The sequence below is a fragment of the Oryctolagus cuniculus genome, chromosome 5 (assembly GCF_051225735.1).
Source record: "Oryctolagus cuniculus isolate XC-2025 breed Fujian yellow rabbit chromosome 5, ASM5122573v1, whole genome shotgun sequence".
Classification (NCBI taxonomy): domain Eukaryota; kingdom Metazoa; phylum Chordata; class Mammalia; order Lagomorpha; family Leporidae; genus Oryctolagus; species Oryctolagus cuniculus.
The window spans coordinates 24,403,073-25,556,505 of NC_142871.1; the positions used below are offsets into that span (position 1 = coordinate 24,403,073).

Sequence of the window (1,153,433 nt, forward strand, 5' to 3'; positions counted from 1 at the left end):
GAAAGGGAGAGACAGAGATCTTCCATTCGTTGGTTCAATCCCCAAATGACCACAACAGCTAAGGCTGGTCCAGGCAGAAGCCAGGAGGCCAGAACTCCACCTGGATCTACTGTATGGGTGACAGGAGCCCACACATTTGGGCCATCTTCCCCTGCTTTCCCAGGTGCATTAGCTGGGAGCTGATTGGCAAGTGGAGCAGCCAGGACTCACAACAGGACTGCAATATGGGATACCAGCAGTGGCTTACTCTGCTGTGCCACAACGCTGGCCTCTGTGTGTCCAGTTTTACGGTTAGTTCTCCTGTTCTAAAAACTTAATAACTGCCAGCGCCGCGGCTCACTAGGCTAATCCTCCGCCTGCGGCGCCGGCACAGCGGGTTCTAGTCCCGGTCGGGGCACCGGATTCTGTCCCTGTTGCCCCTCTTCCAGGCCAGCTCTCTGCTGTGGCCAGGGAGTGCAGTGGAGGATGGCCCAAGTGCTTGGGCCCTGCACCCCGTGGGAGACCAGGAGAAGCACCTGGCTCCTGCCATCGGATCAGCGTGGTGGGCCGGCCGTGGTGGCCATTGGAGGGTGAACCAACGGCAAAGGAAGACCTTTCTCTCTGTCTCTCTCTCTCTCACTGTCCATTCTGCCTGTCAAAAAAAAAAAAAACTTTTAAAAACTTAATAACTACTGAAATTTCCCTCAGTTTGTGAGACATAAATGACTGCATGTATTTTAGGGAGTTTCTCCTCTTTCCCCCAGGGTGCGGAAAAAAAGTGCCAACATTTAGTTCCGGGCCTCGTGCGTGAATTTACACAACTTCATATACTTCTGAGTAATTCATCACGTAATTGTAACTGGAGATGTGACAAGTATGTGAAATGTCTTATACAAGGAGAGTTCCTGTCATAATATCACTGTTTTTCTTAGCTTATAACTCCTTAGGAGACAGATTGTAAACCTATTCATTGGAATTGCAGAAGTATGAATAATCGATAGAAAAAGCAAACACACAGCACTGGGACAGCACATGAATGTGTAAGCAGAACACGGTGACTGGCTGAAGTAAGAGCCGGTTATTGATTTGCAGCAAGGTATTTCACGTGCAGGGTAATCCTTAATACGCTCTTGTGCTCAGCTCGAGAGGTTTTGCAGTGAAAATTCAGAAATAGGAACTTCCAAAGCACTTTGTTCCTCTCTCATGGTCCTTGTCCAAACAAGTTATAGTAACACATTTACATACTTGCATTGATATTTACATGTTGGGAGCCAGCATCCCATATCAGAGTGCCCATTCAAGTCTTGGCTTCTTTGCTTGAGATCCAGCTCCCTACTAATGTGCCCGGAAAAACAGCTGCAGGTGATGGCCTAAGTATTTGGGCCCTAGGCAGCATTGCAGCCACTGGAGGGGAGTACCAGTCACTCTGCCTTTCAAATAAATAAACAGATCTTTAAGAAACATGTGGTAGAACGGCACTTGCAATGGAGCGGAACTGGGTTCCATGAGAGCGTGAGCAAGCCAAGGGACATTTCTGAGTTTTTTTTAACTACAAAACTGGCATACTGCTTATGCACACGTGTGTGAATTAAGCACAATTCTTTTAAAAAAAAAAAGATTTATTTATTTGAAAGAGTTACACAGAGAGAGAAGGAGAGGCAAAGAGAGAGGCTTTCATCCGTTGGTTCACCCCTCAATTGGCCGCAACAGCCAGAGTTGTGGCGATTGGAAGCCAGGAATCAGGGGCTTCCTCTGGGTCTCTCATGCGAGCGCAGAGACCCAAGGACTTGGGCCATCTTCTACTGCTTTCCCAGGCCATAGCAGAGTGCGGAATTGGAAGTGGAGCAGCCGGGACTCGAACCGGTGTCCATATGGGATGCCGGCACTGCAGGCAGCTGCTTCACCCGCTAAGCCACAGCGCCGACCCCACAATTCTTATTTCAAACAGCTGAACGTTAATTGACAGTCAATGTTAGCTCCACTTCTCCCAGGTCCACCTGAGATGATCCAACTCACAGCACCCGTTGGGCGGGCCCTCTCGGGCTCACCCCTCTTAATTCTCTCTCACGAAGGGCACTGCAGAGGCCAACGAGGCTCGCGCTTCGGGCCCTCGCCCGGTCTCTGACGCCTTCAAAACCGAGTCTGAATTCCGCTTTAGGAACCCCCTCCGGCCCAGTTTAAAGCTCAGGCTCCACAGCTGCGGGTTCGCGGCCTGGCAGTGGTTACCGGGCTTCTACTGCAAGGAGCAACCTGGCCGAAAACCACGCGCTCCTCGGTGGCGGAACAAGATGTGGGCCAAGGCACCCGAACCGAAGGGTCGCGCCCTCAGCCGCGCCAGGTGAGGACACTGGTTGGTGAGAGACCGAGGTCGCCAACTCGGGGGCGGGAACCCAGCGCAAGGGTCCTCGGGGCGGCGACCGCCTGCAGGCTGGGGTCGGGGGTAGGGGTGGGGGACGCCCCGCCGAGGCTCCCGCCCCTTCCTCTCCTTCGCCTTTTCCGCGCGCTGTCGAGTTGAGCCAAGCAGCACGGCGCGTGGCCGCCTAGACGCGCCCGCGGGGCTCGGGCCCGAGAACTTTCCAAGTGGGGTAAACGTGGTGGCGGGGTAGCAGGCTAGGTCGCAGGTGCGTTCGGGCCGTGTGAAGCCACTTGGGCCCCGCAAAGCTCCCGTCCCGGGGCAGCCGACTGCGCGGGTGGTGCCCTGCGCGCGGGCAGGCGACCGCCTTTGTGCGGCTCGGGCGCGCTTCCCTATTCTCTCGGGTCAGCCGCTCCGCAAGCTGCGCGGGGCCGCGCCGGGCGCGGGGTCTGCGCGGTTCTGAGGGTCCTAATTTTCCCGCCACCCGGACGTGAGGTCTCTTGTGCCGGCGGAGGCTGTGCCCTGAGAGCCTGAGTGGGAAGAAAGGGGTCGAAGGCGGTAGGGGAAGTCCCCGCAGACTTGGCGGGAAAGGGACTGCGGCAGGTGCACGGCCCATTGTTTCTGTGTTGGTGCGGGTGGGGACCCGCTTCGCCGAGGGAGTTGTCTGGGGCGGGGCTGCCTCACCTGAGGTGCATCGCGGAAGCACCTGGAGTTTGCGGAAGCACACCTGTTGGACCCAGAAAATGATAACATTTTAAAAATATATGTCTCGCGGGGGCCAGCGCTGTGGCGCAGCGGGTTAAAGCCCTGGCTTGAGCGCCGGCATCCCATATGGAAGATGGGGTGCGAGGAGGCTTGGTTTTCAGGAATCAGATCTGTGATGACGCTGGTATAAGCCGTGTCTCAGAAAATCGGTATCGTCCAGGTGAGAAGTGAGCTAGCTCCAGACTGAAGAGGGTGGTTTGGAAAATAGACCACGTAATGAGTATATTGCCTCTTCTCAAGAACCAAAAGCTTTCGATTATTTTGCTTTAGGCAAATCGAGAGCCAGTCATCACCAACGTGCCCTGCCCTGTAGTAACCCCAGCCTGTCTGAAAACTGCGTGTTTTCCTGCTAAATGTGAATTTTTGTTCCATCATTTGACAGACACACATTGAGGAACTTCATGTACCTGGCATTCTCAGAATTCAAAGATTAAAAAAAAAAAGGCTGTTTTGTTTTGCCCCAGCCCTCTAGCTGGTGAGGGAGACTGCTGTGAAAGCAGACCACAATATTCATATGGGTTAGGATGATAACGAAGGTATAGGATGAATAAAGTGCTCTGTGTTCCAGAAGGGGAAGCAGACCCTTGAGGTGGGGGTGGGGGCAGGGTGCCCATGCGAGATAACACTGGCACTGGATTCTGCCCTATGTAAAAGCTGCACATACAACTTAAGATTTTGTGTTCTTTTTTTTTTTATCTGATAAAATTCTAGTGTAATCATTACTGATAATCTAAAATGGAAATGACTTTAAGTTTCACGATGACTCTTTAAACTTTACTAGGCATTCTTTTATCTGACTGTATCTAAAGCTAACCCAAGAAAGAGATTGCTTTAAAAAATGAAAGTTTAAAAGTATCCTGCATTCTTATGATATATTTAGTTTCACTTAAAAATAATATTCAATTGCATTGTTTCAACTGCATGAACTTCTAAGAGTGCTTTTATTTATTTTTGTCTTCATTTTGTTCATTCCAAAAGCTTAAAATGACGACAGAGCAGAAGGGCACAGAAGGAAAGCAATAAGAGTAAAAAGAGAACTAGAAGAAAGGATGGGAAGAGAAAGGGGTTTGATTGTGGATAAGAATGAATCAAACCTAGCTGCCAGCTTGTGTGCATTTTTTTTTTTTTAAGATTTTATTTACTAGAAAGAGATAAAGATAGAGGTCTTCCATCCACTGGTTCACTCCCCAAATGGCAGCAACTGTTGGAGCTGAGCCAATCCGAAGCCAGGACCCAGGAGCTTCTTCTAGGTCTCCCATGTGGTTGCAGGGGCCCAAGGATTTTGGCCATCCTCTGCTGCTTTCCCAGGCGCATTAGCAGGGAGCTGGATCAGAAGTGGAGTAGCCAGGGCTTGAATGGGTGGTGGCTTAAGCCGCTATGCCACAGCTCTGGTCCTGTCCTGTACGTTTTTATTAAACATGAATGTAGAGTCTTGGTAGTTAAAATTATTTCTAAGCACAAAGAGGCAGTATGCAATGGTAGTTAAAACATAGGCCAGCCAGCCCCACGCTTGAATAACTTACTAGATGGTGAATGTCACGAGGCCCTTCTGCTCATCTGGAAAATGGGGGTAGTAAGATGACTTACAGAGGACTTGTGAGGATTAACAGTTCTGATGTTTCCGGGACACCTGGCTGCCATGAGGCCTCGGTCAGGGTGGCTGCTGATCTTGTTGTTCTCATCTTACCTTACTTGATCCTGGTGGAAGCTGCGCAGATGAGCAACATCCTCCTTTCGCACTTGTCAAAGGCAACTGGAGCTGAGAAAGACTGGCTGGCTGAACTGCAATGGGAGCTGGGGCCTTGGGGACTTAGTCCTGTTGCATTTTCTCTGCCCCATGATGTGGCCGATCCTGTTCCCTGTGTGACTGTGGCTGGAGCTGAAAGACACAAACACTGTAATCCCAGACATCTGTTAGAACTCTGCCACTCGCACCATAGCCCCGTGCCACTCGGCTTCTTGTTGATTTCTTTGAAAATTATATTTTTTCCTTCTGAGGCGTTTGGGTGGGTAGAAGGACAATTTCTTCTTGTTAGGGGAGATATTGAGAAATCATATATGGAATAGCTTTAAACGGAGGAATCCCTCTCTCCAACTTCTAATTCTGTGTTCTAATATTACTAGAAAAATAGCTTTATTGCTCAGCAGCTTAACGGCTTTCATCTGCAGCTGGTAATTCTGGTGTGAGAAATATTTCCTTGCCTATCCCCTTTCATAGGAGTCTAGTCGCCGGAAGGGTGGAGGAGGGGACCGTGGCTGAGTGCAAAGAACTCATGGATGTAGGTCAGATTTTAATTAGAATGATAATTGGGAATTTGGAATGGAAAAGGATGTCCAAGAAACTTATTTGAAAAATAAGGCCAGAGAAAGTATGACACAATACTGCTTCCGAGAGTGGTTCCCATTACTGGTTCACTTATTGTTTTGGAGGCCACATCCTTAATCTTTAATGGTTGCCTTTCTACTTTCAGATGCACATGGCACACACTTTCATGTCTTTCAAATCAGCATTTTCAACCTCAATCAAGTATGCAAAAGTGTATTGCATACCAAACAGGTGTCTGGAATGACGTCGGGAGATACAAAGTCAGCATTTAACCTAGAGAGCAAGCAAGGATCTAATCGGTGAAATTTGAAAAGCCTTTAAAAAGTTCATGGAAAATGCATGCTATGAAAGCCATGTATGGATATAAAAAAGCACCAAAGTGACCTTATCTTTTAGTCCATTTTCCCATAAACTTTTTGAAATAACTTAAGTGCTGAATGTTGTGGCAGCCTTCTGGAAGGAAGGGGTTACAGGGCTCTCATCGTTTGAACTTCCTGGAAGAGGGGTGAGAGTGACCTTTCAGCCCCTGGGTCACCTGGAGATGTGGGAACAGTGAGGTGGCACTAGAGATAGAGAAATGAAAGAGTAAAAGGACTAAGACCAGGGACCCAAAGACTGATTTCCCCAAATGGTCCCAGGTACCCTAAAAGTTTAAAGCACATTTCCTTGCTGGACAACCTCAAGGGTGGAAAAATATCAGTGGCAAGACAAAGCTCATTCAGCCAAAAATGAGGCTGCCTCAAATTCAGAGTGTTCTAAGGCTTCAAAAGTGGCTGTGGAGGGTGGTAGCTAGTTGCTGAATACAGCTACTAAATATGTTTTAAAGAGCTGGGGGAACCATAGGTAAGGTTAAAGTTAGGGCTGTGACAATGTTTGCCAAAGTCTAGGTGATTCTTTCCTGTTGCTAGAGAAGGTCACACAGCAGGAAACTACAGGGCCCCAGGGAAAAGGTACTGGAGAGGAGGTGGCTGGATTGGAGTTGGATGGGGGTTCTTGTTAACAGACACCTAGGTGCTCAACTCCTGTTCAGTGGATGGGAAAACTTGTGCATGACCTAGGGGTTGTGGCCACACTGAATAAGCAAGTAAGAAATGAACACATCTCACTTTCAGAGTATTTAAAACAGAAAGATAAAGTGCCCACTATGATCATGTTCTTTTAAGTTCCTTATTTTTTCCCCCCAGTTCTTCATCTAATTGAGGGAGAGAGGGAGGGAAGGAAAAGAGATCAGTCTTCCAGCTATGACGTTGCTCCCCAAATGCCTACAACAGCCAGGGCTAGCCCAGGCAGAAGCCAGGAGCCCAGAACTCTATCCGAGTCTCCCACGTGGGTGTCAGGGCCCCAGGTATTTGAGTCATCACCTGCTGCCTCCAAAGATGCATTAGTAGGAAGCCGAATCAGAAGCAGAGTAGCCAGGACTCAGTCTGGCACTCCATTGGCTTAACCTACCACGCCATGATACTGCCCCAACCCATGTACTTTTTGATAGCAAGTCTAGGTATTTTTTTCACTGTAATGAAGCCAAATAAAAGTTGGAGAACTTGTTGGGGAGGAATTGGAACAAAAAAGAGTTGACTGATCTTCAGTGATTATGGCAAGAAGTGTGGGAGTACAATCTGCCTTTCACCTGCAAGGGACTAGGGGTGTCCCACTTGGAAGGGGGTGGCCTATCCCTTGCACAGGGGAGATGCATGGACTGCTTACTCGCTGCTTCTTAGATCTTCCTTCCCTGGACTCCCAGATTACTACCGCCCTTCATTTGTACAAGGGACTTCAAAAAATTCATGCGAAAATGGAGTAAGAGGCAGGTATTGTGGTGCAGTAGGTTAGGCCACCATTTGCGATGCCTGCACCCCATATTAATGTGGCTGGTTTGACTCTCAGCTACTCTACCTTTTTTTAAGACTTACGTATTTCTTTATTTGAAAGGCAGAGTTAGAGAGATGGTCCATCCACTGGCTTACTCCCCAAATGTCCACAACCATTAGGGCTGCACCAGGCCAAAGCCAGGAACCTAGAGCTCCACCCAGGCCTCCCATGTGGACGATAGAAGCCCAAATACTCAGACCACCTTCCCTTGCTTTCCTTGGTGCATTAACAAGGAGCTGGATCACAAGTGGAGCAGCTGAAACTGGAACCAGAACTCATCTGGTGTATCAGCATAGTGGGCAGCAGCTTACTATGCCACAAGGCCAGCCCCAGGCTACTCCGCTTCTGATGGAGCTTCCTGTTAATGTATCTGGGAGGCAGCAGATGATGGACCAAGTACTTAGGCATGGAAGACCCAGATGGAGCTAATAGCATCAGCCTGGCCCAACTCTGGCTGTTGCAAGCACTTCAGGGATGAGCTAGCAAATAGAAGATGTAGCCCACTCCCATCCCCATCTTTCTCCCACCCCTTCCCGTCACCCTTTCAAAGAGAGAGAGGAAAAACATAGTTCAAAGATGTTCGTTTTGGTGCAAAAATTTTTGAATCTATGCATAGATTTTATTTTCCATGTACTCTTGGAAGACCCCCATAGTTGTGTCAAATGTCCAATTTTCATGGCTTTGATTTAATGTTATGATCAGCTCTCCCAAGTTGCAAATAATTTTTCTCAAATTCTAGTAACTGCAAATTTACTTTTATAATCACTTTTTTAAAGATTTATTTATTTGAAAGGCAGAGTTGGAGGGAGGGGTAAGAGGGTGAGAGGAGGGAGGGAGTCTTCCATCTGCTGGTTCACTCCCTAGATGGCCACAATGGCTGGAGCTGAGCTGATCTGATCTGAAACCAGGAGCTTCTTCTGGGTCTCCCACATGGATGCAGGGGCCCAAGAACTTGGGCCATCTTCTACTGCCTTCCCAGGCCATAGCAGAGAGTTGGATCGGGAATAGAGCAGCCAGGACTCAAACTGGCGCCTATATGGGATGCCAACATTGCAGGTGGCAGCTTTACTATTTTGGCAATTATGCCAGTGTTCAGTGTGCAAGTGTGCATTTAGAGTCAACCTTAAGGAAGATAAAATTGTATTCATTGGCTCAGTCTAAACCTGAATGAAGACGTGGCAGAAGGTACAAGTGCAATAGTAATAGATTCCTTTGGGTATTACTTTGTATGAATCCGAAGACTTTGTGCTGATGGAAGAGAGAAGCCTGTAGAGTTAGGGAAAAATAGAAGGGGGTGGACATTGTGATGAAGCTGGCCAAACAACTGCTTGGGGCACCCCTATCCCATATTGGAATGTTGATTTGAGATCCAGCCACTCTACTCTGAATCCAGCCTCCTCCTAATGTGCCTGAGAAGGCAGCAGGTGGTGACTCAAGTACTTGGGTCCCTGCCACACTCATGGGAGACCTGGATGGAGTCCCAGGCTCCCGGTTTAGGTCTGGCCTAGACTTGACCACTGTGGCCATTTTGGGGGGTGACCCAGCAGATGGAAGATCAATCTTTATTCTCTCTCTCTCTCTCTCTCTGTATGTGTATGTATGTGTGTGTGTCTGTCTGTCACTCTGCCCTTCAAATAAGGGGATGGCATGGCATCTACTTCCAACAACCCTGTTTCCTGGGGCCCCATTACTTACACTAGGTTTTTGAGGAGAAGGGCTAGAGACACAGGTTAATGAAGCTAATTTTTGTGGCATTTTAAATTGAAGGAATGTAGTGTCTTTTTTAAAATTTTTTAATTTATTTGAAAGGCAGAGTTACAGAGAGAGGTAGAGACAGAGATCTTCTATCTGCTGGTTCACTCTCCAGATGGCTGCAATAGCTGGAGCTGCGCCAAGCCGAAGCCAGGAGCTTCTTCAGGATCTCCCACGTGGGTGCAGGGGTCCAAGCACTTGCCCATCTTTCACTGCTTTCCCAGGCCATAGCAGAGAGCTGGATTGGAAGAGGAGCAGCCGGGACTAGAATCGGTGCTCATATGGGGTACTTTAGCACACTGTGCCACAATGCCGGCCCTGGAATGTAGTGTCTTCTAACAAGCTGAGGATTTGGCGTACATTGTGAGATGGAGCCTTAGGCAGGGATGAGTACAATTTTCAGGAGCTCCATGTGTGGCAGCTGGATCACAGTTGGTGCCAGGACCTGCATCTCCTGCTGCTGATGGGCCAGACCTTGACCAGGTATACAGGTGAGATGCCTCAGTGATCAGGAGAGAAATTATTTTTAATGTACCTGTTATCTAATTTAGAACAAGATATTCATAAGCAGATAATGTTTGAGAGAAATAAGAACATGAAGATCTTAGTAAGCAGGAGACTAAATAGAACACTACAGATTATCAATCTGCAATGTGTAAAATACGATTCACCCAGTCTTGTCTTTTTTAAAGATTTATTTATTTATTTGAAAGTCGGAGTTACACAGAGAGAGGAGAGGCAGAGAGAGAGAGGTCTTCCATCTGATGGCTCACTCCCCAGATGGCTGCAACGGCCGGAACTGCGCCAATCCGAAGCCAGGAGCCAGGAGCTTCTTCCGGGTCTCCCACACATCACCCAGTCTTTATACAGGCCTTGACATTGTTTAATAAAAGCGAATGTGTCTTTGGAAGGAAGTTTGGCAGTTTTTTATAAAACTACCTATACTATTACCACGCTATCCAGCAACTGTACCACCAGGTATGCACCCAAAGGAGTTTAAAACTCTCAAAAACCTACACAAGGATGTTTATATCAGCTATATTCACAATTCCCAAAACTTAGATGCAATTATGATGCAGTTCAGTAGGTGAGAGGGTAACATCCAGGCCAAGGAAGTCACTCATTGCTAAAAAGAAACGAGCTTTCACTCTGTAAAAAGACACATGGGAACTTCCAATGCCTATTACTGAGTGAAAGAAGCTGATCTGAAAAGGTTACATATGTGGGGCTTTCAAAAAGTTCATGAAAAATGGGTACCAAGAAAAAACTAGGTATGGTCTTAAACTTAAAAAATCCATTTTCCATGAACTTTTTGAAATACCCTTATACTGTATGATTAGAACCAGATGACATTCTGAAAAAGACAAAATTATGGAGATAGTAAAGAGATCAATGGGTTCCAGGATTGGAAGGGAAGGATAGATGAGTGGGTGAAACAGAATTCTTAAGGCCATGAAAGTACTCTATATGATACTAAAATAGTGGGTAGTTGATATTATACATTTGTCCACACACATAGAGTGAACCCTAGTGTAAACTCTAGATTCTGGGTGATGGTGATGTGTCAAGGTAGGTTCCTCAATTGTAACAAATATGCCACTCTTCTGGGGATGTTGATAATGGAAGAAGTTATACATGTGTGGGACCAGGGAATAGGAGAGAAATCTCTTAGCCTTCTGCTTGGTTTTGCTATGGAACCTCTCTAAATATTTTTAAAGTAAATGTATAAAAATACATGAAATAGTCATTATCACAATAATAGAGCTCTTCAGTGGTGCTAAAAGGTAGGTATGGATTGGGGAATGGATGAGGAAAGGAAAAGTGAGTAATCTTTTATCATGCTGGTTTTTCAATGCATCCGCTGTACTCTGTCTTACATGTTGAGGTTTTGATACATTATGAAAAACAGATGCATTGACTTTCATAAAAGCAAGAACACCTCCCTGTCATATGAGCCTTCATAAATTAAATTTCAGCCCAAATTATAGGATTGCCATATTTGGCATATTAATCCATCTCTGAATAAAGTGCTCAAATCAAGACAGTGGTTATTTAATTGTTGGTAGACATCATGATTTTCTCCCCCAGGCCTTATTATCATTCATAATATAAATGTTCCTTTTGCTTTCCTAAAACTGCCTGTGGTTATGATTTATATCTCTGACAACTGTGGCTCCAGATCTGGAGATGAACATGTATTCATTTCCCCAGAGTGAAGGGCAGCATTAGCAGCAGAGGGAGATGGGCTGGCGGGAGGGTCCATGATGGAAGGGACTTTGTTCTCCTTGCCACAAGCTCAGTTCCAACCTGCAGGCTCTCCTGCACCTGGGTTTGTTGGAATCAAGCATTCGGAGCACTAAGAAGTGAGATTTCGGGATAAACGCAATTTACAACAGATAAAAACATATTGACACCATAAAATCTCACTTATGTAATAAACTTCCTAAAATGAATAGATTTTTGTGTAGCAAGCACTGTAAGAAATGGTGGATTGTGGTTCTGGCACTGCTTTTGTTCTTGGTTTTGTGACCTTAGTTTGCTTCCTTATACATAAAATAAAGGTGTTAAACCAAGGGCTCAGTGAGTTTACGTCTCTGTTGAACATCCTGTTTTTGGGTAAATGTGTTTTCATGAATATCTATGGATATGAATAGTTGTGAGTGTACCTTCATGTCCAGCAGACCTTTCTCATCAATATGGAGTGCCACTACATATAAAGGATGTTTTTCAATAAAAACTTCTAGCTTTTAAGCCTCAACAACTTGGATAGAATCTTTTATTAAAACAACTCATGTTGAAACAGAGATAGGTTGATATGTTTTCCCTGTGTTCTAATTTCTACCAAAAAAAGGAAAACCCACTAAGCTATGTTAGATGCAAATTTCAATGCCATCTTATTTTGTATCATTTGGCTATTATTTAAGTACAGTATTTGTTTTACAAATTTAGAATTTGCTAGAAATAACTTTTCAGGGGCCAGTGTTGCACAGTTGGTTAAGCTGCCATCATCCCATATGGACCACTGTTCAAGTCCTGGTTGCTCCATTTCCAATGCAACTCCTGCTAGTGACCTGGGGGAGCAGCAGCAGATCGCCCAAGTACTTGAACTCCTGCCACACACATGAGAGACCTGGATGGAGTTCCAGGCGCCTGGCTTCGGCCTGGCCCATCTCCAGCTGTTGTGGCCATTTAGGGAGTGAACCAGAAGATGGATAATATCTCCCTCTCCCTCCTGTCCTCCCTCTCTCTCAAGATAAATCTTTTAAAAAATTGTAAAGCACAGTTTTCCTCACATAAGAATACACACATGCACTTTCTTTTTTTATATTTTGGAAGGACATACATCAGACTTGATCTTGGCTATCTCTGGGCAAGGGACTATTAGAGGAGCTGGTAAACTTCCCTGTTATGTGTGTGTGTGTGTGTGTGTGTGTGTGTTTATATATATATATATATATATAAATAAAAATATATAGACTGTGTTATAATGAACACATAACTTCATGCATGTGATTTCTTACATGATGAAAATTCACAATAAGATTTATAGATACAATCACCATTTGATATAACTTAAGACCTGGTGTTAAATAGTATTATTTTGGGGGTTACTGTTTAGCCTGGAGGTTAAGATACCAGGTTAGCACTCCATATTGGAGTATCTGAGTTCAATTTCTGACTGTAGCTCCAATTCCAGCTTCTTGCTAATGCAGACCTTGGGAGGTGGCAGTGATGGCTTAGTAATTGGGCTCCTGCCATTCATGTGGGGGACCTGCATGGTAGAGTTTCTGGGTCTTACTTTAGCCTTTACCCCACCCTGGCAGTTGTGGGCATTTGTTGAGTGAATTAGTAGATGAGACATTCTCTCTCTCTGCCTCTCTAATAAATAAACAAATTAAGCAGTTTTATTTTGTTAGATGGCAAAGAGAAATGAACTTCTGATGGAATTTTGAAACTGAAGGTAATCTTTTTGGTAGGTACTTGGGCAAGATTCATGTGATAATTAAAGTTGGAATAAGAACTGACAAGTAAGTTTCATCATATTAGGTTATGGCTGCCAGAAGGATGTACTGAGAAGGATCTGATAGTTTTATCTATGTTCACCAAGCAGGAATTCTAGGATCGGTGACTGGGCTGATGCAGATATTAGAGGATGGTGATTATTTGCTATGTATTTACCATCCTGAAGCCTAGGCTTTTAGGTGATGTTTGTTGATGAAAATAAGTCAATCTCTGTCTCTTAAAGATTTATTTATTTTGAAAGGTAGAGTTAGAGACAGATCTTCTACCCACTGGCTCATACCCCAAATGGCCACAACGGCGGGGCTGTGCCAGGCTGAAGCTAGGAGCTGCTTCTGCTTCTCACATTGGTGCAGGGGCTCAGAGACTTGGGCCATGCTCCAGTGTTTTCCCAGGCATTAGTAGGGAGTTGGGTCTAAAGTAGAGCAGCTGGGACTCGAACTGGCACCCATATGGGATACCAGCTCTACAGGAAGCAGCTTTACTTGCTATGCCACAACAGCCCCAATATTTCTCTTGGTATCCAAATCTCTTGGACCTATTGTCTGTACTGTTATATTTAGATAGATTTTGTGTAATTGAGATTTCATGATAAGTCCTGATAAGATGAGTACTAAGATCTTTTATGCCTTTCAGACACTAGCAACCTACAATACCTGAACAAACCTCTCAAGAATTTATAACCAGTTAAATAAATGATTCATTTTTTCTGGCAGTTTGTGGCTATAGGTAACGAAGATGATCTCATATTGTGCATCAGTTAAATAATTTCATCCTTGTTTATCAAAATATTGGTGCTAAGCTGAAAAATTGAAAACCATGATTTTACTTGATTTTTGTGACTTCTTTGCATCCTCTCAGTTTGTGATACCAAGAAAGAGTTAAATAGCTTAAATACAAATAAGGACAAACTAAATTTTTGTATATTTTGGTCTAAGAGGGCACCAATGTTGCATACATCCTGGATGTGGACATGAGGCTACACATACTCTTTTCATAGAGCAGCTTTTTGAAAAGGAAAAATACAGAAACTAGGTCCCTCCCTCACCCTGTTTTGGTCTTGAAGTGGTAGAAAGAGAAAAGCACCTCATCACAGTGTACTGAAAACCTGCCCACATATGGGGTCTCCAATTACTCTAGACTGAATTTTGAAACAAAATCATGCATTTGTATGACATCCTGTTTGCAGCCATATGGACAAGATATTTATTCATCCATTCATTTATTTAATAATATCCATTGGGTACCTGCTCTATGCCAAGTGCTGCTTAGGTTCTGGAAATAAAGTGGTAGGCAAGAAATATAGCCCTTGCCCCAAGTTAATCATTATAGATGAGGAAATTAGATCTCTACATGGTGTCTTGCCCAAAGTAGTAGAATTGGGACTTGAAGTAAGCATCCAGATTCCAAATTTAGTGTTCTGTTCCCTATATAACACTCCCTCATATAATTTCAGAGACCCTTGGTTGAAGATCAGAAAAGTGTTCTGTGTTTCTTTGCTCCTTCCTGGTTGGTGGCAGACTGTTTCCTGTACCATGTGGAGTGGCACGGCAATATATAGAGGAGAGCTATTATCCGTGGGGATAGTTTTACCTTTTCCTGGTTCCAGGGCTAAACCATGCTTTCTGAGTAGCAATCTAGAATCATGCCAGTAAAAATATGTAATTAATTTGAGCAGTTTTTTTTTAAATATTTATTAACTCAAAGGAGCATTCCCTTTCTCTGTGTCTCTATCTGCTGTTTCCCGCATGGATGCAGGGGCCCAAGCACCTGGGTCATCCTCCACTGCTTTCCCAGCCATAACCAGAGAGAGCTGGATCAGAAGAGGAGCAGCTGGGACATGAACTGGCAACCTTATGGGATGCTGGTGTTGCAGGCAGAAACTTAGCCTACTATGCCACAGTGCCGGCCCCTATCCACTGTTTCACTTCAAGTATCCTCAGTCCCTGGACTGACTGAAGTTGGGAGTGGGGAACTCAGTCCAGGTCTTTTTATTTTTTATTTTCTAAAGATTTTATTTGAAAGTCAGAGTTATAGAGAGAAGGAGAGACAGAGATCTTCCACCCACTGGTTCACTCCCCAGATGACTGCAACAGCCAGGGCTGGGTGGGCCTAGCTGAAGTCAGAAGCCAGGAGCTTCCTCTTTGTATCCCACATGGGTGCAGGGGCCCAAGAACTTGGGTCATCTGCTGCTGCTTTTTTCAGGCACATTAGCTGGGGTTGCAGGCAGTGGCTTCACCGGCTACAGCACAGTGCTGGCCCCGGAATGCAAGCCTTTTAACTGGAGTTTTAAGCATGAGCCCAAAGACTTGCCCCTTAAGTATTTTTCAAACTCTTGAGTTTTAACTAGTAGAATGAAATCAACATCTGGGGGGAAAAATCGCTATGCATCACAGTTAACTCAGGTAAGTATCATTATGTAAAGCTTTTATCTTATGAATGATTTTCAAGAAGTTCATGGAAAATACATGATGAAAAATCATGAATATTAAAGATTTTGCACCAAAATAAACTTGATTTTTTTTCCCCACAAACTTTTTGAAAACCCTTCATGTATTTAACAAAATTGCAACATGAAATTTTTTTAGTTTTTTTTTTTTTTTTTTTTTGACAGGCAGAGTGGACGGTGAGAGAGAGACAGAGAGAAAGGTCTTCCTTTTGCCGTTGGTTCACCCTCCAGTGGCCGCCGTGGATAGCACGCTGCGGCCGGCGCACCGCGCTGATCCGAAGCCAGGAGCCAGGTACTTATCCTGGTCCCCCATGGGGTGCAGGGCCCAAGTACTTGGGCCATCTTCCACTGTACTCCCTGGCCACAACAGAGAACTGGCCTGGAAGAGGGACAACCGGGACAGAATCCGGCACCCCGACCGGGACTAGAACCCCGTGTGCCGGCGCTGCAAGGCAGAGGATTAGCCTAGTGAGCTGTGGCGCCAGCCCATGAAATGTTTTTCTTAACCATCAGTTGCAGTCAAACAGTTGAAACATAATGGTCTAAAAGGCATCAGGTGGCTGGCACCATGGCTCACTTGGCTAATCCCGGTTGCTCCTCTTCCAGTCCAGCTCTCTGCTGTGGCCCAGGAGGGCAGTGGAGGATGGCCCAAGTGCTTGGGTCCCTGCACCCACATGGGAGACCAGGAGGAAGTACCCAGCTCCTGGCTTTGCATTGGTGCAGCGCCTGCTGTAGCGGCCATTAGGGGAGTGAACCAACAGAAGGAGGACCTTTCTCTCTGTCTCTCTGTCTATAACTCTCTATCTCTCTAACTCTGCCTGGCCAAAAGAAAAAAAAAAGCATCAGGTAAGGTAGTGTTGGGGGGGGTGGGCATTGTGGCACAGAGGGTTAAGCTACTGCTTGGGATGACAGTTCAAATCCGGGCTCTCTGATTCTGATCCATCTCCGTGCTAATGTGCCTCAGAAGGCAGCAGGTGATGGCCCAAGTACGTGGGTCTCTGCCACTCACCTGGAAGACCCAGGCTCTTGACTTTTACCTGACCCAGCACTGGCTGTTGTGGGCATTTAGAGAATGAATCAGCAGATGGAGTGTCTCTTTCCTTCTCTGTCCCTCCATTATCCCCTCCTTCCCTCTCTGTGATTCTGCCTTTCAAATAAATACAGCTTAGTAGTTGGGAAAAAATGAGGGATGCTCCTTAGCTTTTATTTGCATGTGTGTGCCCTCGTGCGTGTTGTTCCTCAAAGGTCTTCTGAGCAATAAGGTAGAATTTGGGTGATGAAAGCACAGTAGAAGTTATCTGGCATCTGAATTTAAGCCTGCACAGATCTGTTTTCATTAAACACGTCCATGTCATAGTTAATGTCTTCCCTGCGTCATGTAATTGTGCTTATTGTGGTTTCCTGGATTGAGTGGTTTCATTAATTTTTGAAACTTATTTTGTAACTCCATTGGTACATAGAAAATTTGGGGTAATATCTAATTGAGGCAATTTCCTAGACATTGTCTGATTGTAATCTATAGCTTTTTAGATTTTCCCTTTAATATATTAAATATTGATTTATCTTAAAGCTGATTTAAATTTTTTACACAGTAAGCAACCTTTTAAATAAGTTAGTATGTAAACTTGTTGAATATTATATACTTTAAGATTTTATTTCTAGATTTAGCATGTTTTTCAGTGGACTTTGCCTGAAGATATTATTTATAATAAAAAAGGAACAGCTAGAGTGCCCTGTATTAATTGACTTTTTTTCACTATAATGAACACTTGAGAGATGCTACTTAGGAAGAGATGCTACTTGGAGGTTCATAGTCCAAGATCAGGTGGGCACTATCAGTTCAGCCACTGATGAGGCTAGGAGGTGGCAATGTTAAGGGGTAGCTGAGCCCAGAGACAGGATCATGCTTGTCTTCTGTTTATACAGGGGCTCCATCCTAATAACCAAATCCTATCTAATCACTCCTCACAGCCCTTACTTCCAATGTCAGTTAGATTATGTGTCTGCCTTAGCCCATTAATCATTAATGTAAGACTTTGGGGACCAAGACTCTTATACATGGGATATTGGGGAAGACTCGAACCAATAAGCACACCATCACATTTCCCTAGGTTGGAGCTTTAAATAGACTTAACGGAAGATTAATTTGGAATTGTGATAATTTGGACCAGGATTAGATTGATACCTTGAAAAGAGAAGAACTTGTTACTGAAACAGTGAGCTGTGTTGGGATAAGTGTTTTGCCAAGCAGTTAAGAGGCTCCTGTCCCATATCCACGTAATTAGTTTCTATATCTGCCTGTGGATGCTGACGTCAGCATCCTGCTAATGCAGACCTGGAAGCAGTGGAGTTAGCCCAAGTGATTGGGTTCTTCCACCCATGTTGGAAACTTGAGTTGAATTCTTGGCCCCTGGCTTCAACTTCTGGTATTTTCTGGGTATTTAGAGAGTGTACCGGCTCGATGGGACATCTTGATTGATCTATCTCCTCCATCTCTGTTTCTGCCTCTTATTTATTTGTTTGTTTAAATTTATTTGAAAATTAGAGATAATGGAGACCTTCCATCTGCTGGTTAACTCTCCAGGTGGCAGCAACTGCCAGTGCTGGGCCAGGAGGAAGTCAGGAGCCAGGAGCTTCCTCTAGGTCTCCCACATGGGTGCAGCGGCCTACACACCTGGGCTGTCTTCCACTCCTTTTCCCAGGCCATGAGCAGGGAGCTGAATCAGAAGCAGAGCAAACAGGACATGAACCAGCACCCCTATGGGATGCCAGCATCACAGGCAGCACTTGACCCACTACATCACAACACTAGCCCCTCTCTCAGCCTTTTAAATGAAAATTAAAAAAAAATTTATGGCAGCTGGCACTGTGGTGTAGTAGGTTAAGCCTCTGCTTGTGGTGCTGGCATCCCATATGGGCACCAGTTTGAGTCATGGCTGCTCCACTTCCAATCTAGCTCCCTGCTAATGGCTTGTGAAGGCAATGGAAGATGGTTCAAGTGCTTGGACCTCTGTGTCCATGTGGGGGACCCGGAAGAAACTTCTGGCCTCTGGCTTTAGGTTGGCCCAGCTTCAGCGGTTGCCACCATTTGGGAGTGAACCAGCAGATGGAAGACCTCTCTCTGTGTCTCTCCCTCTGTAACACTGTCTCTCAAATTTTACAAAAATGAATTATGTTCATGTCCTTGAATGAACAATCACAGGCAACGTGAGTGTCCTCTTCCTGTCACGGGCCCTAATTCCATTCATCTCTCACTGGATATGTATTTTGAGTTTGTACCCTCACTTGCTCAGGAAAACCAAACCTCCTACCTCATTCAAAGGAATAGATGCTCTCAACTGTGAACTCTTCCTTCCCCTATCCCTGCTCTATATCATTTATCCGCATTAACATCTTTCCTTACCTCCTCTACTCCAGCCTGTCTTCCACCCCCCAAGTCCTTGCTGCCCTGGTTGTGTCCTCTTCGTTATCGGCAGCTGGGCCTGGTTTCAGAGCTGCCACTGACAAGTTTAGAATATGGTTTCATACTTTTGTAATGGGGCTTGCTGTTTAACCTCCATTTTTCCGTTTGGAAAATGGGACTAGTAGTAGAGCGTACCTTACAGTGAGGTGAGGATATTGCAAGTCAGTGTTGCATCAGGTGGAATCTTGCCTTTGCTAAAGGTGCATTTTCAAGACATGCAGGGGTGCTTTGTAACACGAAATGAGGATATTGTGCAAAGGAAAGGATGCACATGCTGTTGGTACTCTGTATTCATGAGTTCTGCAACTGCAGATTCAACCAACAGACAATGCAAGATATTTGGGGAAAAATTGCATGCATTAAACATGTACAGGACTTTTTTCTTGTGTTTGCCTAAAGGATGGAGAATGGCAACTATTTACACAGCATTTACATGTATTATGTATTGTCAGTAATTATTATAAGAAATCTCAAGATGATTTGAAGTATACAGGAGGATGTGCATTGTATATATGAGGGTACTTCAAAAAAGTTCATGGAAAATGGAATTAAATTACATACAGGCATTTGGCCTATGGGTTAAGATGCTGGTTGGGATACTTGTGTCCCATATTGGAGTACCTGGGTTCAAGTCCCAGCTCTGCTCCAAGTTCTACCTTCCAGTGTGCATCCTGCAAGGTAGTAGGTGATGATATAAGCAGTTGTTTGCCTACCACCCATGTAGGAGACCTGTATTATGTTGCTGGCTCCTGGCCTATTTGCAGCCTTTGTGGGTATTCGGGGAGTGGACCAGTCAATGGGAACCCTCTTTGTCTTTCTGTCTCCCTCTCTTTCTGCATATCAAAATTCAAGATGCTTTGAAATCACTGTATTTTTTTTCATAATTGCATTTTTCATAAATTTCTGAAGATCTCTTGTATATTTCAAAATTTCCTAATTATATTTCAAAATAATCTTATATATTTCTGTTTGCCACATGCTTCTTGAAGTACTTTGTATGCAAATTCTATACCATTTTGCCATATATGTAACCTGGGCATCCATAGATACTGGTGTTCATCAGGGGTCTGGGAACCAATCCCCATTTATTTATTTTTTAGATTTTAATTTGAAAAAGTTACAGGCAGAAAGAGGGACAGAGACAGAAAGGTCTTCTGTCTGCTGGTTCACTCCCTAAATACCCATAATGGCTGGAGCTGGGCTGATTCAAAGCCAGGAGCCAGGAGCTTCTTCTGGGTCTCCCACAGGGAAGCACTTAGGCCATCTTCTGCTTTTCCAGGCTGTAAGCAGAGAACTGGATTGGAAGAGAAGTAACTGAGACACAAACTGGTGCCCATATGATGCCAGAGCCGCAGGCAGAGGCTTCGCCTACTGCATCACAGGAAGCTAGATCATAAGTGCAGAAGTTGGGACTCAACTTCTGATATTAGATGCTAATGTCTGCAGTGGCAGCTTAACCTGCTGGGCCTCAATGCCAGCCCCCACAGCTTTGCTCAACATCCTGTCCTCCTAGAACACAAACCAGGGCTGGGTTGAACGTCTGTGAATATTACCTTGGAAATAAAGTGAGTGGATGGACAGAAAAGTGGATGAATATGTAATCAATCAACTACACTTACAGATTAACCTATATAGTGCATATAAGGGTGTTTGCTATAAAATTCAGCTTTTCTGTATGTCTGGAAGTCTTTCATACCAAAATAATGGGGGGTGAGAGCCTTGGACAAATCCCTACAGTGTACTAGCTGCAAGACCAGAACAAAATGCCCGATACTCAAGTCACCACCTTTCTGTGACCATCTACTGCAGATAATTGATATTCTCAAGCAGTTGGTAAGATACACAACAACATGAAGAGTGTTTCTGGTGATACCAGAGGCCTTTGAGTCCCAAGTGGCCTGAGCAGGGAAGGGAAGGAATGCAGATCAGGAGAACCAACGTCAGCAGGTGGGGAGCCACTGCACTTCTGTGTTTAATCATGCCCACGAGGCCATCAGGTTGTGGGTGGCTTAGCCTGAAACCTTTCATTCATGGTCCCTGCCCCGAGGAAGTGCTTCGAGAACACCCTAGAAGCACCCAGAAGGCAACCAGAGCTTATTTTTTCCTATAATCTTCTTCCAGAATGCCTTTTGCTTATACTCATTAGCTTCCCAGTGACATTATTCAACGACTTTTAAGCCCAGAAATGACAACCATATTGCCTGCCTATAATGGAATACTACCTAGGGTATTTATTTCATGTTTGCCAGTTTTATCTTACCTTATGCAAGAGTTCCATTGCTTTCACAGGCCATTAGCAGGGAGCTAGATTGGAAGTGGAGCAGCCATGACTCAAACTGGTGCCCATATGGGATGCCAGCACCACAAGCAGAGGCTTAACCTACTACACCACAGTGCCAGCTGCCATAAATTTTTTTTAATTTCAATTAAAAGGCTGAGAGAGGGGCTAGTGTTGTGATGTAGTGGGTCAAGTGCTGCCTGTGATGCTGGCATCCCATAGGGGTGCTGGTTCATGTCCTGTTTGCTCTGCTTCTGATTCAGCTCCCTGCTCATGGCCTGGGAAAAGGAGTGGAAGACAGCCCAGGTGTGTAGGCCCCTGCCACCCATGTGGGAGACCTAGAGGAAGCTCCTGGCTCCTGACTTCCTCCTGGCCCAGCACTGGCAGTTGCTGCCACCTGGAGAGTTAACCAGCTTCTGGTTCCCACTCCTGATGGGCATTGTCCCAGGCCACAAAGGTTGTGGAGTCCCCTCTCTGCAGGGACCACTTGGACAGGCCATCCTCAGTTCCTAAGGGAGCACTGCACATGTGCTCCAAGTCTCCTCACTAAGTCTGCCTGTTTTATCATCAGTTTCCACAGGTGCCTGGGTGCTGCAGCTCCTGTCACTGTCTTCACTGTCCAGCATCACTAGCATGGAAGAAGAGAACATTCAAAATCTGAAATGTGGCTTCCATTGAGCACACATTGCTCTCACACCATTGTAAAGTCAAAAACCCTAAGTTAACCCATTGTAAGTCAGGGACTGTATAAACCTGGGTCATTCTTTTTAGCAGTGCAAGAAGATATACTTAATAGTATAAAGCACTCCAGGAAAATCCGTCTGAAGTTTTATATGTAGTGTAGTGAAACCATTCCTTTTGTGCTTCTCTACCTTGTTTGGAGCATATTTATAATAGTGGGTTTTTTGGTTTTTTTTTCTGACAGGCAGAGTGGTCAGTGAGAGAGAGAAAGGTCTTTTTTCTGTTGGTTCACCCCCAGAATGGCCGCTGCGGCTGCCGCGCTGCACTGATCCGAAGCCAGGAGCCAGGTGCTTCTCCTGGTCTCCCATGGGGTGCAGGGCCCAAGTACTTGGGCCATCCTCCACTGCACTCCCGGGCCACAGCAAAGAGCTGGCCTGGAAGAGGGGCAACCAGGACAGAATCTGGTGCTCCCAGGACTAGAACCTGGTGTGCCGGCACTGCAGGTGGAGGATTAGCCTATTGAGCCACGGCGCCAGCCAGGATAGTTTTAAGCTTGTACATCTCTTGGGCTCATGGTTACAATTTCTGCCTTCCATATAACTTCGGGGCACATTTCCCTAAACTTTCTGCTGGTGAATTCCTTCTGAATCTTTACTGGTAGCACCTTTCATGCCTTTCCATATGGTTTTTCCATGTCCTTCCAGCCTTCATCCATTGCCTGATTCCAAGGCTGCTCCACAATTGTAGGTATTTGCTACAACAACACACCACTTCCAAGTACTGAAGTCTGTTAGTTTTCTATTGCTGCTGGGACAAATTAGCGCAAACTTGGTAACTTAAAACATTTTTGCATCACTTCACGGGTCTATAGGCCACAAGCAGATGACTCTTCCCTGTTCAGCATCATCTCACACCATCTTTGTGTATTCTAAACTCTAGTCATAAAAGCAGCTGGAGATTCCTGGTAGACATCTTACCATTCGCACATCTGTGCACTTTCTGTGACATTCCTTACCCAGCAGGCTCTTCCCACTTTGTTTATTGGCTGGTGTCCTTATCTTTCAAAACTCTTCTATGTAAGATCTCTTCTAGAATCTTGAGCTCTGCTGCTAAATTGAACAAAGTGGCCCAACTCTGTGTGCTCATAAAGAGCAATGCAATCCTTCATCTTCCCACACTGTGTTGTGTTAGATCTACCTATGGCATGCTAGCGCCATAGCTATGCTCAGTACCCTCAGGGCTTGGTAAATGCCTGGTACAGAGTAGCAAGCTAGGATTGCTTGGAATGGAACTAGATAGAATTTTTTTTTTTTTTTGAACCACATGGAGGTTAAAACTGCTTAATAGCTAAAAATTAGAAGATAAAAATTGGTTTAACAAAATTGTGGTAAGTTACAGGGAGAAAGTTGATTTATGTTTTATGAAAGGCATGGTATGCAATATGTGAAAGGAAACAAACCGTATGGGTGAGTCACTACAGAGGAAACAGCTGACAAGATGTGAAAAAAGGCTACAACTCACTTGTAATCTATATATATACAAGTCAAAGTGATACCGTTTTTAATCACATTATCAATAGAAGATCTTACATTGCCTGTAAAAGATGTTTACATACCCCTAACAAATAGAATTTGTAAGCCCTTTGGGAAAGCAATTCCACAGTCAAGAGTGTTATCATGTGGGGCCAGTGCTGTGGCATAGTGGTTAAAGCCACACTGCTGTGCCAACATCCCATGTGGGTGCTGGTTCAAATCCCAGCTGCTCCATTTCTGATCCAGCTCTCTGCTATGGCCTGTAGAAGATGGAAAGCTATAGATGGGGGAAGAAAAAGCTATAGATGGAAAGCTATAGTCCTTGGGCCCCTGCAGCTGCATGGGAGACCCAGAAGAAGCTCCTGGCTTAGGCTTGGTCTAGCTCTGGCCGTTGTGGTCATTGAGGGAGTAAACCAGCAGATAAAAGACCTCTCTCTCTGCCTCTGCCTCTCTGTAACTCTATATTATCAAATAAATAAATCTTAAAGAAAAAGTGCTATGCTTAGACTCTCTGACTAGATGATCCCACTCTAGGGTCTCTATCTTAAAGACACAACTTAAAGTTTTTTAAGTTAGAAGTCTGGCTTTTGAGTAGGAATAGGTTAAAGTGTTTTTAAACTCAACAGGTGCTAAATGGTGGACAGTGGGAGTTTGATTGCTTCCAGGAACGCTACACATTGAGTTCTCTTGTGTTTTCTTTTCAAAGGATTTTGCATGTATTTATCCTAATCCTTGTGTGGGTACTGTTCCCTTCCTCACAGTTCAATTTTACACAAATGGTAGCATGCTGTTTCTAAATTGGACTTTATTTTGCTTTTTTACTTTGCTTATTACACATCTGTACATGAAGAGCTCCCTTTTTTAAAACAGCTGCATCCTAAAGTGCTGTGTGGATATATGAAAATGTATGTCTTCTATTATTGAACTTTGCTATTAGAAAAGACTTGATTGTCTAACTGTTCATGTCATGCTGCACATGTTAGTTTATCTATAGGATATGTTCTTAAAAGTGGGATAGTAGGAACAAAGAGTACACGTTTGTATTTTTGATTGATAACTGCCCAGTTGCTTCCGTAGGGCTGTAACAGTTTATACTCCCACCAGCACCACATAAGAGATGAGAGTGCCTTTCTCCTAACCCTTGACAGCACTGTGTGTTAAAAGTTTTGAATCTTTGCCAATCTGATAAGTGAAAAATCTCAGCACAGTTTTAATTTGCATTTCCCCTAGGATGAGGAGCATCTTTTGATAGATTTAAGAGCTGCCTCTGTGTACGTCACTAAGTGAGATGTGTCTGTTCATATCCCTTGTTCATTTATTGAGTTGTTGGTCTTTTCCATACTGATCTGCAGCAGTTTTCCTTACATTAAGGAAATTAGTCCTTTAACATGAGTTATGGTCCTCCCACCCCCGCCCACCAGCTTGTTTTCTCTTGACTGTATTGGTATACTTTTGTCATGCAGAGAATTTGATTTTGTTGTATGCTTGCACTTGTAAATCTTTTCTTTCATGGCTTTTGACATTTATCACAAACTTAAAAACACCTTCACTGAAGAGTTGTTGTGGCACAGGGGATTAAGCTGCTGCTTGGGACACCCACATCGCATATCAGTGTGCCCAGGAGCCCCACCTCTGCTTTGATCCAGCTTCCTGCTAATGTGCCTGGGAAGCAGCAGGTGATGGCTGAAGTACTTGAGTTTCTCCCAATTAAATGGGAGACCTGGATGGTGTCCCTGGTCTTGGCTTCTGCCTGGTCTAGCCCTAGATGTTGTGGGCATTTAGGGAGTGAAGCAGCAAGTGGAAGATCCCGTTCTCTGTATCTTTCCCTTTGTCTTTGTCACTCTACCTTTCAAATTTTTAAAAATACTTTAATAACTTTTAAAAAAAAAACTTCATTACTTCAGGAAATAATTTGAAGTATATTTAAAGACGTATTATAAAGATCATATTCTTTTTGCAAACTTAAATTGATACTATAGAAGTTCAATTCAAGAATGGTGCTCTAATTGTGATATGGCTATATAATGTAGAATTATGCAACATGTATAAATAATATTTGCAGGAAGTTCCTCATATGTAGTGAAAATATGTTTACAAATCAATGTTATAGGAAGATGTTTGTTCAGGTTGAGACCAGAATCAATACTGTATCTTTTCGAGATTATCGCAATTATGTGAAAAATAGAAAAACAGAAGGCAATGTTTATCACTGCAATTGGATGGTGATATTATTTGTGTTCCTGTTCTTTGTAAACCTCTAAAGTAAGCATGTGTTTTTCTATAAGGAAAAAAATACAACAGCATGGAAGTCATTGTAATCCCAGCAGGCATCTAATACACATCTGCGTGGGCTCTACTTACTTTGGAAACTTGGCATTCTCCACACCCTCAGCAACCCAGAAGTGGGGCAAAGAAAACTGTTGGTTGTTTGTCTAGAATAGAGCTAGCTTATCCAGATTTTCTTCTTTTACAGTCAGATATCAGGATCTCTGGGAATGTTCTCTTTTATGTTTTTCACTGTGGAGTAGGTGCAGCTCAAATTACAGTGGTCCTACCTGAGTCGCACATAACAGTGAATTTTTATTTCTCTTTTAATTTCCTCCTCCTCAGTGGCCTTTTTTTTTTTTTTTTTTTTTTTACATTTATGCTGGTTTGGCTCTCATTGCCCACCTGCCCCACCTTCATTTTACTTGGGGGTGAGGGAACTTTTCTCACCAGCCATATTGAGTTACAATTTACAAACAATGAAAAGCAACCCATCTCAATGTACTGCTTTTTTCACAAATGCTTAAAGCATCTATGTGATTAAGATAGGAGATTTCCAGCAGGAGATGTCAGACTGGACTTTTTAAAAATACGAGTTAAAAGAATGTGCTTTATACCAGTGTGCTCTGGAATACTCGTAACAGTTAATTTTAGATAGAGTATTCAAAAGAGATACATGTTTGAAAAGTTAATAGCTTATGCAGTAACTGTATGTCGGTAAATTATTAACCTCACAAAGGAGCCCTGCTTTGGTTACAGCATAAAATTGTAATTAGTAGAACTGATAAAGAACATAGGAGCCATTGGTTGTACACTTTGAGGTGCTCGGACTATAAAGGGACAATCCTATGCATTCCGGGAGGGTGGGTTGCTTTCTTTGTTTCCTCCTCTGTGGTTCCCCCTCTTCCCCCACCCCCATCTTCAGGTTTTTTTTTTTTTTTTTTGTAAGTGTTGCCAGGTATCTTTATTATATCAAAATGAATGATGCTCTAAGACTGTTGGAGCCCCAGTAAACTTTCTTTAGGACCTTGCTACATGTGAGTCTGTGCATGTGTTGGCAAGACAGGTACAATCAGGATTACTAGAATGAACATACAGTAGTTCATTTAACAAATATGCCAAAGATTTCCCTGACAGAGCAACACATTTCTCAGTACCTACTAATGGCTTGTGACCCACTGTTTTGAAAACAGTGGTTTATGGAGTTTTGAATTCATGATACTATGTGGAGTCCTGGGACCCGGAAGGCTGTCTGTAAATGTTTGTCAGACATATGAACAAATGATGGAGTTCAGCGAATGAGGAGGAGCTGGGGTCAGCTGGAGGAATTCTTGAGAGGTGGGGTTTATGTGTTTCTCATTGTGACTCCGTATTCCTGTCGCTTGCATCTGTGAGGGTACTCCTGGGCTGAATCCAGATCTCTTCAAGTGGAGCTCAGGCAAGTCGGCATTTGCTTTTTAAGTGCCTTTTAATTTTAGAATGGTTTAAGAGTTGTGGAAAGTTACAAAGATATTGTAGAGAGTTTCCAAACAGCTAGTACTCACTTTCCCTTTGTTAATGTTGTGCATTTCCAGGGTGCACTTCTCAATCAATAATGCTACTTTGTTAGTCCCTAAACTTCCTGCTTTATTTGGAGTTCACCTGTTTTCACCTGATGTCCTTTTTCTGCTCCAGGATTCCAGCTAGGACACCCCCCTCCCTTTAGTTGTGGTGTCTTCTCAGGGGCCTCTTGGGTGTAAAGAGCCTCTCAAACTCATTCCTGTTAGATGACCTTGACAGTTTTCGAGACTATTGGTCAGGTATTTGTAGAAAGTCCCTCAATTTGAATTTGATATTTTTCTCATGGTTCAACTGGGGCTTTCAGAAGAAAAACATAAAAGTAAAAGGTACATGCTATGAAGACCTGAGTGAGGTAGCATTTATGATTTCTCTACTGCAAAGTTAGCCTTTTTTGAGTCATTGTTCTACACCGCACACTTTGGAAGGACCTCACCCCATACAGCCCATACTTAGGGAGTGGGAGTTGTATTCTTCTGACAGCAGAGTATCTGCATAAATTATTTGGAAGTCTCTTGCACAGGATTTCTGTCTTTATTACTTGTGTGTTCAATTATCTATATCAGTATCAACTTTTACTGATGTTAATGGATGTTTGTACTTCTGGTTATAATTCAATATTTTTTAAAATTTTTATTTTTCTTTTCTTTTCTTTTCTTTTCTTTTTTGACGGGCAAAGTGGACAGTGAGAGACAGAGAGAAAAGTTTTCCTTTTCCGTTGGTTCACCCCCCAATGGCCGCTGCGGCCAGCATACTGCGCTGATCCAAAGCCGAGAGCCAGGTGCTTCCCCCTGGTCACCCATGCGGGTTCAGGGCCCAAGCACCTGGGCCATCCTCCATTGCACTCCCGGGCCACAGCAGAGAGCTGGATTGGAAGAGGAGCAACCAGGACAGAATCTGGCACCCCGACTAGGACTAGAACCCAGTGTGCCAGCGCCACAGGCTGAGGATTAGCCTAGTGAGCGGCGGTGCCTGCTATAATTCAGTATTATTATTATTATTATTATTATTATTTTGACAGGCAGAGTTAGACAGTGAGAGAAAGACAGAAAGGTCTTCCTTCTGTTGGTTCACCCCCCAAATGGCCACTACAGTCAGTGCATTGCGCCTATCCGAAACCAGGAGCCAGGTGCTTCCTCCTGGTCTCCCATGCGGGTGCAGGGCCCAAGCACATGGGCCATCCTCCACTGCCTTCCCGGGCCACAGCAGAGAGCTGGACTGGAAGAGGAGCAACCGGGACAGAATCCAGTGCCCCAACCGGGACTAGAACCCGGAGTGCCAGTGCCGCAGGCTGAGGATTAGCCTAGTGAGCCTCGGCGCCAGCCCAGTATTATTATTTAATTGCTCAAATGGTCCCAGTGTCAATCACTGGGAACTCTCTCTGGTTGACTCCTGGGTCTTTTAGACAAGCACCTTTTTGGTTTGTTTCTGAGCATCATCTGTCTGATTCCAGGCCCGTCTCATGTATTTATTCCCTGGCTCAGCCCTACAGGCAGCAATTTCTCCAAGTCCTGGAGAATGGTACTAGAAGCAAGACCTTAGGGCTCGTTCATACTACAGTGTCATTGTACACAGACCTTTTCAGCATTCAGAGCAAAGAAATACGTGTGTGTATACTACCATGTGCATACATACATCTATTTATATGTCCATCTGCATCTTTATAAACTTAAATTTATATAACCATGTCTGACTCTAATCCACTACTACATGTGACTTATTCTAACCTTCTTCTCTTGCTATCTACAACTTCCCTTTGCAATAGTGAAAGAAATCTGGCTCCCACCATCTGTTTACTTATTTTTCAATCCCTGAGTGCATGGGCAGTGTTTTCAGAGCTGTTAATTTGTACTCCATTGGGAAACAATTTTAACAAGTAGAATGCAGTGCTTGTTTTATATATAGCTCCTTTTTGTCTTTAATTATGTCCAAAGTTACATTATCTGGGTTACCGAGGACTCTTTTTCTCAGACCTCCCCCCCCTCCCCTCATCAGTGATTTAATGCAGTAAACCGGTAATACAGATTCTGAGACTCTGGTTCAGAGTCCTGGATCCCCTGAGTAATATGGTTAGACTCTTTTGTTGCAGGTTGCATTCCTTCTGGGATCCACTGACCTCCTGGGTGACTTTTTTTCAAAATTTGCATACATTAAAGTTTACTTTTTTTTTTTTCTTTTGACAAGCAGAGTGGATAGTGTGTGAGAGAGAGACAGAGAGAAAGGTCTTCCTTTTTGCTGTTGGTTCACCCTCCAATGGCCGCTACTGCCAGCGCGCCTCACTGATCCGAAGCCAGGAGCCAGGTGCTTCTCCTGGTCTCCCATGTGGGTGCAGGGCCCAAGGACTTGGGCCATCCTCCACTGCACTCCCGGGCCACAGCAGAGAGCTGGACTGGAAGAGGGGCAATCGGGACAGAATCTGGCACCCCTACCGGAACTAGAACTTGGTGTGCCGGCGCCGCAAGGCAGAGGATTAGCCTAGTGAGCCACGGCGCAGGCAAGGTTTACTTTTTATGCTATAAAATTCCACAGGTTTCATCAGATACATATTACATATCTACCACTACATGGCCATAGGGATAGCTTTATTGTCCTAAAATGTTCCCTCTGTTCACCTAATCTTTTTCCCTCTCCTAACTCCTGGTTAGTTTGATCTGTTTTTCATATCTATAGGGTGCCCTTTCTGAAAATGTTATATAGATGCAATCACAATATGCAGTTTTTGCAAACAAGCTTGTTTTGTTTATTATATAGTAAGGTCTTTTATGTTGCATGATTTAGTGGCTTATTGCTTTTGATTGCTGACTTGCACTCCATGTTGTGGATATATGCATTTACCTATTGAACATCACAGTTGCTCCCGGGTTTTGGTCATCATGAATAAAACTGCTGTAAATACTTATACACAGGTTTTTTTGTGAATTTAAGTTTTCAGGCTATCCAGATTAGTATGGGAAAGTATGATTGCTCAATAATACGATAAAGCTACATTTAGCTTTGTGATAAACCACCAAACTATCTTCCAAAGTGGCTGTACCATTTTCTGTTCCCACAACAAATGATGAGTTGTTGTTCTGCATCCTTGCCAGCATTTGGTATTGTCAGACTTTTGGATTCTAGCCATTCTAATACATGTGTAGGGGTATCTTATAGCTGTTTGACTTGCATTCTCTAAAGACAGTGATGAACATCTCTTCATATGCTTATATGCCATCTGCACCTCTCCTTGGATGAGTGGTGCATGCTTGTATTTTGCCCACTTTCAGATTGGGTTGTTATTTTTCCCTCTTAAGTATCCTTTGAATGTCTGAATGTGAGCCCTTTATCAGATTTATGATCTGCAACTATTTTCTCTCACTCTGTGGTTTGTCATTGGCATGAGAGCTTTTAAAACATTTTTGGCTGATTCTGACACTCTAGTTCAAAGTCCTAGGTCTGCCTGAGACAGAGGAGTGAGTCCCCTCTTCTGCAGCCACCTTCTCTCCTCTTCTTACTAGTCAGTCTCTCTGCATCTTGATTGCTTCATTTGTAAACCAGGAATATTAGGTTACCTTCCCAAGAGCAGATGTCTTTCAACGTTCAGCTCTATGATTCTGTGACCACCTGACCTTCTAAAACCCTGCTGGAAGGCGGCCAAAGTACAGTTAGATCTGCTTACCTTTCTAATTGCTTTCATAAAGGAAGAAAACTGTATGATCCCAACACTGAGAGGTTTGAATTTCATTGTAGAACTTATCGCTCCCTAAAAACTCAACTGTTCAGATGAAATGACAGAGTGAAATAAACCTATCAGCACTTTAAAATCACAACAGCACAATAATCAACTGACCCTGCCTCATGGACACTGCACATAGAAATTTGACCATGTTTACTGTGTATTGTAAATGCTACATGCTTGTAGGCAGGCAAGGAAACAAGTCGTCAGGTTAAAATTTTATTTGCTTCCTCTATGTAGTTATCCCATCATTAAAAAGCAGACCCCATTTTCTACAAAGGTGGTTTTTGTCTGCAAAGTGTCCCCTGAAGCCTGAACAGGAGACTTCCTGCAGGAGATTAGAAAGGCTTGCAGGGGCTGTTGCTGTGGCACAGTGAGTAAAGCCATTGCCTTCGATGTCTGCACCGCATACAGGCACTGGGTCTAGCCCTAGCTGCTCCACTTCTAATCCAGCTTCCTGCTAATACCCTTGGGAAAGTGGTGGACAATGGCCCGAGTGCCTGGGTTCTCCCCATGTAGGAGAACCTCATGAAGCTCCAGGCTTCAGCTTGCCCAGCCCTGGCTATTGAGACCATTTGGAGAGTGAAGATCTCTCTCGCGTGCGCATTCACTCTCTAACTCTGCCTTTCAAATAAATATATTTTTAAAAATTTTATTTGAAAGTTAGAATCACTAAGAGAGATGGAGAGACAGAGATTTCTCTCTGCTGGTTCACTCTCCAAATAGCCACAACAGCCAGGGCTGGGGCAAGCCAAAGCCAAAGTCAGAAGCCAGGAGCTTCTTCCGGGTCTCCTACATGGGTGCAGGGGCTTAAGCACTTGGGACATCTGCTTTCCCAAGAGCATTAGTAAGGAGTCCATATGGGAGGCTGATGTTGCAGCTTTACCCACTATGCTACACTGGCCACAGATAAATAAGTCTTAAAGAAAAAAAAAAAAACTCCCAGAGTAAGGGTACAGTACCTTGAAGATTCCTGTGGGTAGAATACTTTTAGAAAAGATACTTATAAAACCTTAGAATAATAAAACAAAAATGCAGGAATAATAGCTAACATTTTCTGACAAGATGGGACTTGCAGAGGCTCTTGTTCACTCGGTGGTGTTTTTAAATAAATCCAGAGCATGCAGACTTTTTTTGGTTTCACTTAGTGTAATGTGTGATGGAGGCTCAAGCCTCTTGGTCAGAATGACCTGTTACCCACTTAGTGCCTGCTTCTAAACTGACCATTATGCACATGTTCTCTGCATGCTGTGGGAGGCTCACAGCACAGGCACAGGAATCGGAGCTTTCATGCAGTTTGCCTTGACATTTTATTACTTCCTAGCTGAGACATTCTCTGCAAGTTCCTTAACTCCCAAAACTTTGGTTCTTCCTGTGCAGCAGGTATCTTTATTTTTTTTTTCTCTTTTGTTTGAAAGGCAGAGAGAGAGAGAGAGAGAGAGGTCTTCCACGAACTGGTTCACTCCCCAAATGCCTGCAACAGCCAGAGTTAGGCCAGGATGAAGCCAGGAGCCCAGAGTTGCATTTGGGTCTCATGTGGGTGGCAGGAGCTGAAGTACTTGAGCCATCATCTACTGCCTTCCAGGTGTGTGCCAGCAGGAAGTTAGGAATTGAAAACAAAGTCGGGAATGAAACCCAGGACTCCAGAGTGGGATGCAGGTGTCCCAAGTGGTGTCTTAACCCCTGTGCCAAGCACCTGTCTAGCTCTTTGTGTCTTAGCTCAAGCTACTAAAACAGTGACTTAACTGAAACTTACTTTTCGCAGTGCAGGAAGCTGGGGAGGGCAGACTCATTTATAACGAGGGTCTGCCTGGGGGTTTACAGGCAGCTGTCTTCTCGTTCCCTCAGCGGTGGAGGTCAGGAGATGCGGAATAAGCAAGCTACCTGGGGTCTCCTCAGACATGGGTACTGGTCAAATCAGGAGGAATCTAGCTTCAGGACCTAATCGCCTCCAGGAGTTATTTTAGGATTAAGAAATTGTAACCAGTTTAGTGTTTTTGAGTTTTTAAGAGTCTCGTAAGAGTCTCGTTTGATTTGGACTCTCAGCTTTTTTTTTTTTTTTGATAAAATTTTTATTTTTTTTCTTTTTCTTTTTTTTTTTAACTTTTATTTAATGAATATAAATTTCCAAAGTACGGCTTATGGATTACAATGGCTTCCCCCCCATATCGTCTCTCCCACCCGCATCCCTCCCCTTTCCCACTCCCTCTCCCCTTCCATTCACATGAGGATTCATTTTCGATTCTCTTTATATACAGAAGATCAGTTTAGCATACATTAAGTAAAGATTTCAACAGTTTGCTCTTTTAATCTTTGTAGCAATGATGTTTTCACAACTTACAGTCTAGTGGTCTAGTGATTTCTTTCCCCCGATATCCCTTGATTTTAGTTTAAACTGAGTCTAGTTATTTCATCATTTTGAGAGTTAGGTTATATGTTTTAGCAGGAATACTTACATAAGTGATATTGTATCTTAGTATATTGCATTGGGAAACAACTGTCATTCTGTTACACTTTTGGTCATCCTAACTTTCTTAAAAATATTGCTCAGAGAATTTAAATAAGTGTTAGATTGAGCATTACTTTTATTTTAAATTGATAAATTAAAATTTTATATTTATGTTGGAAAATGTGTTTTGATATATGTATATATCACAGAATGGCTAAATCAAGCTAGCTAACATATGCCTTGCCTCACATACTTGTCAGGTTTTTGTAATGAGAATACTTGAAATCTATTCTCCAAGAAATTTTCAACCATACAATATATTGTTCTTGACTGTAGCCACTATGATGAACAACAGATCTTTGGAACTTATCCTTTTATCTAGCTGAAATTCTATGTCTTTTGACCAACATCTTCCCCAGCCCCTCACCTTGAAGCTCCTGTTCATCACCATTTTGCACTCTGCTTCTGGGAGTTTGATTTTTTTTTTTTTACACTCCACACATAAATGAAATCATGCAGTATTTATCTTTTGCTGCCTGGCTTATTTCACTTAATATATCTTCCATATTCACCCATGTTTTTGCATATGACAGGGTTTCCTTTTAAAAGATGAATAGTATTCCCTTGTGTGTATATGACATATTTTCTTTATCATTCATCCATTGATGGACACATAGATTTATTCCATACCTTGGCTATTGTGATAATGCTGCAGTGAACATGGGAGTGCAACTATCTTTTTTATACATTAAAATCCCTTCAATATAGCCAGAAATGGGGAGGGGGGTGGCTCTAACTATGATCACTTGGTTAAGGTGGTGTCTGCTGGGTTTCTTCCTTATAAAGTTACTAGTTTCTTTCTTTCTTTTTTTTTTTTTAATTCCTAGTGACTAAGTGGGACACACACACCATCTTCCATCTGCTGGTTCACTCCACAAATGGCCACAACAATCTGGGCTGGGCCAGGCTGAAACTAAGAACTAGGAATTCTATCTGGGTCTTCTGCATGAGTGGTAGGGATGCAGTCTTTTGAGACGTCATCTGCTGCCTTCCCAAGCACATTAGCAGGGAGCTGGGTCAGAAATGGAGCAGCCAGGACTTGAAAATGCCGCTCTGATGTGGGGTGCTGGTATCACAAGTGGCAGCTTAACCTGTGCCACAATGCTGATCCCTACAGCTACTATCTTTACCTTTGTAGTTAATAAGAATCTTGTTAAGGGATAGATGCTTTGTCACTGTAGATTCTGTAAACATCCTATTCTTCAAAAAACTATTCTATTTTTCCTTGCAGTTTTAGCATCCATTGGTGATTCTTGCATGCATCAATTATTACCGTGATGCTTCCAAAATGACAGTTTTGTAGATGATTCTTTCTGGGCTTGTTAGCTGGCTGGAGTAGAGCTTTGGAATTTGGCTTGGTGTTAAGCAAAGTTCTGAAGACACCTGAGAAAATGATTACAGGCGTGAGCTATACAATCCAGCCTGGCTGGAAAAAAACTGGAACAAGTAGGGAGTCATGAGAAGGAGACTGGCACAGGGGAATGCCACTGTAATCAGAGTAAATATCCCGGGAATGAGCAGGTGAACAATCTGGAAGGGCAGGAAGTTATGGTCATCAGAGGCAAGGATACTGGAGAATAAGATTTCCTGAGTAAAACGGCTCTTGGTTGTTGAGTGGAGCAATGGCTTTCTATTAGGCAAAGTGAGATCATTCAAAGACCAATGTGTAGAATAAATCATTCACATGGATGCTGAATTAGCTCATGGTGCTGAGGCAGAAGTAATTGAGCCAAGGTTCAAAGTCTTCCGTTAAGCAGGACCCATAGTGAATCCATGGATGATAATGAAAAGGGGATGGGTTGAAGAGCTGGAAATCACAAATTAGTGAAGGAATAATCATGTAGAAGAGAAGATAGTGCATAAAAGTAGTGCCATCTTTTCCACCTCTCCCAGGGCTGAGTGGGTTTTGGGCAATTGCACTGCCACCACTCGAGTAACTTCTGAGCACAGCCAGGTTTTTGAGTTAAGGTGAAGAGCTGGAGGGAGTATGGACAAGAAGAAGGAAAAGCATGACTCTGGTACTGTGGACAGGATTAGAAAGGTATAGGAAGAGGCAGTGGCTTAATCCATTTGTGCCACTGTAACAAAATATCATAGAATGAGTAACTTATACAGAAATTTATTTTCTCATAGTTTAGAAATTTACCTTTGCATAGTACTGGAGGTGGAGAAGTCCATGATCAAGGTGCTGGCAGACTCAGTGACTGCTAAGGGCTGCTCCGTGCTTCCAAAATGGCACCTCTTGCTACATCCTCACATGGTTCTAGGGATGGAAATAAAGTTATAAGGACCTTGATAAGGGCTCTACCCTTGTGACTTAATCACCTCCCAAAGGCCCTCCTAATACAATCACATTGACTGTTAAGCTTCAACATGAATTTTGGTGGGGACATGAGCATTCAAGCCACAGCATGTAGAATGGCAGTTGGTCATAGCAATGAAGAGCAAGAGGACTGGGGAAGCTCAGGATGTCTTGGGAAGAGAGGACCTTGGAGAATCATGGAGGGCTATAGGTCAAAGAATGGAAGGGGAAAAAAAGGTGCTTTGAGCTGGTGTAAGGTCTATGCTTAGACCTTGAGTGCATAGGTGGACCCTATGTTCCATAAAGGACTGGACAGCCAGTAATTTTTGGCCTTGTGGGCAATTCAGATCCCCATCACACCTGACACAGGAAAAGAAGCTGTAGATAATCAGAAAATGAACCACAGCGGCTGTGTTCCAGTCAAATTTCATTGACAGTCACTGAAATTTGAATTTCATTTTCCAAAAATTTCATTTTCCAAAGTCACCAGATCTTGTTTTGATTTTTTCCCCCTCAACTATCCAGAAATGCAGAACTCCTTCTCAGCATGCAGGGCATTCAGAAAGAGCCAGTGGGTCTGGTGTGGCCCCTGGTTGCAGTTTGCTAAGCGTGGGACTTGGAATGTTAAAGCAAAGGCTTAAGAGTCACTGGGGACATTTTGGGAGGAGGGAAGTGAAATATCTCTTGATAATCCTGAGTAACTGGGAAAAATCAGTGGATTAAGAGTTCAGATTCTCTGCTGGCGCCGCGGCTCGCTAGGCTAATCCTCCGCCTGCGGCGCCAGCACACCAGGCTCTAGTCCCGGTTGGGGCGCCAGATTCTGTCCCAGTCGCTCCTCTTCCTGTCCAGCTCTCTGCTGTGGCCTGGGAGTGCAGTGAGGATGGCCCAAGTGCTTGGGCCCTGTACCTGCATGGGAGACCAGGGGGAAGCACCTAGCTCCTGGCTTCGGATCAGCAGTGGCCACTGGGGGGTGAACCAACGGATGGAAGACCTTTCTCTCTGTCTGTCTCTCTCTGTCCACTCTGCCTGTCAAAAAAAAAAAAAAAAAAAGTTCAGATTCTCAGATAGGCTAATCTGAGAAGACAGGGAAAAGTTTAAGTGAGATGAACAATAGTTTGGTGAAGCAGTTACGCAATTGGTGCAAAGCAGTTCATTTTCATTTTTAAACTTCTTTAAAAATGTAAAATGTGTGATATATTTAAAACCAGAAACATAGGATTTCCAAGTTCAGTTTTGAAATATCTGGTGGATCTCTTGATAGAATTCTCAATTCAGTACTAAATCTCTGGTTTCTTCTACATGGGGAAAGTGTGGTTGCTACCAGAAAGACCTTGGTCCCCTAATTGCTCTGCAAAATAAAGGCTTTTTGAATTGGTGCCGCCTTGGCAGCTTCCTCCTCTCCTCCTTGCTCCCTGGCACTGCTGAGTGTTGAGTCCCTCTTAAGTCAGCTACCCATCTTCCCTTTGTTTTTCACAACCCACTACGGATCCTCCATTTGTTTCCCACAATTTGTCATTTAAAATCCACTGAACTTGCTCAACTGCTCGTCGCGTCACTCTCCTGATGTCCTTGTTTGAGCAGAGATTTGGAAAGGAGATGAGAAAAATAGATATAGCTAGCCTGCCAAATCGTTTTTATTTAAAAATAAATAGCTGGTACTCTTAAATTATGAAGTGGCTCTACCACCTTTCCCTTTTTCTTGTTTCTTCTCACCTACTGCTGCTGAATTTTGTGATGAAATTTTAATTATGGTGGATAGAAAAACAGAATACCTATCAATATTTGGTGTCTATAAATGACTTTTCTGTCTTCCCTCCTAAGACCAGCCTGGGGTCAGTCATTGTCAACTCGCTTTTTTTTTCATGCCACATGAAATGAAAATTAATGTCATTGACTCTATTTCAAATTACTTTACTAGTTCTGGTTGCTTATTAATAGAAGCTGAAGGTTTTTTTTTTCATTTTTGACATAGTATCAAATTTGAAGCTAGACACCGAATTCTCCTGTAAAGTTTAAAATTCACACAAACACCTTGTACAACTGGAGTCACAGGAGGGCCTTTGACTGTGAAAGCAGAAGGCATGCAGCTGTCCCTGTCAATTCGTTATTCTTTTTGGTGGGAGTCACAATCTCTCTCTCTCTCTCTCTCTCTCTCTCTCTGATTTATTTATTTGAAAGGCAGAGTTAGAGAAGGAGAAGCAGAGAGAATCTTCCATTCGCTGGTTCACTCCCCAATTGACAACCATTTCCTAACATGCATGTAACAGAGAAACACTTTTCCACATGGAGGTTTGTATTTCAACAGAGCAACTGCCTGTACAAAACTTTGTGAGCCCACCGTGCTTGCCAAATGTTATTCAACTGAAGAGAAACATGGATGTTAGTCTGCTTTGCTTAGGGAAAAAAACATTTGAAAGTTCTTATGGGATACCTTTTGGAGGAAGTGATACCTGGAAGGAGAAGTCACAGTAGCTAGCAGCAGGACTGGGGAGGGGGCAGGAATCCTGTGAGACAAGATTACCTCTCACAAAAAGGAGAAGGGACTTGGAGGTTGAGAGAGGCCAGCCGAAGGCCAGCAAGAGGTGGTGTGGCCAGAAGCCATGAGCCTCAAAAGAACTATGTATAGGTTTTAAACTGTTATATTATTCGAGAAAATTAAATCTAGGTACTGAATATTTGCTGAGCTGAATGCACTTGAAGATGTTTTCAAGTTGGTATGATTTAAGATCTGATGGGCAGAAGGTAAACTGTCACGTGGTGGCTCCTGATGGCTGCTGGCTATTGTGGAAGAACCCTAGACTGGGAGTCGGAAGAAAGATTCGGGCTTGAGTTTCTTCTCGGCCACTGAAAAAATGAACCAACACTATACCAGGGAGGGCTAATGACAAAGGTCGCAATGAAAAAGCTGAAGGCAAATTCTGATTCAAACTGCTGTGAAGGAAGACAAAAATAATCTCATATTTCTCTATCCGCATCCTATTCAAATGAGATCAGAGAAATGTTACGACCTTCACTGAGACCTAATGTATATGTAACGTACACGTCTTCCTTGTATCCTTAAGTAAAGTGTGGCAAATGTATCGACCACACAGTCTCACCAGTGAAGATACGGAACATTCCCATCAACCGCAAAATTCCAAAATTCTTCCCTCCCATCTGGCCCAGAAAACCACTGCTCTGCTGCTTATCACCACAGATTAGTCATTCTAAAAGTTTATATGGATGGGATTGTAAGCTTTATCTTTTACATGTGAGTTCTTTCAGTCAGCACAACATCTGACTTCTCTATGAGGCTGAGCCTATCAGCAATTTGCCCATTTTATTACTGACGTTTGTGTTCTTTCCAGTTTGGGCCAACTTTTAAGATTTGTTTGTCTTTAAACAAACACATGATCATTTCTCTTCAGTAAACACTGAGGGGTGGTATTTTTCTGGGTCACAGAATTAAATTTACTCATCTATTTAAATTTCCAAGAAACTTTCAAATTGTTTTACAAAGTGGCCATTTCATGTTCCCTCCAGCAGTGTGTGTGAGAGTCTGAGTTTTTCCACACAGCTGCCAATCCTTGGTATTGTCAGGCTTTTTAATGTTAGCCATTCCAGTGGGTTATTTTTTGTAGTTTTAGTTTGTGGTAGTCAGCCTTGTGTTTATTGGCCAACCACATGTCTTCTTGGTTAAGTTCTTTTCAAGTGTTTAGCACATGTTAATTGCATTGTTTATTGCACGATTGAGTTGTATGGGTTTTATTGAAACAAATACATCTAAAATACTATTGTTTTAACATGTAATCCATATAAAATTTGAGATATCTTACATTGTTTTTTTTATCCTAAAGCCTTTGAAATCCAGAGTACATCTTATAGCTTACTTCAGTTTGGGCTAGCCCTGTTTCAAGTACTTAATAGCCACCCATGGGTGATGGCTGCTGTTTGGAGCACTAGTTCAAGAAGTTCTTTTTATTTAGGGCTGTGACCTAACTTGATTTAATTTTTGCGTATAATGTGAAATACAGGAGAACTTCATTACTTCTGGATTCAATATACGATGCTAGTTTTTCTTATGCAGTGCCAAACAGTCTTGTGTATCCTAGCTTTGGAGTAGGCCTTAAGATCAGGTAGAACAGATCTTCCAACATTTTTTATTTGAGATTCCTTTTTGTCTTCTCATTTCATTTCTATATGAAGTTTAGAATCTGCTTGTTGATTTCTACAACAAAGCTAGTAAAGAATTTTCCCTGTCATAGAGGGTTGAGAAATGCTCCTCCCCAAAAATATGTCTGTGTCCTGAACCCCAGAACCTGTGAATGTCACCTTCTATCTAGAGAAAGAAGGAGGTGGGAAGGAGGGGAATCTTCATAGCCTTAATCAAGGATATTGACATGAGAAGATGAACTTGAGTTATTCAGATAAGACCTACATACGACAGTCATCCTTATAAGGTGGACGCATAGGAGAGAAGCCACGACACATTGACAGGAGAGAAGGTGGTATGAATATAGGAATGATGTGGCCACAAGCCAGGGAAGCCAGGAATGCCAACAGCCACCAAAAGAGCTGAGGAAGAATTCTCCTTCATGACCACTAGAGGGCACATGCGGTCTTTGCTGATCCTTTGCTTGTAGCTTTCTGGCCTCTATCGGGCTGTGAGAAAAGAAATTTCTTGTTTTAAACCACCAGTTTATAACTTGTTCTGGCAGATATAGGAACACATCTCCTTTATCAGGCTAAGGAAGCTCATTCTGTTCCCAGTTTTCTTTTCTTCCAGAATTAGTGCTAGATTTTGTCAGATACCTTTCTTGTATCAGTTTAAAAAAAGTTTCCCCCATTTATTTTGTTAATGTATTTGTATTCTGTGTGGGCTGTGTACTCACATGGCATGAGTTTTAGTGGGATCATAGACCTCACCCCTAGTAACATCTATGTTTGAAAGTGCTGGGTCCTAATACATCCTATCAGGTGGTAAATATGTGAACGTGAGCTGTCTTGCACTTTAAGAACTCATCACAGTGTCCGTAGAACAAAACCGCATCTCAGAATACTTAGAGATGGGCTGCAGAATGTATCCAGAGCGTTTCTCTATAGCAGGGGTAGCACTGGGAACCCTGGAGTCCAGGTAGGCCTCGAGAGTGACTTCATTTGGCCTCTGCCCTGCTTCCAAATCGGGAGATTTTGTACTAAAACATTACACATCTTCCAGACAAGGTAAAGGTGATTAGACCAAACCTTAAATTCTCACTGCTGTCCTCCAACGTGGAAAGGAGGTGACCACCTCCCTGAGAAGTATCAAGGAGTCTCTGCACCACTGCTGAATCTTGCCAGAGCAGGAAAGTTGGGGTACTGTGCTGAACTGAAGCAGGCACCGGGGGGCCGTGGCTAGTGACGGCGGCGGGCTGGGGGATAGCTTGCAGGACCCCCAGGTGGTTGAGTGCCCCCAGCAAGCTCTATAACAATCTCGCTGAGTTTTTCGCAGCCCCTTCCTCCCTCCCTTGTCCTCAGCCTACAGAAAAAGCAGATAGAAACAACACTGGGACCAAAGACCAAAGCCTATTCAGGCCTGTAATGTGTTCAGAAAATCCTCACCCCCTCCTGCCAAAAAAAAAAAAAAAAAAAATGCAAGGGAGGCAATCTGTAAGTTGCAAGATCATACTATATTTGGGGAGGGGGGACCAAGGCAGAGTAACAGCACTGAGAGCTCAGATAAGGAGGTTAAAGGGTACTTTGATAAAGAATTCTTCAGAAATCCTCACAGGAAAATCAAGTCACTCCCATGGGAAAAATTACATGGAATTCAGATGTCCCCGCAGCAATCTCTGACGTCAACAAGGAGTAAAGCAACTGCCTTCTTGTTCTGTTGGGGTTTTGAAGGAAGGTGTGAATTCAAAATATTTGCCCAGCTCAGTTTTTATTTACAGATAGAGGGGGCAAAAGTAAGTTTTTTTTCAAACACTAAGGCACTCTATAAGCCCTCCTTAAGAAAACAACTAGGAAAAAAAAAGGCAGTCTGTTGAGAACCAAATGAAGGAATTTAGGAATAGATAAGTTATGGGGAATACCTAATTCCCTTAAATGTAGACTTAAAACCGTTGGAGGATAAGGTTGCAGAGCAACTGTGAATTTTCTAAGTGCTTGTAAGACAAAAGTAAAGTAACAAACAGGAATGGGGAGACCGGGGGCCGAAGGTGGGCGCAAGTGTGAGCCGCTCGCCTCGTCTTAAACAGCTACAAGACTGCAGCTGAAACGCGTGGTCAACAATTTATGCCTGCCCTAGTCTTTCCACTTAAATGTTTCCAGGCCTCTTTCAGGATCATTGTCTAGGAAGAAGGCAACCGTTCACTTGAGTTTCTTCCACTTAAATAACGCGCAAAGTCTGGAGGTGACTTAAGGCACACAGCACGCGACCCCACGATTACAGAATTACTTTTGCCCGGTCTGTCCGCGCCTCGCTTTCTCGGGCTGCACGGCGGGAACGACTGAAGCTCTCTCGGGGCTGTAGTAGGGAGGACTCTGTGTGTTCACCTGTGTCGTGCTCAGAACCGCGCACGGCTCCAGACCCGTGGTCAGATTCAGCTGCCATGACTTCTACTCGGCGCGCGCACAGCAGCAGAGTTTGGCCTAACGCAGTGTGCTCCTAGCATCTGTCCTGCTTCTCGCTTATGATTGCACTGGGGCTGCTCATATGGGGGGGGGGGGTGACTTGAGTGCGCAGTTTCCGATACGGGGCTCCGGGCTGGTTCGGGTCTACCTGCGCCAGCCCTGCACCTGGGCCACCTTGGCTTGGCCCACACCGATGACTCAATCGGCCAGGCGTCTGGGAGCCTATCCTCCTCCTCCTCCTCCTCCTCCTCCACACGCAAGCTGCCGACCCCCAGCTCCCTGGCGGGGCCTCCTTCTGCCACGTGACGCCCCCGCCAGGGGCCCCAGCGCCCTCCTCGCGGACGCGCCGTTCCGGCTCCCGGGCTCCGCCTGTGCGCGGCCTCCTCGGCACAGCCATCCTCTTGGCTGCCGCGGGCGGCAAAGCCCACGGCATCTGCCATTTGTCATTCAGCCTGTCGGGAACGCCCCAAGCCTTGATTTAGACACGTCTGGGGCGTACTCTGGCCTCACTCTCCCGGCGCACGGGCAGACGGACGCACGGGGCAGCCGTGCTCACAGCCGAGCGGAGCGCGGGCCCTGGCGCGCGGGGCTCTTTGCCGGGTCGCCGTCATGGCCGCGCGGGCGGCACGCCTGGGCTGCCTTGCCTGAGATCCAGGGGGGTACTCTGGGCCACGCAGGGTAGGTACCGGGGCTGCGGCCGCGCGCTCTGCGTGGCGCCGCGGCCTGGGGACGGCGGGTGGCCGTGGCGCGGCCGCGCTGGGCAGGGTGTGCCGGAGCGGAGTGCCGCGGACGGGGCCGCGCTGGCTGCGCGGCAGCGAGTGCGAAACTCCGGGACTTGTCACGGTGCACGCCCGCAGCTGGGACCGATGTGCCGCGCTGGCCACCGCTGCCGTGCAGTCCGCAAACCGCGCTTCAGACCTGGGGTTGCAGCCTTGGTCGGAGGCCAAGGAGAGAAAGAGAGGAAAGCGGTAAAAAAGTCTCCTCGAAGTAATAACGTGGCTGCTTGGCCGTGGCTTGCGTTGCCAGCCGCGCTGGGGAAGGCGGTTATTTCGATGCTTTCATGTTGGGGGTTCCATCCAATGACTTAGCTTACTCTGAACCGCGGGCTCCTAAAAATTTCTCCGACTCGCATCGCTGAGTCCCGAACTTTGCCGATTGTGCCTCCGTATACAACTTGAAGGATGGTGATTTTTTTTTTTTCTACTTTGGGCTTGGATGTGCTACTGTAACTTTGAAGGGAAAACAATTTTTTTTCAACAGATGTGTGACTTTTATGTTTTAGGAAACCAATAAAAAATAAAAGTAGAAGCAATTTCCTTAGGTCCGCCTGCTTCCAGGACTCCCACAACCTGGGCCCCGGGGTCCCCCCTTCCGTAGCCCCAACCCTCTCTTCCCCACAGCCCTCCGCGCCTGAACCCGTCGGGTGCGCCCGGAATCACTGGTGGGCTTGCTTGGAACATGGTAAGTGGGCGATTACTGTTTCTTGACGGAGCGAGAAGGTAAAACGTCCTGACGGCTCATGGTTTTCCCTCTGAAATTTGAATTGCGTTTAGTGTACGTGCGCTTAGATGGGTACGTTGGTTTTAAAAGTTCAGGATCTTAGAAAAGTTGAGGTCGTTGGATGTCCGCGGTCCATTCCCGCGCCTGGGTATTCATCCTCTGTAGCGATGTTTTCCAAAAACCCAAAGCCCGTTTTGGTGGAAAACATGCAGAATTTGTAAAACGCGAACTAGCAGAGAAAATATCAGAATGTGTCTCGGGTCTAGGGTGTTTGCTTGATGGACGCGCGCACCTCCCTGTTTCATATGTAGACACAGATGTGTGTCTTACTGGAAAGCGTCATTCCTTGGTGTGAGTCGTGGTCAGCCAGGTTTGAAAGCCCCTGCCCTAGGTACATTTTCTCACGTGCACGGGGAAGTTTACCGTAGGACCAAAAGGTAGCCTTCATGTCCATCTGGAGGAGAAAGGTGAATTATACGCTAGCCGTGCAGTAAAGGGAGCAGCGTACCTTGGCAAATAAAGTCGTTTGTGTTTCAACACAGATGTGTCTCCATGGTGAGCCAAGGAAAGAGAGAGCAAGTTGCTGAAGAACCCTGAGGATAGCATGTGTGTAAGATTCAGAACGAGGCAGAGCAGCGCCATTGTGGGGGCACGGACCCAGGCGTTCAAAGTAGCACAGAAAAACGTGCAAAGAAAGGATTCCCACCAAGTCAGGCTGATGGCACCTGCTTTGGGGCCGGTGAGGCGGGTCTGGGCGCGCCGAGCGCCTCTGACCTGGGCGACTGTTACAGGAGTGTTCGCTTCGTGAATTCTTTGTTAGTTGATATGGGAGAGGTTTGTGCGCGCGGAGGTGCCCCTAGAATACATTGAAATACAGGCATCACAGAATAAGGGAGCCTAAAGCCAGGGCTCTAAGTCTGTTATTAATATTTTCCAGCTTTTTAAATAAAAGCTGCGAACAGGGAGCAGTAGCTGAAGAACTTAACATCAGTAATGGTTTCTATTAGAAATTTTGAGGTGAACTCATCAGTAGTCATTATTCTCTCTAGATGTTTGAAACTTAAATAATTTACAGTGTTTAATGGAGCATTTGGAAGAAAAAGATCTTTTGGTATGTCTGTTTTCTAAAAAATTAACTATTTTGTGCAGAATTTCATGTTGTGATTTAAGCTAAATTTATGTTGCGAAAAACTTACATTTTCACATACTTTTTAGTATGTAACAGAACTTTGTAAACCTTCACTTAGGGTTTAAAAATTCTAATATGTTGTCATATTTACTTGGTGAGACCGTTTCAGTCCCTCAGTCGCTCTAGACCACATTTCTAGGACTCAATTGCCATGTGTGACTTTCATATTTTCTGTTATATTATTACTATGTTATAGAGCAGAGGGTTTCCAGTCTTGACGAAGTTTCCTTCAGGAAACATTATTCTTGATCCAAGTACTTCCAAGTTGGTTAAGTAAACTTAGAGATACTAAACTGTGTATACTAATTTTTTTCTTCATGCTTTTTATATCAAAATATTCTTTCCTGTTAATGAAGTGCATTTTAAAATGACTTCTGAAGGTTATAAAGTTTGTTTCATCTTCATTTAGCTCTTACCTGACCTGAGAAATATGTGTACATATGTGTTTGTGTGCATTTTATGTTGCGAGGTGAAGATTAATGTGTTTTTCTTTTTTCCGTGTGGAAAGGTAGTTGTCCCAACCCCAGTGATTTGCCCTGCTTGTTCTGTCATATGCGATACCCAGGTATTGACTACAGGGCTCTGGATCCATTTGTTACCTGAAAATGCTAAAGAATTTTATTAACTCTTGCTTTATATGCAAGATATAGTTTCATTCTAAGAATTAAAATTTTTTTCATTGTAATATTTTTCTTTCCCTGGAAGATTTCTCTCATTGCTTAGTTCCCACAGGGAGGGTTTTGTAAGTTACTCGATTGCTGCTGGCTTTTAATTCCCAGTTGTAGTCAGCAGACGTCCTGTGCTTAGGATTTCTTTGAAGCTGGAAGATGGCTTTCTGATCTCAGTTGCTCCCTATATCATCGAGAATGTGTACTCATAGACTTTGTGGGCAAAGTAGGTACTGTGTATATGTATTTTATACATATGTACAAATAAAATGTGTATTTATATGCATACATGCATATACATGTACATATATAACATAAGCCAACATATACGTGTGTATGTGTGTGTATAGGTTCCAAATATGTCCATTATCTTTTGATTCCATTTTCTGGGAACTTTTTGGAGCCCCCTCATAAAGCTATCTCCTGTCTCTAAGGTTTTGTACTTCATCATGCTGGAAAGTTATATACTTTATCTCTTTCCTATAAAAACTATATTTGGTTTCTGTTAAACGTTGATGATAAATGAAGAAGTCTTTAAATCTAGCTTTTATTTATTGGATTATATATATATACACACACACACCATGTTTATGTATTTTATCCATGTTGAATTCTAGATATTTTCTAGAATTCTATTTTTATGTCCATGTTGAATTCCATATCTACATTTTGATCTTTGTCTAATTTGTATTTTTCTCCAAATTGAGCTTTGCAACAAAACACAGAAAGACTGTGGCTTAATCCAGTTCACATATGTCTGCATGCACTTGTGTGATCACTACCCAGAAAAAGATAAAAAACATTTTCATTCCTGCAAAAGTTCCCTCCTCCTCTTTCCTATCAATAGTCACTCCACAGTTATTGTCCTGACTTCTATCACCATGAAGTACCTTGAGGTATTCTTGAACTTCACATAAATGAAACCATACAGTCTATTTTGTTCATATTGTGTTTATGAGGCTCATCCATAAAAGACTTACATATACATTTATAACATTTTTTTCTTTTTTCTTTATAACAAGGATTGGAAAATTATGACCCATGGTTTAAAGATAAAATAGATAAAATTTTCTTGGAACATAGCAATGCCCTCCATTAGAGTTGAGTAGTTATCACAGAGACAGTATAGCCCACAGAGCCTAAATGCTGGACTGTGCGCCCACTTAGAGAAAATGTTCATTGACTGTGAATTTACAGTATTGCATTATGTGACTATAACAGCCATTAATCTCTTCTTCTGTTAGTGAACATTTGAGTTATTTTAATGTTTCACCGTTATAAGTTAAAACTACAAATGTTCTCGAAAGTCCTGTTGAGGGATGTATACTTGTTATCTCTTGAGTATATGCCACGGAGCTGAATTGAAGGTGTTGGGTAAGTTGGTTGCATTACCATGACTATTAGTAATGCCAAACATGTTTATTGGCCATTCAGATTTCATTTGTGAAGTTTCTATTCAGATTTTTTGCTCATTTTAAAACTTAGGCTAACCTTTGTTAATTTTTAATCTGATAGGGAACCTTTGTCAGTCCCTCCAACTTTATTCTTTTAGCAATTGTTTTGGTTATTCATTCTTATGTAAATTTTTAAAAAAGATTTACTTATTAATTGGAAGAGAAAGAGGTAAGACTGAAATCTTCGTCTGCTGGTTCATTCCCCAAATGCTCACAGGCTGAAGCCAGGAGCAAGGAACACCATCTGAGTCTTCCACATGAGTGGCAGGAACCCAGATACTTGGGCTGTCATCTGCTGCTTCCCATGCACACTAGCAGGAAGTGAAATAGCTGGTCCCATGCGTTCCAGTATGGGATATGTATGTCGCAAACAGCTACCTAACCTGCTTTGCCACAATGTCTGTCCCTAAGTTTTAATTTTCATTTAAACTTTTTTGAGTTGGCAGAGAGATCCCATTTGCTGGTTCATTCTCCAGATACCCACAATAGACAGGGTTGGACCTGAGAACTCAATCCAAATCTCCTCCATAGGGTGGCAAACAGCTGATTACTTGAGCCATCACCACTGCCTCTCAGCATCTGCATTAACAGGTAGCTGAATTTGGGAGCCGGAGGCAGGTGTTAAACCCAGGCACTCTAACATGGGGCAAGCATCTTTCTTAACTAGCATCTTTCTTAACCACTAGGCCAAATTCCTGCTGTTCCACATCAGTTTTAGAATGAACTTGTCAACAACTATTCTTTGTGTCTACCAGTCTTGTGGCTGGCATTATTGGCACAGCAGCTAAAGCTGCTGCCAGCAATGCCAGAATCCCATATCCTGCTTCCAATCCAGCACACTGCTCATGAACCTGGGTGGGCAGAAGAGGATGACCCAAGTACTTGGGCCCCTGCCACACACCTGGAAGACCTGGATGGAATTCCAGGATCCTGGCTTTGGGCTGGCCCTGACAAAGTTGTTTGAGGAGTGAATCTTTCTATCTGCCTCTCTGTCACTTTTTTAAATAAGTAAATAAAATTTAAATTAAAAAAAAAACTAGTCTTTTTTTATCAAAATTGCATTGACTCTGTAGTTATGAGAAAATGAATATCTTAACAGTAACCTTCCAGTTTATGAACATGGTATATCTCTTCATTGAATATTTCTTCAATTATTTTCAGTATTTTTTTCCTTCAGTATAGAATACTTACATTCTTGTATTAAATTTACTTCTAGGCAGTAGATTTTTTTAAGATTTATTTTATTTATTTGAAAGAGTTACAGGGAGAAGTAGAGACAGAGAGAGAGGTCTTCTATCCACTGGTTCACTCCCCAAATGGCTGCAACAGCCAGAGCTGAACCGATCCAAAGCCAAGAGCTACTTCCAGGTCTCCCATGTGGGTGCAGGGGCCCAAGGAGTTGGGCCATTCTCCACTGCTTTCCCAGGCGTATTAGAAGGGAGCTGGATCAGAAGTGGTGTTAGCGAGTTAAGCCACCACTTGTAACATTGGCATCCTATACTAGAGCACTAAGTTCAAGTCTCAGCTACTCTGCTTCTAATCCAACTCTCTGCATCTGAAAAAGCAGCAGAAAATGGCCCAAGTTCCTGCCACCCACATAAGAGATGGCATAAAGATGGCTTTGGTCTAGCCAGCCCTGGTAGTTGTGGCCATTTGGGGAATGAACCAATGAATGGAAGATATATTGTCTCTCCCCTCGTCCTTCCCACCCCTCGTCCTTCCCACCCCTCGTCCTTCCCACCCCTCGTCCTTCCCACCCCTCGTCCTTCCCACCCCTCGTCCTTCCCACCCCTCGTCCTTCCCCCCTCTTTTCCCCCTTTCTTCACCCCCTCTTCCTTCCCCCCTCTTTTCCCCCTTTCTTCACCCCCTCTTCCTTCCCCCCTCTTTTCCCCCTTTCTTCACCCCCTCTTCCTTCCCCCCTCTTTTCCCCCTTTCTTCACCCCCTCTTCCTTCCCCCCCTTTTCCCCCTTTCTCCACCCCCTCTTCCTTCCCCCCTCTTTTCCCCCTTTCTTCACCCCCTCTTCCTTCCCCCCTCTTTTCCCCCTTTCTTCACCCCCTCTTCCTTCCCCCTCTTCCTTCCCCCCCTCTTTCTTCCCCTTCTTTACCCCCCTTCACCCCTCTTCCTTCACCCCTCTTCCTTCACCCCTCTTCCTTCACCCCTCTTCCTTCACCCCTCTTCCTTCACCCCCTCTTCCTTCACCCCCTCTTCCTTCACCCCCTCTTCCTTCACCCCCTCTTCCTTCACCCCCTCTTCCTTCACCCCCTCTTCCTTCACCCCCTCTTCCTTCACCCCCTCTTTTCCCCCCCTTCTTTCCCCCTTCCTTCCACCCCCTTCCTTCCACCCCCTTCCTTCCACCCCCTTCCTTCCCACCCCCTTCCTTCCCACCCCCTTCCTTCCCACCCCCTTCCTTCCCACCCCCTTCCTTCCCACCCCCTTCCTTCCCACCCCCTTCCTTCCCACCCCCTTTCTTCCCACCCCCTTTCTTCCCCCCCTTTCTTCCCCCCCTTTCTTCCCCCCCTTTCTTTCCCCCCCTTTCTTTCCCCCCTCCCCCTCCCCCTTCCCCTTCCCCCCCCTCACCCTGTCACTATATCTTTCAAATAAATAAAATTAATTTTTAAATTGTTTTGACTTCACAAATTAATATGAGAAGGGTGGATATTTTTAGAATATCTAATCTGTCCATTCTTCTCACAAGTCTATATCCTTCAGTGATGTTTTATAAATAAATGATTTGTACTTATTTTGTTATGTTTATTCCTAGATCCTGTGATTTTTGTTGTGAATTGTTTCGCTTTATTTCTATTTATGTAGGCACACAGTTGCATTGAATGACAATTTTTTTCTTTTCTGATCTGAATGTCTCATGTTCTTTTGCTTGTGTTTATTTCATTGTCTAGGCCCACCCCTCCCCATCCCCATTCCAGTGAAGAATAGTGATGGTGGTCATGGATAGTCCTATCTAGTTCCTCACTTAAACAGGGAGATTTCTGCAGCACTGTAGATTAGTACGATGCTGCTGCTGAGTATTTAAAATCCTCTTCCAATTCTCATTTTCTAAGGATTTTAAAATCCTGAATGGTGGCCGGCGCCGCAGCTCACGGCTAATCCTCCGCCTGCAGCGCTGGCAACCCAGGTTCTGGTCCCATTTGGGGCGCCAGATTCTGTCCCAGCTGCTCCTCTTCCAGTCCAGCTCTCTGCTGTGGCCTGGGAGTTCAGTGGAGGATGGTCCAGGTGCTTGGGCTCTGCTCCTGCATGGGAGATCAGGGGGAAGCACCTGGCTCCTGGCTTCGGATCGGCGCAGCGTGCTGGCCGCAGCACACCGGCAGTTGCGGCCGCTTGGGGGGTGAACCAACGGAAAAGGGAGGACCTTTCTCTCTGTCTCTTTCTCTCTCTCTCTCTCACTAACTCTGCCTGTCCAAAAAAAAAAAAAAAAATACATTTTTTGAATCTGGTGGAGCTTGGAACCAGATTGCTTGGGTTTGGGTTCTAGTTCTGTCTCTTTGCTGCCTTGTAACTGTGATCCTGGGCAATCACTTAACTTTACTACATCTCAACCTTTTCATCTATTAGAGTATCTGGGGCAGAGGTTGTGATGCAGTGGGTTAAGCTGCCACTTGAGACACATCCCATATTAGAGTGCCTGGTTTGAGTCCCAGCTACTCCATGCTTTGGTCCAGCTGATGTGCCTGAAGACAGTGGATGATGGCCCATGTATTTGGATTCCTGCCGTGCATGAAGGGGACCCAGATGGAATTCCTGGCTCCTGGCTTCAGCCAACCCCAACCCTAGAGAGTGAACTAGTAGTAAGTGGAAGATTCTCTCTCTCTCTCTCTCTCTGTCTGTCTGTCTCTCTGTCTCTTTGTCTGTTATTCTGCTTTTCAAATAAGTAAATCTTTAAAAAATATTTAAGGTATGTACTGTGTGAGGTTATTGAAAGAAATGAGTTAGAAAGGGCTGAATTGTACTTTGTCTCCTAGGATTTTTTGTTTCTTAGCATGTGATGAAGTTATTTTCATGTAAATTATGTTAATTATGTTAATTATCAAGTCATTTTGTTAAGTAAACCTTACAAACATTTCTATGATTTGGTTTTAATGCTTTAATTATTTTCATGTAATAAGCATGAATACAAAGTGATTGTTCTTTTGCTATAGCGAAGAACGTAATGAATGATAGATTTCTGAAACAGTATTACACAAGAGCTTAGTGAGGTGACAACATTCCGAACTTTCTGGAGCGATTTCTATCTGAGATTTTTGATAAACTACAGATATAGTTCTTACATGAGCAAATGTAAAACTTGGCATATATGAGGATATCTCAGTAAGTTTGTGGAAAAATAGAATTGAAAGATAAGCTTATTTTGGTGCAAACGTTTTTTTGAAGTCTAGTTTTTTCTATACTGTGCATTTTCCATTCACTTTTCTAAAGACTCCTTATATGGTGGAAAATGGCCACTTCACAGGAAGAGAGATTTCAGCTTTTCTACTTGTTTCACATTGCATTATTACCACACTGTATTATTTGACTTGTGTATTGAAGTTTCAGTCTTGGGAATCTTTAGAAATATCTACTCACCAGCATTGTCCAAAACAGTTCTGTATGCCAGGAAGTATGTTTTGCTGGTCTGAAGTGTATCTTTGCTTTTGATGGACAGGCCAACTTGTATCCATCAATTGTTAAAATTGAACTTTCTCTTTCCTGTTTCTTGGACGTCCATCAACACCTTGGTTATAGGCCCTTGTCAATCCATGCTGTTTCTCCCTGTGTGGGATTTTCTTTCCTTTCTATTATGGGTAATGACCACAGAGCTCAGTTCCCCAAAAAAGACTCCTTCAATGGCATTCCAGTCCTTGAGAAAAGAGGGCCTTGACTTTGCAGCCTGCCGGTGGTCCTCCTTTGATACCAACCTGCTTGACCAATGGCCTTATAGTCTGTTACTATTCAGAACTAGTCCAGTGGTGCAGGTGGTCCTAACCACCCATCAGCCCCTAAAGGTTCACTCTACTGCTTCTGCAGGTATGTTCTTATTCGTGCCATTTCCTCTGCCTTAAATGCATTTTCTCCAAATAATTTTTCAATAAAAATGACCCAGGCCTTTTTCAGAGAATACCCACTGTACAATCCTGCCAGCTAGATAGGAACCCTGTAATTTGTAATCTGTAGCCTTTGTTAAAGTCTTCCCTTTCATCACGAATCTCCCCATCTAAATGTCATTTCCAGATGGTCAGGGTCTTAGGGATAGAGTTCTGGTACCTAGCACACCACTTTGTGTACAAAGAGCTATTGCTAAAGAGTCCCCACTATTAAGTAGCTGCTATAATTGTGCTACAGTTCTGCCAAGTAAGTATTATATGTTTTAAATTGTGAAGAAATTTGGTATCAAAGAGATTAAGAAACTTACCCAACAACGTATAGTTAGTAAGTGCCCAAACTGGTTTGTCTGATTTAAAAGCTCTTACTCTTTTCTTCTGTGTCATATTGCCTTGGTGATAAATAAGTAGTTAAATAAATGAAATTATTAAACATAAACGTTTATGGTGAAGCACCATGGAAATTGCTTTACTCTCCTTGCCAGTGTGCTCCTTGGTATCTTTGCCTTGTTGACCCCACTGGTTACTATGAACTAACTGGTGCCCTACTTTATTTGGATTTTCCTTCTGAATTTTTTTGATTCATTTATTGGTTTATTTGAAAGGCAGATTTGCTGGGGAGGGGGGAGAGGAGAGAGAGAAAGAAAATTCTTCCCTCTGCTGATTTACTCCCCAAATGGCTGCAATGGCCCAGGCCGCCCCTAGGAGCCTGGAACTCCATCTAGGTCTCCCAAAATCTGAAATATAAAACACTTTTGGTCTCAAGCATCTTAGTTAATGGATATTCAGCCTGTACAAATTTTCTTAATTAGCAGCTTTCCACCTTGTATTTCCATTTCTTATATTCTGTATCTTTGCATTCATATCCCTTAGATAATCTCTGAGGTGTTTAAAATGCCCTTTTGAAATCCATGCTGTTAAAGTTTCATCTATGCCCAGTGATCACAGCTTGAGAGAAGGTACTTAAGCTTAGTTGTCGGGTTTGAATGGCTGTGCTTTGATCTAATGGGGTGCAATCCCAGGCTTCCTAGGTCTTTGTTTATTTGTTTTAAAGAAATACATTAATGATGATCACTATGCTTTTTTAAAACAATGCTTCATGGAGGTGTGATTGATATACAAAAGCTATAGATATTTAATGCACACAACTAGATGCATTTGAAGGTAAGGATGCACCATGAGACCATCAGAGTTCCCGGTACTCGATCACTGTGTCCAGGTAAGCATAGATATAATAGTGCTTGGTAGCATTCCCTTATCTCTCCGTTTAATTGAAGCTATGTAATTGAGGTCTCATTTGTTTAACACCAAGAGCCATATCCAATGAGAAAGAAGACTTCCTCCAACAGGTAATTTCCTTCAGAAAAATCATCAACAAGTCCTAAGTTATACACAGTAAGTGAAATAATTGTTAAATATTAAATCAGAATAATCTGTGGGTGAAAATGAGTCAATAATCTGAGTTTATTTAGCTATGTACTTGAACTCTGCATTAGAATTTTTAAGAGAATTTCAGACACATTAAAATGTTTGTATTAGGGGCTGGCGCCGAGGCTCACTGGGCTGGTACTCTGCCTGCGGCGCCGGCACCCTGGGTTCTGGTCCCAGTTGGGGTGCCGGATTCTGTCCCGGTTGCTCCTCTTCCGGTCCGGCTCTCTGCTGTGGCCTGGCAGGGGGAGGGGGCGGGGGGGTGGCCCGGGTGCTTGGACCCTGCACCCGCGTGGGGGGCCGGAGGGGGGGGCGCCTGGCTCCTGGCTTTGGATTGGTGCGGCGGCCATGGTGGCCGTTTGGGGGGTTAACCGGTGGAGGGGGGACCTTTCTCTCTGTCTCACTCTCTTTTACTGTCTAAAGAAAAAAAAATGTTTGTATTTGCCTATTTGGGTTTGTTTTGTCATGGGAATTGTGTTTGAAGAAAAATGGGAGGGAATCTTGAGATTTTTGTTTTTAATTTTACATCATCAAGTGTGTATACTCATTTTTAAAAATTTTGACCACAGCGTCCCTTGTAGGGTTAACAAACTGGTAATTGCTGTATCTTGGTTTTGTGTGGCATACTTACTTTTTTTTTTTTTTAACTTTTATTTAATGAATATAAATTTCCAAAGTACGGCTTATGGATTACAATGGCTTCCCCCCCATAACGTCCCTCCCACCCGCAACCCTCCCCTTTTCCATTCCCTCTCCCCTTCCATTCACATGAGGATTCATTTTCAATTCTCTTTATATACAGAAGATCAGTTTAGCATACATTAAGTAAAGATTTCAACAGTTTGCTCCCACACAGAAACATAAAGTGAAAAATAATAGATGATTTTTTAAATGATGATGAAATCGGATCAGACCTATTGTCACGTTTAATCCCAGCGAGAGTCAAGTTGGGAATTGCTAATTTCTTCTTTTTTTTTTTTTAACAGAAGATCAGTTTAGTATACATTAAGTAAAGATTTCAACAGTTTGCACCTCCATAGAAACACAAAGTGAAATATACTGTTTGAGTACTCGTTATAGCATTAAGCCTCAATGTACAGCACCTTAAGGACAGAGATCCTACATGAGGAGTAAGTGCACAGTGACTCCTGTTGTTGACTTTACAAATTGACACTCCTGTTTATGGCATCAGTAATCTCCGGCATACTTACTTTTTTAAATTTTTTATTTATCTGACAGAGTTATGGATAGAGAGAGAGAGAGAAAGGTCTTTCTTCCATTGGTTCACTCCCCAAATGGCCGCTACAGCCGGTGTTGCGCCTATCCAAAGCTAAGAGCCAGGTGCTTCTTCCTGGTCTCCCGTGTGGGTGCAGGTGCCCAAGGACTTGGGCCATCCTCCACTGCCCTCCCGGGCCACAGCAGAGAGCTGGACTGGAAGAGGAGCAACCGGGATTAGAACCCGGCGTCCATATGGGATGCCGGCGCCGCAGGCAGATTAACCAAGTGAGCCACGGCGCTGGCCCCCAGCATACTTACTTTTAAAAGTTATTTGTTGGATTCCTAATCAGGGAATTAGAAGCAAACTCATTCATTGCATCATTGCCAAGGGAAACTGTATGGTGGGTGTCTGCCACAACACAGTACCACACTTTGACTCTAATAAATCTTGCTGTTAAATCTTAAACAAAAACCACAGAACCACAGACTGGATGGCTCAAACAACAGAAACATATTTTCTCACAGCTCTAGTGGCCAGAAGTCCAAGATCACGGTGTCAGTATGATCAGTTTGTGCTGAAGACTGTTTCTGGCAAGTGGCCACCTTGTCATTGTGTCCTCACATGCTCTTTTTCTGTATGAGTGTGAAAAAGTACAGTTTCTGTGTTTCTTAATAAAATAAGAAACCTGCCCTATTGGACCTCATTTAGCCTTAATCGCCACTCTTGTGGTCCATTCTCCCAATATAATCACACTGGGGGTTGGGGCTTTAACATGAATGTTGGGAGCTAGTCCACATAATTTAGAGTGCAACAGTGGGCTTCCTAGAATGCATGCAGCAGTAAGATGTTGGGACTGAATATAAGCTGCTTTGGGTTCATGCTACTATCTCTGATTCTCTGCCATATATTTTATAAAAAAAAAAGCCATATTTGTAATATCAGTGGGTTAGCTCCTGCTTGAGATTTTAAGAGCTTGTATGAAGTAGAGCTTTTGTTCAATCTGTCTGCACTTCTGTGATGTGTGAAGTAAGTGTCATGTGCTTCAAAGATAATACCTTGTCACACTGAGAAGATGCAATCTAGAAAATTGCTTATAAACAGCTAGGAAAAGATGTTCATAGTCTCAGAGGACATTATGTGGATCGGATGGCTGTGCCATTCACTGTGAGGTTTTAACTGTACAGAGAAATTTTTTGACATGTCTCTGAGATTCTTAAAATAACAGATACATACTTAGTCTTTGTAATATTGTAGAGCACAAATTTTATTAGTGTACTCTAGGGAATCACTGGTCCTTAGCAATTTTGAAATCTTTCACCAGATTTCAGAATCCTCTCAGGGAATGAAATGTTCCTTGATTGGGCGCTGACTCTACCTTCTTGCTCATTGTTTTCAAAGACGCTGGGTTCTGTCATCCGAACCTCTTTTAGCCACATAAGAAGTGGAGATTACAGAATTTCTTTGGAAACTGAAAAACTCTTTCTGCCCACTTCCTACAATTTAGAAGTCTGGGGGCCAAAGGATCATTTTCACTGATTTACCTCTAACTTCAACTAATAAGGTCATCATAACTGATGACTCATCTTGAGCTTCAACACACAAGCTTGTTCTCATTGGCATGGTTGTATCCAAAATGTGGATGGTTCTTATGTGTTTCCAGTCAGTTTTGTGTGCCAGTAAGCAACACTTCTCATTTTTTTCTTTTGCTAAGAGACCTAGTCTCAAATCTACTGCATTGATTTGTTGTCTGGCTCCTGTGGCTGTTTTTGCACTTGCCAGTTTTCTTGGGACTATCTGGCTTTCAGTAGAAAATGTTACCCTTAATCTGATCTTTTCCCTTCCTCAATATATCCACATGAAATGATTTAATTGGTGTATTAGGTGCCCATGCTCTGAGACAATTCAAGTTCTCCTGAGCTAATGATCTTCCAAGCCTTATCTTTACCTGTTAGAGCAGAGGTTGAGACGTTAGTTCCTCTAACATTGCAAGACCTGCAGTGTCCAGAAACTCTGCATTCCCCTTCACTTCTTTTTTAAACTTTTATTTAATAAATATAAATTTCCAAAGTACAACTTTTGAATTATAGCGGCTTTCCCCCCATAACCTCCCTCCCACCTGCAACCATCCCATCTCCCATGCCCTCTCCCATCCCATTCTTCATCAAGATTCATTTTCAATTATCTTTATATACAGAAGATCAACTTAGTGTATACTAAGTAAAGGTTTCAACAGACTGCACCCACACAGACACACAAAGTATAGAGTACTGTTCCGGATTGTGTTTTTCTGAGCTCGTTGCTTTCTTAGAATACCTTGCCAGAAAAAGTCAATAATAACCAGTGCACCTATTGAGTGTTTTTGTTTTCTTATCTCTTCTCCACATGCTACAAGTTCCTTAGGTAGGAAACCCACCTCCCAGAGAAATCTACCATATCTCTGACTCCTAAGATGAGTTTTCACCCTGCTTTCTGGACACTAAACCAATATCATATATCTTGGGATTTTGCTGAAGCAACTTCCTGCTTCTAGTACCAATTTCTGTATACTAGGGATGAGCTTACATCATGCTGTGCTAACAAGCCATCCTCCTACCAAGAGGCATCACTCAGACAATTTATTTTGCTCACACTCAATGTCATTGTACATTTGTGAGAGACTCTGCTCCATAAAGAGACTCACACCTTCAATGCACCACCTTGTACTTACACACTTCTGGAATACCTAGTTTTCTTGGTTGCAATGGTAGGAAAGAGAATGTTAAATGGTCTTGCACCAGTAATTGACTCTTTATTAATAGCCGATAAATAGTCTCATGCCCCTACCTAACAGGGTGGAGTTCCAGAAGAAATACAAATAAAAGGACTTTGGTCATACATTTAAGTATTTAATGTAGGGAGGAGGACATAAGGGAAGAAGATGAAGTCTTGGTCTCCTGTTCTGAGAAAGAGTGCTTTGGGGCAGGCCTGGGCTCTTGCCTCTCTCCAATGGGAGGCTTGTTTTTCCTGTCTCAACCTAGCAATCTCTCTTAACCCTCAGAATCCTGATTTCTCAAAGGAGGGTAATGATTGCTATAACCTTGGTAAGGATCCTTTGATAGAGGGGGGAGATAAGGGCCTGGGATTGGGTTGGAAAGTGACTTGACTGTAAGGAAATGGGTACTAAGGTTCTTTTTCTTGTCCCAAGTTCCTCTGAGAAAGGAGGGGCATTTAGGGTGAGAAATAGAAGATAATGGAAGTTTTGTTTTCTAAAAGTTGGGAAACATCAAAGCCCGCTCATTTTCTTGCACATATCACTGGTGGGTAGGAAGGGAGCAAGGAGGAGGATGCAGGGTAAATTCCGGAGGGAGATTGGCAGCTGCTGCTGGCTTTGGGAGGTTTGTAGCTCAGAGTTGGAAGATGAGATGCCCTATCCAATAGCTTTTCTTTTCTCAGGGAAGCATGAAGTGAAGGTATCGTCATAGAGGTGTATGTGTGAGTGTTGGAAGCAGGCAAGGCACATGGAAGAGAGTGGTGAAATTATGCAATGATCAAAGCAAGAGGAAATGTTGCATTATGGAGACTTCTAGAAGCAGGACAGGTTTGGTCTGAGTGGACAGAATGAGTGAGTGCACATCATACATATGGGGACAGAGCTTAGTGGACAGGGTCTCCTTCACCCCATCCGTCATTTTCCCACCTTAAAGGAAAAGAAACTTTTGAGGAACTGGAAGAGATTATAAAGTTGATTTAAAATAAATTAACTAAAGTAGTTTCTAGAAATTGCACACAGTATTTGAAGTTTATGATACATTTAAGTGTTCATGAGGTTGTGAACGCTTAAGTTCAGAGCTTCACATGGAAGCAGAACTTAGGAGCTCCCTTCCCATGGTTCCTATGTATAACTCAGTTATATGAACACCAAACAATGCTAATAATGAATTCTCCTCTGCTGGCTGCCTCTTGAACTTAGGTCATCCAGGAGATGTCTGTAAAATTAGCACTGTAAAGGAAGCCTACCTAGAGCATTTGGGGCAACATATCAATGGCTTATTGAGTAGGCACCTGTTCAATGCTGTTGAATGATTGGCAACACTGCTGCAGCTATTCATAAGTGTGTTTGGTGGTTTCACAGGAGAAAATATCTACTAATCCTCAGTAATAAAGCTATATTATTAAGCTAATAACCCTACAGAAAGTTGTCACAATAGACATCTACTAAGTTATAATATCTAAACATTATCTTTGGATTTTGATGTCTCTTTGGGTTTTGATATCTCATTCTTTCCTTAGCCTAATTTTGATGCTTTTATCTGTGACCACAATTTTCAGTTCTTCCATCATCTTGACCCAATTGAATGTGTTTTTCAGGAGTAATTATAGCTGTGTGTAAATTGCTGCCTGACAGTCACTAATCCATGTTGAAGATGAGCTGTTCAGGGCTGGCAAAAAATTTGGTGTGATATAAAGTTTTTCCTGTGTGTGCCATCTTTGGTTTCCTGGCTATTTCTCATCATTTAGTGTCTCATTCAAGCATTGCTTCCATTTTACAAATCATTGTTTTGGGCATTTTCCTTATTCAAGTCCTGTGTTTAAAGTGATTTGTTTGGCATAGCGATGATGGTAACACAGAGTAACTTGATCTCCCCAAAGGTTTCTTTGAAGGACAGGGTAGTCCAGGTGTTCAAGAGCCTGGTCCCAGGAGCAAGGATCTGTCAGTTACAGATTTTGTGACCTTAGGCAGCTTGTTAAACTTCTTGGTGCCTATGGTTCCTCCCGGGTCAAGGAGGAATAATAATCATGCATATAACCCAGGGTTATGAGGCTGAAGAGAGCTACTATATAAAAAAAAACTTAGATTGTCCCATGCCAAGTGTTGAGTTTTCTTGTTGGAGAAATACTGAAAATATGGCATCCATGAGTTCAGACATTTCTAGGTATCTTATCTTTCACCTTTGCTTTTGGAAGCGAGTGGTCCATGCTGCGAGAGGAGCATAGAGATGAAACTTCAGATAATTTATCCTTAAACTGAAACTTTTAACGTAAAAAAGAAAACTGTTTATTTTTTTATTTTTTGCCTATAACTGGGAAGTAGTCTCCTATGCACAATGAGTAAAATACTAATTTTTTTTATAAATAGATGTTGTTTTAGTGTTAAAATAGATGTGCAAGGCATTTGGGACAGAAGAGGTTGTGCTAAATGAGGCTGGGTGTGTTTATAAAAGGCCACGTGAGGGATTCTTGTGGCAATGGAACTGGTCAATATCTTGACAGTGGTTGGATATATGATCCTACTCATGAGCTAAAATTGTATAGAACTAAATACACATAGGTGCAATTAAACTAGGGAAATCTCAACAGACTTGTGGTTTATGTGACTATGAATACACTGGTTGTGATATTGTGGTATAATTTTGTAGAATGTGACTGTTGGGAAAAACTGTCTAAATGCCCTGTTAAAACTGCTCATGAATCTGTAATGACTTAAATCATAATTTAAAACTGTTGTAGCAATTCTGTAAAACTAACGAATAACTCTTTTTGTTTTCAGATTGTCCCTGCCTCATCCGTGCACATTGTCATTGGCTTTTGTAAGTGACATTTCAATTTTTCTTCTCTTCCTCTCCCAGCATTTGTCTTTTATCAAATGAGAGTCCTGGGGGCAAGAAGTAGAGCAAAGCTTTATTATTTGCATCTTATTTTTAAAGTCTGTTTCATTTATTCTGCCACTACTAGGTAATTTGTCACTTTGAGGAAGTTTGAATTCTGCTTCTTAGGCTGGTGCGCTTGTCTCCGTGGTGACTCCTAGCACTGTGATCAGTGAGGAGAAGGGCCATCTGCAGTGCTGAGGCTGCGTATGTCCATCCTGTTGGCCATGCTTCTCTTCTTTTTTTTATTTGTTTATTTGGAAGGGGAGGGGAGATTTATTTCATTGACTGGTTCACTCCCCAAATGCCAGCAACAGTTGTGACTGAGCCAGACCAAAGCCAGAAGCCAAGAACTTCATCTGGGTCTCCCAGGTGGTTGGCAGGACCCAAGTACTTGAGCCATCATCTGCTGCTTCCCAGAGTAGCTGGGATTGAACAGAGCACACTGATATGGTATGTGGGTATCCCAAGTGGTGGCTTAACACTATGCCACAACTCCTACATTTGCCGCAACCTAAAACATTCCTTTCTAGCATCTTTTTTTATTTTTGTATACCTGTGTACATACATCATTTTGTTAGGTAAAAATTAAGACACTAACTTAATTTTAGAGACATTTAAGAATTATTGTTTGAAAATGGCTTTCCTTTTCATGTTAGCAATGAACATGAAATTCTTCATAATATAATGTAATGTCACACAGATTTGAATTCTGACAATATCTACATCAATATCATCTATTTATTGAAGCAGCCTTCTAACTGTTGTGCATACTTTTCTAGTGTCTCCCATAGCATTCATTCCCCAAACAGCAGCTATATAAATTATTGAGAACTGTAAGTCTGATAGGGTTACTTTACTACTCTGATGTCTTCAGTGCCTCCTGGTCTTAATTACAGAACTTTGTGAGCTCCTGCATGATAGGAACCTTGTTACCTCTGGCCTGATGTTTTAACACTCCCCTTCACTCATAGTTCTAGCCATACCAGTTTTATTGTTTGTACATCATGTTTTTTTATTCACTATTCCCACAAATAGTCAAATGACTGGTTTTCTTATCCCCTTCCAGTCTTTGCTAAATTTTCATCCTCTCACCCAAGGCATTCCCTATTTTAAATGGCCACTGTTTCCCCTGTGGCACCCTCCTAGTACTTAGTGTCCATTGACTGATTTATTTTTCCAGTCACTACCTGGTAACTATTTTACTTGTCTGTCTCTTTCACTCCAAGGTAAGTTCCACAAGAGTAAGATTTGTGTGTGTGTTGTTCACATTGGTTGAATCTCCAACATCTAGAACAGTGCTAGGAAAACAGTCAATAAATACTAGTTGAATGAAAAAACTTTAAAAAAGTATTTATTACAATTTGGGGGTTCCATACCCAATATATAATCCCATAAAGATTTAAGACAGTGAGGTGGGGGTAAAGGATTGTTTATGGTTGCCACTTTGCCTAATACCCATTTCTGTTATTGCCTTTTGATCATAGAGATGGGTAAATGACTCATGCTAGGCTAACTTTGTTGTAAATATTTGCACTAATGAAAATATAAGGGGTTAGAATTTCATGCCAAGGATACTTCTACCTGAAATGGCCAAAAATAAAGGAGAGGAAGAGAGTAATATTATGTGAAACAGAAGTGATCAGACTGGGCAACAAGTAGCACAGGACAGGGAGCCCTGAGAGAATGAAAACAAGTTATTTGCTCCAGGCTGCAAGGCAAGAAATGGGAACCTCAACACTTTTCAGTGGTCATTTGAGTTGAGATGAAATAGTTAGGAGATCAGGGAGTGTGAGGCAGCTAGAATTTGAATGGCAGAGTATCAAAGAAGAGAGTTACACAGGCAGTGAGCTTCAGAGATCTTTAGACAGTCCTCCCTTGGAGTCTTCAGTTGAGTGTTGATTACTGCATGCATGTAAAAACTACCCCAGGCTGAAAAGAGAGACACTGGAAAGCACAAGTAGCTTACACCAACTGAGAAGACTGTGTCTCCCTACCATTAAGAATTGTCATTTAAATGGCAGTAGGTGGTATACTCAGGAGAGTAGTGCCTCAGTAGTGAAGCAAAATTGATCCTAAAGTATAGGCTGCTCCTGCCCTTCCTAAAAACATATCTTAAAAGTAAGTCATTAAAGAGGACTCATAAAACTTTTCTGTAAAGGGCCAGATGGAAAGTATTTTAGACTGTGTGGGCCGTGTGATCTCTGTTGTAACTACTCAGCTCTGCCATTGTAGTGTAAAAGCAAACATAGAAAATATGTAAATGAATGAAGGTGACTGTATTCCAATAAAATTTTATTTATAGAATTAAACAGGGGAGCTGGTGTTGTGGTGTTCACTCCCCAAATGGCCAAAATGGTTGGAGCTGAGCTTATCCAAAGCCAGGAGCTTCTTCTGCATTTCCCATGTGGGTGCAGAGCCCAAGCACTTGGGCCATCCTCAACTGCTTTTCCAGGCACATTAGTGGGGAGCTGGATCTGAAGTGGAGCAGCCAGGACTCAAACTGGCATCCATATGGGATGTCAGCACAGCAGGCAGAGGCTTAACGTACTATACCAAGTGCCAGCCCCTATACTGGTGAAATCTACCAAATATCCCATGGGCCAAAATCATAGCATTGAGAAGAAAGAAACTGGTGGGCATTGTGACACAGAAGATTAAGCCACTTCTTGGGATGCCCACCTCCCATATCAAAATGCCTGGTTCAAGTTTCAACTACTCCAGGCTTCTGATCCAGCATCCTGCTAATGTCCCTGGGAGACAGTTTGTGATGACCCAAGTACTTGGGTTCCTGCCAATCATATTGGATACCCAAATGAAGTTCCTGGCTCATGCCTTTAGGCTGGCATAACCCTGGTGGTTGCTGGCATTTGGGGAGTGAATAGGTTTATGTAAGATACTGTTGTCTTTATCTCTGTCTCTGCCACTCTGGCTTTCAAATAACTTTTGAAAAAATGATCTATCAAGCCTTGAAAAAAACAGGGAGAAAACTTGATGCTTTTTAGTAAGTGAAGAAGCAATCTGAAAAGGCTACGTATTCTATGAGTTCACCTAGGTGACATTTTAGAAAAGGTAGAGCTATGAAGACAGTAAAAAGTCAGTGGTTTCCAGAGGTTAGTGGAGATGGAGGGGTGAATAGTTGGAAAACAGGATTTTTAGGGCAGCAACACTTCTCTTGATGGCCTTTAATGATGTATACCTTTCATTATAAATGTGTCCAAGCCCACAGAATGGATAACAGGTTCTGTGAGTGAACTCTAATGTAGACTGAACTCTGGGTGAGAATGATATATCAGTGTTAGCTGAAATCAGTTACAACAAGTGTAGCGTGTTGCTGGGAGATGTTGATAATGGAGGAAGCTGTGTACCTATAGGAGCAGGTGATATGTGAGAAATCCAAACCTTCAGCCCAATTTTGCTGCCAATCTGAAAGTGCTCTAAAGAGTAGTTTGTTTCTAATTTCCCTTTAGACATTTACAAAGTGTTTTGAGCTGGATTAAAATGAAAACATTTTCAAATGATCAAGATATAGCTGTAGCAGTATTTAAAGGAAATTTATAGCACTATATGCCTACAATAGAAAAGAATGGTTTCCTCAGAATCAGCCCTTAAGGCATCCTGATCTGGCTGAAAAGCCCATGAGAGCATTTCAGGCATGGAAAACCAAGACACTGTGGCAAAAAATATTCTACATGAATGACCTTTATGAATGAGACCCCAGTGGAAAGAAGTGGCCATCAAAGAAAGATGTACTTTTCTCTGAAGGGAGGAGAGAACTTCAACTTTGCTTTTGGCCTTGTCTAAATACTGACAGAGTTTGTGGATTCAAAAGGCTTCCATAGCCTTGGCAGCTCATGTCAAGAGCCTCAGCTGGCCACTGACATCATACGTAAGAGTAATAATTGTTAAATTAACAACAGGAGTCACTATGCACTAATTTCTCATGCAGGACCTCTGTCCTCAATGAGTTGTATTATGAGAGTTAACTGTAAAACTTGTTCTGTGTGTGCATGTGTGTGTGTGAACACACAAATTGTTGAAATCTTAGTATAGAGTTGGTCTTCCATGTATAAAGTTAATTGAAAATGAATCTTAATAGAGAATGGGAGAGGGAGGAGGTGGAGGGGTGGGAGTGTGGATGGGAGGGTGAGTATGGTGGGAAGAATCACTATATTCCTAAAGTTGTACTTATGAAATTTGTATTCCTTAAATAAAAGCATTCTTTGGGGAAAAAGAATGGTCTCAAATTAATGGCTTAGTATAAGGGATTGCCATAAATGTTGTCAAATATTAATGTCTTTCATTTCCAAAAATATTTCATGTTCTTGGAGAAAATAGAATCCAGGGTGGTCCCAAAAATCGATTCCCTTCATAGGAAAGAAACAGTCCTTCGTACTTCTCTAGCTATGGGCTGAGTCTTTAGAAAGACATATTCCTTTAGATAGTCTTAATGGTTCTTTCCAATTACTAATTTCTGAGGTAAGTGTTAGTAAAGAAAAAAATTTTATTAACAGGCTGCAGATTACCGTACACAATTAAACTGATATGTTAGATAGTAGGTGTTGCAAGACAAGAATGAACAGTAATTTTAAAAATTGAACTATAGAATTGGAAGGTACCTTAAGTGTTTTTGTCAAACAACAGTGGCCTCAGTTCTCCCATGGGGAGGAGGAATCCCTTTCAGTTTGTAAATGAACTCACGAAGTGATCGGGAAGTCAGAATTCACAGAAAAACCTCAAGCTCACAGACAATCAGGTACATTCTGCAGTGATTAAAAGCTTGGATAAATTGCCTCATTTCCAAAGCCTTTTCTGGCTCTCTCAGAAGAGTGGCCTCTGTCTCTCTCTTCCCACAGAATTCTGTACACTGTCTGCTATAGCATCTGCATCCATTACCATCCATTAATAGTGTTATGAAAAATGAGACCAAGAGTACAAAATAAAGTTTGCTGTTTATCACTGGAAGTCTTTGTGTTACAAAATTTTACCTGTTTTTTCTTAGTAATATGAGGGTCAGATGAAATAAGATAAATACTAGTTCTCTGAGAACATTTAAGTACTCTATATACAATAAAAGGCCCTGTATATATTTTTCTTTTCACACGTAAGTCTCTGAATTCCTTCCCATTACTAAACCATTTCTACTTGAAACTGTTAAATGGCAACGACTAAAGCTGAATTGTACAGAAAACCCACACTGCTGCTGTACAGCAAACAAGGGTTTGCCTCAATTAGCTTTTGTAAAGGACACTTCAGTTAGTGTTTCTACTTTGTGAAGTAGTTCCTTTCACAACAATTTGATGTTGCTTCATTAATTGGCCCCCATAAAGTTCTAGGTTTCAGTGTTCAATTTTGATGCTAGGGAGATCATATAACCTAGAGCCTGGGAGTTAAATTTTCTGTCTTCTTACTGTAAGACACAGTTTGTGTTCCTTTAACAAGTTTTACATGGCTTGGATTTTCATCTTTGACAATACTTACTATAAGTGGGCATGTATTATATGCTAACGTGGTCCATGTGCTCTATATTGGTTTTTAAATTTTATCCTCTACAGACCCTATGTAAGGATTATTAGTCTGGAGAAGGAAAAACTGAGGTTCTGAAAGTATTACTGAATGTATAAAATTACTAAAAATGACACTAAAATTTAGCTGTGGATCTGACTCTAGAGCCCATACTTTGAGACACTACCTCATTGACGGGAAGTGTTACAATATACTATTGAACTTAAAAATGCATTGTGAGTGCTTATTTAATAGAGTTATCATAAAAGGGATTCAATGGATGATTGTATGCACAGTGCACAATAGGTAGGTATAATGGAAATAGCATGAGATGTGGAGACAGAAAAGTTGAACTTAAAGTGTGGATCTTACTAGTTAATTCTCTAACTTGGGCAAGTCTGTTTCTCTTGAGCTTCTTTTCCCCTCATCCAGAAATGCTCTCAGGTGGTGGTGAGGAAGATAAAACTGAAAATGTTTGAGTACTTTGTAAAGGTTCTTGAAAGATATATAATGAATTGATGATTATATTTGACCATTTGCCATAGACTTTAAGCAGCAGATTTTGAGTGCTTTTAGAAAACGATTTGATGTGTAGCAACTCAGTTTTATTGAATTACAGAGTGGTCTATTACCTAAGGAAGTTGTATTTGCAAGACCAGCCTTCTTCAGTGAGATACATCTCGTATTTTGTTTTTTGAAGAATGGCAATCTCCCAGTACCTTGTAAATGAACTCTTGACGCACACTGCTGTCTCTCTTTTGGAAGAGAAGGAAAGGTTAATTTTGTCCTTTAAACCCAAAGTGAGTCAATGCCAGAGTAGATTTTTAACTTCAAGGTTCCTGATTCAATGACTACACTGCCTTTGTCACAAACTATGCAGCTTAGAGTTCTGTATTTTCTAAGTTCGTTTCTGTCCCAACTGAAAAATAAGCAAAAGCCTTTGTCGCACAAAGGAAATTAAGCACACTGTACAAAATGGCGTCCTTGGCTGTCAAAGGTAAATAGTAAATGGTGATCCCAGGTCCCTTCCAAGCCTTTGAGATGGGTACTGGGAAGGTGGTGTACTGTGTCAAATAATGAGCTCTCCATACCTTTCATTCCAATAGTGTTTATTTTCTTTTTGGTTTAGGAATTTTGAAACCTAACCCGTCTATTCCCATGTTTACTCAGGATGAGTGACAGAAACAGAGTGGATCACCGTGAGAGGAACCTGTTTCGTTACAGGTTTTCCTAAAGGTTGTGTTCAAGAAGCACTCAGAATTCAATGGCAAATTTGGAAATATTTTAATTATATTTGTTCAACTCGGGTAGCGAGTCAGGATAAATCATTTTCTTTCATGTTCCCTCTTGCCTGCACCCCCACCCCTGCCCCAGGCTAACCCTCCTGCTGCCCACAGACGTGTGTACAGCTCATTCACACACTCAGGAGCTTGGGCTGCCTAGTATGGTGATTCCCCCGGATGGAATCAAAAAGCTAGTTGTGATCTCAGTTCACATTTATGTTTTGCAATCAGAATTTACACAAACTAACTCTTTAATAAAGTTGTGTGCGTAGGGAGCTCTAGAAATTTCAGCCCTTGGTTCCTCGTGCAGTGGCAGCTCACTGGGTGTGAACAGATGGGCTATAACAGCGGTGAACTCAGGAGGACTGCACCTCTAGCCGTACTCCTATGACCATCCGCACTGTTACATTGAGAATAAAGTTTCCGAAGAGTTTGTGTACGGTGACATGAAAGAAATAGCAGGATGTTAAGTGAGACCATCACTTGTGGGGCTGCAGGATGGAGGAAGAAAGGGAGAGTGAGAGGGAGTCGTTTATTTATGGAATGCCAGGGGGCCCCTGAGGCTCAGCAGGCCCTAGAAGCAGAGGACTTCCCTCCGTGCTTGTTTTCTCCCTCTGACCTTGGATGAACTAGCTAGCAGTATATTATGCTGGGTGATTGTGCTGGCTTGTCATGGTTAGCATTCTGGACTGTCACTGGAATGTAGGAAACGGATGAATTTGAATTGAACCATGAGGTGGTCTGCTGGGCCCTCTCCTTGTCTCAAGGAGACCTGTCGCTGTTTGTCTGGGCTGGGCCTAATGAAAGCAATGGAGGGAGAGAGAGGTGGGCCTTTGATCTCTTTGTTGCAGCTGCTCCCTGGGAACTCGCTGAAATCAATGCCCTGTTTTCCTGAAGGAATGAATGGCTCTGCCTAACTAGCTTTGTGAAGCCGTGGGGAATTCACTGCCACTGTTTATTGACAGCTGAAAAGGAGCACATGGGGCGGAATGGACCTTCTTGTGAAAACCAGGCACAGGGAAAATTAGACCCCAATTTAACACAGAGGAATTTGGAAAATCACCCCAAAGGAGACGGGAGTTTCTCATGCTTACATTAGAATGACTCAAGTTTGGGGTTGGTGTGTAATGAACAATGGAGGTTTTGTCACAACTATGTTATAAGTAGGAATATGGTATGCATGATAAATGATGTTAAGTAGAAGTTGATTTAACACCCCCCCTTCTTTTTTTTTAAACACCAAAGAAAGACACATATTAACTATATGATCAAGTGATTATTTTTATTTTTGCCTTAAGGAAATAAAAAAAATCTAAGAACAAGTATTATTAACTAATTTTCTAAAACCTGTCATTCATTTATGTTTCAAAACATGTTTGAACTTGATCATACATTTCACTGATGCTGGTGACTTGTGGCTTTTTTAAAGTTTGTATTCTTGGTGTATTGTAACTGGGAGTCTGTGTCTAATGTAAACGAAACCGGCTAATATACCCAGGTAGTGTCTGACATTACAATAGTTTATAAATCCTAAAATTACCACCTTGCTTCTTAGAACACAGAAAAGCAAGCCTTGAGTTTATCACAAGAAAATATCAGCATCCTGTCTTAACTTCTCCCCTCACTTGCTTGATTTCCCAGGAAGAATTTACGGCCCCTTCCTCTAGCCCCCAGCCCTCTGTGCATACCTCCGTCATAGCACTTAACACATTGCCCTGGAGCCCTTTGTTAGGTGTGTTCTCGGAGCTGGAAGTAAAGCAGCTGTGTTGTAGTATTCATTTTTATATCTCCGAGGCTGGCAGAGCTCTTGGCTCAGCAAATGCTGAATGAATGGGGATTGATGGCTCCCTGAACATTCCTTTGCGTGTAATTACTTATCCAGACTTCAGCAGCAAATACTGAATTTTAGGAAAACCCGACTAATCTGTTGTTACCTGATTGGTGCTGTTGCTTTTGAAACTTTCCTTTATGGAGAATTCTTCAGCACTTTTTTGCTTTGGTCAGTTTCTCGGGTTAGCCCATCAGTCTCGACGAGGGGCAGGAGGAGGCATAAGAGGTGGCGGCCTGGCCTTGTTCTTTCCAGAGCTGGGCTCTTTATTATTCTTCCCTAATAGTAAACTTCATTGTGTTTAGATATTTTCATGAACTAGATGAAAAGGTTTCTGATTTAGGATTTTGTAGACTTCACTTTGCAAGATTCATCCACTTAGATGGCTAAAGCTTCCAGCTGATGTGGTTTAATTCTCTGTTGAATAATGCAAAACAAAACATCTTCTGACAGTATCTTTAACCAGATTTACTACTAGTGACATCCCAGGTCCCTCATCAAAAGAAGTAAACAAATACCTTTACTTCTCTGAAAAGTGGAAGGGAGGTTTTGATTCTCAAAGTCTGGCTGCCATGGTGTCCAAGGGCCCTGGGACAAACCTGATTTCTGAGCTATTCTTAAGTTGCAATTTATTTCTTTTTAAAGCCAGAGCTTTAGGTGCGAAATAGTTGTCAATATTACGTGGGAGAGTGATACCTTAGAATCCTGACGGGAAGTTTTAGAAAACATAATGGGGATAGTAAATGCACAAGTACAGGAACTAGCTGATATTTTATTCTGTGGTATTTTTTTCTATTTCCTCCACCAAGATTATTTTTTAGGAAATTGTGGATTTCTGTTTTGACTAACAGTAGGGGTGAAATTGAAAATAGGGGTCTGCATAGCCGTGTGTCCTGGCAGGACTCTTGTAGAGGAAGGGGTAGTTGTTTGTACCATTGGCCCAGGGCGGTGGACTCCCCAGCTTGTGATTCTGCTGAGGTTTTATGATTTCTGAAGCAGGAAAATTGCTCTGGCTTCCATCATTGGTACACTACCACCCCCACAAGTATCAACTTGTAGATAAGAAAGCATTGAGCACAGCACTTGGGTTTTACAACGTGTCCTCTCCATCCTCCTGGTTTCTGGAAGTTATTTCATGTGACATCACAGCCAAGTGCAGAAAGGCCACAGGACAGGGGGGCGAGGGGGCGATGGAGCCACAGGGTCCCTGTGATTCTGCAGCTTTGAGCCGAGAGGCACGTCTTTGTCTTCACAGGTGGAAAGAGTTGCATACAGGTCAAGGAAGTGACTGCAACTAAAAACGGCGTTCTTGCTGTGAAGACGGAATCAGATACCTTCAAATACGGGGCCCTCCATGGAAGAGCCATTTTCTTCAGACTGTTCTAATATCTGAGAACAGTTTCCAAGTCAGGCCCTCAAAATAAGTGTGGGAGTAGACTTCTGAGGGGGCTTCAAAAAGTTCATGAAAATGGAATAAAGTTTATTTTGGTACAAAAAAAATTGAATCCATGAGGAAGTCGTCAAAAAGTTTATGGGAAATAGTGTGTTATAACAAAACTGCACGAATTTCAAAACTTTTTCACCAAAATAGACTTGATTTTTTAAATTCTATTTCCCGAAAACTTTTTGAAGTATCCATGCATTAAGTCTCTGTGTTTGCATGTTTGTTAATCTAGCGAGGATACCAGAACCTTTTCTGTTGGACGATTTCATGTCATCCAGATGGACTGAATAAACCAGCTCCATGAAGGCTTATCTGGTCATTCAAAATAACACAGCTTCCTTACCCTCTAGCTGAATTGCAAAAAATGGGCTGTTCTGAAATAAGAAACCACTTAAAATTAAATAATATGTAAGTTATAGATAAGGCCAGATGTTACTGTTATAAAATATCTTTAATAGATGTCATTTGTAATTAATCACTAGCGAATTAGTAAAGCTGTTAAAATACTTAGTATGTTTTCAGTACTTTCAATGTTTACTGGTCAAATTACTTATTACCTCCTTTAGTGAGACATTTTCCAGCAAGGAAAGACCTCAGCTCCTCAACTCCAAAAATCTCCAGCTCGGCTCATACCTCAGTTATTATACCTGTAGCTTTAGTAGGATTTATCTTAGAAAGGGTCTTCTGCTGTTAACAACAAAAACAACAAGCTTTCTCAGTCAGTGGATGAATGGGGACCACCCAGAGGAGGTGGCTATGTAAGCTCATTGCTCAAATATTCACCCAGTTGGATTGGGCTGTTGGTTAGTAAGGAATTTATAGCTGAGAAGGTGCAGGTTGATGGGTTTCAGTTATTATTGATCTGTTTCCTGTCTTCATTCCTTTTATGGAAAGGCATATTCAGCTCCATTTCCATTATTGTCTTCCTTTTACTTGCTGTCTAGGCCTCTCCTTGCCTTATCTCAGGGTGAATAATGGGCTGCTTACTGTCAACAGGTCCTCTGTTGCCTTTGATAAAAAATATGGTTGAGCAATGTCGCTCCCCCTCTTCGTGGAGGAACGACACAGGACCCTGCGCTGTTCTTTCGTCTGCTCGGCCTTCCCCGGGTTTGCTGCTGGTTCTTCCCGGGTTGGCTACTATCCCTTCCACCTCCGTGGAAGGGCAGTTCCCCCTGGCCGCATTCCCCACTTCCGCAGGGGAGCGGCACACCGCCGGCCGGCTTTCTCGGGGGCTGCACGGGTTCCCTTAGATGTTCCCCATAGATGTTCCTGGTGCATGCATGCCGTCTCTCTCCTCCTTTATAGTCCTCCTCCGCCAATCCTAACTCGGCTGCCCACACGCCGAGTACGCTGCTCTCCAATCAGGAGCAAGTCCTACAATTTATTAGTTGAACTGGAGGCAGCTGTGCGGAAGCTGTTTACTTCTCTCCCAGCGCCATATTGTGGGAGAGCAGATGCATAGAATAAGTCTTAATTCGAGTAACTTAGTCTAGTCCGGATTGCTCCCCACAAGCAAAGGCAGTATGTTCTTGTTTCTGTTTTTGCCATTTTGCCTTTCAGTGTCCTTTCTTGGTTCCCGCCTTCCCTCTGTCTTCACACCTAGCCTTGCTCGGGATCTGCATACTTTTCCCATGTAGCATTCTTCTTAACACATTCTTCTGACTACCTTCTAACTTCTGCTTGAGCTGTGAAGTATTTACACTTGGGTAAATACAATAGCAAAAACATGAGTATTCCCCAGACACAGTGTTCAGCACTTCCATCACATGAACTCAGACCATCCTAAGGGCCTTGGGCTGAGATGCAGTCAGCAACTCCAGCAGAGGTGTAGACTAAAGGTTTCTAGGTTGTTCCAGATAACACCAGGATTTGAATCTGAGACTTGTAGCACCAGAACCCTGTACTTCAGGCATATAGCTGTATTGCCTCTCTCAAAACCAAAACCCTTTTAAGGACTTTGGTTGATGTTGGAATATGGCATTGATAGATGTAGACAGAGCCAGATTTTTGACCGTGGCACCCCAGACTCACATTTCCCTACACATAAATGAATACTCAGTGGTTTTTCTGAGTACCTTCTTTTTTGGCTCATCCTGTGATTTTATTTCCCTTCTAGGCTTGCCCTCCGTCTGGTGTGGCCTCTGTTTCACGTCACATCTGGAACTCGTCTGTCCCTCGCTTAGGTATGTGTGTCTTCCCTGAGCCCAGCTGGTGTTCTCATGGTTGGTTGTGACTCTGCATCCCTATTCTCTCCTCTATTAGAGTCCACACCAAAGCCGTCTTCCTGTTCCACAGTGCAGGAGGTCATAAAGTTCCAGACAACACTTGCTGTCTGGGAATTTGAATCTAAGGAACTTTGGGAGGTAGGCAGGAGGGAAGTAGGATTGGGAGATAAAGGTTGAGAATTTAAGAAAGCCTATTTTTTTTTCACTTAAAACACATCAGTAATGCATTCTAATGACTGTCATCGCTGTTTATTCATATTAAATTAGAAATAATGGATATTGTACACTTGATTTTTATTTATCATAACTTGCTTACTAGAAACTTTGTGATCACCTTCCATTTTAAAAAGTTGCATCTTAGAGCTAACAAAGAAATACTGGGAAGAAATCTGGGTTCTTATCTATTTAGAGTCATACAGCTAGTATGTTAGTATGTGACATGTGTTACAATTCAGAGCCTCTAAGTCCTCCTCAAATCATGATGTGAGGGTAATTCACAACTTTCACTGCCTATGTTCTTTCCAAATTTCTTAAAAGTTGTGAAATAGGTATGTCACTAAATCCAGTGTTTATTTGAGGGAATTTGTGGTTGGCAGGCTCCCTATTATATATCAGGAATTTTTATTTCTTAATTTCTACTGTCTATCTGGAGACTGATTCCTTTTAACCACCTATTTCAAGATTATGATCCCTAATTCCAGTTTGAGTTTCCTGTCTCACATTTGTTGCTGTTTCCCCATACTCTCTGTTCATTCTCTGTTCAATCCTATGTCACCCAACAGCAGCCCTCCCCTTGTTGTGCAGCTTCAGTGCTAACTCTTGCTCAACCATAACTTTGGCGCCTGTCCACATACAGTTTACAGAACGTCCTTGACTGTCATGCTGTGTTGTTTCAACCCAGTTGTCTTTGTAAGTTTTCTCATATTCCATCATGCGTTTTCCCCTTATTGCTTTTAGATAAACCACTTCCCAGATTATTCTTTGATCCTGAGGTTGACTCCCAGGAAGGCTGTGCACAGCTGCCCCAGCTGAAGAGTTTTAGGTGTGCACGTTTAAATTCCTTTCTCCAGATGATTCTGATTGACACTTGGTCCACTTCCTTCACTGACGCATTCGGAAGGGAAAGTTTGGCAAACTCCAACAATGCCTGAATCGCCTCAGTCTATCATTTGGGCCACTTTATGGCACCCATAAGACCAAGTCATGCCAAATGCTTTTGTAATTGTTTTCTCTGGTTAAACATGATATTGCCAATAAAGGCACAACAAATAGGACCACACTACTTAAGAATTCAGGAATGTTTCAAATGCATGACATACAAAATGGTACAAGCATTATGTTGGGAAACAGAGCTGTCTTGATCGTGCATGTTAAAGAAAGGCGATTGCAATGAAATCACTCATTTCTCCTCTGACTCTCTTCCACATTCGGCTTTAATGTTTCCTAACTGGGAGCTTACCCCTGTGATAAGATTGTTCTTGATACTTCCTATTCCTGGGCCCGGTTTGCTTTGGACTCTGCACCTGTCATTGTACTTCTATCTGTACGTATATCATATATCCTCGTATAACAATTCTGTAAGATAGGCATCTGCATTTATGGTGAAGAAGACTTGGCCTTCCAGAAGTTGTGCAACGTGCCTAAGGTAATAACTTTCCAAGTAGCAGAGCTAGCACTCACACCTAGAAGCATCAGTCTCCATAATGCCCCACAACGTCCCTACACTGTGTCTAGGAGAATCCTCCCATTCAGTTAGTTCTTTAACTGTAAGAACTCAACCTAGTGTGGAGTATACTTCTGACCTAGTAGAATGCAGTAGAGTGAAACTCATTATCATTCCATTCTCAGAAAAGGAAAGTTATGATCTAATGGAATATCATTAAAATGTCTCTACTTCCCATCTCTATGAGCCAACAAAAAGAAAAAATGAAGGTAGTTAGGGGATTATAATATAGGAGAGTGTTATAATATTAAAATTAATAAAACATTTCTCACTGTTTAAAATGCTAGAAATTATGCATGTTTATAGCAAAGCATATTTTATTTGGGGGATAACTTAATTGATCTGTTATGTGGCATTTGCAAAGGTAATTTTTGCCTTTTTGTTTCAGCAGTAGGAATTAAAAGTGATTCATAACACACACACACACAGTCACCATGTACACTGGAACCATATTACGGTCATATTTATTTTATGTTTCCCTAAAATGGTCCTTACTTGCCTCATACATTCTACTCAAAGGGCAGAGGAGTGTTGTGAATTCTGATTCAGAGAGCATTTAGAACTTTCTGAAGAGTGTAGAGAAACTTAAGTTTAGGTACAGCATTTATTATTTTTGCATAGAGTCTGCTTTTTTTGCTCTGGGAATTCCTGTTTACTCATGTTAATGTACAAAATTGATAAATCATGGAAATAATCCACCTGTTGTCTGAGGTCTCGTCCTATATAACACAAGCCTGGACAACCTACTTTCCCGATTAAAACCTTTCCATGGTTCTGATGAGACAGGTCTCTTGATTGCAGTTGACAAGAAACAAATGAGACCATTGAGGAGTTCCAAACAAGCAAGTGCCGGGAACGTGTTTGCCTATTGGAAGACTCCTCAGATAGCAGCATTGTCATTAGAGTGAAGGAAAACTGGTTCCAAACCAGGCTGGGGGACGAGAGTGGATCCCAGTCTCCAACATCTGGAAATACATTAGCCTGCCTGACACCAAGCTCCTAACTGGGATGGTGGTGCATTTAAAGGAAGCCAGAAGACCATTCAGTTTGGGCCAATAAAGTGGACCTGTTCTCCATTCTCCCACATCCCTCCCCACCTCTGCCAAGTGTTGGGGCTTCAGGACTTGGAAAGTAGCTGCCTGTAGACAGTTGCCCATATTAAGTGTAGCTTGGGAAGATCTTGTGAGTGTTCCTTCATAATCTCTTTATCTTCCCTTCTGGGTCTCATCTGTCTGACATGACAAGGGAAAGATGTGCCAACAGAGGCTAGACCCTCACAAGATCAGGGTGACCCCACTCTGGGGGTGCTCTGGTTTTCCAGATCTCTGCCTGCTTGCCCAGCACCCCCTAACTTCTATGTCCCCAGTCTATGGGATCTCAGGTATGGTTCAACAAAACGTGTCTGCCTATCTTCCCTATAACCAAAGCAGAGACTGGGTGGGGGAGGTTGGGGCTATAGCTTCTAGGGTCCATCTTTGTAAGCCTGCTTTGGAACTCCTCTGCCAGGCATCTTCCCTCTGGACATGCCCCATGCCCTTCAGATTTCATGGTGTGCCTGTTTGGCAGAAAATTGGGGCCCCCAGTTGCTGATTATTGGAGATCTGAAGTTCTGCTGATCAAAGGTCTCTGCACCCAAAGTTCTAATCTCTGTGCAATGGCCACAGCCATCATGCATTTCATGATCCTCTTCAGTTTCCACCCCGGCCTCTGGAAGCCTCTTCTTAAAGTCCCAGATGTCCAGCTGCAGACACGAAGGGGAGTTTGCTTGGAGGATGCGACTGACCTCAGAGTCTGAACTCTTGTAGACAGCCATTAGTGCCCCGGGGGCCCACCGTGACTACCACGTCTTTGAGGCAACAAATCTGTCATGAGGATTTATGTCCTTTCTACTAGGGTGGGAATCTCCCCCTCCTCGAAACCACCTCTGTTCGCAGCACACCGCGGTTTCCATCCTACAGAAACCCACAGCCCCCACAGCCCTGCTGCCTGTCCTGGCTTGTTGGCCCGCGAGGCACGTCCTTGCTGGGAACTCGGGGTTCCTGGCCCTCCCGACTCCGGCAGCTCTGGCCTCTCTTTCCTTTTCTGAGTAACTTCCCTTTTTCCCTTTGTTTGTTTGTTTGTTTTCAGCAATTCAGAGTTGAAGATAAAGGCCTTAAAGATAACCTTGTTTGCCTCTCCCTTTCTAGGTATTTGCATAGGAATCAGAGGTGTTAATCTTGTGAGTACATAGTTTCCTTCCTTCCTTCTCTAACTGCCCCAGGGTTCTAAAGCTCGGGACTGCCCCCAGGTCACCAGCGCTGCCGCCTCCAGCAGAGGCCCAGCTCCTCTCTGCCAATGGGTGGGAGCCTTTTGTGAAAAACAGATCGGTGCCATTCCTCCCAGCTGTGGCTGCTCTTAGAGCACAGGCAGGCATGAATGCAGGTCTGAGTCTTAGCTTCTCCTAGAGGCACCCCCACATCAGAATCTCGCTGCACAGGGATCAATCAGTGTGCGTGCAAGAATCATTCCCTTTGTCAGTTCTTCAGAACCGTCCTGGCCCCCGTTCTGTCCCCCTAAGGCAGATTCCTCTCAGACATTTTTAGGAGCCTCCCCTTTCCCCATGACACCCAGGTCCTTGAACCTGGAGATTGCCGTGCCACCTGGAAGGTGTGGATCCGGCTTCTGACCTTCTATGGATCGCAGTAACAGTCTCCTGAAGCCTTGCAGCTGTCTGCCTCAAGGCCGGGAATGGAGGCTAAAAACCTCCCGCCTGTGGTCTGGCCTCCCAGGCAGGACTGCACCTCTTGCAGCTGTCTTCTTGGGCTGTGCCCACTGCCCTTGGGAACAGAGCAGTGCAAGCATCCCCACTGGCTTGGGGCTGATAGTTCTGCTTCTCAGGCCCAGGGTGGGAGCCAGCAGGTGGAGAGGAGAGGGTCTTTATTCCACCCTCTTATCCAGCCTCTCCTTTTCCCCTCCCCCTACTCCCAAAAGTCCAGCAGAACCTCCTCATTGGGCTTAGATGTTAACAAAGATGGACTTCTTCAGGCTGCTTCTGCCTGCAGTGGAGCTAAAATACAAGGGACAGCTTGTATGGCAAAACCTGCCACCTGCTTTACATGAGCAAGGAAGAGCCACTGTTGGGAGGACAAGGTGAAATTCTGTAGTTGTCATGCCATGCTGATTTGGAGGCTGTCATCAGGGCAAAACATCACCCAAACAGTGTGCAGCTGTGGGAATTAGGAGAAAACAGGTTTGGGAGACCATAAGCTCACAGGATCAACCCGGAGAGTAGGAGCCTCTGACTTTGGGGAGGCTGCATGTGGAGGGACTGACTTTGAAATCACACACGCTGGATTCACATCGCACTTCAGCTGGTGGTAGGACCGCAGGCCAATTGGTGCACCCCCCAAGCCTTGGTTTCCTTATAAGTAAAATACAGTTGGTCCTGCCTGCGCAGATGGTGGTGGAGGGTGTTACCAAGTGCTTAAAACAATAGCCATCACTGGCTGAGCATCCCAGAGCCGAAGGCTATTCCCACCCAGTGACACAGCCCTGCTGGAGGAGGAGCCAGGCTGGAGGGTTGCAGTGTGAAGCCTCTGCTCCAGACCTTAGGGGCACCCACAAGGGGAGGTGTGGGAGGGGAGGGAGATGCATTTGTCGGGAATTTGAAAGAAAGTTAAGCATTGAAGAGAAAGATTTGGGAGGTCTCTGACCTCCAGGAGTAGTTGAAACCTTGGGTTGTAAATGAGTTCTCCAGGGATTATTTATAATGGGAGAGGGGAGAAGGCCAGGTGCTAGGCCCACAAATCTATTCAAACTCCCAGTGACCTTTAGCAGCGTGCCCCTCTGTGACATCTTTTAAATGACATTGTTACTTGGAAGTGAATCTGAATGTCCCAGTTAGGCTCTCCACTTCAAAGATATCATCTCATTGCTCACCATGGTCCACCTCCCTGAAATAAGGGTTAGTCATGGGGAATCTGTGGAATCGGGTGGGCTCCTTTCCATCCGGAATGAATGTCTTTAGAAAATCACACACATTTGAGAGGCTTTAGGAAACAAATTTTGCACATCTTCTATCCAGAGGATTCCAACAGGGAAAACAAGGGCAGAGTTTCAAGTGGGTGTTAGCCAGTTCTTTGCCATTCTGATCATTAGAAATAATAAGAATGATGATGGTGATGATGAAGTCAGCTTGGAGAATTTGCCTGAGTAAAAACAGTAGTAGCTGGACGCGAATGAGCGGAAGCTGGAAGGAAATCCCTTTGAGTTTGAGTTTCAGTGTGTGCTCAGCAGGCGGCTAACCCAGTTCATTAACTGAGAAAAAGACTCGTTCCTAAACGCTGTTCTCCAAAGTAAGTGCTTAGAAAAACCCATTATGACAGCAAAATGGATTCTAGAAAGCACACGCTCTAGATTCATGAAACTTTCTTTTTTTGGTCAGTGAATGGCTTCCAAAAAAGTATCTTTTCCTGTTCGTTTAAAAACACTTCATCTGTTTACCACGTGCCAGTCTCCTGTCTTAGAAGAATGCATTTTTTTTTTTTTTTTGCTACTCTGGAATGCAGACACATTTATCTTTAAGATTATTTATTTCTCCCATGTGCTTCCCTAAAAAACAGAATGACACTTGAAAGCCTTTTTCTCTGCCTTCGGAACCTAAATTCTGGCCTGAGAGGCAGACTGCACGTAACGTCCTATCACCCCACGACACGTTCTCTTCCTGTCTCCTCTGCTTTGTGAAATGGCCATCCAGTGCACGTGCTTTTTCCCCCGTGCCTGGGCCTGCGTCAGGCCCTCGGCTGCATTGTGAGCTGCTGCCCCCTGAGAGCTGTGCTTAGATGGCAGGTGGGGACGCTTGGACTGGATTTCCTCCCGCCAGAGTTCTCTTTCAGCAGTGCTGCTGCCACATTGAACGGCTTCAGAATAAGCTCCTCTGCGAGCCCTCGGGGCCAAGGAGTATTGTTGAATTCTGAAGGGAGTCGCTTTCTCTTTGTGGTCATTTGAATACTTTGACAATGAAGCTGAGCTGCTCCCCTGCCTGCTGTGTGTACCTCCCGTTCTGCGTACCCTTTCCTGTGGAGCAGAGGACAGGGTCTCTGCCTCTCTGGACACGTTACGTTAGTCTTGTCCCTTCGTGAGATGGGCAGGTGCGAAGGGAAAATTGTCTAGATGCACTTTAATGTTTTGGAAAGCTCTCAAAAAAAAACCCTTAATATGAGCTTCTGGGGACCATCCCATTAAACATCCACAAAAAATGGTGAGCACTTTGAGATGAGATGGACCATAAAGATGATTTGTGAAATGTTTATACATGCAAAAGAAGGAATATGCTGAAAACAAATTATCTGAATGATTCAGACAAGTAACCAGCTCACCTCCAGTTTTGTTTTTCAATTGTAATATGGAGTATTTTAAAACTTTGGGTAAAAATGGCCTTAATTTTTCCATTCTTAACTCAAAAACAAGTGGGCCTAGCCATTTTGATCAAATTAAGAGAAGAAAACAGGCAACCAAGTGAACAAATCACTTAGGTGAGGTGTAATTGGCTTTGTTTCTTAATAGATTTACCCCTATACTGGTTAAGAACGTCCTGAAAAGCTCTCCCCCTATGAGGGTCAATTGGTTGGAATAGTCTTAGGTGGAAGATGTCAAGTTTTATAATTAATTGGTGAACAGAGATGGTGGCTTCCAAATGCTCGTTGGTTCAGTCATACAAAGCTTGCTGCAAATTCAGCCCTAGTGGACTTGGTAAAAACATCAGTTCTCAGGGCCCCAGCCATGCAGTTTGGCCTAAGTTTGCCCTGTGGCCCAAGAATCTCTATTTTTAAAAGGTTTCCCTGCTAACCCTAATGCACAGCTGGATTTAGTAACTATTGAATTGAATATTCAATTTGGAGACAATACAGTTATAGCAAGCTTTTATCGAAAATGAGGGCCAACTGGATAGTGCTGACTTTCTCCCAATTCATAATTTGTTTCAGGTTCTGTTACTGCATCACTTTGCATACCTGTTTTCTGGTATTTTAATACTGTTGGTTTAAAAAAATCATTTCCTCTGAGTAATGTTTTGAATATTTTATGTAAGCAATTTCATGTTTGTTTTTTTTTTTTTTACTTGCAGAAAGCAGGGAAAAACTTGAGAGTTCTAATCCAGTTCCAAGTAGGACACAAGAGATGATATTAAGTAAAATCATCTATTAAAATGCATGATGAAACAGTAGAAAAATCTCTGCCCCTCACCAGTGGTGTGTGTGTGTGTGTGTCTACGTACATGTGTTCTAAAAGCAGAGCCCAGGTTCTAGCACGATGGGGGACTGCTTTCTGAGTTGCATTCACTGAAGATGTGCAAGGTCTCTTACAGGTTTGAATCTGCCGACAGACTCGTGGGAGGACTCCGGACCTGCCTCGCAGTGGATGTGTCCTGTCACCCAGTAGGTGTGCAAGTTGTTAAATTATTTCTACTTGAGCATGTGTATTAATCATTGCTTGGAAACATAGCAAAGTCAAGAACATGCTAGAGGTTCGGGGTACTTCTAAAAGGTTCTAGTGAAGAAGAAATGCATTTCCACCTTAAACAAGAAAATGTTTTAGAACAGGATATAGTTTGTTTGTTTGTTTGTTTTTGCCTTTTCTTTTGCTAAGTTGTTGGCGCACTCTCCGGGTTTCGGGGAATCTGATTCAATAAGCACCTTTTCATGTCATCTGCTGCCCCTTCCCCAACCCTGCAATACCTGTGGAGTTTCCTGCTGACCTCCATGTACCTCGGTTGGAAAGCTCCAACGCTGTGCCTGACTACACGCCTAGCTTGTATCCCTAAGACATGTGTCAAGGGTCTTCGTGCTTTTTGAAAGGTGGTGACTGGGGAGCCTGAGACTGCTCACATCTCAGCTGCACGGGGCACTCTTCCTCCCCATTCTGAGGCTTTATCTGGAGAGAGTGGAGTCAAAGCTATTGCTGAAGTTCACAGCTTGTGCAGACAGTGTGGCTAGGAGGGTGGAAAGGAGAAGTAGCAAGAGCACTTGGCTTAGGTCAGAGTACCTGTGTGCAGCTCCTGGCTGTCAGGAACGGTATTAGAGGAAGCAGACACCCTTGGGCACTCGCTATATGCTAGGTACTTTGTAGTACACCACACGGTAGTTGCAGTATCTCACTAGGCCTTGTGTGCAATGAACAGCCTTAGTCTCTTCATGTATCAAATGAGATAAAGATGCCTTTCTTCCTATCTCACAGGACTGTGAGATGGAGATTATTAGAAAATAGCATGAATGGGCCGTATGAGCCAACTGAAACTCTGGATTGCCTTTCTAAGTAATATTTTTATTTATACTGGGGTATAATAGTGTTGCTAAAGATTATTTTGATTTGCTGGTCAAGAAGTTGAAATGTGTTTCCACGGAGCCAGCATAACTGCTAGGAACTGGGAAGAGCACCAGCAGTTCTGATTAGGTTTGGGAGGTGGGGGAGGGAGAGTCTTGCCTCCTATCTTATGTTTACAGTATACTCCACAAGGGAATTCTGGGTGTAAGACCCTGGAATGTGGCTGCCAGTACTCCGTGGTAAGTCCACAGGCTAAAAGCAAGTGGGGGTGGGGGCGGGGGCATCTGTCTCAGGAGCTGAAGGGACAAGCCCAAGCAGGACAGACAGTACAATGGCCCAGCGAGCTGGGTAGGAAGCGCAACTTGAGGCATTGCTATAGGCTACTGGGAAGGGGCAGCAAGCATGCAGCGGTGGGAAATTGGGGCTCATTGTGAGCAAGGTGCCTGGCCCCCAGGGCGGGAGGAGTACTGAGCAGCACATTGAAGCCGCCTGTGGATGGGCTGGGGGATGGACCACACATGTGGATTCCAAGGACAGCTACTTAGAGAGTTCACATTCCTGCCTGCATTGAACTGGGTATGATTGTAATGGTTTGTTAAACAAACAAAAGGCCGAAAGCTGTGAATGGGGGAGAGAAAAGCCTTAAGGTAGAAAGGAGAAGAGGCCCTGCTTGCTAGTGTTCCCCTCTCATTCAGTTTTCTCCCCCATTTCCTCAATAGTTCCTCTCACTCTTTCAGAGAAGCCAGAGTAGCAGCCTGGAAAAGTCGCCTTGTCTGTCAGGGCCATGCAGCTTTAAAGTGGAAGCCCATAAAATGCTATCAGTTCCAAAAGCGAAAATTAAAAGCAGGGATAATTGTAAGGGATCCAGGGATAATATTTTTCTATGTCAAATTAAGTATTCTGGAGGAACAATTTGCTTTGCAGCATTTGGTCTGTTGGATGTGACATGAAAAAAAAATCGTCGTTTAAAGCTTGCTGCAGTCATTCTGTCTAATAAAATAAGGCCCACGGCAGGGGTGGGGAACCTCCCGCCCACGAGATCATTTGGTCTGGTCCTGCCAGGGCAACCGCAGGCAGGACACGAAATTCAATAAATCTCTAGCAGGCTAATTTTTAAGTTGATAATTTGGTATGGCCTGTGAATGATGTTATCAATATCCGAATGGCTCTGGGCAGCAAAAAGGCTTCTGGAGGAAGAAGAGAGCACTTAGGAGCAGGCGCGACAGTTTCACGTCTCTCACGTAGCCATCCGGGTGCATGGTTCACTAAAGTTCCAGATCCTGCCCTGTGGGAAAAATTTAAACCGTGTACAATGTCCTTGTCAAACCACGCATTGCATCTGTGTCCAGGGTGTTCATATTAGGCCCTGAGTCATGCCTGTGAAAGGAACCACTTAGCGTTTCAGAGCAGTACCTTTTAATTAGCTGTTTCCTCCCCACAAGCCAGTTATCCATGGGCAAGGGTAAATGCCATTCTGTAGCCTTCCTCTGTGACACGGCCTGTCGACCAGACAGCCTCACTTTACCCTGGCTCCCATTTCCTGTGGGATAAACCCACTTTCTGCCACCCAGTGCATTCGATGGTGGTTAGGTACCGACTGTGGCCTCCTCCCCAACCCTGCCCCGTAGACTGTTTCCTGCACCCCAGCCACACCACCCCGTGTATTCCACAGCACCCTGCACTGCTCAGGCCTCTGGGCTTCCCTATGTTCTTTCTTCTGCCCCCTCCCTTTTGTCCAACTGGGGAACTCCTAGTCTCAGCCTGAGTAGAAAAGCACACATTTTACTATCATTCGTCCCACTGCCCAGTCCGCACCCTGCACAGACACTGCTGTGCATCTCGGCCTCTGTGCAGTTAGATCGTCATCCTGCGATGGAGCAGCGCACCCTCGTGCTGGGTATCCTTCCTAGAACTCACTGCCCTCAAGGTTCCCACAAGTGATTGTAGCCCGCCAATCTGGCTTCCCACCGTCTGTGTGACTAGCGTGGTCTTCTTTCTTTTCACAATTATGAGCTTATACCTTCGCTACTTCCTGGGAAGAAATCAGGCTTTTCTTTCCCCTAGAATGGTGACCTTCCTGGGACAATAGGTCCTGCTGCTAATTAGAGTCCTGGGTCCTCTGTGCCCTACATTGAGAGTCTTAAGCAAAGAGGTCACTGCTGTCAGCTATGGGAGCAGCCCCTAAAGGAGAGTCATTGAGGATTTAGAGGCAGGGAGGAGGGGGATCTGTTTTCAGCTGTCACAAAGGAACAGTCCCCATCCCTGATTTTAACGATTAGAAAATCCTCTCCTAATAGCAAAGGCTTTTGTTTGGATCTCAGGGCTCGCTCCCCACTCCCCATCGCTGCCAGGCTATGTCGAGTCTTCATTAATAGTTACCTTAAAGCTTGAGAGCCAGCCCTGGACTTAATGCTTGCCTCTCTGGGTGCACATGGCTGTTCTGTACATTTGTAGCCATTTGCCTGTTCGTCCTAAATGATGCTGTCCAACAGTGGCGTGCATGGTGGAGAGAGGAGAGGAAAGCAGAAGGGTGGAGAGTCTGCAAGCATATTTGCTTCCCATTTTTCTCCTGGAAGGGTTTCACGCTCAATAACCCATTGAGTAGAAGGCGTTGGCACCATGTGGGGCACCCAAGCCGTCCCAGCTCCTTGCTCCCATGCTGTGTGATGAGGAAGGGCAGTTGGGTCACTGTAGACCTGCAGAGATAAGGCACATCTGCGGGGATGGATCTGGCTCCCTGGTCAGGGGCGTCCTTTCCTCCTGGTAGTTTGGCTCTTGTGAGACTTCTGTGACTCTTTACAGTTCATGTTCATGGGTTTGGCCCTTTCCTGTGGCTTCTCAGGGCTTCACCCCCATTCTGGCTGGGATCAATTTATTGGTATGTCTACTCTTCTCTCCCCACTTCCCTCACTCTGCCTCCATGGAGACACGGAGTCCATGGCCACACGACTAAATAGGTTAGGTGATGACTTGGATCTGCTAAACAAATTATAACAACAAAAGACTCTGGGGCTAGCCTTGTGGCACAGTGGGTTAAGCCCCTGCTTGCAATATAGCTTTCCATATTGAAACACTGATTGGAGTTCCAACTGCTCTTCTCCCAGTACAGCTCCTTGTGAATGGACCTGGAAACGCGGAAGATGAGGGCCTAAGTATTTGGGTCTCTGCCACCCATGGGGGAGGCCCAAATGGAGGTCTGGGCTCCTGGCTTTAGCTTGACCCAGTCCTGGCCATTGCAGGCATTAGGAGAGTGAAGCCAGCAGATGGAAAATATCTCTTTCTCTGCTATTCTGCCTTTCAGATAAATAAATACTTTTTTTTTCTTTTGAAGACTCATCTGTAAAAAACTCCACCTTCTAAAAGATTAGGCAACCAAAGGGTTTTATTGTTTGTTTAATGAGATTTTCTTTTAAGCTCTTGGAGTCTGGTTTGTACTATCACCATTCAGAAATTATACAGAAACTTTAAGTTTTTTGAACCCAGATACAATTCTCATTTTGCCTATTTCATCACCATAAACCTGTCACTGCACTGTCTCATACCAAAGGAACTGAGGGAACATAGAGGCAGAAGCAACCCCCTTCTTTGAGCTCTGAGAGCTGTGTGCCTCCACAAGCCTGCCTCTGACTTCCCCTAGCTGCAGCCTGCTGTAAAGAGAGCAGATGCCCCCTTCCCTCCAGGACTAACGCTCTTTACCTAACCATTCTGGAGAGGAAAAACACAGCTCACCAAGGCTGCTCATGTGAGCTTACTGACAGGATGTGAGGCCACACATGAAGAGCCCAAAGAAGCCAAGTTCAGAATAGCATCCTCTTCCATGAAGCCCAAGGGTGTCACTGCTCTTTGGTCTTTTGGAGAGCACCCCAGAGACTGACTGCTGTAGTTCTTGCTGCCCTGAATGTCTGTTGGGCACCATTAAACTCAACATATCTAAAAACAAACACATAGCTCTATTTTTTTTTTTGGCTGTATTTTTCTTCTGGGATTCATCTTTATTTCCCATCTCTGCCACTACCATCACCTCTTCCCTCTAATCCGAGTCCTAATCCAGCTGGTCTGCTTCCAGGGTGTCATTTATACCGGTCCTCTCCTCCTGCAGGCCAGCTTACTACTTCTGAGGACAGAGAGGCCTGCATGGCCCTGCTACCCCAGGTCCTGCCATTCTCCCAGTTGATCTTATATCCCTGCCAGCACCACAAGTATCATGTGATGACAAGCCCATTGCTTACCAAAGGTTGGGTCATCCTTTCCCTGGTAGTTTGGTATCTCTTGGTTTTCTATGGCTCTTGGAGGGTCATAGTCATGATATGCCTCTTCCGTTGCTTCTGCCTATTTGTGTTTGCATTTTCTGCTCCCTTACTCCACCACATAAACCTATAGTTAGTGGCTGCCCTTGATTTAGTAAGTAAATCAATCTGATTAAAAAAAAAGTCCACCTTCTGCCTAGTAGAATGGACTCTTGTGCATCTCCAGCCTATTTGTCCATTGTACCCTATATTTGCATATCCCAAATCCTGTTGAACTCCTCATTTAAAAAATGCCCCATGTTGATTCATTTTCCCAATCTTAAATTACCACCTTCCCATTGAATACCTGGTGAACTTAGACTCAAGTTCAACTTGAACTTCTTCGTGAAACCTTTTTGATCTCCCTTGATCACTTCCTTGATCCCTCTGCAGACAACAGCATTCATTCCTCATCCATCTTGAATTTTAATAATTCTTTTTGGCTTTATTTACCTTTTATTCATGTATAAGTCACCATAAAACAATTTAGTTTAATCTGTTAATTCCTAAGGAAGAGTATCTTTAAATACATATGTCCTCTCCATGACTTAACAATCTTGTATGTTACTTTATTTTTTTTTTAACTTTTGCTGGACATTGCTTAGATATGATTGTTTGGCGGCTAATATATATGGTATTTTGAATTACATTTATGTTTGCTGGTAGCTAGGAGTGCAGTTAATTTGGTGTTTATAACTGAATGCCTTGCCAAATTTTCCATTCTGCGTGTGGTTTCTTTTGAGCTTCCTATGTGGATAATTGCAAATAATGAAAGACTTACTCCTTTCCAGTTGTACTTATTTTTATTTCTGTTTATTTTCTTATTTTATGGCCATGACTTCTAGTATAAGAATGAAATGTTTAATGGAGGCAGTGGTAAGAAGTAACTTTGACAAACAATGAAGACAGTATACTCTGTTTTGTCAACTTAAAAATCATCATCTGTTTCTTGGTCTAACTACACATATTTTGACCACTTTACCTATGAATGATTTTACTGTGTTTTGCTGGTTGAGTTACAAAACGTGACCTCATGATGTTAGATCGCTGTGAGCATTAGGTCTAGCTAACCAGTAAAAATAAGACATCCTCAAGCATCATCTAACGTGAAGGTGTCTAAGACTTATCAGGGAGTTTATTGAAACCACAGATTTTCAGATGCACTTCTAGCAAGACTGATTCAAATACCTGTCCCAGCCCCAGGGGTCTTGTCCTGGTCTCAGCCTTTTTTTGTTGTTTTTTTCGTAAAACAAACAAAAAATCCTGTTCTTTGAGGGTTGCTCTTCCCTCTCTGTGGGATATTAATGATAGTTGTTTTTAAAGTTTTCTTCTCTCTAAAGATTCTTGGTTTTCCCTCCTCAGTGCTTTTTTTCTACTGTTGTGTGTGTGAGTTTTTCATTATAGCAACTTCCTGGTAGCCCTTATGTGCCTACTAATTTTGGGGTACAACCATGACAAAAAGCTGACAGGAGCTTTGTAGACCAAGAGCCTCAGGTCTTGTGTGCAGGAGAGTCCTTGAGGAACCTCATTTCTCCTTCTCTGTAGCTTGTTTTCTCCTGGGCTGCCCAGCTTAGCTACCCCTAGGAAGATGATTCCACATTCTTGCCCTGAAGGGTCCAGGCCTGGTTGCCTTGTTTGGCTAAGAGGAGGAGAAACTCACCAGGTTTTAGAATATTCCCCCACACTCCTACCCTCTACAGGGAGAAAACAGCGAGCTTGTCTCAGTGCATGGAAGGGCAGTGGCCCTACTGCGGAGGGGCCAGGAGGGGTGGGGAGGGGAGAGACTGAGGTCCCAGTGCCAGGGACCAGGAGGCAACAGGAGGCCTGAGGGCTTCACCAGTAGGATTACAGCTGCTTGCCCTGTTTTTTCCCATTAATCTCACTTCTAGAGATATCTAGTGTCCTGAATTTCTGTGACTTGCTGAGTTTTGCCAGATGAATCAGGTTGTTTCATAGCTTTTCATTATGGGCTTAGGAAGCAGCTTTCTCAGGACAGCTTGTTTACTTACTTTCTGCTGCCAAAATTCATTGCTGCTTTCTGTTATGTTAGGCTGTGGTTTTTAAAAATCCCATTAATACTGTTTTTAGAGGAGTTTCTGGGAAGACTGGCACTACATGCCTTTATTCAGACCGTCTTTAAATATTACAGTATCTGTGAACCGAAAGTACCTTGTCCTTTTTCAGATTTTATGTGAGCGTATAGGTTTGATGTTCTAGAGCTGTCGGCCAACCAACTGCACAGATCTCTTAATCTTCTCTCCATTATAAAAGTAATTTCACTGTGGCTTTTTTGCTTATCTTAGGCCTCACTTCTAAGAAAATAAGAGCTTAGTCACCAGGTTAATAAAATCGCGTCTCAGTGTGACTGTTCAGCATGCTGGGTGAGGGTGGCTTTCCCCAGAGCACAGCAAAGGGGTGGGGTGGTCAGCGCTTCCCTCCAATGAGCATAAACTAGAGAAAAACAAACTGTTTCTAAGACATGAAGGTGAGGTGTTTACTGGACTTTTTAGTAATCACCCAGCCATGTGGAAGAATTCATTCCTGACTTTGGAGGGGGATGGGAGAGGAAGTGTTTCCCTGATGGACTGGGGGTCTCAGGCCATCCAGGAAAAGGAGTCACATTCACATTGAGGAAATGGCTAATGCCTTCATCACCTTGACACAGCAAGGGGACTGGCCTGTGGGTCCAGCTTGCCTGTTCATCCCAGGCAAGCTCCTTCCAAATAATGAGGCATTCTGGAAGTTAGTGGATTCTAAAGATCATAGTGAGGGAGAGATTTCCATAGAGGATTTTCAAGGATGGTGGCAAATGAACTCCTGTGATTTGGAGGGCAGCTTGCCCTGTGTAGGAAGGCAGGCCTGTGTTACATTACAGGACCTCATAGATAGTCGTCTCTAGTTACATTACAGGACCTCATAGTTGATCATCTCTATATTTGAAATGAAATTTGTGTAAGTTGTTTACTACCTGAATTTCAGAATCTTTTTGAACCTTTTTAGTGTAGTCTGATAAAATGCATCTACAAAACATATGGCCTATGGGTTAGGAAACATCAGTAACTTTATGAAGAGTCAGACTGGATTTCGAGCACCAAGAAGAATTTTATTTCTCTTCTCTGCCCATGTCTTTAACCTGCTTGAATCTAAGCCCCTTTAGAAAATGTGAAGAAAGCTGCAGTCTCACACTGCCACCCCATCCCCACCGAAGCTCCAGTGGACATGCTCTCTAATGTTGCACCAAATTCCAGAGAACTTACAGGGGCTCAGAAGTCTACCGGGGCCCCTCTTATGCAGCCCTGCTCTAAGCCCAGGCTGCTACCGCAGCCACAAACCACTGTGGGGTCCTTTCCAGAGCCCTACATCTGTCCTCTTCAGCCAGGTCTGCCCGTCCACGAGCACCGTTTTTACTGCTTGGACCAATGATGTGGCCCAGCTCTTCTGAAATGTCACTTACTCAGGTACAACACTCAGCAGATGTTATAATGCATAGCAACAGTAACAACAACAACAACAACAACAATAATAATAAAAGGCAGCACCAGGAGGTTCTACACATCATCTTTCTCCTACTGGTGTTTCTGAATACTTTCTTCAAATTTGATGTTAAGAGACTTACCACCCAAGTCCTTCAGAAAATGAATAGTGAGAAAAGCAACCTCTCTCCAAGCTTCCTAAAGCCAGATAAAGAACTACCCCATGTCTTTTCCCACTAGTGACTGTTGCTTAGTTTGCAAGTATAAAGAGAAGCAGAATCTTGTTAGGCCAACTTGAAGAGGGCCCCTTAGACATTTATTTAAAATATATATATATAATCCCAGGTCTTTGAAGATGAGGGAAATGGACGTTGGAGTAGAATCCTTCTTATCCACAAGGAGTTGTGATGAGTGGAGTAAAAAAATAAGAAGTTACAGTAGCCCTGGTGGAAGACCAAACATGGACATTGAATTTCCTCTCAGAGGTGGGCTTTGCATTGTGTCACTGGAGACAATGCAAATAGAAGCCAGAAGTCAGTTTATTTTGAGAATGCTGTGAAACAGTTGTCCCCCGTGAGATGATTGTGTTAGGCATCCCTGGGGAAGTCCTGGAGCTACACTTGTGCTCTGACCTCCCCTCCACTGTTGTATGCCCTCAGCCCCAAGGGAGCACAGTCCTCCCTGGCTGTTGCCTTATATATGTGTTCATATTCCAGTTGGATCCTCTCTCAACCCCAGAAGAATCAGTATGAGCAAAATGAAGCAGATGGCACAAACCTTCTTTGGCATACTGGCAGATCTGTATCACTCACTCTATATTTTTAGAATCAAGGAGACTGAAAATTATGTCCTGAGATGTTTTGGGGGAAAGACTTAGACTTACTATCTTCACAGAGTGACAGGTGTTGAAATAGTACCGTACTTGAGACTGAATAGTAATCTATGTCAGGTCACAGAACAGTGATTGCTGGTAGTTTGCCAGATAATCAGAAGCGATCATAAGTGAGTTTAAAGGATATGGACAGAAAGTGTGTCAGGTTCCAACCAAAGACTGGAATAATCGGCATACAGCCGGTACTGATCCAGGAGCAGGGTGATGAGAGAATACTGTATATACTCACACAGTTTGTTTGAATAGCTAAACTTTGATCTTCAGCCATAAAGAATTTATAGTCTGTTGGGGAAAACAGTTTTATTTTTATGGAAGTTTGTGATTATATCATGAAAACAGTATAAATATTTGTATTCCAAGTCCCATGTTTATGAAATACACAACTATGGTGATTGAGTTGTATTTGTGAATTTGAGTTTGTAGTCAAATACTTCCTGAAGAAATTCAAGGATGTTCATTATCATGATTAATTCGACCCACCATTTATGTTAGGGTGCCTGTGTTCAATACACGTGCTGGAAAACTCGAGAAAAAGTCTTGGGAAAAGATGCTCATGAAATAAGTTATGTAAGTATAAAAATGTCCAAGAGACTTCTTTTTCCTCTTGGACTTTGAGGAAACGTTTGGGGAAACTGAAGTTGTTGGAAATGTGCCTCACCTTTAAATAAGATACGGCATGTCTAAAACTGATTTCACCCACCATCTTTGGTGATTCAAGGGAAATGTCCAGGACTGTTGAACTTGAGAGTCTTGGGAAAGAGTGGCTGGAAAGTGAGCCTAGAAAATTCTACCAGTGCTAAGGGGCAGTTTTAAAAATATGAAGAAATGTTATTTTTCCTTTGTACTTCTGGTCTGTCAGTAAGTGATCAGAGGTTTACATCTGCTGAAACCCACAGTACATGCCTTTTTCTGCCTCTTATGTCTTTTCTGCCTGTGCCTTGTCCACACTACTGGTTCCTTCCAGTATGAATAACTGATGGTGTGTTATACACAGGGGAGAATGTGTGTCTTCCATAGCTAGATGTTTAGAAACCATTAACTGCCTATTGACACCTGGTTCTACTTTCAATGTCAGTGTTTCAGAAACACTGTTTAGTATCTTTTTTTTTTTTTTTGACAGAGTTAGAGAGAGAGGTCTTCCTTCCGTTGGTTCACCCCCCCAAATGGCCACTATGGTCAGCGCATTGCACCGATCCGAAGCCAGGAGCCAGGTGCTTCCCCCTGGTCTCCCACGCAGGTGCAGGGCCCAAGCACTTAGGCCATCCTCCACTGCCTTCCCGCGCCACAGCAGAGAGCTGGACTGGAAGAGGAGCAACCAGGACAGAATCCGGTGCTCCAACCGGGACTAGAACCCAGGGTTCCGGCGCCGCAGGCTGAGGATTAGTCTAGTGAGCTGCGGCACCAGCCTCGGTGTCTTTTTAGATCACAACCAGTTTTCAGGTCCAGCTCATTTCAATAGATCAGGTGAATACCATAAAAGAGGAAACAGAAACCTTAGAATACAGCTAACATGGGGAAGCTAGAATTTGAACTGGGGAATCTTTCCACTGTGTTCATTAAAACAAGTGACATCAATTCCTCCCATGCTTGGGAAAACACCTGAGAGTGAACTGATAGCCGCGTTGACCTCAGAGAAAGCATGATTTTTAATGGAAACTCAGAATCTGCCTGTGCTATCTAGAACAGCAGCCCTTGCTGTGTGGCTAAGTAAAAACGAGTTTCTCAGAACATTTTTGAGTGAGCAGTAGCTGATTATATATACACCGTTCCCATCATCACAGAACATTCTGTTGGATATCTTGGTCATCTCCTAAGGCATAAGTCAGAATAATTTTACTGAAATAAAATTTTAAAAAGTGTAGATACAGGGAATTGACAAGTAGGTGAAAGCAAGAAAACCCTCCCACCCCTCAGCTCCTTCTCCAGACTGAAGAGTGCTATTTTGATTTCTCCAATAAAGGGAAGAAAGATGCATTGTAAACTTCACAAGCTGTGTATGTTTTTGTCTTGTTTAATAGACCTGGGAAGAACACAGAGCAACTTCAAGTGAATGGGTGTATTTTATAGCTGGGCCAGAATTATGGCCAGACTTTGGCTGGGTGAGAAGTAGGACAGATCATGAGATCTGGCAGCACAAACTTGGCAGGCGCAATAGAATTCCTAGAAGGAACTGTTTCAGCTGTGGCCAAGGTTGTTGGGGCTGCCTCAAGGTAGAGCTCAGGCATAAACTGGAATACTGGAGGGAATCCGGGTAGAAGGGTTTGGGTAGAGCCAGGATGGGAGCCCAGAGGAACAAGGTCATGCACACAGTTAGAAATCAGGAACATCAGAAGGTTAGGAGCCAAGATACTGGCTGAGGACGCGCATATGTCTCCTGCTTTGGACCAGTGCCAAACCTTTGGGTCAAAGAGCCCAAGTCAGCGCTAAAGGTTCCAAGTAGGTGGGGCAAGACCAACAGGGATATTTTGCTGGTGCTTCAGGCTGTGACTAGATATGAAACACACCTGAGACAGAGGATGAGGAATTTAACAATTAGAAAAGAAATGGATGTTTGTCTTTGTACTTGTGGTATATTTAAAGATGTGAGTTATTACAATAAAATTTTACCAAGCTAGACTCGATTTTTTTATCTGAAAATGACTGAAAAAGTGAAAATTAACCCCTACTAAAGCCAGGCTTGCAATAAGTGAAAGATGGCAGGGAATAGAGCTTTAAGGAATGCTGTGATTGGTCAACTAACTAGATGCCCAGAACTAACCAGCAGCCTTCAGAAAAGGCTACTCACTTGTGTTTAAGTATATGGTACAGGTTGAGTACCCATTATATGAAATGTTTGGGAATGGAAACGTTTCAGATTTTGGAATATTTGCATATACTTAATGTGTTTCTTATACACGTGGCCTGAAGGTAATCTTATACAGTATTTTGAATGCACCTGTATTTGAATGCACAGCAACTCATCACATGACGTCAGGTGTGGAATTGTCTACTTGTATCTTCGATGCGGCACTCAAACCATTTCTGATTTTGGAGCATATAAGATTTCTCATTTCCAGTTAGGGATGCTTAACTTGTTCTCTAAGTAATGGCACTTGAAAAACTAGCATCACTCACCTGAGAGAAGCACAGGATTGTAGTTATCAAGAGTCCCACTGCTTTGTTCATGATACTGCCTTGGATACCCAACACTCCTCAAATGATGGTCTTTTGGCAGACCAAGGAGAGCCTGCTTTTTGGTGACTTTGGCTGGGTTGGAAGGATGATGATCGTTTGGGTCTGAGACAGGTTGAGTTTGAGAAGGCAGCAGCCCACCTGCTGGAAGTGGCCAACGAACCGTAGTTGGACTAGCCTTTCAAGGTGGGGCTGGGGCACGAGCAGATGGCTCCCAACCAAAGGGGAGCAGACGAGTACAGCCGTTTACTGGAGGATGGTGCCTGCAGTGTGAGTGAAGCCTGAGATTTTACCTGAACCATCAGCTTTATTTCCGTAGAAATCAGTGCCACTGGAATAGCTTCACTGGCATTTTGTTTGTATGGATCCTTGTGCATAGTGATCTTACAAACAAATTCACTTAGGTGTATACAAATGATTTCTTCTCATCCTCTGGAAGTTTAAACAGGTGTCAGCAACAACTTATGCTAATGGCAAGTGGAGAGGAAAAGCCCGTGGTTTGAATAAGCTGGAGCGATTTTTGTTTATGTCCCTGTGAAACACTAAAACACACTGAGAGGGGAGGGTGTTTCATCTTGGAATCAGTCATCTGAGCCTCACACTGACCTGCAGTCATGGTTTGAAGTAGATGATAGGGACTCCGTGGGAAGAGCTGTGCTTATCACAAAGGAGAGCGTGTTTCACGGGCCGTCAGAGCGCAGTGCGTGCTCCGTACTGTGCCGCTCTGGAGCAGCGCAGGTGGGAGGATTTATATGCGGGAGGCTCTCTCAAAGCACACGGGAGGGTAGCAAATTGTGCTGCAGAAGAACCCTTTACCAGACATGTTGGTCCTGAAGTGGCACGGGAGGGAAAGCGTTGTTTGCAAATGGCTAATGCTAGAACCTCTTCCTCCTTCTCTCCGCAGACAGTCTGGTGACCAGGGACGTGCCCCAGCCCTAACGCTAGTGATGCGGATGACCTTTCTGCTGCTGACCTGCGCCTCCGACTTTCTGCACCCAGCTTGAGACTGCATGTAAATTGGGATGTGGGAAAACAGGAGGCAAAGCTAGTGGTAAAGAGAGGTAGAACCCAGCCCACGATGTTGCCCACGCCCTCCTCTGGGGTCCAGCTGCAGGGACTCTAATGATGTGCCCAGCCACCCTCCTTCCAGTTGTGCTTAAATGGCACAGCTTTTATAGTGAGCACGTCAGAAAAGGAAAGTAAGAGAAGCAAAGCCCATAGCCACATTCCCCTGCCAGTTACGTGGCAAGATGTTCCTCACCTTGGAGAAGTTCACTGTCCACAATTATTCTCACTCCAGGGAGCGGCCGTTCAAGTGCTTGCAGACTGACTGTGGCAAAGCCTTTGTTTCCAGATATAAATTGATGAGGTGAGAGGCTTTAGAAAAGGGATGCACTTTTCCAAGTACCTTTAAATGGCTTTTCTAGCGCTCAGAACATTCACTGCAAGGGGGCGGGGTGCAGGATGGGGATGCATTTTAGCCTTTTAGGGACTGTTCAAAGCCGTATCTCCAGTGATTACTGTGGTTTTCTGTGATAGTTTTGCTGTGAAAAGTCAGTTCGTTCTTTCCAGAAATACTGCATTTGCACCTACAATACACCAGGCTTAAGACTGTTGGGCAGGGGGCCGGCGCCGCGGCTCACTAGGCTAATCCTCCGCCTAGCGGCGCCGGCACACCGGGTTCTAGTCCCGGTCGGGGCACCGGATTCTGTCCCGGTTGCCCCTCTTCCAGGCCAGCTCTCTGCTGTGGCCAGGGAGTGCAGTGGAGGAAGGCCCAAGTACTTGGGTCCTCCACCCCATGGGAGACCAGGAAAAGCACCTGGCTCCTGGCTCCTGGCATCGGATCAGCGTGGTGCGCCGGCCGCAGCGCGCTGGACGCGGCGGCCATTGGAGGGTGAACCAACGGCAAAGGAAGACCTTTCTTTCTCTGTCTCTCTCTCTCACTGTCCACTCTGCCTGTCAAAAAAAAAAAAAAAAAAAGACTGTTGGGCAGGTAGTCGTGCAGATACAATTAAAAGGCACCCTCGATGCTTTGACAGAGCTGTGCAGGTGGAGAAAGTTGCTCTTCACTCCCTGCTGAGACCGGGGAAAGCTCCTCAGAAGGGCACAGTCTTACGCTGTGACAAAGAATGAGCAGAAGCTGAGCAGAGAGGAGGTTCTGGGAAAACCATAAGCCTTGTCTTTACACAAATATCGAGGGTAGCTCTGGAGGAAGGGGCAGGGTGATGTCAAGAAGGTAGGTGAGAAGGAATGAACTTTGAAGCTTTCGTTTTGAAGCTCTTCACGTTTAAATCCAGGGTGACAAGTTAAAAGTAGCGAGCAAGACGTCCCATCTCAGTGGTATTAATATAGATCACACTATTAACTCTTGGAATGTCCCTGGAGAAAGACACTTGAAAGACTTGGGGGGAAAAAAGATAAATTACATTCCTGGCCCTTAAGACTGACTTTACAGATACTAAGTTGACTTTCAAATAAGCTCATAAATGCTCAGATATCCTAAAGTTCACATGTCTTCTGTCCATAGGACACTCTCCAGCTGTCATAAACAGAAGTATTGAATGCCTACCATGTGAATCAGTTCTGTTGCAAAGGCTCACTGTTTTGCATCAAGCAGTTTATGTATACACAGCAAGCACACTTTTCTAAACACTGAAAACAGTTTTGGGGTCAGTGGAGCCATGTTGCGGGTACTGTAACTATATGGACAAAGATGGAAACACATAGAAGAGAAAAATATTTGGAAAAGATAGTGGAGCCAGCAGAGTATTGAGTGAGTAGAATTAGCCGTGTTTGCTGTGGTAAACTGCACTGAAGAAGACAGGTAATATTTAGGAGGTAGATGTTCAAAGGAGGTTACTTGTTTGGGTAGGGAGTAAACAAGGGAAGCCATGTATGGTTTGCCAGAAATGCCCTGCCTGCTGTAGCCTTCAGGATTTCTCATCACTGTAACCTGAGCAGAGATCTCTGAAAAGAGGATGAGACTGTAGATGACAGCATGTTTTTAATTTTGCTGTTTAAAAAAAAAAAACAAGCAATAAAACACCAGCACTCTGTCCCATTTCCCAACAGTTGTAACATGAGCTCCAAAGTCAGGCTGAAAAAGTGACATGCTTACCCAGAAAAGAGAACATGGGTCCCAGTAAGGCAAACGATGAAACCAGTCAGATGGAGACAGTGAAGGGCAGGGCAGACTGATGTCCGTGCTTGGATACCTTAGTGAACTCTGTGCCATTGACATGACCCAGTTGACTCCCAAAGATGGTGGCATTTGGTGCTGACTATAAAGTCTCCTAAAATGAGTGGTTTCATGAACTTGGAGGGAAGGACGAGAAGTTGAAGGGAGAAAATGAGTTGTTGACATATTTTCATTGATAAAACGCTGATGTTCTAGATGGGAACTGTTGAATGAATAAGTAGAAGAAAAAACTAACGGGGAGAATTGGATGCCATGCAAAGGAAAGATGCAGATTCAAAGGGAGGGAACAGATAAAGTTTGAAAGGTTTTAATGCTCAAGGTCTGTGTCAACTTGTGCCCACTCATAGATAGTACAGGAGTAGAAAACCGAAGAGTAGGAAGTACCAGGTCCGGAGTTGTTAATCTGGTATTGTTAAGCCTATTGCTTATAAATGAAGTCAAATTGGATTAAAATCCTCCACAAGAAAGGGAGGGAGAGAAGCAAGAATAGTGAGACTCAGGACAGAGCTTTGAGGTCCTAAACACTAGTAACGGACCAAATAGGAAAGGTCTGAATACCAGGTTTGCAAGCTAGCTCCCTTCTCCACCCCTCCCTTGTATTCTGCACTATAAATGGGGATATCCTGTAGAACAACGTGACCATTTTCTCACCAACGTGCTCTGACAGCTCTTTCTGCAGCCTATGAAGTGACTTAAATGCACTGAGAATGCAGAGTTGCCGGCGTATTTCAGACCTGTCAGATACTTCTCGCAGTGGTTCTTGTCCCTCAGCATTGTTCTTGTGTTACAGCACCCACCATAATCTACACGTGTCAAGTTGTGGTGTTCTGGGGGAAGAGAAAGAACTACCCTTTCTGTTTATCCCTGGCACATACCAGGCGACTCTTTGTAAAGAGGGACAGGAAGGAGATAAGAGATTTTACTTTCTTTTTAAGAAAACAACCTGATTTTGGGTCAGCTTTATATTTCTTGAACTGGTTTCCAGTCTGTTAGTGGGGACCAGCTTTTAGAGACCCTTTACCCAGTTCCACCTTGGAGAAGGAGCAGGAGTGGACAAGATAGGGTACAAGGCTGGGTGAAAGGTGTAGGTCTACATCTGACTCACAGTGCCTAAAGGAGATCCTTTTGTATGAAATGAGTTGTTAGAAATTCCTTTGTGTTCAAAGCCACAAGCTCAAAGTGTGCAATTGCAGTTAAATTGTCAGGGTGAGCTGTAGCTTCTGAAGACAATACACCTAAAGAAACACACATAGTACTTGGGGTTTCCGTTATTGAAAATGAACCTTTTTAAAGTTAAAGGATGATAAACTCACCACTTTAAAAAAAAAAAATGGGTCCAACTAAACCCATCTGTGGACTGAATTTCTGTCTTAAAAGAGCACACAGGAATTGCATCTGGAACAGTAATGTAAAATGGGGACTTGCAGGACTCTGTGAGGAGGGCGAATTAGGTCACACTTTTGGAAGTTCAGGAATTCCTAGAGTGTTTAGTACCCATTTAATACCCTCATGAAAAATATTTTTAAATGTATTTGGAAATCTGAGAAAAATGTTCTTCTGAAGAACCTTTATGATAGATTGTGAAAACTGCATTATGCCTTGAGTAACACTTAGTTTTTTAATACTTTTTTTTTTGTATTTGGAAAAATAGAAGAGTAGTTTACAATGAAAGTTACATCAGAATCCACAGAAAATGTTGAACTGTTCTTCAGCTCTTAAAAATAACTCTCTACTCCACAATTTTCCTTCTGTTCCTAGGCACATGGCTACCCATTCGCCACAGAAATCTCACCAGTGCGCTCACTGTGAGAAGACGTTCAACCGGAAGGACCACCTGAAAAACCACCTGCAGACCCACGACCCCAACAAAATGGCCTTTGGGTGTGAGGAGTGTGGGAAGAAGTACCACACCATGCTGGGCTACAAGAGGCACCTGGCCCTGCATGCGGCCAGCAGTGGCGACCTCACCTGTGGGGTCTGTGCTCTGGAGCTAGAGAGCACTGAGGTGCTGCTCGACCACCTCAAATCCCACGCTGAAGAAAAGCCCCACACGGTGACCAAGGAGAAGAAGCACCAATGTGACCACTGTGAGAGATGCTTCTACACCCGGAAGGATGTGCGTCGCCACCTGGTGGTCCACACAGGATGCAAGGACTTCCTGTGTCAGTTCTGTGCCCAGAGATTTGGGCGCAAAGACCACCTCACTCGCCATACCAAGAAGACCCACTCGCAGGAGCTGATGAGAGAGAGTCTGCAGGCCGCAGACTACCTGGGCACCTTCCATACCATCTCGCCTTCCTTTCAGCTGAAGGCTGCTGCCCTGTCTCCTTTCCCCATAGGAGCTCCTGCCCAGGATGGGCTTGCAGGTAGCATGCCGGCTGAGGTCCATGGCCTTATCCTCGGCCCCCCAGATCAAACCGCCCAACCAATGCCACAGCTGCCAGAGTCCCTTGTGCCCATGCACCCATCGGTAGCCCCGGGCTCTCCTCCTCCAATTCTTCAGAATCACAAGTACAATGCCGGTTCTACCTCATACCCGCCACTTGCAAACATGCCCCTCAAAGCAGACACTAAAGGGTTTTGCAATATCAACATGTATGAGGACTTGCCTCTGCAAGAGCCTCAGTCACCTCATAAGCTCAGTCCAGGTTTTGATATGATGAAGGCAGGTGCAGGAAAAATAAACCTGCCCAAGGAGCTGCCTCCAGATGCTGTGAACATAACAATTCCTGCCTCCCTGGACATTTCCTCTCTGTTGAGCTTCTGGCAGCTGCCACCTCCTGCTCCCCAAAATGCCTTTGGGAATAACACTATCACCCTTGGGCCTGGGGAATCTATGCCCCATAGATTAAACTGTCTGGGGCAGCAGCAGCAGGAACCCCCGATAGCCATGGGCACCGTGAGCTTGGGCCAGCTGCCCTTGCCTCCTATCCCCCATGTTTTCACAGCTGGCACCAGCACTGCTATCCTGCCTCATTTCCATCATGCATTCAGATAACTTGTTTTTTGAAAGCATATTTTTCTTATTCTGGAGGATGTCTTAGCGAGCATTTTAAACATGAGTTATAATACAAGTTAAGATTTGGGAAAAATGGGACTAGGAATATGGCTTATTCCTTGACGACTGGCTTGAGAAAAGAATTTCTCAAACTGCATGTATCGTGCCAATCTGCCCTGCGTGTTCATACTCTGTACTGCGTTGAATGGACACGTGTACTTTAATAGAACTGCAAGTATTGTTATAGCCAACATCCACCATGACAGCTGCTATATATCCATGTTTGTCATATTGAATTTAATCATAAGCCATGATCATAATCATGTTCACGAGATAACTTTTTGTGGCACTGCCTAGTAGGGGAACTATGGAAAGAGTTGGATTTCTCCAAGTCAGGAGACTTGTTCTAAAGAAGAAAATTCCCTTTATATGGTATATTACACCTAGGCCGTGTATTTCTTTTCAGGGATTTTTTTCTACCTTCAGGGTTGGACGTAGTTTAGTTACTATTACCGTAGCCAACCTTTAGTTTTGCAGAAATAATTCCTTATGGAGCAGTAGAGTCATGCATTTTAAAAACATTTAAATGTAGTTTGAATATTTTCCACATGATACGGCAATGTGAGTTATCACTTCATTTATCTTAAAGACTAAACTGGTTGTCAACTATATCTGACAGAAAAAAAAAATCACTGTGTAACCAGGTTAAGTGGTCATATAATCCAGGCATCAAAGACATTATGCTGACTTTAATACTGATTATATTTTTAGCAAGAATTTAAGAAACTATTACTGGAATTTAAATATATATATTAAACAAGAATTTGCTTTGCTATGCTAGCTTAAATTACTCAAGCTGCTTAAGTTCATAAGCATTGTTTGTAATCACCAGTATGTATGCGCATTTGTAATTCATCAGTTTAAGTCATTATTAGCTTTTATTCAAACAATTATTTTTCAATGTAACCATACCTGTATTCTATCTCTTGAATTTGATATTAATGAGTTTTTAACATGTAAAACCTAACCTTTTTTAAGTTCCTTTGTCTTTCATGTTTAGACTTTTCATAAACATATATCTTACATTCAATAAACTTTACAAATCTTGCAATATGGTTTGACTGATTTTTGGTGTACCTACACTTGCTTTACTGAGACTACTACTCCCACATTATACTTGCAACGTTTCCGGCTCCCTTACGCCCCCTCCTGGTCATTACGTCCCCCACAGAAACTGCCATTCTGATCTCTCAAAATTTTGCTTTCTGGGGGTAGAAGTTACGATTTAAAGTAGGACCTTATATGTTTCAGTTAATTCACACCACTAAGAGCTTATTTCTAAAAACACCATGTACTATTCTGAATCCTTCTATGAGGGTATTTAGTTTATTTCCTATGTCTGGATCAGAATACTGGCTACCAGAGTTCAGTCTACTCAGGGCTGCCATGAGCCAGTTCTATGACAGTGGTACTTACCATTCATTTAAAACAAATTAGAAACTTAATTAGTCCTTACTGGGATTTCTTCAGAAAGACTTATGCCCCTTCGGGCCACAGGCCTGTTTGTTTTTTGTCTTACCTTTAAGTAGGGTGGGGGTGGGCAGGGAAAGGGAAGCCTTGACTTCATTTGCTCATCCAAGAAGCCAATTGGCTAAATGGTGAGAAGCTCTGATGAGGATCACAGAGGGCACCTGGCTGTTAGTGTCACACAGACTGAGGTCCTGGAACTACTGTGGACCCAGAGAAATGAGAAGGTGACGGAGGGTACTCTGTGGACAGGAACACACTGCTCTGGGATGTCTAAGTTCCCATTTCCCCTCTTGCATCTGGGAAGGAAGGCAGAGTAGTAGCTCTCCGCAGCCAGAACCTCCCAAGATTTGCTTCCAAGAATCCTCCACATACACATTTTACTGGCTCCATACTGTCTTTGGTATCTCCAGAACACATACCTGATTTTCCTAAGATAAAATGTAGCATTTGGCATTTAATCTAAAACATAGATCATAAGAGTTTCAGATGTATTTGGTGTATCACAACAGTTCATTGGAAATTCTATTTAAATTTAAGACAGGAAAAATGGCTTGATTTTCCTAAAATTCCCTGAGTTTAAAGAAAGTAAAGTTCTTAAAAGTATAAATAACCACAAAATAAATTCAGTGGCCCCTAAAACCGCAAAGAGAAGGCACTGTGTCACCTCCCAACAAGATCCAAAGGCACTGAAATGAACAGGTGACTTCAGATTTTGTCAGGCTCAATGAATGGTATTAAGCTACTTAGAGCATTCTTCCCAGAGGGTGGGAAATTTCTGAAGCCTTTTCCCCAAAAATACAGCCTGAGTGACTGGTAGATATGAGACAATTCTATGTGAAATAGATGAACATTTAAAATAGAAGTTACTGTTAAAGTTTGGTATTAGAAGCAACTAGCAGAGCTGGGAATTCATTGCTTTTACATGGAATGAAGCCAGTCAAAAAACAATTTTCTAGTAAGTAAATTGTGGTAGCACTTCAATGATAATTTCACTGAAAAATCCTAATAACTAAACATTACCTTTAAAAGCCTATTATAAAGCAGTCACCATTGTGGCATAGTGGGTTAACCTGTTGTCTGCAACACCACCAGCATCCCATTATCAGAGCCCCAGCTGCTCCACTTTTGATCCAGCTCCCTGCTAACCCACCTTGAAAAAATGGTGGAATACAGCCCAAGTACATGGGTCCATGCAACCCATGTGGGAGATCCAGATGGAGTTCCTGGCTCCTGGCTTCAGCCTGGTCCATCCCAGGCCATCGCAGTAGATTAAAATCTCTTTGTGTGTGTCTACTTCTGTTTCTTTCACTCTGCTTTTCATACAAATAAAACCTTTCTTTTCAAAAGCCTATTAAATGGGCCGGCTTCGCGGCTCAATAGGCTAATCCTCCGCCTACAGCACCGGTACCCTGGGTTCTAGTCCCGGTCGGGGTGCCGGATTCTGTCCCAGTTGCTCCTCTTCCAGTCCAGCTCTCTGCTGTGGCCAGGGAGTGCAGTGGAGGATGGCCCAAGTGCTTGGGCCCTGCACCCGCATGGGAGACCAGGAGAAGCACCTGGCTCCTGGCTTCGGATCACTGCGGTGCGCCGGCCACAGCACGCCGGCCACATTGGCCGTTGGGGGGTGAACCAACGGCAAAGGAAGACCTTTCTCTCTGTCTCTCTCTCTCACTGTCCACTCTGCCTGTCAAAAAAAAAAAAAAAAGCCTATTAAATGTCCAATTACAAAATCTTCAGCTGAATCTTTAAGCCAAGCATTACCATACCGGTTGATGTGCTTAATGATTTTGTAGAGAGAGTAAAGGATAAGAGTTGAAGCTAGTTTTACTTGTTCTGGATGATGCCTCAAGAAGAATCAGGGCCTGTGTAAGACATCTCCCGGTCCCTCCCCTTTGGTGGCTTGCTGGGGACATAACCATGCAGGCTGGTGAGTTTCAGGAAGCCCGTCTGAAAGCAGAAAGAAAAGGTGTGGGCTGTGGCACTTCATGATTTCCACATCACATCAGCTTCTTTGGATTTTTAATTATTTTACAAATAGTTCACAATCTCACGAAATCCTCCTTTTAGGGGTGGGGGAATGTATTCAGGAGAGGGATGAGGCAGCCTTCAGGGCCAAAAGTAAGGGATCTTTTTACTTTCCTATTGCTTTTAAACTAATTATAGAGTGAGGTTCAAGAGGACACATTCCATAAACCTACTGTGGTTTGCCCAAATTTCTCTTTAGTTTGACTGTTACAGATTCACTCTTAAAGGTTCACATTAGAAGATCTGCAATACTTGAGTGGGAGCTTGAGTGGGAGGTGGTTTTTTTTTTTTTTTCTTACCTGGCCTATAGGAGTTAATCTTTTTTAGAAGATTTACTGAATCCTTGTTTGAGTTTTACTCCAGAAGCAGGATCCATAGCCAATCCTTTGCAAACATAAACAGATTTGTTATCACATTAAAGCAGAACATTTGCCAAGGAGGGAAGAAAGAAATGATTGTGAAATTCCCACATTGGATTCAGAAGTTTCAATTTTTTTTTTGTTTGTTTTTTAGTAGCTATTATAGACAAATACCCACTCTCTTGCCTGGGCCAAACAATGAGAGAAACAAGGACTGTCTCAAGTGCTTCTCCCCTCTGCCCCAGCCCTTTCTTTACCCTTGGACTTCAGCATACCACCTCAGGTGACCCCATAATTATACAACAGAATTCTCAACATTCTCAGTAAGTTGGTGTCTTTACAATTCTTTCCCAGCTCTCATACAAGAAAGGGTGTGATGAGCCCTAGGGAAGCATGAGAGGCCTTCCCTCCAAGAGTTATTTGCATCACAGTGGACCCAGGACACAGCTGTCATCTTTCCCGCAGCACTGTAGTAGGGAGATATCAGGGATTAGGAGTAGGGGTGGACCATACTATGGTCTGGTGACCACGTGGTATGGGAGGACGGGGCTCTTGGAGAAATCATTCTTTGTAAAAGAACCAGATGCCCACAGTCTTACAGGCATCCTTTCTAATCAGCATCTGGTGAAGAGGAAGAAAAAAGAAAGCTGAGTCAGACCATCCAAGGATATGGCAAGAGCTTTTAGTGTTCTTTTTACCCAAAGATACATGGGTTTTACTTCTGCCAAAGATGCAGCAACTACACTTTGATCCTCCTTGCATCTGTTACACAAATAAATTAGGTAAAAGGGAGGGGTGATGCTCGGCTACTGCAGGTAAAATGCATAATGTGAGGGGTGGGCCTTGCAGTGCATGCTCCTCCGCTACTGGCTTTAGCCCAGCCCAGCCCAGCCCAGCCCAGCTGTTGGGGCCATTTGGGAAGTGAACCAAATGGAAGAAGGGAGATCTCTCTCCTCTCCTCTCCTTTGTTCTCCCTCTCCTTTGTCTCTCCTCTCCCTTCCCCTCCTCTTCTCTTCTCTCCTTCCCCCTCTTTCTTTCTCCCTCTCTCCCCTCCCCTCCCTTCCCCTTTCTCTCTCTCTCTCTCTCTCTCTCTCTCTCTCTCTCTCTCTCCCCTCAACCCCATAACCCCAAAACCAACCTTACTTTCTCTCTGCCTTTCAAATAAATTTTTGAAACTTCAAAAATTTTCTGAGGAGCCAGCACTGTGGCATAGAAGATTGAGCCTCTGCCTGCAATGCTGGCATCCCACACAGGTGCCAGTTCAAGTCCTGGCTGCTCCACTTCGGATCCAGCTCCCTGCTAATGCCTAGGAAGGCAACAGAGGATGGCCCAAGTACTTGGGCCCCTGCACCCAGACCCAGAAGAAGCTCCTGGCTCCTGGATTCAACCTGGCCCAGCCCTGGACTTTATGGACATTTGAAGAGTAAAACAGTGTGTAGAAGATTTCTCTCTCTTTTCTTCTCTCTCTACCTTTCAAATAAATAAATAAACCTTTAAAAATATTTCTTAATAAATAGTTATCTAAAAAAAAAAAAAAGCTAAATTTGATAAAACCCACTGGCTCCTGAAATGGGAACAGAATCCATACTCACGATGCTGGATAATGTAATTTAGTACATACATGAAGCAGCACAGGTTTGGATCCCAGAACCACATTGTCCTAGTGATTTTAATCTCGGCAGAAAGGTGCAGGAAAAGCTGCTCCTTGGCAGTACCTTCCCAGGAAATCAGTTGCTTGTATACAAAAGGCACATATTTCCTTGAGAAAATAGCCACCAGGAACTATGGGCTGCCGAGGCCATAAGCTCATTTCCCTCTGAACATTATATCTTTGTGGGTATGTGAGAAGAGCCACACCTTTTTCTGAAGCAATTTCCTAACACATATCCATACCCTTCGTGTTTATATTTCTGGGCCCAGTGTTTCCAAACCAGACAAAACTTTGGGGACATGCTCTGCTACTTCCTATCAGGTTGCTTGTCCAAGTTGCTTAATGTCTCTTGGGCTTTCCTCATCTCATAAATAAGGATATGAATACACTTTGAACTTCTGGTGCTATGGTAAGGATTAAATAAATTCGTACCTGAAAGGCTGGAAAGAGTACATGATGTAAGAGAAGGCAAGAGCCCATGAACAAGGGACTTATTTAGGATATCAAAATAACCTAGGCAATTTCAAGAAAATAGCTGAGTGACATCCCTAGTTCATGACATCATGTTTTCAAGCAAACTCTTCTGCCATCAGGAAAAACTCAAAAATTGCTAGGTTTGAAAAACTCAGAATGTGTAACTGTATACGGATTGTGATTCTAGGATAAGAGGAAAACAAGGAAGAAAGTAGAAAAATCTGGAAAAACATATTAATGGTAACACTGGTCATTTTAGGGTGATAGAATTATGAATGATTTTTATTTTCATTACACTTTTCCCTCTTATTTCCCAATATCTTCTACAGTAAGCATGAATTTCTTGCCTAATTTTTAAGATGCTATTTCTCAAAAAGAAATTTGGGGCAGGCTAACTTAATGTGGCCAGAAACAAAAAGTTGCTAAGCTACCGTAATGGCCTGACCTGTACAGATAAGCGCCAGAGGGTTTAGCACCAGCTTCAGTCTGAGTGAGGGCCGAGCATTTCACGTAACAACTCCACCCTTACTCTACTGCCTGTCTTCCATCTCCACTTTAATCCTCTCTGCACCTCAACTTTTTCCTATGCTTTGGCTGAACAAATCGTTTGTTTCCAGACTATGTCCTCTGTCCTCTCATTTTCACATCTTTTCATTCCTTCTTCAACTTTTCTCCACTGGGCAAAGTGAGATCATTCTGAAAGCTCGCTTCTAGGAAGCATCCCCTCGCTCACACGGACACTGCCTCTGCAAAGCCTCTCGGTCAAAGCTGAGCTTTTCTTGCATTCCCCTTAGGACTTTTCTACTCTGCTGCTAAATATGAGATGTAACCGACTGTTTCTCCCCTGAGACTTTGCAGGAGCAACCAAGCTTACTAACTACATGGTCAATGAACAAAGCCCCTTGTGCATCAATGATAGGTGTTTGTCAACATCTTAGAATATCCCATACTCTCTTGTATAGGAGACTTTCCTCTGCATGCCCTAACTACTCATAAGATTTTTGAGGTCAGTGAGGCTTGGGTATGACATACACATGTATCTCTCCTGATGTGAACTTAAAACACACTTTAAACATGGGAGGTGCTAAATGTTTATTTTACTCAGGAAGGTTCAAGAAAGCAAGCCAGAGTTGTAGGAAGTTAACCACCACTTAGATAACAAACAATGGAATTTATGTGACACCACCAATGGCCATAAATTTTTAAAAAAGGGAAGTGACACCAGGTGATATAAACCACTGATTGTCGACCTAGAAATAAAGCTCAGTAACAACACTTTTTAAGAGACCCTTTGTTAGTCTGTTTCATGCTACTACAACAGAATGCCTGAGGCCAGGTAACCAATAAAGAACTGGGACTCAGTCCTCACAGTTCTGAAGGCTGAGAAGCTCCAGGTGAGGCGGCCACATCTGGAGACAGTCTTCTTGCCATGTCACCTGATGGGGAAGGTGGCAGGTAAGAGAGCACAAGCGCAAGCAGGAGAGGAAGGGGGCTCAGCCCTTCTGACTGAATCACTTCTTCAAGCTCCAACCTCTCAACGCTGTTGCCCTGGAGGTGATGTTTCCAACACATGAACTTCAAGAAAGGTTTAAACCACAGCATTCTACCACATGTCTCCAAAATGCACATCATTCTCACATACATTTTCACAGACATGTTTATTCCATCCTTGATAGCCCCAAAATCTTAATGTACTTATTTAAAAGTCCAAAGTTCAGAATCTCATCTAAATCAGATACGGGTGAGACTCCAGGCACCAGTCCTCCTGAGGCAAATTCCCCTCCAGCTTGATTCCATGAAATTAAATATTATCTATTTTCAAATTACTATGGTAGGGTAGGCATAGAGGAGACATTTCTGTTTCAAGAGAGAAGCTGGAAGAAAGGAGTAACTGGTTCCCAGTAAGTCCAAAACTCAAGAAGGAAAACAATATTAGACCTTAAGATGTCAAAATAATTGCCTTTGACTCCATGACCCACATCCTGGGCACACTGTAGCAGGAGCTGAACTCCCAGGACCTCAGGCAGCACTGCCTCTAAGGCTTTGCTGGGCTCAGTTCACTGAGAAGCTCACACAGCTTGAAGTCTCATGCCTGCAGCTCTCCCAGGCTGGACTAGCACAGTGGCCCTACAGCCATGGGAATGGCAGCTGTCCCACTCCCACAGCTCTCTGTGGCAGTCTCTGTGTGGGATTCTTTGAATGGCCCTGCCATTGTGACAAGTCTTTGCATGGGCCACTAGACTGTGGAAGCTGCCATAATCTCATAGCTCTTACATTCTGCATGCTTGGAAAGTCACACCGCATGGATAGGGGTAAGGTTTATGACCTGAATCTTCTAGAGCAGAAGGTTGAGTTGCACCCACTTGGGCCATGGATGGCACAGCTGAAAGAACTTTGCTGAAATGTGGAAAGCAGAGTCTAGAGGCATGGGCAGTAAATGCTGAGGTCCTATGAGCACCTGTCTGCAAACTTTTCCCTTAAGATCCTAGCTTGCCTAGAAAATCTCTGAAATGCCTTTGGGGTCATTCTCCCATTGTCTTGATGAACAGAATCTGGCTTCCTCTGTCCATATTAATATCTTTTAAAAATGGTTGCTGTGGGGAGCAACTCGGACTAGACTAAGTTACTCGAATTAAGACTTATTCTATGCATCTGCTCTCCCACAATATGGCGCTGGGAGAGGAGTAAACAGCTTCTACGCAGCTGCCTCTCACCAACTTGAGTGATGACCTGCAGGAGCTGATCCTGCTCCTGATTGGAAGAGAGCAGCATACTCGGCGTGTGGATAGCAGAGTTGGGATTGGTGGAAGAGGACTATAAAGGAGGAGAGAGACAACATGCACCAGGAACATCTATCTGAAGGAATACCTGAGCAGCCCCCGAGAGAGCCGGCCGGCGGTGTGCCGCTCCCCCGCAGAAGTGGGGAAAGTGGCAGGGGGAACCGCCCTTCCATGGAGGTGGAAGGATGGTAGCCAACCCGGGAAGAACCAGCAGCAAACCCGGGGAGGGCCGAGCAGACAAAAGAACAGCGCAGGGTCCTGTGTCGTTCCTCCACGAAGAGGGGGAGCGACAGGTTGCCTGGCCACACTCTTCATATACTCTCACAAACATGCTTTTTTATTTTTTCTTTATTTGAAAGGCAGAGTTACAAAGAGGGAGAGGCAGAGGCAGAGAGAAATCTTCCATCCAATGATTGATTCCCCAAATGGCTGCAACAGCCAGAGCTGGGCCAGGGCCAGGGCCAGGGCCAGGCCAAATCCAGGAGCCCGGAGCTTCATCTGGGTCTCCCACATGGGTGCAGGCACCCAAACACTGGGGCTATCTTCTGTTACTTCCCCAGGTGCATTAGCAGGGAACTGGATCAGAAGTAGAGCAGCCAGAACTGGAACTGGCACCCATATGGGATGCTGGCACTGCAGGCAGTGGCTTTAGCTGTCACAGAGCTGGTGCTAGCCCCACTTCTCAGTAACAGCTTTCTTAGTCTATTTTGTGTTTCTATTACAAAATACAAAATATACTGGGTAAATTATAAGGAACAGAGATGTATTTCTACAATTCTGGAGGCCTGAAAATTCAAGGCTGAGGGACTCACATCTGGAAAGGACCTTCTTGCTATGTCATCCTACCATGGAAGTTGGAAGGGCAAGAAAGGAAGGGGACTGGGGTGGGCATTTGGTGCAGTGGTTGAGATACCACATGGAACGTTGGTATCCCATATCAGAGTGTTTGATTTGAGTCCTGACTCCACTTCCAATTACAGCTACCTGCAAATGTGCACCCCAGAAAGTAGCAGGTAATGATTCAAATAGTTGGGTCCTTGCCACCCACATGGTTCCCACAATAACCAACATACTTCTTGCTAAAGACATTAGTGTATTTACAAGGACAGAGCCCTCATGACCTAATGACCTCTTAAGTCCCACTTTTCAACACTGTCACATTGGGGATTAGTTTCCAACACACGAATTTAGGAGACACATTCAAACCATGGCAGAAGCTCCTGTTACAAATGGACTAATACAGACCAGCACAAAGGAATAGACACACTTGTGATTCTGATTCCACACAGGCCTTTTTCTATTAGTGGAAGGAATTCTGGGTTTATTCTTCAAGCCTTGAACATTTCAAATGATTTTGCTTCCTCCACAGAATGGCTCCGAATGCCCTAGCAATTTTATTTTTAAATGTAAAGTAAGGTTGTAGGAAAGAACAAGAAATTAAATTTGAAAACAATCTTGAGTCTGAAATAAAGCAAAAAGCTATCTTATAAAGCTCATTAACATGAAACTTCAATCCTTACGCCAATAATTTAAGTAAGAAAATATATAATCAAGATTTCCCTCTTTGGGGCCAGAGCTGGTAAAGCTGCTGCCTGCGGCGCTGGCAACCCATATAGGTACCAGCTAGAGTCTCAGATTCTCCACTTCTGATCTTGCTCCCTGCTAATGTGCCTGGGAAGGCAGCAGAGGATGACCCAAGTGCTTGGAATCCTGCACCCATATGAGAAACCTGGAAGAAGAAGCTCTTGGCTACTGGATTTGGCCCATCTCAGCTCTGGCCATTGTGGCTGTTTGTTTGGGGAATCAATCAACAGATGGAAGTTTATCTCTCTCTTCCTGTCTGTCTGTCTGTCTCTGCATCTCTCTCTTTGTGTCACTCTGCCTTTCAAATCAATCTTAAAAAAAAATTCCACTTTCTCCCATGTATTTCATTCAATAAGCATTTTGAAGAACCTAATATACACCATGAAAATTCTAAAATGTAGAGATATGGCAGCATCAATAATTAAAAAAAAAAAAAAACAAGATACAGAAGGGGCTGGCCCTGTGACATAGGTTAAGCCTCTGTCTGAAGCACTGGCATCCTGTATGGGCGCTGGTTCAGGCCCAGCTGTTCTTCTTCTGATCCAGCTCTCTGCCATGGTCTGGGAAAGCAGTAGAAGATGGCCCATGTGAATGGGCTCCTGCAGCCATGTGGGAGACCAGGAAGAAGTTCCTGCCTCCTGGCTTCAGATCAGCTCTGGTCATTGCATCCATTTGGGGAATGAAACAGTGGATGGAAGACTTTCATCGCTGTCTCTCCCTCTCTCTGTTTGTAACTCTGCCTCTCATATAAACAAATAAAATCTTTACCAAAAAAAAGGTGATAAATATTGGGGTACCAGCATTGTGGCATAGATTAAGCTGCTGCTTGCAATTACAGCATCCCTTATGGGCACTGATTCAAGTCCTGGTTGTGCCACTTCTGATCCAGCTCCCTACTAATGTGCCTGAGAAAGTAGCAGAGGACAGCCCAAGTCCATGGGCCCCTACATCCACATGAGAGACCCCAGATGAAGCTCCTGGCTCCTGGCTTTGGTCTGGCTCAATTCTGGCAGTTGCAGCCACTTGGGGAGTAAACCAGCAGATGGAAGACCTCTCTCTGTTTCTCCCTCTCTCTGTCTGTAACTCTACCTCTCAAATAAATAAATAAAATCTTAAAAAAAAGACAGAGTAGAAAAGTCCTTACATTCTTGAAACTTATATTCCCTTACCCTTTTTGCAGGGGAGACAAAATGAGTTAAATATATAGTGAATATTTGAAGGCAGTAATACTATAGGGTAAAAAAAGAGAGAATTAGAAAGGACTTTTTTAAAATATACACTTATTTAAGATTTATTGATTTATTTGAAAACCAGTGTGACAGAGAGAGGCAGAGAGAGGCAATGGGGGGGGGTGGAGAGAGAGAGAGAGACTGTCCATTCACTGCTTTACTTTCTGAATGTCTGCAAGAGTTGGGAATAGGCCAGGCTAAAGTTGGGAGCCAGGAAATCCATCTGGGTTTCTCATGGGTTTGCCAAGAACTCAAGTACCTGGGCCATCATCTACTGTCTCCCAGATGCATTATCAGGAGAGCTGGAAAGGATATAGGATGTGGGTGTCCCAAGCAGTAGCTGAACTCCTATGCCACAACGTCTGCCTCCCTTCCCTGACTTTTTTTTGGACAGGCAGAGTTAGACAGTGAGAGAGAGAAAGGTCTTCCTTCTGTTGGTTCACCCCTCAAATGGCCACTACGGCTGGTGCGCTGCGCTGATCCGAAGTCAGGAGCCAGGTGCTTCCTCCTGGTTTCCCATGCAGGTGCAGGGCCCAAGCACTTGGGCCATCCTCCACTGCCTTCCCGGGCCACAGCAGAGAGCTGGACTGGAAGAGGAGCAACTGGAACAGAATCTGGCGCCCCAACCGGGACTAGAATGCTGGGGTGCCGGCGCCACAGGCAGAGGATTAGCCAAGTGAACCACGGCGCCAGCCCCTGACTTTTAACATTACATCTGATTGCTCTCTTTTCCCTTCCCTAATCTCTTTCCTAGTTTACTACATAAAATATCATGGTTCTAAGACACCTAAATTTGAATTGCACATTGTCAAATATATTTAATCCTGATAAATAAATATTCCTTCTTGGCAAATAAGCTTTGACTTCAAACTTAAAAGAATGCTCTTCACCTCTTTAAGCATTATCATATATTCTCTGAAAATAAGAAAAAATAAGACAAAGTAACTATCTTTTCTGAAAGACACTAACCATTATCTTTACAAAAAAAATTCTTGGTGGAAGTTTTACCATATGAATTCACACACAGTTTGAATGATTTTTTCTTAGTGAAAGCTAATCTCTGACTCATTAAGTTTTCACAGATCAGGAAAAAACCAACGACTTGTCAGAATTCTGGCAACAGGGTAGAGTCAGAAACCCCAGGACTCTGTCTCCCCACCTAGTCAACAACTGCAAGGGCAGAATCCAGCTGATGCAATGATTGTGAAACTCTGGGATCTATCGAAGGTTTGCAACTTCCAGAGGAAGACTTGGGCTGTAAAGCGCAGTTAATTTCATCAATTTCAACTCTTAGCACAGTAGCGGCTTCACAGCCCCCACCCCTCAGCCATGTGGCAGGCAGCTGCGCACATACTCCAGGATCAATTTGCACATGGGTTATAGATGCAAGGGTGGGCAACTATGACTCTGTCCTCCAAATATTGGGGACCCACACTCTGATCTTAGGCTCTGGTTGCTGTTGTTCCTGATCAAAGAGGTGCAGACTACGAAGCAGTTTGCCTTCACTGTGGCACCTGCATTCCACCAGACCCCCACCCCCAGGCCTTTGTGCTTTTGTTGCTAGCTTCTTTTCCTCTGGCTAAACTGACTTCCAGGGCATTTAAAGGGCTAGTACCCTCTTCCTCATTCATTTGTCTTTTTCACTTCTTAGGAACTGGATATTTAAGACTAAAATATTAAAAAAAAAAAACAGTTGCATATATAAGAGAAAATTAGAAAGTGACTGTGCATGCTCAGGGAAGGACACAGATCCAGACGAGACCAGGAATACCTTAAGTTTATACTGCAGGCTGATTTCTGGCATAATCTGTAACAATTAAAAAATAATATAAATAACAAGAACCAGCAAATCCTGGAGAAGGGGAGAATCTGATTTCCAGAGTTACCATACCATTAGATTCAATTGTTGAATTTGCATCAAAAACAAAACAAAACAAAACACCACAAGGCATACTAAAAAACAACAACAACAACAACAAAAAAACAGGAAAGTATAGATCATTTAAAGGGGGAAAAAATCAACAGGAACTGTCTCTGAAAAGACTTGATAACAGCTCTGAGAGAGGGAGAAAGAGGCCATACACTGGATTACTCCCCAGATGGTCACAATGGCTGGGGCTGGGCCAGGCCAATGCCAGGAGCCAGGAGTTTCTTCCAGGTCTCCCATGTGAATAGCAGGGACCCAAGCTCTTGGGCCATCTTCCCTGCTTTTCCCAGGGCAGTGGGAGGAAGCTAGGTCAGAAGTAGAATGGCCAGGACACAAACTGGTTCCCATATGGGATGCTGTTACTGCAAGCAGTGGCTTAAAGCGTTACATCACAATGCCAGGCCCCCAGACAGTGACTTTTTTTTCTTAAAGATTTATTTATTTATTTGAAAGACAGAGTTACATAGAGGAAGAGGCAGAGAGAGAGAGAGAGAGAGAGAGAGAAAGAGAAAAAGAGAGAGAGAGAGAAAGGGGGGGTGCATCTACTTGTTTACTCCTCAAGTAGCCACAATGGACAGAACTGGGCTCATCCAAAGCCAGGAGCCTGGAGCTTCTTCTGGGTCTCCCAGGTGGGTGCAGGGGACCAAGTACTTGAGCCTTATTATACTGCTTTCCCAGGCTATAGCAGAGAGCTAGATTGGAAGTGGAGCAGCCAGGACTCGAACATGCACCTATATGGGATAGTAGCACTGCAGTATGGGGCTTTACCTCAGTGTGCTACAGCACAAGTCCTACCACTTTTAAACAAATATCTCAAAGATGCTCAAAGAACTAAAGGAAGATGTGAATAAAGACAAGAAAATGATGAATGAAGAAAATGGAAATATCTATAAAACAATGTAATCCCTAAAAAGAAACTCTGAATCTGAAAAATACAGTAACTGAAATGAAAAATTCACCAGAAGGATGAAGGACACATTTTGAGCAGGCAGAGAAAGATCCAAAGAACTTGAGATAGGACATTGGAAATTACAGAGTCTGAAAGATCGAAAGAAAATCAATGAAATAAAAGTAAACAGAGCCTAAGGAACCCAAGGGGCACCATCAAGCAGACCAATATATACATGGTGGGAATGCCAGAAAATGGAGACGGAAAAAAGGGCAGAGAGATTATTTAGAGAAATAATGAGAGTTTACAGGATAGCAGAATAGGGAGGGAGTTTACTGCTCCAGTGTAGGGGAAGATAGTTTAAAAAAAAAGTGGAGAGAGTTTAATCTCAGGGAAGAGTTAGGGAGAAAATTCCAGAGGAAACTCCATGTCCCTCCAGTTAGAGAGACGCTGTGGACCTGCATGGAGGGTGTGGACACAGACAGCTCAGGACCCAAGCAGCCTGGACCCTCAGCATCGGCTTTGGGGAGTGAGGTGAGACCAGACTGCAGCAGCCCAAGCCCCTGGCAATAAAGCTGCAGGAAGAGCTTGGCATGAGTCCAATTTGGAATTCTGTGGGGCACAGTGTACCTGCCAACCTAGAGGGAAAAAAAGGGGCAAGTCTCTCTCTCCTGTCAATCTGGCACCAGCCTCCTATAACTAGCCAAGAGAGGACTGGCACAATTTTGGACATACATAACAGCTGTACCAGCTTGTGTCCATGCGCCCAGCAACCAGTGGAGAGGAGATGCCTGAGTCTGGCTGGGAGAATTGACAGGGGGCTGGGTGCTCATGACTGTGGGAACCTTGTGTGCCAGAACTATAAAAGCTCTGTGGCTGCGTGGGAGAGTGCAAGGAGCAGCTGGGACTCTGGGCAGTCACTGTGGGTGGATCCACACATTTGAAGCTCCCTGATTCTCTGGTGAGGGTCATTGCTGCGAGATCCATTGTGTGTTTCTTGTGGCAGCATGGACAAATGTTGTATCCACTGGGGCTGGCAAACAGGTATTGGTCTTTTTTGTGGAGAGGAGGTGAGCATGAGAATATGCCAACAGAACACTACATACCTCCCCTCTAATAAAAATCAAATAGGGGAGATATACCATGCCCAACTTTGGTGTCATCTAGAACACTGCTCTCACTCTGGAGCACTGAACAGAGCTCCCTGACCACACCCAGCACATGTTTCTGGGTACTGACTGAAAGAGTGGATAGTTCACTAAGCCACAGAGGCGTAGTCCAAAGATAAAAGCTATCACAGAGAAAAACGATTAAAAAAAGTATCTCCACAAATGCCTAATAATAAACACAGCAATTCAAGAAAAAAAGAATAAGGAAGAAAGCATGAAGCCCCAAAAGAACACAACACTTCAATACTAGGATGTGAAGATGAAGAAATCGAAGGAATACCAGAAACAGAATTCATAAATATTTTTTCTCCCCCACCCCCAGAAACCTTTTGTTTAAGTAATACAAACTTCACGCATTTCTTAAGTACAACTTTAGGAACATAGATTGTAGGATAACATAGAAGTACTCAGAAGCAAATCCATGAACTAAAGAAATCCATACATGACATGAATGAAAAATTTTCCCATGAAATTGAGATTTTAAAGAGAAACCAAAACAAAATATTGGAAATGAAGAACTCAATAGATCAAATAAAAAATGAGGTTGAAAGCCTTAACAATAGACTCAATGAGGCAGAAGAAAGAACATCTGAGTTAGAAGACAAATATCTGGAAATTTTATAGTCAGACCAAAAAAAGAAGAAATTAGAAAACTAAAAAACAGTGTTGGGGATATACTATCAAACGACCCAACATAAGGGTCTTAGAAGTTCCTGAAGGCATGCAAAGAGAGAATGGATTAGAAGGCCTTTTTTAGTAAATAATTACATAAAACTTCCCCAATTTGGAGAAAAAAAGGGAAATCCAAGTATAGGAAGCACATAAAACTCCTAAGAGATATGAAAAGATCTTCACCACAACACATTGTACTCAAAATCTCCACAGTAAAACACACAGAAAAGATTCTAAAATGTGCACAAGAGTAATGCCAGATTACTTTTAGAGGATCTCCAATTAGACTCACAGTTGAGTTCTCAACAGAAACCCTACAGGCTAGGAGAGAATGGTGAGATATATTCCAAGTCTTAAAAGAAAAAAAAAAACCCTGAAACCCAGAATGCTGTACCATGCAAAGCTCTCACTTACAAATGAAAGTGAAATGAAGACCTTCCATAACAAATAGAAATTGAAGGGGCCAGCACTGTGGCGCAGTGGGTTAACGCCCTGGCCTGAGGTGCCGGCATCCCATATGGGCGCTGGTTTGAGACCCAGCTGCTCCACTTCCGATCCAGCTCTCTGCTATGGCCTGGGAAATCAGTGGAGGACGGCCCAAGTCCTTGGGCCCCTGCTCCCACGTGTGAGACCCGGGGGAAGCTCTTGGTTCCTGGCTTCGGATCGGCGCAGCTCTGGCTGTTGTGGCCATCTGGGGAGTGAACCATCGTATGGAAGACCTCTCATTCTCTCTCTCTCTCTCTCTCTCTCTTTCCCTCTGCCTCTCCTCTCTCTGTGTAACTCTGACTTTCAAATAAATAGATAAATCTTAGAAAAAAAAGAAGAAATTGAAGGAATTTGCCACCAATCATCCAGCCTTACAAAAGATGCTTAGGGGTATGCTGCATACAGAAACACAGAAACATGGTCATCACTACGAAAGAAGGTGAAGGCAAAAAAGCTCCCAGTGAAAGTACAAAGGAAATCCAAAGTAAAATATAGGAATATTTACGGGAAAATGGCAGGGCAAAGTTGTTACTTATCAAGTCACTTTGAATGTAAATGGCCTCAACTCTCCAGTTAAAAGATACAGACTGGCTGAATGGATTACAAAACAAGACCCATCTATTTGCTTCCTACAAGAAACACATCTCACCAACAAAGATACATGCAGACTAAACGTGAAAGGATGGAAAAAGATATTCCATGCCAACAAACCAAAATGGAGCTGGTATAGCCATTCTAATATCATACAAAATAGATTTTAATACAAAAACTGTTAAGAGAGACAAAGAAGGACACTATGTAATGATTAAGGGATTAATTCAACAGGAAGATGTGACTATTATAAGTGTATATACACCTAAATATAGGGCACCTGGCTACTTAAAAGGAATGTTAAGGGATTTAAAGAGAGACATAGACTCTAATACAATAGTAATGGGGACATAAACACCCCACTTTCAGCAATGGACAGATCAACCAGACATAAAATCATAAAGGAAACTACAGAGTTAATTGACACTAAGACCAAATGGACCTAACAGATTTCTTTTATTTATTTATTTATTTTTTATTTATTTATTTTTTGACAGGCAGAGTGGACAGTGAGAGAGAGAGAGACAGAGAGAAAGGTCTTCCTTTGCCGTTGGTTCACCCTCCAATGGCCACCACGGCTGGCGCGCTGTAGCCGGCGCACCACACTGATCCGATGGCAGGAGCCAGATACTTATCCTGGTCTCCCATGGGGTTCAGGGCCCAAGTACTTGGGCCATCCTCCACTGCACTCTCTGGCCACAGCAAAGAGCTGGCCTGGAAGAGAGGCAACCGGGACAGAATCCGGCGCCTCAACTGGGACTAGAACCCAGTGTGCTGGTGCCGCAAGGTGGAGGATTAGCCTAGTGAGCCACGGCACTGGCAACCTAACAGATTTCTACAGAACTTTTCATCTTAAAGATGCAGAATACACATTCTTCTCACAAGTGCAAGGAACCTTCTCTAGGCTAGACCACATGCTAGACCATAAAGCAAGTGTCAGCAAATTTAAAAATTTTTAAAAATTATACCATGCATCTTCTTGGACTACAACAGAATGAAGCTGGAAATCAACAACTCAAGAATCTCTAGAACATATTCAAACACATGGAGACTGAACAACATGCTTCTGAAAGAAAAGTGGGGCACGGAAGAAATCAAAACAGAAATAAAAATTTTTATGGATAGGAATGAAGATGACAATACAACATATCAAAACTTATGGGATGCAGCAAAAGCAGTGTTATGAGGAAAGTTTATAGCAGCTGGTGCCTACATCAAGACTTTGGAAAGGCAATAAATAAATGAGCTATCAGTACATCTCAAGGACCAAGCAAAACAGCAAACCAAATCCAAAACTATGGGAGAAAAGCAACAATTAAAATTAGAGAATAAACAAATTTGAAACAAAAAATACAAAAGATCCATGGAACAAAAAGATGGTTTTTTGAAAAAAAAAAAAAAAAAACAAACCTGACATACAATTGGCCCAACTAACCCCCTCCCCCAAAAAAAACCAAAGGAGAAGGTCCAAATCAATAAAATCAGAGATGAAAAAAGAAAAATAACAACAGATACCACAGAAATAAATAAAATCATCAGGAATTACTATAAAGAGCTGTATACCAACAAATCAGGAAACCTAGAAGAAATGGATAGATTCCTGGATACATACAACCTACCTAAATTGAGCAATGAAGACACAGAACACCTAAACAGACCAATAACCAAGACAGAAATTGAATCAATAATAAAGACCCTCACAGCAAAGAAAAGCCCAGGACTGGATGGCTTTACTATTAAATTCTACCAGACATTTAAATCAGAACTAACTTCAATTCTTTTAAAGCTATTCAAAAATAATTCAAAGCAAGGGAATCTTCCCCAACTCCTTCTATGATGCTAGCATCATCCTAAACATGAAAAAGATACAACAGAGAGAACTACAGATCAGTTTGCTTGATGAACATAGATGCAAAAATCCTCAACAAAATAGTAGCCAATCGAATCCAACAACACATTAGAAAGATCATTCAGCCAGACCAAGTGGGATTTATCCCAGGTATGCAGAGATGGTTCGACATTCACAAATCAATCAATGGGATACATCACATTAACAAACTGAAGAACAAAAATCATATGACTATCTCAATAGATGCAGAGAAAACATTTGAGGAAAACTTTTAGCAAATTGGGTATACAAAGAACATTACTCAACACAATCAAGTCAACTTACGAGAAACTCACGATCAGCATCCTTTTCAAAGGGGGAAAATTTGGAAGCATTCCCACTGAAATCTGGAACCAGACAAGGATGCCTAGTTTCACCATTGCTATTCAATATAGTCCTGGAATTTTTAGCCAGAGCCATTATACAAGAAAAAGAAATCAAAGGGATAAAAATTGGGAAGGAAGAAGTCAAATTATTTCTATTTGCAGATGACATGATTCTATATATAGGGGATACAAAAGACTCCACTAAGAGACTGGTGGAACTCATAGAAGAGTTTGGTAAAGTGGCAGGATATAAAAACAACACACAAAAATCAATACCCTTTGTATACACAGACAATGCCATGGCTGAGAAAGAACTTCTAATGTCAATCCCAGTCACAATCCCATTCACAATTTAATTCACAAAAAATCAAAGACCTTGGAATAAATTTAACCAAGGATGTTAAAATTCTCTACAATGAGAATTACAAAACATTAAAGAAAGAAATAGAAGACGACACAAAAAAAATGGGAAAAAACTTTCATGTTCATGGATTGGAAGAATCAATATCATGAAAATGTCCATATTACTGAAAATAGTTTACAGATTCAATGTGATACCAATCACATACCAAGGACATTCTTCACAGATCTAGAAAAAATGATGCTGAAATTAATATGGAAACACAGGAGACCCTGAATAGCTAAAACAATCCTTTTTTAAAAAAGATTTATTTATTTTTTTGAAATCAGAGTTATACAGAGAAAGAAGAAGAGGGAGGGAGGGAGGGAGGGAGCGAGCGAGCGGCCTTCCATCCACTGGTTCACTCCCCAATTGGCCACAATGGCTGGAGCTGTGCCGATCCGAAACCAGGAGCCAGGAGCTTCCTCCAGGCCTCCCACATGGGTGCAGGGGCCCAAGGACCTGGGCCATCTTCCACTTCTTTCCCATGCCATAGCAGAGAGCTGGATCGGAAGTGAAGCAGCCAGGACAAGAATCGGCACCATTTCGAATGCCAGCACTGCAGGCGGTGGCTTTACCAACTACACCACAGCGCTGCCCCCTAAAACAATCTTATACAACAGAAACAAAGCTTGAGGCATCACAATACTGATTTCAAGACATACAACAGGACAGTTATAATCAGAACAGCTTGGTACTGGCACAAAAAGATGGACAAAAAAATGGAACAGAACAGAAATATCAGAAGTCAACCCATGCACCTACAACCAACTGATATTTGACGAAGGAGCTAAAATGAATACCTGGAGTAAGGACAGTCTATTCAACAAATGATGCTGGGAAAACTGGATCTCAACATGCAGAAGTATGAAGCAAGACCCCTACCTTACAGCTTACACAAAAATCCGCTCAAAACAGATTAAAGATTATCCACAACCTGATTCCATCAAATTATTAGAAAACATGGAGGGAAAACTTACAAGACATTGGCATAGGCAAAAATTTTTGCAAAAGACCACAGAAGCACAGGCAAACAAATCCAAAACTGACAACTGGGATTACATCAAATGAGTATCTTCTGCACTGCAAAAGAAACACTCAGGTTATTAAGAGGCAACCGACAAAATGGGAGAAATTATTGGCAAACTATGCAACTGATAAAGGATTAATAACCAGAATCTACAAAGAGATCAAGATACTCCACCACAACAAAACAAACAACCCACTTAAGAGATGGCCCAAGGACTTAAATAAACATTTTTCAAAAGAAGAAATCCAAATGGCTAACAGACACATGAAAAAATCTTCAGGATCACTAGCCATCAGGGAAATGCAAATCAAAACCACAATGAGGTTTCACCTCACCCTGGTTAAAATGGCTTTCATACAGAAATCAACAAACAGATGCTGGCGAGATTGTGAGGAAAAAGGCACACTAATCCACTGTTGGTGGGAATGCAAACTGGTAAAGCCACTATGGAAGACATTTTGGAGATACCTCAGAAATCTGAATATAGTCCTACCACAGACCAAGCAATTCTACTCCTTGGAATTTACACAAGGGAAATGACATCAGCAAATAAAACAGTTATCTGCACCTCCATATTTATTGCAGCTCAATTCACAATAAACATAGACATAGAATCAGCCTAAATGCCCATCAACAGAAGACTGGATAAAGAAATTATGGGATATATACTCTATGGAATACTACACAGAGGTAAAAAAAAAAATCTGGTCATTTGCAACAAAATGGACGAATCTGGAAAACATTATACTTAGTGAAATAAGCCAGTCCCAAAGGGACAAATATCATATGTTCTCCCTGATCTATGACAACTAACAGAACACCTAAAAGGAAACCTGTAGAAGTGAAACTGACGCTATGAGAAGCAATGATTTGATCAGCCCTTGTCCTCACTGTTGAGGAACAGCTTACTACTTTATTCTTTTCAGGATTTTTTTTTTCTACTTAATACCATTGGTTGAACTCTTTAGTTAACATAGAACTATTCATATGTGTATAAATCCAATTGAAAATAGATCCCAGTAAAAAATAAGAGTGAGAATAAGAGAAGGAGGAGCTGTATAGTTTGGCATACATTCTCACAGACTTACCCCTAAGGGTAAAGCTAAAAACTTGCCATGGGACTCCAAATCCCACTAAGCTGGATGATACTAATGCCATCTTATGTGTTAAAGTGATCAGGATTAAGTGTCAAAGGGATCACATAAATAAGACAAGTGGCCGGTAATAAAAACAGATAGAATTAAAAAGGAGAGAATGATCCAACATGGGAAGCAGGCCACACAGCAGACTCATAGAATGACAAACACCCTAAACAGCATTCCAGCCTCAGAATCAGCCCTTAAGGCATTTGGATCTAGCTGAAAAGCCCATGAGAGCATTTTAGGCATGTAAAGCATATGTACTGTGACAAAAAATGATCTACATGAAAGATCTCTGTGAGTGAGATCCCGGTGGAAAGAAGGGGCTATCAAAGAAGGAGATACTTTACTCTGAAGGGAGGAGAGACCTTCCATTTTGCTTATGGCCCTTTCTAAATACTGATGGAGTCTGTGGACTCAGAAGGCGTCCGTAGCCTTGGCAGCTCATGACAAGAGCGTTGGGTGATTGCTGACAGCATAAATAAGAGTGTCAATTGTTAAATCAACAACAGGAGTCACTGGGCACTTATTCCCCAAGTGGGACCTCTGTCCTTAATGTGTTGTACTATGAGAATTAACTGTAAAACTTGTTTTCAAACAGTACTTTATTCTTTGTGTGTCTGTGTAGTTGCAAATTGTGGAAATCCTTACTTAGTATAGAGTTGGTCTTCTGTATACAAAGCTAATTAAAAACTAATCTTAATGAAGAATGGGATGGGAGAAGGAGTAGAAGGTGGGATAGGAGTGGGGGTGGGATGGTGGGTATAAGGGGAAGAACCACTATATTCCTGGAGCTGTACCTATGAAATTTGTATTTGTTAAATAAAAGATTTCTTAAAAAAACACAACAATGTTTTATTTCACCCCCATTAGTATGGCTTTCATACAGAAATCAACAAATAAGAAATGCTGGAGGGGATGTGGAGAAAAATGTGCCCTAATCCACTGTTGGTGGAAATGTAAAATGGGACAGCCACAGTGGAAGACAGAGATATCTCAGAAATCTGAATACAGACCTATCATATGACCCAGTCATCTTACTCCTGGGGATTTACCCATGGGAAATGAAATCAGCATATGAAAGAGTTACCAGCATGCCCATGTTTATTTTAGGTCAATTCACAGTAGCTAAGATATGGAATCAACCTAAATGTCCATCAGCTGAAGACAAGACTGGACAAAGAAATTATGGGATATGCACACCATGGAATACTATACAGTAGTGAAAATGAGATCCTTTCATTTGCAACTAAATGGGTGAAAATGGAAAACATCATACTTAGTGAAATAAGCCAGTTCCAAAGGACAAATTCCATATGTTCTCTTTGATCTGCTCTAACTAATAGAGCACCTAAAAGGTCATCTATAGAAGTGAAATTGATACTTTGAGATATGATGATTTTTAGCAGCCCTTGTCTCAATTGTTGAGGAACAGGTTTTGTTTTGTTTTTACACTATTTGTTGAACTCTTTACTTATAGAGTTCATCATATGTGTATAAACTTAATTGAAAATTGATCTTAGTAAAAGATAAGAATGGGAATGGGGGGGAAGGAAGGGAGTGTGAGTGGGAGGGCAGATACCATAGGAAGAATCACTGTTCCTAAGTTGTACTTATGAAATACATAAAGTTTATATTCCCCGAATAGAAGGTTTCTAGAAAAAAAAAAGGACAAAATGTGAAAAAAAGAATGGATGAAAAGTTCTCAAATGTAATGAATCATAACTCTATACATCCAAGAAGTACAAACTCCAACAAAGATGAACTCAGAGGACAACAATGAGAAAAATTATAATCAAACTTTCAAAAGAGACTCTCAAAACAGCAGCAGGGAAGCAAGTCATAACAAACAATCTATCCTCAATATCATCATCAACAATTTCATCAGAAAGTTTGAAGGCCTAAAGATAGTAGATCTATATATTTAAAGTGCTTTAAGGAAAAAACAACACACACACCTAAAAACCAAAATTTCCACTGGCAAATTGTCCTTCAAAAATGAGGGAGAGTGGCTGGCCTTGGATTGTTAAGACACTAGTTAAGATGCCCATGTTCCATACTGGAATACTAGGGTTCAATACCTATATGTGGTTCCTAACTCTAATTTCTTGATAGGCAGACCCTGAGAGGTGGCAGTGATAGCTTAAGTAATTGTATTCTTGTTTCCTATAAGGAGTATCTGGATTAAATTCCTGGCTCCCAGCTTCAGCCTCTGCTCAGCCCCAGTCACTGCAGGAATTTGGAGAGTGAACAAGCTCTCCCTCCTCCCCTCCCCCACCCCAGGAAAGGAAAGAGAAATTAAAACATTTATAGATATACAAATGAGAGATTTCATTATCATGAAACTCACCCTGCAAGAAATGCTCAAGGGAGTCCTGCAGACTGAAATGAAAAAACACTAGATAGTAATTCAAAGCTGAATGAAGAAATACAGATCTTTTGGATTGTAACTTTGTTTTCTCCATAATTTAAGAGATTAATGAATTTGAAAGACTTATTAATTCATATTTTAAGACACATGATGCATAAAAACATAATTTTGGATATCAACAACCAAAAGGCAAGGAGACAGAGCTGTTATAAGGAGCTGATTTTTTGTCTATTTTTGAAAATATGCTAGTATATTTTCAAATTATAATTTGAGAATTATAAGTTTAGGATGTTAAATGTAATCCTTGTGGTAACCACAAAGAAAATAACTACTGAATATACATGTAAGGAAATAAGAAAGAAATTTAAATGTTTCCCTACAAAATACCAACTAAACATTCAAGACAGTAATGTAGGAAATGAAGGAACAAAAGTGATAAGATACATAAAAAACAAACAGCAAATGACAGGTACTCCTCCCTATAAGTAATAATGATAAATGTAAATGGATTAAAGTCTTCAATAAAAAAACAGAGAATGATAGAATGGATAAAACGTGGTCCAACTATATGCTGTCTGCAAGATACTTACTTTAGATCCAAAGACAGAAATGGACTGAAAATAAGAAAATGGAGAGTGATATAAGATGTAACCAAAAGAAAAGAAATGGCCACACAAATAATAGACAAAATAGATTTTTAGTCAAAAAAAGTTACAATAAATGAAGAAGGGTATAATACAAAAAGTTTGTGGAAAATACATGTTATGAACAACTATGCATGTATTTAAAATTTTTACACTAAAATAAACTTATCTTTTTTTATTTTTATTTTTTGACAGGCAGAGTGGACAGTGAGAGAGAGAGACAGAGAGAAAGGTCTTCCTTTTCCGTTGGTTCACCCCTCAATGGCCGCTGTAGCTGGTGTACTACACTGATCCGATGGCAGGAGCCAGGTGCTTCTCCTGGTCTCCCATGCGGGTACAGGGCCCAAGGACTTGGGCCATCCTCTACTGCACTCCCGGGCCACAGCAGAGAGCTGGCCTGAAAGAGGAGCAACCGGGACAGAATCCAGTGCCCTGACCGGGACTAGAACCTGGTGTGCCAGAGCCACAGGCGGAGGATTAGCCTATTGAGCTGCGGCGCCAGCCTAAACTTACCTTTAATTCTATTTTCCATGAACTTTTGAGTACTATCATTTATTAATAAAATATTCAATACAGTAAGAAGATACATGTATTTTGAACCTAATAATGGACCATCAAACTATATGAAGCAAAAACTGACAGAATCGAATAGTTCAAAAACAGTCAGAGACTTTGATACCTTATTCTCAATAATGAATAAATAAATAGATATAAATAAGGACATAGAAGACTTAACACAATAAACTAACTACATCTAACAGATATACAGAACACTATCCAACAATAGCACAAACATTCTTCTCAAGTGTACATAATAATTTCCAAGGCAGAGCACATGTTAGGTTACAAAGCTAATCCTCAGTACATTGTTTAAAATACATGTCATGCAAAGTGTCTCCTCTGACCACAACAGAATAAAGTCAGAAATCAAGAACAGAAGTAGGGGCTGGCACTGTAGTGTAGTGGGTAAGGCTGCGGCCTGCAGTGTCGGCATCCCATATGGGCACCGGTTTGGGTCCCAGCTGCTCCACTTCCAATCCAGCTCTCTGCTATGGCCTGGGAAAGCAGTGAAGGATGGCCCAGGTCCTTGGGTCCCCACATCCACATGGGAGACTTGGAGGAAGCTCCTGGCTCCTGGCTTTGGATTGGCACAGCTCTGGCTGTTGTGGCCAGTTGGGGAGTGAACCATTGGATGGAAGACCTCTCCTTCTCTCTCTGCCTTTCCTTCTCTCTTTGTGTAACTCTAACTTCCAAATAAATAAATAAATATTTTTTTAAAAAAAAGAAGAGAAGTAAAACTGGGACATTCACAAATTTATGGAAATTAAACAATTCCCTTTTAAACAATCAATAGATCAAAAAGTATCACAAAAGAAATTGGAAAATTCTTAGAGATGAAACTGAAAACACAACATACCAAACTTTATGGGATGCAATGCTAAGAGGAAGTTTATAGCTGTACATTAAAGGGAAAAATATTATATTAAAGGAAAATTAAAGGAAAAAATGTGAAATCAACAATGTAAGTACAGCTTAAGAAATAAGAAAAAACCCAAAGTCAGTAGAATAAAGTAAATACTAAAAATTACAATAGATGGGTAGTAAAGATTATAACAAAAATGAAATCAATAATATTAAAATAAGAGATAAAAATCAGTCGAGCCCAAATTTGCTTTTTTGAAAAGGTAAACAAATTCACAAATCATTAGGTAGAAGGACTAAGAAAAAAAGAAAATGATTCATGTTTCTAACCTTATAAATGAAAGTGATACTACTACCAAATCTATAGAAATAAAACAGATTTTTACAAGAGAACTACTGAAAATTATGTGGCCATAAATTGGATAATCTAGAGAAAATGAATATGAGTTCCTAAAAAACAAATGCAATGTTTACCAAGACTAAATGATGAAGAAATAGAAAATCTGAATAGATAGACTTACAACTAGTAAGGAGATTGAATCAGTAACAACAACAAAATTCCTGACAAAGAAAAGCCCTGGACTTGACAGCTAAACTGTAAATTCTCCAAGATATTTAAAGAAGAATTAAATCAATCCTGCTCAGACATTTCCCTACAATTTGAATAGGAGGGAACATTTTCTAATTCATTCTATAAGACTAGCAATAAGTTGACAGCAAAGGCAGACAAAGACATTGCAAAAACCCTATAGACCAATATCTCTTATGAACATTGATGCAAAAATTCTCAACAAAATACTAGCAAATCACATTTATCAGGATATCAAATATATATATAATGATGTAGTTGGATTTATTCCTGAAATAAACCAATTGTTAATGGTATAGCATATTAAAAATTATTGATATAATATGCTTCATTAATAGAACACAAAAACCACACCATGATCTATCTCAACTGTTGGCAGAAGCATCTGACAAAATTCACCATCGTTCAAGATAAAAGTAAAAAAAAAAAAAAACAGATTTCAATAAACTAAAATAGAAGCACACTACGCCAACATAATAAAAACCATGTAAAAACCCGACAGAGATCATGTTGAAAGACTGAGAACTTTCCTGTTAAGATCAGAAACATGGCAATCACACCTATGTTTACCACTTCCATTCAATATAGACAGTGCTGAAAATTCTAGCCAGAACAATTAGGCAAGGAAAAAATAGTAAAGGACATCCAAATTAGATAGGAAAAAGTAAAACTATGTCTACTGATGCTATCATCCTCACATGTAGAAACCCTAAAGATTTCATACACACAGTTAGAAATAGGGGCTGGCATTGCATGACACAGGACCTGTGATGCCAGCCTCTCATAGTGCAGTGTCAGCTGCTCCCCTTCCAATCTAGTTTCCTACTAATGTGCCTGGGAAAGCAGCAGAAGATGGCTCAAGAACCTGGACCCCTGCCTCCCACATGGGAGACCTGGAGGAAGTTCCAGGTTGCTTGGCTTTTCCAAGTCCAGCACTAGCCATTGCAGCCCTTTGGGGAGTAAATAGAAAATGGAATATTTCCTGCTGCCTCTGTTTTTCCCTCTCTCTGTTACTCTGACTTTGAAATAAAAATAAATCTTTAGAAAAAAAATCAGAAATAACAAATTCAACAAAGTATTAGGATATGAAGTCAACACACAAAAATCAGTTATATCTCAACTTTATTCTTTTTTAAAAGTAGCTATTTTTTTACTTTTATTTTATTTGAAAGGAAGGGAGAGACAGAGAAGTCTTCTATCTACAGGTTTACTCCCTAAATGCCTATAACAGTTAGGGCTGGGCTATATTGAAACCGGAAGCCAGGAACTCAGTCTGGGTCTCCACATTTCTGGCAGATCCCCAAATACTTGAGGACATCATCAGCTGCCTCCCAGGATGCACAAGAGCAGGAAGCTGTATTGAACAGAGGAACTGGAACTCAAAACCAGGTACTCTGAAATGGTATGCAGGTATCCCAAGCAGTGACCTAACTCCTGTGCTAAACACCTAGCCTGTGTGTATTTCTATACACTAAGATGAAAAGAGTCTCCAAATGGGAAATTATGAAAGCAATTAGATTTACAGTAGCATCAGAAAGGATAAACTACTATGGAATTAACTAACATGGTGCAAGACGTGTGCAATAAAACAACAGAATATGTTCAAAGAAATTAAAGACATAAATAACATGTCCCACTTTTATGGACTAGAAGTCTTATTTTTAAGACATCCATACAAGGGGCTGGTGCTGTGGTGCAGCTATGGCACCAGCATCCCATATAGGTGCTAGTTCACGTCCTGGCTGCTCCGCTTCCTATCCAGCTCCATGCTAATGTGCCTGGGAAAGCAGCAGAAGACGGCTCAAGTACTTGGACCTCTGCACCCATGCGGGAGACCCAGATGGAGTTCCTGGCTCCTGGCTTTGAATGGGTCCAGCTCCGGCTGTTGGGGTCATTTGAGGAATGAGCCAGCATATGGAAGATCTCTCTCTCCACCTCTCTACCTCTCTCTCTGTGACTCTGCCTTTCAAATAAAATAAATAAATATTAAAAAAATTATGTCCATATTGTCTTTAAGTGATCTTTAGATCAATGCACTCTATCAAAACTTTGTGTTTTTTTTTTTTTCAAAAATAGAAAAACTCATCCTAAAATTCACATGGAATTTCAAAAGACTCAGAATATCCATACAGCTTGGTTGTATCTTGGAGTATCTGATGTCAAAACTTACTACAAACCGTAGTAATCAAACAGTAATACTGACATAAAGACAAACACATAGACGAATGAAATAGAGATCTCAGAAATAATTCTTTAAATATATGGTCGAATAGGGATTAGTATTATGCTGTAGTGGATAAAGCTGCCACCTGCAATGCCAGCATCCCATTTAAGGGTGCAGATTTGAATCTTGGATGTTTTGTTTCTGATCCTGCTTTCTGCTAACATGCCTGGGAAAGCAGCAGAAGATGGCCGAAGTGTTTGGGCTCCTACACCCACATTGGGAGACCTGGATGAAGCCCCTGGCTTCTGGTTTCAGCCTGGCCCAGCCCCAGCTGTGTGGCCATTTGGGGACTGAACCAGCAAATGGAAGATTTCTTTATCCTTCCCTCTCTAATTTTGCCTTTCAAATAAATAAGATAAACCTTAAAGATAAACAAATAAATAGTCAATTAATTTTTTATAAGAATGTAAAAAATGTTTAATTGGGAAAGGACTGTCTTTTCAACAAATTGTGCTAGGAAAACTAGATATCCACATGGAAAAGAATGAAGTTCGATCCTTACCTAATATTATATATAAAAGTTAACTTGGGCCCGGTGCTGTGGTGTAGTAGGCTAAACCTTTGTCTACAAGGCTAGCATCCCATATGGGCACTGGTTCGTGTCCCAGCTGCTCTTCTTTGGATTCAGCTCTCTGCTTATGGTCTGGGAAACCAGTGGTGGATGTCCAAGTGCTTGGGCCCCTGTACTCACGTGGGAGACCTAGAAGCAGCTCCTGGCTCCTGTTTCAGATTGGTCCACCTCTGGCCGTTGTAGCCATCTAGGGGGTGAACCAGGCAATGGAAGACCTCTCTGTCTCTCCCTCTCTCTGTCTGTAGCTATGCTGCTCAAATAAGTAAATGAAATCTTAAAAAAAAAAAAAAAGACTCAAAATGGATCAGAGATCCTACACAGAAGATCTAAATCTATACAACTCTTAGGAGAAAACACATGAATAAGTATCCATGACCTTGAAATAGACAGTGATATCGGATATGACATCAAAAGCATAGGCAAAGAAAAAATAGACAAACTGGACTTAATAAGAATTTTTTTAAATTATAAATCAGAATACAATATCAAGAAGTAAAAAGGCCATTCATATAATGGCAGTTAGTATTTGCAAATCATATATCTGAGAGGGGATTAATACTCAAAAAACACAGACTGCTTAAAACTCACCAACCCCCCCCCCCAAAAAAAAAAAAAAAACAACTAACAATACACCTTTTTGGTACCATTATTTTATGGACTGTGAGATCAGTTTTTACTTTAGCTCTGATAATACATTCAAAATGATTATTGATCAGAGGTGTCACCATTGTCATGAAATAATTCATATTGTCTTCATAGTACATGTTGGTCATACAGAAGACTGCCACAGTTTTCAGTGGGGCATGATGAAGGGAGATCATACGGTAGATACCTACTCGAGCTCTGCTGGCAATGAGCTGTGTGGCTTAGAAAAATAACTTATCCTGGGGCTGGCACCATGGCATAGCAGGTAAAGCCATCACCTGCAATGCCGGCATCCCATATGGGCACTGGTTCAAGTCCTGGCTTCTCTACTTCCAATCCAGCTCTCTGCTATGGCTTGGGAAAGCAGTAGAGGATATCCTCTCTGAGCCTCAGGGCCTCATTTGCCCTTTCTATGAAATGCTTAGTAAAATATTTAGAATATTATTGGAAGGATTAAATTTAGCATGCCTGGCACACAGCGTGTATTTTAATGGTGATTATGCTTTGCTGCTACTTTGAGGAAATTACTTATTTCTAGAAAGAAACTCTCCCATCATTTTCAGAACAACACCTAATATGAACTGGTCTTCTATACTCCATTTCTTTTCAATTTTACTAGACCGTAGAACAATGGTTCTAGATTTATATGGCTGTAATGGGATTTGACTTTGTACATTGTAAAGTTGTGTAATCCTGATAAATTAAGAAATATTCCCTCTTGGCAAATAAGCTTTAACCTCAAACAAACCCACATATCTTTGGATCCAAAAGCAACACTGGATGTCATTATGGCTTTTGCCAACTACTGATGAATCACAAAGCCAAGAGTGGCCCCCTTTGACCCCATCATTCAGGAGCTGAAATGTATGCTCTGACTCACCTGACCTGGTTGAGACTCCTCCATTCATGGCCTCCAGAGCCCTGTTCTGTAGCAAAGCTCCCACGGCACTAGTAACAGTTGGTTCCTTTTTGGGACCCATCTGAGCCCTACCCTACAGAGAGAGACAGAGAGTACAGGCCTGTAACTTCAGGTGTGACCCATAGGTAAGTTTCCACTTCACCAGTAGTGGACTGGTGGCATCTTCAGAGACCCCTTGTACGCAGGGGAAAGGGGTAGATACACATGCTGAGTCCTTCCTCTCTGCTGATACTCAAAGCCTTATCTGGTTTTGGAGGTTTCATTCTATAATTGAGACTGTGGGGTTGTTTTATCCTATAAAATCAGTTGTTTGGAGACGTAAGAAATTACTTAATGCCAATAAGGATAAGGATTATTTTTTTCATTATACTTGAAGATGATTTTGGCAGGCAGCAAATGTTTCAAGTACGGAATTTCAATACCCCCAAGGCTGTCCCCACCCCTGCAGAGCAGCAACAAAAGGGTTATAGTAAAACAAAGTAAGGACCCAAAGGTTCCTGACAAACTCCTTTTCTCCTTGCTACTGACCCTACCTCCCATTCCACAGAAGCTACAGTACAAAGAAACCTGTTACTACAAGTGAGAACTTGCCTGGGCAAGGATGGCTGTGAGATAGTAGCAAGCAGCTCATCTTCATCCAAAGAAAGTAAGTTATTCTCAGAGGGTCCACAATGGTCTCTTTTGGTTAGGGCATGACACATTTTTAAAGGTGATTATGCTGAAAATAGAAACCCCTTTCGGCTGGGTTGTTAACAGCCTTTCCAAACCAAACACAAAACAAAACCAAAAAACAAGACTCCCTTATTGCATTTCTGAAAACACCTCACTATTAGGCAAGGCCCCAAAGTGGTGAAGCTGGCACAAGTGAAGCAAAAACTGATGTTCAGATATTCTACAATGAGTGAAAGAATTCAGAAAGCAGGCAATTTTTTTCTTCTGTGTTCCCAATCTCCACTTAGCCCTGGAACAGGGCCAAGTCACTGGTTACACTCAGGACAGCCAGCTGGCCTTTTTCCGTTTGCTGCTTCCCTGTGTTCTCTTTGGCCCCACTGATGCGGACTAACTTTGAGGGCTGCTTGGAAGAACCATTTGCAGAAATGTAACTTTCCTTCCACTGTTTTACACAGTAGACGGAGACTTAGAGACTTTTCCAAAATTAGGTTGAATTCAAGACCGCAGCAGTCATATCCTTCCAAAATTGAAGTGCCATTCCTTCCAAGAAGAGCGAGCTACTGGAGAAGAGTAGGAGGACAGGGTGATGTGAAAAAGAGAAAGGTCAGAGGAAACCTATGAGCAAGGCACTGAGCTGAGCACTGTGCTCATCTTATCCACAATCCTCCCAACAACTCAGTAAGGTGCACATGATCAACACTGTTCTATAGCTACCTTGTCCAGCTTCACTTACAAATAATTATACGGTTGAAATGCAAAGCTTGACTACTGAGTGCACTATCCTTGCCCTTTCCACTTTATACTCCTTCCCATGCTATCTTAGGTATAAAAAAAAAGAATCCACTGCCCCCCAGCAGAGATATCTCCCCTCTCTTGTGCCCCTTTAGCCAGATTAATAGTACGAGTATTTCTACTCCAAAATCTAAAATGCTTCAAAATCTGAAACTTTTGGAGTGTTGACATCACATCATAACTGGAAAATTCCACAGCTGACCTCATGTGATGGGTTGTAGTTATAATGCAGGTGCACTAAGGATAGTCTGTAAAATTATCGTCAGGTTACATGCATAAGGTCTATTTGAAACAAATTTCATGCTTCTCAGGGCATCTCATTACGTAGTCACATAGGCAACATTCCAAAATCTGAAAGAACCCTGCTCCCAAGCAGTTCAGATAAGAGATACTCAACTTATGCTTCCATCTACCTAAGTGCCAATCCCCACCTTTACCCTGTAGCCAACCGTTTTCTCAGTCTCATCAGTTCTCTTTTAAATTCTTCCTTCCCCACAAACCACATTAGCCCTCCTGCTCCAAGCCCTCATTCCTTCCCTGTTGCTCTACTCCTGTCTGGTTCCCCACTAATCCATTTTGAGCAATAATTACAAGAGTGACCTTTCTAATAAGCCAATTCGATGCTACTCCGATCTGCAGTGTTTAACACGCCTATACAGCCCGCAGAATGGCATGAGGCTGTAACAGACAATTGCACAGAAAAACCAAGAAAGCCAATGTGCAGAGAGAGGAGCAGGCAGAAGCCTTGCAGGAGGAAGACAGGACGCCCAGGTTGGAAGGAGGTCTGCCTGAGTCTCCCTGGACTTTCCAGTCCCTGCTTCCAGGCTGTTGGCCTGGTGGTCCTCAGATTTTACAGTATTTATCAACTCAATTCCCTTTCACTCCTCTTTGAACTGGCTTGAATTAAAGCCCTTCTAGATCTGCTGCTCGTCTTACTTGTGCCATCCCAACACTCTCCCATAAGCATTAGCCCCATAGGTGGGTGCCTCAGGCTGCAAGCTGGGTGTTCTGTGTGTAATGTCCTTCCTGACTCCAGCTGTAAGCCACCAAGCTCATTTTGATATTTAAGGGGAAAAATGCCTGAAACCTTTGAAGACTCCCTGGAATCACACGGGCTGCTTCTTCTAGGACCCTCCTATACACATCAACTGTACCACCTTTGTACCGCATTGTTTCCCAGACCTGCCAATTTTATCTTTTCTTGGCGTCTGAGCCATGTTTATGAGCATAGCAGTTCATATGCTACACTGTAAACCACGTCCCTGGGACTTCTGGAGCTGGCTGCTGCCTCCAGCTCTATCTGCATTTATAAATCTGCTGTCTTCCAGCTCAGGTCGTTGCTTCACCTATTTGTAACATCTGCTTCCATTCATCCACACCCTTTGGCCTTGCTGATTGTGTGGTTTTTGAATAAAAGGCTATGACTCCTCCTGTCCTGAGCAAAACACACAGCCTGTAGGGTACCTTCCTTGTGACAGCTTTTCCAAATCAGGCCCATTTCACTTCAGACTTGCAGTTCAGTTCCGGGTGATGAAGGCTACATCCACCATTGGATAAAGAGTTTCACCATAATGCTACAGGAACATTAATTTCATATTCATGTCTTCATCCCAGGATGCTTCAAACAATTTAGAAATATTTTCTCTGTAATACCCAATGTTGCTATCAGCATAAAAGCATTCCCACAAGAGAAGCCAACTCCCGTGGATCAGCTTTCTTGATGCTTACACTTCTTAGGTAAGCAATTGAGGTTCCCTAGCAAATTCTACCTGCTTCCTCCAGGCATGCAAGGACGTAAGAGCCAACTCCTGGGGAGAGAGATTTACCTGAGCTCTGGATGCCAGCTTGGCTGCTGTCTGGGCAGGATTGAAGACTCGGCGAGAAGACTGATCCTTGCAGAAATTAATATGTCGTTGGGCTGCAGTCTCATTAAATCTCCTCATGCAATAGGGGCATTGAATATAATCTGTATGTAAAGATGATAACAAATGGCTATTAGCATTTCAACAACCACTATGGAATGGACTGTGTGAAGTGAAATTCGTGGAATATGAACTGTGCTCTAACATGAATGACTTGATCCTAAACTGGTTTGAGATCCTATTCCAGAGCAGAAACTTGGAAGAGATCAAATAAAGGGGAAAATTTTACCACCTGCACACTCATTTCAATTAAGAATGTGCCCTTAAACTGTCGAAATCTTTACTTAGTATATACTAAATTGATCTTCTGTATATAAAGATAATTGAAAATGAATCTTGATGTGAATGGGATGGGAGAGGGAGTGGAAGATGGGATGGTTGCGGGTGGGAGGGAGGTTATGGGGGGAAAAAGCCGTTATAATCCTAAAGTTGTATTTTGGAAATTTATATTTATTAAACAAAAGTTTAAAAAAAGAATGTGCCCTTAAAATGTTTACATATTTTTTAGAAAATAGATTAATTATACTTAGGAACTTTCAAATCAAATGAGTTGTTAAGTAAATTAAATGTACAGAAAGCAGTCCTGGAATCACAGAATATTAGCACAAACAGCATGGAAGGACAGAGAAGATTCAAAAGTCAAGACTGCGGGGCCGCGCTGTGGCGCAGCGGGTTAACATCCTGGCCTGAAGCGCCAGCATCCCATATGGGTGCCGGTTCGAGACCCAGCTGATCCATTTCCGATCCAGCTTTCTGTTGTGCCCTGGGAGAGCAGTGGAGGATGGCCCAAGTCCTTGGGTCCCTGTACCCACTTGGGAGACCTGAAGGAAGCTCCTGGCTCCTGGCTTCAGATCAGCGCAGCTCTGGCAGTTGCAGCCAATTGGAAAGTGAACCTTAAGATGGAAAACCTCTCTCTCTGTGTAACTCTGACTTTCAAATGAATTAAAAAAAAAAAAAAAAAGTCCAGGCTGTGGGGTTGGTGCTGTAGTGCAGCAGGTTAGGTTGTGGCCTGCAGCACCCGTATCCCATGTGGGCACCAGTTCAAGTCCTGGCTGCTCCACTTCCAATCCAGCTCCCTGTTAATGCTCCTGGGAAAGCAGCAGAAGATGGCCCAAGTGCTTGGACCCCTGCACCCACTTCAACCAGGCACTTGATGTGGACGTGAGCAACATTAAAAGATCAACTTTTCCAGGCACTTGACCGGGATGAAATTCCTGGCTTCTGGCTTCAGCCTGGCCTAGCCCCAGCTATAGCAGACATTTGAGGAGTTAACCAGCCGATGCTTTCATGTCTGTCTCTCCTTCTCTCCAGCTCTGCCTTTCAAATAAATATTTTTTTAAAAAAACATAGAGAGAAGGAGAGGCAGAGAGAGGGAGAGAGGGAGAGAGGGGGAGAGAAAGAGTGAGTTCATTCTTCCATCTACTGGTTCACTCCACAGATGGCTGCAATGGCTGGAGCTGCACCAATCCAAAGCCAGGAGCCAGGAGCTTCATCTGGGTCTCCCATGTGGGTGCAGGGGCCCTGGCTTGGGCCATCTTCCACTGCTTTCCCAGGCCTCAGCAGAGAAATGGATAGAAGTGGAGCAGCCAAAACTTGAACCAGCGCCCATATGGGATGTCAGCACTGCAAGCGGCAGCTTTACCCACTATGCCACAGTGCTGGTCCCACAAATACATCTTAAAAAAAAAAAAAAGCCCAGGCTAAGGAACTGGGGGAGACGGATGGTCATGCACAAGTTAGAGGGGTACAGAGGGAAATGAGATTTACTTCCAAAAGATAGGTGTGGAACCAAATGTTGTCATGTCCCTGGCAGAAAGGCACACCTCTTCTCCAGTGGCTATATTTTTTTCCACTCAATTACTAAGTAAGGAGGCAAATACAATGGAAGGATTCTCAAAAAATTCATGGGAACTAGACTTGTCTATGTGCTCCCTTTGACTCCCAGTCCCTTCACCATGACCAACTGTGAACTGAAACTGATCACCTGGAACAGTGAGATGGCATTGGTACATGCCACCTCGATGGGATTGAATTGGAATCCCCTGGTATGCTTCCAACTCCACCACTTGGGGCAAGTCAGCCTGAGCATGTCCCAAATTATACATCTCTTCCCTCTCCCATTCCCACCACCATGTTCAACAGGGATCACATTTCAGTTAATTTTCAACACTTAAGAATAACTGTGCATCAATTACAGATCTAAACCAGTCATATTAAGTAGAACAGATAAAAAAAACTACTAAGAGGGATAATGTATTTAGTTGTTCATTAACAGTCAGGGCTATGCTGATCAAGCCACCATTTCCCATAGTGTCCACCTCACTCCAACAGGTTTCCCTCTTGGTGTTCAGTCAGTCGTCACCGATCAGGGAGAACATATGGTATTTGTCCCTTTGGGACTGGCTTATTTCACTCAGCATGATGTGTTCCAGATTCCTCCATTTTGTTGCAAATGACTGGATTTCGTTGTTTCTTACTGCGGTATAGTATTCTAAAGAGTACATATCCCATAATTTCTTTATCCAGTCTATCGTTGATGGGCATTTAGGTTGGTTCCAGGTCTTAGCTATTGTGAATTGAGCTGCAATAAACATTAGGGTGCAGACCTCTTTTTTGTTTGCCAATTTAAATTCCTTTGGGTAAATTCCAAGGAGTGGGATGGCTGGGTCGAACAGTAGGGTTATCTTCAGGTTTCTGAGGAATCTCCAGACTGACTTCCATAGTGCTAACGCTAACTGATGGAGTAAATAAAGGGGAGAGTGATCCAACATGGGAAGTGAGATACTCAGCAGACTCATAGAATGGCAGATGTCCTAAATAGCACTCTGGCCTCAGAATCAGCCCTAAAGGCATTCGGAGCTGGCTGAAAAGCTCATGAGAGTATTTCAGGCATGGAAAGCCAAGACACTCTGGCAAAAGATCTCTGCGAGTGAGATCCCAGTGGAAAGAACAGGTCATCAAAGAAGGAGGTACCTTTCTCTGAAGGGAGGAGAGAACCTCCACTTTAACTATGACCTTGTCTAAACAAGATAAGAGTCGGAGAACTCAGAGGGCTTCCATAGCCTTGGAAACTCATGACTGGAGCATAGGGAGACTACTGATGCCATAGACAGGAGTGTCAATTGGTAAAGTCAACAACAGGAGTCACTGTGCACTTACTCCTCATGTAGGATCTCTATCCTTAATGTGCTGTACATTGAGATTTAATGCTATAACGAGTACTCAAGCAATATATTTCACTTTGTGTTTCTATGGGGGTGCAAACTGTTGAAATCCTTACTTAATGCATACTAAACTGATCCTCTGTAAAAAAAAAAAAAAAAAAAAAAAGAAATTATCAATTCCCAACTTGACTCTCACTGGGATTAAACATGACAATAGGTCTGCTCTGATTTCATCATCATTTAAAAAAATCATCTATTATTTTTCACTTTATGTTTCTGTGTGGGAGCAAACTGTTGAAATCCATACTTAATGTATACTAAGCTGATCTTCTGTATATTAAGATAATCGAAAATGAATCTTGATGTGAATGGAAGGGGAGAGGGAGTGGGAAAGGGGAGGGTTGTGGGTGGGAGGGACGGTATGGGGGGGAAGCCATTGTAATCCATAAGTCGTACTTTGGAAATTTATATGCATTAAATAAAAGTTTAAAAAAAAATTCATGGGAAATATGTATTAGAAAATTATGTATGTGGACTTCTAAGATTTTTTGCACCAATATAGAAATGATCTTATAATTTCATTTTCCATGATTTTTTTTAAAAAGATTTTATTTACTTTATTTGAGAGGTAGAGTTATAGACAGTGAGTGGGAGAGACAGAAAGAAAGGTCATCCATCCGCTGGTTCACTCCCCAAATGGCTGCATGGCCGGAGCTGCACCGATCTGAAGCCAGGAGCCAGACGCTTCTTCCTGGTCTCCCATGTGGGTGCAGGAGCCCAAGCACTTGGGTCATCCTCCACTGCCTTCTCAGGCCACAGCAGAGAGCTGGACTGGAAGAGGAGCAACCGGGACTAGAACCAGTGCCCACATGGGATGTCGGCACCGCGGGCGGAGGATTAACCCACTGCGCCACAGTGCCGGCCCCTCTGTGAACTTTTTGAAGTCCCTGCCACTCCCCCATATATTCAGGAAGGTGATAGTGAAAGGATAAAAGCTCTGAGGTTAAAAAATAGAAAACAGGAATAAGAAAATAAAAAATAGTTAAAAAATAAAAAACAGGAATAGTAAAGTAATCCAGAAACAGCTTCAGCTTCCAGTGACACCACATCCCAGCCTGTCAGCCCCAGGTCCTCTGTTGGTCATAAACCACATTTTTGTCTAAAATGTTCTTTCATTTGCAGTTACCAAACATAATTGGTTAGTGAGAAAAATGGGCTGTTAGAAAGATGCAAGGCCTTGTTAGGACTTGGAGCTGCTATAGTAAAGCTAGATGGCAGCCGCCAGTCTAAAACAGCAGACACTGCAGTTCCTTTGTTTTGTTTTGGGTCACCTTGAAGGAATAACCAAGTGGATGTGAGTGACATTAAGAGTAACTTTTCTTCCAAAAAGGGTCTTAGACTGCATCACAACTGAAAACTCAGTATGAAAGTTGGAATTATTGTAAAGTTAAAATTCTTACATATGTGAATAGATATTTAATACAAAGATGTTTTCAAAACTAATAGTTTTTGGTAAGCCATCGTCTTACAGTTTGGAGAGTTTTCTATTTGAACAAATCAGATCTTGAAATGATTATCCATAAAATATAAGAACTGTTAGCACTGGTGTAAGCATGTGGGGCAGTGATTAAATTGCTGTTGGGATGCCTGCGTCCCACGTCCCAGTGCCTGGCTGCAGTCCTGGCTACTCTGCTTCTGATCCAACTTCCTGCAGTTGCAGGTGATGGCTCAAGTAACTGCATCCTTGCCACCCAGGAGGGAGACCCAGATTGAGTTCCAGGCTCCTGGCTTCAGAGTGCTCCAGCTCTTAGCTATTGTAGCCATTTAGGGAGTCAGCAAGTAGAATTGAAGATCACTATGATTGTTGCCCTCTTTGCTCTTTCCTCCCTCTCTCTCTCTTCCCCCACTTTCAAATAAAATGAAAATATAAATTTTTTTTTCAAATGCTACTGCTTAGAAATTCTCTAGTTGCCTTACCCTACATTTCCCATTCTGAAAAGCAGCATATAATCATCACATTGAACTTTACTGAACACCTACTATGTGCCAGGCACTGTTGTATACCTTGGAATGCAGTATCTCCACAATCAAGATGTAAGCATTTTAATACAGAAATTAAAATTTCACATGGTGATAAATGTCAAAAGGAAGAAAGGAAGGAAGGAAAGGAGGGAGGGAGTTAGGGAGGGGAAAAAAACAGGCCAGCACTGGGAGAGGACAAACAGTACAGATGCTGGAGCCTGCCTGACCAATTTTGAGCCCAAGTTCTCGACTTGCTAAGTGTGTGAGCCTGGGCAAGTTACTCAGCTTCCTTGGGCCTCCTCCTCCTCAGTACCTACACATCACCTATGTATTATTAGGCTGTGAAAGTTAACTATGCGAATCCACACAAGCGTTTGGCAGAGTGGGTGGGAAGGAACATACTGAGGATCAGGAAACAAGTCCAACAAGGTTGTATTTCCGACCACCAAAGAGGAATGAAGCTGCTTAGAAAAAAAGTAAACTAGAAAGTGCCATTTTCATTCAGACCTCCTTTATAATAGTAGAGAAAAATAAAATAGAACTTGGCTATTAGCTTAGAGGTTACATCTTCAGTTTTACAGCTGGACGTTGTTATATCAGAAATGCTACCACAAGCCCTATACAGGTCAAGCAGAAAATGATCATGGATCTGCTGAGTTGTGGCCTTCATCCCACGTGTTCACTTATCCATTTCTACCCTCTCATGGCTTTGGCACTTTGTGCCACCATGTAAACAATGAAGCTGTTATATTTCCCTGCCAACAAAAATCTTAGAGACGATTAGGCAAATGGACAGTTACACTCATGGGACGAGCTGTGAGGTGAGGGAGTACTAGGGACTCAGGAGCCCACCAGAGGGACATGAAGGCCAGAAATGGGGACAGAGCGCAGGCAGGAGAGGATCTTGTGGCTGAGCAATCAGTTGCTGGTTGCAATTTGTTGAACTTTCAAATTGGTAAATTATTTTTCTGCAATATTGTCCAAACACAGCATGACTGAGCAACATGACCTATTCTCATCTCAACCTTTCTTCCAGTATCAATGATGCCTTCATAAAAACCACTACATCCATTTTCATTTCAATTGATAATGATTTCAAAAGTCTTATGAGGAATATGGTGGCCAGAGTTCATAAAAAATTAAAGCACATACACACAAAAAACTCAAGCATAATTTTAAAATGCAAACATTGAGTTGCACATCCATGTCTAGGTAGCTGAATGAAATGGTGACCAAATATCCCAGGCCTCACAGAATAATTTCAGTTATAAATATTCTGGATCACCATCCCCACAAACTGTCACAACAGCCTAGAAATCTGAATCACTGGCAGACTCACTTAAGTAAAAACTAGAATGAATATATGCATGTCACAAAAACTGAGTCATAAAAACAAGGAATCATGCAGAAAAAAAGAGAAAATTACTTGCAAACTCATGCATATTATACCACATTGTATTTAACTCTATTTGCAAGTATTTGTGTATAAATTTTCTGGTACTTAAACCCAGGAAAACTAGACTAATATAAAATCCCAGCACAGTTAAAATAATCAAATCATGATAAAAATGTGCTATTGTTTATAATCATTTTGCTTATTGCATAAAATTATAATCAAGGCACAGGAAAGAATTTAATTCTAAAACTATATTTTGCCCTAAAATATAAAAAAATGAAGAAAAATAATTGTATATTTGATGAGGCCTTGCAAAGAGAATTTTTTTTAAGAGAAACAACAGTCCGCACATTTTAGATTCAACTTGGTAATGAGAGAAATTCACACAGCAGGACATCTGACATAGTTTCACTTAGTCAATTAAAGAACCATAAGTTAGCCATCAGCTCTGTAGTTTCTGATCCTAAAACGAAGCTATTCATCATAAAAGCTGTTTTTTGTTATATGAAGCTTGTTGCCAAAGTATGTGAATTTTGCTAAAACCACAGTCACGGATCTTTTTGCCTAACATCTTAAGGCAGCACAATATTTTAAGCTATGTTTTCATTACCACCCAGCAAAACTGTAACAATCATGAAGGTTATTTTCTGGTGTAGAAGTTCAGATGATTTATTTTCAGAATATTTTTATGGTGTGATTATACTATGGTAGTTAGGTTTTATACTTTTCTAAATAAACTTTTTGAGGAATAATTTACACACATGGACCTGCGCTGTGGCATATGGGCTATGCCTCCTGTGGTGCCAGCATCCCATATGGGCACTGGTTCGTGTCCCAGCTGCTCCTCTTCCAATCTAGTTCTCTGCTTTTGGCCTGGGAAAGCAATGGAAGATGGTCCACATGCTTGGGCCCCTGCACCCTCAGGGGAGACCCAGAAGAAGCTCCTAGCTCCTGGCTTTGGATCCGCTCAGCTCCAACCATTGCAGCAATTTGGGAAGTAAAGCAATGGATGTTTCTCTGTGACTCTCTCTCTCAAATAAATGAATAAAATCTTTAAAAAATAATTTACACATAACAAAATGCATCTATTTTAGCTTTTGACAAGTATATACATTTGTGTAACCACCCAAATTAAACATTTTTTTGTCACAAGTCCCAGCATGCCCCCATTCAGTCAATATTTCCCCAAACCCAGTTTCAGGCAATCAATGATCTAGTTTTCTGTTACTACAAATAAGTATTACCTATTCTGTAATGTCATATAATAGGACTTCAATGTTGCTGCATGTTGAACATTCCATTTTGTAAATGCTCCATAATTTGCTTATCCATTCACTTACTGATGAGTGTTTTCAGTTGATGATACATGAATAAAGCTATAAATATTTACATAGGTCTTTTTATGGACATTTTCAATCACATAAACACCTAAGAGCAGAATTGCTATGTATGTTAATTGTATGTTGAACTTAATAGAAAATACCAGGGCAAAGAGGTTATACTATTTTACACTTCCATCAGCAGCATGACACTTCCAGTTCCTTCATGTTCTAACCAACACCTGCATTGTCAGCCTTTAATTTCAGCCATTCAAGTCAGTGCATAATGATATATCCCTGTATCTCATCTTCACTAGCATAAAAATAATGATAAAAATAATGTTAAGTATCTTTTTATGTGTTTAATGACTATTGTTTTGAGATGAGTCTGTTCAAATACAACTTTTGTTCTTTTCTTGTTGGATCATGTCTTTATTGAATTGGACGTGTTCTTTGTATGTTCTGAGTCCTTTATCAGAAATACATATAATGAATCTTTTCTCTGAGCTTGCTTTTCCATTTTCTTAGTGGCATCTCTCAAAACTGTAATTTTCAGCTTTGGTGAAGCCAAGTTATTGATTTCCTTTTTTAAAAAAAATAATGAATTTTGTGTCCTGCCTGAGGGTGTTTTTTGTTTGTTTTTATTTAAGATTTTTTATAGTTGCAGCACTTGTGTTAGGTCAGGGGCCCATCTTGAATTAATTTTTTATATGGTATAAGGATTAAAATTCATTTTTTCTCATATGGGATCCAGCTGTTCCAGCATCACTTTCTTTTTTAAAAAAGGAAGTGTCTTGGTTTTTCTTTCTTTAAAAAAAATTTTGGCCAGCGCCGCGGCTCACTTGGCTAATCCTCCACCTGTGGCACTGGCACCCCGGGGTTCTAATCCCAGTTGGGGCACCGGATTCTGTCCTGGTTGCTCCTCTTCCAATACAGCTCTCTGCTGTGGCAGTGGAAGATGGCCCAAGTGCTTGGGCCCTGAACCCACATGGGAGACCAGGAGGAAGCACCTGGCGCCTGGCTTCGGACTGGTGCAGCACGCCGGCCATAGCGACCATTTGGGGGGTCAACCAATGGAAGGAAGACCTTTCTCTCTGTTTCTAACTCTGCCTGTCCAAAAAAAAAAAAAAAAAAAAGACAGCAGGTCTTGAACTAGAAATTGCCATCATCTCTGGTGTTGATCTATGATGTCTTCTATGCTTCTATAAGGATAACTTCTTTGAATGGACATGTATGTATAAGAAATGAAATGCAGTGATGCCCGTGTTAGGAATGAACTGAAATGGATCTTACAAAACAAAGTAGTAGTAAAAAAAAATAGGAAAAAAAGATTTTATTTATTTATTTGAGAGGTAGAGTTACAGAGGAAGAGACAGAAAGGTCTTCTATCCACTGGTTCACTCTAAATGGTCAACAGCTGGAGCTGAGCAGATCTGAAGCCAGGAGCTTCTTCTGGGTCTCCTATGCAGGTGCAGGGGCTCAAGCACTTGGGCCATCAGCAGAGAGCTGCATCAGAAGAAGAGCAGCTGTGACCAGAACTGGTGCCCATATGGGATGCTGGTGCTGCAAGTGGAGGTTTAGCTCACTATGCTACAGTGCCAGGCCCCTAGTATCACCTACTGATAGGACTTTTCTTTCCCCCATGGAGTTATTATGACATCTTTTTAAAAAATCAATTGCCTATAGATGGCAGGGGGTTTCTATACCTAGATTCTATTTTCTGCTCAACAGATATACCAAGAGCAAATTTTAATGATCCTATAACATTATAGTAAGCTCTATATCAGTGTTCCTCCAACATTTTAGCTATTCCACATCTTGGCTATCTTGGCTATTCCAGATCTTTTCAATTACCATACAACTTTAGAATCAGTCAATTCCTACTTGGCAGAAAAATAACAACAACAACAACAACAAAAAAAAAAGCAAATAAATTTGCAGTTATTTCTGTTGGAATTACATTGAGTTCATAGATCAATTTGGTTAAAATTGATATTATAATGCAAAACTGAGTCTTTCAAACCATAAAAATAATAAATCTCTCTCTCCCCCTTACCTCCCCCCTGTCATCCTACCCTTCAAATAAATTAATTAATGGTAAATTTCACCATTTCCTTTGGTCTTCAATTTCTTGAAGGAATGTTGTATACTTTTCATTGTATAGGTATTATACATATTTTATTAAATATAACCCTAAATACTTAATTTTTAATGTTACTATGAATCGTATTTTAAGTGTCATTTTTCAATTGTTTATGCCTAGCATACAGAAATACAATTTACTCATGTATACCTTATATCTCAAAATCCTATGAAACTCATTTTAATTCCAATAGCATTTTTTGCAGTTCCCTAGGGTTTTCTAAATTTACTCCTTGTCTGTGAAGAAAACTGTTCTGGGGTAGCACCCTGCAGTGCCGCCATTCCATATGGGCGCCAGTTCAAGTCCTGGCTGCTCCACTTCCAATCCAGCGCTCTGCTCTGGCCTGGGAAAGCAGTGGAAGATGGCCCAAGTCCTTGGGCTCCTGCACCCATGTGGGAGATCTGAAAGAAGCTCCTGGCTCCTGGCTTCGAATTGGCCCAGCTCTGGCTTGCAGCCAATTGGGGAGTGAACCAGTGGATGGAAGACCTCTCTATCTCTCTGCCTCTCCTTCTCTCTCTGTGTAACTCTTTCAAATAAACAAATAAATCTTAAAAAAAAAAAAAAAACTGTTCTTCTCCAGTTTTCTGCCATGTTTGTGTGTGTGTTTATGTGTATTACCTTATTACACTGGCTACTATCTCTAGCACAGTATTGAGAAGTAGTATTCAGAACTGATATCCTTGCTTTTTTCCTGATATCTGTGGGAAAGTGTTAAGTTTTTCATCATTGTGATGTTAGTTGTAGACTTTCTAAAGATGTCTTTTGTAGAGAAATTTTCTTCTATTTCTACCTTACTGAAAGATACTTTGCTTTGTTTTAAATATGTATAGGTATTAGATTTGAGGGGGCCTGCGCTGTGGTGTAACAGGTTAAAGCCGCAGCCTGCCTCGCCAGCATCACCATGTGGGCACTGGTTTGAGTCCCAGCTGCTCCACTTCAGATCCAGCTCCCTGCTGTTGTGCCTGGGAAACTAGAGGAGGATGGCCCAAGTCCTTTGGCTCCTGCACACATGTGGGAGACCTGGAAGAATCTCCTGGCTCTGGCCTGGCCCAGCCCAGTTGCTGTGGTCATTTAGGGAGTGAATCAGTGAATATAAGAGCTCTCTCACTCTGTTTCACCTTCTCTATAATTCTCTTTCAAATAAATAAAATAAATCTTTTATAAAAAATTTTGTCAAAGGTTTTTTTCACTATCTAATGAGATAATATACTTTAAAAATATTTTGCTGTATGGATCGCTTCCCATGTTGGAACATTCTCTCCTTTTGAATTCTATTATTATCAGACATTTGATCCTATTTATATGATCACTTTAACACTTAATCTTATCTATATGTTCACTTAAACACTTAATATGATCACTTTAACATTTAAGATAGCATTTTTACCATCCAGCTTAATAGGATTTGGGATCCCATGGCAAGTTTTTAAACTGTACCCTTAGAAGTAAGTCTATAGGAATGTATGCAGAAACTATACTGCTTTACAGTTACAAACTTCCTCCTCCCTCTCTTATTCCCATTCTTATTTTTTAGTGAGACCCATCCTCAATTTTATACACATATGATTAACTCTATGTTAAGTAAAGAGCTCAACAAATACTATGAAAAAAAAGGAAAAAAACAAAAAAACAAAACAAAACCCCAAAACTGTTTCTCAAGTCGAGACAAGGGCCACTCAAGTCATGCCTTCTTGAAGTGTCAATTTCACTTCTATAGATTTTGTTTTAGGTGCTCTATTAGTTCTCAGAGATCAGAGGGAACATATGGTATTTGTCCCTTTAGGATTGGCATATTTCACTAGGTATGAGGTTTCCCAGATTCACCCATCTTGTTGCAAACGACTGGATTTCATTTGTTTTTTAACCACCATGTAGTGCTATGAGAGCATTTCAGGCATGGAAAGCCAAGACACAGTGGCAAAAAATGGACTACATGAACAATCTCTGTGAGTGAGACTCCAGTGGAAGAAGTGTCCATCACAGAAGGGTGTACTTTCCTCTGAAGGGAGGAGAGAACTTCCACTTTGCTTACGGCCTTGTCTAAATACTGACAGAGTTTTTGGATTCAAAAGGCTTCCATAGCCTAGGCAGCTCGTGTCAAGAGCCTCGGTTGGTCACTGACATCATACATAAGAGTGTTAATTGCTAAATTAACAACAGGAGTCACTGTGCACTAACTTCCCATGCAGGACCTCTGTCCTTAATGAGTTGTATTATGAGAGTTAACTGTAAAACTTGTTCTCAGGTTTTGTGTGTGTGTGTGTGTGCGTGCAAACTGTTGAAATCTTTACTTAGTAAAGAGCTGGTCTTCTGTGTACAAAGTTAATTAAAAATGAAACTTAATGGAGAATGGAACTGGGAAGGGGAGAGGGAGGAGGAGGAAAAGTGGGAGTGTGGGTGGGCAGGTATGGTGGGAAGAATCACTATATTCCTAAAGTTGTACTTATGAAATTTGTATTCATTATGGGGCTGGCACTGTGGCACAGTGGATTAAAGCCCTGGCCTGAAGCGCCAGCATCCCATATGGGCGCCGGTTCTAGTCCCAGCTGCTCCTCTTCCGATTCAGCTCTCTGTTATGGCCTGGGATAGCAGTAGAGGATGGCCCAAGTCCTTGGGGCACTGCACCCACGTGGGAGACCTGGAAGAAGCTCCTGGCTCCTGGCTTTGGATCGGCGCAGCTCTGGCCATTGTGGCCATCTGGGGAGTGAACCATCAGATAGAAGACCTCTCTTTCTCTGTCTCTACTTCTCTCTAACTCTGTCTTAAAAAAAAAAAAAAGAAAAAGAAATTTGTATTTATTAAGTAAAAGGTTTCTTTGGGAAAAATAGTTAATATCATGAATTAAATATTTTTCCTTCTAAATATTTTAGGCTTTTTTTTTTTTTTACTAACTTTTAAAGAGAAAAGTTAAGGTAATTCATGTAAAGCCTTTTTTCTTTACTTTCCCCTCTAAGATACTGCTTAAACTGAATAGCACAAATTTTTAAAAAATATTTATTTGAAAGGCAGAGTGACATAGAGATGTATCTTCCATCCACTGGTTCACTCCCCAAATGGCTGCAATGTTTGGGGCTGGGCCACGTCGAAGCCAGGAGCCTGGAACTCCATTCAGGTCTCCCACATAGGTGGCAGAGGCCCAAGCACTTGGGCCATGATCCACTGGTTTCCCAGGTGCATTAGCAGGGATCTGGACAGGAAGTAGAACAGCTGGGACTTCAACTGGCACCCATATGGCGACTGTTTTACCGGTGTTTTACCTGTGAGGCGGCCGGCATAACAGGTAAAGCCATCAGCTGCAGTGCCAGCATCCCATGTTGGCACCAGTTCAAGACTCAGATGCTCCACTTCTGATCCAGCTCTCTGCTATGGCCTGGGAAAGCAATAGAAGATGGCCCATGTGTTTAGGCCCCTGCACTCATGTGGGAGACTCAGAAGAAGCTCCTGGCTCCTACTTTAGATTGGTGAAGCTCTGGCCATTGTGGCTGTTTGGGGGAGTGAACCAGTGGACGGAAGATGGATATCTCCCTCTCCTATCTCTCTCTCTGCCTCTGCCTCTCTGTAACTCTGCCTTATAAATAAATAAATCTTAAGAAATTAATGGAAAAATATGAAAAATCCCCAAATATGTGGAAATTAAAAGTCATTTCTAAAAAACAAAAACCTTGCATCTAAGAAGAAAGCACCGGGATTTGAATCGGCACCCACATGGGATGCGGGCATTGTAGGTAGCAGCTTAACCCATTATGCCACAATGCCAGCCCATTTTTCATCAATTTCTAGTTTAATTATGTGTGGTCAGAGAACACATTTGTATTCTCTATTATTTCAATCCATTTAAGTTTATTGAGACTACTTTGTGATCCTGCATATGACCTATCTTGGGTGAATACTCTACCATTGCTGCGGTCATAATATTGTTATTAATGTTGATTAGGTCAAACTGGTTGATACTGCTGCTCATCTTTTCTATATATTTACTGATTTTACTGCTGTGTATACTTTCAGTTTCTAAGAGGAGTGATAAAATCTCCAAATGCAATTTGAATTTTTCTACTTTTCTTTCCAGTTTTGTCAGTTTTTATTTCATGTTCTTTGAAGATCTGTTACTAGGTACATAAACATTAGAACTGATAAATCTCTTTGGTGAATATATCTTTTGAATCAGTATCTCTTTGAACACTTGCCCTTAAGTTTGCTTTACCTGATATCAACAATGGCCACTCTAGCTTTATGTTTGCTGTTTGCATGCGTCTCTTTCCTCATGCTTCTTTCTTTTTTTTTTTTTTTTTGACAGGCAGAGTGGACAGTGAGAGAGACAGACAGACAGAAAGGTCTTCCTTTGCCGTTGGTTCACCCTCCAATGGCCGCCGCGGACGGCGTGCTGCGGCCGGCGCACTGTGCTGATCCGATGGCAGGAGCCAGGTACTTATCCTGGTCTCCCATGGGGTGCAGGGCCCAAGGACTTGGGCCATCCTCCACTGCACTCCCTGGCCACAGCAGAGAGCTGGCCTGGAAGAGGGGCAACCGGGACAGAATCCGGCACCCCGACCGGGACTAGAACCCAGTGTGCCAGCGCCGCAGGTGGAGGATTAGCCTAGTGAGCCGCAGCGCCAGCCTCCTCGTGCTTTTAATACTCCACTTTCAGATCAACCAGACAGAAAATCAACAAGGAAATAGCAGATTAAACTGATACTACAGACCAAATGGACCTAACAGATATCTACAAAACTTTTCATCCTACAGTTGCAGAATACACATTCTTTTCAGCAGTGCATGCAACTTTCTCTAGGACTGACCACATTCTAGACTATAAAGCAAGTCTCAGCAAATTCAAAAAAATTGAAATTATACCCTGCATCTTCTCAGACCTCATGGAAGGAAACTGGAAATCAGCAACTCAGGAATCTTTAGAGCATATGCAAACATATGGAGACTGAACAACATGCTCCTGAATGAACAGTGGGTCATACAAGAAGTCAAAAGAAAAATAAAAAATTTCTGGAAACAAATGAAGATAACAACATATCAAAAATTATGGGATGCAGCAAAAACAGTGTTGAGAGGAAAGTTTATAGTAATTGGTACCTACATCAAGAAATTGGAAAGGCACCAAATAAATGAGTTATCAATGCATCTACAAAAACTACAGCAAACAAAACCCAAAACTAGTAGGAGAAAAGAATAATTAAAATTAGAGAAGAAATCAATAAAATTGAATCAAAAAATTACAAAAGATCAGCAAAACGAAGAGCTGGTTTTTTTTTTTTTTTTTTGAAACAAATAAAATTGACAGGACATGGGCCCAACTAACCAAAAAAAGAGAGAAGACTCAAATCAATAAATTTAGAGATGAAAAAGGAAATGTAATAATAGGCACTACAGAAATAAAGAGTCATCAGAAATTACTTCAAAAAGTTATATGCCAAAAACTGGGAAATCTAGCAGTGATAGACAGATTCCCGGATACATACAACCTACCTAAATTGAGCCAAAGACACAGAACACCTAAACAAAACCATAACCAATATGAAATTGAATCAGTAACACAGGCCCTCCCAACAAAGAAAAGCCAAGGACTGGATGGCTTTACTACTGAATTCTACCAGACATTTAAAGCAGAACTAACTTCAATTCTTTTAAAGCTATTCAAAAACAATTCAAAGCAAGGGAATCTTTCCAAACTCCTTCTATGATGCCAGCATCACCTTAATTCCTAAACCTGAAAAAGATGCAGCAGAAAAGAGAATTACAGACCAATTTCCCTGATGAATGTAGATGCAAAAATCCTCAACAAAATACTAGCCAATCAAATCCAACAGCACATCAGAAAGATCATTCAGCCAAAGCAAGTGGGATTTATCCTAGGTATGCAGGGATGGTTCAATATTCGCAAATCAATCAATGGAATACATCACATTAACAAATTGAGGAACAAAAATCATATGATTATCACAATAGATGCCGAGAAAACATTTGATAAAATACAATACCCTTTCATGATGAAAACTTTTAGCAAATTGGGTATAGAAGGAACATTACTCAACACATTCAAGGCAACATATGATAAACCCACAGCCAGCATCATATTGAATGAGGAAAAGTTGGAAGTATTCCCAGTGAGATCCAGTACCACACAGGGATGTCCAGTATCACCACTGCTATTCAATATAGTCCTGGAATTTTTAGCCAGAGCCATTAGGCAAGAAAAAGAAATTAAAGGGATACAAATTGGGAAGGAAGAAGCCAAACTATCCCTCTTTGCAGACAATATGATTCTTTATTTAGGGGATCCAAAGAACTCCACTAAGAGGTTGTTGGAACTCATAGAAGAGTTTGGGAAAGTAGCAGGACATAAAATCAATTAAAAAAAAAATCAACAGCCTTTGTATACACAGACAACGCCATGGCTGAGAAAGAGCTTCAAAGATCAATCCCATTTGCAATAGCTACAAAAAATTCAAATACCTTGGATTAAATTTGACCAAGGATGTCAAGGATCTCTATGATGAGAATTACAAAACTCCAGAGAAAGAAATAGAAGTAGATATAAAAAAATTGGAAAATTCTTCCATGTTCATGGATTGGAAGAATCAATATCATTCAAATGTCCATTCTCCCAAAAGCAATTTACAGATTCAATATGATACCAATCAAAACACCAAAGACATTCTTCTCAGATCTGGTAAATATGATGCTGAAATTCATATGGAGACACAGGAGACCCTGAATAGCTAAAGCAATCTTATACAACAAAAACAGAGCCAGAGGTATCACAATACCAGATTTCAAGCCATACTCTAGGGCAGTTATAATCAAAACAGCATGGTACCTGTACAGAAACAGATGGATAGACCAATGAAACAGAATAGAAACACCAGAAATCAATCCAAACATCTACAACAAACTTATATTTGATCAAGCAGCTAAAACCAATTCCTGGAGCAAGGACAGTCTATTCAACAAATGGTGCTGGGAAAACTGGATTTTCACATGCAGAAGTATGAAGCAAGACCCCTACCTTACAGCTTACACAAAAATCCACTCAACATGGATTAAAGATCTAAATCTATGACCCGACACCATCAAATTATTAGAGAACATTGGAGAAACCCTGCAAGATATAGGCACCGGCAAAGACTTCTTGGAAAAGACCCCAGAGGCACAGGCAGCCAAAGCCAAAATTAACAACTGGGATTACATCAAAGTGAGAAGTTTCTGTACTGCAAAAGAAACAGTCAGGAAAGTGAAGAGGCAACTGACAAAATGGGAGAAATTATTTGCAAACTATGCAACTGATAAAGGATTAATAACCAGAATCTACAAAGAGATCAAAATACTCCACCACAACAAAACAAACAACCCATTTAAGAGATGGGCCAAGGACTTAAACAGACATTTTTCAAAAGAGGAAATCCAAATGGCTAACAGACACATGAAAAAATCTTCAGGATCACTAGCCATCAGGGAAATGCAAATCAAAACCACAATGAGGTTTCACCTCACCCTGGTTAAATGGCTTTCATACAGAAATCAACAAACAGATGCTGGTGAGGATGTGGGGAAAAAGTTATCCCAATCTGCTGTTGGTGGGAATGCAAACTGGTAAAGCCACTATGGAAGACATTTTGGAGATACCTCAGAAATCTGAATATAGTCCTACCACAGACCAGGCAATTCTACTCCTTGGAATTTACACAAGGGAAATGACATCAGCAAATAAAACAGTTATCTGCACCTCCATATTTATTGCAGCTCAATTCACAATAGACATAGACATAGAATCAACCTAAATGCCCATCAACAGAAGACTGGATAAAGAAATTATGGGATATGTACTCTATGGAATACTACACAGAGGTAAAAAAAAAATGAAATCAGGTCATTTGCAACAAAAATGGAGGAATCTGGAAAACACCATGCTGAGTTGAATAAGCCAGTCCCAAAGGGACAAATATCATATGTTCTCCCTGATCTATGACAACTAACTGAGCACCTAAAAGGAAACCTGTAGAAGTGAAACTGACACTATGAGAAGCAATGATTTGATCAGCCTTTGTCCTGACTGTTGAGGAACAGCTTACTATTTTATTATTTTTTTAGTATTTTCTTTTTCTACTTAATACCATTGGTTGAACTCTTAACACAGAATTATTCTTAGGTGTTTAAATCCTATTGAAAATTGATCCCTGTGAAAAATAAGAGTTGGAATAAGAGAGGGAGGAGGGATACAGTTTGGCACATGTTTCCTAGGACTTACCCCTAAGGGTAAAGCTAAAAACTTGCCATGGGACTCCAAATCCCATTAAGTTGACAGGTACCAATGCCATCTTACTAGTTAAAGTGATCAGTTAAAGTTCATAACTGATCATAAAGATAGGAATAAGTGTCAAAGGGATCACATAAATAAGTCCAAATGTCTGCTAATAGTAATAGATAGAATCAAAAAGGAGAGAATGATCCAACATGGGAAGCAGGCCACCCAGCAGACTCATAGAATGACAAATGCCCTAAAAAGCACTCTGGACTCAGAATCAGCCCTTAAGGCACTCAGATCTGGCTAAAAAGCCCATGAGAGCATTTTAGGCATGGAATGCCAAGACACTGTGGCAAAAAATGACCTACATGAAAGATCCCTGTGGGTGAGATCTCAGTGGAAAGAAGGGGCCATTAAAGGAAGCACCTTTCTCTGAAGGGAGGAGAGAACTTCCACTTTGCTTGTGGCCTTGTCTAAATAAGGTCGGAGTTTGTGAACTCAAGAGGCTTCCATAGCCTTGGCACCTCATAACAAGAGCCTCAGGTATCACTGATGTCATAAATAAGAGTGCCAATTATTAAATCAGCAATAGGAGTCACTGTGCACTTGCTCCCCATGTAGGACCTCTGTCCTTAATGTGTTGTACTGTGAGATTTAACGGTAAAATTAGTCTTCAAACAGTACTTTATACTTTGTGTATCTGTGTGGGTGCAAGCTGGTGAAATCTTTACTTAGTATAGAGTTGATCTTCTGTAAATAAAGATAAGTAAAAATGAATCTTAATGAAGAATGGGATGAGAGAGGGAGTAGGAGGTGGGATGGTGTGGGGGTGGGAGGGCAAATATGCAGGGAAGAACCTATATAAATCCAAAAGTTGTACTTATGAAACATATTCATTAAATAAAAGCTTTCTATAAAAACAACAAAAAAGTCTACCTTCTAATAATACTATACCTATTTATGTATAATTTCAGAACCTTACAAAATATGTTCATTTTCCTAACTTAACATTGTATAATTTTTTCATAAATTTCACTTCCACATGTTATAATCCTTATAATAATAATCCTTATAATAATGCTAAAGTTTATGCTTTAAATGACAAATTATAACCCACAGACAATATTATACTTAATGGAAAACAAGACAAAAATGGCCATTTTTGCCACTTGGATAGTGCTGAAAGTTATAATATAGCTCCGCATAGTGCTGGAAGTTCTAACCATGATTTAGCCATGAAAAAGAAATAAAAGGCATACAAATGAAAAGGATTAAGTAAAATTATCTGTTTGCAGATGCCATATGTAGAAAACCCAAAAGATTCCACAAAAACTAATAGAACTATTAAACAAATTCAACAAAGTTTTAGGATACAAAGGCAACATATGCAAATCAGTTGCATATGAGCACAATTACACAATTACACAATGAGCACAATATAAGAAAGAGAACAATCTATTTTAATAAAAAGATATCAAGCAATTAACGAAGGATACAAAGATTCATATCTGGAAAGCTATAAAGCATTGCTGAAAGAAATTAAAGAAAACATAAATAAATGGAAAGACATTCCATATTCATGGAGTAGAAGACTTAATATTATGAAGATGACAATACTACCCAAGGTGACCTATCGTTTAATGCAATATCTCTCAAAATCCAAAATGGCATTTTTATAAAAATACAAAAAGTTCCTAAAATTCTTAGCGAATGTCAAAGGACTCCAAATAGTCAAAACAATCTTGGCTAAATCTTGGAAGGCTCACAATTTCTGATTTCAAGACTTACTATAATGCCTGGTAATCGAAACATTGTGGTACTGGCATACAGAAACACATACAGACCAATAGAATAAAACTGAGTGCCCAGAAATAAATCTTTGAACCATGGTCAATAAATCTTTGAAAATATTGTCCATTGATTTTGACAAGAATGCCAAGAGTATTCATTCACTGGGGAAAGGACAATTTCTCCTCAGCAAATAGCACTGCGGAAACAGGGTATCTGCATTCAAAAGAGTGAAGCTGAAACTACCCTGTGTCATGCACAAAAATTTATTCAAAATTGATCAAAGACCTAAACATAGGAGTTAAAACTATTAAAAAAGAAAACATACAGAACAAACCTCATGGCACTGAATCTGGCAACAACTTTTTCATGACACCAAAAACACAGATAACAATATATCTATAAAAACAAATATTTTGAATTTCATCAAAATTAAAAACTTTTGTGCATTAAGGGCCACTATCAAGAGAGTGCAAAAACAGTCTACAGAATGAGAGAAAACATGTGCAAATCATATATTTGATAAGGGATTAAAATTAATCTAATTGTGCCTCTAGCTCTAACTTCCAGTTTACAGAAAGATGGGATAGAGTAATAAGTTAAATATTAATATGACTAAACAAGCAGGCAAATATAGACAGGAGACATTTTAAAAGGTAAATAGCTTGGTAGAGTATTGTATAAGATTAAAAAGACTGAATAGACAACAAAAGGCCATTTGAAAACCATGACTGGATCTGGGATTGTTGAGGGCTGAGGAGTTATGGAAGAGCTTTAAAGGCATTCTTAAGATAATTGGGAAAATGTGAGTCTATATATTAAGTATGATATCATTGTTGATATGCAGAATAATGTACTTATGCCTCAGAGATGCATGCTGATACAGTCAATAGTAAAGTGCTAATGGTATGTGAAAGTTATTTTTAAATGGGTCTACCCATTAAGTGTGTGTGTGTGTGTGTGTGTGTGTGTGTGTCTGGGAGAGAGAGAGAAAGGCAGAAATGTCAAATTTTAGTGAAATATAGGTAGGTAACTACTAGTCCTCTTTTTTAATAGATTTGAAATTTTTGAAAATAAACTGTTTGGATTAACTAGCTATAGGGCTCTCAATTATATAATGTCAAGTGATTAAAATAGTAAACTTAGAGTCAGTGCTGTGGTGCAGTAGGTTAAGCCTCTGCCTGAGGCACTGGTATCCCATATGCGCACCAGTTCGAGTCCCACCTGCTCCACTTTGGATCCAGCTCTCTGCTGATGGCTTGGGAAAACACTGAAAGATTGCCCAAGTGGTTGGGCCTCTGCACCCATGTAGGAGACCTGGAGAAAGCCCCAGCTCCTGGCTTCAGATCAGCCCAGCTGTGGCCATTTGGCCATTGCAGCCATTTGGGGAATGAACCAGTGGACAGAAGACTTTGTCTCTCCCTCTCTCTGTAACTCCACCTCACAAATAAATAAATAAATCTTAAAAAAAAAAAAAGGTAAACTTTATGTTATGGGAATTTTACCTAAAAACAAAAAAGAGCTGTAGATATATGAAACTATGGAACTATTGTGAAACTTCTTGGTTTGTTCTGCATCACTCAGAGCATGTCAGCAGTCGTGGGAATGGTATCCCAGGAGTTAAGCAACAACACAGCATGGATACACTGGTGCCTTCATGTTAGAACAGAGTAGAAAGGAAACACAGAATCTTGATGCAGAATATTTTTTTAAAGACAATAAATTAGTTCTATATAACTGACAAAATAGTCAATTTTAAAGTACATAGATGGATTATAATTTGGTCAAGTAAAATATAGTCTCAAAAGCAAACCAAAATGGCTACATACCTGGATTGATAGATGGAGGGGGTGGAGGTGGGAGGGGCCGGCCTTCTTTAATAGCTATTGTACACTGCTTTGCTGATCTAATTGCATTAATGAAGTCTTCATGTTGTTGTCTCCAGTTAGATTTCCTCACAGGTTGAGACTAAAAAAATAAAAACAACAATTACTATCCTGGACTATGGCCCTCTCAATTTTTTTTTAAAAGTTGGAATTTGAATTTATAGGAAACAGGACTGTGAAATATGGGGCAGAAGGAGAATTTGTATAACTAATTAAAGACATTTGGAAAATGCATTAATAAAATTTACAAGTAACAAAATGAAACAATAACGTCTTATTTATTTATTTTTTTTTTTATTTTTTTTTTTTTGCCACGCAGAGTTATAGACAGAGAGAGAGACAGAGAGTTATAGACAGTGAGAGAGAGACAGAGAAAAAGGTCTGCCTTCCATTGGTTCACTCCCCTAATGGCCGCTACGGCTGGTGCTGCCCTGATCCGAAGCCAGGAGCCGGGTACTTCCTCCCGGTCTCCCATGTGGGTACAGGAACCCAAGAACTTGGGCCATCCTCCACTGCTCTCCCGGGCCACAGCAGAGAGCGGGCCTGGAAGAGGAGCAACCGGGAATGGAACCTGGGGTGCCGGCGCCACAGGTGGAGGATTAGCCAAGTGAGCCATGGCGCCGGCCATAATAAAGTTTTAAGGGAAGACAAGTGTAACATTAAAATCTTCCCAAGTTAATTGCTAGATTTAAGCCATCCTAATGAAAATAGAAACAAGATTCTTTTGGCCATATCTAGAAAGTGTCTGAAATATATTTGCAATTGAAGTGAGCAAGATAATATATTTACATGATACTACCCAGCACTATGAAGCAAACATGGAACCAGAGAGAACAGAAATGAGCTTCAGTGAACATATTAAAGAACAATAAGGAAGATATCAGTAGTACCTTGGATTGAGGAGCCTTCTTCACAGTAGGGATGTCAGTGCCCTGTAATCTTTGTTTCAAGGAATTGAAAGGCTTACGTTTTTTGTTGAAGAGTTTTCTACATATTGGTTCATGCCTTTCCTAGAAAAGGAAGGATAGGGATCGGAATTTTGAAAATGCACACTTTTTTTTAATGTCTAGGTGTACTTAACCCCATGACAGTAACTGGGTTGCACCTTCAGAGCCTTGACTATTCTCAGATCACAGCAGAGTAAATATGCTTGGCTGTCCTCATCATGCTGCATATAACTTGATACTGTGTTTGGGCACAGACAGTGAAAGGCCTTTACACAGAAAATTACTTCAAAATATGCTCTTCACTTCAACCTGTAGTTCTTTAGGCACTCAACATTTTCACCACTGAAACCGGAGAACCAACACATAGACCTTTGCCTGTGTGTCACCTTTATCAAGTCTTTCACTGCAACACTCTAAGATAATACCAGCATCTATGCCCTCTTCCTTGGTGGATGTGCAACAAGGTATTACTTATTATTTGTTGCTTTGAATAAACCCAACAAATATAGGCCTTTAGAACCAGCTATCCTACAGTAAAAAGAGAGAGAAAGTATGTGTGTATCTCATGATCAAATGCTCTCTGTAGACTAGAGATAGGTTTAGAAAGTGACACTCAAAAGCACTCCAAACACACTTGACACTGAGTGTTCTCTCTCTTCCAGTGGTACCTCCCGGGTCTCAACCCTATTCTCTGGGGTGCAGCTCTGAGCCAGGAAAGGTAGGGCAGCACACTAGTGGGCTACAGGCCCACAACAGGCCCTGTGAATACTCCCTCTAGTTTAGGAAGTTCTAGTCACAGTTAACTGAAATAGATATTTCATTTTGTTAAATTCTCCAGAACGATAAAATGTACAACCTATTTTCTTGCTCTCAAATGCACTCAGAATAACTCCAAATCCTTTACATTACATCAAAAGTTTCCTAGACCTAAAACGTACCAATTATTAATTACATCATCCTCCTACTATCATGTGTGTGTGAAAATCATCTTTTCTGGGAATCCCTGTAGAGTATTGGAGCCTACCACCTGTTTGATACCCTAATTTTGAAATAAATAGAACTTTTATTCAGCTTCACAGCCATCAATCAGGGACTTGACATGCTGTTAGCTTGAATCTGGATGAAAATTACATCTTGGAACATGCCTAACAGCCATGTATTATTTTGTTCAGATGGTATAAAATCCCTGAAATTGGAGGGTTCTGTATACGTGGCAAAGCAGAAAACAGGAAGGTTAAAGGACCTGTCAGAATTAGTGACAAATTTGCAACTAAAAGCCAAGTTTCCAGATGCCTGAAATTCAATGCTCATTCCTCTTGGCTAGCTAATTTCCCTGGTGCTTTGGCCTTGAAATTTGAATTTTTGATGCTTAAAGAAAAGGCGGAAGAGCCAAAACTTCTCAAGGGATAATAGACTGTGCCAAGATCCTTCCATATGGCATCCTTTTAGGAGGACCATGTTTAATAGGGTCACTTTTGAGTGAGGAGGCATCCATCTGCCTCCATGTCCTCTGGGCCTGCCAGCCATAGGTTAGCTACTCCTGTTCCCTTGCTTCTCCTCCACATCTGTCTTTAATCTTTGCACCACCGCCTCCTCACTGACTTGACAGTTCATTTAACTCCAATGAAACACATCTACAAAATGTCTTTACGTTTACCAGAACATCTGCTGCAAAGCGTCTTCCACAGACTTCACAGGGAAATAACTCCTGATTGCCATCTGCGTTAAGATTCAAGAGCACATTATGTTAGTTTCATGGAATTGCCTGGCCCAGAAGAAATGACTGACTGGAGGTGACCTCAATAGCTTGATATCTTCACCCTTTTCCCTCTCTACCAACTGCTTCCAGCTTCTAGTAAGATCCTGTGTAAAGTCACCTGTGTTTTCCTTTCCTAATATAAACTTCTCACTTCACAAAACAAGTAAATTCTCTATCCTTTAGGCAACCACAGTATACTTATTTGATTTAGTGCTTAATATATTTTTAAACAAAGTGCATTACAGCCTTGCTTTAGACATCAGTACAAAGTTAATATATTAGTATAAGCTCATAAATAATCCAATGATAACATCTTGAGGATTCCTACCAGAATAGAAGTTCTATAAAGGTATCGCCAATACCTCCAAGTACCTGACCCCATGGTAAAGTGCTCCAAAAATATTGCTTGAAAGACTGGTGTTGTGGTGTGTAGCCTCTTCTGATCCTGGTGTCCTGTATCAGTGTACCAGTTCAACTCCTGGCTACTCCATTTTCCATTCAGCTTCCTGTTAATGTGTTTGGGAAGGCAGTGTATTTGGAAGGCACAAGTATTTGTGCTCCTGCTGCCAATGTGGAAGACCAGGATGGAGTTCCTGGCCCCTAGCTTTGACCTGGCCTACACATAGCTGTTGCAGCCATTTGGGGAATGAACCAATGGATAGAAGATCTAAAATATCTATTTTTCACTCTCTTCCAAATAAATAATTAAATCTTTTCAAGTTTATTTTTCAAAGATTTATTTATTCATTTGAAAGTCAGAGTTACAGAGAGAGAGACAGAGAGAGCGCAGTCTTCCACCTGTTGGTCCACTCTCCAAATGGCTGCAATGGCCGGAGCTGGGCTGCTCCAAAGCTAGGAACCTGGAGCTTCTTCCAGATCTCTCATGTGGGTTCAGGGGTCCAAGGATTTGGGCCATCTTCCACTGGTTTCCCAGGCTATAGCAGAGAGCTGGATCAGAAGTAAAGCAGTCAGGACTCAGACCTGTGTCCATATGAGATGCCGGCACCACAGGTGGTGGCTTTACCTGCTAAGCCACAGCACCAGGCCCAATAATTAAAACTTAAAAAAAAAATCCACTGGTTGAATGTATAAGCCAAGCAAGAATTGATCCAATACCATAGGAGCAATAATTCGTTCTGTCTAAAACTTCTTATAATCAATGATATGGAAATATTGTGAGGAACCATACATGGGCCCAGCATAGAAAAGGAAAGAAAATAAGCAATTCTTTTAAGTGAATTTGTAAAAATGTCATGAGAAAAATAAAACATTACAGAATTCTGAAAAAAAAAGTTTCACTTCATATTACTTCCATTCAGTTTATCTGGAGATGAGTATGTAAATAATAAAGAGATTTGAGCATAGGATTTTGTATTAGAGGGATGACTGGACTTTTACAGGCAGGGGGCACAATCAGGGACAGTGAGTTGGAGGAATCTGAATAGTGCTGTAGATGATTCATGTGACAAAGGTTAAAAGATGTGACCAGACAGAAGGGGTGTGTGTAACAAGAGGTGAGTTTAGTTTAAAAGCTGGAGATGAAGACCTGAAATGGAAAAAGACACAAGAAATGGGAGATTGTGTCAAACAATCTATAGCATGACTAGATTTGTGGGGGATTGGTGTCAGAGAGAGAAGAGTGCTTGAGGACTATGTCAGATTTAGAGACAGTAGTATTGAGTTCAATGTAGGACTGTGGATAGAAACAGGGAACTTGCAAGATAGACCACCTTAGGAAGAAAAATGACCTCAGTGTTGGAAATACTGAGTTAAAATCAAGTTGTCCAGCCAGCAGGATGGAAAGGAGGGAGGTCAGGGTTGGAGACACAGATGTAGGCTTTGAGTAATGAAGCAAAGGCATGATATTGCCAGGGAAGAAGTCATGGAAAGAGAAGTACAGAGAGGATCCTTAGGGAAATTTATACTTAAGGGCCAAGAAAATGATGATGATAAGCCAGAAGGAAAAACAGAAAACAGGGTCATGGAAGCCAAGGGAAGGCAGTTTGAAAAAGGAAGGTCTGGTTAACAGGAAGCAGATGGTAGCTCACTACAGACATTGTTGATTTAAATGATTTCTTCTCACATCTGCTAATTGGAATTGTATTTTCAACACAGGTCATCCATCACAGCACACAGAAATACCTGGCTATCTCCCTGTTCTTTTGGCCTTCTATCTAAAACTCGATGTTAAATTTTATTTTGGCAAGGGTCCCCCAACCCTCTGTATACTTACTTGTTAATATAAACACTCATCTTGCTTATAAAATTGAGGCTACTTTTTCTAAAACATTGGTGAAAGATAAAATTATTTTTATGAATATAATAGTAATATTTGCATGGCACTTTGTTTTCCAAAACACAGTTTTTATGTTATCTTACATGTTTTTCACAATAACTTTGTGAGACAGAGTTGATCAGAAAATGGAGGCTCAAGGTTAGGTGGGTGACTTTCCTAATGTCATAGAAAGTTGTAACACTAAGACTTGAACCCAAGTCTCTACCTGTACAAGCATTAAGACTATTAATTAGGGGCCAGTGCTGTGGCTCAATGGGTAAAGCTGCCGCCTGCAGTGCTGGCATCCCATATGGGCACCGGTTTGAGTCCCAGCTGCTGTACTTCTGATCCAGCTCTTTGCTATGGCCTGGGAAAGCAGCAGCAGATGGCCCAAGTCCTTGGGCCCCTGCACCCATGTGGGAGACCCAGAGGAAGCTCCTGGCTTTGGATCAGCGCAGCTCCGGCTGTTGTAGCCAACTTGGGAGTGAACTAGCGGATGGAAGACCTCTCTCTGTCTCTCTTCAACTCCTTCTCTGTGTAACTCTTTCAAATAAACAAATCAATCTTTTAAAAAAAGATTATTAATATAATCAATGTCATAACTAGATATATTATGTTAACACCAACTGGAAAAACAACTGGAAATCCCGACAGGGTCAGTGACCTTTGTTGTAAAAACAGTGAGTTTTAGTGAATTCTAGGAGTTAAAAATGACAGAGAGTCAGTGTTGTGGTGCAGAGAGTTAAGTTACCTATTGCAACCTCAACATCTCATATTGGAGTGCTGGTTCAAGTCCATTGCTAATGTGCTTGGGAAAGCAGCACAAATGTTTGGGCCCCTACCACCCACACAAGAGAGTGAGATAGAATTCTAGGCTCCTGGCTTCAGCCTGACCCAGCCCTAGCTGTTGCAACCATTTGGGAAGTGAACCAATGGATGAAAGATCTCTGTCCCTCCCTCTCGGTCACCTTGCCTTTCAAATACATAAAATAAATCTTTTTTAAAACAGTAAGTTTATTTTTAAAAGATTTATTTATGTATTTGAAAAGCAGAGTTATAGAGAGAGGCAGAGAGACAGAAATCTTCCATTTGCTGGTTCACTCCCAAAATGCCCTCAATGGCTAGAGCTGGGCAGATGTGAAGCCAGGAGCCTGGAGCTTCCTTGGGGTTTCCCACATGGGTGCAGGGGCCCAAGGACTTGGCCATCTTCCACTGTTTTCCCAGGCCAGAGCAGAGAGCGGGATCAGAAGTGGAGCTGCCAGGTCTCAAACCAGCGCCCATATGGGCTGCCGGCACTGCAGGCAGCGGCTTTCCTGCTACGCTACAGCACTGGCCCCAATAAAATGAATCTTTAAAAAAAAAGATGAAAAAAATAAATGACAGATACAACATAGCTCAACATTGAGTTACAGCTGTACCACCACATTCTGAATCATGCTCAACTTGCAGTTTCACTATAAGGGCACGCCTACCCATCAAGCTGAATCAAACATGGAGGTCAATGAGGTTTCTATGTGATCACAAGACCCTTAAAACAACTCTTTGAAATAACAATGCCATTTCATAGGTGAATAAAGAAACGTGGGGGGCCGGCACCGTGGCTCACTTGGTTAATCCTCTGCCTGTAGCGCCAGCATCCTATATGGGTGCCGATTCTAGTCCTGGTTGCTCTTCTTCCAGTCCAGCTCTCTGCTGTGGCCTGGGAAGGCAGTGGAGGATGGCCCAAGTGCTTGGGCCCCTGCACCCGCATGGGAGACAAGGAAGAAGCACCTGACTCCTCGCTTCTGATCAATGCAGCGCCGGCCATAGCGGCTATTTGGGGGGTGAACCAACAGAAGGAAGACCTTTCTTTCTGTCTCTAACTCTGTCAAAAACAAACAAACAAACAAACAAACAAAAAAAAACCCTGTGGTATATTCACATCCTATAGTAGTAAGCAACAAAAAGGAAAATCTGTGATATATGCTGAGAGAAAAAAAGCTAATTTCAAAAGGTCTCATCCTCTATTATTCTATTTCTGTAACATTCTCAAAAGAATAAAATTACAGATATGGAAAAGAGGTTAGAGATTTCCACAGGTAACGATTGTTGGTTGGAAAAGGTAGTTTTGATTATACAGGGGTAGAACAAGGGAGATCTTCGTATGATGGAAGAATTATGAATCTTTGTAGTAGTGGTTAATGCATGTTGTGTAATTGAATAGAAATGTGAACACACATGGTACCAATATCAATTTCCTGGTTTTGATACTGTACAATTGTTTAAGATGAAATTTGGGTGTTGCCCAATTCATAATTTGTTCCGTGCTAAAATAGGCTATTTAATTAGAAAGGAAAAAATGGTGTAAGTTGCAGAACATTGGGTGAAAGACACATGGGACCTCTCTGTGCTATTCGGTACTTTTTGTGAAACCATAATTATATCAAAATTTAAAGTTTAAAATTTTTAGCTGGGGGGTCAGCAAGCTATGGCCAATGAGTCAAATCTGGGATTGCTTTTGTAAATAAAGTTTTGTGGGAACATAGCCATGCTCATTTTTACAGAATATTGCTGCTTTTCCATTAAAGCGGCAGAGGTAAGTAGTTGTCATGGGGACTACATGACTTGCAAAGCCAATAATTATGCTGCTTGGCCCGTAACAGAAAGAGGTTGCCAATAAGTAAATGAGAATATAGTAATTAAAAATGATTTGTGGAAGAGTAACATAGAAAAATGTTAATGATAGAAGCTGGCATTGTGGCACGGGGGTTAAGGTACTGTTTATGATGGCAGCATGCCACATAAGAGTACATGTTCAAGTCTCAGCTGCCCTGCTTCCAATGCAGCTTCCTGCTAATGTCCCTGGGAAGGCAGTGGATAATGGCCCAAGAAGTTAGGCCTCTACCATCCATCCATGTGGGAGACCTGGATGGAGTTCCTTGTTCTGGCTTCAGTACGGTACCACCATAGATGTTGTGGCTATTTGGAGAGTGAACCAGTAGATGAAAAGTATCTCTGACACTTTACCTTTGAAATAAATCCCCATATGTGATGCTGGCACTTCAGTCTAGGGCTTTAACCTGCTGCGCCACAGCACCAGCCCCCCACCCCCCATTTTCAAAATTCTTACAAAGATTATGGTTATTTTAAAAAACAGAATTGATGATTTTTTTTTTTTTTTTTGGACAGGCAGAGTGGACAGTGAGAGAGAGAGACAGAGAGAAAGGTCTTCCTTTGCCATTGATTCACCCTCCAATGGCCACCATGGCTGGCGCGCTGCGGCCAGACCACTGCGCTGATCCGAAGCCAGGAGCCAGGTGCTTTTCCTGGTCTCCCATGGGGTACAGGGCCTAAGGACTTGGGCCATCCTCCACTGCACTCCCTGGCCACAGCAGAGAGCGGGCCTGGAAGAGGGGCAACCGGGACAGAATCTGGCACCCCAACTGGAACTAGAGCCCGGTGTGCTGGCGCCGCAAGGCGGAGGATTAGCCTAGTGAGCCGTGGCGCCGTCTAGAATTGATGACTTTCAAAAATAAAAATGAAGCCCTTTAATAGAAAATATTTTAAAACACTTGGGTACCAACTTAGTATTTCAATTTTTTCCTTCTCTACTTAAAGTCACACTTAGAAACTATTATAGTACTATTATTTTTAAATGGTTTATACTGTTTGAAAATTTTAAAAATGAGGCAAAGCAAGTGACTAGAGAATGCAAGTTTTGCTTAGCACATTAAAAATGAAAAATAAGCATTATACAGATTGCAGTTCAAAAGCTTTAAGAAATATGGAGAGAATTAGGGTTAGAATGAAACTCAAACAAAAGTTCTACTTTTGGGGTCTGCACTATTGCACAGTAGGCTAAGCCTCTGCCTGTGGTGCTGGCATCCCACGTGGGGGCCGGTTTGTGTCCTGGCTGCTCCACTTTCGATCCAGCTCTCTGCGATGGCCTGGGAAAGCAATGGAAGACAGCCCAAGTGCCTGGGGCCCTGCACCCATATGGGAGATCCAGAAGACGTTCCTGGTTCCTGGCTTCAGATTGGCCCAGCTCTAGCTGTTGCAGCCATTTGGGGGAGTGAACCGGTGGATGGAAGATCTTTCTGTCTCTCCCTCTCTCTGTTTGTAACCCTGCCTCTCAACTAAATAACAAAAAATCTTGAAAAGAAAGTTCTACTCTTGATCATTCTCTTTCTAAGCTAGAAGAATGTTTTATAGAAACACCCATTACCCACATTTTCTTACAATCATGGTAGAGGATAAAGGAAGACATTTTCCCACTCAGACTTCCATGAGTCAAGGACTCTGAAGTTCCTTGTAGTTCAGCACATGCAGATATTTATTAATAGTAACATTTTTTTTTTTAAGGCAGAGTTAGAGACAGAGAGAAAGGTCTACCTTCTATTGGTTCACCCCCTAAATCTGAAGCCAGGAGCCAGGTGCTTCCTCCTGGTCTCCCATGCAGGTGCAGGGCCCAACCACTTGGGCCATCCTCCACTGCCTTCCCAAGCCACAGCAGAGAGCTGGACTGGAAGAGGAACAACCGGGACAGAATGCGGCGCCCCAGCTGGGACTAGAACCCGGGGTGCTGGCACCGCAGGCGGAGGATTAACCTAGTGAGCTGCAGCGCTGGCCTAGTAATAGTAACATCTTAAATGGCCCTAGGACAAGGAGGTGGCATAATGGTCTCAAATTATCTCAAGAACATGCGTCATAAAATAAGGCAAGGAATTAATACTAGTGAGTTAGGATGATGGATAGAATAGTTGATCTAATTTTGCTTTCCTTTAAAGCTCCAACAGTACAATAATAAAGGAACACAGAAATATAGAGAACCATAATGGCAGGGAGGAAAGAATATGGTAAGATGGGTGATTCGGCTCAACAGTCAAGATGCCACTTGGGACACATCGGGGTGCCTGGTTCAAGTCCTGGCTCCACTTCCGATTCAGCTGCCTGCTAATGCACCTCTTACGAGGCAGCAGGTGATGATGGCTCAAGTACCCAGGTCACTGCCACCCTTATGGGAGACTCAGAGTTACAGGCTCCTGGTTTCATCCTGGCCCCACCCTGGCTGTTGTGAGCACTTGTGGAGTAAACCAGAAGATGGAAGCTCTGTCTCTTTCAAGTAAAGTGAAAATAAAATAAAAATGTATTTAAAGATAGAATCTGGAAAGCTAACAGACAAGCTGACTTGGAGTACATAAAGCCACATCAAAATCCACTCAAACTGGGAAGCATCTAGACTTACAATACAGAACCTTAGAAGTCACAGGAACCCCTGGAGCAACATGCACTTTAGTAACTGGGTTAGGGTGAATGAGTGTGTCAAAATTTAGAGGACCGGGGTGATGTTGTGAAGTGACTGGTAAGGCCTCTGGCTGCAATGCTGGCATCCCACATGGGCCCCAGTTCATGTACTAGTTGCTCCTACCTCCAATCTAACATCCTGCTAATGGCCTGGGAAATCAGTGGAAGATGGTTCAAGTGCTTAGGCTCCTGCCACCCATGTGGGAAACCCAGAAGCAGCTCCTGGCTTCTACCTGGCTCTGCCCTGGCCATTACAGCCACTAGGGGTATGAACCAGTAGATGATAGACTTTTCTGTGTCTCTCTGTCTCTCTGTAACTCTTTTAAATAAATTAGTCTTAAGCAACAATAACAAAATATAGAGGACCAAGAGGAAAGTCATTTGAAAGATTCCTGTACCACACCCAGCAGCCCCTGGCCTACCCATCCTCAAACACACACTCCCTAGAAGACTGCCCTTCCCCCTCTCTAGAAGTCTACTCCCTAGAAATGATAAAGAAGGGGTCTGTGCAGTAGTCAATATAAGATGCAAGTGAAGGCATGGTTACCACAGAGAAGACAGGTAAGTAGACATGGATACATACTCATGTAAACAGTCACTTTTCATTATTTGTGGCAGTTTTGTTCTATGAAGTCATTGCAATCATTGAATTAGCAAACGCCAAACCATTGCTCCTAGGAGAAACAACAGGTTTGGGTTCCTCTGAATTTCTGGTCACACAGCATTGTCAAAGGATCGATACAAAACCTTGTTTTACATGCTTCTTTTTAAAGACATAAGATTTTATATATTGTTGAGTCAATAACATTGAACTCATGCCTCAATGCTTACCCAACATAGTTTCTGCTTAAGGCACATCACTGCCCTGTGCTTAGGAACACTAGATGGCACTTCAACATTATGCTTGGCAGCAATTTTAAACAATGAAGGAACCAAGAAAAACACAAAAGAGTGTGGTGCTAACTAGTCTGTGAAAAGAACAAACAAGGCAGAGCATCACCTGTTCAACCTCAGCTGGGAAAATGCATATTGGGCAAGTCAACTTTTGACTACTTTGTGCATGTCCACAAATGACTGTGAAAATACCACAAGTATTAGGTTTGGGATTACAAGTATATTTTAGTGAGTAGGCAGATTCGCAAATAGGACATCCATACATAGTGACTGTATAAATAGATGCATGGGTGTTTTATATACATACCTATATAATTTAGTGGTTAATCTTATGAACATGATGCTTACAGCAGAGGACACTGCCATGCCTACCTTCCTCTATGTGGTTCCCAGAACTCTACCAGACTCATCAAGGCAGAATAAAAACTTCTAGTAAACTAACCATTCTACTAGACAATATCTAAAGATACTAACATCGAGAATTCCTGAAAAATCCACTCAGATCACCATCCTACAATAAAGCCCATTCATCAAATGTTACTCACCCATTCAGAATTTCCAGTGTTTCTTTTTCCTCCAATCTTAATCACAGGCAAACAGAATGGCATTTCCAGAGATCTGAGGAAAATCTCAGGATATTAAGTCCAAAGCAAACCAAAAAGAAATTGAAAGGAAAACGAAAGCCATAGAGAATTAAAAAAAAATGTTTATAGGAGAAATAAAAATCTCAACAGAAGGCTGAAAGATAGTATTAGGGAAATCTCCCCAAAAGTAGGGTAAAATGGCTTAAAATGGAAAAGAGATATCCACGATCTCAAAAAGATATCCACGATCTCAAAAGATTACGTACCATGTACTCCATCTCACTGAATTACAAAAATGTGAATAAAAGAGGAAAAGGGAATCCAACATTGGAGGGAGAGAAGAGAATTTCCAGGATAACTGGGAACTAGAACAAGAGAGCAACCAGTCTAGGTTGGAGGTCTGTGATTAAAAAGACAGATGTTCAAGGCTACCCTGACCAAGATACTCATTGCCTTCGTAATCTCAATATAGTGACAGGAAAATTCTCTACTTGGTGGATTTGACCATGTCCCCAAAGTGCCTGCTCCCCCTTTATAAAAGCCTATTATTTACATTAGCTGAGGACATTCAGTCCAACCCACAGAAAGCTCTGCACTACTCTTCAGGGATGAAGGCAGATCATGGTAAGCTTAAAAGTGTTTTTTTTTTTTTTCCTATGGCATATTTCCTATAGATCCAGGATGTCCTACCTGTGGTGACTTGTGTTTTCCAGAACTCATTATCTTGATAACATCTGCACTGCAAATTCTGGAAGCTGAAGTCAGATCCTCAGACTGTTAAATCTCCAGGCTGCCTTCACCTAATGGTAGTGAATACCTCCCTCATAGAGCTAGGTTTATGCTTGTTTTCTCTGTTCAAAACTAAATAAGACATTGTGTTTAGAAGTTATCACATGGGTAGTGACAGATGGAGAGAGAGAAAAGAAATGTTTAATAGAACAGCCTGGATTGTACCTTTGAGTTCCCCAAGGGGAAAGAGTGGAATGAAACAGACCTATGAGTAGTTTCTATCTCTCAGCTGGAATTGTGCGTATGTGTTAACTTTATTATACATTCTGCTGCAAGAATTTCTACTTTCTCTTGTCCTGTAACTACAACAAGCTTTATAGAGCTTACATCCACACACATAAAGAAGCAACATAAAAATACGGAAAACATTAAAGCTACACGGTGGCTAGAGATTGGTCCTTCACCTGAGGTGATCCGATGACATCACAATGGAGTTGTAAGTATAGGATATCACAGGCAATACATGCAAATAGCCTTTAAGATATTTAGACTTGTAAAATAACAGCAGTACTAAGATATCTGACAAAAAGTTTTAAACTAATCACAGACCGTGCTTAAACAAAACACACTTAAAATACAGCAAAGTCTTCAGGATCTTGCACCCGACCTGGGATGTCTTAGATCTTTTTTTTTTTTTTTCCTGCTGACCCCTGTGAGTCTAGGTCCTACTGCTCCCTGTCTTATTTGAAAAATTTTTTTCCTGACTATCCATTCACTCATATACTTACTGACTGTACGTCAAATGACAGGCACTGTTCTAGAATTTGGGGACAAAGCAAAAACCAAAATTTCTGCCTTAAGCTTATTCTAGTGAGGGGAGACTCAAAAAGTTTCTATACCACAAGGTGCTATGGATCATGTAAAACAAGGGAGGGATATATGCTATTATTAAATACATGCTCAGGGAAAAGCTTGTAAGGAACATGACAATTAAACACCAACTTTGAGGAAGATTTACTTGCAGTAAAAACACTTCAGGGCCCCAATAAGTGTCAAGATCCTCATCACAAATGGTATTTGTCATAGTGTTGAGTAATATTTTGCTGCACATGCCTGGTCTCCTCAGATGTAGTTGTTAAAAGCAAAAACCCTGTTTCTGTAAATTCCCAACAGCTCATAACATTATCACCTATTGGTTATAGATGACTGAAATATCAACTTATTTAAAATACTACTCTCCTCAATAAAATTGGGATCTTGAAATTTGGAGTAAAATCAGCCTGAATCACAATATACTCCATTAAGACTTGTGGCTTAGTGGCATTCTCCTAATTGCAAAATATAAGACATGCTGATTTAGACCTGCTTAGCCAGCTGTAATGAAATTAGTACCTCATGAGATTGACTTAGAATAGCAACAGGGCAAAGTAACATCCAGTGACTGTAAGACTTGCCAGTTTTGACAATCTTCAAATTTAGATAGCTATCAAAATAAACTGTCAATCCTTCTAAGATTTACCTTCCTAATACATAAACCACCATCTGACCTTTTGCTTCTAAAGGTTGTCACTTCAATACATTCTTCAGTACCTTACTTCTGAAAAAACAAGCTCTTTAGCCAACATTTTTTCTTAACCAATGTAGCCAGAATACCTAATGTTATTATTTTTTGTAATTTTTAAAAATTCTATAATTTACTTAAGATTTAAACTGATTAAAACTTGGTAGAGCAAAGTTAACACCTAACAGCTTTGGAAAAGCCATAATAATCAAAAAATTACAGATGAAGACACTAATAATTTAGATATAAATGCAGCTCACCTGCCAAAAACAGTTCTGCCCCAGCCATTCTGTTCCTAACTCAAACTGACACTGTCACCACAGATTTTTACAGTCCAGTCCAGGTAATAACACATTAGTCAGGTGCACAAGAACAAGGGTCACTAATCTGTCTGTTTCAAGAAGTCATAGTTTACCAAATAATCAACAATTGTGATGGTATCACTGCTTACACCTTGAAAAAGTTTACAGAAGTTAAAACAAAAGCAACTTATCAAAAACAGGGAAGGTTTTCAACTCTGTATTTTAACCAAGTATGAACTGTTCCAAGCATTAAATAATGTTGAAAACACAAACTGTCTAGTTGGAACTGAAGTAAATATTTCTGATTTTGACCTAGGGACTCACTGAAGCCAAGTTAAGTTTTCTTGATTATTTCTTCTACTATTCTGTTTCCTGATTTCAGTGTTCCTAAATCCCAAAAGCGAGTCATCAGGCAATGCTACAGGAAATCTGAATCCTAACAACCTTAATATTCAGCTTTACCATATTTTTGAAATCATTCTTTGTATACAGCAAGGGAAAACTTAGCTTCCTACCAGTGGAACTTTCTCAGGAAAATTCTTCTCACCACTGAGAATAAACTCAGCATTTCAAAATTGAGTTTAACCAGGCCACTTTTCTACATACAGCAAATTAAACCATGTAATTCCTGAAAAGGCGTGGAAAGGATTCAAAGAAATATTTGAGAACATCTGCAAAAAAACAACTATGACAACCATATAAATAAATGAATACACCAATTCCACTCAAGTTATGAAGATATTTTCCTTTAATTTCACCAAACATTTCATATTCATGAAGTCATTTAATTCAGAGCAAATCCAAGCTTATAAAATTAAATTTAAAAATATTACAGTATTTACAAGACAGGGGATAGTTGCTGCTATAAAATACAAACATTAAGATTTTTCTCTTTAATACCTGCCAGTAAAGATGGCAGAACAGTTTTGACTCTGAAGATATTGATTACTGAACATAATGAGGGGCCCACTGCAGAGAATGTGATTATCCCAAATCTTCTATTTCTATAACTTTAGACCCTCAACATTTTTCTTCAAGTTCAGCAGCTCCTTTTCCTGGCGCCTTTTCTCCAATTTGAATGCTAACTTGTTGGCTTTCTTCTCCACTCTCCGTTCCTGTACAAGAGTATACTTACGTTATTTCAAATCTTTAAACTGATACAGACTACTTTCATAAACAAAAGTTTCCTGTAACTTCCCTTCTACCAGGCAGGGTAACATTTAAAAAATATGCTTTACCTTGCGCTCTTCTTTTATAGCTTGCTTTCTCACTCTTTTATCTTCTTTGCTTTCATTTTTAGAACGTGGTTGGGTTGATACCTTTGGCAGATCACTGGCATTAATCATCTGCATTCGTTCAACTTGCTTTGTTGTGAGTCCTTTCACAGGAAGGACATTGAGAGGTATTCCTGTTTTAGAAGACAGTCGGATTTGTTTGGGCTAAAATAAAGATGAAATGGCACTACAGTTATTTACTATTCATACTTAAAAATAGCACAGCTATGACACACTATTGGTGCTTTTCTGATAAGCACTCTAGTCACAAGGATAAAGATACTGAGAAAATCTGTACACTCCATTTCCTGCATTGCACATTTCAAAGAGCTAAGGACAGTTGGACTTACCTTTGGTTGATACTTGATAAGCTGTGGGTGATTATATAAATTTGAATATGTGCCTAAAAAAAACAAAAGACTATGTATGAATAAGCTTTCACAATCAGCACACTGAAGTCTTTCTTATAAATGCTTATTAAATTATTTATCATAGGAGTATTATCCTCCAAAATCATTTTTCCATAATATCCTCAAGCCTAACTTCTTCTAAAATATATATACTTTTGGGACAGTTAGCACATGATAGTTCAAGTACATGGCTCTCAGCCACTCACGTGGGCGATCAGGATTGCCTTTTGGGCTCCTGGCTAGAGCCTGGCCTAACCCTGGTTGTTGTAGGCTTTTGGGGAGTAAACCACCAGATGGAAGATCTCTATCAGATTAAGATAAAAGTAAAAAATTTTAAAAACTAAATTTATATATCTATCTTCCAAGCTGACGTATTAATCCTTTAAAATTACTACCAGACCTTTGCCAATGAAATGGACACTAAGATACTTACTACAGATGGATTCACAATCCCACTTCTCCTTGGGTTCTTCAAGAACAACAGTAGTAAGTTCTTCCTCCTCAGACTCATCAAGCTTATTCATTGGCACATCTTGATCTTCAAAGGGCTCAATAGTATTCAATTTCACACAGCTTTTGGTTGAGTTTTTAAAAGTGAAGACATAGGAGGGGAAAAAACACCATTATACTATGTGTCACTACAGCTACACTTAGAGCTATGGAAACAACAATTTTTAAAATGCATATACTCCTGGGCTCCTGTCCTTGTTAAAACTTTATTCTACCCAGGCCTGCTCCTTTGTTACAGTAGATTCTAGACATTCACTCTACTGCCAGGTATGTAAGATTATAAGACATATTAAACATGTTGGTACTTGTCCTAAGAAAACAAGTTTTTTTAAAGCCCAGAGAAACATTAGCTCATCTGTTTTCCAAAAGTACTCACAGTACATAGTTTCTTTTCCCACTATGGGATCTACATAGTACAAAGATCATGGAAGATCAGACCTTTCTAGCAGATTTAAGCATCTTGATAGTTTCAGAGAAGAGTCATCTTTGAAATGAATGCTGAGCTGCCAAATAATTGACTGGTCAGTTCTGCTAACCCAGTTGGACAAACAAACTCTTATCTTTCTGTAAACCATGAACACCTACTTCTCAGAGCATCTGGCATTTCAGAAAGATGAAAACAAAGTATATACTTGTAAGTCAGAATAATTTTTCACAGTGGCTAAAAGCACCATAGTATTCTCCAACTGGAAGAAGATCCTTGGTTATTCTAGGACTCTTCAAGTCACAGATGAAGAAAGTAGTTTTTGGTGTGTTCCCCCTGTTATTTTCAGCTTCAGAACTCTTCATATCAAAACAAAGACAAAACAAGGAGCAGATCTTTAGCCTAGCAGTTAAGAAATCCAAGTCTCATATGGGAGTACCTGAGTTTGATTCCCTACTCTGATTACAGTTTCCTGCCAATGCAAACCCTGAGAGGCTGTGGTGATGGCTCAAGTAATTGGTTTTCTGCGACTCACAAAGAACACTTAGATTCAGTTCCTACTCTGAGTACCTGCTTTGGCCCTGGTCCAGCCCCAGCAATCAGGTGGGCATTTGGGGAATAAAGTAGCAAACAGCAGGTGGGAAGTCTTTGTGTCTGTCTACCTCTCAAGAAAAAACTGATGAATAATGTATAAGGCAAAATGTACTGTTTCTTACTATAGATACTGAAGAGCTAAATTTTCTCACAAATCATTTATCAAACTACAGACTTTACTTGGAGATGAAAAAAAGCAGGTAAACAAGGAAAGTCATCATACTTCTCTGCCTTCTCCTTATAGTAGTCATTCAAAACTTCCTGTAAGCGACTGCTGTCTACTTGAATGGAACCTTCCAACTCAGTGTTGTCCAGAGCCCCGATCTCATCATCATCGTATTGTTCATAAAACTTAAATATAAACAGAGAAAAGATTTCATAAAAAAGAGGAAATGTACTTAACACTACAGCATCCAAACATTATTTTCACAGTAATTTTATTCCTATATATTAAACACTATTTTAAGACCACACTACCATTACAATATACATAGGATTTAGCATTGTTAAACAGTAGGTTGTAGACTTTTTAAATTTAAGGTTTATTAAGCAGAGTGACACAGAGTGAGAATGAGAGAGATCTTGCATCTGCTGGTTCACTCCCTAAAGGGCTGCAATGGCCAGGGTTGGGCACGGCTGAAGCTGGGAGCCTGGAACTCCATTCGGTCTCCCATGCGGCATCAGGGACCCAAAAGTACTTGGGCCATCATTTGCTGCTTTCCCATGTACGTCAGCAGGACCTGAACTACTGCTCCCAAATGGGATGCTAGCAACACAAATGCCATTTTTGGCATATAAGACATTTCTGCTCAGTACTTTTTTAAAATTTTGTATTTAGACTGAAAATAGGCTCCCACTGAACATGAAGCAAGAAGCAGTCACTCTATTAAGTCTGGAGAAAAAGTTGCTAGGCACGTGGGAGACCTGGACTTGGCTTTTGGCTTCAGCCTGGCCCAGAACTAATGAGGGTATTTGGGGAGTGACCTGGTGGATGGGCGAACTCTTTCTCTGCTTTCCAAAAGAATAACATAAAAAAAATTAAAAAGTTATAACTTTTGGGGCCAGCACCGTGGCGCAGGTTAATCCTCCGCCTGCTCCATTTCCAATCCAGCTCTCTGCTATGGCCTGGGAAAGCAACAGAGGATGGCCCAGGTCCTTGGGCCCCTGTACCCACATGGCAGACCGGGAAGAAGCGACTGGCTCCTGGTTTCGGATTGGCATAGCTCCGGCCGTTGCAGCCATCTGGGGAGTGAATCAGGAAGGAAGGAAGGAAGGAAGACCTTTCTCTCTGTCTCATCCTCTCACTGTCTGTAACTCTACCTCTCAAATAAAATAAATAAAATCTTTAAAAAAAAAGTTATAACTTTTATCTTGGATTTACCCTGAATGAAACACATCCTTCATTCATGGAACAGTCTGAACTACTACATAAATGTCAAATACAACTTTAAGGCTTGGGATGTACTAATGAGCACTAACACAAAAAACTCTGCCCTTGAAGACAATCCTACATACAAAATAAGTAATAAATAAGCACATCACAGATGATGTCAGGAAAGTGTATAAAACAGGATATGTGGGAAACAGAACTTGCATAAACAAATGGGCTACTAAACAGAAATATCAGCACTGTATTCAGCATAGAATGAAATCCAGGACATCATAATTCAGGTTTTTTGCCTTTTACAACTTATTTTATTTGAAAGGCAGAGTTAGAGAGAGAAAATCCATTCAATGGTTCACTCCCCAAATGGCAGCAACAGCCAGGGCTAGGCTAAGCTGAACCCAGGATCCTGGAACTCCAACCATGTTTCCCACGTGGGTGGCAGGGACCCAGGCAAGTGGGCCACCTTTCACTGCTTCCTTCGGTACATTAGCAGGAAGCTGTATCAATACAGAGCAGCTGGGACTTGAATAGGTTCCCAAATGGAATGCTGGCGTCATGGGTGGCAGCTTAACTCACTGTACTCAACATTGGCCCCCAACAATTCAGGCTTCTGAAGTATCTTACACTCTTACTCCTTTCTGTTCTTAACCATTAGTTATGTTCAGAACTTCAGATATGAGAAACAGAAAGAAATAGAATTTTGTTTATGCTCAGGCAAATGCTTTAGGAAAACAGTGTAACCTAGTATTATGTATTATCATCAAAGAGATTCTAAATCATGATGTCACTCAAAGAGGAAACAGAAGAAATGGCTAACTCTTTGACCTACATTCTTTCCAGAATTAGAGTTTTTTTTATTAAAAGATATGAAGGACTTGATCAGCCCTCACCCAGACTGTTGATGAGCAACTTAATATGTTATCCCTCTTAGTGTTTTTTTTTTGTTTGTTCTACTTAATACTTTTGGTTGAATACTGTAATCAATACACAATTCTTCTTAAGTGCTGAAACTTAACTGAAAAGTGATCACTGTTAAATATAAGAGTGGGAATAAGAGAGGGAAGAGATGTGCAATTCAGGACACGCTCAAGCTGACTTACCTCAAACGGTAGAGTTAGAAACATACCAGGGGATTCCAATTCAATCCCATCTAAGTGGCATGTACCAATGCCATCTCACTAGTCCCAGTGATCAATTTCTGTTCACAACTGATCATAATGATAGGACTAAGAACCAAAGGGATCATATAAACAAGAATAGTGTCTGCAAATACTAGCTGATAGAATCAAAAAGGGAGAGAACGATCCAACATGGGAAGTGAGATACACAGCAGACCCATAGAATGTCAGATGTCCTAAACAGCACTCTGGCCTCAGAATCAGCCCTTAAGGCATGCGGATCCGGCTGAAATGCCCATGAGACTATTTCAGGCATGGAAAGCCAAGACACTCTGGGGGAAAAAAAAACCTAAATGAAAGATCTCCACAAGTGAGATCCCAGTGGAAAGAACAGGTCATCAAAGAAGGAGGTACCTTTCTCTGAAGGGAGCAGAGAACTTCCACTTTGACCATGGCCTTGTCTAAATATGATCAGAGTCGGTGAACTCAGGGGGCTTCCATAACCTTGGCAGTGCATGACAAGAGCCTAGGGTGATTACTGATGCCATAAACAAGAGTGTCAATTTGTTAAGTCAACAACAGGAGTCACTGTGCACTTACTCCTCATGTAGGATCTTTGTCCTTAGTGTGCTGTACATTGTGATTTAATGCTATAACTAGTACTCAAACAGTATTTTTCACTTTATGTTTCTGTGTGGGAGCAAACTGTTGAAATCTTTATGTATGCTAACCTGATCTTCTGTATATAAAGAGAATTGAAAATGAATCTTGATGTGAATGGAAGGGGAGAGGGAGTGGGAAAGGGGAGGGTTGCGGGTGGGAGGGACGGTATGCGGGGGAAGCCATTGTAATCCAAAAGCTGTACTTTGGAAATTTATATTCATTAAATAAAAGTTAAAAAAAAAATATGAAGGACCAGCATTGTGGTGTGGCAGGTAAAGCCTCCACCTGTGACACCAGCATCCTACATGGGAGCTGGTTCATGTCCTGGCTGCTCCACTTCCAATCCTGCTCATGGCCTGGGGAAGGCAGAGGAAGATGGCGCAAGTACTGGTCCCCTGACATTCATGTGGGAGATAGCAAGGATCCAGTGAATAAAAGATCTGTCTCTCCCTTTCTCTTGCTCTTTAAAACAAACAAAAAAAGTTCAGAGAGAGAGAGAGGCTGCCTCTAACATGTAAAGTTTTGGCTTTTGGTCTCAATCCTTCCCCCTTTTCATAAATAAAACTTTCTAAGAGATAGTGTTAACACGTCCTTCATTTTGAGAACTTACCTTCTCAAACCTCTCGTCATGCAGAGTCAGCAGTTCATTTCTCCTCATGACAGAGGAAGTCATAGAATACTCTGTGAAGCGACTTTTGGTTTCCTCATCCCAGAACAAGTGATTTTCTATAGATTCTTGAGGCTTCCCAGGGACAGACACATCATCTTCATCTGACAGCGGGCCTGCAGAGTCATAGTCATCACCATCACTGCCATCTGCCTTCTCATCATCCATGTCTTCCCACTCACTGCCATCCTCACTCTCACATTTCCTTTAAGTCAAAGAGTCATAAATTATGTGTCAGAACAACTTTAAAAATAACAGAACTTTATAGAACAGCCATTGTGAAGCAGCAAGTAAAGCCGCCATTAGAGATGTCTGCGTTCTACATGAAAGTGCCTAGAATCAAGCACTGCTTCTGTTTCTGATCCAGCTTCTTGCTAATGTGCACCCCAGGATGCAGCAGGGATGGCTCAAATTCTTGACTCCCTGCCAGCCACCTGGTAGACCTGCACTGGGTTCTAGGCTCCTGGCTTCAGTTTGGCCCAACCCTGACTATTGTAGGCACTGGGGGAGTGAACCAGCAGATGGAAGATCTGTCTCTGCCTTTCAGATAAAATACACAAAAATTATTTTTTGTTAACACTGGTAGAGTAGGAGGGTATTTCAGGATGCGCTCTTATTTGGGCAGGACTAATGATGGTGCTTGATCCATCTGTCTTGAGAGGAAAAGCAATGAAGTGACAATCCAGATCCTTGGACTCTAGCCCTACTCCAACTCATTAAGAGCTGGTAAAGACCTCATGCCTCATTTTCTGCTCAAAGAAATGAAAGTCTCAGATGAAATGCTCTGGAAGACCTCTTCCAACTGTAACTTTCTATGGTTGTATATCCCACTGAAGAAGCCAACAGTCAGATCATCCCTATTTCAAAACAACCCACAGATAGATACCGTGAATCCATTCCATCTTCCTCGCCTGCAGGCTTATTGGCCCTAAGAATAAAGTCATCTTCAAGCAGATTATCTGGATCATCAAAGTCAAAATCATCATCAAGAGCTGCAACAATGTCAGGATCAAAATCCAGCCGCGGCCCTAGAAAGAAAATAAATATTGGTCAATGATTCCCAAGAAAGCATAATTCATTCACTTAATTACATAATCTGAATACCAGTTATATGCCAGATTCTGTTTAGGTACTGAGGATACCAAAATGAATAAGAACTTCAACAAGTTCAGTCTAGAGAGGAAGTAACATACAGATGCGCAATTCCAGGATAAAAGATGAAAATAGTCCCTCTCCTCTTTCAATATCCACTGGTTAAAAACACCCTTCCACAGTCAGCACTGTGGTGTAGCAGGTAAAGCCGCTGCCTGCAGTGCCGGCAGCCCATATGGATGCTGGATCGAGTCCTGGCTGCTCCACTTCTGATTTAGTTCTCTGCTATGGCCTGGGAAAGCAGTAGAAGATGGCCCAGGTCCCTGGGCCCCTGCATCCTTGTGGGAGACCTGAAGGAAGCTCCTGGCTCCTGGCTTCGGATTGGCACAGCTCTGGCCATTGTGGCCAACGAGGGAGTGAACTAGCAGATGGAAGACTCTCTCTCTCTGCCCCTCCTTCTCTCTCTGTTTAACTCTGCCTTTCAAATAAATAAACAAATCTTAAACACACACACACACACACACCCTTCCAATACATATTTCTAATACAAAACTTTAATTAAACTTTAGAGCTTTCGCCTGCAGGAATAAACTGGGTTTCAAAATCAACTTACTGTTGGAAGTAACTAAGTTTATTAATTGTAGACCGTTACACTTTCAGTCTTTTTCACACCATGAAATTCTTATATATCAACTATATTTTCCTGTAGTAAAAACTATCAATTATATCTTCCTGTAGTAAAAACACTAGAAAAACTTCTCAGTTATAATCTGAAGCGATTTCCGACTCCCTCTGCTTACATTGTCATCGTTTAATTCTCCATCTCTGCCTTTTGCATCTTTGCCTTTTGTTCTGTCTGGAACACTCTCGATTCTCCATCCCTCCCAACTTTTCCTCCCAACTAAGAAATCTGTTAATTCCTCTGGGAAGCCTTGGTCATCTCTGAGGCTGGGTTTGGGCCTGCTCACCCCACCTGCTTTTATGTGACTGTACTATAAATTAACTTCTCAGTTTTTAGTGCTTCTTTCTTGAGCTCAGGAACTATCCTTTATTCTGCTTTAACCCACAACCCTGCCACACAGGTGCCAACTCAAAAGTCTGTAATAAAACACTGAGCAAATGCCATAGGGCGAATGTTCATCAGTAATTAAAGCAATAGTGGGAGGAGTTTGGAGCAAAAGTTAAGCTGCTTCTTGGGATGCCTGCGTCTGAGTAAGTTTGCCTGGCTCAGAACCTAGATGCTCCACTTCAGATTCAGCTTCCTGCTAATGAACACCCTGGAAGGCAGCACATGATGGCTCTAGCACCTGGGTTCCCGCTACCCATATGGAGTTTTGGGCACCTAGATTCAGTCTGGCCCATCCCTGGCTGTTGTGGCCATTTGGGGAATGAATCAGTGGATGGAAGATCTTTCCCTGCCTTTCAAATGAAATGAAAAATAAATAGATAAAAATTAAAGAAAAACTGAGGCAACCTGGGAGAAAATTAACAAACAGTGCTTCTGTGGACTTTTTTTGGTGTTCTACATATACAAAGTAGATACTGAAAAAAAAAGTCTTTGTAGTGTATTTGGAATGGATGGGAAGATGAAATTCTAAAAAATAGTGTCTTGGGAGAAACTGAAAAACAGATTTTTCAAAATTGCACTGTTGGTAATGAATGATGACTACCACTTATCTCTGTAAAAGATTAGGTGAACATTAAAATTCCTTTTTCAGGATGCCAGAAATAGTTTCCCACTTTCTTCTTCAAACAGGATTTCTCAAGAATTTGATGGCAGTCATAAAAGCAGACCACAGCCATCCCTGATGATCTCTAATACAAATTCCAAACAAATCTCAAAAGTTTCAACATTTTATCAGGCATAGGAAAATCCTACATCATCACTTTGTTTCTTTTTCTAAAACACAAACTTACTCACTTGAAGAGCTAAAGAAATTAAACATACCTGACACTGGAGCTGCTTTATTTAGCAATCCAACGTCTTCCTCAAACTCTGATGCAAACACCGATGAAGGCAACTTAATTCCAGTGCTCTTATAAAAGGAATTACACAATGGTTAGGTTTGTTTAGAAACACTTCTCAGCTTCTGTATTGGGCTAAAAAGTATACTCCCCAAATTCATGACCACCCAGAACCTCAGATGTGATCATTTTTGTTTGTTAAAGATGTATTTTATTTGAAAGTCACAGCCACAGAGAGGGAGGGGGGAACAGAGACAGAGAGACAGAGACAGAGACAGAGAGACAGAGAGGTCTTCCATCCACTGGTTCACAACCCAAATGCCTGTAGTGGCCAGAACTGCGGTCTAAAGCTAACAGCCAGGAACTTCATCCAGGTCTCCTACATAGGTGCAGGGACCCAAGGACTCAGGCAGTCCTCTGCTGCTTTCCCAGGTGCATTTGCAGGAAGCTGAATTAGAAGTGAAGCACCCAGGACTCAGACCTGCGCTCACATTGAATACTGGCATTGCAGGAGGTAGGTTAACTAGTTAGACTACAACACTGGCCCCACATTGTGATTTTTTTCAAATTGAGTACAAGGCTGGTGTTGTGGTATAGCAGATAAGCCACTGCCTGTGACACTAGCATACCATACGGGTACCAGTGTCTCAGCTGCTCCACTTCCAATCCAGCTCCCTGCTAATGCACCTGTGAAAAGCAGCAGATGTCCCAAGTACTTGGGCCCTGCCACCCACGTGGGAGGCCCAGAAGATGCTCATGGCCTCTGACTGAAGCCTGGCCCAGTCCTGGCCATTGTGGCCATTTAGGGAGTAAACCAGCAAATGGAGGATCTCTGTCCCTCCCTTTAACTCTGCATTTCAAATAAATAAATCTTAAAAAAACAAAACAGAGTCTTTGCAGGTATAATTAGTTAAGATGAGGTGATACTGGATTAATGTAGGGCCTAATCCTATGAATGGGGTGCCCTCATAAGGCCACATGAAGACACAAGGACACACAGGAGAGAGTGCCACATGAAGATGAGACAGACCAGTGAGGTACCTGCAAGCCAAGGAACTCTAAGGACTGACTACCAGCAACCTGTGGAAGGAAGGAGTGAGGCAGGCAGCAGTCTCCTTCCTAGCCCGACCCTCCACTGACTTGATTTCAGAATACTGGCTTCCACATCTGTGGGAGAATGTGTTTCTGCTGTTTTAAGTAACCCAGTTTGTGGTCACTGTTACCACAGCCAAGTAACTGTTATAGCTACATTTAAATATCTACATTCTATTGGCATCCCAAAAGTAACCTCCTTGTTTTGTGTCACAGTGCCTTTCCTGTTACCCTATTCCCTTCAATCCTCAAACCCTGTGAGGAAGCAGCACGTTTTAGTGAAAGAACAAAAGTTAAACAAGCTTAAAAGGCACACATGGCTTAGACTGGTCAAGCCCGGTTGTGGGATTCAAATCCAGGTTTCCTAACTCTACTGGCCTGAAGTTTCAAAACAAAATTAATCTTTGTCTTCTTAAACTACAGATAATGCCTCAATCTTTACTAACAGCACAGCTTTTCTCTCAATCAGCCGTCTTAATCCTCGGGTGGTCAAATCATTTCTCTGTCCCCATGAACTCTCCCATATACAGTGATTTCACTGACATGTCTTTGGTCCTTAGTATCCTTATGGTTAACCAAGACACAACTTACTGCAACATCTGCTCAGTTCATCTTTACTTAACCGAATCTTCAGAACATTGCTAGATTAAACTCCCTTAGTATTTTTATTATGTTACCAGCCTGAATTTATAATAGGTCTCATTTTCCACTCTATTTAACCACCTGATTTCACTGTAAAATCAAAGCCTACTCCATGTATCTCAATTTCTGTTACTCAACAAACAAGATGATCACACAGATCATACAAATGAAGTCCAGTTCTTGTCATGTCATAATTCACAATAATTTACTGAGCAGGCATGCACAAGACCCTGTGGCCCACAATATTCCCTATGCCTCTGCTGGCTGGCAGAATGCCCCTTCTCTTTCCAAGAGTATCCATCTCCTAGTGGCCAGCTGGGTCCTACCCCGATACATGAAGCCCTTCTGCTGTACTAGAATATTCCTCCATGGAAACGCCCTTCTTCCTCACATGATGCCATCTATTTGAACATGTGCTGTCCTATATTCTGACCGTTCCTGATGCTTCAGATTCTTCCCATTGAACAACTAATAATATGAGGGTAACCACCACATGTCATCTGTTTACCTCAACACCCACCCCATTCTCAAGCCTGCAGTAGTACAAAGCTGATCTGGACATTCCCAGTTCACCGAGAGAGTGCTCTGAGGAGCATAAAGAAAGGCTATATATAGCAGTGCACGTGTGTGTAGTCCCATTAGCAATCAGACTAAGCCACAATTTAATACAGTACAGCGGGTATAACTTCCAAAATGAGTTTCTCAGGAGAATAATCATGAGCAAAGACCGGGGTTTTTTGCTATACTTTTTTTTCTAAAAAGAAAAATAGTTTTACCAAGATGTAACTCACATACTATACAATACACTCTTACAAAATGTATAATTTAATGGATTTTTGTGCATTCTTTAAAGTTGTGTTAAAAATACATGCAGTCTTCCAGCTGACTCAAAAGTACTGAGGTAGATGTTTGGCCTCATGCTAAGACATCTGCATCCCATACTGCAATGCCTGAGATGACATCTGCCTCTGGTTCCTGATTCATTTCCTGCCCATGCAGACCCTGGGAAGCAGCAGGTGACAGCTCAAATCCTTGAATCCCTTCTATCCTTGGTAGACCTGTGTTGTGTTCCTGGCTTGTACCTTTGGTCCAGCCCAGTCCTGGCTGTTGTGGGTACTTGGGGAATGAACCAGTAAATTAAGACTATTTCTCTGTCTCTTGAATTAAAAAAAAAAGGGGGGGGGGGTGGCACTGTGGCGTAGTGGGTTACACAGCCCATACTGGAGATCTGGTTCAAGTCCTGGCTACTCTGCTTCTGATTTAGCTCCTGCTAATGTGCCTTATGGAAGAAGTAGAAGACGGAACAAGTGTTCAGGGCCTCCACACCCATGTGGGAGACTTAGATGGAACCTACTCCAGGTTCCTTATTTCAGCGTGGCTCAGCCCTGGCTATTGCAGTCATTTGGGAAGTGAACCAATGGATGGAAGATCTCTGTGTAACTTGCCTTTCAAATAAACAAATCTTAAAAATAATTAAGGAGGCCCATTTTGGTGCAGCAGGTTAAGCCACTGCTTTTGACACTGACATCGCATATCAGAGTGCTGGTCTGAGACCCAGCTACTCTGCTTCTGATCCAGCGTCCTGCTAATGCACCTGGAAAGCCAACAGTTGATGGCACAAGTACTTGGTTCTGGCTGTTGTGGCCAGTAGATGGAAGATCTCACAATCATTCTGCCATTCAAAGTCATAAATCTCAAAAACAAAAAATTCCAATTCTTTAAAAAGGCTGTTACTTTACACCTGCCATCAGAGAAAAGGTGGCCTACTCTCTGGATATACAGAGGCACAGACATATATACACACAACATCAAGGGAAGGCTCGGCATATCTTTGTGAGCTTCTACAACAGTTCTTGCCCCAGTTATCTTGATTTAAAAATGATGGTTTCTTCACTTACTCACACATTCTCACTTAAAATTGTGGAAAAAGCTTACTGGAATTACTAAAGTTTCTTCTTTTTCATCTCTCCTGTTATGTGTTCTCAAAGTACTTGTGGGAATAAGCTCTGAGAGCCCAGACGCTTCCTTCAGGTGCTGTAAGTAGTCATAGTCATCATCGAAGAACACGCCATACTTCCTCTGTTCTGCTCGCCTTTCTTCATCATTTACCTGTAAAACAGAATTAGAACCCCTCCAAGGATTAGGCTTAAAAATCTGACAAAGAATGTAACTTTCAGACAACAGATGTCACATGAACACCTTGTGCCATCTTGGCACTCAGGCTTCCAAATTAGACTGCTGCATAAAATTAAAATGGAAGGAAAACTCCTCCTTCCAGTAGGCACTTCTATGCAACAAAGTGAGTCAAGAAACGCAAGCAAGTATCTTACCATGTACAATCCTACTTAAAAAATTTCATGGAAAAATGAAGTTGAAAAGTTTCGGTGTGAAAAATTTTGGAAATCCATGTATGGTTTTTCACACTATGCATTTTTCACAAGCTTCTTGAAGACCCCTTGTATGGATAAATTAGAAAAAAAATTTTTGTAGCAGAAAGTTTTGAAACTATCCTTGCATTTGAAGGATTAGAAGACTTGAGGGACTTCAAAGATAAATGTAATTTCTTGCATTTATATGCAAAGAAATTTCTCAACAGATAACAAAACTGGCTTTGTTTAAAAGGGTAAGTTTGGCCAACTTCTCCCAATATTCCCTTTAGCTTTATCCATATTTAACAAGTATAGTTTCACTTCAAAGCTCCTTGGCATTTTCTAAAGCTAACCCATGAGCTCAGATGTCCTGAATTTCATGAGATGAGTGACCAGGAGGCAAAATGCAGTTTGTGGTTAGGACACAGCAGCATCTTAGGGGAAGCGTATAAGAACACACGGTTGTGCCCAAAAGAACATCATGGAAGACAGCAGTTGGCAGTTTAGTAATTCACCATTACTCGACAAGATTTGTTCATTTAAACATTTCAAAGATGCTTTATTCATATGAAGGCTGTAAAAAAATCAGCATATGTACTATGCAGGGGCCCAAGTACTCAGGCCACCTTCTGCTGCATTCCCAGGTGCATTCACAAAGAGCTGGATCAGAAGCCACGCAGCTGGGGCTTAAACTCATCACTACAATAAAGGGTACCAGCATCGCTGCGAGCTGTGGCTTAACCTGCTGCACCAGAACTCCCACCCATGGATACCAATTTATTAATAGCCTGCCTAACTTACAGGCTATAAAACAGGACTTACTTTTTGGGCAGGTAAAAGAACCCTCTGGGGTGCAGTCTCATCTGCAGCCAAAGGATCTCGCTGGCTCCGGTGAACCAAGTGGAAAGACACTGCTTTCTTCTTCTCTATAAACGGCTTTTTCTTCCTATGAGGCTTCAAAGGAACAGAATCAAAATGAGGCATTAAAACAGAACCAAAAGACAATGACTCCACCATAGTCCAGACATCTTCAGTAAGTCATATGAAGGGTCAGCAGATTTTGATTCTACACTCCTAGGACAGGCAACATCAGCTGTGTTCTACAGAATCCCAACTTTTTTCCTTCAACAAACACTGGTTGAGTAACTGCTCTGCTAGACCTTGTTATGGGGGCTGGGGACACAGCAGTGGGGAACTGTAACAGCGCAAGCACCTGCTTTTAGCGAGCAAATGAACAGGACCATGATATCAGGTGAGGAAAATAAAACATGGTGATGTGAAAATGACCGAAGAGTTCCTTGACACTAGGTATGCAGGAAAGATCTCTAACAGGTTGAACCAGAAGAACGAGGAACTCACCGGAAGAAAATTCATTTACCAAATAGTAAATGAAACCACAACACAAACAGCCAATGTATTTAACGAGAGTCCTCATCCCTTGTGCTCTCTTCAGCATTTTTTTTTTTTTAACTGAAAAACCAGGTTACCAAGTGCCTTGTTTTGGGCCAAAACTCACTCTCCCACAAGGTCCTCTTTCCCCGAACAGACGGACAGGTAGACACCTGCCCCTCCCTCTCTGCCCGACCCCAGGAAGTACTGGGCGAGGGGTCTGTGGCCCGGGTCACACGGTTTTAAGTTAGCCCAAGGTATATAGAGCCGTAGGCCCCCAGGACTGAGAGAGGTCATTCCTTTCCGGTCACTCCCAGCACGCTCGGCCGTGGGGGGCTATAACCTGCCAAGTGTCGCCGGGGCAGGGAGGAGACCCATTCCAGGACACCGCGCTGTTAAGCTGCCCCGACATTATCCAGTCTCAGGCCGCAGTGGCTGCCGGCATTCCCGGAAGCAGCCCGGCCTCTCCAAAACACAGCGTCCCGCCGCCGAGACGACCAAGGCTTGCTCACCATGGTGCAGCCGCGCGGCGAGAGCCCCCAGGTGAAAGGCGACTACACCTTCGAAGCTTACGGGGAGGCAAAAAGACACCAGCTCACGCCAGCGTCCGCAGCTTCTCCACACGTGCAGCCTCAGGACCCGGCGATGACGTCACACATCAAGCTGAGGAAATGGACCAATCGCTGAGGAGCTGATGGATCGCGGCCGGAAGTTACGTGCCCTCGCTCGGTCTCAGAGATCGCGAGAAGCTATTGAGAGGCGGGGCTAGTCCGGTTCCCACCCCGCGAGGGGCGGAGCGGTTCCTGCCAGAGTTTTACTACCTGGGGCGAGGCAGGGAGTAGATGGGCACTTCCTGCCTTTCCAGTGCAGGGTAGGTGTTTGTGGGCGAGCGTCGTTTTAGAGCGCCCCTCCTGAAACCAGGGCAAAGACTCTAGCTTCCCCATCATCTTGCAGCATTTACCTGTTCAGCCCGTAAAAGACAAGAAAAACCCGCGCAGGTGCTAGGACAGCAGGTGTCCAGCCTCCAGTCCCTGAGGTGGCCTCGCCTGGGCTGGAGCATAGTCGGTTGCCTTAGCAACGAAGGACCGGACCTGGCTGTAGTAGGCTACACCAGACTTAACCCAGGTCTTTCTTTTCCACTGTCAGTGAACTGCCTCCATCTGTCCCCTCGAGACCGTTGACTGTAGAGACATTTGAAATAAAAAAAACAGGCAGGTTCTCTGGTGTTTGCATATCTTGTCTTGCAAAATGGAAACGAATGCTATTTCTCTTCCAAGTTGTTTCTCAAATACAGTACCGTGGTTTTAGCAAACTGGCTATAGGCAGACGGGGGGAAAATTTCAGGCAGGTGCTGCCACATTCTCATAGCTTTTCTTGGGCAAAAGAGTTGGAAATACATTCAAAGATTTTTTTTCTTAAATTTGTGTTTCCCCTTCCCCATTTCTGTTATTTTCCCAATGTTTGAGTTACCTTGAATAATGTATTTATGTCATACCACTAAATATTTGTGAAACATTCTTTTCTTTAAATATTTATTTTACTTATTTGAAAGGTAGAATGACAGAAAAGGCCTATATTGTATTAAAAATTATAGAAAAGGAAGACATTTTATAGAGAAACATCATAGTACAAGCATAGAAACATATCTTGGGGACTACACACCAAAGTGACAATAGTGATTATCTGTGAGGAGGTAGGAAAGGATTTCAGGGCACTTTATATGTTTTTTAAAGATATTTCTTATTTTACATATTTTAGATATTTCTAGATATTGTTTACATGTGTATAAATAGGATCTGAAGTGTTACATTTTGTCTATATAAAAAGTAAGGTACTTTAAACACAAACAGAGAAGGAATAGGCTAGAAACATTCTAGTTTAATAAATATTAGTAAATGATCTTTTTAATGGTGAAATCATGACTGTTATGTTAAGATTTTATCTTAGGCATTATTGATGAGGGAATTAGTAAGATGTTACAACTAGATTCAGGATCATCTAAAAACATTTATAGAAAAAGAGCAGGCTGGCGCCGCGGCTCACTAGGCTAATCCTCTGCCTGTGGTGCCAGCACCCCCGGTTCTAGCCCTGGTTGGGGTGCCGGTTCTGTCCCGGTTGCTCCTCTTCCAGTCCAGCTCTCTGCTGTGGCCTGGGAAGGCAGTGGAGGATGGCCCAAGTGCTTGGGCGCCTGCACCTGCATGGGAGACCAGGAAGAACCACCTGGCTCCTGGCTTTGGATCGGCACAGTGCCAGCCGTAGCAGCCATTTGTGGGGTGAACCAATGGAAGGAAGACCTTTCTCTCTGTCTGTCTCTCTCTCACTGTCTAATTCTGCCTGTCAAAAAAAAAAAAAAAAAAAAAAAGCAAATGGAGACAGAACTGGCTTTTCCACAGTTCAACTTTGTCAGAAGAGATTTATATACAAGTCTAGAGACAAGGATTATTTTGCCTCATGGCCAGCTTTCTACAAATTACAGAACTATAAAACAGCTAAAAGACTAGGAATGGCACAGAGCTCCATAAAGTCAGAATCCAAAGGGTGTCCATCCACCTTAGTGGACTTCCCTCTGGATTAAAACACTTTCCCTAACAATACTATATGGTCACAGTAATATTCATTGTGCACTACCTGAAAGTAGTTTCTGGAATTTGTTTCATTCTTACTGTGTAACTTGGGGCAAATGGGCCTCAGTTTACTCACCCAAAAGTAAAGTGGGAATGGTAGTATTATTACTAGTTACCTCTTATGATTGCTGCTGAGGAAGTGTGTGAAATGCCTAGCTCTGTGCTTGGCTTTCAGTACTTGTTTGATGAACTTGAGCTATTATCCATCCCCTTCCCTCCTAACTGCAGTCACCTAATTGCATTGTGCTTCACGGTGACTAATTCCTGAAACCTGGCCCTTCTGCAGCTTGGATTTGTTTGGGGACAGGAGCGTGGCTTTGAATCATGTTCATATCACAGGAATCTGTTCATTTCCACATTGACTGAACTTGTCCACTTCCCCGGATCCTATCTTTTCGCTTTTCCTAAATTTCTGGTACCTTTCAGATTGTTTATAGAACACGGTTAGGTTCTAAACCTTTAATTGCTTCTAATCCCTAGTAATTGTATGTTCCTTAAAATTCGTAACTGTACCAGCCCCCTTCTATTGCTTGGCTTTCTGTTTATTGATTCCTGTTCTTAGTCAAAAGGACAAACATTTCATTGGTGAATAAAGTTGGAAATATTAATCCCAATTTTCTTTGCTGTGCTTTTGTGATCATAAAGTGAATTTTAACTTCGGTATGCTTCAATGGCACTCACTCTGGTTTAGGCTATGACAAGCTCATATATCATTAGACCCCTTTGCTTTGAATAATAGACACTATTGAAACATGAAAACATTTTAAAAAATTTGGGGTAGTGACATCATGCATGCATTTAACTTATAACTTTAACTCTGTGATTACCATCAATACTATTGAGATATTAGTGGTTCTGCCTACCACTGCTTCCATGAGCACACAGAATGTGGACCACAGAAGACATTAATACACTTTTCTCTGTAAAATCAGTTTATGCAGAGTGTGCACGCTCTGTCTTCCCTGTGCTGCTGCTGTTTCTCCTCCTCCTCCTCCTTCTTTTAAAATTTATTTATTTGGAAGCAGAATTGGAGCAAGAGCTTCCATCTGCTGGTTCACTCCCCAAATGGCCACAACAGCCAGGACTGGGCAGGCTGAAACCAGGAGTCAGGAGCTCTATGCAGGTCTCCTGGGTGGTAGCAGGACCTCAAGTACTTGGACCATCTCCTCCAGCTTTCTGAAGGACATTTACAAGGAGCTGGATCGAAAATGAAGTGGCCAGGACTTAAATTGGCACTCATATGGGATGCTGGTGCCACAGGCAATGGCTTAATCTGCTGTGCCACAACATTGGACCCTCCCCAAGCTTCTTACAGTATGAGCATTTCATTCTGTTGAGTGTAAACTTTCTCTAAAGGTATATGTAAACTATGCAGAAGCTAACATCCATCTGTGGTCAAATTAATAGAACCAGCCACTTATACAATGTTGAAATCAAAGTAGGTTGTGTTAGACTTAATAAGTCCAGTAGTATGTCTGTATAGACATTCATGACAATATAAGGAATTTTCAAATATAATTTTTGCTTCATGTCTTAACCTCCTACATAAAGTGCTTATTCAACTTAATTCAAAACTCAGGTAAGCAGTGAAACCCAGTTAAATTAAAGCAAAATCTGAAGCACTCAGATGATGTGACAATAATTTCATCTTACAGTCTTGGAGAGAGAAAGGCAATAAGAAAAGAGTTTATTAACTTTTATTATAGTAATTTCTTCATGGTCTTAAACTTTGAGGCATTGTCTGTTGGAGAGGTTGATCCATTTTCACAGCTTCCCTTACACGTGGTGATGATTCTCAACTTCCTTTTTGTAGCCTTCCTTGCCTTAGCATGTATCCAGCTGTCTACTGTACATCTATCCACATGGGGACATCTCAATAGCAGGCATCCAAACCTGAATGGCTCACCTCTGCACTTTCCTATCCTTCCTTCCCCTCTCCCTGCCCCTCACTCTAGTCTTCCATCAATCTTATCTCTGCTGTTGTCTCCTTTTTCAGCAAGTGGTATCATTGCCATCTGCCCAAGCCATGGTAGTGTAGTCTTAAATTTTCCATTTCCTGTGTCCTTTATTGATTGATTTAAGAGGCAGAGACAGACTGAGAGAGTGAGCTGCTTTCTGCTGGTTTACTCCCCAAATGCCTGAAAAGGCAGGGGCCAGGCTGGGACTAAGGCTGGAGATGGGAACTCAATCCAGGTCTCCCATGTGGGTGGCAGGAACCCAATTACTTGACCATCACTACTACCTCCTAGGGCCTGCAGGAGCCAGAGCCATGAATCAAATCCCAGTACTTCAATGTGGGATGTAAGCATTTTAACTGCTAGGCCAAACATCCACTCCCTATGGTTGTCATTTGATTTCATTAATATTTCTTCATTCCACTAATCAGTACCTTGGTTGAGGCAACCATCACTTCTAGTCAGATTATGGCAATAGTAATGGCTGGTAATAGGCCAAATCTGATGATGGTAGCCTTGAGTTTAAAATAGTTCAGTGGATTCCAATTGCTTTAAGGATAACTTTCAAATTCCTTGGTAAAGTTTACAAGGACTTTTGAGATTTAGCCTTTGTTTACCTCTTTAGTTTCATTACAGTTTTCATCTTCAGCTCAGTTTTAACACTTAATTGCACCGTCATGAGCACGACTATAGTGTTCTGTGCTCAGGGAAAAAACAAGATTAGTCTTTGGTATGGGATGAATGAATAATCTATTTGGATGCCATCTAAATGAGTGTGTCTAGTGTGAAAGAAAGAACATGAAAAAAAAATGCAAAATTTCAAGTAGGCCAGTAAGAGTGTTGAAGGAAATTAACTACACCTTGGGAGTACAGACCTCCTTCTGCTTATCAGAAAAAAGCATTATGTAGGATGGAGTGTGAATCTGGTTTAACAGAACCGATTCTTTTTGAAAGCTGAAGATTTGGAGACTCCTTAAAGTTCTAGATTGAAGGATGGTTGTGAGTGTGTCTCTGTGTTCAAGTGGATTCTTCCCATAGTCTACCATCCCTAGGACACATTAAGGAAACAGTGAATTGCCAATCCAGTAATTTCAGTTTGCTGAAGACTTTAACATCTGCTCCTCTTAGTATGTAAGTTTCTACAAGCCTAGGAATGTTTATTATTAAAGCAAAGCCAAAAGTAATATCCTTCTTTTAAAAATTCAGATATACTCTCATACCAGAAGTTATTCTGTGATAATGACATTCAGCTTCAGTTTTGGTTACATTTCTTTCAGTATTTGAACTTTTTAAAAAGTTATTTAAAACAATTCTAACATGGAATATGCCCACTTTTATGGGGTACAATATATTTCAATATATAAACACAGTATAAATCACTCAAACCAGGCAACTAGCTTTTCCATTTTCATATCTTTTGTTTGTGTTTGGACACTATCAGCCCTTGAAAAGTAGTACTTTCGTGCTGCATTTAATTATGTCTCATAGTTATTGTGAGAAATTATATGTACTTGACATGAAAGTGCTTGTGATTTTTTTTTTTATTTGACAGGTAGAGTTATAGACAATGAGAGAGAGAAACAGAAAGGTCTTCCTTCCTTTGGTTCACTCCCCAAATGGCCACTAAGGCCAGCGCTGTGAGGTGCTTCCTCCTGGTCTCCCATGCGGGTGCAGGGTCCAAGCACTTAGGCCATCCTCCACTGCCCTCTGGGCCACAGTAGAGAGCTAGACTGGAAGAGGAGCAACGGGGACTAGAACCCGGTGCCCGTATGAGATGCCGGCACAGCAGGCGGAGGATTAACCAAGTGAGCCATGGCACCAGCCCAGTGCTTGTGATTTTAAAAACTACACCATGAAATCTGATCTTGTAGTCATGCAACTAGTTTAGGCTATGTAACTAATTTTACACACATAAATTTAAAAATATCATAATAATGCAAAATGTTAATGTTCAAGAAAATTTGATTTATAATTATAAATTTATAATATGTATTATACTGAGCTGTTATTTGTGTGTTTTTAGCATCACATTTGAACACTTGAAGGTTTATTTTTAAAAAAGATTTATTTATTATTTGAAAGGCAGAGATAGAGACTGAAGGGGGGGAAGGGAGGGAGGGAGGGAGGAAGAGAGAGAGAGAAAGAGAGAGAGAGAGAGAGAAAGAGATATCCATCTTATATCTGCAGCTTCACTCCCCAAATGGGGCTTGGCCAGGCCAAATCCAGGAGCCAAGATGTTCTTCTGGGTCTCACACATGGATGGAGGGGCCCAAGTACTTGGGCCACCTTCTGCTGCTTTCCCAGGCAATTAGCAGGGAGTTGGACAGGGAGTGGAGCAACTGGAACCAGAACTGGAGCCGGAACTGGTGCCCATATGGGAAGCCAACACTGTAGGCAGAGATTTAATCTTCTAAACCACAGTGTTGGCCCCCATCAGAATTCTTACAGAGGAAACTAAATCTGTTAAATTTATATATGTGTATGCTGTTTATTGTTTTTTAATTTTAATATTTATTTATTTGAAGGCAGAGTTACAGAGAGGCAGAGGCAGAGAGAGAGAGAGAGAGAGAGAGAGAGAGAGAGAAAGAGAGAGAGAGGTCTTCCATCCACTGGTTCACACCCCAAATGGCTGCAACGGCAGGGGTTGGGCCAATCCAAAGCCAGGAGCCAGGAGCTTCCTCCAGGATACCCAGGCAGGTGCAGGGGCCCAATCACTTGGGCCATCTTCCACTGCTTTCCCAAGCCATAGTAGAGAGTTGGATTGAAGTGAAGCAGCCGAGACTCAAACTGGTGCCCATATGGGATGCTGGCACTGCAGGCGGTGGCTTTAACCACTACTCCACAGCACGAGCCCCTGTATGCTGTTTAAAGAAATACTATAATGCAATTGCTGGAGAAGACATTTGGATTTTTCCTAGAAGGCTGTGTGGAATGCTGACACATAAAGGAGAATGCCAGTTGGAGGGAATGGCTTAAACACAGTTGTGATGCATACTGCATAATGTATTTGGGGAAACTGTGAATTTCATTTGATTTGGTCCAAAGGAGGACTACAAGGAGAGAAATATGGAACTATGGTCCACAGTTAGACCTCAGAAACTCCTAGGAGCTATTTGATAGGCAGAGAGGAAGATTCTGGAAGATCCTGGGTAGGACTGATGTAAGTGTTGTCTTTTATGAAGACTAATGTGCAGAATTCAGAATGGATCCTTTGGGGAAGACTCTGAGAGGCAGTGATTAAAATTTCAGAAATCAACCTGGACTGAATCAAAGAGAGAACAAACTTAAACTGACTGCCGGAAAAGACAAGCAGCTTCAGTTTGCTGAGTACTTAGGTGAACAACGAGAGGCAAATTCTTGTGCATGCTGAGGGCCCCCTAATCTGATGTGTCTGACCTGGGCTCACCAAGATAAAAAATTCACCCGGGAACAAATCCTCAGGCCAACAAGCACTGAAAATGCTAGTTCTCTCCTCCCTAGGATATTTATCTAAGTACAAAAAGCTAGCATCTGTGGGGTTTTCCTTAAAAGCCTTAAGAATAGTGTCTGCTTAGCAAAACAAAACAAAACAAACACAAACCAAACCTTCACACAGACTTGAGGTTCTTAGCTTTTCTCTAGAGTTTTATGGGTCCTGCTATTAGTGACCACCCTTTAGTGGGCAGAGTTTCCAACCCCTAAACTGAATGAGGACTTGGATTAGCAGTGGGCAGCAGTGCTGGTAGCAACAACTCCCTACAGACGTCTGAGCTGAGGTCCAGCAGAGTTAAATCACACTGAGTGGGATACCATCACGGCATTGTGTACAGTGCAACACTGCCCATTTCTTACCTCCATTGGATTGCAGAAAGTGCTGTTTCAATGTGGAAACTGGTTTGTCTGAGAAAAAAATGGAAAGGTGACAACAACTACACCTGCTTTGGAGATGGCCTGTTCATTTTTAATTGCATCCTTGGGGCCGGTTTTTCAAACCTTCTTTTAATTTTTTGGTTCCCATCTTCCTCGGTTCTATGTCTTCTTTATAGGACAATGGCACACTCGTTGCTTTTCGACTTTCCTATCTCTGACCTTGTCCATGAGTTGGGGGAGGTTAAGTGAATTTACTATTTAAAATCACTCTTGAGAAATAAAAAAAAGTGTATTCCTTTTCAGTCAAACTATGCCCCCAACCTCTCTCCTTGCTTTTAATACATTAAATAGTAAGCAACATGAGAAAGCCTGTTCATTTTCTGTATCATAAACTCTAAAGGGACTCTCATGTTTACACATTAGGATATCAATAAACATTAATAAAGAATATCTTCAACTACTCATATAACAACATGTTTTAAAAACATACTGCATGTTGTTATCAAAAGCAGTAATTCTTTAAATAAAAAGTACAAAGGAAAAGGCCTTACCACACAAAAGCATTAAAAAGTTAGGTGGAGCTGAAATAACAGGCAATGAAGAAAGCTGTCTTACTCTTGCTTTTCAATTGAGGGTCCTGTGAACTTCTGACAGGGGAAGAGTGAGTACTGTGTGAATACAACAGAAATGGGAACAAACTGAAGCTGGGGATTTCCCAATAATTTTATTGAGGTAATTTTTCCCAATTTTATACATATCTGCAGTTCTATATACTTAGGAAAGCTAAACAATGTTCTAAGGCACTTGGAATTGTGCACAGCAAAGTATCCTATTATATTATACCACTAGATAGAGCATAATTTTGCCTTTTAAATAACACAAACACCAGTACGGAATAAAAAAGGTAATACATAGTCTTTCTTTCAGGTTATAATAGTGGAATACATATACATATGTGTGTATACTTGTAGATAATTATACCCACATACTATATATCATACAGTACAGATGAAGAACAAAAAAAAGAAACTGTCATGTTAGTCATTGTACAGTTCCAGTTATTTACACTCACAGATATTATACCTGTGTAGGACTAGATTGCGCACTGGAAATCAGGAATCTTTCAAGCAGTCTGATAATGATCACAGCATACCATTCTTATCATTTTATCCAAAGGTTGAAGTAACAAATGAATACATTTAGTCCATTAATTAAAAATCACTATTATATAAGAAAAAAATGACTAGTTGGAATTTCTAGCAGGTACTAAATCTGTGAAGTTGGTGTAGAATGGTTTGAACACACTGGCATGTTTCTAAGCCACAGAAAATTTAAAAAGGAGAAAGAAAACTTAGTGCCTGTGCTTTAAGGAATAAAAGTGGTTTGACCCTCAATTCGTTCAGATTATTTCCAAATGTTAGTCAGCACTGCAGTGGCAACAACAAAACAGCCAAAGAATAACAAAAGTATCCAGGAAGGGAAAAACCCCCAACTTGGCAAGTGGCGCAAATATTATTGGCATCTTATTATTATATCATAAAATTGACCTGAGGGTGGAGTGGCACTCTGCCTCATGTACTCCTTTCAATGTATTCTCTTTAAAAAAAAATACTGCTATTTAAAAAGAATTCTTCAGCACCATCTAAAAGTTTACAATATAATCACCTTTATTGACTCTGATTTGCTGTGCCTCAAAAAAAAAAAAAAAAACCTTAAGAATTTTTGGTATTTTAAAAATGATAGTAGCTACATTGGTTTCTTTCCATTAGCCACAGTTTATCTAAATAATTTCAAGACCTCCTTACTATTCAGTTTTGGTGACAGACAGGGACAAAGAGACCAAGCATGTTTCTGTCTGATTAGGGCAGTTTAATTTTTCGTCAAGGTAAAGCACACCTTGCTTTGTGGGTGACCATCAAGGAAGTATGAATGACATGCATGCAATCCACAGTTTATCTGTATTTCCTTTGTAGTGCAGGATTCAAAATCTTGTTAGAAAAGTTGAAGTGCATGACTGTATTTACACAAGGGGTACTGTAGCCTTTGCAAGTGAATTAAATGCTTCATTAATAGGACAAGCATGCAATTAATTCTCTGGGAATTCCTGGGACACAGATGTCACCAGGTGAAAGCCAAAGGTGACTCCCAAAGACCACGGGCTTTGCCTATGTGGAATGTTAGCAGTTGTGTTTGTGTTTAACCCGTGCGACAATCCTCATGACGTTGACAGGGATTAAGACCAATAGTGGAGGCCTGTAATGAAATGGTGAGGCCAAACAATAAAGACAAAAAAGCCTGCTTCGTGTAAAATCTGTCCTCAAGTACCCACGGAGACTGTGTTAAGTTATTATGACCACCAGAACTGCGAGGCTGCCTGGCACCCTCTGTCCTGAAGAACTGGCAAGCTAAAGCTTCACAGAAGGAGAAACAGCACCCAGGCCTACAGAAACACAAGGCAGAGAGACAGTGGAGTTCAGGTGCGGGGTACCACCCTCCAAGAAGGGCATTTGCACCTGGGGGAAGGTTTTTTACCACTGGTTTTCACAGCAACTGAGAAAGCTCCTGGCATTTAGCCAGCAGGGTCCTGGGACATTAAACATCTTGCAATACGTGGGACATTTCTGTACAACAAAGAATTGTGCAGCTCCAAATGCCAACAGCACCCCACTGAGAAACACTGATCAACAGGGCTTTGCTCATACATGCAGCTGTGCTCACAATTTGATAAACTAAGGGACTTTGTGTGTGTGTGCAGCAAATCCCAGCACGACTGAAAATGACTGTTTCTAAGAGTTGGCTTTGGATGGAAATAGCTGCCACCAGTTCTCCATTTCTTTGCCAGAAATCAACACATACAATGGGAATTCATAATTTGGGATGACCTGGTCTTCAAAAACGGATAGGTTTTTATGTCTCAGCTGCTTTCTAGAAGTGCAAATGGTGTCCTGTGTTTCTAGACAGACCTTAAGGTAATTGATTACAAAATGTAAATGCAAAGTGAAAATGAGAATGGTCTGGGGGTATTCTACCATCATCTCCACCACCTTTTGGTCACTATCTGCTTTTATAGCAAAGTCTTAAGCTTCTCGTTGAAGCTTGGGTTTAAAATATCTGGGGATGAGCTTTCTCTCAGAAACATGTTCCTATTAATTTGATGATTACTTTTGTCATTGCTTTTTCCCTCTAGGACATCTTTTAGTCCTAGAAGTTCATCTGCTTTGCCCAGTAAAACAATTTAAGCACAGTGAGTACAGAGCAAATTACTCAATAGTGTAAGATTAACCACTAAGCTAAGGAATAATTTGCTAGATAAACTGCACCCAAGTGGCTCCTTAGCACTTATAGCATACTGTAACAACCTGAAGAAATGAATGCTTACAGTTTGTGCTTTCACTAGTAATGATAGCCTCAATATGGTTGGGAATTAGGAAGGTTAAAACAGCCCTATCCACACTGAGGAAAACCACGTAGATTAATGTATCTTAAGATGGTTTAATTTCATCTCATCTCTGAGGAAGTGTTCTCCCTCTGTGAAGTTTGTGGCAAGCAGCACTTAAAAATAATAACAGACTAAGGAAGAAAATAGACTTATCACCATTGGAGTGTGGAATTCCATGATGCAGTAGAAAAGACCACCTGTTTCTGTTGTGAATCCAGTATGATTTTTCAAAGTTGTATGTGTCTGACTCTAAAAAATGGAAGTAAAAATGTCTACTATGTGTCAATGTGATACGTATCAGGACAGGTAGCAGCAACATAGTTTTTTTTCCCTCTTGTAAGTGTGAGCTATTACATTTTTTTAAGTGTGCCAATGCAGCACTGAATTTAACTGCAGAGTGTAAAACCCGAGTTTCGGATTTTAGACTCAGTTCTTATTTTCAAATGTGGCAATTTTGAATGGTGCGTTCAATTTTTTTATTTATGTAAATTTTAGAATTTTCTTCTAACAGAATATATTTAATAACATCAGAAAAAAATGATTATACTCATGCTAACAAAAGATACGAAGACGAAACCAGAAGGCCAGTTTTTCTGGTAAAACAGAGGGACAGATATGTCTGCTTTTTCCTTCCTTTAAAATAGCTGTTCAAATGCTAAAAATGACTCTCTGAATATTATAGTTTTCAGTTAAATAGTTTGAGGAATTAACATGAAGAGAAATTACCAGAAACAGAACAAAATGCAAGACGCTTTACCTACACAGAGTTATTAGGCAAGCTGTCTTAAATTAACGCTGACCTCCAGAGACTAATTTTTCAGACTGACTGGTAATGACCACGAAGATGCTGAGAAAACCTGTTGAGCAGCTTCTTGCTACCTTAATATCCATGTGGTTTCCTCCCTCCATTTAAGAAAGAGATGGAAATGGTCAATTAGTTTTTATGGTCTTTCTAGTTCTTTGCTGGGTGGGACCTTCCTGGAGATGGGTTTGTTTTCTTCCTTAATCACCTCCTGGGGACTCAGGAAAACCCACTCACTTGTTCTTTGTCACCTAATGTCACAATTTGAATAGTGAAAAACCTGGAATTGTGTTACAACAACAACAACAAAAGTAATCCAATTCCCACACACATTTGTTTTCTTTATAGAACATAAGCTGATCAGTGGGACTGCAGAAACGTGGGCAGTGGGCAGAGGCATAATTATATGGAAGGTGTCTACACCTTCACTTTCTTTTAGGGCCACCAAGCAGGAGACCCATGGATGGACTGCTGGTGGGGATAAGCAGTGTTTCTGCCTTTTAAAATTAACTATTAAAACAGCCCTATTCTGCAAAATACAGCTAAGCTCATAATCCTTTAATTCCTTCCATAGGTTTTTATTTAATGATTACTTTTAACAAAATAAGTGGTTACAATGAAGTAACTTATTCCAGTTACTTAACATTTAGATTAGCAGTAGTTAATTTTTTTTTTTTTTTACTTTTAAACTTCAGTTTGAAGACAAATTGTGGGTAGTTCATAAATCAGACATTGTCGTTATACACAAGGAAACAAAGGGACTTCAAAAAGTTCATGGAAAATAAAAGATGACCTCATTTGGGGCCAATTTTTAAAAAGTTCATGCAGAATTTTTCATACTAAGCATTTCCATGGCCTTTTTAGAGAATCCCTCATATGCGTGGATTTAAAAATCTTTTAATTCATTTTACATGAACCTTTTGAAGTATCAGCATTTCATTTTTGTACTGGGTATATCTCATTATAGAGAATAAAGAATTGCATCATATCCACCACTAATAGGAAAATATTTTATCAACCAAATAGAAACTTTCTACTACATATATCTTGAGTGATAATGTCTTATATTTACCATTATATAAAGACTTCGTGATTAGAAATTTTTAAAACATGTTCAAAGATGATAAGCATACAAAATGAAAAAAAATTTTTTATCTTGGCATTTTTCCCAATACACTAAAGTGATAATAAAATAGCATAAGGAAAAAGATGATTTTGGAAAAATAATTAGGCCAAATTTAATTTTTGTGGCTGGTTTGAAACACTATAAATATATAAAATCTCAGCCACAGAGAGACCCTTGGGCAGCTAGAAAAAGGTTTTCAAAGCAAAAATATGTCTTATCCTATTAGCGAAACAACAGTGAAGAATGCACAAGGCTGGGTGCGACAAGAGGTGTGATGCTGATTACTTTCTTAGTTATAAAATGGTCCTAACTTTTTATAATAGACCAACTTTTCATCATTCAATATAAGTAGTTCTACAAAATATTAATGAGTAGCAGAATCTACATTTATTCATCAGATTAAATGCCCACTTTTGGGTTGAAATTGGAAATGAATGTCTTACATTATTATGGACCAGAAACACTGCAAAAAATTCTAGTCCAAGCTTTCAGAATAAAATAAAATCTATTTAAAACTTATCTTCTTTTTATATCTTTCATGTGTTTTTAATAAAAGAGGCAAAAAAATAATGAAAAAACAATTAAATACCAGGTAGTATTTAAAAATGGCCATATGAGTTTGGGAGCAGAAGTCATACTGTGCCTGTTACTCCATGGAAAATAACAATACAACAATAGATGGTTTCTTAATGTAAACAATGCTGACTATAAGTTCACAGGGAACTATCCATGACTTCAATCTCACTGATACTTTTGCATTGAAAGTAAATACTATATTATGAATGCAAGCTGCAGATTTTTAAAATATGACAAGGTTTTTCTCACACATGACTTAGCAGAAATTTGCTGTGTTCTTTTAAGCCTTTGGATGAGTATTTTTAAAAACTATGTGCTTCATTTATTTGTTTTTAATAGCAGCAACCCAACTTTTGCTATGCAGCACTGAAAAATAACTGGCCCTTTGCATTCCCACTGAGAACTAACTGCAGGCAGAGCACATGTATCTCACTTAATTTAGAATCAGGTTTGAAACCAGGTGTCATGATTGTCGATGCTATCACCTTTAGGTCAAGTACAATTGCTCTGACTTTGGAGATAATCAAGACAGGGAAAGGCCAAAAGGTTAATTTCTGAAGCCTGTTACAGTTTTAAAGGGTCACATTACATCTGACTTTATTCCCAGTCCTGTTATCCTGTGGAAGGTTGATACACTAAGAAAGGAGTATAAAAAATGTCAAGTGTGTATAGCTATGCTACTTAAGGCATGCAACAAAATTTGGGCAAGCATGCTCATCAAGAGTCCATTGAAGCCTCTTGCGTTTAAGAAAAAGATGCATGAAAACATTCAGACGTATTTCTGGCAACTGGATTCACTGGCACAACATAAAATAATGGTACTATACTGTATAAACTTAATGGTGAAACAAGAGTATTTTTTCAGAATCAAGTCAAGGAATCCTCATTGGGTGACTAGATTCCCAAATCCCTTAATAAGTTTTCAGCTACCAAATGCCCTCTTCAAAAATATATTTATGCTTCCATTTTCTCTTTTCTTCATTAACATAATGAAATATTTCTCTTTCTTTCCAATTTTCAACTCCCACCCCTTTCCCGTGCCCAGCAACTCCAATCACCATTTTTCTTTACCCTGCACTATACAATTTGGCTTTCAGGTAATGGGGAGCCAGCGATTGTCTTCTGCTCATCTTCTTTGACTAAAACTCCTGATGAAGAATAACTGGTGTCCCTTACCACCAATACACATTCTGGGAGGCAAGAGTCACAGCATATTTCTTTTGGCTTGTTGGCCCCATCTGCGCTGTACAGGTGAGGAGCACTTTCGAACAAGGCTGAGTCACATGCTGCCTTCACCCCAAGTTAAACGGAAACACACACATTCAAATCCCAGTGCAACATCAGGTTTTCAGGAAGCAGAGCTTCCCCTAAAGATGATCAGTCCACATTCCCAAATAGTCTTGCACTTCACTATGGACGATGAAACCTGGAATAAGAAGCAACAAATACTGTCAGTCTGTGGTGCAGCAAAACTCTCTGAATTCAAGGAGCTAAGGCATGGCAAGGTTTACAACAAAAGTCTGTTCTAGGCACCCCTCCCCCCAACTAAATTACTGGTATCAACTGCTGTCATAGCAGAATACAGTTATATGAAGACACTTCAAAGAATTTATACAAAAGTGCAATTAAAAGCTAAGTTTATTTGGTGTAAAAAGAAAAAAGAGAAAGGTGTAAAAAAAAAAAAACTCTTCATGTATACATGAGCACTTCCAAAAGTTTATGTAGAATGCATACTATAAAAAAACCCATTTATGGATTTCAAGGATTTCTGCACCAAAATAAATTTATCTTTAATTCAATTTTATACAAATCTTTTGGCATTTCTTTGTAAATGTTATGTTGGAAAGCAGAGAGAACTCTTAATGTAGAAGAGGCTGGTTATACTCTTCAAGTTATTGAGCCACCAAGACCGAACACCACTATTCCTGAAGGTTCCATTCTAACTCATGGCTGAGATGCTTCACGAAGAAGAACACAAATAGCCCCTCTTTTATTAGCTTCAGCCTCTTGTCACTCCTCCTGATGTCTCCATCTACTTTTAACCTCTGGGTTTCCAAACACCTGTTGGGTATTTTCATCCAGCTAGCCCACATATCAAACATGTTTACAACTATTCAAAGATTTTCTTGTTAGCTTGCCATTGCAGTTTCTATTTCATTGAATCTTTCATTTGTAAGAACAGTTATAGTCAAGAAGCCCCAGATTTGCAATACATTGCATTGCTTCACCTTTATTTCCCATCAGGTATCTAACCCACACTTGGTTGCCTGTAACTGAATCATTAGTGCCCTTGCCATCCTTTGGTGGCACTACTTAAATGTTCTGCCTGCTAGCTAGTCCCCCAGCTCCCTTTCCCTCCATGCCAGTTTCTGAACATGCCCTGCCTTTTTATCATCCTTTTGAACATTCTGTACCCTTATACTGCAATTACCACCCTTCACTTTACTATCTATGGTTTCATCTTCAAAATCAAGGTCAAAAGCTGTCAACTATATTTACTTTTTTTAAAAAATTAAAATTTTAAAATATTCTAGAAATATTTATTTTATCAGAAAGGCAGACAGAGAAAAAGAGACTGAGATCTTCCATCCACTGGTTGACCCCCTAAATGCCCACCAACAGCTAGGGCTGGGCCAGACCAAAGGCAGGGACCTGGATTCAATTCGGGTCTCCTATGTGGGTGGCCAAGACCTAAGCACTGAGTCATCCCCCTGCAGCCTCTGGTATGCACACCAACAGGAAGCTGGAGCAGAAGCAGAGGAACCAGGCACTTTCAAATGGGATGCAGGTGTCACACGCAGCAATCCAACTGCTGTGCCAGATGTCTGTCCCTGTAAAGCTTTGTCTGATTCAGCTCTTTAGACTACCTTGGGACTCCACATTGCTGGAAGTCTACTTAGCATTTCCCTTTGTCTTTTAGAATCTGATGCTCATCTGCCTTGCTAAACCAGCACACTCCCTGGGCTCATGTCCTATACTCTGCCCATCAGATCTATGCTCCTCACCATCACCAGCACCACCACTATGAAATACTAATGGCACCATGCCAGTTCTTTGTTAAGAGCACTGCATGGCTCTCCGTTACCTACAAAATAAAACTTACATTTCCTGGAGTGGCAAGCAAGATCTTTCAGACTGTGGCTCAACCCATGTTTCTAGGTGTTTTCCCACCACTGCTTCCCATATACTTTTAGGTTCTGATCATCAGCCCTCCCTCCACATTCTTAACCCACAGCACAGTATGAGATCTAAAAATGCCCTCAACAGTGCTTTTGTACACAAGAGTTTTTGGGTGCCCTGCAGGTAAAATGGAATAGAAAAGGTCACCAGTTGGATTTCTATGTTGTCAGATTTGATCAGTTTTGAGCAGAGAAAAATCCTATTTCACATCCCTAGGCTACCCTGTGATTATGACTCTTGTCACAAAACACCTACCTTTTTTTTTTTTTTTTTTGCTACATAGGGGAATACATGAAATTGGGCTATAATCAAACTTTTGACAATGACTAGAAAAGCAAATCCAGAGAGATCCAAAGGCTTGAAACTAACAGTATCACTTCTTGTGGAGCAGGCCACACTAGCACTGTGCAGGCCCCAACAAAAGGAGCAGGAGCCTGGGGACGCTGATGACATAGGACAATACATGGTACCTTCAGGATCCTCATTCCACAAGCCACTGAAGGGTTCTTTTTCTTAGGTTCAGCTTTTCTAGGGGTTAAATAAAAACTTATCTAACTTAGTAATTATTTAGCTCTCTCCAAATTTGTTGGGCTTTGCACACCAAACATCCCACAATGTGCTAATCTTCAGATATTTGTTAGGTCCTGGATTCAAAGGACAAGTGTTGAGAAATCTTATGCAACATGCTTTCTCTTCCTACAGGTAATGTTTGTGGGATGAAGAAGGTAAATGAAGAATTTGGGTAAAAAAATGAGCAGTCAGGAGAATCGAAGAGACATTTGGTAGCAGACATTTGGGGTAGACACTTGATGCTTTGGTTAAGTAACCATGTGGGACACTCACATCTCATGTTAAAGTACCTGGGTTTGAGTGCTGGCTCCAGCCTCCTGGAGGCAGCAGGTGATGGCTCAAGTTGTTGGATCCCAACCACCAAAGTGGGAGTACCTGGATTGAATTCCAGGCTGCTGGCTTCTGCCTGGCCCAGCCCTGGCTGTTGCAGTCATTTGGGGAGTGAACCAGTAGATATAAGAATTCTGTGTGTATGTGTGTGTGTCTGTCTCTGTCTCTTGGCATTCAAATAAATGAAAAGTAATATACAAAAAAATTGTTAAGCATTTTTCTATAAAGTAACCTTCTTCAATTTCCAGAAACTAGCAAGGGCACCATAAGATTTTTTGTTTCATCTTTAGAGGCTTTCCATGCCTAAAATACTCTCATGGGCTTTTTAGCCAGATCCGAATGCCTTAAGGGCTGATTCTGAGGCCAGAGTGCTGTTTAGAACATCTGCCATTCTATGAGTCTGCTGCTGTATCCTGCTTCCCATGTTGGATCATTCTCTCCTTTTTAATTATATCTATTGTTATTAGCAGACACTTGGTCTTATTTATGTGATCCCTTTGACACTTATTCCTATCTTCCTATAAGCTTTCCAGACAATCCAGAAGCAACAGTTACTTCTTACACACAGCCCTCCAGTCCCCAATGTTCCCACCCCCAACTCATTATCCCACCCCTTTAATGTATTGCCAATGTAGGTTCAATGGAAATAACATGCTTTTCTTCCTCAAGTTTTATAAAAAATACCCATAATTCTGGGTCTGCTGATGATTTTTCCAACTTCTACCTATCCTTGATGCTAGTGATGAAGAACTTTTCCCAGGACTTGTCTTTTCTTTCTCACTAGCATTTGAAATGGTACAATGAACAATGAACTTTTTTTATTTTCTTTTCTTTGAGAGATAGAAGCTGAGACAGAGAGACAAAGAGAACTCCCATCTGCTGGTTCACTACCCAAGCCAAAGCTAAGTGCTAAGTACTCAATCCAGGTCTTTTACCATTACTTGAGCCATCAACTGCAGCCTCCCAGGGTCCATTAACAGAGAGCTAACATCAGGAGTGTACTTAGGACTTGAGGCCAGGTACTCTGATAGAGGATACAGACATCTTAAGCCAGCATCTTTACTGCTTGACCAAATGCCTGCCCCAATAAGTGAACCCTTTTAGTTCAGAGAGGAGCTCTCAGTCTTAAGAGTTTTGGTTTAACAGACTGCCCAGATTTAGTTTAAAAAATCTAAAATCCAAAAAACAAGTCTTCCACAGATTTCTTGCTCAATTCCATTAGAAAAGGGCATTTATAGCCTGTATAAATTAGGTATTTTATCTTCAGATTCACCTCTAAAATTTTATGGTTAGAGGTACTGAAAATGCAAATTAGAGTTTAGTTACCACTTAGTGGTTTGCATTCATTTTAAAACATGAGAAGTTCAGCTTTGGCTACTGAGAAGTTTGCCTGTGTGACAGAATGACAGCTTTGGCTTTAGGCTTTAACTTGGTGGAGCAATAAATAGATTCACTATGCCCTAAGGATCCTTAAGCTTTTTGTCCACCCTCTTTTCACGACTTTCCTGAGACTCAAATTTGAAGTTATCTATATTGTCTTCTTTTTAAAACTGTAATATACTTTTCTTAGTTTTCATACTGCTGAGAAGGGTTGAATGAAGAAAAAAGCTATTTTTAAGGTTGTGGATTCAGATAAGGATAACTATTTCCATAAAGAGGTCTTTTTTACAATTTAATCCTTAAAAGTTTACTCATCTTCCTATAAATTATAATTCCTCACAAATGTAAAATATTACTTTTCTGGGCTTCCCTTCTGGATATATGTAGATCTGTCAAATAATTCATTTCCCCTTTTTTAAAGAGATCTGCATTGTCATATCTTATACACTTGTGCTAAACAAGGAAAGAGGCTCTCTCAGGGGTGGGGCACATCTGGCCTGCAAAGTCCTATGAAGCCCACAAAAATCCTCTGGTCTCACCCTGCCAAGACAACCCCAGGCCAGACTCAAAATTTAATGAATCTATAGCAGGCTAATATTTAAGCTGATAGTTTTATATGATTTATAAATATCCAAATGGCCCTTGGCAGAAAAAAGTTTCCCCACCCTTATAAGCACCATAGCTCCTTGTTCTCCTGAGAGGCTAGACCGTAGACTGGCCAGGCTCTTAGTAAGCCCAGCACTGAGACAGGCTTTCCATCCTGGGAGTTATAGCAGCCCTTTGCAACTCCTTTTCATTTCTGTCCACGTAGCAAGTCAGTGGAGCATCCAGGAAAGACAGCATCAGACAGAAGCAGCCTTCATGTTCCTCTGGGCTAGACTCTCAGTTAATCTTTATTAAAGTTCTAACCATGGTTCCTGCCATGTCACATTTGGATAAGCCATCTAGAAGCCAAAAGTGTACTTTGCTTTATTGTAAATCCACACAAGGTAGAAATAACTCATGAAGGTACAGAATGACATCACTGCTTACAAATACCTAAGAGGGGACTTCAGAAAGTCCATGCAAAGTAGAATGAAAAGACGTTTCTTTTGGTGGAAAAAAGCTGAAATCCACACATAGTTTTTTTTTTTTTTTTTTTTTTTTTTGGACAGGCAGAGTTAGATAGTGAGAGAGAGCGAGAGAGAGAGACAGAGAGAAAGCTCTTCCTTCCGTTGGTTCATCCCCCAAATGGCTGTTACGGCCGGCGCTGCGCCGATCCGAAGCCAGGAGCCAGGTGCTTTTCCTGGTCTCCCATGCGGGTGCAGGGCCCAAGCACTTGGGCCATCCTCCATTGCCTTCCTGGGCCACAGCAGAGAGCTGGACTGGAAGAGGAGCAACCGGGACTAGAACCCAGTGTGCTGGCGCCTCAGGCAGAGGATTAGCCTAGTGAGCCGCGGCGCCGGCCCATGCATAGTCTTTTTTTTTTTTTTTTCATCTCTAGTTATATCTTTTATTGAATGACTATAAGTATGACAACAACAAGAAGAAAGGAAGCTACATATGTTGAATAAAGAAGGTCTTGCTTCAAACTACCTAAGATCTGCTTTTCTGTCTTTCTGTGAAATGTTTTGGAGAAAATATTTAGAATGAGCTTCAAGATCTGAATGGCCCCAAGGGTGAAGAAACTCATTGCCATTATTACCAAATAAAATGAGAAACACTATGCAGAATATTTGCATTATGATTGCCTCCAATCCTATAAAATACTTTTTGTATTCTATTTCCTAGAATATTCCACACTGCCAAGATTTCTCTAGATATTTTGCATGTCACATAGTTCATATTGTGTTTTTTTTTTTTTTACATTTGACATTATCCCAGTTAGCTTCAGAATGTGCTTTGATCAGGAATTTTATTCAAACAAATGAAACTCAATGAAATTATTTCCTAGAATTTGTTTCAATGACCATTTATTATTTACTAGGCAGTACACTATGTGCTTTTACCACATGCATAGTCTTAATATACATTTTCATGAATATTTTGGATCTCCCTTGTATGTACAGATATCAACATTTTTTTGCACCAAAATAATCTTATCTTTTAGTTCAATTTTCCACAAATTTTCTCAAGTATCCTCAAGTTGGTGCATGTGTGTGTGGATTAGATACCCCCACTCAACACAATCACATTAAGAAAATCTGAAAAGTAGAGAATAAGAAAATAGGGGGTGGTGTTGTAGCTTAGCAGGTTAAGCTGTTGTCTACAACACCAACTACCCAAGTGGCGTGAGAGCTCCACTTCCGATCCAGCTCCCTGCTAATGAGCCTGAGAGAACAGCAGAGGATGGACAAAGTAACTAGGCCCCTGCCACCCACATGGGAAACCCAGATCAGGCTCCTGGCTATTGACTCCTGGCTTCAGCTGGCCAAGCCCCAGCTTTTGCTGCCATTTGGGGAATGAACCAGCAGATGGAAGATCTCTCTTTCTGTCTCTCTCTTTCTCTCTGTAACTCTGCCTTTTAAATAAATTGAAAATCATAAGCATGATGTTTCTAAGTCTCAGGGCCAAAAATATTTCTCTATTGGAATTCAACTTTAATGATGTCATAGAAATTAATGGATGGGGCCAGTGCTGTGGCATAACAGGTAAAACTGCCACTTGCAATGCTGCTTTACTTCCAATCCAGCTCTCTGCTATGGCCTGCAAAAGCAGTAGAAGATGGCCCAAGTCCTTGGGCCCCTGCACCCACATGGGAGACCCGGAAGAAGCTTGTGGCTCCTGGCTTCGGATTGGCACAGCTCTGGCAGGCTGTTATGGCCATTTAAGGAGTGAACCAGCGGATGGAAGACCTCTCTCTCTCTCTTTCTGCCCCTCTTCTCTCTCTGTGTAACTCTTTTAAATAAATAAATTAATTTTTTATAAAAAAAAAGAACTCTAAAAGAAGAAATTAATGGAAAAACAACAGTGGATATTTGCCTTACCACCAAGATTTTAAGAATACTTAAGCAAGCAATATTTATTTTACTGTTGTGAATAATTTTTCCTTATCTTGAGAGATACTGTAAAGAGTATTAACCAATATCTTTTTGGAAAACTTTAAAAGTTTGCCCCCCTTTTTTTGGGGGGGAGGCAGAGTGGACAGTGAGGGAGAGAGACAGAGAGAGAGGTCTTCCTTTGCTGTTGGTTCACCTTCCAATGGCCGCCGCGGCTGGCGCACCGCGCTGATCCGAAGCCAGGAGCCAGGTGCTTCTCCTGGTCTCCCATGTGGGCACAGGGCCCAGGGACTTGGGCCGTCCTCCACTGCACTCCTGGACCACAGCAGAGAGCTGGCCTGGAAAAGGAGCAACCGGGACAGAATCCGGCGCCCCGACTGGGACTAGAACCCGGGGTGCCGGTGCTGTAGGAGGAGGATTAGCCTAGTGAGCCGTGGCGCCGGCCCAAAAGTTTGCCCTTAATATCGACTGTTACTGCCCCAAGATCATATATGTGCATCCATTAATATTTACTTATACAATGAAGATATTGACATACTATTTTGTGAAACACAACAAGTATTTTCTAAGTTCTAAATATTCTAGATGAGCAACTATAGAAAAATAGCAAACAGAATTTTGAAGGTCAAAAAATACTCCATCAGATATAAACATGTACTAACATGTATTCTTTAACATTTAAAAAAAACTATTTTCATTTATTTGAAAGGCAGAGACAGATGGAGGGAGACATTCCATTTTCTGATTCACTACTCAAATGCCCACAATAGTCAGGGCTGTGCCAGACGGAAGCCAGGAGGCAGGAACTTATTCTGGGTCTCCCACGTGTATGGCAAGGGCCCAAGTATTTGAGTCATCACCTACTTCCTCCCAGGGTGAGCAATAGCAGAAAGCTGGAATGCAGTGGAGTAGCCAGGACTCAAACCAGGATTCCTACGCAGGATGTGGGAATCCAAGTGCCTGGTCCCCAAATCCATTCTACTTAAACACTGTGACAAGGCAGGGACAGACACACAGCTCCTTAGAGCATAACCAAGAATTCCAAAATTGACTCACGTGTATAGTAAAAGAGAATTTCACAGCCAGAGGGAATTAAATGACATTGAGACAACCAAGGATTAAGTTAAGAAAAAGTAAAGTTACTTTATTCTTTTGAATCACATGGACAAATAAATGCCCAAAGGATGACAGATCTAAGTGTAAAGAAAAAAAAAAAGGCATTTATCAAAGTTGAAAATAACTGCTTTGGGGTAGGTATCTGGTATAGCAGTTAGGACACTTGGATACCATATTGGAGTAATTGGGCTTGATTCCCACCTCTAGCTCCCAGTTCCAGCTTCCTATTAAGGTAGACCCTAGTAATTGGGTCTTTGCCACCCAAGTGAGAAACTCAGATTGTGTTCCTGACTCCCAGCTCCTACTCTGTTTCAGCTGTCTATTGTGGGCAGCTGGGGAGGGAGCCAGCAGATGGTAGCTCTCTCTTCCTCTTTCTCTGCCTTTCAAATGCATAACATTTTAAAAAAATTAAAATGAAAAAATAATACTTCTATAATAATGGCCTCTCTCCATAAGATGCAAAACTACTAAATAAAAATTTTAAATCTAGATATATTTGAATATGCAAAAATTTAAACAAAAGACCACTATAAAATTAAAAGTTTAGCAACAGTTTGGAGAAAAATAATGTGACATGTAATAATGGATGATATCCACAATTTCTCTATAAATCCATATAAAAAGGACAAACAATCCAAAAGAAAACTGATCAAAGATTCTAGAATAGGCAAATCAAAGAAAAAAAATTTAAGTCAATTAGAAACAATGTAATGGAGTATTATTGTTGGTCCTTTAGAACGGCAGTATCTCAACATCTGTCCCTTCCACTCCCAGGCCCCAGGACTGATGAGGGTGAGTGAGTAGACCAGGCATGCCCATGAATGGCAGGTCTGTAAACTAATGCCCTTTTTGGGCAATTACAGTATGTAAACAATATATATCCACAGATCTGGCCAATCCATCGATGGTATTATCACAGAAATACTAACAATAATGCACACAGAAACATGCATAAAGAGAGTCAAGGCAGCACAGTTAATCATGAAAAACGGAAAAACTTCATAAAGATACATCTATAATATAATTGTTCAATATCTTAATGTTGAATTATCTATGAAATGCTATAGAGTCAAACAAATGAATGAAACATATTCTAATACAGATATTTTCTAGATGTTTTGTGAGAAGGTATACATAAATGCGTGTGTGTGTGTGTATGAAGGCACTTCAAGTTCATGGAAAATGAAACTCTAAGTTGTTTATTTTGGTGCAAAAAAATCCATACATAATGTTTTTACATAATGTTTTCATGAACTTTTTGAAGACTCCTTGTATATGTTTGTAAATGCAGAGAAAAATGTCTGGAAGGATCTACATCAAATCTTTACCACTGCTCACTTGTGAGAATGGAAATGAGATGGGGGAGGCATGAACGGGAGTTTCATTTTACTTATCGACTTTTGTATAATCTTTGAATGCTTTATTTGAATATGCTATTTTTGTACATAAAATACATGTATAGAAAAAATGCTCTCTACTTCTCCCTGTACCCCAATTTTATTATGCTTGTTCACAGAGTACAGAAGAGAGATTCTCTTTCAGTAGAAGTACTTGGTCCCCTTCCACCCATGGGGGAGGAGGATGAGGATGGAGTTGGGGCCATTTGGGGATGGTCCCAGTTGATGAAAGAGCTCTCTTAGTCTCTCCCCCTCTCTAACTCTGCATTTCAAGTAAATAAATAAATCTTAAAAAGAAATTCATTATTCTGAATCAGAGAATTAAAGAGAGAGAGGGAGAGTCAGAGAGAGAATGTATGTGTAATACAGAGAGAGCTCCCATCTGCTGGCTCACCCCCAGATGCCCACAATGGCCAGGGCTGAGCCAGGCTGAAGCTGGGAGCTGGGAACTCAATCCAAGTCTTCCCATGGGTGGCAGAAACCTAATTACTTGAGCTGTCACTGCAGTCTGCAATGGTCTGCAATAACAGAAAGCTGGAGTCAAGAGCCAGAGCTAGGAACTGAAACCAGGTACGCTGATAGAGAGAGAGAGGCACCTTAACTGCTAGGCTAAACTTCTGCCCCTATTAATTCAATTAAGAAACATCTGTGTTCAAATTGTTAGGCGCGCACCTGTTATACAAGAGAATTCAATACACTTGTGGGACAGAATAAACAAAACACCTGTGACCTGTGGGGTTCAATGACAGGATCACAAAGGTCCCTTCTGGTTTAAGTAATCTGCGAAACTGAAGGGTGCTGGGAGGAAAACTGATGGAGTCCCATGATCTTCTGTGGTATCAATAAAGACTGGATTCACATTCTAAGTTCCCTCTTCTGAAAATACAGTTTCTATCCTTAGCTCTGACTACTGTGAACCCAAAGTGACACACATGTGTCCACAATGACTCTTGCCAGAATCTGTTCTGGGCATACAACTTGAAGAGTGCATTCAAGAGTGAAATAAATGATGTTGATACTTGTCTTCTGGCCCAGAAAATGAATCTAAGAAAAGAACCAAATGCAGCCCTTTTGAATGACTCACATTTCCTTGAAAGAAATAAAAACAATTTAATTTTAGGAATTCTTATTCAGCATGATTAATCTTACAGATCCTAAAAGAGATATGAGTTCCTTATGAAATTCCAGAAATTAAGCATCTTTTCTAGTCATATCTTTAGTTTATTTAGATGTTTAATTATCTGAAAGGTGGAGCATCTGAAAGAAACTGGGGGGAGGGGTGTGGGATGGAGGAAGGGAGGGAGGGAGGGAGATCTTTCTTTTGCTGGTTCAATTCCCAAGTAGCCACAACAGCCAGGGCTGGGCTAGGCGGAAGCCAGGAGCAACAAACTCCATCCAGGTCTCCAACATGGGTGGCAGTAGTCCAAGCACTTTAGCCATTATACATTGCCTTCCGAGGTGCATTAGCAGGAAGCTGGATTGGAAGTGGGTTAAGCTGTCTCTTGTAACACCAGCTTCCCATATCACAATGCTGGCCACTAGTCATATTCTTTAAAACTGTCACATTTATTGTTAGCTTACCAATAAATGCATACAAGGGTGAATGTGAGAGAAGCAAAATGTTCATTAGATAGTTTTATGCTAAACCTTAATTGAAAAATCGTTCACTTGTGTTGGGCATTGCCTAAAATCTCCATTACAATATGGCGACTGGTGAATGTTTGAGGGGCGTGTCTGTGGCTGCTTCGGTTAAGGGTTAAGCTACGTAAGATCAGATCACTGGCAGGGATAGGTCCTCTTTAGTTCTGGACATGTGGACAGTGCGTGATCCCTATACTTTACTTAAGGTGCCCCTGTGCGTGGTCCACCCATGCCTGCGTGACCTTTTCGCTGATTGGCTCCCCTACTGCGCATGTCCTTCGTAAGCTTTATAAGCCTATATACTTCCTCAATAAAGCAGTTCCTGCTTCGACAAAACTCACGGGTGCTTGCTGTGGTGTGTTCTTCACCCGTCGACCTTACCCTTCCCGTTCGCCTTGTTGGGGAGTGTCTGTACTGGCCCCTGCTGGTCAGGGGCCAGCCTCAGGCTTGAGACCCCGACACACTTGCAATAAATGACATGACATAAAGATTTACCATCGTAATCATTTTCAATATGTCAAACTATATTTTGTCTACTCACCTTGTAAACTGTCGACTCTCTTCGTGAACTTCCATTTCTGTGCTTTTAAATTCATTTAGTTCTTTCCTTATTGCTGCCTGAAAAGGAAAATATAGATAAACAGGATTGTTATTTTGGTCATGTTTCCCCAATATATACAGCATGAATGAACAGACATTCTTTTAAGAAATGTTTCAGAGACAGAAAGGGATTCCTAATTTCCACCAGGCAATGGCATAATAAATATAATATACTACAAGTTGAGCACCCCTAATCCAAAAATCTGAAATGCTCCAAAATCCAAGCTTCTGAGTGCCGCCATCACACTACCAGTGGAAAATTCCACACCTGACCTAACGTGATGAGTCAGTCTAAATGCAAGTGAAGTACAAATATAGCATAAAATTACCCTCAGGATATAAGACTTCCTGAAACATAAATGAATGTCATGTGCTGACATGGGTACTATCCCCAATATATTTCATTATACATATGCAAAGATTACAAAGTTAGAAATCTGAAATACCTCTAGTCCCCACATTTCAGGTGAGGGATACTCAAAGGTGTAAAGCCAAATTAAAACCAGGATAGACATCCTCCAAGTGTCCTTGGCAGGAGGAGAGAAGGAGGCCTTTGTTGAACCCATCCTGGGGCCTGGTCTATGACTCACTCATAACATCCCCCACCCTCCCCGACCACAAGAAAGTGCAGGTTTTGAGATTTTCTGAGAAATAGTACCGTTGTCCTAGAAAAGCTCTGCATTTAGTGCCACCCACGACAACACGCCTTTGACTAACTGCCACAGAGCTACAGGGAAGTCAGTGACTGTTTATTCTTTAATATTGAAAGTTTAGACAAACAGAACTTAAAATTTCAAGCCAGCACTGAGAGCAACTCAAAGAAAATATTAACAGAACGCCATTACTATGTAAAGAACACACACTCTGTGCCGTGTAAATTTTGGTGTTCATAGGGCTGTGTCTGCCATTCAGACTCAAAAGCTGAGGAACACAGCAAAATGCTGTTAGTTATCTGTCAACAAATAGCGCCAGGATCACATGGGTTTTGGTTTTGATGTGTCGCATATTTTTATTTCCAATTTTTTCTAGATGTAAAAAAGGAAAAGTTACTAATTACACCCACCACACCTCTATGCAAAATGGACTCTTCAGGCAAAACACAGAATGACAATACAGAGCAACTTCGCTGAGAGAGATAAGAAAATGTACTCTGTGGATGGAAAATAATGAATTTTAGAAAAGGGAAAAGACAGAAGGAAGCCCTCAGGCCTCTCCCTGGCTCTCTCCTGCAGCTAAGCATCACTCTACAATCCAGAAGCCTTTCCCCGACATCCCTCTCAATGCTGTATTTAAATCCTGTGGCACAGATTCTTTTTGTTTTCCAAATATACACCTCAGCCCTTGCAGTTCCTATTATGGTCCCAGTTCCCAGGCCAGAATTCTTGCTACTGATGCCTGGAAGAGGAGATGTAACCAGAGAAATGTCTGCCGGTCTTAGCCTCTCGTGACCTGGCTGTACATCTTGTCCCATGCTTCAGACCAACAGTGAGGATGCTTTGCTTTGCTTACTGTAAAAACTGGTACCTAGGACCACAAGCTGCAATAGTAAAGATGTCCTATATCACCCACCAATAACCTCTATAATAAATTCTTCCCTAAAGGAGGAATTTTAAGAAATATCTTTAGTTATTTATTTTCACTTTATAAGAAAGGCTGAGATGGAAAGAGACAGAGACAGAGATCTTCCATTTGCTGGTTCACTTCTCAAATGCTGGGGCTAGGCCAGGACAGCCAGGATCCTGTAACTCAATCCACGTCTCCTAGGTGAGTGGCAGGGACCCAGGTACTTGATCTATCATTTCCTGCCTCCCAGGGTGTTCAGTAGCAGGAAGCTGGAATTCGAAGTGAAGTCAGGATTCAACTCAGTCTGATATGGGATACAAGTATCTCAAGCAACATCTTGACTGCTGTGCCAAATGCCCACCAAAAGGAGGTATTTTAATTGGAATAATGGCAGAGAATCCTGTCTCTATGTTCATTTTAAATTTCTTTTAGAAACATAAAGAGAAAGCAACAATAGTGCATTTGCAGGCAGAAGACATGGATTCCAGTCTTGGCTGTGCCCTCTGTGAGTCATGTTGCTCCCAAACCCCCATTTCCCATCCCCATTCCTCACAGTACCAGCAACTATGGGGGAGCATATTTGAAAATACTTTGTACACAGTAAAGTCATCAATAAGATGTTATTATTATGAGCCTTTGAAAAAACAGAATTTTACTTTGTGTTTGTAACTCACAATTCTTTCATCTGTATTGAGGGAGAATCTAGTGGAGTGCAGAAAGATAGTGTCGTTGACGGAGACTCAAACAAAAAAAAGACCAAGTCCTTATTTGCCATTATAAGTTGCAAGAATCTGGCAAAAAATCAATGAACACTTTCTGTGAGAATCCACTGAGACATGAAGTTACAAAACCATACAACTGCAAATATTTGCAAACTATGCAACAGATAAAGGGTTAATAACCAGAATCTACAAAGAGATCAAGAAACTCCACAAAAACAAAACCAACAACCCAATTAAGAGATGGGCCAAGGACCTCAATAGACATTTTTCAAAAGAGGAAATCCAAATGGCCAACAGGCACATGAAAAAATGTTCAAGGTCATTAGCAATCAGAGAAATGCAAATCAAAACCACAATGAGGTTCCACCTCACCCCGGTTAGAATGGCTCACATTCAGAAATCTACCAACAACAGATGCTGGCGAGGATGTGGGGAAAAAGGGACACTAACCCACTGTTGGTGGGAATGCAAACTGGTCAAGCCACTATGGAAGTCAGTCTGGAGATTCCTCAGAAACCTGAAGATAACCCTACCGTTCGACCCAGCCATCCCACTCCTTGGAATTTACCCAAAGGAATTTAAATTGGCAAACAAAAAAGCGGTCTGCAGCCTAATGTTTATTGCAGCACAATTCACAATAGCTAAGACCTGGAACCAACCTAAATGCCCATCAACGGTAGACTGGATAAAGAAATTATGGGATATGTACTCTTTAGAATACTATACCGCAGTAAGAAACAACGAAATCCAGTCATTTGCAACAAAATGGAGGAATCTGGAACACATCATGCTGAGTGAAATAAGCCAGTCCCAAAGGGACAAATACCATATGTTCTCCCTGATTGGTGACAACTGACTGAACACCAAAAAGGAAACCTGTTGAAGTGAAAGGGACACTATGGGAAACGGTGACTTGATCAGCATAGCCCTGACTGTTAATGAACAACTTAATACATTATCCCTCTTAGTAGTTTTTTTGTCTGTTCTACTTAATATGACTGGTTTAATTCTGTAATTAATACACAGTTATTCTTAAGTGTTGAAATTGAACTGAAATGTGATCCCTGTTAAACATAAGAGTAGGAATAAGAGAGGGAAGAGATATATAATTTGGGACATGCTCAAGCTGACTTGCCCCAAATGGTAGAGTTAGAAACATACCAGGGGACTCCAATTTAATCCCATCAAGGTGGCATGTACCAATGCCATCTCACTAGTCCAAGTGATCAATTTCAGTTCGCAATTGATCATAATGAAAGGACTAAGAGTCAAAGGGAGCACATAAGCAAGTCTAGTACCTGCTAACACTAACCGATAGAATAAATAAAGGGGAGAGTGATCCAACATGGGAAGTGAGATACTCAGCAGACTCATAGAATGGCAGATGCCCTAAATAGCACTCTGGCCTCAGAATCAGCCCTAAAGGCATTCAGATCTGGCTGAAAAGCCCATGAGAGTATTTCAGGCATGGAAAGCCAAGACACTCTGGCAAAAGATCTCTGTGAGTGAGATCTCAGTGGAAAGAACAGGTCTTCAAAGAAGGAGGTACCTTTCTCTGAAGGGAGGAGAGAACCTCCACTTTGACTATGACCTTGTCTAAACAAGATAAGAGTCGGAGAACTCAAGGGGCTTCCATAGCCTTGGAAACTCATGACTGGAGCATAGGGAGATTACTGATGCCATAGACAGGAGTGTCAATTGGTAAAGTCAACAACAGGAGTCACTGTGCACTTACTCCTCATGTAGGATCTCTGTCCTTAATGTGCTGTGCATTGAGATTTAATGCTATAACGAGTACTCAAATAATATATTTCACTTTGTGTTTCTATGGGGGTGCAAACTGTTGAAATCTTTACTTAATGTATACTAAACTGATCCTCTGTAAAAAAAAAAAAAAAAGAAAAGAAAAGAAAAGAAAAGAAACTATCAACTCCCAACTTGACTCTCACTGGGATTAAACATGACAATAGGTCTGATCTGATTTCATCATCATTAAAAAAAATCATCTATTATTTTTCACTTTATGTTTCTGTGTGGGAGCAAACTGTTGAAATCCTTACTTAATGTATACTAAGCTGATCTTCTGTATATTAAGATAATCGAAAATGAATCTTGATGTGAATGGAAGGGGAGAGGGAGTGGGAAAGGGGAGGGTTGTGGGTGGGAGGGACGGTATGGGGGGGAAGCCATAGTAATCCATTATTCGTACTTGGGAAACGTATATTCATTAAATAAAAGTTAAAAAAAAAAAAACACCATACAACTGCAAATTGTGTACTACACATCCTTTACATTAACTAAATTTTTACTTCTCTGATGACCATGCACATATGCACATATTTTTACCCACAGAGAGCCAGTTAAAGATTTGCAGGTCCAGCCCCAGTCTCCTTGGTACCTTGCCATTCCCTCAACAAGAGAGGCTGAAACTGGGTGAGTTGTGTGAAGTGCTCTGAACATCAGAGAGACGGTACCGTGCCAGCTGTGGGTACTCCTTACCTGGCACCTGGGAAACCAGCAGCTCTGCAAAAAGAAATGTAACTACTCTCGGGCAGCCATACTGTGGGAAACCTAGGTAGGAGGGAAGGTTCTAGAGGATGAGAGGTCGCATGGATAGGAAGAATGTAAGGCACAGACTCATTAGCAGTCAAGCAGACTTGGAAATGGATTCTCCAGGCCACCACCTCAGCCAATGCCATGTGGATTAGAAACACAGTGTAGAGCCAAGAGCTTCTGAAACTCCTAACTGGCAAAGTTGTGTGCAAAACAAATAGTTGCTTAAAGGCACTAGCTTTTGGAAGAGATGTGTTACAAAACAGTTGATAATCTGAATCCTACTGCAAGACTTCTGTGCTCCAGTTAATAAATGGGAAGCCTAGAGAAGTCATGCGACTGGCTGGCTATGAAATGAGCATTAAGTAACAAAGATGGATTACATCAAATTGAGAACCTTCTGCACTGCAAAAGAAACACTCCATTGGGCCGGCGCTGTGGTATAGCAGGTAAAGCCGCCGCCTGCAATGCCAGCATCCCATATGGGCACCAGTTTGAGTCCCAGCGTTTCCACTTCCGATCTGGCTCTCTGCTATGGCCTGGGAAAACAGTGGAAGATGGCCCACGTCCTTGGGTCCATGCATCCGCATGGGAGACCCGGAAGAAGCTCCTGGCTCCTGGCTTCAGACTGGTGCAGCTCCAGATGTTGTGGTCAACTGAGGAGTGAACCAGTGGATGGAAGACCTCTCTTTCTCTCTCTGCCTCTCCTTCTTTGTGTAACTCTTTCAAATAAATAAATAAATAAATCTTTAAAAGAGAACCTGCAAAGTGAAGAGGCAACCAACAGAATGGGAGAAATTATTTGTAAACTCTGCAACTGATAAAGGATTAATAACCAATATATATAAAGATATCAAGAAATTCCACACCAGCAAAACAAACAATGCAGTTAAGAAATGGTCAAAGAACTTAAACAGGCATTTTTCAAAAGAGGAATTCCAAATGGCCAACACACATGAAAAAATGCTCAGATCACTAGCCATCAGGGAAATGCAAATCAAAACCACAATGAAGTTTCACCTCACCCCAGTTAGAATGGCTCTCATATTGAAATCAACTAACAACAAATGCTGGTGAGGATGTGAGGAAAAAAATACTCTAATCCACTGTTGGTGAGAATGTAAACTGCTACAGCCACTGTGAAAGACAGTATGGAGATTCCTTAGAAATCTGAATATAGACCTACCATATGACCCAGCCATCTTACTCCAGGGAATTTACCCAAGGAAAATGAAATCAGCATATGAAAGACTTATCTGCACACCCATGTCTATTGCAGCTCAATTCACAGTAGCTAAGATATGGAATCAACCTAAATGTCCATCAACTGAAGACTGGATAAAGAAATTAACATATGTACATTATGGAATACTATATAGCAGTAAGAAAAAATCTGGTTGTTTGCAACAAAATGGATGAAACTGGAAAACATCATACTTAAAGAAATAAGTCAGTCCCAAAAAGACAAAGGCATATGTTCTCCCTGACCTGTGAGAGCTAACAGAGCACCTAAAAGGCAGTCTGTAGAAATGAAATTGACACTTCGAGAGCAATGACTTTGAACAGCCGCTGTCTCAACTGTTGAGGAACAGGGTTTTGTTTTTTTTTTTTTTTTTTTTTTTATACTATTTGTTAAATTCTTTACTTAGTATAGAGTTAATCATAAGTGTATAAAGTTAATTCAAAGCAGATCTTAGTGAAAAATAAGAACAGGAATAGGAGAGGGAGGAGAAAGAGGGGTGGGAGTGTGGTTGGGGGGGGTGGGAAAGGTGCGAAGAATCACCATGTTCCTAAAGTTGTAATTACGAAATGTATTAAGTTTGTATTCCTTAAATAAAAGGTTTCTGGGGGAAAAAAAAGGAACAAAGATAGGGTTCATACTGAGGTCTTCCTCCATCAAGTTCAACATCACATCCAATAAGATGAACCTCAGGGCCTATGTCATCTATATACTTGCCTCACATCTCCACATTGTGTGTGCTGGTTTTTATTTTAAAAATAACAAGTCAGTTATATGGATGATGTGGCCGCCAATGTGGTATGAAGTTATAGAGACCAGTTGTCTGAAAATATATGTCAGGGATATGCAGCTCTGGGTAAAGACATGTTCTAGAAAAGGTGGGCACAGGCGGTGAGATATGGGCCCAGATGGTGCTAGGATGGATCACCAACAGGAAGCTGTTTCCTAGGATCTGTTTAGACATTTAAAAGCAGAAGTGGCAGCATTTATTTTCAGTAGCTTCAGTTTTTCTAAAATGGTATATACAGTCCCAAAGTTAAAAAATATAAAACTCTCATTTTTAAAATAAATTACAGGGGCAGGCATTGTGGTGTAGCGGGTAAAGCCACCACCTACAGTGCTAGCATCCCATATGGGCACTAATTCAAGTCCTGGCAGCTCCACTTCCGATTCAGCTCTCCGCTATGGCCTGGGAAAGCAGTGGAAGATGGCCCAAGTCCCTGGGCTTCTGAACTCGCGTAGGAGATCCAGAAGAAGCTCCTGGTTCTTGGCTTCGGATTGGTCCAGCCCCGGGCATTGTGGCCATTTGGAGAATGAACCAGCAGATGGAAGACCTTTCTCTTTCTCTCTCTGCCTCTGTCTCTCTGTATCTCTGACGCTCAAATAAATAAATAAATCTTTTTTTTAAAATCACACATTTTTTAATCAACTAACTTACTGAAAAACATACATTGCTTTGAACCTGATAAAATCATTATGGAGTGTTTCATTTAAGGTTAAGAAAGCAATAGAAATTGGAAATGCCTACTATAATAATGAAGATTAGCATGTGCTATTCTCATTCTAAAAATGAAATATACACTAAGACTATTAATAGTTTTAGTATCTCTGGGCAATAAATACTATTTTATTATATTCATCTTTCAACACTTGAAGGAAACAAACAATTTTCTATTAGGTAAGAAACAGTATTTTTAGAAATTATTTTTTTAATTCTCTTTTTTAAAGATTTATTTATTTATTTGGAAGGCAGAGTTACACAGAGAGAGGAGAGGCAGAGGCAGAGACAGAGAGAGAGAGAGAGAGAGAGTTCTTCCATCCGCTGGTTCACTCCTCAGTTGGCTGCAAAGGCTCAAGCTGCGCCGATCTGAAGCCAGGAGCCAGGAGCTTCTTTCTGGTCTCCCATGAGGGTGCAGAGGCCCAAGGACTTGGGCCATCTTCTACTGCTTTCCCAGGCCATAGCAGAGAGCTGGATCGGAGGTGGAACAGCCGGGACTTGAACTGGTGCCTGTATGCTATGCCGGCACTGCAAGCGGCGGCTTTACCTGCTACACCACAGCACCAGCCACTTTTTATTAATTTTTTAAAAATTTTTATTTATTTATTTTTTGACAGGCAGAGTTACAGAGAGAGAGAGAGAGAGAGACAGAAAGGTCTTCCTTTTTCCGTTGGTTCACCCCCGAAGTGAGCCATGGCGCCGGCTTTTATTAATTTTTTTAAAAGGTTTATTTATTTATTTGAAAGTCGGAGTTACACAGAGAGAAGGAGGGGCAGACAGAGAGAGAGGTCTTCCATCCGCTGGTTTATTCCCCAACTGGCTGCAACGGCCGGTGCTGCGCCATTCCAAAGCCAGAAGCCAGAGGCTTCTTTTGGGTCTCCCACGCAGATGCATGCACCCAAGGACTTGGGCCATCTTCCACTACTTTCCCAGGCCATAGCAGAGGGCTGGATCGGAAGTGGAGCAGCTGGGACTTGCAAACTGGCACCCACATGCAATGCCGGCACTGTGGGCAGCCACTTTACCCACTACACCACAGCGCCAGCTCCTTTTTTAATTCTTAAAAAATGCCGTCCATAGGCCGGCGCCACGGCTCACTTGGCTAATCCTCCGCCTGTGGCGCCAGCACCCCGGGGTTCTGGTCCCGGTTGGACGCCGGATTCTGTCCCAGTTGCTCCTCTTCCAGTCCAGCTCTCTGCTGTGGCCCAGAAGGGCAGTGGAGGATGGCCCAAGTGCTTGGGCCCTGCACCCGCATGGGAGACCAGGAGGAAGCACCTGGCTCCTGGCTTCGGATCGACGCAGCGCCGGCTATAGTGGCCATTTTGGGGTTGAACCAACAGAAAGGAAGACCTTTCTCTCTATCTCTCTATCTCTCTCTCTCTCTCTCTGTCTAACTCTGCCTGTCAAAAAAAAAAAAAAAAAAAAAAAAAAAAAAAGCCATACATGGGGGCCAGAGTGTGATGGAGCAGATTAAGCCGCCGCCTGTGATGCCAGAATTCCATATGGGCACTGGTTCGAATTCTGGGCTGCTCCACTTTCAATCCAGTTCCCTGATAATGGCCTGAGAAAAGCAGCAGCAGATGGCCCTAGTACTTGGGCCTCTACTACCTACTGGAGAGACCTGGATGAAGCGCCTGGCTCCTGGCTTTGGGCTGGCTCAGCTCTGGCAGTTGAGGCCATCTGTGGAGTGAACCAGTGGATTAAAGATCTCTCTGTCTCTCTCCTTCTCTTTAACTCTGACTTCCAAATAAATAAATAAATCATTTTTTAGAATGCCATACATTTTTGTGCACTATAGTTGTTATCTTCTTTTCACAGTTTTGAATATTCTGATGTTTGCCAGTGAGCATGTGTCATTTGTATATATACAATATACCATACAAGGGTCCTTCAAAAAGGTCATGGAAAAATGGAATTAAAAGCTAAGTTTAGGGGCCGGGATTGTGACATAGAGGTTAAGCCTCCGCCTGCAATGCCAGCACCCCATATGGGCACCATTTTGAGACTCAGCTGCTCTACTTCCAATCCAGCTCTCTGCTAATGTACCTGGCTTCCCAGCAGAAGATGTTGCAAATGCTTGGGCTCCTGAACCCACGTGGGAGACTTGGAAGGAGTTCCGAGCTCCTAACTTTGGCCTGGCCTAGCCTCAGCAGTTGGGGCCATTTCAGGAGTGAATCAGAAGATTTTATCTCTCTTTTCTTCTTCCTCTCTCTGTAACTCAGCCTTTCAAATAAATGAAAATAAATCTTAAAAAAAGCTAAGTTTACTTTGGTACAAAAATAAATTTAAATCTTTGCATAGTTTTTCCATAATGTGCATATTCCATGAACTTTTTGAAGGATCAATCCCTACCCTCTTGATTCTCTGTTTCTTTCTTTAAAAAGTATACACAGTTAGGGTCTTGGCTGTGGCTTAGTGGGTTAAGCCTCTATCTTTGATGCCAGCATCCCATATGGACTCTGGTTTGAGTTCTGGCTCCTCTACTTCTGATCCAGCTCCCTGCTAATGCGCCTGGGGAAGCAATGGAAGATATCCTTGGATCCCTTCACCCAGTGGGAGACCCGGGTGAAGCCCCTGGCTCCTGGCTTTGGCTTGGCCCAGCCCCAGCTGTTGTAGCCATTTGAGGAGTAAACCAGAGGATGGAAGATCTCTCTCCACCCCCCATCCCTCTCTATAACTCTGTCTTTCAAATAAATAAAATAAATCTAAAAAAATAAAAAAAAGCATGCATGGGGCAGGCGTTTTGCCTACCAGTTAAGATGCCCACATCCCACACTGGAGTGCCTGGGTTCAAAGGCTTCTGACTCCTACTTCCTGCTAATTCATATCCCGAGAGGTAGCAGAAGATGGCTCAAGTGGCTGGGTTTCTACCATCCATATGCAAGACCAGGATTTATTTCTGGCTCCCAGCTTGGCCCTGGTCTGGCCCCAGACATTTTTTCTTATTTTTCTTTGAGGAAACATACATTAAACATGCAGTCCTAAAAATATTGTCTTGGGCTCATGGTTGTGGTACAGCAGGTGAAGCCATAGCTTAAGATAAACCCTATCTGCTGCTGGAGTACTGGTTTGAAGCCTTGCTCCTCCACTTCCCATTCAGCTTCCTGCTAATGCACCTCAGAAGGCAATGGATGATGGCTCAAGTATTTAGGTCCCTGCCAATTACGTGGGGGACCTGAATGGAGTTCCTGGCTCCTGTTTTGGGCCTGGTCCAGTCCTTGTTGTTGTGGCTATTTAGGGAATGAACCAGTGGATGGCAATCTCTGCAACTTTGCCTTTCAAATAAATCAACCTTTCTGTAAAAATGAAAATGTTGTCCTTTACATCTCAGAAAGTCTCAGGAGAAATGTGAGCGATGTTGTCAGAGGGAGAAAACGAGTCTTATCTGTGTGTAGGGAGAGACAATCTATATCCTGGGGCTCAAGGTTCAATCTGCAGGGGAGAAGTGAAAAGTTGAGCGCCTTCAAAGTACTTATAAATAGAAACTAAGCCAGTGGGAGAAAAACCTGGCCAAGCCCATTTCCCCTGAAACCTGGAAGGCCAGCACAAAAACCTGTTTTTGCTTCAACACAAAAAATAACTGAAAAAAAAAAATCCTCTCTATCGTCACTAGAGATAGACAAGCTTCATCTCCCAACAAAAAAAGAGTTAGGGAGGACTAGGGATTGGAAAATTTGTTTCCATATGAGATGTTCAATCATTTAGGCTTTTACTGCTTCCATACTGTGCACTGCTGTGATTTTTACTCACTTACTTGGCCCTACTTACCTTTCTGAAGTTCAGTATCTGCATAAATAGGTAGCTAGTTAAGTTGGATGTGGCAAATTGTATTTTCCAAAGTCAGTCAAATAACCCCTCTAGCCCACATGTTCTACAATAGAACCTTGCCACTCCTCTGTCAACAAGTGTAACTCACTCCCCTTCCCCTGAATCTGGGTTGACCTTATGATTTTGCCTGTAACTAAGAAAAATATATCCCAATATCTCCATTATACACTAGACACATAGTACATGCTTTACAGAACAAAATTTTCTGTTAAGAAGCTTCAACATAAGGCATCATTAAATCCCTAGTTCAACATTAGACAGGGTATAGCATGAATTGATTCAATATCAGATTTTGTTTAGAGACAAAAATTCAATCACATTATTGGGGGATATTACAAACATACTAAGGTGAATCATTTAACAATAAATGATTGGGATAAATCTTTGGCCATGGGACCACGGTACTCATAAAATTGCAATTTTTCTATATTGATGGAACCCTTTATACATTTAATTTCTTTCCGGTCATGAGCAAAGGTAGAGAACATGGGTTGGCAAGCCATAGTCCACAGACCAAGTCAGGCCCACCATCTGCTTTTGTAAGTAAAGAGCTATTGGGACACGTAGACATCTGTTCAATTACAGATAGTGTGCTGCAGCTTTCCTGCCACAATGTCAGAGCTAAGCAGTTGCAACAAAGGTTTTTATGACCCAAAAAACCTAAAATATTTACTCTGCTCATTTATTGAAAAAGTGTGCCATCTTTGATGTAAATCAATACTTTTCCCACTGTTAACAATAATAAGTTGCATAAGTTATATTTTATAAGACTAAGGAGAAATCCTTGTTGTGGGGAGGCTCTCTTCATTTAGATTTGAATGCAGGCAGGTTACATGGTAACCAGGAAGTACTTTCTCTGAGATTTAAGTAAAAGAACCACATTGATATTACTAACTGTGTCATCTACAGTGGCATACATAATCTGAGGTTGTTGGGATATTTGGTAAGATCCAGTCTCCTAGGATCACTAAATGGAGAGTAGGTGGTTAGTGGGACATTTAGAAAAGCAACCCAATCAGTGTTCCAGCCATCGAGATCCTTGCCTTGTCTGCAGGTGTTAACCTGGCCCAGGGCTTGTCTGCTCGTCGGTCATAGTCGGGAGAATCAGTGACTTCCACATACTCATTAAACCGTAGGATCCTTCGAGCTTGGAGCTCTGCTACTGTGGGTCTCAGGCTGAGCTGCAGAAAGACAGGAAAAAAAGGTGGAGTTCAGTGAACCAATGACTGCCTCATGGTGGCAAGTTTTCCATAGAGAACTCCTCCAAGTTATGGTTAAACAGGGTCACTTTCAGGTATCAAAAAAAAAAAAAAAAAAAAAAAAAGGCAGCAGCATCTTGGGAATTTGTAATGAGAACTAGAAAGCAATGTGCCCTAATTTTTGAGACTATAAAAATCATCCTTGTTAGCTAGGTCACAGTCTTGGACAGCCATCTGCATTACACTCTTCCCCCCAACCTTCCTGGCTCTGAGATGAAGACCTGCCTGTCATCCCTGACACAAGGAGCACGCAGCCTCGCAGGCACCACAGTAGGGAGCCCGGGTACAAGAGGGCTGCTCTTGTGGTCCAAGGATCAAGACAAAGGTTGTGAAATTCTTAGAAATGAGAGTAAATGTCTCTGTTCCTGTTACATGAAACCCATATATTCAAAATGCTCAATGTTGCAACACAGAAATGAGCCAGTGAAGGCTGTGCATACAGCAGTCTTCCTTGAGAAAAGAAGGACCCAGTACCCAAGCTTGACCAGAAAAGCCACAGTGCAGGAAAGAGGAGGGGACAGTTGCTGGAGAACCATACTTCAGTGGGGCCCAAACTGTTTAAAATCAGCTGCCACCTTTCCAACACCTCTGATCACTTGGGTTCCTCCATGTGATCTTTGCCAAATTATAATTCTACTGAATCGAGTCAGCCCTTTGGGTGTTTACTTTCCTCTCTGGGCCCTTTCTAAAGCCCAAACTGCTCTGATGGCTGAAAGAAACCTGACTTGCTGACTAACAGCATCATCTACCCTCAGTAATTGAGGTTTACCCCTTGTTATGGTCTTCTCAGTAGGGACAAAAAAAAAAAAAAAATCTTAGTATTTCTGGATAAATAAACCCAGGACTCTGTTTCACCTATAGGGTTCATTTTCAGTATCTTTTCTTTCTCATCAGTATCTGGCTATAGTTAGACTGTCTCCTCTTTGGGGATATTCCATATTTTCATAGGCTCAAGAACAGTACACTATGCATGGACTCTGCAGTTGAAAGTAGCCCCTTTCCTGGCCTCAGTTTTATCCCAACTAAATTCAGAGGCTGAACTAGGTCAATGCCCTGATTGAGACAAGACATTTAGGGACTCTTAAAAGGCCTAGGTCCATACCCTACGCCTCTCTGATCTGGGATATGGTAACTACAGCTCCTTCTGTCTTCATAGAGCCCTAGTAGGCAATAGACAGGGGAGGGAATAAAGCATGTGGTTCTATTCTTCTCCTAGCTGCTGTCCAACTGGATTGCAGGTGGAGGTAAGGACACAGAGGAACACTTGTCCCTGAGGACCAGCCAGAAGGCAGGGGACCAATGGCTACACAGGTCAGAAATTCTCCATTCAGTTTTGCCCCTTAGAATGGGGCCAACAGTGTTACAAGCTGACTGTCCCCTGTGGCAGGGAGCTCAGTATGGTGGGGGCAAGTGGAAGGAAGGGAGAAGGACAGGCACTGTCGCTTCAAGGAGGGGCCCAGCTGGACTGAAAAAAAACTCTGTGTATGGCAGGAGTGAGCCCTGAGCAATGAGAAGTGGCTACTGCTCACCAGGAGCTGAAGTACAAGGCCACTGAAGGCCAGCAGAGCCATCCCCAGACAGATTACAGAAGCTTTCAGCTTGATCATTATTTGACATTTAGGAGCTTTGGGAAAACAAGAAATGAATTAAGATCTTTTTCCCTGAAAAATAAAAATCTTTCCAAATACAGTCCCTATAACTTTTCCATGGAAATGGAGTATTTCCTGCACCCACCTTGAAATGCTTCTGCCGTGATCTCCTCAGCCAACCCACAAAAATGTGGGTCAGGCCACACACTTCACTGCAATGTCATATTTTAGTCACTCTGCCCTTTTCCAGGTATGAAAGGTATAGCTGAAGAATTATTATAAGAATTTAAATGAAATATAAGCTCTGATAGTACTTAATTTTCCAAAGACTGTTATTATTTTAACAGAGAAAAAATGATGGCCTTGGAATCAGATTTATATTTTATAAATAAGTAGAAACAGTTGTCTGAGTTTTGGAGGGAAACCATTTGTCAATTTCAGTAGCGTTGCAACTGGCAGGGTAGATGATCAAGTTCACTTAATAAATTATTCCTCCAGCTCTCAAACAGAATAGTGGCATATATTCACTGGTACCAAAATATTTATCTAATATTTTAAAAACTAAATGTAAAGTACAGTATTTTTTAAACAATTTTTAAAAATGGAAATATATTTGCTGAAATGCTAATGATGGATTTCTCTGCATGGAAGACTCCTGAGTATTTTTATTTTATTTTTGTTCCTCTTTTCAGTTTTAATTTTTTTTTTTTTTTTTTTGACAGAGTGGACAGTGAGAGAGAGAGACAGAGAGAAAGGTCTTCCCTCGCCGTTGGTTCACCCTCCGAATGGCCGCTGCGGCCGGCGCACCACGCTGATCTGAAGCCAGGAGCCAGGTGCTTCTCTTGGTCTCCCATGCGGGTGTAGGGCCCAAGGACTTGGGCCATCCTCCACTGCACTCCCTGGCCACAGCAGAGAGCTGGCCTGGAAGAGGGGCAACCGGGACAGAATCCGGCACTCCGACTGGGACTAGAACCCGGTGTGCCAGCGCCGCAAGGCGGAGTTTTAAGAATTTTAACACAGAATGTGTATTTTCAGAACCAGAAAATGCAATTTAAAACTATCTGATTACTAACTTGTCAAAATTAACATTGTATTACATTGATTTTAAACCAATGATTACAGGAATAATTACTAATAGCACTAATCACTCCTAAACGTGAGATTTGTATTTTTTAAAAAAGCAATATATATTTCAAAACACACAAGCTCATTAACAGTCATAATTTTATCACCTTTCTGCTGAGTCTGCGTTTAAGTTCCATTTTTGCTTCTTGTTCTTCCTCTTCATTCTTTTCTGTTTATTAAGGAGGGAAAGGCATGATGACTTAGTTACTAAAGATAACTTTATAATCAGAAGAGCATATCAGGCCACAATTATCAGACTCTCACAGAAACTGATCAAACACTTCACTAATATCTTTGAGAAGCTGCCAAAAGATTTTGTAGAAAGATAATTTATATATGAAATTTTTTCTTGTAGGAGTGGTTTACTAATTTTAAACCTTTTTGTTTCCTGACTTCTTGCTCCATTCTGAAAAAACACAAGAGTGCCTGTCAACTCAAGGACTCATGAAACACAATTTACCAGAACTCAGATAAAAGTTTACTTCTGGATCTGATTTTCATGTGAAAATCTGAGACATATTAGAAGAGCAAATTAGAACCATCCGATGCACGTCTGAGCTGCTGATTTCCATTCAAATCCAACCAAAATATTTGATTTGTCTTCCTTGGTTTCCATAGAAGCAGAATGTAAGCATCTCTTTGAACCGTGCTTTCAAACCAGAACGTTCCGAATGGGGTTATGGTGTACTGTGGGTGGAAACGATTTATTTTCTTGTGACTTTGACTTTCCAAAGTCTTCTCTTTCTCTACTGCTTCACCAAGTAGTACAATTTAATGCTGTCCAACAGATGAGATTAAAGAAAAATAACATGAAGAATGTTTTTAAGAAACAACCAGCCCTCCAGGTTTTATGAGCTGCTTATTTGAGAACTTTTTTCTGTTGCTTCCCGCAGCACATCATCTATTTGATATGTGAGGACAGATCTTATTTCTTGGATACTAACACTTATGAAAGATTATCTTTTAAAAAAAGCTATTACAAACTCTATTCAAGAAAATTCACAGTCTAACGGCTCAACCAAAAGGTTGAAAAAGAAAAATCTCTTCTATGAAAGATAATTATATTTATTTTTAAAATTCAAAGACTTCTTACCCCTAAGATTATTAAAATATTAATATTCCATACTTGCAACACTTGTATTTCCATGTTGAACAGGCTAAATTCACTATGAATTTTCCTTCTCTGGACCAGGAAGTTTCTACATCCTTCTGAAATACTAATCTTAATTCAAAAGAAAGAGAATGATCAGTCTATCTAGGGAGTGAACACAAAATCAAATAACTCATGAAACAAGAAACAACTAGTTTATATCCTTTCATTAAATGCCTATAAATTGTTCTATAATTCAAATTTTTTCCTATGAAAATAGTATAGGTTTTTCTAACTGCTTCACAAAATATATCTTTTCAGATCTTTAAAATACATACTTAGCCTCAATTAATTACTTATGAGTAGGATAAAACACATGGATTGTCAGTTATACAAAAGAGACAAATGACAAACTTGTGGGGCATGTGATTCACATCAAAGCTTTACAGGGTGAGGGCTTTGATGATATTATTAACGAATAGTCAATTCTTCCTATGCAGTAATTATGCGACATTTTTAAACGTTATTTTCAAAAAGATGAAAAAGATGGATATTTAGTGCATCCCAAAGGCAACAAATATTCCAATTTTCATTAAATATGTAAAATGTAATTTCCTTCAAGGGAATATTAGACAATTTTGCTTATTAAGCATATTGAATAATGAGGTAACAGCCAGTGATATTTTGAAAAAGGGCCAGCTGCAGTAAGGGGAGTTAAGTAAACAGGATTTCACTATCTGGGGACTCTTTTTTGGCATCAGGAACTGACTTCCTCATATTTCCCAGTTTCAAAAAACTTCTAAAGAAGCTAGAGGAAGACGGTGAGAGGTGGAGGGAAGCCAACATGACTTTTCCTCTGAGTCTTATTAAATAGTTATTGTAAAATCTCTTAGAAAGTCAAGGTTAAATTTAAGATTAATACTTGGAAATTCAAATTTTTTTGTTTGCATATTTCCTTCATTTTTTGATTCATTAGAGGACCAATTAGGAAGTAGTGACCTTTCTGGTCACTTTGGCCTGGAGGGATATTTGTGAAGGAAGTGACGCGGTTCATTGACAATCTTGTTCGCAGCAACTCCCATCACAGCAGAGAGGGGTGGAGGCTTCGGAACAGCCACAGGAAGCATTTCCCATAAACACACAAACAATACATGTGGTTCAACAGCCACAGGCACCACAGGAAACCTGCCTGGCTGGTGAGTGTTGCCCAGACTAGGTTGCGGATGAATGAAAAGGAGAAGAAAGAAAAGTATAGAAGTCCCAACAACTACAGTATTATATTCTTGAGTCATCAATTCAGATTAATGGGTTCAAAAAAGTCAAATATTTTTTGTGGTTTCTGTCTGTTTTTGCAGTTTTGTATGTTTCCATGTGGCTGTTCACAAGTGAAAATGCAAGTATAAATTTATGTTGAAATACATAAAAAATAAGCTGGATCAACAGACGGACAGATATGTGATAAAGCAAGGTATTAAGAGTAGAATATAGATGATAGCTGTATGTATTTTTTCTGTAAAATTCCTCCATCGTTCCTATAGATTCAAAAATTTTTCATACTAAAATGTTGGGGAAGCATACATACAGAACTCAATGGCCTAACCCACTTTTTTTCTCTAAAAGACAGACATACACTTTCAGCTAAATATTGCTAAGAGGGTCTTTTTCAAATCTTGCCCTGTGAAAGGTATTCCATATGCATCACTTTTCCTGGTTTGTGAAAGTTGAGCTTTCAAGCAAAAGTTTCTTTTTGAGGCTTTTTAAGGAACTAGCTATAAATGCATAACTAAATATAACTTAATATCCATATTTTTTTCAAAAATTTTAGTGTCACCGACATAGTTGGGAAAGAATTCAAGTAAGAAGTAAGTAGGAGAATGACACTAAGCAAGAACACTTTTCCTGTGGCGTCTGATGAAAGCTGCCAACATTTATGCCATCTCATTCATGTGTGTTCTACCATCAATGGGCTCTGATAGGAGAACTACTGAATGTCTTATGCTGTGAATAGTCTCCCAGTTGGTCCAGAAAAGACGACCTAGTTACTTCAAAACGACACCACGGCACACACACACTTTTCTTTGAAGAGATCATCCTATTGCTTTTTGCACAAAAGCTGGAGGTGAAACACAGAAACACAGGACCACAATCTACCTGGAAGAACCCAAAGGTCAAGAGGGACTGAGCAACGTTCGTAGCTAAACCACTCAGCTCCCTGGGACCGATCTGCAGAAAGCCTGGGAAAACTGCTAGAATGAACCTCACCGGCTCTCTTGGCTTCCCTTGGCCATACAATACTGTGTCAGGAGATCACAAGCCAGTTATCAGCTTCTCCAGACTGGAAATGTGTCTTTTGTTTCCAGAATAAACATTCTTAGATGTACTTAGAAGGAAGTGAAAAACGGGCTGGAGTAAAATCTAAAGTTGACTTTGGTGTTTCACTCTTTCCCAAACCTCCAGGAAAACAGGGGGTATAAAAGCCAACACAGCACTTAAGATCAATGTGTGATAAATTTATGGATCCATGAAACAGTTCCTCAAACAACCAAACTCCAGTGTGGTTTGGCACTATTTGTCTCCCAGGAGCAGGAAAGAATTACCCAGAACTTGCTTGGCCATTTTTTCTAGGTATTGTATCAGACCTCCAAAAGGACATAATCTCTTTAGGAGCTTATGGTCTATATTTGAGCTTACTTAAAAGTTTAATGCAACAAATATTCACTTAGAACTTGTTATTGAAAGCAGTGAGCCTTTTTTCATTTTGTTTGGCTGTCAAAATTAGACGTTGCTTTTACCCTTCCTAAGTTAAAACACAAACTGTGCCTTCTTTTCTAGTCATGATTTTTTTCTTCTCCAAAACAGGCTCTTCCACACACTGACTGTCACTTTAGTCCTGGGGTTCTGTTGCAAGTTATGCTCACAAACAACAAGGAAAGAAAGCATTGCAAGCAAAAAGACCTTAGGGACAGGGAAGATGCTACCCTCTGTGTTAAGCCTGCACTGTTGGGGTGCCTTAGTGATAGCAAGTAGAGTAAAAACCTGCAACTAAAATATCTCTTTCCTTCAGGAAGGAGAGCAGCTCAGATTGGCATCCAGCAGGCCAATTCAACTCTACTAGCCTGGTAGAAAAGATTTTCCCCATGCCAATGGCTCCTTACCATCGCAGTACTGCCCAGAGATCTGCCCATCCCTGATCTTTGGTGTTTCATATAGTAAAAAGCTCTTTTGAAACTAGATTAACAATATATAAAACACCAGCTAAGTTCATCTTAAAAACAGCCCTTTGTTAACTCACTGCAGTTGGTAGCCACACTGACACACAGGAGCATGATGGACTGCCTCTCTGTCAGACTTGGTCTTTTTTTTTTTTTTTTTTGACAGGCAGAGTGGACAGTGAGAGAGAGAGACAGAGAGAAAGGTCTTCCCTCACCGTTGGTTCATCCTCCAATGGCCGCCGCGGCAGGCACGCTGTGGCCGGCGCACCGCGCTGATCCGATGGCAGAAGCCAGGCACTTCTCCTGGTCTCCCATGGGGTGCAGGGCCCAAACACTTGGGCCATCCTCCACTGCACTCCCTGGCCACAGCAGAGAGCTGGCCTGGAAGAGGGGCAACCGGGACAGAATCCGGCGCTCCGACCGGGACCAGAACCCGGTGTGCCGGCGCTGCAAGGCAGAGGATTAGCCTAGTGAGCTGCGGCGCCAGCCTGGACTCGGTCTTTGATACAGATATGCCAATCAAAAACGCTAGAGTAGTGAGTACAGATTAAAGTCAGAGGATGGGGGGAAAAAATGGGAAAATGAGTATGGGAATTCTGCAAGTGCAGAGAAACTACAGCACCTTAAGAGGGAAGCAGAGTTACAACAACAAAGGAAAATGAAATATATTGAAAAATTCCTTTTACCATAATTTTGTTTTACATGGAGTCATTTGTTGAAACAAGCAACGAACTGTATTATTAATAATAATATAGGAATGTTTGATTTATTTCTTTGTGGATTCTCTGGCCTTTTCTTTGACATTTGTTTGCAAGTAGACTAGGACATTTTCTTCTATTTAACATTTGGATGAGAGAATGCATGTAGCATATTTCATCTTTTCTAACAATTGTTAAGACCACGACTGTAGTCTGATGGATATCAGGTTCAAAGATCTAAATAAAAAATAAAATTCAAGAATTTTTAGTATATAAATAACTATATGTAATTGTCTTATAAATGAGCTATTTCAGTTAGTTGTGAGTAAATGAATATATTATGGTTTCCCACTAATAAATGGATCATGTCTAGAAGCAGTTTATTAATGGTTATACAAAGAACCCTTGAGTAATATAGAATACTCACGTTTCAATATATTTCTTTGCTCTAATTCTTCAGTTGTGGGTCTCTGGCTGAGTCTCCTATGATGACAAAAAGGCAACACTACAAGTTACAAATAAGGACCCTTTAGTTGGAGATGCAAAATAAAAGAACAAAACAATGTTTCTTTTTTTAAATTATTTTGAGAAATAAAAGTCCATTTTTTAAGTTAAAAAATAAAAGTCTTCTTCCCATTACTCTGGAGATTACAGATGGCAGCTAAGTCTATTAACTGTCCCCCTTCTCCATTCTCTCTCTCCCCTTTAGAAATAGAACTGCCTGGGTTTTAGCAAAGTGTCTGGCTCCAGCCATCTGCCTCCCCAGTAGCTGTATCTGGTTATGTGACTGAGTTTTTACAATGGATGGGACAGACTGATATCTGTAACTTCCACTTTTTACCCTTAGAGTGACTGGGTGTGTATCCTCTTCTCTATCTTTCCTTCTAGCACAGGCTAGAACTTAACCTTGGTGGTGGAAGCCAGTTCTGATCATGCAGATGAGACTATCCAGAGGAAGGGAGAGAAATAAGAGGCAAGGCGATGGTGCTCGCCCGTGCTAGTTGGCCCTCTCTCTCTGATGTGAAAAAGAAAGAAACATACCTCATTGGAGCCCCTGTGCTTTTCGGTGTCTGTTACAACAGATTAGTTAATATGTAGATTATCAGAGTTTAAAGCAGGCTGCTGCCCAAGAGGCCATGCCAATTCAGGAGAGACTGTCCATACTGCACAGTACTGTACATGGACCTCTGCTATGGGGGCCTGAAATGAACATATTATACATAAATTTATTTTGAAATCGACAGGCCCTTCCTTCTGCCCTCAAGAAAATCCAGGTTCATTTGGGATTAGATGCTAATCTATTTGACATGAGATCTGGATATGCTAATAATCCTTAATCACTTTGCTCTGGTCATGTTTATGTGAGTAATTTGTTGTTAATCAAAGAGAAAAACTTTTCTGGATATAAGCTGAATTTGTGCAAAGTAAACTAATATATAGGAAACATGATCTTAAAATCAGATATTATGAATTTTAGATATGGCTATGTCAGAAATGCTATGAAGGACTGAAATTAATATTTTAAATATCTCCTTAAAATATTGTTTACATTTAATCATTATCAGAGCTACCCTGAAATTAACTTCTTAAGTATTTGAGCCACAAAAAACCTCAGTGAACATCTGTGTCTATGCTAGCCAGATTTTGTGCCATCCATGTAGCCATATATCTTGTCTATATATCTGTAATTACAATATATTGGACTCTTTGTAATATCCCAAATACATCATCTTTCTTTTACTAATGGAGTTTTCTCCCTCTGGAATGCCTTCTCTCCTTTTCATCCTACTGAAATCTTACAAATGAATTCACAAAGTACCTTGAAGCTGTCTTTTCCTGAAAGTGAAAATTAAAGACACCGTCCTGTTTTTTGCCCATACGCAATAGTGGCACAGACTACACATTGATTAAAGCACTTAACACACAGGTCAATATAAAGCCAATAATCACAGCTATCATTTATCCATACTTTTAAAAGTCCCAGATACTGTGCCAGGTGCTTTCCTTACACTATTTTGAATCCTAAAACCAATTTGCAGAGCAGCAGCCAGCTCCCATTTTACATACGGGGAAATGATAGATTGCTACTATTTTTGTAAATGTAATTTCCCTTTTCTATTGTTTTCTTATTATATGTCAGTGTTGTATAAATGATATTGGTTTTCACAGATTAATCCCACATCTGTGAACCTGCTGAAGTTATTATATAGCGATTTCTGTACATTTTTCCAAAGTGTCCTAGTACACAGCACCATCTATTTGGAGTATTGCTTTCCTATAATTTATATCTTGTTTCACTACAAATAACTGTGGTCAGACTTTTAGTACGGGAAGAATGGGAAGCCTCTGTGTGCCTCTCTGTTTAATAAAAATGACTTTAAGGTCTCTATAAACTAAAGTATCAGCATAATTTTCAAAAAAACCTTTATTACTGATTAGGATTTTTAACAAAGAATTGCCAAATTTTATTTAATGCCACCTTAACATTTACTGAGGTGGGTAAATGAAACCTCACTTTTTAACTGCTTACTATGATGAACTACAATGATATTCTTTGTTTTTTTTGCATTATTTTACATTATTCTCTTTTGTACATTCTTCTTCACTGCAACATATAAACAAGGACAATAAAACAACCAAAAAACCTAGCGCACAAAGTATAAAACAGGAGACCACATACAAGAAAGAAGGCTGGGCAGAGAGCCTAGGATCCAACATCCTAACCTTGGTTCTGCTACTAAGGAACAGCGTGTCCTTGAGAAATTCCCTTAATCTTTCTGGTAATCTTGGTAATCTTGGTAAGATTACTAGTTTGACTTGTAAGATCCTTCCAGCTCCATACTGTTAATCACGTTAGTTCCTAAACCAGGAAACGGTCAAAGTTCAGGGCTGCAGTGAGACCAGCATGAAAAAGAGAGACCATTGGGGAACTATGCTTGAAATTCTTCCAGACTCTTGGGGAGAGTTCCAGGGCAGAGGGACACTCTAAGCCTCTTCCTGGACTGCCCGTTAGGCTGAGTTTTCCCCTCACATAGATGTCACCACAGCTGCCGTCTGTGAAATCTGTATCTGGTCCCATCACATGATCTCATATGGGCCACTCTCCCTTTGCAGTCAAGGCTTGCAGAATCCTCAGGCCAACCCCCAGCTGCACTGAAGTCATACAAGTCTTCCATTTCTAAGCGAGGACAGCAGCTGCCTCTACCTCCAGATCCAGGCTGTTCCCTTCTCCCAGTTATGCACCCTCCTGATGTCATTAGAATTACTGATATTTCAATGTACTTAAACCGCTAATCAAAAATGAGGGCTTCAGCATGAATGAAAATTCACTTCTGTGGACTTCCGAAGTTATTAGTGGCAAAAGCAGAAATCCCACTCAATGGCTTTAGGCGGCAAGAGATGTGAGAAGCCCCATTTATTTGAAGATAAAAGGGGAATTCTGTATAGGGGATATGGCTACCTGACTTGATGGAGTTTAGCCACTGAAGCTAACCAATCACGTTTGCAGTCTCACAATACCACATAGAAATGCTCGTGAGATGGCAAATTCAGCCAGGACTTGGGCAAATTGTGGACCTTGAGCCAAGTCCAGCTTGTCACCCTTTTTGGTAACAGTTTTATTGGCTCACAGCCATCCTCCCTTGTTTATATATCATTATGGCTGCTTTCATGTTGCCCCAAGCACAGCCAAGTAGCTGCAACAGAGATTGGCAGGCAAGTCTTGAAATATTTACCTACTGGTCCTTCATAAAAAGATTTGTTGATCCCAGGTTTAGGTGCTGGTGACCTTAAAGCCACTGGCTATTTGGACCAAAGGGCAGATTCTTTCAGGGGTTCCCCATCCAAGACCAACTTCTAGAGATCGCATGGGCCAGGTGTGCCCATCCACAAGGAAATCACAATGACCCCAGATAAGTAGGAATCTTCGAGAGGAAGAAAAGCATGAAATGGTCAGTGCTGGACCAAAGTTTCAGCAATTACCTGACAAGCTTGGTTCCAATTTGCTGTCGGATTTCCTGCCTCTCTTCCTCAGATGTGCGTTGCAAGATGTTTTTGTCCTCTAACTCTTTCTTGGATGGTCTGTTGCCAAGTTTGATAGCAAGAGTATCCCTTCGTCGTATTTTACTTGCCAAAGCACCTGAGGATTACAAAAGGGCAGAAATGCAGAGAGCAGCTCTGAGCCAGTGGTACTCGGGTTACACATGGCACACAGATCAAATCCTTTATCCTCATGCAAAAGGGGGAACTTAATTAACCTAAGAGGAAAAAGCTTTTGAGTTGGATGGAGTTCATTTTGAAAAAGACTAAAGAACTCTTTTTTTTTAAAAAAAAATGTTCTGAAGAAGATTGGGACACCATGAAAAACTTGGAAGTATCACCTCATCATTTGGAAAGTGATTTTTGAAGTTTGCTTTGCTGAAATGGTAGATTACGGAAATTACTGATTGCACAATGCCTTGTCTTTTTCATGTTTTAAAAAGTCAGTTCCTTTACTTATGCTGTACAGTTAATCCTTGTCTCGTCCTTTCCTTCACTCTGGCAAAGACCCTACCACACCGCTGGCAGAGGCCCTACAATGTAGAGCAATAACTTAACTCTCAGCGACCCAGGAATCCCTAAAGTCTCAACAGATGCTAGCTAATACCAGATGGCTCATATTTTCCCCCACTCTGTCCAAATTACAAGGAACTGAACAAACTGCTGTTCAAGCATTATGACAGTCACGGCTTTTCATAATCTATAAATTCAATCCCATAGGTCATCCTGCTCAGAAGGTTTTAAAAATTCCAGCACTTTCTAATTCCCTGAGTTACACACATGTAGTGAGAGTGCTCCACTTTAGTATCATTCCTTCTAGAAGGCAAACTATCTCACTCTCTGGGAAGCAGGGGTAGCTTTTAATTCTAAAAGGTAGTTGTCATTCTTGACTCATTTCTCTCTCTCTTCAAACTGCAGTAGAAAGGGAGTCAAATTCTCTGACTCCTCCAAGGGGTAATCTAAGGAATCCTGCACTGATGCTCTTATTCAAGAACCAGGGCAAAAAGACCTTTTGACCATTCTGAGAAGGCTCTCTGTGCCTAGAAAGTGTTGGTTCGCTTCATCAATGCAAATACGTCCATTCAGCTCAGAGATGAAGGCCAGACCCACCCTGTGACATCACCTTCTGGAAAGACCCGTCACCAAATGCCAAACTTCAGGACATCCACATTTCCAATGTGCGAGAGGCTCTTGTTCCTCAGGAAGGGCCGCCGCTTCTGTCTACCACCCACTCTCCTCCCACCCTGTGCAAAGTCTTACTTTCTCCACTGCCGTCCTCATCCTCATCCTCTTCCTCATCGTCATCAGTGTACAAGATGGGTCCATCGGAGTCAGAGTCGTTGGCCTGGTACTCCCTCGGGCCCTCGTCTTCTGGGGCACTGAAGGATTCTGAAGAGTCTCCCATCAGCCCTGGGGAGAGCAGCTGAGGTGCTGCCTTCCCCAGCTCATCTTTGGTTGTGAAGCTGTGAAAAGCACAGAAACACAGGGGTGATGCAAGGCTCAGGTCAACCCAAGGGACACCAGCACCACGAGAAGCAGAAGCCAGACATGGGCCAGCTCAAGTCACTAAAATGGAAGAACAGCACAGTATTACTTCTTAAGATTATACATTCCTCGCCAATAATTTTTTTTTTTTTTTTGGCCAGGCAGAGTTAGACAGTGAGAGTGAGAGCGAGAGCGAGAGTTATAGACAGTGAGAGAGAGAGAGAGAAAGGTCTTCCTTCCATTGGTTCATCCCCTAAATGGTCACTATGGCCAGCGCACTGCGCCGATCCGAAGCCAGGAGCCAGGTGCTTCCTCCTGGTCTCCCATGTGGGTGCAGGGCCCAAGGACCTGGGCCATCCTCCACTGCCTTCCCGGGCCACAGCAGAGAGCTGGACTGGAAGAGGAGCAACCAGGACAGTTTGGTGCCCTGACCGGGACTAGAACCTGGGGTGCTGGTGCCACAGGCGGAGGAATAGCCAAGTGAGCAGCGGCGCCAGCCTCGCCAATAAAATTAAGACGACTAGATTGTGTCCAACATGTTTAGCGAATGAATATACTAAAACTGTAATTTGCAAATTTATTTTTACATAGAAATGGGGGTCCAGTGGAAAGAATAAGCTAGAAGCTAATGAATATTTGAGTGCATTTTTATTTGATCAGTTAAAACCTCAGTTCCTTCAGGAATCTTCCATGAGCTGTCAGTTTAGTTTCCTGACTTATCCCTCTGTTTTTATGGTGACCTGAAGATAGCCAACCAGAGTACTTAGCACAATGTACGTTGATCACACAAAACTTGTCTGCTTTCTAAACACCCACAAGTCCCTGGACAAATGGGACTCACTGTTTTGCATCCTCATAATGGCATAGAAAAGTACACCTTCTTTCATTAATACAGGAATTAATCCTATTTTCATCCTAGCCAGTATGTCAGCAGAGAAACTCATAGATCCTCTCTGCTTTCATTTCTCCATTTGTAAAGCTTCCTCTCACAGGGCTATTATAATAACATAAGATGGAAAGTGTGAAAGTTAAACACACTCTTTAAAAGGAAAGTGAAGTGCAAGGATGCATTAATTTTCTATTATTTAGCTTGGTAAGAGTGTCTGGCTTAAAGTGTTTCTATAAATATATAAAACTTGGCAATTTTCAAAGACTAGAATAAAATATACTTTACATCAGAAGCATATCATATAATAAACTCCATGTCATCTCCATTTGAAGATACAGAAGATCCCCCAAATTACGTTCTGATATAAATAGAAGAATCCAAATTTGGATGTCACACTCTGAAAGACTTCTTGGTACAAAACATGTGTCTGCTGTTCTCACTAATCAAAAACAAAACAAAGCAAGAAAACCAAAGAGCATTCTTTAAATAATGAATGCATGTCAATTTTATCAGAATATGAGGGATTTAAAATTCTGCTTCATGTTATACATGAGCCTAAGTACTCTCTAAATTCTCCATTTTTCACTTAGAAAACCCAACAGCCTAAACTCTTGTTCTCAAAGGGGACTACGTGAAATCTTGTTTTAAATATAACATAGAATTATCATTTTAACATTTTAAATGTACAATTCAATGGCACCTGCACACTGTTGTGTAATCATCACCACTATTCACATTCAGAACTTCATCTTCCCAAACTGAAACTCCGTTCCCCAACAAACAGTAACTCCCCATACCTCCTAATCCTCAGCCATTGGCAACCACCATTCTACTTTCTGTCTCTATGAATTTGACCATTTCAGGAACCTCATGTAAGTAAAATCATATGTTTGCCCTTTTGGGCTTTATTAACTTTACGTGTCCTAATGCCAGCATGGCCCATTCATGTTGTAGCACGCTGTAGGTCCTTTCATTTTGTGGCTGAATGATATCCCTCTGTATGTATATCCACATTTCGTTTATCCACTCATCATTCAGTGGACATTTGGGTTGTTTCTAGCGCTTGGGTATTGTAAATAATGCTGCCATGGACGCTGGTGTACGAATTCAAGACCCTGCCTTCAATGCTTTGGACTAAACAAATAGAAACAGAATTGCTAAATCGAATCATATTGTAATTCTATGTTTAGCTTTTTGAGGAATCACTGTATTATTTCCCACAATATGAAATCTCATCTTAAATACGGGATATATTTTTATGGGAAAATTTTTCCACAGTCCAGTTTTCACTTGGTTGCTGCCAGAAACCCTGTAAATAAACTTATTGGTGACCACAGCACATTGAAAAAATATGCCCAGTACTAATATATTCTGGGTAGAAGAACAAAAGGTACTTCAGAGAAGAGTCCTGATAGTTGTTTGTGTTATTGTTCACTAATTTGTTACCTCACCCTATTTTTTTTTTTCAGTTTTCAAAGAATTGAGCATATATTTGTAAGTGTGTTATAGTACAGACAGGGCATATGATGTATAGTTCACAGAACTGGGGAATACCATGGGTGAGTTGCCCAATTAAGGTAGCAACTCCAGTCTAGAAGTCCAGAACTCAGGCTGAAGGTTTTTGGCCTACTTATTAATTGTCAAATAATGGGACTGGCACTGTGGCATAGTAGGCTAAGCCGGCATCCCATATTGGTGCCAATTTGTATCGCAGCTGCCCAACTCTCTGCTAATGGCTTGGGAAAGTCAGTGGAAAATAGCCCAAGTACTTGGGCCCCTGCACCCACGTTGGGAGACCCAGAAGTTCCTGGCTCCTGGCTTCACATTGGCCTAGCTCCAGCTGTTGCAGCCATTTGGGGAGTAAACCAGCAGATGGGGGACCTTCCTCTCTGTCTATCCCTCCCTCTGTCTGTAACTCTACCTCTCAAAAAAAAAAAAAAAATCTTAAAAAAAAGGTCATATCATGGTATATATGTTTCAGACTTAGAATTTCCAGTTATATTAATACATTATACTTAATATTAAATATATTCCAAGTTTCTAGCAAGTAACTCATGACTTGGCTCTCTTTTTTTCCCCTCCTAGAATTCCGGCACATATTGAATAAAATGTGCATTTTATAAATGTTTGTGGAAATAGACTGAATAGAATCAAGTCACTGTTGAATATGGCCTCAAAAAAGGCCTATTAGTTTCTGCCTTACGTTATACCAGACATATGTGTTATTGATGAGGCTGCCAATGAAGAGAAACCTACCAAAGAGTTAGTTCACTGCCATATGGGAACAGAGGTGGGTATTTTTTTATGCACAGCCACTTGCCCTCTTTCAAGTTTTGATATTTGTATTGCAAACAGAAGTCTCTTCATAAAATGACAGAATCTTCACACATTACTTGACTAAATATAACTCAGGCAGCATTCTAAGTAAAGCAAGTAAGGAAGAGCCAAAAATTCTAAGTAAAATATTCACTTGAAGAAAGAATCTGGAAGGAAATTTGAGAGACTACTTACTCCAGGCTTATTAATTCAAGAGCCAACACAAAACACCCTGTAGGATGAATTATAATTTAAATGTTTAATTCCGAAGAATACAGCAGAGAAGGACATTTTTATGAGCTCTTCTAAGGAAGCATTATAATTAACCTGACTGGCGGGAAAATCTATTATAAATATCTCAATGTCTAACAAGGTCCGAAGCTTGCCTCCTCTGATTATAGCCCCAGGACACATGGAGAACAGGTATTTACCTCTTCCCTCTAACAGTTCTTCACATACTTGGGCTGAAGGCTGATATTAAGTTCCCAGCATGCAGTGTGATGCTTAGCTCCACAAAGTTTGGTTCCTAAATGTTCATGGAGATGAAGTGGACAGAGCCAGGTCATCTTTGGATAGGAGTTCTTTGCATGCTTAGGACCATCTAAGAAAGTGTTCTGTATGGTACACCTTGATCTTCAGTACACTCAACAATAAACCCATGCTCAATCTATTTCCCCAACTTCCTATGCTACCTCAGACATTTATTCTTTCTGGGTGCACTGGACAATATTATGGAAGAAACTACTCTCACCTATTCTGTCTTGTTCATTTTTGTATCTTTGCTGCTTGGTGTATTGCCCAGCACAGAGATGGCAAGCGAAAAGTAAATTCTGGAAAGATGAATGTTCAGTTCTCAAGACTGGAAGTGACTGCAGTGCTGGAAAACACTCGTGATAATTAAATGAAAACACTTGCTACACGCTGGAAGTATTAAGAATACTGCTATGGACTGAACTGTTCCCCAGAATTCCTGTGTTGGAATCCCCAATTTGACAATGCTGAGAGGTGGGGCCTAAGAGGAGGTATTAATCCATAAATGGTTTAATACCATTATAAAAGGGCTCACGGGAATGTATTTGTTTTCTTGCACTTTGCCTTTCTACCTTCTACCATGTGATAGTATAGCAAGACACCCCTCACTAGATGCCACTGTCTGTCTTGATCTTGGGCCTCCCAGATCTGTAAGCCAGTACATTTCTATTCATTATAAATTACCCAGTCTCAGGCATTCTGTAATAACAGCACAAAATTTATTCAGACAGACATCATAACTACTGGCTTTAATAATTTCTTTTCCCATGTCTTCTATTAAAATGTCAAATAAATTTATAATTTGACATTTATTTATCTTTCCTTTGCTTTATTCCAAATGATGGTCCTCCAAATGATAAAAACAAAAACAAACATCAAACTATTAGAAAAAAATCACAGAAGCAGAAGTAACTGCTTTAGAAAACATAAAAAATTATTCAGAGCACAAAAGTTGGTGTACAGAGCTGGGTTTGAATTCTGGCTTTAACAGCTCTAATTAAGGCAATCTTGGACAGACTATTTTACTTCTCTCAGTGCCAATTTTCTTATCTATTAAACAGGAATATTTCATGGAAGATTTATGTGAACTGAATAATAACACATGTACAGCACCTAGTTTTTGACATTAAATAAGTACTCAGTAAATGAAGGTTATTATTTTCAGCAATAAAGTTGATATTTTAGTTTATTGGTCAAAAACAACCTAATTAACGTAATAATTTTTTAGAGATTTATTTATTTATTTATCTGAGAGGTAGAGTTACAGACAGTGAGAGAGAAACAGAGAGAAAGGACTTCCTTCCGTTGGTTCACTCCCCAAATGGACGCAAAGGCCAGAGCTGTGCCAATCTGAAGCCAGAAACCAGTAGCTTCTTCCTGGTCTCCCATGTGGGTGCAGGGGCTCAAGCACTTGGGCCATCTTCTATTGCTTTCCCAGGCCACAGCAGAGAGCTGGATTGGAAGAGGAGCAGCCGGGACTATAACGGCGCCCATATGGGATGCACAGGTGCCACAGGCGGAGGATTAACCTACTGCGCCATGGTGCTGGCCCCAATTAATGTGCTAATTTTTTAAAAATACTCTTAGATGACAATTCTTTTATTTATTTATTTATTTGAAAGGCAGAGTTACAGAGGCAGAGAGGCAGGGAGAGAGAGGTCTTCCATTCTGCTGGTTCATTCCCTAGATGGCTGCAATGGCTGGAGTTGGGCCATCAGAAGCCAGGAGCCAAGAGCTTCTTCCAGGTCTCCCACGCAGGTGCAGGGGCACAAGGACTTGCACCATCTTCCACTGCTTCCCCAGGCCATAGCAGAGAGCTGGATCAGAAGTGAAGCAGCTGGAACTTGAACTAGTGCCCAAAACGGGATGCCAGCACTGTAGGCAGTAGCTTTACCCACTACACTTCAGTGCCGGGCCCCAAAAATTTGTTTGAAAGATACTCTATTAAATAATTTGAACTGAAAATACAGGTTTTATTCTTAGAAACAAGAGGGAAGAGTTTGGATTTAAGTGTTCCAAGCCAGGGCCAGCACTTTGACATAGTAGGCTAAGCCTTTGCCCGTGGCCCCAGCATCCCACATGAGTGCCAGCTCGTGCCTCTGCTGCTCCTCTTCTGATCTAGCTCTCTGCATATGGCCTGGGAAAGCAGTGGAAGATGACTCAAGGACTTGGGCCCTTGCACCTGCATGGGAGACCTGGAAGAAGCTCCTGGCTCCTGGCTTCAGATTGGCCCAACGCCAGCCATTGCAGCCATTTGGGGGAATGAACCAGCACATGGAAGACCTCTCTCTCTCTCCCTCCCTCTCTCTGTGACTCTGCCTCTCAAATGAAATGATAAATCTTAAAAAAAAAAAAAAAAAAAAAAAAAGAGTTCTAAGCCTTCCCCAGACAGAACTGACAGCTGGCACCTGCTATATTCCTTTCATACTTGTGGGATAGGAGGGCACATAAACATTATTTACCTGTAAGCAGACTATTTGCAGGACTTTGTGAATAGATGAAAGGAATGAAGGAAGCTGGAGCTCCTACGATGAACACCATGTTTCTGGATTGGACAACTGGACGAGATGGGGCCACTAACTCAGTTAAGGACAACTCAACTTCCTTGGCCCACTTTGTTTAATTACCTTAAAGTAATTAAGACTAACTGCACTATCTTTTATGTTCCATTAAACTCTTTATAAAAATCTAGCCACCAGGGTCAATCTCATCTTCAACATTAGTTCTACCATACTGAAGTAGGCTGGCTTTTTAATAATTTTTGAAACATATAAAGGAAACAAATTTTGTATATTTCATATATACAGTTTTAAGAGTATAATGATATTTCCCACCCTACCCTCCCTCCCTTGCTCTCACCCTCTCTCTTCCTTCCATTCTTATTTTTCTTTTAATTTTCATAATGAAATACTTTCAATTTACTTTATAATCACAAGCTTACTCCTCCACCAAATGAAGAATTCAACAAGTAGTTAGTAGAAAAATCATTGTTTCTCAAGAGTATAGACAAGGGCTATAAACAATAATCAAATCTCAAAATAGATTGACTTTTCTTATAATCAGTTTAGTTCACCTTTTCATTTTCATTCAATAATTCAATAAGCATCCATTGAGTATCTAAAGCCTACCAGACTCTGTTCTGGTTACTGGAGACATAGAGTTAAATAAGACATGTTGGCTACTTCTGTCCCACAGATAGGGGAAAGGGATTGTCTTTGTATAGTGGACATAATAAGCAATTCTGTCTAGAGCTATTAGAAGACTTCACAGAGGAGATAACATTTGAGTTGGATGGGGAATTGAGGGAATAAAAAAGAAGGCAATATTGTGGTGGGAAATCAAGAGTTAGAATTGTTGAAATGAAAACGGGTAGGAGTGGGTTCTCAATCTGGACAAAGGTAATACAGATTCAAAATAAGCTCTCTAAGGAGTCAAGGGGACTGTCTAAGGATGAGAAAAGGAAGTACAGTAGCAGGTACTAATTGTCCTTGAAAACGACAGATCAGAAGGGATATTTTCAGCTTTACCAATGTGAATTTCACCGACAGCCCCTGGCATTTCCAGGGCAAGGCTAAGAAAAACCAATGGATAGCTGCATTACACGTGTGCTTACTTAACATCCAGTAGACTACCTTATAAAAGAAACAATACTCTAGTGATCTAGAGTACTCAGATGGAATACAAGCTTTGTCCTAACTCACCATTTTGCATTTTCTCTGCTAGCATTTAAGCCAGTGCCTGAGGGGAGCATGGTTCTGCACGTCGTCTCTTCAGTCCAAAGGAACGGACTTGGGTCTAAGGCAGAGATGGGCAAGTCAGCTCCATTGCTGACCAGGACAACTGGAGTGTCTGAAGCAACAATGCATTGATCCTCAAGAGGAAGAGAAGGGGCTGGGGGGGAAGGTGGTGGAGCCATGGGGGGAGCAGGGACTAAGGACTTGGACTTGCTTGTGGTCTGCTCCTCTGCCCCAGGGACAGTCTGTTTGGGTTTGAGACTTTCCACTCTGGTCTCTGGAGGCTCTCCTGTGAGGTCAGATGTACCAGAAGTGATGGTTTCTGAGGAGAGTCGAGATGTCGTTGGCTGCTTGCCAGTTTTTTTCTTGCCCTTTATAGTCCCCGCTGTCCCCGTTTTGCTAGCAACAGCCTCCTTGGAACCTCTGGGACGAGATGAGGTGGATGAAGTAGATGGTGAAGTCGACGCTTTGGAGCCACTTGGTTTTTTAGAATGAGAGGAACCAGCTAAAACAGAGAGATTTTGCATTAAAAATCAGAGAATAGAATGCTTTTTAAATAAAGCAGTCAAGTTGTAATTGTCAATGATATTTAAAATGTTCCCTTTAAAATTTGTTGGACACATAAATGAAAGGAAATAAGCTAATAAGGATAATGATTTTATTTTTTATTTGCTCCTTGTGTAAAATCTATGGATAACAAGTGACATGGCAAAACTAAGAGACAAAGCCCTCTGTCTCACCCTCCTCTAGTCTTTATCTGGACAAGCCAATGGGAAAATCTTCAGCTCCTCATCCTCTGGGTCACCTGGCAAAGCCCCTGCATGCCCTGAAGAAGGGATGTTATGGTGTGTAGGGTTCAGACACTAGCCGCTAGCTGGAAAAAGTATACAACTGGGCTTAGCACATATCATAAGAATGTCTTTCTGGGAATAGAGTGGCAGCCCACATTCAGCAGAGGCCAGGGTATATGTACCAGCTATTTTCTGGGTCAACAGCAAATTCACTCATCCTACTGCTAAAGGAGTAAACTCTAAACCATAGCAGCAGAAAGGAAAGCCTGCCATGCTGGCCTGAACTTCCATCTGCAGCAGTGATGAGGCAGAGTGAAAACACACAGTCCCACAGAAAGGACAAGCCTCCTTCAACACCAAGAGGCAGGGAAATAAACCTTCATGCCCCAGCACAAGATATCTACATGGGTAGCACCTGAATAACCTGAAGGGAAAAGTGGATCATTCTCACAACCCGACTCCACCTTCACAAATCTTCTGTTCCTTAGCATTTATGTTCCAAGAGGGCACTCCTCTGAGGATGCCAGGGTGTATCTGCCACTTCTAGGAAGGACTGCCTTCACCCAGTCCATTTTCAGGAGAAAGAGGATTAACTACCCTCTTCCTTATGCCATTTTAGGTAATGCATGTGAACTTCCAAGAGAACACTCTTGTTTTATGACCTTTATAAACTACAAATTTCTTCTAATTACTTCTATTATAATGTTGTATGTTCCTTCTTTTTCACATAAACATTAGAAAAGTTTCTGTTAGTGTCATGGAGCTGATCCACACTGTGAACAGATGTTACTGTAACTTACCTTCTGGTTATAGCTTAATCGAATTGGGAGTCAGTGATGAAGAAGAAACAAAGGAACACACAATGAGATTCAGGACTTGTTAATTCTGATAGACCAAAGAGGCCAGTTTCACTTAGATACAAGATTCAAGCTAAAAAAGAGTCTCTACATTTTAGGCTCTTTATTATTTTAGACATACATAGCTAGAATTTGCTTCCCCCAAATTTGGACCTCTTGATGCATCTTTATAATTAATAACCTTCACCTGACTACAAGAGAGCATACTTCTTCAGTCTAAGTCCATTCTAAATTTATTAATAATAACATAGACACTAAGGATTTGATGCCTTAATACATCCAACTCTTTTTGTAGTTCAGTTAAACAGAATCCATTCTGCATATTAACTCTAATAATTTTTTTAAGAAAACTTTTTCCTAACAGAAAAGTTTAATGTTAATGTGGCTTAAGAAAAAAAAAAAGGTATTTTTTTCCAATGCCTGGAGTGCAAATTCAAGCTATGTAATATTTTTCTTTAAATATTTCCTAAAATGACAGGCCTTTGTTAATCAGCCATGTTGCCTAATTTACCATGAATAAATATCATGAATAAAAAAATAAATGTCACCTTTCTTTATTATGGACTTCTGTTGTTAACAATGTATAACATTGAGAAAGAAAGAAAAATAAGGAAGATTTCACCTAATCTTCCTTGCTAAGCAAGTGAATGTTGTACACCGATACCTGCTATCTGGAAGTCTATGCTAATTTAGTTATAGAGGAAGTTTGTAACTGATCACTGCCCTAAGAATTTAATAGATATGATGGAGACTCAAGAGCTGCACTTGAACCAACTTTTCCAGACAGTCAGCATTTTTGTAATAATGCAAAGTCACCATGCAGACAGCTCTACACAGTTACAAAGGGAGTATCCATAGGTCCCTGATGGAGTACTCTCAACCATATTTACATTTAAGGGTTTGCTGGTCAGACCTCTTATAACACAGTGCACAAAATGTACTCTTCCCTTATTCCTAGGAACATCATGAGACTATAAATAAATCTTCAAGTGAAATATCTAGAAGGAACTAAATATCTCTCATGAAAGCTATCCCCTGCCATGGCACTAATCATCAGCTTTCTTCTGATAGCCCAGGCTGAGTCCACAGTGAGCCACCGCCATGTGCGAATGAGGCAGTGGGAAAGTTTCTGAGGGCTGGATCATGATCCCCAAAGGCACTGTGACAGTTTGGGACTTTGCCTGAAGAAGTGGATCAGTGTTTCTCACTTCAAACAGCGTTCTTGGGCTTTGTAAAGCAGTCTGGGAAACACACAGAGGCACAATGAGACAGGACGCAGACACTTGAGGGCAGCCAGTCTCTGTGGAAATGGTCCTTCAGCACCATTGGCACACCATTCTGGGCCATGTCATTGGAAAGCTTATTAGAAGAGACCCAGACACTGAAGGTCAAAGGGGGAAAGAGAGGAACCCAGAGGGAGAACCACCTGCAAGATAACCATCAAGATAGCAGGCTATCCTCTCAATTGACCATTCTCTGAATTGAGCATTATGGGTAAATTATGAGGGGGAAAAAAACCACAAAAATCAAAAAATGAAACCAAGACAAATCCTACTGCTAATTTTAGATAAAATGGGATTTGCCACAGCACAAGAGAATTCTTATGCACACATCAATAGGGAAAAGCCTTTGAGCATGTGGTCTTTGATTTATGTCCTTTTAAAAGTCAGACTACATGATAGGCATGTTCATTCTACCTCACTAGAGAAACAGAAGCTACCCTTGTATTAAGCAAGGATGTTAATGAGGATGTTTTACCTTATAACAAAATGAATTCTACTGGGGTAGGGGAAGGCCAAGGTGGTCCTGAGCACGTAACTCCCAGCTCCACTGAAACTTTTTTGACTGCAATAGAAAGAGGTGTGGTGGAGCTGACCAAAGTGATGTGATGACTTTGTCATTTATCAGAAGGGTGATGACTATGGACATGGAAGATTTCACATTTAAGATCCAGAAAACATATCAAAGATAAATTATATATTTGCATATATCTGAAATATTCTGAAAGAAAACCCAAGCCAAAAGGTCACTCATAACTCAAAAAGGTAGGTCAGTCAATGTCTAAATAATAGATCATGTCATTCATCAGGTACATTACTCCCGTATCCTGCTGCTGGGTATTAACCAAGATGAAAGAAGTATATTAACTAAAAACCTAATCAGGTGAGGGCAGGCATTGTGGTGCAGAGTGTTAAGCCACCTCTGGAACACGCACATCCCATATCAGAGTGCCTGGTTCAAGTCCTGGCTTGTCTGTTTCCAACCCGCCTTCCTGTTAAGGCATCATGGGAGGCAGGAGGTAATGGTTCAAGCACTTGGGCTCTGTCACCCATCTGAGAGACCCAGATGGACTTTCACGCTTATGGCTTTGGCTTGCTTCAGTCCTGGTTGTTGTGGGCATTTAGAAAGTGAACAAGTAGAGAGAAGATCCCTCTCTTTTTCTTTTTGTGTTTCTGCCTCTCAAATAAAACAAACGTTTTTTTTTTTTTTTTTTTTTTTTTTTTAAATAGTGAACTAATCAATAGATTGTCTCTCCTTTGGTAGACAGCAACAAAGGCATCTCCCGGGTATTCTTTGTGTCAAAGTAGAATACACTGATATTAAACTTTAAGACACCAAAAGATCATCACATGTGGAAGAAACAATTAGCCCCATCTCAGAGCCCAGCACCCTGGACTCAACCCCACAGCACACTGGCGCCATACTCACCAGCCTCTCGGGTCGTGTTTCGGCTTGTTGGCTTGGGTGGAGGGACAGGGGCCTGCTTACCAGGAGCCTTGGCATTTTTTTTAATGAGAGGCACTTCGTCACCTTTGTGGCTGGCCCCAGCAGTGGCCCCTTTTGGAGGTACAGGTGTTTTTTTGGGTTTAGGTTTGGGTTTAGGCTTAGGAGGAGCTGGAGGAAGTAGAGCAGGAGCTGCCGGAGTTTCAGAGTGGTTTTCAGTGTTCTCTACAAGTGAGAAATTGAACAGAATAGACTGATACAGACACACACCATAGAAATACAAGGAGCATGACAAGGCGACAGCGATACACACATATGGCTGCTTGGCCCTTGGGAATCAGGTGGACTTCTGCATCTGGCAGAGCAAAATCTGGTGTAAAAACAAAGGCTGAAAGAGAAACTGTGCTGTCTGGGTCCATTAGTTGCCCCTCTGAGAAAACTGGGTTCCATGGGTTAATTTGTGAAAGTTTTGCTGAAGGTGAGTGTCAAGTTTGCGGGACAGAGGCCCTGATTACAGCCTCCAGTCTGGTTGCTAGGCTGTTAGATGATGAAGGGGGCATTTAGCGCTAAATTTCAATTTAAGAGATTTGCCAAAACCCAAGGCCTCTCCAAAGTGGGAGATAAGTGTATTCATTACATACACTACCATGGCGCGAGGATCCACAGCCACAGTTACCTCCGGGAACTTGAAAGGGATTCATGCTCAGATTCATTGTGGGCAAACATCAGTGATGTCCTAAGCTCACAGAGCCTCTGGAGGATCTTTTACATGGGGCACAATGTGCTGAGCAATGGCTGTTTTTCACTACTGGCATGTTCTCAGGCTCTGCCAGGACACCAGGGCAACTTCCTGGTCTAATGTAACAATTATAGGCCTCCAAAAATATGAAGTTTGGTGTATATCATAAATAATGATTTTGGGACAATAAAGGCTAAAATGAACACAAAAGGAATTTACACATAAGAATGGAAGTATCTCTGGAGGATCTGCATAACTGGGGGAGAAATGGCATCAGCCTCTCATTACTGAAAGCAGAGGTGCTGCAGGTTCATTCATTAATTCACATCCCTGTGTTTTCCACTAGCATCTGATTGGAATGAAAATAATTAAAATGTAGTTCTGGACCAAAGAGCTAAGCAGCATTTCTTTAAAAATGGAACACAATAAAAAACATAAGACAACGTTCAGACAAGACTAAGCCTGGATATATCTTCCCGTTACTGAAGGACCAAGCAAGGGTTGTTATACTGGAGTGCATTCCATTTTATTGTCTTACCTCTTACCTTAGAGAGTATGAAGTGAAAACTCTGCCCCCTGCTTTTTCTTTACCACATTCCACATGAAGTCACATCTGCAGCTACCATAATAGTGACTGGCATTACAGTAGGTGACCAATAAAACATTTCTGTTAAGGTTCACCTTTTATCTTGCTAGAACCGCAACCCTTCCCCAAGTCAGTGCATCCGAACTTATTCAGCCTTATTGTGGGAGACACTCATTCAAGCTTATCAGAGGCTATTTTGTATTTTTGCCTCTCTGTTTCTACATGTTTTCTCTTCAGCTAAGCTGCTTATCATTTGTAACACAGCAACGTTCACTCCCCTACATGGCCTGAACCAGCAGGCCTTTTCATTTTAAGAGTCAGCTGGGGTTGAGAACGATGCAAGTTGATGTCCAGCTAAACATTTAATTTTGTCATAAAATACACAAATGTACCTGACTTGGCAGCCTTGTGACACAAGCAAAGGCCAATTCTTTAAATACATCTTTGTAATTTTAGCTCTGAGCATTATACTATGTGTGGAGACCGGGTCCAACAACATTGTCTACGGTGACGGCAGGCAGGTCTCCAGCACTTGGTATCTTAATTCTCTCTTATACTATGCACCTTATGTGCCTTATCCTTTCCCTTGATGGCATGTCATCGACAGATCTTTTTTCTTTCTGCACAAGGTTTCCAAACCTAAAGTTAAATCCCAAAGAACCCAGCTTCCGGGTTGGGGAAGAACCCAGCTCTCCCTATGACTTCCGGGAATGATAATGCCTGCTGGGGAGGGCAAGCACATACTGTTCACACAGACTATCTGCCAGCCCCTGGGAAAGCATGGGCCACTCTCCTTGTCTTTGAGCTCTACCAGTTATCTGTGTCTGCCACTGTAGTGTCATGTATGACTTGTGTGCGTATGCATGAGCACACAGGTGAGTGTGCAAATGCTATTTTCTAATTAAATTATATTTTCTCTCTCTCCTGATATTTTATGATCTCATTAAATACAATGCTCTAAAAACCACACCCATTCAATGAGCATGACTGGTTGGCTGATAGTTACTGACATACAAATCCATAGAAAACACTCTTTCCTTGTATCGGGGAGGAAATAAATTAAGTCATGTTGCATTTTTTACTGTTCCTGTACAACCTGAGCTCCTGGTAGAAACTGATGGTGTACAGGAATGTTACCTTTTCACAAGGCTGTAGAGAAAGGGCTGCCTGTGCCTTCTGGCTTGATGAGGACACTGTGCTTTACAATACAGTCTGCAAGACAAGCTGTTTACTACACTTCCAGCCAGGGCTCCTTTCACCAGTCTTATAGCAACCCCAGAACTGCATGCATTCTTCACTGTGCCTATCATGCACTCCTATCTCTATTCTTTTCCTTCGCCTGACAACTTTCTATCAGGTCTGAGTGTGGAGATGTCTTCCTCTGAGAAACAGTTCTGGTGCCTTCTGCGAGCTCCCTGAGCTTGCTGCAGGCGGGCCTTCCATGCATCTTGTGTTGCAGTGGCCTGCTGGCATTGGATATCCTCACAGGCCATGATATCCTCGAGGGCAAAGGCTTATCCCATTCACCACTAATTTCCCAGTCCCTAATAGAGGTTTCCTATATGTTAGGTAACAACTATTTGTGGAACAAAAAAGTGTTTATCACTTACTAGTTCATTGAAGGCCCTTTAAAAATATCTCAATGGAAGTAAAATCAAATAGTTTTCAGATTTTTCATATTTAATATCAAGCTACGTTTAACAGACCGAAGGTACATTTTTCTGCCTTTTATATATTTAAGGGCACTTACTGAGGAAGAATTATGGGAGACTAAGAGCTCTGACAACCTTAAGGAAGAAGTCTCCAGTGTCAGGCAGAGGAGGTCGAAGAGCAGCACTGTAGCAAATGCAGTCTGGTGCCCCCAGGAGCTCCAGAAATACTCATGAGGCCAGGGTGGATTTATCCACACAGTGAGTGTGAAGACATCACCTGCCATCTGCTTTGCTTTCTTTTTATATTAATGTTTCAAATATTGAAGTATTGAGACACTGTTCTTTTAAGAGATAATATAAACATCTAGGACTTTAAAGGCATATATGATGTAGTTCTGGAACTACAATCAATTAATAGCTGCACTAATGCTCTTGAATAAACTGGCTTAATTCAGAAAGAAAAGGGAACACATATTACATCCCCAAATAATGAATGAAGATCATGGGTTGATGGGTTTGCACAGCAGTGAGCCCGCACAAGGAGTGAGCCCAGAAGAAGAGCAGGAACAAAAGTCAATGTTGGGTTGGTTTTCAGAATTAAGTGATGTTTTCCAAGAGAAGTAATTTGTTGTTTTTATTCAGAGGTGTGTTCTATTTAACATAATACTCAGTAATGCTCTTTATGCGTGACATTCCTTTTAGGCTCAGGAAGTGGCTTTCACGCCTAACAGTTCTCTTCCTTGTCAGCATGGCTCTGGTCTGTGCTCTGTCTACCCAACAAGAGAGACCTACACAGCCCTACTGATGGCACACAGCACTCCCTGGCATTTCCATCGCCTCAGGTCCCAATTAGCCATGCATGATGCTGTCTTAGCCTTTATTTGACCAGAAAGAACTGAATGTACTAATTCTAAACAAAGAATAAGACAACAAAGCACCTCTCAATTATTCATGGACCTATAAGGTCTGCTCCCTTTCTTTTAGAACATCAAGGCCTGTTTGTTTAGATAACATAAAACTGTCAGCAACTTTTTATTAGGTTAAAGAAAACATCCTTTGAATTCGGCCAGTCCAGGGACTGATGTACATGCAAATGAGGCAGTCACTAAAGATAACACTGTTGGGAGTCAGTGTTTGGCCTACTGGTTAAGATGTTAGTTAAGAGGCTCATTTCCCACATCAGAATGCCTGGGTTTGATGCCTGGCTCTGGCTCCTGACTAGCTTCCTGCTAATGTGGACGCTGGGAAGGCTGACTCCAGCTTCCTAATGCAGACCCTGGGAGGCAGTGGTGATGCCTTAAGTAATTGTGTTCCTGCCACCCATCTAGGGGATCTGGATTGCATTCCCAGCTCCCAGATTTAGCCTAGCCAATTTCTAGCCATTGTAAGCATATGGGGAGTGAACTGGTAGATGGAGTTTCTTTGTCTCTCAGGTAAACATAAATGATTAGAAAAAAAAAAAAGATGGCACTATTACATAATGAGAAATGTGATTTTGAATGTGAAAGGGTTGTGCCAGGGACGAATCACAGATGTATTTGAAATTCAACAGATTTGCTGAGACAGGAGAGTTGGACTTATGCTGCATGGGTTCATCTAGAAACTCCCAAGAACAGCTTTCCTGGTGAGAGCTTCAGTTCAGGACTGTGCAAGGACAGGCTTACAGGTTCCTACATGTAGCACAGTGGTATTGAGATGAAATCAATCCACAGCAAGAATTTTGGAATGTTCCAGGGGGTCCTTGATGGACATGTATTTTGCAGGTATCTCAGATCTCTAGGGTATTCATTCTAGAAAGGAAACTCTCTACAGCAGCCTGCAGGGAACAGTGTAATTGCCTCTGGCTCATTTTGAAACTTCCAAGTGCACAGAGAAATCAAGGAGCTAAGGCTGTGGCAATCAGCCAGGAGAGCAACAACCCAAAGCTGCATCTCTGGAGAAGATTCCTGGGTCTCGGTCTCAGAAATGTTTACAATCTACAAAACTGGGTGTGCGGATGCCACTGGCCAAGTCCTACTGCTATGTAGACAGTGCTGGGCTGAAAAAGTTAGGTGGGTTTTCATATTTTTCCCTGATGTCCTGACAATCAGCTGAGAAAGTTTTCAGATTTCTTGACTTGTTTAAGATCCCAAGAAAAGGCTAACAGTCTCAGATCTCTCTAATTGAAGAGGCCACTTCTTCTGATTATTACCTTTAACCAATCCTCTTTAATTATAAAAAAAAAAAAATCAAATGAACGAGGTGCTTATACAGTGGATGCCTGCACGGAGGAAGCCAGCTCATTGCCTTCACATCACTACCCCTTCTTGGTGTTTGTAGCTCTCCTCTCTGCAGATAGCACTTTTTGGAGCCTAAGACCTGGTTTTCAACACTGAGTTGCACTAATGTATATGTTATGGGGTTTCTCTTTATTTTACCTTTCTTATCTTCTGACTTTTCCTCCAGAGGTGTTGTTTTTTCAGATACAGAGCCATTACCTTCTTCAGACTTTCCTACATTTTCCTCTTGGGTAGATTCCTCTCCGATGGGTATCATGTGCCCGTTTGAATTTTCAAAGTTAACTGTTACATCTCCATCTAAAATGGGAAAGAAACACCTAGATGTCTAACTTGATGGCGTTTTGGAAAACCAGTTTCCCAGTTACTAGGATTTGTAGGATATGGGTTCACGTTTCAGGCCCTGGGAGCTAAATGCATCCTGGATTGTTTCATCAGGTACTGAGGATACTTCTAAAAGTTTGTGGGAAATGGAATTTAGAAAATTAAGCTTATTTTGGTGGAAAAAAATCTTTAAAATCCATGCATATCAGAGTATGTAAAAAGTTCAAGGGCAAATGTGTATTGTGGAAAACTAGACATGGATTTAAAAATTGTTTTATACCAAAGCAAAGGTAACTTTTAATTCAATGTTCCAAGAACTTTTGGAAGTACCCTTGTATTATTAAACAATTTACTTGAAACAAAAGAACTAGAAAACTTAGTAATGAGGGGAAGGTAGCTGTGGAGAGAACATCTATCTGCCATTCAAGACAGTAGGAGCAATTATCCTGACCACAAGCTAACCCAGGGCAGCAGAGTCCCTATGTTCTTGTGCCCACGTTTTGTTGAAATCAGTATTTATATGTTTCTTCTTCAGAAACTGAATACTGATGAGAATAATCTGGCATATGGAGTAAATATTTCAACGAGCATCAAAGCCACAAGATGAATGCAAATACACAAACAATGTGATATGTAACTACACGATTAGTGAAAGTATATGAAAATTTCTAAGCACCACTGTCTTCAGAGTACATACATGATATCTTAATTTTTCATAGTAAGATTATTAATATTCAATGAAAAGATGGTACCAGGGCTAGTTTTATTTTCATTTTGTTTATGGAAAGATTGAGATGTACTTAGGAAGTTGTTATATATAAGTAACCAAAAAGTTCTTCAGTTGACCTAATAATTTTGAATTTTAGGGGGAAAAGCATGAAAAAAATCATACAGGGATTTTTTTTTAAATCATAGTGAAAATAAAATTTCTAATACATTATCTAATTTATAAATAATCTTAAATCTTAAACTTTCACAATTTCTGGGGGTTTCTAAAGTAAAAGATTTTGCAGAAACTTCTATTTCAGTGATGCTTGAAAAGACAAACTCAGTTTATATCCAGAAAAATTTAAGAATTTTGCTATCATCAAAAGAAAAAGTAATAATTAAAGTTTTGATTTGGTAGACTTGAAGAAATACATAATCAGAGCTATTTCCATGCAATTTTCCATTAATAGCATTTTGGCAATCTTTACAAAACAGAGAACATTTCCCAAATTTTCACTGCTGAGGTTCAAATTAAAATTCATTGGCTTTCTTAACAAAAATGAATTACATTTTAAGAAGTGAAATACATATTATGGAATTATGCTATGCTTAAAAAGAAGAAGCAATTACTGTTAGGTTATATAACTCCCAAGAACCTATAATCTGATTCCAGATAAAACCAAAATAGACAATAATTGAAGGCAATGCCATTCAAGTAAATTTAAACTATTTTAATAAAATTAATCTGAGAATTTTTAAGAGTACATGCCAAAACCAAAAAGAACTTAAAAGATTTTTTATTCATATTATTGAATTCCAAGCATCCAGCTATAGAAGAAGGGGCAACACAATACACCCAGAAAAAAAATGAAAATCATGTAAGAATGGACAATTGCAAAGAAAACAAAAACAGTTCTTTACATAAAAATCTTCAGTTTTTAGGCAACTCATTACAAATTTATGCTTTCTTTTAACTAAGTTGGTTATAAAGGTATATTGAAATTATGTTGGTGACAATTTTATTTTAAGCATTATTATATCAAAATTCTTCAGTAGGTTAAATAATTGATACTTTAAATTTATAACAAAGTGAGAAAATTAAATCATGTGGCACAAGAGGAAATTGGATTACTTTATGATAATGGAAAATAGTCAACAATGTGGAAGGATACTTTGAGTTTAAAATAAAGCTAGTGCTTCTTAAAATAACTGTAGAAAGAGATATGTTTTTGATAAATATGGACTTCAATAAAGCAGAGAACTGAAGTTATGGCTGATGTGTGTGCTGTAAAGATTTCCTCGTATTAATGCATTGAGAAAATCATTTTAGAATTAAAATAAGCTAAGTCATTGATGTAGTGTACATATGTAGGCAAAACATAAGCACAGCAAAGGAAAGTGTGCAAAATGCTGAACCAGGGGGCAGGCAACAGCAAGAGGCCCAGGCCAAAAAATTTCACAGCAGGGTTTGTATGCAAAGGAAAGAGAAAAATGCAGCAATAGTTGTAATCTTAAAGTAGAATCAGCAATAAAGCACAGACAGATAGATGTAGTGAAATAATAAGTAGAAGAGTATTTGAAGGTAGTTGCCTCTTTCTGGTAAGCAGGTGTACTGGAGATTGAATTAAAGGAAACATAGATACGTGGAGAAAATCACGTTTGATCAAAAGGTGAGTGACTCATTTGAAGGTTAAAGATACACGGAGAAAAAGAATGGTGGACAGGCAAAGACACCTGCATGCCCTCATGTAAAGCAGGAGAAAGATGAGGAGGAAGAATCAGAGGGCAGGACTGAACTTGGACTAGACCATGGACTTCTCAGGAGAGATGACCCATTATCGAACTTTTTAGACTGAAGTTAGTCCTGAGCATAAAAAAAGATAATCTAAAAGGAATAATAATAGTAATAGTACTAGCTGGGATTGAGGGTATGAGGCAGGATGGGGTTCGGGTCAAACCCAGGGATTAAAAACTCTATCTGGGGCCGGCACTGTGGCATAGTAGGTAAAGCTGCCGCCTGCAGTGCTGACATCCCACATGGGCACCCTTCGAGACCTGGCTGTTCCACTTCCAATCCAGCTCTCTGCCATGGCCTGGGAAAGCAGCAGAATATGGCCCAAGTCCTTGGGCCCCTGCACCCGCATGGAGACCCGGAAGAAGCTCCTGGCTCTTGGCTTTGGATGGGCACAGCTCTGGCTGTTGCAGCCAGTTGGGGAGTGAACCAACAGATGGAAGACCTCTCTCTCTCTCTCTCTCTGCCTCTCCTTCTCTCTCTGTGTAACTCTGCCTTTCAAATAAATAAATCTTAAAAAAAAAAAAAAAAAGAAAAAACTCTATCTGACGTACTAGCTGATATCTGACCCATAGCTGACAAGCACTGTCAAGAGTTGAAGCAAGATCAAAGCCAAGAATGAATCTTCATTGGCAGAAGAGATGAGGCTGGCACCAAGAATGGCAGTTTCCAGTTTCTCAGTGAAATTTTCAAGATAATGGTTTTTGGGTAAATGACAGAAAACTATTTTCTCCATCTCTTGGCTAAAAATGGAAAAGGATTTAATTTACCACAGGTACCCTCCAGAACTTCAAACATTAGACAATTTCTATAGTTTTATACAGGCCCTGTACAAAAGGTGGAAAGTAAAATTCAGTAATTTATGACTTCCCTGATATTATTAGACCTATCACATTATGTTTAAGTTAATAACTGTTTTATTATTTTACATTTTAAAACTTTAAGTGTTTGCCCATAAAATTTAAATATAAAGATCAAATATAGTCATATTTCTGGGAAATAAGTATATATTGGCCTTGAAATTGGAACTTATGATGAAAATAGTTTTAATAGATTAGGCAGAATAATAACAAAGCAATATGAAACATTTCTTTAAATTGATCATTCCTACTTATATTTACAAAAAATAAAATCTTTATTTTTTAATTATAAAAAGATGGTTCTTCAATATCTATCTTTAAACTCATTAACATTTTCAATCATAATTTTTTAATTTTTAAAAATATTTTCTAATAAATGATACCAACCAATTGCTTAGGCCCACTCCATAAAGCTGTTGTCAGTTTTTAATGGATTTATAACTTCTCCCTGCCTCCATGGAGAGTGGGCGAGAGATGAATTTTCATTCTGCAAACCTATCGTTAAGTTTAAAAAGTCTAAAATGTGCATTTTTTATTTTTAAAAGCCCAAGACAGGAAACAGTTTCAATAGAAAATTAGGGCAGACATAAAACTCATTGATAAAGTAGATTGAGAAAAGTTTGACAAGTCAGAAACTGAAGTAAAATACCTAAAATTGTGAGGACTTAAGAAAAAATGGTATTATCTACCCCAAATTTCCCTATGGTCTTTGAAGCAGGACTGAAACAGTAAAACACTTCCAAGCTCCACTATGGAATTATTCAAATGTTGGAAAAAGAATGTTATTTTGATTTATAAACAGTGACTGCCAAAACATGTTAAGTTTTTTGCAAGGATAATATGAGCCTATGTCAAGCAAAGAGAATAAGTACTACTATTTCAATTCCAAATTATTAGCATTCTATTTGTTCCATAAAAGTACAGTAATGCTATTTTTCCCAGCAAATGTTGGGGTGGGGAGGCAAATAAGATAGATCAATAAGGATGCCAAAACACATCCTTTAGCAGTGGGAGGGATAAAAATCACTTGGTATTGTTTATTTGGAGAAATGACCGGTGCTGGTATCTTCTTTTCAGGGCAATCTCAGTTTGTATCTAATCCTTGTATTTTCTGAGCAAGATCTTTCCTTGGGAGGATTAAAAAAAAAGTAAGATTAGAGTGGGCCAACATTGTGGCACAGGTTAAGCCACTCAGAGTGCAGCTGGAAGTCCCAACTACTCTGCTTTCCATCCAGCTCCCTTCTAATACACTAGCAAAGCACTTGGGCACAGGCCACCCACTGGAGAAAGAATGCAGGAATTCCCAGTTTCTGGCTTTGGCATGGCCCAGCTCCGGCCGTTGCAGCCATCTGGGGAGTGAATCAGCAGATGGAAAACTTCTATATTTCTCTCTCTGTGTGTGTCTCTGCCTTTCAAATAAATAAATACCTTCTGTAAAAAGCGTGAGATTAGAGGTGGAGAAAAAAGTACCTGGAAAAGTCACTGTTAGGGAAAAGGTGAGAGGCAACCAGATTCAGAGAAAGGCTTTTAAAACAATAAAGAGAATGCACAAAGCAGGAAATTTGCTTTTAAGAGAAAGCATGAAGCAGATTAATTTAATTTGCCCATTCATGCCTTATTGATTGTCCATTTCAGTGGATAATAGAGTGTCAAGGACACAGAGTAGGACTGCCACATCTTTCCTCTCTTCTCTCTTACTGCTGTCATGAGAAACAAATAAGGCATGAATCAAGTTGGAGTTATTTACACCAACGATTGAAAGACTGAAGCTCAGAGACAGAGAAGCCAGCTGTATCTCTAGGCTCTGTTGTACTTCTGTAGCTTTGGGTAGAGAGTGACATAGGATTCACCAGGAAAGTCCCTGGGTTCCTCTCCTCTAACACCTCAGCTTCTGCGCCACCTGCAAAGGCATCAGGAGACTAAAGCAAGATCCTTGGTGTATATCACTCACTGCTTCATCTGACAAGGACCAGGATCATTTTAAATTTCAACAGAAAATGAGAGAAAGACCAAAGAGTGAAGGTTCAAATTATTTTAAACGTATGATTAATTTCCTCACCTTGATCAGGCAATTCCTTAAGAACTCCCCTTCTTATCAGCTCCTCTCTACTTTGTCTTGTAGATATCTTCCTTTCTAATACTTTTAAAAAGAATAAGCACAGGTAAGAATCAAGTCATTGCTTAAAATAATTAAGAAAAACATTCCAAGCAGAACTGAACACATTTATTCTGTTCACATGGGGGCTCAAACCCACCTAGCACAACATGTGGCTGGGGTTGAAACAACACAGCCAGGACAAGGGCAAAGGACTCCAGCCCAAGACCCAAAACCCAGTTATTGTTCCTGGTCTTTCCAACGATCATCTCTGGCCAAGAATCCAGACCTTTAATTTCATACTAACCTTAGAGCATAGAGGCCACTACTTACTTTGAAAGAACTCTCTTCGTAATGATGCATTCTAAAACATACCCTTTTATGGATGTACAGTTCATGTAGAAGCTGAATGTATTTATATTAAAACAATAACCACCCACACACTTTCAGTAAATATTCTGGTAACTCCTCTGTATCCCTATGAGAAAGAGTCACTTCTCCAGTGTTTTCTCTATCACAACATCTATTTTACAAGCCCAATATATCAGATTTCTGGAACTCTTTGCCAGCCATACTCAGAAATTCTAGAAGGTTCTAGTATACCCCTGACAAAGCTCAAGACTTAACAGGCTGGAGAATGGAGTATAGAATGGGCAGCTTTCATAGGTATGGAAAGGGATGGGGATCTCAACACAGATTCTTCCCTCTGGAAAAAAATCTGAATTCCTGGAACAACTTCAGAATAGAGCTTAGAAGTTCAGGGGCAGGGCCTGAGTAGTATTAGCCTTGTCCATACATAATATTAATTCATGAACCCTACATGTCTATGTAACTGCCAGCTCCACTCTCCACTTCCAGGAACCAAGAAGGTGTGTAAATTTAACACATGATCATGTCATCTACTAATCCTTAGAGTCAACATTCTCCTAAGTGTGTTCTGCAGAATTCTATTCCCTCCAGATGCTCTGTTCCCAAACAGCATCTGGTTTTGCAGAGAAAGGCCAGAGAACTTTGAGAAGATAAGGAAGACTGGAGGCTGGGCAGCCACAGTAGGACCAGATTTCCTCCCTAGGATTCCGACTCCTGGCCTCATTTCTGCAGCTGTTCTAGACAACATAAATTCAATTAAGGCCAATTACCCCAACAATGCCCTGACACACACAAAGGGAGCTCATGACAACACTAAAAATGTGTTTAGTGAGAAATGCAGGTAGCCTGAAGCAAGGACACTGAAGGGAGAAAGAGAGAGGCCAAGCCTTGGGAAGCAATCTTTGTAGTAAGTGCGTAAAAGTCTTCAGCAAGTGTTTACTAACGGCAGCAGCCCCAAGAGACCATCATGTAGCCTCTCTTGAAGAACTGGATTCTCTCCACCTTCTCTGGTAACTGAGAACAGTGGATTTCTTTTTCATCCTGCCTGTTACAAACATTAGGGTAAACCTTGATATTTAAAGGGGCCGATGCTGTGGCGTAAAAGGTAAAGCCACTGCCTGGGACACCAGTATCCCATACAGGCATAGGTTTTTATTCAGCTGCTCCACTTCCCATCCAGTTTCCTACTAATGGCCTGGGAAAAGCACCAGAAGATGGCCCAGGTGCTTGAGCCCCTGCACCCACATGGGAGACCTAGAAAAAGCTCTCGGCTCCTGGCTCCAGGCTGGCTCACCCCAGGCCGTGTGGCCATTTGGTGGGTGAACTAGTGGATGGAGGATCTCTCTCTCTCTCTCTCTCTTTGACTCTCCCTCTCTCTTTCAAATAGTAAATAAATCCTTAAAAAAACACCTTGATATTTAACATAGGTTTTGCATAATTCATGTTTCCTCCTCTACAGCCTGACTTCCCTTATTCTTATTTTATGTATAGTACACATGCTCTTCGTTGTAAGTTTTCTCAAACATTGTATGGATATAGTCAGAATATAAACAAATAAGAAAATGAGTAAATGAATGAAAAAAGGGTCAAAAAAATGATAATGAATGGATTTAAAGGGGGAACCACACAGAAGCTTCCTCTCCCTCCCCTTTAGGTTACCCAACCATTCTCACTCCACACTCTCGCTTCCAGAAGCAAGTAACAATAGTTCACTGAATTGTTACTGATTCCAAAGGACAAAGTTAACTGGGTTGGGGGCAATGAGTTCTTTACGTAAAATGAGTTCTTTTTATGTGAAAAGTGTGTTCTTAATGAAATACAGTTTGGATTTGTTCAGACTTGTTCGACACAGGAAGTCAAACACCACTACCCACAGTGGCAGGTGGAAGGAACCCTGCCAAGACTCTGCAGGTGGATTAGGGGCATCCTGACTACTGTTGCCTTCCAAGGATGGTCCCAACCAATTCAGGCATGACTGGGCATTGAAGGGTGGCAGGACTCTGGAAACCTCTTCTAACAGTTGCGTCAGTCCCCACCCCTGAGGACAGGCTCATCCACCAAAGACAGTTCTATCCTCAATTTGAGTGTGGAGGTGGCAACTACAAGGGCAAGTGTCACTGGGCTCAGACCAAACTCATGGCCAATTCAGTCACTGTGGCTTACTTTCTTATCTTTATTTATTCTTTGCTCACATTCAACAAAAAATTTAATTGTTTTCTGCACCTGTAAAAATGCCTAAAGACACAAAAAGGTTTTCAGGAATCCTGGATTCTAGACCCAGAACTCCTATAACCAGTTGCATGGTTTGGGGCTATTACTTCACATTCCTAGGCTTCTAATTCATGAACTGTAGGGTAACAGACAAGATTCAACAGTCTCTGAACACAAACTCAAGTCTCGTGTGACCCTATAGCATGAATCAGAGTTGTTCTATAATCTTTGCCTTTGCTTAGGGCATCTTTAAAAAACTCATCTTGTACTAAAAAAAAAAAAAAAAAAAAATCATCTGAGAGCGGGGAATGTACCTGGTTTACGCTTCTGCCTTTCCCTGGTGGATCCTTAGTTTTCCCTGTTGGATTCTTTAGTTTTAGTTTTGAGTTTTCTTTAATTCTAATTTATTCTCAGCTAAAAATTCCTCTCCTTTCCTCGTTGTAAACTCTGGAGGTTTGAAGCAGCAGCGTGGGCTTCCTGCCAACAAGCCAAACCAACAGCTTTGTTCTTTTGCTCTACCTCCTATGAACAGGCCTTGATAGGAAAACGCCATGGGCTATTTGTTTGGTCTTTGGCTGAGAGCACTTTTCACACATAATGCAGATATCTGTGCACAGGGCCAAGGAGAACAAACGACAGGCAACTGAGCATGGAAGGTATGTTGCTGGGGCACAAAATTCCAACCACTGCTCTCACAGAAGGACAAGCATCTCATTCTTCACCTTTTAAAATATTTCCCTCGTGTTGATCTAGTGTCTGTATGTTTGTGGAGCACATTCATGGGCTCCAAGGGGTTCTGCATTGGCATGAGCCAGAGAGGTCATTCTAGTCCAAGTTGTCCTGCACAGCAGGGCCATCGCAGAACATTCCTGAACCGTGCTCACCTGCTTCAGAACATTCGGAGGAGGATCTCAGCAGTCGGCACAGACCCTTCAGCTACCAATAGCCTCATTTTTAGGAAGGGGTTGGGTCCTCACAGGAGTCAAAATCACATTCCCCATAACTTCTGCAGATTAATTAAACCCAAGTTCTCAGGGGCTCTAGACTACAGTAAGTCACTGAGAGAGGAAAAGAGCAACAGTCAGCTCCATGTGCTCAATGACAGCAAAGCAGGCTATGGGAACCTCCTAGAATTTGCCACCAGCTGCTCTTGGCCCTTTAAGCTCACACTCATCTGTTTAGCAACATTACCAGTGCCGGGGAGCCTCTCTCACATCCAAAATATTACCAAGGAGGAGACATGAGGGGCGCAGACCTCTGGAGGCCATAGCAAGGCCTCTCCCTGAAAACTATGTCGCCAGTTGGGTAAATAAATGACTCCCGGCTACTCACTTTCATCCCAATTGAGAAAAGCTTGAGTGGTTTCAAACACAAGATGAAGCAAAATCATATGTTTCACTGTCTGCACTGTGTGAATGAATATTTTCAGTTTAATCTTGAGTACAACACCTTATTAGATATCCACTCCTTGCATACCTGATGGAGAACAGCTCATTCCCTTTCCTGTCCTTATCCATCTTCTCTCCCTGCAAGACACCAACCATGCCCTCACATGTATGTCACCTCCCTGAGAACCAAAATTCTGCTCTGTTTATCAGTATGTCTCCAACAAAGACTTGCAGGCTGTTGGCAACTCAGAAATTATGTGCCTTTGTCAAATAAATGAATTTTTAAAACAGGCTAATAATGATAATGGTTTTGTTTTCTACCCTTTCCTAACCGCCAATGTAGAGAAAGTATAAGAGACTTGTGGCAGGCATGGAAAGCCAAGACACTCTGGGAAAAAAAAAAAAAAAAAAAAAAAAAAAAAAAAAGACCTAAATGAAAGATCTCTGTGAGTGAGATCCCAGTGGAAAGAACAGGTCTTCAAAGAAGGAGGTACCTTTCTCTGAAGGGAGGAGAGAACTTCCACTTTGACTATGACCTTGTCTAAATAAGATAAGAGTCGGTGAACTCAAAAGGCTTCCATAGCCTTGGAAACTCATGACTGGAGCATAGGGAGATTACTGATGCCATAAACAGGAGTGTCAGTTTGTAAAGTCAACAACAGGAGTCACTGTGCACTTGCTCCTCATGTAGGATCTCTGTCCTTAATGTGCTGTACATTGAGATTTAATGCTATAACGAGTACTCAAACAGTATTTTACACTTTGTGTTTCTATGGGGGTGCAAACTGTTGAAATCTTTACTTAATGTATACTAAACTGATCTTCTGTATATACAGAAAATTGAAAATGAATCTTGATATGAATGGAAGGGGAGAGAGAGTGGGAAAGGGGAGGGTTGCGGGTGGGAGGGAAGTCATGGGTGGGGGGAGCCAATGTAATCCGTAAGCTGTACTTTGGAAATCTATATTCATTAAATAAAAGTTAAAAAAAAAAGAGACTTGTGGCAAAACCTTAAGGTACAATAGCCTCCTGTCTCCCACCTCCTTTACACATTGGCTAGGATAGTCAGAAGGAAAATTCTCAGCTTTCTGTCCTATGGATCATCTGAAAAAGTCTCTGTATGCACCAAAGAAGGGAGCCCATAGTGTCCTGAGGCAGACAAGTAGTAGCGTGTAGTACTTCCCCGGGCCCTCCATAAATTAGAAATGATTTATGATGTCCTTCTCGCTGTGGAGTGGTGACTGTGCAGCCTGCATTCAGGAAAAGAGGCTGCGGCATATGCCACTAGCTCCTTTCAGCACAGACTTGGCCAGGATTGCATATTGCTCTGGAAGTCTCTGTGAGAATAAATCTTGTAGTCAACAAGTCACTTGTGTAGAGTATTTGGCGAGGAAGGACAGTCCTAATTCTCAATTCTAACACTTTTTAATGACTGGACAAAACAGAAGAGCAAATAGGAAAGCATTAAATAAGTGTGCTATGTTATCTTCTTGGTTCTCAGTAGTGAATGGTCTTACTGTAAAACTGTGACAGACATACAGAAACTGCTTGTCTTGTGTAGAAAGTATTCTTTAAGAGCTGGCTGGGGTTCACTCCTCATCAATACTAGCTGCAGGAAACAGAATGTCAGAGAACGGTCTCCTTTTTAAAAGACCTTTCACAAGGCAAAGGTAGCTACGTCACTTAGAGAAATCAACCACCACAATGCCATCCAGCAAGACACTTGTGAAAACCTTCCAAAACATCCCAGGAATGCAAGGCAGTGAACTAAAACCAACATCCCCACCTACAACACTCCCAGGCCTGGCCATTTTCTTGTTTATCAGATGACACCACTGCCCTATTCAGAGATCTTCAGAACACAGAACAAGTTGAAATCCTTGGATCAGCAGCATAGCTTTACAAGGCATCAAAACGAACCCTTCTTCCCTTCACTTTTCCTCTGCATCTTTGTCACAAGATCAATGCTAAAGTCAAATTTTACGTCTTGCCATTTTCTAAATATCATCTGTACCTCTTCAGCTTCATTCCTTCATATATTGTTTCTTTTATAAAAAAGATATATTTATTGGTTTCATAGGCACAGGGAGTGAGACAGACAGACACATGTGAGGGGAGGGAGAGAGAGACAGATCCCACTGATTCACTTCCCAAATGGCTGTGAAAGTCAGGTTTAGGTCAAGCTAAAGCCAGGACCCCAGAATCCTATCTGGGCCTCCCACATAAGTGGCAGGGCCCCAAGCACTTGGGCCATCATCTGTTGCTTTCCCAGGCTCATTAACAAGAGGCTGGATCAGAAGCAGGGCAGTTAGAACTTGAACCAGGATGCTGGCATCCTAAGTGGCTCCCCAATGCCTGCCCTCACTTACTATTTCCTCTTCTTAGAAACGTTTTCCCTATCACTCACTCACTGATGAAATCTTCACTAGAATTTTAAATCCTCTTCAAAGAGAGTCCCCTGCATGGCAATCTCGCTACCCCAACTAACTGGAATTAAAAACTTTCTCTGTGCCACGAAAGCACTTTCCAGTACTATAACATCTCTGTGCCTCGGCTTCCTTTTCTGTGAAACAGAATAACAGCTGCTACTTTTCTGGTTCTTTCGTACATTAACTGACTTAAACCAATAAAAGGGCTTACAGGAGTACCTACAATCTAGCAAGTATCCAATAAATATTGGTTATTATTATTATTATTTCTACTGTAAATGACATGTACATTGTTCATTGTTACATTTATATGTATGTAGCTAAATATTCACATGACCCTAGCCTGAGCCCTATGAGTGAACTCTTAATTTTCATTTCCTCCCCATAATGTGGAAATATTCTATTGCATAGAATAGATCTTTGGGAATTAGACATCTTTTTGAGGGACCAGGTAGGAAGCCTTGTCTAGCATCATTTTCTACATCTCTTAGAAACAGACATGATTTTTTGGCTTTGGGAAACCACCTTGCCCTTTCTTACTCCATGTCATTTGTGTGATGCTAACCCATGCCTGGGCTCTAGATTCTAGGCTCCAGCTTCTGGGCTTAGCCAACCAGAGCCTACTACCTCCCCGGCACTGGTGATTAGTTCAGAGAAGGCCACATGTCCGAGTTGCACCTATAAGATTCAAGGCTAAGAAGTTTGTTGGGACAATAGGAAAGTAAGGATTTCCCTTTCTTCTGGAGTTGTTATAACAAGCTGAATATGAGCCTAGAGTTGTAATAATCACTTTGCCTTCACAAGAAGAGAGCTTAAGTTTAAAAGAAAAAAAAAGTCATCTCAGAGGAACACAGACTCAAAAGAGGGAGAGAAGGATTCCAAATCATAGCTCTTGAACACCTGGATCCAATCATGCCTGAAGGTTGTGTGCCCCTGGGTTTTTCAGTAACATGAACCAATAAATTCCCTGTCTGCTATGATTCATCTGCAGAAGAGCCTGACAAATCAGAAAGGTATCCAATAAATGTTTTTAAATTGAATTTTCTTTCAGCAGAGATGAAACATTCTCTAGGTTTGTAGGGCAGAAATACGAAAAGGAGAACTATCTAGACCTTCTTTTCCCCCTCTGAGAGTTTGAAACTTGGTCAGGCCTTAAGAAAGAGGAAAATGGAGAGATCTGTGTCCCTTCCTCCTCTTGGGAAATTAGTGTCACAACTTCCTCCAGAAACCTGATAGTAATCATCTATTTATTTCGTGCTTAGAGACCATGCTCATATTTCTTTTTTTCATCAATCCCTCCCAAGTGTCCCCGAAAGATTGGCCAAACCACTATTTTCACTTCCCTCCCACAAGTAAGGATACTGGGAGTTAGACAGGCTCAATACACTGTCCAGTCACATAGTTGGAGCCACGGTGAGCCCAGATGTGTCTCGCCATCAATGCCAAGTCCAATCTGCATTGATAATTACAAGAATTTTGACTTTCCCATGAAAGGTACAATGCCTTCTAATTTTCCTTCAACACATCAGACGGAAGAGTAACTTTCAAAAGTTAATTTTAAAGGGTAATTTTTAGATGGCAGTGAATTCTCACAGTTCAAATTGTAAAGGCTGGAGGAAAATTTTTCACTCTTGTCCTGTCCCCCATCCACTCCAACTGAAGCCTGCCCTTACTCCAAAAGCAGATAATCACTTTTACTAGTGTCTTGTGTGTCTATCTTCCAAACATTCTTTGGTAATTTCAAATACTCACTTTAATTTTTGCCTTTATTTAATATAAAAGGTAGGATGGTTTACAAAGTGTTCAGCATCATGGTTTTTCACGGAACTGTGTGTAACACCTTTAAAATTTCAGGTAGTAGGGGTGACGGGAAAGGATGAAAAGTGGGATAGACCAGGTGATTGTGCAAACAGCAGAAGTCAAAATCAGTGCTGTGGCCAGAGGGGTTGAGCTGGGACCGGCAAGGTCAGATCAGCCCTAGGGAACCTATGGCATTTCTTCCAAAGGGATCAAGGTTCAGGACTTGAACAATGTAAGTCCTTAACTGCAGATACGTCAGGAAGTACAAGTGATGTCAGGGGAGGAATTAGCACACAGGAATTGTAAGCTACGTGAGCCCTTGCCTGTCCTTCCTCCTCCTACTCTGACTCTCATGAACTCACAGGAAATACAAACACCCAAGACAGGTGCTTTTGGATTCATTCAGTTTAATGAAAAGTTGTGTGTCTCCGTTTCCTGTTTCTTTACAGTACAAGAGAGTAAACTCAAGACAGAGTGGGACCACAGAATGGATATTTGAAGTAAGGATCACAACAATCTTCCTTAGAGTAGTTCTATTCTAATTTCACACCAAGAACAGGCTAGAGAAGTGACTTAAGAATGAACCTCAGCTCCTAACAGAGATGAGGTTTTTCAATCTAGAAACAATACCCATTAGAGAAGTGCCAGGGAGCCTGAGGATCTAACTGATACCCTTCCCTGTGACCTGGTCTGGGACAACTCTGCACAACAGCAACTGTGGGGGCCAGCACTGTGGCACAGCAGGTGGAGCCGCCACCTGCAGCACTGGCATCCTGTATGGGCACCGTTTGGAGTCCCTGCTGCTTCACTTCAGATCCTACTCTCTGCTATGGCCTGGGAAAGCGGTAGACAATGGCTGAGGTCCTTGGGCCCCTGCCCCGACATGGGAGCATCGGAGGAGGCTCCTGGCTCCTGGCTTCAGATTGGCCCAGCTATGTCCCTTGGGGCCATCTGGGGAGTGAACCAGCAGATGGAAGACCTCTCTCTCTCTGCCTCTGCCTCTCTGTAACTCTGCCATTCAAATAAAGAAACAATTTTTTTTTTTTTTTAAAGAACAACTGTGATTGAGATGGAAAAGTGTCTCATTTCACATTGGATCAGGCAGTCAAAGGCAAGGAAGCTTAGATAAGGAACAGATTTTATGATACCAAAATTTCTAGGTTAAGACATTCTCACTAGTGCCTTGGACTAAAAAGGTCCTGAATTCTTCATATCTTAGGCTAATCTGGGAGAGGGGAGCCGGGAAGGAAATGTATCCTGTCTTAATTTAGTTAACCCATGGACAACACACGCTCAAACTGATACGTGGGGGTAACTAGCCCAAGTTAATAAGATTTGAGTAGAAAATTTTGCAAAAATCATGCTTATTACTTTTATATACATATACGTCTAATTAGACAAGATTTCTCAGGTGATTAGAAAGTTTTCTTGAACATATTAAACATTTCTCTCCTCTACCTATGATGTTGTCTACAAAACTGGCCCAGGCCTAGGCTAACCCAGCAGGATAAACTACACCTGATTCCTGCAATGATCAAAGAGTAACTTCAACTCAAATTTTTATTTTTAAAAAATGTTTTGGGCCGGCGCCGTGGCTCAATAGGCTAATCCTCCACCTTGCGGCGCCGGCACACCGGGTTCTAGTCCTGGTTGGGGCGCCGGATTCTGTCCCGGTTGCCCCTCTTCCAGGCCAGCTCTCTGCTATGGCCAGGGAGTGCAGTGGAGGATGGCCCAGGTGCTTGGGCCCTGCACCCCATGGGAGACCAGGAAAAGCACCTGGCTCCTGGCTCCTGCCATCGGATCAGTGCGGTGCGCCGGCTGCAGCGGCGGCCATTGGAGGGTGAACCAACGGCAAAGGAAGACCTTTCTCTCACTGTCCACTCTGCCTGTCAAAAATAAAAAATAAAATAAAATAAAAAATAAAAATAAAAAATGTTTTTGTTTACTTATTTTCATTTTATTTGAAAGAAAACAGACAGAGAGATGAATAGAGAGAGAGCTCGTCCATCTGTTGAATCACTTCCCAAATATTCACACCAGCCAGGCCAAAGCCAGGAGTTGGGAAGTAATCAAGGTCTCCCACAAGGTTGTCAAGGACCCAAATACATGAGTCACCACCTGTTCAGGGTATGCATTGCAGTAAGCTGTATCTGAAATGGATGGGCCAGGACTCAAAGCAGGCACTCCAACAAGGATGTGGGTGTCCCACCAGGGTAGACTAAAGCTGCGCACCCACCACCCCACCTTCAACTGAACTTTTTATTTCCAAGATAAATGTAAAACAGTAAAGCCTAGAGAAATGTACCTTTCCACTGTACCTGAAGTCATAAATGTTTAAAGTTTGAGAGCAAAGTTAACTTTCTACTTTGATATAATGGTTTCTTCTAATGGCCTCCATTTCTACTCTCTCAAATTTTCTGATATTAGAGTGCTATCAGGCTGTCATCCTTCTTCTTGAAGATTGAAAGATGAGCAAGTAGAAAGTGAATCAAGATTTACATACTCCACTTCATACACATTACATCTAACAGTATACTCTATACAATAGAATAGATGTATTTAAAATATACAGACATATACATTATAGATAGAATTTTTAAGAGGGTTATCTGTGTCCTAGATAGAAGTATGTGAAGTCTATGACATTTAATAAAGTATTAATAAAGTATTATTATAATAACTAAATAAATTTCATGTAGAAATATTTATTCTATAGTTCTATATTAAAACTACTATGTTATCATCATTATTTTACTATGTATATATATATATATATATATATATATATATTCTTCCAAATTGTTTAGTCCTAATAAAAACTTCAAATGAGTAACAGGAAAAAAATGGTTTTCCCCTTTTATTAAAAAAAAAAAAAAAGACTTTACTTCATAGTGCTGCACATGTAGCAAATTACCCAAGAAAAACATTTTTCAAACCTCACGGGGGTGGCAACTAAATTGAACTTGAGCTGAAAAATTCAGCAAAAATGACTTCATAATGCCAACAATGTCAATGGCAGATTTAAAATGGGTGATTACACTTTTGTTGGTGTCACTAATATTTTACACTTGATTGATCTAAGGTTTTCTTTTAAAAACAAGTTGCAGAGGCTAGGGGAAAGTGGAAAAATGGGAATTACTATTAACAGGTACAGAGTTTTAGTTTTGTAAGATAAAAAATTTTGCAGATCTACAAGAAACATACCAGAAAAAAAATAACGATCAGAAAAAAAGTGCATACAGAGAAATAACTAAAGCAATCATCATGCATCACTGTGGTGAAAATTCCTTCTAATTTACTTTTCATCTTTGGAATAAAGAAAACTTAATGAGTCCAGTTTCGAAACCTAGAGAGTCTGATTTGGGCAAGCAGTTGAAGAAAAGACAAACAGATAACAAACGCCTTTCACCTTATTCAAAAGAAATAGGAATTAAGATTGCAACTTATATTCCAAGTGGGAAACAAATCAGGAAAACATGTAAGCCAAAAACAGTCACTTTCCAGGACTTAGCTCTCAGTGATAAGGACCGGATTAGTATCACAGGATGAAAAAAAAAAAAAGAAAGAAAATCACAAAGGGAAACAATATGCAGAGGAAATAAAATAATGGGCTTTCCTGACATGAGTTCTCTGACCCAGGCCAGAAGGAGTTCTGTAGTACCTTTAAAAAGTGTTTAAAGTGGCACCACTCCAGAGGAAAATGAAATTAGGAAACTATCCACCCAAGGAAGAGACATAAACAATCGGATCCTCTCTTAAAGCAATACAAGTCACTTTGTCTCACCCCAATAGAAGCCTTGTTTTGTTAAGAGATCAATGAGAACATTGCTCCATTTCTCTACATCATCCTTAGGAATCAAATGTGATAAAGAATAAATAGACAAGTTAACAATAAATAATACATTTCATTCTAGTGAGTAGTGAGTGTGATTTTTTTTTTGACAGGCCGAGTGGACAGTGAGAGAGAGAGACAGAGAGAAAGGTCTTCCTTTTGCCGTTGGTTCACCCTCCAATGGCCGCCGCGGCCGGCGCACCTCGCTGAGAGTGTGATCTTCTTAAAATGTGATTCATATGGGGCCAGTGTTGTGGGGTAGTGGGTAAAGTCGCTGCCAGCAGTGCCGACATTCCATATGGACACTGGTTCGAGTCCCGGTTGCTCCACTTCCAATCCAGCTCTCTGCTATGGCCTGGGAAAGCAGTAGAGAATGGCTCAAGTCCTTAGGCCCCTGCACCCGTGTGGGAGACACGGAAGAAGCTCCTGGCTCCTGGCTTCACATCGGCACAGCTCCGGCCATTGCAGCCATCTGGAGAGTGAACCAGTGGAGGGAAGACCTCTCTCTCTCTCTGCATCTCCTTCTCTCTCTGTGTAACTCTTCCAAATAAATAAATAAACAAATCTTAAAAACTGTTATTTGTATTCAGGAATCCACGAAATCATTAGCATGCACAGCTCATTTGGGAACATCTTCACAGCTGCTTGTGAAAATGCCTGGCTTATCCGAGTTCACCTCCCTAAAAGACCCTCCCCTAGAAAAAGGCTGCAGACTGGAGATACCGGGCAGCTCCACAAGTCCAAAGCTCAGCTCAGATTAAACAAATGATATCCCATTTTCCAGAATGTACAGGAAGTAAGGGAGTCTCCTCAACTCCATTTACAAACAAGACATTGTGGTTTATATTTATCTGTGCATGGTACACCCTGATGGATTTGCCATCCATTGTACAGCTGGCTATTTTAAACTTGTGATGGAATGTTCCCGTGTGTATGAATCCACTCATTTCAATTATGACAAATGTCCAAAGTGCATTCATATTCTACCACTCTTTCCTATAAATGAGCTTTACCCCTGGAACAGACCTATAATGAATAATAAATGATGCTTAAGTAAAAGGTGGGATCATAATGATTCTTTCTTTCCACCTATGGATAGAAAAATTGAACCAAGGAAAAATATTTTCTGCAGGAAGATTCAAATGGAGAATAGGGGTCTCCTTTATATTTAATATATGATTAATACATATTAAAAATGAGCAAATCTTTTTAAACGGCATCATATATATTTAGGAAAACAATAGAAGAATTTTTAAAAGTATGTATGGTAAAATTATTCTCTTTCTTGTCCACAGGATTTCCAACACCCATTTGATGATTAGGCTGTTATAAAATACATAGGTACACAAATAACTGAACTGAAACAAACTGGCTTTTTATGTCAATGATGCCCCCACATTGACCTTTGAAATGCTGTCCATACACAGTGGTCATAGTTAACATAAGTTCATTATCTATTCATGAGAGTATAGGTCCCTGCCTTCTCCATTAAATTAGTGAAATATTCATTTTGTATAGTATGGCTTTTCCAGATTCCTCCAGGCTGTTTTAAGCAACTCTGAGTGCTTAAAACAGTAAAGGATAAGTCCAGAACTTTCCAAATCATGAAGATGCGCTTTCAAATGTTCCCTATATGAGACTGGATAAGGCCCATTCATTCACTCAACAAACATGAATGCTAAGCATAAGGCATGTACTATTATGTTTTCTCAGGGCTCTAATCAGAGAAGAAAACAAAATTCCCCATCCTATGGCATTTATATGCTATTGGGAATGACAAGATAACAAAGAATAAAATAATTTCTAAATGTCAGAAGGTAAAATGTGCTAAGGAAAATGAAAAAATAAAGTAGAATAAGAGGGATCAGGAGTGCTGAGGCAACTACTTCACACCCACTGGGATGGCAGTAATAAAAAAGATGGATAATAACAACGAAGAAATCTGACTGCTCCTTTATGCTGGTGGGAACATATAATAGTATAGTCACTTCTGGCAGCTCCTCAAAATATTAAGCATCACATTACCATGAGTCAGCTATTCCATATCCAGGTATAGAAACAAGAGAAGTGAAAACACAGGACCAAGCTTGTACACAAATGCTTATACCATCATCATCCATAACAGCCCAACAAAGAAATAAATCAAATGTCCATCAACTTATGGGTAGATAAATAAACTGTAGTATATTCATACAAAAGACTATTATTCAGCAACACAAAGAAAGAAAGTAAAGGAGGCCTGCGCTGTGGCGCAGCGGCTGGCATCCCATATGGGCGCCACTTCAAGACCCGGCTGCTCCACTTTCAATCGAGCTCTCTGCTATGACCTGGGAAAGCAGCAGAAGATGGCCCATGTCCTTGGGCCCCTGTACCCACATGGGAGATCCGGAAAAAGCTCCTGGCTCCTGGCTTCAGATCAGCGCAGTTCCAGCCGTTGCAGCCAATTGGGGAGTGAACCAGTGGATGGAAGACCTCTCTCTGTCTGCCTCTCCTCTCTCTGTGTAACTCTGACTTTCAAATAAATAAGTAAGTCTTAAAAAAAAAAAAACAAAAAAACAAAAAAACAAAGTACTGATACACGCTACACATAGATAAATGCTGAAAACATTATGTTACCTAGAAGTCAGTCATAAAAGACCACAATTCTGTGGTGTGACTCCCATCGAAGTGCTGAGAACAGGTCAACTTACACAGATAGAAAGCAAGGCTGGGGAGACTGGGGTAAAATGGGAAGTGACTGTTAATGGGTATGAGATTTCTTTTTAAGGGTAATGAAAATGTTTAAAATTGATTGCAGTGATGGCTATGCAGCTTGTGAATAATACTAAAAACCACAAACTGTACATGTTAAGTGGGTGGATTGTATGTTATAGGAACTATATCTCAACAAGACTGCTTAAAAAGTATGCTAGGGGACAGGGGCAAGGTTGGAAATAGGATGATCACAGTAGATCTCCCAGAGAAAGCAGCATCTAAAAATGGACTTAAGGAGATGAGGTAGTTCGTTAACCATGAAGAAATGCAGAGGAAAAGACTCCTTTGTTTTTCTATTAAAGCTCTAGAGGGGGACCATAACTAATAGAAGATATGAGAGATAATCTGAATGGTCCCAAAACAATAAACTGAATTTGCAGTTTAAAATTCTTTTAAAAGAGAAATTTTCAGGCTCAGACTTTCACTGTTGAATTCTATCATTTAAAGAAGAAATAACAATTCTACAAAATCTTTTTCTAGCAACAGAAGATGAAGAAAGTGGTCCTGATTTATTTTTATGAGACCAGTGTCACTCTGATACCAAAAGCAAAGGTAGTACAGGAAAACTAAAGACCAATATCATGAAAGCTCAAAAGAAAAATCATCAAATAAAAAATCATCAAATAAAATCCAGCAACTTATAAAAAGGATGATATACCACATCCCAGGAAAGCTAAACTCGTTCCTGATACACAATCTATCAATGTAATGGACCATAACAGTAGTCTAAAGAAAATTCATGCAATCAGAACAATTTATTCAGAAAAAGCATTCAGAAAATTCAATATCAGTTCACAGTAAGCACTCTCAGAAAACCAGAAAAGGAACTTCCTCAACCAGGCAAACTGCCTCTCCAAAAGGTACACCTAGTATCACTGTGCTTTTCCCCTAAGATTGTTCCAGGCAAGGAATTAGGAGACTAAGGAATCTTCACTAGGACTATTAGAACTAGTAAGTGAGGTTAGCAAGGTAGCATGATATAATTTTATTTCTATAAAAACAGCAATGAATACTTGGAAATTAAAATAAAAAACAGATAATCATTTACAATAGTTAAATAAAAGACAAAGTACTTAGATATTAACCTAATATTGTATTCTAAAATTCAAAATTCTGATGAAAGAAACAGAATATATCTTTTGCAGTACAGAACCTTCTCAGCTTCATGTAATCCCATTTATCAATTTTGATTTTGTTTGCCTGTGCTTCTGGGGTCTTTTCCAAGAAGTCTTAGCCTATGCCAATGTCTTGCAGTTTCCCCAATGTTCTCTAGTAATTTGACGGTATTGGGTTGTAGATTTAGGTTTCTGATACATTTTGAGTGGATTTTTATGTAAGGTATAAAGTATGGGTCAGGTTTCATAATTCTGGACGTTGAGATCCAGTTTCCTGAGGACCATTTGTTGAAGAAACTACCCATGCTCCAGGGATTGATTTTAGCTCCTTTGTCAAAGATAAGTTGTTGTAGATGTATGGATTGATTTCTGAAGTTTCTATGCTGTTCCATTGGTCTATGCGTCTGTTTTTGTTCCAGTAACAGGCTGTTTTGATTTTAACTGCACTATGGTAAGTCTTGAAATCAGGTATTGTGATGTCTCCAGCTTTGTTTTTGTTGTACAAGATTGCTTTTGCTATTCGGGGTCTCTTCTGTTTTCACATGAATTTTAGCATCATTTTTACTAGATCTGTGAAGAATGTCATTGGTATTTTGATTGGGATCACACTGAATCTGTAAATTGCTTTTGGTAGTGTGCGGAGCAATCCGGACTGGACTGAGTTACTGGAATTAAGACTTATTCTATGCATCTGCTCTCCCACAATATGGCGCTGGGAGAGAAGTAAACAGCTTCCACACAGCTGCCTCCAGTTCAACTAATAAACTGTAGGACTTGCTCCTGATTGGAGGAGAGCAGCGTACTCGGCGTGTGGGCAGCCGAGTTAGGATTGGCGGAGGAGGACTATAAAGGAGGAGAGAGACGGCATGCACCAGGAACATCTATGGGGAACATCTAAGGGGAACATCTAGCTGAAGGAACACCTGTGCAGCCCCCGAGACGAGCCGGCCGGCGGTGTGCCGCTCCCCTGCGGAAGTGGGGAATGTGGCCATGGGGAACTGCCCTTCCACGGAGGTGGAAGGGATAGTAGCCAACCCGGGAAGAACCAGCAGCAAACCCGGGGAGGGCCGAGCAGACAAAAGAACAGCGCAGGGACTTAGTGTCGTTCCTCCATGAAGAGGGGGAGCGACATAATGGTGCCGTGACTCGGATATGAAGCCTAGGCAGGGTTTAGTGTCGTTCCTCCACGAAGAGGGGGAGCGACATAATGGTGCCGTGACTCGGATATGAAGCCTAGGCAGGGTTTAGTGTCGTTCCTCCACGAAGAGGGGGAGCGACATAATGGTGCCGTGACTCGGATAGAAAACCTAGGACGGATAGGAAACCTAGGACGGATAGGAAACTTAGGACGGATATGAAACTTAGGAGGGAAGAAACGGGAAGAACTGGGAAAATATCGGAGAGAGACTAGCAAACAGCCTAGGGAAAATATCGGAGAGAGAGGGAAAATATCGGAGAGAGAGACTAGCAAACAGCCTAGGGAAAAGCCGGACGAAAAAGGTGCCGGAAGAAGCTATTGAAAGCCTAGGCATAGACTCAGATACGGACTACGGGGGGAAGCTGGGAGAAATCTCTAAGGTCGAAAGCGAAAGTGAAAGCTAGAACAAACAGACTCGGACGCGGACTGTGGGGAGAGGCCAGGAGAAATGAGGGAGGAATATTGTTGGAGGAAAGCTGGGGGAAATATACCGGGTAGAGAAAAATGTTAGGGAAAATGAAGCCGCGAGTGCAGGCCGAGGCGGATACGAAAGCCACTTTGGGATTCTCAAGTTAGCCCGGGAATAGGGGGCGAAAGGTTGAAACCAGAAGCTGAAACGTAAGCCAGATTGGGATCCGTCTGATTAGCCCGGGGAGCAAAGGACGGGAAGCCAAACCATAGGGGCGGAGACGTATGCTGGGTTGAATTCGCCAGGCTAGCCTGGGGAACTTAGATTGAATGCTAGTGGCGGACACGTAAGCTACGCTGTGTTACTCGCGGAAGCCGCCACGTGCAGAGAGAGCACGGGGCGTGAATAGATAGGGAACGGGGCTGGCGCGAGGCCGTGGTGCAGACGCGAAGGGTGTGGAGACCGCGGAGCGCGCGAAGCCAAGCCGCGCAGAGCCGGGAAGCCTAGCAGATGAGAGAGGCGCAGGCTGAAGCGGCTCAGAGCCGGAAAGCTGCCGAGAAGCAGCCTCGGGGCGGGCGCAGCCGGGAAGCCGCGGGGATAAGAATGAGACCGGGAGGCTGCGGGGATAAGAGAAACAGAAGTTTAGAAGTAAGATGAGAGAAATAGGAATGCTGGAAGATAGAAGTAAAATGGGAGAAATAGGAATGCCCGGAGATAGAGAAATAGAGAAATAGAAAGGCCTCCCTACAACACTGCACTGTGAGAGCTTGGATTCGGTCTGCCTGATTAAGTGAGGCGATGAGCACGATGAGCGCCTGCGGCGGCTAGCAGCTTATGCGCCGCAGGTCACCGAAGACAGGCACGAATTAACATCAATAAGGCCTCCCCACAATAGGCACGAACCAACACTAATAAGTCTCCCCCACAATACGGCGATGAGAGGACCCGGATTCGGTTTGCCTGATTGATAGGACTTGTAAGAGCCTGTGGCAACTCTAGCAAGTAGAGCAGAGTGTGTGCTGCGGGACACCGAAGACAGGCGCATATCAACGCCAAAAAATAAAAAGAAAGGGGGATCTGTGGGGAGCAATCCGGACTGGACTGAGTTACTGGAATTAAGACTTATTCTATGCATCTGCTCTCCCACAATATGGTGCTGGGAGAGAAGTAAACAGCTTCCGCACAGCTGCCTCCAGTTCAACTAATAAACTGTAGGACTTGCTCCTGATTGGAGGAGAGCAGCGTACTCGGCGTGTGGGCAGCCGAGTTAGGATTGGCGGAGGAGGACTATAAAGGAGGAGAGAGACGGCATGCACCAGGAACATCTATGGGGAACATCTAAGGGGAACATCTAGCTGAAGGAACACCTGTGCAGCCCCCGAGACGAGCCGGCCGGCGGTGTGCCGCTCCCCTGCGGAAGTGGGGAATGTGGCCATGGGGAACTGCCCTTCCACGGAGGTGGAAGGGATAGTAGCCAACCCGGGAAGAACCAGCAGCAAACCCGGGGAGGGCCGAGCAGACAAAAGAACAGCGCAGGGACTTAGTGTCGTTCCTCCATGAAGAGGGGGAGCGACAGGTAGTATGAACATTTTGAGGATGTTGATTCTTCCAATCCATGAACATGGAAGATTTTTTCATTTTTAATGTTTTCTATTTCTTTCTTTAGTGTTTTATAACTATCACCTTAGAGATCTTTGGCACTCTCAGTGAAATTTATTGCAAGGTATTTAATTCTTTTTGGAGCAATTGTGAATGAGACTGACTGTAAAAGTTCTTTCTCAGCCATGGCATTGCCTGTGTTTTCAAAAGCTGTTGATTTTTCTGTGTTAATTTTATATCCTACCATTTTACCAAACTCTATGATGAGTTTCAGTAGTCTCTCAGTGGAGTATGTTGGATCCTGTATTTATAGAATCATATCATCTGCAAATAGGGATAGTTTGATTTCCTCCTTTCCAATTTGTATCCCTTTCTTTTTTTTACCTAATGGCTTTGGCTTAAACTTCTAGGACTATATTAAATAGCAATGGTGAGAGTGGGCATCCTTGCCTGGTTCCAGATCTTAGCAGGAATGCTTCCAGCTTTTCCCCCATTCAGTAGAATGCTGGCTGTGGGTTTTTTCATAAATTGCCTTGATTATATTGAGGAATGTTCCTTCTATACACAATTTGCTTGAGGTTTTCATCATGAAAGGATGCTGTACTTTATCAAATGCTTTCTCTGCATCTATTGAGATAACCATAAGGTTTTTGTTCTTCAGTTTGTTAATGTGATGTATCACATTTATTGATCTGTGAATGCTGAACCATCCCTGCATATGAGGGATAAATCCCACTTGGTCCAGGTGAATGATCTTTCTGATACAAAAGAAACACTCAGCCAAGTGAAGAGGCAAAAGACAGAATGGAAGAAAATATTTGCATACTATGCAACTGATAAAGGATTAACATCCAGAATCTATAAAGAACTCAAGAAACTCAACAACAAAACAAATAACCCAGTTAAGAAAAGGGCAAAGGACTTTAACAGACATTTTTCAAGAAAGGAAAATCAAGGGGCTGGTGTTGCGGTGCAGCGGATTAAAGCCCTGGCCTTCAGCTCCGGCATCCCATATGGACGCCGGTTCTAGTTCCAGCTGCTCCTCTTCCAATCCAGCTCTGTGCTAAGGCCTGGAAAAGCTGTAGAAGATGGCCCAAGTGCTTGGGTCCCTGTACCTATGAGGGAGACTTTGATGAAGCTCCTGGCTCTGGACTTCAGGTAGTCCCAGTTCAAGCTGTTGTGGTCATTTGGGGAGTGAACCAGCACATGGAAGACCTCTTTCTCTCTCTGGCTCTACCTCTCTGTAACTGTCTTTCAAATAAATAAAATAAATCTTTTTAAAAAAAAGAGAGAGGAAACTGAAATGGCCAATAGACCCATGAATGCTCAGGATCACTAGTCATCAGGGAAATGCAAATCAAAACCACAATGAGGTTTTACCTCACTCCTGTTAGAATGTCTCTTATACAGAAATCAACAAACAAATTCTTGTGAAGATGTGGAAGAAAAGGTTCCCTATTCCACTGTTGGTGGGAATGTCAAATGGTGCAACCACTGTGAAAGACAGTATGGAAATCTGAATATAGACCTACCATATGATCCAGCCATCCCATTCCTGGGAATATACCAAAACCAAAAAAAAAAAAAAAAAAAAAATCAGCATCTGAAAGAATTATCTGCACCCCTATGTTCATTGTAGCATAATTCATAATAACTAAGATATGGAATCAACCCAGATGTTCATCAACTGTTGACTGAATGAAGAAATTATGGTATATATACACTGTGGAGTACCACTCAGTTGTAAAAAAAAAAGAAGAAGAAGAAGAAGAAAAGAAAACAAAAATGAAACCCTGTCTTTTGCAACAAGATGGATACCTTATGGAAAGATGGAAGGATGGAAACCATTATACTTAGTGAAATAAGCCAGTCCCAGAAAGACAGATATATGTTTTCCCTGATCCAAGATAACTGACAGAGTACCTAAAATGTAATGTTTAGGAGTGAAATGGATATTCTGAGATTTGATGATTGTTTATAGCCCTTGTCTCTTCTGTTGAGTAACAGTGTTTTTGTTTTTCCTTCATACTATTTATTGAACTCTTTTACTTAGTGTAGGGTTAACTATACAATCATTAAGTAAACTTAAAAACAGATCTTAGTAAAAATTAACAGTGGGAATGTGAGAGGGAGGAAGAAGAAAGGTTGGAGGTTGGGTGAGGGGGAGGGCAGAAGAGGGAAGGATCGCTATGTTCCTAAATCTTTATATATGAAATACATGAAACTTGTATAACTTAAATAGAATTTTTTAAAAATCTTTTTAAAAAGGGAAGAAATAGAATAGAGGAGATGGAGAGGCTTAGTTCAGAGATTAAAACACACAACAGAAAAAATACATCAATTTTCCCCAAAACTGCAGTATGAATTCAATTCAATCCAATAAAAATCACAAAAGGACTTTTTAAAATATATATTTATTTATTTGAAAGGTGGAGTTACAGAGACAGAGGGAATGAGAGATAAAGAGAGCTTTTCCATCTACTGGTTCATTCTCCAAATGGCCACAACAGCTGGTACTAGGCCAGGTAGAAGCCAGAAGCCAGGAGCTTCTTCTGGGTCTCCCATGTCGATAGTAGGGACCCTGGCACACAAACCATCTTCTGCTATTTTCCCAGGTGCATTAGCAGGGAGCTGGATTGAAAGTGCAGCAGCAGGGACTTGTAACAGTGATTATATGGGATGCCAGCATCACAGGGGTGGGTTCTATAATCTGCTGCCCCACAATGCTGGCCCCAACAGGAACTTTTTGAGAAAAGAAACAAGCTGAGTCTAAAAGTCACATGAAAAGCACAGAACTAGCTGGCGCTGCAGCTCACTAGGCTAATCCTTTGCCTTGTGACGCCAGCACACCGGGTTCTAGTCCCGGTCGGGGCGCCAGATTCTGTCTTGGTTGCCCCTTTTCCAGGCCAGCTCTCTGCTGTGGCCAGGGAGTGCAGTGGAGGATGGCCCAAGTACTTGGGCCCTGCACCCCATGGGAGACCAGGAGAAGCACCTGGATCCTGCCTTCGGATCAGCGTGGTGGTGTGGCCATTGGAGGGTGAACCAACGGCAAAGGAAGACCTTTCTCTCTGTCTCTCTCTCTCACTGTCCACTCTGCCTGTCAAAAAAGAAAAAAAAAAGCACAGAACTAAATCAGTTAAGAGTTTTTAAATGAAGAATAAAGTTGGAAAAATTACACTATCTAACTTTCATTTTTATGAAGCAACAGTAATCAAGAGAGTGTGAAGAGATACATGGATTAAGAGAGTAGAACACAGTACAGAAACAGACCCCTCCCCCCGCCCCCCCCCCACACACTGGGCCAACTGATTTTTTTTTCACAAAGATGCAAAAGGAATTCAATAGGGAAAGGATAGTCTTTTCAACAAATGCTGTTGAAAAGTCTTATACATAACTTCAAAACATAATTCAGGAATAGGCATTGCACAGCAGTTAAAACACTGCTTGGGATGCCCACATCCTATATTGAGGCTCCTGGTTCAGGTCCCGGTTTCCCTTCCAACTCTAGCTTCCTACTGATACACATCATGGAGGCAGCAGGTGATGACCCACGTGCTTGCGTCCATCACCCATGTGGGAGAGCTGGAGTGAGTTCACGGCTGCTTGCTTCAGCCTGCCCAGCCCTGATTGTGGTGGGCATCTGGGGAGTGAATCAGTAGATGGAAGATCTCTGTCCATCTGTCTCTATCTTACAGTCTTCCAGATAAATAGAAATACATAAAAATAAAATACCACTTTAAAAAAATAATTCAGACAGAAAAAAAATGATGAACTGTATTTCATCAAAATTAAGAACTTTTGCTTGATAAAAGACACTTCTAAAAAATGAAATGAGAAAGACAAGCCACAGTCTGGCAGAAAATACCTCAAATTAACATCTCTGATGAAGGCATTGTATCCAGAGGATATAAAGTACTCCTAAAACCCAACAGCAAGAAAACAAACTATCCTATAAGAATTGGCCAGAAGACTTAACTACACCTTTACCAAAGAAGATGAAAAGACAAAAATGTGTTTATTGATTTTTAAAATAGTGCGAAAGGTAATTTAGTAGCAAAAGGACAATCTTTCAACAAACAGTATTGAAGGAACTAAATATTTATATGCAAAAATGAACCTTGATCAAAATCTCACATCTAACACAAAAATTATCTAAAAACTGGACTTAGATCTAAATATAAAGCATAAATTATAAAACTTTTAGAAGACAATAAAGGAGGAAACTCTTTGTGACCTGGAGTTAGGCAAAACAGATCTGAGACTTGACACCAAAAGTAAAATCTATAAACAACAAAAAAATCTATAAAGAAAAAAATTGTTAAATTAGGTTTCATCAAAATTAAAGATTTTTGTTCAGCAAGGTAAATTTTTTAAGATAACGAAAAAACAAGCTACAGATTGGAAAAAAACTAGTTGCAAATTAAATATGACAACTCGTATCCAAAATATATAGAGAACTCTCAAAATTCAGTAATAAGAAATAACCCAATCAAAAAATAGTCAAAAGACTAAACAGAAACTTTAACAAGGAGAATATATGGTTGACAGACAAGTACATGAAAAGAAGTTCAACATTATTAGCCATTATGGAAATTATGATAATTGAAATAGGTCGATCACAAAGGATAAATACTGCATGACCCCTCTTACATGAGGGGACTCCAAAAAGTTCATGGAAAATGGAATTGAAAGATAACACAGCCGGCGCCGTGGCTCAATAGGCTAATCCTCCACCTTGCGGCGCCGGCACACCGGGTTCTAGTCCCGGTCAGGGCGCCGGATTCTGTCCCGGTTGCCCCTCTTCCAGGCCAGCTCTCTGCTATGGCCAGGGAGTGCAGTGGAGGATGGCCCAGGTGCTTGGGCCCTGCACCCCATGGGAGACCAGGAAAAGCACCTGGCTCCTGGCTCCTGCCATCGGATCAGCGCGGTGTGCCGGTTGCAGCGGCGGCCATTGGAGGGTGAACCAACGGCAAAGGGAAGACCTTTCTCTCTCTGTCTCTCTATCTCACTGTCCACTCTGCCTGTCAAAAAAAAAAAAAAAATAAAAAAATAAATAAATAAAAAAAAAAAAAAAGAAAGATAACACAAATATTCCATGAACATTCTGAGGCCTCTTCATATGAGAGTTACACATAGTCAAATTACAGATAGAGAAAATACAATGTTACCAGGACGCAAAAGGAAGGTGCTTAATAGGCATAGAGTTTCAGTTCTCCAATATGAAAAACTTCGGGAGTTGTTTTCAAAATGGTGTAAAATATTTAAAACTATGAACTGCATAGTTAAAAATGGTTAAGATGGCAAATTTTATGGCACATGTTTTTTACCATAAAAAAAATAACAATGACAATACCAATGGATGTAGAGCAACTAAAACTGTTCTTTATTGCTGGTAGGAATGCAAAATTCTGGAAAACAGCTGCTTGGACGCTTACAAAGGTAAACACACTTAATATACGACCCAGCATGCTCATATCTAGATTTTTCCTAGGGAAATGCAAACTTTTGCTCAAATAAAAACCTATGCAAGATTGCTTACAAGAGTAATTACCCCAAACTGGGAACAACCCACCTGTCCTTCAACAGGTGAGTGGATAAAATCACTATATTCCTAAATTTGTATTTATGAAATACATGAAGTTTGCATATCTTAATTAAAAGGTTTCTAGTTAAAAAGAAAAAACAAAAACCTGTGGTACAATATACGATGGCCTACTATTCAACAATGAAAAGGAATGTTGGTGACATGCAGCAACCTGGTTGAATCTCTCACAGGTGAGTTATGCTGAGTGAAAGAAGCCAGTCTTAAAAGATTTCATACTGAAAGATTCCATATATGTAACATTCTTAAAATGACAGGTCCATGGTAGAGAAGAGATCACTGGTTGCCATAGGTCAACAGATGGGGTGAGGGGTATGGAGTAGGTTAAGACTATAAAACGAGGGGCTGGTGCTGTGGCATAGTGGGTAAAGCCACTGACTCCAGTGCCAGCATCCCATATAGCTGCCGGTTCAAGTCCCGGCTGCTCTACTTCCTATGCAGCTCTCTTCTATGATCTGGGAAAACAGCAGATGGCCTAAGTGGTTGGGCTTCTGTACCCATCTGGGAGACCCAGAAGCAGCTCCTGGCTCCTGGCTTCGGATTGGCCAGGCTCCAACCGCTGTGGCCATTTGGGGAGTGAACTAGCCGATGGAAAACCTCTCTTTCTCTCTTGTTCTGTCTTTCTCTGCCTCTGCCTCTCTCTAACTCTTTCAAATAAATAAATCTTAAACAAACAAACAAAAAGACTATTGAGGCTGGTGCTGCGGTGCAGTGGGTTAATGCCCTGGCCTGAAGCACCAGCATCCCATGTAGGCGCTGGTTCTAGTCCCAGATGCTCATCTTCCGATCCAGCTCTCTGCTATGGCCTGGAATAGCAGTAGAAGATGGCTCAAGTCCTTGTGCCCCTGCACCTGCATGGGAGATCCAGAAGAAGCTTCTGGCTCCTGGGTTCTGATCAGCACAGCTCCGCCTGTTGTGGCCATCTGGGGAGTGAACCAGCAGATGGAAGACCTCTCTCTCTGTCTCTACCTCTCTCTGTAATTCTGCCTGTCAAATAAATAAATCTTTAAAAAAAAAAAAACTATAAAATGATCACTCATGGGAGATTTTGGGAGTGATGAAATTGTGATGTATCCAGATTGTGGTAGGGCTACATAAAATAAACTATATACTAAAAGTCTTAGAACTGTATATACACACACATGTAAATTTGAAAAAAAAAAAAAAAAGAAAGAAAAGAAAAGGGCCAGCATTGTGAAGTAGTGGGTAAAGCTGTTGCCCACAATGCTGGCATCCCATTTGTGTGCCAGTTAATTGTCCTGGCAGCTCTACTTCCTATCCAACTCCCTGCTAATGGCCTGGGAAAGCAGCGGAAGAGATGGCCCAGGTGTTTGGGCCTCTGCTAACTCATGTGGGAGACCTGGAAGAAGCTTCTGGCTCCTGGCTTCAGCCTGGCCCAGCCCTGGCTGTTGTGTCTATTTGGAGAGTGAATCAGTGGATAGAAGAACTTTCTCTCCTTCTCTAACTTTGCCTTTCAAATAAATAATTAAATAAATCTAGGCGCTCAGCCCTCTGCTTCTATGCTGAGTCGCCTGCCTGCCTGGCCAGGTGTAATCTCTCCACTCAACCATGTAACCTCGCTCCCCCCCACCCCAGTCTGAGTGACTGGGCACTCTCTCCCAGATCCTGTCTGGAGAGGTGCCCATCCATTCTTACGGATGTCCCTTCCCTAATAAACTTTGCTACTTTTACTTTCCACTAAAATAAATAAATAAATAAGTCTTTAAAAAAGAAAGGAAAAAACCTAGCTGATCGATGAATGATGAAGAGAATTATCTTTTTTTTTAGAAGGTCATGAATATATATAAAGCAAATGAATGTTCAAATATGTTTTTATATCTGTTTCCCACATAGGCCACACCTCAGCTACTTCTAAGAACCTCTCAGGGATCACACTGGAGTTGTCCAAAAAGAATAAATATATTGGAGCCAGCATTGTGGCACAGTGGGTTAAGTTGTAGCCTATAACATCGGCGTCCCATATGAGTGCCAGTTTGAGTCCCAGCTGTTCCACTTCTGATCCAGCTCCCTGCTAATGTGCTTGGGAAAGTAACAAAAGATGGCCCTAGTGCTTAGACCTTGCCACCCAAGTGGGAGATCTGGATGGAGTTCTAGGCTCCTAGCTTTGGCCTGGCCCAATCCTGGCTGTTGCAGTCATCTGGGGGGCAAACCAGCAGACAAAAGATCTCTTTCTCACCTCTCTCTCTGTAACTCTGTTTTTCAAATAAAAATACATCTTTTTTAAAATAAAAGCAAATAAATATAACTTTTTGAGGACTTTAAGTTCATTGGCCTATGGCCACAGCCAAAAAGAGAGGCAAGGCAGGAAAAAGGTTCTGGAAATGTCAAAAAGCTATTTGTGTTTTCTGAAAGGGCACAGGTTTAACACAGCTGCACAAAACAATGCTCAGTAAAAGGCCCCTTTCCTAGGGGCCCTGTTTGCTGGGGGCCAGTTTACAGGGAAAGTTTCCAACAGGGGCTGCCAAAAGTGATCACAGGTAACCTTGACTTGCTGAGGTCCGGACCACACGGAAACTCTCCTAGTGCTCTCTCAGCTGCGACCTTTTTATTTTCTTTCTAGAAGAGCCACCAAGAAGGAAGCTATAAATATAACACAGTTTTCCCACCAAAAGGGAGGGTGACCAGAGTTGGGGAACGTCTCCTTTTTTTTTTTTCTGGTCTGGAGAAAATGAAAGATAACTAGGAAGAGTGGGAAAATAATACTCTGAAGGAAGTCAGAAAGGAAATGTCTTGAGGAAGAAAAGAGGAATGAAAACTCTAGTCCGAAAGTTCACGACGGAACTAAAAAGTAACACAAAGGAGAAGGAAAGCTCGTGACTGTGCAGCCCTGGCACTGGACAGCAGAGATACCGAGTCAAGAGCAAAGGACGAGGGCCCCTCTGTTCCTAACCCACTGTTCTCTAGCCCCATATATGCTCTTCCCCAGTCCTCCTCCGTGGAATGCCATCTTCATGAGTCTGGGGACTTTCCCTTGTGTCTAGAGCAGCACCTGGGCACATGCTGAGAGCTCAGCGAGTATGTGCGATGTGAACAGGGGACAAGGACTCATCAGTGCTGGCAGGAAGAGTGCAACAGTGGCCACTTCTCACTAAGGTGCCAGAGACACAGCCTGGGACACACCCATGTATCTCATCACAAGTAATGATGGCGGGGCCGGTGCCATGGCACAGTAGGTTAATCCTCTGCCTACAGCATCGGGATCCCATATGGGCACTGGTTCTAGTACCAGCTGCTCTTCTTCCAATCTAGCTCTCTGCTATGGCCTGGGAAAGCAGTAGAAGATGGCCCAAGTGCTTGGGCCCCTGCACCCACGTGGGAGACCAGGAAGAAGCTCCTGGCTCCTGGCTTCAGATCAGTGCAGCTCCAGCCATCGCGGCCATCTGGGGAGTGAACCAACAGAAGGACGACCTTTCTCTCTGTCTCTTTCTCTCACTGTCTGTAACTCTACCTCTCAAATAAATAAATAAAATATTTTTTAAAAAAAGTAATGTTGTCTTCTTGCAATGTGTTTCTCAGGACAGGAAAGAGGACACTAAGACCCCCTAAGTCCTCTTCAATGGACTGTAAAAAATAGCAATGACTGTCTTCCCCTGCAGCAATCTGGATGGTCAGAAGTCCTGAGTAGGAAACAGGAAGGGAGCAGGAGGTGATCTGGCTCTTCTGCCGAAGATCACAGCACACCAGAGTAGATACAGAGTGAAAACCCGCCAGTTTACGGTGTTGAAAACAAGGTATGATTGTGTGGACCCTAACATCCACACAGCCATGCTTGGTGAGAAGACAGGAGGTCCATACCATGAAAATAAAAGGGATATGCTGGGAGGACACCTGTGGCCTTGGCCTAACAAAGAGAAACTTGAAGTTGAATTAGGGAAGGAGGAAAATCTCCCTTCAGAGATCATGAAGGAAAGCAGTTAGAACAGAAAATAACAATGCTAGAGACTTCTGATACTTTCAGAAGAAATGGTATCCAAGGAGTGTGGGAATACCATGCATGGCTCAGAGTTCTTTACACAGAAAAGGGTAATAAACAAAGGGAGACTTGAGATGTCAATACAGGAAAGGAAGTAGTGGAGACACAGTGGGACAGAACTCCCAGCAACTTGGAAGAAACAGATGTGACACTGGGGGGAGGGGTCTATGGTCAGGAGGGAGCAGGCCTATCAGAACCCTGTGAAAGGAAGGGTTGTGTGCACAGGAAAACATCTGGAACAGAGGGGACGTGTGCTGGAGAACATGCAGTGGTGCACACATAGAAAGAACATACAATGTATGGTCAGAAAGGAGTAACACAGATCTCCCAGTTAGGAGGATCTGGGCAATGCTTTCCACATAACAGGATGTTCAATGGGCAGAAAGTGATGGAGATTGCTGATAGGGAACTCTCAACTCCCTAGACATTTATAAGATAACTTAATTCCTACTGACAAATTCTAACTTTAAGAACATGACAAATTCATGTTCTGGACTTCATTTTAAATAATGAATAAGTAGTTGGTACAGTACTAAGTGAGAGAGGAGCATTGTGGCACAGTAGGTTAAGCCACCACCTGCAACGCCAGCATCCTATATGAGTGCCAGTTCACTTCCTGGTTGCTCCACTTCTGATCCAGCTCCCTGCAAATGAGCCTGAGAAAGCAGCAGAAGATAACCCAAGTGCTTGGGCCCCTGCACCCACATGGGAGACCAGGAAGAGACTCCTGGCTCCTGCCTTTAGTCTGGCTGTTGTGGTCATTTGGGGAGTGAATCAACAGAAAGAAAATTCTCTCTCTCTGTAACTCTGCCCTTCAAATAAACAAACTAAGTCTTAAGAAAAACAAAATACAAAAAACTTGGGAGAAATTACAATGTTAGCTTGATATGAAAGATAACAAAGAAAGGGCATATGAAGCATGGCTAGGTATATGGTCAAGAGGCTAGACACATGGCTAGACCAGGACAAGAGGCCTGTTGATAACTGTGCCCTGGCACACGCTGCATGGGTCCTGGGACTCACTAAGAACAAGCAACTGGTGATTGAGTTCCTGTAGTAAGAAACTCTGACAATGAACATAGTTAAAGAGAATGAAAGAAATGGACATGATGGAAGGATCACTATGTGACAATATGATTAGGCCATACATACTTATGAGGGTACTTCAAAAAGTTCATGGAAAATGTAATTAAAAGATAAGTTTGGGGGCTGGCACTGTGGTGCAGTGGGTTAAAGCCCTAGCCTGAAGTGCCAACATCCCATATGGGTGCCAGTTCTAGTCCTGGCTGCTCTTCTGATCCAGCTCTCTGCTATGGCCTGGGAGGGCAGTGGAAGATGGCCGAAGTCCTAGGGCCCCTACACCCATGTGGGAGACCCAGAGGAGGCTTCTGGCTCCTGGCTTCAGATCAGCACAGCTCCATTGTGGCCATCTAGAGAGTGAACCAGCAGATGGAAGACCTTTCTCTCTGTCTCTACTTCTCTGTAACTCTTTCAAATAAATAAAATCTTAAAAAAAGATAAGTTTGGTGCCCCCAAATTTTTTGAAACCCATGCATAGTGTTTTCATAATGTGTTTTCCATGAACTTTTTGAATATCCCCCTACACATCCTAGTACTCTAATGCATCACTCAACAATGGGGATCGGTTTTGAGAAATGTATGGCTGGGTGGTTTCATCACTGTGTGAACAGAACAGAGTATTGTTACGAAACCTGAGCTATGGTGCCGCTAGACCATATAGTGTTATGGACCACCATTGCATACGTGATCCATCACTGACTGAAACACAGTTATACATTTTGGCTGCATACTTGCACATACATATATCAGGGGATAATTAGAAAAATAGAGATAATTTCTTTTAGACCAATATAAAAGAAAATGTCCCCAACAGTTAGTGCTGGGAATTAGGAGCCCAGGAAGAAGCACAATGACTCTTGTTATTTGGCTTGCTGGAGATGGGGGATTTCTACCTAGGGACAAAACTGGATGGTTGGCCAGGTCCTTGACTATCCTAAATTCTCAGTTTCAATAGAAAACTCAGCAAGTGTCTCACTACAGTAACTATAAGAAGTGTTTGGCTGTCTTTGGACAAGTATTAATAGTTTCAGTTTTCAGGTATATTATGGGTTAAAATGAATTTTATAAATTAATTTGTGAACATACCCATTAGATTTAGTGATCTAAATGGAGAACTGTGGACATGATGAGTATGTAAGTTAGGGACTGTTTGCAGACAGAGGTTAAAGGAGGTATTATATTAACTTTTATGGGCATTCTCTGTAGGATTTGCTATTTGAATCCACCAAAAAATACCAACATATGAGGGATTTTAAACTTGGACTCTATGAAGCTGACTTTCTGACGTTTGGTTTGATGGCCTGTTGGACTCCAGCTCTTAGATTTGACTTTAAGAAACTAAGCTGTAACAAAATGTTTATATCACAGAGTTAATTCCCTTTTGCCTTTGCTCCTTTTCTGGTAGAACTGTAAAGAGCGCAACTATATGATTTATTAGGAGCCATGGTGCTGGCAACAGGTATCAAAATCAACAATCATGAGGTTCATGAATGTGAAGCATTTTAATGTTAAACTATTGGATACAGCAAAGTTTATGATGGACCAGGATCACAATGTATCCAGACCATTATTGACAGAAGGAAATGCCTGCTATGTCAAATTTATGTGATCTCTTCCCAGGATTTCTCTGCTTTCCCTCCCATCCCTCCTTCCTGCCTCTCCTCACTGTTGCCTTCCCAGGAAAGTTGCCCTGACCACCTTCTTTGAAACTGTAGCCGCCCTCTCATATTCCCTAGCCCAATTCCTTGATTTTATTTTTCTCTTCTCACTTTCTAATATACTATCTAGTTTATTTGGGTTTGCTTTTTGCTTTCTACTCCTACTAGAATGTAAGCTCCATGAGAAAAGGAAGTGCCAGCTCTGTGGAGTCACTAAGGTCTGAGGCAGGATCACTAGGGTCTAGAATTGTGCCTGACACAGAGTAGATGAAGATGCTCAGTACAGATCTGTTGGGAGGGCAAAACAGCACTGTGTATCATGTAAGCAAGGAATCCTATGTGGACATGGATGAGCTGTGTGGCCTTTGGCTGGTTATGTAACTTCTGTGCAACAATAAATTGAGAAAAGGAAGATATTTCTTCCCCTTTCTCCACTATGGTGTGAGGGTGACAAATACATAAGAGCATAGTAGAATGAGACAAATAAAATGAAAATGCTGTCTGTCAGGCATTAAAGCAACCACAGCAGCCCTTAACAAATATCACCTTGAGCAAATCTAACTTTTAATTAATCCCAAGTGGCAACCCTATGCCTCTATGGTTATAGAAAATATGATTCTTCAAACACAATTTTGATCCTTGCCAAATACTTTTCTACACATATATTGCTGTAAGTAGGCCAGTCAAGTAGAATCGAAATAGTTTTTCAAACCAAATCCTTGCAATAGCCAAACTAGCATACTAAGCAAACCCATGTATTAGAGTCACCTTTAAGGACCACCTCTTTCTGACCTGGGTGGGAAGTTGTCTTCTGGGGATACAACACAACGTAATGGGCAAAAGCACTGGTGGTGGCAACTTATTGTTTGGGTTCAAATGCCACCTTTGCCACCCGTCAGGTGTCCTGGGCAAGCCATCTGGATTGTCTGGCCCCAGTTTACTCATCAGTAGAACTGGGGTGATGTTAGCACTTAAACATCATTACGTTGTTTTGGTGATGCAATGAGTTAAGGTGAAAAACATTCATGAAGCAGAGCCTGGTATATAACAGTATATAGTAAAAGGAGCCATTCTTACTAGGAGGGAATGCAGAGGACATTCAGTAAACTGAAGTTTCTACCAGATGGCTCTCTGCAAGTTAGTCTGGTTCCTAGAATGCTAATACTTACAACAATGTTATCTAAAAATCTAGACAGGCATTCCTTTCTCATTACTAATAATATAAATAAAAGTCATAAATTCAATGAAGATAAGTTGCCTTGATTTTCTTTGTTTAGGAATATGATTTGCTTTTAAATAAGGGTGAGAGATAGGCAGAAGAAAGTTTCTCTGATGAATACTATTAGCTTTTTAACAGCAGTCTACAGTTGTCATCATGAAGTACATATTTTTGGTTAGGATTTTAACCATTTTCTCTTTTTTTTCATTAAGATTTTTTTAAATCTTCAGTTTATTTTATCAAATCCCCAAGTACTCAGTACTACAGTTTTAGTTACATAGAATATTCAACAAAGAAGCAATTCAAGGCACATTTTTGAGATTATACACACACACACATATAAATACTAGTTATTTTCTGTTTATTTACAAATTATCTAGTCTCAGATATCTGTTAAAGCAAAAGAAACAGATTAAGACACAAGGATGGCTGGGGTTGGCAGGGGATCTGATTTGCCTGAAATACATTTGTACACAGTGATTTTCCACTCTCGTCCTCCACTCCCTGTGTCCACTCATAGCATTTATCATCAGTACTTTACCTGGAAGGAAAGTTCCATGCAGGCAGGAACCTTCTTTGCTTATCTGCTTCCATAACAGTGCCTGGCACACAGCACATTTCCAGTGTGGACAAACATAGACTCTATGAAAGGGGTTTGTATTCACCTGCTTTCCTCAGGTCAGGCTACCTCTCAGGTGCGTGGGTAGTTGTGCACGGACACTGACGAGCTTGGGCCAGTTGAGCAGATGTAAGTATTGATAAAAAGGGTGCATTCAAAGAAAAAGAAGGGTGGCCAAAGGAAATGAGAAGAAGAGGGGGCAAAACACAGGGGGAAAGTCAAGGGCAGCTTTTGTAAATCAAGGAATGACTACTGGGGAATGTCAAATGTTGAAAAGATTGAACTAGATGCAAATCAGAGTGTGACATGGAATGTAATGATTAGGAGGCTTGGAATAGCCTCAGTGGCTACTGGATACAAAAACAGACTGCAGTGGAAAAATGAATGAGAGTCTGGGAGTCAGTGGAAGCAGCAGATATAGATTGGATTTTCAAAATATTTGGTCTTGATGGCAACAGATCATGGAAGTTGGAGGAGTAACTCCTTAGAAAGAGTGTTTGCATCCTTAGCTTGGGTTAATGCAAGTATATTTAAAGACCCAGAGGAAGGATTCTCATCTGTCCCAAACAAAACAAAACAAAACAAAAACTGATTATGTAGGACAAAAAGCATAATCCATATTTTGAGCTCTAAAGATGGAGACGGGATGAAACCTATAGCAAAAGTGGGACTGAAAAAGGAGATAAAAAGCAACAAAGAGGAGGAAGTAGGTAGAAAAGAGGAATATTCTCCTGCCCTAAAACCTAACAGCCACACACTGAACAGCCTAAACCAGAGACCAAGATACTGGTAGCTTTTTGCTTTAAAACAAGGCCAGAGAATTGGAATCTGGGCACAAACCCAACCTACCTTATGGGATGAGATTGTTTGGGCTTAATTGGGGATCCAAAAATAGAGGTGACTCAAAGACCACCGAAACAGGCTAGAACACACTCCTTATCTCCCACAACAGTAAAGGTACTATTAAAATGGCACTAATGAATCAGTGTTATATACTACCTACCACCTACTAAACATTCTTACAACAGAAACTCAGATCAGGAAAAACAGCGACCGCTGGGTTGCAGAACACAGTAAGATCAATTTCACTGCTTAAGTTTTTGAAGAAGAAAATACTTTTCCCTTGATTTTTTTTCTGAATTCATTGATTTTCCTCTAGATGTGACATCTTTCTTCAATGTGAAAAAAATTAACATTATGATACACTTTGTTTCAAAATTTATAATACATTCCAAATATCTCAGCAGTAATTTAAACTTTAAAGGTGACAATAAAATACTTGATCATGGGAAAATGTATAACAAGTTGTGAAATTCAAGTAAAACATTAACATTATGAGTTGAAAACAAATGGTACAATAAACATAGCAGGCAAATTCACAAAACAGACAATAAGGCATTTAATAATTTTGGGGGTTTTTGATAAAGTTTGGTAGTCCTTAGGAACTAGGGATGCAGTATTCACAAATAACTTCTCAGAGCTAAACTTATATAAAATTCTGTGTGAACAGGAAAAGAAAACAAAGAAGGACAGACTATTCTCACTCTTAATAAACTGGAATCACACAAAATAACATTGAATATTATTTTAAATGGCTTTTCTTAAATATTCAGGGTTGGCGGAAATGTATCAGAGCCTCCCTGCTGCTAGAATAATTAAAAAGAGATAAGATGGAAAGAGGAAGGAGAAGTCCTTGTAGATGTCTTCTATACTTTAAGGAGAGAAAGTTTAGCAGCCCGGAGGCAACCAAAGGGCAAGAGAGGTACCTGCAGGGACTTCTATCAGAACCCTATCTCCATCCTGAGTAACCACAGTAACTTGAAGAACTAGTTTCCCCCAAGGTTCAGGAAAATACGAGAAGAAGGCACTTAAAATGGCTACTGTGGCTCCACACAAAACTGAAGAGTGAGGGAGAACAAGATGTCCAGCCACGAACTAGAAGGTGTCAAGAATCTCCCTGAAGCACATTAGAACTCAGTTCGTGCCACCCCCTGATTCTGCAGATGAGAAAACCAAGGCGCAGAGGGTGAATCTCACTTGCTCAAAGTCACAAGGCATCTTGATGGTGTCCTCAACACTTGTCTGTGTCATCCCACTGTCTCCTAATCCAGGAAGCCACTCAGGACTGAAAAGAACCCAGCAACCAAGAGATCATTACTTTTCCCTTAGCCAACTCTCAATTTTTTCCCTATATTTTTATTATAGAAAATGTCTAACACCTGTAAGTAGAGAGATAAGAATAATAAACCCCCTGTACAATGATTAATTCATGGCTGATTTTCTTTCTTCTATACTCTCATCCATCTCAATCCTCCTACAGGATTATTTTGAAACAAATCTTTAATATCATAAAAATTAAATGCTCAGAGAAACTATATAGCTGCAAATGTAGCAGAGAGTTTTCCTCAGGGAACTGTGATGTCCTTATTCCACGCCCTCATGCCATATGTAGTATGCGTTAGTTTATTTTGAAACTAAAGGCCAGTCTTATCTCAGTGCTCTGACCAGCAAGACACTCCCTGTGGCCCTGTACACACACTCACAATGTTGGGCTGACACGGCAAGGTATTTCGATGATGGTATTGTTTGGGGCAGTAAACTAAGTATGAAGAGAAACAACCTTTTATGTTCAACAAAAAATCTACTGACACTGAGTACTTGTTTAAATTGGGCTTAATTAAGGCCTGAGATTTAAAGGCAATTTCTTATACGAGTCCATGTGAAAGGCACTAAACAATGTAATTCTTACATTGAACAAATCTACAGGTTATATTAACTGAAAATACAGCAATAGGGTTACTGCTTCCTAGGAAAGAGAGCATTTATGTGTCTTAAAAACATGACATGAGTTTAAAATGAAACAACAAACAAGGCAACAGTTTTCTTACATACAGCTATTGAAATCTTGCCTACAGACTAAATACAGCAGAAAGGACATTTTTAACAAGTTTTAATTAACAAATAAGACTGTGCTACTAAAAGGAGATACTTAAAACAGGTAATTGTGTGTGTCTGTACAAGAGAATTTTGCTACCACAATGTTGATGAATAATATTACCACTTCCAGTTCTGTACTATTTCACATCCCCCTACTCATAAGTCCAATTTTATATGAATTTATAAATATAAATTTTAAAAACATTAGAAAGTCAAAACAATACAAGAGGAAGTCTAAGATGTTTTCCATTAAATGAGGTAATATCCCTTAAATATAGATTTTTTTTTGCTGAAAAAGCATCTTGAAAAATATAATATTCTATTTGGAAACATTTTAACAATTTATCTTAGTTTATAACACAGTTATGAGACTCATACCTGCTGAAGTTTCTCTAAATTTGTCGCTGGTCTTCTTTTTCCTCCATTTCCAAGGCTTAAAGATTTTACCGATGGTGGATAGTTTCCCCTTTCTCTTGAATGGAGGTGTTTGGGAACCTGCTGTGGGGCCATCTGAATTTGCTATAGAAGCTTTGTCCAGTCCATCAACTGTTCAGAGAAAAAGAAAGTCAGAAGAAGGCTTCAGTCAAAGTTTGTAACAACAGCATCCACTTCATCCTGGCCTGTTAACAGTAAGCATGCCTACTCTCACGGAATCTCACGTAACGTTTATTCTGTCCCATTTTACAGCTGGTAGGAACCTCCTGGTATCAATCAGTAAGTCAATCAATCAGAAATTATATTCTTAGGTAATCATTTTGGGGAACCAGAAAAGAAGCTAGAGCCTTACATGACAGGTAGGGCCAGACACACAAGAGCCTGTGAAACGCAGCCGGATCCATCCGCAACAACAGCATCAATATTTCACGCAAAATATTCTAAGGATTCCTGAGGTAGGATGTTCCTCCAGAGACTAGTTTGGCATTGTTAGCAATGAACATTACAGTTACAGTGTAGTTAAAACCATGGTTTCCCCTTCACAAAATATAATTTGATGCCAGGAAGTAAATGCTATTTTTACAATGCCAAACTATCTTTTGCCTCTATTACAAAAAAAAAAAAAGTTGTTATGTTTCAAGTAAAACGATAGTTAATACTAACAAGATATATGTGGAAAATATGGGCACTGGGTATGACCAAACAGATCTTTGTATGCCATTATTTTGTTGATTAGAAAAAGGGTACAAAAATCTTAAGTTGTCTTGTACTATGTTCTAAGCAATAACCTATATTAACCCAAGTAATATAGTTTAATGGCAAAGAATCGGAAGCATCTGAGAAATGGATAAACTGGTCTTATTCATTCAGTGAAGTAGCACTAAGCAATTAAAAAAGAAAAAGAAAGAACCATTGATAAGACAGGAACACAAATGCAGCTCAACACTGTGTTTAAAAAACCACATAGTAAAGAGTATATGTTGTGTGGCCCCATTTATAGAAAGTTCTAAAACCGGTGAAATAAGTTTGTGGTGGAAAAAAGGAAAGAAAAGGAGATGAAATAGAAAGAACAGTAGTTTCCTCTTGGAGCGAAAGGGAAGCAGGAATTAATGGAGAAGGGGCTCAGGGAACTTCTGGTTGTGATGGAAATTATCTCCATAATGGCTGAACTACACAAGACTCTTCTAATTGTTTTTATTTATTTATTTGACAAGTAGAGTTATAGACAGTGAGAGAGAGAGAGAGAGACAGAGAAAAAGGCCTTCCTTTTCCGTTGGTTCACTCCCCAAATGGCCGCCACAGCTGGCGCTATGCTGATCCAAAGCCAGGAACCAGGAGCTTCTTTCTGGTCTCCAATGCGGGTGCAGGGGCCCAAACACCTGGGCCATCCTCCACTGCCCTCCCGGGCCACAGCAGAGAGCTGGACTGGAAGAGGAGCAACCGGGACTAGAACTCGGCGGCCATATGGGATGCCGGCACCACAGGTGCAGGATTAACCAAGTAGCCACGGCGCTGGCCCCAAGACTCTTCTAATTTTATTTATGATTGTGTGTATTCCATTTCATGTAAAATTTATCTGAGAAAAAAGCATAAGCAAATGGTTAAGTCTGATGAAAGATATGTTGAAGTATTTGGTGGCTAAGTCTAGTAATAATCGTGAAAAAACTGGACAAAGAGATGGACTGGGTAGATGGAAAAATACACAGAGAATTAAAATACAGCAAAAGGTTAAGTGTAGAACCTAGGTGGTGAACATCTGGGGGTATAATTATTTTGTCTTCTCTGTATTTTTGAAAACTTTCATAGTAAAATCTTGGGAAAATAAAACAAATAAACCCAAAGACTTAACAGCAAGGACTTGGGCTTCTAGGAAGATGGAATAGATGTACTCTGTCCTACTCCTCTTGCTAAATCCAACTAAGCAAATACTGGATGTCTCTCTCTCTCTCTCTTTTTTTTTTTTTTTTTTTTTTTTTTTAAAGAATTAAAGACTCTGGACTCTGTAGGGCAGAGAGAGAGAGCCCATCAGTCTGGGACCTCACAACCCAGGAAACAACATGGCGCTGTGATGCGCCCTGGTTTTCTGTTTGCCTTATACATCCACATCTACAGCTGAAGTCAGCAACCCCGAATGCCAATGCAGCAGAGATCAAAAATGCCTCAAGAAAAGCCTGCCCCTCTGCAGCCATGGGAATGGGACTGGGGCAGCAGCAAAAGCAAACTTTCAGACAATAACCATCACACACCACAGAGCACATGGTGGCCTTCCACGCTAGCACAGCCCTCCACCCTCACGAGAAGCCAACGAAGAGTCCTAATAGCGCTGGGGAGTGTGAGAGGAAACCAAGTGGGAGCCAGGCCCTTCATGTCTGCCTGCTTGCACTGAAGCACCCGCCACGGTATCAGTGGAGACCACCAGAGGAGCATGGCGGTCTGACCCTTCCCAGCAATAACCAGGTACTTTTTCTTTCCCCCCAGCACTGGGGTGGGATCAAACCACTGTTCATGAGGAACAAGGCCATCTCCACTATGGCGTCAATGGAAGGCCTAACATACAGTATGTCAACAGAGGACAAGCAGGAAACCTGGCTTCTTTCTTCCAGATGGGAATGACAAGGTGGCATCTACTGCTTCCTGCACTGGAATGCCAATCAGAACAGAAGGTTTCAATAAGAAACAATACAAAAATGTCCATGTTTCAGTCAAAACTCACTCAGCATACAAAGAACCAAGAAAATCTCAAACTGAATGAAAAGGGATAATCAATAGATGCCAACTCCTAAAGCCTTATGAGCTCTCCTCCCAACAAGTACGCTTCTTGTGTACATGAGAACCACTCTTAACTTCAGGTGCTATTTGGACAGATGTACCCAGAGTTTTATGGGAAAGTGAACTGAAGACCACAGTTCTGCACTGACTGATTCTGAACATGGTTCCCAACTCTACTTTCAGTCACAAGGCAACAGAGAGAGAGAGATGGGCTGATTTCAAACTAAAAATAAAGATGTAAGTTTTTTTTTTTAAGATTTATTTATTTATTTGAAAGTCAGAGATACAGAGAGAGAGGAAAAGACAGAGACAGACAGACACACACACACCCCCCAATGGTCAGGCTGAAGTCTGGAGCTTCATTTGGGTCTTCCACATGGGTGCAGGGGCCCAAGCACTTGAGCCATTCTCCACTGCTTTCTAGGTGCACTGGTAGGGAGCTGGATGGGAAGTGAAGCAGTCAGGACTTGAACTGGTGTTCATATGAGATGCCAGTGTCACAGGCAGAGGCTTTACCTGCTATGCCACAATTCTGGTCCCAAGACATAAAATTAAGCTGCTGTCTGAGATGCTGCATCCTGTATGAGCACCAGTTTGAGTCCCAGCTGCTCCACTTGCTATCCTACTCCCTGCTAATGCACCTGGGAAGGCAGCAGAGGATGGTCCAAGAACTTAGGACCCTGCCACCTACTGGAGACCTGAATGGAGTTCCAGGCTTCTGGTTTCAGCCTGGCCTACCCCTAGCTGTTGCAGTCATTTGGGGGAGTGAACCAGTGGATGGAAGATCTTTCTTTCTCTCTCTCGTTCTTTCTCTCTATCTCCACAGATCCAGTGCCCTGACACTCTAAAAATTCTGTGTTCCCTCTGAACCAATGAAGCACAGTCTATTTTTCTCCTGAAGATAAAAATACATAAAAAATAATAAATTCCCTAGATGACAGCAAGTGGTAAGTGATATGGGTAATTGATCAGCAAAAAATGAAAGCCTTCATGTTAAAATTCATAGCTGCATAAGAAATTAACTGTCACTGTCTTTCTTTATTGTACATTCACATTTATATCTTAATCTGAACTCTGCAAAGGGCCCGGCCAGTGCCAATGGCCATCGCAGTGTACAGACACTCACATACTCCCTGTATCCATCTGTGGTTTTAAAATTGTTAAGCTATTGTGGTAAACCATCCTTATAAGTTGAAACCATGAGGGCACATTTGGCCAAACTGCCATTGAACTTTTCCTAAATCATGAATGTGAAGGGGACTATCTCCTGCTTTTGAGTAGTATGAGCAGAATATAAACTCTTCTTTTCTCTAGACAGTATGGTGGTGGTAACATTGATACTTCTACAATTTTCCTTTTGAACCAACTTATATTATAATCTTTTTGAGGGGTGGGTGTTTAGGCAAGTGGTTAAGATACTACTTAAGCTATCATTTGCAACACCAGCATCGCCATATCAGATGCCAGTACAAGTCCCAGCTTCTCTGCTTCTGATCCAGCTTCCTGCAGGTCTGTCTGGGAAGACAGCAGAAGATAGTACAAGTGCTTTGGTCCGTGCCACTCACGAGGGAGACTCAGATGAATTCCCGGCTCCTGGTTTCAGTCTGGCCCAGCCCTGACTGTTGCAACCATTTGGAGAGTGAGTCCCACCATCCCCGTGCTTTAAAAAAATAAATAAATCTTTAAAAATGACAACAACAATAAAAAAAAAAAACAGAATCCTAAATCCCATATTGGAGTATCTGGATTTGAAATCCAGCTTTGGCTCCTGACTCCCACTGCCTACTAATGCAGACCCTGGGAGGCAGTGGTGATGACTCAAATAGTGGAGTTCCTGCTGCCCACATGAGATATCTGTATTGAGTTCCCTGTTCCTGGCTACAGCCCAGTCCAGTCCTAGCCATTTTGGGAATTTGGGGAGTGAACCCAGCAGACAGGAACTCTCCCTCTCTTTTTTCTTTTTTTTTTTTTTTATTTATTTATTTTTATTTATTTATTTATTTTTTTTGACAGGCAGAGTGGACAGTGAGAGAGAGAGACAGAGAGAAAGGTCTTCCTTTTGCCGTTGGTTCACCCTCCAATGGCCGCCGCGGCCAGCGCGCTGCGGCCGGCGCACCGCGCTGATCCGATGGCAGGAGCCAGGAGCCAGGTGCTTTTCCTGGTCTCCCATGGGGTGCAGGGCCCAAGCACCTGGGCCATCCTCCACTGCACTCCCTGGCCACAGCAGAGGGCTGGCCTGGAAGAGGGGCAACCGGGACAGAATCCGGCGCCCCGACCGGGACTAGAACCCGGTGTGCCGGCGCCGCAAGGCGGAGGATCAGCCTAGTGAGCCGCGGCGCCGGCCTCTTTTTTCTTTATCTTTCTCTCTCCCTCCCTCCTTTCTTCTTTCCCTCTCTCTCTCTCTCTCTCTCATTCTCTCACTTTCACTCTCTTTCCAGAAAAAAAAATTTGGAATTTTCTATAAATTCTGTCACTATATGTGTAATTATTTTTGAATTTACATGTAGACAAGAACAAATTACCAGGTAAATACTGATAAAAGTTGAAATTTTCTGTTTTCAATGTTAATTTTGATCTACTCACATGTTATCAGAGTGACTATTTCATCAGAACTTTTCTTTTCACACTAAGACCTATATTGCAAAATATACTATATTTTGAAATACAGTCCCTGGATACTTGAATGCAGATATTTTAAATGACAAAGCTCAGTCTCTTAATCCCACTAAACCAAGCTGATACCTCACAGGACTTCCCCGCACCAACTGGTAAGAATCCAGAGAATGTATGCCTGTCTTATCTTTCATTTAAACAGAAATTTATCCGTTAGGCAGTCCCAGTGCAAATGTCACCACATAAGGCTATATGATTATCACATAAGATAAATTATAGGTTTGAATAATCTTCCCTTTGAGATCTGAGAACTGAATGATGGGAATTCTAAGGGAGACTGTATCTGGTTAATATGAGTCTGTGTAGTATTTAATATTTACTAGTTATATAGTCCTTAGATGTCCATTTTTCTCTGCACATAATTACATCAGTCACTTGCAGAGTAACACAAATGTGGCACAGTATTCCACTGTACAAGTTCTATAGCTTAGATATCATTTAGAGAACTTCAGGGAAAGTACCCCTAGTGTTGACTGTGTCTAAGTGGATAACCACTGCTTGAAAAAAGTCGGTGGCAATGTTGGTCTCAACTTTCTTCTAAGTATCCTTAAATATCTGAAAGTTAATCAGAATACACTTTATTTTTTTGACAGGCAGAGTTAGACAGTGAGAGACAGAGAGAAAGGTCTTCCTTCCATTGATTCACCCCCCAAATTGTGGGGAGCAACTCGGACTAGACTAAGTTACTGAAATTAAGACTTATTCTATGCATCTGCTCTCCCACAATATGGCGCTGGGAGAGGAGTAAACAACTTTTACACAGCTGCCTCCAGTTCGACCAATAACCTGCAGGAGCTGATCCTGATTGGAGGAGAGCAGCGTACTCGGCGTGTGGGTAGCAGAGTTGGGATTGGTGGAAGAGGACTATAAAGGAGGAGAGAGACACCATGCACCAGGAACATCTAAGGGGAACATCCAGATAACATCTGAGCAGCCCCCCCGAGGGAGCCTGCCGGCAGTGTGCCGCTCCCCCGCGGAAGTGGGGGAAGTGGCAGGGGGAACCGCCCCTCCACCGAGGTGGAGGGGTCGGCAGCCAACCCAGGAAGGACCAGCAGCAAACCCGGGAAGGGCCGAGCAGACAAAAGAACAGCGCAGGGTCCTGTGTCGCTCCTCCTCGAATGGGGGAGCGACACCAAATGGCTGCCATGGCCGGCGCGCTGCGCCGATCCAAAGCCAGAAGCCAGGTGCTTCCTCCTGGTCTCCCATGCAGGTGCAGGGGCCCAAGCACTTGGGCCATCCTCCACTGCCTTCCCGCGCCACAGCAGAGAGCTGGCCTGGAAGAGGAGCAACCAGGACAGAACCAGCGCCCCAACTGGGACTAGAACCCAGGGTGCCGGCGCCACCGGCGGAGGATTACCCTATTGAGCCACGGCACCGCCCGAGAATATATTTTTAAAACCCAATAATAACAAAAGCAATTAAAGATAAATCATGCGTGGTAAACAATGCTTTATTCACACTCTGCTATGCTAAGTGTACATTTTAAGGAAATGCAAAAACAAGCAAACTGACCTTCCTTTCCTTAAAATACATTTTCTTGGCTATTTTCCTTCTGACTTTGTAATTTGTTATGTTTGTGCAATATTACCACTATAGATTTTTATTTCTATTACAGTTTTAATGTTTTCATTATAATTCTGCCACTTTATCCTTTAAAGACCACTAAACATATTGCAAATAAACATAGAAGAATGCTTAAGATGTAAGTTTATTTCCCACATTTACTTCTCTTCCTCAACTGAAAAACAAATGCCTTAGGATATGTGCTATCACACACAAGGGCATACAAACAATTTCTTGGCACAGCACCAAGTAGGTAATGTGGTCAGAGTGGACTGGGGCTATGAGCTGTCACAGAGGAGAGGGGATCCTGGGTTGGGTGAACTCTCTTCCTTTTGGGGAGTCAGACAAGTGGCTAGAGGAAAGAAAAAGAACAGAGGTCTCAAAATGTATCACATTTATGCAGGAGTACAAGTCAGAAATTCAGAAGCTGCTGAACACATATTTACTGTGATGTAAAAAAAGTAAATAAATGGCTGATGGATGGTGGGAGCCAAGTTTCGCATTGTGGGAGAGAGGGTTGCAAGTAAACAAGGGAGGAAGCTAGAGTGACCAACGTGGCATTGATTAGAGTTGAACACATTTTTTGAACTCATGTTTGGCCAAATAGATATATTGGTAGATGGATAAACTATAGACATGTGTGTATACATGGCTTAGTGTACACACATGTATCTCCCAGCTGTGTTCTCAGAGGGCCTAGAAAGAATAACATGCCAGTAGCAAAGAGCATACCGAAGTGCTTACATCTTGACTTCTAAATAGTCTCCAGTATAAAGGAATCACATCTTATTACAGACATGGCATTTGGGCCATAGAAAATATTAGATTAGGCTTGCACAAATTCACAGTGCCTGAAATTAAGGACATACTTGAAAAATAGAATGATAGGAGCATGTTAAAGGGACACAGGATGGCCAGCGCTGTGGCACAGCAGGCTAAACCATGGCTTGCAGCACCAGTATCCCATATGGGCACTAGTTTGAGTCCCAGCTGCTTCTTTTCTGATCCAGCTGCCTGCTAATACACCTGGAAAGCACAGAGGGACAGCCGAAGTTCTTGAGCCCCTGTACCCATATGGGAGACCGAGAAGAATCTCTAGGCTCCTGGCATCAGCCTGGCCCAGCCCCAGTTTTTGCAGCCATGTGGGAAGTGAACCAACAGATGGAAGATCTCTCTCTGTCTCTTGTTCTCTCGCTCTATAGCTCTGCTTTCAAATAAATTAATTAATTTAAAAGGGGTGGGAGGTGGAAACAAAGAGTCAATTCAAAGAGTTCCCAAAGGCCAAAGCTGGAACAATCTGAACAACAAAATAAGTAATACAGTATTAGATTATAACCCAGAGTAGGAAATCAATATCTATGAGTCTATACTTATATAAGTAAATATTGAATAAATAAATACACATGGAAAAAGACAGAAATCCACACAAAAGAATTTCAAAGAATTTGTGTAAATACTCCCCTCACAAAGAGAAGCTTGAACTCCCCACTACAGAAATGTCAGCCATACACAGTGATTTCCTTCCAGAATACATTACATGAAGAAGGAAGGAAGCAGAGCAGAAGGCTGACAAACACCACCTCCGTCAGGGGCTCATGGTTAACATCAACAGGGATCAGCTGTGTTGACAGTGGGTACCCTTGATAGGCTGTTATGAGAATGATACTTCACAACCCACAACCCCACGGTGCCCAAGACAACAACAGACAAAACCAAACTGAGGAAACAAAAATACCTAACTAGTACATCTGAAAAATGTCCAGATCATTAGAAACAAATCTGAGAAACTATTAGAATAGGAAAGCAAGGAGACATGAGCACTAAATGTAATGTGGCGGGACTGTTGTTACAGGTTAACCTGTCACCTGGGACACCTGCACTCCATGGAGGATGGCCAGCACTCTGTTTCCAATCCAGTTTCCTGGAAGGCAGGAAATGATGGCCCAAATACTTGAGCCCCTGCCATGCAAGTGGGAGATCCAGATGGAGCTCTTGGCTTGTGGCTTTGGTCTGGCCTAGCCCTGGCTGTTGCCAGCACTTGGGAAGTGAATCAGCGGATGAAATTTCTCTCTCCCTCTCTCTCACTCACCTTTCAAAAAAGTCACTAAATATTTTACAGAAAAAAATGTAATTTGGTTTCCTGAATGGAATCCTGGAATAAGAAAAGAAACTAGGAAGAATTTAGTAAAATCCTAAGAAATTGGGGCCAGCGCTGTGGCGTAATGGGTAAAGCTGCTGCCTGCAGTGCCAACATCCCATATGGGCACCGGTTTGAGACCTGGCTGCTCCACTTCCCATCCAGCTCTCTGCTATGGCCTGGGAAAGCAGTAGAAGATGGCCCAAGTGCTTGGGCCCCTGCACCTGCGTGGGAGACCCAGAAGAAGCTCCTGGCTCTTGGCTTCGGATCGGCGCAGCTCCGGCTGTTGCGGCCAATTGGGGAGTGAACCAGTGGATGGAAGACAGACTCTCTCTCTCTCTCTCTCTCTGCCTCTCTTTCTCTCTTTGTGCAACTCTGGCTTTCAAATAAATAAATAAATCTTTTAAAAAAAATCCTAAGAAATTGTGGAGTTCATCTAATAATAATGTAAAATGATTGTTCCTTTATTATAACAAATGCATCATTGACACAAGATATTTAACAACAGGAGAAACTAAACAAGGAGTATCTGAACATTCTCTATACTATCTTTTCAACTTTTCTGAAAATCTAAAACACTCCAAAAAGAGAGTATTTCACAATGTGGCATTAGCTGGCATGGGGGATGGGGGGCAAAGGGTGAAGATTTTGGAGATTCTCCCGGCACAGGGCACTGTACTCTGAGTCCTTGAGGACATTGACTTTTATCAGAAGGAAAGATTTCTGTTCAAAGAAATTTTAGAAAGTAATATGGGGACCGGCGCTGTGGCATAGCAGGATAAGCTGCCACCTGCAGTGCCAGCATCCCATACGGGCACCGGTTCAAGACCTGGCTGCTCCACTTCCAATCCAGATCTCTGCTGTGGCCTGGGAAAGCAGTAGAAGATGGCCCAAGTCCTTAGGCCCCTGTACCCACGTGGGAAACCTGGAAGAAGCTCCTGGCTCCTGGCTTCGGATTGGCCCAGCTCTGGCCGTTGCAGCCAATTGGGGAGTGAACCAGTGGATGGAAGACCTCTCTCTCTGTCTCTACTTCTCTCTGTAACTCTTTCAAATAAATAAAATAAATCTTTAAAAAAAAAAAAAAAGAAAAGAAAAAGAAGCTCCCGGCTCCTGGCTTCAGATCAGTGCAGCTCTGGCCATTGAAGCCAACTGGGGAGTGAACCAGCAGATGGAAGATTTTCTCTCTCTCTCTGCCTCTCCTTCTCTCTGTAACTCCTTCAAATAAATAAATAAATCTTTAAAAAAAATAAAGTAGTATGATTCAAAGCTGCTCATCTTTTTCTCCAAAATCTCCCCTTAATAAGAAAAATTTTCAGTTCCCAAAATTTTATCACCAAGAGAACATCTACAGGACATCAAATTACTATTTCAACACTTTTTATTTTTTATTATTTTTTTTTTTAGAATTTATTATTTATTTATTTATCAGAGTTACACAGAGAGGGGAGAGGCAGAGAGAGAGGTCTTCCATCAGCTGGTTCATTCCCAAGATGACCGCAATGGCCGGAGCTGTGCTGATCAGAAGTCAGGAGCCAGGAGCTTCTTCCAGGTCTCCCACATGGGTGCAGGAGCCCAAGCACTTGGGCCATCTTCTACTGCTTTCCCAGACCACAGCAGAGAGCTGGATCAGAAGAGGAGCAGCTGGGATTAGAACCGGCGCCCATATGGGATGCCAGCACTGCAGACCAGGGTGTTAACCTATTGTGCCACAGCGCCGGCCCCTATTTCAACACTTTTTAGTGCATGGCAGACCCAAATAAAATGGCCTTCAACATCTCATAAAAGGGTAGGCAATGGGCCCAGTTGCAGATGGCATCAGGGAGTTTCATCCACAGTCACTGTGAGACTACACAGAGAGAGGGGATTCCAAACTTACTGCACAGCACAGTCATGCACACACACAGGCCCTCTGCTGTACTGCCAACAGAGGAACCAAACCGAGCATGAAAAGGTTCCGTGTACTTTATTTTTTAATCAGTGAAGTGTTTTCAATAATCTTATTGGGAAACTAGATGTCATTTAAAGGGATGAATTTTTTTTTAATTTTCAATGTATGCATATGAAAAAGAGAATGGGGAGGAGGCAGAGACTAAGAGAAATCTCCCATCCATTGGTTCACTTCCCAAATGCTAAGGTCCCTGGGCAAGGCTGAAACCAATAGCTGGGAACTCAAGTAGATGGGAGTAAAGTATTTGGGCCATCACCTGCTGCCCATAGGGTATGCACTAGCAGGAAGCTAGAATCAGGAGTGGAGTTGGAACTTGAATCCAGGCATTCTTATATGGGATGCAGCCAACTGAAGCATCATCTTAACTGCTCACCAAAAGCCAGCCCCACATAGGACTAAAATTTACTACATAACAATTGAGGATATATTTCCAAACTCATCCTTTATTCCCTTGAACTAATGAGGGTGGAAGAAGAATGGAAAAATTTAGAAACAGATTATCCCATAACTCCTGCTTGTGTGAAGGTCCAGTGAGTGGCACCTGGTCATGAATTATTCACTGACCTGCCCTGGGGTTCATTCTCTCCTGAATGCTGAGGTCATTGAATACTTTATAAGTAGCACAAATAACAGGGGTTAATATTTAGGGAGTATGCACTGCGTGTCAGGCACTGTGCAAAGTATTCTGCCTGCATTAGCTCATGCTAATTTTTACAATAGTTCCAAGACAGGTACCATTATTAATCCCATGTCCGAGATGAGAAGACAAGACTTACTAAGATTGAGCACCTAACCCAGTATCTGACATATGTGTATGTGTTTATTTATCCACAAAGATTAAATATTTTTTGAGTAAATAGTGGATGAACAAGTGAACATCAAGCAAGTAGCAGAGCTTGGATTAGAAATCACATTCTGGGGCCTGGTGGCATAACAGGTAAAGCTGCTGCCTACAATGCTGGCATCCCACACGGGCACCAGTCTGAGTCCTGGCTGCTCAACTTCCAATCCAACTCCCTGCTCATGTACCTGGGAAAGCAGTGGGAGATGGCCCAACGTCCCTGCACCCATGTGGGAGACCTGGATAGAGTTTCAGGCTCCTGGTTTTGGCCTGGCACAGAAATGGCTGTTGTGGCCATTTGAGGAGTGAACCAGCAGATGGAGGATCTCTCTTTCTCTGTCTCTCCCCCTCCCTCTGTAACTCTGCCTTTCAAATAAATAAATATATCTTTAGAAATCACATCTGCCTTCCTGTAAAAAACGGCCCTCTTTACCACAAGGCCAGCTTTAATTCAGAGTTTTGAACTCATGCTATTTGGGCCAGTATGATGGGGGTGGGGTGGGGGGGAGAGATGATTCTTGCTCTTAAAGCACTCAAAGCATGGTTGGGGAAGAGGCCATTATCATAGTTACTGATAAACTCAAGAACAAAGATGGAAGCCCAAGTAGCCCAGGGGAGGGAAACACAAACTCCGGAATATGTCCCAGGGAGTGGGAGACTTGAACTGGAACCATAAAGATGAGTATACTACCAGGTGGAACTTAAAAAGAGAATGGTCCACAAATGAACAAATCAAGCACAGCTGACCTTTTAAAGTAACGCTGAGAAAAACTTCTTATCATAGTGCTGTGCTCATAATACACACGAGACATATCTACAAAAATAATTTTTAAAGGCAAAAAGTCACATCCTTGAATATATAGTACAGTAAATGTGAAATGCTTAAAAAGGAACTAAATTATAATTAAGTATTTTTGGGGACTGGCACTGTGGCACAGCAGGTTACAGCCCCACCTGCAGTGCCTGCATCCCATATGGGTGCCAGTTCGAGTCTTGGCTGCCCTCTTCCAATCCAGCTCTCTACTATGGCCTGGGAAAGCAGTAGAAGATGGCCCAAGTCCTTGGGCCCCTGCACCCACATGGGAGACCTGGAAGAAGCTCCTGGCTCCTGGCTTCGGATTGGCCCATCTCCGGCCATTGCAGCCAATTGGGGAGAGAACCAGCGGATGGAAGACTTCTCTCGCTCTCTGCCTCTCCCTCTGCCTTTCTTCTGTGTAACTCTTTCAACTAAATAAATCAATCTTTTAAAAATATCGTGGAGCATTTACAAAAAAATTTGAGGTATAATATAATATACGTGATACACACTATCATATACACAATAATTTGGTACAGGCATCCACCATCCAGACCAAGGTATTGACCACTGCCAAGCCTCATAAAACTTCCTGTGCTTCTTCCCAATTGGTACCCACCCCTCTCCTCCACCCTCCCAGATAACCACTGCTGCATCATTGTTGGTTAGTTTTACTGCTCTTGAAATTCAACTCAGTGGATTCAACAACATATTTTTGTGTGTCTTTCAATGTACATTATGTCTATGAAATTCAGTCACAGAGCTTATTGTAGTACATGAGCATTTCAAAGCAAATCAACCTAATTTCAAAATCAAAACACCCCATTTAGCAAGGTCTCAGATGATAGAGTACTTGAAAATGATGAGCTTATTTAAACCTCTCATTTTGGGGAAGGATAGCTTTACCACTTTCTTTACCTGGAAAATGAAAATACTATCTCCTTTCACTTACTATGTTTCTGAGATAACTAATAATCTACCTCCCTACCATCTATTGAGGTTGACCCAAAGCTTAAGCAAGATTAAAAGTGGAGAAGTAGTTTATTTTCTGTAAATAATGACACCTTTATATGCTTTCTTATTTGAGAGGCATAGAGATGGGGGAGAGACAAAAAAAAAAAAAATGGAAGAGTTTCCATCTTCTGTTCATTCCTCAAATACCCACAAAGTCAGGCCGGGCCAAAGTCAGGAGCCAGGAATTCAATCAAAGCCTCCCTCATGAGGGGCAGGGACCTAACTTCTTGAGCCAGCTGCCTCTCAGGGTACACATAAGCTGGAACTGAAGTAAAGTTAATCTAGAACCAGACACCCTGGTGTGGGATGCAGGCATCCTAGGTGGCATCTTAGCCATTAGGCCAAATGTCTGCCCATATATAGTCTTCCTATGCACATTATAGCATGCAGTTCTGAGCACTTTATATTACAAAAGCACTGCATACAGTGTTTTCCATTGTGGAAACAATCATGTAGAATACAGAAGTTCACATTATTCTACATAAATGAATGCCCTCAATATGAGAACGTGTAAACCTAAGAAGATTGTATGCTTTTGAAATTGTTAACTTGCCGGCTGGAGCTGTGGTGTATTGGGTAAAGCTGCCGCCTGCAGTGCCGGCATCCTATATGGGCACCAGATCGAGTCCCAGCTGCTCCACTTCCAATCCAGTTCTCTGTTATGGCCTGGGAAAGCAATGGAAGATGGCCCAACTCCCTGGGTCCCTGCTCCCAGGTGAAGACCTGGAAGAAGCTCCTGGCTTCTAATCAGCACAGCTCCAGCCACTGCGGCCAGTTTGGGAGTGAACCAGCAGAAGGAAGAGCTCTCCCTCTCTCTACCTCTCCTTCTCTCTCTCCGTGTAACTCTAATTTTCAAATAAATAATAAAATAAATCTAAAAAAAAAAAAAAGAAAAAGGAAATGTTAACTTGGTGGCAGAGCAAAAGTCTAGATTATCTGATTCCTCTGTCAAGGCTATTCCCCCTCTACCAGGCTGTCTTCATGGGACTGATAGTTAAACTCATAGAGAACCAGCAGCACCTCCTAGCAACTCTAAAATAGCAGTAAGAATCTGTAAAACAAAAAGCAAAGACATTGCACAATCAGGACAGGCAATAAATCTAGTTTATTGTTCTGGGGTTGTGACCACACAATTGGGATGGTGAACTGAAAGCCAAGAAGAGATCTGGATCCCAAATCCAACTGTGCTACTTAACTAGCCCTGTGACCTTAAGACCCCATTTTTTTTTTTTTTATTGCTGAAATTAGGAGAGTAGGTTAAATGATCTCTCAGCTCCTTTCCAACTGTAAAAATTCTATGATTCTTCACACTGCTGTATGATGGATATATCTATCTTACAGGTCACATTAAGAGCTGTTGGAAGTGCCTTATGAAAATTGCCTCATGGCCGGCACCGCGGCTCACTTGGCTAATCCTCCACCTGCAGCGCTAGCACCTCGGGTTCTAGGCCCAGTCGGGGCGCCGGATTCTGTCCCAGTTGCCCCTCTTCCAGTCCAGCTCTCTGCTGTGGCCCGGGAGGGCAGTGGAGGATGGCCCAAGCCCTGCACCTGCATGGGAGACCAGGAGGAAGCACCTGGCTCCTGGCTTCAGATCGCACAGCGCGCCAGCCATAGCGGCCATTTGAGGGGTGAACCAACGGAAGGAAGACCTTTCTCTCTGTCTCTCTCTCTCTCTCACTGTCTAACTCTGTCAAAAAAAAAAAAAAAGAAAAGAAAAAAAAAGAAAATTCCCTCAGTACCGAAACCCTGTATGGTAGGTGCTATTAACATATTCAGAATTTGAAGTCCAGTGAGATCAAGCATCTTGTCCAAGCTCACACAGCTGGTAAGTAGGACACAAACTCAGGTAATTTACTTCCAGAGTGTCCTGTGTACAAAATGAGAGGAAGGTAATGGGTAGAAGTAGATCTCTATTTCATGACAATGTAACAATTATCTTAATGAGTAATAATTCAATTTATTCTAGCCAGTTGTGCAGACTGATCTGAAGAGTGAAGACAAGCGGTGTTTTCTCTCTAAAATAATGCTCAGTATCATCACAGTCAATGTCATACTGGTTGCAGACAAAGTATATTTTTTGCTTTTTATTGACTGTAGTCACTTGATGGTTTAGAATCCTCAATTACTGTAATATTAATTTTAGAAGATTGATACCATCAATTTTTAAACTTGTTTTTCTAACAGAGGCTGCCATTATTTTTAAACCCCCAAAGGGAAAAGCTACTAAAGACTTCCATCTGCCTTGCATGCACTAACAGAGAATTCCAGAGTTTAAACTCACAGCCACCAGGCCTACAGAACGAGAATGTTTGTGCAGCTGGATGACATCCTGATTCACTGAACAACATCCCCTAGACTTGCTACAGGATATTTAACAGATTAAAAAGGTTGCTCAAGTCCGAGGTTTAAAGAAATTCTCATTAAGAAAGGGGTCACTTTGTAAATGGAAAATCCATTTTAATGTAAACAAATGCATTTTAAGTATTGAATACCACTGTTATCACCATAGGCGAAGGGTGCTCTTCATGAACACATATGATGGCTTGACTTAGAAATAACAAGAAGATTGCTGCAAGGATAAAAACAAGACAGGAAAAACTCTCTACCTTGCTCCCCTTAGATGCTAGTCATTTCCCACAACAACTCCAGAGTCTGTGGTGGGAGCAGGTCACGGTACGTGGAGTGTGTGCTGTGTTTCGGAGAAACATTCAGTGTCTCCCCAGTGGACAATGAATCAAGTGAGAGGGAACTTCATCTCCTCCATGTTAGAATAATGATCACCCTGTTTATGCTCAGCAAACACAGGGGGATGAAATTTGAGGGGAGAAGCTGGCAGGCCGTCTATATAAACTGCAAAATAAAATCCAAGGAAATATCTTTAAGTAAGTGACTAAGTTTTGCTTCAGACAAAATTGTGAAAAATATCCCACAGAGGACAAAGGTATCAGAAATACTATTAAAATAGCACACTGAATCTGAACCAAGATCTTTAAGTCTAAATGCTCAAGGAAAAATGAGAGCCCTGAGAATCTGTACATACTGTGACTCTCCCAGTCACTACGTCCAACAGTCCACCAAGTCCCTAACTAAGCCTGGTATCAGTGGACAGACTGGTAGCCACACACGGGATTCTAACCTGTTTCTCCAAGGCAGAGATGAAATCTTCAGGCACACACAATAGAATATATGATGTTGGGAGACAAATCCCACATCAGTGAATTCTGTCAGTCAGTCATACAGGTGTCACCAGGACAATGAGCCCTGTACCCTGATGGAAAAGATGAATGGATTTGAGGACACTGCAGACAAAGAAAAGGATGCCAGCGCCAAGCAACAGGTTAAACTGCTCTGAGATGTCTGAGTTCTGCTTTGAGTCTCAGCTACTCCACTTCCAATCCTTTTCCTGCTAATGTGCCTGGGAAAGCAGCAGATGGTGCCCCAAGTACCCCTGCCACCCACGTGGGAGACCTGAAATGGAGTTCCTGGCTCCAGGCTTCAGCCTGGCCCAGTCCTGGATGCTGCAACCATTTGAGTAAACCAGCAGATAGAAGATGTCTCTCTATCTATGTGGGGTTTAGGTATATGTGTGAGTGTGTGTGTGTTACTATGTTTTTCAAATAAATAAATAAATGAAGCAATAATTTTTTAAAAGAGAAGGGTACTAGAGAAGTCATAGGGAACTCTGCAAGAGCATGGTAAGATGTCAAGAGGAGAGAAGACTTGGAGGAAAGACCTTTAGTTCAGACACCATGAACTTCAGGTGTTGGCAGAACATTCGGGGAAGATGTCCAACAGCCAGCAATGTATTACTGGCATACTAACAAGAGGTTGGAGTTAAGTTTATTTGGTGGAATCTTCCAAACAAAAGCAGCTGTGGAGGGCCAGGGGAAACTCTGAGAGAAGGATTACACTTAGGAGCAAGTGGGCTTTGCGCAACAAAGAACCTTGAACTTTTTTGGCACTGAGAATGATCAAGTCAAGGAAAAAGATTTGTTAGCTCTTTGTCTTAAATTCATCACAAAATGTGAAGGACATTCAGGCACGTTTAGGGGCCAAGGAGAAGGAGCCTGCAGGGAGGGGAAAGTTGAAGATGCAGGAGAGGAGGGCTGAAGAACCACACCAGCCAGGAGGCCAGACCAGCAGCATGGTGACTGCGTGGGGACTGAAGTCCCTTGTAACAGCAAAACATGCGGGGGACAGGGAAGGCCTGAATGTCATCTGGTGAATATGAAGAGGTGAGCAGGAAGCTGGGAAAAGACTGCAGCAAAGACACATAAAGGAGCACTCAGCAGGCTGGCATGTGCTTCAAATGAGGTTGGGCACAAAACTAAACAAAACAGGTGGGAAACAGCACTGGGGAGCTGACAGAATGACAATGCTGCCCACGCCAGCAGGGGCAGAGGAAAACACAGCCTCCACTAAAGAAGCCAGGCTGCCAAAAAGAGTTGGGTTCTAGACAAACTAAGGAAGATGAGGAGTTAGCAGGACAAAAAAAGATGAGGATAGGTGCTGGTGTTTTGGTGCAATGGGTTGAACCTCTGATTGAAACTATTTGTCCTCAGTGAAGTGTCTTTTAGTTGTATCCTAAGCAGCAACTGTGTGTTCTCCTGAAATATGTGTCAGTAGTGCCTTTGCCATTCTTATGTATGTCAGACCTCCTTCCTGCTAGCTTTGATCGTTTTCCAGTTTCAAACTCTAGTGTGTGTTATGTTATCTCGCAAACTACGTGGAATGCTACAGGAGGGTTCTTTTGGAAGCAGTTTTCTCTGTGTGAAAAATCTAAAGGTCTGCTCAAATAAACTGTAGCCTTGCCAGGCCAGGCTGTGCCAGGGATTGCCACACATTTATCCATGACTTAATTGTTCTTTTTGTGAATCTTAATGAAGGACCCTCTGTGACCTAGGTACGGTATGGGGACATTGCCAGGAATGAAACCCATTTTGTCCTTGTCTGTAAAGGAATACTAATCCAGTGGCAACACTGATTATTTTTTTTTTTTCATATATTGGAAGAGGCAGTCTTTTTTATCTCTACTCACTTAATAACAATAATAATTAAAAGCCACTCTTGTGGCTTCTGGAAGAGATGGTGAATTGCAAAAAGCTATTTCTGAGGTTTGGTTACAGGGTCTTCCTTACCATTCTAGTACACATTTGAAGTTCATTCCTTCAGGCCAGTACTGAAAAGCCGAATAAAAGTGATATCAGAAAAGAATTTGGAGGAACCTAGTTGGCTGGATGGTGCCCTGACTGCATTCAGAGGCTGGCCCACGTGGTGTTATCCCAAGTCCTGCTGCTACAACTCATTTTCTGGAATGTTTGCTTGACACACATGACATTTAAAGGAAAGAAACCAAACACACCATCTTGCAAGTGGGATATCCTCGTTGATTCTGTTGCAGAGAAAAGAAAGCAACACTAAATGGATCATTATTATAAAATTACTTTTAAAAAAAAAACCTGTGGGATTGGTTCTCTCTAGAGAATTAGGTGTGCAAACTAAGGAATGTTAATCCTTTGCTTTTCAGTGACTTAAATGGCCTCCTGTTGAATTTAGACAGGGGTTTCTACCTTTTAGGCAATGTTCAGAAAGCACTGAATAAGTCCCTTTAGGCCAGTCTCCTCAAGGCACACACCAACAGAGTCGGATGACACTTACACAACTCACCACAAAAGCATCCATTTTTAGGAAGAAAATGGCTTGTTTTAATTCTCTAGCTATTTGGCACCCTTGTAGGACTCAGTGTATGAATAAAAAATAAGTAGTTATTTTAAGCATAAGCACAGACCTGTGAGGACTGCAAAGAAAAAACATGGGCTTGGAACCAGCACTGTGGCGTGTCATCCATATGGGAGCCGGTTCAAGTGCCCGCTGTTCCACTTATGATCCAGCTCCCTACTAATGTGCATAGCAAAAGGGGTGGAAGATGGCCCAAGTCCCTGGACCCCTGCATCCATGTGGGAGACCCAGAAGAAGCTCCTGGCTCCTGGCTTCAGCTGGGCCCAGCTCTGGCTGTTGAGGCCATCTGGGAATGAACCAGCAGATGGAAGAGCGTGCTCACTCGCTCACGCACGCTCTCTCTATCTCTGCCTTTCAAATAAATAAATCTTTAAATAATTTTATTTAAATAAATAAATCTTTAAAACAATCCATCAATCAAACAAAACATGGGCTTCCAGGACCAGACAGACTTGAATTTAAGGATCTGTTCCTCGACTTCCTAGCTTTTAACCCTAGGCCAGTAATTCAACCTTTCAGAGTCAGAATAACGGGGTAATACAACTTACCATTTGGGTTATGACTAGGGTTCATGGAGATAATACAAGTGGATGCAAGATAATTCAAGCAAGTGGAGAAAGCACTGAAAAAAGGGTTTTAGGAAATAAAAAGAGTGTGGATTAATTAAGATCTAGAAAGGCAGCAAAATTTCTTTGAAAGATATTTTTCTGCTTTCCTAGAGGTCTCCAGGAAAACAAAAAGACTCCATAAAATAGATTCCTGAATACCCACCCAAACTAGATAACTGCACTCACTGCTGTCTCAAGACAATTGCTGGGCGCCACTGAGATCAGCTAACACTCAACAGAAAGCATCACTCCCTCCGAACAGAAATGCCCTGGATTAAGGAAAGAAGGCTGATGGATGTCACCGACAAGAATGGAGGAGGGCACAGCTAAGAAATGGATCTGGCCTGGAGGTTCAGCTGGGAGCTCGCTGAATTCCTTTTTATTTTAGTACCTAGGGAAAAAAAAATTTTTAAACGCAAAACCTAAAACTATCACATTCAAAATATTGGTTGCTTACATGGTTAAGACAACACTTAAGGAAAAATGTCAAAAAATCTGATTAGGAACTGTCTATGGCCAGTCAGATAGAAGTTGTTGTTGCTTTTGGTTTTTGAGAAGCCTGGACTTGCTAGAATAGTCAAACACAGGAAGTTACATTTTACTTTGGTTTCCAAATGTGCCCCATGTCAAAACCTAAAGAGAGAGAGAGAGAGAGAAAGTTACTTTGCATTGTCCCACTAATGCGGGACACTTTTTACAGCGCAGATAATGAAGACCTGAAGGATTCTCGTTATGAGAATCTGCATGCATTGGCTGGCTACAAAATCATTATTAAAGTGACTTGGTTTTCATCCCTCCCTCTTTAAGGTCTAACAAGAACCTTGCACTCCCCACTCCACCCAACCCTAGAGCGGAGTATCCAGCAACAAAAACAAGGTTGCACTAGTTCTGCAAAACCACAAGCAATTATTTATGAAATCCTTAGAGTCATTCCCATTGTGTGTAGTAAGACTTCCCTTTTAGGCCTTAGGATATTAAGTTTTGAATCTGAAATAGGGTCTCGGATCCAAGTGAAGTGTTCTGACTTGGAAGAACATCAACCTTCTGTGACTTTTGACCTTCCTTAGGTTGAGTGCTCAGCATATCCTAATCTGAAAAATGCCTTAAAGACCAAAATGACAAGGTCGTAACTAATGGGTGTGGGGATTTGGCTAAGGGGTTCTGTGCACTCCCACACCCACGTCCGCCCCATCTTTCTCTGGATTCAGATCACTGCCTGAAGGAGTTGGGTTTTGCACACAGCGTTTTGGGAATACTTTGAATCTCAGCCATCTCAAGGTCGAACATCCATCTAGGAAATGCCTAGTCCAAGAAATGCCTATAAACTTAAATAATTCCTAAGCTTACTGGAGAGTTTTAAATTATTTTATAAAAGGACCTAAGAATGATAGATTCTGATGCACCCAGATCTTACTTGCATACTTAAACAGCCTGAGAGGCCTGTTCCATTTAAAGTCAGGAATTATGAACCTAAAGGAGGTGGGTGTGCTTTTGAAGCCCCACCTCCCTGTTTTGTGACAAGGTAAGTCATCCACGCAAACCATCCATCCAAGGTAAGAGCTTGCAGGAAAGTTAACAAGAGACAGGAGAAGCCATCACTGACAGCCTGCATGGTGTTTTACCCTGCGTACTGGCTGGGATACAAATGTGGTTCGTCACACATGAATCTCCTGTGAACTGCCAACCCGCCTCGGTGAGGCTGCTCTAGTCTCTGGCAAGCGCATTCTTGCTCTGGCTTTACTTTGACAGGTGTTTAAACACCATCTTTCTCCAGCATCCCTATTCATTTTCTTTCCTATTTTAGCAGCGCTTTGTGAAGAGACACGTCCCTCTGCTGGTATCAAGCACACTTGAGACAATTAAAGCACACAGAGCAGGAAAAAGCAAACACAGAGAAAGAAAAACAGATATGAAGTGACATCTGGGAACAAACCATTTCTCCAAATAGAGTGCTTCCCACTCAGGGACCACAAAGAATATTATAAAACTGGTCAGGTGCACTGATCACGCTGGGATTAGAATCTTTTTCCCAGCATTGTTCTATCCATTGGCGCTCCAATCACAGTATACTGGTAATTATTTCTTAGCCATTTATAATAGAAATATAATGTCCATATATACTACATTCTACTTTTCCCTCACATACCGTTTATATCCTATACTTCACTTCTTGAGTGGCACTGCCTGGTGATACTGATTAATTTCCATCGCTGAAAATCACCTTCAGGACACACATTTGGCACAGTGGATCTTGGGACGTCCACATCCCATATTGGAGGACCTGGTTTGGAGTCCCAGCTCTGCCCTCCATTCCAGTTTCCTGCTAACGTACAGCCTGGGAGGTAGCAGGTGATGGCTCAAGCACTTGGCTTCCTGACTCCTACATGGGAGATCTGGATTGAGCTCCAGACTCCTGGTTTTGGCCCGGCCCAGTCTGGGCTATTGCAAGCATCTGAGAAGCGAACTACTGAATGAAAGATATCTCTCTCTCTCTCTCTCTCTCTCTCTCTCTCTCTCTGACTTCCAAATAAATACAAAATTTAAAAAAATTAAGATTTGTTTATTTATTTGAAAGGCTGAGTTACAGAGACAGGATGGGGAGGGAGATGGTAAGGGAGAGAGAGAGAAAGATTTTCCACCTGCTGGCTCACTCCCCAAATGGCTACAGAAGCCAGGGCTGGGCCAGGCAGGAGCCAGGAGGAGCTTCATCCAGGTCTCCCACATGGATGACAGAGGCCCAAGCACTTGCACGCTTTCCCCAGGCATATTAGCAGGGAGCTGGATTTGAAGTGGAGCACCTAGGACGTGAACTCATACAGGATGCCAGAATTGCAGGCAGTGGCTTAACCCACTGCACCACAATGCCAGGCCCCTGAAATAAAAAAGTTTTGAAAAGAAACAAAATTACTTTCAACGCACCCTCTTACTCAATTCCTATCTACTGAACACATGATTGGGCTTCACCACTGTGCCAAAGTGCTGGGCCCTGTGCACTGGTCTTAAGGACATGGCTATAGGCTGAATTGTGTTCCCCCCAGCATTTGTATGTTGACATCCTCATGCCTCGTACCTCAGGATGTGACCATATTTGAATCCAGGGCTTTAAGGAAAGCAATGGAGATTAAGTGGAGTCAGACGGGTGTCCTCCCAAGAAGGGAAATGTGAACACACATGTGTGTGCATGGAGGAAAGACCACATGAAGGCACGCAGGGAAGGCAGCCACACGCCAGCCCAGGAGAGGGGCCCTCGGCGGGACCCAGAGCAGCTGCCGTGTGCATCTCCAGCAGGACTGAAGCTGCCTCGTGGCACGCTGCAATGCTGCCTCGACTGTCCAGTACAGACACTTACTATGACCTGCAGTTATTCGTCAATATGTCAACGGGAGGGTGGAAATGTCACACCGCTTTCAAGCTCACCTCCACCCCAGCCCACTTAAAAGAGGAGAGAAAGAAAGATCCTTTATAGACTTCAGCCGTGATGACTTCGAACGGCTTTAGAAATGAAAACCTCCTTGTTTGTAAAATGAGGTATATGTGTGTCCTGCTGTTCTGTGCTCGGATGACAGGGGATTCAGTTTGTCAAAAGCGTACATAGCTCTAAATTCTTTTTTTAAATCTCGTGTTTGATTTGATTCTTCGCATATTTGCTTTCAAAAATTGGCAGGCAAGGACTCTCCGAGCGACAGAGCGCTAGTTGTGCACATATGTATACAATTCCGCCTCAGAAGCCATTAGGAAAACGCAACAGCCTCATCCGGGCAACAGGAACACCCTGCCTGAGCTCAGGGAATGGGCTCTGCTGCTTTACTCTAACTTTCCGTCCTCACCCGGCGCTTCCATCAACAGGTTGGCAGGTCAGCCCGAGTTCATGTGACAGAAGCAGGAGAATCATGAAAAACACAAATCCCCTCAACGGAGGAAACTGGTCATAGCAATCCTGAGTAATCCCAGAGCTCCTCAGCTGCCCAGGCCGTGGTGGGCCGCACTCAGCACACTTCAGTCCACAAACAGTGGAAGCTGGGCGACTCTTTAAAAAAAACCCTAAGAAGGGAGGAGGGACGGCAATTAAGACCGAATGGAACTGACTTCACACCAGGCAATGTACTGCAAATAGGTACAGAATTGAAAGGAAAGACTCCCTCCTTCCCCTGCCAAAGCACAAACAGAGGTGAAAATAAAAAAGCCAACAAGGCGCACACGAAAAGCATTTTTTGAGAAAAGATTGCTATCTTTTGGTGTTTTCAGAATTTGCTGCCTACATTTCCACCAGGGCTGGGCCTCCTTCCTAGCAAGGATTTTACAACAACCTTTCCTACGGTTCCTCCCACTCGCCATTAAACACCTGTTTTTATCCAGGGCCCTGTTCTTTGACTTCGCTTCTTCAATGAAGTAATTGGCAGCTTCACATGAAGTTTGCATGGGGTTTTCCTGAAAAGGCCCCATGCTGGAATTCTGTGGCCGCTCCTTAAGCAGTAATTGCCATTCTACTAAAAACCTCTTCACCTTCCCATGTAACTATATTTAGTTCAAGCCTGGCTACTGTGGAACAGGAATTGTTTTGCTGCTTAGAATACTAACAAAACGTATGTAAGAGCAAAATGTTTCCAGCCATGGGAGTCTGCCAGGACCTCAAAATTGTGCTCAATCATGGCGATACGTGCTCATGAATACGTGCTCATGAACAGTCCATATGAATGGCCTGATTCAATAGGGTATTGGAAACAGAACACCAGAGCCACTGAACTGGATGGACACTTTGTAATTTTTACCTCAAGTAAAGAAAATGGAACATATTGTTAGGGAAGAGAAATTTTCATGGGAAGCCACTTTTCAAATATTGCTCATCTATAATTTATTTTCCAGAGGATATTTCTCATACAAAGAGACTTTCGGAATGCTTGTTGAAAAACACAGACTCTGAGGCCCCTCCCCAAAAAAGTCTCATTTTGCTGATCTAGAATATGTAATGCACAAATTCATACAAGGGACTCTCAAGAAGTTCATGGGAGGTGCATATTATGAAAACACAGTAAGTAGATTTAAAAAGCTTGTGCACCCAAATGAATGTATCTTTTAGGTGCATTTTTCCACAAACCTTCTGCAGTGCCCTCATAACTTTTAAGCACACCAGGTGATTCTCACAAAAGTGCAATCTGAAATATCAACCTTCACTTGGTAACAGCCCAGAATTCCACTACAACCAGCATCCTACACAGATGGCACATCCTTCAAATAAAAATACACACGGATACAGAAACACAATTATTCTATGCAGACTTTCTATGTGAATCTTTTTCAAAATGTCAGCACATGATTATCCCAGTAAACATATTTTTTAATTAGTCTACTTACCCATAAAACTTTAAAACTTTCATAAAATTTTTTTTCAGACCATTGCAATAAGCCAGGTCAAAGTTGAGTTGTTGTGTGACAATCATCCAAGAAAGTCTTTGGAAATGAGTTAAAAGCTACTTGCTAAAGAGAAAAAAAAAATGAATCTTCTGTAGAAGGGGAAAATGGTAATCATGATTAATTGTAAGTGACGGCGGGTGTTTTTGCTTATTACAGCAAGTTTGTTTTGCTACCTTATGGCTCAGCCAAGCTATCAACCAAGCATGAAGCCAGAAGAAAGACACTTTCTAATACAAGCACTCAAAAAAATATATGCCCCATGAGCTGTACTCAAAAAACTCCTTGTGTGCTCTGCCAAAATAAAGGAATAGATCCAGGAGAAGGGGAAAAAGACCCAGGATCCAGTAATCAGGAGAGTCAACACAGAGCAAGGTGGAAGGAATCCCCAGGGCACGGTACAGGGAGATCCCAATAACAACTGCAGGCTGGAGAAAATCCAGTCCCCGGCAAAAGAGGGCGAAGGGCTGGCGCTGTGGCGTAGCACGTAAAGCCACCACCTGCAGTGCAAGTATTCCATATGGGCACCAGTTCGAGTCGCAGCAGCTCCACTTCTTCTCCAGCTCTATGCGATGGACTGGGAAAGCAGGAGATGGCCCAAGTCCTGGGCCCTTGCACTCGAGTAGGAAACCCGGAGGAAGCTCCTGGCTCCTGACTTCAGATAGGCACAGCTCTAGCCCTTGTGGCCCATTGGGGAGTGAACCAGCGGATGGAAGACCTCTCTCTCTCTCTCCCTCTCTCTGCCTCTCTGTAACTCTGCCTTTCAAATAAAAAAATCTTAAAAAAAAAAAAAAAAAAAAAGGAAAGAAAGAAAGAGGGCGAAGACTATGGGGAAACTTCTCAAAGGTGAATTTGAAAGAAAAACTCAAGTGTCTGAACATAGAGAAGAGATTTACGTAACTGCGGGAAGCTGTGGGGACAAGTCTACAGCACACTAAAGCACCAAGAAGGCCAGCACGGAAAACGACAGTTATGTAGGAAAGGAGAAGTCAACAGGCTCAGCTGTCACTAGTTTTTAGACAGCTATATGGATTAATAGCCAGTCAAAAGTACAGTGTAAGATTGCTGGGAAGGTGAGGAGATGGGGGGATGGGAAATGTGTGATTGGAGATGCAGGTGGGATGAAAGGGAGAGCTCTAGCTTCAGCTTCCAGACTGGGAGGTCAAGGGACAACGTATCAACCCAAATAATAAACCAGTAGCAATGTAAACAGGCTACTTCAAAGTCAGAGGAAAATTCTAAAGGATCTATTTGAATTGCATTTATTTATTTGAAATGCAGAGACAGAGACACTGAAAGATCCCTTCGGCTGGTTGACACCCTAAATGCCTGTAATGGCCAGGACTGGGCTGGGGCTAAAGCCAGGAGCTGGGGTCAAACCTAGGTACTTCAATGTAGGATGCTGGTATCTTAGCTGCTAAACCGCACACCCACTCCAAGAATCAATTTAAGGGCCAGCATTGTGGCACAGCAGGTAAAGCCACCGCCTGTGATGCTGCCATCCTATATGGGTGCTTGTTTCTGTGCCCGCTGCTCCACTTCTGCTCCAGTTCCCTGCTAACAGCCTGGGAAAATAGCAGAAGATGGGAGACCCAGATGAAGCTTCTGGCTTCAGCCTGGCTCAGCCCTGGTGGTTGTGGCCACTTGGGGAGTGAACCAGCAGATGAAGCTCTCTTTCTCTCTGTCTTTCCCTGTCTCTAACTCAGACTTTCAAATTAAAAAAAAAAATCAATTTAAACCACTCTACATTTCTTAGATGCTACTTAACTTTCTACTCAGTTCCTACCACCTTACTAATACAAGACCTGGACAAACAAAGCTATTCATTTACTACACAAGTAGTTTTTTGTCCAGCGTATGGTTAGGAATTAGTGAAAGCAAAGGTTCATAAGACAGATCATGTTCTTTAGCTCATGCAGCTTATGTTTTTGTGGAAGGAGACAGTAACAACTGAACACAAACCAGACAGGCTGAATGACAAGTGCAGTGAAGGAACAGAGAGCTGTGACTAGGTGTGAACAGGCTACAGTGCATAGTGGGAAGGAGGGGATAGGGAAGGCTCCAGGAGGGGCTAAACTGGAGCTGAAACACGAACTAGCTTTGCAAAGAACCAGGGGACTAGTGCCTCCAACATGAAGCAGTAACTCCAAAGGCCCACAGGTAGGAATGAGCCAGGCCAGTCTTCTGAGGACTGAAAAAGGTAAAGACTGTAGTACCAGAGAGAGGACTTCGGGCAAAAGTGGTTGGAGCTGAGGTATGTGTTTGTGTATGGGAGGAGTGGGTGGTGTGCAGGATCACAGAGAGCCTTGGGGACATTCCATGACATCTGGATTCCTCTCAATGTGATAAGACGACAGAAAGGTTTTGAGTCAGGGAATGACATAATTTACGGTCTAAAAATAACTTTAGGTGTGGTGTAGAAAATGCATTGCAGAAGGGTAGGGACAGACGCAGGAAACCAGCCAGAGTCTATGCAGATGTGCATGCAGTAGATGGCCAGGGCTTGGATGGAGGCAGCAAAGGCAGAGAGAGTAGAAATGAGATACACCTTGGAGGGGAAAATGGACAGGACATGCTGATGGATCCCTGTGTAGGGGAAGCAGAAACCAAGAATGGTTCTTAGGTACGGGGCTAGAAGAAGTAAGTGACTGGGGTATCATTCGGTGAAATTTTTGAGAAAGTTGTTGGCAAGTGGGTAGACACCTGGCCTAGCAGTGAAGACAGATGTTGGCACATGCACATCCCAGTGTCGGAGTTCCTGGTTTCAAACCCCAGCTCTGTTCCTGGTTCCAGCATCCCGCTAATGTGCATCTTGGGAGGAAGCTGATGATGCCTCAAGTTGCTGAGTTCCTACCCGCCATGTGAAACACCCGGATTTAGTTCCTGGCTCCCAGCTTTGGCCTGGCCCAGCCCCAGCTGCTGCAAAACAAGTAAGTACACAAGGAAGACAAGAGAAGAACTGGTTTGGAGACAAAAATCAAGCCTCCTGTTGATACATAACCTCTAAGATGCCCATGAAGTACAGATGCAGACCTGTCAGCTGTGCACTTGTGTCCTAGGGCTTGGGGCACAGAGAGGTCAGAGCTGCAGATACAAATATGGGAGACACTCTACTCCCATTTCTCTAGTTACACTTCCCTTGCCCAATTTCACCTTGCTGGCTTATTGCAACCGACCTCCTGGTCCCCACTTCAGTCTCCCCATGAAACCTACACTGCATGTGACAGGCACATTCATCCCACTGAAGCAAAGCTACAATCACTTCCCTGACTTGATGCAAAGCTCTTCGGGGTTCTCACTGCGCTTTTCAGTGTTGCCCTCCAGCCCTTCCTTCTTAGCGCCTGAATCCTAGTCCCTCACTGGACTTTTTTGCCTCCCTGATTCTGTCCCCACAGTTCTCTAACAGTCTCCTCCTTTCTACTCCCAATTCTGACCTTCCCCACTCAGCTTCTTCTAGGCTAGGACCCCCATGGCAGAGTCTGTGAATAATTTATCTCTGAGCCGCCTTATAGCCAGCATAACACCTTACGCATAGTAACTTCAGTGCAGGAGCTGTTTGTGCAGTGAGGTGCCCCTCTTCTCCTTCCTAATGTCCCCTCATAAAACAAACTGATTTGCAGGAATAGACTCGCCAGGCACATACCAGCACCGCTTTCCAGGATATTCTTAAGCAAAACAACACTTCAGTTCTTCCATTGGAAACCAAACTTTCCTTCACATTAAGGGCTGCAGTGTTACACTTGCCAGAGGTTTTTATGAATAGAAACATCCAGCCTCTTGAAATGAAAATAAATGGTGGGACAGGTTATAAGGATAAATGATAATGTCAGACCAACATTTAGGGAGGTTATTTGCTGTTCTGAGTTACTGGGGGTTTGGTTTTTCTTTCCCTGCTTCAAGTGTGTGTGTGTGTGTGTGTCGGGGGGGGGGGTGGCCAAGGAGTGTTTATATTTTCTTAAGACTATTTTTACCTCAATATCACTTTAACATCAGTTGAGTCTCCACTAAATATTAATCTTTCCTCCCAAGAACAGAGACTAGCAGTTACCTTATTACACTAAAGTTCCCCAGGAAAAGAAAACCTGTTGGAATTTTTTTTTCTCTATTCAAAATAGAGGCTTAATTATAGGACCCTACATCCAGGCTTATCTCCTTTGTGATTTCAGTAAGTAGGCAAAAGACAAAGTCTGACTTGTCTACTGGGTATTATGTTTTCAGAAACCTAAAGGTAAAATAAATTGAAATTCAAATTATTTTGAGATACTATTCATTGATCACACCTAATGAGCTAGGGACCAAGGACAAGTAGGTAACATCTAAACTTTTCATTTTCTTCCTCTCAAAACAAATGATATTTGCATTATTAGCAGACTAAGGAAAATTGAACCTAAAAAGAAGAGGCTATATTAGGACCTGTGTTTCAGTTTTGATCACGGAATTCGTAAGAAAAAAGTTGTGGCTGAGAAACAGCCATTGAACTGCTCAGAGTTCCTGCAGCTGGAAGAAATCTAACACAGTTGCAGGTCAGCTGGTGGCTTTAATTCCGGGTGAGGTCCAGGTGGATCCTGAGCATAGAAGCCTTGGCTTTGATCATGTCCAAGGAGAGGAAAGCCATGACTGTCGCACTGCCTCTTTATGAATGGATTTCCTTTACACACACATATTATTAAAATTGAATCATATTACTTTGAAACCTGACTTCTCATATTTTGATAGTATTTTATCACGCAAATTATTTTTTAAAAATATTTCACATCATTTTTAAATGGCTTAAGCTGGTTACATTATTTAGTTAATTCAATGAACTTTTAATATTTGACTACTAGGTTATCTCCAATTTTTGGTTTTGACAGATTTTGATCCAGTACGAAATTAATCATTTGCTTTACAATATACTTCTGGAACAGAATTGTGGGGTCTGAGTGTAGCACATTTAAGGTTTTTAATATATATTACATAGTCAAACTGCTCTGCCGGTAGTGTCAATTTAAACAAGCACAAGAAAATTATCGCTGAGGAATCCTCCATTTTAATCTTTGCTAAAATCATAAGTGATCAATGACAACTTATTTTTGTTTATGTGTTTGCTTAAACTTTATTTCAAATACCAATGGGTCATGTATGTGTCTGCTTTGATCAAGTAACACGGGCAATTTGCTTAGCCATTGTGCATCAGTTTTCCTCATCAATAAAATGGGGTATCAGGCCTAGTGACTTCATATAGATGTTGTGAGGATGAAAAAGCTAATTCACATAAAGAATTTAGAATAGTCCCTGGCCTATAGTGAATTCACAGTTGTACCCATTTGAAAAATGCCCATGCAGGTTCTTCACTTGTTTTCTTGGGGGCAAGGGTGGGGTTGTGTTTAGCTTTTTCTTAATGACCTTTAAGAGGTCAGACTACATTGAGGATATTAATCATTGCTTCCCATATCCAATGCAGGTAGTGATTTCAACTTTATGATTTCCCTTTTCAATTTACTAATGATGTTTTTTCTGTTATGCAGAAGTTTAAATATTTTATGTCATTATATCTATTTATCTTAAACCAGAATAAATTATAGAGGCCAAACAGTCACACATGAGAAAAACAGGACAGGAAAGCATGTTTTTAAATAAACATGGTTTGTAAGAAAGAAAAGGATTAATCCATAAAAACTACATGTTTTATATGAAAAGAATATTATAAACAAACTTACCATGCAAGAGAAATGGAGAAAATTATTTGCAACATATGAAAGACATAAAGTTAATTTTCTTAACATATAACTCTGTATGAAACCATAGAAGTAAACAAAGGCTACAAATAGGTAATTCAGAGAAAAAGAACTACAAACACCCTACCACACTCCTAATCACAAAATGAGATGCTGTTTCTTACATATGGAGTTGCAAAAATTCTAAAAATATATCTGTAAGCACAGCCTTGTAGGCATGTTCATCTGGGGAGGGCATTTACCGCACAAGCACAAGGAGCAAAGGAGTGAGTGGGAACTGAATTCCTGCTGCAGCTCCACTTGTTAAGGCAAGTGCCCACAGGGCTGCCCCACCTAGAGACAGACTGCTGTTTCTCACAAAGCATCCTATGGGCTGAAAGTGATCCTGATATGCAGTGTTGATGAGGGAATGCAGAAACAGTAATTCTCAAATAGATAGAGCAAGCAGATACAGTGAGATGGTTTCTTTGAGAGTGATTTGGCAAAGTTTATCAAAATAAAACACATAAATCTTTTGATCTAGCAGTCCCACTGTTAGGATTTTATTGGGCCACAAAGCTCAATATGTGTAGATAAGGATGTCCATGTCAGCACTGCTCACAACAGCGTGAATGCGTGTGTGCGCGCGTACACACACACACACACAAATACATAAAATATAAAAAACAGAATAGGGTCCTTTTAAATTTTATTGATTTATTTTTATTTTTTTTAAAGGCAGAGAGAGAGAGACAGTCTGACAGATATTGACAGAAAGATCTTCAATCCACTCAGTCACTGCCCAAATACCCACAACAGCCAGGGCCAGGCTGGGCTAGGAGCCCAGGACTCAATCTGCATCTCCCACGTAGTAACTGGGATTCAAGTACTTCAGCCATGATCTGTTGCCTCCCAGGATGTACATCAGCAGGAAGCCAGAGACAGAAGGGTGCCAAGACTTGAACCCAGGCAACCCAATACAGGATGTGAGCAGCCCAAGCATCTTAACCGCCACACCGAATACCCACACCAGAACAGGGTTCCTTAAAGTAAATTTTGATATATCCACATACTATGCTATTATTTGTTAATAGGATTATAGGATTAAAGATGTCAATATGGAAATCTTTTCCAGTTATACTACATGAAACACTAAACAATAATTATAATATGCTTCATTTGTATTTTGATAGTGCATGGAATGAAATAAAAATTACTCATGCTGGGTTATAACTGGGAAGTAGGACTAGAGGATCTGGAGGAAATAAACCTACTTTTCTCCCAAGCATCTTGTAATGTTTGACATTGAACTATATGCGTATTGTTGTCATTAAGGAAAATAAAGCATCCACTTTTGCCTTTATGATTTTTCCGTATGGCTTTTTTTTAAACATGGAAATGGATAAATACTCTGAGCAAGACAAATTCAAGGCCCTCAATCAAACTTGGAAACCCGGTAGTAAAGATACCCCTGGGGATACACGCATTCCATATCAGAGTGCCTGGTTCAAGTTCTAGCTCCATTTCTGATCCAGTTTCCTGATGGCTCAAGTACTGGGTCCCTGCCACCCATACGGAAGATCCAGATTGAGTTCTAGGCCACTGGCTTGTCTTGCCCAGCCTTGGCTATTGTAGGGAGTGAACCAGTGGATGGAAGAGCTCTGTCTCTCTAGCCCTCTGCTTTTCAATTAAAATGAAAATAAAAAATTTTAAAAACTTGAAAACTCAGAAACATAGATGGAGGTTCTATCACAACCTAGGTGTGATTGTGCACACTTTATTCATCTCTCATTTCCTAAAAATTAGGACAGTGGCATTATCAGTCCCTAGGGCTGAGGCACAGCAGGTGAGAGAGGTGGTCTATGCCATAGTGGGGATGGGCTGAGGATGAAAAATACTAGAAGAAATAATTACTAGATTCAGACACTTGCCTTCAGATGATTAAGCCAGAGTAACATGTAATTCCTAAGTAACAATAATAATAATAGAATAATATGTAGCCTTTATTCTCATACTCATTGGCTTAAAGTAGACAGGCTATTCATTGAGAATATTTGTTGATTCATTCAGATAGTCAACAAATACTACCTATGTCCAGTCCTACCATGCTTTGTACTTGGCAATGGAAATAACCAGTCTCAACCCTCTTAGGGCCTAAGGCCAGGGAGTATTGGAACCACACTATTTGTAGACATACCTTTATGGCCTTTGCTTGGAAACAGTGGATCCAATCCTCAACAAAATATTGGCAAACCAAACCCAGCAACATATAAAAAGGATTAAATGCTATACTCAAATGGAATATACACCAAATATGCAAGATTGATATCTAAAAACCAATTAACATATTAATAGAATGAAGGACAAAAACCACATGATCATCCCTATAAAGATAGAAAAAGCTTTTGACAAAATCTTACACTTTCATAAACTAGGAATAGTAGGGATCTTTTTTTTACAAAAAGCATGTATAAAAAATCCAGAGCTAACATCATAATAATAAAAGACTGTTTTCCCCCTTAAATCAGAAACAAAACAAAAATGTGCACTCCTGCTACTTCTATTTAACACTGGACTAGACATTCTAGCCAGGGCTATTAGACAAGGAAAAAAATACAAGTCATTCAAGTTGGAAAGGAAAAAGAAAAATTTTCTCTTTGCACATGACCTTGTATATAGATCTTGTATATAGAAAATCCTAAAGAACCCACTGAAAACTATTAAGGCCAAAAAATGAGTTCAGCAAGGTTGTAAAGTACAAGATCAATATATAAAAATCAATTTTTGTATTCCTATGCACTAGCTATAGACATTCTGAAAATGAGATAAGAATACAACTTCATTTATAATAACATAAAACACAATAAAATATTTTAACAAAAGAAGACTTATGCATTGAAAACTAAAAAACATTGTGAAAATATTTTAATTAAAGACACCTTGGTTGATGAATTAGATTTCATATTGTTAGAACTGGCAATATTATTTAAATTGAACTAGAGGTTCAACACAATCCCTATCAAAATCTCAGTAAACTTTTTTTCAGAAAATTAGCAAACTGTAAAATTCATATGGAAATACAAAAGAACCAGAATAGCCTGAAAAAGAACAAAACTGGAAGACTCACAATTCCTAGCTTCAAATCATACTACAAAACTAATCTGGCTGGTGTTGCAAAGTTGGCATCCCATCTGAGTACCAACTGGAGTCCTAGTTGCTCCACTTAAAAGTCCAGCTCCCTACTATTGCAGCTGGGAAAGCATCAGAAAATGGCCAGAATGCTTGGACCCCTGCCTTCCACGTGGGAGACCTGGATGGAGTTTAGGGCTTCTGGCTTCAACCTGGCCTATTATAGGCATCCGGGGAGTGAACCAACAGATGGAAGATATCTCTCTCTCTGTCTCTTTTTCCTTCTCCCACTTCCTCTCCCCCTCTCTCTGTAACTTTGTCTTTCATATAAGAAAATAAATCTTTTTTAAAAAACTACAAGATTTCTAGACAGTATGATACTGATAAAAGAACAGACAATGTGATAGAAGTGAGAGTCCAGAAATAAATCCTCACATACACAGCCAATTGAAGTTCATCTTTTCAATAAATGTTGCTGGGGCAACTGGATACCCATATGCAAAAGAATGAAACTGAAACCCTATGTTAATACTATACATAAAAATTAACTTAAAACATATCATAGCTAAGAGCTACAATTATCAAATCATTAAAAGAAAACAGGCTAAAAAGTTTTGGCCTTGGTAAGGCAACAGTTCTGGAGATCTGACAACAAAAGCAAGCAAAATTAGATAAACTGGACATCATCAAAACTTAAAAACTCTAAGTTGTAAATCATACTATTGAGATGGAAAGATAGGCTAGTGAATGGGAGAAAACATTTGCACATCATGTAACTTCATCCAGTAAATGAAATTCTTAAACTTAATAACAGGAAGTCAAATTACCCATTAAAATCAAGCAAAGGATCTGAACTGAACTTTTACAAAGAATTAAAAAAGGCCAATAAGTATGTGAAAAGATGCTCAAAGTTATTAGTAATTATGGAAACAAATAAAAACCACATAGAAATATAACCTCACATCCATTAGGATAGCTATAATCAAAAAGTTAGTAATAGGGGTAGGTGTTTGGCACAGTGGTTAAGTTGCCAAATGGGAATGTCTAGTTCAAGTCCTAGTTCTACTTCCAATACAGCTTCCTGCTAATTCACAAAGTGCAAGGAAGCTGATGATGGCTCAAGTACATGGATTCTCTACTACCCATGTAAGAGACACAGACTGAGTTCTGGGATCCTGGCTTCAGCCTAGCCCAGCCCAGACTGTTGTGGGCATTTGGGGAGTGAACCAGTAAATAGATCTTTCTCTCTCCCTTTCTCTCTCTCCCTTTCAAATAAATAAATAAATAAAAATTTAAAAAACAATAACAGGGGCTGGTGCTGTAGCATAATGGGTTAAGCCGCTGCCTATGACTACAGCTCCCATATATGCATTGGTTGGATTCCCGGCTGCTCCACTCCTGATCCAGCTCCCTGCTAATGCACTTATGAAAGCAGCAGAGGATGGCCCAAGTGCTTGAACCCCTGAAACCAAGTGGGAGACTCAGAAGAAGCCCCAGGCTTTGGCTTGGCCCAGCTCTGACCATTGTAGCCATATTGGGGGTGAACCACCAGATGGAATATCTCTTTCTCTTTCTAACTCTACCTTTCAAATAAAGTAAATAAATCTTTAAAGAAACAACAACAACAAAAAAAGACAATACCAAGTACTAGACAAAGACTTGAAGACACTGGAACCCTCATACAATGTTGGATGGAGAATAAAATGTGCAGTCTCTTTGGAAACTGTTTCTAGTTCATTAAAAGGTTAAACCTAGAATCATCTACAGTGCGACTCAGAAATTCCACTCACAGGTATATACTCAAGGTATATTAAGGAGACAGCGCTGTGTAGTACAACATTGGCAACCCATATGGGCGCCAGTTCAAGTCCCCTTCTCATCCAGCCCCCTGCTAATGGGCCTAAGAAAGCAACAGAAGATGGCCCAAGTGCTTGGGCCCCTGCACCCGCCTAGGAGATCTAGAAGAAGCTCCTGACTCCTAGCTTCAGCCTGGCTCAGACCTTGACATTGCAGCCATTTGTGGAACGAACCAGCAGATGGAAAACTTTCTCTGTCTTTAACTCTGCCTTTCAAATAAAATAAATAAAATCTTTAAAAAGAGACATTTTTTAAAAGATTTATTTATTTATTTGAAAGGCAGAGTTAGAGAGAGAGAGAGATCTTCCATCTACTGGTTCACTCCCCAAATGGCTGCAATGTCATGGTTGGAGCTGGGCCAATCCAAAGCCAGGAGCTTCTTCTGAGTCTCCCACATGGGTGCAGGAGCCCAAGCACTTGGGCCACCTTCCAGTACATTCCCAGGCTCATTAGCAGGGAGCTGAATCGGAAGTGGAGCAGCTGCCAGGACCTAAATCGGCACCCATATGGGATGGGTGCATTCACTGCATTCAGTGAGTGGCTTAACCCCCTATGTCACAGTGCCAGCCCAAAAAAAGATATTAAAACACATCTTCACCAACAATTTATTCACAATGTTTACAGCAGCACTATTCATAATAGCCCCAAAGTAGAAGTAACCCAAATATCAGCTGGTGACTGGATAAGTAAAATGTGGTTTATTCACACAATATCATTTGGCTATACAAAGAAAGGAAGTACTGATACACGCTACAACATGGATGACCCTTGAAAACATTATGCTAGCTGAGAGAAGCCAGTCACAAAATGACTCATGTGATTCCATTTACATGAAATGTTCCAAATACACAAATCTATACAGAGAAACCAACTCAGCGTTTACTTAGTGTGTGTGTGTGTGTGTGTGTGTGTAAATGGGGTCAAATAGGGATTAATAGTTGCACTGTGAATACACCAATAATGAACTGTACATTTTCAATGGGTGCATTTTAATGACCTGTGAAGTGTATGTCAGTAACAGTGCTTCTGAAAATCCCAATAAAGAGTCTCACTGCATTTTTTCCAGAAATAATTCTTAATAGTCCCCCTAGAACCCAAGGCAATAGCTGGAGCCCAAGTTGAAAGGCTCCAGAGATCCTGAGGTTAAAAGGAGGAGAAACAAGGTAACTTCTGGTGTACCAGGATAATGTTTACAAAAGCTCAAAGTGAGTGACAAATGTGAAGTACTGGGCCCTGTGCTATTGATTCTTTAGACTCACACAGATTTGCCCCAACTAAGCATCTAAGAGGAGAATCACCTCTAACACTGTAATCCCAAGCAGCTGCTCTAGCCTTCGACAGTCAGCAGAGAGCTGAGATCAAACAGGACAAGAATCTTCACACCATTTGTAAAGCCAGAGTTGAACAGCAAACAAGGAGTGAACAAAATACTTGGAGGGTGATATTCCTGGCCTCGGCAAAGAATACAGACACGAACAGAAAACTGACTCCATGTTATGCTTTTGTTTTGTTCTGTTTTTGTTCAGAATCCGAGAGCAGAACTTCTGGGAAATGGAGTAACTCCTATCCTAAGTGGACATCCTGAGAAAACTGTTCCACTTTTATAATCCTCAACTTAAGTCATAAACCACTATCATCCCTTAACTGACAAAACTCAAAACGCTCTACGCGTGATGTACGGATTATTTCAATTTATACCAACTTCCCACCAACAAAACTGAGAACCTCCGAGCTAAGTGTAATACCGCCCTGTGAGATACTTCCCTGAATGTGATCGAACACAGCTTTTTATTGAAATTACTCTTAAACAGGTGACAGTCTCTTGATACGATTCGTGATTTTACTAGGAATTATAGCCACCTGGGTATTTCTCTGCTGTACCAAGATGTAAGGCTGTCACATTTCAGGATTCTACTCGATGCTTAGACAGCCTTGATTTTTCTAAAGGTAAAATTCATTTATCTAGTACTCACAGCAACATTATTTTTGTGACAAAAGAACAGCATTTGAAACCGTGCTTTCTGTATACCTATTATTCTGGACAACTGATTTAATTCTATCTTTTGCCACTGCAGAAACTTAAAAATATAAATTGTTCCTTGCAATGAAAGGAAAGAATCACACAAAGGAAACTAAAGTTTTATTTACACCAAATCATTTACTAAATTTAAGATCCTAGTCAACATCCCTAAAAAAAAAATCCCTCAAATAAGCCATCAACATAAAGTCTTCCTGATGCTCAAGGCACTAAAACCATATTATTAACAAGGAAAACAATCTTTTTTGGATTCTGATTTCTCTCCTTTGCAAAGGGGTCGTTGTCCCGTGACGCTAGTTAAGTCTTGTCAAAGCTTATGCCACCTCTGAAGTGAGGCTGCTCACAACCATGACCACTGGGGTAAGTGGAAGGGGGTTAAATGACCTAACGCTCTCCAGCTAGGCAACCTGGAGCAGATTTTAAAACCTTCATCTGTGTAATTTCCTCTCTCCAAGATCCTGTTGATGTCTGCCTGTACAACTCAGAAACGTGTCTCAACTGTCTCCACAGACAATCTAAAGCGTTGCTGAGAAGTTGGCTGTTTTCAAAATAGTTGATGAAAAATACCAAAGCAGCACCGTTTGTATTATCTCCTTATCCAATCCCACGTCACGTCACGTCAACGCATAGTTCTTTACCCAGACCCTGCTGGGGAAATGCCAGACGCACCTTCCTTCCCTTTTCATAGTTCAAGAAAACAGAAACCAGGGCATTGTAACTCAGACGCGCTGCACACTTTTCCATAAAACGAACTGGAGCCCTGGGGAACTGGGTGCGCGAATCAGGCTCTCCCTGCATTTCACAGCTTGCGTGTCTAACGTAAACAAAACACGTCTCGTCCGAGAGAACCGCGCCTTTCGGGGGCGGCTGGCTGTGCCGGGCTCAGGGTCCTGCCAGGCAAGGGGAAGGCAAACGGCACTCCCTCCCGTCCGAATAACAAACCATAAATCAGTGGGCCAGCCTGAAAGCCCCGGGCTGGGCAGCCGGGGAGCCAGGCGTAAACACAGAAAGACCTGTTGGCCAGCTTCTCTAGCTCTAAGTTTCGCGCGTGAAAAACACAGCCATACTCAAATGCGTTTCTCGTAAGTTTCTGGCTCCCCGGGAGTTTGGATCCACACCAAAGGCGAGGCATCTTGCACAAGAAGAAAAAAAAAAATGGAGCCTGCGCCTTTAAGGTAGCATCGGCCGGCTCCCAAAAGGCATTCCACCGTGCACGACAAAGAATCTGGCGAGCACTACCTCTGGGGTTTCTCCCAGCGACTTGGCCGGGTCCGAGCGGAACCCGCCGAGCCGACCAGCCCCGGCGGTCCCAGGGGCCCCCGCAGCTCGCCCCGCGCCGCGCGGCGGGAGCGCCTCGCGCGCGCCCCGACTCACCGCTGCCGGGCTGCGGGGACAGCGTGGAGACCGAGGTCTGGCCCATGGCTGGGGTCGCAGGGCCAGCTCCAGCGATCACGAGGCTCTCTCGGTCCTTCGATCAGGGGGCCGCTCCCACACGGCTTTGCGGGCGCTCATTTCGCGGCCTGTGCCGAGCCGCCCGCCCGGTCCCCTCACCTTCTCCCCCGCGTGGGTCTCCCAGCCCGGCCGGCCGCAGCCGGCGCGGCGGATCCAGCCCAGCGGATGCCTGTCATTCCTCTATGCAGATTAGCTGGGGTCAGAGGTCACCGGGAGGAGGGGGGCGAAGGGGAGGGGGAGGGGTGCGGGCGGGCGCAGAGGCTGCGGGTGGGGGTGGGGGAGGCCGGGGCTGGCGCAGCCGCAGCCCTGGGGGCGCTGGAAGACCCGCACCCGCTCGGGGCGGTTAGACAGCTCGGACTCAGCCCGCTCAACTTTCCTGTAAAAGGTTCAGTGTCAAATGATCCTCCAGGCCTGGAAGAAAGGGAATTAAAGTACTTAGTCACGGTACTTAATTTCAGAAAATTTGTTGCTTGAAAGTTAGCTCCTGACCGAAGTTCTCTGAGCGGTATGGCCCACTGTCGGGAGCCGTGTCCCCCCCACCCCCGTTGCAAACACCAGCTTCCTTTTCCCAAATGGGATTGCAACAGCGACGCCGCCGATGGCTTTGGCGAGGCTGGACAGCAAACCTGAGGGGTTCAGCCACGGTGGGGTGGCGTGGCCTCCGCAAGCACCTTGCTCCCAGCGCGGATGCTCGCCTCCCACGCTGCAGTCCAGACGGATCAGGGCGACCCGAGGTGTCTCCAGTACACAAAACAGGCCAGTAGGAACAGTAATTTAGAAGCTGCCATTCCCTGAAAACTAAATTAAACCCTACTATCATATCCTATTAAATTTCAGTTTTCTTTAAAAAAAAAAAAAGTGAATACAGATAAACAATCTTAGTATCTGCGATGCACAGCTGTGGAGAGCCCTGTGGATGCCCTACCCCCACAATGGCCACTGGGCTGGACAGTGGTCCCAGAAACGTGTTCCCTTTTCGGAAAGGTTTGATTCCTGCACTTTTCTGAATGCACTCGTCTCATTAAAAACTAAAAATGGAAAAGTGCAACATTTAGTTTACCCTAAACATTCAACTTTGAACTATTAAAAAAGTATCTAGTATGTGTTGTAGAAGAAAACCTAATTGTTTTAAATATGGGAAGCATTCTTTTTTAAAGTCTGTACTAAGATCATGCGGTTCCTCGTTTCATTTTTTTGAAGAACACTTGGCTGTTTCATCATAGTTGAGTATATTGCCCTATTTTCTCACGCTCAAAGAGTCCACCCTCTATTGCAAGGAAGATCTTTCCCCAGGAAAGTAGATCAATGATCTACCTCACTTGTCTCATTCACTCTCAGGAAATCCTGATCTTCTAAATGAAACAGGATTTTAACCAAAGCAGGAGTTTTAATTAAGACAATGAAATGAATCCTAACTAGATGTCTTTATAAAGTACAAAAATGTTGTGTTTGGGAAACACATTCCACCGGTGAATGTCACACTCCCACTGGTGCTGCACAGCTCTAGTTTCTCAGGGTTGGCTCGACACATCCTCATTCACCTTCCTCGAGACCTTGCAGGATTTGCTGGTTAACACAACCTTTCGCCTCGTCTGGGACCCTTGGGCTCCCCAGAGCAGATTACACCGTGCTCTCTGAAACTTCCCATTCCTTCACATCATCCTCCAAGCCTGGCAACCAAAACTGCAGAGGTACGAGTGTGCACTAAGGTTTCTTTATAATGGTGGCACCGTTGTTCTATTTCCAGCTCTTCTCTCGGGGACTCAAGAGGCCTTTTCAGCAGAGCTAAGGAGCTACACTAACGAACACAGAAAAAGGCCACAGAAGTCCCTAAATTGCATTTCTAGGTCATAACATAAAGATTAGAAATTATCATCTAACAAGGGTATTTTAACATGATTTTCCCCCAAATTGCCTGACTCTTGCCTTACTACCTCTCACATAGTTTTAATATGAGTTCTGGGTGTTCCTCCCATAAGTATATAGTTTAACTCTGGAAACACTTAACGTCAGCTGAAAAATATGGACGTTTCTCTGTGTATGACCCCCTTCTAGGGAATTTATAACAATGCTAAGCAAAATCAGTGCCAAAACTGAGCTCCGAGGAAGTTATCTGCATCTGTCCACAATTCTTCAGCAGTTATCTCTTTGGTCCCAGTCTTTAACCTGGTGATAGCCTGGTAAATGCTTAACAACTGGTGTGTGCTGTGAGGAGACAGGGGCAAGCGCAAGGCTGCTTGCTGATTTGTATTGTTTGCCAATCTCCATGATGTAAATACTCCCACAATGGCTGATTCTCTGAGCTACCAACCTGGAGCAAACCTAATGTCAACCAGCTTACAAAATTCCTTGAAACTTAACAATTTGCCCTAAGCGCCTGTATACACCACCTTCCACACATCACTATTTTAATTATTGATTTATTGAAAGGCAGAATCAGAGACAGAGGTTGTCTATCTGCTGTTTCATTCCCCTCACGTCCCAAACACCCATGGCTGGGCCAGGCCCATGCTGGGAGCCCAGAACTCAAACCAGGTCTACAACCCAAGAACGTGAGCCATGACCTAAGATTTTAAGGGATTTTATTATTCCAGAGTTCACATGAGCAGGAAGCTACGATTGGAAGCCAAAGGAAAGAACTCAAACTCAGGTACTCTATGAAACGCAGGTGTCCCAAGCATCACATTAACCCCTGTGCCAAGCATCCACCCCAACACTGCTTTTGTCTTTTCTAATTCACTGCCCTTAAGTCATATCATGACTGAATTTCAGGAATAGTTCACATTAAATCTTCCTGAAAAATGTAGAACAATGGCATCTACTGATTTTTCCACTGAAAAGTCTAAGTGTTTTTCTGTCCCTGAAAGAACTTCTGTGATTTGTTCCTGAGGTTTTCCAGCCTCTACCCTATCACACAGATTTCACTGGTTTTCTGATGTGGGAGTTAATAAGCTCACCCAGCTGGGATGCTCAAAGTGACACTGGTATTGATCATGTCTTTTAGATAAAAGGTACGGCAGAAATGAGCCTAAACTTCTACTGAGTATTATGTTTCCAGTTGAAATTCTGGATATATAACCAGTGTTTACCTTTTAAAATGTTACTGTAATGCGGTTGCAACTACAGAAAGTGCTTAGTGTATCTTTTAACAATGGCAGATACTAATTTTAACATGATAATATCAAAAGACAAAAGAGAACTGCTGTTAAGAATGACAGTTCTGGACATTCAAATTATATGAAGCATTGGCAGAAGAGAAGATTGCATTCCACAAGTATTAGACGACAGAACAGGAAATGAACCTGAGAGACAAGCTTTTCTTTCCTATTGTTCGCATATTTTTATATGATTTATTTCCTGCGTTTTCCTTCTTCTGCTCACTCAAGCTAAAAGGATTAACAAAATACCTCGCTTGTGCCCCGCCCTGAGCCAGTCCCTGCAGAGGGCGTGGTGTGGCTCACGTGTGCTTGTGTGCTTACTTAGTGATTGAGTGCTGGAAAATAAAGATCTCAAGGGGTGGTGGTGGAATTTCCTTCTCCAAAAACTTTCCCTTCACCCTAGGAAGAAAAGTGACGGTAATTCGCTATGCTTCATTGCAAAAGCACAACAACTTATTCATCCATAGTGCTTGAAACTCTGATAACTGCTATAAAATGAACTATCTTTAATTTATTCATGAAAATCTGTGGAAAACAATCGTTAACTGTATTTTTTTTTTTTTTTTTGACAGGCAGAGTGGACAGTGAGAAAGAGAGACAGAGAGAAAGGTCTTCCTTTGCCATTGGTTCACCCTCCAATGGCCGCCACGGCCGGCGCACCACGCTGATCCGATGGCAGGAGCCAGGTACTTATCCTGGTCTCCCATGGGGTGCAGGGCCCAAGCACTTGGGCCATCCTCCACTGCACTCCCTGGCCACAGCAGAGAGCTGGCCCGGAAGAGGGGCAACCGGGACAGAATTCGGCGCCCCGACTGGGACTAGAACCCGGTGTGCCGGCGCCGCAAGGTGGAGGATTAGCCTAGTGAGCCGCGGCGCCGGCCTTAACTGTATCTTTGATAACCGCCCAGTTTACACAAAATAATTGCTTAAAGTAAGGTCACAATCACTGTTTTATTAGCCACTACATCTCTCCTTAGAACTAATAAAAATTCTGGCACAAACAGTGGCTCAATGCATGCACGATAATAAAATAAGCATTTATATTATCTCCTTAAGGGTAGCAAATTCAAATATGAACCAAAAAATCCACCTGAGGATATATGTATGATTTTGGCAACAGTGTACTGATTCTATAGAATATCAAGTCTACCAGTGACTGTAATTTTCCTTTGCATGCCACTCTTAAACACCTCCTCAGGCATCATAATTGTGGCACAGCATGTTAAGCTGCTGTCTGCAGCACTAGCATGCCACATGGACGCCAGTCCGTGTTCTGGCTGCTCCACTTCCAGCTCCCTGCTAACGCACCTGGGAAAGCAGTGGTAGATGGCCCAAGTGCTTGGATCCCTGCACCCACGTGGGAGACCTGGAAGAAGTTCCTTGCCTCTGGCTTCTGGCTGGCCCAGCTCTGGCTGTTGCAGCTATTCGGGGATTGAATCAACAGATGGAAGATTTCTCCCTCTGCCTCTCCCTCTCTTCCTCTGTAACTGTCTTTCATATAAATAAATCTTTTTTAAAAATTCATTAAAAAACCTAGTCATTCAACTAGAACTGAATGAGGACCTCCCCTGGGCATGGCACCTCATGGGCATGAGGATAAGTGAGGCAGAGAGCTGAGTCTGGTGGAGTGTGGATGCTGGAAGTATGGCAGAGGGTGTGAATTGCAGCTCACAGCTAAGTGACTACAACCGTGAGGACTCTGCTGAAAGCTTGATCACTCCAGGTGTTAAGGAAGTCAGGTACAGGAAGGCACAGGAAGGCCCTGAACTTTATCATTACTGAATCCACTTCTTTCCCACACAAAGCTGAATGCCTCAGCTTCCTAAATTAAATAGTAAATGCTGACAATATAACAGTCAGTATTGTTTCTATGTTTATTGCTTTTAATTTTCTGAGGGATAAGTTTAAAAAACCTAAAATGTACCCACTTCAAGGAAAGAGTTCAACATATTTTAGTAAATATGTAGTTCAACCACCACTACAAATTTCAGAAAACTCTGAGAACCCTACACAATCCTTCTGCAGTTAATTCCATCCCATTCCCAGCTCAGGCAACTACTGACCTGCTTTCCATGCTTAGTTTTGACTTTTCTAAAATTTCATATAAATAGAACAACATATGCAGTTTTTTCTTCTATCTGGCTTTTTCTTACTTAATGTTATTTATATTCCTACATGTTGCTCTATATACCAGTATTTTGTTTCTTTGTGTTCTCAGTAGTCTTCCATTGCATGGCTATTCGATGAAAAAAAAAATATATATATGATAGCTCTATAGTACCAAAAATTCATTCATTGGTTCATCATTCATTCAACAAATATTTATTATGGATCTCTAGTATACCAGTCTCTGTTCCAGGTACTTGAGATGTAGAATTACAAAAAAAAGTAAAAATACCTGCACTTGCAGAGCTTACATTCTAATGAAAGAACATAAAATAAGCAGCCAATACAGTTAAGCTCATAAATTTTATAGCTATTTAGGAGATGAAAAGTGCTATGAAATAAATAGAATAGCTAAGAGAAATTGGACTGGTTTGCGGTGATCACAACAGACTTCCCTGAGAAGATGGTGTTTATGCAAAAACTCAAAAGAGGTAATGGAATTCCCCACATGGCTGTCTGGGGGAAGATGTTTCAAACAGACAGATTGGTTAATATAAGAGCAGCGTGGATGTTTGAAGAACAAAAGGGGGCCAGTGTAGTTGGAGTTGATAGGGAGGCAGAGAGGAAGAGAAAGGGATAACAAACCACACAGAGCTTTGTAGGTGACCATAAAGACTTTGGCTTTTACAACAAGAGGGTTGGGGAAACAATGATGGGGTTTTCAAAACTTAAGTCATTTATTTACTTTTATTGATTTAAACAGATGGGGAGAGGAAGAGACACACACGCACGGGGTAGGGGATGGGGAGAGACAAGGAGACAGCAAGAGATCGTCCATCTGCTATCTCAATATGGGATGTGCACAGACATTCCAAGTGGTGGTTTAATCCACAGCACCACATCATCTGCCCCTGGATACATTTTTAAGGTAGAGCTCAACTTCCTCATAGATTGAATATAGATAATGGGAGAAAAGAAAAGAAGGAAAGATTATTTCAACATTTTTTTCTGAGTCATTGGAAGGATTAAGTTGCTGTTTATTAAGACTGAGCCAACAGTAAGTGGAGCAGCTTTGGGGTAGAAAATTGAGTCTTGAGATGTCCAGAATTCATGCAAGTGAAGAAGGAAAATAATCCTATGTGAAACCAAGGGGGGAGAAACAGTCTATGCCTACACATGTTCTAATAAAATTGATTATTGAAAGCAAAGAGAAAAAATTTAAAAGTATTAGGCAGAAAATACAGGTATCACTTTAAGAAATTACAATAAATTCAATGACATAACAGAATTATATTTTCTTAGCATGATGGGAAAGTGTCAACTTAGAATTCCACATCCAGGTAAACAATCATTCACTAAATCAATCATTCACTGAAAATGGTTAATCACTAAAAATTTCTACAGGGGATTCCTCAGGAAGAAATAGAATGGGCCCAGAGGTAGAGGTGGGATAGAGGAAGCAGCAGGGAGAACAGAAAGAGATGAAATAATGATGAATGCAAACAGCTATGGAGTGTGCAGACTGGAGAGGCAGATGGTGATTATCGAACATATGTTAAGGTCTGGGTCTTGATATACTAAATAGTTTTAGACTTTCTTAGAAAAAAGTTAGTTTTAAATCAGAAAAATACAATGAAATTCCAAAGCAGAAATGATATTAAAGGAAACTTCACCAATCCAAATGATGAGAAAATAGAGAGGAAAAAAATTTAAAGAGCATGCTAAAAATAGTGACACAAATTAAGATGGTCAAGATATACCCAAATCAGTAATCTCAATAAATGTGAAAGGAGTGGGTTTTCTTATCTGATGACAGAGACTAAAAGATTGGAAAAAGCAGAAATACATCTTTCAGTCAATTTTAGGAGCTACACCCTAACAGCAGAAGCTGAAAATAAAAGTATGAAAAATAAAATAAACACCAAGCAAATGCTTATCAAGAGAAAACTGGTATATCAATATTACTAGATTAAAATCAAAGGCAAAACAATAAATAGCATAAGGGGATCTATTATGATAAAAATAATAATCTAGCAAGATATACAAATTACCAACTAGTACCCCCCTAACATCAGAATATTTAAATATGTAAAGCAAAAACAAAATTAGAAGGATAAAAGGACAGATCCACATTAACAAGGAGAGCTTTAAACACACCACACCATGTAGACGTAATAGTGATCAAGAAAGCAAAACACTTTTAAAGATATGGACTGGAACATTCCAACTGACATGCTTGATGTCTTCAGGAAAAAGCAACTGCACATTTCATAAATGCCCAATCATAGGAGAAATCTCGATCAATTTTAAGAATTTGCATTATGAAATTTTAACTGAAAAGTGATCCTTGTTAAATACAAGAGTGGGAATAAGAGAGGGAGGAGATGTACAATTTGGGACATGCTCAATCGGACTTGCCCCAAATGGTGGAGTTAGAAACGTGCCAGGGGATCCCAATACAATCCCATCAAGGTAGCATGTACCAATGCCATCTCACTAGTCCAAGTGATCAGTTTCAGTTCACAATTGATCATAATGAAAGGACTAAGAGTCAAAGGGATCACACAAACAAGACTAGTGTCTGCTAATACTAACTGATAGAATCAAAAAGGGAGAGAACGATCCAACACGGGAAGTGAGATACACAGCAGACCCATAGAATGGCAGATATCCTAAACAGCACTCTGGTCTCAGAATCAGCCCTTAAGGCATTCGGATCTGGCTGAAGAGCCCATGAGAGTATTTTAGGCATGGAAAGCCAAGACACTCTGGCAAAAAAAAAAAAAACACAACAACAAAAAAAAACTAAATGAAAGATCTCAGCAAGTGAGATCCCAGTAGAAAGAACGGGGCCATCAAAGGAGGTACCTTTCTCTGAAGGGAGGAGAGAACTTCCACTTTGACTATGACCCTTTCGGAATAAGATCGACGTCGGTGAACTCAAAAGGCTTCCATAGCCTTGGCAACTCATGGCTAGAGCCTAGCGAGATTACTGACACTATAAACAAGAGTGTCAAATTGTTAAGTCAACAACAGGAGTCACTGTGTACTTACTTCTCATGTGGGATCTGTCCTTAATGTGTTGTCCAATGTGAAGTAATGCTATAATTAGTACTGAAACAGTATTTTACATTTTTTGTTTCTATGTGGGTGCAAACTGTTGAAATCTTTACTTAATATATACTAAATTGATCTTCTGTATATAAAGATAATTGAAAATGAATCTTGATGTGAATGGAATGGGAGAAGGAGCGGGAGATGGGAGGGGTGCTAGTGGGAGGAAAATTATGAGGGGGGAAAGCCATTGTAATCCATAAACTGTACTTTGGAAATTTATATTTACTAAATAAAAAAATAAAATGCTTTAATGATCAAAAAAAAGAAATTTTCAATTCTGACAATAAATAATTAAATTAGTAAACAACAAGAAAAGTATCATTAAAAACAGAAACAAAAACCCCTCTCACACATTTCTGGAAACTAAAGAAGAAAAAAAAACCACTAAACTCCTAAATAATGTGAGAACATCAAATAGAGATTTACAAAATGCTTAGAACTAAACAGTGAAAGTACTACAACACATGTGTGGTGAAGCTAATGTGGTGAAGACATATATTTAGAGCCTTAATTGTACTTACTATTTTTTAAAATTTTATTTAAGGAATACAAAATTCATGTATTTCATATATTTAGGAACATAGTGATACTTCCCACTATACCTCCCTCCCACCCAGGCTCCAACCCTTCTTCCTCATCCCTCTCCTATTCCCACTCAATTTTTACAAAGATCTATTTTCAGTGTACTTTATATTCATAAGATTAACCCTACACTAAGTAAAGAGTTCAACAAATAGGAGTCAAAAGAAAAAGGCATCGTTCTTCAACCGTAGGCACAAGGGCTGTAAACAATCATCAAATCTCAAAATGTTAATTTCACTCTAATACATTAAATTTTTGGTACTCTATTAATTACCACAGATCAGGAAGAACATATGGTATTTGTATTTTTGGGATTGGCTTATTTCACTAAGTATAATGGTTTCCAGTTACATCTATTACATTGTTAAAGACAAGATTTCATTTTTTTTTTTTACTGCTGAGTAGTATTCCTTAGTGTAAATATGCCATAATTTCTTTATCCAGTCACAAGTTGATGGGCATCTGGGTTGATTCCATATCTTAGCTATTATGAATTGAGCTGCAATGAACATGGGGGTACAGATAACTCTTTCATATGCTGATTTCATTTCCCTTGAGTAAATCCCCAGGAGTGGGATGGCTGGGTCATATGACAGATCTACTTTCAGATTTCTGGGGTATCGCCATACTGATTCCACAGTGGCTGTACCAGTTTATATTTCCAGCAACAGTGGATTAGGGTACTTTTTTCCCCAAATCCTCACCACCCTCACCAGCTGATTTTTGTATAAGAGCCATTCTAACTGGGGTGAGGTGATTAACTGTGCTTATTTACAAAAAACATCAACAAAAAGATTTATCCAGGGAGAAATAATTTAATCACACAAAGGAGTTGAGTAAGTATTAAATTATTGAAACTTAAAAGATGAAAGAAAAGAAAAAAGGGGGAAAAAGAGAACAGAATGAGAAAGGGAATAAAAACACAAGTGCATCAATGAAATAGGAATGAAAATCAGGTGAGGGGTTCACTGCTTTGGAATGCCCAGTCCATTCATTTACCCACATGAGTGAAAAGCAAGGGCAGGCTCAGTATTTTAAGATTTTATTTGATAGGTAGAGTTACAGACAGTGACAGGGAGAGACAGAGAGAAAGGTCTTCCGTCTGTTGGTTCACTCCCCAGATGGCCAGAAGCCAGGTGCTTCCTCCGGGTCTCCCACGTAGGTGAAGGGGCCCAAGAACCTGGGCCATCTTCCACTGCTTTCCCAGGCCACAGCAGAGAGCCGGATTGGAAGAGGGGCAGCCAGGACGAGAACTGGTGCCCATATGGGATGCCAGTGCTGCAGGCAGAGGATTAATCTGCTGTGCCACAGAACTGGCACTCTCAGTATTTTAAGCGAATTAGAATATAGGTGAAGACAATTCAAGATGAAAAAAAGAGCTACCTGGTAGTTCTAAGAACTGAAACATCACTACTAGAAGGGTGAATTTAAAACTTATTTTGTATTCAGGGAAAAATATAAATTCATTTTTAGTGTTATTTAGGCAACTGTCATTTTTATTAAACAGCTCATCATTCTGAAATGGAAAATAGATGAAAAACCACTGCTGCTTATTTTTATTTCCTACAGGGTAAATATCTCTGTCACATTCTTATTTGTAGTACAATGGTATGTTTAAAGCTCCAAATGCCATCTTAAGGGAATCACAAACAAAATGAGTAGTTTCTTATATTTAACAGATTGAACTTCAATTGCTCTTTATTTTTAAGTTCCTGGAATTTTAAACCAGAAAAAAAAAAAGCTATAAGGTTAGTTCCTAAAAACACACTTAGTTTCAATAGATGTAAATCTAAACCTAAGAAATGCCTCCAAGTAAAACAACCCGCTAGGGACTGTTGCACATATTGAAGAAGCTTTTTAATATAAAATGGATTTCAGTAACTGCAAATTACTTCTCAATTAGGGAAAGTTGACACATTCTTCAAACAGGTGATAAAGATGGGAGCTGAGAAGGGAGGGAACCATGCAGCTTGCAGGTGTTCTGACTTAATCTTTCATCAAAACAAGATTTATTTAGGGAAAAATCATATAATCACACAATTAAGAAGTAGACATACAAAACACACTTGAAATATTGGCATTTAAAATCTACACACACTCACCAATGCAATGAATTCTTTTACTGAAGGATTTTCATTCCCCAAGTTCTCTAAGTAGAGGACTTTCCATTTTAAGAATACACAATTGAAATTCTTACAAGTTAGAAAAGGACCCAATGCAGAATAAGAAGCAATCTTCATCTGAAAGATTTTTATTTGCAAAATTAGTGTTGTACTTTAAAAGCATAGATTTCAAAATTTAACTTTTAATTCAATTTTCCACAAACTTCATGATGTGTACTAATGTGTGTATATATACATATGTATGCATACACAATTATACATATAAGTGTGTATATGTGTGTGTACATTTGCAGGAGAAAATGCTGTTGATTTTGCTTTCCTGTAAATATTCCAAAACCTGCAGAAAGCTCCAAGGATTCCACCATTTTTTCAGATTATTTGATTTCTTCTTTATGGGTGTGTATACAATGTTGTTTTGTGAACCTATGACACCATCATGATTTATTTCTGTGAATCAATGCTGAACACAAAACTCACATTTTAATATAATAGTCAACATCAATATGGACTTCCCACTTGGGTCTGCAATTTTGGGGTGGTAATTTCTTTGAATTCATCTTAAGCAGTACCTTACTTTATCTAGAATTGTTCATTTTATGCGAAAGCACTATGAATATTTTAGTTGTATTCCATTATTTATGGCAATACAGAAATATCTAGTACCTGAAAACTGATATTGCCGTCTGAAGAGTGAGGCTTTATTTCACAGCTTGCCAACACTGCAGTTACTTAAAATTCATGACTTATTTTCTTCCCATCTTCTATCTAGGTTTATCTAAAGCCTTGGGTCTCAAGCCTCTATCTCTGTCCACCACTCTCTAAAGGATTCATGCTCCCTCAAGGTTTTATTATTCCTGTCAACTTGGGTCGACTGACTCTCAATATCTGGCCTCTACTTCTGTTCTATTTTGTTTTCTAAGAAGCATCCACTTAGATGCTAAGTACTCTGGGCTCTTAATCTATTTATTTCCATACAACCCCCTCCTCAGTGGAACTTATTCCATGGCTCTCGCTCATGTGTTTTCGCTCACAGACTGAGTCAGTTGGAGGCCAAGTCTGATTCACCATTTTGACACCAGGTCAGAGTCAGCATGTGGTAAATGCCTTGTATTCTATATACAAATGGATCTGATCAGCATCAGTGCACTGTTTCCATCTTTGGGTACCAGAGCAAATAGGAAAAGGAACCGAAGGATGCAGAAGTGCTGTGGGCAGGGTTAGTGTCAGTGCTATCAGTAAAACAGCCATGTCAACAGCAAACCAGAGGACTATTTAAGCTTTTTGATGCAGCAGCTGAGAATACATAGAATCTAAATACTGACATAACCACATTTAATATGCACCTACTAAATGCACCTACTAAATTTAAGTTTTCAATGTTCCAGTTGGAGCTCTGTTCAATTTCTCTTCTGAGCTAATCAGCCTATGTCTTGTTAAAAATTGATTTGGCTGAAATACGGTAGTGCTAAGGCTAAACTGGGACATTCATTAGCAGAAAAATCACTGTATACAACAAGCAAGCTTGAGAGAGGGTTTCAGTTTACTCTGCTTGTGGAGGAAGGAAATACTTGATTAACTGAAGTACTACAATAATGTATCTCAACATTGGGGGTGTGATGGTCAGAGACTGAAAAGACCCCTGGTATTCAAGTCATTATATAAGCCCCGCCTCTTGAGAGTGAGTGGGATCTGGGACTTTCCTCTAACCACCAAGAGTAGGTGATTATTCGTACAGTCAGACCTCTGGATCCATGGGCTCTGCATCTTCAGACTCAACCAACATTGAATTAAAAATACTAAAAACAAAAACAAAATGCGTTTGTACTGGAACTGTACAAGGTTTTTCCTTGTCATTATTCCCTAAATAACTATTTGCACAGCATTTACATTGTATCAGGTATTGTAAGTCATCTCAAGATGACTTAGGAGAGTGTGCATGAATCATGTACAAATACACCACTGTACAAATGGGACTTGAGCGCCCTTGGATTTTGGTGCTGGACTCAATCCTTGTTAAATACTAGGCAGGAGCTGTACATGGTTGTGCCATCTAAGATTGTAACACAGGTCTTGCTTAGAGATGCTAACTCCCTTCCTATGTTTGAAAAAGAAGCTTGCCCTGCTGTGAGATGCCGTGGAGAAGGCCAGGAGGTAAGGAACAGAAGGCAGCTCCGGCTCACAGCCATCAAGAAACCCAGCCTCGTTCAGGCAGTCTGTGGGAAGCAGAACACTGCTGCCACTGCGTGAGCTTGGAACAGTGACCTCACTCAGCCAAGCCTTAGATGAGACCACAGCCCTGACTGAGATACTGACAGTACCCTTGTGAGATCCTGACACCCTTAGTGGAGAACCCTGTTAAACTTTACTCCCCAAATGAGAGATAACTAAAGCTGCTAAATGTATGGTAATATTGTTAGGCAATAATAGACAACTAATCTAGGGAGGATTAAAGGAAAGAATGGTTTATTAAGTGGAAATTGAGAACCAGAGGGAATAAGAGATATGAGACATCAATGTATGAGTCAAGAAAGAGATAACAGCATGGAACAAGAAGACATCTTTGCAGCTCAGATGGTCAATCCAACACTTGCCCCATGCATTTAGAGACAGCCAGGGCCAGATGGTAAATTGTAGCCAATAGCTAAGAGAAAATATAGTTCATATGCCAACAATTGTTTTTTTAACCTATATCATATTTCATTGAAAAATATTACACTTGCAAGACAAAATTATCCACCAATACTCAGCATATCTGAATTGCAGAAGCGGTTCCTAGGGCCACTTAAATCTGTTAGAGCCCAAAGTATGAGCTCAAGCCCTAAGGACTGTGACTTGTGATCCATTCTTGACTTTCAATCATCTGGACCCAGAGCTGCAACTCTTGGCATCCAGCAGTGGGTAGTATACATCATTATATATTTTTAATTACTATCCCAAATAATGAAAGTGTGCTGAAAAGTCACCAAGAGTTAAATGGTTCATTCTTGATAGATAGGTAGGTAAACAGTAGACAGTTGATAGATAGATCAATCCTTTCTCCTACTATTGCTCCATAAGAAAAATAGATTTTTTTGTTTACTGTTTTATCTCCTTCCATGATGGTAGCAATCAATAAATTTGTTGACTGAATGAAGCAGCTTAATATTTTCCCATTATTTATTCATGTTTTAAAATGAGGGTAATAATAATAGTACCTAGCAGAATCAGTTGTGAAGACTGACCAGTAATATATATGAAATAATTAGAACATGGTCTTGCATGGAGTAACTGATGCATAAGAAATACTGTTAAAGCACATTATCTAAATATACTTTATTGAAGGAACCTATTAGGATAAAGAAACTGAGCGCTATAATTCATTGTCAGATAGAGGAAAACCTTATCCTTTGTGAGTTTCAATTTCAGGTTCACTTTTAAATCTCTGTCTAGGTTTAACCTGAAGTTCAAGAATTTACAATGTTTTTTTTTGTTTTCTTTTATTATTTTTTTTGACAGGCAGAGTGGACAGTGAGAGAGAGAGAGAGACAGAGAGAAAGGTCTTCCTTTTTGCCGTTGGTTCACCCTCCAATGGCCGCCACAGCCGGCGTGCTGTGGCCAGCGCACCGCGCTGATCCACTGCACTCCCTGGCCACAGCAGAGAGCTGGCCTGGAAGAGGGGCAACCGGGACAGAATCTGGTGCCCTGACCGGGACTAGAACCTGGTGTGCCGGCGCCGCAAGGTGGAGGATTAGCCTAGTGAGCCGCGGCGCTGGCCTACAGTGGTTTTGAAATAAATTTAGAAATAGAAGTTTAGCTCCAAAGTAACAAAGGAAGTGAATGGGTTAAATGTGATCTTTTCTATTGAAATTTATGCTAAATTATGTGGGTTTTTAATATCTTAAATTCAAAATCCATTTATTCCAAACTCTAACCCAAGCAGAAATGCCTTCTCTTTCTAATCCAACTTGGAAACTTTTCAAGTCTTTCCCAAGATTAAAAAGACTAACTATCCCAAGCGTTGTCAAGGATATCTAGCAACTGGACTCTCCTGCATTCTTGGTGGGAGTATAAAATGAAACTCTAGAATTTGGAAATTTTGTCTGGCAGTTTCTATAAACATATACTTGTTCTATGTCTTACAAATTCTACTTGTGTCATTTAACCAAGAGAAATGAAAACCTATATACACCAAAAAAGCTGTTCAGGGTCCAGGCATCTGGTATAGCCAAAGTTACTACACAGGATACCCACATCATGCATCAGAGAACCCAGCTTACTATTAATGCGCACCATGAGAGGCAGAAGATTTTGACTCAAGTGGTTGGGTCCCCTGGCTTGAACCTAACCCAACCCAGGCATTGTGGGCATTTGAGGAGCAAACCAGCGGGATGAGAAGTCTCTCTATTTCAAATATAAGTTTTTAAAATGTTAAAAACATTCCTGTGCAGCCATGTTCATAGCAGCTTTAGTGATAATAACCAAAAACTGGAATAGGTCAAGTGTTTATCAGCAGCAGAATGGGTAAATGAAATTGTGGTACACATGTTAATGGAATACTGCTCAGCAATAAAACACTAATGTACTGCCCAGATTCATTCTCAGAAATAAAGGGTATATTTCCTCCAGGTGCTTGGAGTGTTGCTGGAAGATAGCCCTCAGCTCTTAGTCCTCTTCCAGGAGATTTCTTTTTCTGAAACAGGAAGCCTTGCCCAAGGTACCACCATTTTCTGGACAAGCAGCCCACACCCCAGTATCTGGTCCCCACAGGGGTGGGCATAAATGGCCAGGGCCACGGCTTGCAGCAACCAGACAGCCCTTCCAACATGAGAGCTCCCAGTGAGATCAGCTGAAGTGTTGGGGCCACCTCACAGTTCCACTTCTCCCTCTGTTCAATCCTGCGTCCCGTGGCTTCTTTGCAAAGCTGTTGGTTCCGAGAGAGATTCTTAATTAACACCCTGCATGCTAAACTTTGTCTCTTCGCAGGAGTTCAACCTGTGAGAAACTACAAAGAAACCAGCAAGGAGGACCCTCAAAACTAATTTACCATGAAAGGAGCCAGATAAAGGAGTACATATCCTATGATTCTAGATTCCACATTTAGAGCTCTGGGCCTGGAAAAGCTAATGTGAGGTCAAGGAGCTCAAAATAGGTTGCCTGTGGGTGGGGACTCACTGAGGGTCATGAAGGGTCTTTTTGTGTACGGGTGTATGTGAATGAGGGGGTAATGCTGCATGGATGTATGCAATTGTACAACTCATTGAGTCGTTGTCTTTAGCAGCTTTGTATTTATTTTACTGGATGTAAATTAGACCACAACCTTTTTTTTAAAAAAAAAAGAACCACATCAAATTTGTTTCAAATTGAACTTATGGTCAGCTAACATTCTAAATATTTAGATTTCCATGGTGGTCAACCAAGCAACTGTTCCTCTGGAACCTGGCAGTTAATTTTTGGATCTAAATTGGTGGATTAACACGTCTGTTGTGCTCATCGTTTTGTGGAGTTCAAAACTAATAGGCATGTTCTTTCTATTTGAGTCATTAATTAAAAATGCTATGCTAATCAGTTACAGCTCCAGAGGCCTGTGAAAAAGTCATGCAATTGCTTCTTCTAGGATGACATCTATTCATTAATCAGCTCATTGAGTGAAATATTCATTCATTCACCTACCTGGATCCTCATTTAGCACGGATCTCCCAGAGAAATCTAGATCAGATGATAAAAGTCATAAAATCAAGAGCATTGCAGCTGGGAAGGATTTGAGAGAGCCTTCAGGTCACAGGTGAGAATGGCTCATAGGACATGAATTGAGTGTACCAGGACACAAATCAGAGCAAGTCCCTGGTCTAGACAGGAGTACATCAAGCACACATCTCAGGACATATCCCACCAGCCAACCTTGCCCTTGCGCCTGTTGTCTCCTTGCAGTTTGGTTTGAAAAAGAAAGCCAGCAAATGTATTTTATCCTGTGATTTACTCTTCCCTCTACTGATGTTTCTTTAAAATAGTTGTCCCCGTCATCAGCTTAAGATGTTTAGTAAATGGCATGACCTCACTGGGAGCTTTCATGTTGGAAGGGCTGTCTGGTTGCTGCAAGCTGTGGCCCCAGGCCATTTATGCCCACCCCTGTGGGGACCAGATACTGGGGTGTGGGCTGCTTGTCCAGAAAATGGTGGTACCTTTGATGTTGACAGCCACCTAAATTTTGCCACAAACTAGGAGAAAACAGCCTCTCTGCTGCCTCCCTGCTACACCTCCCATGTGACTATTGGTAGTAAGCAACTTTGGTGAAATCTGCACTTGATTCTCAGTGAATATGTGTGGCCAAGAAACAGGACATTTTACTAAAAATTCCAAAGGACTTTCATCTCTATGGAGATGGTAGTATGTGGTCAATGGTGCAAAGTAAAAAGCTCATTCTGAAATACGAACCAAGAGCAAATCAAATATAAACATTCTGTTGTAATCATCTTTTCCTCTCTAGATTTTTTTGGCAAATTCTGTGGCTTCATACTATGAGTTACAATCTTTGCTTCAGATGTTTTCTCTCCTGGAAATATCTGGGAAGGCAGATGAAAGCAAAGTGGGAGAAAAAATACAGAGAGAACTTATATTTAATGACTATTTCCATATCTCTACTCATCCATTTTTTAAGATTTTTAAATATCATCCTTATTGAGATATAATTGACATAGCACACAATTTACTCATGTAAATTATATAACTGGATGCTTTTTAGTATATTCACAAAGTATGTGACCAATATGACAGTCAATTTTATGCTATTTTTATCATCCCAACAAGAAGCCTTGTATCATTAGCCCCACTCCTTATTTATCCACAATCTCTCCAGCTCCAGACAGCCACTAATGCACTTTTTCTCTTGGAATTGGACTATTCTGGACATTGTATATAAATGGAGTCATACAATATTTATCCTTTTGTTACTTGTTTCATTACTTAGTATTTTTGGAAGTCATCCACATTGTAGCAGGTATCAGTATTTCATTTCTTTTTATTGTCAAATAATATTCTACTGTATGGATTTACTATATTTATCCACTCATCAATTTGGTGGACATTTGGGTTGTTTCTACTTATTGGTTATTTTGAATAATGCTGCCATAAACTTGAAATACAAGTTTTTGGTTAATATTTTGTTTAATACAGGATTTCATTTCAGTATAAATTTTTTAAAGATTTATTTGAAAGGGAGACTTAGAGAGCAAGAAGTAGAGAAAGAATGAGAGAAAGATTGATTGATCTTCCATCTGCTCGTTCACTACCCAAATGGCCACAAAGGCTGGGGAGATGACAGGCAGACTTCCCATGGGTCTTCCATGCAGGTGGCAGGGTCTAAAGCACTTGGGCGATTTTCCATTGCTTCCCCACACACATTACCCGGTAGCAAGGTCAGAAGTGAAGCAGCTGGGACTCAATCTGGCACCACATAGGATGTTGGTGTTGCAAATGTCAGCTTAATTCCTGAGCCACAACATTGGCCTGGAGTATAAACTTAACAATGGAATTGTTGATAAAACGGCAATCACATGATCAAGTATTTCAGGATCTACAAGAATGTTTCCTGAAGTGGCTATATCATTTTACATTCCCACCAGCAGCATATGAAGATTCCAGTCTCTCCATATCCTTGCCAACACTTGCTTTTATCTGTCTCTTTGATTATAGCCATTGTGTGGGGTATGAAGTCGTATCTTATTGTGGTTTTGATTGGAATTTCTCTGATGGTTAATGCTGTTGGGCATCTTTTCATGTACTGGTTGCCTTTTAAATCTCTTCTTTATTCTAAGACAAATGTCTATTGAAATCCTTTGCACATTTTATATAGGACTATTTATCCTTCTATTCTGGTATTTCAATTGTTCTTTATACATTCTCAAGAAAAACCAAAAACAGATATAAAATTTACATTTTTACATTTTACAATTTCTTGGTTGTCTTTTATTAATGGTAGCCTTCAAGACAAACAATTTTTCAGTTTGATATCTAGATTATCTATTTTTTCTTTTGTTTCTTATGCTTATAGTGTCATAGTTAAGAAACCATTGCCTAATCCCAGGTCATAAAGATTTACCTCTATTTTTTTATTCAAAGCATGTAATAGTTTTAATCTTGAGTTAACTTTTTAAATATGGTATGAGGAAGAGTTCCCTCTTAATTCTGTTGCCTTAGATTCTTTGCTGATAAGACAGTTCATTCCACATTGAATTGTCTTGGCATCCTTGTTGAAAATCAATATTCCAAATATGTGAGACTTTATTTCTGGATTCTCAATTCTATTCCATTTATTCCATATATAAACTATTCCCCAAAATAAACTTTGCATGTGGGAAGCTGCAGGACTTCTCTCAGGCTATCAGTAGACTGCGTCTTCAGAGCAGTACAACAAACAGCCTGGAGAGTTCTGCTTTACCCATCTCCACAGGCTGTTCAGGTAGGGGATTTAGCAAGACCACGGGAGAAGCACTAAGAGCAGGAAGATGGAGTTCATGGACAGGAGACAGAGCAGCCTTGATTAAACAAGGATGGAAAGGCCAAGTCACATACTTCAGAACAGCTTTACCCAAATCTGGAGGGAAATGTCAAAGCAGCCTGTGTTTCTAAGCACAAGCCTGCCTGCTGTCATGTTCTGGGGCCAGCTGTGTTTCCAAAGGTGCACAGTTCAGTCAGAGGGACCACATCAGAGACCCTTGCGTCCAAGGGCGTGGAGGACAAAGGCTCCCGCAGGGAGACAGCAGGGAGACGCGGCTCACAAGCCAGGGCAGCTCTCCTGTGCCAGTCACAACTTGCAGCGGGAAGGAGGTGGCTATGGGAACACCTGGTGCTTTTCTCCTGTCTGCCAGGGAACTTTCACTCAACCTGGCAGGAAATAATGTGGCTGTTCTGACAGGGTGCCGGGTTCTGTGCCTGCTAAGGGTCCCCCCAATCCCATCCCCGCCCAGAACCAGCTTAGCCTAGACAGTCCAGGTGTGACTGCCAAGGCTTATCTGCAGGTGGGCGGCCAGCCTGGTTTCAGCTCCCTGCTGCAAATCTGCCATTTCTGGTAAAACCACTTGGCTATTTCCACCTCACAGGTTATTCAAGCATTACCAGGGCTGCTCAAGATCCTCAGCAGGAATTAGCAGCACCACTGAATTCCTGAAAACTCTGAGCTTTGTGATAAGAACTGAAAACTGACCTGGCTCAGAGGAAAGCCATCCAGGGGTGAAACAAAAACAAAAACACATGTGTGTCAGGAACAGCCACAGGTCATCACGCAGCCCACGAGGAAAACATGGCCCGAGGCACTGCGATAAGATTTCCTATGAGAAATCCTGGCTCAATGTGCATCAACTAGAAGAATTCCACCTTTGGGGCTGGCCTTGGGGCACTAACTTCCAACCAGCTTCCTGCTAATGCTCCTGGGAAAGCAGAAGATGGCCCAAGTGTTTGCACTTGGGCCCCTGCACCCATGTGGCAGACCCTGAGGAAACTCTGGCTCCTGGTTTTGGCCATTTGGCTACACTCTTGTAGTAGGAGCAGACAGAAGGTCTCTCTCTCCTTCTGTCACTCTTTCATATAAATAAGTAAATCTTTAAAACTAAATAAAAGAATCCCACCAGTACAGAAATAGAGGCAGAACTTGAGCATCTTTATCTTTGGTGTGCAGTCACAGAGTTTCTTTCCCTTGGGAGAACTTAAAACAAAACTCACCTGTGCTTAGTAAATACAAAAGCATTTTTAAAAGTTTGTGGGGAAGGGGCCGGCGCGGTGGCCCACTAGGTTAATCCTCCACCTGTGGTGCCGGCATCCCATATGGCTGCCGGGTTCTAGTCCTGGTTGCTCCTCTTCCAGTCCAGCTCTCTGCTGTGGCCCGGGAGTGCAGTGGAGGATGGCCCAAGTGCTCGGGCACCTGCACCTTCATGGGAGACCAGGAGGAAGCACCTGGCTCCTGGCTTCGGACTGCTGCAGCACCGGCCGTAGCGGCCATTTTGGGGGTGAACCAATGGAAAGAAGACCTTTCTGTCACTGTCTGTAACTCTACCTGTCAAGTAAATAAATAAAAATCTTTAAAAAAAATTTGTGGGGAAAAATGGAATTAAAAATGAGTATTTTGTTGCAAGTTAGGTGGAAAATACATACTGTGAAAGAAACATGATAGATTTCAAAATTGGTTTTGCATCAAACACATACTCTTCCATTTTTTTCCACAAACTTCTATTTTCTTTTTTCTTTTCTTTCTTTCTTTTTTTTTTTTTTTTTTTTTTTTTTGACAGGCAGAGTGGACAGTGAGAAAGAGAGACAGAGAGAAAGGTCTTCCTTTGCCGTTGGTTCACCCTCCAATGGCCGCTAAGGCTGGCGTGCTGCGGCCAGCGCACTGTGCTGATCCAAAGCCAGGAGCCAGGTGCTTCTCCTGGTCTCCCATGGGGGGCAGGGCCCAAGCACTTGGGCCTTCCTCCACTGCACTCCCGGGCCACAGCAGAGAGCTGGACTGAAAGAGGAGCAACCAGGACTAGAATCCAGCGCCCCGCCCGGGACTAGAACTTGGTGTGCCAGCGCCGCAGGCGGAGGATTAGCCTATTAAGCCACAGCGCCGGCCTACAAACTTCCATTTTCTAAAGCAGGATTTTATTTAAAGATTTATTTATTTATTTGAAAGGTAGAGTTACAGAGAGTGGTAGGGAGAGAGAGAAAGAGGTCTTCCATTCACTGGCTCACTCCCCAAATGGCCATCATGGCAGGGTCTGGTGTGGGTGGAAGTCAGGAGCCTGGGGCTCCACCTGCATCTCCCACGTGGGATGCCATTGTCAGAGGCTACAGATGAACCCACTGTGCCACAAAGCAGGTGCTCTCTGTAAACTTTAGAAGTATCTTTCTACATGTCAAGGAACGGAGCACATACTACACGTGTCTCACAAGGAATAGGTGTTTGGTGTATTTTGCACATGACTGCCATATGTATGTGTCCCTCCCCCTCTTCATATTTTCTAAATTCACACTAAAATGATTCACCCATCATCTGTTCAGATGGTTCAGGATTCTATTTCTCTGGCTATTTCACCTGTGCTCTTGGGGTTCACAGTATTTCAATAATTATGTAACCAGAATAATGTTGCACTGTATCATAGAGCTATGTGTGCAGAACACTTTTATCAGTTTAAGAAATGTATCCTGTTTGCAAAGGCACAATAAAGTTGTCTCTTAAAAACTATAGTCAATAAAGCTAACAATAAACCTTATTTAATAAACCATGTTCACATTTTCTGATAATTGGTTTTAGAAAAAGTCTAGCATATCCAGTTGTTTCAAGGATTTCGTTTTAACTTTAAAAAATTGCTGTATATTTAATTTATAAATTCTGGATTAATAGAGCTTTGGAAAACTTTATTTATTTATTTTTATTAATTTACAGAGATCCTACATGAGGAGTAAGTGCACAGTGACTCCTGTTGTTGACTTTACAAATTGACACTCCTGTTTATGGCATCAGTAATCTCCCTATGCACCAGTTATGAGTTTCCAAGGCTATGGAAGCCCCTTGAGTTCTCCGACTCTTATCTTGTTTAGACACGGTCATAGTCAAAGTGGAGGTTCTCTCCTCCCTTCAGAGAAAGGCACCTCCCTCTTTGAAGACCTGTTCTTTCCACTGGGATCTCACTCACAGAGATCTTTTTGCCAGAGTGTCTTGGCTTTCCATGCCTGAAATACTCTCATGGGCTTTTCAGCCAGATCCGAGTGCCTTTAGGGCTGATTCTGAGGCCAGAGTGCTATTTAGGACAACTTTGGAAAACTTTAAAGATGCTTTGTTGGGGGAGGCATTGTGGTGTAATGGGTTAAGCTGCTGCCTGCAATGCCAGCATCTTATATGGGCACTGGTTCAAGTCCTGGCTGCTCCACTTTCAATCCAGCTCCCTGCTAATGCACCTGGGAAAGCAGCAGCAGATGGTCCAAGTGCTTGGGCCCCTGAACCCACATGGAAGATCCAGATGAAGCTCCTGGATCTGGCTTTAGCCTGGCTCAGTCCTGGCTACTGTGGCCATTTGGGGAGTGAACCAACAGATGGAAGATCCTTTCTCTGTCTCTTCCTCTTTCTCTAACTCTGCCTTTCAAATAAATAGTCTTTTTTTTTTTATAGTTCCACTCCTTTACTGGGACTAGAGTTTTTTTTTTTTTTTTAAAGTGCTTTGTTGATATGTGTATTCCTTTGTAAAACTCATAGCTTCTCCTGTGTGTATTTTTTAAAATTAAAAAACAATGCACATTATTTAAAGAGAGAGAGAAATGGAGCATGTCATGGAGTGGCTTTCAATGCTTTCTTTGGACAAATATTCTCAGATCCTATAAGTAAACTCTTGACATCCACTTCTAAATAAACCCTCCTCCCCCCACATACACACACATACAGGCACAGATGAACCCACGCTTCACTTTCAGTATGAGTGAGAATCAACAAAGCTTAGCAATATTTAAAGCCAGCAGATGTTTTAAAGCTGCATTCCTGCACCTGTCACATTTTCCCTGCTCTGGGTCTATTTCACACCTTCCTTATTCACTCCACCCCTATCCCTTGGGCTTGAATGTCATTGCAGACACACACAAAGCAGTCCATCCCTTTGGAAGTAAAAGCCATGGGTTGTAGGATGGTGACTGGTCAAGCACAGGCCATGTGGACACCATGAGGGAAGGCAAAAGCCATGGACCTCATTTACAGGTGCACTGGAGTAAATAGACAGACACACAGACCCACAGTCACACACACACATGCAGATGTTTCAGTGAGGAGAATCACTGGGGGAATTAAGAGAGAGCCCTCTATCTGCCTAAACTATGCCTTTCACTATGTCAGCCTTCGGCTCATCATGTCTTCCTCCCTCACACTGCAGTCCTGGAGATGGGCGAGTGGCAAGGTCTCTTCACCACTCCGCCTAAGCAAATTCTCTGTCCTTTCTCACTGAAACCAAGAACGTAGCCTCCTCTCCACATCAGCCCTGCTTGGCCTTTTCTATTCCTTTCCAAATGTATTTATTTAATTTTATTTGAAAGGCAGAAAGAAGACAGAGATGCATACATACACACGGATCTATCATATGCTTGTTCATTCCCCAAATTCCTGCAACAGCCATGGCTGGGCCAGGCCCAAGCTAGCAGCCTAGAACTCAATCCAGTTCTCCCACATGGGTGACTGGAACTCGAGTACTTGAGCCATCACCACTGCCTCCTAGGATGCCCATTAGCAGGAAGCTAGAATCAGGAGTGGAGCCAGGAAGTGAGCACAGGCACTCAGATATGGAATGTGGGTGGCCAGTGTCTGCCTCTGCTTTTTCCTTTCTTCATCTGCCTCCCGCTCCCGTGATTCCCAGTTTAGGGATAATTAGGTTCATTCACGATCCCTTTGACCTTTCAATTTAATTGTGTAGAGAAACTGACCCAAAATTATGATAAACTCCAGTTAATTAATAAGGCAACCTGATAACTAGATGAGCCCCCAAGGAAATGACAACCAACCTCCTCTCCATCTCAAAATACCCACCTTGTCACCAAGGCTTGCCTGCCCCAGGAGATACATGGAAGAATCTGCAGCAAATAATGCAGTTCTTATCAGGTCATCGCCTTTTTGTTTCATTATTCTGCGATGAGTTTTGCTCCTGTCACAAACTAGGTACTGAATCTCCTGACTACTCAAGATAGACACCAAAATGTCATCACCCACTGCTGCTGCCCTCTGCCAGCTCATGTCTCTCTGGGCCACGGCAGCGTCATCTCATCTGCTCTCCTGTATCCACTGTGGCCCTGGACAGCTCGTTCTCTACACAGCCAAGGCCAGTTATTCCCATTCTCTGCCCATGCTCAACCTTTCACTGGGTGCCAGTCACACATGGACAAAGAAAACTCACACATCCTTACCACAGCCTACAAAGCCCCCTAAGAAGACCCTGGCTAGCTCTCTGTGCTCATTTCACCTCACACTCCTTTACCCAGTCATTGCCAGCCACACTGGCCCTCTTCGTGGTCTTCAAACACAAACATGTCAGGGGTGGCCATTTGGCACAGCAGTTGAGTTACACCCACTCCCTATGCTGGAGTTCGTGATTTGAGTCTCAGCTACTCCACTTAAAATTCTAGCTTCCTGCCGGCGCCACGGCTCACTAGGCTAATCCTCCGCCTTGCGGCGCCGCCGGCATACCGGGTTCTAGTCCCGGTTGGGGTGCCAGATTCTGTCCCGGTTGCCCCTCTTCCAGGCCAGCTCTCTGCTGTGGCCAGGGAGTGTAGTGGATGGCGGCCCAAGTGCTTGGGCCCTGCACCCCATGGGAGACCAGGATAAGTACCTGGCTCCTGCCATCGGATCAGTGCGGTGCGCCAGCCGTGGCAGCCATTGGAGGGTGAACCAACGGCAAAAGGAAGACCTTTCTCTCCATCTCTCTCTCTCACTGTCCACTCTGCCTTTCAAAAAAAAAAAAAAAAACAAAAAAAAAACAAAAAAAAAAAAAACAAAATTCTAGCTTCCTGCTGATGCATACCCAGGGAGGTAACAGGTAATGGCTCAAGTATTTGGATCCTGGCTACACACATGGGAGACCCAGATGGAGTTCTAAGCTTCAGGCTGTTGCAGGCATTTTAGGGAGTGAACCAGAAGATGTAAGATCTCTTTTCCTCTGTCTTCCTGTCTTACAAATACAATGAAAATAAATTTTTTAAACCAGAAAAACATATTCTAAATTGAGGGCCTTTGTGTGTGTGTGTGTGTGTGTGTGTGTGTGTGTGTGTATATATATATATATATATATATATATATATATTGAGGGCTATGTATATGCTATTCCTTTTGCCCAGATAGCCTCCTGGATTCCTCTTCCTCATTTCATCCAAGGTCTCCTTTCTGCTAGCAATTCCTCAGGAAGGCCCTTCCTGACCCTTGCATAAAGTTGAAATTCTAATGACTTTGTTTCTGTTTTAGGGGCGAGAGAGAGATCTTTCATCTACTGGTTCACTCCTCAAATACCTACAACAGCCGGGGCTGGGCCAGTCTGAACTGAACCTAGGTCTCCCATATGGGTGGCAGGGACCCAGCTCCATGTAAGTGGTAGGGATCCACAGAACTCAATCTGGGTCTCCCATTGAGTAGCAGGGACCCAACTACTTTTACCGTCACCTGCTGCCTCCCAAGGTGTGCATCAGCAGGAAGCTGGAATTAGAAGTCGAATCAAGACTCAAACCCACGCACTGCAATATGGGATACTTGCATCCCATGCAACATCTTAACTGCTGCACTAAATGCTTGCTCCAGTCTTCTCAAGTTCTCTTGTTGTTTTCCCTCATATTGTTTCACTAAAACAATTGCCTATCTCAATTGAAAGCAAGCCCATGAGGGCAAAACCCAGCCTCTCCTCCTCATCCTATCTTCAGACTAGACAAGGACTAGCATATTGCAGGAATGGATGGTATAGATGGGTGAACACATGTTAAATTGTTTTTATGCCTGACAGAAAATTTGAGAGCAGCAGAAGTCATCATTAGCAGTAGTTTTGGAGTTTAGATGTAAATCTTGCGGTTACTTGTTAAGTGATCCCAACAATTTTTTCACTATTTTGAATCCCAGTCTCCTCATCTGAAAAATGGAGTTAACATTACCAACATCACAGAAAAAGATGTAAAATGAATATGATAATAGAAAATACTTCATGCCTATACAGTAACTTGTAGTATTTCCAACAGACGATACAGGTCACCAGCAACCAGTCACCATAGAATGTTCTTTATCTTAATGGGGATTTGATATAACTTGGTGTTTTGTGCTGTTTAACTTTTAGAAATAAATATAATTGCTGAATGTAAAGTGAAGACTCAATCTTTAGAGTCTTGCTAAAAACACAAAAATTCTTTAGAAGGAAGACTTAGCCTACTGTGTGCACTTAAGCAATGTAGATTATAGAAAATAATTATACTAACCACAAGACTGTATTTTAGCACAAAGATAACAAAGGAAGAGAAAATGTTATTCTTTGCAATTCCAAGACTAAGCTCTCACATTGTAGTTAGCATACTGAGCATAACTTCACATGGAGAGAGAATACAACTTCCCTTGAATATTTTTTCATGTTATCCAGATATTAGTGCCTGGGGGGAAATTCCTTGAGAAACCTGTCGAGCAGCCTCAAATCCCCCCATCTATTTGTCTAAATGTAAAGCTTAGGTCAGAGTGTGTATGCCCTTCTTGACATGTCATGAAAAGTGGAATTCAAATTATCTTTCTTTGTTCTGTGGACCTAGGACAGGGAATTCTAGTTCAATGAGAAATCACACAAAACAGAACTCTGTCTTTTCAGATGGATTTGAAGAATCAGGTTTTGTCTAAAAACATATTATTATATTAAAATATATCTGTGTGTCTGCTGAACAAAGTCAATTAGAACTTAGAGGTCTATCACTCAATATTTCATGGATAGTTGAGAGCTATAAAATTTAGTGTATTTTTAAAAATTTTATTTGTTATACAAGTTTCATATTTCATATATACAGATTTAGTAACATTGTGGCATTCCCTCTTCTCCCTCTTGTCCACGCTCCAACCTTTCCTCCATCTCCCTCTTGGAGTCTCACTTTTAATTTTTATAATGATCTATTTTCAGTATACATAATGATCACATAGTTAACCCTACTCTAAATAAAAGATTTCAATAAATGGTATAAAGAGAAAGAAAAAAAAAAACACTGTTCCTCAATGGAAGAGACAAGGGCTATAAGCAATCACTGAGTCTGAAAATGTCTATTTCACCCCAATACATTACATTGCAGGTACTCTATTAGTTACCTTGGATCGGGGCGGGGGGTAGAGAGACAGAGAGCAAGCAAGCTCCATTTCATCGACTCCTAGTTCACTTCCCAAATGCCCACAACAGCCACAGCTGGGCAATGCCAACATTGGGGGATCTCAATCCAGATGTCCCAAATGGGTGGCAGGGACCCAAGAACTTGAGCCCTCATCTGCTTTGTGGTATACATTTTTAGGTCTAACTTTTAATTATATATTTTATGACTTATGATATTAGAATCATATTAAAGAATGGTTTTACACTCTAATAGTATGAAAAGAGGGTTAAAAATATTTTCTTCTAGGGCCAGCACTGTGGCATAGAGGGTAAAGCTGCCTACAGTGCTGGCATCCCTTATGGGCACCAGTTCAAGTCTGGGCTGCTCCACTTCTGATCTCGTTCTCTGCTATGGCCTGGGAAAGCAGTAGAAGATGGCCCAAGTCCCTGGGCCCCTGTGCCCACATGGGAGATCCGGAAGAAGCTCCTGGCTCCTGGCTTTGGATCTGCTCAGTTCCGGCCATTGCGGCCATCTGGGGAGTGAACCAGTAGATAGAAGACCTCTCTCTATATATACAACTATGCCTTTCAAACAAATAAATAAATACATCTTTTTTAAAAATGTTTTCTTCTGGCACTTAAGATTTTTTAAGTATAAATCTTTAAATTTCTGTAATTTATTTTTGTGTATGGTGTGTTAGGAATATGCAGTTTCCTCCAAATTGTCATGTAATAAGGCCAACGCTACTTATCAATCCATCTATTTTTCTCTAATTAATAAAGAACAGCATTACTGTACTACAAAAAGCTTATCATAAGCTACATATCCATATTCTCAAAAAGAGGGTAAGACAAAGAATTATAAATACTAGTAAGCCATTCTTAATACAGTCACAAGTTTCTCACTTCCCACAAGAAAGTCACCTGTCAGTAATACCACCTTGCTAAACACCTTCACTGCCTTCACTTCTTTCTCTTAGCTTGGGAATGCTGAACATGAATAAAAGTTAGAAATATTACTTTCCAATACTAAGCCTGACTTTACATAAACCCATACCTTCAGTTATGAACATAAAATAAGCCTAAACTATTCACGATTCAAGTCAATGCTTCAAAACTCACTTGGGTATAAATGTGGTATAATAAAGCTTTGATAATTGTACTATTTGTACCATATTCCAGTGTATTTGAAACATTTTAGTAAGTAACTTGACTTTTACTTTCAATACAATAAAGTTGTGTATATATAACTGTTTGAAGTTTTAGCTATTCTACATCAGTTCCACACAATTCTATTTTATTTAGAATTCTTTTGAGTTTTTTTAATGAGAAAAAAAATTTTTAAATTTAAAAGCCCCAGGGTAGGAAGATGCTTATTCTTTGATCAAAGTCATGCTGCCTCTAATCTCTTTTGATAGCCAGCAAGCACCATGACATGCCATGTGAATTGGGGCTTGTACAAAGGAGAAACAAGTTGTAATAGATTACTTCTCTCTAGTGCTTTCTTTAATGTCAATGCATCATAAAAACAGAACACTAAATTGTTGCTTGTAAACTAAATGTGCACTTCATATAAAACAGTTGACACTATAAAGAACTAGATTAATGATACCAAAAGGTTTGCTTTTCAATGGTAAGTAAAAATGGAAATTAAATGTCATTATCTAGATCTGAGTATTTGTGACCACATTCACAGTGATTTTTTTTTCCTTTTACCTCTGTTCACTTCTAGTAATATCGCTGCTTTGAAGAACTAAGTTTCAAAGTTCACTGAAGGTACATTATCTGCCTCGATGTCTATGACTTAGATATGGGTAAAAAAATCATTATACTTGGTTGATACATTGGTAAAATAAATTTTTTAAAAATTTATTTATTTGAGAGGTAGAGTTACAGAGAGAGGAAGAGACACAGAGAGAGGTCTTCTATCCTCCGGTTCACTCCCTAGAAGGCTGCAACAGCTGGAGCTGGACTGATCCAAAGCCAGGAGCTTCTTCCCGGTCCCCCATGTGGGTATAGGGGCCTAAACACTTGAGCCATCTTCTGCTGTGTTCCCAGGGCATCAGCAGGGTGCTGGATCAAAAGTGGAGCAGCCAGGACTTGAACTGGTGTCACTATGGGATGGCGATGCCACAAGAGAGGCTTAACCTGCTACACGACAGTGCTAATCCCTAAATAAATGATTTGACTCCACAAAGGAATGTTACTAAGATTTTTTGAATCCCAAACTGAGATAAACCCAAATATTAACCATTCTTGAATTATCAACTAACCAATTTTCATACAACTTTTTCACAGTATAACTCCATCTGCTAACATTTTAAAAAAGAATTTTGAGTTGAACCACTATTTTCCAAATAGGGTGGGCATTTTGTGCAGCTGTAAGACCCCACTTGGGGTGCCCATATCACATATCAGAGTGCCCGGGATTGGGTTCTGGCTCCACATCCAATTTCAGCTTCTGCTAGTGTACACCCTGAAGGCAGCAGATGATGGCTCAAATAACTGAGGTCCCTTGCCCCTTAAATTCAGTTTTATTATGCCTTTTGAAGACAGAAGATTCCAACCCTCGACTTCAATGAAATGTTTGTTTTATTTAGCTGTGTGAACATAGTTTTTCATTGCTATTGCCAACTGATTACTCTTTCAGGTTCCCAAAGTGCTTCCAAAAGCAAGTCTACTAGGAATTTAGACAACAAAGAATTTTCCGTTTGATGATGTTTGAATGTCCCCACCAAAACTCAGGTTGAAATTTAATCCCCATGGTAAAGTATTAAAAGGTGGGATCAGGGGGCCGGCGCTGTGGCATAGCTGATAAGGCATGCAGTGCTGGCATCCCATATGGAGGCTGGTTCAAATCCCGGCTGCACCACTTCCAATCCAGCTCTCTGCTTTGGTCTGGGAAAGCAGTGGAAGATGGCCCAAGTCCTTGGGCCCCTGCACCCATGTGGGAGAACTGGAGGAAGCTCCTGTCTCTTGGCTTCAAATTGGCGCAGTTCCAGCCATTGCAGCCAAATGGGGAGTGAACCAGCGGAGGGAAGACCTCTCTCTCTGCCTCTCCTTCTCTCTCTGTGAAACTCTTTCAAATACATAAATAAATCTTTTTTAATTTCAAGGTGTGATCAGGTGGGATCTTTAAGTGGTGATTAGGTCATAAAGGCTATGCCCTCTTGAATGGATCATCCACTGATGGATGCATGGATGAGTTATCTCAAGAGTGGGTCTGTTGTAAAATGCCAACTTGGTTCTGTCTCTTGCCATGTGTTCTGTGCTGCCTTAGGTATCTGCAGAGGTCCCCATCAGCAAGAAGGTCCTTGCCACATGTCACCCCTTGACTTGGACCCCCAAGCCTCCCAAATCATGAGCTGAATAAACTTTTTATGAATTACTCAATTTGTTATATTCAGTTATAGCAGCAAAAAATGTCCTGAGACATTTCTAATATGGTAGAGAGGCTGGGCCTTCAAAAAAATCATTGAAGCACTACTGACACTGACTGAAACACTATTATATAACAAAATCAGCATAGTTCAAACCCTTAACTACAATGTAAACTAAAAGTGTTACAAAATTTTAAAATGGAAAACATTTTATAGATATATAATATGCATGTACACAGCATAAGGCCCATGGATCCTGACCTCACCCAGGATTTGGGATATAGTCTGCAAAATGGAAATTTATTTTTTAAGATAGAGTGAGGTAACAGGAGAGACAGAGAGAGGGATGAGTGCATCTTACATCCACTGGTTCACTCCCAAATGGCCACTACATCTGGGGCTCAATCAGGCTGGAGCCAGGAAATCTATTCCAGTCTCCCACACCGGCAGCAGAGGACCAAGCACTTAGGTCATCTTCTTATGCCTTTCAAGCACCAAGCTGGTCCCCAAAAGGACATTCTGGATGCAGGATCTAAGGATGGGGGCTGGCCTTGTGATGCAGTGGGTTAAGTTTCCTGTTGCGACATGTGCATCATGTATTGGCATCCAATAGTGGAGTGCAGGTTTGAGTACTGGCTGTTCTGCTTTAGATCCAGCTTCCTGCTAGTTCACCTGGGAAAGCAGAGGAAAACAGTCAAGTACTTGGGCAGTGTGGCAGACTTGGATGAAGTTTCCTGGGTCCTGGCTTCAGCATGGAAGAATCCTGGCTATTGTGGCCATCTGGGGAATAAACCAGCAGACAGAAGATTTCTCTTTTTCTGTCTATCTTGCCCTCTATTTCCATCACACTCTTTCAAATAAATAAAATAAATTTTTAAAAATCAAGTGATAAATTGAGAGATGCTACAGTGCACTTTATTCTAGAGCAGATAGATGTACAAGGGGGGGGGGTCTTCAAAAAACTCATGGGAAATGCATACTGTGAGAAAACTATGCATTTGTATTTTTGTAACAAAATAAACTTAACTTTTAGTCCCATTTTCCATGAATGTGTTGCAGTCCCCTTATACATTTTTTATTTTTAAAAAGAAAAAAAGGATTTATTTATTTATTTGAGAGTTACACAGAGAGAGGAAGGAGAGGCAGAGAGAGAGAGAGAGAGAGAGAGAGAGAGGTCTTCTGTCTGCTGGTTGGAGCGGCACCCATCTGAAGCCAGGAGTTAGGATCTTCCTCTGGTCTCCACATGTGGGTACAGGGGCCCAAGAACTGCTTTCCCAGGCCATAGCAGAGAACTGGATTGGAAGTGGAGTAGCCAGGACCCAGATTGGAGCCATATGGGATGCCGGCACTGCGGCAGCAGCTTTACCTGCTACGCCACAGCGCCTGCCCCTATAATTCACTTTTTCATAGCTGTTGGCCACACATGGGAGGCATACACACCATTATCTAGTCATATATATAAATATCTAGGCTGTCTTCACAAAGGATTACAATCCTAGAGATTGAAAGCAAGAGTTCTGCAGGTCAGAAGTCCATATTCGGGGCTGACACCGCGGCTCACTTGGCTAATCCTCCACCTGCAGTGTTGGCATCCCATATGGGTGCGGGGTTCTAGTCCCTGTTGCTCCTCTTCCAGTCCAGCTCTCTGCTGTGGCCCGGGAAGGCAGAGGAGGATGGCCCAGGTGCTTGGGCATCTGCACCCATATGGGAGACCAGGAGGAAGCACCTGACTCCTGGCTTCGGATTGGCGTAGCCGTAGTGGCCATTTAGGGGGTGAACCAAATGGAAAGAAGACCTTTCTCTCTGTCTCTCTGTCTCTACCTCTGTCAAATAAATTAAAAAAAAAAAAAGTCCATACGCAAGGCCTTGGCAGGGCAGTGCTTCTTTGGAAGGCTCTGGGGTGACTCTTTCCTCACCTCATCCAGATTCTCATGGCTCCAGGAGTTCCTTCATTTGCAGCTGCATCATCCCAATCTCTGCCTGTGTCTTCACATGCTGCTGTAGCTTGGATGTCCCCTCCAAAAATCCCACTGAAACTTAATTGCCATTGTAGCAGGATCAGCAAGTGGTAAGGCCATGAGTGCTGCACCCTCCTGGGCAGGATTAGAGCCCTTTCGTAAGAACAAGTTTGTCCTACTCTGGCCCTTCTTGGCCCTTCCACCCTGCCTTCCTCCATGCCATGAGGCTGCAAGAAGACCTCATCAGATTCTACCACCTTGGTCTTGCACTTCCCAGCCTTCAGAACTGTGAGATATCAATTTCTGTTCACAACTAACTACCCGTTTCAGACATTCTATTATAGCTACACAAAACAGATGGACACACACCTCCTTCTCTGTGGACCTATAATTTCAACACTTAACATTGGATTTAGGACTCAGTTGGGTAACCCAGGAGGTTCTCACCTCAAAATCCTTAACTACACCTGCAAAGACCCTTTCTCCAAATGAAGTCCCATACACAGGTTCTGGGGATTTGGATATAAACAGACATGGCTTTTTTGGGGATCACTATTGAACCCACTATACAACTAACAATGTCTCTTGTATTTTAAAAATGATTTCAACATTTTTCAGGTTTAGTAGTAATATATTAACATAATAGTAGCAGATTAGTTGGCAAAAACCAGAAATAGGAAGTGTTCTCTTTGAAGGTCAATTAAGAGGAAAACCAAATCCATTGACCTTTTACTGGCTTGTGCCAGTTCCGTGAGGTCTACTTTGGCTTCCTGTAGTGTCCTGGAACCTCTTCCTCACCTCTGTGCCTCAGCTGGACAGCAAGTTGTCCTCCCCAGGGTCTTTGCCTGAGGATCTTACTCTACTCCGTTAGACGCTGAGGGTCCTGGTTAACTCTGCTCATTTGTGTACCTTTTAGGTTTTCATCCAAGAGGCACTTTTCTAGGAAGTGCCTCTGGCTCAACAAATCTGTGTCAGATGCCTTTCCTGTAGGATTCATACATCATATACTACTAATCTGGCCAAGTATAGAATGAGTCAGTGGAGTAAAATGAGGATATTAATAAAAACAAGTTGTCATCCAGTCTAGAAAACAGAACATATTGCCTAGGGTCACTATATTGGTTCAAATTTAATTGTAGTATAGTCAGAAAATGTTTTATGCATTAAATCAGTTTTCAGAAATTCTTAAAACTTCTTTTACCAATATTTTGGGTGTTTCATGTTCACTTAGAAAATTTATACTTTTGGGGCACAGCATTCTTGATCAATTGGATCAATCTTATCACTGTGTTACTTGAATAATTTCTATCTTTATTCATGATGGGGTTTGTTCCATCCATGATTTGATGGGGAGCAAGTAGTCTCTCCTACTCTGATTCAGGTTTTATCATCCCCAAACCCAACAACTTTCCCCCTACTAATTGATTCTTTTCCAAGGGGCCATATACCATTTAGATAATAGAAGTAAAATAGGTGATCTGTGTGGGTGGAATGCAACGTGGGAGCTCGAGATAACAATTCCCTTTTGCTTGTGTCATTTATAAAGTGGCTCTGAATATGTTTTCACTTAGTAGTTTTAAAATGTCTCAAGCAATGATGGCCTTGTTGGCATAAGTACAAATTCCCAATGTGATGAACCTAAAGATTAAATCTCTTTGACTATATAAAGTTCTGTTACGTTTATTTGACAATACATTACTATACGTACATCTTCTCCATTAATTTGTTTTGGAAAGACAGATGGTCCTTCAGAGTACTTTGTAGCAATAGTCATTGCATGAGGCATATCACTGATGGCTCATAAAAGCAGAAGGACATTGTGATTCAAACATTATTCAGGAGAAGAGTGGACATTGTTTAAAAAGCCTTGCATAATTACATAGATTCAATTGACTTAAACAGCCCTTGGCTGAGGCTTTTGATGCTACATGGAATAATTTGATTTCTTGACAACTGGGCAAAGAGAAAATTATAATTAAAGACATAATGTCATTCATAGTTGCTATGGAGGCTTCAAACAATCTAAATTATACTTTTGAAACAAAATAAGTTATGCAAACTACTGATTGCTGAGGACAAATATGTAATCGAATAGGAAAATGAACAGAGCTGAACAATGAGATTTATCTAAGCTGTTAGAAAACAGCAACACATAATAGACACTTCGTTTCCCTACATGCAAGAAATGTTGTCTGAGGATGGGGTATTCTTAATGTATTTGAAGGAAAAGTACAATAAATATGACTGCTTAGTAAAAAATTCATCTTATAACTTGCATGCTCTTTTTTAAAAGTATGTATTTTGTATTTTTTATTAAGAAAATATACATGTGAGGGGATTAATACTTAATATAATTTGGAAAATTCAAAATTCATATGGTTTTCTTTCTAGCATTTGAGACAATCTTGGATGTCTTGGAGACAGTTTGTTAATTTGAAGCAAGGATCTTTTATAAATGTGCACTATAACTTAGGATCTTTTTGTCGTTGTTTCTGTCAGTTATTATCAGAATTCTTACAGAAACACATTATGAACATTACAATGACATTCCACTCTACCTAGAGTAAAAGCCAAAGATGTCCCAGTGACTTCCAAAGCCTTAAATGAGACCCCAACCTTTCATTATTTAATTTTCCTCCTCAAGTCTCTGTTCCCACCTCATAGCCCTTTTTGCTGCTTTAAATTAATAAATCACTACCACCATGAATAACATTGTCATCATCAGAAGGAATGGTTTTTTAAATAATTTTTCACCTTGATCAGCATAGCCATATCAATATATCTGAGCCATTGGTCAGGATCTACATTGAGTCGTTTCCTTATTTCTGTTTCTAATTGGTCTTCAAGTTCAAGCTCACAACTACAGGTCTCGGAGAATAGCAGCTAAGTCTTTTGTGACTTTACTGAATGATAATAAATATTTAAAACAATCATAGACCAAAGGAAGCTTGAGATTTTGACCTCTATACTACAGCAATATCATTTGATAATGATTTTTTTAAAAAGATTTATTTATTTGAAAGCCAGAGGTAGAGAGAGGTAGAGAGAGGTAGAGAGAGAGGTAGAGAGAGAGAGAAAGAGAGAGAGAAAGAGAGAGAGAAAGAGAGAAAGAGATTTTCCATCTGCTGGTTCACTCCCCAGATGGCTGCAACAGCCAGGGCTGGCCAGATGGAAGCCAGGAGCTAAGAGCTTAATCTGCATCTCCCACATGGGTGGCAGGGGCCCAAACACTGAAGCATCTCCTGCTGCTTTTATCAGGCCATTAGCAGGGAGCTGGAAGTGGGGCAGCTGGGTCATGAACTGGCACCCATGTCGCATGCTAGCATTGCAGGCAGTGACTTTACTTACTACACCACAACGCTGGCCCCTGATTAAAAAAAAAGGTTTAGAAATTCATTTGAGAGAGAGAGAGAGAGAGAAAGAGAAGAGGAGGAGGGGAGGAGATGGAGAGAAGGAGGAGAAAAGAGAAAGGAAAGAAGGAAATATCTTTCTATCTGCTGGTTCATTCCTTAGATGCCCACTACAGAGCTGGCTCAGGCCAGAGTCAGGAGCCAGGAACTCCATCTAAATCTCCCTTGTGGTGGTAGGAACCCAACTACTTGAGCCATCACTGCTGTTTCCCACAGTGCGCATTAGCAGGAAGCTGGAATAGGAGCACAGATGGGACTCAAACCCAGGCACTGATATGTTATTCCAACCAGTATCTTACCTGTTATGCTAAAGGTCCATTCCTAGAAATTTTTTAAGGAGAATTTTCCATTTCCTTTATTACATTAAAAGTCATCATTTCTTTAACAACCATTTTGCTAGTAGTACCTATAAACAAGCCATTATTCCTAGTATTATTTTTCTCTGCTTTTTTTAAACCATAGTGATAATTGAATGTGTAACTGCCCATTAAGCTCTCAGAAATATGAAAGGTCTTCAGAAAGTTCATATTAAAATTATGCACAGATTTTAAAAAAATGTTTGCACCAAAATAAACACATTACTTTTTTGTTTAAAGATTGATTGATTTGAAAGGCAGAGTTATAGAAAGAGAAGAGAAAGAGAAATCTTCCATCCACTGGTTCACTCCCCAAATGGTCTCAATGACCCGGGCTGGACTAGGCTAAAGCCTACATCCAGAAGCTTTTTCTGGGTCTCCCACTTGGGTGCAGGGGCTCAAGGACTCAGGCCATTCTCTGCTGCTTTCCCAGGTGCAATAGCAGGGAGCTGGATCAGAAATGGAGCAGCTGGGACTCAAACTGGTACCCATATGGGATGCTGGCACCACAAACAGCAGCTTAACTCACTGAGCCACAGTGCCAGCCTCATAAACCCATCTTTTAATTCTCTTTTCTATGAACTTCTTGAAATTCCCTCATACTATGATTTATATCATCTTTCAATATAGTAGTAAAAACCTCAGTTCTGGGGTTTCTTGTGCATTTTTACTGAAATATTCCATCAACAATATACTAAAAATATTTTTAACTTGTTCTGAAATATTTTCTTTTTTTAACCAGAAATGCAATTATCTTCATTTGAAATTAACAAGGCTTTGTGGCAGATACTGCAGTGGTCCCCATGACTGCTGCCTTTGCATGTTTATGGGGTTGTGTAATCCTCTCCTTTGAGTGCAGGTGGGACCTGTCTGTGCCTTGATTCTAATCCATAGAACATTGCAAAAGTGACTGGATGTCATTCCCATGAACTATGTTCTCTTATTTGCCAAAGGTAATGGGATGTTTCTCCTAGGATTATGTTATGTCATGTTATATTATATAAGACTCCTGTCCTGACATTAGATTTGCTTGAGAATCTTGCTGGCCTTAAAGAAACAATTGGCCATGAGTCTTACAGCTGCAAATAACTGAATCCTGCCAACAACTTGAATAAGCTGGGGACCAGTCCCTTTCCCCAGCCAAGCCTCCAGATGTGAACCCTGCCCTGACCAACACCCAGATTTCAGCCTTGCAAAGGACCCAGCTAAGTTGTGCTTGTCCTCTTGACCCATGAAAACTGTGAGATAATTGAATATGTGTTGTTCTAAGCTGCTAGATTTATGGAAATATGTTATACAGCATAGAAAATGAATATGCTTCTATTTGGCAAAGTCTCATTACTGAGAACATATTGAGGATGAGGACGAGATGGATTCCTAGCCCAAGAAAATCTAAATATCACTATGTTTCCTATGCTCCTTTTTTTTTCCTCTCTGGCTGCAAACACACACAAAAATAATCAATTTCAACAGAAAGGGAATGAATTGCAAGGATAATAGGTGGTTTATGGAACTGAGGTTATAACAAGGACAAAGGAACAAGGCACAGCAAGGATCCCTTAGAGGAACCACCTGCTTAGGACACTGCACCCACGTATCACGTTGCTTAAGTCCACAGGCCTGGACCCACCCTTTCTACAACTGAACGCTCTGCTGTCTCGGCCACCACAGTAAGTTTCTAACAGACTTATTATGGCAGCCCTCTGGGTTGAGAACCTGGATGAAGAGCACCTGACGGTGACATCTAGGCCATACGCCCACCCAAGTGCTGACTGCCAGAGGATGGCAGAAGGACCGTCTGCTCCACTTCCAGCTGGAATTATGTTCTCCCAAAATAGGAAGGCACTAAGATACAAGACAGTCGGAAAGACACCACATTTCTATCTTAATGAATTACTTGGAAGTCGTGTGTGTGTGTGTGTGTGTGTGTGTGTGAGAGAGAGAGAGAGAGAGAGAGAGAGAGAGAAGAGAGAGAGAGAAACTGGGTATAAATCATAACCCAATAGAAATAAGAATATTCTGTAATTAAAATAATAATAGATAAATGATGTGAAAATTCACTGTTCATGATAAAACATATCCCATTAAATACCTGTTAGCATGAAGAGTTAACATATGGGCAATGTTTAAAGACACTCTGCAAAAATCACAATTTATCTTCCGATTTAAAATTGTGAATTGAACAATTTGATTACATTTTCTTCAAAATCAACTTTCTAGGGACTGTCTGATAGACCAAAGAGAAGCTTAAGTAATTCACTGATTGCTGCTTGAGACACACTAATAAAAAGCTTTCAGAAATGGGCACCAACATGCAAGTGTATGAGAAACAGTATGTACAAAAGATGATACTTCAAATAATTCAGAAAATTAATGTGTAGAAGTACATTGTCAAAGATAGATGGGGATCCTAACATATACAACAAAATATATATAACATTTCACAAGCAAGTATTAACAAAAATTATACATAACCACATACATGCAAACATATCCTAAATGCTTTACCAAAAATGGACTAATTATATACTTTTGAGTGTTATATTAAAATATCCACATATAATCAACACAGATAAGTGTCCAATGCTAGTAAGTGAAAAGTTATAATAATATGTACATTTCAATTTAGGTTAAAAATATACTATATGGAAATCATATGATATTTGCCATCTTTAACAAGAAGATAGAGAGAATAAATGTCATAATTTTGAACATATAAGGACTCTGATGTCTTCAGGATAATTGTGAATCTAAGAAAGTTTCAATTTCCTTACAGAAATAGATAAATGTTCTGTGCATAGAAGCTACTTTAGTTGCTCAGGTTATCTATTAGTCTTTCTTCTTAAAAAAAAAATGAGAAAAGAATTTGAAATAGTTGGTGCTGATTTTTAAATCTGTAATGACCCTTTGATTTGTGGCTAGGAGATGTCATGAGAGCAAAGCCATTTTTTCCATTTGCTGCAATATCTGTGTCCTTTGCTAGCCATATCCAATGGGCAAATATTTGTGGCATGCAAATTACCCAGGGTTTGCCTGCAGCCATTTGCACATGCCCAGCTGTGTACTCATCAGCTTGACACCTGATGACAGATGCTGTTGTCCTTTATCATCTTGGGCATAAATCCAAGGCTCATTCTCCAATGTAATAGACAAGAGATAAATCATCTAGCTGGCTCAACCGCACTACTCAGACTTTTTTGTTATAACAATTATCATACAATGAACACAAACTGATCAGCAGCATAAGTCACAACTGACACCAAAACCACAGGATAAAAGCTAGGCCGGTTCTTTCTCAATAGCTTCTGCATATACAAATACGACTTTCAAATATCACACACACACCAACATAAAAACACATATCAAAATTAAATAGCACATTTCATTTTCAACAAAACTGCTGTCCTTATTGAATAAACAGGACCAAGTATTCCTATCCTGGCATGATCAGACAGTAGGAAAGTGTATTTGTTTAACTATAGCCTTTGCAGAGAATGGTACATTCTTAGGCTGTAACTTTCTAAAAGAGAACATAGAACATACTTTGGGACCTTCCCAAACAGGGGTTGCAATTCAATAATTACATTTTTATTGGATTATCTGTAAGGAAAGAAAAAAAATCTTATTCTTAATTACCACATAGAAAGGGGCAACATGAGACTTGGAGTTTAAAATTTTCTAGGCCATTTCCTACATCACTTTTTTAAATTTATGAAAAGATCTGTTGTAGTACCATAAAAATATGGTCTATAGACAAATCTGAACAGTAGAATGAAATATAATTATCAGTCACTTCATGATATTGCCTTTGTAGGTGAAACATTTGTTTCTAACCCAGTACTATTTCTACTTTAATCTTAAATCTATATTTCATCTTTAAAAGTTTATCTTAAAAAGAATAACTGGATATCCACATGTAAACAAAGGAATCTAGATACCATTCTTACATCCTTTATGAAAAATAACTCAAAATGGATAATGAACCTAACTATAAAGTGAGAAAATATATAAGTCATAGAAGATAATGGGGAAATCTTGGTGACCCTCAGTATGGCCACGACTTTTTAGCTACAACAAAGCCATGATTCATGGAAGAAATAACTGATTAGTTGAACTTCATTAAAATTAGAACTTCGCACTCTGCAAAGACAATGTCAAAAGGATGAGAAGACAAGCCACAGACTAAGAGAAAACACTTGTGAAAAATATATCTGATACAGGCTGGTTATCCAATATATACAAAGAACTCTTAAAACTCAACAATAGGCTGGCACCGTGGCTCACTAGGCTAATCCTCCACCTTGCGGCGCCGGCACACCGGGTTCTAGTCCCAGTTGGGGTGCCAGATTCTGTCCCGGTTGCCCCTCTTCCAGGCCAGCTCTCTGCTGTGGCCAGGGAGTGCAGTGGAGGATGGCCCAAGTGCTTGGGCCCTGCACCCCATGGGAGACCAGGATAAGTACCTGGCTCCTGCCATCGGATCAGCGCGGTGTGCCAGCTGTAGCATGCCGGCCGCGGCGGCCACTGGAGGGTGAACCAACGGCAAAGGAAGACCTTTCTCTCTGTCTCTCTCTCTCACTGTCCACTCTGCCTGTCAAAACAAAAACAAAAACAAAAACAAAAACAAAACAAAAAAAAACACCTCAACAATAAGAAAATGAACAACCAAATTTAGAAATGGGCAAAAGACCTAAACAGACGCCTCACAAAAATGGCACAGAGATGGCAAATGAGCATATATATCAGCATTATATATCATTGGGGAATTCCAAGTTTAAACAACAATGAGATACAATTGCACATCTATTAGAATGGCCAAAATCCAGAATACTGACAACGCCAAATGCTGCAAGGAAGTGGAGTCATGGGAACTTTCATTCATTGCTGGTGGAAATGCAAAATGGTACAATCACTTTGGAAGGCAATTTGGAAGTTTCGTTCTATGACTAAACATACTCTTACTATATGGTCTAGCAACTGTACTCCTTGGTATTTAGTCAATGAACCAAACAATTATATCCACAAAATACCTGCACATGGATGTCTACAGCAGCTCTATAATTGCCAAAACTTAGAAGCAACCAAGATTTCCTTCAGTAGATGAGTGGATAAACTGTGGTACACACAGAAAATGGAATAGTATTCAACACTAAAAAGAAATGAGCTATCAAGTCACGAAAAACCTAGATGAATATTACAAAGTGACAGAAGTCAATCTGAAGAGGCCACATACTCTAAGATTCCAACTCTATAAAAGGCAAAACTATTGATACAATAAAGAGATCTGTAGTTGGTGGGTGTTAAGGAGGTGAGGGAAGGAATGAACAGGAAGGGCACAGAGGATTTTCAGGGCAGTGAAACCATTCTGTGTGACACTGTAATGGTAAACTTGTGTCACTGTATGTTTGTGGAAACTGAGTAAACTCTAAACTGAACTTTGGCTGATAATGATGTATTGGTGTGTGTGTGTGTATATATATGTATGTGTATGTATATATATACATATATATGTATATATGTATATACATATATATATATACACACACACACACACACACACACACCACAATGCTCATTGGAGTGCCCACATTTGATTCCAAGCTCTGGCTTCTAATTCTAGCTTCCTACTGATGCAGACCCTGGAAGGCAACAGAGATGGCTTAAACAGTGGAGTTCCTGCCACCCACGTGGGAGACTTGGATCATATTCCTGGATCCTTGTCCAGACCTAGACCAGGTCATTACAGGCATTTGAGAAGTGAACCAGCAATGGGAACTATTTCTCTCTATGTATGTGTGTATGTGCATGTATGTGTGCCTGACTCTCATGTAAATATTTTTTAAATGCATCATTTTGGTGATGAATGTCAATAGTCAGGAAGATTGTATGTGTGTATGGACAGGAAGTATAACAGAACTCTACACTTTCTGCTCAATTTTGCTGTAAGCCTAATATGGCTTCAAAAGGTAAAGTGTATTAATTTTTAAAAAGTCAAATATTTAAAAATATTTGCTTATAGTTAGACATCTAGCTCAACTGTCTTTAAAAATTGGAGGAGGTATATAAATATATCTTTAAAATATACAAATATTTATGTAAAATATAGATACCTAGGACAAGGTATAAAATATACTTGTTCTTCACAGAATAGAGGGCAATATAATGCAGACTTCAAAGAATAAACTTTTTCTAGGTAAGTTTTAGACAGTGCTTGAGACAGAGGAAAGAAAACAACTTCAGTTTCTCCATGTGGTGACTAATGTGCTCCTCCTTCTCCGCTTCTGGAAGAATGAAAATTAAGCATGGGCTGGCCGGCGCCGCGGCTCACTAGGCTAATCCTCCACCTTGTGGCGCCGGCACACCGGGTTCTAGTCCCGGTCGGGGCACCGGATTCTGTCCCGGTTGCCCCTCTTCCAGGCCAGCCCTCTGTTGTGGCCCGGGAGTGCAGTGGAGGATGGCCCAAGTGCTTGGGCCCTGCACCCCATGGGAGACCAGGATAAGTACCTGGCTCCTGCCTTCGGATCAGCACGGTGCGCCGGCCACCGCGGCCATTGGAGGGTGAGCAAACGGCAAAGGAAGACCTTTCTCTCTGTCTCTCTCTCTCACTGTCCACTCTGCCTGTCAAAAAAAAAAAAAAAAAAAGCATTGGCTAAGAGTCAAGTCCAGAGAGGAGTGGACTGAGGTGGACTTGGGAAAGGGGGCCAGGCCTGGGAGGGGAACTATATCAGCTGCTGCCCCTGCTACCAAGGCTGATCTATTCCAATGTATTTCTGGCTTAATTCCATTGTTAAGGCAAGCGCTGTGACGTAGCGGGTTAACGCCCTGGCCTGAAGTGCCGGCATCCCATATGGGTGCTGGTTCGAGACCTGGCTGCTCCACTTCCGATCCAGTTCTCTGCTATGGCCAGGGAAAGCAGTAGAAGACGGCCCAAGGCCTTGGGCCCCTGAACCTGCATGGGAGACTGGGAAGAAGCTCCTGGCTCCTGGCTTCATTTTGGCTCAGCTCTGCTCGTTGTGGCCAATTGGGCAGTGAACCATTGGATGGAAGACCACTCTCTCTCCCTCTCTCTCTCCTTCTCTCCCTCTCCTCTCTCTGTGTAACTCTTTCAAATAAATAAATCTTAAAAAAATTCCATTATTATTTACTGCCACATATTAGTTTCAATTTTCTAGTAAGAATGGCATTGTCCCATAGCAGAGGTAAATTCTTAGTCCTAGAAATGGCACAAATTTGATCCAAAAAGACATTGCAGGACAAAGACAGGATCTCAGGCCTTCCAGCACTTTTGTCCTTTTTTACTCAATCTGTCTCTTAATGATGCTTTTTAGAGCAAGTGCACTGAATGAGGAGCTCAATATTTCTAAAATGGCCTTATTCTCAGAAGGAACATGAATTCCAAACACCAGATTTCAAACTTGCCTTTGCCAATGAGACCCTGATTGTGGGGTCTGGAAATGAAGCTGAAAATTATATCATGAATGGCTGGGAGCTGGTGCTGTGGCATCACAGGTAGAGCTGTCGCCTGCAGTGCTGGCATCCCAAATGGGTGCCGGTTTGAGTCCCGGCTACTCCACTTCCAATCCACCCTCTATTATGGCCTGGGAAATCAGTAGAAGATGGCCCAAGTCCTTGGGCCCCTGCACCTACATGGGAGACCTAGAAGAAGCTCCTGGGTCCTGACTTCATTTTGGCTCAGCTCCAGCTATTGTGGTCATTTGGGGAATGAACCAGCAGATGGAATACTTCTCTCTGCTTCTGCCTCTCTGTAACTCTTTCAAGTAAATAAATGAAATCTTAAAAAAAGGAAGGGGGAAGGGGGAAGGGGAAAGGGGAAAGAGGAAAAGGAAAAGGAAAAAGGAAAGGAAAGGAAAGGAAAAGAAAAGAAAAGAACTTGGCTGAATTGATGGCCTTGTCTTTCCCCTAATAGAATGAGAAAGTCTTCATTCACTTTAGTAGTTATCAGTAGGTAAATTATAGGACAGCACCACCCAGGCTATAAGTGTGTGGGGGAGGCCTGAAAAACACTTTCCTTGTTGAAAATGACATAACCCAATGATAGTTGGATACTTTATAAAACTTTGTTTTATAAAAGACTATCATGGGAGCAGGTGTTTAACTGTAGTAGGTTAAACTGACACTTGGGACAACCACAAGCTACATCAAAGTGCTGATTCATGTCCTGGCTCCTCTGCTTCCAATTTAGCTTCCTGCTAATATGCCTTTGAGGCAGTAGATGATGGCCCAAGTACTTGAATTCCTGCTACCCACATGGGAGACCCAGATGAAGCTACTGGCTTTGGACTGGTCCAGCTCTTGCTGTTTCATGCATTTGGAAAGTAAATCAACACATGGATAATTCTTCTCTCTCTCCGTGTGTGTGTGTGTGTGTATGTGTGTAGTGTGTATCTCCCTCTGTCATTCTTTCAAATAAATAACATTTTTTAAAAAGGCTATCATGGATGTTCACTTTTGTGAAGTAGTTTAATTCCCTGCTTCATGGCTTCCAACAAGAAAAGTTAGTGTTGAGGAACAGAGAAAAGGAACAATTTGTGGTATAATGTTCTGCTATAGCTTGTTTTGTGTCTTGCAGCTAAAAACATGGCTAGCATTGCTGCACTGGTGATTCAGATCTGTGAGTGATTTCAGTGAGAAAGATTTAGCATGCAAAAGATCACTCCTAGGCCACCTCAAGAGAGCTAAGTATCATACAGACCTGTTGTGTTACATTCCAACTAAACAATAGTGTTGTATGCAGGTACTTTAAAAAGTCCATGGGGCCAGCGCCTTGGAGCAGTAGGTTAATCCTCTGCCTGTGGTGCTGGCATCCCATATGGGCACCAGTTCTAGTCCCAGCTGCCCCTCTTCCAGTTCAGCTCTCTGCTATGGCCTGGGAAAGCAGTAGAAGACGGCCCAAGTCCTTGGGCCCCTGCACCTGCATGGGAGACTGGGAAGAAGCACCTGGCTCCTGGCTTCAGATCGGCGCAGCTCTGGCCATTGCAGCCATCTGGAGGGTGAACCAAAGGAAGGAAGACCTCTCTCTTTCTCTGTCTCTTCCTCTCACTGTCTGTAACTCTACCTCTCAAATAAAAAAATAAAATCTTTTAAAAAAGTCCATGGAAAAAATAGAATTAAAAGATAATTTTGGTGCAAACATTTTTGAAATTCATAACGTATTCATGGTATGTATTTCCATGAATTTTTGAAGACCTTTCATGCAAATGAAGTGCATTCCCATGAGCTTTATTCATTTTATAAATAATGTGTCAGGGATGGGGCTTTGCAAGTTAACTCATTTAACCCTTACAACCCTATAGAGGGTTAATGTAAGTCATTTACTAAATCAATTATAGTTACAAAATAATGTCTAATTTAATTCTGAGCCATAATTAGGGGCAGAGGTTTTAGATTAGAAGCAAAATCAGTGGGGACTGGATATACAGCATTTACAGAGGTCATATCTTGAACTCAAACATGTCACGAAATCAAATACTTTGTATGTTAACGTATATTTCTTAAATTTCATCCAAAAGTAGATAATTAATGTGTCTCACTGTCATTTCCTAGGCATACTTTTCCTGAATGCTTGCATCCAAAGTAACAATGTTTAAAATGATAGTAATACTCATAAAATAATTACTTTATCTTCAAATGAAGAATATTTGTAAACATTTACCTTAATATTACAGGAAAGACTCAAATCTCCTTACTAAAGTCATTTTGTTTATATGTCCAAGACTTTCACCTTCTTCTTGTCACCAAAAGCACCTGAGCAGAAAATGCCAACCCCAGGAAGATGAAACACAAGAGCTGAGACAATGTTGATTGCTTCTCCGAGGCTGGCTGGGATCACACCGTCTGCTCACTCACAAAGCGGATGATGCTACCTACATGTTGCAAGATGGCACATTTTACAGGTTGTTCCCAGCAGTGAAAAACACACTACAGAGAACACTCCAGACAAATCTGAGCAGCAGCCTTAGTGCTCCTTTCATTTGAATTTCATTATCCCAGGGCTTAGCATTTTTATCATGGAAAGAGCACACTGCTCTCTTTTGGGCTCCCATTCAATCTGCTTTTCTTTGGGATTTTTCCTCACCTCCACAGCACTCTCAATAAGGAAACAACTCCATGTACCCACTCATGGGCAATGACACAACATTCCAAGCTAATGGCCACCTACCTGCATAGGGTGAGCATACTGGTGCCTTTAACGGGCAAGTAGAATCTTCAACCTGTTCACACCCACAGTTCCCACTAATCACATCAGCCTCCACCCAATACTCAAAGACACTTGGTTGAAGAACCTTATGGTGCCAGTGTTTCTCCACCATGGAGAGGTATTGGTAAGTTTGGAATATAGCACAAATTACCTAATATCTAGCTAATTCCTTGCCAGATGTACAGCTTGATAATAATTAAATGCTGAAATTTCACTTGATATAAAAAATACTACTGAAAGGAAAATTTAGGCTGGGTACCAGAAATACGTTCTGTTCCTTGAGCGATGGTAAATTCTGTCCTCTCAGAAGAGCTGCATGGACATCATCCACCTGTTCTATTGTTGCTCCAGAAAGATGCCTGGGGAGAGGTATCTGGCCAGTGTGATTTCACACAGCACGTCTATATTCATACTTAGAGGATCTTATTTTTTATGGGCATCTTTAAGAAAAGCATAAAATTACATCCTTCTTCATTTCTAATGCAACCAACCATCACCTTCTATGTTTATTAAATACGTGCCTTGAACTAAGAAGCCAGACCTTACACATTCAAGAATGATCTCTATGGTGGGTTAAATATTACTATCCCCTACCACCATGAAGATATTTCTTATGTGGCAAAAGGTACTTTGCAGATGTGATTACACTGAGGGTTTTGAGAAGAGACTATTATCCTTGGTAGGCCCAGTGGAATCACAGGGGTCCTTACAAGACAGAGACAAGAGGGTCAGAGTCAGAGGGAGAGGACGTAGACTGGAAGTCCAAGATGAGAAGATGCTATGCTGCTGGCTTTGAAGCTGGAGGAAGGGGCCGTGAGCCAAGGAAAGTGAGTGGCCTCAAACAAACTGGTGAAGGCAAGGAAACAAATTTGTCCCCTAAAGAACTAATGCAGCTAATACATGCTGGACTTCAAACCTCCAGAACCGCAAGAGAATACATTTGTGTTGACTTCAACCACTGAAATGTGTGGTATCTGTTAGAGCAACGGTAGGAAGCTAATACCAACCTTTCACTGGATCAGAAACCATAGCTGGTTCCCAACACAGAACAAGTCAGCTTGATCCTGTAATTCCAAGTTAAGTCTTCAGCACCGGCCTATTTAATTTTCCTTGTTCATTTGTTTAAGAGACAGAGATGGAACACTCCCATCTGCTGGTTCACTCTGCTCCAACTGCTGGCACTGGCTGGGGCTGGGCTAGTGCCAGAGCCAGGAGTCCAGATCACAATCCAGGTCTCCCTCATGGGTGGCAGGAGCCCAACTACTTGAGCTATCACTGCTGCCTCCCACAGTCTGCACTGGCGTGAAGCTCGAGTAACAAGCCAGAGCTGGGAACTAAACAGGCACTCACTCCCACGTGGGATGACGGCAACTTAACCACCAGGCTAAATGCCTGCTCCCACTGGCCCATTTTCAATCGCCTGTCTGTGAACTTACCTCCTACCACTCTCCTTTGAAATCTCACCACTCTCATCATTCTAGCCTCAAAGCTGTTCCTCAAGTGAGTGAAGTCTGCTCCACAACCAATTTTTTTTTCCCAGTTTCTGTTGTTACAACAGAATACCTGAGATGGGGAAATTTAAAAAGGAGAGAAGTTTTTCTGGCAGTTATGGGAGCCAGAAGGTTTCCAAGCCTGAGCAGCCGCATCTTGTAAGGACCTTGGGCTGGTATCACAGCAAGGCAGAAGAGCAGAAGGGCAAGCAAATGTGTGCAGAGAAAACAGGAGGAGCTGGGCTCACTTTCCAACAGCTCAATATGGCAGTAACTTACCCTGAACCCCAAGAAAGGTACCAATTCCTCTCAAAGAGCTGATCACCTGTTAAAGGGCCCTCCTCCAATTTCGGCATGAATTTTGGAGGGGCCAAACCATATTCAAATCACAGTAATCATGGAAACTTTTCACTTTTGTCTTTCACCCTCCCTGTGTTCCTGCTTGTGCATTTCCACTGATAGGCCTCCATTGTCTGCCCTTTCTCCAACGTTAGCCACTTGCAATTGTTTTATTGTACTTCAAAATGCTTACAACTACCTGATTCAGTTTTTCAGTGTCCCTCTTCCCTGACAAAATATAAATTCTGTGTTTTACCCACTGCTATGTTCCCGGAGCCCATCCTTGCAACACTGAGGATGCTCACAGCAAAATTTTTGAATGCATGAAAGGATCACGGTGGGTAGTGGTCACAACAGCACGTAACATTGGAGTCATCTCTCTTTCTGTGGTCAAAGAACAGTAGCTCCAGGCTTTTCATTGTCCTCAGTATCTGACCTCCATATCTCTATGGAGGTGTGGGGAAAATTGAGTAGAGACTTCTACTGAAAATATTAAGACTATCTCTCAGTTTCTAGAGTTTAATTTATTGGTGAGGCAATATAATAAATATGCTATATTAATTATTGAGTTGGATCATTGAAATCTAAGTTCAATATCCCTTCAAGTCTTAGGACACACACACACACACACACACACACTCACTCACTCTCTCTCTCTCTAAATGTATAATCTCTCCATCTGTAACTTTCACAGGCAAAATCTATTACAACATCCCAAAGTACTATGAAAAAATGATCACAAATCTGACTCAAACTAAGTAATTCACTTTGAAACTCTAGTTTACAGTTAATGGAGAGGATTAAGAGGACACCCATTGTCCGGTGTTGCGGCTCACTAGGCTAATCCTCTTCCTGTAGCGCCGGCACCCCGGGTTCTAGTCCTGGTTGGGGCACCGGTTCTGTCCCAGTTGCTCCTCTTCCAGTCCAGCTCTCTGCTGTGGCCCGGGAAGGCAGTGGAGGATGGCCCAAGTGCTTGGGCGCCTGCACTCACATGGGAGACCAGGAAGAAGCACCTGGCTCCTGGCTTTGGATCATCGCAGCGCACGGGCTGTAGCGGCCAGTGGGGGGGGGTGAACCAACGGGAAAAGGAAGACCTTTCTCTCTGTCTCTCTCTGTCTCTCTCACTGTCTAACTCTGCCTGTTAAAAAAAAAAGGACACCCATGAAAAAGGCACACTAATCCACTCATAACCTTTTTTAAAAAAAGATTTATTTATTTGAAAGGTAGAGTTATAGAGAAAGGGGCAAAGACACAGACACACACACACACACACACACACACACACAGCTGTTCCATCAGTGGGTTCACTCTAAATGGCCAAAGCAGCCAGAGTGGGGCCAGGCCAAAGCCAGAAGCCAGGAACTCCATCAGGGTCTCCTACATGGGTGCAGGGGGCTGAGGTGTTGGAATATCCTCTGCTGCTGTCTCAGGCACATTAGCAGATAGATGGATCAGACATAAAACAACTTGGGACTTGAAATGACACATAATATTGGATGCTGGTATTGCAGGCAGATGCTTAACCCGCTGCACCACAGCGAACAACTCTGAGTTCAGATTTTAACCAAAATAACCACTGTTGGGGCTAGAGCTGTGGTGCAGCAGGTAAAGCTGCTGCCTGCAGTGCCAGCATCCCATATGGGTGCTAGTTCAAGTCCCAGCTTTTCTACTTCCTATCTAGCTCTCTGCTATTGCCTGGAAAAGCAGAAGATGGCCAACTCCTTAGGCCTGGCACCTGTGTGGGAAAACCAGAAAAAGCTCCTGGCTCCTGGCTTCGGATCAGCTCAGCTCCAGCCACTGTGGCCAACTGGAGAGTGAACAAGAAGACTGATCGATCTCTCTCTCTCTCTCTGCCTCTCCTTCTCTCTCTGTGTAACTGTGACTTTCAAGTAAAATAAATAAATCTTTAAAAAAAATCTGTCACTGTTCCCATAATTTATGGAGTCAAATGACTATTGTCTGCTTAAAAACAGTTCTCATAAATCCAAATGGTCAGCAGACACATGAAAAAAATGTTCAAGATCACTAGCAATCAGGGAAATGCAAATCAAAACCACAATGAGGTTTCACCTCACCCCAGTTAGAATAGCTCTCATACAGAAATCCACAAATAAAAAATGCTGGCAAGGATGTGGGGTAAAAACACACACTAATCCACTGTTGGTAGGAATGCAAACTGGTAAAACCACTATGAAAGTCAGTTTGGAGATTCCTCAGAAACCTGAATATAACCCTACCGTAACAACCCAGCCATCCCACTCCTTGGAATTTACCCAAAGGAAATGAAATTGGCAAATAAAAGAGCTTTCTGCACCTTAATGTTTATTGCAGCTCAATTCACAATAGCTAAGACCTGGAACCAACCTAAATGTGATCTACAGTAGACTGGATAAAGAACTTAAGGGATATGTACTCTATAGAATACTACACAGTGGAAAAAAATGAAATCCGGTCATTTGCAACAAAATGGAGGAATCTGGAACACATCATGCTGAGTGAAATAAGCCAGTCCCAAAGGGACAAATATGTTCTCTCTGATCTGTGACAACTGAGTACCGAGAAGGAAACCTGTAGAAGTGAAACTGACACTATGAGAAGCAATGATTTGATCAGCCCTTGTCCTGATTGTTGAGGAACAGCTTACTATTTTATTCATTTTAGTATTTTCTTTTTCTACTTAATACCATTGAATCTTTACTTAACACAGAATTATTCTTAGGTGTTAAAATCCAATTGAAAATTGATCCCTGAGTGGGAATAAGAGAGGGAGGAGATGCACAGTTTGGCACATGTTCCCTCAGACTTACCCCTAAGGGTAAAGCTAAAAAATCTTTCCATGGGACTCCAAATCCCATTAAATTGGCAGGTACCAATGCCATCTTAGTAGTTAAAGTGATCAGTTTAAGTTCATAACTGATCATAAAGATAGGATTAAGTGTCAAAGGGATCACAAAAATAAGACCAAGTGTTGGCTAACAGTAGAATTATAAAGGAATGAATGATCCAACATGGGAAGTGGGATACACAGCAGACTCATAGAATGACAAATGTCCTAAACAGCACTCTGAACTCAGAATCAGTCATTAAGGCATTCGGATCTGGCTAAAAAGCCCATGAGAGCATTTCAGGCATGGAAAGCCAAGACACTGTGGCCAAAAAATGACCTACACGAAAGATCTCTGTGAGTGAGATCCCAGTGGAAAGAAGGGGCCATCAAAGAAGGAGGTACCTTTCTCTGAAGGGAGGTGTGGTGAGAACTTCTACTTTGTTTATGGCCTTGTCTAAATAATGTTAGAGTTTGTGGACTGAAGAGGTTTCCATAGCCTTGACAGCTCATGACAAGAGCCTCAGGTGATCACTGATGTCATAAATAAGAGTGTTAATTGTTAAATCAACAACAGGAGTCACTGTGCACTTGCCCCCCATGTAGGACCTCTGAGTTGTACTATGAGAATTAACAATAAAACTAGTCTTCAAACAGTACTTTATATGTTGTGTGTCTGTGTGGATGCAAACTGTTGAAATCTTTACTTAGTATGTACTAAGTTGATCTTCCGTATATAAACATCATTAAAAATGATTCTTAATGAAGAATGAGATGGGAGAGGGAGCAGGAGGTAGGATAGTTTTGGGATGGGAGGGTAGGTATGGGGGGAAGAACCACTATAATCCAAAAGTTGTACATATGAAATTTATATTTATTAAATAAAAGCTTTCTATAAAATAAAACAAAACAGTCCACATGTCAAGTACTTACTTATTCTAAGAAAGTTATCAATGCTCAGAAAAGCAAAATCCTAGAAAACAACAAATGTTGGTGATGATGTGAATAAATTGGCACCCTTGTATATGGCTAGTTTGATTATAATATAGAATAGCTGATATGGAATAGAATTTGGTGGTTCTTCAAAAAATTAAGCATAGTATCACCATATGATCCAGAAAGTCTGCTCCTATGTATGATTTCCATCGAATTTAAAACAAGTACCTAAACAAGGACATGTACACAAATGTCCATAGTAACATTATTCACAATAGCTAGATGGTAGAAACAATATAAATGTCCAGCAGATGAATGCAGAAATAAAATGTGATATATTCATAAAATGAAATATTACTCGTCCTTTCAAAGGAAGGAATGAAGTACTGCTACATGCTACATCATGTATGAATCTCCAAAACTTTATACTAGAAAGAGAACACAGAAACAAAACATGTGTCATATGATTCCATGTATATGAAACATATAGAATAGGTAAATCCACAGAGAAAGAAAACACATTGGTGTTTACAAGGGTATGGGGTGGGGGGAGGGAAAATAGGTAAACAGTGGATACAGAGTTTTCTTTGGGGGTGGTAACAATGCTTTGGAGTCAGACAGAGGTGGTGGTTGTCAATATTGTGAATGTACTAAATGTCACTGAACTGTAAGCCTTAAGGCGGCAAATTTTACATCATGTGCAGTTTATTTCCATAAGAAAAATGACAAAAAATTGAGAGATTTCTTGAATTTTCAAAGCTATCTAACATGGTAACATAGTATATTTTCTGTGCTTAGATGCTTGATAAATACGTTGAAACTGAGAGGTAGAAAATATTCATGCCCTGCAAACAAATCTATTCTTTGCAATTAGTAAAGATTTCTGCAGGCCAAGTCAGCTTAGTACGCTAGGTTAACAAACTGGGTAATAGCATCTTACTTTTGAAAATAATGTGTAACTACAAACTTCCAGAATTGCTTTGGGTAATACATTTTTTTAATTTTTAAAGCTTTTATTTAATTAATGCATTTTTCATAGGTACAACTTTAGGAATATAGTGATTCTTCCCTCATACCCACCCTCCCACACTGACTCTCATCTCATCTCCTACTCCCTCTCCCATCCCCTTCTTCATTATGGTTCATTTTTAGTTTAATTTTATATACAGAGTACCAACTCTATGTTAAGTACAAATTTAAACATTTTGCACCCCCCCACAACATATAGAGTACAGCTTGAAAACAAGTTTTGCAGTTAATTCTCATAGTACAGCTCATTAAGGATGGAGGTCTTACATGGGGATTCTAAGGACCTCCTCCATCTCTGCAGTCCAGATTTTTTAAAAAGGTTTATTTATTTATTTGAAAGTCAAGAGTTACACAGAGAGAGGAGAGGTAGAGAGAGAGAGGTCTGCCATTCGATGGTTCACTCCCCAATTGGCCGCAATGGCCAGAGCTGTGCTGCTCTGAAGCTAGGAGTCAGGAGCTTCTTCCAGGTCTCCCACATGGGTGCAGGGGCCCAAGGATTTGGGCCATCTTCTACTGCCTTCCCAGGTTGTAGCAGAGAGCTGAAATGGAAGTGGAGCAGCCGGGACTGGAACTGGCACCTATATGGGATGCCGGCGCTTCAGGCCAGGGCATTAACTTGCTGCGCCACAGTGCTGGCCCCTGCAGTCTGGATTTAAAAGAGCTGCATCACTATCTTGTTTCCCAGACTTGGGCACCAAAGCCTTCCAAACTTAAGCCAAGTTAACTAGTTCATGCAGTTTACCAGGATCTGGGTCTGATTAAATATTGTCTCCAGAATTAGTGGAGCCATATGATGTGACTACAAGAGCACTTGTGGAATTGTCTTAACTAGTGCATTGTCAGCAAACCATTGACTATTACTTTAGACAACTCCGAAAGAAACATTTATTGCCTTGCTTATCTTTAAAAGGGGGGATACAAGCTGTTCTTGCAAAGTATATATCTACTAATTCACTGTGATTCCAGAGAAGATTGTTTAAAGAGTGCCACTAGACCTGAGAGATCTTCCATCCACTGGCTTACTCCGCTTTGGGTAATATCAACATTATGAAATTAATGTCTACCCACTGGACATGATTCCTGAAATAAAACTCTTGAGGTGTGTAAGTCTAATGTCTTTGCTAAAATCCATCCTGTCCTTGTTTAATTGAATCACCACACAGAACCCCCCGGGGTGACTGGTATGCATAGTGTAGCCAGGCAAATGTTCTTAAGACCAAAGTTTTCCAGAACTGAACACGTGTTAACTTGCTCTCTAGAAGAGTAAACAAGGGGTTCTTTGTCATTAAGGAAGAGATGTTTTAATATTTGTGTAATCAAGCTGCCACCTCAATTTTGCCAGGCCTTTCTTATCTCCTGAGAACATCCCCCCATCACAATGGTGTTTTGTGCCACATTTCTAACAAATCTGGGCCACTGAAGCTTTGGCAGGGGTTGGGATGGTGGGTAATTATGCGCCTTCATTCTGTTGTCACACAAAACAAGTGGAAATTCTTAGCATTTTTCTTTGACCTTGGGCCAGTTTTTGAAACTTGAAGCAGCATGAAACTTAAAAGGTTCAAGCAAATTGAAATAAGAAATAGTGTACACCTGAAACTACACCAAACTGACAAAAGACGACTTCATAGAACTATGCTCTGTTACCAATCTCCAGGTTTTTAAAAGCAGTTCCATATAGATGTCCCATCATTGGAAAGAAACTCACATTACAACAGTCTCCTGCTGTCCTTGGGGGATATGTACCAAGACTCCCAGTAGATGTCCTGAAACCATATAGTAATGAACCCTATATACCAATATTTTTCTCTACATATATATCCATGATCAAATTTAACGTATAAATGAGGCACAGTAAGATATTAATAACCACTGCAATAAAGTAGAATAATTATAACAATATACTGCAATAAAAGGTATGTGAATGTGGCTTCTTCCTCTCTTTCTCTCAAAATATCTTATAGTACTTCTACCTTTTCACCTAAAGAAAGCATATTATAGCGTCTCTTCAGTGTATCTCAATTGCCAACATCACTCTTCTTGTACCCTAGGGCCTTTATTAATAAATAATTTAATAAATAATTTATTAAAATAAAGTTTCCCTGAACACAAGCACTACAATACTTGACAATTGATCTGCTAACCAAGATAACTACTAAGGGGACTAATGGGAAGGTGGCGTATACACCGTGTTGACACTGGACAAAGGGATAATTCACATTCCAAGCAGGATAGTAAAAGATTCCATAACACTTCTCAGAACAGTGCACAATGAAAAACTTATAAATTTTATTTCTGGACTTTTCTATTTAATATTTTCTGATTGTAGTTGACCACTTGTTTCTGAGGCCAGAGAAGGCAAAATCACAGATTGGGGGGAGGGACAACTGTACCTAAAATAGCACTTCTCTTAGCCCTACCTGACCTCTCTGCTCTACTTTGTTATGAGTCTCATCACTTTCTGACACTGTTTTATCTTTTTATTTGCTTTATCTATTTATTATCTGGTTGTCCCAATAGAATGTAATGAGAGCAGAAATTTGATGTGTCTCATCGCTGTTGCATTTTCTGTACCTAGCAAAGTACATGGCCCAGTGGGTATCTAATTCATATTTGTTGAATATGTCTCTCATCTCAATCATATTTTCAAATTTGAAAAAGAAAGGAGATAGGAGAGGGATGTTTTGAAGTAATTCAAATCAACACATTTCACCCAACAATTTTTAACAACTATAAAATTCATATACCCGCTAGTGGAATACAAACTTTTGGAGATACACTGCAGAAGGTGAAATTGAAATCAACATGTAACACAGACATTTTTAGATAAGATATCAAATGTTATTTGAATGAACTGCCCAGGTAGTATAGTTTACATTCTGAGTCACCAAGTAAACTTTTTTTTTTAACTTTTATTTAATATAAATTTCCAAAGTACAGCTTCTGGATTACAGTGGATTTCCCTCCCCTCAACTTCCCTCCCACCCACAACCCTCCCATCTCCCACTCCCTCTCCCATCCCATTCACATCAAGATTCATTTTCAATTATCTTTATATACAGAAGATCAATTTAGTATATACTAAGTGAAGATTTCAACAGTTTGCACCCACACAGAAACAGAGTGTAAAGTACTGTTTGAGTACTAGTTACAGCATTACTTCACATTGAACAACACATTAAGGACAGAGATCCTACATGAGGAGAAGTGCACAGTGACTCCTGTTGTTGACTTAACAAACTGACACTCTTGTTTAAGGTGTCAGCAATCTCCCCAGGCTCTAGTCATGAGTTGCCAAGGCCATGGAAGCCCCCTGAGCTCTTCAACTTTGATCTTATTTCGACAAGGCCATAGTCAAAGTGGAAGTTCTCTCCTCCCTTCAGAGAAAGGTACCTCCTTCTTTGATGGCCCCATTCTTTCTCCTGGGATCTCACTTGCTGAGATCTTTCATTTAGGTTTTTTATTGTTTGTTTGTGTGTTTTGCCAGAGTGTCTTGGCTTTCCATGCCTGAAATACTCTCATGGGTTTTTTAGCCAGATCTGAATGCCTTAAGGGCTGATTCTGAGGCCAGAGTGCTCTTTAGGACATCTGCCATTCTATGGGTCTGCTGTGTATCCCACTTCCCATGTTGGATCATTCTCTCCTTTTTAATTCTATCAGTTAGTATTTGCAGACACTAGTCTTGTTTATGTGATCCCTTTGACTCTTAGTCCTATCATTATGATCTATTGTGACCTGAAACTGATCACTTGGACTAGTGAGGTGGCATTGGTACATGCCACCTTGATGGGATTGAATTGGAATCCCCTGGCACGTTTCTAACTCTACCATTTGGGGCAAGTCCGATTGAGCATGTCCCAAATTGTACATCTCCTCCCTCTCTTATTCCCACTCTTATATTTAACAGAGATCACTTTCAGTTAACTTTAAACACCTAAGAATAATTGTGTTTTAATTACAGAGTTCAACCATGTGCATTGATTTTATATCCTACTACTTTGCCAAACTCTTCTATGAGTTCCAATAGTCTCTTAGTAGAGTTCTTTGGATCCCCTAAATAAAGAATCATATCATCTGCAAAGAGGGATAGTTTGACTTCTTCCTTCCCAATTTGAATCCCTTTAATTTCTTTTTCTTGCCTAATGGCTCTGGCTAAAACTTCCAGAACTATATTGAATAGCAGTGGTGAGAGTGGGCATCCCTGTCTGGTACCAGATCTCAGTGGAAATGCTTCCAACTTTTCCCCATTCAATAGGATGATGACAGTGGGTTTTTAATAAATTGCTTTGATTGTATTGAGGAATGTTCCTTCTATACCCAATTTGCTTAGTTTTCATCATGAAAGGGTGTTGTATTTTATCAAATGATTTCTCTGCATCTATTGAGATAACCATATGGTTTTCTTCTGCAGTTTGTTAATGTGGTGTATCATTGATTGATTTGCTGACAATGAACCATCCCTGCATACCAGGGATAAATCCCACTTGGTCTGGGTGGATGATCTTTCTGATGTGTTGTTGCATTCTATTAGCCAGAATTTTATTGAGGATTTTTGCGTCTATGTTCATCAGGGAAATTGGTCTGTAATTCTCTTTCTCTGCTGCATCTTTTTCAGGTTTAAGAATTAAGGCGATGCTGGCTTCATAGAAAGAATTTGGGAGGATTCCCTCTTTTTTGATTGTTCCGAATAGTTTGAGAAGAATTGGAGTTAGTTCTTTAAATGTCTGGTAGAATTCAGCAGTGAATCCATCTGGTCCTGGGCTTTTCTTTGTTGGGAGGGCCTTTATTACTGTTTCAATTTCTGTCTCAGTTATGGGTCTGTTTAGGTTTTCGATGTCTTCCTGGTTCAATTTAGGTAGGTTGCATGTGTCCAGGAATCTATCCATTTCTGATAGATTTCCCTTGTTGCTGGCATACAACCCTTTGTAGTAATTTCTGATGATTCTTTTTATTTTTGTGGTGTCTGTTATTACATTCCCTTTTTCACCAAGTAAACTTTGATATATCTTGCAATAAACAACAATGCAAGCATAGAAATCATCCAATTCTATTGTAGGTATATGTGACCATATTCTTAACAAGAGACACATTATCAGCAAACAGTCATAATAGGACATCAGGATATGGTCCTAGATTTGCTCCTGCCATGCTCCTTGATTCCGGTTTCATCACTGTATTTTTCTAGCTCTTACTGAAGTCTGTAACTTTCATTTCTGCCACTGCAGTCACAATGAGCACAATGACAAACTCAGTGTCCCCTCCCTGGCCAACCCTACATATTGACCTCCTGGCTTTTTGGCTCAGCCATACCAGTAACAACCTCACCAGATCCACTGTACCCTGACCCTAGAGCTCCTCAAAGGCACTTTGAACAAACACTCCCATCAAGACAGATACAAGGTGGAGTCAACCCACCTGAACCAAGCTACAAACTATGAAAATCATCTGCTTCTTACAAGGTCAAAAAAGATTGGTGATATATGTATTTCCAATTGCTTATTTTACCCATAACCTTATGGTTTCCCCTCCACTTAGGAAGGTAGAAGAACACTTAGTTAAAATGCTCATGTTGTGGTAATACTGTACATGAATGCTAACTAATGGCTATGACTGAGTATTGGATCATAAGAATTAGGTTTCACAGCTAGCTTTGATTGATAAAGAAACAAATTCAACAACAGCTTCCATTGGGGCAGAGTGAGGAGTGGGTGGGGAGGTAGGGTCTTCAAACCACTCATCCCAAGTCACAGGATAGAGACCTATGCAACAGCATCTTGATATGAGACGACTAAGGCATACTCAGCGGATGATGTGTCAGAAGTGGTAAGGCAGTTAACTGATTGAAGGATAACTTACTGGACTTTTAAACAGTTCTAAAGCAGTGTGTGCTTGTTGTAAAAACAAAACCAACAATAGTTAAGTACAAAGTAAAATACAGAAGTTTGCATCTCATTCCTAGAGACTGACAACTGCTAGTGGCTTGCAATATATTCCTTCCAGGTGGTGCTCTGAGCACACACAAAATGTTTCATACATATAAAACCAACTTTTTTTTTTAAGATTTACCTATTTATTTGAAAATCAGAGTTACAGAGAGGGAGAGGCAGAGAGAGATATCTTCCATCTGCTGATAATCCCCCAAATGGCCACAACAGCTGGAGCTTCTTCTGGGTCTCCCTGGTGCAGGGGCCCAAGGACTTGAGCCATCCTCCTCTGCTTTCCCAGGCACATCAGCAGGGAGCTGGATTGGAAGTGAAGCAGCCGGACTTGAACCTGCACCCATATAGGATGCTGGTACTGCAGGTGGCAGCTTTACCCACTACACCACAACACTGGCCCCAAAACCATCTTTCTTTTTTTTTTTTTAACTTTTATTTAATGAATATAAATTTCCAAAGTACAGAATACGGATTACAATGGCTTCCCCCCCATAATGTCCCTCCCATCCGCAACCCTCCCCTTTCCCACTCCCTCTCCCCTTCCATTCACATCAAGATTCATTTTCGATTCTCTTTATATACAGAAGATCAGTTTAGCATATATTAAGTACAGATTTCAACAGTTTGCTCCCACACAGAAACATAAAGTGAAAAATACTGTTTGAGTACTAGTTATAGCATTAAATCTCAATGTACAGCACACTAAGGACAAAGATCCTACATGAGGAGTAAGTGCACAGTGACTCCTGTTGTTGACTCAACAAATTGACACTCTTGTTTATGGCCTCAGTAATCACCCTAGGCTCTTGTCATGAGCTGCAAGGCTATGGAAGCCCCCTGAGTTCACCGACTCTGATCATATTTAGACAAGGCCATGGTCAAAGTGGAAGTTCTCTCCTCCCTTCAGAGAAAGGTACCTCCTTCTTTGAGGACCCATTCTTTCCACTGGGATCTCACTCGTGGAGATCTTTCATTTAGGTTTTTTTTTCCCCCCAGAGTGTCTTGGCTTTCCATGCCTGAAATACTCTCATGGGCATTTCAGCCGGATCCGCATGCCTTAAGGGCTGATTATGAGGCCAGAGTGCTGTTAGGACATTTGCCATTCACTGGCCCCAAAACCATCTTTCTATACTGCACTCACATTAGCTCATTTTCAGCAGTAGTTTGAAATTAGTTTACTCTCAGTTGAGTGTTATGACAAAGATTTTCTTCGCATATTAAGAGCACAGGACAATTTAAGCCCACTGATCCATCGTAGGTATTTTGAAAAGAATTTCTCTTTCAAGGGAAGGTAATCTGAAATGTTTAAAGAAAATAGATAAATATGTCATAAGACTGTGCTGTATTCAAGTCAAAGGCTGGTTTCTTTCTACTCCTCAATTTCAGGCCAAGCTTTTCAGCCTTTATTGTTTTGATGCAATCAAATCTCCCTTGAGAATTTCTTAAAGGGGTATGGTTCTTCCTCCTTTGTGAGATAGTAAATTCAATACAGTTGTGACTGTAATTACTATATGTTCTACCTTCTTCTGCAAGGAGCCAACATTGATTAAGATTATCTTAACGTTGGTTAAGATAATCACCGCATGAGAGTCCCTAGGTTGAGTCCTAGCTTCCTTCTAAAAGCAGACCCTGGGGTAGTTTTGTGGCAGAGTTAAGCTGCTGCCTGTGAAAACAGCATCCCATACGGGTGCCAGTTCAAGTCCCAGCAACTTCACTTCCAATCCATCTCCTTCCTAATGCACCTGGGAATGCAGCAGAAGATGGCCAGAGTGCTTAGGTCCCTGTATCCACGTGAGAGGCCCAAAGGGGGGAGTGAATCAGCAGATGGAAAATCCGTGTCTCTGTCTTTCCCCCTCTCTCTGTAACTCTGTCTTCCAAACAAATAAATAAATCTTTTTAAAAAAAACTTAAAAAATAGGGGCTGGTGCTGTGGCGCAGTAGGTTAATCCTCCACCTGTGGTGTCAGCATCCCAAATGGATGCCAGTTCTTGTCCCAGCTGCTCTACTTCCAATCCAACTCTCTGCTATGGCCTGGGAAAGCAGTGGAAGATGGCCCAAGTCCTTGGGCCCCTGCACCCACATGGGAGACCAGGAAGAAGCTTGTGGCTCCTGGCTTCAGATTGGCACAGCTCTGGCCTTTGCGTCCATTTGGGGAGTGAACCAACGGAAGGAAGACCTTCCTCTCTGTCTCTCTCTCACTGTCTGTAACTCTACCTCTCAAATAAATAAATAAAAAATCTCTAAAAAATTATTACGTTAATTAGGTTGTTTTTGACCAAGAAACTGAAATATCAACTTTATTGCTGAAAATAATAACCTTCATTTACTGAGTACTTATTTAATGCCAAAAACTAAGTGCTGTACATGTATTATTATTCAGTTCATATAAATCTTCCATGAAATATTCCTGTTTAATAGATAAGAAAATTGGCACTGAGAGAAGTAAAATAGTCTGTCCAAGATTGTCTTAATTAGAGCTGTTAAAGCCAGAATTCAAACCCAGCTCCGTACACCAACTTCTGTGCTCTGAATAATTTTGTATGTTTTCTAAGCAGTTACTTCTGCTTCTGTGATTTTTTTCTAATAGTTTGTTGTGTGTTTTTATCATTTGGAGGACAATCATTTGGAATAAAGCAAAGGAAAGATAAATAAATGTCAAATTATAAATTTGTTTATTTGACATTTTAATAGAAGACATGGGAAAAGAAATTATTGAAACGAGTAGCTATGATGTCTGTCTGAATAAATTTTGTGCTGTTATTACAGATGCCTGAGACTGGGTAATTTATAATGAATAGAAATGTACTGGTTCACAGATCTGGGAGGCCCAAGATCAAGACATACAGTGGCATCTAGTGAGGGGTGTCTTGCCATACTATCACATGGTAGAAGGTAGAACTTAAAAAATAGGGGCTGGTGCTGTGGTGCAGTAGGTTAATCCTCCACCTGTGGTGTCAGCATCCCAAATGGATGCCAGTTCTTGTCCCAGCTGCTCCACTTCCAATCCAACTCTCTGCTATGGCCTGGGAAAGCAGTGGAAGATGGCCCAAGTGCTTGGGCTCCTGCACCCACATGGGAGACCCAAAAGAACCTCCTGGGTCCTGGCTTTGGATCGGCTCAGTTCCAGCTGTTGCAGCCATTTGAGGAGTAAACAGATGTAAGACTTCTCTCTTTGTCTCTCCTTGTCACTGTAACTATACCTCTTAAATATTTTTAAAAAGTAATAAATAAATAAAAGCAGAGCCTGGGAGGTGGTGGTGATGTCTCAAGTCATTGAGTTCCTCTCTCTAGGCTTCAGCTCCAGTTGTGGCAGCCATTTAGGGAATGAACCAGTGGATGGGTTACTCTTTCTCTGTCCCATTCTTTTAAAAGATATAAATAAAATTTTAAAAGTTATAAATTTGGTTTAGTGTCAAACAGAAAAAAAAATCAAGAACCACAAGAAATATTTCTGGGCTGCGAAGGAGTTTATCGACATTAGTAGACAGTGTTTTGCATATTTGCATTCAGTTGCATTTCTCTCAAATAATCCTTTCTCCTTAAATATTTTTAAAATCTATCTAATAAGATGGCATAAATATGTTACTTTGCTTCACAGCTTGGTAACAATGGCAACCAGCTGCAAATCAAGTAGCATGTATCCAGCTCTAAGTCTTAAGGAAACCCTGAAGCAGTGCCCTGGCAGGCAGCAGGGCTGAATGTAGGTGAGAAAGGCATGTAGCAAACAAAACAGCAAGAGTGCATGGTGTCTGGGGGCAGCTGAAGAGTCTGTGGAGCAGTAGCCCAGGACTGCACCATCAGAGATGGTTACCACATTATAGACACAAGTGTGGCTAAATGGACTAGAGCCCTATGTGAGATCCCAAGCTTTAATTTGATCTGGTGAGTAGAGGCAGGATCTTAGAAGATTTCTAATAGGTTGATAAGGCAATGTGGCAATGTTAAAAGATGTTATCTATGGGACGGACATTTGGCCTAGGGTTAAAATGTTGGTTATAGTGCTCCCAATACACATTGGAGTGCTTGGGATTGAGTCCTACCTCTAGCTCCTGACTCCAGCTTCCTGCTAATGCAGACCCTGGGAGGCAGTGGTGATGGCTCAGATAATTTGGTTCCTCCATCCACATGCTCTGAGCCTTTGAGGAATGAACCAGCAGATGGAAGCTCTCTGTCCCCACCACGACCCCCAGCCTTTTCTCTGTGTCTGTCCATCTGGTTCTTTTTCTGTAACTGTCTCTCAAAGCAAAACAAAAAGCTGGGAAACAACTGAACTGCAACTCAGTCCAAATAAATATAAGAAATTCACAAGCTCCAGCCCATACATGGGAATCAGATGGCCACTACAGAGACCCTCACTGGTGCCTGTGAACCATTATTCTGGATAAAAGCATAACTACCTTGGTTATCTAGTTTCCCAGACTGCAGCAGAAAAGAGCACAGCAAATGAAATTAAGGGAGACGGCCACTGCCAGAAGCAAGTGCAAAGGTAACAGCAAAATGTGAGAGCTGGGGCTATGGACACAGGAGGGGAGTAGGTCAAGTTCACAGGGGAGTCCCTGTGGCTGAGTGTGGGGCCTCAAGATCACCGAGGAGGTCACTGAGGTACGAAATGAATAAAAATTGGTAGGTTGTAAACGCATGGAGGCACTAAAGGAGTCGGCAGTGGTGTTACACTTAGTTCCAGAGGCTAGTTCTGTCCCCCGTATACTCAGATGAGAAAAGTGAGGCCCGAAGGTATGGCCAAGGTCCCAGTGGGCAAGTGGAATTGGCTCAGCCAGGAACTGCATTTCAGTTTCTTTGCACTACTCTACGCTATTTCAAGGGGTGGAGAAAGAAGTCAATGTGACTAAATAAATATGAGAGCTGCAATGTAAGAATGATTCTCATGCAGAATAGAAATTAAAAAAGCATCGGTGGTTGGTAGGGTGAGCTTCTTCATAGCTGTTGGCTTCCCCAGAGAGGCTGGAACTGTAGCCCAGGGTGTGTAGGGACTCATCCATGCCCTCCTGAATTTTGTTTGCTGCCAACTCATACCAAATTGAATAACCTGTAGGGTCCTCCTGATATTTTATATCAACTTGTTTCATGAACGAGGCCTCATTTTGGCCTCTCTTTATTAATTTATCCAAGTTCCCTACCTACTACTCCAATCTCTACACTGGAATTGGACCTCTAGTCTCCAATGCCAGGGCTTCCCTACTTGTCCTACTTTTGTCCTTTCCTAGGAGATCTGTGCTATCGCCCATGTGTGTCCACCTGCTATACTGGTATCTGCCCTTCCTGTGTGTGGTCCCCCAATTAATGAGCCTCTACTGGAATTTCTAGCTGATTTCCAGCTGATCACCTGCTTGTATATCTTAGTACAGACAGTTCCAAGATAATGGATTGGGACAGTTGTGTTTTGTGGACACTGTGACCAAAGCCATTTGGCTGTCCTCCCCTGAGATGGCCTTTGTGGCCAAGGCACATGTAATCACATTTCCCTGAAAAACAATATTGCATGCAACCCAAAGGGTAAATTGTGTTTGGCTTTCCTTCTGCATAAAAGTCGATGGGAATCAGATTTGGCATGGCCCATGGCTTGTGGGTTGGCAAGTGGCCAAGTATATACTCAACCAGACATGCATTTTCTATGTCACTGCAACATTTTCCATGTGATGCTAAGCTGTGCATGAGGCTGCTCTCCATGAAAAAATAAATTTCTCTGCCTTAGTTTCATATCTATAAAAGCAGAACTGATGATCTGAAGTGTTTACATAATTCACTGGAGAACTGTGAGAAATAAGCTATATTTGTAAGTGTTTTGGGAGATGAAAGGGATATTGTTGAAGTATGTACAGCATTTTAAAAAACTTCATTTTTTTCTAGTCCTGCATTTAAAACATAATTTTGTGCAGCTTGGTGTTGTTTTAAAATAACCCAGACATGCAAAAAGTACATCGGGAATTTCTGTAGTTTTGAAGCTGCATGAAACCTTTGTCCAGACTGCTAAGGACAAAGCTCACATCTGTTCATCTAAGAGACACCTTTGTTGATAGAGTGTGAGGCTGCAACAGAAACTGCCATCAGCAGGAAACATAGAAGTTAAAGGCGGCGCTTCATTGTGAATCTATGCTACATAGCTCCTGGTTTTCCACCAAAAGACAAAATTGGCTGTAATTTTCAATTTTCTGGCTTTTTTCAAATATCATCAGAGTCACACAGTTATTTAAACAAATGTATTTGAATTTCCTTAAAAAGTGACCCGTAGGTTAATGAATGTTGTAAAATGCTTATTGTTGCAGCAAACTAGCTGGCTCCAGCACCTATGACGGCTGTTGTGTAAGCACCTCAAGCTGGACAGGGCTGTGACGGCCAAAGCCCCGTTAAGGAAACTGAGGATACTTTTCACACTTGAAGCCTTCCTGACCATTCTCAGAGGCCAAGACTGGCCTCCTTCTATTCCCTATTAAAAATACCCTAAGGTAAGCTAGTTCCAAAACTGAGTACTTGCCAAATTTCCATTACTAAGAAAATAACAGCCAGGTATATGAAAAGCAAACAAAAGCTTGTGGCAGGTGATAAATTACTGGAAACCTGGGTGGATGACATCTCACATAAGCCCCTATTGACACAGAATCCAGTGGGTGCCTTGCACAATATGCAGAATATTATACAGGATTCTTATGGTGGGAGATGCTTTAAGATTTATTTATTTATTTGGGAGGTACAATTATAGACAGAGAGAAAGGTCTTCCATCCCTGGTGTCTAATAGTGGCTCTGACCCACTCAGTGCACATAGCTAGTGATGATTAAATCATAATAGTCCTTACACCTTACACAAAAATCAACCCAAAATGGATCAAAGACTCAAATTTACAACCTGATACCATCAAATTGCTTTAGAATATCAGGGAAACTGTATGACACTGGCATAGACAAAGACCTCTTGGAAAAGAACCCAGAAGCACAGGAAATCAAAGCCGGAAACAAATGGGATTACATCAAGCTGAGAAGCTTCTACACTGCAAAAGAAACACTCAGCAAAGTAAAAAGGCAACTGACAGAATGAGAGAAAATATATTCAAATGCAGCTGCTAAAGGGTTAACATTCAGAAGCTATGAAGAGCTCAAGAAATTCAACAACAAAACAAACAATTCAGTTAAGAAATGGACAAAGAACTTGAATAGGCATTTTCAAGAAGGGAAATTGAAATGGCCAGCAGACACTTGAGAAAACACTCAGGATCACTAAACATCAGGGAAATACAAATCAATACCACAATGAGGTTTTACCTCACTCCTGTTAGAATGGCTCACATACAGAAATCAACAAACAACAAATGCTGGAGAGGATGTGGGGAGAAGGGTACCTCAATCCACTGTTGGTGGGAATGTAAAACTGGTGTAGGCACTGTGGAAGACAGTATGGAGATACCTCAGAAATCTGAATATAGACCTACCATATGATCCAGCCATCTCACTCTTGGGAATTTACCCAAACCAAAAGCAATCAGCATGGGAAAGAGTTATCTGTACCCCATGTTCATTGTAGCACAATTCACAATAGCTAAGATATGGAATCAACCCAAATGTCCATCAACTGTTGACTGGATGAAGAAATTATGGTATATATACACTATGGAGTACTACTAGCTATAAAAAAAATAGAATAAAATCCTGTCATTTGTCACAAAATGGATACAATTGGAAACCATTGTACTTGGCAAAATAGGTCAGTCCCAAAAATACAGATATCATATGTTTTCCCTGATCAGGAGTAACTAATAGAGTACCTAAAATGTAATGTATTAGGGTGAAATAGACATTTGAGATCCAATGATTGTTCACAGTCCTAGTCTCTTCTGTTGAGGAACAATGTTTTTTTTTTCCTTCAAAGTATCTGTTGACACTGTGCACTTACTCCTCATGTAGGATCTCTATCCTTAATGTGCTGTACATTGAGGCTTAATGATATAACGAGTACTCAAACAATATATTTCACTTTGTGTTTCTATGGGGGTGCAAACTGTTGAAATCCTTACTTAATGCATACTAAACTGATCCTCTGTAAAAAAAAAAAAAAAAAAAAAAGAAATTATCAATTCCCAACTTGACCCTCACTGGGATTAAACATGACAATAGGTCTGCTCTGATTTCATCATCATTTAAAAAAAATCATCTATTATTTTTCACTTTATGTTTCTGTGTGGGAGCAAACTGTTGAAATCCATACTTAATGTATACTAAGCTGATCTTCTGTATATTAAGATAATCGAAAATGAATCTTGATGTGAATGGAAGGGGAGAGGGAGTGGGAAAGGGGAGGGTTGTGGGTGGGAAGGACGGTATGGTGGGGAAGCCATTGTAATCCATAAGTCGTACTTTGGAAATTTATATTCATTAAATAAAAGTTTAAAAAAATAAAAAAAAAGTATCTGTTGAACTCTTTTACTTATTGTAGGGTTAACTTTATAATCATTAAGTAAACTGAAAGTATATCGTTGTAAAAATTAAGAGTGTGAATGGAAAAGGAAGGAGGAATAAGAGTTGGAGCATGGATGGAAGGGAGGGTAGAGTGGGAAGTATCACTATGTTCCTAAATCTGTATATCTGAAATACATGAAACTTGTATAACATAAAAAAATTTAAGAAAAAATAAGCAGGTAAAAAATAAATTGTAGCAGTGCTATTTGGAGTATAATATTGTGCCATTTCAATTATAGAAAGCATGATAAGGATTTTAGCATTCTCCCCTTTTAAAATATATTTTTTCATTTTATTTGGGGCAGGCAGAGAGCAAGCAAGTGAGCAGAAATAGGGAGACAGAGAGATCAACTGATCTTCTATCCACTGGTTCACTCCACAAATGCCCACAACAGCTGGACTGGGCCAACCTGAAAGCAAGCGCCCAGAACTCAGTCTAGATCTCCTATGTGGATGCCAGGGATCCCAGTACTTGAGCCATCACCTGCTATCTCCCAGAGCATGTGTTAGCAGGAAGCTGGATCAAAAGCCAAGGAGCTGGACTTGATCCAGGCATTTCAAATATGGAATGCAGGTATCCCAAGCAACAACTTAACAGCTGTGCTAAGCACCTACCCTATCATCTCTTTTTCTTAAAAATATATTTTTGTTATATATTTATTTGAGAGTGAGTTAAATAGACTGACAGAGAGCTCCCATCTACTGGTTCCCTCTCCCAAATACCCGCAATAGCCAGGACTGGATCACACTGAAGCTGGAACTCAATCTAGGTCTTCCACATGGGTAGAGGAACCCAAATACTTTTTTTTTTTTAACTTTTATTTAGTAAATATAAATTTCCAAAGTACAGCTTGTGGATTACAGTGGCTTTTTCCCCCCCATAACTTCCCTCCCACCCGCACCCCTCCCATCTCCCACTCCCTCTCCCATTCCATCCACATCAAGATTCACTTTCAATTATCTTTATATACAGAAGATCAATTCAGTATATATTAAGTAAAGATTTCATCAGTTTGCACCCACACAGAACATAAAGTGTAAAATACTGTTTCAGTACTAGTTATAGCATTACTTCACATTGGACAACACATTAATGACAGAGATCCTACATGAGGAGTAAGTGCACAGTGACTCCTGTTGTTGACTTAATTTGACACTCTTTTCATGGCATAAGTAATCTCCCCAGGCTCTAGTCATGAGTAGCCAAGGCTATGGAAGCCCTTTGAGTTTGCCGACTTCAATCTTATTTAGACAAGGTCATAGTCAAAGTGGAAGTTCTCTCCTCCCTTCAGAGGAAGGTACCTCCTTCTTTGATGGCCCCGTTCTTTCTACTGGGATCTCACTCGCAGAGATCTTTCATTTAGGTCTTGTTTTGTTGTTGTTGTTGGTTTTTTTTTTGTTTTTTTTGTTTTTTTGTTTTTTTTTTGTTTTGCCAGAGTGTCTTGGCTTTCCATGCCTAAAATACTCTAATGGGCTCTTCAGCCAGATTCGAATCCTTTAAGGGTTGATTCTGAGGCCAGAGTGCTGTTTAGGAACCCAAATACTTAAGCCATCACCACTGCCTCCCAGGGACTGTATTAGCAAGAAGCTGGAGTCGGGACTTGTAATTAGGTGCTCAGATATGGGATGCGGAAGTCTCAATGTGGCATCTTATCCTCTAGGCAAAATGCCTGCCCCAGCAACTCTAATTAGTTAAAATTCACATTTAAAGTCTTACTAGAAACAGATTTTGCCATTGCTGTGAATTTTACTATTTAACATGCTTGGGAGATGTTGGGAGGAGAAAACAACTCCTGGTTAGGAAGTAGGCGACTCCATCTCTCTATGACTTCCTTCCCTGATGCAGTCTAGACTCAAAAATACAATCACATAGAGAGTCTGCGCTCTGTTTACTATTTTCCTATCCTGATATGTCACACAGAAATACTCTTTCACTTCTGCTCTTTTCTTTTAGTCATTTCCTTAGAGTTCTTGTTTCCTCTCTAGGCCTCACCTTCTACCTGGAAACACCTTTCCAAGCACAAATTCTCAATTGGCCTGGCCTGCTTATGGTGGAGAGAGGGTAGGAGTGGAGTAGGGAGGGAAGGGGATGGAGAGGGAAGGAGAGAGGGGGAAAGGGACGAAAGGATAGGGGGAGACAGGGAGAGGGGGAGGGGAAGAGAGGGAGGGAGGAGAGAGAGAGAGAGAGAGAGATGTCTGCAATGGTGTTCTCACATTGGTTGCCTCTTATCATATGCTTGGGAGCTTTAAACAAAATACCAAAGTTCTGGCCTCACTCCAGAGACTGATTGACTTTGTTCAGGGTGAGGCTCAGAGCCTGGAATTTTTATTAGGATTTCCAGGCAATCCCTTGCTAAAGTTGAGAACTACCACTCGTCAGAAGACACACTGATGTCTATGGTGTGCCATCTGCCCTTAAGAATTTTTTTATAAGATTTATTTTATTTATTTGAAGGACAGAGTTACAGAGAGAGGTAGAGACAGAGAGAAAGGTCTTCTATCCACTGGTTCACTCCCTAGATGGCTGCAATGGCCAGAGCTGGGCCAATCTAAAGCCAGGAGCCAGGAGCCTCCTCAAGGCCTCCCACATGGGTGAAGGGGCCAAAGGACTTGGGCCATCCTCCACCACTATCCCAGGCCATAGCAGAGAGCTGGACTGGAAGAGGAGCAGCCAGGATTCAAACTGGTTGCCCATATGGGATGCCAGCGCTCTAAGGCAGGGCTTTAACCCGCTGTGCCACAGCGCCGAACCCTGCCCTTAAGAATTTTAAAACCACTTGGGAAGAAAAGACTCAAATCGGGGGTAACCTCAGATAGTCCTCTATTAAGTACAAAACAGAGTGGGAAATCCCATCAGTGCCCTGAGGAAAGTCAAGGCTTGGAGAACAGACAGGATCATGTCATGAGATGGGATGTGTTGCTGGGAATGCAGTAGGTTCCTTCTTCCTCTTTGCCACTTCCATCGAGAGCCTTCGGCATGGATTTCATCCTCAGGAGTTTCCACTCCTACCTCTCTCCAATCCATTCTTCCCATCTCACTGTGTCTTGAAATCATTAGTCATGGTCAGGTCACATATCTGCTGAAAACCCTTAAAGGTTCCTTGGAGCTATAGAATAGAGGCCAAACTTCAGGGCCTGTGATGATTGGCCTGAGGTCTTGCACTCCTAAGTGGTGCCCTTGCTCATGCCTCCATCAGTCATCAGGGGTGCTGGCCTTGTTTTCTGTAGCTCAGGGGTTTGTGTGTTTATTGGCCACTCTGCTTGTGAAACCCTTTGTGGGGAGCAATCCGGACTGGACTGGGTTACTCGAATTAAGACTTATTCTATGCATCTGCTCTCCCACAATATGGCGCTGGGAGAGAAGTAAACAGCTTCCGCACAGCTGCCTCCAGTTCAACTAATAAACTGTAGGACTTGCTCCTGATTGGAGGAGAGCAGCGTACTCGGCGTGTGGGCAGCCGAGTTGGGATTGGCGGAGGAGGACTATAAAGGAGGAGAGAGACGGCATGCACCGGGAACATCTATGGGGAACATCTAGCTGAGGGAACACCTGTGCAGCCCCCGAGAAGAGCCGGCCGGCGGTGTGCCGCTCCCCTGCGGAAGTGGGGAATGCGGCCAGGGGGAACTGCCCTTCCACGGAGGTGGAAGGGATAGTAGCCAACCCGGGAAGAACCAGCAGCAAACCCGGGGAGGGCCGAGCAGACGAAAGAACAGCGCAGGGTCCTGTGTTGCTCCTCCACGAAGAGGGGGAGCGACATAATGGTGCCGTGACTCGGATAGGAAACTTAGGACGGATATGAAACTTAGGAGGGAAGAAACGGGAAGAATTGGGAAAATATCGGAGAGAGAGACTAGCAAACAGCCTAGGGAAAAGCCGGACGAAAAGAGGTGCCGGAGGAAGCTGTTGAAAGCCTAGGCATAGACTCAGATACGGACTACGGGGGGAAGCTGGGAGAAATCTCTAAGGTTGAAAGCGAAAGTGAAAGCTAGAACAAATAGACTCAGATACGGACTACGGGGGGAAGCTGGGAGGAATCTCTAAGGTCGAAAGCGAAAGTGAAAGCTAGAACAAACAGACTCGGACGCGGACTGTGGGGAGAGGCCAGGAGAAATGAGGGAGGAATATCGTTGGAGGAAAGCTTGGGGAAACATACCGGGTAGAGAAAAATGTTAGGGAAATTGAAGCCGCGGGGGGCAGGCCAAGGCGGAAACGGAAGCCACTTTGGGGTTCTCAAGTTAGCCCGGGAATAGGGGGCGAAAAGTTGAAACCAGAAGCTGAAACGTGAGCCAGGTTGGGATCCGTCTGATTAGCCCGGGGAGCAAAGGACGGGAAGCCAAACCGTGGGGCGGAGACGTACGCTGGGTTGAATTCGCCAGGCTAGCCCGGGGAACTTAGATTGAATGCTAGTGGCGGACACGTAAGCTACACGCTGTGTGACTCGCGGAGGCTGCCGTGCGCAGAGAGAGCGTGCGGGGCACAAGTAGATAGGGAACGGGGCTGGCGTAGGCCGTGGTGCAGACGCGAAGGGCGTGGAGACCGCGGAGCGCGCGAAGCCAAGCCGCGCAGCCAGGAAGCCGCGGGGATAAGAATGAGAGCGGGAAGCTGCGGGGATAAGAGAAACAGAAGTTTAGAAGTAAGATGAGAAAAATAGGAATGCTGGAAGATAGAAGTAAAATGGGAGAAATAGGAATGCCCGGAGATAGAGAAATAGAGAAATAGAAAGGCCTCCCCTCAACATGGCAATTAGAAGGCTTGGATTCGGTCTGCCCGATTAGTGAGGCGATGAGCACCTGGGCGGCTAGCAGCTTATGCGCCGCAGGTCACCGAAGACAGGCACGAATTAACATCAGTAAGGCTTCCCCACAATACCGCAATTAGAAGGCTTGGATTCGGTCTGCCTGATTAAGGCGGTAAGCGCCAGCAAGCAGCTCGACCAGAGTATGAGCTGCAGGTCACCGAAGATAGGCACGAACCAACACTAATAAGTCTCCCCCACAATAAGGCAATGAGAAGGCTTGGATTCGGTTTGCCTGATAGGTCTTGTAAGTCCCCTGCAGGCAGAGCAGAGCATGCGCTGCAGGGCACCGAACACAGGCACGCATCAGCACCTAAAAACCTCCTCACAATGGCGAAGAGAGGACCCGGATTCGGTTTGCCTGATAGGACTTGTAAGAGCCTGTGGCAACTCTAGCAAGTAGAGCAGAGTGTGTGCCGCGGGACACCGAAGACAGGCGCGTATCAACGCTAAAAAATAAAAAGAAAGGGGGATCTGTGGGGAGCAATCCGGACTGGACTGGGTTACTCGAATTAAGACTTATTCTATGCATCTGCTCTCCCACAATATGGCGCTGGGAGAGAAGTAAACAGCTTCCGCACAGCTGCCTCCAGTTCAACTAATAAACTGTAGGACTTGCTCCTGATTGGAGGAGAGCAGCGTACTCGGCGTGTGGGCAGCCGAGTTGGGATTGGCGGAGGAGGACTATAAAGGAGGAGAGAGACGGCATGCACCGGGAACATCTATGGGGAACATCTAGCTGAGGGAACACCTGTGCAGCCCCCGAGAAGAGCCGGCCGGCGGTGTGCCGCTCCCCTGCGGAAGTGGGGAATGCGGCCAGGGGGAACTGCCCTTCCACGGAGGTGGAAGGGATAGTAGCCAACCCGGGAAGAACCAGCAGCAAACCCGGGGAGGGCCGAGCAGATGAAAGAACAGCGCAGGGTCCTGTGTTGCTCCTCCACGAAGAGGGGGAGCGACACCCTTCCCCTCAATGATTCCTCTGTAGTCCTGAGGTTGGGCCTGTGTGCCACCTTCTCAGAAAGCTTCCCCTGACTGTCCATTTTGGAGCAGCCCTCCACCCCAACCTCTTTCTCCATCCAAATAATCAGTTTATGACCTTGGCAGCACTAATCACAATCCAAGACCTTTTCGTAGTCATGATTAACTTTCATTTCTTCTGTTAGAGTAAAGGACCCTAATGACAGAGCACTGGCTCATCCCTCGTATCCACACTGGTGAGCACGTTAGTGCTGGTTGGGTGCTCTGCACCTGGCACAGAGAGGGGTACCCAGAAATATTTCCTGCATGGGGACACAGAAGAATGGCTGCATGGTGAGGGGGAGAGGCATTCCAGAAGGAAATCCAGCAAAAATGAGGGTGAGTGACACACGTGTTTGGTGTGTATAGGAGAGACCAGCGGAAGTAGAGGATACCCAGGAAGCAAACAGGAGGTGAGGGCCAGTTGATCAAGTACAGTTGGTTGCTAATAACAATAAATATCAGGGTTTGATGTCGTACCTGTGGCAGGACTGCATAATTTCAGGTACAAGGAAGGAAATCTTAACTCCATCATCTCATCATGAGGCGTAAGCTTAATCATGAGGTGTAAGCTTAATCATGATACATAATTAGCAGGCTAAATATTTGGAAATGAGTTTATATGAGGAAGTTCAGGTTGTAATTTTGGAGGGACAGATAGCTAGATGGTAGGAAATCATCTTGTATAAAGATGGTATAAGTGTTGCTTTCTCAATATAAATTTGAAGATACTTCCTGTCAACAGTAGGAAAACCTGCTGGCCTCCCATTGAACCAGAGCTTCTCTTGGCTTACATATCACAGTTTAAATGAAATGATTGTTTCATGGGTGTTTTTCAAGTCTTCAGAATAATTCAGAATGTGACAAGAGTTCTGTGGAATGCATCTTGTTAGTGTTACTGGTGAAAGGAAAAGAACCCATCATGCGCTGTTGTGATCAAATGAGACAAATGACCCTCTCTCTACTCTTGACCTGGCTGGAAGATGAAAGAAAGTAAGTTTTCCAGATTCCAGGAAGATCTGCTTATATTTTATTTAAATACCATTAAAAATCGGAGGGCCTTTTTTCATCATTTCTGTTAATGACCCTACTATTATCATAACCTTCAATGGAAATTTTGAATAATTTTTTAAAGTGGTAAAAAATTTCACAGGTAGATTACCCAAAATCATTCTGTTTTATAAATTGTCATAAATGTGTGAATGCAATGAAAGAAACACTTCACACCTATATTTTTTCTTACCCATGTATTGACTTCTATCTAGGAAAGTATTTGGATATGTGATAAGATCATCTTTGAAACTGATATTTCAAAATGAAGCTTCTTTTGGACAAATTGCTGCAAATTAATTAAATAGCATGTCTGATTCCATTAGAATCATTTATTATAGTTCTACTATAGCTCCAGCACTGTGCTCTATACTTTGGAAGATACAAGCATGTCCACTCTCAAAGCAATGTGACAACATGAAAAATGCTAGTAGAAAAGGTTGATTGACAGGTACTAGGTTGTAACCAGACAGGAGTAAGAAGTTTTGAGGTTCTATTGCATAGTCAGGTGACTATAGATAATGTTAATGTACACTATGTTTCTCTACAAAAACATCATAGGAGATAGGATTTTGGATATCTTCACCATAAAGAAATGCTAAATGCTTGAAATGATAAATATATTTACCTTGATTGGACAGCACACAATATACTCATTTAACAAAACACCACATAGTCCCCATAAATATGTAAACAGTTTGTATATCTAAGTTTTCTTTAAAAAAATTTCTTTTTTTTTTTTATTTTTGACAGGCAGAGTGGACAGTGAGAGAGAGAGACAGAGAGAGAAAGGTCTTCCTTTGCCGTTGGTTCACCCTCCAATGGCCGCCGCTGCAGCCGGCGCACCGCGCTGATCCGATGGCAGGAGCCAGGATCCAGGTGCTTTTCCTGGTCTCCCATGGGGTGCAGGGCCCAAGCACCTGGGCCATCCTCCACTGCACTCCCTGGCCATAGCAGAGAGCTGGCCTGGAAGAGGGGCAACCGGGACAGAATCCGGCGCCCCAACCGGGACTAGAACCCGGTGTGCCGGCGCCGCAAGGTGGAGGATTAGCCTATTGAGCCACAGCGCCGGCTTTAAAAAAATTTCTAAAAACCAAAGATGTCCAAAAAAGAACTGGATTAATCACCCACTTATTTTTCAGGTGAGCTCTTATTTAGTCTCAGTTTCATCCTGAGTAATTTGGGGAAAATAATGCTGACTTGCAGAGTAATTGCAAATATTAAGGATATAACATGTAAAATACAAGTTGGTACCTAGGACACAGAGGACATTCCAAGACATTTAGTGTTTACTTTGTTAAATATGTCATTGGTAAAAGATTTATAAAAATAGAATTCTGAAATTTACTTTTCATAATTTATTTGAAACGTTGCTTGGATAAATAAAATCTGCACATTATTCTTCTAACCTTATTGCTGTAATTGAATTCTACTCCTTCATAAAGCAGGTTAAAGTCGTTCCTTACTTCATCAGGTGGTGAGGCTGATGAACAATGAAATACTCCTCAGGCTAGTTACAAGGAAGAAGACAAATCTTGAAAACACATGATACAGATATTTAATTTCTAAATAATCAATATTGATATGCATGAAAGTGAATAGTTTGCTAATTATCAAAAATGGTATCCTATATAAGGAAACAAGAAGTTGAGAAGAATTTGATAGAGGAACCAAAAAGTGAAAATAAAAATGAAGAAATTTTAACAGTGATTCTCAAATTTCTGTTAACTACCTTGTAAACAAGTATCTCTTGGAGAACCTGTGAATATAACAGAAACTTGTTAATATAATTAGGAAAAATGGAGGCCAGTGTTGTGGTGCAATGGGTTAAACAACTGCTTACAGGACATATGACACCAGTTCAAGTCCCTGCTGCTCCACTTTCCATCCATATCTCTGCTCATGTGCCTGAGAAAGCAGCAGAACATGGTGGGAGTGTCTGGGCCCCTGCCAACAAATGTGGGAGACCCACACAGAGTTCCAGGCTTCTGCTTCAGCTTGGCCCAGCCCTAGCTGTTGTGACCATTTGGGGAGTGAACCAGTAGATGAAGACCTCTGTTACTCTGCCTTTCAAATAAATAAATAACTCTTTAAAATGAAATTAGGAAATACAGCACTCATTCTGTAGTCTGTCTTAGGAATTCAAACATTAGCAGTGACAAGAAATTATCTAATTTATGATCACGTTTCTCAAAATACTAAGAAACCCACGTAACAGTTATACTCAACAATTCCCCAAAATGCCTCAATATCAAATTCCTAAAATTCTGGATTATTGATTTCCCCTCTTTACCACCAAAATGCATTCTTTCTAGTTCTCCATGTCTTTTCCTATAGTTCTTTTTGACCAAAGCCATTTGACAAACATTCCTAGTTTATCTAATGAATATAGAAATATCAGAATTGACTTTGTCTTTGAAAAGATGAGTGATTGCTAAAAGAAAACACTCAGGACAGATTTTGATGATCTAAAAACAAAACCAAACACTTTTAGAAACAATGTCTCTGTCCTGCTTCTGCATACCTGTGAGCCAAGTCTGCCAATTTATTCTCAGAGGGCCAAGTCACTCTACTACTAGAGCAAAACCTAGCTAGAAAGGGCCATTGTTGTGGCATAGCAGTAGCAGCTGAAGCCACCACCTCAGATGTCCACATCCCATATGGGCACCAGCTCATGTCCTGGCTGCTCCACTTTCAATCTAGCTCTCTGCTAATGCTTCTGAGAAAGCAGCAGAGGACAGCCTAAGTGCTTGGGCCTCTGCATCTACATTAGAGAACAGGAAGAAGCTCCTGGTTCATGGCTTTGGTCTGGCCTGGTACTGACCATTATGGCCATTTATGGAGTGAGCCAGCTGATGGAAGACTGTTCTCTCTATAACTCTGACTTTCAAAATAAATAAATCTTTAAAAAAAAACTAGGAAGAAATCCCTGGAGTAAGGACAGTCTATTCAATAAATTGTGCTGGAAAAACTGGATTTCCACATGCAGAGGCATGAAGCAAGACCTCCACCTTTCACTTTACACAAAAATTCACTCAATATGGATTAAAGATCTAAATCTATGACCCGACACCATCAAATTAATAGAGAACATTGGAGAAACCCTGCAAGATATAGGCACAGGCAAAGACTTCTTGGAAAAGACCCCAGAAGCACAGGCAGTCAAAGCCAAAATTAACATTTGGGATTTCATCAAATTGAGAAGTTTCTGTACTACAAAAGAAACAGTCAGGAAAGTGAAGAGGCAACTGACAGAATGGGAAAAAATATTTGCAAACTATGCAACAGATAAAGGGTTCATAACCAGAATCTACAAAGAAATCAAGAAACTCCACAACATCAAAACAAACAACCCACTCAAGAGATGGGCCAAGGACCTCAGTAGACATTTTTCAAAAGAGGAAATCCAAATGGCCAACAGACACATGAAAAAATGTTCAAGATCACTAGCAATCAGAGAAATGCAAATCAAACCACAATGAGTTTTCACCTCACCCCAGTTAGAATGGCTCACATGCAGAAATCTACCAACAACAGATGCTGGCGAGGATGTGGGGAAAAAGGGACACTAACCCACTGTTGGTGGGAATGCAAACTGGTTAAGCCACTATGGAAGTCAGTCTGGAGATTCCTCAGAAACCTGAATATAACCCTACCATTCAACCCAGCCATCCCATTCCTTGGAAGTTACCCAAAGGAAATTAAATTGGCAAATAAAAGAGCTGTCTGCACCTTAATGTTTATTGCAGCTCAATTCACAATAGCTAAGACCTGGAACCAACCCAAATGCCCATCTACAGTAGACTGGATAAAGAAATGATGGGACATGTACTCTATGGAATACTATACAGCAGTAAAAAACAATGAAATCCGGTCATTTGCAACAAAATGGAGGAATCTGGAACACATCATGCTGAGTGAAATAAGGCAGTTCCAGAGGGACAAATATCGTATGTTCTCCCTGATCAGTGACAACTAACCAAGCACCAAAAAGGACACCTGTTGAAGTGAAATAGACACTATGAGAAACAGTGACTTGATCGGCCCTTGTCCTGAGTGTTGATGTACAATGTAATACTTTATTCCTTTTAGTATTTTTTTGTTCTACGTGATATTATTGGTTGAACTCTTTAATTAACACACATTTATTCTTAGGTGTTGAAATTTAACTGAAAAGTGATCCCTGTTAAATATAAGAGTGGGAATAAGAAAGGGAGGAGATGTACAATTTGGGACATGCTCAATCGGACTTGCCCCAAATGGTAGAGTTAGAAACGTGCCAGGGGATTCCAATTCACTCCCATCAAGGTGGCATGTACCAATGCCACCTCACTAGTCCAAGTGATCAGTTTCAGTTCACAGTTGATCATAATGATAGGTCAAAGGGATCACATAAACAAGACTAGTGTCTGCAAATACTAACTGATAGAATAAAAAACGGAGAGAATGATCCAACATGGGAAGCGGGATACTCAGCAGACTCATAGAATGGCAGATGTCCTAAACAGCACTCTGGCCTCAGAATCAGCCCTTAAGGCATTCGGATCTGGCTGAAGAGCCCATGAGAGTATTTTAGGCCTGGAAAGCCAAGACACTCTAGCAAAAACAAAAACAAAACAAAAAAAAAGAGGACCTAAATGAAAGATCTCTGTGAGTGAGATCCCAGAAGAAAGAATGGGGCCATCAAAGAAGGAGGTACCTTTCTCTGAAGGGAGGAGAGAACTTCCACTTTGACTATGGCCTTGTTGAAATAAGATTGAAGTTGGCGAACTCAAAAGATTTCCATAGCCTTGGCAACTCATGACTAGAGCCTAGGGAGATTACTGACACTATAAACAAGAGTGTCAATTTGTTAAGTCAACAACAGGAGTCACTGTGCACTTACTCCTCATGTAGGATCTCTGTCCTTAATGTGTTGTCCAATGTGAAGTAATGCTATAACTAGTACTCAAACAGTACTTTACACTCTGTGTTTCTGTGTGGGTGCAAACTGTTTAAATCTTAATATATACCAAACTTCTGTATATAAAGAGAATTGAAAATGAATCTTGATATGAATGGAATGGGAGAGGGAGCGGGAGTTGGGAGGGTTGCGGGTGGGAGGGAAGATATGGGGGGGGGGGGGAAGCCACTGTAATCCATAAGCTGTACTTTGGAAATTTATATTTGCTAAATAAAAGTTTAAAAAAAAAAAACCTAGGAAGAAATTTAGTGTTGCTTCTAGAGCAGTTTAATGTTTTAACATCAAAATACTTTCACTTTTGGCATTTCAGTTTTAGTGGACTGAGATTTCTATAATATTAGCATTTTGCAAGCACAAAGTCCAAAAGGCAGATTTATCACATTTTAATCTTCTGCACAGAAAAATATCTTTTACATGAGTCTCAGGTGCTCTAAAAATACTTATTTGATGAACGATGCAATGATAAAAGAGTACAATGGGCTTTATAACAAATTCAAAGGAAAATATTGCTATTGTTTGTTTAATAATTAATAAAAGTTCTAGGGGCCAGTGCTGTGGTACAGTTGATTAAGCTGTGGCAACCCACATCAGAAGGCATGCTTGAATCCTGGCTACTTAGCTTCTGATCCAGCTCCCTGCTAATGCAACTGGGAGACAACAGATAAAGGTGATAAAGGCCCAAGTGCTTAGAACCTATCACACATATGGGAGACAGAGATGGAATTCCAGGCTCCTGGCTTCTGCTTGGCCCAGCCCAAGCTGTTGCAGCCATTTGGGAAGTGAACCAGCAGTTGGGAGATTGCTTTTTTTTTTTTTTTTTTTTTTAAAAAAAGAGCCATTTGAAAGTCCTTTCTCCACACCAGCCTATCACGTTACTTCTGTCACTGTGCCTTTCAAATAAATTAATATTTTAAAATATAATAAAATAAAGTGTTTAATGATAAATATCAGGGCAAACATTTGATGCAGCAGTGAACATACCATTTGGGAAGCCCATATCCCATCTGGGAGTCCCTGAGTTTACCACCTGGCCCCACTCCTGACTCCAGATTCCTGCTAATACAGACCCTGGGGTTGTGATGGCTCAAGTACTTGGTTCCCTAACACCCACGTGGAAGACCCAGGTTGAGTTCCTGGCTCCCACCTTTGACCTGATCCAGTCCTCACTGTTGTGAGCATTTAGGGAGTGAACCACCAGTTTGGAGATGTCTAACAAATTAATTTTTAAAAATATTTACAATATAAAGAAATTTCCAAGAATTTTTTAAACTAAAAATAAAATCTGTGATAAAGTTTTTATTGTCTGTTAGAAGAGCAACCGGGTTCTAGTCCCGGTCGGGGCGCCGGATCCTGCCCCGGTTGACCCTCTTCCAGGCCAGCTCTCTGCTGTGGCCAGGGAGTGCAGTGGAGGATGGCCCAAGTGCTTGGGCCCTGCACCCCATGGGAGACCAGGAAAAGCACCTGGCTCCTGCCACTGGATCAGCGCGGTGCGCCGGCCGCAGCGTGCCGGCTGCCGCGGCCATTGGAGGGTGAACCAACGGCAAAAGGAAGACCTTTCTCTCTGTCTCTCTCTCTCACTGTCCACTCTGCCTGTCAAAAAAAAAAAAAAAAAAAAGAGTAAGCTATGTCACATTCCCTGTATCAAGGCTGATCATCCTTCAACCAAATAATACACACACAAGTACCCATATAAAGTATACAACTGCAAATGTATGTGCATGTATTATATATGTATGTGTATAGAACATATTTATCAGAAGTATCATGGTTCACAGAATTATACATAGTAATGTGATTATAGAATCATAGGTAATAAAACCAAGATATCCTGAAAATAGGGAATGAAAAGAAAAACATAAATTGAACCAAATGTAGTTCGCAAATATAGCCAAATGCTCTAGATGCTATCTTCTTTCAAAACAAGTTAATTCACATAGGAAGCCTGCTCCATCAGGTATTTTTCCTGAATTCACTGTCTAGCTGTTCAGGAACTTTGGGATGACAGTGTAGACTACTAAGCTAGATTGCCCTATTACAGTTTTTTTTTTTTTTTTTTTTTTTTTTTTTTTTTTTTTTTTTTTTGACAGGCAGAGCTAGAAAGAGAGAGAGACAGAGAGAAAGGTCTTCCTTCCTTTGGTTCTCCCCACAAATGGCTGCTATGGCCGGCGCGCTGCACCGATCCGCCGACCGGAAGCCAGGAGCCAGGTGCTCCCTTCTGGTCTCCCATGCGGGTGCAGGGCCCAAACTCTTGGGCCAACCTCCACTGCCTTCCCAGGCCACAGCAGAGAGCTGGCCTGGAAAAGGAGCAACCGGGACAGAACCGGCACCCCAACCGGGACTAGAACCCATAGTGCCGGCGCTGCAAGTGGAGGATTAGCCTAGTGAGCCGTGGCGCTGGCTCCTATTAAAGTTTTGAACTGGCTTGAAATGAAAAGTCTTCTCATGCATACTTTCTTATATAACAACCTGGCCTCTACCCAAATTATTTCAGTGCTTAGGGGTGTGTTTCTCTGAGCCTGGTCTTTCCCCACCTGTATAAAAAGATGAGCCATCTGAGCCTGGCCCTGTAGCTTAGAGGGTAAAGCCATTGCATGCAGTGCCGGCATCCCATGTGGGTGCCAGTTCGAATCCTTGCTGATCCACTTCCGATCCAGCTTCCTGCTATGGTCTGGGAAATCAGTAGAAGAGGCTCAAGTCACTGGGCCCCTGCACCCAGAAGAAGCTCCTGGCTCCTATCTTTGTATTGGCCTAACTCTGGCCATTGCAGCCATTTGGAGAGTGAACCAGAGGATGAAATACTTTTCTCTCTCTCTGCTTCTGCCTCTCTGTAACTCTGCCTTTCAAATAAATAAATACATTTATTAAAAAAAAAAAAAAAGAGTTGAGCCATCTGAAAGTCCTTTCTCTACACCAGTCTATCACATGTTGCCTTAGGCTGGGGGCAAGTGTTAGCTGTTGTTGGGTTTACTGGGCTTTGTTTACAAAGCAACAAGCCTGTGTAATCTCAAATCCATGGTTAGTAAGGGATTGTGGGTGGGGGTGAATGGGTGTGTATACATCTTTCAGTAAGTTAAGTCATCAGGACAGCATTTAATCCAGCAGTTAAGATGCCAGTTAGAATAGGTAGCTGGCTTTGATCTTTGACATAATCCCTGGGGAGTACATGTGATTGCTCAATTGGGCTCCTGGCACCCACATGGAAGACCCTGATTATATGCACAGCTCTTAGCTTCGGACCCAGCCCTATACCAGCCATTGCATGCATTTGAGGAATGAACTTGTGGATGGGAGCTCTGTCTATCCATCTCTAATAACTAAAGAAGGTCATTACTGAAGAGCTACAGTGGCTAGTGGACCAAAAATGGAATTCATTATCTTTCCCTCAAAACTCATTCTTTGTACCATAATGCAAGATTGCTATCTCAAACTAGAAGCTTCAAAGATCTGCTTTGGCTGATCCAGCTCTCCCTGCCTCCACATCCATTCATCAGGCTCCACAGATGTGTTTCTGGTGAGAGCTTCAACTCCATCCCCATGCACCACCCAATTATACTCATGGGACAGTCACCTGACTGGCTTGCTGACTCATGACTGCTTACTTTTGCACATTCTCACCTGCACCGCTTCCAGAGCTGACCCACCAGAGTATACACTTGTTTATGAAGCAACTTGCTTCGCCTTTCTGATGCTTCACTAAGCATGTGTTGATAATTATCATATGCCACCCGTTATACCAAAACCCTTACATGTCTTACCTTATCATCTATTCATAAGAATCTTATGACATAATTACTGTCACCACTTACATGAAAAAGTTAATGCACACAGAGTTGATATTACAGAGTTCATGGTCATTGGAATGGTAGGTTCATCTAACATAATCTGATGCGCTTCACAATCCCATTATAAACTTTTCCCCAATCTGTCTCCAAGTCACCCTCTAGTTGTTCTGCAGGAACTTCCCAAGCCCAGTGACTGTACATCCAGGGGAAAAAGCCTTTGAAGCACTGGGATAGAATGCAAAGTGCAGGCACTGGAGCTCTCAGCAGTTGTCACCTCCCCATACAAGTATGACCCACACACGGTAACTGAAACATCCTGGTCTCAAACAAGGAAAAATAAGCCCGATAAATTCTGCAGAACTATTTATAATACTCTGCCCCTGTAGAATATGGAGCTGCATTTCAAAACATTGGGTCTCAGATAATCATCACACAATAATAATCAGCTTTGCCTGAGCCATTCTTTCACAACTCATTCACAAGAACCACTTGGTGAAAGTTAGGTGCAGAAGTGGCAGAGAGGCATGAATGCACAGGCAGAATAACTTGGACTGTCATTGTAGCCACAGGTATGCAATTAAAAAAGATGATCTCTCTGCATGGTTATATAACTTCTAAGAAAAACAGCCATGGCCAGGGGAGGAGGGGCAGGAGGGAGAAGGAGAGGAGTTGATATTGCTAAAATTGCCCTGACATATTCCACATACACAATTTGATAAATATTTTATTGTTATTCCAGGAAAAGCTTTTAAAGGAATACATAAGCCAGCAATTATGGGGAAGGGATGTCTCCTTCTCTGATAAAGTAGGAATGTCAGCTCTTTGCTGCTACAGGGAGACTGGACAGATTCACAGAAGCACAATCTGGAAATGCATACCCACCCCCACACAGGGCAGAATCCCCAGTGGCTCCTCTTTCCTTATTTGTTAACAACAGAAACCACACACAAATATCTCTGATGCGGCGTTCTATGTGATTTGAATAAATTGGAAGCATTTGGCTTGTGTGTACCCATTGTGTGTTTCTGCCTAACAATGATCCAAGCCTACAGCAGAAAGGTTTGTTGGAAGTGGGCCTGCCTCCTCGGAACTGCTGATCTGATTATGAGGACTGGCCCTCAGATCTAACTACTAGGCTTTGATATCCACTGCCCAGACTCATTTCTATTAGAAAAATTTAGGCAAATATTCAACATCATTATCTTATTTAAATTAAATTGGACATAGCACAGTGCTCCAAGATAATTGGGTCTCGATATAATGTTGAAGATATATCAGATTTCTTTTTTGGCCACTTACCAGTATATCTTAAATACCTTTCTTATCATCAAGATACAACTTAGTGAAGAGTGTATGTGTGTGTGTTTATGTACATATGTGTGAGAGAGACATGGGTGCTTACATTTTCCTATTAAATAGGTTGCTTACATCATGGGGGAGAAACATGAAAAGTGATCATTCACAGCCAACAATAAGCCATTATAAGATGCTATTTCTGAAATACTCAAATAATACAATTTAAAAGCCTGTTTTTCTGTTCAAAGGCAAAAGTATACACATACACACACACACACACACACACAGCGCCTATAGCTGGGGTTATAACCTAAACTTTGAAACGATACAGAAATTGCTGCCAGTGTATAAATATGTGTCAGCTTGTCACAGAAGCAGAAGTATTCTGTTAATGGCATTTAACAACATAAAGCAACATAACCACAAATTGTGCCAACACTTATCCCCCACAGATAACAGTTAGCCAAGAAAGAAGTAATAGCCCCCAGCATTTTTTAAACCTCCAAAAAGGCTGTCACCACAGTTTCTCTCCTTTTCTTAAATGGCCTTTAAATAAATATGAGTCAGTCAAGAAAGGCACTTACTTGAATTAAAGTGATAATTCTGCCAGGACGTCCGTATAATTAATTGTGGGTGGCAGAAGTTTCAAATGAGGGTAAATCGGGATTCTGGTTTACTTCTCTATTTTTTACTCATTCTACTGCTGTAATTAGGAAAGCTTTCAGAAGAGGTTCAGATTGTGCCTTGTCATGGAATACCATCCCTGCATGCTTCCATGCTAAGCCCTGTAGCCTCTTTGTTTAATGACCCAAAGGGAACAAAATGCATCCACCTGAATGTAGCTCCTTCCTCCTCCTGCTACTACAGCACACACCCTCCCCCTACACCACCGTCCCATTTCTAGCCCTGAGATTATACTGCTCCACTTTGCTGCAATGCCTTCCATGTCTAAGACAAGATTATTTTAGACACAGTTTCATTCCTCGTAAGCTTGTCCTTGAAAAAAACTGAAAACATTCTGCCTTCAAAATCTCTGCTTGCCTATGCCACCTGCGCAGAGGACCGGAATAGCGAAATGTCATAAACAAGTATGTCTTAGCACCAATGGGTGGTCTTGTAGTGCAGAAGGTGATCTAAATGATGGATCTTCTCAGAAGAGCTGACGGTGTCTGAAGGTGCTAGAGGCCTCACTGCACAGCTGACACCAGCTGAGAAACTGTACTAATGAGTTTCGGGAGACAGCAAATTCAGAACACAGCTGGGGAAACTCTGCAGCGTGCTGATAACACCCAAATAGGGAGCAATTCCAATTACCCTTTAAAAGTTCAATATCGTAGAGGAGGAAGGAAAAAGTCTCATCTAAGAAGTGACTACACCAATCATTTAATTAATTCATTATGATATAACTAATCTACTTCTCTACCTGTCAGCAAAGATATGAAAAGCAAATACATTGTTCAAAGATATATGATTGACCACTAATGTCCACACTCAAACTGAAATATCTGAAACTGAAATATCATCAGGTATTGAAACATTTTCCATGCTGCACCCTATGAAAGCGTCAGACCAAAGGATTCTGATGCTAGGGCACTGTGCATATTGTAGTAGTTCAGTTCATTAACATTAACTCCATCTACCTCTTGCCATCCCACAGAAACAGTTTGTCTATTAACAAAATAATTTTCACCCTCTGTGCTGAGCACAAAAGGATCAAACACCACACTTCCTGCAGCCTAAATAAAACAGTGCAGCCTTCCAAAAGGTGAATTTGGCATGATAATCGGCACTCCCCGTTCCTAAACTTCCAAGCAGACACTAATTGCCTTGCAGACAATGCATGCAGAACACACTGCATGCGCCCCCAGCCTTGACCACTCAAGTGCAGGATGAGAGCAGCACACAGGCAAAGCTGCAGCAGCAACGGATGCACACTGCAAAGGGAGCCGGCAGCGATGAAGAATGCAGGCTTGTTCTACCTACCCGCGTGGTCCATGGCTCAGCAGTGGCGAGGCGAGTTGTGTATGTAGCCTGGCAGCCGGCAAGCCCTGGCTCTTCCGGCTAACGAAGCATCCTGCCCTTCTGCTGATTATCAGTGCTTGCTGGCACACAGAGCATACTTCATGCACTGTCTGCAGGAGACACCGCCAGGAAATTTATATCTCCAAGGATGACAAACAGCCATTAGCTCCATTACAGGCTGATTAAGAGAGACTGAGCCTATCAAGTGGGTACTTGAATCCCCTGGGGTTTCCACCTCTGTTCTAAGCAAAGGAGGAAAAAAAATGGGAAAGAAAATCACTGCAATGTTGAGTGCTGCACATTTCAGGAAAAACAGAAAAGTGCACAAGCTTTGCAAAACACAGTGCCTTCCAAAAGATGCCAGAGCAAACAGGAGCAGGAAGAGGCACAGATAATAAAAAGGTAAAAAGGAATCTTTCAAAATACAATAAATTATCCTTTCTTTGGGGTCAGTCTAAAAATGGTTCAGCCTTTATCATCCACATCACTGAATGACTGGGCAACTTTTCAAATTAAAATTTTAAAGTCTTTTGATTGTTAGTGGTGGGGAGGGCAGGAGGTAGCAGATAAAACATTTTAAAATAAAAGACTATTAACATCTCTGCTCCAAACAAATAAAAGCTCAGAAGCTGAGTATTGCCACTTTATTTTGGTTATGTTTTCATCATGACCAATTTTCCCATTTCTGGTCAGAATTTCTGCCCACCAATCCCAACAGAGAAATACAAAGAAATTGCACTAAATGTGACTGTAATACAAGAAATAATTGTCAAAAGGGGTCAGGGAGAGCTACAGTAGGTTACAAACGGCAGTTTTGTAAGTCACATAGATCTGAGGATGAAAAAAACATGCATCAACCAACCCAGAAAAATCTATTTCATGTCTTTTTATGAATTTGGCCACGTAAAAGATGACCCCCAAAGACACCAAAATTTCCTGATGGTATCAGAGCCCAGGGATGAGTAAGAAGTACGTGCCGGGCCTTATGGCTGTGATGGCTTAAAATCTGGAGCCAGCCTAACCCTGTTTCCTGCATGTCCCCAGATAAGGTTAAAAAAAAAATCCTATAGGCTTACTTGAACTTCAGTACAATGACTTCACAGTACAAGAAGGCTCTACAGGTTTTTAATTTTGACAAGTTAAAAAAAATAATTCAAAGTGTTATCACAAAAGCAACTCATTAAGCACTTCTGTAAGCACTGGAATTCCTAGTAACAAACCATTTCCAAATTATTTATAATCTAGTCTCCCATTGCAGCAACTTCCTAAGTCTTTCTGTTTTAATGTTACTTCAGGTTTTCCTATAGATTTGAGGTTCTTTTATAGTTTAAGCAAAATTCTTCATTTATGGTATCAGTGTTAGTTCAGAAATATTTTAGTCAAAGAAGAGCTGAGTTTTCTCAGGGATCTTGCCCTGTTATTTTTAAGTCTGCCACACAATTAAAGAAATACCATTCATGGATTTTTAAAAAAATTCTTCATATTAAAAAAAAAAACCTATTGGATCCTGTGGGACTGAAATCATTGTGGCTTCTACAGTGCAACTACTTGTCCTGATTAAGACCTGCCAACTACCCAGAGTGAGTGTCATCAGCATGAAATCTAGGGCAAACTAACTATTTTTGAGGAAAAAAAAAAAAAAGAAGAGTTGTCAGGGAAATAAGAAAGGGAAAACAGAGAGAGGATGCATCATCAGATCTGAGGGTTTTGCTTAGGAACAATAAGGTATCATCTCTTGGAAGTAAAACTGTCTAATAGGAACATATTTATATTAGTTCTGCCACAGCTCAAAATGTAACTTTCAGTTATTTTTATTAATACAGTTAGTCTCTGATTATGCTTCAAAAGTCTGTTTTGTTGATGATTTGTAACATTTTCCTCATAAATACTGATTGGGTTCCAGGATAGCCCGTTATACACTCCTTAGCCTAGGATGTGATTTATGTAAGATCCACCATCCTTTAGAGAGAGTGTTCTAAAATCCAGAAAGCTCTGAAAGTCATTTTCACATAAAAGGTTATAAAAATCTGCCTGGATCCTGCTAGGGATAGTACATAACGTAGTAATATATGCATATTACTTTTCTAAAACACAAAAGAAATTCTGCAACACAAGTGACACCAAGAGTTTCACATTAGAGATTATAGTCCTTCCACTTTGTTTTGTTTTTTTCCAATTTGAAAATGGTAAATGGAGGGTGTGCACTTGGTGCAGTGGTTAAGATACTGCTTAGGAATGCTGCAGATCAGAGTGCCAGGGTTCAAGTCCCGGCTCTGCTCCCAGTTCCAGCTTCCTCTAATGGATATCATGGGAGGAAATAAGTGATGATTCAAGTAATTGGGTCCCTACTACCCACATGGGAGACCCATACTGAGTTCCCGATTCCTGGTTTCACCCTAGTCTAGCTTCACCATTGTGGGTATTTAGGGGGTGAAACAGTAGATGGAAGTGCTCTCTTTCTCTGCCTTTCAGATAAATAAAATAATTTTTTAAATAGCAAATGATAAGAACTTTCAGCAATATATGTTAATTAGCTTGATTTGTTGGTGACATACTTCCTGTGTGTTATTATATCACATTGTAAACCATAAATACATACTTGGCCTTATTAACATGTTCTACATCCATGGATAAATGGAAAATATTTTAAAATTTCAGCATAGTGAACATGTTTATACAGATTTTTCTTGTCATTTTTCCTTAAATGATGGAGAATAACAATTTTTTATACATTTCACATTGGATTAAGTATTATAAGTAATCCAGAGCAGATTTAACATATGCAGGAGGATGTGTGTAGGTTCTATGTAAAATCTGTGCCATTTTATATATGAATCTTGAGCATCCATTGATTTTGATATCCAAGGGGGTCCTGGAACCAATCCCCTAAGGATACTGAGAAGAAAATTAAAGATGAAAATAAAGTAAAATGGCAGAAATTAAATAATTAACCTAGTTAGGAACTCACTATCTCACCTACTAAGTATTCAATCCTGTCTTCTGGTGACGTGAGACATAAATGAGGAGTGGATTTCACAGGAGGACATCTAGAAACGATGAAGCTATCAATGAAAGATGTCTAGGCCCCACTTACAAACTGGCCAAGAACACATGGCTCCCCACCTCCCATACTAACCACTGGCTCCCCCATGGCACCCCCTTTGTCCCAGGCTGCATCAGAGGAAGGGGCCATAACAGCATCACCAGCACAATCCACACACCATTTCCTCATGCCCCCGCCCATTTCATTCAGACCCACAGTCAATAGGCGCCACCTATTGAGTGCAGTAATATAATATTCACCCTTGCAGAACACTCACTACATTGCCCTTCCCCCATGATAGAACATTCTATGTCCTCCCCTCAGGGTAAATATTTTAAGTAGAATCCATGGGCAGGCTGATGTAAGCCCAATACAGCTGCAGCTCATAGAACACTGGAAACATGCCCTGATGTTTGACCATGAATCAACTTACTGTCTGCTGTGCACGCTGGCCAGGTATTGTGGATTACTATGAAGCCACTGGCTGCTATCAGTCACTTCCATGAGTAAAGTGAATCTCTCTCAACCAACTTCTGGGTGGTTTTCTTTGGAATTAATGAGAGTTATATGTGAGCCCTCTTGGACTGGGGACTCCCATAGCAAGACAGCTTCTAACTGTCTCAGAGATGCTGTGTGGCACAGGAGCAGTTCTGACACTCCTCATGCTTCCTGTCAAGTTTCTGAATACGGGTTTAGTTCCACTTTTATTAACCTTCCAGGAATACAAGGGTACTCAAAAAATCTCATGGAAAATGGAATTATAAGATAAGTTTGAGGCAGGCATTTACTGTGGCAATACACACAGTGTTGGGGATGCCTGCATTCCATATCACAGTGCGGAGTCCCAGCTATGCTCTTGATTCCAGCTTTTTGCTAATGTGCACCAGGGATGGCAACAGGTGATAGCTTTATTAGTTGGATCTCTACCACTCATGCAGGAGTCCTCAATTGAATTCCACCTCCCAGCTTTGGCCTGGCATTTGGGGAGTGAACAAGTGGATGTTAGATTGATCTCTCTCTTTAACCCCTGCCTTTCAAATTTCAAAAAACGCTCATTTTAATGAAAAAAAAAAAAAACCTGAAATCCACGCATAGTTTTTCTTTTTTTTAAGATTTTTATTTTATTTTTATTTGACAGGTAGAGTTAGAGACAGTGAGAGACAGACACAGAGAGAAAGGTCTTTAATCTGCTGGTTCACTCCCCAGATGGCTGCAACAGCCGGAGCTGCGCTGATCTGAAGCCAGGAGCCAGGTGTTTTTTCCTGGTCTCCCATGGGGTGCAGGGCCCAAGCACTTGGGCCATCCTCCACTGCCTTCCCAAGCCACAGCAGAGAGCTGGACTGGAAGAGGGGCAACTAGGACTATAACCAGCGCCCATATGGGATGTCAGCACCGCAGGCGGAGGATTAATCTAGTGTGCCATGGCGCCGGCCCCCCATGCATAGTTTTTCATAAGACTCATAGTCCATGAAATTTTTGAAGACCTGCATACTCCTCAGCTGGCTAGGAGTCAGGCTAACTTGTTTGAGGCCAGTATGTTTTGAAGCACCGCATGCCAAGTACTTCCACTACTCCTCCCTCTTCAGACAGAAGGTGAGGACCCTCACCCTCTGAGTGTGTTAAGAGATTGTTTGCTGGGGACTTTGCTGTGGTGCAGCTGGTTAAAGCCCCAGCATGCAGCATCAGCATCCTATATGGGCACCAATTCGAGCCTGCTCCACTTTTGATCCATCTCCCTGCTAATGTGCCTGGGAAAGCAGAGGAAGATGGCCTAAGTCTTTGGGCCCTGCACCCATGTGGAAGGCCTGGAATAAACTCCTGGCTCCTGGTTTCGGCGTGGTCCAGCCCCTGTCATTGGGGCCATCTGGGGAGTGAACCAGTGGATGGAAGATCTCTTCATATCTACCTCTTTCTGTAACTCTGTCTCTCAAATAAATAAATAAATCTTAAAAAAAAAAAAAGAGAGAGAGATTGTTTGCCCAAGTCTGGTTGTAAGACATTGGTGACTCCAGGCCAGTCTGCCTGAGGCAGCAACAGCAAGATTGCCTGTAGTATCCCACATCTTCAAATGTATCATCAATCCTATCTTTACCACATCTTTCTCCAAAATCTCTCCTACAAACTCTCTCAATTTCAAAGAAGAGAATATCTAGGCTTCCTAGGACAATACTGATCATTTCACTTTCCTTTTTAAGACTGATTTGAAAAGCAGGCTGACAGAGGTGGGGGAGGAGAGGAAGAAAAGGAGAGTGGGAGGGGGAGGGGGAGAGACAGGGGGAGGGAGTAGGAGGGGATATAGAGGGAGAGGGAGGGGAAGGAGAGGGGAGGGAGGAGGAAGAAGGGAGGGAGATGGGGTAGGGGAAAGGGAGGGAGAGGAAAGGAGAAGGGAAAGGGAGGGGGAGGGAGGGGGAGGAAAATGAGGAAGAGGGGAAAGGGAGATGGATCTTCCATCTGCAAGTACACTCCCCAAATGGTTGCAATAGCTGGGGCTGGGCCAGGCCAAAGCTGGGATCCTGGAACTCCATCTGGGTCTCCTACGTGGGTGGCAGGGGCTCAAGCAGTTGGACCACCATCTGCTGCTTTCCCAAGGGCATTAGCACCGAGCTGAATGGGAAGTGGAGCAGCCAGGACTTGAACCAGTACTATGTGGGATGCCAGCGTTGCCAGGCAGCAGCTTAACCCACTGCACTACATCACGCCCTCATTTTCCTTCTCAACTTCCTTATGAGGCATCGTCACTTGTTGGGGGACTCAGGGAGGAGCTAGTGATGACGACACTTTGCTTTTTCTCACTGGACTCTAAGCCCAGGTGAATAAAGCACAGTGCAAAGGGGTGCGATGGGCAGTGAGAGCCAGAAACCCCTTCCAAAGGCAGAGCAACTCCAGAGTCACAGACTAAAAATAACATGCTTTGGCGTTCGGAGGATGGATTGGGATCCTTTTCTACCAAGTCAGATTTGTTCCTCAGAACAAACTTGGAGCATGAATTACCCAAGTAATTCTACTGTGTGGCCCAGTAGACCCCTTGGACACCCAGATCAGCCTATCTGACCTTTCACTTTCTGATTCAATCTAAGAAATAGAGATGTGCAAGAATATTGGCCAGTCATGAGAAAGCTTACTCCCAGTTCCTTTGGAACGGACTATACTGGAAATTTGTTCTGAAAACATTCAGCCACTGCTTTTTATAAAAACGGCTACTGGATGCAGATACTCTGATGAGCAAAGTACTTGGATTTGTAATTCTCTTAAATGACTCAAAATCCCTGAACTATTAACAACAAAAAATGTTTTGCAACAGATAGTCTTTCCAGGAAGATCTGGGCAAAGAACCATTGGCCATTATTCTAGTGTTCTACTATGTGGATTGTAGGACAACGCTTACTTGTAATGCCTTGTTTTCCAATATTTCTAACCATTCTTCTTTTGAGAGTTCTCTTCCACTGTAACATATGGGGAGGGGTGTCCTGAATCACTTGCTAACATTTGTCTCTATTCCTTTACTCATAGTCCTTGGATTATGCCTTCTAGTCTCATTTAACACCTTATACAACATCTTCATACAGAGGCCACGAAACTCTTCAGTGTGCTCAAAGTGTCTGGCATCCCCAGACCTCAGTGAAGCACTGCCTATTGGACATAGTCTTCTGATGACCTTGAGCTTCTGGTCAAGATGGTTTGGTGAGCACATTCTTGAATGCCACCTGCTATTATTTGAGCAAGATTTGCCTCCTGAACTCATGCAGGTGCTTAAACTCTAACATCATAAGTTAATGGCACTAACAGGGTGGAAATTCAATCCAATTATGGTGTTTAGGAGATGGACCTGTGAGAGGTCTTTAGGTCATGAGGGGCAAGCCCTCAAGATATAGTTCTTACAAGAGGCTTAAATCCACAGGCCTGAATCAGGCACAATTTCTCTCACTCTCTTGCTCTGCCTCCTGGCTCCCTATGTGATCCTTCTGCAAATGCCAAACCAACAGGACCACCTGATCCTAGACTGGAACCTCCAAAACTGTGACCTAAATAAGCCTTTTCTCTTTGTATATCTATTTCGTTGTAATAAGGAAAAGTAGATGAATACAGCACTCCATTGCTTTAAATCCACAGCAGCAACAGAGAAAATGTTAAACAGCTATGTCACAGGAGGGCTCAAAAAACTCAGTACCCATTTCCATGAGTACAAAGGGGACAAAAACTCAAAGGGTGGAGTAAGCTGTCTGCTGGGCGTAGGTTACAAACATAGACACAGAAGCTGGAGGCCAAAGGCTCAGCTCTTGTGTAGTGATGGGTTTCGGAGAGCTCCACAGGAAAAAGGAGGGGCAAAGACAAGCTCTACTTGAACAGGGAACCCTGACTCAAATGAGGTTGAAAGGAAATCATTGTTCTTTATTTCCAGAAGCCATGGCTTTATAAAGCCCAGATGGGCAGGGAAAGGATAAATCATCACCAAGCTTTACTCTGGCTCCCTAAATACTGGATCAGCAAGATCCTCTCAAAATAGAACAAGAGCCCCCAAGTATCCTTAGAAAACCTAACTAGGGGGCAGCATTGCGACACAGTGAATTAAGTCATTGCTTGTGAGGCTAGCATCCTGTACCCGGATGCCTGTTGGAATCCCAGCTACTCCACTTCTTATCTAGCTCCCTGCTAAAGTGTCTGGGAAGATAGCAGGTGATGGCCAAATGCTTGGGCCCCTGCTATCTAAGTGAGAGACCCAGATGGAGATCCTAGCTCCTGGTTTCAGTCTGGCTGTTGCAGTCATTTGGGGGAGTGCCCAAAAGATAGAAAATCCCAAACTCTCTCTCCCTCTCCTACACACACATACACACCCTCAAGCTGACATTCTTCCTTTCAAATAATACTAAAAACTAAGAAGCCTAACTAGACTGTATGATCAGGGAGACAAAGTGGGGGTGACTTCAAAACCATGAAACTATCAGAGGAGAAAGAGAATATAAATCGAAACTGGCCGGCGCCGCAGCTCAATAGACTAATTCTCTGCCTGCGGCGCCGGCACTCCGGGTTCTAGTCCCGGTTGGGGTGCCGGATTCTGTCCCGGTTGCCCCTCTTCCAGGCCAGCTCTCTGCTGAGGCCCGGGAGTGCAGTGGAAGATGGCCCAAGTGCTTGGGCCCTGCACCCCATGGGAGACCAGGAGAACCACCTGGCTCCTGGCTTCGGATCAGCGCGGTGCGCCGGCCACAGAGCACCGGCTGCGGCGGCCATTGGAGGGTGAACCAGCGGCAAAAGGAAGACCTTTCTCTCTGTCTCTCTCTCACTGTCCACTCTGCCTATCAAAAAAAAAAAAAAAAATCGAAACCAAAGAAGCAAACAAATGAATGCACCAGCTGAATCCTAAAATATGGTCAGACTGCTAATACTAAAAAAACAAGTAAATAAAATAACCAATAAAACAAGATTCCAACCTTGATGATATAATGTTATGGAAGAGTTTAGTAAAGGCTTTTTAAAAATACATATTTTTACCCAAGAGATAAGTGAAGGCATGACATTTATCAAAGACACATAATAAAAAAATAGGTGGATATGAGACGAGAAGAGATGGATATGGAAAATAACTGGCAGAAAAAATGGAAGTGAAAACGTGAGTCATGACATTGAGACCGACATAAACGTCTCAGGAGCAATTATACATGCCAGAGGACAAGGTGCTGAAAGAAAATAACTGTCAACTTTCAAATTTATATTCTGTTTTACTACCATTCACCAGCCAAACACGGACACTTTCATACCTTTAAATATAGAGACCAAAAATGACTAAAGCAGGCACTTTACTGTGATGAAAAGGAAACCCAGAGACAAGGTACAGGATGAAGAAAGAATGGTAGGAAGTTGATAAAATGAATTAGTACACATAAATAACTATTAATTGTGAAACGGTTTCAAAATTAGCAAAGCCAGTCACAAAGAAAGGGGAAAACTAGATAACCATAACAAAATGGGGTGAAGGAGTGCCAAGTCTCAACAGAGAATAGAAACACTGCATAACCTGAAACATGCTAAGAGCAGTTCTCATAGCATGAAGTGAACACAAACCAGGAAGCTGAATTCTTAATCTGACTTTAAAAACTCTGAAGTTGGGGTCAGCACTGTGTTGTAGCGGGTAAAGCCACCACCTGCAGTGCCGGCATCCCATACGGGTGCTGTTTGAGTCCCAGCTGCTCCACTTCTGATCCAGCTCTCTGCTATGGCCTGGGAAAGCAGTGGAAGATGGCCCAAGTCGTTAGGCTCCTGCACCCGCATGGGAGACCTGGAAGAAGCTTCTGGCTCCGGATTGGTGCAGCTCTGGCCATTGCAGCCAATAGGAGAGTGAACCAGCGGATGGAAGACCTCTCTCTTTCTCTGCCTCTCCTCCTCCGTGTAACTCTGCCTTTCAAATAAATAAATAAATCTTAAAAAAAAAAAAACTCTGAAGCAAAGAATTTCAGTGGATTTTCAACTAATTTGCTAAAATATAATGATGCAACCATACTGATTCATTTTTAAAAATGAGGTCAACATAGAGAAAACCACTTAATAGCAGAATTTCAACTAATTATACATGAAAAGTCAATGGGACTGATTTATGATTTAGCAAGCTCAAGCAATGAGGCATTTCTTCAAGGAGACATCTTTTTCAATTCTGATTGGCATTAAAAGCAAATGCCAACATAAATTCATTGAGAAACAAATCATGGACTTGCTATATCATGAATCATTAAAAAGTATGATATACATACTGTTATTATCCCCATTAAAAAATTCATCACTTTTGTCCCTAAGCATTTTATTAATATAATAAACTTCCATTATTTTTGAAATATTTATTTCATCTTGATCTTGGCTGTTAAAGTGTTTCATTTTTATGCTGTATAAATACACAGTATATTATATAGCAGTCAGTATATATAACTTCCAAATTAATAAATGTATATGTATTAAAAGAACTCGGGGATTTTTTTTTTTTGAAGAGTTACTGCAGTGCCCTGCTCGCCAGCCATGTAACACAGACTCCTTCCATCAAGGTTCTGTTTGTTTTTCTCCTGACTCCACTGTGTTACCTTCTGTTTTTCTCGGGGTCCACTGCTATTACCACAGATGAGTCTATAAATCCTTCTCTCCACTGGGCACTGAACTCTCAGGCACATTCACCTTCTGCTCAGTGCCCGGATCACTTTCCTCCCTTCAATGAAGAAATTACGTCATTCTCACCTTTCCTGCAAAAGCTGCCCTAACCGGAAGCACACAAAACTTCCATTACTCTACTTGTTACTCACCACCCCACAAAACAGAATTACTCCTCAGTTTGTTCATGCTAACATTGCATTTAACATCATAAAAAAAGTGTGAGTAAAGTTCTTCGGGTTTCCATTTTTTTTTCTGGATTATACAGAATGAACCAATAGATTATTATTCTACAGCAGGCAGACAAGGTGTCAGAGGAGCTAGGTTAGTGTCTTCATTTTACTTGTAGGCTGGATAACCTTGTGTAAGTTATTTATTTACTTGATAAGCAAAGAGACAAAAAGAGATAGATAAGCAAGGAGCTAGGTAGATACAGTTATTATCTGCTAGGGCTCACAATGGCTGGGCCAGGGCCAGGGCCAAATCAGCAGCCAGGAACTAAATCCAGGTCTCCCACTTCTGTGGCAGGAATCTAATCACTTGAGTCCACCTGCTGTCTCCCAAGGGCCCCATTAGCAGGAAACTGCATTGAGGAATTGAGACCAGGGATTGAACCCAGGAGCTCAATGTTGGACTTCAGTGTTTTAAGTGCAAGTCCAAATGCCACCCTCTTGTGCAAAGGTTTAATGCCAAAAGACATTTAGCATTGCAATAACTTTGTTAACCATTGTCAACTTTGCCTTTTAAGCACTTAAAAAAAAAGATTTTATTTATTTGAAAGAGTTAGAGAGAGAGGTAGAGATAGAAAGAGGTCTTCCATCCACTGGTTCACTCGCCAGATGGCCGCAATAGCCAGAGCTGTGCCGATCCCAAACCAGGAGCCAGAAGCTTCTTCTGGGTCTCCCATGTGGCTGCAGGGGTCCAAAGACTTGGGCCATCTTCTACTGCTTTCCCAGGCCACAGCAGAGAGCTGGATGGGAAGAGGAGCAGCCGGGACTAGAACCAGTACCCATATGGGATGCGGCGTTTCAGGCCAGGGTGTTAACCCGCTGCGCCACAGCGTCAGACCCTTAAGCACTTTTCAGTCCTCAACTTGTCCTTTCCCAGTCCCCTCTTGAATAGTGTCAACTGCTCTTCCATGTCTTCCTGTCACTCATTCTCTAATAACTTCCCATAACCTTCACAGATCCCATGCCCCTATGGGATACTAAATGAACCCCTTACTTCCTAATGTGACAAGGTTTTCCCACACCTATTTCACCTAACCTCCCTATCTACTCTTTGTGATATAACTCTTACCATCCCCATGGGACTACATATTTTCTTTTTGTCTTTAGTATTTGGGGCACTTTATATCTGTTGATGTTCTTGCTACTGTAATATGAAGAAGTTTCCAAGTGTGTGACTAGGAAGGTGATCCTAAACAGAGACATCCCTCTACAGCTTTAAATTGAAACCCCGGGGATAAATGTGGGTACTTCAAAAAGTTCATGGAAAATTGAATTAAAATAATGAAATTATTTTGGTGCAAAAAAAAATTTTTTTAAGATTTGTTTGAAAAGCAGCTTGACAGGGAGAGAGAGAGGGAGAAGAAGAGAGAGAGAGATATCTCCCATCCACTGGCTCATTCCCCAAATAGCTACAATAGCTGGTGCGGGCCAGTATGAAACCAGGAACCCAGAACTCCATCCAGATCACCCACATGGGTCACAGGGGCCCAACTACTTGGGCCATTGACCACTGCTTTCCCAGCTGCATTAGCAGGAACTGGATTGAAAGCATAGCACCTGGGGCCCAAATCAGTGTTTCAATGTGGAATGCCAGCATCACAGTCAGTGGCTTAACCCACTGCGCCACCACACCAACCCCTGGGGCAAAAGATTTTGAAAATCTATGCATAGATTTTTCATACCATGTGTTTTCTGGAAGTTTTTGAATACCCTTGTACTTGTTGGATACTAAGAGTGCAACAGAATGAAAGAGCGCAGCAGTAGCGTGGGATCCAGGAGTGCCCAAGGGTAGCAGTGCTCAGCAAGGAATCACCAAGTGAAGGCACTGGTGGCCAGAAAAGTTCAAAAATCACCAGCCTATCTCAATGAAACCCATAAAATGAAACATGACAGTCACAGACAGGTGGTTCCCAACATGTAAAGTGTCCTTACCTTTTCCAACACAACCAATAAATCTGGGAGGGGCTCCAAGAAGGAATTCTGACATCTGATTGGGAGTTCTTAGGTGTCTGTCTAGGGTGTCTCAGCCCCAGAATCATACTCCTGCACAGACCTGAAAGCATCTTTGTGAGAAGGAAGCTCAACCTTGGCCTGGCTCCACACAAACATGACAGGGGAAGCTGTAGCAGTCCCTGCACAGATCAATTCACCAAACACTTTGACTCACAAACTGCTTCAATCCAAGGTCCCAAGAAGGCTATTTCCAGAGGATTCTGACTCAGGAGAGAACCATTAATGGGCTTTGTTCTTTCTCTGTACCCCGGAGCTACCACCACCCGAGTGTCAGGCTAGAGGCCTGTGCAGCTCACACACTGGGTACTGTACCTAACTCCTCTCTGGGGCATGATCTGATTTTAGCCTAACAAGAAGGTTGAGTTTGGGATCATCACTATTCTGCATTTTATAGATGAAGAAACTAAGTCTTGGAGAGTTTAAGAAACTTGCCTCAAGATAGTCAAATGTGGATCTGGATTCAAACCCAGATTTTTTTTCCCATCACAGCATATTCATTTGTCATCTCTATAGTACTTATCAGGTAAGGCAAGGTTCAAATACAGGCCCACTTCCTCTTTATAAAATATGATCTTGTTGTAGAATAAGTTCTTTTAAAGCTGAAAGTTTCTGTCTCGATTTGACAACATATTAAAAGCTACTGCTTTGTGCCTTTGCAAAAAAAGGAATCTCTTCATCTTCCACAGCACTCAGTGGTCTTAGTATGCAAATAAACATGGAAGAATTTTTTTTTGCCAGCAATGAGCATTGAGATGCAAGCCTCTTTCCAAATTCCAGGAGACAGCTGCTTTCAAAAATTATTTCTGAAGGAACACTAAATTATAAATCTATAAGTCAAAATAGAATGATTGATACTTATCACTACCCATATCAATATATTTATCATGTCAAGGATCTTTAAAAATAGTTTTCAGAAGCTCTGCATATATTTTATTATGGCCAATGCTCAAAAAAATTATTGAATAGGCAGAAGTATAATCAGGCCACTGGAATGCAGAGGAAACATCTGTCTGATTTGGTGCTTAGTAATTGGGGGAAATAAAAAAAGAGGGTCTGATCTATTGATCGGGCAAAAGGCCGGCCTGTTGCTTCAGGGGTAGTTACCATGGCTTGTGGATGAACCTAGTGCTGTAAAAACCATCAGACAATGAAAAAACAATTGCTCTGAGAATTCACTCCAGGAATATTCAGCCTGAACAAATTCTCTGCACAAACACCAGTTAGATGAACATGTAATAGATACCCATCCAACCTAGACAGCAATGACAGCTGGCAGGCTCCTGGTGGCCTAACGGGACAGCACGCCATCCATATTCACAAAGAAGATTCCATCTATCCATTGGGCTTTCATGAAGAGCCAGACTACTCTCTTCTTAGATGAACAATCTAGGACTGGCAACTTGCAGTTGAATCAAATTTGGCCATGTCCGATCTTGGAAGTGTTATGTATGGCACATGTACTGGGTTTGCCAAAGTCCCCACCACTCCCCATTGTATTACACTGATCTGCACACACAGTTGCACGGCTACCTAGCTTCTGAAGGCATCTGCACATAAATCAGCACAATGGACTGATGTTCTTTCAAATCCCTTCCAGACTCAGGATTCTATGAACAAACAGTGGTAGAACAATTCTCTGTACAGTATGGAAAGGAGGGAAGATGTTGGCTAGATTTTAAGGTGCCACTCTATTGCCTGGCAATGGACATACCATTTTTTTTTAATCAAAACAAGTTTTTAATACGGGCCACCTCTCTGGGATTCATCAAACTATACATTGTAGGCTCTGGAAGGCTTAAACTTACATTGATAACTAGGGTGACTTGTATCAAACAGGTGTTGATTGCCTTTGCTACAATATATGGTGCCTGAATGTATGAAACTTGTCAGTCTTCAACTCCTATAACACTATTAAGTGCTGAACAACTATTTTTATCCTTGATAAATGACAGATGAATTAACAAAGACTGTGGTTCAGATGAAGCCCATTCATACTTTTGGCCATTTCACCAACCTTTAAAATGCCTTGAAAAGCATTTGTCATCTCTTTTTCCCTCCACTTATTCATCAATTGCTGTTTGAATTCCTTGAATAGTTTCACAAAAGCTTAGTTTTTCCTACAAAAGTATACTTGCTATGTATTAGCAAAAAAGGAATGAGTATTAATACTTAGTTTTCAGATTAATTGGGAGAATGATTCATTTTCACCATTCAGCCTTTATCTCCTTATTCAGACATTCATTGATGAAAGAAGTGGAGGTGACCTGGATCTTTCCTGTCAGCTCAACACAGCTAGAGCAAAGTGCTGAGTACACAGAGAGCAATCAATCAATGTCTAGTTGACTTCATGGGGGCCTAAGGTCTCAGACTTCCCCCATCACTACCACCATTGTTCTAAAGGAGGCAGGGGGTAAGATACTATCTAAGTTCAATTACAAAGGGCTAATCTACTATGCTTCCTACACACACCACTGGATTTGACACAGATAATAGTGAAGATCAACACCAACCATCCAAATGATTCTTGAAAGACTCGTTAGGACCATAGCAAACATGTAACTAACTGCTATGAGGAATGTAAGACCTAGTGAGTCTTCCAAGGTTATAGGAAAGTTCTTGGTAGCCATAGAAAAAGGGGACTCAACATTTGAATCTGATAGGAAGGGCAAAACCAGGAGTGGCACTGGATGACAACAAAGTTTTGGTCACATCCTGACATAGTAGCAGGGAAGTGGCCCAACACAGGGAACCCGTTTGGTTGTTCTGAGAGAAGTGATGTTAGGGCTGCTCTCTCTACCAGTTTGCTATTCCAGGTACAGTTTCCTTTTCTGTTATCGTTTTATTGGTATTCACTTCCAGTAGCAATGATCACAAATTTAGCGGCAAACAACCCAAGTTCATTCTTACAAGTCTGGGTCAGAAATACGAAATAAGCCTTACAGGGCTAAAATCAAGGTGTTGAAGAGTTGTGTTCTTTCTAGTGGCACTGCTGAGGTCTCTTAGAGTTTCTAGGTTCTGTTGCACTCTTTAGCTTACAGCCTTCTCACTTGAAAAAATGCCTCTGTCTTCACATTACCTGCCCTATTGACATTCTTGTCTACTTTTTATAAAGACTCTTGTGATTACATTGAGCTCAGCTGAATAATTCATGATCATCTCCCCAAACTCCTTTTTGCCATGTAAAGTAACATATTTACAGGTTCTGAGGAGTAGGATGTGAACCTCTTTGAGGGGCCATTCTTCATCCTCATCAGTCTTGACAAATCACAGGTCATCAAGCCCCCTTAATAAAAATGTCCCTGTCCTGAGAAATATGCTCAAGGAAAGTCAAAGTACCCATAAGTGCTTCCACAGGTACACCTAAGGTATTGAGTGTTGAAGAACACAGGGAAAACATGGCAGGAGTCAGGCGTATCAGAATGGGCACCAATAGTGAGATCTGAGGAGGTAACAAAGGAGTACTTAGCCAGAGGAAAGAATACAGGAATTATAAAGAATGTCAACATAATGGAAGACTTCCAAGACTCTAACTCCACATGGATCCTAAGGCTAACACTAAAAAGGGTTAGGCCAATGCTGAATAAGGCCTTTAAAAATTTTTAACAAGAACACAACTGTAGCTGCGCTATATGAGGGGGAATGGAGGAATCAAGTCCTCTAATTTCTTAATCCCTGGTTCCTCATCAGAAGAAAAATCACAGAAGAGAAATTCAAGGGTCTAGAAAATCTAAACTGACCTCAGATGAAATACTCAGTATTTCTTCTTCCCTGGAACACCCACATTTGGTTTGTGGATATAGGGAGCAGGGATTTCACTTGATTTTTAGTGAAGACCAATATCAGTCTATAGATAGAGAATGACATTCACTTCGGATAAATCACATGAGTCACTTAATGCAAATGCCTGAGATCTTCACTACTTACCAAGGATCCAAGGCTTAGGAATCAGTATAATTGCTCATGGTCAAAAGGCAAATCCACTGAGGTGCCTTGACCTCTGCAGCCTTCCTTAAAGGAAGCAGGAGGTGGGGATTGAAGCTGCCCATCAGTGGCATTTCTGTCACTCCTTGGCAGCTAAGGTGGGCAGCTGCCTTGCAGGGACTCATTTCTCTCCCTTCCCTACAATGAGTCTTCCCAAGGGAAAAATGAATGTGCTCTTCCATGGTAGAGAGAGTCAGAACACAGAGAGGAAAAAATATGTGCCAAGTGTAGAAAGATCCAGAGTACGGAGTATGACAACATTGCCTTGATATGGATACTGGGGGCAAAAGTGAAGAACCATCAGGAGAGCTATGCTGACTGCTGAGGCAGGGGCCACGGGCCACCAGAACACACTGCAGAGCCCTAGCTGCGACCTTGGAGTTGCATGCTGTGACTCCTATGGAAGGGTTTGGGATTTCCATAAACATTCCCTTGGTGAACCCTACCATATTAGACACTCAAAAACATCGGTTGTTACACGGTTCTTACTGATAGAAAAAAGTCAGTCTGTTTCCTGGGAATTCTTAGGCAAATGGGAATCTGAGCAACAAGAAGAACCCACAAGAAATAAGCTTCGAGAAATAACCACAGCTCAGTGAGCCACCCCAATCTGGGCTACAGAACTGGTGCTACGAGGACACAGGATCAAGACCGAGGAGAGGAAGGAGTTGGAAGATTCACATGTCTGGCTTGCTGTCAATGAGGAAAGTATCTACCATTGCCAATTGTGCAGGAGTATCAAGATTCAATTACCACACGGGTAGTGCTAGAAAATAGCTGTAATGTGTTTGAGATAGTTAAAAGTTACTGAATAAGCTGGATGATTGGTCAATCGCCTAACTTTATAGAATCCTACAAACCAAATAATTCTGATAGTCTCTTATTTTTTTTAACTTTTATTTAATGAATATAAATTTCCAAAGTACAGCTTATGGATTACAATGGCTTTTTTCCCCCCATAACTTCCCTCCCACCTGCAACCCTCCCCTCTCCCACTCCCCATCCATTCACATAAGGCCGGTGCCGTGGCTCATTTGGCTAATCCTCTGCCTGTGGCGCTGGTACCCCGGGTTCTAGTCCTAGTTGCTCCTCTTCCAGTCCAGCTCTCTGCTGTGGCCCGGGAGGGCAGCAGAGGATGGCCCAAGTGCTTGGGTCCCTGCACCCGCATGGGAGACCAGGAGGAAGTACCCGGCTCCTGGCTTCGGATTGGCACAGCGCCAGCTGTAATGGCTATTGGGGAGTGAACCAATGGAAGGAAGACCTTTCTCTCTGTCTCTGTCTGTAACTCTCTCTCTCTCACTAACTCTGCCTGTCAAAGAATAAAAAAAAAAAATACTATTTTAAGAGCCACCAGTAGATACAGCTTCTATCAGAAATAGAAAACTGAAAAGGATCAAACTTTGCCTGAAGTGAGTTTACCAATAACCCACCCACCCAGTAGAGTCGGAAAAGGTTACAGAATTAATATTAAAATAGAACCATCAGCATGTAATGATTCACCAGTGTTTATCTTTGGAGGGCTAAATTAGGTAGAACATTCTGGTAACATTATCTTTCTTTATTCTAACTAACAGCATTCTTTCTCTCTCTTCAAAAATAACCACCACCACCACCTCGAGTCCTCCTCACAAAAGCTCTCCCTGGGGGCTAGAACTAATGCAGGGCTCGTTCTTGAAATGTGGAAAAATTTTTAAATTTGTCATTTAAAATGTGGACATCAAAAGAAAATACGGGGCATGGAACTTGGCTTCAGCATCGGTTTTTATCAAGGAACATCTTATAGCTTGCTGTGTGAAAGTCTAAATTAAAAATATGTTAGCTCATCAGTCATTTGAGTCTGGAAACATTTAAATAATTAAGCTCAAACCCAGTCAGCACCACAGAACGTTCATGAGCCTGTGGATGTCCCAGGTCTGTATCCTGTGCTTCAACCAAGCTGAAAAACTCCCCCAGATAGGAAGGCGGGTATGGGGGGAAGAGCCTCTATATTCTTAAAGCTGTACTTATGAAATTTGTATTAAATAAAAGCTTTCTTAAAAAAAAAACTCTCCCAGAGCCAAGTAAATGTGGACCAAAGCCTTACATTTTAGCTTTATGCCAGAAATAAAAACTTCCCTTTACTTTTAAAGCTGGACTATCAGAAACCTAGTGTCTATAGTTCTTCCTTTACTTAGTGTGTCATCTGACATACTTACCTTAGTTCATGTATATTTTAGTGCTCATCTCTAATTGGATTTAATAAGCGACATCATTCCTCATCCAACTATATTTTGCATTCAATGCATCACACCTTAAGAAAATTTCTAAATTTGTTCTTACTATAAGAATCTAAAATGGTCTTGCTTCTAAAACCTGATTTGAAAGTGTAACAGAAAAAAAAAGACTGATTTTAGGGAGCTGTATGTTATTCATAAAATCATTATGTAATGGTGTTCATTTCAAAGCTGCTTCTTCCCTCGGCTGACAGGTTTTTTCAAAGAAATTCTGTTAAAACAAGCTAATGAGAAGGGGCCCCATGATGTCGCACATCACCACAGACCTGATTCACCCCACCTGACAGCAACAGCAGCCAGCAATTGTGACCCGGTTAATGAGAGCAAAACAGGCTTAAGGACTCTGTGGTGGCTCCAGCCCAGTCACTGTGCACATGAGCAGCAACTCAGGCTGTTGGCTTCCCGGCAGCAGAGGGCAAGCTCTAGAGGAAGCCCACATGCCAGCCAACATGGTCTAGGCCAAGGCCAGCATGGAGGTAGAACCTGGACTTGCTCTCTGGACTCTAATCAAATCAGGGCCTTTTTGTACTTCATTTCCCTGTGGGCAGCAGCAGCAGCACCCAGTTTCCACTTAGAAGAGAATGAGTGGTGTTCAACCCAGGCCCAGCCCTGTGTATTGCTCCATATTCCAGCAGAACGCAGGGCCAACATAGGCTGGGCCCTGAGCATGCTGATAAATATTCAACAGTGTGCAAGCTGTGGCTCTGCAAAGTCACCAGGGGCAGTGGGCGGCCACAGATGCAACTTCAGGGACTTCTCTTGGGGGAGGGGAGGTGTACAGATGAAAGACGAGTGGAACATCCTTTTTCAGAGCAAAGCCTACTTCAGACTCCAAACACCTGGAGTACAAATTGTGTCAAATACAAGCCTGGAGAAATGGATGCTGTGATATTAGAACCTGAAGGTCACTTTTGCCTTTTGGAAGTGAGCTAACGTGGGGAAGTGTCCAGCACAGGATCTGCCACATGTATTATTAACCTATAAACTCCTTACAGGCATCCAACACTGGAATGAATCAATGATTTTCCCCAAAGTTAATCAGAAAATGTAAGAATCATTTCACAAGAATTACAGTGCTATATATTTTATAAGGTCTTTCAATGGAAATAAGGTTATGAAGAACTTTTATAGGACTTCCACAGATAAAATTAGCTTTCACTTAAATTGCTTATCCAAAGTTTTTTTCTCATTTTTACAAATGAATACTCATTGAAGTTATGAAAAGAATGAGTACACTTAATCCAAAAATAAACTTGCTGTGTTGTCTCTTCTGTAAATATTTGAAGCAGAAATGAAGATCTGCTAATAATCTCTAAGAATATTGCTATTGGTCACCTAGTCATCCTCCCAGTTTCAACTTAGATACCATTTTTACTACAAAGTCTTCCTTGGCCTAGCAACACCAGTTAGAGATCCTGTTCTTTCATTACCTTAGCAATTGCCCGATTCGCATATTTCCTATGTGGACAGAACCACAACTGGCCTTGAATTCTCAGTATCTAGCACACACTTGACACCAAATGGTGTTTAACAAAAACTCAATGAGTTTATATATTTTATATATGATAAATTTTTCTCTCCAATAGATAACAATTGCATGAGCTGAGGATTCTTAATAATAGCTAATTTGTGTAATACAGATAATATATTAGAAAAGGTTGGTAGATTCTAAAGATGGCAGGAAGGTACGGGCAAGTTGGACAGATGGGTAGACATCACATGATTAATGAAAACAAGATAAGCTAGTGATCAGAAATTGGATGAGTGGCCAAGTCAAGGAACTGGCTTGTATAGAGTACTGATCTTGTGAATAGCACCCCCTGGAGCACAAATCCAATGTGAATGGTAGGTCTCAGTTACAACTTTTAGAAGGCTCTGCTGGGTTTTTCCTCCTCGACGTATGCATAGCTTTTCCTGGAGGTGGGTAAAGTTCTAGAGAGTTTACAAAGTGAAAGGAATATTGAGGGGGCACTGAATAGGGAGTCTGGTTCATCTTACCACTGTTCTCTAAACCTCCTCATGATATTTGAGGGGACTAGGGCAAGTGTATAAATGATGTCCATCTCTCTTATGTGTAAATATTGACAAGTAATGAATCAAGCTAGAAAACTGTTAATTACAGTGTCCTAGCTTTCAGGTTTAACAAATGTATCTTAAAAATGGCCTGGAGCCAGCTCTCTGCTGTGGCCAGGGAGTGCAGTGGAGGATGGCCCGAGTACTTGGGCCCTGCACCTCATGGGAGACCAGGATAAGTACCTGGCTCCTGCCATCGGATCAGCGTGGTGCACCGACCGCGGCAGCCACTGGAGGGTGAATCAATGGCAAGGGAAGACCTTTCTCTCTGTCTCTCTCTCTCTCACTGTCCACTCTGCCTGTCAAAAAATAAAAAAAAATAAAATAAAAAAAATGGCCTGGAACATGGTGGCACAGAGGAAGCTGGCTCCTGGTCTAGGGTCTGCCCTTTCTCTGTCCTGTGCCGGTGAAAGTCTGCATGTCCCCCTCGCCCCTTATACCCACATATGCACTTTCTGTCAACAGCCCCCTGGATAGCCCTCTGGTCTAGGGGTATAAATACCAAATATACAGCCAGCTGTCTACCTAATAAAGATGGATGTAGGGAAGATCAGATGGTCCTGGAGCTGAGGGCTGTTTAGATGGGAATTTCTAGGATCTCATGGAACCAACGTATGGTACAAGAAAGGGGTTCTGGTTTCCACATGGGCACACTGCCTTGGCCCACATTACCTGCCTTGGCAGAGATGAGTAAGAGGAGGCCACCAAAACAGGGCCTGGAGCAGAGGTCCCTTGTCTGAGAAATCCTCAATCCCATTTGGCCCTTACTGGCCCCATGCAAGAGGTCCATGAAGTCACTTCGTTCCTCTCAGCCTCTTTAGGGCTATGACCTCTTTGTGACATGTTCATGCTGCTCACATATAACCCCAGCCTGTGACAATGCTGCCTCAATGTTCCCTCCTCAGCCCCTGGTCCCACATGCTCATTATCTGTTCCCGCACCACTCTGTGGAGAAAGGAACATGATATTCTCAGGCCACTGCCTAGAATACCATCCAAAAGTTCTTTTCTTTTCTCTACACACTCAATGCAAGGTTATTTCAGTGTCCAAAATGTGTCTGGAATGATCTGCCCCCAGGCAAATCCCCAAGAATTCTTTCCCCATCTCCCCGACTTCACAGTTGCCTGCATTCAGCTCTGTTGCCAAGTCCTAAGGGAATGAATGTGGCATGTCCCAGGTGATTCTGCAAAAGGAAGTATTGCAAGGCACAAAAAAATTACAGAAAACAATCTATTAATACTTCAAAACATGGTCTCAACTCTTGGATTAGGTTACCTAAAGAAATGCATCATTCATATATAAACATAATTACCCTTGACCTACTGTCATACAATACAGATACATATGTTCCATAGGTTGAACATCCCTAATCTGAAAATCCAAAATTCAAAATGCTCTAAAATTTGACATACTGGGAGTACTGACATGATAACAAAATGGAAAATTCCACATATGACCTCATGTGAAGGGCTGCAGTCAAAACACAGTTGCACTAAAAATACTGTATAATGTTACTTCCAGACTATGTGTATAAATGAATTTCATGTTTAAATGAGGGTCTCAGCCCCAGGATATCTCACGGTGCCTGAATAAACATCTCCACATCCAAAATACTTTGGATAATGCATACTCCAGGCACACTTCATTTAGGTCTCGGCCAGGCCAGCCAGTGACAGGCAGCATGTACAGGCAAGATGGCCATGTGGGAGTGAGGGACTACAGACTGAGGCCACACAACAGGGCAAAATGAATCCATTTCTGCAGGAAGACTTTACACTAGACTCGCCTTCTCACGACCTGAACTTCTTTACCAGAGCAACCTCAGCTCATAGCACACAGGTTGCTTCTTTCCTAGGGCTCTAGATATAACAAATAAGACAGTTTGTTCTTATTGACAGATAAATAAATAGAAAGCTGTGGAGCTCCTGGAGTGATATTTAAATTCTAAATGCTCACTGAATAGTGTTTGCTTAGCAGTGTTTTCTTCTTTTCTCTTTTTCAATAGCACCCACTTGTGATGGCAAATGCCTAAGCACTGCACATTCTGGGATGTTGCAATTAGCTTTCTAACACAATTTTATATTAAGGCATGTAAAGAACATGGGGGAGGTGAAATGCTACCTTCCTCCTGATTAGTGTCTGAAAATAACAGACCTAAGAGGCGCAGTTTGACAGACATTGGCTCCACAAGCATACTTAAAGTTACAGACTGGCATTTGCCTCCGAACAATTCAACTAGAAGCTCATTAGGACTCGCATGAAACACGATGAGGTCTTTATAAATGTGGACCCTTCAACTTCACACTGGTGAGTTCCTCAAAGGCAACTGCAGCACGTGAGAAGTTTTAATGAATGTAAGACCAACTAAAGAGACAATACCAAAGCAAAAAATAGTTTTATAAAAGGACCTGTGGATTTTAATGAACGTGAGACCACCCAAGAGTCTAGTTCTTATGTAAATAGAATTTCTTCTCAAAGAAGTACATCTTCTTTCATCCTCAAGTACCAGTAAACTAATCAATGGTAAACTCTGCTACCGTGAATCTTAATTGCTGGGCATAGCATTCTCATGACTGTTCTATTCTGTAATAACACAACCTGCGTACAGCTATTACATTTTAAAAACCACTTTTGGGTTAGGTCACACTTTGTTTAGGGATTTTCCATCTACTGCTATGATTAAGATTGGTTTGCCACATTCTCTTCTCATACTACCCTTGCCTGGTTTTAGAATGAGCTGGGATGTGTTTCATCATTTTCTGGTATATGAAATAGTGTGAGATGGACAACCTGGGCTGAATTGTGTCCCATCCCTTCACCCCAATTCATGTTATGCAGAAGTTCCTTAGCATGTGACCACAGGGCATTTAGAGATAATGAACTTAAAATGAGGCTGTTAGGGTAGGCCCTATCCCATCTGACTGCATTTTTATATGATGGATAAATTTGGCCACAAACAGTGACACCAGGGTCAAAGGAGCTGAGGAAAAACCCACCACACAAGGATACAGCAAGATAGTAGCCATCTGCAATCCAAAGAGAGAAAAAAACATACCTGCTGACACCTTCTAGCTGGACGTCCAGCATCCAGAACTGTGAGAAAATGAATTTCTGCTACTTAAGACACTCTGTGCTGATTATGACAGCCCAAGTAAATGAATGCAATCAGAAACCCAGTTCCTGGGATCGGTGCCGTAGCTTAGTAGGCTAAACATCCGCCTGTGGTGCGGCATCACATAAGGGCTCCGGTAGAGTCCCAGCTGCTCCACTTCTGATCCAGCTCTCTGCTAATGGGCCTGGGAAAGTAGTGGAAGATGGCCTAAGTGCTTGGTCCCCTGCAACCACATGGGAGACCCAGAGAAAGCTCCTGACTCCTAGCCTCCACTCAGCCCAGCTCTAGCCGTTGCGGCCATTTGGGGAGTGAACCTGGGGATGGAAGCTGTCTCTAATTGTATGTAACTCTGCCTCTCAAATGAATAAATCTAAAAAAAAAGATGGTCCCATGAATGCTGGTTTGACCTCATTAGTAAGATCTTCTGAGGCTGATAAAACATTTTGATCATAATCATTGATTCCAGTTAGTTAAGTCACAGAGCTTTTCATTTTTTATTATTTCTTATCAAGTCAGGGCGATGTATTTTTTTTGGAACATGTACATTTAATCTTTCAGGTTTATAGATATCAAATTGTCTACAATGTCCTCTTGTTTTTTTTTTTTTTTTTTTTTTTAAAAAAAAGGATGTGTTTATCTGAAAGGTAGAGCAACAGAGGGAGAGGGGAAGAGAGAGATCTTCCATTGATTCATTTCCAAATGCTTGCAACATCCAGGTCTGAGTCAGGCTGTAGCCACAAGCCAGGAACTCCATCCCAGTCTCCCACACAGCTGGCAGAGGCCAAGCATTTGGGTCATCATTGGCTGCCTTCCCAGACACACTAGCAGGGAGCTGGATCAGAAGCAGAGCAGCAGGTATCTAAACTGGCATCTCAGTATGGGACAGTTGTCGCAGGCAGAGGCTTATTCTGCTGCACCATGCCGCCAGCCCCATCCTCTTGCTGTTTTTAAATCTCTGCAACTTCTTTTGATCTGATCCTTTCCATTCTAATACTATTTGTGCTTTTCTCCCCACCCACCCCTGCATGGATAGTACCAGGTGTGTCATTTCCATTCACATTTTCAGGGAACTTTTAGCTTTGTGGCTCCTCAAACATTTGTTTTGTAAATTTTTACGTCTCCCTTTACTATTTCCTATTTTTTTTAAAGGAAAGGATTGATTTATTTGAAAGACAGACTGTCAGAAGGAGAGTCTGTCAGGCAGAGAGAAAGCAATCTTCTATCCCCTGGTTCTCTCCCTAAACAGCTTGCAATGGTTAGGGCTGGGGCAAGATGAAGCCAGGAGCCAGGAGCTCCATCCAGTTCTCTTACATGGGTGGCAGGGGTGCATGCACTTGGGACATCTGCTGCTGCCTTCCCAGACACACTAGCAGGGAGCTGGATTGGAAGTGGGAGCAGTCAGGACTGGATATGGGATGTTAGCATCACAGGTGGTGGGCTTAGCCCACTGTGCCACAATTCTGACCTCTCTTTAGCATTTCCCTCCTTGTGCTTTCCTTGGATAGATTCTGGGAAAGTCTTATTCTTAGGACATGTGGGACATCAAGAATAACTGTTTAAACTGTTCAGAGAGGGGTCATCTAACTTTCTGGGGGGTCTGCAAGGTTACTGAGAAGAGCCATTTACACCCACTACAAAAGCTCAGGTGTTTTAACCAAATTAACTCCTCGGATCGTACTACATGTTAGGACTACCATAAAATCTAGGGGAAAAATGGTTCTTCTAAAAGGAAAAGGATTTCCAAAATTGGCCAGTGAGGTTTATTTCTCCCATAACTTTTAGGGTTCATAGTTGTATATTTATTGACAATGTAGTGAGTTACCAAGCACCAATTTATAGTCAGTGAAATCTTTCCACAATTGCCATGCCAGAACCATTCTAAAATGGGATCCTGTAATTCTATCTATGTACACAGATCAATTATCTCATGTATAAAAAATTTTTAGATCTTTCATTGCCAGTAATATTTAGCATTTGTGCTGAGTATTGGACATTTTTACTCTTAATAACTCTTCTGGTTGAGTTCTTATGGGATAGATAAAAGAACAGGGTTTCTCGATTCCAAATCAGACAACTCATGTTTTCAAATATCTTGTTAATTTGTTGAATAGATCCATGAAAAAGTACCCCAGCCTTTTCTAAACAAATTCCAGATTGGGTCTTTTCATCTAAACTTATAGGAGCAGCTAACTGGGTTTTGATACAATTATTCCATTATTGATCACTGCCATAAACCATTTTACATTACTGAGATGAAAAATAACAGATTAAATTTGTGAATATAAAACTTTAGGCAACATGAATTCATCTAATATCAGCTTTGTTTCTTGGGGCAGAACTAATGTATGGACTTACCTATCTAATTTGACAGATAGTCTACAAATGTCTGTTGAATATCAATATTATATTCACTACCAAAAGTTAAAGTGTGATGCTTTTTAGAAAAATCAAAACTCGAGGGCTGTAGAATAGGGCTGAATCTTAGCTACAACCTTCTTCCTCATTTCTTGTACTTGCAGCCAAGTAATTTGATTTAAAATATACAATAATGATCACGTCTTTCCACTATGGCAAACAGATGATTGTCTGTCTTCACCCCCATGATGTGGACCAGGAGCACTAATTAGTTGAATTTGCTAGCTAATTACCATCAGGAAAAAAAAAAATGACTCAACAATAACAAGAACCTCAATTGCTGAGATAAAAACCTGTCCTCTATTTAATAGGATGCAGAAGGCCAGGGTCTCCTCCAAGCACATGATGTTTCCAAGGTTTATGTTTTGATTTAAAGTGTCCCCACCACGAAGTGCTGTGGGCTGCAGCTTGAAGTCCCCTATTGCTGGCTCATCTTCCCGTTTAAACACTCAGCGTTGCAATAATTCCCTGGCCACATCTAGTTCGAAACAAAGGTTACCTATGAAGTCTCATTTTCCCACATCTTTTTGAGGGAGTTGGGGGGGGGGTCAACATTACACACAAATATTTTTTTAAGCACCCATCAGTTTCCACACCTGGTAACAACTTGGGAAGAAAGACCTTGCCTTACCAAAGCTTGTTTTGTGGTCCCGGGTCATTTGTTGGGGACACAGTGTTCCCAAGACAATGCCATCAGGTACTTGTATCCTCCCACCTCCCCAAAGCTGGAGGCCCCCAGTGTGCAGCCGGCAAGGAATAAGGCTCAAGCAATTCTTCCTCAATCTAGTTCCCCATTCCTGAAGCCCCAGCTTAAGAGGGACTTTTGCTTCCTGTTGCTGAGGTGCTGGGTGCCTAGTATTTCAGTTCCTACCTTGATCAAGTAAACCTTTCCCAGAGACAAAAATCTGCTTCCAGCTCCCTCCTGAGCAGCCAGAATTCTGCCTGCTTCCTGATGTCTTCCTTGGCTTTCCCATGTCTTCCCTCCCTGGGCTTCACCTGCATTACAGTGCAGATGCGAGCTGAGCCCTCAGTCCAGTCCCTGCGGCCCATTAGACTCTTCCACTGATTCCCCTTGGTGTGCGTGTTGAGTGTCAGGTCCCTGCCCGTCCCTGACTCTATAGTTGTTGGTTCAGATATCACGCACTTCCCCAACTAGCGTTATGGCAGATGAGCCTGTAGATCTAAGGCTTCCTTTACCCTGGCAAGCCCCACCCAGCTCCTGATGTGTGGAGAAGGCCAGCCTCAGGGACAACCTTCTCTGCCTCTTGCTGGCATCCAGCCTTTCATTCTTCCGTTCCCTGGTGCCTCAGTCCGACATTACTGAGGCTCTGTTTGTTACACCACTCAAGTTCCTAAGGAGGACACTTCCATCCCTAGCCCAACCACTCCTGTTCTGACCCTTGTCCCTCTACATGAGAGTTGTAGCTGAAATGATCACCCAGGATCCAACAGTCACTGGGCCCACTTTTCTGTGAAAAGTCACTGTATTGATCATTTCTTACATACATGTAGAAATCACCCAAGACCTGTTGAGCAGTCATGTCAAAACCTCCATATCTTTTGGATCTCCCAAGATCTTCCAGGCTGGCTGCCACTCTACCCTGGGTTCTCCAGGTAATGCCACTGAATAAATTAGGCGGCCCCTTCAGGCACCATTACTAGAAAGCAAGGCAATTCCACACTTGAACGAGACACTGTTTGTTCTACTCTTTCCCTTTCTATCCTCCACAATTGAGGCTACTTGATCTTCCCAGGAAGGTAGAGTGCCCCTGAGTAGAGGGACCATTCCTTTCTGTACAGAGGAGGATTCAGGATGCCTCGCCCAATACTGAGATTCAACTTGACATCACTTTTCCACGGATTTTTGTTCATATCTGCGTCTCCAGCTCCCTGGGCCCTGTCCACGGCAGGGGGCAGGGCTTCAAAAAATTATAGCCACAAGCCCAAGGAGTGGTTGTGTTGTAATTTACAGTGATGCCTTTAGCAGGAAGCCAGGTCAAAAGAATTTCTCAACGTAGGTGGTAATGGTCAGTTACCTGGTAGAACTCAGCAGTGGGCAACTTCAGGAGTATGGTCTGCCAGTGGGGAAAAGTCTGCAGCTGTCATTTATAAATCTATTCATCTCATTTTTATTAGGATTAATAAAACACCAGGCACAGTACAAGGCAGAGAAGGAGTAGGGATCACTAAGACAGTCCCCTCAGAAACCTGAAATCCTTCCTGAGTGAATTCTGGTAACTTTAAAGCCCCTCCCTGGGTACCATTTCTGACAGGCATTGCAGTAGTCCAGGCATTTTACAAACAATGGATCAATCAAATAACAACTGCTTTGCATCGAACACATGGTAAGCAAATATACTTCAGACAAATGTCCAAAGTCTGTGTGGATAACTGGCAAAACTAAGCTATCAGTTCTGGGGAAATCAGAGTAAAAGGTAGGTGATATCTACAATGCCTATTTTCACCTTTATTCTTTACACTATTTACACCTTTATTTATTTTTGACAGGCAGAGTGGACAGTGAGAGAGAGAGACAAAGAGAAAGGTCTTCCTTTGCCGTTGGTTCACCCTCCAATGGCCGTCGCGGCCAGCGAGCTGCAGCTGTTGCACCGCGCTGATCTGATGGCAGGAGCCAGGTGCTTCTCCTGGTCTCCCATGGGGTGCAGGGCCCAAGCACCTGGGCCATCCTCCACTGCACTCCCTGGCCACAGCAGAGAGCTGGCCTGGAAGAGGGGCAACCGGGACAGAATCCAGCGCCCCGACTGGGACTAGAACCCGGTGTGCTGGCGCCACAAGGCAGAGGATTAGCCTAGTGAGCCGCGGTGCCGGCCTATTTACACCTTTATTCTTTACACTTCCAACCAGGACACAAGTGTCTCAGCCTTCTGCCGACACACACATGGTTCTATGGTATTTGTATTCCACAGACATCTTTTCATAAGTTCATTCCAGATTTCCTGCTTTTATGATGAAGTGAAGTACAAGCATCTCATTGCGTCACTGGGCAACTTTAGGAAAAACCTAGAGGGTGTAAACCAAGTTTCTAGCAGCCACAAAAGTGAGATGGGGATTGTGTTTTTGCCGCAGAAGGACGTGTGCTGATGACAGCCGGGGCTTGCTGCTAGCACGCGTTTCTGCAATCTATCCCCCTGTGGTATGACAAGTGCTTTCATTAACTAAATCACCGTTTAGTAAAAAGACTCCAATCTTCTCAATTCAGAGTCGGAAGGACTGTGGAGGAATGCTCTTTACTGCTAATGTGCATCGTGGTGAAATCACTGGTACCTAAGTGGCCCATATCCTGGCTATTACAGAGAGAATAGTTGTCACATAATCACATTCAAAGGCAGGAAGAGACATTTAACTGAATTCTGAAATCTCTGAGAAGTCTTTATATCCCAAATAGAATGACTCATAGTATGGTGTTTCTAATTAAAGTGTGTCAATGTTGGCTACATGTTTTAAGTGCATCGGAATTTGAAATGAAACTGTATTTGTAAAAGCTATTATTTATATATCTTTATACTTAGGTTCTCTGTAGCCTTTTTTCCTTCAATACAGTTGAATTTCAACAAAATATTAGCAAGGCCCTCAGTTTTCTTACGCCCTTCTGCCATTTGTGAATATTAAATACCTAAATAGAATGCTAGAAAAATGAAATATTTTCATTTAGCTAAATAATTGAGGAGAGCTGAATATTGCTGTATTTAGTGAGCAGTTTCTTATTTTGCTTTTATCCCTTCATGTTATGTGGTAAGCACACTTCCACGTCATTAAAACTGCTCATACATATGAATAATCCTCTACAATTTCTATGATTTACTTATTCATGGCCCTATTCTTGGAGATCGATTATTTGCAAGTGTTTTTATTATTCTAAGCACATGATGATGAATATCTATATTAGATGAGTTTTTAAGAAAAAGTTAATGGGAATAAAATTGCTAAATGAAAGGGAGTGAAAGTTTTTAAGATTTTTGACAGAACAACCAAAGCATCCCCAGGCACCTGCCATCAGTTCAGAAACCATGCTTCCTCTCCTCCTGGTATCGTCGTCTATACCTGATCATTCGGGATCTAATCGTCCATTAAGTTCCTTCTCGTTCCCTCTCCTTGTGGCTGGTTTCCCAGGGTTTTTATTTTTTAATTTTCATATGTGAGCTCATGTCCAGTTGGCCAAGATTCCATTTCCACAAAGGATTTGCTCAGGATTGTGCTGGGGCTCTGTGGTGCTCTTAGACCCACTTTACTTTCTTAGTTTGGCTTGGCACTTACAGACCCAACCAGGAAGCATGAATTCTAGCCCTGAACCTGAGCAGGAAAGGGACTTTGGTTATGAGTGTTTGTAGGTGGTCTGTTTCCATTCTAGCCTAGGAGAAAACAAAGCAAGAGAAAAAAAAAAGGGGGGAGGAGGATAGAGAAAGAGAGAGGGATCTTCCATCCGCTGGTTCACTCCCCCAGTGGCTGCAACAACCAGGGCTGGGGTGGGTTGAAGCCGGGAACCTGAAACTCCATCCGGGTCTCCTGCATGGGTGACAGGGGCACATGCATTTGGGCACATGCTGCCTTCCCAGGCGCCCTAGCAGAGCTGGCTTGATTCAGCCATCTTCACACTCGCAGGTCAGAGACAACTGCAGGGCCCGCCAGAGTCAACAGGGAGGGAACCAGAGGACCTCAGCCAGTTGCCGTGGAGCTTCACCCAAATCCCTCAGCCACAGACCGAAGCCCCAAGGCAGACAGCGTCTGCAACACCCGCTGGTCACTCTGGTTTTGGTCCCGAAGAATTCTCCCTACTTTCTCAAAATTTCTGCTCTGCATTAGAAGTACTCGACCCTCTTCTTTGGTGGTGCTGTGAACTGGAAGACTTTCCTAAGACAACTCGGGCACTGCGTCGCCAGATGTGGTCCCTTCTGTAATCTCAGGGGCTCGTGCTGCCCTCCCTCCCTCCCTGAGTAGTGTCAGCACCCAGCTCACCGTCCAGCTCACTGCTCACTTCCAAGTGGATCACCAGCCCACAGCTCAGCCTCTCAGTTTCCTGAACTTCTCACCTAGTGACCTTCATCCTCCCTTCCAACCACTCGCACTCTAAACTTTTCCCACATCAGCATCACCAACTTAAAAATGCTTTGCACCCTTTTTGGATCGGTCTCTCTGTGTCTAATTCCTAGATTCCTCCCCTTCCCTCCCAATGCAGTTGACCTCCCAGAGCCTTAAGCTGGCCACTCTCCATCCCCACCTATCTCACCCTGCCCGAGCCCGAGCCCAAACCCCAAACACTGTGGATATAACCATTTACCTTTACTACACTTCCCGGGGGCTGCTGGGAACAACCACACAACCACAGCTGCTTTGCCTCTCTCATTCAAGTGCTGCCACAGTGGCTCTAAGCTGCTCAGCAATTCTTTTCCGTCTTTCTTCTGTGAGTCACACGATCCCACTGCCACGTTGCAAAGTGGCCTCATGGAGAGACCCCCGTAGCCAGAAACAGAGTGGCTGCGATCGGAAGATTCCCAGTGAGGCGCTGGGGTCCGCGGGCCAAGAGCTCAGAGAACCAGGAAGCCTGCCAGCAACGACGTGATGAGCTTGGAAGCAGAGTCCCCCAGCTGAGCCGGGAGATGACCGCGGTCCTGGCAGAGGCCTTGATTGCAGTCTGGGAGGGATCCTGGGCCCAGAGGATCCAGCTAGGACAGGCCTGGATGTTTGACCCACAGAAATAATAAATGGGTTTTTGGAGCAGCCACATGTTGGGGTAATTTGTCACGTAGCAATAAATAATCAATACACGCAGGCCCTCCCCTGCACTGGCGCCTCTTGTGGCTGTGAGAAAGGAGCTGCTCTTGCATGCCTGCACCGCCTGGGAACCAGCACCCCCCCCCCCCCCATCATCCCAGGACTTGCTGTGTCTCCCATGCAAGCCCCGCTCGGAGCTCCTGCCTGCCCCGGGGGCTTCCTTGGCTTTACCGTCACACCTGGCCACCTGTGTCTTCCCGTTTCCTTCTCCCCCTGGATCAGAAGCGACGTGAGGAGGTGACCCAGGCTGGGTGTCCTTGCTCTAACCTCCATTCCTGGTGGCCCCGGGGTGACTGCCTGGTGATGGAAGGTGCCATGAATCGGTTCTGACGTTTCTTGCAGACACAGGCGCGTGCGATTTCATCTGTGGGGCTTAGCCTTACCACATCACCTGCTTTACACATGTGTATTTAAATGTGAAAGTCTGGTTAAAAACCACATACGTAACAGGGTCATTTGCTGAAATTGGCATTTTCACTAGTTTTGGGGGGAGGTGGTTGTTACTGGTTTTCTTTCCCTATGAAAAGGCTCACCCTCCTAGCAAATGGAAATATTTTCCTTCCTTCAACCAGGACGTCCCTTTCACCACAAGCTCCTGTATGCAGAACTTTTAAAAAGGTGTCTTTTCCTCTTGGCAGAAAAGATCCGGTGCCTAGCTTGGCACACAAGGTACAGGCTGGATTTCAGGCCCCCAAACTCCCCCACAGCTCATGATCTTGAGCAGTGAACAACCTATACATCCTTACTTGGCCACCCCATTTAACTCTTTGTACAGAGAAAGCCCAAGGCCAGAGATGTGCTCTCTTCAGCTCTGGGCCCCCTTGCCTCCTGGACGAAAGATAAGAGCTACGCAAGTTACCTAAAGGTAGATAATCTAAAAAGGGGTAACAGGGGCTTTGCAACGAAAAGAGGGGATTTTCCAGATGCAGCTCTGATGCCCCTAGCCTGGGGCCCGTCTCCAGCTGCCACGCAGCCCAGCACCCATCACTATGGTCTGTGCAGGCAAAACAGCCCCGGGGGCGCCTTCCTCCTTGTGCTTGGCCTCTGCTACAGAGCTAACCCCTGAGAGGGTTGCCGGTGCTGGCAAATGAACTGGAGATGGGGCGTCTGGGACCGGACTTAGATTAACTTAGAGAATAAATCAGGAGAACGCCCTGCCAGCGCATTCTGTCACATGTGACATCTGTGTTCTTTCTTCTCTCCCCACATTGCACACACGGCCCTGGACTCTGGGTCCTCCCCGATGACCCTGGGGGAAGCTGCTGGCCCAGGCGTTTCACACGTCTCCCCGCACCTCTCCTCTCTCACCCCCCCCCCCCCAAGCTAGGGTTTCCAGATGAATTGCTCTCAGGCCATCACTCTGGTACACAAACGCTTGCAAGCATTCCCCAGTGATGCGCAGCTGCAGCTCACACAGCCCGGCCTGTGGTCCAAGGCCTTGCACAACAGGATCCCAGCTTATCCATTTGGCTTCATTTCCTGTTCCTCCACCTATGTTTGCAGCCAAACTGAAAATTCACCTGGGGCTTTCTCATCTCAAGGCCTCTGCTCACCCCATTCCTTCTGCTTAGGTTTTTCCCACACCTTTTTATTGTTAAGTCAGGATCTTGCACAATCTCTAACATCTGGTACATTTTTCCTTTCTCACAAAGCCTCTGCTGGCTCCTTTAACCCCCAGAGCCTGTCCCTCAGCTTTTTAAATGTATTTAGGATCCTCATTGCATTTCTCTGTATTTTATGTTAAATTCTGGAGCCCTTGACTGTGAGGTCCAAGGGGCAGGGACCCAGGTGTCCTTCTTGTGTCTCCCACATTATCCGGCACAAGGATTTGCATACGGAATAGGCTCACACAGATCATCGAGTGAGCCTGCCCTTTACCCAAAGACCCATCCTAACAAAAATCTTCATGTTCTTAAAATGTGCCTTTTAAAAGAAAAAAAACACTTTTACATCCTATTTAACTTCTCTAATAAAGGTCATCTAGCTATATTTTTTTTTATTTTTAGAAAAAAATATTTACTTGAAAGAATTACAACAGAGAGGAGGAGAGTGGGGGGAGGGAGATATTCCACCTGCTGCTTCCCTCCTGAAATGGCCAGGGCTAGGACAGGCTACAGGAGCCTGGAACTCCATCTGGGTCTCCCCTGTGGGTGGCAGGGGGCCCAAGCACCTTCCGCTGCTTTTCCAGAAGTGGATTTCAACTGGGACTTGAACTGGTGCTCAGTGTCACAGGCGGCCATGGCTTAACCCACTGAACCATAACACCAGCGCCTAGGTCACCTAACTCTGAATCTCAAACTCTAAAACACCTACCTGATGAAAACTAAAGGTGTACTGGGGCAGGTGCTTAGCCCAGCACTTAACATGCCCATATCCCACTTCTGGGTGCCTGGGTTGGAGTCCAGGCTCCAGCTTCCTGCCAGTGCAGACCCTGGGAGGTGCTCTAGGAGCTGAGTACCTGCCATCCACGTGGGAGACCCAACCCGGACTGGGTTCCTGGTTCCCAGCTTTGGCCCCAGCCCAGCCCCAGCCACTGCGTGTACTTGGAGAGAGAACCAGCACATGGGATCTCTGTCTCTCTGCCTCTCAAATAATAAAACAAAGTTATAAAACAATAAATTAACAAAAATAAGTCAAAATAAAAATCAAAGAAAATTGATCTGATAGAGAAGGATTTTTGTATGGCAGAGTGTTAAGTAGCGTTCACCAACAACATAAGCTATGTCACAGAAAATTTGGTCTTTTTAAAAGAATTTTTATGTTACCTTTAGAAACAGTAAGTAATACTTCATTTAATGTAAGTTTTGGAACCAAAGAAGCTAAATATTAGAAATAAACCTTTCACTTGAAGCCATTTAGATAGTAAAAAGCACTCTGCTCAAAGTTAATAAACGTAAAACCTATTAAACATTGTTTCCTTGGATTTTGAAGCACAAGTTCTTTTTGAATGAACGTAACCCAGCAAACTCGCTTTTTCAGGAACAGAAAATCTTGAGACTTGTGAGATACGTAAAGCAGAAACCGCGTGAGAAGAAAGCCCTTCCAGAGCTGTCACGAGAGCCTCATGCTGTCCAGCAGTGTGTCTTCCCGGCTGTCCCCTGGGTGTTACATAACGCAAAGGTAATTATGAGTTCCAGGCTTGGATTGCAGATTCTATCTCACAGAGTAATCCAATGTGAAGACATCAAGAGTGCAGATGCTCCAGACTCCCAGCCAAGATAAAGAAGAGTGCTTTGGATGTATACATCGATGTTATTGCTGTTGGACATCAGTTTAGGACAGATTCAATTCAGCCAAGGACACTGCTTTTCCCTGATGCATCTCATTCCAGAAATGTCATTATGCTCCAAGGACTGAAAACAGCAACTCCTAAAAAGTTCCTCAAATCTTTTTTAAACATTTGGTCACAGACTAGAACACAGGTTTTTTTTTTTTTTCTAAATTGAAAACAAATGTCCACTTAGACTTAATGTACTTGAGAATCAATTGTATTCAGAAAACAATCTACCCCAAGAGACACCAGATTTTTATGTACTCCAACAGTCTAATAACAGTTTTAATAGATCGGAAGATAAACATTAAGTAGTTAAAAACAAAAAGTGATTAATCTAATACACCACAGCACTTTGCAAGAGAAATAGTCATTTATGAATACAGTTGTCTTGTCAATATCTGTTAAGGCAAACACCACATTGCCTGTAGCTAGTCCAATTTACATTTACTCAGTGTGACCACTGCACCATCTAGTGTTCAAACTGAAAATAGCAGCTGGAAGAGTTTTTCTTTCTCCAGTTTCTGAATGGCACTTTGTAAACTTTTTTTTCTTAAAAGATTTATTTTTTGTCTATTCGAAAGGCAGAGTGGAGCTGGTACTGTGGCATAGCGGGTTAAGCTGCTGCCTGCAGTGCCAGCATCCCATATGGGATCGAGACCCGACCGTTCCACTTCCTATCCAGCTCTCTGCTATGACCTGGGAAAGCAGTAGAGGATGGCCCAAGTCCTTGGACCTCTGCACCCACATGGGAGACCCAGAAGAAGCTCCTGGTTTTGGATCAGTGCAGCTCTAACCTTGCAACCAACTGGGGAGTGAACCAGCCGATGGAAGACCTCTCTCTCTCTCTCTCTCTTTTTCTGTGTAACTCTGCCTTTCAAATATTTAAATCTTAAAAAAAAAAAAAAAAAAGGCAGTTACACAGAGAGGATGAGAGACAGATCTCTCATTCTCTGTTTTATTCCCCAAATGGCTGCAACAGCCAGGGCTGGGCCAGGCTGAAGCCAGGAGCCTGGAGCTTCTTCAGTTCTCCCTTGCGGGTGCAGGGGCCCAAGTACTTGTGCCACCTTCTGCTGCCTTCCCAGGCACATTAACAGGGACTGGATGGGAAGTGGAACAGCCAGGAATCGAACCGGCATCCATAGGGGATGCCGGCATTGCAGGCAGAGGTTTAACTTGCTGTGCCACAATGCTGGCCTTTATAAACAGGTTTTAAAAGCAGTTTATCATCAGGAATATAAGGAACAGATCACATTTGCATACAATATTCAGCACTATAATATTTCCAGGGTGTTAGAAAATTTAGGCCATACAGACCAGAAAACAATTATTTTAAAAATTCAAATAAAGTAATAAATCAACTATTTTTTAAAGGCCTTCAGTAAAAGAGAAATTTAAGATATCTCACGGAACCTTGAGCCCTGCTTATGAATCATGACTTTCACAGATTATGCATACAGACAAAATGGGAAAGCTAATGAGCAGATATAAAGTCAACCAACAATCTGGAAATATATACAAGGAACTAATTTATTGGCTGGAAGTGCTTTCAGAGTTGTTGATTATTTGTTTATTTGCCTAGTCACAGCTTTTAATTATGTTCCACATAGGTCCTTGGTTGTAACTAACTAGTCAAGTAAACACTGGGAAATCTAACCTGTCTCATCTAGCCTGTCTACCTAGATAAAAATCTGGCCAAATGTCATACATGTCTATTAGAAGTGTTAGTTTTTGCTTTTGCTAAGAAAGTGTTGGGTTTTTTCCATCACTCTACAAAAAAAAAAAAAAAAAAAAAAAAAAAAAAGCCAGAAGACCAGCTGTGGGTCTTAGAACAGAAAGGAAACACATGTAGAGGGCAGTGCCTCGGCCTGGGAGGAAGCTGGAATTGGAAGTGGAACCAGAATAGAATGCAGGCATCCTGACATGGGGTACAGGTGTCCCAGGCCCAGGTGGCATCTAAACTGCTGCACCAAACACCTGCCTCCTAAGTGAGCCAGAAGGAAGTTCTTCCCCAGTGCAGCCTTCTCGTGAGAACTCAGCCCAGCTGACACCTTGACTCCAACATGGAAAATCCTCAAGAAGAGAGCCCAGCTTAACTGTGCCCAGGCCCTTGGCCCATGGAAACCCAATTGTTCTAGTCACTCCACTTCTGGTAACGGGCTATGCACTAACAGAAAACCAATACGGGCAGTATATTACATAAAATCCACAGTTCCACAGTTATTAAGAGGCAGACCTGGCTCTAGGCCTGGGAGAAAGCTGGCCCTAAGACAGCAGCTAGGTGGATGTGCCAATCCCCACCCAGAGACCAGAAAGGCACCTGAACAGCTTCAAGGATATCACCGTCTATTTGAGGACAGACAGATGCATAATTAGGTACAAAAAGTATCTAAAATAATTCCTAACACAGGCACAAATGATTTGATAGTATACACAGGAAGGGAACTGTAGCCACAGAAACCTCTCCAAGCTACAGGAAACCTCAATCAAGAATACTTAGGAAAAAAAAAAAAAGCAAGGAGGTAAATTCACAGGTTCACAAAACCCAAGTCTGGACATGCAGTGTAATTGCATCCTCCCTCAGAGCTCACCACACTCTCCCCTCCTAAGTGTGTCACCTCCACACTTGGACTGGCTCCCCCTGTGATGACAAATGACAGTGCAGTGTAGCACCCAGGATCTTCCATGGAATACAGAAGCAGCTTCTCCCACACGCCCTAGTGGAACTCTCCCTGCACCCTGCGGAACTGAAATGGATCATGCACACAGCCTCATATCAAGCACACGGCTAAGGTTGAGCTGACAAAGTCAAAACTGGTACCCAGCCCTGGAACAAAGAAGGGGTCATTCTCTCCAAAGCACAAGGGGTAGAGGTAGATATGCCCCCCCCACCCCACCCCAGGAAAAGCTGAGTGTAACAGGCAGGAGTCATTGGAAGTCACTGTCAGGTGGTTTTCAACAAGTGTTTACAGCAGACCTTGGGCAAATGCACAGTGAGATGCAGGGTTAAGCCACATTTGCAATGCCGGCATCCCATATGAGCACAGGTTTGAGACCTGGTTGCTCCATTTCCAATCTAGCCCCCTGCTAATGCACCAGGAAAAGCAGCAGAAGATGGCCCAAGTGCTTGAGTCCCTGCACCTATATGGGAGACCTGGGATAAGCTCAGGGCTTCTGGCTTCGGCAGAAGCTGGTGCAACCATTTGGGGAGTGAACCAGTGGATGGAAGCTCACTCTCCACCCCCACCCCCCACCGGTCACTTCTCTAACTCTGCCTTTCAAATAAATAAATAAATTTTTTAAAAAAGATAAAGTGAAAATAAAAGATTTGTACAAGATTTGTGAACTATGAAACAAATCATTGTTAATGTCTGTATATTGTAGATTGATTTTAAACTCAGACACACAGACATACACACACACTATTCAGGGAGGGAAAAATGTGCTGGGGATATATTTGATGGAGTCATTTAGACTATCTCGTTTTGGCCAAGACAATTTTGGGTCCACCTTAGTGTTGAGGTTGTGTATGTTGATCAGATTGACTGGAAAATTGGCACATGGGCCAGAGAAACAAAGATGCTATATCAGGAATTTAGCAAAGAGTGTAGGTGTCAGGATAAAACATGAGAGGGAAATTTAGGCCAGTGAGAAGCTAAATAACAGAAAGGGAATGTTAGAGAAAATTGGAGAAGAAGGAAAAAAGAATTGTTTAGCAAAAAAAAAAAAAAAAAAAAAGTCTAAAAGATACACCATATTGAACAAAACAGAATATGCTCTAGTTAATCTGACATGTTTGGTGGCTGTGGGGAGCAACCCGGACTAGACTGAGTTACTGGAATTAAGACTTATTCTATGCATCTGCTCTCCCACAATATGGCGCTGAGAAGGGAGAAACAGCCTCTACACAGCTGCCTCCAGTTCAACCAATAAACTGTAGGACCTGCTCCTGATTGGAGGAGAGCAGCGTACTCGGCGTGTGGGTAGCAGAGTTGGGATTGGTGGAAGAGGACTATAAAGGAGGAGAGAGACGGCATGCACGAGGAACATCTAAGGGGAACACCTGAGGAACATCTGAGCAGCCCCCGAGAGAGCCGGCCGGTGGTGTGCCGCTCCCCCGCGGAAGTGGGGAATGTGGCAGGGGGAACCGCCCTTCCACGGAGGTGGAAGGGACGGTAGCCAACCCCGGGAAGAACCAGCAGCAAACCCGGGAAGGGCCGAGCAGACGAAAGAACAGCGCAGGGTCCTGTGTCGTTCCTCCACGAAGACAGGGAGCGACATAATGGTGCCGTGACTCGGATAGGAAGCCTAGGCAGGGTTTAGTGTCATTCCTCCACGAAGAGGGGGAGCGACAGGTGGCCAGTGTCTCATTCTACACAGAGAGCTCCCATATGGCAAATATTAATTTTCCAAGAATATGAATAGAATGTGATAAGCCTAATATTAAAATAATACTGAGAACAGGGAGCCTAGAAACAGCAGATTCCAATGAGGGAGTAAGGAAAACACAAGATGAGTTGGAAATGTCCTGTGGTCCCAGAAAACAGAAATTCTTATTAAATGATGGGGGCATAACCAAAGGACACAGCAGCCAACCTGAATGGAGACTTCAGCATCCAATTATTCAACAATTTGGACAAAAAAAAGTAGTGATGATAATGGATTATAGCATAGCAATAATAATTGCAGGTGGAGCCAGCATTGTGGCACAGGTGTTAAGCTACCACTTGCAACACTGACATCCCTTATCAGAGTGCAGGTTTGAGTCCCAGCTCTTCTGCTTCTGGTCCAGTGCCCTGCTAATGCACCTGAGAAAACAGGAAGATGACCTGGGTACTTGGGCCCCTGCCACCCACGTGGGAAAGTTGGATGGAGCTCCCTACTCCTTTCTTGTTTTGGATTTGCCCAAGCTGTTGCAGCCATCTAGGGGAGTGAACCAGCAGGTGGAAGATCTCATCTCTGTCACTCTGCCTTTCAAATAAATCCTAAAAATATTTTAAAAAATTAATTGTTGCAGGAAAGACTCAAAATCTGTAAGTTAGCTAGCAGTGTTTTATCAGTATTTACTTCCTGATCTTAATTCTACTGGGGCTGGTGCTGTAGCATAGAAAGTTAAGCCTCCACCTGCAGTGCTGGCATCCCATATGGGTGCTGGTTTGAGTCCTGGCTGCTCCACTTCCCATCCAGCTCCTGGCTAATGCACCTGGGAGATGGTCCAATGCTTGTGCCCCTGAACCCACATGGGAGACTGGAAAGAAGCTCCTGGCTCCTGGTTTCAGTCTGGTCCAGCCCCAGTCATTGTGGCCATTTGGGGAGTAAATCAGCAGATAGAAGATGGATCTCTCTCTCTCTCTGTCTCTCTCTCCTTCTATCTATGCCCTTCAAATAAATAAATAAATCTTTAAATAATAATTGTACTATGACTTAGTAAGATGCTGTCCTTTGGGGAAGCCAAGTCACAGGTCTATGAAAACTCTATATGCTGGTTCCTCAACAGTTAAAAGTAAAATTATTTTAAATCAGAAGGTTTCATGAGAAGTAGGAATGTAATTTGCCTCTTTGGGCCCTGGGGTCATGATCAACATCACTGCTTTCAGAGCCACTACTTAGATTAGGTTATTAGGGCAATGGTATTCAGCCTGAACCTTGGAGGGGTGAGATTAAGAGGAGAGCTTCAGTAGCTGAGCAGAGACTGGGCTGTGAGAAGTACTTGAGACAATCCACACTTAGGAGAGAGGTCCCCGCCATGCAAGCAGATGACTCTGCCACTGCTCCAATGCACCTGTACCTCACTCTGGTCATGTCTTTGTGCATTCTTTATTATTGTGGATATCACTACGGATGTTGTCAACATTACTCTTCATAAGCACATGTAGGGACTAAGCAAAGAGAGCAAGTGGGAGAGGGAGAGACATAGGATTATATGGAGGGGGCTGACACACCAGTGTGAGACTCCAGGACCCAAAGCAAGAACAGCCCTGGCAGTGATACTGGAAGAGTAGAATGGTGGCAATCAATAAAAAGCTATTGATAGAACATTTTCTTGGCTGTATCTGAAGTGCAATACTTGATGTCACCTCACAATAACAATGTTGATTAAGGATGTCACTGACAAGTATGCTACTCTTCATCTCAAATTTATTACCCAGCATGATGACGTCAAAGTAAAACACTGCACAGAATGACCTTGAAAGCAAAGACATTTGGGAGTTGGGGGCCGGTGAGTGTGAGGTGGGTGTGGCTAAATGGAACAGCCAATAGGACTATCCCTATGACTTCTGTTAGACCAGTAGCAACCTCCTTTCTGAATACAAGAACAAATCATTACAAAAAAATGCAAGCCACGCATACAACATTTCAAATGTTTAAATGTCTGATATCATGGTAATCTTTGATTGAATCTGACTAAGCCTAATATAGTTACCAGAAACAGAACCTCTTAAGAGCAAAGAATGAGAAAACAATGAAACTGACTGCAAAGGACTGGACTGGGACTTTTATTTTTTTAAGTTCCTAGATTAAAAAAAATAATAATAATATTGACTCAGTCAAAAACACTGAAGCTAATGTTAAGGACCATGGGTCAAAAATGAAAATTTCCCCACCTAGTGGACACTTTCTTTAACAGACACTCCATGAAATAATTTCCCACACAGACCTTCAGTCCTTTGATTACAACTTCTCGGATTTTTGCTATACCTGCATATTAAGTATATTTTTATCCAATGTATAATTCTCTTCGAGTCATTTCATTTTCTCCAAAGTTATTTTAAGAGACATTTAGGCAACCACTAAGCATGGAAAAGCAGCATCCCATGCCTTAAATAGAAGCAAATTATAAATGTAAAAAATATCTAAAATAAGTCTACCTATGTCCCATATAAAATTATCTCACATACTACTGGTGGCATGCATACCACAGCTTGGAAAATACTTCAGTATGCCTTTAAAAATGTAAATATATATATATATCATATTTGGGGGGATTTATTATCCACATCCAGGAAAGGTTGAAAAATCAAAGACCCAGCAGAGGCAATTTTAGGGATGGAATGTGTAGCAGTCAGGATGGATTAGATTGTACCACAATGACAAACAACCCATAGATCCCATTGACACAATATCACCAACATTTATTTCTCAATCACACCAAGTCCATCGTGGACCATGGAATTCTCCAAGGAAACTGTCTTCAGTGGGACACAGTCAGGGCTGATGGGGGCTCTGCTATCACACAGCTGCGTTATCTTGAACTTGGGGTGAGAAAAGGAAGCTGGGAGAATTATCCCTGAGCTTCTGTCTCACTGGTAAGCAACACACAGCTTTCCCTCACACCTCACTGGCTGAAATGGATCACACAGCTGTGCCCAACTGCAAGGGAGGCAGGAGTGTGCAATGGCTTTCCCATGCACATGTGTGAGCACTTGCAGTCTCCAGAAAGGGAGGTGGGGAGATTTAGGTACTACTCTGGAAGAAGAGTCTTCAAGGAGCCCTGCACCTGGGGATTGGAATGGAGAAAATAGCTGAGAGAACAGAACAGAACGGGGAAGACGTATCGTCAGACCACACTTCTGAGGCTCTGAGTAACAGGATCCAAAATGTGCATGCTGATCCTATACACTGTAAAACTGTGATCACTGTGATCACCTGTCCACTGATGAGAGAAATGTAAACCATACCCCTTGCTATAATTTGGATGTGGTTTCTTCCCCTCAAGGGTTCATGTGTTGCAGTGTGGTGGTGGCAGTGTTAAGAGGTGGGGCTTGGGGCTGCTGGTTCACTCCGCAGATGACTACAACAGCAAAGGTTGGGCCAGGGCAAAGACAGGAGCTTGGAATTCTACCTGAGTCTCCCACGTGGGTGGCAGGGCCATGCACTTGAGCCATCTTCTGCTGCTCTCTTAGGTGCATTAGCAGGGAGCTGGATCAGAAGCAGAGCAGCCAGTATTCCAACTGGTGCTTCAATATGGGACGCCAGCATTGCAGACCATGGCTCAGCTCACTGCACCACAATGCCAACCTCTCTCCAAAGTTATTTGAAAAGAGATATTTATATAACCACTAATAATGGAAAAGAAGCCCCCTCCCCGCCATAAGTAGAAGCAAATTATAAATGCAAACAAACATCTAGGGGGCCAGCGCCATGGCACACTAGGTTAATCCTCCTCCTGCAGCACCGGCATCCCATATGAGTGCCAGGTTCTAGTCCCGGTTACTCATCTTCCAGTCCAGCTCTCTGCTGTGGCCCTGGAGGGCAGTGGAGGATGGCCCAAGTGCTTGGGCCCCTGCACCCACGTGGGAGACTGGGAAGAGGCATCTGGCTCCTGGCTTCGGATCGGATCAGCGCAGCACTCAGCACTGACCGTAGCAGCCATTTGGGGAATGAACCAACAGAGAGAAGACCTTTCTCTCCATCTCACCGTCTGTAACTCTACCTGTCAAAAAAAAAAAAAAAAAAAAGACTCAACTCTAAGCAATTGTATATTAAGACAAATGTCTTTAAGAAAAAAACAAACAAACATCTAAAACACAAGCAAGTCTCATGAGACCCCCGTCTCTCTCTGGCTTCCAAAAGCAGCCCTGCCATTGTGATGCCATCTTCCATGAGGCCCTCACCAGAAGTCAAACAGATGAGGTTGCCTGATCTTGCAGCCTCCAAATCTGTAATCTGGATAAAACCTCTTTATAAAGTCAGCCTGCCTCAGCTACTTTGTTATAAAAACAGGCAACATACTTGCAAACATGATTCTCCTCTGCCTATACCTTAATTCAGGACAACACAGATCCACTGGACTGTATAATGTACAAGGAACATGGTGGGCTCAAAGCACATTCATTCCAAAAAACTAGACATCAACCTGGGACAAGGCATTTAGCCTACAGATTCAGACACCTGTGTGCTACACCAGAGAACCCGGGTTCAATTCTCAGCTCTGGCTCCTGACTCCAGCTTCCTGCTGAAGCAGACCCCAAGAGGCAGAAGTGAGAGTTCAAGGAATTGGGCTCCTGCCACCCACACAAGATACCTGGAATGAATTCCTGGTTCCTGACTTCAGCTCCACCCCGGGCCTAGCCATTGCAGGTGTCTGAGGAATGAACCAGTATGGGGGAGCTCCCTCTGTGTGTACCTGTCTCTCTGCTTGTTAGATAAATTTTTTGGAATAGGTATGTGACAAATGAGAACGTTTTACAAATCTTCATGAAAATATCAGAAAATCTGAAATTGTCCACCCCATGAAGAAATCAAAGGTGCAACTGTTTTAGCGTGTATTTCATTCTGCATTTCATCCTTTAACTGTGCTTTAGTAATTCCCCATGGCTATAGACCAGAGGGAGAGGGTGAGGGAAAAAGTGCATCTACTACAAAGTGCAGCTCACAGAGACTCATTGAGCCCTTTCTTCTCAGCCACGCGGTCAGCATACGCAGGCTCTCCCTCCTTCATGGTCGGGCTCTGGCCTCAAGGTTAGAGCACCTTTGATCTATAGGAAGAACTAACTACATCACTGCATCTACACAGAGATACAAGCACCTCACTTCTGAATGCTAATTAGAGGATACAAGGGCCTTGCAGCTTTCATGTCATCTCTGAAATTATCCTCTGGAGTGAGAGGTCCTCTATCCATTCAATGGAGGAGGAAACTCATAAGTTAAGGGACAGGCTTCTGATCATTTTTTAAAATATTTATTTATTTATTTGAAAGGCAGAGTTACAGAGAGGCAGAGGCAGAGGCAAAGAATCTTCCATCTACTGGTTCACCCTGCCCCCGAAATGACTACAACAGCTCAAGTTGGTCCAATCCAAAGCCATGAGTTTCTTCCTGGTCTCCTACATGGGTACAGGGGTCCAAGGACTTGGATCATCTTCTGCTGCTTTCCCAGGTGCATTAGCAGGGAGCTGGATTAGAAGTGCAACAGTAGGGACTCATACAGGATGCTGGCATTGCAGGCGGCAGCTTTACTCGCTATGCCACTGCACTGGCTCCCAATCGTATTTCTGGCAAGTAACAAAGCCAGGCTTGGGATCCGCTTCTCCTGAATCTGAGGATTCCTTTCACTTCCCAGTAGACTTCCTTTTCTATTAAGAAAGAATTCTGCGGGTGCTATGGGTATTTTAAAAATCAAGGAACAGATAGGCATTTAGTCTGAAAAGCTGGTTAAGACACCTTCATCCCACATCAGAGTGCCTGGGTTCAACACCCAGCTCTGGCTCCCGAGTCTCTCTTCCTGCTAATGCAGGTGCTGGGAGGCAGTGGTGATGGCTCAAGTGGTTGGTAACTGCCACCCATGTGGGAGCCTCGATGGCTCTTGGGGACATTTATGGGAGTAACCCAGCAAATGGAAGATCTGTCTCTCCACCACCCCCGAGCTCTTTCTCTACATTTCAAATAAATAAAATACATTTTGAAAGATGCATTTCCAATGAATGATGCTTTGTAATAATGGTAAAGGAAACTATGCCCTAACAAAAGGAAGTGCTTATGTGGCATGAAATAAAAAAAAGATAAAATCATACATGTGATCAATTCTGTAAAAAGGTGCATGGCAACGATCAGAGAATCGCCCAGTGGGACCTGCCGGGAGCTTCCTGGAGGTAGGAGCCGGCACTCAGGGCTTCACCTGCCGGTGTTTAAGGCTCTGCCTTTTCTCCTCCTCCTTCCCCCAGATTATGCCTCAAACCTCTCCCTCCCAGGGCCTCGCTGACAGGTGGGAAGACTAGCACAGCAAACCAGGAAGAGGGAAGTTCATCCTTCAACTCGGCATCTGTCTGTCCTGCAAGGTCCAGGAGCCCTGGGACTGAAGCCGGCTCAGACATGCAAGCAGACAGAGTGAGCAAAACTGTGGGAGAAGAAGGGGTTGGGAAACCGGAGTCCCGTTGCCCATCTACGTCCTTGGGGCTTCTCAAAAGCCAAACACACAGAAACCGCATCTGCCACTTTCAAAATGACTCCCGAAGGCCCGGGGTGCGGAAGCCGCCTGGGTGCTCAGGGGCTGTGGATGAAAGAAGCGAAAGTGTTAGGGCGGCGAGAGAAAGGCCATGTTCTATAGGGGAGCAGAGAGCAAGCAGGAGGCGGTGCTGATGAGAGACCCAGGACCCAGGGCCCCGCCCGCCCACGGACCCATTTCCCAAGGAAATGCTGAGCCAAGTCAAATGCATCAACCTTGTTTGGATCCTGACTCAGTCATTTAGGAGACAATAGGGGGAACTGGAGCACTTCACTGAACAGTCAATGGTATTAACGCTGAATATTTTTTAGTACAATAATGGTACTGTGGTTTTGATTTGGAAGAGTCCTTATTCTTCAGCATTACATTCTAAAATGTTTACAGGAAAAATGTTATGGCACCTGCAAATTACAGTAAAATATTCTGAGTGGTAGAAGGGCAGCAGTAGGTGCATAGAAGAAACAAATCCGACATGGAGTTCGTGACTGTTGAAACACAGGGATTGGGCACGTTGGAGATCACTGCACTACTGGACCTATTTTTTATTATGTTTACATTTTCTTAAAAAGAGAGGCAGAGTTACAGAGAGAGAGAGGGAGAGAGGTCTTTCATTCACTGATTCACTCCCCAAGTGGCCACAACAGCCACAGCTGGGCCAATCTGAAGCCAGGAGCTTCTTCCAGGTCTCTCATGTGGGTTCTGGGGCCCAAGGACTTGGGCCATCTTCCACTGCTTTCCCAGACACGTTAGCGGGGAGCTGGATTGAAAGTAGAACAGCTAAAACTTGAACTGGCGCCCATAGAGGATGCCGGCACCACAGGCACAGGCTTAACCTGCTAGGCCACAGCACCAGCCCTGATTATGTTTACATTTCACTAAAAAATAAGCTTAAAAGTCAGAAGCACTTTTTTTTTTTTAAATGTAGCTATTGCTTCTTCTATAAACAATGCCCTTCCCTGAACTCAAGGAACTGCCTCTCCTCCCATTGCATTTGGTTGTTTTGGTATCAACGACAATCACGGCCCACTGGGGTGACATCTGGAGCCTCACCCAAGTAGCCACACAATTTACTCAGGTCCCATCAGAACCCTTCTGGGGGATGTTATGTGTGGACCCCACAAGAGGGAAGTTCTACCCTTTTTCTGGGTTTTCCTACTAAGTTGCTGAAAATCTGGGTTTACTGGCAACCATGAATTGATTCTTAGGACAGAATGAACTCATACAAGACACCCAGATGAGAGAGAGAGGCAGACTGGGGGTGAAAAAGGGGAACAGGGGTGGGGATGGAGAGAGGAGAACAAGAGAACGGTAATGACAATTTTAGATCCCTGGTTCCAGCATCCAATTGTGCCTGCCCCAAGTTATGAGAGATGTAAAATGTGCCTTTGAGGACTATGAGTGCCAGCTGTTTTATCCAAACTTGAATCCCTCATTTTTTTTTTTTTTTTTTTTGACAGGCAGAGTGGACAGTGAGAGAGAGAGACAGAGAGAAAGGTCTTCCTTTGCCGGTGGTTCACCCTCCAATGGCCGCCGCGGCCAGCGCGCTGCGGCCGGCGCACCACGCTGATCCGATGGCAGGAGCCAGGTGCTTATCCTGGTCTCCCATGGGGTGCAGGGCCCAAAGATTTGAGCCATCCTCCACTGCACTCCCAGGCCACAGCAGAGAGCTGGCCTGGAAGAGGGGCAACCGGGACAGAATCCGGCACCCCGACCGGGACTAGAACCCGGTGTGCCAGCGCCGCAGGCGGAGGATTAGCCTAGTGAGCCGCGGCGCCGGCCTCCCTCATTGAATTCTGCAACTTCACAGACGAGATTGATCCGATGATCTCGAGATGGGAGGAGTACCCTGGACTACCCAGGTGGGCCCATGTGATCATCGGAGTTACTATCAAGGCAGGTGAAGGGGCCAGAGTCGGGAAAGGCCAGGTGGAGGAGGGGCAGAGGCTGCAGGGTTGCTTTTTAAGATACAGAGGAAGGGGTCACAGCCAAGGAGTGTAGGATGCTTCTCAAAGCTGGAAAAGGCAAGGAAAAGCTCCCGCCTGCTTCCTCACCACCAGGAGCTTCCAGAAGGAATGCAGCCCTGCCAACACCTTGATTCTAGAACTTCGGGCTCTACAACTGTATGGTGATATCTCTGTGTAATTTTAGGTCACAACATGTGTGGTATTTGTCACCACAGCCTCAGGAAATGAATTCATCACCAGTCTACTGAACATCTCATCACCAACAGGGTGCTTCCAAAAAGTTAAGGAAAATAAGAGTTTATTTTGGCACAAAAAAAAACTGAAAATCTGTGCACAATTTTTTCACATGACTTCTCATGTATCAGGAGAAATTTCTTGCACTAAAAGTTTCCTTTGTAGCAAAATAAATTCATACTTTTAATTGAATTTTCCAAACTCTTTGATGTTTTCTCAGATATATCAGCCTTGATGTGTCCAAGGTGATTTTCTCAATTTTGACCCAAACCTTCTATATTTCTGCCTGATTCCAAGACAGCAGCCCCCTGCTTCCACTCCTCAGGGGCAGCTGGGGCTCCAACAACCCCCCAAGCAGCTCCACAGGAAATCACTCAGATCACACCTTCAAAATACACCTGGACCTGGGCCTGCCCTCAGCACACGGGCAGCCCCTGACTGCACTGCCCATCCTCTGTGTCATGCCTTGAGCATAGGAATGGCCTCCTGCGTAGCCTGTCTTTCTACAGTTTACTCCCAGGAAGAGCGAACAATTTGAAACCCACCAGGTTGGCTCATGGCTCTGCTGAGGGCCCTGATCAGACTCCCCTTTCCACTCTCAATGACAGTCCGTGGGGCTCTTCTTTCTGGCCACTCACCCCAGCTCACTCCACAGCAACCACGCACTGGCCCAGACCCAGCCAGCCAGGCCCTCCCTTACCTGGAATGCTCTCTCCCTATTACCTGCTGGCTCCCTGCTGCAAGCCTTTGCTCCTTCCTCATCACCCCAATACCACTGACACCCCTTTCACACCCCAGTGCAGCCCCACCTAATGCACCTGCTTCATGCATGCTTCTCTCTGGCACTCGAGTTTCCCTCTGGGACACTTACTGCATTCTAGCACATGTCACTGCTTCATGTAAGATGCTGCCCGTATTTTCTGTCCTTCCTACTATAAGCTTCAGGAGGTTAGTGACCTTTGTTTTAGTTTGGTTCACCTACAACACCACCTGTCATATAGTAGGCGTTCATTAACTATGAGTAGACTGGGACAGTGAGGGCATAAAACTGATTTTTGTGTCATCCTAGCCACTAGCGACTAGAACGCTCCCTGTGCACACCTCATCAGACTCAGCTGATGGGAATCAGTGTTTACACCATCATCTTCTGTACGGAAAGGGGCAGCCCTAGTTGTGACCACTATCATGTATCTGGATAAATATACCAATCAATACATTTCCCATTATACTTCCCACACAGAGGGCTCTCATTTTGCTGGGGTTGCAGCTGTTATTTTTAGAGCCTGTTACTGTTTGTGACTTTGCCATTTCGATTCTGCCCAAGCCTCTGCTGCTGATCAGCAGCCCTTCCGGGAACTGCCCTCGGGTCAGGCAGTGGCTTTTCCCAGGAACCTTTTCTGCGTGTTGAGCCCCTATGTGTTCCAAAATACAGGGTCAGGCCTCCTTGGTGGTCTGCCTGGATGTGCTACTTTGTGTCCCACACACACCACCTCTTTCTCAGGAACTGTTTCGTGAAATGAAATTTGAGACACAGGCTTCCCCTTTAATAAGTTCCCCTTCAATGAGTTTGTGAAAGTTTAAAAGTACAACATTCGTGCAAAAGTTTTATGTGATGTCACAGAGGGGTCCAATCCAGAAAACAGAGAAAACTGCTAATCTTGTTATATCTGTTTATTCAACTCCTGATTACTGTTTGTATGTGTGTGTTTATCATCAATTTACAGACTAAAAACTTAAAGTATCCAATTTTTACATTTTCTAACTCATTCTGATAAATCCAGGTTTGAGTTCTCCCAGCTTATTTGAAATAAAATATCAGAGATGGGGAAGCATCACATAATGTTGGGAAAAAGCACTTGCAGCTGCTGACTTTGCAGAAAGATAAGAGAATATTATTCTGCTTCTAATGGACTTTTACTCCCTAAAAAGAATGTCAAGGGGCCAGCATTGTGGCTCTAACACTAGCATCCCAAACAGTTCATGTCCCGGCTGCTCCACTTCCAATCCAGCTCCATGCTAATGGAAAAGCAGTGGAAGATGGCCTAAGTACTTGGGCCCCTGCTACCCATGTGGAAGACCTGGATGAAGCTCCAGCTTGGCCCAGCACTGGGTGTTATGGCCATCTTGAAAGTGAACCAGCAGATGGAATATCCCATTGTCTAACTCTGACTTTCACATACATACATACATAAATCTTTAAAAAAGTGTTAAGAGAAAAATCTGTTTTACATCTGTTCATTCTCTTGATAAGGAGTCTGTAGTGACTTGGACCCCACTTACTTGCTCCACATACTTTTGAACTACTCTCTGCATTTGGGGCACTGGAACATTTTGCTGCCAATTCTTTCACTTGTCTTATCCCTACGGTACATGGGGCTGGTGTTGTGATACAGCAGGTTAGGCTGCTGCCTACAATGCTGGCATCCCATTTTGGAGCACAGGTCCAGGTCCCTGCTTCTCTGCTTCTGATCCAGCTCCACGTTAATGTAACTGGGAAAGCAGCGGAAGATGGCCCAAATACTTGAGCCCCTGTCACCCATGTGGGAGACTATGATGGAGTTCCCGGCTCTTGGCTTTGGCCTCGCCCAATCCTGGCTGTTGTAACCATCTGAGGAGTACAAAAGCAAATATATGTCTTTCTGTGCTTTTCCCTCTGTGTCACTGTGCCTTCTTTGAGGATCTAGCAACATGAAAGTTCTCAGACGTCTGAGTCAGTGGTTAAGGGTACAATGGTTAGAAAGCTAGTTCTCATTGCCCAGCCTACTACTGCTGGACTTCTGGTCTCCAGCGGAGCTGACTGTGAATCTGGGAGTCTCCATTCCTGTCCTCCACCTCCTTCAGATGTCCCATCTTTGAGGTCACTGGGTGACTTAACGTATTTCAGCACTGCTCCTGTGGGAATGTGGAGGAGGCCATGCCAAGGCCCTGGTATGCCACACTCCCTGGTTTCTCACTGTCTATGGGGAGGCTTCCCCTCTGCACTCTGAGTTCACAGCAGCCCAGTAAACCCAGCCCAGGCCAGCCTTGCAGCTCCTTTTCAAGATTTTTTTTTTTTTTTGCCAGGCAGAGTTAGAGAGAGAGAGACAGAGAGTGAGTTATAGACAGTGACAGAGAAACAGAGAGAAAGGTCTTCCTTCCATTGGTTCACCTCACTAATGGCCGCTACGGCTGGTGCTGAGCCAATCCGAAGCCAGGAGCCAGGTACTTCCTCCTGGTCTCCCATGTGGGTGCAGGGGCCCTAGCACTTGGGCCATCCTCCACTGCCCTCCCAGGCCACAGCAGAGAGCTGGACTGGAAGAGGAGCAACCGGGACTAGAACCTGGGGTGCTGGCGCCACAGGCGGAGGATTAGCCAAGTGAGCCACGGTACTGGCCTGGGGCTAAGATTTAACCCCTGGATCTGGTTGGTGCCCCCTGAACCATTTCTGAAAGTTCTTGCCCAACATCCTCCCACATTCAGTTATTCACCCAGCAAGTGTCTGTCTAAACTTCTGGGCCCTGAAGGTCAGTTTAAAAAGAAGAGAGCAGCTCCTTGTTCCCATGAAGTGGATTTTCTACTGTGTGCATAGAAGGGGGTTGCAAATGATGGACAGGCAGAAAACTCAGCAAGGTCTTCTTAGCAACTGACATTTTCAATAAGGCAGAGAGAAACCACAGGATAGCAGCACGGAGGAGTTCCACTACTGAGCTGTTACATGACCTTCCAGGGAAGGCCGGGATTGGGCTGGCCTCAGGTACCCCTGGAGGTATAGCCAGGCCTTCCTGCAGGAGCACTCAAATAGGGCCGGCATTGCAAGGCAACCAGCTAAGTCACTACTGTGACACCTGCATTCCATGTCAGCGCACTGGTTCGAGTCCCTGCCACTCTGCTTCTCATCCAACTCACTACTAATGCGCTTGGGAAAACAGTAGAAAATGGTCAGTGCTTGGGCCCCTGCCATCCCTGTGAAAGGCCTAGATGGAGTTCTTGGCTCCTGGCTTCAGCCTGGTCCAGCCCCAGCTATTGAGCTATTTGGGGAGTGAACTAGTGGATGGAAGATCTCTGTCTCTCCTTTCTGTCCTTCTGACTTTCAAATAAATGCAACACAACCTGTGTTCTCAACCCATCACACCAAGCTGCCTACTTGCTTAGGCCTAATGTTGCCTTTTGACCACAAAACCATGAGAGGATTGAGGGCAACTCAACATTTGGTTTGTATGAATCACAAACTAATGTCTCTTTCTCAATATTAAAAACAAAACCATCTCCTTTACAAAAAGATATGCTACATAATATTTCATAGCAATATTTCATGTTGAAATTAAATCATAAAATGTGTTTTCATTTTTCCCCACTACTGTAATAAACGCAGTAATATAGAAAACATACAAGGCAAACTCTCCAGTGAGTCATAGCAGCTTCTTCCTCCTATTTGGTCTGTGTCTGGTGTGAGGTCGGTAGTCATCTTGAAGATGTAGAGATGTGGCCTTTGTTGTAGCCGAAAACCCTCTGCTGATGGGTGATGATTTAAGGACCCTCACACCCACCAAGCTCAGAGATCAGTGGGCACCATACGGATGTCCCAGCTGACCAGCACTGGAGGCAGCAGCCACTCTCCCCCAACCCCACCCTACCCCTCTTTCTGATAGGCCACAGCATCCCAAGTGCTGAGACTCACGTCACAGTGCTCAGAGGCACTGTCTGAGCGGGACAGAGCACACATCCATCACACCAAGGTTCAGGAGGTTGCTGTCTGCTATGCCTTTTTGTCCCCAGTTCTTGCTTCTGTTTGAGGAAGCACGGGCCTGACCCAGGATAACAGCCAGCTGAGCCTAACTGGGCCCAAGACCAATTAAGCCAGCCTGGCATCCAGGCTCAGGAGTCTGGCCAATTCATCACTTAAAGCTCCCCAGAGTGCTTCCTGGTTCTAAGCCTGGCCCTCCTGTCAACTCCTGACATCACATTCCCTCCCCCGACTCCTCACCCCGATCTCTTCTTCTCCCTCCCCTCCCCTGCCTCCCTTCCCTCTCTCTCATCTCTCATCTCTCTCTCTTTCTCTCTCTCTCTTACACACACACACTCACACTCAGGTGTACCCTAATTTTCATTTTATGTTCCAACCAACCACCCAGAGTTTTTCACTATTTCCCAAAGTCCCTACCAGTCTCTTATCTGCTACACTTGCCTGGAACAAGCTCTTCCCCACGCCCTGGTGATGCCTACTCGATGCTTCATGACTTGGCTCAGGCTCCCACCAGCTCCCCCGGTGACTCCCGTGGCAGTCCCAGTCCAGGTCAGGACTACCTCTCACCACAGCCCTTATTGCTGTTGAGATGTCATTGAAATGAACTAGTCAGAGGTCTGTTTATGCCACAGAAATTAATCCTAGATTCAGGGACTACTGATACATCACTCATTTTATGCCTCTAGAAGCTTCTTAGTAGTCTGAATTGATTAAATGAACAAATGGGCAAATAAAAGAATCCAAGTGGGAGAGCTGAAGGCAGTTGCCACAAATTGGGTTGGATTTCTTGAGATTTTTAATTGGTTACCAGTTGATGTGTCTATCTATAGATGAGTTCACTTAAAGACACAGAAGCGAATACTTACTTCAGTTTCTAATCAATGAAAACAATTAGATGAATCCATTAGAACAGCTGAGCTTTTTTGAATTTTGGTAAAAATCTTACAACACACTTTGCCCCAAAAATCTCTCTCCATGAGTACTGTTATTTAATTAAAAAATATATTGGTTCCAGAGCTGTGGCATAGCGGGTAAAACTGCTGCCCACAGTGCTGGTATCCCATATGGGTGCCAGTTTAAGTCCCAGCTACTCCACTTCTGATCTCTCTGCTATGGCCTGGGAAAGCAGTAGAAGATGGTCCAAGTCCTTGGGTCCCTGCACCCACGTGGAAGACTGGGAAGAAGTTCCTGGCTCCTGGCTTCGAATTGGCCCAGCTCTGGCCATTATGGCTATTTGGGGAGTGAATCAGCAGATGAAGACCTACCTCTCTCTATCTCTGCCTCTGCCTTTGTGTGGTTCTGCCTTTGCAATAAATAAATCTTTAAAAAAAGAATATGTTCATTTTTAAAATATGAGTTATATTTTAATACTATATAATCATTATCAAAGACATAAAAAACCCACCAAGAATCTGTTTTCATAAAATAATTTCCATATATACAAAAAATATATCTTGATAATGTTTTCATAACCCTTCTCAGTCTTTGTTCTCTATTTTTTAGTTTTGGAAGATAACTGGAATATTTACCAATATTTGTTACATGGCAAAAGTAAGAGAATAAAGAGAAGAACTTATCTGACATACTCATGAATGAATTACAGAGTTTCTTCCTCCATTGTCTGTTCCCACTTCAGACCCAAGAATAAAGAGTGGAGGTGGAAGGAGGGATGTTAGGATAGAGTTACCATTGAAAACCCTGCTACCACCAAGTAATAAATAACTCATAAATGACACACTTCTCCCTCTTTTTCCTGAAATTGTCTCAGGGGGATTAATGACACATTTGAAACAAGTTGATCTCTCAATAGGACCAGGGGCTTTCAATTCTTAATAGCCAGAGAGGAGCTGACCCACTTTATCAGATGCAAATCAAAAACAGATGCCAACAAGGAGACTATCCCAGCCCAACTCCACAACTACCCCAAACAGCAAAGGCACTTGTTGATGGTTACAGTCATTTCTAGGTTATAGTGGGGGAAAGACTCAATCCCATTCCAGGAAACCTCCGCAGACCACTGAAGATTAGGTGGTTCCTTACGTACTGCAGCACCCTTCACGTGTCATCACAGGTGGTAGAAGCCAAAGATGGGTCTGTGGGATTACAAACTGCATAGCTGCTTCTAACTTCCAATTATCCTGGGAATTGCCCTCTCACTGGACTTGCTTACACCTCTTCTGTCTTCCCATGGAGTAGGGGTGGAGGAGTCCTAAGCGACACACCATTCGTTCCAGTGGCTCAATAATCAAGGAGGTGTTTGTGTACCACCAAGCCACCTGAGCACCGGCACTGTTTGCAATGAGGTCCTGAAGTTATCTTCAAAGGTCTAAAAATCCAGACAGACCCATACTACAAGGTGGTTAGGTAACGATGGGCATTAACTCGACTTTGTGAGGACACTGACGTCTCCACGTGAAAACACACCTTGAATCCACCTCACCACTTCAGAATTCACTGCTACATTCCCTTTGTCTTCCTCTGCCCAGAATATTACAAAGGAAATGAATGATACAGACAACACGAGCAAGTGAGATAGTGAGCTTTATGGTCTCTCCATCATATCACTTTAAAACTGAAAATGGACATTTAATTTGATGAAAGAATTTAATCTGGTTCTTATAGTAGATAGGTTCCCCCTGACTTATTTTTTAAAAACTAGTACAATGACTAAATATGAATTTATAAATGTAATATTTCTAAAGCAGATAGAAGGATCTTTTTGCAGAGAAAAGGGTAGATATCTCTTATCTCCTGTAATGTTTTTATATGTAAATAAAAGACTCCTCTGTTAAACAAGCAGGACTACAATATCATTTCACACCTAAAACAATGAATATTAACTCATTACTACATATCAAAGACCCAGTATAAGTTCTTTTTAAAAATGGTTTGTTAGAATAAGAATCCACAAAAAGTCCATCTATTTTAATGTATGATGGTTCTGTTGAATCTATTTTGGTCTACAGGTTACCAATTCAGGGCCAAAATAAAGACAAATGAGACAGCAGGTAATACAAGTATAAGAGATCCCTTTTACTGCCTTGAGTTCTTATAGTGTTTTTTGTTTGTTTGTTTTTTACAGGCAGTTAGTGAGAGACAGAGAGAAAGGTATTCTTTCCATTGGTTCAACCCCCAAATGGCCGCTACGGCCAGCGCACTGCACCGATCTGAATCCAGGAGCCAGGTGCTTCTCCTGGTCTCCCATGGGGTGCAGGGCCCAAGCACTTGGGCCATCCTCCGCTGCCCTCCAGGGCCACAGCAGAGAGCTGGACTGGAAGAGGGGCAACTGGGACAGAATCCAGTGCCCTGACTGGGACTAGAACCTGAGGTGCTGGCGCCGCAGGTGGAGGATTAGCCAAATGAGCCTTGGCGCTGGCCTATAGAATCTTTAGCTGGATTTAGAAACCCAATTAATACAATAGCTGATTACCAAGAGAAAACCACATTTTATTAAATTTGCATGTATGTGGAAATCTTCACGAGAGTAAAGTCTGAAGAAATGACCAACATGTGATGCTTTTACACTTTCTAGACAAAGAATAACAAATTTGTGAAGGAAAGAAACAGATCTGTGGCCTCAGGCAGTAAATTCTAGGGATGTTATCAAGAGGTATGTGTGGGGCTTTTAACAGCCAGTGGACGATAAAGATTCCTTCAAGAAGTTTGTTTATTCAGGTTCATTTTTGACCCCAATTAAAGCTGTTTTCTGGCATTGGTATGTGAAGGACTTCTTCCACAAATTATCTTTACAGCTGACTGCGTGTAGGAAAAGACAGGCCAGTGATGCTTTCTAAAGTTTCTTGAGTGATTTACTTTGAAATAATCAATACACCAGTCCCACCTATTTTGAGCTGACACATCCTTAACCCCTTCGGTAACGAGGAAGCATCAAGGGAGCAAATGAGATGGATCTATGGACAGGAAGGGCCAGTGCCCAGCCCAGTGGGCCCCTGAAGCAAGTGAGGTGGACCTAGACTCAAAGGATCCCATCCATCTTGCCATGGTGCTTCTGAGACAAGAATGAGGCAAAGAAAGAAAGCTCAAGGACAGGACATGGTTCCAACTTATCCTGTGGATCAGTGGCCCAAGTGTCTATGGAATTCTGGGGAAAAGAAACTACCTGCCCACATGTCAAAGATGGCAGTGTGCTAACTTAGGGGGATGTGCACTGTATCAGTGCCTGCAGGGTCCAGGACAAGACCCCTGGAGGGAGAATTCAGCCAAGGGGAAAGAGGGCAATAACCAGTGTGGGAGAGCTGGACCAAGACTGCTTGGTTAGGTCAGTTCCCCAAAGTTCAAGACTGCCTGGGGTGCATGAGGGCCACACCCTTGCCATGTCTACCTCCCCTGCCCACACCTGCCTCTAACACTTCCATAGACTCTCTCTTTCCTCCTCCGCCACTCCCACCTGAAGTGTCCTGGCCCTCTGGAGGTGAGAGCATAATTAACCCGATCATCAGCCTTGAACTTGCATTCAGAAGACTAAGGTTGAATTCTTTCTCAAGACTCACTGCCCCTCACCGTGTGCATCTGTGAAGTGGGGTGAGTGACACTTGTACTGGATCTACTTCACAAGGTTATAAACACAGAAATGATGGCCAGATGAGAACCTGTTGAAACTGTTCTACCCTACAGGTTATGGTGATGAGAAATAAGATAATTTACACACACAACTGTGAACAGCCATTACGTGGCCTTCTCCCTGTAATAATGTTTATTCGAAAGGAAATATTTGTCAAACCCAGTGAGTTTTTTATTGGGGAAGTCCACGGAGGACCTGTTTCTGAGAGTTGGGTGGCCAACTCCTCTGGCCTTCTTTAACTGCAGCAGGTGCTAGGAAGGTCCTTTCATTTCAGCCTCAATTTTATGGCAAAGAGAAATGAGGTTTTCAACAACAAAGAAGATAGGCCAGCAGTGCACATTCCCACATCCCTGTGTGCCATTGTTATTAGTTCCTGGCCTTTTTTTTTTTTTTTTTTTTTTTTTTGACAGGCAGAGTTAGACAGAGAGAGAGACAGAGTGAAAGGTCTTCCCTTCATTGGTTCACCCCCCAAATGGCCGCTGCGCTGATCTGAAGCCAGGAGCCAGGTTACAGGGCCCAAGCACTTGGGCCATCCTCCACTGCCTTCCTGGGCCAAGCAGAGAGCTGGACTGGAAGAGGAGCAACCAGGACTAGAACCTGGAGTACCGGTGCCGCAGGCGGAGGATTAGCCTAGTGAGCCATGGCGCTGACCCACTTTTTTTTTTTTTTTCAAGCACAATAATTTACTTTTAAATGACCCACTTTGGGCTGGCATTGTGGTGCAGCAGGTTAAGCCACCACCTGCAATGCTGGCATCTAACATGAGTGACTCGAGTTCCGACTGCTCCACTTCTAGTCCAGCTCCCTGCTAATGTACCTGGGAGAGGAGCAGAAGATGGCCCAAGTACTCGGGCCCCTGTCACCCATGTGGGAGACCTGGATGGAATTCCAGCCTCCTGGCTTCATCCTGGTTCGACTCCAGCTGCTGCAGGTATTTGGGAAGAGAACCAGCAGGTGGAAGATCTCTTTCTGTCACTGTGCTTTTCAAATAAATGTAATAAAAAAATTTTAAAAATTAAATGACCCACTTTTACATATAAAGATACTAGTCTAGATAGAAGCAGTGGCCCACAGTAGGGCCAGAGGTTCTGTGTGAAAATCCTCTGCTGTCCCATCACCTGGGTCTGTGGGGCTGTGCACCTCGCCTTCCCTTCTAACTTGGTTCTCTGCTGGCTCTCAGGTTCACACTGGACAGCAGCTGGAAAGGCCTCAGCTTCCTACCCACAGTCCTCCAAGACAGGACATTTGAACTGCTGCCCTTAGAGGCGTGCTTCTTTAATCTTTATTTTATTTGACAGACAAAGGTATATTTATATTGTTTTTCTGAATGCTGTTGCTACAGAATGGGCTAGCTAGCTGTACCTAAAATATTTCTCTCATCTTTTTCTCTCCAATCTGACATATAGTTTTTTATTGTGTTTCCCGGTTTTAATCCTCATTTTAAAAAATTTGTCTATCAAGCTAGTTGCCTCATATTTTTTCTCCATTTAATAAAATGTACTATTTTTATTATTGTTTTTATTTACAGAACTATGCATATTTATGGGGTAAAATGTAATATTTTGATATATGCATACACTTTAATGACCAAATTAGGAAAATTAGCATCCATCACTTTATATATTAAAGATTTCTTTGTAGTGTGAACATTCAACAGCCTTCCTTCTAGCTATTTAGAAATATACAATATGTTGTTAACTATTGCTATCCTACTGTGCAACAGAACACCAGAGAGATTATTTTTATAGTAAGGAAAAATACTATTTAATTCAATAAAAGTAAGCCTTTCTGAGATTTAATTTGTATATAATTTTTTATTTTAAAGCATTCTTTTAAAAATGTACTGTTTCTATCACAACCTGCCCTCCTCACTTCCCACCAAAAATCCCTACCTTCATGTCTTGAAATAAATAAGTGAATTTAAGGAATAAAGTCCAGAATAACCTGTGGCTGCATCATAGTCACAGGTGTCACGAAATTCTATGTCACAACATTTTGTTTCAAAATGATGAGTTTGGGAATTATTCACAGTGGCTAGAAACCTGTATGAAGTCCTACGAATACACTCCTTCCTTCCTTAATTTCCATCAGTCCTCTGCCACTACTTTCAATGCCAGCACTGCAGATTGCTTCACCCAAGAATAAAAGGTTTGGATGCTTTTGTCTTTTTGTTCTTTTCCCTTTTTTGTGTTTATTAACTGTGAGACAGCAACTTAAAAAACACACTTTTTTAAAAAAAAGTTTTTAAAACGCTAAAGGTCAAAGTGCCCTTAATTTTTTGTGCTTGTGATTATATTGTATGTCATGAAACCATCCTGAGGTGATAATTAGATTTTATCTGCAAATGGAGGTGAAAGGAGGAGAGTGGGTGGCAGCATTAACATTTCACCAAAACAAGACAATTCACATGATTGGGTAGGAAAAAAAAATTAGTCTGTCAGTTAGGGCTGCTGTCTGATCACCTCCATTTTGACACTTCAATGAGATAAGGTGTTTGTACATATTACTTTCCTCTCTATGGGCAGATAATTAGGGATACAGGCTGGGGTAAGCAGGAAAGCAGAAAAACAGCCTAACACATAGTGAGAGTCAACTGCCTCTGTAGGCAATCATGGTGGAAAAGAATATTCTAGATCAGAAGACTCGCTTCTGTCCCCACAAGTTTTCCACACATGGCTCCATGAGTTGTTTCAAAACTAATAGAGCGCTGAGGCTCCAAGGTGAGGAGAGGTAGCACTGGGATTAAAATAATAAGGTTTTGGCTCCAAGTAGCACCTCCAAATTTGCACAAGAACAGTAGAGAGTTGCTCCAGGCACAGTGATGTCCTACATTTTCACTCACCCCCAAGAAAATGTCCTCAATTTCACAGATGCTCACAGTAATACGACCTGACTGAAAGTTAAAATTAAGTTCGGCAGGCTCAAGGTAAATGTGCAGACAGAGTAAGCAGGAAGCCTCCCCCATGCGAGAGGGAAGATAAGAATCGCAGAAGCTGGGATGCTCGGTACTGAAGGACATTGCAAAGCTAAGGCAGACGTCAATGGCAGACTTGTAAGTCCTCCGTGTGTGTTCATACACGGGCACTTGTGAACTTCAAAACTGGCTTTGTTTCTGAGCTAATGAGAAACTGAAAGCAACTGAACAGCAGAAAATAACAGGCAGATAATGAATCTCTCTCAAGAAAGCAAAAGCTGAGAAAATAATGCAACAGAAAAAGGGGTAAAGGATATTCTAAGAGGCCCACAAAGGAAGAAAGTACAAATGGCTAATGGTGTGAAATACTTCCCACAACCAATAGTGCTAAGGAGATTCAATGTTAGGGAGATATTTTGATCTCAGGCCCACAGTGACAAAGGTTCTTTGCTTGACCAAACTTTAATCGGGTTCTGAAACCTTCTTCTAGGCCTATCTGTATACTTCCTTGTGAAATACAATTTAGCAAAGAACCCTGCCAATTCAGTCTAACAACAACACTCCACCTGCTCCCAAATGCAGTCTGCTCACCCTGCCCCTGTCTTCAGTAAGAAGCCTATGAAGTTGGTTTACCCAGAATCCTCTCTCATTTTCTATCTCCTAACTCTGCTGTGTGGCTATGCAGGCCCACTTTTCCTTGTTGAATTAAAAGTTGAATATCTACCCTACTGCACAATCTCACTGTAGCAGTCGTGAATAAAATCTGCCTTGCTTTCACAAATGTCATTGGATGTGTTTTCTTTAGTAGCAGAAGCTAGAAAATGTTAATGATAGCCAGTCCTGGCAAACAAACAGGCCCTCTCACACACTGATGGGAGTATAAACTCACATAGGTTTATCGAGGAAAATGATTCATTTGATTGAGAAAACTAATAACCTTTTATTTGAGAATCTTCTTGTGGAATTACCCTTATGTCCAGAAAGACATATACATCCAAGACTCACTGAACATGGTTTGTAATACCTAAATTTAGGGGGAAAAATGGAGTTTATCAACAGAGATGTGTTTAAAAACTCATATACATCTATGTCCTAAATCATGACTATTGACATGAAACAATGTTCAATAAATTGAGCCAAAAATGTATTTTACAAAGAGTATATGTAGCATAATCTCAAATTTGTGAAGAAAAAAATGATTCCTATCATTTATATGTTCCCACAGAAATATTCTGAAAGGACTCAAACAAGAACCCAAGTGTGACTATGCAGGAGTAAGGTTAGGCTAATGAAAACAATTATATATTTTTTTCTTAACCTGGCTGGTGGTAGGAATTTGGGGAGTAAACCAACGGATGGAAGATCGCTGTGTCTGTCTCTATCTCTCTGCCTCAAAAATAAAATTTATAGATATCTGTATTAAACTTTCTACTCTAAGGATGCATCTAATGGGGCTGTTATCATGGCACAACAGGTTAAGCTGTTGCTTGCTATGCCAATATCCCATACTGGAGTGCCAGTTGGAATCCCAGCTCCTCTGCTTCCAATCCAGCCCCCTGCCAATGCACTTGGGAAGGTATTGAAAGAAAGCCCAAATACTCGTGTCCCTGACACCCATGTTGGAAACCAGAATGGAGTTCCTGGCTCCAGCCTTCAGCCTGGCCTAGACCTGGCTATTGCAGCCATTTGGGAGTGAAGCAGCAGATGGAAAATCTCCCTCCTGACCCCCACTCTGCTGCTCTGCCTTTCAAATAAATAAGCCTTAAAAATGAGAGAGAAAACATATCTAATGACAGAAAAAAACCCTGAGTTTGCAGAATCTGGTCAAGTAGAAAATAGCTGTTTTAGTTACTCTTCAATTATGAGACAAATTGTGGGAGGTTAGATAAACACATTTCAGAACATCTTCAATTAGTCTAGCTACTTCCATTTAATGTTAACTTGAGCATCCACTAATTTGCAAATGAGTTAGAAGAAAGTGAGGAAAGAAAAACAAATGGTCTAGCCCTGTAGTACTTACAGATTTGCTTGTTGATAGGAACGAAGTTGTTACCTCCCAAACTTGGCTTTTTTTTTTTTTTTTAAAGATTTATTTACTTGAAAGGCATAGTTAACAGAGAGAGAGAGAGAAGGACACAGAGAGGTCTTCCATCTGGTTCACTCTCCAAATGGCCACAATGGCCAGAGCTGGGCCAACCCAAATCCAGAAGCTTCTTCAGAGTCTCCCATGCAGGTGCAGGGGTCCAAGCACTTGGGCTATCCTCTGCTGCTTTCCTAAGCCATAGCAGAGCTGGATCAGAAGTAGAGCAGCCAAGACTCAAATTGGTGCCCATATGGGATGCCAGTGCCACAGATGAATGCTATACCACAGCACTGGCCCCCCAAACTTGGCTTCCTATATTAACTTCCTCAAAGAGCAGGATACTTCTCTGCCCAAAGCCTTCCCATCAAAGACAAAAGGTCAGCACCACTGCCACGGGTTGGCTCCTCTCATGGCTCATTGCAGCCTACTGCCCTTCCCCCCCCTCTCTACCCCTTGAGAATTCTTTTCTGTTCCTTAGATGCAGAAAACACATACTTGCCTCAGATTTGCCGTGCTCTTGTCTCTGTGCCTGAAAGCTCTCCCCTCAGATGTCCCCAAGGCTCTCACCTTCTCTTCCCTCAAGGCTCTACTCAAATGTCAACTTCTCAGTAGGGCCTGCCTTTACTACCATATTTAGAGCTGCAATCTCACACCTTCCCTCAATACTCCCCGTTCCCCTCCCCAACTTTGTTACCCCATCTGCTGTGGTTTGGATATGATTTGATTGTGTCCTGCAGAGTATCATATGCTGGAACCTTGGTCTTCTGTGTGGTGGTATAGAGAGGTGGTGGAACTTTTGAGAGATGGGGCCTAGTGGCAAGTACTTATGTGGAGGCACCACCACTGGAAAAGATTAATGAAGGTCTTTTGGGACTTGATTAGTTCCCAGAAAGATGGGTTGCTATAAGGGAGCCTGACACCTTCCCTGAATCCCTCTTCTGCACCTGCCTCTCACGCCCATGTTCTCACCATGATGCTATTGCCATGTTGTGACGGAGCCAGACAGCCCTCCCCCAACAGTTGAGACTGCCCTATGTTGGACTCTCAGCCTCTATCTAAAACTCTGAGCTGAATAAACCTCTTTTATTTATACATTACCCAGCAGCAGGTATTTCATTACAGAAACAGAAAATGGACTAAGAGACCATCTAATGTTCTTTATTTACTGTACTGTGTCTCTCCCATGGCTAAGATTCTGTCCTTGAGCAGACTCCTGCCAGGTTCTTCCAAGTCCTCTTCTCAATCTCAGCCCAACAAAGATCTGAACAAAGCACTGACAACAATTTCTATCAGCTTGAGACTGCATCCTTGGGATGACCCAACCCCCACTCAACAGGCCTGCTTAAGAAAACTCAAGGCTGTCAAAAGGATTTACTGTTTGTTCATCTGACACCTGAAGATAGGGCTCCAGGCTGCCAGCCTCTGTGGGAGGGTCAGAGCCCCAACTTTGATAAGCCCTGGTTAACACAGTCAGATGGGCTTCACACAGACTATCCTCCCCTTTCTGCTGTTTGTAATTTTTCATTTCCCAAACCTAGCCCTGCTCACTCGCCTCCTACTCCCTCATTCTCTTTTCAAAAAACCCAGTCACTGCTGAACAAATTAAAGTTGAGTTCAGTTCACCCTGACCCTTTTTCCTCCTGCCACAGTAAATTACAGACTACAATGTGTGCTTCCCACTCTCACCAGTTTCCAGCTTTGCCGAATCATGACACTCCATTAAGCTGTAGGCTCTGGGAGCTGCACTTGAGCTTTCTCACTGACACATGGTAGAGACTTGATGCATACTTGCTGAACATTGGTGATGGATCAACAACCATGCATGGCTTTTAGTCTCAGTTGCACATTCAGGCAGGGATAAGTAGGTTTAAGCTTTTGGTTGAAGCATCATTGCTCATTTCACTCCTTAAATAACTGGACAGTGCTAGGTGCCTGAACCTCCCTGATCATGCCAGTCTTCCTAAACTTATCTTCAACTTGTTTTTAATCCTGATACAGCACCATCTGCTACATAATTGATATCATCCCCAAGCATACACAACAGAGTACAGCATCCCAAGTTAATGAAAGTATGGAAAGGTGCTGTGTGAACAGTATTTGCTTCACAGGAATACTTTTCTTGTTGTTATTCCCCCCATTACCCTACCCTTAATGAGGGATCTTCAAAAAGTTCATGAAAAATGTGTGCTATGGAAAAAAAAAAAACACTACTCATGGATCTCGAAATTTTTTTTCTCAATTTTTTTTGTAACAAAAAAATGCCTTTCAATAAAATTGATTATGTGAGAGGCAGAGAGAGAAAGAGAATAAGAAGGGGGGTGGGAGGGAGAGGAAAAGAGGGAGGGGGGGGAGAGAGAGAGAGAGAGAATGAATGAATGAATGAATATGAATGAATCTCACCCATTGCTTTACTCTCCAGATGCCTGCAACGACCAGGGCTAGGCCAGGCCAAAGCCAGGAGCCAGAAACTTAGTCCAGGTCTCCCACATGGATAGCAGGAACCCAACCACTTGAACCCTAATCTGCTGACCTCAAGATCTGCATTAGCAGGAAGATGGAGTTAGCAGCTACAATTGAGTATCAAATCCAGCTACCTCATGTGGGATGTAGGCATTTCAACGGCTAGGCTGAACACTTGCTCTCAATTTATCTTTAAATACAATTTTCCCATGAACTTTTTGAAGCATGTTTATACATCTCCATTCATTGTTCTGGTCCTTAAATCTGTCTTCAACTTAAACTCACCCAGGGTTTTCTGGGTTTCTCTTCCCAGAACTTCACAGGAAGTGCTTTTGCAGGGAATCCATGACTTTCTTCAGATGCAATCTGAAGATGCCTTTTCAGCTTTTATTCTTTAGGCTCTCTTAGTTGATTTGGGTGCTATTAATTGCCCTCACCGTATTTTCAACCCTTATTCTTCTAATTTTTTTCAGCTGTGGCTTCTCACAATTTTTGTTTACAAATAGCCACAAGTGTAATCCATCATTTCCAACAAATGTGTTACAAGCAACTACTATGGGTGCTGGACTGTGGAGATTTCAAAAAGTGTGGTTCTCAAATGAGGTACTCCCAGGTCAGGGAGATGGTCTATGCTTACATGGAAAGTTAGAGTTTGCTGGATAGCGGCTGCTTGATAGCCAGTTATTGAAGACCTTTCTCTCTGTCTATAACTCTACCTGTCAAATAAAAATAAAAAAATAAAATCAACACACAAAAATAACCTTCGTATACACAGACAATGCCATAGCTGAGAAAGAACTTCTAAGATCAATGCCATTCACAATAGCTACCAAAAACTTAAATACCTAGGAATAAACTTAACCAAGGATGTAAAAAATCTCTATGATGAGAATTACAAAACATTAAAGAAATAAAAATATGACATAAAGTGGAAAAATCTTCCATGTTCATGGATTGGAAGAATCAAAGTCTTCAAAATTATCCATGCTACTGAAAGCAATTTATAGATTCAGTGTGATACTAATCAAAATACCAACATTCTTCTCAAATCTAGGAAAAATGATGCTACTGGGCTGCTCAAGTCACTGTTTCTCATAGTGTCCACTTCACTTCAACAAGTTTCCCCTTTGGTGCTCAGTTAGTTGTCGCCGATCAGGGAGAACATATGATATTTGTCCCTCTGGGACTGGCTTATTTCACTCAGCATAATGTTTTCCAGATTCCTCCATCTTGTTGTAAATGACCGGGTTTCATTGTTTTTGACTGCTGTATAGTATTCTATAGAGTACATGTCCCATAATTTCTTTATCCAGTCTACTGTTGATGGGCATTTGGGTTGGTTCCAGGTCTTAGCTATTGTGAATTGAGCTGCAATAAACATTAAGGTGCAGACAGCTTGTTTGTTTGCCAATTTAATTTCCTTTGGGTAACTTCCAAGGAGTGGGATGGCTGGGTTGTATGGTAGGGTTATATTCAGGTTTCTGAGGAATCTCCAGACTGACTTCCATAGTGGCTTAACCAGTTTGCATTCCCACCAACAGTGGGTTAGTGTCCCTTTTTTCCCACATCCTTGCCAGCATCTATTGTTGGTAAATTTCTGAATGTGAGCCATTCTAACGGGGGTGAGGTGAAACCTCATAGTGGTTTGATTTGCATTTCCCTGATTGCTATATTGAACATTTTTTCATGTGCCTGTTGGCCATTTGGATTTCCTCTTTTGAAAAATGTCTATTGAGGTTCTTGGCTCATCTCTTAAGTGGGTTGTTTGTTTTGCTGTTGTGGAGTTTCTTGATTTCTTCGTAGATTCTGGTTATCAACCCTTTACCTGTTGCATAGTTTGTGAATATTTTTTCCCATTCTGTCAGTTGCCTCTTCACTTTCCTGTTTCTTTTGCAGTACAGAAACTTCTCAATTTGATGCAATCCCAAATGTTAATTTTGGCTTCGACTGCCTGTGCTTCTGGATTCTTTTCCAAGAAGTCTTTGCCGGTACCTATATCTTGCAGGGTTTCTCCAATGTTCTCTAATAATGTGATGGTGTCGGGTCATAGATTTAAGTCTTTAATCCATGTTGAGTGAATTTTGTGTAAAGTGAAAGGTAGGGGTCTTGCTTCATGCTTCTGCACATGAAAATCCAATTTTCCCAGCACCATTTATTGAATAGACTGTCCTTACTCCAGGGATTGGTTTTGGATCCTTGATCAATTATAAGTTGGCTGTAGATGTTTGAATTGATTTCTGGTGTTTCTATTCTGTTCCATTGGTCTATCCATCTGTTTCTCTACCAGTACCATGCTTTTTTGATTATAACTGCCTGTAATATGTCCTGAAATCTGGTATTGTGATGCCTCTGGCTTTCTTTTTGTTGTACAGAATTGCTTTAGCTATTCAAGGTCTCCTGTGTCTCCATGTGAATTTCAGCATCATTTTTTCCAGATCTGAGAAGAATATCTTCGGTATTTTGATTGGTATTGCATTGAATCTATAAATTGCTTTTGGGAGAATGGACATTTTGATGATATTGATTCTTCCAATCCATGAGCATAGAAGGCTTCCACAGCCTTGGCAACTCATGGCTAGAACCTAGTGAGATTACTGACGCCATAAACAAGATTGTCAAATTGTTAAAACAGCAACAGGAGTCACTGTGTACTTACTTTTCATGTGGTATCTGTCCTTAATGTGTTGTCCACTGTGAAGTAATACTATAACTAGTACTGTAACAGTATTTTACACTTTGTGTTTCTGTGTGGGTGCAAACTGATGAAATCTTTACTTAATATATACTAAATCGATCTTCTGCATATAAAGATAATTGAAAATGAATCTTGATGTGAATGGAATGGGAGAGGGAACAAGAGATGGGAGGGGTGCGAGTGGGAAGGAAATTATGGGGGAGGAAAGCCATTGTAATCCATAAACTGTACTTTGGAAATTTAAATTTACTAAATAAAAATTAAAAAATTTAAAAAAAAAAAGAAAAAATGATGCTAAAATTTATGGACACACAGAGACCCTGAATAGCTAAAGCAATCTTATACAACAAAAACAAAGCTGGAGGCATTACAATACCAGATCTCAAGACATACTACAGGGTGGTGATAATCAAAACAGCCTGGTACTGGCACAAAAACAGACATGTAGACCAATGGAGCAGAATAGAAATCCCAGAAATAAATCCACACATCTACAACAAATTTATCTTTGATAAAGTAGCAAAAATCAACTCCTGGAGCCCAGTCTCTTCAACAAATGGTACTAGGAAAACTAGATTTTAATATGCCAAAATGCAAGACCCCTACCTCACACTTTAAACAAAAATCCACTCAAAATGGATCAGAGACCTAAATCGATGACACAATACCATCAAATTACTAGAGAACATTGGGGAAACTCTAGGAGACATTGGCATAGGCAAAGATTTCTTAGAAAAGAACCCCAAAATCACAGGCAATCAAACACAAAATTAACAGGTGGGATTACATCAAGCTGAGAAGCTTCTACATTGCAAAAGAAACACTCAGTGAAGTGAAGAGGCAACCAAAAGAATGGGAGAAAATATTTGCAAACAACACAACTGACAAAAGATTAACTTCCAAATCTATAAAGAGCTCAAGAAATTCAACAACAAAAACAATTCAGTTAAGAAATGGGCAAAGGAACTGAACAGATATTTTTCAAGAGAGGAAATTCAAATGGCAAATAGACACTTGAGAAAATGCTCGGGATCACTAGCTATTAGGGAAATGCAGATCAAAACCACAATGAGGTTGGCTTGCATACAGAAATCAACAGACAAATGCTGGTGAGGATGCAGGGAGAACGGTACCTTAATCCACTGTTGGTGGGAATGTAAACTGGTACAGCCACTGTGGAAGACAGTATAGAGATATCTCAGAAAGTTGAATATGCATACCTACTGTATGACCCAGCCATCCCATTCCTGGGAATTTATCCAAAGGAAATGAAATAGGCATATGAAATAGTTATCTGTACCCCCATCTTCACATCAGCTCAATTTACAATAGCTAAGATATGGAATCAACTCAGATGTCCATTAACTGAAGACTAGATAAATTATGGGATATACACACTATGGAATACTATACAGTGGTTAAAAGGTGAAATCCTGTCATTTGCAACAAAATGGATGCAACTGGAAACCATTATCCTTAGTAAAATAAGCCAGTCATGAAACAACAAATATCATATAGTCTCTCTGATCTCTGGTAACTAAAAGAGTACTTAAAATGTCATCTATAGGGGCCGGCGCCACGGCTCACTAGGCTAATCCTCTGCCTTGAGGCGCTGGCACACCAGGTTCTAGTCCCGGTTGGGGCCCAGATTCTGTCCCGGTTGCCCCTCTTCCAGGCCAGCTCTCTGCTGTGGCCAGGGAGTGCAGTGGAGGATGGCCCAAGTGCTTGGGCCCTGCACCCCATGGGAGACCAGGATAAGTACCTGGCTCCTGCCATCGGATCAGTATGGTGCGCTGGCTGCAGCGCGCCGGCCGCGGCGGCCATTGGAGGGTGAATCAACGGCAAAAGGAAGACCTTTCTCTCTGTCTCTCTGTCCACTCTGCCTGTCCAAAAAAAATAATAATAATAAAATGTCATCTATAGGAGTGAAACTGACACTTTGAGACAAATGATTTTGAAAAGTCCTGGCCTTGACTGTTGGGTAACAATGTTTTTCTGGTTTGTTTTTGTACTTTACTTCTTTTTTCTTCATACTAATCAATGAACTCTCTAGTTAGTGTAGGGTTAATCTTATGAATATGAAAATTAACTGAAAATTTATCTCTAAAAAAATAAGAAACAGAAAGAGGGAAGAGAAAGAAAGGCAGGAGTATGGGTGGGAGGGAGGTGGGGGTAAAAGCATTATGTTCCCAAATCTGTATATATTAAATACATGAAGTTATATTCCTTAAACAAAAATTTTTTTAAAATGTTTTAAAAATTCTATTCACAGAGTAGATATTTGGCACAACATTTAAGATGCTTACATCCTACATGGGAGTACCTGAGTTCACATTCTGTCTCTGGCTCCTGACTCCAGCTTCCTACTAATGCACACTCTGGAGGGCAGCAGTGGTGACTCAAATAGTTGGGTCCTTGCTGCCCATCCAGGAATGATGGATTGAGTTCCTGACTCCTGGATTTGGCTTGGTCAAGCTCCAGTTGTTGTGGCACTTGGGGAGTGAATCAGCAGATGGAAGCTCTGTTTTAGAAATTAAAATTGCAAAAGTTATCTCTAGAGCCTTGCTCCTCTCAGTGTGGTCCTTGACCTAACAGCACCAGAAAAACTAGCTAAGCAAAAGCTCAATACCAACCCCAAACCAACTGCACTACAATAAAATTCCCAGGGGATTCACAAGTGCAGTAACAATTGACATATGCTACACTATAGAACATCACTGACAGTCACCAAAATCATATGTGAACTTGGGGTGGGAGCTCTGATAACAGGTCATTACAATTGACTTGAGGAGTCCATTCATGGATTGAACGGAAGGATGGGCAGATGGGTGGGTAGATAGGTAAATGGATGGATGAGAAGATAGACTAGACAGAAAATGTTACAGACAGAAGATTTACAAGCCCTTAAAATTCAGATACTGAAACTCTGCATGTTAATGGATTAGCGTTAGAAGTCAGGGCGTGTGGGAGGAATAGTGAAAAAGCCCCAGTTCCACCAGCTATCAGCTGACACCAAGCCTGCTGGTACCTTGATCTTGGATTTCCCAGTCTCTGGAACTGTGAGAAATACCTCTGTTTTGAGAAGTCACTCAGTCTGCTATTTTGTTACAGCAGACCGAGCTAACTAATATAAATGGATGCTATGTAGGTGGGTAGGTAGGTAAATAGATTAATTCCAAGAAAGAAGTTGGGGCTGGCGCTATGGCGCAGCAGTAAAAAACTTCCACCTGCAGCACTGACATCCCATATGAGTGCCAGTTCAAGTCCTGGCTGCTCCATTTCCAATCCAGCTCTCTGCTATGGCCTGGGAAAGCAGTAGAGGATGGCTCAAGTCCTTGGGACACTGCACCCAGAGAAAGCTCCTGGCTCCTAGCTTTGGATCAGCTCAGCTCCAGCCATTGTGGCCATTTGGGGAGTGGACCAGCAGATGGAAGACTTCTCTCCGTCCCTCCCTCCCTCTCTCCTTCTCTCTCTGTGTAACTCTTTCAAATAAATTGCTAAATGTTAAAAAAAAAAACATTGTGTGTGTGTGTGTGTGTGTGTGTGTAGAGGGGGTGCATTAACATTGAATTAAAAAGCTACATTACATGCCTGGCACTGTGGCATAGCAGATAAAGCTGCCACCTGAAGTTCGAACAGTGGCTGCTCCACTTCTGATCCAGTTACATCCTAATGCACTGGGAAAGCAGTGGAGGATGGCCCACGTGTCTCTCTCCCTCTCATCCTCCACCTGTCCATAACTCTGTCGAGTAAATCTTAAAGAAAGAAAGAAAGAAAGAAAGTAGTATTAAGGAGAGAGCACTGTCCTTGGGCACAGGCCCAACTCTCTGTCCTGATTTTCAACTGCCCCAGTCTCCTTATTAAAGGATGAACCAAAACAAAACAAAACACTCTTTTCCCTCACTCAAACAAGGGAGTATCTATTACTGGCTATGGAAATCTGTTCATGTTGCTTAAACCCTTGCTATTAGTTAGTAATCCTTTCATTCATATCATACTGTGTTCTCCCAAATATATCCTAGTGAGTGTTTTAAAGCTTCTTTTTAAAAAAGAAAACATTTGAGGAGCAAAAAGAGAGAAAGAGAGAAAGAAAAAGAAAAAAGAAAGAGAAAGAAAAAGGGAAAGAGGGAGGGAGGGAGGGAGAGAGGGAGAGAGGGAGAGAGGGAGAGAGCGAAGCAGAGAAAGAGATTCCCCAAATGCCTATAGTAGCCAGGGTTGGGATGGGGCTTAAGCCAGGAGCCAGGAATTCAATCCAGATTTCCCACATGGGTAGTAAGAACCCAACTACTTCAGATATCATTGCTGACTTACAGCGTGCTCCTTAGCAGGAAGCTAGTGTCAGGAACTGAAGTCAGGTGTTAAACTTAGGCTCTCCGATGCAGGGCATCGGCATCTTAACTAGTGTCTTAACTGCTAGGCTAAACACCTGCCTACCTTTCTTACTTTCTTGATCTTGCAGTCACTACATTGTATTAACAGCCCAAATGGATCTACTTGGTTAGTAATATTACCTCATATGGTTATGCATTTGGAAAGTATGAGGTGATATTATAATATGCACAATGCAACTATTAAGATGATTGCTATTCATCCTAAAATAATCACACTGGGAGACAATAAGTGAACTCCCATAATATGTCCACTGTTATGGCCATTTCAGGAATGCCTTCTCAACACCCTTCAATGATGGTAAATCTCTACAAGGCAGACACGATTTTTATAAAGAGCTACAATTCAACTGTAGTGAGAATAAGTGGAAAAAACAGCATTCACAGTCACAAATTTTGTTTTGTCCACCAAGATTGAAATTGGAACAAGATTGTGACAGCTTTAAAAGATAACATTCAGGAGGATTCCAAGATGGCAGATTAGGAAATGACAATATGCTAGGCTAGGGATAAATAGTAAAAAAAAAAAAGTGTAGGAAGTGTACTCTCAGAGAATGAGAGAGAAAACTGCACTGGAAATTCTAGAAAAGGAAAAGGAGCACCATGGACCTGTGTGGAAGGTACAGATGTGCAGCACAAACATGGACACAACACAGGACTGCAGCAGCAGCTTGGAGACAGAGGAAGACCAGAGGTGATATAGCCAGAGGGAGAGCATGGTGTGAGTCCAGATTGGAGCCCTAGGGGCTAGCAGTTACTAGTGGTTACCAGTGGATCCAGTAGAGGTAAAGAGGGCATGTTTATCTCACGCAGCCTTCCCACAATGGTGCCCACTGCCTGGTTGAGAAAGGGCGGGCACTATTCTGGGTTTGGGCAGCAACTGTGGAAGCCTTTGTGCATGTGCACAGCAACTGGCTGAGACAAGACATCATCTTCTCAGCAGTACTGGCGTCAGTGGCTGGGAGAGGGTAACATCCAGCCAGTGGCTTTTGTGTACACATGTGATTCAGAGATCCTAGCAGAGGGAAAAATTTGCAGTTCCCACTGACTTTGAGCTTGGCTTGGAGGACTGACAGGCTGCTGTTGGGAGGCTCCTCCAGTCGCCCAACATACCACAGGCACAGGGGATCAAGACACCTAGGTGGAGCTGGATGGGGGAACATCTGTCTCTCTGTTGACTGGACAAGCTGGCAGAGCAGAGAGAAACCTTTCCATCCAGCAACTGTGTGAGCCTTATGTGCTGAGACCGTGGGGACTTGGTGGCTATATGAGAGGGTGCAGGGTGTAGCTGGGTCTCTGGGCAATCATTGGGTGCTGCTCCACATGCTCAGAGCTACTTGGTTGCATGGGGTGGGTCATTGAAGCCAGAACTGCGCTCACAGTCTCAACTGCACAGATCACTTGTGCGGTTCATATGGTGGCACACTGGGGACTAACACCCAGGCATTGCTTAGCTTGGAAGAGAGGAGGTGAGGGGGTGATCACATTAACAGAGGTGACCATTTCCCCCCTTCTGTTAACAAGAGGAGATCTACCACGCCTAACTGGGGTGTTACCCTGGATATTCACCCCACCCTGGAGCACTGACAAGAGCTCCCTGGACACATCCAGCAACACCACTTGCTATTCACTGAAAGCGCAGAAATTCCACTAATCCACAGAGGCAGAGCTCAAATATAAAAGCCACCAGAGGGAAAAAAATAACCATTAACTCCACAAATGCCCAGAAATAAACACAGAAATTCAAGAAACAATAAGGAAGACACCATGACCACCACACCACCACCATGAACACAACAACATTTCAATATTAGAATGTGAAGATTAGAAAGATTAGATTGAGGAAATGCTGGAAATGGAATTAAAAAATTAATCATAGAATTTCTCAAAAATCAGAAGTAAATCCATGAAATAAAGAAAACCATACTTGACACGAATGAAAATGTTTCCCATGAAATTGAGATTTTAGAAAGAAATCAAATGAAATGTTAGAAATGAAGAATTTAATAGATCAAATAAAAAATTTAGTGGAAAGTCGTAACAGATTTGGTGAGGCAGAAGAATGAATACCTGAGCTAGAAGACAAATCTTTGGAAATCTTTCAGTCAGACAAAAAAAAAAAAAAAAGAAGAAGAAGAAGAAGAAGAAATTAGAGAACTAAACTTGAAAACTGTGTTGGAGATTCATGGTGTATTATGGCATTATCAAGTGACCCAACATACAAGTCTTAGGAGTTCCTGAATGTGTGAAAAGAGAATGGACTAGAAGGCCTATTCAGTGAAATAATTACAGAAAACTTCCCCAAATTAGAGAAAGATGTCTAAGTACAGGAATCACATAGAACTCCTAGCAAATATGACCAGAAAAGATCTTCACCATGACCCATTGTAGTAAAACTTTCCACAGTACAACATAAAGAAAAAATTCTAAAATGTGCATGAGAGAAATGTCAGATTACTTTCAGATGATCTCCAATTAGACTCACAGCTGACTTCTCATCAGAAACCCTACAGGCAAAATGATAATGGCAAGATATAGTCCAAGTCTTAAGAGAAACTGTCAACCCAGAATATAGTACCCCGCAAAGCTCTCATTTATGAATGAAGGTGAAATAAAGACCTTCCATAGCAAATAGAAATTGAAGGAATTTGTCACCACTTGTCTAGCTTTAAAAATGATGCTTAAGGATATGCTACACACAGAAACACAGAAAGATAGCCATCATTATGAAAGAATGTGAAGGCAGAAAATCCCCTAATAAAAGTACAAAAGAAATCCAAAGTAAGCAGTAGGAATATTTATGGAAAAATGGCAGGGCCAAGTCATTACTTATCAATAATCCCCTTGAATGTAAATGGCCTCAATTTGCCAGTTAAAAGATACAGACTGGCCAAATTGACTAAAAACCAAGAACCATCTATTTGATGCCTATAAGAAACATATTAAAGATACAGACTTAAAATGAAAAGATGGAAAAAGATATTTTATGCTAATGGAAAGCAAAAAACGCACAGGTGCTGCCATCCTAATATCAGACAAAATACACTTTAACACAAACAATGTTAAAAGAGACAAAGAAGGGCACTGTGTAATGATTAATAGATCAATTCATCAGGAAGATGTGACTACAATTAATGTATATTCACCCAACTACAGGGTGCCTGGCTATTTAACAATTAACGAATTTAACCATTAACAAATGTTAATGGTTCTATAGAGAGACATAGACTCCAACACAATAGTAATGGGGTCTTCAACACCCCACTTCCATAAATGGACATATCAACTAGACAGAAAATCAATAAAGAAATAACAAAGTTAATTGACCCTATGGACCAAATGGACTTAACTTATATCTACAGAACTTTTCACCCTACAGTTGCAGAATACACATTCTTTTCATTGGTGCATGGAACTTTCTCTAGGATAGACCACATATGCTAGGCCAGAAAGCAAGTCTCAGCAAATTAAAAAAATCAAAATCATAGCCTGCAACTTCTCTGACCACAATGGATAAACTTGGAAATCAACAACTCAACAATCTCTAGATCAGGGCTGGTGCTGTGGTCGTAATGGGTAAAGTACCACCTGCAGTGTCAGCATCCCATATGGGCACTGGTTTGAGTCCCAGATGCTCCACTTCCAATCTAGCTCCCTGCTAATGTACCAGGGAAAGCAGCAGAAAATGGCCCAAGATCTTTGGCCCCTGTACCCACACAGAAGCCCTGGAAAAAGTTCCAGGCTCCTGGCTTCAGATCGGCCCAGTCCTGTCCATTGTAGCCATTTAGAGAGTGAACCAGCAGATGGAAGAAATCTCTTTCTCTCTCTCTCTGCCTCTACCTCTCTGTAACTTCACCTTTCAAAGAAAATATTTTTAAAAAGTATTTTTAAAAAATCACTAGATAATATGTAAACACATGGAGACTGAACAACATGTTCCTGAATGAACAGTGGGTCATAGAAGAAATCAAAAGAGAAATAAAAAAATTTCTGGAAATGAAGATGCCAATACATCATATCAAAATATATGGGATACAGCAAAAGCAGTTTTAAGAAGTTTATAGTAATTGGTGCCTAGATAAAGAAATTGGAAAGGTATCAAATGAGATATCAATGCATCTCAAAGACTTAGAAAAAACAAACCAAACCTAAAATTAGTAGCATGAAAGTAATTAAAATTATAAAACAAAAAACATAAAAGATCAGAAATGAAGAGCTACTTTTAAAAAATTTAACAAAGTTGATACACCATTGGCCCAACTAACCAAAAAAAAAAAAAAAAGGAAAAAAGATCCAAATCAACAAAATTAGAGATGAAAAAGTAAATGTAACAACAGATACCACAGAAATGAAAAGAATCATTAGTGATTACTATTAAGAGCTATATGCCAGCAAATTGGGAAACCTAGAAGAAATAGATTTCTAGACACTTACAATATACCAAAATTGAGTTGTGAAGACATAGAAAACCTGAACAGACCAATAACCAAGACAGAAATTGAATCAGTAATAAAGATCCTCCCAACAAAGAAAAGTCCAGGACCGGATATCTTCACTGCTGAATTCTACTACACATTTAAAGAAGAACTAATTCAAACTCTTCTCAAGTTATTCAAAAACAGTTCAAAGGGAGGGAATCCTCCCAATCTCCTTCTGGAAAGCCTGTATCACCTTGATTCTTAAGCCAGCAAAAGATACAATAGAGAAAGAGAACTATAGACCAATATCCCTAATGAGCATAGATGCAAAAATCCAACAAAATATTAGCTAATTGAATTCAACATCACATCAGAAATATCATTCACCCAGGCCAAGTGGGATCTATCTCTGGAATGCAGGGATGGCTCAACATTCACAAATCAATAAATATGATCTATCATATTTATAAACTGAAGAACAAAAATCATATGGTTATCTCAATAGATGTAGAGAAAGCATTTAATAAATTTGACATGATTCTGTACATACAGGATCCAAAATACTTCACTGAGAGACTACTGGAACTTATAGAAGAGTTTGGTAAAGTGGTAGAATTTAAAGCAATACACAAAAATCAACACTCTTATATATACGGACACTGCCATGGCTGAGAAAGAACTTTTAAGATCAACCCCATTCACAATAGCTACAAGAAGAATTAAATACTTGGAATAAATTTAACCAAGGATGTCAAAGGTCTCTAAGAGGAAAATTACAATTAAAAAATGGAAAAATCTTCCATGCTCATGGATTGGAAGAATCAACATCAAAATGTCCATACTACCAAAAGCAATTTAGAGATTCAATGTAATACCAACCAAAATACCAAAAACATTCTTTGCAGATCTAGAAAAAATTATGCTAAAATTCATATGGAAACACAAGAGACCCCAAATAGCTAAAGCAATCTTGTCGCTCCCCCTCTTCGTGGAGGAGCGACACTAAACCCTGCCTAGGCTTCATATCCGAGTCACGGCACCATTATGTCGCTCCCCCTCTTCGTGGAGGAACGACACAGGACCCTGCGCTGTTCTTTCGTCTGCTCGGCCCTCCCCAGGTTTGCTGCTGGTTCTTCCCGGGTTGGCTACTGTCCCTTCCACCTCCGTGGAAGGGCGGTTCCCCCTGCCACATTCCCCACTTCCGCGGGGGAGCAGCACACCGCCACACCGCCGGCCGGCTCTCTCGGGGGCTGCACAGGTGTTCCTTCAGATAGATGTTCCCCCTTAGATGTTCCTGGTGCATGCCATCTCTCTCCTCCTTTATAGTCCTCCTCTGCCAATCCTAACTCGGCTGCCCACACGCCGAGTACGCTGCTCTCCTCCAATCAGGAGCAAGTCCTACAGTTTATTGGCTGAACTGGAGGCAGCTGTGTAGAAGCTGTTTTCTTCTCTCCCAGCGCCATATTGTGGGAGAGCAGATGCATAGAATAAGTCTTAATTCCAGTAACTTAGTCTAGTCCGAGTTGCTCCCCACAAATCTTGTGCAACATGCGACAAAAACAAGGTAGAGGCATTATAATACCTGACTTAAAGACATACTATAGGGCAACTATAATCAAACAGCCTGGTACTGGCACAAAAACAGACATGTAGACCAATAGAACAGCACAGAAACTCCAGAAATTATTCCACATATCTACAATAAATTTATCTTTGATAAAAGAGCTAAAATCAATCCCTGAAACGAGAAAAGTCTCAACAAATGGTGCTGGTAAAACTAGATCTGCATGTGCAGAATTATGAAATTAGACCCTGACCTTATACCCTACCCAAAAATTCACTCAAAATGGAACAGAGACCTAAATCTATGACCTGATGCCATCAAGTTACTAGAAAACATTGGGGAAACTCTAGGAGACATTGGCATAAGCAAAGACTTCTTGGAAAAGAATTTTGTCTTTGATTGTGATTTTGGGTTAACAGGTGGGATTACATCAAGCTGAGAAGCTTCTACACTGCAAAAGAAACACTCAACAAAGTGGCCAACAGACACTTGAAAAAATGGTCAGGATCACTAGCCATCAAGGAAATGCAAATCAAAACCACAATGAGATTTCACCTCACCCCCATTAATATGGCTTTCATACAGAAATCAACAAACAACAAATGCTGGAGAGGATGTGAGGAAAAAGGTACCCTAATCCACTATTGGTGAGAACGTGGACTGGTGCAGCCACTGTGGAAGACAGTATGGAGATGCCTCAGAAATCTGAATATGATCCAGGCATCCTACTCCTGGGAATTTACCCAAACCAAAAGAAATCAGCACCTTAAAGAATTATCTGTACCCCATGTTCATTGTAGCACAATTCACAATAGGTAAGATATGGAATCAACCCAGATGTCCATCAGCTGCTGACTGTATAAAGAAATTATGGTATAGGCCAGCGCCGCGGCTCACTAGGCTAATCCTCCGCCTTGCAGCGCTGGCACACTGGGTTCTATTCCCGGTCGGGGCGCCAGATTCTGTCCCAGTTGCCCCTCTTCCAGGCCAGCTCTCTGCTGTGGCCAGGGAGTGCAGTGGAAGATGGCCCAAGTATTTGGGCCCTGCACCCCATGGGAGACCAGGATAAGTACCTGGCTCCTGCCATCGGATCAGCACGGTGTGCCAGCCATGGCGGCCATTGGAGGGTGAACCAATGGTAAAAGGAAGACCTTTCTTTCTCTCTCTCTCACTGTCCACTCTGCCTGTCAAAAAATAAAAAAATAAAAAAAAAGAAATTATGGTATATATACACTATGAAGTACTACTCAACTGTAAAAAAATGAAATATTGTCATTTGCCACAAAATGGATGCAACTGAAAACCATTATAATTAGTGAAATAATGGGGCTGGCACTGTGGTGTAGTGGGTTAAGCTGCCACCTACAGTGCTGGCATCCCATATGGGCACCAGTTCAAGACCCGGCTGCTCCACTTCCAATCCTGCTCTCTGCTATGGCCTGGGAAAGCAGTGGAAGATGGCCCAAGTCCTTGGGCCCTTGCACCCACGTGGGAGACCTGGAAGAAGCTCCTGGCTCCTGGCTTTGGATCAGCACAGCTCCAGCCATTGCGGCTAATTGGGGAGTGAATCAGAAGATGAAGACCTTTATCCCTCTTCCTCTCCCTCCCTCTCCCTCTCCCTCCTCCTCCCCCTCTGTTTAACTCCAACCTTCAAATAAATAAATCTCTAAAAAAATTAGTAAAATAAGCCAGTCCCAAAAAGACAGATACCATATTTTTTCCCTTAATCCAAGGTAGCTAATAGAGTACCTAAAAAGTAACATATTGGAATGAAGTAGATATTTTGAGATCCAATGACTGTTTACAGCCTTTGTCTCTTCTGTTGAGGAATGGTGTTTTTTTTTCCTTTGTACTATTTGTTGAACTTTTATTTAGTACAGGGTTAATTTTTTGATCATTAAGTAAACTGAATGATTGGATTGGAACACGGGCAGGAGGGAGGGTAGGGTAGAAAATGTCACTATGTTCCTAAATCTATATATATGAAATAGATAAAACTTGTATAGCTTAAATAACTTTTTTTTAAAAAAAGCATTCATTTGAAGATATAAGTCCCATTACATAAGCCACATTCTTTATCATCCTCACATCTTTGATTTCTATTACAGAAACCTGATGAAAGTGACAAAGATTTATAATGCCCAGGAGGCTGGAAAAGAGGGATTAAAATATGTTAGGGCAGGTATTGTGGCACAGTGAATTAAGTACCACGTAGGTTGCCTTCATCACATATGTGAATGCCTGCTCAAGTCCCAGCTACCCTGCTTCCAATCCAGCTTCCTTCTAATGTGAGTAGGTTGCAGTAAATGATGGCTCAAGTATTTGTATCCCCGAAACTCACATGGGAGACCCAAATGGAGTTCTGGGCTTGTGGTTTTGGCTTGGCCTAGCCCTGCCTGTTGTGGCCATGGGAGAAGCGACCCAGAAAATAGAAGATTTCAATCTCTCTGGACAGACCGACCTCTTTTCTTCTGACTTTCAAGTAGATGAAAATAAACATTAAAAATATTTGCTGTTTAGGATATTTAATGATTATTCAATAGAAATTTTACTTCTTCAGAAGATACGCCAAACATTCAAATAGTTCAGAAAACACAAGAACAGGTGGCACTGACACAGTGGTTAAGAAGCCACTTGGGATGCCTGTATTCCATATCAGAGTGTTTGGGTTCAAGTGCTAGCTCCACTTCCATTTCCAGCTTCCTGTTAACCCAGGGAGGCAGCAGGTGATGGCTCAAGTACTTGGGTCCCTGCCACCTATATGGGAGACCTGGTTTGAGTTCTAGTCTCCTGGCTTGTGCCTGGAACAAATGGCCATTGTAGGCATTTGGGAGTGAACCAGTGGATGGGATTTTTATCTGTCTATCTCTGCTTCTGTTTCTCTGCCTTTCATATAAATAATTTAAAATAATTAAAAATTAAAAATTGACCATATATGAACAAAACATGGTTACAGACCAACACTGATGACCTAAGTCATGACTATAAATTATACATAACACACTTACGGTATGTAAGCTGTTGATCTAAAATCAAACTCTTGTACCTGTGACCTCCTCACCCTAGCTACAGCCTTTAGCTCTGGATATAGGTAATGTACTTTTTAAAAGTCACAGCTTCCTTCCTGGTGTGAGGCATAAGCAACAGATACTTTTCTCAAGACTTCAAGAAACTGCAAAGTAAGGTATCTAAATGTCAAGTTGTAGGAAATTGGGCACAAAGTGAGTTAGAGTACAGAAAGCTTTCCAAGGCAGGTTGGTGCAACCTACTTCTTGGTGCAAATTTTAGCTCGTGTGATCAAAGATAATGAGTCACCCAGCACAGTACGTTAAAAACACTAGACTGCTTCCGTATTTTTTCCTGAGCATCACTGTAACTGAAACTACACTTGTACTTTGAGACAAGATGTGGTTCTTGTGCATGAATTGTGTTCACAACTCCAAGAACAAGTAGTTTCTTATTTAAAAAAATGTACCTAGGTGGTGATAATAGAAGTTTGCCAGTCTGAAAATACTGGCAGAACTGTATCACGAATAAGTAAAATCTGCTGTTGACACTAGAAATTTAAAGCATGTACCCAAAAATGGATAGAAAACTGGCTGGAGCCTTACAAAAGCTTTTTGATACAGATGTTGATCCTGGTGACCTCTCTCATAATGGCATTTGCAGTTCTTTAAATGATACAATTTTCTCCCTTTGGTGGAGGTATATATAAGTTGTTTTCTCTTGGAGTGTTGGAAATGCAGCAAGTTAATGTAGGGTAAGAAAAGCTCAGAAGCTGGCGCTGCGGCTCACTAGGCTAATTCCCACCTGAGGCACTGGTACCCCGGGTTCTAGTCCTGGTTGGGGCACCGGATTCTGTCCCGGTTGCTCCTCTTCCAGTCCAGCTCTCTGCTGTGGCCAGGGAGTGCAGTGGAGGATGGCCCAAGTGCTTGGGCCCTGAACCTGCATGGGAGACTAGGAAGAAGCACCTGGCTCCTGACTTTGGATTGGCAAGCTGTGCCGGCCGCAGCGTGCTGGCTGTAGTGGCCATTTGGGGGGTGAACCAACGGAAGGAGGACCTTTGTCTCTGTCTGTCTCTCTCTCTCTAACTCTACCTGTCAAAAAAAAAAAAAAAGTTTAGGTTCTGTTACTGCACAGCTGCCTGTGGGAGTTGGGTGAGTTACTCCACCTTCCTGAAGCCAAGTTCCTTATCTCTAAAGTGGGACTGACACATGGTTATATCACAGGGTTGCTATGAAGATGCAATATGATAGTGTATATAAATAATCCAGGGCAGGATTAGCATGAGTTCACTTCCTTCTAACTGCACTTGCACCCAGAACCCAGAAGGGACATTCCAAGGAGGCCACAGAATCCCCTGCTAGGGCAATCTCAGCACTACTAGACTCAGGCTACACTCAAATTCGTGACTTCCTCTTCACAAATTTTCTTAGGTATTACCAAGTGAGGTTTGCACAGTACAGCAAGCAAGCTCTAACAGTCTCATGGGAAGCTCTCTAGAAAACACAATCAAGTTTCAAGTTCATTACTTTTTAAATTTTGAAACATTTTGAAATTACAGTTTTTACATAATCCTGCATGTGTGTGTATATATATATATACACACACACATATAAGAATACATTTTTATCACTTTTTGACATATAGATACTTGACATCAAAGGAACTTTTAGATAATTCATGAATTCCACAAATATCTACAGGATACTATGTATATACAAGGTTTTGGAGTGGACACTGAGAATACAAAGATAAATAAAACAAGAAACCCTGTCCTCATTGGTTTTATAGTGCAGAGAAGAAGACAAGCCCATGCATAACTTTAACGTGCCAGTGTAGGTCCTTCAACAGAAGTATGCAAAAAGAGGCCTTCCTTTACACCGTGCTTTAAAGTTCAAAAGCACTTTTCACAGGTGTCAGCCTGACCATAACCTGATGAGTGAGGGGAGGCATTACTGTTGTTTATTTCCAGGGCAGATACAAGGAAGCCAAACACAGGGAGGTGAAGTGACTCCACTAAGACCACAGTGATAACAAGCATGCATCTGCATCTCCGTCGCTGTCATCTGTGTACCCTCTACCATGGTCACTGCCCCTTAGTGTCCACATCAGGACTACTCAGAACACATCCCTCCCAAACCTGCAAATGCCTTACAAGTACCACCCACAGGCCATTACAGCCATTTGGAGGAGTGAACCAATAGATGAAAGATCTCTCTCCTTTCTCCCCACTCCCACTCCCAGGAAAAAGTCAGATGCAGCAGCCTCGCACACCAGGCCTTGGCCTGGCTCTCTATATCCCCTGCCAATGCTCTCCCATGAGAGCCCTACTCAAAAATCAGCCAGTCTCCCGATTACACTGGGTTGTTTTCAGGCACTGGTGCTTTTGTATGTACTCTCCTCTCCAAAATATTCTTCCTCCACTCAACTCCACTTTTCCTGTTCATCCTCTACATGGAGGGATCACGTTTTTACCTCTTCCAGGAAAGCTCCTTCCCAGAGCTGAGTGTCCTGAGTATTAGAACAGGGCATTAATCTTAGCTCATTCTGCATTGCAATTGGCCAGTCTCTCACCACTAGACAGAGTCCTATAGGATGTCTCTGCAGCCTCAGTGTTTAGCCTATTAGCTGTTTGTGGGCCAAATGAATACATGAAAACTCAAGACACATCGCCTGACCTAGAGCACCCTCTGCAGGACCAGGGGCCCAGAATCAATCCAAGCATTGTCATCAGTCTCAAAACTATCATTCAGACACTGCTGCAAATAAGGACCCAGCCTAGGTAAATTGGGGTTCCTATGTCTTCTGAGAGCAAGAAGAGCTGCCATCTTCATCATCATCATCATCTTGCCATTGAAGGCACCACACATGGTTATGGCATAACCCACCCTTACTGAGCGGGCTGTCTACTTTCCTCTCACCCCAGAGTCACAGACTCCCATCTGCTCACCTCTGGACTCCCAGGGCGAAGAACTAGTTGACCGACTGAAGGAACAAATGAAAACCACCCTGGCTCAGTCCTTTCAAAGCGACCATATTGCCACTGTGTGACTTCACCCTCCAAGACTGGTTTGGGCTTAGGGGAGATATGTGATCCAGGGCAGCAATCCCAAGTCTTTCTGTGGTTGAGAGTCTGTGGCCTGCTAGGAAAACATGGCTTCACTCCTTTCTTGGGAGTCTGAACTAAGAATAATGAAGAAACATTCCCCAGGTCAAAAAACAGAGGCCAGAGCTAACAGGAAGCAAAGAGCACGTGGCTGCTTCAATGGAAGCATGTGGCAGGGGAGAGACTCAGCTGGGATGAGACAGCGAGGAAGCTGGCCAGCAGGGAGGCAGACAAGTCCATTGTCAGCTGAGACCACACTTAAGAAAGCGCTGGGGAGAGAAAGAGAAAACCAGTCACCTCGGTTCCCAAGAACCTTCTGGTTCCAGCTACAGGTCGAGTGTGACCCGACTCACCAGGGATGTCCTCACCTACAAGTGGAGCTGATATTTCAAAGGTGCAGACTCTGCTACAGGGTAACAGGAAGCTGTGCTTGAAACCATGCCATCCTCTGGGACATCCTCTTGTATCTGGGATTCAGATATAAGGAGCCCATTTTAGGATGAAGCCTGACCAATAGTCAGGATGAGAAGCCCATGACCTTTGTGTGAGGGAGAAGGTGCTCTCCTTGGGGAAGAGGGAGCACTTGTCCACGCCAGGTGCGCAGCTTGTCCAGGGCAGAACACAGGCTTGATTTGAGCCTCCCAGCACCTGTTCCACCTGGCACCCTTTTGCACTGCCCAAGCTGGCCATCCATTCCTGGCAGGGTGGCCTTGCTGTCCTGTGACCAGGCATACACAGAAAGTAAACTCAGAGCCAGATGGCCCTCGTTTGGAAAGAAAAAACTAAGTTATACCGACGTCATGAGCAGGTGTCTAGTGTTCCTGGCCTAGGGCTCCTCTAGCCCATTTCATGGCTGACACTCAGAAACCCCTGGGGACTAAGACACCCTTGCACAGCATGAGGTTTTGAGGAACAAAGCACAGACAGGAAGAATTGCAGCCTTTGAATTCAGTGGGAGGCACCAGAAAGATGTGGATAAACAAATGCAAGCCCCCACCCCCACCCCGCACGCCCCAACAGGACAGGTAACTGAGCTCAGCCAGCAGCTCATGGCAATGGCCAGCCAGGAGGGGGTATGAACTGATGGAACACCCAGGTTAGCTGAATTTTTCACTCTCCTCAGCACTGAACACACTAGGGATTAAAGACTCAATATAAAGAGCCTGGATTTGCTGTTACTTGTAAACCTAGACATACCAGGGCCCAGGGGTGCTGGCGTAAGGAACTGGAGTAATGAAACAGCTGATGGGACTTCAAAAAGTCTGTGGAGGATTCAAAAGGCTTCCATAGCCTAGGTAGCTCATGTCAAGAGCCTTGTGTGATCATTGACTTCATATATAAGAGTGTTGTTAAATTAACAGGAGCCACTGTACATTAACTTCCCATATAGGATCTCTGTCCTCAAAGAGTTATATTATAATTATGTCTAAGGGCTCGCAAAAGATGTATCCTTCTTGGGTGCTTCTTTAAAGTCAATTAAGTTTCTAAAAAAAAAAAAAAAGTGAAATTAACTTCAAGACGCAATGACTTTGAACAGCCCTTGTCTCGACTGTTGAGGAACAGGTTTTTTTCCTGTGCAAATTGTTGAACTCTTAGTATAGAGTTGGTCTTCTATGTATAATCACAAATGGATCTTAGTGGAGAATAGGACTGGGCATGGGAGGAGGTGGTGGTGGAGGTGTGGGAGTGAGGGTGGGAGGGTGGGTATGGTGGGAAGAATCATTATATTCCTAAAGTTTTACTTATGAAATGCATGAAGTTTGTATTCCTTAAATAAAAGGTTTCTTTGGGAAAATAAAATTTAAAAATAAAAAAAAAACTGGAAAACTTTATAAGTCTCTGGAAAGATGGCATTAAAAGATTAACTGACAGGGCAGGCACTGTGGTATAGTGGGTAAAACCACCACCTGCAGCACCAGCATCCCACATGGGCACTGGTTCAAGCTGTTCCACTTCTGATCCAGCTCCCTGCTAATGTGCCCAGGAAAGCAGAAGATGGCCCAAGTCCTTTGGTCCCTGCACTCACGTGGGAGACCCAGAAGCAGCTCCAGGCTCCTAGCTTCAGATGAGCCCAGTTCTGTCCATTGTGGCCATTTGGGGGGTGAACTAGCAGATGAAAGACCTCTCTCTGCCTCTTTCAAATTTTTTTTTAAAAAAAGATGAATTTACTTTGGCGTTAAAATGTTTGAAGGGTCCAGCACTGTGGAGTAGCAGGTAAGGCTGCCGCCTGCAGTGCCGGCATCCCATATGGGCACTGGTTCAAGTCCTGGCTGTTCCACTTTCAATCCAGCTCTCTGCTATGGCCTGGGAAAGCAGTAGAAGATGGCCCAAGTCCTTGGGCCCCTGCACCCACGTGGGAGACCTGGAAGAAGCTCCTGGCTCCTGGCTTTGGATAAGCGCAGCTCCAGCCGTTGCGGCCATCCCGGGAGTGAACTAGCAGATGAAGATCCCTTTCTCCTTCCCCTCCCTCCCTCCCTCCCTCTGCCTCTCTTCTCTGTGTGTAACTCTTTCAAATAAATAAATCTTTAAAAAATTTTTTGAAATCCATGCATAGTTCATCATATGCATTTTTAAACTTTTATTTAATAAATATAAATTTCCAAAGTACAGTTTATGCATTACAATGGCTTCCCCCCATAACTTCCCTCCCACCTGCAACCCTCCCATCTCCCGCTCCCTCTCCCATTTCATTCACATCAAGATTCAATTCTCTTTATATACAGAAGATCGATTTAGTATATATTAAGTAAAGATTATCAGTTTGCACCCACACAGAAACACAAACTGTAAAATACTGTTTGAGTACTAGTTATAGCATTAATTCACATTGAACAACACATTAAGGACAGAGATCCTACATGAGGAGAAGTGCACAGTGACTCCTGTTGTTGACTTAGATTGACACTCTTGTTTATGGCATCAGTAATCTCCCTAGGCACTAGTCATGAGTTGCCAAGACTATGGAAGCCTTTTGAGTTCGCCGACTTCGATCTTATTCCGACAGGGTCATAGTCAAAGTGGAAGTTCTCTCCTCCCTTCAGAGAAAGGTACCTCCTTCTTTGATGTCCCGTTCTTTCTACTGGGATCTCACTCGCAAAGATCTTTCATTTAGGTGTGTTTTTTTTCCAGAGTGTCTTGGTTTTCCATGCCTAAAATACTGTCATGGGCTCTTCAGCCAGATCCGAATGCCTTAAGGGCTGATTCTGAGGCCAGAGTGCTGTTTAGGACATCTGCCATTCTATGAGTCTGCTGTGTATCCTGCTTCCCATGTTGGATCGTTCTCTCCTTCTTAATTCTATCAGTATTAGCAGACACTAGTCTTATTTATGTGATCTCTTTGACTCTTAGACCTATCATTATGATCAACTGTGAACTGAAATTGATCACTTGGACTAGTGAGATGACATTGGTACATGCCACCTTGATGGGATTGAATTGGAATCCCTTGGCATGTTTCTAACTTTACCGTTTGGATTTTCCATGAACTCTTTAAAAAAGATTTATTTATTGGAGAGGAAGAGTTACAGACAGGGAAAGGGAAAGAGAAAGGTCTTTCATCCACTGGTTCATTCCCCAAGTGGCTGCAATGGCCAGATCTGGGCCAATCCAAAGCCAGGAGCTTCTTGGAGGTCTCCCACGCAGATGCAGGGGCCCCAGGACCTGGGCCATCTTTCACTGCTTTTCCAGGCCATTATCAGAGTTGGATTAGAAGTGAAGCAACCAGGACTCAAACTGGCACCCATACAAGATACCGACACTGCAGGTAGAGGCTTAACCTACTATGTCTCAGCACCAGCCTTCTATGAGCTTTTTGAGGACCTCTTGTGTTTCTGCCTTAAGCTGATGACTGTCCCATCTGCCCATGGTGCCCCTTTAAACATGCAAGACTAGAAGTCATCACTTGAAGACTGTAGACATCTCTCATTCCTCCCTACAGCCCACATGATGCAGAACAGTGCCTGGCACACAGTAGGCTGACCCACAGTCAGTTCTTGCTGAATGCCTACAACAGGAAGGTGCTCTGAGCTACATTATTTTATTTAAAAAGCAAAGAGGAAGAGACAGACAGATGAAGAGCTATCTTCAAAAACCTACAACAGTCAGGGTTGGGTAAGGCTGAAGCCAGGATCCCAGAATTCATCTGAGTCTTCCATTGAGTGGCAGGGATGCAGGTACAATAGGCATCATCTGCTGGCTTCCAGGGTGCACTTTAGCAGGAAGCTGAAGTGGCAGTAGATTGTGCTGGACTCAAACCAGGCACTTGGATATGGGATATAGGGGTCCCAAGCAGCAAAACTGTGCCAAGTGAGTGATATAAGAACTCCAGGTTCCTTACCTACTAAGCATTGGGCTTAAAGAAATTCATCAAAATAACTAAATATACCAAAATTCCTAATTTCAAACAAGACTGGCTTAGAAATTACAGAGAGGATAGGAATTTGGCCTAGAGATTAAGTTGCTGGTTGGAACATCCATGTCCTACATTAGAGTACCTAGGTTTGACTCTCAGCTCCACTCCTGATTCAGGTTCCTGCTAACATACACCCTGGGAGACAGCAGATAATGCCTTAAATACATGGGTCCCTGCCACCTGCGTGGGAAACCTGCATAGAGTTCCAGGCTCCTGGCTTTAGCCTGGTCTGCCCTAGCTTTTGTGGGCACTTTGGAAGTGAACTGCCAGATTGGAGAGCTCCTTCTTTAAAGAAAATAAAAATTTCAAAAAAAATTGAGACCATCTAACCACATGCTTTGTTCCAAAATTTCAGTGTTTCAAATGAAGTAAAATATCAATTTATAAGGATTGTTAGATTTTTAAAAATGTAGAACTTCTGTTAAATTCCAGAACTATGAGTTCAAAAACCGTAGAGCAAAAATCAATCTTTTTTTTTTTTAACAAAAAACAATCCCAGCTTTTAGAAGCTCAAGAAAAGGGCTTAGTTGTTAATGCCACTTTTATTTCAATTTTTAAAAATTACCTATGACAATCTATTTTCTTTATGCTTTTTATATGGGTTTCATATACAGCTATAGCTATAGCTTTTGCTGATAAATCAATGCTAGCACTGAGCAGATCTTTCAAACATGTTTTGTATCAGGTAGACCCTTGTTGCAGCAGATAGCAAAATTTAAGAGGCCAAGTTCCAAGTTTTATTTATTATTTTGAAATTCTGAATGGCAAAGAAGGAAGTAGACAAAGATTTCTTATCCCTTGGGTCACTCCCCAAAAGCCTGCAACAACCAGAGCTGGCCCAGGCTAGAGCCAGGAGCTGGGACCTCAATTCAGGTCTCCCATGGAAGGGAAGGAATTCAAGTATGTGAGCCATCACCTGCTGCCTCCAGTGTGCACAAGAGCAGAAGCTGGGATATGGAGCAGGGCCAAGACTCAAAATCAGGCACTGCAATATGGAATGTAAGTATCCCAAGTGCCATTTTAACTGCTGTGCCAACACCTGCCCCTCAAGTTTGTTATTATGCTTTATTGGAAAGGATAGAGGCAAGCAAGGGTGGGAGGTGTGAGTAGTAGGCGGGAGTATGGAGTGGTCCATTTCTTGAGTGAGGCTGTTCTGTGACACTCCTTGGACAGCACCCTTCCATTCATTCCTTTTCTCCTTCTCAGGTCACTTGACACCACAAAAGATGGTTTTCCTTCCCTGTCAACATTTTCCTGCTAAAGGACTCATAGCAAAGAGTTAGATCATTATAAAAAAAAAATGACCCCTTGGGAAGAGCTATATGATAACTCCTTGGAATCAAGAAAGGGGCTGAGAAAGGATCCTGGGGCAGTTGTAGTAGAGAGCGCACCAATAAGGTTGTGAGAAGGTTCTGCAACCAACTCTTCAAGCCGATACTGGCCCAGGCCAACCCCAGGCACAGGATCACATTGCCCATGGCAGTAAGACAAGTACATATAAGACAGTGGTTCTCCAACGTGGCCACACATCATAAGAATCATCCAATGCTCAGGCTGCACTTGATGTCAATTAAATCAGAATCCCAAGGTGTGGGACTCAGCCATGAGTTGCATTATTGTTGAACTCCCCGATTCCTCCTATAACCAAGATAGAAAATCAGTGTCAGAGTATTGCATCCCCACCTCAAAACATGCCAAAGGGCAACCTGAGGAGTTTACCAAAATGCAAATTGCAATTAAGTAGGTCTGGGTGGGAACTGAGACTGGGAGAGGAGGCTGGCACTGCTGGGGCAGGAGGTGGTTCTGGCAGAGTCATCTATGACCTAGCTCTGGATACTGCCTGCATGTACGCCCAGAGCTTCTGGGGAAGGCCTGGAAACTGGGCTACTCCAGCACCAGGCCAGGGATTGTTTCCACAAGGTCAAGTTGAAACCTTAAAACGGTTCTCATAGGAGAATTCAGCTATCCCGGTCCAGTCATCTTGCAGACTCTCAAATCCATCAAAGGCTGCAGAGTTCTAGAGAACACCCTGCGAGTGTCAGTGACGGACAGGCCCGTTTTCCCGCTGACTCTAACAAAAGCAGGGAGCACCTGGTCTTGCTCAGCCGGCACTCACACCTCCAAGGCTCAGTTCTGAAAATGGAATATTAGGCAAGAGGAAGAAGTCTATTCTTCTATATCTGCATCAGCATCTGGCATGCAGGGGACAACACTGCCGAAAGTTGTCACATCCTAGCATCCTTTAAGAGCAGAGAACAAAGGCAGAATCCTCAGAAAAGGAACAATTTCACAACCCAGAGCCCATGGCTCACATAGTGCATACGCTGCAATCTTGCAAAGATCTTTGCTAACCTTTTTCTGCATGAAGGCCTTAACTTCTACCTATGAACATGAGAAATGGTGATACACGCTCTGCTTACTCATCTACAGTCACCAATAGGACTAATTTTCAGTTGTCTCTAAGGTCATCTGAACAGTTCATCTTTATAAAAATCACGATTTTCCATGACTCAAGTTCACTTTGACCAAGACACCAAAACAGGAGGGAAAACATTTTGACTCAAAGCTCTTCACAGTGTAGATTCAGAGGAAGAATCTTTGCACACATCTCACGATCCACATCCCCCAACCTGTATTTAACAACTCTGCCTGGCTCTGTCCAAAGTGGGCGGCCAAGTCAGATCAGTAGTACCTTTGATGGTTTTCAGGTACACACATTGGGTGGCAAAAATAACAGCCCAAGAATAATAGAGCACTTCAGAGGAAAATAGAATTATCTAGCTGAAGTGGAGCTGGAGACATCAAAAGGTGCCCTTTTTGAATCAGACTCTGAATCAGGTGTAAGTGGGGATGAATTAGTGCCCAAAGGAGGCCCGAGGCCAGAACACAGCCTGAAAAGGGGGAGAAGTGGCCGCTGAAGGTCCCCGTGCACCACCAAGGACCTTTGGCTGCCTTGGTAGTTTTGATGTCAGCTTCATTTCTAGTTTCCCAGCTCCCATGCAGTCCCCACAGGCTGCAAATCAGTGGAAACTTAACACATCTGGTGGATTTTACAAACCAATTCTACCGTTCTTAAATGCTTCAGCATTTAAAATGATTAATTATTGAATCCACACAACATTCCCACGTGGTCCTTCCACACTATCAGTCCCATGTTCAGTACTGAGCCCCGAGAGACAAGATGAAGCGATCCGCCCAGAGACACAGCACAGGTGGCCCGCATCGGGCTTTGACTGCGTTCCTGGTTCTGCCAGTCCCACCGCACCCAGGAGCTTTGAGGACCTGCCATGCACCCAGCGCGGGGCAGCAACGACCGCACAGGTGCCGGCTCCAGGCTTTTTCAAGTCACAGCAGAGGGTGATGCACCAGCCGCCCAGCCAGACTCTCACCACCACCTGCCTGGGTTTTCCTACCGAGGAAAAACTCGTACTTCGATCTTCTAAGCCGCACCCGCCTAAAGAACGCTGCTACCTGCGAAGGTAAGCGTTGGCAGGGCTGCCACGACCTGCACTGGCCCAGCCCCTGAAGCGAGGTGACCGCACCCTTCCAAGGGACAAAACTCGCGAAGGTTCCTCTTCCTGACGGCAGAGCCCACAACCAAAGCGGCTGGTGCTGCCTGGCGCCCTCCAGCCTGCACACTAGCCGCGAACGCGCACTCGCGGCGCTCCGACCCGCCGCCTGGCGCTGGCATCTTCCGCCCAGGGTCCCCAAGCCTCGCCAGGCGAGCAGAGGCGGCGGCGCGGGGGGCGTCCAGCCTCGGCCTCCCAGCCGCCGGGCTGCCCGGCCGGTGTCCGCTCGCGCCCCAGCCGCCACCTGCCCGCGGCCGGCCCTCCCCGCCAGCGCCCCAGTCGCCCTTACCTGAGCCGGAGATGTGGACGCGGAGCGGGCGGCCCCTGCTCGAGGACGCCGAGAGGTCGCTCTGAGAGCGGCCGCGGGGGCTCGGGTCCCCGGGCAGCCAGCGCAGCGTCGGCGGCGGGGCGGGCGCCTCGGAATCGGGGCCGGGAGCCGCAGTCGCCGGCCCAGGCGGCTCGCACGGGGGCCCCGCGGGGCGCCTGCCCGCCTCGGCCATCGGCTCACGGCGGCGGGCGCGGAGCACGGGGTGGGGCTGGCGCCGAGGGCTGCGCTGCCCCGCGCTGCCCCGCGCGCGGCCACCGGGAGGCGGCGGGGAGGGCGGGAGGCTGGACGCCGGGCGCCGCGGAGCCGGTGGGGAGGGCGGGAGGAGGAAGAGGACAGAAAAGTTTGCACAGGAAGGAGACGCCTACAGCCGGTTCTCGCTCCCGCGGGCGAAAGCCGCAGGGCTCGGAGCTGGGCCGCCCTCGGTGCCCGCCACCCTGCCCGGCTGCGCGGCTTCTCCCCCCAAGCCCAGGCGCTGCCCCTTTGGCAGGATGGCAGCCGAGCGAGTCTCGGGAAAGTGGAGTTTGAGCTTTAGGAGCCGCGATGCCAGGTCAGGGTTAGCAGTGCCAATTCCACTGGGCGGGGGAGGAGGTGCCCTGGACACACCACACCCTTGAACCTCCCCAGGATGGCGCAGGGATGAGCGTACCCAGTTTTCACACCCAGAACTTCAGCACCAAAGGGCATTGGGCTTGTCTGTGCCGCACGGGCGGCTACAGTCAAGCCCGGTGACCCTCCCACGGCACCCCTGCCCCTCAAAGCCCATCTCTACCTCTCACTGTGGCCATGCTCCTGGGTTTCTGTCCCCTGGGTCTGGCTCAAAGATCACGTGTAAAAGAACCGTCTTCCAGAAGCGAATGGCTGTCATCAACTTGATGTCTGAGCCCGAGCTCCGTGAGGGAAAGACAGCTGCGTTGATGGCCAACATGCCACACCTGGCTGCCATTTTCGTTGAAATTTTGCTAATTCAGCTGGTGACTCTACATCTTCAGCTTGATCAGTTTTGCAATTAAGCCCGCCAGTCGTGGTTTGCCCGGTGCCATCAATCAGGCACAGGGGTCCCAAATCCTGAAAGCTCCCAGTGAAGGAATCATTTCCCTGGGTTCACCTGCAGGCCATAGAGAGCCAGCAGGAGGAGAAAGAGAGAGGGGTGGGGTGGTGGAAGAGGGTTAGCAGTTACCACCTATAACGCACACATCCATACTCCAGATGCCATGCCACACACTTTGCACAGAATACATTATTTAACAAGAGAGCAGACCCAGCCAGAGAAGAGGAACAAAAGCAGAGCAAGTTCCTGGAGGAAGCGCACACCAGTACCCACAAAAGCCTTAGGAGCAGCTTAGGTCAAAGAACATCTCCCCCTTGAGCACTTAAGAGGGCTTTCACCTGTCATTCTCACAGCATGTCCGTGGGGGAGGATATGCTCATTCCGGGTTTGCTTCAAAAGCTGCCCAAATCCAGATCCACCCAGTCTGCCAAGGTTGCTCTATTTTCTACTAACAAACTCTTTAAATGTGTACTACAAATGTAACTTTATTTCTTGGTATCTTGTGGCAGTGTCTCTGCTTTCAGGGAACCGACTGTGCTTTGCTGTAATCAGCACTTCATTGGTAAGAATGAAGAGGCTTTCCTGGATTTCACACCCAACCTGAATCAACAGTAGATTAGGTTTGGTTGCAATTAAGTTAGAATGTTAGAGGACAGCCTTGAATCCTCAACACAACATCACCAGGGTATTTCTCAATTTCTCAACCAGATTGCTACCCAGTGAATTTTTTTTTTTTTAAGATTTGTTTATTTGAAGGGCTGAGTTTAAAGAGAGAAGGAGAGATAAGAAGAGAGAGAAATCTGGTTCACTGCCCCAAGTCGCTGTAATGGTTGCTACTAGGCCAGGCTGAAGACAGAAGCCAGGGGCTTCTTCTGGGTCTCCCAAGTGGCTGCAGGGCTCCAAGCACTTAGGCCATGTTTCATTGCTTTCCCACTCACGTTAGCAGGCAGGACTCGAACTGGTGCCCATATGGGGTGCCGGCAATGCAGGCAGCAGCTTAACCCTCTACACCACAACACTGGCCCCTATCCAATACATCTTAATACCCAATGTTTTCTATGCTCCCTACATCTTCAGCAGTTAACACCCTCCACTTTGCAAGTTCCTCTCTCAGTGGCTTCCACCTGGGTCTCACCAGGATTTACTCTTCTCAAGGCTGACCACACCAGCGTAAGCAATTGTTATGCCTTTTTTTTTTTGTATTTTTAAAAATGATTTATTTCATTTATTTGAAAGAGTTACCGAGAGAGGTAAAGACATCTGCTGGTTCACTCCCAAATAGGCTGAAATGACCAGGGGTAGGCCAGGCAGAAGCCAGGAGCTAGGAGATTCTTCCAGGTCTCCCACATGAGTGCAGGGGCCCAAGCATTTGGGCCATCCTCCGCTGCTTTCTCAGGTGCGTTAGCAGGGAGCTGCTAATCAAAGGTGGAGCAGCCAGGACTCAAACCAGCACCCATATGGGATGCTGGTGTTGCAGGCTGGGACTTTAATCGGCTGGGCCACAGCACTGGCCCCTTTCTTTTCTTTCTTTCTTCCTCTTTTTTTTTTTTTTTTGTATTTTTAAAAAGATTTATTTTATTTATTTGAAAAAGTTACAGAGAGAGGTACACACACACACACAGAGCAATTGTTACACCTCCTTCCGGGCTTCTTCCTTCCCTAGTTAGTGTTCTAGGTCATCTTTTGTGAAGATAAATGAGAAATTAAATGCTTCAGAACCCGAGAAATCTTCTCTGATTCATTATTCAGTTATTCAGCGGTTCATCATCTCAACTTTTATTTGATAAATACACATTTGGGTCCTTTTATGGGGCTGGGGCTGGGGCTGGTGCTGGGGCTGTGCCAGGCGCTCCATGCCCTCAAGGAACCTCTCAACCCTGTTTCACTTTCCCTCCACAGTCAAGCTTCTGGAGAGAGCAGCGCACATCTGCAAGCCCCGTGTTGCAATGCTGCTTCCTCACTCCTTCCTTTGACTTCTGCAGCATGACTTCTGCTGCTGCATGGAGCTACTTGGCAACGATCACTCCTGAGCACCTTGGTGCCAAACACACTGGGAACCTGCCAGGGCTTACTTACTCTGACTCCCTCTGCAGCCTTCAACACCCCCCTGACTGCTTGCTCTTTTTCTGGAGGTCACTTCCCTGGTTCCAGGACACTCAACTCCCTAACTGTTCCTCAAGCCTGTCTGCCTCTTTCTAACCCTCCCTCCATGGTCTCTTATTCCCATCCATATTTAGATAGTGTTCCCCAGGGTCCCAGCATCAACCCTCTTCTTGTGCACTTGACACTTCTTCCTGGGAAATCTCACTTTTGACTTTGAGCTTTGCACAGATGAGCCTCAAATGTCTATCTCCTACTTCTCTCCTGGGCTCCATAACCCATTGTCCAGCTACCTAGTGAGCTTCCCTTCTTTTCATGTCTTTGTTTTAAATTCTATTTTTTTATTTTGAAAGACAAAGAGAGATACCATCCCCTGGCTCACCCCATCCAAGGCCTGCAATAGCTGGGACTGGGCCAGGCTCAAGTCAGGAGCCAGGAACTCAATTTGAGTTTCCAATATGGGTGGCAGGGACTCAAGTACTTGGGCCATCTCCCACTGCTTTCCAGGACGTGCATTAGCTGGAAGCTGGAATACAGAACTGGAGCCAGGATTTACATGCAAGCATACCAGTGGGATCCCAAGTGGAGCCTTCACTGCTATGCCCAACACCCACCTTGGGCTTCCCTTCTTGATGTCTCCATGACACTTGAGAGTCACCACGCCTAGAAATGAACTCCCTTCCTTCTTCTCCTCTATAAATTTGTTCTTTCCATCCTCGATCTTAAACATTTTCAGAATTGGCTTCCTCTCTGTTCTTGTACTGCCACCTCCATCTTCTGCTTTCTCTTGAAGGGACCGCCTCTTTCTGCCACTGTGCCCCATCTCATTCCTAAAATAATCTGTCCAAAGTGCTCACAAGACTTTGCTATTCCTCCTTTACATTTCTTTGAAACAAACATCTTCAACCACAGAATAAAAGGTGTATTTCTCAGGCTTCTACACCTTGCCCCAAATTCTTTGTGACCATAGCATTCTGCCCTCTAGCCATGGAAACCCATTTGCAGTTTTCTGCACTGAGCCAGTAGCCTGTCCCTCTCCTCCTGGGATGTCTGCATCCCAGGTCCTCTGGCTGCAGTGTCACTCCCCGCCTTCCCCAACTCTGCCCAGCTGGTCACCCTGTCCCTCACTCTTACAGCCGCAGCTATGTCTCCCCACCCATGAGGCTTTACCTCCCAAACCTCCACCCCAGGCTGAGTGCCCTGCCCCCAAAAGGAACTATCAGCCCCATGTGTCCCTCTTTTGTCACTTTTCACACAGGATTATAACTGCTGGGGGCCAAGCCCACTGCCCTACTCCTGGGGAGATACATTGGGTCAGGGGGTACCGACCCTTGCTTTTGTTCCCCCAGCCACTGTCTATTGAACAAGCTAATAACTCAATGACATTTATTTGGGGAGACAGACATGAACAAGTAATTACCTGGGGATTCCCAGCGACTGACATGTATATACAGGCATTGTGGAAACTGAGAGAACAGGGCCCCAACCTGCCTGGGGAGGAGAAGTGGGAAAGGCTTCCTGGAGGAAGTGGCATCTGAGAGTCAAAGCATCCAGGATGAGGGAGGGCAATGGTCAGGACAGAGACTTGAGGACTGAGGCTCCTCAGGACGCTTTCATGGGGGACTTGAGAATAAAGGCTCAATTCTGAACCCAAGACAATGGACAGAAAGCAGGTTTTCAAACACTGTCCTCTCTGTGCAGTCCTGAGGTGACTGTCCTTTTTACAAAAGGTTTGCTTTTTTTTTCTTTCCAGCCTTGTGTACCCTGTCTCACCTGTGCTATAAGATTTCTATTTCTGGGGCCGGCACTGTGGCATAGTGGGTAAAGCTGCCACCTGTAGTGCCAGCATCCTATATGGGTGCCAGTTCTAGTCCCAGCTGCTCCTCTTCCACTCCTGCTTTCTGCTATGGCCTGGGAAAACAGTAGAAGATGGCCTAAGTCCTTGGGCCCCTGCACCCACATGGGAGACCTGGAAGAAGCTCCTGGCTCCTGGCTTTGCATCTGCCCAGTTCCAGCCATTGAGGCCATTTGGGAAGTGAACTAATGGATAGAAAATCTCTCTCTCTCTTTCTCTCTCTCTCTGCCTCTGCCTCTGCCTCTCTCTAACTCTGCCTTTGAAATAAATAAATAAATAAATAAATAAATGCATCTTTTAAAAAAGTTTTCTATTTCCTTAGAAATGCCTCCTGACACCAAGGACAATATTTTGGCCTGTAGTTACACATGTATCTATGTGACAGATTTGAAAAAAGGAATATAGCTTATTTTTTCAAAGCAAAATATTTCCATATGCAATGTTTATTTATCTATTTTCATTGAATATCAGTTAAAAATAAGAAAGAATTGCTTCTAATCACATATTACAGTGTTGTAACATCCAAATAAAATCCACATTCGTTTATCATTTTCCTTAAAATGACTAATGTAAGACATAATGAAAATTTATCAGCTATTTTTCCACCTGTTAGGGCTAAGAACAGTTTTTTAAAATATTTATTTATTTGAAAGTCAGAGTTACTGAGAGAGAGGGAAAGAGAAAGAGAAAGATTGTGCACTTCCATCTGCTGGTTCACTCCCCAAAAAGCCACAACAGCCAGGGCTGAGCCAGGCAGAAGTCAGGAGCCAGGAGCTTCCAGCTTCCTCCAATCTCCCACGTGGGTGCAGGGGCCCAAACACTTGGGCCATCTTACACTGCTTTCCCCAGGACGCTAGTAAGGAGCTGGATCAGAAGTGCAGCAGCCAAGATGGGAAGTGGGTGTTGCAGGCAGTGGCTTTACCTGCTACACCATGAGGCCAGCCCCAAGAACATCTTTCTTTCAAAGGGAGAATAAATGTAGTATGGAATCTGCCTCAGTGGGCTCCAGGCTCTTCTCCTGTGTCAGGAGCGCCTCTTTTTATTTTATTTTATTTTTTTAACTTTTATTTAATGAATATAAATTTCCAAAGTACAGCTTATGGATTACAATGGCTTCCCCCCCATAACTTCTCTCCCACCCGCAACCCTCCCCTTTCCCTCTCCCTCCCCCCTTCCATTCACATCAAGATTCATTTTCAATTCTCTTTATATACAGAAGATCAGTTTAGCATATATTAAGTAAAGCTTTCAACAGTTTGCACCCACATAGAAACACAAAGTGAAAAATACTGTTTCAGTACTCGTTATAGCATTAAATCACAATGTACAGCACATTAAGGACAGAGATCCTACATGAGGAGTAAGCGCACAGTGACTCCTGTAGGAGCTACTCTTAAGCCCACAGTCCATTTGAGGAACTTTTTATTCAAATTTGATACACAATAAAAATTCCTAGAACAAGTCTTAAATTAGAAAAGCTAGGGAGCTAAAGACTACTTTTTAACCCTATCTTTGTGTCACAGTATGGTTTGATAATTTTTAGATACATTGTATTAGTCCATTTTTTATTGCTAATAACAGATTCCACTATCTGGGTAAACTTAAGAAAATAGAGGTTTATTTTGACTTACCATGCTGGAAGTGCAAGGTCAAGGAGCCTCTTCTGGTGATGGCCTTCTTCCTGCACAGTCCCAAGGTGACACCAGGCATCACTCAGAGACAGGGAGCATGCACATCGGTCTGTCTGTTCCTCCTCTTATAAATCTACCAGGGTGCACTCATGGGTCTCCACGCTCATGACCTTCATCTTGGTCATTTCCCAAAGGCCCCACTCTGAACCCCAGAGTCAGATTAATTTTTATGCTCTCTTCATACCTTTTAATGGGGATTAAATTTCAACACAAAATTATGGGGGAACAAATCATACCAAGCATGAACATAAATTTTTCATGGTATGCTCAGAGTAAAATTAAACTTCCTGAAGGTATTGCTTGTAGGTTATATTAATCCCTTTCTAACTTGATTATTATTTTTTAAGATTTATTTATTTATTTGAAAGAATTACAGAGAGGGAGGGAGGGAGGAAGGGAGGGAGAAAGATCATAAATGGGGCAGCTGGGACAAAAAACCAGTGCTCATATGGGATGCTGGAGTCACAGGTGATGGCTTTACCTGCTATAGCACAATGATGGCCCCAGATTATTTTACAGTTGCAACTTTCTTTTACTGCTTCACCCTCCTTCATATAAAAGAGTCATTTGTCAAATTGTATTTATTTATTTATTTATTAAAGTCTTGAAGTATTTTTATTATTGATTGATTGATTGATTGCCTGGGGCAGAAGGGAGAGAGCGAGATCAAAAGAATGCTGCCATCCACTGGTTCATTCCCCAAATGCACACAATGATTAGGGCTGGGCTGGGTGGAAGCCAGGAGCCAGGAACTCAATCCAGGTCTCCCACATGGGTGTCAGGAACACAACTACTTGAGCCATCATGACTGCCTTCCAGGGTCCCCATTAGCAGGAAGTTGGAGTCAGGAGCTAGAGCTAGACATCAAACCTAGTACTTGGATTTGGGAAGCAGGCACCTTGATCAGCATCTTAACCACTAGGACAAACGCCCACCCCCGTTAGACATTATTTGCAAGACATACAATAATGTTCCAAAACCAGTGGCACTAGAAATAAGGATGTGCTATTGACAACAGAGTTTCCTTAAATAGGTAGATAAAAACCACTGTGGGTTAGGAAAAGGAGAGCAAAGTGAAATCTGAAAGGAAGTGGCAAAGATCAAAACTGATGGGTGGCGGCGCAAGAGACAGCCATGGCGGCCGGTGGCGTTGATCCGCGGGCTGGCGACGTCAAGGAGGAGGACGCTTCACAGCTCATCTTTCCCAAAGAGTTTGAAACAGCTGAGACACTTCTAAATTCCGAGGTGCATATGCTTCTGGAGCATCACAAGCAACAGAACGAGAGTGCAGAGGATGAACAAGAACTCTCGGAGGTCTTCATGAAGACTTTGACCTACACAGCCCGTTTCAGTCGTTTCAAAAACAGAGAGACCATTGCCAGTGTCCGTAGCTTGCTGCTCCAGAAGAAGCGTTTGAGTTGGCCTGCTTAGCCAACCTTTGTGCAGAGACTGCCGAGGAGTCAAAGGCCCTGATCCCAAGCCTGGAGGGGCGATTTGAAGATGAGGAACTGCAACAAATCCTTGATGATATTCAGACAAAGCGCAGCTTTCAGTATTAATCTCCAGACTTCTCTGCTGCTGGAGGAAACCACGTGCCCAGTACAGCACCACCTTCCCTGGGTCTGGGGTGTCTTGCACAGAAATGCGACTACATTCCTTTGGAGAGCCCAGCCCAGGATTGGTTCAGGTTGCTGTTGAAATGGGACTGTTAGACCAGGATGAGCATATAGTCTTGGCGTGGCTTTCTAGGGCACCCGGCTTTCTGAACCAGGAAGAGGGTAGGGGTGAGGTATAAGCTGTTGACTGCCTCATGCTATGGTATTGGGCTCCCATGTAATTATTTTTACTGTTAATGTTTCATATTTTAATCTGAATGTGTTGATAGTTTTTAGTAGACTGGGACAGGACATGGGAAACTTATGTAGGGAGAAAACGGTCTTACCTAGATGTGAAAGGAAGAATGAAACCAGATAGGTGTCCATGGCTGTGAGAGTATTGGTGTCCTTGTGCCTAACCCAGGAGGTGGGAAGCAGTGAGACCTGGGGCACCTGTGCTCAGCGTTGTGGGGCCCTGAGCCTTGAGGGACACAGCTCCTTAGCCTGTCTTCTTGAGCTGTCTTGCAGAGGGGATTTGGAGTAAGTGGTTCATTTTGTCACTGTGACACAAATTAAGATGTTTCTATCATAGGCCAGACTTGGAGTTGTGAAGACTGGGAAGTCAACTTCAGGCGTCCAGTCCATGCCTCTGGCTTGATCCTTAGCAGCAGGTGTTCCATCATGGCGGGTGGGATGGGAAGGAGGGTTCCTCTCCTGAGCCTCCTCAGTGGAGTCACTCAACCTCAGGCTGGGTTGTGGTGGAACATTCTAGAGTTGATTTTTCTGAGGGAAAATAAGCCAGCTTATTTGTATAATTTGAAGGCTTTTCTTTCAGACACTTGCTGGCCATACGTGGATTTGTGATGTATGGATTAAATCAAGGACAGAACAAATTTGTCTTTAAAAGTTGAGGTTAGACGGGTGAGTGTCATGGCGCAGTGAGTTATCCAGCTGATGGGAGGTGTCTCTGTCTCTTAAATAAAGAAAGAAATAATTTAAGGTCAGGATACTTTTTTTTTTTTGACAGGCAGAGTGGACAGTGAGAGAGAGACAGAGAGAAAGGTCATCCTTTGCCATTGGTTCACCCTCCAATGGCCACCACGGCTGATGCGCTGCGGCCAGTGCACCGCGATGATCCGATAGCAGGAGCCAGGAACTTACCCTGGTCTCCCATGGGGTGCAGGGCCCAAGCACCTGGGCCATCCTCCACTGCACTCCCTGGCCACAGCAGAGAGCTGGCGTGGAAGAGGGGCAACCGGGACAGAATCCGGCGCCCCAACCGGGACTAGAACCCAGTGTGCTGGCGCCGCAAGGCGGAGGATTAGCCTAGTGAGCCGCGGCGCCGGCCAGGATACTTCTTTATTATTATTATTTTTAACTTTTATTTAATGAATATAAATTTCCAAAGTACAGCTTATGGATTACAATGGCTTCCCCCCCCCATAACTTCCCTCCCACCTGTAACCCTCCCCTCTCCCGGTCCCTCTCCCTTTCCATTCACATCAAGATTCGTTTTCAATTCTCTTTATATACAGAAGATCAGTTTAGCATATATTAAGTAAAGCTTTCAACAGTTTGCACCCACACAGAAATACAAAATGAAAAATACTGTTTTAGTACTAGTTATAGCATTAAATCACAATGTACAGCACATTAAGGACAGAGATCCTACATGAGGAGTAAGCGCACAGTGACTCCTGTTGTTGACTTAACAAATTGACACTCTTGTTTATGGCGTCAGTAATCTCCCTAGGCTCTTGTCATGAGTTGCCAAGGCTATGGAGGCCTTTTGAGTTCACTGACTCTCATCATATTTAGACGAGGTCATAGTCAAAGTGGAAGTTCTCTCCTCCCTTCAGAGAAAGGTACCTCCTTCTTTGATGAAGGTCAGGATACTTTTATGTTAACTACTGGATAAGGCAAAAATAAGATATTTTTATAAATTAAAAAAAACACTGATGATATACAATCAAAATGAATGATAGACCAAAAATCCAGCCATTAATTAGAAATTGGTAACAAAGGAAATAAAGATGAAGCACCATTATTAGTGAAAGTAACCTGCACCTGAAGTCACAAGAAAGAGAAAATGAAATAAACAGAGGGGGTGCTGGCGCTGTGGCATAGCAGATAAAGCCTCCACCTGCAGTGCTGGCAGCCCGTATGGATGCCAGTTCAAGTCCTGGCTGCTCCTCTTTCAGTGCAGCTATCTGCTATGACCTGGGAAAGCAGTGGAAGATGGACGAAGTCCTTGGGCTCCTGCACCTGCGTGGGAGACCTAGAAGGAGCTCCTAGCTCCTGGCTCCTAGCTTGGGATTGGTACAGTTCCAGCTGCTGCGGCCATCTGGGGTGTGAACCAGTGGATGAAAGATCTCTCTGCCTCTCCTTCCCTCTGAGTGTAACTATGACTTTCAAATAAATAAATAAATCTGAAAAAAAAAAAAAAGAGAGAGAGAGAGAGGAAGCCAGTGTTGGTGACCGCAGCTCATGCTAGTTGCTATGGTTTGGAGGTGGTTTCAGTGTCCCCGGGGCTTCATTTGTTGAAGTTTAACCTTCCTTGTGAGGCGTTAAGAGGGTGGGAGTGGACTCTGGTGTTCAGAGGCGGGGCCTTGGGGAAGTGGTTAGGGTTAGACAAAGTCATTAGGGTGGAGACCTTGTGATTGAATCCTGGTGTCTACAAAAAGGAGAGAGGCCAGAGGGAGACACGCTCTCTCCTGATCTCTGGCTGTGAGACACCCTGTGCTTCCTCGGATGCTGCCGGGAAGAAGGCCACCGCTGGATGAGGCTCTTAGACCTTGTACATCCCAAACTGTGGGCCCAAGGAAACCTCTTTGCTTTGTAAGGTATCCTGCTTCATGTGTTAGTGCTGAGAAGTGAAGCAATACAGAAGCAGAGAGTAGACAGGTAGCCACCAGAGGCTGAGAGGGGGAACAGACACAGGACGGGGAGACACACGTCAGCAGGTGCAGTTTCACTTACAAAGGAAGAGTATGTTCTGTCATTCAATTATACAACGTAGTGACTACAGGTAACAGCAAAGTGTTTTGTATTCAAATTAGCTGAAAGAGAAGATTTTTTAATGTTCTTGCCACAATGAAATGATAAAGATTTAGGGTGAGAAATAGGCTAATTAGCCAGATTTGATACTTTCATAAAACATTCTATTTTATTTTCATAAAATACATGCAGGGAAACATCACATTGTACCCCATAAACATATAAAATTAGTGTTTGTCATTAAAAATAAAATAGAGGCAGGAATTTGGCCTTGAGGTTAAGATTCCAGTTAAGATGCCTGCATCCCATATTGCAGTGTCTGGGTTTGATACCGAGCTCTCACTGTTGACTCTTGCTTCCTACTAATGCAAACCCTGAGAGGCAGTGGTGATGACTCGAGGAGTGGGGTTCCTACCACCCACATGGGAGACCTGGATTGAGTTCCTTGTTCCCAGCTTTGACCCCTTGCCTGGCCCAGGGTCCTTACAGATATTTGGAGAGTGAAGCAGTGAATGTGCAGTGTCTCTCTCTCTCTCTCTCTCCCTCCCTCCCTCCCTCCCTCCCTCCCTCTGACAAAATAAGAGCAAAGAAAAAGAAATCACTGAGCTGTCTTTCCGTTCCTTCCCTTTCTGGAAAACCCAGCCTAGTTCCCTTGCATGGAGAAAATTTGGGGAAAACAGAGACCTACTTAGAGGTTGTTCTGGGCCTTGGAATTTCTCTGGCTTGGGGACCTTGGACTCAGATACAAAATGCTCTTGCATGAGTTTCTGGCTGTTTTTTTTTTTTTTTTCTAAAGGGAGGCAAAATTATCTTTCCCTTCTTGCATCTCTTGTTGTGGGGGAAACTAAAAACAAAACACAAAACAGAAGTCAATGTAGGGGTTATTTTTGGGATTTGGCATTTCTAGTTTATCTTTCACCTGAATTCCCCAAAGAAGGAGTTTTAAGATAAAAATGATCTCTAATTCCACAATGAGACTACAGCTGCAGAGAAATAAGTCAAAGTAACTTCTGATATGTTTCCTGCTACATTCAGTTTCAGAACAGAGGGACCCCAGGATTTGTTACCACAGTGAGCTCCCAGTGGGGCTGGGAGTGCGGGGGAGAGGAGAAACAGACACCTTCCCTCCCTTCTCACAGCTATAACTGTTTAGGAGGAAGTAATAAGGGGAGCTGAGAGGAAACCGCTGGAAAGAGAGGCCCTCACGTGAGAGTGGCCAGGGAAGCCCTTTCTGAAGCGGTGATGCCAAAGATCAGCACAGAAGAGAACAACCCGGGCTGAGGGACCTGCAGTCAGCGAGGCTGCGGTGTTGTGAGCATGCGGGCCATGTCCAGGCGACACAGCAGTCAGCTGGGTGCACAGCCTCCACCAGGCAAGTTGATGAAGGGCATTACAAGAGAGAGTGGCATCATCTGAATCATGTTTTCAAAAAGAGTGTTTCTTTATTTGGCAGGCAGAGACAACAGAGAGTGGCTGAGAGTGGGAGACAGCTCTTCCATCTGCTGGTTCAATCCCCAAATAACTGCGACATCTGGGGCTGGGCCAGGCCCCAGGCTTTCCCTGGCACATTGGCAGGCTAGATCAGAAGCAGAGCAGCTAGGACTTGAAGCCGTGCTCCAAAACGGGATGCAGGTGTCACAATCAGTGACTCAACCTGCTAGGCCACAATACCAGCCCCTGAAGTACATTTTGCTTATTTATCTAGAAAGACAGAGAGTGATCTCCCATCTGCTGGTTTGCTTTCCAAATGCCTGCAACAGCCAGGGCTGAGCCAGGCTAAAGTCAAGAGCCTCGATATAGGTCTCCCATGTGGGGGACAGAGACCCACCTACTTGGGCCATTACAACTGACATCCGGCTTGTACATTAGCAGGAAGATAGAATTAGGAGTGGAACCAGGACTTTGAAGCAAGGCACTCCACTATGGTATATAGGTGTCCCAAGAAGCATCTTAAACTACTAGGCCAAATGCCTGCCCCAGAATTTTACAATTTAAATGATCATTCTGGCCTTCTAGATTTTTAAAAAATGTGAGTACTGGTGAAATGGAGGTGGTGAATGAAGAAAAAAGAATTTGGTATCACATCAAGATTTTTGGCATGGGACTGGTGCTGTGGCACAGCAAGTTAACACCCTGGCCTGAACCACTGACATCCCATATGAGCACCGGTTTGAGATCCGGCTGTTTCACTTCTGATCCAGCTCTCTGCTATGGCCTGGGATAGCAGTAGAAGATGGTCCAAGTCCTTGGGCCCCTGCAGCCACATGGGAGATCCAGAAGAAGCTCCTGGCTCCTGTCTGGATCGGCACAGCTCTGGCCGTTGCGGCCATCTGGGGAGTGAAACAGCAGATGGAAGACCTCTCTCTCTCTCTGCCTCTTCCCTCTCTGTGTAACTCTGCCTTTCAAATAAATAAATAACTATAAAAAAAGATTCTTGGCTTTGAAATTATTAGTTTTTTTTTTAAAGAAACAGAAAACAAGAAGACATTAAAATTGTTTTTAAAAATACAACTATCACTAGTAAAACCATGTGTTGTTGGCATGGTTTTTTTTTTAAGTTATTTTATTTATTTGAAAGGCAGAGTTAGAGAGAATCTTCCATCTGCTGGTTCACTTCCCACTGCATTTGATGCCAGCATCCCATGTGGGCACTGATTTGAATCCAATCTGTTGTGCTTCTGATCCAGCTTGTGACTAATGCACCTAGGGAGGCAGAGGAAGATGTGCTCCTGTCATCCACATTGGAGACCTGGATGGAGTTTTTGGTCCTGGCTTCAGCCTGGCCCAGCCCTGGCCAAGCTCCGGCCTGCAGCACTGGCATCCCCTATGGATACCGGTTCAAGTCCCAGCTGTTCTACTTCCAATCCAGCTCCCTGATAATGCACCTGGGAAAGCAGAAGAGGATGGCCCAAGTCCTTGGGCTCCTGCACCCACGTGGGAGACCTAGAAGGAACTCCTGGCTCCTGGCTTCGGATTGGCTCAGTGGCCATTTGGGGAGTGAGCCAGAGGATGGAAGACCTTTCTCTGCAACTCTCTCTTTAAAAGAAATCTAAAAAAATAAAAAAGTAGATGGAAATAATTTTTTAAAAAGAGAATTAATAAATAGTGTTTTCATTTTTTCCAAAGTATTTGCAAGCTACTAAAAATCTCCCTTTGGCACACTCATTAATAAAGACACACTAGACAAAGATGCATTAATGAGCTAAGTGTAAAAAACCCACAAACTGTAAAAAATGTGGGAAAAAATTACAGGGTAGCAAAGCACCTTCTAGAAATGGAAGAAATCACACAAAGAAAAAAATCAGTACATTTTTCTCCATGAAAATTAAAGATAGCATGAAGTAGTTCAGAAACAAAAAGTAAATTCCAGAAAGACTGTATCCAGTTTCACCTTTGCTTGCCAAATGTGAGCATGTGCACCATACTTTGTCTACATTGGCCATAATATTTTTAAAAAGCATTTTCTGAATTGACAAGATGGAAGAAAGTAACTTTCTGAGGCCAGCACCGCGGCTCAATAGGCTAATCCTCTGCCTGCGGCACTGGCACCCCGGGTCCTAGTCCCGGTCGGGGTGCCGGGTTCTGTCCCGGTTGCCCCTCTTCCAGGCCAGCTCTCTGCTATGGCCCAGGAGTGCAGTGGAGGATGGCCCAGGTCCTTGGGCCCTGCACCCCATGGCAGACCAGGAGGAAGCACCTAGCTCCTGGCTTCGGATCAGCGCGATGCGCCGGCCACAGCGTGCCAGCTGTAGGGGCCATTGGAGGGTGAACCAACGGCAAAAGGAAGACCTTTCTCTCTGTCTCTCTCTCACTGTCCGACTCTGCCTGTCAAAAAAGAAAAAAAAGTAACTTTCTGTTGTTATAATTAGCATTTTAGAAAGCCTGGTGACTTTGAACATTCATCTGATATCTTTATCAGCTATTTGTGTTTCCTGTTGGTGAGATGGTTTGTTGTGCTCTTTATCTGTAGTGATCTTAGCCTTATTGATTTGATGAACATTTTATAGATCAAAAGAGTACAATGTTTTTTCATATTTGTAGAAAATGTGTCTGCCCAGTTTTTTGTTTGCTTTTTATTTCCATTTTCCTTTTTCACAGCTATTGTTAAGATTTTTTTTCTTTTAGTCCAGTTGTATATACAAGAAAGCGATTTTTAAAAATATCTTTTGCAACCAAGCATCTTATGGTAACCTTTTTAGCTCTAAGAGTTTTCAGCTGACTCTCTTGGTTTTACAATAACAGGATCTACAAAAAGGAGGGTGGGAGGTAGGGAGAGACAGAGAGAGAAAAGGAAATGCTTTCTCTCCCCTGATAGTAATAAAGCTGTTATTTAGGTTTGATGTGTTACTTCTTCAGCCAGAGGTTCCAGAAAATTGCTAATAAGAAATGTGATAGCTTTGGGGCAGCCCAGTGGTGCAGTGGCTAGGCTGCCACTGGGATGCCTGGGATGCAGTCCCAGCTTCTCTACTTATCATGCAGTTTCCTGCTAATGTGTCTGGGAAGCACAGATGATAGCTCAGGTGGGAGGTCCAGGTGGATTCTAGATTCCTGGCTTTGGCCTGGCCCAGTCCCAGCTGTTGCAGGCATCTGTGGACTAAACCAGAGGATGAAAGATCTCTCTCTCTCCCTTTCTTTCCCTTCCTCTCTCTTTCCCTCCCTCTCTCTCTCACTCTGCCTTTAGAATAAATAAATCTTTTTTAAAATGATTTTTTTTTCTTACTTGAACAAGAATGTCTCTAAAATTTCATTATGTATGACTTTGGCTCTTGACTTGATATAGATATTAATCATTATCTTAGGAATGATCTTCTAAAGCAGGGATTGTGGCAGGATTTTACTATCAGAGATGGCAGCAAGAATAAATGCAAAATCTTAAGCTTAATGCGGAAAGTACACTAGCAACACTTATATAAAAATCCCTCTCGGGCCGGCACCGTGGCTCACTTGGTTAATCCTCCACCTGCGGTGTCGGCATCCCATAAGAGTGTCGGGTTCTAGTCCCGGTTGCTCCTCTTCCAGTTCAGCTCTCTGCTGTGGCCCAGGAAGGCAGTGGAGGATGGCCCAAGTGCTTGGGCCCCTGCACCTGGCTCCTGGCTTCGGATCAGCATAGTTCAAACCATGGTGGCCATTTGGGGGCCATCAACAGAAGGAAGACCTTTCTCTCTGTCTCTCTCTCTTACTGCTCACTGTCTAACTCTATCTGTCAAATAAAAAAAGAATCCCTCTCACCTTTTTCTCTCAGTGTTGTGGAAATTTTTTTTTTAACAATCCCTTTTAACAATCCCTTGATTTTCCTTTGGGAAATGATCCTCCCATCTAAAGAATCGATTTCATTGAAGTTTAATTTATATAAAAGAAATTGTATCTATTTCAAGGTAGAACTTGATGAATTTTGACAGACAGACATAGCAGGGAAACTGCCATAATCAGATACTGACCATCTCCATCACCCCCAAAAGATTCCTCCTGCTTCTAGAAATCCTTCCTCCTTTTCTACTTTGCACACTGCCCCTGGCAGCCATTGACCTGCTTTCGGTTGTTTGAGATTAGTTCATATTCTCTAGAATTTTACATACAGATAATCCCACAGTTTGGACTCTTTTATGCCTTGCTTTGGTCACTTGGACCTACTCCCACCTCGAGGATGGTAGATAGGACCCCTTGTCTGTGCTACTGAAGGTAGCCTGCCTCTGAATGAACAAGAGGGTCCCCTGGAAGCACCAAGCATAATCTCCCTTCTGGGAAGTTAGTGTAGCTCCAGTGCCAGTGGTTGGAGAGAACTAGTCAGACTCTCTGTGTTTTGAGGATTTGCAAGGAAGAGTGTTCCTGTACTTGGCATTGAGTTCTTATTTCCTAGAGAAGAGAGAAGGGATCTGACTCGAGCCAGTCTCGACCCAGTGCCCTGGGGTTCTGGAAGATGATCATGCATGTGAACTGAAAGGGTGTACCTTACAGACAAGGACACCTCAGGTGTTCAGGGAGATGGCTGCTCAAGTGACCCAAAATTGTCGACTATAAAGACCCAACACCTTGAAAACCCAGACATGGGCCCCTGGGGACGCAGGGAGGTCATGGGTGTGTTTCAGTTTATCACTGCTAATGTAACAAATCGTCACAAATGTGGTGGCTGAAAATAACACAAATTAATGACCTTGACGTTCCGATGGTCAAAATTCCAATGTGGGTCTCACTGGACAACAATCAAGGGGTTAGTGGAGCTGTGTTCATTCTGGAAGCTCTGGTAAGAGTCCTTTTTGCTTGTTTTTGGTTTTTGTTTGTTTTTATGCTTTATTCAGCATCCAGGGGCCACCAGCATTATGTTGTGACCCCTTCCACCTTCAAAGCCAGCCACAGTGGACCAAGCCTTTCTCGTGATGCCCCCTGTCTTTCGGATCCTCTGCATCTCTTATCCATTCAGGGATCCTTGTCGTTCCATCAGGCCCACTTGGATCATCAGACTGAAAGTCAGAATATTAGCAACCTTAGTTCCTTCAGCAATCTAAATTCCCCTTTGTCATATGACATAGTCACAGATTTCAAGGAATAGGAGTGAACAGCCCTGGGAATTTGCCCTTAATATTTGCCCTTCGCAGCATATAAACTGAAATTCCTGACCACAGAGACCGACTGTTTTGAGAATGTGTGCATAGGTATCCACTGCATGAAAGAGATGGCCATTTCTGAGGGATAAGTGAACTAGGAACAGGGTGCTGACCATTGTGAGGACAAGGCAAAGCCACACTTAGCACTCAGAGAAATGGCCACGAGTAGGAAATGAAGAATGTAGAGCACTCTCCCTTGCAGAACCAAGGGAACCTGCACCAGATGTGCCACAGCACAGAGCCCCAGGGCAGGTGTGAAGGGTCCGATATCAGGGCTCTCCCTACTGGGCTGTGGAAATTGAACCCACTTCTTTTTTGCACATCATTGGCCCCTACAACCACCCAGGTGGAAAAGGCAGCCCCAGTGGGAGCTAACAGATTTTTCTGCCAAGTGGGTGCTTGAGGTAAAATTAAAAAAAAAAAAAAACAAAAAAAAAAGTGATGAACAAAATATCAAAAATTTAAAGACAAGATCTGACCCTGACCTTGCACAACTGGTCTTATTAGCTGCAGCATCATTCCAGTCCTGGGAAAACTGTGTTTACAAAAATGGGTGGCTGAGCAGACAGCAACAATTTGCTGACCTGATTGTTTTAAATGTTGTGTTAAATGTTATTTGTCTGGATTACTGAAGTGGTTTGTGCCCCCTTATGTTTTGTTCCTGGGGTGAAGAGTCCCACTTGCCTGACTCCAGTCCCAGGCTTGTGTGAGTGATTATTTGACAAGAAGATGAGATAGATCGGACTGAATTTGCTCCCCCAGGAGGATGCAGTGACCCATGCCTGCTTCACTGCTGGAGGCTTCCTGTCAAGCCTGCCCCCCCCCCCCCTTCTTCAGAGCAACAACGTCTGTTTACTCTGTGGGATGGTGGAGTGTTCCAGAGTGAGTGTGGGCCTCCGAGTGACCTGCAGCTCAACTCTCCGACTCTGAAGGCCTGGGACCTTGTGCAAACCTCCTCATTAATGAAAAGGGAACATTGTGATCCAACTCGCAAGGATGCGATCTTATGAGGATTGGGAGATGATCTATAGCACCTAGCCTTGGGATTACACTGCGGGAAGCACTTAATAAATATAAAGTACTTGGCCTGCATCTCTGCCAGAATCACTCACTCAGTGTAAAGGTTCATATTTTAAAAAGGTAAAGACAAGCAACACTAGCAATCTGAATGCCAATGACAAGCTACAGTGTATTGTACACTTGGGGACCAGGAGCTCCTGGGAGGCAGAGAGGGAGTCAGAGCATGCGAGGTGGTGACTGCAACTACAGCTGGTTATGAGGCTGCCAGCTGGGAAGGTACCTCCAGGAAAAGTCCTCTTTCTGTCTTGTCTGACTCTCTGCATGGATGGATTTTTGTAACCAGAGTGAACTTCAGGTTCCCACTGGGATTCCAGAGTTCCTGGTTGAGAGAGATGAGAAAGAGCTCAAGTAAGAGACAGCCGTGGGACTCCTTGGAACTGCTGGCTTCTTGGACATGCTCCTCTCTTTCTCAGGAGTGAGGGTTGCCCTGAACACTCAACCCCTTTGCCTGACCCAGTGAATGGCACCTGTTCTGGATCGTGCAGAAATTCTTCAGTGACTGTGGCATGAGGTCGACTCACGGCCTGTCTCACAGCTAATATTTGCTACTTGTGTTATCTGCTGATTATTCCATTGGAATTTGGTAGGGAAGAACAAGGGGGCTGAGGTCAATCCTCTATCTCACTTGGAAGGGCTCCATTGATGTTCTCTGAGCAAGAGTGTATTATGGTCAAAGTTGAGGTTAAGGAAACTTGTCCACCTTGGGTTGGACTGTGGCAGGGAAAGAAGATATTTGTCTATTTATTCAAACCACACTCATTGGGTGCTTAATCACTTGGTTTTATGTAGCAAGCAAAGCAGACAAAGTCCAGTTTTCAAGGAACTCAAAAAATAGGTCATAGCAATTTCTTCCTTCTGAATCTGTCCATAGTGCTGTCTTCGGCTATCCCAGAAAATGGCATGTGTCAAAATACATAAGATTGACTGTTTGCCTCTTGGGAAAATTGCAAAATTTCTCTTGTCTTATCAATCATATTCTACTTTGCCTTCTTTGATTTGAGTACCATCTCTCCCCACCCAGCCCTTTCTCTCCCGTTGTCCACATGCTCATCCATCAGCCTCATAGCAGTGCTTCCTCACTGTACACTTCTGCAGGGTTCTCCTCTCCTCCGGCTGGGAGCGTCCTGAGGACTGGTCTTTATATCTTTCTACCTCTGCCTGGACTACCCTTGCTCTTGCTCTCACTGTTAAATTAATTTCTCTTCCGTGAGACCTCACTTTGCATTTTATTCAGGAGTAAGTGTGTGGCTCACAGGGTTAAAATGCTGCTTGGAATGCTTGCATCCCATATAGGAGTGCTTTGATTCAGTTCCACCTCTGCTTCAAAGTCAGCTTCCTGTTAATGCACAACCTTGGAGGCAGCAATTGTTGGCTCAAGTACTTGGGTCCCTGAAAACCCTGTGGAAGACTCATTTGGAGTTCTTGGCTCCCAGCTTTGGCCTGGCCCAGCCCTGGCTGTTGCAGGCACTTGGGAAGTTAACTAGTGGATAGAAGTTCTCTCTTCCTCTCTATCTTGTTTTGTCTTTCAAATAAATTAATAAACTTCAGACTTTTTCTGATCCCTTAGGGAAGTTTCCTTTGATTGCAGATTGGATTGGGGCCCCAAGCCCTATGCTCTGATCACATTCTCTATTTACTAGTATCAACTCCAGCTTCCCACATTATTTCTGGTGGCATTTGTTTAATGTCCATATTTCCACTACAGAGTAAAGTGTTGGAGGGATATGTTCATGTCTAGTTTCTTGTCATTGCAACTGTTTCTTGCTCAGACGCTAGCACAAAATAGATGATAAATAAATGTATTTTAACCTTTTGAAATAAAGAAGTAATGATCAAGTGAATGAATGCAGTGTTTTGTTTTTGTTTTAATTTTCTTGGCAGGTAGAGTTATAGACAGAGAGAGAGAGAAAGGTCTTCCTTCCGTTGGTTTACTCTCCAAATGACTGCTACGGCTGGTGCTGTGCCAATCCGTATCCAGGTGCCAGGTGCTTCCTCCTGGTCTCCCATGCGGGTACAGGGGCCCAAGCACTTGGGCCATCCTCCGCTTCCCACCTGGGCCACAGCAGAGAACTGGAGTGGAAGAGGAGCAACCGGGACTAGAACCCGGCACCCATATGGGATACCAGCACCACAGGCAGAGGATTAACCAAGTGAGCCACGGCGCTGGCCCCTTGTTTTTGTTTTCTTAAAAGATTTATTTATTTATTTGAAAGGCAGAGCTACAGAGAGGCAGAGGCAGAGGCAGAGGCAGAGGCAGAGAGAGAGAGAGAGAGAGAGAAAGAGTCTTCCATCCACTGATTCACTACCTAAATGGTTGCAATGGCTGGAGCTGAGAGGATCTGAAGCCAGGAGCCAGGAGCTTCTTCCAGGTCTCCCATGGATGCAGGGGCCCAAGGACTTGGGCCATCTTCTATTGCTTTCCCAGGACACAGCAGGGAACTGGACCAGAAGTGGAGCAGCCGGGTCTTGAACTGGTACCCATATAGGATGTTGGCACTGCAGGCGGTGGCTTTACCAGCTGTGCCACAGTGCCAGTCCCATGAATGCAGTGTTTTCAGTCACATAATAACCATAGTACAGGCAGCTCTCTTCCATTTACCATGATGGTTACAAACATTGGTCTTAGTGGTGGGTGTTCGGCTGAGCAATTAAGACACACGTGGAGCTGGCACTGTGGCGCAGCAGGTTAACACACCAGCCTTGGCTGGCGCCATGGCTCAATAGGCTAATCCTCTGCCTGCGGCACTGGCACCCCGGGTTCTAGTCCCAGTCGGGGTGCCAGATTCTGTCCCGGTTGCCCCTCTTCCAGGCCAGCTCTCTGCTGTTGCCCAGGAGTGCAATGGAGGATGGCCCAAGTCTTTGGGCCCTGCACCCCATGGGAGACCAGGAGAAGCACCTGGCTCCTGGCTTCGGATCAGCGCAGTGCACCAGCTGCAGCGTGCCAGCCACGGCGGCCATTGGAGGGTGAACCAACAGCAATGGAAGACCTTTCTCTCTGTCTCTCTCTCTCTCACTGTCCACTCTGCCTGTCAAAAAAAAAAAATAGCAAAAACAAACAAACAAACAAACAAAAAATTGGCACCAGAGTTGTGGCTCAGCAGGTTAAGCTACAGCTTGGGAAGCCAGAATCCCGTATCAGAGTGCTGATTCCAGTCCTGAATGCTCCATTTCCAATCCAGCTCCCTGCTAATGCATCTGGGAAAGCAGCAGGAAGATGGTTTAAGTGCTTGGGCCCTACCACCCACATAGGAGACCCAGATGGAGTTCCTAGCTTTGGCGTGGCCCAGTTGTGGATGTGATGGCCAGTTGAGAAGTGGAACAGCAGATGAAAGATCTCTTTCTCTCTCCTTTTCTCTATCTCTTTTCCTTTCTCTCTCCCTCTGTCACTCTGCCTCTCCAATAGAATAAAGAACTTAAAAAACAAACAAACAAACAAACAAAAAACCTCACAGGGGTCGGCGCTGTGGTTCGGCAGGTTAACGCCCTGGCCTGAAGCACTGGCATCCCATATGGGCGCCGGTTCTAGTTCCGGCTGCTCCTCTTCCAATCCAGCTCTCTGCTATGGCCTGGGAAAGCAGGGGGAGATGGCCCAAGTCCTTGGGCCCCTGCACCCACATGGGAGGCCTGGAAGAAGCTCCTGGCTCCTGGCTCCTGGCTTTGGATTGGCACAGCTCCAGCCATTGTGGCCAATTTGGGAGTGAGCCAGCAGATGAAAGACCTCTCTTTCTCTCTCTCTCTCTTTGCCTCTCCCTGCCTCTCCTCTCTCTGTAACTCTTTCAAATAAATAAATAAAATCTTTAAAAAAAAACTCATAAAACCATGGGTCTCAAACTTTTTAGGCAAATTATTTAATTCGGTGTGCTCACTGTAGAATGAGCCTAACAAAAGTAAGTTTTGAGGTACTTTATAAACATGAAAGTATGTTGTGAGGATGTCGTGAAAACAAAAATATCACTTGGAACAGTGCTTCACATTTAGTGAGCACTAAACAGTGTATTCCAGCTCCTTAAAAACTAGCTCTCTGGAAATATGAAATTCCCATGATCAATGCATCCAATCTCTGCTATTCCAATGCAGTTAACCTGGACCACATTAATATAAATATTTAATTTAATCTCATTTATTTTTAGTACTTAATATTCTGTGTCTCTAAGCTCTCCAGGGATGACTCATCAATCAGATAAGCCAGCACAATGGCCATAAAACTTTCAAAGACCAAAAAAATATTTAAATTTCTTCCAAAGTCTGAAGGGGAATAAAAAGAATTTTGGGTCAAAGAAAATAGATGGTATAAATTTATTTAATTCATTCATTTACCTGTACACCAACATTGTTCCAAAATATACTTTTTTTTTTTTTATTTTTTTTTTTTTTATATGGAGGAGCAAGTGACCTGCGAAGGCCAAGGTGCCTGGGGCTCACAGCCAACTGCAGCCCAGCAATTCTCCACCTGCCCCTCTGCCTCTGCACTGTCACTCTTTGGTGAAATGCGAATATGGATTTACAGCATTCCTGCACCATGCTGGGACAGATGACTGGCTGGGAAGGACGTCCTGTGCTCATAACTGTGCTCATAACGTTTCCATTTGGGTTCTGCCTGTGAAAGCACACACCCTGCACTCTCACTGGGCTCAGAGGATTCCTCTGGGCTTCTGCTCTTTCTCATCCACCCTTCTCCCAGGTGACCGACACCTGGCCACACTCACCCTTAGCCACCCCTTGTTTCTTCCCATGCAGTCCATGCCACACCCTCCCCTGAACCCACCTCCAAGCTCCCAAGCCTGCCAGGATGAATTCAGCCTGGTTTTGAGGTTCCAGCTCCTTCCTCTAACCACTGTCCCCTGAGTTTTCTGTACTGCTTTGCTTTTTTAGCATTTCCTTTTGATCCCTCCACCTGTCCCCTTCTGTTTCTTATCATGACTCATTGTTGTCACACTTGCAGCTTTTCTTTGTGTTTAATTTTCTTTTTGATTCCAATTTTGGGATACTCTTTGTTTCTCCTGCAAATTAGGCAGATAGATAGATAGATAGATAGATAGGTAGAACTGGCACTCCATTCTCTTGTATTAATTTATTTCTTTTTTAATATTTATTTATTTATTTGAAAGGCAGAGTTAGAGAGAGAGAGAGGTCTTCCATCCGCTAGTTCACTCTCCAGATGGCCACAACTGTTGGAGCTGAACCGATCCAAAGCCAGGAGCCAGGAGTTTCTTCTAGGTCTCCCACAGAGGTACAGGGGCCCAAGCACTTGGGCCACCCTCTACTTCTTTACCAGGCCATAGCAGAGAGCTGAATTGGAAGTGGAGCAGCTGGGACTCGAACTGGTGTCCATTTGGGATGCCGGCACTGCAGGCATCTATCTACCCACTCTGCCACAGCGCCAGCCCCTCTTTTCTTTTTTTTTTTTTTTTTTTTTTTTAATATCTCCTTTCCCCAACCTGCGTAGTCCTTTCTCAGCTCTCTGTTAGTTCCTTTTATTTTACTTCCTCTTCCTTGTGGGATGGGGCCTTTGTGCTCCCATTCCTAATGGCACTCTGGGAACTCTGCCTTCGCTTTGACAGCTTCAGTCTGGGGGTCATTGTCTCCCAAAGCCGCAAAGGCCCCCTGAAAGGAGACTTGATGTGTGATGGAGACTTCTTTGCTCCGACTCAGGCCTCTGGACGCAGGCACTCATTAGATCGTTCACTTCTCAGCAGTCTCTGGGAAGGCGGGGACTAGCAGGCAAATGTGTTGCATGGTCTAATGCTTGGCTGCACATCATGGTTGTATGATTACCTGTCACTTCCCACTGTGATGCTGAGAAAATGCAGGTCTTCCGTCTTGTTCATGATCAACCTGCTTCTCTGGGCCGACCAGCATACGCCACCCTCTGCCCCATACGCACCAGTTGATTGCTCATTCTAGATTAGGTGTAAGAAGCCTCAGTAGCAAACATTTAGCCTTTCTTTTGGCTACAAATTCTGCATATGGGAGATGTTCCCCCTGTCCACTGCTTCTCCCTGAGATGATGTGGAGTGGGGACAGGGGCCTTGGGTGTTCTCTAGGTTCTGGAAGGAACATGGCACCTCCTGCGTTCTTTGCGTCGGGCTGCTGCCACTGGTCCTACTGTCATTTCCTGACCTTGTCTGCACCTGGCCTACCTCAGCGTCCATGGGTACACAGGGGTCCTTGGAGACAGGGCCACAAACACCACATCCTTGGTACCGAGGCTCTGCCATGAGACCTTCTGAGGTCAGACTTGCTGCCAGGTTCTCAGCTACTTCTGGGGTCCTGTCTGTGTCATTTGAATATCAGAGTCACCCAGGGAAGCTACAAAGCAGCCTCCCCCTTTGTTAAATTTGCCCAAGAGGCTTCCTCTGGAGTCAATGGAACTCAGGGAAGAAATGGCTTCTTTTAGTCTTCCTCGTATTATTATTTGTTTTTTCAATTTATTATTTATTTTTATATTTTTCCAAACAAGTATTTATTTTCTGTGAGTAATAATTGGAGGTAGGGGCTTTCCTGTGTCACTAAAGCAGGCCAGCCAGAGGGCCTGGGATGCAGTGGGTGGGGACTGCAGGTCTAGGCTTAAAGCAGTTGGAGTCCCTGCCACAAAGGGCGACCCCACCCCTCAAACACACACCCTGCCCAAGTCTGTTTGCTTCCTTTCATCCCTAAGCCCTCACCTTCCCTGTGCCTGGGACCCATCACCAGAGAGAGGGAGCCTGGCGCATCCCAAGTATACACCAGTCCCTGGTGCACTTCAGCAGGCGAGCTGCACTTTAACTGCTCAGTCTCTCTGAGAGCCCGGAAGGCTTAAAGCGAATGTTGGGATTGCTGGGCTTCCGCTCTGTACTGCACAGCGTGTTGCATGCTGCGCTATGACTGTGGTACCATCTGAGGGCTCTGTGAATGCCGGAAACATGGGGCTTCCCCTCCCCAGCCTTCGGACTTTGAAAGCCTCCTGCGTTCCCTGTTCAAGCACCCTCAAAATTTACCCGGGGGTAGTGAGGGTGGGGTACTGGCAATGAGGGTGGGGTAGCAGGAACACTAACACAGCTGAGTACTTTTTATTGTACAGGACAACAGTCCCAGACCGCAGAGTCAGGAATTAACACTTTGGGCTCTACAGGAGACACTGCCTCCCCTCTCCATTCAGGGTACTTTGAGCTGTACAAGCCGGCAGGCAGGTGGGGAGGCGGGGGTGGGGGGGTGGGAGGGTGGAAGCTCCATCTGGGCGGAGCTGTGTTGTGGGGAGGGAAAAGGGATGGGTAGAAGGGACAAATGAGAAAGCCTCAATTACTCGGTGGAGCCTCTGAAGACATGGATGTGGGAGGCCGAGTTGCAGATTCGAGTTGGCAGCTCGCGTGCATCAGCTGCACCATGGAGGAACTGGCAGCCGCCTGCGAGGCCCTGAAGCTGCCCCCCTGCAGCTGCAGGGCAATGTTGACCCCGCAGTTGATGGCCAGGCCCAAGCGGGAATGTAGATCTCAGCGCATGCGTTCTGACACGGAGCTGCTAGCTGCGGGCCAGCTGGGCCTTACCGCTAGTGTTCATGTTGATGTAGGTGTCCCGGGGCAGGCGACGGAGAAGCCTGTACTCCGCTGGGTGCAGCTCAGCCTGGACGCTCCGCTAGGGTGGGCTCTCAGTTGGGCTCCCGAGATCAGTCTTCTCTCCTCTTATGTGTCTCATACACACAGCAACGCTGTCTACTTAGACGAGGCTTGAAGGAACTCGGCATAATTTAGTTCTCACCACCAGCCCGCGAGGAAGATGTCTGCTCATTCACAGCTAATGGTGAGAAGACTGAACGCCTTACCCGGGATTTCCGGGCCGTGGCTGAGGGTGGAGCCAGTCTGGGAATCTCGGTGGTCTGGTTGCTCTCACACTCTGCTCTGTGGCTCCTCCCTCTTCTGAAGCCTTTGACCTTCTCCCTTCCTTCCTCCTCCCCTTTCTCCTCCCTGCCTCCCAGGCCAGATTTCTTTTACCCCTCACTACCCTCCTCCCCTGCTCCACAGCCGCGTGGTCTGCTCTGATTTGCTACTACTGCCAGGCTGGTTTATTTACCAGTCCGCATGGGGTCTAGTGCATTCTGACATTTTCCTGAGAGGGACCTCGGGGACGTCAGCTGGGACAGCTCATGCCTTCCCCAGTCCACTTTGGAGGAGTTCTGGGAAGTGCTGAGACTGGTTGGTGGCAGTCCGCCAGCTCCCACACGAGATCCGGAGCCTATCCTAGAGAGTGTTTGGATATCAGCTCCGCTGGCGGCAGCTGATGACATCCCCGAGGACCCAACAGCAGGGCTGCTTCCCCTGGCGGCAACAAAGAATTTGGCAAGGGCTGGTCCTCCATCCTCTCCCGCCGGGGCGCCCTGAGTCCTGGCAGCTGCCCATGGCAACTGGCCATGGTGGCTCCACAGCGAGGCTACAGGAACAAAGACCTTGGCCTTCTTCATCTGGTGTCTCAGGGGCATTTCAGACAATCAGGAGCAGATCCAGGCTCCTTGACACTGCTCCCTATTGAGGCCCAAGGGCCCCAGATGCCTTATAAATCAGCCCTGTGCACCCTGGAGTGGCTGGGTTTCTCTCAGATTTCTGGCTTCTTCGTCAAAGCCTTACTTTTTTTTTTTTTTTTTTTTTTTAATTTGGTACGCAGAGAGACACCCAGAGAGAGACCATTCACCCACTAGTTCACTCCTCAGGTGCCTACAAGAAGGCCAGACTGAAACCAGGAGTCCAGAACTCTGTCCAGGTCTCCCACCAATGCACACTGGCAGGAGGTTGGATCTGAAGCGGAGTAGCCAGGACTGGAACCAGGTGGTCTGATACAGGCTGTGGGTGCCCCAAGCAGTGATTTAACTGCTCTGCACCAGATACCCACCCCTTATCAAAACCTTTAAATGCACAGTTTAAGCCATGGTGCAGTGTGGTAGCTTTAAGTGCAAAGACTAGCTCTGTAAAGCATTACGATAGAGGCTGGCGCTGTGGCGTAGTAGGATAAGCCTCATCCCATATGGGCACCAGTTCATGTCTTGGCTGCTCCTCTCCTGATCCAGCTTTCTGGTTATGGCCTGGGAAAGCAGTGGGAAATGGCCCAAGTCCTTGAGCCCTTGCACCCATGTGAGAGACCCCGAAGAAGTTCCTGGCTCCTGGCTTCAGATCAGTCCAGCTCCAGCCCTTGTGGCCATTTGGGGAGTAAACTCGCAGATGGAAGATCTTTCTCTTTGTGTTTCTCCCTCCTCTGTTTGTAACTCTGCCTCTCAAACAAACAAAAAGCGTTACATTACAAAATGTGAAGTGAAACCCGCTGTACTCGAGTCTCTCCATAAATGACCACAGTCTCAAATATTTTATAGATTTTGGGGCCGGCGTTGCAGTATGGTGAGTGGAGCTTCGGCCTGCAATGTCTGCATTCCACATGGGCACTGGTTTGATTCCCAGCTGCTCCACTTCCAATTCAGCTCCCTGCTAGTGTGTCTGGGAAGGCAGTAGAGGATTGCTCGGTGGTTGGTTGGGCCCCTGAACCCACTTGGGAGACCCAGATGGGGCTCCTGGATCCTGAATTTAGCCTGTCCATTACAGCCATTTGGGGGGGCGCAGCAGGTGGAAGATTGATCTCTCTCTTTGTTTCTCCCTTTCTTTCTGTAACTCCGCCTTTCAAATAAATAAATCAGTCTTTAGAAAAATATATTTTATGACCTAAGTGAAAGATCTCTGTGAATGAGATCCCATTGGAAAGAAGGGGCCATCAAAGAAGGAGGTACCTTTCTCTGAAGGGAGGAGAGAACTTCCACTTTGATTATTGCCTTGTCTAAATAAGGTCGGGGTTTGTGAATCAAGAGGCTTCCACAGCCTTGGAAGCTCGTGACAAGAGCCTCAGGTGATCACTGACATCAAAAATAAGAGTGTCAATTGTTAAATCAACAACAGGAGTCACTGTGCACTTGCTCACCATGTAGGACCTCTGTCCTTAATGTGTTATACTATGAGAATTAACAGTTAAACTAGTATTCAAACAGTACTTTATACTTTGTATGTCTGAGGGGGTGCAATCCATTGAAATCTTTACTTAGTATGTACTAAGTTGATCTTCTATATATAAAGATAATTAAAAATGAATCTTAATGAAGAATGGGATGGGAGAGGGAGTAGGAGATGGGATGGTTTGCGGGTGGGAGAGAGGTTATGGGGGGAAAAACCACTATAATCCAGAAGTTGTACTTTCAAAATTTATATTTATTAAATAAAAGCTTTCTATAAAAATAAAAAAGAAATAAAAAAGAAAATTTCACTCTTTCAACAGACTTTTTTTTTTTTTTTCTAGTAGAATCTCTTCCTTGCCTCCCATTTCCAGGTAAAACTGTTAGATATTCCTTGCAAATCCAGTATCAATGGTTCACAACCTGGTATACCAGGATTTGTATGTGTCCATAAGGGCACTCAGGAGGTCTCCAGTATGTTTTCGGTATTCCCTAGGGAAACCGTGCTTTCTTGATAAGGTTGGGCTTATTGACTAAAAGAAATGTCTCTACCTTTGCACAGAATGAGCACTAACCCAAGTGGTATTTCCGTAGATCAAGTCTGATTTGTGCTCTTAACTGTGATACATGGGAAGGCACCTGACTGACTACCTGATGGGAGAACTGAGTTTGTGAGACGGAAGCTTTCACTGTTGTAAGTTCATGATGATGACAGGATGGGGCCCACTGCTGCACTGTCACCACGGCCATGTCCACTCTCCCTTTGACAGTTCATAGTATCCTTGCCACAGTGAAAAGATGCCTTTTGGACTTATTACACAACCTCTGAGTCGAGAAAATGTCAGCACAAAGTGACGGAGAAGGCCATCTTTTTGCTCAAGTGTGCCCTGGGGTTCAGTGGTCACTGAGGCCCTCGGTCATTCTGGATTTCACAGATTACGGAATAATACCCTGACCTTGCTTTATCATGAACCAGGCCTACTGCAGTTGGTAATTCACATTCGACACATTCCCGGAGGCCTCTGTCCTGGGAAATCATCACAGTAGATAACTAGGGACCTTTGCCGTGGTACTGCAGCCCTGGGAACCCTGGGCGCTACTATAAAAGAAGGCAGTCCCTGCGCCTGTGGGGACAGCAGCCTCTGCAGTGATGGGAAAGTGCAGGCAACAGCTACTCAGGGTTCCTTCCTACTTTGCTCACTCCACATTAGAAGCTTAGTTCACCAGGAACTTCAACACACATGTGAGAACTGCTCCAGGCCAGGTTCTGCTGTCCATGCCGGGACTATAGAAATCAAGGTCAAGATAACTGCTCCAAGAAACTCACAGCCTAGTAGGAAATCAGGTCTGTATCCACCCACCTACAGAACAGTGCGTGGACTCCCGTGTTAGTGGTTGGAGTGCACAGAGGGGAGTGAAGTGGTCTGGAAGTGGGGGTGGAGAGGAGAAGGCCTTGGGCTGGCCCTGGAAGGACAGAGTTTTCTGGAGCGGAGGGGTGGGGATTCTGGCTTTACTCCAAAGCATTTACCAGGCACAAGAGATGAGCTACTGAAGATGTGCTTTGCTCAACCATTCCAAGTTTCTGCCTTCTTTTCCAACGCTGCAGATGTGAGACACATTCATCCCAGCGGGTTCACCAGTCTCAAATCACCTTGGTTTTCTAATGCAGTGCTTTTCAGAGAAGGGTGGAGATGCAGCAGCTTGAGCCATCTAGGCAATGAGTAGAAACGCAGCTTCTTGGTCCCTGACCCACATCTCCCGGATCTGAAACTCCAGGAATTTCACTTGATACAAATCCCACGAAACTTCTGGACATTCACGGAGGCTGAGAGGGATGCAGGCTGCTTTCACACAGCCACGGGGCGGGTGGGTCGCAGGGCCTGCTCCAGGGGGGTGGGCGCCAGTCCCAGGACCCCGACCTCAGCAGCCGCTCGCGGGTAACACGGCCTCCTCAGTCACAGCGGCTGCTGGCCCCGGGCAGCGGCCACTCCCACGCCGGAGGCCTGCTCGGTCAGGTGACAGCGCCCGAGCCTGCTCAGCAGCAGACGCGGAACCAGGGTGCTCGGTGGCACCGGTCCGCCGGCTGCACGCAGGGACATGGGGTCCGCCGAGCGCCCGCGCCGCTCGCTCCCGCCGCTGCTGCTCCTGCTGCTGCTGTCGCCGCCCTCGCCGTGCCCCGCGCGCCGCGCCGCGCGCTTCGACCCGACCTGGGAGTCCCTGGACGCCCGCCCGCTGCCCGCGTGGTTCGACCAGGCCAAGTTCGGCATCTTCATCCACTGGGGCGTGTTCTCCGTGCCCAGCTTCGGGAGCGAGTGGTTCTGGTGAGCGTCCCCCTCTCCCGCGCCCCGGTCCGCTTCACCTGCCCCGGTGGTGACCCCGTGTTTCGCATTTCCGGGTGTCGCGCGTGCGGCTTCTCGTCCTGGCTGCTTGATCGCTGGGTTTTTCTTCCGTGTGACAGCATTTCCGGTCGCACTGCGTGCGGATCTGGCTTCCCAGCGTCTAGATAGTCGCGGATCAAGTGTAGGAGCGTTCAGGGCCTGGCGGCGGATGCCGCTGGACAGTCAGTGGGATGCTAGCCTCGCAGGTGGCGGCCTTATCCGTTTTGTCACAAGGCTGGCCCTCTAAGAACTTTCAATAGATGTCCCAGCATGGTACCCTAAAAAAATAACTCCTTGAAATCAATAGACTCATATAGGAAGATGCTGTACAAAATATCGTGCCTGAGATTTCATCTTGAGCTCTGTGTAAGTGTGCAGTAATCTCTTGAATTGGGAAACATGTGTTTCCTGATTAAATGCTTCCAGTATTAAAGTTCTCCAAGACAGAAATGTTATCAAATGGATACATGTGTGCATGTAAATATACACACATTTGTATGCATGTATACATATATGCATGTATTTGTATATACAAATATAATAGATTCCTAAATAAAATAAGGAAGCAAAAAGTACTTTTTAAAAAAAAATTATATATTTATTTGAAAGTCAAAGTTACAGAGAGAGGAGAGACAGAGAGAATTTCCATCCGCTGGTTCAGTCCCCAGATGTCTGTAATGCCTGGGCTGGGCCAGGCTGAAGCCAGGAAACAGGAACTTCTTCTGGATCTCCCACATGGGTGCAGGAGCCCAAGGAATTGAGCCGTCTTCTGCTGCCTTCTCAGGAACATTAGCACGGAGCTGGATAGGAAGCAGGGCAGCTGGGACTTGCACTGGTGCCCAAATGGGATGCCAGCACTACGGGCAGCAGCTTAACCTGCTATGCCACAGTGCATGCCCCAAGAATATTTATTTTAGTCTACTTTACGATATGTGTATTGTATAGTGTATAATACACAACTAAATCTATATATGATTTAAAGAGTAGATTCAATAGCGTATGAACCAAATATGTATTGCATTAAAATTACACAGTACACTGTACTACTTTCTACAAAAAGCTTGACTTCTTGTAATTAGCCTCCTTTCTTATTAACTTAGTCCAGTTGATGAGAAAGAACTGTGTAAGTTAAGGAGTAATACACGATTTTAAGACAAATTTGTAAAACAGGGGACACTCTCCTTGAGCCGTGTATTACCAAACATATTTACTTCAGGAAGATGTTTAAATGTTTATTTGGGACTAAGCAGCATGTTAAGTTTGTTTCTGAAATGTTTCAGGTTAAGTAGACACATAAATTAGCAGATTCTTCTCTTCCCTAACTTGTATCATATTTTATATTATCATTTTGTTCAACCATGAAGACTACGTAGATACTCATTTGATATCAGAACAGCACTGAAACAGTTCTGAGTTATTTTTGCTGTAGTTAGTGTTTCATTTCCTACAAACACATGGCTGTTTGTTATGACATAAAACAATGAAGAAATGTCTCATACAAAATAAAACCCAGTCTAGAATATACTTCTGTGCACTTATTTATTTACCTATTCACATTTTATTTGAGAGACAGATGGAGAGTGATCTTCCATCTGCTGGTTCACTCACCTAGATGCCCAGAACAGCTAGGAGTTGGCCAGGCCAAAGCCAGGATCCTGTAATTCAATCTGAACTTCTCATATGGGTGGTAGGGATCCAAGTAATTGAACCATCATCTACTGCCTCACAGGGTGCACATGAAAAGGAATGTTGGGTTGGAAGAAGATTCCAACCAGGCATTGTAATATGAGATGGGGTGTCCTGGGTGGTGACCTAACTGGTGCACCACACACCTGACCCCAGAGTTTGTCTCTGATGGTCCTATTAGCTCTGTGGCAGATTCTTTCATTAACTAAGGTTTCCTTTTGTGCCTTTTCTAAACCTCTGCTCCCTACTCCGAATTTGGCTTGGTTGACACTAGAGATGAATGTAGCTGACTATTCTCAATGGCTATTTAAACCCAAGTATAAATGAGGGAGTCTGTAGTATAAGTGCCTCTTTGCATCTTTATTAGTATGAAATTTGAAAAGCAACTATAGCATTGGTAGCAGAGAACGCAAGCAGATAGACCACAACAGGAGGAAACAGAAGTTTCTCTTCTTCCTCAACTTCCTGATTGTCCCATTTCTCCTTGGTAGTTCATAGTAAAAGGTAAAAATATATCATAGATTAGTTATGGAATTTATTCATTTCCAGTTATAAAAAATCTAAATAAAAGGTGTAATAATAGGGGCTTAGTATCTTACATAAGAAATTTAGAGGTAGTTGACTCATTGATGAATTCAAAGATCTAGACTCTTCCTGTCACCCTCAGCCTGTGGGTGTGGCCCTTTGTGGTCACATGCTGGCAGTTAGGCACCATAGCTTCACACAACCTTGCTCAAAAGCAAGAAAACCAATTTCTCTTTTTTTCAAAGGAATCATTCCCCAAATCCCCAAAGTCACCTCCCCTTAATTTCTATTGGCTGAGAAGCTGGGAAAGTGTGGGTCACTTTTGGCCAGACCAGCAGCAGTGCCTGTCACACTTAGATCCTTCAGCGAAGCCTTCCCATTCGGAAGAACCTCTGAATCCTCTCTGGAATGTGCTGGTGGTGAATCAACTCATCCTGTAGGGATCCTCTTATAAAAGGAAGTAGCAATGGGGTAAAGCAAAGGTGGATCAGAATGGAACTTCCACTGGCTTCGTGAGGATAGTGACTGCTGGCTTATGCAAGATGTTCTAGATGTACCTACTATGTGCTGTGATTCAAAAGTGGAGAGTTAAGACAGAACAAGCAGCTGGTTGTTTAGAATGCTCTAGGTTGTGAGCTGGGAAGATTTCACATGGGGATATATATTAAATGAGACGGGAGATTTGGTTCACACAAACTTTTTTTTTTTAATTAAGATTTACTTATTTACTTGAAAGTCAGAGTTACACAGAGAGAGAAGGAGAGACAGAGAGAGAGAGAGAGAGAGAGAGAGAGAGAGAGATCTTCCATCCGCTGGTTCACTCCTCAGTTGGTTGCAACAGCCGGAGCTCTGCCGATCCAAAGCCAGGAGCCAGGAGTTTGTTCCGGGTCTCCCATTCAGGTGCAGGAGCCCAAGGACTTGGGCCATCCTCAACTGCTTTCCCACGCCACACCAGAGAGCTGGATCGGAAGCAGGGCAGCCAGGACTTGAACTGGTGCTCATATGGGATGCCAGCACTGCAGGCAGCAGCTTTATCTACAATGCCACAGCACTGGCCCCATCACATAAGCTTTCTGCAAGGCCAAGTCAAATTGATGGGGGAGTGAGAAAGAATCCGGGTAATATTTGAGTAAGGGGAAAGAGAAACAGGAGCTGGAGCAATTATTTCTCACGCTTGCGTGTGTGCTGCTTCCTTTGTTCCCTAGGTGGTATTGGCAAAAGGAAAAGAGGCCAATGTTTGTGAACTTTATGAAAGATAATTACCCCCCTGATTTTAAATATGAAGATTTTGGACCACTATTTACAGCCAAATTTTTTAATGCCAACCAGTGGGCAGATCTCTTTCAGGCCTCCGGTGCCAAATATGTTGTTTTAACTTCCAAACATCATGAAGGTGAGTAAATACTGTGTGTACAAAAATATACTGAAAATGGTTAGGTAATGTATACTTGGTCTTTTGAGAGAAGAAACCAAAGCAAAGCCATTCAGAGGAAATCAGTTTTCTCTTAGGAGCAACCCTAAGTGGTGACTGACATTTGCTTATAATTTAAGGACCAATGTTCCACTCAAGTTTAATGCATTAAGGAAACAAAGATTATACCCTCCATATATACATGTATTTAACAATGTTTCCAGGATTCAATTAAAGCTATTTAAATTGGGATGTGGGTTGTAGGTGCAACTTTATAATTGGAATTATACACTTTTGTTTCTCTGTAATGCATTCTGTGAGGTTACACTGCCGTAATCTTGCATCATTGCTGACACTGTACTTTTGGTCAGCTCAGCCAAATGGTACAAGTGGTGTATGACTTCCTTGTCAAGAAAGCAACACAGATCACCTAGCAAGAAAAGGATTATGGAATTGTAATGGAGCCCAGAAGTATCAGAGATGTTGGAAGAATATCAAAAAGGAAAAACTGTGGTTTTACATTAATAGGAGAGAATCTATTACCATTATCTATATACATCTAGACATATTACCAGTGTCTATATGACCAAGGAAGCATCAGCACATTGCTATTGTTCCAAATTCATGTGAATTTAATAGTTTCCTTGCATGTCCTCCTTTGTCTTCTTATAAGAAATTTTGCCTCATTGTTTTCTCCAAGGTTGGGAGGGATGGGGGTAGGAGGTGAGAATCCAAACTAAAAGTCTGAGATTATCTTTAGAATATTTTCCCCTTTGGCCATATTCTGATGACTTTGTGATTTTTCTCTTGTAGATGTTTCTCCTGCTGAGATGGATATTTCTAAAGTATATTTGCTTGAGAATATGTTGGTTTCCTAATGCCTAGGAACTTCCCCTAGGTATATGGGCACATGTTACACAATGAGTTTATTAAACAAACAGCCCAACAAAACCCCCTAAAATTGTAGATCAAACTGAAGGGACAGATGATGTAGCCTACATGTATGCATTTTCAAAGAACTATGTTGTCAGGTTTTTTTCATTGCTTATGGAACAAACACTTCTGGAATTAGGAAGGAAGATCACTGTGAATCCACGGTGGTGGAACTGCACTGAAGACACATGTGCTTTTAGCACTACCTGACATTGGGGCCTGTAAAGTTGAAAAACTTTAAGACCTTCAATATCAACACTACTTTGAAACTTAACAGAAACATCTTTGGGATAAGTACAAACTATTTCAGAAATAATTTTAAATGAATCTAGAATGAGTCAATCTTAGACTTGTCCTTGTTTATAAAAGTCTTTCACCAAAAATGTCTCACAAATGTTGACGATCAGATTTTTTTTTTAGATTTTGTTGTAACTGCGATGCTGTACTTTATGACTCTAGGCAGTAACTGAAAGTCTTGAAACTTTTATGATATTTTTTATACGCTTATGTTTATATGTCTCTTAAGAATTTTATATAGAGGCCGGCGCTGTGGCTCACTAGGCTAATTCTCTGCCTTGCGGCGCCGGCACACTGGGTTCTAGTCCCAGTCGGGGCGCCGGATTCTGTCCCGGTTGCCCCTCTTCCAGGCCTGCTCTCTGCTGTGGCCAGGGAGTGCGGTGGAGGATGGCCCAAGTGCTTGGGCCCTGCACCCCATGGGAGACCAGGAGAAGTACCTGGCTCCTGCCATCAGATCAGCGCGGTGCGCCGGCCGCAGCGTGCTGGCTTCAGCGGCCATTGGAGGGTGAACCAATGGCAAAGGAAGACCTTTCTCTCTGTCTCTCTCTCTCACTGTCCACTCTGCCTGTCAAAAAATAAAATAAAATAAATAAAATAAAAAAAGAATTTTATATGGGACAGTCAGAAATCTAAGTGAAAATTCCTGTTAAAATATATTTAATGTACTCATATATTGGTTTACCTTATTTTTCTTTTCTTCTTCTTCTTTTTTTTTTTTTTTTTTAACAGGCAGAGTTAGACAGTGAGAGAGAGAGAGAGAGAGACAGAGAGAAAGGTCTTCCTTCCGTTGGTTCACCCCCCAAATGGCTGCTACAGCTGGCACATCGCGCTGATCCGAAGCCAGGAGCCAGGTGCTTCCTCCTGGTCTCCCATGCGAGTGCAGGGCCCAAGAACTTGGGCCATCCTCCACTGCCTTCCCGGGCCACAGCAGAGAGCTGGCCTGGAAGAGGGGCAACTGGGACAGAATCCGGCGCCCCGACTGGGACTAGAAGCCAGTGTGCTGGCGCCGCAGGTGGAGGATTAGCTAAGTGAGCAGCGGCGCCGGCTGCAGTTTACCTTATTTTTCTGACTCATTTAGTTGGTAGATTATTCACTTCTGGGCAATATATTTTGTATGTTATTTTAGAATTTTAATTTATATTTTATTTATGAGAGAGAGAGAGAGAGAGAGAAAGAAAGGGATTTTCTGCCTGCTAGTTCATTGCTCAAACACCCAGGGCTGGACCAGGCTGAAGCCAGGAACCTTACATAGGTGGCAGGGACCCAGCTCCTTGAGCCATTACCTGCTGCCTCTCAGAATGCACATTAGCAGGACACTGGCTCAGAAGCAGAGCTGAGACTCAAACGCAGGTACTCTGTTATGGAATTAAGGTGTCTCAACTGGCCTCTTAAACTCTATACCAAATGCCCGCCCTAGTTTTTGGCAATTTTAAGAGCAATATCCAAGCTTATGACTTTAGAGTAGGGTAAGATTGCAAATGGTGTGTTTATTTAAAGTGCAGAACCATTGGGAAACAGTGCTAAGACTCACACTATGATAAAATAGGCAACCGTAAAACCAGGGAATAAAATTTGATCTTCAATTTAAAAGACAAATAGGAATCTTGCAGTAGGGTGTCTCAGGTTCTCTGTTACAAATAGGGGTGGTTGTTACTTAGCATGGCATATGTGGAAGATGTGCCCACCTTGGCTGTTGGTTCTTATGGTTCGTTGTTTATTTCGTGCTACACCCTGGGCCAGCAGTGGGCTGAGTAGGTAGGTAGCAGGGAATACTGAGGACATGATGCTAATCCTTAAGGCTCTTGAAGTCTAAAAGGTGAATTATTGAAGATAGATCAGGCTGTGTGGACTTTATGATATATCCTCAAAGTTGCTTTTGAAAACTTCAGCTCTATCTTGTTTAAATGTTCATTTGTTTATTATAAAAGTAAAAATATAGCCTAAATTATTTAGCTTTTTATAAATAATATATAAGTTAAATACAAATATGTACTATGGGGTGCCAGTGTGGCACAGTGGGTCAAACCACTGCTTGCAATGCTGGCATCAATATCAACATGCTTGTTAGAGGCCTGGCTTCTCCACTTTTGATCCAGCTTCCTGCTAATGTGACTGGGAAGGCAACAGAAGTCAGCAGGCTCCTGCCACTTACGTGGGAGGCCTGGATGGACTACCTGGCTCCTTGCTTCAGTCTGGCCAACCTCCAGTTATTGCAGCCATTTGGGGAGTGAACCAGCAGATGAAAGATCTCTCTCTCTTTCTATCATTCTGCCTTTAAAATAAATAAATAGATATTTAAAACATATATATTTATACATATATATTATGAAAAATATTGCTATGAAATATTCATTTTAGAAGCAATTATTTATATATCACAGATACCAACATATTTGTTTTGGTGTTTGCACCAGTGGAACTTTATTCAAAATTGATATTACAAGAAATTTTATTACATTTTTTAGGCTTCACCTTGTGGGGTTCAGAGTATTCGTGGAACTGGAATGCTGTAGATGAGGGGCCGAAGAGGGACATTGTCAGGGAACTTGAAGTGGCCATTAGGAACAGAACTGACTTGCGTTTTGGACTATACTATTCTCTTTTTGAATGGTTTCATCCGCTCTTCTTAGAAGATCAATCTAGTTCATTTCATAAGCAACAATTTCCAGTTTCTAAGATGTTGCCTGAGATCTTTGAGTTAGTGAGCAAGTATCGGCCTGAGGTCCTATGGTCAGATGGAGATGGAGGGGCGCCAGATTCCTACTGGAACAGCACTGGCTTCTTAGCCTGGCTGTATAATGACAGGTGCGTATGCTATCAGATGGCTGTCATTACCTTTGACACTCTTAGCGTGTATGACTATTTATAACATTCTGATTCCCTTGCTTCTCAAATTACTTCCTTTTGGGCTCATTGGCAATATGTGGGGAAGAAATAATTGTAAATAAGGATTGTTAGGCATATCAGTATTCTCAACATTATCAAGAATAAATAAATAAGGAGTCAAATAGAACTCAAATTCACAGGATCATGGATTTTGAAGGTGTTCACTCTGTGAGTTTTCCTTTTCATCTCTTACTCTGGTTTCCTGTGGTCCCTGTTCTGGGACAACTGTTCATGCATCATTGTTTCTCACGACGAGCTTTCACATTCCTCTAATTGCTTTTACCCTCGGATAACTTTTGCTGCCCGGTCACTATTGCCCTGCTTGTCTCCTCTTTTCCTTCAGCATCAGCATTCTAACTTCTTCTGATTGCTTCCTCCGGCTTCCTAGCGCATTCAAGGTTGCCCCAAGAGAACAGAGATTTCTGACTGAGCTCCTCCACCAGGCTGGAACTGTAAGGACCATGTTTACATTGCTAACTAGAAAGCACTTGGTATGGTGCTGTGAAGCCAGGTAGCTGTCTACTTGTGCTTCCTGGGGCCCACAAAAACCACAAACACAAGTATTCTGGAGAAGTCTTAACACTGAAGACAGCAATGTGTCCATGTACTTCTTCCAAAGAAAAAGACGAGGACCCATTCACTTACCTCTGTGAATCAAAATGTCCCCTCTAAGTGGAATGGGGTCCCCTTGACTGTACCATCTACTATGATGAGTAATGTTGTATGGCTTTCTCACATGATATCAGCACTCATTTTTTCGTTTAGATCCTTCAAAAGTGAGCACAACTGGAAAAGAAAGGGGAAGGCTAAAATATATGTGCAAGATTGTTCAGTTATTGTAGAGAAAAATATTTTTGGTATAAATTCCGTTTTGGCAATTATTTTGAATATGGGGGCTTCAAATATTAGTATTTTACCACTCTTTATATTAGTATTTTATATTAGTGTTTTACCATTCTTTTAAGTGTGGTAAATTCTGGGTACTGAGCTAAGGAATTTATTTCAATTAATTTTTTCTAATAATAGGCCAGAAAATGTATTATTCAGTGGAGCTGGGTAATTAGCTCTAAGTCTGAAAGCTAGAAAGTGACAGAACCAGGACTCCATTTGACTCAGTTCTTGGTGGCTTCAAAACCGTGGGCTTTCTACCATGTTGTGCTATGGTAATTTTTCAGGAGTGGACTTTAGTTAGCCCTCTTTTCGGTAACGTTTTCCTTTTGTGTAAAAATCTTACCTTCCTTGTTTTAAAAATTGTCCTTTTCATTTCAGCCCAGTTCGGGACACAGTGGTCACCAATGATCGTTGGGGAGCTGGTAGCATCTGTAAGCATGGTGGCTACTATACCTGCAGTGATCGTTACAACCCAGGACATCTTTTGCCACATAAATGGGAAAACTGTATGACAATAGACAAATTTTCCTGGGGCTATAGGAGGAATGCTAGAATCAGTGACTATCTTACAATTGAAGAATTGGTGAAGGTACAGTGAACTATCTGGTGGTAATTATCGTAATAGTCTTGGTGAGATTGTGTTGGAATTATTTCTTCTGACTTGTCTAGCCCACTGGCCTAAAAACACAGGGCTCTATTCCATCCTCAGTGTTTCTCCTTCTAGGTATTGACCGTGTATGAGTATATACATAAAATGCATTAACACGTTGAAAGTGGAATTGCGTATCTAAGAATGTTTATTTGCATTTTAGCAACTTGTAGAAACAGTTTCATGTGGAGGAAATCTCTTGATGAATATTGGGCCTACACTAGATGGCACCATCTCCGCAATTTTTGAGGAGCGATTAAGGCAAATGGGGGCCTGGCTGAAGGTCAATGGGGAAGCCATCTACGACAGCCACACCTGGCGATCCCAGAATGACACCATCACCCCAAATGTGTGGTAGGTCATTCTTCTTACCATGTCCTGTTGGATAGAGGGAGGCATTTAAGCATTCTCAGAGCAATAATGAAGAGTAAGATAAAAAGAAAAATTGGATGAATGCCAACCTATACAAAGCACTTTCCAAACTTCATTTACTTCCCCCCCCCCCAAAAAAAAAGGGAAGATGAAAGACGAAATTAGCAGGTTTTTGAACATATATGGGTTATCAAATTGAGCTTAAGTAATTTCTAGTTATTTCTAAGCACTGATAAACTTTAGCTAAAAGTAGCCAGTTCTTACAGACATTTTATGTCATTCAGATAATTGAAAAGTGATAGGCCACGGCTCAGTAGGCTAATCCTCTGCCTTGTGGTGCCGGCACACCGGGTTCTAGTCCCTGTTGGGGCCCAGATTCTGTCCCGGTTGCCCCTCTTCCAGGCCAGCTCTCTGCTGTGGCCCGGGAGTACAGTGGAGGATGGCCCAAGTGCTTGGGCCCTGCACCCCATGGGAGACCAGGAGAAGCAGCTGGCTCCTGCCTTCGGATCAGCGCGGTGTGCTGGCCGCAGCACGCTGGCCTCAGTGGCCATTGGAGGGTGAACCAACGGCAACGGAAGATCTTTCTGTCTGTCTCTCTTTCTCTCACTGTCCACTCTGCCTGTCAAAAAAAAAAAAAAAAAAGTGATAAGTGGTTGATCTAAATTCAGTTCAATAAACTCTACCTTTTGCAGATGTCACACCCATCAAATTAGCAATCAGGAGTCACCCAAGGGCATAGAAAAATATTAGGTTAAAAATTAGTCCAAAATACAGAATTGTGGAGAGATGACTAAATAGGAAGCACCAGGAATCTGTCTCCCAAGCTGGACACGAATTGCACTGGTAGAATGTGTCTGATGTCCAATAAGCACAAGAAAAGATAGTCAACATCGCTAATCATCAGGGAAATAAAAATCAACGGTACAGAGATATTGCTTGATATTCAACAGAATGGCTACTAAGAAAAAAAGAAAATAACAAGTGTTGGTGAGGATGTAGTGATTTAGAACATTTGTGCACTGTTGGTGGGAATGTGACTGGTAGAGCTATTGTGGAAAGCGGCATGGCAGTTCCTCAAACAATTGAAAGTAGAATCACTGTGTGATCCAGCAATCATGCTTCTGGCGTCTACCCAAAAGAATGAAAACAAGGTGTCAAAAAGATGTCTGTATACACATGCACACAGCAGCATTATTCACAGTAGCCAAAATGTAGTGTCCATTGATGGGTGAATGGATAAGCAAAATGCTGTACGAGGCTACTTCAAAAAGTTCTCGGTAAAGGAAATTAAAAAATAAATTTATTTGGATGCAGAATTTTGAAATCCATGCATACAAGGGGTCTTCAAAAGTGTTGTGAAAAATATACAGAAAAACTATGCATGGATTTCAATTTTTTTTTTCAGTAAAATCAACTTCTTCTATTCCATTTTCCCATGCACTGTTTGAAATACCATTGTACTGGAACATTATTCAATCTTGAAAAGGAAGGCAATTCTGAAATATGTTACAATCTACATGAACTTTCAGGACATTATACTAAGCTAGTCACACAAAGACATACAATATGCTTTTTTTTTTTTTTTTTTTTTTTTTTTGACAGGCAGAGTGGATAGTGAGAGAGAGAGACAGAGAGAAAGGTCTTCCTTTTTGCCGTTGGTTCACCCTCCAATGGCCGCCACGGCTGGCACGCTATGGCCAGCGCACCATGCTGATCCGAAGGCAGGAGCCAGGTGCTTCTCCTGGTCTCCCATGCGGGTGCAGGGCCCAAGCACTTGGGCCATCCTCCACTGCACTCCCTGGCCACAGCAGAGAGCTGGCCTGGAAGAGGGGCAACCGGGAAAGAATCCGGCGCCCCGATCAGGACTAGAACCCGGTGTGCCAGCGCCGCAAGGCGGAGGATTAGCCTATTGAGCCGCGGCGCCGGCCACAATATGCTTCTACCTACATGAGGTACCTAGTCAGCATCATGGGGACAGAATGTAGACTGGTGATTGCCAGGAGCTGAGGGGAGGACAGAATGGAGAATTGTTACTTAATGGATATGGAATTTCAGTCTCACAAGGTGAAGAGAATTATGGAGATGATTGCATAGCATTATGAATTTATTTATTTATTTTTAAAGATTTATTTATTTATTTGAAAGGCAGAGTTACAGAGAGGCAGAGGCAGAGAGAGAGTGAAGTCTTCCATCTGTTGTTTCTTTTTTATTTTTAAATTTTTTTTGCCAGGCAGAGTTAGTGAGAGAGAGAGACAGAGAGAGTTATAGATAGTGAGAGAGAGACAGAGAGAAAGGTTTTCCTTCCATTGGTTCACTCCCCTAATGGCCGACATGGCCTGTGCTGCGCCAATCCAAAGCCAGGAGTCAGGTGCTTTCTCCTGGTCTCCCATGTGGGTGCAGGGGCCCAAGCACTTGGGCCATCCTCCACTGCCTTCCCAGGCCACAGCAGAGAGTTGCTGGAAAAGGAGTAACCGGGACTAGAACCCGGGGTGCCAGCGCCATAGGCGGAGTATTAGCCAAGTGAGCCACAGTGCTGGCCTATCTATTGTTTCATTCCCCAGATGGCCACAATGGCTGGAGCTGAGCCAGTCTGAAGCCAGGAGCCAGGAGCTTCTTCTAGGTCTCCCACATGAAGGCAGGGGTCCAAGGACTTGGATCATCCTCTACCTGCTTTCCCAGGGTATAGGAGAGAGCTGGATAGGAAGTGGAGCAGCCAGGACTTAACTGGCACCCATATGGGATGCTGGCACTGCAGGCAGCAGTTTTACCTGCTAAACCACAGCGCCAGCTCCATGAATGTATTTAATACTACTGAACTGTATATTTAAAAATAGTTAAGATGGTAAATTGTATGGTACGTATATCACACCAAAATAAAATAATTAGAAGAAGTCAGCCCAAAATAACAGCATTTAAAAACTTATTTAAGGGGCTGGCACCGTGGCTCACTTGGTTAATCCTCCGCCTGCGGTGCCGGCATCCCATATGAACACTGGGTTCTAGGCCTGTTTGCTCCTCTTCCAATCCAGCTCTCTGCTGTGGCCTGGGAAGGCAGTGGAGGATGGCCCAAGTGCTTGGGCCCCTGCACCTGCATGGGAGACCAGGAGGAAGCACCTGGCTCCTGGCTTCTGATCGGTGCAGTTGCCGGCTGTGGCTGCCATTTGGGGAGTGAACCAACGGAAGGAAGACCTTTCTCTCTCTCACTGTCTGTAACTCTACCTGTCAAATAAAAAAAAAAAAAACTTATTTAAAAAAATTTATTCATACTACTATAATAAATCTCCACCTAGAATTTCTGTACATTATCTTGTTTTCTTTACTACTTCTTTAAAAGTCCTGCTTTGGATCAGTTGTTTGGCACAGCTGTTAAATCACTGCTTAAGTTGCCCTCATCTCATGCTGGGGTGTCTGCTTTGATTATCCCTTTGACTTCTGACTCCAGCATTAACATTCCTGCTAATGTGCTCCCTGGGAGGCAGCAGCTGAGGGCTCAGCTACTTGGGTCACTGCCATCCATGTGGGAGAGTTGAATGGAAGTCTAGGCTCCTAGCTTTAGGCTGGCCTAGCTGTGGCTGTTGTAGGCATTTGGGAAGTGATACAGCAGATGGAAGATCCTCTCTCTCTCTCTCTCTCTCTCTGCTTTTCAGATAAAATGAAAATAAGTAAAAATAAAGTTAAAAAGAGAAAGTTCTCTTACATTAAAAAAAAAAAACATGAAAAACTCTTGCCTTAAGCTTTGAGATTGGTAAGGTTCAGTGTTCCAATGTGTACCTGAATTAGAATGCAAATCTGATGGTTTCTGATGTGAGGTTTTAATGATATAAATAAGGGTAATATTAATGAAGCTTTCAAAATTTACTTTGTGTCATTACCTAAACGAGTACTGCCTGATCAAATGTAATTCAGGAGATTAAGGAATATTCTCCATTCTTACTTGACTTATGGCTTAAACCATATTGTGAACTTTTTAAAGAAAATAAAGGCAATCTAGACAGAAACAAATAATTTCAGAATTATTTTATTAATTTATTGAACTTTAGAAAATTATTTATTTTAACGAGAGTAAACTTCCACTTTCTGGTGTACTTCTCAAATGCCTGCAACAGCTGGAGCTGAGCCTGAAGCTTGGAACTCCAAATGGGTCTCCCACATGGGGGCAGGGACCCAGCTGCTTAAGTCATCACTTCTGCTGCCCATGGTGTGCATTAGAAGGAGACTGGAATCGGAAGTGGAGGTGGGACTCAAACCCAGGCTATGGAAAGCAGGTGGCCCAAGTGGTGTGTTCACTGTTACACCTAGCACCTGCCTTAGTTGTAGAACTTTAGCACACTAGATGTGGAAGAAGCCATAATGAGTAGTCAGTACCAATCTCTTATGTAACAGTTTGAATCCAGTTTTGCAATGTTTCCGTACTTCTTCTTCTTTTTTTTTTTTTTTTTTTTTTTTTGGACAGGCAGATTGGACAGTGAGAGAGAGAGACAGAGAGAAAGAAGGTCTTCCTTTTTTCCGTTGGTTCACCCCACAATGGCCTTTACAGCCGGCACACCGCGCTGATCCGAAGTCAGGAGCCAGGTGCTTCTCCTGGTCTCCCATGCGGGTGCAGGGCCCAAGCACTTGGGCCATCCTCCACTGCCTTCCCGGGCCACAGCAGAGAGCTGGACTGGAAGAGGAGCAACCGGGACAGAATCCGGCGCCCGGACCAGGACTAGAACCCGGTGTGCCGGCGCTGCAGGCGGAGGATTAGCCTATTGAGCTATGGCGGCGCCGGCGTTTCCGTACTTCTATTTGTATTTGAACTCAAGAGTGTCTGATCTGGGACTTCCAAATAATTATCATAAACACTATTCTATTAATGTGTATTTCAGTAAAGGTAAAAGGCATAGTATTTAAAGTGGCCTGTCAAGCTGGGTGTCTGGCTGCACCACCTACCTTCCTGCCGTGAGTGTCCTGGCTGTCCCTCCCCACTCTAGGGGCTGTCTTCCTCCAAAGGTTCACCTAGCTGCTTCCTCTCCTGCTTACAGTCATCCCAGGTCAATCTTTTGCAGTTTTAGCCCTGGCTCACAATCTCCGTCCCCAGAACTACTTTTAATGTAATTCTTAGTGATTTTTCTATCTCTAGTCATAGTTCTTCTAATTTGCTCTTCTGCGTCTCTTTAGGGACCTTGTCCACTGTACCCTTTGCCTCCCTTTCCTTCCATGATCCCAGTTTGGAGCATTCTACTAACTACCACTGTTCAGATTTCAGCTCACTGCACAGAGCAGCTTAGCTTCCAAGGGGATCTATAATCCAATGATCATATCCTCAGTAAGCCCATCCCCCTTTCCTTGTGCCTAGCCCCTCCCATGTCTTCCTTCTCCCTTGTCCAGGCCAGGTTCTGTGGCCCACCACTGTAACTGATCCTTTGCATATACCCTCAAATCCTTAACCCTCACTCCCTCTGTCATTCTCATCTGACACAGTATCAACCTTGATTAAATTCAGCTCTACTTGTTCCAGGCCTGCTTGTTGTCAGCTAGTTGTGACCAGTAACACACAGACACAATGTCAGATTATCTCCCTCTTGGCTTTAAGGCCAACCCTTGTGTTCTGGATCCCATCCCAAATCACGGACTCAAGGATTCTTAAAACAATTATGTCCTTCCCCTCATCACCTTCCATCTCCTCATTTGCTGCTTCCCCAGCACCATAAAAACATGTGAGTCCTTTCATCTTAAAAAAAAAAAAAGTACTCTTGACCTACTTGTTTCCAGCTACGTTTCCATTTCTCACCTTTACATTATAGAAAAACATCTTAAAAAATTGTTTTTATTTGCTTCTCCAATCTCTGCTCCAGCTTTTCTCTTGAACCCACACTAATCAGGCTTCTAGAGCCCCAGACTCCACACAATTGCTATGATCAAGGTCCATAATAACTTTTACCTCGCCAAATCCCAGTTCTTGTGTGTTTTTTTTTTAAAGCTTTATTTATTTGAAAATCAGTTACACAAAGAGAGGAACACACACACACACACACAGAGCGAGCTCACCTCTATCTGCTGGTTCACTCTCCAGATGGCTGCAATGGCTGGGAATGAGCCAGGCGGAAGCCAAGAGATTCATCCCTCCCACGTGGGTGGCAGGGGCCCAAACACATGGGCCATCTTCTGCTGCTTTCCCCAGGCCATTAGCAGGGAGCTGGATTGGAAGTAGAGCTGCTGGGACATGATGGGATGCTGCCCCTATGGGATGCTGAAGTCGCAGGCAGTGTTACTCAGTACACCACAACTCTGGCCCCCAGTTCTCATTTTCTGAACTTGACAGCGTCTGCCTCAGTTGATTGCCAAGTCCTGGTTCTCATCATACCTGTTGGCTGCTCCTTAGCATCATTTCTTGATTCTACCCAGTTTTCTTTAAAAATGTTGCTAGAAACTAGTTCCACTTGCAAGCTATCTCTCCCCACATCTTCCCCATCTTAGTTATGGTGTCTTTATTCTTTCAGGTGGTTACTAAGTCAAGAACCCTGGAGCCCTTAACTTCCCTTTTATCTCCACAAAGCATCTGTCGGCAGAGACCATCATCTCTGTCTTTGAAATACAGCCAGAATCTGGGTCACTTCTTATCCTCTGTGTGGCTGCCCACATCCTTTTGTTCTCCCCTTGTGCTAGGATTATTTCAGTAGTTTCTTGACTGATATCTGTTTAATCTATTCTCCCCAAAGCAATCAGAGTAAACTTAAAAAATAAGTCAATTATGCCATCACCATGCTCCCATTCCTCCAATGGTTTCCAGGAGAGAAAAAGCCGAGGACTTAGAGAGGTTTGCAGAGCCTATCGACTTGGGCTCTGCTGTCTGACCTTCCCTGCTCTCATTCTCCTCGCCCTCCCTCTCCCCAGCACCCTGGCCTCCTGCTGTTATCTCCGAAGGCCAAGTACACTCTTGCATAGGTCCACCTGCACTTGCTATTCATTTTGCCTGGAAGGCTCCCCCTTGTTTCTCAGGTCTCCTCAATGTTGCCTCCCCAGAGAGGTTTTCCCAGATTATTCTAAACAACTCCTGCCCTATATTTGCCTGGCTTCATTTTTCCCCATAGCATGTCATCATCATCTGACAAGTGTTTGTTCACTCTAATTTCTCCCACCAGAGTGGAAGCTCCATGAGGACAGAAACTTTATTCAATGCTGTACCTCTGGCCCTAAATCAGTGACTAGAATTCTAAGATTTCAATAAACATGGTTGAGTCATTGAGTAAATGAATGCTGTTTCGTTTACTGCATACTTCTTTTATCTTTCCCTTTGTTCTCATTCATCCTTTAGTCTAGATTCGAAGCCATTCTCTTGGAGAAACTTCTTTCTGATGATTTCATCTGAAAAGATCCCTTTGTTATAATTTCTCAGTTTCCTTTTCTTTTACAGTGTATATCAAAACTCATATTATTTGTGTGATTATTTGATGAGTGTTTTCTTATTCTAGTATAAGCTCCATAAGGACAAGAACTACGCATGTTTTGTTTTTCTGTTGTATCCCTAACACTAGCACATTGCTGGCCTGAGTGTTGACTTGCGCATAGGTGTGGAATGGTTAATGTAAAGATTTGAATCAGCAGGTGGAAAGCTGTCAGCCTTTGTATCCTACCATCCTACATAACCTCAACTCCCCTTTCAGTCCCATGAGAGCAATCTGATAAGTAGAAATTCCACTCCAAAAAATGTTTCTTTTCCAAGAACTTACTTTTTATGTTGGAGGAATGAGAGGAGATTCTTTCTGTACCACCAAGGACTATTTTTCCTTTACTTCTACTAATAGATATTGGTAAATATTATTACATGGAAGTATCTCCTTTAAATAATTCCAGATCTGATTCATAAATAACAAGAAATATGGGCTGTAACCTGTTATCATTCTTTTTATTTTTTCTCTTAATCAGGTACACATCTAAGCCTAAACAAAACTTGGTCTATGCTATTTTTCTTGAGTGGCCTACCTCAGGATTGCTGATTCTTGGCCAACCCAATGCTACTCTGGGGGCAACAAAGGTAAAAGGGGATTTCTTTCTCTATTGTTTCTTTAAATTGCCTGCCAAGGGGGCCGGTGTTGGGTGCAGTAAACCACCACTTCCAAAACTGACATCCCATAACGGCACTGGTTCCAGTCCTGGCTGCTCTACTTCCAATTCAGCTTCTGACATGCCTGTTAATGAGGAAGAAAAAGGCCCACCCGGGGCCTCTGCATCCATATGAGAGACTTGGATGGAGCTTCAGGCCCCTGGCTTTGGCCTGGCCCAGCTCTGGATATTGTGGCCATTTGGGAGAGTGAACCAGTGGGTAGAAGATCTATTTATCTGTCTCTGCCAATCTCTCTATAACTCTGCCTTTCAAATAAGAAACATTTTTTAAAAAAATCACTGACTAAAATATCCTGATTAAAATATCCTAGTTTTATATGTGTTCCTCTCATACCTCCTAAGAGTAATTTTAGAATGAGAGCTTCATCAATAGCAAATGTTTGATCAAAACCTATGAAAATGTTCATAAGAAAACTAAACTTATAAAACAGCAACATTTTCTCCATGTATGTCAATATAAAATATATTTATTATTCTTCATAGTCATCCTGTGTTCAAGTTCACTGCATGCATCCAGAATGATTCCTTTCATAAACTGGAATTCAGGACACATCTGAATAGATGTCATGACTCTACTAAAATATTTTAGTAAATTTTTTTAAAGATTTATTTATTTATTTGAAAGGCAGAGTGATGGAGAGAGAGGGAGTGACAAAGAGAAACAGAGGGAGATCTTCCATCTGCTGGTTCATACCACAAATGGCTACAATAGCTGGGACTGGGCCAGCCAGAAGTCGGGAACCAGGAACTCCATCAGTCTCCCACAAGGGCGGCAGAGACTCAAGTACTTGAGTCAACATCTGCTGCTTCCCAGGCGCATTAGTAGAGAGCTGGACTGGGAAACGGAGCAGCTGGGACTCCAATATGAGATGTCAGTGTTTCAAGCAGCAGCTTAACGTGCTAAACTACAATACTTGCCCCCCTACTACAATATTTTAATCTGACTGTTGTAACCACCAAGTCTGACATTGAGTTCATTTTGATATGTTCCATAGCATATTCTTTAAGAAATTGATAATCCTTTGCATGGAGATGAATTGTCCAAATGGTGCCCTTTTATCATCTTTCAACATTTCATTTCTAACACTTGTGGTTGATCAGGCAGAAAGAAGGTTGAGTTCACATCTAATCAGAAATGACAGCTTAGTAGCCTGGATATGACATTGATTATATTTTTCTTTTATCCATGTTATTTTTGCTACCTATTAATATCACTATTTAAAAGTTTTTTTAATTACCTGATGAGCAATGTTTTATGGTTCAAAATAACTCTAGAATATGTATAGAATGACTTACTTGAATTCACTTAGAATAATCAAGACTAAGAATATAATTACAGCAAAAATTGATTAACTTGTATTGATGATTTGAGCTTATTGGAAGATTGAGTGAGGAACATTAAGTAGCTGAATAAGACATGGGACACTTTCTCCAAACATTCTGTGTTAAGAACTGGGCAGTTCCAGTTCACTGTCTACTTTTCAGTATTTTCTTCACTCTGACAATCCATTGAAAGTTGACAATTTTCCCCCAACCTTTGCACACTTTTATTTCCTTCTTGAGAGTAATACAGAAAGCAAGAGATGTAGTCACTCAATTGGATCAATAGTTAAAACATTTGGTAAACCACTAAATAAAGGTAAAAATGAATACCCTAAATACAGCCCTTTTTGAAAACAAATACCAATCACTCCTTCCCAATAGAACATGGGTGAGTCAAAGAGATACATTTGGAGACATGGGTATTTATGTTCTTTATTTCAGATAAAACTACTGGGACATGGACAACCACTTAACTGGATTTCTTCGGAGCAAAAGGGCATTACAGTAGAATTGCCACAGCTGACAGTTCATCAGATGCCCTGTAAATGGGGCTGGACCCTGGCACTGACGAATGTGATCTAATGTGCAGCAGAGAGGCCTGTGCTGCAGTTACCTCTAAGACTAGGAAACATAAGCTTTCTATAATTTTATCTGATGGAGATAGCAAATGTAAAATTGGTAGAGAAAAATCAAGTAATTGCTTTGGCAATTTAGCCCCTTTTCCTTCTGTCTCCCTAAATTCCTTCCTAAACTACTCATACAACCATTTTAACTTTTCAGTGTATTTTGTCATTAAAGTCTCTTCACACTGAATGTGTTTCCAAGAGCGACTCAGAGGGAGACTTTGTTTTAGAGTATCTAGGGATTCATGGTGTTATGGACAGAATTGTGTCCTTCCCAGACTCTTACTTTGAAACCCTGACCCCCAGTGTGAGTGTCTTTAGAAATAGGACCTTTTAGAAGTAATTAAGGCTAGCCCTTTTGCCTCCGGACTTCTCTGGGGCCAGCAGCCGCCCGACTAGGGGCCGCGGGCTCTGCCGACGACCATGGGCTCCGTGTCCAACTAGCAGTTTGCAGGTGGCTGCACCAAGGTGGCGGAGAAGGCGCCCGAGGAGGCGCCGGAGGACGCGGCCGCGCGGCGGACTAGCCGCAGCTGCTGCACGGGGCCGGCATCTGTAAATGGTTCAGCGTGCGCATGGGGTTCGGCTTCCTGTCCATGACCGCCCGCGCCGGGGTCGAGCGTCTTTGTGCACCAGAGTAAGCTGCACATGGAGGGCTTCCGGAGCCTGAAGGAGGGTGAAGCAGTGGAATTCACCTTCAAGAAGTCCGCCAAGGGCCTGGAATCCATCCGTGTCACCGGGCCTGGTGGGGTGTTCTGTATTGGCAGTGAGAGGCGGCCAAAGGGGAAGAGCATGCAAAAGTGCAGATCTAAAGGAGACAGGTGCTACAACTATGAAGGTCTAGACCATCATGCCAAGGAGTGCAAGCTGCCACCCCAACCCAAGAAGTGCCACTTCTGCCAGAGCATCAGCCATATGGTGGCCTCGTGCCCCCTGAAGGCCCAGCAGGCCCCCAGCTCCCAGGGAAAGCCAGCCTACTTCCGGGAGGATGAAGAGGAGATCCACAGCCCTGCCATGCTCCCCGAGGCCCAGAATTGAGCCACAGTGGGTGGGGGCTGGTTTTTTTGGCTATCAGGAAGTTTCAAGGAGCAGGCATCAACTGCAGAGTGGAGAAAGTGGGGACAGGGTGGGTTGGGGGGAGCTGGCATTGCCACGTATCCCAGGCTGGGGTTCACAGCATCACCCCTTTTTACCTCATGCTGGGAGGAAGGAGTGAGGCAGGGAATTCCAACCATGCTATATCCAAATGCAATTAAGGGGTTTGGGGGGGGGTATCACCCTGTAGCCTGCATGCTTTATCTGAGGCCCCATGTGCCAAATCTCTAGCTTTGCAAAGTCACCTGGATGGGGGAAGTGTTCCTTTGAAGGAAGGATATGGAATAATACTTCCCTAGCCAGGGTGAGAAGACTGGTTGTGGGTCCAGATTCCTGGACCCAACCCCCAAACCACTACGTCCTATGGGAGGGACTTGGGAGTAAGGCAGGGTTTTCCACATCTTGTTTCCTCATAACTCGATCCTGGGATAGGGTGCTGGGAACTGTCCCAAGCAGTGGGTTGTGACGATCGGCAGAAAGGGTGGCTAGGGGAACAGTCACAGACCCGCTGCTCCTGAGCTCACTCCTGACCCCATTCTGGGCCAATGCGATTTATTTATTTGCTCCCTTGGATAACTGCACCTTGGGTCCCACTTTCTCCAGGATGCCAACTGCACTAACTATGTGCGAATGACGTATCTTGTGCATTTGAACTTTTTTTTAAAAATATAAATAGTCTGGGTTTGTGTTTTTGTATATTTTAATCAAAGGCCCTCATTCCTGCACTGTGTTCTCAGGTCCATGAGCAATCTCAGGGATAAGTCTGCAGCAGCTCCAGGTCTGCACAGCAGGAAGGCTTTTTGTTGTTTTTATCACCATGGAGAGCAACTATTTGGAGTGCACAGCCTATTGAACTACCTCATTTTGCCAACTGGAGCTGGCTTTTTTGCCACACTGTCTTCTTGAAACCCCCTCCACCTTGAAAATGTTTCAGGGAGATGAAGTGTTAATGGGGTTGTCCCATGAATGAGCTCCTCCCAAAAGATTGAAAATTAGTCTGGACAGGAAAATGCAGAGAAGTCAGGCCATGCCAGCTGAAAGGCCCAGAGAGGAAGCCATGGTCAAGGTTGCCTGATCCTAGGACACAGGTCTTTTGCTTCACTTAACAGAGCCATCCTTCACCAACCAGATTTAGGCAAGGCCTACTATGCACAACAGGGTGTGTGTGTTTGTGTGCACACACGCGTGTGTGAAAAATGGGAGCTGGTAAGGATGAGTTGAAGACCAATACCCCTGTACGCATCCTGTGCTGTCCAGGAGTGAACATGAAGCAAGGACTAAAAAATCCTTAACCTTCCCAAATTCTTGGCTTCCAGGGAGACCCATAAGTGAGGGCCTCGTGGTGGTGTCCGGAGCCGGTGTCCTGCCCTGTGACTGTAGTGATGACTGTGTCATGGTAACTAAAGGAGAAGGGGGTTTCATGTACATGCTGAGAGATCACCGCAACCTACCTCACTGTGTTGAAACGGGACAAATGCAATAGAAAGCATTGGATGATGTGTGTCTGGTCCTGGGTTCCTGTCTCCCCCAAATGCTGCCCCCCTTCCGTTATTGTATTGTCTGGGCTTTGTAGGACTTCACTGCGTCTCTGAGTTGGTGATTGCTAGGTGGCCTAGTTTGTGTAAATATAATGTGTTGGTCTTTCTCCATGTTCTTTTGGGGTTTTATTGTTTACAAACTTCTTTTTGTATTGAGAGAAAAATAGCCAAAGCATCTTTGACAGAAGGTTCTGCACCAGGCAGAAGGATCTGAAACACAGGAGGCTCTCTTCTTGAAGCGGGGATCTTAAGCTGTCTTTGGTGTTCCCCTTCCCCTATCCTATTCTGGATCTCTGTCCTTAAAATTTGACTCCTAACCTACCCTCTTCTCCATTCCCCCACCCACACATAAACATTGAATCCTGGGTGTCTCCACACATCTAAAGGATTCATGCAAAAATCCTGAACAAAATAGGAAGCTCCGCCCCTTGTTCCCAACCTCCTGAGTCAAGACCATTTCCTGATGGGACTCATGCCAAAGACTTAAGACACTGATGCATTTGGATGGGTCAGACCTCAATTTATCCGAAAGAAGAGAAGCTATTGGGCACCTTCTGTGTAGAAAAGGGGTGTGGAGATCAAGAAGGGGACTATGAATGTACATCCAAGTCACTCAGGAACTTTTATGCAGGTGCAAGAAACTTATGTCAAAGTGGCCATAAGATTGTTTGATAGGAGACAGACGAATGTAACTCCATGTTTACTGCTAGAAACCAAAGCTTTATGTGAAATCTTGAATTTATGGGCAGGAGGGAGGGAGTGTAGGAAAGCTTGCATCTGTTCTTTGGCTGACACCCCCCCCCCCATTCCTGAACTGCAGGAGAATAAGCCCCCTTGGGTTTGGTGACCCCATCACTGGGGAGTGTGTATTTGAAGGTTGATTTTTGCTGTACTGGGTTCCTCCTTTCCCATTTTCTAATTGCTTTGTAACACATATGCTGACTCTCCCCATCCCTTCTCCTTTCCCTGGGGAAATACAATGAATAAATCAAGACTTATTGGTACTGAAAATAAAAAAAAAGAAGTAATTAAGGCTAAATGAAGTCATAAAGTTGGGGCCCTAATCCAATAGGACTAGAGTCCTTCAAAGAAGGGAAAAAGACACCAGGGATGCAAGAGCACAGAGGGAATCCATGTAAAGACACAGTGAGAAGCAGGCCTGGTTCATGCCAATGAGAGAAGCCTCACAAGAAACCAAATCTATCAACACCTTGATCTTGGACTTCAGCCTCTACAATTATGAAACAATACATTTCTGTTGCTTAATCCACTCTGGCTGTGATTTTTGTGTTATTGTGGTCCTAGCATTCTAGTAGAGGTGGCACATAACAAGTTTGGCCTAACATATATTTCCAATGCATCCAGTAATTGTATTTTTGAAAAAAAAATTCTTTTAATTACAAAACTCATATGTTCACTGTATATATAAAATCACCACTCGGATCACCATTATTAATATTTTAGTACATATTTTTCAAGTTTTGGGGGGAGCTGCTGGAAGGAGGTATGGATTGGAGGTATGGGTGTAATTTTTTATAGATGGGTTAATTTGAGTTCTAACTTAAATTTAGTAATTTGCTCACAATATTTGCCCTCATGCAAATTAAAGTTGAAAACCTAGTTGAGAATTAAGAAGTCTACTCAGGTCTTAATAATAAGGCAAAAGTGCTACTTATTTCAATGTAATTTTTTAAACTTTTATTGAGTAAATATAAATTTCCAAAGTACAGTTTATGGATTACAATGGCTTTTCCCCCCCATAACTTCCCTCCAGCCCACAACCCTCCCATCTCCCACTCCCTTTTCCATTCCATTCACATCAAGATTAATTTTCAATTATCTTTATATACAGAAGATCAGTTTAGTATATATTAAGTAAAGATTTCATCAGTTTGCACCCACACAGAAACACAAAGTGTAAAATACTGTTTCAGTACTAGTTATAGCATTAATTCACATTGAACAACACATTAAGGACAGAGATCCTACATGAGGATTAAGTACACAGTGACTCCTGTTGTTGACTTAACGATTTGACACTCTTGTTTATGGCGTCGGTAATCTCCCTAGGCTCTAGTCATGAGTTGCCAAGGCTATGGAAGCCTTTTGAGTTCGCCGACTTCGATCTTATTTAGACGAGGTCATAGTCAAAGTGGAAGTTCTCTCCTCCCTTCAGAGAAAGGTACCTCCTTCTTTGATGGCCAATTCTTTCTACTGGGATCTCACTCACAGAGATCCCAGTGTAATTTAAAAGCAAAATTCATAAAAGAACTGATACTTCCCTCAATAAAGGATGTTAAATATGGCCAAATCTTTATTTGAAGTACTAACTGGTTCCATATTTTGACAGTCATCAAATATAAACATTTCATTGTTTCAAAAAATCTTTCAAATGTGGACTTCAAATGGAGACTGAAATAAAATAGTTTTTATTTATTTCCTAAAATAATGCTCAGGTTGAAATTTTTTTAAAAAAATTAATCACTGTTGAAGCTCCTGACAACTATCAAATATTTGAAAGCATGACAAAGTATTTACATGGATAAGTACTTTAAAAGTCCTAAATCCCAATTAAAACTTTATTAGAAATCCATTATACATAGATTTACATGATCCCAAACACTGGACTAAGAAACAATGAAAAAGGAAAAATAAAACCAAGCAGAGATAAAGGGATTTTAAAATTTTTTAAATTTATTTTGACAGGCAGAGTTAGACAGTGAAAGAGAGAGAGAGAGAGACAGAGAGAAAGGTCTTCCTTTTTCCATTGGTTCACCCCCAAAATGGCCGCTACAGCTGGTGTGCTGCTGCTGGCGTGCTGCGCTGATCCCAGGTGCTTCCTCCTGGTCTCCCATGCTGCTGCAGGGCCCAAACACTTGGGCCATCCTTCACTGCCTTCCCAGGCCACAGCAGAGAGCTGGGACTGAAAGAGGAACAACCGGGACAGAATCCGGCGCCCCGACGGGCTAGAACCCAGTGAGCCGCAGCGCCAGCCCGAGACACAGGGATTTTAACACAAAAGTAGAGTCTTATGTTTGTTTGAAAAAGTATTTTTGATACTAGCACTTGTTAAATATTTAAATCCCTATTCTGACCATTATTATCTTTTAAAACAGAGAATAAAGAGGGAAAATGGAAATATTTAAGCAAATTACATTTAGGTAGAAGGTTTAGTTAATGAGTATCTTAGAGGGAGAAAAATGACAAAATTCAAATCATCATCCAAGGGAGCTGATGAACTATTTCACCAATAATCAGACACTATAAGGGAAAGTATGAGGACCTAAATTTAAATGTATTTAAGATGTAGCTTGCTCACATGTGAAATACAATAAATCTGTGTCTTAACAAAGATTCAAAAACACTCCAGAAAATTCTATAATTAGTGGTATGGATGGCAAGAACTATAGTCAGGATAATTAAAAATCAGACCTTGCATTACCTACTTTAAGCTGATAGCTTTATCCTCCAATCAATTAATCCTTTCCCTAGAGTTACTATCAGGTACAAAATGCCTTGTTTGAATTTCTCTGACTTTCAACGACTACAGAAATATTGAAAGCAAACCAAACTAGACATTTAGATGAAATAATCTAGGCATTGGTGTTGATTTTTACCATTTTAAACATGGAAATCACTTTGATAAGACTATTTCATTTTTTATAAATGCCTACGAAGGTACAGAATTGCTCTGAAAGGTCAGACTATTCAAATAACTATGAACGAGGACAACAGATGTTTTACTTCTATTCATTTCACTTTTGTAAGAAGACATGGTTAGATAAGAATCTTCCTAATTTCCAGCAAGTAAATAAATGCTGATGTCAAATTTAGTAGCATGTACTTACACAAGTTAGAAAGAGAAAATAAGCTGGCGCCGTGGCTCAATAGGCTAATCCTCTACCTAGCGGTGCCGGCACACCGGCTAGGTAGTTGCCCCTCTTCCAGTCCAGCTCTCTGCTGTGGCCCGGGAAGGCAGTGGAGGATGGCCCAAGTGCTTGGGCCCTGCACCCCATGGGAGACCAGGAGAAGCAGCTGGCTCCTGCCTTTGGATCAGCGCAGTGCGCCGGCCGCAGCGTGCCAGCTGTAGCGGCCATTGGAGGGTGAACCAACGGCAAAAGGAAGACCTTTCTCTCTGTCTCTCTCTCTCTCACTATCCACTCTGCCTGTAGAAAAAAAAAAAAAAAAGAGAGAGAGAGAGAGAAGCAATTTTAAATAGTTTCTATTTAATGAACTCAGTAGATTAACTGATGCTATTTCCTTGGAAAGCACGGAGATTGACTTCTAGGACAAGCTGTAGGCTTTCAGTTAGTAGGCATACCCTGCACTTCCATCTTTACTTGCTGCAATCTATATTTAGCAAGGTGTAGTTGAGTTTATGGCTGCAGTGAGTTGAATAGTGTTCCCCAACAATTTATGTCCACCTGGAACCTCAGGAGTGTGATCTTGCTTGAAAATAGTATCTTTATAGGTGTAATTAAGGTAAATATTAAGATAAGGTCAGATTATAAGAGAAAAAGACACAAAGACACACATACAAAGGCCATGTGAATACAAGGTAGAGATTGGAGTTAGCATGTATAAATCACAGACAGCCTGGAACCACAAGAAGTTGGAAAAGGCTAGGGAGGTCTGGAAAGTTCTTCCTCAGAGCCTTCAAGAGGGGGCATGTCCCTGTAACACTTGGATTTCTAGTTTTTGGAATGGTAAACACATAAATTTTTGTTGCTTTAAGCCACCAAGTTAATGGTAATTTGTTACAGCTGCTCTAGGAAATGAATAGTTACCAAGCAAATTGATTACACTGGTTGAACTTCAAAAAATTTTTATTAACACAGAGAGAACAGATTTCATGTATTTCATAGGTACAAGTCTAAGAACAAAACCAAACTGCCCTCACTCCCTCGTTCGCTCCCTCAACCTCCCTGCTTCCTTCCTTTTTAAATTAAAAATAATTACAGGCTTAATGCATCACTAACCGTAATATTCAACAAGTGAAAAAATAGACCACAGTTCCACAGGAATATAAACAAGGGCTAAAAACAACAAATTTCAAGATGTCTGTTTTGTTCCTAAACTTTCTTTTGTATTACATATTAACTACTACACATCAAAGAAAACATATTTGTCTTTTTGGGACTGGCTTATTTCACTAAGCATTATGGTTTCCAATTATATACACTTTGTTGCAAAAGACAGGATTTCATTCTTTTTTGTGCCTGAGTAGTATTCCATAGCTTATATATCACATTCATTTATCCAGTCATCAGACTTTCTTGATTTCCTTTCTCATTTCCTCCATGACTCACTGTTCTTTCAGGAGCATGTTGTTCAGTTTCCATGTGTTTGCATATTTTCTAGAAATTCTTAGGTTGTTGATTTCCAACTCCATTCCATTGTCGTCAGAAAGATACACACACAAACACACAAAGAAAAGTTACACGGTATGATTTCAATTTTTTTGAATTTGCTGACACCTGCTTTATGGCCTAGCATATGGTATATCCTAGAGAAAGTTCCATGGATTAATGAATAGCATACACATTCTTCAGCTATGGGGTGAAATGTTTCGTAGATATTAATTAAGCCCATTTGTTCCATAGTGTAGATTAGCTCTATTGTTTCTTCCATTTTTATGTTTTAAAAATTTTATTCAAAGCCGGCGCCGTGGCTCAATAGGCTAATCCTCCACCTTGCGGCGCCGGCACACCGGGTTCTAGTCCCGGTTGGGGCGCCGGATTCTGTCCCGGTTGCCCCTCTTCCAGGCCAGCTCTCTGCTATGGCCAGGGAGTGCAGTGGAGGATGGCCCAGGTGCTTGGGCCCTGCACCCCATGGGAGACCAGGAAAAGCACCTGGATCCTGGCTCCTGCCATCGGATCAGCGCGGTGCGCCGGCTGCAGCGGCGGCCATTGGAGGGTGAACCAACGGCAAAGGAAGACCTTTCTCTCTCTGTCTCTCTCTCTCACTGTCCACTCTGCCTGTCAAAAAAAAAAAAAATTAAAAATTTTATTCAAGTTATACAAATTTAGGAACAAAGTGGTACTTTCCTGCCCTCCCCCTCCATCAGATTCCCATTCTTAATTTTTTTTTATTTTTTTAACTTTTATTTAATGAATATAAATTTCCAAAGTACAGCTTATGGATTACAATAATGGCTTCCCCCCCATAACGTCCCTCCCACCCGCAACCCTCCCCTTTCCCATTCCCTCTCCCCTTCCATTCACATCAAGATTCATTTTCGATTATCTTTATATACAGAAGATCAGTTTAGCATACATTAAGTAAAGATTTCAACAGTTTGCTCCCACACAGAAACATAAAGTGAAAAATAATAGATGATTTTTTAAATGATGATGAAATCAGATCAGACCTATTGTCATGTTTAATCCCAGTGAGAGTCAAGTTGGGAATTGATAATTTCTTCTTCTTTTTTTTTTTTTTTAACAGAAGATCAGTTTAGTATACATTAAGTAAAGATTTCAACAGTTTGCACCCCCATAGAAACTCAAAGTGAAATATACTGTTTGAGTACTCATTATAGCATTAAGCCTCAATGTAGAGCACATTAAGGACAGAGATCCTACATGAGGAGTAAGTGCACAGTGACTCCTGTTGTTGACTTTACAAATTGACACTCCTGTCTATGGCATCAGTAATCTCCCTATGCACCAGTCATGAGTTTCCAAGGCTATGGAAGCCCCTTGAGTTCTCTGACTTTTATCTTCTTTAGACAAGGTCATAGTCAAAGTGGAGGTTCTCTCCTCCCTTCAGAGAAAGGTGCCTCCTTCTTTGAAGTCCTGTTCTTTCCACTGGGATCTCGCTCATAGAGATCTTTCATTTAGGTTTTTTTTTTTTTTTTTTTTTTTTTTTTGCCAGAGTGTCTTGGCTTTCCATGCCTGAAATACTCTCATGGGCTTTTCAGCCAGATTGGAATGCCTTTAGGGCTGATTATGAGGCCAGAGTGCTGTTTAGGACATCTGCCATTCTATGAGTCTGCTGAGTGTCTCACTTCCCATGTTGGATCACTCTCCCCTTTATTTATTCTATCAGTTAGTATTAGCAGGTACTAGACTTGTTTATGTGCTCCCTTTGACTCTTAGTCCTTTCATTATGATCAATTGTGAACTGAAATTGATCACTTGGACTAGTGAGATGGCATTGGTACATGCCACCTTGATGGGATTAAATTGGAGTCCCCTGGTATGTTTCTAACTCTACCATTTGGGGCAAGTCAGCTTGAGCATGTCCCAAATTGTACATCTCTTCCCTCTCTTATTCCCACTCTTATGTTTAACAGGGATCACATTTCAGTTAAATTTCAACACTTAAGAATAACTGTGTATTAATTACAGAATTAAACCAGTCATATTAAGTAGAACAGACAAAAAACACTACTAAGAGAGATAATGTATTAAGTTGTTCATTAACAGTCGGGCTATGCTGATCAAGTCACTGTTTCTCATAGTGTCCATTTCACTTCAACAGGTTTCCCTCTTGGTGTTCAGTCAGTTGTCACTGATCAGGGCGAACATATGGTATTTGTCCCTTTAGGACTGGCTTATTTCACTCAGCATGATGTGTTCCAGATTCCTCCATTTTGTTGCAAATGACTGGATTTCATTGTTTCTTACTGTGGTATAGTATTCTAAAGAGTACATATCCCATAATTTCTTTATCCAGTCTACCGTTGATGGGCATTTAGGTTGGTTCCAGGTCTTGGCTATTGTGAATTGTGCTGCAATAAACATTAGGGTGCAGACCGCTTTTTTGTTTGCCAATTTAAATTCTTTTGGGTAAATTCCAAGGAGTGGGATGGCTGGGTCGAACGGTAGGGTTATATTCAGGTTTCTGAGGAATCTCCAGACTGACTTCCATAGTGGCTTGACCAGTTTGCATTCCCACCAACAGTGGGTTAGTGTCCCTTTTTCCCCACATCCTCGCCAGCATCTGTTGTTGGTAGATTTCTGAATGTGAGCCATTCTAACCGGGGTGAGGTGAAACCTCATTGTGGTTTTGATTTGCATTTCCCTGATTGCTAGTGACCTTGAACATTTTTTCATGTGCCTGTTGGCCATTTGGATTTCCTCTTTTGAAAAATGTCTATTGAGGTCCTTGGCCCATCTCTTAATTGGGTTGTTTGTTTTGTTGTTGTGGAGTTTCTTGATCTCTTTGTAGATTCTGGTTATTAACCCTTTATCTGTTGCATAGTTTGCAAATATTTTTTCCCATTCTGTCGGTTGTCTCTTCACTCTCCTGACTGTTTCTTTTGCAGTACAGAAACTTCTCAATTTGATGCAATCCCAATAGTTGATTTTGGCTTTGACTGCCTGTGCCTCCCGGGTCTTTTCCAGAAATTCTTTGCCTGTGCCAATATCTTGAAGGGTTTCTCCAATGTTCTCTAATAACTTGATGGTGTCAGGTCATAGATTTAGGTCTTTAATCCATGTTGAGTGGATTTTTGTGTAAGGTGTAAGGTAGGGGTCTTGCTTCATGCTTCTGCACGTGGAAATCCAGTTTTCCCAGCACCATTTATTGAATAGACTGTCCTTGCTCCAGGAATTGGTTTTAGATCCTTGATTAAATGTAAGTTGGCTGTAGATGTTTGAATTGATTTCTGGTGTTTCAATTCTGTTCCATTGGTCTATCCATCTGTTTCTGTACCAGTAACATGCTGTTTTGATTACAACTGCCCTGTAATACATCCTGAAATCTGGTATTGTGATGCCTCCGGCTTTGTTTTTGTTGTACAAGATTGCTTTAGCTATTCGAGGTCTCTTGTGCCTCCATATGAATTTCAGCACCATTTTTTCCAGATCTGAGAAGAAGGTCTTCGGTATCTTGATTGGTATTGCATTGAATCTATAAATTGCTTTTGGAAGAATGGACATTTTGATGATATTGATTCTTCCAATCCATGAGCATGGAAGATTTTTCCATTTCTTGGTATCCTCTTCTATTTCTTTCTTTAAGGTTTTGTAATTTTCATCGTAGAGATCTTTAACGTCCTTGGTTAAGTTTATTCCAAGGTATTTGATTGTTTTTGTAGCTATTGTGAATGGGATTGATCTTAGAAGTTCTTCCTCAGCCATGGCATTCTGTGCATACAAAGGCTGTTGATTTTTGTGCATTGATTTTATACCCTGCTACTTTGCCAAACTCCTCTATGAGTTCCAATAGTCTCTTAGTAGAGTTCTTTGGGTCCCCTATATAAAGAATCATATCATCTGCAAAGAGGGATAGTTTGAGTTCTTCCTTCCCAATTTGTATCCCTTTAATTTCTTTTTCTTGCCTAATAGCACTGTCTAGAACTTCCAGAACTATATTGAATAGCAGTGGTGAGAGTGGGCATCCCTGTCTGGTACCAGATCTCAGTGGAAATGCTTCCAACTTTTCCCCATTCAATAGGATGTTGGCCGTGGTTTTTTCATAGATTGCTTTGATTGTATTGAGGAATGTTCCTTCCAAACCCAGTTTGCTTAGAGTTTTCATCATGAACGGGTGTTGTATTTTATCAAATGCTTTCTCGGCGTCTATTGAGATAATCATATGGTTTTTCTTCTGCAGTCTGTTAATGTGGTGTATCACATTGATTGTTTTGCACACATTAAACCATACCTGCATACCAGGGATAAATCCCACTTGGTCTGGGTGGATGATCTTTCTGATGTGTTGTTGCATTCTATTGGTGAGAATTTTATTGAGGATTTTTGCATCTATGTTCATCAGGGATATTGGTCTGTAATTCTCTTTCAATGCTGCATCTTTTTCCGGCTTAGGAATTAAGGTGATGCTGGCTTCATAGAAAGAATTTGGGAGGATTCCCTCTTCTTCGATTGTTCTGAATAGTTTGAGAAGAATTGGAGTTAGTTCTTCTTTAAATGTCTGGTAGAATTCAGCAGTGAATCCATCTGGTCCTGGGCTTTTCTTTGTTGGGAGGGCCTTTATTACTGTTTCAATTTCTCAGTTATGGGTCTGTTTAGGTTTTCTATGTCTTCCTGGTTCAATTTAGGTAGGTTGCATGTGTCCAGGAATCTATCCATTTCTGATAGGTTTCCCTGTTTGCTGGCATACAATTCCTTGTAGTAATTTCTGATGATTCTTTTTATTTCTGTGGTGTCTGTTGTTACGTTTCCTTTTTCATCTCAGATTTTATTGATTTGGGTCTTTTCTCTTCTTTTTTTAGTTAGTTGGGCCAATGGGGTGTCAATTTTGTTTATTTTTTCAAAAAACCAGCTCCTCGTTTGGCTGATTTTTGGAATGTTTTTTTTGGATTCAATCCTGTTAATTTCTTCTCTGATTTTAATTATTTCTCTTCTCCTACTAGATTTGGGTCTGGTTTGCTGTAGGTTTTCTAGATCCTTGAGGTGAATTGAAAGCTCATCTATTTGGTGCCTTTCCAATTTCTTGATGTAGGCACCTATTGATATAAACTTTCCTCTTAACACTGCTTTTGCTGCGTCCCATAAGTTTTGGTATGTTGTGCTGTTATCCTCATTTACTTCCAGAAAGTTTTTGATTTCTCTTTTGATTTCTTCTATGACCCATTGTTCATTCAGGAGCATGTTGTTCAGTCTCCATGTGTTTGTGTATGATCTAGGGATTCCTGAGTTGCTAATTTCCAACTTCATTCCTTTATGGTCTGAGAAGCTGCATGGTATGATTCTAATTCTTTTGAATTTGCTGAGACTTGCTTTATGGCCTAGTATGTGGTCAATCCTAGAGAAGGTTCCATGTACTGCTGAGAAGAATGTAAAATCTTTAGCTGTAGGATTGAAAGTTCTGTATATATCTGTTAGATCCATTTGGGCTATAGTGTCGTTTAAATCTACTGTCTCCTTGTTGATCTTCTGTCCTGTTGATCTGTCTATTTCTGAGAGTGGAGTATTGAAGTCCCCCAGTACTATTGTATTGGGGTCTAAGTCTCCCTTTAAGTCCGTTAACAAATCTTTTAGATAAACCGGTGCCCTGTAGTTAGGTGCATATACATTGATAATTGTTATATCTTCTTGTTGTATTGATCCCTTAATCATTATATAGTGTCCCTCTTTGTCACTCTTAACAGTTTTTGTGGTAAAGTTTATGTTGTCCGATATTAAGATGGCTACGCCTGCTCTTTTTTCATTTCTGTTGGCATGGTATATCTTTTTCCAACCTTTCACTTTCCGTCTGTATGGATCTTTGTTGGAAAGATGCGTTTCTTGTAAGCAGCAAATAGATGGGTTTTGTTCCTTAACCCAATCAGCCAATCGGTGTCTTTTAACTGGACAGTTCAGGCCATTCACGTTCAATGTGACTAATGATAAGTGGTAACTTCGCCCTGCCATTTGCCAAAGATAAGTTCTAATATATGCTTTGAATTCCCTGTGATCTTTTGCTGTGAGGTTTCCTTCCTTTACCTTCTTTCATATTGATGACTGTGTTTCTGTGTGCAACACATCTTTAAGCATCTTTTGCAGGGCTGGACGAGTGGCAACAAATTCTTTCAATTTCTGTTTGCTATGAAAAGTCTTTATTTCCCCTTCATTCACAAATGATAGCTTTGCAGGATATAATATTCTGGGCTGGCAGTTGTTCTCTCTTAGTACCTGGGCTATATCTCGCCATTCCCTCCTAGCTTGTAGGGTTTCTGATGATAAGTCAGCTGTGAGTCTGATTGGAGATCCTCTGAGAGTAATTTGACGTTTCTCTCTTGCACATTTTAGGATCTTTATGTTTCACTGTGGAGAGTTTCATTACAACGTGTCTTGGTGAGGATCTCTTTGGTCGTGTTTATTAGGGGTTCTGTGAGCTTCCTGTACTAGGATTTCTCTGTCCTTCTCCAAACCTGGGAAATTTTCTGCTAATATCTCACTAAAAAGGCCTTCTAATCCTTTCTCCCTCTCCATGCCTTCAGGAACTCCTAGAACCCGAATGTTGGGTTTTTTAATAGTATCCTGAAGATTCCCGACAATATGTTTTAGATTTCTAATTTCCTCTTCTTTTCTTTGATCTGACTGTATCCTTTCCTGTTCTCTGTCTTCTAAGTCCAATATTCTCTCTTCTGCTTCACCCATTCTGTTTGTAAGGCTCTCTATTGTGTTTTTCATTTGATCTATTGAATTCTTCACTTCATTATGATTTCTCGTCACTATCACAGTTTCCTGTTGTACTAGTTGTTTTATTTTGATTCCTCCTTAATATTTCATTTTCATGAGAGAGATTTTCTATCTTGTCCATTAAGGATTTCTGTAGTTCAAGAATTTGTTTTTGAGAACTTCTTAATGTTCTTATCAATTTTTTGAGATCTGCTTCTTGCATTTCTTCTATCTCATCATCTTCATAATCTTGAATTGGGGTGTCTTTTTCATTTGGGGGCATCATAGTGACTTCCTTGTTTCTATTATCTCGGTTTTTGCGTTTGTTATTTGGCACATTGAAGATATTTGGTTTCTTCACTGTGGTGCTTTTTCTTGTTATACTATGACTCTAGATTAAGTGGACTGTCTGTTTTTGATGGAGCCTTAGAGGCTTGAGATGTGTGTGGCCTGAGAGCTCTGTTTGGTGTGCCAAAGGTGACACTCCCAGGTTAGGTGTGATAGATCTCTCTTTCTTTCTTTTTTTTGATTCAAAAGGGAAGTAATTCTGCACAGCTGAATGAAGTTGGAGGTAGTTAGCAGGCAAATGATATACCCACAGGAGCCAGAGATCAGAAGCTCTTTCCCAAGGACCACACAGGGAATCTGTTCTGCCCTCAGAGTGGGCTCAAATTCTCCTTCAGTCTCCCACTGGGTTGCCAGTTACGGAATTGTAGCGTCTCTGGAGAGTACTCACATGAATTCTGTGAGTTCTCTCCCCCACCGTCTCTTTTTTCACAGTCTCAGTTCAGTAGCACCACAAATTTACTAGGTCCTAATCTCCTGTTAATTTGCCCCGCCCAGAGTCAGGTTTTTCTGCTAGGCTCAGGGCCGGTGCAGACCTGAGGTCGCTCTGCTTATGACGTATGTCCAAGATGGCGCCTGCTCTTTGTCTTGCTCGCCCTTGAGAGGTGAGCGGAGAGAGAGAAACCCGTGTCCGTACCAGTCACCTTTTTTTTCTCTCTCTCTCTTCCAGTTAGCCTGGTGAACTTCCTCCCCCCCCCCCCCCGGGAGGTTGTTCCCTCTAGTCTCCTCTGTTTGCCTGCCGGTGTCTCGGGCTATTGAGGTTCGGCTCACCTCGTGTTCCAGCGCTGGTGTGTTGAGTCTGCCGCTGGTGTCCCGAACTGTGGGCTCCCACGCTCTCCACGCAGGTCCACTGTGAATCACGTGTTCCGGAAGAGTTTCTTCTGCTGTTTCCTCCCCTACTCTTCCTTGAACCTGCAGTATCTCCACTGTTATTAAACTGTCTCTCCCCGGACTATCAGTGTGCTCCCTTCCTATTCCGCCATCTTGCCTCAAATCCCCCATTCTTAATTTTTACAATGATCTATTATCAGTTTACTTAGTGATCATATAGTTAACCCTACAGTAAGTAAAGGAGTTCAGCAAATAGTATGATGAGAAACAAAACAAAACAAAACAAAACTCTTCCTCAATGGAAGAGACAAGGGCTGTGAACAATCATCTAGTCTCAGAATGTCTGTTTTGCTCTAATACATTATGTTTCAGGTAGTCTAGTAGTCGTATCAGATTAGGAAAAACATGTATCTGTCTTTTTAGGATTGGTTTATTTCACTAAGTATAATGGTTTCCAGTTGTGAGCATCTTGTTGCAAAAGATGGGATTTCATTTTTTTTACAGCTGAGTAGTACTCCATAGCGTACATGTTATTCTCTGTTGATATTTTTTTCTGTCCATTGATGAAAATGGGGTCTTAAAGTCCCCCTATTATTATATTGGAGCTTATATATCCATTCTGATCCATTAACATTTGTTTTAAATAGCCAGGCACCCTTGTATTGGGTGCATATACATTTACTATAGTCACATCTTCCTGTTGAATTGATCCCTTAATCATTACATAATGTTCTTTATATATATCTTTTAACAGCTTTTGTGTTAAAGTCTATTTTGTCTGAAAACAGGATGGCTAGTCCTGCTTGTTTTTGCTTTCTGTTAGCATGGAATATCTTTTTTCATCCTTTCACTTTCAGTCTGTGTATTTCTTCTAGGCAGCAAATAGATAGGCCTTTTTTATCCATTTTGCTGGACTGCATCTTTTAATTGGAAAACTTAGGCCATTTACATTCCAGGTTATTATTGATAGGTAACAACTTGGTTCTGCCATTTTTCTATAAATGTTCCTATTGTCTGTTTTGGATTTCCTTTGTACCTCTACTAGATTTTCTGCCTTCAACATTCTTCCATGATGATGACTATCTTTTTCTGTTTTTCTGTGTTACACATCCTTAAGCACCATTTGTAAAGCTGTATAAGTGGTGACATTCAACTTGTTTGTTTTGGAAGGTCTTTATTTCACCTTCAGTTATTAATGAGAGCTTTGCTGGGTACAGTATTCTGGGTTGGTAGCTTTTTTCTTTTAAGACTTGGACTATATCTTTCCATTCTCTCCCATCCTGTAGGGTTTCTGATGAGAAATCAGCCATGAGTCTAACTGGAGATCCTTTGAAGGAAATCTGGCATTTCTCTTGTGCACATTTTAGAATCTTTTCTTTATGTTTTACTGTTGAAATGTGTTGTGGTGAAGATTTTTTCTGATCATGTCTTTTAGGAATTCTACATGCTTCCTGTACTTGGACAGCCCTCTCTTTCTTCAAATTACGTAATTTTTCTATTATTTCACTGTATAATCCTTCTAATCCATTCTCTCTCTCCACACCTTCAGGAACTCCTAAGACACATATGTTTGTCACTTGATAGTATACCATAAATCTTGAATAATTTTTTGTCTATTTCTAAGAATTTCTTTCTTCTGCTTTATAAAGGCTGTTGCTAAGCCTTTCCATTGTACTTTTTACTTTTTTTTTTTTTTTTTGCCAGGCAGAGTTAGACAGTGAGAGAGAGAGACAGAGAGAGTTATAGACAGTGAGAGAGACAGAAAGAAAGGTCTTCCTTCCAATGGTTCACCCCCCAAATGGCACTGCACCGATCTGAAGCAAGGAGCCAGGTGCTTCTTCCTGGTCTCCCATGCGGGTGCAGGGCCCAAGCACTTGGGCCATCCTCCACTGCCTTTCCGGGCCACAGCAGAAAGCTGGACTGGAAGAGGAACAACCAGGACAGAATCTGGCACCCCAACAGGGACTAGAACCTGGGGTGCCAGTGCCGCAGGCAGAGGATTAGTCTAGTGAGCCGCAGTGCCGGCTGAAGTCTTCATTTCTAATATTTCAGGTTTTTTTTTCAGTATCTGTCTCCTGGAAGAATTTTTCATCCATGCTGTGTATGGATTTCTTTAACTTATGTATTTGCTTCTCTGTGTTTTTGAGTAATCTTATGATCATCCTTTTGAATTCCTTATCAGGCAGTTCATCAAACTGTTCATCCTCACATTCTAATATTAAAGTGTTATTGTGTTCCTTTTGGGGAGTTGTATTGTCTTCCTTGTTCATGTATTTTTTACATTTATTTTTATGCACTTGTGGAAACACCTGTTGGCTTTCTTCTCTGTCAGATTTTATCTTTGAACTATGCCCCTGTGGCTTAGTGGAGTATCTGCTCCTTCAGTGGATAACCAGGGGTGTATGTTGGGTGGAGCCAGGGAGCTCTGGCTAGTGCTCAAGGTTGGGACAAGAGTCCAGGCTGATACCCAAGCTGGGCATAGTAGATCTCTATCATCAGCAGGGGGCAGAGTATGATAGTGTTGGCTGGAGTGATCAGAGCCTCAGCCCCTCTTTACCAAGGAGAACCAACCGCACTGGGTGAGCCCATAGTGTCCAGGCACCTCACCCATGCAGGTGAGGTGATAGTCATGTGGTTCCCAAAGTCAGCTGCCTATCTGATAGGGGTTGGTCAGTGCTCCGTCTTGGCAGATTGAGTCCAGGTGCTGTGATAGAGTGAGGGAAGGGGAGCAATTCATGGGCCCAAGTGGGCACCCTGCCCCCTGCCAATCCTCTAGGCCAGACTCAAAGTCAGTAGGGACCACCGCCCTGGCTAGGAGGACCTAAGTTGAAAAATGAGAAAAGGCCAGGGCTTTTATTGCAGAAAAATTGACAAAGAATATTTTTGCATTAAAATATCTAAGAATATATATACATACATACATATGTATATATATGTGTGTGTGTGTGTGTGTGTGTATACATATATATATATATGATATCCTGCTTTAAATGACTTTTTGGATTAACTGAACAACTAAGAGTCCCAGATAAGAGGGCTCTTCCTGTACCATTAGAATGCAAGGTAATGCCTAAGACCAATTAACTTCAAATAGATGTGTTTTTAACTTGCCATCTCTCCAAGTGCCACAACTCCACAGATGCAGAAGATTCCAGGTGATACTTTTCATCCAATCAAACTTGTATCCTTATAAGACCATATTTGTTCATTCTCAAATTTTCCTTGGATGAAATCCTGGATTAACTCTCCTGGAAGAGATGCATGCCCTAATACACCCACACTCCCTAATTTCCAAAATGCAAGTTTCCATTCATCTATTAGAAGTGATAATATAATTATATTCTACCAAATTTTGAAATGAAGCATTTGCTCCCCATTCCAATACATATGTAAAAATTTCTTTCCCTCCTTTCCCTCCCTTCCCTTCAGAGGGAGAAGAGGGAGAGGGGGAGGGGGAAAGAGTGAGAGCAGGCTCTCACTTAATGGTTCACTCCTCAAATGTCCGCAATGGTAGTGGGACACTGAAGGCAGGAGCTGGGCAATCCAGGTTTCACATTCTTCCCTGTGAGTGACAGGAACTCAGTGACATCACCTTTGACTTTGAGGTTCTGCATTAGCAGGAAGGAGTAACTGGGCATTGGAGATACCAGGAATTGAACCTTGCTACTCCTATGTGGGATGTGGGCACTCAGTGTGTCAGTATGTTAATGTATAGGTCTCACGCCTGCCCCTATGCACTTGTTTTTTCTTCTTCTAAACATTCTGCACATAGACTCCCTACCAGGTAGCTCCAGGCATAGCCAGGACTTAGAAGAGACTTAATGATTCATTTTCTATTTTCTACTATTATCTGTAGGTTATGCTGGAGGAACATCGAATGATGTTACTGAAAATATTGGTATAACTGAAAATATATCTAATATGATATATAATTATTTATTTTGCCCTAATTACCTTTCTAAATGTAGAACTACAGATTTAATAGACAATGAATTAAGCTTTTTCAAAGCTTAATTTGTGGGGCTGGCATTGTGGCGTAATGGGTAAAGCTGCTGCCTGCAGTGCTGGCATACCATATCGGTGCTAGTTCGAGTCCCGGCTGCTCCACTTCCCATCCTGCTCTCTGTTATGGCCTGGAAAAGCCGTAAAGATGGCTTGTGTCCTTGGGCCCCTGCACCCACGTTGGAGACCTGGAAGAAGCTCCTGGCTCCTGGCTTCGGATTGGCAGGGCTCCGGCTGTTGTGGCCAACTGGGGAGTGAACCAGCGGATGGAGGACCTCTCCTCTCTCTCTCTCTTTCTCTGCCTCTCCTTCTCTCTCTGTGTACCTCTGCCTTTCAAATAAAAATAAAAAAATCTTTGAAAAAAACTTAATTTTTCAAAAAAAAAAAGGAAAAGAAAGCATCAGTAAATATATTACCAGTTAAAATGAAACCTAAAAACTAGCATTCTTTCTTCTACAATACCAGCAAAAATGTTATGAACAAATACACTAATGGCTGGAAAGTATAAACTCAACGAATCGTATTTTATTAAAATAGTTTATTGCCATAAGATATCCACTGTACTCGAAATCAATACAAAGTAAGTTATTAAGATTATTTACATAAAAATGAATAAGTAATTAAGAGCTGTGAAGAAACAGCACCAACACAATTTTAGCTTCTAAATCAAAATGTAACTTTCAAAGGCTTTTGAACAATGCCTTAGAAAACAGCAAAGAAATAGCAAGGAAAATATAGCAAAAGAAAAAAATACCCAATAATAATGGTTAAAATTCACTGATTTCCATAAGAAAAGTCTTTCACTAAGGTATAATTGAGACAAATAATTTATTTCTTTGAAGGGTAACTAGATAAAAGTCTGATTTACTCCAGGTTACTGCAGTCCAGGGAACCGTTTGATTAGTTAAGTAGCACATTTCTGAAGCTTCACACATCCAAGACCTATTTCTCAAACAGATTTTTTTCTTCAGTAGTAATGTCAAAGCACACTGCATTTTGTATTATGTGTGTGTGCAAGTATATCTATATCTGTACGTATATATATATATATATAAAAGTATCTACATCAGATTATAGTCAGTTTAGAATACCCACAGTGTAACAAACTATTAACAATTTTCATATTTGTACTCTGTGTGCACTCACATATGCACACAAAAACTGGTTTGTTGATGAATTTAAAAAAATATATTAAGATGCCAAATGAATGTATTTTCTTATGAAATGAAGTCTTTGATTAATAATATACTTTTATTAGTTATTTTGGTAACAAACTGTCATTCTCAGTATAGTTGATTTATTCAGTGTATACTTAAATGAATCCCATCATAGTTTTTCTTGAAGGAAAAATCATTTCTCCAGTTGTTGAGGGGTACTAAAGGCTTCGTACACATTAGCAGCAAAATCTTTCACTTGCTCCATCATCAACAGATCCTAGTAAAGGTAACCATATAACATTACAGCTTGTAAGAGGCATAGATAACTTGAATTCAATTCTGCAATCAAGTAATGAATTTGGATTTAGGTTTTGTAGTAGACAAAACCCAAGAGAAAATCATTTACGAAATACTGTTTCTTGTAGTAAACTATAGGGGATACTTATTATTTAGGTTCTTTTATGTAGGGTTATGGTATTACTAGTATTCAAATGTAACTTTTAGAAAAAAAACCTCAGTCTTCAAATAGTTTTTGTTTATGAGAAGTACTAGTCAAGGTCTACTGAATAAATACTTACCACTTTAAAGGTGTAGGATTGAGGGTACTATTGCTGGAAGTTGATCTAACATGGTTGAGGCATAATATTTCTTAGATCTACATATCACATATGATGTGTATATGTACTATGTACATATTATACACACACACACACACACACAACAAATCACAAATAAACATAAATACTTCACAGAAATAGTTTGTGACCACCAAGGGATTTGTAAATGCTAAGATAAGGAAAAGGAATTATTATCCTTTATTTTCATTAGCCTCTAAAATTGAGCATTTTTTTCAAGTATGAATGTAGAAACAAACTGATACTACTAGCAGGATGTGTGACTTGTCTTCAGTAGAAATTACAGACATTTCCAGTTGTAGAAGTTATTAGAATTATCATTGCATATTATTTAATGCTTGACTAAAGAAGCAATATTGCTGCATCACCAATTTAACTTTAAAAGGTATTTTGAAAACTGTCTATAGATGAAGGCCTTAAAAATCTTATGAGTTTTACTATCTGCACTTACAGACATTATTCTTAAAAGGGTTACACATGCTTCATTTGATTGTGAAGGGGTCCATGACAGAAAAGGTTAGAGCCTTTGAGTGTCAGAAGCATGGGCCTGTGAGTCCTCTGTTATTGGAAAACCCAAGTGAGCCTTTGGCATGTCCTGATCTTATCTCATTGTTAATTCTCTCATTAGGGAATCTGGTATATTCAGTTTGAAGTATTCAGTCTGGGTCAATATTTCTCAAGCCAACGCTTACAGATACGCTTGTAGGGGCCCAAAAATTTGAGGGTATATTTTGCATTTTGATTTCTCTGAAAATCTGAAAGAAAACTCAAACACATTCTGTGTAATTTTGAAGATAAACACAGTACCTAATAATGTCCCTTATTTTAGGACATTTGTATTTATGTTTCTGTTCTTGATGGCTCTTAGTGGCATAACTTCAACTGTGTATTATGCTAACAAGACAAGAACAGAGGTAGAAAAATCTTTCATATGAAGGCCAAACTATGTAAATTCAGAATTATACTAGATTGAAGTACCCAGCAAGTCTGGTATTGAAGCAGGTTGAATACCCAACAATGTGAGCAGTAGTAGACAGGTCTACATTCACTTTGGAACAATGAATTCATAGCCATTAGCCATACTGCAGTAAAGAATTATTTTTTAGTTTATATTATATTTAATGATAAATATTTCTGGTTTTTGAGTTAAGAAAAAGTTGTAATCTCAATGAGTTTATAGTTTTTTAATTTATGCATTAATATAAACACCAGCAGACGATGATATTTTTTCCCCATAGTAGAGGTGTATGGATAAGTTTGAGATACACTACCACAGTACAAAAGCAAACATAGACAATTCATAAACCAACTGCATAGATGTCATACAATAAAATTCACTCAGACAGATAGCTGGCCCAATTTGGCTCATAGTCCACAGTTTGCCAATCCCAGCTTTAAAATAAGGAATTTAAATCTATTCAATTACTGTTTACTGATGAAATTTAAAGGATGTTGTCAGTAGATGAAGAAAAATTATGTATCACAGGGTTTGTTCAGACTACAAAAATTTTTTCCTTATGTTATCTGGAAACAACTTAAAAAGAATATTAAAAAATTGCTTCCTCTAGGCAGGCATTGTGCTACAGTAGGTTAATCCTCACCTGCAGCGCCAGCATCCCATATGGGCGCCAGTTCTAGTCCTGGCTGCTCCTTCTCCAATTCAGCTGTCTGCTAGGGCCTGGGAAAGCAGTGGAAGATGGACCAAGTGCTTGGACCCCTGCACCCATGTGGGAGACTCAGAAGAGGCTCCTGGCTCCTGACTTTGGATTGGCACAGCTCTGGCTATTGTGGCCATTTGGGGAGTGAACCAGTGCAGGGAAGACTTTTCTCTCTGTCTGTTCCTCTCATTGTCTATAACTCTACTTCTCAAATAAATAAATAAAATATTTAAAAAATATTTCTGCTTTCTCAGTTGTTTTCTGATTCTGCCATCTACTTTTCCAAGCTATACCATCATGCTAGTATTTGATACCACAGGGGTGAACAAATTACGGCCTGCCAGCCAATTCCTCCACTGCCTGTTTCTGTTGATTGAAACAGCCACACTCATTTGTTTATATATTGTCTATGATAGCTTTCATGCTGCAGGGCATAGTTGAATTATTTTCACACAAAAATGCATAGTGTACAAGTCCTGAAATATTTACCATCTGGACCTTTACAGAATTTGCCAACTCATGTTTGAAAGCATTTCCACGACAGGATCTCCTATATACCTTAGAGGTTGAAGTAGCAGCAGTTATATAAAGGATTAAATTTAAGTTAATTAAAGTATTCTAATCAAGGCAAAAGTATCACAGATTAATGGAAGTAATGGAGCATATGGTAGTTTATTAAGAAGACAACTTGATATTTTAATTCATATAAATTATAGTTTAAAAAATGGAGGGAAGCCTTATCAATTAATGGTCTAGCATATAAATTTAATCTACAGTCACACTAAAAAATTTTACTGAATATTAATACCAATGATGTTTTTACTAGATTGAAACTTCATTGTCAATTATATAGATTTTAACTACAATGTTATATGTAAAATTACATAATCATTAAGGCTGATGTTGTTTCACACTTGGTTGTATTTCCCACTTATCTGTCAAAAGGAACAGTCAGAGACATCTACAGAAGTGCAGTTATATATAAAACGAAGGCTGGAAGTTACAATCTTTTTTTTTCTCACACAGGTACATATGTGAAGCTTAAAATTCAGTGAAATAGTATCAGCATTACTATTTCTTCTGCAATGTCAATGCCTATCAGTTAGAGGAGAGAATGATGACAGGCTGAAGAGAACAGTGAGGGAAAATACACGTGTGAAGGACAGGCTATTGCCATTAAAGCAAAAGGAAGAAATACAGCCCTCAGTCTCAGCACTCTTCACATTCCCATAAGTACAGTGTCTATAGAGAAGATATACTCAGCTGTCTGAGACAAAAGACACTAAGAAGATGCAATTTTACACAAAGGTCTCAGCGTCTCTTCTCACTGTACATGACTGCAGCAGTCTGCAACTGAAGCATATTGCAAGTAATTTTTTGACTCAGAGTTTCCAAGTTTGTAAATGGCTCAGAAAAAAAAGACTACATAGGGTTAAAGCTATCCTTTTTCATAATAGTTTTACACAAGACAAATCTAAGAAAGAAGATGGATGTACGTACTAGTGCAGTTTAATGCAAAAGATTAAGGCTAGATAAGTTCAACTAATCACTAAAATACATCCAGCCTAAAATGGAGTCCAACAGGTGCTGGACTATAGTATGTGGAAAGATATTCCCAACCTTATAAATTTGCTATGATACATTGTTTCTCTCGTGGGCATTCTACAAGTTCTAAATTTGTTTTTGTTTTTTTTTTTTCAAACAAGTATCACTGCAGGGAATATAATTTTACATTAGAGAAACATGACTACACCCAGAACACAATTTGTTTCTAATAATTCCCTCTCCCCACTTTTGTTCTTACCTGAACAAAATGACTACGCGTTTCACTGCAAACTGAATGGATTTGTCCGTTTATTATTGGGATTATCTTAGCTAAAGGCAGGCTGACACTGGAAAGACTGGCAAATAATTACAGCAATAATTACTTTATGAAATTACTTCAAAAGATATAACATTTTAATTATAAAATCAATGCAAAGTGACTGAAGAATATATACAGAAATGTATCAAAAAGAAAAAAAAACATAATTTTATCACCTAGATATAAGACTGTAAATGACCTCATGGATAATTTCTTTCAGTAATTTTTATACATGACTATGCTTTATTGCGTTTTTCTTTTGGCACAAAACTCTAACCACACAAGCATACCATTTTGCATTTTTATTATTATAAGCATTCTTCTGTTTTTAAAAAAGTTCTTCTAATGTTTTTATCTGATTGTTTCTTAATGATTATATAGTAATCTATCCTGTAGCTGTGACAATGAATCTCTGCATGATACAAACACAGCTGGTTCAGGGAGTATGAATTTTTTAAAGTTTATAATACATGTCAAAAATCCTCTGCTTCCCTAGCAGTGTGTGAGAACTCCTGCTTCATGAGGACTTCTTTATTGAGCATTATCTTTTTCTTTAATCTTTGTATGTCTGAAACATGAAAACGGCATGTTGTATGCAGTTCTCTTAATTACTATCAATGTTGAATGTTTTCCCTTATACTCTGGTACAGCATTATCCATCTGGTGGTATAAGCAAGAATCCTGGCATTTACCTTGGCATTTTCTTCTGCTGCTTATACCCTCCAAAATTCTACATATTTGTTTAAAAAAGTGTCTACCTCTCCCCATTGCCAAGTCTAGTCTAAGCTAAGCATTTTCTATTGCTTGAACTACAGCAATGACTTTCTAACTTGTCAGTGCTCAGTAAACATTTGTATAGACTTAGTATTTTTACATTAAATATCTCACTTCATTCAATTCAACCTGGGAGTACACTAGAAATTTCTTTTTAAGTATTATGAAAATGCTGAGGCTATGTTGAGATTTGAAGAAATCCTTGAAAATAGGAAGTGGGGAGATTTTTGTATTCCTGAGGATATCAGGAATTATTCTTTTTCATTGTATCTTGGTGGCTTGTTTCAAAATTTTCCCTGATTTTGTACTTATTTTCTGTTATTAAACAGTCAATGAAATTAGGTATCATAATCATCTTACTCATTTAACTATCTCAGCACTTAGCAAAGGACCTGGTGTGCAGTGGATACTTTTTAAGCCTTAAATCAGATACTAAAAATATGAGGAAATTTCAAAAAATTCATGAAAAACAGAATTAAAAGGTAAGTTTAGGGATCAGCCTGTGGTGCAGAGTTAAGTTGCTTGTGTGATGCAGGCACTCCATATGGGTGCCGGTTCACATCCCAGCTGCTCCACTTCTGATCCAGTTCTCTGCTAATGCATCTGGGAAGGCAGCAGAAGATGGCCCGAGGTTTAGATCCTGCCATCCTTGTGGGAGAACCTGGCTGTTGCGGCCATTTGGGGAGTTAACCAGTGGATGGAAAATCAATCTCTCTCTCTCTAACCCTTTCAAATAAGTAAATATATATTTTAAAAAGGTAAGTTTTATTTTGGTGCAAAATTTTCATATTTTATTCAGTTTTTTCATAATATGCATTTTCCATGAACTTTCTGAAGACACAATGCATATCGTATTGCATGCTATTTTCCTAAACTTTAAGGGATGATTTTATAGTCAGTCAACATTGACTTAGAATGCATTATTTACTGAGTATAATATAAAAACATGCAAAACAGACAACCTTAAAGTATATAAATTCTAATATAAGACCAAAGGTGCCCAGGTTGAGGGGATAAAGATATATTAAACTCTTAGGCATCTTCTGTCATCATGAAACCATGACTTAGTAATAATTAGTTTAAAATTAATTTCAACTGTCCTAACTAAAAATTCCCAAGTCTTATACTAAGGACTGAAAAGGGTTACACTTATATTTAGAACTATAAAGAGATAATTAACCAAATGGGAGTCTACAACATGAATGCCTGGTTATTATAATGATCAAAGTACTGAATGATATAGGCCAATAATAGTTTGCAGTACATTACACAACAGAATAAAATGTAAGTACATTGTAAGCTTTGTATTCTAAAGAGTTAAAAAAAAACAATTGGAATCAGGTTTATAGAAAGGTAGCTTCCCAATTTAAATATTTCAATACGTAATTAGTGGCAAAGCTTTTGGGAAGAATGCAAGTTTTAATATTGAATTTGGAAGGAGTGTATGCTAATGAAGAAGTTACTGGTTTAACAGAGTTTAATTTGTTGAAAGCGAAGCACATTTATTCTCTAAGATTTTTAAAAAACTAGAACAAAAATAAACATATCTGAAGCAATATTTTAAGAGCATTCATGAATATAACATTTTTAGATGTCATCTTACCTATTCATGGAGTTATCGTGTTGCAGATCCTGTTCAGTAGGTCGAAAGAATTCAGCCATATTGTCTAGAAGTCTACTAAAACCTCGATTTAAACAGGTATTCAAAACTGTACTAAAATCAGGACTATAAAAAAAATAAGAAGTTACTTTTCAGATTCCCAATGGAAAAGGAAACAACTTCAGCAATTATGTTTTCCTTTCAGAGTCATCAACATTTTGACTATTCAAAATCTATTTTTTATAGCTTAAAACAGTACAAAAATATCAAAGAGATGCAGTTTAAAATTAAGCATAGGGGCCAGCACTATGGCGTAGTAGGTTAAGCTTCTGCCTGCAGCACTGGCATCCCATATGGATGCTGGTTTGTGTCCCAGCTGCTCCTCTTCCAATCCAGCTCTCTGCTGATGGCCTGGGAAAGCAGTGGAAAATGGCCCAAGTGCTTGGGCTTCTGTTACCCACTTGGGAGACCTGGAAGAAGCCCCTGGCTCCTGGCTTTGGAGTGGCTCAGCTCCAGCCGTTGCAGCCATTTGGGAAGTGAACCAGCAGATGGAAGATCTCTTTGTCCTTCCCTCTCTCTGTCTGTAACTAACTCTCCAATAAATAAATAAATTTTTAAAAAAATTAAGCATAAGAATGAGTTTATTATTTAGCACAACATAATGAGAATATTCACTTACGTCACTAGATTTTAATATTAGGGCTTTAACGGTGTATTTTTTTTAAATATCAGCACTGGTATTAGTTCTCTTGAGGAAACTCTTGAAACCCTTCATAGTCACAGATTATTGGTTTTACATACTCTATCAGGACACCCAGTGAGATAGAAATTATTACTATCAGTATAGATGAGAAACTAGTTACTTGAGGGATGAAGAAGCTTGCCCATGTAACTAGTAAATGGGCTCAAATATGATCCTAGACCTCTTTGATCTTAAAGTTCAAGCTCCTTTCCTTATACTGTTAGTACTTCGTAAAAACTCTTACAAAAATAATTATAAAAGTACTATGAAAGTTGGAAAATGTCTATTTATGTTCAGCTTTTGAAATCACAATGTGCACATATCTACCTTTTCTGCCATTTTCTCTCCCTTCAGAAGCTTAGATGCTACAAAATTCACACCTTTAAAATGTATGCTAATAGCTTTTAGTAAATTTATGTAGTTGTACAATTATCACTAAAATCTAATTTTATGAATTTTCTTTTTAAAATATTATTTTATTTTACCTTCCGATCCAGCTCTCTGCCATGGCTTGGGAAAGCAGTAGCAGATGGCCCAAGTCCTTGGGCCCCTGCACCCACATGGGAGACCCAGAAGAAGCTACTGGCTCCTGGCTTCAGATCAGTGCAGCTCTGGCTGTTGCAGCCATCTGGGGAGTGAACCAGTGGATGGAAGACCTCTCTCTCTCTGCCTCTCCTCTCTGTGTAACTCCGACATTCAAATAAATAAATAAATAAATCTAAAAAAATTTTTTTTTTATTTTACTTGAAAGAGTTACACAGAGAGAGAAGGAGAGGCAGAGAGAGAGAGAGGTCTTCCATCCGCTGGTTCACTCCCCAGATGGCCGCAATGGCCAGAACTGCACTGATCTGAAGCCAGAGACCAGTAGCTTCTTCCTGGTCTCCCATGTGGGTGCAGGGGCCCAAGGACTTGGTCATCTTCTACTGCTTTCGCAGGCCATAACAGAGAGCTGGATAGGAAGTGGAGCAGCAGGGACTCAAACCGGTGCCCAAATGGGATGCCGGCACTGCAGGCGGCAGCTTTACCCGCTATGCCACAGCACCAGCAGGAATTTTCATTACCTTTCATGCCCAGTGGTAGCCAATCCCAATCCCATTCATAATCCTACATAACCACTATTCTATTTTCTGTTGCTATAGTTTTCTGGACATTTCATAGAAAGAATCAAACAACATGTGGTCTTTGACGCCTGACTTTTTTTGCTTAGTATAAGACTTTTAAGGTTTATCAATGCTGTAGCATGTATCAAAGGTTTGTTCCTTTTTATTGCTAACTGTTATCCCATTTTATGAATATATTACAATTTATTATTCATTGAGGATGACGGACACCTGGGTTATTTCCTTTTTGGCTAGTATGAATAATACTATTATGAAATCTCTTATTTTTGTGACATGTATTTTCATTTCTCTTGGTAGATACCTAGGAGTGGAATTGCTAGTTTATAGCAATTTCATTCTCTTTTAAAGGGATATGATAAAAGTTCAAGGAAAAACAAAATGATTAAGGGGATGGAAACTGAGGAAATATAAACTGAAGAAAAAACGTCATTATAGTACCCATCTAATCAGTAAAAATATAATGCAGTAGAGAACAATGTTTGAAGCCCAAATGCTCAAAAATTTTAATTTCTATTCTCATTAAAGTAAATTCATTTTTAGGCCAATGAAAGAAATGAGGGTAGCTTTTTGAAATAAGTCACCTGGCTTCCTATTTCATATACATATAAAATAAAAGCAATGAGAATTCCCATAAACTTACTTGTCCCCACTGTATTTATTGCCTTACATCTGTACCTATCATTAGCCAATGCTCCCTGACTCCTAAAACCAATCCTTCTTACTGTATATTGAATCTCATTCCTTTCTGGATTCAAGACTCTTTGCTAAAATTATCCTGCTTTTCTACATCAATTTCTCCCTCTTCTGTCAATTTCAGTTAACTCACTAAACACCTACTGAATGTTTACTTCATGCAAGACACTATTCTAAGAGCAAAGGATACATAGATGAACTCAAAAGTGAAAAATTATTAATCTCATGGAGTTTAGTCTACTGAAAGGTGTGTTTTAAAATGCTTAAAAACCAAAACCAAAATCTCGAGGCTGGTGCCGTGGCATAGTGGGTTAATCCTCCCCCTGCGGCGCTGACATCCCATATGGGCGCAGGTTCTAGTCCTAGATGCTCCTCTTCCAATCCAGCTCTCTGCTGTGGCCTGGGAAAGCAGTAGAAGATGGCCCAAGTGCTTGGGCCCCTGCACCAGATTGGGAGACCAGGAAGAAGCACCTGACTCCTGGCTTCGGATCAGTGTAACTCCAGCTGTTGTGGCCATTTGGGGAGTGAACCAAAGGAAGGAAGACCTTTTTCTCTGCCTCTCCATCTCACTGTCTGTAACTCTACCTCTCAAATAAATAAAGGAAATCTTAAAAAAAAAAAAAAAAAAAAAGCCAAAATCTTCTGGATCCCATATTCCCCTTCAAATACTATCCAATTTGTTGCTATCTCTCAAAGCAAAAAAATAGTTTCCTATCCTCATTGTCTCTACTTCAACTCTAATTCTTTCGAATCAGGTTATCTCCATTACTCCTCTGAAACTTCTGAGCAAGATCACCATCTTGACCCATCTTATGTCATTTCTCTGTCCTTATCTGACCTTTCAGAAACATTTGACTCAATTTGCTCCTTGAAATATTTTTTTCAGTTGTCTCCTAGGACACCTCACTCTTCTGGTGTTCTATTTCACTGGCAGCTCCTGTCAGCTTATTTTGCTGGTTCTTTCTCCCTTTCCTAAACTCTTAATTGTGGTATGGTCTATGATTCAGTCTTGTTTAAAGCTTCTATTTCTTTCCATCTCTGTAACTCTGAATACCATATACCAGTTGATTATATCCAAATTTATATCTTTATATCTTCTCAAACTCAACATGGCCGAAATATAAATGGCAATTCTTACTTCCTCAAATGCTCAGCTTCAATACCTAAGAATCATCTCTGCCTCCTCTTTCACAACTCACATCAAATAATTCCACAAATACTGTTAGTTCAACTTTCAAATGTCAAATGATATCTCCTCAGAGAGGACTTTTCTGATTAACCTGAAAAACAGCACCAGTGGTCATTTTCTCACTCTTTGTGTTTCATCAATGCAGTTATTCTCTGCCATTAAAATATAAGTTCCAGGAAGGCTGAGGAGCTAATATCTACCACAAGTCCTAATATGCAATAGATGGCCAATATATAGTTGATGACTAAATTATTCCATGAGATAAATGAATAATTATATGAACAAATTAGTTTTATTACTGACATACAGAACATACAGAATTCTCAATCCACACCACTTTCTGAGTACAGGACTGAGGTTGTAAAGTTTGGGAATCTTTAGCATACACATAATAGTAAAAGCAGAGTAGATCTAACTGTCTGGGGTAGCTGAAGATGAAATAATAACAAACACTCAGGAAACACTAATGGTTAAAGGAAAGGCAGGGATAGGAATTTGGCACAGTGGCTATGATGATGCTTGGGGACACATGCACCCCATACTGGTGTGCCTGGGTTTGAGTCTTGATTCCATTCTGCTAATGCACACCCTGGGAGGCAACAGCTGATGGCTCAAGTAGTTGGGTCCTTGTCACCCATGTGGAAAACCTGCCTGAATTTCTGGCTCTTCAGCATCTGGGAAATGAGCTAGCAGATAAGAGATGTGTCTGACTCTCTTTATGTGTCTGCCTTTCAAATAAAAAAATAAAAATGGAAAGAAGGAAGGAAAAATTGCAGATTTCCTTGATGATCACAAAAAATTATTGGAAGAGGATATCATTTCCTCAGAAAATAGTAATACAGAAAATAGGCTTAAATTATCCCACAAGTGTATATAGTATCATCAATTTAAAAGGGACTTTAATGAATAATCTGGTTTTTCTTCCATTTTAAACAACCTGGCTCTCTTTTAGATGACTTTAAAAAGTAATAATATTCAATTTAGGGAAGATGTGAAAGTTTTACTACTCGAAGTTTTTAGGAACATTATAGTCTTTCCTAAAAGGGCAAACAGTTCTTACGATGCAGTGTACATGTTTGGGTCTGTGCCTGGGTTTGCATGTATATGTATACAGTTGAGCACTTGTAGGCATGCGTGTGTAACTGAAAGTTAGCTGAAGCTGGCTAGTGCTGGCTTGCAAAGATAACTCTTCCCAATTCCCCAATTTGGGATTCAAGGACTTCAAACTGGTAGCCTGAGATCTGCTATGGCAATTTAATTTTTTTTTTCCTTGAAGAGTCGGCTGTTACACATTTACCAGTATATACAGGGTACATCAGAATTACCTCTGAAAGCTTTTTTTCAAAATAGACATGCTAACTACCTTCTGGTTCCTCAACCACAATACCAGAATCTGTAGGTTTGGGAAGTAGATGGGCAAATCATGGGTATAATGAAAAAAATCCCTGCTTCCTTCCAGTTTAGGCAGGAAACTCTATTACATGATATCATATTGAGTATGTTTTAGAAAAATTACAAAACAATGTTAAGTTCATTAGAAACATAAACATATTTTGCATGTTACATGCAGTACACATACCTTTCTAACATGTCTCTAGTTTCATTGAGAAGTTTAATAGTGGTCACATCTCTAGGAGAAAGTCCACAGGCCTGTAAAATTAAAATGCCATCCTTCAGCATTTCAACTATCAGAATAGGGATATGATAATCTTATAGACTCAAGAGTTCAGGAAATCTAAAACTCTTTCAAAAATCAAAAAATGTGAAACTCAAAAGGTTTATGTACATAGGCACCGGTGAATAGTATTTAAAATATGAATCAAAGTGAAATCATGCTTTTCAAGATCTTTGTTTATCTGGCCTTTCTTGGATTGAGTTCCAGCATATATAGACAAAAGCAAAAACAAAAAAAAACAAAAAAAAAACCAAACCAAGAACAACAGCAAAAAATATGGGCTTTGAGATTGCAAAGGTTTGGGATTAGTTTTTGTTGTTTTACGACTAAGAAATTTTATGAGGCTATGCATTTTGTCATCAGTCTATCAGAGGCTCTGTGTGTTCTTTCAATCTATTTCAGGTTTTAATTCCGTTCAGTAAGACACAGTTGTTCATTCCTCGCTTCACCTGTTCCTTTGAGTCATTTTTGTTTTTAGTTTCACTATTGAAATTTAAAATTTGGGGAGCTGGCGCTGTGGCGCAGTGGGTTAACACCCTGGCCTGAAGCACCGGCATCCCACATGGGCGCCAGTTCTAGTCCCGGATGCTCCACTTCCAATCCAGCTCTCTGCTATGGCCTGGGAAAGCAGTAGAAGATGGCCCAAGTCCTTGGGCCCCTGCACCCACATGGGAGACCAGGAAGAAGCTACTGGTCCCTGGCTTCAGATCAGTGCAGTTCTGGCCGTTGCGGCCATCTGGGGAGTGAACCAGTGGATGGAAGACCTGTTTCTCTCTCTGCCTCTCCTCTCTCTGTGTAATGCTGACTTTCAAATAAATAAATAAATCTTTAAAAAAAAGAAATTTAAAATTTGGATAATTTAAAATTATTTTATAGCCCCAGAAAGCATTTTTTAAATGTTTTTCTTACTACAGCTCTTTGTGATTCTGTTTCGTAAGTTTTCTCCTATAATTTTTTCCCATTAATTCTGTCTTACATGTTGTCCTTGTTTAGTAGTTTAGACTCTACCCTTCAATCACAGGGACCCCTTAAATGAGCTGCAACTTTTTTCCCCTACTCACAAATGTAGGGTCTGTCAGCACTGACACAGGTCACCTTTGGGATTTCTAGGGCAGAGGAAAACCTGTAGGCAGTAAAACATGGCATTTTGTACTACAGGGCTGCCATACTGAGGCATGGCATAGGGACCTCTATGTTCTGAGGCTTCTCCCAATTACAAAGAATGGGTTTAATCCAGTTTACAAACGAAAAGTGATTAATTTTAAAAAATGAGTTCTATAACCTGCAATCTGTGGCATTTTTACTGTTTTTAAATGATAACATATGTAATAACTGCTTAGGACACACACCACTGTGTTGCAATACCACAGTTGATAATTATTAGACAGGCCTTCTTTGTTTCTCAACTAGATGACTAAAATGTCCTCAGTCCATTATCATACTACAACTATTTATTTTAAAAACCAAATGTGATTGTGACTAGTCAGGTTAAATTTATCTTTCTTTGTCTACAGAGTTAAATTCACATTTCTTATCTTGGCATATATAGCTCTTGATAATCTTGCAAAACTGGCTCTTGCTCTGTGCTCTCTATACTTCTCTTATACAAATAAGCAGTATTCACTTTGTCTCTTGAGTCCTAACGTATATTCATTTTATATCCCTTGGCACATATTATAACTACTCAAAAAGCATATAAAATTATCAGTGATTCTAACTAGAAATTAGCAACCACTGCAGTTTGTTTTCTAAATTAATGGAGTTTAATTTCAGTTATTACAACATAAATCTTTCTATCACCTTTCAAGAGAGTCAGAAATTTAAATTTAAAGAGATAGTAACAAATTTCAAAAATATAGAATAATTGGTTTGGTTAAAAGGGTATGAATTAAGCACCTGAACTGCTAATGGAGTTTCTTCATCTGGCATCATATAATGGCATAATAAAGATTTGGATTCATCTTTATTAATCCAAGAAGAAGACTTATGCTGCTCAACAAGATTTCTGATTTCTTCTAGTTTTTGCTCCAAGTCCAAAAGAGATAAAGATTGTTTAAGAGAAACACTAGAAATGGAGAAAAGGGAATCAGGATAAATTGAAACTGTACAACACATCCTATAGACACTCTTCTTAATAGGCTACTATCTGAAATCTTTTTTTATCCAGTCAAACCTGAAAATGCTGACCGGACTAGAATGAATTAAGAAATCAGTGATCAGTTAAGGGTCATTATTACAGAGCCAAGAAAAAGCTTGCTGAAGATTTCATAAGAAAATTTCTATTGAAATTGTATATATTACTAGTATAAGTGGAAGGAAAAAGCCTCCAAAGATTTTAAAGGAGGACTTCTATCTCATGATCCAAATACTTCTAATGTTTGGAAATCAATAAGTAAGCAGGGAAATATTAAAACTTTCCCCGTAGTATCAAAAGGTTGATTCTGATGAAGAAATGGGTTTTACAATGCAATACCCCAAGGTGCTATCTGTATTAGACTACAGAGAGAATTTCATAAGCTACTGTTTGTGAAATCTTAGCTTCACTTGAACAATTCGAACTTATCTTATATTCACCATAATCAAGAAGTCAGAAAACGTCTCACCTTCCTAAAATCTTCTGCACAGCTTGTTTAATAACAGTGATCAATTCTGTCAGGCCTAATAAAGGAAAAACGCATTGAAAAGCTATGCCCACATAAAAAACTCCTCAATCACACAAATAAATGAATTAAAATAAATACACAGGTCACAAATAAGAATCTTACCATCTCCAAGAAGGTGTTGAATACTTGATAAATATTGTTGTTGGACATCTGGAGGAGCAAGAACAGTCTGTATAAAACAGAAATAAGGTTAAATTATCAATGGTTTTGTTAGGAAAGAAGTAACATTTTAACCATAATATGACCTGAGGTTTTCAATGTCTAGAATGATAGGACAAAAAAGTATTCTTTGATATATCAGGGAGTCTGGTATCAAAAGATGAAAAGTATTAATGCTAAAAGTTTACAATCACAGGAAATATAAATATATTTCTTTCATAGAAATTATTATCCAAATAAATAATAAACTTTGAACCTCTTGAAAGGAAGGGCAATATCTGCTTTAAATCTATTAAACTTACAGTGCCATTTTTGCCAACTGCTGCATTATCCAGGTAAATATATCCACCAATTATATTTAACTGGACTCGCAAAAGAACAACCAGCATACAAGTACTGTACACAGCCACGATACTTCTTGTGAAACCTTCATAGAAAAAAGAAAACCATTTGGATTTGGTACTGTTATTAAAACACCAATAACTGTGGAAAAATCATAAAGCATCCTTATGGTGATTTTTTATAAGATTACTCTTAAAATTAATTCATTAATTTTGGTTTATTTGAAAGGCAGAGAAACAGAGGAAAAAAGAGGTAGACAAACGGACAGAAAGAGATCTCTAATCCACTGATTCAGTTCTAAATGCCCATAACAGTCAGGATTGGGCCAGGTTGAAGCCAGGAGCTGGGAACCTAATCTAGGTCTTCCATTTGGGTAGCAAGGACCCAAGTACTTGAGTTATCATCTGCTGCCTCTCAGTGTGTGCATTAGAAGGAAGCTAGAATGGAAAGGGCATTCAGGATTTGAACCCAAGCACTCTGATACAGGATGTGGTTATCCCAAGCAGCTTTTGTCTTTTTTATCCTAACAACTTTTCCAAATGCCTGCCCTATATGATGACTTTTAAAAATATATTTGTAACTGTTTCAAGTACAAAAATATACCAATTGAAAACATTTCATGATCTCTGTGAGTAAGATCCCAGCGGAAAGAACTGGCCATCAAAGACGGAGGTACTTTTCTGTGAAGGGTGGAGGGAACTTCCACTTTGAATATGGCCTTGTCTAAATAAGGTTGGAGTTTGTGAACTCAAGAGGCTTCCACAGCCTTGGCAGTTCATGTCAAGAGCCTTGGGTAATTACTGACATCATAAATGAGAGTGTCAATTGTTAAATCAACAACAGGAGTCACTGTGCACTTACTCCCCATGTAGGATCTCTGTCCTTAATGTGTTGTACTATGCAAATTAATGGTAAAACTAGTATTCAAACAGTATTTTTTATACTTTGTGTGTCTGTGTGGGTGCAAACTGTTGAAATCTTTACTTAGTATATACTAAGTTGAACTTCTGTATATAAAGATAATTAAAAATGAATCTTAATGAAGAATGGGATGAGAGAGGGAGTAGGAGATGGGATGGTTTCTGGGTGGGAGGGTGGTTATTGAGGGGAACCACTATAATCCAAAAGTTGTACTTTCAAAATTTATATTTATTAAATAAAAGTTTAAAAAATAAAAAAGAAAACATTTCATAATCTATCTCCTTACAACTTGTTTGAAGTAGATTAGGTATCTTCTAATTGAAAAAAATAATATATTGGGCCGACGCCGCAGCTCACTAGGCTAATCCTCCGCCTGTGGCGCTGGCACCCCGGGTTCTAGTCCCGGTTGGGGCGCCGGATTCTGTCCCAGTTGCTCCTTTTCCGGTCCAGCTCTCTGCTGCGGCCTGGGAAGGCAGTGGAGGATGGCCCAAGTGCTTGGGCCCTGCACCTGCATGGGAGACCAGGAGGAAGCACCTGGCTCCTGGCTTCAGATCAGCACAGTGTGCCAGCTGTAGTGGCCATTTAGGGGGTGAACAAACGGAAGGAAGACCTTTCTTTCTCTCTCTCTCTCTCTCTCACTGTCTAACTCTGCCTGTCAAAAAATATATAATATATTGGGTAAGAGAGTTCAATGTTATTGGCTTAGAAAAGAAAACAAGGAAGGAATGGAAAGCACAGAAGCTTTGGTTGTAGCCTCAGAACTCTGAGCGGTTTTGATAGCCAGGTTAGAGTAAGAGGAGGAGGCTGAATATAGAACTCCAGCATTCAATGGCAGGCAAAAAAGGATGAATTCACAGGACTGGAGGAAAAAAAGTATAGGAAGACAGGAGAAAATCCATGGATAGATTTCCCAGCAGTACAGAACAGAATGTTCAAGACAGGGAGAGAGAAAAGGTATTGGCTGCTGTCTAGGGATCTAGCAGGAGGAAAATGTGTAATGGATTTAGGAACAAAGAATTACTACTAATCCCAGTGAGATCTGTGTGGGTGAGGATAAAGGAGTGGATGCCAAGCTGTAGTGTGTCAAAGAGAGAGTAGGAGTGAAGAAGTAAGGGAATGTAGAAATCTTTGGTTGTAGGAGTGTGAGAAAGTACAATAGCTGAAAGGAAACACAGGGTACTAGAAGTTTAACTTGTTTTCAGGTAGGTAAGGCATATGCATCATTCAGTTGATAGGACTAGTTGAATGTATAGGAAACTAGGAATAGTTGATGATATGAAGTTTTGAGACACAGGCAGATACACAACCCCCAGAAAGCTCTGTTTCAAATTTTTATCACTAACAAAAGTCTACATATAATATCAAAGCAAAGTTACTATTTGTCTTGTAGTAAAAACTTCTTTTAAAGTATTACATTAGAGAAATCAGTGAAAACATTGGCATGTGTAGTCCAGGACATTTTACCTATCATTATGACAATAGTAAAATCACCACCATAACTATTTACCAAGTATTTTCTATGGCCAGGCATCAATCTACTTACATTATAAGTATTATTTTATTTAATTCTGATAACACCACTATGAGGAAGTATATTACAGTACAAAAATTTCTGTTTATAATTATCTTAAGGGATTCCGTCACACAGAATATGTTCTTACTTATTATCTTCAAGTCCTCCCATATTTCTACCTTGTTTGAAGGCCTAAAGAGATCAGAAAATAATAATTTAGTATAATAGAAAACTTGATCTATATTTACTTTCTTAAATTAAAAACAATATAGGATAACTGTAGAAAGCAATGACCATAACATACAATAAAAACAAATATAATTCCACTAACCAATGATAACCATTTTCACTGGTGTATATTCTACCAGTCTCTTCCCTCTTTCTGAGTGCTTGCATACATGTTTTAGAAATTCATATAGGCAAAGCATGAAAAATGTTTATTTCTTTCCTTTATTTACCATTTTACAAATAATGAAGTGGGCTTTGTAATCCTTCAAAAGTAAATGAGGTGTTTTTTTCTTGTTAAAAGTGTCGTTATAAACACATGAATTTAAAATACTTGATGTGTCCCAATGCCCCACAGTTATCCTTAGTCATGTTCAAACTGCACAACTTTGATGACTGGAAGGCTACTTAGGTTGGCTCTTGAACCCTTCTGACATTAACCATTAGTTTTTGGTGGCTTCCTCAATTTCTGACACCAAATCTGTTCCGGGTTCATCCTTTTCAATTCTTACTACAGATCTGAAATTACCTCTTTCTCCAAGAATTCTGGTGTGAAACAGTAGTTAAGTATGTTCCCTGCTACTGGATAGGTCATTATTTCTTTTTTTTTTTTTTTTTTTTTTTTTTTTTTTTTTTTTGACAGGCAGAGTGGACAGTGAGAGAGAGAGACAGAGAGAGAAAGGTCTTCCTTTGCCGTTGGTTCACCCTCCAATGGCCGCCGCTGCAGCCGGCGCACCGTGCTGATCCGATGGCAGGAGCCAGGATCCAGGTGCTTTTCCTGGTCTCCCATGGGGTGCAGGGCCCAAGCACCTGGGCCATCCTCCACTGCACTCCCTGGCCATAGCAGAGAGCTGGCCTGGAAGAGGGGCAACCGGGACAGAATCCGGCGCCCCAACCGGGACTAGAACCCGGTGTGCCGGCGCCGCAAGGTGGAGGATTAGCCTATTGAGCCACGGCGCCGGCTGATAGGTCATTATTTCTAATCCTTTTTAGTGGATTAAGCCAGTAAATATGTGTATCTGTATTATTTATACTCCTATGTATTTAAAAATATTAAATTATTACTGATACTTGCAGTTAAAAATTTGGATCACAGAGTTTTTTTTTTTTTTAAAGATTTTATTTATTTATTTATTTGAGAGGTAGAGTTATACAGTGAGAGGAAGAGACAGAGAGAAAGGTCTTCCTTCCATTGGTTCACTCCCCAAATGGCCGCAAAGGCCGGAGCTGCACCGATCTGAAGCCAGGAGCCAGGAGTTTCTTTCTAGTATCCTATGCAGGGGTAGGAGTGCAAGCATTTGGCCCATGTTCAACTGCTTTCCCAGACCACAGCAGAGAGCTGGATTGGAAAAGGAGCAACAGGGACTAGAACCGGTGCCCATATGGCATGCTGGCACAGCAGGTGTAGGCTTAACCTACTGCGCCACGGCACTGGCCCTGTATCACAGTTTTTTTTTTTTTTTTTTTTTAATGACAGGCAGAGTCAGACAGTGAGAGAGAGAGACAGAGAGAAAGAAAGGTCTTTCATTCGTTCACCCCCCAAATGGTTGCCATGGCCGGCGTGCCATGCCAATCTGAAGCCAGGAGCCAGGTGCTTCCTCCTGGTCTCCCATGCGGGTGCAGGGCCCAAGCACTTGGGCCATCCTCCACTGCCTTCCCAGGCCACAGCAGAGAGCTGGACCAGAAAAGGAGCAACCGGGACAGAATCCAGTACCCCAACCGGGACTAGAACCCGGGGTGCCGGCGCCACAGGTGGAGGTTTAGCCTAGTGAGCTGCAGCACTGGCTGGATCACATAGTTTTTAACTTAATCTTGTCGATTTTACATCTGTACTTCATTTTGCCCACACTGCAATCAGTGAAACATAATTACTAATTTGCTTCATTCCTCATTCTATGTACAATAGTCTCAAAACAACAGTATCAGTATTAAAAAGTTCAACGTTTTTGGGCCAGTGCTGCGGTGCAGCGGGTTAAAGCCCTGGCCTGAAGCGTCTGCATCACATATGGGTGCCAGTTCTAGTCCTTGCTTCTCCTCTTCCGATTCAGCTCTCTGCTATGGCCTGGGATAACAGTAGAAGATGGCCCAAGTTTTTGGGTCCCTGCACCCACATGGGAAACCCAGAAGAAGCTCCTGGCTCCTGGCTTTGGATCAGCACAGCTCCGGCCATTGTGGCCATCTAGGGAGTGAACCAGCGGATGGAAGACCTCTGTCTCTGTCTCGACCTCTCTCTCTAACTCTTTCAAATAAATAAAACAAATCTTAAAAAAAAAAAGTTTAACATTTTGTCTAAGTTTTTATTTGAAAGGAAGACAGAGAGAAGAGATAAGGGAGGAGGGAGGGTAAGTTTGGGGGAGATTGGAGAGAGAAGAGAAAAGAGAGAAGAGACAGAATTGATTCTTCTAGATAAGAGTCGGAGAACTCAAAAGGCTTCCATAGCCTTGGAAACTCATGACCGGAGCATAGGGAGATTACTGATGCCATAAACAGGAGTGTCAATTTGTAAAGTCAACAACAGGAGTCACTGTGCACTTACTCCTCATGTAGGATCTCTGTCCTTAATGTGCTGTACATTGAGATTCAATGCTATAACAAGTACTCAAACAATATTTTTCACTTTGTGTTTCTATGTGGGTGCAAACTGTTGAAATCTTTACTTAATGTATACTAAACTGATCTTCTGTATATATAGAAAATTGAAAATGAATCTTGATATGAACGGAAGGGGAGAGAGAGCGGGAAAGGGGAGGGTTGCAGGTGGGAGGGAAGTCATCGGGGGGAGGGGGAAGCCAATGTAGTCCATAAGCTGTACTTTGGAAATCTATATTCATTAAATAAAAGTTAAAAAAAAAAAAGAATTGATTCTTCTACCCATTGGTTCTGGGACTGGTCTAGGCTGAAACTGAGAAAGTGGAACTCAGTCTGGGTCTTCGATGTCGGTGGCAGGAACACAGATACTTGAGCCATCATGTGCTGCCTCCCAGAGAGTGTATTAGCAGGATGCTGGAAGCAGGAAGCACTCAAACTCAGGCACTCCAATATGGGACATGAGCATCCTAACTGGCATCTTAACAGGTCAAATGCCTGCCCCTAGACTCTTTAATGTCACTGAAATATGATTAAATATTATATGAGTTTATCTTAATTCTGTGTTTAAGAATTGAAGATTAATGACTTTAAATCTTTGATAATGTTCTCTCTCTTGTAATAGAATGCGTTTAAGACTGCCTTTGAAGCCTTACCAGGCTCCAATAAGAATGCTAAGCATTGCAACCAGTGAGATTTTTTTACTTGCTATTAGGAAATCAACAAAGAAGGCTATCAAAACATTTATTTCAATTAGTTATATGAAATTAGTTTAAAGAGAAAATTAACTGGCTTAATAGGCTTATATGAGCCCAGCACTGACTAAAGTCATGAGACTGGAGACCTTATTTAACTACACTTTACAATGGCCCAGACCCTCTTCAAATGGATATGTTCCCCCCAAATTGCAAATAACTTCAAATCAAAGAAATGCAAGAGAAAATAACATTAATATATTTAAAGAGGAAACAGTGAGTAAGGAGAACTGTGAACCATCTCAGACTCTTTAGAATTTAAGAAATTCTCTTCACATTTTGAATAAGGGAATGATAGCTTTTCTTTAAAATTGTCCAGAATTATTAATTAAAATTAATCCTTTTTGTCTCTATATTCCCACATTTTCTTCCCAAATTTTATTCTTTTTACCATAGCATTAATATAATAGGTCTTGAATTATAAAAAAATTGCTTAGTTTATTTCCTTCTATGGATCACAATGTCTTAAAGGGAAAGGAACCTTTCTTAATTATCTTGAATCTCCAAAACATATGGAACATAGGGCCTTCCAGAAAACACAGCTTCACCAAGAATGAAGAATGATACCATATTTATTATGTTGCTTATTCACTTACTTCCTTTGCCTTTTCTCTTCAATAACAATAAAACTTAAGGCAATTAACATCTGTGTCTTTTCTATCTCCTATTTATGTACAGATAGGTGGTAATTAAGTATTAGTTTGATGAAGAGCAATTCCTTTTTTTTTTTTTTTTTGACAGGCAGAGTTAGAGAGAGAGAGAGAGAGAGAGAGAGAGAGAGAGAGAGAAAGGTCTTCCTTTCCATTCGTTCACCCCCAAAATGGCCGCTACGGCCGGCACGTTCCGCCAATCCGAAGTCAGGAGCCAGGTGCTTTCTCCTGGTGAAGAGCAACTCCTTTAACTCCTTTATATGTTTCTTCTTTACATAATTATATGAACTATCTATAAATCAAGCCCTACCTACTTCTAAGAATGAGGGAATTTACAGGGGGAAATCCTTCATCACTAGTATCATATTTAAATCAAATAAGAAAAACTCCAAGTACACAAAACCATTGTTATTTTGGCCGTTTGGATTTCCTCTTCTGAAAAATGTCTATTGAGGTCCTTGGCCCATCTCTTAAGTGGGTTGTTTTGTTGTTGTGGAGTTTCTTGATCTGTTTGTAGATTCTGGTTATTAATCCTTTATTGGTTGCATAGTTTGCAAAGATTTTTTCCCATTCTGTTGGTTGCCTCTTCACTTTCCTGACTGTTTCTTTTGCAGTACAGAAACTTCACAATTTGATGTAATCCCAATTGTTAATTTTGGCTTTGACTGCCTGTGCCTCTGGGGTCTTTTCCAAGAAGTCTTTGCCTGTGCCTATTATCTTGCAGGGTTTCTCTGATATTCTCTAATAATTTGATGGTGTCGGGTCATAGATTTAGATCTTTAATCCACGTTGAGTGGATTTTAGTCTCTGGGTGTAGAAAATGTTTGAAAGAAATTTTCTAGCTTGCTATTTAGTTTGTATGAGTGCTAAATGCATATCTACAAAACATATATAACTGACCCACAAGGATATTTGGAAATGGGAGCATATCTGTATGAAAAGTACCTAGCAACAGACCTGGCAGAGAGAAACACTCTGGGAATAGCACTTCCTTTTCTCCCTTCTTAGAAGGGCAAGTAAATAATTCAGGGGCTCACAATGATTAAACTCTATTTAGGGAAACCATATTGCTTCTTATCATGTTCATTAAAAGAAGCCATTTTCTTCTGAAAGTCTTTTTTTTTTTTTTTTTTTTTTTTTTTGACAGGCAGAGTGGACAGTGAGAGAGACAGACAGAGAAAGGTCTTCCTTTGCTGTTGGTTCACCCTCCAATGGCCGCCGAGGCCAGCGCACCTTGCTGATCCAATGGCAGGAGCCAGATACTTATCCTGGTCTCCCATGGGGTGCAGGGCCCAAGTACTTGGGCCATCCTCCACTGCACTCCCTGGCCACAGCAGAGAGCTGGCCTGGAAGAGGGGCAACTGGGACAGAATCCAGCACCACGACCGGGACTAGAACCCGGTGTGCCAGCGCTGCAAGGTGGAGGATTAGCCTAGTGAGCCACGGCGCCAGCCCTGAAAGTCTTTTCAAACTAACACAGCATCATACCAATTTATGGTACTCCTGTACATACTGCATGCCACATGTGAGGTAATATATGTGAAAACACTTTGTAAACTGTTATGATAATATAAATTATTAGTGTTAGATTTGTACTTCATGTTAGATTTGTATTTCATTTTGTTAGTAATTTAAAATATAAACTCATTTGCTCTACTTATTTAAAATGTAACTTTATGGAAGAGGCATTTAGTACAGCAGTTAAGATGCTACTTGGGGGCTGGTACTGTGGCTCACTAGGCTAATCCTCCGCCTTGTGGCGCCGGCACACCAGGTTCTAGTCCCGGTTGGGGCGCCGGATTCTGTCCCGGTTGCTCCTCTTCAGTCCAGCTCTCTGCTGTAGCCCGGGAGGGCAGTGGAGGATGGCCCAAGTATTTCAGCCCTGCACCCGCACGGGAGACCAGGAGGAAGCACCTGGCTCCTGGTTTCGGATCATCACAGTGCACCGGCTATAGCGGCCATTTAGGGAGTGAACAAATGGAAGGAAGACCTTTCTCTCTCTCTCTCTCTCTCACTGTCTAACTCTGCCTGTCAAAAAAATAAATAAATAAATAAAAAAAGATGCTACTTGGGACTTCCATCCCAAGTTGGAGTGCTTAGGTTAGAGACTTAGCTACATTTCCAATTCATGCTTCCTGCTAATGTCTACCCCTGGAGGCAGCTCATGATGGCTCAAGTACTTGGGTCCTGCCACCCACATGGGACACCCAAACTGAATTCTGGATTCCTGGCTTGGTCTGCCCTTTCCTGGCAGTTAAAGACATTTGTGGAGTGAACCAATGCATGTATCTTTCTCTGTGTGTCTCTATCTTTCAAATGAAATGAAAATAAAAATATACATTTTAAAAAACAGATGTTCACATGGTTAACTATTACACTGTAAACTCATTGAGGAGTATAATATTTAACCTAACTCTTGTTAGTATCTGGTTTAGTAATGCATTTCATAGGTACTCAATAATTAAATTCCTGAATAATGTCAAAATGATGTAAAATGCATTTATGAAAAATAATACATACAAATATTGCTATCCTAAATGCTTCGTGTAACAAAGGAGAGCATAAAAAGTGGATTCGATGATTCAGTTATTTTTTCTAACTGAATCTATTGTTATAAGCTTTAATTAGAAAGAAAAATAACAAAGATTTTTGCAAAATATTTGTTTGTTCTGTAAATGTTGAGAATAGTACAAAAACAAAACTGCTGTAACTTGTATTTACCTGTTTTTGAGCAGAGCTGTAAGGCTCTCAGAATTGAGTTGCTGCATCAAAGCCTCTCTCAGTGTAGGAAGCATGGACAGCACTGTGATACAAACAGACAACACAGTAGCTCACAAGTGATATGCCCACCCATACGGAGAAATGCACATTGTTTTAGACTGTATAAAGAGACTAGTGAGAGCAAGGGTTGGGGAAGGTCAGGGAGATTCAAATTATTAATAATAATATAAAACTAGTTATTAGTAAATCATTACTTGCTTACATTCACTGAACAAAACTGCACATATGCTATGCTCACAGCAAGGTGAACAAGCCACACAGAAGAAAGTATGGAAAGAATTACTCCTGCATGTTATTAATGGTGATCTTTGGGATATGAATTATCAGTATTTCTGTTTTTTCTTTTTTTTGCTTTTAAATTTACAATAAATGTTTATTTTTGATATAATGAGAATGATCAAAACCATTTTAATATTTAGTAATTTATTTATTTCTATTTCTAGAAAAAGTTTATTAAATACTACAAAGCAAAAGCACTTACTATAACCTAGACAAAAGTGCATAAGGCTAGGAACTGAAAGCTTCTGAGTATTAGTTTTGGTTATGACAATGGCTGTTGCTTGTTTCTTACTCCTAGAAACAATGTGAAGATAAAATGTTTTATGTGATTTATAGGAGTTATTTTATGGTATAAAAATTTTGGAGAAATACCCATATGTAAGTTTAAAATGAATTTTTAACACTAAATGAGTAATGAAAACTAACAAACACCACATTCTGAAGGGGAAAACTTTAGTGTATCATTTTTACTTCTTGACTAGACATGATATATTAATTTTAGAAATCCATATTATTTTTTCTACATAAAATTCAGGTTTTAATCTACTTGACATATATTTCAGTGCTGTATTTTGTAGATTTAACATATTTCCTCAGGCTGTATATTTAAATCACCTAAGTTTTCAGATTGTTATCTATAGTAGCAGTGTAAAACCAAGGTAAGCTTGTCTCTTGATGTACTACTATATATATCAATTGCATTATAGTATGTAGTATTTAGTCCAAACAGTGTTAATTTTACAAAGAAAAGAGCAATACTAGAGTCCTATCTTCAGAAAATGGAGTTAATGGGAAACTAATTTACAGATTCTGTGGTATAATGAAACAATTTGTGAGATGTCTCATTAATAATTCTTCTGAAAGATAAGAGACTATCATTTTCTAGCCAACTGTATTAACATTACCAAATGTTTCTGTATCTAGTTCAAAACAGCATTCACATCATCCTATCGCTATCTGATCTCCGACATTCTCAGTCCAAACACAAATCACAAGACTGTCTTTTTTTTTTTTTTAATTTTTTTGACAGGCAGAGTGGACAGTGAGAGAGAGAGAGACAGAGAGAAAGGTCTTCCTTTGCCATTGGTTCACCCTCCAATGGCCACCGCGGCCAGCACACTGTGGCCGGCGCACCGCGCTGATCCTTGGCAGGAGCCAGGTACTTATCCTGGTCTCCCATGGGGTGCAGGGCCCAAGCACTTGGGCCATCCTCCACTGCACTCCCTGGCCACAGCAGAGAGCTGGCCTGGAAGAGGGGCAACCGGGACAGAATCCAGCGCCCCGACCGGGACTAGAACCCGGTATGCCGGCACAAGACTGTCTTTTAAACTCAAATCTGTATGCCCTTGAGCAAGTTACTTAACCTCCTTATGTCTCAGTTGCTTGGTCTGTGAATTGAAGATAGCACAGGATCTACCTTAAAGGATTGTTGCAAGAACTAATTGAGACATAGAAAACAATCAGAACGGTGTTTCTTTGCTCATGGAAATATTCTGTAAGTGTTGGCTCTTGCTTTTATTGTCCTTATTTGGTTTCTTGGGATACACTCTATATTGTAAGCATATTCTTTATATATGAAAGGCAGAAATGACCCTGTATTCTGACTATTGAAAGGCAGAGTATGCTGCGACTCTGAGCTGAATCCCAGATCTTATTAGTCTAAGAATAAATTAGTATTTCTAGAAGTCACACCACACTGTCTGCTCATAACAAACTTAAAACTCAACTACACTACCCAATCCTTACTCAAACATCCTGCTTCCAAGCAAACTTAGATAATTCTGTATCTATACAATCAGCTCTTAAGGCAGAACAATTCATTTTTCCCAGTATAGCACCTAAATAAGACTATTTTTTATCATGAAACTTTATTTGTGGTGTCACTTATTCATCCAAGCATAATGTCATGTGTAAACCTGACAATCATCCATTCAAAATCTTACGTAATGTCACAAAGACAAAGCTAAACAGCAAAGCAAAGAAGTATTCCATTAGAAGCTATCTTTCAAGTTGGGTCCAACTTCTTTGGTAAGAAAAATAGTTACATTTACTTGTAAGTACTAAATCTTTCTTGTCTACTCATTATATCTTAGCCAAAAGGACAGAACTATAATCCTATTATTTGTAACCCTATTATCAGTGTATATCAGACAGAGGTTTGGAAGTTTTTCAGTAAACCTATATTTTTGTCTTGTGATCACCACATTTTTATTTTTAATTTCCTACAGCCTGTTATTTGCTAATCTGAGGGTTATAAAGGTTATAGAAATGTACCACCCATACCTCTTGCTAGGAGAAGCACTGTTAACTGACAACCATTTCTCTGGATCCATTACTATTTTTGCACTGCTCCAAGCAAGGACAGTGCTCAAGTAGGGACACTAAAGTTGCCCATTTTCACTGGACTCCTCTACCAGAGAAGTCTGGCTTGCAAATGCTTCGTTGTGCTGTAGTCTGAGGTTCTTCTTACCTAATCTTCTCTCTTTCCTTCTTTAAAGAATTGTCAGACCTGTAAGTGGTCTAAAGGCTTTCCTTGCCTATTCCTGCTCCCTCCATTTTCCTCTTCACAGGCATTTCCCTCAAGAAATCTCTCCCACACGTAATCCCACCTTAGCATCTGCATCCTGGAGAACCCAAACTAACACAAGGATCCATGTCAAGCTGAAATCACAAGAGTTACCATTTTCTGAAAATCTCAGTAATAATCTGAAATGGACCATTCCATATTCTCTAAAATTCATTAAATTGCCTTTGGCTATATCACTATGTTGAATGCTTAATGTTAATTTAAGGAATTATATAATTTTTAAAAAGTTATCATTTATTAATTTATTATGTGTCAAGCACTTTCTGTGCATTACTTCACCATAGGACATTTCTGAAGTGGGTTTCATGATGCTCATTTTATAGAGGAGACAGTAGAGATTTAGACTAGTCCAAAGACACATTGATATCACAAGGCAAGCTGAGATTTGAAACAGACCTGCTTCAGGTGAGAACCTGTGCTTTTACTCACCGTATCACATCATAGTTGTCACTATATACTATCTTTATGATGATCCTTTGCTTTATAGAATGAAGGTATTTTTCTAGGCATTATTATTTCAAATATTAAAATCGTATTCTAGGTCGGCGCCGCGGCTCACTAGGCTAATCCTCCGCCTTGCGGCGCCAGCACACCGGGTTCTAGTCCCGGTCGGGGCGCCGGTTCTGTCCCGGTGCCCCTCTTCCAGGCCAGCTCTCTGCTGTGGCCAGGGAGTGCAGTGGAGGATGGCCCAAGTACTTGGGCCCTGCACCCCATGGGAGACCAGGATAAGTACCTGGCTCCTGCCATTGGATCAGCGCGGTGTGCCGGCCGCAGCGCGCCGGCCGTGGCGGCCACTGGAGGGTGAACCAACGGCAAAAGGAAGACCTTTCTCTCTGTCTCTCTCTCTCACTGTCCACTCTGCCTGTCAAAAAAAAAAAAAAAAAATCGTATTCTAGCTATAATTTTGGATGTCTATACCCATTTTGATCTCAGCCTCTTCATATGTACAATTGAGGCAAGTGAACTAATTATAAAGTATTTACAATTCTAGAAAAAATTCTAAAGTTGAAGAAGATAATTTACCTTTATAAATTCTTTCCAAATTATTTTTTCTTAAAATAAATGTTCAAGAAAAGATTAAGCTTCAAAGAATGAAAAAGAAAAGCAGGTTTGACATAGACTTGAGAACTAATTCTTTCAGGATGCCAGTTAGAATCTAACACATGGTTTTCTTCAAACGGGCACACTGACTTTGTCATGGCATTCTCACAGTGGGATTCTAGCTCTGGAGACTGAATTATAACCACTAATCAACACTGGTTGTGTGTACATTACTATGCCAGACTTACAGTCTGTCATTGCCAACTGCAAACTTAACAGACTAGGATGCTCCTGTGATCTACAGGCCACAGGGATCAGGTCTGCCTCCACAGCCCTGCTTCCCACTGCTGCCCACTGTTCCTTCCTCTCTGCTCTACAGCCTTATTGTTGTTTCCCCAAGCTTTTTCATATCTCAGGCATTTTGGATGGCTCCCTCCATCGGACCATTTAGTGTCTCCTCAAGTGTCACCTCAAAGACAGCTGAATCTCTTGATCACCCTGTTTTAAAGAATGCACACACACACACACACCCACACACATATACAGCTTTATTCTTCTATGGTAAATAGTGTGCCTAAGGTTACTTATTTGTTGTTTCTCATCTTATCCTCTCAATAGAATAAAAAACCTAAAGATCCAGGATATGTGTATTTTTTAAATTGTTCACCGCCTGCTTTTTCAGTGCTGGGCTCTGCAAGTATCTACTGAATGAATAAAAGCAAATGAATGAACACATTTATATTGATTTTTAAAATTCATAATAAAATGATATACTTTAGTTAATGCAAATATTTGCTATATTTATCATTCTTTGGTCCTGGTGACATGCAAGTTAATATGAATCATCAAACAGCTTTATACAATTCTTTTTGCCTTACCTGTCATATTGCAAGTCCTCTGGTTACTTTCAAAATGATACTGACGTCGTGCCTGGGCAATGTATTCTGCAGCTTCCCTTTCTTGTATTTCTCTGATTTTCCTCTGTCCATATTTTCCCAGGATATATACTCCTAAAATCATTTTAATAAATAAGCTAGTATATTAGAGTACTAACAACCCCAAACAAGATTTTAAACCCAGTTTATCAACTTAAAGACTTATATTATTGAAAAGCAAAACATTTTCTTTTAAAAAACCTAAACAAAAGAACTGTAAGATTGACCAAAAGAGAAAGAGCAGCATTTTTAAAAAAAGATGTATTATTTACTTATTTGAAAGTCAGAGTTACAGAGAGAAAGGGAGAGATGAAAGAGATCTTCCATCTGCTGTTTCACTCTCAAGATGGCCACACTGACCTGGGCTGGGCCAAGATGAAGCCAGGAGCCAAGAGCACCATTTGAGCCTCCCATGTGGGTACCAGGAGCTCAAGTACTTGGGACTTCGTCTGCTGATTTCCCAGGCCACTAGCAGGGAGCTGGATCAGAAAAGGAGCAGTTGGGACATGGACCGATACCAATATAGGATGTTGGGGTCTCAGGAGGAGGTTTTACCTGCTAAGCCATCAAGCTGGCCCCAAGATTAGCATTTTAACATCCAATGACAGAGGCAGTGATGGATGTGTATGAAGCAGAAAATAATCACATCTAGAAGGGATTAAATCTATCCAGTGCCTTTAATAGTTAGCTAGGGCTACTCTAAAGGTCCAGCAATAGGGAATGGTTTAAATAAGTTGTGGTTTATGTACACGATGTGATTTTTTTTTTATTTGACAGAGTTAGACAGTGAGAGAGAGAGAGAGAAACAGAGAGAAAGGTCTTCCCTCCATTGGTTCACTCCCCAAATGGCCGTCATGCCGGTGTTGCACCAATCCGAAGCCAGGAGCCAGGTGCCTCCTCCTGGTCTCCCATGCGGGTACAGGGGCCCAAGCACTTGGGCCAACCTCCACTGTCCTCCCAGGCCACAGCAGAGAGCTGGACTGGAAAAGGAGTAACCGGGACTAGAACCCGGCGCCCATTTGGGACGCCGGTGCCACAGGCAGAGGATTAGCCTAGTGAGCCATGGCGCCGGCCCCACGATGTGATCTTAAGTAGTTATTAAAAACCACACTCCATGGTCTGGCATTGTGGGTAAAACCACTGCAAGCACCACTGGTATCCCACATGGGCGCTGGTTCATCTCCCAGCTGCTCCACTTCTGATCCAGCTCCGTGCTAATGTCCTGGGAAAAGCAGTGGAAGATGGTCCAAGTGTTTGGACCCTTGCCATCCATGTTAGAAACCCCAAAGAAGCTCCTGGTTCCTGGATTTGGACTGGCCCAGTCCTGACTGTTGCAGCTACCTAGAGGAGTGAACCAGTGTATGAAAGATCTCAGTCTCTTTGTCTCTCCCTCTCTCTGTAACTCTAATTTTCAAACAAATAAATAAATCTTAAAAAAAAAACCATACACTCCTAAATATTTAATGATTCAAGGCAATGTCTACATCATATGCTTAGATGATAAAGTAAGTTCTCAGATTTTTTTTAATGTAATAAATAGAAAAATAGATTGGGGGAGGGGAGACAGCACTGTGTCATAGAGGGTAAAGTTGCCACCTGTGATGCTGGCAGCTCTACTTCCAATCCAGCTTCCTGCTAATATGCCTGGGAAAGCAGCAGCAGATGATCCAAGTGCTTGGGTCCCTGCACCTGTGTAGGAGACCGGAAGAAGCTCCTGGCTCTGGGCTTCAGCCTGGCCCAGCCCATGCTGTTGTGGCCACTTGGGAAATGAACCAGCAGATTGAAGATTCTCTCTCTATCTCTAACTCTACCTTTCAAATAAATGAATAAATCTTAAAAAAAAAAAAAAAAGAAAAATAGATGGAATTAAATTTTAACATATAATAAACAATGATCCTTGTTGAATGGTGGAATAATAGGTGATTTTTTTCTTCTATTTGCTTCTCTATATTTTCCATAATTTCTTCAATGAACACATTCTTTTAAAATATATACATTTTTTATAGAAGAATGAAAGTTAAGTAATCAGACAACTATTTACCCACCCACATGTTAGAATAATCTCTGAGGAAAGGAGAGAGGATGAAACTCAAGCCATCTAAAAACTAGTACCTTAATTGGAAGAAAGAAGAGCATATTAAAACAATACAGTAGAAAAACACAAGTGGTATCATGGCCCTGCAATTGAATACATTCCAGCTTAGAGAGTATGGCACAAATATGTATGTTTTGGTCTATACCCAAGGGCCTGTCAGTGGTTCTACTTGAGAATGTGAACACTCCACGGTGTTTACTTAGTACTGGGTCAAAAGCCACACCCCTGAGACTTAAGGGCTTCAATTAACTTTTATCTCTGATCAACACCAAATACTTTAATTAGCACAATGAATATCAGCAATATATATTCCTAGGTCAAATTAATGGTGTTCCAGATATCAGGCTAACTGAAGCATTTTAATAATATTTGTGTTAACTAGAATATAGAATCTAGCAAATACTCTATCCTTAGCAACGGCTTAGCTTGGAATCCTCAGCTGCTAATCTGAAGGATTCTTAGTCAAATGAGTTAACCAGATGGCCAGCTGGATCCTACAGCTCTAATGCTGTTGTACTGGCTTCAGGTAAATCTTTTTATACAGGGTTCTGTGGTAGCACCAAAAAGAACAGAAGCTTGAACCTCAAGGAGCTCATAGAACAGGCTGTGTTTCAGTTTTGTCTCTGCTTGCTAATAAATGTTCTGTGTGCCAGAATTTGGCTGCATTGGAACCTAGCAGCAAGCTTGTAGGGGAGTAACTAATCATCACCTACCCCTATCTGCCTGTGGATCCTACTATCTACCAAAAATAACCTGAGAATTGTGCATTACCTAAATAACTGGATTGGTTTGTTTGTCACAAATGAGAAAAGGGAAAACCTCTAGGAACTGTAAAGCAGAACATTCCCTGAATTATTTTTACTAATACAGATGCTATGGATAAACTGATGCAACATAGTCTTAAAAATAATAGTTCAGTAAAAGGGTATGTGTTACAAATAATTAGAGGACTAGTGTTGTGGTATAGTGGGTAAAGCCACTGTGTGCAATGCTGGCATCTCATATGGGTGCCAGGGCATGCCCCCGCTGCTCCACTTCTAACCCAGATCCCTGATAATGGCCTGGAGAAAAGCAATAGATGATGGCCCAAGTGTTTGGGCCCCTGCTGCCCATGTTGGAGACCAGGATGAAGCTCCTGGCTCCTAGCTTGAGCCTGGCCCTGGCCATTGTCATCATCTTGAGAGTGAACCAATGGATGGAAGATCTGTTGTCTCTCCCTCTCTCTGACTTTCAAATAAATGAATCTTTAAAAATTAATTAGAATAAAGTATGATTGGTATTGCAATGTTTGTATGTGTTATAATCATGCCTAAAGAGTAAATAAATAGGCTGTATAAGGGGCTACATGGCTATCTTTCCTGTAATACATCCTAAATAAACTGATGACGGGGACACAGTATTAAGAGAAACAAGAAACTGACTTATATTTCACAAAGTAACCCTTTCACAGGCAATTTTGACACATTAGTTTTGAAGGAATTTGCATGTATCTTATTTGTGCAACAGATTTCTGAAAGTCACATGTAAAATGATTATCTTTCAAGTTATTCTGTAAAATGAAACATTGAAAACACTGAAATGGTACCCACTACATTGGCAAGACTTTTTCTGGAGTAATAGCAAATTAGACTGGTGCATGTTTTTTCCTGAAGAGAAGGTCTATCGTTCTCAAGAAATCTGATGAAGCAAATTTTAGGAACTCCTGTATCAGTTAAGTGCATCTTAACTGAAGCCAAAAAAGAAAATGAATTGTTATGGGTTGAATTGTGTTCACTCCCCTTTTCTACCCAAAATTCGCATGTTCAGCACTAGTGCCTTATAATGTGCTCTTATAGAGGTAAGGTCTCTAAAGAGGTAATCAAATTAAAATGAGGTCATCAGGGTGGTGTCTAATCCAATGACTGGCTTTCATATAAGAGGAAATCTAGACACAGACACATGAAGAGGAAAGATAATGTTTAAACAAATAGAGGAGAAGGCTATCTACAAGCCAAGAAGAGAGGCCTGGTACAGATCCATGCTGACACCTTGATCATGGATTTCTAACCTCAGAACTCCAAGATAATAATTTACTTTTGTTTAAACCAGTTGGTTTGTGGTATTTTGCTATGGCAGCACTAGCAAATCAATGTGTGGAATTAGGCTAAAATCCCCCAATCTACTTTTTTTTTTTTTTTTTTTAGTTTGCTTGTTTTCATTTAGCACTGAAGTTCCTCCTATACAAGGTCTAATTCACTAAGGCTTTCAATGCCAAATTCATAAATTCTCATGTAGTCAAATTTATCTCCTTAACAAAATAAAAATAAAAATGACAGAGAATTAATTATCTAAAATTTATAACTGAAAACTATTTATTCACTAGTAGCTTGAATTCTGGCATGGAAGAGAGCAGACATGGATGGCACTGGCACCAACAAATTAGATGACTTCTGAGCAAGTTCCTTCCTCTCCCTGGATTTAAATTTCATCATCCATATAGTGAAAGACTGGAATTATATAAGCCTTAAAGTTTATTTGATAGCTATAACTTCATTTATGAATTTAATGTATTTACCAATTACCTCATGAAATAAATGTTAATTTATTTTGAGGTTAGAACATTGGTGGTACAGGAAAATATCAGTTGGGCTTTCCTAATCTAATGTGGTTATCTTTATTTTTAAAATATTTTATTTATTTATTTGAGATGCAGAGTTACAAACAGTGAGAGGGAGAGACAAAGGTCCTCCATCTGCTGGTTCACTCCCTAAATGGTCCCAACGGCTGGAGCTTGAGCCAATCCAAAGCGAGGAGCAGGAGCTTATTCCAGGTCTCTCACATAGGGGCAGGGGCCCAAGTGCTTGGGTCATCTTCTACTGCTTTCCCAGGCCATAGCAGAGAGCCAGATCAGAAGAGGAGCAGCCTGGACTCAACTGGCACCCATGTGGGACGCCAGCGCCACAGGCGGAGGATTAACCTACTGCACCACAGCACTGGCCCCTTAATGTAGTTATCTTGAGATCATCTCTTAGCCTTCTCCTGGGGGAGAATTTCTGCAATGCAACTATTTTACTGGGTTAGTAATTTCAATAGCAGTTTGAAAATAATTTATTAACATGATTCCCAGTACAACAGATCCCCACATTCTGTTAATCTGATCTTTAGAAATGATTTTCTAAGTTTTGCTACTTTCCTACAATCCTTTTAGCATTGTCTTTTTTTTTTTTAAGCTTCTATGTAATGAATACAAATTTCATACGTACAGCTTTAGGAATATAGCAGTTCTTCCCCCCATTCCCATCCTCCCATCCCCATTCCCATCCCACCTCCTACTCCCTCTCCCATCTCATTCTTCATTAATATTTGTTTTTAATTAACTTTATATACAGAAGACCAACTCTATACTAAGTAAAGATTTCTACAATTTACACCCATACACAAACACCAAGTATAAAGTACTGTTTGAAAACAAGTTTTACAGTTAATTTTCAAAGTACAAGTCATTAAGGACAGAGGTCCTACATGAGGAGCAAGTGCACAGTGACTCTTGTTGATTTAACAATTGACACTCTTATTTATGTCAGTGATCACCAGAGGCTCTTGCCATGAGCTGCCAAGGCTATAGAAGCCTTTTGTGATCACAAACTCTATCATTATTTATACAGGACCATAAGCAAAGTGGAAGTTTTCTCCTCCCTTCAGAGAAAAGTACAGCCTTCTTTGATAGTCCCTTCTTTCCACTGGTGTCTCACTCTCTTCTTATTAATGCTCTTGAAGTGGTTAAACAGCTTAACTCCTCTTTTGCTTTTGGCTCACACCCTTGTAATTCATTTTTTATATCTAAAGTGATTTCCTAAAACATAAATCCAACTACATCATTCTTGTGTTCAGAATTATTCCACATCCTGCCATCATTTTTTTCTAAATATTTTATTTATTTTAAAGGCAGAATTACAGAATTACAGAGATGGATGTGTATATGTATGTATATATATATATATCTCCCATATATATGTATCATATATATCTTTTATATATATATATATATATCATATGTATATATGAGAGAGAGGAGAGAGATGGATCTTCCATCCACTCATTCATTCCCCAAATGTCCATAACAACCTGGGCTGGGCTGGGTCAAAGCCAGGAGCCAGGGTCCTTATTTTGGGCCCCCAACATGTATGGAGGAGCCCAAGCACTCAGGCCATCCACCACTGCTTTTCCAGGCCATTAATAGGGAGCTGGATTGGAAGTAGAGCAACCGGGACACAAACCAGCACCCCTATGGGATGTAAGCATTGCTGGTGGAAGCTTTACCTGCTATGCCACAACATCAGCCCTGCTATCATTTCTTAATGCGGAGTCTCTTCCAGAATTACTTGGGGGTACCTGTTAAAAATGTAGACTTTAAGGACATTCCCAATGTCATATCTTCTATGATGCTGCATGCTCAGTACAAAAAACTCTGATACATAATGGGCCCTCAAGAAATAAGTGCTGAATGAATTAAGGAATTCTCAAACTGCACTTCAGTCCCAATTAAAGAATTCTTGAATTGTACCCAAATCAGGATCTGGAAAAACAGATTCAATATTTTATTAAGCTCCTTTTATCTAGAGAAAAATCTGAGAAGCCTTCACACATAGGATAGTGTCCACATTATGAAGAATGATGCAATATCGAAGGCCTTTCACAATTTGCACTCTAGCTACTTGACCCAATTCATGTTTTGCCACTCCCAAGCTTCGCCACACTGAGATACACTTTGATTTATCAAAGACATTGTTTATGAACCTCTTGGGCAGCCACTTTTCTTGTGTTCCATAATCCCCTGTTAGTTTTACAACTTAAATGAAGTTCTTCCTCTCTGGAGCTTGCCAGAAATCACATGACCCCCTTTCTTCTAAGCTCCCATAGTACCTGTTCTACTTTTATAATATTAAACTATTAGTGTAATATTTTTATTTATTCCATTTCTGTTTTCCAGACTGCACACGAGTTCCTCAAAGTCAGGAATTATATCTTACTGCTTTGTATCCTCAGAACCTAATATATTCACAGTAGGCAGTCTTATTCAAATATTTGTTGAACAAAAGAATAATGGAGACATCTGAAGAGGCAAGAAATTAGAGTTTATCTGTATTTCATAGGTTAGGGTAGGCACGTGGCACAGCAGTTAAGTTGCCATATGAAATGCCCACCTCCCGTATTGGACTTCCACCTACTCAGGTCCCGCCCACTCGGCTTCCAATTCAGCTTTCTGCTAATGTGCACCCTGGGAGGCAGTAGACAATGGCTCAAATATTTGGGTCCCTGCCCCCCATGTGGGAGACATGGACTTAAGTTCTGGGTTTCTGGTTTCAGTCTGGCCAACCACTGGTTGTTGTGAGCATTTGGGAAGTGAACCAGGGATGGAAGATCTGTGTCTCTCTGCCTTTTAAATAAGATAAAAATAAACAAAAAAACCAAAATCATAGGTCAACATTCTATGCTTTTTAAAAAACAAGCAAGCAAAAAATATGAATTTGGTTGCCCTCTGTTCTCCAAGACTTTCTCTAGGGCAAAGGGTCTCAATCTATTGTGAGCAGGTCTGAGGGTCATTGCAGGGGATCTGTAAGGTCAAAAGTATTTTTGTAATAATATTAAAATGTTATTCACCTTTGTGATTCTCATTCTCTGAGGGTACAATGGAGAATGCTAAAGGCTTCATGATATGGGGAAATCACAACTGATAACAGGCAGAAAGAGATGAGAATCGAGCTTTCTTTAAGTAAGCCAAACATTGTGGGGATCTATTTGCAAAATGTAAAACCATGCCATGCTCTAAATTTTGAAAATATGTTATCTATGTTAATATGCAATGAGCTTATTTTAAAAAATAAATATTTTAGAATTTTTATTATCAAAGATTGTAACTACTAATAGATACAAAATTTAGAAAGCACTTTAGGGTTTCTAATTTTTAAGAGTGTAAAGGAAACCATTTCAAAAATTTTGAAAATCACTGTTCTCATCTTTCAACAAACTGATCAAATCATACAAACTGGTCTAATGCAATTAATCATTTAAAATGCAGGGAGAGAAATTCCTACTTCAGAAACTCTGTGATTCAGTGTCACACTTAGCTTACTTCCCACTCCCAAATGGCCAAACTTCTCTGAACATGCATGTTGACATCTTAGTCAGCTTTCAAACCTGAATATGCCACCTCTTCTATAAAATCCTTCCTAAATTTTTACAGCTGCATATGCTATCTGCCAGTTTGACCTGTATAGTATTTTTTCACATCTCTAATGGCCTTTTTTTTTTTTTTTTTTTTTGACAGGCAGAGTGGACAGTGAGAGAGAGAGACAGAGAGAAAGGTCTTCCTTTGCCATTGGTTCACCCTCCAATGGCCGCCATGGCTGGCACGCTGCGGCCGGCGCACCATGCTGATCCGATGGCAGGAGCCAGAGGCTTCTCCTGGTCTCCCATGGGGTGCAGGGCCCAAGTACTTGGGCCATCCTCCACTGCCTTCCCGGGCCACAGCAGAGAGCTGGCCTGGAAGAGGGGCACCGGGACAGAACCGGCGCCCCGACCGGGACTAGAACCTGGTGTGCCGGCGCCGCTAGGTGGAGGATTAGCCTATTGAGCTGCGGCGCCGGCCTCTAATGGCTTTTAATTTTAATTATCCATATACTTGTTTTTCCTTCCTATCAGAACATATGAAGGCACAGTGATTTAGTGTGGAAAAAGGCTACACTTTGTGGTTTAACACACCTGAGCTTGAATTCCAGTTTCCCTATTACTGAATCTGAGACCCTAGGAGACTTACTCAAATTCTTAGGGCTCTAGTTCCCATATTTTTTAATGAGGACAACAATATCTACTCCATTGTCATCCCCACTGAACAGAAAATGTTTAGTACAATGACCAGCAGACAGTGGGCACCAACAAATGGTAGCTGCTACTATTAGATATCTGCAAATCTTACACCTCCAATCATATTATCTTCAGCAGTCAGGCACCATGATAAATCTTTCTTAAATTAGATTAATAGAAGCCTAACGTGTTACAGGACATTCTTTCTGAATCAGAAAAAAAAGTAGTTCAAATGCCAATCACAGTCATCTACTTTTCTGTTTTCAGATTTTTTTGCTAGAAAATACTAGGACTAGTTTCTGTTTCTATTCTTCTGAACTATTTCTTTTCCATTCTCTTAATTTCATAATATAAAGATGTCAATTGATTGTATAAAGCTACATTTTTGTGTACGCTCTTTCTTGCCTCTGACTTTTTCTAATCCACCATTAGGTTGTTCCATAAGCCTGGAAGGGTATGCTATTCCTTCTGAGACTGATAAAGAGATAATTTTCTTTCCATTAGCAGTGGTAACAATATTTTATTTATGCATCTTCCATCATATATATATCTCTAGCTTTTACAAATAAAATGAACTCTGTGGTTTCAGCATAACTTATACATATTTTAAATACCAGAGGCTTACTTCCCACTGATATTTCTGAAAATATCAGAAAACACATTTACCTATAAAAGATTTCTCAAAGAAGTTGATCCAAACTCACACACGCTTGTCAATTTGTGACAGACCTCAGAGACATAAGAACCCCATCTTTGCCTTATTAGCAAAAATGCTAACTTTCAAGAATCATCAAATCTGAATTATTAAAGTTCAGAGTACTGTCAATTTCCCACTGAGCATAGTAAAACATGAACTATTGACAAGATAAAAGCAACTGAACTCTTTGGAAAACTTCTGTTCTTGATTTTTAAGTACTTCTGTAACCAGAGTGGTAAAAATACTGCTCAAAGACTCAAGTTCCCAAATTTCCCTCTAAAAGTTCCTGGAATTCCTTCTCACTTAATTCACCAGGCTTTTCATTCTTCAAATCCCTGGATATAATGGGCGAGTGGCATACAATGAAAAGGATCTCAAGAGTTCTTTTTTAATCTTATCTGTTTCTAAATCTCCTTTCAGTCTGTGCAACTCGGTTATGCCAATGAGATGGGCAATGATCCCAACCTTGGATCCTGGGAAGATTACACAACATTTCCCAAGCATTTGCTCACCGCATAATCTGCATTCTAAAATGGAAGAACCAGAGCTAAAACATTGCTCCCTTTTGCCTAGTCTATGACTTCCAGACTTTCAGTACCCGTGAATTGCTTTTTTTTCAAGTGAACTCTCAACACCACCTCGAGTGCAGGTTTTAGGGAACTCTACCCGAATGTGATCAAACTCCCGCGAAGGGTGAAAGCCGAAGTGCTGAGAGTTCCAAGCAGAATGGAGATAGTCACAGGGACGCAATAGAAGGGAATTAAACAGCACGTGTCGCTAGGAGAACGGTGCCCTGAAACTGAAACTTCATGGTGGTGGGTTCTCCCAACGTCCGCGGGAACAAAGGGTCGGCAAAGAGGCGGTGCGGGGGCAAAGGGCACGGCGACTGCAGAGATGAACACACCTGGGGGGTCGGCCGCCCCGCTCCCCAACCCCAACCCCACGCCGGGCTAGCATCGCCCGGCCTCTCCCTAGTCGAGCAGAGAGCCCTTTCTCTCCCATCCCCTTCTCCCGGTGCTCCTTCCAAGAAACGCTGTCACCCACCTCCGAGGACCGTGCCCAGGAAGATGCATTTCTTTTTGTGACGTTTCAGAAAATTCCACGTAGATCTCAGCATCGTCGGGCCCCGGGTTGTGTGGGCTGGCTCACCGGGCCCCGGTGTTTCTTCGTCCCCCGGCCCGGGCCGCCCAGGTAGGAGATCCCGGGTGTCGCTCAGCGCGCTCCAGAAAGCACGAACGCCGACTTCCCGCAGAGGCTGTCACCGGAGCGGGAAGGGGGCGTGGACTACAGCCGAGCAGCTGCGCTTTCTGTTGCGGCCGCCGTGCCGCCGTCGCCGCTCACTGGGCCGGAGCGCTCAGGTCCGTTCGGAAATCGCTCCCGGGTGCCTTGCCATTCGGCTCCCTCGGAAACGCAGCCCGCGCCCGCCACGTTCCGCCACCAGCGCGCCGCCGCCGCCGCCGCCGCCGCCGCCGCCGCCGGGTCTCCCGGTGCTGAATGGAGGCGAACGCTGCGTCCACGCCCGCGACGGGCGGCGCCACGTGCTGCGTGTCCGCGGAGGAGACGGAAAAGTGGATGGAGGAGGCTATGCGCATGGTGAGGAGCCGGCGAGGGGGCTGCTGCGAGTGGAGACTTTTTCCCGCCCTCAGCCGGGACCTTGGAGCAGACGTCACTTTATCCTCACCGTGATCTCGGTGACGCTCACGTTTTCTGGGTAGACAGCTGGCTTTGCTACCATGACTTTCTGTAGCCCGTTCTCACGGTGGCCCAGGGGCAGCGTGGTGGCCCTGGTGTGGCGTGTGAGTCCCGCCGCGCGCCCTCACCTATAGTCATGGCGTGGGTGTGTGGGTCTCCGTGGGCGCAGTCGGGGAGAAGGGAGGACGTGGAGGCTCCTGGGTGGCCTCTGCACCCTGCCGTGCTTGCCCCGCCGTCCGCTCCCCGCCCGTGCTCCGCTTTGGGGTCGCCGGGCAAGGAGGGCTCTGCCGAAGAGGTTGGCGTGAGCCGGGCTGGGCGGCCTCCGCGCGTGCCGGGTGCTCCTGGAGAGGGAGCAAAGTTTTTCTGGCGTCGGTGCAGCCCTGGCTGGTGCCTTGTGATTTCAGCCTTGTGGGAACACCAGTGGTCTGGCCTCCTGCACCCTGAGCCCGTTGCTACAGCCTGGAGACTCTAGGCTGTTGCAGCACCGGGGTACTCGTGTATCTGAACAAACCGGGACGTGGAAATGCTACGGTGGAGGGGATTCAACACGGTGCGCGTATACGGGGTTATCCTAGTCCTGGATGGAGTTTGCAGCCCTGGAGAGTGAGCCGCGAGTCCCTGTGGATGCTCAGCCCCTCCCTGTCCACTGCTGCAGACTTTATACTCACTGCACACTGAGGCTACACTATGCTTGTAAGATTTTTCTTTTATTTTTAAGGTTAATATATCAAGCTTAGCTCACTGTAACTTTTTTACTTTATAATCTTTAGGTTTTTTGTTTTTTTTACTCTTTAGCTTTTGTAGTGACTTTTGGCTTTATGTTTATAAATACTTTGTGCGGCTGCACAAAAAGTCTTCTCTATATATCCTTCTTCTGTGATTTTTTTTTTACTGTTTTACTTTTAAACCTTTTTTGTTGATAACTAAGACACAAGCACACATATTAGCCTCGGCCTACCCTGAGGCAGGATCACCAGCATCTCTGTCTTCCACCTCCACATCCTGTCTCACCAGAAGATCTTCAAGGGCAGTAACATGCACAGAGCTGGCGTCTGAGATAGGAGCATTTTCCTTGAGGGGCCTGCCAGAGGCTGTTTTACAGTTAACTATTATTTTCTTAATAAGCAGAAGGAGTACACTCTAATAAAAAATTTTAGTATATTAAACTCATAAACCAGTGACATTGTCATTATCAAGTATTAGGTACTGCACGGAACTGCATGTGCTATACTTCTATGACTGGCAGCACAGTAACTTTGTTTATAACAGATCACCACAAACATGGGAGTAATGTCTTCTATGCTGATATTAAGCAATAGCAGTTTTATTTTTTTATAGCTCCATTGTAATCTTATGGAACCACAGTCTGTCATTGACCAAAATATCATGTGGCACATGACTGAATATGAATATATATGTTATACACATATACATATTACATATGTGCATTTCTATATAAAAATGTATGGGATGGTACTTCAAAAAGTTCGTGAAAAATGGAATTAAAAGGTAAGTTTATTTTTGTTCAGGAAAATTGAAATCCACGTATAGTTATTCATAATATACATTTTTTGTGAATCTTTTGAAGACCCTTTGTATGCATGAATTTCCAAATGTTTTTCCCACCAGAATAAACTTATCTGGCAGTTCCATTTCTGATGAACTTTAAAGAAAATTATTTTGGGAGGCAGAGAGACATGGAGAGAGAGAAAGAGAGGGCTCCCATGCCCTGGCCCACTCCACAGATGCCCTCAAGGGCTAGAGCTGCACTGGGCCAAGGCTGGACTGGTCTGAAGGTGGGAAGCAGGAAGTCAATCCAGGTCTCCCACATGGGTAACAGGAACCCAGTTTCTTGAGCCATCACCTCTGCCTCCTGGAGTTTGCATTGGCTTGTAACTTTATTTAAAGTTTAGTAACTTTATCAAAGAATAGCAACAACAAAATAACAAGGACATTACTTTTCACCCATCACATTACCAAATATTATAGAATAATTCCAGGGCTAGTGGGAAGAATGGGACAGAATACTTCTATATAGTGGGGATGGAACTGTGACCACTACAGAACTGTGCTGTCCAGCAGAACCTTTTGCAGTGATGGAAATGTCCTTGGGTCTGGCTGTCCAATTCAGTAGCCACTGGTGACATGTGGCTTCTGAGTGCCTGAAGTGTGGCTGATACAACTGAGGAACAGAATTTAATTTTATTTCACTTTAGTGCATTTACATTAAATAGCCAGCATGTGGTTAGTGGCTACTGTGTTGGGCAGCACAATGTTAGAGGACAATACAGCAGCAATACCTAAACACTCATATATCCTCTGTCTCACTTATGGGTGTCATTCATTGTAATAAAGTACTATAAAGAAATAATAAGAAACTGAAAATGAAAGCATTTAAGACTATAAAATAACTAATAATCAAGAAAGAATGTATAATTCCATTTATGCAAAAGCACACAGATATGTGACTTTTCCACATGGACAGACCTATGGAAGGCTGCCCTCAGAGTGTCAATACTGTTATCTCTGATAGTAGGACTGCTAGGTAGTTTTCACATCTTAATAAACATTTTTATAATAGGAATATAATATAATAGGAATATAATAGGAATATGAATTACAATATCCTGGAAAAAATTAAAATGTTTTCATTTTGAAAAAAAAAAAAAACAAGAAGCCTATTACCAGGTCATTATGTTTTTCCTAGTATCTGTAATGATTTTGATAACAGTATACTATTTAAACAATAATGCACCACAATTTAATTAACCATTTCTCTTTAATGAAAGTTTTAAATACTTTCTGTTTTTTATGGTTATATATAAAATTGGAATAACAATCATTATCTTTCAGTATCTTAATCTGTTTCCATAAGTGACCATCTTACTGGGTCAAATACTACAAACATTTTTGGAGGCTGTTATTTGTATTATGCTAGTTGCTTTTCAAAAATGTACTGGTTAGACTGGTAGAACTGTATTGACCTTTGTCTGCTGTCATTTGCTTTGGATGATATATATCTTAAATGTTTAGTTTTATCTACTTGAAAGGCACAGTAAGAATGAGAGCATGAGCAAGAGAAAGAGAGAGCAAGAGAAAAAAGGATCTTCCATCCACTGATTGACTCCCCAAATTCTAAATGCCAGGACTGGGTTAAGCAAAAGCCAGGAGCCTGGAACCCCTTCAGGGTCTCCTACATGGATGGCAAGGAGCCCAAGAATGTGTTAGTAGAAAGCTGGATCAGAAGTCAAGGTGCTGGGACTTGAACTAGCACTTCAACATGAGATGCAGACCTCCCAAGTGGCCAGCCAACCCACAGTGCCACAATGCCCACCTTTAGGTGACACTATTTTATTAGAATTTGAACTTTCTAAAGAACATTTTCCTTTCTTTTTATGACCTAGCATATGATTTCTTCCTTTTTTAGTAAAATAAAGAGAATAGAAATTTTCTGGTGCAACCCTTTTACTTTAAACACACAAAGTGGGATCCAGAAATTATGTGACTTGGCTGTGTTCACCTGCCTGCCCCATCAGAAGCAGCCATTCTAGTAATTTATACTGGACAAATAAATATGTCTGCTATGCACCTGTGCCAGCAACCTCCCTAATACACATAACACTGGACATTTCACTTCCAAATTCTCAGGATGAATTAATCAGAGATTACCTTCCTGCCTGAATTTGACACTAGTTATGCTTCTGATCTTTAAATGTTCTCAGAAAACATGATTCTTCAAAGTATGAGTGACTTAAGGTTTGAAGTTTCTTTGAGGGTTGGGGGATCGTTGAACAAAGAACCAGATTTATGATAAGTACTTTTTTCACTTTGTTTGAGACCTAGAAGAAACATGGGCAGGCCAAAACCAAAAAAGCAGGTGGTAAATAAAGGCTTCCTTAACTCTGTGTAGGAGGAAGTAAACTGTCACCACACCTCTAAGGTGTTTATAATTCAATTAAGAGACACAAATGTCAAGGCCAGAGGAGTAGAAATTCTCTGAGGCACAATCACCTCACTTTACAGAGTAGGAAGGGAAGCTCTTAGAGGGATGAAGTGATTTGCCCCCAGTCACACCACAAGGCAGTAAAAGCACTTATATAGTTCAGAGTCTACAGGTGTTGCACAAAATATTCCTAGATATTAGTACCAAAAGATGCCTAAAGGGAGTTGTCCAATTAGCCTGGCATTTGAGTCTGGTTAAGACAGGATCCCATATAGGAGTCCCAGAGTTCCATACGTGTTTCCAGCTTCTAACTCCAGCTTCCTGCTACTATAGACCATGGGACATGGTAGTGATGGGTCTCTTTGTCCTTCTCTGTCTCTTTCTCTCTTCACAAACATAAACAAACAAAAAACAAACATCTGGCTTAGCAGTTGAGCTGCCTGTTGAAATGCTCACACTCTATATCACAGTTGCGAGGTCCTGTCCTGGTTCTCCACCCCGATTCTAGTTTCCTACTAATGTGCACCCTGAGAGGCAGGGTCCCTGTCACCCATGGAGACGACCTGGGTGGAGATCCTGGCTCCTGGCTTTGGCTTGGCTTTTTCATGGATGTTTCATTGTGAGCATCTGGAGGGTGAACAAGCATGTGCTGCCCAACACAGTAGCCACTAACCACATGCTGGCTATTTAATGTAAATGCACTAAGGTGAAATAAAACTAAATTCTGCCCCTCAGTTGTATCAGCCACACTTCAGGCACTCAGAAGCCACATGTCACCAGTGGCTACTGAATTGGACAGCCAGACCCAAGGACATTTCCATCACTGCAAAAGGTTCTGCTGGACAGCACAGTTCTGTAGTGGTCACAGTTCCATCCCCACTATATAGAAGTATTCTGTCCCATTCTTCCCACTAGCCCTGGAATTATTCTAAAATATTTGGTAATGTGATGGGTGAAAAGTAATGTCCTTGTTATTTTGTTGTTGCTATTCTTTGATAAAGTTACTAAACTTTAAATGAAGTTATGAGCTTTATTTTTTAATAAAATCACTAGATCTTCATGACAGTTTTATTTTAGAGAGCTAGGCATATAATAAAGTTTATTGTTTTAGTCATCATAGTGTTATAATTAATCACTACAGCATGCTTAGCATAGCATTCTAAAAATACAGGCATGAAAAAATATGGCTAAGTTCACTTGCATTCTGGTTATGTTCTAGACAGTGTTTTGCACAGTGTTTTATGGAGGTTTCATCATTAAGACAAATAACCACCTTATGAGGTGATTATTATTTTTCCCCATATTCAGATGAGGACACTGAGATTACTAATTAGTAAATTCCACCGTGTTAGAGAGCTACCTAGGATGGAGCTGTTATCATTTGAGCCCAGCCATCTGCTCTTAACCTTGAGCCTCTGCTACCTGCCTGTCTGCCTCTCAGTGCTGAGTTGCTCATGCTTGCCAACATATACCCTCTTCTGTCACTGCTTACTCTTTGTGGAGCATCCTCATATCAGACATTTAGATTTTTTTCTCTTCTGTGAACTGTTTCAGCATATCCTTAGCCTAGTTTTACTGTTTTCTTTCTAAAATCACACTGCAGGAACTCTTTGTGATGTATAACTATTTCTAGGAATAATTCACAAGGAAGTGGTAGAAATAGTTTATGGAGTAGTTCTTCACATTGTATAATGGTGAAAATTTTTGAATCAATGTAAATGCCAAGCAGTAGGGGACTAATAGATAAGTCTGATGTGTTTGTAGAGATTGTAAAGATTACTGTGTAATCTTTCAAGTCATGTGATGAAAAAATGTTACTCAACATATTAAAGTACTTATAATATCTAGCATAATGTCAATGCTATGTAAATAATTGTTATTCTGTGACAATAATGACAAGGGGAAAAAACATGTGCATGCTCAATACATATGTAATTTTTGAAAAAAATTTCAATTTCCCTATCAAGATCCTCAACAAGTATTTGTTGCATTCCTGAGTGACTTGTCAGTTATGTGTACCTGGTTTATGTGTAATGATGAATGTACTTTACATCGCACTCTTACTTGTGATGGTTGCTGTAGCTGTGCAGAGGCTTAGCATCTCCCTCTTCCCTATCTGTTGGCTTCCCTCTTGACTCTCCTTTCTGTGATTGCCTCTGGTGCATTGTAAATATTCATCAAATCTTGGGGCTCATAAGGCTTTCAAACTTTACATAAACTGGACATTATCACTATCACAGAAGTGGGGCAGAAGCAGCCTGTGAGGGAATCATAATGCTTTCTGGGAGAATGCATTCTACTGTTGGTAGACACCTGTGCTATGTCCATGTTTTGGCTATTGTGAACATTCTTTTTCCAAGGTTTTTAGACATACATTCCCTTCTCTTAAACAAATACTTAGGAGTGGAATTTGTTCATAAATTATTTGTATGTTTACTTTTTTTTTAAAAAAAGCATTTAATGCAAAGGATTTGACAGGCATTTTTCAAAAGATGAAATTCAAATGGCCAACATATGAAAAAGTGCTCAGGATCACTAGCAGGCAGGGAAATGCAAACGCAAATAAAAGCCACATTGAGGCTTTACCTCACCCCAGTTAGAATGGCTCTCATACAGAAATCAAACAATAAATGCTGGTGAGGTTGTAGGGAAAAAGGTACCCTAATCCACTGTTAGTGGGAATACAAACTAGTACAGCCATTCTGGAAGACAGTATGGAGATTCCTCAGAAAGCTGAAAATAGATCTACCATATGACCCAGCCATCCTACCCCTGGGAATTTATGCAAATGAAATGAAATCAGCATATGAAAGAGTTATCTATCTCCATGTTTATAGCAGCTCAGTTTATAATAGTTAAGATATGGAATTAACCCAGATGTCCATCAACCAATGAAGGGATAAAGAAAATATATATACACTATGGAATACTACTCAGCCATAACAAGAATGAAATCTTGTCTTTTGCAACTAAATGGATGCAACTGGAAACCACTCTACTTGGTGAAATAAACCAGTCTCAGAAAGACAAATATCATGTGTTTTCCCTGATCTATGGTAACTAATAGAGTATACAAAACAGTAAGATATATGAGTGAAGTTGACATTTTGAGATTTGATTATTGTTTATAGCCCTGTCTCTACTGTTACAGAACAGTGTTTTGTTGTTTTTTTTTTCTTTTTGTTAAATTCTTTACTTAGTGGAGGGTTAATCTTATGATTATAAAATAAACTGAAAGTATGTCATTGTAGAAATTAGAAAAGAATAAGAAAGGAAAGAGGGAGGGTAGAAAGTATCTTTATGGTTCTAAATCTTTATATATGAAATATATGAAATTTGTTCACTTATATAAATAAAAAACGTTTTAAAAAAAAGTATTTAAGCGGCCAGCGTTGTAGCATACCAGATTAAGCTTCAACCTGCAATGCCAGCATCCCAAATAGGTGCTGGTTCAAGTCATGGCTGCTCCACTTCTGATCCAGTTCCCTGCTAATGCATCTGGGAAAGCAGTGGAAGATGGCCCAAGTGCTTGGACTCCTGGACCCACATGGGAGACCTGAGACATGGCTCAGGCCATGACATTGCAGCCATTTGGAGAGTGAACCAGTGAATGGAAGATCTCTTGCTATGTCTCTCTCTCTCTGTATATATGACTCTATCCTTCAAATAAATAAGATAAATCTTCTAAAAAATTTTGAAATTTTTATTTATTTATTTCAAAGGCAGAGAGAGGCAGAGATCTCCCATCTGTTGATTCATTTTCCAAGTGTTGGCAATGGCTGGAATTAGATCAGGCAAAGCCAAGAGCCAGGAATTCAGTCCAGGTCTCCAGCTTGTGTGGCAGGGACCCATGTATGTGAGCCATCACCCACTTGCCTCTCAGGGTGCCCATTAGCAGGAAGCTGGAATGGAGAGTGTGCTGGAACCTGAACCCAGGCACTCCATATGGGATGTGGGCATCCAAAATGGTGATTTTACCGCTGCATCAAGTGCCCACCTCTGTTTACTTTTTAAATAAGCTTCGAAATGATTTTTCAATGTGGTTATGCCATGTTTACATAGAGTATACCTAAATTTTTATTTTCTCATTTTTATTGTATTTTCTGAATTTAGAAATTCTGAGACAGAATTTAGTCACCTTTGTGCTACTGGGACTCTTGGTGGATAATTTCTGTCGGTTTTAGAGAAGCCAAAAAAATAAAATTAAGAAGAAAAAGGCAAGAATTTTGACAACAAAAGGATTCCAATAAATATTCTTTATTCTCCTTCTTCTTTGTGAATATGTGTATCATCTCTGAAAGGAGCATTTTAAGAACAGTAGTCAGTTACAGTCCTTTAATCATGGTCTCCGTTTCCAGTGAGAAGAAGAAATCAGGGTCCTTGAAGAGAATTGTTCCCCAATCTCTCTTAACATACATGCACAAGAGAGAGCATAGGCACCAAATACTGTAATGCAAAAAAACTGCAGCTATGGAAAGGGGAAACTCAGCTGCATCTCTGTTCTAGTGTTCATGCATGTGTATCCTGTGTCCATTTCCTTCCTACAGTCTTCTAAAGTACTGAATATTATATTGGACTGTTTCTGTTGTGTTTCAGGCCAAAGAAGCCCTTGAAAATACTGAAGTTCCAGTTGGTTGCCTTATGGTCTACAACAATGAAGTTGTGGGGAAGGGACGAAATGAAGTTAATCAAACTAAAAATGTATGTGAGTCGAATGGTTTAGTTGCAAAGGTACCGTGGTGCTGGTAGGAGTGGTGTGATGAGACAATGCAACTGAACATAACCCTGCAGCTATCGTGGTAGGGTACTTTTCTTCAATATCTCTTTTTATGAGTGCTGGTGTTTTTCTGATTCTAAAAGTGAAATGTTAATTTTTTTCAAATGTGGGAAATTCAGAAAAATTCAATGAAGTAATGAAATTTTATTGGATAGTTTTCTATTACATAGACTTTAACACTTAGCTGAAACCCAGGAGTGGGTTTGATTACATCAGAGTGTCATCACGAATGCAAATCTGATTTGAAAATGCCATGTTTCTACATAATCAGTTTAGCTCAATCTGTTCTTTGGTATCTTTAAACAATATTTTCCTCCTATCGAGTTAGAAAACACCCTCCTTTTATTTCAGAGTGAGATGTTAGAGAATTTTATAAAGGAAGCTATTTATATATCAGATGATTCAGTGGAATAAGGGCTCCAACACCAGCTGTCTCCATAGCTACATGTCATACTCATGTACACACTTTAATAGCTTGTGTGACTTGTGTTGACATCAGATTAGAAAATGCATGGTTTAAGGCAACACTTCACAACAGGGTGTTATAACAAATGTACTTGGGAAATATCATTGATGCCATGTTTATTGATTATGAGGATTATTATAAGTGGACTCATGGTAACTTAGAACTGTCACACCATTCACACAGACCTTGATCTTACCATGTGTTCTCAGGAACCAGAGAACAAGCCCATTTCTTTTTTTTTTTTTTTTTAAAGTATTTATTTGAGAGTTAGAGTTACAGAGAAAGGGAGAGACAGAGAAAGGTCTTCTATCTGTTGGTTCACTCTCCAAATGGCACAATGGCTAAAGCTGGGCCAATCTGTAGCCAGGAGTTAGGAGCTTCTCCTCGGTCTCCCACATGAGTGCAGGGAGAGTGCAGGCCATAGCAGAGAGCTAGACTGAAGAGGAGCAACCAGGACATGACTGGAAGCCCATGTGGAATGCTGGTGCGGCAGGCGGAGGCTTAGCCTACTATGCCACAGCACCAGCTCCACAAGCCTGTCTTGGTACTAGTGCCAAGGTAACTTTGAAGTTCCTCTCTAACATCTGTCAATTAAAAAACAAACCAACCAGGGGCCAGTGCCGTGGCTCAGTAGGTTAATCCTCTGCCTGTGGTGCCAGCATCCCGTATGGGTGCTGGTTCTAGTCCTAGCTGCTCCTCTTCCAGTCCAGCTCTCTGCTGTGGCCCGGGAAAGCAGCAGAAGACGGCCCAAGTGCTTGGGACCCTGCACCCACGTGGGAGACCAGGAAGAAGCACTTGGCTCCTGGCTTCGGATTGGCACAGCTCCAGCCCTTGTGGCCATTTGGGGAGTGAGCCAATGGAAGGAAGACCTTTCTCTCTGTCTCTCCCTCTCACTGTCTGTGACTCTGCCTCTCAAATAAATAAATAAAATCTTTAAAAAAAAAAACAACCAGATTTAGCAAAACAAAAAGTAGGAGCTCAGATTCATAAAGCAGTTATTATGAGAATATTAAAATGTCTGTGAGATGACTAATAAACATAATATAGAAATTAGTAGATATACAGGTCCTTATTTGGGAGTGGATTTCTCTATTTTAAATAATTGCCATGCTTTCAATTTGTATTTTGTGGTTTAGTATAATATTTTTACAGGAGACCTTTGGATGTCCTAATAATTCCTATGTTTGATATTAAGTTATAGAAGACCCTCCAACCCCTGCCAATACCTAGTTTCTTAAATACCTTGAAATTAACCTGGGTTCATTTTGATACAGGTTGAATCTTCCCTATCTAAAATGCTTGGGAGCAGAAATGTTTTTGATTTTTGATTTTTTGTTTTAAAATTTTGGACTATTTGATATACAGAATAAAATATCCTGGGGATAGGACCCCAAGTCTACATATGAAATTCACTTATATTTCATATACAAGTTATACACACATAGCCTGAAAATTTATATGTTATTTTTCTAATATGTTTTGACCACGACTAATCACCTGAGGTTAGATGTGGAATTTTCCATTTATGACATCATGTTAGTGCTTAAAAAGTTTCATATTTTGGAGCATTTTGGATTTCCGATTGTGGTGTTCAATGTGTATTTTGTGTCATCTAGATTACTTCATGCATACAGCATAAAAAGGCTTTTGACTACAAGTGAGGAGACTTGAGTTCCACTTTGGGCTCTGAAATCCCCACTACACCACCACCATCTCCTTGTCCCCACTGTGGGTCTTTAATATATGTAAACTTCACTTTGCTTTTCTTATTGCCCCAGTAAAAGAAGAGATTGATGGAGATGTTTCTTTCTTTTTTAAAGATTTATTTACTTATTTGAAAGAGTTACAGAGAGAGAGAGAGAGAGAAGGAGAGGGAGGGGGAAAGGAGAGAGAGATCTTCCATCTGCTGGTTCTGTCCCCAGATGGCTACAACAACCAGCCCTGGGCCAAGCGAAAGCTATGAGCCAGGAGCTTCTTCCAGGTCTCCCATGTGGGTAGCAGGGGCCCAAGCATTTGGGCCATCTTCCACTGCTTTTCCCAGGCCATTAGCAAGGTGCTGGATTGGAAGTGGAGCAGCTGGGACACAAACTGGCACCCGTATGGGATACTAGCATTTCAAGTGGTTGCTTTATCCTCTAGTCCATACTGCCAGTCCCAGTGAAGATATCTGAGTTCAACCAATATTAAGAGCTTTGGGGAGACTTGATTTAGTAATCTAAATCTGATTTTTAAAAAGCACCTAAAATGGGGAAATTTTTTAAAGCTCTCCAGTTGGTTTTGCTGTACAGTTAGATTTGGAGACTGCTTCCCTAAAATACCTTCCACTCTGAGTTCCTAATTCTGGGATTCATTACATGGCTCCCTTGGCATCTTGGCTTCCAGCTGGTTCTCACTTTGCATGGCATCGTGGGCCCCTGTGGCAGCACTTTCACACCCTGCTCTAGATTACAAGTAAATTAGCAACTTTCTGTTGGCCCCACCAGAGGTTATGCTTGTTGAGGGCAGAGACTTTTCATCCTACACATAATTTATTTAGTACAGTGGCTTGTACATCGCAACCAGTATAAATTATTGATAAATGCTTTTGTCTTGAATAGTGTAAGTAATTATTACAAGGGGATCTATGATTCACATGTTATTTTAGTAAGAGAAAGTAAAGAGGAAGAGGGCTACCAAAATATATGTAGGAATAAAGTGATGTGCAGTGTGTGGTCATTTTGGTCAGTGGTGAATCACATATATGATGGTGGCTCCTGAAGCTGACAGATCCCTGTCTGCTGGAGCCATTTTAACACTGTAGCCTAATGCATTACTCATACATTTGTGGTGCTGAAACCTATTGTGCTGTCCGTTGTGTGAATGTATAGCATATAGGATTGTGCACACCAGCTGTATAGAAGGCTGTATCAACTAGGTTTGTGCAAGCACACTCTGATCACATGACACAATCTGCTAACGATGCACTTCTCAGAGTATATCCTATCATTAGTAACATGACTGTGTAGTAGTATGTGGCACTCTGCATCATGGGACTCAGATTGCCTTGTGAGGTGTATATACAAGTGTACCCCAATTTGCATGTGGGAAAACCAAGACTTAGAGAACTTAGGTAACTTCCTTAGGCCACATAGTTACTGATGTCACCATCAGGATACAGGTATAATATGGTCCATTCTTTATGCTGTGCAATTTCTCCTATACTGCACTCCTCGCTAGAGGTATCTGAGACCAATATCAAGTCTCTGCTTCTCCAGACTCTGCCAGTGTGTAAATTCTTAACACCCAAAAATGTAAATGATGACATCCTAGTACACTAAATGTAGATTTGCTGCCAATGAGGTCACTGACAGTTTTGAAAATATACTTAAAACGGGAGTTCATGCTTGTGAAATTTCAGCTTCCCTTAGAATCTTCAGAAACCATCTTTTCACTCTTTTTGAGACTTGCTGTCTTTATAGCATTTTAATTGAGAGTTTCCTCCCAGACATTACGTATTTAACTAAACATATAGCGTCTCAGACAAGGCATCTTTAGCTGTGAGGTTAACTGCATTGAACTGTGGGGATGTGTTGCCAACTGCTAAGGGTATTCTGAAACCTTATTCATTCAAGTGTTATCAAAAATGTTAAGTACCTTCTTTTGTATTTGTTTTTGGTGCATTTACACAAGAGCATTTAGAGGAAGCAAACAATATCATAGTGGACACTTCTCCCTTCTCAGGCTACTCGACATGCAGAAATGGTTGCCATCGACCAGGTCCTAGACTGGTGTCGCCGAAGTGGCAAGAGTTCTGCTGAAGTTTTTGAGCACACCGTGCTGTACGTCACCGTGGAGCCATGCATCATGTGTGCAGCAGCCCTCCGCCTCTTGAGTATCCTTTCCCTCCCTGGGTTCCTGTCTTGTACAGACATCCTGTTCTCTCGTGTTTGAAAACACAGACTTATGAAACATGGTGTAAAATATGATGTCTCTAGACCAAAGAGACAGAAAGATTTCTAAATAGTAAAAATGCCTATTTCTTTTTATATTAATAAATACAGACCTGTTAAGTAAGCTATAAAAATAAAAGATTAGAAAGAACATAAGTTATATGAAGATAAATCATAAATTAGATTAGATTGTGAAAGAGAGCATCTAGGAGAAGTTCTGAAGGATGTGCACCTAAGTTTTGCCTTTGGGTAACAAATTATGAGTGATTTAAATTTTTTTCTATTTATCTGTTGTTCTTTATTTTTTTTCTGTTTTTGTCCATGAACACCTCTCACAATGTCTAAATAATTTTAGTCAAAAGTTAATGAGTAAGATGATGTAAATTATGATACTGTGATTGTAAGCAAGTGGAAAATTAGTAAAGTGACAGCTGTTTGGGATGTATTTAGTGTAGAGTAAGCAAGGTAAACTCTGAGTGCAGTCAGTCTCTGAAGACCTTTGCAAAAATCACTTGAAACTTTAAAAACTCAAATTCACACTTGCACACCTTTATATGTATGAATAACTATCACTTTAAAAATAACACAGCAGTTTTTGAGTATGAGAAAATGTTTAATCTCTATAAAAAAGGTAGATAGGGGCATTTTAGAATTCTTTCTTCATCCTGTGCTTTGAAGTGACTTAGCTTCAGTCTGTTTTGTATTGGGGTATAGGGTATATATTTACTTGGGGAAATAATAAGGAACAACCTGTTATTTTTGAAAGGTGAAAATCCCAGGCCGGTGCTGCGGCTCACTTGGCTAATCCCCCACCTGCGGCACCAGCACCCCGGGTTCTAGTCCCGGTTGGGGCGCTGGATTCTTTTCCAGTTGCCCCTCTTCCAGTCCAGCTCTCCGCTGTGGCCCGAGAAGGCAGTGGAGAATGGCCCAAGTGCTTGGGCCCTGCAAAGGCAAGGGAGACCAGGAGGAAGCACCTGGCTCCTGTGTCCGAATTGGTGCAGTGTGCCGGCCATAGCAGCCATTTGGGGGGTGAACCAATGGAAAAAGGAAGACATTTCTCTCTGTCTCTCTCTCACTGTCTAACTCTGCCTGTCAAAAAAAAAAAAAAAAAAAAAAAGTAAAAATCCCTGGATTAAATTTCTACCTCCTTTCTGGCTCCAGCTTTCTAATGATTCTGAAAAAGTGATTTAAAAAAGACCACAGAGGCCAGCGCCGTGGCTCACTAGGCTAATCCTCCGCCTTGCGGCGCCGGCACACCGGGTTCTAGTCCCGGTCAGGGCGCCGGATTCTGTCCCGGTTTCCCCTCTTCCAGTCCAGCTCTCTGCTGTGGCCAGGGAGTGCAGTGGAGGATGGCCCAAGTGCTTGGGCCCTGCACCCCATGGGAGACCAGGATAAGTACCTGGCTCCTGCCATTGGATCAGCGCGGTGCGCCGGCCGCAGCACGCTGGCCGCGGCGGCCATTGGAGGGTGAACCAACGGCAAAGGAAGACCTTTCTCTCTGTCTCTCTCTCTCTCACTGTCCACTCTGCCTGTCAAAAAAAAAAAAAAAAACAAAAACACAGTACGAATACAGAACCGTGAATGGTAAACGTTATGCTCAGTTTTCATTCTATTTGCAGTTGTTAGATGTTAATTTCTAAGTACTTTTACCTTTTTATATCCTGTAACTGGATTATATGATTTTTAGTGTTAGCCTTAAATCTGATTATTTTGAAGAGTAGCATGAGCTTTTCCCTCCAGAATAGCTAACAAAATTACCCTAAGTTTGTCGTGATACTGACTTGAACTGCATGTTCTATGCAAGACCTTAATTCGGGCCTATAAATCCCACTGGTTGTCTATGGCTGTCAGAATGAACGGTTTGGTGGTTGTGGCTCTGTTCTAAACATTGCCTCTGCTGACTTACCAAATACTGGGAGACCATTTCAGGTAATATGAACTGCGTATGCTTGTTCTTTCTTAGTTTGATAACCTTACCTCTATAGTATGGAACACTTAATGGGCCACCAGTGCCTAACAGCAGATAAAAACAGCTAATGCTTAATGAGCACTTACATTATGCGAAGTATTAGCCAGTGACTTCAGTGATAGTTGGCTGATAAATAATGATCAGTTGATGGGGAGTGTTGTTTGGCTGAGGCTATATGTGTATTCTTTTGAAAATGTACTTCCTCACCAATGACACTAGTATTCCAGAGTATATTGTTATCTGAAATCGGTTCACATAATTATGTATATGCTGCTGTTTTTGTGGGATAGAACATGCATTTGCATTGGCACATTCATTCTCGACTTCCTCATTTCATCAGTGCCTTCCTGGATATCGGGCTGAGGAAGCAGTGGAAATGTTAAAGACCTTCTACAAACAAGAAAATCCAAATGGTCAGTTTCTCCCTTCTGTATAAAAAGTTTCTTCCTTAAAACAAACCTTCAAGAGTCTGACATGAAACTTTTCATTTCATTTTCTCCTTCTCTCTTCCATTATTTTCACAGCGCCCAAATCAAAAGTTCGGAAAAAAGAATGTCAGAAATCTTGAACTTATTCTGATGAAGGACTAATGTCCCAAAGTGACCTGGACAAAATACTTGGACATCATTGAATCAAATGTTTATATATTGTTGTTAATCTCTGGGAAATGGTATATCTCATCACTTACTCTGTTAAGGAAACAAATTGGCACGTTTCGAAAGGCTGACAATTGTAAACATCTGAAAGGACATTTTGAGAAGTGGGAAAATCAACCTTGAGGTTTTAGAAGTCAGCAAACAGTGCCTGCCTTTCCAGCCATAGCATGTACAGTCCAGGGGAGGGCTGACTCTCCAGAGAGTGTGCATCCAGACCCAGTGACGTGGCATGCGTCTGTATTGGAGTGTGCTGTGCCGTGGACATGTTCCCATGACTGTCATTTCAGAGTCTGGTCTCCATTTGCAGCTGCTATGTTCTCCCAAGGAACTGGGAGCCTGTGACTTCTGTACATATCAGGATTATATGGTCCTTGATTTTTTAAAATAAAACATTTGAATAAAATGCATATTTTGTGTCCTTCTTAAATTTTAATTTATTGCTATAATAAACCTACTTATGCCTCCTTTGAATATGTTTATTCTTACACCTAAACACAGAAATGGGACAATTCCTTGTTATTGAGCAACTGTACTATGCTAAGGCCCATTTGTTTCCAGGATCGATGAACAAAACAAAGGATCCTGTCCTTTGTTTATATTGAATATATGGAACATATTTGAATATGTAGAGCTTATATTGTAGTCAAGGGACACAGATAGCAAAAGTAATAGATTATGGTGTTTATTGGAGGGTAATAAGAGTTATAGTAAAACAGAAATGTGCAGGGCAAAGGAGAGGAGTGTGCCAGTTGGAATGCTCATTGTAGAATTAAATAGAATTGCCCATTTCATTCCAGTTATTTATTTTTAAAAATGCAGGTAACAGGGGCAGACATTGTGGCTTAATGGGTAAAGCTGACCTGTGATGTCGGCATCCCATATGGGTGCTAGTTTTGTCCAGTTGATCCAGCTCCCTGCTAATGGCCTGGGAAAGCAGTGAAAGATGGTCCAAGTGCTTGGGCCCCAGCCACCTATGTTGGAGACCTAAAATAAGCTCCTGGCTCCTGGGTTTGGCCTGATCTAGCCCTGGCCATTTCAGCCATCTAGGGGGTGAACCACTGGATGGAAGATCTCTCTCACTCATTCTCTCTCCCTCTCTCTCTGTCTCTCTAACTCTTTCAAATAAATAAACCTTAAAAATACAGATAGTAAATTTTTAAATTTAAAATTTAAAAGTGTAAATACAGAAAAAGGTTTCCACAGTCCACGTGCCAGATGTCCACCTCAGTGACTGTGCCAAGGGTCTAGGTGGTGAAGTGAAGCTTTTAGGTTGGGTGCACTGTGCATGTCTTCCCAGAAGGGGGCCTCGCCGTTCCATGAGAAGCCCAGCTCCTCTGCAGCATTTCTTTGGTGTATTCATTTCCTTGATGGAAAGCATCTGTATTTGTTGGTTCTGCCATTTGAGCGATGTCTTTGACTTGTTTGTTTTGAATTACTTTACAAACTGGAACGTAATTGTGGTGGAAGTATTTTTGTATTGCTGAGAGTAGCAGCTAATCACAGTTATATGCTTCAGAAGATTTATATAATTGCTTGGTTTTGTGCTTGTGTTTTTAGCTGCGTTTGAGAAGTTTTATGGAGAGGAGGCATGATTTCAAATCTGCGATGATGTTACAGGCACCTTTTCAATTTCACCTACTTTAAAAATTATCTTCTCATTAAATTTTAGTGCTCTGACTTGTTCCTTTCTGCATTGGTCATAATTCATTTCTGCTCTTTATGCTTTACTGCATACATACTTCACTGTGTTTATTGTCTTCATATCATTTTCTTGGTACTAACTTGTAGGACAAACAACCTGGAGTCTTTCCTCCTTAAAGTACCACCCAGTAAGCCTGACTGCGCATCTTGTGCTCAGTAGGTTCTTGGTAAACATCTGTTAAATAAAATTGTTGATTGAAATTTGGGAGAAAATGAATAATAAGGAGATTCTGAAGGATAAAGAGCTGAAGCCAAAAATGGTATATGGGTATTTTAGCCTAGAGGCATTCCGCTGAAAGAATCAAGAAAGTAATAAAATGATAAATAGGAAAGGATAGAAAACTTAGCAATGTATATTGGTTCTGTCTTTGCTGGGTTTCAGAGAATGAGTAAGTAATATTTCTTGATTCCCAAGGATGGCTGAATAGTTGAATTTTAGTTTACTACTTGTTGGAATCTCCAGTAATTGGCTCACAGAAGAGTCTGCTCTCAATATTTGGATTTAGGACAGTTCCTTCTATCACTTGGTGGAAAATCTATGGAGCTGCCTGCAGGTCAGCACTTTCGGCATTGACACAGAACCCTTGTGGATACTGTGGACACTGAGTCTACAGGACTCCGATACCAATTCCAAAGTGGCAGTGAGGAATTGTGGGTCTAGATGTTATGATAAAGTGATCTCACACTCTGGGCACCCCGTTCTCTAGATACTTAGACTTAGCTTAAAATAGTAAGGCATCCTATCTGATAGTGCTTGCCTACTAGACCAGCTAAGAGACTTGTGTATGAGACAGTTCTGGAAGTTGTGAGAAACAAAAAGAAAAAAGAAAAAAAAAAGGTTTTAGCATCATGGCCCTGTTAAGAGAAATTAGGGGGAAGGGATTATTCTAAGCTGCTGGCAGATCTAATGCTTGCTGGTCTGCTGGTCTTTGCCACAAACTTGCTGAGAATGGGTGGTGTGTAATGCTTTGGCAGGCTTCAATCACTGATAAAAGATCATGTTAAAATATCTTTGTGCTTCCTTGTTACTTGGCACAAGCATCTCTTCCTGTGTTGTATTTAGAATAACAGAAAAAGAAAGTATATAGCCAAGAGCACCACTGTAGATGAGAACTGTTAATTTTTTATAAAATCTTATCTGAAAAATTGAAACTATCATATGTCGCAGTACTTTACCCTGAAATTTTCATTATTTCATAATAATAAGATATTCTCTTATCACAGAACAGGTGTTGATTTTAGTAAATTTAACATTGATACACTTCATTGGCTCTACCATTTGCATTCTCAGTTTTGTTAGCTGACTCAACAATGTCCTTTAGAAAATTTCTCCCATCCCACCACCCTTGGCCCACAATCCCAGATCCATTCTAGGGTCAAGTGTTGCAACTGATTGCCTTCTATCTTTAGTTACTTCTTCTTCTTCTTCTTTTTTTTTTTGACAGGCATAATGGACAGTGAGAGAGAAAGAGAGAGAAAGGTCTTCCTTTGCCGTTGTTTCACCCCCCAATGGCCACTGTGGCCGGCGCACTGCGCTGATCCAAAGCCAGGAGCCAGGTGCTTCTCCTGGTCTCCCATGTGGGTACAGGGCCCAAGCACTTGGGCCATCCTCCACTGCACTCCTGGGCCACAGCAGAGAGCTGGACTGGAAGAGGGGCAACTGGGACAGAATCTGGCGCCCAGACCAGGACTAGAACCTGGGGTGCCGGCACCGCAAGTGGAGGATTAGCCTATTGAGCCGTGGCACTGGCCATAGTTACTTTTAATCTATAATATTTCCATAGCTCCCATTTTTTGTCTTTTATGACACTGATTTTTTTTATTTTTAAATACCTTTAGTTTTATAAGCTGAACAAATTTCATGTATTTCATACATACAGATTTATGAGCATAGTGGCTACAATCCCACCCTCCCTTCTGCTTCCTTTCTTATTCTTTCTTTTAATTTTTACAATTGACATACTTTATTTTCTAATCATAAGCTTAGCCGTCCACTAAGTAATTCAACTAAAAGTATGAAGAAAAAAACACTGTTCCTCAACAGTAGAGATAAGGGCTGCAAACAATAATTCTCAAAATGTCAGTTTTGTTCATATACTTTTTTCTTATACTCTATTAGTTACTGCAGATCAGGGAAAACATGCTATTTGTCTTTTGGGAGTGGCTATTTCACTAAGTATAATGGTTTCCAGGTGTATCCATTTTGTTGCAAAAGACAGGATTTCATTTTTTTTAATTTACACCTGAGTAGTATTACATAGTGTATATATACCACATTTTGTTTATCCAGTCATTGGTTGATGGGCATCTGGGTTGATTTCATATCTTAGCTTTTGTGAATTGAGCTGCAATAAACATGTGGGTACATATAACACATGCTGATTTCATTTATTTTGAGTAAGTTCCCAGGAGTGGGATGGCTGTGTTTTATGGTAGATACATTTTAAGCTTTCTGAGGAATCTCCATACTGTCTTCCGCAATGGCTGTATTAGTTTATATTCCCACCAACGATGGAATAGGGTACCTTTTCCCCCACGTCCTCTGTTGCATTTGTTGTTTGTTGATTTCTGTATACGAGCCATTTTAACTGGGGTGAAACTTCCTTGTGGATTTTATTTGTATTTCCCTGATGGCTAGTGATCCTGAGCATCTTTTCATGTGTCTGTTTGCCATTTGTATTTCATCCTTTGAAAAGTACCTGTTCATGTCCTTTCTTAATTAGATTGTTTGTTTTGTTGTTGTTGAGTTTCTTGAGCTCTTTATAGATTCTGGATATTAGTCCTTTACCTGTTGCATAGTTTGCAAATATTTTCTCCCATTCTGTGTTGGTCGCCTCCTCATTTTGCTGTTTTCTTTGCAATGCAGAAGCTTCTTAGCTTGATTTAATCCTGTTAAACTAATTTTGCTTTGATTGCCTGTACTTCTGGTTTTTTTTTTACAAGCAGTCTTTGCCTATTCCAATGTCTTACAGAGTTTCCCCAAGGTTCTCCTGTAGTAATTTGATGGTATCAGGTCATAGACTTAGATACTTAATCCATTTTGAGTTGATTTTCCTATAAGATGTAAGGTAGGGTTCTTGTTTCATACTTCTGGATGCAGAGATCCAATTTTCCCAGCATCACTTGTTGAAGAGGCTGTCCTTTCTGCAGGGACTGATTTTAGTTCCTTTGTCAAAGATCAGCTGGTTGTAAATGTGTACACTGATATCTGTGGTTTCTATCCTGTTCCATTGGTCTACGTTTCTATTTTTGTGCCAGTACCAGGCTGTTTTGATTATAACTGCCCTGTAATATGTCTTGAAATCTGGTATTGTGATGCCTCCAGCTTTGTTGACGTCGATAATTTTTAGTAGTATGATTGTTCTCACTCTATCTGTCATCTATCTATCTATCTATCTATCTGTTTTTGAGATAGAGTTCTCATTTTGAGTTTTCTTATGATTAGATTTTGGATATGCAGGGTCTTACGTTTGGAGGCACACAAACACCATCTGTCTCCTGTGGTGATGTTAATTTTGGTCACCTGATTTCTTTACTGTGTAGTAATTTGTTTTCCTCCATTGCAATGAATCTGCAGTCTGTGAAGAGAAGATCTGTTGTGTTTTTAAAAGAAAATGTATTTGACCATGATGGAAAGGAGGGGAGGAAAATTATGCATTTCAAAGCAGCTGTTAAATTCTTTGATTGTATTCCCTCTCTTTTACTATATCTGCCAAAATTTACAAAATTCTTTTCCTAATAAGAGTATTTTAAATAGCACTTTAATAAAAATTAGAAGAAAGTATCAGAAATAAGTTTTTTCCTTCCTGATTTCCTCTTCATGAAAAGTAAGAATTATATATAAATTTCATGATATCTGATTTTAGAAAAAAAGGTCTAGGATATTTTGATATTGCAAGTAGCCCTTAGTAATAGCCCATGGTAATCCAATAAGATGTACAACTGTAGGTAGGTAGTCATTAGGCCATAAATATGAGGTGTTTGTTTTTCGGTTTCCATAGAGACATCTAGACAAAATGTTTTAAGCACTGTTACTTTCAAAATGAGTGTCAGTAAAAGGTAGCAAAAGCCAAGGTTCTTAAAAAAATCATTTAAATTCTTTAAGAAGTAGTATTGGTTCCCTTTCCTTCCCAGTCATTCTGCATCAACTGGCGTGGAATAGCCCCAGGGAAGAGCGGCATCAGGAACTGGTTTCCCAGTCCTTTGGCAAAGGAATGAGACTACATTGACTTCATCTATGGAGGCAACTGCCAACTATGTCCTTACTTCATAAATTGCTAATTGTCTAGTGAGGAAAGGAGTGATGGATGACGTTATTTTTATGGGTAAGACTGGCATAAGTTCTGGTCAGAGTTTGACATCTTTAAGATCTTAACGTTTTTCTAAGTTGAGCTAATAAAAATAGGCTCATGTGATTATTTCCCACCCTAATGTTTAAGCGGATATGCTGGGCTTAACACCATGTACCCATGACTACTAAGGAAGCTTTGTGTCGTAGTTTGACAAAGGCTTTGGTCAGGCTCTGTGCCTCTTGACGAGGCCTTTTACCTTGGTCCCCATCCTTGCTGGGTCTGCATAGCCCACTTTCAGCAAGAATCCTGTCAATTTAGAGAGAATTCCCACTCTTGATATAGGATCAAATTTCTCATCCTCGCTGTTTGACCTGTAAGTCCTCAGCCTGCCTTAAGCCAGAATCCTGTTTTGCTTCCCTTGATGTCTCCTCTTAGTAATTTTCCATCCACTGATGCCTCATTCTGCTTGGTATTTAGAAATTTCTACTTGCTCTTGGATTAGGGATCTAGCTCCATCTCTCTCCCGTATTGTGATAGTCTTGACACGAATCTCAGTAGTCTTAAGCAAAGTCTTTTTTTTTTTATATTTATTTGAAAGAATTACACACAGAGAGGAGGAGAAGGAGGGGAAGGGGGAGACGGAGGCAGAGGAGGAGGATGAGGAGAAAGAGAGAGAGAGTGAGAGCGAGAGAGAGAGAGAAGTATTCCATCCACTGGTTCATTTCCCCAATTGGCTGCAATGGCTAGAACTGTGCTGATCCAAAGCCAGGAGCAGGTCTCCCATGAGGGTGCAGGGGCCTAAGGAATTGGGCTGTCTTCTACTGCTTTCCCAGGCCATAGCAGAGAGCTGGATCAGAAGTGGAGCAGCTAGGACTAGAACCAGCACCCATATGGGATGCCGGCACTGCAGGCAGCGGCTTTACCTGCACTACCACAGCGCTGGCCCCGCAAAGTCTTTCTTATCATTTAAAATAGTGTCAGAATAATTTTTTCTTTAATGAGTTGAAGCATGAAGTTGACAAGCTAAAACCAGGAATCTAGAAAGCAGGAGTGTTATTTAGTGACCCATGAACTTTATACAAATGTCTGATCTTAGTATCTATAAATAAATCTTTTCAAATTACATCCATGCCTACATATTTCCATACTGCCCGTGGCTGCTTTGGTGCTACAAGGCCAGAATTGAGTACTAATGCCAAACCACGTGGCTAACAAAGCTTAAAATATTTAGTGTTTGGCATTAAAAAAAGTTTACTGCCCCCTGGTGTAGAGTGAGTAAAATGATGAAGTTGGATCTCTGAGGTGCTTGTTCAAAATGCTGAGGCTTTGGAACTGAATAATGTGGGTCCTTAAGCAGTTGGGGTGGATTGCTTCAGTATTGTGATTTCTTTTTTCTTCAGTTGGTCTATAAAAATGGAGAGAACCAAGACACTAAAATATTTATTCTGACTTGGAACACTTTATTTCCTTATATGGAGAAAATTTACTACCTGAGCTTAGAATACATGATACATCTTATTGATGTTCATATTAAAATGTTATTAAGTATTTATCATCTTTAAGAACAGTTACTGGGGTGGACATTTGGCCTAGCAGTTAAGATGCCATTTGGGATGCCCACAAACTATAACAGTATATGGGCTATGGGTTCGATAACCTACTTCGGCTCTTAACTCCATTTTACCACTAATGCAGACCCTGGGAAGCAGTATAGATAGCTCAAATACTTAGGTTTCTGTTACTCGCATGGGAGACATGGACTGGGTTCTGAGATATCTATTTTAGCCTTGCCCAGCCTTGGCCAAAGTGAGCATTTGGGGAGTCCATGGGTAAATGTGAGCTCGCTCTCTCTTGCTCTCGTTCTCCCTATCGCTCTCACTCTCTCTCTCTTTCTCTCTCTCTCAAATAAATGAATAATGAAGAACAGTTACTATAATGTAAAAAGTCTGTTGGGCCTCTTTAGAAACCAAGACTTAAAAAATCCATCGCTATACCACCCTCAATATTGTGCATTCCTGCAACAGGTCTAGTCAGCCTTTGGTATTAGAATCACACACAATGGATTTGAAGAAAATCTAATACAATAAAAAAAACCTCATTAGGTTTTTTAGTGGTTTTTTTTTTTAACTCATCCTTGAGTTCAAGACAAAATCTTAATATGTGTGGTAGACAAGTACTGTGTCTAAATTCTAAATTGTATGGTAAGGAAGTGTGGGATTGGGAAGGCAGGTAAGAAGGCAAGGAGTGGGATATGCAATATTAAAGTATTGGGAACAAGCATGGTGTGAAGACACTGGCAAGGGAAGCTTGGCTCTGTTACAATAAAGATCTCCCACTTCTTTTGGATAAAGATCAATTTTTCATTCTCCTTTGATGTGTGATTCCTGGATTGTGTGTGGTTTGGGTGGGGTATTAGCAGGGATGAAGTATGCGACACCACAGTCACAGAGATAAAGAAGCTGAAATTACACATGTTGGGAGGATTTGAGGTGTGGGGAGGGAGTGTGTCGATAATACAAACTAATATTGAGACAGAACTTGCTATGTGCCAGGCTCTGTTCTTGTGCCGCCTTGCTAACCAGCATAACAACCCTCCCAGTAAACGCTGTTGTTACTGCTGTCTTCTATCGAGGAAGCTTAGGCATAGGGAGATTAAGTAGTTTGTCTAGGGTCACAGAGGGCTAAATGATAGTCAATCAGAACAGGCCAGGTTATGCCACATCTAGTGGCTTAGAATAAAGGTTTCTCTCACGTGTCACATTTCATTCATCTCAGGCCAGGCCAGGGGCCTAGATTGAAGGGAAACTCTGCCACCTGGAACATAAGCCACTGGGACCAGAGAAGAGAATATGGTAAGTAAAGCTCTGTATCCTAGGGCAGGGCTTTGCAAACTTGAATGTGCCTGTGAACTTCCTGGGGAGTTAATATGAGAGCACATACTCTCACTCAGGAGATTTGGGAAAGTCTGGAGTGCTGCGTTTCCAGCAACCTTCCAGGTGGTGCCTATACTGCTGGACCATGGACCATACTGGGAGTAAGGAAGGCATACTGGTTGTTGCTCATATAAGAATTAAAGCAAATCACGTGACCATGCCCAGTTTCAAGGGCAGATGTTATAATTCACCATGTCCATCAGGAGGAGGAATGTTTGTGAACAGCTCCAAAAAGAGTAAAAGATGTGAAGCTATGATTTGAATCCAGGCAAGCTTGCCATGGAGTCTGCTGTTGCTCGTCACTCCACAGTCGCAGGTATTGGTCCATTCTCTATTGAGAAAGAGTCTGATGGCATCTGCCAGTCGGGCAGCTACAGTTCACTTGTGTGACTCTGATGCTGGGTGCTCCAGGCCTCTCAGTGCCTAAGGCACTAATGCCCACAGAGAGCCCTGTTTCATGGCTACAGCAGCCCACTTTGCTCTCAATTCCCAGGCTGAAATGTAGAGGAACTCTTCAGAAAGATGGGGTTAAGTGGGGCCTGTGTCTGCCTTCTGGAAAACTTGATCTGCCAATGATTCTTGGAATGAAATGAGATTGTTTTTCCTCATTTAACAAAAAGCCCTCCCCAAAGAAAGAAATAGCAGTATATTTCAGTTTTACATAATAATTAATTTAAAGTAAGATTTCAGAATTAGCCCACTGTACTAGTCGAATCAGTCAGCAGTATAGCTAAATGTAGAGCATAAATGGGCTTTGACTGGTTTCCTTCTGGAAAATCAAGTTTCCTCTGTTGAGAAATGCATTCACCTCTGCCCACTGCTCCTTCCTTCATCGTGAGAAAAGCTGATCAGAGTTGCTTGTCTCTCTAGAGACACTTTTGTTGTTTAATACAACACATTTAAAACATACAGATGAATACAAAGTTAATAATTAAAGGAAAATAATAAAGCAAAGTATTACTTTTTCCATTAGTTACTTGGATTAAAACAAATAAACAAAAAGTAAAAACATGCAAGACATTTAGACATGCAAGATACTTGGAAAACTTCCAATGAGCTGTCTTCCTAATTTTATAAACTTTAAAATAACATTATTATTAGACTATAGAAACCATAGGCATTACCATCATTGTCATGACACAATACTTGCATTGTGAATTTTCCAATTTTAAAATGTATTTGATTGGTCATATCGATAGAATGTTAATTCATCCTCTTAATTTTGATGTCCTATTTTATAATTCTCTGTTCAAAAAAAATAAAATAGGTAAAACATACTACAATAACACGCAGGCTAGAAATCAAGTGATTTTATTTAATCAAATACCCAAAATATCTTATTTTAGGTGCATTCTATTAAGATAAATAACATGTTGCTTAGTCCTCCCCCCAAGGTGGGGAGGGGAAACATACAGTGTGATTTTAAAATGAATGGAGAAGACAGAATGCTACTGTTTGATGGTTCTAATCCTAATCCTACAAGGTATTACCCAGTTATCTCTCTCGGCTGTTTGTGCCCTTCAGAAAAAGACCTGTCGCTCCAGCAGTCATCCTGACTTCACATAAAAGTGTTCTCAGCTTTTGATCTGCTCTGTGCTGGCATTAGTAGAAAGTCATTTCTTTCAATGACATTTCCGTATTGGAGGTCTAAATAAGTTAAAGAGGTTTGATTTTTATGTTAGAATGTCACCATATAGCGCTAAGTGATTTCATCAAAGACTCAATTTCTCTTGATTTTGGAAGAATCCCATTTTCTCAGTGATGAGCTGCTGTGGCAAGATGCCAAGGGAAACCCACATACCACCTTCCCCTGTGGGCCTCCTCTGCAGGTGAGCCCCATATGCCACACACTGTCCTTTAATCCTAAGCCCATTTGTCAACTTCTCAAACCTCAAACATTATTTTGCTTTTCCCCTCAAAGTTCCACAATCTCTATGAAATCTTCCCAAATGACTCCAACCCACAATGATCGTTTTCTTCAAACTCCTACTTAGTGTCACATAGTTTAATACCCAATTGGTCTCTAATTATAGTAATTAGATTGTAAGGGGCTCAAAAGCAAGGATTTAGCTCAATGCTAGGCCCAGAGGCAGTCTCAGTAAATGCTCACTGAGTGATGGATTTGCAGTTCTGGGTGGGTTCCAGGCAGCAGGACAGACGGTGAATTAGTGCTGCTGGGGAGAATGCCGCGGGGTTACTGAGCAGCCCCTGTGTCACCCGGCACAAAGGCCCTCGCTGCCAGCCAGTTGGACAGCCAAGGTAGCATGACTTGAACTCCAGATGTTTTCCTCCAGCTCATTTCTGCTTATTGGAAACCTACTTAGGCTTGCGATTTACCATTATCACGTCTGGAAATTCACGAAGGACAGGAAGTAGAGAGGCAGAGAGGTAAAATGTGTATATCTGCTTTTGCTAAAAGTTCTAGAAGCTAGCTTTCTTGTAGAGGCATAAAAGTAAAGGGCAGAACACGTTACGTATTTAACAGCAAGTGAGTGCTGTGTGGAGATTTATGTAACTCTTGGTAGATTAGTCCAGAAGCTGGACTAATATTTTAATCATGTTCTCTGGAGAGGAAAAGGCAGCTGGTGAAATTGTTGGAGGTGCCATGCCAATCTACATGGAAACCCAGTGTGGTTTGGAGACCACCATGGAAATAATAACTTCAGCCATTAAGTGGAGAATGAAAGGAAGAAAGAAACCAGATAAGTTTTCCAGGATCAAGAAGTTATTTTTATTATAAACTAATCTTAGGGAGACCGTAGAGTTTTAACATTTAAATTCAAATACTGGTGGCATTATCTCTTCATTGTGATTACTCCTGGCAACAGCAGAATTAGCAATGAATGTCACAGAACACACTTTGTCTTCAAGTTGCCATTGTAATTGTGCACATTAGCTCGGTTGTGCAGGCAAGTGTGGCAAGGAACACAGTTCATGTCTGAATGCACTCTTTCTCTCCTGTGAGCTTGACTTCTCAAGGTCTGAATTCTAACAATTGGTACAGATTCATTGGCATCATTCACTGGAGAGAAAATAATTTTCTCCTTGTTTGTTTCCTTGCAGACCTGGGTAACACCAAGTCTCTACTATAGTCTGTAACCGGCATTAGCAGTGGGATCTGGAATATAACATGCATCAGGCCCTGGGCAATGCTATCTTTTGCTTGGGAGCAGCAACCAGATGGAAATCGATGTTTATATTATTAACTGGGAATTTGCGCTTCTGTGTTTTGTGGGATTAAGGCTGATGCTGTGATAGTCTCATGTGTTCTGTCAACTCTTACATATTTTAGAAAAAAGGGAAATGAGAGTCTTAGGATTGAAATAATCAAATGTTATAGGTGCTAGGGCTCTACTCGGATTATATTGGCACATGGCCCAGGGTGCAGCTGCTGAAGGAGCCCAGGTTCCACCTGGATCCCCAAACGTCATCTCTTTCTTCTCCCTGTAGCTGAGCCAGTAAAAGAAAACAGGGTAGGGCAGGACTTTGAACTGAGGTTTCTCTGTGGGAGCAACAGATTGAACTGATAATGGGAGAAAGTTTGTGTTGCTAACTTTTATAAGGTGGCAGTGATTTCAGGAATTTTACAGTGCTGGCATATATTGGGGCTGTATTTTCATTTGGTGCTCATTGTTCACTCTGCATGGTTGGGTAGTGTAGCTGAGCAGAATTCACGATGAGAAAGAGAGCTAGGGCTGACTGGCATTGGAACTAAAGCAATTAACATCCTGTCCTGTTTGAACAGTTTCCAAGGACCACAACACTGAGGCATTCCTGAAAGCCCGAGTGGTGTGTCGTCTCTGTGTCTGTGACATCAGGAGGGCATGGAGGAAGAGAGGTAAGAAATGGGGGGTGGGGGTGGCTCCAAGGAGGAGAGGGAGAGAATTTTGAGGTTTCTCTGCTGATCTTCTTACCTGGAGAGGACAGCACTGGAGACCATAGCTCCTGTTGTTAATTTCACTGAGACAATAAGAAATAGCCAGAAAAAAAAAAGAATGCTAGTGTTGGAAGGAGGGAGGATCTGGTCTTGTTATGGGTTGGTCATCGAACGTGGTCGGGTCTGTCTGTGCTGATGGGCAGACATACAGTGTGAGGCTGAAGGTCACTTTGAACTCTGTCTGCTCCTAAGAGCCTTGTGAAATGGCTTGGAAGCAATGCAGAAACATCAATGTTGGCACTCTTCCAGACTCTCCCCTGCTGCTTTCTTGGGTGTGGCTTTTCCTCAGATTGGAGTGTAAAATCTGAGATTCTGTTTTTGATCTGGACTTGCAAAGGCTGTAGGCAGTTAAGTTCTCGTGACCTGTTTTGAATTCAGGGCTATCGGACTCACCTGCCTTAGATAGTGGTTTTGCCCGCAGAATCTAACCTAGGTAGAAATCAAGTTGACAAAATGCAGACTCATCTGTTAGAATAAGTAGTAATTGCTAATATTTATTGACTGTTTATTGTGTGTCAGGCATAGCTCTAAGGGCTTTGCAGCTATAATTTTTATATGATCCTTGCAGCCACCTTAGGAGGTTACTATTTTAATTCCCACTTAAAGAGTGAGGTAATAGAGGTTTATAGAGTTTAACTTGCTTAAGATTACAGAGCTAGTAAAGGGCAGAACCAGAATTTAAACTGTAGTGCTCATATTTCTTAACCATCATGCTGCACTGTTTCAAGAAGATAACCCAAGTAGGAAAAAGAGAAAAAGGATAATAATGACCATCATTCTCAGCCCAGCCCTCCACAGGAACAAAACCCCATAACTTGGGTTTTTTCATGATGCTTTGACTTCTCTCAACAGCCTAGGAATTTGAATATGTTTCTGTACTCTGTGTGTGGGCTTTTTTTTTTTAATTAACAAATTAAATCTAAAAGAAAAAACTGTTTATCTTACAAGAACAGATCTCAGGATATTTATAAGCTTAAAAAACACAGTTGGACCCCCATCTTGATCATTTGCAAAAGCTAGAAATAAAATTGTTTGCTTTTGTAAAAATTTTCAATAATACAAGCCTTCTTCATTCAAAATACACAGATGAATCTCCAGTAATTTTGTGTATTCTGTAATTACTTCTCCAAAAAGAAGCCTATATTACATTATATTATTGTTATTATTAGGTACTGCACAAAGTGATTTACAGATGTTTTCCCATTTAAATGGATAGGTTTATGATAGGTATGCCCATCATTGAGTCAGTTATCTATTGGCAAAATATTGCGTAAGAAAAAAAATCCATCAAACCTCCAGGGCTTATAAAAGTAAGTATTCATTGCTTACATGTGTGGCATGATTGGCTAAACAGATCTGCTAATCTTGCCTGGGCTGGCTCCTAACATGTAGAGTTCAGCTCACTGAAGACTGATCAGCCTGACTTTGGTTGGAATGAATGGGACAGTTCAGCTCCTCCATGTTTTTTGTCCTTCAGTAGGGTAGGGGGAGGAGGGCACTCATTATGTTCTTTTGGCAGTTGTGGAGCTACCAGCTGTGATCACAGGCTCTGGACAGATCTACTTGCACACGTCCATCTCAATCTTCCACTCATACTAGATCTCTCTCTCTCTCTCTCTCTCTCTCTCATATTTATTTATTTATTTGAAAGGCAGAGTTGCAGAAAGGGAGAGAGGTCTTCCATCCCATGCTGCACTTCCTATGTGGCCACAACAGCCAGAGGTGTGCTGATCTGAAGCTAAGAGCCAGGAGCTGCTTCTGGGTCTCCTACATGGGTGCAGGGGCCCAAGCACTTGGACCATCTTCTACTGCTTTCCCAGGCCATAGCAGAGAGCTGGATCAGAAGAGAAGCAGCCAGGTCTTGAATTGGCACCCATATGGGATGCCGGCACTGCAGTCTGCGGCTTTACCCATTACACTATAGTGCTGGCCCCCATGCTACATCTCTGAATATCCAGCTGGCCAAAGCAAGTTCATGACTGAGCCAAGGGATATGGCTGAGATCCCTTATGCATGGCAAAAGGCAGGGAATGGTGAGCAGCTGGGCCTCTGTTTACAACTTATGACATGGACTCATGTTAAAGATAGAGAAAAGAGCTCTAGATAGTAAGTGGCTTCCCAAAGCTCACATAGGTATTAAGGGTCTGAGCAAGAATTTGAACCTTGGTTTGTCTTTCCTCAATGCTGTTAGCTCTTAATGATGTGACATAAAAGCATGATTTAGAAACCAGCTTTAGATATTAACAATGTTTTAACTCTCTTTTTATGCATCTTCCCCAGGGAACACAAAATACAGCTGTTGATATTAGATAACATCGTCAGAAAATTACTATGAGTAGTTAATGTTAGCAGATTCTCAGGAAAAGTGCTAGGTATCATGATCAAAGAAATCATTGCTTGACCTTATTTTATGTTTCATTAATTTTTCAGATCTCTCTCACCTGCCATTGTTTAGATATATTAGGAGTATAAAAATCTCTTAATGCTTTTCACTACCCTCACCAAAAAAATCAAGTCATCCCAAATTTTCCCGAATCTGCCTATGTGAGCAAAACTATAAATGAAAACGCTATCTTGTACAAATTGTTTTGAAAAAATTATTGTGACATCTTTAACACAACACTGGACACAAATGTCCAGAAAGCGGTACATTTAAGTAATTGACAAAGGTACATTATAAGCGGATAGAAAATTCAGTCTTCATATCAGCTGCCTATCAATAGACCTCCTGCTCTCACTTTGCTTTGTAATTGCTTGCCAGTTTTGTAATTCCTTTTGTGAAGCCAGTTTCATGGCACGTGTTTTGAAGAAGGTTAAAAAACTTCATATACTTCTGTTAATCCCAAAAGCAGAATAGCAGAAGTGGGGGACACATTCAGACACACTGCTTGCTAAACGTGCATTCCTAAAGAGGACATTCCTTGGTTTGCCCTTTGACTCTTGGCCCTCTGGTGCTGTCCGGGACCACTGACAATGTAACAGAGATGGTGTCCTGCTTTTCAGCAAGGGAAAGTTTTCACGTGCTCTGAGGACCACTGAGGGCCCATCAGAGTGTTTGTGGGTACCCTGTGGATAAGAAATGTGTTGAGGGAATCGCCTTTGAAATATGCCATTAGGAAATACCTTGGAATAAACTTAACCAAGGACGTTAAAGATCTCTACAATGAGAATTACAAAACATTAAAGAAAGAAATAGAAGAGGATACCAAAAAATGGAAAAATTTTCCATGCTCGTAGATTGGAAGAAGCAATATCATCAGAATGTCCATTCTCCCAAAAGCAATTTATAGATTCAATGTGATACCAATCAAAATACCAAAGACATTCTTCTCAGATCTGGAAAAAATGATGCTGAAATTCATGTGGAGGCACAGGAGACCTCAAAAAGCTAAAGCAATCTTGTACAACAAAAACAAAGCCGGAGGCATCACAATACCAGATTTCAGAACATACTACAGGGCAGTTATAATCAAAACAGCATGTTACTGGTACAGAAACAGATGGATAGACCAATGAAACAGAATACAAACACCAGAAATCAACCCAAACATCTACAGCCAACTTATATTTGACCAAGGATCTAAAACCAATTCCTAGAGCAAGGACAGTCTATTCAATAAATGGTGCTGGGAAAACTGGATTTCCACATGCAGAAGCATGAAGAAAGACTCCTACCTCACACCTTACACAAAAATCCACTCAACATGGATTAAAGATCTAAATCTATGACCCGACACCATCAAATTATTAGAGAACATTGGAGAAACGCTGCAAGATAATAGGCACAGGCAAAGACTTCTTGGAAAAGACCCCAGAGGCACAGGCAGTCAAAGTCAAAATTAAGAAATGGGATTACATCAAAATGAGAAGTTTCTGTACTACAAAAGAAACAGTCAGAAAGTGAATAGGCAACCAACAGAATGCGAAAAAATCTTTGCAAACTATAAAACTGATAAAGGATTAATAACCAGAATCTATAAACAGATCAAGAAACTCCACAACAAAACAACCCACTTAAGAGATGGGCCAAGGACCTCAATAGACATTTTTCAAAAGAGGAAATCCAAATGGCTTAAAGACATGAAAAAATGCTCAGGATCACTAGCCATCAGGGAAATGCAAATCAAAACCACAATGAGGTTTCACCTCACCCCAGTTAGAATGGCTCACATACAGAAATCTACCAACAATAGATGCTGGCGAGGATGTGGGGAAAAAGGGACACGAACTCACTGTTGGTGGGAATGAAAACTGGTTAAGCCACTATGGAATTCAGTCTGGAGATTCCTCAGAAACCTGAATATAACCCTCCCATACAACCCAGCCACCCCACTCCTTGGAATTTACCCAAAGGAAATTAAATTGGCAAATAAAAGAGCCGTCTGAACCTTAATGTTTATTGCAGCTCAATTCACAATAGCTAAGAACCTGGAATCAACCTAAATGCTCATCAACCAAAGACTGGATAAAGAAATTATGGGATATGTACTCTATGGAATACTATACAGCAGTAAAAAAACAATCAAATGCGGTCATTTGCAACAAAATGGAGGAATCTGGAAAACATCATGATGAGTGAAATAAGCCCGTCCCAAAGGGACAAATATCATACGTTCTCCCTGATTGGTGACAACTAACTGAGCACCAAAAAGGAAACCTGTTGAAGTGAAATGGACATTATGAGAAACAGTGACTTGATCAGCCCTTGTTCTGACTGTTGATGAACAACTAATACTTTATCCCTCTTAGTATTTTTTTTATTCTACTTAATACTATTGGCTGAACTCTTTAATTAACACACAGTTATTCTTAGGTGTTTAAATTTAACTGAAAAGTGATCCCTGTTAAATATAAGAGTGGGAATAAGAGAGGGAGGAGATGTACAGTTTGGCACACGCCCAATCAGACTTGCCCCAAATGGTAGGGTTAGAAACATGCCAAGGGATTCCAATTCAATCCCATCAAGGTGGCCTGTGCCAATGCCATCTCACTAGTCCAAGTGATGAATTTCAGCTCACAATTGATCATACTGATAGGTCTAAGAGTCAAAGGGATCACATAAAGAAAGCTAGTGTCTGCTAATACTAACTGATAGACTTAAAAAGGAGAGAACGATCAACATGGGAAGCAGGATACACAGCAGACTCATAGAATGGCAGATGTCCTAAACAGCACTCTGGCCTCAGAATCAGCCCTTAAGGCATTCGGACCTGGCTGAAGGGCCCATGAGAGTATTTTAGGCATGGAAAGCCAAGACACTCTGGCAAAAACAACAACAACAACAAACACCTAAATGAAAGATCTCTGCGAGTGAGATCTCAGTGGAAAGAACAGGCCATCAAAGAAGGAGGTACCTTTCTCTGAAGGGGGGAGAGAACTTCCACTTTGACTATGACCTTTTCTAAATAAGATCAGAGTTGGCGAACTCAAAAGGCTTCCATAGCCTTGGCAACTCATGACAAGAGCCTAGGGTGATTACTGATGCCATAAACAAGAGTGTCAATTGTTAAATCAACAACAGGAGTCACTGTGCACTTACTCCCCTTGTAGGATCTCTGTCCTTAATGTGTTGTACAATGTGAATTAATGCTATAAGTAGTACTCAAACAGTACTTTACACTCTGTGTTTCTATGTGGGTGCAAACTGTTGAAATCTTTACTTAATATATACTAAATTGATCTTCTGTATATAAAGATAATTGAAAATGAATCTTGACGTGAATGGAATGGGAGAGGGAGTAGAATATGGGAGGGTTGCAGGTAGGAGGAAACTTATGGGGGGAAAAGCCACTGTAATCCAAAAGCTGTACTTTGTAAATTTATATTTATTAAATAAAATTTAAAAATAAGAAATGTGGCATTATCGAGGGAGACTGGAGAAAGGGAGCAATTTAGAGAGAAATGGCACCTTGAGGAAGCAGAGGCATTGCCTCTAGAATGAGGGAGAAGAATAAGGCTGGTAAGTTTCAGCCAGTAGACAAAAGATGGGGACGACTGAATTCAACTCTAATTCTTTGTTTAGGTAAACATTGCAAGATTCTGAGTATGTGCAATATCTTCATCCTAGCTTACCAATCATTTGGCACGACCTGTTCTCCCACAAGACTACATACTCAGTGAGGACAGGCCTGTGTAGGTCCCCACTGATGTTGCCACAAGGTAGCTCAGTGTGTTGCTCTTAGCGTGTGCTGAATGAATAAGTGTTTGTTAGCTGTATATGCTAGTAACCAAATAGTATTTCTGGTGTTTTCCTCACCCCCAAACTCAAAAACTTCCTTTATCTTCTGTGTCAAGGGAGTAACTCATGCATTGGATGTAATACAGGATTTAAATGAAATGTAATTCTGGTATTTAATTGTGTCCCAAAGGAAGTGTTTATTATTTGATGGAGAGGCAAGGAAGGAACATCCTTGCGCATCAAAGGACCTGTCTTCTGGTTGTAGCTCTGGTTTTGATCTTAGTCACATCACCCAACGGTAGCACTTTCATGTACACAATAGGAAAAACAAATGATATTTTATAAATGAAAAGGCTTTAGAAATAAAAGTATCAAATTAATACAGGATAAGAAGTTAAACTAAAAAGAGCATGGTCAATAGTTGACATTCAGGATGTGTTTATATAATTAATGAAAGATCCTCAACTGTAACATAGAATCATAAAGACTATATCAGATAATTATTTCAGTCCCTGTGTTATATAGGTTTAATTTTTTGCATATGTTTATCATGCAATTACGGGAGCTACATAAAATAAGGAAGTAGTTGAATGGGAAAACAGCTATTTTTGCTGAAACGGTAATGGCAGTAGTGCAACTTGTTGATTCAGTGGAATTTTATAGTGTGATTGTGATGTACATAATTTATGTAAGATATTTAGAGTAATAAGACAGAGTTCTCTTTGTTTTCTAAATTTTTATGTATTTACTTGAGTACGGAAATGGAGGGGGAGAGAGAGGGAGAGAGAGAGAGAGAGAGAGAGAGAGAGATGCTGTCCACTCTTTTTCAATCTACAACAGCTGGGACTGAGCTGGAGTCAAAGCTAGAAACTTGGGACTCAATCTAGGTCTCCCCCATGGGTGGCATCACCGCTGCCTCCCAGAGTTGGTTTTAGCAGGAAGCTGGAGTGAGGAGTTGGAAGTAGAGTTTGAACCCATGTACTTCCAAATGGGATGTGGGCATTCTAACTTGTATCTTAAATGTTAGGCCAAATGCCTACCCAAGAATTATTGCTCTGACAAAATTTTCTATCTCATTGGTTCTTAAGACATCATTAGCCCCTCCTTGTTCAAGTTCAAAGGTAATAAGGAAAACAATAGAAGAGTCCTAATTCAGTTATTTTTGGATTGTAAGGGATAGACATTGACTCTGACTTGCTTTTGGGGAAAATGCATGGTTCACTGAAATAAAGGAAGCATCAAGATCCTGGGGCCAGTGCTGTGGCACAGTGGATTAAAGCACTGGCCTGCAATGCCAGCATCCCATATGGGTGCCAGTTCGAGTCCCAGCTGCTCTACTTCTGATCCAGATCTCTGCTATGGCTGAGAACGCAGCAAAGGATGGCTGAATTGCTTGGGCCCTGCACCTGGCTCGGAGACCCAGAAGAAGCTCCTGGCTCCTGGCTTTGACCTGGCCCAGCCCCGGGTCATTGTGGCCATTTAGGGAGTGAACAAGTGGATGGCAGACCTGTCTGTATCTGTTTCTACTTCTCTCTGTAAATGTCTTTCAAATAAATAAAATAAATCTTAAAAAAAAACGACAAGACCCTGTATACTTGTCAGGATCCAGGAGGTGAGACTAATAGATAGGCTCACCAGGAATTTGAAGCTGGGATGACTTAGATGTAGTTGTTCCCTTCTTGGTCAGCCCAATTCAACTTCTATATTCCTGGAAGAGAGGGTCCAGTTGGCATGGCTAGTGACATATACTCACTCCTTGTCCAAGGAAGAATAGATAGGTAGACTGCATGAAAGAGGAACTGTATGAATTCCCCAAAGCACAGCTGGGGTGCAAATAAGGATGCAATGGATCTTACCAAAAGTTAACATTCCAAGGGCTCAGAGAAAGGGGATTCTGGTGAGACTTTGCAGGAGAGAAGAGGCTCAAACTGGATCTTGCAGGATGAGGAGGCATGCGGTAAAAGAGGAAGAGGCAAGATTTCTGGTGGTGCTACATGAAGAACAGAGGCCTAGAGTGAGGATGAGCCAGATGTCACCAGAGGTAAAAGTGGCAAAGATACAGAAGATGGGTGTGAATGAAAGCCCTGGAGTTTGTTTCCGTAGAAACGTGGGGATGCTGGGTTTAAAAGATAAACAAATGACTTGTGCAGGGAATAGTGAGTGTAGAGCTAACTGAATAGAAAATGTGCAGGCAAAGCATAAAGGAGACCTGTGTATCTTTGAAAGAAAAACAGAAAAACAAAGGACTTATTGGAAGAAGTTTCTGGACATAAGATTGAGAACCCAAGAGAAAAGGAAAGTCTTTTTTTTTTTTATTTGAAAGACAGAGTTACAGAGAGAGGTAGAGATAGAGAGAGGTCTTCTATCTGCTGGTTCACTCCCCAGATGGCCACAATGGCTGGAGCTGAGCCAATCTGAAGCCAGGAGCAGGGGGCTTCCTTCAGGTCTCCCAAGTGGGTGCAGGGGCCCAAGGACTTGGGCCATCTTACACTGCTTTCCCAGGCCCTAGCAGAGAGCTGGATCAGAAGCGGAGTAGCCCGTACGAGAACTGGTGCCCATATGGGATGCCGGCGCTTCAGGCCAGGGCATTAGCTCGCTGCACCACAGTGCCGGCCCTGGAAGACTCTTGAAGAAGGATAGAGTCTTCAGTATTTATTGAGCCCTGTAGATACCAGGCAATGATTAGATGATACTTACTCTAGATACACCAGATCTTAGCAAGATAAAGCAGAAGTCACTGTCGAGTGAAGAAGTGCAGGGTTGGATGAGGACTCGAGGACAGAGTGCACAGGAACAAGCAAAGGAGTCAGAAAAGAATTACAAAACAGTATCTCAGCCTAAGTTAAAATTAGCATGAATCTGAAGTGCTTTTCCAAATGACTATATGGAAACTCTTTTTGTTTAATGTCTAAAAGCTAGGGTTTCGGGTACTTTGAAGCAGATTTTAAAGATAAGAGAATTTATTCAGGAATTTGGCCTTTGTTCCTAATAAAAGATTGTTGGAAATATTTGGAAGGAAGAAGAGTGGCATATTTAGCTTTTGATGGTTTGCACCCCTTGTTTATAAATGGAGCAGTTGCCACAGAAGTCTCTTGATCTTATATCCTTTTCATAACACAAATGTATTACTAGAAACACTGGGCATTTTAGTGTTTGACTTAGCACTGAAACAGGATTCTGCTCAGCCATACTCAACTCTTCTTCTGTACTCATGCTTTATTTACCCTGGAGTTATCTCAAAAATGGATTAAAGGAGAATGTATGAACTTACAAGCAATCCTTAACCTCAAATATTTGATCTATGTCATCACATTTAAGTAGTTCAGAATCTACTTAGAGAAGACAAACCAGGGAGTCTGACTTATTTTTGCTCCTTGGGCAGAGTCAATGTTGTGAAGGCTTAATAGTAAGTCAGATTCTCCCCATGCCCAAGCCACCCAGCAGTGACCCTTTTCCTGTTTCTTTAAGGCAATGCACAATGCTCCATGTCAGAGATCTGCTTCTGCAAAAGTAGAAGTAAACCAAATGTTACTTGTTCCAAAGCTGTCTTATGGATCATGCTTTAATAAAAATAATTACCAAGCACTTATATTTTTGTAGGTTTATATTTTCATCAATTGTCTTATGTCCCATGAAGTACATCAAAACTTTAGTAACATGACCTGTGGAGTGTTCATCTCTGTGGTCGTAAAGAGGTCCTTTAGTGCACAGTGTGTAATTTGTTCACAAGGAGTTAGCTAGTCATGGTGTGGTGAATTGTGACAACCACAATAACACCTACTACAAATTGTATTGGTTGAATTTGTGGTAAGTTCTTTACAAATTTTACCTACTGGGTATGGATAATTCTAATATAAATAATTAAAATCAACCATATAAAGTAGGTGTTATTATGAAGATGTACTGTACAAGTGAGGAAACCAACATTTAGGGAGCTTAGGTAACTAGCCTGGCATCACACAACCAGTAACTAACAAGGGCAGGGTCAAGGCCACATCTATATTGTTGTAATGCCCTTGATTTTACCATGCAATAGTGTCTCCTTATTTAAAAAAATGCTCTCATGTGTGGCATTGATCCAGCTTCTCTCTCTTATTCTCCTTAAAGTTCTATTTATTTACTTGAAAGTAAGAGTTACAGAGAAAGAGTGAGAGAGAGAGAGAGGGAGAGAGGTGTTCCATCCACTAGGTGAGAGAGAGAGTGTTCCATCTGCTGGGCCCTCCCAAATGGCTGTAATGGACAGCCCTGGGTCAGGCCAATGCCAGGAGCCAGAAGCTTCCTCTGGGTCTTCCTCCTGAATGATTGGCAGGAGCCCAAGCACTTGGGCCATCTTCCACTGCTTTTCCCAGGCTATTAGCAGGTGGCTGCATTGGAAGTGGAAGGCGCTGGGACAGAAAAAGACACCCATATGGGATGCCAGCATCACAGGCAGCAGCTTTAACTACTACACTACAATGCCAAATGCTACAGTACAATTATCAAAATCAGGAAATTAACATTGACATAATTCTGTTACATACTATACAGACCTTATTCAAATTTCATTGATTTTCCCCATTAATGTCAAGGATGACATGCTGCATTTAGTTGTCATTCCTCTTTGGTCTCCTTCAGGGTGAACCCTGTAATGCAAAACCCTAAGAGTGAGGGCCTCCCTAAATCTGCCTCCTTGCTGTTTCATTTGCTTTCTATCAGTTGTTTGAATCTAGAATAGTTATTCAGTGTTTTTTGTCTTTTATGACATTCATAATTTTAAAAAGTACTGGTTAGTTATCTTTGCGAATGTTCCTCAATTTGGATTTATCTGTTTTTTTCATGAATTGATATGGGTTTGTATTTTTTGATAAAAATAATATAGAGGTTATATTGTGTTCTCAGTGCATGATACCAGGAGCCACTGATGTTGACTGTTCAATCACTGTCAACATTAATTTTGATCATTTGGTTAAAGTGGTACATGCAGATTTTCCCTCTGTAAAATAACCACTTTACCTTTGTATTTAATAAATATTTTATATAGTAGATATTTTGGGACTATAAATATCCTATTTATTTTTTAAAAAGATTTATTTTATGTATTTGAAAGACAGAGTTACAGAGAAAGGTAGAGACAGAGAGAGAGAGGTCTTCCATCCGTTGGTTCACTCCCCAAATGGCTGCAACATCCGGAGCTGTGCTGATCCAAAGCCAGAGCCAGGAGCCTCCTCCGTGTCTCCCACATGAGTGCAGGGGCCCAAGGACTTGGGCCATCTTCCACTGCTATCCCAGGCCACAGCAGAGAGCTGGATTGGAAGAGGAGCAGCTGGGACTAGAAACGGAGCCCATTGGGGATTCTGGCGCTTCAGGCCAGGGCGTTAACCTGCTGTGCCACAGCACCGGCCCCTAATATCCTAATTCTTACCCACTAATATTCTCACCTACTAATTTTATCATTTATTGATAATTCTTGCCTAAAGAAATTATTATGTTGTTGGAAAATATTGATGATTTTCCTGCATTATTACTTCTATACTTACTGTATGGAATTCCATTGTAAGGAAAAGCTTTCCTTTTCTCCCCATTTTTTGTTCAATTATGTTATGTAATTATGTATTATATAGTATGGACTCATAGATTTTTACATTCTGTAGGTTATAGCTTATTTCTATTATTATTTGTTTTGTTTGTTTAAACTATTCCATATTTGGTCGAGAGTCCTTTAAAGTTGGTTGCAATATGATTTTTTAAATTTAAATTTATTTATTTGAAAGACAGAGGTACAGAGAGGCAGAGGTGGAGGCAGAGAGATCTTCCATCCACTGGTTTACTCCCCAAATGGCCATAACGGTCAGCTGGGCTGACCCGAAGCCAGGAGCCAGGAGTGTCTTCCAGGTCTCCCACATGGGTGCAAGGGCCCAAGGACTTGGGCCATCTATTACTGCTTTCTCAGGCCATATCAGAGAGCTAGATCAGAAGCGGAGCAGCTGGGACTCGAACAGGTGCCCATATGAGATGGTGACACTGCAGGCAGTGGCTTTACCCAGTATGCCACTGTGCCGGCCCCATCCTATATCCTTTTGACATATCCTCATCCTTCCTTTGTTTCTGGCAATGTGAGATGTTCCAGGCTCATCTTGTACTTTTCCTGCCAATCGCTGGAATCAGCCATTTATCCAAAGACCCCTTGTTGTTTTTGTTGGAGAATTGTATTTAGAAACCAAGATCTGGGTACTGGATATAGTTATGGCTACTAGAATGTCTGTGCCTCTAGTCTCCCTTAACAGAGAAAGCTAGGACTATATGTGAATATATACTCATATTTCATATCTATTTGTGTATCTGTCACTCTGAATATGTTCTATGTAATAATACATGGTAATATATTATAATTTCATAGTGATATCTCCACTCAAATCGAACACCAGAGGCTTTGTTCTATATTTTAGTTGTAGCACCTTTCTCTGAGAGTAAGAAAACTGCATTTCACTTGCCATATGTATTTACTTATTTATTCCAAACTAGAACTCACAGAAAGTGGTTTGTAATACTCCTGTAATATTTGCATATAGTTTAGTATACTGTTAGTGTATGTGTTAAAACACTGTTTTTCAAAGTAACTTAAGTTCACCCCCCCTTTCTGTGTGGTCCTATTATTCCTTTGTTATTATGTAGTTAGGGTTTTGTGTGTGTTTGTGTGTGTTCTCTGCCAGTTATCAATTTATTGCCCCTTATCTCCAAATGAGATCACATCCCAGGGAAGAAGGTTCTTCTGAGTTTGTTCTTTCCTTGAGTACGTTTTCTCTCTCAGCCCTAGAGTATACTGTAGAGTTTTCTTTATACCTTAGAGTTACTCCCCCATTGTAGTTTACATGAAACTTCTCTGTTCAAATTACTTTGTGATTTCTATCTTTTGATTGGACCCTGATTCAAAATAATCTATTTTGAATTCTCTTTTTTTATCCTTATTGATTTAATCTATCGAAATATCTTGAGTAAGTGAATCACTATTATGGTGACCAACAGAATTATCTAAGAAGGCTTACTCAGAATAGAATTATTCCTTTGTCCACTACACCCATTACCCCATCCTTTCCAATCCATTTCTACATACTCCTTATATGTAACCAATCTCATTAGTTCTCAGTTAATTTTTTATTTTTGTACTATTGAGCAGATATTTGTATGTTATTTCTTTTTTTTAAAGATTTATTTTATGTATTTGAAAGACAGAGTTACAGAGAGAGGTAGAGACAGAGAGAAAAGTCATCCATCCACTTGTTCACTCCCCAGATGGCCAAAATGGCTGGAGCTGCGCCTATCCAAAGCCAGGAGCCAGGAGCTTCTTCTGGGTCTCCCACATGGGTGCAGGGGCTCAAGGACTTGGGCCATCTTTTACTGCTATCCCAGGCCACAGTAGAGAGCTGGATAGGAAGAGGAGCAGCGGGACTGGAACCAGCACCCATATGGGATGCCGGCACTTCAGGCCAGGGTGTTAACCCACTGCCCCACAGTGCTGGCCCTGTATTTGATTTCTTTTTTTTTTTTTAAAAAGTTTCATTTGAAAAGCAGGGTGAGAGTGAGAGTGGGAGCAAGCAAATGAGAGAGAGATTTCTTTCATTCTCTGGTCCATTCCCCCAAATGCCCACAACAGCTGGGGCTGGGCTAAGTCAAAGCCAGAAGCCAGAGATACGACCTGGTTATCCCATGTGGGTGGCAGGAACCCAAGCATTCAGGCCATCCTTTGTTATCTTGTTAAGTTCAATTGAGAAGCAGGGAAGTTGGGAATTGGACAAGTACTCTTACATGAGATGCAGATGTCCCAAGCAGTGGCTTAACTTGCTGTGTCACTACACTCACCCGTGTGCAATTTCTTATTTCCTTTATCTTTACACAAACAGGAATATGCTAGTGTTTTTAAATTTTTTTTTCATTTAATATATCCTAGTAGGCATACCAAGTTGGTTCATAGAAACCATTCTGTTTAACATTTTTGATTGACTGTAATTATACATATGAATTTGCAGGGTATAGTGTAATTTTTTTTTTTTTTTTTTACAGGCAGAGTGGACAGTGAGAGAGAGAGACAGAGAGAAAGGTCTTCCTTTTGCCGTTGGTTCACCCTCCAATGGCCGCTGCAGCCGGCGCACCGCGCTGATCCGATGGCAGGAGCCAGGTACTTATCCTGGTCTCCCATGGGGTGCAGGGCCCATGTACTTGGGCCATCCTCCACTGCACTCCCTGGCCACAGCAGAGAGCTGGCCTGGAAGAGGGGCAACCGGGACAGAATCCGGTGCTCCGACTAGGATTAGAACCCAGTGTGCCGGCGCCCCAAGGTGGAGTCTTAGCCTACTGAACCGCGGCACCGGCCGTAATGTTTTAATGTATGCATACAATGTGTAATGACCAAATTAGAGTGATAGCATATCCATCACCTCAAAGAAATATCATTTCTTTGTGTTGAGAACATGAAAAATATTTTCTTTTAAGTAATTTGAAATATATAATACGTTATTGCTAACTATAGTCACTTTACTGTGCAACAGAGCACCAAGACTTGTTCCTTCCATCTAACTGTAACATTATACTCACTGACTAACCTCTCCCCATTCCTCCTGTCCTTCTCCCATTCACTGGTAATCACAGCTAATCCTCTGGTAATCAGAGTTCTACTCTCAACTTCTAAAGGATCACTTTTTAGAGTTCACATGTGAGTGAGATCATGTGGTATTTTTCATTCTGTGACTGGCTTATTTTACTTAATATACTATCCTCTAAGTTCATACATTGTGTCATAACTTGCAGGATTTCATTTTTTATAGATAACTAGTATTCTATTATGTACATATGTACTGTATTTTCTGTACCCATTTATCTGTTGATGGACATTTAGGTTGATTCCATATTCTTTGTATGTTGTAAATAGGAATGCAATAAACGGGAATATGTATGTCTCTTTGACAGACTGATTTCCTTTCTCTAGATATATAAAGCCTGTAGAAGGATTGCTGCCTCATAGAGTAGGTCCATTTCTAATTTTAAAAGGTTATTAAACAGTTTTATACCAAACATTTTTGGTAACTTAGGTGAAATGTGCATATTTCTTCAACAATACAAATTTAGAAGAAAACTGACCTGGAAAGGAAAAAAAATTGAATAGTCATATATAGATTTAAGAAATTAAATTAATTTTTAAAAATTTCCCCTAGAGATACTAAAGGCCTAAATAGTTTCACTGGTGGTTTCTGCTAAACATTCAAAGAAGAAATAATATGTTCTTTAAGAAAATAAAGAAAGATCAAATACTTTCCAACTTGTTAAGAGATCAACATAATCCTGATACCAAAACTTAATAAGTAAAAGAAAAATATAGAATAATATAGAACTAATTAATACAGGTAAAAAACCATTACAAAACATGTAGCAAATCTAATCCAGAAAAAAGTAAAAACTGAGTCATTAGATTTTCCTCCTATTTCCTTTTTTGTGAATCTGCTTTGCTGCTAAAATTTGCACTTCCTCATATTTTCATGATGGTAGTTGCCCTTATTTCACTTATACTGTAAGACTCAAGCATTTATTGTAGGATCAATCTGGTGGTTATAATTCCTTCACTTTTTGCTTGTAATAGAAAGTTTTTATTTCTCCTTTTTTTTTCTGATAGTTTTGCTTGGTATGGTATTTTTTTAAGTTTATAGGAATTTCACAATGAAAATTCTTTTTTTTTTTCTAGATTTATTTATTTGAAAGGCAGAGTTACAGAGAGGCAGATGGAGAGAGAGAGAGAGAGGGAGAGAGAGAGAGAGAGAAGGAGAGAAGTGCCTTCTATCTGCTGGTTCATTCCCCAAATGGCCACAGCTGGGCTGATCCAAAGCCAGGAGCCAGGAGCTTCTTCCAGGTCTCCCACATGGATGCAGGGGCCCAAGAACCTGGACCATCTTCCACTGCTTTCCCAGGCCATAGCAGAGAGCTGGATAAGAAGAGGAGCAGCCAGGACTTGAACTGGCACCCATTATAGGATGTATGCACTGCAGCTGGTGGCTTTACCTGCGTCACCACAGCACCAGCCCTGATATGGTATTTTTTAGGCTTATTATATATTATTTTTAATTTTAATTTTTATTTATTTTAAACCTTTTATTTATTGAATGCAAATTCCATAGGCACAATTTTAGGAATATAGTGGTTCTCCCCACATACCCTCCCTCCTATCCCCACTCTTTCTCCCATCCCATTCTTCATTAAGATTAATTTTTTTTGACAGAGTGGACAGTGAGAGAGAGAGACAGAGAGAAAGGTCTTCCTTTTGCCGTTGGTTCACCCTCCAATGGCCACCGCGGCCGGCGCACCGCACTGATCCGATGGCAGGAGCCAGGTACTTATCCTGGTCTCCCATGGGGTGCAGGGCCCAAGTACTTGGGCCATCCTCCACTGCACTCCCTGGCCACAGCAGAGAGCTGGACTGGAAGAGGGGCAATTGGGACAGAATCCGGGCCCCGACCAGGACTAGAACCCGGTGTGCTGGCGCTGCAAGGCGGAGGATTAGCCTAGTGAGCCGCAGCGCTGGCCAAGATTAATTTTTAATTAAATTTATATACTGAAGACCAACTCTATACTAAATAAAGATTTCAACAGTTTGCACCCAAACACACACACAAGGTATAGAATACTGTTTGAGAACAAGTTTTGCAGTTAATTTTAATAGTGTAACTTATTAAGAAAAGAAGTCCTACTTGGGGAGTAAATTCACAGTGACTTCTGTTGTTAATTTAACAATTAACACTCTTATTTACGACATCAGTGATCATCTGAGGCTATTTCCATGAGCTGCCAAGGCTATGGAAGTCTTTTGTGACCATAAACTCCGTCAGTATTTAGACAAGGGCATAAGCAAAGTGGAAGTTCTCTCCTCCCTGCAGAGAAAAGTACATCCTTCTTTGATGGCCCCCTTCTTTCCATTGGGGTCTCACTTACAGAGATCCTTCATGTGTGATTTTTTTTTTTTTTACCACAGTGTCTTGGCTTTCCATGCCTGAAATGCTCTCATGGGCTTTTCAGCCACATCTGAATGCATTAAGGGCTCATTCTGAGGTCAGAGTGTTACTTAAAGCAATTATCATTCTATGAGTCAGCTGTGTGGATTGCGTCCCATGTTGGGCATTCCCTCCTTTTCAATTATGTCTATTATTATTACCAGGCACTCACTGCTATTTATATGATCTCTTTAACACTTAATCCTATCTATATGTTCACTTTAAATGATCACTTTAACAATTAAGATGGCATTTTTATCACCAATGTTAATGGGATTTAGAGTCCCATGATAAGTTTTTAAATCGTACCCTTAGAAGTCTGTAGGACTGTATACAGAACTATACGGCTGTATAGTTAGAAACTTCCTACTCCTCTTTATTTTTTACTGAGATCTATTTTCAGTTGACTTTATATACATACGATTAAAGAGTTCAACATATAGTATGAAGAAAAGAAAAAAAGAAAAAAAAACTGTTCGTCAGCAGTCAAGATGAAGGCTGTTCAAGTCATTGTTTAACAAAGTGTCAATTTCACTTCTATAACTTTCATTTTAAATGCGCTATTAGTTCTCACAGGGAGAACATATAGTATTTGTCCTTTTGGAACTGGCTTCTTTCACTAAGTATGAAGTTTTCCAGATTCATCCCTTTTATTGCAAATGATTGGATTTCACTTTTTTTTTTTTTTTTTTTTTTTTTTTACTGCTGTGTAGAATTCCATAGTATACATATGTCATAATTTCTTCACCCAGTCTTTGGTTGATGGGCATTTAGATTGATTCCATGTCTTAGCTATTGTGAATTGCGCTGCAATAAACATTAAGGTGCAGATAGCTCTTTCGTTTACTGATTTTATTTCCCTTGAGTATATTCCTAGGAGGGGGATGGCTGGGTCATATGATAGGTTTATATTCAGATTTTTGAGGTATCTCCATACTGTCTTCCATAGTGGCTTTACCAGTTTACATTCCCACCAACAGTGGATTAGTGTGCCTTTTCCCCCACGATCTCGCCAGCATTTATTGTTTATTGATTTCTGTATGTGAGTCATTCTAACTGGGGTGAGGTGAAACCTCATTGTGGTTTTGATTTGCATTTCCCTGACGGCTAGTGATCCTGAACATTTTTTCATGTGTCTTTTGGCCATTTGGATTTCCTCTTCTGAAAAATATCTGGTAAGTACTTTGCTCATCTCTTAAGTGGGTTGTTTGTTTTGTTGTTGTGGAGTTTCTTTATCTCTTTATATATTCCAGTTATTAATCCTTTATCAGTTTTATAGTTTGCAAATAATTTCTCCCATTCTGTTGGTTGCCTCTTCGCTTTCCTGACTCTTTCTTTTGCCATACAGAAGCTTCTCAGTTTGAATAATCTCATTTGTTAATTTTGGCTTTGACCGCCTGTGCCTCCGGGGTCTTTTCCAAGAAGTCGTTGCCTGTGCCAGTGTCTTGTAGGGTTTTTGCAATGTTCTCTAAGAATTTGACGATGTCAGGTCATAGATTTAGATCTTTAATCCATGTTGAGTGGATTTTTGTGTAAGGTGTAAGATAGGGGTCTTGCTTCATACTTCTGCATGTGGAAATCCAGTTTTCCCAGCACCATTTATTGAATAGACTGTCCTTGCTCCAGGATTGGTTTTAGCTCCTTGGTCAAATATAAGTTGGCTGTAGATGTTTGGATTGATTTTTGGTGTTTGTATTCTGTTGTATTGGTCTATCCATCTGTTTCTGTACCAGTACCATGCTGTTTTGATTATAACTGCCCTGTAGTATATTCTGAAATCTGGTATTGTGATGCCTCCAGCTTTGTTTTTGTTGTGTAAGATTGCTTTAGCTATTTGAGGTCTCCTGTGCCTCCATATGAATTTCAGCATCATTTTTTTCAGATCTGAGAAGAATGTCTTTGGTATTTTGGTTGGTATCACATTGAGTCTGTAAATTGATTTTGGGAGAATGGACGTTTTGATGATATTAATTCTTCCAATCCATGAACATGGCAGATTTTTCCATTTTTTTGTATCTTCTTCTATTTCTTTTTTTAATGTTTTGTAATTCTCATCGTAGAGATCTTTGAAATCACTGGTTAAATTTATTCCAAGGTATTATTTTTTTGGTAGCTATTGTCAATGGGGTTGATCTTAGAAGTTCTCTCAGAGCCATGGCATTGTCTGTGTATCCAAAGGCTGTTGATTTTTGTGTGTTGACTTTATATTTTGCTACTTTACCAAACTCTTTTATGAGTTCCAATAGTGTTTTAGTGGAGGCTCTTGGATCCTCTGTATATAGAATCATTTCATCTGCAAACAGGGATAATTTGACTTCCTCCCTCCCAATTTGTATCCATTTGATTACTTTTTCTTGCCTAATGGCTCTGGCTAAAACTTCCAGGCCTATATTGAATAGCAATGGTGAGAGTGGGCATCATTGTCTCATACTGGATCTCAGTGGGAATGCTTCCAGCTTTACCCCATTCAATATGATCCTGGCCGTGGGTTTGTCATAAATTGCCTTGATTGTGTTGAGGAATGTTCCTTCTATACTTAATTTGCTTAGAGTTTTCATCACGAAAGGGTGTTGTATCTTACCCAATGCTTTCTCTGCATCTATTGAGATAATCATATGGTTTTTGTTCTTTAATTTATGTACTACATCACATTGATCGATTTGTGAATGTTGAACTGTCCTTCATATTAGGGATAAATCTCACTTGGTCTGGGTGAATGTTCTTTCTGACGTGAAGTTGTATTTGATTGGTCAGAATTTTGTTGAGGATTTTTGCATCTATGTTCATCAGGGAAACTGGTCTGTAGTTATCTTTCTCTGTTGCATCTTTTCTGGGTTTAGGAATTAAGGTGATGCTGGCTTCATTGAAAGAAGTTGGGAGGATTCTCTCCCTTTCAATTGTTTTGAGTAATTTAGGTAGAATTGGAGTTAGTTCTTTTTTAAATTTCTGGTAGAATTCAGAAGTGAAGCCATGAGGACCTGGGCTTTTCTTTTTGGGAGGGTCTTTATTACTGTTTCAATTTCTGTCTTTGTTATGTGCCTGTTTAGCTATTCTATGTTTCATGGCTCAATTTAAGTAGGTTATATGTGTCCAAGAATCTATCCATTTCTTCTAGGTTTCCCAGTTTGTTGGTGTATAGCTCTTTGTAGTGGTTTCGGATGATTCTTTTTATTTCTGTGGTGTCTGTTCCATTTCCTTCTTCATCTCTATTTTATTGATTTGAGTCTCTCCTCTCTCTCTCTCTCTCTCTCTTTTTTTTTTTTTTTTTTTGCTTATTTGGGCCAATGGTGTCTCAATTTTGTTTATTTTTTCAAAAAACCAGCTCTTCATTTTGCTGATCTTTTGTATTTTTTGTTTCAATTTTGTTGATTTCTTTTCTAATTTTAATTGTTTCTTTTCTTTTGCCAGTTTTGGGATTTGTTTGCTATTATTTTTCAAGATCCTTGATGTGCATAAATAGTTCATTTTTTTGGTGCCTTTCCAGTTTCTTGAAATAGGCTCTAATTGCTATAAACTTTCCTTTTAACACTGCTTTTGCTGTATCTCACAAATTTTAATATGCTGTATCTCACGAATTTTAATATGCTGTATTGTCATCTTCATTTGTTTCCAGAAATGTTTTAATTTCTCTTTTGATTTCTTCTTTGGCTCACTGTTCATTCAGAAACATGTTATTCATTCTCCATGTATTTGCATATGATGTAGAGATTCTTGAGTTGTTGATTTCCATCTTCATTGCATTGTGGCCTGAGAAGATGTATTGAATGATTTTGATTTCTTTTGAATTTGCTGAGACTCACTTTATGGCCTAGCATATGGTCAATCCTAGAGGAAGTTCCATGCACTGGAGAAAAAAATGTGTACATTGTGGCTGTAAGGTGGAAGGCTCTGTAGATATGTGCTAGGTCTATTTGTTCTATGGTGTCAATTACCTCTATTGTTTCCTTGTTGATTTTCGTCTGGTTGATCTGTCCATTGCTGAAAGTGGGGTATTGAAGTTCCCCATTACTATTGTATTTGAGTCTATACCCCCCTTTAAATCCCTTAACAATTCTTTTAAATAGCCAGGTTCCCTGTAATTAGGTGTATATACATTTATAATAGTCACATCTTCCTGTTGAATAAATCCTTTAATCATTATGCAGTGTCCTTTGTCTCTTTTAATAGTTTTTGTGTTAAAGCCTATTTTTTCTGATATTAGGATGGCCACACCTGTTCTTTTTTGGTTTTCGTTAGTATGGATTATCTTCTTTCATCATTTCACTTTCAGTCTGTGTGCAACTTCGTTGATAAGGTGTGTTTCTTGTAGGCAGCAAATAGATTTTTTTAATCCATTCAGCCAGTCTGTGTCTTAACTGGAAGTTGACCATTACATTCAGTGTGACTATTGTTAAATACTGTCTTTGCCCTGCCATGTTTCCTTAATTAGGCCTGTTTATGCATTTTGGATTTCATTTGTACTTTTGCTGAGTCATTCTATGTGTTCATCTTCTTTTGTAGTGATGTTCCTGTTTCTGTGTGTAGCACATCCTTGAGCATCTTTTGGAGGGCTGGCAAGTAGTTAAAAATTCTTTCAAGTTCTGCTTGTTGTATAAGATCCATATTTCTGTTTCATTCATAAATGAGAGTTTTGCAGTGTACAATATTCTGGGTTGACAGTTTTTTCTGGTATGGTATTATTGACAGGCAATTTTTTTTCTTCAGGAAAAAATATGACAATTGTTTTGCCTAAGAGGTCGGCTATTAACATAATGGGGCTTTTCTGATAACTGACTTGATACTTTTATTTTTCTGTTCTTTGAATTCTCTATCTTTTATTTTGACAATTTGACTATAATGTGCTTCAGAGAGGATCTTTTTCCTGGAGTTAAATATCTGTATCAATCCTGAAATTTGAACATTTTCCACGATTATTTTATTGCCTTTTCTATGCCTTTTCCCTTTTCTTCTGCTTCTGGAACACACATAATAAAAATACTTGCTCTTTCATGGTATTCCAGAAGTCTTGAAGGCTTCATTATTTTATAGGTACTTTTTCCTTTGCTTTATCTGATTTAGTGATTTGAAATGACCTGTGTTTACACTCAGGAATTCTTACTTCTGCCTGATCAATTCTGCTGCCAAGTCTATCAACTGTATTTTTAATTTTGTTTATGAATATTTTTATCTCCAATATTTGTAACTGATTCTTTTTTATGATGTTTATCTCTTTGCTGAATTTTTCATTTATATCCTGATTGTCTTCCTAATGTTTTTGAATTGTCTGTCTTTGTTCTCTTGTATCTCACTAAGTTTCCTTAAATTAATTCTTTTGAATTATTCATCAGACTATTCATCAGTTTCCATTTCTTTGCTGTCTGTTGTTAAAGATTTGGGGGCATCATCTTATCTTGCTTATGCACATTTCTTGTGCCCCTACATTGACTTTTGTGCATCTAGTGGATCAGTTGCTTCTACCAATTTTATAGAGTTAATTTCATAATAAAAAGTCTTTAATATGTCCTAGGGTGTTGGTTGGGTATACTGTATTGGCTTTGGTTCCGGGTGGGAAATTTAATGTAGTATCTGTGTAGCTTCTTCAACTGTACTCAGCATTGGTGATGTCTGTGTTTCTCTCAATGGCCTAGGCTGCAGGTGGTGTGGAATTGTACCATCAGTTATATGTAGCTCCTGTAGGCATAGTAGGTTCACTGGCTGCTCTCTGAATGGTGTACCTGCCTGTAGGTATGGGGCTCCTGACAGTTTCTGTGAGTCATTGTAAGTAGGGATGTGACATAGCATGCCCAGTATGGGGTGGGGGTATTGATCAGTATGTGAGGACAGGCTGCAACAATATGCTCAGGTAGAGCACTTAGTAGTGTCTGAGGACTGTACAGGCAACTTCATGGGGCCTCTGGAGCTCAGTCTGCTTGTGGAAGTCTGCCAGATGTTTCTTGGTGCTGGGGATGGGTGGATGAGCAGAGCATGTGCTTCTTAGGGCCTCTGTGGGCTGAGCTCCTGAGAATTTGCTACTCAGATGCCTCTGGAGGGCCACAGAAGGGTCTATGGAGCTGCCCAGTTGGTTTCTGGGGATCTTGATGAGCCAACCCACTTGGAAGATTTGTTTGGTTGTTTCTTGAGGTCATTGATAGGAAAGTGGGCCTGCTCATCTCCTTCCCTGGACCTCTGTGGACCCAGTTATTTACAGCTCATTGTTTGCTTACTTCCTTGGGCCAAAGGTGCCTAAGTGGGCCCACTTGGCTGCTTCCAGGGAAGTAGGAGAGTGGACAGGGATGCCCAACTGTTTTCTGGAGACTTCCTCAGGCCAAGTTGTCCAGGGCATGCTGCCCATGTTCTTCCTGAGGCCATGGGTCATAGGAATCTCAATATTCTTTTTTTCATAGCTGCTTAATATTCTATTGACTAGATATTCCATTGTATATTTACCTACTCTTTTAAATATTAATATTTATGTTGTTCCAACAAACACAACAAAGAATCATATGTATAATATATATTTTTGAAGAAGTAACCTCAGCATGGCTTCATCGAAGTTGGATTACTTGTTGAAAGATAAGTAATGAATGGTTTTGTTAGTCATTGCCAAATTCTCCTCTCAAAGGCTTGTTCCAATCTATATTCCCACAGCAGTGCATGAGTATCTGTTTACCTCTAGCCTTGCCAATAAAACATAATGTCATATTTGTAAATTGTTACTTTTCTAGGGCCAGCACTGTGGCACAGTGGGTTAATGCCTTGGCCTGAAGTGCCGGCATCCCATATGGGTGCTGGTTCGAGACCAAGCTGCGCCACTTCCTGTCTAGCTCTCTGCTGTGGCCTTTAGTAGAAGATGGTCCAAGCGCTTGGGCCCCTGCACCCACGTGGGATACTGGGAAGAAGCTCCTGGTTCCTGGTTTCGTATCGGCACAGCTCCAGCCATTGCAGCCATTTGGGGAGTGAACCATCAGATGAAAGACCTCTCTCTCTCTCTCTCTCTCTGCCTCTCCTCTCTGTGTAACTCTGATTTTCAAATAAATAAATAACTGTTAAATAAAATAAATTGTTACTTTTCTGATAGGTGAGAAATGCTATAGTTTTCATTTGCATTTATTTGATTACGAATTATTTGACTATCTTCTCATGTTTAAATGCCATACCTATGTTTTTAAGCGAATTGCCTGTATATTAGTTTTTTCTATTGATTTTGGTCACCTCCTCCTCTTTAAGAATTCTGTAAATACTGAGGATATTGGCCTCTTGTCTGTGGTATGAGTTAAAAAAGTACTTTTCCCACTATGCCAATTACTTTTGACTTTGTTTATGGTGCCTCTGCCATAAAAATGTTCTTTATAATTTTTTATGGCCACATTTATTGATCTTTTATTTTTTCTAGATTTAAACACTCTTTACCAAGTTTCAAGAGGAATTCATCCATATTCATTTTTGTACATGTAGAGTTTAAATATTTATGTTCTGATTCTTGATCCATTTGGAGTGTTTTTTTTGTGTTTGGTATGAAATATAGATTTTATCATTTTGCAGTGGCTGTCCAATTTTCCCTGTCTTTCACAGTAATTGAAGATGCCCTTTAGTCATATACTAGATTTCCATATGTACCTGGGTCTCTGTTGGGACTTTATATTCTATCTCATTGGTCTATTTGTCTACTCACAATGATCAATAGCAGGCTGTTTCAAATGCAGAGATTTCATGGTAGGCATTAGTCTCCGGTAAAGGTGGTTTCCCCCTCACAGTTGTACTTTTTTAATGATTTCCTGCTGATTCTTGCACGTTTGATTCTCCATGGTAACAATAATAACTTGTACTTGACAGTTCATGTGATTCAGTTGAATGATGCCAAATGGAGGAAGCAATTCAAGGGCCCAGAGGTACATTGGCATTAATAGGAATTAACAACACAGCCAAACAGGAGTCCCTAGTAGAGACTTGAGACCCTGAGAGAAGTTTGAGGACCAAGCATCAGTAGCCCCTGATGAAGTGAAGGAAATAAGAAACATGACAAAAACTCAGGAGACATCCACATCCTGAAAGTCACTGGTGGGTACAGCATCAGAAGCAGTGATGAGTCCCAGAAGGGGTGGGAGAAATCATGGCCTTACATGACGGCAGCAAAGGCTCAACATATTTGATGTGGGAGTCCACCACTAAGAATCCTAAGGTGAAGGGATTTTGTATTATATTCTGGGAAGGAAAAATGTCCACCAATATAGCTTTAAAGAGTTTCCAGCATACTTAAATGTTACACATTTCTGAAATAAGGATTGTTTTATTTTATTCCTGAAAAATCTAAGTTCCTCTTTGGAGAGTTCAACAATTTGAAACTAAAAGTTTCAAATGCATTTTAAACAGCCCCCTTCCCACCCCTACCCACACATTTACCAAAATAAATAAGGCCACCGCACAAGCCACTCTAATTTGCATAGCAGTGAGAACTGATATAAATCCTCACATTTGGAGCTATTTCAGCACTGTGGAGATGGCAAAAAGTTTATTTCCTTCAACCATCTTGAGCATGATATCTCTGGATGGGTATACAACTGTTCTATAAAGTGGAAATATTTGAAGAAATAAAATGCTAATGATATCAGAAAAATTAGGGATGGTGTCAGGTTTGATTTTTGCAGTAAGAAAACATCCCAGTTCTGAGTGGAGAGATAGAACTCATAGCCTACTCTGGGCTGTGGCTCCCACCTCACTGCCAAGGGGGACTCTACCATTCTCCCAAAACACATTCACTTCTCTCCCACCCACAAGGAAAACAAGTTCAGACTTCCTTTGTACCCTCCCAAGTCTGTGAAACATATTTCTTTCTCTTTTTCCTAAAGTAAATTCCAGGACCCACTGTTTTTAGTTTAGTGATTATGATGTGGGCATAAGTGTATTAATTTTTCTCAAGGCTCTTGTCTCAAACAAAGATAAGATTTCTAAGAACAGATATTTACATCGGTGCACAACAGGAACAGGAGTGCGAAAATGTACATTCATATATGAGTGTGGGCCACCCTACATAGAGAAATACCCATTGTGAGTAGGCCAGAAGATTAACTGAAGTCAGAAGGGGTGGAGGATGAAGAGAGAGAAGCACCTGTATGGCACCTCCAACCATAATCTTTGGTGAGAAAAAGAGAGAGAGGGAGAGAGAGAGAGAGAGAGAGAGAGAGAGAAATTCTGCTCATTTGTTGGCCTCTTTTATGAGGTAGGGAGTGGTGGCTCTACTGGTGTGAAGCCACCAGGGAGTTTTATGATTCCTCCACAAGTTTCATGTGGACTTAACATCCATATTTTCGTGGGCTCCCCCTTAGGTGTAACCTAAGGATGAAGCAGGTGTATCCTGGAAGAGGAGGTATTTTGATTGACAGGTAGGAGGATAGCATTCTAACTGGGGGCTTGCAGAGACTTCTAGCTCATGCAGACCTAAACTAGCTGCCTTGTTACACCACATCAGTTGCACAGAATCTAAGAGCACAGCAAATGCTCATAAACAGGTACATGGTAAGCCATGGTTTGTCTCACTGGAGATAAGGCTGTGAAGTAAACAGTTTGTCCTGGCCTCACTCATTCTCATCCACAAATGCCATCTCACCCCAGTCCCCAGTTCTGTGTCCCAGTCATGGATGCTGTTTAGTTTACAGTGATTGATAATGGCTGATGGCTCCCAGCCAATGGCCTGGGCAAGCAGTGGAGGATGGCCCAGATGGTTGGGCCCCTGAACCCACATGGGAGGCCCCAAAGAAACTCCTGGCTTATGGCTCCTGCCTTCAGATCATCCCAGCTGCAGCCATTGTGGCCATATGGGTAGTGAACCAGCAGATGGAAGACCTCTGTCTCCCTCTGTAATTCTGCTTCTCAAACAAATAAATCTTTTAAAAAAAATATGGCTGATGAATATTAGAAGAGGGGTAGGGGACTCATATCTGCAGAGTACCTGCTTTGCCTAAGGCAAAAACACATTGAGAACCTTGTTTCATTTAATGATCACATATCTCTAGGAACTGGGCATTTTTATCACCATTTTTTAATGAGTCAGGATTCCTCTGGCCCCTGACCTACAGCCTGTGCTGCATCACCATGCCTTTTGATTTACTCAGATCCCAGGATGGTGGCTAACATAGTCAGGGCTTGACAATCTTGGATACTTGTAGTTTAATTTGTATACTTTCAAAAATTCAAAGCCTGACACCCCAAATAATTACTTTCTAAAGTTTTGGGTTCTGGAAGGGATATCTGGCCAATTATCCCAATTTCACAGCATAGAGGATTGCCTCGTCCTACCCTGAGTAAACTTTCCCTGATTTCTTTGTTTCTGTTTCTTCTCCTTTCTGTGCCTTTGTCTGACTCCACATTTAGAAAATCTCACAATCCAATTTGGCCCTCTACATTTTCTCAAAAGTCAGTCTGTCCCTAAGGACTGAGCTTACTCTACACTAAAATGTCAGTAAAATCTGACCTCAAAAATACATCTGCGTCTCCACAATTGAGAATGCCATTCACATTTCCTTTAGGAATTCTTCCCAGCACAAAAGAAATTGTAGATGCAAATACACATGACCAGTAAATATCCATAAACAAGCTTGGCCTTACCAGTAAGCCAGGAAAGGTTCACTGAAATGAGAGAAGCCATTGTTTTTATCCAACAGATTATGCCTGCATTAAGAAATGGATAATATCCAAAGGCAGCACTCATGTAGGAAAACTCTCCATATTTTTTTTAAGGGGAAGGTTTATTTCAGGTAGGGGAAACCCAATGGGCCCGGGAGAGAGAGAGAGAGAGTAAGAGAGAGAGGAATCAGGAGGACACATGTATGGGAAGCAGTTCCTATTATACCTTTGCAAGGGTCAGGGAAATAGGAGCAGCAAATCCCATTAGGGTAGGGGCAGAGCTGACACCTGTGGTTGGGCCATCTGGTCACCTGGCTTGTAGCAAATGGTGACAGGGGCCAGAGCCTAAGATGGTGTCCGGGGCATAGCTGGCACCACAGATAAGATGGCACCACAGATAAGATGGCACCATTTTACTAACATTCCCTCCTTTTTTTTTTTTTTTTTTGTAAAGCAAGAGTTGTATGGGATTACATTGGCATAAAAGTCCAGGAGGGGTGGAGGGATGATGATGTCTTTAGAGCTACTTCCTGCTGACATGGGGTGATGTCTCAAGCCCTAGTCTCCTGGGTGGTGAGCCAAGTATATCCCTGTAGCAGCATTTGTGTACACTAAAATGTAGAGTAAACTCAGTAAACTGGTTGGTGAAGGCTTTGGTTTGTTCTCTTATTACTTCCTGTAAACACTTAAACAGACAAGATAGTATAAAGGCCACAGTGAAAGCAGCCAATGGTCCCAGGAGTGGCATTAACCAAGTAATGGGAAGATTTTATGGAAGAGAGGAAATGGGAGGGTCTCTGCATCCTAGTGAAGACGGTTAGATGGATGTGGGTTTTTTTTTTTTTTTTTTTTTTTTTGACAGGCAGAGTTAGACAGTGAGAGAAAGAGACAGAGAGAAGGGTCCTCCTTCCATTGGTTCACCCCTAAACGGCCGCTACTGCCAGCACGCTGGGCGGATCCAAAGCCAGGAGCCAGATGCCTCCCCCTGGTCTCCCATGTGGGTGCAGGGTCCAAGCACTTGGGCCTTCTTCCACTGCATTCCCAGGCCACAGCAGAGAGCTGGACTGGAAGAGGAGCAACTGGGACAGGATCTGGCGCCCCGACCAGGACTAGAATCCTGGGGTGCTGGTGCCACAGGCAGAGGATTAGCCTAATGAGCTGGCCTGATTGGTTAACATATTAACACTGTTAAGGTCAATCTGTTCTGTAGTACCATGCCTGTTAGTGAGGTGACTTGGCTTTGGAGACCTTGGAAGGTGTCAGCTAAGGTCTTAGTGGACTTAGTGACCTCCTCTTTTAACTGTTGGAGTTGTTTTGGAGTCAGTTGGTTGAGATAACATTGTGGCCCAAAGCTATTTCTGAGATCACTACTGAGGAGAGGGAGGCCATGAAGCTGATCCCAACCAAGACTGGGAGAAGGGTCGCTCGTCTCTTATGTGTAGAGGGGTCTGTCTGTAGAAAAATTCTGAACAATTATACTACATTAAGTGGGGGAGAGGACCATCAATACACACATGTTGGGAGTAGAGTCATTGATGTAAGAGTAGAGGTTATGATCACAGAGGAATGAGGCCCCATGTGGGCTTGACAGGGTCTAGTACAAAGGACAGAGTCATTAGTAGAGGACCTAAGAAAGACGCTATCTAAACTGTGAATAAGTTTTCCGATTGAGAGGCAAATTGAAACTATTGACAGAAGGGGCTTGATAATAATTAGGTGTGCTTTAAGGCCTTGCCAGTTATGAGGTGCAGGCCTATCTATATCTTTACATGGAGTACATTGTAATGGAGTTATGAACCTAGTTAGGGAACACACCCTATTGACTTCCATTACCCAGCTGGCCTGGGAGGAGAGCTGGCCAGGTGAAGGCAGGTGGCATCTGTATTGGGAAATTAACAGTTCTGCCTGCAATGTTATTGACCCTACTTGGCCAGCCCCTCCATAGCAGTGGTTACTTTGGAAGCTGGGCCAAGTGAAGGGCTTTTCAGCTTAGAGCTAAGAAGATCTGTGGCTCCTTCAACTCCAGGGCAGTTCTGCTTCCAGTGACCAAACTCTTGCTAGCAGAGCTGCCAGGGCTGTTCATAAGCTGACTTCTGCTGAAGCCCTGCCTTTCCACATCAAAACTGCTGCAGTGGATTGGCCTGTTGGGTCTCCTCGATGGCAGATCACTGCACAAAGCAGCTGATAATTGGCCTGACACCTATCTTTACATTGCTTCTGAAGCCTAGCTTTCTTTTCCTCTTGGTTTTTGTTAAAGCAGATCAGAGGATACAAGTCAAAGGGGTACTCAAGTCCCATGTCTAATCTTTGGTGGGCTAAAGTAGAAGTCTATAGTCAGAAGCATGTTCTGATAGTGGTTTTTCTTTGAGGTAGACAATGCCCGTGAAGAAAGCTATGTCTTCACTTTAAAACTTTCTCTCCCTTTCGTTTGGTCTGAAAGGGAGGTTTTGCCTGTTTACTGTGTCCATGATGAAGTAAATCTAGCCATGAAATCATAATTTAAGCTATCATTTCAGCTATGCTATTATTACAGAAAAGGGTTAGCCATCCATTTTATAAGGTCTAAAGATCAAACTGTACATCCTGGAGAGTCCTGCAATATAGAGTCAGTTTCCCACCTCAAAGAGAATAGAGAAATGAGGAACAAGTCAGGCTTCCAAGATCGCTTACTGACAACAGCAATATCAAATGAAAACTTAGCAAACAATTTTAACTGTTATATAACAACTTATGAAAACGTTTACCAGAAGATCCAATGCCTTCTATAAATTTAAAAATATGAATACATGTATTTGGAAACATCTCTTAAATATCTAACACAGTATAACTTGTTTGACCAGCAAGCTCAAGCACAAATATGTCAGTGACTTAAATAACTTTAATTTCTTTCTACCAACAATTTTTTTTTTGACAGGCAGAGTGGACAGTGAGAGAGAGAGACAGAGAGAAAGGTCTTCCTTTGCCGTTGGTTCACCCTCCAATGGCCGCCGCGGCCGGTGCGCTGCGGCCGGTGCACCGCGCTGATCCGATGGCAGGAGCCAGGAGCCAGGAGCCAGGTGCTTCTCCTGGTCTCCCATGGGGTGCAGGGCCCAAGCACCTGGGCCATCCTCCACTGCACTCCCTGGCCACAGCAGAGAGCTGGCCTGGAAGAGGGACAACCGGGACAGAATCCGGCGCCCCGACCGGGACTAGAACCCTGTGTGCTGGCGCCGCTAGGCGGAGGATTAGCCTAGTGAGCTGTGGCGCCGGCCTCTACCAACAAATTTTAAACATCTAATATAGAGAGTCAGGCCACATGACCCACATGTATCTTCAATTAACTTAGTAGTTTAAATTTATGAGCAATTTTTTATCTATAAGCCAATTAAAACAGAGTTCTTAATAAATTTTCCCATGTAGGCATACAATATGTATACACAGATAACATACAATATAGAACAATAAAGCCGTTTTAGTAATAGCTTTTTAAAATCTTTAACTGTTTTTTTAAATTACCAATTCATTTGAATTACTTTATGCTCTTAGTCTTTTTTTTTTTTTTTTTTTTTTTTTTTTTTTTTTTTTTTTTTGACAGGCAGAGTGGACAGTGAGAGAGAGAGAGAGACAGAGAGAAAGGTCTTCCTTTGCCGTTGGTTCACCGCACTGATCCGATGGCAGGAGCCAGGTACTTATCCTGGTCTCCCATGGGGTGCAGGGCCCAAGCACTTGGGCCATCCTCCACTGCGCTCCCTGGCCACAGCAGAGAGCTGGCCTGGAAGAGGGGAAACCGGGACAGAATCCGGCGCCCCGATCGGGACTAGAACCCGGTGTGCCGGTGCCGCAAGGCAGAGGATTAGCCTAGTGAGCCACGGCGCGGGCTACTTTATGCTCTTAGTAACCTTGATTAACCATACTTTTTCTCAGTTGGAACCTGTACTACATTATTGGCTTCATTTGCTTACAGAGCCATCCCAAAGTACTGAATACAATAGAAGTCGCTGGAAAAAGCCCATCAGAACCCATAGGAGGACACAGCTAAACACAGAACCAACAATGTTTTAGTATTATGAGCAGCAAATCTGATTTTGAGTGTTTGGAAGGGAACACAAATTGTGGGTGACAAAAGACTTTAAATAGCCATGCTTAAAATTATAAACTTTAACCAACAAGAGGCATTTGCTTATTTCACACAATATTTTAAAAAATCTGTAGGATTTTACAAAACATTTAACCCTTTTAGGCCTCTGGGCCCTTCTCATTAAGATAATCATCTTGTCTGGTAACACAAGATCATTAGACATTTTAACTTTTGCACATTCATTTGTATCAGTAGTATTTTATATTATCATAACTTAAAATTTAATACCACTTCACATCTTGACAGTCCTGTAATAGAATTCAAATAGTCTGATTAGTTGGTGTGTCTACAAGATGAGAGACACTTAATATTTCCAGGGGCCCAACTGGGAATATCGAAGTCTAAAGAATTTGGAACTTTGATTTTTTGAATGCCTCTCAAAGATGCCAAAATATCAGGTTGAAATAAGATTCCTTAGCATCATGACATAATATAGACCAGATTTGATCATTGTTACAATGTGATTACCTAAATGCTTTAGAATGAGTGTATATTCAGACAAATCATAGCTCCTTTAAAACTCAGTTGTTCCTAAACAATAGAGAACACAATAGATTACTTCAACATAACACAAAATCTGTGTCTCTTTAGTAGTTCCAAAAATTGGAAATAAAACCTTAAATTTAAGAGCTAGTGCATGCGATCAAATCCTATAACTTGGAGCAGTATTAACAGAGTCAGAATTAGGGAAGAGAGAATAGTTTACTGGAGCTGGCTAGAAAACTGGCAGAGAGTTACCAATTAAACGAAACTATTAAAAGGAGATGCTGCAGGTTTTAAACAGATTTAAAAATATTTACTAACATATATGCATTGCAAAAAACCTCATTGCTTTAACAGAGGATCAGATTCTAGTTCTATGTCAAATAATAGCTTTTGCTTTCCATCTGTTGATTTCCTTGATGTACATTTTGAAATAACCCTTTAGAAATTTTCAAAGTAAGGGGCTGGCACTGTGGGATAATAGGTAAAGCTGCCACATTCAGTGCCAGCATCACATATGGGTGCTGGTTCGAGTCCCTGCTGCTCCACTTCTGATCCAGCTCTCTGCTATGGCCTGGGAAAGCAGTAGAAGATGGCCCAAGTCCTTGAGCCCCTGCACCCTCGTGGGAGACCCGGAAGAAGCTCCTGGCTCCTGGCTTCAGATTGGCACAGCTCCAGCCGTTGCGGCCAATGGAGGAGTGAACCATCGGATGGAAGACCTCTCTCTCTCTCTCTACCTCTCCTTCTCTCTCTGTGTAATTCTGACTTTAAAGTAAGGAAATCTTCAAAAAAAATTTCAAATTAAGATATTTTCTAAATAAAACATCAAATTTTAACCTTAGTTACTTTTAAGCAATGTTGAACTATTTTTATATGTATAAATTATGAAAACATGTTAGCAAACTCAAGAATTTTTTCCATAGAATATAAGGTGCTAAGAATACCAAAGTTTACATTTAGACACATTTATCTCATTTTCTTTACCCAATTTACATTTAGCAATTACACCTAGCTGGCTGAAGATGCTGATATTATCTCATACCTCTATTTGAATTAAGGTCAGTTACATTTGTATCGAAGTATACTCCTTTTTATGAAACTCTAGGTATAAATCAGTGACATTAAGCCAGAGATGGCAAAATCCACCTTAGGGGGGCCATAACAAGCATTACTTACCCATTGCTATCAGAACCTGTCAAAGCAAGTTGCAAATCAAGTTTGGCAAGTTACAAAGCAATATTTTTTAAAGGCAATGATCTTCCTGGATTCAAAAGAGAAATTTCTTTAAACCAAGTGTCCAGTTTACAGCTGAGCCAATTTCTCATGCATGAGATTGTTATTTACCAAAGACATCTTTTAGATTCTAATTGAATTTGAGTCTATGTTTCTTTTCACCCAAAGAACACCTTAGGCCAATGATGCCCTAGTCAACAGTCAGCTACTTGGGACTGCCTCTGAAACAAAATGTTCAAGTCCCAAAGGTGACTGTGGGCTAGGGGCTGATATGCCTGGGACAAGAAGCCCACAGGAGATTATTCACCATTATGTTAGGTTTAATGCGGGAGGGCATCCATCAGAGTAGATGACCACCCCTGTGGTTGGAGAGAGATTTTTAAGGAGAAGAATCTGATAGGTGATAGAGTAGGGGGAGTTAGGGAAAAGGAGATATGTCTGGAAATAGTAATTAACCCAGTGAACTGGCTGGTTTGAAGGGCCTGTCTAGGAAATGCTCACTAGTGGGACCAGGAAATCAAGTTTGTAGGAATTGAAGAGATTTGGTAAGGTCAGCTTGACATAGAGTTACAAGGCAGGGATAAAACTACCAAAAGTCCTGATGATCCTGTCTGGCTAGCTCATGATTAAAAAAGAGAGAGAGAGAGAGAGAGAGAGAGAGAGAGAGAGAGAGCCATCAAAAGGATGGGATACTTAATTTGTTTTGCAGTAAACTGGGATCTCAGAAGGATGGAATCACCACTCCCTTGCTATTCTTATGGTAAAATTGGAACAGGAAGGAGAGGGGCAAAGACCAGTTGGAGGACCAGGCCGGAGGGTGTAGGCATGGAGACAGGGAACATTTCCATGTTAGAGAGGATCATAGATAAGGCAGGGGGAGTAGACTTTGCACAGGGATGCTTCTGAGATAAGGTTGGAATTCCCAGGCAGGAGGGGGAGGAATAGCTAGGCAGTGAGAGCTAGAGTAGCAAAGGTAGAAGAATGGGGTTTTGGCTTTTTAGCAAGAGCTTTGTAAATTAAGAGAACTTGAGCTGGAGAAGATTTAGAGCTGAGATAGGAGAAAGCTTAGACATAGGAGATTTCCTTCCATTTTCCCAAATGCTCACAGAAGTGATAAAGATCTTGAATAATGTCAGAGTCAAACGTGGACTAGTTGTCTAGGTAGGAGACAACCGAGAGGAGGGTTGGACAGAACGTGGGACCGAGAAGCTCCTATTGAAATCAGACATGACCCCCTAAAATCTATACAAAAATGTGGCCCTTTACAGTTACCCAGAGTGATATCTGGGGTGCCACATATGCTACTGGAATTTGGGGTGCCATATGATTTCACCATATGCTTACTAATAAATCCCCAATATTAATAAGCCCAAGAGGGTTCTTGCCTAATATTTAGAGAAGAATTCTAAATACCGGCACAGATAAACGAGGCAGCATGGTACATTTAAAGCTTTATTTAGTGTGAAAGATGCATAGGAGAGTGAGAGCTTTATTAGGGAGAGATAAATCTGGGTTCATACTGAGCACCAGGAACCAGCCATGTGGAGGAGCATCTAAAGGCCACGTGCCCTGGAGGCCCAAGGCTACAGCAAGCCCCTTCCTGGAAAGAGGCCAGGGAAGAAGAGAAGGGCCGGAACACACCGTGTCCCAGGCTTTTAACCCACTTCCAAAGGGGAGTGGTTAATTAACCTGATTGGCTGGTGGGCACCCAGGTGTATCCAGGTAGGGGGATGAGGTCACACAGGGGCAAGGTGAAGGTATCAGGTAGAGTGTGAGGTCACACAGGGGCATGGTGAAGGTGTGGTCTTCCAGCTCACAAACCTAATAGATTTTAACCTGTATGCCTGCCTACTTCACTGTGGCAACCCGTAGAGTCAGATTGGCAGATATCGGGCATCCCCGAGAACATGACCATCTGACAGGATGATATGGGAACAGAGGACAGAGGTCATCACCTGCGTACCCACTGGAGCCCAGGCCTTAGGGCTTAGCCTATAGAAGGGAAACAGGAGGTTGTGTCTTCACCCACACCTTCTGTTGCCCAGACATAGAGTCTATAGGGGCACAAGGCTGTAGGAATTGTGGTGCCTGGTACCAGGACTTTGGAACAAAGTCGAGGAAAACCACCAACCTGTAGTAGAGGTTGCCATGACATGGAAAGCCAAGACACTGTGGCAAAAAATGACCTAAATGAAAGATCTTAGTGAGATCCCAGTGGAAAGAATGGGCCGTCAAAGAAGGAGGTACCTTTCTCTGAAGGGAGGAGAAAATTTCCACTTTGATTATGGCCTTGTCTAAACAAGGTTGGAGTTTGTAAACTCAAGAGGCTTCCACAGCCTTGGCAGCTCATGACAAGAGCCTTGGGTGATTACTGACATCATAAATGAGAGTGTCAATTTTTAAATCAACAACAGGAGTCACTGTGCACTTACTCCCCATGTAGGATCTCTGTCCTTAATGTGTTGTACTATGCAAATTAATGGTAAAACTTCAAACAGTACTTTATACTTTGTGTGTCTGTGTGGGTGCAATCTGTTGAAATCTTTACTTAGTATGTACTAAGTTAGTCTTCTGTATATAAAAATAATTAAAAATGAATCTTAATGAAGAATGGGATGGGAGAGGGAGTAGGAGATGGGATGGTTTGTGAGTGGATGGGTGGTTATGGGGGGAAAACCACTATAATCCAAAAGTTGTACTTTGGAAATTTATATTTATTAAATAAAAGTTTTCTAAAAAAAAAAAAAAAAGAGGTCACCATTAGAGAATTCCTGTTCCATGTCTTACCTCAGGACTTTAAAGGCCAACATGTGGATGGAGATCACATAGTGTTCGGTGGCGTGGAAGGAGGTCCAGGGATGTGTTTTGTGACTGGCATAAATCCAGGACCCTAAAGCAGCTCAGATCTCTGAAGGGAGCGCAAAGTCGATGAGGGAGCCTGGATTTGAGTCACAGCACCAATGGTAGCCTGCCACAAAACACCAAACTCCGGAGCTAAGGGGAAAGTTTATTGTCGGGTTGGGGAAGCTCAGGGGAGAGGGGGAGAGTAGAGAGAGAGGAATCAGGAGCTCACTATTTTAATGGGAATAAATACTGATGAATATTTTTAGATGCTCAATTAACCAGTCAACAGGGTTGATTAAAGTTGAAAGGTGTGTATTTGCTAGACACTTTTGGGTTATTTTCTAATCTTTCTTTGAGTTTTGGTCTCCCTTCCTTTCTCCCTCCCTCACTCCCTCCCTCTCTCCTCCCTTCCTCCTTTCCTTTCTTCTCCCTTCTTCATTGTATTCCTCCCTCCTTGCTCTTCTGTTTTTGGCTTCCTTCCTTTGTTCTCATTTTGTTTTTTGGTTTATAGCTATCATCCCTTTCCTTAGGTGAGTCTTGTGATGTATGCCCATCACCTGCTTGCACCTTTGTCATTTCTTCACTTGCTTAGTTGGAAACAGGGAAGTACATATAACCAGGGTGACTTTTATGTAAGGGACTTTCCTGAGAGTCTCCTTTGTTCTTGGGACCCCAAGACACGTGGGAGATCTATCTCCAAGGAAAGGCAATTGCAGCTTTGAGAGGCCTCCAGCACAGCCTGACTTCATGCCATCTGGAGTCATGAGACTGGACCTTGACATGGACATTCTCTTCTTCCCCAGAGCCTGCCTTCTCTCTCTAACTGAAGACCCAGGGCAGTCAGTACTTCATAAGGGTCCTTCTGTGAATTACAAGAAGGCATTGCCTTTGGGTAGAAGCCACCCTACTGGTCAGTGCTGCATTAGATGGTGTCTTGTATATTGTGGAAAGGACTTAGATTTGCTGGGAGAGCACTGTAGGACTTTGATCCCAGCCTCCTTAGTCTACCCTCTAGGACAGGTATGGTTTTGGGAGCCACTTGTGCAACCTTCCCTAGGGGACCTGCAAAGGATGTTACAATTATTCTTCAGATCCAGCATTTGGGAAATAGACACTTGGAGCTGTAATAAGGTCATCCCTACCTGAGCTCAGGTTTTGCAGTTGTTCCTCAGATTTTAATATGCTCTGTAGCTTTGTTTGGGGCATGGTCATCCTTTGTTTCATTGAAGATAGTTTTCTTCTGTGAGTTTTAAGCCATGGTGATAAAGTAAAAGCCATGCTGCTTCTACCATGTTTAATGGAGAAATTTGATTTCCAAAAACATAATATTGTGGGCTCACCCCGCAAGGCCTGCACACTGTTGGCATGGGTGGGGCGACAGCACTCTTTGACAAGAAGCACCGGAAACAAGTTTCAGTGAACATGTCTGCTTTATTAATGAGCAAGCACAGAAGGGCGTAACTAATTAAGGGCAACACTAATTCTATAGGATAGAACCTATATTGGTGCCGCTATGCTTCTCCAATCAGCTTGAAGGTCACAAAGGCTATGGTAGCTTTCTTGATGGGCCTGGGCCACTCCCAGGAGCAGTTTACTTGATTGGTGGGGTTGGGGGGAAATGTGCTTAGGGCTCCCACCACCTGCCAGCAGCCAGGCTGCAGGGTCCCTACCCGGAGCCATGGCACACCATGGCCTCTCAACCTCATGAATAGGCTGGGTAGGCAGTCTCATGGAATCACCCACATAATATTACAATTTTGTTGAAGTTGTCTTTTGTTTTACACATTTTTGATGCTCACTCACTCATAATTGGCTTGTGTTAGTCATGCACACCCACCACAGAGTAAACAAGTACTTAGATTGCTGAAGTTACACAATATTGCTCAAAAACACTTTTTTTTTCTTGGCTTTCATGCCTGCAAAAATGTTTCCCAGTCAATTTTGGTTTTTACACTCTTTTCAGTGTTGTTTTGTAGTTTCCCCAAGAATGAACTGACTGAGAATGCATACAAAAACACCCAACATTTAAATCATGGAATAATTCATTCATTTTTAGTAAACAGCACCAAATCATGCATTAGTTGGTTTCAGAATGCCATCTGACTATGTTGACGATTTTAGCTGTACTATCAGCTGATGAGTGCCATGGCCTGAGATAGGCTGTGACATTTGTGTGTCCATTTAAGGGGAGGTAAAAGAAACAATTGCAATACCTGGTAAAGACCACTTTTAGGGAGCAGGTGTTTGGCCTTGTTGTTGACTCCCATCTTTGACATTGGAGTACCTGGGTTCAATGCCCAGCTCTAAATCCTAACTCCAACTATCTGCTAATGCAGGTAGTGGTGATAGCTAAAGTGATGGGAGCTGCTGCCACTCCATGTAGGAGATGTGGACTGAGTTCTTGGCTTTTGGGTCCAGCCACTGGGGACACCTGGAGAGTTAACCAGAATTTGAGAGCTCTCTCTGCCTCCCAAGTTAATTAATTAAATTAAAAAACAAAAAAATAAATAAAAGAAAGGCCAGTTCTGTTTTTTAACTAAATATTTATTTTTGAGATAATACATTTAATTTACCTTATAGTGAAAGGCTTCCGGTGCCGCGGCTCACTAGGCTAATCCTCTGCCTTGCGGCGCCGGCACACCGGGTTCTAGTCCCGGTCGGGGCGCCGGATTCTGTCCCGGTTGCCCCTCTTCCAGGCCAGCTCTCTGCTGTGGCCAGGGAGGTGCAGTGGAGGATGGCCCAAGTGCTTGGGCCCTGCACCCCAAGGGAGACCAGGATAAGTATCTGGCTCCTGCCATCGGATCAGCGTGGTGCGCCGGCCGCAGCGTGCTGGCCGCGGTGGCCATTGGAGGGTGAACCAACAGCAAAGGAAGACCTTTCTCTCTGTCTGTCTCTCTCACTGTCCACTCTGCCTGTCAAAAAAAAAAAAAAATAAATAAATAAATAAAAAAGAAAGGCTTAATGGGTCCACTAACTAGAGTTCAGCGAATAAAAGGTAAAAAAACCATATAGTCCAGGCCAGCGCTGTGGCTCACTTAGCTAATCCTCTGCCTGTGGTGCCGACACACTGGGTTCTAGTCCCGGTCGGGGTGCCGGATTCTGTCCCGGTTGCCCCTCTTCCAGTCCAGCTCTCTGCTGTGGCCTGGGAAGGCAGTGGAGGATGGCCCAAGTGCTTGGGCTCTGCACCTGCATGGGAGACCAGGAGGAAGCATCTGGCTCCTGGTTCGGATCGGCGCAGCACACCAGCTGCAGCGCGCTGGCCATAGCGGCCATTTGGGGAGTGAACCAACAGAAAAAGGAAGACCTCTCTCTCTCTCTCTTGCTAACTTTGCCTGTCAAAAACAAAAACAAAAACAAAAAAAACCATAGTCCAGCAGGAGAATTAGCAAGGGCTATAAACAATAATCAAATAAAAAAGTTGCATTTCCCTCATATAAAGTAAATTTTTAAAAGTCACAAGCCATTAAATCTACAGTAGTATATAATTCCTATCAATTTGTTTGATGAAGATTTAAAACAAAATTTGATGAAGCACTGTATTTGAAGCAAAACTAATATATACAAGCTTTTCTTTTTTTAAATTTTAGATCCTATATATACAGAAGAAAGTGCAGTGTTTGTCTTCTGTGTCTGGCTTATTTCACTCAAAGGATGTCCTCTAGTCCCAACCATTTTGCTGCAAATGGTAGAATTTCATTATTTTTATAGCTGAATATTATTCATATCTATATATAAATATAATGCTCTCCCAGCAAATCTAAGCAAATGTATATATATAATACATTTTCATTCATCTGATGATGGACACCTTGGTTAATTCCATATTTGGCTATTGTGAACAGACTGGTATCCGTATGATTTCATGTATGAATTCATGTCTTTTATGTATATACCCAGTGGTGGGATTGCTGAATCTTATGGCACGTCTATTTCTAGTTTTTAAAGAAATCTCCATCCTGTTTTTCATAGTGGCTGTACTAATTTACTTCCCACCAACAGTGTAACTAGTTCTCCTTTCTCCACATGCTCACCAGCATTTATTGCTTTCTGTCTTTTGGATAATAGCCATTCTGACAGGGATGAGATGATACCTCCTTGTGGTTTTGATTTGCATTTCCCTAATGGCTAGTGATATTGTGCATTTTTATCATATATATGTTCGCCATTTGTCTTTCTACTTTTGAGAACTGTCTGAAGTCCTTGTCCATTTCTTAACTGGGTGGATTGTTTTTTCTGTTAAGATTTTTGAGTTGCTAATATATTCTGGATAGTAATCCTTTGTCAGATAAGTAGCTTGCAAATATTTTCCCATTCTGTCGAATGTCTCTTCATTCTATTGTTTCCTTTGCTATGCAGTAGCTTCTGAATTTGATATAATTCCCGAATGTCTAGCTTTGCTTTTGTTGCCTGTGCTTTGGGGGTCTTGTTGAAGAAGTAGTCATCAATGTCTTGAAGTTTTTCTCCTACATTTTCTTACAGCAATTTTGTAGTCTTAGGTCTGAAATTTAGATTTTTTGATCCATTCTGAGTTAACTTTTTTATATGGCGAGAGATAGGGAACTAATTTCTTTCTTCCACATAAATATGCCCAGTTTTGTTAGCACCACTTGTCAAAGAGACTGTTCTTTATCCAATGTATGGTCTGTCTGGGCAAATTTGTCGAAAACCAGTTTGGTGTATATACATGAGTTACACTTGGTTTATTGATCCATGTGTTGGTTTTTATGCCAATACCATACTGTTGTAATTACTCTAGTTTGTAGTATACTTTCTTTCTTTCATTCTTTTTTTTTTTTTTTTTTTTTTTGACAGGCAGAGTTAGACAGTGAGAGAGAGAGAGAGCAGGAAAGGTCTTCCTTTGCCGTTGGTTCACCCCCCAATGGCCGCTGCGACCAGCATGCTGTGGCCGGCGCACCGCACTAATCCGAAGCCAGGAGCCAGGTGCTTCTCCTGGTCTCCCATGGGGTGCAGGGCCCAAGCACTTGGGCCATCCTCCACTGCACTCCCGGGCCACAGCAGAGAGCTGGCCTGGAAGAGGAGCAAGCAGGACAGAATCCGGCACCCCGACTGGGACTAGAACCCAGTGTGCCAGCACCACAGGTGGAGGATTAGCCTAGTGAGCTGAGGCGCTGGCCGTAGTATACTTTCAAATCAGGTATCATGATACCTCCAGGTGATTTTTTTTCACTTAGGATCTCTAACAATTCTTTTTTTTTTCTTATTTTTTTTAACTTTTATTTAATGAATATAAATTTCCAAAGTACGATTATGGATTACAATGGCTTCCCCCCCATACCGTCCCTCCCACCCACAACCCTCCCCTTTCCCATTCCCTCTCCCCTTCCATTCACATCAAGATTCATTTTCGATTATCTTAATATACAGAAGATCAGCTTAGTATACATTAAGTAAGGATTTCAACAGTTTGCTCCCACACAGAAACATAAAGTGAAAAATAATTGATAATTTTTTTTAAATAATGATGAAATCAGATCAGACCTATTGTCATGTTTAATCCCAGTGAGAGTCAAGTTGGGAATTGATAATTTCTTTTTTTTTTTTTTTTTTTTTTTTACAGAGGATCAGTTTAGTATGCATTAAGTAAAGATTTCAACAGTTTGCACCCCCATAGAAACACAAAGTGAAATATATTGTTTGAGTACTCGTTATAGCATTAAATCTCAATACACAGCACATTAAGGACAGAGATCCTACATGAGGAGTAAGTGCACAGTGACTCCTGTTGTTGACTTCACCAATTGACACTCCTGTCTATGGCATCAGTAATCTCCCTATGCACCAGTCATGAGTTTCCAAGGCTATGGAAGCCCTCTGAGTTCTCCGATTCTTATCTTGTTTAGACAAGGTCATAGTCAAAGTGGAGGTTCTCTCCTCCCTTCAGAGAAAGGTACCTCCTTCTTTGTTGACCTGTTCTTTCCACTGGGATCTCACTCACAGAGATCTTTTGCCAGAGTGTCTTGGCTTTCCATGCCTGAAATACTCTCATGGGCTTTTCAGCCGGATCCAAATGCTTTTAGGGCTGATTCTGAGGCCAGAGTGCTATTTAGGACATCTGCTAAGTGGTGCTAACAAGTGAGTATCTCACTTCCCATGTTGGATCACTCTCCCCTTTATTTATTCTATCGGTTAGTGTTCGCAGGTACTAGACATGTTTATGTGCTCCCTTTGACTCTTAGTCCTTTCATTATGATCAATTGTGAACTGAAATTGATCACTTGGAATAGTGAGATGGCATTGGTACATGCCACCTTGATGGGATTGAATTGGAATCCCCTGGTATGTTTCTAACTCTACCATTTGGGGCGAGTCAGCTTGAGCATGTCCCAAATTATACATCTCTTCCCTCTCTTATTCCCACTCTTATGTTTAACAGGGATCACATTTCAGTTAATTTTCAACACTTAAGAATAACTGTGTATTAATTACAGGATCTCTAACAATTCTGAGTCTTTTGTGATTGCATATGAATTTTAGGATTTTTAAATTTAGAATATCATTGGCATTTTGCTAGGGATTGCACTGAATCTGTAGATTACTTTGTGTAGCATAGAGATTATAATGGTATTAATCCTCCCAATCCATAAGCAAGGAATATTTTTCCATTTTTGCATATTCTTGATTTCTTTTTTCAATATTGTATAATCATTGTAGAGATCTTTCAAACTTTTTTTTACATGAAAGGATATTTAATGATTATTTTACTATATAACATATAAGCTGAGATACCAGATTGCATTTTCTTTTTGAAATATCTTATTTATTTGAGAGGTACAGTTATAGACAGTGAGAGGGAGAGACAGAGAGAAAGGTTTTCCTTCTGTTGGTTCACTCCCTAAATGGCTGCAATGGCCAGAACTGTGGGGATCTGAAGCCAAGAGCCAGGTGCTTCTTCCCAATCTCCCATGTGGGTACAGGGGCCCAAGCACTTGGGCCTTCTTCCACTGCTTTCCCAGGCCACAGCAGAGAGCTGAATTGGAAGAGGAGCAGCTTGGACTAGAACCGGCATCCATATGGGGTGCCAGAACCGCAGGCGGATTAACCTACTGCGCTACAGTGCCAGCCCCCCAGATTGCATTTTCTTAAGTGGAAAATAAGGCACAGAATAACATTCCTCTTTGATTTTAAGAACTTCTGTATCATCTGACCTTTGGATGATGAAGTTTCTTATGGCATCTGTGATAATGGCAATGAGTATTCCAATGATGCTTAGTATTAAAGAACATTTTGCTAAGTTGTTCTATCACGAGTCTTTGCTCAAGGTGTTCACTTTTTTCTTCCAGTCTGTTTTTCATGTGTTTCTGCATTATTAAGCACATGATCTGTTTGAGGGATAGGTTTTGTGTGTTCATATAAAATGTCTATAGAAGGGTGATAGTATACCATTGTCCAGCCATCCAGAGTCAAAGCTCCGCTTTGCAACTAGAAGAGGAGAATACATATGTGTATGGTAAATATAATATAATATAATATAATACACCATTGTGGATTGTATATAAATGTTTCAAGATAGTTCTCTTTGATACCACCCATTTCACTGCAGCTGCTGCCATGGTATATCAAGATGTTGCTTATCTGGTGGGATGAAAAAAGATCTTTTGAAGAAAATTGCTTTCAAAATCTGCTTCCAGGCACGCAAATTTTCATCTTGTGAGTGTGCCATCTTGTCCTAATCTCACTTCTTTGGTTAAATTTATTCCTAAATATTTGATGTTTTGTGGCTATCACGAATGGAACTTCTTTCTTGATTTCTCTTTCAGCAAGTTCATTACTGGTGTCTAAAAAAGCTACTGTGTTTTGTATGCTGATTTCTTAACTTGCAACTTTACTAAATTAGCTTGTTAATTCCAACAGCTTTTTGATGGAGAGTTTAGGTTTTTCAATGTACAACACCATGTCATCTGCAAACATAGATGTTTTGTCTTCCTCTTTTCCAATTCCAATGCCTTTTATTTCTTTCTCCTCCCTAATTGTTCTTGCTAATACTTCCAATACTTTATTGAATAAGAATGGTGAAAGTGGACATCATTGTCTTATTCCAGATTATTATATTAGCTGTTGGTTTATCATATATAGCCTTTACCATTTGGAGGTATGTTCTTTCTTTACCTAATTAGTGGAGTTTTATTTTTTATCATGAAGGGGGATGTTGAGTCTTATCAAATGTTTTCTCTGCAGCTATTGAAATGGCCATGTGGTTTTTGTTCTTAATTCTGTTATGATGTGATTTATGATGTTTATTGATTTGTGAATATTGAACCACCCTTGCATCACTGGAACAAACTCCGTTTGTTCATGATGTGTGATATTTTTGAAGTAGTAATTGAATTTGCTTGCCAGTATTTTTTTCAACTTTTATTTAATAAATATAAATCTCCAAAGTACAATTTTTGAATTATAGTGGTTTTTCCCCTATAACCTCCCTCCCACCCACAACCATCCCATCTCCACTCCCTCTCCCATCCCATTCTTCATCAAGATTCATTTGCATTTATGTTCATCATGGATATTGATCTGCAGTTTTCTTTTTGTGTTATGTCTTTGGTTTTGGTATCAGAGTGATGCTAGCCTAGTTAAAAGAGTTTAACAGAGTTCTGTCTTTCAATATTTTGGAATACTTTTGAAAAGTGCTATGATTAGTTCTTCTTTAAATGTTTTGTAGAATTCAGTAGTAAAGTCATCAAGTCCTGGAATTTTTTTTTATGAAAGACTTAATTACTGCTTGAATATTACTGCTTGTTATTGTTCTGTTTAGATATTCTGTATCTTGTTGATTTCAATGAGTTTATCCATATCTTTGAGGTTTTCCAATTTGGTTGCATATAGTTGTTCATAGTAGTTTCTTATGATCATTTGTATTTCAGTGGTATTGGCTGTAGTATCTCCTTTTTCATCTCTAATTTTATTTGAGTTGTCTCTCTCTCTCCCTTTCTCTTTTTCTTTTTCTTTTTTTTGGCCAGTCTGGCTGAAGGTTTGTCTTTTTTTAAAATCTTCTCAAAGAACCAGCTTGTTTTGTTGATCTTTTGTATTGTTTTTATAGTTTCAATTTCATTTATTTCTGCTCTGATCCTTATTATTTCTTGCATCCCACTAATTTTGGGTTTGTTTTGTTCTTGCTTTTCTACGTCCTTGGGATGTATCATTAGGTCATTTATTTGAGACCTTTCTATTTTTAATGTGATCACTTATTGTTAATAACTTCACTTTTTAAAAAAATTTTTTTCAAGTAGTTTTTAACAGATTCAATGTGCTTTGTAGATATAATTCAAAGAACATAATTATATTCTCTTCCTCCCTCCCTCCCCATCCCTTTACCACCCTTCTTTTTCCTCCTCTTCTTTTTTTTTTTAGTTTTTGAAATACCATTTTAAATTTATATTACAGTAAAAAGGCTTAATATTTAATACTCTGCTGCATGAATTTAACAACTAAAAAGCAAACAGACCCTTGTTTATTGGGAATATGCAGAGTTACAGAGACAGTGGAGACACAGTGATCTTCCATCCACTGGTTCACTCACCAACTAACTGAACCAGCCAGGGCTGGACCAGGATGAAGCCAGAACCCAGAACTTCTTCTGCGTCTCCCATGTGGGTCTAGGGGCCCAAGCACTTGAGCAATCTTCCACTGCTTTCCCAGGGAGCTGGATCAGAAGTGAAGCAGCCAGGTCTTGAATCAGCACCTGCTGTGCCCCAACACTAGCCCCTAAAATTTCCTCTTAATACTGCTTTTGCTGTATCTCACAGGTTTTGATGTATTGTGTTTTCATTTTAACTTGTTTCAAGAACATTTTTTATTTCCTTTTTAGTTTCTTCAATGACCTTTTGGGCACTCAGTAGTATGTTGTTTAATTTCCGTGTATTTGTAAAAGTTCTTATTGTTCTTGTTTTTGATTTCTAGTTTTATTCTTTTGTGGTCTGAGAAGATATGAGATGTGATTTCAATCTTTTGAATTTCCTTGGAAATGATGTGACCAATTATACAGTTCTGTGTGATGAGAAGAATGTATATTCTGTAGCTATTGGGTGAAATGTTCTGCAAATGTCTATTACATCTATTTGCTCAATGGTATGATTCAACTCTGATGTATCTCGTTGATTTTCTGTCTGGATGATCTGCCCATTGATGACAGTGGGTGTTGGAATCTAACTCTCCCTTTAGGTCTATTTGTGTTTGCTGTATATATATCTGGGTGGTCTTGTGTTGGGGGCACATATATTTATGATTTCTGTATATTGCTGAATGAATCCTTTTATCAGAATGTAATGCCCTTCTTTGTCTCTTTTTTCAGTTTTTGATTTAACCTCTACTTATTTGATATGAGTATAGCTACTCCTGCCCTTTTTTGGTTTCCATTTACCTAGTGTATCTTTTTCCAGTCCTTAACTTTCAGTTTATGTACAAGTTTACTCATGAAGTGAGTTTCTTGTAGGCAATGTTTTGTTGGATCTTGATTTTTTTAAAATGATTTAATGCAAGTTTACTATTTCTGTGGCATAGAGTAAATTAAGATTATAACTGTAATCATGACTGATAATATCGTATTGAGACATATCACAATTCTAGAAATCTCATACAATTTTTTAACACATACAAGCAAAATATGCATACAAATATTATTTAAAGATGACTAAACATCATTTATTGTTTGATAATCTTGGGCCTTTATTTTATTTTTTTAATTCATTCAGCCAACCTCTATCTTTTGAATGGGAATTTAATTCATTTACACTCAAGGTTAGTATTGATAGATAAGAACTAAAACCTGTCCTTTCATTCACTCATTACTGGTTGTATCTGTTGGTGAATTTGTTAGTGTCATGTGTTTTCTTGATGTTAACATCTAATATAGCACTGCCTTCACAATTCCATGTAAGGCTAGTTTGATGGGGATTAATTTGCTTATTTGGGAAATACTTTATTTCTCTGTCACTTCTAAAGGATAGCTTCACTGGATACAATACTCTTTTTTAAAATTTTTTAATTTTTATTTTTTTTGACAAGCAGAGTTAGACAGTGAGAGAGACAGAGAGAAAGGTCTTCCTTCCATTGGTTCACCCCCTAAATGGCCGCTACGGCTGGCACTGCACCGATCTGAATGAAGCCAGGAGCCAAGTGCTTTCTCCTGGTCTCCCATGTGGTGCAGGGCCCAAGCACTTGGGCCATCCTCCACTGCACTCCTGGGCCACAGCAGAGAGCTGGACTGGAAGAGGAGCAACTGGGACAGAATCCGGCACCCCAACCAGGACTAGAACCCAGGGTTCCAGTGGCACAGGTGGAGGATTAGCCTAGTGAGCTGCAGCTCTGGCCTGGATACAATACTCTTGGTTGGAAATTTTCTTCCTTTTAAGACCTTGACTATATCTTCCCATTCCCTTTTGTCCTGTATAGTTTCTGGTGAGAAATCTGCTGTTAGTCTAATTGGACTTCCTTTATAGGTAACTTGACATTGTTGTCTTACTGTCTTTACTATTCCATCCTTGTCCTTAGTTTTTACCATTACACTACAATATACCTTGGAGAGTGTTTTTTCTTTGAGTCTGCCTGGGGTCCTTTGAGCTTCCTATATCTAGATGTCAATATTTCTTTTCAGACTTGGGAAATTTTCAACCATTACTTCATTTAGTAGATTCTCAATGCCTTTTTCCTTCTCTTCTCCTCAGAAATCCTTATAATGGAAATATTTGGTCACTTAATTATATCCCATATTTTTATAGGCTTTTTTCATTCTTTTTAATTCTTGTATCTTTATTTTTGTCTATGTTATTTTAAAAGTCTTATCCTTCAGGTCAGAAATTCTTCCCTCTGCTTGGTCTTTTCTGCTGTTGAAGCTCTCAATTCTATTTTTTGTATCATTGATTGAAGTTTTCAGGACCCAAATTTCTACTTGGTTCTTTTTAATGTTTTCTATCTACTTTGTGAATTTCTCATTCGTGTCACCTATTGTTTTCCTCATTTCTTTAAGCTATCTATCTGATTGTCTTGCATTGCATTGAGTTCCCTTTCAATCATTATTTTGAATTCTATTTCAGGAATTTCACAGGTCTCTTCCAGATCCGTATGTATGTATTTCTGGAGAACTATTTTGATAATTTGGAGGTTTCATGCTTCTTTGCTTATTCATGTGTCCTATGTCTCTATGTTGACATTTGCACATCTGGTGTAATCCCTTTTTATGTTTTTATGGAATAGGTTTTGTTGGAAAGATTTTGTTGTAATGATGGAATGCCTGGTTTCAGTCAGCTTGTTGCTTTGGATTTGGCTCTAGGTGAGTCCAGAAGTGTAACCTCTGAATGTTTTCTTTTGCTTTAGTCTATATCAGAACTGTCTGTAAGTTGTCTAGTCTGTAGCAGTTCAGGGAGGTAGAAGTATGACTTTGAAGCAGATGTGGGTTTCCCAGGGTGTGTATCTTCAGTCCCCAAAGAGTTAGATGTCAGTCACACTAGGGTTTGTGATTTCTGGAGCCTCATTCTTGGTGCTGAGGGTCACAGAGGGCACTTTCTCTTTATTCCACTGGTCAAACCTGAGTGGTGCTGGGGCTTGTTCCCTCAATAGCTATGGCTCTAGGACTGTGTAATGTACATGTGACTTTCCCCAGGCACTGCTGGGAGAGTGTGACTTGTACTGGCTCATAGCACCAAAATCCCTTGTGTTTTGTGAAGGGAACTCTTCTCCAGTGCTACAGGATATCCTGGAAATTACACACTGGCAGATCTTGGTTTAGAGAGGTGGAATGCGGGCAGGCTCTTCCTAGTTCCCAACTGGCAGGTGAGTCTGAGGAAATTACTACTAATTGTCACAGTCCTGGGTTTGCAGAATACAGCAAGCCATTAACTTAGGTCTCCCAGGGTGAGAAGCAGTTGTATTGGGGATGGTGATAGTCACCTCCCTGAAGCAGAAAAATATAGGTAGAGCTCTCCAGATACCACGAGAGAGGGCAAGTTGCTCCAGAGATTGTAACAAGAACATTGACACTCCAAGATCTGCAAGGTACACATGGTACTGTTCCCAGTTGTCACACCAATGCAGGAGTGATGCTGGGGATTGTGCTGTGAACTCTCAGCACAAGTTAGGAGGTGCTGAGGGACTTCCTCAGGTCTGAAAGACCAGTTATTTTGAGGAGTTTTTTTTCTTTTTGGCCTGTTTAAATTTTATTCTGTTGGGTTGTTCACTCCTGTAGGAAAAAAGACTAGTTTCTGTTTTGCCACATAGGTAAAGAGTTGACTGGGATTCAGGTTAATTAGAAGCACTCTTCCCCTGGTTTTTTCTGGTACACTGTAGGTTGCTGTTCTGGCATCTAGGGCTATTTGTAGGAGCTTCTGTCTTCCTTAAAGCTGTTATCCACACAAGGTCAGGCTCATTCACTGACTACATTCATTACCCCCTGTCAGAACCTGGTGGTCTGCCAGGATTGGGGGTCAAGGGGGTCCTCTCTTGGGCAAGGTAGGTTTTTCTTTATACTCAGATATGTTGATTTCAACTTCTGGCTTTGAACAACAGCCCTCTTTGTAAATGGTTAAAAAAACACCTGAGTATTCTCAGAATTATATTGGGCCACTTTTTCTTACCTTTTTTTCAGACTTTGATGGAGGGAGCAATGTTTTTCTTAGGAGAGGGTCTTGTCTTCTTGTTTTAAATCAGATTCTTTGGTTTCTGTTCTGGTTTGAATGTGTCCGCAGAAAGTTCATGTATTGGGAATTTAATCTGAAAATTCACAAGCTAATGGCATTTGGAGGTGGGGTCTTTGAGGGTAATCAGGATTAGATGAGGCATGAGTGGATTTATGAAAGTACTTCAAAAAGTTTGTAGAAAATGGAATTAAAAGATGCTTATTCTGGGGGAAAATAACATGCATTTTCCATGAACTTTTTCTTCTTTCTTTCCTTTTTTTAAACTTTTATTTAATGAATATAAATTTCCAAACTGCAGCTTATGGATTACAATGGCTTCCCCCCCACCATAACTTCCCTCCCACCCGCAACCCTACCCTTTCCCTCTCCCTCTCCCCTTCCATTCACATCAAGATTCATTTTCAATTCTGTTTATATACAGAAGATCAGTTTAGCATGTATTAAGTAAAGATTTCAACAGTTTGCACCCACATAGAAACACAAAGTGAACAATACTGTTTGAGTACTAGTTATAGCATTAAATCACAATGTACAGCATATTAAGGACAGAGATCCTACATGAGGAGTAGGTGCACAGTGGCTCCTGTTGTTGACTTAACAAATTGACACTCTTGTTTATGGCATCAGTAATCATCCTAGGCTCTAGTCATGAGTTGCCAAGGCTATGGAAGCCTTTTGCGTTTGCTGACTCTGCTCATATTTAGACAAAGTTGTAGTCAGAGTGGAAGGTCTCTCCTCCCTTCAGAGAAAGGTACCTCCTTCTTTGATGACCTGTTCTTTCCACTGGGATCTCACTCACAGAGATCTTTCATTTAGTGTTTTGTTTTTTTTTTTTTTTTTTTTTTTTTTTTTTGCCAGAGTGTCTTGGCTTTCCATGCCTGAAATACTCTCATGGGCTTTTCAGCCAGATCCACATGCCTTAAGGGCTGATTCTGAGGCCAGAGTGCTATTTAGGACATCGCCATTCTATAGGTCTGCTGTGTATCTTGCTTCCCATGTTGGATCATTCTCTCCCTTTTTTATTCTATCAGTTAATATTTGCAGACACTAGTCTTGTTTGTGTGATCCCTTTGGCTCTTAGACCTATCAGTGTGATCAATTGTGAACTGAAATTGATCACTTGGACTAGTGAGATGGCATTGGTACATGCCACCTTGATGGGATTGAATTTGAATCCCCTGGTATGTTTCTAACTCTACCGTTTGGGGCAAGTCAGCTTGAGCATGTCCCGAATTGCACATCTCTTCCCTCTCTTATGCCCACTCTTATATTTACCAGCAATCACTTTTCAGTTAAGTTTCAACACTTAAGAATAACTGTGTATTGATTGCAGTATTCAACCAAAAGTATTAAGTAGAACTAACAAAAAAAATACTAAGAGGGATAACGTATTAAGTTGTTCATCAATAGTCAGGGCAAGGGCTGATCAAGTCACCATTTCTCATAGTGTTCATTTCACTTTAACAGGTTTCCTTTTTGGTGCTCAGTTAGTTGTCACTGATCAGGGAGAACATATGATATTTGTCCCTTTGGGATTGGCTTATTTCACTCAGCATGATGTTTTCTAGCTTCCTCCATTTTGTTGTAAATGCCCGGATTTCATTGTTTTTTACTGCTGTATAGTGTTCCATAGAGTACATATCCCATAGTTTCTTTATCCAGTCATCTGTTGATGGACATTTAGGTTGATTCCATGTCTTAGCTATTGTGAATTGAGCTGCAACAAATATTGAGGTACAAATGGCTCTTTTTTTCTCCCCTTTAATTCCATTTGGGTATATTCCAAGGAGTGGGATGACTGGGTCCTGTGGTAGTGCTATATTCAGGTTTCTGAGGACTCTCCAAACTGTCTTCCATAGTGGCTTTACCAGTTTGCATTCCCACCAACAGTGGATTAGTGTCCCTTTTTCCCCACATCCTCGCCAGCATCTGTTGTTGGTTGATTTCTGTATGTAAGCCAATCGAACCGGAGTGAGGTGAAACCTCATTGTGGTTTTGATTTGCATTTCCCTGATGGCTAGGGATCCTGAGCATTTTCTTATGCAAACACACTGTTAACACAAAACTCAGAGCCATCAGCTCAAGCCCAACGGTACCTGCTACAATCTTGAATATGGATGACCTGAGTGTTATCTTTGCATGATAGGTGCCTTGCTTGCTCACTTCCTGATTTCTAGTTATGCTTTGTGGAGATGAGGATCTTGAATAGTGCAATTTAAGATGAATTAGGAACCCTCATTTAAAGGAAGAGGATGAATAAAAACGTGGTGAAAGTGATATTGTATTTGGAGCTTGTGTTACCTCTGGACATAGTAATAGAGAATTCTCTATGCAGCTTAAATACAAAGTAGCAGAGAATTAGGAGAACTGTAGCTGAGTCTTGGAGGCTAGGGGCCAGCATAACTGAGCCACTTAGAGGAGGCTTTGGGTTGAGTAGATTTGGTAGAAGGAAATGTGACTTCCTGTCTGGTTCTGTTTTGATCTCAAAAAATTACTCATTCATTCTGGATCTATTTCCTTAACTATAAATGGAAATATCAAGAACAGAGAATAAGCTTCTCCTCTCTTAACATTTGAGTTAACATTTGTGTGTGTTTGGAAAAAAAAATCCTGGGAGTGAAATGAGGACGTGTTACCTATGATTCTGATCTCTCCCAGTGCTGAAACAGATGGATTCTCCCTGAGAAACTGGGGGCCTCCTGAGGATGGTGGCTGGTTTGTAACTGAGCTGCAATTTTCCTTTCCCACTTTCAGCATGTTCACCAGACATGGTGCCTTAGAGAATACTGACGCAATATGTAGATTGCATCATATTTCAAATTTAGATGTCATTCATGATACATACATGTTAAGGAAATGGAGTACACATATGTTATTCGGTTATTCATGGTACGGGATGTATAATTGGGAAAATAAACATGTGGAAGCTGTGTATTTGAGTCTTTGGGAAAGTCCAAAAATGCCCATGGGGATCTATCCATCATATTATAGATCCCAGGCCTGTATGTGGTTCATGGTCATTCACTAATTTCACAGGTGCTCTGAGAGCTTCTGCAGTTAATCACTAGGGTCTATTCTGTGTTGAATTATAGGCTACTTAACCTGTATCCCTACCTCTTTGCCTATTACATATAATAAGTCTATAAGTTCCAGAGTCCCTTTATGAGCTGGCTCGAGCATACACCTCTAATCTCCTCTCTTACTCTTAGTCCCTCTCTCTGATCCACGCTGGCCTTCTTTCTGCTTCTAGAAAGTGAATCTAATCTCATCAAGGCCTTTGTACTTTCTGTTCCCTCTGCCTGGAATGCACGTGTTGCTTTGCGAGGTTGGGTGCTTCTTGTAGGTCTGTGCTCATACAACACTCCCACAAGAGAGGGCTTTGCCAATCCTCCTACTGTATGTTACTGCCACTCTATCACACTAATGTTTTATTTTTTCCAAACACTGTCCCTCTCAGAACTGGTTTTTGTTGATGAACTTGATGTTTGCCCGTCTTCCAAGTGGTAGTGCAAGCCCCATGGCAATTGGCATGTGGCTGGCACTTTTCAGGGTCCTATGCCAGCTCCTATCAGTGGAGCTGCCCACCTGCCTGCTGCAAAGTCAGCTTTACATCTTGAGAGTCAGGGCAATGACAACCAAAAACTCACCTGCAAAATGTTGTACTGAACGATTGTTGCCAGAAGTCATGTGTCTGTGCTTCCTTGGGGACTCACCTCGCTTGCTTTTAGAGAGCTGAGAAACTCTATTCACATGTGGTATTTTCTATATCTGCTTGCTGACATGTTGGTTCCATGGTAACTCGCTCTGTCCCTCTGTGTGGTGCTGGTCCCCTCTGAAGTCTGAGGCAGAATTGGGATCCTTGAGGAAGCCCTGCAGTTCCCTCCACTCTCCTTCTCAACAGGATTTCCAGGCATCTCAACTTAGGAATTAGCAGTGCTGACATCTCTTTCTAAAAAGCCACTTTTTCCTTTGGTGTTTTGTTGGGGAATAGGAGGATCAGCAAAGATACCTCCTAATCATTATTTTCAGGGATTTGAGATTAAAATGGTGTTTTTTCTCTTTTCTAAAACGTTGTCACTTTATTAACTGATGGGAAAGGCCACATGGGGCTTCCTAAGTGATGGATCTGCCATTCTCTTCAGAAAGATAACAGCATGCAGAAGGCAGTCTTGTTTCTTGAGAATGCAACAAGGTCATGTTTGCCTGCTATCTAAATTTTAAAACACCCAACAAGAGTGTTTCCATTCAGAATGGTCCCCTGCTGTCCAGTACTGAGGTGTGCAATTTCATGGCCATTCATGAAGTCTCTCACTACTGTGAATCCCAGGGTTGGAAGGATTTCACTGTTCCAACTACTAGCCTCCCATCCCAGAAAAACCATGTACAGACTTTGAGCACAGGAGCAGACTCGTAGATTGCTGGGGTTAGTCAGCTGTCCTTCCTCGTGCAAACAGGAACAAAGCTGAGCCATAGGGAGCAAAGGAGAGCTTTCACAACATCCCCAAGGACTCTCCCTTTGGCAGAACTTTGGCACTGAGGTGTCACTAACAACGCAGGAAGTCAGTGATGGGGCCAAGCCAACGGGGTGTTCAGTGCCCAATCCCAGGCCATGAGGCCAGGCCACATTGCTGCTGTTTCCATGGAACCCAAGCATTTGTGTGAGTTGAGTAATTTCCAGGAGAAACTGATCATGAGGTGGCTGTCTCACCTCCAATGCTGCCCAGAGAATGAACCCAGCGAACTCACACACCAGGCATTTCTTGTACCTCCTCTACCTGGTTCTCTGAAGCTTGAGGTTTCACAACTCATGGCTCACTAATTTAGTGTGGGTTGTTATTTAATGGCATGATAAGACAGGGGTGCATAGTTTACTGTGTTCACATCTGTGGGCTGTTGAGCTACAAAAAGCAGGAAAGGAGAAAGAGTGGAGGCTAGCAAAACCCTATACATGATCTTCCTTTCCCCACCACCTTGTCTGACACTCAGGTGTTTATTTTTTCTGCAATTTACTCCTTGTTGAACTTCCATAGCTCAAGCAGAAAACAAGCAAGGAAAGACATTAAAGAGCATGATGCCAGGGGCACATCTTCTTGGAGGTGGGGCACTAGACCAGTCCAGACCTCTTGTGTTTGTTCCACAGGGACCTATGTGCCCCTGTGGTCCTGTGGAAATAGCCGTGCACTGGCCTGTAGCTCCAATCCATGCTGAATCAGCCCTCAGTTGTTGTCAGTGGTTCTACAGATGTGAGCGTGCACATGTGTGGTACCTGTGTGTGTGTGTGTGTGTGCATGTGGAAAGAAGGCTGTAGGACATGGAGGGTGTGTAAAAGATTCAATATTAAGCCTCCAAAAGGGATTTTTAAAAAGATTTATTTGTAGCATTACTTCATATTGGACAACACATTAAGGACAGATCCCACATGAGAAGTAAGTACACAGTGACTCCTGTTGTTGACTTAACAATTTGACACTCTTGTTTATGGCGTCAGTAATCTCCCTAGGCTCTAGTCATGAGCTACCAAGGCTATGGAAGCCTTTTGAGTTCGCCGACTTCGATCTTATTCCGACAGGGTCATAGTCAAAGTGGAAGTTCTCTCCTCCCTTCAGAGAAAGGTACCTCCTTCTTTGATGGCCCTGTTCTTTCCACTGGGATCTCACTTGCAGAGATCTTTCATTTAGGTCTTTTTTTTTTTCCAGAGTGTCTTGGCTTTCCATGCCTGAAATACTCTCATGGGCATTTCAGCCGGATCCGCATGCCTTAAGGGCTGATTCTGAGGCCAGAGTGCTGTTTAGAACATCTGACATTCTATGAGTCTGCTGTGTATCCCGCTTCCCATGATGGATCGTTCTCTCCCTTTTTGATTCTATCAGTTAGTATTAGCAGACACTAGTCTTGTTTGTGTGATCCCTTTGACTCTTAGACCTATCAGTGTGATCAATTGTGAACTGAAATTGATCACTTGGACTAGTGAGATGGCATTGGTACATGCCACCTTGATGGGATTGTATTGGGATCCCCTGGCACGATTCTAACTCCACCATTTTGGCAAGTCCGATTGTGGGTGCAAACTGATGAAATCTTTACTTAATGTATACTAAATCAATCTTCTGTATATAAAGATAATTGAAAATGAATCTTGATGTGAATGGAATGGGAGAGGGAGCGGGAGATGGGAGGGGTGCAAGTGGGAGGGAAATTATGGTGGGGGGAGCCATTGTAATCCGTAAAGTGTACTTTGGAAATTTATATTTACTAAATAAAAAAATGTAAAAAAAAAGTTATGGAGCTTTCATAGCATAGATGTTCAGTTAAGTAAATTGTATTATGCTTTTTTTTTGTTTTCCCCTCAAATTGTGTTTTGTGACACTATTTAGATAAAGGAATTTTAGAGTGTGGGAATGAACTACAAATTTGAAGTGATGTTATTAAAGTCTTATTAAAACATTTACTAAAATTTTTTTGAAAATGGCTTACTATCATATTTCTTAAATCTCACTATGTATAATTACATAGTTATAAGATTTCTCATCCATTAAAATTTGAAAACATCAAGGTTATGGTTTAAAGGTATTTTGGAAAATAGTATTTTTTATTTTGTGTTAAATTTTGTTTGAAAGATATTATTCTTCTTTGAGAAATCAAAATGCTTGTCCTTAGTAGAGAAAAATGTATTAATAAAATTCACTCCTTAAATAAAATTGTACTTTTTTACAACAACAAAAAAAAGATTTATTTATTTACTTATTTATTTGAAAGGCAGAGTTACAGAGAGAGAGACAGAGAGAGAAAGGTCTTCCATCTGCTGGTCACTCTACAAAGACTACAATGGCCAGGGCTGGACCAGACTAAAGCCAGAAGCCAGGAGCTGCAGTGGCTCAATCACTTGGATCATCTTCTGCTTCATTCCTAGGCACATTAGCAGTGAGCTGGATCAGAAGTGCAGCAGCTGGGAATTGAACTGATGCCCATCTGGGATGCTAGCATTGCAGGCTGTGGCTTTACCCACTACAACACAAGGCCGGCACCCAAAGAGGATGTTTTAATGTATAAGCATTCCCACTAAAGCATCTTAGTGCAAGACTAGAGATAAGCATCATATTGCCAAAAGGTACTGCCAATAAACATGTCAAATCTGTGTACTTTTCATTCAAATGCAGCATTGTGTTTGTCAAGACTGTTAAATAAAGATTCCAGTCAGAACAGAATTATCTAGAGCTCCATGGGAAATATGCTGGTGCAGTCTGTCACCAGCTTTGAGATGCCTGGTTCTGCTGGAGTCACCATGTCCTGGGGTTCTCTGAGCTTGGGGTCACCCATGTTTATGTGCACTGCCTCCTCATCCCCCACCCTAAGCAGTCATTTTATTTTAACCTCTTTCCTGTGTTTTTTTTTTTTTTTCTTTCAAACAAAAAGTGAGGAGGTGTCACCAGTGGCCTCTGATGGGCTGTCACAGATGCATGGCTGTGACATCTAAATAGCAGCATGACAGAGCCAAGGTTGTCCCTGCTTTGCTAAATGACAGGTCAGGAAGGTCACACAAATGACTTGCTCTCAACTTCCAGCTGTTCTGCGCTTTAATGCATTTTCTGCCAGACTACTCAGAATTATTAACGTTTTGAAGCACATTGGGGAAGTGATTGCTGGGTTATTTTCCAGAGCCCTAGTCTTCCTGTACTTTGTCTCCAGCTTAGCTGCTGACCTGGTAGCAAAGAACTTGCTTCATTTTCCCATTTAAGAAGAAGAATAAATGAAATCGACCTTCAATTTCCTTTCAAGAGGACATGACTTTGAGAGTCATTTTGAACAATTCAGAAATGAGCACATATGCTTTTGTGGTTGCTCAAATGATTAACAGAGAAAAGGATTTCTCAGATTAAGATAGGGACTTTGCAAGAGGTCATGGGTGTCTCCCAGATGGCCCTAACGTGGAAGCCAGGTTCAGGGATGGATGGCTAAGCTCTGGATTACGTCAAATGCAGTTTGGTGGGTAGGTGGGAGTGGGAAATGAACAGGTTGTTAGAACAGTCTTCAAAAACGGAATCTGTGAGGTTCCGATTCAAGCTCCACCACTTACTGGCCATGTGACCTTGACCCAGTGACGTGACATTGTTATGGAACGTAACAGTGAATAACAGCATTACATCATCAGCCCAGATAACAAGAGTGGATGCCTCCCAGGACTAATGGAGGGATTAAATGAGCTCATCTGTTTCGGTTCCCATTCTGCTATATAATTATAAGACAGAGAGAAGAGATTTATTAATCACTGAGAGATTGGGAGGATGAAAGGCTTAAATAAAATGGAAAGTTATTAGAAGAGGCCAATAACTGGAATTAAGTCACATTTCATTTTGATTTTACAGAAGCACTTTGGGGTTCTCCCAAATGTAGGGGTGCTTCACCTTCCCTGTCACCCCAGACACCTGAGAAGATCAAGGCAGCTTCCCCAAGTGCTGGATTGTCCAATTTTGGCATTGATTGGATAGGGCCTAATAATCACCATATTTATAATGAACATAGTTCATTTTTGAGCTCTTGGATTACACTTATGTATTTTCAGAAATCTTTGGGAGAAGTTCTTTATGAAAATTCCCTGCTGGATACTACAGTTACAGAAATTTCTTCTTAAAACACACCCAAAACCCCAATTTTTCTTATTATACATCTTTTTTATTTTTTAATTAATTAATTAATTTATTTTATTTTATTTTTTTGACAGGCAGAGTGGACAGTGAGAGAGAGAGACAGAGAGAAAGGTCTTCCTTTTCCGTTTGTTCACCCCCCAGTGGCCGCTGCGGCCCACGCACTGCGGCCAGCACACCGCGCTGATCCGAAGGCAGGAGCCAGGTACTTCTCCTGGTCTCCCATGGGGTGCAGGGCCCAAGCACTTGGGCCATCCTCCACTGCACTCCGTGGCCACAGCAGAGAGCTGGACTGGAAGAGGGGCAACCGGGACAGAATCTGGCACCCCTACCGGAACTAGAACCCGGTATGCCGGTGCCGCAGGCGGAGGATTAGCCTAGTGAGCCACGGCGCTGGCCCTTATTACAAATTTTTATAAAAAATGATTCTACCTCACCTCAAACAGACAGAGAAAATGCACTCTTGCACTCGCTCGCTCGCTCTCTCCTTTTTGGTCAAGAGGAGAGGCTTTCTTTTTCTCACATCTTTCCCCAGCTCTGAATGGAACTCCAAATCAAAAATGTTTCAATTCCCAAGTTGCCTTAACACAGTGATTGCCCAAGGCTATAATCAGCCATGCTGCCATATTTAAATGCATTAAAAATGCTTTCTGGTCACACGTGATTGAGTTTCTTTCATCTCAATTTCTGTCAAAAAATGGGAATTCTGTTCGGAGCAAAGTACCTGCTGCCAGTTCTCTGTGTGCCCAAGGTCTGAGGAGGAAGGAAATTTGAGAGAAGTCCTGCTCTAAGGGGGCAAAGCACTGATGTCTCACCTTTGTCGGCTTCTGGGAGGAACACTCCAGCCAGAAGGAGGTGCTGGCAAGTTTTGCCTGGCCGAGGTCAGGGGTGTGGCACTAAGACTAGGACTTCATGCCTGTGTCACTATTTACCATGTGCCAGAGTAGATGGCCCTGCACTCATGGCTCTTCTTGAATCTTCCTCTTGCTCTCTTTATCTCTTCTGGCCTGCCCTGAATTTCTCTATCATGGCTCTTTCTCTCCATTGGGAACTTTCGCTGCACACTTCATGCCTCTGCAGGAGGAGCAGCACCAGGCATTGCATTGGGGGTGAACTCAGGACAGACTTTTCACCATCATTCTGTATTTCCCAGGTTTTCTCAGTGTAAGCCAGATGTTTAATGCTATTTTAATGCAGTTGTTTTGTGTATGAATAATATGCCCTTTTTGCCAAACCTCAAGCCCTGGAACTAAGATCTCATAAAAATGCCTTGCGTCCAAAGCTAATAGTTGTTATTCAGCTGTTAAGGGGTAAGGCCTAAAAAGTTTCAGGGTAATGTCAATCTCACCAGGGCAGTGGGTGGAATGAACCTACTGAAGAGAGGTTGAAGCTCTGGATGCTACACATCCAGCTGTGCCCCTCAGGCTGGCCCAGGTCACTCCTCCATGTGGAAGTGTCAATTCCTATGCCTGTTCCTACAGTTTCCCCTTCTGTGGTCCTCAGTTCAGAGGATAGCCTCACCTCCCACCAAAGCTGACAGTTCTGCAAGTTGTCTTTGACACTCCACCCCTCTGACCTCCATCACCCTAGCATTTTCACCACACATATGCGGTCATTGCCAACATTTATTCCACAGTGTACACTGAGGGCCTATTATATGCCAGGTACTTTTCAGGGTGTGATTATAAAATGTTAGCCTGCTTGTAAGAAGCAGAGGATGACCATGGGTAAGAATATGAACTTGGAAGCCAGACCATGGTCACCTCCTTATGATGCCACTTATAAGTTCTATGATCTTGGGCAAAGTCTTCCTGTCTCCCTCTGCACAATGGGTTAATAACAATACTGGTTTAATAATTACTTTTATTAACTTATTTAGCTCTCCTTCCACCCTTTTTTTAATTTGTAAAGGAGGGAGACAGAAAGAAATCTTCCATCCAAGTGCCTACAACAGGCAGAACAAAGCCAGGTCAAAACTAGGAGTTTGGAACTAAATCTGCATGTCCCATGTGGGAGAAGGGACCTAAGTATTGGAACCGTCACCTGCTGCCTTCCAGGGTCACATTACCAGGAAGCAGCAATTAGGGGGTAAAGCCGGGACTCAAATTCAGGCATTTCTATGCAATGTGGGTGTCCGAATTGGCAACTTAAGTCCTGCACCAAACACTCATCCCCAAAGATACTTATGAAAATAAATGACTTGGCCGGCGCCGTGGCTCAATAGGCTAATCCTCCACCTTGCGGCGCTGGCACACCGGGTTCTAGTCCCGGTCGGGGCGCCGGATTCTGTCCTGGTTGCCCCTCTTCCAGGCCAGCTCTCTGCTATGGCCAGGGAGTGCAGTGGAGGACGGCCCAGGTGCTTGGGCCCTGCACCCCATGGGAGACCAGGAAAAGCACCTGGATCCTGGCTCCTGCCATCGGATCAGCACGGTGCGCCGGCTGCAACGGCGGCCATTGGAGGGTGAACCAATGGCAAAGGAAGACCTTTCTCTCTGTCTGTCTCTCTCTCTGTCCACTCTGCCTGTCAAAAATAAAAAAAAATAAAAATAAAAAATAAAAAAAAGAAAATAAATGACTTAACATTCCCATTGCACTGATGCTTGATACACGGTAAATACTGTGCGAATGTTTGGAAAATACTAAGGGAGAGGAGACCATTGTCAAACCGTCACAGAGTTGTGTGATGTGGCCGCCGAGAGAGTGCTGAGGTCTTGTGAGCAGCCTGGGTTGGGACCTGAAGAACACGTGGGCAGCAGAATCCTGTGCCTCTTTGCTCACTCAGGCCACAGTTAGGCCTTGATCTGGACCACAGATCCTGGTCCCTTCTTGGTGATCTTCCTTCCTTCTTCCTCTCTCTCCACACTACAGCTAGTGAAATTTCTCTGAATTACAAACCTGGTTGTGTAATTTCCTAAACTACATTCTTCCATGGCTCCCGAGTACCTGTAAGTTTACAACCCGACTCCCTAGTGGACTGCCAGGGCCCGCTTCATTTCCCTTCCAGCACCATCTCGCTCTCTCTCTTCTTTCCTCTCTTAACACCCAGGATACATTTGCACATGCTGTGCTCAAATCCCAAGCCATTTCCTGTAGTTCTGCTTGAATGCCAGCCTCTCTCCTCTCCGGCCTTTGCATTTTTTTGTCACCTGCACCTGGAATATCTATCTGTTCTGCCACACCTTCCCCTGGCAAATGCCTATCATCCTCCAGATGGCAGATATCAATCCTACTTCCTAAGACAGCTTTCGCTGGGCTCCAGGCCCCGGTTGTTGTTCCTCCTGTGTTTTCCCAGGGCCTCTCCTGGGGTCCTACCAAAGCCTTCATCACTTTATTGATTGTGTGATTGTTCTTGTTACTCTCTGTCCCCTTCAATAATCCCTGGAAGGGCAGAAATTTGCTTGTTCAAGAATGCATCCCCAGAACTCTGCACAAGTGCCTTGCATGTGGCAGGCTTACAATATATATGGTATGGGTTGGATTGTATTCCCTCTAAACTCCTATGTAGAAGTCCTCGCCCTTGGTAGGGCTCATGCCTCAGAGTGTGCCTCACTTAGAATTTGGGTTGCTGCAGATGTAATTTGTGAAGATGTGGCCATGTTACAGCAGGGTGAGCCCCTAATCTGATGTGACTGATGTGCTTGTAAAAAGAGCACCACACAGAAAGAAAGACACAGGCATAGACCCATGATGATGTGAAAATGGGTGGGATGAATGTGGCTGTCTCCAAGCCAAGGAAGAGGGGCCTGGAACCAATCCCTCCCTCACAGCCCCCATGAGAAACTAACCCTGCTGACACCTTGGTCTTGGATTTCTATCTTCCAGAACTCTGAGATATGAATGTCTGTTGTTTAAGCCACTCTGTGTGTAGGAGTTGGTTATGTCAGGCCTTGCAAACTACCATATGACTTTTCTTCAAAGACTGGATTTCCAACTCTTTTAAATGTGTTCCTGTAAGAAAAGACATAGCATGTGCACACCCTCAACAGCTTCAATGGCCACAAATAGAAGAATCTGTAAGAACGGCAGGCCCAGGTGGCTCTTAGTCATCACGGCAAGCAGCCAACTTTAGCTGCCTGCGACTCCCTCCCCTTGGCTGTTCCAAGAACTTCACCAAAGTGGGCAGGGAGATGCCCCCCTCAGTGAGCCCCCACAGAGGAGGGTATGAGCTGTTGGGCAAGCAGGTGCATGTTTTTCTCTCCTAGTCAAAAGAAGCAGCTGAGAAGAAACCAGAAAAAGTGGGGGGTAGGGGTGGGGTGAAGCAAAGCAAAGAGCAAGGAAGAAGAGAAATAAGAGCAGGAATGTGGATCCAGAGTCGTGTTCATTCTGGGCTCCAGAACCATGCCACATGCTGTTAGTACAGGTTTTACAGAAGCCAAGATGTCAGGCAAGAATTTCCCCCCTTCTGAAAAGTTCTCCTCTGTGTGATTGCAGCTGCTAATAAACAAATCTTCCAAATTTCTTCTGACTTCAGAAGTTCAGAGCACGTTGAGCTGAAGAAACACCAGGATCATAATTATGGTTATTATAGGGAGTGGTATGCCCCTCACCACAGCATCTGGCTGCAATCACATCCTTAATGGAAGGCAAGATGATCTGCTGCTTATAATGGGCAGTTTCCGAGCCAGACAGCCACCAAGTGCCCACCCTCCCACTTGGAGGCCCAACAGAACAGATGTTTGTGGAGAGAGGAGAGGCATATATGGCTGGAGGGCCAGGGACCTCGGGGATGGTGGCAGGGAATGCAAGTTCCATAACCAGGTCATGGTGCTCCAGGGACTCTGACCAGCCAGCAAGGGCAAAAATGAGGCTTTCCCTCCACTCTGGGTGGCAGGGCAGGAGTGACTGGAGTGAGTCTCCTTGTTCCCCTCTCAGATGGTGAAGAAGAGGGACAGGACGATAGGACGTGGGCCAGCATTTGCTCCTGGCTTCCTTCTGTGACCTAGATGCCCCATCACATCAAAAGGGTAGAAAGAAAATCCCTCTATCCACACAATCCCCCAGAAGCATAATTATCTAAGCTTGCTCAGATCATCATACAAATTACCATAGGCTGGATGGATTACACAATCAATTCTTAAGGCTGGAAGTCCAAGATCAGGTATTGGCTGAGTCACCTGGTGAGGGCCCTGTTCCTGGCTTGCAGATGTCTATCTTCAACTTCTTGCTGAGTCCTCAAAAGGTGGAGACTAGACTCTGGTGCCACTTCTTCCTCTCATAAGGGCACTAATCTCTTCATGGGGTCCCCACCCTCCTGACTTCATCCAAACCTATCACCACCAAAGTCCTCACCTCTCCTAACCATCATATCTGGGGGTAGAGTTTCAACAAATAAATGAGAGGGCAGGGACAAGCACATTCAATTCATAAGAATTTTTATGATTGCTCTGTAAATGTGTGTGTGTGTGTGTGTGTGCGTGTGACATGCCTTTCTTTCTTAGGAAACCTCATATCTGAGCAAATGTTGTCTCCTATAGTCAGGGCTTCTGCCCTGCAGGCCTTGCGCTGCCCCCAGAGGATGCAGTGCAGTCCACAGTAATTAACTGGTGCCCAGTGCTTTCCGCACCAGGTTTTAACTCCAGTGGAGACTTCACTCTTGTCTTCAGCAAGTCTCTGTCAACTGGCATCATTAGAAACTCTGAAGTCACTTGATTCTACTGTGACACACATTTCTGATACTTGAGTTAACCTCTCCAAACATAAAACACAGTCTTCTGGCTTCCCCTGTCTCATCATGCCTAGTACATTCTCTACAATTCTTCCTTACACCATAATATGGTCACTGCCTTCCTTCTGTGGCTCCAATGTAAATCGATTTCCCTATTTCCTTATTCAGTCTTGTATATGATTCCAAATTTTCTGTGTGTCTACCTAGGCATCTCAAACTTAACAAGGTTAACAATGTACTTTTAGTATCCCTTGGCCCACCCTACCCCTATAAACCTGTGTCTCTGTCATTGACTAGTACATCTGGTAATACCACTATCCATCCACCTGCCTTCCTAACTTCTCCCTCACATGACCGCCTACTTACCCATCAAGTCCTGCAAGGTATCTCATGAAATACCACCTATGTCAGAGTATAGCAAAAACTAGCTTTCAAAGAAGAGCCCCCATCTTTTTTCTTTCAATTCAAAGATACTTCCCCTAAAACACAATTTAAAGAGGAGTTAATTTAATTGATATAGCGTGAAGCCTGTCTTTATTTTAATTTTTAATTTAGTGACAAATATATGAGATTTGTATACATTAAATAAAATTAAAAAGAAAACAAGATTTAGTGACACTTGTATATCTAAAACAACATTAAAATATAACAATTTAGAAATTAATATCATCACTCCCATTTCACAAAATAGTTTTATTCAAATTCTTCATGGGAATCTTGACATCAGGGGCTTGTCCATCACTGGAACATCCAGTAGAATTAATTTTGTTTTCTGCACCAAATTGTGGTCAATTCTGTGGTTTTAAGACGCAGCATTTTTAGAGTCCAGATGTGAGTCTGTATCTGGAAATATTTCCTGAAGTCACAAGAACCCATGGAACAGCCGTTTTTTAACTGTAAATTGTAGTCTTCATTATATCATCATAATATCTTCATTTTAAAGTTGTCTTTCAAACCTTGTTTGTAACGACATTCAACATTTAGTATTGTGAAATCATCATCTCAGAAAAAAATGATGTCAGCTCTATTAATTGACTTTGCCTTCCCCAACCCCAACCCCTGCCTTATTTTGACAGAATCAGTCAGGAGACATTTACCACCCTAAGCCAGCATCCATCATAGTCATTTCAGGTGAATGTGCTTTCTCCAAACACAGGTGACCATTTTTCCAATTGGCAATTACAGTCTTGGTTTAATTTGTTATTCTTGTGTAATTATCAATAAAATCATCTAAAAGTGTCCCAGCTTAGATAATTAAATTATCAAATACCATTTTCTTGTTTCAACAAGCTAACTGAGGGAACTCCACTAATAAGAATTTATAAGAATTTAAACATAAGGTGACTCTATCTATAGGACTATGGGGGAAGGGGAGAGCACTTTATCTTGTATTTAGGCATAAACAGTATTTCTTCATTAAATTAACAGTAGCTCCTTTGAGCATGCCCTCCCCATCAAGCCACCTCTCCTTTGCTATTTTTCTATTGCTTATGATGCTTCAATGATTCCCCACTGGCTGCAGGTTATATCCAAGCTCCTCATGGTGGCTGGTGACATTCTCTTTTTCCTGGGTTCCTTTCTGCTTTCATTTCCTGGAATTCTCTAAGTGATAGATTGAATAATAGGCTCTCAAATATGTCTGCATCATAATCCCTGTAACCTCTGAATATTACTTGATATGAAGAATCACCTTGCTGCAGATGGGATGAAGTTAAGAACCTTGGGATCTGGAGATTATCTTAAAATTATGTGGATGGGCATGGTGTCATCACAGTGGTCTTCATGAGAGGGAAGCAAGCAGGTCAAAGAATGAGGGGACAGGAGGGAGTCCAAGGCAGAGAAAAAGGGATGTGTCCAAGAAGCCACTCTGAACTTGAGGAAGGAGCCACATGCCCAAGAATGTGGGCTGATGCCAGAGGCTGCAAAGGCAAGGAATGATTCCCCTTCGGAGCCTCCAGAAGGTTGCTGCCACTTGCTAGCTTGACTTATGCCCAGTGAAACTGAGTTAAGATGTCTGAGCTCCAGAATGGTATAGGGAGTGCATTTCTGTTGTTTCAGGTGACTGCATTTGTGGTCATGTGTAACAGCAACCACAGGAAATGAAGACCCCTCATTCATGCTTTATGTTGCAGCAACACCTAACCAGCCTGCCCAACACTCATTCCCACACCATGCTCTTTCCCACTTCAGCTATTTTGCTGCCATCTCTGCTGCCTGAAGTGTTCTTTCCCTCCCACATACCTCCCATCCTCATTCCAACACCCTTTGGCTTAATAAAATCCTGGTACCTGAGGGTCATGCTTTGTGGTGCAATAGGTTAGTTAGGCCACTGCTTGGGATGCCCACACCCCACATCAAAATGCCTGTGATCAGGTTCTGCTTCCACTTCAGAGCCAGCTTCCAGCTAATGTGTACCATGGGAGGTAGCAGGTGATGGCTCAGGTGGTTAGGTCCCTACCACCCATGTGAGAGACCTGGACCAAGTTCCTGGCTCTTTTCTTCAGCCCGGTCCAGTCCCAGCTGTTGCTGGCATTTGGGGAGTAAATCAGCAGATAGAGGGTCTCTCCCCTCCCTCTCCCCTTCCTTCTCTCCCTCTCCCCCTCTCTCTGCCTTTCTAAACAAATGAAATAAGTAGAGTTGAAAATCCTATTACCTTATGACTCAGGTCAGGTGTTCCTACCACAAGAAAATGTCACTTCTCCTCCTTCCTCACATAGCTGCATCCACTTAGGCAGGGTCGACACCTTCCCTTGGATTATGTTATCCCATTTACTTTTCTCTATTATTTACTTCTATAAGATTTTATTAAAATTGTTCATGTGATTGTTAAGGCACAGGAATTTAGTTTAGCAGTTAAGACACCAGTTGGAATACCACATCCTATATTGGGGTACCTAGGTTTGAGTCTTGGCTCCACTCCCAATTCTAGCTTCCTGCTCAGGGAGGCATGGATGGTGGCTCAAGTACTTGGGTACTTGCTACCCATGTGGTAGACCTGAATCGAATTCCAGGCTCCTGGCTTTAGCCTAGCAAAAGATATTGCAGGCACTGGATGAGTGAACCAACAGATGGTAGCTCTTTCTGTTTCCTTTTGTGTCTCTCTCTGCCTCTCAAATAAATAAATAAAAAGTGAAAAATAAATAATGAAAGAAATGGACATGGAAATAGAAAAATAGTCCTTTCACTAAAGTGTTTTGGAGTATAACAAATGGCAATCACATGACTTTTTTTATTTACTTATTTATTTTATTTGACAGGCAGCTGCTCATTCACTCCCCAAATGCCTGCAACAGGCTATGTCAGGCTGACCCTAGACAGCTGGGGCCAGGAACCCAATCAAAGCCTGCCATGGTAGGACTCAATTACTTAAGCCATCACCTGCTGTTTTCCAGGGAATGCATTAGCAGGAAGCAGGAATTAGGATCAGAGCCAACACTTGGACCTGAGAACTCTAACATGGCATATAGGAGTCCCAGCCAGTAACCAAATAGCCACCCCATCTCCATGTTTAGTAGGTGCTTTGTTGAATGACTGGCAAAAATGAATTTAAAGAACTTAATTTTATAAATATTTCTTATTGTACATTTCCAAATGATTTCTATGTTCCGTATTCTATTATGTATCATACTTGGAGAGATTGTGATTTGCTGCTTTTTGAAGCAATCCTAGCAGTCACAATTGAAGAGCTGAAGGGCTCCCTTAATCCCCCAGGGTGAACTTTCTGAACCCTCACCCTGGGTCAGGTGTTCAGCATCAGAAAAGACTTCCCTCTCAGGTGAACTGACTCCCTGGAGTCCAGGAACCAGGCTATAAGCTCTTCTGAGTTAAGTGGACCAGACAGGTGCTTCAGAAGAAATACCTGGGTCAGACATGTCTCGTTCCTCCCCTGCCCCAAGCTTTAGCCCAGCTGGACTGTGCTTCTCTTGAACAATCCTTCCTGCCTTGACACCTTTTCCTGTCCTTCTGCCCTTTCTAAAACACTGCTTTCTCTCATTTTCTGGTTTTTCATATTTCAACCTGCTCATGCATTGAACGTCAGCTTCTAAAACTATACCCAATCCTGCTTAGCTAATTTGCACTTTAGGTGAGAGGAAGTGAAACATTTACTTCAATCCTTCGTTACCATAAAAGCCCCTGAAGATCAAGTTCCATGAAGATGGAGACAACAACATCTTTGTCTACATTCTCAGAGCAAAGCAAGCGTATCTTTAGAATGGTGGTGAGATCTGCCGTGTGGGCCTCTGAACATCCCCTTGTGTGTATTCTGTGATCCATTATGGTAATTTTATCTTTTCTTTACCTTTTTTTGTAACTGAGTGATTATACTGTAGTTCCCTGTGTACTATAATTTGCATTGCAATATGAGTCTTCCATTTGATGCTTGCAAGATGGGCCCAGGGCTGATGCTCTAATGCGATAGATAGTTGCTTCCATATAAGTCAGAAGAAGCTACATATACATGAGTACAGCTCTGGGAATAAAGAACCTCTTTTCATAATCACAATTTAATATTTAAAAATAAAATCTCAGTTACAGAAAAATAATAGGAGCAGGCCCACCATAAAAAGCAGAGAACTGAAATGAAGTACTCTCATAAAAGTTTCATAAAAGACAACCACAAACACATTACACACATGGGAGAAATGCCATAAAAGTTCTACACAGGAAGAGGCAATGTTCCTTCCATCTCCCTTTCTGTTCAGCAAGGATTTGTTCTGAATTCTAAAGTCCCTACAGGTGAATGTTTATAGGCATCCAGGCTTTTGGAGGAAGGGAGTTACAACTGCTGGACTGGGAAGGGGAAAAAGAGGAATAAGCTCCATCTGGGGAAATCACAGGGTATTGCTATCAGAGGAAAAAGATTTTCACGTAGATAGGTTCTTTGAATTCCGGTTTTACCAGAAAACACAGTTTTTGTGATTTTAGAATAAGAGAAAAGCAATGTGAGGAGGACGTTTTCTCTAGAGGTAAGAAGACCTGGTTTCTAGTCTTGTTTCACTTCCTATTCACCTAGGAACCCCTTAATAAGATCTCAGTTTCTTTGTGTGTTTATTATGGAAGTTGAATGCATGGAAGTATTTTCAAGGTTCTTTGGTTAATGTTTTAACCATTGATGTCTGAGGATGTCTATGAACTTGGTTAGCAATTTCTTAGTCTAAAGTCACCAGGACAAAAATCTTCACCTGAAGAATGTTATTCAACATTGATCTACAGAGAGAAGTGGGTAGATACCAAATCCAGAACCTGGCAGGTGGCTTATCTCTGCTTTGTTGGTCTAAGCAAAATGCATTCTATTCTAATGTTTTGTGGAGCTCATAGAATTAATTTCTCTGTGGAAGAGTGTGTGTCTATGGGGATGAGGGTGGCAAGAGAGAGTGTATGTGGTAGAGGAAGAGATACAGAGAGAGACATAGAGCTAAGTTCTGAGAAATGCAATGTTGAAAAGCATGGAATTGACAAAACCAAGAGCAGACAGAGAAAATTAGGTAGTTTTGAGACAGAGTTTGTTAGAAATAGAGCAACACAAAACCACCAATAATTGTATTAACACTCAACACTGTTCTCTACCTTAGTAAGAAGGCTGAGTTTAAGTAAGATTTATATGGAGTAAAGCAATTTCAGAGGCTAGGAAATTCATTAGATGAAATTGTTTATTTAAAATTAAATATGAGAGCCCTTTCTGCATTTTCAGTTAATTTTTACTAATTTCAAAAAGTATCCACTAGAATAAACTATGATAAGCTATGATGACTGCTGTCCTATAGCAAAATGACACAGATGGTTTTCTTGAAATTTATCATTATGAAGTTAGACCCATATGGGATTTTACATAATATATACTAATAGAAACAATTTATAATGATGGTTGTGAACTGAAATTCCCTATTGGAGGTGGCATGGTAGAATGCAAAGAATAATAACTTTGAAGTTAGGCAGCTCTGAACTCAAATCCTGGTGTTACCACTTCTTAGTGACCTTGGATGAGTTCCATAATCTATCTAAATTTCTGTTTCCTCTTTGTCAGATGGTTGTGCAAATTAAGGTAATGTATTTAAATACACAATGAATGATACTTGATAGGAAGAGTAGTTACTTGCAATGGATTGTATGCTTATGTCACCCCAAAATCCATATGTTGAAATCCTAATCCCTGTGTGATGGCATTTGAAAGTGTGGCCTTTGGGAGGCAACTGGGTCATGAAGGTGGATCCCTCCTGTTCTCAGAACATTCCAACAGCTTCTCATTAAAAAAATAAGAAAGAAAACAAACAAAAAAAGAGAAATGAAAATGCCTTAGGATATAATCTGCATGATCCAACAGAACCTCAACCCTGCTCATGATATTTCCCACCATACTCTCCTCACTCTGCTCTGGCCACACTGGTCTTGCTTCAGGCATTTGCACTCCTGTACACTCTTTTGGGAGGATCCTTCTCCTGGACCCCTCTGGATACAAGACTCAACCTGTACTTTCTCCTCACCTCCATCTCTCCATCCTAACCTTCTTTCCCTTCCATCCTATCCCTCCGTATACCCACCTTGTTTTGTTATTATTTTTATTCATTGCATTCAGCACTACTGAAAAATCATTAATTTACTTTTTGCTTTTTAACTTTTCTGTCCTCACAAGAGTGAGTGTTTTGTGTGTCTATTCATCCTTATCTCCAGTGTTTACAATAATGCTTAGTATGTAGCAGGCACTCAGTATCTGCTGCATGAGTGAATAAATAAACAGAAAAGCAAGAGACTAGATTTTGTCTTTTACTCATACCATGTCCATGATGCTGCAAGTATTTTCCAAGTGAAATTAGATTGAAGTTTTAATGAATTTCTATTTTCAATTTACACAAGGACATGACTACTTAAACCAGTTCCTTTTTAGTAACATATATATGTATTTTCAATTCAAGTTACTCTCTTCTCAAGGTAAATTCATCTTTAGGTTAGTGGTAAAAGCTGCCATTCATACCCCTGACCATTCTCTTGTGTATATTCAGGCCCACTGTGTTAAGTTTTTCCTCTTTATCTTCTTTGCAACTTGGCAAGTCTTAAAGCTGCAGAAGTGTTTGGATCTTCTACTGCAGTAAAACAAACAGTGCCATTTATAAGGGATGTGTAAGTCCAAGGCTGTAAGCACAAGGAGGTCAAGAACCATGTCTGTTTCTCTCACTACTTTACATTTAGCACATAGTACAGTGCTTGGTACACTGTTTGTTGAGAAGATTATCAAATGTTATTAAATAAATGGCAATTTAACTCTCATTTTTCCTGGTTAATTTAGTATTATACACAACTAATGAACCTATAGATCTGGTCTTTGCCTTCAGATATTTACCTGGTAAAACTGTAGGTGACAGCCAGAATCTTATTGAATGGGTAGAAAGTGGGATTCATTCCCCATAAGATCCAGAACCAGAGAAGGATGCCCACTCTCACTATTACTATTAAATACAGTCCTGGAAGTTTTAGCCAGAGCCATTAAGCAAGAAAAAGAAATCAAAGGGATACAAATTGGAAAGAAGGAAGTCAAACTATCCTTATTTGCAGATGACATGATTCTATATATAGGGGATCCCAAAGACTCCACTAAAAGACTATTGAAACTCACAAAAGAGCTTGGTAAAGTGACAGGATATAAAATTAACACAGAAAAATCAATAGCCTTTGTCTACACAGACAATGCCATGGCTGAGACCCCTGCAGCCTCAATTCTTCCCATTGATGAGCTGGTTTTCCATTCTCTTGGGTGGTCATTTATGTTTGCCTACAACTTTGGTGCTTGGCTTCATTCAGTGACTGTTGCCTCTGTAGCTACCTGTGTTTGCCTCTTGTACAGCTCTTTGGCTCCAACCACCATATGGGCATCTGAAGATGGGGCACGGCAAGGTCTCGACTCAGGAACAACACTTTGTCTGTCAAAGCCTAGATGACAGTTCTTCTCAGGCATCAAGGACCCGGTGTCTAATGTTCGGTCTGCTCCTGTAATGTGACAGCACTTCCTCAAAGACCCCAAAATAACTTACTTGAGACTTACCAGCATGTGAATGAAGGGTACCATGTGACTCATCTTCAGTAACTCATGTCTTAGGATGATTTCAATACCTCACCCACTTGGGGCATCCTCCTCCTATCTGAAAATGCTGGGCAGCCCTCATTTCCTCTCCTTGCCTGAAAACTGTTATTTATTATCTTTTCCTCACACCATCAAGGTACCCCTGCAAAGAAGACCATTAGAAATCTAGTTATCAGCAAGTACAGATTAATTTCCTAGTTGGATTTCTGTTATATATTCAAATTTGTTGACCAATATCCAAATAAGAAAAATTGAAAGTAGAGTGCTTCATTATAATTCCAACAATTCTTTTCCAAACCTTTCTAGCTTGATGTTCACTTATTTAAGAAATACTTTCAAACTTTCCTCTCCTCAAAGGAGTAGCAGGCCAAATTAAATGTTTCTTTATTGTCATTTACATTATACATCATCAAAACTCTGAATTCCAATGAAACACCCTTGATTTATACTTTATTTTATGCTTTTATTTTTTAGAATAAGAATTCAGCAACTGACCCTAACTGCCTCTGTGAGGTTAGGCACTTCCATCCTTACTTCAAAAAGCCCATCTGAGTTAAGGACATCTCTGTCCATCAGCAGATAGGCACACAGCAGTAGAAGAGGCAAGTTCTTTATAGAAAATGAGCTTTAATTCGCTTTCATTCATCTTTTTATTATGCATAACTGAGTATAAGATTTTATTGACATGTAGGCTAGATTTTTTCCAGCCTAGGGTAAACAATGAACTTCAATGGAGAAAATAGAGCATACGAACATTAAAATGTATTAATAGGAAAATGTTTTTATTGGTTGCCTAGTACATGCCAGAGAATGCGTTAAGTATTGTTAATGCAAAGAATTAGCCATGTTCTATGCCCTTAAGGAGCGGAGTCTAGTAAAACAGGCAAGCTTGCTTATGATTAATTTAAAGGATCAATAACCCTGCTGGACATGACTGATATATCTCAGAGCTCTAATGGAATGGAGAGGGCAGAAGCATTGCTTTGTCCTAGTCTGTGATTTGGCAGAGGGAGATGGGTCAGACATTGAGAAACAAGACAGAGCATTTTCCCTCCCTCCCTCCCTTCCTCCTTCCATTTCTTCCTTCCTCCTCTCTCCCTATCCCTCCCTTTCTCCCCTCTCCCCTCTTCCCCCTCTTCCTTCTGCTCCTTCTTCCCTTTCTCCCCCTCCCCCCTCCCCTATCCCTCTCCCCCCACCCCCTCTCCCCTCTCCCTCTCATCCCTCATCCCTCTCCCTTCTCTCCTCTGCTCCCTCCCCCCTCCCCCTCTCCCCTCTCTCCCCTCTCTGCTCTCTCTTCTCCCCTCTCTCCCCTCTCCCTTCTCCCCTCTGCTCCCTCTCCCCTCCCCCCTGCTCCCTCTCCCCTCCCCCTCCCCTCTTCCTCTCTCCCCTCTGCTCCCTCTTCCCTCCCCCTTCTCCCCTCTGCTCCCTCTCCTCTCCCCCCTGCTCCCTCTCCCCTCCCCCTCCCCTCTTCCTCTCTCCCCTCTGCTCTCTCTCCCCTCTCCCTTCTCCCTTCTGCTCCCTCTCCCCTCCTCCCTGCTCCCTCTCCCCTCCCCCTCCCCTCTTCCTCTCTCCCCTCCCCCCTCTTCCCTCCCCCTTCTCCCCTCTGCTCCTTCCCCTTCTCCCCTCTACTCCCTCTCCCCTCTCCCCTCTCCCTTCTCCCCTCTGCTCCCTCTCCCCTCCCCTCTCCCTCTCTCCTCCCCTCCCCTCTCCCTCTCTCCCCTCCCCCCTCTTCCCTCCCCCTTCTCCCCTCTGCTCCCTCCCCTTCTCCCCTCTGCTCCCTCTTCCCTCCCCACTCCTCTCCCTCTCACCTCTCCCCTCTGCTCCCTCCCCTTCTCCCCTCTGCTCCCTCTCTCCTCTCCCCTCTCCCTTCTCCCTTCTCCCCTCTGCTCTCTCCCCCTCCCCTCTCTTCTCTCCTCCTACCCCCCTCACAAACACACACACAATTTACCACTTGACCCCATAAAACCACTCCTTTGACAATTATTTCCTCCTATCTTCCCATTTCTAATCACAACTCAGTGGTGTAAGTGAGAAAAACTCTTATCTGGACCTTTTTCCCTCCAACAGACACACTAAGCCTAAGTCTCTCAGGTCCTAAGCATTTGTAGAACAGCCCTGTCTGTGGGAGGTAAGTGATGCTCTGGAGTAAAGGGTTCCCTCTTTTGCCACAGGGAGAAGAGAGGATTGTTTATCACACACTAGGAGGGAGCCTGTGCATGTGCTGAATTTATTACAAACCTGATTTAGATCACTACTGGTTCATTAAACTCAGTTTCTTAATGTTCAGAAACGATAAAACCTGATAAGACCATCTGGACCATACTAGGGGCAATGGTAGCTATTTATACCTTCAAATTACTTACACTTTAAAATAAAAAATTTCAGTCTGATGAAGTCATATATCCTCCAGGAAATAAGAACAAAACAAGTTTTAATAGTTCCTTAATCTCTTGGATCATTTGGTTTGAGATGTGATAGTTTTAAGAGATTTAAGATTTAATACAGGGGCAGGCGCTGTGGTGCAGTGGGTTAACACCCTGGCCTGAAGCGCCAGCATCCCATATGGGCACTGGTTCGAGACCCGGCTGCTCCACTTCTGATACAGCTCTCTGCTATGGTCTGGGAAAGCAGTAGAAGATGGTCCAAGTCCTTGGGCCCCTGCACCCATGTGGGAGACCCGGAGGAAGCTCCTGGCTCCTGGCTCTGGATCGGCACAGCTCTGGCTGTTGAGGCCAATTGGGGAGTGAACCATTGGATGGAAGACCTCTCTCTCTTTCTCTGCCTCTCCTCTCTCTGTGTAACTCTGACTTTCAAATAAATAAATAAATCTTTCTAAAGAAAGATTTAATGTAATATATTTATATAAAATACTTTTAACATTATAACTTGACTTTAACATTATAACTTGACTATAAATTGAGTATTCATACCTAGTATGAGTACTCTCTATATACATCACTCTCAATATGTGTACATAATTTCCATTTCAAACTACAAGCATGCAAGATAGGTAGTGTGATGATAAATATCCAATGGAAAAAGAAGCACTAGAAAAGTTAATTATATTTCCTAAATCAACACAGCTAGTAAGTGGAAAAAGCCAAGATTTAAGCATTACTGTATATGGTCAGTTCTATACTTCCTGGACTCTGCATCCTTAAATTCAACCAACCACAGATAGAAAAATATGCAAGGCAATAATTGCATCAGTATTGAACATGGTCAGATTGCCACTATCCCTAAACAATTATTGACATAGAATTTACATTGTAATAGTTATTAAGGTACTCTAGAGGAGATATAAAGCATCTGGGGGAATGTGTGTAGATTCTATGCAAATGTTACACCATTTTGTACAAGGGGTTTGAGCATCCCCGAGTTTTCATGTCCTCGGGGGTCCTGGAACCAATCCCCTACTGATACCAAGAGACATCTGTTTATATGTATAGGTATTATGTAAATCGTCTGATAAACCATCCTCATGTTTATTTTGTGTTCAAAGAATGATTGTAATTAAAATAAAAACTGTTTCTTCTGCATATAAAAGTAATCCGGGCTTATAGGAGAGAAGATGACAACTGATGATGGGTGTCAAATTTTTAGAGCCGAGAACAGAGATTCATTAAATGGCAACTGACTGAGCAGAACATGCAGACTGAAAAATAACAACCTGCAGAGGGAGAATATGAGCAAGAAACCGTGAATGTGTGCTGCAGAACTCCGAAGAGGCTCAGAGAAAGGAGGACAGCAGTGGTGTGCTGACAGAAAAACAAAACAAAACAAAACAAAACAAGAAAAGCCTTCACGTGTTGTGTCTGTTGATTTCTGTGCTGAACATCCACCTCCTGCAAGGGATTTCAGGTTACCATCAGCTCCAGCCACCACTGGGCAAATTGCTCAGAAGGCAGGGTGAGAAATGGATCTGAAACCAGCAGGATTGTTTTAATTCTTTCTAAGGGGCAGTTAAGCTTCCTCTGCAGTGAGCCTTTGCAACCTCAACCAGACAAGGAGTTGTTCTTTGGAGGTCAAAACTGGTGGGGTCCAACCTCAGTACAACACAGGACATGTGAGTGCATTGCTGAAAGCAGAGGGGTACCCAGAATTTTTCACATGGAGCAGGCATACCCCGGTCTCACTGACTTGGCTCAGCTCCCAGGGAGCTGACAGCTCGGCTTATCACTTCCTAGGCAAGAGGCTGGAGGAGAACTGACAAGAACCTCCAAGTACCAACACTTAGCAAAGCCGCATCAAAGTCTTCTCCATGAAGCCTACTTGTCAATTAGCCACTCCCAGAAAGCTTTTGGTCAGATTTTAAATTCTTGGCCCTACCTCCTGGATGGACAGTGAAGGATCATTAAGTGGTTGAAGAAAGCCCCTTACCCTTCAGACAGGTGAACATTAACTTGCAGGAAAAAAGGAGAATTTATGGGCAACATAAAGCTGGGATCAGAAGGAAGCTTTTAAAATACTATAATTAATATCCTCAGAGCGGCCAGAGCAGGCATTGGATACATGAAGCCAGAATAGTAGGCTATGGAGAAGAAATAATTAAGGAATTTAAAAATGCTGTAGGAAAGATAAATGTTTGATAGTAGGAAAAAAATTCAGTGGAGTGCACTGAAGCTGAAGAAATCTCTCAGGAATTAGAATAAAGACAAATGGGCATAAATCAGCACATAAAAGGTAAGAAAATTCAAAGATCAGTAGAGGAATGTTGATATCTATAGTGGGGTGGAGGGAGTGGGAATGATAAATAGGAATTAGTATAGCATTAGGCTTCTCAGCTTCAGGTCTGGAAGCTTGACAATAATGCAGCAGGGTGTCTATGAGAGATTATCTCTAATTTAGAACTGTGTTCCTATTCATCAACCATGAGGGCAGAATAAAGACATATCCAGACCTATTAGGAGAACAAACCAACAAGCAAACACTCCCACACATTCTTTCTTAGGAAACCTTTGGAAGCTTTTCTATCATAAACAAGGGAGCACAGTCAAGAAAGACCTGAAATCTGCAAGACAGGGCTCCATTTGTGTGTGAAGTACAGGGAGTTCCCAGGTGGTTGTAGACGGCTAATCTCAGGAGGTCACCTATGGACAGGACTGCAGCCAAGTCAGATGGAACAAGAGAAAGGAGACATTGACAGGGACCCTGTGCTTTTTCTGATGGGAAGTTTGTGTAAGAATTAGGAATGGCTACACTAAGGAATTTGCCAAGAAAGCAGACCAATGGGACTGTTATTAACTTTGAAAATAAAAGGTGTACAAGAAAAATATAAATAGAGATACAGCTGAATCAGCAATGAAAGGTAGTAATGTCATGAAAATGCAAGTACTGAATATTTATTTCCTAGCAAGTTAGTGAAATCAGGATGACGGGAGAGGGAAAATGATGGGTGATTATTAGGAGATAATGTTTTTAAAGAGGTGATTAAGTTTAAAGTGAGTTCATTATGATGGGCCCTGACCCATTATGACAGATGTTCTTGCAATAAGAGGGTAAGAGAGTACAGGCTAGCACAGAGGGAACACTGTGAAGACAAAGGGTGAAGGTGGCCATCTATGAAGCAATCTTCAAAAGACCGACCTTGGTGACCTCTGCATCTTGGACTTCACCTTCCAGAACTTCGAGGAAACTACTTTCTGTTGTATAAGCCACTGTGTCTGGGATGCTTTGTTTTGTGGCAGACCTAGCAGGTTAATACACATGGCTGTAGTCATGTCACCAAGGAGGGCTACACCTGGTACAAAATGCAGGTGTTTTAAATCTAATTCCTGTTTCCAAGTTTTTTCCTCTAATGTTATGCAGTCTCAACACACACACACACATACCCTCAACTTCCCTGAACATCAATCTATCTTATTTTATGCAAGTTGCTACTCTCATCTTCCCCCTTCACTTTTCCCTCTTCTTATAATGTTTCCAAATTCTGTTGCTACTTCTTTCCTTTCCTCTGTTCTTTCCATGGAAATGCTTGGACAATTTTTCTCATCACAAACATCTCTTTTGGAATACCCCCAGATCTATTTTTTATATCCTGACTTGTTGGACTGTAATCTTGCATTTATTCTCTTCTGTTCTTCAAAGAATGTGTGGTGAAGAGTATGATGTCATTCAGGGCTCTCAGGTGCTAACTGGGATTTGCATAGCAACAACCCTGCAATGTGAGATAATTGGCAATATAAATTGAAAGCTGATGTGATCAAAGAAATGTAAAGAATATAGCCATTGATCTGGGATTTTATTCATTTGTAACTATCATGGTTTTTAGTTAGTTTTCTTTTGTCTTATTCTTAGAATGTTATTTTCCCCCACCAAAATTCTTACTTCTTTTCCAGGATCCTAGAATCAATAAAAACTAGTAAGATTCTCTGTTTAGAGAATTTCTTGCCTTTATTGAAGCAGGTGATAAACAATTATAGATATATTTACCATTTAAAGCATGTATTTCTTTTTACATCCTTGAAGACATGTTCACATTCATGTCTCCTTTGAAAGGAAAATTTCAATGCAGATAAAAATTAAAATGTACAATAAAATTTGAAAATCTCAAAACTTGACTAGTTCTGATAAGGGGAAATAAAGCAGATAGTTTCACTCTCCTAAAGTCACTATTTTATTTTAAAATGGATGGAAGTCACTCTGGTTCAGAACTCCTCAGGAAGTGATGAGGACTTTGAATGCTTTTTTGTTACAAGGTGGACAAAAGCTACCTATACTTTCTAGGGAATCATGCACAGTTGACTAATATGTTGACATCCAGAAACTAATCGAGTCCTGCATCTATTTTCCATGTTCATAGACTTAGAAAATTTTGACAGTGACAATAAAGATTAATGATGAGGATTGCTAGACACTGACGGAATTTCTTGGAGTTACTGTTCTTGTCTTGGAACCTACTTTCTTGAAAGTTCTCAAAGCAAATATGTTTTATGTTTCTCCAATGGTTCTGCCTGAAGGCACAGAAATCTATCTAAATGGATTTTCAAGACTCTCCTTGAGTCTCAATGTGTCTGAAATTACATCTGTCCTGCAGGCCACCAGAGGATGCCAGCCATTAACCACAGAAAGTTCTATGGTCCCATGAGAGTAGTTATTCATGAGAGACACCCAGGGTCGTTCTGGGACCCATGTACCCACTCTTCTCCTCAGATGCTTTAAATGTGTTAGAATTCAGGTGAGGGATCTCTGCAACATCCAGAGAATGGAACTGCAAGAGGATAGACTAGAAGATGGCATGTTCTCTTATCTTTTTAGTCGTAAAACTACTGATGAAGGAAATGTGTGGAGATTCACTGATGTGTACTGTGGAGCTGTACTTACAGACATTTAAACCTTTTTAATCTGGAATTTGAGTTTAAAACCACCACCAAATTAGGAGAAAACCAATATGCCTTCTTTTAACCATGCAAACAAGATGGGATCCCAGTAGTGCTTTTCTTAGAACCCATCTGGATGCCTGGAAGAAGTGAAAGGATGAATTCCAAATGTGCATAAGCATATAGAATAATGAGCATCTTTTGATGTGTTTCAATTCAGTGAAAAAGGTTCACACCATGGGTATGAAAGTAAGCTCTGACTTGGAAAAGATTCCTGGATTGTTTTAGGACTACTACTATTTTTTTTTTTTTAAGATAGAGCTTTGTCTTTTTTTAAAAAAAATTGTACAGAGATTTGAAACTTGTTTTATAGTAAAACCTGAGCAACTCCAGGATTAATAGTTTTCTTCTTCCCTAGAGATATGTGAAAAATAGAAACAGCCCCCAGAATAATTTAATTTAACCTTTGTTCATTCAGACATATACTCAACACTCCTTTCCTGTGGTTGAGTTTGCTTTGATCATGGACTGTTGTACTTTTCTCTCCTGTCCCCCAACCCCTTCACTTATGAGAAAACTTGTGGTTACATTGCCAGCCCCCAGGATAATCTAGGATAATCTTCCTATCTCTCTGCATCTGATTAGCAACTTAATTCCTTTTGTAATCTTAAATTTCCCTTTTACAGGTGATAGGAAATTCAAAACTTTTAGGGATTAGGACCTGGCATTATCCTGCCTATCACACCCTTTCATTCTTTCCTATGTCCTATTCTATCCTATGCCCAGTAGCCTCAGAGTGAGCCATTAAGTACATAAGTTTGGTGACACTGTAACTGTGCTTAAACTCTTTCAGTTAATTCTGCTTTCTGCTAGGGTAAGAGCTAATGTCCTTGTAATAATAGTTCATTTGCCTTATGTCCTCTGCTCCTTCCTGCATCCCACCTCCAGACACTGGCTTGCTCTGCTCCAGTTAGTCCCAAACATCCTAGGGAAAATCTTGCCTGAAGTCCCTTTCCTCAAACTTGCATGTGGTTCACTTTCTCATTAGCTGCAGAAATCCGAACAAGTGTCACCTTATCAGTGACTTTCTTAACAAAATTATATAAAATAAATCTTACATTCCTCTGGTAATTCTTATCAGTCTTACTCTATTTCTTTTCCATATAGTGCTTATCTTTATAGGACCTATGTTATATGTTCTGTTTTTGTTATTTTTAATAGTCTGTCTTACTCATATCTTCGAGGATATAAGATGACAGTGGGACTTGTGGTGGTTGTTTATTGTTGTATCTCCAGTTCTTAGAAAAGTGCCTGGCACATAAAATGCTGTAGTGAATGATATAAATGAATGGAAGAAGTGCTATTGCTTTATAAAGGATATAGTTTTAATGAGATGAAGGAAAAATGGATAGCTTGTGTTAGGTAGAGTCCTTGGATATCTCCCAGACATATACATACACACATTCTTTAGTAAAATGAATTACTGATATTTAACATTAAATAAATAGGCACATATCGGTCTTATGAAAAGTTTCAGTCAACATGATTAATTTTTCACATTTATAAGTATTTTCTTTAAAAATATTTTGGAAAGTGTGGGGTTGCCCAGTAGCATGCCCATCCCATGGCAGACGCCATGCGGAGCTGTGGCACCTGAAGCTCCTGCACATGTGCCCTGGGAGCCTCAGAACTCAGGCCACAAGAGAAGCACGTCATGTGATGGACATATTTTTAAATTTCTTATTTCAAAAGATCAAAATATGCCCCCCCACAAAAAACAAATAATAACAGCAACAACAACAACAACAAACTAGCGAATTTCTCTATATTGGTACCTCTATGTTCCTGGCAGAAATCCTGTGCTGGGTAAACATTTATGTGGTAAGATTTATAAAATTTCAAGAGAACATAAAAATGCAGTACATTCTGATAATCCTTAATCTCAGAGTTAAATTCCAGGGGTAGTACAGTTCTCCAAGAATAGACCTAGTGATTATTTAAAGTAGCCCAAATTTCATGCCAAAAAATGCTCCAAGAATGTTGACAGCTGCTCCCTTGAGGCATCAAGAAGATCCGTGGTGTAGAAACTGCCTCATTCTTTCCTGTGCCCTGAATCATTTTCTGTGGCTAAATCTGTTTCTTGCTTCCATCCTACCCCAGAACTTTCACTTTAGATGTATAATTTTTTATAGAATGTTGAAATTTCAAACAACAAACAAAAGAGGTATAAAATGTGTTTTTTTTTTGTTGCATTTTTGTATTTAAAGCAGACAAACAACTGATAATCTTCAAATGCTTGTTCAGCATCTGTGCATTAGTTAGGTGCATTAATTTTATACTTAACTTTTGGAATGATGGACATGCTTGTTTTCTTGATTGTGGTCATTCTTTTATGGTATACACATTATGTCAACACATCAAAGTGAGCACTTGAAATGGGTGATTTATTTTTTGGCAATTACATTTCAATGAGGATATTTTAAAAATTTTGAAAGTGTACCTCCTAAAACTATACTGTCCAATAAACTCCAGCTAATTAATTAAAATGAAATGAAATTAGAAGTTCAATTCCTCAGTTGGACTAGACAAATTTCAAATGTTCAATATCCACATAAGATGCTACTCTATTGGAGAGTGAACCATAGAAAATTCCCATTGTTGCAGAAAGTTTGACTGGGTGGCGCAATTGTGAACAATTCTCCAGTGTACCTCTCAATACCCTGCCTTACTTAATGCCCTTATCACAGCAAGGTTTCCTTTTTTCAACCTTCACAGTGAAACTAAGGCAATCTTTCTAAAATTCAAATCTGTTCAAGTCATTGTCCTGTTGAAAATTCCTCACATTTCCCCAAAAGATGAAATGCAAACTCTTGCAAGCAGAAGGTAGGGAAGGAACCCTTCATATTTTTTCCTACTCTGTCTCTTTCCTTCTCTTTCCATATTCCTGTTCCCTAGGGGAATTTGTTGATTCATCTCCTTTCCTTATAAGCTTCCTGCTTGCATATCTACTTGGTACATTACGATTATAGTTTTAAATTTTGAAAATGATCTTATTTATGGAGTCTTGCAGCTTTCTTTGGATAATTAGATAACTACCCTTTTTTTCCCCCCAGTGGCATCTATACACAAGTCAAACTGCCAAAATGGAACACCCACAGGCAGCTGGCTCTGGGAATGTCTGTGCTCTCTTCATGGATGGGAGAAGCTCACAGGGTCAAGCAGATCCTCTGTACCCTGTGACTGCAGAGGCCTTGCGTGTTGTGACTATGGGAATTCTGTGACTACACAACAGGGTGTAGGGTATAGCTGTGTCTCTGGGCAATCTCTGTGTCTGTCATCAGACAATCTCTGTGTCTGTCATCTGTACTTTCTGATGGCCTGGGGTTTGTCATTGCAGAGAGTTTCTTGCTCACACTGAAGACCTCAAGGAACCTTTGTGTGGTTCATTTGTCAGTGTGGATGGGGGTTGTACCCACTATGGACTAACCCTGGTCATTGATCACCTTGGAAGAGAGGAGGTGAGGTTGTGATTATGCCATCAGGCATGATCATACCCACTCCCCTGCTAACAATAGATATCTGCCATGCCCAAGTTGAGTGTCACCCAAATTGGGTGTCACCGAAATTGAGTTCCCTGGCTACACCCAGCATGCACCTCTGGGTATTCACTGAAAGAGCAGATACTCCACTAAGCCACAAAGGCACAGTTCAAAGACAAAATCAATCAGAGGAAAAAACAAACAACTATTTCCACCAATGCCTAAAAATAAATGTAGAAATTCAAGAAATAAGAATAAAGAATACAACATGACTCCTCCAAAGGAACACATCAACACTTCTATATTAGAATGTAAAGATGAAGAAATTTATAAAATGCCTGAAAAGGAATTCAAAATGAATGATCACAGGATTACCGAGAAGCAATGAGAAGTGAATTCATGAATTAAAGAAATCCGTGCATGATGTGGATGAAAAATTCTCCAGTGAGATTGATATTTTGAAGGGAAATCGAACTGAAATACAAAAATGAAGAATATGCTATTTCAAATAAAAAGAACAATGGAAAGCCTTAACAACAGACTTGGTGAGGTAGAAGAAAGAGTATCCAAGTTAGAAGACAAATTTTTGGAAATAGATCAAAAGAAGAAGAAGGAGAAATTAGAAAAATTAAAAGCAATGTTCAAGATTTATGGGATATTATCAAACAACCCAACATATTGATCTTAGGAGTTCCTGGATGCATGGAAAGAGAGAATGGATTAGAAGGCCTACTCAGTGAAATAATAAAAGAAAACTTCCCTAACATGGAGAAAGAAAGGGACACCCAAGTACAGGAAGTACATAGAACTCCTAATAGACATAACCAGAAAGGACCCTCCCCATGACACATTATAGTCAAACTTTCAACAGTAAAACATAAATGAAATATTTTAAAATATGTATGAGAGAAATGGCACATTCGCTTCAGAGGATCTCTAATTAACCTCAGTTGATTCTTATCAGAAACCCTAAAGGCCAGGAGAGAATGGAGAGGCATAATCTAAATATTAAAAGAAAAGCATTAACAACCCAGAACCCTGTTAATCTCTCTCTCTCTCTCTCTCCCTCTCTCTCTTAAATATTTATTTATTTGAAAGGTAGAGTTACAGAGAGGCAGAGAGAGAGAGAGAGAGAGGTCTTCCATCATTGTCTCACTCCCCAAATGGCCCCAGTGGCCTCAGTCAATCTGAAGCCAGGAGCCAGGAACCTCCTTCAGGTCTTGCATGTGCGTGCAGAAGCTCAAAGACTTAGGCCATTCTCTGCTACTTTCCCTGGCCATAGCAGAGAGCACCCATATGGGATGCCAGCACTGCCAGTGGCAGCCCCACTTGCTATGCCACAGCACTGACTCCCAACATTATCATTTATGAATGAAGATGAAATAAAATTCTTCATAACAAAGAGAAATTGAATTTGTCACCACTTGTCCAGCCTTATGAAAGATGCTTAAGGATGTGCTACACACAGAAGCACAGAAAGATAGTCATCATTATAAAAGAATGCAAAGGCAGAAAACCTCCCAGTAAAAGTACAAATCAAACAATAGGAATTTTTATGGAAAGATGGCAGGGCCAAATCTTTACTTATCAGTAGTAACCTTAAATGTAAAGGACCCAAATTCTTCAATTAAAAGACACAGGCTGGCTGAATGGATTTAAAATAAGATCCATCTATTTGCTGCCTACAAGGAACACACTTTAGCAATAAATATACATGCAGACTGAAAGTGAAAATATGGAAAAAGATATTTCATGTTAATGAAAGCAAAAACAAGCAGGTGTAGCCATCCTAATATCAGATGAAATAGACTTTAACAGAAAAACTGGTAAGAGACAAAAAAAGGGCATTGTGAAATGATTAGGGATCAATTCAATAGGAAGATGTGACTATAATAAATGTATGTGCACCCAATGCCCAGGGGCCTGGCTATTTAAAACAAACATTAATGTATCTAAAGAAAGACACAGACTCCACTACAGTAGTAATGGTTTACTTCAACACCCTACTTTCATCCATAGACTGAACGACTAGATAGAAAATAAACAAAGAAACAACAGAGCTAATTGACCCTATGGACCAAATGGTCCTAGCTGAAATCTACAGAACATTTCATTCTACAATTTCAGAATACATTTTGTTTTTATCAGTGCATGAAATTTTCTCTAGGATAGACCATATGCTAGGCCATAAAGCATCTCTCAGCAAATTCAAAAAAATTGAAATCACACTATGTATCTTTTCTAACCACAATGGAATGAAGCTGAAACTTAACAATTTATGAAACTCTAGAACATATGCAAACACATGGAGACTGAATAACCTGCTCTTGATGAACAGTGGGTCATAGAAGAAATCCAAATGGACATCAAAAATTTCTGGAAATGAATTAATGTGACAATACAACATATTTAAACTTATGGAATACATCAAAAGCAGCATTAAGAGGGAAGTTTATAGCCATTAGTACCTATATCATGAAATTTGAAAGCATCAAATAAATGAACTATCAATGCATCTTAAGTACCTAAAAAAAAGCAACAAATCCAACCCAAAATGTTTGGAAAGAATTAATTAAAATTAGAGAAGAAATAAAGTTGAAACAAAAAATACCAATAAATCAGTGAAATGAAGAGCTGGTTTTTTTTGAAAAAAAAAAAAAATCAACAAAATTGGTACACTATTGGCCCAACCAACCAAAAAGAGTGAGAAGACTCAAATTAATAAAATCAGAGGTGGAAAATGAGATGTAACAATACCACAGAAATGAAAAGAATCATCAGGAATTACTACAAACTGCTATAGTCAAGAAATTGGAAAATCTAGAAGAAATGGATAGCTTCCTGGACACATACAACCTACCTAAATTGAGCCATGAAGACATAGAAAACCTAAACAGACAAATAACCAAGACAAATTGACTCAGTAATAAAGACCCTCTCAACAAAGAAAAGCCCACGATTTGATGGTCTCATTGATGAATTCTACTAGGTATTTAAAGAACTAACTCCAATTTTTTCAAGCTACTCAAAACAATTGAAAGGGAGGGAATCCTCCCAAACTCCTTCTATGAAGCCAACATCACCTTAATTCCTAAACCTGAAAAGGATACAACAGAGAAACTACATACCAGTTTCCCTGATGAACACAGACATAAAAATTCTCAACAAAATACCAGACAATTGAATCCAACAATACAGCAGAAAGATCATTCATCTGGACTAAGTGGAATTCATTTCTGGTATGCAGGGTTGGTTCAGCATTTGCAAATCAATCAATGTGATTCATCACATTAACAAGTTGAAGAATACAAACCATATGATTATCTCAATAGATACGGAGAAAGAATTTGATAAAATACAGCATTGTTTCATGATAAAATTCTTTAAGCACATTGGGTATAGAAGGAACATTCCTCAACACAATCATGGCAAATTATGGCAAACCCACAGCCAGCATCATATTGGGTTGGGAAAAGTTGGAAGCATTTCCACTAAGATCTGGAACCAGACAAGAATGCCCACTTTCACCACTGCCATTCAATATAATCCTGAAAGTTTTTTTTTAATGAGAACATGAGTCTTTTTTTTTTTTTAAAGATTTATTTATTTATTGGAAAGTCAGAGTTACAGAGAGAGGAGAGGCAGGGAGAGAGAGTTAGAAGGGTCTTCCATCTGCTGGTTCACTCCCCAATTGGCCACAATGGCCGGAGCTGCGCCAATCCGAAGCCAGGAGCCAGGAGCTTCTTCCAGGTCTCCCACATGGGTGCAGGTACCCAAGGACTTGGGCCATCTTCTACTGCTTTCCCAGGCCATAGCAGAGAGCTGGATTGGAAGTGGAACAGCCGGGTCTCAAACAAGCACCCATATGGGATGCCACCACTTCAGACCAGGGCATTAACCCACTGCGCCACAGCGCTGGCCTCAATCCTGAAAATTTTAGCCAGATCTATTAGGCAACAAAAAGAAATCCAAGATATACAAACTGGAAAGGAGGGAGTCAAAGTATCTCTGTTTGTAGATGACATGAGTCTATATACAGAAGAACAAAGGAACTCACAAGAGAGTTTAGCAAAGTTGCAGAATATAAAATTAACACACACAAAATTAATAGCTTTTGTATACACAGACAGTGCAATTGCTGAGAAAGAACGTATAAGATCAGTCCCATCTACTCACATCTACAATAGCTGCAAAAACAAGTTAATACCTTGGAATAAATTTAGCTAAGCTGGTAAAAAATTTCAACAATGAAAATTATAGAACATTAAAGAAAGAAATAGTAGACGACAGAAAAAATTTAAAAATATGCAATGTTCAGGGATTGGAAGGATTAACATAATAAAAATTTCCATACTACTGAAAGTGAATTACAGATTCAAAGCAATACAAATCAAAATACCACTGACATTCTTCTCAGATCTTGAAAAAATGATGCTAAAATTCATATGGAAACGCAAGAGACCCTGAGTAGCCAAGGAATCTTAAACAACAAAAACAAAGCCAGAGGAATCATGATACTGTATTTCAAGTCATACCTCAGGGAAGTTATAAGCAAAACAGCTTGGTACTGGCACAAAAATAGACATGTAAACAAATGGAACATAATAGAAATCAATCCAGAAATCAATCCATACATCTACAACCACCTAATCTTTGACAAAAGAGCTAAAATCAATCCCTGGAGAAAGGACAGTCTCTTCAACAAATCATGCTAATAAAAGTAGATCTCCACATGCAGAAGTATGAAATAAAACTCCTATCTTGCACCTGATACAAAAATCATTTCAAAATGCATCAAGAATCTAAATCTATGACATGATAGCATCAAATTACTAGAGGAGAACATTGGAGAGATGCTGAAAGACATTGGCATAGGCAAAGACTTCTTGGAAAAGACCCCAGAAGCACAGGCAACCATAGTAAAAATAGGCAATAGGATACATCAAGCTAAGAAACTTCTGTACTGCAAAGGAAACACTCAGGAAAGTGAAGAGGCAACTGCTAGAATGGTAGAAAATATTTGCAAAACTATGCAACTGATAAAGGATTAATATGCAGAATATATAAAGAGCAAGAGCTCAAGAAACACAACAACAATATAAACCGTCCAGTTATGAAATGGGCTAAGGACTTGAATAGGGAATTTTCAAATGATGAAATTCAAATGGCTAGCAGACACATGAAAAAATTCTCAGGATAACTAGCCATTAGGGAAATGCAAATCAAAACAAAAATGAGATTTTTCACCCTTTTCCCCTGCCTCCAGTTAGAATGGCTCTCATGCAGAAAAAAAAAAAAAAAAAAAAAAAAAAAAAAAAAAAAAAAAAAAAAAAAACCAACAACAACAGTAAATCCTGGCAAGGATGTGAGGAAAAGGTACCCTAATCCACTGTTAGTGGAAATGTAAACTAGTGTAGCCATCATGGAAAACAGTATGGAGATGCCTCAGAAAGCTGAAAATACATTATAATATGACCCAACCATCCCTTTACTGGCAAGTTATTTAAAGGAAATGAAATCAGCATATGAAAGAGTTATCTGTACCCCCATGTCTATTGCAGCTCAATTCACAATAACTAACATATGGAATCAACCCAGATGTCCATGAACTGATTATGATGATTGATAGATAGATAGATAGATAAGTAGATAGAGTGGAATGTTACTCAGCTGTACAAAGAATTAAATCCTGACATTTCAACAAAAAGGATGCAACTAGAAACCATTATACTTAGTGAAATGAGCCAATCCCCCAAGGACAAATGCCATGTTTTCCCTGCTCTGTGGTAACTAACAGAGTACCAAAAAATGTAATGTATGAGTGAAATTGACATTTTGAGATTCAATGATTATTTATAGCCCTTGTCTCCACTGTTGAGGAACAGTGTTTTTTTCCTCTTACTATTTGTTGAATTCTCTACTTAGTGTAGGTTAGTCTTGTGAGTACAAAATAGAGTGACAATATATCATTCTGAAAATTAAAGGAGAGAATGGGAAAGGATGGAGGGAGAGTAGGAGCATGAGTGAGAGGGAGAGTAGCATGAAAGTATTGCTAGCTCCTAAATCTGTACATATGTAATACATGAAATTTGTTCATGTTAAAAACATTTTTAAAAAGAGCTCACAGATAAGCCACAGTTTGGAGAAAATATTTGCAAATGATGAAAATTTGATAATGAACTTGTATTTAGGCTATTGAGGAACACTTACAACTCAATAATGAAAAGACAAAAAAATCCAGAAAAAATACTTTTAAAAAAGCATTTGGGGAGAGGGAGTGGGAAAGGGGAGGGTTGTGGGTGGGAGGGACAGTATGGGGGGGAAGCCATTGTAATCCATAAGTCGTACTTTGGAAATTTATATGCATTAAATAAAAGTTTAAAAAAAAAAAAAAAAAAAGCATTTGTTATGCCAACAGTTAAAAATAAAAATGTTGTGTTATTTTTGCATGGCTATAATCAGTATAAACAGAGTGTTTTATATTATTTATCCAAATTTTATGTCATACATATTTTACATGATGTTGTAATATTTAAGGTTGTTTTAATATCTATATTATAATTTAATGAATTGGAATACCTTACTGTTGTGTATTTTAATTATTTATTATTTTAGGTAATCAAAATATAATTTACATCAAACTATAAATATACATCAAATATAATTAATATTTATGTAAATGTCTTAATTCAAATGGAATAAAAAGCCTAAAAATGCTTTCTCTAGAAAAAATGAAAAAAAATTGAATTGCTGCATATGAAAGCTACAATGTGAGTTTTGATTAAATGGCTTTCATCTAAGAATTACTTGCCAATTACATTTTGGAGGATGTCAGAAAAAAAGGAAAATGAATGTACTCTGTAATGAATCTTAAAGATATTATGTAGGTTATGCATTTTAAAATTATAATCTCTGTTTTAGTTTTCTAAATATTTTGTTACTAAACTAATAATAAAATGCTATTAAATAAAAAAAATTTGTAGATGAGAATGTCAATCAATGAATGAAAAACTACAGTCAAGAACTTCAACAGCAGAACAGACCAAGTGGGGAAGTATTTCTCATCTGGAGGACAAGACTTTTGAACTAATCCCGTCAGACAAAAATAAAGAGAAAAGGATAACAAAAAAGTGGGAAGAAAGCCTTTGGGAAATATGGGATACCAATAAGTGACCAAATATTTGTAGTACAAGAATTCCTGAAGGACACTAGAAGGAAAAAGCTGTTGAGAATATGCTAACAGAAATAATTGAGAATGTTCCAAGTCTTGAAAGACACATGGCCATCCAGATACAGAAAAAAACAAAGGAATCTAAGCAGATTCAAACAAAACAAGATCTTCTCCAAGGCATATTTTAGTCAAGTGGTCAAAATTTAAGGGCCAGGAGAGAATTCTAAAGAAAGGTAGAAGTGTCAATTTACATATAAAGGGAAAGCAATGAGACTAACAGAAGTCTTCTCAGCAGAAACCTTGCAGAAGAGATGGGATGATACATTCAATGTCTTAGAAGAAAAAAGTTCCAACCAAGAATATTCTGTCCAGCAAAAGTATCCTTCAGAGGCAAAGGAGAAACAGATATTTCCCAGATAAACAAAAACTGAGCGAATTCGTCACCACCAGACCAGCCATAGGAGAAATTCTGAAGGGAGTCCTATGTTAAATAAACATCATAAAAACAGACACACTACCAAATTCACTATCAAGCAGGTACAATCAGTAACCAATGAAAAATGACAGGTATTCGTTCTTAGGTATCAATACTAACCTTGAATTTAATTGGTTAAATTCACCATCCAAAGACTAAGGTTGGCTGAGCAGATTAAAAAAATAAAACCCGGGGGCCTGCGCGGTGGCTCACTTGGTTAATCCTCTGCCTGCGGCGCCAGCATCCCCTATGGGCATGGGGTTCTAATCCTGGTTGCTCCTCTTCCAGTCCAGCTCTCTGCTGTGGCCCGGGAGGGTAGTGGAGGATGGCCCAGGTACTTGGGCCCCTGCACCTGCATAGGAGACCAGGAAGAAGCACCTGGCTCCTGGCTTCTGATCGGCGCAGTGCTGGCCGTAGTGGCCACTGGCGGGGGGTGGTGGTGGTGGTGGTGTGTGAACCAATGATGGAAGACCTTTCTCTCTGTCTCTCTCTCTCACTGTCCAACTCTACCTGTCAAATAAAAAAAAAAAAATAAGACCCAGGTATATGCTGCTTATAAGTAATTGATGTCACAAGTAAATATGCCCATAGACTGAAAGTAAAAGTCTGGAAAAAGTTTTACCAGGCAAATAGAAACCAAGATAAGCAAGGAGAAGCACTACTACTATGCCATAAAAAGTATGAAATCCTATCTTTTTCTACGAAATGGATGCAATGGGAAAGCATAATAGTTAGTGAAATAAGCCAGTTCACACACAAAAAAAAAAACAAAAAAACAAATATTCTGTATTTTCCTGATTTATGGTAACTAATATACAGAGTACAAAAAATGTAATGTATAGGAATGAAATTGGCATTTTGAGATTTGATTGTTATTTATAATCCCTGACTATATTCCCAAGGAACAGTGTTTTTTTCTGCTTACTATTGGTTGAATTCTTTATATAGTGGAGGATTAAACTTGTGATTATAAAGTTAATAAAGTAAATTGAAAGTATGTCTTTACAAAAATTAAAAGAAAAATAAGAAAGGAAGAAGGAGGGTAGAATTGTGGGGGGAATATTAAGGTGAGAAATATTATGTTTTTAAAACATGAATTTTTTCCTTTTATATAAATAAAAATTTTAAAAACTGGAAGAATAATCAAAGGACATTATATATTGATAAAAGAATCAATTTATCAAGAAGCTATGACAATCATAAATATACATGAACCCAACATGAGACCACCGATATTTATATATATCTTATGTGTATATATATATACATAAATATATTTTTTATTTATTTGACAGATGGTGAGAGAGAAGGGAGAGAAAAAGGTCTTCCTTCCGTTGGTTCATCCCCCTCCAATGGCCACTACGGCCGGATGGATCAAAGACCTAAATTTATTACCTGTCATTATGAAAGAGGGGGGAACATTTCAAGATAATGGTGTAGGTGATAGTATCTTGTTTAAGACCTCCCCAAACAACAGGTAACAAAAGCAAAATAGATAAATGGGATTGTATCAACCTCAGAAACTTCTGAACATCAAAGGAAACAATCAACAGTATGAGAAAGACATTCAACAGAACATGGGAAATATTTATTTACAAACTATTTATCTGACAAACGAATAATATCCAGAATATATCAACCACTCAAAACAGTCAGCAACAAAAAAAGCAAACAAAAAAAAGTAAAGAAATGGACAAAGAACTTTAGTAATCTAAAGAAGAAATACAAATTTCTTTAAAAAAAAAACTAGAACTAGACTTGCCTTATGATCCAACAATCTCACTACTTCATATATACTCAAGAAACATGAACACATTGTATCAAACGGATACCTGCATCACCATGTGTACAGCAGCACTGTTTACAATAGCCAAAACATGGAGCCCCCCAAGACGTCCATCATTAGATGAATAGAGAAAATGTGGTGTATATATACATAGGAAATATATAAAATTGAATATTATATTTGCATATGTCTATTTATATTTAATAGAATATTACTCAGGTATGGAAATTAATGAAATTCTATCATTTGTATTAAGATGGTTGCAACAGGAGGATATCATGTGAGTGAAATTACCTGGACACAGAAAGAAAAATACTGCATGCTCTCCCTTACATGTGGGAGCTAAACATAAAAAAGAAAATTAAAAAATAAAAACCAAGAAACGCCTATCAATTTTGCAGCAAATATAGCATTTTGTCAATCTTTGTTTTAAATCTTTGTTCAACAGATTGTAAAGAATGATATACTGCTATAATTTAAATGATGTGACTATTTTAAAATTTACTGAATATGAGTAAAATTGACATCTTTTAACTTGATTTTTGTTTATAGCCCTTGTCTATATTTCTGCTGAACTATGGTCTTTTTATTTGTTGAACTCTTTATTTAGTGGGGAATTTAGCCTTTGTGTATAATGTAAATTAAAATATGTTATCTGAAAAATTAAAAACATTTGCCATTGAATTCCATTTTCCATGAACTTTTTAACTACTCTCATATCACCATCACTTTTCCGATGAGAAGTCTGAGTCTTAGAGGGGTTGGTAATGAGGTCCCCCAGCCGGTGAATGGCAAAGCTGAAATCAAAGCCATGCCTGTCTGGTTCTAAGCTTGAGCTCCTGGGCATGATGCTTTGTGAACGGACTATTCATTTTCCTTTTGTTTTAGACAGAATAGCTTTCTTTCAGCTTTAGAAAGGTAAACTTTGGAATCTGTCACAAAAGGGAACGGACAATGTTATTCTGCTGATTTCTTTTGACCTTTTCTTGTCTTCCTGTTCTGCATTCTGATTGGCCTTCTTTTGTCGCTGAAGATGCAATGGCTGAGGTAGTGACAGAAATGAGAGAATTTCGGAGGATCTGGTAGGCAGGCGTAATCCAGAGTTTTGAGGTCTATGGCAACAATCACTATGCTAATCACATAATCTTCAACAATTTAATGTTAATATGTCCTGTGGGACAAATACTTTCCATTTCTGTCTCCATATGGTGGGGAGCACAAAAGGACACTGTTCAAGGTTAGCAGGGGACCTGGCAGAATCCCAGGTCCACTCTGTCCCTACATCCGCACCCTTGTCTCAGGCCCTTGCACTTGTCTTTTGTGCAGAAAAAAGGGGTCAAGGCTCTCAGCGGCAGCAAATGCCCACCACTCTCAGTGTGCGCTATGAAACCCACAGTCTCAAAGAAGCAGAAAGCGTGAAAATAGTTGGGGAAGGAGGAGTTGTGAACAGGAATAAAGAGAAGGGGCTGAGAGCTGGTAAATGGGCAGAAATAATGAGTTGAGAATGACAGAGGCAGGAGGAGTGTCCCTGTGGAGAATGGGAGTGGGCATGAGAAGGAACTTTCCTCCAAGAGGATTGAATGGCACATCACCACTATTAATTCAGGGTCTATCTGAGGGCCAGACTCAAATCATAGTTCTTGTACCATCTTTTGAAATTAATATTTGGTACATATAAAAGACTATATTTACATTCAGTCCTCTATTTTCCTGGGATCCACATCCGTGGGCTTAACCAACAGCATGTCAAAAATATTTGGGAAAAAACATGGCATCTGTTCTGAACATGTACAGACATTTTTCCTTGGTAATGTTCCCTAAACAATATAGTATAATAATTATTTACATAGCCTTTACATTGTATTATAAGTAATCCAGAGATGATTTGAAGTATATAGCAGGATATGTGTTGGTCATATGCAAATATAGTTTTTGTAAGTCGTTAGAATTTCATATCTACATGAAATGTGAGAGAGAACACAATAGGTGAAACAGGTCTTATTCTTGGGTGAGCCTGCAAGAAAGCAAGATATGTCTTTACCTGGGGAATTGGTAGTATTTTTCCATCACTTCTTGAACAGTATGTTGTAGGTTTAAAAAAGAAGCAGTTATTGTTAGGGAAGAGAACAGTTTCCCTCAGTTTTTAGGGCTTCTAGCTGCATCTCCTGCGTAGCTAAGTTGGAGCTTAGCTCCTTCACAGAAACGGTCCTTTTTCCTGGTCCCAGTCTCAACCGATGTTAAAAATAATAGAGCATTATGTGCTCCAAGTAACTTTCTAAAATGTGGATTGTATAGCAAGAAGCTAACTTAGGACTGCATTTTGCAAAAATCAGATAACTACAATCTGCCAAGAGGTGTCAATCTCAACCTGAGTCAGACTAGAAATGTGCCCCTGCTAGGTCATGCAGTTTCATACGGGACTTCACCCAGGTGCCCCCTCTCCTGTTTATTGAATTTCGTTCCCTGTTCTCTGAGATTCCTTGTCCCAGCCCAGGTAACAGGGGTTGAGGCACACAAGAACCTGAGAACAAGCACGATCAGTTCTTGTGCTCTGCACCTTTTTGGCAAAGATCCTCAGCCCAAATGTGAGACAGAAGAGATTTGGGAGATGCAATTGGTATCACCCATCCCTTTCCCGACCAAGTAAAGGGCCTGTGACTAGAAGAAGTGATGGAAGTGAAGCAGGACTAGGAGAGTGAGAAGCCAGGACCGGGGCTTACAGCCTGCTCTGAGCTGAGCCCTGTTCTTGGTGGAACAGAGGAAGAGGAAACACCACATGAGTTGGAGAGCTTGAGTGGAGGTGTGCCATCACTTGATTTTGGTCTAGAATTCTCTCCTACAGGAATATGATGGATAATTCAGGATATTCAAACACAAATCCCCTGTTAATTTTCTTTGTGAATGAGTTTATGGAAGTAGAATTTGCACAGATCTCTGCATTTGTAGAGCATAAACCACACCAACTGGCAATGAATCTTTTATGTGTCCTCACAGTCAACACAATAGTAGTCCACCCCTCATCAGTGAGCTTGTTTTCCATGCTTTCAATTACTCAGGTTAAACTGCAGTCTGAAAATACTATTTGTCTTGAGTCTTGCAGACAATTATTGAATATGTGTTACTCTTCTGGATTTTAGACCTGTGGTATGCATCACTTTTGTAAAATTAATGATTGGTTGTGAAAAGAGGTTCACATTTGTACCTTATTTAGTTTGTTATTTTGTATCGCTTTCTTTTTCTTCAATAGGGTCTCCAAAATAGTTTAATCTAACATTCTACAATGTTGTATTTGTTTAATTATTCTGTTATAAAAACAAAGAAGAACAATCTGTGAACAATAAATTCATGTCTAAAAAACCCATGTATGAGAATATCAATACACAAAATAAATATTTTATTGTTAGTGGAAACAGTGTTTCAATTTTTTCATTCTGAGAGTACTAATTTCATTTTCACTTTATGATATCAGCTATTCCTGGTAAGAAAGTAGATGCTGCAATTTGTGCTTGAGAGATTGGTAGGGCAGCATTTGAATTCTAGGGCTGCCACTGACTGGCAGTGGGGACTTGAGAACATTATTGGTTCTCTACGACCATGTCCCCTTAGTTCTGGGATGACACATAATAGGTACGTCATTGTGGAGCAATGCCCCAAAAGTTCTGTAGCCCAGGCCTGTCTGCTAGACAGAACATAATTATTAGTGGCTGTTTAGTTTCACCAAATGCTTTTTATTATGCCTGTTGAAATTATCATACTTTTTTTCTCTTTTATTGCACTAGTACAGAAAATTGATTGGTTTTTGTAACATTAAGCAAACCTATCACTGGGATAAACTCTACTTTTTTGTGTGTATCATATTATCCTTTTTCTATATTGTTGGATCCAACTTGCTAAAATTTTATAATATTTTGTGTTTATGGTCTTTAGGTTTCTTTTTTGTGTGATGTATTTGGTTTTGGTATTATTGGGAATATCCCTAAAGTATGTAGAGCTATAATCAAATTTTTGGGGTCAAGTTTTATCTATATAAGCAAACTTATAAAAAGCATATTACAAAATGCAAGAGCCTATGTGAGTATAGGGAAGATACAGAAAAACAGGTAGAGAAGAGCTGCTTATGTATTTCTTTATTATTTAATCAGGGTACATAAAGTTTCTTTGTTGTATCAACTCTTCCTGTTTAGGTCCAGGAACCATCTTTTCCACTTCTTTATCATCAAAGGCATTTCTTCTGGCTCATTTCCTGTCTCCCATCTTGAGAAAATGTAACAATGCTCTTATTACTTACAACAACCCAGTCTTCCCTTTGAAATAATATAGGTCTTCTTCCTTAATACTACGTGTTTGATGTTGGTTACTTCATTCCTCATGACTCCACATCACACATCTGCTACCCATGCACACCAGCTTCCAGTGAGACTCGGAAGTTTGTGATTCTGTTTTTGTTGATAATGGCCACAAATGCCAATCTTATGCAGAGTCTGCAGGAAAGTGAGAATATTATTTTGTTATCTGGTTATGTTAAATTTGCTGTGTGGAATTTTATAGCATAAATGTAGAGATCTTTGGACTGTAATCAGTGCATTTCTGCAATGTGGTCTCTTTAGTGTTAACAACAGCACTGCCTTTGACACACTGACACACTGCCACTAGCAGGGAGGTCAGGTGAGGGGCCTGTGGGCAGAGCAAGAAGAGGAGTTCCACTTGTGCAAAGCCATGCGCATCTCACATCTGATAAGACTAAAAACCATCCTGAGAGGGCACAGTCAGAGGCAAGGAAGAACCTTAATCAGAGAAGGTGAATTGGTGCTGTAGGGCAACATCTCAAAATCCCCCAGAAAAGACATTTATAATCATTTCCAGGGGACTGCCTGACATGTTACATGGAGCCTGCAGAAGAACTTGGGACACCAACCTTGGTGTCAGGTGGGGGAATGTACAGTGAGCATTCTTGCCATTAGGGGCAAAAACACTGGCCATCTTCAGATGCTGTCATTACAGTTAATACTGCAATCAGAATGTGGTGGTTGAGAGTGAAGGCACAGGTCCAAACCTGGGGTCAGCAGACAATTGGCAGTGGCCCAGAGTTCTGGACTTGCTCTCTGATCTAGTGAGAGATCCTTAACGCAGCACAACAGAACCATTCTGGAGGCCCAGTCTTGCATAATACCATCAAAGGAATGTTGCACTACCCAGAGGGAGTGTTCTTGCTAGGCTTCCCTCCTGGAATTGGAACTTTGCCATCGGGTTCTGGAATGACTCCAGAGGTGCAAGTTTTCAGTTTCTTGGGCCATCATGTTGACCCCATTTGTAGGTAAAAAGTAAGAGAAGAAAGAATCTGAGACTGGAACCCTCAACAGTCCCTACCCAAATGGCATTGCTGGCCTCGATGAGTTCTAGGGACCAGAGTAGTACTTAGAATGCTTGAGCATAACACCACATGGGGGGTTCCTAAGAGGCATAAGGGCCCAGAACATAGCCTTGTTGTCTTGAGCCTAAGGATGGTATTAGATATCAAGGTGGCATCGGCCTGATAAAATGAGTCAGCAAGTTTTCCTTCTCTTCTATAGTTTCTGTTTGTGTGAGATTGCTATTATTTATTCTTTAAATATTTGATAGAATCCACCAGTGAAGCCTTCTGAGCCTAGACTTAAAGGGATCAAAGTAAGAATTAAATTTACTTAATATATATAAAGCTACCTGATTCTCTCTTTCTTCTTGAGTGTATTTGGTAATTTTTGCTTTTCATGGAATTTGTCTTTTTATCTAAATAAGAATTATTGGCATAAAATGTATAAAATATTCTATTACACTTTTAATGTTTATATAATTTCTGTGTCATATAGGATTTTCCCTCTTCTTTCCTGATATTTTAAATACTTGTCTTGGTCAGCCTGGCTAGATTTTTATCAATTTTATTGATTTTTAAAGGTCCAGTTTTTTGTTTAATTTTCTCTATTGTTTGACCACTTTCTATTTCATTCATTTCTACTTTTATCCTTTTAATTTAATACTTTCTTTGACTTCGAGTTTAAATGATTCCTTTTTCTACCTCCTTCTTAAGGTGGAAGGCTAGTGCATTGATTTTACTCTTGTTCAAAAACAAGCACCTATAGCTACACATTTCTTTCTAACTACTGCTTTAGTAAGAACACACACATTTTGATATATATTTAAATATGAGTGTATTTATGTGACAGAGGACTGAGAGGGAGAGGGAGGGGGGGGAGAGAGAGAGAGAGAGAGAGAGAGCGCTCCTTTTTATGAGTTCACTCCCCAAATGCCTGCCTGCAACAGCCAGACTGAACCAGGCTGAAACCAGGGGGTAGGAACCTAATCCAGGTTTCTCATGCTGGTGGCAGGAATCTTACCATTTGAGCTATCACTGCTGTCTTTCCAGGATCTGCATTAGCAGGAAGCTGGAATCAGGAACCGGATGTAGAAATTGAACCCAGATACTTTGATACAGAACATTGGCTTCCCCAACCAGCATCCCAACTGCCAAGCCAAAAACCACTCCCAAATTTTGATATATTGAATTTTCAATTACACTTACTCCAATTTAATTTCATTATAGTTGAAGAATATGTTTGGTATGATCTCACACTTCTAAAATATTTTTGAACTGTTTTTATTGCTCAGTATATTGTCTGTCATGATGTATATTACACACGCACTTGAGAAAAATATGTAGGGGCCGGCGCTGTCGCGTAGTGGGTTAAGCCACCGCCTGCAGTGCTGGCATCCCATATGGGCACTGGTTCTAGTCCCGGCTGCTTCACTTCTGATCCAACTCTCTGTTATGGCTTAGGAAAGCAGTAGAAGATGGCCCGAGTCCTTGGGCCCCTGCACCCACATGGGAGACCTAGAAGAAGTTCCTGAACCTTGGCTTCGTATTGGCACAGCTCTGGTCTTTACGGCCAATTGGGGAGTGAACCAGTGGATGGAAGACCTCTCTCTATCTCTGCCTCTGCTTCTCTCTCTGTGTAACTCTGACTTTCAAATGAATAAATAAATCTTTAAAAAAGAAAAAATATGTATTCTGCAGTTGTTAGGAAGTGTATTCTATATCAATTAGATCAATGAGTGTTCTGTATCAATTAGCTCAATTTGGTTGAGAGTCTTATCTAAGTTTTCTATACCCTTACTGATTTCTTGTTTAATTGTTCTAGGAATTATTGAAAGTGGAACATTGAACCATTCAAGTATAATTTGTCTATTTCTCTTTCAAAGCTATTCATTTTGCTTCTATATTTTGAAATTATATTATAGGTATATACACATTTAAGATCGATATGTTTTCTTGATGAATTAACCCTTTTATCATTATACTCTGTACTTTTATTTCTCTGTTGTGATGTTTGCTGTTTGTTTTGTTAGTTTTAAAAAACAAGTATGGTTGTCTTTGTTGTTTATTTGTTTATTTGAAAGGCAGAGCAACAGAGAATCAGACACAGAGAGAGATAGAGGTCTTTCATCCACTGGCTCACCCTCCAAATTCTCACAACAGCTGGGGCTGGGCCAGGCTGGCCAATCTAAAACCAGTTCCTTCCAGGACTCCCACTTGGATGGCAGGGCTCAAGCACTTGGGCCATCTTCTGCTGGTTTCCCAGGCCATAAGCAGAGAGCTGAGTCAGAAGAGGAGCAGCCAGGACATAAACTAGTGCCCATAAGGGATGCTGGTGCCACAGGCAGAGGCTTATTCTACTTTAGAACACATTTTACTTGAGAAGCAGAAACACAAAAACAGGATGGGAAACACACACACACACACACACATACACATACAGACACAGCTTCTATCCACTGGTTCTCTCTCCCCAAACACCTGAGATAACTGGGACTGGGCCAGGATAAAGCTGGGATCCAGGAAATCATTCCAGGTCTCTCACATAGTTGTCAGAAAGCCAGTTACTAGAGCCAACACTGCTGGTGCCGAGAGTCTGCATCAGTGGGAAAATGGAGTCAGGAGCCAGAGCAGAGTGTCAAACCCAGGTAACTTCATTGTGGGAGTGAGATGCAGGTGTCTTAACAGCTAGGCTAAACATCTGCTCCTGTCCTCTTTTTATGGGTTTCCAAATATCCAGCAGCTCCCTGAGGCGAGGGATCTTGTTTTGTTTGTTTGTTTGTTTGTTTCCACTCTTTATTCTGTTTTAAGGCTCAGATGATTTCTATTGCAGTATCTTCACATTTGCTGGTCCTTCCCCTTCTGCAGTTTCTAAACTTTTATTAATCCCACCCTCTGCATTTTTCATATCTAAAAGTTCTATTTGCATTTATTTATATCTTCCATTTATCTTTGAGTCATGTTAGTTGTCTTCTGTCTTCATGACATTGGTGTGATACTTATGACAGCTGTTTTAATGTCCTTTCCTCTCTCTATCAATTCTGGGTCTTTTTCTATTGATTGATCCCCCCACCCTCCCCACCTACTTCCTCTCCTGGTTTCTGCATCAAGTTCTCCTGGGTGTTGGCATGTCCATACATTTTGATCAGATATCAGCTTTGGTAACTTTTGTATCTTGAATGCTGAATATTGCTTTTGCTTGGTTTCTGGTCTTCCTTAAGCAACATTGTACTTTATTCTGAAGGCAGTTATGTTACTCAGGATCAGCTTAGCAACTTACAGGCTTCTTTCACAGCTTTCTAAGAGTGAATGCAGAATAATGTTTAATCATGAACTAAAGACCTAGGACTAACACTGAAGCTTTCTGGTTCTCTACTGAATGTCCCATGTGTTCAGTGCAGCCTCTTCTCTCCGGATGCTGGGACATGTATGCCTCCTTAAGTGAGATCATGCATTTCTTCAGGTTACAGAATCTCAGCAATTGTTCTTTCTCTGAAGTTGTAGATTTTTATCCTACTCATGCACAGATTGACGCTCAGTCAGGCTGGAGAGGACCCTATGTGGGTTTCTGGAGCTTTCTTTTCATAGCTCCCTCATATTCTGCACTCTGCTCCACAAAGTCTAGTCACCTCATTCTCACTGAACTCTGGTCTCCTAGACTCAGTAAGACCAGAATGCTTTGTTTGGGATTCCCCTCCTAATGCGAAGATGTGGAAATTGTCTCTGGGCAGAAAGCCAGGGCTCACATAGAGTTCACATAGTTTATTTCCATTTCTTTCCGGATCATAGTCTTAAGAAGTTCTGTGAACCAATGCCTGAAAATAATTGTTTTTATTATATTTATCAGGTTTTTTCATGTGTGTGTGTGTGTGTGTGTGTCTGCTGTAGTGATTCCAGACCCTATTGCTTCTTCACGACAGGAAGCACAAATTCCCAGACATAATAAACTTTGAACTTTGCCTCAGTCTTCTACTTTGAGTGAGAACAAATGTTGCACATTGCTAGACTCTCACAAATGGCAAACTCTGTTTACTCTTAGATTTCCTCGCCTTATTGCCACAATTTCTAGTTCTCAGGAAAGTTTTTTTCCTCAAGTGTCTCATGGAGTCTTTAAATCAATATAAAGACTTCTCAAATTATTGAGCCAGTTCAAATGGAGAACTTCTTAGATGTACAATATTATAAATCGGGATACATTTTCGGGAAACCATTTTGAAATTTAAATATTCCAAAATTAATGATGATTATAGTATGCAATTAATATGTAAAAAAAAGACAAAGTTATGCTAAAGAACAGTGTTGCTTCCTTTTACTACCAATGACATAAAACTTGTGAGGTTTCTCACATTTTGAAATCAGAAAAAGTCCTTCATGGTGTCTGCGCTATGCTGTGGATTTGCTAACAGAAGACATCCAACAGAATCAGTTTCTTAAACACAACTCCTTTGGTCTCTATAGAGTAAAGGGAACACAGAGGTAAGGGGTAAGGATGTTAGAACTTCAAAGGAGACCGAGTTCCCGAAGCATTAGCAATGCCTTTCTCTCCTCGCCCCTCGAAGGACAGACCAGGAGGCAGGGAGCAGAGAAAGTTCAATTCCTTCCACCCTCTTTTGTTGAAATCTGTTTCCCAAGTTCTCTCCATTCTCAAGAAAAGCTGTGGTGGAGGAAGTGTGGTGGTGCTGTTGTCAATGAGGCTGTGGTAGAGCAAGCCCTCGGCTGACTGTGTTCACACCTTGGTTTGGCAAGGAGTGATGCATACATGCCATGGCGTGTAGTTGAAGTTTGCCAGAAGCAGAGACCTTCGGGTGGATTACTGTTGCCATGGTAAAGGGTGAGAAAGGACAGAGAGACTGCAAGAAAGGGCCCTCAAGGAGCTCCCTAACGAGCTAACAGTTTCATTCCAACTCAGTGTCTCTTCTAACACATGATTCTCGCAGTATTGGACTGAGAGGCATGGGAGGGACTGGCTACCTCTGATTCCACTTGCTGTGTAAACCTAGGTAATTCATTCCCGCTCTTCCCCAGACACATGGAAGAGAGAGAAGGGAGAGGGAATTTTGACAGTTTGGATGGCAAAAGAAACAGGATTGAATATTAAACCTGAGTGGGATGAAGAAATCAGATGCCTGGCTGTGTCAGGGAGCAAGGTTGAGTGCCCAGAACATTTTATGCTGTTTGAAAGTGAATAGATTCCATTCTCATATATATATATATATATATATATGTTGTGACTATTTAATCAAAGTAGTTTTTATTTTTAATTTTAATTGTTAATTCATTTTTAACAAGTTTAATGTGATTTATAGATAAAGTTCTTTTTTTGACTATTTATTTATTTAAGGCATACAAACTTCATGCATTTCATGTATACAAATTTAGGAACATAATTACTCTTCCCACCCTTCTTCCTCCTTCTCCTATTCCCATTATTATTTTTCACTAAGATCTATTTTCAATTAACTTCATACACATAAGATTAACCCTACACTAAGAGTTCAACAAACAGTATATTAAAAAAAAAAAAAACTGTTCCTCGACAGTTGAGACAAAGGCTGTTCAAAGTCACCATATCTCAAAGGTTCAATTTCACTTCTATAGATTACCTTTAGATTACTCTATTAGTTACCACAGATCAGGGACAACATATGGTATTTGTCTTTTTGGGACTGACATTTCACTACGTGTAATGTTTTCCAGTTGCATCCATTTTGTTGTAAAGGACAGGATTTCCTTTCTTTCTTTCTTTTTTTAATATTGCTTTGTAGTATTCCATGGCATACATATACCATAATTTCTTTACCCAGTCTTCAGTTGATGGACATCAGGGTTGATTCCATATTTTAGCTATTGTGAATTGAGCTACAATAAACATGGGGGTACAGATAACTCTTTCATATGCTGATTTCATTTCCTTATGCTTGTACAAGTATGTAAAATCAAATGTAGCCTGTATAAAATGTATATTATGTTTAATTTTTATATGCTTGCAAAATTCCCTTGAGAACATTTTACTGTGTGGGCTGTTTTGACTGAGGCTTTAAAATATATATATATTTTCAATAAAGCTTGGACAGAAGATGACTCCTTCTTTTCCTGGCAAACCTCCCCATGGCAAGCACAGACATTTGTCTTGACTCCAAAATTCTTTGAATTGTACCCGAATTAGGGTCATCTGTCTCAAAAATTTTCATTGCCTCGTTGATGAGTAGGCATGAAAGCATCTGAATATCTTTGAGTGGCAAATGCTGTTTCAATGGGGATTTCTTCAATGATCCTCAACACTCCCATTTAAATGAATTGGATGAGTTAGATTTTGGTCAGCTTCTCAGCATCTGAATGATCAGTTTAATGCAGTGAGGGGCAACCGTGCTGGTCATCAATTATTGGAAGATTACAAATGTTTTATCTGTTCCCATGTGGTTGGTACTGTCTGTGTGTGTAAGCATAGTGTAAGAATAGCTTGCATGAATAGGTAAAAATACACAGTGATTGCCTCTGTATCAGTTTCCCATAGCTGCTGCAATAATATGATCACAAGCTGGGTGGTTTTAAAATTCGTGAGGTCAGAAATCCTAAAACGGGAGAGGCAGTAGGGTGGTCATCTCTCCGCAGCCTCGAAGGGAAATTGCTTTTGCTGCCTTTTTGAGCTTCTAGAGGTGTCTGCACTCTGGTTCGTGGCCCTGTCCTTGCCTTGCTCTGAACTCTGCCATCAGCGACACATTTCTTTCTTTCACTCTGACCCTCCTTCCTCCTCCTGTGGGTGGAAGGACACGGTCATCACGGTGGCCCCTGGATAGTTCAGAATACCTTCCCATCTTCAGATCACACTTCAGAGTTCCTTTTGCCTTAAAAGGCGCCATAGTCCCAGCTTCTGGGGTTTAGAACATGAATGTTTTGGTGGAGGGAGCATTGTTACTATATTTAATAAAAAAGGAAGAAATAATATGACCTCATGCATCTCTGATATGTTAAACCTCAATAGTTAATTTCTGATGACTTCTTGTCTTCCATTGTCCTTGTTTCCTTAGTACATCTGTTTCCCTGCCTTACTGATGCTGCTGCCATCTTCTACTGCTTTCCCAGGCCATAGCAGAGAGCTGGATAGGAAGTGGAGCAGCCAGGACTCAAACCAGCACCCATATGGGATACTAGCACTACAGGTGGTGGCTTTACCTGCTATGCCACAGTGCTGGCCCCGGCATTTACTTTCTAAACCAAGCTTTTCTCTGCCCAGCCTGTTGAGTCCTCTTGGAGCAAATTCCAAAGTGGTCCTTGTTATCACTAAGTAAATTCACAGTCCCAAGCCACAGAGAGACATGGATGATTCTTTTCTCTCACTCTGGTGATCACAGAGCAGTAGATGGAGTCATCCAGATCAGCTCTGGCTCCTGGGGAGGCCAACTGGCAGCGACGTTTTAGCACACCCAGGCTGGGATGGGAGTGACCTAGTGCCTTGGCAGCTTCTGCAGAGATAGCACTGGGCCTCCCACTGCAGCTGTGGCCAGGATTCAGGGGCTGTGATTCCTAAGGCAAAAGTAACCCAAAATGAGAAAACCAAACCAAACTCCAAATTAATGGCATACTGTGTCTCCAGTATAGCAGTGTTGGGTAAATCCAATCTGCCTCACTGTGTGCTGAATCACTTTTATATCTAAGGCCCAAAGGTTTCAGGTTCCATCAGTGACAGTTTAGTGGCCAAATGAAACAATGTCGTTTTCTGGAGGAGAGTGGTAGTCACAGGGTCCCAGAGGAATTGTCTCAGGAATAGCCAAAATATTCCATTCCCTGAGGTTTCCTCTTCTGAGAGTCATCTGTAGAAATGTCCTCTTCAATACTTGTGTTGGTTTTGCTTCTTTCTTTCTTTTTCTTACAGCATTTAATTTTCTTCTTCATTGATAACATCAATTTTATAGTAACATAAAAATTCAATACTTCTCATTGGAGGTCAAAATATAACTCATTCAGAACTACAACTGCATATCTTTACAACTCAGAAAAACATGCATAATAAAATGCTATGCATATATGTATCTTATTTCTTTTTATATTTTTCAAAGAGAGAGATATGGGGCTGGAGCAGCCTGAAGCAAGGAACCAGGGACTCCATCTAGGTCTCCCGTGTGAGTGGCAAGAATTCAAGTTCTTGAGCACTCATCTGCTGTCTCCCAAGCACATTAGCAGGGAGTTGGACTGGCGTGGAGTAGGTGGAACTTGAACCAGCACTCGATATGGCATGTGGGCTTCGCAAGTGGCAGCTTAACTTGCTGTACCACAACACACACTTCTGTGTTGCATTTCTGACTTTAAGTGGGATTGCCTTTGTTGTTTGAAATGATGACTTATAATGATATGGGATGTTTTAATGTTTTACTTTTATTAATATATTATCACAAATAAATAAATACTAAATTTTCTCAAATGTCCTAGAGCAACCATGGAGAGAATTATATGATTTTTTCTTTTGTATATTATTGAGATACTATTTTTAAAGCAAATCCTAGAATTCAGGTATTCTTGAACTTTTAAAATAAAACATATTGGGGACCGGCGCTGTGGCTTGTGGGGAGCAACTCAGACTAGACTAAGTTACTGGAATTAAGACTTATTCTATGTATCTGCTCTCCCACAATATGGCACTGAGAAGGGAGAAACAGCCTCTACACAGCTGCCTCCAGTTCAACCAATAAACTGTAGGACCTGCTCCTGATTGGAGGAGAGCAGCGTACTCGGCGTGTGGGTAGCAGAGTTGGGATTGGTGGAAGAGGACTATAAAGGAGGAGAGAGACGGCATGCACGAGGAACATCTAAGGGGAACACCTGAGGAACATCTGAGCAGCCCCCGAGAGAGCCGGCTGGCGGTGTGCCGCTCCCCCGCGGAAGTGGGGAAAGTGGCAGGGGGAACCGCCCTTCCACGGAGGTGGAAGGGACGGTAGCCAACCCGGGAAGAACCAGCAGCAAACCCGGGAAGGGCCGAGCAGACAAAAGAACAGCGCAGGGTCCTGTGTCGTTCCTCCACGAAGAGGGGGAGCGACAGTGGCTCACTTGGTTAATCCTCCAGCTGCAGCGCCGGCATCCCATATGGGCGCCGGGTTCTAGTCCTGGTTGCCCCTCTTCCAGTCTGGCTCTTTGTTGTGCCCGGGAAGGCAGTGGAGGATGGTCCAGGTGCTTGGGCTCCTGCACCCATCTGGGAGACCAGGAGGAAGTACCTGGCTCCTGGCTACAGATTGGCGCGGCTCCTGGCTACAGATTGGCGCGGCTCCGGCCGTGGCGGCCTTTTGGGGAGTGAACCACGGAAGGAAGTCCTTTAAAAAAATAAATTAAAAAAAAACCATATTAAGTCCTGAAAAAGTATTTAAATAGTATTGGAAGTAATTTATATTGTTAAGTAATTATTTGTTATCTAATATTTTAGTTAAACTGAGTGAAAGTTTCTTTTTCTATTTTGGCTGTTTTGAGGGTTGCATTAACTTTGAAGCATAACTTGAGCAGCATTTTATCATTCTGTTATCTTGGAACAGTTTAAATAATATAAGAAATGTAACTTGAAATTTTTAAAGAATTTTCTCATAAAACATTCTGGACCCAATTTCTGTGTTGGCAATAGTTAATTGGACATTGAAAGCATGTCTTCCACAAATATCAGGTTATTGAGACTTTCTAATTCTGAGTCCACTTTCCCTGAAAATTGCACACTGCATTGAATTTCAAAGATTTATTGCCAGGGAGACATAAAACATATTTTTATAATTAAATACTTGCTTCATGTCTGTGTTTATATTGTCAAGTATTCTGTTTCTCTCTCTTCAATTAGCATGCCAGTCATTTGCATATTTTATAGATGAGGTGTTGCATTAGTCAACTTATTTATTTATCAATTCTGCTGTCTTTCTGCTCTTATTTAATTTAATTTTTTTACTTTTATTAGTTCCTTATATAGATTTATTTAGTTTTTTTTAATTTTTTTTGACAGGCAGAGTGGACAGTGAGAGAGAGAGACAGAGAGAAAGGTCTTCCTTTGCCATTGGTTCACCCTCCAATGGCTGCCGCGGCTGGCGCACTGTGGCCAGCGCACCGCACTGATCTGATGGCAGGAGCCAGGTGCTTCTCCTGGTCTCCCATGGGGTGCAGGGCCCAAGCACTTGGGCCATCCTCCACTGCACTCCCTGGCCACAGCAGAGGGCTGGCCTGGAAGAGGGGCAACCGGGACAGAATCTGGGCCCCGACCAGGACTAGAACCCGGTGTGCCAGCGCCGCAAGGCTCACCACGGCGCCGGCCCAAGATTTATTTTTATATTTTATATTTCTCACTTTTTCAGCTGAATATGTGGTTTGTTTTCTTCATTTAATTTTTGTATGAAAAGGAAATCTAAGGCTTTGTATTTTTCCTATGTTATATCTCTGGCCACATCTGATACACTTTCTTTATGAAGTATGTGGCTATTATTTTCTGAGTAGATTGTTATTGCTTTTTTATTTTTGTCTTTGTCATATTTTTCTTTCCTCAAAAAAGTTGGGTTTAGATTAATTACTTTTAAAAAATATATAACAACTTTTTTCAAAACACAAAAAGAATTCACATGATGGACAATCACCCACCAGTGCTGTCTCCCATCAGGCAGGTTAACCCTCTAGCACTAAGATTCTCCACTTGATCCTTTTCAAGGTTCTTTGTGCATAAACAAGCAAAGACCCATTCTTCTGTCCCTTTCCCCATCTTCTTTACATGAAAAGTAGCATGCTAGACACACTATTCAATACATTTCTTTTTGAAATTTAAAGTGCAATTTTAGAGATTTTTCCAAACCCATAGCAAAATGTCATCATTTGTGACTTCCCTTTTTCCTCCTTTGTGTAGCTATACTAGCTAAGCTGCTGTCATCAAAAAATCTTTTATTTTTTTCCTTATTGGAAAGGCAGACACACCCACGGAGAGAGAATGAGCTTGCAGCCATTGGTTCACTCTCCAAATGCCTGCAACAGCCAAGAGTCAGGAGCTCAATTAGGTCTCCCACATGGGTGGCAGGGACCCAAGTACTTGAGTCATCATTTTCTGTCTCTCAGGGTGTGTGTTAGCAGGAGTTAGTCAGAAGCAGAGCTGGGACTCGAACCTAGCACTATGATATAGGACATGGGCATCCCAAGCAATGTCCTAACCACTACACCAAAACCTGCCCCTAAAGTACCATATTTATTTTTTTTTATAAAGATTTACTTTATTTATTTGAAAAACAGAGTTACAGAGAGAGGTAGGGACAGAGAGAGAGGTCTTCCATCTGCTGGTTCCTGCCCCAAATGGCCACAATGACCAGGGCTGGGCCAGGCCAAGCCAGGAGACAGGAGTTTCTTCCAGGTTTCCCATGTGGGTGCTGGGGGCCCAAACACTTGAGTTATCCTCTGCTGCTTCCGCAGGCACATTAGCTGCGGCACCGGTTTCCCATATGGGCGCCGAGTTCTAGTCCTGGTTGCTCCTCTTCCAGTCCAGCTCTCTGCTGTGGCCCAGGAGGGCAGTGGAGGATGGCCCAAGTGCTTGGGCCTCTGTACCCGCATGGGAGACCAGGAGAGGGCACCTGGCTCCTAGCTTAGGATCGGTGCAGTACCAGCCATGGCGGCCATTTGGGGAGTGAAACAATGGAAGGAAGACCTTTCTCTCTGTCTCTCTTTCTCACTATCTATCTGTCAAATAAATTAAAAAAAAAAAAAAAAAAAAAAAAGGAAGTGGAGCAGCCAGGACTTGAACTGGTGCCCATATGGGATGCCAGCTGCGCCACAGCGTCAGCCCCCAGGTATCGTATTTTTAAAAGCCAGTTTCCTATTATTCACAATTCATTTGTTTCCATTTAATATTATAAACTTTACTGTTATTGATAAACTAAACACATGTTAAAATGTGTCTGTTATTATCAATTCTGAGAAACAGAATTGTTAGGTTAAATGATTTGTATTTGTAATTTAAAAAGACAAATTGTTTACTATAGGGATTATGCCATTTGTGTTTCCACAAGCAATTATGAATGTTTTTATAATTTTCTACAATAGAGTACACTGTCAACCTTTAGGATTTTTTTACCCAATTCAATAGGTAATGATAATATTCAGTATATCTTTGTGTTTTTCTTATATTTTAGGTTGTATTTTCATATGTGTGTTTGTTTCCTCCTTTTCTTTGAATTATCCTGTTTGTTGCCATCATTTTCCTATTGTTTCTTTGTGCTTCTAGGATCTCTTTATTTATTAGGAAGAAAAATCTTTTGTCTGTTATATAAGCTATAGTTTTCCCTTGAAATTTGCCTGTGTATTTTGTCTTTGCTTTAGTTTTTGCAATACAGGAGTTTCTGGTTTTGATGTAATTGAATTAATTAACCTTATTTGTGATTATTAGATTTCAAGTCATGGTTAGGAATTTTTTAAAAAAATATTTATTTATTTATTTGAAAGAGTTACAGAGATGAAGAGGCAGAGGGAAACAGGAGGGGGAGAGAGAGAATATGCCATCCACTGGCTCACTCCCCAAATGGCTACAACAGTCAGGGCCTTGCCAGGCCAAATCTAGGAGCCAGGAGCTTCTGGGTCTCGCACATTGGAGGACTAGGGCCATCTGATGCTGCTTTCCTAGGCGCATTAGCAAGGAGCTGGATAGAAAGTGGGCAGCCCTGATGTGACCCAGCACTCACAGGATGCTGGTGCCACAGGTGGTAGTTTTACCTGCTATATCACAGCACCAGCCCCAGGCCTTGTCTTTTCTTTTCTTTTTTTTTTTTTTTTAAAGATTTATTTATTTGAAAGTCAGAGTTACACAGAGAGAGGAGAGGCAGAGAGAGAGGTCTTCCAACCGATGGTTCACTCTCCAGTTGGCTGCTTTGGCTGGAGCTGTGCCAATCTAAAGGCAGGAGCCAGGATCCAGGAGCTTCTTTCTGGTCTCCCATGAGGGTGCAGGGGCCCAAGGACTTGGGCCATCGTCTACTGCTTCCCCAGGCCATAGCAGTGAGCTGGATCAGAAGTGGAGCAGCTGGGTCTTGAACCAGCGCCCATATGGGATGCCAGTGCTTCAGGCTAGGCGTTAACCTGCTGTGCCACAGCCCCAGCCCCCTCAGGCCTTTTTTTATTCTCAGAAAGCTCTTGCAACTTCTTCTACTACTTAAAAAAAAAATTAAATCTTGATCAATTTAAAATTTTTCAGGGTAAAAAGTACAAAGCATGATTCAACTTTTTTTCCCCCAGATGACTTTCTAGGTGTCCTAATTATGTACTGATTTGAGGTAATTTTTATTATTTCCCAAAATTCCATGTGTATTCATCTCTATTATTGATCTTTCTAGTTTTTTCCACTTGTTGGTGCACTCATGACACCCATACTGCTTTTTTTTTTTTTTTTTTTGACAGGCAGAGTGGACAGTGAGAGAGAGAAAGAGAAAGGTCTTCCTTTGCCGTTGGTTCACCCTCCAATGGCCGCCGCGGCCGGCACGCTATGGCCAGTGCACCGCGCTGATCCGATGGCAGGAGCCAGGTACTTATCCTGGTCTCCCATGGGGTGCAGGGCCCAAGCACTTGGGCCATCCTCCACTGCACTCCCTGGCCACAGCAGAGAGCTGGCCTTGAAGAGGGGCAACCGGGACAGAATCCGGCGCCCCGACCGGGACTAGAACCCAGTGTGCCGGCGCCACAAGGCGGAGGATTAGCCTAGTGAGCCGCGGCGCCGGCCCATACTGCTTTTTTTAATGAAGTGTATGAACTGTGCTTTAATATTTGGTTGGATTCTTCTTCTTTTTTTTTTTTTTTTTTTTTTTGACAGGCAGAGTGGACAGTGAGAGAGAGAGACAGAGAGAGAAAGGTCTTCCTTTGCCGTTGGATCACCCTCCAATGGCCGCCGCTGCAGCCGGCGCACCGCGCTGATCCGATGGCAGGAGCCAGGATCCAGGTGCTTTTCCTGGTCTCCCATGGGGTGCAGGGCCCAAGCACCTGGGCCATCCTCCACTGCACTCCCTGGCCATAGCAGAGAGCTGGCCTGGAAGAGGGGCAACCGGGACAGAATCCGGCGCCCCGACCGGGACTAGAACCCGGTGTGCCGGTGCCGCAAGGTGGAGGATTAGCCTATTGAGCCACGGCGCCGGCTATGGATTCTTCTTCTAATTCTCCCGCATTGTCTGTTCTTCAGACATTTCCTAGCAATTCTTGTTTTTAAAGTTTTACATATGAGAGAACTTAAAAAAGTTCATAGAAAAATGGGATTTGTCGCTCCCCCTCTTCGTGGAGGAGCAACACTAAACCCTGCCTAGGCTTCCTATCCAAGTCACGGCACCATTATGTCGCTCCCCCTCTTCATGGAGGAACGACACAGGACCCTGCGCTGTTCTTTCGTCTGCTCGGCCCTTCCCGGGTTTGCTGCTGGTTCTTCCCGGGTTGGCTACCGTCCCTTCCACCTCCGTGGAAGGGCGGTTCCCCCTGCCACATTCCCCACTTCCGCGGGGGAGCGGCACACCGCCGGCCGGCTCTCTCGGGGGCTGCACAGGTGTTCCCCTTAGATGTTCCTGGTGCATGTTGTCTCTCTCCTCCTTTATAGTCCTCTTCCACCAATCCCAACTCTGCTACCCACACGCCGAGTACGCTGCTCTCCTCCAATCAGGAGCAGGTCCTGCTGTTTATTGGTTGAACTGGAGGCAGCTGTGTAGAAGCTGTTTCTCCCTTCTCAGCGCCATATTGTGGGAGAGCAGATGCATAGAATAAGTCTTAATTCCAGTAACTTAGTCTAGTCCGGGTTGCTCCCCACAGGATTAAAAGATAAAATTATTTTGGTATGAATTTTCTTTGTAATCCACACAAGGTTTTTTCATAATACCGATTTACATGAACTTTCTATTATTATACAATTATGTATGGATTTCAATATTTTTGCATGAAAATAAACTTATCTTTTAATCCCATTTTTACACAAAATCTTTGATGTATCCTCTTTAGGATTAACTTGTTTATCTAAAAATAAAGAAACAAATAAGTGAATAAATGCAAAGAAAGGCAGGTTTTTCATTGCGTTTATGCTGAATTTATGTTATCTTGACATTTGGCATAGTTATGACACAACTTATTTTCTAAGAACATGGTTTGTGTTTCCTTCATTAAAGTCTTCTTTTGTGTCATTTGTTTTATCATTTTCTTCACAATGCTGTTATTGCCTCTGGTTTTTTTTCTTCCTTTATATCCCATTTCATGCATTTATACATGTGAAAACTACTGACTTGCACATGTTAATTTTATACCCTATTACCTTAGTATCTCAATTTCAAAGTCATTTTCTAGTTTAGTGCTTTGGATGTGTGTGGCAGATTGCAGTTTCCAAATCCAGGTACCAATGTTCATCCCATATATCCTCTCTACAATGCAACATCGCTACTCCATAAAAGTGAGGCTCCAGTTTCCCACCCCTTGGATCTGGGCAGACCTGTGACTGTAGCAGAAGTGACACTGAAATCGGACATGACCCCCTAAAATTTATACAAAAAATGTTGCCCCTTAAAGTTCCCCAGAATTGCTATCTGGGATGCCACATGTGCTACAGGAATTTGGGGTACCATACGATTTCACCATGGGCTTATTACTAAATCCTCAATATAAATAAGCCCAAGAAGGTTCTTGCCTAATATTTAGAGAAGAATTCTAAATACTGGCACAGATAAACGAGGCAGCATGGTACGTTTTAAGCCTTTATTTAGTGAGAAAGATGTATAGGAGAGTGAGAGCTTTATTTAAGACAGAGAGGTAAATAGGGGTTCATGTCGAGCACCAGGAACAAGCCACATGGCGGATCATCCAGGCCTGGAAGCCTAGGGCGGCGTGGCCCAAAGGCCATGTGCCCTGGAGGCTCTGGGCTACAGCAAAGCCCTCCTGGCAAGAGGCCAGGGAAAAGAGACGGGCCGGACACACTGTGTTCTAGGCTTTTAACCCACTTCCAAAGGGGAGTGGTTAATTACCCTGATTGGCTGGTTGGCACCCAGGTGTGGCCAGGTAGGGGGATGAGGTCACACAGGGGCATGGCAAAGGCATCAGGTAGAGGCATGGGGTCACACAAGGGCGTGGCATAGGCGTGGTCTTCCAGCTCACAAACCTAATCAGTTTTAACCTGTATCCTGCCTACTTCAACACCACGTGACTTCTGAAGCTAAGTCATATGAAGTAACAAGCCTTTCATCTGGCCCTCCTGGGGCCCAGCCATTGCAGTGTGACGAAGCTGAGCAATCACCTGGAAATGACATGTAGCCACATCGGAGGAGACCGATAAGCCAAGTGGAAAGGCCACATGTAGTTGTTCTGGTCACAGCCTCACTTGAGGACCCAGTCAACAGTAGCATCGATCATCAGGCACGTAAATGAGAGAAACTTTAGAAGACTTTAGTTGCCAACCTTCACATCACCACAGCAGACACCAGCTCACAGGCCAGCTCATTCTACCAACTCTTGCCCAAAATACAAGGTTGGTAGCAAAGTAAATGTTCTTGTTTTAAGCCACTGAGATTTTGAACAGCTTAAGGGCAATAAAAGGTAATGAAATAGGTTGTGTATATGTTGGTTTAAAATCATGCCATCTGGGACAGGTGTTTGGAGAGGCAATTTAGACTGTGTTGGCGATGTCTGCATCCTATATTGGAATGACTGGGTTGGAGTGCAGGTTCTGCTTCCAACTCTAGCTTCTTATTAATGCACACCCCGTGAGGCAGCAGTGATCACTCAAATATGGGTGACTACCACCTGTTGTGGGAGATCTAGCTGGAGTTCCTCACTACTGGCTTTGGCCTGGCTCAACTCCATCTACTTCAAGAATTTGGGGAGTGAAGCAGCAGATGGAAAATCTTTGCCTCCGTCTCTGTATCTGGCTTTGAAGTAAATAAAAATTAAAAACCTGCAGGTTGTGATAGTTTTATCTTTTTCATTTAAGTTTTTATAACTTGTGAATTTTTCTATTCTGGTGGTAGTCTAGGGATAAGAACAACATATTTGATACAAAATAAGTTTCCTCAAAATACAGTATGACAGCATTCCTCCTTCCTAGTGATAATGCATGAATAATGAAAGAATTTGATGTAACTTAAGAGGGCACATAGTCATATATCTCATGCAGACCACTGGAACCTAGACATTTTACAAAAATGGATGGTTCCTGAATTTTTTTTGTGGGGGCATTTGGTTATTATCTTTTGACATGCCCAAGTCTATCTGAGGTATCTCAGCTACTTGGTACATTTTCCAAGCAGTATAATGTGATCAATGTCATAGTAGCTTGATGTCACGTGGAATGGCTATACAATCAAGGCCATTGTGGACTAACTCATGATGTGGAATGAGAATTGAAATACCCTTAAAAAAGACAGTGAAAGCACAAGGCTGTCCTTGTAAGGTAAAAGAAGATGTGAATAGTTTTGTACCACATACCACAGACTGTACTGATGCCCTCCAGGAAAAAGGAGACCACTTCTAAGAGCTGTTATTAGCCGAATCACCACCCAAGTATGTTTATAATCATTGATTTTCTTCTCCAAAACCAAGAATCTTTTGCATACAGGCCAAATTAGTTTATGAGAGCTGCTATGGCAGAATACCACAGGAATTTTCTCACAGTTCTGGAGACTACAAGTTCAAGGTCAAGGTGTTGGGAGGTTTGTTTTCTTCTGGGGCCATCTCCTTGGCTTGCCATCAGCCCCCTTCTAATTGTGTTGTAACATGATCTCACCTCTGTGCCTGCACAATCCTGGTGTCTTTCTGTGTGTTCCAATCTTCTTGTAAGGACACCGATCAAATTAGCTTAGAGCCCAACCTATCTGCCTCATTTTAATCTAATCATCTATTTAAAGGCCCGGTCTTCAAATATTCTGAAGATCTGGGTGGGGGTGGGTGTGGGGGTGGAGGACTAAGACATAACACAGGTCAAACAGGTAAGGTAAATGTAGTTGTGAGTTCAGCCACCAACTCTGCATCCTTCAAGTATTTGACAGTAGCACTAACTTGCAGCAGTTATTCCAAGAATGGAGCTTTGCTTTTCTGTTCTGGTGGTGGCTTTCTTCATGAGCTTTCTACTTAATAGTCCCAACTTCATTAGTTAGAGAACCAATATGGGAATTCTGTCAGATGCAGTCTACGTTTCTATCAACTCGCTTTCAGACACAGGGCACACAGAATGAGTTCACCATGAGGGACTTGTCGGATCAAAATCACAACCTTTGTTTATTTTTGTTTCCAAGTTTTAGGTGTATTTTTGTGTAAGCTCCTTTCAACATTTCATAACTACTTCATTTTGTGTATCTTCTTTGTGACCTAGTCTGAAAATATGTTTCAATATGCATATCAGTTTTATATTTCTTAATGTTACATACATTTGGCTGGAATTATTTCATAGTATTTTGTAGCATGTTTTCTACACAATCATGTTTATTAACTGAACTTTTTCCCTTTCTGGAAATTTCTAATAATTTAGTGTATTAAAATTGGATATATGTTGGGCCGGCACTGTGGTGTAGCGGGTAAGGCTGCCACCTGCAGTGCCAGCATCCCAAATGGATGCCGGTTCAAGTCCCGGCTGCTCCACTTCTGATCCAGCTTTCTGCTGTGGCCTGGGAAAGCAGTAGAAGATGGCCCAAGTCCTGGGTTCCTGCATCCATGTGGGAGACCCTGAAGAAGCTCCTGGCTCCTGGCTTCAGATTAGAGTAGCTCCGGTTGTTGTGGCCAATTGGGGAGTGAACCACCAGATGGAAGACCTCTCTCTCTCTCTCTGCTTCTCCTCTGTATTATTTCTGACTTTCAAATAAATAAATAAATCTTTAAAAAATTGGATATTTTTAGTGCAAAGTATAAGCACACTTACTCACACTAGAGTGTACCTACTTTGATTATCTGTAAATAAACGATCAGGAGCATCTGAGAATCCTCTCCCTTTAGGTGATACTGGGACCTTGGCAGTGGCAAGGTCTCACTGAGGAAGTCGTTGTAGATAAGACAAAGGAAATTAAGAGAATGTGTGTACATTTGTGTGTGTGTGTGTGTGTGTGTGTGTATGGTGGGAAGACAGTCAAGGGGTAGAGGGATTTCTAGCATTTCTTGAATTTTATTATCAATTAAAATTGAATAATTTTTGAAGTGAAGGTTTTACATCACTCTTATGGACAATGAGCACCTATACTTGTTTTATGTAATATTTCATAATTTATATGACACTTCCATTTTCTACTCTAAAAATACAAAGACTTTGGAAATTAACTTTTTAAAAAAAGATTCTAAAATTATAAAAAAATCAATTTTTTAAAAATCATAAAATCATAGGAAAGAACCATGTTCAGTAAACCATTTTCAATAGGAAATAGAAACAAAATAATAAAAATAAGAAAGGAGACACAGCCAGGACTTTGAGCTGTTCCATGCAGACATCAGGTATGGGGTTGCTTGGTCTTTATTAAAGTATGAGTCTAGGGAAAGTTTCACAAGATTAAGTCAAGAGATTTAAATATCATTATTACTAACATTGCTCATTTGAGGCAATTGTGACATTATTGCAATGGGAAATATCTATTCTTCTTCTGGGGCTCACACCTGGCCCAGACTCATTACTCCAGCCACCTTTAGGACTAAATACGCACATCCCTACTCTACAGCTGCCTCTCTGCTTTTAACATGTTTCTCAACAAGAAATGCAGTCAAATTTTATTAATCTTTCTTGATTAAATGGAGTTATAATTGCAAAAATGAAAACTCAATGGCCAATTACAGCCTGAAAACTGGAGGAGAAAAAAGACGTCATTATCAATAACGAATTTGGACAGAATTCCTTAAAACACAGTGAATGTAAGATATCTTGGAAACAACTGTGTTCTGTTTTTATACATATTTATATATAAAAGATGCCCCCTCCTCCCCGAAGCTCTTGTCCTCAGGCACTGCCAATGCCTAGGGCTGGGGAGGGAGGAGTCTTCAGTGGTGGCTCAATCCAGTGCTCCCTTTTAGACCTGGATCTCATTCCAACTTGGGCTTCTCTTTCTCTTCTTCCATACCTAGAAAAACAGGCACATTAAACTCATCCAAGATGCTCACAAAAACCCTCAAATCCCCACATTTCTTCCCATCCACCCCCTGGCATCCACCGCCTTTTATGTTCTGGAAGGAAAGCCATTTACATGGTCTCCAGAAACATCCTTGGTGACGTCTCTCCCCATGCTTCCCCCTGAATCTGGACTCAAGATCTCTGGGACACTCCCTGCTCCAGTGGCTTCTGGGAGTGTGGGCTGACTACCATTGATGTCTCCACTACATTGAGGGTGCAAGGACACCCAGCTGGTCTGCTATTTAATCAGCTTCTAGCAGCAGGAGATGTGCAGCTGATGAGTTTCAAACAGACTTCATTTGTTTTTACTTTAGCTCTGCCCATTCCCAAGGCAAGCACTCTGGAATTTTTTTCCTTTTCAAAGCCCATAAAGAGCTTATGAGCCACAAGAAGTGTTTATTTCCATACCCATGTATACTTAAACTCAAGCTCCCCCTCTATTCAACCCAATCCTAGTAGAACTATGTTTTTCTTCCTGAAGGACTTGTATGTACTGGATCCGTAAGACCTTTGCCTGTTGTCTGTAATGAATAGGCAGGGATGTTTCATTTTCCTGGAGATGAAAACATTCAAGTCATTCTCATGAATTACAGTTAAATCTGGCAAATGCTTCCTGCTTCTTTTGTCCTTTGCTTGTAGTTAAGCATTTTTCTAATCTTACCAAATTCTTAGACTTTGTGTTTGTTTGTTTCTATAGCAATGACAGAATGAAACACAAAATACCACTTTGCAGGCTGTATTGGTATTCTTCTATAAACTGCAAGCTCTCTGAGGGCAGCGGCTTTAACTGTTTTGTTCTGGATTACATCCCTGACAACTAACACTGGGTCAGTCTCATGGGAATGGCTCAATTAATCTTTGTTGAATAAATTTCATAAATGTGCACATAAGGAAGGGCTCAGAAGGCTGCACTAGTGGAAAAGCGGTAGGAAAAAAAATGGACTCCACAGTATAAAAAAAACAAAAAACAAAAAACAAAAAAAAACAAACAAAAACAACAAAACCCAGAGGGTCACAATGATAAGGACAGCATCAAAAAGGTCCCCAAATCCTAGCTACTAGTATGTGCATGGTGGGGTCAGAAGGTGGTGTTGCAATGTGGGTAACAGGTTCTGGGCAGGTGTCCTCAGAAAGTCTTTTATGTCTGGTTTTCATGACTAAGGAACTGGCAGAGGTCGCTAACACTTTTTCCAAAGGACTTCTCAGAAATCATATTAAGGAACATTTCAAATTGAGGAGTAAGGGCAGTGGAAAGGAGAAAGTATGATCTGCCTTAGTTGTTGGGTAACCAAGGCAAACCCAGGGAACACAACACAGACCATGTGAACAGCACGCGTGACCTCAGTGCCTAGTCCTGTCCCATGTTCCCTCTCCTGTGGAGAAGCTATCAGGGACTGATGGCAGTTCGCTTTTGCTTTTTCAAGTCTGCTTCCTCCAATGCTGTTCTGCTGCGGAAGGGTTGACTTGGCAGTGATGGTGGAATCTTCCAAACAAGGCGCTAGGGAGAACAGGGTTGTTCAGGGACCTACTGAGGGCAAATGGCTCCCCACCTACTGGAGTTTGGCAGTTGTGAGGTAGAGGGAAAAATTCGACAGCTGTAAATAACGTTTGGAGGAACTAGAGGCATCATTTCCATGTAAAGCCCACAAAGAGACCTGTCAGAAAACTGAGGCAGGGCACATCTGTGGGAACAGGAGGGGCAAGGCTGAGGACCCTGAGGGAGTCTGTAGCCTGTGCTTCCCCCAGCATGGGAGGGGGGCTCCACCAGGGGGCAGTGCTCCAAGTTGCTGGGCCTGCTGGCCTGGATAGGTGTTTGGAGGAGAAAAGGGGTGGTGTCTGTTCATCTAAGCCTGACAGTCACCTCCTCTCACTCCTCCCCTCTTGCCCGCTTCCTCTGCCCTCACCTTATCCTTTCTCTTTGGGCCACTTTTCATTTCTGGACTTGTAAAATTCCACTTGAATGTAACAGGTCACCTCTGACAGACTGACAGACTCACTTGAACTGGGACAGACTCTTCGTTGTAGTACTGAAATACGTCAGCTTATTGGTTAACTGGTGTCCCCTAAATCCATATGTTGATGTCCTAATCCTCAGCACCTCAGAATGCGAGACAGTTCCAAAGATGTGACGGAACATGTTGATCATGGATCCAATCACCATTTCAGCAGAAGGTAAACAGAGAGAGGGGTTATCCAGGGAGGAACTGCCAAGGATCCCCTGTCTGACAACTTGTACCTCCATGAACTGTACGGGAGTCTAATGTGGTTTTTGAAAAATTTTTTAATCATTTATTTATTTGAAAGGTAGAGGTAGAGAGGGAGGGAGTGAGGGAGGGAAGAGATCGATTTTCCATTTGCTGATTAACTTCCCAAAGGGCTGCAATGATCAAGGTTGGGCCAGATGGAAACCAGGAGCCAAGAACTCCATCAGGGTCTCCAGTGTGGGTGCAGGGACCAAGTACTTGGGCCATCTTTTGCTGCTTGCCCAGGTGCATGAGCAGGGAGCTTGATCAGAAGTGGAGCAGCTGGGACTCAAACTGGTGTCCATATAGGATGCCTGTGTTGCAGATGGCAGTTTAACCCTTGGGGCCACAATGCTGGCCCTGTTTTTTGAGAATTTTATACCAGTAGGATCACCGCCAGTCTGGACTGAGAGGGACGGAAGCAGGATGAAGTGAGGGACCAGTGACTCTAATGATGGTTCAGACACCAGCTTCTCCTTGGATCCAGAGGTTAGGGTTGTTGTTACCAATGGCCAGGAAGACAGAGCCACAGCCTCATCCCTGGTGAGACTTGCGGACATAGAACCCACCCCAGGACTACTCTCAAGCCTTAAAATCTAATGAGACTTTTCCCTGCTGGCTTTCAGACATACTTGAGAACCATGACCCCATTTCCCCTGCCATTTCTCTCTTTTGAAATGAGACTGTGTATCCTATGCCTGGCCCAGCACTTCAGTTTTGCAGGTTCACACGCAACTACAGACCATTTTTGCTTCAGGATGACTCCTACCCTGCGTGTTATCCATTCCTGATTTATTTAAAAAATTTTTGCATTAGGCTGGCACCGCGGTTCACTAGGCTAATCCTCCGCCTAGCAGCGCCGGCACACCGGGTTCTAGTCCCGGTCGGGGCGCCGGATTCTGTCCCGGTTGCCCCTCTTCCAGGCCAGCTCTCTGCTGTGGCCAGGGAGTGCAGTGGAGGATGGCCCAGGTGCTTGGGCCCTGCACCCCATGGGAGACCAGGAAAAGCACCTGGCTCCTGGCTCCTGCCATCGGATCAGCGCGGTGCGCTGGCCGCAGCACGCCGGCCGTGGCGGCCATTGGAGGGTGAACCAACGGCAAAGGAAGACCTTTCTCTGTTTCTCTCTCTCTCACTGTCCACTCTGCCTGTCAAAAAATAAAAAAAAAATAAAATAAAAAAAATTTTTGCATTAAAAGTTGATGATGGAAGATTTTTGGGGTCACTGGGAGGGACTGAATATGTTTTGCATGTGCGAAGGACATGAAGTTAAGAGAGGGTGGAATGTTATGGGCTGAGCCCTGTTCCCAAATCCATACGTTGAAGTCCTAACTCTCAGTTGCTCAAAATGCGAACATATTTGGAACTGGTCTTTACAAAGTTAAAAAGAGGCCATCAGGAAGGACCCTAATCAAATATGACTGTGTTCTATGAGAAGAGGAAAGTTTGAAACAGTCTCATCTATGGAGAATAGCAGGTGAACATAAAGACAGACAAATATAAATCAAAGAGAGGGGCCTGTAACAGATCCCTCCCTCACAGTTCTCACAAGGAACAAATCCTGCCAATCTTTGATTTTTCCAGAAATGAGAGTCAGTGAATTTCTATTGTTTCAGTTGCCCAGTTTGTCGTAATTTGTTGCAGCAGCACCAACAAACTGAAATGCCTTCCACGAAGCCATCCTGAGTTACTCTTCCTTTTGAAAGAACAAATACTTGGCTATTAATTTAGCCTATTTTAAGGATTTTAAAAAATATTTATTTATTTATTTGAAAGGCAGAGTCACAGAGAGCAGAGGCAGAGAGAGAGAGAGAAGTTGTCCATTCACTGGTTCCCTCACTAAATGGAAGCAATAGCTGGAGCTGCGCCCATCCAAAGCCAGGAGCCAGGAGCTTCTGGGTCTCCCAAGCCAGTACAGGGGCCCAAGAACTAAGTTGATCATCTATCACTTTCCCAGGCCATAGCAGAGAGCTGGATCAGAAGTGGAGCAGCCGGGACTCAAACTAGCATTCTATGGGATGCCGGCACTCCGGGCAGCTTTACCAACTTTGCCACAGTGCTGGTCCCTGAAGGGGCTTTTTTTTTTTTTTTTTTTTTTTTTTTTTTTTTTTTTTTGACAGGCAGAGTGGACAGTGAGAGAGAGAGACAGAGAGAAAGGTCTTCCTTTGCCGCTGGTTCACCCTCCAATGGCCGCCGCTGCAGCCGGCGCACCGCGCTGATCCTGGCAGGAGCCAGGAGCCAGGTGCTTTTCCTGGTCTCCCATGGGGTGCAGGGCCCAAGCACCTGGGCCATCCTCCACTGCACTCCCTGGCCATAGCAGAGAGCTGGCCTGGAAGAGGGGCAACCGGGACAGAATCCGGCGCCCCAACCGGGACTAGAACCCGGTGTGCCGGCGCCGCAAGGTGGAGGATTAGCCTATTGAGCCACGGCGCCGGCTCCTGAAGGGGCTTTTTAAAAGCTCATATTCCAAGGGCTGGTGTTGTGGCACAGTGGGGTAAGTTGCTGCCTGTAATGCCAGCATCCCATATGGGCACCACTTCAAGTCTAGGCTACTCCACTTCTGATCCAGCTCCCTGCTAATGACCCTGGGAAGGCAGTGAAGATGGTTCAGGTGCTTGGGTCCCTGATACCCACGTGGAAGACCTGGAGGGAGTTCTCTTGGCTCCTGGATTCAATTGTTGCAGTCATTTCGGGTGTGAACCAATGGAGGAAGGATTTCTTTCCACTTCTCTCTGTAACTCTGCCTTTCAAATAAATAAATAAATCTTTAAAAATATCCAGTTGGCTTACTTTGCAATATTATAGGCTAGGTCTGTGGTTCTAAGTGACATTTCTGAGCCATCATGTGCTTGGACCTGAACTGCCTTCAGTTAAAGGAAAAGTAAGTGCAGATGATTTCTAATCTCCTTTGCAAGTATAAGATTCTGTAATAATATGTTTTTTTACTTGACGTTTTAGGTAACATACATAACAAAATAGTGGAAGCTGACCTTAAGAAAACATTATAGGGGGTCAGTGCTGTGGCATAGCAGGCTAAGCCTCCATCTGCGGTGCTGGCATCCCATATGGGCACTGGTTTGAGTCCTGACTGCTCCACTTCCGATCCGTCTCTCTGCTGTAGCCTGGGAAAGCAGTAAAAGATGGCCCAAATCCTTGGGCCCCTGAACCCACATGGAAGACTCAGAAGAAGTGCCTGGCTCCTGGCTTCGGATCAGCCCAGCTCTGACTGTTGCAACCATCTGGTGAGTGAACCAAATGGAAGATCTTTCTCTCTGTTTCTCCCTCTCCCTCTGTAACTCTAACTCTCAGATAAATAAATCTTTAAAAATCATTATGGAAGAAAGGAAGATACTTAAAATAAAGCAGTCTTTCTTCTTGGTGGGAATTTATAGTAGTTGGTATATAGTCATCAGGATTGTAATATTGTACTCCATGTACTCAATTCTCTCTCTCTCTCTCACACCACACACACACACACACGCACACACACACACACAAACATTTAATCATCAGTTCCAAACCCAACTACTTATGGGACCAGGCAGCTACTATGACTGAGTAAAGTGGCCCAGTGAAAATGAGGGAAAAGGGCACCAGATGCTCAATTCTCATCTATTGTTGCTACAGGAGGACAGTGGGCTTAGTGTTTGAGATCTTCAAATATTTGCTAAGAAGCTAAAAATCTGGCTGCCAGGTGAAATCTTCCAACAATTCTACTATGTAGGCCTGACAAAACTTCTTGGTGAGCAAAACTGGGGGAAGGCCATTTGTGACCCTTCTTATAAAGGAGGAAGACGCCCACTTGACACAAAACATCAGCTTCTGCAAAATCAATGAGATGAATGCAGCAGAATTAATCTCCATACCCAGAGTGAGCTGGAAAAGGCTGGTTAGTCTTAACTGGTGCAGAAAATGGTACCAATGGAATTGGACAGTTCATCCCCCCAACCTCACTTTCATTATTCATTTTTAACGCCTCATTCAAAGTTGCTACAAAGCCCTATTCTTTTAATCTAGATCAGATCTTTATCTCTCCTGGTCTTCAGCCCATCTTCTTAGAGTAGCTGTAGAACATGGTCCAGTGCCTGTCAGAATCAAATCAAGGGGAGCCGGGCAGTCATCAGCACTTCCTCAATGACATATACTGGACATAGTAACTTAAATTGAAATACAGCTTCTCTCCTGGGAAGATGAGGAAAGTTTACATTTTGCCCTCAAAATACTTTTGTAAGTTTACTAAATACATCTATAAAATCATCCATGGGGAAAGATTACTATTTACGTCAAAGAGAGGAGAGCACTGTTAAAAGATTAATTTCTGGTCCTTCAAGCTGTGTTTTGAACTGAATAAAAAATTGGCCATGTTTTCTAACAGACTAGTTATTAAAATCAAAAGCTGCTGAGAAAAGAAAGCTTCAACTTCCTCTGGGCCCTTGAACGTAGGCTATACCCTTATTCATACACCCTTAGAAGACCCCCACCCAAAAAAACCTGATTGAATAACCACGAATGACTGCTCTGCTTGTCTGATTGGATTAAGCTCTTGGCATGATATCTGGCACAAAGAAGGATGCTCAGTATTGATGGAACCCCGTCCATCAACTGGTGGTGCCTAGAATTCTGTGACTTTTGTTAGAAGAGCTATCCAGAGCTATCTAAAAATTCCCAAACCATCCTGTCTAGATATATTTGCATGCAGGACTCAGATGTCTACACTGTCTGTGTTGTCACTTTCTCCACCTTCCAACTGTTACGTGATCTTACACACACTTTGGACAAGTTGTGCACAACTTGGTAAGATAATGTGCCTTGCCAAGATGGAGGCTCTGCCACAGATGGAAACACAAGAGAAGTGGAGGATTGGTTAAGAGGGTCTTCGAACAGTGAACCTTTACAGGACAGTCACCAGAACCATTCTGCCCTGCTTAGAGAGCCTCTGAGGTGACTACACCCACACAAAAGATGACACAGAATGTGGACATCTGGGTGACACTTAATGAGGTTGTTTGGTTACATTTAATAACTTCTTGATTTAATTCAGGGTCCCTTTAAAAAAGCATTCTGTTAATCAGGGCAAGCTTCCCCAAATATTTTTCTGTTAACATTGTATTTTTTCCTATTATTCCTATAAAATTCTATAGATATACTCCTTTCTTCTTTATTTATTTATTTTATTATTTGAAAGCAGAGTTACATGGGAAGAGAGAGAGACAGAGAGAGGGAGAAGTAGGGAGATAGAGATCTTCCATCTGCTGGTTCAGTCCCCAAATGGCTGCAACAGCCAGGGTTGGGCCAGGCTGAAGCCAGAAACCAGGAGCCAGGAGCTTCATCTGGATGTCCCACGTGGGCACAGGGGTCCAAGAACTTGGGTGATCTCCCACTGTTTTTCCAGGTATATTAGTAGGGAGCTGGATTGGAAATGCAGCAGCCGAGACTCAAACCAGTATCCTATGATGCCAGCGTTGTAGGTGATGGCTTAACCCATTATGCCACAGCACTGGCCCCTCCTTTCCTCTTTAGATTTGGGTGTTTCACTAGCTGAAAAGACTAAGTGGGTAGTAAACCTTTGAGGTGAAACTGCTAGCAGCTGTTAAATTAATATTGTAGTTATAAAAATAAAACTCTTCCAAAGAGACCCTGTGTAAAGGATACGAGAAAAGTCTGTGGAATTCTCCCTCAGATTCTGCAAACATTCTCACAGGCAGCAAGTGTCCTGTTTTATGTTCCCCCAAACAATACTTACTTCTCTGTGTATCCCAGATGTAGTTGTTCAGAACTTCTCCCAGAAGGTACAGAAAATTCATTAAGATGGTTGTAGACCCAAAGAAGATGATTCTGGCTCCCTGGCCGATGTGTTCCAGGAAAGGGTACACCCACATGCCAGTGACATGGTGCACCCAGCACACCCTGCAGGGGATTGGAGAGGAGACAAGACACAAGTTACTCTCACGCAATGTCAGAGCTGCTGGTACAAATTTACCATCTCAGCACTTGCTGGTTGCAAGGTTGTTGCTACATTGAGGAGTACAAGACGCTTCATGGTTGTTTGTTTTATTTTCTGTTTTGTTTTGCAAGCATTTTAGGCTCACTGAAGAGGCAGAAAAAAGTTCACAGAATTCCACACGTCCATCACTCAGCTCCCACCTCGTTACCACCTTGCGTAATTCTTAGACAATGACAAAAACTAATGTACTGACATTGGTACTAATATTAACTAAACTGCAGACTTCATGTGGAATTCCCTGGTATTGCCATTAATGTCCTTTTTCATACAGGATCTCCTCTAGGATCCCACAGTGTTACTGAGTGACACGTCGCCTGTAACCTGGCACTGTAACACTGTTAACACGTGCCAGTAACCCTGGCAGTTACTCAGTCTTTCCTTGTCTTTGATGACAGGTGAAGGGTTTTGGTCAGGTATCTGTAATTGTTTTTTTTTTTTAAATACTGTTATGCAATCTTTTAAATTTCTTCTCTAAAAACAATACAGCATTAGGCAACCAAATGATATTAAAATGTACACAAGTCCATGCCAAGTATCTTCCTTTATTGTCTCCCAACCAGATATCAACATGAATTCTGCACACAGGTGGAAGCATCCCATAACCTGGCTGATAGCAGATTTCCCCTCCTCTGAACTTTGGATCTCATATTTATGTCATTCCCCTCCAATTTAAACCCTTACTTGTCTGTAATCACTCTATTTGTATTCTGAAGATATTTTTGGCTCAATGGGAATAGCAACATCAGTAATCACCACTGCTTTCAAAAGTTTACTCAGCATGTTTGCTTCACAGACTCGGGCCTAACACAGCTTCTAACAGCTTTTCGCCAAAATATTCTGGGGGCCAGCACTGTGGCATAATGTGTAAAGCCGCCGCCTGCAGTGCCAGCGTCCCATATGGGCGCTGGTTCCAGTCCCAGCTGCTTCACTTCCGATCCAGCTCTCTGAAATGGCCTGGGAAAGCAGAAGATGGCCCAAGTCCTTGGAAGAAGCTCCTGGCTCCTGGCTTCAGGTTGGCACAGTTCTGTTCACTGTGGCCACTGTGGCCAATTGGGGAGTGAACCAGCAGATGGAAGACCTCCCTCTCTCTCTCTCTCTCTCTCTCTCTCTCTGCCTCTCCTCTCTGTGTAACTCTGACTTTCAAATAAATCTTAAAAAAATATTCTAGCTTATTATATCAAAGGTTGTCAATTTTGATGGCTAAATGAAACAAATTATTTTATTGGGAATAATGATTGCTTTTTTACTTAATGTTTTTGGGGTAATTTTCCATATCTTCTATGCCTTCAGTCTGTTTTTTTTTTTTTTTGACAAAACACTATATATGCAGAAACACTGATACACATAGGTATTTTGTTTTTGTTTTTGTTTATTGAGTTTTAAAAACTTCAGCTCACACAAATAAGGAAGAACATGCAGTTTTTGTCTTTCTGTCTCTGGCTTATTTCACCCAGCACGATGTCCTCTACTTGCAACCATCCTGACACATATGATACAATTTCATTTTTTATAGATATTACTACACTGTGTATGTGTGTGTGTGTGCGGCAGCTTAACCCACTGTACCACAACACTAAATATATTAAATGACACTGAATTATATACTTAATATGACTAAAATGTGTATTATACAATAAAAAATTTTCATGGGGCAGACACAGGGAATAAAACGTCTGAGCAGTGCTTGGCTAGAGAAAGTGATTAGCAAAGGAAGAGCAAGAAACATAGCCTTGGAGCAAAGAGGCAGTCATCAGGCACAGCCAGGTCTGCCTGAGCAACAGTCCAAACAAAAAGATTAAAAAAAACACAACTCAAAAAATAGGCCATGTTAGTCACAAATTTTTACAGTGAAGCTAAAGCCTTTGTAAGAATCAGCAGAAATTAAGATTGTTACAGGACTACCTACGAGATTCTCAGGCATCACATTTTTTTTCATATTAGCTGCTTAAATTTGCCTTAATTAATGTGAAAAGGTGTTGTGCACCCATCATGTGGTTTGCTAACTTGCATGGAGATCATATACAATGTTCCTCAAATTTAATGCCATAAAACTGTAATTGATTTTGCAGATCAATTTATAAAATTATAATCTGACTTACTGTAAAACTATTTCCTCAATTAGGCCAACTGGGAGCAATTCAAATTTCAAATGTTAATTAGATGTTTTATACCTGTTCTTGGTATTGTACTAGCTGTTGACTGAAAGAATCATTGTCAGCTTTTGCTATCATCTCTGATGGCAGTCCTGAAGTCTACCTCTCAGATGTTGTTTGCAATGTACTTTCACCTCTATAGAATCTTCTTATAATACCAAATAGCTTTAACTACAACCATTATTGCATCCTATCTAGCTTTACATGATTCCTGAATTTTTACATCTCCAGCCTGGAACCCACCCCTGAACTCCAGAATTCCACAACCAACTGCCTACTGCATATGTCCTCTTGGAGGTCTAACAGGCATTTCAAGTCAACCTTTCCATACGATCACTTTCTTCCTTGCTCTCTGATTCTTGCAAATCCCTAGTCACTTACTTACCTTGGTCACCCAATGGCAAATATACTTCTTACATATCTTTCATTCTCAAATCACTGACCACTACATTAATCTAACAGCTTGGGGAAGAAAATAGTAAATTAAAAAAATTATTTGGAAGGCAGACACAGAGAATATTTGCGTGTGTGTGTGTGTGTGTGTGAGAGAGAGAGAGAGAGAGAGAGAGAGAGAGAGAGAATATTACATCACATCATCTGGTTCACCCTCAAATGCCTACAATTGTCAGGGCCAAATCCAGACCCTGGAAATTTAACCTGCTTCGCCCACATGGATGAGTGACAGGACCCCAGTTACTTAAGCCATTACCACTATTCCCCAGGGTCTGCATTAGCAGTAACCAGGAATCAGGAGCTCCAGCCAGGTACTCTTATGTGGATAAAGGTGTCTTAACTGGTGTCTTATCTGCTAGGCCAAGCGCTCAACCCCGTAGTCAACTTTGACACTCCTTCTCACAACCCACATCCCAATCCTTCCTTAGAGCCTACCAGTGCTGTTGCATACATCCAACATACCTACTTCTCACCACTGCCTCCACTATCATCTGAATTCCAGTCATCATTACCTCTCACCAGAACCAAGGCAAATTGCTTCCCATCTGTTTGCATTTGCCCCTGCTACATCTTTCCTACAGGCTGTTTGCATGGGAATACCCAGTTCTGTCTGGATTCAAAGCAAGTCAGGCAACACCTCTATTCTGGCCAGAACTCTTGTTTCCTTCCTTAGAATAAAACCCAGTGTCCTTAAAGGTCCTTCAAGGCCCCAACTGAGCTTGCTCAGTAGTTTGCTGACTTCATCTCCTGCAATTCCCCCCCCCCCCCACCCTTGTTCTTTCCACTCCTTGGCATTCCTTGAGCTGGTTCTCCTGCCTGGAATAGTACCCCTTGGCCTCCTCCCCCCAACATTTCAAGCCTCCCTTGTGGTTTTGACACAAATGTCACCTTTTCTTTTTTTTCAACTTTTATTTAATAAATATAAATTTCCAAAGTACAAATTTTGAATTATAGCTGCTTTTCCCTCCTTGCCTGGCCACTGTACCTAAGAATTAAAGCCTTTATCCTGAAACTCCTATTAGCTACCCTTTATTTGCCCCATTGTTGTTTAATATACCACACAGGTATGTTTCAGAGATACTGCTGGTTGGGTTCCAGACTTCTGCAGCGAAGCACTATTGCAATAAAGTGAGTCACATAAATTTTTATTTCTCAGTCCTTATAAAAAAAGTTATGTCTGGTGACAGCACCACAGCACAGTAGGTTAATCCTTCGTCTGTGGCACTGGCATCACATATGGGTGCTGGTTCTAGTCCCGGCAGCTCCTCTTCCAATCTAGTGGGTAAAGCCACCACCTGCAGTGCGAACATCCCATATGGGCACCGGTTCAAGTCCCAGCTGCTCCACTTCCAATCCAGCTTTCTGCTGTGGCCTGGGAAAGCAGCAGAAGATGGCCCAAGTCCTTGGGCCCCTGCACCCACATGGGAGACTGGGAAGAGGTATCTGGCTCCTGGCTTCGGATCGGCACAGCCCCGGCAGTTCACTCCATTTGGGGAGTGAACCAATGGAAGACCTTTCTCTCTGTCTCTCTCTCTCTCACTGTCTGTAATTCTACCTCTCAAATAAATAAACAAAGTCTTTTAAAAAAGTTATGTTTATGTGTATACTATAATGTAATCTCTTGAGTGTGCAACAGCATTATGTCTAAAAAACGATGGACAGAGGGAATCAATACAGTGACTAGGTATGAGGCTCTGGTGATAACAGTGTCTTGTCTTTTTATAATTATCGGAAAAGTTATGGAGCCAGCTCTGTGGTGTAGCAGGTAAAGCCTCTATCTGTGACACCAGCATCCCATATCAGTGCCAGTTCATGCCCCGGCTGCTCCACTGCCAATCCAGCTTCCTGCTAATAGCCCAGGAAAAGCATTGGAAGATGGCCCAAGTGCTTGGGCAAGGATTTCAACAGGCTGCACTCACACAACCGCACAAGGTATAGGGCATTGTTCGACTAGTAGTGTTGTTTTTAAGTTTCATAGTAGAACACATTAAGGACAGAGATCCTATGTGGGGAGCATGTACCCAGTGACTCCCATTGTTGATTTAACAATTGGCACTCTTATTTATGACGTCAGCAATCACCCGAGACTCTTGCTATGAGCTGTCTAGGCTATGGAAGCCCCTTGAGTTCATCGTGAAACTCTTTCAAAAACACAATATTTAAAAATAAAAAAGGTCCTACTGAAGAAAGCAAGAATAAAAGTGTAGCATACATCACTCTTCCCCCAGATCCAAGGAGAGACAGCACCTCGGGAGGGAAGAGCAAACGGAATCCCTATGCCAGGACACCAACTCTGGGGCCCATATCTGTGGAGTGAATATTTGTAACTTCTATAGCCAGATGGCCTCTGTCACCCATGTCTCAAGGGCTGGCAAAAAGTGAAATTGCCTGCACGGAGGCCAGGAGAGGGAGTTTAGCATCACACTTCACATTTCTGATTTCTGCCAAGGCCTGGCACTTGATAAAGCCAAGAGCCTATACCCTCTGCTTGGTGCTCACAGACTGAGCCCTTAGACTAGCCTGGTACCAGCAGGAGACCTGTACTTTGGGGGTAAGACTCATTATGGTGAGCTTCACTGCTGACCTCTGGTGGTCTTGGGGGATACCCCCAGGACACTGGAGAGACCTGTGACTGTGGGACCCATGTGCGACAAGCCTGGGTTGCTAGAGTGCTGCCTTTATTACTCTCCTCTAACCTTGAGAAGACAGCAAGTGGTCATGGGTCTGTGTCTTGGAACCCAGTGCTGTGCCAGTAAAGCTTAAAACTGGACAGATCCTAATGGTTTCAGTGCCTAGGCAAGTGCCAATGGATAGAACCTCTGCACTTATCCTAGTATCAGGCAGAGACCTGCATTCTGGTGAGCAGATGTGTTTCAGCATGTCTCACTACCAGCCCCTTTCAGGCATGGTGTGTACCGCAAAGACTGCATGGGGCCTCGGTCCACTTCAGGCCTACTTGAGTAGGTTGCCTTTGTTACAACATCTACAACTTTGGCCAGACAGAGAGAAACCACAGGACTATTTGGTGATTCAGAGCCAGGGTGATAAAACCTAGCATTGAGCAGATCCTATCAGTCTCTGCTCTAGGCCAGTGCCTGCAGACAGAACCCCTGGACCTACCTCAGTGCTCAGTGAAGTTCCCTGGTCTTTAGTAAGCATTCTCATACCTCAGCCAACAGGACAAGTGGCTGAGATGTGTAGCAGCAGGCAATGAGTCCACCTCAGCAGCAAACACATCATAGCAGGGTGAGCTTTGGCCCCACCCCCAGGCTGTACTGGTTTGGGTGGGCAGGGGCTCCTGATGTGACCTAGCATTGTGGAATTATGTGGACACTGGACAAGAAGTCTGAACCTACTGAAGGTCCAGGAAGAGGCTTGTGGGACAGATTATCCCCTTTTAGGCACTTTCACAATTCATACAGAACAATACACCAACTGCAGAATTGGGACGAATTTGAGTTTAGGGGGTACTATAAGACTATATTGATGTAAAAACATCAATAGTGGACCTGAGGCAAACCATGACTGAGGGAGTGATCTGGTGCTGAAAGAGCAGACGTGCTTACAGGCTCAGAGAAAATGAATAGACTGCTTAGATTTTCTAGAAGGGACAGCCACAGACAAGCAGATTACTGTAACTAATCTTTCAAAGCACAGACAACATTGTGTACCAACAAGCACCAAGAACTTGCAGGGAACTGTGGCCTCACCTAAAGAGCAAAGTAAGTGCCAGAAACAAAACATCTATGAATTAAATTTCAGAATTCTTGGATGAAGATTTCAAAATAGCTGTTTTATGGAAATGGAATGAAATTGAAAAGAACACAGATAAGTGAGTCAATATTCTAACAAAGACATTCAATAGAGATGGAATTAATTAAATAAAATCAAGCAGAAATCCTTCAACTGAGCAGTATACCTGGTGAAATTAAAAATGCTATAGATGAAAAAAAATGCTATAGATGGCATCAACAGCCAAACAGAGCAAACAGAAGTGTCAGTAAGCTTTAAGGCAGCATATTTCAAAATACAGTTAGAGGAGAAAAAATAAAAAAGAACGAAGAGGAATGAAGAAAACTTATAGAGAATATGGGATAGCATAAAAAGAGTGAATATTTCAGCTACTAGGATTCAAGAAGGATTTGAGAATGCCAAAAAGCATATTCAACAAGATATTGACAAAACACTTCAGAAACAGAGAATGATATAACTATCCAGGTACAAGAAGGTCAAAGGTCATCAGTTGGATTCAACCAAAGCAAGCCTACCCCAAGACACATTAAAATTAAGCTCTTAGAAAGAGAATTGAAAATGAATCTTGATGTGAATGGAAGGGGAGAGGGAGTGGGAAAGGGGAGGGTTGCGGGTGGGAGGGAAGTTATGGGGGGGAAGCCATTGTAATCCATAAGCTGTACTTTGGAAATTTATATTCATTAAATAAAAGTTAAAAAAAAAACAAGCTCTGTTGAAATCTTTACTTAGTATATACAAAATTGATCTTCTGTATATAAATATAATTAAAAATGAATCTTAGTGAAGAATGGGATGGGAGAGGGAATAGGAGAGGAGACGGTTTGTGGGTGGGAGGGAGGTTATGAGGGGAAAAGCACTATAATCCAAAAGTTGTACTTTCAAAATTTAAATTTATATTTATTAAATAAAAGTTTTAAAAAAATCAAGCTCTCCTGGGTTGAAGAGAGGATTCTCAAAGCTGCAAGAGAAAAGAAGCAAATAATAACTTGCCTGACTGCAAACTTCTCAACAGAAACCTTACAGGTCAGAAAATAATGAGATGAGACTTTTACACTACCGAAGGGGAAAAAAACACTGCCAGCCAAGAATACTATATCAAGTAAAACTAACTTTCATGTATGAGGAAGAGTTAAAGACATTGCCAAACACGAAGGCTGAGAGAATGTATCACCACCAGACATCTATTACAGGAAATTCTAAAGGGGGTTCTCCAAACTGAAACAAAGAGGTGCTAACTAGTAAGAAGAATATATCAGAAGGTAGAGAACTCACTGGTAACAGCAACTGTCCAAACAAATTAAGAATTCTGTAATATTATACACATGAGTTATAAACCATTTATATCTTTACTGTAAAGAGTAAAATCACTATGTTAATTATAGTCACAATATTAAAGTATAATCACTATATTAAAATGTTAAGAGACAGACAATATTGAAGAGATCAAATGTAACATCAAAATTCAAAATGTGGGGAGGAATGGACTACAAATTTAGAGTTCTTTATTAAGATTTCTTATCTTTTATTTATTTCCTTCCCCTATCTTTATAATCAATGTTGTTATCATTTCAAGGCAGCTTTTTATAGCCAAACGAAGTTTTTATAAACCTCATCATAACCACAAAGCAAGAATCTATAAGGTATTTACCAAAAATAATATGTAAGAAATCAAAGTACAATACTAGAGAAAACCACTTAACCAGAAATAAAGATTGTAAGAGGGGAGAAATAAAGAAACTGCAATAAAAATACAAAACAAGCATCAAAATGGCAGTAGTAAGACAAAAATCTATCAATATTTAGCTTAAATATCAATGGGCTAAATTCTCCAATTAAAGATAGAGAGCCAAACAGATTACAAAACAGGACTCAACTATACATTACTTATAAGAAATTCACTTCACTTTGAAAGGAACATATAGACTGAAGATGAAATGATGAAACATGATATTCTGTGCTAATGGAAGGCAAAAGAAAGCAGGAGTAGCTGTATTTCTATCAGACAAAATAGAGCTTAAATAAAAAACAGTGAAGAGACCAGTAAGCTCATTTTAGAATGATAAAGGCCTTAATCCAGAAAGAGGAAATAACATTTATAAATACATATGCTTCAAATTTTGCAGCATCAAATACATAAATGAAATATTAACAGACACAAAAATATAGCCTTTAGTACTAAAATAGTAGATCCTGTAACACACGACATTCAGAATGGACATCTCACCTAGACAGAAAATCAAAAAAGAAACAGAATTAAATTTTTCCCAGATCAACTGGACCCAACAGATACTTACAGAACTTCCCATCTAGCAGGTACAGAATACATATTCTCAACAGTAAATGGATCATTTTACTGAAGAGATAATATGGTGAGTCACAAAACAGTTGTCAGGAAATTTATTTATTTATTTATTTATTTGACAGGCAGAGTGGACAGTGAGAGAGAGAGAGACAGAGAGAAAGGTCTTCCTTTGCTGTTGGTTCACTGCGCGCTGTGGCTGGCACACCACGCTGATCCGAAGCCAGGAGCCAGGTGCTTATCCTGGTTTCCCATGGGGTACAGGGCCCAAGTACTTGGGCCATCCTCCACTGCACTCCCGGGCCTCAGCCGAGAGCTGGCCTGGAAGAGGGGCAACCAGGACAGAATCCGGTGCCCCAACCGGGACCAGAACCCGGGGTGCCAGCGCCACAGGCGGAGGATTAGCCTACTGAGTCATGGCGCCGGCCAGGTGTCAGGAAATTTAAAAGAATAGAATTCATATTGAGTATCTTTTTTGATCACATGCAATAAAATTAGAAATCAATAACAGGAAAACTTTGGAAACTACACAAATACATGGAAATTAAACAACTTATTCCTGAATAATCAAAGGATTAAGGAATAAATAAAGGAGGAAATTCAAAAGAATTTTTGACAATGAATGAAAATTGAAAAATTGAAACACAACATATGAAATACCCATGGGATAAAGAAAAAATGTACTAAGAAGAAAGTTAATAATAATCAATACCTACATCAAAAAATAAAAAAACCACCAAAAACAACAAAAAACAATATAGAGAGATTTTAAATAAAAACTATCACTGCATCTCAGGGAACTGAAAACAAGAATAAGTTAAGTCCAAAATTGCTACAGGAAAAGAAATAATGAAGCTCAGCACAAATAAATGATATATAAACTAAAAAAATATAAAAAAAAACCCCACAATGTAAAGAAGACCTGTTTTTTTTTTTGAAAAGATAAAAAGATTGATAAATTCTTAGCTAGATTAGCCAAGAAAAAAAGCGAAGATTCAAACACATAGAAGCCAAGATGGAAATGGAGACATTATAATTGACACCACTGAAATTAAAAGGATTATTGTCAATTACTATGAACAACTATATGTCAACATGCTTGATAACCTGAAGAAAAAAATTCTTGGACATACGCTTTATCAAGATTGAATCTGAGGCAATAGAATATTTAAAAAGACCAATATGAAGCTGTGAAGTTGAATCAGTAATAAAGACTCTCCTATCCAAGAAAAGTCCAAGATGAGATGGCTTCATTGCTGAGTTCTACCAAACTTTTAAAGAAGAACTAGTGGGGCCGGCGCCATGGCTCACTTGGTTAATCCTCTGCCTGTGGTGCCGGCATCCCATAAAGGTTCCAGGTTCTAGTCCTGTTTGCTCCTCCTCCAGTCCAGCTCTCTGCTGTGGCCCAGGAAGGCAGTGGAGGATGGCCCAAGTTCTTGGGCGCCTGCACCCGCATGGGAGACCAGGAAGAAGTACCTGGCTCTTGGCTTTGGATCAGCGCAGCTCCAGCTGTAGCAGCCATTTGGGGAGTGAACCAATGGAAGGAAGACCTCTCTCTCTCTGTTTCTCTCTCTCTCTCATTGTCTGTAACTCTACCTGTCAAATAAATAGATAAAATCTTTTTGTTTTTTTAAAAAAGAAGAATTAGCAACAATCCTTTTGAAATTATTTCAAAATTAGAAGAGGCAGGAATTTTTCCAAACTCAATTTATGAGGCCAGCATTACCTTGATACCAAAGCCAGACAAGGACCCAATGCAAAAAGAAAACTATAGGAAATATCCTTGATAAACATAGATGCAAAAATCTTTAATAAAATACTAGAAAATCAAACCCAAAAGCACACAAGAAAGATCATTCACCATGATTGAGTGGGATTCATCTCAGGGATGCAAGGATGTTTCAACACACACAGATCAGTAAATATGATATACCACATCAACAGAATGAAGGACAAAAATTCCATAATCATCTTAATAGTTGCAGAAAATGCTTTTAATAAAATTAAACATTCCTTAAGGACAAAAAACTCTGACTAAATTATCTACAGAGGGAACATACTTTAATATAATAACAACAACCCATAACAAGCCAAGAAGGAACATACTGATTGGGAGAAAAGCTGAAGACTTTCTAAAATCTTGAACAAAACAAGGATGTCCACTTCACCACTTTTGTTCAACATATACTAGGAGTCCTAGCTAGAGCAGTTAGGCAAGAGAAAGAAATAAAGGGCATTTAAATAGGAAGGGGGAAATCAAATCGTCACTCCTTGCAGATGACATGAAATTATAATTGAAAATTCCAAGGACCCTACCCTGAAGCTGTTAGAACAAAACCAATTCAGTAAAGTTGCAAGAAGGAAAGTCAATGCCCAAAATTCAGTAGCATTGTTAGTCCTCTTGGTGAATCATTTGAAAAAGAAATTAAGAAAGAATTCCTATTTTAATAGCTACAAAAATACCTAAGAATAAATGTAACCAAAAATTTGAAAGATCTCTACAATGAAAACTACAAGATAAAAGAAACTGAAGGGGGCACCAGTTCTGTCCCGGTTGCTCCTCTTCCAGTCCAGCTCTCTGCTGTGGCCCGGGAGTGCAGGGGAGGATGGCCCAGGTCCTTGGGCCCTGCACCGGCACGGGAGACCAGGAGAAGCACCTGGCTCTTGGCTTTGGATCAGCACAGTGCACCGGCCGCAGCGCCATAGCAGCCACTTGGTGGGGCGGTGGTGGTGGCGAACCAATGGAAAAGGAAGACCTTTCTCTCTGTCTCTCTCTCTCTCACTGTCTAACTCTGCCTGTAAAAAAAAAAAAAAAAAAAAAAAAAAGAGAGAGAGAGAGAGAAAGAAAGAAAGAAACTGAAGAAGACATAAAGAAATGGAAAGATATCTCAAGTTCATGGATTGGATAAGTAAATACTATAGAATGTGCTTACTACTCAAAGCAATTTCCTGCCCAAATTCCCCAAACATTTTTCACATAACTAGAAAAAATACTACTACAACTTTATGGAATCACAAAAGGCCACAAATAGCCAAAGTGATCTTGAACCAAAAGAGCAAAGCAAGAGATATATAGTGTCTAACTTTAAAATGTATTACAAAGCTACAACAATTTAAACAGCAAGACATTGGCATAAAAACAGATCCATAGAACACTGGAACAGAATACAGCCTCTAGAAATAAACCCATACATATATAGCAATTTGATCTTTGACAAATTTGCTAAGAAGCTGCATTAGAAAAGGATTTTTTTCTTAAATGGATGGTGCTGGGAAAATAGGTTATCTACATGCAGAAGAATGAAACTAGGCCCCTATTTCACACCATGTACAAAAATAACTCAAAATAGAGTAATGACCTAAATGTGTGGCCTGGAATGTTGAACATATTAGAAAAAAACATAGAGGAAACATTTCAGGACATTGGAAGGGAAAATGTGTTTTTTGTTTGTTTGTTTGTTTTGACAGGCAGAGTTAGACAGTGAGAGAGACAGAGAGAAAGGTCTTCCTTCCGTTGGTTCACCCCCCAGCTGGTGCGCTGTGAGGATCTGAAGCCAGGAGCCAGGTGCTTCCTCCTGGTCTCCCATGCGGGTGCAGGGTCCAAGCACTTGGGCCATCCTCCACTGTACTCCCAGGCCACAGCTGCGAGCTAGACTGGAAGAAGAGTAACCGGGACAGAATCCAGCACCCCAACTGGGACTAGAACCCGGGGTGCCGGCGCCACAGGCAGAGGATTAACCTAGTGAGCCGTGGCACCGGCCCCAAAGGTTTTCTATCTCAGACTGCAAAAGTACAGGAAGTATAAGCAAAAATATAAAATTGAAGTTTCAACAAGATGAAGTTTTTCTGCATAGCAAGGAAACAATCAACAGAGTGAAGAAACAAAGTATAGAACAGGAGAAAATATTTACAGCCCGTAAATCTGACAAGGGATTAATAATATCTAGAATATATAAGGAATTCAATTCACTAGCAAAAAGGAAAGAATCTGATTAAACATAGGCAGTGTATATAAACAGACATTTTTCCAAGACAAGTGACAGACACATGAAAAAATCCTCAGCATCACTAATCGTCAGGGAAATGCAAATGGAAACTACAAGGTGATAGTACCTCATTGCAGAAAGACTGCATATTATCAAAAAAGAAAAAAGAGAACATGTGTTGGTGAGAATATGCAGACAGAAATCCTTGAACACTGTTGGTGGGAATTAAATAATACAGCTACTGTGGAGAACAGTCGGAGGTTGCTCATAAAACTAAAAATAGAATTACTATAGGATTCAACAATCCCCACTCCTAATATATTTCCAAGGGAAATGATATCCATCCATCAGAGACATCTGCACTCCCATGTGTATCACAGCACTTATGATGACAGTCAAGAAATGGAAACAGCCTAGGCATTCATGCACCAATGAATGAATCAAGAAAATAATTAACACACAATTATTCTTAGGTGTTTAAATTTTAACTGAAAAGTGATCCCTGTTAGGAATTTGGAAAACATTATGCTGAGTGAAATAAGCCAATCCCAAAGGGACAAATACCACTTGTTCTCCCTGATAGGTGACAACTAACAGAGCACCAAAAAGGAAACCTGTTAAAGTGAAAGGAACACTAGGAGAAACGGTGACTTGATCAGCCCTCACCCTGACTGTTGATGAGCAACTTAATATGTTATCCCTCTTAGTATTTTTTTTTGTTTGTTCTACTTAATACTTTTGGTTGAATACTGTAATCAATATACAATTATTCTTAAGTGCTGAAACTTAACTGAAAAGTGATCGTTGTTAAATATAAGAGTGGGAATAAGAGAGGGAAGAGATGTGCAATTCGGGATATGCTCAAGCTGACTTGCCCCAAATGGTAGAGTTAGAAACATACCAGGGGACTCCAATTCAATCCCATCAAGGTGGCATGTACCAATGCCATCTCACTAGTCCCAGTGATCAATTTCTGTTCACAATTGATCATAATGATAGGACTAAGAAACAAAGGGATCACATAAATAAAAATAGTGCCTGCAAGTACTAGCTGATAGAATAAAAAAGGGAGAGAACAATTCAACATGGAAAGTGAGATACACAGGAGACCCATAGAATGGCAGATGTCCTAAACAGCACTCTGGCCTCAGAATCAGCCCTTAAGGCATGCGGATCTGGCTGAAGAGCCCATGAGACTATTTCAGGCATGGAAAGCCAAGACACTCTGGGGAGAAAAAAAAAAAACACACCTAAATAAAAGATCTCCGTGAGTGAGATCGCAGTGGAAAGAACGGGTCATCAAAGAAGGAGGTACCTTTCTCTGAAGGGAGGAGAGAACTTCCACTTTGACCATGGCCTTGTCTAAATATGATCAGAGTCGGTGAACTCAGGGGGCTTCCATAGCCTTGGCAACTCATGACAAGAGCCTAGGGTGATTACTGATGCCATAAACAAGAGTGTCAAATTGTTAAGTCAACAACAGGAGTCACTGTGCACTTACTCCTCATGTAGGATCTCTGTCCTTAATGTGCTGTGTATTGAGATTTAATGCTATAACTAGTACTCAAACAGTATTTTTCACTTTATGTTTCTGTGTGGGAACAAACTCTTGAAATCTTTACTTAATGTATGCTAAACTGATCTTCTGTATATAAAGAGAATTGAAAATGAATCTTGATGTGAATGGAAGGGGAGAGGGAGAGGGAAAGGGGAGGGTTGCGGGTGGGAGGGATGTTATGGGGGGGAAGCCATTGTAATCCATAAGCTGTACTTTGGAAATTTATATTCATTAAATAAAAGTAAAAAAAATAAAAAAAAAGAAAATGTGGTACATGTACACAATGGAATATAACTTAACTATCATTTGCATCAAAACGGATGAAACTGGAAATAATTGGCCAAGCACTTAAAGACAAAATTCACAAGATCTCACTCCTGTGGAGTCTAAAACATAGGTGATCTCATAGAAATTAAAAATGTAATGCTGGTTACTAGAAACTGGGGAGGCAGGTGGAGAGGCAGGGGTTACAAAATGTTGATTGATGGTTACCAGGTTACAGTTTAGAAGTAGGAAGTTCTGGGGTTCTATTGTGCACTGTGATGAATATACTTAGTGCTGATGCACTGTAAAAATATCTATTTTTTAAAAAACCTAGAAGATAGGATTTTTGATGATTTCATTGTAAAGAAATGCTAAATGCTTGAAAGGATAAGTACCCTAAATGGGTATTACTAAATGTACACATATAATGGAACACCATATAGTGCCCAATAAATATGCAAAGTTTTTACATGCGTGCTAAGATTTGAAAGAATAAAATAATTTTAAAAAGACAAAAATCCATATACGTACATGAATTAAAAATATTTTATTGCTAAAAAATGCTAATGATCATTTGAACTGTTGGAAAAATGGCTCCAGCAGCCTCGCTGATATAGCATTCCCACAACTTTCATTTTGTAAAATACGCAACCTCCGTTAAGTGCAATAAAGCAATAGGCACACCTGTACTTATTTTTACTTGCTTGCTTATTGTCTTCCCAATGAAAAATTATCTGTTAATGGTCTCTGCTGTATGCTGTGGTCCTTGAGGCAGTGTCTGGAATACAGTATGTACTCACAATTTTTTGAATACATAATTGAATAAATGGACATCAACAATAAAATCCATATATAGGGCTCTTACCATAATGGTGAACACTTGGAGAACAACTTAAAAAAGTTAAATAAATTTTAAAAGACACCAAATCTCTATGCCTTTTGTGTTCAATTTTTGTTGGAGGTAGGCAAACCTTTTCTGTAGAGAATTGGAGACTAAATATTCTCAGTCTTGTAAGCCATACAGCCAGGAGTATTAAGCTCTGCCATTGTAGTACAAAGGCATTCATAGATAATATGTAAACAAGTTAATCTGGACGGATACTAATACAACTTTATTTATGGACAATGAAATTAAAATTTCATATAATTTCATGCCATGAAATATCAATCTTCTTTTGATTTTTTTGACAGGCGGAGTCAGTGCGAGAGAGAGAGACAGAGAGAAAGGTCTTCCTTCCGTTGGTTCAACCCCCAAATGGCCGCTACGGCCAGCGCTCTGTGCCAATCCGAAGCCAGGAGCTTCCTCTTGGTCTCCCATGCGGGTGCAGGGCCCAAGCACTTGGGCCATCCTCCACTGTCTTCCTGGGCCACAGCAGAGAGCTGGACTGGAACAGGAGCAATTTGGACAGAATCCAGCACCCCAAACGGGACCAGAACCCGGGGTGCCAGCGCCATAGGCGGAGGATTAGCCCAGTGAGCTGTGGCGCCGGCCTTGATTTTTTCAATCATTTAGAGATGTAAAAAGCATTCTCAACTAGTGAGCCATGAGACAAATACAGTAGGTGGGCTGGGGCCTGATCTGTAGGCTGTTGTTTGTGGACCCCATTTAAGTAGTTTAAGTAGTTATTTGAATTTCGTGAGGCTTCTTCTTGCACTTTGCGTCTTCTAGTTTTCTCAGCAATCCTAGAGACTGCATGCCATTCTCATTTTACTGAGGTAGAAATCAGCATTTATAGTGTATACATGAGAATATCAAACTTGCTAAAGCAAATGCAGAATTTTTGTATCTGTAGTCTGAAAGATAGGGAAGTGAACTATTCTGAATATTTGCTTTAGTATGATATGGACTCTCCCTTAGCTTACACAATCAACCTCTGAGATATGATTATTCCCATTTCTCAGATAAAGAAACTGAGATGGCTAAAAATCTTGTCTAACAATTGGGAAACCTGGGAAAGGAATACACACCTGATAATTTTTTTCCTCCTTGGACTTGCTTCCCTAAATGAGGCATTTAGTATTGTCTCCCAAATGGAAGTTAAAGGTTTTGTGTGTGTGTGTGTGTGTGTGTGTGCATGTTCTGTTTGTTTTAGATCTTCTTGACTCGGTAAGTCATTAATCTATCTCAGATGGAGAAGTTGTGTTCTTTGGGGTTTCACCTGGGTCAGTGTGAATGATGCCGCTATATGTCCTAACAGGTTGCTTTTGTCATCACTGATATTATCACGGCTCAATTCTCTGCACAAAGATGACTCATGCCTTGCTCACCTATTTGTGAAGAATTTTTAGTTCTCAGTTGATTTTCAATTTTTATCTCATTCTCAGGCCTTCTTTTCTTAGTATCTAAATAGTCTATGCTTAAAGTAATGGTACCACTATTAATGCTATCCTAAGGAAACAATGACCACAATGTGTTGTTTGTGTATATATATAGATATGCAGACACCAGTATCATAAGATCTGGATTATCTATTCCATTAAATATACTTCCAACTTTATTCACTTTAATGTATAATTAAAAAGTAACACCTATTCACACCTCCTAGCTGAGTACTTTACTACACTCTAGGAATATAGAAGTAATTCTTGTCCTCCTGGAATACAGGCTAATGAGAGATGCAGATATTAAAGGAGTAATTACAAATGTAGCCAGAAGTAGGAAAGGGTCAGGGTAGGGATTCCAGGGGTTCCATGGGTACACAAGGTTTATTCTCTGTTTTTTAGTCTGGCACACATGGGATGGTGTGGGGCTTCCATTTGCCAATAGTCTTTCTTACTCTTGTGTGTTCAAATTTCTTTCACAGCAATTTTTAATAGCTGATAAATATGTTCAAATGCATTTCATTAAAGTACAACCAAAAAGTTTCCTTCAACTTCACAAATACTAATTCATATCTCTTCACATGCAAATTTCTTCAAAATGTGGCAAACACCCACTGACTGTGTATCTTTATTTTGTTCTCACCCGTCCACAGCCGTCTGACTTCTTTTCATACTCCAGCAAAGTATATTGATTTCTTTCTTCAGTTTCTCATAGGTTTCCTTCTACCACTTTGGCTGCTCTGCTTGTTTCTCTTTGTAAGATCATGTTCCTTTACTCTATCATTAACTATGGAATTTGTGCCTAAACTTTCTTCTCAAATCTTCAGTTCCCAGTTGCTGAGTTCATTTAGTCATTGCATCATGTCCACTACCTATTTGGGTATTTCAAAAATTCACATCCTAACTCTGATCTCTATTCCAAGACTGTTAATGTATCCTCAAAACATTTCATTTTTCACATCTTAGAGATATTTCAAACTCAGTATCTCTAAAGCAAAAATCATGCTGTTTCTCCTTACATCTTCTTTGACAATGGTACTATCTACTTATAAGATAATACTCCTTATCTGTGACAATAGTACTATCTACTACTTATTCAGTTTTATATCTGCAATACATGCAAGTCACCTCTTATAGTTCCCAGTCTTTCCTCACATGCTGTCAATCATCTTATCAAGGTTAGTTCACACATCTCTCTAATACATCAGATTTTTTTCCATCTCCATCACCAGCATCTTAGCTGTGTTATCATCATCTCTGTCTAGAGAACTGCAATAGTTTCTAATTTGTCTTTGCATCTATTTTTATCCCCTTTTAATTCATGCTCACAGCTGCCAGAGAGATCTTTCCAAACCAGACATCTGAACACATTATAACCCTGCTTTCAACATGTAAATGGCCTTCTACTGCATTTTTTGTTATAAAGCCAAATTTTCAACAAAATCTAGAATGCTTTTCATTCAGAGGCTTCTACCTGTCTTTTTGGCCCCATCTCTTAATTTGTTCCTGCTCTTCTTTGCATTCCTGTTACACAAGCCTCATTTGGTTAATTGATTTTGCCATATCCCTTCTGCCATGTGGATTTTCATATTTCTTTCTGCCTATGATGTGAGATACTCATTCTTCTTTTAAAAATATATATTTATTTGAAAGTCAAAGTTATACAGAGGGTGAAGACAAAGAGAGAGAGATACAAGCAATTTTCCATCCACTGGTTCACTCTCCAAATGGCCACAACTGCCTGGGCTGGGCAAGGCCAGGCCAAAGCCAGGAGCCAGTTCTTCTGGGTCTCCAATGTGGGTGGCAGGAGCCCAAGGATTAGAGCCATCTTCTGCTGCTTTCCCACGCACATTAGCAGGGAGCTGGATTGGAAGTGGAGCAGCTGGGTCTCAAACTAGTGCCCATATGGAATGTCAGTGTCACAAGCAGCAGCTTAACCCACTTGCTATGCCACAATGCTGGCCCCAGGTGTACTCATTCTTTAGATTTGTTGAATTACATTTATTCTTAATGCTTTAGCTCAGCTGTTACAATTTATGAGTTATCATTTAGGAAACTTTCCCTTAATCTAGTAGATTAGGTCACATTTTATAAGCTAACAAAACCACAGAATCTCCTTTACTTTTGAAGCTGTCTTTTTTTAAAAAAAATTTATTTATTTATTTATTTGAGAGGCAGAGTTACAGACAGAGAGGGGGAGAAAGAGAGAAAGGTCTTCCACCTGCTGTTTCATTCCCCAAATGACTGTAATGGCCAGAGCTGAGCTGATCTGAAGCCAGGAGTCAGCAGTTTCTTCTGGGTCGCCCATATAGGTGCAGGAGCTCAAGCACTTGGGCCATCTTCTACTGCTTTCCTAGGCTGTAGCAGGGAGCTGGTTCAGAAGACGAGCAGGCAGGACACAAACCGGTGCCCATATTGGATTCCAGTGCCGCAGGCAGAGGCTTAGCCCACTACACCACAGCATGGCCCCAAAGCTCTTGTATTAGTACTTAAATTTGAATGGTATCTTTATTCTTATGTTTCTGCCCTTCTAAACATAAGTTCTGTGAGGTGAGGGATTAGGTCCATTTTTACTTCTTCTTTATCCCAGCACTCGCCACAATGCCTGTCCCATGGCAGGAGAACGAAGGAATGAAGTAGCACTTAAGCTGGGTTAGGAAGGATAAGTAAGACTCAGTTGAGTAAATAAAATAAAGAACTTTCCAACCCAAAGAATTTCATGTCCAAAGACCTGAGAACAGGAGAAAACTTCCAGATGTCCTAAAAGAAAACATTTTTGTTGTTGAGATCAAAGGAGAGATGGTAGGAAGGGCATACAGGTGTCAAACAGAATGCTTTTTAAAGCCAGGATGACAGTCATAGACTCTATACTAATGTGGAAAATAGGATATCTTTGAAAGATATTAAATAAATTTGAAATGGACAAAATTGACCTGGAAACCAATTATATTAGAAATGCAGGTGACCAAGACAGGAATGGTAGCACTGGGAATAATTAGTGGATAGACTTAAGAGCTATTTAGATCGGTGTCTATTAAACTTTAGACCATAAGCAGTACAGCCCTAGAGAAGGTCATGAGAGCTGGTTGTTAAGTCTTAAAAGGTCTGCAAGCTGGGTGGTTGGTAACTTGAACTCAGCTGTGGTGGGAGTATTTACCCCAGGATATGGGTAAATGCTACACATTAGGCTCCCTCTTTTCTGAACCCAAAAGATCTGGCTATAAAATATTTGGCAATGAGCCATTGGGTACTAGTATTTTAGCAAACAATAGAGAAGAGATTAGAATAGAAAATACTAGAGGAACTTACATAAAATGGTGACAAAAGTAGCTTTTTGAACCTCCATTTCAGTTATGTGTAAATGTGTATGTGACAGTATACACACACATGCACCCACACACACATACTGGCTAGGTTACAATGCAAAAGCTATTTCTTTAATTCACATTAAAAGAAGTTTGACAGGCACTGATTTAGAAATAGATTTAGAGAACTTGTGACTGATTGCATTTAGAGAGTGAGATGAATTAAGGATTAATCATAGATTCCTGGCTTGATTAACTGGGTGGAGACTGCTGCCACTTCCTGAGACAGGGAATCCTATTAAAGAGCTGGTTTGAGGGGACGATGAGCTCAGTTTGGAAATGCAGAGTTTGAGGTATCTGTATGCTATCCATTTGGAGATGTCCTGAAGGAACATAGCTACATGGATTTGGACAGTAGAGAAAGGACTGATGTGGTAATAGATACGTAAATTTCATTGGCAAGAAGCTGGTTATTGGAGCCACCAAAACAGATTGAAGTCACCCAGGTAGAGTACAGGGCATGGAGTAAGTGGGCCTATGAGAGAGCCCTGAAAAAAGGCCAAAGAGGATACAGAAGTAGATCACGAAGGTATGGAAGTAATACAGGGATGATGTCTTGAAGCCAGGGACAAGTGGTTCAAAGGCAGAGCAGAGAATCTCAAGGACGGACAATTATTAGCAAATTGGCTTTCCCACCTATAAAATGTAAGCAAGACAATTTTTCATATTCCAAGTGGCATCTGTATCACTCATATGTACTTTGAGTGTTGACAGGGAATCAGTGATAAAGACTAAGTAGAAAAAAAGAAAAGTGACCTTGTCAAACTCAGTAGCTCTTTTTACTATTAGGTGAAATTTCACACTATCACACAGTTGTTGTTGTCAGTAGACCCCTTGAGGAATTGTTGTGGACTGGACATATCATCCTTCCTTTTCACCCTTATTTGTGCTAGATAGATACAAGTATCAATCTTACCACTGATAAACTTTCAGTTTTTCTGATTATTTTAAGGAAAGTTAAAAAATTCCTTTATTAGTAATCTTATACAACAAAAACAAAGCTGATTGCATTAAAATACATGATTTCAAGATATACAACAGGACAGGGCAGTTATAATCAAAACAGCCTGGTATTGGCAAAAGAAAAAAAAGACATGTAAACCAATGGAACAGTATAGAAACCCCATAAATCAATCCACGCATCAACAAGCAACTTTTCTTTGACAAAAGAGCTAAAGTCAATCCCAGGAGCAAGGACAGTCTCTTCTAAATGGTGCTGGGAAAACTGAATCTGCATGCTCAAGTATGAAAAAAGATCCCTACCTTACACCTCACACAAAAATCCACTCAAAATGTATCAAGGACCTAAATCTACAACCTGATACCATCAAATTACTAGACTCTGCATAGATAAAGACTTCTTGGAAAAGACCCCAGGGGCACAGGCAATCAAAGCCAAAATGGACCAGTGAGATTATATCAAGCTGAGAAGCTTCAGCACTGCAAAAGAAACATGAAGCAAAGTGAAGAGGCAACCAACAGAATGGGACAAAATATATGCAAATTATGCAACTGACAAAGGATTAATATCCAGAATCTATAATGAGCTCAAGAAACTCAACAACAACAACAAACACCCCAGTTAAGAAATGCGGAAAGGACTTCAACAGGCATTTTTCAAAAGAGGAAATTCAAATGGCCAACAGAGACTTGAAAAAATGCTCAGGATCACTAGCCATCAGAGAAATGCAAATCAAAACCACAATGAGGTTTCACCTTACTTCAGTTAGAATGGCTCACATACAGAAATCAATAAACAACAAATGCTGGCAAGGATGTGAGGAAAAGATACCCTAGTCCATTATTGGTGGGAATGTAAACTGGTAAAGCCACTATGGAAGACAGTACGGAGATACCTCAGACATCTGGATATAGATCTACCATAAGATCCAGCCTTCCTACTCCTGGGAATTTACCCAAACCAGATGAAATCAGCATATGAAGGAGTTTTCTGTACCCCCATGTTTATTGCAGCTCAATCCACAATAGCTAAGATATGGAAAAACTCAGATGTCCATCAACTAAAGACTGGATAAAGAAATTATGGTGTGTGTGTATATATATATATATATATATATATATACTATGAAATATGATGCCATGGTAAAAAAACATGAAATTCATCATTTGAAGCAAAATGGATGCAACTGGAAACCATTATACATAGTGAACTAAGCCAGTCCCCAAAAGACAAATACTGTATGTTTTCCCTGATCCGTGGTAACTAATTGAGTACCTAAAAGGTAATCTATAGGAGTGAAATTGACATTTTGAGATTCGATGATTTTTAACAGCCCTTGTCTCAACTGGTGAGAAACAATGTTTTTTTCTTCATACTATTTGTTGAACTCTTTACTTAGTATACGGTTAATCTTATGGGTATAAAGTTAACTGAATCAGATTCCAAGATGGTGGAATAGGGAAGGATGTATAGTGTTAGGTTAGAGATAAATAGTAAAAACAAAAACAAAAACCAAACACCCAAAAGTACAGGAAGTGCACTCTCAGGGGAGAATTAGAGAGAAAACTGCAGTGGAAATTCTAGGGAAGGAAGAGGAACATTGTGGACCTGTGTGGAAGGTGTGGACATGCAGCATAAACATGGATACAACACATGACTCCAACTGCCAAGATCCAGAGAGGGCACCAGCTTGGAGACAGAGGTGAGGCCAGACTGCAGCAACTCGTGGTGATATAGCTGGAGAGACCATGGAGTGACTCTGGCCTAGAGACTAGAATCTAGAGGGTATCAATGGACTCAGTGGAAAGAAGAGGGGCATGTTTATCTCACACCATCTTCCCCACAACTGTGTCCAGTGCCTGGCTGAGAGAGGGCGAGCAACATTTTGGGTAACGGCAGCAGCTCCAGAAGCCCTTGTGTGCACACACAGCAACTGGCTGAGACAGGACATCACCTTCTCAGCAGTACTGGCAGCAGTGGCAGGGAGAGGGCACCATTCAGCCAGTGGCATTTGTGTATGCATGTGATTCAGAGATTCTAACAGGGAAGAATATGCAGTTCCTATGGACTATGAGCATGGCTAGGAGGGTTGACAGGAGTATGGGCACCCATGTAAGATTGTAATGTGCCCCCAGACTCCCAACATACCACAGGCTTGGAGGCTCAAGCTGCCTAGGTGGAGCTTCCACAGACAGCTGGCTCAAGGAACATCTGCCTGAACTAGACAGGCTAGTGGGACATAGTGGACCCTCTGTACCCAGCGACTGTGGGAGCCTTGTGTGCTGAGACTGTGGGGACTCTGTGACAGCACAGGAAGATACAGGGTGTGGCCAGGTCTCTGGGCAATCATTGTGTGTGGCTCCATACACTCAGAGCTCCCTGGTTGGTTTACTGGGGTGGGTCACTGCTGCAGAATCTGCACAGATCATTTATGTGGTTCACATGGTGGTGCATGCAGTTTGAGTGTTGTACCCACTTGGGGCTAACACTTGAGCATTGATGAGCTTGGAGGAGAGGAGGGTGTGATCACACCAATAGAAGTGAGCATTCTCCCTCATCTGTTAACAAGAGGAAATCTGCCATTACCCTGGATGCTCGCCCCACCCTGAAATGCTGATCAGAGCTCCCTGGCCACATTCAGCACGCACTCCTGGGTATTCTCTGAAAGTGCAGAAATTCCACAAAGCCTCAGAGACATAGTTCAAGGATAAAAGCCATCAGAGGAAAAAACCAACAAGTATCTAGACAAATGCATGAACATAAACATATAAACTCAAGAAAAAAAGAGTAAGAAAGACAACTTGACACCCCCCTGCCAAAGGATCACAAAAACATTTAAATATTAGAATGTGAAGGATGAAGAGATTGATGAAATTCTGAAAATGGAATGCAAAAGATTAATTATAGGGTTACTCAAAAGCAATCAGAAGCAAATCCATGAATTAAAGTAATCTATACATAATATGAATGAAAATTTTTCACATAAAATTGAGATTTTGAAGAGAAATCAATATGAACCATTAGAAATGAAGATTTCAATAGATCAAAGAAACATGTGGTAGAAAGCCTTAACAACAGACTTGGTGAGACAGAAGAAAGAACATAGAAGACAGGATCACTAGACTAATTATTAGCCGTGGCTCACTAGGCTAATCCTCCACCTGCAGCACCGGTACCCTGGGTTCTAGTCCTGGTTGGGGCGCCAGATTCTGTCCTGGTTGCTCCTCTTCCAGTCCAGCTCTCTGCTGTGGCCCGGGAAGGCAGTGGAGGATGGCCCCCAAGTGCTTGGGCCCTGCACCTGCATGGGAGACCAGGAAGAAGCACCTGGCTCCTGGCTTTGGATCGGCACAGCGCGCTGGCCGCAGGGGCAATTTGGCGGGTGAACCAATGGAAATGGAAAACCTTTCTCTATGTCTCTCTCATTCATTGTCCACTCTGCCTGTCAAAAAAAAAAAAGAATATAGAAGACAAATGTTTGGAAATCTTTAAGTCATACCAAAAAAATAAAAAGAAGAAACTGGAAAAATTAAAAAATTTTGGAGATTTATGGGATATAATCAAATCACCCAACATATGGATCTTGGGAGTTCCTTAAGGTGTAGAAAGAGAAAATGGATTAGAAGGCCTTTTTAGTGAAATAATTATATAAAATTTCCCCAATTTGGACAAAGAAAGGGATGTCCAAGTACAGGATGCATACAGCATATAGAACTCCATGCAGATGACATGGGTTTATTGGGATCCAAAAGACCCCATTCAGAGAATATTATAACTCATTAAAGAGTTTGGTGAAGTAGCAGAGTATAAATTAACACAGAAAAATCAATAGCCTTTGTATACACAGATAATGCTGTGGATTAGAAACAACTTTTAAGATCAATTCCATTTATAATAGCTACAAAAAATTGAATACTTTGGAATAAATTTAACCAAGGATGTCAAAGATCTCTATGATGAAAATTACAAAACATTAAAGAAAGAAATAGAAGACATTAAAAATGGAAAAACCTTCCATGTTCATGGATTGCAAGAATAGATATCACATCAAACATCCATATTACTGCAAGCAATTTACAGATTCTTTGCCATCCCAATTAAAATACCAATGGCATTCTTTGCAGATCTAGAAAAAATGATGCTAAAAATAATATGGAAACACAAGAGACCTAGAATAACTAAAGCAATCTTATACAACAAAAACAAAGCAGGAGGCATCACAATACCAGATTTCAAGACATACTACAGGGCAGTTATAATCACAACAGCCTGTTACGGGCAAAAAAAAAAAAAAAAAAAAAAAAAAAAAAAAAAAAAACAAAAAACAAAAAAACAAACAAAAAAACCAGATGTGTAGACCAATGGAACAGAATAGAAACTCTTGAAATCTATCTATGCATCTACAACCAACTCATCTTTGACAAAGGAGCTAAAATCAACCCCTGGAGCAAGGACATGCAACTGGAAACCATTATACTTATTGAAATAAGCTGGTTCTAAAAAGACAGATATATTTTCTCTGATCAGGGGTAACTAACACAGTACCTAAAATGTAATATATTGGAATGAAATGGACATTTTGAGATTCATTGACTGTTTACAGCTATTGTCTCTTCTGTTGAGGAACAGTGTTTGTTCCTTCATACTATTTTTTGAACTCTTTACTTAGCTTAGGGTTAACCTTTTGATCATTAAGTAAAATGAAAATAGATCTTTTCAAAAGATTAAGAGTGGGAATGTGAAAGGTAGGAGGAAGAAGAGTTGGAGCATGAGTGGTAAGTATCACTATGTTCCTAAATATGTATATATTAAATGTATGACACTTGTATAACTTAACTAAAGTTTAAAAACAATGAAAAAAATAAAGTCACCTGAAAATAGATCTTGTAAAAATTAAGAATGGGAATGGGGGGGCTGGCACTGTGGCACAGTAGGCTAAGTGTCTGCCTTCAGTTCCAGCATCCCATATGCGCACTGGTTTGGGTCCTGGCTATTCCTTTTCTGATCCAGCTCTCTGCCATGGCCTGGGAAAGCAATAGAAGATGGCCCAAGTGTTTGGGCCCCTTCACCTGTGCGGGAGACCCAGAAGAAGCTCCTGGCTCCTGGCTTTGTATCAGTCTAGCTCCTGCCATTGTGGCCAGTTGAGAAGTGAACCAGCAGTTAGAAGACCTTTCTCTCTGTCTCTACCTATCCCTGTCATAACTTGGTCTCTCAAATAAATAAAATATTTTTTTTAAAAAAGAATGGGAATAGGAGAGGAAAGAGTGTGGGAGCATGGGTGGAAGGGAGGGTAGGGTGGGAAGTATCATCATGTTCCTAAATATGTATATAAGTAATACATGAAATAAAAAAAAATAAAAATAAAATATTGCTTTATTATTCAATTTAGATGAGGAGCTAGGTTTTTTGAGAGGTAGGTTATTACTTCATAAGACACACAGGACATAGACTCATGCAAAAATAGCCAACCAGATTAAGTATGTAGAGAGAGGAATTGTGCAAAATACTTTCTAGGAACAACTCTGTGGGGAAGGTGTTATCATTTTACAGATGAGGACACTGAGATCTGGAGAGATTAAGTAAATGAAGAAGCTGACATGCATACCTCATCATTTTAGCTTTCAGCCTGTAGACCAGGCTCTTCTGCTGCTCTAAAGGCTCGACTGTGATCAATGGGAACAGGGCTCTGGAAAGCTCTTAATGTGTTCAGAACCCAAAGATGACATAAGTATGAAATTTATGTATGGCTTTTCTTTTTTCCCCACTGACTATAAAAGTTACTCATACTCATTATAGAAAATATGCGACATGCAGAAATGTTGCAAAATGCAAGTTAAATCACTTTTGGTGAAATTTTAACACAAGATTTTGTGTCTTATAAAACTCAGGGATCAGATTTTACAATTTCCTCTGAGGAGGAGAAGGTGGTGAGCACTGCAGGGATAAGCTAATAAACACTTTTTTTCAAAGAAGGCATTGACTTAATCTCTTGAGAAATATGCACATTATGTGTCATTTAAACTTCTCGAATTTTCTACACTTCTGGGTAGGCTACTGAGCCAGTGCTCCTGAGTGAGAAGGAAGGATGTAGATCAGCTTCTTGCCCAGTGGGTCTGTGTGCATCTCTCCTGCTACCTCCAACCTGACACTTCGGAAGAACTTTTCAAGAGCAGATGTGGCTTTTCAGCCAAATGTTGCCTTTAGGCTTAGCATTCTCTTTAAATCTCTCAAGTTTGGGCCATTCTTAAGACTCCCTATATTAGCCACTTAGTATTGGTTGCATGAAGGATGGTTCTTGCCACATTTTTGAGGATCTAGAAATATTCTGGAGTTTTCTGAAGCCCAATGACTCATTTATTCAACAAACAGTTTTTAATCTCTACTTTGTCAGGTGGTACAAGCAGCAGTAGGAATGCAAAGATGTGGCATAAGGTCACGATGTGGTGGATTTGTCAGGATTTCTACTGAACAGGCTGTAGATCCCAGGAAATAAGTCAAAGGGTACCTACTTTGATGAAAACAAGCTTGCTATATTTGGCTATGGTTTTAGTCTTTCCCCAGGAAAGGTTTACTTGCTGCCAGTGTGGTTCCCAGTGGTATTGAGGAAGTGGAACCTTTAACAGGTGGGGTCTAATGCAAGATAATTGGAGTCATTAAAGCATTACCCTCTAAAGGGATTTACACTGGTTTGATGGATTAAGTTGGTTCTTGAAAGAGTGAGTTGTTATAAAACAAGTCCATCCATGCATTCAGCCTTTTCTGCACATGGCTATTTCTTTCCATTTCTCTACCATATTTTGATGCAGCCAAAGTGCTCTCATGAGTACTCTGGTACCATGCTGTGTGGTAATAGAATCTACCAGAATCATGAGCCAAATTCACATCTTTACTCATTACCCACTCTTAGATATTTTGTTGTAGCAACACAAGACAGAATGATACACAAAAAAGTCTCCTCTTTGAAGAATACCATAATGCATCAATTTGCAGGTAAATATGGAGTAGAGGAATCCAATCTGATATAGTGTTGGCATATTCTCTGTCGCTCCCCCTCTTCGTGGAGGAACGACACAGGACCCTGCGCTGTTCTTTCGTCTGCTCGGCCCTCCCCGGGTTTGCTGCTGGTTCCTCCCGGGTTGGCTACTATCCCTTCCACCTCCGTGGAAGGGCAGTTCCCCCTGGCCACATTCCCCACTTCCGCAGGGGAGCGGCACTCCGCCGGCCGGCTCTTCTCGGGGGCTGCACAGGTGTTCGCCTTAGATGTTCCCCTTAGATGTTCCTGGTGCATGCCGTCTCTCTCCTCCTTTATAGTCCTCCTCCGCCAATCCCAACTCGGCCGCCCACACGCCGAGTACGCTGCTCTCCAATCAGGAGCAAGTCCTACAGTTTATTGGTTGAACTGGAGGCAGCTGTGCGGAAGCTGTTTACTTCTCTCCCAGCGCCATATTGTGGGAGAGCAGATGCATAGAATAAGTCTTAATTCCAGTAACTCAGTCTAGTCCGGTTTGCTCCCCACAATTCTCTAGCTCAGTTACAGATATAATTACATAAGCCTATTTTTGATATACTGTGGGTTCAACAGAGTATTTTGCAGTATTTTAAGGTCTAATTATAATTTGATATTCACCAGAGATGTCCCAATATTTTACAGACCCTGGGTGGTATGTCTACATGGGGCAGGCTTCTTGGAAATGCATCCTGTGCAATCAAGGGCATCCTGTGCCCTTGAGGGGCACTGCTCAGAAGCGCCCTACAGTTTGGTTTAATTCCTGTTCATCACCGTCTTGAGATCAGATCACTAAAAACTTTTGAACAAGGCTTATCACATTCTTATTTTGAACTGGGCCCCAGAAATTATGTAGCTGGTCCTGTCTGTTGCAGTGATGACATCTTCCACATATTTGTTAGGTCACCTTGGATATTATTTAACTTCTTTGAGCCACAATCTTCTCTTTGGCAAAGGGGTATGAACAATACTGCCTATTTCAGAAATATAGTCATGAAATAATAATAGGTTACTATCACAGTCAACTTACAGTAGGTAAAAAAAAAAACCAAGTCAACAAACACAAAACCTTATCAACAATTTCTCCTTATACAGAAATATATAATATTTTTCTGTACTTCTCATGCACAAGAATGTTTCCAAGGTTACAAGTCTCCCCACCCATCCCTTGGGAAAGAGGCAAATTATCCGTGCCTCCCAAAATGAATTCCTGTAATGAGGTAATGAGGGAATGTGTTTTCTTCCTGATTCTAAATCATAAATATCAAAGTGATTTATCCATAAAGGCAGGCCAATAATTGACTTCAGAATATTTTCCTTTAACACATCTCCTGGCACATGTCTAAATTGGCTGTAAAGGATTTGCTTCCACTGAGTCCCACTCTACAGCCTACCTGGTTTTATGGTGATGTTTTTCTGAGGATAATTCAACTTGAATTTCCCTTAATAAAATCCATGACCTATTTTGCTTAACTTTAATCATTTGGAGCCTCTCAAAGCATATAGGTGCCAAACATCAAGTTGACACATTGAATGTTGTAGGAAACATGTTCTTTCAGAACGATGGTGGAGAATGTGGTTAGCAAAGGACTTTTAGGGCCCAAGAGATCATTGGAATTGGCTGTGGTAGGAAGAAGCCTATGTGGTTAAACTGATAGCTCTGGAAATGGAAGGAAGATTATCACAAGTCCCACAACAGAAAAAGCATACTTTATTTTGGAGAAACTGTCTTCAGTGTCTAAGGTCTTTTAATGTCTCTCTATATGATGCTCATGTCTGGGACTGTAAACAATGCCCTGGTTATCCCTGCCATGGTAATGCCTTCTTTGTTCCTGCTACCTCCTTGGGCTACCATCTCTTTCTCTCATCAACCTTCTTATTATCAAAGAAATGGCCACTTTTCCATACATTTCTTTAGCTCTGGCTTTTTAGCAGTGTCCTTGTCTAAGCATAGTGAAGCCATCTCTATATTGTCACATCTGTCCTCTAGGTGCTGCTTTTACCACTGCAAAATAGTTCTTTAATTTTTTTTCTACTCAACAAATGTATGTCAGCACCTAGAATATGTTAGACATGGGAGCACAGCAATCTGAAGTAATATATGGTCCCTGCCCTTGTGACAAGGCTCCCAGTCTAACACAACCCCAACAGTAGATGACACCATAGTAATATACCGCACTACTGCTAAGGAAGGGATGGTAGTCCGTCTTTTGTATGTTGAGTTGTAGTGTTCCTTGTGGGGAGCAATTCGGACTAGACTAAGTTACTGGAATTAAGACTTATTCTATGCATCTGCTCTCCCACAATATGGCGCTGGGAGAGAAGAAAACAGCTTTTACACAGCTGCCTCCAGTTCAACCAATAAACTGTAGGACTTGCTCCTGATTGGAGAGCAGCGTACTCGGCGTGTGGGCAGCCGAGTTAGGATTGGCGGAGGAGGACTATAAAGGAGGAGAGAGACGGCATGCACCAGGAACATCTAAGGGGAACATCTAAGGGGAACACCTGTGCAGCCCCCGAGAAGAGCCGGCCGGCGGAGTGCCGCTCCCCTGCGGAAGTGGGGAATGTGGCCAGGGGGAACTGCCCTTCCACGGAGGTGGAAGGGACAGTAGCCAACCCGGGAAGAACCAGCAGCAAACCTGGGGAGGGCCGAGCAGACGAAAGAACAGCGCAGGGTCCTGTGTCGTTCCTCCACGAAGAGGGGGAGCGACATTCCTTTCTTGAAAGTTTTGTTTTTTAAATTGTATTTGAAATGCAGTATGTGGAGAGAGAGAGTGAGAGTGAATGAGAGAGAGAGAACTCAATCTGGGTCTTCTCACATGGGTGGCAGGGACCCAACTACTTGAGCCATTACCTGATGCTTCCCAAGATGTACATCAGCCAGAAGCCAGAATTAGAGACAGAGCTGGGACCTGCACCGAGGTATTCCAGTATGGTATGCTAGCTGTAGTGTTCCTTTCAACAGTCAATTCAGATTTCTATCAGAATCTAAAATGCTCAGAACCACTTCTATTTAAAAAGAAGAAACTCCTGCTTCACTGAATGAAGCCTCATCTGCTCCCTCTGCCCTGTCCTGCTCCCGGTGGAAGCCACATTCAATTCTTTGAGCTATTACTTCTGTTTTTTTTTCTTAATCAATTAATTATATATATTTAAATTGAGGTGTGATTGACATACAATAGGTGTACATTTTTAGCGTATACATGTTGATGACTTTGAAGGTAAGTATACCCCTATGAAACCATCACCATAACAAATGCTGTAACATAATCATCACTTATAAAAGTGTTCTCTCTCCTAATATTTTTGTGGTAAGAACATTCAACATTCAGTCTACTCTCAAAGTTTTAAGTATACAATACAGCATTGTTAACTACATATACTATGATGTACAGGATCTTAGGATTTACTCATCTTGCAACTGAAATGTGTTACGTTTTATTAATACTTTCTGATTTCCCTTCCTCCAAGTCCCAGGTAACTGCCAAGCTACTCTTTTTTTTTGTGTTTGACTATCTTAGATTCTTGATATAAGTGGGATTTGGTACTCTGGATTATGTATAATAATGTCCTCCAGATTCACTCATGTCTTGGCAAATGAAAGAATCCCTTCTTTTTTAAAAAGGTTGAATAATAATCCACTGTACGTATATACCACCTGTTATTTATTCATTCATCTGTGGATGGACATTTAGGTTGTTTCTAGGTCTTGATAATGTGTATATACTGCAATAAATATGGGAATACTGATTTGAATTAATTTGTGTTAACAACCAGAAGAGATTTGATGGATCATATTGCTATTTTTAATTTTTTTGAGGATCCTCCACATTGTTTTACATAGTGGCAACTGCATTCTGGGAATTGATACTCTCAACAACAGTATAATAAGATTCTCTTTTTTTTTTCACTTTCTCAGTAACATTTGTCTTTTTAAATTTTGATAACACCTTCATAACAGGTGTGAGGTGACAGTTCACTTCCGTTTTAAGTTGCATTTTTCTGATGATTAGTGAGGTGAGCACCTTTTCTTACACTGTTGGTTATGTGTCTATCTTCTTCAAACTAATGTCTAGTAAAGTCTTTGCTTATTTGTGAAACAAGTTATTTGTTTTTGTTGGTTTTATTTTGGCTATTGGGTTATATGAGTTCTTTATATATTCTATATAAAGATATATCTATTATGTAATTGATATTATATTAATCCTTTAGATAATTTATATAAATATATTCTAACCCTCTATGAGATATATGGTTTGCAAGTATTTTCTCTCATTCCATTGTGCCTTTTCACTTTTTGATTGTTTTCTTTGCTGTGTAGGAGCTTTTTAATTTGATATATATGCATTTATCTGTTTTTGTTTCCATTTCTTAGGCTTTTAGTGCTATATCCAAGAAATCACTGCTAAGGCCAATGTATGAGCATCTTTTTCTCTGTTTTCTTCTAGGAGTTTTATAGTTTTGTGTTGACCTTTGTGTATGATGTTAAGATAGGGATCCTCTTTCATCCTTTTGCATGTGGATGTTCAGTTTTCCCAGCACCATCTGTTGTGCTTTCCCATTGTGTAGTCTTGCCCACCTTGTGAAAAAATCAGTTTACCATAAAAATTGAATTGTGTAGTGGGAGACTGAATCGACCAGTGGTAGATATGTCTGTTTTTATGCCAGGACCATACTATTTGGATTAATGTAGCATAGTAATGTATTTTGAATTTTGCAAGTGTGATGCCTTACACTTTGTTCTTGTTCAAGACTGCTTTAGCTATTCATAGTCTCTTGTGTGGTTCCATATAAATTTTAGGGTTTTTCTAATACTAAAACAATTATATTAGCATTTTGATAGGGATTGCATTGGATCTATAGATCACTTCTAGTGGTATGGCATTTTGACAATATTAATTCTTTTTTAAAAAAGACTTATTTATTTATTTGAAAGTCAAGAGTTACAGATAGAGAGAAAAGAGATGGAGACAGAGAGAGGTCTTCTATCTACTGGTTCATTTCCCAAGTGGTTCCAACAACCTGGGCTGAGCCCGGATGAATTCAAGAGCCAGAAGCTTCATCTGTATCTCCTATGTGAGAGGAAAGTACCCACATACTTGAACTGTATTCTGCTGCTTCTCCCAGGTCATTAGTAGGGAGTTGGATCAGAAGTTGAGCAGCTGAGACACAAACCAAGGCCCATATGGATGCTGCCATAGCAGGCAGCAGCTTCACCTGCTATGCTGCAATGCCCGATGCCAGTCCTGACAACATTAATTCTTAACCCTTGTACATGGAATGCTTTTTCATTTACGTTTTTGAATTTCTTTCAGTGTTTATAGTTTTCAGGGTACAAGTCTTTCAACTCCTTATTTAAGTTTATTCTTAAGTATTTTATTATTTTGATGCTTTTGTAAATGGCACTAAATTTTTTTTCTGATAGTTCACTGCTAGTATAAAGAAACACTGTTGATTTCTGAATGTTTATTTTGCATATTTAAACTTTATTGAAATCATTAATTCTAACAGGGTTTACTAAGAATTTTCTACATATAGGATCATGTTTGCTGCCAACAGAGGTGATTTCATGTCTTCCATTCTGATTTGGATACCTACTATTTGTTTTTCTGGGTTAATTACCCTGACTAGATTTTTGAGTACTGTGTGGAATAAAAGTTGCAAGAATGTTTTGTTTCTCATCTTAGAGGAAAGAAGAATTTTGTTTTTCACTGCTGAGTGTGACATTATCTGTGGACTTTTCATAAATGACCTTTATTGTGTTGAGGTGAGTTCCTTCAATACAGAATTTGTTAGGGGTGTGTGTGTGTGTGTGTGTGTGTGTGTTAATCATAAAAAGCACTGGATTTTCTTTTCTTTCTTTTCTTTTTTTTTTTTTTTTGACAGGTAGAGTTAGACAGCGAGAGAGAGAGAGAAAGGTCTTCCTTTTTTCCGTTGGTTCACCCCCCAAGTAGCCACTACAGTTGGTGCACTGCAGCTGGTGCACTGCGCCAATCCAAAGCCAGGAGCCAGGTGCTTCCTCCTGGTCTCCCATGCAGGTGCAGGGCCCAAGGACTTGGGCCATCCTCCACTGCCTTCCTGGGCCACAGCAGAGAGCAGGACTGGAAGAGGAGCAACCAGGACAGAATCTGATGCCCCAACTGGGACTAGAACCTGGGGTGCCAGCGCCGCAGGTGGAGGATTAGCCCAGTGAGCCGTGGCGCAGGCCTCCTTTTCCTTCTTATTTTTAAAGATTTCATTGAGACAGAGGCAGAGAGAGGAGAAATCTTGCCACCCACTGATTCACTTCCCAAATGGCTGCAATGGTCAGAGCTGGGCTGATCCAAAGCCAGGAGATCCTGGAGCTTCCTCCAGGAAGTGGAGCAGATAGGACTCGAATTGGTGCCCAATGAGAGCACTGCAGGTGGTGGCTTTCAGTACCAGCCCGTGGATGAACTCTAATGACTGTCTTTGAGTCTGTGAATTCTTTCTTGTATTTGATCAAGTCTGTTGTTGAAGCTCTCTACTGACATTTTTCATTTCAGTCATTATATTCTTCCATTCTAGGATTTAAAAAAAATGTTTCTTGAACTTCAAAATTTGTTCATGTATTTCTTCCTGATATTGTTCAGTTGTTTTTCTTATACAAGGTGTTCTCTTATAGTTCACTGGGCTTCTTCAGGTTGTTTATTTTGCATTATTTGTCAGGAAATTTGTAGTTTTCAGTTTCTTCAAGGTTGTTTGCTTGACTTTCATTAGTTTCCTTTGGTAATGGCATGTTACCTTTACTCCTTCTGATGTCAGGTTCCGTGGGATCTGCTCAGAGGGGCTCGGTGGCTGTAGGGGACCTGTTGCTAGGGTCCAGAGTAGGATGGCACCTGGTAATGGGATCTTCCAGGATTATGACTGAGTGGTTTACTACTTGGGTAGGGTTGAGTGGGCTTGGCTGTCAGAACATGGAAGTGATGCCATTGATGAAATTTTGGAGAAGAATGGGGGTGGTAAGCAGGAGTTGGCATTCAAGGTGGATCAGTGTGCCTGACATGACTCCCAGATGGGTTGGGTTAGCTCTGTAGTGGAACAAGGTTCCTGGCAGTCTCCATAATTGGAAACAACTGGCCAGTTAAGTGCCACAGTTGGGTGGAACCTGTGCATGGAGTTCAACAATGACTTTGATAAGGGCCATGGTTAGATAGAGCCATAGTAAATAAATGTGATGGTAAGTACCAAGAGTGTACCTTCAAGTTTTACCTCCATAGGTCCATCCTTTTTCTTTATTCCTTATTTTTTATTGGCTGGCTAGCCATACTAATTCTCCCAGTGTTCTGTATGAGATGAGACAGAAGAAGGCCTCTTTGGCTGTATCTTAAGATTCTGGTTAAACTGGACATCAAATCCCCAGGGGAGAAATTGTGAGCCAAGGAGATACTTCTCAGCACTACACTGTGATGGCTTGGGGAAGAGGAGAAGCTTATAGAGTGTAACTGCTCCTTGTATACTTTTTTAAAAAGATGACTTATTTACTTGAAAGCAGAGAGAGAGAGGGTTATTGGTTCATGCTCCAAATGGATGCAATAGCCAAGATTGGGCCAGGCCAAAGCCAGGAGCCTGTTAACTATTTGGGTCTCCCATGCAGGTGGTAGGGGCCTTAGCACTTTGGCCATTTTTCACTACTTTCCCAATTGCATTAACAGGAAGCAGGATTGGAAGTGGAGCAGCCAGGATTCAAACTGGCACTCATTTGGGATGTCTGTGTTGCAGGCGGGCATGGCTTAGCCTGCTGTGCCACAACTCTGGCTCCTCTTTTATATTTTTAATTCAGCTTTTATTAGCCTTTTGGTTACACTAGTTTGATGCAACATTTTGCTAGAATGCTCACAGAGGCATTCTTATTCATGGATAGGTGCTTAATCAGTGTTCTTATTTATGGGGTAATGGGGAGCGGGTAGGAGATGACTAGAATTGAAGACTTCCTATCCAGCCATTTTGCTGTTGTCAACCTCTCTTCTGGTTTTTATACTCATATTTCCTAATAAATCATATTATCAATTTTATATATCATAATCTGACTTTTTAAAATGATATAAATGAGTTCAGCCCTCATAAAATTCTCCTTTTTTTTTTTTTTTTTTACTAAGACAAAAAATAGTTACCCATCGGCCGGCACCGCAGCTCACTAGGCTAATCCTCCGCCTAGCGGCGCCGGCACACTGGGTTCTAGTCCCGGTTGGGGCGCCGGATTCTGTCCCGGTTGCCCCTCTTCCAGGTCAGCTCTCTGCTGTGGCCAGGGAGTGCAGTGGAGGATGGCCCAAGTGCTTGGGCCCTGCACCCCATGGGAGACCAGGAAAAGCACCTGGCTCCTGGCTCCTGCCATCGGATCAGCGCGGTGCACCGGCCGCAGCGTGCTGGCCGCGGCGGCCATTGGAGGGTGAACCAACGGCAAAGGAAGACCTTTCTCCCTGTCTCTCTCTCTCACTGTCCACTCTGCCTGTTAAAAAATAAAAAAATAAATAAATAAATAAAAATAAAAAATAGTTACCCATCAAATATAGTTATATCTTATTTTGGGAGACAAGGCTAAATCAGTGGTTGGTATTTATTTTATTATGTTTACATAAACTTTGTTCATGATTGATCTATCAAGTGGATTACTCAAAATTTTCCCCTCATGCTTTTGATGTTGTATCTAAAATTCCAATTTAATGCCCAAATTCATTATATTTCCTCCTTGAGGTTTTATATAAAACCTATAGGTTTTATATGCAGAGTTCTCTTTAAGTATATGATTCATTTTGAGTTAATTTTTTGTCAAAGGTGTAAGATTTGTTTCTAGATTGTTTTATTTTTCATATGAACATCAATTCGCTCCATCAACATTTGTTGAAAAGATATGCTTTCTCCATTGAATTGTTTTTGCACTTTTGTCAAATATAATTTGACTGTATTTGTGCAGGTTTATTTTTTACTCCAATTTGTTCCACTGGTTTGCATGCCTGTTCTTTTACCAACACCATGCCCTCTTGATTATTGTACCTTTACAGCAAGGTTCAAAGGTAAGCAATGCCAGTCCTCTAACTTTGTTCTTCTTCAACATTGCATTATCTATTCTGGGCCTTTTTTCTTTCAATAGGAACTTTAAAATCAATTTTTGGTTTCCAAAAAATAATGTGCTGGGCTTCATCTACAGATGAAGTTTGGAAAAAAATGACATTTTTTTTAAGATTTATTTATTTGAAAGGCTGAGTTACAGAGAGGCAGAGGTAGACAGATATATATAGAGAGGTATTCCATCCACAGGTTCACTTCCCAGATGGCTGCAATGGCCTGACCAGGAGCCAGGAACCAAGAGCCAGGAGCTAGGAGCCAGGGACTTCCTATGGGTCTCCCACACAGGTGAAGGGGCCTAAGCACTTGGGCCATCTTCTACTGCTTTCCCATGCTATAGCAGAGAGCTGGATCGGAAGTGGGGCAACTGGGTCTGGCACCCATATGGCATGCCAGCACTGCAGGCGGCAGCTTCACATGCTACGCTAGAGCCCCCCCCCACCCCATGACATCTTTAAAATAATGAGTATTGCCGGTATTGTTGGGTAATTGGCTGCTCCACTTCTGATCCAACTCCCCGCTAATGTGCTTGGGAAAGCAAAGGAGGATGGTCCAAGTATTTGGGCCCCTGCACCCTCAAGAGAGATGAGGAAGAAGCTCCTGACTACTGGCTTTGGACTGGCCCCTCTACGGCTGTTGTGGCCATTTCTAAGTGAACCAGCAAATGAAGATCTCTCTCTTTGTGTCTCTCTCCCTCTCTCTCTGTAACTCTGCCTTTCAAATAAATAAATAAATTTTTAACAAATTACTAAGTTTGGTAATTTAGTTTTCTTGTAGACAACTCATGTTTTAGTCTTGTTTTATTTATCATGTCTTTTAATTAATATAGGCTATTTACATTTAAAGTGATTATTGGAAGTTGGATTAATAATTACCATACTTGAAACTATTTTGTATTCCTTATATATTTTTAAAGCCCTCTCCGAATTCCCTGTTTTCTCTGGTTTTAATGGATTCTCATATAGGGTTACATTTCTCTTTTCCCTTGAATACTTCTAAGTTTTTAGAAGTACTTCTTTTTATAAATTTTTTCGAGTGCTTCCCTGGAGTTGCAATACACAATTACAACTAATATAAGTCTACATGCAAATAACATTGTATCACTCTCTAGGTAGTTCCAGTACGTAAATCAATGTTCTCAATTCCTTCCTTCCATCTCTTATAATATTGTCATTTATTTCATCTGCCCATGGACTATAATCACAACATAAATCACTAATATTATAAATCTAAATACTATCTCTCTAACAGATCAGTTAAGACTAGGACAAATAATATTTTATTTTACATTTATTCTTTTGTTAATGCTTTTCATTTTCTTTTATGTAGATCCAAGTTTCTGATCTATGTGATTTTCCCTTTCCCTAAAGAACATCTTTTAACACTCCTTCTAGGTCTGTGGGTGTGATACTATGAGCTGTATTGCCTGGCTTATATCTCCCTCCCCATAGTAGACTAAAACTAGAATTTCACTTCCCCAAAGTGGGACATAGGACCTCTAGTTTTCCCCTACCGTTCTCTCTTGGACCTGGTCATAAAGAAATTCTTTGACCTACCTTATCTGATGGTAGATCATATGATCCTCATTTCAGAAAGAATCCTGTTGCATACCCAAGAGGAAGAATGCTGCATAGAGTTCAAAAAGAATATGAGCAGATAGGTCTTACTGAGCGTTCCCCAGTTTAGTAATGTTAGATCACACACTATTTGTTCAGTCAATTTCCACGTGGCTGTCCATGCTTCAATGAAATTTCTATAACAATCCAAAAGGACAGGTTTTGTATAGCTGAACATGTGCAGGCTTAGAGGAAGGAGAGCAAGAACGCCTCCACATGCCAAAAAGGCTGGACACTGCAGTTTTTTGAGATGGAAGCTCTTGCACTCAGGCCTTGCCCCATGTATCTCTTCATCTGGCTGCTTATTTCTATCTTTAAAAATATCCTTCACAATTAACCAGTAAATATAAGTGTAGTGCTTCTCTGAGTTTTGTGAGCCACTCTAGCTAATTAGTTGAACCTAGGAAGGGAGCAATGGGAACCCCACTCTGTAGCTAACTGATCAGAATTTCCAAAGGTTAAACTTGTGACTGCCTGTCTTGATGTGGGGATGGTCTTATAGGACCACATCCTCAATCTGTAGGATCTAACACTATTCTGGGAGGAGACAGCATCAGAATAAAATTGAATTAAAGGGTGCCCTGTTGCTGCCTGCTGCTTGCTTGCTTGCTGGTGTGGAAAAATTCCCACACATTCTGGAAACACAGAACTGATCTGTGTTGTAAGAATATAGTGGGAAAAACAGTCTGAGTGCTTTCTTTTCCCATTCAGTGAGTGATTAATTCCCTCCATTTTTGTTTGTCTGAAAAAAATATTTCTGCTCCATTTTTGAAGCATAATTTTACTGGATGTAGAATTTTATAGCACTTTAAATAATTTACTACATCTCCCTCTTTCTTGCATGACTTCTGATGAGAACTATCCTATAATTCTTATCCGCATTCTTCCATAAATAAAAGTATTTTTCCTTGCCTGTTGGCAAGATTTTCTCTTTGGCTTTGGTTTTTGTAGGTTAAATATAACATGCAAAGGTTTCTTGTATTTATCCTGCACAGTATTTCCTAGCTTCCTGGATTTGTGGTTTGAAATCTGTCATTAATTTTGGAAAATTCTTGGCCATTATTATTTCATGTTTTTCTCTTTATTCTCTTTCTGGAATCCCACTTTTGTGTATATCATACCTTTTGAGATTGCCTCCAAAGTTCTTGAATATTCTGTTACATCTTTTTTATTATATTTTTTTCTTTGTGTTTCCAGTTTGAGGAGATTTTATCAATAAACCGTCAAGTCCACTGATTCTGTTCTTGCCTACATCCAGTCTACTCATGAGCCCATCCAAGGCACTCTGCTTTTCTACTAGATTTTTTGATTTGCAGTTTCTTTTTGATTCTTAGAGATTCCATCTTTTTTGCTTACATATTCCTTTGTTCTTACATGTTGTCTACTTTTATTATTAGAACATTAACATAATAATCACAGTTATTTTCAATTCCTTGTCCAATAATGTGTGCCATATCTGGTTCTGATGTTTTTTGTGTTCATCTAGACTGTATTTTTTTCCTTGCCTGTTATAATGCCTTGAAATTTTTGTTGAGGGTAAAACATAATGTGTCTGGTACTAGAAACTGAGGTAAACAGATCTTTAGTGTCAGACCTTATATTAATCTGACTAGGACTAGGGCTGTTTTATTGTGTGTGTTTGCTACAGCCACAGGTGACAAAAAGTTCAACTTAATGTCTTTTTTTTAAAGATTTATTTATTTATTTAGTTGGAAGACAGGGTTACAGAGGGAGAGAGGTAGGGGTAGGGGTAGGGGTAGGGGTAGAGGTAGAGTACAGGTAGAGGTAGAGAGAGAGTCTTCCTTCCACTGGTTCACTCCCCAAATGGCTGCAACTGCTGGAGATGGACAGATCCGAAGACAGGAATTCTTCCGGTCTCCCTCATGGGTGCAGGAGCCCAAGGACCTGGGCCATCCTCTATTGCTTTCCCAAGCCATAGCAGAGAGCTGGATCAGAAGTGGAGCAGTTGGGACCTGAACTGACGCCTTGAACATGTTTAAGCTTACAGTAAGCATTGCAGGAGGCAGCTTTACCCACTATGCCACAGTGACGGACCGGATTTTAATGTCTTTACTTTTGTTTCTGATTTGTCTTTGAGTTTCCATATAAACTCCTTCTGAAATAGAGTCTGCTTCCTACGTTTTTTTCACAAGTTAATTAGCTGTTGTTATGCTGAAACTGTTGATTTGTTCCTGAATCTTGTGATTAAATCTTTTTTTTTTAAATTTTTTTTTTTTTTTTTTTTTGACAGGTAGAGTGGACAGTGAGAGAGAGAGACAAAGAGAAAGGTCTTTCTTCCTTTGCCGTTGGTTCACCCTCCAATGGCCACTACGGCCGGCGCACCGCTCTGATCCGATGGCAGGAGCCAGGTACTTCTCCTGGTCTCCCATGGGGTGCAGGGCCCAAGTACTTGGGCCATCCTCCACTGCACTCCCTGGCCACAGCAGAGAGCTGGCCTGGAAGAGGGGCAACCGGGACAGAATTCGGCACCCTGACCGGGACTAGAACCCAGTGTGCCGGCTCCACAAGGCGGAGGATTAGCCTAGTGAGCCGCGGCACCAGCTGTGATTAAATCTTAATTCTTAAGTGAGCCCATGTTCGTGGGCTGTGACATAGGAAAGCTATAGGTGGCTAGAGTTGGGTAACTTACTTACCCCAGAGTGTACAATTAAGGAAAGATCCTTTATCCTTCCAAGAAATTGTTTGCTGTTGAGAATGCTCCAGGTGTATTTCAAAATGGTTACTTTTATCAATGTCTTTGCCAAAACAAGGGATTTTCTTGGCTTTTCACTGTGGATATCATTCATTTCTACTTCAACACTAGTGACTTCATTTGAAATGTAGAATAATTATAAAGTTCCATTAAACACAGGCAAAATCTTCAAATTTTCATAATTTATTAAATGCACAAACAGTGGTGTTTTGTATACTCCAGAAATAACTGAAGACTCTTTCTCCCAAAAGATGGTCTGGCTTGCTGTGCAATGTCTGGAAGCCGTGGGGGAATCCATAAGCTGTGGTCCTTCCCATAGCTGGGTTCTGGAGGATCTGCTGCTGCTCCTATACACTCATAGCTTTCCAATGAAAGCCTTGTTTTTGATTATAAATCTCCCCAGTTTCTAATCCTGTTGCCCTTCAATCTCTCCCTTGCCCTGATCATAGTCTTGTCCCTCCATCTGGGAAGCTCACATTGCCTCATCATCTAGGGGTGGGGAAGGTCTGGCTCACAGGCCATACAAAGGCCATGAAATCATTTGGTCTGGCCTTGCCAAGGCAACCACAGGTTGGACTCAAAATTTGATGTATCTATAGCAGGCTAATTTTTAAGTGATATTTTTCATGGCCCATGAATGATGCTGCAAACATTTTGGCAGTCCCTACCCTGAAAGGTGAATGGATGCTTCAAAACCATAAGCTGAAAACCTTCAACCCTTGATTTAGTTTAAATTTCTTCCATCTTAATCCTGAGTCCTCTCCATAACTGACTCACTGGCTAACTTCACACCTAAATACCTCCTAATTCCTGTTCTCCATCTCATCACAATTTTCTTTCTTAAATATTTTAAAACTATATTTAAAGTATGACAGAAGCTTTATATACTCCCATGGATGTCACACCCACTTGAACCATTTATAATGGAAGTTAAAACCATGAGAGAACTTACAAATTTTCATGGCAACTTTAAATTAAAAATGTTTGCTTTGTTGCAAAAAAAAATATCCATTAATTGAAAGGATATTCAGAAAGTTCATGGAAAATGTGTATTAGGTAAAAACCAGGCATGGATTTCAAAATGTTTTTACACAAAAATAAATGTATCTTTTAATTCCATTACTTTCTGAAGTGCCCTTGTGCAAGAGAAAAGCTATACAATACTTTGTAAAATTTCATAAAGTACCTAAAATGAAGGCACTAACAACCTACTACTTCATAAATGTATTCAGACTTAGCCAATAAGAAGGAAAAAAGTAAATCAAATTAATTGATAATTATAGCTTTTACTCTTTTCTAAGTGGCAGAAATGGTGTTTTGGTGTGACTGAAGAATGGAAGGATGTTATTAAGCCTTAGTAAATGCTTCTCTTTAGTTGAATGACTGAGTAGTAGTTGACTTAGCTGTTGACCTCAGAACAAGACAGGCTCAAGCAATTCACAAGCAAGAAGAGACACTCACTAGAATGCAGTTATTCTAGGCAATAAAGACAATGAGCAAATCCAGGTTTTGAGTCACCATAAAAAAATGAACAAATACATGAACTCAGCAAAAATCCAGTTATTTTTGTTTCTCAATGTTATCCTTATATCTTAAATAATTGAGTTTTTTCTTCCATAAGTTTACATTGCACTCCTACTATGATATAATCACAGACTTAACTTTCACAAGATTCAGCATGGATGATGCCATTCTATTCGTTATTTGGTTCCATTTATCCCTAGAGTAATAACATGAGATAATTAGAAGATTACTAATATGTGATAAAATCAAAGGGGATTAGCTCCACTTAATGGACAGCTGCTTAAAAGAACTCATGAGTAGGCATCATGCCTTCCTTTCAGTGGCACCCAGGGACCAGCCTCCTGACTATACTGGCATTATCTATATTCTATTTCTTTTCATTAAGCAGTGACACAGTGAGTATTCGGATACCTTCTAAGTTATAAATGTGAATAACAAAAGAAGGACTGCTACCATGGAAACCTACCTGATGGCCTTTGTAGTGAGCTCCTTGCTACTTGAATACTAGCAAACTCCATACAAAAAGGGCCAATCAATAGAAGCATAAAGCTTCCATACAAGAGCACTGATTATTAACTTAAATGAATGCCTTGAACACTGCAATCTGAGATGGCATTATTTTTGTACAACCTCATTATTAGATAAGCACAGGGGGACTTGCATTAAGATATCCTTTCGATTGTAAGGCAAGAGTCAACTCAAAGCCATCTCCAACTATCTGTGTCTTATAAAAACAAGCAACATGGTTAAGGGTGCATGTACTTAGAAATAAACTGTTAAAAGCCAACTAAGAAAATGGATCATTGCCAGCTACATTTCAATAGATCAAGCTTATTTAATTTGTATGTGTCACATATTTCTTCTTCTACAAGGTGCCTTCCTCAAAGCAAAATTCATTCAATGACTTAGCGAGTACAATGTTTTGAATATAACTGCTTTTTCTATGTGTGCCTATTTTAAGGAAGGCTTTATTTGGTCAAGTACAAGCACTATCCCTATTAACTCAATATGCTATTATAAAAATTTCAGTAATTTAGTAATTTTAGGAGGGTACATAGTCAAAATTTTAATTGAGTTAACAAAAAGAATAAAAAGGCTCCTAAGAGGTAATGGGATAGAGGCATATCACTACTTTCCATTCTTCGGAAAATGCAATTTCACCTTCTCTGATGTCAATTAAAAGGCTATTTCGAATGCTGGATTATTTTTGAAATCCTGTTGGTGTCCTATTTTTGTCTATCAGGATATACCTGGGTGAACATCCTCTTGTCTCTTTCCAGTTTTATTCTATACACAAATATTTGAGTGGAGTATCAGATGTGGACCAAAAAGTGGGAGAATTTATACATTAATATTTCCAGAAGATTTGTTTTCAATTTTGATGAAAATCTTGTGTAGAGATGCAAATAACTATGTTTTGACAAACGTTAATTGCTCCAATTTTCACTTATTTTTAAAGGTGCAAATATTTGTCTCTGAGGACCAGACTGCCATTGTGTTAGAAAGATATCTACATTATTGCCCTGCCCTATTTTCAGCCTTCACAAATAAATGTTTTTGAAAGCATACCTCACTCATTCATTCACTTATTCCTTCAAAATTATCTGATCCCCTGTAGATGACAAGCACTGTCACAGGCATTGAGGCTAATCTAGAGGATCCCACAGTTCCTGCCCACAAGATTATAGCACAGTGGTGGGTGCTTGGTTGAGGTTTCAAAGCAGAGAGTCATTGGAGGATTCTGTGTGAGGACCGAAAGGAGCACCTGGCATTGACTCAAACTGTCAGGGAAGATTTCCTGGAAGAAGTGACATCCGATCTGAAGCTATCATAGATGTGGAGTGATCATGAGGCCAGAGTAGTTAATGGTCCAACAGGGAGAACCACAAGTAGTTCAGTATAGCTGATGGGTGGAATTAGAGTAGTGATGAACACATAGCTTTGTGAATATTCTTAAAGCACTGATTATACACTTAAATGGTAGAATGTTTTGGTATGTAAATGATATCTCTATCAAAAAATAAGGTAGATGTATAGACAAAACAAATTCAGCAATATATTGATGATTTTTGAAAATAGATGATGCAATAAGAATTAATCATGGCACTTCTTGAAATAATAAACAAAAACTTCCTCCCACCCACCCACCTTTCTTCTCACATCTAGATCATTTCATGTCATAGAAAAAAATACTAGCCAAGAGATAACATCTTACTTGGTTTGTTGTCACAAACCTTAACATTTCTTACATCTCTTCCTCACTCATTTACTTCTGCATTGAACAAATATTTAACATGTAATATTTAATTTTGAGCCAAACATTCTAGTAGGAAGCAGGGATATGAGCAGAAGAAACACATTTCCTACCCTCAGGCCTTCACTATTGGGAAGGAAAGCCAAATTAACAAAGAATTCGAAATAAGCCATTGAGAAAAAGAATCACAGATCTAAAATAGATGTGGGGTCAGACGATTTCTTGGAAGAAGTAATTTTTTAAGATAAGATTTCAACAGTGACTAGGTGTTTACTAGTTTAAGGGTTTGGGTTGGAAATTGTGGCAGGTAAGGGGAAAACAAGTGTGAAAGTCTTGAGGCAGGCCAGCACACGGCAAGTGTACGCAAGTTCTCCAGGGATAGGCAGAGACAGTGTTGACTCAGCCATTATGGAGGCTAAGAATTGCTACAATCTGCTGTCTGGAAACTGAAGGTCCATAAAAGTGGAAGGCACAGTTCTAATCCAAACCCAAAGTCCCAGGGACCAGGGGCCTAATGGTACGAGACACCATTTGAATCCAAAAGCTCGAAAACCAGGACCTGTCATGTCATAGTAGAAGACTGATGTTCCAGCACAAGCAGCAAGGGAAAATGCCCCCTTCCTCTGCCTGCTTTATTTTACTCAGGTTCTCGGTGCTCCGGATGATGTCCCTGAACAAGGGTGAGGGTGATTCATTTATTCAATCCCCAGATCCATATGCTCACCTCTTCTCTAACAGCTTCACAAACACAACCAGAAATGTTTTACCAGCTTTATGAGAATCCTGCAGCCCAGTCAAGTAGACACAGGAAATTAACAATCACAGTATCTGAGAGTAGGATGAAGTTGTGTGTGGCTGATGGATAAAGGGCAGGTAGACAAGATCAGGAGATGAAGTGGTACCACTAGGCAGGGGCCAGGTCAGCCAGGGCCTTTGAGGCCACGTAAGGATTTCAGCAATGAAAAGTTAGAAGATGAGCTGGCATTACGGCACAGGTTAAGCCACTGCCTATGACACTGGCATACTCTATGAATCCCAACCACTCCATTTTTGTTCCAGGTCCCTGCCCTGATGCACCAAAGAAGGCAGCAGAAGGTGGCCCAGTTACTTCGGCTCCTGCCATGCATTTAGGAGAGCTGGATGGAAATCCAGGTTCCTGGCTTCAATCTGGCTCTTCCTGGCCATTGTGGCCATTTGAAGAGTGAGTCAGTGAATGGAAGGTACCCCTCTCTCTGTCTCTCCTTCTTGCTCTTTCTCCCCACTTCTCTCTCTGACTTTCAAATAAATACATAACTCCATTAAAAAAATTGAAAGATGTTCTCACTGCTTCACTCCATTTTTCTCTATCCCTGTGTATCTAGCAAATTGAAAGTATCAAAAAGCATCAAGGAACCACTGTTCGTTACAATGGTCATTCAGGCATGAGCAACGCTGTCTCGGAAGATGACAATATCCGCCACACCTGACTGCCCTCTGTTATTCATGCCCAAGGCAACAGGATCCCATGGTAGGGATAGATTGGAAGGATAACCACATGGATAATAAACCCAGATTAGGCCTGTTCAACTTGACTCTATTCCTAACAGGTGAGATGGAGAAATCTGGCATCACACCTTCTTCAATGATATTCCTCTTGCCCCAAGGAACAATATGTTCACTTAAATGAAGTTTCCTGAGCCTCGAGGACACCTGGCACAAACCTTATTCAGAAAATACTAGAGCCGAGCCATGCTACTCCAGCCACACTTCCCTGTGTGCTTCTGGCCACATCCTTCAGATGTTAAAGACCCAATGCCCTTCTGTGAGTGTTACACTTGCCTATGCCATTCTATACTTGAACTCAGGTAGGTGAGTCTTGAAAGACCATTTCTAAAGATTATAAGATTACAGCTTCACTACAACAGAGAAGAAAATTGTACATGATGCCTAAAAGAAGTGGTGCCTCTCTGCCCTGGATGTCAAGTACGAGATACACTGCTTATTTCTCCCTGGAGAAGAGCACTCGACTCTGATGATCAGTTGACCACCACAGGCAAAAAGGTCATGGATCCACAAGTGCTTTCCAGCCATCCTCCCCAGGTATGGAATTGGTGGTATTCAAGAGGCTACTTCCAATTCAATCATCAGATTATGATACTTATCTTGGAAGGGATTTATATGGTCATACAACATGCACCATGTGATCTAGTGGTACCACCACATATCCTGATAATGCTGATTTTAATACATTGACACATGCCACTTCCCTGTAATTAACCATAATGAAAATTAAGATTATCCCCTGTTTGGATGCAAATATAGTATTTGGCTACTATCATCGAGCAGGTGTGGATTAGTAGGCAGGACATGGATGAGTTTAGCCCATCCACTGCCCATTGCAAATACTTTTAAAAGGTTGGCTTGGTAGGTACACACATTTTCTGTATGAGTTAATTCACAACTAGAAATTTGCCCTGGCAAAGGTGTATGTCTTATGTATACCTCATCTATCTGGAATACGATTTTTTAAAAAGATACATCTTTGTCTGATAGGCAAATAGAAGTATTTTCACAATGTACTCAAGTTAATTATTTTTATAATACATTTTCTAAAATTCTTTACATAATACGTAACTTTTGGTTTCAAGTTTACAGCATGTGATTGGGCACTTTATATGGTAAAGGGAGATGAAGGGTAACATTTATGGATGGCACTTGGCCTACTGTGAGGGCTTTTTGGCTGACAATTTCTTGTGAGCTGTCAACTCCTCTAGAGTCTGATTAGATCTCAGCAGAGCCTTAATCACAATTCTTGGATTTCCCTAGAAGACAGCAAAGAATTTATGAAGTTGTCACTTCTTTCTGGTTTTAAGATTTAATTATTTTTAAAGATTTACTTATTTATTTATTTGATGGGCAGAGAGAGAGAGAGAGACTTCTACCTACCGGGCCAAGCTGAAGCCAAGAGCCAGGAACTCCATCTGGGTCTCCCACATGAGTAGCAGAGACCCAAGTACTTTAGAATCATCTGCTGCTTTCCTGGAGCATTAGCAGGGAGCTGGATCAGAAGCGGAGTAGCTGGGACTTGAACTGGCACTCTGATATGAGATACGAGCATCCCATGTAGCAGCTTAACCTGCTGTGCCACAACGACTGCTTTTGTCACTTCCTTCTTGTAATCCTCCATCAGGGATAGAACACATAGCTCATTCATGCCCACAGGACTCCCCTTTCTTTCTTATTCAATGTTTTCCTTTCAGACTATCATGGGGTTACATGACTCACTATCACTGCAAAATGGTTTGTATTTGTACCTGTAAATTTATGCATTGTTTTAGTTTATGTAAGATTTTTGTACGTAATTCTCAGACCTTAAGGATGACTTACACATCTTGTTTTTCTACTGTCATGTGAGACTATCACAGCCCAAAGATGTGCCAATGTGCAACGGAAAATAAAAGTGTTACCAAAATAGAAAAAAAAAAAAAAACAACATACCAAACTGGAAAAAACAAACCTATTTAAGAGTTTTAAATAGGAAGACTGACAAAATGTGCATTTTAAAATAAACTCTGGCCAAGCAGTGGAAAATGTATGAGAATGGTGCTATGCCTTGGATATGTTTGAGTTTGTCTCCCAAGGGTGGATATGTTGTGAACTTGGTCCTCAGTGTGGTGATGTTAAGAAGTCAGGCCTTTGGGAGACCCTTACATCACTGGGGGCTGCCCTCAGAGGGGATTAAAGGAGTTCTCATGGAATCGCTCAGTTATTTCCAGGGAAAGGTTGTTATAAAAAGAGCACACTTAGCTCCTCCCCTGCTCTGGCTTCCTCTCTGGCAATGAGGTTTTCACTAAAGCCAAGTAGATGGCAACACCATACTCTTGTGTGGTTTATAAAGCTACCCAGTGCATTTTGTTATAGTAATAAAAAACGCACTAGTATAGGGAGTGTGTAGAACAAGGCCTGACTAAGGAGACTGAGAAGGAGTAGCTAAAGCATGGTATCAGAGGAAATGGGCAAAACCAACCAACCAATCACCAAAGAACCAGTTTAAAGAAAGACACTGTAGGCTGGCGCCGCAGCTCACTAGGCTAATCCTCCACCTGTGGTACCGGCACACCAGGTTCTGGTCTCCGCCCGGACGCCGGATTCTGTCCTGGTTGCTCCTCTTCCAGTCCTGTTCTCTGCTGTGGCCCGGGAGTGCAGTGGAGGATGGCCCAAGTGCTTGGGCTCTGCACCTGCATGGGAGACCAGGAGAAGCACCTGGCTCCTGGCTTCGGATCAGCACGGTGCATCAGCCGCAGTGTACCGGCCGTGGCGGCCATTGTGGGGGTGAACCAATGGAAAAGGAAGACCTTTCTCTCTCTCTCTCTCTCACTGTCCACTCTGCCTGTCCAAAAAAAAAAAAAAAAAAAAAAGAAAGACACCGTGTTTCTTCTCCACGTGCACACTTTAGAATTGTTTCTTTATGTTTTACTATGGAAAGTTTGACTACAATGTCTTGGTGAAGATCTTTTCTGGTCAAGTCTGTTAGGATCTGGTCATGTTTGTTAGGAGTTCTATGCTTAGACGCTCCTCTCTTTCTCCAAATTGGGAAAATTTTCTCCAATTATTTCACTAAATAGGGCTTCTAGTCCATTCTCTCTTTCTACACCTTTAGGAACTCCTAAGACCTGTATGTTGGGTCTTTTGATAGTATCCCATAAATCTCCAACACTGTTTTTAAGTTTTCTAATTTCTTGTGTTTTTTTTTTTTTTTGTCTGATTTAAAGATTTCTAAAGTGAAAGCAGATCTTTGTAAAAATTAAGAGTGAGAATGGAAGCAGGAGGAGGGAGGGCTGGAGCATGGGTGGGAGGGAAGTATCATTATGTTCCTAAATATATATGAAATAAATGAAACTTGTATAATTTAAGTGAATTTTTTAAAAATAAAATGAATTTCAAAATATTTTCGTACCAAAATAAACATCTTTCAATTCCAAACACACAAAAAAGACATTGTGGAAAGGTAAATAAAAGCACTATTGGGAGTGGGTGTTCAGCCTAGTGGATAGGATGCCCACATCTCACACTGGAGGGCCTGTGTTAGATTCTCTACTCTGGATCTTGTCTCCAGCTTGGCCAAGTGATTTTTTTTAAAAAAGATTTATTTATTTATTTGAAAGTCAGAGTCACACAGAGAGAGACAGAGAGGCAGAGAGAGAGAGAGAGAGAGAGAGAGAGAGAGAGAGAAAGGTCTTCCATCCGCTGGTGCACTCTCCAATTGGCCACAATGGCCAGAACTGCACTGATCCGAAGCCAGGAGCCAGGAGCTTCTTCCAGGTCTCCCATGCAGGTGCAGGGGCCCAAGGACTTGGGCCATCTTCTACCGCTTTCCCAGGCCATAGCAGAGAGCTGGATTGGAAGTAGAGCAGCCAGGACTCAAACCAGAGCCCATATGGGATGCCGGCTCTGCAGCTACCTGCTACTCCACTGGCCAAGTGATTTGGTTCTGTTACCTACATGGAAGACTTCACCATGATCTCAGATTCTGCTTAGGCAAAGGCTCAGTGCAGCCATTGCAGACATCTAGGAAGCACACAGGCAGATGGAAGGTCTCTCTGTATCCATCTGTCTGCCAAATAAAACAAAAACAAAAAAACCTAAAACTAAAATTAAAAAAACAACACTTTTGTTGGGGAGAGGCAAGATGGAATTTATGCTGTAGTGACTGAAGAGGGCAAAATATCAGTGGCAGGTGCTGGAGTCTTCTTTGGTTCTCTGACTATGGTGTCCTTTCTTGTCTCCGGGTCATCTCCCTTTTCTGCCTGGGACATTCTTACCCAGGAACTTCTAAAGCCTAACTTTTATTTATCCTCAAAGGGGCAGCTATGACCCTTCATCTGGAAGCCTTTTGTGACCCTGTAAGACTGGGTTTAGGGACCCTTCATCTGGGCTGTTAAGAGTTTCACATATGTATTTCCCCTGCTATAAATAGCCTTTATCAACTGTATGGTAATTGCTTTTTATTTCCCTGAATCCTTCAATAGGCTACAAGCTCCTTGAGGGCAAAGCTGAAGCATTCTGTATTGGTTATCTTCTCTACCTTAGCACAGGCACTCCATAAACACTAGTTTGAGAAAGTTAATGAACTGTGTCCTGAGTCAATATGGATTTAGATATTTCAGAATACGGGAGAATTAAAATCCTATGATAATAATCATTAAGCTGGCTGCTTCTCTTACTTTGAAAATTATTAGGAAACTGGACCTACTTAAATTTTTGGAGGCAAAGTTTTGCATAGTTATTTTAGATCAAGTTTCTCTTGCTATTTCCATTGTGCCTTAGATAAAGGCCCTTTAGTATATGTTTCTATAGACTCCTGGTGTATAAGCTCAACCCTGGTGCAGACAGCTACTCATCTGAAATGTTTATTTTCAATCACTTTTTATTTTATGTCTCCAGGAATCCAGAACCACTGCTTCATGCTGTGGGAGACAAATGCCTGGGAACTATTTTTCTCCAAGTTATTGCTAGCTGTGGAAACCACCAGCCAAAGGTGAGACTGGGCAGGACTGGGTTTCCCACTGTGATGGACACATAAACCCTCCCAGGCAGCCTACCACAGAATATACTCTGAGCCTTCAACACACTCTCAGACTCTTAAAGGCACTGAGAAGGCTACCTTAGGGAAACTGAGAGGCTAGACTTTTGCAAGTAAATGAGTTTTTCCTCTATGAAAGATGGTTTCATTGTTTGAACTGGGTCACCTGCCATATAGGTTTTCTCTCTGGCCAGAAGCACAATCTGCAAGGTTTCTCCTACAAGTTCTATCAGCTTCAGTTGGCAGTTTAAATCAATCAGGCAGGTGGGAGAACAGACAATAAAGGTGAAATCCAATCTTAGAGAAATGGACGGCAGGGAAATTTATACACTGTATATGGTTACTATTGAGCTAAGTATATGAGGCATGTGTGTGTGTATGTGTGTGTACACATTCAGTTTTCCTAGTTCACTTGCATTGAAAACTCAATCAAAATTTTCCTTATTAAGCAATCTAAAGAATATTTTCTCTGACATTTTGATTGATGTACTGTCTGAATAAAATGTGTTTGGATTATCCCTTTGAACACTGTAGACACGGATGTGGTCTTTATTTCATTTAAGATAATTTCAGGTTCTGACTTCTCATTCTAGAGAGTGAGGGGAAGGGATGTGGGAGGCAGACTTGGAAAAAAGTAATTAACCAAAAAATATAAGTAATTTTGAAGCCTCCTGGCAGAAATGAAAGGGGCTTACAGTAGTGAACCATGGAGACACAAAATCAGAAAACTCGCTCTGAGAAAGAGGTATTTAAGTTGAGGCCACCAAGATGAGTATGATCTGGAATTACCAGTGGTAGAAGACACAGTGGGTGGAGAGGTGGGGCTGGGTGGTGGCACTGGGGAGGTGAAAGCTTTGGGGTTGGAAGGAGGTTGTTGTTTTTCACAAAGAGAAGGTTATCATGGCCAGAGCTAGTCAGCAACAAGAAAGGCAAGGAAGAGGAGGAAGCCAGAGAGGTCAGCAGGGCTCTGTCATGCAGGGACTGTTGGAATTAAGGAATGGCGTTGCTATATTTGTTTTAAATACCACTTGTTCTCCCTGATAGGTGACAACTCACTGAGCACCAAAAAGGAAACCTGTTAAAGTGAAATGAACACTATGAGAAACGGCGACTTGATCAGCCCTCACCCTGACTGTTGATGAGCAACTTGATATGTTATCCCTCTTAGTATTTTTTTTTTGTTTGTTCTACTTAATACTTTTGGTTGAATACTGTAATCAATACACAATTCTTCTTAAGTACTGAAACTTAACTGAAAAGTGATCGCTGTTAAATATAAGAGTGGGAATAAGAGAGGGAAGAGATGTGCAATTCGGGACATGCTCAAGCTGACTTGCCCCAAATGGTAGAGTTAGAAACATACCAGGGGACTCCAATTCAATCCCATCAAGGTGGCATGTACCAATGCCATCTCACTAGTCCCAGTGATCAATTTCTGTTCACAATTGATCATAATGATAGGACTAAGAACCAAAGGGATCACATAAACAAGAATAGTGTCTGCAAATACTAGCTGATAGAATCAAAAAGGGAGAGAACGATCCAACATGGGAAGTGAGATACACAGCAGACTCACAGAATGGCAGATGTCCTAAACAGCACTCTGGCCTCAGAATCAGCCCTTAAGGCATGCGGATCCGGCTGAAAAGCCCATGAGAGTATTTCAGGCATGGAAAGCCAAGACACTCTGGGGAGAAAAAAAACCTAAATGAAAGATCTCCGCGAGTGAGATCCCAGTGGAAAGAACAGGTCATCAAAGAAGGAGGTACTTTTCTCTGAAGAGAGGAGAGAACTTCCACTTTGACCATGGCCTTGTCTAAATATGATCAGAGTCAGTGAACTCAGGGGGCTTCCATAGCCTTGGCAACTCATGACAAGAGCCTAGGGTGATTACTGAGGCCATAAACAAGAGTGTCAATTTGTTAAGTCCACAACAGGAGTCACTGTGCACTTACTCCTCATGTAGGATCTCTGTCCTTAGTGTGCTGTATATTGAGATTTAATGCTATAACTAGTACTCAAACAGTATTTTTCACTTTATGTTTCTCTGTGGGAGCAAACTGTTGAAATCTTTACTTAATGTATGCTAAACTGATCTTCTGTATATAAAGAGAAACGAAAATGAATCTTGATGTGAATGGAAGGGGAGAGGGAGTGGGAAAGGGGAGGGTTGCGGGTGGAAGGGACGTTATGGGGGGAAGCCATTGTAATCCATAAGCTGTACTTTGGAAATTTATATTCATTAAATAAAAGTTAAAAAAATAAAAAAAAAGAAATTTAGCCAACAACAAAAAAAGATTTCTCAAGGAAATCAGGTATGGTATGAGGTCGTTTTGTAATCGCTGAGGTGGTGGATATGGGGTAGGCTCAGGAGAGAGGTCTGGGCTGGAGATCTGGGAAGGATGTAGTGCAGACACAGACTGGGGACCGAGCTCTGAAGAACTCCAACATGGAAGCTTGGTTGGAGTGGGAGAAGCCAGCAAATGAACATAAGGAAGATAACCTTGAGAACTGCAAGAAAAATAGGGATACTGTTATATCCCTTAAGTCAGGTGACCGAAGAGTTTTAGGTAGGGGGCGTTTTAGTACCAAAGCTGCTGAGTAGCAGTACTGTGGCACACAGGTGAAGCTCTCCCTTAGGATGTCCACATCCATCCACCTGGGCACAGTCACGCCTCCACTTCCAATCCACATCCCATCCACCTGGGCGGAGTTACGCCTCCACTTCTGATCCACATCCCATCCACCTGGGCGGAGTTACGCCTCCACTTCTGATCTAGCTTCCTATTAACATGCACCCTGTGAGGCAGCAGACGGCTCAAGTGCTTAGGTTCCTGCCACCCACATGGGAGACCTGGATGGAGTTCTTGGCTTCTGGCTTTGGCCTAGCCCAGTCCCTGCTGTTGCAGGCATTTGGCGAGTGACCCAGTGGCTGGAAGATTCTTTCTCTGTCATTCTGCCTTTAAAATAAATAAAACTAAATTAATAAGCCCAAAAAACCTGCTGGATGTCAGCTGGGAAGAGGTCTATAAAGTATTCCACAAATTCAGGAAAACTGAAGTCACTGATGACATCAGCATAAGTCTTCCTACAGTAAGGCATGTTGAAGCCACATTGGCATGGGTCAACAAAAACAATAATACTACTTCAGAAAGTTTGTTGAAAAGATGGAATTAAGTTCATTTTGGTGCAAAATATTTTTGAAATATATGCATAGTTTTTTTAAAGTTTTATTTATTTATTTATTTGAAAGGTAGAGTGATAAAGAGAAAAAGGAGAGGCAGGGAAAGAGATCTTCCACACACTGGTTCACTCCCTAAATGTCTGCAACAATCAGGGCTGGCCCAGGTCAAACCCAGGAATGTGGGTGGCAAGTGACTCCCAGGCACATTAACAAAAACTTGGATCAAAAAAAGAGGAGCCAGGACTTCATCTGAGACACTCCAGTATGGTATGTGGGTGTCCCAAGTGTTAACCACTGTGCCACAGTGCAATCCCCCTTCTTTTTTGCAGCTTTTCCATAATAAGCATTTTTCATTTATGAAAAACAGTCAGCACCAAACTTTTAACTCAATTTTCCATGAACATTTTAAAGTATCCTTGTGCTAACTTAGCAATAGCTGTGCTATGCTACATATTATCCAACATACTACATATGCTAAAGATTAATACCATTTTAATAACCACAATAATATTATGAAGTGAGTACTATTATTGCTGCATCCTACAGATGAGGAAGTTAAGATAGAGAGAGGTCACATGGCAAAAGCAGAATTCAGGCTCAGTCCTGCTCATGAATACATTCTCTCAATCACTGCGCTACCCTGATTGTTAAAGGTATAAATGGAGGCAGTGTGGACAATGTACCTGTGAATAGGGGAATAAAGCAACATCTGGATGACCAAGGGGATGGTCCTAGAACATTTTTGAAAGGTGACAGCAAGAGCCACAGGATGTTCAAATACTGGTTGGAAGCATATAGGAGTGAGGCTGCAGTTAAAGGAGAATGAAGCATGGGATCCCAGGAGCTGGGGCCAGAGCACAGCCTGTGGAGTGTTGGAGAAACTCTGCTTCCATCGTCATCAGAGGCAAGGTGAGGGTGGATACAGGGGGCTCAAAAGAATCTCTCTTCAAAGTCTTTGGTTTTCTCCATGAAACAGAAGTCCTGGCCAGGGATTGAAGTAGAGTCCACACATACACCTTTGATCTCTAGATTCAGATCTAAGAAATTGATTTGACCATCACCCACATGGGCACACTGAGGGGCTAAGGGCAGGCCACATTCTCAACTGTCAAGCTCTCAACTGTCTGGAGAGACTTCTCCTTTTTGTACAATGAGAAAACAAAAAATAAGCAGGTTGGCATAATGGGAAAGCAATGACATTCTCAGTTCTCAAGGGAGAAGCAGTGTTCCAGAAATAACTTAATATATGAACCATAAGAAAACTTCAGCATTAATAGGCTGTGAGGAGACAAATCCCATCAAGTGGGACCAAACTTCTTCAGGACGGAATAAGAAGAAAATAAAATAGGTATGGTGAGAAAGAAGAAAAGGAAGAAAATCAGCTTTTGTCACAGCGACTCTCTAGATATCCACAATTTTTGTTCCCTAGGAGGAGGGAGAGACGCCATTTCCTGAGCATCCCTATGTGCTCATTAGTCTTTACAACTCTTTCCTATTTTGCAGATGGTAGAAATGAGGTGAGGAGAGGAACACTGATTTGCTCAGAGACCTTAGGAAGAAGAGAATGAGATAGGAGGATGTGACTTCAATGATCAGACTTCTGTCCCCCAGAGTAAGCCAAACAGGTTAGTGAGTGAAGAAGCATGCATAAAGGAGCTGAGTTTGGTCTCCCTAAGGACTGCATATTCTTAGTGTACACAGAGCAACGACGGTACTGTTTTGCGTGCCAATCATGTGGTGGGCAGTCTACACCAACTTTTCTGATTCTCATGGCAATCCTGCCTGAATGCAATCTTCATCCAGACAAGGTCTGCAAACATAATGTGATCTGATCAAGTAAGTGTACTAGTGTTCCTATGCTGCCAGGAAACATTACCACAACCATCCTGGCTTAAAGCCGCACACATTTCCCTTAAAATCCTGCAGGTCAGAAGTCTAACAGATCTCAGGGGGTGAAAACAAGGTGCCCGCAGAGATGCCTTCCTCTCCGGAGGCTCTGGAGGGTGAAGGGCTTCCTTGCTGCCATGGTTTGAATATGCTCCCTCCAAAATGCAGGTGTCACCAATGCTACTGCATTAACAGCGGGGTCTTTACGAGGTGATGAGGCCATGCCTCTCTTCCTTTGTGAAAGGCATTAAGTGCCCTTATGTAAGAGTTTAATGGAAGGAGTTCACCCCATTTGCCCTTCCACTGCCTGTCATATGAGGACAGTGCTCCTGCCCTCTGGAAGCTGCAGCATTCAAGGTGCCATCTTGTAAGCAAGGACAGGACCCCCATCAGACAGTAAACCTGCTGGCACCTTGACCTTGGATTTTGTAACCTGCAGAACTGTGAGATACAAATTTTCATTCTGCATAAATTACCCAGGCTCAGGTATTCTGTGACAGTAGCACAAAATGGACTAAGAGACTTGCTTGCCTCTCCAGCTTCCAGAGGTGACCCATGCTCCTTGGTTCATAGCCTCTTTCCTCTGTCCTCAAAGCCAGCCATGGTGGTTCTGAGAACTTTTCACATTGCCTCTCTAATACTGCTTTTCCATAGTCATGTCTTCCTCTGCCCACAGCTGCAAAAGGCTATCCAGCTTTTGTGTAATTGGATTGGGTCCACCTTGATAATAGAGGCTAACACCCTCCCCCTGGCCCCACTATGGGAATGTCATGACGTCATCATGCCTACAAAGTTCCTTTTGCTGTGGACCATAAGGTAATGCAGTCACAAGTTCTGGGAATTACGATGTGGCTATCTTTGGGGGTGAGTGGGTGTTATTTTGCCTCTCATACCAAAGTTACACTTTATTCAAGGGGCTAAGTCTGAGGTTTAAGTTAGATTTGGTCAGGAAATCCTATAGACTCTACCTTCAAAATATATTCACAATGCAACCAGCACATTCCACCACAGAGGTCCATGCCCCTTTGTCTCTCTCCCGGATCACTTCTATGGCCTCCCATCTCTTCTCCCTGTTCCCTTCTTGCCCTCAATCCATTCTCAACACAGAATCCATAGTGATCCTTTAAAAGTGTCTCATATCATTCTAATTGTTTTTTTTTATTTTTAATATTTTTTAAATTCTCTTTTCAATTTTCCAATGGCTCCAGTGTCACTCTGAATGTCCTCCAAGACATACCTGACCTCTCCTACTCCAGGAGTCTTGTTTACTCTTCTGTTGCTCTGTTCCAACACACTAACCTTCTGTTTCTCTCCAGCACACAGCTTATGGCTGGAGGCCTGAGTGAGAGGGAGTTTTGCTTCCTCACTTTGCCACCAACTCCAGTACCTTAAAGCAGAAGGGGAAGATATGGACAGATTCTGGGATGCCTCTTCTCTGTTCAGGGTTCTGGGAGGGAAAATGGGAGAAGAATGAATGTCTTGTGACTTCACTGTACAAGAGGCTTCCTGTGTTTCTCTGGCTAGCTAACCCCAACCTCTCAGTGATCAGTGTTGGAAGGATGTAGTTCAGAGGCTCACTTTATGTAGGGTATGAGGTGCAGACATCCCTGAAGGGCTTCTTCAATGCTGTTTCCTGATTTGGGGGATCTGGCTGGCTCCACCTTGACCTTCTCCACACCCTGGCTCTTACTCATGGCACACACCTGACAATTTCTTGCTGGTGGGAAATCCCTGCCCCAGAATTGGTTTTCCTGAGTGGGCTGACAAGAAAACCCAAAGCCAAACCTTCCTTTGTGTCAAACCAGATCTGCAATAAACTCATCCATCTTTGACATTTACAATGATGGGAATCACAGGCTGCTCTGTGACTGCTCCTCCTCCCACCTTGCCACATCCTTGCAAGGCTCCTTTCCTTGCTCAGGTAGCAGGATAAGGAAGGTTAGCAAGTCTGCTTCCAGCTTCACTCCAAACATATCTACTAGGGATTCTCTTGGAACCTCTCACATTTCCTTCCCCATCCACAAACTCAAGACAGCAAAGACTTTCTCTCTTTTGTGCAGCCACACTGGGGAAGGAGGGCAGACAATGAACATGGCAGAGAGCAGGGGAGGCTATAGTGATGGGCAACAGAGCAGAATCCTTTGGCTGTCATTTGTAAGCCACAAGAAAGTGAGGCACTTATCATCTTACTATTTTTCAGCCTTGGCCAATTCTTCAAGGCCAGAAAAGCAGGAACACTTCCACATGCTATCACAGACGTAAGAGTCAACAGGGTATGCAATTATGGTGGAGTCAAAGTTCAAGTTGAGGCCGGCGCTGTGGCTCACTAGGCTAATCCTCCACCTGCGGCGCTGGCACCCAGGGTTCTAGTCCCAGCCGGGGCGCTGGATTCTGTCCCAGTTGCTCCTCTTCCAGTCCAGCTCTCTGCTGTGGCCCGGGAAGGTAGTGGAGGATGGCCCAGGTCCTTGGGCCCTGCACCCGCATGGGAGACCAGGAGGAAGCACCTGGTCCCTGGCTTCAGATGGGCACAGTGCGCTGGCCACAACACGCTGGCCGTGGTGGCCACTTGGGGGATGAACCAATGGAAAAAGGAAGACCTTTCTGTCTCTCTCTCTCTCACACTGTCTAACTCTGCCTGTCAAAAAAAAAAAAAAAAAGTTCAAGTTGAACAATTGCATGGGGGCCAGATTTGTTTAACTGGTAGAGAAGCATCTGATTAAATGGGCAGAACCCAATGAGATTCAAAATTTCATTTTCTTCGTAAAGATGGTTACAATTTTATGCAAGAATTCTACTAATTCATGACTAAAATTTCTTCCTATTACTTATTAATCTGATTACACTATTCTTGAGAACTTTTCCTGTCTCCTCTTTTTTCTGTAAAAAGAAAACAGGAAAATACAGAAAAGTTTCACAAGAAAACAAAAAATAATCCATAATTGCACAGTGGAAAGACAATCAAGTTTGATGGGAAATAGAATTCTGATATGAGACTCTTCAGGACTGCATTAAAAAAGATACCACTGGCCTGCGCCGCGGCTCACTAGGCTAATCCTCCGCCTAGCGGCGCCGGCACACCGGGTTCTAGTCCCGGTCGGGGCGCCGGATTCTGTCCCGGTTGCCCCTCTTCCACGCCAGCTCTCTGCTCTGGCCAGGGAGTGCAGTGGAGGATGGCCCAGGTGCTTGGGCCCTGCACCCCATGGGAGACCAGGAAAAGCACCTGGCTCCTGGCTCCTGCCATCGGATCAGCGTGGTGCGCCGGCCGCAGCGCGCCTGCCGCGGCGGCCATTGGAGGGTGAACCAACGGCAAAGGAAGACCTTTCTCTCTGTCTCTCTCTCTCACTGTCCACTCTGCCTGTCAAAAAATAAAAAAAAAAAAAAAAAAAAGATACCACTTCATATTGATTTTGCTTTATTTTTTTGTGTTGGAAAGTTATGTAATGAACATATTTGGTGTATGAGATTCAGAATATGAAATTAATCTAAAATCACTGGGGCCCTGAGACAACAGATATTACAACTTTGTGTTAAAGCGCACAGAGATGGTAAGAAATATCAGTATAGGTAAAGAAGAAACTCCCCACACCCATTTCTTCCCCCTCACTAATGCCTACTTGTTGCAGACTGAGTATTGTGTTGCGTGGTCAGCAGGTGTCATGCACGGTTGCTGAGATTTTGGGATCTGAATGCATGGGAGGAACATCTTTGGGTTGGAAGAAGACTCCTCAGGACCCCCGAAGACACAGTTTACTCCTAGGGAATGTAAATTTCCTAGGGCCTGGGTGGGGCCTGGGTGTTTTCCTGTTCGTGTGTCCTGTAGACTGAAAAGCAGTCCAACAGTGATTCCAGAAGCAGCACTGCAAGGAGGCAAGCATTCCAGGTGTTTTGGTGTGGAAGGGACAGCAAGGAACAGACACAGCCCTCGGAGGCCTGCACCCACTGAAGTGAACATGTCTTATTTTGTGTAACATGGCAACTAGAGGGTGACAGCAGTCAAGATCCCGCTATCTTAAAATGCCTCGTTTTACCTAGCCTCCTCTACAAGATATCCTAGTAGTTCTTTTGTACTTAAGAAACAATTAACAGTGCTATTTTCATAGCCTTTAGAGTTGTTTTTGATTTTTTTTTTTTTTTGACAGGCAGAGTGGACAGTGAGAGAGAGAGACATGCACCGGGCGCACCGCGCTGATCTGATGGCAGGAGCCAGGTGTTCCTCCTGGTCTCCCATGGGATGCAGGGGCCCAAGCACTTGGGCCATCCTCCACTGCACTCCCTGGCCATGGCAGAGAGCTGGCCTGGAAGAGGGGCATCCGGGACAGAATCCGGTGTCCGGACCGGGACTAGAACCCGGTGTGCCGGCGCCGCAAGGCGGAGGATTAGCCTAGTGAGCCGCGGCGCTGGCCTATTTTTGATTTTTAAGGTGAAGAGTATATAAGTGGATGGAATGTGTAAAAGGAAGAAAGGGAGCACATGATGTTGTAATTGAAATTCTCAAGCCCTTAAAAACAAGAGAGTACTCACTCTCACTAGTGTTTGTGGAGGAGCTTGTCAGGATGCATAAGAGCAGGTACAGAAACCTCTGCTGCGAGCCAGGCATTTTTTAGGGGGCTCCACCACAATAACTGAACCTTGACAACTGTCCTGTAGGTACATACCATCCTCCTCCCTACTTTATATCCCAATAGCTAATGCCCAGACAGGCTAAGTGGAGCTGCTAGAATTTCAACCTGGGAAGTGGGCTACACCACTAGACTTGGCCGCTTCTGATGCATTTTTTTCAAAATGAAACCAGGAGCTCAGGTGATAGGTGCAGCTTCATCCACAGAGTTACTTTTCAGTCTACAGAACACAGGAAAAGGCAGACGATGGTCTGGTTAATAATGTAGGGTCTGAGCCACAGACCTGGGTTTGCACTGCAGTTCTGGTAACAGCCCAGTAGCTTGTGCTGGGCAAGTCTTAAATTTGGCTTCCTGCTCTATGAAATGGGCAAGATAATGCCTGTCTCAAAGGCTTGTGTCAGAGGGATGATATAAGACGATATTTGAAAAGCACTTGGCATGGAGTGTGGCTCCCAAGAATGGTACTTGTTATGCTTTCTAATAATCATTGTCAGAAAGTCTCCCCCCAACCCCATTACATTTAGCATGAAACTGGATGGATCCTCTTGCTTATCATGTAAATCCTATAAATAGGGTGCAGAGGAATGTAGGGGTGGTGGTGACAGCGGGGTGTCATTCAGGAAAGGAGGTAAGAGCTTCCCACAAATGGACAGGCCAATGTTTGTGTCCCAAACATCTGGGCAAGAAGAGAAAGAAACATGGTGGAAGGGGGCTGGGATGGCCTCCAGGTTCTAAGCTTGGGGAGCACTGGAAAATGAAGCCACTGAAAGTGAGACCGCAATGGGCTCCAGCTAATGAGGCAAAATGCAGATATCTCTTGCTATTTCAACTCTCCCTGTCCAAACCCACGAAGGGAGTAGATTCCAGTGGGAGGGAGACTTGTGAGACTGGAGGACCAGTCAGCAAAGGAGACAGAGAGCCGGGCCAGCAGCCCCAGAGGTATGGATCCATCAGGTCAACCATCCTCAGTAGTGTAGTTGAGACCTACTTATTTTATGACTCGCACGTGAGAGGAGGAAGACTCTGCCTCATCTTGGCAGGAGGGTCTGGAATGTCCGTTACAGCACTGGTGTGCTATCAGAAGTTTTCACGCCCTGAGGTTTTCGCTGTTGTCACTGGTATGTTGGCCCTGAGAGAGTCTGGAAGGGAGGAAAAGCCAGTACCTTCTTGGTAACAATGAAAATCCTGGTATTTATATAATGTGACGTGACATTGGGCACTGTTTAGCTCTTGGCATAGCTATGAACGCTTAGGGCAGAACACCAAAGGAAAAGGAAAGCTTTCTCAGGACAAATCTGAGGGAATTCACTGGTTAATGCAAATACATGTCCAAACAAGTACTGGTTTGCTTAGGGAGTACGTGGAGCTGGCAAGCCTCACTTGGCATGACGAGCATGAGTAATGCTTCACTTTAATGAGGGATCTTGGGGGTCTCTAATGAGAGCTATGTGGTATTTCCCAAGCATCTCTTCGGAACGTACACTGATTATACCACAGAGGAACAAAGGCCATCGGAAAGCACACAGCTTCTGTACCCTCAGGGGCTCCACAAGATGCAGGTAATTTAATGGCATATATATGAATTCACAGAAATACACCCAGAGTGAAGAATTTCCCTTTCACAGAGGTACGCAAATACGAGAGCAAAGTAATGAGGCTGTGTTTGGGGTGGGGCGGAGGTATGAAAGGTTGGTGGTTCAGGCAATGTTTTATACATCAAAGCATCCTTGGGATAATTATGTGACTTCCCTACTTGACTCTTCTGAGAGGTACCAGCCATTTAAATGTCAAGTTTATTTGAATAAAGTATTTACGTCCATTTTTAAGATACAATTGTGGTCACGTTTTCCCTGTGAGTCCTGACCATTTTACATCTCTTCCATACAAGACATTAAGACTTACCAATAGGGTCAAAAACTCTCCCCAATCTTAGCAATGTACTTTCACTAGCAGTGTAACAGCAGATGTGGTGAACTTCACCACATGCTTCTCCTGGGGTCCACTGGGTATTCACGTAGATCCAGACACAGGCTGTGACTTTCTGGCAGCCTGTTCCCTTTCTGCCCAGATCTGAGGTCTTATGTGATTTTTTTGTAAAGATTTATTTTATTTATTTGAAAGAGTTATAGAGAGACGTAGCGCCACAGAGAGGGAGAGAGGTCTTTCATCTGCTGGCTCACTCCCCAAATGGCTGCAACATCCAGAGTTGAGCTGATCTGAAGCCAGGAGCTAGGAGCTTTTTCAGGGTCTCCCACGCAGGTGCAGGGTCCAGAGGACTTTGGCCAACTTCTACTGCTTTCCCAGGCCGTAGCAGAGAGCTTAATTGGAAGTGGAGCAGCCGGGACACGAACGGGTGCCCATATGGGATGGCAGCACTGAAGGCCAGGGCTTTATGCCGCTGCGCCACAGCGCTAGCCCCCTTATGTGATCCTTTAGTATGTGAACTTCTCTGCTGGCCTTTATTTTGTATCTCTAGGTCACCCAGAGCAAAATGCTCCATGAAGACTGGGCCTGGACTTTTGATGGGATAAAATACACTTGTGGGGCGTTTGAAAGAATGCTATCCACTCCTTCAGGATTAAAAGGAGGGGAGTGTGACCCAGGACTCAGGACAAAAATGTCCCAAGAGGCAGACATGTTGGCAGGAGGGGCCTCCTTTGTGTGTGTTAATATATCAAAGAGGACTTGGAATTACAAAGAGAAATAAGAAATTGTCGATGTTAGCATGATAAGAACTGAAATGGACATGAAGCAAGCTCGCCAGGCAAAACTGCTTTATCAGATACATTTGGCAGCTCCCACTCGTGTCTTCACTGCATCCAACAGACCAGAGATTCACGCGGTTTATTTACCCCAATATTTAAGGAATAAAACAGGTAAACACATTCTAGATATAATAGCTAGTTCTGGAATACATTTTAAACACATTCAGGAAAAGGCACATTTGAGCTTGCTTCCTTTTAAGTCAGGGCTTTAAGAGGTCATCTCTTCTGTTCTCACTTGTGTTTGCTGCAACTCTCCCAACCCCAACAAAAGCAACAACAACAAAAAAATCCTAAGCAGAAAAAAAAAGCCCTTAAGCAATAAAACTGGTATCCAAGAAAAACATTTAGTTTGAAAAAGAGTTGAAAAATGTAGCCTTGGAAGAACCACTGCTTACATGGGATTGTTCAACAAATTCCTGTTGTGTGAGGTTTGGCATATACTTTCTAAAAATATAAGCATCTGGGGGAAACAAGACAAAGCCCAGGTCTTGGACCAAATGAGGCACGCAGTGTGAATCTGTTAGTGATTATATCCATAATGAAATATGTGCCCAAATTTAGCAGTGCAAAATCTAATACAATACGAAAGCCCAGCAGGCAGGGTCCTTACCATAATATATAGCCAACAGAGAAGGTACATATGGCGGTGAGTCCACTGCGCCTGCTGGGATACTGATGGTGCGATGTCCTCATCTCGATTAATATAAAGGGCAAAACCGTCGTGTGCTGAAAAAGAACAGAGACGAGGTGACACAGATTCTTATCGCTGATGCTCTAAAGTTGTTTTCTCTCCAGCAGGAGAACAGTGTCAATTTCCAGGAAAGAGCCACAGCAGAAAGCAGTAGGTAGCTCGCTAAGGAGGTAGAATGAAAATGAATACGTGCCGTGCGGCAACTGTGCCCGATATTTTCCTACTATATCTTAACTCCTGAATTTTTAACTTATATCTGTGACAGGAAATTTCAAACATATAGAATAATATATAGGGGAAAATGGAACATGAGAAAGGGATAATAATAACCACTGCTAATATTTTGGTATCTGCTCTCTTTTATCCTTCATGTTCCTATACTTGGACATAGTTAAGATCATATAGTGCATGCAATTTTGCTGAAGATTTTTATCATAATATTGTAGCATGAGAAATCCTGATATTCCACTTTGGAAATTCTTCCAGAACATCAGTGCTGACCAAAGCTGCTTAAAACTCCACTTTATAAAGGTACAAAAAGTTACTGAACGGGTTCTGCTTGTGAGCATTTTGAATTTTTTATTTAGTAGGAATGTCAGGACGAACATCTTTTATAGAACTCTTTGAATGTACAATTATTTTCTTAGAATCAAAGGCTCTGGCAATTTCAAGGTTTTTGATACATAGGAGAAAATTTCAAAAATTCATGTAAAATGCAACTCACAGATAAGTACTTTGGTGTAGGAACATTTAAAATCCACACATGAATTTTTCACAATACACATTTTCCATTAACTTTTTGAGGTGCCTGGTATTGCCAAATTATGTGATAGCAGCAGCAGGTAAGGAAACAGTGCCAAGTGAGCTTCCAGAAAGTCTCCACCAGCTTGTAGCAGTAGTGCATGGATTTACACATGGTGTTTGCAGTAAAAAAAATTTCCTTTGTTTATCTGACCCTGTGGCTACTCTATGGACAGGATGGATAGAAGGCAGCAAAATCAAGGTTAAACCCCTCAAAGAGCCACATACTCTTGGTGTTGAAAGTTGGTGGGCAGATATGAGGTACAAACAGCTCCTTGGATAAAACTGGGTCAGGATACAAGTTTACCTTCCAAGTCTGAAGATTTTCTCAGGAATGCCAAGATGGCAGGACTGAAAACTAACCCACTGGCAGACTGACTTCTCTTCAGTACCTCTTTAACAGCCATGGAAGAATCTTTTTCTTGCTATTGCTGTATTGTTTGTATATGATTTTCAAACTCTAACAAGTATTTTAGTGAAACAGGTTGAAGATATCAAGGTGAAAAATCTCTAGACCAACTTCTTGGTTACATTCACAGAAAAAAGTATATGGAGACATGACTTTGTAAGAAACATTGACAGTGATTTTCTTTTTTTTTTTTTTTTTGCCTCAATATCCTCTTCTAGATAACTTTTCTAACTGCTAACACATTAGTAATTAGAGTGTGGCATTCCAAGAATGTCAGATGAATGATTCCCTAGTTGAGGAGCTTTATATTTGTCTTTTTATCTCCTCTATTATTATTGTTGTTGTTTTAAAACAGTATAATTAACCTTGAAGGGAACCATGCAACAATGTACATGTGTGCTACTACAGAGACAGTATGCATTTTAAAGACCTACTGGTATTAAATTACAACTAGTTACCTCAGATAACATTGATTTGGAATTTCAAGTTTGAGATGCCAACAAAATTTTTTATAATGGTGCAATCTTGTAAAATATAAAGATATAGCTAGCAATAAGGTTTTTCTTACACAGAAGAAAAATGCTTGCAAATCAAACCTTAACACTGAAGATAATGCTGACAGTAACAGCCTGTATTGGTTATAAATAATAGTGATACAACTTTTGGTTCAATATTAAGAAATTTCTAAACATTAGTTCTTTATTCATTGCTCCAGACTGAATAGAAACTCATCTATTTTTTTCTAGAAATTCACACAAGTACAAATAAATGATGTGAATATGCTTAGATTTCTAGCTATCATTATTTTATCTAGCCTACTTGCAGATTATCAAATGTCACATCTGGAAGGGTTAGGATGTACTTGGACGATTTCAGGCAGAAAATCAATTTGAGAAAGAAAGATCTTTCTAGATCACTTTATCACTGACATCATCACCACTAAAAAGGAGCTACTTGTTCCATCAGGGAAATAACCACAGACAAAAGATGTTTTTGTGGCTAGCTGCACATGTGCACGTTTGGCCAGTGGCAAATATGAGGTTTTTCTTTATCAAGATAACAGCTTTTACTTCAGAATTTTCATGCACTATAGAATATGTATTACCCCTCTAAAAACTTATAATGCAAATTGTTACTAATAGATTATATGTTAACAAAAGTAATTGTGCAAAGTAGTTATTGCAAATATAAATTTTGCCCTACAAATAAGTAATGTTTTATGAACTGAAAGGTGGTGAAAATATAAAAAAGGTCCTAATAAATACCTAAGTAACTTGTAGCAGCTTATTTGCAACTTAGAATCTGCAGTATCAAGCGGGATACATATTTCAGAACTATAGGTAAAAGAAATCTGGTTCCAATCCATTCCCAGACAACACTCTGCTTCAATGACTTAAGAACCAGGAGAGAAATATTCACCTTCACTTAAAACCATCAGCTGCAGTTAAGAATGGTAACCTTAGGCTTTGTTCCCTAAAGCATTTGAAAATGCCTAGAAAAGAGCTTAGCACATAGGATATAGTCAATAAATATTTATTTACATAACCTAGTATTCAAAACAGCATCTTAAGTGGGTATTATTAACTCCAGTCAGTCTGTAAGAGAGGCAAAAAAAAAAAAAAAAAAGACTCAGAAAGGTTAATTACTTTGCCCAACATCACAATCTGGAGAAAGGATTCAGAACAAGTTCCATTTGCTTGCAAATCCAATGTTCTTTTGGGGGTATTAAAATTATACTTTTACAATACATTGGAGTTCAATAATCTTTGGGTCAACAGCTCTATGGAAGAGTGCAATTACTGAGGCTCACTTACACTGTCTCCCAAAAGACCAGAACTATTTATCGGTTCAACCTGCGAACAAACAAAAAAGTCTTAGCTTTTTGTTAAAAAAATTCTCTAAATGTGTTCTTTCCTGTGGCATATTATCATCTAGTAGTGATAAGCAATAAAATAGCTAATAAAAACTCAAAACCTATTTGATCTATTTCCTCAAACACAAATAGCATGGTATTCTCAGGTAGATATGGATCTGTTGTGGATAAAGAAAGAAGGAGATGAAATCTTGCCACCAGCGGGGACTCTTAAGGGTTGTATTGGGCTGCTCTCCGCAGTACAGAGAGCTGTCAACAGAACAATTCCCCAGTAACTGATTCACTGATGTCTGATTCACTTTTAAGTGACAGATTGATACTCCAAGAAGAAGATCAACCCTATATACCCTGTCCCAGAAATTACTGGTCTAAGGTACAAGTAGTTATCCTATCCCAAACTCTTTTCTCCATTGCTGCTCATTTTATGAGGAATTGTCTTCAGAAGATTATGTCCAACAAAGGGGAGCCTGAAGCTATGCTCAGATGATGTATCCTTTGTGCTTTTCTTACTGGGATTTGGGTGACGCTCTGCAATGGAGCTGGCCAGCATCCCATGGCAAAGGTCTACCTTCCCAGCGGATCCATGAAGTAGGGGTCACGGTCACACAGAATAGTCCTCACACCTGAGTAGAAGCCTGCAGTGGGAAAGAGACCCCTGATCTGATTATGACATGAAGACCCTGGAGCAGATGCAATAGGAAACAAAGCTGCAGAAGAGCCTCAGGAAGCAAGAAGTGTGGTTAATGCACGCTGGCATCTGGGATCTGGCTTCTGGTTGCATTCCTCCTTACTCTGAGATTCCAGGTGGGTTCTTGCACATTTGTGAACCTTAGTACTACTTCTTGTAAACTTCAGGGGTTGGAATAGATTAGTACTTCTCAAAGGTCCATAAAGAACTAATGCTATCAGTTTTGCTATGACACATACCAAGGCTGATGGATCAACGCATCAGGTACAGTAGGCACAATGCCAGGAACAATGACACTTCTATGGACTCATAAGAATCTTTTAATTTCTTTTAAAATCACAAGAACAAAAGAATTCTTATAGTTGAATATCATATTTACTTTTAACCAGAGCATTCATAAACCAATGTGCACGCAGGCACGCACACGCGCACAAACATACACACACTAAAGGAACAAGAAATTCACAAATACAAAATGCCTAGGGCATACAGAAGTCCTAATGTGGCCCTGTCACATGCTATTTAAAAACCCATTTTCTTACTGAATTCACATTTTTCAAAAAGACATGTATTTAAAGGGAAACCGTGTATAAGCTCTCCCAAATGGTATATTGCTTGTCATCAATAGAAGATCATCACAAAACAAATACTACATGAAAAACTAGTTAATCTTCAATGTTCACTAGGCATGTTCACCTGTCAAAGGCTCTGCTTCCACGGCCTGCTCCTCCCTGTGTTATATGGATGTTGATAAGAATTAGAAGGGCAGGAAAAACACACTGGCATGACACAAAGACTCTCCTAAATGGAATCAGAAGGATTAACTAGAACTGACCATTACCTTTCCACTATGTGTTTCAGTATAACTTAACTGTTTAATGCCAGTTTCCTTGCCACATGCATCTTCTTAGGTACAATGAGAGTTACAGAGCCTACCCACTGGGATGTACTGGGATAGATTGTTTATGCACTGTAGTTGTACCTTGTAACTACTATATTATATGAATTATGAATGTACTCTGCTGCTGGAAAAATGGAAAGGCTGGTGAGTATGAAGTTTAGGTGCCAATGGATGCATGTAATGGTATTTGACAGTATTAAAGAAACAGGGTTACGCTTGGCCGGTGCCGCAGCTCACTTAGCTAATCTTCCGCCTGCGGCGCCGGCACACCGGGTTCTAGTCCCATTCGGGGCACTGGATTCTGTCCCGGTTGCCCCTCTACCAGTCCAGCTCTCTACTGCGGCCCACAAAGGCAGTGAAGGATGGCCCAAGTGCTTGGGCCCTGCACCCACAAGGAGGAAGCGCCTGGCTCCTGGCTTCAGATCTGTGCAGCTCTGGCCGTTGAGGCCAATTGGGGGGTGAACCAACGGCAAAGGAAGACCTTTCTCTCTGTCTCTCTCTCACTGTCTAACTCTGCCTGTCAAAAAAAAAGAAAAAAAAAAGAAATAGGGTTACGCTAAAGAAGAATGATCTGTGCTTGCTGTTGGGAAAAACTTTGATTATCTATGTTGGAAATTAACCTCTACTGTGCATTAATAGAAGGATTAAAACTATGCTGTGTTGGCTGGCGCCACGGTTCACTAGGCTAATTGTCTGTCTGCGGCGCTGGCACCCCGGGTTCTAGTCCCGGTCGGGGCACCGGATTCTGTCCTGGTTGCCCCTCTTCCAGGCCAGCTCTCTGCTGTGGCCAGGGAGTGCAGTGGAGGATGGCCCAAGTGCTTGGGCCCTGCACCCGCATGGGAGACCAGGAGAAGCACCTGGCTCCTGGCTTCAGATCAGCATGATGCACTGGCCACAGCACGCCCTCTGTGGCGGCCATTGGAGGGTGAACCAATGGCAAAAGGAAGACCTTTCTCTGTGTCTCTTTCTCACTATCCACTCTGCCTGTCAAATAAATAAATAAATAAAACATTCTTATGACAACTTTTGACCATGGAAGGATAGCTGTTTGCATATGTATGCACATGTGTATATGCATGTGGATTTATTGGTGTGCACCTGTTTTCTTTTGGGTATGTGGGCTGCAAGGAAGGCTAGAGATAGACTGAATGTGACTGGGAGGATAGGGTAAGGGACAGTCCCTGAGTTCTAACAAGTTTTCTGGTCTACCACAAATAAAAATTACATGAAAAACTGCCTTAGAATATTAAAAAGCCGGTTACTTCAGATAGTAACTTGAATATTTTGTCTTTTCCTTTTTCCTCTCAGTCATCCATGGAATAAAAGGGGACTGAAAAGAGACATTTCAAATATGAAATAAAGAAGGGATTTTCAGATTTGACAATAAGGCCGATTGCATTAGCAAATGGGATCTAAATTGATAAAAAAGGTGACATTAGAAAAACTGGAGAATCAGAAAACACTGGTTGGCCCTAACCTTTGGCAAAACTCTGGGATCTCTAATAAGTAAAATGTTTGATGAATACTGAATACAGAAGAACAGTGTGGGGTAGGGGGCATATGCAGAATTGGAGTGGCTCTTCCCTTGGAGTGACTGTAAATTCAGAGTTGGTGGGAGAGGAGTGTCTCCTCTTCCAGGTAAATGGCAATGGTACCCTAGCTTGGAAAAAAAAAAAAAAAAAGAAAAAGAACTGACAAAGTCTCTGATAAAAATGGAATTTTTGCTCTGAAAAGTCTGACCAAATGTTCTATCCTGAAGCTGTCATTGTTAATTGTTCAACTCAGACTTGGCCACCCTCTCTCCCTCACTTCCTGGAAGAGGTATTTTAGCACTGTGAATGAAAAGGAGCTGGCAAGCTCAACCACTATGGTTTCTATTTCTCGTGAAGTCCAACAGAGCTGCTTTTGGTCTGGAACCCTCCTCTCCTAAGGGCTGAGGTGCTGGTTTTAGTTTGGTGGTGCCCACAAATATGACATATGTTCTCTCCAGAAACTTGCCAGAGTTTTCAGCTGTAACTTTACTGGTGTGGTGCACCTGTTCCTGATGGATGTCACATGAGGCTGAAATACTCTGGCACAAGAGCAACCTGAAGTTCAAAATGAGGTTAGAAACAGTGACCCAGGGTCAAAAACAGGTTCACACGGAACCAACATATGTCTAATGTCAGTATATTCCAGGCACTTGCAAAACTCTGTAAGCTAAGCACTAAATATGGGATTCATTCAGTTCTAACATTTGTACAGCAATATTTAGGATATGGTTTTAATAACTAGGCAAAATAAAAATATACTGTTGTGCATTAAACAAAGACATGCGTATCTTTGCAATTAAGAGCAAACTATAAATCATAGAGACAATTACACTGACGGTGACACAGTTTACTGGGCTGCTATTTTTGAACCTGAAACACATTCTCCATATGACTTTTCAACAGTGTCTCTTGTTGATTCTTCCTAATGGAGGCATCCAGGAGGTGCTAATGGACTGTGGTCTATTAGTAAGGTTCCGGTGTGGTATGTTATTTTCTTTTTCCTTTTCATCCCAGCAGCCTGTGACCCACCAATTAATTATTTTTTGTTAATGTTGTTGTTGTTGTGTGAATGGGAAGCCAGAAATGACTCATACTGTGCCATAAAATGTAATAGTGATTTTTTTAAAAAATTATATATTAATGTTCATGTTATTTGAAAGGCAAAGAGAGAGGCAGACAGACATGGAGAGATCATCCATCTGTTGGTTCATGCCTCAAATGCCCACAACAGTCAGGACTGGGCCAGATTGAAGCTAGGAGCCCAGAACTCAAGTTGAGCATCTCACATGGGTGGCAAGGACCTAAGTACTCGAGCTATCACCTGCTGCCTCCCATGATGTACATTAGAAGGAGGCTAGATCCGAAGTGAAGCAGGGACTTGAATCCCCACACTCTGATATGGGATACAGGTGTCTCAAATACTATCTTAATTGCTGTGCTACCTGCCTGCTCTTGTAATAGTGATGACAAAGTGATCTACTGTTCACCTTTTCTATGATCACTTCACAATTAGTATTTGCAGTCTTTAAAAACTTCATGGAGGCCGGCGCCGCGGCTCACTAGGCTAATCCTCCGCCTAGCGGCGCCGGCACACCGGGTTCTAGTCCCGGTTGGGGCGCCGGATTCTGTCCCGGTTGCCCCTCTTCCAGGCCAGCTCTCTGCTGTGGCCAGGGAGTGCAGTGGAGGATGGCCCAGGTGCTTGGGCCCTGCACCCCATGGGAGACCAGGAAAAGCACCTGGCTCCTGGCTTCTGCCATCGGATCAGCGCGGTGCGCCGGCCGCGGCGGCCATTGGAGGGTGAACCAACGGCAAAGGAAGACCTTTCTCTCTGTCTCTCTCTCACTGTCCACTCTGCCTGTAAAAAAAAAAAAAAAAAAAAAAAAAAAAAAAAAAAAAAAAAAAAAAAAAAAAACCACTTCATGGAAAATCCATATTATCAAAGAGCTATACATTTATTTCAATTTTTTTTTGCACCAGAATGTCTTAATTTCACCTTTTCCACAAACTTTTTGAAGTGCCCTTGTATTTGTAGTTTTTGAGGACTAACACTTTTACTGACTCTTCTTAGACAAAGGATTATTATATGATGAACCGCGTGCAGACATATGATGGCGGAAAGACTGGAGTGAGCTACTCTGAGAGGCTGGGTCAAGGAAGGACTCCAGGAGCAGGCTTCTGACGCAGTGATTAAGACATCCCCACTAAGTAAGCACTGGCAAGCTTCAGGATCTAGAGCTTTCACTGCAGTATAATTACTGAATGACTGAGTAAATCATTGGCACATATTAGAACTCAATTTCCAACCTCCAAGCCTCCTTACAGGTCAGGCTGACTCCCAGTCAAACCCCCAGGAAAAACAAAAACACTAATATCTTAGGAGTTTCAAGAGTTTTACAAGTCCCATGCCAGTAAACAGGGACAAAGACCGTGCAGATATTTTATTAAACAACTCCAAACCTATTAGGGACAGTACTTAAATTTGACAACTCTAGTATTTCTATATTATCAATCTAGAATTTCCACCAACCCTTGATTACCTACTTCACTAATTCAGTGACTTTGAACAGTCAAATTTGTATAATGCCTTCCTGAGTTTTGCAGTCTTTCCAGTGAATTGTCAAACACTAATGGGATAATGGGAACCCCTCGGATTTGAGGCAAGTTGGTGTGGAGTAAGGAAAATCTTGTTGTGTGCCATGTCCTTAACTTGTGATAGCTATGAAAAATCCAGGTGGTTAGTGCTGGAACTGAATTTCAGTACACCAGCTGGGATTGACACCGAGTAAGGGTGAATAAAGGCAAACATTAATAAACAAAAAAGACACCCCTTGGGACATTGGGACACCCCACATTGGAGTACATGGATTCATGTCTAGACTCCATCTCTCTCTCTCTCTCTCTCTTTTTAAAAAAGATTTATTTGAAAGATACACACACATGCATACACACACACACACAGGGTAGGGCAGCGGAGCCCTTCCATCTGGTTCACTCCTCAAATGGCTACAACGGGTGGCAGCTGCCAGGTCAGGCTGAAGCCAGGAGCCAGGAACTCCATCCCAGTCTCCCATGTGGGTGGCAGGGGCTCAAGTATTTGGAATCATCATCTGCTACTATCCCAGGCACATTTTCAGGGGGCTGGATCAGAAGTGCAGCAGCTGGGACCCAAACTGGGGTTCTGACATAGGATGCTGGCATTACAGCAGTGTAACCTGCTGTAGCGTAACACCAGCCCTTCAACTGCACTTCTGATTCCAGCTTCCTGCTAATGCACACCCTGGGAGGCAGCAGGTGGTGTCTAAAGCACTTGGGTCCTACCTACCCAAGTGGGAGACCTAGACTGAGCTCCTGACTTCTAGCTCTGCTCTGGCCTTGTCACAGCTGTTACGGGCATTTGGGAAGTGAATTAGCAGATGGAAGGTTTTGCCTTAATTCCGCCTCTTTGTCTTTCAAAAAAATGAAAGTAAACTAATTAAATAAAAAGACATCACACATTAGAGCTGGGTTTTTAATTGTGGCTAGGGGTTGATAAAAAGAAAAAGGAAAGGAAAGAGTTCAATCACAAGGCAGGCAATAAAAAAAAGTGTGGAAAGTCACAGAACAGTGCAGCAAGGAGAAGAGCAGGAGGAGTTGAGTTTGGGTGGGTGAGGTGGGTGTAAGCCAGATCATGGGCAGCTCTGTGGGGGATCGTGGCTTTTATCTGGATATCATCCAGTAGGCAGCAGTGATTCCTCCACAGCCTTAAACTTCTCCATGGGGGCTGAAGGCACACAGAAAACCAAATCTGGATATTCATGGTAGAAAGATCAAGGCTGGAGGTACGATGTTGTGGGAGAGGAGGGCCTTCTCTGTCAGGATGCTCAGGTACCTCACTGTCTTGCTTCTGCCTTGCTGATCTCTGATCAAGAAAGGGGCTCCTTTCCTCCATGACTCTTCTAGGCCTTGACCTCAGCCTCCCTGCTCTCGCCTGCCCTTCTGCACCTCCCACTTTTTATTCTTTTCTTAGTCACCATGACACTGAAAACCACATAAGGAAAAGCACAAAAACAAGGCTAATCTGTAACTTTGAAGTATCTATGGGACACCTGTAAATGTGGCTTTTTCACCCCTGTGTTGAGTTGTTTGCCCCATTATGAGTTGATGTGCATAACATGAAACCCAGTGTAATACAAAGAGCAACCATTTACTCAGTTTCCAATATATACTGAGTTTATACTAGGTATTTACCACCATTTTCATATTCAATTCTTTTTTTAATTTTTAATTTAGTAAATATAAATTTTCAAAGTACAGTTAATGGATTACAATGGCTTCCCCTCCCATAATTTCCCTCCCACTCACACCCCTCCCATCTCCTGCTCCCTCTCCCAGTCCATTCACATCAAGATTCATTGTCAATTATCTTTATATATTGAAGATCAATTCAGTATATATTAAGTAAAGATTTCATCAGTTTGCACCCACACAGAAACACAAAGTGTAAAGTACTGTTTCAGTACTAGTTATAGCATTACTTTGCATTGGACAACACACTAAGGACAGATCCCACATGAGAAGTAAGTACACAGTGACTCCTGTTGTTGACTTAACAATTTGACACTCTTGTTTATGGCATCAGTAATCTCCCTAGGCTCTAGTCATGAGTTACCAAGGCTATGGAAGCCTTTTGAGTTCACCAACTTCGATCTTATTCCAACAGGGTCATAGTCAAAGTGGAAGTTCTCTCCTCCCTTCAGAGAAAGGTACCTCCTTCTTTGATGGCCCCATTCTTTCCACTGGGATCTCACTCACAGAGATCTTCCATTTAGGTCTTCCTTTTTTTTTTCCAGGGTGTCTTGGCTTTCCATGCCTAAAATACTGTCGTGGGCTCTTCAGCCATATCCGAATGCCTTAAGGGCTGATTCTGAGGCCAGAGTGTTGTTTAGGACATCTGCCATTCTATGAGTTTACTGTGTATCCTGCTTTTCATGATGGATTGTTCTCTCCCTTTCATATTCAATTCTTATGTTAATCTTAATGCAATAGCTACGTTTGCTTTTTTTTTTTTTTTTTTTTTTTTACACATGAGGAAATGGAGGACACAGATCAACTTGTCAAAGCTACTGTAGAACTTGGGAATGGTACACATAGCTCTAGACTGAAGATCTATCATACTCCAAAAGTTGTATTTTACAGAGACTCACTGCATCCCATACTCATTTTTGCATTCATTCATTCACTCATTCACTCTTTCATTCAATGGATATTTGTTATACTCCTACTAGATGCCAAACACAGTTCCAGGTATTTCAAAATATATCCCAGAACAGAGAAAAGACCCTTGCTCTTTAAATATTGCTATTCTTGTGAATGCATTTCAATTAGGCTAATTCTAATTTGCAGTCTTTCACTTTGGAAATGACATAATTCATTAAGGTTGCATGTTTGAGGTTCCCTTGAGATATACACTATCATCATCAATTCCATATTATGGAAACTGAAGCACAGAGAAGCCAAGAAAGTTTTCTAGTTTATCCAACTGGAAGCTGCTGGATTTGTGCTTAGACCTGGCAGTTTCTGAGCCCACCATTTTGGTGCTGGTGTTCTGTTGCCTGTGGAGCAGTAGGAAGCATTGGTCAGTGGGAGACCTTGTGTTAGGAGAGGATAATTCAAAGAAACATGGAACCTTCTCTCATCTCCTTAACATTCAATGTGGTTAAGATTCCAGGGCTGAGGGCTGAATGGGCCCTATGTTGAAATGACAGCTCAGTCTTAATACTCATGTTGGTGGGTCAATTCCATATATCCTCAGGGCCTCAGGCAGATAGAGGGGAAGAGGTGAGAGTAATGCTAAATCACTGTCACACAGAGAAATTCTTTCTGTGATTTGTGCTAATTTTGTTGTTGCTTGTATACTCTATTTGCCTTAAAAAAGTTTTGAAAGCAGTTTGGGGGCAAGGAGAAGGGGGAGGGAGGGAAAGGCAGCAAGAGATCTTGCAGAGGTGATGGGAAGGAAAGGGGGACATCCAATTGTTTCTGTGACCATTAGAATTTAAGCCACTGGATTTTTTGCTTAAAGTCACGAGAAAATGACAAGCTCAAGGATTAACTATAGAAAAATGAGTCTTTGTCAAGATCACTCAGAAACTTAAAAACAAACATAAAATTTAAGGAACCAAAATTTTTAACTTCATTCTCCTATTTCATCAGAATTTATTTTCTTTCTAGAATCCAGGCATCCATCTATACCAACATCCTTTGATGTCAGGGTACAGCTCTAAAAGCACAATTCTGATCATTTTGTCCCTTAGGCTAGCTACTGTTCATGTTCTACTGAACGAACTCACTTGAGCCATGCCTATGTTCAGGTTCTTCTCTTTGACAGGAATCCTTTGATATTTGGGAATTTTTCCCCTTTGGCTTGTAGTAGAGTCATTTTCTGCCCACCAAAGAATCATTCATGTTTCTCTGCACCTCTGCAATTGGGTAGGGCTGCAGGGTCCTTTAGTTCTGTCCAGTGGGCTTGTTTCTAACAAGAGTGATGTGGGCATGTTGGGCCAATGTGTTTCAAAGCTGCATTTCCCATTCTCTGTTCCCTGGCAGTGACCTGAGAGCCACATGTTGAAATATATAGCCACAAGATAGGATCCCTGAGTTACAACCTGGAAGGGAGCCACCCTGGAGAGTCAGTGGATGGCAGCAGACTTTGCATGAATGAGAAATAAATTGCTTAATCCATGAGAAATTCAGGGCTAATCTGCTACCTTGAAATAAACTGGTCTATCCTGACTAGTACATTGTTCCATATGTCAGCTCTGTCCTAGAAATGATTTGTGCTCTCACTACAAACCTGCATGATGGTACTCAATGCCTAAATATGCTCAATTTTCATGTATGTGGCATACCACTGAGTTAACATGAGGGAAGGTGACCCTGGAGCACTTTAGAGAGAAGGAACAGACCCATTTAACCAAAGTGGGCTCACGTGCTGTTGAAGGAATGAAGGACTTTCCTTTAAGCAAATTCCTATTTTTCCATCACTTTTATTAGGAAAAATCCTCCTCAATTTAAGACGAATATAAGTTCCTGAATGCAATACATAAGGGAATTAAAAAATACATTCATTTTTGAGGGACAGACATTACAATTTTCTCTTTCTTTCTTTCTTTCTTTCTTTCTTTCTTTCTTTCTTTCTTTCTTTCTTTCTTTTGACAGGGAGAGTTAGACAGTGAGAGAGAGAGAGAGAGACAGACAGAGAGAAAGGTCTTCCTTTTCTTTTGGTTCATCCCTCAAGTGGCTGCTACGGCCGGCGCACTGTGCCCATCCAAAGCCGGGAGCCAGGTGCTTCCCCTGGTCTCCCATGCGGGTGCAGGGCCCAAGGACCTGGGCCATCCTCCACTGCCTTCCCGGGCCACAGCAGAGAGCTGGACTGGAAGAGGAGCAACTGGGACTAGAACTGTGGTGCCGCAGGCAGAGGATTAGCCTAGTGAGCCGCAGCGCCGGCCAACATTACAATTTTCAATAGGAAGGAAGGTAACGATTTTGCCCCAAATCAAACTGACATGAGAGTAAGTCACCAAACTCAAAATGCATATTCACAAACTATGCAAAGGCATTAATGTTTTGAAATGAAAATAGTAACACATTTCCATTGACTTTTATAACTTCATCACAGTTCTCCATCAGATAGCAAATTTCAATGATCCTAAAAATGCCTCTTCACTGAGTCTTCAAACACAATGATTTCAAATTGTTTTAATTTACCCTTGTTTATGATAAAATAAATGTTATTCTGATTGATTGGCAAATGTCTCCTAGCAGCAATAAGAGCAATCATGTTTGACATGGAGACATTATAAAATCTATAACCCAAACCTTTAAGCCTGATTTGAAATGTCAAATTTGACTTACGAGAACCAGTTATAATCCTGCTTCATGCAAAAAGCATTAGGTTAATGCTGGAGCAAAGTACTGCTGCCAAGCATGCACTGGCATAATTAATCAGGGCTATTTCAGAAATGAATGCTCTCCAAGAGGTTATTGATTTGCTGTCATGACATGTTGTTCTTATAGGCTGCGAGGGTGCTCTGGAGCAGGGATGCACTGGCATGTATTTTTCAGTGACTAAGCCTTGATCTGTCCTCCTGGATTCCTGCCATCCTTGCACTGACATCTGCAAACACTCACATTTGACAGCCTCATGCCTGAGTGTGGTGGCTTCCAAGTCGATTAGGATTAGTTCAGAGCTAGTTTTGGACTAGTCTGAGTGTAATCGAAAGCAGAGAGCCATGAGTCTCTAGAGAGTGACATGCACCCTGCCAATGGCACTGTTTTAGCGGAGAATTTGCATGTGCATACACATTCCCATGCAGATACACACACAAGCACATCTCCATGAAAATACAGACATGCAAACGTGCATGAGCACACACGCGCACTTGTGCACACAGAAATGTATGCACAAACATCCTTAAGGAAAGGGGAAGATGCCAGTTTTCAACCTCAGTGTCATGTCTATCACCCATTGAATGAAACTGAAGCTCTTAGACAAGTGCTACTTTAAACACATATCAAGCAGCCATAATGTAGTTCTTTCTCACAAAGATTTTGTGACATTAAAGTAATACTGTCAGAAGGAGCCCTTAAAGCACAAAGTAGTCAAATGTTCTCCCAAAGATCACAGGAAAAATTTAAGGCAGAGAGAGACAATTTAGCTAAAAACTTATTCTCCATAGCCTTTGACTTTGTAAACATAAATGACATACTTTCAACACAAAACAATGTTGATGATTACCTACGTGTGGCTAGGCAGATTTTAGGCAACAGGTGGAGAAAGACCTACAAGAAATGGACAAGGTCTCTCTCTTTGGGTACAGTACATCGAATCCCTACGTCCTTTCCATTTCCTTATTTAAGTTGCATTTCCCTGCTTATCCTGTGCCTTGCTTAGGCTGCCCTCGTTACTGTGTATGCCATGCTGAGCCCAGATAAATGGAGATGGTGGTGATCACCCAGGTTCTGTTTGATGTGGAGGGGTAGAAGAGAATGGGGCCAGGAACTCACGCCCTCTAAGCTGGCTATGGAACGAGGCAAACTATACAGCTCTTCCCAGGCTCCCTCATCTCAGTAGTCTGCTGCAACAGTGGGTATCAGGGATCTTGCTCAAGTCCTAGGAATTTCTGTCTTCATCCTCGATGACACATTTTTTTAAAAACTTTTATTTAATAAATATAAATTTTCAAAGTACAGCTTTTGGATTACAGTGCCCCCCCCATAACTTCCCTCCCACCCACAACCCTCCCATCTCCCCCTCCCTCTCCCCTTCCATTCACATCAAGATTCATTTTTCAATTATCTTTATATACAGAAGATCAATTTAGTATATATTAAGATTTCAACAGTTTGCACCCACACAGAAACACAAAGTGTAAAGTACTGTTTGAGTACTAGTTATAGCATTAATTCACATTGTACAACACATTAAGGACAGAGATCCTACATGGGGAGTAAGTGCACAGTGATTCCTGTTGTTGACTTAACAATTGACACTCTTGTCTATGGCATCAGCAATCACCCTAGGCTTTTGTCATGAGTTGCTAAGGCTATGGAAGCCTTTTGAGTTCACCAGCTCCGATCTTACATTGGCAAGGATGACACATTTTTATATACAATCTTTACATCTGCCTTTGTTTCCTCCTCCCCTAACTGTGTAAACTCTCAGCTTAAATCTAACATTTATATAGAAAATTGCACAAATGTATGTCCAGAAAATCAATGTATGTCCACAAAGTGAATTCATTCCCATAATCAGCACCAGGATCAAGAAACAGCCTCACAGGGGGACGGGGCTGTGGTGCAGTGGGGAAAGTCGCTGCCTGCTGCAGTGCTGACAACCCAAATGGGCGCTGTGCAAGTCCTGGCTGTTCCATGCCCAATCCAGCTCTCTGCTATGGCCTGGAAAAGCAGTAGAAGTTGGTCCAAGTCCTGGGGTCCCTGCACCCACGTGGGAGATCTGGAAGAAGCTCCTGGTTCCTGGCTTCGGATTGGCTCAGCTCTGGCCATTGTGGCCATTTGGGGAGTGAACCTGCAGATGGAAGATCTCTCTCTCTCTCTCTGCCTTTGCCTCTCTGTAACTCTGCCTTTCTAACAAATATGCATTTCTTTTTCTAAGATTTCTTTATTTATTTGAAAGTCAGAGTTACACAGAGGGAGATGAGGTGGGGTGGGGGGTGTCTTCCATCTGCTGGTTCACTCCCCAGAGGCCGCAATGGCAATGGCCGGAACTGCGCCTATCCAAAGCCAGGAGCCAGGAGCTTCTTCTGGGTTTCCCACGTGGGTGCAGGGGCCCAAAGACTTGGGCCATCCTCTACTGCTTTTCCAGGCCATAGAAGAAAGCTGGATGTGAAGTGGAGCAGCCGGGAGTCAAACTGGAGCCCATATGGGATGCCAGCACTGTAGGTAACAGCCTTTGTGGGGAGCAGCTCGGACTAGACTAAGTTACTGGAATTAAGACTTATTCTATGCATCTGCTCTCCTCTGTGGGGAGCAGCTCGGACTAGACTAAGTTACTGGAATTAAGACTTATTCTATGCATCTGCTCTCCTACAATATGGCGCTGGGAGAGGAGAAAACAGCTTCTACCCAGCTGCCTCCAGTTCAACCAATAAACTGTAGGACTTGCTCCTGATTGGAGAGCAGCGTACTCGGCGTGTGGGCAGCCGAGTTAGGATTGGCGGAGGAGGACTATAAAGGAGGAGAGAGACGGCATGCACCAGGAACATCTAAGGGGAACATCTGAGGGAACACCTGTGCAGCCCCCGAGAAGAGCCGGCCGGCAGTGTGCCGCTCCCCTGCGGAAGTGGGGAATGCGGCCAGGGGGAACTGCCCTTCCACGGAGGTGGAAGGGATAGTAGCCAACCCGGGAAGAACCAGCAGCAAACCCGGGGAGGGCCGAGCAGACGAAAGAACAGCGCAGGGTCCTGTGTCGTTCCTCCACGAAGAGGGGGAGCGACATAATGGTGCCGTGACTCGGATATGAAGCCTAGGCAGGGCTTAGTGTCGTTCCCCCATGAAGACGGGGAGCGACATAATGGTGCCGTGACTCGGATATGAAGCCTAGGCAGGGCTTAGTGTCGTTCCTCCACGAAGAGGGGGAGCGACATACTGGTGCCGTGACTCGGATAGGAAACCTAGGAGGGAAAGAAACGGGAAGAAGCAGGAAAATACCGGAGAGAGAGACTAGCAAAGAGCCTAGGTGCCAGAAGAAGCTATTGAAAGCCTAGGCATAGACTCAGATATGGACTGTGGGAAAGAAGTTAGGATTTGAAAGCGAAAGTGAAAGCTTTCATAGACTCGGATGCGGACTATGGCGGGGAAGCTAGGAGATTGAAAGCGAAAGTGAAACCTGGAGGAGGCTTGGACTCGGATACGGACTGTGGGGAGTAGCCAGGAGAAATGAGAGGAATATTGTTGGAAGAAAACTTAAGGAAACATACCGGGTAGAGAAAAATGTTAGGGAGGATGAAGCCGCGAGTGCAGGCCAAGCCATCTTGGAATTCTTCAAGTCACCCCGGGGAGCAAGAGGCGAAGATCTGGAACCAGAGGCAGCGACGTGGGCCGCCAGGATTCGCCAGGTTAGTCCGGGGAACTTGGACTGAATGCCGGTAGTGGCGGAAACATTCGCGGAAGCCGCCGCGTGCAGAGAGCGCACGGGGCGTGAACAGATAGGAAACGCGAGGCTGGCGCAAGGCCGTGGTGCGGGCGCGAAGTGCGTGGAGACCGCGGAGCGTGCGCGCAGAGCCGGCGGGGCGAGGCGCCGGGAAGCGGCGCAAAGCCGGGAAGCCGCTGCGGGGCGGGCGCCGGCGGGGCGAGGCGCCGGGAAGCCGCGCAGAGCTGTGAAGCCGCCGCGGGGCGGGCGCTGGCGGGGCGAGGCGCCGGGAAGCCGCGCAGAGCCGTGAAGCTGCCGCGGGGCGAGGTGCCGAGAAGCAGCCTCGGGCGGGCGCCGGGAAACCGCGGGGATAAGAGAAACAGAAGTTTTAGAAGTAAAATGAGAGAAATAGGAATGCTGGAAGATAGAAGTTAAATGGGAGAGATAGGAATGCCCGGAGATGGAGAAATAGAGAAATAGAGAAATAGAAAGGCCTCCCCTCAACATGGCAATGAGAAAGCTTGGATTCGGTCTGCCCGATTAGTGAGGCGATGAGCACCTGCGGCGCTAGCAGCTTATGCGCCGCAGGTCACAGAAGACAGGCACGAATTAACATCAGTAAGGCCTCCCCACAATACTGCAATTAGAAAGCTTGGATTCGGTCTGCCTGATTAGGGAAGTGGTGAGCACCTGCGGGCGGCTAGCAGCTTATGCGCCGCAGGTCACCGAAGACAGGCACATTATCAACACCAATAAGTCACCCCACAACATGGCAATGAGAGAGCTTGGATTCGGTCTGCCTGATTTAAGGCGGTAAGCACCAGCAAGCAGCTCGACCAAAGCATGAGCTGCAGGTCACCGAAGATAGGCACAAACCAACAATAATAAGGCCTCCCCACAAAAAGGCAATGAGAAGGCTTGGATTCGGTTTGCCTGATTGTTAGGGCTTGTAAGCCCCTGCAGGCAGAGCAGAGCATGCGCTGCAGGGCACCGAACACAGGCACGCATCAGCGCCTAAAAACCTCCTCACAACATGGCGAAGAGAGGACCCGGATTCGGTTTGCCTCATTGATAGGACTTGTAAGAACCTGTGGCAACTCTAGCAAGTAGAGCAGAGTGTGTGCTGCGGGACACCGAAGACAGGCGCGTATCAACGCCAAAAAAATAAAAAGAAAGGGGGATCTGTGGGGAGCAGCTCGGACTAGACTAAGTTACTGGAATTAAGACTTATTCTATGCATCTGCTCTCCTCTGTGGGGAGCAGCTCGGACTAGACTAAGTTACTGGAATTAAGACTTATTCTATGCATCTGCTCTCCTACAATATGGCGCTGGGAGAGGAGAAAACAGCTTCTACCCAGCTGCCTCCAGTTCAACCAATAAACTGTAGGACTTGCTCCTGATTGGAGAGCAGCGTACTCGGCGTGTGGGCAGCCGAGTTAGGATTGGCGGAGGAGGACTATAAAGGAGGAGAGAGACGGCATGCACCAGGAACATCTAAGGGGAACATCTGAGGGAACACCTGTGCAGCCCCCGAGAAGAGCCGGCCGGCAGTGTGCCGCTCCCCTGCGGAAGTGGGGAATGCGGCCAGGGGGAACTGCCCTTCCACGGAGGTGGAAGGGATAGTAGCCAACCCGGGAAGAACCAGCAGCAAACCCGGGGAGGGCCGAGCAGACGAAAGAACAGCGCAGGGTCCTGTGTCGTTCCTCCACGAAGAGGGGGAGCGACAGCCTTACCGGCTGTACCACAGCACTGGCCCCAAATAAACACAACTTTTTAAAAAAGCAGCCTTAAAAGTCCTCAGAATAGCTCCCTTACACCCCTCCTCATCACAAATAATCCCCCCCAAGGTAACCACTATGGAAACTTCAAACACCATCCATCCGTTTCGTCTTAGTTTAACATTTACATAATTGAAATCATACAGTGTGCATTTTTTTAATGTCTGGCTGCTTTTGCTCCGTATTTTACTTGTGAGGCTCATCTGCACTGGGGTGTTCAGTCACACTGTCATCCTTCTTGCTGTGGTGAACTGCATGGCTTGACTCTGATGCAGTATATTCATCCAGTTTACCGTTGATAGCTGAGCATCTTCCCCGATGGTGAAGTCTGAGTGCTGCTGTGCCCATCCTTGGGCATTCTCCTCACGGTGAACACACCTGCACTTTTCTTGGGCAAGCACTGAGAAGAGAAAGTGCTGGCTCATGGCACGTGGTCCCGGGTATTCAGCTTTAGTAGGTAATGTCAAAGAGCTTTCCTGAGTCCTTGCAACCACGTTATCCTCCCATCAGCAGGTCTGAGAATCACTTGTTCCATACCCTTGTCAGCAGTTGACACCGAAGCCTCTTTTATTTCAGCTGTTCTCATCATTACCCTTTAAACTGCAGTGCCATATTTCTAACCTACACAGCTTTTGACCCAGGCTACCCAGAATGCCACACTGTTGCAGGTCAGGCTCTGTGTGAGGCAGACTCTGGGATGGCATACAGCACGCACACGCTTATTAGGGAGCGTTCTGAGGGTCAACAGCCAACTAGTTGTCGGGGTCGGAGTAGGGAGAAGGAGGTTTGATCCACCCAGGGCAGAAGTGGGCCTGCAATGCAGCCTTCACCAAGGTCTGAGCCAAGGCCATCAGGCACTGTGAAGCTGGGATTGCCTTTCATAGTTGCCCCCAAGTTGGCCAGGCCTTTTATGTCCCAATGTGGAGCAGTTACGGCAGGGGTGGGGAATGTGGAAGGCCCTGCCAAGGCAACCACAGGTAGGACTCGACTTTCAATAGGTCTGTAGCAGGCTAATTTTAAAGTTGATAATGGAGTTATAAATATCCAAATGGCCCTTAACAGAAAAAAAAAGTTTTCCATCTTTATTATGGGGTGTGGGCTGTAGCAAGGAAGGGGCTTGCCTTCAGTGAGGCAGCTCTTTTCAGAGGGAGCTCCTGGGGAGGAGAATGGAGGGAGGTGGGGCTTCGAGCTGGCAGCACTCCCAGCTGCTGGGAAAGCTCTTTGGTCACCAAAGGGGTCCTGCATGCAGCGCATAGCTTCTAGCAGACAAGGTTAACACTGCCCCCAAGAATACGGCCTGTTTGAAGCTCAGAGATGGAACACCCACAGCGAACAGATTCTGACAGCTCACAATCACACTGCAGGGCTATGATTCTCCGGCATAGGCATTTATGGGCATTTAGTGCTTCGAAGAGATAAGAAAGGCTAGTGCATGGTAAAATTCCTCACCACCACCTAGTGTGGGTGCTGTAAACTCAGCTACTATAATTTTATAGATATTCACGCATGTCTAATAAGCTTCCTTGACAAGTAGCTGAGGTTTCTGATTAACCAGGCCAGATGAGGAGCTGGCACTTCATGCTCTTTCAAATTTGTGATTAGTCTGTAGCTATTCAATACTGCATTCAGCTGAATAAGGCACATGCTAGACCATTTATTTGTGGTCACTGTGGATTTGAGAATCAAGGAACAATGCTAGTACTACTGGCAACATCAAGTGCATCTGAGAGGGCTGGCTGGCAGGGTGAGGGGATAGAAATCTGTTTTGGACTCCATATCTAGATCACACAATCAACCCTTGGTTTTACTTCTATGGCCTTCTATTCTGTTATTGCCACCCTCAGGCCAATATTCTAGATAATTTTATTTCCCAAATTATACGTAGCAAGTTATAATCCTCTCCATTTAATACAATTAATATATGTATATGTATGTGTATATATATATATATTTATATGGCAGCTTCTGATAAGTATGAGATAACAGTATTCTGACACTGTGCTCAAAGAGTTCAGCCAAATCAAAGACTCTGGGCATTTTCATTAGTCCCCACAGCCTGATTGTGTGTGTGTGTTTAAATCTTAAACAGAGCTTATGGATCCTTCCCCATTTCTGCTATTGTTGATCATTAGTCAGGTCTCCATTCTGTGACGACCTTAGATAAAGAGAAAAACTCCAACATATACAGCAAAGAATAGAATTCATGTCTCCTCATCAGAAGCCTTCCTCACTAGTGGAGAATGGACCTCCAAGGACTGTTCATCAGCTCCTGTCCTCAGGTCTACCCCTCACCCCAGCCAACACATCTCCCTGGCCCCATATCCTCATGCTTGGACAGTCATGAATCCAAGACAGCTGGGAGCCACTGAAGAAGATGACAGAAGTCATCCAGGGCAAACTCATGCGCAGAGAATCCTTTCAGCTTTAGAATCAGAAAGGATGGAGGGAAAGGTGGGAGGACTGTTCAAAAGTTATAAAACATGGAATATTATGGGTTTCCAAAACTACACATAACGGTATTTTCTGAAATAAAGTTAGTTGAGGATCACATACAAACTGTGTACTGTGCAATACAATGACAGGTAGTTTATGGGTTATAAAGCAGAACAGAAGTATAAACCATCTGAACAAACATTTTGATAAATGTATGAATACAGATATGCAATGAATAAGGAATGCTGAGGGAAAGCAAGGGTGCACCGAGAATATCGGGTGTTCTTACAGTAAAGGGAAGACCACCAAGCCCTTCTCCAACATGGCCTTGGAGGACCCTTTCCTCTGGCCTGAACCCACCCAGGCTCTGACCCTCAGTGGCTGCTGTTTCAGTCTCAGGGCAGCAACATAGCTTCCAGCATTTCAACAAAGATGTTGGAACCCTTCAGATCCTTGAGCAGGAGGTGTTTTACAGACATAGGTGAGTAACAGGAAAGGGAAGGGAAGAGGAGAAAGGCAGGACATTGAGAAAGGCTGGGTCACTTTTCTGATTTATGTACATGTTGTTTGAGGTGGGGTTCTTTTGGCTCTGCTTAGGTTGGCTCTTGATCATATTATTGTCCTTGATTAATTTTTCCTATTGTATTGGGGTATAATTTGCAACTAGAAATTCTATGTATTTAAGTCGTACAAGTTGATTCTTTGATACACACATCTACTGTGAAATAATCACTACAATCAAGCTGTGTGTGTATGTGTGTGTGTGTGCGTGTGTGTGAAGAGCACTTAAGGCCTACTTTCTTAGCCAATTTCAAGTATATAACCCAGAACCTTTAATTCATTCTCAATTGCTCATCTCAAGAGATTTACTACCTTCAGTGGATAGGTCGTCTTCTTACCCTTACTTCCTTTCAGTTCATCACCTATAGAACACTAAGCAGGATTCTAAATCAGACTTAAGAAGATAAAGGTCATTCAATGATATTTGGATGTCCCAGGCATGGTAAGGCCTAAAGATTAAGCAGGGGGAAATGCTCATTGACTTCACAGGCTCATGTGGATGGCAGAAAGTCACAGGCACACAAGATTTTTAGATCATAGGTGTTGGCTTCATTTCTGTGGAATGAGGGAGTGAGTGACGACTCTGTAGCAGCATCCCGGATGCCAAAGACAGGGCCAGGCTACTTTCAGTCTCTTTAAGTTGCAGGTAGGATGAGGGGGTGCTTGGTTCTTTCTAGCAGGGGCTCTCTTAGAAATCCTTCTCCTACAAGTGAGGTATATTGTGTTTGATTCTTGCCAAACTTAAATTGCATCCATGCTAAAGAGGAACGAGGCTTTAGCACATTCCTTTGGGGAATGGAAACAATTTATTTTGTTTGTTTCTAATGGACAGGGTTAGCTCCAAAATCTCACTGTGAGGTCTGAGAATCTGGGTTGAGGATGGCCAGGCAGCCAGAGGGAGGAGGGGGGAGGAAGGAGGGAGAGAATTAGAGAGGGACACCCAGACCTTATCAGCTGAGTGTGACAGCAGGAGCAACCTGTGATGAAGGCAACGCATAAAACACAGTTCCTGGGCTTGCAGCAGGAGCACACATTTAGCCCAACAGTCCACGAATAGAAGTGCTTCTCTGATTTTTTTTTATTGTCTAAAACAGAAATGCCTGTCTGTTTTAAAAATTGAAACCTGCCCTCTAACTATAGTATCTTTGGTAGTGGGGTAGGAGTGCTTTTGTTTGTTTGTTTTGCTTTCTCTCTTTGCCATTCAGAAAATGAAACTGTCAGGCATTGGCTCAACTTCCTTTGGAGCAAGGAAGGGGACAGGCATCAATGCAAATGACCTGGACCATGGCGAGTAATGAGATTGGGGCAAGGCTCTCAGGTTTCCCAACATGAACTGTGTGATGAGAAACATCAGCACAGTTTCTCCTCTGCTGTCTTTCTTGAAAGCTTATTTGATACTATAAATTATTTCCAAAGGATGGGCTTGTTCTCTGAACGAGAGGAGCACTGTCACCACGAAGCTGCAGGCGTCAGGACACAGCCTCAAGGTTAACATAGGTGGCATAAATAAAAAAGAAAACGCATTCTCCTGAGTTCCCCAGCCTGTGGGAAGACTGCCTTGTGCTCAGTGATATATGGTCTCTTTTTACTGTCAGCACAGAGCAGTATATTTTGGGTCTTTGCGATATTATTTGATTGCTTTATAGAAACCAATCAATAACACACAGGTAAAGTTTTCTGCAGGGCACATAAATCCTAGCACGGGGAGACCAGCTGTTGTGAGATTCTGGATTACTGCCAGTTTCCAACGGGGGAGTCTCAAGGAAATGATGCTGGATCTGGGGCTTTGTTTGGATTTCAATGGAACATAATCGGGTGACATCTGGTCCCCCACCTTGTGCTGGCTTGGCCACATTTCATCCGCCATGGCTCTGGGCACCTCCTGCAGGGCTTCCTGTGAGTGCCAAGTACCAGCGCCCTGCCCGTCACCAGCTGCCAATCAGTTTTTCACAGCAGGGGACAGAAAGAGAACTGGGGGCCTTGAAGATGCCTGCTGAGAATGGCTCATGAAAATGATCTTAAAATGCAATTTGGGTCCCATGGCCCCGCAAGTTACTGGACAGCAGACAAAGGAGAATTACAAAAATAACTTTGAGGGGAGGAGAAGCGAGCAGGAGGGAATAAGGACAAGCACTGGAAATTAGCAGTGTGGTGCACAGGATAATGGAAAGGTGAAGATGGGTGAGACACTCATGAACAAAGGCTAACAAGGAGTAAATACATGGTAATACATGCACTCACACTAATGAGGAGTTGCAATCAAGTAAAAACCCATTTTCACACACTAAATTAGCAAAATTCACTTTTCAAATGATAAAAAGTGAAAAGCATGTATTTGTGAACACCAGACAAAGAGTTTATTGCAAGCACTGCTTTGAAAGCAAACTGACCCTATTGTCCAGGGCTCTAAAATCTGTTCTAAGGGCTATAATTCCATTTCTGGGAATCTATGCTAAAGAAATAACAAGCAGCTTAAATACAAGAAATAAACACAAGATAATACACATCCTTTCTCAGCTGAGTAAACAAAGATATTTTCCCTTATGCTAGTTACAGCAGCAAAATAATTAAAACTCATCTTAATTACTTTTAATCAGAGAATGGTTTTTAAACTGACATATAGTCACTCAATAGAGTATTACAGAGCCATTACAATATTATAAAATATACTGATATTACCATATTTAGACATCAAAGAACATAAATACTTACATTATCATATTTAGTTTTATAACTCTTACTTGAAAACAGTCTAAAAAAATACATTATGTCAACAGTGAATTCCTTTGTCCAAAGGATCGTGAATGAGTTTCAAATCATTACATTTTTTGAAAACTTTTTGTTGTCATATTACTACCTAAAAATTCACAAAATTTAAAAGACTACATTCAATTAAATGTGGCATGTGTATAGGAAAATATTACAAAGAACTTTTTAAAATCCTTTATTTATTTGAAAGGCAGAGTTACAAAGAAGGAGAGAGAGAGAGAGCATCGATCTTCCATCTGCTGATTCACTCCCTAAATCGCTCCAACAGCTGGGGATGGGTCAGGCCGAAGCCAGGAGCCAGGAGTTTCATCCAGGTCTCCCACATGTGTGGCAGGGGCCCAGGCAGTTGGGCATCTTCCATTGCTTTCCCAGGGAACTGGATCAGAAGTGGAGCAGCTGGGACTTGAATGGCACTCCTAATGGAGGCCAGTGTCACAGGTGGTGGCTTAACCCACTGTGCCACATGCCAGCACCCAGAATAAACCATTTTTAAGAAAGCACAGAACAAGGCTTATAAGTTCAGAAGACGAGGAGAAAGGGCAAATGGGCAAGTTCAAGATATAAAACAGAGTGAGGAGAGAGACACTGAAGTGATCAAAAGGAAGAAAACCCAGCAAAGTATCAAGGAATAGGAAATAAAATGTGAAAGCTATTCAAATAAAAAGAGGTGAAGCTCAATATCAGATGACTTGTGTTTGCCACAGAACCATTGAAAAATGCCTGGTAACCACAGATAATACTGGAGTAAGGACACCTGAATTGTAAGAAGTCAGAGGTGAGCCTTTGATGCAGAGGTCAAGACGTCCAATGGTATGCCCACATCCCATATCAGAGTGCTTGTGTTTAAGCCCTGACTCTGCTTCAGGTTCCAGCTTCCTGCTGATGTGTACCCTAGGAGGTTAGGTCACTGTTACCCATGTGGGAAACCTGGGTTGAGTTCCTGGCTGCAGATTTGGGCACTGAACCAGTGGTTTGGGAGATATTTGTTTGTCTCTCTGCCTTTCAAACTAAGTTTTAAAAAATGTCAAAGACAATCACACTGACTGAAGGTGATATGCTAATCTGATCTGCAACATATGCAGTTATGGCCAAGAGAATCATTCTAAGTTTTCCATTTGATCTGCTGAGACCTAAGTGTCTGCCATGGTTTGAAGATGGTATGGCCCCCAAACTCACGAAGGACTTTAAGCCAAAAGTCATAAGTTAATGGTATGAAGAGAGTGGAGACTTAGCTGAATTATGATGTTTAGGAGGGAAGTGTGCCTGCTGGGAAGTGTGCCCCTGAGAGGTCATGCTCACAAGAATGCTGGCCATTTAGGCCAGCTCCCCTCTCTGCTCCCAGGCTCACCCTGGATCCTTCCTGCAAGCATGCATGATGTTAGACTGTGAACCTCCAGAACTGTGAACCTCGATGAACATCTTTCCTTAGTAAGCAGCTTGTCTCTGGCATTTCACCATAATGCTGAAACGCTAATACAATGCCCTGACAACTATCCCTTGAGGCTTTCCCCTACCAGATGATTCTCCTCCTGCTTATCTCTCATGTAAATTTTGTGGATAAATTCCAGGCTAGCGAGGCAGAATAGCTTGATGAGGAATGTAAAGGGAGAAATTAGGATGAGCTGCAATAACAACACACAGTGAAAATTTCTGAAAATTGACCACAATGTTTAGACACAGCAGTGTGAACTGAATGACTCTTACTGTAATCCCCCTAATGATGCTTCTATCCCTGAACTGGCCCCCTGGGACACTCCACTGGAGACTATAATTACTATACATCTTTCTAAGATTGTCCACTTGCTACATCATGAGCCTTGTTTTCTAAAAAAACGAGTCTTCGATTTTTATTTCTGTTTTGATGTGAGTCAGTTGCCTCTACCTTTTTCTGATCCTGCATCAAATCCCTTACACCATTTTAGAGCGCCATAAGAATCCTATTTCTTAAGACATGTATATTATCAAGTAGTGAGTTAATGGGATTCTGGGCAGCAGTTTCCTTCATTTAAATGCTGTGGTTTCTCAGAATCTCTTTATTTTCTCTGTTCCCCGTTTCCTTTGCAGTTTGGAAAAAATGATGAGATAAAATAGGGCAGTCCTTGTTTCCAGCTGCACCATAAATATAGGCAGAGACCTAAGTACGTTTTTCCCATTGAAAATAATTCTTCCTCCCCCTTGCTTGTGGATGGAGCCTTCATTTTTTCTAAAGAAATGAGTACCTTGGAAATGATGTCACCCTGTTTTAACAACATGATTTAATATTTCCTATGCAACTTGAATTGTGTGAGACCATTCACCTTCCCCTAGCACAGTTTAAATTCACCAGTGGATTTAATATAAAGACGTTTTTGCTAAGCAATATTATGAAAACACATCCTCTTACAAATTCTTAGGCTGCTTTCTATTATTTATTTCATTGAACATCCATGGAACTGCTGTAAACCCCTCAGCAGCAGCACCTTGCACAGGTCATTTAAACCTACAAGTACTTGTTGGCAGTAGGGTAGGTTTGATACTCTCTCCTGTAACTCACACGTTTTCTGGATGATAATTATTAGGAAGAACTGATCATAAACTAATCATTTGTTTTTCCCAGAGTCCAAGGATTATCAACCACCTTAAATTTAATACCCTAAAATCAGAGAGACAAAAAATTTAAGAAATTCCTTAAATCTTCACAAGGTAGGGCTGTAGTGAAGCAACTTCAACCACCACTTATGATACCAACATCTCATACTGCTGTGCTAGTCTGAGTTTCGGCTACCCTACTTCCAATCCTGCTCCCTGCCAACATGCTTGGGAAGGCAGCAAATGACTGTCCAAGTACTTGGGCCTCTGCCACCTACGCCAAAGACCTGGATGGAGTTCCTGCTCCTGACTTCATTCTGGCCCAGCCCTGGCTAATGCAGCCATTTAGGGCAAGGGATAAACAAGTAGATGGAAGATTCTCTCTCTCTCTCTCTCTCTCTCTCTCTCTCTCTCTCTCTCTCTCACAAACACACACACACACACATGATTTTATGATCTGGCTTCCAAAAAAAGTAATAAATCTTTTTAAAAATCATTGCAATGTTAGCCGGCGCCACGGCTCAATAGGCTAATCCTCCGCCTAGCGGTGCCGGCACACCGGGATCTAGTCCCGGTCGGGGTGCTGGATTCTGTCCTGGTTGCCCCTCTTCCAGGCCAGCTCTCTGCTGTGGCCAGAGAGTGCAGTGGAGGATGGCCCAAGTGCTTGGGCCCTGCACCCCATGGGAGACCAGGAGGAACACCTGGCTCCTGCCTTCGGATCAGCGCGGTGCACCAGCCACAGCGCATGGGCCGTGGTGGCCATTGGAGGGTGAACCAACAGCAAAAGGAAGACCTTTCTCTCTGTCTCTCTCTCTCTCACTGTCCACTCTGCCTGTCAAAAAAAAAAAATCATTGCAATGTTAGAGATGTGTGTTTAGCAGTGTCTTCAGATATTTTTTTTTCTTCTCACAAGGTAAAGGTAACTCTTTAGGTTAGTGAGGTTTCCTCTAACTTTCCATCTTTGTGAACTTGAGCAGCTGTGGAGGTTGGGGGTGTTGAATGGTGATTTAATTTCTCCAGGTGTGTTGCAAAATTTTAGACATAAGAGTTAACATTTTTTATATGAAGGAAACACAAGGATTACATTCTGTGCATGTTCTAAAATAGTTAATTTGGGGCTGACGCTGTGGCATAGTGGGTAAAGCCGTAGCTTGCAGTGCCAGCATCCCATATGGGCACTGGTTCAAGTCCCGGCTGCTCCACTTCTGATCCAGATCTCTGCTATGGCCTGGGAAAGCAATAGAGAATGGCCCAAGTCCTTGGGCCCCTTCACCCGTGTTGGGGACCTGGAAGAAGCTCCTGGCTTCAGATCAGTGCAGCTCCAGCTGTCATGGCCATCTGGGGAGTGAACCAGTGGATGGTAGATATGCCTCTCTCTCTCTTTCTAACTTTCTCTCTCTCTCTCTCTCTCTCTCTCTGGCTCTGCCTCTCTGTAACTCTGCCTGTCAGATAAAATAAATAAATCTTTAAAAAACACTATTTTTCCAGTACATTCTTTTATTTAACCAGTGTCACTTTTTATAGGGAAGCTTTTTGCCTTCCTAGGTTAATACCACCAACGTTCACAAACTTCCCCCAAATCCAGCCTCACATGGGCTGGAAGATGCCAATGCCAAAGATTGTCCCATGCTTCCTTCTTTCCTCTTTCCTCAGACATTTGTGGGTTACAGTGAGGTTCTCAAGTTGTCTCCAGGCTCTTTATTTGTGTGTTTGATATGCTGGGACTCTTCTTACCATCCAGCTCTCTGTCATTAAACTTCCTTGTTAATTTCAGTGAGCAAAAGGAAGAGTGGTACCACCTTCAGACTTCTTTAAGAAAGACATACTGATCAATAAATTGGAAGCTTTTGCAGGTGTGGGATAGGAAGTACAGTGGAAAAGGGAAGGCCGTGAAGTTAATCTGGAATTGAAATTACAGTTTTGCACTTACTAGCTCTGTGACTTTGAGGCAGATACTTGACTTATTTCATCTTTAGTTCACACAGCTGTAAAACAGGTTTAGGAAAGAATAACTACATAACAATATTATGCCTAAATAAGTCAGATAGTGTATATAAAGCACTGATTGGGGTTGGCACTGTGGTGCAGTGGGTTAAAGCCCCAGCCTACATCGCTGGAATCTCATATGGGCACCAGTTCAAGTCCCAGCTCCTCCTCTTCTGATCCAGCTCCCTGCTAATGTGCCTGGGAAAGCAGCAGAGAATGACCTAAGTCCTTAGGCCCTTGTACCTAGGTGGGGAACCCAGAATAAGCACCTGGCTCCTGATCAGCTCAGCACTGGTTGTTGCAGCCATTTGGGAAGTGAATTATAAGATGGAAGACCCCTTTCTCTTTGTCTCTACCTCTCTCTTTAACTCCTTCAAATAAATATAAAAACAAATCTAAAAAAAAAAAAGAGCACTGATCACAATATCAAGCCCCGAATGAGTGCTCATTAAATGTCTGTGTCATTTCATTGCCCCAGCGGTAGTCTTTCTGGGACTCTCCTTTGTGACCACAGCACCTCAGTTTCTGAGAAATCTTGGAGTAGAGGGACCTAACTGGTCCACATAGAAATCCGTGATCACAGGTAAGTGAACACATTAATGGAAGAACTTAAATCATTTCCTCAGGAAAACAGGGAAGTAAGTTTCAACTACTTAATAAACACTGAGTACCACTATGTGTACCCACTGAAGGTGTGGGGTGGGCTGAGGGGAAGTGTCTTTAAGGAAAAGGCACTCATGATCTCTTTACTCCCCTCTCCAACACAGCTTTGGTCCACATACTCTACAGAAATTCTCCAGGCTGTGATAGGTTAAGACAACTCACATTCAGGAAATTCACGATCAGCTATTTTGTCCTATCCCGGCTCTTCTACCGTTTTTCATCCATTATCCAAACAACTGTCAGGTAAGACACTGAGAGTCATTTTTGCCTTTCCTTTGGGTTTCTGGCTGGTAAAAGACAGAGAGGGAACACTGGCAGCAGACCACTCTTGGGGTTGAGGTGGGGGAGCACTCCCAACTTTGGTTATGAGCTGTTAGAAATGAGGAATGAGGATGCTTTACCTTATGTCTGTTGTTTAGGAAGAAAACTTAGCTAAGTAGTAAACAAAGCTGGAGGTGTGGGAATATGTTGATTAGGAGGAATATATTATATATGAATGCCACAAGAGGGCTAAGAATAAATCTCAAAGAACTCCATGTTTAATTGTTGGAATGCAGAATTTGGCGTAGAGAAAATAGATGAAAAGAATGTCGAAAAGTATAGTATTGAGGAAGCCAAGGAAAGGAAGATAAAATGAGGGAATGGTCAATAGCATTAAAGCTGCTGAATAGGTACTAAAAATATCTATTGATGTTCTGACAAGTAGAGGTCAACAGAGGTCTTGGAAAAACCTATTTTAGTAGACCATGAGAATAGACGACTAAAGTACAGTGGGTCCTGCTAGCCCATATCATCCAAGGTAGAAGTTAAGGCTTTTCTCAACTGTTTTTCAAATTATTTACAACTCAAGCCTTAATCTGAACTTTCCAGAGCGTCTCTTTGCCTCAGCAGTGCCATTCTCTTTCCTGGTGTCTCTTCATTTTACTTATACAACCTCTTTGATTCTTTGTGCTAATCAAATACATGAAATACCTTCATTAGCTGGCAGAGGCTGCAGAGTAAGAAGCATATGAGAGAAGAAAAAAAAATTTTTTTTTTGACAGGCAGAGTGGACAGTGAGAGAGAGAGACACAGAGAAAGGTCTTTCTTTGCCGTTGGTTCACCCTCCAATGGCCGCCGCAGCCAGCGTGCTGCAGCCGGCGCACCGTGCTGATCCGATGGCAGGAGCCAGGTGCTTTTCCTGGTCTCCCATGGGGTGCAGGGCCCAAGTACTTGGGCCATCCTCCACCGCACTCCCGGACCATAGCAGAGAGCTGGCCTGGAAGAGGGGCTACTGGGACAGAATCCGGCGCCCCGACCGGGACTAGAACCCGGTGTGCCAGCGCCGCAAGGCGGAGGATTAGCCTAGTGAGCCGCAGCATCAGCCCTAGAGAAGAAAAATCTTTAAACAAAGGTTTTATGAGTTTTACAAAAGAGTGGATAAGAATGGAAGATATTGCTCTCTGATTAAGTGTTTGCTCTATTGAGATCAAACATAATTTGGCTTTGCTGGTTCAGCACAAACATGAATTTGTTTGATGGCCTGAGTCATAATATGCTGATGGTTGCTCACAATTCATAAGGAGGCCAAATTAATACAAGCTCTGTTGAATGTGTTAAGCCACATTCAATACTTTTCTATTCAATGATAGATTAAACAAGGTGGAAGCCTTTTGTCTTCGTTTTACCAATATGACACTGAGGGTCAACTTTCTCCAGCATTTGTATAGAAATGCTTCCTGTTCAGTGGAAAACTTCTGGCCTTTGTCTTTGGAGAAACCTGCACTCTAACCGTGTTGGTGCCAAAGATTAAATTGGAGGCCCCAGTCATTTCCTTGGATTTTCTGATGTTCATATTTAGTATTGGTTAAATGGGGAGGGTAACACTGTTCTCCTGGGATTTTGATGAGAATTAAATTGTGTAAAGCTATGGCTTGGCATTTAAGAGGCATTCAATAGCTACTACTTTCCTTTCCCTTCCTTTTCTCTTCTTGAACTTCCCAATTCCCAATTAGAAAAAGCACTGCTTGTAATGTACAGATACATTTAACCTTGAAGTTGAGGAGGTCTTGGCCTCTTGCTAAAGAATGTGTTTTTGGAGCTCTCTCCCTCTTCCACAGGCATTGTTGGGCATAAATGAGAATTAGAACTCTTGAACAGTTGATCTTGACCTATTGTACTGACAGGAGGTGTGGAACTGAGAGATTGTACATGGGTGAGGAGAGGAGCCATCACTTATCTTTCCACATCTCTAGGGCACTTAGCAGAGTACCTGAAACCTGCCAGATAACCCAAGACACAAGAATTTTTGTGCTGGCAAGTTAAAGCAGCAGATGTCTCTACCTTTCAAATAAAAAAAAAAAAAAAAAAGTAAAACCAACAATATATTTTTTTAAAAAGCTGCACAACCTGGGACAAATAACATAAAACACAGCTACTCTACTTGTATTTCTTTGCTGAGCCATTTAGAGCTTGAAATGTTGTGAGAACTAAAACAAAACAAAAAACCCAAAGCCAAAGAAAGCTAAGCAAACCAAACTAACAAAAAACTAAAAAAGCAGGCATAAAGTCTCTTGTAAAAATATAAATACTTAACTATAACAGTTCAAGTCCATACATACACACACACACACAAACTAGGTGTGATTTTCACTGAAAAACCCATAGACTCACGAGTATTTAATTATATTAATTTCAGAGGTTGAATTTTTTTCAAAATGTTTCCTTAATTCTTTTTGAGAGGATCAGTCAGCAGATTTTTTTTTGTCTTGTTTTGAAAATTATACTACCTGGAAATATATAAGATCACTCTACACAGTAAATAACACGCTTCAAACTTCATTTAATTTTGGCAGATCAGGTATGATTGACTCCAGGAAGGGATAGACCCCAGGATCTTGGAGCACTCCCTGAAAGCCATCAGGCAGGGAAGGAGGCAGTGGGAGATGCCAGCTGCCTTCACAACTGACATGGTGACTTCAGCAAAAATGACATGGGGCCTTGACATGATTCTTTCAAAAATAGTCATTCACCAGCAGGACATAGGATGCCTTCAATATGCAGTTTTTGTGATTCTACCTGCATGCTTTGGGGACAAATGACACTGGAGGCTGAAAATACTTCCCAAGTTGATGATATGATTTACGATTCCCAGCCCCTTGTTCCCATTGTCCTAAAGTAAGGAAAAGGAAGCAAAAGTTGTCTTAATTTTCCAAATCACTACTGACATTTTTGCAAGAGGCTGCAGTTAGAAAAACTAAATTGGCCTAGTTAATTTTATTCTTTTTAAAGAAAAATAAGAACACAATTTCTTTTTTAATTCAGATACTCTTATTTCAGGATACAAAGAGTGCTAAACAAAGAAAGCAAGAATTTGCTACAAACCACTGAAGGAGTTCCAAACAGAAGACAGGATAAAGGCAACACCATATTGATGGTATATTTTCTATTTCAGGAAGATTGTTTTCTCATTGTATTTCAGTTCCATTTTAATTTGCTTCATGTAATAGAAGATTTTGCTTGTGATAAGTTCAATAACTAAAGCAAAATTTGAAAATTACTCTGCAAGAATTATGCCTATCAAAATGAAATGTATTGGTGACAAATGAAAACCCAGCGTTCAGGCCTAAGAAGTTAGTAGCATAAATATGCAGTGAAATAGTAGCTCCAAAGGGCAGCATATGATGTGACCCCAAAAAAGCTGCATACAGTGCAAATAATAAAATAAGAGGTCACATAACATTCTAAGTATCATTTGTTCTCTGTTTTCCATGTAAAAATTCCAACTTTCATTAGGTTTTTCCATAGTATCTATTTCCCAGCCACTCACTCATTGTTTTCCTCCATACAATATATAGACGTAAATAACACTGCCCATATTAGAAGGTCTACATTGGTTTATTAATGGAAAACTTTTCTATATCCTAAATTTCTGATTTCTATTTTCTTTACCTAGCTCATAAACCTATTCAATTTATGAAACTTCATGTAGCTTCTTGAGCACCTAAGAGACCATTTATACAGGAAGATTCTAAAAGTGTATAATAAGGAAAAATGCCACATCATCATTTTAGACATCTCAGCAAAATGAAAAAAAGTATTCCAATATTCCCCAATCTTTTGAAAGATTAATGATTTGCAGCAGAGCAGAATATCTCAAAATTAGAGAGGATAGAGCAACAGGGTTTATATAATCACAGAATCTTTGTGAAAGGATTGTATAATAGTTTATAATTTTATAATATAATATTCCACCTACAGAAGGAAGGAGGGAAGTTGTGATAAACTGGTGTATCGTATCTTCTCAAATATTTTGAAGTTCCCGTTGAACTCTCCCTCTACAAAAATCTACATGCATATTATCACAAACCGCTTATGATCCTCCAGTCAACCTATGGACATTGTGAGTGACCTCCTGGTGCAGAATGAATTGTGTTTCTCAAAATGCGTGTGTTGAAGCTCTAACTCCTGACTGTATTTGGAGCTCGAGCCTCTGAAAAGGTAATTAAGGTTAAAAGGGTCACAGGGTTAGCCATAATCCAACAGGACTGGTAACCTCACAAGCAAAGGCAGTGACACCAGGGGCATGATTGAAGAGAGGAAACGCCATCTGAGGACACACGGAGCAGAAGGAGGCCATCCATGAGCCAAGCAGAGAGGTCTCATGAGAAACCAAACCTTCCAAACACTGTGATTTTGGACTTGCAGCCTCCGGGCTGTAGGAAAAATCAATTTCTGTTGTTCAAGCTCCCCAGGATGTGGTATATTGTTATGGCAGCCCAAGCAGAGTAACACATCATATCACTGAAAGAATCATTTTCATACATGAAAGAAGGTGATTTGATGGCTACTGCAATGTAGACTACTGTTCTATATATGAACTATTCTGTATTATGAAGCAGTTTAAGGGGTTATTCTAAACAGTTTCATTGGTGACATTCACCTGACGCTATGGTTCGTATGTGTTCTTCCAAGCTCCTGTATTGGAAACGCGATCCCCAATATGAAGGTGTTCAGCTGATGAGGACTTTGCTGTTACTCTAGGAGTTTGTTATTGTGGGAGTGAGTTCCCTGTAAAAGGACAGGTTCGGCTCCCTCTTGCATTCTCCTTCTCTCCCACTCTTGCCCTTCTTCCTTCTGCCATGGGATGACAGAGCAAGAAGGCCCTCACCAGATGCTAGCCTCTTCATCTTGAACTTCCCAGCTGTCAGGGGAAGTAAATTCCTGTTTTCTGTAATTATTCACGTTCAGATATTTTGTCATAGTAGCACAGAATGAATGAAGAAATCTAAGATCAAAGAATCAAAGTCTCCTGGAGCCAGAAAGGCTTACACTTAAATGTCTCAGAAGCCATAACAACTCTATTAATATCTTCCTTAGACAAGAAAACAAAAAATACTTCATTAGAGTTAAAACTGGGGCCAGAGCTGTGGCATAGCATGTAAAGTCGCCGCCTGCAGTGCTGGTATCCCATATGGGTGCCGGTTCAAGCCCTGCTGCTACACTTCCGATCCAGCTCTCTACTATGGCCTGTGAAAGCAGAGGAAGATGGCCCAAGTACCTGGGCCCCTGTACCCACATGGGAGATCTGGAAGAAACTACTGGTTCCTGGCTTCAGATCAGCACAGTTCTGGCCACTGCAGCCATCTGGGAAGTGAACAAGCAGATGGAAGACTTCTCTCTCTCTCTCTGCCTCTACCACTCTGTAACTCTGACTTCCAAATAAATAAATACATCTTTTTTTTTTTTTTTGACAGGCAGAGTGGACAGTGAGAGTGGACAGGCAGAGTGGACAGTGAGAGAGAGAGAAACAGAGAAAGGTCTTCCTTTGCCGTTGGTTCACCCTCCAATGGCCGCCGCGGCTGGCGCGCTGCGGCCAGCGCACCGCGCTGATCCGATGGCAGGAGCCAGGTACTTATCCTGGTCTCCCATGGGGTGCAGGGCCCAAGTACTTGGGCCATCCTCCACTGCACTCCCGGGCCACAGCAGAGAGCTGGCCTGGAAGAGGGGCAACCAGGACAGAATCCGGCGCCCCGACCAGGACTAGAACCTGGTGTGCTGGCGCCACAAGGCAGAGGACTAGTGTAGTGAGCCGTGACACTCGCCCAAATAAATAAATACATCTTTAAAAAAAGAGTTCAAATTACACTTATCTAAGATAGCAACTGAAACTAAAAAAAGAGAAAAAGTCAATAGTCCATCAATTAACATTTTTGAAAAAGGAAAAAAAAAAAAGAAATTCCCAAAACTTCCCACTTCAGCTTGTGTTTACAAAGAATAAAGAAGCATACTCCCAGGATGCCTAGGACTCTGCTCCACTATGGGGTCTAACTCTTCAGGCGTGTGGGGGAAGACTTCCATTTAAATAATTTAAGTTGCTTTAAATTTCCCAGGATGCCTCTTGGCCAAAAATTCCACCTATGTATGGGCCACTTTAGATGTCCCTTCCTGCTTCATGCAAATCACAAAAAGAAGCTGCACAATTGAGAATCAGGCATGTTAAACACCCTTTCTTCCAAGACAAACTGCAAAGTGGCTTTCCTTTGATTTTCACATTTCCCCCAGATTGCTCTGTAATTACCAAGAACTGCTATTGCTGCTTATTATTATTTTTATTTATTGCTGTGTACTCCAGCAGACCCAAGTGAGGTAGGAACCCACCATTTTCAAAAGGCACTTTCTCCCTGCACAGAAGGAAGCAAGCCTTTGAAGAGGAATCAGGGTCAGTGGGAGCTGAGTTCAAAGCACTCCCCAATGGTTAGGAAGCAAGAGGAGACTTCAAAAAGGGAAAGGGTCAGTCTTTGATGAATCTAAAAATTCAAAAGAATTTCTGCTGCCAGCCTAACAGGGAGAGTCTTCCATAGAGAGTTGGAGGAGGGGGTGGCAACTCTACTAACCCAAGAGATTTAACATAAACAAACTAGGAACAGGACCTTCAGGATAACGGATTTAACGTTGTCAAAGTGAAAATTGTTGTTTAAGAATTTTATAGGTTTGTAATGGCTCCCTGAATTACACATTTGGAAATATTTGAATATGATCAGCTCTTTCTACTCATTTTCAATGTCCATATTGAGGGTTTCATAGAATAACTACACAATAATTTCATCATTGATGAGTATCAGGTCATGGATACACATTTCGTTTGAGAATATTCATATGAGAGATCTTCAAAAAGTTCACAGAAAAGGAATATTATGAAACAAATGCATGGATTTCAAAACATTTTTGCACCAAAATAAACTTATCTTTTAATTAAATTTTTGAAGTCACCCTATCCACAGGGTGTGAAACAATAATGAGTTACTGATGGCAGAGGTATAGAATTCCTAACTTCCCTGCAGGGCTGTGTTGAGGATTCATTAACTGGGTAATTTGCCCCAAGATTACAACTTGAAACTTGGAAAAAATATTCTGATAGAATAAAAATGGAATAAATAAATGCCAGTTAAAGCAGTTTTATTGGTATGATACTTGGTATATTTTGAATAAATGGGCCTTATCTATTGGTAAACCCAGGAATCTAACTTCAATGTTTCTAGAATAAAAGAATAACTAGTTCTTAGTTCCAAGTGATCAAGAAATGAATTTTTGGAAAATAATGCATCAACAATCAGGTTATTCCTACGGTACTTACCAGGTGTGACAAACAAAACAAGGTATTTTTCAATGTTTCCTGGTCTGAAGGTGGGGTAACATAACTTTTTTCTAACTTACGGTCTCTGGTAAAGTTGATGGGATATAGCTACAGTACACTAGATTTGAAATTTATCACAAAATTTCTCCACAACTGTGAAACCTCTCGATGTTCCATTTTTTTCAATTATCCAATATTTGCTGGGTTCCTACTGTTCACTTTTCCTGCCTTGTGCATTAAGAGAATACTGAGACAGATGGTACAACCACTCCCAAATTGGGCAGGAGAGATGGAAAATAAATATCAAGTCTCCTTGAGAGAAGTGATATAGAAATAGGATAAGGTAGCACAAAGGTTCCAAAAAGAAGCTTGATGAAATTTGAGAGATGGAGAAATGCAAAGAAGATGTAGCAGGATTTACATTGGAAATCATCGTTTTCTCAGGCTAAAGCATATCACAGGAAGGGCAGACTGCCTTTCGTACTCAGTGTGTGCATGTGGGCAGTAGAAGAACAATGGAAAGAAATGAAAGGCCAAGGACCGGGACAGGCCTCAAAAAAGGTCAGAAAAGTCACAGCCTGAAGTTAGAGTGCCTTCTGGGGCCAGAGGAATCATTTGGGCACAAAGGGCAAGAAAAAATGATGACAATTAGGAACACAGAGAATGTATTTAATCATTCAACAAACAGGCATTACGTGGCTATAAAATGGAACACAGTGCTACTCTCAGGGAGTTTATAGTCCAGGTACCTCGGAAGCCCTAGTCACGGTGCTACTCCAAACCTCCATTATGCTCAAATGGAAGTGTCCCCAAGACTTTGCAAATAAATAGCATCAAGCAAGCTTGTTCTCAAGATAAGAGCTCTGGAAACTTCCATGGAACATTTAAGTATTAGTTTCTTAGGGCTACCAAAGAGATTACCACAAATTGGGTGGTTTAAAATCAAAACACATATTCTATCACAGTTCTGGAGGGAAGAAATATGAAATGAACATTGGCAGGATTTTAAAAGCTCCCTTTAGCCCTCTAAAGGCTTTTTTGGTAGAGTCCTTTAGTCCTCATAGCTGTATCACTCCAATCTCTGCCTCTGTGGTCACACTGCCTCCACATTTTCTGGGTGTGTGTGTGTGTCTAATTTCACTCTACATTTCTCATTTTTTAAACTTTTATTTAATAAATATAAATTTTCAAAGTATAGCTTATGGATTACAATGGCTCCCCCCCCCATAACTTCCCTCCCACCTGCAACTCTCCCATCTCCCGCTCCCTCTCCCCTTCCATTCACATCAAGATTCATTTTTAATTGTCTTTATATACAGATCAATTTAGAATATATTAAGTAAAGATTTCATCAGTTTGCACCCACACAGAAACACAAAGTGTAAAATACTGTTTGAGTACTAGTTATAGCATTAATTCACATTGTACAACACATTAAGCACAGAGATCCTACATGAGGTGTAAGTGCACAATGACTCCTGTTGTTGACTTAACAAATTGACACTCCTGTTTATGGTGTCAGTAATCACCCTAGGTTCTTGTCATGAGTTGCCTAGGCTATGGAAGCCTTTTGAGTTTGCCGACTTCGATCTTATTCCGACAGGGTCATAGTCAAAGTGGAAGTTCTGTCCTCCCTTCAGAGAAAGGTACCTCCTTCTTTGATGGCCCCGTTCTTTCCACTGGGATTTCACTTGCAGAGATCTTTCATTTAGGAGTTTTGTTTTGTTTTGCTACAGTGTCTTGGTTTTCCATGCCTAAAATACTATCATGGGCTCTTTAGCCAGATCCAAATGCCTTAAGGGCTGATTCTGAGGCCAGAGTGCTATTTAGGACATCTGCCATTCTATGAGTCTGCTATGTATCCCGCTTCCCATGTTGGATCGTTCTCTCCTTTTTAATTCTATCAGTTAGTATTAGCAGACACTAGTCTTGTTTATGTGATATCTTTGACTCTTAGACCTATCATTATGGTCAATTGTGAACAGAAATTGATCAGTTGGACTAGTGAGATGGCATTGGTACATGCCACCTTGATGGGATTGCATTGGAATTTCCTGGCACGTTTCTAACTCTACCATTTGGGACAAGTCAGATTGAGCATATCCCAAATTGTACGTCTCCTCCCTCTCTTATTCCCACTCTTATATTTAACAGAGATCACTTTTTAGTTAAATTTAAACACCAAAGAATAATTGTGTGTTAATTACAGAGTTCAACTAATAGTATTAAGTAGGACAAAAAAATACTAAAAGGGATAAAGTATTAAGTTGTTTATCAACAGTCAGGACAAGGGCTGATCAAGTCACTGTTTCTCATAGTGTCCATTTCATTTCAACAGGTTTCCTTTTCGGTGCTCAGTTAGTTGTCACCGATCAGGGAGAACATATATTTGTCCCTTTTGGACGGGCTTATTTCACGCAGCATGATATTTTCCAGAGAGAGAGATGGTGAGGCATGGAGAGAAAGAGATCTTCTACCTGCTAGTCATTCCCCAAATGCCTATAACAGCTGGGGCATGGCCAGGCTGAAGTCAGGCACCAGGAACTCCAACTGACTTTCCCATGTGAGTGGCAGTAGTCCAACCACTTCAGCTCTCTTCTATTGCTTTCCTGGGTACGTTGGTAGGGAGCTGGACTGGAAGCAGAGCAGTCAGAATTCAAATGAGCACACATACAAGATGCTGGTACTGTAGGTGGTGTTTTAACCTATTTGCCACAATGTTGGTCCCTGTACTTCTCATTTAAAGATATTTATGATAGCATTTGGTTCCCACATAGATAATCCAGGATAAGATTTTTTTAATGAAGATTTATTTATTTTTATTTGAAAGTCTGATTTACACAGAGAGAGGAGAGGCAGAGAGAGAGAGAGGCCTTCCATCCTATGGTTTACTCTCCAATTGGCTGCAACGGCCCGAGCTGTGCCGGAGCTGCACCGATCCGAAGCCAGGAGCCAGGAGCCAGGAGCCTCTTTTGGGTCTCCCACGCAGGTGCAATTGCTCAAGGACTTGAGCCATGTTCCACTGCTTTCCCAGGCCATATCAGAGAGCTGGATTGGAAGTGGAGCAGCCGGGTCTCAAACCGGCGCCCATATGGGATGTTGGTGCTTCAGGCCAGGGTTTTAACCCACTATGCTACAGCACCAGCCCCAGGCTAAGATGTTTTAATACCCTTAACTGAAACATATCCTTTGACCATGTGAGTTAGTAGTCTCTCTTTGGTCATAAAAGGTTATAATCACAAGTTCTGAAGATGCATCTGTGAACTTTTTTGTTAAGAATGTTTGCATTGCAATATAAATTATTCATAGGAAGTCTTTTGAGATGTATACCTTCCCCATTTGGTATTATAGTTAACCCTTACTTAAACCAGAGTAGTTAGCATAAAAGCAAGTGAAACAGAAAAACCATGCAACTTTTTTAGAGACAGAAGAAAGAAGTGGAAGAAGATAAAGAGCTTCCTTTTTCAGAGCTAGCCTTGATAGGGAAAAAAGACACAGACAATAATATGAAGAACAACTCAGCCCAGGACCTGTACCCAGAGTACATAGGCAGGGCTCCATCAGCAGGGCTGCTGATGTGGTTCACCTCACTCTGGACAGGTCACAGGCCCCATGGTGCTTGCCATGCACATCGTTTCTAGATTTCTTAGGCATGCCCTGCTGTGCTGGATATCTTATGATTCCATTTGTCAACACCAGCTGGACAGGAACCAGTGGTTGATCCAAAGATGGCCCTCCATAGGTAGGCAGTGCCCTGTGGTGATCAGTGTTGCAATATATGCTTAATGAAGGTGCATCTATGCAATCATGGCTGGTGACCCCAATCATATTCTTCCAGAGGCTTTAAATGTGAAACACAAAAAAAGAGCATCAATGAAAGGTAAGGTAGGCTTGGGCAAAAGACACAAGAGGGCAGTTCTGTGAGTCCTTCCAGCAGAGATTCTGAACGTGAAGGTAGTTTGTGGAACTACCAAACTAGAAATTGGCGTTGGAAGTGAGGATGGCCTTTTGTGAACCCTGTTCCCTCTAATTCTACAGATGGGTAACTCTTGCAGTTGCCTAGAGCTTTTGCAGTCCCTGTTATGACTGTTGAGGGGGATTCGATGAGTTTTTCCATGAAAAACATACAGAACTGTATATGGTATACTAGTTGTTCAGCAGATGTTAGCTGTGAACATTAACTATGGGCTAGTTTCTGTGTTGAATGGCAAAACATGGATGATCCCTTTTCATTTTCAACTATCTCTAGGGAGGAAACTAAATGGACCACAGAGAAACTCAATAACTATAAGTTGAGTCAATTAGGAGGCTAAAGCCAGGACTTGAACCCTGATCTCTCTGACTTGAACACAGACCCATATGTCTTGAATGCCTAGATTTCAAGCTAATGAGCTTCATACAATGCCTCTGTTGAAATTTTTCTGTAATTAGGTTGCTGTAAGGATTAAAGATGATGTTTGAAAGCCCCCAGGCAAAATGTACAACAAAAAAGAATAACAACTATTAAGTTTCTAGTGTTTTTCCTTGTGGGATAGAAAAATTTAGAGGAAGAGCCCCACCTTGGGGATTACTTCATGGGCTTAGAGCAAAGAATAATGCCCTCAACCCAAACTTGTTTATTTCTTTTCAGAACAATTATCATTCTGTATGACTGTGGCTTTGGAAGGGGCAATATTTGTTCTTGATTGGATTTTATACTGACATATGAAATGAATAAACATTTTACTTTCTGAATTAGAGTGTATCAAATTCCATTATAGTATCAATAAAATGGAAGAAGCAGTAAATTTAGTTCTGAGCCCTGGGGGAAGAAATCAAATCACAAAACTCAAAATACTCAACATCTTCTCTGGAAGCTGTTTATTTGTTTCTTTTACAACTTTTGAATAAGTAGATACCATTTCAGTATGCGCTATTGCTGCACATATCAAATGCTGCCTAGAAAAAGAGGTGACAACAAATCCTGCCACTCCTGCCTTTGTTGGATGTACTAATAATTACCTTCCTATGACTCCACCTCTCCTATGCACCTCTCCCTTTGTCCTTTTTCCTTCCCCTTCATTTTTTTTATTCTTTTGGGGGGATACACTTTGTACTTATGAAAATATGCAATTAACAGCAGTGCTTCAAACTGGGATAATTCCTTAAACTTCATGCAGCCTGGTCACCTCAGGATACAATTTCTTATTAGGATTATCTTCTGGGTGTTGATTCACCTTGAAAAGAAATAAAGGTTCTCATACACTCTGCATGGCCCCTCTATGATATATATGACATATATATATATAGATAGATATAGATATGACTCTGAAGGATGACAATGCTTACCACTAAAGTATGCTTAAAATGTTTCCTTCCACTTTGAATGGCTGTTGTAGCCAGTGATTGCATGTGTATGAGAAAAGTGTTTTGCCAACTGCCCCATGCAAACCCAAGAGATTATTATATTAACTTGGGTAATGTTCAATTTTTGATGACTGAACCCAGAAACCTTACTCAATAAAAGGGCTTTGACCTCCTACATAAGTGGTAATGGCTGCTGATCCATATTGACAGCAAGGTTACAGATTTGTTGTCTCTTCACTGGTTGAACTATTCACTGGATTAATGGCTGAGCATCTTTCCTTCCTAGAGTTTTGAACAACAATGACTTCTTAGAGAGTGAATTTAAGTTCAAGTGCTCTGAGTTGTGAGAGAGGCTTTAGTGGTAACACAAGCTGAATGACCACATGGCAAATCAGGAAGCAGACTGGTTGGATCCCAGCAGGTATCTGAGGACACGCCCCCAGTAACCTAAGGACCTCCTCCCAGGGCCTACCTCCTAAAAGGTCCATCACCTCCAAAAGGCACCACTGAGGGTGAAGGTGCGGAGAATCCTAAGTCTTTAACACCTGCATATGAGAGGCAGTAAATATTCAAATCATAGCACTTTCCTTTTTCTGGATTTTTCTACTTCCCAGGCACAATGGCATTATTAAAGTAAGTGCCATCAATACCTTTACCAAATTATTGGAGGCTCTCCAGTGTGCTACCAATTCACAGAGCCCTTGGAACAACTTCATGGTCTCCAAAGGATCCAAATGCCTCAGATGGGTGATTTTTCTACAAGAAAAATCTGTAACACCTGGCCTGGCAATTAAAGAACCCCCGACTTCTGCTATTCCTCTACTAAGACTATAAGCTAGGAAATCCCCTTCACAGACCAGGCTCCTGAGAGCGCCCATGCCTTGACCACCTTGACCTTCTCAGTCAGGCCTTATCTTTCCAATCCCATTCATGTCCTTTTCCTCCAGGAAACACTCCTTCAGAAACAGACAGCAGCTCTTCCTTCTGTGTCCCAACACCATTTAACAGATACATTCCATCATTTTACCTCCTACTACTCTAAGTAGCTGTTGTTAGATCTGCTTCCCTCGCTGGCCTGGGAGCTGTATGAGGGCAAGCACTGTGTTTCATTTCCCCCTTTGCATTACCACAGCCAACCACAGGAGGCAAGCGGGTGCCAGCTCATGTGCCAGCTGAGTACTAGCCTAGAGTCCAGAGGTGAGATCTGGATGCCAAATCCAGCTCTGCAGGGACAGTGCTGTGCTTGATAAGCAGAAAAGTAGACTCGAGGCATAAGTGCCCTATATGCACCTTTCCTAATGAGGCGAAGGCTGCATGGACTGGGAGTGCTTTCTGGATGTCCAAACTAGATGGACATCTAATCACAGATGAGCCTGGCAGGCCAAGATGAAATAAGCTATGACTGCTTTTCCATCCTTAGTCTCAACTGTGTCCAGAAAATCTCCATCCCCCCATTAAACCCTCCTTTTCCCTACACTACCAGATTTCTTCTCCTTTTCTTCCCTGGATGGCATTAATCCAGAGTAATACTTCTGACCCATAGCCAGGTGGCAATATAGAATTCCTTTTATTCCTCAGCACAGCACACAAAGTTTCCTTCTTTCACCATTCTCTATCAATACTGCAATAGTACTCATATTGGTTATCACTTCCTATTGCCAGATAAATAACTTAATTTGGAGTGACTTCAAATCAGCTATCTTCAAAGATGAGACTTCACCCAGTCAAAAGATTTCGGGCATTTGGTAGTCTAGGATACTTTATCTAGTTATTTTTAACTAAGATGAGACTAGGGTTCTGAGCAAGTGTATAATTATGGGGAAGCACCTTGCTAATCCTAAGAATGCATGGGCTTCCTTTTATGTGAGACTACTAGCAGTGTGACTTTTACAATATCATTTGGCATTGTAAGAATATCACTCCTGATGACCATCCTAGAATTACTTGGTTTTGATGATCTTGAATTGCTTTAGAGAAATTGCAAATATCCTAGATTCAATTCCAATGCTGCTCTAAATAAGGCTTCCACAGTTACATCTGCAATTGCAAATTTTCCCATATAATCAACTGATATGGAGAACTGAAAAGAACTAGAGCAAGGATTAGTCTAAAAGGAAGAGAATGAATTCCTGCAAGTCCCAAGAGTAATAAAAACACCCTTTAACCTGGTCTCCGGACCAGCTCTGACTGCTCACAAACTTTATGGAGATCTAGGATGGAAACAGTGTTGGCAGAACCCAACATTTCTAGTGGGTCTATCTATCCAGAGCATCAGATAGGCAGCAGGCTCAGTAACAGCATTTCAGCTTCTTTAGTCTGCACATAACCTGGTGTCAGAGAAACAGACACCCCAGGACAAGCAGGGGTCTCACAGTGGGTCATGGTCTCAGCCATCCCATTGGAGGTTCCTTACTCAGAGGTGCATAAGACGTTACCACCTATGGGCAGCACGGTGTACCTAGTTAAGGGGTGCTAGATCTATCTTTCTTGCGATTTCCCAATCAAAAGAAAACAAGGCTTGTTTTATCTGTTATGTGCCATCGTTCTGGGACTTCTTAGGCACATAGTGACTCAGCACACGGATTCAGGATTCTCCTAAATGATATCCCTAATGGTATTGGAAAACTGATTTTTATAATGTAACTCCATTAAAAACAACTTGTGATTTGTAATTAGAACTGGATGTAAATTCAGGCCCTGCCAATCATTTCTATGAGGTAATAAGAAGTTATTTTACTTCTTTATACCTTTATTAACATTTTCATCTGAAAAGTGGAGACAATGCTGTCTTTCCCATCAAAGTTACATATGTTAAATATCATACAAGGGAGATTCAAAAAAGCATAGCTATTTATTACTATTATTATTATTATTATTATGGTTGTATTATTTCCCCTGATATGGGTTTGGTTCTATTTTCTTATGTAATATACCAACCCTGCCACTCAGTCTTAAGTTTGCTTTCCCTCACTGGTGGCTAGAATCCCTTGTGTTACTTTTGAGACATGGTTACTTTCTTGTGCTAGAATTCTTGCCACTCCTGGACTGAAGCTAACTCTTCCTCACACATTATTAGGCTCACTCTAAGCCCTTTTCTCTACTTTTCCTATTTACGTTAGAGGAGGCACTATGCTGAGCAGATCAAAAACATAGTTGTGCTACCTTGGGATATCCTGCTTAAATGCCATGTGCTTTAGTTTCCTTACCTATAAATCGGAGAAGACTAGAACCTACCTCATAGGGTTTTTGGTAGGATTAATTGAGTTGGTATTTGTTACTTCCATAGACTAATGCCTGACATACAATAAGGACAGTAGAGATAATTGTTAAATGAAATAAGTGGAGATTTTGATAGACAATGCTAACATCAGGGATGCATAAAATCAACTCTTTCCCTGCCTAGCTCCTTTCTTTTGGTTTGTCTTGATGCCTCACTCCAGAAATAGTAAGATGGTAGCAGCCAAATCTGAATTTAGACTTAAGGGCAAAAGTTGTCATGCAACTCTGGTCTGAGTCAGGGATATAGGCCAAAGGGAAAAAAGGCTTCAGACAATCTAAAATGGGTTAATCTCATTCATGAGGACCAGGACATTTGGGCTGGTTTTGTGTGAAAATAGAGTTTCCAAAGTATATCTCTTTCAGGGGCTCTCTTGAGCTTTTGTTAAAAGTGACTTTAACATTTACCTTGGGCCTAAGCACAGGATCAACTATGAAGGCTGTGTGTTTTGGTTTTGTAGTTGTTGAAATTTTTAAAGGATCTTTTTGTAATGCTCTCTGAAGATAGTTAGATATTCTCCAGTTAGCCTTGCAAACATCAGGTCTTGTTTGTAAAGCAAAATCTACAGAAATCTGAGTAACTTCTCCATAAGCTGACAGCAAACAGGAGTGTGTATCATTTCCACCTGAGCAGTAACTAACTCTTCACGGAAGGTTTTTAAATCAGAAACTCAAAGTGTGCTCTGCAGACTGGTGACTGACAGTACAGATTTGTAAAGATGGGGCCAGAAATCGAGAATAAGCACTTAGAAACTTCTTTAGCAATTTTCCATTTAATCTACTAATATAAAAGTTTGAATTTGAATAATATCCATTTTCTCATTTATTTTTCTTATAACTCATTTTTGTTGTGCAAAAATTTTTATTTGTGACAGACTGAAAATTTTTTAAAGACTTATCTTTTAGGTGATAGACAGAGCTATAGACACAGAGAGGGAGAGACAGAGAGTGAGCTCTTCCATGTGTGGGTTTACTCCCCCACATGGCCACAATGGCTGGAGCTAGGCCAATATGAAGCCAGGAACCAGGAGCTTCTTCTGGATTTCCCAGGCAGGTGCCACAGCCCAACGACATGGGCCACCTTCCACTGCTTCCCCATGCCATCAGCAGGGAGCTGAATCAGAAGCAGAGCAGCCTGAACTTGAACTGGCACCCATATGGGATGTCAGCGCTGCAGGTGGAGGCTTATCCTACTACACCACAGCAATGGCCCCAACAGATTGAATGTAAAGAAAAACCCACAGACAAAACACAGACTGAATTATCCTTCACTACAGACAGTTTTAAGTGTCTGGAAAGTTCTACTAGCAATTGGTCTAGAGGGTAAGAGCAAGGATTGGATGATGTGGTGTATCCATGGTTGATATGTTTTATATATAAATGCTAGGCTTGTTAAAGAAAAATCTTCATGGAAATTTCAGCTATTATCTAGCTATGTTAAGATCAGTAGATTTGCCATTCTCAGCATAATAATCTATGGCTACTTAAACTTCCGACAACAGGGGTTTAGTTTCAGATCTAAGCTGCATTCTTTATTTCATTGCATCACTTACTACTTAACTGACCTAGGAGACCCAGGTCCTCATTTAACTTGTCTAAGCTAAATTTCTGTCATCTGTAAAGTGTAAAAGCAATACTTATTTCCTAGGGTAGTTTTGAAGCTCAAATAGTCAGAACTCATGTAGTATTCACTATTTGCCAGACTTACAATAATACAGAACTACACTACACATATTCATTTAATCCTTAAAACAACGCTCCAAGGTAGTTTCTATTTTCATACCTACTTTGCAGATTAGGAAACTGAGGCATAAGGGGGTTAACTGACTTGCCTGAAGTCATATAGTTAGAAAAAAATGGAACTGCATTCAAGCTTTCTGCCATATTCTCTTTCATGATTAATCTGAATAAATGCTTGCTCTCAGCTCATCGAATCTCTTTGTCTAAGCTGGGTGGGCTTAGTTAGTGACTCAGTTCCACCTCTTGGTCCCTCAGACGTTACACACACCTGACAACAGGGAGAACTTCTGACTGACACATTTACACTTACTTACTGACACGTTTCATAGGTTCTGGTCAGGTAAAAATGCCATGAGCCAAATATAGCTAATACTCCAACTGCCTACACTGCCAACATGGACGTCAGCATCGGCCAATTTCTCACTTTATTTACCTGACCATCTATTTGTTCAACAACTATGTTTTGAAAGACAAAGATGTAATGATATACGTATCACTTTTTTTTTTTTTTTTTTTAATTTTTTTTGACAGGCAGAGTGGACAGTGAGAGAGAGAGACAGAGAGAAAGGTCTTCCTTTTGCCGTTGGTTCACCCTCCAATGGCCGCCACGGCCAGCGCACTGTGGCCGGCGCACCGCGCTGATCCAATGGCAGGAGCCAGGAGCCAGGTGCTTTTCCTGGTCTCCCATGGGGTGCAGGGCCCAAGCACTTGGGCCATCCTCCACTGCACTCCCTGGCCACAGCAGAGAGCTGGCCTGGAAGAGGGGCAACCGGGACAGAATCCGGCGCCCCAACCGGGACTAGAACCCGGTGTGCCGGTGCCACAAGGCGGAGGATTAGCCTAGTGAGCCGCAGCGCCAGCCACGTATCACTGTTAAAAAGGTGAAGTTTCTTGGGTTAGATGGACCTATACACCCGGATGTGGAAGTGGGAAGACGAGAAGGAGCAGGGGTTTGAACATATGGTCCTCCCCCATTTAGAGGCTGCTTCCCCACTGTTCCAGGCCAGGGTGGCTTCTCAGCTCATCAGCAGACAGCTACATGTAAGAATCAACCATCTACTCATTCAAAAGCTACAGTCTTGGTCTAGTACAGCAAAGAAAAGAGAGAATAGGTTTTCTGAGTAGTAGTGTAAGTACAGGTTCATTAGATCCTGAAGGTCTTCAATATTAAAATCTGCTAAAGAAGATTCAAGGACTTTTATATGGTTTTAATTTTAGTTTGGATGTTGAATGCCCCTCTCTAAAGGCTGCAAGCTAATAGTTTCATTTCCAAAGTTTCATGTTAGTGGGTCTAAGAGCGTGAGAACTTAATCTAATTATGGTACTTAGAGGTGGGGCCCTTGAGAGGTGATTGCTCACTAGTGTGGGCTCCTTGATTAAGTGCAGGTGTCTTTATGAGTGTCACAGGGACAGATATGCATGCTCCCTCTTGTCATGTGATGCTCTGTGCCACCTTGGAACTTTGCCAGCAAGAACACCAGCTCTAGATGCCAAACCAGTGAAGCCATCCAATCATGAGCTGTGAACCTCCAAAACCATGAGACCAAAATAATGTCCTTCCTTCACACAGAGTTTGTTTAGAGGTATTTTATTCTATGAACAATAAGCTGACCAACACAGACTTCCAAATCTGTAATGAGATTTCTTGGGTGTAGGTTGTCCTTCATCTACACTTCAGCTCTGAATGCCTCTTCAGGTTCCATCTCAAATAGCGTTTTGATTCCATATCTCCCTGCATCCCCACCTGCCTCATTCTGAGCAAAATTGGCCAGTCCTTTCCTAGTGCTCCAACTGTATTCTGGGCATAGATTTGGTAAACATTTATTACACTGCAGTTACAGTTGGAAATGCATAGATAGCTAAGATTTCAGCCCATAAGTAGATTGTGTCTTAGTTATCTTTATATCACAGTGCCCAGGGCAATGAACACTTTTGGATGTCTGAGGTTCTTTTGCGGTGCCCCAGTGAGTGTCAATCTGTCCTGGCAATAACTTTTATGGTGTCTGAACTGAAGATGAAAGAGAATTTGTAGCTGGGCCTTCTCCATTCCAAATACAAGTTAGTCATGGGGATTTCATGAGTCTCTTAGTGGTAATCTTGTACCCTACCATTCACTTCTAGGGATAATTTCCTCTAGTAACAAAATCTTTTTGGATAACAATGGTTTTGCTCCAAAACCAATCTTTCCTAGTATTAATGTGTTGAGAATTCCCATTCATTACAGTTTCCTCAAGGGCTCCAGCCTTTCCTAAGGCTAAACCATCATTGTTAGCATGTCTATTTCTATGCATCTGTGGCAAACACAATTAACTGCCTACTCATTTTCTTCTTTACAAATAAAATAAAACAGAGAGAAGAACCCCCCACCACCACCACCACCAAAGAATGGATTATGATTAGTTTATGGCTTGATATATGACCCCATTCTAGCCAATGAGATAAAAGGTGACGTTGGTTCAGAAAGGATCCCCTATCCAGAGGGGGGGGGGGGGACACCAAGAACAAAATCAAGTAGCACAGTAGGAAGAAAATCTTTTCTCCCATGGCTTCCTTTCTGCTTGGGACACAACACAAAGGGATTCTGGGAAGAACGGGAGCCATTTGTAACAAGAAGGTAATAACTTTGGGAATGAAAGGCCAACATCCTAAGGGTGAGAGATCAGAAACATAGTAAGAAAGTGGGTACCATTGTTGAGCAACTGAAATAACACCAGAAATATTACCCTTTGACTTCTTTTTATACGAGAAAATAACATCCTAATTTTTTAAGCCATTGGTCTTATTTTCCATTCCTTGCAACCAAAAGTTTTCTGGTTGATTTATTTCCTATAGCTCTTTTTGCTGCTTCTCTCATGAACTCAAGCTTACCTCTTTTTTCTTTCACAATATTTCACGGGAACTAGTATCCAGCTTTCCTGAGTCCTACTCTCCCCTGGAGAGATCCAATGTACTGGAAAGCTTAACTATGAGCTTTTCCTATAGAAGTTCAGGGATAAATCCTTTTTTGTTTTATAGCTGCAGTCCCTTAGATAGTAATTGCATTCCATAGGTTCCTTATACAAAATTCTGAAATGAACAAATGTAGCCCCAACTACATTTATAAGGTACATAAGAAGTCACTTCATCACTGGGTCCTCAGGGTTCAACTCAAAAAACAGAACACAGCAGATGTTCAATAAACATTTGTTGGGTATATGAATGAACAGGAACTGTTAATGGATGCATGATGCCATATTTGAAGTGTCAGAGACAAATTTGTTTGTCAAAGGCATTGAGATTATAAATACCAAGAATATTGGATTATTAAGATCAAGTGATGCGAAGCAGTATAAAAAGTCAAACTCTTACATTCTGGACCCAGGCTCTACGCTTTAGATTTAGGCTCATCAGCTACTAGTAGCAAGGTAAGCCACTTCATCTGCCTCACTCCATTGTCCTCATTTGCAGAAATAAGGATAATAACAGGTAGTTCTTCATGGATATCTTTGAGGGTAAAATAGAATCATAACATAAAACATGCAGCACAATTCCTGGCATGGAAAAAAGTTCTAGAAAACAGAATTAAAAGATGAATTCATTTTGATGCAAAAAGTTTGGAAATCCAGGCATACAGGTGTCTGCAAAAGTTCATTGGCAATGCATATTATGGAAAAACAATATACAGATCTTGAAAATTTTTACACCAAAAGAAACATCTTTTCATTCTATTTTCCACAAACTTTTTGAAGTACCATTGTATATTAGCTACTATTATTGTCTCTACTTTGCGTAGAAATAAAATTCTTCAGGAGGTATGAAAAAGGAATGTGGTTTAGAACTGACAAAGCTGGGTCATCTTAGGCAGATCTGACGCAAACGCGGTTGAGTTGAAAGGGGGCAGTTTGGGTTTAGGTGGCTTATTTTGTTCACAGTTTGCAGAGGGAAAAAGCCAAGCAGATGGCACAGTGACACTAAGGATGAGAGCCCACTGTTGCTAGAGGTAGTAAAAGTGGAACCCATTGGCTGCCAGCTTGGCTGAACTTCAAACAAGTCCCATAATGGGTGTAACTTGCTCCAAGGAGGGGCGGGAACTTGGTGTGAGGCTCTCTAAAGCGTGAAGAACAGCATCATAACATTCAAGGCAGCTTGACTCGGAGCTGGGTGCCAGCCACAGGCAGGCTGGGAAGAGGGTGTCAGAAAAATCGCAGGCAGTGCACCTCGCGGAGAGACTCCAGAGATGGGATGCTTTGAAAACCCCTGACTCCACAACCACGACAAATTACCAACAGATGGCGTGAGTCACAGGCGGGCAGTCAGAATGAGGCATCTGCAGGCGCGTGGCAGAAGCCCTGCCCTGCTGGGCTGAGCAGGACAGACGTAGGTCCCAGCCCAGATGGCTGAGAAGGTCACCAGGAGGGACACTAGCTGAACACGCTCTACTCCAGAAAACGGGTACAACCTGTAAGACCTGCAATGGCTTCCCAGGAGCAACTAACCCAAAATAGCCTGGTCTGGCAAAGCCTCCCACTTCAATTTGGGCTTGTTGATTACAAGAAATTAAAATGTAATGGAGTTCGACACACTACCACAGTATTTTAGACAGAAGGGATTTGAGAAAAGGGCAGAAGCAGGAAGTTCATTCTCAGCTTCCCTGCTACCCTTCTTCTGTGAGACCAACAATAAAACCCAGGAGGGACTCTCTGACCTGCCTTTAAAGTAGGTCAGAAGACTCTTATTGGAGATGTGCCCCCATCTTGCCCCACACAACACCCCCACCCCTAGATGAAAGGAACATCCTTATCTTCAAAGACATAGAGAAGAGTCTGAACAAACCAACCTTGCCAGGTTTCCTCCAGTTTATGACCATTACATGTACCCAATCATACTTCCCCACAACTGTCCACTTTTCCATCAAACCCAGCACAAAAAATGCACAGATCTGCCTTTTCCTTCAGGTCCTTAGTTTTCCTAATGAACACTCGCTCCTGGGAGTTAAAGAAATTTATAAGCTCTTCTCTTGCTAATCTGTCTTTTATTAGGCTCCTCAGTCACCAACTTAGATCTTTTCTCTCCTACAAATGGATCCAGGGAGGAGGGAGTGAGATGAAGAGCCTGGGAACACAGCTCACCGGGGAGGCATTTGGCAGAAAAAGGCCACTGCTTTCCATTCTTGAAGCTTATTTGATATGCTTACTTGACAAACTTCCTTTCTCTTGCACAGGTTTAGTTGCTAGTTGGGAAAATCTTGAAGACATATATGTATTCTCCATATTTCCTCTGATATTATTCTATAAAACTTGGTCATGCACACACACAAAAACTGAAACAGCATCTGTAAAAATTCCAGAATTTTTTGTTCTATCATCATTACAGAAACACATGGCACATGCCCTGACAGAGACCTGCAGTAATAAAATGAAATACTAAATCCTATTTTTAAAAAAAACCTACCAGGTACAAAATAAATTCCTTATAGTATCCCTTTTGTAGATACTATAGGCACTATAGGGACTCTATAAGGCACATGTCCTATCATGTACAATGGATAGAACCACTTCCCAGCCTACTTTTGCTACCAGAGTTCCAGCTTCTCATATATGGTTCATCTTTAAATCCCTGTTACCTTGTACCCCATCTAATTTTTAATGGGTCCTCGGTCAACAACTGAAGACTGACTGACTGAATGAATATATGAATGCATGTAGGGATATGAATAATTAGTTCATCAGAAAAGGGCAATGGAGCTCAAGGGGAATGATCCCTTTGCTGCATTCCAAGACACACTGATAGAAATTCATTTCATCCTTATCTCCCAACTGTCTGATTCTGAACTTAGAGAACTTAATTGTAAGCTGAGGTAGACATTTCTCTTCTCAAGAAACTCTTCAGATATTTAAACTAAAGGAATAAAGTTGACTAATCACTCTTCAAAAAACGATAACTGGAAATACTAGATTAAAAAAAAAAGAACACATCAGGCAACCCTGGCTGGCTGGGTTTTTCCCTCCTTCCTACTTATTTCTCCAGTAGTCACACTCCTTTTTTTCCATATAAAGAGAACTCCCAGTCACTATTTAATCAATATTTTCCTCTTTTGAAACAAAGCTCTAGAAAGGCATGTGATGTTCCCAACCAGGTAGGGGAGGGAAGCTCCTTTGGAAAACTCAAAGCATAATAACTAATCACTCTAATCTACCTTTCAAAGAAGGCAATTGACAAAAGCAACAGAGGGCTACTGCACTGTTGCAGTTTTTCCTGTGAAGCAAAATGACTTTTTCTTCTTTTATGATAATGTATGCATGTGTGAAAGTTGAATAGATCATGAAAAGAAATCTTTGACCTTTGAAAAGGCTAATTACCTAGTGTTTTATTTAACAGTGAATAGGACCAACTGTCAAAGTCCAAGTCTCTCTGTCCTCCCCAGCCCCTGCAGGATGGGCAGAGGTGTATTTTGGGAATCTGTAATTTTTACAGCATCACCACCTGCCCATCAAGCACCATGGACAGGAGCCAGTCAGGCCAGGGCTGGCTCCCAGCAGCATCTAATACAATATGGATCCTTTTGTTATTAGAAAGAAAGAAAGAAAAGACTTCTGCAATGATTTACTGACTCAGTAAACTCTGTACTTGATGGAGAAAGAGTAACAGTTTACTGCCATCTAGCCTAAGGCAGTTTCCCAAATATATGTAAATAGTGTTCACTTCCTCAAGTTTCCTGGGCTCTACTTTAAGTGAAATAAATTTATCAACCAATATCATGCAATCCCAGCCAGACTTTGATTTTCAAATCCAAGAGATTTTGGATTTTAAAATTGAACTAAGAAATGTTTTTAGTGCCAGATAAAGTCACCTGTATGGTCCAGACCTCTAGGTGGTGATCAATGGAATCACCTCACACCTCAACCAGTTTCTAGGCTGCAGGAACAAGAGTGGGTAGTTCCTGGAGTGGGGGCAGACTTCAGGGATGGAACACCTTGCTCCATTTGTGGTCTCCCAGGTTTCTGGCTGCTTCATGTACAATTTACATAGCAGTATTTGGTTCAGGAGGCCTAGCTGGGGCCTGACAGCCTCCAAAGTGCAAGGTGTCTGGTGCATAACAAATCTTCCCAGGCAGACGAATCAATTCATTCACAGGCTTTTATTGGGGTTCCGCTCCCCAGCGAGGTTAGGTTCTGCGGTCCCAACAGAGCAACAGACCGCGGGGCCGGGAAAGTCGCGCGTCAGAGATTGGGAGAGCTCCTTTTATAGATTCAGGGCATGGGAGTTAAAGGTTGAGGCCGGTCTGATCCTCACTGGTTGACCTTTAGGCACCCGCAGGGACCTTGACAAGGACTTTTCTTCCCAGCAAGTTCAGGTAGGGACTTCTCCATTCCCGGAAGTACAGGCCTTCCTCCTTGCAGATCCCAAAGCTACCACAAAGTAGAAGAAAGAAGAGACATGAATAGCACGTTACTCTGCAAGAAAGTGTGGGTTTTCTTTTTAAATATTGATTTATTTATTTGAAAGGCTGAGTAACAGAGAGAGAGGAAGAAGTGGGGGGAGAGGGAGAGAAATAGGGAGGGATGGAGGGAGAGAGAGAGAGAGATATTTTTCTATCTGCTAGTTCACTCCCTAAATGGTCACCATGGCCAGAGTAGGACCAGGCTGAAGCTAGGAGCCTTGGAACTCCATCCAGGTTTCCTATGTGGGTGGCAGGGGTCACAGCACTTGGGCCATCTTCCACTGCTTTCCCAGGCACATGAGAAGGGAGCTGAGGGGGAAGAACAGCCAGGACTGAAGCTAACACTCATAAGGGATGCTAGCATCACAGGTGGCAGCTTAACCCGCTGGGCCACAACACCAGCCCCACCAACAGTATAGGCTTTTATGTTCATTTGCTCTACCTTCCACACACAGGCATTTATTGATACACAAGATTTAGGGTTAGAAACCAATGGAGCCCATGGGGGTACATGGAACAAAATGGCAGATAGAAGGAATGGAAAGCAGAGGAAAGGACCCTGTAAAATGTGCGATCCTGAGGAAAATAAATTGAATTCAGGAAGCTTTGTTTCTGTCATAAAGGGAAAAGGGAGTAAAAAACTTAATTCTAAGAAGTTTATGATAACAAAAAAGTAAACCATTCAAGACATTTTCCTTTTTTAAAAATGACGGCTAGAAAATCAATTTTGAATTCAAAGAGAAAATACTGCTTTCTAGAATTTTGGTATAGAAGCATCTTGGGAAAGCAGGTATGTGGGGGATGGTGAGATATTACCTTTCAGGGGCAGGCGCCGTGGCTCACTAGGTTAATCCTCCGCCTGTGGCACCAGCACTCCAGGTTCTAGTCCCGGTTGGGGCGCTTGGTTCTAGTCCTGGTTGCTCCTCTTCCAGTCCAGCTCTCTGCTCTGGCCAGGGAAAACAGTGGAGGATGGCCCAAGTGCTTGGATGCCTGCACCCGCATGGGAGACCAGGAAGAAGCACCTGGCTCCTGGCTTTGGATCGGTGCAGGGCTGGCCATGGCAGCCATTTGGGGAGTGAACAATGGAAGGAAGACATTTCTCTCTGTCTCTCTCTCTCACTATTCTGTAACTCTACCTGTCAAATAAATTTAAAAAAAAAAAAAAAAGGTATGTTCACCTTACCATGGAGAGCATCTGTCCTGGACACCAGCATTTTGTCTACTGCCTGTGTGGTATGGTTTAGTTTGGTCTAGTTGACTAAGGATGCCCCGCAGGAGCTGCCTGGCCTAACGTTAATGCTGTTTACAAACCAACTTTTTTCTTTCTTACAACCGGATACTCTTAGTTCCTCTTTCACATTGCCTTCAATTCTCACAAAGGGCTAGAGAACTATAAACACTCATAAAACACTAAAAATGAGCAACACTGTCAACTAATTGCTATAGCATATATGAAAATTTCATAAAGTACAAAGAAATACAATAGACTGAAAAATACCAGCAATGTTCTTTGCACCCTGTCTCCCCAATCAATCCTTCACATAGCTACCAGCACAATCTTTCAAAACGTTCAATTAGTGCTACATAAAATATGCAAAGCCAATAAGAGCTGCTAAAGGCCTTCATGATTAAATTGAGACTCCCCTAACCTGATGTCTACAGTCTTTGTGGCCTGCTATCTAACTCCATCTCCCTTTCATCTCCTACCAGTTACCCACATGCAACCTGTACACAGGCAAATCAAAGAACTCGCACCTTGTTTAGAATTCTGGGATTTTCTTCTGCCATCAGTACCTGTGCTGTCAAATACAATGGCCACTAGTTCAGTACTTGGAATGTGGTTGGTTCAAACTGACATGTGCTGTAAATATAAGATACATGCTAGATTCCAAAGACTTAGTAAAAAGGAAAAAAAAGTATATAATCAAGAATTTTTAAATATTGTTTGCCTAAAATGATAATATTTAGGATTTGTTGAACTAAGTATAACATGTTATTAAAATAAACATTCTTCGTACTTTTGCTAAACCTGACCCAGATCTGTGACTTGCATTCTCTTTCTGCTGAATGATGCCAGTCTACAGCTGTGCCCATATACTCCCTTCACTAAGCAGCCCTTTTCTGTCCATTAAGATACTTTGTCCTTGTTCTGTAAGGCTTTAAATAAGAATCACCTCCTCTGGGAAGCTTTCCTGGTTGAGTGAATAGGTATTAACATTAGTATACCACCTTATATTAGAATCTACTCTTTAAGTATGAGGCTCTATCATGATTGAGCTCCTTGAAGGTCAAAGCACTTTCCCCAAAACTTCAGCACCAAGCACCACCATTCTAGGAATGTTTGCTTAATTAAATGTCATTTCATCAATAGAATTTATTCATCTATTCCCCAACATGCATATAATGGACACATGGTATTTACTGTGAAACATATAAAGGTGAAATATAATCCTTTATGTTTGTATTATTTATTAAGGTTTATATAATACTATTATGCTCAGGAATTTTCTTTAAGAAATTTCTGCTAGGTGGCAGTTCATTTATTTTTAATCCTATTTTTTTTTACAAAGAAACTAAAGCCCAAATGGTTTAAGTGATTTTTCCAAGATCATGAATTATAATGCATAATTTGAGAATACTTCAAAAAGATCGCAGAAAAAAATGCAATTAAAAGATGTTTATTTTGGTGCAACACAAGCTTTAAATCTGTGTATGGTTGGTTTTTTTTTTTTCTTTTTCTTTTTCTTTTTCTTTTTGTTTCTTTTTTTTTTTTTTTTTTTTTTTTTTGACAGGCAGAGTGGACAGTGAGAGAGAGAGACACAGAAAGGCCTTCCTTCCGCTGGTTCACCCCCCATGGCTGCTGCGGCCAGTGTGCTGCACAGATCTGAAGCCAGGAGCCAGGTGCTTCCTCCTGGTCTCCCATGCGGGTGCAGGGCCAAGCACTTGGGCAATCCTCCACTGCCTTCCTGGGCCACAGCAGAGAGCTGGACTGGAAGAGGAGCAACTGGGACAGAACTGGCGCCCCAACCAGGACTAGAACCTAGAGTGCCGACGCCGCAGGTGGAGGATTAGCCTAGTGAGCCACAGCACCAGCCTAGTTTTCTTATAATACACACATTCCATGAAATTTTTTGAAACCATATATTCTTAATATATGTTAGTTAATACACAGTATCTTATATGAGAATATTACAGTTTCATTTTAACATGTTTTTATTCTTCCTATTACATAATAAAATAAACATACATGTATAAGTAGTAAAAACATTTGCTACTATGCCCCTAAAATCATTTCACTCATCACTATGAACATCCATACCATGCACTGGGAAACTCCCAAGGGATCTATTAAAGGATTTAAAATCTGGAAGAGACATATCAGGTTTATATTTTAGGCTTCTAGAAGCTGATCTCCTGGTATAAGAGGGAAAGAAAGGAAGGAATGTGATGGGCTAGCAGCTCTAGTCAACAATAATTCAAAAAAAGCTCTGTGAGCTTAGAACTACTTTTTAAATTGCCTTCAAATAAAAGATAACGTAAGATCATGAAATACCCTGTAGAGTTTAATGTAATGTCATTTTCTCTCTAAATGATGAAGTCTTGTCACTGGGACAGGCTGCATATGAAACAGTGCCTATAAACAAGCAAAATACTTGCTCGACTATAGTCAGAGATAATTTTTCTGGGAGTCCAAAAACCTGAAGCATCCAAAAATGAACTTATTACAAAAAGATTAAGAAAACACGCAATTGAATGACATTACTCTGGTGATAATTGTCTGAGGTAGTGGTCTGTAGGGATGGTGTCATCTGGTGAAAGAAGAACGATGAGTTGGCAATGTCACGGTGGTCCAACCCATTGGAGACACATCATTGACATCACAGCATTCCCTCTGTGCTTGGGGGTGTTGCAGCATTAGTGATTGTTTACATGTGCTGGTAAGTTTTAAAGCACTAAATTTAAAATGTGAAAATGTAGGCTACATGATTAAAATCTACTGTATTCAATTCCCAGCAAGCTGTACTCATCTGTTTGTGATAGAACCCTGGAGAAGGTAGAAGACAACTGTCCCACTGGGTGGTGGGAATGCTTTGTGGGGATTCCCAATCTGGGATACATTAGTTGTGGAATTCTCCTTTCCAGAAAGGGAGACTAAAAAGCTACGCAGGTGGAACACAACTGCACAATAAGTTGGCATCAGTGTCAGAATCAGAACTTGAATCTCTTCAGACTCATTCGTTTTTGGAAGCAAAGGTCTTCAAACGTGAATAGTTAATATGAAGAGCTTTTAAGCACTTTCTTGAAATTGCAGCAAACAGAACTGTTTTTCTTTACAATGCTTTAAAATTCAAGGTATCCTGGAGTCAGGCCTGGCCCCTGCTGGAGATACAGGCCACTGAGAGCCACATTCTGCTTCCCACAGATGGGGGCATAACATTTCCTCCTATTGGCCCCAAATCTGGGCTTCTATCATGGCACTGACATGACCCAACACTACATAAAGGTCCCAGCCTTTAAGGCCTAAAAAGACAGCCTTTGAAGTAACATCTCATGTCATCACTAAAGCAATTGCAATAGGAATAGTACTCTTAAACAGAGACTGAGTTAGCGTTTTCACACTTGACAACCTAGGTCCATGTATACACAAATGAAGATGAAGGTTATTTTTCCTTTTCCTGTGCCCCAGGCCTCAACTACCTTGAGACTGACCAATCACTTTGCCATCAATCATTTCTTTATTTGTAATTGGAAGCCCAAGTCCACATCTCCTGAGACTCTCTCATTGGCCCAAGTAAATGTGGTTTAGTTCTCCTCATGGTTACTCATTCTCTTTCCTGCTCCTCAGCTGTTCTTCTCTCCTACATGCTGGCCTATTTTTTTCTATTGATTTATTCAGGTAGAGAGATACAGAGGGAGAGGGAGAGAGACTCAGAGAAATGGAAAGACAAATAGAAATCTTACATTCACTGGTTCACTCTCCAAATAGCCTCATGGCCACTGCTGAGTCAGGACAAAACCAAGAGCAAGGAACTCAGTGTAGGTCTCCCACATGGATGGCAGGGACCTAAATAATAAAGCCAACACCTGCTGTCTTCCAGGAAATACATTAGCAGAAAACTGGAATTGGAAGCCAGAAGCTGAGACTTGATCCAAGGCATTCCAATGTGGGACACAGTTGCCTTATCATTAGACCAAATGCCCACCCTGTCCATGGCTGTTTGATGCTTCTGCCTATACACAGACTCTCCTGGTTTTGGTACCAGGATGCTTTCTCCATATCCACCAGGTATTAGACATGGCAGTCACGGTTCCTGTTAAGGGCCATCATCTTATTCAACCCCTGCTGAAAAGACCACCTTACCTAGCCACCTTTTGCATCATTTAACCCCATCCTCAACTCGGCCACAACGGATGTGATCAGAGGCAGACACTTCATTCACAAATAGTTCAGTCTGCATTTAATTAGTCCTGGTACAAAAATAATCTAGATTCTCTACGATCATGAAGAAAAGTAATCCATGACAAAAAACAAAAGATAAGGGGGCACAGCAGAGTTTTCAAGGCATGATCCAAAGGGTCTTTTGAGTTTTGCGGAGGTAAAATGGGGCCTGGTTTAGGGAGGAGGGGCTGCTTGAGCAGGAAGGAGCCAGGCCTCCTTGACACTTTATTCACTGCAGGTCAACTTTTTTGTTAAAAGATTTATTTATTTATTTGAAAGGCAGAGTTAGAGAGAGAAAGAGAGGAAGAGAGAGAGAGAATAAGAGGTCTTCTATCCAATGGTTCACTCCCCAATTGGTCGCAATGGCTGGAGCTGTGCCAATCCAAAGCCAGGAGCCAGGAGCTTCTTCCAGGTCTCCCACGCGGGTGTAGGGGCTAAAGGACTTGGGCCACCTTCTGCTTTCCCAGGCCACAGAAGACAGCTGGATCAGAAGTGGAGCAGCCGGGACTTGAACTGGTGCCCATATGGGATGCCAGCACTGCAGGCAGCAGCTCTACCCATGAGGCCACAGTGCAGGCCCCTGCAGTTCAACTTTTATCTCCATTAAATATAAGATGTTTCCTGAGGAAAGATTTTCATTACTTTAAAGGGTTTGAGGGGTGGGCATCTGAGTGCTGGCTATACCATTGCTAATCCAGCTCCCTGCTAATATGCCTGAGAATTACTTAAATCCATGCCACCCATATGGGAGACCAGGATGGAATTCTGGGCTTCTGGTCTTGGTCTGGCCCAGCTCTGGCTGTTACGGGCATATGGAGAGTGAACCAGCAAATGGAAGTGCTCTCTCTCTCTCTCTCTCTTTCTCATTACCTCTCTACCTCCCTCCCTGTCAATATCCCTTTCAAAAACATAAATATATTTTTGGTAAAAAAAAAATTTGAAAACACTAACGAGGAAAAACTGGAAACACAGCAGGTTTAGGAAGCTTGATAACAGACACCTACCAGATGGTGGTGGTCCTGGGAGAACTGCTGAGTCACACAAGTGTGGAATACCTGGGAAGATCCATGCACATGCACTTCTGCTCTCCCTACGCTCAGCTCTTCTGAGGTCCTGGCTCCTGGCTCGTCCTGGGTCCCTGGGCCTGTGGATCCTTAAGAGTAGACGGCTACCAGGCCACCCCCCAGCTCCTGCAAGACTCCATCACTTAAGGCAGCTGAGCAAGCTTTTGGTTCTTACATCAAAAGAACTCTGTTGAAAAACATCTGTGGGGGTTTGCCATGTTGAAAAAATAATTTGTCCTAGAAAGTTCATAGCTCTTTGGGTCTACAATTGGAGGACACGACCCTTGCATGATTATTGAGGTATTTCAGGATGTACAAACCTTGGTTTTGGTGTTTTTTGTTTTTTGCCTTTTTTCCCTGAATTTTACAATCTGTTAGATCAAGAGTTTAGATTTTTCCAAGTCTCAGGGTCAAGGAGGGTTAAAGAATATGCTGTGGTGAATCCCCCAGAGATCAATGTGCAGGGGGCTCAGCCCCAGTATGGTGGGCATAGGACAGTGGATACCTGGATTGTGGCGGCTCCATCCTCATAAATAGAGCTGCCTCAGTGGAATGAATCAGATCTGGTAAAAGGGGATTCCTTCCCATGAGAGGGGTCATTATAGAAAGAATGAACCTGGCAATCTCTTTGGTCTTTTGCCTCTTTGCTTGCACACAAGCCTCTTCTGCATGCAGCCTGTTCTCTTCTTGCTTTTCCATCATGCTATGAAGAAGCCAGTGAGACCTCATCGGGATGACAAGGTCATGCTATTTCAGATTTTCCTGCAACCTTAGTAGTGGAGCCATGGAATCTCTACTTTATAAACTACCCAGCCTCAGGTATTTTGGTATAAAAATTCAAAATAGTCTAAGACAAGTATCTCTCACTCTTGCTTTCTTTTTTAAAAAAACATTAATTAATTAGCTAATTTGAAAGGCAGAGTGACAGACAGACAGACACACACACACACACACATAGGGAGGGTGGGAGGCAGGGAGGGAGATAGGGAGGTAGGGAGGCAGGGAGGGAGGGAGGGAGAGAGAGAGAAAGAAAGAGAAGAGAGAGAAATACAGAGGTTTTCATCAGCTGGTTCATTCCCCAAATGACCACACAGCCAGGTTTGGCCTGGGCCAAAGCCAGGAGCCTGGAACTCCACTCAGGTCTCTCACATGTGTGATAGGAGCCCAAGCACTTGGACCATCTTCCACTGTCTTTCCAATTGCATTACCAGGACACTGCAATGAAGTGGAGCAGCTGAAACTTGAACTGGCACTCAGATACAGATGGCCGGCATAGCAAAAGGCAGTTTAACCTACTGCAGAACAACGCCAGTCTCTCTCACTCACGCTTGCTTTTTTTTTTTTTTTTTAACTTTTATTTAATGAATATAGATTTCCAAAGTACAGCTTATGGATTACATTGGCTTCCCCCCACCCCTCAATGACTTCCCTCCCACCCGCAACCCTCCCCTTTCCTGCTCTCTCCCCCCTTCCATTCATATCAAGATTCATTTTCAATTTTCTTTATATACAGAAGATCAGTTTAGTACGCATTAAGTAAAGATTTCAACAGTTTGTACCCCACACAGAAACATAAAGTGAAAAATACTGTTTGAGTACTCGTTATAGCATTAAATCTCAATGTACAGCACATTAAGGACAGAGATCCTGCATGAGGAGTAAGTGCACAGTGACTCCTGTTGTTGACTTTACAAACTGACACTCCTGTTTATGGCATCAGTAATCTCCCTATGCTCCAGTCATGAGTGTCACTCCCCCTCTTCACGGAGGAACGACACAGGACCCTGCGCTGTTCTTTCGTCTGCTCGGCCCTTCCCGGGTTTGCTGCTGGTTCTTCCCGGGTTGGCTACCGACCCTTCCACCTCCATGGAAGGGCGGTTCCCCCTGCCACTTTCCCCACTTCCGCGGGGGAGCAGCACACCACTGGCCGGCTCTCTCGGGGGCTGCTCAGATGTTCCTCAGGTGTTCCTGGTACATGTTGTCTCTCTCCTCCTTTATAGTCCTCTTCCACCAATCCCAACTCTGCTACCCACACGCCAAGTACGCTGCTCTCCTCCAATCAGGAGCAGCTCCTGCAGCTTGTCAAGTTGGTGAGAGGCAGCTGGGTAGAAGCTGTTTACTCCTCTCCCAGCGCCATATTGTGGGAGAGCAGATGCATAGAATAAGTCTTAATTCCAGTAACTTAGTCTAGTCCGAGTTGCTCCCCACAATGAGTTTCCAAGGCTATGGAAGCCTTTTGAGTTCACTGACTCTTATCTTATTTAGACAAGGTCATAGTCAAAGTGGAAGTTCTCTCCTCCCTTCAGAGAAAGGTACCTCCTTCTTTGAAGACCTGTTCTTTCCACTGGGATCTCACTCACAGAGATCTTTCATTTAGGTGTGTGTGTGTGTGTTTTTGTTTTTTTTTTTTTGTTTTTGTTTTTGTTTTTTGTTTTTTGCCAGAGTGTCTTGGCTTTCCATGCCTGAAATACTCTCATGGGCTTTTTAGCCAGATCCGAATGGCTTTAGGGCTGATTCTGGGGCCAGAGTCTCACTCTTGCTTTCTAAAACCTTCCTCTTTCATGCCAACTGGGCCAAATACGGGTGAACAAGGGGCATGAGGAGAGGTACTGGTACAGCTAGGACCACTCCTCACCATGAGATGCAGGTGCTGCTCTTGGTTATTTCCTGCTGTTTCTTCAACACTTCATCCTTGTACTTACTGCACAACAAGGATTGAATAGGCATCTTTTTTTTTTTTTTTTTTGACAGGCAGAGTGGACAGTGAGAGAGAGAGAGAGAAAGGTCTTCCTTTTGCCGTTGGTTCACCCTCCAATGGCCACCACAGCCCGCGCGCTGCAGCCGGCACACCACGCTGATCCGATGGCAGGAGCCAGGTACTTCTCCTGGTCTCCCATGGGGTGCAGGGCCCAAGCACTTGGGCCATCCTCCACTGCACTCCCTGGCCACAGCAGAGAGCTGGCCTGGAAGAGGGGCAACCGGGACAGAATCCGACGCCCCGACTGGGACTAGAACCCGGTGTGCCGGCGCCGCAAGGTGGAGGATTAGCCTAGTGAGCCGCGGCGCCAGCCTAGGCATCTTTCTTGATAAATCAAGTAACAATACAGGTAAAATTCTTTTTTTCCAGGACAGCCTTCTTACTTCTGAGAAATCTTTTATTTTTATCCAAGAGTTTTAATTAGGGCCAGCATAGCAGTGTAGCAGGTAAAGCCACTACCTGCAATGCTGGCATCCCATATGGGTGCCATTTCATGTCCTGGCTGTTCCATTTCCAACAAGCTCCCTGCTAATAGCCTGGGGAAAGCAACAGAAGATGATCCAAGTGCTTGGGCCCCTGCTACCCACATAAGAGACCTGAAAGAAGCTCCTGGCTCCTGGCTTTGGGTTTGGCTTGGCCCAGCCCTGGCCATTGCAACCATCCACAGAGTGAACCAGTGGATGGAGATCTCTGTCTCTGCAACTCTGACTTTCAAATAAATAAATAAAACTGTTTTTAAAAAAGGGTTTTAATTAATTCAATAACAGAAGTTCCAATAGAGAATTATCTTTCTGTAAGGCATTAGGTTAACTATGGAAATAAGATGCCTGGTGACCTGCCTGACATCCCAGCACCCCCTGAGATAGGATGTGAACTAACTATCCCCTGGTAACTCTATTAATTTTTTAATGACCACCTAAGTTTAACAGTCTCTATATAATTTTCATAAAATTATGCTAATTCTGAGACCTAAGCATTTCAAATTCAATAAAAGTTAATTGCCTATATTTTCACTTCTAAAAACCCACACTGAGATAATAGTCATGGATAAAAATATTCACAGCAGTTAACAGAATTACTTGAGCAATTATTTAATGCAATGAAAAAAAATCCCTTAAATTAAAAAGTTAAAGAGACGGGGACCTAGAGTGCTTTCTCTCTCTCTCTCTCTCTCTCTCTCTCTCTCTCTCTCTCTGAGACACACACAAAGAGACAGAGTCAGAGAGAATTCCCATCCTCTGGCTTATTCACCAACAGCCAGTAATGGGCCAGGCCAGAGGCAGGAGCTAGGAATTCAATCCAGGTCTTCCCCACAGGTGGCAGGAACTCAGTAACTGGAGCCATCGCTTACTGCCTCCCAGGATGCACATCAGCAGGAAGCTGGAATTGGGTGCTGGAGCTGGAATCCAAGTCAAGGCACTGGGATCTGGGATGGGGACATCTTCACTGTTAGAACAAATGCATGCCCCCAGAACAGTCATTTTTAAGACAATATTGAAAAGATGTGACTTCACTACACTACAACACTTCTGTAAATCAAACAAGTGGATCAGTGTCAAAACAGGCAAAGTCAGAAAATGGCAGCCATTGGTTCCTTGCCATTGCCACTACCCAAGGTTTACCAGCAGTTCTGAATGATTATAAACAAGTAGCTTTCTCTTTAAAGAGATCTGAAACCAATTTCTTTAATTGATAAAAACCACTCCCTTAACCACAGATGTCCTCTTAGTAAAAATCTGTATGTTTTATTGACCATATAGCAGTTGTGAAACCAAATATACAAAAGAACACAGTAGAATCACATTACCTTAAATTATTTATAAACTTGTTTCTCATACTGAAATAAAAGCAAGGAAAAAGACAAAATTGCCTCACACATTAAAAAAATTCTAACACATTTTATGAATGTGAAAGGTAGAAAGACAGAGACAGACTGAGATCACCTATCTGCTGCCTCACTCCCTGAATGCCTGCAATAGCTAGGGTTATGGCAAGCCAAAACCAGGAGCCAGGAACTTCATCAAGGTCTCCCAAATCATGGCAGAGACCCAAATACTGGAGCCATTGCCTGCTGCCTCCTAGGGTGTTCAGAAGCAGAGAACAAGAAGGGTTCAGGGATGGGACTCAAACCTAGGCATTTAGATATGAGATGTGCATATCTCAAGTGGCATCTTAACCACTGCACGAACTGCCCATCCCTACCTCGTACATTTCAGAGTTTGGGGAGAGGCAGTCTAAGAGATCAATTGTTAGGTATTTCCTAATTGCATACAGATACCAAATCTCTATTATACACAGATATAAAATCTGTTTTTGACTTTTTTTCCATATTATTAAATAAACTTCTCTTTTTGGGCCAGCAGGTGCATATCATCAACATGAAAATGGAGCAAAAAGTTGTGTACAGTTTTAAAACTATACACTCTCACCAACTTAATGGTTTTGCTCATAATTCAACTGGTTTATAGTACTGATTAATGTTTTTTTAATGCTTCATTTATTTACTTGAAAGTCAGAGTTACAAAGAGAGAGGGAGAGATAGAACAAGAGGTTTTCCATCCACTGGTTCCCTCCCCAGACGGCCGCAAGGGTCACGGCTGGGCAAGGCCAAGCTAGGAGCCAGGAGCTTCTTCCAGGTTTCCCATGTGGGTTGTGGGTAGCAGCAGCCCAAATACTTGGATTATCTGCCACTGTTTTTCCCAGGCCATTAGCAGAGATCTGGATGGGAATTGGAACAGCCAGGACACAGACTGATGTTCATAAGGGATGCTGCTGTCACAGGTGGTAGCTTTACCAACTACACCACAATGCTGGCCCCTGATTAATGGTTTTAATCTTTTAATTTAAAAGAAGCAAAATCAAGGAGAAGACTTGCCATATTATTTAGAAATGTTTGATTACTTGAGGAGGCAACAGCAGTGTTTAATCACTGGCAGATCAAAAGTGACTTTCACTGTCAGGTATTCAGTCAACAAATATTTGCTGAGCTTCTATGTGAGAGAGATCTGAAGCAAAGCGACATGAACCAGATGTATTCTCTGCCTCCCACTTCCCTTCTGTGTGGGGTATCTAAGATACAAATCTGATTAACCACAATGTGAAACAGAGAGTGCCAAGTACCCTCGAATATAAAGGAAGAATTGCTTGGGAATTTAGGGAAGAAACGGGAGAGCTTCTCACTGGACAGGACAGGACAGGACAGGACAGGTTTTTGGAAGAGGCCAACCTTCAGCGTAAAAAACACTGGAGTTCAACAGGTGGAGGCAGAAAGCTCCATCAGTCAGGGAGGCCAGCACAAGCAAGGCACTAGGGAAGACAAGGCAGCTGTGGAAGAGGCCAAGTTTGCCAAAAACGCAGTGCAGATAAAGGACAGCGCTTGGATTCAAGTCTGAAAGAAAATCTACTGAAGTGAAACCGGACGTATTTTAAATGCCATGCTGGGGAGGGGTAACTTCACTAAGTGGGGCGTTGCTGAAGGGTCTTGAGGCAACGAGTGGTCTAAATGATGTGGTTTCAGGAGCCTGATCTGGCAGCAGTACACAGAATATATTAAAGAGGAAGGTGGAAGGCCAGGAGAGCATAGCTGTGGTCTCAGTGAAGAGACTGAGAACAGCTGTGGGGGTGGGGGAACACAAGCATGGAGACACACAGGGCTATGGCAGGCAGGGTGGCAAAGGGCCTGCTACATGTGACTCACCAGAGTCCTTCAAAGAGTTCACAGAACAATGGAATTTGCTGTTTTGGTGCAAATATTTCAGAAATTCATGCATAGATTTTTTTTTTTTACTAATACAGACACTCCAAGAACTTTATGGAGTCCCCTTGTGCACAGGAGGAGCACCCATGCTGCTTGGCTTGCCAGTCTAAGTTTATGTTTTTTTGGTTGTCATGGAATAATTACTCAGAATGGCCACCTTCACCCTGGATGTATTCTGGCTTGGATAACGCATTACACAAGCATGTTTGATATACTTTTCCCCTTTTCCTCCTCAAGACAATCCTCCAGTTTACCCATGAAGAAGCTGAAGGTCTGAGAAATGAGTTGCCTAACGGCACCAGTAGCAGACAGGGACTGGATGTGAGCACAGATCATTGCAGTCCAAACCTGTGGACTTTCTACTGTACCTGGTTTCCAGCCCCTGACTTAAGGGTAGGTTACAGAGGGCAAAGAACAGAAGGAATTCATTAAAGAGATAGAGATGTCAGAATGATTAAAAGCAGGGGGGAAAGATTAGCTCTGGTTTGGATATGTGGTCTCTAAGGTACTGGAAGGACATGGAAGCAGTTGGAGATACTGGCTGGAACTCAGGAGGGAAATCACACTCTTGCTACAGAATTGTGTATCTTCCAAATGAACAGATGCAAGAGTAGAAACCCTGGGACACAATGACATGGCCAAGCATGAGACCACAGAACAAAGGTCACAGCGCAGATGCCTGCAGTGGCCAGTCAGGTGACACAAATGAGGAGGGGCAGCCACGCCATGTGAGGGAGGAGCAGGAGATGGTACAAGGGTGATCTGAATTTCCTATGGAAATTAGTTCCAATTTTAGAAAGATTAAAATTATTAAAATGGTAATCACTTCTCGAAGCTGGTGACTAATTTCTACTAGTTTAATTTAAAATAATTCACAATCTATGAAAAATTAAATGAAAATGATAAGTTGTAGTCACTCAATTTTTGTCCACTTTTTCCACTCTCAGATCAAAAGAGAGCTTTTCTAAAGTGCAATCAGTTTTTTATCAAAATTACTAGCTACCTCCAATGAAACAAAATTGCACTGTTTTTATTATCCCAAATGCAGATACCAGGGAACTTCAAAAAGTTTGAAAAAATGGAATTAAAAGATACATTTATTTTGGTGCTAAGAATTTGATATCCATGTAGATTTTTTTTTTCATAATACACATTCGCCATGAACTTTCTGAACACCCTGTGTATAACTCAAACATCAGTGCCTTGAGCATGAGGAGGAGGCAATGGGGTGGGGAGAGAGCAGTATTTCAAAAAGCAATACCCCAACTTTCTTTTTTTTTTTTTTTTTTTTTGACAGGCAGAGTTAGACAGTGAGAGAGAGAGAGAGACAGAGAGAAAGGTCCTCCTTTTTCCATTGGTTCACCCCCCAAGTGGCCGCTACAGCCAGCCGGCTGGTGCGCTGCGCCGATCTGAAGCCAGGAGCCAGGTGTTTCCTCCTGGTCTCCCATGCGGGTGCAGGGCCCAATGACCTGAGCCATCCTCCACTGCACTCCTGGGCAACAGCAGAGAGCTGGACTGGAAGAGGAGCAACAGGGACAGAATCCGGCACCCCGACTGGGACTGGAACCTGGAGTGCCGGCGCCACAGGCGGAGGAGGATTAGCCTAGTGAACCAAGGCGCCAGCCCCCCCCCACCAACTTTCAAATTGATTTACATTATAAAAATAATAAAAATTGTCTTCATTAAAAGAAACTTTATGAAGTATAACATAAGTCAGAAATCACAGTGCTGACCCATTGAGGCAATGAAGCAATTTGACAGTTACCCATGTCTTATATTCCTTTCTCCCTTATACACAAAAGCACGCATAGATGCACTATTCTAAACAACACAGAAAACCCTCCTTATGTACAGGTCCCATATCCACAAGTTCAATCAACAATGATCTAAAATATTACTTAAGCTCTGTATTGAACATGAAAAGACTGGGGCCAGTGCTATGATGCAGCAGGTTAAATTACAGCCAGCAGTGCCAGCATCCCATAAGGGTGCAGGTTTGAGTCCTGGCTGCCCTACTTCTGATTCAGCGCCCTGCTAATGTGCCTGGGAAAGTAGCAGAGGATAGCCCAAGTCCTTCGGCCCCTGTACCCATGTGGGAGACTCAGAAGAAGCTCCTGGCTCTTGGCTTCAGCCTTGTCCTGCCCCAGCTGTTGTGGTCATTTGGGGAGTGCACCTGTGGATGGAAAAATCTCTGTGTCTCCTCTCTCTCTAACTCTGTATCTCAAAAAACAAATAAATCTTTTTTAAAAAAGAACATGCACAGACTTAAAATACTAATTTATTAATGAGAAGTTTAGTTACCAGTCTTTCACTGCCTGACTCTTTCAATGGAAAGATAACGAGCACCTGCAGCCTTCATGGGCCTACACCAGAGGTTCTTGAATTTTAGCAGCATCAGAAATGGGTTTGTTTACCTGCTGGACTCATGAAAGCAGAGAGTGCTGGGATACAACTTGACACTTTCTGGTTCCATGGGTCTGGGAGGTTGTGAGACTTTGTACCTCTAACTAGTGGCTGGGAGATGCCAACGCTGCTGGTCTGGGGACCACACTTTGAGAACTGCTGATCCGCACACCAGTGGGTGTGCTACCCAGAGGCTGACTGGCTTCTGCCTTTTTCAGAATTACCCTGGAGCACAAACATCTACCAAAGTTCGGTTTCTCATGGCACTCTGGAAAATGATTCAACAACATGGCTAAGGACAGAGGTCCAACTTTTTGCCTCATTGTCTGTGTTCTGAATCCAACCTAGTTTAATATTTTGGAAAATGTTACCCTTTTCTGTACCGAGCAAAGTAAATATTTTGTCAGTTGTTAAGGATGAGCTGCAGAGTAAGACCTAAAGATGTATCCAAATCCAGCAGGAAGCCTTGGCGCTGCCTTGGAACTTTTTCCAGATTGTGACTTGTAATGTACTTCAGAAGCCAGCAGAAATACCAACCACTCCATCTATTAAGAAAAGGCTGAATGAACCTTTTCACAGCAGAATACTTTTTTTCCACACCAATTCACATTACATTTGGCAAAGAAAGGAGGAAGGAGAGACAAAATGCTCTTCTGTCGATAGGACTTCATACAAGTATTGTTCTCACATAAAGAACTCCGTAGTGGTGAGTTTTAAACTCAGAAGAAAATTGTTGTAATCCCCTCTCTAGTTTGACAAATGAGAAAAATAAGGCTCAGAGAAGGTCAATGTGATTTTGCTACAGAACCAGGTAGTAAGAGTACTGGAGCTGGGATAAAATTCACAGTCTTGGGAGGGAGAAAAGGAGGGTTTGGCACAATAGTTAAGACCCAATTCCCATATCAGAATGTCTGTGCTAGGGTCTCAGCTCTACTTTCAGTTGCAGCTGTCTGCTACTGTGTACTTGGGAGGCAACAGGCGAAGGCCCAACTGAGTCCCTGCCACCCACAAAGGAGGAGACTCAGGTTGAGTTTCCAGGTTCTTGGCTTTGTCCTGGTCCAGCACTGGCTGTTGTGGGCATTTGGTTGCTGATAGCTGGAGGAGCAGCTAGAAGGGAGTCCTTGGGGCCAGCACTGTGGCAGAGTGGATTAAGCGGATTAAGCCTCTGCTTGTAATGCCATCATCCCATGTCAGAGTGCTGGTTCAGCTGCTCCTCTTCCAATCCAGCTTCTTGCTAACGTCCCTGGGAAGTAAGCAGAAGATGTCCCAAGTAAGTACCTGGGCTCCTGACATCTATATTGGAAACGAGGCTTTGGCCTGGCCCCCAGACCTGGCAGCTGCTAGCATTTGGGAAGCGAACAAGAGGATGAAAGATCTTTCGTGCTCTCTCTGCCACTCTGTCTTTCAAATAAGTCAATGTCTTTTTTTCAAAGAGAAGAGTGTCCTTTTCTGTCTTCCTCACTAAGCATTTCCTAAAGCACCCTGCACTCCGGTGATGTGGGCCTCTAACATACCAAGACAGCAGAAATGTAATCTTCATTGTGGTGAAATTCATATTTTGTCAGAGAACTGTGTGGAAGGATGCTATGGGATGAGGTGTGCAACAGAATGCATGTGTTGGAAACTTAGACTCAAGATCGGTCATGTCTTCTTATTTGAAGATGGAGCTTTTGGGGATTAATTAGGATTTGATACGATTGTTAGGATGGAGTCCCATGATGGCATCAGTGACTTCAGGAGAAGAGGAAGAGAGAACAGAGGTGACACGCTGGCTGTCTCACCATTACAATGGGCAACAAGGCCCTCACCAAATGCCAATGACAAACTCTTGAATTCTCCAGCCTCCAAACCCATGAGCTAAATCAATCTCTGTATTTTTTTTAATAAGTTGCATAGTCTGTGGCATTCAGTTATAGCAATAGAAACTGGGCTAACATGAGGAAGGTACACTGCAGACAAGGGGTCTTAGAGATCATCAAGTTCCACAGTTCATGTACAAATGAGAAATTAAAGCTCTCAGGAGTGAGGAGCTTTCTAGAGTTTTCATAACCTTTTAAATGGCAACGATGAAGCCTGATTCCAGATCTCTGGCGCTGTGGCATGTTGCTATTTGTACCTTATCATTCCATCTACTGTAGTACAGTGTGTTCAATTAAGCAAGAAAATTGCATGCTCCACTGTGAGTCTAGATCCAAAAATACTGACTCTGCTCAGCACCCAGAGAGAAATATGGTAATGAGAGCAGCTAACACTTCTTGAATCCCAAATCTATACGCCAGACACTGTTTTAAGCACTTTACGTGAACTACTGCATCTAATCAGTCATATCATTGAGGAACAGAGAATACAGCAGGAAGTGCAAATTATGGGAAAATTTTTAAAATACATGAAATGAAAAAAAAGGTTTATTCTATTTTCCTAAGACCTGCTATTATCTATTAAATGTGCTAATCCACGAAGGGAATTTGAATAGTTTTTGGCTCATGAGCATACAAAACATTAGCTGCAATTATCATATGTTTCTTTGTGTGTTGAACAAAAAAACATTGAGGTTTTGATAAAAGTTAAGGGCTACACAAGATTTAAATACAGACAATATTCTCAGGGGTGAGCGCTAGAGTGGAGACCAGAAGGCTCATGGTGGAGCTAGGACAAAAACTGCTCTCAAAGGCCAACAGCTGGAGTCAAAGACCGGAAAGAAAAGAATTAAACAGGTTCATACTGGTCCTTGGTTGCCAGGAGCTCATTGCCTTATCAGTCTTTATCACATTCAGGTTGGGAGTGTGGAGGGTAGGAATGGATACAGAATGAAAATCTCTTGACAGCTTGTCTAGATAAAACTAATCACTCAAAGTCAGTAATGAGGGCCCAATTTCCTTAATAGATGTACTTATAAACTAGCTAAGAAAAGGAATATCACTATTAATTAAGATTAAACAACACAATACTCATTAAAACAGCCAAGGCAAGTAAACCACCTTGTATTTTACCTGCCTGGGGATGCTGACCTTACTAGGGATTTGCATATTCATGAGAAACTAGAGATAACCAGACAGGTCTGCCCTACTGCCATCCACTTCTTCTCCCAGCTGGAAGCATAGGAAGAGTTCACTCTGCTTCGCTAGAGAGGGAAAAACTGAGATGGGTGAGTGCAAGATGCTTGATAGCAGATTTTGGCTCAAGATAAGAAAGAACTGTGAACAAAAAAAAGGTCTGCAACAGTGAATGCGCTGCTAGCTGAGGGGTAGGTACTCTGCTGGCTGTCAAGCAGAGATCCAGTAAACACACACAGCGTAAGCAATTAATGGTGTCACAGTTTCCATCACCACTGAAATCGTTACCTTATTAGTGCTCTCGCAGATGCACATGGGTAGGAAATGGTTCCACCAGCACAGCCTGCACAGGAGTTAAGAGTTGCTTTTTGGTTAAACTCAAGATTGAATTTGGGATCTGTTGCTTATTGGTGATGTGACTTAGAGTTGACAATCAAATTTCTCTAAGCCTTGGCTTCTTCATCTGTATGATGGAGACGATATCAGCCATCTCTCCTGCTCATTCATCCATTCGCCAGAATGAAGCATTCACTATGGACATATTTTGCTACAGAAAGACACTTCTCAGGGTGTCCGGCAAAGGACAAGACCTCCAACGTCTCTACTCCCCATGAGTTCACATTTCAGTGCATGCAGAGGAATTCAGAAAATATATACGTACAAGTGAACATATATTGAACTAACAAACTACATATTTATGCAGATAGTACCCAATGCTGTGAATTAAATAAGACAGGATAGTCTCAACATCTTTAGTTAGGGTAGTCAAAGACTGTTTGTAGAAGGTAGCATACAAGTTGGAACCTAAAATAAAAGAAAGGGCCAGCTTTGAGAAGCCTTGGCAGAAGCAACAGCAACGGTCCCTAACCTGACTGCTCCCACCCCGAGCTGGACTGGGATTTGGGTAAGGAATTCAAAATGAGGTTGGTGGTGAGGATTAAAGGAGGTAATGTGGGAAGATCTATAGCAGAGGAAGGAAGGAAGCGCTCCCCAAAAGGAACAATTGAGCCATTACTCATATTCCGAAAATTCCATGACATATGGCTGCCCTAGTGAGGTCAAGCACACAGAGGCCATTGCTTCTCCACCCTCTGAAACCCCCAAATGCCAGGCTTTGCCACAAGGACAAGTCCCCATGCTCCTTTCTTGATCTAACTTTACTCAATCTAAACCTAGAATGACCTATATTTTAACCCCTGAAAAGTACAGGATTTTAGAGCTGGGAAAGCATTCGGTCTGTCTGTGTATCAATGATCACATCAGAATAAGGGCGTAGTCTGAGGGCTCCTAGGGTCAGCCTCTACAGCTCTGAGAAATGGAAAGTTACAGGAGATAAAGGGTGTGGGACTCCAGGTCTCTGGCCATTATTTCAACTGAAAGAGTGCTACAGGCATCTATTTTCTGTTTTATTTTTCACTGTAAAACTGAGTTGCATTGCTAAAAATAATGCCATCATTTGAAAATCAGTAACTTACTCCAGTTTTATAGATAAGGAAGCTAGGCCTCAAACTGGACCTCAAAAACTCCTCCAGGTCATTTATTGACCAGGACAAACCTAGAACTAGGGCCTATCTCCTGATTTAGGATTTAGTAACTCTCCACATGGGTTGCCACATAAAGACCCCTATTCTGATCTTTGTAGTCGCGGAAGTTGCTTCTGGGCAACTCTACAAGACCAGTATGCATTCCCTTTCATAAAACCATGTATTTGAGTTGTGAGGCTCTGATGAGCTCCGATGTTTTGAAATCTATTCTATTTAATTAGTTTTGAACAACAAATATAGGATCTGTTTTCACAGTCGTACAGTTCACAGAGGTTTCCTCGGAGCCAAAAGCTGTCTTAGTCAGGGCCTAGGAGTGAAGTTGCAGAGAACAGGATTAAAGCAGCCATTTCTGAAAGGATTATAAAAAATGTTTGATTATTCTTCTCTGCCAGAGAGAAAAGTGAAGATGAAAACTGGTAAAAGAGGAAGCTACAGAATCAGGCACTGGACAACAGCAGAGGTTTAGGGAGACAATGAAAGACACTATTTGCAAAATGCTGAGAAGAACACTCTTCCGTAGGAATCACCACCTTAGAAGGTGGGAATAGTTTAAGTTCTGTTTATATTCAAGTTCTTGGGGATGGGAGGGAAGGGGAGTAGAGGAGAGGAGGTTCCACCTGGCTGCTTCAAAACAGAGAAATGAGGTTAGAGTCAGAAGGAAATCTGCCGGGATTTGTAAAGACACATTAAATTACTGTATCAGGGATAAGAAGTTGGTCGGGAGATTTGGATCTAAGGCAAATTTCCCATTTGGAAATGAATGGTAACAGTGGAGAACCTGTGGTACTTTAGGCCATGGACTGACTAGAATGTGGTAAAAGGATCTCAGATGTTTCCTGGATTAGTTGACAGCAGTAGCAGATAAACTGCCCTCCCTTGCTCAGTTAATGCTGGAAGCTAAAGCAGGTGACAGACTGCAAATTTTGAGAGTTCAAGGTACACTCAGAAGAAGGCTGAGCAGTTTCTTTTCAAAAATAAGTTTAAAAGTATTCCTCCAAAACCCCACACCCCAACTAGAGGGAAAAACAAATGGCAAGTGAGGACAACATGAGCAGTCAATGCCTTCGAGTATCTTCACTCTGTGGAGGTCTCTCACTTTGCTAAAGAAAAGCCAGTACATTCACCAAAAGAGGCAATGAGCAACGTAAAGGAGAAAAGGGTCACATTAAAATAGCAATGAGTGACTGTACTTCCTTCTACTGCATGAGCGCACCCAGGGCTGTAGGGGAACTGGTGATGTCATGCACGGCGGGGTTGTGTATCCTCAGAACCCTTCTGGAAAGCATTCTGGAAATACATGCGGGGCCACAAACATGGCCGTACCACATGCCAGTAATCCCTCTTATGGAAATCTATCTCAAATAACTGAAAATGTGGGAAAAGCTATGTCCATAAAGACATTTGCTGAAATACTGTTTAAAAGAGAAAGGAATTTTGGATGAATCCAATGAATGATAACTGAATGCCTACCAAGAGCTGTGTATGATAAGGCAGAGTCCCATCTCTCTATAGCTCATTGTCACAAGTTAATGTCTGTATTGTTTGCAATATTATGAAACCATGGATTAAGAGGCTTTGGAGACACTAAAAGAGTAAAATGTGTATCATATAGTAAATTGAAAAAATTGAACACACAGGAGTGGGTGTTAAGCCAAGCAGGTATCACAACTGTGTCCTACATGAGAGTGAACAGGTTGATTCTCCATTCTGTTCCCCGGCTTCCTGTGAATGTGGACACTGGGAGGCATGGTGATGTCTCAAATACTTGGGTTCCTGCCACATGAGAGATCTGGATTGAGTACTCAACTCGCTTCTTTGGCTCTGGCCCAGCCACAGCCATTGAGCACATCTGGGGAGTGAAACAGAATGGGAAATCTCTCTATCTCCTTTTCTCTCTACTTCTTGAGTAAAATTTTTGAAATGTTTTTTTTTTTTTTAACTAAACACAATAATTATGTTTACCACAATGTTTCTGGTGGGGGTAGGAAACATGGAAAGTTCCCAAGTAAAGAAATCAAAATTAGAATAATGATGGAAGAAAGGGTCACATTTTCTTTTTCTTTCTTTAACTGTACTGTGGTTATATTACCTTTCAAATAAAGAGCGATAATAAACACAAGACAATAACCAGGGAACAATAAAGCAGAGATGGAATGGAGATGAAATTTAATGAGGAAAGTAACAACTACACTTAAGAACTTCTATAATTTAAAGGCTGCTTTTAGAAATTTATTTTTCTAACTTTTCTAATTGAAACTTTTATAAGTTTAAAAAACGAAGTTCCAAAATAGTCCCTCCCTGACATTGAGTCATAATTTAGTGCTATAATAGAGATCTTGAAGCTATGAACTTCAAAATGACTTCTGAATCATAACATTTTAAATAATTATCTTGTGTGTTAATAAAATGGACTGTTGAATGCTGAAATATCGCTTTTAGTTGCACATATTTGGTAATTAATTCTCGTGATTTGTTAACTCAATAAACTTTTATTTTAGATGAGAAATTATGAATGCTGTAAACCACAGATTCATGCAAGCTCACTCATGGAGGTCTTCAGGATCTCACATAAATAAAGGTCACTCTGAAGCAAGAATCTAAGAAATTCTATCACCTAAAAATGATTATGATGAAAAACAAGAATAAAACAGAGGCACAGAGACATCTGATTTAGTGGTTCAAAAGAACATGAGGATCTACTGATGTTTGCTGAAAACATCTTTTAATAGGGCAACAATTCACCCCCAAAGCTGAGGATTGAAGAAAAAGTGCCATTCTGGCATCCTAACCAAGATGGGAATCTGGCTCTCTCTGGAGAGGAGCCTCCGCAGATAATGGGGCAGTGAGGGAGGTGAGGCCAGGCCACAGGGAGGCAGGCATTGCCAAATCCACAGGCACTGGAAGCCCACTGTGGGAGGGAACTTCCAGTAATCTGAGTCTCCCCAAAACTGTTCCTACTCACTTGGCCCTCCTCCTTCCAGAAGACCTGAAAATACCATGAGTTAGCGAACACTGACTCAAAAACCCACAAGAGTGAATGTTGTAAGGTTTTTTGTCTTGTTCTGTATTTTTTTTCTTTTCTTTCTTTCTTTTTTTTTTTTTTTTTTTTTGGACAGGCAGAGTGGACAGTGAGAGAGAGAGAGAGACAGAGAGAAAAGTCTTCCTTTACCGTTGGTTCACCCCTCAATGGCCGCTGCAGCTGGCGTGCTGCAGCCAGCACACCTTGCTGATCCGAAGCCAGGAGACAGGTGCTTCTCCTGGTCTCCCATGCGGGTGCAGGGCCCAAGCACCTGGGCCATCCTCCACTGCACTCCCGGGCCACAGCAGAGAGCTGGACTGGAAGAGGAACAACTGGGACAGAATCTGGCGCCCTGACCGGGACTAGAACCCAGGGTGCTGGCGCCACAGGTGGAGGATTAGCCTATTGAGCCACGGTGCCGGTTTTCAGGTTAAGAGTCTTTGTGAATGACCACTGAGAATTATTTGGTTTTTATTTTTTTAAAAAGATTTATTTGTTTATTTGAAAGGCAGAGTTACAGAGAGGCAGAGGCAGAGAGAAAGTGAGAGAGGTCTTCCATTCCCTGGTTCACTCCCCCAAATAGCTGCAATGGCCATATCTGGGTCAATCTGAAGCCAAGAGCCTGCAGCTTCCTCCAGGTTTCCCACAGAGGTGCAGGGGTCCAAGAACTTTGGCCATCTGCTGCTTTCCCAGGCCTTAGCGGAGAGCTGGAGTGGAAGTGCAACAGGCAGGACTCAAACCAGTGCCCATATGGGATGCCAGAACTGCAGGTGGTGGCTTTACTGGCTATGTCACAGCACTGGCCCCTGGTTTTTCTTTTGCCTTGAATCAATCATGTGTGGACTTGAGCTTGTCATTCTATTTCTTTAAGCTCTGCAGTGCCACCATCCCACTTCAGGGTCCTTGAGTCACTGACAACCATCCTGTTCTTCTATGGCAGTGATCATCCCTAACCGCATCCTTGATGCAGCTGACACCACATGAACAAGGTACCTTTAATTACCTGATTCTCCACTGGGTGCCATGAGCTGTTAGCAGCTCTGGGTATTAAAAATAGGGTGTCCTTGCATTCTACTTAATCTAGGTTAGATAATCAGTTTCCAACACTCCATATTTCCCCTGGAATCTACTTCCTAAAATCGACTCCCTGAGATCTATTTACATAGCATATCAATCATGTTGTGTTGTTATAATGGAATACTAGAGGTTAGGATATCAATCCATACCACAGATTAGGATATTTGGAAAGAATAGAGATTTATTTGGCTAATGGTTCTGGAGGCTGGGAATTCCAAGAGCACAGAGCTGGCAATTGGTGAGGACCTCCCTGCTGCGTCTTAACAGGCACAGGACATCACATGGCAAGACAGAGCAAGCATGATAGCTACAGCTCGCTTTTTAACAGAGCCACTTCCATAACAGTGCATTACTCCACACACAAGTCAACTGTAGTTCTTGATATCAGGCAATAGAAGCTGACTTTGAAAATCATTAACTCAACAACAAAAAAGCAATTATTGGAAGGATATTGGGGCTTACAGAATTAAACAGTCTGAATCATGTGGCTTGGAAAATGATCTGGCTTTTAGCAAGTGCATTAGAAGTTTGGTTGTGGGAATCAAGCAAGGTTCTTACAAGCTGGTTCAAGTTCTTTATGTTAGAAATAAATTATGAAAAAATAATAAAAAGTCTACAATATTTCAATTATATACTATAATACTATGTAATGGAAAAGTCACTGTTGATTTCTAATAGTGGTTTCGCTATTAACTAGACATATAACCCTGCATGAGTTACTTGACATTTATAACCCTTAAATATAGCCAAAAATAAAAGAACCAGATTAAAGACTATTGAAAATATGACTCTGCTATATTTTGGTCATAATTTGGTTCCCAAACTCATATAGGACTTTAAACCTCAAAGTCCTACAAGGGTAGAAATTGGATCCATTTTTGGTGTTTAGGAAGTGAGCCCAGGGAGATCCTGAGATCAGTGGGGTGTGCCCTCATTAGGGAGTTTTTTTTTCTTTTTTGACAGGCAGAGTGAACAGTGAGAGAGAGAGACAGAGAGAAAGGTCTTCCTTTGCCATTGGTTCACCCTCCAATGGCCGCCGCGGCCAGCGCACTGCGGCCGGCACACCGCGCTGATCCGAAGGCAGGAGCCAGGTGCTTTTCCTGGTCTCCCATGGGGTGCAGGGCCCAAGCACTTGGGCCATCCTCCACTGCACTCCCAGGCCACAGCAGAGAGCTGGCCTGGAAGAGGGGCAACTGGGACAGAATCTGGCGCCCCTACTGGGACTAGAACCCGGTGTGCCGGAACCGCAAGGTGGAGGATTAGCCTAGTGAGCCGCAGCACCGGCCTAGGGAGTTCTTAAGAGTGTTGGTTTCAAAGCCAAGTTGAGCCCAGCCATACTCCCTGTTTCCTGGCACACCAGGTGATTCTTCCTGCCCACGTGTTCCTCCATGGGCCATCCTCAAGCCTCACCAGACTGCCAGACCAATGGGGCCCAGCTGATCTTGGACTGTAAACCTCCAAAACTGTGAGGCAAAATAAGCCCCCCACCTTCATAAGTAGCCCGTTTCAGATATCCAGTTCTAGTGAGGAGAAGTGGACTACTCCAGGCTCCCTTCTAGTTGTCATGTTGCTTGAGGTCTACCAAGAGTGGTGACTGATCTGAGCTCTCTTCCCTCCCCTGCCCACCACACTCCTGGGAAGACACTGGTAGGGAAGAACAAACGACTTCTCTTAACATCCAGATGCAGCCACAGAAACCTTCTCAATAAAGAGCTCCAGACAGCTGCTGTCCATCAGTTGGTGTTTCCATGTAAGGGGAAATCAATTTGCCATTGCTGGTCTGTACTATATTGTTCTGTGTTCACAGGACAAGTTAAACCAGAAAAACTAAGACATTCTAACAGCATCAGTCAAAGTCTTTGCTGAAAAGAATCTCCAAGACCAGCTCTTGTCCTGCTGCTAAACATCAATTCAGCTTGTACAGTCTCCCTGGTAACAGAGTACAATAAGCTAGCATTTAGGCAGCCTGAAAGTTTTGTCACATAATTCAAACACATTTCAGGAGCTCTCAGCACCGTGTTCTTCATTCAGTTCTTACAGGCCTTGTCTTTTGTCCTCTGTTCTGCCTGTCCACACACCTGGTGACTGTCCCATTTATATTCTGCTGGAATCCTCCAAAATGAACATAATGGAACTGAGAAACCTAGAAAAGCCCTGGATCTGATTCGGCTGGTCTTAATAATCAAAAGAGTCTGGAGACAGAAATATCAGGACTTTGTGTAATTCCAACCAGGATAAGGTAAGGGACAAAGAGTTTACCAAAGGGAAAAAAATGTTTTAAAAAAAGTCGAGTTTGGACGGTCCTTCCAAATTAAAAGTTTCATCTCACCAGATAGGATGTATTAGTAGGGTTAGATATAGGTACATATATCGGAAAGATTCAAAAATTAAAGTGCCTTACAGCAGGGATCAGCAAAGTACAGACAAATCCAGTTTGCCACCTGTTTTTGTAGTTAAAATTTTATCCGAGCACAGTCACTCATTTGTTTATGTACTGTCTACGGCTGCTTTTGCACGGGAACAGCAGATCCAAGCGGTTGTGACAGACACTCTGTGGTCTACAAAGTCTAAAATATTTATTATCTGGCCTTTCATGGAAAAAGTTTGCTAACTGCTGCCTTGGGGTGTTAATTTACTTCTCTCCCATGTAACGAAGTCTGGGGATGGAGCACAGGATTCATGGTGCCAACAGAGAACTAACTTCTCCTATCTTTTTGCTTTGACTCCCAGCACATGGCTCTCATCTCTAGGTCATCTTGTGTTTTAAAATCATTGCAGGGACTCTAATCAAGTGAAAAAGTAGAAATGCTTCCACAAAACACTTCCACCTATATTTTATCTGATGGAGCACAGACCTTTGGCACATCCAGCTGCAAGGAGCACTGGGAAAAAAATTATTGGTAGTGTTGTTTTATTTCCTATGGCCATATATTCAATTAAACATAAGAGTCTATTGTTCTGGATATGGGAGGGAGAGAACACTGAGTTAAGCAAGCAACAGTCTCTACTACAAAACACTATTTTGTGACATCATGAGTATCAGGGTTCACAAGTAACCAATACCTTTTACATTTTGGAGTGGAAATTTTTTTGAAAAGGAAGATTTCACATTATGTCATCATAGCCATAACATTTTTGTTTTCTATTTCACCATGTGGCATGCTTATTGGCCAATTATGAATCAGCTGATGATTGATAAATTCATTCATTCAACAGAATTCAATTTCCTGAGCACTTACCATATTCCAGCCATAGGGTGAGCCAAGGGATATTTAGTATCTAATCTGCCCTCATTGAATCCCCAGTCAATGAGGAAGATGGACAAGCAAATGGACAGTGGTTGTATAGGGTGATGGATTTTCTGAGGTGAGATAGATCAGTACATGCCCCAAGCACATAGGAAAAGCTTAAGAGCTGAGTCAAATGCTGAAGAACCAGTTGGAGGAGGTGGTGGGGTAAGGTGGAAGCACTGGTATTCCAATATGATATGGAGAGACAAGGAGGAGAAATAGAGAGCAAGCACACGGAGCTGCAGGAGCACAGGTGTGTAGGAGGCCCAGGAGAGCAGCCTGGGTGGTGGGTAGAGCAGATCCAGCACAGAAAGGACTTCATACCAAGATGCCGTGTTCATCTGGTTATTTATGAGTAGGCACTGAAGGTAATCTATCTAAAGTGGAGTGCATGACCAATGTGTTTCATAAAGATCATTCTGATCACAGTGAGGAGGGTTTGGGTGGGATCAGCAGGTGGAAAGGCACAGGAGGGACTTGCATTTATCCTCAACACATACTTTGCAATCACACTTAAGTTTTATTTAAGATTTTATTTATTTGAACAAGTTACAAAGAAAGAGGGAAAGATAGAGAAGAGAAATAAAGAGAAAGAGGGAGAGAGACAGACAGACAGAGAAACATATCTTGCATATGCTGGTTCACTCCCCAGGTGGCTGCAATGACCAGGGCTGGACCAGGACAAAGCCAGGATCCAGGAGCCAGGAGCATCCTCTGGGCCCCAACATGGGTGAAAGGGGTATAAGCACTTGGGCCATCTTCTGCTGATTTTCCCAGGACATCAGCAGGGAATTGGATCTGAAGTAGAGCAGCCAGGACACAAACCAGTGCCCATACGGGATGCTGGCATTGCAGACAGTAGCTTTACACATTATGCCAAAACGCTGGGCCCCATGCTTAAGTTAACAAAAGAATCTGATCAGAGAGCATTGCACAAGAAGTCCCATTCACTCAATTTGCAAGAACCACAATGGAGAACAATAATCTAAATAATCTTAAAGATGAGGTAAACTGAATTTCTGAAAGGTGAAGTGACTTGCTGAAAATCTCACAGCTACTGTGGCACGGTGGTCCTTGCATAGAGGCTTTCCGATCTCTTTCTGCTGTACCAGGAGAGCAACAAGCATTCCAACACCCAAGCCCTCACCCCTAGATCCAGTCCAGGTAATCCTGTTTGACTGTTCTGGCCATGACACATCTTAGTGGCATTAAATGTAGGCAAACATGGAAGCATTTCCTGTGTGTGGATTTAGGAGGCAAGCTATCAAGAGTATTTTACTAGACTTTGGCAAAATCTCTTAATGGTGAAAATCAAACATATATTTTATTGCTCTTTTGTTCAGCACTGTGGCAAACATTCAAACACTCATGAACGATCTGTTTTTCTATTTCCAACTTTCTATTTGATTATACTCCATCTTTCATCATTCATGTGGGAAGCTCTAAGAGTTCTCAAGATAGACTTGTTTAAAGTCTCAATGAACTTTAATAGTATTTTAATTTTTGGTGGTTGTAACAGATGTCTTCTTAGAAATAACTTTTCAGACACCTGCTCTCTTTCTCCAACCTCCATGTTTGAGTTAGAAACTACCCCTTACTTATTATGCCACCCAACTCTCAATCAAACCTAAAAGAACCCATATTTGGTTGTCAATTTCCTTGCCTTTTTTCTTGATCAGATGGCAGTTCCTTGAAGTCAGCTTCAGAGTATGTTTTTACTTTAAATCTCCAGAGTTTGGCACTGTAATTGGTATTTAATAGTCCACAATAATTGTTTCTGAGTTAATTTATAGAGTACAATGCAACTAAACATATAGAATTATATTTAAAATAGTACTGTAGTGTGGTATCTATGCTAGTTGTTGAAACACAGCTTAAGATGTCCTTGTCCCACATAGGAGGACCTGGGTTCAATGCCCAGCTCCAACTCCTGACTCCAGCTTACCACTAATGCGAACCCTGGGAGACAGCACTGATGATTTAAGTAATTGGGTTCCTGCCACCCACATGGGAGACCCAGACTAAGTTCCCAGCTCCTAGCTTCAGCCCACTCCCAGCCACTGTGGCATTTGGAGAGTACACAAGTGGATGGATCTCTCTCTCAATCTCTCTCTCTCTGTCTCTCTCTGTTTCTCTCTCTCTCCCTCCTTTCCTTCCCGCCCTCTCTTTCTCTCAAATAAACTTATATAAAACAGTACTGCATCACTCAGACTTACCCCTAATGGTAGAGCTAGAAACGTGCCAGGGGATTCTAAATCAATCCCATTAAGGAGGCATGTACCAATGCCATCTTACTAGTCAAAGTGATCAGTTTAAGTTTATAATTTATCATAAAGATAGGATTAAGAGCCAAAGGGATCACATAAACAAGACTAGTCTGCTAATAATAACTGATAGATTTAAAAAGGAGAGAATGATGCAACATGGGAAGCGGGATATACAGCAGACTCATAGAATGGCAAATGCCCTAAACAGCACTCTGGCCTCAGAATCAACCCTTAAGGCATTTGGATCTGGCTAAAAAGCCCATGACAGTTTCTCAGGCATGGAAAGCCAAGACACTGTGGCAAAAAAAAAAAAAAAAAAAAAAAAAAAATCAATCAATCAAATCTAAATGAAAGACCTCTGTGAGTGAGATCCCAGCAGAAAGAATGGGCCATCAAAGAAGGAGGTACCTTTCTCTGAAGGGAGGAGAGAACTTCCTCTTTGATTATGGCTTTGCCTAAATAAGGTCGGAGAGCCTTGGGTGATTACTGACGTCATAAATAAGAGTGTCAATTGTTAAATCAACAACGGGAGTCACTGTGCACTTACTCCCCAGGTAGGCTTTCTGTCCTTAATGTGTTGTACTATGTGGATTAATGGTAAAACTACTACTGAACAGTACTTTATACTTTATGTATCTGTGTGGGTGCAAACTTGAAATCTTTACTGAAAGGTATATACCAAGTTGATCTTCTGTATATAAAGATAATTGAAAATGAATCTTGATGAAGAATGGGTTGGGAGAGGGAGTAAGAGATGGGATGGTTGTGGGTGGGAGGGAGGTTATAGGGGGAAAAGCCACTATAATCTCAAAGTTTTACATTTGAAATTTATATTTATTAAATAAAAGTAAAAAAAAAAGTACTGCATCGAAATCATTACCACATTAAAGATGTTTATATTCTCTGTAGTTTTACTGCAAAAATAGCAAAATCTCTTGGAATAAGTTCAGTTATGTTCAGAGTAGCCATTTTAGGGTCTCTTTTGATATCTGTTGAGGCTCAGGATGACCATGCTTTGTAAGAAGTCGGTGCAGAGATGGTTCCGCTGAGGGTCCATCTTTTCCCCTCTGTCTCATCTCCCACAGGAAGCAGAGACTTTGCAGATGAAGACTGCCTTGGTTAAACAGCATAATGTCTTTCTGTTTCTTAAGCGGCCATCTCCCAAAACCAGGTTCTCTGCTGGGCATGTGGACACTTTGCTTCCTATGCTTTGTACTCTGTGCAGGTACTTCCCCGGCCAAAGATTCTAAGTTGGATCTAAATGGTAGCTACACTCAAGGAACTCACTGCTCACAGACCCACTCCAAGCTTTTCTGTACTCACCTCTTACTTTTGCTCTTCAAGAGTGTTGCATCGCAGGGCACCACATTTCATTATAATTCAGTTTTAAAGCCTGAATGAGGTATAGCTATAAAGTACTTATGTAGCTATAAGGAAATGCTACAATGTAACTATTTTCACCAGAAGATTAGAATTCATGATCTTGTCAGTCACTTGTTCAAAACGCATCTGGAAGTCAGGGCCTTAACACAGTTTCCTAACTCATTAGCAGCTCTTCTTATTCAGACCTTTCTTCTGGTCCCCTCTTCTGCTCTGTTTGGCTTTATCTCTTCCTTTCCTCTCTTCTTCTGCTCTGAGCCAAGAGCCAAACAATTTCAGGGCCCAGGGACCCAGAAGGGTGAGTTTGTGGGGGTAGAGTGAGGGGGAAAATAAAAAAGGAGCCTTATACCATCACAGAGTAACAGGGAAGGAGCTGAATGGCCCACTGATTTCCTTCCCTAAGGCCAAGGCTTGGGGCAGGAGCTGGCTGAATATGCACCATGCTAACCACTGAGCCTCAAGGACTGTGTGGTGTTGCTGTAGATTTCTGAGAAAGGGAAAATAAGAATGGGCTAGGAGCAATAGTTAAGATAAATGGTTTTCAAAAAGTAAGTAGAATTTGAGTTCCTGGTGGCTTAGCAGTGCTTTCTAGGGACATTCAATAATGTCTAGCACAATGATAAGTTGGGGTGTCACACAGTGGGGAGGAGAAGTTGTTACTCATAGAAACAGGCCCAGGATATTATTAGACATCCTACAATGCACAGGGCAGTCTCCCATGCCAACAAAGAATTATTCAGCCTCAAATATTCAATAGTGTTAGGCTGAGACACAAGCAGGCGTAAATCCATGAGAAAGGAAAAAGATAGAAATTAATTTGCTGTGGGAATTTAAAAAAAAATTCAAGTCACATCTTATCAACTTCCACTTTATCTAATCTTCACATTTGAAGTACTTACGAAGTATGTCCACTTTCAAATACAGTCACTCTAGTAATCTGTGGGTGACTGATTCCAGGACACCTGTGGATACCAACAATCGATGGGTGCTCAACTCCCTTATGTAAAATGCCATAGCGTTAACAGATGACCTATGTGCATCCTCCCATTTACTTTAAATCATCCCTAGACTACCTGTAATTTCTAACACAATGTAAGTGCTATGTAAATAGTCCTTATACTCTATTGCTTAGGAAATAATGGCAAAGACAGTCTAAAATGTACACAATATTTTTTTCTAATATTTTCAATGCATAGTTGGTTGACTCTGCAGGTTTAGAGCCCACAGAGAAGGCTGACCTTATTCACTTGGTTTTAGATAGCAGACCTGCAAAGTGATTGGCCTCTGTTGCTTTCTCAGCATCCTGTGCTCCATGACTCCTGTGAGCATTGCTCACAATGAACATTCATGTGAGTCTCATTTATGCTATGTCTCCCCTATGAGAGCATAAGCTTCCCAAGGCCACGGACTGGGTCTGATGCACTTGTTTATTTCAGAACCCAGCACTGTGTCCTGCAGCAGAAGCAGCGGTGAGGCTAAAGAAGCAGACTCTGAGTCAATCTGCTTGGGTTAACTCCACCACTAACTCATTGTGTGACTTTAACATGTTGTACAACTTTGACTCAGTTTCCTTGTTAATATAGATGGGGATATCCCATACCAATCTCATAGCTAGAAATATGTACGAAGTTCTTAGTACAGTCATGCACCCTAAACGTTAAGATACATTCTGAGAAACGCATCCTTATGCAATTTTGTCATTGTTCAAGTATCACAGAATAGTGAACTCACACAAGCCTAGATGGATTATCTAGCCTTCTACACTCCTAGGCACCATGGTCTAGCACATTGCTCCTAGGTTACAAATTTATACAGCATGCTACTGTACTGAGTACTGCAGGCCAATGTGGCATAGTGATAAGTATGTGGGCATCTCAACATATCTGAATGCAGAAAGGGTATAGTGAACATCCAGATAATGGGAATTTAGCTTCACTGTAATCTTCTGGGACTATGATAGTGTATATATATATGGCTTGACATTGACCAAAATATTCTGTAGTGGCATATAGCATAAATCCTTGTAGATGAGAGATGTGTCTAAACACAAACAAAGACTGTGTTAAAATATGTGTGCGTTCTACCAAATAAGGAAGAAAACAACCATATTATATCTTCAGGAGTTTGGAAATTCAAGAGTTTTCTTCTTTGTGATAAAACAACTTTGGAGAGCGGTTGGTTAATATTTATAAGTAAAAGGCATTAAAAGCAGGAAACGTGTTTTTGTCATATTGATTTTACTTCACAATAAATGTCCTACCCAGTTTCTAAGCTATGTTCAGTCTTCTCATTAAATTTATTGCTATTTGTTAATTTCATTTTTTTTATTTTTTATCATCTCCTGATAACAACTGATTTATGGCACACAGTATGTCTGCCTAAAAAAAGGACTATAATTTTAGTATCCTGTTGGTTATATGCATTAAATAGATGTTTCTTAAATTCAGCACTTGGTAAATGGACCAGAACTATGTACATTTCCTTCTTGTTGAATGATCGAGAGCTGTGTTGTCCTTATAACTGCAGGGGCTGCAGGGGTGTGTTGACTTTAGCCAACCTCCCAGATCAACTGCAAGCTACCCCAAGGCAGAGAGATGCTCAGGGGGTCCTGCTCCATCAGGATCCGCAGAGACCCCTGTTGTCCTTTTCTTTGCCTTGAGGGCCATCTCCTGCTAGTGCAGGGTCCATGGTGGGGAGCCTTGCTCACCTCCTCTCAGGAGCAGCCTCTCCCTGCGGCTTCTGATGGCTCCACTCCCTTGACTTCTGTTGGTTGGGGCAATTTTCCTCTTTCAGTTTTTTTTTAAGGAACCTAGGAGGTTATTTTCTATATAAGGAAAATGTATTTTATAAGAGCTGGGGAAAATGTCTAAAATGTCTGAGAAAGACTCTGGGGGGAGTGTGAAGTAGGGCATTTTTATGGGAGGTGCTTTTCTGCAGTACGAGGATGGTGAGATTAATTTTTAATTTCTGCAATGCTGCTTGACTTTATGACGCCACTATTGTGCAGGATGTAGCTGAAGCTAAATTACAACCTTCTCTTCCTCAAAATGTCTGGGAAGAATAAAGTCTTGACAGGCTAACAAAATCTAGTGTCACTGACACTGAATGTGTGTCACTTTGCCTCTTTTTACTTGTATCCATCTACTTGGATTTAGGGCTGTGTTCTTTACACAACTGTAAGCGCTCAGCAGGAAGGGAGGAAGTGGTCCAGCACTCTTATTTTGCTTGTACTTCTGCACAGTGGCTACAGAGTTCTGTGGTCAGAAGTTGTGGTGGTGGATTATTTCACGAAGAGTATGGCTGTAAGATATTTTAGAAATAATTAATTTTATTTCCTAGTTAGCTTTTACCTTTGCAGCAGGAGCAGTACCCATCAGAAGATTTTGGCATTCCATTCTCAGAGAAAACTGATACCGCAAAGGCACTTTTGAATATTCAACAAGGCCAGCTTTACTCATAAGAAGACAAAAACCCTGCAGTGCGGTCTTGGGCGTGCTTTCTCTAGATTGCATTCACATCGCATTTTATATTTAGTTAGCTCTAATTAGAAATTATGCTTCATACAGACATTTTCATTTCTCCATAGAAGAGTCACTAAAATCTCTGACTTAAAAGATGGTAAAGCAATTGTGAAATATTCCAAATTAAAGACACGATTCTGCTGACTGATTGTTGAGCGGAATAAATCTTCTGGGTATAAAATGAATACGCACATCATTATTAAAGTTTATGCTTAGCAAAATAAGCTATGAAAAACTGAGTACTTATTGTCCTTGTTTTCTCTGTAATTTTTCATTAAATCCACCCTAAGAATTAAATGTCAGCACAAACTCAATTATTTTATCTCCTACTCCCATCTGGAATCAGAAAGCAGGGGAAACTCCACCTTCTAAGGCCAAAGACATGAGTGGCCTGGGCTTTCATTCTGCTACAGGAGCCTGAAGAATGAGTCTCAGCTCCATGGAGAGGGAAATCTAGATGCTTATACCAGGGCACTTCAAAAAGCTGGTGGAAGATGGGATTAAAGGACAAGTTTACTTTGATGCAAAAATCTTTAACATTGTATATATGAGGGGGTTTTCAGAAAGTTCATGAAAAAAATGTGTATTTTGAAAAAAATATGAATGGATTTCCAAAATTTTTTGCACCAAAATTAACTTACCTTTTAATTTGGTTTTCAAGAACCTTCTGGAAAACCCTCATACTTCATTTATTACATAAATTTGAAAAGGTAGGTGTGTGTGTGTGTGTGTGTGTGTGTGTGTTGTAATGGTTACAGGAAATCTAAATTGAAACTGCTATGTGTAGCTATAATGTTCACTTAGATAATTGGTTTTTGTAAACATAGTTTCTTACAAAATCTTAGCCTGCTGCTATGGAAGCAATGACATTAACAGAAACAACAGTGGTGCCACAAATCTTCAGGGATTTTTTTTTAATGGAAAGGAAAATTCTAAAACTAAAAATATACTTTTTATTTGCAACTATGGGAATACAAACACCAGAAAAACACAAGAGGACTGTGCAACTGGGACATGGAAGGTATTCTATCTGGTGGTTTTATTGAAAGGCTGGAATCTAAGCCTTAGGTCATTATAACCAGAGCCAAAGAGAAAAGATATGGGCTCCCAATAGAGGCATCTTACAGGAGGCAATGACTTCCCCTGCCCTGCTTCTCCTCATACTGCATGCACCACTCTTTCAGAGTAGCGGAGATATCAGCCCTAATATTTCTCAAGCTTATAGGACTTGATTATGCCATCGTAAATCCTGCCCCCATAGAAGTGGGGAGCTACCCCACCTGAAAGATACTGTCCCATAACTTCTTAACCACTGCTCTCGGTTGACATTTGTGTAACAGAATGCATCTAAAAATGTCTAGATCTGAAAATTGAAATATAAGAGAAATACCATCTTCTTTATCTAACACTAAGCATTAACACCAGCTGGACTTCTGAAGGCATGTTATTAACACTCCTGACCCAGCAGCTCATTTAAATTGGCCTCTGTTAGCACTATTAGCAAAAATCATGAAATGGTTTTCTACATGCTTGAACTTCATATCTTATTCTTCTACCTTTAAATTATTTGTATCAAAATGATGATTCATAAAACTTGGTTCTGAAAAAAAATTTATTTAAATTAAGGACATCTATGATTAGGGGAAGGGGGGTTGTATCTGCTTTCTTCTAGGCTTTAGAAGTCTTAGAGGGTTTAAAGGTGAAATATAATTTTTTAAAAAAGATTTATTTATTTGAAAGGCAGAGTTGAGAGAGAGAGAGAGAGAATCTTCAATTCTATGGTTCACTCCCCAAATGGCCACAACAGCCAGAACTGGGCCGATCTGAATCCAGGAGCCAGGAACTTCCTCCAGATCTGTCACATGGGTGCAAGGGCCCTTGGGTCACCTTCTGTTGCTTTCCCAGTTGCGTTAGCAGGGGGCTGAATCAGAAGTGGAGCAGCTGGGACTACAATTGGGACCCAAATGGGATGTTGGCGCATGCAGCGGCTTTACCTGCTATGCCACAGTGCTGGCCCAAGAAATATTATTTTCTCTATTAAATTCTTTGAAGGGCTCTGGTAGACTTACATTAAAAAAGTAAACATTTGTTTGTGTGTGTTTTTTTTAATCAAATAGATATTTGAAAACTAAAAACCACCACCCTTGGAAAATGAAAAGAAGCCAAGTTGGATCCATGCCTTCCTGATAGGAGGTTAGCAGGATCATCTTCATTTACCATGTGGAATACAGTGCACCGATATGTTTCCATTCACGTAAATATTACATCAGTTAATTGATTTAGAAAAATGTCATTCCAGATTTTTGTAATGGGGGGCAGGGAGAAGAGGGGAATTATAGTTAAAGATTAAAGACTACCCCAAGAAAGAAAACAAAAAGTTGTTACTTAAAATAGATCCAGAATGACACCATGCCAGAGTTACATCAGCATAGCATTGCAGCATGCTGCCTGTGAGCCAGTCACAATGGACAGTGAAGAATTCGAGTTAAACTTCTTGCAGTTTGAGCCATGTCACACATGTGGTTATCTCAGCCTTCACTAGCTGTTTGGATCTGACAATACAATTATACAAACACTGGAGCAAGCCTAAACTGAAGCAGAAACAGAGAAGTTAGGAAAAACATACTGATGGTATACTGGTCATTTAAAAACAGATTCAATAAATGAATAGGTATAAATTATTTCTAATGTGTACATGTGGCGGGGGGGGCTGAAGCATCTAACAATGACACTGTATTTCCACTGGCACATCCATCAAAAGTTGATTCCTCAAGCACTTTTTGGTATCCATAAATTGTCATGGTTGATGCTTATTTCTTTGCCCTACAATCTGTCTTTTATTAAACAGTTTTGGTTTGGGGAATTCTTTGCTGCTGGCGGGAAGACCTCATGCATGCCCTAGGGTGTTGTAACAGCACATTAATGCAATATTTCATTAATCAATGGCACCACAGACATATACTATTTTAAAAAGAAAACAACTGCAAAACTCACATCTGTGTTGTATGGGCAAGTAAGATTCTGACTTGGCGAAATGTCACATTCCAAATTCCGCTATCCTGAAACAAATCCAATTTGTGCACTTTATGTCAACAACAGAAAACACTGATTGAGCAAAGGTAATGTATTTATGCATCCGTCATTTATCACCGGAATACATAATGTTAAAAGAATGAGACACAAAGCCAAAGAGAAACATTCATTTAAAATTAATTAGCAAGCTTCCAAAGATACTTATCAAAAGGCTTTGTACAGGCAAAGCTGCATACATCAACCCAATCGATATGACAGGAGCCAAGCCACAACCACTGCAGCTTTGACTTCCTGCCAGGCTGTCACCCTCATGTGGTTCTGTCTTTTATCCAGACGGGGATTGCAAGAGATTATCTGGATAATTTGTAGAAAGCAGATTTCACATTTTACTACTCAAGCCCCAGCTTATGGCTGCTCTGCTCTATCCTTTAAGCACAGGCTGGGACTTGGGCCACAGAGGGGCTGCTTTTCCAGTGAGGTCAGTTTACCTGCCCCACTGCCCTATACTACACCAGAGGTTGTGTGCAACAGAATAAACGAATACTCTGAAAATCTGAGACAAAAATACAGTGCCTTCAAACAGCAGTCTATGGGACACATGCCTGGTAAAACTAATGATGTTCCATTTTCAGTGTAAGAAAACAACCCAAAGATAAAAATACATGGACAGCAGGTGGGGAGCATAGTTTTTTATTTTATGAAACTCACTCATCTTCTACCAGAAAGCCCTGTATTATTTGAACTCCATGGTAATAACTCCTTCTTTCTTTTCTTTTAAGATTTATTTTATTTATTTGAAAGAGTTACAGAGAAAGGTAGAGAAAGAGAGAGAGGTCTTCCATCCACTGGTTCACTCCCCAGATGGCTGCAACAGCTGGAGCTGTGCCGATCCGAAGCCAGGAGCCAGGAGCTTTCTCTGGGTCTCCTATGCAGGCACAGGAGCCCAAGGACTTAGGCCATCCTCCACTGATATCCCAGGCCACAGAAGAGAGCTGGATTGGAAGAAGAGCAGCTGGGACCAGAACTGGTGCCCATATGGGATGCCGGCACTTCAGGCCAGGGCTTTAACCTGCTGCGCCACAGCACCAGCCCTGAAATAACTCCTTCTATTTGCCATTTCTTCTTCTCAAAATTTCTCTCTCTACCTTCTGGAACCCTTTGTGTTGTTGTTGTTACTGTTCTTATCTCCATGGCACATCTGTTCCTATATCATTCTAAGGATAATCCCTCTACTTTTGCAATGAATTTGGGCTCCACACATTGTTGAGGACCTTCTTTTTATCAAGTGTCTCTACAAGAGATTTAAGAGGGCTGTGGAGTCTTTGCTACTTCTCCCACTGAGAGGCAGCATCTGGTTCCTTTCCTCTTGGATCTGAGCTGGCTCTGGGGACCCAAGTGACCAATAGGCTGTAATGAAAGTGATGCTCTGGAATTCCAGGCTGGTAGTTATCAGAAGCCTTTTCATTTTGCCCAGACTTCCTGGAACCCTGCACTGGGAGCTGTAAGCCACTAGTAAGAAGTCAGGCCACCCTAAGAGATTGGTGAAGCCACATGCAGGTTCTCTTGTCAGCAGTTCTAGCTCAACACAGCCTTCCAGCCATCCCCACTAATGCACACAACCATGTACCCAAAGGCTACTGAGCCTCAATAACACATGAAACAGAAGAATCAACCTGCTGAGCATTGCCTCAATCCTAGTCCTATGCAATCCCGAGATATCATCAAATGGTTGTTATTTAAAGCCACTAATTTTAGGGGTACTATACCCCCTACCCTTTACCCAGTGTTTTGCTTTCTATGATTTATGTCACCTGTGGACAACTGTGGTCTGAAAATGTTAAATAAAAAATTTCAGAAATAAATAATTCTTAAGTTTTAACTTGTGTGCTACTCTGCATACATCATTTACCTCACTTCATTCCATCATGACAGCACTGAACCATCTCACATCATCAAAATAAGAGTGCACAGTACAGTAACATATTTTGAGAGAGAGACCATATTCACATCTTTGTTACAATATATTGTTACAATTGTTATATTTTATTATTGTTGCTAGCCTCAAACTGGATCTAATTTATAAATTCAAATATATCATCGGTATGGATGCCCTGGAAAAAAAACATAGCATACATATATAGGTTCAGTACTATCTGCTATTTCAGATATCCATGGGTGGGTACTTGAACATATCCCCCACAAGTAAAGGGGGGATCACTGTAGTTTGTTATACAACCATAAATATAATGGAACAGGACTCCCTCTTACTTTTATGTTGTCCTCTTTTTTAAAAAAAAATTGTCTTCTATCTATAAATCAGCTCAGCTTTTCTCCGTGTTAAAAATCTTCCATCGAGCTTACATGTTATACAATAAATCTCTGCTCCCCTCAATGGTAACCATCTTCAAAAGACCAGTCCATACCCACTGCTTCCACTTTCTCACTTCCTACTCTTTAAACACATAACAATCTGGCTTCCACAACCTCCATTCTAAAATGGCAGAATGTCAAAGTTAAAAAGGACCTTAAACGCCATATTCTCCAGCCATCTGTCCTCCTTGAATTCCACCCCTACCCTTCTACCCCTAAAAGGTCCTTTTTAGTAGTGGTCTCAACAATTCTGGGACACCTCAAGGGACATGACACGGGTACCACTCAGGGATACTCACTCTGTCTTTCAATATCTTCACTTGCCAGATGTCCTCCCTGATTCTGCACAGAATTCTGTGCCTTTCAAGCTTCCATCCATTGGTTCTGGGTCTCTTGCTGCTAATTACTTAGGTAAAGTCTAATCTCTCCAAGTTGGAAACACTTGCAACAGCCCAGGTAGGGCAGGGATTAGGGGTTGGTGCTGGATGGTAAAGATGGAGAGAAGACAATATGGTTCACAGTTCTTACAGTCTAAGACATTTTAATATTGCTGCATCTTAAAAAAATCAGTGTGGGAAGTCCCAGAGTGGATCTCACAATCACTTTTTCTTTCTATGATGTAATTTAACTTAGATCTTGAGCCACCATTCCATTTGGTCATGGGAACCATGGAGACATACAGAATGTATAGAATGTACAGATAGCACAGCCTGGTGGTTTGGACTATGGATGGTGAAGTCAGACTCCCAGGGCTGGAATCCTAGCTGCGTTACTCTCTAGCTACATGACCTTCAATAACTTTGCTACTAAAAACTACGGCCACTTCTAGGAAACTCATTCATGTTCAGTTATTTTACAAGCACAGGACTTCTTTTTTTCCTGGGATCATATCTAAATTCTAGGAAAGCTTGTACATATGCTGGCATCAGAAGATGGACATCTGGCCCCTTATCCTCTCATTCCTGCTCTTCTCTGTTGGGAATTTTCACACTACCATCCCCGCTTTTGCTGCTGACGCTGATTCTGCTGATGTAGAATTCACCTCAAATGCCAGTGTTCCAGCATCAGAATACCAACACCCTCTAACCCCCTCCCAGGGGAGCCTTTGGGGACCCAGCTACTCTTAAGATGCTGCCTTCATGGGACTCCAAATCCCATTAAGCTGGGTGGTAATAATGCCATCTTAAGTGTTAAAGTGATCATAGTAAGTGTTAAATTCATCATATAGATAGGATTAAGTGTTAAAGGGATCATATATATAAGATCAAGTGTCTGGCAATAACAATACATAGAATTTAAAAGGAGAGAATGTTCCAACATGGGAAGCAGACCACACAGCAGACTCATAGAATGACAATCGCTCTAAATAGTACTATGACCTCAGAATCAGCCCTTAAGGCATTCTGGTCTAGATGAAAAGCCCATGAGAGCATTTCAGGCATAGAAAGCCAAGACACTGTGGCAAAAAATAAAAAACAAAATAAAATAAAAATAAAAAATCCTACATGAAGGATCTCTGTGAGTGAGACCCCAGTGGAAAGAAGTGGCCATCAAAGAAGAAGGTATTTTAATTGTTAAATTAACAACAGGAGACGCTGGTGCTATGGTGTAACAGTTTAATGCCCTGGCCTGAAGTGCTGTCATCCCATATAGGCATCGGCACAAGACCTGGATGTTCCACTTCCAATCCAGCTCTCTGCTATGGCCTGGGAAAACAGTAAAGGATGACCCAAGTGCTTGAGCTCCTGCACCCGTGGGAGATCCGGAAGAAGCTCCTGGCTCCTGGCTTCGGATCGGCTGAGCTCCAGCCATGGTGGCCAATTGGGGAGTGAACCAGCAGATGGAAGACCTCTATCTCTCTCTGTGTAACTCTGACTTTCAAATAAATACATAAATCTTTTAAATTAACAATAGGAGTCACTGTGCACTTACTCCCCATGCAGTTAATTTTCATAGTTGTAAAACTTATTCTCAGTTTTTATATTTTATGTGTGTGTGTGCAAATTTGTTGAAATCTTTGCTTAGTATAGAGTTCGTCTTCTGTGTATAAAGTTAACTGAAAATGACTCTTAATGGAGAATGGGACTGGGAATGGGAGAGGGGGGAGGAGGTGGGGTGGGAGTGGTGGTAGGAGGGTGGGAATGGTGGGAAGAATCACTATATTCCTAAAGTTGTACTTAATAAATTTGTACTCATTAAATAAAAAGTTTCTTTGGGAAAAAAAAAAAAAAAAAAAACAAAAAAAAAAAAAACAAGAATCTGCCTGGATACCTCCCCTGCCTTTGTTGCTTTTCCAACCTACCAGAGAGCCCAGCCACTTGCTTCTCTGGGGAGGAGTATCCCAGAAACCGAATAGGTTCCCTGCCATCTGGGGTTTCCATTATTTGCCATCTCCAGGGGCACCAGGGCCTGGAGCAGCTTCCCAGGATCTGGCAGCCTCTAACCTGCAGACCCCCTCCTGCCCGCAGCTTTGTGACAAGTACCTTCTCAGATGCCATCTTCATCCTCCCAGCCTTCTCTTCGGTGGGAGAATCCTCAGGCTTTGGTTCTTGATATGCAAAGCAAACCTTCAACAATTTTTTGTTTATGTTTGCTTAAAAAATAAACCTGTCTTACATTAAAACAAAACAAACAAAACAAAAACCAGCCCCGTCTCCCAATTATCCTTTATAAATTGCATGACCCAATTTTAGAAGTCAATAGCCAAGAATTTGCCTGCTTTCTGCTATTAGCCTGTCCCTGAAGTCAAAAGCCTCAGGGACATGAGGTAAGAAGGAATTACCAAGAAGAAAAAGAGCATTGGTTATAATTTTAAAAGACAGCCCAACTATAACTACACTTGATTTGCTAGTACTTACTTTATTCTTGAAAACTGTTATTAAATTAAATTGGTGGTATATCTTACATCAATGACACAATAGCAATGAGTGGAAAAAGAAGTTCAGAGGTACTTTCTGAGCAACATGGTGTAACATAGTGGTTAAGACGAGAGCCAAACTGCTTGGATTTAAAACCTCCTTTGCATTAGCAGGGATCTGTGAGCAACTAAGTTCCCATACCTCAATTTCCTGATTTGTTAAATAGTAACAATAATAATAACTAGCTCCCAGATTGTTAGAAGAGTTCAGATTCGTTGAGAATTTAGCATAGTTCTGGTGCAAAGTAAGTGCTGAAGCTGCACTGGTTGTTGTAATGATGCGCTGGATGTGAGTGAATGTATAGGAAAGAGGTAAGGATACCTCTATTAATCAGATTTACAACTAACTTGCTGATTTCTGCCATGGAACTAGAACCAGATTCTCTTTCTTCCAAACCACCATGACTTTCTAGTGAACACAGACTCATAAGGCATGGATAAAATGCCAGTCTAGCCTAATTCCATCCTCACAAAGCCTAGTGGAAAAAAAAAAAAAAAAAAAAAAAGGAAAGAATCCCCAGCTCCTCATCCTGTGCAGGAGGAGTAAAGGGTGGGAGAGATGTCCATTCCTGTGGACTTTTATCTGGTTAAGAGCAGTATCTACATCTTTTGGGTGACTTGCTGGGTCCCCTCTATTTATGGTGCCTTTTGGGACTGTCACCAAATGTGGTAAGGCTCAAAGAGGTTGGCTGCCAAGCATAAGTAGCCCACAAAATCCTTTAATATATATAGCTTAGAGTCAACCACAAATTTGAATTTAACACTAGCACTGGTGCCTAAGTCATACTGCCAGATTGCAAAGAAATCACATCAGAAAGCTTAAGTTTTAAGGCTCCATACTTCAGCTGCTTTATGAAACAGTCCAGGGGCTGAAGAACATTTCATGAAAAGCAGTATTGTCCTATGGACCTTTTGCAAACCAAATGATTCACTTTACAGCAAGGTTGATAGTAGTGATACAAACTGAGAAGGAAAACAAGTTAAGGAGGGAAATGGGGATCCAAATTTCAGTTTGGGATGTGTCACATGTGAAATGTCAGTGCGAGATCCACATAAGATACAGAGTGGGTCCAAGCCTCAAATATAAACGTGGGAGTTCTGTGGTCTAGGGTTAGGTAAAACCATGGAGTAGGAAGAAACCCCTCCAGGAGAGATTTTAGGAAAATAGGAGGATCCAGTGTTGGTCTAGGAAATAGGTAATATTTATAATATGTACATGTTCAGTAGGAGGTTCTTGCAAGGCAAATGAAGAAGCTCTGGCTTTCAGGGACCAAAAACACAGAGTTCCAAGGAAGAGAGAGTTGCCAGCTGGGTCAAAAACCGCTTGGAGAGTCAAGAGAAGTGGGAATTTTAAAAAGTATCCATGGACTTGGTCGACATAGTGGTCACTGGCAACTCTACAGAGTGTCAGTGGTGTGACGTTGCAAAATTCAGTATCAAAGTGAGTTAAACAGTGAGTGAGGTGTCAGGCAACAGAGACATTTTGGGTTAACAACACTCCAAAGAAGTTTAGGATGAAGGAGAAAGCAGAGAGGGAGCAGGGACCAGTGGGCTCTGTAGGGATAAGTCAGTGCTGAGAAGTGAGTAGAGGGGAGGGGAAGGAAAATACTTTGGGGTTTTCTAAAACATTATTTTGGGGCTGGCGCTGCAGTGTAGCGAGCAAAGCTGCTGCCTGCGGTGCTGCCATCCCATATGGGTGCCAGTTTGTCCCGACTGCTCCACTTCAGATCCAGCTCTTTGCTATGGCCTGAGAAAGCAGTAGAAGATGGTCCAGGTCCTTGGGCCCCTGCAGCCACAAGGGAGACCCGAAAGAAGCTCCTGGCTCTGGGCTTCGGATTGGCTCAGCGGATGGTGAACCAGCGGATGGAAGACCTCTCTCTCTCTCTGCCTCTCCTTCTCTCTCTGTGTAACTCTGACTTTCAAATAAATAAACAAATATTTTTTTAAAATATCAAATCGTATCACCTTTTTTTTTAAAAAAAAGAAGACAGCCCAAGTCCTTGGGCCCCTGCACCCTCGTGGGAGACTCTGATGAAGCTCTTTGCTCCTGATGGGCCCAGCTCTGGCCATTGTGACCATTTGGGGAATAAGCCAGCACATGGACAATCTCTCTCTCTCTCGCTTTTTTTTCTCTCTCTCTCTCTCTGCCTCTGCCTCTCTGTTACTTTGCCTTTAAAATATATGAATAAACCTTTCAAAAAATAAATAAAACATTTATTTTATTTATTTTCATCTACTTGAAAGGCACAGTGACAGACAGAGAGAGAACTCTTCCATCTACTATTTCACTCCCCGAATGCCCGTGACAGCCAGGGCTGGGCCAGGGTGAAGCCAGTAGGTCAGAACTCCATCTGGGTGTCCTATCAAGCAATCAAGCCATCGTCCGCTGCCTCTCAGGACACTTTAGCAGGAAGCCAGACTGGAAGCGTAGAGAATAGTCAGGACTCAAACTGGCAGCCTGATATGGTCTGTGAGCACCCCAAGCAGTGGCTTAACCCACAGCACCTACAAATTTGTCGCACCAATGACTCACTGTCTTTAATGTCAACTGAAATAATCCTGTTGTTTTCACAATGATGTCTTCATAATATCCATTCCTTATTCTAATACAACTGTTGTGAAAAAGAATCTCTTCCAAAGTATTGAGTTGTGAATTCACCACCAGCTCCAGCTTAAACTCCCAATAGAAGCAGCTGACTACCCACACACCAATCTCTCTGTGTTCCAACCACATTTTGAGATGGACATTTCATTTTGAGTCTCACCAGTGTCTCAAAACTATAGGTCCCTATAAAAAGTACCAATTTTTCCAGTCATGTCCTCTTTCTTCCCCCATTTCCTTTAATGTGACATTTAGAAATTTATAGTCAAATCCACATCCCCCTTTCTTGTCACCAGGAAACCATGTCAGGTTCTCTGGCTTGGTACCTTCTTCTTGGTGGTCCCTTCACCAGACCACTCTCCTCACCACTCCATCTGGAATCCACCAGAGCCTTTCAATTTGATGTGATTTCCCAGTATTTCCTCACTCATTTTTGTATCTGTTGCATCACAAAATGAGATGTGGTAGCTGTTCATTAAAATTTTGTCGAATTGACTCAAAAGAAAATTGCTAATGAATTTTTTAGGTAAAAATGAGTATTCTAGGTATATGCATGCAGAATAAACAATACAGCTGAAACTTAAGAAAATATTTAAGTGAAGTATGGAAATAAGTTCAAATGAGCATCAAGGCTTAGCCAAAATCTATTTTTGTTTCTTAGGACAAGCATTTAACTTTTTATTATGGAGTATTTCAAATATACTTAAAAACAGAAGGACCAGCTTGACCATGAAGCTATCATCCAGCTTCAGCAATGAGCAACATTTTCCTGCTATAATTTCATCTACTTCTCATCCCCCTCTCTGGAGTATTTTAAAACAAACTCCAGAATCCTATTATTTCACTTATATATACCTCAGCAAATATCTCTACTGCATGAAGTTTTGCTTTATAATTTAATCACATGTCAAGCCTAATGAAATTAATTCTAATTATCTAATATGATTCAATATCTAGTCTTTGTTAAAATGGCTTCATTATGTTGCAATTGTTTAATTGATTTAATAGTTGCAGTCTATTTTCAAGCAACTTAGTGAAACGTACTAACTCTTGATTCTTTTAGTACATGCACTGGAAAAGATTAAGGAGAAACAAGAATGTCAATTTCTAATTTCTTTGGTTCATTTTCTTGCTTTTCCTGCTCCAGCTGTTTTGGATTTCTCTCATTTGCATGTTTATCAAAGAGTAGAAAGAGAAAGGTGTGGCAAAGCCTGCTATTTGTCTCACATTATCTCTCATCCCCTTTTTCTATAAAAACAGACACATTGGACTTGAAGAAGTCATTTGTAAGACTCTTGTGCAGTTAAGATGGACTTGCAACAATGCAACATTTGAGCAAAAGCCACATGCACAATTCTGGGGTCATGTCTTAAACTGGAAAGAAGCTTGTCCTCTCCTCTCTTTTACCTCTTCCTAATGGTTTAGATACAGATGTGATGTGGTTAGCCATTTACTGCCATGCCTAGAAGATGTAGATGCAACCAGATAAAGAGCTTGGCACCCAGATGAACTCATGCCAAAGAGTTGGCCTGCCAATCTACAGACCATCGATTTTTAAACTACTGTTATTTTGTATCTGTTACAACAGCTCTTATGGTATATTATTAAGATAGAAACCAAAATTCAACAACATTGGGATTGTAATTTTCTAACAAATGAATGAGAGTTTCTGTTCCAATTACAGATAATCAAATGGTGCTTGCATTATTTCCAACTATTATTAGCTGTAATGCTATCTTAGACTCTGGTGATTCAAGGATGTACTTGAGTGTATCCCCTGAAAAGCTGCAAAGTAGAAAGTATGGAGAAGTTTGGTTCTATGAAAACTTTTGTCTGAGTCTTCCTTTGCTACTTCCTAGCTATGAAGAAGTTATTTAAACTATAATGACACTTTAGAAATGTGTAAAATGGGGGCCAGTGCCATGGCGCAGCAGATTAAAGTCCTGGCCTGCAGCATCAGCATCCCAGATAGGTGCTGGATTGAGTCCTGAATGCTCCACTTTCTATCCAGCTACCTGCTAAAGAGCCTGGGAAGGCAGCAAAGGATGGCCAAAGTGCTTGGGCTCCTGTACCCACGTGGGAGACTTGGAAGAAGCTCCTGGCTCCTGGCTTCAGATTGGCCCAGCTCTGGCTGTTGTGGCCAATTGGGGAGCGAACCAACAGAGGGAAGACCTCTCTTTCTCTGTCTCTACCTCCCTCTGTAACACTCTTTCAAATAAATAAAATAAATCCTAAAAAAATCTATAAAATGGGGATGATAAATTAATTACAGAGAATAAAGCTATGGATAACAGAGAAGTGAACACAGTACTTGGTATAGTAGTCCCACACTTATCCAGTTTCAGCTACCCATAGTCAAGTGTGTCCTGAAAATATTAAATGGAAAATTCCAGAAATAAACAACTCATACATTTTAATTGCATGCTCCTTCGCCATCCCTCCCAGGATACAAATCATCCATTTGTCCAGCAAGCACATCCACCCTGTACACACTACCTACTCATTAGTCACTTAGTAGCCCTTTTGGTTATCAGATCCATTGTCTTTGTATATATTGCAGGGCTTGTATCAAGTAACCTTTGCTTAATCATAGTCCCCAAGCACAGGCGCAGTCATGTAGGCAACTGGGGTATGCCAAAGAGAAGCTGCAAAGTGCTTCCTTCACATGAAAAGGCAAACAGACAACAAGATATTTTGAGAGAGATCACATTCTTGTAGTTTTTTCTATTTTTAATAACTGTTCTATTATTGTTAGTCTCTTATCGCACCCAACTTATAAATTAAACTTGGTAATACACACATATGTAAGGGGAAAGACTCTGTGGTACTATCTGTAGCTCCGTGTCTTGGAAGGTGACCCTCATGCATAAGGGAAGACTCCTATATATAGTGGTATTCAGGAAAGGCTGATTTTCTTTCTTTCACCCTTCTGCACGTAAGTCACAGAATCCAAAACTTCCCAAATACTTACGATTGCTGGGACGCTTCCAAAACAGCACAGCTGTCACTAGAAACTGATTAGGTGACCCTCAGGTTTACAATGCCAGTTTCTTCATAAAGGCTGTGAAAGAAGCTATGGGAGATGCTTGTGGATGAAGGGCATGGACCTTTCCCCAAGGATCCTATGGCCCATTTAGAAGAAATCTCGATATGCAGTATATTCATTAGGGTAACACTAGCTGACACAGCATACAATCCTTACAACTCAGAGTGTATGCAACCTTAAATAACAAGAAACATTCCTGACCTAGAGTGAGACTCTCTGTTCCACACAGTTACCCAAGGATCCAGGCTGGCAGCTGCCAACAAGTCTTGTTAACAAGCAATAGAAAGATTAGTGTGAAGCATTTATGGGCAAACCTGCAAGTGACTACAAAATTTCCTCTCACATTCCACGGATCCATGATTCCCATGGCCAGAGCCACTTGAAGGGATGCTGGGAAATGTACTCTGGCTGAGTGCCAGGAAGAAGGGACATGAATACAATAGTCACTTCTTATCTACAGTTTCCCTACAATCTGAAAACATTACATAGAAAATTCTAGAAATAAAGAAATCCTAAGTTTTAAATTATGTGCTGAAAAACATGATGAAATATTGCATCATCAGCTCCTTCTTGGCTGGGATGTGAATCATCCCTTTGTTCAGGGTATCTACACAGTATACATTACCCTCTTGTTAGTCACTTAGTAGTCATTTTTGTTATCAGATAGATTGTCACAGTACCAAGGTTCCTTCATTCAAGTGATATTACTTTACTTAATAATGGTCCGAAACACAGCAGCACTGATAGGGATAAGCTAAAAAGAAGCTCTAAAGTGCTTCCTTTAAGTGATAAGGTGAAAGTACAATATTTTAAAAAAGAAAGAGAACACATCCATATAAAATTACAGTATGCTATTGTAATCATTCTATTTTATTGTTACTATTGCTCATCTCTTACTGTGCCTAATATATAAATTAAACTTTATCATAGGCATGTATGCACAGGAAAAAACAGTTTATATTGGCTCAGTACTATCTGTAGTTTCAGCATTCACTGAGGGTCTTGGAATGTAACCCTAAAAGGTAATGAGGGACAAGTATAAAGATAATTTTTTAAAAAATTAATAAAAAAGTGACTTAAGCAAGTAATATGTACTTTAAAAAGTTTTAGTGTCAGAAAACTAAAATAATTTCAGTTAGAAAAATATTCCAGCCTTGGATTATTTTCCTATAGGAAAAAAAAATAAGTACTTTTGTTTAGGGAAACATTTGATCTTCTCAAAGTCATCAGCTTCAAGTTGTCTTTTCCTAAACAACGATGTCCTAGTTACAGGATCAACAGCACACAGGTGGCCTGAAAACCACACACACATTCAGCACAGCCATTGTCCAAGCCTTGAGACACACAGTGAAACTTGCTAAGAGACCTCAGACTATTATGTTTCATTATAATGATATTTCCAGAAATAAAGGGAATTACACATTAATAAAGCAATGAAACTATGCAGGTAACCATGACGACTGCTGCAAATTCAATAACATTTTATGCTCCTGAAGAGTTTCTTCTTTCTTTTTTTATTGCCGGTAAGATCAGAGAAATTACGAGCAAGAAATGAGAAGCATTTATGTCTCATCTGTCTGCTCATGCTTCCGAAGACATCATGGGCATGCCTGGAGCATTACAACAGCAATGTCACAGCAACCCCTGACAATGTCTCTCCTGGTTCTTCCACACCCATTCATCTTGAGAAACAGTAAAAGCCTGCAGCCCTGAGTCCACTGCTTCTATCTGCTCTTTAAAAACATTTACTTACTTACTTATTTATTTGAAAGGCAGAGTGACAGAGATGGAGAGAGAGAGAGAGAGAAAGAAACAGAGAGACAAAGTTCTTCCACCTGCTGGTTCATTCCCCAAATGATCGCAACAGCCAGGACAGGGCCAGTTGAAGCCAGGAGCCAGGAACTCTACCCTCACCTCATACATGGGTGGTGGGGCCCAAGCACTTGGGCTATTTGCCACTGTTTTCCCAGGCAAATTAGTAGGGAGTGGGATCAGAAGCAGAGTAGCCAAGATTTGAGCCAGAGCTCTGATACGGGATGCCAGTGTCAAAAGCTGCTGCTGGGGCAGGCGCTGTGGCGTAGTGGGTAAAGCTGCTGCCTGCATTGCTGGCATCCCATATGGGCGCCAGTTCATCTCAGCTGCTCCACTTCTGATCCAGCTCTCTGCTATGGCCTGGGAATGCAGCGGAAGATGGCCCAAGTTCTTGTGCCCCTGCACTCATATGGCAGACCCAGAAGAATCTCTTGGCTCCCACATCAGATCGGCTGAACTCTGGCTGCTGCAGCCAATTGGGGAGTGAACCAGCGGATGGACAACCTCGCTCTCTCTCTCTCTCTCTGCCTCTGTGCAGAGAGATTAACTCTAAAATAAATAAATCTTTTATTAAAAAAAAAAAAAGCTGGTGCACCACAACAGCAGCCCAGAGCCCAGTACTTTTCCATGACATCTGATCAGAGGACTACTTCTCCAACTGTGTTTAGTTTCATTTGTTTTCTAAAATACACGTCTTTTTTTGAATCATCACAGGACAAACAGCTTATCTTTAATGGCATGTCCAGAAGAACTTCTGCAGGCTCTTAGCTGCTTAAATCAGTTTTACAGAAATTTAAAAGAAAAACATATGTAATCTAAGTCATGAAGCTGGCTTTCCAATGTATCCACGAACACTGGATTTTTCTCTTGTTGCTTTTGATATGCTGACAAACAAGAGGGCACGAGTGGGGAGGATTCTTGTAAAACTTTTCCCCACTGCCTGAAAATGTGAAAAACAAGTCATTGCCTTGTGCCATTTTCCTGAAAATTCTATGATTTCTCCTTTTTCTTTATAGATTAATATATTCAGGTCTACACAGAGAAAAGAAGTCATCCTGGATGACAGCAAATTAAACAGCAAAAGAGCAGCAAAGGTCAGCATCATGTGGCTGGGAAAAGTTCAGACCCTGCTAAATGAGGGCACAGGCCAGAGAAGGCACCCCTTAAACTGCGAGCAAGCCGAGGGTCACCAGGAGGTGACGCTGGAGTCCTGTTAACCTGTCCTTGTTTCTAGCACAAGTGAAAGATAACACAGCCAATCTTCCTCCACCTAAAAAACCGCCGCACTGATGAGATTTCTAATTGCTGCTTGCTTTCCAGACAGGTTCCCCTTTTGTTCTGGCTCCTCTCCATGGAATCATTTTGCCTTCCTCTCAAGACACCTGTGCCTGTCCCTGTCCTTGTCTGGTCCAACCTCTGCATGGCCCAGGACGCTGTGAGCTTGTCTTCTGGAAGAGCCTTCCTTTTGGCTTCCTTGGCTGCCTTCTCCCTTGGATGCTCGCCATTCCCTGGCAGGGCTATATCAGCTTCCCTTCAAGGGTCTTCCGCCGCACTGCCTTAGTGTGGGCCTTGACACAGGCTCAGTTCTCACCCTTCTTCTATTCCTTCCTACACCCAGGCTATTCTTCCTATATTCTTCCCCCTCTATCCTGAAAAAGAAGTTTTGTAAAATGCTCATCTGGCCCCTTTACCGCTCCTGCTTAGAACCCTTCAACTTGGAGTCAGCGCTGTGGCGCACTGGGTTAAAGTCCTGCCTATAGTGCCGGCATCCCATACAGGTGCCCATTTGAGTCCCAGCTGCTCCTCTTCCAATCCAGCTCTCTGGGATGGCCTGGGAAAGCAAAAGAAGATGGTCCAAGTCCTTGGGTTCCTGTACTGGTATGGGAGACCCAGGAGAAGCTCCTGGCTCCTGGCTTCAGATTAGATCAGCTCTGGCCATTGTGGTCATTTAGGGAGTGAACCAGTAGAATGGAAGACCTCTGTCTCTCTCTCTCTCTCTCTCTCTCTTGCTCTCACTCTTGCTCTACCTCTCACTGTAACTCTTTCAAATAAATAAAATAATTCTTTTTATTAAAAAAAAAAAAAACCCTTCAACTACTTCCCCTATGCCGGTAGGATGAAACTGGGTCTCCTTGGTCAGGCCTGGCCCTGGGTGGCCACCCAGTGCCACAGCACTCTAGGCATTTCTGCTGCAGGTGAGTCACATGTCACGCAGTTTGTGAAATGATCAGATCCTGCTCTTCCTGCCTCTGCACGTGCTACTCCTAAGCCAGGGTGACCTTTTCTTTCCCATCTCTCTAATCAAATCATCCGACTCATGCTGAACTTTGCCATGCCTCTTGCTTCCTAAAAGATCAAACCTAATTTTTGGTAATGTAGGGCTCCCCCAGACCTGGGCTCCTGCTTATTCCTCTAACCACGCCTCCAGGGAAGTCCCCTCCTTCTCCTTCACTTGCAGATATATTCAATTATTTTGAATTCCTTAAACTCAAATAGAATAGAAACAGTTCCACAAATCATGGTACTGACCGCACTTCCAATTTCAGCTCCTTTAAACTGTGGGCCTCGCGGTTAGTGATTAAGATGCCTGTGACCCACATGGAGTTCCTGGGCCTGAGTCTCCGTCCTTTTCCCAGTTTCAGTTTCCTGCCAACACAGATCCTGGGAGGCAGCAGTGACGGCTTAAGTAGTTGGGTTCCCGCCACCCACCTGGGAGATCTGGTTTGTGTTCCCAGCTCCTGCCATCAGCCCAACCAGATCCAGCCATTATGGGCTTTTGGGAAATGAACCCATGAATGAGAACTCTGTGTGTGTGTCCTGGTGGTGGTGGTTGTGGTGGTAGGGTGTTTCTCTGCCTCTTGAATAAAAATTGAAATTAAAACAGACAAACCAACCAAGCAGTCATGGGAGTTTTTCAGTTCTCCACCCTTCCTTGGAAGGAGTTTTAATCCCTGCCTCCGGCCCCACCTTGATTAGCCACTCTTTCTCAAGAGGAGCAAAATCAGTACCCAGAGAAGCCCTAGGTGAAAGATTGTTAAAGAGATCTCCGGTGAGCAAGTCTCCATAAATGGGGTCATCTCCTTCTACACCTGCTCCTTATTCTCCGGATGAAGGCCTTTCCCAGAGTTCCCCCAATGGAACTGCTCACAACAGTGCTTCTCCTTCTTCCTCATATGGCAGGACTAAAAGGACCCCATTGCGCTGTCATTCTGCTCTAGAGTGTCATAGATGCCCTGAGAGGTTTGGGTGCTGCTCCTGGGGTTTGTGAGAACAAGGGACCATGCTGGGTCTACCTGCTGAGAGGTGGAGGGATCAAGCACAAGTTCTCCAGGGATGCTGGGGTTACAGCAGGCTGCTCTCTGCCAAACAAAAGCCAGTTCCAAAGGATAATGAAGACCTGTAGGTTTCCATCCACATTTAACTATACAACTTGAAATTACCCAAATAAATACGAACATTAAGGAAATTTATGTCAGCTTTCTTTCCCAAAGTTATGATCACCCAATAAGAGAACAGCCATTGGTACATGCCTTTTCCCTTCACGGTCAACAGAACAGGGGATAGGTGGAATGATGAGTCTCCTCATGAATCATTTGCTGTTCCCGGGCCTCTCCTGCATTTTACCAAGCACACCTGAAGCAATTTACTTCTCTCATGCATACTGAAGTAAGTATATATCCTTTTTCTTTTCCTACTTTGGTCTTCCATCTCTTGCTGAATCATCAACAAAAAGTCTTGTTTCCTGATTTTTCCTCCTGAAGGATTTACATTCCCTAACCCTCAGTTTCTTCTCCTGTGAAGTGGGGATAATAGGAAGCTTGTATGGATTCATAGACATCAAGTATAAAATGCCTACTGTGGCAATAGGAGGTATGATGCATGTTTGCTATGATCACTGTCATTTATATTCTATTCACGAGTGATAAGTAGAATGTCAGGAACTGATCTCTATTAAGGAAAGTAGTCTTATGATGAAGTTAATGTATAAAGCCAGAGGCATCAATGTCTTGGATCTGCTTGGACCAGAACCGTTCTTCAGAACTGCTATGATCACCCAATAATCATTATCAGGTGCCCACTCCTAAGTGCAAGGCCCTGTTCTAGGTCACACGGAAAATACAAAAAAGGGAGCCTCAAAGAATTTGTATTCTAGAAGTCCTACCTATTTCTTTTCTTCTGTGTAACATACAAAGGTGCTTTTAAAAGCTCATGGAAAATGAGAATTAAAAGATAAGTTTATTCAGGTACAGAAAATTTGAAATCCTTGCAGTTTTTTTTAAACACATATTTTTTATGAACTTGTTGAATACCCTATATATGTCCTAATTATTTCTCAAAAGGAAAAAGCAGATCGCAACAAAAGGCTCAGAGTAGCAAAAATCAAGACATAATAAAGAATCTGACATAAAAATATTCAAATATTGGCTGGCGCCGCAGCTCACTTGGCTAATCTTCTACCTGTGGCGCTGGCACCCTGGGTTCTAGTCCCGGTTGGGGCATCAGATTTTGTCCCGGTTGCTCCTCTTCCATTCCAGCTCTCTGCTGTGGCCCAGGAAGGCAGAGAAGGATGGCCGAAGTGCTTGGGCCCTGCAACCGCATGGGAGACCAGGAAGAAGCACCTGGCTCCTGGCTTCGGATCGGTGCAGTGCTCTGGCCGCAGCACACCAGCCGTAGTGGCCATTTAGGGGGTGAACCAATGGAAAGGAAGACCTTTCTTTCTGTCTGTCTCTCTCTCACTGTCTAACTCTGCCTGTCCAAAAAAAAAAATACTCATATATGGAGAGAAAGAAGCAAAGCAAACATAGCAGAAGGCACAGGTAAGTCAGTGATAGTTGTGACAGTGCTACATGCATCAGAGAAACAGAAGGAGCACACCAGCAGGAGGAGAGAAAACATGGCTTCATTATTAAATTCTAGAGACTGCATAGAAACTCACATGACATTTTTAGTAAAATAACAGAAAATGCCTCCAGAGTCGTTTTCCCAAATAGGCACCTCATGTGGGCAGAAAGTGCCTGGCGATGGAGAAGACTCAGTCTGACCCCAGGCTTTCTGTTGTACCATCTCTGGCACAAGTCTAAATCCTTTGGGCCTCACTTCTTTGTGTGAAGTGGCAGTAATAATGCCTCCCTCTCAGGGTCACTATGAGTATTAGCAGAGACAGCACGTGTAAGTGGCCGGCATGCAGCAAGTATTTACCAAAGACTCAGTATCCCCTCTCCAGAGGCACCTACATGTGTCATCATTATTCCTTATAAATCTGTGTGGACTTTAATGTTCATGCAATACCATTTCATTAAAATCAATGGATCATTCATCATCTTACTGTGTCATTAATTGACAATCTCCCACACTAGAATTTGAAGGTGCTTCAAAAAAGTTCATGGAAAATGAAATTAAAAAGATAATTTTGTTTGGTGAAATAATTTTTGAAATTCATACATATTTTTCACAATATTTGTTAATAATGAACTTTCTGAAGACCTCTCATGCAAAGATTTCAAATTTTTTTGCACCAAAATAAATGCCTATTAATTCCATAATTCATGTAGGCCCCATAAGGAGAGAGGTTCTTTCCTTTTTGCCAGCTAAGCCTAAAGAAACACCTAGAATATAGAATGTGCTCCATCAGAATTTACTATTGGAAAGAAGGAAGGTATTGTCAGTGAAGACTTCCTAATAGTGTGAGTGTGCTGCTTTTTAGTGACCAGCTTGAAGCACATGCATGGCTGTAGAAATCCGAAGAGACAGTCATTCCTCATTTGACAGACACCCTAAATATCAGCCAGAGGTATTCTGAGCACCTGCAGATCCTCCCATTAAATCTATTTTCTGTCCAACACCAGCATTAGAAGTTTTGAGCAATTCAGCAATTGATTCAACAATTTATTCCTTGACGTTCTTTACATAAAATTTTTCAACTATATAGTCTACTATTTATCACTCTAAATGTGTAATAATTCAGCTTCAAAACAGAACGAGGAGAGCTAGTCTCAAAAATTAATGACCACTTCTATACAAGATTTTTCTGGGAAAGCATATTTCTAATTCCAAATAATTGGCTCATGAGGAGACTTTTGGAACCCAAACTTATTTGTACTACAGAGTTGTCTGAAATATTCCAGTAAGATACCACGAAAATTTTGTCCTTACAATGTCATCAAAGTTTTTTTTTTCTTTTAATGTCACCTAGGGGCAAGCATTTGATGCAACAGTTAACACATCACTTAGGACATCTGCCTCCCATATCAGAGTGCCTGTGTCTGTAGTCTTAGTTAGTCATAGTTCTGCTTCCAATTCCAGTTTCCTGCTAATGTACACACTGGAAGGCAGCAAATGATGGCTCAAATACTTGGGTCCCTGCCACTCAAATGGGAGACCCAGATTGGGTTCTGTGCTCTTGGCTTTGATCTAGGTCAGCCATAGCTATTAACAGCATTAAGGGAGTGAACCACCAGATAGGAGAGCTCTCCCCCCCCCGCCATCTTTCAAATGACATACATTTTAAAATAGATTTTTTTAAAGATTTTACTCATTTATTTGAGAGGTAGAGTTACAGACAGTGAGAGGAAGAGATAGACAGAGAGGTCTTCCTTCCGTTGGTTCACTCCCCATATGGCTGCAATGGCCAGAGCTGTGCTGATCCGAAGCCAGGAGCCTGGAGCTTCTTTTCGGTCTCCCACGTGGGTGGAGAGGCCCAAGCACTCCTATTTTATACTTCATTACCAGGCCACAGCAGAGAGCTGGATCAGAAGAAGGGCAGCCGGGACTAGAACCAGTGCCCATATGGGATGCTGGCATCGCAGGTGGAGGATTAACTTCCTGTGCCACGGCGTCGGCCCCTAAAATGGTTTTAAGTAATATGAAATATCATGTATTATGCCCACCCATCCTTCCCTCCTTCCTGCCTTCCTCTGTCCTTCTGTCCTCCCCTCCTTGTCTCTCATCCCTCCTTCCTTCCTCTTTCCTTCCCACGTTTCCCAAACATCTTTTCTGAAAACCGGTATGTCCAACCTGCATCTGCTGAAGAAGCGCCACAAAAAGTGTTAAGGTCACGCGGCACCTCATCATAATTCTGCTTATAGGATTTATGGAAAAGTAATGAGATTCAAGAGAATAAAATAAAACTTTACAAATCCCACTGAAAAGTAAAAATCCTTTCTGTAGGAAGTAGAGTTACATAAAAGATTTATATTTTGTTTCATATAACTCAGAGGAGACCCATATCCCCTGTTAACTGCAGGTCATAATTAGTTACAGACCATTGAGCTCCATAAACATTTTCAAGGATTACTGATAACTGACACATGTATTATGCTTTTAATATTCTAATAAATGGTAGTATTAATTCATTTTTCCTAGAATCTTGGGCTGGTGCCAATGTTTTATTCCAGTAGAAACCAATGCAGAAATACCACCTCATAACCAACCCACACAAGTTAAATTTGCCTGGTTACACACATTTACGTGGGTTTGTCTCTTTGCCATAGCCTCCATTCAACTCAGCTCCAGACATTGCCAGGCTGAGTTACTCCTCTGTATTCTTCCACCAACAACTTTCCTTGAATGCCAAGGATGCCTGAGAGACCAGTGAATTCAATGGGCCTCAAGCCTGGCTCAGAACCATGAAAGGGAGCATTTAAAAAACACAGATGGTGTGTGGGCCCCCTCCCAGACGGAGTCAATCAGAACAGCTAAGCATGTGGCCTGGGACAGCCAGGGCTGACCAATGTTAACGCAACGTTAATGGCAAGAAGATGGAGGGACATCATCCAGGCCTCTGCAAATGGGACTGGCTTTTAAAGAGATTTTCAGTGGGGACCATACTTCCTACTCTGTATGCTCATATAAACATGTATGAAAATAGTACAGAATCTGTTGGAGCAAGTGCATGCAATGGTAAGACCTGAAAGCAAAGGACACAAAGTCCCACCATGCTAAGGAAACAGGTTCAGAAGGTCCTTACCCACAGTTTCAGAAGGAAGGTCCCTGCTTGTTCAACTAGAAGAGCTGAGCCAGGATGCAGAATGAAGTTTTTCACTAGAAAATTATTGTTACTCATATACCTACTCATAAAGAACCCCATATGGTTCTAAAAAAGTATAAGATAGTGAGATTCTGAATATAGCTTGAAAGTAAAGGCATTATCTGGTTATATGGAAGCTCTCTAATTCCCTCACATCTCACATGCTTACTGAAAAGCTGAAGAAAATCTCATAAAGAGGAGAAAGGCAGAGCGAGGGCTGAGATCAGTGGCACCAAGAGCATAAGCAGTCTCAGGCATTAAAAGCTCACTCAGGGTAGGTGCTGTGGCATGGTGGGTAAAGCCGCTGCCTGCAGTGCTGGCATCCCATTTGGTGCAGATTCATGTCCTGGTTGCTCCACTTCCGATCTAGCTCTATTCTATGGCCTGAGAAAGTAGCAGAAGATGGCCCAAGTTTTTGGTCCCCTGCAGCCATATGGGGGACTCAGAAAAAGCTCCTGGCTCCTGGTTCCTGATCAGTGCAACTCCAGCCACTGTGGCTATCTGGGGAGTGAACCAGCAGATGGAAGACCTCTCTCTCTCTGTCTCTACCTCTCTGACTCTCCTCTCTCTGTGTAACTCTGACTTTCAAATAAATAAATAAATCTTAAAACAAAGAAAGCTCACTGGCCTGCGCCTTCTCTTTTCATTCTGTTTTGTGGTCCCTGACAGCTGTGATCTATGATATTAGAAACTAGAAGTCACAGTGTTCCTTATGGTTGGCTTTCTCTGCTGAACTTCTCATTTCTTTTTCTCATCCTGTTTGTGCTCCCCAAGATCCCTATGTTAAAAACCGAATTCCCAACATGATAGAATTAGGGAGGGGCCCTGTGGAGGTGACTGGGTCATGAGGGTAGAGCTCTTCTGAATGGGATTAGTGCCTTGATAACAGAGAGGCCCCAGAGAGACGCCCTGACCCTCAAGCCTCACAAGGACATCGTGAAAAGTCAGCCCTTGCCAGAATGTGACAGTGTTGGCACCCGGATCTTGCAACTTCCCAGCCTCCAGAACTATGAGGGTTAACTGTGTGTTATCTGTAGGCTACTCAGTTTGTGATATTTTGTTACAGCAGGCAGAATGGCCTGAGACATACCCTTTCCTTAGTTAAGAACCTGAGTAGCATTTTAGGAAATAAACTCAAAATCAGCCACATTAATACAAGAGGGTTCTCAAGTAGGAACAAAAGATATTAAGAGAAACTGTGTTCTTCAAATTAAAACATTTAAGAGTTTTTTTAAAATGTATGGTATTGCAATTTAAAGCCAATTGCCTTTAAGCCAGATTAATAAGGAAAATAAGATGATAATGGAATTTGTGTTTCTTATGCTACAAATTTTCAAGAAAACTTATCAAATACAGACAATTAGGGTGGAAAAAAGTTTCCAAGTAAGTAGTTTATATGACCCTTAGTAAAATCTACTGAAAAATCACCACACTTGATATTGTATAAATTACTGCATGCAAAAACTGTTTCTGTAAACATATTACTGTTAACCTAACTTACAACATAAAATTTCAACAGTTGTACAAATGGCTATGATCTATAATTCTGACTTTTAGCTTAGCTGCATGGCTGACTTATTTAACTCTAAAACATGATGAGTCTGGAAGGCTTGATTGTATAAGGGAAAAATGCCTTCATTTAATGATTCCAGTTCAAACTTTCAGAAATATCAAATTGCTTATTGAAAAATCCCTGAAGAAGTAAAAAGGAATGTTCTGGGAAGTTGCTGTTGACAGTGTATCCCTGATCACATAGATGTATGCTTTTCAGAATTACTTGGTGAAAATGATCAGAATTTTAAAAATCAGAATGGCTGGAGGCCTTTTGGTCTCCTTAGAGAGTTCTAGAGAGGTTAAAAGGTCTTTTTTTTTTTTTTTTTTTTTTTTTTTTTTTAGAAAATGCAGAATCTGATTCTTTAGAAAAATTTGAAAGTTGGCTTAAGACAATATAGGCCTTCTATCCCAATGCTCTTTTGCTATTCGACTTTGTCTGCCCCAAACTTGGACTGTCTCTACCTCACCTTGGCTGCACAGGAAGCGAAGCAAAAGGGGACCACCCAATGTCATCCTGAGCCGACTTTCAAGGGGGAAAGCACAGCTTCATTTTATCCAGATCCTGAGATGTCAGTCAACTTCACCAGAGAGGTGCAGTTAGGTGATGTCAGTCAGGAAGATGGAAAACTGCACAGGAACAACGGGTGTCAACACCAACTAATCTAACTAATGACAACAATTTCCTCTCTGGGTATGCATGCTGCAATAAAGAAATGCTTCCTTCCTGGACTCTAAATCTGGTGGGTAGAAATTGGACCAATGTGCAATTTACAAGCAAAGAGAGACCCTTCCTCCTACCCCTGTACTCTACACACCGACCACACTATTGCATCTTCAACTCCATTTGCCACTCACCCTTCATTTTAAACTCCCATCTCCCCATTTTAAAAAATGTACCCTTTGAGTATCCCTTTCCTTCATCAAATGTTTGGAAAAAATCACCTAAGAGAACAATAGCAAACACTGATTTTCTCTATTACCTAATTTTTCCAACCTGTTACTACGTGCAACTAATAAAATCAAATGCATGCTTTACTCCTCAGGTACATTAAAAAAAACTCACAGTAATCCTACACCAAATTAAAGGGATGGATTTAGACAATGCTGCCAATGCCCTTCTGTAAATCACCTATGAAATGGCACTTCTTGCAGCCCCATATTTCATTAACTTGGAAAACTTTGCTTCAAGGTCATTTCCAAATACTCTTCGTGTGCACAGCAGCGTGCAAGAACAGCACCAGCATGGCACCAGGTCAATCCTGTCGTCATCACAGGAGCGAGCTAGCTGCAAGAGTGGCCGCCTTGCTCCAAATCAGAAGGATGTGTGCAGAGCATGCCAAGAAAACGGTAAGATCCAAAATGTTCCAGAAAAGAAGGTCACAACATCTCTTAATTACCTACTATCCTTATAGAGGTTGATTTTCACATTTTTGTGCAAACACTACGTATTTGCCCAGTGTGCAAAACAGGTTAAAAAGTGTGGTGAGTGAGTCTGTGCATATGTCTTCAATTGAATATGGTGCTGAGTGCCAGACGTCAGCCAGGCCGATCATACTGTAGGTCTGTGTAAAAGCCTAACATGGAGGAATCTAGTTGCTATAGCTGCAAATTAAACAAATAAATGAGACACCATGGAATGCAGCAAAATATCTGTGGTCTGATTAGTTCACATTTGCCTTATGCCTGAATATTAGCAGTCAGATTCGGGGCCCTTTCGATAGGTGCAACTGAAGGGAAATATTTAAGAAACAGAGAAGCTTTGAATTCCTTTTTCAAGGATAAATGTCTTACATTTTATATAGGCTTTTCAGGAATCTCATTAACTTTTAATGTTAGGAGTATCTGCAAATTTAGAATTGCTAAAAATACAAGATTCCTATCAGGCTATTTTTCCTGGAAGCTTTAGAAGGAGTTTGCCATCAATGTGTTATGTTATTTGATGATAATAAGTTAAAATCATTAGCTATAGGAAGATTCGTTTTATAGTATATTCTTATACAGGATTGATGTTTTTTAGTCTTATGCTACATGCTTCCATGGTCAATCTCAAAAATTCCTACAACAAGCTGTAAGTTTCCCACTCGTGGAGAATGATAAGAACTCTTTTCTGACTAACCTCTTAAATCATTTACACTAAGCTGTTTTTGTAGAACAATAAGACCACAGAAAGCTCGAGAGGTCATTTGGTTCAGTCCCCCTTCCTAGGTAACTCAAATGCCTATATCTATTTAGTGTAACCTACAGAAAATAGAGTGCTCTTTTTGGATTAATCTGGCAGGAAGAAGAAAAAAATGGAGCAAAAAAGACGTCGTATGTGTAGTGACGGCAGCAGCACAGGAATGCAAAGGAAGGTTTACTCATACTAGTCTTGCTATGCTAACATGTCTAAACAGTAGCAACAAGAGGAGCCGTGCCTGGATATATAGGGTAATTAGCCCTATCACCAAGTCAAACGAATTCCTGTATTTGATAAGGATGAAAAGTATTATGGGGAAGCACTCCCACCACTCTCACCCATAGGGCTAATTCTTGCACCAAAGCTAAAGCTGATCTTAATTACATCATTACATGCAAGCTCATTCTCTGGATATGAACACAGACCTGGTAAAGCCAACAAGAAAAAAAAAATCCTTGCATAGGGTGGGAGGGAGGTTATGGGGTGAAAAACCACTATAATCTAAAAGTTGTACTTTGGAAATTTATATTTATTAAATGAAAGTTTAAGAAAAGAAAAAAAAAGGAAGATAACTTACTCCCCTTTTTTATCACAATGATAATGTGTTTATCAGTGTCCTGACGAAATGTTTGAGGAAATATAATAATGTATGCTTAATGGATTTTCTATAATTAGTCATGAAGGCTCCATGGAGAGGTACAGAGGTTCAGAGAGGTCAGCTAGTGAGTGGTCTACTTCCGGCTTGGCCCCTCATGAGATGTGTGAGCTTGGACAAGTTATTTTGCTGGACACTGGCAGCCAGCAGATACAGTTAGTTTGAAAAGGGAAGACTGATCCTGATTATAAATGAACAAACTTGGCAAGGACACTACAGGGTCCTGAAGACGATAACGAAAGGACTAGAGCATGAAACACAGAAAATTAAACAGTGATCATGAAGAACCAGCGTAGGGTCACTTAGAGAAAATTACCTATTTCCTTTCTAAACAGTGTGGCCAAATTGGGAGATTAAGGAAATAGAACAGAATTATGCAAGCAGTGATTTATTCATTCCTTCTTTCCAAAATAACACCCCATTTCTAAGGCCTACTATGAGCCAAGCACTCAGGCGCTGAGCCAGAAGACAGGACAAGGCAGAGGAATCTAGGACCATGGCCCTTAAGGAACATGCAGGTCAGGGAAGTGCAGCAACAACCTGCAAGCAAAGCACAGTGGACCCTGGAGCATGTGCACACCCTGGGGGAAGGGGTTCAAGTGAGGGACAGTCGGGGGCAAGTGATAGATACAAGAGCAGGTGATGCATGCATGAGCAGACTCACAGGATAAGTAAGGTTTTTGATAGGAAAACGAGGGCTTGGCTATCCTCAGCTCTGAAGAGCAGAGAGAAGGTGCACAGCAGGTGTGGCTGGCTGGAGTTCTATGTTAGCAACAGATTAGAAGGGGGCAATACTGAAAAATGAGATAAGCTGCACCTTGAAAACAGGCCTCAATGAGCTCAGGGAAGTTAGCCAAAACCTCAGTTTCCCTAAAGGCTCAGGCATGTTTGGGACAAGCTCAGCAGCTTATTTATTTCTGGGAGGAAGCTCCAGGCTCCTGGCTCCAAATTGGCACAGTTCCAGCCATTGTGGCCATCTGGGGAGTGAACCAGCAGATGGAAGACCTCTCTCTCCCTCTCTCTCTCTCTCTCTCTCTCTCTCTCTCTCTCTGCCTCTGCCTCTCTGTAACTCTGCCTTTCAAATAAATAAATAAATCTTAAAAAAAAAAAGTGAACAAGAACAGGAACTGAAATGGAAGCTCCTGTAGAAAGGATGAAGGGACTGGGCAGACGTGGAAGAAGAGGAAAACAGAACGCTCAGTTCCATGTGAGAATCTTTTCTACAGCTGGAGACCACACTATGGTCATGGTCAGCTGCTGGAGCTCCAACAATGGAGATGCTCAGGCAAGCTGACAGGTAAGGAGGCAGAACTTGGTTCCGATGGTCTAAGCATTGCATGGTGTGTGAACCACATGGTCCTGGGAATCCCAAGACTGAGATGACAGAAAATGCAGCTTCTTTCCACTTTCACTTCTTGGCAGCCAACACTGATGTGTTCTGAGGCTAGGGTGTCAACTGGAAGGGAAATGGGAAGGATATAGGCCTGAACTTCTGCCAAGGAGTTGGGTCTGTGGCTAATGGATGATCTGTAGCAAAGAGCAAGAAGTTGTGTCCTGGGACAGCACCTGCCTGTCTTCTTCCACCCTCTGGCTAAATATGACAGCCTAAGGGCCAACAAATGCAAAGATATGAATTAAGTTTGCTTTGGAATATCTACAGACTTCAGGATTAGGGAAGAAAATACTTGAGTAATCACACTTTGGGTTTTGCTGACCCCAAAATATTGCAACTTACAGACCTTTTGATGAAAACTATTCCTGGGCCTGTTCATCTTTTACACAAAGCAAGAAAATGGACAGAGTATAGTACAAATAATTACATTACCTTTGAATTCTACCCTTGCATGGAAAATTAGTTCTACAAAGGTATTTTTGCTGTCACGAAATTGTCTTAAAAAGTCATTGTGAGGATGGGTGCTTAGCATAGAGGTTAAGATGCCCACATCCCATAACAAAGTGTCTGGGTTCAATACCCTACTCAAGCTCCTGACTTCACCTTCTGCTGATACAAACTGTGAATGGAAACAGTGATGGTTTAAGTGACTGGGTTCCAGCTAATCACACGGCAAACCTGGATTCAGTTCCCAGCTTCCGAGTTTGGCCCCCACCCAGTGCTGACTGTTGTAGGCTTTTGGGTAGTGAACCAGCAGATGGATCTCTCTCTCTCTCTCTCTCTCTCTCTCCCTCCCTCTCTCTCTCCCTCTTCTGTCTCTCTCTCTCTCTCCCTCCCTCCCTCTCCCTCTCTCTCTCTCCCTCTCTCTCTTTCTCCCAAATAAATACAAACATCATTTTAAAAAGTCATTGTCTATTTCCTACCTAACACTCATATAAAATAATACTGATATAGAGGAGCTTTTCACTAAGTTGGATCCAGGCTTTTATTTACTTGACTGGTGCTTTCAGATGATCCAGGGATGTGTTCTTTGAACCTGAGGTCAAAGGTTGGCTGACAATAGTCTCAACACAATATATACGGAAAAGAGTACCTGAGGGACAGCAGGACACGCATGCAGGGTTCTGCCACAGGCCGGCTCAGAGTGAAGAGTGAAGCAAATATCAGTTAGGAAAGGAATAGTGGGTTTGGCCTTGCATTCTATGTGAGAGTAGGGCAGAACAAATGGGAGAAGAAAGAGAGACAAGAGAAAACACGGACATATGCAGATACTCCAAAACTTTAGTGGGAAAGTGGAATTATAAGATACATTTATTATGATGAAAAAAGTTGAAATTCATGCATAGTTTTTCCATTATATGCATTTTTAATGAATCTTTTGGAAACTTCTAACATACATGGTTTTAGAAATTTTTTTGGACCAAAATAAATGTATCTTTTTTTCTCATCTGCCTCTTTCCCAACTCATCCTGTCTCCCTTTTTTCCTGTGGGCAACTCTCTTTTGCTTGTCTTCCCTTTCTTTTGCCCTCTTCCGAAACATTTCCCCTCCTACCCCATCCCATCGATGTCCTGTTCCCTTTCTCTCCTTCTAGTTTTGTCTCTCTACTTCACAAATAGATTACAGTTTACTCAAACATGAGTAATTCACAATATATCTGGTTCAAATAACAAATAAAATTGGCAACAGTTTAAATTGAATACCTTCACATTTGTTACCGATTTAAATAGAATAATCAAATCTGCATGTCAAAATTCAAATCTGCAAAATACAACATGAAGAATTGGACTTGATGGAACTAAAGACCACAAATTAAAATTCACAATGGAAGAAAATTTAATATTAAAAGAGCTTACACACAAGAATAGGATGCGGCAATTCTGAAAATATCTTCCTCATTGTCTGTATAACTCCCCTTCTTGTTCCTAGGCTTTGGGGACTTACTTGTTTTGGAGTCTTATTGGGAGACCCATTTGAGAGCCCTATGGGGAAAAAAAAACACCCAAGAAACTCCTGACTCTCGTTCCGGTTTCTTTTTTTTTACTTTTGGAAATTTCCGGCTACCCTATCGTTACTTTAGAATATCTATGGGAAATTGAGAAAGGCCAGTTTTTTTCCTATAAAATGTTTATGATGGTCTTTCAAACAGAAACTTATTTTATGAATCATGCAGTATCAGGGTGGCACAGACTCCATGGGTAATGAAACACCATCTGTGTACCCCAGAACTGGAAACACACCCTAAGCCATGCTCTTCCAAGGAAGAATATCAAAACCGAGTTCCTGTAAATCAGTGACCACTGCAGGAGCATTTCCTGCCTTCTCTTCAGGGAAAGACAGAGGGAAAAACTCTTCAGTAATCATCACATGTAAAAGTAATGTTGGATAGAATAAATAGTCGCCTAAATTAAAATTCTCTTGAGAATCAGTTACATAGAACAAGAGCAACTGACAAATTAAGCATGAATTATTATACAGGGAATGAACAACCCCTGCTGTGATTATAAGAATATCAAGATCTTGTCTTCTTAAAAATCTGTGGTAATAATAATAATAATATGCTCACCCTCTGCAGTGCTTTGCCTTGTCCAAGTACCTTATAAACACGAATTAGGTCTTCAATACGCAGAGACACTGTCTCATTGTTTCTTTCCCTGTTATAGCCTCACTGAGATCAGCAACCAATCTAGAGCTCAGATATTTACTTATTTATTGTATTTAATGTCTCTTTCCTCCATTGACAATGCTTTAAAATTATGATCAGAAGAAGGGAAAGGTTCAAGTTTTTATGTTTGCACCCAAGACATAGGCCAGAGTCATGACAATGCTTTCCCTCGCCAGAGTAAAAATAGTCCTCTGGGACTGCTTTGGGGATTCGTGGAAATGTCTTCCTACTGACATTCCTCCATCTCAATCACATCCTTTAGAGCTGTATGTGTCTGGAGCAGGCATTTGACTCAGTGATTCAGATGCCTCATGGGATGCCTGCATCCATGTTGGAGTGCCTTGATTTGAGTTCCAGCTCTGTTTGTAATTCCAGCTTCCTGCTGATGCACAATCTGGGAGGCATTAGGTCAAGACTCAAATACTTGAGTTCCTGCCACCTACCTGGGAGACCCAGATTGAATCTGGGCTCCTGGCTTTGGCATGACCCAGCCCTGATTGTGGCTGGCACTTGGGGAGTGAACCAGCACATGGGAAATCTCTCCATCTCTCTATCTCTATCTCTATCTCTATCTCTATCTCTATCTCTATCTCATTGTTTCTGCCTTTCACATCAAATGAAAATAAGTAAACAAATTTTTAAAAACTCCACACCTACAAGTGTTTGAATTTTTCTCATCCTGTAACCTCACCATTCTCAGCATTCCACAATGTTGTAAGCATTCAATAAATGTTTGCTGGGCCGAATTAAACCAAAGTTCAGCCTCCACATGCTGCAGGCATAACTCTGTCCACCACAACCACATAGGACCTTCTTCAGCACATTTTATTTTCATTTTTATTTTTATTTATTTATTTATTTGACAGTCAGAGTAGACAGTGAGAGAGAGGGACAGAGAGAAAGGTCTTCCTTTGCCATTGGTTCACCCTCCAATGGCCACCGCGGCCGGCGCGCTGCCGCCGGCACACCACGCTGATCTGATGGCAGGAGCCAGGTACTTATCCTGGTCTCCCATGGGGTTCAGGGCCCAAGCACTTGGGCCATCATCCACCGCACTCCCTGGCCTCAGCAGAGAGCTGGCCTGGAAGAGGGGCAACCGGGACAGAATCCGGCGCCCCGACCGGGACTAGAACCCCGTGTGCCGGCGCCGCAAGACGGAGGATTAGCCCAGTGAGCTGTGGTGCCGGCTTCAGCACATTTTAGAAACTGATTCATTTGCTAATATCAATCCTGAATACCAGTGGCCTGAGGACTGAAAGTATAGTATAAGAAGAACATAAATGTAAACATGATATTGTTCCACATCAAAAGCAAATGTGGGGCTGGCGCTGTGGCATAGTGGGTAAACCTGCCACCTGAAGTGCTGGCATCCCAAATGGGTGCCAGTTCAAGACCCAGCTGCTCCACTTCCAATCCCGCTCTCTGCTATGGCCTGGGAAAGCAGTAGAAGATGGCCCAAGTCCTTGAGCCCCTGCGTCCATGTGGGAGACCTGGAAGAAGCTCCTGGTTCCTGGTTTTGGATTGGCCCAGCTCTGGCTGTAGTGGTCATCTGGGGAGTGAGCCAGAGGTTGGAAGACCTCTTTCTCTCTCTTTGCCTCTCTGTAACCCCGCCTTTCAAATAAATGAATAAATCTTACCTCCAAAAAAGTAAATACACAGACATCCTTTTAATCATCAACATTTAGTGAATGTCTAATGGGTGTGATATGCTATTAAAGATACAAAGAGATACAAAGAGAAATAGGGTTGCAAAGAAAACCAATGTTTGGTTTTGGATACTGAATTAGCTCCATTCAAAGTGTTATACTTGGTGCTTATATTTTTAATTGTAATAAATTAAAATTATTCTCCCCCACTTCCCTTCCATTTTCATGGGCCCTGGAGAGACCCCAGTAGAACTAGAATGACTGCAGACTCTCAGTGACACTATAACTGTATCACTGTTCAACTCATCAATTTGTTCCTTTCTTCTTCTCTCATTCAAATAAATTCTAGGATTGGCTGGTGAGAGACAAAGGTAGACAACAGAAAAGAGCATTTTCCTTTAGTTCTAATCATGCCTAACTTCTGGTAACTGTAGTGTGAATAAGAATGAAAGTCCTAGAGTTTTAGACCCTAGGAATTTTCTCATGGTCGTTTGCTGGCAATGCTGTGCTAGGCAGGTGAATGCTGCAAACGCACGTCGGAGTTGATGCTGCTTTCTGAGTTGTTGCTCTGAGAGCTCCTCACCCTCAATGTCAGGCCGGTGGTTCTGGGCTCCAGATCCCCAGACATTATGTTGAGTCTCTTCAAATGATGAATGTGATTCTAGACGAAGAACATTCTCTCCCAGAATTTGTTTAATGATAAAGTTCTAAACTGGCAATGTCACTGCATTGGGCATCTTTCAGGTCTCCTAGTCTGATGCCTCAACATACCCACAAATCAGCTGTGAGCAAACAGGTGAGCAACTGCACCAGCACCAGTGAGGTATGGCTGTCACCTGCCCCAGGTTCCCTGTCTTGCCCTCCGCTGAGTGAGACTCGGGGATACTCAGACACACAAGTGAGATGCCCTCACACTTTTTGCTGTGTATGCCAACCATGACCCGCAATAAAGCACTAACCCATGGGTTCTATCTGCCTCTTTTTCGCTCCCTCTCCCTCCTCTCCACTTGCTTGGCTGAGCTTGATCCCAGGGAGTTTCTTCCATATGCTACACCCTGCTCAGCATGATGATGCACCATGGCTCCCATTTCTTAGAATTGGGAGTGTAGGCCGGCGCCGCGACTCACTAGGCTAATCCTCCGCCTAGCGGCGCCGGCACACCGGGTTCTAGTCCCGGTTGGGGCACCGGATTCTGTCCCGCTTGCCCCTCTTCCAGGCCAGCTCTCTGCTGTGGCCTGGGAGTGCAGTGGAGGATGGCCCAGGTGCTTGGGCCCTGCACCCCATGGGAGACCAGGAAAAGCACCTGGCTCCTGGCTCCTGTCATCGGATCAGTGCGGTGCGCCAGCCGCAGCGCGCTGGCCGTGGCGGCCATTGGAGGGTGAACCAACGGCAAAGGAAGACCTTTCTCTCTGTCTCTCTCTCTCACTGTCCACTCTGCCTGTCAAAAAATAAAAAAAAAAAAATCTTAAAAAAAAAAAAAAGAATTGGGAGTGTAATAAATTCTTAATTTCCTATGTCTCTCCCAGTGTGATTTCTATGGCCATGCTGGAGTGACCTTTAAAGACTCCAATAGAGGGACTCCGTCCCACATCTACAACAGATAGTCTGGTGGGCCATAATCATTTGCAAAAATATTGAAAAGTTACAAATCAAGCTAATAAGACACTAAATAAATTATGTCTTGATCCACATCACCAGACATTTTTTCACAACAAAATACAAACACATGTGATTGGATGGGATTTTGGGGCACAGTGGGGCATAGTGTCACCTGTGACACTGGCATCCCGTATGGGTGCCAGTTCAAGTCCCAGCTGCTCCACTTCCTATCTGGCTCCCTGCTAATACACCTGGGAAAAGCAACGGAAAATGGCCCAAGTGCTTTGGCCACTGCTACCCATGTGTGAGACCTGGAAGAAGCTCCTGATTCCTGGCTTCAGTCTGGCCCAGCCCCAGCTATTGCTGCTATTGGGGAGTGAACCAGCAGATGGAAAATATCTATCTCTGTCTCTCCCTCTCTGTACTTTTTCAAATAAATAAGTAAATCTTTTTAAAAATGTGATTGGATGAATAGAGAGATAGAAGATGTGGATTTAGAAAGTGCAAATACAAACATTGAGATATTTGATTGAGACCAGTGCTGTGGCGTAGTGGGTAAAGCTGCCCATTAGCAGTGCCGGCATCCCATATGGGCACCGGTTAAGAATCCCAGCTGTACCACTTCCGATCCAGCTCTCTGATATGGCCTGGGAAAGCAGTGAAAGATGACCCAACTCCTTGGGCCCCTGAACCTGTGTGGGAGACCTGGAAGAAGCTCCTGGTTCCTCCTTCAGATCAGCACAGCTCTGGCTGTGCGGCCAACTGGGGAGTGAACCAACGGATGGAAGACCTCTCTCTTTCTCTCTCTCCCTCTCTCTGCCTCTTTCTCTCTCTGTAACTCTGACTTTCAAATAAATAAATAAATAAATTTTTTTAAAAAGATACTTCATTAATATGAATACATATTGTAAAATTTGTATTTAATTCCTTCACTTCAACAAAATATTTTTCTTGCATTCATTCAGCATATTTGTAACATCTAAATAGGTTTTTTTTTTTTATTTTTTGACAGGCAGAGTGGACAGTGAGAGAGAGAGACAGAGAGAAAGGTCTTCCTTTGCCATTGGTTCACCCTCCAATGGCCGCCGTGGCCCGCGCACTGCGGCCGCCGCACCGCGCTGATCCGATGGCAGGAGCCAGGAGCCAGGTGCTTTTCCTGGTCTCCCATGGGGTGCAGGGCCCAAGCACCTGGGCCATCCTCCACTGCACTCCCTGGCCACAGCATAGAGCTGGCCTGAAAGAGGGGCAACCGGAACAGAATCCGGCGCCCCGACCGGGACTAGAACCCGGTGTGCCGGCGCCGCTAGGCAGAGGATTAGCCTAGTGAGCCGCGGCGCCGGCCTAAATAGGTTGTTAAAATGGAAACTGTATAATAATAATCTAAAAGAGCTATTGAAAATAAAATATAATCTAAAAGATTAATTGAAAAGAAAATATAAAAGTACTTATTTTAATGTTCCAACAAAAATGTAAGTATTAAAATAAAAATTTTAATTTAATAATTTTCATACACTTAAAACGTTAAACATTGAAAGTGATCCATTATAAATAAAAGGAAAAGTAAATTATAATTAATAATTATTGACTCTTTAAATGAAATTTAATCAAAGCTGAAAATATTTAATTTTCTGAAATTTCACAAAACTTATTACACAATTTTATAAAAATTAAATTGTGACTCCAGCACAATGCTCACATTTCAACTGCCAATCTAAAGACTCAGCATCACATCTTATGATTATTGTGTCTAAAGTTATATTTATACAAAATTTAAATATTACAAATTATTTAATGTTGCAAACTATTCTTTAGTCATCATCTACAAGTTTTTGGTAATTCTGCAACTATGAATTAGAACAAGAGAAAAGCAAAGAAATGGTCATTCAAGTTTGCTGAGGAATAAAATTTATTGTGAAAGACTCTACTAAGCTCATTTTAACTTAGAAGATTTGACACATTAATTAACTTATCTGTTCTCTTTCATAAGTATTTGTGTCACTCAACTCTTCCTTGGGTTTCTAAGTCATTTTTGTCTCCCAGAGTAAGAACTGTCATCCATCAAAGTGAATCAGAGAAAGCTAACAGAGCCATGGCCAAGTTCTAACAGCTACACACATGCTTCATAAGCCGTTTGTTCTAAACATTACAAATTTCAAACCAGGATCTGCAAAGGTTGTGATTTATTCTCTGGCTGGATGTGATAGAGACTACTATGTGTTCAGGGATGTAAACAACAGGCCAAGCAGTCCAAGCTTGGGACTGTAGCACACGATACAAGGGTCTGTTCTCAGCTAAAGCCCTTCTAATGTCAGCAGAAGACAGCACAATATTTCTCCTCCAGCAGCCAGCAACAGCTCCGGAAGTTGCCTTTCCCCAGTGCAGTTGAGTCTGGACCCAGAGAAAGTTATCTAGACAATGTCACTCTTCTTCCTCTTCTAATATAACACTGCAGTAGTTGATTGCTCTTTGTACGACAATATACCTGTGTCTGAAGCCTGCTCTTTTCTTACAATGCTTTCTGGTTTGATGTCTGGAGCAGCAATTGGCAAAGCCCATCTCCACTTACAGCTCTGCTTTTAGGAATCAGGAACGCCCTGACAACTTTTTCTTAAAATACCTAATTAACAACCACCTTATCTCAGACACCTGAACTATGCTACACACTTTGAACCTAAATTTCAGAGTGTCCCGAAGGTGTTCCTCCTACACAATTGTAAAAGCTTTTACAAAGTCACAGCTTCTATTGAGAGTAAAAGCTTTGCTTCAGACAAAATATAAATTGGTAGAAACAACACATACACATATGAGGTCAGATAGGACTGGACTCAGAGCCCTTTCCTATCATCCTTAGCTAAGTGATTTGGGGCAAATAATATAACCTTGCTGAGCCTCAGTTTCATCATCTGTAAGTGAGATAATATTTACAATTCCTTATTCAGTGTGCCATTGTGGAAATTAAACGATATAATCACTGCAGAATGCCTAGAATACAAAAGACTCTCAAAATATAGCAGCTATTAGGATTGCCTGGCAAGAACTGTGGAAATTGGCCATATTGAGTTCCATCATCAAGGTAATAAATATGTATTGATCCTAACATGTGCCAGGCAGCTGGACAACTGCTTAGGATTCAAAGGCTGTTGTTTTGCCTTAGGAGTTTAACATTTTCGTGGGGATACAGATATGTTGAAAAGAGATGTGAAAGTGTTGGGTAAGCACAAATAATGGAATAGCTACCTTTGCTTGGGGAGTTAGGAAAAGCTTCTTAATGAAGATAGCAGATAGGCCAGCAGGATGAGCAGGCGTTTGCCAGGAAAGAATGAGAAGGGCATTTGGGACAGAAGACTGCAGAGGCATGAGGTTCTGAAAGGGCTGCTCATATTCAAGAAAAGTAAAATGTTGGAGAGGGCAAGGTAACCATATGAGGCCCCTCAGATGGCTGTACTGAAGCAACACGACACAGTGGATGTGTTTGAAACCACAGAGGCACTGTGTTAATCCTTCCCCTGTACGGCCCTAATGAAACTCAAAAACCCTGGTTCTCAGAGATATGTCATTTTTGATGAGTTGGCTTAAGAAAGGTTTGATCAAAGTCCCTCAGGGCAGAACTGTTTGTTAGTACACATCATTTTCTTAAAATATCCCGGAATTGGGGGTAGAAGGGAGATTGTTATTTTAGCCCTAAGACTCATGATTTCTAATGCTTTCTTCCCCTATAATTTCTGTGATGGGTTGCCCTTTTCACCAGGAACACCCTGGGACACATTCTAAAAATTGCTATAACCAGCATGCAAGCTTCTGAGTTAATAACAAAACAGTGCTCGATTCTAGAAACTGAAAGGGAAGACGACGCAACATATCTCCACAGAAATTGAGGTGCAAACCATCCAAAGTACTTGATTTGAAACAAGTGAAGGTAACACCAGTGGCTACAGCATCACAAAAACTAAGCTGAGGAAACAGCCTTGCAGCTGCAGGCAAACACCCTACGATGGGCAGACGCTGACAACACAAACAACTCCACTGCTCAAGACATCTCCAAGAGCCTGCACCAGATCTCCAAGGGAAAATAACAGCCTTGCTGTTCACCAGAGAAGGACTATCCAAGTACAACAGTTACTTCCAACACAATCCCACTTGTGTGGGGTGGGAGTCGAGCCAGGGTGTTGATGGTTGTGTAGGTGGGAATCAATTGGGCTCTGAGAGCAAACCTTCCAATGACACAAAAATTGAATTCATCCTAGAATGCGCTAGATATATTTTAAAATCATTTATACAATGTTGGTTTTTCTGCTACAGAAATAATGACTCAATTCCATAAGAAGGGAGAAGTGGTGGTTTTTTTTTTAACCTTGAGTATTTTTCTCTAATTGGAATATATCATTATAACATCCCAAGAGTTCACAGCTATTTAGGAAGATTGTATGGAAAGTCTAAATTAGAAGATAGCTCTTTAACAGATTTTTAATAAATAAATAAAAGGTCACCACTTGGCGTTAGTCCACTCACCATGCCATGATTCAGCCACCCTGGGATAAAATTATCAAGCAGCTTCGGGTAGATCATCTCTCTGTCATAGGCATAAATGATCCAGAACACTGCCACAACGAACTGGAAGGGGAAAAGAAAATATTTTATTTCAAGTTCATCAACTAGCCACAACATACAATTTGTTGGATATCTACTGTTAAATGAACCCAATGAAATTTGGATTCTATGAGGAAAGGCAGATCAGAAAACCAGCTAAGAACTAAAGAGTTCCAGCTTCATTCCTTTGGTGGTCATGGTTGGGGGTGCCTCTTCTTCTGGTCTCCCAACTGTGTTCTCCCAGGCAAAGGAATCTGATTCTAGGGAGAGCAGAGAGACCTGTCATCAGGAACAGCTCCATTACAGGGCTAATTGTGCTGGGCTGATTCCTCTCAAGAGGGTTTAAAAGTTCAGTGGTGGTTTTCTCGGATCCCATTCCCCACTGTACATAGATTTAGCACACATTCAAGAAACTGTAGAATATGTCCCTTTTCCTTGAACTCATCATGTGGTTTAAATTAATCTTCACATTCTCAAGTTTCCATTTCACCACTAACAGCATCGAAACCACTGCTATAAAATGTCCCAAAGTCACATTTCCAGCAAATGCATTAATTTATACTGTCTAAGCAAGGGCTTTAGCTACACTGCAAAGCAGGGTATGCAGACAGTAAAGGAAGATTCCTAATTCTCTTGGAATAACTTAGAAGTTCATCTGGATTCCAGAGGTTTGTTTTGGCCCAACAGCAACACAATCATCTAAAAAGAGTAAATGGAGAGTATTCAATTTATTATTTTACCGTTCTTGTAACTAATGGAGAGGAAAGAAGTTCAGGTAAAATTAAGAAATGAATTGCTCAAGATCTCAACCTTCAGCATAGAATTGTTTAAAACGTGTATGCTTTTGTCAAAGATAAAAAAAAAAATTCCATGGAAAAAGAGCTCATCCCTATGCTTCAAACCCTCTGCAGAGTAATGGCTCAAAACAAAACAATACAAAACAAAAATATTAGAGAATAAAAAAACATGGCACAAACATTAAACAGAAATGATTTTACTTCAGTTTTTATAATTACATCATTCATGCTCCCATATTTTATAATTAAAAGTAATAAATATTTTAATGTCACTCTTTTAAAGTTTATTCATTTTTATTCAAAAGGAAGAGAGAGAGAGGGAGAGAGAAAGAGAGACAGATTTTTAGTAAAAGATAGACAAACAACATCCATCTGTTTGTTCACTCCCCAAATGCCAGGAACAGCCAGAACTGGGCCAGGTCAAATCCAGGAACTCAGAATTCAATCTAGGTCTCCAACTACCTGAGCTGTCACCTGCTGCCTTCCAGTGTGCACACTAGCAGGAAGCTGGAACTGTAAGTGGAGCTGAGACTTGCATGTAGGCATTCCACTGTCCAGACTGGCATTAACTGATGAGCCAAATAACAAACTCTTAATGTCACCTTTTATTTAACAACTGGATATACTTGGTTTTTCAAGGCTAGTTATCAGAAGGGTTCTTTTCAAACTATGTCACTTATGACATAGGTAATCTTTGCCAAGAACAAGATAAAAGTCACTCTTAATATCTAGGATATTACAATTATTTATTGTTTTATAAAATACGATGGATGGGGCCGGTGCTGTGGAGTAGTGCGTAAAGATGCCGCCTGCAGTGCCAGTATCCCATAATGGCATGGGTTTGAGTCCCGGCTGCTCCACTTCCGATCCAACTCTCTGCTAAGGCCTGGGAAAGCAGTAGAAGATGGCCCAAGTCCTTGGGCCCCTGCACCTGCATGGGAGATGTGGAAGAAGCTCCTGGCTCCTGGCTTCAGATCGGCAGAGTTCCAGCTGTTATGGCCATTGGGGGAGCGAACCAGCAAATGCAAGACCTCTCTCTCTCTCTCTTTCTCTGCCTCTGCCTCTCTGTAACTCTGCCTTTCAAATAAATAAATAAATCTTTAAAAAACCACAGTGGATGAGCATTACACAAGGCAACTGTAAATTGAACAGAGTTTTAATACCAGGTTGGGATTCCTGGTTATTTGTCTTGCTTTTAGGTCAACTATTTTCACTGTCAGTTTATAAATACAAAACATAAATGAAGAAATGTATTATTAGTTTAAGACTAACTATCATGAATTTCTTTCTTTTTTTTTTTTTTTTTTTACAGGCAGAGTGGACAGTGGGAGAGAGAGAGAGAGACAGACAGAAAGGTCTTCTTTTTGCCGATGGTTCACCCTCCAATGGCCGCCGCGGCCGGCGTGCTGCGGCCAGCGTACTGCGCTTATCCGAAGGCAGGAGCCAGGAGCCAGGTGCTTCTCCTGGTCTCTCATGGGGTGCAGGGCCCAAGCACTTGGGCCATCCTCCAATGCACTCCCGGGCCACAGCAGAGAGCTGGACTGGAAGAGGGGCAACCGGGACAGAATCCGGTGCCCCGACTGAGACTAGAACCCAGTGTGCCGGTGCGCTAGGCGGAGGATTAGCCTAGTGAGCCACGGCGCCCGCACTATCATGAATTTCTAAGTACAATGAATAATTTTTAAATTATTTACAATTTTTGATTATTTACTCCACTTAAGACTCAAAATGTACTGACTATCACTGATAATCACTTTTATAATTTACATATATTTAACAGCTATTTTGAACCTGTGTTACATTAACTTTCAACATTACTTCTTTGAGCAGACCGGAACAAAGATTATTGCATTTTTCCTTTCAGTAAACAGAAAAGTCAAATTTTTTCATTTATGCTTAATAATAGCTATTTGTATATGTTTTCACATATCATAAATAAAGCTCATTATAACTTCATTGATATGACCCAACTAAGTGATAATGCAGATACTCTACAACGTATTTAATTTAGTCTTATTTCATGAAAAAGGATTTGTCAGAGAAATGAAAAACTTAATGTACTTTTATATACATGTAAATACAGGCATATGGTGCTAAATAGTAAAATGCATACTAATTTTTTTCCTTGAATATCTCTAAACTTGTGGTTGAGTAGAAGTAAAGTCTATAATGTAAGAGATGAAGCTGGTGGTAGGGGGTGAGCAGAGGGCACTGAGTGTGGGGATGGAGGACTGCAACAGCACACATAGAGAGCACGAATGAGTTCACAAAATAAGAAGTCTGGGCAATATTTTGAGTGGCTGGAAATCAGAGCAAATGAGATGGGAAGACAAGGAAGGCCAGATGAGCCAAGCCCAGGAGAAGAAAGGGAGTAGGGACAGGAAGCCTTCTTCCCTTCTTCACCTGGGATCTGAGTCCTTTGGCTCACGGTTAGAAACAGGGCTGCCCTTATTCCAACAATGAGTGGAAATGACTTGGGACATTGCTGTGGATAATGTGCTAGAAGGTCAGGAAGGCACTTAACAGGAAATCTGTCAGGAATCAGGAGAGACAGGACTTTGTGGCAGAACCAGCCAGCACGTTTTCCAGGGCTGTCAAGAGGTCTTGACGACGAGGATATGGAATCAGGGATGGGGCTTCCAAGCACTGTGGCTTGAGTACCTGGGACAGAAAGACAGCCTGAAATGAGGGCTGCTGAGAGGTCAGGAAGAATATCTTGACGTGCTAGCCAGTATTTCTAAGCGCTTTCCTGGAAGAGAGCAGTGGTCAATGAATTACATGAGATGTAACAAATAAAGTCACTTGAGACACAGAGTGGACACACAATGAAGCACAGCCCTTCTTCCTCTTTTCACTTTCTTGTTGCTGCAGAGTTGTGACAACTCTAGGTGACACCGGTACAGCTGGGGCTGACTGTATGCCTTGATACCAATGATGCACTGCCAAACTTCCCAAGGGGACTGCCCTTGCACCTGGGGCTATGTGTCAGGGCCCGGCACGTCACCTTAGGGCATGTTAGAGGTGCAGAATCCCAGGTCTCACCCCACACATGTTCTGATCCTGCACTTCAATAAGACCCTGAGGTCACTTGTATGCCTGCAAAATTTGAGATATCCTGCTTTGGGAGCCCCCTCCTCCAGCCACCTTAAGCCTCTTAATGGAGTGAGGAGACCCTGGGGCCTTGGCAGTCTTATCTAAAACCTGCAATCCCTTCCCTTCTGGACAACACCCTGGAGAACATTGACCCCTGAGGGCCCTGCCCAAAGAGACAGCAGTGGGCTTCAGGGCATATGTGGGCCTCCTCCCATAGACTGACCCTAGGGTGGACTCTCTAGTAAGAGTTTGCATTGACCTGAGAGGTGGTAAAGATGCAAATGTTTCCATGGAATGGAGACCAAAATTTTCTTTCTGATTGTCCCCACACAGGCATGAAATCATCTCAGTCTTGCATAGAGCCATTGGTGGAAATCCCTCCACTTCTGCCATGTAACATAATCTTCACATCAGCAGGACAGCCCACCCTGTTCACAGGTTCCTGTCCCACTTAAGGGGAGGGAATTACACAGGCCTGAGCAGCAGGGGCTGGCATCTCGGGGCCATGTTAAAAATCTGCATTCCATAGATTCCCACCCTGTTCATTTCCAAAACTGTTCCGCTATTTTAAGCCTTTGCATTTCCATTTAAATTTCAAAATACCAGCTTGTTAATTTTTACAAATACTCTGCTAGAATTCTCATTGGGACTATCTGGGGACAGCTGAAATTTTAACAATATTGAGTCTGCCAAACCATGAACATAATTTACAACTCTATTTAGTCAGTGTTCTTTAATTTCTTTCAACAAGGTTGGTACTTTTCAGTATACAGATATTGTACATATTTTGTTAAGCCTATCCTTATATATTTCATGCTTTGTGATGCTATCTTACATATTGTACATATTTTACATTCTTTGTTGCTAGTTTGTAAAGTACAACTGGTATTTTAATATTGACACTGTATTGTATAACTCTACTAAGTTCACTTAATAGTTTGGCAGCTATTTTAGAAGATATCTTGGATTTTTATACTAACATGATGCATAAACAATGACAGTTCTCCTTCTTCCTTTACATTGTGTTTGCCTTTTACATTTTTACTTCTTTTCCTTTATTTATTACACTAGGTAGGACCTTCAGTACAGTGTCAAAAGAACTGATTTACAATAAGTATTCTTACCATCCTCTTTATCATTGGAAAAGTATCCAGTCTTTCAACATTTAAAGTTAATATTAGCTGTAGATTTTTCTCTTTTTAAAGATTCATTTACTTGTTCGAAAGGAGAGTTGGGGGTAGGGGAGTTCAGTCTCCCATCTGCCAATTCACTCCTCAATGGCTGCAATGACTAGGGTTGCCAGGTCAAACAAAGTCAGGAGCCCAGAGCTCCATCTGAGTCTCATACATGGGTGGTAGGGGCTCAAACACTCCATCCATTGCTGCCTTCTTAGGCACATGAATAGGAAGCTGGATTGGAAGAATAGCCAGGACTCAAATCAGCACTCTGATATGGGATTCAGTGGTGGCTTAACCTACTGTGTCAAAACACCCAACTGGTTGTTCTTAATATTCTATCATGGCAATTGGCATGTGCTACAAATCAGGTATTTTTCCCCTGTAGAGCCTGTCGTTAAACATTTACCAACATGCCACTGTTGCAAGCTACTGCAAAATGTTCACCGTGAGTGATCATTCACGGCATCCCTAACATATAAAGCGCGGGAGTCATCACTCAACAGGGAAACGTTAGTCAAAACTTTGGTCCCTACTGTATACTGATGGAGTTATATGCACCACTAGAAGTGATGTGACTTCCAAGAAAGTGTCGGTCACCTTTCTAGGTGTAACACTAGAAGATCAGGAGGCACAGCTAACTCGGTAATCAGCCTTCTAAATAATTCTTTAGATCCAAACACAGCACAGATGGTAGCTTCTTGGCTTCCTGCACTGATATCCTCTTGATAGGGTATGGTCATCAACAAACCCAAAATAAGTTTGAACTCTACTCCCAGGACATGGATATGAAACAAAAATAGCTTCTCTTGGACAAACTAAGTGATACTGAAATGCTCCCCCTGTGGTAAAGAAACTCCTTCTCTAGCCAGGACCAATGGCCAGCTATTTCTTAGGGTGCACCTGCTGCTTCTAGGTTGCCAGACCAGAATACTGTACTTGAACTGAGAGTGGAAGGAGCACGGTCACTTTCCAGTCCTTCCAGCTTTAAGACAACATACTTGACCGACAGCTAGTCATTAATGTCCCTGTTTGAACCTCTGGAATTACTGGAAATTAATGGCAAAACACAACTGGATTCGTGGTTTGCCTCTTTTTGAAAGGCATGTCTCACATGGAGTCTCCTGGCAGCTGGAAGCTTCAGCTTCAGTTCACTTCTAAGAAAAAGCTTTAATGATTTGTGGGAAATTCTTTGGAATTCAGCAAAATCAATGCAAAGGATGTTGCAGAGAAATTTGCCATGAAGAAGGCTAAAGAGTCATATCCTCAAACATCCACTGCTGAAGGAGGGAAGGAGGGAGGAAAAGAAATACATGAACACATCTTTAAAGTCTTCAACTTCAACAGAATATGATCCCATGACATTTTTTTTCCCTTTTAAAACTCATACATTGGGGCTAGTATTGTGGTGCAGCAAGCTAAGCTACCCTCTGTGACTCCAGCATCCCACATGAGTGCTGGTTCAAGTCCCAGTTGCTCCTCTTCCTAACCAGATCTCTGCTAATGTATCTGAGAAAGCTGTGGAGAACGGGACCCTGTACCCACTGGGAGACACAGACGGAGTTCCACGCTCCTGGTTTCAGCCTGGCCCAGTACTAGCCATTATGGCCACTTGGAGAGTTAACCAGCAAATTAAAGATATTCTCTCTCTCTGCCCCCGCTCTGGGTGTGTGTGTGTTTGTGTGTGTGTGTGTGTGTGTGTCCCTCTCTCTTTATAATGCTACCTTTCCAATAAATAAATAAATAAATATCTTAAAAAAGCTTATAAGGGTGCAGGGTTGTGGCATAGTAGGTTGAGCCACTGCCTGTGATGCCAGCATCCCATAGGGCACCAGGGCACCAGTTCAAGTCCTGGCTGTTCCATTTGATCCAGCCCCCTGATCATGTGCCTGAGAAAGCAGTGGAAAATGGCCCAAGTGATTGGGGCCCCTACACCCACATGGAGACCTGGAAGAAGCTACTGGCTCCTGGTTTTGGCTGGGTCCAGCACCAAGTTGTTGCGGCCATTTGGGGAGTGAATCATCAGATGAAAGATCTCTCTCTCTCTCTCTCTCTCTCTCTCTCTCTCTCACTCTCTTTCTCCCACTCCCACTCCCTCCCTCCCTCCCTCCCTCCCTAACCCTTTCAATTAATAAATAAATCTTTTTTTTAAAAAACTCGTATATTGGTACTCAACCTTTACCAAATATTGATAAGAAGAAAGTTAAATTCTGTTTTGGGCTCTATTACCTTGCTTTAAGATTTTTCTTTTTCTTGACTTTCCTTCCCATCAATTCTTTTCCTGTTTTTACCTGTCACCGGGAGGTAATCTTTAGAGATGCTTCTAACTGTGGTTTCTCTTTCTGATCACACTTTTTCTGGGCAGAGAAAGAAGCTGTATGTTCTGGAGGAGAACTGGCTTTGTCTCTGATGGCCCCCATGCACAGGGGATACCCAACCTGACCAGACTCTGAGCACCCAAGCGAAGGCCTTCCTTCTGCCTTACTTCCCTCAACCCTACCCTCTACATCAGCAACTCACAGTGAAGCAAAGGGCCCTGCACCAGGCCACAGCATCTTCTGTCCCAGAGCAGTTTCCAGGACTCATTCCTAGAAGTGTGACATGGAATTCATCTCCTCATAACCACGAGTCTGGGAGAAACACTACAGTTTTTATGCTATGCATTCTGCCCAATTAGCCTTAAACCCAGCATCTCCATATGACATTCTAAAGTACATGCTGATGTTATGCTTTTCTTTTTCATGGCTTTCAATGTCATCGTTTAAGTAGATGTATCATTTACCCATATTTGTTTACATTTAAGTCCTTAATTAGCTCTCCTGACTAAGTAATGTGACAATAAAACCCTAACTCCTGCAGTGCCTGCCTGGTATGTTTCCTGCCTTTCTCACCAGTCCCAGCATGGGCTATGTTCTCTCTTGGCTCCTCAACTCCAACTGCAATTTGGTTACTCCTACAAATGATTAAGGCCTTTCCCGCTTCAGGACTATAGTCCTTTCTCCTTTCCGTGTTAGGAATACTATTTCCCCAATGTCACATGCCTGGCTTCTCTGTTCCTTCAGGTCCAGCTTAAATAGTATCTTTACAGAAAAGCCCCACTGGCTTCTCCTCTTCTTCATTATTTTCTATCACAGATCCTGATAGAAAGCAGGCATATGTTATTGTTGTTCACTTCTTCTTGTCTTTATCCTATATGACAAGGTAAAGTATCAGAGAACGGGAACTTGTCTGTCTTGTTCCTTGCTGATCCCCCATTGCCTGGAAAGTTTTTTTTTTTTTTTTTTGGCATGCATGTGATAAACATTTGATGAACAAATGAATAAAGTATAGTGCTGTTTCCTGTAAGTGCCCAATCCCACCTCCCCCACAGGAACAAGTACCATTTTACTCCCTCAATTTTTTTCCTATTGACCTAAAATGTTTTCTTTGTGTTCTCTCTGTATTTTTCATCATTCTCTGTGTTGGGAAGATAACCTCTTGTTTCCATGCTATTATTAGAGTCTCTTCCTTCTTAGGTCCTTCACCTGTTTGAGTGGTTTGTTTTGTTTTTTAATCATCCTACCCTCCAAGAATCCTGCTCTGGACTTCTTGATCAAGATGGAGGACCCACAACTGTGTTTCCTGAAGTCAGCCAAGTGTAAAGGGAATGAGAGACAGAAAGGAAAACTGGTAGAGATAGGAAATACCCATAATCCCACATCACTCTTGAAAGAGCCTGCCAAGTGTTAGGAAAATTGAACGAGGACAGGGAAAGACTCTAATGGAAGAAATAAGATCTGCCCGATCTCTGGCCAAGTGAGAAGAACGCAGAGCTCTTACAGGTGGCATTCCCTGAGGGACATTAAATGACCCTTGCTGGGAACATGAGGTCTCAATGCATGGGAGCGCTGGGAAATGCTCTGACCCCCGATGGCTTCAGGTGACAGAGGTGATGATGCTAAATGTACAAAGGGCCAGGGCACCTTCTCTGCAGGAGCAGATGTGCATATGTCAAGGTCAACACAAACACCAGGGGTAACAAGCCTCAATACACAGCTCCCACCGCCTGATGAGGACCAAACTTCATGCCACCCTGGGATAGTCAAGGAGAGAGGAATGAGCTGAGCCTAACTAGAAGCCATTCTCCAGGGCAAGGTCATGGTGGAAAATAAACAGAAACTCAAGCTGCCCTAGCTCAGTCCCCAGCCTGTCTCCTCTTCTGTCCTGTCACAAAGAGCTGGCTAAGGAAGAACAAACCAATTTGCTCAATGGGAGGCTGAGTGGTCACAAGGAGAGAAACAGTGTGGCATGTATATATTCATATATATCACAAAAATACATAAGGGAATACGACAAAAAAGATCACCAAGTAATACAAACCAAAATATTATGCCAAAATAGGTATAATTTATGATCAAACAATTCTCCACTAAAGAAAAGAGGTCAAAAAGAGAAAAGAAAAAAGAAAAGAGGTCAAAGAAAAAACTTGAAATTTAAGAGAAGACAGAGTGAGAGAAGAGGGTTAAAAAAAGTGAGAAGAACATAAGAAACCAATAAAACATAAAAAATAAAAGTGAAAATCATGTTCAAGGCAGTCAAAGGAAAAGCTGTCCTTAGTGTAGACTGCCGGGGCTCAGCTTTCTGCAGGACATGGACTAGAGATCCTGAAAACTCCTCCTGCTGTGAAATTCTAGGTACTAAATAAATTACAGCAAACATACTTTTTAAAGTATTGCTGAGCACACAAGAAAGGAAGGGAAATCACTAGGGGCCCCAAAAAAAAAAAAAAAAAGCATACAAGGGGGAAAAAAGAACAGGAAAAAAACAGAGCAGTAGGAAACAGAGAAACTAGGACTACCTGGAGGCAAATGCCAATATCAGAATCATGGTGCCCTGTGAATGCTGGCCAAGGCGATGGATGACAGGGCCCTGGGCCCATGCGAGGTCGAGGATCAGTACTGAACCACAAGAACCTGCACATGCAGTGCAAGGGCAGACTATAGAAAATATTCTACATCAGGTTAAATAAATTGTTTTCCAACTCTAATCACTAAGAGTTTTTAAATTTCATTGAAATTTTTTCTGCAATGAGAAAAATTTTTCTTCCCTTAATTTTGCATTTGTGAAAACTAAGCTGTGGTAAAATTAATCAAATTCTGCAAGGCCTGAAAATCCAGTGTACACTTATGTGGAATAACTGTAGTGCGTACTGTAGCGTTTCTCCCAGACTCCCTCTTTCCAGCTGATGCACCTCTCCCTGGATGTTAGGAACACCAGCTGCTAGCCAGTTTCAGCTGCACCCCTCATTGGATGTTGCCCATTTCTGTGAGGAACTGCCTTGTCCCAGGCCATGGTCCATCTTCTGGAGTTGTCCACAACCAATGGCTGCCAAATGCAAGGATACGAAGATCCAGCCCAGTTACCTTGGTTTAGCACAAGTCTGAAGGCCTCTCCCTGCTCCAGAGCTCCCCGTGTGTTTTAGTTAAAGTTGCAGAGTGATAGAGCTTTCCCTCTGCCTACTGTGGTCTTCCTCACTTTGTGAATCTCCCAAGAGCTCTGTCCCCTAGCACATGTTCTCCACCTAAGAGCCCATTCACAAGAAGCCCAATCTAAGACAAGATGTATTGAAGCATGAAAAACATTTATAATAAATAAGTCACTGTAAAGAAAGTTATACTATGTAACGATCCTTTGCAATCTCTACCTACAGAAACAATAATTGTCAAAAGGAGATGTGTATCTTTCCATACCCTTCTCTATGCATGCACATAAAATGTACTCCATATATTATTTCACAAAATTGGGTCATACTATACCTAGCCTTTTACAATTATTCTGACTTAAAAACAAGTTTCGAAGGGCTGGCACTGTGGCATAGCTGGTAAAGCCACCACCTGCAGTGCGAACATCCCATATGGGCACCGGTTCAAGTCCCAGCTGCTCCACTTCCGATCCAGCTTTCTGCTATGGCCTGGGAAAGCAGTAGAAGATGGCCCAAATCCTTGGGCCCCTGCATCCGCATGGGAGACCCAGAGGAAGCTCCTGGATCCTGCCTTTGGATCGGCACAGCTTTGGCCGTTGCAACCAATTGGGGACTGAACCAGCAGATGGAAGACCTCTCTCTCTCTCTTTCTCTCTCTCTCTCTGTAACTCTGACTTTCAAGTAAATAAATACATCTTTAAAAAAACAAGTAATGAGGGGCAGGTATCTGGCACACTGGCAAAGATGGTGCATGGTCTGCCACATTAGTGCCCAAGTTCAAGGCCTGGCACCATTCTACATTCCAGTTTCCTTCTAATGAACATTAAGTGACATTTCAAGTAGATTCATACCTGTTACCCATGTGGGAGACACAGATTAAGTTCCTGGTTCAACCTGGCACAGCCCTGGCTGTTGCAGGACATTTGTGGAGTGAACCAGTGAGTGAAAAATCTCTTTATGGATCTCTGTCCCTCTCTCTCTCTCTCTCTCTCTCTCTCTCTCCCCCTCTGTACTCTACCTTTCAAATAACCAAAAATAGATAAATAAAATGTTTGAAAAATTTAAGGAGTTACTCCTTATTTCCTAAACGCTCCACAGTATCCCACAGTATTATTGTGTGTGTGATTTACGTAAGTATTCACTTGGTGATGCACATGTGCAGTGTTTCTGATTTCTCAAAGGCTGCAAAGAGCATGTTAAAATACGTGACCTATAGGAATGTGTTAGGGGAATGCATCACTAGGAGGGAGGCTCCTAGATCTGTGATCTCTGTTACCTACTGAGTTCTGTTCACAATGGTTCCTTTGTCATTCCTTGCTCCCAAGATGTACTGCCCTAACTCAGTTCCAAACTAGACTGTTCCTATCCTGGACTGCTGCAGTAGCCTCTTGGCTAGGCTAACTGGCTTCAAGCTTTCTTTTAACTCTATCAAGTTTTATCTCAAATTAGTTACTTTGAAGAACTTACAGCTAAAGCCTTCCAATGGCTTCTCCTTGCTTGCTGTACAAGACCAAACCCCCTTGCGATCTGGCTCCAAAGTCTCTTTCCTGTTCCCTTCCAGCTTCTTCCAGGTACCTTGCTCACCAATGTATAGCTTCTCAAACTCACCACACACTTCCAAGCATTCACTCCACTGTGTATTTTCTAACTCCAGCTTGAAATCTTTTTTAAAAATCTCTTCAAAATATAAGCTCTATCAATTGTTTCTTCCACTGTGCAGTTGATCCATCCCCATCCCTAGTTTCTGGTCTACAGTGAGTACTTCTTTCCCTGATAAACCATGGCACTCTGCTTACACAAATAGTTTAACTACAGCTCTTACACGCTCTTCGACTTGCTGGTCCCTCCAAGGTACATGACAGTTCTTTCTATCTTCAAGGCCCCCTCCAAGTGCTACTCCCTCTGCCTACAGTGACTTCGCACATCTCACTCAGCTCACCCTTACCACTGGGATGGACATTTAAATGTCACGCTTGCTAAGAAGCATCCCCCTAGTTGCCCCACAGTTTTGTCCCCTCCCTTTGCACATGCTCCATAACACATCATGGTGTTCCTTCAAACTACCAAGCATAGTGATGATAGTTAGTTGATTTGTGCAGTTAATTACTATTTCCTCTTGCAAGTAAAATGCAAACTCCATAAAGGCAAAGACCAGTCCATCTCCTCTTTCTTGCATTACCATTTCTTTGGGTGTTTTATATTTTTATTTTAAAATTCCATTTTGAAATAGTCTGAAACTCACAAGAAGTTGAAAAAATAACCACGCTCCTGTCTTCATCCAGCTTTCCCCAGAGATAACATCTTACATAGTCATGGCACCTGTTCAAAGCCAGAGACTTGGCATCGGCACAACACGATTCATTCAACTACAGGCAATATTCAGAGTTCTCCAGTTTTTACATACACTTGATTTATGTGGAAAGGAATATGTGGCTAATGAAATGTTATCACAGGGATATGGCTGTATCCCCACGACCAAGATAGGCTATCGAAGAGTTCCACATCACAAAGCTACTCCCTAAAACTACCCCCTCAGCCTCAGCCCCCAGAAACCACCAATTTGTTTTCCATCCCTACGATGCTATCATTCTGAGAGTTTCACATATCTTTCTCAGTGCTGTGTTGAGCCCAGTTGTCATTTGTTTAGTCTCTATAACGCTTGGTCCAGAGACTTCAAAAGCATTAAGAATCATAAGGACCTTGAGGTAACTATTATTTTTCTGGTTTTGCAGATGAAAAACTCAGCTTTAGAAAATTTAAAAACTTCCACAGAGGTCATGTGGGAATATAAGGCCAGAGGGTAGATCTCCTGTAGAGAGACAGGCCTTACTAAATCAAACCTCTCCTGACCCGAGCGTGTGTGCACGCCCCACACAACCATGTACTCATCACTGACCACCAGCAGCTTCCCTCAGCTCCAAACCCTTCAGGAGCAAGGAGCATCCAGAGCCTAATTGCAAAAAAACCTACAATGCTCCATCAGAGACTTCCCCAACCAGCACACATGCCCAGAAGAGCCCAGTGCAACCCATATATGACCCTCCTGGGGAGGCAGTTTGAGCATGCGAGAAGCAGCTGTGCCTGTGCAGAACCCTAAGCCAAATGCAAACTTAAGTGCCATGTACCAAAGAGGATGAGCCAGAGACAGAGAGGGTATAGTTACACCTCCCAAACTCCATCAACCCCCCTTACCCCATTCAGCTTTGATCAGAGTTGGCAGAAACTTTTCATGCCAGCCTGCCTCCTTTGTGTACAAGCATAAGGCCTCATCGCAAACCTTGTCTGTGATGAGTATTGACTACTTGCCAATCTCCATTACAAGTGAGTCAACCTGAAGTCAGTATCAGAACCAATGCCTTTAATCTCCTTAAACACTTAGTTTGTATACAGTAGGTACCAGACACTTAGAATGAATTAATAATTTGTGAATGAAAAAATTAAAAGCCAGAGACCACTTCATAGGTAATTCCAGGTTTTATAGAAAAGTCTGAATATAGTAGAAATTCAAAGAATTTTTTGGTGAGTAAATGTGGCCATTCTAAAAACAGCTAGAGGAAAAGGAAAATAGTAATGTTTGGTGGAAACCCATCATGCCAGCCCTCTGCATATGGAATACAGATAAGTTGGAAGAATCCATTCTTCACTGGTACTTAAGTGCATCAGTAGAACTGAAAGCATCTCAACAATGATTATTCAGCCAGCTTAATCTTCCCTCTGAAAAACTCATCCATGGTATGGAGGAGCAATACTGTTTCAGAACATTTGCTGGTCCTAGTAACAAATGCAACTTCCCTTGCACCTTGGAACCTTACTACCTTCCTCACTCAAATTTTAATTAATAGGTTCCTTTCACATGATCACTTCATCTTTAGGGTGTAAATCTCCTCTCAGAGTATCGGCTGGTGTGGATGGCTCCTGAGATGGTTTGCACGTGGTCTGTCCCCACCTACGAACTGATGTTCATGTGGAGGCCTCATCCACCAATTTAACAGTGTTGCGAGGGTTCTCACTCTTATGAGATTGAACTGGTGGCGACAGGAGTGGTTGTTATACAGTGAGCCAGGAACCTCCCCTTTGTCCCTGTCACACACTTGCTCTTCCACACGTGCATGTGCCCACTTCCCCTTTCTATGTTTCTGCCATGAGCTGAACCACCAAGAGGCCAACAGACGTGGGTATCATGCTTTTGGACTTTGAGAACTGTGAGCTAAAAAGTTCTGTTCTTTAATAAAGTACTCAGCCTCAGGTATTCTGTTACAGCAATGCAAAACAGACTGAGACAGGGCCCCCTGTGACCAGCTGCCTTGCTGGATTTGTGGATGGAGTCCCCAGCAGGGTGCACCCTGGTTGTCTTTGTGCCTGTAGGCTGAGACCTCACTAAGCATGCCAAATTCGGTGGCCTATGTCTCTTCTCATAGTCTCAAGCTTCTCTGTCAGGTCCATTTCCCTGCTGACTCACACATGAGTGTACTGGCTTTCAGGTTCACGTTTCTTTTCCTCCAACAGGACCCAAACAGCCTGGGTTTGGCTTATAGTCATTGCAGTATTCTCTATAAACAGTAACATCTAAAGATTTACTCCTCTCTCCAGGGAACATCCCTGGTGGAGGTGATATGCATTGTGAGAGGTGGGGTGTGGAGAAGATGAGGCCCAAGGAAGAAGCTCTGGACATTCCACCTTATGCCCCTGCATCAAGCCACACAAAGAGGAGCAAAGAAATGCTAAGGTACCACGGATGTGATAAGCATAATTCTGGAGTCATTGTGACTTAGAGGGAAAATACAATAATAATACAATAATAAAATGCCAATGCAGAGAGCGAGTGAAAAAGAGTAATCAAGTATTCTAGAAAAATGCATAGGAGTATAATTAGTTTCAATAAACACAACAGAAACAGTTAATTTTGTTTAACCCTGTAACAATTTATGGTAACCCTGGCATATATGGCACAAACATCTGCTGAAAAGATATGTAAAGTTAAGAGAACCTCTATTATTGGGACACTGATACAAAATAGGTTCAAAAGGAGGCTTGAATGAACCTATCTGTGATATTAGACATGCAGTGAAAAGTCAATCAAGCAGGGCCAGTGCTGTGGTGTAGTATGTTTAACCTCTGCCTGCTGCACTGGCATCCCATATTGGCACTGGTTTGTATTCCAGTTGCTCCACTTCTAATCCAGCTCCCTGCTAATGTGCCTGGAAAAGCAGTGGATGATGGACCAAGTGCTTTGGTCCCTATACCCACGTGAGAAGCCCGGATGAAGCTCCTGGCTCCTGGCTTTGGCGTGGCCCAGCCCCTGCCGTTGTGGCCATTGGAGAATGAACCGGTGATGGCAGATCTATCTTTCTCCTTCTCTCTCTGTATTTAGGCCTTTCAAATAAATAATTAAATCTTAAAAAAGAAAACCAGAAAAGTCACTCAAGGACTTATCCATCCATCTATAGGGGAAAATAAATGCTCTCTATAAAATCCCAATCACTAAAAAGCCAAATGAAATATTAAATAAGAAGTCACTTACTAGTTTCTTATTTATAATTCTACAGTATCTTTGTAAAATACAAAAAACCGTGCAGACACAACATATATCATTCTTAAATCTACACAATATCATACTATATTACCTTAATGCTGTTTTACAAAACAGCTAAGAAATGCAAAGCATCTTTTTAGTTAATCCAGTAAGTGATCAAAAGTGGTAAAATTGCTGATGCCAAAAACAGTGAAGAGAAAGGGTCATGGGAAGCCGCCAAGTACTGAGGCCAGCTTTCCTGCAAAGAGCACCTATCATACCATGTGGCCATGGGCTCATCTCCCGATATACCATCTGAGCCAGAAGATGGGAGATAAAGACTGTCCAAGGCAGGGAGTCTCCACCGAAACCTTGAGTCCCCAGGGCTGCATCTCCAGTGTAAAGGGGAATGACAACGACCCTCACATTGAAAAGGGCAGCAAGGAAAAAAGAGCTAATGTAATGTGAGCTCTGTGTTGACAAAAAAGAGGAGGAAAAATTATCCTGAAAATTCATAACCATAGCATTGCCATCTTTGGGTTTGTGGATTGATTTGTGCTTTCAAGAAATGTGTGTTTTTTCTAAATACAAGGTGGGAGTGTAAAACATGACCACCACTGAGGCCATAAAGCAGTCTTCATAAACATTTTAAAGTATTGATATCTTGTTAACCATAGTTTCTGCTCAAAAAAAAAAAAACTGAAAACAAGATTTCTTTAAAATCTATAAGTTGATGGGGCTGTCACTGTGGAGCCACAGGTTAAGCTATGGTCTACGACCCCAGCATCTCATTTGAGCACCTGTTTGAGACTCAGTTTTTCCATTACTAATCCAGCTCCCTGCTAATGTGCCTGGGAAAGCAGCAGAGGATGGCCCAAGTGCCTGGGACCCATGTGGGAGATTCCAGTGAAGCTCCTGGCTCCTGGCTTCAGCCTGGCTAAGCTCCTACTGTTTTTAAATTTTTATTTAATAAATATAAATTTCCAAAGTACAACTTTTCAATTATAGCGACTTTTTCCCCCCATAACCTCCCTCTCACCTGCAACATCCCATCTCCTACGCCTTCTCCCATCCCATTTTTCATCAAGATTCATTTTCAATTATCTTTATATACAGAAGATCAACTTAGTATATACTAAGTAAAGATTTTAACAGTTTGCACCCACACAGACACACAAAGTGTAAAGTACTGCTTGAGTACTAGTTATACCATTATTCACACAGTACAACACATTAAGGACAGAGATCCTACGTGGGGAGTAAGTGCACAGTGACTCCTGTTGTTGATTTAACAATTGACACTCTTGTTTATGGCTTCAGTAATCTCCCTAGGCTCTTGTCATGAGTTGCTAAGGCTATGGAAGCCTTTTGAGTTTGCCGACTCTGATCTTATTTAGACAAGGCCATAGTCAAAGTGGAAGTTCTCTCCTCCCTTCAGAGAAAGGTACCTCCTTCTTTGATGGCCCGTTCCTCCCGCTGGGATCTCACTCACAGAGATCTTTCATTTAGGTCATTTTTTTTTTTTTTGGCAGAGTGTCTTGGCTTTCCATGCCTGAGATACTCTCATAGCTCCAACTGTTGTGGCCATTTGGGGAATACACCAGTGGATGAAAGATCCTCTCTCATTTTTCCTCTGACTCTCCCTTTCTGTAACTCTGCCCTTCAAATAAATAAACAAATCTTAAAAGAAAAAAAAAAACATATAAGTTGAATATGAAATTATAATGAACTTAGTAAATATTATAAATAAATAACAATAAAATGGTATATGCAAATCTTCTGGAACATAAAATGTTAATTGAGGGAATTTATAAAATTCTGTGCTTACACTAGAAAAAAGAATTAAAAGTTGATGTGAGACATACACCTTCAACAAAAGCCAAATAATGAATGAAATAGAAAAAAAAAAAACAGAAGATAGGATTGCTGAAGTCAAAAGAATGGACTGGAGGCCAGTGCTGTGGCACAGGGGGTAAAGCTTCCGCCTGCAGTGCGACATCCTGTATGGGTGCCAGTTCAAGTCTTAGCCTCTCTGCTTCTAATCCAGCTCCCTGCTACAGCATGAGAAAGCAGAAATGGCCCAAGTCCTTGTGCCCCTGCACCCATGTGGGAGACCCAGAAGAAGCTCATGGCTTAGGATCTGCCCAGATCCGGCCATTGCGGCCATCTGGGGAGTAAACCAGCAGATGGAACACTTCTCTACCTCTGCCTCTTTGCAATTCTGCCTTTCAAATTAAAAAAAAAAAATTTAAGAGTTTGGACTTTTAGAGATATAAATTCTGGTAATATGAATGAAAAGAGAGAGAGATTACAAATGAGCAATATTTGGAAAGAAATGGGGTTATGACTATAGATCATCATGAGAATAAAATTATCAAATATACTTATGAACAGATTTGTCATAAATTCAGAAATTTGATTTAAAAAATTTTCTACTAAGAGACTACTACTTGGGGCTGGCACTGTGACGTAGTGGGTAAAGCCACCGCCTGCAGTGCTGCCATCCCATTTGGGTGCCGGTTCAAGTTCCAGCTGCTCCACTTCCAATTCAGCTCTCTGCTATGGCCTGGGAAAGCAGTGCACCAGCATCGGAAGACCCGGAGGAAGCTCCTGGATCCTGGCTTCGGATCTGTGCAGCTCTGGCCATTGTGGCCATCTGGGGAATGAACCAGCAGATGGAAGACCTCTCTTTCTTTCTGCCTTTCCTTCTCTCTCTGTGTGTAACTCTTTCAAATAAATAAATAAATCTTTTTAAAAAATAAATCTTTTTAAAAAAGAAACTACTACTTATTAAAACAAGAAGAAACAGGAAATCCAAATAACCATGCCGTTGTAAAATCATTTCAGAAGTTAAAAATCTTCCCACAGGAGCAGTGTGTGGTTTATTAGTTAAGATGCTCATGGTCTGCGTCAGAGTGCCTGGCTTGATACACAGCTGCACTCCCAACCCCAGCTTCCTACTAATGCAGACCATGAGAAGCAACAGTAATTGGCTCAAATAACTGGGTCCCTGCCACCCACATGGGACACCTGGGTTGAATTCCTGGCTCTCAGCTTCAGCATGGCCCAGCCCCAGCTGTTAAGGCCATTTAGGGAGCTCTTTTGAGTCTCAAATAAATAAGTAAACAAACAAATAAAATATCTCCCTCCATAGGGTATGCCAGACACAGAGGGATTACTAGTGGTTTCCATCAAACACCCAAAGAAGAGATCATTCCAGTCCTTCACACAACTTTTGCCAAAGGATAACAAGAGGGGAATATGCCCAAAGGTGCTTTATGAGGCTAGTACAAAAATGACATAACAGCTTTAAGGAAGGTAACTAACATTCATGAACACATGCATAAATTCTAAGCAAAATCTTAACATGTAATCCCATCAACATTTATCAAACATTCTAATATTATAATCAATTCTACCTCAAGGATGTGAGATTGGTTTAATATTAGAATAGTATATGTCCTTCAGCACATCAGTGGAATAAGTAAGGAAAGTGGCATATTCACCTCCACATGCACAGAAAAATAATCTGATAAAATCTGATTGTCATTCATTATAATAATTTTTAACAAATAAGAAATAAAAGTTCTCTGCTAGGGACTATGAGTGCTCTAGACTGTGCTTACATTCTCATGGGCCAAGGAGATCAACATATCTTAGTACACTTGTATTTCACCACTGCCCACCCTTTCGGAAGCTTTGCCCTGTAGATTCTCCTGTAGATGTGAAACAGGAAAAAAGTAAAAGAATGTTCAGAGCAGTGCTGTCCTTAACAAGCAAACAACTGGGACAAAACCTAAAAATCTGTCAACTGTAGCACAGGTAGGCAAATTTCCCTATAAAAATTCTCAAGAGCAGGTAAGATCTTTTGAGGAAATCTTAAGGGTCTTTTTGTTCTGGTTTTCTAAACAGATTTGGAGCCTCAAGTTCTATAAGCCCACTGTTAATTTTCACTAGAAAATAAACATGTATCTGCCACCTCCAAGATGAACTAAGTAGGAAATTGTGGGTTAGAAAGTTTTAATAGAGGAAACCTATTCATGGTTTATACTGAAAACTTCCTAAGAAGTTTATTACTTTTCCTTTGCAGCACTTTACCCATATTTGAGCAATTCTCCCTACCTGCAAGTATACCCCTACTTTTGTGAACCACTCATACTCTTAGTGGGACTTTGGATTCCATACCTATATACCCTTGGGACTTCAACAGTTTGCATCCTCTCGTCTTTTGAAGGAGTATTTGCAATGAGGCCATATCACGCCTCACCAAAAGATGTTGTCTTCTAACATGTTATCTGCTATATTTTTAGGGCATATATGAGGCCATTTTTTAGGGCAAATGGAAGTAAAATGTTATGAGCTAGATACTGTTCTATACACTTGACGTGCTCTAGACTGTCATCTATGACTGTTTCTCAATATGTCAGGTACTGTTCTAGATACCTGGAAAGTTCTAGATACTGTACTGTAAGTCTTTCATTGTTCTTCAAAATAAACCAAGGAAGCTTAAAATTTATCGAGCTCACTCTTCAGAAAACCAAGGTTGTGAATGCTTCTGAAATTAGCATCAGAAATTCCTGGACACAGAATTACAATCCAGGTCTGCTAGTCTTCCAAGTCCCTGATCTTTTGTTACCTTATACACCATGCAGGTCAGAGTGCCTCATGAGGTGGTCATTTTAGCATCAAGGAGTCTAATAAATAATTCTCCTTTTGTGAGTTAAGAGTTAGATATATATGAAACTGAATTCCACTCCAAAATAAATAAAGGTTCCTTTTCCTCTATCAAGTGAAAATAACTAAACTTACATCCATCAGCCTCACAGAAGACTATTTTTATTATGTTAGAAAACCACTGCCAATCAATTAGCATTAATATAAGTTCCTTTCTCAAAAAATTATGGGGACCTTTTGTCCATCACAAAAATCACTGAATAATTAAGTTTTTGCTTCTCTGTGTCTCTTTTTTTATTAAAGGGAACAATAGTCCACTTATTTGACACAATTAAATTAATTTAAATACCCAGAGTAGCTAGGAGAGAAAACCAGTTAATCACAACTTAACAGTAACATCTGAGAATTAAGAAAAATCTAGCTCAATCTAACAAAAGTCATTTAATGAATGAGATCATCCTTTTGCAAAGCCATCATGCTAGGAGACTATGCGACAATCAGTGCTTACATTCAGTGACTTGGATATAGCTTCAGATTGACAAAATACTTTTGATCAATACTAGCATTAACAGCTGAAGGTGCTGCCTAATCACATGAACTATAGCCCTCCCAAGAAAGATCCGTTGACAAGAGAAGTGTTCATAATTGGTCAGTAGGCTTATGAGTATTAAAAAGCAAGCATGCATATGCATCTCAAGGATTCTCTTGCCACACAATGGAGTATTCTGGTCTAAATAGCAAGGTAATCCTTACAGTGCAGAAAGGATGCCTCGGGCTATAGCAATCTGAATACCTGCCGATGATGATCCAATTCCCACTCTTTGCCTTGATGTTAAGTTCATCCAGAAACCCTTCTACTCTCTTTAAAAGTTATTTTGCTTATATGGCGAGATTTTTCTGCCTGATCATTTTTCATCATAAATTACTTATCTGTCTGATTTAAATTTAGTCTATAAGCACTTGGTTGGCATGTGTTCATTTCCTGAGAGAAAGATTATCTCCACAAGGACTAATATAACTGAGTATGTGGGTTTGGTCCCAGGCTACAAGGACATTTGCGTTCTGTCCCACCACACTGTAACACCCACAAGTGGCTCCCTCACTGCCCTGGAATTATTTGGAGAGAAGGGAGGAGGAGGGCTAATGACTTCTGTGTTTTGTTTGTTTTAGATTACATGCATAAGCCATCTATGAAAATACATTACAGACAAAAGTATACTCTAGCCAAGTCATGTACAGGGTTTATAACGGGAAAAGAAGCTTTAGGGAGGTTGATATGCTTGTTTCTTGGGATCATATCAACAATATATCAGTGTCCCTTCTTTCTTCTCCCCTGAATGATTTTCATTTTGAATTTAGAACATGACTATACCTCAACAGGAGCATGCTTGCAAAGATCATTTTGCTTTCTGTCCCAAAAATGAGCAGTTGTGCCAGCAACGTTTTTCAAATAAACTTCTTATTGAAAAAGTAACTGAGCACCAAAAAGGAAACCTGTTGAAGTGAAATGGACACTATGAGAAACAGTGACTTGATTGGCCCTTGTCCTGACTGTTGATGTACAACTTAATACTTTATCCCTTTTAGTATTTTTTTTGTTCTACTTAATACTATTGGTTGAACTCTGTAATTAACAAGCAATTATTCTTAGATGTTTAAATTTAACTGAAAAGTGATCTAGGTTAAATTAAGAGTGGGAATAAGAGAGGGAGGAGATGTACAATTTGGGCATGCTCAAGCTGACTTGCCCCAAATGGTAGAGCTAGAAATGTGCCAGGGGATTCCAATTCAATCCCATCAAGGTGGCATGTACTAATGCCATCTCACTAGTCCAAGTGATCAATTTCAGTTCACAATTGATCATACTGATAGATCTAAGAATCAAAGGGATCACATAAACAAGACTACTGTCTGCTAATACTAACTGAGAGAATAAAAAAGGGAGAGAATGATCCAACATGGGAAGTGAGATACACAGCAGACCCATAGAATGGCAGATGTCCTAAACAGCACTCTGGCCTCAGAATCAGCCCTTAAGGCATGCGGTTCTGGCTGAAGAGCCCATGAGAGTATTTTAGGCATGAAAAGCCAAGACACTCTGGGGGGGGGGGGGGAACTAAATGAAAGATCTCTGCAAGTGAGATCCCAGTAGAAAGAACGGGCCATCAAAAAAGGAGGTAACTTTCTCTGAAGGAAGGAGAGAACTTCCACTTGACTATGGCCTTGTCTAAATAAGGTTGGAGTTGGCAAACTCAAAAGGCTTTCATAGCCTTGGCAACTCATGACAAGAGCCTAGGGAGATTACTGATGCCATAAAGGAGTGTCAATTTGTTAAGTCAGCAACAGGAGTCATTGTGCACTTGCTCCTCATGTAGAATCTTTGCCCTTAATGTGCTGTTCAATGTGAATTAATGCTATAACTAGTACTCAAACAGTATTGTTCACTTTGTGTTTCTGTGTGGGTGCAAACTGTTGAAATCTTTACTTAATATATACTGAATCGATCTTCTATATATAAAGATAATGGAAATAAATCTTGATGTGAATGGAATGGGAGAGGGAGCGGGAGTTGGGAGGTTTGCGAGTGGAAGGGAAGTTATGGGGGGAAAAGCCATTGTAATTCATAAGCTGTACTTTGGAAATTTATATTTGCTAACTAAAAGTAAAAAAAAAAAAACTAAAAAAAGAAAAAGTAATAAATGCTTATTGTGAAAATTTGTGTGAATTTTTATATTTGCCCTTTTTTTTTTTTTATTTTTTATTTTTGACAGGCAGAGTGGACAGTGAGAGAGAGAGACAGAGAGAAAGGTCTTCCTTTGCCGTTGGTTCACCCTCCAATGGCCGCCTCGGCCGGCGCGCTGCTGCCGGCGCACCGCGCTGATCCGATGGCAGGAGCCAGGAGCCAGGTGCTTTTCCTGGTCTCCCATGGGGTGCAGGGCCCAAGCACCTGGGCCATCCTCCACTGCACTCCCTGGCCACAGCAGAGAGCTGGCCTGGAAGAGGGGCAACCGGGACAGAATCCGGCGCCCCGACCGGGACTAGAACCCGGTGTGCCGGCGCCGCTAGGCGGAGGATTAGCCTAGTGAGCCGCGGCGCCGGCTCTATATTTGCCCTTTTTTAAGATTTATTTTATTTATTTGAAAACAGAGTTACAGAGAAAGGTAGACACATACACATAGAGAAAGAGAGAGAGAGAGGAGAGAGAGAGAGAGAGAGGTCTTCCATTTGCTGGTTCACTCCCCAAATGGCCGTGACGGCTGGAGCTGAGCAGATCCGAAGCCAGGATCCAGGAGTCCAGGAGTTTCTTCCAGGTCTCCCACGTGGGTGCAGGGGCCCAAGGACTTGGGCCATCCTCTGATGCTTTCCCAGGCACATTAGCAGGAAGCAGGGTCAGAAAAGGGGCAGCCAGGACTAGAACCAGTGCCCATATGGGATGCTGGCACTGCAGGCTGGGGCTTTAACCTGCCATGCCACAATGCCAGCCCCTATCTTTGCCTTTTAAATCTTCCTGTGATGACCCATGCTGTATAAATAAAATGGGAGGAGTTGGAGAACAAATGGTCATCTTTGGAACCAAAACGGCTCAAAGATGTTTACATGGAGCTGGGGCATCAATGACCTGCCTGCCCAACAGCCCTGCAGGGTTGGCTGTCTTTGGCATTAGAATCATCGCATTCTGACATCAGCTTAGGTGCCCTCTTCAATTGCTGAGCAATTATGCATTCTTTGTGTCTCAATTGAGATGGGAGGTTTTTATATTCAACTAAGTACTTTGATAATCAGCAGTTTAGGAAGTTGCCAAGGTTGAGGAGATACTTGATGCTGGTCTATGACAAGAGCCAGAACCCAAAGAAAAATCTGCTTCTAGAGCTTTTCTTAGCTTGAGACTCTCCAATCTCAAATACCATTCTTCAAACATTATTGAGCAGGTCAAGTGTAGCCACATTCTTCTGTGGCTAGGACAGAGCAGAGTAAGAACTGGCTGCAAGGCCATGATGGGGACAGCTTTCCCACCCCAGTGTGTAGGGACAAGTGACTTCCTATTGTCTAAGGCCTTTTTTTCTATGTAAAATAAGTGACTGAGCCTTTGCCACCCACGTGGGAAACCCAGATGGAGTTCCGGACTCCTTGCATTGGCCTGGCCCAGCCTTGGCTGCTACAGCCAGCTGGGGAGTGAACCAGCAGGTGGAAAATCTTTCCCTCTCTTCCTCTAACTCTACCTTCCAAATATAAATAAATAAATAAAATAAAATTCCCTTCTAGGGTCAGTGAAATCATGTGACAGCAATGAACACAGTGACTGGTGCTTAGTCCTCTATACATGTTAACTCAATTTGCCAGAAGGTCTACCAAAGATTTCTACCCAGTTCCTTGGCTTCCCTTCCTTTTCCAGATAAAAAGCATTAAGAAAGTTCCTCCACTTTTCTTAAAACATAACATAGAATACTCATTCCGTAACTGGCAAGATTATGAAATACAGGCCTTCTCTGAGCAATTCTGAAGCCCTGTGCACTAGCATATTTTGTCTGAATACCTGGATTAACTTATACCACTTCAAATCCTTTGGAAAGTAAGCAGAAGAATAGGGGTCAGCATTGTGGCATTGCAGGTTAAGGCACTACCTGCTACATTGGCATCTTGTAACGGTGCTGGTTTGAGTCCTGGCTGCTCTGTTTCTGATCCAGCTAGCTCCCTGCTAATGATCTGGGAAAAGCAACGGAAGATGGACCAAGTACATGGGCCCCTCCCATCCATGTGGGAGACCCAGATGAAGCTCCTGGCTCCTGGCTTCAGCTTGGCTCAGCCCTGGTCATTGTAGCGATTTGGGGAGTGAATCAGCAGATGGATGATCTCTGTCTCTCTCTTTCTCTCTCTGTAACTCTGCCTTTAAAATAAAGTAAATCTTTTTTAAAAAATTATAGCCTTTAAAAATAAGTGGAAGGATAAATTATAATTTAAAAAGAAAAGCAGATTTGGCTAAAAATGTGTTCTTGATAAAGCAAAACAAAATGGTTTCTAGGAACCCTTAGCAAAATATTTTACTAAGTGGATACCATTCACTTGTTAGGATTTGCTGCCCCCATGGAATGTATGTGATCATTTCTTGCCAAAAATATTCTTTTGCAATTGTATAGCTCCAAACCAGGCCTTCTTGGAAGCCTGGAGAAGAGTTACAGATGATATCGGATACATTTAGTAATGATCCTTTTATACATACATACATATATATATATATATATATATATATATATATCTTGAATTCCACAGATAAAACCTTGTATTCTCAATTTACGAACAAGAACATTGGGGAAACACGTGGGAGTTTCAATCTGCATTCAATTGCTGAAATGAGAAGACAAAGCAAGAAAGATTATCTTTTCTTGTCAAAACTTGTAATTTGCAAACTGGCCTGTAAAACTGCATAAAGCCCTTGGCTGTGTGGTGTGAAACATATTCTAGGAGAAACAAGAAAAAACACAAAGGACCACAGGCGTTTGCTTTAAACAGCCTCAAGGAAAGATAAAGCTGTGATTTTTTTTTTTTTTTTTTGATCCAGATTTGGTACCAGCCCCTTCTTATTTGGACACATTCTCCAAAATGAGAAGTTTTGGTCAGCTCGGGCTTTATGTATGTAGCTAAAAATGTCTATCAGGCAGCGAGGGAAAGCAAAGTTAGGCTGGGTGTGTCGCAGAGTAGCTGCTGGGAGACCCTCTGATAGGTGGGGTGTCTGAGTTCAAATCTAGGTAAACTGACTGGCACCATTTACCAGCTCCCAGGCAGGTGAGCACCCCTCGCCTGTGGAAGAGAAGCACCTTCTGTGAATGCAGAACGATGAGCATTTGTGCCTCCGGGGCTTGCAGGGCACAGCCCTCAGCACCATGTGTGGCCCTCAGCGAGCAGGTAGAAGTGAGCGCTTATTACTAGATTTCCTGGCTCTGAGGTTGTTGGCGGGTCCTGTCACCATGGGAAGGGTGACGGTGAGAAGTCTCGGAAGGTGCAAGGAGCTGTGCTCATTCCCAGGCTGAACAGCTGAGGCTGCTAGGAACACAGTGTCTTCTTTAGAAGTCTGGGTCCTGGGGCTGGGGGCTGCAGGGAGCATTTTGGAATATTCACGTAAGAACGTTCCTCTGTCCAAGAATGTGGGAGCCGGTTTCCTTTGCTGATGCAAGGCTAACTTCTGTTCTCTACTGTAATAGCAATGCCCTCGACACACAGCAGTCACGTTCTCCTCCAGGCAGCGGAGCCTGAAGCGTCTTTCTGTGCAGTTATGTGTGCCCGCGTGAAGACAGTCACCTTCACTCTGTACTTGGTTTTTCAGGCAAACAAAGCAGGGGTAAGGGTGGGGAATCTCCTTAAAGTCACATGGCAGAGGCGGGAGTTTAGCACAGTGGTTAAGCTGCCCACTTGGGACACCTGCATCCCACATCCGAGTACCTGATCTAAGTTCTGGCCACTCTGCTTCTAATCCAGCTTCTCGCTATTGCGCCTGGGCTCCTGTCATCCATGTGGGAGACCCGGATATACTTCCTGGTTCCTGGCCTCCACCTGGCCCAGCCCTGGCTACTTCAGAGCATGTGGAGAAAAACCTGCTGATAAAAGATTCTCTCTCTCTCTCTCTCTCTCCCTTTCAAAAATAAAATGAAAATAAATAAATGAATTTTAAGCAATCACACGGTGAGGCCATAGAATTAGTTTACGTTTGGGATTCTCATTTCACATCTCTCTCCTGTCTTCTGCCTCCTTTTGGTGAAGAGTGAAGAAGGCAGTAGAGAATCCAGAAAAGCACAGGTGCAGATTGAAATGTTTGCTCATATATGGACTCAAATACAGACCTAACCTACAGGACAAAGGGACATTCCCTGCAGAGAAACTTCTGGAAAAGCATGCTCTTCAGGCGAGCTTAGGAGACAGCTGGTTTAGCAGGCCTGCTTGTGAGCTGAGGCCCCACTCCTCTCTTTCCTTGTCTTCACCCGTCTCTTCACCTTGCCCCTGGACTTTCCTGATCACATCCCCTGTAGTCAGAAACATGTCTCAACATTTGTTCCTAACTGGAGATTTGTCCCAAAAATAAGCATGATGATCACACAGACACAACAAAAATTAATACATTTTGTGTTAAAAAAAAAAAAAAAGAGAGTCCACTAGTTCTCCTTCAGAGGCAAAACAAAACAAAACAAAACAAAACAAAAAAAACAAAAACAAAAACAAAAACAAAAAACCTGTTACTGTTTATATCTGGCTGAAGTAACAGAGCACTGAAGCAGGTACTGGTTACCTCAAAACTCACACCAGGACTGTTGGAGGGAGCCTCACAAAGTTTGTGGGAAAATGGAATGAAATGATAGTGTACAATTTCCATGAAGTCCCTCTGTAGGAATTTCAGGAACACCCACATAGAGGGTTGGGGAGAAGGGGAAAGATGAAGAAGGAGGGGGGAGGAAAGAGAGAAGGGAGATGAGGGAGAGAGTCAGGGAGAAAAAAAAGGAAAAATACTGCATCTTGCCTTGGTCCCCAAAACAAGGACACAGAAGACCCTGGTTCTGGTTTTTTTTTTTTTTTTTTTTTTTTTTTTTTTTTTTTTTTTTTTTTTTTTGGTGGGAGGAGGTGGGAACATTTTTGAGGATAGGAATTGCATGTCTATTTTATAAGATATGCACATCACTAATTTTACTTAAGGTCATTTCTACCTTTTCTTGATCTAAAATTTCAATATATCTCTTACTTATGAATATAAATATAATATGAATATAAACCGCAGGCTTCTTGCTTTGTGATATATTAAATATCTTTATTGCTGAAGCCATGGCTGGATGGATTACACTTTATTTTCTGAGATATTTTTGTGACCCTCTTTGTCCAGAAAGTGAGAACTTCAGAATGGTACACAGTGCATGATAATTTTCTATACTGTCTGGGGGGAGGAGGTGTTAATGGAAGAGTTTACTTATTTACTGAATGCAGCATTTTTAAGTTGGTGATATAAAGCAAGGGCTACTTTAGAGTTTCAGAAAATAAGCATAAAACATTTAGTCAACTGTGAAAGAAATCTGACTTTCTCTATGAAAGCCTATTTCAAATGACAGATTTGGGTTGTTTATGAAAGTTTTGGGCTGTTCTGAGATACCATTTTAGTGAGAATGTACTAAACAGGGTGTTGTTAGAGAATGAATAGAAAAAATATGGCTTTCTTGGCTACAACAGAAAATACTCCCAACTAGTCTCATCAGCTTTATTGCACGTACTTTTTTTTTTTTTTTTTTTTTTTTTTTTTTTGACAGGCAGAGTGGACAGTGTGAGAGAGAGACAGAGAGAAAGGTCTTCCTTTTTGCCGTTGGTTCACCCTCCAATGGCCGCCGCTGCAGCCGGCGCACCGCGCTGATCCGATGGCAGGAGCCAGGAGCCAGGTGCTTTTCCTGGTCTCCCATGGGGTGCAGGGCCCAAGCACCTGGGCCATCCTCCACTGCACTCCCTGGCCATAGCAGAGAGCTGGCCTGGAAGAGGGGCAACCGGGACAGAATCCGGCACCCTGACCGGGACTAGAACCCGGTGTGCCGGCGCCGCAAGGCGGAGGATTAGCCTATTGAGCCACGGCGCCGGCTCTATTGCACGTACTTTTAATATTGACATAAGCCAAAAATAAATTACCTCAATTCCAATTCATTTACATTTTATTATTTCTCAAAATTTATTACAATATTTGTTGAAACTCCTAATTCTGTTTGGGCAGTTGTATGCTCAACCCCTAAGGACAAAATCATAATTAGTTTAAGCTCTGGCAGCCTCTTTTATAATGCTCTACTTGCTTTCCTGGTCTCTCCTACAGCTGGTATAGCCATGTCATGGTGCTAACCAAGGAGCTTCTGGGAATGACTTGTTTGCCTGATGAAGAGGCAGACACTTGGGGAGGGCTCCCCCCAGAGCTGCTTCTTCTTCCCACCTTGACCATAGTTGTAAAAGATGTGATGCTTATGCCTGGTGCATTACCAAACCTCTGGAGACCTTAGGTGGTAAGCCCAAGGACAAAAAGGTGACATTCTGCAGATAAAAGAATGGAAAACAGAAAATGCCCAAGTTTCAAATGATATGACTGAATAATACCACCCTGAAACTACCTGTCTGCAGGCTTCTTGCTTTGTGATACAGTAAATATCTTTATTGCTGAAGCCACGGCTGCATGGATTACACTCATCTAATACTGAATGATTTAGACATTGTTCCTGATACTTGGGATAGAGCAGTAATGGAAACTTGGCCTCATGGAGTATGAACCAAGTCAGAGACAACATGTACTGCAGAAGTAAAAGGATAAAAATATAGTGTGCCAAATAGTGGTAATTACTACAGAAAAAGGAAAGCAAGGCAATGGGATGGAGAGTGAAGGGAGGCTAGCTCATACAGGTTATCCAGAGAAGCTTGGTAGAGGTGATCATTTGAACAGAGACTTGAATGAAGTAAAAGTGAGCCAAGTGGGTATCTGGGAGTATTCTATTTCTTTCAGCTGAGAGCATCATTAACTTCTACATCCAATAAGTTCTTAATCATTCTTCAAAACAGAGCTCAGATATCTTCATTTCTCGGACATATTCCAGGACCTCCCACCCTCTAAAACTATATGTTTCCTCTTTGAGGCTATTTCTCTGACTGTAGGCACATCTTTTGTTATACTCATCAGGCCCTTATTTTAATTTGCTCGTTGACAGAGCTTGTAAATTCACCCTCTCTAGACTATGAGCCCACTGAGGGACATAGTCAATTGCAGTCAGTACTTCTCTGGCTCCTAGCATTCAGCACTTGCTATACAGTGGGTTCCACGGACCCACAATTAACTACTGACTTGACTAGAACTTCTGTCCTTTGAATGTTCTGGGTACAAATATGTGCTTTTCTCCATAACATGATTAAAAATGGGCACCCCCAGTAAACTTTTATTAAAGTGTGACTATTTACTGTGAATAAGAAATCTGTCTCGTAAGCATAAAACAAAAGTTGATTACTCTGAGCTGCCATGAACATGGGCAAATAAAATAGGTCACCTAGGTAGAAAGCCTTGGGTCTTATTTGGAAAAGAAGCAATCTGGTTCCTATAGGGTTCACCCATCTAATCATATTATGTCCTCAGTCTTTGGAATAGGCTATAAGAAAAATAATTGTAAGATCACTTACCTACGCTAGGTTTTTACTGTTTTCTGAGCCTGCCACCCAGTATTGGGAAAATATTTGTTGATGGTCTTGAATGAATCCTCATTTACGAACTTCTGCACTTTCCCCGCCCCAGGAAACCCAATTACTATTCCCCATTTCAGGACTGAGCAGGGATGGGGGACTGGGGAGAAACATATAATTGACAACCAGAAGAAACAGGCTTTTACCATAAAATATAACCTAGTTGATATTGTATTTTTAACTCTAGAGGTGAAGAGAAAGGAAAAGGGTATTTAAAGAAACTTAAGACGTCAGCTACGACTTAAAAAAAAAAATAGAAGAGTTTGATTTCAGGTACCTGTGTGAAAATTTAGTAAGGAGAGTATTAGTGGATATTAAGTGTATTTTTAAGTTAAATATACAAAGTTTGTAGAATAAACAATATACTTTTAAGAAATTTCTCTCTTAATGCCAAAACAGAGGGAAAAGCATTGGCTTTTATTTAAAATTGAAATAAAATCAAGTTCCCTTCTTTTATGTGTTATATGACTAGACATTAATATATGTTGGCAATTAATATTAACTAATGTGCCTGTTTTCCATTTAACCAATTTCTTTTATTTAAAAATCAGTAAGGAAAACATTGTTTTCTAAATAGTAGGAATTTAACAAGGTAAATTTATATGTGTCTCAACATTTTACTTTTTTAAAAAAGACTTATTTATTTATTTGAAAAACACCTGGAGAGAAGGAAAGATAGAGAGAAACAGAGTTCTTCCACCCACTGGTTCATTCTCCAAATGACTAGAATGGCAGGGCTGGGCCAGGTTAAAGCCAGGAGCCAAGAGCTTCATCCAGATCTCCCATGTGGGTTTAGGGGCCCAAGGATTTGTGTTATCTTCCGCTGCTTCCTAGATGCATTAGCATGGAGCTGGATTGGAAATGGAAAAGCAGCCAGGACTCAAACCGGCTCCCATATGGGATGCCAGTGTCACAGGTGGTGGCTTAACCTGCTATGCCACAATATCAGCCCCTCAAAATTTTTCTTAAGGGGGCCGGCGCCATGGCTCACCTGGTTAATCCTCTGCCTGCAGCACTGGCATCCCATATGGGTGCCAGGTTCTAGTCCCGGTTGTTCCTCTTCCAGTCCAGCTCTCTGCTGTGGCCTGGGAGGGCAATGGAGGATGGCCCAAATGCTTGGGCCCCTGCACCCACATGGGAGACCAGGAAGAAGCACCTGGCTCCTGGCTTCAGATTGGCACAGAGCCAGCCGTGGCGGCCATCTGGGGAGTGAACCAATGGAAGGAAGACCTTTCTCTCTGTCTCTCTCTCTCTCTCTCTCTCTCACTGTCTATAACTCTACCTGTCAAATAAAAAAAATTTTTTTTCTTGAAACTAGCTTTGAGTTAGCTAGTATGGAAATAAATGAAGATTTTTGGGAATTAGTTTTTGGAAATAAATAGAATATATTTTTTTCTCTGAACATATATCTGAGATCTTTAAATTTTATTTTCCATAGGTTTCATAAGGAACAGTCCCCATCACAAATGAAAAGAAGTTTTAAAGAATTCTAGAATAGTTTGGCACATCTAAAATCGTCCCTGGTTTTTACAAGACATGGTTACAACATCAGAAATGGTTCCTTGACAAACAGCTGTGAGACTAAACTCATATAAGAAAGCTGGATTCCAGAAACGTTATAGGCCTATACTGCTTTGCTCCTCATATCCTGGAAGCCCGTTCCAGGTGAGACTCAATCCAAACCTTCAGGGCCTCCTCACATCCTCCCAGAGAGGAACCTCTCCAACTTCACAGTGGGATCAGCAGGCCAGCATCTGCACCACAGCCACCCAAGGCAACACTAGGACAGAGGTACACTGGTGTGGTATGAGGTCTGATCATGTGTGTTACTCAAGCTGAGCAGCTGTGAATGAATAGGGAGCACAGAGCTGAATTAGTGGAAAATGTTCAATTGCTCTTTTTCATCGAAAGAGCTACTTTGGCTAGTGGCTAGAGACATGTCTGGGGTTTCTGAGAGGGACACTTTCATACTCTATCATATGCTTTATCTATTTATTTACTTATTTATTTTTTTCAGGTTAAAAGGCCTAAGCTTACTTTCTTAACTATAATGGGATCTCGCCAGCACAAAAGTCAACAAATTCACAGGAGACAGAAGACATTCTTGGTTTGATTGCTCCTAATAAACTTCAGTGCTTCCAGACCACAAAATTGTCATAGAATTATTTGTAATGCTTCTTTAAAAGGGTGACAAGGTTCAGAAATAAACTGCACGTGGTAAGAAGAGCCTCCCTTGAGTGATCCCTGCAAAATGAGTTGCAAGGCACTGGGAGTGGTGGTGGTTTCCGGCCATTAGCGTTACTAATCAAGGCCAGCTTTGCATTTATGGGAATCTACAGAAATCAGGATGATACATGTGATGCTCACTCAAGCAACCCTGCCTGATGCCTTCAAGGTTATGCAGAAACAAAACTTTACTCCAATTATCTCTGATTGGAATGCTTCATGATTTTTTATATATCCTTGAAATAAAGAGAGCCCAGGAAATAGATACATTAGGTCTGCGGGTCACAGAATCATATTTAGTACTGCAAGCTCACATAAAGCAATTACCGTCAACTTTCAATTAACCTCGGTACTGAAGGAAGATGTAGTGTAGAAAGCACAAAACCTAGATAACCTACCCGGGTCTGTCTTTGCTGCCTTGGTTGCAACTGAGGTGAGACAGAGATAATGGGAGCCCCAGGAAAATTTGCTCGGGGCTAAGAGGCTCTTCAGAGAACCCTGAGCAGAGGTGATAAATTCAGCCACCATTCTTTGCTCTCTTTCTATGCCCACAGCCTTTCTGCCCCACATCATAAAGCAAAAATAACCTTGTTTTCCCGGTAAACTTCCGATTGACAAGCAGAAAATGTGAAGTGGAGGAAGCCACTCAGCGAATCTGGCAGTCCCCTGGCAGAGCAGGGGAGACTTCTGGGGCCCCAGATTGCTCGGAGCTGAGGCTGTGCACTGTCTACCTGAGGATGTTCAAGCCACACCCAGTATTCCACTGGGTGTTTGTTTCCATAGGATTTCAACTGCACCACCCGAAATAGTAAGAGATGTTGATTTGTAAATGTTATCATTAATCATCTGCACACATGATAAAGCGTTCTCTACTGCAGATTCCCACAGGCATTACAACGCTGCATCCATCCAGTCCTGGGCATCACTGCTATTCTCATCCTTCTGACGTGATCAGCCCTCCAGGCCGGGCAACTTCCTTCTTGGCCAGGAGGCACAGGAATCATAAAAAGGATGCCTCGTCAAGCAATTTGGCTTTGCACCAGGAATGGTTTGGCACTTTAATAAGGAAGGAAGTCTCAAGTCATATGAATAAACTTCCAGTGGGATTCTAAACCTTTTTGAGCAGTACAGGACACAGAAAAAGGAACACAGGGACATGTGGACACCTTTCAAGCTACAGCAAATATACAGACTCAACAGAAAGGAAAGCTGGAGATAACCTCAGAGAAAGGGCAAGAATTCACACAAGTACATGTTTTCATTAAAAAAAATCTTGAGGCTAAAATACTTATTAAATAGCCACATTCAAATCTTCTATAGACATAACTTAGAAATAAAATGAATGAGATCTTAAAAGAAGGCATTTGTTGAGATTGGTTAATTTTTTTTCACTCAAAATGAATTTCTATGTACTGGAGGGAGAAATCTGATGTAAATTGGGAATATATACATATATAAAGTGAAATGACAGAGTAAGAAGGAAACAGGAGAAACCATGGAAAATGCAGTATTTCTAGAGAATATTGACCAAAGTTCTTCTTAATAGGAGAGACAGAGATAGAGAACAGAAAGAAATGTAGCCAAGGAACTTCTAAAAGTTCAGAAAAAATAACAGGATAGAGACTGTAAAAGGAAAAGTAACTCACACATCACAAACGATTGTGAAAAATGGAAATAATGACCGTGAAATATCAGTGAGCAAAGAAAAGTGAGCTAAAGAAATCAGCAAAGTTGCACACCTCTGATTCAACACTGTTGATTCTTCCATTTCTTCTATGAATTTAAAGAAAACAGTTCACCTCCTGCGAGCTAGGCAGCATGGCAGGCCCCAGGGAGCAATGCTGCAAAAACCAGTCCTGCTGTCAGGAAACGCACACACACCTGTCATGGAAATGTGGCTTCTGGTTAAAAACGAGGGTGAGGAAGAAAGGTATTTTTATTCCTCTCTCTTATTCTAAAACAGAATCAAAACAACACCCAGTAAAAAATGAAGGAAAACATCAGATGTAATGAAACAAGAAAAAAATAAATAAAGGCACCACTCACTTTACAAACTATGAAACACAGGTGGGCTAAATGAAGAAAGGACACAAAAGTTGACGGATACCTCAAGTCTCAAGCACAAAAAGGTGCAAAAGTTTACCGTAAATGAAATGTCATTAACATCTAATGAGCCACTGAAGACAGCTGCAAGGTTCATAATGTAAGACAGAGTCTTCTTGTAGAAACACAGTTTGATACCATATTCATACACACACACACAACTTGAAATTTCTAGATAACTCTCTTACACAAAAAGCATGTCCTGGAGCCGGCAGTTTGGCACAGAATGAGGGTTAAGCCACCACTTGTGACCCTGGCATCCCATACTGCAGTGCCAGCTAGAGCCTCAGTTGTTGTTCTTCCAATACAGCTCCCTGCTAATGCAACTAAGGAAGGCAGTGGAATATGGCTCACTTGCTTGGGCCGCTGCCACCTATGTGGGAGACCAGATGGAGTTTCTGGTTTCTGGCTTCTGGCTTTGCCCTGGCCCATTTGGGGAGTGAATCAGTGAATAAAAGTTCTCTTTCTATGTCTGTGTCTGTCTGTCTCTCTCTCTCTGATGCTCTGCCTTTCAAGTAAATAAGTCTTCTAAAGAAAAAAAAAGAAGAAAACATATCTTTACACATTAAGCCAGTGGAAATTTTTTCTTAGATAACCATTCTGATGGAAACAATTTGAATTTTATTAGGTAAGTTAAAAAAATAGTAACTAGTCCATAGAGCATTGGATCCTGCTATTTTAAACAGAGAGTTCTGCTAGATGGTTTCAATCACCCATTTATTTGGGTTTTCAGAAGAATGAAGCTATGAGAAGAAGAGTATCACCAGATCACAATGCTTCCCTACCCTTTTGTTGATCTCAAGAGTTAAGAGCTATTTCACCAAGAAAATACAGCTCAACACACTAAAATGGCAACTGAGTGACAACGTGAGTGCCTACTAACTGGTGGTCTTCATGCAGCAAGTGTGGGAAAGCTCCTGCCAGCTACAGACCTGGAAAATATGAATAAAAGCTACTGGAAAGAGTAGGAGAACAATTTTCTGACTCTTCCCACCATGAGTGTTGGAACTGGCACAGATGCAAGACCATGTGACTGGTGCTTCCATTTTCCAAGAAATCAATGGGTGGATGAAAGGTCTGATTTTGAATTATGTAACAAATTCTGACTTGTCCTCATGATTTGAGACATACAAGAATTCTCTTATTCTTCTCCTGGCTACACATAGATAAAAATCTATATAGTCTCATGGGCCCTTTAAAGCATCTCGTTCACATGCAGACAGTGGAAAATTCATAGACTCATGAAGGAGATTGGACTATGGGATGGAAATCTAACAGAAAACAATGAAAATCAATAAAATTATAGATCCAAACATTAAGCAGCATTTACTTCAGTGACATTAGCTAATGGTACAGTTGAGTGAGTGAAGAAGTATGAAATAACATTAATTTCTTCTCCCAAGTTCAAAAACGCTAGAATGATCAGCCAAGGACCATACACTTCAAGTCTGAGCTGCTTGGGAAACAGATAGGAGCTGAACTGTGTCCCCTGCAAAATTCATATGTTGAAATCTTATACCCCAGAACCTTAGACTGTGACTGTGTTTGGAGAAAGGGCCTTTAAAGAGACAATCAAGGTTAAATGAGGCCACTGGAGTGGGGAGGAAGGCAGCCTAACTCACTATGACTGTTCTCCTTGTAATAAGAGAAAATGAGGGCACAGTCAGGCACAGAAGGAAGAAAATGTGGAGACACAGTGAGAGGACACCCTTTCCAAGTCAGAGCGAGAGAGGCCTCAGAAGAACCAACCCTGCCAACACCTTGATGTCCGACTTCCAGCCCCAGAACTTCTGGTCTCTGTTGTTTACACCACCCAATCTGTGGTCCTTTGCTACAGCAGTCCCAGAAGACTAACAGACAAATCTCCTGTTTTTCTCATACAAGTCTGAAACAACACTCAAGTTCCTTTTGTGGCTGAATGCATTCAAAGTGTTCATACTCACAACGCCCACAGGAAAGGCCACCACGGCTAACATCCAGTCACGAAGAGAGATGAGCTTCTTGAGCTGTCTCTCCTGTTCTTGGCTCCCACTGCCTCTGGTCAGGAGACTGGAAAGATCAGTCAGCACACAGATGCCGAAAAAGACAGCCTGGATAACCTGTGGGAAACAAAAGTGGGACTCAGTCAGTGAACTCTCAAGAGGGCCAAGTGCAGAACATGCTGTATGTTCACACTGGGTGCATAGTAAGAAAAGATAAAAATCACATTTACAGAACTGGCCCGACCAACAAAAAATCCTGAGATATTTACAACTTGCTAGTATAGGTGAGAAAACTCATCTTTAAAACACTACTTCCATTTTCACTCACCTCCAGACAAGTGAAAAACATGCACCCATCTAAAGAGGCCCAACAGAAAGCAGTATCAATGGTCAAGTTGGCACAGCCATTATTTTAAAGTATCACATTTATGGCTTTTATTATACTTATATTGAATACATTAACTAGTGAGGTGTAACACAATACATGAGACAATTCAATCTAAAAGTGAAGAAACCTTTCCTATGCTTTCATCTCTTAGATTTAGACAATGCTTCCCAACAACAAAGTGGTAGAATGCTGATGCTCCAGTCATAAAGAAACCAACTGAACACAATAATCGGCATTCTAATACTGAGCAATTTCTATTATCAAACTTGAATGAAATGACCTCCCCTCAAGATTTCAGTATTTGTGAAATAAAATTGTTCTAAAGCAAATGTAGATGTCTTTCATATGTTTCAGAAAAAGTTATCAGTTGCTTAGTCTCAAATCAATTGCAGATTGAGTCACTTGCATCAGTTATGTTTTCCTTGGATGATCAAAAAGGTGAGAAACACTGATACACCAAAGACCAATAATTTGTGAGATTCCTAAAGTGGAGGAAAACTGACAATCTAGAGCAGTGAGTGCAGGCAGGCAGCATACTGTAATATAGCTAGTCAACTGATCATTCAAATATGGAAAGGGCAGAAGACACAGCGTACTTTAAAAAGTTCATGGGAAAATGAAACTAAAGTAAGCTTATTTTGGTGCAAAAAAACAATTTGAAATCCCTACATAAAGGGATCTTCAAAAAATGTCATGGAAAGTGCATATTATGCATAAACTATGCATGGATTTAAACACATTTTTGTACCAAAATAAACTTATTTTTAATGTCAATATTTTCCACAAACTTTTTGAAGTACCCTCTTATAATATTTCCTGGACTCAAAACCATACCCATTTGGCACCAAAAATGGATTTAAGAGGAATTTTCTGGCTGTTTTTTCTGGAAATAAGTTACAGATGAGATATTTATAAAAGATGTAGTTCTACTCATTACTTCTTTAGAAAACACAACAAGTATGTTTTTTGTACATTTCCACATTGGCAGTGGAAAACTGATGAAAGCTCTGTGGCTGGGCTCTTCATGTAGGCACAGAACAAAGGGACAGGGGTCCTAAACAGTATCAGATCCCACACCATAGCACAGCACTGGAACACCTCAACTGTTAATCTAGACCTTTTGGAGCTCACCAAATTCTGTGATTATTAGTTAATCTTAGCCACAGTAATAACACATCTTTCCTTATAACCTAGCCTGTCCTTAGTTTCAATGATTTAAAGTTTATTGTCATTCTTAAAGACACCCAGAAAAACCTGAATAGGAAAAGCTGAGACTACCACAACTGATGATGGCAGATATGTTGGCATGAATCATGTTTTGATAACCAGAAATAACTTAATTGACTCAAATGTTACTCTGATGCTTAGGACAACTTTCCATTCATCTCACAGGACTTTAGATGCTGAAACTCTGTTAGTCCTACTGGAGATTGGGAAATTGGAGTGAGACCTTACTGGCGAATAATAATCTCCATATAATTCTGGATAGTAAATATACACTAAAGAGAATCCTACATAACTAGTAACTGGGGAAATGCCAATAAAGTCCACAATGAGATCATATTTCTCATCAGTATAATTATTTTCAATTTAATTCTCATAATACCAAGTGTTATAAAGATTTAAAACAGGGACCAGCACTGTGGAGTAGCAGGTAAAGCTGCTGCTTGCAAGGCTAGCATCCCATATGGGTGCCAGTTAATGTCCCTGCCACTTCTGATCCAGCTCCCTGCAAATGGCCTGGGAAAAGCAATAGGAGATAGTCCAAGCACCTGGGCCCCTGCCACTCATGTAGAAGACCTGGAAGAAGCTCTTGGCTCTTGGCTTTAGACTTGCTCAGCACTGGCAGTTGTGGCAACTACTTTAAAGAAAATTGACAATATTTAGACTTAATATTCTATTTGCCAAAGGACTTAGCTATGAATAGTATTCTCCACAGAAACTCTCATAGGTGTATACTAGTCACATCTACTGAAAGCTAAATTTCAGCCTTAGGTGCTTCAAAAAAGAGCAATCTATATGCATCTCAAACACATAATCAACTTTTAATTTTTACAATGAAACATTAAACCAAGAAAAACTAAGTTATATTTTATATCATTAAACTATTTTTAAATGTAAAGAGAAATTTAAGGATGCAGCTAGACATATGTTAAGTAAAATATGAAGAAATGTGTGAGGATTAACACTGAACTCAAGCACCCTTGCAGGGGAACATCTGGTCCATGGGTCGTGGTAGGCCTTTGAAATACTTTGATCTGGCTCTGCTAAGGCAACCACAACTGAGACTCAAAATGTAATAAATCTATATCAGGCTGATTTTGAGCTTGATAATTTTGTATGGCCCGCAGATGATGTTATAAATATCCAAATGGTCCTTGGCAGAAAAAAGTTTCCCCACCTCTGCTGGAAAGAAGAAGGACACAAGAGGCTCAAATGCATTGATTTAATTTTTAATTCTTAAGTTGATTATTTGGGTATTTTGATGTTTATTATATTATTATTTTCATTTTCCTTAGCATGAAATATTTCCAAATAACTTAAAAATAAAAATTTAAAAAGGGAATAGCTTGTATACTTTCAAAATATATGAGTGGAGCTGGCACTGTGGTGTAGCAGGTAAAGCTGCCGCCTGTAGGGCCGGCATCCCATATGGGTGCTGGTTTGAGTCCCAGCTACTCCACTTCCAATCCTGCTCTCTGCTATGGCCTGAGAAAGCAGTAGAAGTGGCCCAAGTCCTTGGGCCCCTGCACCCACGTGGGAGACCCAGAAGAAGCTCCTGGCTCCTGGCTTTGGATCAGCCTAGCTCTGGCCATTGTAGCCACTTGATGAGTGAACCAGAAGATGGAAGATCTCTCTCTCTCTCTCTCTCTCTCTCTGCCTCTCTGTAACTCTGCCTTTCAAATAAATAAATAAATATTTTAAAAAATAATATATGAGTGGCCAGACTCTTGCAAATCCTTTACTTCCAACTTAGCTTTCCCTAGTTTTAAAGACAGGATAAAATGACAGGATTTGTTGCACTCAAGAAGTGATTGTATTATACATGAACAACGTTCTGCAGGATTAGTGTATATGGGCAAAGGAAATAAAGTCTTAGCTTAGTAAATATGAAATATAAATATCTGAAAGTCATTGTTTTTTAATGTGGCCCAGGAAATTAGGTGACTTGGCCATAGTCTTCATCGACGAAGGGAAGTCCTTCTTATAGCTACTTCCATACCTCCCAGAAACAAATGAATTCACTACCACTGTGCACTTTTACACTCCATGATATAGTTAGTGAGGGTAAACTTGCCTTCCCATCATAAATGATTGTACATATGGACTGAATATAAGTCAATTTTTTAAGATACTGAACTTCGCCCTTTGTAGACAGTTGGAGAAATCTTTTTTTAAAGAGCTCTTCAGATGACATCAAGTGCAACTTGGGTTATCTTCCTTTTTGCTACAAAGTAATACAGTCAGAGAAGTGATCACATTTAATGGTTATTCACAAGGCCAATAATAAGGAACTATACAAGGGTAAGTACCATTGGGTGTCATCATAGAAATCTACCTAACACAAATTATATGCTAGACAATTCTCAGAATGTATTCAGCCTGGAGAGGTCAAGTGGAGGTCAACTACACAGTAAAGGCCTTATAAAAACTAAAAGTCATTCATAAGAGACCAAATAAGTTTCTTGCCTAAATAGTGACACTACAATAATAAAGAAATCAAGACTGATATAGGTCTACCCCAGCAGTACCTAAAAACAAGCCTCAAAAAACTCTAGCTGATATACAACTAATTTACATTCTTAGAAAAGCAAAATTCTACATACTTTAAAGGGAGATAAAATTTAGACATTCAAGAATATAGCACATGGTGTCCAAATAGCAAATAAAAATTACTTAGGAAGTAGGAAAATACTCAAAGGAGCCTCAACCAGGAGATAAAATATTCAGTACAGATACTAAGTGACAAGTATTATAAACAACAGAAACTTTGAGGGAAGGAGACTGGTCAAGTTGAAAAATACTGAAGTAACTGCAATATTTAAATTTCTTGAAAACTATACACTCAGATCCAAAAAGCTTAAAATAATATGATATTAAAAATAATATTTTTATTTACATACAAAGAAACAACACCCAGAGTATAATCAAATTTCTGAAAATCTGTAATAAAGGGAACATTTTTAAAGTCAGTGGATGGAAAAGATGTATCACATACAGAAAAAGATAAGAATTAATCACAGATGTTCTATGTACAATGTTCCAAGACAGAAAACAATGGAATGATTATCTTTAAAGTGTTACATGGTCAAAAAAGAAAGAAAGAAAAAAGACAAAAAAAAAAAACCTGTCAGAGGTGAAAAACTCTTTAAAACAGAAATTGAGAGAATTCATTGTCATTAGACTTTGACTGCAAGAAATCTAAAAGAAAAAACACTGATACCAAATATAATAGCAAATCCATATGGAGCAATGAAGATGGCTGAGAAATATCAAATATGTTCATATGCAGATAAATACAAAAGATGTCTCTTGGGGCTGGCATTGTGGCATTGCAGGTTAAGCCACCATCTGTGACATCAACATCCCATATGAGTGCCAGTTTCAGTCCTGGCTGCTCCACTTCTGATCCAGCTCTGCACAAATGACTTGAGAAGGCAGCAAAAGATGGCCCAAGTAGTTGGGCCCTTGTGACCCATGTGGGAGACCTACATGGAATTCCAGCAGATGGATGATCTCTATCTGTCTCTCCCTGTCTCTGTAACTCTGTTTTTCAAATAAATAGATAAATCTTTTTTTAAAAAGTCTCTTTTTTTTAATTTTTACATTTACTCAAAACAATTAACATTTTAAAGCAAAAATATCATTTATTGCGAGCTGTAAGCACCGTTAGAAGTAAAATTTATGACAAGAATAGCACAGAGAACAGGAAGGGTGGAATGAAAGATAGACTGTTGTAAGGTTCTTACACTCTACACAAAGTAGAAACAACTAATATGGTAGAAAAAATAGTAAGTTAAAGATACATATTGTAAATCATAGAACAACTGCTAAAAGAATACAGTAGAGAGGTTTAGCTAAATTATTAGTCTTCTATTGTTGCACATGAATTACCATAAACTTAGCAGTAGAAATAACAACGAATTATTATTTCACAATTTTAAAGGTCAGACGCCCAGGAAAGTTATTTTGGTGGGTTGGTGGGTATCACACACCAAAATCAATGTGTTGGCTGAGCTTTGAAGTGGAGGCTCAAGGAAAAGATTTATTTACTTACAAGTTCATTCGTGTTTTTGGTAGAATCCATTTCCTTCAGATTCTAAAACTGAAGTTCATGTTTCTTTATTGGCTGTTGGCCAGGGTCTCCCTCAGCTCCTCTCTACTCTTCAGTCCCTGCATGTGACCCCTACCATTTTCAAAGCCAGCAAGACAATGTGGGATCCTTCTTATTGCTCAGATCTCCTGACTTCCTTTTCTGTTTTCCTCATCTGCCACTGTGCTGAAAACGCTCTCTGTCTTTAAGGTTCCTGTGACATGCTCAGGTCCAGCTGCAATGTTCCTTTCTTAGGGTTGACTGTGCCACATACCTTAATACAATCAAGGGAGTTATAACTCAGTAAATTCACAAGTTTCTGGGATGAGAGTGAAACACGTCTGGGAGCCATTTTAGAAATTCTGCCTATTATAGCTAAGAAACCAATAGTGGAAAGAGAATGTTATACTAATAATACTAAAACAATCCCAAGGAAATCAAAATTTGGAAAAAAGAATAAAAATCATATCGCAAAAGAAAAAATATCAGGCTTAAATACAACAATGAATATAATTATATTAAATATAATTAATTAAAGCTCTCCAATTAAAAGGCAGAGATAGATTGGATTTTTAATAACAAACAAAAACTGCATGGTAAGTATAATTTTTTTAAAGAGATTTATTTATTTTACTTGAAAGTCAGAGTTATACAACGAGAGAAGGAGAGGCAGAGAGTGAGAGAGAGAAAGGTCTTCCATACGCTGGTTCATTCCCCAATTGGCCTCAATGGCCGGAGCTGAGCCAATCCGAAGCCAGGAGCCAGGAGCCATGAGCCTCCTCTGGGTCTCCTATGCGGGTATCAGGGGCCCAAGGACTTGGGCCATCTTCAACTGCTTTCCCAGTCCACAGCAGATAGCTGGATGAAAAGTGGAGCAGCTGGGCCTCTAACCCGCGCCCGTATGGGATGCCGGCACTGCAGCTGGCGGCCTTACCCACTATGCCACAGCTCTGGCCTGGTAAGTATAAATTTGCAACCAGTTAAAAGTAAATGAATGCACACACTAACCATACAAAAGCTGAAGTAGCTATGCTAAGGCCGGCGCCGCGGCTCACTAGGCTAATCCTCCGCCTAGCGGCGCCGGCACACCGGGTTCTAGTCCCGGTCGGGGCGCCGGATTCTGTCCCGGTTGCCCCTCTTCCAGGCCAGCCCTCTGCTGTGGCCAGGGAGTGCAGTGGAGGATGGCCCAGGTGCTTGGGCCCTGCACCCCATGGGAGACCAGGAAAAGCACCTGGCTCCTGGCTCCTGCCATCGGATCAGCGCGGTGCGCCGGCCGCAGCGCGCCGGCCGCGGCGGCCATTGGAGGGTGAACCAACGGCAAAGGAAGACCTTTCTCTCTGTCTCTCTCTCTCACTGTCCACTCTGCCTGTCAAAAAAAAATAAAAATAAAAAAAAATAAAAAAAAAAAAACAAAAAAAACAAAAGCTGAAGTAGCTATGCTAATATCAATATCAAAAGGTAAGTTTCCATTGACATGTAGTGGGTTAAGCAGTTGCCTGCAATATTGGTATCCCACATGGGCACTGGTTTGTGTTTCAGCTACTCCACTTCCCATCTAGCTATAGATAATGTTCCTGGAAAAGTAGCAGAAGATGGCCCAAGTTCTTGGACCCCTGCCACCCATGTGGGAGACCTGGATGAAACTCCAGGCTCCCGGTTTCAGCCTAGCCCAGCTCTGGTCATTGCAGCCATTTAGGGAGTGAACCAGAAGACAGAAGACCTCTCTGTCTCTCTCTCTCTCCCTCTGTAACTCTGTCTTTCAAATAATTAAATACATCTTTAAAAAAAAAAAAAAAAAGATCTTTAGGAAAGGAAAATTATCAAAATAAATAGGCTCATTTTATAATGATAAAAAAGGTCAATTCCTCAAGAAAGCATAATGATCTTAGATATGCACGTATTTAACAACAGACCTTCAAAATAGAGGAAGGGCTAAATCATTCAATATCATTTTTATGTAAATAAACAATTTACTGATGGGAAACAGATGTCTTTATGAACGTGGAAAGGAAACGGAAGTGGTAGCAGAGGGGATGAAAAGGGAGGGAAAGGAAAACTGAAAGGGAAAGGGATAGGATGAGGAGGGTATCTTAACAATGGAAAATAGAGAATAAATAGAATCTCATATTCTAAGAGAGCGGAATTACTGCAAATATAACAACAGTCTAAACTTTTGTCCAAACTTACATAGTTAACAGTACATACAAATTAACTCTTATACTTCTCTACAGTGATTCACCTTGTCTGACCCAAAAGTGTCATTTAATACAGCAGTATTATAATACAACTTCCTGGTGACTAACCCATCACTCTCTGTAGACCCTTCTATAGCACACCACTGCTTGCCATTATGGCACAACTCCTACCACATCTCCACTGATCTGGGAGACTTTTTCAAGGTGAGTATGTGGAGTCAGGAAAAGATAGAACCAAACAATGATTTTCTCCTAGTTTCTAAAAATGAAGTAACACAGAGGAAATTTGAGGGGAGAGGGAGTTATTATTTCTGTAGCTCCTATTGGTTAATACTCAAAAGATAATCTCTATAAACAATTAAATCTACCATTTTCTGGAGAGAAGCATAGACTGACTTTTGGTTCTTTGCTTACTTGAGAAGCAGTCTGCCTATACTGTTAAATTATTTTAGATTTCTGCCTCTTCAAGTTTAATTTGAGCAGTCAGTTAACAAATCCCAGCAGAGACCTTTTATGTTTATACTGCTCATATGCATCATGCTGTCCAGTGCAACTTAAGGTTCATTAAATTAACTATTAGAAATGTAAAAGCTATAAGGAGATACAGAAGTAATCTTAAGCAGGATTATCTTGAAATATTATTCAGCTCCAGCCATTCTGCAGAGCTGGCATTTCCAAACCATCAACTCAGCATGACACACATATACACCATCTGGCTTTGAGTTGTGAGCAGGCTGGTTGCTCTTACTATTTTACATTACATGTAGAAATGAAGTGGTCAAATGTATCACATCTCTCCAAGAAATATAAATAGAGATTTATCAGAATAAAAAAAATTCCCAAGATATGTTGGAATCAGTATTTATCTTCCAGAACATTCTCAAATGCTTAATTCCTACTGTATCTTTTCTTCAACTCCTTAACTCTTCCTGTCAGGAAATCAAAGCTTATTTACTGAAAAATTTTAGACATAAACGACTCATTTCCACAAATATGAAACGGTACTAAAATTCCATTTATAACTTTGTTTTCTTACGTAATTGTTTCTAATTAATTAAATATTATTGACTTTCCTTCTCTAGAATGCAGTAAACTATTAGAATTCTGCTTGTCCTACAGAGCAAATTCATTAGAATTCTACCATTTATTCTCAAATATATATTTATATATAATGTAGTTTATCCAGAATAGGTTTTCCTTCTATTATATCATCCTCAATATCCTCAATTAAATTTAATTGCATCAAAATTATAGTTGGTTTATTAAATTATATCATTAATCAGTTGCCAATTTGTACATTTCCGCCAAACTGAACAAACTCAAGCAAGATACAAGAAGGAATCAAAGTAAAGAACAGAACACATTAAGTAAGAAACGGAATTGTTATTTGTATGAATTTAAAAGGCTGGAGTACAGCTGTCCTGACCTTTGGGCATTAGAGTTCCAGTGACTAGCTTCTATGGCGTACCACATTTTGCCTATGTTTTACTATCTTAACGTAAAGAGAACCATAATGTTTGTCTCAAAGATTGTACTTATTTTTAAGTTAATTTTAGACTCACAGAAGACAGAAGAAATAAGAAGACAGAACTCTGAGGGGTAGCAAATGGAAACATGGAGTGACATGGATCAGGGAATGAAGGAAAACTGCGGAGAGAACAGATGGGAAGGAGGCAGTGAGATTTATTGATGTCATAAAGAAAGGCCTGGAGGAGTCTCCATAAGAGGATAAGAACATTAATTAAAGGGGAAATGGTAAGGAAGAAATGAAAACCTACCTGGACTGTTGGCTAATTAGAGAACATAAAGTATTACATGACATTGAATAAAATTTATATGTAATCCAGAGAAGAATATAACAGTCATCTATAGATAGTCTAGACAAATAGATATAAAGATGTGTGTGCTCTAAATATACATGTCATATGTCTGTATCTATCTACAAATACATGGTAAGAGAGAGAGAGAGAGAAATTTCTCCAATAGACAGAGTAGGTAACACTTTTGGAGAAATGGTGTCAACTGGAGACCTTCCTAAATCTCATCTACGTATCTTGAGGCACTTTACAGCCTACAAAGTTATTCTGTTTTCAGTTCATAAAGCTTTCAAGACAGTTCTTGCTAGAAACCAGCCTGTGGCCCTGTCTGTGCATGCTGCCGAGTGAATATGAGTGAAGGAGTTAAGTCACATGTGGAAAAGATAGGAAGAGCCATGAAACAGCATTGCCATCAAACCTAATCCCTAAGGGATTCCCCTCCATTCCACAAATATCTTAATCATGCATAATGCCTATTCCCTGTTATCAAGATCAACAGTGAGAGCCAAAGCCATTTCGGCTCATGAGACAGTGACTCAGGATGAAGTCAGACAACTGAACTCTGCAAGGATTTCCTTTGTTGCATTTGTGTCCAGGGCTTTCCTTTGCCTAAGAGATCTGAACATCCTGCAGCAATTCCACAGCCAAAAGTCTGTGAGCAGCTCCTTGGAGTCTGTAATCAGCTACAGGTTTGATTGTCCCTCTAAGGAGAAATGAATGCATTTGTAAGCACCACAGGCTTTCTCTGCCTCCCTCATTCACTGAGACTGTGCCCATCGTGTGCACTGCCTGGCAACTTACCTTCTACCACCCTGGGAGGGGATGAGCTGGCCAAGCCAACACAGGCTTCTCATGCTAATGACTGCAACTCTGTTTTTCTAAATCTGCCATTTAAGTGATATGCTTTAAGCCTAAGCTTTTTTCAAGTAAGCTTCACCACAAACATTTTTGAGGAGATGGACTGACTGCATCATCAAGCTCGTGGTTTACAGAATGTGATTTAGAATCCCTGCCCGAGTGCATAGACATTTACCCCATACTGCTCCATCTCATTACTGAAAATCGATGAAACAAGCCATACGTCACCACTGGCAAGCAATCCATTCAGACAGAAAGGAAGAAAAATAAGTTTCCCAGCCAGAAATAATATACTTTGATAAGCAGCTTTGGGAAAGAAAGCTGGTCAACAAAAATTCATTACAATATCACATAATCACTTTCAATATATAAGTAGCAAGAACAGTCATCAAAAGAGGCCTTTGGACATGCTTCACAAACTAATGGGTACAGTCATACCATGTTCCATCAACAACCCTGTAAGAGGCCATCAGGGACCTCTCCAGAGACTCCATGCTAATCTGCAAACAATGATAGAAAATACTTCCCAGTTCTCGTTGTGCTTTCACAGCTACACAGCAGGGGCCTACATGGATACTAGGAGTGATTCACAACAACGTGCATAGCTTGAAGATGTTTTAAACTATCAATAATAGCCTGAATTCCTTCTGAACATGAAATCAAATCTGCCTCTGATTTACTCAGCAAATATTTATTAACTACTATGCACAAAGGACTTAGTAAGCTACTAATGCAGAAATGCAGACTATTAAGTGATTGTGTGCTATGCTGCAAATGTGAACACACAAGTGCCTACTCTCTAAGCAGTATCTACATTTGATAAATATATGCCTATACTTAAGCACAGTAGTAATGGTAATTATTCAGAAAAAGATGATGCATCAACACAAGCCTATTCTGAAGTACATTAGTTTTTTTTTAGAAAACTTGAATGTATATATATATATATATAACATAAAAGAGGATACTATAAAAAGGCTAGATATTGTACAATTCCAACCATATGCCACTTTGGAAAAGGAAAAACTCTACAGAGAGTGGAGTTTATCCAGGGTTTAGTGATGGGAGGGAGGGATCAAGAGATGTAGCCCAATGGGCAATAAAATTATTACATGTAATACTATAATGGTGGATAAACATTATATACTTTTCCAAACTTATAGAATGTACAACATCAAGAGAGAACATGAGTGGAGACTATAGACTTTTGGAAATAATGATGTGTCAATGTATATTCGTGCATTAGTTTTTAACATTATAAAATGTATTTTATTCCACTAAATTATTATTCATGGTGGCAATTTACCCAAGAAGAAAATGGTTAAAGTGCCAAAAATAGAAAAAAAGTAATAAACATTGTGGCCTTTTGTGGAGTAAACTAGCAGATGGAAGAGATCTCTCTCTGTCTCTCTCTCTCTGCTCCTTCACTCCATCCCTCCCAACACACACTCTTTCAAATAAACCTATTTTTATTTATTTATTTATTCTTCCCCAGAAACCTTTTATTTAAGGTATACAAACTTCATGCATTTCATAAATACAACTTTAGGAATACAGTGATTCTTCCCATCGTACCTATCCTCTTACCCTTCTTCTTCCTCCCTCTCCTATTCCCATTCTTATTTTTTACTAAAAGCTAGTTTCAATTAACTTTATACACAGAAGATTAATTCTGTACTAAGTAAGGAGTTCAACAAATAGTATGAAAAAAATGTTCCTTAACAGTTTTTTGATTTCTCTTTTGATTTCTTCTATGACACACTGTTCATTCAGCAGCATGTTGTCAGTCTCCATGTGTTTGCCTGTGTTCTAGAGATTCTTGAGTTATTGATTTCCAGTTTCATTCCATTGTGGTCAGAGAAGATGCATGGTATGATCCAAGAAGATGCCGAGCCTGTGGTCTATCCTAGAGGAAGTTCCATGCACTGGTGAGGATGGTGGGCTGACTATAAAATTTCCAGAGATTTGCTTCTAATTTGATTATTCTTTCTTCTGCTTCACCACGTCTGTTGTACAGGTGGTCTACAACATTTTTATCTATTGAATGCTTCATTTCCAATATTTCAGTTTATCTTTGAAATCTCAATTTAATGGGATAAATTTTCATTCTGTCAGGTATGGCTTTCTTTAACTCATGGATTTGCTTCTGATTACTTCTAAGTAAACCTACGATTAATTTTTTGAATTCCATTTCTGGCATTTCTTCAATCTCTGTATTTTCACATTTTAGTACTGAAGTGTTGTTGTGTTCCTTTGAGGGCATCATGTTGTCTTCCTTATTCCTGTTTCTTGAGTTGCTGCATTTATTTTTAGGTGTTTGTGGAGATACTTGCTGGTTTTTTTCCCCCGTGATGACTTTTATCTTGGAATATGCCTCTGTGAACTAATGGCGCATCTGTTCTTTCAGTGAATACCTTGAGGTGTATGCTTGGTGTGGCCAAGGAGCTCTGTTCAGGGTTCCAGGGTGAAGGAGTATCCAAGGTGATACCCAAATTGGGAGTTGTAAATCTTTTTTTTTTTTTTTTTTTCTAATCAGAGGGGAGGTTTAATCTGCTTTGTTGGTATAGTCTCACATTCACCTCCTCTCCTCCAAGGACACCAATGCCTGCTTGCTAGCCCCAGTGGGTATAATATTCATTCATACTGCCAAACTACACAAAGGATCTGTGCAGTCCTCAGTGTGAGTACAGATCCCAGAGTAATTACCCTCACCAGGGAACCAGGGAGCCCCAAGCATGTGGACCTATGCACAGTGACTGCCCAAAGACCCAGCCACACCCTGCACCCTCACATGCAACCACGGTGTTTTCACAATCCCAGCACACAGGCTCCTGCAGTCACAAGCACCTAGCCCCCTGTCAATTCTCCCAGCCAAACTCAGATGTCTCCTCCTGGCTGGTTGCAGACATGAGCTGGCACAGCTGTTACAGCTGTTACATATGTCCAAAATGGCACCCACTATCTCATGGCTAGTTACAAGATGCTGATACCAGGCATAGGGGAGAGAGAAAGGTGGCCCCTCTTTTTTCTCTAGGTTGGCAGGTATACTGTCCCCTACAGAGCTCCAAGCCAGACTCACACCAGGCACATCTCACAGCTTTATCACCAATGGCTTTGGCTGCTGCAGTCTGGTCTCACCTCACTCTACAAAGCTGATGCTAGGGCTCTCAGCCGTAGGGGTCCTGGGTTGTACATGTCCATACCTTCCACATGGATCCACAACGTCCCTCTATTTTGTAGGGAGTTTCCTCTGCCATTTTCTCCCTAACTCTTGCCTGAGATTTCACTCTCTCCATATATATATATTTTTTTTTGACAGGCAGAGTGGACAGTGAGAGAGAGACAGAGAGAAAGGTCTTCCTTTTTGCCGCCACGTTGATCCAGCAGGAGCCAGGTGCTTCTCCTGGTCTCCCATAGGGTGCAGGGCCCAAGCACTTGGGCCATCCTCCACTGCACTCCCTGGCCACAGCAGAGAGCTGGCCTGGAAGAGGGGCAACCGGGACAGAATCCGGCGCCCGACCGGGACTAGAACCCGGTGTGCCGGTGCCGCAAGGCAGAGCATTAGCCTAGTGAGCCACGGCGCCGACCACTCTCCATATTTTTTAAACTATTGTCCCCTAGACTAGAGCATTAAGCTCCCTCCCTATTCTGTCATCTCAGTCTCCCCTCAATAAATCTTTTTTTAAAAAAAGACAGGAAGGAATGAATTTCATGTACTAATTATGCTATTGTACATGCTATCATAAATGCACTAATCAAGTTAAAAGAAATTGAAAACAAAATGTAAAGAAACACAGGTATTGTGGCAATTGTGGCATAGTGGGTAAAGCTACCACCTGCAATGCCAACATCCTATACAGGTACCAGTTCTTATCCTGGCTGCTCCACTTCCAATCCAGCTCCCTGATAATGGCCTGGTAAAAGCAGTCCAAGTACTTGGTCCACATGGGAGACCTGGATGAAGCTACTGGATCCTGATTTTGGCCTGTGCTAGCGCTAGCTGTTGCAGCTATCTAGGGAGTGAAAAGGAGAGGGAAGGTCTCTCTCTGTGTCTCTCCCTGATTCTGTAACTGACTTTAAAAATAAATAAATAAGACTAGACAAGACTAGTGTCTGCTAATACTAACTGATAGAATCAAAAAGGGAGAGAACGATCCAACATGGGAAGCGGGATACACAGCAGACTCAATAGAATGGCAGATGTCCTAAATAGCACTCTGGCCTCAGAATCAGCCCTTAAGGCATGTGGATCTGGCCAAAGAGCCCATGAGAGTATTTTAGGCATGGAAAGCCAAGACACCCTGGAAAAAAAAAAAGAAGAAGAAGACCTAAATGAAAGATCTCTGCAAGTGAGATCCCAGTGGAAAGAATGGGGCCATCAAAGAAGGAGGTACCTTTCTCTGAAGGGAGGAGAGAACTTCCACTTTGACTATGACCCTGTCGGAATAAGATCGAAGTCTGAGAACTCAAAAGGCTTCCATAGCCTTGGCAACTCATGACAAGAACCTAGGGAGATTACTGATGCCATAAACAAGAGTGTCAAATTGTTAAGTCAACAACAGGAGTCACTGTGTACTTACTTCTCATGTGGGATCTGTCTTTAATGTGTTGTCCAATGTGAATTAATGCTATAACTAGTACTGAAACAGTATTTTACACTTTATGTTTCTGTGTGGGCGCAAACTGATGAAATCTTTACTTAATATATGCTAAACTGATCTTCTCTATATAAAGAGAATTGAAAATGAATCTTGATATGAATGGAATGGGAGAGGAAATGGGAGATGGGAAGGGAGCGAGTGGGAGGGAAGTTATGGGGGGGAAATCCATTATAATCCATAAACTGTACTTGAGAAATTTATATTTACTAAATAAAAGTTTAAAAATGTAAATAAATAAACCTTAAAATCTTAAAGATTTCAAAGTCTATCAAGTATAAATCATATGCATGTATCAATTATAAAACACGTTTATAAAACAATGAGTACAAAATAAGTAAACAAGTACCCTGAAGCAACAGAAGTAAAAAGAAAGATGTTTCCATTTAGTTAAAGTGATGTATCCTCTTTTGATTTTGCCACATTTCTGTTTTCATAAATATACAAGGTATGTGTTTAAATGCTAATAAATAGAGAAAATGATCAAGAGCTCAACTTGTATATGAACAGAACCATAAAAATATTTTGATGATTATATCCCTTAAAGGGATAAAGCTGGCCTCCTCACTGCTGCTGTTCATGTAAGAAAGAAGGCAAATCCTACATCCTCCACAGATGTTCAACAGGTATTAACAGAAATACATGTTTCTTCTTCTAGAAGCAGTCAATTCACCTGTAATATTCCCCTGAGAGAAACTAATTCAATATCCACATATCAGGAAGTCAAATGGAATTTAAAAATAAATTCAGGAGAAATAACACTAAGAATTTTAAGAACTCAGAACACAAAAAAATACATAATTTTGTTACTTTATAAGGTACATAAATTCTGATAACTAGCAATAATTTCCTCACAAGAATAATAAGCAAAAATAATCTGCTGGGGCCGGTGCTGTGGCATAGCAGGTAAAGTCACTACATGCAGTGTCGGCATCCCATGTGGGCACTGGTTCAAGTCCTGGCTGCTCCTCTTCTGATCCAGCTCTCTGCCTTGGCCTGGGAAAGAAATAGAAGATGGCCCAAGCACTTGAGTCACTGCACCCACATGGGAGCCCTGGAAGAAGCTCCTGGCTCCTGGCTTCAGATCTGTGCAGTTCTGGCCATTGAGGCCATTTGGGGAGTGAACTAATGGATGAAAGCCTTCTCTCTATCTGTCTCTGCTTCTCTGTAACTATGCCTTTCAAATAAAGAAAGAAAACCTTAAAAAGAAAATAATGTGATTCTAATTTTTACACTGAATTTTAAAGATAGGAAAAGCAAAGTGATGAAAATTGATGAGGTATACTAAATTTGGAGAAAAATATACTTGTGATTCCAAATAAAATTTTCCTGCAAAATATCTTGAATATAAGAGTCACTAATAATAACATCTTCTGAAATAATTACCTCCAATGCTATCAGTAGAAAATCAAACACTTATGGTTTATGAGTGGCTAAGATGTATGTAAGAGTTATACCACTTGCAAGAGAAAGCCCTGGCTGCTAATCACACATAAACTAGAGCTGCTCCCAGTAATCGGCCATAATGGCTTCTCCAGAAAGCTAACAATGGTGCTTTACAACAACTCTGTCCATGGGTAAAGAGGGAAGGAAGGATGAGAGGGATGATGAGAAGGAGAGAAGAGATGAATGATAAATGTTTATCTCTTGTAAAGTTGCAACGTGCTCAGACATACTATACATATGTAAATGTATATATTTCATTCTTAACATTGTATGACATGGTTATCTTAGTCAACAACTAAGTTTCGAACTGTTAAATGCTGGAAGAAATCAGCTTGCTGAGAATAGAGTGCATAGATGAGTGAATCTATCTATCTTTTCTACCGTAACTGACACTGGACACTACAGCTGAATCATAAATATGTCCTAAAGGTATTCTAAAATTATGGCAAACCTACAGATTGTCTAAGAGGAAGTTTATATTTAGTTCCTACAACATCTGCTTGTTATTTTTTTAAAAATCCATTATTGATGCTGAGCCCAGGATAGACTTTCATTAGATATACAAAGACCACATTTTCTTTTGTGATTTCAAAATATTCTGAATGGACTCTCCTCAAATAATAGAATCAGAAGTCTTTCTTTTGAATGGCATTATTTGCCTTTGTTATGCTGTGATTGTGCTCAGCACATCAATCTGGGTACTGAATAGGGGTGAGGGACACAGACCAATGGTTCTGTAAGAGACTTTTCATCCAGAAAGGAGCCCAAAATCTAAAACACCAGATGAAGCAGGCGTAAGCCACTTATAACCATGTCTGACGTGTTCACGAGCCACTGCAAACACAGAACTGCCCTTCCCTTGGTCTTGAGTTTTTAAAGCCCTTCTTGCCTCTGCAGAATAGATAAAGCCCTAGTGCTTCCATTCCATTCCCTTCCACAGTGTGAATTTCTCACAATGGGGACAAGCTCCCTGTGCCTTCTGAAGGCCTATCACCTATCACTATCACTATCACCTATCACTATCACTATCACCTATCACTATCACTATCACCATCACCTATCACTCAGAAGATTTTACTTTACTTACCCAAGTGTGACTCCATACATGAGTACTTCTTGAATGGCAGCATAATTGGAAAATTATTACAATTTTTAATGCTTAGCTGGTATTCATTTTATTTATGAAAGGCAGAGGGAGACACACACACACAGAAAGAGAGAGAGAGGAAGAGTGTCCATCTGCTGGTTCACTCCCCAAATGCCCACAATGGCCAGAGCTGGACCAAGCTTAAGAAGGACACCTGGGGTCAGGCGCTGTAGGTTAATCCTCCATCTGCAGTGCCGGCATCCCATATGGGCACCAGTTCTAGTCCTAGCTGCTCCTCTTCTGATCCAGCTCTCTTCTATGGTCTGGGAAAGCAGTAGAAGATGGCCAAAGTGCTTGGGCCCCTCCCCTACATGGGAGGCCCAGAAGAAACTCCAGGCTCCTGGCTTTAGATTGGCCCAACTCCAGCCTTTGCGGTCATTTAGGGAGTGAACCAGCAGATGGAAGACCTTTATCTCTGTCTCTCCCTCTCACTATCTGTAATTCCACCTCTCAAATAAATAATAAATAAAATCTTAAAAAAAAAAAAGGAAGAAGAAAGAAGGAAGCCTGGAACTCAATACAGATCTCCCACATGGATGGAAGAGGCCCAACTTCTTAGGGTATCACCTTTGCCTCTAACTGTGTACCTTAGCAGAAGACTAGAATCTGGAACAGAACTGGGCTTGAATCTAAGTCCTCTGATATAGGATGCAGTTGTCCCAAATGAGGTCTTAATTGCTATGCCATATGCCATCCCCAGCTTAGCTTCTAAAATCTCTAATTGAAAAGGGATACACTGCAGGATTAATGATATATTAGTTCCTTAAATTGAGCAAATAAGACAGAAAATGTGGAGTCCTCTGGTAGTCAGAGTATCTCAGATGTAATGAGAAGAATTTGTCAGTAAGTGATAAAAAGAAAACACCACAAAAATTCATGTTCAGGACACTCTCCAGAAGCTCTATAGAGGAGTAATGCTGGCACTGAGTTTTATCTAGATCTCTCAAGTCAACAGCATTTCATGATCCAATTACTTACTAACATTATCAATTGGAAGGCAATAAAAATGATAGTCTTTGGGTCATGCTACTAAGCTAATCTCTGTCAATTGAATAAATAGAGTAGATATGTGGGAAAGCCCTCTCACATAAGTGACTGCTAAATGCCTGGGTACATGCAGAAGGTGTCTTTAACCTAGAAAAATTGTCCCATTTCTTTCGTCCAATCCACAAGTATTTTTTACCTTAATGTTGAAAGCATACAGCACTTCATGTATATATCCATTTTAGTGAGATTTTTACCCTCTGGAGACCTACATTCCTTTTGTGGTTTTCTGAATCAGTGTGGCTTTATGTAGTAAACCTAAAGGCCAAGGTCACCATGTCTATTTAAATACCGTTGTGAAGCATCTTGCACAAAGCTGTATATAACCAGCTCCAACGCTCTCAAATTACCTTTCGGCATGAATCAATTCCATATAAGAAAATACCTTAAATATTTCAGGTCATGAAGACAATTCATAGTGACAAGGGTAAAAGGTACACATAAGATATTCTCCAGTCAAATTCTGTAACAAAGAATCACGATATACGACATTTCCCCAAAACTGCATAAGGGTTACAATTATCCTCTCTATGACAGTTTACACAGGACTCAGCCCTTGGCCTCTCCTCTGTTCTAACCGAAATCACTACCCCAGGGATCTGATCCAATCTCTTGACTTTGGATACCATCTCTGTGATGACATCCACGCACAGAACCTCTCCCTTGAATTCCTCTCTCAGATATTACAACATTTGGAAGTCAAACAGGCATCTCAAACCACACAGGTCCCAATCACACCCTCTGCTCTTCCCACAGCCATTCTCATCTCAACTGATGGCAACGCTGATGCAGCCCAAGCCCTGCTAACACAGTTCACTGCCAAATCCTGTTGGCTCTACCTCTGAAAAAAACAAAAAAGCCTCGAGAACATGACCCCGTGCACTGTATCTACTGCTATCTTCCTGGTGCACCTCATCGACCATCTCTCACCTGGACTGCTGGGACAGCCTCCAGTGCCACTGCCACACCCTACTGCTCTTCAAGCTACTCTTGGCAGTAGCTTGATTCATGCCGTTATGAGTGAGATCACGTTACTGTGCTCATAGCACACAGACTTCCAGTCTCATGACAGCTGGCAAAAGCCAACATCCATAACAGCACGGCCCACCAGGAGGATCTTTCTTCTGTCAACCTTCCCTGCACACCAGCTCTCCTCTTGTCCCACAGATCTAGTCCACTCTGGGTGGGGCTGTTTCCCTCCATCCTTTCTTCACTTCCTTCTGCTCCTCAGGCAAACATTCGTTTATGGTGAGGCCTTTGCCGCCACTCTATACTGCAACCTCCCCAGCTCTCTTCACTGCCCTTTTTATAATATCAGGACAGGAGTTTATATACTTCTCCTCCCAGCCTTACCAGAATCTAAGTTCCAGTGGGACAAAAGTTTTTATATATTTTATTCCCTGCAGAATCCCAGGAAATCAATAAATATTTGCCAAAGGATGAATGAATAACTGCATGTTAACTCTTCATTTTCTCACTAAGCACACAGGGATGACCTGCCTTGCACAAAGTTAATCAACAAGTGTTCTGAAGCCTGAATGTGAACCAAGGTCTCCTGACTGGACGCCCACTCTCTTTTAACACAGTGTGTCAGTTAACTACTCACCACATCTTTAGCCTTTTAGGGGCTGGGCATGGCTTTATCATTAATCACAGTTACCCTCAAATACCCACCAGCATGTGTCTCACGGGAAGAGCTCAGAAGAATGTTTGCTAACTACAAAGAATTTTGTCCACAAAGGATTGCAACCACTTCCTGTCTAGGTTGTGAGCCCATCAAGAATAAAGATTACATTCTATCCATTCCTGTATTACCATCTCTTGGTTCAATGCCCAGAAGGAAGTAGGGGTAACATGTGAACAAAATCAAGGCATCAAACCACATGAAGTTCCCCCTAACCAAGACCACCCGCCATGCAGACAGTGCAGCAGGAAGGTGTTGTGGAACTCTGCTGCCTGCTCATTCATGCAGCAGCCAATCCACTAGATGAGATCCCAGGGATGCAACAAACTAGAGTGCTGAAGGCTCTTTCTGGAGCAAAAATTACATGATGATCAATGACACTGTGGTCAAACACAGGACCTACTATGCACCCAGACCTCTGCTTGGTGCTTTTCATGGTTTTCATTTAACTGTCACAAAGGTCCTGTAAGATAGGTGTTGCATCATCATTTTACACTTTGTGAGTCTGTAACTAAAAAGGTACAGAGACTTCCTCAGGGGTGTATAAATCTCTTTATATGTCAGTGGAGAAGCCAGGCCCCTTGACTTCAACAGAAAGCTTTTACTTCATCACACAAATCCATCTTTTAAATATGAGAAATTATAGACATCATAAGATAGTTTTCCAGCCTCCCCTGATATAAATAACCTTTAGAGCATAGATAAATAAATAAATATAAATACAGAGGGTCCCCCTTATCCACAGGGAATAGTGTTCAAGATCCCTAGATGGTATCACTCTTGTATATACTTATTTTTTCTATATATACACACCTATAAAATGTTTACCTTATAAATTAGGCACAGTAAAAGATTAATAACAATAATCATAACAGAAAAATCTTAGCAATACACTATATTGAAAGGTAAGTGACTGTGGTCTCTCTCACAGTATCATGTTGTACTATCCTCACCTTTCTTCTTACCTGTGGTTCACCACAGGTAACTGAAACCACAGAAAGCAAAACCAAGAACAAGAGGGAACAATTGTATTCTGCCTCTAAAACCTCTAGCCTTCTACTACATTCTTTCACATTCGTTTACATTTACTTTTCTTCCTTTATGTATTTATTTCCACTTTATTAAAAAGGCAAACATACAAATGGAAAGATAGACAAATGGAGGGTGATCTTCCATCCACTGGTTCACTCTCCAAATGCCCATGACAGCCAGACCTGAGCCAGGAGCCCAGAATTCCATTCCTGCTTCCCATGAAGGTGGCAGGGTCCCAAACACGTAAGCCATCATTTGATGCCTCCCAAGGTGTGCATTAGCAGGAAACTGGATCAGAAGTAAAACAGCTAAAACTTAAACCAGAAACTCCAATGTAGGATGCAAGAGCTTCAAGCAGCAACTCAACTGCTGCACCACATGGCCCACTGCACATTTCCTTAGTTCTTATGTAAATATTGTATTCGAATGGGATATCTTAAAACGGCACAATATTTCAGAGATATAATTGGGACATATGAATCCAAAGTCCTTAAAATATATTTTCATTCAAAAATTCTGTTTTAGCAATGGATCTTATTTGATCACAGAGACTTATAAACCAGAATGCTTATTTCAGTGGAATTAGTATCAAAAATCTGGAATTGGGGGCAGGCATAGACTAGCAGTTAAGATGCCTGAAGCTCACATTAGTGTACCTGGCTTCAATTTCTGGCTCTTGGTCCAGACTTCAGCCTTCTGCTAATACAGAACCTGGGAGGCAGCGCAGGTGATGGCTCAAATAATTGAGTTCCCATCATTTATATAGGAAATCTAGAAGGTTGAATTCCCAGCTTCTGGCTTCAGTCCTAGCCTAACCAGAGTCCCCCACCTCCTCTTTCTCCTGCCTGTCACTCAAATAAACAAAATGAGGAAACTGCAAAACTGGCCAAAATGGTACCATTTAAATCACGAGGGAATGACAGAATGAAATTTGAGGGTACTTCAAAATATCTGTGGAAAAATGGAATTAAAAAATAAATTTATTTTGATACAAAAAATCTGAAATCATATATATGAGGGTTCTTTTTTTAAAAGATTTATTTTATTTATTTGAAAGACAGAGTTACAGAGAGACAGAGACAGAGAGAAAGGTATTCCATCTGCTAGGTTAGTCCCCAGGCGACCGCAATGGTGGAGCTGTGCCAATCCAAAGCCAGGAGTCAGGAGCTTCTTCCAGGTCTCTCACATGGGTGCAGGTCCCAAGGGCTTGGGACTTTTTCTACTTTCCCAGGCCATAGCAGAAAGCTGGATCAGAAGAGGAGCAGCCGGGACAAGAACTGGTGCCCATATGGGATGCCGGTGCTTCAGGCTTGAGATTTAACCCGCTGCACCACAGCGCTGGCCCCCATATATAAGGATTCTTTAAGAAGTTCATGGAGAAGTACACATTATGAAAAAACTACCCATGGACTTAAAAAAATCTTGCATCCAAGTAAGTTTACTTTTTAATCCATGTTTCCATAAACTTTTTGAAGTACCCTTGTATATCCATGAGGTATCATGTTTCTGAGTAATATTTAACAACCTGAGAAAATGCTTATGGTCCATCATCAAGTATGAAAATCAACTAAAAGCAGCAATAACTACCCATAGCTGGCTGTGCTGGGCACTTTACCAACTACTTTGCCAGCTACTCCTTGCAACAGTCCATGAGCCAGGGATGCCAAAACGCCTGGTTTCACAGAATCACTGAAAAGCATTCCACATATAGCATGATCCCAAGTTTATTAAACAGGTATAAAAGCAAATAATGTATTACAAATAAAGTCTTTAGCCACCACACTTCAAAGATGATCAGGATATGATATGGACACACAGAGAAGACGCCAATGTTATGTACCATTGATAAATTGCCTGCAAGTTGGCATCCTCTGAAAATTCTCTTAGTTTAACTTTTTCAAGTGAAAAAATACACAATTAGAACCTGAACATTTTATTCAAATTATAATTCAGCATGTATAATCGTTAATAAAATGGAAACAGTGCTTCATCTTTGCTTATATTCTCTTTCTTCCCTGTCCTTCCTCATGCCCAACTTTGTGCATTCCATTTCCTATTTATTTTAGCATGGAATCACAATAGTTGTTCTTTCATTTATATTTCCAAGAACTTGTTAAAAACATCTGACTAAAATATCAAGCTAGGGCAATACACTCATTATGTGTAAGATTCTTCAGAATCTTCCCTTAGGAATTATCTAAAATGGTTTTAAATAGGCATAATGTTTTTCAGGAGGAAATAAAACAAAACCCAAGCATTAAATCGTTCACCCTATAAGACTTGTAAAAATCATATATATGCTTTGACAGCTCAGCTTGGAAATAGTCTTGCCTACTATCTTTCTGCTATTGGGGCCATGGTATGATAGAAGCAATCACCTATGCAATGCAGTCCATTGATAGGTTTGGGATTTTGTTATAAATGGAAAATCATTATAGTGCTTTCCTGTTCTAAGAAAATCCACCAAATCAAACAGCAAAAGGACCATACTTATCAAATCAGCTTTGGAGGAGAAAATCTAGCCTGAATAGCTTCTGGAAGGGAACTGCGGTGTGTTAACATGTGTGTCAGTACATAGGGCATAAGCTGATTCTCTGACATAGAAGCAACCATTTCAATGCTGATACTTACCACCATTCCAAACCACTGTCCATTTAAATATATTTTTTCCAAGCAGTTTCAGGTTCACAGCAAAGCATAGCAGGAGGTACAGTAGCTTCCCATGTTCGCTCAATTCCTACACATGCACAGCCCCCCATTAACAACTACCCTACTTGCACCCACACTGAAACATCACCCAGAACCCACAGTTTACATGAGGGTTCCCTCCTCGTGTGGTATACACAAGTGTATAATGACACGTATCCTCCATTACGGTGTCACACACTCTATTTTCACTGCCTTAAGAATTCCCTGTGCTCTGCCTGTTCATCCCTCCATTCCCCTGGCAACCACTGATCTTTCCACTGTCTTCACAGTTTTGCCTCTTCCAGAATATCATAGTCAAAATCATGCAGCATGTAGCCCATTCAGATTGGCTTTTTTTTTTTTTTTTGACAGGCAGAGTGGACTGTGAGAGAGAGAGACAGAGAGAAAGGTCTTCCTTTTGCCATTGGTTCACCCTCCAATGGCCACCGCAGCCGGCGCACTGCGGCCGGCGCACCACGCTGATCCGATGGCAGGAGCCAGGTACTTATCCTGGTCTCCCATGGGGTGCAGGGTCCAAGTACTTGGGCCATCCTCCACTGCACTCCCTGGCCACAGCAGAGAGCTGGCCTGGAAAAGGGGCAACCAGGACAGGATCCAGCGCCCTGACCGGGACTAGAACCCGGTGTGCCAGCGCCACAAGGTGGAGGATTAGCCTAGTGAGCCACGGTGCCAGCTCAGATTGGCTTTTTAAAATTAGTAATAGTCATATAAGTTTCCTTCCTTTCTTTTCACAGCTTGATAGTTTATTTCCTCTTAGCACTGAATAATATTCTACCAACTGGATATCCCAATTTATTCATCCATTCATCTGTTTAAAAACATCTTGGTTGTTGACAAGGTTGGGTAACCATGGATGAAGCCGCCATAAAAATTCTATGTAGGTTTTGGTGGACACAAGTTTTCAAACTCCTTTTGATAAATATCAAGGAGTTCAATTGCAGTACCAAGTGATAAGAAAATATTTACTTTTGTTAAGATACCACACAACTCTCTTCCAAAGTGGTTGTACCACTTTGTATTCCCACAGTAAGAGAGTTCCTGTTGATCTGTATCGTCACCTGTATTTGATGTTGTCAATGTTCTGGATTTTGGTAATTATGAAGAGTTTGCAATGGTATCTCACTGTTATTTTAATTGGCTGTTCCCAGAGGACATATACGTAAATTTATCCTCTCATGCTTACTGGCATCTGTGTATCTTCTTAGGTGAGGTCTGCTTCGGTCTTTGGCTTATTTTTAATCATAGTAGTTATTATTAACATTATTATTATTTTCTTACAGTTGAAATACCACTATTATTTTTCCACAAGCCTATGACTAACTCACATGTCTGTGTTTCTCAAATACTTCTACCTCAACCTGGTACACTCTTGTAATTATAGACCACCCAGTCCACCACTATTCCTCCTGTGAGAGCCAATTTCACTCACTCTCTCTCAAAGCAAGCTCAAGTGACTACAGCCAGACTGGTGCCAAGGTTTCCTATCATAGATTCTTCTGTCCTTGCATTTTGTCATATATTTAGTGTTTGTTTTTCTTCTGTCTGCTCTAGAACACCATGAGTTTCCTGCTTCTTGAGGAGGGAGATAATATTCTATTCATCTTTATATTCTTTGTTCCAGTTTTCCTGCTTGATTATTGTCCTTAAAAAAAAGTGTGTTTCTTTTTTACCCTCTGAACTTCAGTTTCCTCTCCTGTAAAGTGGCCATAAAATATTATAAAGACTATGAGATCTTGCACATGGAAGCATCTGGAACCTAGGCTCTCAGTTAATGCCAACCTGAAACTGAATCACTCCATGCTTCAGTGCAACACATATCATAACAGTAAATCAGAATGGAGCAAAATGTCTAACATCTACACCCTCAAAAATGATTACCAAATGAATAAATACAACAAGCATAAATCAAACTGTGGTAATCAGAAGTTCTTTGGATACAATAACTTCGAAAACATGAAAACTATGGTCCTTCTCCCTACAGGCACAAATACTCAGTTTTGTATGAAATTTGAGGGACTCCCAAAACTCCTGGAAATTCATTCATGACCCCTAGAGTCTACAGGCCACTGGTTATGAATCTCTACTGTACAGAGTCTTGAAAAAAGAGCAAGTTATCCAGATGAATTAGGCTTTCTTCTCTGACAGCAACAATGTCAATTCACTCTCAACTGCAAAGACCCATGTCAACCCTTCAGGCCTGGCAGAATACCCATGGCATTCTACAGCAGCTCTCAGCCTCAAAGTGTCTTCAACCAGGAATGTGAATGGAGGTCAACCAAGCTGGATTGTTTTCTGGACTTCAACAGTATATCTGAAAAAGAACTATATTGAACTTCTCAAAGCATTAGGTTCTTCTTTCACCACAAATGTAAATAACTTCAGACAAGATCAGGGTGGATTTCTGTCTCAATCGGGGTTAGGAATTGGTCAGAGTTCCTGAGCATACAAAACAAGACACCGACTCTTTCAAGTCTTGATTTAAGTGCCCTAACAGTATAGCTTATGTTTATGTTTATATGCCTCCTTCCAAACCACATCATGTTTACTTACATGTTAAGATACTATTTGTTAATATTTTAGCTCTCAATCTGTTGTCTGCATCTGAAGAGCTGAGTGAGCAATCTCTGGAGATGAACTGGTGGAATCAGCTATGGGGTTGCCAGGAGTTTTCCTGGAGATGATCTTTACCCTGAGGATTATTTCCCCACCCATCATTTCTCTAAGGATCGGTATATACACTCAAGTAGAACTCACTCAGGCCCAGAGTCAGGTGCTCCTTCCTCCATGTTTTGAAAACACCTGCCAGGCGGCACTCATCAAATTGCACAGTGGCTCTCTGCTGACCTTTCTGTTCCCACTTCACTTTGAAAGCCCCCTAGGCAGAGATGATGTCATTCATCATTGCATCCCTACAGCTTAAAACAGAGGCCATTTATAAAAGCACTTACAGAGGAAGGATGCAACATGCAAGTTGCATGTTCCTTGCCTTCAAGGTGTTCAAATAAACATGTATGATGCCACAATTTAACCCAGACCAACGGGCATAGAGGAGTGAGAAAATATTTCCCCTAGAGCATGTCATATCTGAACTAAGAAGAGAATAAGAAGCAGTCCATAGAAAAGTGTGGAAAGGATAAGGATGTGAGTGTTCTGGGCAGAAGTAGAGATTCTATGAAGGGAAGGCCAGAGTGACAGAAAGACCTGTAGCAATCCTGGACAACAGGCCTGGCAGGTGTGCCAGGTCAGTGTCAGCAGCCGAGATGGAGAAGCAGTGGGATCTCCATTACAATGAGGTTTCTAAAGCTATGTTAAGGATTTTAGCTTTCACACTGAAGGGAAAACAGAACCACTGCTTAAAAAAAAAAAAAAAAAAAAAAAAACAAACAAACAACTAGGAGAGCACATTTAGAAAGATTACTCTAACAACAGAGACTGGATAGGGGGCTGCTGAAGTAAGCCAGGTGGAGGGTTATGTGGGAGCAGAGAACAGGCAGTGAATATGGAGAGGAGGAACTCAACTGGAGAGATGTTAAGAAAATTAGGGACACCCACTAGCCAGAGGATCAGCCTCTGGCACGGAACTTAAGACACTGGCATCCCATATCAGAGTGTCTAGGTCCGAATTCCAGCTCAGCTCCCTATTAACTCCAGCTGCCTACTGAGGCACACCCCGGGAGGCACTAGGTGACGACTCAAGTAATTGACACCAGCCACCCAAGAGGGAGACTTGGATTGAGTTTTGGGTTCCCACTTCGGGCTGCACGTTTCGGGCATTTGGGGAGTGAATCAGTGGACTATAGACCTCTGTCCACCCGTCTTTTTCTATCTTTGCCTTTTAAATAAATTAAATAAATAAAATGTTTAAAATGTCAGCCAGGATGTTGTCACTGGACATGAGGAGATAAGGGAGAATGAAAACCCAGGGATAATTATGTACTGTGTATTTCCAAAAAAGCTAAGAGGATTTTTAACGTTTTTGAACACATTGGAATGATAAATATTTCAAGAGACAGATATGTTGACCCTGATTTAAACATTACATAATGTAGACGTGGATGAAAACATCATATAGAGGACTAGCATGTGGAGCAGAGTTAAGCTGCTTCTTGCGATGCTAGCATCTGATATTGGAGTGCTGGTTCCAGTCCCAGCCACTCTGCTTCCAATCCAGCTCCTCTCACTAATGTTCCTGGGATGGCAGCAGATGACAGCCCAAGTACTTGAGCCCCTGCCAATCATATGGGAGATATCAGGACAGCGTTCCTGGCTCCTAATTCAGCCTGGCCCAACTCTGGCCATTGCAGTCATTTAGAGAATGAAACAGCAGATGGAAGATTTCTCTGTGCTATTCTCTGAAATAAATTTTTCTTTGTCTCAATTTTATTTATTTTTCTTTAATTTTAATTATTTTTTCTTCCTACTAATTTTGGGTTTGGTTTCTTCCTGTTTTTCTAGGTCCTTGATATCCATTGTTAGACCATTTATTTGATGCCTTTCTAATTTCTTGTTGTAGGCAAAATTGCTATAAACTCTCCTCTTAACACTGCTTTTGATGTATCTCATAAATTCTGATACGTTGTGTTGTCATTTTAATTTGTTTCTAGGAAAACTTTTATTGCCTTTTGATTTCTTCTATGATCCACTCTTCATTCAGGAGCTTGCTGTTCAGTCTCCATGTGTTTGCATATATTCTAGAGTTTCTTAAGTCGTTAATTTCCTGCTTCACTCCCTTGTGGTAAGAAAATATTCATGGTATCATTTCATGAATTTTAATTTGTTAAGACTTGTTTATGACCTAGCATATGATCTATTCTAGAGAGAAAGTTCTATGCACAGATGAAAAGAATGTGTATTCTGCAGCTGTGGGATGAAACGTTCTGTAAATATCAATTAGTCCACCTGGTCAGTAGTGTAGATTAGCTCTGTTGTTTCTTCGTTGACTTTTTGGTCTAGCTGATCTGTCCAGTGATGAAAGTGGGATGTTGACATCGCAATTATTATTGTATTAGAGCCTACATCTCCCTTTAGATCCATTAACAGTTGTTTTAAATAGCCTTGCATCCTGGCATTGGGTGCATGTACATTATTATAGTCACATCTTCCTGTTGAATTGATCCCTTAATCATTATATAATGCCCTTCTTTGTCTCTTTAAACAGTTTTTGTGTAAAAGTCTATTTTGTCTGAGAGTAGGATAGCTATTCCTGCTCCTTTTTGCTATCAATTAGCATGGAGATATTTTCCCTTCCTTTCAATTTCAGTCAATGTGAATTTTTGTTGGTGAGGTGTGCTTCTTGCAGGCTGTAAATACATGGGTCTTATTTTTTAATCCATTCAGCCAGGCAGGCTCTCTATCTTTTAACTGGAGAATTTAAGCCATTTACATTTAAGGTTATTATTGAAAAAGTAACCACTTGGTCCCTCCATTTTTCCATAAATATTCCTATTGTCTGCTTTAAATATCTTTGTACTATTAGGGGATTTAAAATATAAGTGAAATGAAGAGCCAGTTTAAAAAACCACAAAATTAATACACCATTGGCCCAACAAAACGAAAAAAAAAGGGGAAGAGGAGAAAAGAAGCAAATTAATACAATCAGAGATGGAAAAGGAGATGTTACAACTGACAGCACAGAAATAAAAAGAATCATCAGGAATTACTACAAAGAGCTATATTCCAACAAACTGGAAAATCTAGAAAAAATGGAATGGGTAGATTCCTGGACATATATAATCTACCAAAATTGAATCCTGAAGACATAGAAAACCTAAATAGACCAATAACCAAGACATATATTGAATCTGTAATAAAAAGACCCTCCCAACAAATAAAACCCCAGGACTGCACAGCTTCACTGCAAATTCTACCAGACATTTAAAGAAGAACCAATTCCAATTATTCTCAAACTGTGAAAAACAACTGAAAGAGAGAGAATCCTCCAAAACTCCTATGAGGTTATCATCACCTTAACTCTAAAGCCAGAAAAAAATACAACAAAGAAAGAGAATTGTAGACCAATATCCTTGATAAACAGACACAAAAATCATCAACAAAATATTTGTGAATCAAATCCAACAACATGTCAGGAAGATCATTCACTTGAACAAAGTGGTATTTATGCTTGGATAGTTCAATATATACAAATCAATAAATGAGATATATCACATTGAAGAATAAAAACAATATGATTACCTGAATAGATACTGATAAAACATTAGATAAAATATAACATCCTTTTATGATAAAAACCTGAAGCAAATTAGGTATAAAAGGAACATTTTTTAACACAATCAGGCAATATATGACAAACTCAGAGTTAGCATCATATTGAATGGGGAAAAACTGGAAACATATCCACTAAAATCTACAACTGGACAAGGCTGCCCACCCCCACCCTTGTCATTCAATATAATTCTAGAAGTTATAGCCAAAGCCAATAGGCAAGAAAAATAAATCAAAATTACACAAATTGAAAAGGAGACAGTCAAGTTATCCTTGTTGCAAATAATATTATCCTGTATTTAGGGAAACCAAAGAAAACTAACAGAATAATAGAACTCATAAGAGAGTTTGGTAAGGTTGCAGAATATAGAATCAACACATAAAAATCAGTAGCCTTTGTATACACAGACAATCACACGGCTGATAAAGAACTTCTAAGATCAGTCCCATTGACAACAGCTACAAAAAACCTTAAGTACCTTGGAATAAATTTAATCAAGGATGTGAAAGATCTCTACAATGAAAATTACAAAACATTAAAGAAAGAAATAGAAGAAGCAAAAAGGTGGAAAAATCTTCCATGTTCATGGGTTGGAATAATTAATATCATCCAAATGTACATATTACCCAAAGCAATTTACAGATTCAATACAATGTCAATCAAAATACCAATGATATTCTTCCCAGATCTAGAAAAAAAATTCATATGGAAACACAAAGATGCCAAATTGCTAAAACTATCTTAAGCTATATAAACAGAGCCAGAGGCAGCATCAAAATACCAAATTTCAAGAAATATTACAGGGCAGTTATAATCAAAACAGCCTGGTACTGGCACAAAAATAGATATGTAGACAAAGAGAACAGAATAGAAACCCCAGAAATTAATCCACACATCTGCAACCAACTAATCTTTGATAAAGGAGCTAAAATCTATCCCTGGAGAAAGGACAGTGTCTTCAACAAATAGTGTTGGGAAGATTGGATCTTCACATGCAAAAGTATGAAACAAGACTCCTACCTGATACAAAAATTAACTCCATATGGATCAAAGATCTAAATCTATAAACTAATACCATCAAATTACTAGAGAAAAACATCAGGGAAACTGCAAAACATTGGTATAGGCAAATACTTCTTGAAAAATACCCCAGAAGCACAAGCAAGAAAAGCAAAAACTGACAACTGAGGTTACATCAAGCTAAGAAACTTCTGCACTGCAAAGGAAACAAAGTGAGGAGGGAACCAACAGAATGGAAGAAAATAACTGCACACTACACATAGGATAAAAGATTAATATCCATAATCTATAGAGAGCTCAAAAAACTCAACAACAGGCTGGTGCCGTGGCTCACTAGGCTAATCCTCCGCCTTGCAGCGCCGGCACACCGGGTTCTAGTCCCAGTCGGGGAGCCGAATTCTGTCCCGGTTGCCCCTTTTCCAGGCCAGCTCTCTGCTGTGGCCAGGGAGTGCAGTGGAGGATGGCCCAAGTCCTTGGGCCCTGCACCCCATGGGAGACCAGGAGAAGCACCTGGCTCCTGCCATCAGATCAGCGCAGTGCGCCGGCCACAGGGCGCCGGCTGCGGCGGCCATTGGAGGGTGAACCAACGGCAAAGGAAGACCTTTCTCTTTTTTCTCTCACTGTCCACTCTGCCTGTCCAAAAAACAAACAAACAAGCAAACAAAAAAACCTCAACAACAACAAAATAAACAAGCTAGTCAAGAAATGGGCAACTGACATGAACAGGCATTTTTCAAAGAGTGAAATACAAATGTCCAAAAGACACTTGAAAATATGCTAAGGTTCACTAGCCATCAGGGAAATGCAAATAAAAATTTTACCTCACCCCACTCAGAATGGCCATCATAAGAAAATCAAAAAGTAATATATCATGGCAAGGATATAGAGAAAAAGGTACCCTAATCCACTGTGGGTGGGAATATAAACTAGTATTATTGAGATTCCTCAAAAATCTTAAAATATATCCACCATATGACTCAACCATCTGACTCCTGGAAATTTACTCAAAGGAAATAAAATCAGCATATGAAACTGTTATCAGTACCCCATGTTTATTGCAGCTCAGCAACTCAATTCTCAAGAGCTATGACATGGACTCAATCCAGATGTCCATTAACTGATGACTGGATAAATAAATAAATAAAATGTAGTGTGTACACACTATGGAATACTACTTAGCCATTAAAATGAATGACATTCTGTCTTTTGCAACAAAATGGATATAACTGGAAACCTTTAAGCTTAGTGAAATAAAGCAAAAAGACAAATATCATGTTTTCTCTGATAGATGGTAATTAATATACAGAGCACAAAAATGTAATGTATATGAGTGAAACTGACATTTTGAGATTTGATTATTGTTTACAGCCCTTGTCTATACTCTTGAGAAATAGTGGGGTTTTTTTTTCCTACTTACTACTTGTTGAATTCTGTATTTGGTGGAGGGTTAAGCTTATGATTATCAACATCAAAAATGTCACTGTAAAAATTAAAAGAAAAAATAAGGAAAGAAGATGGAAGGTAAAAGTGTGGGTATGAGAAAGGACAGAATGGGAAGTATTATATGCCTTTATATAGGAAATACATGAAATTTGTTCAACTTATATAAACAAAAAAAATAGTAAATTTGTAAATCTTTTTAAATTCACATAGTGCCATACATATGTATCTAAAAATTTTTCATGTGTCAAGTGAAAAACATATACATTAAATTAAGCATCCAAAAGCCAAGAACTATTTCCAGGATTTGGGCTCAGGGGAGCATGCAAAGCATGTTAAAAAGTTCCCATTGTGGAACTGTCATGTTTAAAACATTTCAGGGACACTTAAATGGAGAGGTCCGACAGGGAGTTGGACCTATGTGTTTGCAGTCTTGGATGTTTCAAGATTAGCCCTCAAAATCCCCAGAATACTGATTAAAATGAAGTCAACATGAGTGAATGAGTTTTACCAGAAGAACTCACAATGAAAAGGGGAGGAATCTGCATTCACCCACATGCAACACCCACACTGAAGGAATGAAGATAGCCTGCAAACCAGCCTGTGGAAGAGTGAGAGGCAGGAAAACCAGGAGAGGAGGCTAAACATCAAGAAAGCCACAGTAGGAGAGCGTCAGGGAAAAAGAACATTTTCATAACTGCAGGTGTTGAAAAGAACTTGAAGAAGTGAAAACTTTTTTACATGGATCTGGCAACTGTGAATTGTTTATGCTCTGAAGAAGGGAGCAATTTCAATGGACTTGGGATGCCAGGAACCAGCACGAGAGGTAAACTGAGCTGCAATGCTGGGGTCAGTTAGGAAGAAGATGCTTTCCCACCCATGTAATGACTCGAAAAGGGAAGGAAAACAGAATAGTAACTAGAGGGGACTCCAAGAGACTTCAACCCTTAAATGGTGTGCTCTCACTGAGTCATACATGATCTATGAAATCTTGGGGGTTTTCTTTTTTTATTGGGAAATAAATCTATTGGTAATTCCCAAAAAAATATTTCTTACTAACTCACATTACTATTATTTGATCACTGATCTTCAAACTTTAAATCACTAGTGATTGGGAAGGGTTAATCAAAAGATTCAGCAAAGGAAACCTAAAATATAACCTATTTGGTTAGAACAGTCTTTTGTTTTGCATCAATGAATGTGCTTCAGATACTTAAAATATTCACTGGTTTCTTCATTCAACTCTTAACTACCCAAGGCATTAAGCAAGTCTGCTCCTCAATGTACTGTCATTCTTCCCACACACATCTGCTGCTTTTAAGGATAGTCCAAAGACTCCATCTGGACAAGACATACTGCATAGCACCTACCTCCAACCAACAACAAAAAACACTCACACCTCCTCCTCAAAGTACAAGGGTACTTCCGCTCTTCAGTCCAAAATAGGGTTTCTCTGTAATATTTTGGCTAAGCATGTGAATCTAAAGGAAGATTTGGCTTTTGTACAAACTAGAAGCAGCTCTCCAATAAAAAGAGAGAGAACAGTTAAGAATAAAGGTAGTGAAAGATGTGCAAGACCTACACAAAGAGAAACACTAACTGAGACAAGATCAAAGAAGACCCCAGGAAATGAAGGAATGTATGTTCCTGGAAGGTATAATATTGAAAAATATCAATTCTCCCCAAGTTGATTATAGATTCATTGTTATCCCAATTAATAACCTAAAAATTTTGGTGTGAAATTTTGGCTAGCTGATTCTAAAATTAAATGGAAAGACAAAAGGCCAAGAATAGTTAGAACAATCTTGAATAAGAACAAAGTTGACAAGAGAAAAAATGGCAGATTAGAGACCAGCATACTTTTGTACAGCTAGGAAGAAACAGTGTGGAGAATAGGGTAGGAGGTACATGCTCAGTGAGGAAGAGAGAAAATCGCCCTGGGAAGCCGCATGGAAGGAGGGGAAATAGCTTGAACCTGCATGATAAGTGCTAATGTGCACCCAGATAACCACAGCGGCCAAGAGCCAGAGCTGGCAGCATTTTTGAGATGGCAGGGCAGGGTTGGTCTGTACCAATCCATGGGGATAGAGCCAGAAAGTGCATGGCGTGGGTCCAGCTGGAGCATGGTGATCTGGCGAATGCTGGTGGTCACCTGTGGTCCTAGTGTAAGTGAAGTGGGACAGCTGACTGAAACCAATCTCTCCAAAACAAAACCCGCAACCTGGCCTAGAGAGTGGGCGGGTGCCATTTTAAATCAGTACTACAACTCAGAAGCCTACAGGCATGCACACAACAGCTCACTGAGACAGGACACCTGAACCTAGTACTAGAAGCAGCAGTGGGCAGGCATTAGACCAGGGACTCTAGTGATCCAGAGCTACCAGCAGAGAGAATGGCCTGCAGCCCTCCACCCCCACCCCGCGCTGCCCCAAAGCTTGGCAGGAAGGTGGCCAAGCAGCCCCTAGAGACAGAGGGACGCCCACACCAAAAGCACCCTCTGGTCTTGGCATATGTGGGAGCCCTATGTGCTCCAACCTTGGGGCCTCTGTGGCTACATGAAAAGGTGTAGGGCGTAGCTGATTTGGAGTTCTACTATGCCTAGTGTTACCCTGGAAACCTAACCCACCCTAAGGCATTGACCAGAGCCCTCCACCAACACCTACCTCACCCCTCCAGGTACTCACTGAAAGGTCAGACATTCCATGAAGCCACAGAAGTATAACCCCAAAGATAAAAACCAACAAAAGAAAAAATTAAAAATTAACTCCACAAATGCCAAAAAATAAGAGTCAAAATTCAAGAAACTAGAATAAGGAAGTTACCATGACCTCACCCTCCAGAGGAACACAACATTTCAATATTAGAATGTGAAAAGGAAGGGATCAAAGAAATGCCAGAAATGGAGTTAAGAAAATTAATCATAGGATTACTCAAAAAAATTCAGAAGCAAATCAAAAAACTAAAGAAAATGATATATGACATGAATGATAATTTTTCCCAGGAGATTGAGAATATTAAGAGAAATCAAAATGAAATTTTAGAAATGAAGAATTCAATGGATCAAACAAAAAATGCAGTAGAAAGTCAACAGCAGATGTGATGAGGCAGAAGAAAAAATATCCAAATTAGAAGATAAATCTTTGAAAATCTTACAGTCAGACAAAAAAGAAAAAGAAGAAAAAAATAATAAACTTAAAAACAGTGTTTCAGATCTATGGGACACTATCAAATGACCCAACATACAGGTCTTAGGAGTTCCTGAAGGAATGGAAAGAGAGAAGGGAATAGAAAGCCTATTTAGTGAAATAATTACAGAAAAATTTCCCAACTTGGAGAAAGGGATGTTCAAGTAAAGGAAGCACATAGAACTCCTAACAGACATGACAAGAAAAGACCCTCATCACAACACATGGTAGTGAAACTTTCCACAGTAAAACATAAAGAAAAGATTCTAAAATGAGCATGAGAGAAATGCCAGATTACTTTCAGATGATCACCAAATAGACTCACAGCTGACTTCTCATCAGAAACTCTACTGGCCAGAAGGGAATGTTGTGATATAGTCTAAGTCTTAAAAGAAAAGAACTATCAACCCAGAATACTGTACCCCACAAAATTTGCATTTATGAATGAAGGTGAAATAAAGGCCTTCCATAACAAGCATAAATTGAAAGAATTTGCTGACACTCATCCAACCTTACAGAAGATGCTTAAGGATGTGCCACACACAGAAACACAGAAATGTAACCATCATTATGAAAGAATAAGAAGGCAGAAAAACCCTCTGTAGAAATACCAAAGAAATCCAAAGTAAACAATAGGAATATTTATGGAAAAATGGCCAGGCCATGTCATTACTTATCAATAGTCACCTTGAGTGTAAATGGCCTAAATTCTCTAGTTAAAAGATACAGACTGGCTAAATGAATTGAAAAAACAAGACCCATGTATTTGTTGCTTACAAGAAACACATCTCACCAACACAGATACATGCAGACTGAAAGTAAAAGGATGGAAAAAGATATTCCATGCTACCAGAAACCAAAAAAAAGCTGGTGTTGCCATCTTAATATGAGACAAGATAGACTTTAACATAACAAGTGTTAAAAGAGATGAAGAAGGGTACTTTGTAATGATTAAGTGATCAATCCAACAGGAATATGTGACTAAATGTATATGCAACCAATTATAGGGCACCTGGTTACTTAAAAAAATGTTAATAGACATAAAGGGAGACACAGATTCCAATACAATAGTAACAGGTGACTTCAATATCCCACTTTCAGTAACAGACAGATCAACTAAATAGAAAATCAGCAAGGAAACAACAGTTTATTGACACAATAGACCAAATGGACATAACGGATCTCTATAGGATCTCTTCACCCCACCGTGGAATAATACACATTCTTCTCATCAGTACATGGAACATTCTCTAGGATACACCATATGCTAGGCCACAAAGCAAATCTCAGCAAATTCAAAACAACTGAACTCATTCCATGCACGTTCTAGGACCACAATGGAATGAATCTAGAAATCACCAACTCAAGAATCTCTAGAACATATATAAAACACATGGAGACTGAACAACAAGCTACGGAATGAAGAGTGGGTCACAGAAGAAATCAAAAGAGAAATTAAAAAGTTTCTGGAAACATATGAAGATGACAATATATCATATCAAAACCTATGGAGGCCGGTGCCGCGGCTCACTAGGCTAATCCTCCGCCTTGCGGCGCTGGCACACCGGGTTCTAGTCCTGGTTGGGGTGCCGGATTCTGTCCCAGTTGCCCCTCTTCCAGGCCAGCTCTCTGCTGTGGCCCAGGAAGGCAGTGGAGGATGGCCCAAGTACTTGGGCCCTGCACCCCATGGGAGACCAGGATAAGTACCTGCCTCCTGGCTTCAGATCAGCGCGGTGCGCCAGCCGCAGCACGCCAGCCATGGTGGTCATTGGAGGATGAACCAATGGCAAAAGGAAGACCTTTCTCTCTGTCTCTCTCACTATCCACTCTGCCTGTCAAAAAAAAAAAAAAAAAACAACTATGGAATACAGTAAAAACAGTGTTAAGAGGGAAGTTCATAGCCATCATGCCTACATGAAGAAACTGGAAAGGTACCAAACAGATGAGGCATCAATGCATCTCAAGGACCTAGAATATCAACAATAAACCAAACCCAAAACTAGTAGGAAGGAGGAAATAATTAAAATTAGAGAACAAATAAACAAAATTGAAAAACACAAAAAATTCAATGAAATGAAAAGTTGGATTTTTGAAAAAATAAACAAAATTGATACAGCACTGGCTCAACTAACCAAAAAAAAAAGAAAGAAGGAAAGAAAGAAAGAAAGAAAGAGACCCAAATCAATAAAATCAGAGATTGAAAAGGATATATAACAATAGATACCACAGAAATAAAAAGAATCATCAGGAATTATTAGAAAGAGCTGTATGCCAACAAACTAGGAAACCTAGAAGAAATGGATAGATTCCTAGACACAAATAATCCACCAAAATTAAGTCATGAAGATACAGAAAACCTAAATAGATCAATAACCAAGATGGAGACTGGGTCAGTAATAAAGACCCTTCCAACAACAAAAAAAAAAAAAACCCAGGACCAGATGGCTTCATTGCTGAATTCTAACAGACATTTAAAGAATAATTAATTCTAGTTCTTCTCAAGGTATTCAAAACAACTGAAAAGGAGGGAATCCTGCCAAACTCCTTCTACGAAGCCTGCATCACCTTAATACCCAAACCTGGAAAAGATGAAACAGAGAAAAAGAACTAAAGACCAATATCCCTGATGAACATAGATGCAAAAATCCTCAACAAAATATTAGATAATTGAATCCAACAACACATCAGAAATATCATCTGCTCTGACCAATTAGGATTTATCCCTGGAATGCAGGGATGGTTTAACATTCACAAATCAATCAATGTAATACACCACATGAACATACTAAAGAACAAAAATCATGATTATCTCAATAGATGCAAAGAAAGCATTTAATAAAATATTAATCCTTTCATGATGAAAACCTTAATGAAAATGGATACAAAAGGAACATTCCACAATGCAATTAAGGCAATATATGACAAACCCAGAACAAGCATCCTATTGAATGGAGAAAAGCTGGCAGCAGTCCCCCTAAGATCTGGAACTAGACAAGGACGCCCATTCTCACACTGATATTTATTATAGTCCTAGAAGTTTTAGCTAGAACCATTAGGCAAGAAAAGAAATCAAAGGGGTGCAAATTAGAAAAGAGGAACTCAAAGCATCCTTATTTGCAAACGACATAATCCTATACATATGAGACCCAAAAAACTCTCCTGACTGTTGTAACTCATAAAAAAAGTTTGGTAAGGTGGCAGGATATAAAATCAACATAGAAAAATCAAAAGCCTTTGTATACATAAACAATGCCATGGCTGAGAAAGATCCTGTAAGATCAGTACCCTTCATAATAGCTCTAAAAAGAATCAAATACCTTGTAATAAATTTAACTAAGGATGTCAAAGGTGCCCTGGTCCACTGATGGTGGGAATGTAAACTGGTGCAGCCAATGTGGAAGACAGTACAGAGATACCTCACAAATCCAAATATAGACATACCACATGATCCAGCCATCCCACTCCTGGGAATTTACCCAAACCAAAAGAAATCATTATATGAAAGAGTTATCTGTATCCCCATATTCATTGCAGCAAATTAACAATAGCTAAGATATGAAATCAACCAGATTTCTATCAACCAATGACTGGATAAAGAAACTATGGTATATATACACTATGAAATACTACTCATCTGTAAAAAAAAATCCTATATTTTTGCAACAAGATAGTCACAACTGAAAACCATTACACTTAGTGAAATAAGCCAGTCAAAAAGACAAATATATATTTTCCCTAATTGGATGCAACTAATAAAATACCTGAAATATAACATATTCAAGCAAAATAGTCATTTGGAAAATGAATGACTGTTTATAGCCCTTGTCTCTTCCACTAAGGAATAATCTTTTGTTCAGTTTTGCTTTATTTTGTTTTGTTTTTTTTCTCTTCATATTATTTGCTGATATCCCCTACTTAGTGTAGGGCTAACTACAAAATCATTAACTACACAGATAATAGATCCTCATCGTAAAAATTAAGAATAGAAATCCAAGGCAAGGGGGAAAGGTTGGAATGTGGGCGGGAGGGAAAGGAAGCTGCACTTTGTTCATAAATCAATACATATGAAATATATGAAACTTGTATAACCTAAAAAAAAAATAAGAAGAAAACGCTTCTTTGTTCGAGGATCAGGATTTTAGATAAGAAATTTCGCCTTATGCTGACATAATAAAAGGCTATCCCTGTTTAAAAAAAAAAAGTTGAAAGACACTACCAGATATCAAGATCTAACTTATAGGCTGGAGACGTGGCTCACTTGGTTAATCTTCCACCTGCAGCAGTGGCATCCCATATGGGTGCCGGGTTCTAGTCCCAGTTGCTCCTCTTCCAGTCCAGCTCTCTGCTGTGGCCTGGTAGGGCAGTGGAGGATGGCCCAAGTTCTTGGGCCCCTGCACCCACATGGGAGACCCGGAAGAAGTGCCTAGCTCTTGGCTTTGGATCGGCACTGCACCAGCTGTGGCGGCCATTTGGGGAGTGAACCAACAGAAGGAAGACTTTTCCTCTGTCTCTCTCTCTCACTGTCTATAACTCTACCAGGTAGTCAGAAAAAAAAAAAAAAAAAAAAAAAAAAAAAAAAAAAAAACAAGATTTAACTTATAGAGAAATTCATTACAAGAGGGTGCTATTAGTACAATGATAGATAAATAGACCAATGGAGAAGAATAGAATCCAGACACAGTCTTATACATAAGCAGGCACCTGATTTTGCCAAACTGTCACAGAACAGCCACTAGATAGTCAAATGGAAAAAAAGTAACACTTGGCTCTTACCTCATGCCATACACAAAAATCACCTCCAGATGGGTCATAAATGTGAAAGGTAAAATCACAACACTTCTAGAAGATAGCACATGAGAATATCTGCATGATCCTGTATTAGGTAAAATATCTTTTTTTTTTTTTTTTTTTTGACAGGCAGAGTGGAAAGTGAGAGAGAGAGACAGAGAGAAAGGTCTTCCTTTGCCGTTGGTTCACCCTCCAATGGGCCGGCGTGCTGCAGCTGGCGCACCACGCTGATCTGATGGCAGGAGCCAGGTACTTATCCCGGTCTCTCATGGGGTGCAGGGCCCAAGCACTTGGGCCATCCTCCACTGCACTCCCTGGCCACAGCAGAGAGCTGGCCTGGAAAAGGGGCAACCGGGACAGAATCCAGCGCCCCGACCGGGACTAGAACCCGGCGTGCCGGTGCCGCAAGGCGGAGGATTAGCCTAGTGAGCCGCGGCGCCGGCTAAAATATCTCTTTAAAGGACAAAAAACAACACAGTAATGGAATGGATTGATAAATTTTGCTTCATTGAAAGCAGGAACATTAACTGATCAAATGACACCACAAATGGTAAAGATAAGACATAAAGAAAGAAAATCATTTGTAATGTATAAATCTGAAAGGGACCCATATTTTTAAAAACACTTCTAAAAATCAGAAAATAAAAGAGGGACTAATTTCATTTTTAATGGACACAGAGGCACTTCACAGAACAAGCTATTCAAAATTATCATTAAGCAAATAAAAGCGTTTAGCAAGATTAGTGATTAGAGAAATACAAACTAAAACTACAATGAAATATTACTTCATACCTACCAGAACAGCTGATATTTTAAAAAATCTGGAGAAAACAAGGCCGGCGCCGCGGCTCACTAGGCTAATCATCCGCCTAGCGGCGCCGGCACGCCGGGTTCTAGTCCCGGTTGGGGCGCCGGATTCTGTCCCGGTTGCCCCTCTTCCAGGCCAGCTCTCTGCTGTGGCCAGGGAGTGCAGTGGAGGATGGCCCAGGTGCTTGGGCCCTGCACCCCATGGGAGACCAGGAAAAGCACCTGGCTCCTGGCTCCTGCCATCGGATCAGCGCGGTGCGCCGGCCGCAGCGTGCTGGCCACGGCGGCCATTGGAGGGTGAACCAACGGCAAAGGAAGACCTTTCTCTCTGTCTCTCTCTCTCACTGTCCACTCTGCCTGTCAAAAAAAAAAAAAAAATGAAAAAAAAAATCTGGAGAAAACACTGACACTACAAAGTGTTGGTGAGCCTACAGAATAACCAGAACTTTTTAAACATTGCTGGTTGGAATGTAAAATGCTAAAGCCACTTTGGAAACTGTTTAGCAGTATCTACTAAGCTGAACATATGTGTACTCTGTAAGCTGGCAACTCTATTCCTAGGCAGAAATACACTACTAGATAGATAGATAGATAGATAGATAGATAGAGCAAGTTCACAGAAGCTTTCTTGATAGGTAAAAACTGGAGGTAGCTAAATGGTGCCTCAGCAACAGGACAGAAAGTAGATTTTGAAATACACAAAATGGCATCCTGAATAGCAATGAGAAAGAATACATGAGTGCTACATGCAACCACTGGGATGAGCCTCATTGACACATGCTGAGCTAAAGAAGCTAGAGACAAAGCAAGGCAAATGGCATGATTCCATCTGCAAAGAACTCACGAATGGGCAGCACCACCCTACATTGACAGGGGACAGAGAGTGGATTCCTGAGAGGGATGAGGACATGGATGGACACAGAGCAGTGGGTGGGGTGCAGGCATTGACTGACATGTTGATGAGGGGAGTGGTTACATAGGTATGCTCTCTCCGTAGAAGCTTGTTGAGTTGTGCACTTGTCCGTACGTCTGTTGTGCTTTGACAATAAGTATACAAATGGACATAGTAATATGGATTCAGATGTATGGAAGTTTGCAAATCCACAGTAATATACCTATAATGCAGGGGGTTAAGATTTATTTATTTGAAAGGGAAAGAGGGGGGAGAGAGAATGAATATGAATGAGAATACCTTCCACCTACTGGTTCACGCCTCAAATGGCTCAACCTTGGCCAAGCTGAAGTCAGGGACCAGGAAATCCATCCAGGTCTCCCACGTGGGTGGCAAGAACCCAAGCACCAGGGCCATCTTCTGCTGCTTTCCCAGGTGTATTAGCAGAGAGTTGGATTGGAAACAGAGCAGCCAGAGCTCAAATGGGAGCTCATATGGGATGCTGCTATCACAGATGGCAGCTTAACCCACTGTGCCACAATACTGGCCCCATAGTACAGGGTTTAGAGTGCATTTCTAATGATAAATATCTTAGAAAACCACTGGCAAAGGCAAGTGTTAATATCCACACATAGAGTTAAAAGTGTAATTTTATACATCAGAGCAAGAATCTGGGCCTCATCCCAGCTGAAGTTGTTAAGTGAGAATTCTCTAAGCTGCAAATTGCCCTCTTGTTTTATTCCTGGAAAGAGAGGTTAGACCAGGAGGGAGGAAATGCAAGGTGTTCCATTTCACTTATTGCTCTACCACAGAGACCCCACAAACATATGACCCTCACAAGCCAGAAGGTGTTTTCCTTCCAGATCTTTCCACTTGGTTTTAGGTTTCTTAAGAGACTCTCTGAAGTTGAGTAGTTGTTCTTACATGCTATATAGCCTCTAAGAAATTTTAAAGAAAATTTTCTCTTCTCGTTTTTAAGAGAATAAATGAGGAATCCTTTTAAAACAGATTTGCATCTAGTGCCTCTAACTCACAATCCTTTACAGTACATACATATACCAAAACAGTCATGAAGGACTCCATAGGGTCACCTCTTACCAAAAGGAGTCTTCCCTGTACTCTCAAAACTGTTTTTACTTAACTGCTAGTTAATAGACATGGTCCAGCATCAATGCTTTTCCTGCAGCCTTGTCCACAAGTCTGAACATCTAAGCAAAATATATAACTCAAGTTAAAACAACAGCAATTCTGGAGCCGGCGTTGCGGCACAGCAAGTTAACCTGCTCCCTGCAATGCTGGCGTACCATATTGGTGCCAGCTGGAGTCCCAGCTGCTCCACTTTCAATCCAGTTCCCTGCTAATGTGCCTGAGAAAGAAGCAGAAGATGACCCAAGTGCCTGGGCCCCTGTCACCTACATGGGAGACCCAGATGAAGCTCCTGGCTCCTAACTTTGGCCTGGCCCAGTCCTGGTCATTGCAACTATTTGGGGGGTGAGTTCATGGATGGAAGCTCTCTCTCTGCACACCCCCCCCCAACTCCATAACTCTTCCTTTCAAATAAATAAATAAATAAATCTTTAACAAAATAATCAATTTTCTCTGTCCAAATTAGTCTGCTTCAATTATTTATATACTCAAGAACCATCTCTTCATGAGTAGGTACCCTTATATTAAAATTAACCTTTGACTTCATTTGTGCATCAATTAAAAATTGCTTATTCCTCCTCAGGAAAGTCTTAATCAAATTCTTGGTACTATTTAAACAAATTATTTTTAAAAGAAGCCTTTCCTAGAATAGTGGTAAAAATAATTTCACTAATCTGTAGACACTAAAAATTATTATGTTTAACCTTTAAACATATAACTATCTGAATCAGACACACTGGTAGGACCCGGAAAAAAGAATTAATTAAGATGCTTTGGTCTGAATATCTGTATCCACCCAAAATTCTTGTGCTGTAACTCAATCCCCAGTATGAGGTTATGTGGAGGTGAGGATTAGGGAAGTGATTAGGTCATGAAGGTGGAGTCCTCATAAATGGTATTAGTGTCCTTACAAAAGAGGCCCCACAGAAATCCTTCCCCTTCCAGCATGAGAAGACACAGCAAAAAGATGGCCATGCATGAACAAGTGGCAAGCCTTCACCAAATACTCAGCCAGTTGTTGCTTTGATCTTGGATTTCTCATCCTCCAGAACTCTGAGATATGAATCTCTGTTCTTTGTGAGCCACCCAGTTGATGGTATTGTGGTATAGTGTTACAGAAGCCCCAATGGACTGTGATACACAGGAAGCCATTGCTTTATAAATATAAATAGGAAATACTATTATAAGTATTTATAAATAGATATGGAGATATATGAAGGATTTATAAAGTATTTATGTCTATGACCATTTTGGTCAAAGCTACCAAACTGGCATGCTTTGAGAACCAGAAGAATAGTGTACAAGCTTCCCTAACTAAAAGATTGCCAACCTATTTCTTTATTCAATAAATATTCTGGGGAGGCCACTAAATATGCTCAAACTGTCCTATGTGATAGGACTTGGAAATGACCAGGCCACAGTCCCTAACCTCAATGCATGCACAGTTGCCCGTAAGAGACAGGTGAGAAAAACAGATAATCATGGATTGCTAGGGCTGCTGTAATAAGGTATCACACACTGGGTGGCTGGAACAGCAGCGACTACTGTCTCATGGGTTAGGGACTGGAAGTCCAAGAGCAAGCTTCTGGCAGAATGCGCCCTGAGGGGGAATCTGTTCCACACGCCCCACCCCCAGCCTTTCCTCTGGGGGTTTGCTGGCATTCCTTGGCTTGTAGAAACATCACTTAATCTCAGCCTTCATCTTCACACGGTGTTCCCCTCATGTCTTTCTCTGTATTTTCCCCTTTTAGGAACATCAGTCATAATGGATTCAGGACACACCCTACTCCAACATGACTTTACCTAAACTAGTTACAGCTGTAATGACCTTGTTTCCAAACAAGGTTATATTCTGATGTCCTGGGGGTTGGGACACCCACATATAGAGAGATATGATTCATCCATAACAGCACGGACAGGACGTAGGAGCAGAGAAGGCTAAATATTGCATAACACTATCAAGGTCTTCTGTCATAACTATTTACACCAAGTTCACCCTAACCAGTCGCCAGACTTGTTGAAAAGCCACTGTTTCCTAAATGGTTTCATTGTTACCCTCCATTTCCAAAAATCACTCTCCTTGTCCTACACGCTGCTGCTTTTGGAAGTTTGTGACTACAGAGCTAAAATCCTGAGGCATGTCTGCCACTGCAGTGGAGTATACACGATGATTATGTGAAGGGTCTTGTTTTCTGCTTATCTTCCAAAGCACAGCTCCATGTCAGAACCCAGACTACTCAAGTTAAGATACACACAAATCAGAGAACATAATAATATACCCTCCAACATAAAATAATCCATTTCATTTCTATTGCCAACTCAAGGACAGCACAGTGCTTGTGGACACATTTTTTTCTGGAGCTGTGGAAGAAATATTGATGCCATTCAACACTTTATTCTCGGTAAAACCTATACTTCATAGCGTTTATAGTCAGCTTGAGAAAAGCATTCTAGCTTCCATACCCCTAGACAAACATTTCAGACTTGAGGATGTGAGTGATGGTATAATTACAACACACAACGGACTCCTGAACTTCCTGATGCAGTTTTCTGTGAAAGCTGCGTCCTGTCACCCATTGTGGTTCAGCAGCAGCCCTTCCGCCTGAAGATTCCTCAAACTCCTTCCTTTACCCTCCCACCCTGCCTTGCCTGGTACCTCCTGCCCCTGGTGCTGTCTTGCACATTCTCTTTTGTCAATCAAATTCCTTTAGTTTACCTGACTTACTTGGCCTGCACTGTTCCAATAACCATTTCTATTATCCTTGTTTGTCCACACCCTCAGCATTCTTGTTGGTCCATGAACGCTGTCCTTATTTTACACAAAATTTTATAAAAATATAGAAATATGGGAATGAGCAGGGAGGTACAGTGAGAATGGTACCTAAATAAGTTAAACTACTAATATACCATTGTTTGCCCAGGTAGATAAGACCTAAATCTGGGGTTCTGTATCTCTTAGACACATTTGGGATATTCAAAATTTCTACATTTTCTCTGTTGCAGCAAAGAAAAAAAAAAACAGAAAAGCTCATACATGGAAAAGATTAAGAGGTCTTTAGCGAACCCAGTGTCATACACTCAGATGTCTTTAGAACAATAATATGCCCATTTAAACAAACAGCCACTACCTCTCTGCACAGATGGCATCGACAAGGTGAGAAAGGGGGCCCTGTGAAGAATCCCTCCACTAAAACATGGACAGGGAGCTGACAGAACTCAGGGAAAGGCCAGGGTTCTTTATTCAGTCCTGTGAGAGGACAGGGTGGAGGGGGTGTTGAAGAATATAAGGCAAAGACCTTTATGCATAGCAGGACTGAAGGCACTGCATCTTCTCAATGGCTCTCCTCTTAACTTTAGCACTACTTCCATTTCCATATAATAATTACTAGTAAAGCTCTTAGGGAAGAAATCTCCTGGGGTGGCGTGGGGGGGGGGAGTAGGAAGGCAAGGAAGAAGGGTCTCAAAAACCAGTACAGATCAAGCCTCACCTCCACATGGACAAATCACCCAGCTTCTAGGGAATGCCTCTGTGCTTGATCAAAATAAAATCAGACTCTCTTTCCATCATCCCCACCACTAGAATCTACACCAGCAACAGTACTCAGAAATAGTATCAGTTCCTCTCCTTTAGGACAGAAAAAGAAGGCAAATTATTTTCACGGGACAAGTACATTCCACTCAGTAACTAATAAGAGTCCTACCTTAGTGACCAAACCTCTTCCAAGGCCCAGGTAATGCTACTTTAGTGAACTCTCTGGGGCTAGAATGTATCAGGAGAAAGGATATACCATGGTTCACTTTAGCAAACTTCTATATTTGTCACATATACCCTGTCAAGGCTATAAATGACCTCACTGAGCTACAACAGTGGACTTCTAAATACAGCCATTTTCCTCCCCAGGCAAAGGGAAAACATATTCCACAAAGAAATGTGGCTCATAATGTGAGTTGATTTAATTTATCTAATAGATTATACCTTAGAATTCAACAATGATTGTTAGGGGGTAGAGTGCCGTTTGTTTTCTAAAGATTTATTGTTTTTGAAAGGCCTCGGGGTAGTTTTATATCATTCATTAAACCCTGTACATCTCTCTTTCACTATACTTTATGCTGTTTTCTAGGTGCTTGGATCTGACAATCCCATTAAACTGTAATATTTTTGAAAGTAGGGATTGTGTTTTATTTGTCATTATATTATAACTAGCACAGTGGTACATAGATATTCAGAAAGTGTTTACCAAGTAAACAACTAGACTAACAAAAGTGACTATTTTGTTCATGATCTTTTTTGTTGATTCTATAATTTAGTGACAACCACTGAAGAAGAGAATCTCTAGTAATGTCTATAAACACCTATATCCTAAGATATTTTATAAGCTAGTATACTTGGATTAATCTGTTTTTCATTGCCATAACAAAATAACTGAGGGAGTGCTGGCACTGTGTTGTAGTGGGTAAAGCCGCCATCTGCAGTGCAGGCATCCCATATGGGTGCCAGTTCGAGTCCCAGCTTCTCCACTTCTGTTCCAGCTCTCTGCTATGGACTGGGAAAGTAGTGGAGGTTGGCCCATGTCCTTGGGCCCCTGCACCCACGTGAGACCTGGAAGAAGCTCCTGGCTTCAGGCTAGCTCAGCTCCAGCCATTGCAGCCATCTGGGAAGTGAGCCAGTGGATGGAAGAGCTTGTTTGCTCTCTCTCTCTCTCCCTCTGCCTCTCTGTGGCTCTCTTTCAAATAAATAAATAAATCTTTAAAAAAAATAGTTGAGGCACGTTAACTTTACAAGGTTGACTGAGCTCACAGTTATGAAGGCTGAAAGTCCAAACAACATGGTGTAGGCTCTTGGCAGGTGTCAATGGTGAGAGTGAGAGCAAAAGATCACATCAGCAAACAGAAAGTAAGAGAACAACTCAGGGGTAGAGCGTGCTGTCTTACAAGAGCTCACGGGCCCCATGAGAGCTACTTTCATCCCTTCCGTGGGCAGCTCCCCAGTGACCTAACGACACACTAGGCCCCATTTCTTTTTTTTCAACTCTTATTTAATAATTATAAATTTCCAAAGTACAGCTTTTGAATTATAGCAGCTTTCCCCCCCATAACCTCCCTCCCACCCGCTACCATCAAATCTCCCACTCCCTCTCCCATCCCATTCTTCAGCAAGATTCATTTTCTTTTCTTTTCTTTTTTTTTTTTTTTTTGACAGGCAGAGTTAGACAGTGAGAGAGAAAGACAGAGAGAAAGGTCTTCCTTCCGTTGGTTCACCCCCCAAATGGCTGCCACAGCTGGCGTGCTGCACCTATCAGGAGCCAGGAGCCAGGTGCTTCCTCCTGGTCTCCCATGCAGGTGCAGGACCCAAGCACTTGGGTCATCCTCCACTGCCTTCCCAGGCCACAGCAGAGAGCTGGACTGGAAGAGTAGCAACTGGGACTAGAACCGAGTACTGGCACCACAGGCGGAGGATTAGCTTAGTGAGCCACAGCGCCGGCCAAGATTCATTTTCAATTATCCTTATATACGGAAGATCAACTTAGTATATATTAAGTAAAGATTTCAACAGACTGTACCCACACAGACACACAAAATACAGAGTACTATTTGAGTAGTGGTTTTTGAGTAGTGGTTTTACCATTAATTTGCATAGTACAACACATTAAGGACAGAGGTCCTATATGGGGAGTAAGTACAGTACACACTGACTCCCGCTGTTGATTTAACAGTTAACACTTTTATTTATGATGTCAGTAATCACCCTCTTGTCATGAGCTGCCAAGGCTATGGAAGCCCCTTGAGTTCACTAACTCTGATCTTATTTAGACAAGGTCATATTTACAGTGGAAGTTCTCTCCTCCCTTCAGAGAAAGGTACATCCTTCTTTGATGTAGGCCCCATCTCTTAGAAGTCCCAGCACCCCCTGCATTACCACACTGAGGATCACACCTTCAACATGCCATCACATGGGGGCTGCACTCAATTCACATTCATATCACAGCAGTTGGATATTTATGTCCACTGTGTACACAATCTTAAAGGACTCTGGGATAATACAAAAATAAATAAATAAATAAAAATTGACAATCCAGAATATGGAGTTTGGTTTGTTTCTTCGTTTTGGTTTAGCTTTGTCATTTATGAAGAAGGTATGTAACTACTCTGACATGGCTACATCTGTCTCTGGTCCTAACTTTCTTTTTATTTTACTAATTTTGTTTCCTACAACAAAATATAAGAGCCTATGATAGAGATGAACAACCAACAAGACAGGCATTGTGGTGCATAGAGTTGGGCTGCCTCTTGCAAGACCAGTATCCCATATTAGAGTGGTTCAAGTCCCGGCTGCTCCATTTCCAATCCAGTTCACTGATAATGTATCTGGGAAAGTAGAAGAAGATGGCCCGAGCACTTAGTTTTCAGCACCTACATAGGAAATTCAGATGGAGTTCCAGGCTCCTAACTTGAGCCTAACACAGCCCTAGCTGTTGTGGCCATCTGGGGAGTGAACCAGCAGATGAAAGATCTCTTTCTCTCTCTCTCTGCATTTCTCTCTCTCTCCGTCACTTTGCCTACCAAATAAGAAAAATAAATCTTTAAAAAGGAAAATAATAACAACCACTATTGCTTTATGTATAATACTTTTACATTTGAACATGAAAGCAATGGGAAACTATTAGTATAATCCCTATGGTTCTAAGAGTCTCTGAAATAGGAGATTTAAGATCTCCTGGATGTTTTCAGTCCATCTAGCTGGAAATGTTCTCTGGGACTCTGAGCAGTCACAATCAATGGTCCCTAGGGTGTCATGTCTGACAAGCCTCACTCTGTCCTCCAACAGTCTCCACCCCACTCCTACGTCTAATTGCCCTAAGCTGTCCTTTGGAGGAATCCCAGCCTGTAAGCATGTCTTCCTCTCCCTGTTCATTCAAATGTGCTCCTTTTCTCCAATCAATAATTTCTTGGAAACTTTGCTTAAATTATAGAAACAAAGCAATGTGATTGCCTAATTCAATGTTGTAAATAACTGGTGGGTACCACCCTAGCAGGCTACAAATACTTTCATTGACAGACTGTACTCTACAGATTCGTTATTGAGCATTGGGCTCAGTGGTCCTCCAGGTGCATCTGTAAGTGGTTTTACATTCAGTCTCTTAAAACAGAAACTTGAATGAAATCCAGTAACATGTCAGCTCATTTAATAAACTTATCTACACAGGACATCTGAAGTAGTGCAGCATCAATGTAAGTAAAATTAATTTTAAGTCAAAAGAATTTTAGGAAAAATACCTTCTCAAAAGACACTCTTAGTGGTCCATAGCATAGTAAATGTTTGAAGCAAATAATTTTTATATGCCTCTCCCTCTACTTTACTCTGAAGAAACTGAAGAAAACTGAGGATCCAAGATGGCTAAATAGTGAGAAATCACACTGACCTCAGCCACAGAAAGATACCAGGAGGGGGAAAAAGGGAAGGGTCACATTTCCAGTGGACCGAGAAATACTTTTTCAGTGGAGAATGGACAGAACAAAGACTCAGGGGGCAGTGAGGAGAGAAGACAGACACCTCATTGCCAGCAGGCATTGACAGCCACTGCTGCATCTACATGGCCAGCAACTAGATGGGAAGTGCTGTCTTACCAGGGTAAGCTGGGAGGACGCTGCTGCAGCCACTGCCACTGGTGGCTTTGAATGAAGGAGAACTCCGTGATCCACACTGGCTCTGAGCACAGCCTGGAGAGCTGGCAGGGCAGCTAACTTGCTCTAGGAAGGGAGGCACATTACCTCCCTTCACTCCCCACACCAAAGTGCCAGAATCAATTTGCTGCAGCAGAGTCATGAGAGTATTTTTTAAAAATTGAACAGAAATATTAAAAATTATGCATTCAATAAGTCAAATAAAAAATACAGTAGAAAGCCTTAAAAAAAGATTCAATGAGGCAGAATAAAGAGTATCTGATCCATAAGATAAGTCTTAGAAATATTTCAGTCAGACAAAAAAAATTAAAAATTAGAAAGACTGAAAACAATGTTCAAGATCTATGGAACACCATCTATGACCAAATACGTAAGTCATAGGAGTCATGGCTCCTGGCTCCTGATTTTGGCTTGGCTCAGCCCAAGTCATTGAGGCCACTTGAGAAGCAAACCAGTGGATGGAAGATGGATCCCTCTCTGTTTCTCTCTGTCTCTCTTTCTCTCTCTCTCTCTCTCTCTCTCTGCCTGCCTCTCCCTCTCTGAAGCTCTGACTCCCAAATAAATAATAAATATAAAAACAAAGACAAGAATTTTTAAAATAGACAAATAATGTCATTATGTTAAGGGACCATTTGAACAAGAAGATGTGACTTTAATAAACACATATGCAACCAATGCCAGGGCATCCAGTTTTATTTAAAAATGCTAATGAAGCTAAAGCAAGACATAGACTACAATACAGTAATAATCAGAGGTTTCAATACCCCATTTTCATCAATGTACAGATCGACCAGACAAAAAATCAATAAAGAAGCAAGAGCTAATGTATACTGAAGATCAAATAGCTCTAACAGATACCTACAGAACATTTCATCTCACGGCTGCAAAATATATATTCTTTTCATCAGTGCATGGAACATTCTCTAGGAGAGACTATATTCCAGGCCATAAAATAAGTCTAAACAAATTCAAAAAAAGATAAAATCATATCATGTATCTTTTATAACAATGGAATGATGCCAAAAAGAAACAACAAAAGAAACTGCAGAAAATATGGAGACTGAACAACATGCTCCTGAATGAACAGGTCACAGAAGAAATTAAAGGAAAATCAAAAAATTCCTAATAATGAATGAAAATGGAGACAACACAACAAAACTTATGGGGTACAACAAAAACTGTGTTAAGCAGAAAGTTTTTAATAATAAGTACCTACATCAAAAAATTGCAAAGAAATAAATATTTACCTAACCATGAAATAGAACAAACCAAATCCAAAATTAATAGAAGGAAAGAAATAATATAAATTAATGAAGAAATAAAGAAAATAAAATTTTAAAAACTATACAAAGTATCAGTGAAATTAGGAGCTGTTTTTTAGAAAAGATAAACAGGCCGGTGCCGCAGCTCACTAGGCTAATCCTCCGCCTGTGGCGCCAGCACACCAGGTTCTAGTCCTGGTCAGGGCGCCAGATTTTGTCCCAGGTGCCCCTCTTCCAGGCCAGCTCTCTGCTGTGGCCCGCGAAGGCAGTGGAGGATGGCCCAGGTGCTTGGGTCCTGCACCCGCATGGGAGACTAGGAGAAGCACCTGGCTCCTGCCCTCGGATCAGTGCGGTGCACCAGCCACAGCGTGCAAGCCGCAGCAGCCATTGGAGGGTGAACCAATGGAAAGAAGACCTTTCTCTCTGTCTCTCTCTCTCACTGTCCACTCTGCTTGTGAAAAAGAAAAAAAAAAGAAAAAAGATAAACAAACAGAATTGATAAAATCATTGCCCAACAAAAAAATACAAAGAAGATGCAAATTGGTAAAATCAGAGATGAAAAAGGAGATATTACAACTGATATCATAAAAATACAAAGAATCCTCAGGAATTATTACAAATAACTAAATGCTAACAAATTGGAAAAACTAGAAGAAATAAATATATCCCTGGAAACATTAAATTTACCAAAATTGAGGTAGGAATACATAGAAAACCTAGAGACCAATAACCAAGATGAAGACTGAATCAGTAAAGAGCCCCCCAACAAAGAAAACCCCAGAACCAGGTGGCTTCACTGCTGAATTCTATGAAACTTTAAAAGAGGAACTAATCCCAATTCTTCTTAAACTATTCAAAACAACTGAAAGAGAAGAAATCTTCCCAAACCTTATGAGGCCAGAAACATCTTTTTCTTTTCCCCCAAAGAAACCTTTTATTTAAGGAATACAAATGTCATGCATTTCATAAGTACAACTTTAGGAATACAGTGATTCTGCCCACCATATACACCCTCCCACCCCTATTCCCATCCTTTCTTCTCCTCCCTCTCCCATTCCCAGTCTCATTCTCCACTAAGATCCATTATCAATTAACTTTATACTCAGAAGACAACTCTGTACTATATAAAGAGTTCAACAATTTGCACACACAAAAACATTGTTCCTCAACAGTCAAGAAAAAGGCTACTCAAAGTCACTACATCTTGAAGTTAATTTCACTTCTTTTTTTTTTTTGAAACTTAATTAACTTTAAAGAAGCACCCAGTAATGATACATCTTTTGCAAGCACTTAGATATAATTATAATTCATTCCTTTGAGTACAGAGATCCAGCATGGGAAGTTAGTGCACAGTGACTCCTGTGGTGAATTTAACAATTAACACTCAACATATGATGTCAGTGATCACCCGAGGCTCTTGACATGAGCCACCTAGGTTATGGAAGCCTTTTGAACACAAACTCCATCAGTATTTAGGCAAGGCCATAAGCAGAGTAGAAGTTCTTTCCTCCCTTCAGAGAAAAGTACCTCTTTCTTTGATGACAACTTCTTTCCACTGGGTCTCACTCACTGAGGTCCTTCATATAGGACATTTTTTACCACATTGTCTTGGCTTCCCATGCCTGAAATTCATTCCTTTTAAATTCTATCTATTATTATTACCAGACACTTAATCCTATCTATATGATCACTTTAACATTTAAGATGATATTTTCACCACCCAGCTTAAGGGGACTTGGGGTCCTATAGAAAGTTTTTAAACTGTACCTTAGAAGTAAGTCCATAGGAATGTATGCAGAATTATATAGCTTTACAGTTACAAACTTCATATATTTCATAATTACAACTTTAGGAACATGGTGATACTTCCCACCGCACCTGCCCTCCCACCCATAGCCCTACCCCTTTCTCCTCCCTCTTATTCACACTCTTATTTTTTACTATTTTCAACTGACTTTATATACATATGTTTAACACTATGTTAAGTAAAGAGTTCAACAAATAGTATGGAAAAAAACTATTCTTCAACAGTCAAGACAAAGGCTGTTCAAGTCATTGCTTTTCGAAGTGTCAATTCCACTTCTACAGATTGCCTTTTAAGTACTCTATTTTTCATTACAGGTCAGGGAGAATATATGGTATTTGCCCCTTTGGGACTGGCTTCTGATGCCTTCCAGTTTCATCTATTTTCTTGCAAATGACCAGATTTCATTTTCATTTTTTTTACCACTGTGTAGTATTCCATGGTGTACATATCCCACAATTTCTTTATCCAGTCTTCATTTGACAGGTATTTTATTTGATTCCATGTCTTTGTGAACTGAGCTACAGTAAACATGGGGGTACAGATAACTTTCATATACTGATTTCATTTCCCTTGGGTAAATACCAAGGAGTGAGATGGCTGGCTCATATGGTAGGTCTATGTTCAGATTCTGAGGTATCTCCATACTGTATTCCATAGTGGCTGTACCAGTTTACATTCCCACCAACAGCAGATTAGGGTACCTTTCTCCCTACATCCTCACCAGCATTTGTTGTTTGTTGGTTTCTGTATGAAAGCCATTCTAATGGGGTTGAGGTGAAACCTCATTCTGGTTTTGATTTGCATTTCCTTGATGGCTAGTGATTCTGAACATTTTTTCATGTGACTGTTGGCCACTGAATTTCCTCTTTTGCAAATTTTCTGTGTAAGTCCTTTGCCCATTTCTTAACTGGGTTGTTTGTTTTGTTGTTGAGTTTCTTGATCTCTTTATATAGTCTGGTTATTAATTCTTTATCAATTACATAGTTTGCAAATAATTTCTCCCGTTCTGTCAGTTGCCTCTTCTCTCTCCTGTTTCTTTTTCAGCACAGAAACTTCTCAATTTGATGTAATCCTATTTGTTAATTTTGGCTTTCATTGCTTGTGCCTCTGGGGTCTTTTCCAAAAACTCTTTGCCTGTGCCAATGCCTTACAGGGTTTCTCCAATGTTCTCTAATTAATTTGATGGTATCAGGTCATAGATTTAGGTCTTTAATCCATTTTAGTGGATTTCTGTATAAGGTGTAAGGTAGGGGTCTTCCTTCATACTTCTACATGTGGAAATCCAGTTTTCCCAGCACCATTTGTTGAAGAGATTGTCCTTGTTCCAGGGATTGGTTTTAGCTCCTTTGTCAAATGTAAATTGGTTATAGAAGTTTAGATTCTTTTCTGGCATATCTATTCTGTTCCACTGGTCTATCCATCTATTTTTCTGTACCAGAACCAAGCTGCAGAAACATCTTAATTCCCAAATCCAGACAAAGATACAACAAAAAGGAGAACTATAGGCCGATATTCCTGATGAAGATAGATGCAAAATTCCTCAACAAAATTTTAGCTAATCAAATCAAACAACACGAAGACCAAGTGGGATTTATCCCAACGATGCAGGGATGGTTCAACATAGGCAAATCAATAAACATGATACATCAAATTAACAAATTGACTAACAGAAACCCTATGATTATCTCAATATTCATATTCAGAGAAAGCATTTTATAAAATACAACATCCTTTCATGATAAAAAAAATCTCTAAAATTGGGTATAGAAATAACATTCCTCAACAAAATTAAGGTAATACATGACAACAAAATTAAGGCAATACATGACAAACCCACAGCCAGCATCATACTGAATGGAGAAAAGTTGGAACATCTCTACTATGATCTGGAACCAGACAAGGATGCAAACTCTCAACACTATTATTTAATACAGTTATGGAAGCTTTAGCCAGAGCCATCAAGCAAGAAAAAGAAATTCAAGGGATACAAATTGTAAAAGAGGAAGTCATATTACCCCTGTTTGTCAATGATATCATCTTTTATATAGGGGAGCCAAAACACTCCATTAAAAGACAATTATAACTCATAAGATAATTAGCAAAGTTGTAGGATATAAAATCAACAGACAAAAACCAATAACATTCTTATAAACCAAAAATCCTCTGACTGAGAATTTATAAAATCAGTCTCATTCAAAATAGTTTCCAAAAAATTAATCTTTGGACAAATTCTTTTTTAAACTACTAAAGCCATTGTGGAAGACAGTATGGAGATTCCCCAGACATCTGAAAACAGATATACCATATGACTCAGCATTCCCACTCCTGGGAATTTACCCAAGGAAATTAAATCCACATATGAAAGAGTTATCTATACCTCCATGTTTATTGCAGCTCAATTCACAATAGCTAAGATACAGAATCAACACAGAGGTCATCAGTGGAAAAAGAAATTATGGTGTGTGTGAGTGTGTGTAGAGATAGATAGACTGGAATACTCTCAGCTTTAAAACAGAATGAAATCTTGTCTTTTCCAACAAAATGGATGTGACTGGAAACCATTATACTTAGTGAAATAAGCCAGTCCCAAAAAGAGAAATACCATATGTTTTCCTTGATCTGTGGTATCTAATAAGTATGGAAAATATAATGTACAGGAATGAAATTAACATTTTGAGATTTGATAACTATTTACAGCCCTTGTCTCTACTGTTGAGGAACAATGTTTTTCTCTTCTTACTATTTGTTGAGTTCTTTACTTAGTGTATGGTTAAACTTATAAGTCTAAAGTAAACTGAAAGTAGATCAATGTAAAAAATTAAGACAGGGAATAAGAGAGGAAGGAGGAGGAAGGGTGGGAGCATGGGCAGGAGGGAAGGTAGGATGGGAAGTATCAATCTGTGCGTATTAAATACATGAAATTTGTTTACCTTAAATAAAATAAAAAATAAATACATAAAAAAGTTTCTTAAAAGTCCAGGAGCAGAAGTTAGGAAAGAGCTCAGAGGTATGAATAAAAATTTATTTAAAAAAACAAGGATTTACTTATTTGAAAGTCAGAGTTACAGAGAGAGAGGGAGAGACAGACTCACACGGGGGGGGGGAAAGGAGGGAGGGAGAGCGAGAGAGATAGGGAGAGCAAGAGCGAGAGAGAACGAGAGAGAGTGAGAGCGAGAGCAAGAGCGAGAGCAAGAGAGAAATCCTCCATCCACTGGTTCACTCTCCAGGTGGCGGCAATGGCCAGGGATGAGCTATGCTGAAGCTAGGATCTTCATCTGGGTCTCCCACATGTGTGGCAGGGGCCAAACACTTGAGCCATCCTCTCTTACTTTTCTCAAGCCATTATCAGGGAGCTTGATTGGAAGTTGAGCATCCAGGACACAAAATAGTGCCTACATGGATGGTTGGGTCACAGGCAGTGTCTTCACTGGCTATGCCAGAATGCTGGCCCATCTTGGGAAAAAATAAACCAAGAATGTGAAAGATCTCTATAATGAAAATTATAAAATATTAATGAGAGAAATAAAAGAAGGCAAAAAAATGGAAAATCTTCCATGTTCAAGTATTGGAAGAATTATTATCAAAATGTCCATACCACCCAAAGCAACTTATAGATTCCATGTGATCCCAATCAAAATAAAAGAACATTCTTCACAGATCTAGAAAAAAATATTAGAATTCAAATTGAAATACAGAAGATCTTGAAGAACCAAACAATGTTAACCAATAAAAACAAAGCTGGAGGCATCATAATAATAGGTTACAAGACATACTACAGGGCTTTTATAATCAAAACAGCCTGGTGATGGCATAAAAATACTTATTTAGAGCAATGGAACAGAAGTCCCAGAAATTAATCCACACATCTACAGCCAATTAATGTTTGACAAACAAGCTAAAATCACTCCTTGGAGAATGGACAATTTCTTCAACAAATGGTGCTGGGAGAATTAGATTTCCACATTCAGAATTTGAAACAAGACCCCTACCTTATACCCTACATAAAAATAAAATCATAATGGATCAAGTATCTAGACTTAAACCTCAAACAGTCAAATTACTACAGAAAAACATAGAGAAAATGCTGTAAGACAGCCTGGGCACAGAATTCATGGATAAGATCCCAGAACCCCAGGCAATAAAAGCAAAAATAGACAATTGGGACTACAGGGACTACATCTAGCTAAGAATCTTCTGCACAGCAAAGGAGACAATTAACAAAGTGAAGAAGCAACCAGCAAAATGGGAGAACATATCTGCAAACTATGCATCCAATAAAGGATTAATATCCAGAATATATAAGGATCCCAAGAAACCTAAAACACCACCACAAACAACACAGTTAAGAAATGGGCAAGGAATCTGAACAGGCACTGATTCAGTCCTCAAATGACCACAATAACCAGGGCTATTGATTTAACCTCTGCACCACACACCTGACCCTTAATCAGCATCTTAACTGTTAATCTAAATATCCACCCCATCACTTGTCTTTTAATATAAAGGAAGAAAGACAGACCAGAACATTAGGAAACCATGGACACATTTTCATAATACTGACTTCTATTATTTCCTAAAAAAAGTGAACTTTCTTTGGTAAATCAAAGTAATGACCAAATATCAGTTCCTTCTTTTCCCTGTTTTCTTTACAAAACTACTTGCTAACATTTTCTATAGAAACCATATTATGACAAAACAGTCAAATCAAAAGAATATTTTTAAAGAAAACAAATCCTCAGTCATGTATGACATCAAAACGAGCAACATAGGTCAATGAACTACACAGAATTTTCTTACAGCAAAAATTTCCTCACATAAATCTTACGGTTCATTGGCTCCATTTGGCAGGAGGAATGGAGTAGGAACAATGACACTGGGAAAAGCGAAAGAATTAGCACAAGCAGTAAAACCCAAGCCAATGCATTTAGTGGGGCCACTGAGTCCAAGGGTTATATCCACACATGTCAAAAGTTGCAATATGTTGATCAAAGCTATAAAAGAGATAAATAATTTTAAAATCATTACAACAGCACTAGCAAACAGACAAAATTGTGCTTAAAGCTCAAACAGAATTCAATTTCAGAGGAATGTTTTGAAACAGCCAGCCAGAGGTCCGCCATTGACACGTTTAGGTTTGGCTTGGGGCCTCTCAAACAAGAAAGCAGGTGAAATTCCACAAATAGACACTTCTAATAAATCATTCTGTCAGTTAGACAGAAAACATTTGCATATCATCCTTCCAGTTTCTAATTGGCTAATCAGCCGCAAGACCAAATTACATAGTACCAAAGGCAATAAGAAACAGCAGTGTATAAACAGTATGACAATGGACCATTGTTGTGTGACGTTTACCCAGTTCAGACATGCTATTTCTACTTGGATAAAGAAAGCCATCATGATGATTCCATTTTATGAAGGCCCTAATCAAGAAAAACTAACACAGTATTTTATGTAGGGATACATAATATTAAAAACAAAAAGGATGACAAACACAAAATGAAGGATGGCAGAACTTCTAGTCAACAGACAAAAATGGACACTGGGAAAGGAATGTGACATGGAAAGCAACAATGGTGGTTAAATTAGTTGCATAATTCTCCTTAATAACATGCACCTATCAAACACATGATTTTGTGTTTATTACTTATTCCATGATAAACTTTGTAAAATTCCCTCTTGGGTTAGGAATGGAACATACAAAGTGTGCCTGGCTTATGCACAGAGAAAATACCTATGTTAATTGTAAATTAGAAAGTCCTTGAAAGCACTTTAATCTTTGCAATATTTCTGGTCGAAAAGCTTAAGCAGCTTTCTGCAGTAGTATTAGCAAGAAAAAATAACTGCAGCTACTGGCCTCTTTTTAGTCAAAACTAAAACCGGGCATCATTGGTAAAATCAAAAATCAGTACATAGTTACTCCTCAATACTAAGTGAAAAGTGATTATTTTTTAATCAAAAACTCTTTATAGAAATTTTCCCAATATTTGAAGCTGACTGATTTTTTAAAAAAATTGTATGATCTGCCCAACTTCTCAAACAAAAGAATATTACCTGATTATTTTCATCGTGTGATTTCTAGAGTAGCTGCCCAGCCAGGTTAAAATTGCATTTTTTAAAGCTTTTTCTTTTTATTTGAAAGTCAGAATGACAGAGAGACAAAGTGGTCTTCCATCTGCTGGTTCACTCCCCAAATGGCCTGAAATTTCATTCTTTCATTCCAGTTCAAATAAATGAGATAGATGCCCACTGGGAACAATGCACAGAAGATGCTAAGAAAATTTCAGTTAAGCACCCTGGAGCTGTACAGTGCAGTAGCCTTCAATAATAATGTTATTTAACTAGCTATAGAACAATGGGATAGGAGGTTTTGGGGCAGAATCAAGAATGCTTGTGTGTACGTAAATTTGAAAATCTTGGGTTGGATATAGAAATATGGAACTCAGGGGAGCCAGCTCTGTGGTGTAGCAGGTAAAGCTGCTGCCTTCAGTGCTGGCATCCCATATGGGCACCGGTTTGAGTCCCAGCTGCTCCACTTCCAATCCAGCTCTCTGCTATGGCCTGGGGAAGCAGTGGAAGATGGCCCAGGTCTCTGGGCCCTGCACCTGTGTGGGAGACTTGGAAGAAGTTACAGGTCCCTGGCTTTGGATCGGCACAGCTTTAGCCATTGTGGCCTTTTGAGGAGTGACCCAGCAGATGGAAGACCTCCCCCCTTCCTTTCTCTCTCTCTCTATCTCTATCTCTCTGCCTCTCTCTGTAACTCTGCCTTTCAAATAAATAAATCTTTTTTAAAAATATGGAGGGGCTGGCGCTGTGGCTCACTAGGTTAATCCTCCGCCTGTGTCGCTGGCATCCCATATGGGCGCCGGGTTCTAGTTCCGGTTGCTCCTCTTCCAGTCCAGCTCTGTGCTGTGGCCCAGGACAGTGAAGGATGGCCCAGATGCTTGGGAAACCAGGAGGAAGCACCTGGCTCTTGGTTTCGGAGCGGGGTAGCTCCAGCCATAGTGGCCATTTGGGAGGTAAACCAGAAGAAGGAAGACTTTTATCTCTGTCTCTGTCTCTGTCTCTGTCTCTCTCTCTCTCTATCTGTCAAATAAATAAATAAATAAAAATATGGAGCTCAGGACAGATTGGAGCTCAAACTAAAATCCAGGGATCATCACCACACAGAATGTATTTAAAGGTGAGTTCCCCAAGGAAGTGAATGTAGAATATAAGGGAATAGGGTCCCAAGACTTCATTTCTGAGAAATGAGCATCGAGCAGCTAAGAAGAGGAAGAGAAACCAACAAGGGAGATTATGAGGGAACAAGAGACAGAAAGGTCAGAGGAAGTGAGGAATCACATTTTAAAGTGCTTCATGAGAAAAAAAATGATTGGGCCAAAAGATCATGGAAGTAGTTGGGTAGAGTCAAGATTATAGATTTTCCAGCAGAATAGGATTTGCCATTGTATTATATTATCTATAATACACTCCAATTTGCTTCTGACTTATATTTGACAGAGATCCATGCACAGAACGAAAGATATTCTTTTTGTTCATTTTTTCAAAGAAGAGGATCACTAAGAAACTGCTTATTAATTATGATCTGTTAGCCAGCATCCGTATCAGCACAGCACTCTGGCACATACACATAAATGATATCTTAGGGGAATCCACATTGCCACTTATTGTCACTTCTTTACAGTGACAATAAACCAAGCCTCTGCATCTTTTCTTTTTGATCCCACACTATTTAAAACTCAAAATTGAAGAGCAGGGGTTCGGGAGGAGCATTCTGAATGGGTGTAGTCTTTAAAATAGCTTAGTCATTCTCATGCTACACAGGCCTAAATTAGACTGGAATCTATCTTTGAAATTAATTGGTCAGTGATAAAAGCATACTACAAGCTTAGGAGAGATAAGATTGCTATTTTGTATGTGTTATGGCTACAGTATTTGTCTCCCCCAAAATGCATGCAGATATTTAAACTCTGATGTCTTAACATTAACAGCTGCTGATCAATGGTGGAGACTTGATCTAATCATGGTGGCAGCAAGGTGGGTCTGCTGAGAAGTCTTCAGGTCAGTGGGGGCTTGCCCTTGGAAGGTGGTTTTCACAAGAAAACTGATAATTATTTCCATTCAAGTTTGGCCTAGGTTCTCTGTGTGTGTGTGTTCCCTGCTACATCATGTGATTGTACCTCCACACTCTCTACCACCAGTCTCCACAGGTGCCAGACTATGGGCCCCCACCACGACCCTATACTGTATTCTCCAAACTACAAGCTGAAATAAACCTTTTCTTTCCCAAGAAGCTTCTCTCAGAATTTTTATTACAGTAACAAAAAGCAAACCAATACAATATATATCAATGAATATTCACTAGGGTAAGTTGTAATAGAATTAGCAAAATCCTTATTCAGATTAGTACATTCAGTGCTAATTAACCAATAATTCTTAAGTCTGGGTAAAGTACTATCTGTGCTATGAAACACTAAGCCAAATCAGTTCCCTGTAACTTTAGTTAGGGAAGAAAGCATGAAAAAATACCTATAATTAAAACAACACTAACATGGCTAGCTTTTGACCAAAAGCCTGTACTTGAGATATTTTAGTTTTTCACTGTACCACTAATGCTTGTAACCTAGAAAAAAAACTAATAAATTCTTTAGACTGAACTCTATAAAACAAGTTTCATATCATTTCTACTTTATTCTTGATTTTTACATTTTAATTCCTTTTCTGGATTGTTCAGTAAAAAGGCACTAATAAATAGAAAAACAAAAACATAGGTACATAGGAAATATTTTCTGACACCTAATGCAAACAATAATGTAATTTAATTATTTTAACTGCCAAATATAACTTGATTGGATACAAAATTTTTAGATAAATCATTTTTTCATCAAAATTATGTAGGGTTGCTCTATTACTTTCTTTGATTCCAAGTCTCAATAATATATACTAAATTTAGATAATCCAAAGCTTTGTAATTTTTGCTTCCTAGTATATAACTTGGAGTGTTCTTTATGTTTTCTTTTGTTTCTCATGCAGGATTACGTGTATAATAGTTAATAATCATTTTCAAGAGGGATAAGGCCATTTCAAGAAGGATAGGGCCATTTCTTATTTATTTGCTTCAGACTTTTTCTTGCTTCAGTCTGTCTTTGACTCCATACTGAGAACTTTTTTAATTTTGTTTTATCATTTTTGTTCTAATTCTTATAGTGTATTTTTCAGCAACAATGAATAATTATTACTGAATTATCAATCTCTTTTTGTTTTGTTTTGTTTTCTTTTCTTTTTTTTTTAAACTTTTATTTAATGAATATAAATTTCCAAAGTACAGAATATTGATTACAATGGCTTCCCCCCCCCATAACGTCCCTCCAACCCACAACCCTCCCCTTATTCACTCCCTCTCCCCTTCCATTCACATCAAGATTCATTTTCGATTCTCTTTATATACAGAAGATCAGTTTAGCATACATTAAGTAAAGATTTCAACAGTTTGCTCCCACACAGAAACATAAAGTGAAAAATACTGTTTGAGTACTAGTTATAGCATTAAATCTCAATGTACAGCACACTAAGGACAAAGATCCTACATGAGGAGTAAGTGCACAGTGACTCCTGTTGTTGACTTAACAAATTGACATTCTTGTTTATGGCCTCAGTAATCACCCTAGGCTCTTGTCATGAGCTGCCAAGGCTATGGAAGCCCCCTGAGTTCACTGACTCTGAACATTTTTAGACAAGGCCATGGTCAAACTGGAAGTTCTCTCCTCCATTCAGAGAAAGGTACCTCCTTCTTTGATGACCCATTCTTTCCACTGGGATCTCACTCGTGGAGATCTTTCATTTAGGTATTTTTCCCCCAGAGTGTCTTGGCTTTCCATGCCTGAAATACTCTCATGGGCATTTCAGCTGGATCCGCATGCCTTAAGGGCTGATTATGAGGCCAGAGTGCTGTTTAGGACATCTGCCATTCTATGGGTCTGCTGTGTGTATCTCACTTCCCATGTTGGATCATTCTCTCCCTTTTTTATTCTATCAGCTAGTATTTGCAGACACTATTCTTGTTTATGTGATCCCTTTGGTTCTTAGTCCTATCATTAAGATCAATTGTGAACAGAAATTGATCACTGGGACTAGTGAGATGGCATTGGTACATGCCACCTTGATGGGATTGAATTCGAATCCCCTGGTATGTTTCTAACTCTACTGTTTGAGGTAAGTCAGCTTGAGCATGTCCCGAATTGCACATCTCTTCCCTCTCTTATTCCCACTCATATTTAACAGCAAACACTTTTCAGTTAAGTTTCAGCACTTAAGAAGAATTGTGTATTGATTACAGTATTCAACCAAAAGTATTAAGTAGAACAAACAAAAAAAATACTAAGAGGGATAACATATTAAGCTGCTCATCAACAGTCAGGGTGAGGGCTATCAAGTCACCGTTTCTCAATCTCTTTACCTCAGAATTTATTGTTTTAATTTTATTTTCCTTTCCAATTGATCTCTTTAGTTCATTCTCCACCACTCTCATCTGACTTTTCCCAGCATCAATTTTACTTTTTACTGCCCCCATTGTGGATTTAATTCTCCTCTTGTATTTTAGTCATAATTAATCTTGTCTCACCTTCCTCCCTATTCATCGCTGCCTTTTCCCTTTTCATTTCTTTATTCCCAACTTACGGCATTTTATATATCCAACTTTAAATAAATACCTCATCAGACATGTTGCTTTCTCAATACAATTAATTGTACATTTGTCAGAAGCTTCTGAATGCATTGTGGTAGCAGATTCTAACTTAATAGTTTTCCAGTATTCACTTTGGTACATTTTTTGCACTTCATGAAGAGGCTTTCTCCCCCTCTGACTCTTCTAGGATATAAACTACTGAGGAGTACTGACAGGAGACTGGACTGAGGAAGGAAAGAAAATTTGAGGTCTTTATTTTGTTGACATCACTGAAAGGTCCCTGACCACTGGATCAACACTAAAGGTTGCTGCTCTAGGCCTACCACTGGTCAACTGCCCCCAGGGAGTAGCCTACAAAATGGATATTGTTATCTTGAGGTTGCTTCACCCTGCCCACACCTGTAAATGGCTCCTTCACTAAACTTGCTCAGATTAACTGCTTTGAGTGCATCATCTCCCTTCTCTGCCAGGACTTGAGATGATAGAGAAGTGATCTGTTCTGGCACAGAATAGGCCTTAGTATTTTTAAAGAGGATGTTTTCACTATCTATGTGTATTAATGTTTATATATCTTTTTAATGTTCATATACCTTTTTAAAGATAGCAAAGATGGGGGTTGGCATTGAGGCATAGCGAGTGAAGCAGCTTCCTGCAATACTGGCATCCCACATGGGCACCTGTTCATATCATGGCTGCTTCCACTTATAATCCAGCTCCCTTCTAATGGCCTGGGAAAAGCAGCAGAGGATGGCCCAAGTGCCTGGGCCCCTGTCACCCACGTGGGAGATCCAGATGAAACTCCTGGCTCTTGGATTCAGCCTGATTCAGCCCTGGCCATTGTGGCCACATGGAGAGTAAACCAGTGAATGGAAGACTTCTCTCTCTCTCTCTCTCTCTCTCTCTCTCTCTGTAATTCTAAAAAGATAGCAAAGATATGTAAGTATAATTAAAAATAAAAGGATGCATGATGTTATAACAAATATACTTTCTGGCATTCCTAATGTTGAGGAGCCAATTTTTCAAATCAGACCTAATAAATCACTCATGACTAAGCTAATGCAATTTGAATGCAAGTTGAATGGAATGCACAAGCAGACCCATGATTTCCATTCATAGAAAGTGATTCTTGTTGTCTTCAGCTATTGTCAGCTCTATCCTAATTAGGATGCTCTAGGATTTACATTTGGCTTAAGTATTTATGAGCTCAAACTAAATATGTCTAATGCCACTGGATTTTATAAACATAGAGTCAAAAATTGCTAGTCAGTGATTGACATCTCTGAGATATCTGGTGAAAGATTTACAGTTAGTCTACTAGACAGGAAATTTTGAGGTTTAAGCACTTTGAGTGATTATTGGCATTATTCTTCTACATAATTTATTTATTCTATAGTGTCATCAGGAATGTAGACAAATCAGTACTCCAAGTGTTGGAGGCAGTCAAAGTTGATTTAAAATTAAGGCTTTATTTTAAAGACTTTAGAATAGCTATTCTACCTTGAATAATTTATCCTAAGAAAATAATCACAGTTGTGTAAAGATCTATCTATTCATGTATTCAGTGAGACTATCAACATAAACACCCATATGAAGGAATATACAGTCATTAAAATGATGTTATGGAAGAATATATAATGGCATGGAAAAATGTTTATAAAACACTACAAGAGGAAAAAAATAGGTATTAAAACCATATGTTGGCTACCTCATGTGCCAGCCCAAATAGAATAAGCTGACTACAGCCTAACCATTCCCACAAATTACAACTAAAAACTATGAGCAGGATGCAAAAAGCAACCACCTGAGGACTTTGCAAAGCACATAATGGCAGGGGAATTGGGAACTAAAGTGAAAATGAGTAAGGTCCCACAATGGTTAGGTTTGTAGATTTCGACCTGATAGAGGGTTAACTCCTGGAACTGTGCAGGAAGCAATCACAGCAAAAACTCCAAAAGAAACCCATTCTTTACAGCCAGGGGACTGAGAGAAAGAACAATTCTGAATGCTATAAATAGTGATCCTCCCTTTTCCCCCAAGCACAGATATCCAAAATCCCAAGAAAAACCCATCTATGACTGCAGGGTCTGGAGAAAACAAGTCTTTATTGTGATAAGAGCAAGGGAGAATTGTGTCTCTCTCTTTTCTCACCAGGAAGGCAACATTCATTATGTGGACTGTATGAAAGTAGGAGAGGCTAACATTCAGAGAAGACTCCATCTCCTGACCAGAGGCATCAAGAATAGGATCCCTGAGAGTTGATGAACATGAGAGAAATCAGAGGGAAGAAAACTGGAAAAAGGCAACCCACAACTGTGGATAAACAGCCGTAAGTCTCGGCATGCTTGCAACAGACCTACTGAGGATAGCAGACGCACCAAGAACTGAACTACCACATAAACCCATGTCCATGTCCCAGAAGAATCCCAAGTTTAGCAAGCTCTAGTGGTGCCCAAAGAGAGAACAAAGTATATGAAAATTTCACAAATACTAGAACCTCCCTAAATCAGAAACTGAGGTCTGAACCTAACCAGGATGGCTGCCTACTAAAATAAACAAATAGAAATCAACATTCTTTCCAGGAATTTAGCAGGACCCAGAGTCTCACAACATAATCTTCAAACCGTTCGGATTATAATTCAAAATAATTTGACACATGAAAAGCCAGAAAAATCATACCAACGTTAAGGGGAAAAGATAATCAACAGATTCTAATGCCAAGATGGCACAGACCTTGGGATTATCAGATGAGGACTTGTCAGCAGCTCTTCAACAAATCTCCAAGTTTACTGCTGAGAAACAGTAACCCTAAAAGGATTCAGATGGCATTTTGATCTTGTACATACGACATCTGAAATTTTAAAAATCGCCAAATGGGTTCTGTAACAGAAGACAGATGACAGAAGATACAGATCAGCAGAAAGTATATAAACTAAAGAACAGGGGCAGGGGGAAACTGAGGGAAAAATCAAATCCTAAGCAATCTCTAAGACAAAAATCACAAAGTCTCAAATTCGTATCAATGGATTCCCAGAAGAGACACACACAGATTCTATACGAGCGATTTTGCAAAAGGTTTCTACTTAATGTGTATTAGGAAAAAATTATGCATAGTTTTCAAAAAATGTTTACAATTTAAACTTACTGTTAATACCATTTTTGCATGAACTTTTTTTATTTTTATTTTTTTGTGACAGGCAGAGTGGACAGTGAGAGAGAGAGACAGAGAGAAAAGTCTTCCTTTACCGTTGGTTCACCCTCCAATGGCCGCTGTGGCCGGCGCGCTGCGGCCGGCACAACACGCTGATCCGAAGGCAGGAGCCAGGTACTTCTCCTTGTCTCCCATGCGGGTGCAGGGCCCAAGCACCTGGGCCATCCTCCACTGCACTCCCGGGCTACAACAGAGAGCTGGCCTGGAAGAGGAGAAACTGGGACAGAATCTGGCACCCTGACTGGGACTAGAACCCAGTGTGCTGGCGCCACAGGCAGAGGATTAGCCTATTAAGCCATAGCGCCGGCCTCCATGAACATTTTAAAAAAGATCTACCTGACGGAAAAGCAAAGTTAGAAAGAGAAAAGGAGAGGGGGGAGGTAAGAAACAGAGAGAAGCATCTTCTTTGCATTGATTCATTCCCCAAATGGCCATAATGGCCAGGGCTGGGCCAGGACAATGCCAGGAGCCAGGAACTCCATCCAGGTCTCCCACACGTGTGGTTGGAGTCCCAGTACATAGGCAATCTTTCACTGCTTTCCCAAGCACATTAAGAGGAAGCTGGATTGGAAGTGCGGCAGCTGGGAACTTGAACTGGTGCCGACATGGAATAAGTTACATGCAACGGCTTAACGAACTGCACCTCAATGCAGGCCTCTTTCCATAAACTTTTTGAACTTCTCTTGTAATTGAAGAAACAATGGCTGAAAAACTCTCAAGCTGGATGAAAGCCAGAAGTTGAAATAATCGAGAAGCTCAGCAAACCTCTATCAAGAGAAACTCACAAAATGTTGCCCAGGTATATTCTAATCAGAGTAATGAAAACCAAAGATAAAGGAAAAATACATTACAAGCAATCAGGGGAAAATAATATATCATATTCAACACAGTGATGGTTTCAATAACCGCAAATTTCTCATTAGAAATCAGCAGCCAGATGACAGGGTCCAATATGTTCCTAGTGATGAAAGAAAAGAACTGCTCATCAGAATTTTATATCCAGCAAAAATATCATTCAGGAAGGAAGACAAAACAAATACATCCTAAGATGAAGGAAAACAAAGAGAACTGCTGCCAGCAGATCTCTTCTTAATGAGATGCTAAAATAAATTCACAGGCTAAAGGAAAATGATACCAGAAGGTAATATAGAAATAAGAGCTAAAGAAACAGCAACACAAATTGTAAATATCTGGGTAAATAGGAAAGACAGTTTTACACAACTAAGTCCTGTAAAATATTTTACTGTTAAAAGTAAAAATCATGGGGCTGATGCTGTGACATAGCAGGTAAAGCTATCACCTGCAGTGCCAGCATCCCATATGGGTGCTTGTTTGAATCTCAGCTGCTTCACTTCCAATACAGCCCTCTGCTATGTCTTAGGAAAGCAGGAAAGATGGCCCAGTTCCTTGGGCCCCTGCACCCACATGGGAGATCTGGAAGAAGCTTCTGGCTCCTGGCTTTGTATCAGCACAGCTCCAACTGTTGCAGCCACTGGGGAATGAACCATCAGATGGAAGACCTCTCTCTCTCTCTCTCTCTCTCTCTCTCTCTGTGCCTCTCTGTACCTCTGCCTTTCAAATAAATAAACCTTAAAAAAAAGTAAAAATCACAACATTATCTATCGGATTTTCAACTTATGTAAACATAATGAGTATGGCAACTATCACATAAAGTGTAGAGTACACAAACAAGGATTGTATGTTCTATTTGAAGTGTTAAAGTGTAGTTAGTTATGTGTGGGTGCGTGTGTGTGTGTGTGTATGTGTAGTCATAATCCTCTCAGCAACAACAAAAATAATAACATAACAATATACATAATGAAGAGGTAATAGATAAAATGAAATGCCAAAAAATATTCAAATAACCCATCCAGTGGCAGAAAAAGAATATTAGAACAACAACAGTAACAAAAAAAGAGTTACAAACATAAAATAAATAATAAAAGGATAGGCCTAATTCCAACCATTTTAATAATTACATTAAATGAAAATGGTACTTGTTAAATAATAGAGCTTACCAAATTCAATTTAAACAATATGACTTAATAATATGTTCTCTATAAGAAATCTACTTTAAATATATAAGCACAGATGAGAGATACAGTATGTAAAAAATTTACAATGCCAACAGCAATCGACAGAAAGCTAGAGAAGCTACATTAGTATCAGACAAAACAGACTTTGGAACAATGAAAATTACTAAGGAGAAGAATAACATTTTATAATGATAAAAGGGTCAATGCACTAAAATACATATCATTCATAAAGGTGTATGCACACAATAATGTATAAACTCAAAACTTCATGGTGCAAAATCTGATCAAACCAAAATGAGAAACAGGTCAAATCCCCAATTAAACATAGAGACTTCAATGCTCCTTTCTCAATTAATGAAAAATAAAAAGAAAATCAGTCAAAATACGGGAACCCTGAACAATATTATCAATGAGCCTTATGTAACTGACATTTATGGAATACTCCATCCAACATCAGAATACATATTTCAAGGGAAGGTCGAATGTTCAAAGTGATAACTCATAATTTGAGTTATAAAACAAGCTTTAAAAATTTAAAAGAATTGTGACAAACGGCCTCTGCTCATAACATAATTAAACTAGAAGTAATCACAGTTAAGATATCTGGGATGTGTAAAAAACATAATTAAACAATGCTTCTCTAAATATCCCTTATAAAATAGAAATTTCTTAAAGAGATTTTGTTTAAAAAATAATAACTGAATGAAAGTGAAAATAAAAGATATTAGAACTTATAAGATACAGCCAAAGTTGTCCTTAGAGGGAAATTTATAGCTTTAAACGCTTATTTATGAAGAATGAAGGATTCAAATTAATATATTAAAAATCTAGGTTTCTGAAGTAAAAAAGTAGTGAAAGTGTGGGGAGCAATCCGGACTGGACTGAGTTACTGGAATTAGGACTTATTCTATGCATCTGCTCTCCCACAATATGGCGCTGGGAGAGAAGTAAACAGCTTCCGCACAGCTGCCTCCAGTTCAACTGATAAACTGTAGGACTTGCTCCTGATTGGAGAGCAGCGTACTCGGCGTGTGGGCAGCCGAGTTAGGATTGGCGGAGGAGGACTATAAAGGAGGAGAGAGACGGCATGCACCGGGAACATCTATGGGGAACATCTAAGGGGAACATCTAGCTGAAGGAACACCTGTGCAGCCCCCCAGAGAGAACCGGCTGGCGGTGTGCCGCTCCCCTGCGGAAGTGGGGAATGCGGCCAGGGGGAACTGCCCTTCCACGGAGGTGGAAGGGATAGTAGCCAACCCGGGAAGAACCAGCAGCAAACCCGGGGAGGGCCGAGCAGACGAAAGAACAGCGCAGGGTCCTGTGTCGTTCCTCCACGAAGAGGGGGAGCGACATAATGGTGCCGTGACTCGGATATGAAGCCTAGGCAGGGTTTAGTGTCGTTCCCCCACGAAGAGGGGGAGCGACATAATGGTGCCGTGACTCGGATAGGAAACCTAGGACGGATAGGAAACCTAGCTTGGATAGGAAACCTAGGACGGATAAAAAACTTAGGAGGGAAGAAACGGGAAGAACTAGGGAAAATATCGGAGAGAGAAACTAGCAAACAGCCTAGGGAAAATATCGGAGAGAGAGACTAGCAAACAGCCTAGGGAAAAGCCGGACGAAAAAGGAGCCGTGAAGCTGCCGGCAGGGCGAGGCGCCGGGAAGCTGCAGGGATAAGAGAAACAGAAGTTTAGAAGTAAAGTGAGAGAAATAGGAATGCTGGAAGATAGAAGTAAAATGGGAGAAATAGGAATGCCCGGAGATAGAGAAATAGAGAAATAGAAAGGCCTCCCTACAACACTGCACTGTGAGAGCTTGGATTCGGTCTGCCTGATTAAGTGAGGCAATGAGCACGATGAGCACCTGCGGCGGCTAGCAGCTTATGCGCCGCAGGTCACCGAAGACAGGCACGAATTAACATCAGTAAGGCCTCCCCACAAAAAGGCAATGAGAAGGCTTGGATTCGGTTTGCCTGATAGGGCTTGTAAGCCCCTGCAGGCAGAGCAGAGCATGCGCTGCAGGGCACCGAACACAGGCACGCATCAGCGCCTAAAAACCTCCTCACAACATGGCGAAGAGAGGACCCGGATTCGGTTTGCCTGATTGATAGGACTTGTAAGAGCCTGTGGCAACTCTAGCAAGTAGAGAAGAGTGTGTGCCGCGGGACACCGAAGACAGGCGCGTATCAACGCCAAAAAATAAAAAGAAAGGGGGATCTGTGGGGAGCAATCCGGACTGGACTGAGTTACTGGAATTAGGACTTATTCTATGCATCTGCTCTCCCACAATATGGCGCTGGGAGAGAAGTAAACAGCTTCCGCACAGCTGCCTCCAGTTCAACTGATAAACTGTAGGACTTGCTCCTGATTGGAGAGCAGCGTACTCGGCGTGTGGGCAGCCGAGTTAGGATTGGCGGAGGAGGACTATAAAGGAGGAGAGAGACGGCATGCACCGGGAACATCTATGGGGAACATCTAAGGGGAACATCTAGCTGAAGGAACACCTGTGCAGCCCCCCAGAGAGAACCGGCTGGCGGTGTGCCGCTCCCCTGCGGAAGTGGGGAATGCGGCCAGGGGGAACTGCCCTTCCACGGAGGTGGAAGGGATAGTAGCCAACCCGGGAAGAACCAGCAGCAAACCCGGGGAGGGCCGAGCAGACGAAAGAACAGCGCAGGGTCCTGTGTCGTTCCTCCACGAAGAGGGGGAGCGACATAATGGTGCCGTGACTCGGATATGAAGCCTAGGCAGGGTTTAGTGTCGTTCCCCCACGAAGAGGGGGAGCGACATAATGGTGCCGTGACTCGGATAGGAAACCTAGGATGGATAGGAAACCTAGCTTGGATAGGAAACCTAGGACGGATAAAAAACTTAGGAGGGAAGAAACGGGAAGAACTAGGGAAAATATCGGAGAGAGAAACTAGCAAACAGCCTAGGGAAAATATCGGAGAGAGAGACTAGCAAACAGCCTAGGGAAAAGCCGGACGAAAAAGGAGCCGTGAAGCTGCCGGCAGGGCGAGGCGCCGGGAAGCTGCAGGGATAAGAGAAACAGAAGTTTAGAAGTAAAGTGAGAGAAATAGGAATGCTGGAAGATAGAAGTAAAATGGGAGAAATAGGAATGCCCGGAGATAGAGAAATAGAGAAATAGAAAGGCCTCCCTACAACACTGCACTGTGAGAGCTTGGATTCGGTCTGCCTGATTAAGTGAGGCAATGAGCACGATGAGCACCTGCGGCGGCTAGCAGCTTATGCGCCGCAGGTCACCGAAGACAGGCACGAATTAACATCAGTAAGGCCTCCCCACAAAAAGGCAATGAGAAGGCTTGGATTCGGTTTGCCTGATAGGGCTTGTAAGCCCCTGCAGGCAGAGCAGAGCATGCGCTGCAGGGCACCGAACACAGGCACGCATCAGCGCCTAAAAACCTCCTCACAACATGGCGAAGAGAGGACCCGGATTCGGTTTGCCTGATTGATAGGACTTGTAAGAGCCTGTGGCAACTCTAGCAAGTAGAGAAGAGTGTGTGCCGCGGGACACCGAAGACAGGCGCGTATCAACGCCAAAAAATAAAAAGAAAGGGGGATCTGTGGGGAGCAATCCGGACTGGACTGAGTTACTGGAATTAGGACTTATTCTATGCATCTGCTCTCCCACAATATGGCGCTGGGAGAGAAGTAAACAGCTTCCGCACAGCTGCCTCCAGTTCAACTGATAAACTGTAGGACTTGCTCCTGATTGGAGAGCAGCGTACTCGGCGTGTGGGCAGCCGAGTTAGGATTGGCGGAGGAGGACTATAAAGGAGGAGAGAGACGGCATGCACCGGGAACATCTATGGGGAACATCTAAGGGGAACATCTAGCTGAAGGAACACCTGTGCAGCCCCCCAGAGAGAACCGGCTGGCGGTGTGCCGCTCCCCTGCGGAAGTGGGGAATGCGGCCAGGGGGAACTGCCCTTCCACGGAGGTGGAAGGGATAGTAGCCAACCCGGGAAGAACCAGCAGCAAACCCGGGGAGGGCCGAGCAGACGAAAGAACAGCGCAGGGTCCTGTGTCGTTCCTCCACGAAGAGGGGGAGCAACATAATGGTGCCGTGACTCGGATATGAAGCCTAGGCAGGGTTTAGTGTCGTTCCCCCACGAAGAGGGGGAGCGACATGAAAGAACAATTTAAACCCAAAACAAATGTAATGCAGAAAATAACAAAGGTTAAAAACAGCAATCAATGACAATGGAAACAGCAATAATAGAAAAAAAATGAAACTTGAGAAAAATATTTGAAAAGCATCACTAAGAATTGAGAACCTAAGCCAAACATAAACACAAAATACCATGTTTTTAATATTGATTTATTTTATTTGAAAGACGGAGTTACAGAGCAAAAGAAAGAGAAAGAGAGAAAAGAGAGAGAGAGAGAGACACCTTCCATCTGCTAGTTCAGCAATGGCCAGCTCTGGATCAGGCCAAGATCCAAGAGCTTCACACAGGTCTCCTGCATGGGTGCAAAAGCCCAAGAAAGTCTGAATTAAATGTTATCATTTCAGACTCTACATATAATAAACGAAAGATCAGAAGGAATGCTGAAAGATGAAATGGACCAATTCCTTGAAAGGTACAAACTACCAAACCTCAAAACAAAACAAAACACCAGGTAACTTTAATAGCCCTGTATCTTGAAATTAACCTAACTGAAGCTGTGGCTGAAACTTTCCAACAAAGCAAATTCCAAGCCAATGGTTTTTATTGGTAAACTTGACTGAACAGTTCAGGAAGAAATAATAGTAATTCTACTTAATTTCTTCCAGAACACTAAAGGGAAAATGATGCTAGTACCACACCGAAGAAACCAAAGAATATCTCCACAATGCCAAGCAACAAATGCAGAAACTAAGGAAACAAGAGCAAGGAAGACACTACGACACCCCCAAATAAACAAGACACCCCAGTTGAAGATTATGAAGATGATGAGATAGAAGAAATGCAAGAAACGGATCTCAAAAAATTGATAAGAACATTAAGAAGTTCTCAAAAACAAATTCCTAAACTATAGAAATCCTTACCGGACAGGATAGAAATCTCTCGCAAAAATGAAATATTAAGGAGGAATCAAAATGAAATGAAGCAACTAGTAAAACATGAAACGGTGATAGTGAAGAGAAATCATAATGAAATGAAGAATTCAATAGATCACATGGCAAACACATTAGAGAGCCTTAAAAACAGAATCAGTGAAGCAGAAGAGAGAATATCGGAATTAGAAGACAGAGAACAGAAAAGGATACAGTCAAACCAAAGAAAAGAAGAGGATGAACATAGATGCAAAAATCCTCAATAAAATTCTCGCCAATAGAATGCAACAACACATCAGAAAGATCATCCACCCAGACCAAGTGGGATTTATCCCTGGTATGCAGGGATGGTTTAATGTGCGCAAGACAATCAATGTGATATACCACATTAACAGACTGCAGAAGAAAAACCATATGATTATCTCAATAGATGCCGAGAAAGCATTTGATAAAATACAACACCCATTCATGATGAAAACTCTAAGCAAACTGGGTTTGGAAGGAACATTCCTCAATACAATCAAAGCAATCTATGAAAAACCCACAGCCAACATCCTATTGAATGGGGAAAAGTTGGAAGCATTTCCACTGAGATCTGGAACCAGACAGGGATGCCCACTCTCACCACTGCTATTCAATATAGTTCTGGAGGTTCTAGCCAGAGCTATTAGGCAAGAAAAAGAAATTAAAGGGATACAAATTGGGAAGGAAGAACTCAAACTATCCCTCTTTGCAGATGACATGATTCTTTATTTAGGGGACCCAAAGAACTCTACTAAGAGACTATTGGAACTCATAGAAGAGTTTGGCAAAGTAGCAGGGTATAAAATCAATGCACAAAAATCAACAGCCTTTGTATACACAGACAATGCCATGGCTGAGGAAGAACTTCTAAGATCAATCCCATTCACAATAGCTACAAAAACAATCAAATACCTTGGAATAAACTTAACCAAAGATGTTAAAGATCTCTACAATGAAAATTACAAAACCTTAAAGAAAGAAATAGAAGAGGATACCAAGAAATGGAAAAATCTTCCATGCTCATGGATTGGAAGAATCAATATCATCAAAATGTCCATTCTCCCAAAAGCAATTTACAGATTCAATGCAATACCAATCAAGATACCGAAGACCTTCTTCTCAGATCTGGAAAAAATGGTGCTGAAATTTATATGGAGGCACAAGAGACCTCGAATAGCTAAAGCAATCTTGTACAACAAAAACAAAGCCGGAGGCATCACAATACCAGATTTCAGGACATACTACAGGGCAGTTGTAATTAAAACAGCATGGTACTGGTACAGAAACAGATGGATAGACCAATGGAACAGAATTGAAACACCAGAAATCAACCCAAACATCTACAGCCAACTTATATTTGATCAAGGATCTAAAACTAATTCCTGGAGCAAGGACAGTCTATTCAATAAATGGTGCTGGGAAAATTGGATTTCCACGTGCAGAATCATGAAGCAAGACCCCTACCTTACACCTTACACAAGAATCCACTCAACATGGATTAAAGACCTAAATCTACGACCTGACACCATCAAGTTACTAGAGAACATTGGAGAAACCCTTCAAGATATTGGCACAGGCAAAGAATTTCTGGAAAAGACCCGGGAGGCACAGACAGTCAAAGCCAAAATCAACTATTGGGATTGCATCAAATTGAGAAGTTTCTGTACTGCAAAAGAAACAGTCAGGAGAGTGAAAAGACAACCGACAGAATGGGAAAAAATATTTGCAAACTATGCAACAGATAAAGGGTTAATAACCAGAATCTACAAAGAGATCAAGAAACTCCACAAAAACAAAACCAACAACCCAATTAAGAGATGGGCCAAGGACCTCAATAGACATTTTTCAAAAGAGGAAATCCAAATGGCCAACAGGCACATGAAAAAATGTTCAAGGTCATTAGCAATCAGGGAAATGCAAATCAAAACCACAAGGAGGTTTCACCTCACCCCGGTTAGAATGGCTCACATTCAGAAATCTACCAACAACAGATGCTGGCGAGGATGTGGGGAAAAAGGGACACTAACCCACTGTTGGTGGGAATGCAAACTGGTCAAGCCACTATGGAAGTCAGTCTGGAGATTCCTCAGAAACCTGAAGATAACCCTACCGTTCGACCCAGCCATCCCACTCCTTGGAATTTACCCAAAGGAATTTAAATTGGCAAACAAAAAAGCGGTCTGCACCCTAATGTTTATTGCAGCTCAATTCACAATAGCTAAGACCTGGAACCGACCTAAATGCCCATCAACGGTAGACTGGATAAAGAAATTATGGGATATGTACTCTTTAGAATACTATACCGCAGTAAGAAACAACGAAATCCAGTCATTTGCAACAAAATGGAGGAATCTGGAACACATCATGCTGAGTGAAATAAGCCAGTCCCAAAGGGACAAATACCATATGTTCTCCCTGATCGGTGACGACTGACTGAACACCAAGAGGGAAACCTGTTGGAGTGAGGTGGACACTATGGGAAATGGTGGCTTGATCAGCATAGCCCTGACTGTTAATGAACATCTTAATACATTATCCCTCTTAGTAGTTTTTTTATCTGTTCTACTTAATATGACTGGTTTAGATCTGTAATTGATGCACAGTTATTCTTAAGTGTTGAAAATTAACTGAAATGTGATCCCTGTTGAACATGGTGGTGGGAATGGGAGAGGGAAGAGATGTATAATTTGGGACATGCTCAGGCTGACTTGCCCCAAGTGGTGGAGTTGGAAGCATACCAGGGGATTCCAATTCAATCCCATCGAGGTGGCATGTACCAATGCCATCTCACTGTTCCAGGTGATCAGTTTCAGTTCACAGTTGGTCATGGTGAAGGGACTGGGAGTCAAAGGGAGTACATAGACAAGTCTAGTACCTGCTAACGCTAACTGATGGAGTAAATAAAGGGGAGAGTGATCCAACATGGGAAGTGAGATACTCAGCAGACTCATAGAATGGCAGATGTCCTAAATAGCACTCTGGCCTCAGAATCAGCCCTAAAGGCATTCGGAGCTGGCTGAAAAGCTCATGAGAGTATTTCAGGCATGGAAAGCCAAGACACTCTGGCAAAAGATCTCTGCGAGTGAGATCCCAGTGGAAAGAACAGGTCATCAAAGAAGGAGGTACCTTTCTCTGAAGGGAGGAGAGAACCTCCACTTTGACTATGACCTTGTCTAAACAAGATAAGAGTCGGAGAACTCAGAGGGCTTCCATAGCCTTGGAAACTCATGACTGGAGCATAGGGAGATTACTGATGCCATAGACAGGAGTGTCAATTGGTAAAGTCAACAACAGGAGTCACTGTGCACTTACTCCTCATGTAGGATCTCTGTCCTTAATGTGCTGTGCATTGAGATTTAATGCTATAACGAGTACTCAAACAATATATTTCACTTTGTGTTTCTATGGGGGTGCAAACTGTTGAAATCCTTACTTAATGCATACTAAACTGATCCTCTGTAAAAAAAAAAAAAAAAAAAAAAAAAAAAGAAGAAGAAGAAATTATCAATTCCCAACTTGACTCTCACTGGGATTAAACATGACAATAGGTCTGCTCTGATTTCATCATCATTTAAAAAAAATCATCTATTATTTTTCACTTTATGTTTCTGTGTGGGAGCAAACTGTTGAAATCCATACTTAATGTATACTAAGCTGATCTTCTGTATATTAAGATAATCGAAAATGAATCTTGATGTGAATGGAAGGGGAGAGGGAGTGGGAAAGGGGAGGGCTGTGGGTGGGAGGGACGGTATGGGGGGGAAGCCATTGTAATCCATAAGTCGTACTTTGGAAAATTATATGCATTAAATAAAAGTAAAAAAAAAAAACTAGGCATGAATTTTAAAAATTGCTTGCATCAGAATAAACATCTTTTACTTCCATTTTCCATGAAAAAAAAAAAAAGAAGAAGAGGAAATTAGAAATCTAAAAAATATTGTCAGGAATCTACAGGATACTATTAAAAAACCCAACATTTGGGTTCTAGGAGTTCCTGAAGGCATGGAGAGAGATAAAGGATTAGAAGGCCTTTTTAGTGAGATACTAGCAGAAAATTTCCTGGGTTGGGAGAAGGACAGAGACATCCTAGTACAGGAAGCTCATAGAACCCCTAATAAACTTGACCAAAAGAGATCCTCACCACGACACGCTGTAAGAAAAATCATCACAGTGAAACATAAAGAAAAGATCCTAAGATGTGCAAGAGAGAAACGTCAGATTACTCTCAGAGGATCTCCAATCAGACTCACAGCTGACTTCTCATCAGAAATCCTACAGGCTAGGAGGGAATGGCAAGATACAGCCCAGGTACTAAGAGAGAAAAAATGCCAGTCCAGAATTTTATATCCTGCAAAGAATATCCTGCAAAGGTGAAATAAAGACCTTTCATAGCGGCCGGCGCCGAGGCTCACTAGGCTAATCCTCCACCTTGCGGCGCCGGCACACCGGGTTCTAGTCCCAGTTGGGGCGCTGGATTCTGTCCCAGTTGCCCCTCTTCCAGGCCAGCTCTCTGCTGTGGCCCGGGAAGGCAGTGGAGGATGGCCCAGGTGCTTGGGCCCTGCACCCCATGGGAGACCAGGATAAGTACCTGGCTCCTGCCATCGGATCAGCGCGTGCGCCGGCCACAGTGCGCCAGCCACAGCGCACCGGCCGCGGCAGCCATTGGAGGGTGAACCAACGGCAAAAGGAAGACCTTTCTCTCTGTCTCTCTCTCACTGTCCACTCTGCCTGTCAAAAAAAAAAAAAAAGACCTTTCACAGCAAACAGAAATTGAAAGAATTTGTCGCCACTCATCCAGCCCTGCAGAAGATGCTTAAAGGTGTGCTACGCACAGAAACACAGAAACACAGTCATCAATATGAAAGAAGGTAAAGGAAGGAAACCTCACAGCAAAAGATCACAGGAAGCTCAAAGCATATACTAGAAAATTTCTTTGGGAAAATGGCAGGGCAAAATTACTACTTATCAATAGTCACATTGAACGTTAATGGCCTCAACTCTCCAGTTAAAAGACACAGACTGGCTGAATGGATTAAGGAACAAAACCCATTTATTTGCTGCCTACAAGAAACACATCTTTCCAACAAAGATGCATGCAGACTGAAAGTGAAAGGTTGGAAAAAGAGATTCCATGCCAACTGAAACAAAAAAGCAGGTGTAGCCATATTGATATCAGACAAAATAAACTTTGACACAAAAACTGTTAAGAGAGACAAAGAGGGGCACTATATAATGATTAAGGGTTCAATTCAACAGGAAGATGTAACTATTATAAATGTATATGCACCTAATTACAGGGCACCAGTTTATTTAAAAGATATGTTAAGGTACTTAAAGGGAGACTTAGATTCCAATACAATAGTACTGGGGGACTTTAATACTCCACTCTCAGAAACAGACAGATCAACCAGACAGAAGATTAACAAGGGAACAGCATATTTAATCGACACTATTACCCAAATGGATCTAACAGATATCTACAGAACTTTCAATCCTACATCTAAAGACTTTACATTCTTCCCAGCAGTGCATGGAACCTTCTCTAGGATCAACCACATACTAGGCCATAAAGCAAGTCTCAGCAAATTCAAAAGAATTAGAATCACACCATGCAGCTTCTCAGATCACAGTGGAATGAAGTTGGAAATTAGCAACTCAGGAATCCCTAGAGAGTATGCAAAAACATGGAGACTGAACAACATGCTCCTGAATGAACACTGGGTCATAGAAGAAATCAAAAGAGAAATCAAAAACTTTCTGGAAGTAAATGAGGATAACAACACAATGCATCAAAACTTATGGGATACAGTAAAAGCAGTGTTGAGAGGAAAGTTTATATCTATAGATGCCTACATCAAGAAATTGGAAAGGCATCAAATAAATCAGCTTTCAACGCATCCCAAGGATCTAGAAAAACTGCAGCAAACCAGACCCAAAACTAGTAGGAGAAGAGAAATAATTAAAATCAGAGAAGAAATCAACATGATTGAATCAAAAAAATTATAAAAAATCAGCCAAGCGAAGAGCTGGTTTTTTGAACAACAACAAAAAAAATGAATAAAATTGACACACCATTGGCCCAACTAACTAAAAAAAGAAGAGAAAAGACCCAAATCAATAAAATCAGAGATGAAAAAGGAACTGTAACAACAGACACCACAGAAATAAAAAGAATCATCAGAAATTACTACAAGGGCTTGTATGCCAGAAAACAGGGAAATCTATCAGAAATGGATAGATTCCTGGATACATGCAATCTACCTAAATTGAGCCATGAAGACATAGAAAATCTAAATAGACCCATAACTGAGAAAGAAATTGAAACAGTAATAAAGGCCCTCCCAACAAAGAAAAGCCCAGGACCAGATGGATTCACTGCTGAATTCTACCAGACATTTAAAGAAGAACTAACTCCAAGTCTTCTCAAACTATTCAGAACAATCGAAAACGAAGGAATCCTCCCAAATTCTATGAAGCCAGCATCACCTTAATCCCTAAGCCAGAGAAAGATGCAGCATTGAAAGAAAATTACAGACCAATATCCCTGATGAACATAGACACAAAAATCCTCAATAAAATTCAAAACCACAATGAGGTTTCACCTCACCCTGGTGAGAATGGCTCACCTACAGAAATCTACCAACAACAGATGCTGGCGAGGATGTGGGGAAAAAGGGACACTAACCCACTGTCCGTGGGAATGCAAACCGGTCAAGCCACTATGGAAGTCAGTCTGGAGATTCCTCAGAAACCTGATTATAACCCTACCATACAACCCAGCCATCCCACTCCTTGGAACTTACCCAGTGGAAATTAAATTGGCAAACAAAAAAGTGGTCCGCACCTTAATGTTTACTGCAGCTCAATTCACAATAGCTAAGACCTGGAATCAACCTAAATGCCCATCAATAGTAGACTAGATAAAGAAATTATGGGATATGTACTCTATAGAATACTATACAGCAGTCAAAAACAATGAAATCCGGTCATTTGCAACAAAATGGAGGATCTGGAAAACATCATGCTGAGTGAAATAAGCCAGTCCCAAAGGGACAAATATCATATGTTCTCCCTGATCAGTGAAAACTAACCAAAAAACAAAAAGGAAACCTGTAGAAGTGAAATGGACACTATGAGAAACAGTGTCTTGATCAGACCTTGTCCTGAGCGTCGATGAATATCTTAATAGTTTATCCCTTTTAGTATTTTTTGTTCTACTTAATACTATTGGTTGAACTCTGTAATTAATACACAATTATTCTTTTTTTTTTTTTAATTGATGCATGAATGCCTTATTTTTTTTTTTATCTTTTATTTAATGAATATAAATTTCCAAAGTACGACTCATGGGTTACAATGGCTTCCCCCCCCATACCGTCCCTCCCACCAACAACCCTCCCCTTTCCCACTCCCTCTCCCCTTCCATTCACATCAAGATTCATTTTCGATTATCTTAATATACAGAAGATCAGCTTAGTATACCTTAAGTAAGTATTTCAACAGTTTGCTCCCACACAGAAACATAAAGTGAAAAATAATAGATGATTTTTTTTAAATGATGATGAAATCAGATCAGACCTATTGTCATGTTTAATCCCAGTGAGAGTCAAGTTGGGAATTGAAAATTTCTTTCTTTTTTTTTTTTTTTTTTTTTTTTTTTTTTTTTTTACAGAAGATCAGTTTAGTGTACATTAAGTAAAGATTTCAGTCGTTTGCACCCCCATAGAAACACAAAGTGAAATATACTGTTTGAGTACTCGTTATAGCATTAAGCCTCAGTGTACAGCACGTTAAGGACCGAGATCCTACATGAGGAGTAAGTGCACAGTGACTCCTGTTGTTGACTTTACCAATTGACACTCCTGTTTATGGCATCAGTAATCTCCCTATGCACCAGTTATGAGTTTCCAAGGCTATGGAAGCCCCTTGAGTTCTCCGACTCTTATCTTGTTTAGACACGGTCATAGTCAAAGTGGAGGTTCTCTCCTCCCTTCAGAGAAAGGCACCTCCCTCTTTGAAGACCTGTTCTTTCCACTGGGATCTCACTCACAGAGATCTTTTTGCCAGAGTGTCTTGGCTTTCCATGCCTGAAATACTCTCATGGGCTTTTCAGCCAGATCCGAGTGCCTTTAGAGCTGATTCTGAGGCCAGAGTGCTATTTAGGACATCTGCCATTCTATGAGTCTGCTGAGTATCTCACTTCCCATGTTGGATCACTCTCCCCTTTATTTATTCTATCGGTTGGTGTTAGCAGATACTAGACTTGTTTATGTGCTCCCTTTGACTCTTAGTCCTTTCATTATGATCAATTGTGAACTGAAATTGATCACTTGGAGTAGTGAGATGGCATTGGCACATGCCACCTTGATGGGATTGAATTGGAATCCCCTGGTATGTTTCCAACTCTACCAATTGGGGCAAGTCAGCCCGAGCATGTCCCAAATTATACATCTCTTCCCTCTCTTATTCCCACTCTTATGTTTAACAGGGATCACATTTCGGTTAATTTTCAACACTTAAGAATAACTGTGTGATAATTACAGAATTAAACCAGTCATATTAAGTAGAACAGACAAAAAAAAATACTATGAGGGATAATGTATTAAGTTGTCCATTAGCAGTCAGAGCTATGCTGATCAAGTCACCATTTCTCATAGTGTCCATTTCACTTCAGGAGGTTTCCTTTTTGGTGTTGAGTCAGTTGTCACCGATCAGGGAGAACATATGGTATTTGTCCCTTTGGGACTGGCTTACTTCACTCAGCATGATGTGTTCCAGATTCCTCCATTTTGTTGCAAATGACTGGATTTCGTTGTTTCTTACTGTGGTATAGTATTCTAAAGAGTACATATCCCATAATTTCTTTATCCAGTCTACCGTTGATGGGCATTTAGGTTGGTTCCAGGTCTTGGCTATTGTGAATTGAATACACAATTATTCTTAACTGTTGAAACTTAACTGAAAAGTGATCCCTGTTGAATATAAGAGAGGGAATAAAAGAGGGAAGAGATGTACAATTTGGGACATGCTCAAGCTGACTTGCCCCAAAAGGTAGAGTTAGAAACATGCCAGGGGATTCCAATTCAATCCCATCAAGGTGGCATGTACCAATGCCATCTCACTAGTCCAAGTGATCAATTTCTGTTCACAACTGATCATAATGATAGGAATAAGAGTCAAAGGGATCACATAAATAAGATTAGTGTCTGCAAACACTAACTGATAGAATAAAAAAGGGAGAGAATGATCCAACATGCGAAGCGAGATACACAGCAGACTCATAGAATGGCAGATGTCCTAAACAGCACTCTGGCCTCAGAATCAGCCCTTAAGGCATTCGGATCTGGCTGAAGAGCCCATGAGAGTATTTCAGGCATGGAAAGCCAAGACACTGGCCAAAAAAAAAAAAAATTTAAATGACCTAAATGAAAGATCTCTGCGAGTGAGATCCCAGTGGAAAGAAGGGGCCATCAAAGAAGGAGGTACTTTTCTCTGAAGGGAGGAGCGAACTTCCACCTTGACTATGATCCTGTCGGAATAAGATCGAAGTCAGCAAACTCAAAAGACCTCCATAGCCTTGGCAACTCATGACAAGAGCCTAGGGTGATTACTGAGGCCATAAACTAGAGTGTCAAATTGTTAAGTCAACAACAGGAGTCACTGTGCACTTACACCTCATGTAAGATCTCTGTCCTTAATATGCTATACATTGTGATTTAATGCTATAGCTAGTACTTAAATAGTATGTTCACTTTGTGTTTCTGTGTGGGTGCAAACTGTTGAAAGCTTTACTTAATATATGCTAAATTGATCTTCTGTACATAAAGAGAATTGAAAATGAATCTTGATGTGAATGGAGGGGGAAAGAGTGCAGGAGAGGGGATGGTTGTGGGTGGGAAGGAGGTTATAGGGTGGAAAAAGCCATTGTAATCCATAAGCTGTACTCTGGAAATTTATATTCATTAAATAAAAGTTTTAAAAAATTTAAAAAAAAGCAATATGCCACTCACTAAGAAACTGTACTTTGAATTTTGATCTTTTCCTGGGCTAGCAATAGATGACACTGTTTTGCAATGCTGGCTCTGGCAGTGAACTTCAGCTCCCAGTCAGTCACAGTTATAAGATACTCGACTGTGTGCTGTGGTGCTAAGCTATATTATTGAATAGGTTAGGAGGAGAGTAACTATGTCATCCACACACTGATGATGGAGTTATAAAATGATATAGCCACTCTGGAGAACAATTTTGCAGCTTCTTTTAAAGTTAATATTGCAAATACTTAATATTGCAACGATTATACAACCCAGCAACTATCCTCTTGGATATTTATGCCAGAGAAATAAAAATTTATAATCACACACACACAAAAAAAACGTGTGTGTGAATGTTCATAGTGGCTTTAATTATAACTGCCCCAAACTGGAATCACTGCAGATGTCCTTCAGTAAATGAATGGTTAAACAAACTGGTGCGTCAATAGTGTGCAATACAACTCAGCAATGAAAACAAACTGCTGAGAGCTCTGACAACCTGAATGACTCCCAGGGAGTTTTTCAGCAGGGAGGGGAGGTAATCCCAAAAAATCACATCTGGATGATTCATTTATACAATATTCTTTAAATAGCAAAAGCATAAAAATTGAGAACAAATTAATGGCTGCCAGGGGCTGAAAGGGGTAGGGGGAGAGAAGATAGGCATGCCATAAGAGAGCTATATGAGGGTTTTTGGTGGTGATGGATAGGTTTGTATCTTGACTGTTTCAATATCAATATTCTTGCTAGGATATTATACTACAGTTTTTTAAGATATGACCATTGGGGAAACTGGTCATATTGGATCTTTCTGCATTTCTAACAATCGATATGCATCTGCAATTATCTCAATAAAATTGTAATCAAATACAATATGGTTAAATGAAAGAATTTTTAAAATCTAAATGAATGAAGAGATATATCATATTCTTGTATTAGAAGAGTAAATATTAAGATGTCAATTTCCACCAGAATTATTCTGTAGATTCAATGAAATTACACTCAAAAATCCCACTAGGATTATTTGCAGATATTGACAAGATTTTCCTTAAAACTGAAAAATAAAGGTTAAGTAATTAGAACAGTCCAAAGAAATACTGAATAAGAAATCTGAAGGCTTCACATTCCCTGATTTCAAGACTTATATTAAGCTGCAATGATCAATACAGTGTGTAACTTGTGAACAGGTAGACACATCAGTTGGACAGAGCAGGGAGGCAGACTCACAAATGCAGTCTGCTGAATTTGACAGAAGGTGCACAGGAAATTCAATGGCAAAAGGATTGTATTTTTGAAAATTGGTGTCACAAGAGTTGCATATACCATAGTTTAATAAAAAGAAAATAACCTATTTTTTTTGTAAATGGGAGAATGATTTCTCCAGACATTTCACAAAGAAGACATGTATGATAAAAAAAAAGTACAGAAAAAGATACTTCACATCATTAGTCATGAGGGAGATGAAATTAAAGCCACAATGAGATGCTATAACAAACTTATTAGAATTGTTAAAAATAGGAAAAAAATTCACAACACTGTACAATGAGAAGAATATAGAGAAACAAGAATTCCTCTGCATTTTTTAGTGGCAAAGCAACATGGTCCACCTACTCCAGAAAATACTTTAGCTATCTCTTATAAGTAAGAGATATGTAAGTCAAACATATACTTGACATATGACCAAAAAATCTCACTTCCAGGTACATTCACAGTCAAAATGAAAACTCATGTCCATGTAAAAACGTGTATGTGTCTATAGCAGCATTTTTCATTATTTCCTGTATCAGTGAGCTGTTTGTTATTATTAAAAAAAAAGCCTTGACACTTGCTACTTATGAAGAAAATAGGTTTATTTACTGCACAGCTTTAGGAGTTCAAGAACCAAATGTCATGGTGCAGAGTTGCCCAGGGCCATCAGTTGGCTCATAACATAGACACAATGTGGGGAGTGCATGGGAATGCAAGTGAGTGACTCATCTGGAATCAGGAACAGAGAGGATGGGAGAGGCCAGGCTTGCTCCTTTTATAACAATCCTCCCATGAGAATTCAAGGGGTAACCTAATAACTACCCTCAGGAGCATACCGTCAGTGTCCTAAGCGTCTCTCACTAGGCCCCACCTCTCAAAGGTCCATCACTTCTCAATAGCACGACCAGGGAGACCAAGTCTGCAATCCCACGAACTCTTAACATGCCACAATTAAACCAAATCCAAACCACAGTATCCCCAAAACTGAAAACATCAAAGGCACTTCAACTTGTTCATGGATAAACTGTGGTACATCAATACCACGAGATACTATTTAGCAGTTAACAAACCATTGATAAACACAGAACACAGATGAATAAGAAATGCACTATGATAAAAGAAAAAAAGCACCAGACTTGAAGATTTACTGTATGCCTTACATATTTTTCTGGTAAAGGCAAAATTTTAGAGACAGAGAACAAAAGATAGTTGATAAAAATGAGGGCAGGATTTAACTATAAAGGAGCAACAGAAAGGAGTATATTTTAGGTGACTATAATAATGGTTACACAATTCTACACATCAGTCAAAACTTATGGAGCTATACAATAAAAAGAGAAAATCCTGACATTCATGAATTATGAATGTAAAAATCATGTGTGTATATATTAAACTTCTGAGATTTTAAAACATCAATATGATCGAAAAGACAAGTATCAAAATACTAACTTTGGTATCTCTGTGTGATATCTGTAACATAAAAAATAACTTTTAGAAATATTTCCTCTGAAATCTGACAATATATGTACACAAATATGAGTTCAAGTATATATGAGGGTACTTCAAGGTATTTGAGAATAAAAGAATTAAAAGAAAAATTTGGGGGCAGCGCCATGACACAATAGGTTAATCCTCCGCCTGAAGTGCCAGCATCCGATACAGGCACCAGTTCTAGTCCCAGCTGCTCCTCTTCCAATCCAGCTCTCTTCTATGGCCTGGGAAAGCAGAAGATGGCCCAAGTACTTGGGCCACTGCACTTGGTCTCTCCTGCGTGGAAGACCCGGAAGAAGCTACTGGCTCCTGGCTTCGGATCGGCACAGCTCCTGCCATTGCAGCCATTCATGGAGTGAGCCAACGGAAGGAAGGCGTCTTTCTCTGTCTCTTCCTCTCACTGTCTGTAACTCTACTTCTTTCAAATAAAAAAATAAAATCTTTAAAAAAAATTTCTGTCGCAAAAAAAATTGAAATATATGCAGTTTTTTCATAATGTGCATTTCCATGAACTTTGTAAAGTGCTCCTGTATACACCTGTAGTCTGACACTGTATCTGTGTTCCAGTATATATAGAAAGTTCCAGAATAAATAGTCTCTTGATGCACTAAAATCCTAGGATGCAAGAATAATGAGAATTAAGATGGAATACACTTTCTCCCCTGTGGTTTCCTGTATTATTTTCTCTATGCCTGTGTATTGCTCTTGAAATTACAATTTTAAAGCACAACACAGACCTACAGGTCTACATATAAGTCAATATGAAGGGGTTAGAAAACTGACTTTTTAGAATCCCATGCTTACAATCTGTATCCTGTTCTACTCTACAACGGATCAGCCCATAGAATGTCTCACTTTGAAAGAGAGCTCAGTGCTTGATGCTCTGGGACAGGACTACCCTGCAGGTGAGCAGTGAACTCTCAACAGTCTCGTCACAGGCTTCCCAGAAGAAAGGCTAAGTTACTGCGGAATCTGAAGCAGTAAGATTTTTCCAGGCATCTTGGATCACAGGAACAGCTGATTCAATGTGGAAAATTGTACTATTGTTCACGCTCCCACAGAAACATGTGACATTTCAGCGGAACACAGAGAAACAAATGAAAACCCTCAAGAGCAGTTACCAATTTTGCTAAATGCTATACCAGACATGGGGGAATGGCAGGGATGGGAAAAGAAGTGACCTCAACCAGTGGTCAGATGACTTTCTGTAATTTCAATAACATTTACAACAAACACAGGGAATGGGTGATTATATCATCAACTATTTCCCCAACTCTGACAAAACCAGGCCCCTATTTTATGTCTGATCCAAAAGAAACACTTGCAAAGAAGGTGAAGCAGTGTCTATGCAAAATATTATCCTCCCAATTCTTCCCCAGGTTAGGAAAAAAAACACCATTTAATCCTTCTAGGTTACATGCACATCTTAGGGTCAAGTCTAAGTCTCTTGAAGAAAAAATTGTGCAGTTTCACCTTCTTTGTTTAATATCAAAAAAATAAAAATAAAAATAAACACCCACCTAATTTTGTTCAGTAAGTACTCAACAAACTAGTGGATTTCACAGGGCACTCTGTGGTTTTGACTGGCAACACCAACTAGCATAGTTATATAACAACATATACACAATCTCTTCTCAAGATACGCTGCATTCTACTTACAATTAAACCATGAACTAAAGTCAATAATTTACTTTTCATAAGAATTTAAGTAAATATAAGACCAGCTCAAATACAAAATTTAGTATACTTAGAAGCTTATTTTGCCTGACATTTTTCTAAATGCCAAAAATTCTTAGCTCATCTAAAAGCAAAAATGTATCCTCCAGGTATATTTGACCATTTCCTGCTCTTTGAACACACCAAGCTTTTCCACATCTAAGCTCTTACTTATCCTTTTCCCTTGTGGTCTTCTTAAATTCTTTTACAGTACAGATTTAGATAACACACACAAAGGAAACCTGGATTATATTACCTTAAACTTCTCCAAAAATGCTTTCACCTAGCCAAAATATAAGACCATTCCTTTGGCTATCATAAAATCATGACATCGGAAACAGCAACTATAAGAATATTCCTATATATTTTACTGATAAATTTATTTTTTTAATGTATTTGACAGGTAGAGTTATAGACAGTGAGAGAGAGAGAGAGAGAGAGAGAGAGAGAGGTCTTCCTTCCGTTGGTTCACTCCCAAAATGCCACTACGGCCTCCAACAGCATATGTCAGAGCATTATTTATCAAAGAAGGTGCATAGGAAGCACCTGATGATCTTATTAAAATGCAATTCCAGGTGGGCATTTAGCCTAGGGGTTAAGATGTCCATGTCTGACTTCAGAGTGCCTGGGTTTGATACCTGCTTCTAGCTCCTGACCCTAGTTTATTGCTATTGCAGACCCCTGGGGGTCAGTGGTGATGGGTCCTTGCCACCTAAGTGGGAGTCCTGGATGGCATTCTGGGCACCCAGCTCCAGACTGGTCATTGTGGGTATTTGGGGAACGACCAGCAGATGTGAGCTCTTTCTGTCTCACTCTTCCTATACGTCTCCTCCTTTCTTTCTCTGTCTCTTATCCTCCCTTCCTCTCAAACAATTAAAAAATAAATAAAATGCAGATACCAATTCAGAAAGCCTATGGCAGAGCTCCAGGAACAACAGTCTGCCAATGCACGGATGCAAAAGCACTACAGGAGGAATAACGAGAACGTTGCAGCCCAAGAAATTAACTCCCAAAATGGTGCATAGCACAAACTTGAGCAAATGGTACATTGAGATTTCTGTTTCAATCTTTAAAAATAAAAGAAAAAGGTCATCTATAATCAACTGAATTTTTAATAACAAATATCCAGTTCATGCTTTTCTAAGTTGATGCTGATTTATCTGTTGAACATCCTGCCACACTTATCAAACATAATGTTTGGTTGATATATTTTTTTAAATACCTATTATTTTGAATGTTTTGAGAGGAGACAGACAAGAACACGCAATGAAAATTTTGAAACAGGAAGTTTCCAGTTATTCAAACATTTTCTGAATACCTATTATAGTCTAAGTACTAGTTTGAGGCCTCAAAATACAGTTGCCCTTTTTGTTTATTTATTCTGTTTTTATTTTTCTGATTCTTCTTTAACTTGGGGAATTATCATTTGGCTAGTGAATAAGTGAATGAATTTACATCATTTGAAGAAAATTCATCAGCTGTGATACTAAGGAAATATGTGAACATCATTCACTTAGATCTTCTTTCTTTCCAGCTTATTTTCATTTAAAAGTACTTCTTATCCTGGCCTAGCATATTGTATAATAATCATTTCTGAAATACTTTACAGTCAAGGAAAAGCCTAGCTTTTCCAATGTTTTTCAGCCTTGATATAGTCTCCCAAGTGCCTGTGGCTACACATATGCACTTCACACAGGTTCTGAGGTAAAGTATGCAAAAAAACTTGTATTTTGTTCAAAGCTAATATTAACAAGTTCTCTAATAAACATAAAAGATGAGCTGAGTCAGTGCATATATTTCATGTAAGTTCAGAAACAGTTGCAAATCCTAGGTCAGGGACTTCAAAGCCCAGTCTACCAGTTTTCCATTGCTGCTGTAACAAATTTCCCTGAATTTAGTGGCTTAAACAATACAAACTTATTACAGTACAATTCTGGAGGTCAGGTGTCCAACCTGCATCTCGCTATACTGAAATCAAGGTGTCAGCAGGGCTCTGTTCTGGAAACTCTTGGGGGAAATCCATTTCTTTGCCCTTTCCTGCTTTCCTTTCCTTTGCCTCCCACATTCCATGGCTCATGGACCTCTCCTCAATCTTCAAGCCATCAGTGGGTCCCTGAAACTTTTTCTCACCATCACATCTTCCTCCAACTGACTCTTCTCTGTTTCTCTATTCCACTCTTAAGGATTCTTGTGATGACACTGGATTCAACCGGATAAGCCAGGCTATCTTCCCTATGTTACAGTCAGTTGATTAGCAACCTTAACTCTATCTGTGACCTTAACTCCTCCTTGGCTCTGATTCTACAGCAATGACTCTTATACTCAAAAAGAAATACAAGGACAGCTGGAAAGGCCAGTACCATACAAGCTGCAGCTCTTGGACCTGTTAGCCTGAGTTTTCCAACTCACACTGTGGTAAGCTGATGCCACAGACCATAGTCCACCTGTGACCTTCAGGATAAACACTCAGACTCTATGATCCAAGCTGGCTAGCAAAAGGGCCTTCTTGCTACAATTTTGAGAAGTGAAACCGTATCTCAAAATGGTTTCAAAAGGCATTGAATCATGAAACTTATCTAAGACATGGGTAATAAAATTTATTCAGTTTTTTCACAAACACACAAAAGTAAAGTTTAATAGGTAATTATAGTAACCCAATCTTATCATGTCATTGTGGAAGACTGACAAGTTGGTTAACAGCTGTATGATGCTTAAGCACTAAGGACTGTACATCTCTGACAAAAAGAGTAACACTTAGCATGAGGGTTTCTATGAGTATATTTTAGATGTACTTTCTCACAGGAGCTCTTCACTAAAGCTAATGCTGGCTGGCGCCGCGGCTCACTGGGCTAATCCTCTGCCTTGCGGCGCCAGCACACCAGGGTTCTAGTCCCAGTCGGGGCGCCAGATTCTGTCCCGGTTGCCCCTCTTCCAGGCCAGCTCTCTGCTATGGCCAGGGAGTGCAGTGGAGGATGGCCCAAGTACTTGGGCCCTGCACCCCATGGGAGACCAGGAGAAGTACCTGGCTCCTGCCATCGGATCAGCGTGGTGCCCCAGCCACAGCGCTCCGGCTGCGGCGGCCATTGGAGGGTGAACCAATGGCAAAGGAAGACCTTTCTCTCTCTCTCTCTCTCTCTCTCTCTCTCACTGTCCACTCTGCCTGTCAAAAAAAGAAAATAAAGCTAATGGCTATTTTGCATTCAGGAGCCACAGAGAGTAAAAAAGTTGAATGACTGACTAAAGATTCTACACAAACTGAACCTAATACAAAACAAAGTGGAAGTGTCTAATTTGAATTCATGGTCTGAATTCTGGAATAGAGAAAAAAGGTATATTTATGGTGACTAGTGTTATTTAAAATGGGAAAATCCAGTCATCAAATATTAAAATATAATTCATATGACAGCATATCAAACTGATTTTACTGTGGTTTCGTGTCACACAGAAGTTACAAGAGGTATATTGTTTCCTGAGAGTCTTGTCCTTAACACGGAGTAAGCAAGGCAATGTGAGAAGCAGTCATCTCTCTTGGGTTAACCAACACCCTCATTTATACCCCTCTCACCTGCTGACTCCTGCCCCTGCTCCAAGAAAATAGCATCTAAGGCTGGGGCACTGCTGAGCGCTGTGCATAGTACCCATGACCCAAGGAGTCTCCATCAGTATTTTAGCTCAGCACTGCTCCTTGACAACACTCAAATGGGTCAGCTCTACATGAGATTTGACTTGGTAATGGGATAAGGCAGCAAATCCAAAAGCAGTTTTGCTCACATAAGCCCTTAAAGAACTCTAAAAATCTATGCGCAAGTTTTTCAATAACATCTAAACGTCTTTAACATAGTTTAAACACTTAGAAAGACGACATGATTTCTGGTACCCTGTATATGGTATTCTTGCTTTATATCCAAATTTATCATAACCTCAGAGCTGCAGTTCTAGCTCCTTCAATCTATGGAAGATGTCGGTTGCACGACAGAACTGGCAAAGATAGCAACCCAATAAGAGTTTCTCTCAAAACAACTCCAATTTCCTTTCTTAATCAAATATGAAGATCGCCCTGGTGGCAGCCATCTATCTTCTGAATGCTAAAAGGAACAGACAGAAAGACAGCACAGACTCTATGGTGTGCCCTCGCCTGAATGAATGATGAGGAAGAAAGGATAACTGGCAGGCATGAGCCATGTTCAGACTGAGTTTCAAGAACGAGTTGGAAGTTGAGGATATGAAAACTGAAACCACTGCAACACGCTTACATCCTGGGAAGTCTTGTAAGCCCAAGGCCACGTGCCTCATTCGGAGACTGCTGAGAAAAAAGAATTTAAATTTTCTGAAAATGCCTGATACAGTGCAAATGCAGGTATTTCTCAAACCACCTATTTTTCTTTGAGACACCCTAAGCTTTTGGAAACCTCTTAAGACAGGTATCTGGTCCCCTGCATGAAAAGGGAGGGCCAGGAAGAGTCCATTTTGCTGGTGTAGTCAACTTTGTGTATACTCTTGGACAGTTCTGGCAGTCCAGGAATTGGTTTGGCATTTTCTCTGAGTCCTGTAGAATTCAATTCTTTGGTTTTTAGCCCTCTGCCCATACAAGACGGTCGGTCTTTCAGCGTGTATGTGAGTGTGACTCACTTTAAGTCACCTTTTCACCCAGAAGTTCCTAAGTCCATGTCAACATTGGGCCTTATGCTCATGTGATTGTGGGGGCCCTTTTAATACCAGATGCAGAGGCTTTAAAATTATAATCATAATAATAGCCTGGACCTGTCAAGACTATCATGTATCAGAGCTGCTTATGCAAACTACTGCAAAGGTTTACACAGGGAGAGAGAGAACCTGGAACAGCCACACTGGGGATGCACTTTGAAACTCTCCCTTCATGTTTCTGGGGGAAAGGATGGCAGTCAAGTCCTGACACCGAGGCCACGAGCAGGTGCACGGATGACAACTTTATTAGGTTGGGAGGATTGGGGTGCTTTCAGGAGAACCTCCAAGTAAACAGACAACACCCTGTTTCCTGGCTTTGCTGCAGGTTTTATCCCACGGTGGGTGCCCTGAAGAGCACCTAGAGAGCGGATGGGTCTGAGGCCACTTGGGATTGTCGGATGCTTTGTGAGTTGAAGAATCTTCCTGTGTCAGCTCTTAGAAGCAGGTGGGGATCCCCCTCCAGAGCCCACCACCTGGCTGTGCCCCACTTCCGTGTGTCCCCTGGCGAGCAGGTGACCAGGGTACTAAAAAAAACGCGCCATTGCGGGGCCGCCAGGCCTCAACCTGCCGTCACCCAGAGAAAGGTGGGCGCTGGAGGCGCGCGCACGCAGGTGCTCACGCACCCAGGCACTGGGTGCAGGGCTGACAGGGGCAGGGGAGGGGGGTCGGCCTTACCAGATCAATGAACGTCAGGAATTTCCAGCTCCCGCCGTAGGTCTGATGCGAGGGCATTTCGATGGCCTTGTAGTTGCACAGGATAGAGCAGTAGGACAGCAAGATAGCCACCCGCAGCACCTGACAGGGAACAAGCGCCATGTTCGCGAGAGGCCTGGGCTGCTTGGGCCGCGAGGAGGGCGGGCGGGCGGCGCCGGGCGTGCGGGGGCGGGCGCCGTGGGAAACCCGGCGCTGCGGACGCGGGGCGGCGCGGGGCGGGGGCTGCGGCCGGGCGCGCGCCCCACGGGACCGGCGCGGCCGCGAGCGCCCGGGCGACCTGCGTGGGCGTGGCGCTGTTTGCGGGCCCCGGGGCCGCGGCCGAGCGGGCGGCGTGACGTCATCTCTCTCGTCATCCGCTTCCTCCTCCTCGGGCGTTCGCGGGGTCCCGGGAGGCCCGGCCTGGGGAGCGGGGTGGGGGAGGCACCCCGTAGGCGTCCCTGGAGGGGGCGGGCGGTCTCCGCGAGCCTTCTCCGGGCTCGGGAAGTGCGCACGGAGCTCCGTGGGCCGCGGACGGCAGCGTCTGCCCCGCGGGAAGGAAGCTTGGCCCGGGGCTAGTGGACGCGGGCCAGGGCGCGGGAGCTGGGCGCCGGCGGGGAAGGCGTGGAGCCCGGCGTGGACCCGGTTCCAGCCGAGGTCCTCGCCGCGAGCTGCCTGCCGTGGTGGCTGCTGACCGGGCTGGGTACCGGGTGGGAGTGTGTGCGTGGAGCCTCCAGGTGCTTATTTTAAACGCAGTTGGGGTTTTTTGAGCACTCTGAAACGCAGTTATAAATTCTACTTTGAAGGGGCCTGTGGTGTTCCACAAGGGCCTTGTTAAGTATCATAGCATGTGAACTCGGAAATAGAATATGAATTTTGGACACGAGGATTATCAATAAAGAGCCATAAGGAAGGAATGTCAGACAGCTTTGCTGCTACAAGATTGCATTCAGCTTAAAAAATGATTCTGATTTTGGATGTGAAGCCCACGTCCGTGTAATTTAATAGCAATCTGGTTTGGGCCTTTTATTTATTTTGCCTACGGTACCATATAGGGCTTAATGGAAGGAAAAGAAATATAAACTGTAGTCTCTCTGCCTTCCAGTGAATGTTGTCACACTGAAGTTGCATCAGTCTGTGGGCAGTATTTTTTTTTTTTAAATCATGATCACATTTCAGCCAACCAGATGCAGGGTCTAATTATGAAGAGACAACATAGGTATTTCCTGTGGCTCCATTTAAAACAGGTGTCCTCTACAAATAGACTCTGAGTCAGAGGATGTGGAGTTGAGGGGTGTCAGGGAGAGGGTAGGGTTAGAGGTAAAGAGAAATTGCAAACCATCAATGTTTTCCTGAAATTTTCCAAACAAGTTCCAAGCCAAAATAAAGAAACTCAGTGGATTTTTAAATTGGCATTGTAATTGTGCTAATGGAAATTAGTGTAAGAAGAGGATTCGGCTAGCAACAAAATTTAATGATTTGTAGTCACTTCTTCCCCTAAAAGTTGAATCTATATTTTGTTTATGTCCTTGCTACACGTTCTCAAGATTGCAAATAATGATAATAATAGGTGGGGAATGGCAACCGAGTGAAGACCTAGCTAATTTAAGGCCTTAGTAAAGTGTTAGGCGTTACTGTGATATTTTCAGTTTTATATACTCTTCCTGTGTTATATGTATTATATAATCATTAATCAGGTTCTCTGTCCCACTAAAATTTTCTATAGAGCTCCTTAATATGTTTGTGGTCAGCTTTTTTTAAGTAAATACAGCTCTCAAATGAGTGTTTTGGACCTGTTCTAGTTGCTGTCCTTTTATGATTTTACGATTTTCTAACTGTAAACAGGTAGTTTTGAGTTTAGAAAAAGAAAAAAAGAAGGTGGGCTTTTAGAGATTGAGATGGCTAGGTCCCAAAACGGAGTGTCTGGGTTAAAGTGCTCCTCTGCTCCTGACTCTAGCTAGCTCCCTGCTAATGCAAACCCTGGGAAAGCAGCAGTGACAGCTGAAGTAATTGGGTTCCTGCCACCGAGTGGGAGACCTGGCCTGAGTTCCTAGCTCTTTGCCTTGGCTATGGCTGAGGTCTGGCTGTTGCAGACGTTTGGGGAGTGAGATAGCTGATGGGAGCCCACTTGCTCTCTCCCTGCCTCTCAGATAACTAAATTAAAATTTAAGAAAAAAAAATGAAACATTTGAAAAAAATCTGTAGTCAAACATTTTATAGAAATGTCAGTCCACAATTTTTGGAATTTCTTGATGACCATTAACATGTCTAAATTTGCTCTCTGCTTTTTAGGCCATATTTAAAAATCTTAGTTGTATTTCCAGGTATTCTTCATGAACAAATATTAATGTACATACAGGTTGTATTTTTACAATGTAAATAACACAGTAGGGAATTTATCTTAAAATTTCACTCTATAGGTTATCCTTTTTTATGAGTCTTAATACAGTATCACTTGCAAGTATTTATACAAGAAGTCTGCATTTGATTTAGAAAGTACTGTATTTTGTTGTGTAGAAGAAATGAGACTTAGCCATCCACTACACAATTAGTGGAGTTGGAGAAAGAAAAGCCTTATTCAGTTGAGTTTCATGGATATCAGAAAATATAGAAAAACACTAAGGGAATACCTCTAAGACACTATTTTGGCCTTTTTGATTGTCTTATCCCTTCTTGGACTATATATTCCCTTCCTTACAAATTTCTGGGAGCTGATAATAACTCTGCAGTCTTTTTTTTTTTTTTTTTTTGAGGGGGTGGTGCCTGACATATTGGTGATGATAAAAATTACTAATTTTGGAAATTATGGGACTCCCATGTCTCCTTTATGATGCATTCCAAGAAGCCAACTTAAGAAGCAAGAGAAAGAACTATGCTAAGGCACATCCATATAATATTCAATGTTTATGTATTTCCTTTGGTTCTACATTTGTATTAAATAAGCATTTTTTAACAATGCTGATATATTATATATATTTTCCCCTTTACATTTCCCTTTGAAAAGCTTGGAAAAGGGGAAAATCCTTGCAATATTGCAGAAAAGTCACCCTCGTATTGCTTAATTTTTCTTCATGACAAAAATAGCGTATTTATAAAATTAAAATGGTGAATTTTATAAAGAAAAACATTGCCCCTCTCTCACCACCTTGAGGACACGCTAAACATTTAGCATATTTTTAGCAGTGCTTTTTATAATACGTAACTGGTTGTGACATACTCTCTTACAATTTACATGACACAGACTTTTTTGCCTTAAAGTGAGCAAGAATTTTCTGTTATTTTTTAAAACATAATATGGACATGTCATATTTTGCTTAAACTTCTCCCATTTTTGGAGATTTTTATTGTTTTTAATTTTTTAAAGATTGTTTATTTGAAAGAGTTACAGACGCAGACACACACACACACACACACACAGAGATCTTCCATCTGCTAGTTCACTCCCCAAATAGCTGCAGTAGCCAGGGTTGGGCAAAGCCGAAGTCATCTGGGTGCAGGGACCCAAGGACTTGGGCCATCTTGTACTGCTTTCCTAGGCCATAGCAGAGAGCTGGATCGGAAGAGGAACAGCTTCTGCTGCTTTCCCAGGTGCATACGCAGGGAGCTGGATCAGAAATGGAGCAGCTGGAACAGGAACTGGTGCCCATATGGGATGCTGGCATTGTAGGCAGAGGCTTTACCCACTATGCCATAAGGTCAGCCTCGATTGTTTTCAACTTTTTTGCCACCATACATACACTATAATGTCCCCAATTTGAATAGAGAAAGCTACTTTTTAAGGATATTTGGAACACAATAAAGAAACCACACTCTTATAGCATAATGTGTAGACTTGTTCACATGTGTTTATATGAGCTGAGATGCCCAGGGTAGCTCTTTTGTCCAGGAGGGCAGTTGGAAAAGATTAAGTCTACATGAGGACTCAGGTTCTCTGTCCCACTAAAATTTTCTATAGAGCTCCTTAATATGTTTGTGGTCAGCTTTTTTTAAGTAAATACAACACTCAAATGAATGTTTTGGGCCTGTTCTGGTTGCTGTCCTTTTATGATTATGATTTTCTAACTGTAAACAGGTAGTTTTGAGTTTAGAAAAAGAAAAAAAGAAGGTGGGCTTTTAGAGATTGAGATGGCTAGGTCCTAAAACTGAATTTTTTCAAAAATGAGTATTTTTTCCCTACCATTGAGGCTCATTATAACTTTTAAAAATTGCCTTAGATGTAAGATGTTGTGCCAATGCATTTCATCAGCCAGAATTTTTTTCTTGCTGTTAACGAGGGAGAGTTGTTTTTTAAAGCAGTCTGAGCAGTTGCGTTGATGTCACTGGCTGCAATAGTTTCTCTGACTTAAAAATGGATTTATTTTCTGTAGAGATTTCTACAAAGGTATGAAGTTTCTAAATGCCAACAATCTATAGAGGGTCATTGAAAAGCTTTAGAAAAAAAGTGTCTAAATTAGTCGCACATCATCAAATAGAGCTCACATAGACCAAAAACATCCGCTGCTCTGATGCTGCACTGGCCAAGCTTCTCACCCAGCTTGGGCTGCTCTGTCTTCCTGTGCCTTCCTGTGCCAAACCCAGCACATCAGTATGACTCCGTGTTTATGCCCACTTCATCAGACAATCCCTGTTTGGGATACATGATATGGTTTCACACTCTGAATGATCCACCTGGCGGCTGGCTTGTGATTCAAAATCTACGTACACATGTAATTCTCAGTATATTTTCTTCAAAAACTGCCCCCTAGGCTGTGTTCCTAATCTCTGGCTACAGCGCCAACCTGACATGTTAGAAACATCAGGACAGAGCCAGATGGCCTGGAGGGTGCTAGTCTCTTGTGCTACAGTCCCACTGGAAGCATAGCAAGTTGGAGGTAATACACTTGCCAGTATTCTGCTCTGTGGGGATATTGTGTGTTTTTAGGAAAAATGTTGTTATATGCTCTTTGGGTGGATGGTAGTGACTGATGAGAAAGACCTTCTGAGACGATCTAGAGTAACAATAAATAGTTGAATTCATGAGTGCTGGAGTAATTACAGTTTTTGTTTTGCTGAGTAGATTACATAGGAGGCTGGGACCAGAACTGAATTGCTCTGGGTGGTAGAAAAGAGCAGGCTTCCACCCACAAGGGATTTTTTTTTCCACTGCCTTCAGCCTCTATCCTGAATAAGTATTGAACAAATAGTTAGAGGATATTTTGAGATCTTACCCTAAAGTCCTTCAGGGACCAGGCATGTATCATAATTCAACAAAGCTAGATGTAAGGTAATAGGGTATCATTGGGTCTATAAAAAGTAGAGCAAATGCTATTTACTGTGTAGGGAAGACATTTTAATTCTTTTTTTAATATTTTTATTTATTTATATTTAGATATTTATTTATTTGTAATTATTTATTTGAGAGGTAGAGTTACAGACAGAGAGAGGGAGAGACAGAGAGAAAGGTCTTCTACCTGCTGGTTCACTCCCCAAATGGCTACAGCAGCCAGAGCTGAGCCGATCCAAATCCAGGAGCTAGGAGCTTCTTCCAGGTCTCCCACACAGGTGCAGGGGCCCAAGCACTTGGGCCATCTTCCACAGCTTTCCAGGCCATCAGCAGGGAGCTGGATTGGAAGAGGAGCAGCCGGGATATGAACTGTTGCCTGTATGGGATGCAGGCACCACAAGCCAAGGCTTAGCCTACTATACCACAGCACCAGCCCCGTAATTCAATTTTTAAAAAGATTTATTTTATTTATTTGAAAGTCAGAATTACAGAGAGAAGGAGATGCCGAGAGAGAGAGTAAGGTCTTCCATCCGCTGGTTCACTTCCCAATTGGCTGCAATGGCCAGAGCTGCACAGATCCGAAGCCAGGAGCCTGGAGCTTCTTCCGGGTCTCCCACATAGGTACAGGGTCCCAAGGACTTGAGCTAACCTCTACTGCTCTCCCAGACCACAACAGAGAGCTGGATTGGAAGAGGAGCAGCCAGGACTTGAACCGGTGCCCAAGTGGGATGCCAGCACTGCAGGTGGCGGCTTTACCCAATACACCACAATACCAGCCTCAGTATTTCAATTTTTTAAAGTTTTGTGTCTTAGTCAATTTTCTGTATAAGAGAATACCTGAGACATGTAATATCCAGGTGTAAAGGGAAGAAGTTTATGTAGCTCATGATTCTGGAGACTGGAGATCCCAGGTGGCCACAACTGGGGAGGCTTGGGTGGCATCATAGCATGAAGAACAAGGGAGAGAGCATGTGTCAAAGAGATAAAACAGCAGCAGTAGCGAGTTTTAGAACAACCCATGAGAAAGGCAATAATCCCACCTAATAGTCACCTCTTAATTTAATTTTTAAGACTTATTTATTTGAAAGGCAGAGTTACAGAGAGGGAGAGAGAGAGAAAGAGGTCTTTCATCTGCTGGTTCATTCCCTAGATGGCTGAAACAGCTGAAGCTGAGCCAATCTGAAGCCAGGAGCTTCTTCCGGTTCTCCCATGTGGGTGCACCTGACCAAGGACTTGGGCCATGTTCTACTGCTTTCTCAGGCCATAGCAGAGAGCTGGATCAGAGGTGGAGCAGCCGGGACTCAAACTGTCGCCCATATGGGATGCCGACACTGCAGGTAGCAGCTTTACCCACTATGCCACAACACCGGCCCCATCACCTCTTTATTTTTAACATTTATTTTATTTGAAAGGCAGAGTTACAGAGAGAGAGAGGGAGAGAGAGAGAGAGAGAGATCTTCCATCTGCTGGTTCACTCCCCAGATGGCCACAATGGCCAGGGCAGGGCCAAACCCAAGCCTGGAACTAGGAGGTTCTTACAGGTCTTCCATGTGGGTGCAGGGTCCAAGGACTTGGGCCATCTTCCACTGCTTTTCCAGGCACATTAGCAGAGATTTTAATCTGAAGGAGAGCATCAAGGGCTTGAACAGGTGCCCATGTGAGATGCGTATATGCAGGAAGTGGCTTAACCCTTTATGCCACAATGCTTCCATAATCGCTTTTCAAAGGCTCTATCTCCCAACACCACCACAATGGCGATCAAATTTCAACATGAGTTCCAGAGGTGACATATCATTCTCAAACCACTGATTTGTGTCAGCCAAAAAGGAAGATGAACATGTGTGCTACAGGTAGCTGGCAGGCTGAAGGTCAGGACTTGGATTATCCATTTGAAAGTGAACACTCAAAACCTCTCATTCGGGGTTCCTCCAGAACCCAGCTAGGCTGCGTCAAATTACACTCAACGCTTCTCCTCTGTGAGAGTTAGGACCATGTTGGCTGGAACTGACAATCCCATCCTTGAAGCAGAAAGGAGGAAAACATAAAGATGAGTTACCCAGAGTGGTGGCTGCGTTTCCTAGCTGTGGCCACACAGGTGAGTGTCCCTCATATGGGGTTGAAGGCAGAAATGCCATGCAACAATATAAAGTAAACTGTCCCTTAAGCAGGATGTGCAGAAGTTGCACGTAATACTCCCATGATTCCCTCATTGGCTGGCATTCGTTCACATGGCCACAGTTAGGAAATGCAGCCTCCGATGTTGGGGACTTGCCCTGGCCAAAGTCAGGGCACCATTAATGTGGAAGGAGAAGGCTATGGATTGGATTGTATTCTTCGAAGAGATATGTTGAAGTTCTAAGCCTCTGTATTTCAGAAAATAGTATCATTTGGAAATAGACATGTGCCTAAAAGGAAAAAAGACACACAAGGAGAATGCCATGTGAATACAGGAGCAGAAGTTGGCATGATAGTAAGCTAGGGACCACTGAAGATTGCAGACTGTAACTAGAAGCTAAAGGAGATGCAGGGAGCAGACTCTGCCTCACAGCCCTCAGAAGGAACCAACCCTGCTGACACCTATTTTGGGGCCTCCAGCATCCAGAACTGTGGTACAGTAAATTTGTTGCTTTAGCCACTCCATTTGTGTTGTTTTTCTATGGAAATCCTAGCAAGCTAATACATGGGGAGGAAAATAGTTATTGAGGATCTACTAACCATTTCTACAACAAGCTCCAGCCAATAATTCAATTCCAATAATTTCTCCACTGCACCAGTTCTGAAATCGGAGCCTTCATTTCTCTTTCTTCTGCCATCACCTTATTGAAGAAGCTCTAACTGCCTTTGCTGACTTCATCCTTGCATCTCCGCATTACCCTTACCACTATCTCAAGAATTATCTTCCTAAAAATATAGATCAGCTCAATGGTTCCCCATGGCCTACTTGAAGCTTCACTCCCTTCATGTGGCATTCAACGTCTTCCATGTTTAGCTGCTCTTAACCCAGTTTTTCAACTAGCATTGCTGCATCTTGTTAAATAGTTATGCATTCCAAACTCAACATTTGCTTTTATTCTTCTATGCCTCTCAGGCACCAATGATTCATATCACCTCTCTATCTATTGAAATTCTCATCTCCCAAGGGCCAGCTCTAGTGGAGATTATATAATAACATCTATATTTGCATAGTATTTTATGAAGAACTTTCACAGTATGCTATATGGATTTGTAGTATCTGCTGGCATCCAAGGCATCTCACCCCTTGATCAGCCCTGCAAAACCACCATCACCTGCATAGCAGGGCTTGCCCTGGGATGCCCTTTCCACCCAACAAGCCAATCCATAGGTGAGGGAGTTAGCAGTGATCATCTCCTGGCTTTTATGGGATGAGAAGGTTATTCCCCAATAGTCTGAGATTATGTGAAGCATTTAATTAAGCTATCCTTTCTGAGCCCAGACTCTTTGTCCATAGAAGGCAAGACTTTTGAGGAACTGGATAAAAGCAATGTCACAGAAATGTGGAATGCAAGGATAATGGGTTGGGTTGCTCCTTCTTACCATATTAAGCAACTTTTTCCCCTAGATCAAAGGCAGCTAAAATGTCTGCAGTCCATTTATTGGCCCCCTGTGTTAGTCATCTACAGAGTGAGCTGAAAGTCAGTTTTATAAACTAGCATAATAAAAGTCCAGCACAAAAAGGAGTTTGACAAAATTAAACTGAGTGACATCCTTTTGTTTGCAGGAGACATGAGGTTTGCCATAAGAGATGGCAGCATCAAGCAGCGCTGCCAAGTGCCAGACGCCAGTTTAAATTAGCTGTGAAGCTGGATATCTGAAAGCCCAGAGAACCTTCACCTCCCCACTCAAGGAAAGACCCAGGGCCCCGACAGGCTCACCCATGCCAAGGCTTGTTCTGATACCTCACCCACCGGGAGCTAAGCAACCAGTTTCCATTCCTCTCAAAAATTCATCTGTCCAAAAAGCGCGTGAATTGCTCGTGTCTCCCTCAGCTGGACTCCGAGTGCTGGAGAAGTTAGCAGACTCTGGAGGACACTGAAGGATTACTTGGAATACAGTGATGTGGCTGGCCACGCCATGGTTCTGAGTAAAGTCAGAATCTTCTGTGAGGACTTCTGAGAAATACTTGACTGAATCAGCACTCCCTTTCCCTGCTTTGTGCAGCTCCACCCTGTACTTAATGCCTGAAGCCGCAGTAGGCATCTGAGAAGCATGAAGGAAGGATAGAGACTCTTGGAGATACTTATGCCCGAAATGCTAACCTACTGAACCTGGGAAATGGTGTTCTCTTTCCAGACTTCTGGGCTTGTAAGAAAAACAACAACCCCAGTTTCTTTAAACCGATCTAGTAGTGTGTTCTGTTACATACAGCTAAATGATGGTACAAGAAGATGTTTTGGATTACATAACAGGCATCCTTTAAAAAGTGCTGAGTCATGGGATAGTATGCTAGTACTACAGAGACTAGGATACACACTTATGTATTTTTATACATACATAGCAAACACTCACATGATACTATGGGCCAATCTCTGAGCTAAGCACATAGCAAACATTAACTCCATTTATCCTCAGTGAGGATGGTTACTACTATTGTCTTCATTTACAAAAGAGAAAATGCAGGAAATTGGGTGACCTGCTCAAGAGCTCAGAGCCAGGCTATGACACCCCAGTCTGTGAGGCTGAGTCAGTACCCTGTGCTGCTCGGTGTTGCTGGTCAGCTGCTATCACATTCTAGGTTCTAAGGCCCACTCTGCCACTGATAAGCCGTGTGCTCTGGGTTCTGTTTTCCCATCTGTCTGAGTAGACGTCTGCCTTTCCTTCAGAGGCTGAGCTGCCTCCTCCACCCGTGGCCAAGGCCCTGTCTGACAGAAACTTATGTCAGACAGAAACAATGTCTGAATTCCAACATCTCTGTAGACATCACTGATTCATAAGGATGAGAAAATGCCAGATAAGAATTTCAAGAATCACAAACCATTTCATAATAGTTTTCTTGCTTTTAATTCATTGATAAGCTTTTTGTTATCATTTGGCCCTGCCATTTAATTTCATGACATCTGAGTGAGGCATCTGCAGTTATCTTTTGAAAATGTGAGATCTTTCTGCCTTAAATGCATGTTTCTCCAGTACCGAAGATGTTTCTTGTGCCCATTATTCCCTTCACAGAAGTTATACTTGACCCGAGATCCACCCAAAAGTTATACTCAGTTCGTTTATTTGCTGATACTATAGCATCATGTTGCTTTAAGTTTTGGTTAAGCCAATGAATTCTTTTTTTAAAGAGATTTATTTTATTTTGTTTGAAATACAGAGTTACAGAGAGAGAGGTCTTCCATCCACTGATTCACTCCCCAGGTGGCCACAACGGCTGGAGCTGAGCCAATCTGAAGCCAGGAGCCAGAAGCTTCTTCCTAGTCTCCCACATGGATGCAGGGGCCCAAGGACTTGGGCCATCTTGTACTGCTTTCCTAGGCCATAGCAGAGAGCTGGATCAGAAGAGGAACAGCCAGGACTAGAACTGGCGTCCATATGGGATCCCAGCGCTTTTAAACTGCTGCACCACAGCGCCGGCCCTCTGAATTCTTTTCTTTCTCAGACTCACTCTTTCTCCAACTGACTTGTATCAGAGGCTAGACCTGTTGATATTGATAGCCACAGGGTGACAGAATCTTTGAATCAGAGGAAAACCTATGGATCACCTATTCCTCACCCTTCATTTTATAAATGGTGATACTGAGGCTCAGAGGAGTTAAATGACTTGCCTGAAGACACACTGTTTGTTGGGAGCAGAATTGAGTCTAAAACTTTCCTGAGGATAGTTTATTTTCCTTTTACTTTGTTGCAAATATTAGTCTTTATTTTTCCCAGGCAGTTGAAGGTTTACATAAAATTAAGCAGAAAGTACAGAGAATTCCTCTAGGCACATGCACCCTGCCCCTCAGACTCCCCCAATATCCCTATCTTGCACTAGTGTGGTACATTTGTGACAATGGATGAGCTGTTACAGAATCATTATTACTAACCAAAGTCTGCAGTTTAAGGGTCAGTATTGTGCTGTTCAGTTCTATGGATTTGGACAGATCAATAATAACATTTATCTACCATTTGAGCTGCACGTGAATAATCACGTATCCAGTTATCTCCTGTATTGTGCCTCTTCCCCCCTCGCTCCCTTTCCCAGATCTCTAGCAGCCACCAATCATTTCCCTGTCTTTGGGTTGCCTTCTCCAGAACGTCTTATGGTTGGAATCACGCAGTCTGTAGCCCTTTCAGATCGCTTCTTTCACTTAGCATCATCCACTTAAGTCTCCTTCATGATTTTTGTGGCCCAGTAACTCATATATTTCTACTGTTGAATAATATTCCATTGTCTGGATTTACCACAGTATCTTTATACCTTTTCTTAAGGACATCTTGTTTGCTTCCACATTTTGGAAATTATGAGTTAATATTTGCATGCAAGTTTTTGTATAGGCATAAATTTTCAACCATAAAAACCAAGAAGCACACTTGCTGGGTCAAACAGTAAGATTATGTTTAGCTTTGTAAGAAACTGCCAAACTGTACCATTTTACACTCTTTTTAAAAATATTTTTTGCCGTGACTCACTTGGCTAATCCTCTGCCTGCGGCACCCACATCCCATATGGGCACCAGGTTCTAGTACCGGTTGCTCCTCTTCCAGGCCAGCTCTCTGCTGTGGCCTGGGAAGGCAGTGGAGGATGGCCCAAGTGCTTGGGACCCTGCAGCCGCATGGGAGACCAGGAAGAGGCACCTGGCTCCTGGCTTCGGATCGGCGTAGCTCCTACCATAGCAGCCATTTGGGGAGTGAACCAACGGAAGGAAGATGTTTTTCTCTGTCTCTCTCTATGTCTAACTCTATCTGTCAAATAAAAAAAAAAAACATTTTTTGCTTGTAAAAAAGGAACAGATTTTACATATTTCATATATATATGGTTCTAAGAGCATATTTCCCATGATAGCATCTTCCCATCTTCTCTCCTTCTTTTCTTATTCTTTCAATTTTTATAATGATATACTTTCAATTTTCTTTATAATCACAAGCTTAACCCTCTACTAAATAAAAATCCAAAAAGCAGCAAATAGAAAAACCACTGTTTCTCAAGAATATAGACAAGGGCTGTAAACAATAATCAAATCTCAAAATGTCAATTTCACTTATGCACATTACGAAAATGACAATTCCCATTGCTCCACATTCTTTCCAGCATTTGATGCTGTCATTGTTGGATTTTAGTCACTGTAACAGTAATATCATTGTAATATCACTGTAATCTCATTGTTTAAATTTGAAATTCCCTAACATACAACTGAAAGTATATTGAGTTACCTATTTAGTTCTTTTGCCTGATTTTAAATTGGGTTGTTTTCTTATTGTTGTAAGATGTCTTTGTTTATTTTCTGTTTGAGTCTTTATCAAATATGTGCTTAATTATTTTCTCCCATTCTATGGCTTGTCTATCATTCTCTTAATAGTATCTTTTGCAGAGCATAAGTGTTAACTCTTAATGCGATTTCATTGACCAATTTTTTTCATGGATTATGCTTTTGTTGTACCTAAAAACTCGCTGACAGGGTAGATGTTTAGCCTAGTGGTTAAGATGTCTGCATCCACATTGGGAGTGCCTGGATTTATTAACTATCTCTGGCTCTTCATTTCAGTTTCCTGCTAATGCAGACCCAGGGAGGCAGTGGTGATGGCACAAATAATTGAATTCCAACTATCCACATGGGAGACCTGGATTGAGTTCCCAACTCCTTCCTTCATCCTGGCCCAGCCCCAGTCATTGAAGAAATTTAGGGAGCAAACCAGCAGATGACAGCTCTGTCTCTGCTTCTCAAATAAATAAATATGACTTTTTAAAATAAATCAAGTAAAAAGCCATTGCCAAAACCAAGGTTACCTTGATTTCCTCTTATGTTATCTTCTAGAACTATTCAGATTTTCTTTTTACATTACAGCTATGATCCATTTTGAGTTAATTTTTGTGAAGGTGTAATTATGTATCTAGATTAATTTTTTTTACCATGTAGACGTCCAGCTGTTCTAGCACCATTTGTGGGAAAATCTATCTTTGCTCCATTGTATTGCCTTTTTTCCTTTGTCAAAGAGCAGTGGGTCAGCCAGCGCCACGGCTCACTTGGCTAATCCTCCGCCTGCGGCACCGGCACCCCGGGTTCTAGTCCTGGTTGGGGTGCCGGATTCTGTCCCAGTTGCTCCTCTTCCAGTCTAGCTCTCTGCTGTGGCCCAGGAAGGCAGTGGAGGATGGCCCAAGTACTTGGGCTCTGCACCCACATGGGAGACCAGGAGGAAGCACCTGGCTCCTGGTAGTGGCCATTTGGGGGGTGAACCAACAGAAAAAGGAAGACCTTTCTCTCTGTGTCTAACTCTGCCTATAAAAAAAAAAAAAAAAAAAAAAAAAAAGGCAGTGGGTCCGTATCTGAGCTTTCTCTGTCATAAAGATCTATTTGCCTATCCTTTTCCCAACACTACATTGTCTTAATAGCTATATTTTATAGTATGTTTAGAATTTAGCTAGTGTCAATCCTCCAACTTTGTTTTGTTTGTTACCTTCTCTACGTCTTTTCCATATAAACTGTTGAAATAACTTTTCAAAATAACTTACTGGTATTTGATTGAGTTTGCATTGAATCTGTACACCATATTAGAAAGAACTGATGTCTTAACAATATTGAATCTTACATTCCATAAACATTATTATCTCTCCATTTATTTTGATCTTTGATTTCTTTCATCACAGTTTTATAATTTTCTTAATATAAGTCCTATACATATTTTGTTAAATTTATATAACTATTTCTTTTTTTAGTGCTAATGTAAATTGTTCTTATGTTCACCTCCAATCCAACTGTTCATTGTTGTTTTATAGAAAAATTATAGTCTTTTGCCTATTAAATTTGCAACCTCAAAACTTGCCTTAACTGTTTATTAGTTTCAGGATTTTTTTCGTTAATTCTTTGGGATTTTCCACATAAACAATCATATCCTCTCTGAGCAAAAACAGCTTTATATCTTCCTTCCCTGTCTGTATACCTTTTATTTGTTTTTCTTGCCTTAATGAATTATCTAAGGCTTCCAGTACAATGTTGAATAGTAGGGGTTAAAAGAGATCTAACTGCCTTGCTGCCAATCTTCGGGAGAAAGCACTTAATGTCTCACCAATAAAAATGATGCTAGCTATAGGGTTTTTAAAATTTTTATTAATTATTTATTTATTTGAGAGAGAAGGAGGGTTAGAGGAGGGGAGAAGAGAGAGAGATTGAGAAACAGATAATAAAAGAACTCCCAATTATTTGTTCACTCCCCAAATACCACAACAGCCGGCACTGGGCCAGGACAAAACCTGTAGCCAAGAACTCTGAGTCACCTATGTGAGTGGCGGGGGCCCAAGTACTTAGGCTGTTATCTGCTGCCTACAAAGCACATTAGCAGGAATGGTAAGAAGCAGAGACAGGAGTTGATCCCAAGCACTCCAATATGGGATGTGGGTGTCCCAAGCAGGGTCTTAACCCATTGAACCACAAAGTCCACCCCTTTTAAAATCCATTTAATGTTATGGAGTCTGTAGTGATGAGCTCTTTTACCTTTCTGATATTAGTCACTTGTATCTTCTCTCTGTTTTCTTCATTAACCTGGAGAGAGAGACTTACCAATTTTATCGAGCATTTCAAAGAATCAACTTTTGATTTCACTAATTTTCTCTTTTGTTTTATATTTTCAGTTTCATTTGTTTCCACTTTAATGTTTACTGTTTCTTTAATTTTCTATTTCTTTTATTCTACTCATTTAATATTTAATTTGCTTTTCTTTTTTTAGCTCTGTAAGGTAGAAGCTTCTATTTCTAATTTTAGATCTCTCTTTGCTAATGTATATATTTGGTGCTATAAATTTCCCTTTAAGCATTACTTTCATTGAATTGGCAAATTTTGATAAGTTGTATTTTCATTTAATTCAAAATACTCTTATATTTATCTTGACACAACTTTTTTGACCCATTTATTATTAAGAAGCGTGCTGTTTAATCTCCAAATATTTAGGGATTTTCCAGGTGTCTTTCTATTTTCAGTTTCCAGTTTAATTCATGTGTTGTCCAAAAGCATACATAGTATGATTTATATTTTTCAAAACTTGTTAGAGGCTGTTCCGTGGCCCAGAATATGATTGTTCTTGGTGAATGTTCTGTGTGAGCTTGAGAAGAATATATATTCAGCTGTTGTTGGATGGCATATCCTATAAATCTCAACTTGATCCAGTTGATTAATGGTACTGTTCAATTCAATTATATCATCACTGATTTCCTGCTTACTGAGTCGGTCAATTGCTCATTAGAGTACTGGAATCATCAACAAAAATAGCAGATTTATCCAGTTTTCATAGCATTATGTAATGTTTTATCTTGTTTATCTGTTTGTTTCTTTATTTATAATACAGAGATTTAGAGAGACAGAGAGAGAAAGGGACAGCTTCCATATGCTGGTTCACTCCCCAAATACCCACAACATCTGGAGCTGGGTCAGGGCTGAAGCTGGGAATGGGGATCCTGCCACATGGATGGCAGGAACCCAGTTACTTGAATGATTACCACTGTCTCCCGGGTCTGCCTTGGCAGGAAGCTGGAGATGAGAGCCAGAGGAGTGTGAAATCTAGGTACTCCCATTATGGCACACCAGTGTCCTACGCTGTGTGTCATAATTGCTGGGCCACATTCCTACCCCTTCCTCGTGAATTTTAATTTCTGTTGTGAGGAGGAGGAGCATATACATAAGAGTTGTTATATTTTCTGAGAGAATGACCCCTTTATCGTTGTGTATTGTGCCTTCTTCCCCAGTAACTGTTCTTGTTCTGAAGTCTACTTTGGCTGAAATAAACACAGTTACTTCAGCTTCCTTTTGATTAGTGTTAACATAGTATATATTTTTCCATCCCTTCATGTCAATTTATCTGTGCCTTTATGTTTAATGTGGGTTTTTCATAGATAATATAGAGTTGGGTCTTGGTTTTTGTAGCTACTTTGATAGTTTATTTATAATTATACTGAAGTTATTCATGTTTAAAGTCATGATTTGTGTAGCTGGATTCACTCCACAATATTTGAACCTGATTTCTATTTATTTCCCTTGTTCTTTGTTTCTTTTTTTTTTTTTTTTATTTTTTGACTTTGATTTTTTTTTTTAACTTTTATTTAATGAATATACGTTTCCAAAGTACGAATAATGGATTACTATGGCTTCCCCCCCATACCGTCCCTCCCACCCACAACCCTCCCCTTTCCCACTCCCTCTCCCCTTCCATTCACATCAAGATTCATTTTCGATTATCTTAATATACAGAAGATCAGCTTAGTATACATTAAGTAAGGATTTCAACAGTTTGCTCCCACACAGAAACATAAAGTGAAAAATAATAGATGATTTTTTTTAATGATGATGAAATCAGATCAGACCTATTGTCATGTTTAATCCCAGTGAGAGTCAAGTTGGGAGTTGATAGTTTCTTTTCTTTTTTTTTTTTTTTTTTTTTTTACAGAGGATCAGTTTAGTATGCATTAAGTAAAGATTTCAACAGTTTGCACCCCCATAGAAACACAAAGTGAAATATATTATTTGAGTACTCGTTATAGCATTAAATCTCAATGCACAGCACATTAAGGACAGAGATCCTACATGAGGAGTAAGTGCACAGTGACTCCTGTTGTTGACTTTACCAATTGACACTCCTGTCTATGGCATCAGTAATCTCCCTATGCTCCAGTCATGAGTTTCCAAGGCTATGGAAGCCCCTTGAGTTCTCCGACTCTTATCTTGTTTAGACAAGGTCATAGTCAAAGTGGAGGTTCTCTCCTCCCTTCAGAGAAAGGTACCTCCTTCTTTGAAGACCTGTTCTTTCCACTGAGATCTCACTCGCAGAGATCTTTTGCCAGAGTGTCTTGGCTTTCCATGCCTGAAATACTCTCATGGGCTTTTCAGCCAGATCCGAGTGCCTTTAGGGCTGATTCTGAGGCCAGAGTGCTATTTAGGGCATCTGCCATTCTATGAGTCTGCTGAGTATCTCACTTCCCATGTTGGATCACTCTCCCCTTTATTTATTCTATCGGTTAGTGTTAGCAGGTACTAGACTTGCTTATGTGCTCCCTTTGACTCTTAGTCCTTTCATTATGATCAATTGCGAACTGAAATTGATCACTTGGACTAGTGAGATGGCATTGGTACATGCCACCTTGATGGGATTAAATTGGAGTCCCCTGGTATGTTTCTAACTCTACCATTTGGGGCAAGTCAGCTTGAGCATGTCCCAAATTATATATCTCTTCCCTCTCTTATTCCTACTCTTATGTTTAACAGGGATCACATTTCAGTTAAATTTCAACACTTAAGAATAACTGTGTATTAATTACAGAATTAAATCAGTCATATTAAGTAGAACGGACAAAAAAACTACTAAGAGGGATAATGTATTAAGTTGTTCATTAACAGTCAGGGCTATGCTGATCAAGTCACCGTTTCCCATAGTGTCCCTTTCACTTCAACAAGTTTCCTTTTTGGTGTTCAGTCAGTTGTCACCGATCAGGGAGAACATATGGTATTTGTCCCTTTGGGACTGGCTTATTTCACTCAGCATGATGTGTTCCAGATTCCTCCATTTTGTTGCAAATGACTGGATTTCGTTGTTTCTTACTGCAGTATAGTATTCTAAAGAGTACATATCCCATAATTTCTTTATCCAGTCTACCGTTGATGGGCATTTAGGTTGGTTCCAGGTCTTAGCTATTGTGAATTGTGCTGCAATAAACATTAGGCTGCAGACCGCTTTTTTGTTTGCCAATTTAAATTCCTTTGGGTAAATTCCAAGGAGTGGGATGGCTGGGTCGAACGGTAGGGTTATCTTCAGGTTTCTGAGGAATCTCCAGACTGATTTCCATAGTGGCTTGACCAGTTTGCATTCCCACCAACAGTGGGTTAGTGTCCCTTTTTCCCCACATCCTCGCCAGCATCTGTTGTTGGTAGATTTCTGAATGTGAGCCATTCTAACCGGGGTGAGGTGGAACCTCATTGTGGTTTTGATTTGCATTTCTCTGATTGCTAATGACCTTGAACATTTTTTCATGTGCCTGTTGGCCATTTGGATTTCCTCTTTTGAAAAATGTCTATTGAGGTCCTTGGCCCATCTCTTAATTGGGTTGTTGGTTTTGTTTTTGTGGAGTTTCTTGATCTCTTTGTAGATTCTGGTTATTAACCCTTTATCTGTTGCATAGTTTGCAAATATTTTTTCCCATTCTGACGGTTGTCTCTTCACTCTCCTGACTGTTTCTTTTGCAGTACAGAAACTTCTCAATTTGATGCAATCCCAATAGTTAATTTTGGCTTTGACTGCCTGTGCCTCCCGGGTCTTTTCCAGAAATTCTTTGCCTGTGCCAATATCTTGAAGGGTTTCTCCAATGTTCTCTAGTAACTTGATGGTGTCAGGTCGTAGATTTAGGTCTTTAATCCATGTTGAGTGGATTTTTGTGTAAGGTGTAAGGTAGGGGTCTTGCTTCATGATTCTGCACGTGGAAATCCAATTTTCCCAGCACCATTTATTGAATAGACTGTCCTTGCTCCAGGAATTAGTTTTAGATCCTTGATCAAATATAAGTTGGCTGTAGATGTTTGGGTTGATTTCTGGTATTTCAATTCTGTTCCATTGGTCTATCCTTCTGTTTCTGTACCAGTACCATGCTGTTTTGATTACAACTGCCCTGTAGTATGTCCTGAAATCTGGTATTGTGATGCCTCCGGCTTTGTTTTTGTTGTACAAGATTGCTTTAGCTATTCGAGGTCTCTTGTGCCTCCATATAAATTTCAGCACCAATTTTTCCAGATCTGAGAAGAAGGTCTTCGGTATCTTGATTGGTATTGCATTGAATCTATAAATTGCTTTTGGGAGAATGGACATTTTGATGATATTGATTCTTCCAATCCATGAGCATGGAAGATTTTTCCATTTCTTGGTATCCTCTTCTATTTCTTTCTTTAAGGTTTTGTAATTTTCATCGTAGAGATCTTTAACGTCCTTGGTTAAGTTTATTCCAAGGTATTTGATTGTTTTTGTAGCTATTGTGAATGGGATTGATCTTAGAAGTTCTTCCTCAGCCATGGCATTGCCTGTGTATACAAAGGCTGTTGATTTTTGTGCATTGATTTTATACCCTGCTACTTTGCCAAACTCTTCTATGAGTTCCAATAGTCTCTTGGTAGAGTTCTTTGGGTCCCCTAAATAAAGAATCATGTCATCTGCAAAGAGGGATAGTTTGAGTTCTTCCTTCCCAATTTGTATCCCTTTAATTTCTTTTTCTTGCCTAATAGCTCTGGCTAGAACCTCCAGAACTATATTGAATAGCAGTGGTGAGAGTGGACATCCCTGTCTGGTCCCAGATCTCAGTGGAAATGCTTCCAACTTTTCCCCATTCAATAGGATGTTGGCTGTGGGTTTTTCATAGATTGCTTTGATTGTATTGAGGAATGTTCCTTCCAAACCCAGTTTGCTTAGAGTTTTCATCATGAACGGGTGTTGTATTTTATCAAATGCCTTCTCGGCATCTATTGAGATAATCATATGGTTTTTCTTCTGCAGTCTGTTAATGTGGTGTATCACATTGATTGTCTTGCGCACATTAAACCATCCCTGCATACCAGGGATTTCTATTTATTTCCCTTGTTCTTTGTTTCTTTCATTCTTTCTCTCTTTGTTTCTCTCTTTTTTTTTTTGCTTCCACTCTTTTTTCGACTTTCAGATTTCTATTGAACATTTTATATTATTCCATTTTCTCTCATCTCTTACAGTACGAATTATACTTCTTTTTAGAATGTTTTCAGACATTGTCCCAGAATTTTCAATATGCATTTATAAATAATATTACTCTGATTTCAAATCACACTACATTTTCCACACATAGTAGAAATGCTTTACAATCTGCTACTTCCAATTCTTCCCTCTCATCCTCGCAACAGTTGTGCCACTCATTTTGCTTATGCATAAGCTGTAATCATTGACTAGGTTGTTACTTTATTATTTGGAATAAACTATTATCTATAAACTACTGGATCAATTCAGATTAAGAAAAGGTTTTGTTTACCTTCATTTAATCCTCTGTAAAAATCTGCCTTTCTTCATGTAGCACCTAACTTCTGACCTATGTAACTTCTCCTCACTGAAGAATTTTTTAAAACATTCCTTTAAAGGCAGGAATACTAGCAACAAATCCTATCAATTTCTGTTTAGCTGAGGGGGTTGTAATGTCACCTCATTTCTGAAGGGTCATTTTTGCTGTATTCAGAATCCTGGGTTGGTGTTTTCTTCAGTACCTTAAGTATTTTACTCCAGGTTCTTCTTGCTTGAAGTTTTTGATTTTAGGGTAATTTTCATACAACTTAGTCACAATTTTCTTGAATATGTCTCAGAGAAATTTTTTTATTCCTTCCTTTAAAAAAGTTTTATGATTGTAATTTATAATCTCTTTGATGTCAGGAAATGCTATTTATTCCTAGTCATTGTTCCTTCTTTCTCCACGAGTCCAAGAGAGGAAAAGTTACAGAACTCAGAAGCCATGCCAATCATCTTTGCTTTTCTTAGTCTGTCATTGACATCTACCCCAGGTTCATGGTCACCATTCTGTTACTACTACCAATCCCAACCAGATGCCTTTGTGGTATCACTTTCTTATACTGTTTATAAAGCCATATTATGCCTACCTTCTACGGGTGTTTCTCTCATAGTACATATATAATTGGTTCTTCAAGAGGGAGGGTAGTGCTTTGCATAATATAAATGGCAGGAGCACTTTTGGGAAGTTGTGGCCTTTAGAAGTTCTGGAATAATTTAAAAGAAACAGTTGAGGGTCTTGGAAAGACCAATTACACTCTTTTTGTCTGCAAGTTTTGAAGTAATTGAAAAGGGAACCATGTAGGAATCAGTATCAGTTCATGGCAAATATAATAATAATAATAATAATAATAATGCTTTAGAGAGTGTTCTTTGGGCCTGTGACAAAAATGAGCATATCTATATGAAACTGGATCTCACTTACAGGGCTAGAGCTTGACCCAGTAAGTTTATCTTAAAAGAATGTGATTGTTCTGTGAGGACACTCACCTGAAAGAGAATGAAAAATAAATTTCTTTCCCATTTTCACTAGTTAGAGCAGTTGTTGTTTTTCACCAAGAATAATTAACATAGGAAGAAAGGTATAAGTTCCAGTGTTGGAAGAGGAAAGAAGTTCTTATTTATGGGCCAGCAGGAACTCTGCAAATGCAGGAAAGACAAAGGCTGGTTTAACCCAAAAATTCCTGTGGCCTGCCTTCCCAGGCCACAGCAGAGAGCTGGACTGGAAGAGGAGCAACTGGGACAGAACCCAGCATCCCAACCGGGACTAGAACCCAGAGTGCTGGCAACGCAGGCAGAGGATTAGCCAACTGAGCCTCGGCGCTGGCCAGTTTCATTCTGATACATTGGTTTTCTTTTTGCATTCTATCTTAACTACCACATATCAGAGAGAATGTGATATTTGTGTTTTTTGTCTGGCTTTTTTCACTAAGCATGTTCCATTCATTTTATTGCAAAAGACAGGATTTTATTCTTTTTGTAGATGAGTAGTATTCCATTACACACTCACATGCACAAGCACACATACACGTGTGTGCACACACACACAGACACACACGCACACACATATATACCTCATTTTCTTTATCCAGACATCAGTTGATGGATATCTGGATTGATTCCATATGCCTATGTGTATAAGTTTTGTTGTAAATACAATGCTTTATTAAACTGTTTTAAATCTTTGTCAAACACACTTATAGGAATTAAGTACTACTAGAGTGTTAATGTTGTCACTATTATAATATTCATTTTACATGAGTGAAGTTAAACATCTTTTCATTTGATTATTGATAGACTTTGCCCATTTTCCTACTAAACTATGGTCTTTTTTATGTATTATTTGTTGAACTTGTTGCTTGAGAGAACAATTAAGCTTTTGGATATGATATAAACCAAAAATACATTATCTCAGAAAATAAAAATAAAATATTAACTTGAAAAACAAGAAAAAATAATTTTCACTCTCCTATACATCATAGTATGTTCCATCTTCCTGGTGTGTAACAGGGTATGAAACCTAAGTTTCATAACAGTGCTTCATAAGTAGGCTAAAAGAGCTGATTGCTAGTCATCCATCCATTGTTATGGGTCATCACTACCCATCCTATCCTGCAGGACTCTGGGGATCTTGTCAAAGTCCCTCACAGAGGACAGGGCTCAGATTTTATTAGTTATCTCCATCCTGGGTCCACTCCCCTTGTTTAAGACCAACAGGTGCACATATTCAAAATTACGTATCAACTATGAAACATGTTATTGCTTTTGCTTCTGTTCATGGTCTGTCTTCTCCCACTACACAATAATCTACACAAAAATGAGGAGCTTGTCCTTTTTTTTTCATTGAAGGGTCTATGTTTAGAATAAGACTAACATGAAGTGACTGGATGAAAGTGAAAACTGAACGCACTGTGAGACAAAGAAAATGCATAGGTTACATCTTCTGGTCAAGTTTAATAGATAAGAAAAGAGAAAGCTGATAATATTTGTCAGTGCTGAAAGACTGAGGACTGAAATACTACAGAATATCAAAGGAGGTAAGATTTCAAATATTCACTGTTAAAATAGGTAACCTATAATATTTCTGTAATTGCAATGGCAGTCAATGTAACCATTCATCCCTTATCCACAGAAGCCTAATTTACCATTTGCAAAATTCAAATTCAGATTAATCTATTTTCCATGATATTTTTAAATGTATAGAAACCAATCCCAGAACTTCTGCTTCCAACAACAATGGACAAGCATGTTTTGGACCAACAATAACTATAAAGTGATGCAAGGCATTTTTTAAATTTGCTGCAGGAGTGGGGAGCTTCTAGCCTGTGGGTCATATAAAGGCCCATGAAATCCTTTTGTCTGGCCCTGCTAACACAACTGCTGGCAGGACTTGAAATTCAATAACTCTATAGCAGGCTAATTTTTAAGTAGATAATTTTGTGTGGTCCACAAATGATGTTATAAATATCTAAATTGCCCTTGGCAGAATAAATGTTCGCCACCCCTGTAGGGCATCAAGCACATAGTAAGTTGTGGTAGACCCAAAACCTGCACTAAGAACAATGACAAAAATCTAGGTAAATTATATGTTTCCAAATCTCTCTGATTCCTTTATAAACAAGAATTAAATAGATTAAAATTTCAGAAAAGTGAGAACCCTTCAGTGGTGAGATGATTATGTACACTGTTCTTTTCCTTAGGAAAATTGCCAATTTAGATTACAGGTCAAAAATTATACATATATTTCAAAATTCTGTCCATGGAGAAAGCCTAGGTGCCAATACAGCATAAGCAATTGGCATGTAGGTATTCAGTTCTCAATTTCTATATGATAACTTCTGTCAAAAAGAACTACCCAATTTCCAACATAGATAATTCAAGGAAAGCTCAAGATGAGCCTGGGACATCATATTTTTCCAAAGAGTAAAGAGATATTGGGAGAGTGAAGGCAACATGTCAAAATCTCATAGGAACCAGCTTTTAAGGGATTTAACTAGCCAAATGAGGGACAATTTGAGCATCAGGATAAATGGTAGTGAAAGATTACAATCCCATAAAAACAGGAATGCAAATTGAGGATAATCTGACAGAATGAAAGGACTGTACTATTAAGGCTGTCAAGGTCTTGAAAAACAGGAAAAGACAGGAAGTATTACAGATTGGAGAAAATGAACAGATAGGACACTAAACTCGAAATGACTCTGGGTTGTATCCTGAGTCAAAAGGAAAAATGAGACATTGTGGGGACTATTGGCAATATTCGAATAAGAACTGTAGATTAGATAGTAGCATTTATCAATGCTCATTCTCTGATTTGGAAAGTTTGGTGATGACTCTGGGAGAAATGCAACTAGCAATATTTATGGGTGATGGGATGTAAGGACTGCAACTGTCTGTTAAATTGTTTACAAAAAACTGTCATCTACTTAAATATACATGCTTATCTGTCTATTAACATCTCTAGCTAGCCACATACTATAGAGAGAAAGAGGGAGAAAATATGGCATGCTTATTATTATTCTGGATGAAGAGAATGTGAGTTTTGTTCTACTGTTCTTGTTACTTTTTCTGTAATTTAAAATTATTTCAAGGTAACTAATTTCAAAACTAGGTTTTAAAATTCAATGTAGAGGTTTACTAGAGGATTGGATACTGAAGAAGAATACAGCACTTTTGAACTGGAAACATCAAAAGAAAATTCACAAAGTGAAAAAAAGAATGAGAGGGGCCGGCATTTTATGGCATAAGGGGTAAAGCCCACACCTGCACTGTCAACATCCCATATTGGTGACAGTTCATGTCCTGGCTGCTCCACTTCTGATCCATTGCCCTGCTAATATCCTGGGAAAAGCAGTGGAAAATGGCCTGAGTACTTGGGCCCCTGCCGCCCATGAGGGAGACCTGAATAAAGCTCCTGGCTTCCAGCTTCAGCCTTCCCTAGCCCTGGCCTTTGTGACCATCTGGGGAGTGAACCAGTAAATGGAAGATCTCTCTCTCTCCCCCCCCCTCCCTCCTTCCCTCTCCCTCTCCCTCTCTCTCTCCATAACTCTGACTCTCAAATAAATAAATAAATCTTTAAAAAAAAAGAATGAGAAAAAAGCAGAAACAAATGTAAGAGAAACATAGGACTTGCACAAAAGGTTTAACATGTAAAAATAGATTTTTCAGAAGGCAAGAAAAAGAAGTAGCACCAGAAAAATTAATGCCTGAGAATTTTAAAGTAGGTAAAATACGTTTAACCCACTCACTAAGAAACTCAGTAAACCCACAAGCAGAATAAGTATAAAGGCACAAAAGGCAATGCAGAATGAAACAACTGAACCAAAGAGAGGGAAAGATCATAAAATCAGTCAGAGGAGAAGAAAAACATATCACCTGCAAGAGGGCAACAATAAGACTGGCAGCTGGCTTCTTCACTGGGATGGTAGAATCCAGAAGATAGCAGAAGGCAGTCTTTAGAGGAATGAACAGCCAATGAGAGACAGTCTTCAAAACGGAAGGTGAAATAAGAACAGCTCCAAACAAACAGAAACAAAAGATAAGCAAAAAAGCATATCTGACACAGTTTAGTTCTAGGAGGCCAAACTGAAAGAAATACCAAAGGCAGTTCCACTGGTAAGAGTAACCTTTTCACTTTTGCAAATGTGGCAATCCAGTGGGAGTGAGGAACACTGGTGGAATAATATGCCGGCACCTACAGGTGATTATTGACTGCATGAAAAAAATATAAAGTGGAGTCTTAAACTATAACACAAAAGGCAGAGGAGGAGAAATGAGCTAGTGTCCTAAGATTCCCTCAAGAACTGAGAATAAAATTGGAAATTGACATATAAATTGTAATTTCTCAGGCAATTTCTAAGAGGATAGTAAAGAAAAAGAGCATCAGTAGAATAAATAAATTAATACACAGAACAAAGCAAATACCCAACTTAGAGATAACAACAACAGAAAAGACATTGGGCCTTGCAAATAATCTGGGAAATTTCCCTAACCCTGTCCTTTGCAACAAAATCTTGTAAGTCAAAATAGGTCTTTGTAAAAAATAAGAATGGGAGTGAGAGAGGGAAGAGGTAGAAGGGTGGGAGTATGGGCGGGAAGAATCACTATGTCCCTAAATTTGTATATATGAAATGCATGAAGTTGGTATTCCTTAGATAAAGTTTTAAAAAAATTTTAAAGGATGTGAAGAAAATGAAAAAAATTGGATATAATGGGAGACCATTGTCCTTAGTGAGATAAGCCAGATACAAAAAGGCAAATATCACATGTTTTCCCTGATTTATGGTAGCTAATATGTGTGTGTGTGTGTGTGTATAGTGTAAAAATGTATATGAGTGAAATGCACATCTTGGAATTTGATTATTATTTATAACCCTTGTCAGCATTCCTGTGGAACAGTTGTCTTTCTACTTTTTACTTGCTGAACTTTTTATTTATGGAGGATCAAGCCTGCGATTATATAGTAAATTAAAAATATGTTATCACAGGGGCCAGTGCTGTGACGGAGTGGGTGAAGTAACCACCTGCAGTGCCAGCATCCCATATGGGCACCAGTTTGAGTCCTGGCTGCTCCACTTCCAATCCAGCTCTCTGCTATGGCCTGGGAAAGCAGTAGAAGATGGCTCAATGGATAGGGTGATTGGCTGGGGTTCTTTGGCCAGAGCAACCAGATGGGTCAACACCTCTCTGTTCCTTGCACCCTCTAGCCAGGCAGCAGGCTACACATGGGAAAAGTGTACATGGTTGCCTGAGTCAGTGTTGCACCCATAAGTTAGTTTGGTCCTGCACCTGAGTCAGAGTATACAAATAAATAAAAGAGAGATTGAGAGGATATACAACAAACCACTAACTAAGTTTGCCACCAGGGGACTGATCACATAAATTATCATAATACCATATACTGGAATGGAATACCATGGAGCTATAATAAACAATGGAATGCCTCTCTGTGTATTGTTATAGAGAAATGCCCAATGGACAATAATAAGTTAAATGTAAGTTTAAGTTACACACACAGGGACACATGAGGTTGATGTATTTTTGACAATGTATTTATGTACATGCTTGCATAAACATAGATAAAAAAACAGAAGAATACACACCAAACATATGAGTGATTTTTTTCTGAGAAATGGTGTAAAGAAGGGTGAATAGTTTCTCAATTTTCTACCTTTTGAATGATTTTTTTTTCAATAATTCCTATGCTAATTGTGAATAGAAAAACAAAACAAAAATAAAAATTAAGAAATTTGTGATACAAATGGGAGCTCAAAGCTAAAGTTGTGCCTCTCTTAAAGCTTACATATTTGAAGAGAGAAAATTTGGAAGAAAATTGCTCAAGTTAGTCCTGCATCTCTGAATAGAGATTTTCACCTTACCTTTTCCTCTGGTTTACCTGCAATTATCTGGGGCATTGATTCCTGGACTCTAAAGGCCTTTGCCTATGTGATTCAGATGTCAAAGTGTGGTGCCAAAGGATGGCCATACCCCAGATCAAACTCAAGAGCTATAGCAAGATAGAACCTCCAGCCAACAAATACAAGAAGCCACCCCCCACCCCAGCAGTGGGCTGACCTATCAGGCCATTTTTTCAAAAACTCACCTCCAGAGACTTCCATTGTTCCATGAACAATCACTGAAGACTTTGGAAGGTGGCAGTTGCTCAAGTAAAACCATTTTGGCTTTATTTATGTTTTGATATTTATTAATTCTAAAGGCAGAGTGACAAAAAGAGAGAAAGAGATCTTCCAACCACTGATTCTCTCCAAATGCCCTCAACAATCTGGGTCAGGCCAGACCAAAGGCATGAGCCAGGAACTCCATCAGGGTCTCCCAAGTGGGTGGCAGGGACCCAGCTCCTTGGTCCATCAATCACTACTTCCCAAGTGCACTAGCAGGAAGCTAGATCAGAAACCTAGTAGCTGAGGATCAAGCTAGGCACTCAGGCACAGGAAGTAGCCATCCCGAGTGGCAGCGTAACCTGCTCACAATGCCTGCCCCCATCTCATTGCAGGAAGTGGAAAGAACATTAGGAATAAACTTGGTTGCTCTTTTGGAGCACACTCCACTTGTGATAGAAGTAGAACATTCGGAGAAAATTGTAGCAAAAAAAGACTGCAGCACCAAAATAAAGAGCTGCCTAGAATTTGTGAATCAGGATTTTCCCTCTTACAAGTAACTGTGTAGTTTTATAGCATCACCTTCAAGGTGAACAAATTTCATTTCCTCTACTGTTTTATAACACTTTGGAGAGATGATTTAAAAAACAACACTCTTAAAATTTTAGGACATACGAGTGCATGTGCTTGGAAAATGGAATTAGATGAAGAGAAATCCATATGATAGTAAATTTTTTTTATAAATTATTAACCTGCTGGCACTTTTATCTAAGTAAGAGAATCGTGAATTTTGCTCAGCATTTCCTTTTAAAGAGGTGATAAAGTTAAGCTGTAAAAGGATTCACAACATCCTGTTGGAACAATGGATGATAAAGTCCAGACAAACAGCTATTGGCATGAACTTGTCTTTCTTCTTATAGAAGGGAAATGTGAAGAGTGACGCTGCAAATAAAATAATCTGTACATAGTGAAGACAACATGAGCGATAAAATTTGCCTTTGACTGGGAGGTCAGTTGTTGCTTCCAGGCCCACTGTTGCTGTGTGTTGATACATAGAACTGTGTGGCTTTTCCTGGGTAACCTCTCCAAACTTGACCCTCAATTTCTTTATTAAAAGATGAGATGCTTGGGGTCAGGACGCTGTGCTTGCAAATGGCCATGGCGGTGCAGACATTCATGACAGGCTGGAGAGAAGCAGCTGGGACCTGAGCAGTGGGGTGCAGAGGCGTGGGAAGAGAAGCCGCTCTGGGACTGAGCATATCTCCCAAGCCTGTATTAAATGTTGAAACTCTGCACTCTTGGATACAATCACATGTGAAGGACTCCATGAAAAGAGGTGAAGAAGGTTAGAACCAAGCTTATCTTGCAGGATAGTGGCAGATCTGCTCTCTGCTGTGGCCTGGGAAAGCAGTAGAAGATGTCCCAAGTCCTTGGACCCCTGCACCCATGTGGGAGACCAAAAAGAAGCTCCTGGCTCCTGGTTTTGGATTAGCGCAGCTCCGGCTATTGTGGCAAATTGGGGAGTGAACCAGCAAATGGAAGATCTCTCTCTCTCTCTCTCTCTCTCTGCCTCTCTGGCTCTATTCTCTCTGTGTAACTCTGACTTTCAAACAAATAAATAAACCATAAAAAAAAAGATGAGATGAGGGTGATGTGTAACCAACTGATTAAAACAGCAATTAAGATGCCAATGCCCCAAACCAGAGCACATAGGTTCAAGTCTCAGCTCCTAGGGCTCTCCCAGGAATGAGCTCCCAGGAATGAGCCCAGACCCAGCCCCAGCCCCAATTGTCTCCTGTATTGGGGAAGTGAACCAGTGGGGGAAGCATGTGCTCTTTTACTCTCTGTCACTCAAATAATATGAAAAATAAAAGATGGAATTGAACTAGATATTTTTAAGGAAAGACAAATCTGGTGTATTTTATAGCAATGCACTGTAATCGTAGATTTTTTTTTTTTTTTGACAGGCAGAGTGGACAGTGAGAGAGAGAGACAGAGAGAAAGGTCTTCCGTTGCCGTTGGTTCACCCTCCAATGGCCGCTGCGGCCAGCACACCGCGCTGATCCGAAGCCAGGAGCCAAGTACTTATCCTGGTCTCCCATGGGGTACAGGGCCCAAGCACTTGGGCCATCCTCCACTGCACTCCCTGGCCACAGCAGAGAGCTGGACTGGAAGAGGGGCAACTGGGACAGAATCCGGCACCCCGACCGGGACTAGAACCTGGTGTGCTGGCGCTGCAAGGCGGAGGATTAGCCTAGTGAGCTGCGGCGCTGGCCATGTAATCATAGATTTTCAACAAAACACAATAGAAAATACACACATGAAAGTATTTCAAAAGGTGTGTGAAAAAAATGTAATTAAAAGAAAGTTTATTCTCGTACAAAAAATTTGAAATACATGCATTTTTTTCACAATACATAAAAACGAACCCTTTGAAGATCCTTTGCATGCATGGATTTCACAAATCTTTGGCACCAAATAAGCTTACTTTTTAATTTCATTTTCCATAAACATTTCGCAGTACTGTCATATGCACATACATCTAGAAGCTACTGATTTCCTAGGAGTTGATAAATAATGCTAAGATTTGGAAAAATCCAAAAAAGACTTACTAAATAAAGACTTCAAATCTATTTAAAGAAGCAATGGATGTAAGAATAAGAGGAAAGAGGAAGAAGAGATGATTGGGGAAATGGAGAAAAAGAAGAAAGAGTATGTGAAAGAAGGAAGTGATGGATAGATTCAATTTTAAGTCACTTTTTTGCATTAAAATTTGAAGTTTTTTTGACATTAAAACTTGAAGATTGAGTGTTAAAAGTAACATTTAATGACTTAAAAGTAAATTTATTCTGGTTTTTTAAATTATATTAATTTTGAAATAAGCATGTTTTTTTCAAATGAATGGAAGTTTGAGATTTTTTTCCAATTAGTGTTAGTATATTTAAGGTCATAGCAAATGTTACTCTTTGTTATTAAAGCAACAGAATGAGAGCACACTATGAATGAACATTTATGTGCTGCCTAAATTCATGTATTGGAACTTAATGCCCAAGGTGATGGTACTGGAGGTAGGGGGCCTTTGGGAGGTGAGTAGATCATGAGGGTAGAACCCTCACGAACGGGTTTAGTGCCCTTGTAAATGAGACCCAAGAACACTACCTTGCCTTTTCCACCAGCAAAAAAGGATACCACCTATGAACCGCACAGGGTCCTCACTGAACATCAAATTTGCAGTCACCTTACCTTGGATTTCCCACCCTCCAGAACTGTGATAAATATATCACTTTATAATGCTTTTGCTATAGCAGTCTGAATGCACTAAGACAGACTGATATGTGGGCAAATGGGTCAGTTTTTGTATATGATATACACAGAAAATACAGATGCCATATTACTTGGGAAACATTTTAAATGGTATAATAAAAATACTCAGTTCAAATAAATTGGAAATACAGTCTTTTCATTGAGCAAGGAAAGCGAAAAATAAGATAATGTGTATGATTTTTTTAAAAAACAAACTTTCATTAGTTTCAGATTTACAAAAAAGTTGTCAAGATAGTACAGAAGGTGGTTGTGTAACCCATACCCAGTTCTTCTCTTGTTAACATCTCATCTTCTTCTTATGTATTTGCAATAACTAACGAGCTGAAACTGATGTATGTAATTAAAGTCTGTACTTCATCTGAGTATACTTAGTTGTTTCCCAACTAAGACCTCTTCCCATTCCAGAATCCATTTTACCATTGGCTGCCACACTTAATTGTCGTGTCTTCTGGTGTGAGCCTCTGTAATTCCCAGTCCTCCATACCTGGGCCTCCTGACTTCCCATATGCAAGAGCAACTCCACACATGGAAGGTCCCCCAGGCAGGAGCCTTAGTGTCCAGGACCATTCCTGGTTCAGTTGACCCCATGTAAGGGCACCTGCTAAGCTCCTAGATCAGTGGGAAGTGCAGGCCTTCCATGATGCTGTGTTCCAGCAACTACTTCTTTGAGACTGAGGCCCATTTGCTTTTCGTTCTATCTAGTGTAAGTGTCTCTTGCTGGACCAGGTCTTCTGTGCTCACACCCTAATCACACTGCCCTTCAGTGCCAAGTTTTTAAACAGTGCTGTTGTCCCAAAGTTCAACTTTACTGTGTGCCTCCAATTTTAAATTTGGGTTTCTGCTTTAATCTGACCTAGGATGTTTGTTAAATAACCTATCTAGTTCTCTGTCAAAAACTAGGAGTTTGTTTTCCTTCCAGGCAAATCCCCTGGAATCTTGCCCCTGAAATCCAGTCCACAAGCTAGCCTTATTTCCTGATAGACACCTGCCCTTCCTGTCACTAGGGGACACACTCAGTGGGACGTTGACCTGTGTTATGGGTCTCTATTCTAAGGCCAGTGCCAGGAAACATACGTCAAGGATCCCCTAAATGAAGTTAGTGATTATCCAGAAAGCCTTGTAACTCCTGGAACATAGAATATACTCAATAAATGTCTGAGTAAATGCTTATGAGCCAAAGCCCAGAGTATAAGACTTAGAGCCTGGTTTAGCTTCCCCAGTGGGCAGAGTGAGCCCTTCCCTTGTCTACTCTGTCTCCTGATGGGTCATCAGCCACACTTTGCAAATGAAATACTCTTTTCATTCAAGAACTCAGCTAAGTTGGGGAACTTAGTCTTTGTCTTAAAATATAGGATCACTTAGGAGCTATTTCTTGACTTTTTAAAATACACACTAAATTATATTCTACCTTTTGTGAAGAATAAGCCTTATGTAGGACTCCAGAAGTCATGATGTTAAATTTGATCAAGATAAACCCTTTGCTCTAGCTCTTTTATTGGATATGAAATTGATATAATGTAAACTTGTAAATAAAAATATTGAATTACCTCAGTTATGTAAATTTAAAATGTTGTTCATTTAGAGATCCTCTTTCTAGTAAGAATGATTTTTAATTTTAAAAGTCTGAACAAGAACTTTTCCAATTACCAAACCCAGATTTATCAGCTAACATAAGCCATAATTCCTGTAATAATTTTTATAGACTAGACAATGTCAGAAAGCAAAATCTAGAAGGTGCTTTTTTCCTTATATTCCACTCAAATCAATTTTTAATTGGTGTTTATTATTATTTAATAAAGTTTTTCCTTAACTACTCATTATTATCGACACCACTGAATGTGAGTACTCTGCAGTCTAGACAGAGTACCCTTATTTATAAAATAAATAATAGATAAAGGACTTGTGGGCAAATTATTACTAATGACGTTGATGGATATTTGTCTTTCCTTATTTTATCTCTAATGCCAATGGTCTCTGTCATTGTATAATGCTTACAATTCACACATAACTTCTCATTTTTCTTAAATTTATTCTTTTTGTTTCATCATTTCACAGAAATGGTGATAGAAATGAAACTATAAAAAAGGAGCTTTGATCAGGATATGCTTTGCTACTTTGCTACAGAAAGACTCAATTTCAGAGGCAGAATCTTGGGACTAGATGGCGGTAAGTTTAAGGGAAGACACACTAGAATAGAAGTGGCTCTTTATAGCTGTTTCTGGAAATGAGGCAGCATGACAGAGTGGACACTGTCCCTCCTCCTGTGCAGTTCACAGAGCTGAAGGAGTCATGTTAAGGCCACAGAGGCTGAGGTTTCAAGCGGCCTCAGAGACAGTGGAAAGGCCTTCTGCACATCAAGCAAATATCCATGCATTCCCCCTTTGGTTATATTAATATTAATGGAAAGTTAGATTACATGAGTTCTCATACTTGAGAGCAGTCTTTCTGTATTTCCACTGAAAACAGGACAGGAAGAATAAGTTTAATTGCAGATATTTTAAACATATATGTGCATTTTAAAAATTTCTATGAAAATTATATTAAAATTATAGAAAATATGTTATATTATAGAATTTACAGTACTAAATATGTCCAGTGTCCTCATCTTTAATACTATTCTCCATGAAAAAGCAGGAGCCTTTTTTGGAGAAATGGCTAATTCTATGACATGGACAAGAAATACACAAGACAAGCCTGGTCTTTAGTGTCATACAATAAGGAAGTGCTCGAAACTAAACATGGAAGGTAGTTTGTCAAAGGACACAGGAGCCAACAGAAAGCACTCTCAATTTAAAGAAGAAAATAAATAGTATAGATCTGATTACAACTCAAACTATAAAACAAATATCCACAAGTTCACAATAATATAAACAAACAATTGGTTAAGTAACCCATGAAGAAGTCCAATTTATACGAGATCTCTAATTTATCTGTGAAACTTACATAGATACTGTCCCCTCAAAGAGGCAGAGAATAATAACCTGCAGCTTGGCCACATTGGCTGAACAGTGACTTCCCACCAAAGAGCACAGCAGAAGAGGGGGAAGAGAAGCTTCACAGTGGAGAACCGTGAACATTGCTGCCCCAGCCATGCCATCAAGCTCATCATCACCAGTGATTTCATCATGTTGACTTCATGGAAAGTTCATGAAAAACCCACATTATAAAACATCTTTGCAAAGCTTTCAAAAATCCTTTGCAGTGTTGCCAGGAAACTAGACTCAGGAGCTGGGACTCAGACCCAGGCATTCTGCTGTAGCAAGTGAGTTCCCTAAATGGTACCCCAAACATCTGCCCTGAAAACTTTTATAATAGTGTAAGAAGAAGCTTTTTCAAAGAAGCAGAAGGTTTGACATTTTTTTAAGATTTATTTATTTATAAGTTACAGTTGCAGACACACAGAGAGAGGGAGGGAGAGGTCTTCCATCTGCTGATTCATTCCCCAGTTGGCTGCAATGGCCAGAGCTGAGCTGATCTGAAGCCAGGAGCCAGGAGCTTATTCCAGGTCTCCCACGTAGGTGCAGGGGCCCAAGGACTTGGGCCATCTTCCAGTGCTTTCCGAGGCCATAGCAGAGATCTGGATGGGAAGTAGAACAGCCGGGACTTGAACTGGCGCCCATATGAGATGCTGGCACAGCAGCACCGGCCCCACAAGGTTTAGTATTTTAAGAATACTGTATATTGGCCGGCGCCGCGGCTCACTAGGCTAATCCTCCGCCTAGCGGCGCCGGCACACCGGGTTCTAGTCCCGGTTGGGGCGCCGGATTCTGTCCCGGTTGCCCCTCTTCCAGGCCAGCCCTCTGCTGTGGCCAGGGAGTGCAGTGGAGGATGGCCCAGGTGCTTGGGCCCTGCACCCCATGGGAGACCAGGAAAAGCACCTGGCTCCTGGCTCCTGCCATCGGATCAGCGCGGTGTGCTGGCCGCAGCGCGCTGGCCGAGGCGGCCATTGGAGGGTGAACCAACGGCAAAAGGAAGACCTTTCCCTCTGTCTCTCTCTCTCTCACTGTCCACTCTGCCTGTCAAAAAATAAAAAAAATAAAAAAAAAAAAGAATACTGTATATTAATAAGTGTTTCTTGGGCCGGTGCTGTGGCACAGCAGGTTAATGCCCTGGCCTGAAGCGCTGGCATCCCATCTGGGCGCTGGTTCGACTCCCGGCTGCTCCACTTCCGATCCAGCTCTCTGCTATGGCCTGGGAAAGCAGTAGAAGATGGCCAGACTCCTTGGGCCCCTGCACCCACGTGGGAGACCTAAAGAAGCTTCTGGCTCCTGACTTCATATTGGCGCAGCTCCGGCCATTGCAGCCAACTGGGGAGTGAACCATCGGATGGAAGACCTTTCTCTCTCTGCCTCTCCTCTCTTTGTATAACTCTGACTTTCAAATAAACAAATAAATCTTTAAAAAAAATAAGTGCTTCTTAGTAGCATATAACATAAAATCCAACATATAATTATAAAATATGACTATAATTATACAAAAAATATTGAATATATAAAATAATATGAAAATATAATTATATTTGTGTGGGCAGAAAAATTGGAGGATTTTACTAACCAAAATTGTTATAGTGGTTGTCTTCAAATGTGTTCTTTATTTTTTTACAATATATTTTACAATACATAGTTTCCATAATTTCAAAGAAGTTTAGATTGTTTTTTATCACTTTTAAATCAGAAAATAATAAATATTACTTTTGAATGATTTATTTATTTGAAAGGCAGAGTGACAGAGAAAGAGGAAGAGACAGGAGGGACAGGGAAGGAGGAAAGAGATCTTCCATTCACTGGTTCACTCCCCAAATGCCTGTAACAGCCAAGGCGAGGCCAGGCCAAAGCCAGGAGCCAGGAATTTCATCCAAGTCTCCCATGTGGGTGGCAGGAAAACCAAACACTTGAGTCACCATCCAATGCCTCTCAAATGCATTAATAGGAAGCTGAATCCAAAGCACAGAGTAGCCAAGATTCAAAAAAAGGCACTCCAACGTGGGATGCAGATGTCTCAAGTGGCACCTTAACCCACAGAACCATAACACCTGTACCAGAATAGACGCTATTTTACAATTTTTAAACAGTTTTTAGAACTAGGCTTTGCTATGGGTATAAAGTCAATGGATATAAAGTTACTTTTAAAATGGGTAGGCATCGTTACTACTAATTGAATGCATTCCACTCTGGGAAGACTTAGTCTTCTGTCTTGTATTTTGGTTTAGAAAGCTACAATTTTCTGTAACTAGAAAACTGGGTCTTCTTCACATTAATGCACATTCCTTATGTGTTCCGTGGTGTAGAGAGGCAGTATATAGTGTTTTTAAGGTGTTGATCAAGCACAGAGCTTTTTTTCTTATCTTTTATGCAGTTTTTATTTTTATTTATTTATTCTATTTTTATTTTTATTTTTGACAGGCAGAGTGGACAGTGAGAGAGAGACAGAGAGAAAGGTCTTCCTTTGCCGTTGGTTCACCCTCCAATGGCCGCCGTGGCCGGCGCGCTGCAGCCGGCGCACCGCGCTGATCCGAAGGCAGGAGCCAGGTGCTTCTCCTGGTCTCCCATGGGGTGCAGGGCCCAAGCACTTGGGCCATCTTCCACTGCACTCCCTGGCCACAGCAGAGAGCTGGCCTGGAAGAGGGGCAACCGGGACAGAATCCAGCACCCCGACCAGGACTAGAACTTGGTGTGCTGGCGCCGCAAGGCGGAGGATTAGCCTATTGAGCTGCGGTGCCAGCGCCTTTTATGCAGTTTTTAATAGAGGTTTGTTAAGATTTATTTACTTATTTGAAAGGCAGAGTTACAGAGAGACAGAGGCACAGAGAAGGAGAGAGAGAGAGAGAGGGAGAGAGAGAGAGAGGTCTTCCATCTGCTGGTTCACTCCCCAGAAGGCCGCAATGGCTGGAGCTGCGCCAATCAGAAGCCAGGAGCTTCTTCCAAGTCTCCCAAATGGGTACAGAGGCCCAAGAACTTGGAACATCTTCCAGTGCTTTCAGAGGCCATAGCAGAGAACTGGATTGAAAGTGGAGCAGCCGGGACTCGAACCAATGCCCACATGCGATGCCAGTACTGAAGGCGGCAGATTTACCTGCTACACCATAGCACCAGCCCCAGTAAGTAATATTGCAACCATAATCATTAGATCCTAGAAATTTAAATTGTAATAGGCTTGTTTACATATTTTATTGTGTTTCCACTAAGTTCCTTCATACATAAAAGTTCCTCATACATAAAAGGACATCATCTACCCATATTGTGAAATCGTGAGGCATTCTGGGAAAGTGAAATCAGTGATGCTGTGACCTTGACCTTGGCCTTGCATGCAGCTGAAGAGTTTTCCTTTCAGCTAAGCACACACCCCCTCACTCATATCCACAACCTCCTACAGGGCAGATAAGCAACAGATGTGACTATTACAGCAGTCATCAGATGAAGCAGTGGAATAAACAGGAACAGTGGGATGAAGACAAATCAATATGTAGACCACGTGGGAAGAGCAGCTTTCAGAGCTAAGATAGCAGCCTTACATACCAGGTGAAAATGCACTTGTTCTTCATTCTGGCGAGAGAACTCCTCCACAGCCTAAGTTCAAGGACAAGTCTACTAGGGTAGAACGAGAGGTCTCGGCTCACCCAGGAAGGTTGCTCCAATAGCACACTCATGTTTCCCTCATGGATCTCTTGGGATTTCCCACTGAAAATGGAGTTCCCAACCACACAATTCAGGCAAATGTTGAATTCTTATCCTTGGAAAGTCTAAGATAATGCCAACTTTTCATCTCTACTTTTTTTTTAACTTTTATTTAGTAAATATACATTTCCAAAGTACAGTTTATGGATTACAATGGCTTCCCCCCGTATAACTTCCCTCCCACTCGTACCCCTCCCATATCCCACTCCCTCTCTCATTCCATTCACATCAAGATTCATTTTCAATTATCTTTATATACAGAAGATCAATTTAGTATATATTAAGTAAAGATTTCATCAGTTTGCACCCACACAGAACATAAAGTGTAAAATATTCTTTCAGTACTAGTTATAGCATTAATTCACATTGGACAACACATTAAGGACAGATCCCACAAGAGGAGTAAGTACACAGTGACTCCTCTTGTTGACTTCAAAATTTGAAACTCTTGTTTATGGCTTCAGTAATCTCCCAAGGC

At 41.6% G+C, this 1,153,433-nt stretch overlaps 8 protein-coding genes, 2 long non-coding RNA genes and 2 pseudogenes across 45 annotated transcripts; 6 read left to right on the plus strand and 6 right to left on the minus strand.

Moving 5' to 3' along the window:
• Positions 1 to 1,578: 1,578 nt before the first annotated feature.
• PLAGL1 (PLAG1 like zinc finger 1) lies at positions 1,579 to 101,019 on the plus strand. Of its 10 annotated transcripts, XR_016234489.1 has the most exons (8): positions 42,585 to 43,084; positions 60,486 to 60,525; positions 72,759 to 72,825; positions 76,777 to 76,808; positions 80,952 to 81,007; positions 94,616 to 94,723; positions 95,012 to 95,080; positions 98,669 to 98,739. XR_016234489.1 is itself a non-coding variant. In XM_089333666.1 (7 exons), coding segments are annotated over exons 5-7 (1,311 nt in total). In that variant the 5' UTR covers positions 2,450 to 2,600; positions 60,486 to 60,525; positions 72,759 to 72,825; positions 80,934 to 81,007; positions 94,616 to 94,721; the 3' UTR covers positions 99,909 to 101,019. The 10 variants fall into 10 exon arrangements, 6 of the variants coding, with proteins under 6 accessions (XP_089189796.1, XP_089189792.1, XP_089189794.1 ...); XM_089333666.1 differs by lacking the exons at positions 42,585 to 43,084; positions 76,777 to 76,808 and adding an exon at positions 2,450 to 2,600 and having other exon boundaries at positions 80,934 to 81,007; positions 98,669 to 101,019; XR_016234491.1 differs by lacking the exon at positions 95,012 to 95,080 and having other exon boundaries at positions 80,952 to 81,003; positions 98,669 to 98,809.
• A 2,629-nt stretch (positions 101,020 to 103,648) lies between these two features.
• On the minus strand, positions 103,649 to 159,885 carry ZC2HC1B (zinc finger C2HC-type containing 1B). The gene is made up of 7 exons (XM_089332409.1): positions 159,876 to 159,885; positions 159,402 to 159,463; positions 157,688 to 157,807; positions 156,741 to 156,879; positions 134,730 to 134,869; positions 131,401 to 131,512; positions 103,649 to 103,844 (listed from the first exon to the last, which is right to left on the minus strand). Exons 1-7 carry the CDS (start codon positions 159,883 to 159,885, stop codon positions 103,774 to 103,776), a joined length of 654 nt encoding a protein of 217 aa, XP_089188535.1. The 3' UTR covers positions 103,649 to 103,773.
• An 11,976-nt stretch (positions 159,886 to 171,861) lies between these two features.
• On the minus strand, positions 171,862 to 187,387 carry LTV1 (LTV1 ribosome biogenesis factor). 2 transcript variants are annotated; one of them, XM_002714857.5, is made up of 11 exons: positions 187,240 to 187,387; positions 186,161 to 186,292; positions 184,905 to 185,078; positions 181,219 to 181,306; positions 179,065 to 179,206; positions 178,122 to 178,383; positions 174,567 to 174,694; positions 173,249 to 173,388; positions 172,756 to 172,808; positions 172,370 to 172,570; positions 171,862 to 172,246 (listed from the first exon to the last, which is right to left on the minus strand). In XM_002714857.5, exons 1-11 carry the CDS (start codon positions 187,240 to 187,242, stop codon positions 172,136 to 172,138), a joined length of 1,434 nt encoding a protein of 477 aa, XP_002714903.1. In that variant the 5' UTR covers positions 187,243 to 187,387; the 3' UTR covers positions 171,862 to 172,135. The 2 variants fall into 2 exon arrangements, with proteins under 2 accessions (XP_002714903.1, XP_089189800.1); XM_089333674.1 differs by lacking the exon at positions 187,240 to 187,387 and having other exon boundaries at positions 186,161 to 186,337.
• Positions 187,388 to 195,860: 8,473 nt separating this feature from the next.
• Positions 195,861 to 520,190, minus strand: PHACTR2 (phosphatase and actin regulator 2). 19 transcript variants are annotated; one of them, XM_051854253.3, is made up of 13 exons: positions 520,003 to 520,190; positions 299,656 to 299,823; positions 263,029 to 263,109; positions 257,427 to 257,585; positions 252,018 to 252,257; positions 247,628 to 248,165; positions 239,966 to 240,168; positions 238,649 to 238,805; positions 235,095 to 235,150; positions 229,775 to 229,836; positions 226,738 to 226,875; positions 214,232 to 214,308; positions 195,861 to 202,524 (listed from the first exon to the last, which is right to left on the minus strand). In XM_051854253.3, the coding sequence occupies exons 1-13, from the start codon at positions 520,016 to 520,018 to the stop codon at positions 202,509 to 202,511; spliced, it is 1,911 nt and encodes a 636-aa protein (XP_051710213.1). In that variant the 5' UTR covers positions 520,019 to 520,190; the 3' UTR covers positions 195,861 to 202,508. The 19 variants fall into 19 exon arrangements, with proteins under 19 accessions (XP_051710213.1, XP_008261807.3, XP_051710214.1 ...); XM_008263585.5 differs by lacking the exon at positions 520,003 to 520,190 and adding an exon at positions 519,195 to 519,513; XM_051854254.3 differs by lacking the exon at positions 520,003 to 520,190 and adding an exon at positions 426,483 to 426,638.
• On the plus strand, positions 517,005 to 546,241 carry LOC149126439 (uncharacterized). The gene is made up of 3 exons (XR_016234493.1): positions 517,005 to 518,815; positions 545,259 to 545,337; positions 545,878 to 546,241. It is a non-coding gene; the product is annotated as an uncharacterized LOC149126439 (long non-coding RNA).
• LOC149126440 (DNA-directed RNA polymerase II subunit RPB4 pseudogene) lies at positions 527,062 to 527,492 on the plus strand (annotated as a pseudogene).
• A 3,928-nt stretch (positions 546,242 to 550,169) lies between the features above and the next one.
• FUCA2 (alpha-L-fucosidase 2) lies at positions 550,170 to 570,423 on the plus strand. 2 transcript variants are annotated; one of them, XM_002714776.6, is made up of 7 exons: positions 550,170 to 550,477; positions 553,951 to 554,138; positions 557,852 to 558,191; positions 559,542 to 559,752; positions 559,976 to 560,166; positions 568,090 to 568,198; positions 570,052 to 570,423. In XM_002714776.6, the coding sequence occupies exons 1-7, from the start codon at positions 550,254 to 550,256 to the stop codon at positions 570,190 to 570,192; spliced, it is 1,404 nt and encodes a 467-aa protein (XP_002714822.3). In that variant the 5' UTR covers positions 550,170 to 550,253; the 3' UTR covers positions 570,193 to 570,423. The 2 variants fall into 2 exon arrangements, with proteins under 2 accessions (XP_002714822.3, XP_089189812.1); XM_089333686.1 differs by lacking the exons at positions 553,951 to 554,138; positions 557,852 to 558,191.
• A 233-nt stretch (positions 570,424 to 570,656) lies between these two features.
• LOC149126441 (protein lin-28 homolog A pseudogene) lies at positions 570,657 to 571,399 on the plus strand (annotated as a pseudogene).
• Positions 571,400 to 590,638: 19,239 nt separating this feature from the next.
• On the minus strand, positions 590,639 to 631,678 carry PEX3 (peroxisomal biogenesis factor 3). Its single transcript, XM_002714856.6, has 12 exons — positions 631,340 to 631,678; positions 620,604 to 620,735; positions 615,759 to 615,840; positions 608,970 to 609,013; positions 606,348 to 606,472; positions 605,989 to 606,055; positions 605,827 to 605,881; positions 605,120 to 605,288; positions 603,128 to 603,198; positions 597,807 to 597,929; positions 595,370 to 595,466; positions 590,639 to 591,549 (listed from the first exon to the last, which is right to left on the minus strand). Exons 1-12 carry the CDS (start codon positions 631,410 to 631,412, stop codon positions 591,466 to 591,468), a joined length of 1,122 nt encoding a protein of 373 aa, XP_002714902.1. The 5' UTR covers positions 631,413 to 631,678; the 3' UTR covers positions 590,639 to 591,465.
• A 70-nt stretch (positions 631,679 to 631,748) lies between these two features.
• ADAT2 (adenosine deaminase tRNA specific 2) lies at positions 631,749 to 648,134 on the plus strand. Of its 3 annotated transcripts, XM_002714855.6 has the most exons (6): positions 631,749 to 631,888; positions 640,527 to 640,631; positions 644,894 to 645,044; positions 646,925 to 647,031; positions 647,412 to 647,484; positions 647,596 to 648,134. In XM_002714855.6, exons 1-6 carry the CDS (start codon positions 631,790 to 631,792, stop codon positions 647,637 to 647,639), a joined length of 579 nt encoding a protein of 192 aa, XP_002714901.4. In that variant the 5' UTR covers positions 631,749 to 631,789; the 3' UTR covers positions 647,640 to 648,134. The 3 variants fall into 3 exon arrangements, with proteins under 3 accessions (XP_002714901.4, XP_089189813.1, XP_089189814.1); XM_089333687.1 differs by lacking the exon at positions 646,925 to 647,031 and having other exon boundaries at positions 644,894 to 644,991; XM_089333688.1 differs by lacking the exons at positions 644,894 to 645,044; positions 646,925 to 647,031.
• Positions 648,135 to 757,485: 109,351 nt separating this feature from the next.
• Positions 757,486 to 1,115,722, minus strand: AIG1 (androgen induced 1). 5 transcript variants are annotated; one of them, XM_070073475.2, is made up of 6 exons: positions 1,115,364 to 1,115,710; positions 1,019,902 to 1,020,057; positions 982,616 to 982,717; positions 851,974 to 852,089; positions 786,778 to 786,941; positions 757,486 to 757,854 (listed from the first exon to the last, which is right to left on the minus strand). In XM_070073475.2, the coding sequence occupies exons 1-6, from the start codon at positions 1,115,502 to 1,115,504 to the stop codon at positions 757,844 to 757,846; spliced, it is 690 nt and encodes a 229-aa protein (XP_069929576.1). In that variant the 5' UTR covers positions 1,115,505 to 1,115,710; the 3' UTR covers positions 757,486 to 757,843. The 5 variants fall into 5 exon arrangements, with proteins under 5 accessions (XP_069929576.1, XP_069929577.2, XP_017200891.1 ...); XM_002714854.6 differs by lacking the exon at positions 757,486 to 757,854 and adding an exon at positions 778,102 to 778,744 and having other exon boundaries at positions 1,115,364 to 1,115,722; XM_070073476.2 differs by lacking the exon at positions 851,974 to 852,089 and having other exon boundaries at positions 1,115,364 to 1,115,688.
• On the minus strand, positions 945,064 to 961,049 carry LOC103349898 (uncharacterized). The gene is made up of 3 exons (XR_016234494.1): positions 960,923 to 961,049; positions 945,608 to 945,672; positions 945,064 to 945,204 (listed from the first exon to the last, which is right to left on the minus strand). It is a non-coding gene; the product is annotated as an uncharacterized LOC103349898 (long non-coding RNA).
• Positions 1,115,723 to 1,153,433: the final 37,711 nt, after the last annotated feature.

Excerpts from the sequence above, each read along its gene's own strand:
- AIG1 (XM_002714854.6), bottom strand. The coding sequence starts at position 1,115,504 with ATGGCGCTTGTTCCCTGTCAGGTGCTGCGGGTGGCTATCTTGCTGTCC. Across the intron at positions 982,718-1,019,901 it reads TGGCCTTTCCTGTGGGCGTT|TTCGTTGTGGCAGTGTTCTG; the intron begins GTGAGTATGAAC and ends TTCCCCTTCCAG. Across the intron at positions 778,745-786,777 it reads CATCTGGGATACACAGAGAA|GTATGGAAGAAGAGAAAGAG; the intron begins GTAAGTATTGTT and ends CTGTTTTTCTAG.
- LTV1 (XM_089333674.1), bottom strand. The coding sequence starts at position 186,322 with ATGCCTCATTTTGATTCTGTTCCTTTGAAGCCTCATAGGAAGAAAAAG. Across the intron at positions 178,384-179,064 it reads GAAGATGGAATGGATTCACG|GAAATGTGAGAGTGAGGATG; the intron begins GTATCTATCTGT and ends TTTGACTTAAAG. Across the intron at positions 172,571-172,755 it reads TTATCAAGTATCAACCAAAG|CCCAAACAAATCCGACTGTC; the intron begins GTAAGTCCAACT and ends TCTTTATTTTAG.
- PEX3 (XM_002714856.6), bottom strand. The coding sequence starts at position 631,412 with ATGCTGAGATCTACGTGGAATTTTCTGAAACGTCACAAAAAGAAATGC. Across the intron at positions 620,736-631,339 it reads CCTGGGCACGGTCCTCGGAG|GAGTATATATCCTGGGAAAA; the intron begins GTGGGTGACAGC and ends AAATGATTTTAG. Across the intron at positions 605,289-605,826 it reads GTGCAGAAGATTTTAGGAAG|TGTTTCTCTTAAACAATCTT; the intron begins GTGAGACGTTTT and ends CTCCATTTCTAG.
- PHACTR2 (XM_008263585.5), bottom strand. The coding sequence starts at position 519,405 with ATGGCCGAGGCGGGCAGGCGCCCCGCGGGGCCCCCGTGCGAGCCGCCT. Across the intron at positions 252,258-257,426 it reads AAAGTCAGAAGATAAGAAAG|AGAACACTGAAAACCACTCT; the intron begins GTAAAATAAAGA and ends TCTCACTTGTAG. Across the intron at positions 240,169-247,627 it reads AGCAGAGAAAATGCAAAATG|CTTCACAACCAAAGATGAGC; the intron begins GTGAGTTAGGAC and ends TGCTTTTCACAG.
- FUCA2 (XM_002714776.6), top strand. The coding sequence starts at position 550,254 with ATGGGGTCCGCCGAGCGCCCGCGCCGCTCGCTCCCGCCGCTGCTGCTC. Across the intron at positions 559,753-559,975 it reads CAATTGAAGAATTGGTGAAG|CAACTTGTAGAAACAGTTTC; the intron begins GTACAGTGAACT and ends TTTGCATTTTAG. Across the intron at positions 560,167-568,089 it reads ACCATCACCCCAAATGTGTG|GTACACATCTAAGCCTAAAC; the intron begins GTAGGTCATTCT and ends TCTCTTAATCAG.
- ADAT2 (XM_002714855.6), top strand. The coding sequence starts at position 631,790 with ATGGAGGCGAACGCTGCGTCCACGCCCGCGACGGGCGGCGCCACGTGC. Across the intron at positions 631,889-640,526 it reads TGGAGGAGGCTATGCGCATG|GCCAAAGAAGCCCTTGAAAA; the intron begins GTGAGGAGCCGG and ends GTTGTGTTTCAG. Across the intron at positions 647,485-647,595 it reads CAAACAAGAAAATCCAAATG|CGCCCAAATCAAAAGTTCGG; the intron begins GTCAGTTTCTCC and ends TTATTTTCACAG.
- ZC2HC1B (XM_089332409.1), bottom strand. Across the intron at positions 157,808-159,401 it reads GCTTTGCAGCAGATGTTCTG|GAAAGGCATGAACCAATATG; the intron begins GTAAACGTAAAG and ends TTCCTTTTCTAG. Across the intron at positions 131,513-134,729 it reads AGCTGGCATCCAGAGCTCAG|GGTAGGGCTCAGATGGGTCC; the intron begins GTAAATCTCTCT and ends CTCTCTCTGTAG.
- PLAGL1 (XM_089333666.1), top strand. Across the intron at positions 95,081-98,668 it reads TCCAGATATAAATTGATGAG|GCACATGGCTACCCATTCGC; the intron begins GTGAGAGGCTTT and ends TTCTGTTCCTAG.